At 39.6% G+C, this 1,121,435-nt stretch overlaps 14 protein-coding genes and 2 pseudogenes across 17 annotated transcripts; 9 read left to right on the top strand and 7 right to left on the bottom strand.

The window, feature by feature from the left end:
- Positions 1-113,713: 113,713 nt before the first annotated feature.
- On the top strand, positions 113,714-138,860 carry LOC135703462 (melatonin receptor type 1B-A-like). Its single transcript, XM_065224715.1, has 3 exons — positions 113,714-114,237; positions 137,312-137,484; positions 137,861-138,860. The coding sequence occupies exons 1-3, from the start codon at positions 113,835-113,837 to the stop codon at positions 138,572-138,574; spliced, it is 1,290 nt and encodes a 429-aa protein (XP_065080787.1). The 5' UTR covers positions 113,714-113,834; the 3' UTR covers positions 138,575-138,860.
- On the top strand, positions 115,995-116,575 carry LOC135703460 (small ribosomal subunit protein uS19-like; annotated as a pseudogene).
- A 25,872-nt stretch (positions 138,861-164,732) lies between the features above and the next one.
- Positions 164,733-240,125, top strand: LOC135703414 (F-box/WD repeat-containing protein 7-like). Its single transcript, XM_065224622.1, has 10 exons — positions 164,733-165,071; positions 165,168-165,817; positions 228,366-230,873; positions 230,960-231,076; positions 236,837-237,358; positions 237,434-237,615; positions 237,683-237,908; positions 237,967-238,177; positions 238,238-238,409; positions 238,471-240,125. Exons 3-10 carry the CDS (start codon positions 228,465-228,467, stop codon positions 238,580-238,582), a joined length of 3,951 nt encoding a protein of 1,316 aa, XP_065080694.1. The 5' UTR covers positions 164,733-165,071; positions 165,168-165,817; positions 228,366-228,464; the 3' UTR covers positions 238,583-240,125.
- Positions 240,126-251,887: 11,762 nt separating this feature from the next.
- On the bottom strand, positions 251,888-253,534 carry LOC135703456 (solute carrier family 66 member 3-like). Of its 2 annotated transcripts, XM_065224709.1 has the most exons (4): positions 253,384-253,534; positions 252,667-253,191; positions 252,480-252,600; positions 251,888-252,419 (listed from the first exon to the last, which is right to left on the bottom strand). In XM_065224709.1, the coding sequence occupies exons 2-4, from the start codon at positions 253,054-253,056 to the stop codon at positions 252,292-252,294; spliced, it is 639 nt and encodes a 212-aa protein (XP_065080781.1). In that variant the 5' UTR covers positions 253,057-253,191; positions 253,384-253,534; the 3' UTR covers positions 251,888-252,291. The 2 variants fall into 2 exon arrangements, with proteins under 2 accessions (XP_065080781.1, XP_065080780.1); XM_065224708.1 differs by lacking the exon at positions 253,384-253,534 and having other exon boundaries at positions 252,667-253,270.
- A 12,224-nt stretch (positions 253,535-265,758) lies between these two features.
- Positions 265,759-267,325, top strand: LOC135703444 (uncharacterized). The gene is made up of 5 exons (XM_065224685.1): positions 265,759-265,818; positions 265,879-266,164; positions 266,245-266,749; positions 266,809-267,096; positions 267,169-267,325. Exons 1-5 carry the CDS (start codon positions 265,759-265,761, stop codon positions 267,323-267,325), a joined length of 1,296 nt encoding a protein of 431 aa, XP_065080757.1.
- On the bottom strand, positions 267,182-270,327 carry LOC135703422 (NF-X1-type zinc finger protein NFXL1-like). Its single transcript, XM_065224642.1, has 5 exons — positions 269,404-270,327; positions 268,687-269,342; positions 268,347-268,626; positions 267,833-268,288; positions 267,182-267,774 (listed from the first exon to the last, which is right to left on the bottom strand). The coding sequence occupies exons 1-5, from the start codon at positions 270,292-270,294 to the stop codon at positions 267,358-267,360; spliced, it is 2,700 nt and encodes an 899-aa protein (XP_065080714.1). The 5' UTR covers positions 270,295-270,327; the 3' UTR covers positions 267,182-267,357.
- Positions 270,328-279,750: 9,423 nt separating this feature from the next.
- LOC135703385 (phosphatidylserine lipase ABHD16A-like) lies at positions 279,751-282,687 on the bottom strand. Of its 2 annotated transcripts, XM_065224579.1 has the most exons (9): positions 282,367-282,682; positions 282,197-282,250; positions 281,676-281,986; positions 281,410-281,549; positions 281,088-281,341; positions 280,680-281,029; positions 280,478-280,617; positions 280,272-280,408; positions 279,751-280,198 (listed from the first exon to the last, which is right to left on the bottom strand). In XM_065224579.1, exons 1-9 carry the CDS (start codon positions 282,424-282,426, stop codon positions 280,088-280,090), a joined length of 1,557 nt encoding a protein of 518 aa, XP_065080651.1. In that variant the 5' UTR covers positions 282,427-282,682; the 3' UTR covers positions 279,751-280,087. The 2 variants fall into 2 exon arrangements, with proteins under 2 accessions (XP_065080651.1, XP_065080650.1); XM_065224578.1 differs by having other exon boundaries at positions 280,272-280,617; positions 282,367-282,687.
- Positions 282,688-289,495: 6,808 nt separating this feature from the next.
- On the top strand, positions 289,496-290,903 carry LOC135703383 (uncharacterized). The gene is made up of 2 exons (XM_065224577.1): positions 289,496-289,749; positions 289,811-290,903. Exons 1-2 carry the CDS (start codon positions 289,633-289,635, stop codon positions 290,672-290,674), a joined length of 981 nt encoding a protein of 326 aa, XP_065080649.1. The 5' UTR covers positions 289,496-289,632; the 3' UTR covers positions 290,675-290,903.
- Positions 290,904-294,240: 3,337 nt separating this feature from the next.
- Positions 294,241-308,587, bottom strand: LOC135703429 (choline transporter-like 1). Its single transcript, XM_065224661.1, has 5 exons — positions 308,249-308,587; positions 296,131-297,202; positions 295,784-296,063; positions 295,556-295,718; positions 294,241-295,494 (listed from the first exon to the last, which is right to left on the bottom strand). Exons 1-5 carry the CDS (start codon positions 308,354-308,356, stop codon positions 295,054-295,056), a joined length of 2,064 nt encoding a protein of 687 aa, XP_065080733.1. The 5' UTR covers positions 308,357-308,587; the 3' UTR covers positions 294,241-295,053.
- A 219-nt stretch (positions 308,588-308,806) lies between these two features.
- LOC135703381 (ribosome biogenesis protein BRX1 homolog) lies at positions 308,807-310,196 on the top strand. Its single transcript, XM_065224575.1, has 2 exons — positions 308,807-309,080; positions 309,145-310,196. Exons 1-2 carry the CDS (start codon positions 308,919-308,921, stop codon positions 310,153-310,155), a joined length of 1,173 nt encoding a protein of 390 aa, XP_065080647.1. The 5' UTR covers positions 308,807-308,918; the 3' UTR covers positions 310,156-310,196.
- A 79-nt stretch (positions 310,197-310,275) lies between these two features.
- On the bottom strand, positions 310,276-311,336 carry LOC135703382 (zinc finger matrin-type protein 2-like). Its single transcript, XM_065224576.1, has 2 exons — positions 311,211-311,336; positions 310,276-311,153 (listed from the first exon to the last, which is right to left on the bottom strand). The coding sequence occupies exons 1-2, from the start codon at positions 311,314-311,316 to the stop codon at positions 310,675-310,677; spliced, it is 585 nt and encodes a 194-aa protein (XP_065080648.1). The 5' UTR covers positions 311,317-311,336; the 3' UTR covers positions 310,276-310,674.
- A 10,578-nt stretch (positions 311,337-321,914) lies between these two features.
- On the top strand, positions 321,915-345,252 carry LOC135703453 (type 1 phosphatidylinositol 4,5-bisphosphate 4-phosphatase-like). Its single transcript, XM_065224703.1, has 5 exons — positions 321,915-322,694; positions 336,919-337,094; positions 339,071-339,280; positions 339,361-339,525; positions 343,654-345,252. The coding sequence occupies exons 1-5, from the start codon at positions 322,616-322,618 to the stop codon at positions 343,768-343,770; spliced, it is 747 nt and encodes a 248-aa protein (XP_065080775.1). The 5' UTR covers positions 321,915-322,615; the 3' UTR covers positions 343,771-345,252.
- A 27,160-nt stretch (positions 345,253-372,412) lies between these two features.
- Positions 372,413-373,149, top strand: LOC135703380 (uncharacterized). Its single transcript, XM_065224574.1, has 2 exons — positions 372,413-372,674; positions 372,737-373,149. The coding sequence occupies exons 1-2, from the start codon at positions 372,498-372,500 to the stop codon at positions 373,106-373,108; spliced, it is 549 nt and encodes a 182-aa protein (XP_065080646.1). The 5' UTR covers positions 372,413-372,497; the 3' UTR covers positions 373,109-373,149.
- A 70-nt stretch (positions 373,150-373,219) lies between these two features.
- On the bottom strand, positions 373,220-374,479 carry LOC135703379 (probable tRNA N6-adenosine threonylcarbamoyltransferase). The gene is made up of 2 exons (XM_065224573.1): positions 374,350-374,479; positions 373,220-374,171 (listed from the first exon to the last, which is right to left on the bottom strand). The coding sequence occupies exons 1-2, from the start codon at positions 374,462-374,464 to the stop codon at positions 373,243-373,245; spliced, it is 1,044 nt and encodes a 347-aa protein (XP_065080645.1). The 5' UTR covers positions 374,465-374,479; the 3' UTR covers positions 373,220-373,242.
- An 11,886-nt stretch (positions 374,480-386,365) lies between these two features.
- Tet (Ten-Eleven Translocation (TET) family protein) lies at positions 386,366-1,033,772 on the bottom strand. 2 transcript variants are annotated; one of them, XM_065224604.1, is made up of 14 exons: positions 1,033,692-1,033,772; positions 966,209-968,632; positions 952,372-952,512; positions 837,381-837,512; positions 816,156-816,230; positions 439,083-439,490; positions 403,068-403,196; positions 399,963-402,789; positions 399,697-399,901; positions 399,424-399,587; positions 399,074-399,352; positions 398,787-399,018; positions 397,036-398,677; positions 386,366-388,928 (listed from the first exon to the last, which is right to left on the bottom strand). In XM_065224604.1, exons 2-14 carry the CDS (start codon positions 967,451-967,453, stop codon positions 388,890-388,892), a joined length of 7,518 nt encoding a protein of 2,505 aa, XP_065080676.1. In that variant the 5' UTR covers positions 967,454-968,632; positions 1,033,692-1,033,772; the 3' UTR covers positions 386,366-388,889. The 2 variants fall into 2 exon arrangements, with proteins under 2 accessions (XP_065080676.1, XP_065080677.1); XM_065224605.1 differs by lacking the exon at positions 816,156-816,230.
- Positions 1,033,773-1,071,084: 37,312 nt separating this feature from the next.
- On the top strand, positions 1,071,085-1,118,797 carry LOC135703466 (uncharacterized; annotated as a pseudogene).
- Positions 1,118,798-1,121,435: the final 2,638 nt, after the last annotated feature.

Here is a 1,121,435-nt window from a genome sequence, read left to right as displayed (position 1 = left end):
TGCGTAAAGAAGCAATCAGTGAAATAGAATTTCCCAGGTGGTGAAGGCAACGGTTACGACGACGACGACGACGACGAATGACACGGTGACGACGACAGTCTTGGATCGAACAGCAATTACCCTATCAATGCGTGTTTTAGCGGTGTCAGTGCATGTTTGAAAGTAGTTTGCTGGAAAAATTGTGAGCCTTATAACTTAAGTGAGCTGCAGGGAAAAAGTGCCACCCACGTGGTGGGTGTTGGTTTATGCTTCATGTTTTCTTGGTGGTTTTTTGTTGGAGGAAGAGAAAGAGAGAGTTCAACAAGATCGTGTCTATGCATTTGCATTACCTCTATAATGTGCGCACAACTGTGTGGGCATACAGCAGTGCGTTGGGTGTATGATGTGTGTTGAGGATAGAGTATCAACTACTATGGAAGTAGAGCAGTGTCAATGCGAAATTAATCCGCTTACGGTGAATTAATGCCATTCGTGCATGATTGTCTTTCTCACTATTTACAATCATTGACCCATCGTCATGTGGTTTGATTTGATGTATGATGGGTTTTTATGCAGGACACGATCTATCCACTATCCACCGGGATTCATGAAATATGTCAAGTGGTCCAAAGAACTTAGTATAGTGACTAATAAATATGTGTTCGTATGAAGGTGGATGATAACGGTTTTCTCAGTCACCAATACATCTAACGATTTAGTTTAATCTGCCCGACGTATCGGTCATGGATTTTGTTCTTTATCAAGGGGAAAATTGAATTAAAGTTTTATTAGAACTTTAACTCTACAGAATCACATTTGTACACACTAAGATTATTTCAGAGATTTCTGTGAAATTTTACCAACAATCTCAACAGCTGAACGTTCGGTAAATAGTTCAGTGATTTATCACAGTTTTCCTGTGAAAAAATACAGGAAAACTGTGAAAATCACCGAACTATTTACCGAACGTTCAGTTGTTGAGATTTCGGTAAAATTTCACAGAAATCTGTGAAATATTCATAGTGTGTAGCTGGTCTTGGTGTGTAGTTGGTTTACATTTTGACGGGGACCAACGTCTTTACTTCCCTTCCGAAGGAAGGCGTGATCAGAGATGTTATGCCTCAGAAAATCCCGGCGGCGCCGACTGGGATTGAACCCAGGCCTGCTGGGATGAGAGGTAATCACACTTACCACTAAACCACCGGCGCCGCTATGTTAGTAGCTTAGAATACACTCTTTTTCGAAACGTCAACTTTTCGCTTTGCTACTGCACTTTTCACGAGCATGTGAACTACTACACTAGACTACCATGCGTCTCCATTGATACATAGTTAACATAGTCACATAATCTAAGTCATAAGTCTAGTCGCATAGGAGTATTGAGCAAAAACCCAAAACATGATAAATTAAAAAAAAATATATAACTCAAAAATGAAATAAAACACATCACTGTAAAATACATATGTTGTGCAAAAAAGCCTAAATTTTCAAGGAATAAAAACATCTTGCGTCCTCTGCCTTGAAACCATAAAAACCATAAAAGAACAAATAGGAGAAATGGCTCTAATGTTGGCCTATGGATCTAAGATTGGGCATATCGCTACAAATCTGCTATTTATCAATTTTATCTAGATCAACGTGTCATTGGGACGGTACTAATGGATATTTTGGTCGCTATTGAAAATTTATTCGATTGCTGAATTTATGTATAGGCCCAAATTAGGGGCATGTAGGCCGATATTACATCCATTTCCCCTACAATCAATGTTTTAAATACAAAACCCCAATATTTTTAAATCATCAGTTTTTCTCAAAAAGTATTTTTAATTAACTTTCATTTAATATTGTGATCTTTGAGATCGGCCCAGTGGTTCAAAAGTTATGATTTTTTCGAATAAAATATTGATTTTGTTACCTTAGACCTTTTATTATTCGACGTTTTGTCCATTCGACCTTTTTATTTTGTCTCTCTTTGAACTGTTTGACCTATTGTCCCTTTTGAGTCATTCGACCTTTTGTCCATTCAACCTTTTGTCCGTTCCACCTTTTGTCTGTCTGAGAATAACTCAGAATTGAGTCGAATTTGACTCAAACTTACAAAAAGTAAGGTTACTCAGAGGATGAATAAAATTTCACTTCATTTTCTTAAAAATTCGGCTCAAAAATTGTGAAAATCGTTGAATGTTTTAATCAGTTTACGAGTCTGCCCATAGACTGAGTAAAATATTTATATTTATTGAGAAAAATCGAGGAAAATTTTACTTGTTCACTTTTAGCAATTTTGAACCGAATTCGAGAACTCATCAGCAAAATCGAGGAAAAATAACCCCTCTTCCTACGATTTTGAGAGAAATGAGGCAGTCTTTATCAAAGTTGTTCAGTCAGATGGATAAGGCCTATTTGATGGTGCTCAGCTCAGTTAAGAATTCACTCTCGAGGTAGCACTAATGTTCCATTTGTTTTCAATTTATTGTCTTAACTTGGCATCTTGACTGAAGGTTGCTGTATTTGGCTGTTAATAAGGTTTATTGGATGTTGTACATCACACTTAAAAAGTCGCTACTGTGTTACTTGACTTGTAACGAATATATGTTTTATGCTGGGGAAGACGACCTCGCCTAATTTTACCTTGATTATGCATTGTAAGACGAGGTATACAAGCCCTCGTATAGAATGAATATTCGTTATGAGTCAGGTAACACAGTAGTGGCGGTAGATTGCAATAGTGTACCATGTAACTTCTAAAGGATTGCTTTAACTTGTGACCAGGGTTGTTAATCGATAACTCGATAACGTCTTTTCGATAACGCCTGCTATGAGAATTTCCAATTGCAGACGTTAACGAAAAGACGTTATCCAGTTATCGATTAACAACCCTGCTTGCGACCTGGACTAGCGGTCTTCAACAAAGTTGTTTAGATGATTAATACATATCTCTGGTAACAATTCAACAGCATCCACTCTGTTTTATGATGGTTTTATAACGAAAATGAAGAATCCGTTAAGTTTAAATACAGTATTTCAGAGTGTACAACATTCCTGGTTAATAATTCAGCTTATTGCTGTTTTAAAAAAATCTTTTATAGTCTGTCGAAAAAGTCAAAATCTTTCTTGATTTAAAAATAAATTTAAAGCAGCCCTCAATCCCTCTTTAACGGGAACGATTGAGCTTCCAGCTGTTCCATTATATATGTGAAATGTTGCGAAATATTGCAAAACAGTTTCGCACACTTCCTTAGTAACTGCTTCCAATCCAGCGGGAGAAAATTGCCTGGACGAACGCTGGAGTGAAGCCTCGTTGCAATGATCGAACAACGCAACTATCGAAAGATAAATAAACTTTGACGTTTAACTTTTTTCAGGCAACTTTGCCTCCATAAATGCTGCCATAAATCTGAACGGGTTGGGATCAAGCAAAATGGCTTTAGATAAATACAATTCAGTCAGGAAGTTTTCTTAATAAAAGCCATTTTAAAACCTTATGAATTTGTTGGGGATTTCGTTAAAGCAAAACAATTTTTTTCACAAATGGCCCATGAAAACCAACTTTTAAGCCACCGCCATATTACAATTATTTTGATGGTTTTTACAATCTTCGTTTTCAATGTGTATTTCCTTGGATTTAACTTTATTTTGGTCAATTTAGCAATGAGCAGATATTTGAAAGATGATAATCATAAAAATATCTCGGCTGAGCTTAATGATTAATCTGAAGAATAACTTTTTTTTCTCAATTAAAAATAATAAGCAAAATTGACGTTTTCCGAGGGCGGACATATATTTTTTTCGATGTTTTCAAGTACATTTCACATAAGATTTAATATGGCACCTACAACTAGGCCACTTTATGAGAACAATTTTAATAATTTTGGAAATTGAATAGGATTTTTAAATGATCAGATTATATTTCAATTATTTTGTTGTTGTATTCTGTTTTTTGGATGGTATTTATGAATCATTTTATATCTAGATTGATGATTTTCATAGTGGATTCGTATGGTGGACATCTCAGTTCAAAATTTCGCTCAGCACTAGTGCCATTTGATTTTAATGGCTTGCGTAAGCTAGATAGAAGGTTGCCGTCCTGAGTAAAATTGTTCAAATTATCAAGAACTATTGTATTGTGGGCAGTTCAGTACAGATTTCTCATACCAGGCAGCGGGAATGTACGATTTGCATTCTAATTATTTGCTTTAACTTGGCAGGTCAACTAAATAGAAGGATGCTGTTTTTAGCATAGTTATTCAGATTTATAAGAACTATTGTATAGTGGACAGTTTAGTTCCATATATACTTATAGAACATGTGTGTTGCTTGGGCAGTTAAGATCAGAATTTATAAGTATGTGTTTGAAATAATGATTCATTCAATCAAAGGTTTTTTTTAGCTTTATACGTGAATTGGGAGGAAATGCTACCAATTTATCCTCTTAACAAATTTCTCTAGCTAATAAATTACCGCACTTAGGTTGATATTGGAATAATGATTCGTTTTTTAGAAATTTTGAATAACTCTTTTTATTCTTTACCGTTATTGCAGCCCAATTGGAACTTTGCGTTTGTCTACAACTTTCATTAAATTTGCCGTTTTGGTACTGCCGTCGTTACTTGTGAAATTAAGACTACACAAATTTACCGTATTGGTTTGTAACGCATTGATTGACAGCAGGAATGGATCGACCTCAGAGCATAAAAAGAAAAAAAGAAAAATTCCAACTTCACTCATTTCAAGCTGAACATTGCATTAGGTCTTAAGTAAAATTGACAGATTCTCTTCGTCGACTTTTTCTCTTTCTATCCCCACGGTTATGTTAAGACATTTCCGGGTATTTTCAGCACACAGATCGATAAAAGAAGCTTTTATCTAGCATCTAATACGACAAACATAATAAGAAACGGTTATGTTCTCAAGTTACTTACAAAAGAGAAACTGAACAAGTTCTCAACAATTTTGATAAAGACAACCGAAAAGTAAAACTTGTGTGAAACTTAAAATTCGAGAAAACGCATTCGTCAAGGTATTTTTTTGGACTGAAATAAATATATCTTTTAAATAAACAATAATTTTATTGAAGCCGGTAACCTCGAAACAACTTGAATATGGGTACATTTTTATAACATGTTTGAAATCGTTTAAATCAATGAACTTTATGTGAATAGTACAAGTAGGTATTTAGAATAAAGTAATCTGCCTCTCCATACTACCGATGGTTTATGTCTTGGGGGATGTCATGTCCCTAGCTGAACATGACATCCCCCACCCCACCCCAACATGCTAGTTACACCTCTGCCAGTATACGATATGCAACATTCATGGCATGAACAAATGTGGACAAAGAATAATAATAACTATAAAATGGTAGCACAATGTTAACAAGTTTGAATATAAAGGCTGACTAAAAGTAAATTGGTACGCTCAAAAAGACCTGTAATTCGCGATAGTACTTTTATTAAAACGGCAAAGTTACAGAATTAGATGGTTACATTTCTCCAATTCGAACGAAATCTCAAACCTTCCTCTTGATGGAGCCCATCAGCGCCCGCATAGTGGAAACGGACACGGAATCAGCGCATTTCTTCCATTTTGCCCGCATTTGCTGGATGTCCTTGACTGCCCCGCCACTTCGTCGAAGTCGCTACTTTGAAATTGCCCAGTATTTTTCGATTGGTCGAAATTCCGGGCAATTCGGAGGATTCATTAGCTTGGGGACAAAATCGATCTTGTTAGCAAAATACCACTCCAGAACAATCTTAGAGTAGTGGCAGCTGGCCAAATCGGGCCAAATGATGACTTTGTCCCTATGCTTGCGGATGAACCAAGGGGTTGGTCACTCTACACAGTGTGCCAAAATTAAACTTGGGCACACCCGGGCGAAGTCATTGGTGCTGTTTGGCACCCATGGTTACAATTTTTATGATCTTTAAACTTACTGGCAACACTAAACTTTTTCTTTTCAGTGTGCATGTGTCAAAATTGTTATTGTTATTGATATTGCCGCAATATAATCAAATTATTTTCAAAACAACCGTGAATCTCCACCAAGTCTCGCCATGGATTCTCATGGACATCAGTATCTTGACCTGACCGAGGTTTCCGGTCATGGCTACACGAACTAGCGACGGTCCGTCTTTTTTGGAGAATTTTAGAGGAACCAGCTGGACAAATCGGGACAAAAGATGACTTTGCCCCTATGCTTGCGGATGAACGGCAATACACGCTTTTTCAGGCATTCTTCTAGGTAAACTTGGGATGTCATCGTCGAGGATGTGACGAATGGTTCCGTTTTTAGGCCACAACTGCAAATCGCATGCCAAATCATGGCCTTATTCGCGAACTTTTCGGCAAACACGAACTTGAACCTCCCGGCGCATCCCCACGTCCAGTCGCGATGTAAAACTTTTGATCGGAAAGCTGCTTAAAACCGAGTTTGACGTATGCTTCGTCATCTATCAAAGTGCAGCCCTTGTGTTTCGTCAAAACACGGTCGTACAAGAGCCTTGCACGCTTTTTGGCCACGGAATTCTGCTTCATGTGCCGGTTCGGATGTTTACTGGCTTTGTACGACTTGTATCCTTGCCTGGCAAGGATGTTCCGCACCGTTTGAAAGTTGACGTTGTACCTTCTGGCCACATCTCGGATCGAAAGACCGGGGTTGGCTTTAACGCACCTCAATACCTTGCTGCGCAGCTGACGATCCCTGGTTCCAGTTTTTTCGTAGGTCAGGTCCAGGGTTTCCTTGTAGGTTTTGAGCACTCGACAAACTGTTATTTTCGACATCTTCAGCACTTTAGCCAGCTTGAAACTGGACCACTCTGGATTTTCCAGGTGTTTGTGCACAATATTCTTTCTTCTTTCGAGTTCCATTTGACATCATTTCTGAACGCGATCGACTACGTTGATCAAACTTGCACCAGTTGATCTTTATAGAAGTGTAAACAAACCACTGTCAAAGATTTTCGATTCCCAACACCAGAGGCGTGCTAGTGGCGCACGAGGGGCGTACCCATTTATTTTTAGTCAGTTTTAGCCCTATGCCTTGTGTAATTGGGGATAGATTAGTTCCGTTGTGAGTTTAATATATTTTACTATGAAACAATTAAATTTACTTTCAATTTATTGAATTACAGCGTTCGCTTATTGGTAGAATTTATAATGAAAACATATGAAAAACAAGTTCAAACTTAATGTCAGACGCACAAACCCGCACAAGCCCTTCAATTTTAAACCAGATTTTTTTTTATGAAATGCATTTTAAAATAAATATTATTCACCTTCCGAAAATTGATTGTACATGGATTCTAACTTTTAATAGATGCTATTCTGGATGGGACCTGAATTTTGATTTTTTTTTTTCAAATTAAATCTTCTATTAAAGATACTGCATGGCCGCTTATTTTCATAACTTTGAATATACAATTGAATATTTGTTGTATTCATTTGATTACTGTAAAAAAAAATCACCCCGTTTTGAAGGACTACGGCTAGGATTCGATGGAAGATCTTACTCCGGAACTTTCCACTTATTTGGATGATCTACTCACGTTACGTTCATAAACCGGAAGACGTCATCTTGGATTCGGATCCTCCATATTTACTTTCAAACTGGCACTGGACTTTGATTTTCAGTATCTACTCATCGAGCCCAAGTAGAACCTATCGTTTATAAGAAAATTAGAAGATACTGAGAAGTAAGCACATATCATCGGTAAGAGACGTGTGTGTGTGTGTGATAAAATTTGTGAAAAAATCTAAGGGCACCTAAAATGTTTTCGCAAATTTTCTCACACACACGTCTATTACCGATGATATCAAGATAGAGCTGGAATTAAGGCGTAACAGCTTATGTAAACAATAACTTCTCCCGATGATTTCTAGAAACTCAAGGCTCTCCCAAGCAAATCAGTGTCACCTTCAGGTAGGAGAAGTCTTCCCCTACTCGATTGTTATGGTGGTCTGCGTTGATGCGCCCTGAATTCCTAGAAATCATCGAGAAAAGCCACTGTTTACAAAAACGGTTAGGCCCTAATTCCAGCTCTATCAAGATATGTGCTTACTTCTCAGTATCTCCTTTCTTATAAACAATACCTGACAAAATCTGACTATAACCGTAATTAACCACTTCATTCGGGCAGTTAAAATGACGTTTACTACCACTCGAACTTTGAAATAAAACATTATTTTCAAATTTTTTTCTTCTAGAACCTCGAGAAAAGTAGCCAACATTTGTGCGTTTCATAAAAAAATAGAATTTAGTTGGTCCAGTTTTGTGAAATCGCTGGTAGAAAGTCACGCCAAAACTGCTTGACAAAGTGGTTAATTAAAAGTAGAACCTATCTTCACTAATTATTATCCTACTCAAACCCACCGTGCATCGAAAGTCACCCCTCCCACCTCCCCCTACTTGAATCCCACCCAAGAGGACACGCATTTCCTACAGCTGGCAGTTGCCTTCTTGTATCCGCTCACTTTCTCTCTCGTTGCTTACCAAAAACGAGCTCTCTCTCCCTCTCTCTCTCTCTCTCTTTCTCCCTCTCTGCCTCAGAATTCGGAAGCTTTTTCCGTGCTGTGTGCTGTGTAGGCAACGAAATCAAAACGATTTCCACCCTCAAAGCGTCAGGATGCGTTTCTTTCGAAAGAGGACGGCAGCTCACTGCAAGAATGGTTCAGCCAGTGTGTGAGAGAAAACGGCAACCAGTGCGAAGCGATAAATCTTGATTAGGAAACTGTTATTAGTTTATTGATAATTTAATTTTCATTCCACCCGCCTGGGGTGTGTTCATTCGCAAGGCCCACAGCAGAACGCTGGGAAATCCAAAGCCACCATCAGGACGGTGAAGTGTTAACATATCGACAGAGACGACAAAGTCTGGAAGTGTGTATGGTGGAGCTAACAAGTGTTTTTCTTCGCTGCAAAAGCAGCAACAGTGTGTCTGTCTCTCTCATTCGTTTGCTCTCATCGCTCCCGACATCCGGAGAAGGGACGGAATTCAATTACGTGATTCCCATAGTTGGTGAACCCAAGAAAGTGTATCGAGTGCAATGACGATTCTATTCGTGCATTTTGTGGATTTTGGAATGCTATCGGAGTAAGCGCAAAAAGAGTGCGGGATCGCGGGTGGGGGGCTTCAATTTCAGAGAAGGTGGAAGTGTCGACTTTTCCCCACAAGAGGAAAAACTAGGAATGCATACCGCGTCAATGCTGCTTCAATTCCTGTCCAGCTGCTGAAAGCGACAAGTAAGTCCGACTTGGTAAGTTATTACATGCTACTTCCGAAGGATGTTTTCTTTTTCCCGCTATTTACTACTTGGTTATGGTCCTTCAAGTGGAATTCGTACCAAAAATAGCAGCATATACATGTCCAGTAAGACGGGTGTGCCCGGTGCTTGTGAGTGTGTATTTAGAGCGAAACGGACGACGACGCTCGCTTGCATGACCAACTATAATTTATAACATATTGTTTCATTTTGTGGTGAAATGGCAGTCTATCATTAAATGCCCACCGGCCCCGGCACTACTACGGGTAATTTAGATAGGGCGTGGATGAGTTATGTATAGAACTAGTTTGAAGAAGTGTTTTCTCTACATGCATTCGTCTACTTTTCCCAAGGAGGAAGTATGAATGACGTCTATCGTTTGGTGGTTTACTTACTTGATTCAGTATTCCGTTGTCGTCAGGACACAACAAACATTGCCAGTAGGAGTAGTGATGCCAACATATCGTAAGTTGAGCGATTTGTTTTCCATCCCAGTGATATAATCCGCTCCGGTGTTACAGTAACTGACCAACCTTAGTTGGTATGATATATGCAGCTGTAGTTACTTATTTGTCTCTGAAATTATTGCCCGAATAAACAAAACTATAAACGATAATCTGAATGATAGAACCATAGAGGTTACTCTAAGACCAGAAGGTTCCGAAGAAATGTGCTCAACTTTTTGGTTCAGCTCTGGTACTATCTTCGGTCCCAAGCTAATCGATGCACCCCTCGAAACATAGGAACATCCACGAACCCCTCATTTTATCTGACAAACATTCATAGCGAATCAAAACAAACATAGTGTAGTACTAGAATTTCGACTATAATGGGGTACGTTAATCGATTTGCTTGGGATCAATAGCTAGTCAAGAAGTGAGCCAATTTAAAATCGTTAGTTTCCACCGGTTGATAGAACTATGTTAATTGTTTTAATGAACTTCACTATATTTAAATGAATTTCAATTGTTATTTCATGTCCATGCTCTCTATAGGAGTTCTCAGATCGCCTTGTCGGAAAAGGCACGGTATTACCAAGACAGAGGCGACGGGTTCGATTCCCAGACTGGTTTTCGGGTTGAACTTTTTCTCGACTTCCCTGGGCATAGAGTATCATTGTGTTTATCACATTCATGCATTGGTTGACATAGAAAGCTCTCAATTATTAACTGTGGAAATGCATCTAGAGTACTAATTTGAAAGCTGAAAAAATGTTAGCAACACAAGTAGACTATTAAAATTGAGGAACAGAACACACAAATTGCTATTATTTTGATTGATACAAAACGATACGAAACGACTTTGTCAGCTCCCAATTTTGTCTACCCCCGATTTTGTCAGCTTTTTTCCCAATTTTGTCAGCCTGCAGATTTTGCTGAAATTTTTGGATTAAAAGCATGAATTCGTAAATAATTCCCACCAAATGACGCTTTTTTTTGTCACAACAGTAATGGAGTTCTAAAAAAAAACCTCAATCATTGCGACACTGCACAGCTATTGTGCAGTTATTGCGCACCCCCCAGATGGACGATGGAGCAGTTCCATGAGATGCTGGATGGACTGAAGACCGAAGAGCTGATCGGACGAAGACCGGTAGTCATCGAAGGAGACTTCAATGCTTGGATAGTGGAATGGGGAAGCAGATGTACCAACGCAAGAGGGCACATTCTGCTGGAAGCTCTGGCAAAGCTGAAAATTAGGCTGTCCAATGAAGGTACCACCACCACTTTTCGCAGAGATCCATTAACGACATCATTTTCTGCAGTCCGTTGCTGGTGGCAAACAAGAATTGAAGAGTGTGCGAAGGGTATACCCATAGCGACCATCAAGCAATCCGATATGGCATCGGCCAACGGAATCCTGTGGCTGTACAGAGGACGAGAACTTGCGGCCTGAAGTGGAAGACGAGTTGACAGAAACGTTATTGAGAGCATGTGACACGACCATTTCAAAGAAACTGGAACCAAATATCAGAAGGCGTCCAGCACCCTTGCTAGTTGTCTTAGAGCCAGAAGACGTGTTCAGAGAGCAAGAACAGAAGTAGACAGAGAGGAACGTAGAGGAATGTTCCGAGCGACCAGGGATAAAGCAGAGCAAGTAAAACTGTTTTAATGAGCTGTGTCGAGACGCTGCTGCCAACTTCTGGGACGACTCATATCGTGTGGTTATGGCGTCGAGACAGAAGCCGAGAGGAGATCGGTATTACCCCCCGGTAGCCAAAAGTTCCGCATTTAACGATTAAAATCACTTCCAAGTTCCATGAAGTTCAAATAAAGCTCCGACAGAACTTTCAAATTCCATAGAGTTCGAACAAAGTCCCGACAGAACTTTCAAGTTCCATAAAGTTTAAATTAAGTTCCGAAAGAACTTTCAAGTTCCATAAAGTTCAAATAAAGTGCCGACAGAACTTTCAGGGCACATGAAGCAATCCGCACAAGTCTTTATTAGCAACAAAATTTAATGTACGTAAATATGAAATGATCAGTGGCCCGAATAAATCATAATTCTTATATTTATGCAGTGCATCAACATTCGATCCAAATATAAAAAAATTAAGAGTAATCTCCTGGATTCGAACCCGTGTATTCGGCATGCGATCTACGATTGCTAACCACTGCGCCACAAATGTGTTGGAATACCATGTGGGCAAACACCAATTTAAATTTATCAAGGTGTTGTGTTTCGTATTCAAGTCAGTCAGCTGGCACTGAAACTCCAACAGTAGGCGGGACAACAGCTCACTTTAATATATCTCAGATGACGCAGCGGTTCGTGCTGAAGCTCCCACGCAGAAGGACTGGGTTTAATTCTTCAAACAGTTCCTATTCTACTACTAAGCTGATAAATCAAATACACAGAAATAACTCGCATAGAAGTGCGAACTAAATATAGAATTGCTGTAGAGGACAAAAACATTTTGACGTAGAACTACGTCTGTTATTTCTATATGGGGGTACACTTTGTGAAAACCGAACATGTAACGAAATTATGAAAGATTTTGAACGTTAAGAACTCAGCTGCCCCTGGACCATTTTCAATAATTTTATCACCAATCGAACAGAAATATTTCTATTTCACCTCACTAGAATTCACTTCTTTATTTTTCCTCACAAAGAAACCAAAACAAACTTCAATAGCGCTGCATATGGGTCTACAACTATATGCGTTTCTTTACATTCAATCTGTCATTCGCTTCGCCCGGCACTGGCGTTTTGCTCGCGAGGGTTCGGCCAGTTGGTTCACCCACAATTCGCCGCGTCGAGGGGTATCGGCGACAGCAATCATAGTCATACTAAAGAGTATAAACAGAGAGAGCTCAAATTCCTAATCCTACTCAAAACACAAGCTCCTGTGGCAGTTATCAAGTACCATTTATTATATAAGACCACGTAGTCCTACGTCACCATTCCGTAGAACCCCATAGGGCTGCCCCTTGTAGCTTTTTAATTTATTTTCTAAAAGTTCCGTTCAAGTTCCGCCAGAAGCTGCTTAGAATGTTCTTCAAGTTCTTATAACGACTTAAACATGAGGCGGCTTAGAATTCTATAGACCACCTACAATCAAGCTGCTTAAGCCACAAATAGCCTTTTATCAGAACTTTTGGTTACTTGGGTATGGAGCTACTTCCAGACCCGTGTTCTGGTTTACGAGACAGACATGGGACAGAGATCGATTAGTATCACGGTGGAAATTTCACATGGTTCCATCCTTGGTCCAACGCTCTGGAACGGAATGTACAACGGCGTGCTAACGCTGAAGCTGCCCAAACGAGTTGAGATCGTTGACTTTGCGGACGACGGCGTCTTGACGGTAACAGGCAAGACGCTGGAAGAGATGGAAATGTTGGCGACCGAGCCGATCGACATGCTTGGAAATAAAGCGGTGCAGTTTACAGAAATCAACGTTGGGGAGCACGCCATAGCCTCGAAGCGCGTGTTGAAATACCTGGGAGTTATGATCGACGACCGCATGGCTTCAATAGCCGCGTCGAATACGCCTGTGAGAAGGCGGCAACGGCCATCAACGCGGTAGTGGCCAGTGTATCTACGTTTATACTGAGATAGAAAGGTCCAGTTTGGGTTGCAGCGCTGCCAAGCAGAATTTAAGGAAACAGTACGTACCGGCTCATCAAAGCATACGAGACAAGTTTTGCCTTTTCGAGACGTTTGGAGTACCCTTTGTTGTAAGAATAGGAAACATTTACCAGTAAGTCCATTGATAGTGGATTAATAATGGTTAATCTTGATTTTGAAGACATTTTGTAGGTTAAAATATTGAAAAAAAAATTCCCGATTTAGTCAGCTTCCCGTTTTTGTCAGCATTAAATTTCAGATGGGGCTGATAAAATCGGGAAAGTACTGTATATCAAAAATAATATTATAAAATATAAATGAGTAACATCAAAGTCAGTTGTTGCCCTATATAACGGATAGCAAAAATAATAACAAATTTATATCACATTTTGCTATTATATCTTATCAAGCTATTGTTTAAATTAATCAATTAACATTATGATGCTGGTCCCACCGCTTACCCCAACAAAGGTTTGAGTTGGACGATTTATCTTTTAATGTAATTATGTTTAGTATTTAACCAGATTAGAAAACAAAAACGAAATGGTTTCAGTTGCAGATATAAGTTCCCTCAACACTTTTCAGTTGCTTCAATGTGAAAAAGCTTAAGCGTTCACCTCTCAGTTCACCCTTTTGTCCCCGCCAATATTCACAAGCATTCCCAGCGATCCCCCGTAGGAAATTTTCTCAGCTACGACATTGCTCAAGATCGTTTTTCAGTCAAACGCCAAATTGAATAGTTTTTAATTATTTAAGAGAATTGTGATCGTATGGCAGCTGGTTTATGAGCACTAATCAGAGTAAATCAGGATGTGGATAAGAGAACAGGTGTTTTAGAAAAAAGTCTTCAATTCGACCCAAAAAAACCTCATAAAGATTGAACATGAAAAAATCCGGACACATTTAAAATGTTGCCATTAAGGCATTTTTTTAATAATTTCTTTTCAAAATTCCACTTAATCAAGCTAAGAGTGTATAGAATCACAGTAGGCATTGGTTGTCAAGATACGTTCATTTGTTTACATCATGGCTTCACCGGAGCAAGCACATCGCGATTCGATCCTGCACGCTTGTAACAAAAATCCCGGACTATTTACTCCTGGCAGTTTTCGATTAAATTCCTGGGTTGACCGGAAGAGAGCCCCGGAAGAATGTAAAATCAAAAAGAAATTGAAACTCCCCAAAAAGTTCCTTTCGCTACTTCTGGGACGATGAACCAGCAAATTTACCAGGAGGAGTCTACTGCCTTTTCTGGAGCAGCATGAGGTGGATTGCCTATTCTGGCCGGACTTGGTAAGCGCCACCACTCAAATTCCACCAAACAGTGGTACAGAGAAAATGGTGCCACAGTGGAGATGAATCCGGTCAATATTCAGGAAATAAGGTCAATTAAGGAATTTCCACAGTACATGGCATATAAGATCGACTCAAATTTAAGTTTAAATTACTCAAAGTCTAGAAAACGTAGTTAACTTGTAGACTGAATAAAATTTTCTGAGCCTCATAAATCTTTTCGAATATGGAAAATGGCCCTAATGTTGGCTTATGGATCTAAGATTGGACCCATCGCTAAAAATCTGCTATTTATCAATTTTATCTAGATGAACAAGTCATTGGGACGGTACTAATGGATATTTTTAATCGTTATTGAAAATTTAGTCGATTGCCCAATTGCCCAAATTAGGTGCATTTGGGCCGACATTACATCCATTTCCCCTATGAGAAAAATCGACAAAAAATTTACTCATCCTAGACGTATACACTCAAAGAATAAATCACACATCCAATGGAAAATATTCATTAGAATTTCACATAACTTTCATGCGATATTATAATTGGGAATTGCACCACAAAATCACATGAACCTTATGTGTCAAATGAAATTTAAGTGATTTATCATATAGAACTCATGTTATGTTATGTGAAATTCAGATAGATATCATTGGTTTTGTCAATGGAAAACTATTATGTGCATTCCCAATGGAAATTACATGAAAACGTGTTTCATCCCTCTGGTAGCGCTTGATTACATTGCGAATATCCAGTTGATCTGTCCATACCCCAGGAACATAGAAGAACAAGTTATGTACAATTTGTATCGTTGCAATCCATATACTCATTGAGTTCTACATACATTATTTTAGCAATTTTTTCCACTGTATCATAATTCCATCAGTGCCTGGAGTTTCACTCTTATTTTCGATGCGCTTTCTTCGATGAATTCACTAGGAGGGGCACATATTTTTGACGTAGGGCTACGTCTGTGATTTTTATATGGGAGTACACATTGTGAAAACCGAAAATGGAATATGCAACAAATTTATGAAAGATTTTGAATGTTAATAACTCAGCTGCCCCTGAACCAATTTCTATAATTTCAACACCAATCGATCAGAAATAGTTCTACGCATCCGATAAATTTAATAATTTTTCAAAACGTCACTATTGAAAATTGCACGAATGGGCTACTGTTGCTATGATACTTAAAAAAATCAACGATTGCCTGTAAAAAACAATTACCCTAGCACAGATTTCAAAGTAGAATTCCATCCGATCTCACCAAACGGTGCTTATTCAATCACCGCGTGGTGAGTGGTTACACAACGAAAGGCGGATCGGATTCATTCCAATCACCGTGTGTGGTGGGTGGTGTCCGGTCATCGGCATCAGCAGCAGCAGTGTTCTCCAGTACACAACGAAAGGCGAGCTGCAGCCAACATGAGCATCCATAGAAAGAGGAAGAAGCCGCACCGCTATTGATCGGAATCAGTAGCTCTTCGTGAGTCGCCGTGAGCCATCTATGTCAAGTGCATCATACTAAAAAGTATACACAGAGAGAACCCCGCTCAAATTCTACAACCCCATAAGCCTGACCCTTGTAGTTTTTTTTTTCACTGCTCCGATCACATCGTAAGCTGGAAATCTTGAAGGCGCTTCTTTATGCATTAGTTCATATTGAAATCTACTCAATCCACCTTGGATAAGTAGACTAAAAGCTTCTTCTGCTGACATCATTGTCCGTTGATCAATTAATTGAGCCAGCATTGTTTTCGAACTACTTTGGATCAACTGCTTCATTATCGATGATGCGACGTTTTCCTCTTTCGCTCAAATCCGAGAAAGGTTATGAAGGTCTTCCACATTTTGTTCCTGAGGCCGAGATTGATGCAACGCATTGCTCCTGTTCGATGAATTCTTAGATGCCAAAGTCTTCAACAAGCCAATCTCCAAAATGTGCCTCAAATTGCTGCTTAATGCGATTAGCTTCAAGCCACTTTTGTTTGTAATTAGTGACAAGGTTGCAAAAACTCATTTCAGCTGAAATAATGTTTTTCGGAATAATAAAACCAAAAGATGGTATGATGGCATGTTTTACATGTAACGTACAAGAAGAGGTTACAAAGTATGCGTTGGAAACATAAAACCTGTAAATTTTGCTTTCTATGAGTCACAATCAGCGATTTGCTGATCGCTGAGTGAGTGAGTGAGTGAGTGAGTGAGTTTGTGAAAAATCGCTGATTGTGACTCTCATGAAGTGAAATAAACAGGTTTAATATGTCAAACACATTCTTTGCAACCTCTTCTTGTATCCTACCAATTCAAAATTTGATCATGGCATCTAATTATTTCATAATTTAGAAAAACATTGTTTTAGCTGAAATGAGTCTTTGCAACCTTGATTAGTGACAAGTAAGGCCTGTGCTCGAAAAAAATGCACCAGACAAAAGTGTTCGTCAAAAGTTTATTTCAAGTCGGCTTTTCTTGAAACTTTCAGGGAATGGGCTAATACATAGATTATGTTTCGGCATAATTACTTTATTCAATTTTCTTTCCATCGCTGAAAGCCCGCACCTTTCCCTTAAGACCCCTCATTACATTTTGTGCAATGGTGGAGCCGACCTTTTTGGTCACTTTCATCCATTCTTTCTTCAACTCCAGCTCGTTCTTAAACACCTTGGACGATTTTCGAACTTTGGCCTTCATTATGGCCCAAAATCTTTCCCACGGACGAATCTCTGGTGAATTTGGGGGGTTGGCGGTTTTTGGTACAAAAACAACGTTATTGTCTCTGTACCAATCCAACACCTTCCGGGTCAGCTGTCTTCGATTTTCTTCCACTTCCAGCCCGCCGCTCGGTCGTCTGGGACTCCTTAAACGATTTTACCACCCCAGACACAGTTGTATGGGTGATTCCCAGTTGTCTTCGGATCCATCTCATGGTCGCAGTCAGATTTTCCATGACGGCGCGCAAAATTCTCCGGAGATTTTCTTCTTGTTTCGATGACATCTCAATAACCACTGAACCTATTGTTATGAAATTTTGCACATGTAAACAATTCACTCCAAACTAGTTATACCCAGATTTTCATCAATTTTTACCAACGGATAAAAAAGTTACACACGGATAAAAATGGTGCATTTTTTTCGAGTACAAGCCTTATATGAATCTTGTGATACAGACGTTTCTGTTCTATACCAAAATTTTAAAGTTTTCACAAATGAATGTTAAAGCTCTGTGCACATTTTCACTATGCGTTAGTTTCGCATCAAACAAATTAATAATGGCTCTATTATACACGCTTACACTTGGACTTGAAAGTAGATCATGGCTTTTGCATTGAGCAGCAGCAGCATTAATACGAGGTTAGGTATATATGATAGGTATATATGACTGAAAGTTATCTACTATCATGCACCTGTATTAGGTACTATCTACAGAGTAATTTAGGTACAAATTGAATTAAGTGTAGCCGTTACTACCACCTCACAGCGATCTTTAAAAAAATGTTCTGCGATAAGCATAGTAAACTAAAATAGATAGGCCTTTTTCAAAAGTTGGTCATTAAATTTTCAAACATATGTTCATAAACAACATACTTTGACTATCCCAGCCCTATAAAACTCCAAAAGTTACAAAATAATCGTTAAAATATTTGTCCACCAGCACTATTTAGCATGACATGAAAACTCCCATAGTGACCACAAAAATTCAATTTGCATTATTTCCTAAATATGCAAGTTTGCGCAAATGTTAGGGTATACTCAAAACATTCCCCGTAGCTGCAAATTAGCCTGAAATGTGCGGAAATCTGAGGTACTAGATTAACAAAGAAAAAATTTCTGGTTTTTTTTTTTTTGAAATTCTGTGTTTAGTTTTTTAATTTTTAATATTTTTTATGTAAACTAACACTCTTGTAGTTTTTTTTAATAATGGTTGAAAATTGATTTAAATTGAAGCGCGTGTTTGCTACGTGTTACTGGAACTGTAAATGATAGAAGGGTTTATCTTAATTGAAATGTTTACTATCGACTAAAAATATCTTAAAAAGGATTGGTGAAAGTCGATTTTTTATTTTATTTTTGTTCGCCAGATATCTGATAGTGCGGGGGGTGAGCGTTTGTGCCCGCTTGTTGACACTACCCACCAGGTAATCGTCTAAATTTATGTTATGACTGAGGCTGTCGAAAAAACAACACGACTCTATCGTCCGTCTCGCCACCCGTCACGTAAGCCGTAAGTCTGGCCGGGACGCTTGGACCTCCTAATGGGAGTTTTCGAATGGGCCTAATGGAAGCAGCTTGTTGACTGACTGTACGATGGCGTTGCTCGTTCTTTCGTTCGTTTCTCTCAAGTACCGACCACCTACATAGAGACGTAGGACATGCAACCGAACCAACATCAGCGACATGAAAAGTTCGTTTTTTTTTTTGCTTTCCGCTTCTTTATATTCACTCTCTTTCCGGTTCCTGGGTTGAGCACTTCGCCCAAAAGCTATTCTCCGTTGCGATGGCGTGGATGTGTGGAGCCGAGTGTAGGTGTGAGAGAATACGGTGTCGACGATGGACAACGTGCTTCAATGACGTTTATATAAGGTCTGGCCCTGTTGACACAACAGTATTAGTGAATTGGGTGAAATTCGCTGTTGACACTAATACTATCGCGCTCCCTATGCACTCTACACAAGCTCTCAGCTGGTGTTACGTAATACTGTTTGTTTTGAAATCGTTCACTTCTTAGCTCTGTGATTGTTGATATTTTGTGAATTCATTAATTTGTAGTTTTTATTGAAGATTTTTGGTGAAAATGGTTAAATGTGCTTTGCAAAAATGTGCCGTGTCGAGTTACCATATAAGGAAACACAATCTTCCGATCCAACTGCACGCATTTCCCAGGGAAAATACCCGGCGCCGAAAGTGGCTGACGTTTTGTTCGCTGAAAGATCAATCCGTGCCACTATTTTTGTGTTCCCGTCATTTCGAGCAGGAGGATTTCGAAAACGTTTACAGTAGCGATATCCGGCGTGTCTTGTCCCGAGAAGGTAATGAGTGTTTTAAAACAATTTTAAATGTATTCAACCAAACCATTTAAATTTTATTTTACAGCTGTTCCATCGATTCGTCTCCCCGAGCCGGAACATCCATCAGATCGTTCATTGCGGGCTCAGCGAAAATCTCGTGCTAATCTTGTGGCGCAGATGCTGGAACAACACGACCAGGTGAAAAAAATCGTGTCTTCCGAAACATTACCAGCAAATATTCTGGAAATTATTCAGAGAAATCCAATTTTCAATGACGAAACCGGATCCGAATTTATCGAAGAGAAGAGCAGTCAGATTGACAAGAGCCTGCATGTAGATGCAGCTAGCAACAGCAGCTCGTTGAATGCATCAATTTTGGACCGTTCAGACTTAGTGCTTGATGTCTCGTCCCGCTTTGATTCGTATGCTGGGTGCACCGATCGATCCAGTTTCTTAAATACGACATTGAACAGCAGCGTACTGCCCGATGGAAATGACTCTGGAGTATTTGATCTGAATGTTAACATGACTGTCCTTTGTGATGCCATTTCTACACTTGAACACGCGAAGGGGAATGGTGAGTACCCTGATTCAGCCGGTTCGATTGAAATCAAATCCCGAGGTAGAGACGATTCTGTGTTTCGTCAAATATTCGCAAGTATGGAGTCTAGCAGTCATACAACTGTGAAAAACGATATTCCAAAGCGAGGATCCATAAGCCAACTTCATGGAGTCATCAAAAACCAACGACAGACCATCCACAATTTACGAGCTGAGGTATTTTTTATTTGTATGTACTGAAATCCCTTCAATTAATGCGGTGGGTAATACAGTCCGCCCGCCGTTATTTCTTTGCTGCCTCTTTCAGTTTCGAAGTCAATGTACTGATGAGACATCTTTTTGGTTTGTTTTTTACTATTTCTAGGTACGAATCAATAAATCAAAAATCAAAAGCAACGACCTACTGCTGAAGAAAATGACCAAACAGATCAACGATTTAACCAAGAACAACGATACTCTTCGGAAAGCTTGTGATGAGATGGGTTCTGTTTCCGAAACCGTTATCGAAAAACGAATTCGTGGAGCCTTTCTTAAGTTGTTTTCAGAAAATCAGACGAATTTAATGCTGGGCACAAAAAAGAAGGTTGTCTGGACGGCAAAGGAAATAGCCAATGCCTTTTCACTACGGTAAGTAATGGTTTATTTATTAATACAGAGTACATCATTCCTATGAATAATTAGGCTTTGGAACCATGCATTAAGTACGTCACGTAGACAATCTCAATTGGTTGAAGGACAACAGATAAATAACGGTGGACAGTACCACTCACCACATAAAAGGAGAGATTACTGCACAAACTTAATGGATGCTCCCTTTATTCGGGGAAAAGCTGAACTTTGTTGTGCATTGAACTGGGTTAACGACATTAATATCTTTATTTTCTAGGTATCACAGTCAACCCGCCTACGAGATGGTAAGGCGAGATATGAACATTCCTCTTCCATGTCTCCGAACCCTTCGAGAGTGGGCATCAAGCATAGATATGCGGCAGGGTATACTGAACGACGTGATATCAGCTCTTGAAGTAACTGGCCGTCAAATGCAAAAGCACGAGCGCGTGGTGATCTTGGGCTATGATGAAATGTCCGTAAGTGGGACAATTGAACGAGATAAAAGAAATGACGACATCCTAGGTCCGCACAAGGAAATGCAAGTAATTTGTGCTCGCGGCCTTTTCGCCAAATGGAAACAGCCTGTGTACGTTAATTTTGACCAGCAAATCACTGTCTCCATTTTGAATGAGGTGATAACTCGGATGCTATCGGCTTTACGGTTGTGGGCAATGTTCATGACTGTGGAGGAGGAAACTTGGGCGTATGGAAAGTGGCCGGAATAGACGTTGAGAAGGAGCTAACTTACATGAGGCATCCCGTAACTAATGAAGAAATTTACTTTTTCCCAGACGTCCCCCACCTTGTAAAACTGATAAGGAATTGGTTGTTGGATCATGGGTTTTATTACAAAGGTAAACTAATACCACGTTCAGACTACAGAGTTATAAAAGCGGGTGGAAACTAACGATTTTAAATTGTCTCACTGCTTTAGTAGCCCATTGGTCCCAAGTAATTCTATGGCGTACCCCATTCTAGTCGAAATTCTAGTGCTGCACTATGTTTGTTTTTATTCGCTATGAAAGTTTGATAGATAAAATAAGGGGTTCGTGGATTTTTCTATGTTTCGAGGGGTGCATCGATTAGCTTGGGACCGAAGAGAAAACCAGAGCTGAGCCAAAAAGACGGTCAAATAATTGCAACACAGAAACCACCATCGCTATAACATGTCATAACCACAGACAAACAGACGTAACTCTTTGAAAAAGTTTTTCTTGAAAACATAGTATCTCAAAACATAGGACCTCAGTAGCGACATCTTTCAGGCTTGTCGCGGAAAACAAGCTTGCTCGCTAACTCGCAAACAATATTTTATAAAAGTTCTATAGAATGTATAGAAACGTCAAAGTGATCCGATGCCAGCGCTGCGGCGAGTAGTTCGCGGAACTGATAATATTCAAATCAACTGTAAATGCGTGAACGAAGATACACAATAAAGAGTTACGTCTGTTTGTCTGTGACATAACTATGTAGTCTGAACAAGGCATAACACGGTTCTATATCGTATTATTTTATATTATGTCTAAAAATTTTGGTACTGATATTTACAGGCAAACTAATAACGAAGAAATTCCTAGAATTACTGGTAGAGAGAGCATCTACGTTACAAAAACCACTTTCTAAGGGTGAACGTGTATGCCGGGACGTGGAACTGAATGCGTTATTCAAAATATCTATAAAGCACGTATCAGTGACTGGTGCCGAGAGACAAAATGTACGGCTAGCAGCTGAATTGTTAAGCCACACAACAGCTGTGAACTTGCGAAGGCACTTTGGAGAGTATGAAGAGGCTATGTTATTGGCGGAGATTATTGAAAAGATTAATCTGTGGTTCGACGTTATGAACTCTTATCAGATTTACCAAAATATCCCGAGTAAAAAATGCTACGGTATGGATCTTGATAGTCAGAACAAAATCCTTGAAAATATGGCATCACTGATAAATGACATTAGAACCTTGAACCGTCACTGTTTGCCAAAAGCAACACACTTACAGGTAACTTATTTGATTTAGGTTAACCATAACATACATCATTTTAGTTTAATCATAACATACATCATTAAGTTTAATGAAAACATACATCATCATTCATTAATGTAGCGTTTCATGTTATAGTGTTGCTATAAATTATTTTTATTGTTTAATATTACAGTGAACCTGTTTTGGAGTTCTTTTTTCTTAATGTTGTACCTATTTCGTCAAATTTCGACCAATTTGGTTGAGACTGGTTCCAATCGATCACAAATAAGCTGGAGTTGTCAGTATGCAAATTTGTCGGGTGTATGAAAAATTGGTGGGATACATAGTAGTAGGTAAAAAACATCAGTCTCAGCCGAATTGGTTGGAATTTGACGAAATAGGAACAAAATGGAAAAAAAATCCAGTGCAGTTGGTAAGGGAATAATTTAAGTACAAATCATGCAAGTAGTTGCCATAAATAGGATGTGACTTTTTTAAAAAGGGAGTTTCTACAACTGCCAGTAATTTTATATTATCGTGAAATTAAATATTCACACGGCAAATTGCATATGCAACTTTGTAGCAAACAACTAAACGCATGATGTTTACAGAGATTTTCCAAATGATACCATTTTTATTTCTTTTCAAAATAAACTTAACTCAAACAAAATAAATCAATGGTCCCAAATTTTCCATTTTGAATAAAACTATTAAATTTAAACATGTGTGGACCATAAATCTAGACCAACAATTGAAATAGACGGAATAACCAAACGTAAACAATGGCTTTAAACGCAAATTTCTCGAGAATCATAATACACCCACGCAAACTAACACGCGTTTAAAGCCATTGTTTACGTTTGGTTGTTCCGCCTATTTCAGTTGTTGGTCTAGAAATAACGTTTACTAATGCTAGGGAAGGATTGGCATAGTGAACAGGTGTGGCATAGCGAGCATCCCGCACTTTGGCTCTGGATCTCCAGCTGCTTGAAACAAATCAACTGGTAGTAGGTTCAATATCATTATAATATTGATCCTACCACCAACCAATTTGTTCCGAACGGCCGGAAGTCCAAGCTGGTGCACGGAATGCTCACTATGCCCTACCTGTTCACCATGTCCCTCTTACCCCTAGCACATGCTTTAAACCTCATTTCTGGTCATTTTCAACTAATGCATAGGACCAATAATGCAAAATACAAATAAAACTAATAAAAACAATACTTTTTGATTCAACAGACCTTTCATAAAGCGGTGCTTGTATCAATATCTTCCGTAAAGCAGTTGCTTTTGAAAATGCAAGTGCAGTACAATATGTCATTTATCATGACCTACAAGCTCAACCAAGATTTCATTGAAAACTTGTTTGCCGTCCTTAGGCAGAATGGAGGAACGCATGACCACCCGTCTCCCTTGCAAGCACTTCATCGTTTGCGTTTGGTATTCTTGGGAAAGAATCTTAAACAGCTAAAATCCAACCAGAATACACTAAGCAACCAAGTGGAAGAAGAATTCGTTATGGCAAAAATATTTCGCAAACGGAAAGATTATAAACGGGCTGGAACAATAGCTGATTACACCGTGGATGCACTTAGTGACGAGGATGAGGACGAACCATGGCAATATGTTCCAAGTGAACGAACTCTTGAGGAAGAAGATGGAGCAGATTATTTCGCCGGTTTCGTTGCTCGCGGAGTCATAAAAGAATTCCCTGATTTAGCCAACCATACTCATGAACTTGAACCTAGTGAGCTGAATGAAGAAAACTATGTCCAAGATCTGTCTTATGGTGGACTTATGCAGTCCACTGAAAAATGGTTCAATGTTTTTAACCAAATGGATTCCTATTTCAATCATATCCATAACAATAATGTTGGGACAATTGAAAACATAGGATTTCAGAATAAAAATAATGTTCAAAAACGTTCCATCGCTTTGCTTAAAAAGCAATTTCCGGACGTACCCGAAAAAGTTGTGCAAGCATACGCGAATAAGCGAATAAATGTACGCGTCCGACACATGAGGAAGCGACTGGAAGAGAAAAAAATTCATAAGTATAAATTCGAAACGAAGAAGCGAAAAGGAAAGGAGAATTCAGAAAACCAACAGAAGGAGCGAAATCCCGCTGTACGAAAGAATGAGAGGAAATTAAACCATATAATCAATTGAAAGGTATATCTTATGTGTGTAATTTAATAATATCAATCATTCTTTGAATCTTGTTTATTTTTGTATCTTTACAGTTTTCAGCACATGCATTCGACATGCTTACTGGCATTGAATAACAGACTCCATACGATTGAAATGATGCACAAAGGACTAAATTTTTCCGTTTGTAGAATCACGAGATTTTTATTTTCTCCTTTGTCTGTTAAATACATCTAATGTTAAGCTCAATTGGTGTTTTAACAAATTTTTGATCCAAAAGATGGCAAAAGAGTAAACATTACCTATCAACCGCTAGTACAACCTCTGGAAAGTAATAATACAATACTTTACACCCTACTCTTTTTTGCACGGTTCGTATTTTTGAAACCACAATCTTCACATGCAATCAAAATGTATGCAACTGGCTTAAAAAACTAGGGAAAATCAAAGAAAAATAAGTTTTCCAACATCCATGATTATGACAAAACAAAGAGTTGGGTACTCGATGTACCTGATTAATTAAAATTAACGATAATGATAAAGAGCTAATGCATCTCCGTTCGTGAGGAATGATTTATTAACATTTTCTTCTTTTAATTGTCCACGTGGGCTGTGTACAACCCCTATAGTTCCTGGAAGCAATTATACTCATCCACCAATTAGTTTTCAAAACGTTATCATTGAACACATTAGAAGCAATTATGGATATTCTATACTTGCTTAGCATTCTGTTTTTTTTTCTAATTAAGGGGGAAAACGGAGGAAATAATACTTTTGCATGGTTAATGCCTTTTTAATCATGGGTATGATGTTGAAATTGTGGAACATAAAGTAAGTATCTCATTTATTTAGCCGATTCTAAAATTTTACTCCATACACGCCCATAGAATGTTGTGCTAGTATTACGTCATCACTCGCTAGCTCAGCGATGTTTACAACATTATGGATTCCAATACAACAAAACAGTATGTTGACCCAGACCTTATATAAACGTCATTGAACGTGCTTCGTTGCCATAGAGCATACTACTACGGAGGCATTTTAATGTGTAATTGTAAATTGGGAACGCTTCCGATTTAGTGGCTCAATCAAACATTCCGACGGAATTTTCAAAAGTTTAGAACTAAATTAGTATACTTATTACGTATTTACAACCACTTCTGTAAAAGTGACATCCATTCAAAATGGGATAATAATCAATTGATGTTACTCATAATCTGATTGATAAAAAATATGTACAAAAAACAACAGCAAAGACTATAAATTTAAGTTCTTTAATTTGGAGTCCACTGTGGTTTATGTGATCACAATAAAAATGGGTGAGTTTTGCTGTATAAAAAGCATGTGTATATTGGTATGCGAGCGCACCCTTTGTGTGTCGATGATTCTGTTTCTCCATGGTCGCTCCACCCACATAACAACAACAGGAACCGAGTGAGGCTAGACTTCAACTTAATTTGATAGTGAAAATGAAGGAGCTTCTCCTCTCGTAGCATGGTGGGCAGGACGAGGATAAGGTGAACATCACATGTCGGACAGACTTCTTCGAATTACTTTATGGCATCCTACGCCGCTTAGCAAGTAAAACATGAATAAATATCACCAGACTGGTATACATTAGGACTTCTCTCGCAATAGTACCGTAGGATGGTCTAAAACGCACTGCTGGGGTAAAATAGTCTCACGCTGTTTTTCATAGCTTTCCGATTGTCAATTTGTGATTTTAACGAGCAGTATTGCTAGATCAGTAACTTGAAGTAACATTCTGACACATAAAATCTCAGGATTAGTAATGGGAAAGCAACGAAAACCGGCGAGGGTCCATTTTACCCCATGGAGTGCATTGTGGACTGTTCTCCCCTACAAAGTGTTTGTTTCTGTAGAATTGAGCGGCCACAGGAAGAAGGCCACGCATCGTTGGAGTTCGTTGGCCCTGATTGGTCAAGTGTGAAGCGGATCTTGCCGGCTGCGAATGACCTCCTGTATTATAGCTGTACGTTTATTGTTTCCGATTAGTGTTAGTTGAATTATTTGCTTGCCGGAGCGATTTATCAATAGGCACCGCCGGATCTTAACAACGGACTGTGCGTTTAATAAACAAATGTTATGATCTGTATGAGAAGTAGAATGAATAATGCTAAGTAAAGGTTACAACACCGCACCATGCAAGCGAAGAGACCCAATGTTATCTAACACAAGCTTGAAACAGAACGAATTGAGAGCATACATGCAGTCTAAATGCACTAAAATGACAGGTTGTTTGGACAACGTGAAGCAACAATGCATTTAATAAACCCAGGGACGGGACGGGACGGGACGGGAGATTCCCTAAATCATGAATCACGCGAGTTCAAATCATGGACTAAATTCATGACTTTTAATTTTAGCTTTTAAACCAAAATATGAAAAAATAAATAAAATAAAGTATCAAACTAGATTCGAACCAAGAACGTTACATTCATTAAACCCATACTTTGACCACTGGACTATCAGTACTTGTATAAGATGGAAGGCAAAAGCCGTATAAGAGATATCTATGTAGTGCGGTGAACATGGTTTTCCAGGTAACGCTTGAACCGGTCATGATTCCGCTGCATTATGAAATCATGAATTTCCATAACGAAATCATGAATCATTGTTATGATTTCATGGGATGGCAAGTTGTTTGATTTCATGATTTTTTATTCATGAAAATGGAATCGTATTTTTCCCGTGCAGGAATGTTTTTACCGTGTACTAACCTGCCAAACTTTCATAAGGAATCAAAACAAACAGTGTAGTACACGGTAAAAAACATCATGCTCATGTAAAGTGATTTGCTGTTGAATTTGCACTACTTGCCAAACATTACAATTCGGTGTACAAATCCCTTGGAAGAGATCATATCGAAGTACGATGAAATCAACAGCAAATCACTTAATTTTAGATTGTATTACACATTGTTGTTGATGTGCTGTGCTTTGAACTCGAAACGTCAACCATACTGATATTAACAATCTATCACTTTAAGTTTTAAATAATATATCTTTGGATTTAATTTTTACTGAAAATGGCTTTAAATAAATGTATGGCCTTGTTCATACTACAAACCTTGTTATATGTTATTCACAGTGTTCACTCGGCTGTCGACAAAAGCAGGCCACTCTCGATGTGTGCTACGCGATCGTCTGTTTTCTCGGCAGCAACCATTGTGTGGTCCTCCTCATTGTTCTTCATCAGCAGTTCTTTCGGTCGATGCGTCGTCGACTTTGGAAAGCAACCGTTTCGTGATGAGTGTGTGAGTGCTGACCACGTTTTGCGTCCATTGCTGCAATGGACGCGCTCTGACCCTCGTTGGCATACAGCAATTTGCCATACAATGAAACTACTGGAAGCGGCTCCAGTTCTGATGGAGGAGGCTTTTTGGATAGCGGAAGATAAAGTGTTTATTGTGTTGTACCTTTTGACTATAGTTTTAAGATGTATTGTATAGTGACCAAGAATCCTCGGCTCTGTAAAGTTAATTCGGTTGAGCCTTATCAAATAAATTAATAAACAACAATATGTTATTCAGAATATGACCATATCATATTACAACCCAGATCACATGTTTCCAAGTGACATTGAACAACATCGCAAGGTTTAAGAATCGAGGCAAGACATTGAGCAATAAATTTGATAAGTTTGACACTGTTTTGTAATCGAAATTATCTGAATAATACACTAATATTGACTAAAGCAACAATTTCGTATTACTCACGCTCTTGAACACAAATTGTTTCGGGTGGAGATGGAGAATTATCGCGTCTCTGGCTTAGCTTCATTTGTTGTTGACTTGCCATCTTCGCGAATAATGTTTGTCATGTGCGTTTTGACATTTGCTTCCAAAAGCAAAACTAATCAAATTCGATGGATGAAAACAGTGGTGCCGATTCAAATAACAATCATTTTGATTTAAATATGTTATACAATACATATTTTTCAACGAGAAACCACTTTGTTTCAAAACGCAAATAATTTGAAAATCAATGATAAATCACTTCGATTCGTAGTGCCGCATAACAGACTGAGTCAAGTGCAAGAGCATTTGGATTAGATGTGAAAACTTTTTACCGTGTACTAGTGAATTGCTTTCACACACCCGTATGTCTGGGTTCAATCGCAGTCGAGGTCGTTTGGATTTTTCTTAGCGGAAAAAATCTCTGGTCACGCCGAGGGGGCGGCTCTATCTAAGATGCAGGAAATTTGTCTTGTAAAATATTTAAAACGACGCCTTATACCCCGTACAGACTATGGCTTATATCATGTAATATAGGCTGTCTTGCAATGAGCACTCATACATCTAGTTTTCACTGGAAATCCTATGTATGAGTGCTCATTGCAAGACAGCCTATATTACATGATATAAGCTATAGTCTGTTCGGGGTATTAGAAATTTTTCAAATTATTTTAGCACAAAGTAAATTGTAATACTGTCCAATGGAAAGCCTGGCAGCACCTGGCAGTGTTGAAATTAAAAGCGAATTATTTTATGCTGGCAAAGATGCCTCAAGAAATTTACTAGAAAACAATTGCTGATTATGACAGTTTCTGGATCTTCTGCTGCTGAACATAAAAAAAAAATCATGAAAATTTATATTTAGATTGATCAATGTTTAATCCGACTTACTGAATTTTCTGAAAAAAAATAATAATTGAAACAGCGGAGCCAGGTCCTCTTCACTGGCCCTCCAAAGATGGGTGTTGACTTTCGAATGCCAATGCACAGCGATTTTTCACCATGGCTTACAACGGTCCATTGATGTAATATTGTATCTGCTTTTTGCTATTATATCATTATTTCATACATCAGCTTGAATTACATTGATCGATATTACATTTTTTTTTTGTGCATCTGAATCGGATATTTAAATCGTTAGCATTCGGATTTTTCGCATTCAATCTGGTTCTCCCTCGGTAGAGAATTTTTTTCGGCTGCCTTTCAGTTTATCCTTCTTTGCTTCTATTGCTGTCAGTTCTGATTCGACCTGCAGAGTCACTTTGTTGGAAGAATTCGGCAATCTGTTTGTAGGTGATGATGGCTATTTTTATTATGTGGTGCTCGCGCGAGTGATTGAATTTTCCCATGTTTGCCAATCATCACATACACAGCTAAAAAAAGTAGTGTAAATTTCCGTTACTATGATGTATGTATGTATGTAAGTAGCCACCATCCTAGCTTGGGTCTTGCCCTGCATGCGGCTCCACTCAACAGCAAGATCAAATTCCGTCATCATTCTGAATTCAACATACTGCTGTATGAAGGGCCAAAAAGGGTTGGACGGGCCCGTAAGCAGAGGCACTTACGCGAAACCCGCGGGAATAAGAGAATCTCCTTCCAACAATATGATCCAACAATATGATCCAACAAAATGAATAACTAAATTCGCAATACATGTTAAGCTTTCCACGGGATGGTTTGCTAAAGAAGAGCGCGTCAAATTCATTGCAACTGTTGGAGTGAAATGTAACTATCTAAAATGACAGTACACATTCCCTCCTAGACTCCGGTTGGCACTCCACTCCATTGTCCAGTTACAACTTCAATGATGCCCTGATGCTCCCTCCCCTCCCAGTATTTATTGTAATTTACATTATGAATTTATAGATAATCATGTAATATATAATGAATATAAAATATAATAAACAATAAAGATGTTTTACAAAATACAAATAACCTAGATTATTGGGTCCTATACACACACTTTTTGTTTTATGTGCCATGAAATGACATAATGCATCATTGTATGTTTTGAAAATATAATACTAAAGTATTGAATTAATAGACCGAAAATCGAGGTTATTTGGTTTCACTGAAAACAACCGCGAATTTCACCACCCAACTGTGAAACACGTTCAGAAGCACTTTTGGTACACTTTCAATATCAATTTCTTTCGAAAAAACTTAATTTTTTTTTATTTGCAAAAATAGTTGCAAGTGAACCAACATCAACACCGATCGTGCCAAGCTCTTTCACGCACCTTACAGCGCGTACATAAACTGAAATGAAACATTATCACTCGCGATGCCACAAATATCTGGTCCGGGAGAAAAAAATCAAACAACGCAGAAAGCGCCAAATCTTCTGATGCTTGCAAACATGATGAGTCACGTTTTCTTTCTCGATTCTAAAACTTCCCAGAAAGCGAGAAAACCACCAATCACACACGTATAACCGTCCGGGAGGCAGAGTGCCAGCGCTAATCCCGCAAATGCAGCCGAAAACTATGAAAGCGAACGCACGCACAAAACAGAGAACAAACAGAACCGTATCCAAAGGGGTTCCGTGCGCGACTGTGTAAATTTCCGTTACTATGATGCACATAAATGGAGCGTCATCTATCATACAAGTTTAGATTATAGATCGTGTAAATATATGAGACATGTGATGCAATATTCCATATATTGTATGCAACTGTCCACCTTTGCTGGCAACATTTCTTGCAAGCTACTAGTTTACGTGAAAATGAAGTTTACATGCATGAATGTTTGCATGCATGGATGTATACATCGCCAGTAATAACCAGAATTTTTTGCTGTGTAGAATGAATAAACTATCTGACATGGACGAGTGCACCGATGGATTTGAGTTCACTCACTCGAGAAAAAGGGATACAAGCTGCGGCAATGTTTACTAATCATGAACACTAAATGTTCATGAATAATTTATAATGAAAATTTAGTGTTCATGATTAGTAAACATTGCCCGCAGCTTGTGTCACTTTTTCTCGAGTGAGTGAACTCAAATTCATCGGTGCACTCGTCCATTGCTACGTTTTTAGATGGATCCAATTAACCGTACAGACTTTTCTGACGTCTGTGCATTGCACAAGTATTAGTGCAGAACTTCTTGCTAACAAATTCGTTCGAAGCATTTACCTTTGAGTGACAAATGACGCGCCTCATAGTGTTCGTATGATATAATGGAAAAGTTGCTCGTCTTCTTAATACGTTGTCTTCGAAAATATTCAAAATGGTACTACAACATTTGCAATTTAAATACAGCCCTAAGCTTTGTTATTTTTAATTAACACAGTTAAAAGACAAACTCAAATGAGAATCACTTTATTTGTCATAATTCTGCAACATCTAAATATAAGTTGCTGTCAGACGTGGTTTGAATTTTGTTTAACTGGATTGTGAAATGCATTTTAATTAGCGGATCGCAGCTCAGGCTACTGTAAAATAAGCATTATTCAGTTAAATAACCAACTCAACATGTTGGAACCGAGCTTTAGGCCCATGCATTATTTATGTCACGCTAAATCGATCAAAAAATTACCCCCTCCCCCCTATCGTGACGTTTTTCCTATACCTAATGCATTGCTTGTCACAAAATCTTAGACTCCCCCTCCCCCCTTAGAGCGTGACATAATACATGCATCAACCCTTTGAATGAAATAGGAACAGAATTTTCTATTTTTAAAATGCAATATTCAATAAACGATATTGAATGTTGCCTGATATCAAAAGTTTGAATATTTATTTGAATGTTTATTGATTTTGGAATTTACTTTATAACGCAGTCGTGCTTCCCTTAATATTTTTTGAATTAATACTTGACATTACTAATAACATTTTGTCGTATATTTTTCCCGAAAAAAAAACAATATATTTATCCACAGGTTTGTTTAAGATTTCATTTCAATCAGAAATACCATTTACTTGCTACAATTTATTGAAAAATGTCAAAGACGCCATTGTTAAAACAATTACAACAATTACTTCTCTCGATGATTTCTAGGAATTCAAGGCACGATCACGCAAACCAACATAACCATTGGGTAAGGGAAGCCGTCTCTTACCCGATAGCTATGTAGATTAAAGTGGGCGAGCCTTGACTTTCAAGATATCATCAAGAGAAGTCATTGTTTACAAAAGCTGTTACGCCTTAATTCCACCTCTATCAAGAATTATGCAAAGTTTCATGCAAATCGGAGAAGGCCGAGTTTTTTTTTTTATTCGTCATTAAATTTTGGTTCAACCGTGGAGATGGCGAGGTATACTCGATCACTAGTAACAACGGGTGTCGAACTAATAATCCCTTCAATTTCCCTTCTCAACGACCGTAAAGACGTGACGAGCGCCGTTATTGACCTTGAAAGTACTGACTTAGTTGGGTTCTTTTTCTCCTTTTAATAGCTTTAAGGTTTCAAATGGGCCTTTATACCTTCCATTTGAAACCTTAAGGTTCAATTTATTTTGATGCATTTTTTTTAATTCAAAAGCAATTTTTTTACGCATTATTTTAGATTGCAAAAAGCTCGTGTCATTTTGTGTAAAATATCAAAAGGAATCGAATAGTGCGAGCTTTTGCAATCTGAAATAATGCGTCGGAAAAAAAACTGCTTTTGAAATTTTCCAAAGTAAATTGAACCTTAAAGCTATGACGAGGAGAAAAATAACCCAACTAACAATTGCCGCAGATAATTTTTGCCTGTATAAGTTGGTCTGTAACCAAATTTTTTTTTTGGGAAGCCATCATATATTTATAGTTCCAATCCTTAATATTGTTCCCGCGATGAAGAATATCCCAGCAGTGCTTAGAATGTTTTTTTTAAAGGTATGGACCACCATGCGCCTCCATGTCTTTGACTTTGTACCGAGCTGTAACAACGTAGTAGTTTACAGCAAAATAGAACTACGATGATGTATTCTTCTTGATTAATCAGATATCTATCTATACGTATACACTTTGAAACAATGTAGCTTTTACCAGCTTCGTATGTACAACATTTGCTATCTGCTCGTTTCTCAGACCATTAAATGTCGGTTTAGGGAGAGAGGTAAAAGCAATGCAATCTCGTCGGTGACGCAAACCGTCACCTGGATAATTGCGACCCGGGTCGTTCAGCCTTGATGTTCTGCCCTTTGTCGGTCGGTCAGACTGTAAGGAGTCTGCAAACGATACACCTATACTTCATACCGACCGTATACATATCGTCGATGTACAACGAAAAATGGCAAACCTTGGGGATGATTTATCGAGTCGTTTAACTTTAAATGTCACTTTACCGACCGACAAACAACGGCAAAAGTGGCTGCCGGGTGCAGGTGGTTAAGGGACATGCTTGCTTCTCCAGATTGATGATACCATTTTTATGGCGTCATCAGTAAACATCGCGAAGCAAGTTAGACTAAAACGGGGGAATACAAAAAAAAAATCCAGAGCAAACAACTTATTTAAATGAACTTTTACGCGACATCTTTCCGTTATAACGATCATCAGAGGAATGTCTTTGTTCTCATTAGAAACGAAATGAAGTAGGATGCAGCCAGCAGCGGCACCGAGCTGGGAGGGGGATGAGAAGCGTATTTGCTCTACTGGTACCATCAACATTGCAAATTGAGATGATATTTCATACTGACAGAGCGACAGAAGCATGGCTTTAGGCTGATCCTGACAATGTTGTGACTAAGTTTTTTTGTATTTGGTATTAAGTTGCAAGCAAATACAATTACAGAGATATAGTAATGACTTGATTTTGTCAGCCCCTCCACGCATTATTTTACATATCGTAGTTCCAAATCTTTCTCATTCATCAGACGGATGTTTAGTCTGGTATACTTTAAGGTCAGTTTAAGGTAGGTTGCGTAGATTACAACAAAATTATAAAAAAGGGGACTGACAAAATCGGGTCATACTGTATTTCAATTCCGTCGCAATCATGCACATCAAGAACGTGGTGCTGCTAACGAAGCGATTCGCTTGTTCTGCGATTTTCCGCATTTATCATTTTGTCTAGTCATGTGCTGTGGCAGTCACAATCAGAATTCCGTATCACAAAATATAGCATGTCGAGTTGAATCGGCTATGCAAATTGTGATATGAGTTCTGCTTCGGATTCGGTTGCAAGTCGGATTATGTTCTCATCTGCATCTGTTTCACCGGACGGACTGTTACAAAGGATATAGTGGGAACATACAAAGTGGACCATCTGCTAGGCAAGCCAGAAGCTTCCGCCGATTGCAATTTGTGGTATGCTGATGATTTGAAAATCATGACCATGGATTTGGACTTGTGGTTAAGGTGACGTAGAAGATGTGCAGTAAATTGAGTGTTGCGATGGTCTTACTTGGTGAAGTAGCCATGCCATGAGGACGGTGATAAGTGGGCAGACAGAAAACCCATGTAGATATCTGTTATGAGATCAAATGTGGTTGAAATTCACAGTGAACTATGTACCTTTCAATCATGATTGAATTAGGGTACAGTTATAGATTTATAAAAGTAAGAAGTTCGTTATTAGGGGCGATGTAAATATGACATTTCATTTGAATGGTTTCATGCCGCCGGACATCAACAATCGTCGTTGGCTTAAAACTACGATCGCATCACTTATGAACGTGAATCCTGAACCAACGAACCCAACTTACTGACAAAATATCCCTCCTGAGACCACCTCTAGGACAACAAAGGTCACTCTAATATTCCTTCCCTACTCCCACCTGATTGCATGGACGTGGCCGGCGTTATTGATCTTCAAAATTTCGATTTGAAAACTTGTACAATGAGGATAGAAAATTGATTCATTTAACAATTTCACTGGTTCTGATCAATCACGGAGTTGTAACTGCAGTCAGTCTACGCTAAGCTATAAGATGCTCAAGGATCTTCAAATTCCCCTGGAGTTCAGATCAAGTGATCTACCAGATGAAATGATCCACCAGATGAAATAATCCACCAGATCAACCATGACTGATACAAGGCCCTTAATAGGTTAGGTTATCTTTATTAGCGAGATTTTCAGTTCATCTCTTGACGAATATTGGGGAATCCAGAAGGAGGACCCTACACGGTAAGAAAAAAATACTCAAAATTAAGTTAAAAAAAACTCAACGTAGGGTTCTATCATTTGAGGTCCGCCGTTGAGTAAATCAGAAAAGCGGCGTTGGTTAAAATTTACTCAACTATTGAGTAATAACAAATAAACTCAAATATAAGTTTATTTTAATTGAGGTTGCTCTTATGCGAGTTTAACCATTTCATTTTCACAAGCGTTGATAGACGAGTGGTCATCACACTGGCCCCGTAATCTCAACGTCCATGGTTCGGTTCCAGTCTGCTCCGTTTTATTATTTTTTTGTCAACTTCAGGATTACTCAAAATTGAGTTTTCTTCTTTAACTTAATTTTACCTAGCCCCACGGAAGCCACGTGATGAGTGAAAGGAACTTAATTTTGGGTACTTTTTTCTTACCGTGTAGTGTTTGTTTATCAGAGTTGGCTGTCGAGGTGCTGTCGTAGTCAGTAGATGTTCCTGGTTTGGTGCACTTGGTCGGCTAATTGTTATGGTGGTGTATTCAGAGTCCATTATAGAGGTTGGTCCTGGTTGACCCTTAATAACGAAACATATCCAAACAGGTTCATTGAGATTATTACATCATTTACGTTTCTATTCTATATGTAATTGGTGTTCATGGTTCTCCAAATTGTCCTGGATTTTAGACTATTTGATCTACTGGTTCAACCAAGGCCTGCGCAATGCCCTCAATGACGACACCTGCCCAAACATGTTCATTGAGTTTTTGCGCATAGCTTATAATCTATGTTGATGTTCATAAGATACTCAAGGCACTCCAAATTAACCCGGAGTCCAGATCAAATAATCTACCAGATCAACAATGACTGATACAATGCCTTTAGTCAAGAAACAACTCCAAACAGGTTCATGCTCAATTTGCACATCACTTAAGATCCAACTGCATGTGTTTAAGATGTTCTAGGTTCACAAGTTTGTCCAGGAGTTCAGCTTATTTCATCTACTGGATCATTCTTTTATATAAGATGCTCTAGTATTTCCAAATTATGCTAGAGTCCCGATCAAATGATCTACTAGGTCAACAAAAACTGATACATTGCCCATAGTTACGAAGCAACTCCAAACAGGTTCATAGAGATTATGCAAATCATTTACGTTTCAATTCCATGTGCATAAGGTGTTCTAAGTTCTCCAAATTATCCTACTTTTTTATCTACTGGATCATTCAAGGCCTGTACGAAATTTTTAGTGATGACACATGTCCAAACAAGTTCATAGAGTATTTGTGCTTCACTTATAATCTATTTTTATGTCTAAAGTGCGCCCCACGCGGCAGAAGTTTCGTCAATATTTCACGTCAATATTATCAACAAGATGTTCGGGGGGTAATACAGAGTCACTCCTCACTAATATTGTTGACAAATGATGCCAAAGAACAGGTCCCATCTGCTGCTGTCGTCAATATTTGCATCAATATGATTGTCAATACTTTTGAGTATTGACAATATTTGAAAAAGACTATTTTAAGATGTTTCGCTACTAAGGGCCTTGCCACAATCATTGTTGATGTGATAGATCATTTTATTTGAACTCCAGGATAATTTGAAGAACCATTTTATATACCTCAAAATAGGTTATAGGTAATGCGCAAATACTCTATGAACATGTTTGGACAGGTGTCGTCATTGAAGACATTGCTCAGGCCTTGGTTGAACCAGTAGATCAAACAGCATGAAATCCCGGACAATTTGGAGAACCTAGAACATCTTATACACATGAAATTGAAACGTAACTGATGTACATAATCTATATGAACTTGTTTGGAGATGATTTGTTATTCGTTAATGGACCTGTATAAGTCATGGTTGATCTGACAGATAATATGACCTGAACTCTAGAATAATATGGACGTCCTAGAAAAGCCCAAACAAATTTTTCCCGATTATGTTTAGGTATTTGTACTTACAGTGTATCTCAAAATTAACCTTCAAATTCAGAAAAACGGCTCTAAAAGCACAAGGTTTAAATATACGTCTCTTAATTTTTGACTGCTAATTCATCATATATTTATCAATTATTGGTAAAGTATTGGTCATTTTCGGTTGAGTTTATAAAAAGTTATACCTATTTTAGAAAAACACTTTTTTCTTGATAATCCTTATTTTCATGAAATTAAATAAACCTAACTTTTAAAAATTTTGCTTTTTTTGAGGCTACTACTACTAAAATGTTTGTTTATTTACTTATTGTCTTGTGGTTTACAATTATTGTACATTTTAATTGATTTAGCCCGAAAGCTCTTCATCTTTAGTGATTATGTCTGTAACAAGTTACTGTTTGATTTTAGTTTTACATTGTAATAGTTTACATTTTGCTTTTAAGGAAAGCATATTTGTTGATTTTAATTAGAAAATTTGATATTACACCTACTTAACCTAGTTGCCTAACCAAACGTGCCAGATCCCTAATGATCTGTTGATCGGATCGCATGCAGCAATCTTGAAATGAGGCTAGACACTCAGCGTTGTTCTATATCTTTTCAGGTTAAAGCAGAATGATGTGCAACCAAGTGGTACTCTATTATGACGAACTGGGTTTGAGAAGAACGTTAATTTCCTGTAAACAGTGATAACATTATCACTTTTTATTTGTACACTGGACAATGCTTGACATTACCACTTTTTCAATAGTTTCTTGTTGAAAATCATCAGTCAAAAGCATTGCTATTGATGCGTGGAAATATTTCTGATCGATTGGTGATAATATTATTGAAATTGGTTCAGGGGCAGCTGAGTTATTAATGTTCAGAATTTATGTAGGATTACCTGTACCTTTGCTGGAGTAACTTTGGAGGTAGTGAACACCTTAGCTGTAGATTGTTGGTGTCCAACTCAATCGGTGGATGCCTGGTCGACAGAGAACGGATCAGCGATGCACACATCAATCGTTGGTGCAGATTACGGACAACGGGTTAAGGGTGCGAGTTCTTCCTTCATGGTACAATTAACACTACACAAGTTTTAGGGGAAACACAAACTCTAACTACACTACATTTATTTTTGGTACAAACTACAACACGAATTACAATAAAAATCTCGGTCTCGCAGGACCGTCTTCGACCTTGTGTCACTTATCAACTAGCTACAATAATATCCGCTATCTGCTCTCTAACCCGATCCCAGTATCCCATCGTGGATGTGGTGAATATCACATGAAATCAGATCGTAGACCGAATCTCTCACTCTCATCGTCTGCATCATCTCCCGTATGCTAATGAAAGCGAAAGTGATCTCGATCTACCATCAACTGCCGGTCGATCGATGGCTCGTACAATAGCCACAATTTAAGCCATTATTTTTCTGCTACCTTTATTTGCTGTCATCTGGTCGGCTGTTACGGTGATAGGATGGTAATAGGGTGGTCCTCACAGACATGCTCACCTACCCAGAAATACCCGTTTCTGAAAAAAAAGGAATCCTCTTCGATTGGGATGGGAAAGGGATAGAATAAACTTAATTGTTGGTCGAATCTACGACTGGCAATAAACAAATCTTCTCGACAGGCCGCTTCAGTTCACCAGACGCTGTTTTGATGGTGACGACTCGAACAACTCCATCGCTACCCGTGTGTACATCCACGATTCGACCCATACGCCAACGCATCGATGGTAGATTGTTATAATGGATTACGACTAAATTTCCTTCTTGTACTTGAACTGGTGGACACCAGCGCCTTGACCTGCCCTGCAGTTGGCAAAGATACTCCCTCTTCCATATATTCCAGAAGTGCTGCAACTGCTGCTGGACAACTTGCCAATGTTTTAGGCGGTTCGTCGGTATCAAACGTAAATCTTCCTCAGGGAACGACTGCAAAGATGCTCCGACTAGGAAGTGTGCTGGAGTAAGCGGCTCTAGATCATCTGGATCGTCAGACATCTGAGTCAAAGGCCTTGAATTTAGGCAACCTTCTATCTGGATAAGCAACGTATGCATATCTTCCAGCGTAACTGGATTGTCCCCAATGACCCGTAGGACGTGGTGCTTGGCTGATCGCACTGCAGCTTCTCACAATCCTCCAAAGTGGGGTGCGCTTGGAGGTTTGAAATGCCAGTTGATTCCTTCGTATGAACAGAATCTCGCTACCTGCTGTCGAAAACCCTCAGTTTTCAGCAAACGAAGCAGCTCCTGCAACTGATTCCTGGCACCAACGAAGTTCGTACCGTTATCTGAGTACAGATCAGTGCACCTCCATCGGCGTGCGATAAATCGTCGGAGAGCCTGCATGAATCTGCCCGTGGACAAATCAGACACCAGTTCGATATGCACCGCCTTCGTGCACATGCATACAAAAATTGCCACGTATGCCTTCACGGCAGTACGGCGTGGTCCTGGTCGAATGTACACCGGACCAAAGAAATCCACTCCGGTTTTCGAGAATGGACGAGAGACCGTGAATCTTGATGCCAGCAACTCTCCCATAAACTGCTGCACCAGCTTAGGCTTTGACCAGAAGCACTTCAGGCACTGCTGCACGACTTGCCTGGCAACGTTTCTTCCTCCCAACGGCCAGTAACGTTGGTGGATCGATCCCAATAATAATTGCGGACCAGCATGTAGCAAGCGAAGATGATACTGCTTGAAAATTATCCTCGTGCATTGGTGACGAGCTGGCAAGATCATTGGATGCTTGGTGTCGTCAGATTTTTCCGAATACTTCAAACGTCCACCAACTCTCAAGAGTCCGTCTTTGCATATAAACGGACTATACCAGCGTAATGGTGACCTCCTAGAAACCGGATCAGTTTTCCTGACCGCTCTCAGTTCATCAGGAAAGGCTTCTTCTTGGACCCTTCTTACTAGCGTGAATTCCGCTTGACGTAGTTCCTCTGAAGTGAGGAATCCACTTGAACGCTCTTCCCTTGGAATACGCAGTAGACGCATTAGGCGCTGCCATATTGCTATGCGTCGGATCAGTACCGTGTAGGAGCTGGACTTGGAGACAAACGATTTGTTGAATTCTTCAGCAGCTATTGTCGTACATACAGCTACTGTACGCCTTCTTTCTTCTTCACATTCGTCCTCAGACGAATTGTTCAATGAGGTTGGCCAATCGCTCCGATCCTGAGCTAACCAACTCGGTGCATGCCACCAAAAGCTGTTGTTGACTATCTCTTTCGGTCCGATTCCCCTCGAAACCAAATCTGCCGGATTGTCAGCACCCGCAATGTGCCTCCATTCGCAACCTTCTGTAATCGCCTGGATTTTCGCTACTCTGTTTGCGACGAATACAGACCAAGTAGACGGAGAAGCCTGTATCCAGCGAAGAGTACACGTTGAATCTACCCAAAACGTCGTGCGGACAGTAAGTTTGGTAGCCTGTAGAACCTTCTCGAGAACTTGTGCAGCTAACAGTGCGCCACAAAGCTCCAATCGCGGAATTGATTGAGATTTCAGAGGAGCTACTTTGGATTTGGAAGTGAGTAGTTGAACCTTGACATTTCCAACCTGATCCTGGCTTCGAATATAGAGGCATCAACCGTATGCCTTCATCGACGCATCCGAGAAGCAGTGAATCTCGATCTGCATGGCTTGAGGAATGATCACACAACGATCTATGCGGATATCGTTGAGGATCGGTAGTTGGACGTGAAATTTTCTCCAAGACTCACCCACCGTCGAAGGTATCGGCTTATCCCAATCTAACCTATTGCCGTCTTCATCCTCCAAAGTCCACAAAATCTGCATGAAGATCTTAGCAGCTGTAATAGTGGCACCGATGAATCCCAATGGATCAAACAACGTGGCGATGATCGAGAGAACCTGACGTTTGGTGAGTACTTCGTCAGGATTGATAGGCGGAATATCAAACTGAAACCGGAAAACATCGGAATTAGGGAGCCAGGTTAGTCCTAACGCCTTGACGGAAGGGTCTGGGTCGAGATTGATTCCTTCGGATGCACGGATCGCAAGATTCTCTTCGGGAATTCCGTGCAAGATTTCTGCACAGTTCGATACCCATTTTCTGAGCCGAAAACCACCCCTGCTCGTCATTTCGTCATCCATATACGTATCTTCGGTAATCGGAGCAATTGCCAGTGGATATCGATCGCCTTCGTCCATTGCCAACTGGTTGAGTGTGCGAGTTGCTAGGAACGGAGCTGGTTTCGTTCCGTAAGTGACTGTGTTCAGCTCGTAAATGCCTACCTCCTCTGATGGTGATGGACGCCAGAAGATGGATTGGAGTGGTCGATCTATGGAAATAACGAAGATCTGGCGGAACATTTTTTTCCACGTCGGCGACTAACATGATTTGCTTCGAGCAGCAACGAAGGATGATGGATCGAAGATCTTGCTGTATTACTGGCCCTACCAGCAATGCATCGTTCAACGACAATCCCGTAGACGTTTTACAAGATGCGTTGAACACCACGCGGACCTTGGTGGTAGAGCTGGCCTCCTTCACCACCGGATGATGTGGAAGAAAACAGCGTTTAATGGATCCTTGTTCTCCTTCGACCTTCCGCATGTGACCTAATTGCACGTACTCCTCCATAAATGCAACGTACTGTTCCCGTAGGTTAGCGTCCTTGGATAGTCTACGCTGCGATCTCTATAGATTCGCCCAACCGATAAATGACGTTTTCGTCTTTGGGTAGGGAAACAGAATAGCGGCCGTCCGCTCCACGCTGCACAGTACTCGCAAACATTGCGTCACAGCGGGATTCTTCTGGAGAAAAGTTTTTGATCAACTCAACCTTCTCTATGGACCAAAACCGGGATAGTAGTTCCTCCAAACGATCCGTTGTTGCCATGTTGCAGTTGATTTGCATACTATGGTTGCCTTCGGTATATCCTCCACTGACTACCCAGCCGAAGACTGAATCGTGTAACGCTGGAAGTCGCTCTCCAAGTGAAATTTTCCTACCCGTTTCGAAAAAGTCGATAAATGCTTCTATCCCCAGGACAATATCCACCCCTGAGAATATATAGAACGATGGGTCAGCAAGTTCGATTCCTTCTAGAAGTGTCCAACCGGATGTGTTGATGGTGGTAGTCAGCAGGTTCACCGTAACCTTCGGCAGAACTTGGAAGTTCATTTGGCGTGAATACTCCGATAACCGTGATCGAACCATTGCTGAGACTTGTTGCTTGACCTTGGTAGCTGCCTGATCAATGCCAAGAACCGAAATATCCACCCTTCGGCGAGTTATCTTCAGGCGCTGGCTGAGACGCTCTGAGATAAAATTGCTCTCCGATCCAGAGCCTAGAAGAGCTCGAGCTGGAATCCGATTGCCGTCATCATCCTGAACTATGACATGAACTATGTCTTGGAGTTGGAGTCCCTATCAGGTTTAAAACAGGCCAATGTGTGGTGTCGACCCTTACAATTCCGACACGAGTACTTCGACTGACATTCCTTTGCCTGATGTCCCTGTCTGAAGCAGTTCCTACACAACGAATGAGACCGCAGTAACGAATCCTTATCCGTCACTGACATTCGTTGGAACGTTTCATAGGATCTGCAGTCTTGGATGGTAAGGATTCCAATATGCGAACTCGCCGTTGGAGAAATTCAGAATTTCTTTACATGTTCCATTTTCAGTTTTCACAAAGTGTACCCCCAAATAGAAATCACAGACGTAGTCCTACGTCAAAATATATATATATTCACTATGTTTCAAAAAATTGTCCACTACCCGAGCAAAGTCAAATAACAACCTGATATCAACATGAAAACAAATCTTGTTATTCCAGATATCAATTTGTTTTAAGTTGTTATCGCATAACTTATTTAGTTATCAACGTCGACTAATTTTTCTATTAGTTGATGAAATGATGCAAGGTTAGTTCAAAACATCAAATATTACCCACATGGTGAGAAAAAAAGCACTGCCAATCATATTTCAGTTATCAGCGTAAGACTTTAATACCAAATCGATAAAATAATTTGGTATTTTGATGAAAAAATTGCCATGGATCACAAGATTTGTTATAAGATGTTTTCAATGATAACTAAATCATTTATTTTTGTAATATCCCATAACTACTCTTTAGTAATAATTTTTGTTATTTATGTTGGCTGTATATATATAACAAAGTCGGTTAACAAAATGAATGCAAATCGATATTAAAGTTTGCAGTTCCTATCATAATGAAAACTCATTTTGATTTCAATTGTCACGACAGAAGTCTGATATCATATTGTGCTTTCATTATGCAGTCAAGACTTTTTAAATCAAAGCAACTTAACTTGAAGTTCTGCTGTTAATTTCTTGTTTAAAATTTGATTTAAGTTCATCTGTCGTTGAACTAAAGATTATTGTTTATTTGTTTTGTTTAACACATTTTAGGTCATTTGTGACTTGTGCGGGTTACATTTGAACTCAAGTCTTTCAGCGTGAGAAGCATGGATGCTAACCATTTACGACAGGCCCGTATTCAGTCAAACATTATGAATTCAAAATCAGTAATCAAATTGATTTCATTGAAAGCAGGATTAGTTTTCCGTTTGATTCAACAGTGTAAAATTTTGCTCTCAACCAAAATGAGATCAAATGGAGTATTCAAAATAAGTTACATCATAACAGCAAATTCTGATTTCAATTTTATCTCTAACTTTGCTCGGGTATTCAACCACAAAGATAACATGTTCAGTTATCAAATCTTGATAACCGGGTATCAGAACTTGTTATCAATTTGGTATAATCCTTTGCTCGCGTAGGGTGTATGCTCAATTTTGCGATACACTGTAAATAGCCGTTTTCTCTTCTTGATAGTAATTCATTAAAATATTCTTTAGAAATAAATGCGAAAACATTAAATCATAGAACTCCAGGATTATTAAATCATGGTTCAAAATAGATCTATTTCACCAGTACTCACTCACGTTATGTATCAATTCAGCAACTGATAAGTGTTCGGAAAATCGTTCTCAAATCTCATTCATTGAGCGTCCTTGCGAGAATGAACTCGCGTGCGAATGGGACAAACAAAATTCACGATTGAGATTCCCATGCTTATTCACGCACTCACACTCACAACGCCGAAAAATCATTCCAGCTTTAAACTCATAAAAACCACTCGAAATCTATTGATAGCTTGTTGTGTTAGTTTTCCAACCCCTGATGCGCAAACAATAGTAATAACAAGTAATAGCGCGAACATATAAGGAAATTAATTTTTGAACCTGAAAACTCATTGGTGATTTTTGCGACGTTGGATTTTGGAAGGTAAAACTCATAGGCGCATAAACTCATGCATAAGGTTTGAGTTTTTGATTTTGCCTCTATCAAGCGGTACCACAATGTTGTGGTGCGTTCATGGTGAATTCAGATCCTTTTTACACTTTCTACGACTAACAAAAATCCCTTCCGTGGCAACCGTGGAGATGCAGTGATAATCTTGACTTGACGGCATAAAGTAATGAGCTTCCAAAGCCTCTACAGTGAGAATGTTCAGCTTATTCCAAGTTACATTAATTTGGTTCATTGTGCCATTTTGGTAGCTTTGTCAATTGCGGTCATGATGTGTGCGGTCATTCATGCTCAAGCTCGAGTTATCCAGCATTTTTGGGATGGACTCAATACCAATTTCGACCAATTGTCCAATCAGCGACTTATTATCCTGAGACCTTAAAGGATGTTCATAAATACAGATTGCTTAAAGTTCCTCCACACCTTTGTCCGAATTTAATACATTTTCTGTGCCCCACATAACCATTCCATTGTAATTGAGTTAATTAAACCGTTGTTGTCAGAGAACTGATATGGTGCGAGTTTGGGTGGGCCTTTTAATTACAGTGAAGGGCAGCGATCCCATAATGATGGGGATTTCATACAAAACTTTGCCACAGCAGGCAACATCGGTCGCCGTCGGAATCAGGTCAGGATCGCACATTTCCATAAACGACGATGATATTTGGAGAATGGCAAGAAAAATGTGGGGAATAAAAATAAATGCTCTTTCGTATGTATGTTCCCGTTGGTTGGTACGTAACCTCGTACATCACTCCCACTCCACAGCTAGTAGGTACCTGGGCTTGGTTCGAAGGTGGAGGAACCCTCGACGAGCTAAATGGGATTTAAATTACTCTTGCAGGGATGAACCGTTATTAACTTCATCGGAAGGCTGGTTGGTACGTTCTCGATGCATCCAGCGCGCTTCGGGCCGTATTAGGTGCGTCGTCTATGGACGGGAGCGGACAATAGTAAACCGACGAAGTATGTGGGAACAGTGGTGGCGGAATAATTTTGCTGATTGCTTTTTCATTTTCGTGGCTTATGGAATGGGTAGTGGCTCTATGAAATTATCATTTGACAAATGGGTTTTCTTAACCAGGCTCGTTTCGATTATAATTCAATCAAGCATGTGTTTAATTTGTAAAAAAAAAAATATGGAAAAACATCCCATTACAAAGTGCCACAGCTAGAAATTTTGTACGGTGTCACCGAAGCGAGTCTGACCCCCGAGATCTTGGAGAAGCAGGCGGTTGGCCGTTTCAAGAACCGTTTGCTTCCTCCGGTGAAGATACTGGATGTCCAAAAACTGGGCTCAGTATCTGTCAGCGAGGGTAAAAAGAGTTTTACTCCCACAGACTCGTTCCGTGTGACCTTTTCTGGTTCAGCCCTTCCTCACTACATCGAGCTGGGAAAACTTCGACTTCCCCGGGTCATGAACTGCCAAAACTGTAAGCAGTTGGGACATACGGCGTCCCACTGTGGCAGCAAGGCACGCTGTTCCAAATGCGGGGAGAAGCACGAGGATGGCGCCTGCACAGTCACTGTACCAAAATGCGTGTACTGTAAGGGAACTCCTCATGGTCTCTCGTCATGCCCGGTGTACAAACAACGCGGGGAAAAACTAGAGCGCTCTCTTAAAGAACGTTCCAGGCGGTCTTTTGCAGAAATGCTTAAGACAGCCAAGCCATTGACCAACGAAACAAATCCCTTCGCTCTTTTGTCAGATGACGAGTCTGGCTCTGACTTGGCTGAGGAGGGAGTTTCTTTCAGTTTTCCGGAAGGTTCTGCCCGGAAACGAAAACGCATCCGTTCGCGGAAAGTTGCAGATCAAGAACCCCAAATCAGCTTGCCCAAATCAAGGAGTGGTGGAAAAAAGGAGACTTCTACTCCTCCTGGATTCCGCAGAACTGATTATACCCAGGATTTTCCACCTCTCCCGGGGACATCCAAAACCCCCGATGCCCCAATTTTCAGAACACAAGCCCCTTCTTCATCTGGGTTGTTCTCATTTGATAACATTGTGGACAGTATCCTCAATTACCTCGATATTTCTGATCCTCTGAAAAGCATTGTTCTGGCAATGCTTCCTACTGTGAAAACCCTCTTGAAGCAGTTGACATTGAAGTGGCCCCTCCTTGCAGCAATCATCTCCTTCGATGGATAATTTTCCAAACGAGGTCGGGGATTTGATCACTGTTCTACAGTGGAATTGTCGAAGTCTTATTCCTAAGATAGAATCGTTTAAGTTTTTGGTTCACAATAATGATTGTGATGCATTTGCTCTATGTGAAACTTGGCTCTCTTCAGATATCGATCTTCCTTTTCATGATTTTAACATTATTCGACTGGATCGTGAGGATTCGCGTGGAGGGGGAGTACTTTTGGGGATCAAAAAGTGTCATTCCTTCTATAGAGTGAATCTTCCACAATTTCCAGGTATTGAAGTTGTCGCATGTCAGGCTTTTGTTAAAGGCAAGAGCCTTTGTATTGCTTCTGTGTATATTCCTCCCCGAGTTTCGATTAGTCAAAAACAACTTTCAGATATCTGTTCAGTTCTTCCCACTCCACGGTTGATTATGGGAGATTTTAATTCCCACGGTACAGGCTGGGGGGAACTGTATGATGACAACCGTTCTACTTTGATATATGACCTCTGTGATAACTTCAATATGACAATTCTTAACAATGGAGAAGTAACACGTCTGGCTGGTCCATCCTCAAATGGAAGTAGATTAGACCTCACACTTTGCTCTAATTCATTATCGTTGGATTGCACGTGGAATGTGATCCAGGATCCCCACGGTAGTGATCACTTGCCGATCAAAATTTCGATTGCCAATGGGTTCAATTCGTCGGAATCCGTTAACGTCGCGTACGACCTCACCCGTAATATCGATTGGACAACGTTCAAGACCGCGATAGATGAAGCCGTGTCGTCGGTAGAAGAGCTTCCACCGTTGGAGGAATATAACTTCCTCTCCAATCTGATCTTGGACAGCGCGCTTCGAGCTCAAACTCGGCCGGTTCCAGGAACGTCTTTTCGTAGGAAACCTCCTACCCCTTGGTGGGACCAGCAATGCACTGAGGTTTATCGTAAAAAGTCCGACGCGTTTAAGCTTTTCCGGAAACGCGGAACACCCGAGTATTTCGAAGCGTACTCGACTCTTGAACACGAACTCAAGAGCCTCATCAAAGCCAAGAAACGCGGATACTGGCGGCAATTCGTGGACGGTTTATCGCGCGAAACGTCGATGAATACGCTTTGGAACACGGCGCGAAGGATGCGTAACCGGTCTTCAAACAACGAGAGCGAGGAGTACTCGGATCGGTGGATTCTCAAGTTCGCGCGAAAAGTATGTCCTGATTCCGTGCCGGCACAGATGATTCCTCGCGAAACGACGAATTCGGTAGACGAGATCAGCCAGCCTTTTTCAATGCTAGAGCTCTCACTCGCGCTCCTTTCGTGTCGCAATTCGGCTCCGGGGGCTGATAGGATCAAGTTCGACTTGTTGAAGAACCTCCCAGACGTCGCTAAGAGACGCATGTTGAACTTGTTTTGTCAGTTCCTGGAGTTTAATATTGTTCCAGATGATTGGAGGCGAGTGAGAGTTATAGCCATTAAAAAGCCTGGAAAACCCGCGTCAGATCATAACTCGTATCGTCCCATCGCGATGTTATCGTGCATTCGAAAATTGTTGGAGAAAATGATCCTTTTTCGCCTCGACAAATGGGTTGAGACGAACCACCTACTCTCAGATACTCAATTTGGTTTCCGTAGGGGTAAGGGAACGAACGACTGTCTCGCGTTGCTTTCCACAGAAATCCAGTTGGCTTTTGCTAAAAAAGAGCAAATGGCTTCTGTGTTCTTGGATATTAAGGGGGCTTTTGATTCAGTATCGGTTGAAGTCCTTTCAGACAAACTCCACGCTTGTGGCCTTTCCCCATTAATTAATAACTTTTTGTACAATTTGCTGTCAGAGAAACACATGAGCTTTTCTCATGGAAACTCTACAGCTTCTCGATTTAGTTACATGGGTCTCCCCCAGGGCTCATGTTTAAGCCCCCTTTTGTACAATTTCTATGTCAGAGAAATTGACAATTGTCTAAGTGACAACTGCACGTTGAGACAACTTGCAGATGATGGCGTAGTGTCTACGACAGGGCCCAAAGGGGTCAACCTGCAAGGACCCTTACAGGATACCTTAGACAATTTGTCTACTTGGGCTATCCAGCTAGGTATCGAATTCTCCACGGAGAAAACTGAGTTGGTCGTTTTTTCTAGGAAGCATAGCCCAGCACAACCAAAGCTTCAACTTTTGGGTAAACCGATCACTCATTCCATGTCTTTCAAATATCTTGGGGTCTGGTTCGATTCCAAATGCACCTGGAGATCCCACATTGAGTATCTGAGACGAAAATGCCAACAAAGGATCAATTTTCTCCGAACAATTACCGGAACGTGGTGGGGAGCTCATCCGCAAGATCTTCTAACGTTGTACCGGACAACGATTTTATCGGTTTTAGAGTACGGTAGTTTTTGCTTCCAGTCGGCGGCTAAAACTCACATCATCAAACTGGAACGTATCCAGTATCGTTGTCTTCGTATCGCGTTAGGATGCATGCACTCGACTCATACGATGAGTCTCGAAGTGTTGGCGGGCATGTTGCCACTATCGGATCGGTTTTCGGAATTGTCCCTCAGGCTCCTCACCCGTTGTGAAGTTATGAACCCACTGGTAATCGAAAACTTTGAGAAGCTTCTTGAGCTAAACCCTCAAACTCGTTTTATGTCATTGTACTACGTGTACATAACTCAGGATGTCAGCCCTTCACAGCATAATCCTCATCGTGTATGCTTCTCCGACTTCGGCAATTCAGTTAGTTTTGATTTATCCATGACGCGGGAGATTCGTGGGATCCCAGAACATCATCGTTCCATGATTGTTCCGTCAATTTACGCTGCAAAGTTTGGCCAAGTTGATTCCGCAAGATCGTTCTTCACAGATGGATCACTAATAGAGGCGTCCGCTGGTTTTGGTATTTTTAACGAATTTCATAGCGCCTCTCGAATGCTTCAAGCTCCTTGTTCCGTATATGTTGCTGAGCTGGCGGCAATACATTATACGCTAGAAACGATCGCCTCACTTGCACCAGATCATTATTTTATTTTTACGGATAGTCTCAGTTCTGTCGAGGCTATTCGATCCATGAGGCCGGTAAAGCACTCCTCGTATTTTCTCATGAAAATACGAGAGCTTCTGAGTGCTTTATCTTTAAGATCTTTTGTCATCACCTTTGCATGGGTCCCATCTCATTGCTCGATTCCGGGCAATGAGAAGGCGGACTCACTTGCTAAGGTGGGCGCTATGCAAGGCGATATTTACGATCGACAAATCGCCTACAATGAATTTTTCTTCATTTATCGTCAACAGTCGCTCGCCAGCTGGCAAAATAAATGGAGTGAAGGAAGTTTGGGACGATGGCTATTCTCGATCATCCCTAAGGTGTCGAAGAGTCCTTGGTTCAAGGGGTTGGATGTGGGTCGAGACTTCATTCGTCTGATGTCTCGCCTCATGTCCAATCACTATTCGTTAAACGCTCACTTGTTTCGTGTTGGGCTGGGAGACAGCAATCTCTGTGAATGTGGACAAGGTTACCAAGACGCCGATCACATCCTTTGGTTTTGTGCTGAGCATCGTGGAGTCAGATCTGAGCTATGCGATTCCCTTCGGGCTCGAGGTAGACAACCTAATGTTCCAGTTCGGGATATTTTGGCTAGACGTGATCTGGAGTTTATGAAACTCATATATGTTTACTTTAAGAATACTAACCTTAGATTGTAAGTTTGATTAACCTTGTGTTTAGTTTGTGTATTGTGCGTGTAGTTTTTTTTTTATGTTTGTCTTCAAGATGAATAGAAATAAGTTCATGTTTTAGGATTAATTAAATATTTGTATAATAAATCATATTTCAAACCTCCTTCTCCCTTTCCCCATCCAAAAAATTGTAAATCTCCACTAACCTCGAGACGACCGCGAGTAATCGGTTCAATTCCTTTAACTCTAGATTTAAGACATGAATCATGTATAATGCAAATGATAACTCGGCTCTGTAAAGTTTATTCGATTGAGCCTGTACAAATAAATAAATAAATAAAAAAAAAAAAAGAAATTTTGTACACAGCAAAACATATCATTTCAAAAAGGTGCAAAATATGATACAACCCAAGTAACAATTTTGGTTTTATGAGGGTTCTGTAGACCATGATTAAGACTTGTAGAATGCTATAAAACCTCTATAAAACTTGAAATGCCACGTAAATTGTATGATGATCCTATAGTGTCATCCATGTTCACCTTACATAATGTGGCCAAGTGTATGTGATGTAAGATTTAATTAAAAATTAAACGTACACATTGAAAGACTGACCAGTATTGGGTGCATTGTGATCCTTTTAATTGCTACGAATGGAAAACAATTTTACAGTTTGAGCTGCCACGCAGATCATCCTGTGGAAGCAAGCGCAGTTCGAAGGTTTCCCAGATGAGATGAGCATCCTCACCAAGAATCTGGAACAACAATCAGATGCAGTAATGGAAACGGTGAAGAAGACAAATTGACTCCGATTCTGGACAAAGAAGGTGTGCTGCGGTTGGGTGGTAGAATGGTTATGTCCATCGACATGCCTTGCGACAAAATATGTCCGATCATTCTGCCAAGAAAGCACGCAACGACGGAGAAGCTGATCCAGTTCTACCACGAGAAGTACGGAAACGCCAATCGATAGACGTTGATGAACGAGCTTCGCCAAAGGTTCTGGATTCCGAACACCCGAGCTGCAGTCCGTCAAGTGATGAGCAATTGCGTGTGGTGTCAGACGCATGTTCCCAGGATGGCGCCGCTTCCGGTACAGCGAGTCACACCCTTTCTGCGACCGTTCAACTCGGTGGGTATCGACTATCTAGCTCCGATAGAAGTGACTTTGGGACGAAGAAAGGAGATACGATGGGTCGCGGTGTTCACTTGCTTGACTGTACGAGCGGTACACCTAGAAGTGGTGCGTAGTCTCTCAACGCAATCCTGCTTGATGGCCATTCGAAGGTTCAGCTGTAAGTGAGGCGTACCATAGGAAATTTTCTCGGACAACGCGACGTGTTTCGTAGGTGCCGATAACGAGTTGAAGAAGATCAACAGCGACTGTGCGACCAGCATAACGAACGGTAATACAGCGTGGCACTTCAATCCACCGGCTGTGCCACACATTAGTGACATCTGGGAGCGGATGGTGAGGCCCGTAAAGGAGGCGATGAAGGCACTGGACAATGGGCGAACATTTTCCGACGAGGTTTTGCACACAACACAAGCGGAAGCAGAGGACATGATTAATGTCCGGCCGCTAACGTACATGTCGAAGGAATCAGCTGAGGAAGAAGCGATTACCCCGAACCATTTCCTTCGTGGGTTAGTGACATGTGCGGACTTGGTGGTCCAGCCAGTGAACATTGCGAAGGCTCAACGAAACACTTACAAGCGTTCTCAATACCTGGCGAACCGAATGTGGGAAAGATGGTGCAAGGAATACTTGCCGACAATCAACAGACGGACGAAGTGGTTCGAGAAGCAGAAGCCGCTACAGGTGAGCTGGATCCGAGGGATCGTGGAAGAGGTACTCCGAGGACCAGACGGAAGAATGAGGCAAGCGATAGTGCGGACGGCTAGAGGAGTCTAGAGGCGTGCTGTAGCGAACTTAGCGGTGATGGAGGTATGAAAGTGAATCCGGGACTTCCGGAGAAACTACCGGATGTTACGGGCTGGGGTATGTCAACACCGCAGGGCAGCAAACCCAACAAAACGGTGTGTGTAGCTGCGGTTGGCGTACCTAATGTTATTGCCGTTTCGTACCGTTGTCAGAAGTGAAGAAAAGGAAGAGAAAAACAAAACCAAAACAAATCAAATAGAATTTACAAAGGGATATTGTTAGTAGATTTCAATAGAGTGAATTTTAAGAGGAATTTATACAAAACCTCACAAAAAGTGTTGAAACGTGAGCAATTTATTTCGGATCATCAAGTAATTAGTTTTATATAAGGTAAACTTGGATTCATTACTAAATAAGTGAAATGATGATATATTTAAGGTTCGTCTATACTGTCCATCTGGTTTCCCGTCGGTGACGTGAAAATAGAAGGAAATACATAATAATTATTTCTTTTGTTGAAGCTGATTAAATTGTAAGTAATTCTAGCAGTGACCTGTAAAAGGAAACAATAACATAGATTAATTAACTAGTGGAACAGGTGTGTAGCTGAGTACTGCGAACTCAGTCGATTTTATTTTTCAAGTGAGCTAGAAAACATCTTGAAAATCTTCCGAAGTTTCAAATTGTTTTGCTGAAACAGCTCACGAACTTGTATATACATGCTGTCCAATGAACTCTTGGCTCCTCCTCCTCTGCTCCAGAAATAACGTATACATACGTTATACATACGTAACGGTGATGAGAGTGCACCTGCGCACAAAGCTCACATGACTCTTATAAAGTTTGATTACATTCTTGTTTCAGCAACCCAGTTTTGGCATTATTAATATCAAATAAAAACACTTTTTCGAGCATCACGCTCGATGATTTACATTATCCGCCTACTAAGGTTGATGTTTTTACAGTTTCATAATTATAATTCTTAATTTGTGTTCAGTAGGTGGCAACACCTTTTCTTGTGGTCAAACAGTAACTACCTACGTAACTTCTGAGCTCTTTTGAATGTTTTGCTCCCGTTTGACAGTTTGACTCGGCATTTTGAGTTAGTTCGCAGTACTCAGGTGTATAGGAAAGCTAGTGACGATTTGAACGGGATAATTCGTAGTAACTAGAAGAAAGAGATAAAACGAGGAAACGGTTGTGTAGTGCACAAGAGCAGAATTAGACCACTTCTTGTAAATTCTGAATAAAATTTATCGAATGTAATTTGCTAATAAATCTCAAATTTCGCTTTAGGTTTCGCTCTCACCAATCCCATCAAACGTAAACAATGGCTTAAACGAAAATTTCTCAAGAATCAAAACACACCCACGCAAACTAACAGTGCCATTCTTTAAAGGAATTTTGATCTGTCAGATGCCGGTGTTAGATTACATGGGTGTGGTTTGATTTTCGAGAAATTCGCGTTTAAAGCTATTGTTAACGTTTGGTTGGCTATATTATCACTGATCATTTTGTATGTTTGGTTTGTCCACAATAGTTTTGGGCATTTTCAAAATACCACCCAGCTTAAAGTGTGTTTTAAATAGACGATGTTGTTTGGTAAAGGTCCGTGAAAACTATTTGATTTGTATGTCTAACTTTTTTTGCCGCCATAATGAAAAATCATGTCGAATCCCTTTCGCGCAAGTCAAAAAGGTAACTTGTCAAACGATGTGTATTCGAAAATTAGAAACGAAATCAAAGCTCACAATCGATATTTCAGGCGGCGCCGGTGGTGTAGTGGTAAGCGTGACTGCTTTCTAACACCCCAATGGGTCTGGGTTCAATCCCCAGCCGAGGTCGGTGGGATTTTTCTGAGGCATAAAAATCTCTGGTCACGTCTTCGTTCGGAAGGGAAGTAAAGCCGTTGGTCCCGGCCCATGTGTGCTGTGAATGGGTGCGATATCCTACGCAAGTGTGGAAGCTGCCTTCCTGCACATTCGATTGCCGTCAATGGATGGCAATCGATGTCCGTCGGTGATTGGCACTAGATTGCGGAACAGAGACCGACGTTAAATAAAGGAAAAGAATCGATATTTCATTCCTAATTCTTAGTTTTTTCTTCTTATTTTGGGATAATGAAAACAAGAAAAATCTACAAGTAATTTATGTTCCTTGTGTTCTTACCATTTTTAACTGGAATTTCTAACTCTTATAGTTCAGCCTTGATATGCTCCCAGGTTCTCCTTTTCCGCGTCGCCGATCCGGCCTGGTTCAACATTCCTTCGTCAGTAGCTTTTCTCTTTTTCCATGGTTTTCCTGGTGACAGACCTTCTATAATGGACCACTTTGTCAAGCAGTTTTACCAGCGATTTCACAAAATTGGGCCAACAAATGACTATTTTACTATTAAACACACTACTTTTGGCTACTACTCGTGGTTCTAGAAGAAAAACCCTCAAAACATTGTGTTATTTCGAACTTCGAGTGGTAGGAAACGTCATTTCCAACTGCTCGAATTAAATGGTCAATTAACCACTTCATTCGAGCAGTTAAAATGACGTTTACTACTATTCGAACTTTATTTGAGATTTTTCAAGGGTTCAAGGTACTGTAAATATATGAAACTTTTAGCGAATTTGTTTATTATCTAGGTTGGAACCAGTTCCAACCCGTGCGAACCAGGTTACAAAAACAAACGTTTACAGTGAAGTTTGGCAGACAACAAGCCGACCCAATCTTGGAACTGAATCAAAAACAAAATTCGCTATTAGAACGGGCCTTACAACTTTGGTTTACAAAAGCTTTTGTGTCGTTTTCAAATGTTACGCCTGATTTTACACTTACGTCCAAAAAAGAGACGAACTAGCCATCGACTAAAAAACCCTAATAATAAAGATTAAAAAAACTACAAGGGACAGCTCTATGGGGTTGTACGCAATGGTGACGTAAGACTACGTGGTCTTATATAATAAATCTTATTTGTTAACTGCAGCAAGAGCTTGTGTTTTGGGGTTCTCTCTGTTTGTACTCCTGACGCTTGACATAGATGGCCCACAGCGACTCACGAAGAGCTACTGATTCTTCTTCCTCCTTCTATGGATGCTCATGTGGGCTGCAGCTCGCTCTTTCGTTTTGTACTGAAGAACACCACCGCTCACCACGCGGTGATTGAATAAACACCGTTTAGTGAGACCGGATGGAATTCAACTTTGAAATCTGTGTTAGGGAAATCGCTTTTCGCAGGCAATCGGTGATAATTTAATTATCATAGCAAAAGTTGCACATTCGTACAATTTTCAATAGTGACATTCTATAAAATGATTAAGTCTTAAATTTAACAGATGCGTAGAAATATTTCTGATCGATTGGTGATAAAATTATTGAAATTGGTCCAGGGACAGCTGAGTTATTAATGTTCAAAACCTGTCATAATTTTGTTACATGTTTTATTTTTGGTTTTCACAAAGTGTACTCCCATATAGAAATCACAGACGTAGTCCTACGTCAAAAAAACTTACGTCCGAAGCATCAGCGTTTGAGTTTCCTTTACAAGTCGATACGTAATCTTTTAGAAAATCCATGTTTGGGAACCAATACGCTGACGACTCGTACAATTCATCTGAACCAGCTCCACTCCGTGCACTGTCCCGCTACTTTCTTAAATCGCAGGATTATTGACTATGAACGAAGACAACCAATCAAGAAGACTGGCAACTCTTCCATTTTCTCATACGAACACTATGAGACAGGTACAATCGCGTCATTTGTCGCTCAAAGGTAAATGCTTCGACCGAATTTGATAGCAAAGATTACATTCTCAGAAGAAAGGTTTGTATATTTGCTCATTTGTCTATGCATTGCTTCCACCTTCACTCAAGCGCAGCGCTATTGAATCTGTCGCTAGGATTCTGGCAAAGTTGCCAGTCTTCTCGATATGATGTTTTAGCTATGAAGGTCGTTTCTTTTGTTTTTCGACCCTTCAATAGTCACATCCGGGAGAGGATGTTGAAGGGCCTCACACATCTCGCAGAGGGCATGTTGCTTAGCGTATTTGCTCTAATACTATTCATGATTTGAATTATACAAAAACTCCCTCAATGCCCATGCCACTATCAACGCCATCACGTCTTCTTTCAGACAATGGCACTGAAATTAAAAAAAACGGGATGATACACAATGCAAAAAAATAACTAACCTTGCCGCTGGATGCCATTTTTAAGCCGTTTGATTTTCTTTTCGCGTTAAAATACTATAAACACAGGATAAAACGGCACCAATATTGTCAACCACAAAGCAGGTATTGCACAATCGGTCCAACGTAAATAAAGATAATTCTCGCGTCACTCTTCAAAAGGTCCTAAATAACAAATATAAACAAATCGAGTTAAGCGATACAAACTATTGCTCTTCTATCATTGTATGTGATACAAAAACATCCATCCAAATTTACTTTCATTTATTTAAGATAATCATAGGTAAAACATTGTCCAATGTACAGTTTGAAATGATGGGTACATGATTGTTACTTCGGTCATTTGAACTGCCCAACATGATTGGTGCTCATTTTCTAAAGGCGGGGCTAATCTAAAGTTAGCTACTCTACTCTGAAATCTGTGAAAGGGAATCTAGTATCATGTAGAACAAAATGTACAATGTAACACTCATTGATTATGTCATTGAGAAAAATCGTCCAATGTAACATGTCCGATGTACAACTTGACTAGTCAAAACGTCCTATGTGTTTTTTTTCTATATTCTAGATAAACACAGATAAACAAGAACTGCGATATTAAGACGAAAAAGGATTTCAAAACTTTTCCAGGATGTCGATACCAACTTTCGACAAGCTAGTGGGAAAAGTTCTCTATAGATCTATATAATTCCTTAAGTTCTGAAAATTTCTGTTAAGATCTCAATTCTGCATATTTCTCTGAAGACCTTCGGACGTCCCTGAAGTTTTATTTCTGTTCTGTGGTAAAATATCTTTGGAGATTAACAAACTGTAGATCTGCAAATTTCTCGGTAGTTCTGCAGAATTCTTAGAAGTCCTGTGTGTTCTTTAGAAGATCTGCAAATTTCTCTAAAAATTTACAAAGTTCCTAAATCCATGTATATTTAAGCCTTAAATATCAACAATTATCTCTGATGTTCACTAAATGTCTAATAATCTACGAACTTCTCGAAAGTTATATATTTTTCTCTGTACCTAGATTATCATGATTCAATTAATATCTGCAAATATCTCTGAACATGTACGCAATTACCTTAAGTATAAAAAAATTATTTAGAAATTTTTGAGCTTCCCGGAAATTTAAGGAAGTTCTCTGAAGATCTACTATTTTTTCTGAAGTTGTGCAATTATCTATAAAGATAACCGAACTTCCCAGTAGTTCTGTAAATTTCACTTAAAATCCAAGAACCTCAATAAAATTCTGCTGATTTTTCAGTAGATCTTCTCTGAAGTTCTGTACATTTATTTCTGGATTCTTGGACTTCCATAAAGTTCTGCAGATTTATCTGAAATTCTTTGAAATTCCTTAAAGCTCTACAAAATATTTGAGTTTCTCTGAAGTTGTGTAAATACTTCTAAAGATCGGCGAACTTTCCAGAAGTTTTGTGAGTTTTGTTGAAGCTTTGCATTTTTTTTTTCTAAAAATGTACGAACTTCCTGAAGTTCAACAGACTTCTCTTAAGGTCTACGGACTTTTCAGAAGTTCTTCAGATATATCTATTTCCAACTTCCATGGAGTTCTGCAAAATCTTGAACTTTCGTACTTCGCTGAGATTTGTTTTTGGAATTGAAGTACTTTTCAGAAACACTGAATCACTGAATGTCTCGGACGATCTGCAAAATTCCTTGCAGTTCTACAGATTCCTCTAAATATCTACTCTCCTGAAGTTCTGCAAATATCTTTAAAGTTCTGTAAAGTTGTCTGAAGCTCCATAGTTTTATTCTCAAGATCTACGAATTACCTTGAGGCTCAATGCGTTTCTTAGTAGATCTGCAAACTTGTCTGAAATTTTGTAAAATCCTCTGTAGGCTCTCGGGCTACCCTGAACAACTGAAAATGTCCCTGAAGATCTTCTAAATTACCTAAAGTTCTCAAAATTTATCTGAAAATAGTTGAGCTTCCTTGAAGTTTAGAATGTTTCTCTCAAGATCTACAAATTTGCTTGAAATCGTATAAATATTTTGTTTTCAACGGCGCCGGTGGTGTAGTGGTAAGCATGATTACCTCTCACCCCAGCAGGCCTGGGTTCAATTCCAGTTGGTGCCGCCGGGATGTTCTGAGGCATAACATCTCTGATCACGCCTTCCTTCGGATGGGAAGTAAAGCCGTTGGTCCCCGGTTCATGAGTTGATGGGTCGATAGGTAGGGTCCAGGTGTAGGAGCTATCTTCCTGGCACGTCGGTAGCATTGGTGCTCAGCACGGAAAACAAGATCGACGGAAAAAACAAACCAAAGGAAAAAAAAACAAAAATATTTTCTTTTAAAACCGCCGAACTTCCCTGAAGTTCTGCAAATTTGATTAAAATTTCTGACATTCTAAAAACGCACCAGAAAAGCTGCACTCTTTCTTGAAGGTCTAAAAATTTAGCTGAGGATCTATGACCATTCATGTGATTTTTCTAAAGTTCTGTAGCTTTGATCAGAAAATCTACGAATTTTTCTGATGTTCAATAATTTTTCAGTAGGTCTCCAAACTTCTATGAAATTCTTTACATTTCACTGTAGATTCTTGGACTTTTCTGAAGGTTTGCGAAGTTCCCTGAATATTTACCAAAATTTCCCTTATAGTTTTACAAATTGATCTGAAAATATTTAAGCTTGCTTGAAGTTTTGAAAATTTCTTTGAACTACGATCTCTCTTGTGAATTTTTCTGAATTTCTGTTCCCAAGATCTACGAACTACCCTGAAGCTCAACAAATTTCTCAGTAGATCTCTAAATCTCTCTGAAGCTCTAAAAATTTTTAGTAAACTCTCGGACCTGCTGTCTGGCATGCTTATTCTTATATAATACTTACTTTGTATTATATAAAGACTGTTTTGTTCACGGCCAAACACACTGGAAAATAAAAATCAGTCAAATTATACACATTGAATAGTGAAATCGGTTTACCTTGCTGCTGGATGTCATCAAAACACAAATCAAATCCTTGACATTTTAACTAGAAGAAAAAAATCAATATTTTCATTTCACTTGCGGCTATTTTACTAAATGAGTCGAATGAAAATTAACCGCAAACCTATTACGTTCGACAAATCAAACGTCAAATCTAATCATCATGTCGAAAAAGTGTGACCGCATCCGATAAAATTATCGAGCAGTCCGCTCGAATCAGACCAACAATATCTGATGTCTCTAAACGTATTTTTAGCAGCGAAACATATTCATTTGGTTTTATATTGTCAATTCAGAGAAAAATTAGCGTCAGGTTATCAGTTGCATCGAATTGTTTTCCCTCAAACGGCAATATAGTGATTGCCCGTTCGCTGGAATTACTTAGCATTGTTAAAAGCCAATAAAAGTCGGATGGATTGAAATGGTTTGAAATTTCTGAAAATACCAACCATTGCATGACAACGTTGTTTGCAGTTACCCCAAATGCCATATCGCACAGTTAGTACCGTTTCGCATTGGTTGATGGTCGAGTCCAGAACGGAAACAATAAGTGGCACCTCGTAAAAGCTTTTCGAGCAAAAGATCACGTTGGTGTGTTTCTGTCTACTCGCTTGTGCAAGTGTGTTCATCCCAGGTTTAGAATGTTGATTTTTGTTTTTTGTCGCATTGCTCTACCCTTATCATAATCTTTGGGACTGTATTGCGGATTCCTGATTCCCTCGATTCGTTCAACCAACTGTTCTGTGATTGCTGAATGGACGAGACTGGTATGGGAAGAATGAACCGAGGTCATATCGTCGTTATTGTCTGCCAACGGCATTATTTTCCCCCATCAGTTTTCAAAGTACGGTAAGAGAGGGCGGGATGCATCCCACGCATTCCACTTGCCAGAGAGCTTGATGATAGAATTGACACTCGTGCTTTTCCTCTTTTGGGTCGGTCGTTAAGAAACAGGGTTACCATAACGGATGTAGTGTACTACATTCTTGTTCTTCAACCCTTCCAGTAACCCTTGTGACGGAAGATTACAATTTAACCCAAGAAAAGGTTGAAGGGATGAGTAGAGTTAGAATGCTCTTCGGGGTTGAAGAGAAACAAGTGGCTTGTTTATCACCCTCACGTTAGTTGAGGGATTCTCTAATTTTCAGATCCATACGATAAGTCATCTGTCATTTCAGATTCACAGTTAGGATTGAGGTTTTGTTGGCGTGGGTACTTATGTTGAAAAATGTCACAATCCTAGTAGGAAAAGTACTTGGTAAGCTCACTGAACAACGAAATATGTACTTCGGATTAAGCGACCTCAGTTAATCCCGAACATGCTATTCTTACACAGTTCGGAGAGCTTTTTCTCCATTCTGCTTGTATATTTATAGACGCACTACATTATTATTATCACCAGAAAATAATAATCATCAATCCTCATTCCGGCTGGCTCATGGGGCCCGGCATAAGAGCAAATGGATGAAGTGTCGGTGTCGCAATAAAAACGCACATTTTATGGGTCTACCGCAATCTGGACGCTGTAATGCGTGAAAAAAGAAAATATTTCCGGGCAAATCCAATATGTTTCCCTTAGCGCGCTACGGCTTGCAAATACAAACACGTGCGATATGGTTGGCTACAATATGTTTCCGGGAAAAAAACGAAAAGTTCTATATGCTGCAGGGATTTTGGATATTTTTTGCGAACTTTTCTGATAGATGTTTGTTTATTTTTCATCGATCGTGTCAAAAAGTTGCCATCTATGTAATTCTAACGAAGTTCAATTAAAAAGTACTCCATTTACAGTAACAAAGTTGTAGCTGAGAAAATAAGTATACCAGCACAGTAGTCTGACAAAGGACTAGGATGAGGAGAATTAAAAGTTTCTATTACCACCCAAGTTTCGTTGGAAATTTGAACCGAATGTGCTGTTTGGAGCAAAATGGATAATCAATGGAAACAAATGCATGTTCTGTATTGGAATAAGTAAATCAATCGGTGTAGTGAATGCTAGAGTCAGTGTATAAGAGTCACGTCAAGAGAAAAACAGTGGAACTCACATCATAGTTTTCGAAAGATTCCCTTCCCTTTCACGTGGCAACAGAGGACTTCTGCATCAACTTCAAATTACTTCTAGCGAGCAAGGTTGCAAAGACTCATTTCAGCTAAAATAATGTTTTTCGGAATAATAAAACCAAAAGAATGTATGATGGCATGTTTTACTTGTAACTTACAAGAAGAGGTTACAAAGTATGCGTTGGAAGCATAAAACCTGTAAATTTTGCTTTCTATGAGTCACAATCAGCGATTTGCTGATCGCTGAGTGAGTGAGTGAGTGAGTGAGTGAGTTTGTGAAAAATCACTGATTGTGACTCTCATGAAGTGCAATAAACAGGTTTAATATGTCAAACACATTCTTTGCAACCTCTTCTTGTATCCTACCAATTCAAAATTTGATCATGGCATCTAATTATTTCATAATTTAGAAAAACATTGTTTTAGCTGAAATGAGTCTTTGCAACCTTGCTAGCGAGAAAAAAAAAATTAGCGGTTGTAGTAACTCATTATATCAGTGATTTTGTCAAATTATCTTAACAATAGATATTATAAATTCTCATTACTGATCATTACCAAACGTATCCCATGAAAATTTGAAGCTCACTGCGTGTTTATGATCATTTCATCGATTAAATTTTATATTTTAATGAAAATTGTTAGTTGGGTAACTTTTGCCGATTTTTGTTTCATGTGTTTTTGAGGGTTTAGATTGTTGTATTTAAAATAATTTGCGTAACCATCTTCAAATTTGCCCTACGATATGAAAATACAAACACTGGCTCAAACAGCATGCGTAATGTTAATTTCAGTTTTACCAGGAAAACCGGAAAATTTCCGGGATTTAAAAAAGTTACCAGGAAAATGCTTTGCAAAAAAATATATTTAAAATAAATCAACTTAAACTAACCAGGCTACTTCAAACTCTTTTTTCCATGCCAGCATCTTAAATATATCATCCGTAACATGTTGATGCTTTATGACACTGAAAAAAGTTCGTGCAGTTGGAAGCAAAGATGCCAGATTATTTTTTCAGAAGTATGCGAAAAATGTCTGTGAATTTCAGAAATGTCTGTAATTGGGCTGCATAAATTTAGCAGAAGTGAAATAGATGCGAAATTTGAATTGTCAGCAAAAGTCATAGTCGAGCAAAAAAGACCTGCTGAATTGAATCTAATTGGAGTTGGGAATCGTTAAAAGCAATCAATAAAAAGATTAATTACGATTACAAGACAAATGAGGTCGACTCTAACTTGAGATTATTTTACTCATATTCTTCAAAACGTAGTTAACTCATAGACTGAGTAAAACTTTTCGAGCATTTACAGGAATTTGTTTTCTAATATGAGAAACACCTCGATGTACTTATGAAATTAGTTTACTTCTAGAATGAGTAAATATTTCGTCAATTTTTCTCATATTCGAAAAAGATTTATAAAGGCTCAGAATATTTTACTCAGTTTACAAGTAAACTACGTTTTCTAGAGTTTGAGTAATTTAAATTTAAATTTGAATCGATTTCTATGCCATGTAGTGTGGAAATCCGTTAGTTACTTAGTACTGGTCCTTTTGCACGCCACCACCAGGGGAACGAGCACATCTTAGTGAGAGATTCAACTTTCCACCACTCAAATATGGAGAAATCGTCAATGAAAAGAGCAATTTATAAGCTTATTAATACGATTTTAAACACTGCGTGCTCAAAAAGTGTTGATGAATCAGGATCAGGATTGCTGAAACGATTCAGATAGGAAGGAATATCGAAATATAGATCATCGAGAAATGGAAAGTATTGTACAACGAAGCCAAGTACGATTAATTGGCGCTAAACACTTAAAATAAGATATATCAAGCAACATATGCATTACATTTTGCAAAATTATTATACACCTGGGGTAGAAAAACTTGTCACATAACCAAATTTGATGATACCAACCAAGGTGTACCGAAAGGCTATGATATCACTTGAAAAACACAATTTCGTTCCAAGACCATATGGCATATACCAATAGACTCATCTCAACGGGATGGGGAAATGTTTCTGAATGTGTGTATATAAGTATATATGTATGTATGTATGTATGTATGTATGTATGTTTTTTTTTTAGCAAGGACGAAACCTTCAAAAGGCCATCGTGCCACCGCTTGACGACTGGGCGCACAGTCGCGGTGACACGGTGTGTAGGATTCTTACCGCACTAAAACCTCCTTAGACGCCTTGCCCTTTTCCCCCGGAACCACTTGTCGTATTACTTCGGGGGGGCGTGCATTACGCACCTCACTTTACCTCAGCTAATTGGCGCTTCCAGTTCGCTGATCGTCTCTCCAATTTGTGAGCCATTTAGCTCCCAGCGTCACGTTCTACTCGGTTATCCCCGGTGGTGGATTCAGCCTACTCTGACAGAGAGTTCTCCCGGCTTCGGCTTTCAGTTCGCACTTGTGTGAGCACATTACTACTTTCTAGTTAGTCTTCTCGCCATTTTCGCTGCAGCGCTGACATGATCTGCGTTACTGCACTGCTGACGGCGTTAAAGGTGCTCTCCTCTCGACACATTTCTTCGACGACATTCTCCGTGCTAAGGGCGAGCATATCCTCTCGCACATCATCAAATCTAGGACATTCGAAGACCACGTGCTCTGGTGATTCTTCCACATTCCCACACTCCGGACAGAAGGGTGACGTTGTGTGTCCGAACCGATGCAGGTACTTCCTTAAGCAGCCATGACCAGACAGGAACTGCGTCAAGTGGAAGTTGACTTCTCCATGCTTCCTGTTCACCCAGGTCGAAAGAGTCGGTATTAGCCTGTGTGTCCATCTACCGTTCTCACCATTTTTCGTACTCCTCTGGTTTCTCTCGTCATATAGCACTCGTAGTCCTCCGCCAAGGTGATGCCGATTGGGATCATACCGGCGATAACGCATACTGCCTCCATGGAAATGGTTCTGTACGCACTCACGACTCGCATGGCCATGAGCCGGAACGTACTGCTCAATTTCCTTTGGTTCTGCTTCGTTTTCAGCGCTTCAATCCAGGCTGGACCTCCGTACCTTAGTATCGATGAGGACACACTAGCCAGAAGACGCCTCTTGCTGCTGCTTGGACCAGAATTTTTCGGCATGATTCTGGCTATTGCCCTGATGACCTTCGCCGCCTTTTCGCAAGCATATTCGATGTGCCGGTTAGCCGGTCCGGATTAGCCGGTCGTCGATCACTCCCAGATACTTTAGCACGCGCTTCGAAACAATGGTGTGCTCTCCAACGGTTATTTCTGCCCGTTGCACTGCTTTGCAGTTACTGACCAACATCACTTCTGTTTTATGGTGGGCTATCTGCAGCTTCGCTCCTTGCATCCAGTTACCAATCGTATCTATCGCCTCGGCCGCCAGCATTTCCACTTCTTCCAGCGTCTCACCGGTTACCGTCAAGACGACATCGTCCGCAAAGCCAACGATCTCAACTCCTTTGGGCAGCTTGAGCGTCAGCACGCCATTGTACATTCCGTTCCACAGCGTGGTCGGTTCTGGAAGTAACTACTTAGAATCCTGCAGAGGTAGTTTGGAACCCTCATTCTATGGAGCGCCTTGACGATGGCCTCCCAGCTGGCGCTATTGAATGCATTCCACACATCAATCGTAATCACGGCGCAGTATCGATTTCCTCTCCGCTTCTGTTTGGAAGCTTTTTCGGCTCTGTCAATCCACCGTCGATCTTCCTTTCCGAAATCCAAACTGCCTCTCCGACAATCCGTGTTCACTCTCCGTGCATTTCGTCAGCCTGTTCACAGTGGCTTCTTTCAGAAGTACGGGAAGTGGACAGATTCTGACATGCGCCGAAATGCATCGTTCGATACCTCAAATCACTAAACATAATGAGTAGTGTAAGTATTTATATTGATTTTCCATAAAACCTCATTGAAATTTATTTTTGGAAGAGAAAGTGAAAGATCGAAAAAGTGAAATTTTGAAATGTAAACAAAATTTCTCACTCACTTTTCTCGACGATAGCAGAACCGAGTTGAGAGAAACCAATTTTACTTTGTTTGTTTGATTCTCCCATAGGACGCAAATGAATTTGATCCTGATTGCGATATTGGGTTGCGGCGATATGGCCCAAAAAGTGAAATTTTGAAATGATTCAGTAAAACTCACTCACTTTTCTCGACGTTGGCTGAACCGATTGGAGGGAAACCACTTCCACTTTGTTTAAACTGTTCTCCCATATGACACTATTTAATTTTATCCGGATCGCACATTGGGTTCCGTACATTTGGGTTTTTCAGCGACAGTGACTATAGACAGTCAAGTTATAGACCGACCAACGTGAGTTTACGTATCCAAACAAATCGTCAAATCGTATGGAATATGTTCGTTTTGAATACAACATAGAGATTGCTAAAGTATGATTGTGTCAGTGATTTGTTTTCATCGGAAAAAAAATTCCGCTATGAAGTTTTTTTTTTCGATGAAAACATTTTGCGTATACGTATACGTGACGTAGATTGCGTACGATAAACGTCAGCAATCTCTATGGCAGCACGTTGGCAGGTCTTTAACTATAACCGTTTGTAACAGCTCGTTCGTGTGGTGGATTTGAAAACGCTCGAATTTCTAATACGTTTTGCAAAATGCATCGCACGTGTAGTTTGATTTAAGATGTAAAACAGTGCAACCAAATAAATTTTAAAATTTTCCCTAGATTACAAAAGTCTGTAAATATCTGTGAAAGAAATAAAAAGTCTGTAAATGTCTGTAACGAAAAAAATGTCTGTGAAGAAAATAAAAGTCTGTAAATTCATAGGCATGTCTGTAAATCTGGCATCTCTCGTTGTAAGAGACCTTCAGATTTTATGAAATTCGGAACTACTAAGCATAGCAAAAAAAAATTAACAATCACTTAAATATTCCGGACATTAAAACTTTGAGGGCGACCATAAACATTCAAGATTTCACTGCAATAAATAGCAACGAAATCAACAAATCTTACTGATTACTAGGCACCAAACCAGCTATGGCCAACATAAACCATGGCCCACTTAGTAATGGAACAAACTGTTTTGCTTATTACAGTGCTCCTAGTGGACGTTTTCGGAAGCTTTTGGCGTCTATTATTTGACAAAAACAACAACAACAATAGCAGTGTATTTTCCAACCCCTTGCAATGCGATCCAGTTCTTTAAACTACCGAAAACATCAGCAGCGCTGGTGATCCATAACATATTTAAGCTCCATCCATGTAACATTAAATGCGGCAAAGTGGCAACAAATGTAATACCTTCAAAAACATTCTTACTTTCCCGCAACGGACAATTAAAAAATGATTTAGTTGTTTTCGAATTGACGAGCACAATTTGCGTGAATCATGCTTTCCTATAACGTTATCTAGAAAACTTTATCTATTTTCCGCAACGCGGCGCGACATGTACACAATTGCTCCCACTATTCTTGGCTTCAGCTCCAGATCATCAGCTTAGATCTGGATCCGAAGCTGAATCGTGACGAATCGAGAGAAAAAAGATCCGAATAGCTGTACGGGTCCGAGTGCTGTTATATCAATGAATCATTCGAGCCGATGATTCGGATCCGGAGCTGAGCTGATAAGCTGGAGAGAATGATGGGAGGAGAGGTAAAAGCACATATACTGGATAACAGTAGCAATAAGAGCCGGGTACGTAAATGCATTGGATAATACCAGTAGAAATTAAAGATCGTCTAATCGTCTGTTCAATGCGTAAAGGAGCCATGCGTGCTTTTTTGATAAATTCCGCTATAAGTGACGGGTTGAATGGTTTAGATTTGTGATAACAGTGTGCTGATGAGCTGCGGTTCCTAAAAAAATAAACCGCGGGTCATCTTTCATCTTTAGTGAATCGAGTCTTTAGAACAGCTCGGGAGCGGATTGCCCATCTCTATTCAGGCACCGTCAAAATGGCACCCTTTGACCGTTCAGAAGTACTTGTAACCATTCTAGCATGGTGCATTGTAATGTCCCGTGGGTGTAGAGAATGACAATAACGGGATCAGAATGCGTTTAGTATGCATTTTTGGGGTGCAACCGAAGTGCAATATATGCGATTTTTGGCGACTACGGTACCGTCAAAATGGCACCCTTAACGTGTTCAGAAGGACTTAAGTAAGCTGTATGACAACCGCTGACCAAGTCCGATGGGTGCATACTTATGAATGATGAAGCCTATGTAAAAGCCGACTTCGGACAGCTTCCAGGACCAAAATTTTACAAGGCGAAGGCTCGAGGAGGTGTCCTCGGCAGATTCTAATATGTTTTTGCGGATTAATTTGCATCCAAATATATGATCTGGCATAGAATTTGAAGCTGCGGCCAGAATACAAAGGTTTTCGTCACTGAGAAAATGATGAACTCGGAGGTTTACAAAACTGAATGTCTCCAGAAGTGAATTATGCCCTTCATGCAGTCACATGATCGTCCGGTGACATTTTGGCTGGATCTTGCGAGTTGTCACTACAGCCGGGAAGTACAACAATGGTACAATGACAACGGAGTCCAGTTTGTTCCGAAAACCCTCAATCCACCCAATTATCCCTAGTTCAGGCCCATTGAAAACTACTGGGTAATTATGAAGAGAAAACTAAAGGTAAAAGGTACAGTCATCAGTGGCAGCTCAGATGAAAAATTGGTGGGATAAAATCGCCAAAATAGTAAACGAGACCGTTGTGCGCCGCTTAATGGGTCGTATTAAGGGAAAATTTCGAGAATTCCTTCAAAACCGCGACGAATAATTCGTTTCGTATCTTTTTTTTTCTTAAAATATAAGGATAGGTATGCACTTAAGTGAAAATCGTTTTCAAATCCGAAATAGACCCAAATGATGTTGTTTCATTACTAATGCTAATGCTTCGTTTTTTGGCATTTTCTAATCTCGAAACTGCATAATGTTCATATTTTTTTTTTAAATAGGGTAACCAACTGATTTTGGACCCCTAGAGGAAGTGAGATCACGTTTATGTCAAAATAATATTATTTGTTTATTTTTATTATGCAATTTACATGCGGTTGTGTTCGAAAGCTACTCATCTTGGATGTAACATGTCACCAGATGTTTTATTTATTGATATATACTCGAAAAATAATTCTTTTCACATCATGATATTCACATATTTTGGACCCTTCCACTTGATTTTGGACAGTGTCCATAACATATTTTGGACACACTGAATGGGAACGAATATGTTTTGGACATGCTGAAGTTCTTTCAACCTATGAGCCTAAAATTAATTACGACGGTCACTTCTTCCTATCTCGCATTTGTTAGGTGGGAATCTCGTCCGTCTAGGTGGGAAAATTTTCAAAGAAGGTGCCGTAAAACGGGGTGAAATTGATCAGCGGGTAAATTTGATCGCTGAGTATACCCAATATTGTACTTATGCATAATATTTTTACAATGTATACAAAGATACATTCGTACGCTTAGTAACGAAAAACATGTTACACATGAAAAAATATCACGAGAAATTTCAGCGATCAATTTTGCCCCGCCGATCAATTACACCCCGTTTTACGGTATGCATAAAAGTTAACCCCCCGTTACTCGCGCTGTTGTACTTTGTACAACACATATGAGTTTTCCATTGCCATTTTGTTGCTGTCAATCGATCTGAAACCAACTTGTATTCCTCAAAAAACTTGTTTTGAACTAAAAAAGCTAAACTTTGATTACAATTAACCCCCAAAATGCGGATAATAGAGAAAATGTAAATGGAAACTGCGTAAACGGTGTCCATACTACGTGGGATTGACTTAATTGGTTACAACATGGAATATCTCGAGATCCTGACCAGATAGAAAGTTACTGTCTTCGACAAAGTTGTTCAGGAGGTCAAAGCCTATTTCTTAGTGTAAAATAGTTCAGAATTATCTCACTTCGTGGTGCTAGTATACATGTGAAATTCTCGTGTATAAAATATCTCTAGATCCTGACCAGATAGAAAGTAAATGCCTTCAGAAAAGTTGTTCAGGAAGTCAAGCTGTTTTCGTTGGTGGAGTAGTTCAAAAATTTCACACTACGAGGCGCTAGTATATACGTGTAATTCTCGCATATACAATAGCTCGAGTTCTTGACCAGCTAGAAAGTTACTGTATTGGGCAAACTTCAGGAGGTCAAGACTTTTCGACTGGTAGACAGTAGTTCAGAATTTTCTCACCACGTGGCGTTTGTATACATATACACTTCTCGCATATGATATATCTCGAGATCCTGACCAAATAGAAAGTTACTGTCTTTGAAAAAGTTGTTCAGGAGGTCAAAGCCTATTGCTTGGTGTAGAATAGTTCAGAATTTTCTCACTATGTAGTTCTAGTATACACGTTAAATTCTCTTATATAAAATATCTAGAGAGCATGACAAGATAGAATGTTACTGTCTTGGGCAAAGTTGTTCAGAGGATCAATGCCTTTTGGCTAGTGGACGGTAGTTCAGAATATTTCACTTCATGGTACTAGTATATACGTGCAATTCTCGCATATGATATATCTCAAGACCTGCTAAAAATGTACTGTAATCTGCAAAGTTGTCCAGGAGATCAAACCCTATCGTTGGTGAAAAGTACATAATTTTCTCACTAGGTGACGTTGAAAGACACGTGAGATCCTTGCATATAAAATATCTCTGAATAACCCGCATACTAGTGCCACGTAAAGGGAAAATTCTGAATAACTGTACACCAACGAAAAGATCCTGACATCCTGAACAACTTTGCCGAAGACAGTAACTTTCTGTCTGGTCAGGATCTAGAGATATTTTATATGCGAGAATTCCTCATGTATACTAGCGTTGCAAAGTGAGAAAACTCTGAACTTAAGTCCACCAGCAAAAAGGCCTTGACTTCCTGAACAACTTTGCCGAAGACAGTAACTTTTTATATGATCAGGATTTCGAGATATTTTATATGAGAATTTCACGTATATACTAGCACCATATAGTGAAAAAATTCTGAACTATAGGCTTTGAACTCCTGAACAACTTTTTCGAAGACAGTAACTTTCTATCTGGTCAGGATTTCGAGATATATCACATGCGAGAACTTCACATGTATACTAGCGCTATGTAGTGAGTAAATTTTGAACTACTGTCCACCAGCAAAAAGGTTATGATCTCTAGAACTACTTTGGCAAAGACAGTAACTCTCTATCTGTCAGGATCTCGAGATATTCCATGTTGTAACCAATTAAGTTAGAACCCTCGTAGTATGGACACCATTTACGCGGTTTCCATTTACATTTTCTCTATTATCCGCATATTTTGGGGGTTAACTGTAATAAATATTTAGCTTGTTTAGTTAAAAGCAAGTTTTTTGAGGAATACTCGTTGATTTCAGATTGATTGGGTAACGGAGTAACGGAGGAAATATAATATAACATAAGGAAACAACTGATCACACCATAAAAAAAATCATTCAGAAGTAAATCTTAATACGGAGACCTGACTCTATGCTTGCAGTCCATATTATTTTTTGTATGGGCTGTTCATAAACTACGTAGACGGTTTTTGGGAGATTTCAACCCCCTCCCCCCCCCCCCTTCCGTAGAAAACAGTCTCAAACACAAAATTTAAAAAATTGTATGGACCGTAGACATCTGCCAAGCGCTCCCACCCCCCCTAAAGCGTCTACGTAGTTTATGAACAGCCCCTTAGTTAAATGCGTTTGGGAGATAGGAAAACTTTTGTGGAAAACTAGGAACTAGGAAAACTAGGAAAACTCAGAGTGGACCACTCTACGTGTTTTGCCGTTTTTCCCATTTTGAATCGCCTGATAAACAAGAAATATATTTAAAAACAATGAATTCATATAATTTTGATTGATTTACTTACCAATTTAATCAGAAATCTGAGATAATAGCACGATCAACCAACCGGATTTTTTTTTGTCGCTCTTTTGATGATTCTCATTTGATAAGTGTCCAAAATAAGTTGGTAACATTTTTTTACGATCTTTTTTGGACACTTTTTATTTAATACTTTTTAAGTAAAATCTTAAAGTGAAATCTTTATAAACACGTAAAATACATCTTCCAAAGTCAGATAAACTGATTTGATAAAAAAAATCATTGAATTGTATATTTTAGACCAAATTTAAAACAAGTATACTAACGCCGATTCCTCTTGACAAACGTCGAAACATGAAACTTTTTCGATAACATTTTCTAAAACTAGATAAATTGAGCAATTGTAAGCAATTTGAGGTGAACTAATGATCTTGAGACATAGCAAGTAATTGAAAGAATGTAATTACAACATCAACCCAGATAAATTTGAAGAAACTAGACAGTAAGCGAGGAAAATATATGAAAAGGGTCCAAAATATGTAGGGGTCCAATTCAAGTTGGTTACCCTAGAATCATGAAGAATTATGGAAACAAGGAAATCTGGTCTCGATTGAAATACAATCACTAGCTGGTGTAGCCCCGAATTTCCATTCAATCAATTTTCTCCTTATGCAATTATTAATCGAATCGGAAGTGAATCTGCTCACGTTTCTGCCTCTCGCATACTCATAATCATAGTCATTTATCATCGTTTATGCCATCATCCACCCCTCTTCCTCTAGGGGTCACAGAAGCCAGGCCAGGAAATAGTATAGCATACACACTAGATAACACGTTGAACAGCCCTGGCGAAGCATAAAACCGATTTACCGATAAACCAGCAGCTCTCTGCCGATATAGGCTGTTCCAAGTATGGGGAAAAGATGATGATACGGTAGTATGATGGCTGATGGCAATCAGATTAACCTCACGGAACGTGACCAGTTGAATCACAAAAAAAAATTGCAGAAAAGCAACTATACATTACCGGTACACAATGCAAATACGAACGAAACTATACGTTCATGCCAAAAATGTATCTCTTTCGGTTCTGGCTTACACCAACCAACCGGAGAGAAAAATTCGTTGCAATATCATCAGCTCCATTTATAGGTTACGTGATATGAAATCCTAAAATGCTTTTCGCATTCTCTTCGCGGCTGCCGGTGATGCTCATTGGTGGATAAAATAACTGAAATTTCGCGTGTGCGGCAGTCATGGAAACGGGTTTCTTTGATTCATTTTAGAGATTTCGCTACTTTTTGTTTATCAGCTGGAATGAATTTCATTCCAGGATTTCGAGAATCAACTATAAAAGCGACGTAAACTGGTTGATTTTTAGCCAAGCGAGCTCTCAGCTCAAATTGCTTCTAGTTAATACCGAATAACCTTTGAATTATCTTTTTAGTCAAGCTTCTGCATTCATTTTCCATCTACCGGAAACTACACATTATTTGTTTTCCGTTAATTGTTCACAGAGGAAAGTGTATTACAAAACATGTCTGTTAGCTCTATATGTGCATTTAGATTAACATCCGAAGTCTCTCATTTTTTTTTTTCTTATTGGGATTGGACTAATGGGATGGGACTTAGAATATGTAAAAAAGGAGGGACTTCGGATATTATTCTTGATGCATATATAGAGGTACCAGACATATTTTGCAGTATAAGGCAGGGCTATCAAAACTACAGATAAATATGTATTTCTACAGATTTTTCAGAGTTTTTAAAAGCAAGATTCTGTATTCACAGAATACAGATTTCTAGGATTTTAACAGATTACATAGATTTTTTTAAATATGATCAAATTTTGAATAAATTAAACTTGAGATGTTAAATAACAACACATTATTTTCACTTCAGTGTAATTTTATCATCACAAACTTTTATATCTATGCATGCTTTTTTGCGGAATGAAAAAAGAGAATGAGAACTGTCAGAGGTATTCTTTATTGCCAATTTATGATACATATATTTTTATCTCTATATTTTGTTTCAGTCAGAAAAATTGCTCAATCACTTTTCAAATGACATTTTTTAAGAATTCAATTAATAACTTATCAACACAGATATCATCACAGATTTTCTGGACAAAAACTAAGATGAAGAGATTTTTTTGAACAAAAACACAGATTTCCTTTTGGCAACCCTGGTGTAAGGACTCTAATTTGTAGTTTGTGAGAGGGAAATCATAAATCGAGAGTCATCAAAATACATGGCATGTTGAGAGATTAGGCTCGTGTGAGAGAAATTTGATTTTTTTTTATCTCTGGGGACTTTACTACCAGCGGGTAAAAATGTACGAAAAATTTTTTTTTTTTATTTAATTGTAGTTTGTTTAACAAGACACTACACTACACACTAACTTTAGATTACTGGAGCCAGTAAAATTTTACTGGGTTTTTGAATTGCGGATCGCCCAGTAATCATCACAGCAATAATGTGCAGTCGGTAAAGTCAATCTGCAAAAATAACAACAACTATAATGACAATTTCTGATGATGATGAAAAATCGGAGAATTATTGATAGGAGACAACGGTTGACGTCACAAAAAAAAAGTAATGGAAGATTCTATATTGATGGTTGATTACAGGATTAATTATGAAGGCAAATCTCGAGAAAATGCTAGTTATTCAAAATTGATGAGTGATATTTACAATTAATGATGATGCATGATTTTTATGCTGGTATATAAAAATTGCTGATGGTGATGTAAAATCTCGTGTGGAATATTGAATAAGGAATATATTTGTTAACGAACACTGGTTAAAAAGGCAATTGAATTTAGATAGGCCACTGACGAAAAATTAGATGATTCATAGCGTGAATATGAAAAAAAATAGGGAAAATAATTATGAGAATATATGATGATAGGAAATTATATATCATGATGTTGAATGAAAATTATTAAAGATATTACAATTGACTGATAATGATGGTACGTCATGAAAAAAAAAAGACTTCAGAAAACCATGGTAAAAAAAAACTGGTGAATTGAGGACGGAAAGAAATAATGTTACAAAATTGATAAGAACAATTTGAAGCGAAACGAAAAGTAACGATGACTGAAAATTGAGGATGGAAACAGGCTGATTACATTGATGAATGACTTAATTAATAACTGATGTTTATAGGTTATGATCATTTATGATAAGGATGATGATGATGATGATGATGATAATCGCAATGGAAAATTATTGAAGATTATAAAGACGATGATGGAGATAATGTTGATGAAGATAATGATGATGATTGATGATTTTGAAAAATTATTGAAATATTTGAATAATGGAAAACTATTGATAACGTAAGAGAATGGTAATGAGGAAAGTCTGGGTTTCTTCTCATTGGATATGCAGAATAATTTTGACAATCATTCATAGTGAAAATGACAATAAATGTGGAAAAGGATTAATAACGATAGTGAGAAATTTATTGATAGAAAAATTAAAAATTATGGTAGATGTTATACTGGGTTTAGTTTAACGGCAAGTTTATACTAGGAAAATATTACTAATAAAAAAGGGTGAGAATTTAAGTAAGTGCTGTATGATCACTAAGTTTTAGAGGGATTTGACTTTGACTCAAATTTAATAGCGATGTCTATAATGAGTGCATGAACAAAAATATATATATTGGAAATAATATAAGAGGATGTAAAATAGAGATAACTGATTATATTGCAATTTATTGCTAATCACGGCAAACAATGACTATGGAAAAGGAGAGTTTAATAATGAAAAACGATCGATGGCGCATAACTATTATAAGTAATTATGTTTTGGTCGCCATTGAAAAAAAAAATAAATTGGTTCGATATAAAAAAATAAAGCTACAAAACAAAAGATGATTGTCGCTTACTGATTGATGATGCAATAATGATGTTGACAATGAATGTATACCTGATATGGAATATACTATTTAAAGAAAAAGAAGATTGAAAACTATTGATAATGTAAAATATTGATGGTAAACTTAATTGCTGGCTATGAAAAAAAATTATATCGATCATTCATAAAAATTTTGAAAATTTGATCATAAGCATGAAAAATTGAACTACTGATAGATAATGAAATGTAGATGTTTATGTTGGAATAGAAAGCTTATTAATAATTTTGGAACATGGCAAACCTTGAAAAAAAAATATGGAAAATTGTTTTGATTAAAATAAGGGAAAAGGAAAAGTACATGATAGCTCACTGCGATGTTCAAATGAATATGGAAAAGAAAATGGAAAACGAGTATGAAAAATTATTAATGATAATGGAAAATTAATGCTGATGTTTCGAAATAAAGGTATCATGATCATCTAATATTATTCTAATAATTAGAAAAAAAAAAATGTTTATGCAAACAATGTTAGATGATGGCTCATAACGATTTAAAATAATGTTTACTATCTAATGTATAATTTTGTTGAAAAATGACTACTACGGAAAATTATAAGAGAGCGAAATGTTTGATAGAAAATTGTAAATTCGATGGTGATAGTAATTAATTACGATGATTTAAACCAATGATGATGATGGGCATTATACATAACTAATGATAATATAAAATTATAGTATAACAATGAAAGATAAATAAATATGCCGACAATTATTAGGCATAGTTAGCAAAAGATAATAATTGATGAAAAGGATCGATTTGAAATTTATTTATTTTTGGAATGGCAATTTTGAAAAGACTTTGTTTAGATGGCAGAGGTGTTCAACAAACTAAGTTGCAATTCTTAAAATAAAAGAACATAAAAAAAAATCTGGATAAATTTTGCTTATCTAAGAATTGTTCTGTAAGTGCCAACAGAAAGGATTTGAAAATTTAAAGTCATCGACCGAAACTCGAGATTCAGTTTCAATAAATCAAGCAATTATTCCATTCCGGTACACCAACTGTAGAAAATGTTGAAGACGACTGCTGGTTTGATTTTACCAGATTGAAGAAGTAAATTGGCAAAACTAAAGTATGAGCAACTGCTCAGAACATTATACGCACTGATACAAAATTTTAGATTAAAACATCATCTTTTCATTTCTGTTATAAAGATTAAATATTGCTTTAGTTATCCAACGTGTTCTACATTTACCTGACCGAAGAAAAATAAATTGAAGAGTAGAGAAGGGGAAGAATGTAGTAGATGGGATGAAGGCTAGGAGAAATGCTCACTTGAATATTTCGATTTACCGACTATCATAATCAAGAATATTACGAACCAATGCATAATATTAGTTCACGTAGTGAATAAAGCGAAAATATAGTAAAAATATTGTCCAGTGTATGATGTCTGATTTCTGGACAAACGCACAGCTCTAGAAACAGAAAACGAACATATGCGAGATTAAAGCGAAATTCGTATAACGGAAAAACACGAAGCAAAACGTAGGACAAAATCGAACGATGCATTTGTCTCGGGTAGAATGATCCGTTTATGGGGGCATTAGAGTGCAACGACATGCTTAAAACAGAGTGCGAGCGATAGAGATAGAAGAGAAATGCGAATGAATAGTTTGAAGAAGCTTAGGAATGGGCCAGACGAAGATTGCCCAGGCATTCTGTTGGCTATTGTTGCGACGGTTGCACTTAGCTAAGATATCGTGCTCGGTCACTACAGAGATGTCCGTCGAGATATAGCTGACGATCATATTCAGCATGGCAAATGTTAGAGCTGGGCGCCGATTCCGTTCAGATGACAGCTACGGATCGAAAAGCGAAGGAGAAATCTTTATTCATTAAGTTCAAATAAGCGAAATCGATGCTTCATTGCTTGTTGCATAATCATGAGCAATTAATGCTGATGGGAAATCAGTCGAGGAACACATGTCACCTACGTGGGGCAACGTTCAATACGTGAGAGTGTACGATCACAAGAAGTGTCGGATTGTGATTTATCATTGATGCTAGGGAAATACGGTGATGTGAAACGTGTCAATCGGAAGAAATTCATTGCGAACTTGGGCATCAACATGTACACAGGTGTATGAGATTCCAAGGCCACTACACTTCCTCAATAGAATGGGGAACATACCGAAGTAACCAAAGGATCTGATGAAATGCTATTTGAGACTTAAGTAGCTTGGTTGAAGGTGGTCCATAAAATTCTAAGCAGCCTCATTTTCAAGTCGAAAGTTCCGGTACTATAATTGAAGAGCATTCTAAGCAGCTTCTGGCGGAACTTAAACGGCATTTTTTGAAAATAAGTTTTAAAAGGCTTTTATCCCCTACACCGATTTTATATTTAGTTCGCACTTTTATGAACGTTAATTCTAAAGTCAGGTCTTTATGAAAGTTATTTCTAAAGCCAGGTGCGTGGAACGTGTATTGACTTATCAGCATAAGTAGTAGTATTAGAGCTATTTGAAGAATTAAACCCAGTCCTTCTGCGTTAGAGCTGTTGGCCCGCCTACTGTTGGAGTTTTCAGTGCCAGCTGACTGACTTAAATTCGAAACACAACACCTTGATGAATTTTAAAGTGTTGTTTGCCCGCATTGTATTCCAACACGTTTTTGGTGCAGTGGTTAGCGTTCGTAGATGTGCATGCCGAATACAAGGGGTTCGATTCCAGGAAATTACTTTTATCATGTTTGGATAGAATATTGATCCAATGCAAAAATGTAAAAAATATGATTTATTTGAGCCACTGATCATTTCATATTTACGTACATGAAATTTTGTTGCTAATGAATACTTGTGTAGATTTTTTCATGTGGGCTTTGACGGACCTTTTGTGAAACTTTCAAGTGGCTAAGAAGTTCCACAGGGAACTTTTAAGAACCTTAAAGTTGCCAAGAAGTTCCGCTGGGAGCTTGTTCGTGTATGGCTTTTGGAACTTGTTTGGAACTTCAAGTTGCTAAGAGTACGCATCGGAACTTTTTGGAGTCTGAAGCTCCTGAAGTAGATTCTAAAGTAGCCAAAAAGTTCTGTTGGAACTATATATGCACTTTATGGACATTTATTTGAAATTTATGGAGCTTGAAAGTTCTGTCAGAACTTTATGGAACTTGGAAGTTCTGTCGGAATTTTGTTTGAACTATATGGAACTTGAAAGTGAGTTTTATCATTGAATGCGGAACTTTTGGTTGCTTGGGAATGTCTACCTTTGTTACTGAATCCCCAGAAATCAGGAAATTCACTTGCGCATAAGCGCCGCGTTTCGAAAAATCTGAACTGCTGTCCACCAATCACAGGCCCCTGATCAACAAGATTGGCGAAGACAGAAACCTTTTACATAGGCAGGATTCCAAGATATAGCATATTCAGGTAATACGCTTTCACGCTAGCGCCACGTAGTGAAACTGCACTGATTTACAACAATCAAAAGGCCTTGACCCACTCAATAACTTTTTCGAAGACAGTAACCTACTATATGACCAGGATTCCAAAATATAGCGTATCAGGAAATTCACTTACTCACTAGTGCCAGGCAGTGAAAAAAATTTGAACATCTGTCCACCAACCAAAAGGCCTTGACCTACCGAACAACTCTATATGGCCAGGATCCCAATATATCTGGATCAACAATAGAAAAGGGCCCATCAGCATTTGTAAACAAACCGTTCCAAAGTCCATTCCTCACAAATCGAAGGCTGCTCACACAAACCAACACCATCATCGTGTAGGTAGAAGTTTCCCCTACCAGATGATGGTGTTGGTTTGCATGGGTGGCATTCGCTTTGTGAGTAAAGGGCTTTGGAACGGTTTGTTTGCGAATGCTGATGGGCCCTTTTCTATTGTTGATCCAGATATAGCATATTCAGAAAGCTCACTTGCACACTAGCATCGTGTAGTGAGATGATTCTGAAATAGTGTCCATCAATCAAAAGGTCTTTACCTACTGAATAACTTTACCAGAAACAGAAGCCTTGTATATGGTCAGGATCCCAACATATAGCATATTTAGGAAATTCACTAGGGTATTCAGTATGCGCATCATAAACATATGCATTATCGTAAAAATATTTAATGAAAGTTAACGCATTTACGAGGGTGTATACGTTTACGATGCGCTTTGTGAATACCCCTACTGAAGACTGGAACGCGCAAAAATTGGTCGACAAAAAAGTCGTTTCTTTCAGTCAAAATTCATATCACAAAAATCTTCTTATTTTTCTTTTGGTAGTTCAATTCATATATTTAAAGGAAAAAATGTTCGTTTATTCTTTTAGTTTACGGAAGGCCGTGACTTCCGCTTAACCCCTTCCATTAAATTTTGCACAGTGGTCTCATCGACCTTATTCGCCACCGAACGCCAGTTAGATTTAAACTGCTGCTCGTTTTCCATGGATTTATTAGTTTTTTTTATATTCTTTTTGACCAAGGCCCAATACCTGGTAATGGTAGCAGCCTCTTTTCCAGACACTCCTGGACATAGATCTCTTGATTGATGGTTCCCGTAGAAATGAAAATGCCGCTTTTTAGACCACACGTGCATATGGCCTGCCAGACGAGAATTTTTTTCGGGAACTTCGATAGTTTGATGGTTTTGAAAATTTCAGCCAGCTTCCCTTTTCTTGATGCGGTATAAAACTCCTGTCCCGGAAGCTGCTTGAAATCCGCCTTCACATAAGTTTCGTCGTCCCTGACGATAGCGTCGAACTTTGTGCCGACGTGTTTTGTTTGTATTCTCGGTCGTCGACAACCCGGCTCGTTTCTTGGCCCACTGCACAGTAGTATGGGAGACAATGAGCTTGCCAGGGACGTCCCGGATGGAGAGGTTAGGATTCCGCTTATATTTCACCGCCGCCTTATTCGTCGTCGATGCCACGTCCGGATTACGATTGCCACAGCTTCCAGGCTTCCTGGCGGTCGACAGACGCTCTCCGAACACTTTTAAAACGTTTGTCACGGTCGATTTGGCCACATCCAGCAATTTTGCCAACTTAGCGTGTGAGAACGTCGGATCCTCTTGCTTGGACGTCATTTTGAAAACTGGAGAGCAAACGGTGAAAACTCATCATAGCCACCATTGTATAGACACTCAACTTCGAAATGCAGCATTTCAGGTTTTTTATGCATTTTTAACAGAAATACAACAAAAATGTGAAGTTGACCAATTTTTGCGCGTTCCAGACTTTAGCACACTTGCGCCGCGTATTGAGAAAAAATTGAACTTCTGTCCATCAACCAAATGGCAATGATCTACCACCACCAGAAGTCCCGGGTAGAGATCTAGCATTGGTGCTAGGGAAATACGATGATGTAAATCGAGTAGTACGGAAGAAATTTCCAGCTGCCTTGGACCTCGATATGCTTACAGGTGTGCGAAGTCTACATATGGAAATCTGAAATTCTGTTCAACAACCAAAAGGCCTTAACCCTACCGAACAACTTTACCAAAGACTGTAACCTTCTATACGGATAGAAATCCCTCTATACCTTTCGGCAAATTTTTATTGCTGATAATTCATAAAACATATAAGTCAACTAGTAAGCAGACGCCTTGCAAAACGTTAATGAAGGTCATGTGTCAAAATGAAATGGAAGGCAGCTTCCACACCTGCGTAGGATATCGCATCCATTCAAACACACATGGGCCGGGACCAATGGCTTTACTTCCCTCGGCTGGGATTGAACCCAGACCCATAGAAGTGAAAAAGCAGTCACGCTTACCACTACACCACCTAAGCCGGCTAGAATGTATGAGTGAAACACGTGAATAAACTAATTCATTTTCGTTTCGTGTATATGAACAGGATCACGAGATATTCCTAGGATGATCGGCAAACCCACATGTGTTGTACAAAGTACTCGCTCGTGTTACAAAAGTTGGCACGAGTAATGAAAGGTTAATAAGTCCTGAAATCTTAACGTTAGGGGTGTTTGGCTTTTCGAAATCTTTAATCGCGTTTATCTCCGTGAAAAACCCATATTGATCCCCCGGGCAGGTGTATAGAACCTTTGTTACCCGTGACAATATCGTTTTTGAAATTATCTAGAAAAAAAAATTTGGTCCTTATTTTTGTTTTTGGTTGTCACACAGTTTTTGTTTTCAAAAATAATTTTTGAAAAAAAATCGATTTTTTTGACAACCACATGGAAATGGTCACCCAATGACAAAATAAAAATAAATACGAGTCTAATATTTTTCGATAAGGAACAAAATTACCAATTTTTACTAAATTTTTAGAACCACCATATTATTTTGCTATGGAATGGCTGTATGAGTAAAAGAACTCTGCAGGTATATTATCAAAATTCCAAATCTTAACGACTATATGTTAGAGCTGGAGTTCCTCAGGGTAGCATTCTTGGACCTATATTACTTCGGACTTCCCTGATTTGCCTCAGGGTTGCCACAAGTCTTTGTTCACTGATGACACAGGCATTTCCTTCGTGTTATTTGCAGCAGACTACAGAAAAGTTTAGATATATTCTCTTCTTATTTACAAAAAAAATGGAAGATTTCTCCCAATGCTTCCAAAACTCAATTATAATATTTCCGCATAAGCATAGAGCTGCCTTTTTGAAACCCACTAGTAGTCACATAGTCACTATGAAAGGAGTTCCAACTTCCTGGTCAAACCATGTGAAATAACTTGGGTTAGTACTTGACAGAAAATTAACTTTTAAAGATCACATTGAGGGCATTCAAGCCAAATGTAACAAATATATAAAATGTTTGTATCCTCTTATAAACAGGAAATCCCAACTTTGCCTGACGAATAAACTTCTAATATTTAAACAAGTTTTTAGACCGGCCATGCTTTACGCTGTGCCAATATGGTCTAGTTATTGCACTACCAGGAAAAAAGCACTTTAAAGGATTCAGAACAAAGTTCTGAAAATGATTTTGAAGTTGCCCTGCTAAAATACTACCGAGGTACATAGAATTTCGAATGTAGAGACTTTAGAACAAATGTCCAACAAAATTAATAATAATCTCAGGCAAAAATCGTTGCAATCCTCACTTTCAACTATTAATTCCCTTCATATTTAGATTTAGTTTTAGTTTTTTTTTTGTTTTAAGATAACAATTGTTATACTGACGTGCAGGCATACAAAACCTGTTTAAAATACTGAATTGCTAAGGCAGCAAAAATGTCGAAACACTTAGATATATATCGTAACAATTAAGGCTGGGAAGTAACTGTAGTAGCTGTAATGTAATTTATTTTGAATTTGCAACAAATAAAAAGTTAAAAAAGTAAGGGAAATGGATCTAATGTTGGCTTAAATGCCTCTAATTTGGGCCCATACATAAATTAAGCAATCGACTTAATTTTCAATAGCGACCAAAAATATCCATTAGTACCGTCCTTATGACGAGGTCAACTAGGTAAAATTGATAAATAGCAGATTTTTAGCGATGGGCCCAATCTTAGGCCAACATTAGCGCCATTTCTTCTAAGTCATGAGAAATTCTGGAACAATCATCCTCCATCCATTGGAGCAACGTGAACGCCTCCATCTTTTAATAGTAAGGATTTAGAGCTCTCACGATCGCTGGTAGACAGTGCGGCAGCCAAAATAGTGTTTACCTTCGAATACAATTGGCATGCGGTAATTTCGTGAGGTAAAGAGACATATGGCAGCTGCAAATATGGGGTATAAGATAAGGACAACGAAGCTTGTTTCAGTCCCCAAGCTTACTGACGAGATCGAAAATAGCTTCGTTTCACGCACTGATACATCCGATAACCCTTTACGGTCATGACTATAAAATGCCAGACAAAAACCAAGCAGCAACAGAACTCACAAACTTTTCCACTCGTAAAACCCACGTATGGTCGCCCAGAAACCATCGCATCGTTACGAATATGTGGAACATTCTGCTGCGGCTCGTAAATCGTATTGCATCATCTTTTGAGCTCATCCCCCGTATCCTTTGCCTCCAGTTTGTGCAAGTTCACACCAGGCCGGGTCGAATTGCCACTTGCTGGTTGGTGTGGAGCAAGATTTTACTGCGTGCATATTTAAGATGAAACATGGATTCGAAGAAAATAAGAAAAAAGCGTTCCGACCAAACCCAACCCAACCCGACAGCAATAGCAGTGAATCCTTCGGGCGGCAGAAGAAAATAGGATACGTTCTCTATATATGAATAGATAACACTGCAGCCGGCAAAAAGTTGCAGGGGACAAATGCACTCCGGGCAAAACGCCCGATTTGATTGTTCATAGCTATTCCACTCTTAATTCTGGGATTTTGTGCGCCGAAATGCTAGTTTAGCACTATGGCTTGTCAAATTTATGAATTAAAAACGGGAATGCTATGAAAAATCCCATCGGGCGTTTTGCCCCGGGGTGCATTCTGGGATGTTTTTCCCCTATAGAGGACGCTTCGTCCTACATCAAAAGCCGAACCAACATCGTCGTCTCCGTAGAAGAAGACGAGCTTGACCGCAAAATGTTGTACTCCCATGCTGGGTTTCGGAAAACTCTTGCATGAAATATTGTTCCCTCCCTGCTGGGCAGTAAATTGGCGGCGGCTTCCTTCCTAGGATATGGGAGTCAGAATGTTGTTGGCAGCTTACTGTTCTTTTTTTTTTGTTTCTTTTGGAAATGCCTTTACTAACGTTGACCAAGAGGGAAACACTAAAGGATAGACCAGTGATTTTCAAACTTTTCCATTCCGCGCACCCCTTTCCAAAAATTGCTCACCATTGTTAAAAAAAAACTTAGATAATTAGCGCCTATTTCACGTATTTCATTTTGATCTGCTATATTGTGGAAACTCCAAATTCACACAAATTAGTTGACACGAACGGTAGCAGCACTCGCATGGCTAATTCTACAATATTAGGGTGTAAAGGCCTCAAATTCCATCATCAATCCTACTAGGAAATAAACCAATAATAGGAGAAAATACACACTCAAAAAATTTCACACGTTTGATCGAAGTGTTTAAACACTTGATTTTTTAAATGCAGAATCACATTTACTTTAAGTGTATTTCACCTTGGTTCGATGTGTTATACACGTTAATTAAGAGTGTTTCAAACTTTGAAATGTTGAAAAATTTTCACTTTCTATTCAAGTGTATTGCACATTGAATCACGCTACTGTTCAAAACAGATGGATTTAAAGTGTTTTTCATTTCAATATGATGTGAATTGCTTGCTCAGAAAGGTAAACATCGAAAACAAGAGTTGTGACTTTATCCTATTAACTCGCCTCATATATGAGAACAACCCTGGCACAGTGAGATAGAACGTAGACTCCGGCAGCAGCACACCCCAACAGTCCATGATCGAATCCCAAATCAGACCCATTAAAAAGATTTGTGAAAGCTCTGGCCTCTGGCAGTTTTGATTATATATTTGTCGTTTCAATTTTTAGAGTCGGTAAAGTAGAAGTCGATAAAGTAGAATATTGTAGAATATTGAACTATGGTGTGCAAAGCTATTGATATCACCATATGAGACACATAGAATCCAAGTGTGTCACAATTCAAATCCATAGTGTTCAGGCATGGTTCATAGCATATATATCTGCGATGCGCGCTGGCTTAATTCGATGCTTCGCGAAAGCTCAAAGTAATCAAAACATCGTACATGACCGTTCCTATCGCGGGGAGCATCAATTCATATAAAAAGTAGACACCGACTTTCCACGAAGAAGTCTATATGCTATCTTAATCTATCTGTCTCGCTCCATACATTCTGGAGCAGTGATGGGAAAAATCCAATGTCAGGAATGGCCGAAAATCACTGCTGAGCTTGAGAGTAGCACAAAACAGATATTCAAGGCTGATTTTGACCTTAGCTGATTTTGACCTTAGCTGATTTTGAGGTAACAAAATCAACAAACGGAAAATCAATACCTTGGCATTACAGTTAAAGTAAGAAATCGATATCCACCACCATTTTGGAATCCAAGATAGCGGACCAAAATCCAATATGGCGACCTCTGGACAGCTTATATGCATCTAAACCCATGAAATATCAGTATCTATGGAATGGGTTCGATGAGTAGAAGTGGAAAATCGACATCCGCCACCATTTTGTAATAAAATATGGCGGACCAAAATCCAATATGGCGGCCTCTTGGATTGTGCTCGATGAGTAGCAGTGGGAAATCGACATCCCTCGCCATTTTGGAATCCAAGATGGTAGACCAAAATCTAATATGGTGGCCTCCGAACAGCGTATATGCATCTAAACCCTATCTATGGAATTGACTCGATGAGTAGAAGTGGATAGTCAGAATCAGTCGCCAAGGAATCCAAGATGGAGGACCAAAATTCAATATGGTGGCCTATAAAAAAAAATCTTTTTCTTTTTCCATAGATTTCACAGTCTATTCAGTAGATACCCATATTGCATGGGCTTAGAAGCATATTCGCTGTCCGGAGGCCACCATATTAGATTGTGGTTCGCCATCTTGAATTCCAAAATAACGGTGAATATCAATTTTCCACTTCTAATCGTCGAGCGCATTCTATAGATACATTGCATACATCTATATTCGCTATCCGGAGGCCTCCATACTGAATTTTGGTCCGCCATCTTGGATTCCAAAATGGTGGCTGATGCCAATTTTCCACTTCTACTTATCGAGCCCATTCGTAGATACTCTATTGCATGTGTTTAGATACATATACGTCCAAGAATTACTTTACTTACTTATGTACTTACTTATCCTGGTCCGACATCCCTCAGGATTGCACCTGCATCACAATGTTACGCCAATTCACTTGGTCCGTGACTGCTTGTGTCCAATTTCTTGACCGTCCCACACTTCCAAGATCCTGCTCCACTTGATCTAACCACCTTGCTCGCTGTGCTCCTCTTCGTCTTGTACCAGCCGGATTTGAGGCAAACACCATTTTTGCGGGATTGTTGTCCGGCATTCTTAAAACGTGTCCCGCCCATCGTACCCGTCCAGCTTTCGCAACTTTCTGGATACAGGGTTCGCCATAGAGTTGCGCCAGCTCGTGGTTTATCCTTCGCCTCCATACACCGTTCTCACATACCCCGCCAAAGATGGTCCTAAGCACTCGTCGTTCGAAAACACGCAGTGCTTGCAGGTCCTCCTCGAGCACCGTCCACATCTCGTGCCCGTAGAGAACTACCGGTCTTATCTGCGTCTTGTACATGGTGCATTTAGTATGGAGGTGAAGTTTACCCGACCTCAGAGTCTTGTGGAGTCCGTAGTAAGCACGACTTCCGTCAATAATACGCCGACGAATTTCTCTGCTGCAGTTGTTATCCGACGACACCAATGATTCGAGGTACACAAATTCATCCACCACCTCAAACTAATTCCCGTCGATTGTTAATGGCTGCTTTCACGTTGCTCCAGCAGTCCTCAAGAGGGGCTTCGGTGAGCTCTCCCTCATTAGGTAACGCTGCGTCGAGGCATTGCACGTACTCAGTTGCGACTTCGGGCAGCTTCAGTCGCTCCAGATTGTACCGTGGCGGGCATCGGTATCGAATGTTGTTGGCAACGGAAAGTTTTTGGCGCACCTTGACCATTAGAAGGTAGAGGTCCGAATCGATATTTGCTCCGCGATAGGTCCTGACGTCGATAATGTCCGAGTAGTGCCTTCCGTCGATCAAAACGTGGTTGATTTGCGATTCTGTCTGCTGCGGTGATCTCCAGGTGTACCGATATGGGAGGCTATGCTGGAAGTAGGTACTACGTATGGCCATGTTCTTAGAGGCGGCGAAATCGATGAGTCTAAGGCCGTTGGCGTTCGTTAGCTGGTGAGCGCTGAACTTTCCTATAACTTTCCTAATATAAGGGCTGTGCACGTTGATTATGCTGACATTGAAGAAACGACCTTTGATCCTTAACTTGCATATTCTGCTATCGATTGGCCACCACCCAATCACGCGCTTTTGCATTTCGCCCATTACGATGAAAGCTGTACCCAGCTCATGTGTATTGCCGCAGCTCTGGTAGATGGTATAACCATCCATATACGTATGTACCGACGATCCCTTCCAGCAAACCTTCTGCAGCGCTACGATGTCGAACTTGCGGACCCTCAATAAATCGGAAAGCATACGGGTACTTCCCAAGAAATTGATAGACTTGCTGTTCCATGTTCCGAGTTTCCAATCGTTAGTCCGTTTTCGTTGCTTGGGTCTACGCCGATTGTTCCGGTCCGTATTTACATTGCTTGCTTCCTGTACTTTTATTTTTAACGGCTGGCTTGTAGGGCCTGCACCAACCCCCATTGTCTAGCCGGGGGACCTTCGTGCACAGCACTGTTTAGAGTCCCAAGCTGGCACCAGGACGTTGATCAGCCGCTCCTAACATGGACAACAGACGCCGTTTTGAGCCGCACCTCCATAGTGAACAGACGCTCGAAGGCTGCACTCTCCGGAGAGAGAGAAGTCCCCCCCCCCCTTCCCTGTCAGCATAAGACCAAGGTCCCACTGGGGTTGGTTACCTGATCTTCCCTATGGTTAATCGTACCCCATCCGGCACCGCAGGGAGGTAGGGATAGGAGCTACTGGACAAGAGGCTAAGGACCGCTAATGGGTTCTATTTTATACCTGCAGATACGCGAAGTATCAATGGTACGCATTGTCCAGCCGTTTACCAGCCTACGTACCTACGTCCCAGAATCTAGATCTTAATATATCTTCTAATCCTATGATTTTCGATGATTTTGATCTTGGTTGATATTGATGCTGGTTCATTTTATGAATCGAAAATCACAGCTTGTATTGGCCGAAAATTACGGGTGATTTCAGTTGTGATAATGGCTTGTGATATTGGTTTCTGTGATTTTAGGGGATATTGATCTTGAAAGATAGCTGATTTTGTTTTTCTGATCTTGATTTTAGCCAACATCTCGACGGAAATATTATGGTACAATTTATTTATTTTCACTTATAATTCCCCCTAGGATGGCCAAATCCCCCCCCCCCCCCCCCCGTTGAAAACCACTGGGATAGACAATCACGTCATCCAGCAGTATTGTGGTTGGTGTGGATGAAATAGACGGGAACCGCAGGGGACAAAATTAAATGTTCTATATTTTTGTTTGACCCAAATAATCAGGAAACCGTGAATCAACTCCAGGCCCGTCCAATTGAGAAAAAAAAACTCTTTTGATAATTTGCCAATGGTGTCTTTCAAACCCTGCAAAAAAGCATTCATTATATCGTTGAGAGGCCGTAGAGTTATCTGCATCTCTTGTAAGTAAAATGCCTACTAACAACTCTTCTTATCCTCAAAATTCAGTATGAAGGACACTTGCTTGAAAATAGTTCTTAATAGTCGAAGATTTTAATACTCTCATAGTATTTAATCCTGATTTGTTTCCCATACCGTATCGAAGGGATATCCACATCATTAATGCAATAATCTAGGGCTCAGACTACCTACAAATTTGTCCAAGATATCCAAGTAACCAACAAGCCCGCTAATTCACCTTTTTGCAATATAAAGCTCAGTATGCCCTATGTTAGCCGTGTATCAGCCTTATATTACAAAAATTGAATTAGCGGGCTTGTTGGTTAATTGGGTATTTCAATCTATGTCTATCAGGGTGGTTCAAAATATCTATTTTGATCCACCAAGCTAAATCGATTCCAAATTTGGTCCTGATAATTCTAGATAGAGCTGGAATTAGGGCGTAACAGCTTTTGTAAACAATGACTTTAATCGACGATTTCTAAGAACTCAAGGCACACACACTCAAACCAACATAACCGTCCAGTAGGGGAAGTCTTCCTCTACCCGATGGTGTTGTTGATTTGCGTTGGCGAGCCTTAACTTTCTAGAAATTATCGAAAGAAGCCATTGTTTACAAAAGCTGTTACGCCCTAATTCCAGCTCTATCTTGAATTCTCTCAAAATTCGAGGTAATTTAGATGCGAACTCATACTGCACTAGCCCTTTGAAGTTTGTATGCCCTTCGTCATAATGATAGCTATCTTTTCTGATGAGAAATTTTAATAGGTACAACTTTACTCAATATCAAGCTAACTGGAAACTCTTCAACGATACCGTGACTCAGGTACACATCGACCATCCAGTGGCAAGCATTGAAGAACTCATGGAGATCATTTCTGAGGCCGCAAAAATCTCCATTCCAAAGACCAGTTCAAACCCCGGCCGGAAACCCTTACACTGGTGGTGTCCAGAAGCAAAGTCTGCCATTAAAGCGAGAAGAAAAGCTCTTCGTGCAGCCAAACGCCTACCCATGAATCACCCAGACAAGGAACGAGCTATCGAGCTTTACCGCTCCAAGCGAAATGAATGCCGGCAAATCATCAGGGATGCTAAGAAAAGTAGCTGGGATGAATTTTTGGAGGGGATCAACCCCAACCAAGCGGTGTCAGAGCTGTGGAGCCGAGTCAACGCCCTCAAAGGAAAGAGAAAGGCCAGAGGGATGGCCCTTCGTCTCCCAAGTGGGCTCACACGAGACCCGCAAACCATCGCCAACGAATTAGCAGAATACTTCGCTTCACTTTCGGCCATTAATCGTTACGACACGGCGTTCATACAAAAAACCACGCGTCCACACAGAGTATTCGTGAAATTGTCATCGCGGAGGACCCAATGCCAACAAATATAAACGCTCCCTTTCGGTTCGAAAAACTTAATCTAGCATTATCCCGTAGCAAAAGTAAATCTGCTGGTCCAGACGACATAGGATATCCCATGCTGCAACACCTCCCACCCAACACCAAAATCGAACTGCTAAATCTAATAAACAAAATTTGGTCGGACAACACCCTGCCTAAAGAATGGACTCACAGCCTAGTAGTCCCCATCCCAAAGCAGGGACAAGCTGCTTCAACACCGGAAAATTTCCGTCCGATTTCACTGACGTGCTGTACCAGCAAAGTCATGGAACGGATGGTCAATCGCCGGCTAATACGGTTTCTTGAGGACAACAACCATCTCGACCACCGACAGCATGCGTTCAGACCCGGCCACGGAACCGGAACGTACTTTACCGGCCTGGGAGACGTACTTCAGGAAGCGATGGGCGAGGAACTCCACATCAACATAGCGGCCTTGGATCTATCCAAGGCATATAACCGCACATGGACCCCTCAGGTCATAAAACAATTGGTTGACTGGGGTCTAAGTGGCCTATCCTTCACTTCGTTAAAAACTTCCTTTGTTGTAGAACTTTTCAGGTTCTGATTGGAAACCACCGCTCCTCACCCCGAGCGGAAGAGACTGGAGTCCCACAGGGCTCCGTCATTGCCGTCACCATCTTCTTGGTTGCAATGAATGGTGTCTTTAGTGACCTTCCAAAAGAAATATTCATCTTTGTGTATGCAGACGACATCGTTCTGCTGGCTATCGGACGCACCCTCAAAGCATTGCGAAGAAAATTGCAAGCTGCTGTATCAGCCATCTCAAGATGGGCCTCCAAGGCCGGCTTCGTACTGTCCCCAGAAAAGAGCGTGGTTTCCCATCTATGCCGCTCCCGCCATCGGCCGCTACCAACGAACATCTTAGCGAACAACATTCCGATACCCAACAAAAAGACCATCCAGGTTCTCGGAGTGCGCCTGGACCGAGAGCTGATGTTCAACGCACACTTTACTGACACTAAAGCCAATTGCCGTACGCAACTAAACCTCCTGCGAACACTCTCAAAACCACACCACAGCAGCAACAGAGAGATCATACTAAAGGTAGCCAAGGCCACCGTAAACAGTAGACTATTTTATGGGATTGAACTAACCTGCCTCTCCAAAGACTCTCTAACCACGCGTCTAGCCCCAACCTACAACAAGGCCATCCGGATCGTCGCAGGTCTTCTGCCCTCTACACCCACTGAATCGGCATGCGTTGAACTTGGTGTACTGCCGTTCCAATATCAAATCGCCGAAACGCTGAGCTGCAGAACATCCAGTTACCTAGAAAAGACCACTGGGAACCACGAGGTCTTTCTCCTCACAGAGGGGGGAATAGAGCCCTATGAAGCCTGGTCCATCAGAAGCTCCCACCCATGTCCAGGTTACACTGGATCGGAGCCAGAGGATGGACAGAGCCAACCCTACATGTTGACCTTACGAGTGCCAAGCACTTTAAGGCAGGGAACAACTCTCACGCTATGCACAGCCACCTAGCGAAGTTACTCAGAACTAAGTATGCCAAGTTTCAACACCGCTTCACGGACGGCTTCAAGGCTGCGGGCAAAGTAGGATACGGAGTAGCAGATACGTTCAACAGTTTATTCTTTCGACTTCCCGATCAATGCTCCGTCTTCTCGGTGGAGGCCGCGGTCATCTATCTAGCCATCACTACGCCCTCCGATAAACCCATTTGCGTTCTAACAGATTCTGCCAGCGTTTTATGAGCCTTGAATTCAGCAACATCAAAACATCCCTGGATCCAAGGCATACAAAAGACCGCACCACCGAACACCTCATTTGTCTGGGTACCTGGCCATTGTGGTATACGCGGAAACTGCGAAGCAGACCATCTCGCCGCCACTGGGCGCACCGGCCGGATGACTACCACATCTGTTCCCAGTTCAGACATAAAAACATGGGTGAAAACAACCCTTCGAGACGCCTGGTACCAAGAGTGGGTTACAAAAAGGGGACCTTTCTTAAGGAAAATAAAGGACGACATCTTCAAATGGAAGGACACTACGAGTCGACGGGAACAACAGGTCCTATCTCGGCTCCGATCTGGACACACCCGAGTAACCCATAATATGGGCAGCGCTACATCTTTTCAGAAGTGTTGCGACACCTGCAACATTATAATGACTGTCGAACACCTGATCGTTAACTGCCCCTGCTTCCAGAACATCCGGGTCCACAACGGAATCCCGGACAACATACGCAATGCCCTGTCTAACGACCCATCCACGGAAGCTGCTCTAATAACCTTTCTTAAAGATGCTGGATTGTTCGATAAAATTTAATCACCGACCCCCTATACAAAATAACAACGCACCGAACACGGACCCGATTGACTCTAGACTGGATACCACACAACGATTATCTGATTACCCTTTACAACGACCACTGCCATCCCTTTTATGAACCGCCAATCACGCTGAACAACCACGAAACACAAACGTTAACAAACTCTGTAAAAACCACTATGTACCAAGGGAACACCCTAAGCACATCTATACCCAGGAGAACCCCCTCAGGGTTCACCGAAAAAATCTAAACTACGTTACTAAGGGAGTCCCCTTCAGGGGCTTTCGTAGATGAACCAGCCTACGGCTGAAAATCTCCTAAATAAAGAAAAAAAAAACTTTACTCAATAGCAATTTTTTATTTGATTTCAAGGTTATTAGTTATTAATTGATTTCGATGCCGATAGCTTTTTGATATGATTAATTAACTGCTTTCTGGGCAATACTGCATCTTGCACACCCGCTGACTTGAAAGTACCCATTAATGGTTTTAAAAAACCAATTTTGAAGAAAAGATACTTAACTTAAGGGGTTACGCCACCCTAGAATACAGAAAAATGCACCAACTTCATTAATTTTTTTTTTGTTATTAAATAAGTCACATACTAAATTAACTTATATGGGCTTATAGTACACATAATTAGGGGTGCTTACAGTATTTTTTCATAAGGGGAAACCATGTGTGGCAGTTGGCAGCACTGCGAGTTCCTGGCACTGCTTCCCGTGTAGTGTTACGCGGCCCACACTTTCTTCGTCGTAAATATGAACCTAGAACAAAAACGAGTGGTTTTTCTTATTTTATATAAGAATACCTAGAGAAGTACATACGGAGATGAAAAAAATTTGAATTTTACGCAAATGGGACTTGTTTTTGCAAAAAATAAGTTTTTTCGCCTGAAATTCGTTTCTAAAATTGTTTACCACAATTGCCGTTGGTCCCCGGTTCATGAGTTGATGAGTCGATAGGTAGGGTCCAGGTGTGGGAGCTGCCTTCCTGGCACGTCGGTAGCATTGGTGCTCAGCACGGAAAACAAGATCGACGGAAAAAACAAACCAAAGGAAAAAAAAAAATTGCATTTTTTGATCAATTGAAACGTTTGTATGTACTTCTCTAGATAATTAATCAGAGAATGCAATCGTCAAAGTCTAGATCAAATTGAGTCAAAATTGCAGATGCTATCGTGTGGGCCGCGGAGAGAAATGTTGTATCGAAAAAAAAAACGCGGCCCGAACCGTTCAAGTGCGTGATGCAAAGTTTTGTAATTTCGCTTATAACTTTCGGAATTTTAATTTGTTCGAAATGGAACTAATTGTCCCTTATTCTTGATACTTCAGAGTACCTCTTTATGTAAAAAAAAACGATTTTTTGAAAATCCTAGGGTGGCGTAACCCCTTAACTGATCAAACTGATTTGTACCTTCCTAAAAAGTTGTCACTTTCTACTCTCTATATAAAATTTTCACATTGCCGTACTTTAACCGAACTATCAACTCTATACTTTCATCTCCTCATCTATCGTATAAAAATTACCACTTGTTGACTTCACACAGAAGTAATACAAAACATATAGCTAACGTAGACTTAACTCGTTAATGAGACCTCAATACACAATATTTCTTCAAAATGGTCACTAAAATCACTATTTTTGACAGCTTTATTGTTACCAGCCATGCGACTGAGCCTGGTGGAGCAAAAACGATATTTTGAATCACCCTAATGTCTATTCCATACGGCATACAGAGAACATAGTTTTTTTTACATAAACCGTATAACTTTGCTTGAAAGGGAAATTTTCCACAACGGAAAATGCTTTCTCATCTCTTTCGGGTTTCCGAAAATACCAAGAACGTTAAGTTACGGATCCATGAAACTTAAAAGCCGTCAGATCCATGAGTTTTCCAGACAATGGATCCACATTTTTCCAACCCTCAAAAAAAAAAAAGTCGTTGATGATGCCAAAAGCAGCAGCAGCAAAAACGACAAGATGACGGCGAAACCCAACTGAGGATTTTCACATCCTTCCAATTTATCCGCTTGGCTTATCACAGGGATACGATGTGTTGATCCTAATGCCAAGGCCCTTCGAAAAAGGGAACGCGCATCGTCATCTGACTGTACAAGCTGACAAATGGAGACCGGCTCCGAAAAGTTATGGATCCGATTATTGAGTTTCTGCGTCGAGGTTTTTATTAGATATAAAATGCGACCACATGGTTGTGCAAACTGTTGCTGCCCCCCACACCGGAAGCCAAGCCAACAACCAACAGGCGTTCCGAGCAGCGCCATGGCGGGATAATTTATTTATAAGGTGAATTATTAAATCGGTGGTGACGAACATCAGAGTCTTTTTTATCTCCAAACTCCCACTCCACTCAACCCGTTTGCACACGGTTTGCAAGCGATTGAGGAAATTAATTATGCAGTCGTAAATCGGAGCTTGATTAAATATAGCTGGCTTCTATGAGGATGTTTCCAACCATGTGTTGTTAAGCGTATTTATAGATGAGCTGCTATAGGCACTAAGGCGTTATTAATTTATGTTATATTTTCATTAGTAACTTTACAGAAAATTTCCTAGCGTTTTTTGGGATCGCACATTTTGAAAACAATATCCTAGCGTGATTAAATTTTCAGCACAACAACAGCTGTTCCAAACTCGATATACCATACAAGCGGTTCCCATACCCATACCAGCAGCCGGAAGGGGGCTTTGAATCAGGCAATTTTAAAACATCCCTGGGCAACTATTTACCGACGATAAATTATGCGCTGACCTCGATTGTAATGTTTAGCAAGTTTACACACGGGTTACAGTAGTATTTCTGCTTCATAGCGCTGATGGCTATGTCGTGTGTGGGAGAGAGGGAGGTTAGGAAGCCCCATGATTTGTCTTAAATCCGGAGAACTTTAAGATTTGGGCGTAAAGAACAATCTCTTGAACAAACTGTTCCAAATGATAAAGGAACCATTCATCTACCTGTTTGTGTTTTTAGTTTTTTTAGATTGAGCTTTAATTCGCGAGAAATCGTCAAATGAAGTGTTATTTTACAAAAGCAATTACGCCCTAATCTCGAAGATCTCCGGAAATTAGGTGGAAAGTATTCCAATGTTTAAAAATAGATACCTCTTAACAATTTCAGTGAAGTAAGGTAGCACTAAAGTTCGACCTTGACCTTAGTTGAACTTAGTGAACTCAAACAATCTCTATAAGGGCATCTGCACTCCTGATCCAAAACTGGTATAAGATTCTAATATTTAGGTTTGAGCTGATCTACAGGGGTTACTCAAAATAACTAGGATAGGCAAATTTTTGGTCAACTTTGGAGTGTTGTAATTTCGACAAATATGATCCGATTTTAAATCTTCCAAGAGCATTTGACTGGAAAACTAATATTGTTCTACGGTGTAGCCACGAAAGTAATCCTGGTCACCGGATACCGGAGATATTCCGGGTTTCCGGAGAGCTTGTCTAACTTGGTAAATTTTTGGAGAAATTTTATATATGATGCTGTTTAAATATATATATGTTTAGTAAATACAACGAAAGAAGAATCATTTCTAAGGCGAATCATATGCCAAGAACTAAAATCGGCCTATAATCAACCGAGATATGGCCATGGGGTGCGACAGCTCATTCTTCATGGCTTTTTTTTCATGAATAGGCTTTCCATAAACTTCATGAATCATTGACCACATTGGCCGCTCATGAAATCACGGATACCCATGAGGGATCCTGTAGCAGGGGACAGTTTCGTTTTTACACCAATACATGCCGTGCGACAGCTTTTTCTGCAAGCTTTTTCATGTATAGGCTTTCGATAGACTTTAAATGGATTAGTGACCACATTGGCGGCTCTCGGGACCTCCGGTATGCCTCGGGGGGAACCTGGAGCAGAGGACAATTGCATTTTTACACCAAAACATGCCCTGCGACTGCTCATTCTTCATAGTTTTTCGTGAATAGGCATTCATTAAACTTCAAATGGATCAGGAACCGCATTGGCAGCTCTCGGAATCACGGGATACCCCCGGGGGAACCTGTAGTAGGGGCCAATTGCGTTTTTACTCAAAAACATGCCGTGCGACAGCTCTTTCTTCACCACATTGGCCGCTCTCGGAACCACTGGAATGCCCCCGAGAGAAAACATGCCGTGCGATTTTCATGAATATGCTTTCTATAGAATTGAAGTGGATCATTGACCACATTGGCCGCTATTGAAACCACTGGATACCCCCGGGAGAACCTGTAGCAGGGGACAATTGCGTTTTTACTAAAAAAAACATGCCATGCGACACCTCTTTCTTCATAAATTTTCATGAATATGCTTTCTATAGACTTAAAGTGAATCATTGACCACATTGGCCGCTCTCGGAACCACTGGATACCCCCGGAGGAACCTATAGCAGGGGACAATTGCGTTTTTACTCAAAAACATGCCGTGCGACAGCTCTTTCTTCATGGATTTTCATGAATATACTTCCTATAGGATTGAAGTGGATCATTGACCACATTGACCTTTCCGGAGTCACTGGAATGCCCTGGGGGAACCTGTTGTAGGCTGCAATCATATTTTTACACAAAACAATGCCATTGGGGAGCTCATTCTGGAACCAGCAGATGCCCCAGGATAACATGTAAGAGGAAAATTGTATTTTCACTTCACAATGCCGTTCGACAGCTCGAACTATCTGAAGTCTTGCAATGGACCATTGACTACTAGCAGTGGATAGGGAGATTAGGTCTTTAAACTCTGGTTGTAGACCAATAAAAGTCTCTCTCTTGTATTAGTGTAAGGTGTAGCATGAGTACAACAACAACTCTTTAATGAACAAAATGACTGTCGACGTCAGCTCTGGAGATGTTCGCCAGCACTTTTGTGCTCTCTAGTGACCATCAGTTAGTGCCATTTCCTGCATATCAAATAAGCAATAGTGACAGTGCGAATAAACCATTCTTATTTGAAAAGTTGCGCTTTTAATCTGGGTTCCAAAGCTATTTGGTATTTGCAAAGCTATGTATGATTCATGAATTATTATTTATAAATTAGGAATGCCATTTAAAGTCGTAGCAAATGTTATAATGGAACCGTCTAATATGATTTTGGACCACCATTTGCTTCAATAACAGCTTGGATTCGTCTGGGAATTAATTCATAAAGTTTTTGGATGGCTTCTAGTGGAATGTTGTACCATTCTTGAATCAGAAGATGTTCAAGCGTTTTCAACGACGATGGAGGAGGAAAAACACTTCGAATACGAGCTTACAACGTCGACCAAAGTGGCTCAATTATATTTAAATCCGGCGACTGTGCTGGCCATGGCAGGTGTGCAAAGTCCTCGTCGTGTTCCGCATACCATGACATTATGATTCCAGCGGTATGAATGGGTGCATTATCGATATATAAACATCCGACACTGTTTTAAATTATATTTTATACCAGATGCTGATTAAAATTCTAGAATCTTGCGAAGAAACTAATCCAAATGCTGCATGATTTTTCAGTCAACATTGCTCACATTGTTGTAATTTTATTTTGGTTTCAAGAGAGACATAGTATATGAGTTCTTCTTACTCTTCTTTGGAGGATCCTGCAAATTGTTTTTCCTTCGGGAGCAACCCCGGCGTAGTCGTTAGCATCCATACTTCTCACGCCTAAGTCACGAGTTCAAATCTCACCCCCGAACAAGTCACGAATGACCCAAGAGCGTTAAAGTGACTATAATAATAAAAAAAAGAAGAAGAAAGTTTTTCCTTTGGCAGCGCCAGCCGCTTGGCCTCCTCTTCATCCTTTATCCGCTCCTTCTCTGTGCGGTCCACTATACCGAATTTGTAGTAGTAATACGCATCGTTTTTGCTCGTGAGAACAGGCGGCTGCTGTTTCTCAGCAGCGCACAATTGAAGCTCGAGCTTGCGGACCCTTTGCGCTCAGGATCGGCTTTTATAAAGGGAATCTGCTTAACAAAAGTTCAGTCACCAGATAAAAAGGTACACAACGCAAACTACGGTTAAACACATTTTTTTTTTGGCTTACAGCAATGGTATGTGTGTTTGTGGGTGCCGAAGACCGTGGGGGGACGTCCTGGATTCGCGATCGGTGGTTGGTCATGCCGACCGAAAAGCATCTGATCGGCTGCGTTCGTTGATCCGCTGACTGGATACGATGCCGTCGGTACCCCTGGTCTAACCTCTGCGGACGGAGGCCACGTGTGCTGTGGGTCTATTCCGTGAACCTGCGGTCGCAATGGACCCTTGGCTGGCTCCGGACCTCGCACGGGACTTTTATTCCGGGTCAGCTGCCTTAGCTAACTGGTAACGGAACGGCTTCAACCGGAATATAATGGGTCCTGGCTCGACTTTCTCCAATTTAGTAATATAAATTGTGATTATAGTCAGTTTTCCACTTAATTAGATTTTAGCTTCACTATGGACAACTTGTCATATTAACTTTGTATATGGTTTCGAGATGTTTCTCACTTGAGGTGTTACGTGGAAAATAACATAACAATAACAGCTAATAGAACCACCAGTAGTCTCTCCCTTTCTGATCTTTTCTTTTACTTCGAAGTCCTTTGTCTCCTGTGGTAATCCCAGGGGCGGGATGTGCTGTGAAATCTGCCTACTGATCATTCATCCACGATATGTAAATAGATAGGACGTAATGAATTTGCCGTATCTTTCATTCTCCTGCTTTTTAAAAGGCTATACGAGTGTGACGTCCAAGTTCGTCATCCATTTAAACAGCTGAAGAACAAAAAAGACGACACATTCACTGCACTGAAAATATTTTTTCGTTAGTTCTATGAACCTCATTTCGTAAAAATGGATTTCGTAGATAGAACAATTGTTTTGTTAATTATGCGAAACATTCGTATTGCATGTCATGAGGTACTATACAAACATTACGCATCATTCGTACATTGCATGAACCAAATTTCGTAAATTATGCATGAAGAAACAAAAATTTCGTTCGATTTTCATTCTCTGTCCTTCTCCTGTCAGTATTGAGAAAAAATAGTTTTGTTTGAGTAATCACCATTCTGAAGTGAATGAATTTTAATAATCGGCTTAAGGTTATTAGAAAAACCACAACATATTTCAATTAGTGCAAAATTTATAACAATATTCTTCTGTATTTAGTGTTTCTGGTGGCACGAAGACTGGATATTTAAAACCGTGTCTGTGCTTATTGTAGGTACACGAACGGATCGAGTAGAATCACCAGCACTGAACTACAGGTTAGGACACATTTTCGATGAATCCGGTATGGGAATCGCCACACGCTATGTCTGAAGGCACTTTTTTTTTGCAACTTTCATGTACCTCAGTTTTATCTTCCCAGGAAGTTAAAATTGATCCTAACAATCAAATCTGTGAAGGTTTTAAAATAGTTCATCTTGGGTTTTTTGAGAAAAAGTATTTTGAAGTATACCTAGCCGTTTATGAAGGCGTATATGGTATATTGACGATACAAAACTGTTACGAATCGAAATAAATTCAGCTGAAAATACAGTAAGATTTCTTCTTCGGTACCGTCAGATATCGTAGCTTTGTCAGGATCTCATAGTGTTTAAATTTAATAATAAAATAATTAAACAAAAGTCCCTAAATTTACTATTATTCCGCCATTCCATAGCAAAACGATATTGTGGTTCTCAGATTATGGTAAAAATGTAGTTTTGTTTTGTATCACAATTTTTATTTATTTTGTTATTAGGGTGACCATTTCACGTTAGGGTGGCCCAAAAAATCGATATTGTTTTTCAAAAATGGCTTTTTTCAAAAAATCATAACTTTTGAACCACTAGGCCGATTTCAAAGATCAAAATATTAAACAAAAGGTAAAAAGAAACACTTTTGAGAAAAAATTTATGATATTAAAAAATGTATTGAAAAACATTGATTGTTTTGCTCATGCTCTCGATCACATTTCACAAAGGAAGCGTAAAAGTGAAAGAGGTATCGCATGGAAATCTCTCTATTATACCTGTTTTCTAAGACATGGAGTTTGAGTTGTTCCACCAATGACCCAATGAGACAGCTATTAGAAGTTACAATCAAATTCAAATACCTGTTCATAAGTTTTCCTTCATTTCGTTGAACCTCGATGAAATTCTTCAATTGTTCCGGATGTTATATGAACGTCTCTGAGTTTGGCATTTTTTTTCCTGAATTTCTCAGACATTTCATAAAGTTCACAGTACTAATGTTATTAAATGTTCCCTGTTGTTCACATACCATCCTAAAGTTTGCAAAATTTTCCTCACGTTTAAAGAACTTTTTGCAGAGCATTTCATACACTGTTGCTATAATTAACAGCAGTCTCTTGAAGTTTGTTGAACTTACCAGGAGGACATTGAACTCCCCTGAAGCTCACAAAACGTCCCTGAAGTTCGCAGAATTTTCCTGAAGTTTATAGAACTTCTCCTCTAAAGATCAAAGCAAACCTTTCAAGTTGGAAGAATTTTCCTGAAGTTTGTAGAGCTTCCCTGAAGTTCAATGAACTTCTCTGAAAGTTGCTGAATTTCACTGCTTCTTTGGAAGAACTTCTTTAAAGTTTGCAGAACTTTCCTTATATTCATTACAGATCCCTATAGTTCGCAGAATTTACTAGAAAGTCACTGAAGCTTCCTGAAAGTTTCCTTAGACAAAATATGGGAAGTACAATGAAGCTCTAGCAATTCTGTAGTAATTCAAGGTGAGGGCTACCTAAACTCACTGGGCAAGAGGAGCTAATCTCATGTGAGTTTCATTCCTGTATTGTCAACATTATTGGGTAAACGATTTTCAAACAAATTCGTCATGGTTGTCAGAATTTATTTTCGATCTCACCGTTGAGTCAATCATCTCCATTTATGTTTAAAGATCCTAGAAAAATTTCCACCCCTTAGGACTGAGTACGGGATACAAAACTTCCGGATACCTGCCATATCCTTTATTGAACTCCGGTAAAAATCTTTCAACGATCGTCGCTTCTAAAGTGTCATGACTTTTTTTAACAGAGTCGCTTTTTCGAAGCACATCATGAGGTTTTTTAGTTCTTCCAGATTTTCTACAGGATAAATCTATAAAAAAAACACTAGAAACAAGACGAAACCCAATGCCTACTATGATTACGTGGCTGTCGCGGACTGTCCTGATCGTTTCTTTTTCTTTTACTCTTATGAGGAAAGAGAAATTAAATAAGATGTTGTGCTACCAACCAATGATTTTGTGCAAAGTCGTCATAATCAATATGGATTTTACTTACAAAGAGAACTTCTTTAATGCCATTTAGATTAATTCAATCAACTTTTGAACCTTATGTCACTGCATTTTTTCAATTCATAATAGTTTTGTATGGCACATAATCCATATGCGTCTTCATAATCGGCTTTGTAAACTTCAAAACACGTTTTCTCAAAAATCCCACGATGAAATGTTTTAAAACAATCTCAGATTTGATTGTTAGGATCAACACTAACATCTTGTGAAGAAAAATTTGAGGTACATAAATGTTGCAAAAATAGTGCCTTCATACCCACGTGCCCAGATTTGAAGAGTAAAAGGTATCTACCATGCGGATGTACCATTGGTGTCTTGTTCATCCGAGGCGTACTGGAAACGGGCGATGCAGCAGCTGCGGAGGAATCTGTATCTTGGTGTAGAATGTGTGTCAGATTATTGTCAGAATTACGCGTATATTTAGAAAGCGAAGGGTGAAAGTAAAAAAAACAGTTTTTGTAGGAATATGTATATCTAGATTTATTTAATTATAAACAAATAGAAAATCATAAGCAATCAGAGTGATGATTTTATTTTCTGGCAAAATGTTCGTGTCTCTTTGTATTGTATTTGTACAATGTTTGAATATTGTTTTTGTGGGTATACGAATGTTTCGTACTATTTGCAGTCCTTGGAGTTTTTCACACGAATAATTCGTATTTATACTACGAAGTATTCGTTCTCAATACGAAATAAAATCAGTACCAAATGTGACAGTTTAAACGAAACTAGCTTCATACATTACACGGATTTATTTCGTTGCAGATAACAAAGAATATATTCGTAGAATAAACGATTAATTTCGTTGTATAAAATAAATTATATTTTCAGTGTGGGCCTCACTTGTTTATGCTAATTGATTTTCTATTTGTGTATTTGGTTCCAAACATCTACAAACCATTGTTGCTTATGGATTGTTGTCGTTTGGATCCAGTTTTGGCGTACGTATGTTCGTATTTAACAGTTACCTCCTCCCCTTGGGTAATCCATTTAGCTATGCAGCAGTTTTTCCCAAGGGTATAGGTTTTAGTGTAGTGTAGTGTAACAAATTGTGTTCTTAGGTTATCAATTTGAATTTGTTTCTTGAGTGTGCATGCAACTAATTTAATCCTAGCTAAGCTTTTATTTATAAATTCTTCAAAATAGTAAGAGGGGAAAAGTTGGCTTCGGCAATACCTTAACCTATTATCGTCAGGGGGGTAAACAAAGTCCTAGAGCACTCAAATTTGACCAATAGTTGCTCTGAAACACAATGTATCCACATGCCAAAATTGAGCTCTCAAGGACGTTGTTTACCCCCCTGACGATAATAGGTTAAGGTATTGCCGAAGCCAACTTTTCCCCTATTTAATATGTAAATAAATAAAAAATAAACACTTAGCAACAATAAACACTTAGCAACAATAAAAGTTTTACAATTTAGCTACTTTTTGACCGACGAACAAGGGATATTATGTACCAACGGTAACATCTATCCGGAGGAGCATAAACTCGTCTATGTTTGCATTGCAAATGCTTTGTTAAATTAGACGAGATATACGTTGTATGCGAGGTTACAGAGGATTTTAGAAAAAATCTTGCAAATAGGAGCGTTCGGCACCAAAAAAAATCATGAGTACGGCTTTGTAAAATACAAGCAAATTTTCTGCTCCTCAGGATTATTTTGGTGGCAAATGCCTGCTGAGTATGGTACTGCCCAAGTAACGTTTTAAGTTTTATAAAATACTACAAAGCTACTATAAAACAACATTCATAACACCCTGGTCAAGACTGCTTTGCCATTGATGCATCCACAAAAACCTCATTGATGCTAGAATCTGTCTATTTGGCCCACCCTGTAGATGGTTCTGAAGGGTATATTTTAGAAGCTCTTCAAGATTGATTTACCGCAAAATGGTTGTACGATAAACGCATTGAGATCCATATCAAAACCGTATTTAAGCTACAATAAAAGCTATTTGGCAACAATTAAAACCACTATCCGAGCCATTTACCTTAGCTGCTTGCTCGGTTCACTAGAAAAACAACAATCAAGATAAAAAAGGATTCGCAAATACCATCCGATCTTATCAAAATAATTAAAATAAAAACTGATCGTATAAAAATCCTGCCGAATTTCCAAAATTATAAAAAAGTTCTCATGAAGTGACCTAGTATAAGGTGCCATATAAAATTTGATGTGAAATGTACGTGAAAACATCGAAAAACTTGAGTCCGCCCACGGAAAATATCGATTTTACTAATTATTTAACATTAAGAAAAAACAAATATATTCTTCAGAACGATTATAAAGCTTAGCCAAGATTTTTGTTTCTCATGATTTTTGCGTTCTAAATATTTTCTCATTGCTAAATTAACAAAAATAAAGTTATATCCAAGGAAATATAGATTGAAAATCGAAGATTGTAAAAAACAAACAAAATAATTGTAATATGGCGGAGGCATAAAAGTTGATTTTCATGGGCCATTTGTGAAAAAGTTATTTTGCTTTCAAGAAATCCTTAACAAATTCATAAGGTTTTGAAACGGCTTTTATGAAGAAAACTTGTAGACTAAATTGTATTTATCTAAAGCCATTTTGCTCAATCCTAACCCGTTCAGATTTATGGCAGCATTTATGGCGGCAATGTTGCCTACAAAATGTTAAACGTCAAAGTTTGTTTATTTTTTGATAGTTGCGCTGTGCGATTCAGCATTCTACCAGGCGATTCTCTCCCGATGAATTGGAAGCAGCTACTCAGAAAGTGTTCACAACATTTCGCATTTTGCACAGCTGTAACCTCGATAATTCCCGAAAAGATCCCCATCTTCCGGATGGTTCTGGAAGTGCACCATCAAACGATGCAGGAATGTACGGGTGAATGATTTTTTTCCAAGTGATGACTCTTTCGCCGAATAAAATCGCAGCTATGGATCGGAAACCAACTAGTGTCCGCTAACTGACAGTTTCAGTGGTTTGCTATCGGTACTGACACAAGTTTTTCCGATCTTCATCGATTCGAAAGGTCTGGAGAAGGCTGGTCTGTTTTCAGACTGTTTTGAAAATGTTTTATGAATTTGAGGACCACGCTCACTTCACTCTTCTCCACCAGATGCTCAGTCGTTGATGGTACCCATTCCACCGGACGTGCTGATTCTTCTAAAGAACTAAATTTTACTGAAATCGACTACCCTTCGGTCGTTAGCATCGCTTGAATTTTTCCTTCAACTTCGTTTATCCTTCGAGATATCCTTGTCATAAATTTGGTTTTTATTCACTACGAGGATCCATCCTTAAAGTACAATTTGTAAACAGAGGAGATTTTATGATACACTTTTAAAAGCCTAAAAGGCAACAATATATGCCTTTTAATCTCATTTAAAACCTAATGGTTTTATGATTGCTTTGATAATGATAGAACAGGTTTATAGAGTATTTTATCAAGACATTAATCATAAATTGCTAATGAAGTTTATGATTGATTTATAGAACAGTTTTATGGTGGGATTGAGAACTACTTTAAATTTAATTTTAAAACAAGACAGTTTTTGACTTCTCGCCAGACTGTAAAAGGTTTTTAAAACAGCGAAAAGGTGAACAACTAAGCAGGAACGTTTTACACTGTGAAATGCTGTATTTAAACTAAATGGATTATTCATTGCCATTATAAAACCATCATAAATCAGAGTGGATGCCAATTGATTGCAGAATTGTTACTTGGGTGATAATAGGAACTTATAACCATAACTGGTTCATAAACCCTAACAATCGTTTGTTTGAAAAAGTTAAACTCCGATTAGGGAAAACGCAAGAGGTTATATAAAAGAAAAATGAATCAACTAGTTAGGTTAAATCTTACAATGAAAACAAATTAAAAGTTCAAATCATCAAACCCCTACCCATTTACTTACTTCCTGGACTGATGGCGATTACGCAAAGAAGACGGCTTCTACCCAGCACTACAACCTTCCAGGAATCACATGTAAAATTCACAGTAAACATTTTTCTTGATATTGGTGTATATAGTCTTCCCTATTTTTTCCACCCTGTCTGAGTGAAGGTGAAATTTTCCTATCGATTTATTCGCAAGAAACTTTTCACCATACACCGCCAATCGAGACAATTCCGGTTGTTTGATGCAGCAGCAAAATAGAACCATACTAACGAAGTGTGAGTAGGCGAGTGTGTGTGTTCATATATGTGGGAAAAGTTTTTAATCAAATATGCTTCGAAGGTGACAGAACGGTATTTCTCCCATTAGGCGGACGACCGGAAGTAGGTGGGTATGTCGTGCTGGAAATTGAATGGGAAATGGTACGGAGGTTCCGCCTCAAGAGAGTGAAATTGCTTCGAACACGAAGAAATGCCTGTCTGATATCAATCGATTTCTCCAGTTGGCAGCTTGAAAGCGTTAATCAACACTTTGTTGATACACGCACATGGTATTAAATAAATTATGGCGCATGTATTTTCAGGGCCTTCGTTTGTATATGGTTTCCCTGAAGGGTTCAAAGGACGAAGAGTTACGCTGCATTGATTTTTGTTGTGGTTCTTGGCTTGGAAGTAACAGAATTTGTGCTCCAAATCTAAAGAGAACTGATTCTAATTATGCATAAAACCGTAATAATGGAATCCTTATATTTCCGCTCATGGCAAGACCGTCCCATGGCACAACACAGCAAGCCGAGAAAAAAGCGTTTTAAATTTGCTTCACACCATTGCTTCTTATGTAATGGTACAACCCGTTTGGTTTTTTTTTCCAAAATTTTCCAGAATAAAGTTGTTGAATTCATCCAGTATTATGGAAATATAAGCTAGCTACCATTTCCATTGAAAAACTCAATTTTAACAAAAATGCAAATGGGACCGACTTGCGATGAGCGGCAATATAGTATCTCATTAGAAGTAATGATGTTTTAGAAAAAGTTATTACATTTTGAATGAAATCTAATCCTTAATCTTAAAATAACTTAACGGCATAGCCATTGTCTCCAAAATAAAGATTACTTATTATATACCAGCCAGGGCGAATAAACTTGCTTTAATATACAGCAAGTTTCATTCAGCTTCACTCGCCGACTCGCCTATGACAAACTGATGGCACTCGTATGAAGTGCGATTTCTTCCCTCTTTTAGCGTGCTCTCGCCCATCAAGCTGCTAAATGTGGAAAGTTTTCTGCTAGAATGGCACATTTTGATCCCTTGCGCCATGGGAAGAGAAGACATCTCCTGCTGGCTGGTTGAGTTGATTCCTGGCTAGATTAGAGAAAAAAGAGCGACTATGCAAAAATAGCGCCAGGTTAATTAAATTTTTCAGTACTCTTGAAAGTTTTGCCATTGCTGAAGAATGTATAAAATTTGTGCAAATGAAGAACTGTGATTTCAGTTGGAAAGGCCTTCGCCCCACGGTGGTGCAGGAGGAAGGGAGATGGAATACTTCGGGTGAAGAGTGTCATAGTATCAAATGTGAAAGTTATGTTCGCACTGATGTACGTTTATCGTGCATGACGGAGCGAATATTGGAAACCGGGGTCCATGATTGATAAAGAATGATAGTCACCTAGTGTGACATGCGATAATCATGTTACTCTATCGTGCTCTTTACTCAAACGATACTGGCATTAAAAGGTTGAGGGGGAGGGTTTAAATATAGCCATTGATTTAGGAGAGAAACGGTACATGATGCGAAAATGATTAGGTTTAAAATCTTCTTTATTTAATTTTAATAGTTATGTGATGACCATGGTTCACTTATAATCTGGGCGTAATAAACCAACTCTATGTTGGCATTGGTTTGATGTAAGAAACAATTCAAGAAGATAGTCATTTTGTAGCTTTTTTATTAAGGTTTAATTAAAAAAATGTCTGAAAATTACTCAATTTTTGGAGAAAAAAATTTCTGGTCAACCTCATTATGCCGTAAGGGGACGCTGCTAGCCAACTCTACATCATCCCATCAAATAACCTTGCAAGTTTTCTTCAACTTATGCTTGATAATCGCCCAATTTTTTTGTCGATTGTACGGAATTGACCGATGACTGTAGGACGAATCTTTTTTTTTTTGGAATGACTACCAAATTAGAGAGAGAGAGACAGCTCCGTCCTGCAACCATCGGTTAATTGGGAGAATTAATGTCCTTTTCGATAAAATCCACTCTGTTGTCACGATACCACTAAAATACCTCCCCAGTTGTAGTGACAGGTTTCCAATTCTTGCCGAAGCTTCACAAGTTCATTGCGTGTCTTAATAAACGGGTTTTCCTCCGAGCCCATCGTCTTATTTGTGGCGAAAATTGAAGTTTTTGCGGCCACAACTACAGATCTGTGCGTAAATTCAAACGGTACTAAACTAACTCATGATTGCCCGAGGGGGGTGACTAAAATACTGGAAAAATTTCGCTTTGCTGTTGTGAGATGCACGCATGCTAATTAAATATAAAGAAGATTGAAAAAGATTTTGAAGGTTTCCTGCAAAAAGATGCGATGCGAGTAGATGGATTTAGATACAAGAGATGAAACAAAATTTTCGTAGATTGATTCGGTAACGCAAAATTTTGTAGCAACGTCGGTAGTGTAGTGGTAAGCGTGATTATCTCTCACCCCAGCAGGCCTGGGTTCAATCCTAGTCGGCGCCGCAGGGATGTTCTGAGGCATAACAACTCTGATCACGCCTTCCTTCGGGAAGCAAAGCCGGTTCATGAGTTGATGGGTCGATAGGTAGGGTCCAAGTGTGGGAGCTACCTTCCTGGCGTCGGTAGCATTGGTGCTCAGCACGGAAAACAAGATCGACGGGAAACAAATCAAGGAAAACAAATTGAAATTTTCTGATTATTTAATGGGTCCGACAAAGAGCATCGCTCATACCCTATGATGAGTGTGGCAGGACCAAATACTTTGAATAAATTTTCTTACTTGAGGAAATGCCAGCTCACCACCACATTTTGTTGTGGCTTAAATTTGAACCCCAAAAGCTAACCACATTGCATAATTCATCCAAAAAATAATTCAAAATGATTAGATTTATCAGCTCTCTAAATTGTTTATCATCCACCTGACCAATTCTTCCAGGACGTTTTTACCTGTTCTTTTGACAGTGTTTGTACTGTGACCCTCAAATATTACTGCACATTTGGAAAGTGTAATTTTGCTATAAGTATTGATCCATTGTTTATAATTTGAGTGGCCCAAAATGATTTGGTAAGGGACTATGTTTCGAGACGCTACAACGTTTTGCACTTGTCAACTACACTAGTCAACAAGTACTCACCAAAACGTTTTGAGCTACTCAAATCAGAATCTCTTGATCAATTCTTACAGAAAATGTAACGCACTTTCCAAATCTGCAATAATCTCGAAGACTCTCTCCCTGTCAGCCACATATATCAGCACCGTAGCTCACATGGTTTTGACATTTTTGGATAAACTGACAGTGGTAAAACCATAGAGGTAACTCTTAAAACTGACAAAGGTATGACAGAACGAAACTTCATACTCTTTCACACTTGCATCGCAGCGCTGAATGCTAGAAAGAGTAGTCTATTGCAGTCATCATAACCCCTATATTGATTACATTGTTTCGAGCTATGACGAAATTCTTGATTGTTGTCCCCATTTTTGACGTAGGACTACGTCTGTGATTTCTATATGAGGGTACACTTTGTGAAAACCAAAAATGGAACATGTAACAAAATTATGAAAGATTTTGAACGTTAATAACTCAACTGCCCCTGGACCAATTTCAATTACTTTATCACCAATCGATCAGAAATATTTCTACGCATCTGTATATTTTAAAAATTTATCATTTTGAAAATGATTGAAACTATTGAAAATTGCACGAATGTGCAACTGTTGCTATGATAGTTAAAATTATCACCGATTGCCTACGAAAAGCGACTTTCCTAATACAGATTTCAAAGATGAATTCCATCCGGTCTCACCGCGTGGTGAGTGGTGGTGTTCTCCAGTACACAACGAAAGGCTGCCTGCAAGTAGCGAGCTGCAGCCCACATGAGCATCCATAGAAGGAGAAAGAAGCCGCACCGCTATTGATCGGAATCAGTAGCTCTTCGTAAGTCGCTGTGGGCCATCTATGTCAAGCGCGTCATACTAAAGAGTATAAACAGAGAGAACACCGCTCAAATTCCTATTCCTACACAAAACACAAGCTCCTGCTGCAGTTGACAAATAAGATTTATTATATAAGACCACGTAGTCCTACGTCACCATTGCGTACAACCCCATAGGACTGTCCCTTGTAGTTTTTCAAATGGACTGTAACCTCCGTTTACGAAGTCTTTTTTTACGCAGTATTCAATTTACGTCCCTCTTTTTACGAAGTAAATCCCAAATGACGAGATTTTTTTTTAATAACGAGTTTTTTTTTGCGATTTTTTGAAACTGGGAAATACTGTGAAATACCCCACAATATGGGTATTGTTGGAATCGGAGTAACGTGAAGGAACCAGAAGTCTGACACCATTTTGAAATCCAAGATGACGGCTTCCGGTTACAGAAAAACTTGGAAATTATATCAAATACCCCACCATATGGGTATTTTTGGAATCTGTGAGACGTGTAGGAACCAGAAATCGATGCCTGACGGTATTATTAAATCCAAGATCACCGCTTCCGGTTGGAGAAAAGCTTGGAAAGTCTATCAAATACCCCCACCATATGGGTATTTTTGGAATCGGGGTGACGAGTAGGAACCGGAAATCGTTATCTGTCGCCATTTTGATCCAAGGTGGTGGATGGATGTCACCCAGATTAAAAAATACCCATATTGTGGGGTATTTGACAGTATTTCCCAGCTTTTCTCTAACCTGGTGCCACCATCTTGGGTTTCAACATGGGGTTAGACATGGATTTCTGGTTCTCACACGTCATCCCGATTCCAAAAATACCCATATTGTTGGGTATTTAACAGTATTTTTCTGTTTTTCGGTAACCTGAAGACACCATCTTTGATTTAAAAATGGCGTCATACATGAATTTCCGGTTCTAACACGTCACTCTCATTCTTAAGATACCCATATTGTAGGTTATGTAACATTATTGTCCCTACACGTCACCCAAATTACAAAAGTACTCATATTGTGGGGTATTTAACAGTATTTATCTGATTTTCTGTAACTGGAAGCCACCATGTTGAATTGCAAAATGGCGTCAGACAACGATTTACGGTCCCTACACGTCACCCTGATTCCGAAAATACCCATACTGTGGGATATGGGACAATATTTTCCAGTTTTTCTGTAACTGGATGCCGCCATCTTGGATTTCAAAATGGCGTCAGACATGGATTTCCGGCTCCTATATGCCACTCTGATTCCAAAAATAACCATATTGTGGGGTATTTAAGGCATAACATTTGATAACGGCACAAAAGCATTTGTAAACAAACTTTCTAAGACCCTTTACACGCGAACCTAAGTACGCTCACGCAAACCAACAACATCATCGGATAGGGGCAACTATCACCTTTCCAAAAGTGGTATTGGTTTGTGTGGGCGTACTTTGGTTCGCGTTTAAAGGGCCTTAGAAAGTTTGTTTACAAATGCTTTCGTGCCATTATCAAATTTTATCCCTGATTTGATAATATTTTCAAAAACCTCTTTTTACGAAGTAAATCCCAAATAACGAGGTTTTTACGCTCTAATTCGATTTACGAACCCCCGGTTTGGTTCGTAAATGGAGGTTCCAGTGTACTGTACAAAAACCGTAAAAAACAGGAAAAAAAACACTGTTGTAACGTCACGTAGGATGTGTCATGTGAATAATTTCCCGAGGAATAATGTTTGAAATCCAAGTCTTGGGCTTCTTACACACTAAGAAATTATTACCGACTTCGATAATTTTTTACCGAACTTGCAACACCTCAACGTTCGGTAAAACTATGACCCTCATTTAAAAAGATGTTTCACTTAATTTAAATTTCAAAACACTGTCAATCTTGTTTAAATAATCGCCATTTCCATTGTGGTTAAGTTTTCCTTGTTTTGAAGCTTTCAAACTAACGAATTAAAATGCCTGATTTTTATCAAACAGTTCAGATGTTGAAAGTTCGATAAAAATTACCGAAATCGGTAAGAGTGTACAAAGGTGACTTGTCAACTCACAAAAAACAACCACCCTGTACTGGAAGGCTATCATGTTAGCGAAAACGAAATTTGAAGGGAACATCTTGAAGTGGCATTTTTTTCTTTTTTCTGTCGCCAATTTTAACGTTTTCTTGATTTTTGCAAAATAATTTTTCTCTTCTTCTGCAAGAGGAGCATTTTCAAAACAAACTTTCGTCAAAACAACCGACCACTAGGGGAACTGCTATAAAATATATTCTGCGTCCAAATTCTACCTGGACCTAACTTTAGTCAAGGAGCCCACTGTTGTGGCGGAGGTGTGACATCTGCTAGCATGTCAAAACATTATGTCGACATTCGCCACACGCCACACGACTTCGTCATGATGTTTGGCCGTGTTGTATAATGCCGCATCACCACCACACCAGTGGCCGCCTGTCCATATGTTTACAATTCAAGTGGTCAAATATTGGCTCTTCATCTTTGTTGTTTTTGGTTTTAATTGGGTTCTTTAATTTCGATAAATTTATCGGTTTTTATACAACATCTGAAAGAACTTCGTTTTCTGAGCACAACTATATTTTTTTTCGGATTTGAATTCAGAATGATTACGAAATTTGATCTTGCTGTTAAGTGGAGCCGCATGCAGGGCAAGACCCAAGCTAGGATGGTGGCTTCTTACATACATACATACACAACTATATTTTTTTCGGATCCATAGATTTTTAAATCAAGATTTAAAGCAAAATGATAACTTCATGGTTCGACACTAAACTAACAAATTGACAGCTCGCTGCCATAAAAAGTCCCAACGAGGGGCGCTAAGAAGGAAATTTTAGCTAATGTGATAACACTTATTTAAAGCAGTTCCATTGTACCAAAAATTTTAACATATTTTTTAAAGTAGATTACGCATTTACCGCCTCCCTTAGCTCAGTCGGTAAAGGCGCAGCTACAAAGCAAGACCATGCTGGAGGTGGCTGGGTTCAATTCCCGGTCCGGTCTAGGAATTTTTCGGGTTGGAAAATTTCTCGACTTCCCTGGGCATAGAAGTATGATTGGACTTGCCACACAATTAAACCAATGCAAAAATGGTACAGGCATCGAAAGCTCTCAATTAATAACTGTGGAAGTGCATCTAGAACACTAAGTTGAGAGCACGCAATAAGCTAATATGCGATATGCAATAGGCTTGAAATGCGAAGAAGAAGAAGAAGAAGCATTTACCGCAATACCCTTAAAGATCCCAATTTTGAATTATTTTCAGTCACCCTGTACATTTCTAAAACCGAGTCCCATAATCGTCAACACTATGAACTCGGAAATTTGTATTGCGTTGTACGAGAAACGGTGGAAATATGTAATTTTTTAGATATTCCATCAACAGTTCTATGAATTACTTTACGAAAAATGTATTTTTGAACGATTAAAATTACATTTATAAGTGATTTTTTTTGCAAAAAAAAGAGAAAATTCATGGAATTTATCGTCATCCACACGGCATTCCATTATTTTCCAATCTCTCTCTCTCTAACTCGTAATTATGACAGTTGCCCCTCATTATCATGCTGATTGCTTAATGAGAAGACCCTGCTCATAATCTAACCAACCCACAGACCATACAACCATAATCAAGCCTTTAAAAGAGGGGACGAGAAGATCCTAATCAGATTTATTCCGGCTCTAGGATGTAATTAAATTAACCACATTTTTTTTATCCACCTCTCTCCTTCAACCACAGGGCCCCTGGTGTACGTACTACGTCGTCAACGGTAACCTACGACTCCACCAAACAGCATCGACCGTCGCCTACCACGACGACGGAAAATTTGCAACGTCTCATCATTTCCCTGCACGGCTTCATTCTCAGAATCTCAGAATCCTCCATCACGTCGACCAACGCCAACGCGATCGTGAGGGAAGGGCAGAGTAGGCCACACGACTCACCCGGCCCATCAAACCATTATCATCGTCGTCATCGCGGTAAACGACATCTACACGAAAGCTTTTATTGGCGTGCCGGCCACAATCTGACCGCTTACCACGGCAAAAACGGAAACATCCGAAACAACACACAGGAAATAACAAAAAAGAAAAAAAGAAAGCAACAAGCCATGAGCTCTTCAACACTGACCAGCATACTTATGGCGGCCGTCTCGATTTTGAGTATAGTCGCTGCCGGTGAAGCAACTGCCGGTGGAGGAGGAGCTTACGGAGAAACGGACAAAGGTGGCGGAGGAGGACTTCTGGAGGCAACAAGTGCCACCAATTACGATGCTGATTTCAGTGAAAATGGCACTAATTTGCTGGCGATAACTCCATTAGCACTGATGTCCAAGCACGGCGGTACTTCCGGTGGGGCAAAACACCAAGAGGATGTGTCACCGGTTACCCTTTCAACCGAATGGCCACGGCTGGCTCGATTGCTCTTGCTGGCCAGTCTCTCCGTTATCGGGAGCATCGGCAACGTGTTTATGATTTCCTCTGTCATGATTGAAGATCACCTCAAGAAAGCAGGTAAGCACCATCGCTAGACGACGAAGTTTTTCTTTCCATAACCAGTAAACATATAGCGAATTCGATTTGATGCGTGAGTTTTACGATTTTATGAAAAAAGTTTTCCACCCTAGGATGAGTGATTAGTACTGCTTTTTTTTTTCCTTTTTCTTCTAAGAATATTTTCCATTCTCTCTTTCTCACGAAAGTAGCTACTAGATTTCTTCCTTCCTGTCTTGCGAAACGATTTCGAACTAGAACTTTGGTATAACTTCCTTCTTCACTGAACTGCCTTTACCCTTATTCCGCTTGCATCACAATCACGCCACTAGCAGTAGCAGTAGCAGCAGTGCTGCCAAGTAGAGTTAAAAACCATCATTTTCCTCTTCCGCCAGCACTGTCTTCGTTTCCGTCATTCATGTCAAGAAAACTAAATGTTCAACTCTGCCATCATCCACTTCACGCTTTCCGATCTCCTTTATAGCAAATATTGCCGTACAGCCCACGGATTTCAATCTACCTGCCACCTTTCTACCATTTCTAGTCTCACTATACACGTATAAATGTATATTCAAATTTCATTCATAATCATACCGCTCTGAGTCTGAGATTTAATTAACTCAAATTAATTGCTTAATGCTAGGGTGAGCACGGAAACAGCTGAGCGTTGGACCCCATTCATACTACGTTTATCAGGATTATAGACGATGAGTATCATCGTGGGAAGAACCTATTTTATGTTTATTTATGAAAACAGTTGATCCTATTTATGAAATTTGTCCTCACTGTAGGTTGAATTTAATTTCCCTTTGAAGGAATGAATTGAAACAAAAAATGTTTAGATATAAATTTCATCAATTTACCATAAAGCAAACCCAAGGCAATAAGGGACATTATTTTTAGGTTATGCTCCATTTTCCGAGCATTCCGAGCTGTAAAAAACTAGCTTGTTGTTTGTCGTTCTGATAGCAGGGTTATTCTATAACAGGCCATCTGACAGTTTCAACTGAAAGCCAAAGTCAATTCCGGCAAATTGGACACATTCATTCATTCAATACCAATAATCACGCGTCTCTACCCAATGATTCACAACAGCACCGCGCAAATTTGTTTGTTCTTGAAGAATACGAGAGAACTGTGTACCTGTTTGTTGAGAAACATTAATTGGTCTAACTTTTCATGACATCATCGGCTTTTTTTTTATAACATTTCAAGTTCCTTTAACTAACCCCAAGGCTGCAAAATGCGTGTCGATGCCTGTTGACATGGCTGGATCAATCGTTATGATTCAGCCACCATTCGAAAGGCATGGCTATCTACTTTCATTTTGAACAGGTAGAAACCTAATTGGACATAGTTGGCCAACCGGAACGGAAAAAAACCCGAAAATGCCCCAAGCAAAATGCGTGTCGCTTGAAGTTGACATGACTGGTACTCAGCAATTTGGGTACCAAATTTTAAGATTGAGTCACCATTTCAAATGTATGACTATCTACTTTCAAACGGAACATACAAGGACATTGGATTGTGGTTGGCCAGTCGGAAAGGGAAAACCCATGAGAGGTGATTGAGATTGCATACAATCATGAGCATAAGGGAAATATGCCATCACCATATCGATTCTGCTACCGGGTGGCACGAAAATGGTCCTCTGAATATGCGGAATCACCGGGAAAATGGTCAATTCCTGAAAGTATACCTAGAGACCCGGGATTTTTGCTGAATTGCATGCAATCATGAGCATAGAGGAAATATGCTATCACCATATCGATTCAGTCCTCTTTTCCCTTCCACATCTTGTGTGAGGACGTAGTGTCGCGTGAAGTACTCGTTGCTATTTTCGCATTTTTCGGATTAAATCCGTAATTTTGTAACCATGGCGGACACCACTGAAGCCGAGGGAGTTAAGAAGAAGCGCGCGTTCCGTAAATTCACCTACCGCGGTGTGGATTTGGACCAGCTGCTGGAAATAAAGCAGGATTTGTTGATGAAGCTGATGCTAAGCGACGGCTGAACCGCGGCACTCGCCGTAAGCCGATGGCTCTCGTTAAGAAGCTCCGCAAAGCTAAGAAGAATGCTCCACCAAACCAAACCAAGCCAGCTATCGTAAAGACCCATCTGCGCAACATGATCATCATAAGACCTTCAACCAGGTAGAAGTCAAGCCAAATCAAATGATCGGCCACTACCTTGGTGACTTCTCGCTGACCTACAAACCCGTCAAGCACGGTAGGCCCGGTATTGGTGCCACCCACAGCTCCCGTTTCATTCCACTGAAGTAGGGCGGGCTGAATCAGTGTTTAATTATCTTATTTCTTGTAAGTAGATCGAAGCGAAGGTGATGAAAATACAAAAAGGAATCTACTATCAGGTGGTTAGAATAAGGTCCTCTGGATATTCGGGATCACCGACAAAATGGTCAATTTCTGAATGTAGACCTAGAGATCCGTGATTTTTGACGTAGAACTACGTCTTTGTCGACTATACTGGGGTGCAAATCAAAAAATATGTGTGGTGAAGGAGTGTTAGGTTTTGAACGCTTGTAACTTTGTCATTTATAGATGAAATTAAAATCCAAATACGCCAATCGATAGGATATTACATTACGAACCTGTTGAAATAAATATTTTTCCAATTTTTCTGTAATTAAACTATTGAAAATGAACAAATGATAATTTTATCACTGATTTCATGAAATAAGCCTTTTTTCCAAACCCAGTCATCATAAACGAATACCACTTGGTTGCACATCATTCTGTTTGAACCTGAAAAGATATAAATCAGTGCTGCTCTCATGCCACTGCTCATCATCTCATTCTCTGCTTGAACGTCAAGCAGTTGAGTTCGGTCTTTGCTCGCTTTGTCGAGTTGTTCGATAAATCTATAGTTTGTTACAAACGTTTGCAGATATACTGCACGTCGCGTCGTCAGTAGTGTCGGTCGCATCGCGTGATGGGAAGACAGCGCTCTCGGAGCCGACTTCGTGAACAAGCGGAGAAGAAGAACAGTGGTGAGGGTAGCTCGGTACCTACCTCAAATAGGTACGCTACTCTGCCCACCGATGTTGGAAATACCAACCCAGTCCCGGTGAAGCGGACGAAAAAGAGGAAGAAGAACCAAGGTCAGTCCGATGGTACGAGCGGACGCGACGATGTTACCGCGACGAACGCCAGCGACATCGGTGATTTCGGCGACGCCGTCGAAACCGAGAATTCTGCCGGCCCGAGTGCGGCGAAAATCAAGCTTCCTCCACTGGTGGTGAAGGTAGTGCCACTCAAGACGCTCATTGGCGATTTCGCATCGCTGGGCATCGCAGCTGAGTACAAGATCAGCAGGATCGGCACTAAGGTGATGCTCCGGACGAAAGCGGAATACGAAATCGCAGTCAAATTCCTGAAGGATTCCAATGCGGAATACTTCACGCACGACATCCCCGGTGAAAAGCCCTTCAAGGTAGTCATCAGGGGTCTTCCGGATGTTGATCCCAAGGCGATCGAAGAAGAACTCAAGGACCGGTACAAGCTGGCCCCAATCGCTGTCTTTCGGATGACGAGGCGAGACGAAAACGTGAAGACGTACCCGGATTGTCTTTTCCTGGTGCACTTCCAGAAGGGAACGGTGACGCTGAATGCGCTGCAGGCTATCCGCTCAATCTACTCCATAATCGTACGATGGGAGCCATACCGTGGAGGCCATCGCGATGTGACCCAGTGCCAACGATGTCTGAACTTTGGACACGGCACTCGCAACTGCAACATCAAGCCACGCTGTAGCAACTGCGCTCAAGAACACGCCACTTCCAACTGCCCTGCGGATGGAGCCGTGGCGTTAAAATGCGCCAACTGTGGTGGTGCTCATCAAGGTTCCGACAGACAGTGCTCCAAACGCGAGGACTTCAAACGCATCCGAAAACAGGCGGCAACTAACAACCAACCAGGACGCAAGAAGGACAAAGTCCCGGCATTTCGGACGGAGGATTTCCCGCCCCTTCGTGCTCCTCAGCAAAGGCAAGTGAATTCGCGGGTGCATTCCGCTCAAGCAACTTCCGGTGATTCTGCTGGCCAAAGCTCTCCATCCCCCCCTGGATTCTGGAGACAACCAACAGCGCAAAACAACAACCCCGATCTGTTCTCAGCGGATGAACTGATGGAAATCTTCGTCAACATGTCCGGTGCTCTTCGTAAGTGCCGCAATAAGCCCGAACAGATCCAAGTGCTCGGTAAGTTCATCATCCAGTATGGCGTCTAAACCGCTAAGTATCGTCACCTGGAATGCTTGCTCTGTAAGAGCAAAAGAGATTGAGCTTGCCGACTTCCTCCGCAAGCACAGCATCGACGTGGGCCTTCTAACCGAGACCCATCTAAAGTCCGGTGACAGCTTCTGGTTGCCTGACCACAACATTATCCGGCTTGATCGCACCAGCTCCAGGGGGGGGTGGTGTTGCGGTCGTCGTCAAGAAAGGAATAAAATACCACACTCTGTCCCATATCCGCACCACTATCATCGAGGCCCTTGGTGTGGAGGTGGAGTCGTCGACTGGATACGTCCAGTTCATCGCCGTCTACTGCCCTCGACAGTGTGCCGCCAGCAGTGGACTAGCGGCTAAATTCAAGAAGGACCTGTCCACCATCACCCGTACCGGTTCCCGCTTCGTAGTTGGAGGAGATCTGAATGCTCGCCATGAGGCCTGGCGGAACTACCAGCAGAACCAGAACGGTCGTCTCCTGTTCGACCACTCACAGCATGGGCTGTACTCCGTTTGGTTTTCGGATGAGCCAACATTTATCTCACCGGCGGGCAACCCATCGACGCTAGACCTGTTCCTGACAAATATCGGCTTGTCCAAGCCGGTAGCCTTGAACGAACTCAGTTCCGACCACCAACCGGTGGTGTCTGAGCTGGGCTGCAACGTGGCTCCTGCTTCAAACCTGCGCAAGGACTACCATCGCGTAAACTGGGCCCAGTTTGGACGCGTGGTAGACAGGCACATCATCGACAACCCGCCGCTTGACACCGTGGAGGACATCGACCGAGCGTTGGAGGGACTCCACCAAGCCATAACCGTGGCTGACGAGGCGTGCATCCGACGAGTTCCTGTGAGGGGTAAGTTTATTGCTATTGATTCCCACACCCAACTCTTAATTCGCCTGAGAAATGTTCGTAGACGCCAGTTTCAGAGGACTGGAGATCAAGCGATGAAACGTGAAATGGCCGATCTGAACAAGGAGATTGCTTCCAGAATGGTCTCACTCCGGAACGAAAGTTTCGGGCGGCTTGTCCAGAATCTGGACGACCGCTCCAGACCATTCTGGAAAGTTGCCAAGGTCTTAAAGACGCACCCTAAACCCATTCCGCCACTAAAAGATGAAAATGATGACGATCGGCTCATAATCACCCCTCAGGAGAAAGCAAATGCGATTGGTGAGCATATTGCCAAATCGCACTTGCTTGGCTCCAACATCCAAAGTCCGCTCGAAGTTCAGGTTGAGCAATGCGTACTCAACCTTGATTCCTCCCCTTGTGCCATCCCTCCGGAGGATAGAATCACAGTGGAACAGATTTGCTCAGCGCTGAAATGCACCAAAAACATGAAGGCCCCCGGGTTTGACGGAATATTCAACCTAGTGTTGAAAAATCTCAGCATGAAGGTTCACTCTCTGCTGGCTGCTGTCTTCAACAGATGCTTGGAACTGCACTACTTTCCAAGTATCTGGAAGACAGCGAAAATCATACCTATCCGCAAACCCGGGAAGGACCCAACGCTAGCTTCAAGCTACAGACCAATCAGCCTCCTTTCAGCGCTGAGCAAATTGTTCGAGAAACTCATTCTCAATTGTTTGCTCAAGTTTGTCGAGGAAAATAACATTCTCCTTCCGGAACAGTTTGGGTTCAGAAAGGGGCACTCCACCAATCACCAGCTAGTGCGGGTGATGAATAACATCCGAAGTAACAAAGCTGTATCCAAGTCCACAGCCATGGCATTGTTAGACGTTGAGAAAGCGTTTGATAATGTCTGGCACAATGGGCTTGTATACAAGCTCTGTAACTTCAACTTTCCATTACATCTGGTTAAAATCACCCGTAGCTACCTCCAGCAAAGGTCGTTTAAGGTATCGTTGAATGGTTGTCTTTCAGACACGTTTTCCATCCCTGCAGGAGTCCCGCAAGGCAGTCTGCTGGGCCCCTTGCTCTACAGCATTTACACTTCCGACATTCCTCCCCTTGGAGACGGTTGCGTGTTTTTCCTGTTCGCAGATGATACCGCAATAGCCGTCAAAGGAAGGATGCCTCGCGAAATAACGAACAAACTTCAACGATGCCTTAACGCCTTTGCTGATTATGCCACCACGTGGAAAATCAAAATCAATGCTTCCAAAACACAAACAATCATGTTCCTCCATCGACAATCACCCAAACTAAAACCGGCTCCCTCTTGTACTGTAATCATGGATGGCACAAGGGTTGAGTGGTCCGCCGAAGTAACCTATCTCGGGATGTTGTTTGACGAAAAGCTCCTATTCCGCTCGCATGTGGAGAAAACCGTAGTCAAATGTTCTACCTTGGTTAGGTGTCTGTATCCGCTGATTTGCCGCAGATCTCGCCTCTCAAGGGTGAACAAACTGGCCGTCTACAAACAAATCATAGCACCTGCGATCCTCTACGCAGCTCCGGTGTGGGAATCATGTGCACAGACTCACAGGAACAAAATTCAGGTAGCTCAGAATAGAGTGCTGAGGATGATTCTTGATCGTCCTTTCGACACTAGAATAACAAATTTACATGAAGAGGCAGGCATTGCCAAAATAGATTCCAAAATTAACGAAATTAAGACTAAATTTGCACAAAAATGTAATTTATCAGAACATGCTTTGATAAGCAATTTGTATATAGTAGGTTAGGTGTACATAGTAGTTTTAGGTTAGTTGTAGTTGTAAATAGTAGTTATAAGTAGTCTCATTTTTCCAATTCAAATCAAACCAATCCCACCAAGGTGGTCATACTTTAAAATAGGCCTGATAGGACTAGGAACTGTAAATAATAATTAAAATCTCAAATGTACTAAAGTTGAAAAGACGCATCTGTGTCACTTAACAAATTCATACATGTAAACCACACAATCACAAGAAATAAAGATCATTTAAATGGCAAAATGCCACTGCTCATTAACGCTTCGGACGGCGTGGCGCTTGGTCCTGCAGCAAGCAGGACCAAATCAGTGGCTTAAGGTGGATCACGGCGTGACCACAATGAGGAAAAGCACACACGCCCTTCACAACAATCTCTCGCCCCCCCCCCCTCAACAACCTCTCCTACCCCCCCACCATCAAACCCCTCCTACCCCCCTCAAATACCTCTCCTACCCCCCCCCCCCTCAAATGCCACTCCTAAACCCCCTCCCCTCAAATACCACTCCTAAACCCCCCCTCAAATACCTCTCCTAACCCCCCCCCCCTCAAATACCTCTCCTAACCCCCCCCCCTCAAATACCTCTCCTAACCCCCCCCCCCTCAAATACCTCTCCTAACCCCCCCCCCCCCCCCTCAACAATAACCCGAAAACGAGACAGACTTTGACGATCCCTTTTTTCCGGGAAATAAATTTTAAACAAACCACAATCATTAGTAAAACCAAGTTTTACCAAATTTGAACAAAAAATTGCATTGAAGACATGTTTGATGACATTCAGTTGGTGAATTACACACAACTGACGGTTAAACATATCTGGTGCCTCTATATATGCAATTATATTAACATCCAAAGTCCATCCTACTTTACATATTCTGCACAAAAGAAACTTTCTGCTCCGCCCCATTCATAAAAAACTGCGGAAAATCCTATCAGGTTCTGAACCGGAAAAGATATAAAACAGCGCTGCTGTCATGCTTTTGCTCATTGTCGCTTCGAACGGCGTGGCGCTTGGTCCTGCAATAAGCTGGACCAAATCAGCGGCATAAGGGGGATCACGGCGTGAGGAAAAGCAATAATGTAAACCCCCTCCGCCCTTCACAACAATCTCTCGCCCCCCCCCCCTCAACAACCTCTCCTCCCCCCCCCCCCACCATCAAACCTCTCCTACCCCCCCACCATCAAACTTCTCCTACCCCCCCACCATCAAACCTCTCCTACCCCCCCCCACCATCAAACCTCTCCTACCCCCCCCACCATCAAACCTCTCCTACCCCCCCCCACAATCAAACCTCTCCTACCCCCCCTCCCCCACCATCAAACCCTTCCTACCCCCCCCCCTCTCAATTACTACTCCTAAACCCCCCCCCTCAAATACCTCTCCTAACCCCCCCTCAACAAAAAATAACTCGAAAGCGAGCCAGACTTTGACGATCCCTTTTTTCCGGGAAATAAATTTTAAACATACCACAATCATTAGTAAAACTAAGTTTTACCAAATTCGAACAAAAAATTGCTTTGAAGACATGTTTGATGACATTGAGTTGGTGAATTACACACAACTGACGGTAAAAGTTTTTTGTTTAAATGATCTTTATTTTAGTTTAACTTGGACGATTACCATATAAATTTTTACTAAGTGATTTAATTGCTTTCTTCATCTTTAGGTATGGGCAAAATTTAAAATTTGTTTTACAGGATTAGTCCTAGACTTAGTACACGGTCGACCACCTTGGTGGGATTGGTTTGTTTTGTTTTTAGAATTTGAAGAGAAACTACTTAATACTACTATTTACAGCTTAAAACTAACCTACTCTACTATATACACTTAACCTACTATGTACAAATTGCTTATTAAAGCATGTTCAGAAAGATTGCATTTTTGAATAAATTTAGTTGTCATATCATCAATTTTGGAATCTACTTTGGGAATTTCTGCCTCTTGATGGAGGTCTGCTATTCTTGTGTCGAATGGACGATCTAGGATCATCCTCAACACTCTATTCTGTGCAACCTGGATTTTGTTCCTGTGGGTCTGAGCGCACGATTCCCACACCGGGCGGTATATAAGATCGCGGGGGCTATGATCTGTTTGTAAACAGCCAGTTTGTTTTGCCTTGAGAGGCGGGATCTGCGGCAAATGAGCGGATACAAACACCTAACCAAGGCGGAGCACTTAACTAGGGTTTTCTCTATGTGCGAGCGGAACAGGAGCTTCTCATCGAACAACATCCCGAGATAAGTAACATCAGTGGACCACTCGACCCTTGTACCATCCATTATTACGGTACAGGAGGGAGACGGTTTAAGTTTTGGTGATTGTCTGTGAAGGAACATGATCGCTTGGGTTTTCGAGGCGTTGATTTTGATTTTCCACGAGGTGGCATAATCAGTAAAGGTGTCAAGGCATCGTTGCAGCTTGTTCGTAATTTCACGAGGCATCCTACCCTTGACGGCTATCGCGGTGTCATCTGCGAACAGAAAGAACACGCAACCGTCTCCTAGAGGAGGGATGTCCGACGTGTAGATGCTGTAAAGCAGTGGTCCCAGCAGACTCCCTTGCGGAACACCTGCTGGGATCGGAAATTGTCCCGAAAGGGAACTATTCAACGACACCCTGAACGACCTTTGCTGGAGATAGTTACGGGTGATTTTCACAAGGTATGGTGGAAAGTTGGAGTTACAAAGCTTGTATATAAGTCCGTCGTGCCAGACATTGTCAAACGCCTTTTCGACGTCTAACAAGGCCATGGCTGTAGACTTGGATACAGCTTTGTTACTTCGGATGTTATTCATCACCCGCACTAGCTGATGATTGGTGGAATGCCCCTTGCGGAACCCGAACTGTTCCGGAAGAAGAATGTCATGTTCCTCCACAAACTTGTTTAGTCGGCTGAGGATCAATTTTTCGAACAGCTTGCTCAGCGCTGAGAGTAGGCTAATCGGTCTGTAGCTTGACGGTAGTGAAGGGTCTTTCCCAGGTTTGCGGATCGGGATGATTTTTGCCACCTTCCAGATGCTTGGAAAGTAGTGCAGCTCCAAGCATCTGTTGAGGATGGCAGCCAGCAGCGAGTGGACCCTCGGGCTGAGATTTTTCAACGCTAGGTTGAATATTCCGTCAAACCCGGGAGCCTTCATGTTTTTACTATATTTCAGCGCTGAGCAAATTTGTTCCTCTGTAATCCGTTCTTCTGGAGGGACGGCACAAGGGAAGGTATCGTCTGGACGCACTGCACAACCTGGTTCTCGAGTGGACTTGGGATTGTAGAGCCAAGCAAATGCGATTGGGCAATGTGCTCCCCAATTGCATTGGCCTTCTCTTCGTTGGTGATAAGCCGTTCGTCATTGACTCTAAGTGGTGGAATGGGCTTGGGGTGAGACTTCAGCACCTTGGCAACCTTCCAGAATGGTCTGGAACGGTCGTCCAGGTTCTGAACGAGCCGCCCGAAACTCTCGTTCCGGATTGAGACCATTCTGGAAGCGATCTGCCGATTCAGATCGACCATTTCGTATTTACGCTGCAGATCCCCAGTCCGCTGAAACTGGCGTCTACGAACATTTCTGAGCCGAATCAAGAGTTTGGTGTGGGAATCAATTGCTTGAAACTTACCCCTCACAGGAACTCGTCGAACGCACTCTTCGTCAGCCACGGATATGGCTTGATGGAGACCCTCCAGAGCCCGGTCGATGTCCTCCACTGTGTCGAGTGGTGGGTTGTCGTCGATGTGGCGGTCGACCACGCGTCGAAACTGGACCCAGTTGACTCGATGGTAGTCCTTCCGCTGGCACGGTGCAGGGGCCACGTTGTAGCCCAGCTCGGTCAGCACCGGTTGGTGGTCCGAACTCAGGTCGTTGACGGCAACCGGCTTGGCTAATCTGGTGTTTGCCAAGAACAGGTCCAGCGTCGATGGGTTGCCCGCCGGTGATGTGAAGGTTGGTTCGTCCGGAAACCAGACGGAATAGAGACCATGCTGGGAATGGTCGAATAGCAGGCGGCCGTTTTGGTTCTGCTGGTAGTTCCGCCAGGCCTCGTGCCGGGCGTTCAGGTCCCCTCCGATTACGAAGCGGGCATTGGTGCGGGTTATGATGGCAAGGTCGTTCTTGAACTGCTGTGCTGTACCATTGCTAACGGTACATTGCCGGGGGCAGTAGACAACGATGAACCGGACGTTTCCGGTCGATGTTTCCACCTCAACGCCGACGGCCTCGATGATGGAAGTGCGGTAGTGGGGTAGGGTGCAGTACTTGATGCCTTTCTTGATGATGACCGCGACACCGCCCCCCCTGGAGCTGGTGCGATCAAGCCGGACAATGCTGTGGTCGGGCAGCCAGAAGCTGTCACCGGTCTTGAGGTGGGTCTCGGTGAGAAGGCCCACGTCGATGTCGTGCTTGCGGAGGAAGTCTGCAAGCTCAATGTTTTTCGCCCCTACGGAGCGAGCGTTCCAGTTGGCGATCTTTATGGGTTCACGGTCCATAATTAGCGACGAAGGAGATGATAGCTTGGAGCTGTTGTGTTCTTGTTGCGCAGGTGCGCTTGATGATGATGGCCTGGGCCAACAGTGTGACGATCTCATCCGTTGACAGCGGAGAATCGTTTGTAGCTTCACCGGTTGTACCGGCCAATCCCGGAGCAGGGGGATCCGTCGATGGGCCGGAGGCTTGACTGGGTACTGCAGCGGCAGCCGACTGGGCAGCAGCCAACTGTTGGTTGAGCGGGAGCGGCGCCAACACTGGAATTGGCCGTGGTTGGACCGGTGATAACGGAGGAAAGTTCTGCGCGTTGTTTTCCGGGACCTTCTTGCGACCGGGCTGGTTGTTGGACGAGGCCTTCTTCCGGATCTCGGCGTATTCGGCCCGCTTCGGACAGGCCTTACTCGTGGCCTTGTGGGCAGCACCGCAGTTGGCGCATGTGGGAGCGGCTTCCTCGATGCTGTCGCAGTCGTCGATCTTGTGGTTTTTGCCGCATTTGATGCAGCGGCTGGCCATGCGGCAGTTCCTGGTGCCGTGCCCGAACAATAGGCAGTTCGAGCACTGAGTGACGCCACGGTGGGTTGGCTTATACCGCTCCCACTTCACTACGATGTGGAACAGTGTGCGTGTCGTATGGAGATCCTTCACGGTTGTGGAGTTCTTCTGCAGATGGACCAAGTAGAGCTGGTCACGATACTTGATGGCCTTGCTGCGGGTCATCTTGTGGATTTCGACCGGCTTGAGGCCGTTCGCCTTAATCTCGTCCATTAAGGTGGTGGTGTCCATGTCGTGGAGCCCGCGCAGCACCACTTTCAGCGGCTTGGTGGCCTCGACGTCGTGGGAGAAGTACTCCAGCTTCATCCTGTCCAAGAGGGCCTGGACTGCGTTGTAGTGATTTTCGGCCGAGACCATCAGTTTGTAGCCTTCCGTGCACCGTTGAATGGTGCAGCGAAGGCCCTGCTTAATGTAGAAATCCAGCTGCTCCCATAGCCCGGGAGGGAAGCCCTTCACATAGAAGGGTGGCAACTTAACTTTTTTAGGCACCGTCTCAGGGTCCGACTGCGGCTGGGCTCCGTTCTGCAGGGCGGAGAACGGATTGTTGCTCAGCAGCTTTTTTGCTGCCGATGCGGTGGCGCTGATGTCTTCAGGTCTGGGTCGTTTAGTTCCGGGAGGCCCCGGCTGCGGGTCCGCAACGCCTGTCGGGACGGGCAATGGGGTTTTCTTCTGCTTCTTCTGAGCTGGCTCGGTGGTCGCGCCGTCTCCTGGGAGAGTCTGTTTTCCCGGTAAGCCGGCACTCGCGTTACCGCGCGATTTCTTACCCATGGCTGGGTCAGCGAGAGCGTCACTATACAACGCGGAGCTAATTCGACTTGCGAACGAACGAACGAAACTATAGAGAATTCAAATCGACTGAACTGCTCAACAGTCTGGCAGCGAATGATGCTGACGGTAAAACATATCTGGTGCCTCTATATATGCAATTATATTAACATCCAAAGTCCATCCTACTTTACATATTCTGCACAAAAGAAACTTTCTGCTCCGCCCCATTCATAAAAAACTGCGGGAAATCCTATCAGGTTCTGAACCGGAAAAGATATAAAAGAGCGCTGGTGTCATGCTTTTGCTCATTTTCGCTTCGGACGGCGTGGCACTTGGTCCCAGTGATGCCACATATACAGATTTATCTGTAATGATACAATTTTTTTTTTCAATATTTTGATACAGATATCTGTATATGCAGATTACAGATTTTTGAAAAATATACAGTTTTTTCAGATTTTTCAAATAAATGTATAAATAAATTTCATATATTTTTTTTTTATATTTATTATTTACGATAAATAATTATTTTTTCCCTTCTAAGCAACTTGAATTCAATCTGATCATCAAATCCAAATCGATTTTTCACTAAATGAATATTATTATTTTAGCTGCGAATTGCCTTGGAATCTTTCGAATGGACTTATCATTTTAGAAAACCAACCAAGGGGTTGATTAAAGTTTGTGAGTCGAAGAGTCAACTTGATATTTTTATAATTGAAAAGCATACTTATAGAAATAAAGATTATTGCATGCCATTCGACTAAACTTCCAGTAAAAGTTCTGTGTTATGTCCAATGTCCAGATAAAGGTTTTCGTAACCTCAGACAAAAACAAAATCAAATTCTAGGGATTTTTGATAGGGGAAATGTTTGCTTCAGCAATACCTTAACTTCGTCAGGGGGGTAAACAAGGTCTTTGAGAGCTTAATTTTGGCATGTGGATACATTGTGTTTTAGAGCATCTATTGGCCAAATTTGAGTGCTCTAGAACTTTGTTTACCCTGCTGACGATAATACGTTAAGGTATTGCCGAAGCCGACATTTCCCTTGGGTAATTCATTACGAAAATTTTCACTGTAGAAGAGATACAAAACACATCAAGATTGTGGGATTTCAAGATTTTAAAAATAGACAAATTCTTTAGAAAGCAAACTTCATTAAAATGCTACGAAATTCGCAAAACTTCTATAAAGTTTGCCGCACTTGTATTTCTGAAGAGGCCTGGCCCCCTTGTCACCCCCATTAGCTATGCCAATGAAACTTTAGTAATTTTTTATGATTCTAAACTTAGAACAAACTGAACTATTTTGAACTATGAATTTGCTCAATGGAGATTTACGTAAATCCGCACTGAGACCATAAAACGGAAATTATACAGATTATTGTGAGCAAGATTTTTAAAAAGATTTTTTGCGATGAAAATACAGATCTAAATTCGAAAAATGTGGCATCACTGCTTGGTCCTGCAGTAAGCAGGACCAAATCAGCGGCTAAAGGTGGATCACGGCGTGACCACAATAATGATGTAAACCCCCTCCCCCTTTCACAACAACCTCTCCCCCTCCCCCTTCACAACAATCTCTCCCCCTCCCCCCTTCACAACAATCTCTCCCCCTCCCCCCTTCACAACAATCTCTCCCCTCCCTCAACAACCTCTCCTAACCCCCCACCACCACTCATCAACAACCTTTCCTAAACCCCCTCCCCCACCCCTCAAATACCGCTCCTAACAAATCAATATCTATGTGTCGGCCACATACTTACAATATGTACATATAAAAACCATGCGTGACCACACATACTATTCATTTGCGTGTAAATTTCATGTGTACTTCTGAGTGGATTCTGTTTATGTGTGGTCAAATGAAAATCATGTAGAATTTCACATGGATATTTGTCAAGAAAAATGTGTAAATTGATTTGAGTCAACCATAACCGAAACATTGAAATACTTGAAAATTTTAAGATAAAGTATAATAGTCAAAAATGCATGAAAAACATCAATTTTGTGTGGTTCTACGTCATACTGCGGTCGTGTCTAGGACACAACCCTTTACTTTTTATGGATCATTCACACATTTTAAGGGATTTTCACAGGGGTTTTATGGATCATTTTGGGTGTTTTTTAAGGAGCGTTTTTAAATTTGTTTTTTTATAATCAAAAGCATGTTTGCCGAGGAAATGGTGTCTGAAAGTTGACCTGGAGACTCACATTTTTTTTTCAAAATTGCATACAATCTTGAGTAAAAAGGAAATATGCCAACATCGATTCTGCTTCCGAGCGACCAGAAAACGTCCTTTCGGATATTCAGATTCACCGAGAATGTTATGTAGTCATAAAGATCCGCGATTTTTTTTACTGCATGCAATCTTTAGCATAGAGGAAGGTTGGCTAAAAAACAGTCATCCAAATATTCAAACTTCGGGAAAGTGGAAATTTTCGGGAAGTGGTCCTAGGGCTCTGCGTTTAAAAAAATTAAGTATAGAATTCTGAGCAAAGTGGAAATATGTCAGCACCCGATTGCAAGAAATTCTAGGATTGGTTTTGGAAACTTGAAACTCATGTTCTGCCCGACAACAACTCAGCAGCACGAGACTCCTTGAACTGTGTCTCAGAGTCGGCGCATTTCTGGACAAACTGGAGGGGCTACGCGGACGAAAAGGCACTCAAGCTTTCAAATGAACTGAAACACTGCGCGGATCAACTTAAACACTGTATTTTTTTCAATTAACGATAGTGTGGATTGTGTGGTGTTATGATCGATTTTTTGGCACATAACCTTGATGACGATGGCGACTACGATTACTGCAGACCAGCGAGCGCTCGCTGCGGTTACGGAATGATCCTGTCGATAGCGAATGATTAAAGGCCGATCGTGTCGGCAACATGCCGGTACCACCGCTCGGTGAAATTCCGGTACAATTCCGACAATGGCGGATGAAGCGAGGCTGACTGAACGTCGGCTGTAGTGCGATGGCGAACTGGTTTTACCGGGGCGGGTATAGCGGTTTGTGGAGATGGTTCCAATGCACCGGCGCTTCCTTCTGACGAAGCCGGTCGACGACGGCAAGGCCGCCCTCCTTCTCCTTGGCGTTTAGGGCCTTCAGCCCAAGAACGATGTCATTTACGTTTAGGTCAAGGTAACTAAATATCACCTAAACCGTGGCGTGCAATGGCGGTCCTTGACTCGCCAACCAGAAAACAATTTGATTGGTTGAAAAAAAGGTCCTAACAAGAAGGTAACATCCATTAGTGCCGTTCTTCGACCAATTTCGAGGATGACTTAAGGCTGGCGCACAATGCATAAGTTTCCGGGTTTTTTTTTTGACATGGGCTAACTGTCAAAAAACCTGAAAATGTATCCATTGTACACCGGCCTTTAGGCTTTACCTGAATCAGCTGAATTGGCGATTTACACTTCACCTTGATTTACTACTCGCTCTTAGTATTCTGTTAAAGTATACTCCACAGACACGTCTGGTTTGGAGCACCAGACAATCAGGATTTTTTTTTACTCTAATCAACGGCAATAAATTGTACAAAAACGTAATTGTTGCTTAGCACTTTTTTTTATTGATTGATTTACTTTCAGTCCGCATTGTGCTTTCTTGCCGTGCGGATCTATTTGCTTTTTGCTGAAGAAAGTGTTGCTGCTTCCTAAAGCTACAACAAATTTAAGCAGCACTTTTCAGTGCTCAATATTACCTACACATTGTCTACCTTGTTAGACTTTTATTCTTCTTCGATCCCTGTTTGAACCATACTCGAGGTAATCCTGCTTGGACATCGACTTGGAAAATTCCTCTTCGATCCTTCGAATTCTTATAGTAATCTGCTTGGAAGTCGATTTGGAGAAACTTGGTTCTGCCGCCATGGCGCCTAAGCGCAAAAGAAAAGAGCAATCTCTTGATCCCCCTCCTGATGAAATTTATTTAAGCAATCAATTTAATATGCTCACGGATGGTGAGTAATGATTCATCATCCAGGCAAAATTCCATTAAATATTCCCGGCTTAAAGCCAACATGGAATAAGTCCCCCTATTGTCATAACCACTTCCATTTTCCATGCTCTTCACACGGAACTTTTGAACTTCGTTAAATTCAAGTTTTCACTTCAAATTGGCCGTCGGGGTGAATGCCGTGTATTGGCTGAAGCCTTGGACGGATTCAAACGTCTTCTCAAGTATCTAACTGAGAAGCAACACACATTTTCACTTACGACACCAAAACTGAACGTCTGTTCAAGGTTGTCTTGAAAGGTCTGCCCAGTGGTGAATCCCTGAATCAGATCAAAGATGAATTAACAAAACTACTTGGAGTTAAGCCACTCCAAGTAATCAAAATGAAAATTAAATCCCGTCCTGGCCATTCGTGCAACGGGATTTCTAATGATTTTTATATAGTTCACTTCAAATCTAGTGATCTAAACAACCTTAAGGCCTTAGAAAGAGCTAGCCTTATGCTTCATGTCCAAGTGAAGTGGGAACACCTCAGGAAGACTGGAGGATATTTCGAAAACCTCACCCAGTACCGTAAGTTCCAGGGATGGGGTCACGGGACCAAAAATTGCTACATGTCAGCCCAAGTAACATTGTAAGTTTTATTGAGGTTTTAAAGCACTCTATAAGTCTAAATCATGGTCTACAGTACCCTCATAAAACCCAAATTGTTACTTGGAATGTAACCAATAAGCCCGCTAATTTGGATTGATTTTGTTATATAAGGCTTTGGCGCATTATTTGTCGGATTATTACAGCTGGTTACTTGGGATTGCCCCCTCACTTTCATTCCATTAGCATAAACGAAAATTTGATATTCGGAGTTGTGCTTTCACAAAATTAGAAAGTTTGGTCAATGTTCAATATTTAATCATAATTTGTTACTTCAAGCAATCAGAAATTTGCGCATCCAAGCAGAATCATAATTCTAAATGTTCATTGGATAGCTTAACGTAGGAATTTATCCGCCTCTTAAGCACATAATAAGAAACTAGAACTACAAGTATTCAGAAATATATCTCTTAACTTTTTGCCATTCTTGCATTTATACTAAGACGCTCCAACCCATTTTCAGAGGTTTAATTTTTGTTGGACCGAAGCAAACACAACACCACCCAGAAACTCGCAATCCACTTGGTGCATGAATTTTGTAACAAACAACTAGGGGAATTTACGTGTTCTCGGCAACCTAAGCAGCGACCTTCTTTCTATAGCCTTTTTCTCTATGGAACGCACACATATGCAGTATTGGTTTGTTTACAATCTTTTACTGCCAGCTGCTCTAACAATTTCAGTCGAAAGAATTGTTAAAAACTGTTTTGAAACGCTTTTACAAAGCTCCAATCTTCTCTAGTGAGAGCGAGTATTGTCGGCAACCAGTTTTGCTTCGGCAGTCGTTCCATTTGAACTGCATGTAAATCTGCTGTTCTATTATCGGCAACTCGAAATCAGGTACAATTTGTAGTGCGTGTGTTTCATTTCAAGAAAACCCTGCTAGATTGCTTTTTCTCAGTGGTAAAAATATAGTCAAATTGAAGCTGAAAGCATAAAGAATCGTTTGCATGCATTCAGCGAAGTGTTTTCGTAAGAAAATCCAGTGAAAATAGTGTTTCAATTTGGGTTGCCGAAAATAGTCTGTCATGCCGAAGCCGTCATTTCCCCTATGTAAAGCTCTACTTAAAGATGTAAATGAATTTTTACCGTCCCTCTGGATCCCACTTCAACACACGGATGGCCCAAAATCATCAAAGTTCAGTTCGCCAAGCACAATCTCACGAACACTAGCGTGTAAATTCAGAGGGGACATTGTTCAAGTAGACCTGGAATGATCTGCCCGACAAGTAGTTTTTGATGATCTTCACGAGGTAGATCGGAAAGTTGCATCGGTGCAGCTTGCACACTAGACCATCATGCCAGACATTGTCGAACGCCTTTTCGACGTCCAACAATGCCATGGCAGATGTATTGGAAACGGACTAATTCCGCTTGATGATGTTAGTAACCCGTGTCAGTTGGTGGATGGTAGAGTGGCCTTTCCTAAACCTGAACTGCTCTTTGAGAAAGATGTTATTATCATTTGAAAACACCAGCAGACGGCTGAGTATCAACTTTTCGAATAGCTTCGAGATGGAGGACAAAAGGCTGATAGGGCGATAGCTTTCGGCACTGGTAGGATCTTTGCCAGGCTTGCGTATTGGAATCACTTTGGCTAACTTCCAGCATGCAGGGAAGTAGCCAAGCTCCAAACATTTGTTGAAGATAACGGTATAACGGCGCCGGTGGTGTAGTGGTAAGCGTGATTACCTCTCACCCCAGCAGGCCTGGGTTCAATACCAGTCGGCGCCGCCGGGATATTCTGAGGCATAACATCTCTGATCACGCCTTCCTTCGGATGGGAAGTAAAGCCGTTGGTCCCCGGTTCATGAGCTGATGGGTCGATAGGTAGGGTCCAGGTGTGGAAGCTGCCTTCCTGGCACGTCGGTAGCATTGGTGCTCAGCACGAAAAACAAGATCGACGGAAAAAACAAACCAAAGGAAAAAAAAAAGAAAAAGATAACGGTAAGATGGTTGAAGAAGTCAATACTCAAGTTTTTCAACTCGAGGTTGACCACACCATCCATTCCCGCGGTCTTCATGTTTTTAGTGCTTCTAATAGCTGCTAATCATCAGCCGATATTCTACTATTATCATGCACTACTACGGGGGTGTTAGCGACTCTAGACATTGCCTCCAGTACGGCAGGCTCATGGGGGTTCACCATGGTTTGAGCGGAGGAACGACAGCAGAACTATTATATAGTTTTACAGGTTCAAGCAAAACGATGCGCAATCAAATGGTACTCGATTATGACGCCTTGGTTTGGGGAGAACGTTTATTTCATTGAAACAGTGATACAATTATCACTTTTTTTTTGTACGTTTTTCAACGATTTTTTTTGAGAAAATTGGAAAAGCATTTATTGTAACAGATTGTGAGTGTTATTTCCTATCGATTGGTGTAATTATATTTTAATTTCATCTATAAATGACAAAGTTATAAGCGTTCAAAACCTTACACCTTTTTGCGACGGTCGCAATCTTATATTTTCGATTTACCCCCAGTACCTTCCCGTAAGACGTAGTCTACGTCAAAAAACTCTTATAGTTTCATACTGCTGCCGAGCAAAATTCCAGGGTGGACCGCACCAGGGAACAGTTTAGTGATTTGAGGCACTACAAATCAGAAAATTTCTTTGCAATCCAGAAAACGAAGCCTATAGTTCTTGACGCCTTGTCGACAATATACGAAATGTTTTTCTTATACGTTAGCTGGGAATCCAAAATTACTACCAGATCTTCCACGTAGTTGACACGGGAAAGATTGTATTCATAAGTACATTATCGGTTCCTTCTTGCGAGAGAGAGTCGTTACTGAACACTTCGCGGGGTTGACGTAGGTCAAGTTGCACCAGTTGCTGGCTTCGAGGTGGCATTAAAGGAACTGACCTGACAGTCATCGATAGAACGGACCCGAATATAAATGTTAAGATCATCTGCATACGATAACCGAGGTCCTTCGAGGCCCTTCCGAAATACAGATAACCAACTAACCAACCTTCGAGGACCAGATTCACGTCGTTGAAGTACAGCAGAAAAATCAATGGGCCTAAGAGACTTCCTTGAGGTATCCCTGGCGTAGCTGGGTAAGTATAAGACTGGCAATCACCAATGGTTACCATTAAGATATGAACCAGCCAAAGGCTGAAAATCTTTATAATAAAGGGAAAAAAACGGTTACCATCAGATATGACCGAAACGTGGTCATCGATTAACTCTCATCAGAGAATATGATCGAAAACTTGTCTAAAAGCATGTCAATATAGACCTTCTGGGGGGGAACCTCCCCGTTCAACATCATTGACGATGGTAGGCCGGACTCGCTACGCTGCCCATTTACGTTATTTCAGAAGGACTTCGGTGTGCCTTGACTTTGCTCTGAATCCCACGTAGCGTGAATAGTATCGACGGCCAACTCAATTGGTGGTGTTTATTCGCCGTACATTTTGCATTCTGGAGAGAAGCATCAAATGTATACAAGTAGTAGATATCAGGCAAACAATATGCAATTGTTTGTTCTAACCTTGCATCTTTCTATGACACAACCCAAGTAACAATTCAGTAACCATTTGGCACCCACTCTGATTTATGATGGTTTTATGACGGCAATGAACAAACCATTTAGTATAAATACAGCATTTCAAAGTGTAAAACATTCCTGCTTAGTAATTCAGCTTTTTGCTGTTTTAAAAACCTTTTATGGCTGGCAAGAAAGTCAAAAGCTGTCTTGTTTTATAAATAAATTTAAAACAGTTCTCAATCCCTCCTTAAAACTGCTCTGTAATGCAAGCATAAACGTCATTAGCAATTGTTTATTAATGTCTTGATAAAATACTTTATAAACGTGTTCTATCATTATAAAAGCAACCAAAAACCATTAGATTTTGCATTAGAGCAAAAATCATTTATTGTTGCTTTTTAGGCTTTTTAAAGTGCATCATAAACTTCCCAATTACTCTGTTTACAAATTGAGCTTAAAAAATGGTTCCTCATAGTTAATAAAAGCCAAATTTATGACAAGGAAATCTCGAAGGATAGACGAAGTAGGATGAAAAATTCAAGTCGATTTCAGCAAAATCTACTTCTTTAGAAGAACCAGCACACCATCAACGACTGACCATCTGGCGGAGAAGAGCAAACTAAGCGGGCCCCTCGAATTCATAAAACATTGTCGAAAGTTGAAAAACATACCAGCCTTCTTTAGATCTTGCGAATAGATGACAATCGAAATAAAAACCGACAGCAAACCACTGAAACTGTTAGTTAGCGGAGATTAGCTGGTTTCCGATCCATAGCAGCGATTATATTCGGCGAAAGAATCAACTCTTCGAAAATTTCATTCAAGCGTACATCTCTGCATCGTTGGATGGTGCACTTCTGTAACCATTCGGAAGAAGGGGATCTTTTTCGGTTCGAAATACGAAATGTTGCAAAACAGTATCGCAAACTACCTGAGTAACTGGTCCCAATCCATCGGAGAAAACTGCCTGGAAGAACCCTGGATCGCACAGCGCAACTAAATATCAAAAGATAAACAAACTTTGACGTTTAACTTTTTGCAGGCAACTTTGCCTCCATAAATGCTGCCATAAATCTGAATGGGTTAGGATCAAGCAAAATGGCTTTAGATAAATACAATTCAGGCTGCAAGTTTTCTTCATAAAAGCCATTTTAAAACCTTATGAATTTGTTAAGGATTTCTTGAAAGCAAAACAACTTTTTCACAAATGACCCACGTTACAATTAGTTTGCTTGTTTTTTTACAATCTTCGATTTTAAATCTATATTTCCTTGAATATAACTATATGTTGGTAAATTTAGCAATAAACAAACATTTAAATGCGAAAATCATAAAAAAAAATCTCGGTCTACCTCGATCTGTAGAATTTTTTTTTTTTCAATGTAAAATAATTAGTCAAATCGACGTTTTACGAGGGCGGACGTATTTTTTTTTCGATGTTTTCACGTATATTTCACATAACATTTAATAAGGCACTTAAAACTAGGCCACTTAATGAGAACTATTGTGATAAATTTGAATATTCAACAAGATTTTTATACCATCAGTTTCTATTTTAATTATTTTGATAAGATTCATAAATCCTTTTCTATCTTGATTAATTCTTTCCTAGTGGATTTAGCAAGCGGCTAGGGGAAATGGCTCGGAAAGGGTTTTTATTGTTGCTAAATAGCTTTTGTTGTAGCTTTCAAATGGTTCTCAATGCGTTTGTCATACAACCTTTTGCAGTAAATCAATCTTGAAGAGCTTCGAGAATACACCCTTCAGAACCTTCTCCAGGGTGGGCCAACTAGGCATATTCTAGTCTTAATGAGGTTTTGGTGGATGCATTAATGACAAAATAGCCTTGACCAGGGTTTTATGAATGTTGATTTATAGTTGCTTTGTAGTATTTCATAAAAATTAAAATGTTACTTGGGAAGAAATTCGAAAGATGAAAGAAGAACCTATTGTAGTACCCTATAATCCCCAACTGCGTTCAATTTTTCTCAAATTTCTACTCAAATTTATACACAAGGATGTACTATCTACCAAGTGACTTGAGTTAAATTTCATGATGCGGTATATGAAATACATATTTTAAAGACATGAAATAATGAATTAGACTTAATTAAGATCTGATCATACGCTCGTAGATGGTTAAGCCCCCTCCTTCCCACCCAATCCTTCCAAAACATCACCCATTCACCCAACACCGCCGCGAAGATTTTCCTCAGTTTGTTCTAGTTTGCTCCACACCTTTCTCTATCTATCTATCTATATATCCCATTATTCTGCAGGTAACGCATTCATAGTGAACATAGCGCTCGCAGATTTACTAATCACTAGCGTAGTGATGCCAGCGTCCACCATTGTGCTCCTCGCTGGCATTGACAATTCGGACACGGAAGTATGCAAATTTCAGTGGTTTCTAGCTGCTTGCTCGTTTTTGGTTAGCATTTTAACCCTAGCAGTAAGTATTGGGATATGAAACTGAAGAACATCAAAAGATAAGCACATGCTATACCAAAGCACAAGTAGCTTGTTTGTGTGTGTGTGTGTGTGTATGTAGCATTGATTTAATGTTGTAGTATGTATTCCTTAGAATGAAAGTAGTAACTTGTAAATGACTGCTTGGTAGTGATTGGTAGAACTGCATGATTAGATTAAAAGCTCAGTCGATTCTCTTGAAAAGGTAAGAAAATGTTGAATGACTAAAATTGTACATACTCACAACGTTAGATTAGTACAAAACAAATGATGGAGCATTTGAAAGTGACTAAATGTGCTTTCGATGTGTGAAAATTGTGTGTATCCAATCGTTCATACCATTCCTATGCTATTTTCAGATAATGGCCATCGAAAACTACCTAAGGCTGTGTACGGCCCAGAATGAACGAAGCTGGTTTAGCAAAACGAGCGTAACCGTGATTCTACTGTTAATCTGGATCATCGCAAGTTTATTCTCCGGGATGCAGTTCATGTACGACATCGACTTTGACTATTGCGACCAAAAGTCGAAGCACATAGTGCCGTTGGAAGCCGGGTGGATTGGTCTTATGGTGCTGCTTCCGCTGCTGCTATCATTACTCACCCACATCCGAATCATCGTTGACGTGAAACGCAACATGAGCCTACCGAACTTCAAGCCAAGCCTGGCCTACACGTGGGACCTCTCGTTGGTCCGCACCAACTTCTACAGCTTCCTCATATTCGTCGTATTTTGGTTACCATTCTGTGCCATCTTGGCGTACGGGACCACCAAAAGTGTATCGAACCGGGTGTTCTACAACACAGCCTGGATTGGCCTATCCAAGTCTTGCTTCCACAATGTGATCTACTGTCTGACAAATCGTCACTTTCGCAGTGCGTACATTAGCCTGTTCAACTATTGCTGTTGCAAGACGACGGTGGCCGTATCGAGACGCCAACGGACCGATGGCAACCGACCGACGGCGGACGTACGGGTACACATCATCCCCGGATATAACATGTACACCAGCCCACAGCGGGCCGGCAACAGCCACGGACACTGGGGAAAGCGTGAGTGCCATGAATTATGATCGGAAATGTAGCTAAATTGATCGAGAACGAGGAACGGTTTCGATTAATTTACGCCGCCGTGAATTTGAACACAAAACTCTCGCCAGCAGCGGAAAGCCGCGTTTTTCGTTGTTGATTCAGCACAAAGACAAACATCAGAAAACAAGCATTCAACTGAAATTTGAAACGGGTTTCTGAGTGGCTGCCGTTAGGGACCTATGTACTATCCACCATCGAGCGTCGTCGGGTCGGATGTTGATATGCTTTGGAAATTGGTTGTGGGGCTTGATGTTTAACTGGACTGGCATTATTAATTGATTAACCTGGGATGTGATTGTGCTTGAATTGAACTTTTTCTCCTTAACGTATTGGCCCTTCTGTTGTAAAATATTTACCCTCCTATTCTAAACAATCATGTTTATTTTCAATCCAAGGAACAGTGGTCCAGGATGAGAATTTAGCAAGACAAAAGTGATAAGGCTTTTGTCTTAAGTTTTAGACATTTGGTGCCTTCGGTATACTTTTTCTGCTTAAGCAGCTGCTTCTTATTGCCGTTTTTTTTTTTAAATTAAGGTGGTCCTCAAATTAATTGTAACTCTAAAACTAACTTCTTTATTTTTGAAAATAGAGACCCTTAATATTGAACAAACCTGTAGCTAAGATGATTTCAAGCTACTTTTTTATCTCTTAACGTCCTCATTTAGGAGAACTTTTCCTAAAATGACTTATGCCTTGTTTAGACCAGTACTATCCGGGTAAATTTAGAGTTTCTTGCCAGCTATTTTTTTTTTCATTTGTGCGCCCCCGTACAACTCAAATCTATGCGTAATTTCCTTGAAGTTAGTTGAACACCTTAAGGTTCTCTGATTTTCCCTGATGAAACTACCCTGAAGCTCTTGCAATTCTCCTGAAGTTTTTGGTACTGTCCTCAAGTGGAACTGTCCTAAAAATCATGAAACTTCCCTGAAAATCTCTGGAATTCCATTAAGTTGCCAAAATATTTTTGAAGTTTTCTTAACTTCTAAATAGCTGTCTTGAATTTATCGAAACTAACTTCTCCAAAAGTCTGGACTTTCCTGCTAAATCTATTGGGACTGCTCTTGAGATATCTGAGCTTTTCTGAAGATCTATAGACGTAGCTTCTCTGAAGTTTTGACTTCCGTTATGGTCTCTGGATATGCCTGAAATGCTTAAACCTTTTAAAAGTTCCTGCTTCTTCTTTTGTTTTGTATTCGCATTTCAAGCTTATTGCTTAGTGCATAATAGCTTATTGCGCTCTCAACTTAGTGTTCTCAATGCACTTCCACAGTTATTAATTGAGAGCTTTCGATGCGAATACCAATGCATGAATATGTATATTGTGTGGCAAGCACAATGATACTCTATGCCCAGGGAAGTCGAGAAAATTTCCAACCCGAAAGATTCCCTCGACCATCGAATCGATCCCGCCGATCCCCTTGAAATATGCCTCAGGGATTTCAAGAAATTTTCGTCAGATTTGCTTTAGAATTTATCATAGAATTCAACAGGACCTCGCTTCACAATCGTTATGGAATTTTAAATCTAACTAACTTTAAATTCTCCGTTGGACCTTCTTTCAGAATATCTTTGAGGATATTAAGTCAGAATTATCTCAAGTAAATATCCTCATTCTTTGAGTCCTTGGAATTCCCCTCTGTATTATTTTGGAACTATGCATAGAATTTGCATTAAATTCTCCTCTAATATAATGAGAGAGAGAGAGAAGGATTAGTAATTTCCATTAAATTCCACTAGCTTATTTTCTTATCCTTGACAGATACGCGTATTTCGTCTACAATGTGCAGACTTCTTCAGTGTCTTGTACTAATACTCGACTTAGTACAAGATATTAGTACAAGACACTGAAGAAGTCTACACATTGTAGACGAAATACGCTTATCTGTCAAGGATAAGCAAATAAGGTAGTGGAATTAAAAGGAAATTACTTATCCTTCTCTCTCTCATTATACAGGTATTCCACTAAGACGCCCACATTCATCAGGATTTTCCTCTAAACTTTTTTTTCCTCAATGATTTTCTATTTCTGCTAAGTTAAAAATTTCTTAAACTTAAAACTATTTCAAAGTATAATCTTTCGCTGTCAGTCGAGTGACATGAGAATAATTCAATTTTAATTCTGAAGAGAATTCAAAAGGAGTTCAGAGGTTTATTACAAAAGGAATTCTGAGGAGAATTCTGAGTATAGTTTCATGGGAATTCAATCAAGAATTCCAAGGGAATGCTGTAGAGAATTCCAATCTAATTTTCGGAGAATACTTAAGGAATTCTGAGGATAATAATAAATTTTGATGTGAATTCAGCGAAAGGCTCTTCGTTCCTGAAAATCATGTTATGACTCATGTACAACTCGATGATAGTTGAGTTGTGCAGAGTTAAATCGAACTATTAATCTGCAAGGTATATTTTTGAAACATTTCGCTTCAAATAGCCAAATCAGTTAAGGCACGATATTACGATATTACCAAGTCGGAAGCGGTGGATTCGATTCCCGGTCCTGTCTATTAAATCTTTCGATTAAGAAATTGTCTCCACATCCCTGGGCATAGAAAATCATTGTGCTTTGCTTACCACACAATATACAAATAAATTTATTGTCATTGGTTGGCCGGATATGGAAATCTCTCAATTAATAACTGTGGAAGTGCTTCAAAGAACACTAACTTGAGAGATTTTTGGATCGTGTTATTCCGGTAGCTAAACTGAACCACAATATTTTTCAAAGCATAGCATTATCTAGCGTGAAGTAAATATGATTCACATTATAAAAAAAAACTGCTAAAGTAAATACAAACCAGACAAAACAAATGACCATCCACGAAAATATAGAAAATTCTATGTAGAGTATAATGTGTAACACTAATACACAACAACAACAACAACAATAAAAAACACAAAGTACATTTTATGGAGACCAAATCAACGAAGTTACTAAAAAGCAACTACTAAAAGAGTTTGAAGGAAACTTATCAAACCTACTGAAATTAGTCAAAGCGTTAGCAACAAAGTTGAGTATTCGATGTCCGTCACGTAAATGGAACCCAAGTATAGTAAATGGTCGTGTAGACGTTTTTGTAACAGAGTGAACAAAGTGATGACAAACTAAGAAACAAACAAAAAAAGAGTAAATGTTTTGATGTAACATAAAACTATCGGGTTAAAAAGAGAAGAAACTTCGATTATACGTTGCACTATTATGGCTAAGGTTCGGTTGAATTCATGATGAAACAAATTGACACAAGTACTTGGAAATTGAAAAACTCTAAAACAAAACCTTAACAACAATATATTTCAACTTGAAACTTGAAAATTTGTCTGCAGTGGAAAATTAACTAACTCAAATATTTATTTTTTTGTAAAAATTAGGGGATTTGATTGAACATCATAAAGTATTCAAAGTTTTCAACGTAGTTGAAAAAACCGTTAACAATTAATCAGAAAACTCAAGAGGTCTTGGAACTCTCAAATCTCTTGAAGTTCCAGGATTTTAACAGAACTCGTAATTCTATGCAGCTTCCAGAACATAATCTTAACATAAACATTATATCAATATCAATATCGCAGAATTTAGGTTATTGTGTCCATGATCTCATAAGTCTCAGCTATTTATAAAAAAATCCCAGTTCAAGAATCATGACTATTTTCCCGAAGGCTGGGACCAGGTTGAATGCAAAGAAAAATATACAAGATGTTGAACTTGAAAAAAAGTTAATGCCATCTGGCCTTGTGCATAATTTTCAAGAGATTGATTATTAGAATTTCGGACGAATTTTGGGAGATAGTCCCAACAAATAATTTGTTTTGATTAACAGCTGTTATTAAACATTCAATGTTTGTTGGGATTACACGAAGCAGCCCTATGGACTTCGGAGGGGTCGGCCCCGGTGGTGTAGTGGTAAACGTAACTGCTTTCTCACTCCAATGGGCCTGGGTTCAATCCCAGCCGAGGTCGGTTGCGATTTTTCTGAGGCATATAAATCTCTGGCCACGTCTTCCTTTGGGAAGGGTAGTAAAGCCGTTGGTCCCGGCCCATGTTTTGTTGAATGGCTGCGATATCCTACGCAGGTGTGGAAGCTGCCTTCCTGCACATTCGATTGCCGTCAATGGATGGCAATCGATGTCCGTCGGTGATTGGCACTAGATTGCAGAACAGTGCTGTAAATTCTCAAAATCATTTGAACATTTTTGATGAAAATGAGAAAAGTAGCTATTCGCTATCAAAGGGGACCTCCTCCGAATGGGTGATATCAGTTGACGAAGGCATGGATCATTCTCATTTGAGAAACGCTATATATCATTCGATTGAGTGTAACCTACACACAAACGGAGCTCTGGTCGACATTCCGGCGAAAAAGCTAAGCCAACCCGACACCAACCTGACTTCTATCAAACCCCAACCCGATGTTGACCCGACATTGACCCGACATAAACCCAAAATTGGCCCGACATTAACACGACATTGGGTCGACATCGACCTTAAATTAGCCTTACATTGATCCGACATCGGGTCGATTTGTCTGTTCGGGACCATTTTCCTGGATTTCTTCCATACTCCACTGTCGTATATCAAATGATACTGAGTGACTCAATTGACAGTGACAATGAGCTTCGAATGAGAAAGGGGCTCTTCAAAGTATGGTCATGTGAGAATTCGTTTACACAGAATTGATTGAATGGTTGTAGTGGTTCATCTTCAATCGAATGATATGAAAATTTACAGCACTGACAGTGACCGACCGAATTTTGAGGAGAACTTCACATGAAATCCTAGGATTTCTTTCAAGGCAGCTTTCAGTAGAGTCAAAAAGGCAACTCTGAGGATATCCTCAATCCAAGGGAATCCTATAAATTTCTATAGGGGTTTTTAAAGGGAGGTCTGGGAAGAATTCTATAATACTTCCCTACTATTACTACTGCTACTACTTGTAATTAGGAAAATTTAAAGAAGAATTTCAAATAAATTCCACGCTTTTTTTAAAGAAGTTCAGGCAAGAAATCAAAGGTTATATTGAGGAGGTATTTTTGAACGTACCCAGAGGAGAATTTTATGGGAATTCTGAGTAGAATTTGAAGGGAACCTTGAGAAGGCTTCAAATAAAATGCTAAATATTATTTAAAGTAAATTCTGAGGTTAATTCCAGTGCTCTAACTGTCTCCGCAGCAGCTGAATTGGCAACCCTGCTGAGTGTAGAAGCCCTGCGGGAATGAGTATGCGCTACCGGCAACTGGTAGAGCTTTCAAAAGCGAAGTAAGAAATGCGTTGATCTTGTGTGACCTCGTATTATTTTTCCTCTACGTAAGTTGTTGAAAATACATAATAGTTTGATTTGTCTTTGCACTTTGAACATCTAAGTTGTTAAGCAATCATTCACATCATATGTATACGGTAAGTACCCAACGGCCAGTTTGTGACTAGTTTGTCTCGTTTTCTCCACGCAGAAAAAACATAGTTCAACCAAACAAATTATGTTTCATTTTAAACAAAGTTTTGAATAGAATATGGATCAATAAAATTGATGGATTAATTCAACAAAAAAATTGAGTTGAAATAATACTACTAATTTTATTGAATTGAACATCGATTTTTATTTATTTGAAAAAAATGTTTGCTTAAATCAAGTTGAAGCATTATTTAAAGTAATTATCGTTTTTAGTTGTATTGAAACGTTATTTCTATTATTTCAAAATCAAATTTATTAAAACTTCCAGGTCAGATTAGCTGTCATTGTTAAAAAATAAACCAATATTTTCTCAATTATGATTTCAATCAATTTTCTAACTAATCCACTGTTTTTTTAATTAAATTATTAATCAGTCAATCCGCTCATTGCATTGAAGCATTTGGTGCGTGAATGGGTGGAAAAACTTGTATTCCTTGTGTGCCTTTCAATGCACCATGGTGTAGATTCTTACGTTATTGTTTGTGGTAATTTTGAACATTGTCTTGCTGCTAGTGGAGATTCTGCTGCAGCTGCTGGTGTTGACGCATTTAGGTCTAGCCTTAGACGGTGCAGCATACGCAATGGCAGAGGAGGAGTTCCTATAATGGTAGAATATTCTAAAATGCTCGTTTTGAACCATTCAGTTTCCACATCTAAACCTACCTGGTTCTCCGGGTCACAACATCGAAGTACAAATAAATGGATTAAAAAAAAAAAAAAAACGTCGAAGTTTCCGAAATGCTCAGCCACGCCCAAATGTATGCACCCTCTTGAAGATGCGCTTCTGACAACTTGTCATTATTTATTTCTAAATGTCCCCACGCTGGTGAATTTATTCAGCTTCTATCCAAGTTGGAATCCCCATCTTCACCTTCTCGTTGGTTCAACCGAACCAAATCCTCATGCAAATTGTGCCCTATCACACGTCAACACTGAAATTTCAAATGTTAGTTAAGGTTGATTGCTAGTTGAGAAACTTTATACTTATACACACAAGTAAATGAAAACTACTTTGACCCGCATTACCAACTTTTGGCTTCCTGCACTATACCATAGAGGTAACTCTAAGACAAGTAGGTCCCGAAGAAACGTGCTCAACTTTTTGGCTCACCTCTGGTACTATCTTCGGTCCCAAGCTTGTCGAATCACCCCTCGAAACATAGGAAAAACCAATAACCCCTCATTTTATCTGTCAAACTTTCATAGCGAATCAAAACAAACATTGCGTAGTACTAGAATTTCGACTAGAATAGGGTACGTTAATCGTTTGCTTGGGACCAATAGGCTACTAAAGTGGTGAGCCAATTTAAAATCGTTAGTTTCGTATTGATTGTTGACTATACTGCCAAGATAAGTGAAAATAACTTACTTTTGGGTACTTTTTCCTTGTCGTGTAAGTAACGATTACTAACTTGTTTGACAAATAATAATATAACTTTAGTGAGGCACAGAATTAACCACTTCATTCGAGCATTTAAAATGACGTTTACTACCACTCGAACTTTGAAATAAAACAATATTTTGAGATTTTTTCTTCTAGAACCACGAGAAAAATAACCAACATTTGTGCGCTTCATAAAAAAATAGAATTTAGTTGGTCGAGTTTTGTGAAATTGCTGGTAGAAAGTCACGCCAAAACTGCTTGACAAAGTGGTCAATTACCAACAAGATATAACCTCACTCTCTGGAGGCCTGCGAAGTGGATAAGGCCAACTGTTTTGTGAGAATGGCAATTCAAATCAGCTTTGAAACGTAATTAATACAGCTCTCAAATATCAGTGGATGACTTTTCTTTGGCCTCCGGCGACACTAACTGAGGATAAATTCTGATACGATCCATAGCAAATTCTTGAAAAATACAATTAATAGTTCCCAAGGAATCAATAGGATCATTCAGAAATAGACAAATTTAATGATTCCAAACGCAGAAGAAAATCAAAATCCATTATTTGGATAAATTCAGGATTCATAGACTTTGAACATTTTATAAGATCTCATGCTTAGAGCATCGCCACTGGTGCCCTTATCTCTATCGCTATAAAAAAAAAAGAAGCTCCATCTAGGTCGCTATTTTAGCATACCCGCATAAACGCGAACCACAAATTGACCTTACCTAAAATGGTTAAAAATTGTTTATAATCCCTGCTAAACTTTAACTGAAATGGTTGTGGAACTTTACATGAACGTTTAATGATAAAATTTCAACCTTATATATTATGGTTTTTTGGAACTGGACCTTACAAATAATGGGTTGTTAAGAACCATTACCGTTCCAAATTCTTGTTTTCTCCATACATTTTCGGAAAGAGAACTATATTAGAACCTTTTAACTTATGGTTTGAGAACTTTAATGGCAATGGTTATGGTAGTCAGTAAGGTCCACGAATGGTTTTGTAACATCGATCAACTTTATGTGGAATATATCGCGAATTGGTTACCTGTAATTTACTGATTACCAATTCACGATATATTCCACGTAGAGTTGAGCGATAATACAAAACCATTAATGGACCTTACTGACCACCATAACCATTACCATTAATGTTCTCAAATCATAAGTAAAAACGTTCTTATATAGTTCTCTTTCTGAAAATGTATGGAGAAAACAAGAATTTGGAATGGTAATGGTTCTTAACAACCCATTATTTGTAAGGTCCAGTTCCAAAAAACCATAATATATAAGGTTGAAATTTTATCATTAAACGTTCATGTAAAGTTCCACAACCATTTCAGTTAAAGTTTAGCAGGGATTATAAACAATTTTTAACCATTTTAGGTAAGGTCAATTTATGGTTCGCGTTTATGCGGGTAGCACCTCATTCTCACACCGGTGATTTCTGTCAGTTTCTATTTTGGGTTTAGCAAAAAGCGTGTGTTGCAAAAAGCAAAACGAAGATAGTTTTATCAAAACCTTGCAACAAAGATTAAAAACTGAATAATAGCTTATTCAGCCAATGAGAATCAAAACTATTCGAACCGACAACGGGCTGAAGTATACCCACGTATACCAGCAAGAAATGGCAGAGCTATTTGGAAAAGTTTGGTATCCGGCATCAGTGAACGAACGGGTATGGCAGAGCGGGCCAACCGGACGATCGTCGAGCGTGCTAGGTGCAAGCTATTTGAAGCAAATCTGCAAAAAGCATTTAGGGTAGAAGCAGTTTCGACGGCAGTGTACCTCATCAATCGTTCGCCGACTCGCGACCATGATATGACACCCGAAGAGTGCTGGAGTGGTAAGAAGCCAAATCTATCACACGTACGAATCATTGGGACCAAAGTTCTGGTCCATGTCCCTAAACAAAAGCGGCGTAAGTGGGATGCCAAAGCCCATGAATGCTGTTTGGTTGGATTCGGTTAGGACACGAAAGGCTATCGTATGTACAACCCAGGGACGAAGAAGATTATCAGAAGCCGTGATGCCACATTCATCAACGAGAAAGACCTTGGTACCCCGGCGCCGGCGGGCAACAGCAGCAAACCAAAGTTTACTACACCCTCCCACGCTCCCCACTCATATCAATAGTAGTAAATTTTCAAACTTAAAATAACTTCGGAGTTTCTGATCTTGTCAAGTTGGTATGTTCAGATGTATTCAAAAACATTTCTCGCGTCACACGTCGAATAGACCAATGTAACATATCCACCATTTTGAGAAAATCGAAGTTGAAGTTCACAGATTATTATTTTAACTGTTTAGAAAAATACATTTTGCAATACTATTTTTAATGTAGTCAGTGAGTAATAACGTTAAAAATTCAGTAGAAACGGTAAAATCACAATTTTCCTTTGAATTTCATGCTACAATATAGAAAAACCACATAGGACGTTTTGACTACCAAAGTTGTACATCTGACATGTTACATTGGACGATTTTTCTCAATGACATAATCAATAAGTGTTACATTGGACGTTTTGTTCTACATGATACTAGATTCCCTTTCACAGATATCATAGTAGAGTACCTAACTTTAGATTGGACCCGCCTTTAGAAAATAAGCACCAATCATGTTAGGCAGTCCGAATGATCCAAGTAACAATCATGTACCCATCATTTTAAACTGTACAATTTTTGACCTATGATTATCTTAAATAAATTAAAGTAAATTTCGATGGATGTTTTTGTATCACATACAATGATAGAATAGCAATAGTTTGTATCGCGCAACTAGATTTGTTTACATTTGTTACTTAGGACCTTTTGAAAAGTGACGCGAGATTTTCTTCATTTAAGGTGATACTCTAATGGTGGTAAGCTCTAAAGAGCCTGAATTTATAAAGAGACGATATGTCAAAATTGGAACAATCGACTATCTGTCAAAGTCATACGAAAAGTCATTCCAATCGAGCAGAAGACCTGTCAAATGGATAAGATGTCGTCTCTTTATAAATTCAGGCTCTTTAGTAAGCTCCAACCGGTATTATCCTCGGATTAAATCCCGATCAAGAATGTCCAGCTGATTTGATGTTGACACCAGAGTTAATCCACATGACTCTAAGCAAACATTTTTCAGATCATCCACCATAATAGTGGTAAGCTCCAACTCGGATTAACTTTTAATCCCGACCCTGTTTAGATGATCTGCAAAATGTTTGGTTAGAGACATGTGGATTAACTCTGGTGTCAACATCAAATCAGCTGGACATTCTAGATCGGGATTTAATCCGAGGATAATACCGGTTGGAGCTTACCACCATAAGGAATCCTTAGTGTGAAACTTTAAAGGCACAAATGTCAGCTTCCACAAAACATACAAATTTGAAATTGCTACTCCTTGTTTGCTGTGCTACTACAAACAGAGAGTAGCAATTTCAAATTTGTATGTTTTGTGGAAGCTGACATTTGTGCCTTTGAAGTTTCACACTAAGGCTTCCTTACAGTATCACCTTAGGCTCTGAACCATTTGGTGGATTATTTTAACTTTTGGTTAAAATTTGACAGATGAAAAGTTATCGATTAACCCTGCTATCCAAGGGTGGTTATTTCTGACAGACAAGAAGTTAAATTTTGACAACCGTGCCTGAGTTCTGCTTGAAAACCGATCGATGGCTAACACAGGGATTTTCGAACATAGGAAATAACTTTCGAAATGTCACTTTTAACCACGAGTTAAATTTAACTCGGCAAATGGTTCACAGCCTTAATAGGCGTAGTTATTCTTCTTCTTCTTCTTCATCTTCCTGCTTCAGCTGTCGTCTGACAGCTCAGTGTTGGGCCAGTATCTAGAATGCATGTCCAAATAGGCGTAGTTGGATATGAGGGGGGGGGGGCTACTGTATCCCTTCCGCTACGTACCATACCTTCCTACCATATCAATTAAAGTAAAGATAAAGACTGAATGCCGGTTTTCACATGAAGTCGCTCGAAATTTCTAAAAGGAATCAGCAGTGTCAGAAATGACGTTTGTCTTGGGAGCCCAACTAAAATAAAACCCACTTAAAGATCAATGAGGTACAGAGAGAGGTGGCGCAGATCGTGAAATAGGGTTGTATTAGTAAACCAAAAAATCAACGTAAACGCAAGTAGTGACGTCACTACTTGCGTGTACTTGCGTGTATCGTACAGTGGTTGTGTGAGTGATTGCTTCACCTCGGTAATCCAGCTCATTGCTTAAAGATAGCCCAAGGAGTGACATCCATCTGTACCGGTGTCTGAAACGAAACTCGTGAAGGCAGGTTTTCGTTTTCTCCTGTTTTTGGTTTTTGACGGCAGTTTAATATTTCACATTAAAACTTTCTATTGAACTTTAAAATTTCCCAACTGCTAATAATTCAAACGAAATGCGCTCACTAACAACTGTACGGACAAGTGGATATTAAATATTTACACTACAAAAATTATAGATTCAAAAACTGCGTATAGTAAATAAGCTAACTACTTGATTACTAACCAAAAAGCCGAAATAACGTGCCTATGGTTACTTGGGTAATCTGATTGTATCTCCAAAAGTTTAGTAAGGTACCAAAGAAATGGCACCTTGGTCCCGTTGTCTGACGCCATCTTATACCATCGACAGACATACAAAGTAGTATCAACCGGTGGAAACTAACGATTTTAAATTGGCTCACTGCTTGACTAGCCTATTGGTCCCAAGCAAATCGATAAACGTACCCCATTCTAGTCAAAATTCTAGTGCTACACTATGTTTGTTTTGATTCGCTGTGAAAATTTGACAGATAAAATGAGGGGTTCGTGGATTTTCCTATGTTTCGAGGGGTGCATCGATTAGCTTGGAACCGAAGAGAGTACCAGAGCTGAGCCAAAAAGTTGAGCTCTTTTCTTCGGGACCTTCTGCGATGGCATCGGATCACGTTGATGATTAAATATATTCTATTTACCTTGCATGGAATATTGCTTGCGACTTAGCGAGCACGCTTGTTTTCCTCGAGAAGCCCGAGAGATATCGTTACTGCGGTCCTATGTTTTGAGATACTATGTATTAAAGAACACTTGTCCAAAGAACTTCGTCTGGTTGTCTGTGTTATTTGGTCTTGTAGAGATGTATCAACATATAGATAATTCAAACAAGTACTGATAGAAAATTTACACCACATGAATTCAACCAAATGTAGTCATACTAGTTGGAAAGTTGTACTTTGTATCATCGTATCATTACTAGGCACGATGTCAAACAACCAACCATCAACAAATGCAATGCATGTCAGAATTATGGAACCAACTAAAATCATACCGTCACCGTTATATCTCTTTTGATTACCAATCAGTTTTGAAATGTTCAGGGCTTTTGGACAAACTATTTTCCCAAAATTTCACACAATTGGAATGATAAACTTCTGAGACTTGGGTGATTATGGACATCTTTCACTCAACTAGCTGCTTCTCTTCGTGATGTAGATATTTTTACAATGAAAAATTCAGAGATGGGAGGAAATGCTATACTAATATCAACATGAAGCTTTAGTGCGATAACTTATAAGCTGGCGAAAGTTTTGAAGAGGATACAATGATAGTTCCGCTAGCGTACGGCAGTGTGAAAATTGAACAGAAGTTCAAATTGAGCAAAGGGCCATTGATGCGACATTAATGGATGAGGGGACTTGAGGTATTTCCTAAAATCCACAAGCAAAAGAGTGCGCGTTTGAATTGCTCATATACTGTCTGCGGCTGTGGAATACTTCTAGTGACGTTTTCTAGCTAATAAATTATCGCACTAAAGCTTTATGTTGATATTAGTATATCATTTCTTCCCAACTCTGAAAATCGTAAAACGTATGAAGTAACAAAAAAAAAATTGAAATAGTATGTCATACTTTTTTTGCTTTAAGATTAAATTATGTTCGACAAATATAAAAGTCTGAATGACAAAACAATTTCAATTTTTGGAGGCGAACCAGCCCAAGGCTGAAAGTCTCCTTAATAAAGCTAAATAATAATAATAATACAATTTCAATTGTATCGATTATGTACAAAAAATTGAAAAAGCTTGAATTACTATATTTTTATAGACTTTCAGTGAGCCAAATACAACAATGTTGTAAAACACTTCTTGTGATATTTTGTGGTTATATTCATCAGTGTTTTAATCATCTATGGGTAACCTTTTGTGTAAGCATATAAACATCATGAAGACAAGCAACTTCTTCAGTGAGGGACATCCCTTTACGTGTTACATATTATTACGTGTAATTCTGATGACCGATGACATTTTAGTTGCTTCATTAGTCCTAGAAATTTCATAACGATTGGTTGACAAACAACAGAGATCCAATATGTTCAATGACCATAAGATTTAAGGTGGCTCTATTGTCATGACACGCACTGTAGCATGACAAGGCAACTAAAAGACTTGAATAAGAAAAAAATCCGTTTAGGACCAAATCAATCAAATAATATTTTGAAAAAAAAATAAACTTACCAACCCTTAAGCAACTGCAAAGCATACTTTGTTCAACCGTCCCCACAGCATAAGGTACTTACAGCCCCCCAACAGACATTGAAAGGTCCACTGCAAAGGGAGAGAAACAGTCTAATTAAACAGTAAACTACACTAAACAATAACTGGAAACAGCGTAGGATATAGGTTGAAAAGAAGAATGTATTTACATACTTTTAGAAAACACAAAAAGAAAAACTGTAAACTCGTATAGAACATCGTTTAGCTAGTGAGATATGAAGATGAACCAAAACGTGCACTATTTATATCGCACGTGGCAAGTCAACACGCGGTAGATTAAAAAACAACTAGGAACAACTTACTAACACAACCAAAGAATACCCAGATGCTTGTGAACCGCTTCCGGGAAAATGACAACAAAAGAAATAATGATATTAAACTGTACATACTCGAAGCCGGAAGCGGAAGTCGGAACTGTCACTAAATTTAGATGAATCAAGAGCCTGTTCGAGCATTTGAAATGAAAAACAAAATACAAAAGATAACTAAGTGTATCAAAAGCAACTCAAAATCTATCAATGTAGCTACTGAAATGGTCTCGGAAAAAGGGTAAGATCACGAAGAAATCTTTTTTTTTCACCCTACACCGATTTCCGAAGATCATCAAATTTTTCTCATTTTATATTGCCTTTTCAATAACTGTGATGTTTAAACAAGACAAAAAAAAACAACCAGCAAAAGCAAAAATGTTATAAACTAAAAACAAACCGTAATCTAAGAAATAAAGAAATACTCAATGGTGGAAGTGGTATGGAATCCAACGATTGTAAATGTACTGGTGGAGTAGTAGTTAGTTGTGAACATGTAAACAGGCGTAAAAGCCGTTTGCGAATAAGAAAAATACCCACGAGGACAATTAAGTACATTTTAAAATGCAAGGCATTTCTGAGGAGGCCCATAAACGGAAACATATTTCAGGAACCGATCAAACGTCAGCGAAATGGAAACGCCCTTAAACGCAGTGAACCAATGAAATGCTTGTGGATCTCCCGATGAGGAAACTGTTATGAAAGACACGTGTATAGGTATTCATTTTAGGCGTAAACAAATAAACAAATGTTGCATGCAGAGGACTAACACAAAATTGGGGAAACCAATCAACTGAAATAAAACCTCGATAAACGCTGTCTAAAACATAATTGAGAGTATGTTGGCCTTTAGATCACTCGATGACAAGCCGTATGCGATTTTGAAAGTATATTTCCATTTGCATTGTCAATTTTCAGAAGTGAACTTTTATTTGCGAGAAATCGGTGGCTGAAGTCATTGTTTACAAAAGCAGTTTCGTCCTACTGAAATGTTGGCACTGAATTGTTTTGTTTTACGATTTTCCACAGATCTGCACTGATTTGTACCTCAACTCTTTAGTAGCACGCTTGTCACAAATCTGTTGTGGCAACTTCTATACAATCTATATCAGTCATAAACAAGTTGCTGCAACTTATTGTGACGGAAATGTGCTACTCGGGCTATAGGCCAATTTAATGCGCCACCAACGTAGAGTGCGCCAGGCGAGTTCCGTTTGTTTACATTAGAATAAAGATTTTACACGCGAAAATTAAAAAAAATGTCATTGGACATGTTTCCAATTTCCATCGGTAATTCAGTGCCAACATTTCAAAGAGGAGTAATTGCATTTGTAAACAATGGCTTTAGCCGTCAATTTCTCGCGAATAAAAGCTCAATCATGAAAAATAATGACACCAATTGGCAAATCAAAGTTGGCTCTTGTGGAGAATAGAAGAACTATGAAAGTGATGATGGTTTCAAAATTTTCCACGGGGAGGTATACGAGTGCAATCTTAAAATGCTTTTATTTTGCAAATGGAGCATTTTATTTAAATCTGGTTTCTGCTACAGTGGTAGAAAAGCTGAAATCTATGTCTACACTTAAAAATCTGAAAAGAAATTATTTTTTTTCTATATTATATGCCTTTTGAGTAGTCCTTAAGTTTTCTACTAACGTAACATCAACCAGATTTAAATAAAATGCTCAATTCGCAAAATAATAGCATTTTAAGATTGCACTCGTATACCTCACCGTGTAAAATTTTGAAACCATCATCACTCTCATAGTTCTTCTATTCTCCACGAGTGCCAACTTTGATTTGCCAATAGGCCTCTTTAATAGAAACTAAACGATCGATTCAACCTCTGGTGGTGAATAGGAGAACGTCAAAAATAGTGTTGCGAGCATAAATTTTTGCCTTGAGACATAGGAAGCGGAACACTTTTTTACTCTTCCTGATAAATTGATAAATCTGAGATGCTGCAAAACTTAATCTACAGTTGAAAATTTTAATTCTGTAACGTTTTTGAAAAGATCCTGCCGGTGTTCAGGAATATTTTTGGTGAGAAAAATGGAAAATTAGAAAAGTGCCTTAGTGGTTATGATCTTCCGGATTTCTTGTGTGTGAATAGTTAAGGTGCAAATCAGTTCAGATTTGTGGAAAATCGTACAATAAGACAATTACCTATGGAAATTGGCAAGATTTTGAATGAAAAATGCTGTTATTTGCGTTGGGGAAATACTTATTCTGATGTAAACAAACGGTTTGGTTGACGTTTCTTCTCGAACTCGCGTGGCGCACTCTACATTGGTAACCCAACAAACAATTGAGAAGAGCTCTTATAAAACACCTGAGTTGATCAAACGTTGAATAATAGCTTCCAGAGTTGAACAAGAATGTAGTTGTATTGCCATTTGATTAAAAGTTTTAAAAGCTGTTGGAGCACTCTTAAATGATAGTTTACGTTCGGTTTAACTATATGCTTTATAAGACCTACGATAACTTTTATAGCACCTTAATTAAACTGATTCACAAGAGCTATACAGAACGTGGAATAAACGCATCAAAACAAACCATTGGGAGCTCTTATAAAACACCTGAGTTGATCAAACGTTGAATAATAGCTTCCAAAGTTGTACAAGAATGTAGTTGTATTGCCTTTTTGGTTAAACGCTTCAAAAGCTGCTTGGGCACTCTTAAATGATTGTTTACGTTCGACCAACCACCAACCACAATTTTGTTGCTAAAAATAGCACAAGTGATAGGCACGTTTATATGACCATAAGGCAATGATTATTCGACTGCAAGAGAAGTCACTCAAGATGAGCTTCATATACTTCTCTCATATGATCAGAATATGTATTCAAGAATAGAGCAGATGGAAACAGAAGCGACTGGCAATCCGGGATCATGAGTTCAAATCTTACTTCGAGAAACCCTCGGTGGAGTAGAGGTTAATTATATATAGGTGTTATTAATAAATGCAAACATTAATTTAAGACATATATCATATAATCAACGATAACATTTCTAGATAAATTCTCTCAATTAATGATTAGAGAGATTAATTGAAAGAATATCAATCAAAGATCATTAAACAGATGCTTGTTACTACTTCCTCCATGATCACAGAATGTGAATTATGGCATAATTACATATTTTTTCAATGTGCACAATAAATTAAATTAATAAAAACTGTACAAGCAATTATTTTGGCGTACCACGACAATTGTTAAACTAATTTTAATCTATGAATATTGTGAGTACTTACACAACGGTTATTAAGGAGTCATTAAAAAGTGCTATAAACGCTTTTCACCGCTTGCTGTATAGTGATTATTTAGGAGTCATAAAAGAGTGTAACAAACGCCTCTCAGGTTCAATCTCTAATACATTTCGAAGCAGCTGTTAGGAGGTGTCTACAAACGTTGTATTAGAGCTTTCCCCAAAACAATAAAGCTTGAGTTTAAATATGTATCTATAAACGTTGTATAAAAGTTGCTTCTACTCCTATACCGCGTATACATATAATGCTGTAGTTGAACAGGTTCTCCAAACCAGTGTAAACAAGAGTTTTACAGAAGTTGTAATAAACAAATTGTACAGTTATTATTCAGCATGCAGTTGAATAAAATCACAATGGAAGCGTTTCTTCTACAAGAAATTGATTTTGGGTAAACGTTTTACTGAATACGTTAGACAACACCTTTGTGTTGCAGTTGTATAGGTTCTCCAAACCAGTGTAAACAAGGGTTTTATAAAAGTTGTGGTGAACACATTGTGCAATTATTATTCAACATGCAGCTGAACAAAATCAAAACGAAAGCGTTTCTTCAACTGGAAATTGTTACTTGGGAATGCATTAAAAAGGCGTATAGGTAGAAGAATGTTTCCTCTACCATCTATAGCATTGTTATTTTGAAGGGGTGATCTTTAAGATGCGAGAGATCGACAGCTAAAGCCATTGTTTACAAAAACAATTACGCCCCTTTGAAATGTTGGTACTGAATTGTCTTATTTACCGATTTTCAAGAGATCTGAACTGATTTGCATCTAAACTAGTTACCCACAAGAAATCCAGAAGATCATAACCACTAAGGCACTATTATAATTTTCCATTTTTCTCAACAAAAATACTCCTGAAAACCAGCAGGATCCTTGAAAAAACTATACAAAATTAATTTTTACAACTGTAGATTAAGTTTTGCAGCATTTCAGATGAATCAATTCATCAGGAAAAGTGAAAAAGTGTTCCGCTATACGCCTTTTTAATAGAAACTTAGCGATCTATTCAACCTCTGGTGATCAATAGGAGAACGTCGAATAGAATGTTGTGAGCAGAATTTGTTGCCGTGAGACATAGGAAGTGAAACACTTTTTAACTTTCCCTCATAAATAGATTCATCCGAGATGCTCCAAATCTTGATCTACAGTCGAAAAATTTAATTCTGTTTCGTTTTTGCAAGCATCCTACTGGTGTTCAGGAATATTTTTGTTGAGAAAAATGGAAAATTAGAATACACGGCCAATCATACCAACTCAGCGACTGAGATTAATTGACTCAGAGAATTTTCTTTCCATACGAAATTTACTTAGATTTAGAATAAACTGCAGATACTCATAGTTAAGCTTGTGAGTAACTGCAGTTTATTCCAAATCTGAGTAAATTTCGTATGGAAAGAAAATTCTCTGAGTCAATTAATCTCAGTCGCTGAGTTGGTATAATTGGCCGTGTAGTGCCTTAGTGGTTATGATCTTCCGGATTTCTAGTGTGTGAATAGGCCTTTTTAATGGGAACTAAACGAACGATTCAACCTCTGGTGGTGAATAGGAGAACGTCAAAAAGAGTGTTGTGAGCAGAAATTTTTGCCTTGAGACATAGGAAGCGGAACACTTTTTTACTTTTCCTGATAAATTGATTCATATGAGATGCTTGAAAAGTTAATCTACAGTTGAAAAATTTAATTCTGTAACGTTTTTGCAAAGATCCTGATGGTGTTCAGGATTATTTTTGTTGAGAAAAATGGAAAATTAGAAAAGTTCATAAGTGGTTATCTTCCGGATTTCTTGTGTGTGAATAGTTAAGGTACAAATCAGTTCAGATCTGTGGAAAATCGTACAATAAGACAATTACCGATAGAAATTGGCAAGATGTTGAATAAAAATGCTTCAATTTGCGTTGTAAAAAATAGTTATTCTGATGTAAACAAACGGTTTGGTTGACTCGCGTGGCGCACTCTACGTTGGTGGTGCATTAAAAAGGCGTATAGTTGAAGTACAAATCAGTTCAGATCGGTGTAAAATCGTTAAGTAAGACAATAGGCTGTTTCTATGCTCCACCAATGTAGAGTGCGCTAGGCGATTATGAGAGGAAACGTCAACCAAACCGTTTGTTTACATCAAAATTACATATTTTTACATCTCAAATTACATCGATTCTCTTCGTCAACTTTCTCTTTCGTTAATAACTTGAGCATATAACCGTTTCTTGTTGTGTTTGTCGTATTAGATGCTAGACAAAAACTTCTTTTATCGATCTGTGTGCTGAAAATACCTGGCTTGGCTCAGATTTTGACAGTTCATTTGGCTCAAAACATTCTCTCCGCCCAGCTCTCCCTCTGGGTATTTCTAGTTTCAACCCTTATAAACAAATACCTTAAACGAATTTTATCCCGGATGGGTAAACTATCGCACAAATGGTTTGGATGATACCCCGAACACGTCGTTAAGCTCTCTTTTATGGTTATTTTTATTAGGGAAGCACCTGCGATGGATAATTTAATCAGAAAAGGTAAAAACATTTTCTTCTTCCTATGCTTTACGGCGAAAATTTCAGCTCTCACCACTCTTTTGGTGGTTCTCCTATTAACCACGAGAAGCTGAAACGATCGCTTACTTTCAACTGGATTCGCCTATTACCGATGGAACTTGCCGAGATGTGCAATGAAAAATGCTTTAATTTGGGTTGTGATAGATTTTGATGTAAACAAATGGTTTGATTGACGTTTCCTCTCGAACTCGCCTGGTGCCCTCTAATTGGCAAATCAAAGTTGGCACTCGTGGAGAATAGAAGAACTATGAGAGTGATGATGGTTTCAAAATTTTCCACGGGGAGGTATACGAGTGCAATCTTAAAATGTTTTTATTTTGCAAATGGAGCATTTTATTTAAATCTGGTTGCTGCTACAGTGGTAGAAAAGCTGAAATCTATGTCTACACCTAAAAATCTGAAAAGAAATTATTTTTTTCTATATTATATGTCTATTGAGTAGTCCTTAAGTTTTCTACTAACGCAGCATTAACCAGATTTAAATAAAATGCTCCATCCATTCCATCATCACTATCATAGTTCTTCTATTCTACACGAGTGCCAACTTTGATTTGTCAATTGGGTTCTTTAAGGGTATTGAGGTAAATGCATATTCGTAATCTGCATTAAAAATGGAACCCAAACCCAAAATTTCATCAATTTTGGTACACTGGAACTATTTTAAATAAGAACGATTACATTTGCAAAAACACCTTATTAGCGCCCCTCGGTGTCACTTTGTATGGGAGCGAGCTGTCAGTTTAGTGTCAAACAGTGAAGTTATTATTTTGCTTTAAATCTTGGTTTAAAAATCGAGATGAAAGTGTGTGGGTTCGAAAAAAATATCGCTGTGCTCAGAAAACGAAGCTCTTTCAGATGATATATAAAAACCAATATATTTTTCAAAATTAAAGAACCCAATTGGTGGTGCATTAAAAAAGCCTATAGGCGAATCTTAGAAATTAAACGATATTTTCAGCCTCTGGTGGTGAATAGGGGAACCATCAACCAGCATTAGAAGAGGAAAATGTTTATACCTTTTCTGATTAATTTATCCATCGCAGGTGCTTGAAACTAGAAATACTCAGAGGGAGAGATGGGCGGAGAGAATGTTTTGAGCCAAATAAACTGTCAAAATCTGAGCCAAGCCAGGTATTTTCAGCACACAGATCGATAAAAGAAGTTTTTGTCTAGCATCTAATACGACAAACACAACAAGAAACGGTTATATGCTCAAGTTAATAACGAAAGAGGAAGTTGACGAAGAGAACCGATCAATGTTACTTAGGACCTAATGCAATGTTCAGCTTGAAAACAATCACACCAAAATCAGAGATGGCCCATTTTTTTTAGCAACTAATCGATTATTTTTTGTTCGCTGTGCTGTCATTTTTCCACCAATGAGAGTGCAGCACATGTTTGAAACGATCGGTGATAACCCAAAAAACAATTCACAGTCACAAATAAACATACACATTGAATAAATGCTGTATAACAGTGTACAATGCTGAATAAAACAAGATGTTGAATTATGTGCTGAAAAAAGCTCATTGAGATCGATAGATGCGCCTTTATTCCACCGTTTGCTCTGATATGATTAATTTACTTATTAAAAGCTTCATAAACGTTGACTGTCTTCCTGATTCAGAACCAGAAGTTTGATCTAATAACAAACTGAATAGGTGTAATTTTCACATACATTGTCGCTTTAATTCGACTGTTTTCAATTGCTTTAATAAAATGCTTTATTAGACGTCTTACAAATGTTTTCCAGCTCCATTATTAGATTTCATTGCATTGCTTTACAATATTGCTGTATAAAGATGAATACAGTCAGCAAAATAGCTTTTATACCACTATGCGTCCATGTTTTAGTTGAATGCTTTGTAAATGCTTTATAAACGACGTATTAGATTTATTATTCCACATCACTTCCCAAAAACAATTCAGAGTCACAAATAAGCATATAGATTGAATAAATGCTTTATAACAGTGTACAATGCTGAATAAAACGGGTTGTCAAATTATGTACTCAGAAAACCTCATTGAGATCGATGATGCGCCTTTATTTCGCTGATTGCTCTGATTTGATTAATATACTTATTAAAATCTATACAAACGATGACTGTCTTCCTGATTCAACACCAGAAGTTTGATCTAATAACATACTGAATAAGTGTAATTTGCACATACATTGACGTTTTAATCCTACTGTTTCAATTGATTTAATAACATGCTTTATTATACGTCTAATAATTGTTATCTAGCTCCATTACTAGATTCCATCACAGCAAAAAAAGTTGTTGAATATTACATCGAAACTGCTGCAACCAGGTCAATCCATCGGTTGTGTAATATCACATTGTACGATGTACATCGATTTTGCGAACAAAATTACATCCATTGATGTAATATTGCATCTGCTTTTTGCTATTACATCATTATTTCATACATCAGCTTGAATTACGTTGATCGATATTACATTTTTTTTTTGCTGTGATTGCATTGCTTAACAATATTGCTGAAAAAAGGTGAATACTAAGATGAAACTGTCGGAAGAAAAACATTCAATTTTAGTGTCCTCTTTCACGGTCCCTTTCATCCAATGAATACCCCCAGTATGCAAGGTAGTTTTGTTGTTTAGTTGCCCCCTCGCTTTTTTATCAAAACAATCACACCAAAATCAGAGATGTCCCATTTTTTAATTACTCGATTAACAACTAATCGATTATTTTTTGTTCGCTGTCCTGTCATTTTGCCACCATTGAGAGTGCAAAACTTGTTTAAAACGATCGGTGATGATCCTCTCAAGAAGTTAATGCTTATATCGGCAAGATATAACCGATTACATACACGAAACGAAAATCAATTATTTTATCCATGTGTTTCACTTATACATTTTTGCCAAAACATCAGCCTTATACATTCCATAAGACAAACCACATAGGCCCTATAAGAATGCATAAAAGGTATGTGTGACCGCTTTTACATTTCATTTGACACATAATCTTCATTAACTTTTTGCAAGGCGTCTACTTATTAGTTGACTTATACATTTTATGAATAATCAGCAATAGAAATTTGCCAAAAGGTATAAGGAGATTTCTATCCGTGTATATTTTACTGTTCGGTTCGTTAATCGATTTATCGATTATTCGAATGAAAATCGGCCATCACTAGATGAAAATGAAACGTCATTTCAAATATAAGGAACGTATATAAATAATGATACAATTTGAAAGGGACCGGGCTAGTCACAAATTACGTCCCCACGGTAACTGAAATAAACACGAGTGTTCACCGGTTGCTTATACCACTATGCGTCCATGTTTTAATTGCATGCTTTATAAATGCTTTACAAACGGCGTATTCATTCATTATTCCACAACAGTTCTTCAGGCTAACAACAAAACGAAATTGGTAGCATAGTGGTTACCGTTTCCGCTTTCCAAGTAGAAGGTCGCGAGTTCAATCCCAGCCTCAACCCTTTTTTATTTATGTTCTACTCCTAATTAATTTAAATCGTAATCATAGATCGTATCACTCACGACAACCAATTCATAGATCGATCGAAAAGAATAGCATCCTTTCCATCGAAATTAGAGAGATGGAGAGGTAACGTTGGTCTCATGTTAAACAACTGATGAATGAATGAATCATTCTCACATCTCCTTGAATTAGCTAGAGTTACGGCTGGAAGTGCTGATAGGTTTTCAGATTCAAGCTTTTATTGCTTATTTAGCTGCTCATATGATGTATTCTAGGATAGCTCAGATGGCAAGGCAAGCGGCTGGTGATCGAAGGTCATGGTTCGAATCCCATTTAACGACATGTGTGTGTATGTATGTATGTATGTATGTATGTAATAAATTCGCCAGAAGTAATGACACAACAAAATCACTAACGAAAACAACCCTGCTCGTGCCGTTCTTATTTTCGGATTAATTATCCCGTAGTTGAATAATCGTTTAATAAATGTATAATGATGTAATAATTAAACATTATTTCACATGAGAATCAAGCGTCTATATACACCTTTATACCATCGCTGTTTAAGGAAGTACAGATGGTCTAATAAACGCTGAATAATCAAAAATTTGATGGAATAAGCTCTGTTACAACTTTTGTAAGTAGAATAAAAGCTTCTCGACATACCTTATTCAACACCAAATATTTCGATGTTGTGGTTGAATAATTTCTCCAGATTTGTGTGAACAAAGCCTGAACAGAAGTTATTATTAAAAATAGTACAAGTATTATTAGGCATGAAGTGGAATAAAATCGTCAAAAATTCGTTTCTTCAATAGGCAATTGTTTGTTGGGAATCCTCTGCAGAAGTTAATGCGAGAGTTAATGCTTATATCGGCATGATACAACCGATTACAAATATTTTACACGGCGAATGAGAACGACCCAAATTTGAGTTTAGTTCACTCATAATCGCCAAAAGTGCAGGAACTCAGCGATGAGTAAATTTGTCTCATGGTTTCCTGTGGAAAACCAAAAAACTCTGCCGGAAAATGAAGAAATTGACGAAAATTTTTTTCAGTCTCGGAGTAGTACCAATATAGATCGAGTGAATCCAATCTTTACTTTTCTCAAATTCGGGAATTTTTCACTGGGAAATCCTGGAAAAAACCTTGGAAAACATGAGACAAATTTTACTCATCGCTGAGTTCCTGCACTTTTGGCGATTATGAGTGAACTAATCTCAAATTTGGGTCGTTCTCATTCGCCGTGTACTTTTCGGTTCGTTAATCGATTAATCGATTATTAGAATGAAAATCGGCCATCACTAGATGAATGTGAAACGTCATTTCAAATATAAAGACCATGGTGCACGGAAAAACGAGTCTATGCATTAATGACTTTTTTTTTAACCACTTTTAGAAGTTGTTCGAGCTGTCATAAAGTGGTTAAAATTTATAGCAGGAAAGTGTATACAATTTAGACATTTTCTGAGAAAACCATTCTTCAGCAGAAGTGTCTTAATTTTATTCACTAGTGGCTGAAAAAAACACTTGTCAATTTATTTTCTGCAAGCATGGCGGCTATCATTGATCAACTTCGTCGCAGGTTAGTTCAAGGGTAAAATGCATGTAGTTTTATAGAGAAATAATGTTAATGTTAATAAACAATTTAGAATTATAATTTTCTTTCTATTTTCAGCATTTTCATGGTCCGGTAGCCCACCAACAACAATTATAAACGTAAGCATTTCCCTTTTGTTTTGTAGTTTACTATTTAGATAATGAAAATGTCTCAATCAGCAGTTCATCAGTTCCTTACGGACAAGTACAGGCCGTGCCGGCGATTGACACCAATAACTACATCTAGTACACAAAGAATACGAAGTTTATCGACTTGTTGGACTGGAAAATTATGGCGGAAGGTAAGATGGTAGGGATATCTATAGATTGTTCAAGTCTCGTAAATAATCCAACTTCTTCCACAGCAGCCCGCAGACGCCTCCGGCGACGTGAACAACATCCGATATGGCCAACATCCTGTCGGCATTCATCAACAATCTTACCCAGCGCTTGCCAATGACATCGGATGTAATATTTATTCATTTATTTATTTTTTTATTAGTTTAAGATATTGACAATAAAAGAAAAACATGCAAAACATTCCAGTGTATAAGTTCTAACCACTTTCGAGAAAAACGTCTTTATTCATTAATGATTAAAATATAACCACTACCAAGAAAAACGCGTTTATTCATCCGATGAGTAAACAACGTTTATTCATTTTATGAATATGTGCGGGTTTTCTCGAAACTGGTTAATTTTTAAACATTAATGGATACCTTTTTATTAGCGTGTGGGTATATAAATGGTGATACAGCTTTGTCACTATATAGGCGAGGAGGTCGCGGGGGGGAAATGTGGTTTTAGAGCAAATTGTAAACAAACTCGGTCGCTGTCCCATACAAAAATCCAACATGGCTGAATCACGAATTTGACACATTAGAACACCTATATGAAGCCACCTTGATAAAGACCGTACATAAATAATAATTATTATACAATTTGAAAGGGACCGGGCTAATCACAAATTGCGTCCCCACGGTAACTGAAATAAACACGAGTGTTCACCGGTTGATATGTTCTTCCGGATTTTCATTGTGTGGTTATTATCAGTTCAGATCTGTAATTGAAAAATTAAAAACCACTTACGATGGAAATTTGCAATTTGTACAATAAAATGTACATTATTTTGAGTTTTGAAAATCGTCATTATGATGTAAACAAATGGATTGGATGACATTTCCTCTAATCGGCTAGCGCACTCAAAATTAATGGTGCATGAAAAGAGCCTATGGTCAACAGATACTCATTAAATTAGTAAAAAGTTTACCCATTAACAAGTTAACCAACTTTTCATTACATTGGCTAAAATTTTACTCATAAATGGTTGCTTTAAAGTTAGCGTAAACCATCTACCGAGAACGGCCCCTCGTTTTATAGTGTATTTTTATACTGCAGCGGCAGCCTTCCATAATCAAAACAAAACAAAAGGAAACGTCAAAAGCCGCAGCCATCTTGACACACGCTGCCAACCTTACCAAACCACTAAATGTCAAGGGGACGTTTTGCTGCAAGGGCTTTCGCTCTGTTTTTGTGACTCGCTCGCGTTTTCTTTTCTTCGCAAACTGAAGTTTCTTGACTGGTGTTCTGCAAACCGACTCTTTTTTTTTCGCTGCCCTGCAGAGATCGGACGACCATCGTCATTTTTCATTCACTCACTCTGCTCTGGCTACTCTTTTCTGCTGGTTGATTTCGACATCAGCAGCAGCGCAAGCAGACACTCGCACAATCAGAAATATCGAACAGTGTTTTCGGGGAAAAAGTGAAAATTCGACGGAATATCCTACTTGGGACAGTGCTGTGAATTTGCGTGCACGCGTTTTGAAGCGGAATTTACGACAACGGTTTGGGCTGCTGCGGCGGATCCCGTCGTCTGGTGTTTTGCTGCGTGGCGTCGCGATTCGCGAATCGACGACGACGGAATAAAAGCAGGTATTTTTTTCTTTCTTTTTGGGGAGTTTAAGATCCAACTCCTTGCGGATTAAAAGTGCAGTGTGACCGTTTTCATTTTCCGTTTTGATTGCGCAGCACGCACCCAGAAGCAGCCGAAGAAAAATAGTGCAGAAATTTTTCGCTGGAATAAATTTTAAAATATCTTACGACGAATGCGAGAAGGTTGATGAAAAACGCGTAGCCCCATCACAGGGAAGGCCAAAGAAGAGGAGGAAAAAGAAGGCCCTATTGTGTGTTTGCTGTCCCGTCGTCTTCGCGTTGTGAGTAGTGTTGGAAACGTGCGTCTGTATCTGTATCTGAGTGTTGTTTTTGATCGAATTCAATGTCTGGGGGCCCCAAAAGCAGCGAAAAAAGTGGATTATTCAGCATTGTAAATATTTTTCCAATGCGCTGCTTGGGTGATGGCTGCTGTTTGCATCTGTTGCGTGAAGAAAGTGTTTCATAATACGATTTTTCTGGGCAGAGGATAGTGTTCTAGGTGGAAGTACCCGTTTAGCGAGCTATCAAGAGACCAAAATGTGGCCAATTAATGGTGGATGTAGCTGAAAAATCGTCACACAGTTCCACGAAAAACCAGCCAGGCAGGAAGGAAGCAATAGGAGAAGACGAAAAAGTAGAAGCAGAACCTCGCACCTCGAAGGCCGAATTGCGACTTTGTGTGGATTATTCTCACTGTAGAGGAACGGAGCAGCATAAACGATTTTACTGAAGCTTCATCGTCACAGGTAAGTCCTTTGAGGTTGCCACTAGAAAAGTACAAACATCAATCTCCTTGTCTTCATCGTTGAGCCTTTGAATTCGCGAATTATAGCTAGATAGAGTTATAGCAATCATTATTGCATTCAAGGGAAGATGAAGTAGTGAAAAAATTGCCCACATGCGCGCGTGACATTCGAGAGCAAACGAAAAATAATAAGCGAAGCAAAAAGTCTGCTCGTAGAATTGTTGCGGGTATAGGTTCCTACATTTATAGTATATGTAGTAGAGGAGGCAGCAAAAAAAACTAGGCAGAATAGTACGACGTACATTTATAATAGCAGCTCAAGTTGCTGCTGCTGTTTCTGCTGCACATATCGCATATGAGACGATGATGGTGCACGGTGGTGGTGGTGGTGGTGTTGGTTTGGCGCTCGTGAAGGTTGTAGTCGAGGTTATGAAAGCGCTGAGCTGCTGTCTATCCGCGTCTTGCATCAGAACTGGTTCAATCTCAGTCGTGAAAAAGTTTGTTGTTCTTAGAGAACGGCACTTTGATATTCTTGATAACGTTGTGATGAAAGTAATCATGCATTCTTAATGGAGGAAAAAACACTCTTTCCTTGTGCTAGCTAATAGCCAGGAAACGTTGATAGGAAACTATTGTCTTTTAGCGAGCTGTTGGTAGTTGTTGTTTTTCTCACGTAAATTGTGCCACATGTTGCGTTACGAACATCGTTTGAATATCGGATGGGATTATTGTCTTGCACTCATGAACCTTTGTGTTACAAATCGGGAACGTGTTTCCAGATCATAATATTACAGTGCTTTCCCGATTTTGTCAGCCTGCTGATTTCACTAAATTTTTCAGTTTTTAAACATGAATTTTCAACTTTTTGGTCTGGATAATGTTTAACCTTCGCTGAAATGTGAATGTTAGGGGAAGTCGGGGTAAAATTTACATACTGGGTAAAATAAACAATTGACGATTTTAAGTGCTTATTGATTCAAATATCAATCAATTCAATCAACGCACAGATCTTTCAATCAATGTACCTTTTACATTTTAATTCATTTACATTCATATAATTTTAATAATTTCTCAATTTAAAGAGTTATTTTAAGCCCCGTTCCCCTACTAGGAATAATTAGTTAGGATCGCTGTTTACTGGAAAAATCATTTTTGCCACGGAAAATCTATGTTTATTTTCTGTGCAATTGTAATAAAAAAAACATTACTTCGTGGTCATCAACATTTATTCTTAAAAAATTAAAAAAGAGCATTACATATTTCAAAAAATGCATTGTACATAAAAGTTTTGCTTGACTTTAAATTTTCAAGAGATGCTTCAGTCCTACACTCAGAATAATTTGCACGTCAATGTCACGTGAAAACATACGTAGATATTTTCCATCGTACTATTCACATAACAGCTACGTGATTCTCATGTAGGGGTACTCATTTCATGAAACTTAACCGTCATAGGATTATCACATAGAAGTTACGTGATTTGGTCGGTTACATTCATTGAAGGAATCTAGTATCAATATTTGGACACTGTTTATACAAAGATTTCCATAATATGTAGATATTATGATCGGTTGGCACATACGACAAATAGTTTTTGATTAGAAAATGAAACAGAAATGAGATAGCGGGCCAAAATGTTGCCTTTAGCCAAAGTAAGCAGAGTAGAGTCTGGAAGTATTAAAAAGTCAAATAGTTTACGTTTGTTACATACGACCTATTCAAAAAGCACTCTGAAACTATTGTTGCGTTTTTCGCTGGGAACATGACGCGGTTTTTTTTCCTTGGTTTGTTTTCCGTGCTGAGCACCAATGCTACCGCTGCCAGGGAGGCAGCTCCCACACCTGGACCATACCTATCGACCAGTGGCGTCGCATTAACCTCAATCTACCTGTTCAACAACTCTCAAAACGTAAACAAACAAAAGAACATTGGTTTCAATGGAAACAAATCAGTGAAACTAGAAGACCCTATGCCTTTTGAAACTGAATGTAAACATGACCCTCAATAACGTTTTCAAAGTTGTTGAACAGGTAAAAAGTGAGGTTACGCGACGCCACTGCTATCGACCCATCAACTCATGAACCGGGGACCAACGGCTTTACTTCCCTTGATCAGAGATGACAACAATTGCGAAATTCATTCCAAGATCTAGAAACTTTTCAACGTGCCAAAATCCTAGAATTAGAAGAATTCCATTTGATTAATTTCAAGTCAAAGTTCGGCATTTCAAATATTTTTGCTAGTTTTGGAACTTGAAAATTCTCATGTTCCCTCCCCGTCTCCATATCCGGAATATTTATTTTAGTAAAACACAGATTTTTCTAAATCCAGGATCATATAATTTTCTAAGCATGGAATCTTAAAAAATGTAAGCCTCAAAGTTTCAATTTTTTACCAAACCTTGATCCTTTTTCTGTGTTCAGGACAGGCATGGAAAATCATTTACATTCATTTAATGTAATCATTCATTTGCCTCTAACTTTTTTCATTAACAGCATTCCGCAAAAAAATATATAGAGCTTTTGTAGGTTTTGTTATTAGCTACAAATTTTGCCCATAACTCTAATCTGTATCTCATATGCATCACGAACTAGAGCGAGCAGAACTTGCTACTGTTTTTCAGTGAATGTAAAATACAAAAAAACAGTAGTGGCTTCTGTTCGCTTTGGTTCGTCACGCATCAGAGAAACGGATTTGACTTGTTAACAAAAGTTGTAGCTAAAAGCAAACCCTATAACTCCATACATCATTTTGCGGAATACTGTTAATGAAAAAACGAATGCACGAAGTGAATGCAAATGATTTTCCATGCCTGGTTCAGGATTTTGAAATTTGTTATGAAAACATTGAATTCTTTTATAATGTTATCCATAATACTTTTATAAATCTTCTGTAGAACACTCCCTGAATTTACTCTGTAATGCTCTTCATTCATTAATAATTCTAGCAATTCCCCGAAAAATATTCCTGAAAAAAATCACTTGGAGTTCTCCTCAGCATACACTTAGTATTCTCCCGAAATTCCCGTGGGATTACCCTAGGAATTCCTTTTTAGTTCTGCTCACAATTCAAGCTGAACATTGCATTAGGTCCAAGGGGTGGTCACTCTACACACTTGTTTTGTGCCAACTTTTTTCTCAGTGTACCTCAGTGTGCCGCAGCTGTATACCGGCAGTGCCAAGAAGTCATTGAACTGACTTTTGATTGAATGAAGTGAATAATGCCTTGTTTGGCTACCCGGTATTTTAACAGCTCTTGTTTTTGTTTTGTTTTTCAATGTTTTCAAAAACGACACGGACTCCAGCTGGGACTACACACTGGATGATGTATCCGTCGTCTCCATGGATGTATTCGAGCAGTTCGAATGGTCGAATGGTATAGTTTTTGTTTGGTTGTTGACTTTCCGATTAAAACTCAAGCACCGCATGTCGTGACCGGCCCAAGATTTCCTCTGAGACCTCGGTCAGGTCAAGATACCGCTGTCAGCTGTTCTTCGTCTAGGAAGAAATGTGGACGCGACTGCCGTCACGGGTGTAACGATTGTGAGACTTGGTTGAGATTCACGGTTGTGTTTTGAAAATAATTTGATTATATTGCGGCAACATCAATAACAAATTTTGACACATGCAAACTGCGCAGGCGCAGAAAAATTTCAGTGTTGCCAGTATCTTTAAAGATCATAAAGAATTGTAACCATGGGTAACAAACAGCTCCAATGATTGCACCCGGGTGTGCCCAAGTTTGATTTTGGCACACTGTGTAGAGTGACCAACCCCTTGTATCAACATGACCATGAGAGGAGCAACACAATAGTTGTGTAGAGAAGAATTGCATTACATTTACAACACACCATCGCCTGGAAATGCTTTCGGCAACGTGGAACTTAAGGTAGTGATACACGTCGCTAGAACAATCCCACAGCCGCAGACAATATATGAGCAAAGTCAAACGCGCACTCTTTTGCCTGTGGATTTGAGGAAAAACCTCAAGTCCCTTCATCCATGAATGTAAAAGGTGTCCCAAATCAAATAGCATCACGGAAAAAAAAAACGTTGTAAAAAATTACCCATTGGGTATTTTCTCTTGAACATTTGGGTAGAAGTAGTTTAGAGTGTATTGTTTACACTGTATTTTTATCGCTGTCAGTTTTTCCAAAGCAACGCCGCGAATTGATTTTGCGCAGGCACCTGGAAAATCCTCAACTCTCTCATCGGGACATCGGAAAAGAACTCGGAATCGTGCAGTCAACGGTAAGTCGTGTGATTAAACGTTGCTACAAAACTCTGAGCATCGAACGGAATCCCAATGCTTCGGTCAGGGGTGTGGCCAAAAAGTTGAATCTGTCCAAGTCTTTCGTTCAGAGAGCCAATGACCGGGAGGGACTGCATACTTACAAAGTGCAGAAGGCTACAAATCGTGACGAACGGCAAAATACGGTGGGTTTTTTTTTTGTCTTTTTAGAGAGATTTTTAGTCGTTGGCTAGTTCATCTCTACCCGAAAACTGTACACCCAGATGCTAACGAAGCCTCTCTGCCTCATCATGGATGATGAGACTTACGTCAAGGCGGACTTCCGGCAGTTTCCTAGGCTACTGTTATTCACCGCCCAGCACAAGTTTGATGTCCCCCCCCCCCCCCCAACGCACCGGAAATAAGGCCCATCTAAAAATACTGGGCTATTATGAAGCAGGCCTACGGAAGCATCCCAAGGAGGTCAAATCTGAGGAAGACATGAAGAAAAAGTGGGTTTCCGTACAGAAGAACCTGCAGCCAGATGTTGTACAGAAACTAATGAGTGGAGTTAACAGGGTGGTCAGCAAACCGGGAATACCGGGAAATATCCAGGAATTGGAAAAGTAACCGGGAAAACCCGGGAATAGGAGCAAATTTTTATACAAGAATTTCAGAATAAACCATTAAAACAGTAGTTGAAGAAGCTAATTTCAAATAACAGACTGTAGTGGTAATTTTTATACGATAGATGGAGTAGATGAAAGCATAGAGTTGATAGTTTCGTTAGAGTACGGCAGTGTGAAGGTTGCATATAGATATTAGAATAGCGAGCTAGGACAACTTTTAAGGAAGGTACAAATCGGTTTTTTCATCCCTCTTTACCAAACTCCCCCTTTGAAGAGGGATGGTGAGGGGTGTCAACTCTATGCTTTCATCTACTCCATCTATCGTATAAAAATTACCACTACAGTCTGTTATTTGAAATAAGCATCTTCAACTATGTAAATCGTTGACTTCACGTAGAAGTAATACTAAAACATATAGTTCAGTTTCCCGTCTTATTGTTTTTAGAATTTAATCACTCAGCAATATTGCAAATTTATTTTTGTTGTTTCAATTTCAGATGTAAAGTGCATGGTCCTTCAAAGAAAATATTGAAGATGCTGGACTTTGGAAGCAAATATTTGTAAAAATCGAAACTGAATTATTCTTTTTCGGGGTTTTAATTTTTCGTTGTTCAAAATTCTCATGATATCAATTCCAAAATTAACTTGGAATTCTGTTCTGAATTATCTTGAAATTGTTCTGAAATAAACCAAAAAACACTCCGCGTCATAATTACCGTTGAATTCTTTTTGGAATTTCCTCCCTTATAAAAATTTATTTGGAATCCTTCTTAGAATTCCCTTGAGCCTATCCGGAGACTTTTATTTCTTTGAAATTTTTTTTCAAAAATTTCTTTTAACTCTATTTAAAACAGCAGTAATCTTTCGAAAATTTATTTAGAAGCCCCTTGGAGTATTTTAAAGAATTTCTCTCTAATTACCTTCCATTATTTTTTGGCTAAAAAATGTTTTATGATATTATGTAAGAATAAGATATTATCATGATATTTTATTTGTGTAAGGAGGAAGAAGAGATTTTAAAGTTTGCGTTTGACACATAAAACCTGCAAATTTAGCTTTGACAGAGTCACAATGAGCGATTTTCTGATCGCCTCTTCGCGAAGAGTGAAAAGCGAAGAGTGTGTGAGATAAATGGCAAAATCGCTTATTGCGACTCTCATGTAGCAAAATTGGTAGCTTTTATGTGTCAAACGCAAACTTTAAAATCTTTTCTTGTTCCTTACTCAAACAAAATATCATGATAATATCTTATTCTTCCATAATATCATAGATTTTGAGATTAATTTCATGTGGCCGCTCCCCGGGATGGGAACTTTGCAGAACAAATCCATTCCCCTCAATTCTTGCTTTGCTGCTGATCCACTGGTGTAGCCCAGGCACACAATATGCTAGGTCTCTAAATCCGCCAGCACGGAGTCCCCAACATTATCCAGTATATCCAGAAGACTGACTTGGACGTCGATTTCATACGAGTTCGTACGAAATGTATTTTCAGCTGACAGTATGAATTTTTTTAATGCAGTTGCGCCTAAAAGGCATTTCACAGAAAATCATTACTTTCTAACATTGGAAACATTTCACCATATAAAAAAATATTGACACTTAGTTCAATGAAAAATGATACTTTCAAGTTAAGGACAAGAATCGTTCCAACCGTATGATTCTATGATTCGTATCTGGGAGGGAGAAGCAGATGGCACACACGGAATTTATTTTATAGCTTGTTCTTTTTGCCATGAAAATTTGTGCCATTGAAATCAAATCGAAAACAGGCGTAGCAAAATAGCGTGTTTTGCTTTCAGCGTGTAGTGATTGTTTGAGATGGTTCAGTGTGCATTAAGAAACTGTATTTTTCTGTTTGGTATCTTAGTATGCCACTAGATGTTTTGAAAAAACCTTGGTTAATGGTATCTTTCAATATTAATTTGTGTGTATTTTGAATGAATTAAAAAGAAACGGTGTCCCATTGAATAAAATAGCTGGAAACAACAGTTTGTCATAAATTGCTTTACGCAAGATTTCAATACCGCCTTGTGTATTCTTGTTCAACTGTAAGTAAAGCATCATAAAATTGCTTGACTCACAATGACAGTTCGTGACAGCTGCCGTCTAGCTGCATTTGACGTTCCATTTTTTCTCTCTACGCGACTCTCCCTCAGATTCGTATGTGTGGAAACTGATTTTGAATGCTATTGAACGGCAATTAAAAATCAACTCGTCAAAGCTACCATTGATTTATCGTGATATCTATCACCAACCAACCAATTTTAGCCCGGCGATCAATTTGCCCCCGGATCACAGTAAGTATTTTATTTCATTTTGTTTTTGTGGTGAAATGTAGATTCCATGTATTTATTTAATTTTCTCCTGAAAAAAAAAACAAATTTAATGATTTTCATTTAAGCTGGTTCAGTGTTCACTCGGCTGGCGACAGAAGCCGACCACTCTCAATGTGTGTCACGCGATCGTCTGTTTACTCAGCAGCAACCATTGTGTGGTCCTACTCATTGATCATCATCAGCAGTTCTTTAGGTCGATGCGTCGTCGACTTTGGAAAGCAACGGTTTCGTGATGAGTGTGTGAGTTCTGATCACGTTTTGCGTCCATTGCTGCAACGGAAGCGCTCTGACCCCCGTTGGCGAATCTGCCATACAATGAAACCACTGGAAGCGGCTCCCGTTCTGGCGGAGGAGGCTTATTGGATAGCGAAAGATAAAATGTTTATTGTGTTGTACCTTTTGACTATAGTTTTAAGATGTATTGTATAGCAAGGCTGGTAGCGAGTCACTTTTTAGTGACTTGGTCACTTTTTTCAAGCCAGTCACTGTCTCCTTTTTTAAGGCCAAGTCACTAAAGTCACTTTTTCTTGCAAACAGTCACTATTATCAACTTTTTTAGCGTGAATTTATTTCAAGATTTATCATTCTTTGCTCTGTGACGTTTAATCTTTCTCTATCTAGGCCAGGCTAATTCCAGGCTTATAATAAGAAAGCTATTTTTAAAATGCGTACAAAATATGCTTTTTTGAAGATCAAAAAGCAACAGTAACTAGTTTCAGAAAATTTGTGGGAAATTTAAAGCAGTTCCCAGATTTTCAGATAACTTCAGAGACGTTAAAAAGTTAATTGAAGTCTTCGCATAAGCAATTTAGAGAAGTCACATAAATTTTAAAGAAGTTTAAGAGAACTTCAGCGAATTGTTAAACTTTTAGAGGAGATCCACGATCGTTAGAAAAACTGAGGAAACTTTAGGAAGTCCTAAAAAGTTCAGGGAAGTTAAAGAATTTTATGAGAAGTATTGTGAGGCTCAGGTTAGTTTATCAAACTAAAAAAGAAGTTCAAGGCAGTTTCATTAACTTCAGGAAAAAATTGGGAACTTTCGAGTAGTTCTGAAAACCTCAGAAAAGTCCATTCCATATTCAACGGAGATTTCCATTGAAACATTCCTCAAAATTTTGGTGAAGCTATCCTCCGAATTCAATTTTCTTTTAGTTTTCCTTGGAATTACCTTGAAATTCTCCACCATAAGAAACCCTTTCAAAAGATTCTCCAAATATTCATTGAATTCATTTCAGATTTCCTTTTCAATCTCACTCCTTCCCTTAGAATTCGACTCACATTGAAAGTCTCCTAAGAATTCATTGGCATTTCTCCTCACACATTCCTTAGATTTCTTCTCATAATTTGTTTGGAAAACGCTCCTGAATTCATTTTCCGAATTCCCTTGAAGATGTCCTGGAGTTATTCTCAAATTTAATTGTAATCCTTCTTTTAGTATTTTCAAGAAATTTCCAAGGAATTATGCTCCCGATTCATTTTCTCCCACAAACTTTATGAAATTATGCTCAGAATGCCCTTGGAATTTTCCTCTGAAGATCACGGGAGTTGTGCTCCTCAGAGATACCTAAGCGTTTTCTTTAAAATTTACTTTTAATTCAATTCAGGGTTTTTAAAATTCTAGGTACTCAAAACTATCAAATTTCAATTGAAATCTAAAATTCCTCAGAACTACATTGAAAGCGGATTGCACTTGATATTTTTCTCCAAGATTTTTTCCCCCAGAACTCCCTTGGAATGAGGTCCTTAGAAATTGTAACAAAATGCCATGTAAAGGCTCGTGCAAGAAATTTGACACCAGATTCTTGAAAATTTCTTGAAGTATGATAGCTTTTAAGTCCAGGACTAGTTCAAATTAAAAATATCTAGTGAATATGCATGTTCTAAAAAAAAACATTTCAAGCCTCTGTTTTGTTTTTTAATTTATTTGTTACTGATGATTAATCCACTGTGCATCTATAAAGTTCAAAGTGTGAATGAAAATACCGAGAATGCTTGTATTTAAAAAATCATTCTTTTCTATAGAATATTCTTAGTAAAAGACTTCCAGGTATTTTAAAGAAAAAAATTAAAATTTGCTGAGGATTCCCGGTTTTCCAGGTTTTTGCAGTTAGTAGACACTCTGACTAATACCGTGGGTTTGACCATAAACTTTCTATTGAATCTTTCACTTTAAAGGTTCATTTCGTACTTAAGTGTTTATGAGATATTAATTGAATATGTCTAAAAAACATTGAACAAATTTATTTGGTGTGCCATCATAACGACTACTTTTCTTCTCTTAGGTCATTTTTAGTCACTATTTTTACAACTATAAGTCACTATTTGGTTACTTATTTCATCAACATGGTCACTAAAATCACAATTTTTAACAGCAGTGATTGCTACCAGCCCTGTGTATAGTGAACACGAATCCTCGGCTCTGTAAAGTTAATTCGGTTGAGCCTTATCAAATAAATTAATAAAAAAATGTAAGCTTAAGGAGGTAAAATGCGATCGCGCATTTGAAATTCAAACTTTGAAAGCAGATAATGCCCCGCCCCCGGATCCTATATTCGGCACTGCCTCTGATACAAAATACTGAGACATTTTCCAAAAAAAAAACAGCTGACATCCCTTAAATTCAAGTTTAAACCAATTTAAAGCAGTAACCGTACTATTCCCAGTGACTGCATAGTGTTTTAATCAATGGTTGGCCATGATGCCGCATACCAAACAGAACATGGGAAAGGCGTCCTGTGAAATACTATTTTCCCACAGTCTCGATTCACGTCATACATATGTTGTGCACTATCAACTGCCCAGTTATCATTGTACTGTCACCGTATAATTATGTGCAACTATCCCACAGGCCTACGCCGTCAATGGGAAATCGATCCATTGACGGTTGCGTATCACCATTTTTACGCGATTCCTCGTGCACACTCCTGCTACTGATAAGTTTTATGTTTTATTCAGCTCTCGATCGAAATCATTTGCCAACATTCGGACGAGGACCAAGGGGCCGGTATCGAAAGCTACAATTTTGCGAGGAATGCAGCAGTCTCCATCTGGCGTTTATGCAAGCACTTTGAAAAAAAGAGGACGAGTGAAATGAAGTGTGCAGTCAGTATGTAAAAGGCGAGTCCTGCCCGCAACAACATGGCCAGTGACGGTGGCAGTAAGGCGAGAAAGCTCTACATGGTCGTCGTTGGAGCTCACCACACATAATTACGGATTGGTGGACGAAGGAGCAAAAAAAAAATGCAACATGGAGGCCAACTCCGTGTGTGTGTGTGTGTATGACGACGAACCGAACCGGCCCATGGACGAACCAGATAAAAACGATAATGACATGTATTATATGCACATACTATACGCTCCTCTGTGCGACCGGTTTCCTGAGCTGTGGTTCTTTTCTCTCGCATTGAATCGCAAGGCAGGGATCGCAAAATGCTCATCGACGTCGGTCGTGATAAAAATTAGGGTAGATACCACGCAGCAGCCCTCCGAGGACGAGGGATGTAATAATGTAACAACAATGAGAGGGCGTCGGCCGGTTTTCGACGATCTGGTTTTCATCAGCAACAACCAGTCCGGTGTCTGTGTTGTGAAACTTGCGAAAAATATAACTTTCTCCTACCAACTGGTTGTAAATGGTCAGCGTGCTCTAAAAGGGCAATTCTTATCGGGGAGTGTTAATCCTTACGTAAACACTTGACACCGCGTCCTAAAAATTGAACTTTCATTCGGTCCCGGTCTATATCCACTCATCAAGCTTCTGTAAATGTAAGGTAAAACTTGTTATGGCCCAAGCAATCGGATATCGTTTAATTCGGTCCTAGGGTCCAACAACACCCCATAATGCAGCCGTACAAGTTCAGTCAGTTCAGTATGCAGCGAATCGGAATAACATGTTTTGATTTGTCTTAACAAACGCCAATTTAACTTACACCGGAAGTCCCGGTAAACCCTGTAATTTAGACGCCTAACGCAAGCATCCCAGTCACAAGGGGAAGAAGAAACAGTATACGTTCGAAAGATCATTGACTGAAACAGTGCCAAGGCAGGATAGAACGAAACGATTGAAGAAATTTAAACGCAGAGTCATTCCCGCCGCCGTATGTATGTTTCTTTTCTTATTTATTGGATTGGAGAATGGAGAAAAAAAAGAGACACAGGATGTGCGCATCAAGCGACTCGTGATCCATCCAGATAGAAAATGGAATCCTTCGCGAGTTTCAAACGATTTGAATGCATCCTGAATCCCCCTCCATGGGAAAGCGGGAAAAAGTAAACATGCAGTAGCCGTAAATTTTTGAAGATTTTTTTCCCTTCCGTTTTTATTTTTTTTTAATCCACCTTCATTTCCGGTTCGTCAGGTAGAACGTTGCCCCAGTCTCTCTCAGCCGACGACGACGGTTTCGGAATCAGCTGTGCTAGGTGACGCAATGTGCAGTTTATTCCTCCATTCAGATCCAGTACACATCCCCTCGAGGCCCGGATGTGGAGCATTTCTTCCGAGAAGAGAACACTGAGATCCGAGAGGAGAAACAAGAGAGAAAACCCTAAGAATGGGATAGTAATAATAATAACAACAGCAAGCAGCATAAGTAATAGCCGCTTCCTTTTGACGAGTGGTGGCGAAACCTTGAAACGAAAAAGATGACAAAAGTCCGCACATATCGTTTGTCGATGCGATAAACGGAAAACATGGCTTTCATCTTGGTTGATGGGCTGTTCTGTGATTGTTTCACTCCCAAGGATGCTGCAAACGATATTCTGTCGTGCCCCTACTTCTTCGTACGTATCTACTTTCCATTCGATAGAAAATTCAAGCCAGGGAAAACTGTGTCATGCTGGGACAGATAAATGCTCCTCTTTTCTTTTCTTTTTCTTTTTTTTTTTGAAAGCCGTCGATTTCTCCGGAATCGAACAGAACCGTTTCTACCTGCTGCTGGTGTGATGAATTTGTATTCCCTATACCTTGTGCTTTGTATCCTTTATTGTTTGAAATTCCATCTCGGTTTTGGGTTATATAAAAAAAATAGATGTCAGGAGGGTAGATTATACTGTATGTATTAGATCTATCTTGGAATTTGAAAGCAAAGAAAAGTTGAACTGGAAGATGCGCTACTCAAAGGTCAAAGATAACTAATGCCATTAAAATAGGTTAGTATAGCAGGGCTGGTAGCAATCACTGCTGTTAAAAATAGTGATTTTAGTGACCATGTTGATGAAATAAGTGACCAAATAGTGACTTATAGTTGTGAAAATAGTGACTAAAAAGTGACCTAAGAGTAAATTTTAATGAAAACTCTGAGTTTCTTAGGAGCACAACTCCGGTGAGCTTCAGAGGAAAATTCCAAGGGCATTCTGAGCACATTTTCATAAAGTTTGTGGGAGAGAACGAATCCGGAGCATAAATCCTTGGAAAGTCTTTGAAAATACCAAAAGGAGGATTACAATTAAATTTGAGAATAACTCCAGGACATCTTCAAAGGAATTCGGAAATGAATTCAGGAGAGTTTGCCAAACAAATTATGAGAATAAATCTAAGGAATTTTTGAGGAGAAAGCCAATGAATTCTTAGGAGACTTTCAATGTGAGTAGAATTCCAAGGGAAGGAGTGAGATTGAAAAGGAAATCTGAAATGAATTCAATGAATATTCGGAGAATATTTCCAAAGGGTTTCTTTTTGTGGAGAATTTCAAGGTAATTCCAAGGAAAATTAAAAGAAAATTGAATTCGGAAGATAGCTTAACCAAAATTTTGAGGAATATTTCAATGGAAATCTCCGTTGAATATGGAATGGACTATTCTGAGGTTTTCAGAACTACTTGAAAGTAACCATTTTTTTCCTGAAGTTAATGAAACTGCCTTGAAGTTCTTTTGTAGTTTAAAAAACTAGCCTGAGCCTAACAATACTTCTCATCAAATTCTTAAACTTCCCTGAACTTTTTAGGACTTCCTAAAGTTTCCTAAATTTTCAATAATCAAGAATCTCCTCTAAAGGTTTAACAATTCACTGAAATTCTCTAAACGTTTCCGGATGTGCATATAATTTTTATCACTTTTCAGAAATTCTCTCGGAGCTGTGCAGAAGTTTCCGGAAATTCTCTTTGATTCTCTGATCTGTCTTGATGTTTTCGGTGCTTTCCTAATGCTCTCAATCCTATTGAAGATCTCGGTTCTGCTCGAAAATAAATGGAATTCCCGTAAGCACCTTTAAATTTCCCTGAAATTATCTGGACTTCTGTGAAGTTCCTGAAATATTTTTGAAGTTTTCATAAATTCTCTGAAGGTCTCTGTACTTCATTAAACTCTCGGGACATCTTTGGGGTTCTCGATTTTTTTTTCAGCGCATTATGGAACTATCCTGAATGTTTCTAAATTTACGATTATAGATCTTTAAACTGCCCCAAAAGTTTGGGATAACGAAAACTTAACTTAACTTAATTCCACAAAGATCTCTAGATCTAGCTTTTCTGAGGTGCTTAGAACTTCTTAAAATTTTACACAACACCGCTCAAGTTTTCTATATTTCTCAAGTTCGCTTGACACCTGTGAAGTTCTCTGAAAGTTCCTGAAATTTTTGGATGCTAAAGAAACCGCTTTGAGGTTCTTAAAGCTTCCAGTAAGTTCCCCATATTTTCAGCGTGTTAACTTCCCTTATGTTCCCGCAGTTTATTTATGGAGCTTCACCAACATTCTCAGCATTTTTTTTCATTCCTCAGAACTTCTTCAAAATTCCTACAATTTTTGTGAAGTTAATGAGACTGCAATGAAGATCTCTAATCTTCCATAAAGTGAATTACGAATTTGAAATAAATGATATATTTGTTTTCCTTAATTCAGACACTTCGAAAAATTTTATATAACTTGAACTTGTACTTGGAATACGAAACTTCAATACATTGGATATTTTTTAGATCTTGGACTTATTAAAATTAAGGACGTTTTTCTTTACCTTTTTTAAATTGAAAATTAAGTTAGTGCTAAACTTCAACATTCAATGGATTTCATTATAAAGCTGTTTCTTTAAAACGAATTGCCATGTTTGAGTTGATTGCTGTTGTTTTTGATCTTCCAAAAAAGCATATTTTGAACGCATTTTAAAAATAGCTTTCTTATTATAAGTTTGGAATTTATCCATTAAAATTATGGAAAAATCTGGAAAACTTAATAAATTATTTAGAAAAAATAGTCTTTCTCTATCTATGTACAGAGTATAGATAGAGAAAGACGATTAAACATCACAAAGCAAAGAATGATCAATCTTGAAATAAATTCACGCTAAAAAAGTTGAAAATTACAAGAAAAAGTGACTTTAGTGACTTGGGCTTAAAAAAGGAGACTTTTTAGTGACTGCCTTGAAAAAAGTGACTCGCTACCAGCCCTGGTATAGGATAACTCGTGCATCCTACGTACCTTCAATGGCTAACGTAAAAGATGTGACTGGTTAATTTTGCCTTGACCTAGGCCCAGATCAAATTTCTGTAGAGTTGCTTGATTTCTTTGTTGAGGTTTCGTCGCCATAAGCTCCTGCGTCTAACTCTGCTGCGATGTTGATGTGATTTCGTTTCAGTCTCTTCGTAGTGAGTGATCAACCCACCTCCACTTACGTTCTCCAATTTTCGCCACCTGACGAGTCTGATGACATCGGACATGCTATTATGCAGGGCTGGTAGCGTGTCACTTTTGAGTGACTTGGTCACTTTTTTTTCAAGCCAGTTACTAAAAATTCTCCTTGATCATTCTATGCTTTGTGACGTTTAATCGTCTTTCTCTGTCTACAGGGTGTCTACTCGATTTTCTAAACAAAATTACCTGAGTTTTCCAGGGTTTTCCAGAACTTTAACGGATAAATTCCAGGCTTGCCAGAAAGCTATTTTTTTAAATGCGTTAAAAATATGCTTTTTTGGTACATCAAAAATAACACCAATTAACCCAAACATTTTTTAAGGCATGGCAGTAAGTTTTAAATAAACAGCTTTACAATCAAATCCATTGAATGTTGAAGTTTAACACATACCTAATTTCTCACTTTCATAAAGTTAAAAAAAAACTTACTTAATTTGAGTAAGTCCAAGATCTAAAAATATTCAATGTCTTAATGTTTCGTATTCCATGTACTAGTTCAAGATACCAAAAAAAAAAATCATAGTGCCAGAATTAAGAAAAAAAAAGCTTTATTTCATGTTCGTAATTAACTTTATGAAAGATTGGAGATCTTAATTACAGTCCCATTAACTTCACAACAATTGTACGAACCATGGAGAAGTTCTTAGGAATGAAAGGAAATGCTGAGAATTTCAGTGATGAAGCTTCAAACAAACTGCGGGAACATAAGGGAAGTTAACACGCTGAAAATATGGGGAACTTACTGGAAACTTTAAGAACCTCAAAGCTATTCTTTTAGCATCCAAAAAATTTCAAAAACTTTTAACTTGAGGGGTATTGTGCAATTTTTTAGGAAGTTCTTCAGAAAAGCTAGATCTAGAGATCTTTGGGGAATTTCAGAACATAAGAGCAGTTAACGTAACTTTAGGCCAGACTTTTGGAGCAGTTTAAAGATTTATAATCGTAAATTTAGAAAATGTAAGATGCGCCAACGTGCGATTGGTTGGCAGCCGAACAACGCGAGGATGTGCAAGTTGGGGATTAAGGGCCGTTTCTTCAACTACAGTATCATCAACGTGCACTGCCCACACGAAGGGAGACCCGACGACGAGAAAGAAGCGTTCTATGTGCAGCTGGAGCAGGTGTACGACGGCTGTTCGCAACGGGACGTCAAAATCGTCATCGGCGACATGAATGAACGCTCAGGTAGGACGGGAGGCAATGTATAGACCGGCAATCAGGCCAAACAGCTTGCATGCCGTATCGAACGACAACGGCCAACGATGCGTGAACTTTGCAGCCTCTCGGGGTATGGTAGTTCGAAGTACCTTTTTCCCCCGCAAGGATATCCACAAAGCCACCTGGAGATCACCTGACCAACATACAGAAAATCAAATCGATCACGTTCTAATCGACGGGAAATTCTTCTCCGGCATTATCAACGTCCGCACGTACCGCAGTGCGAACTTAGATTCGGACCACTACCTAGTTGCAGTATGCATGCGCTCAAAACTCTCGACGGTGCATAACACACGTCGAAGTCGAACGCCGCAACCCAACATTGAGCAACTACGGGACGCTGGAGTTGCCCAGGACTACGCGCAGCAGCTGGAAGTTGCACTACCCACGGAAGAGCAGCTTGGCGCAGGTTCTCTTGAAGATGGCTGGAGGGACATCCGTTCAGCCATAGGTAGTACTGCTGCAGCGGCACTAGGTACTGCAATCCCGGACCGAAGAAATGACTGGTTTGACGACGAATGCAAACTGTTAGTAGAGGAGAAGGATGCAGCACGGGCGAGAATGCTGCAACACTGCACGAGATTGAATGTGGAGCGATACAGACAAGCGCGGAACAGACAAAACAGACAGAGATCGCGAGGCGATGGAAAATCTGTACCGCGTAAACGACACACGGAAGTTCTACGAGAAGCTAAATAGTTCGCGCAAAGGCTACGTGCCGCAAGCCGTTGTGTGCAAGGACTTGAACGGCAACCTTCTCACGAACGAATGTGAGGTGATTGAGAGGTGGAAGCAGTACTATAACGAGCACCTCAACGGTGAAGCAGCAGAAAACGAAGGTGGCACGGCAACAGACCTTAGAGCACGCGCAGAAGACGACAGGCTACCGGCCCCTGATCTTCAAGATCTTGAGGAGGAGATCGGTCGGCTGAAGAACAACAAAGCAACTGGTGTAGATCAACTACCAAGTGAGCTATTAAAATACGGTGGTGAAGCACTGGCTAGAGCGCTGCACTGGGTAATTGCCAAGATTTGGGAGGAGGAGATATTACCGGAGGAGTGGATGGAAGGTGTCGTATGCCCAATCTACAAAAAGGGCGACAAGTTGGATTGCTGCAACTACCCCGCGATCACACTGCTGAGCGCCGCCTACAAGGTACTCTCCCAAATTCTATGCCGCCGTCTGTCACCATTTGCAAGAGAGTTCGTGGGGCAATACCAGGCGGGATTCATGGGTGCCCGCGCTACCACGGACCAAATTTTCGCGATTCGGCAGGTTCTGCAGAAATGCCGCGAATACAACGTGCTCACACATCATTTGTTCATCGATTTCAAATCCGCATACGACACAATCGATCGAGATCAGCTATGGCAGATTATGCATGAGTACGGATTTCCGGAAAAACTTACGCGATTGGTCAAGGCGACGATGGATCGAGTGATGTGCGTTGTTCGAGTATCGGGGACACTCTCGAGTCCCTTTGAATCTCGAAAGGGGTTGCGGCAAGGTGATGGAATTTCGTGTCTGCTGTTCAACATGGCCTTAGAAGGTGTGATCAGAAGAGCAGGGATAGACACGAGTGGCACGATCTTCAGGATGTCCATCCAGCTCCTTGGCTTCGGCGATGACATTGACATTATGGCACGGAACTTTGAGATGATGGCGGAAACGTACATCAGACTGAAGACTGAAGCTAGACGGATTGGACTTGCCATCAACGCATCAAAGACAAAATACATGAAAGCAAGAGGTTCTAGGGAAGACTATGTTAGCCTCCTACCCCGAGTTCAGATTGACGGTGACGAAATCGAGGTGGTCGATGAGTTCGTGTATTTGGGCTCAATGGTGACCGCCGAAAATGATACCAGCAGAGAAATTCAAAGACGCATTATGGCAGGGAATCGTGCCTACTTTGGACTCCGGAGGACGCTCCGGTCGAATAAAATTCGCCGCCGCACGAAGTTGACTGTCTACAAGACGCTGATTAGACCGGTGGTCCTCTATGGCCACGAGTCCTGGACTATGCTCGTGGAGGACCAACGCGCCCTTGGTGTTTTCGAACGGAAGGTGTTGCGTACCATCTACGGTGGAGTGCAGATGGATGACGGAACGTGGAGAAGGCGAATGAACCACGAATTGCACCAGCTGCTGGGAGCACCATCCATCGTCCACATTGCAAAAATTAGGCGACTACGGTGGGCTGGGCACGTCGTAAGAATGCCGCACGACGACCCAGTGAAAATGGTTCTAGAAAGCGACCCAACAGGAACAAGAAGAAGAGGCGCGCAGCGGGCAAGGTGGATCGACCAAGTAGAAGGTGATCTGCGGACCCTTCGCAGACTACGAGGTTGGCGAACTGTGGCCATGAATCGAGTAGAGTGACAACAAGGCCTTAGCCTGATTGGTAAGGTAAGGTAAGTAAGCGAGTACTTCGAGGACGATCAGATAGCTTCAGAATAATCCCATTAACTTTAGAAAATTTTCAGCGACTTGATGAGTTCCGTGGAATTATGGGGTATTCCAAGAATTCTATGATTGATCCGAAAATGTCAGAATCGTCAGGGAATTATGAATATACAGGGGTTACTCAAAATAACTAGGATAGGCAAATTTTTGGTCAACTTTGGAGTGTTGTAACTTCGTCAAATTAGATCCGATTTTAAATCTTGCAAAAGCATTTGACTGGAAAACTAGTATGTATTGTTCTACGGTGTAGCCACGAAAATACTCCTGGTCACCGGATACCGGAGATATTCCGGGTTTCCGGAGGGCTTGTCCAACTTGCTAAATTTTTGGTGAAATTTTATATATGATGCTGGTTAAATATACATATTTTTAGTTAATACAACGAAAAAAGAACCTTTTCTAAAGCGAATCATATGCCAAGAACTAAAATCGGCCTACAATCAACCGAGATATGGCCATTTCCCTGGAATCGGTTCTGGTGGAGGGTTCTGAATGCGGGCAGATCATTTAATCACTCAAAACATGCCGTGCGACAGCTCTTTCTTCATGGTTTCTCGTCAATAGACTTTCGATAAACTTTAAATGCATCATTGACCACATTGGTCGCTCTCGGGACCTCCGGTATGCCCGCGGGGGAACTTGGAAAAGAGAACAATTGCATTTTTACACCAAAACATGCGGTGCGACAGCTCATTCTTCATAGTTTTTCATGAATAGGCATGGTTCCGAGAGCGGTCAATGTGGTAAATGTTCACTTTAATTAAGTCTATAGAAAGAATAGGGTTACGGTATGTAATGTGGGTCTAGTCCTTTCATTCGGCCTATCACGCAAATAAATAATTAATTAAGGAATATTACACAAAAAATAAGGAAAATATTGATCACTGATGGTTGATAAATGTGTACCACACACAAATCAATTTATATCACAACATTTCAATACATTTTCAGCTCTCGTAAGTAATAAAACTGGTTGAGAATATCACAATGTTCGGAGTTTTTAGCCGCCATGACTTATAAGGTTAAGATGGGAAGGTTGACTGACGATCATCAAATGGCCTGATTATGGCATTTATTGATTGGAATTACCTGATAATACACACTAGACGTAAAACTTACAGTTGCTGTTTGAATATTTTATGTTTATTTTAATTGTTTAACAACGTTTTCACAAGTAAAACATGGACCCAACTTTAGGGACACATTTCTTTTCTATGTTCCTAACTATGGCCCATGAAATTCATTTGACAGCATATAGCAATAAGAGTAACGTCAACAATGTTGTTTTGCATTTGGATGATAAGGAACGAACAGGAAGCGAGATTTTTTCTGCCAAACCTGAATAATGAACATCACAATGTTCTGATTTAGATATTCTGCGGTCAAAAGACGATAAGCGAAATTTTTAATTTTTAATTTTTAAATTGAGTGATTTAATGTAGTTTTCGTAAAATTTTCTCTAAGAAATGTTTTGAGGAATGAAGAGCATTAAGTTAACAGTGATAGTGATAAAAAAAAATACATCAGAAAACGTTACCAAGAGCGTTTTTTTGAGGATCAAACAAGATAGGACGAAGTTGCATCCATAAATAGACCCAATTTGGGGACAATAGACCCATATTACATACATTTCCCTCGTGAGTTATTGTCTTAAAAAAAGTAAGTTTTTCAACTTTTCGTGGTTTCTGATAGCAAACGACATGATAAGCATATCTAAGCATACCATTTAGCAGTAGAATATCGTTTGCAGGTAAATTCATTGATGAGTTATGATTAAAAACGTAATCGATGGCTGCATATTAGACCGAGGTTAGGGACGTATACCCTATTTATGAAAATCTATGAAGAAAGAGCTTTCGCACGGCATGTTTTTGAGTAAAACGCTATTGCCTCCTACTACAGGTTCCCCTGGGGGTGTCCCGTGATTCCGCGAGCTGCCAATGTGGTCTCTTTTCCATTTGAAGTTTAATGAATGCCTATTCATGAAAAACCATGAAGAATGAACTGTCGCACGGCATGTTTTGGTGTAAAAATGCAATTGTCCTCTGCTCCAGGTTCCCCCGGGGGCAACCGTTTACATTAGAGAATTCACATAAATTTAAAGAAGTTTAGAGAACTTCAGCGAATTGTTATACCTTTAGAGAAGATCCATGATCGTTAAAAAAAATTGAGGAAACTCTAGGAAGTTCACGGAAATTTGAGAATATGATGAGAAGTATTGGGAGCATCAGGCCAGTTTCGCAAACTACAAAAGAACTTCAAGGCAGTTTCATGAACTTTAGGAATAATTTGGGAACTTTCAAGAAGTTCTGAAGAGCTCAGAATAGTCCATTACATATTCAACGGAGGTTTCCATTGAAATATTCCTCAAAATTTCGATGAAGCTATCCTCTGAATTATTTTTTTTAGTTTTCCTCGGAATTATCTTGAAATTCTCCACTATATCAACATTCATTAGCAGTACGTCATCCGTTCCATTCGTAATAGGAGGGGAATTTAGGAAAAGTTTTCAAATACCTGAAGAGAGGCTAAATCGATTAATCATTTACCTCTGTACCCATGATTGACCAACATTATCTACAGGAGTGATTTCCACCAGTTGATTATATCAACCATTGATCGGAGTAAATTTCGACAAACGCCGTCAAACGTGTTGCGTTAGGCTTTTTGCCCATGTTCCCACAGCAGGATCCGTGCCGTGTGGCATCAGTGCGCAGAACGAACGCCTTGCCGTGGAATGTGCGTATGAGAAAAAAAATCTACAAATACACACTACACAACCTTCTCTGATCTCTGAGACACTACCCAAGCGGTCGCTGCGGTGATGTGACCCTTTCCCGCGATCAGCAGCGGATCCGGGCGATTGGTGGTGGAATTCAGTGTGCCCGTGGAGTCAGCGTCAGGAAGGTGTGTATCACAGCAAAAAAAAACAACCGGTTCTTATGCCGCTGTGAAGCTGTGGGTGCCCGCCGCAGTCGCAGTTCCTTGAAGTCGCCTGTCGTGGTCTTTTCGAAAAATGAAATGCTCACATCCAAGGAGGGGTAGCAAGCGGGAAGCAAGGTAAATCATTGCGCCTCCACTCTGATACAAACCGGGAGTTGTTGGGGGACGGTAGGTACTACGGGATGGGAAAAAAATCTCGTGACTCTGTCTGGGAGAATTTTTCGAAGTCAACGTGGTCTTTGAAGGGAAGAAGAAGAAACAACGGAAAACAAACGAACCTCTTGAGGGAGGTGAGAACCTTAGGAAGAAAACGGAACGCGTTTGAAAAGAGCTAACAGCACCATAGGTGACTTCGTGTAATAATTGATGTTGTGCGTAAATTTTTGAACTATTGAAAATTTACATATTTACCTACATTCCTAAATGATAGGGCCATATGATAATTATTCACACTTCAAATGCTGAATGCCAGAATACGGCGGCAGGACTTGTTCTTGACTTTTTAGCTCCCAATAAGTTTGTGTGTTCCAATGTTTGCATTCCGCTCGAACTACCTAGTTCAAAACCCTGAAGAAGCCCACAAGAATCACACATTCTTGCTACAAACGACATCCACACAAGACGAAGACGTTACAAACAAACGGCCCCAGCAGAAGACAGGGCATGTAGAAGGGAAAAAAAATTATCTCACGTTACCTATATTTTTCTCACGATCAAACCCAACCGGAGGAAACGGGACGGGTGACCTCGCCTGATAGCCGGTACCCAGCGTGGAAGTGAGAAGGTCTGTGTGGCTGCGGCACCGCCATCCATCCACCAGTTTGGATGTTTGTGTGTGAAGGTCTGTCTTGCCTTGCTGCTGTGTTGCTTTTGTGCATGGGAAGAAATGTTGACTGATCAAAAAAGTATAAATAAGGAAAAGAAGAAGCAAGCAAGGAAAAGGCTAGCGGCGGCAGTGGCAGGCAGAGTCTCAGCAAAGGCAAAGGGATCCGCGCGTCGTTTGAAACTTGAACAACCGGAGGAGTAAAGAGTAAAGAGGCCCGAAAACTTGGCTGGCGGTTGATGATAGGAGCGAAAAAAAAAAGAACCAGTAACCAGCAAAAAGCAACAAACTTATAAAATAATAAATTATATTCTTCATTCTACTACACACATTTCCTCGCTCGCCTCTCCCATCCCAACCCGGCGTCGGCTGTTCGATTATCTTGGACGGAGGATGAATCTCCGAGGACGGATCCGGGCGACACCATGAATGTGCTGTGTCCAATCTCTACTGAACGAATAGCGAAAACTAAAACACCACAATACGCCTTTTTTGCGAGTATACCAGATTAAAGCCAAAAGAAAAAGAAGCAGTAGGGTATGGAAAGTGTGTTGAAGAACGGAGAAAAATGTGTATACGAATCAATCGCATACCACAGGCGAACTCCCTCGTCGTGCTGATATGGGTTGAATGTATGAAAAAGCAGACAGAAAAGTGTACACGTATCACGTATGCCGATTGAGTACGGTGCGGTCACAGATGTTTGCCAAAAGCCGGTGCTTCAAACCGATTGAAATTTCAATAATTCCATGAATTTGCCATTTCTTCGGGAATAAAAAACGAACGATGTTAAAAATTTGACCCCGCATCGTTAGTTTGAATGTTCATTTTATTGGGCTTGTACCGGGGATTGTAAGATTCTCTTACAAACAAAGAACTGAACATACAATAGTGTGGTCGTTGGAAGACTTCAAATGATGATGTCAAATCAATCTGCAAATTTTATAAAGTAAACACATTCTCGCCAATACAGATCAGGGTGTCCCAGCAAGTAGCAACACGCCACCATGTGTCCCGATGACGTTTAGCAGCTGCTCGACGATGTGTGTTGTTGTTTACATATTACTCAACAAGTCGGTGTGCCGAAAGGATACTCTATTTGCGAAATTATCAAAATGTGGGACATTTTTACCGAAATGCACAAATGCTCTTTTTTTACCTATCACTCAGGAACTGGTGAAAGCACAAACTTTTTTTTTCTAATAGAAGAGTGTCTCTGTTCAATATTTGGCTAAAAATTGGGAACATCGATGGGTACCGTCCAAGAAACAGAAGAAAATGAAACGGTGTCTCAATAACAAGTCGCATCCGACAAACCGAAAGATCGGAAGTTATATGATAGAATATTCTGTGAAAAATCACCAAAAATCATAAATGCCCAAAAAGATGGTTGCTCCTACACCCTCCCCTTGGCTAGTTTTTGCACCTTGCTGTTGGTGGGCGGGCTTAATTTCATGGTTTATAGTGGAGTGTTGGAGTTTAGGGCCGACGTTGCTGGCTCATACCGTGATAGAATGGCGCCATGGGCAGGCAATGGGGATTACTAAGCTTCCCCTCTCTGATGAACCACTGCATGAGAAAACCAAAGATCTAGTCTAGCAGTGATAGTACTGACGTTGGGTGCGATACTGGCGGTTTTTTCCGCAAATCACTCTTATTTTATTTATTTTTACGCAGATAGATTTATTTGGGTTTGCAAGGGAATTATACTATTGAAATATTTCAAAAAGTGCTCAACGGTGCTCCTTCTATTTGCGTGACAAGCTTTCATTGTTGATTTCATTCATACTACTTCAACTCAGGGAACAATATTAAACACCATTTTTGTACATGGTATTGTAACTAATCTTGTATGTGCTTCATTTTGATTTTGGATAAATGTTTGAACTATGGTTCAGGATTTCCACTGTGGCGGGCTTCTTTTGTGACATACCCATACGTATTTTTGTGGAGCGCCTTAGTGGAAGAGTGTGAGCATAGTTGGAGCATATACCCTATATAATTTAAAAATCAGCTAGGAGACTAATTTCAAAATTAAGCATTTTAGTCACTTGAAGGTGTCACCTGGGTCGAACTAAGATATAATAAATAGGTATACTGCCGGTGGAAGCTTAACTGTCCCATGTGACATTTGGACTTTTTTGAGGTTATGATGCTTAACGTTATAAATCAATACATATTTTTAAAATATTATATTAAAACATGCTGTTGCAAGAATGGACGCATATCTGTCCCACTGCTCCAATTTTTAATATGTATAAGAAAGTCTTCAAAAGTTATAGTCTGTTACCCATCGTAAACATATTACAAGATCCAAACGATTACCCAAATGATAAAATTAATCTTTGAATTATTTGGATGATACCTCGATAACGTTTTTTGGAAAATTTAAGCTATCATTCTCAGTTGTGTTGCTATTTACAAACAAATAAATTATCTAATGTAGGGTTACGGTATGTAATGTGGGTCTAGTCCTTTCATTCGGCCTATCACGCAAATAAATAATTAATTAAGGAATATTACACAAAAAATAAGGAAAATATTGATCACTGATGATTGATAAATGTGTACCACACACAAATCAATTTATATCACAACATTTCAATACATTTTCAGCTCTCGTAAGTAATAAAACTGGTTGAGAATATCACTCTGTTCGGAGTTTTTAGCCGCCATGACTTCTAAGGTTAAGATGGGAAGGTTGCACTGACGATCATCAAATGGCCTGATTATGGCATTTATTGAATGGAATTACCTGATAATACACACTAGACGTAAAACTCACAGTTACTGTTTGAATATTTTATGTTTATTTTAATTGTTTAACAACGTTTTCACAAGTAAATCATGGACCCAACTTTAGGGACACATTTCTTTTCTATGTTCCTAACTTTGGCCCATGAAATTCATTTGACAGCATATAGCAATAAGAGTAACGTCAACAATGTGGTTTGCATTTGGATGATAAGGAACGAACAGGAAGGGAGATTTTTTCTGCCAAATCTGTATAATGAACATCACAATGTTTTGATTTAGATATTCTGCGGTCGAAAGACGATAAGCGAAATTTTTAATTTTTAATTTTTAACTTGAGTGATTTAATGTAGTTTTCGTAAAATTTTCTCTAAGAAATGTTTTGAGGAATGAAGAGTATTAAGTTAACAGTGATAGTGATAAAAAAAAATACATAAGAAAACGTTACCAAGAGCGTTTTTTTTGAGAATCAAACAGGATAGGACGAAGTTGCATCCATAAATAGACCCAATTTGGGGACAATAGACCGATATTACATACATTTCCCTGGTGAGTTTTTGTCTTAAAAAAAGTAAGTTTTTCAACTTTTTGCGGTTCCTGATAGCAAACGACATGATAAGCATATCTAAGCATACCATTTAGCAGTAGAATATCGTTTGCAGGTAAATTAATTGATGAGTTATGATTAAAAACGTAATCTATGGCTGCATATTAGACCGAGGTTAGGGACGTATACCCTACTAATCAACTAGCAACGCCTTGCCCTATTTGTACCTTTTCGTGACACATATGATAATTTGGTATTGAAAACCTATAGAGTAAAATGATGAGATTTTTTTAAATAAAAGAAATGCATACAACGGTTAACCTTAAATAAGTATCATTCCGATGCATGTTGCTTGGTCGAAAGACCAACTAAAAATAATGTTTCGTCTTCTCCAATAACAGGAACGATAACTGCCAACAGAGAGGCCTTCCTATCTACTTCAATTCAACGAGGAGAACTTTACCAGAGTACGTTAGCTTCAGTAGAGAACGTATCGTTGGCGATCAGCTGGAGTTGTTTCTTGGAAAACAGTTTGCAGTATTTAAGGTCCTCACTGTTTATGTTGCTTGCGTATCCTAGCTCATATCGTCCTTTTTGAGAAAAACATTTTTTTTTCATAATGTCCACGTACGGGCGAGGCTTGAATAAGTTCAACGTGTACTGTACGTGTAACGTGTACATGCAGACTCTGGAAATGATCGTGCGTATGCGCCAACAGGAGCAATTTTCTCGTTAAAGACTAATAGCTATCACTACCACTGAAACCACCCTCCTGCTTTAAATTTTCTATGACAGACGTTTCCGGCCCACATCCAAATCAGTGTCAACATTTCAAAGGGGCGTAATTGCTTTTGTAAACATTGGCTTTAGCCGTCGATATCTCGCAAGTAAATGCTCACCCCTCTAAATTAGCAATGCTAGCTGGTAGATGAAACATTCCTCTGGCTGTGTCTCTGTGGTGTCATTAACTTTCATGAGTGAGCTTTTTTCCATGAGAAATCGACGGCTAAATCCATTGTTTACAAATGTAATTACGCCCCTTTGAAATGTTGGCACTGAAATCAACAATTTTGAAAAAAAAACTCCAACCGTCACTCACGAAGTGTTAAACATAACAACAGCAGCAACTGAGAAGTTGTTCACAGCGGGACAGATATGCGTACATTTTTCAACTCGTCAGAGAAATTCGTGTCATAAGTGTCACAGAAAATTTTGAAACGGAAAAATTTCTTTTTTATGCAAAATTTTGACAAACTTTCTATGGAATAGTTGCATTACGTCAGTTCTTCGAAGCACAACCAATTTTTTCCGTGAAATTTTACGATAGCAGCAAAACGTCTGTTCAATCTTTCACTGCAGTTTTCTCATTTTTGTGTTTGTAACATGGGACAGTTATGCTTCCACCGGCAGTATAGGTCAAAATCAAAAGTACTTGAAACACGTTTAATTTTAGATTACAAGCACAAGTGCAGGTACTTAATAAAGCATGGGTTATGATTGATTAGGTGAATTAGTGATTTCTTTTATTTATTAAATTAGACTAATGAGATATTATAATCATCAAATGATCTGAGTTCCTTAAGCGGTTTTGGTGCATTATAAACCTTTGACGGCTGTCGGAATCAACGTGCCTACGTCTGTGGAGCTTACGCAGAGGTGATGCGCAATTCGGTAGAGGTTGTCAAAGGCTTTCGACCTTATGTAATATAGAATTTGTTCGGTACGGTTGCGAAATCTTGAAATGATTGATACGTTCTTTAAATTAACTAATTTGATACACAGCTCAGTAGTAAATAAGTAGAATATCTAGGGAGAAAACCAAAATTAATCAACTTGCCAACATAGGCTATCACATTTATTTTGGTGGCACTCTTTAAATGATAATAAACCTTTTTTTTTTCTCGCTTCGGTTGTCTCGCACGGCTTTCGGAATTCATGCGGTTTTCGTAACTTACATAATTTAGATATTTCGTTCGAAACGGATTTACTTATTCAATCGGTTTACTACGCGGATGTATCTACGCGCACACGTCACAGCATTTTTTATCCATAACTAACAATACACACATACAGTGTTGTGATTCAAAGCAGAGCAGAACTCCCAGTAACGAATTCTAAATAACTCATTCAAATTTCAAACTATTTCCAGCTTACACATTCCATATCATTTTGTAGCATCGTGGCCATCTCAATCCAAAAAACATCCAACCACCTACCAGCCATGGTAAAAACACTGAACCCTTTTGCACGGGTGGCAGTTTTGTCTACAAACACACCACCAAGAGCATTGGGTTTTACGCGTCGTACCAGTGCTCGATGGAAAACACTAAACGCAGCGAACAAGGCACCGGTACCGGTGCCCGTGCATAATTGTTTGCACTGTATGGATCTTCGGCAAGCACCAAAGCCGAGTGTTTCTGACTTCGGCAAACACCGCAGCCGAGTGTTTTCGATTTCGGAAACCATGCTTGGTGCTCGTAGGAATTTTCTTTGGGTGACTTCTGAAACATTATCGTAGCTCTTATACACCTCAGCATCTTCCATTCCTACTAAAGCTGATAGATAAGTGGTCAAAACAATACTTCCATAATGCCAATGTCCATGGTTCGATTCCAGTCTGTCACCTTTCAATTTTTTCTGTCAATATTTTTCATAAGGTGAATCTATGAAATTCATTTCGATTTCTTTTGGCGAAAAAGCATTACGCAATCTTATAAAGCTTAAGAGCTCATCTACACAAATCACCCACTTCGGAAGAGCGTGTTGCTGTTGCCGTCCACCCACTGGTTTTTCTTGGCTTTATATTAAATAATTTAGCTGATTGATTTAATGTGATTAGAGTCAATCTAATAATCATAACTTATCTCCAACAAAAACAAACAGCTCAACTGATTGAATAATAGAAGAGGGGGGGTTGACATAATATGTAATATATTATATGCTGGTTCACTAGCTCAACCAACTCAACTAACTAGCACGAATTTCAGAGGCTCCTAAAATTTCATGCTGGTAGATGCTGACGCCCTGTTTACATTATGCTGATCATTTATAAGTACAGCTTTAGTTCACTAGCATCAGCACACCAGCACAGATGTAAACACCCAAATAGCGGTGAGTGAACAGAACTACTCACCATTCATGTAGGGTAGAACAGCCCGAATTGCACCCCGGGCCAAACGCGCGATTTGATTTTCCATAGCTATTCCACTCTTAATTTTGCCGAAATGCTAGTTCAAGTACTAAACAAGCACTGTGACTTGTCAAATTTATGAACTAAAAATGAAAATGCTATGAACAATCCCATCGAGCGATTTGCGCGAGGTGCATTTTGGGCTGTTTTCCCCTAAATAAAAACAACGCGCTCAAGAAGGATCGCATTCTACCTTCTACTAGTTCCGTATCAGCCATGGTAGCTGTTATGTTGTTGTTGGATATAAGTTATCATTATTAGATATACTCAAATCGTGTGAAAACAATCAGCTCAATTTGTTAACATAAAGCTAAGAAATACCAAATCGAAGTGGGTGATTTGCGTATTTTTAATAATCCTGGTAGATGATCCTTTGAGCTCATAAGATTCATAAGATTGCGTAATGCTTTTTAGCCAAAAGAAATCTAAATGAATTTCATAGATTTACCTTATGAAAATAATGTTGACAAAAAAGTTAAACAAAAGGCGGCAGACCAGAATCGAACCATGGACATTGGCATTATGAGACCATTATTTTGACCACTCGTCTATTAGCTCTAGTCGCGTTAAAGAACTACCTTGTGTAACAAAATAATCTTTCATAAGTCGCCCCAAAGAAAATTCCTGCGAGCAGCAAGCGTGTTTTCGGAAATCAAAAACACTCGGCTGCGGTGTTTGCCGAAGTCAGAAACACTCGGCTTTGGTGCTTGCCGAAGATCCATACACCGGTGCAAACAATTATGCACGGGCACCGGTACCGGTGCCTTGTTCGCTGCGTTTGGTGTTTTCTATCGAGCACTGGTACGGAGCGTACAACTCAATGCTCTTGGTGGTGTGTAAAAGAGGCAGTACGCAGTGTAGTGTTGCGTTTAGACATGCCTGCCACCTACCTCAATTTAATCATTATCCCTTCCCATGGCGATCATGTAGCTTCATCTTCAGAAAATCGATACCAACTGGATTAGCTGTTGATCATGTTCCAATTCCTAAAAGTTGTTTTATTTCTTCGGACAACCGGGTAAGCTAATCCCATCCCCTGAAAGGTCGAAAGGAACGTAAATCGATAATGACCCTATGTCCCCACCTCGAAGAATTTTTAAGAATCAATAGAAAGAACTGATTTGATTAAATAGTTAGTTCATCGACAATGCAAACCTTCTGAAATATTCTCGAAAAACAAGACTGCAGGGTCTAGATCTGTTCCGGAAAGGCCAAACACATTAATTAAATATTATAATATTATGTGTGCCGCTCATGACCCGTCCGTCCCACAGCACAAATAAGCAAGCCGAGAAAAACGTATTTAAAGTTTGCTTATGTAATGGGGCAACCCGTTTGGCTAATTTTCCAAACTTTTCTAGAACAAAGTTGTTGAGTTCATCAAGTATTATGAAAATATGGGTTATTAAATACCATCTCCATCAGTTTTGACAAAAACGCAAATAGCACCGACTTGCGATGAGTGGCACCCGAGCAGGAACCGATAGTTAATCGATAACAAATGAATATCTTAATGTGGTATGATACCAGATTTTGGTATGCTTATGGTATAAAACCTTATTTTGTAAGATATCAAATGAATACCTAAATAACAAAATGTGATCTTTCAGTTTTTAGGCAATAACACCTAAAAGAGTTAAAAATAACAAACTATGGTATTCTGGCATCTAAAAAAGCGTCTGTTATCCGTTTGTTATTGTAATGACTAAATTATTTATTAGTTCGTTATTCTTAGAATATTGTTGAGGTATTATTTTTGGTATTTTACCTCTTATGTCAGCCTCACTAATACCATATCTAGGTTGCCAGTTATGCTATTTTCATACCTGAATTTGTTATTAATAAGTTATTTTTTCCTACTCATGTAGTGTACCCGCTACGTATATAACGAAATCTTCAATAATCTGCGCTCTTAGAAATAACTACTTTTACACAAGACGTAATCCATATTGAATGTAAATCATAGAACGTAAACAAACATTTCATGTAAAATTAAGTGTTCTCAAACCAAAACATCAGCTAATCGACGAAGAGAACGTTGGATTGAATTGATTTTCACATTTCTTTCAACTGATTCTTATGTCAAAAGTCCCGCTTACATGTGTCGATCTCAGGGAACCGAAATTTACTAGACTTTTTAGTGGTGTGCATCATGCTTGGCATACACAGTTTTGCTCGCGAACTGCTCATTTGCTAATAACTTTCCACAGAGTTGACGAAACATAGTTCTGTTTGAAGCAGTCGATAGAATAGAGTTTGAGCTTCTTATAGATACGTAAAAAAGGAGATTTTAATTCTAGTAATAAACTGTATTTGATTTTTCGTTGCAAAAATGAAGTGAGAAATACTCGCTGCACATATCGGACTTTAAGTGCAACGCATTGGTGTTGGTTCAAATGATAAGATTTACCTACTCATGTCTACAGTAAACTATGATCCTAATCTATCAATTACTTTAAAGAAAACTAAATTTCAACAACTGAGCGAAAAGTTATTAAGAAATTAGCAGTTGGTGTGTACAATTGTGCATGCCAAGCATGGTGTGCATCATTGTTTATTGAATTTACAGGACAGGACGTACGTAGTTTCTCAAATTTGTTTTAACAAGTTTGTCAAATTTTATATTGTTCTCCTATTCTTAAATATTTCGAATTGTGGCATGCAACAGTTCCATGAAATTCATCGCATGCTGATTTTTTCTAATAAACATTGAATTTGATATTTTCTTAACTGCGTCAAATATGTTGCCTTCACGGTAAATGGAAAAACTTTTTTTTTTAATCTTTGTTAGGGAGATTTGTCTAGTTCATCTCCGTACATGGGAAAACTGAAATGTTTGCTCAACTCGTTCTAGGCTATTGTTCGAAATGAAAACTTGCTATCAGTACTTAAGAAAAACTACATCGTTACTGATGATGGAAAGAATATTAGTTCGTTAAACCCTCGAACTGCTTAAATTTTCGGGGTGCTGATTGACAATGTTTGTTTTTTTTATTTATTGTAATGCAATCACAAAAATCTTACTCACACATTCTCACATGATCGACGGCGTTCCCATTTTTCTGAGCACGTCATTCCTTTTTTCTCTCTCTCTCCTATTCTTCCAACACCGCACTGATAAATCGATTTCCCACGACACAAAAATCTGATACCCACCAAAATGAGAAACACCAATAACGATGATAATAGTAATAATAATAATACCAAGCGCAGCGCTCAGAAGGAAGAGAGAAATCCCAATCTTCCGAATGGATTCTTATTATTTTTATCATTTCCAACGAAACGCACTTCGGTGTCAAGGTTGTAAATTATAGGACAGCTCCAGCGAGGAATCCCGCTGTCGTCCATAGGTCGTACCTACCTACTGACAGACAAGCAGCTCATCGTAGCGTAGCAAAACGAATAATAGGACGATCCCCTATAAATTGTGATACATTCGTTCGTGAGTAGTATAGTATGTGCGTTTGTACAAACGATTTTCTGTGTGGGAATTGAGGTGGGACCCCTTCTACATTCTGTCGTGTTGCTTTTATTTGGGACACACCATAAGAATTGATGAGCGGTTCCAGGCCAAATGGGGAAAAACTAAATAAACTTTAGATTTTACCTCTCAGAATTCCATGAAACTTCGCATAATTGATCGCTACCGGACAATGCACAGTGGTCCAGGATGCAGATTTAGCTGGAAGGATATGTTTTGAGCCGAAAACTTAGACTAAAAGTCTCTTCTACAAAGTTGTTCCTTATAGTTAGGCCCTCATTTTGAGGCAATTAATTCTAGGGTGATTCTTATTATCATTGAAACCAAAAATCTAACTTTTTTGTTTAAAGAAATTAAGGTATGCATTCTTCGGCAAAGTTATAGCTGACCTGATTTCAAGCAACTTTGTTCAAACAAACTTTTTTGCATCTCCTAAATCTTCTTGAATTGAAGTAGGGTGCCTTTAAAAAACAGTTGTTTTGCTCTAGTTTTCTTATTTCAAATTTCTCAGCAAAGATTTTTTTAACTAGTTCGTTTATTCGGTAGGTTCAATCGCGTTAGCTTTACGGAGCCGATAATTCATTGTACTTTGTTTGTAACAAAATTCACTTAATTCTATATCTAGTAGGAGTTGGGCCGAATACTCACGGCTTACCCGAGGTTAGAGAGGTACATTGTCGAGGATAGGATCAGGGGAGGAGCTTGGGGGTAAGTTTTCGTTGTCTCATCAGAGCGTTGTCGCCAGTATGACCGGTAGTGCGGTTCTAGTTTCGTCTGGAGTTCGACTGGCTATGGTGACCAGAAGAGGACAAGACAAACAAAAACTATTAAAGAAAGACAAAAGACAAAGGAATTAAATTCTTATACTAGACATTTGAAGAAACACATAAACCAACTGCATATAGCAGATATCGTGAGTTCCCAACACGTCTCTGATACATAATTGAGGATATCTTTTTTATTGGAAGAGATACAGATAACAACGTTTAATATAAAACATTCGTCTTAAAGAGCTTTAAAAGTCTCTAGAAGATGACTTTCATGAGAAATTTGAAATGCTTGAAATTAGGTCAGCTATAACTTTGCCAAAGAATGTACACCTAAATACCTTCAAACCAAAAAGTTTTTTATTTCAATGATAATAAGAACCACCCTAGAATTCATTGTCATAAAAATAAGGGGCCAACTATAAGGAACAACTTTGTTAAATAAACTTTCTGTCTAAAATTTCAATTTCAGTCTCAAAACGTATCCTTTCAGCAAAATCTGCATTCTGGACCACTGTGCAATGGACCAAGTTTGTACCGGAATTCGACCATTTTGACACTAGTCTCATTTTTCAATATGGCGTATGCGATGTGTTTCAATAAATCATAGCATAATGGCGGATCATCTATTCGAAATGACGTGCCTGAACCCTTATAAATAAATACCATAAACGAATGATAATCCAAATGATTGAACTATTCCACAAATGGTTTGGATTATACCCAGAACACGTCGTTAAGGAAAACAACTATAAAAATTTTATTAGGGAAACAAAATTGAAGGAAACTGGAGTGCATTTTCATAAAAAATAAACAATGAAAAAATATCACATTTTCGTCAAAAAAAAAAAAAAAAAATAACTATTCAAAACTTCAATATAAAAAATGTACAGTTTTAAGATGTTTCAACTTATGTTTATTTAACATATATTAAAAAATTGTGAATAAAGTTCAAAATGTTTACTAAAAAGTTGATGTTGACGATTGCGGTCAATTTTAAAATCTCCATTGTGTACATTTCAGTAAAGTTAAGCATTTTTGATAAGCTTTCAAATAAAAATAAGTTTGAACATCTTTTTTTTTTAATACTTTATTATAGAGATTTTTAGCCATAGGCTAGTTCATCTCTTAGTTTAAACATCTTAAAAATCTACTATTTCGATGTTTTCAACAGTTTTTTTACGATAATATGTTTTTTTTTCAGTGCGTATTTTTTTATTTTTTTAAGGCGATCCAGTTTTCTACAACTTAGTCTCAGACGTTATTTCGATTAGATGAGCCAATTTTGTGCTATGATTTATTGAAAAATATCGAATACGCTGTTTTGAAACGTTAGTCAAAATTGCCGAGTTCCGGCGCAAAATTGGTCCATTGTCCCTAGTAACAATTAGGGTAAACGCTCCTATAGTTGCGGTACGTTAGAAGTGTTAGGTTCCTATAGTTGTGTATGGAGACTCCGTACACAACTATAGGAGCCTAACGCTACTAACGTACCGCAACTATAGGAGCGTTTCCCCTATGCGAAGTTTCATGGAATTCGTAGAGAAAAAAATTAAATCGATTCGTCAGTTGGCGTGGAACTGCTCATAGATAAAATAAAAGGAGACAACATCAACGAACAGTCGATTTCGGTAGCTTCTCGATTCGCGATCGGTTGTGGCATCAGCTGTGTGTGCTAGTAATAATGTTGTGCGACAACCAGTTTGACACGATGGGGTGAAGTTTGGATCTAGCTATCTTTACCCTTCTACACGGTTCGTTTTAGAATGATCGTTGCCAGCATTGAGATAAATCTCTTCAGTTTTTTGGTACTTCTAAATTTAAATGGTAGTACTTACAACAAACTAAAATGATCAAGCAACTTTTTCTATGTGCTAACTATTTCGGTATTTTAGTTACTCAAATCAATACTATTAAAGGGTGTATTCGATAAAAATGACACACACATATTTACTCACCAAAATTAAACCGATTATCGAATTTTCTTGAAATTTTAAGGAAATGAAAAACTACTAATGAGTTATGATTTACAAAATTTGTTTTATTCAATTTAGTCTCCCATTACGAATACCCGCACCATCCTTTTCACTCCACCCATCAAATTTTGTACAACCGATTTTCCCAAATTTTCTTCAACTCCAGCTCTGTTTTAGTAGTTTAGGGATGTTTGCGAAGTTCCGTCTTCATAATTGCCCAGAATTTTTCGATTGGGCAAAGTTCCGGTGAATTTGGTGGGTTCATATCTCTTTTCCGTGTAAATCGCACCGTCAGGGCTGGTAGCGAGTCACTTTTTAGTGACTTGGTCTCATTTTTCAAGCTAGTCACTAAAAAGTCTCTTATTTTAAAGCCAAGTCACTAAAGTCACTTTTCCTTGTAATTAGTCACTATTTTAAACTTTTTTAAACGTGAATTTATTTCAAGATTGATCATTCTTCTGGATAGGCCTATATTTTGTTCTATTTTTGAACAATTCGAAATTGACAGGTCGTATATAGTATAGAGTTTTTTTTACGTTTAATCGTTCTTCTCTATCTACAGAGTGTCCACTCATTTGGCTAAATAAAGTTTCCTGAGTTTTCCAGGTTTACAATAAGAATGCTATTTATGAAAGGTGTTAAAAATATGTTTTTAACGCAAACGTTCTCAAGACATGACAATCAGTTTTCAAGAAACAGCTTTATTATCAAATCCATTAAATGTTGAAGTTGAACACTTACTTCATTTTAGTAAGTCTAAGATCACAACATTTTTAATGTCTTGACGTTTCGTACTAACAAAAATGTGAAAACTTTAATGAAGTTCTATTGATCTCATAAAAGCTAGATCTAGAGAGCTGCGGGGAATTCCAGAGATCTTAAGGGGAAGTCCCCGAAACTTTAGCCCAGACTATTGAATTGATTTAAAAGTCTATAAGCGTGAGTTTAGACAAATTCAGGATGGTTCCATGATGTGCTGAAATAAAATCGAGAACCCTTGAGATGTTCCGAAAGATTCAGTACAGAGACCTTCAGAAAATTTATGAAAATTTCATATATATTTTAGGAACTTCACAGAATTCCAATGATGTTTAAAGGTGTTTACGTGAATTCCATTTATTTTAAAACAGAACCGAGATATTCATTAGAGTTAAGAGTTTTAGGGAAGCTCCGAGAACATTTAAACAGATCAGAGAATTAAAGGGCAGTTCTAAAAATTTCAAGGAAATTGCAGAAACCGGAATTTCCGGAAACTTCGGATTGCTCAGAGAAAAACGTACCGTAAGATTTGATAAAGCGAAACCAATCGTTGAGATATTGTCAAAGGTCTAACACTGCTTCTTGACGCTAAACTCGGCCTACGGATTCTAAACTCGGTCTAACGCATTGAATCTCCATTGAAACGCCAATGAATTCGCTAAACATTGATTCGGTCGAAGCACTTCTTTTGTTTTTGGGAATAATGGGTGCAAACCTTCATATCACGCGTTCTCATTGACTTCGTTCGGTAGCTTACTAACTAAAGTATCGTACCAAACGCATAATTGACTTGTTCACTCTGAAATCATGGATTTATTTGAAGTTTTCTGCTCGATAGGCCCAAAATGGGCGATTAAGCCGAAGTAGTTCTCTACCCTATTATAACTTTTCAGTTAAGAATTTATAAAATTTGTGGAAAATATGCATATTCTAGAACAAAAAAAAATCATTTCAAGCCTCTGAATTTAAACATGTTTTTGTTACTGAAGATTATTCCATTCTGGATATATAAAGCTTAATGTGTGAATGAAAATAACTAGGAATATTAAATGTTTTTATTTTAAAATGCATTCTTAGTAAGAAAATTTCCTGAATAATGATAAGACACCCTGAGCCTTCCAGGTATTTTCAGGAAAAAAAATCCTGAGAATTCCCGGTTTTTTAGGTTTTCCAGGTAGTACAAGCTTCGAGTTTCAGTCATAAACTTTCTTTCGAATCTTTCGCTTTAAACGTTCCTAACGTACATATTTGAGTGTTTATGATAATCTAATTGAATATGTCTAAAACATCAAACATTTATTTGGTATGCCATCAGAACGACTAATTTTCTACCCTTAGGTCACTTTGTAGTCACTTTTTGACAACTATAAGTCACTATTTGGTCACTTTTTTCTTCAAGATGGTCACTAAAATCACTATTTTTGACGGATGAAGGTGGGTCTCCTTCTTAACAACAATTTGGAGCTCGTACCACCTACGAGATAATGCAACCTGGTTTATGCTATGCTATGCTAAAACCGACTGACACCTTGGACTTTTTAGCAACATCTCGAATTGACATGTTTGGACGGTTCTTGAACTGTTGCGCCACTTTCCTGGCCATTTTACTGTCTATTTGACCACTTTTACGACCACTCCCTTCCTTCCTTCGAAAACTCAAACGCTTCTTGAAGGTTCTTATAACACGAAACACAGTTGTATTTACAATTTCAAGCTTTTTAGCAATCCATCGGTGGGACGCCTCTGGATTTTGATTGTAAGTGCACACAATTTTGTCACGGGCAATTCCTTGTTCAACGACAAGACTGGAACTACTGGATGAATAACTATGAAACTTGACAGGTGTAAACAATACACTATGAATAGGATTTACTAAAATTTTCAGGTTTTTTTACTCATCAAAAGTTACAGCAGATTTTCGGTTTGCCATTTTTATCGAATACACCCTTTATACATATAACATACCCACTATCAGCCTACGGTTAGATGTATTATCGAAATAACCCCGTTTTAGGGATACAGTAATTTCAAAAGCTTTTTTTTCGTGACTTGTCCGGGAATGAGATTTGAACTCGTAACCTTGGCGTTAGAGGTATGGAATACAGATGTTAACCACTACGCCGGGGCGTTTATCTTATTTATTCTCATGTTTACATCTAATTTTTGCAAGGTCCTCCCGGACAGCGTGGGAAACCCTTCCATGGTTTCCACTATAAACACGTTTTGTTCAGATAAAAAAAAATATTTCCTTGAAAAAAGACCCTCCAATCACCTCGATTCGAAACCGAAAGTCACGACGAAGACGCAGCCCGTTCCTAAATCTAGGCAAAACGTGCGAAAGAATACATTCTTAATTATGAATACCTCTTCTCCTGATGAGGGCACCAAAACCAAAATGAAACAATATATAATATAATGCGAACATGAAAAAGAAACAAACCTTGGTTCTCAACGCTCATCACGACGAACAACGACGCAGACAAGTTCGTCTCCGTCTGAGTCTGTCTGTCTGTCCGCTGGAGAAGCCTCGAGACCTACACGTTCATTACGCCGCCGCCATCAGTGCCATTGCCGCGTTTGTGTGGGCGAAAGCATTCGGCGAAGTAACAAAAAGAGGCATAATTGATTCCTGATTTTTTGTGACTCACGATTTTCTCGTGTGATGAGTTTAAACTTCCCGCAACAACGCTCTGGCACTGTCTCAAACATCAACAACAACGACGGCGACGACGATTGGCTGGCCGCGTGTAATTTCGGACGTCTGCGCGCAAACCTTTCAAGGTTCAGCGTCGGGGTCGCGCACTTGGAGCAACTTTTGCCTCTGATGCGATGGGAAACTTTGTTTCACTGCTGAACTGCTTGAGAATCTTGCTGCAAAATGTGTATGTATAAGAACCTATCACTCAGACTGAATGATGATCACATTTAGAAAACGCGTGATTTAGCGATTTGGTTATGTTTTATTTATTCTCATCAGCATCCTTCGCATAAAGAGCGATAAGCATGGGAAATCTTCAATTCTTTAAACCATATGACTGCTCCAAAAGATCAGTTCTAGATAGAGCTGGAATAAGGGCGTAACAGCTTTTGTAAACAATGACTTCTCTCGATGAATTCTAGGAATTCAAGGCACGCCCACGCAAACTAACATAACTATCGGTTAGAGGAAGTCGTCCCCTACCCGATGGTGATGTTGATTTGCGTTGGCGAGCCATGATTTTCTAGAAATCATCGAAAGAAGTCATTGTTTACAAAACCTGTTACGACCTAATTCCAGTTCTATCTAGAGTTCACGCATTCGTGCACCATGAAACTCCTAGAACATATTACGCAAATTGATTGGTGAACTTTTGAAAAGGACTTACGTACACATCTCGCCATTTCAAATGTTACGCGAATGTAACTTGTTATTTTATTCAAATTGTAACTCCACCGAGGTGGCACTGCAGGATAAGAAGAGCTGTTTGTTCACCGGATGCGTTCACTGATCCACTAGACCGAACGAGTATCGTCCGCTTTGTACCCATCTTCGTTATATCTCAGTGACGGCTAGGCATATTTATTCCTAGGTATTCTGGAAGCTGCGCGGTTTGGTCTTCTACAGTGAGATAGTGTGCAAAAGGAGAGACATATCGCGCCTCTAGTCAATGTGCCTTGAGTGTTAACGCTTTATGTGGCTGTATACGTGAGGAAGAATGAAGATTCCCAGACGATCATCGGGCCTCTCAGCGATCTTGATACGATGATGATGATGATGATGATGATGAAGATAGTTGAGGCTGGTAGTGGCTTTCGACGCGGCGTTGTCAGTCGCGTCTTCGTCGTGAGTAGGGTACGTTTTTTTCACACACGTATTACCCATACCCACCACTAAAGCGGGTGATTGATGAGAGAAAATTAATTGAACGAAGAATAAACGCTGCTTTCGCCATATTAGGAGAGGAGAGCAAATTTTAGAATTCTCAAGAAGGAGGAGAACTTAAAGGTGTGGGAATCATGGGAACTAACGATAAACTATGTTCATATCAAATCAAGTTTATCCATGTATGAAAGGGAGGTGTCCCTAATTTTGGGTCTCATGCATTAATTCAGAAGCAAGTTAATTAAAGTCCTTTTTTTTGCACTGACTACTAAGTATTTTTTTTTTTAATTTCTAGTTGTCATTTAAATCAAGCTCAAAATTTCTAAATCAATTTCTTAATTCAATCTTTCGCTCTTCATAATTCAGTTTAATGACTCATTCAGTCCGATAGCCAAGTTACCGTACAAAAATCTTTCAGTATATTCTGGGGCTTCAATTTTGCAATCAATGCACTTTCCCTAACTCCGAGATAAGAGGGTTTCATATATGATAGACCAGAAAAGTCTGAAATATATTGCCTTATAACAATTATTACAATCTCTGGTAGAAGGACGCCCCAAATCTGCTCGACCATACGATTAATTGTGATCTAGAAGAAAGATTTTAGGATAAAAGAGTAAGTAATTTTTATAGTAAAAAAAATCTAAAATAAATATAATTACTTCACGAACAACATTTTAAATATAATTTAAAATTTGATATCAAAATCATAGCTAAATATACCATTAAATTATTGGGCTATGTTATAGATTTAATAATTTTGATTATTTTTCTGATGTTCTGTAACTCGATACCTGGATACCTGCCTAAGTCCATGGTCCCTTGAATATCGAGTATAGGAGGGAGAGTTGACTGTATTTCAAAAATAACATTTACTTTTTGTATCTTTTATTCAATCACTTGGTTTTCAGCGCTGCAACCAAGCCTGAACCTCCATATCTCAGTATCAACGTAAATATACTATCCAGGAGCCGTCTCTTGCTACTGCTTGGTCCAGATATGTTCGGTATGATTCTGGCTACCGCGTTGATGGCCTTCGCTGCCTTCTCGTAGGCGTATTCTACGTGGCTATTGAAGCCAAATGTTGTCGACCATCACTCCCAGGTATTTCAACACGCACTGCTAGTTTATTGCGCGCTTCCCAACGGTAATTTCTGACCGCTGCAGCGCATTACAGTTACTGATCAATACCACCTCGCTTTTGTTGTGGGCTATCTGCAGCTTTGCTCCATGCATTAGGTTTCCAATCATGTCGACGCCTCGGTCGCCAACATTTCCATCTATTCCAGCGTCTTGCCTGTTACCGTACGTCGTACGCAAAGCCAACGATCTCAACTCGTTTGGGTAGCTTCAGCGTTAGACCGTTTTTAATTACGTTCCAGAGCGTTGGACCAACGATGGAGCCTTGTGGAATTCCCACCGTGATCCTAATCGATCTCTGTCCCATATTTGGCTCGTTGATTAGAACTCGGTTCTGGAAGTAGCGTCGGCCTCCCAGCTGGAACTGTTGAACGCATTCTTAACCTCGATTGTTATCACGGCGAAATATCGATCTCCTCTCTACTTCTGTTTCGATGCCTTCTCGGCTCTCTCGACAACTGTTCAAAATGCATCCACTTCTGCTCTTCCTTTTCGAAATCCGAACTGCCTCTCCGACAATCCTTGCTCACTCTCCGTGCATTTCGTCAGTCTGTTTAGGATGATCCTCTCCAAGAGTTTTCCGAGTGTATCCAGCAGGCACTGCTACGAATCATTGATCGTGCTTCGAGAAAAGTCCATCCACGATGACTTTCAGGTTCTCTAAGCACATTTCAGCGGGCATGATCTGATCTTCGTCATCACGACACAGTGTGCGTCGTTGGCAGCAGCGTTTCGACCCAGCTCCAGTTGACAGTTTGACTTGCTCTGCTTTATCCCTCGTTTATGTGCTCGGAACATTCCTCTACGTTCCTCTCTGTCTGCTTCTGTTCTTGCTATCTGAACACGTCTTCTGGCTCAGAGACAACTAGCTCGGAGGGTACTAATTGCCTCTTTGCAGCAGTAAGCTGGAGGCCATCTGTTATTTAGCTCCAGTTTCCACGGCATGGTCGTGTCACATGCTCTCCCTAACGATTCTGTCAACTCTTCTTCCACTTCAGGTCGCAAGTTCTCGTCCAATGTACTGCCACAGGATTCTGTTGGCCGTTGCCATATCGGATTACCTGATGGTCACTATGGGTATTCACACACTCTCCAATTCATGTTTTCCTCCAGCGACGGAAGGCAGTCCGCATAAAGTGACGTCGATAATGGATTCCCGGCCATCTCTGCGAAAACTGCTGGTGGTGCCTTTATTGAACAGCCTAATTTCCAGCTTCGACAGAGCTTCCAGCAGAATGTGCCCTCTTGCGTTGGTACATCTGTTTCCCCACTCCGATGACTACCGGTCTTCGTCCGATCAGCTCTTCGGTAAGTCCAACCAGCGTCTCGTCTGCTCCATCGTCCGTCGGGTACGTAGCAACTGCATATGAATATTCCGTTAATTTTGGCGATCACGAAACCTTCTTCTTGAATGGGGTATCTGCCCATAACTTGTATTGCAGCCATGCCAGCTCTATCCGCCACCTAGTTACCTTTATCGGGAGGGACTCGATACAGCTGTGTAGTGTCGCAATAATTGAGGTTTATTTGAGTTACCTCTGTTATTGTTGCGACAAAACAATTAAGTGTCATTTGTAGCGAAATGCTTGCGAAATGCTTAAAAATAAAAAAAAATCAGCAAAATCTTCAGACTGGCAAAATCGGGAAAAAAAATCTGACAAAATCGGGATCTGACAAAATCAGAAAAGCACTGTATACCAAATAACTTTATATTTTCAGAGAAGAGAGTACTGATCTAGTAAAAATGTTTCATGATTCAAATACGAGCTGTGACTTGGATTTTGATCAAGAAAACAAAATGTCTTAAAATGTTGTGCAGTGGCGAAAAACAACATTTAGCTAATTTTTACTTATTTTTTTTCCAGTTCGTGTTAATTTTATTAACGCAATAAGAATCTTTAGAGTGTAATAGAAAATACTATTTTTATTTGGCGATTGCCATGCATTTAAGTCAAAATAAGCCGAAATTTTGAAGTGTAATTTCGGACCAACAGCACAATATTATAAATATAATGTTTGGCAAAAAATTCGGTTCCATGAATCAATAGCAAAAATGACAAAAGAATTTCCTTGCATAACCGGTTATTTTAAATTTGAGACTGTACCAAAAAAAATTTCTCATGACTATTACTCGAAATAAAGCACCTCTCAAACCTTCATTAAAATTTGTCCATAACGACTAAATAATCTTCACTGAAAATTTCAAGTAATTTAGTATAATAATTAAATAGTTATACATTGCCATTTTTTTTATCGAATACACGCTTTAGTTCAGTGGCGTCGCTTTAATTGAATTCAATTTTCTGCTTTTAAAAATACTTCCTATAATTTTGCTACTAAAGATAATTTTCCCACAAATACCTTCGACATTTCTTGCTGATTATAACCAACCGGGAAATATTTGAAACTTTAACTGGGAATTTCAAAATAAAAATTCACTGGCCACCCTGCTAGTGTTGTTCACTTTAGAGGTAGAGGGTTTTCTTCTTCTTTGGCTTCATTACGTCCACACTGGGGCTTTATCCCAACTTAGTGTTCTTTGAGCATATCCACAGTTGTTAATTGAGAGCTTTCTAGGCCTGTACAATTTTTGCATTACAAATAGACTTAAGAATTTTATAAGCGAAACTTATGAAAGATTTTCGTCTAACATAAGATTGCTCGTATACGCCTTTAGCCATTGCATTTTCCCAACCGTTGACAAACGAGTGGTCCAGACACAGGACCCGTAATCTCAACGTCCGTGGTTCGGTTCCAGTCTGCTCCGTTTTATTATTTTTTTTTGTCGACCTAATTTTTCCTAGCAGCGCCGGTGGTGTAGTAGTAAGCGTGATTACCTCTCACCCCAGCAGGCCTGGGTTCAATCCCAGTCGGCGCCGCCGGGATGTTCTGAGGCATCACGATTTTTTTGAAATTTCTATTGTTGTGACTATAATTTAAAAAAATAAAGATCTGAACTCCAGGCAGTTTGGAAAACTCAATAAACCAGACCAATGATACTATGGGGTTTCATGAAGGTTTACCCATTCTATCATTAAGACGAATCATCGTATACTTTGTTGAATCTGCAGAACTTTAAGATCAAGTATCCGAGATGATTTGGATAATCCTACAATGTTTTTACCACAATTCTCGATAAACATTTCAAATGGTCCTATCTGCTTTGATCAATTCTCTTCATCGACTTTCTCTTTTGATAACCACGCCTACGCAAATGCATTTGGTGCTATTTTTGCCACACAGTTTGATAGCAGAAGTTCCTATATTGTGCTTAGAACGTTGAACACAGCAGGGAATGCTTTTGAAGTTGAGTTATTAATGGAAGAGAAAGTCGATGGAGAGAATCGTTCAATGCAGATAGGACCTTTTGAAATGTTTATCTAGAATTAATAATTTTAAATTATGCTATGAATCTCCGTGAAGTACAAAAGGCCAAAAATTCTAAGTGAACATCGAACAAGATTTCGATAACCCTGTAAAATTTTGGTAACACATCTTTGCAATGCACAAAATGTTATTTGGCTTTTAGAACTTCAAGATCTAAACTCCAGGAAGATTTGATGGACTTTTAATACTGCGTTTCTCTTGCTCAAGTCTCTTGTATTGATATATGCTTTTTCCGGCATACTAAAACAACATTCAGACTCTGTTTTTTTGCAGTGAGACTCATTGATTTTATACGAATTCATGATTCCATGAGATTTTGGAGATCTAGATCATCATGTTAATGTAAATCTCATATTTTGTTGTACAAAGTAGACGTATTCTAGAGCAATTCTGAGCCACTAGTTAAGCGTTCTAGTTGTAGGGATCAGCCATCTCTACAGATATAATTAAAATTGAGCCAGGCATTTTCTTTTCGTAACACTATGGATAGCATTTCATATGACTACTGGAAGGTTGACTTCGATTAAATGACTGTCTTTTTTGAGAGCATAAATTGCAGGGCTGTTACAACAGGCGCGGATTTCGCGGATTTGAACTTTCAGTCGCGAAAATCGCAGAAACATTAAATGATGTCGCGAAAATCGCGAAGGGACTGATGTGCTGTCACAAAAATTGTGGAATTCATTGTAACCTTTCTATCCCGGATTATTTTGCTGTCATCAATTTTGTTGTTCATTTGGCTCTAAATTTTTTACCAGTTCAAACCAAACACTCTGCAAATAATCGAAAAATGATCTCAATTCCATAAGTCACACCGGATTTACACGGAAATTCCCTGGGGTCTGTCCAATGTGAGACATTTTCATATTTTTTTTATTTCCAATATGAACATAGCATTTTTCGTTGTCAAATCATAAACGAATCGTACATATGCAAGTAATTTCCATGTATATTGGATATTCTAGGTTCTCCAAATCGTCCTGGAGTTCAGTTCAGTGGCGTCACGTGAGAAAATACATAGTTGTGCACCTATTTTATTTATATTTTGTCTGTAACAGTAGAAGCCAATTTTGATGCATAATAAAAAAAATGTGATACAAATCTTTAGACGGGGGTAACTGCATAAAAAATAAACGAAATGATGATGGGAAACAGTTCTGCTACCAGTTTTGCTTACTCTTGCATAGAAACATTGATTTTCTTTTTAAGTCTCATGTTTATGATATTTGTCATCGTTATTCACCTTCAGGCAAACGGTCTTTTCAGGAGGTCATCAACAATATCCTGTTCCATGATTCCTATTTAATTTTGCACTATGCTATGAACAATATTCCATCAATGCTCTGAGGCTACTGAATAAAATGCAGACATGGTAGTGAGAAAATTTAAAATTTAAAAATTCGATGTTTGCGTGTAGGTAGGTATACAACGAATGACGGCTCTCCACGATTCAATCAATTCAGAGAGAAACTCAAATGCGACGTAGCCTATACGTGCCAATTTATTCTCTTCTCTTTAAACTGTGCAAAGATAGAAGTGCACAAAATAAACACTAACACAGCGGCAATTATGCTTACGGGACTTCAATACATATACAACTGATCTGGTTGTAAATACGAGCGTTTCTGGTGCACAAACATAAGTGCTCAGACTGGGAGAACTTAGCATGCGGTGGCTTTGGTAGAACGAAGGCATATTTTCCTTGCTTGTTTTGTGTCGCTCATTCGCCATAGAAGCCCAAAAAAAGTGTTGTCTGCACGTGGTAAAATCCCAGCGTGCCCGTACGTGAAAACAAGATCGCTATGCCTCGCTTCTGTTTTACGTACATTTCTTTCAGTGGTGGGTAAAACGGAGGTTGAGCAGCGATGTGGTAAACATTTCAGCTACTATCCAGTGATGTGGTGGATAATTCAGTTACTATCCATATGAAACCAATAAATAGGGCGGACAAAAATGGTTTTAATTGAGTATTAAATTTTTGCCTCTTAATTTTTATGATATATAAATTTTACTTTTTGAAAATTTGAGACTGTGCAGTGCACGAGGTGCACATATGGACGAGACGCCACTGGTTCAGTTGATTTGTTCTATTATATCAACCAAGACTGCAATAATGTCTGTAGTATCGAAATATGTCCAAACAGATTCAAAGTGTCTATGTGGATTGTGCCCGACCTATTGCTACGTATACAAGATGTTAAAGGTTCTGAAATCATTCTGGAGATCAGATTATTTTTCTACTAGATCACCCAAGACTAATTCAATATCTGTAGTATCGAAATATGTCCAAACAAATTTGCAGTGTCTATGTAGATCATGCCAACCTATTTCCGTGTATGCCAAATGTTCTAAGATTTCTAAATCGATATTTCGATACTACCAATATTATCCCAGTCTTTGTTGATCTAGTAAAACAAAGCATCTGAACTGCAGGGCCATTTGGAGAACCTAGATTGTCTGGTATACGTGGAAATAATTAAACATTATCCATATAGACACTATGAATCTGTTTGGACATATTTCGATACTACAGACATTGTCCCAATCTCGGTTGATCTAGTAGATCAAATTATCTGAACTCCAAGACGATTTGAAGAACTTTGAACAACTGGATTACTTGGAAATAGATCATGCATGATCCACATAGACACTCTGATTGGACATTTTTCCAATAAAAAAAGACAATATTTCAGTCTTGGTTGATCTAGTAGAACAAATCAACTGATGTCCTGGACGATTTGGAAATCTTATAATTTTCGGTATACATAGTAATAAGTCGTGCATGATCTACAAAGTCACATATATACGATTCGGTTATGATTTGACAACGGAAAATGCTAGGTTCATATTAGAAATAAAAAAAATATCATGAAAATGCCTAACCATTGGACAGAGCCCAAGGAATATCCGTGTAAATACAGAGCCATGACGTGACCAACAAGTGTGACTTATGAAACTCTGGCAGGGCTGGTAGCAGGTCACTTTTTAGTGATTTGGTCACTATTTTGAAGCCAGTCACTAAAAAGTCACTTTTTACACCAAAAAGTCTCTAAAGTCACTATTTCCCTAAAAACAGTCACTAAAGTCACCTTTTCACTACTAAAATAGAGTGAAATTTAAAAATATCAACAAAATGTTTAAATTGACTACTTGGCTACAGTAGTTTTAAGAAAATATACATATCTGTTAAAAAAAATTGAATATTTTAACCAGGATGCTATTGGGAAATGCCTTCAATTTCGATTAAAAATCGGGGAAAATATACCTTCTTTCCCAGAAAATAAATTGTAAATCTTGTATACTATCCAAAGGTATTTGTCTGTGATAGATTTTCAAAAGTCTTTCAATGATGACTACGAACTTTTAAAAATCCCAAGTAAATTTTAAGAGAATATTAAAAGATTCTAGGGATGACACCAAGATGTATCAGAGAAGAATACCAAAGTACAGACTACGAAAGTCTCATATAAAATTAAGTGCTCTGAGGACCGATTTCTTCATCTCTGCTCAAGGGGAAGATTACCGACCCGAAAATAAAAAAAAATAAAAATTTGGCACGTTTTTATTTCTCTAAAAACATTGGAAAAAATTATCAAAAATCCAAGAAAATCAGTTTCTTCCTTCGATTCTTGAGAAAATTTACATGTAAAAATAGTTTTTCTATCTCATCATGAAAAAATATTGGACTCTCAGCAAAACCGAAAAGTTCATGTTTTGTGGTTTTTTGAGTCCAACTTTATGCCATGATAAATTACAAAAAAATATTTTTGCACGTGAATTTTTTTTAAGAAATACGAAAATATGTGATTTTTTTTTGATTTTTGATATCTTTTTCCAATAATTTTAGAAAAATCGAAACTATTTTTTTTTTCGGAGCGGTATGCTGCTCCTTAAATCTTAAGCCAGGTTTACCTATATAGTTAAACTTGGCTTAACACATACGAGCCTCGTTTTTGATTGTTGTTTAAATTATAAGAGACGCAAAATTCAGCTCCTAAACAATTTTGGAAATAATTCCAATATAATTGAGAGTACAGTTTAACGAGAATTCTGAGAAGAATTCTATGATGATTGGATGAGGATTGTAGGTCCAATTCTAATAAGAATTCAAAATAAGTTCTGATATTTTGCTTTTGGAGCTTTTGCTTTTGGAGTTCTGATGAAAATTCCATGAAAATCCCGTGAACTTCAAAGATGGTCTCTGCGTATAGTTCTAAAAGAATTCTGAGGTGATTTCTGAACATACTTTCAAGAGAATTCTAAAAAGTTCGAAATAAATCCCGAGAAGAATTCCAATAACATCCAATTTTGAGGGTTCAATCTCAACGGAATTCTGAGAAGAGTTTCAAAGTTATTCTGTGATGAATTTTTGTTTTGAGAATTCTGAGGAACTACTATGGGAATTCTAAGAAGAATACGAATGCAGGGAAGAAGTCCAAGATTATTCTAAGCAGAAATTTATGAAATTTCTGAGGTTAAATGTATGGAAATTCTAAGAAGAATTCAAATAAATTTAAAATGGATTTATGGAAGGAGCCTTCCGGAAGTTCCTAGAAGAATCAATAAAAAATCGAAAATAATCTACTTTAACTAACCATGTGTTATTAATTCATGTGTGAATTTAACGATTTACATAGTCGGGATGCTTAACGTCAAATATCAGACTTAAAGTGTAGATTTTAAACGATACGGAGATTAAATTATAGAGTTGATAGTTCCGTTATTGTACGGCAGTGTGAAAATTGCATATAGAGAGTAGAAAGCGAGCAAGGACAACTTTGTGGAAGGTACGAATCAGATAGTTGTTAACGCCGGATGGGACTTGAGTGTGAAACAATCGATAGAACTGTTTTCGCACATCGGAGATACATGAGCAAATCGGCAATCATCCCTTTTGCCGGTGGCAGGGGGAAACACCCCTCACCATTCCTCATTAACGGATGAGCTTGGTAAAGGAGATGCTCTACCCGATTCGTACCTTCCTCGAAATTGTCCTTTGTTCGCTTTCTACTTTCTATATACAAATTTCACACTATAACGGAACTATCAACTCTTTACTTTCATCTCCTCATCTATCGTATAAAATGTCCACTTTAATCCTGATCAGTGCTGCAAAATCTCGACAGTACACGGTGATATTGACAATTCTGCTTTGGTCACTCATTTGAGCTAACAGTCATAGTCAAGGCAAACCATGTCAATTGTCAATGACAATGGTGTCAGTGACGAACATGTGCAGATTTGTTTATTAGCTAAATTTGTAACGAAATTAAATAACTTGAGCAAAACAATTACATGGATCAATTTTAATGAACAAGTATCTACGTCCTGAGCTACTTGGATAACAATAATGTGACACAGAATGTACTAAATTACACTTTTTGTTACCAGGTGAATCTTTGTCATTGACGAAAAAATGAATGAGATTTTGACGAAGGTTTTTTTGAGGATCAAGTCTGTCAGTGACTATGTGACGAACAATTTTGTCAATATCGCGCGAAAGTCTGTCAATGACAATGACAAATCTCAGCACTGATCCTGATATTTGATGTTAAGCATTTCCAACTACGAAAATAATCTATTTCCAATAATTGTTCTGCAAAGAATTTCAAGAATGCAATATTATTTTTGGAAAAACTTATTTGCCTCAAAGTTTAAGTGAAAGGGAATTATTCTAAAAAAAATTCTTGAGATCATTCTGAAGAAATTTGTGAAAAGTTCTTAGCGAATTATCAAAGTTATCTACCTAGATAGGGTAACCAACTTGAATTGGACCCCTACATATTTTGGACCCTTTTCATATATTTTCCTCGCTTACTGTCTAGTTTCTTCAAATTCATCTGGGTTGATGTTGTAATTACATTCTTTCAATTACTTGCTATGTCTCAAGATCATTAGTTCACCTCAAATTGCTTACAATTGCTCAATTTATGGAGTTTTAGAAAATGTTATCGAAAAAGTTTCATGTTTCGACGTTTGTCAAGAGGAATCGGCGTTAGTGTACTTGTTTTAAATTTGGTCTAAAATATACAATTCAATGATTTTTTCTATCAAATCAGTTTATCTGACTTTGGAAGATGTATTTCACGAGTTTATGAAGATTTCACCTTAAGATTTTACTTAAAAAGTATTAAATAAAAAGTGTCCAAAAAAGATCGTAAAAATATGTTACCAACTTATTTTGGACAGTTATCAAATGAGAATCATCAAAAGAGCGACAAAAAAAAAATCCGGTTGGTCGATCGTGCTATTATCTCAGATTTCTGATTAAATTGGTAAGTAAATCAATCAAAATTATATTTTTTTTTTCCTTTGGTTTGTTTTTTCCGTCGATCTTGTTTTCCGTGCTGAGCACCAATGCTACCGACGTGCCAGGAAGGCAGCTCCCACACCTGGACCCTACCTATCGACCCATCAACTCATGAACCGGGGACCAACGGCTTTACTTCCCATCCGAAGGAAGGCGTGATCAGAGATGTTATGCCTCAGAACATCCCGGCGGCGCCGACTGGGATTGAACCCAGGCCTTCTGGGGTGAGAGGTAATCACGCTTACCACTACACCACCGGCGCCGTTAATCAAAATTATATGAATTCATTGTTTTTAAATATATTTCTTGTTTATCAGGCGATTCTAAATGGGAAAAACAGCAAAACACGTAGAGTGGTCCACTCTGAGTTTTCCTAGTTTTCCACAAAAGTTTTCCTATCTCCCAAACGCATTTAACTAAGGGGCTGTTCATAAACTACGTAGACGCTTTAGGGGGGTGGGAGCGTTTGTCAGATGTCTACGGTCCATAAAATTTTTTTAATTTTGTGTTTGAGACTGTCTTCTACGGAAGGGGGGGGGGGGGTTGAAATCTCTCAAAAACCGTCTACGTAGTTTATGAACAGCCCATACAAAAAATAATATGGACTGCAAGCATAGAGTCAGGTCTCCGTATTAAGATTTACTTCTGAATGATTTTTTTTAATGGTATGATCAGTTGTTTCCTTATGTTATATTATATTTCCTCCGTTACTCGCGCCAACTTTTGTAACACGAGTACTCACGCGTTGTACTTTGTACAACAGTGTGAGTTTTCCATTTCCATTTTGCAGCCGAGCTACCAATCGATCTGAAATCAACGAGTATTCCTCAAAAAAAACTTGCTTTTAACTAAACAAGCTAAATATTTATTACAGTTAACCCCCAAAATATGCGGATGGTAGAGAAAATGTAAATGGAAACCGCATAAATGGGGTCCATACTACGAGGGTTCTGACTTAATTGGTTACAACATGGAATATCTCGAGATCCTGACCAGATAGAAAGTTACTGTCTTTGCCATAGTAGTTCTAGAGATCATAGCCTTTTTGCTGGTGGACAGTAGTTCAAAATTTACTCACTACATAGCGCTAGTATACATGTGAAGTTCTCGCATGTGATATATCTCGAAATCCTGACCAGATAGAAAGTTACTGTCTTGGAAAAAGTTGTTCAGGAGTTCAAAGCCTATAGTTCAGAATTTTTTCACTATATGGTGCTAGTATATACGTGAAATTCTCATATAAAATATCTCGAAATCCTGATCATATAAAAAGTTACTGTCTTCGGCAAAGTTGTTCAGGAAGTCAAGGCCTTTTTGCTGGTGGACTTAAGTTCAGAGTTTTCTCACTTTGCAACGCTAGTATACATGAGGAATTCTCGCATATAAAATATCTCTAGATCCTGACCAGACAGAAAGTTACTATATATGCGAGAAGTGTATATGTATACAAACGCCATGTGGTGAGAAAATTCTGAACTACTGTCTACCAGTCGAAAAGTCTTGACCCCCTGAACAAGTTTGCCCAATACAGTAACTTTCTAGCTGGTCAAGAACTCGAGCTATTGTATATGCGAGAATTACACGTATATACTAGCGCCTCGTAGTGTGAAATTTCTGAACTACTCAACCAACGAAAAGAGCTTGACTTCCTGAACAACTTTGCTGAAGGCATTTACATTCTATCTGGTCAGAATCTAGTGATATTTTATACACGAGAATTTCACATGTATACTAGCACGACGAAGTGAGATAATTCTGAACTATTTTACACTAAGAAATAGGATTTAACCTCCTGAACAACTTTGCCGAAGACAGTAACTTTCTATCTGGTCAGGATCTCGAGATATTCCATGTTGTAACCGCGCTCCATTTACATTTTCTCTATTATCCGCATTTTGGGGGTTAATTGTAATCAAAGTTTAGCTTTTTTAGTTCAAAACAAGTTTTTTGAGGAATACAAGTTGGTTTCAGATCGATTGGCAGCAACAAAATGGCAATGGAAAACTCATATGTGTTGTACAAAGTACAACAGCGCGAGTAACGGGGAGTTAACTTTTATGCATACCGTAAAACGGGGTGTAATTGATCAGCGGGGCAAAATTGATCGTTGAAATTTCTCGTGATATTTTTTCATGTGTAACATGTTTTTCGTTACTAAGCGTACGAATGTATCTTTGTATACATTGTAAAAATATTATGCATAAGTACAATATTGGGTATACTCAGCGATCAAATTCACCTCGCTGATCAATTTCACCCCGTTTTACGGCACCTTCTTTGAAAATTTTCCCACCTAGACGGACCTAACAAATGCGAGATAGGAAGAAGTGGCCGTCGTAATTAATTTTAGGCTCATAGGTTGAAAGAACTTCAGCATGTCCAAAATATATTCGTTCCCATTCAGTGTGTCCAAAATATATTATGGACACTGTCCAAAATCAAGTGGAAGGGTCCAAAACATGTGAATATCATGATGTGAAAAGAATTATTTTTCGAGTATATATCAATAAATAAAACATCTAGTGACATTTTACATCCAAGATGAGTAGCTTTCGAACACAACCGCATGTAAATTGCATAATAATAATAAACAAATAATATTATTTTGGCATAAACGTGATCTCACTTCCTCTAGGGGTCCAAAATCAGTTGGTTACCCTATATCAAAATTTTAAAGATTTCGAACGCAGAATCAAATTCAAGATCATAAAAAATGGGAATTACTATTTGCTAGTCATCATGTATAACGTAAGCAAAAGTAAATTATACAAATCACTTCAAATGCTCTTCACAGGAGATTACGTTGTAAGATTCGATTAAATTGGAGGAATTTATGAAATTTGATTTTTTGCTCCATGACATAGAAAGTTTATTTCATCATCAATCGTATTTGAATTTCTATGTTACCATATAAATGGTTTCTTATTTAGTATTAAAAGTCACTACTTGGTCACTATTTCCGTAATTTTAGTCACTACTATTATATCGCATCAGCACTACCAGCCTTGTTCTGGTAATTTCTCGATTATGTGCAGGGTATTTGGTTTGAATCGGTAAAAAAAATTGAGAAAACTAGAGCCAAATTAACTAGGGGAATTTACGTATTCTCGGCAACCTAAGCAGCGACCTTCTTTCTATAGCCTTTTTCTCTAAGGAACGCACACATATGCAGTATTGGTTTGTTTACAATCTTTTGCTGCCAGTTTCTCTAACAATTTCAGTCGAAAGAATTGTCAAAAACTGTTTTGAAACGCTTTTACAAAGCTCCAAACTTCTCTAGTGAGAGCGAGTATTGTTGGCAACCAGTTTTTCTTCGGCAACCGTTCCATTTGAACTGCATGTAAATCTGCTGTTCTATTATCGGCAACTTGAAATCAGCTACAATTTGTAGTGCGTGTGTTTCATTTCAAGAAAACCTTGCTAGATTGCTTTTTCTCAGTGGTAAAAATATAGTCAAATTGAAGCTGAAAGCATAAAGTATCGTTTGCATGCATTCAGCGAAGTGTTTTCGTAAGAAAATCCAGTGAAAATAGTGTTTCAATTTGGGTTGCCGAAAATAGTCTGGCATGCCAAAGCCGTCATTTCCCCTACAACATTTAGGACAGCAAAATACGTCAGAGACGCAAAGGTATTTTTTTATAGTCACTTCAACGCTCTTGGGTCATTCGTGACTTGTCCGGGGGTGAGATTTGAACTCGTGACTTTGGCGTGAGAGGTATTGATGCTAACCACTACGCCGGGATCGCCCCAGACGCAAAGGTTAATATTCAAAAAAATTTGCATTTCAATTGAAAATGCATAATTTTTTTTTTATTTTATTTAATCAAATCTAGGCCGGTATTATTCAATAGAATTTCATAATGTAAGGGTGTTTTATTATGTTCACTAATTACTCAGAATTTATACTGTACATAAATAACTGAAGATGATACACTGTTATCTTTTTTTCAAAGGTTAGCTCAGTCGGCAAAGGCGCAGCTACAAAGCAAGTCCATGCTGGAGGCGACTAAGATCGTTTCCCGTCCGGTCTATCAATTTTTCGGGTTGGAAAATGTCTCTACTTCCATGGGCATTGGATGGTTCAGGCATAGAAAGCTCTGAATTAAAATGTGAAAGTACTTCAAAGAACACTAAGTTGAGAGCAGGCAAAAATCTAATATGCTATAAGCAATAAATAAGCTTGAAATGCCATGTAGTAGTATACCAATGGTATTTCTAGGTAACGAAAACAGTTTTTTTGTCGCGGATTAGCATTTGAAGTCGCGGATTTCGCGAATCAAATTTGGAAAATCTTGTAACAGTCCTGAAATCGGGATTAAGAACTGCGTGATTGTGACGTAAATGTTTCCTCGGCTATGTATACGAATATTGTTGTTTATGCAATCGATCAGTTCGCACCGAAGAAAACTCCAGTCATACCAACTCACCCTCCATGGTCCAACCCTCGTTTAAAACGCCTTAAATCATCTAAACGGGCTGTTTTGAAAAAAGGTTTCGCAAACTGCGAGCTGCCGTGTCGCATTAACAAGCAGTATAAGCGTCTCAACAAGCAACTCTACCTAGATCACCAGCGTCAACTTCAAAATGAGCTTGAGCTTGAGCTTGATTGACCGCCCACGGTTGCTACTCTGTTACTGCCAGATCAGCTGTAATTACACAGAGAACCAATAGACGATGCTTGGGACTAGCAATCATCCTCAATGTGTAAAAACTGGTGATCTTAAATTAGGCAATACCAGCGCCGGCCGCGCCCGAACACAGGTCAAGAAAGGAATGGGAAGGATTGTGTTGACATGACACTCGCTTTGATGGAAGCCGAGAACACCTCTGCACTTCCACGAGGAATCACTGGGATGTTGGATAAGAGGGTTGGGTTTGCAGCAGGGTTCGTTTTGGTAAACGATAAGCTGAATTGATGTCCTAACGATCATATAACGCGAAGGAGCTTGGGACTAAACCCACGGTCTTCTGCTCAGTAAGCAAAAACGTTTGCCACTAGGCAGACGAGCACCTTTTTAATCACCGAGTTGCTGTTATTACCATGTAGTCATATTAACAAATAAAACGATTGACGAATCTTGAATGGGGATGGGCCTGAGATTAGACTCATGATGTTCTGCTCAGTAAGCAAAAACGGTTGCTCTAAGGCCACCGAGCCCCTCATATCACATAATACCGTTGCTCAAATTTGTGTATCCATTCAAACCCGGAACCAACGACAACAACGAGTTTCGCAAAATACACGATACACAAGCGATTTTACCATAAATCTCTTTGATATGTAAGGACCTGGGACCGCGTTTTTCTGCTCAGTAAGCAGGCCACTGTAACCGACGATCTTTCAAATCCGAAAACTAAAATCTACGAAAAAGTACTTAGGCCTTCATTAACGTCGAAATGACGTCATCGAGCTATCGATCAACTACCCTGGTTATCGCCTGGTACCTTATAGTACGATGCTAGGAGGCGAACCGGAAGAATCGATGAGCTACCTCTCCCCCACACCAGCGTCAACTTCAAAATGAGTTCAAAACTAATCCTAAAAGCTTCTGGAATCACGTGAAAGATCAACGAAAGGAATCGTGTCTGCTCTTCACGATGTTCAACGGGGATCGAGAAATGTCTAATGAGGAATGTATCGCGGATCTATTCAGGTCACATTACTGCAGTGTTTCTGTTCTGAGAGAACTGTTCTCTCCACAACCAAAGAGGTGAGGTAGCTGATTTGATAATTATTATGCGGCATACATGCTTGTTGGATGTCCTTTTGTTCAATTCGATTATTTAAAGGGACTTATGAAGTCCCTTTCAACAGTCATCCAACAAGCCTATAAGCGGAAATGGGAGCCGACGAACCTAGCTGATGCACATCCACGTACCAAACGGAGCAGCTAGGTGGGATGCAGCATGTATCTTTGCACCATTGCTCGAATTACCAGCAGAAGAAGAAAAAAGCTTGAACTCAAAACACCGTATGTAGCTAGATTAGGTTATCCAGCCGGGGCAATATCATATCGCCTCTACCGCCGCCGCTAACAACAAGAAGCAGGTCATTGGCTTATGTAAAAAAACGGACTATGGCCATCAACAGTAGCAGCACCGCAGAAGCAGCAGCAGCTTGCAGACACACCTGTTCCCATTCTGTTTTTGCTCTCTTTTGCTTGGCTGCGTGGCCCAAAGCTCTGATACCTCAGGTACATAATCTTGCAGCTTTTGCCACGGCGTCAACGACGGCGGCAAGTTTGGATTTCGCACCGTACGCACTTTTTTCGTCTGCACCACTTGAACTTACCGAGAAAGAAGAAGTCTGTTATTATCAGGTGCTTGTGATGCGAGTTAGCTCAGCCGGCTAGCTGCCTTTGCTTTGCTAGGCCATTGCCAGCCAGGCCACGTTGCGTTATGGGCGCTTGCTGGGGCTTATATATGTGTGCAAGCGACTGATTGCACCTGCTGTTGTAAAATTTTTCGAAAGGGATGTGAGGTGATTAGCACAAGGGAATAATTACTGTAGTACGACGAACGAAAGAAAATAACAGAATAATACCATTTTGCAGTTCTGGTCCCTTTATGGAGGGACACTCCGCCGTGCCATTAGCGTAAATTGTTTAATTCCTAAATTGGGTGGTTTGTTCGGGTCGGCGTTTAAGATTATGGCATGAGCGGTAAACGAGGCTGAAATTTGCACTCTGCGGGAACTGGGCGTAGCCTAGTATGAAAGATTTTATGGAATGTCCTTGTAGTAAAACGGAGTTTTCGGTATTGGAGTTTGATGGTATGGTGGAATTACCCATAGAGTTTTTTTCTTATTGCTTCTACTTTGGTAAATTGTTATGCTTAGATGCATACCTCATCAAGCAGTACCGAACCCATGTTGTATTTTTATCGCGATGCTCTTTAAACTGAACATCTTGTGATTTATATTATTGAGTTATTTGCCCGTTTGGACTTAAAACCCGGCTTCGAAAGATAGCTTCCTAGGATGTTTTTTCCTATCTCTCCCGAAAGTTTCTTTTGATTTCCCCAGGGTGGTCAGCGATCCATAAAAGACTTTGTTGAGCCTTTATAACATAACGTGGAGTCCCCAACATATTTTGTCATTCAAAATACATTTTGTGCATGATAATATGGGACTCCACGAAGCTTTTTGGGTTCACAAATTAAGTCGAGACATCATACAATACCTAGTTGAATAGAACTTCAAGATCTGAATTCCAGAATAATTTGGAGAACATATTTTATTAACACTGTTATATGTCTCACATGATGTTATGGGGCTGTATGATGCGGGTTGGGTTAAACAAATTTGTGGGTACATCATACAAGACACCGTTGAGCCTGTAGAACTTGAAAAGCTAAACTCAAGATAATTTGTAGATATTTTGCATTTTGCAACCGCAAGGGCTAGTATTTTACCAAAATCCGACTAAAATCTTCCGAAACCGCAGAACTAAACAGATACACGTGATGTATTGTTTACGAATGTGAACAGGTTTTTGATAGATGGTGGTCAATTCATAACATCGGAGTCGATCTAACTTCTACTCTGGGGTATCTTTGATAATGCGGGTAACTTTGATAGTATAATATAAAGATTAAAATTACTCGTTGTGCTTTTTCTAAACTAGAAACATTGGTTCCATATTGAAGCTTAGGGTATTTCCGTTGATATCGTATATAATTTTTATATAGTATGTGCTACATATTTTACAAACATATTAAAACAGAAATTTCGTGTTTTTCGCCTGTTTGAAAAAGCATTCAAACCATCACTTATGAAATGTATTTACGATATGCCATCACAAATTCAATGTTGTATTCTTGTTGCTTATGATGTTTTCTGATTATATACTCATTGAAAGTTTCATATTTAGAGAACTAAATTGTTTGAGTTTCACTCATATTTTTTCTACATTCATCGAGCACTATCAAAGTAACCCCAAATCATAATACTGAAGTTCGGTCACAAAACTAAAAAAATAGTGCAAATGCTTTAATTTCCGTTTAACATATTACTAACGAATTAAGTCTTGGATCGTCAGTACTTGTAAAATTTGAAAAACATTCATTGCTGTAAAAAATATTTAGAATATACATTAAAAAAACTATCAATGTTACCCCGTTTTACGGTACCTAAAAGCGATATAATTATGTCTGAATTTGGTTAATTTTGTGCATTATTAGAAAAACTTTTTAAATATTTGGTTCAAGAAATATGAAACTTTGAATGCGTATATAATCAGAAAACATCATTAGCAATAGGAAGACAACATTGAATTTATAATGGCTTTATCGGAAATACATGTAATAAGTGATTGTTTGAGTGCCTTTTCAAACAGGCGAATAACAATAAAATTGATTTTTCAGATATTTGAAAAATATGTAACACATAGGTACTATATAAAACTCTAAACGATATCAAGGGTAATAAACTAAACTACAACATCTTTCGCCGTTTATCGCCGCTAGCAAGCAGATTTGTGGGAAGTTATCAAGCCGGTTTTGTGGACGGGCGATCGACAACGGACCAAATCTTTACGTTGCGGCAGATCCTCCAAAAGTGTCGTGAATATCAAGTCCCTACGCACCACCTATTCATCGATTTCAAGGCCGCTTATGATACTATTGACCGTGAAGAGCTATAGAAGATTATGGACGAGAACGGTTTTTCCGGGAAGCTGACCATACTGATCAGGGCTACGATGGATGGTGCACAGTGCTGCGTGAAGATATCGGATGCGTTTTCGGACTCGTTTGAAACTCGCAAAGAACTTCGACAAGGCGATGGTCTTTCCTGTTTCCTGTTCAACATTGCGCTAGAAGGTGTTATGAAACGTGCGGGCTTTAACATGCGGGCACGATCTTCAATAAGTCCAGCCAGTTCATCTGCTTCGCTGACGACGTGGACATTGTCGAAAGAACGTTTCAGGCCGTGGTGGAGCAGTACACTAGACTGAAACGTGAAGCAGAGAAGGTTGGGTTAAAGGTGAATACGTCGAAACAAAGTATCTGTTAGCTGGAGGAACCGAGCGGGATAGGGCTCGCATAGGCAAAAGCGTGACAATCGACGGAGATGAGTTCGAGGTGGTGGATGAATTTGTTTACCTCGGATCATTGGTGACGTCGGATAACAACTGCAGCAGAGAAATTCGTCAGCGTATTATTGCCTGAAGTCGTGCTTACTACGGACTCCATAAGACCCTGAGGTCGGGTAAACTTCACCCCCATACTAAATGTACCATGTACAGGAGGCTCTACTGGCACGAGACGTGAACGATGCTCGAGGAGGACCTGCAAGCACTGGGTGTTTTCGAACGACGAGTGCTTAGGATCATCTTTGGCGGGGTATGTCAGAACGGTGTATGAAGGCGAAGGATGAACCATGAGCTGGCGCAACTTTATGGCGAACCCTGTATCCAGAAAGTTGCGACAGCTGGACGGGTACGATGGGCGGGACACGTTTTAAGAATGCCGGACAACAATCCCGCAAAAATGGTGTTTGCCTCGAATCCGGCCGGTACAAGACGAAGAGGAGCACAGCGAACAAGGTGGTTAGACCAAGTGGAGCAGGATCTTGAAAGTGTGGGACGGTCAAGAAATTGGAGACAAGCAGCCACGGACCGAGTGAATTGGCGTAACATTGTGATGCAGGTGCAATCCTGAGGAATGTCGGACCAGGATAAGTAAGTAAGCAAAGAGTAAATTTAATCAATAAATGCAGGGTCTTATGCACTATCAAAGCTACCCGCATAATCAAAGATACCCCGTTTTACAGTACCTCAAATTGTACATTTTGCAGTGCTAGCTGCATATACACCCAAGTAACAATTCAAGTTTTATCGAGGTTTTAAAGCATTCTTCAAGTCTTCATTATGGTCTACAGAACACTTATAAAACCCCAATTGATACTTGGGCAGTATCCCTCCAGTCCGGGTCTCGTTAATCCAACATCACGGTCTCTTATGGAGCTTTTTTCACATTGTTAGGTTAGTAACATTTATATGTATGGATTTGATAGTCGGAATATCGGATCAACCCGATTAATCCGGCCACAAATTTGTCGGATTAGCGGGAGGATATTGTAATAAATACGCTCTTACTCACTGCAAAACCATTCTTTCTTTGTTTATCATCAACAATAATAGCAATAGCGTCGAAATCACCGAAAGTATCCTCGCTCAATTCCCATTTGTGTCTATTAATTCGATGATAATCATATATTTCCGTTTTACAAATCATATCTTTAAGCGTTTGGTTCTGTTCTGCGCAATGACATACAATACTACAAAAAAAGCTTCATAAACTGATTATGAATTGTGCATACGACTGAAAATCAAAATGACATTTCTCGCTGGCATCACTGGATTTCCTATGTCACTAATGTTAATTTTGACGTCGGACGTCACGTGTACCACACGTGCGTTCCGGTTTGATGGGCACGCGACAATAAGATGAATTTGCATTTTATTTATTACGCATTTCCCACCAAACTGGACAAATAAGCGCGTTTTCGCTTATTAAAAAGGGTGATAAAAGTGCACGTTTATGTCAAATCGTTTTGTTGTATTCGGTGCACTTATTCCTTATGGAGTAAGAAATAAGTGTTCCGAAGACAACAAAACGATTTGCCGTAAACGTGTACTTTTATCACACTTTTTGCAGTTTTGGAGCAGTCCAGGTTTAAGGCCCAAGTGCAATGATAGCGGAAGCGGAACGGCAGCGGTAGCGGAAAAGCCCGATCTGAGTAAGCCTACTTGTCGGATTGAAAACTAGTTAGAACCAAATCGACATCGGTTAGGCTTCTTGATGTCATTTGTGACAACTGTCAAACTTTCCGTTTCCGTTCCGCTTCCGTCCACATTGCGTTTGGGCCTTTATGCCTTGTTCAGACTGGAGAGTTATAACATGTTATTACGGTTGCCAAATAATTGCAACACAGAAACCACCATCAAGATAGCGCTATAACATGTTATAACTCTGTAGTCTGAACGTACTATTAGTTGTAACTAGAAACACTGAAACAAGAGACCAGCGGAGAAAAAAAAACATGAATTTGGCAACAAGATAGACATCAAAGCAATCCTGGCATCACTTGCATTTGTAACTGCTTGCGAGTGACTTCGCCAATGCACCGACGAGCATGAGTGATTGCTAAACGATGTTAATACTCCTCCCTAATTGAAGCAAACCATTTGTAAACATTGCAGATTGGAACCGCTTTTGACAGTTCGATTGGAATCATGACAGTGTCTCCGCTGGTCTCTTATTCCAGTGTTTCTAGTTGCAACCAACAATACTGTACATCATTTCCGTATTCGCCCTATTCAGATAACACTTCTGAAATTTGCGAGTTTGACAGAACCATCAGCACCAAGTTTTCGGGGTACATAGGAAATATACTGGAGTTGTTAAGTTGCCCCCGAGTCGTCGCTAAGTGATCCGATTTTATTTTTAATTCACGAATCCAAGAAAAATCCAGAAAAGTACAGTTCGCTGAGTATTTACCCAAATACCTTTAATATGCTGGTTACGCCTCTGTCTGTGTGATTGAGATCAACAGCATCCGCTGTTAGTTGGTTTGTTCTCTTTTCTTTTTTATTTCGGAAGGTGAGCAAAGATAGCTGATAGATAGCAAATTTGGGGCAAACAAAAAATTGCATAAAGGAAAAGGAGAGCGCACACACATCAGCTCTGTCAGCTGGCCCGAACAGTTGTTCTTCTCTGCATTTGTGTGCAATTTTTTTCGGCTGTAGTGCACGGCAAGGATATTCCTTCTGTCTATTGAACCCTTAAAACGAACGGCATTCAAGATGAGGTCATCTACCAAAACCGTCAGATGATTGTTTTTTGTTTAAATCTTATAAAATACTTACCAACAGCACTTGAGTTGTCGGAGCAGCTTATGCTTTCGGTGTTGCAGGTTACAGGTAGAAACTATGCCACCCTAATAGAAGAATGCGCCAGTCATAAACACTAATTGAAAATTTCCATAACAATTCACCGCCATAAATCGTTCGTTTAGGGAAAACAATGTCGCCAATTAGAGACACGCTCTGTAAAAGCAGTACATTGATTGCCATTCTTTCTTTTTTTCTCCCGTCTCCTTCCAGACCTCTCGTACCCGCCATTTCCAGGAGCTCGATACAAAGATCGAAAATTGATGAGCTCCGAAACCACCATCAGTCTGTGTTGAAATCCCGCATCAGAGAATGGCAGAAAAATGCATCGTCACAATTAAGGAAGAGCAGCAGCTTCACCAGCAATGCCCCAGCCCACTGGGGGAGATCACAAATGATTCCGACCCGCTGACCGGTACGCCCACGACGATCATCACCCCGGCAGTGACTACCGCGATCAGCCTGTCATCGACGACGGAATCCGCCTCATCGACACCCACTCAATCCGGTACGATTGATTGCGACGAGCAGGAGGAAAGCGGCGGACAGCAGCGTGGAAAGGATGGTTATGCGTGGTTCTATCCGGACAAAGGTGTCGTTGCCGGAAACCAGATCCACCTGGAAACGCCAACTGTCGAGGAGAAAAGCAACGGCGGGCTGAATCTAGCGAAACCAAAGCGGCTGAGCGATGAGTTCTACTCGGCCGATGATGACTACGACGAGGACGAAGACGACGAAATGGTTGGCCGCGGTGGTAACAGTAGTAACAGTAGCGGCAGCAGCAGTATAACTGGAATCAGCAAAAATGTCGTGGGTGACGGAGATTGTGAAGCGCATGCTAGTTTGAATGAGATTAAAAACCTGAGCATCACAAATGGTGTTGCCGAGCCTGGGGACGATCGATACGAGCAGGACGAAAACTCGATCTCCGATCCAATCTATATCAGTGAGGAGACTTCGTCGTGCAGTAGTGGCCATCAGCGGATGATTGGTGAAGAATTGTCCGTCAGAGCACAGGAGACTGAAGAGCAAAACCGGCAACAGCCTCTGGAAATGGAACAGGAGGAAATAGCCGAGGATGAAGGTGTTGTCGCGCTGGAAGATGACCTCGATGGAGTTGACGGCGACGACGATGCTGATGTGGATGAGGATGATCTTCATGATGTGCAATCAATCGATGCAATCGAACGTCGGGATTTTGAACAGGAACAAAAACTGACTGGCGGGATTATAATTAAAAATAGCGCTTTGATACCCGATAACCATAGACTGAATTTAGAGTTTATAAGTAGATTTAGTAGGATGCGCAACGATGCATTGGCGAAGAAATCTCAGCCGGACGGCAAGGTTCAGCTTACGACAACGCCAACTAGCAGTAGGAACGCGTACAAGAATGGTAGTAGTAATCCATCTAGTTCTAATAGCACTAGTAATAAGGAACAAAACAGTAATAGTACAACAAAGTCAGCGTTAAAAGTGAACCTGTCAGCTAGTCTAGATAGTTACTGCGCAGCTACCGAAGCCGTAAATGAAACGGATATGGCCGACGGTCCTTCCTGTTCTTCCTCGATGGCTTCGTCCTCGTCTTCTTCGGCCTCCAGTAGCAGTAAGGCACAACATCGTCAGCAGCAGCAGCAGCAGCAAATTGATGAAATCTTCAACAGCAACTCCAACGATAGCCTTTCGTCCGATCGTTCGATATTCATCCCCAACCTACAAGCTTTGAAGGCATCTGCCAAGGACTGTCCAACAGCTCCCAACAGTAGCGGTGTGAATGAACCCGGCACATCATCTTCCTCTTCTTCGCCGTCACCTACATCGGCCAGCTGTTCCGCTGGTCCTTCAACATCTGGAACAACCAAACCACCTTCGGATTGCAGTTTAGCGTCATGTGCTACCTCGGTCATCAAACAAACTGGAGAGTGCAGCAAAAACATCAACCATCATCCACTTCCTTCAACGAGCACCAGCAATTCTTCGTTGTTTTCCTTCAGTTGTCCATTCGACAGTGCCGATCGCGAAAACGACGAAGCTTGCAGCTCTAGCAACGTATCCCTTGGCAGATTTCCATCCAATGGATCGAATTTTGCCGATAACATTGCCGATGAAGTGGAACCCTCCAGCTCGTCACATCGAACCCGCCAACCCCAACTTCATCACGAACATAATCACATTGAAGATCCCCTACTAGAACCGTCACAACTATCGATGCCACCGGAGCTAGCCGCTGCGGCGGCTGTCGTCGACCACGAGTGCGACGAAGATAATTGGGCCGACTGTGAGGAAGGTTCCGACGAAGAGGTATGTACCTGTAGAGACTACACCGACGATGAAGGTAACGGAGGCCATGGTGCCGGTGGACACGCCAGCAGCGAAGACGAACTGCCATCCCGAGATGTCGATCTGTCCAGCTATACTCACATGGATGCCGCCGAGGACATTCTCGCTCACGATCCGAACACCACCGGTGGGGCGACGAACGCCACCGGAAGCAACGCACAAACCCCAAGACTGCACCGGAAGCGCAAGCTCACCGAGAACCGGATCCTGTTCGGAAGCGGCGGTAGCCGGGTTTCGACGGGAACGGCCGGAGATGTCACCGGTGGTGGGCTAGGCAATCACAGCGATAGCCCCAGCACCGAATCGCTTAACTACAACAGCCGGAAACGATTAGCTTTAGATAGTACCAGTTCGCCGCGAACGCTACGCAGTCCGTCTAATGTAAGTACAACCTGTTGGCAGCAGTAGCATGATGTTTGCCGGTAGTTGTGTTTGATTTTTTTTTAACGATATTTTCCCTGTTACAGCTAACTACGACGCCAACATCATCCTCTTCGCTGGGAGAACGGAAGACTCCCAGAAGCGTAATCCCTACCAAAGATAATCCTCCTCCGGAACTGAACGATTGGCTGCAACAGTTTCAGGTATGTGCGGCTAAAATATGTATGCCATCAAATCGGCGTTCGCCAGTACTCGCTGGCGGGGCCTGTATCGCGTTTAATTAGCTTCGTAGGCACTACTCCCTATTTTGCAATGTTCAGGGGACTTCGTGATGGCATCAAGTATTGGGTATAATAGAAGACTGCAAAGATTAGTTCTGGTTAACTTCCAGGACAGGATCACAGGACTTCGTTCTGGATCCAGAGAACATCTGGATCATATCTTAGGAATGTTGAGATCAATTTAACCGTTATGTGCGTGACGCGGTACTACGTTACCCAGCTCTCATTTGAATAACACAGTCGTCCTTCCGACAAAAACTTGTTTTTGTTCATTGGTGGAGCAATTTGCAACACTAACACATTGATCACGACTGCAGTCAAATTTTTGCATGGGTTGCAGTGACCGCCACCTTGAAACAATATTAAAGCAAATTACAGTTGAGTCGGTACCATTTTTTTTAATTACAGATCTCTCTGTAATTTTCTATTTGCATATCGTCCTCAAAATTACAGTTCTCCGGTAAAGTCGACTGCAAATCAAGCAATGTATATCGGTAAACGTTACCGATCGTTCGGTAAATGTGACAGCTAATTTTGCTGATCCAGTTTACAGATTTTTCGGTAATGTTCTCGATTACCGAAAACATTACCGACCGTTCAGCTGTTGAGAATTCGGTGATTTTTTCTAAGTGTGAAGTGACCAGCAATAAACAATATGTTTGCTGATAGGTATATCAGTAAATATTATTTTGCTGGACCTTCTTCAGCAAAGCATTTTGCTGGAAGAGGATTTCAGAATTTGGTGTGTGGTTGCTTCTCACTGTAACCTTGACAAAATTTTCTGAGGAACAGGTCCCATCTGCTGCTGTAGAGCAGTTTCATACCAAATGAAGAATTGGAAAAACTCGACCTTCTCCGAGACGGTACCGACTGGGATTGAACCCAGGCCATTTGGAGTGAGAGGCAGCCACGTTTACTTATGTCTTTGACAGTGGAGTTTCTTCAACCTCAATCTACCAGTGCACCAACTATCAAAACATAAACAATTATCGAAATATTGCTTGCAATGGATAGATATCGAGTAAACTAGAAGATTAAGTATATTTTTCAATCGATTCGAGTATGAATATGGCATTAAATCTGGTTTTGAAAGTTGGTGCACAGGTAAAAAGTGAGGTTACGAGACGCCAGTGGTCTTTGAAATTCTCAGAACTTCACTGGAGTTTGCATAATTTTCCTGGAGTCAGGGTGGCAAGTGAACCAGGAAAACCGGGAAAAAGTCGGGAATTTATTTTCACCAGGAAAAACCGGGAAAAAACCAGGAATTTCATAAGCCCACCAGGAACAAGATTCTTCATTTGTATAATTTAAATAGGTTTTAAATTTTATGTATGTCAAAGTTTCTTTTTATAATCAGGTCAAAACTAACCATTTTGTTCAAGCTAAATCTTTCACACAACTAAAGATTGATTTAGTTGTGTTGTGTTTACCCTGAGAATTTAGTAAATATATTTTGTATTTATTTTAAATTTAATTTTTTTCACGAATCAATTGCATGTATTTTTTTTTTTTTTTTTTTTTTTAACTCTTTATTTGTTCCAAATTCAAAATAAATTACATTTCATTTTAACCTAGGTGCTCCAGTTACTGCAGTAACGTACCAGCCTTAATTGTTATGATATATATCTAAGTGTTTTTACATTGTTCATGTCTTGGCAATTCAGTATTTTAAACAGGTTTTTTAACCTGCATGTCAGTATAACAATTGATATCTTAAAACTAAAAACTAAAACTAAATCTTATCTAAGTATAAAGGGAATTAATCGTTGCAATTGAGGATTGCAACGATTTTTGCCTGAAATTATTAATTATTTTGTTGGACATTTGTGCTAAAGTCTCAACATTCGAAATTCTATGTACTTCGGTTGTACTGTACCAGGGAGGCAACTTCAAAATCATTTTCAGAATTTTGTTCTGAATCCTTTGAAGTGCTTTTTTCCTGGTAGTGCAGCAACTAGACCATATTGGCACAGCGTAAAGCATGGCCGGTCTAAAAACTTGTTTAAATATTAGAAGTTTATTCGTCAGGCAAAGTTTGGATTTCCTGTTTATAAGAGGATACAAACATTTTATATATTTGTTACATTTGGCTTGAATGCCCTCAATGTGATCTTTAAAAGTTAATTTTTGGTCAAGTATTAATCCAAGATATTTCACTTGGTTTGACCAGGAAATTGGAACTCCGTTCATAGTGACTATGTGACTACTACTAGGTTTCAAAAACGAAGCTCTAGGCTTATGTGGAAATATTATAAGTTGAGTTTTGGAAGCGTTGGGAGAAATCTTCCATTTTTGTAAATAAGAAGAGAAAATATCTAAACTTTTCTGCAGTCTGCTGCAAATAACACGAAGACTTCTTCCTTTAGCGGAAATGCCTGTGTCATCAGCGAACAAAGATTTGTGGCAACCCTGAGGCAAATCAGGGAGGTCCGAAGTGAAAATGTTATACAATATAGGCCCAAGAATGCTACCCTGAGGAACTCCTGCCCTAACAGGTAGTCGATTAGATTTGGAATTTTGATAATTTACTTGAAGAGTTCTGTCAGTTAAATAATTTTGAACTAATTTCATAATATAAAGTGGAAAATTAAACTTTTTCAATTTAGCAATCAAACCTTCATGCCAAACACTGTCGAATGCTTTTTCTATGTCTAGAAGAGCAACTCCAGTTGAGTGGCCTTCAGATTTGTTTGAACGAATTAAATTGTTAACTCTTAAGAGTTGATGAGTAGTTGAATGCCCATGGCGAAATCCAAACTGTTCATCTGCAAAAATTGAGTTCGTATTGATGTGAAGCATCATTCTATTCAAAATTATCTTTTCAAAGAGTTTACTTATTGAAGAAAGCAAACTTATTGGACGGTAGCTAGAAGCTTCAGCTGGATTTTTATCCGGCTTCAAAATTGGAACAACTTTTGCATTTTTCCATTTATCAGGAAAGTATGCCAAATGGAAACATCTGTTAAATAATTTTACCAAGAAAGACAAGGTACTCTCTGGGAGTTTTTTGATGAGGATATAGAAAATTCCATCATCACCTGGAGCTTTCATATTTTGAAATTTTTTAGTTATAGACCTTACTTCGTCCAAATCAGTCCCCCAGGAATCATCAAAAATATTTTCCCGAGAGAAAATATTCAGAAAATCCCGAGCAACCTGATTCTCAATAGGACTAGTAAGACCCAAACTGAAATTATGGGAACTCTCGAATTGCTTAGCAAGTTTCTGAGCTTTTTCCAAATTTGTGATCAAAATTTTACCACCTTCTTTAAGCGCTGGAATAGGCTTTTGAGGTTTTTTCAAAATTTTTGTGAGTTTCCAAAAGGGATCAATTGCATGTATGATTTGTGCTTTTGATAGCAGACTTAAGCAGTGCCGACGCGTAACTACTTTGAAGTACCTGTTCAACATGTTCAATAAAAAAGTTCTATTTCTAAAAACTTCAGATAGGGCTTTCGAACTTCATGCAAGTTCTACCAAATTCGGGAAAGTCTTACAAGTTTCAGGAAAATCCTGTGAACTACTGTGATGATCTACGACGGCCAGGAAATCTCTCCGAACCTTCAGAGATTTTCTACAAATTTCAGAGAAGTCTTACAAATTTCAGAGAAGTTCTTTAATCTTTGGGGAATAACTACGAATTTTACAGAATTTTCTACAGATTTAATGTAACTTCTACGACATTTAGGCATTGCTTAAAAATTAAGGATAATCCTATGACACTTATGGATTTTTTCCGAGCTTCAGAGAAGTCTTAACATAGTTCTCCAAGCTCAAAAAAGTTCCTAGAACTTCCGAGAAATCCATTGAACTATAGGTAGTCCTACGAAATTCATGGGAGCTCCAGGGAATTTCCAAGAAATTAAGGAAAGACCCACAAACTTTTGGAAAACCCTTCGATATTTAAAGCCTTATTATGAACATCAGGGAAGCTCTTCTAAATTTAGGGTCCTCATATATACAGTTAAGTCCTTCAAACTTCAAGGAAATCCTCAGATCTTGAGAAAGTTCTTCGAACTTGAAGGTAGTCTTACGAACTTCTGAGAATTTCTACGAACTTCGTGGTACTTCTATGATATTTAAGAAATTCCTATGAATTTAAAAAAAACTCCGAACTACCTAAGATCTTTAAAAAAAATCCTTCGAACTTCGGGGAAGTCCCATGAAATTCAGTCAATACAAACTTCAATGAACCCTTCAGGAAAGACCTTAACACTTCAGGGAAGTTCTACGAACTTTAGGGAGTTTCTATGAACTTCAGCAGTCAGTCTTCTTAATAATAAGAGTTATTAAACCAGCGTTGTTTATGAAATCTTTTAATCATATGATTTTGAAATCATGTTGTTATCAAAATTCCGCTAAATAAGATCCTTAATGTTAAACAAACTGGAAATCCGTAAAATTGTTAGAAGCAAAGATTTGTTTAAACAGTCCTCATTCATATCACACTTCGCAATATCACCTTGAGATAAACTAGCCCGTTGGCTAAAGATCTAAATAGGGGAATTTACGTATTCTCGGCAACCTAAGCAGCGACCTTCTTTCTATAGCCTTTTTCTCTAAGGAACGCACACATATGCAGTATTGGTTTGTTTACAATCTTTTGCTGCCAGCTGCTCTAAAAATTTCAGTCGAAAGAATTGTCAAAAGCTGTTTTGAAACGCTTTTACAAAGCTCCAATCTTCTCTAGTGAGAGCGAGTATTGTCGGCAACCAGTTTTTCTTCGGCAACCGTTCCATTTGAACTGCATGTAAATCTGCTGTTCTATTATCGGCAACTCAAAATCAGCTACAATTTGTAGTGCGTGTGTTGCATTTCAAGAAAACCTTGCTAGATTGCTTTTTCTCAGTGGTAAAAATATAGTCAAATAGAAGCTGAAAGCATAAAGAATCGTTTGCATGCATTCAGCGAAGTGTTTTCGTAAGAAAATCCAGTGAAAATAGTGTTTCAATTTGTGTTGCCGAAAATAATCTGTCATGCCGAAGCCGTCATTTCCCCTAATTAAGTTAAAAAAATCGCAGTTTCAAAAACAGAAATCTCAAGATTTAGGGGCTATAGATCTCTCATACACCCCTAAAATCGCTCATTTTACGGGTTATCGCAAATGTTTCAGTGTAATTAATCTTGTAAGCAAAGATGTTTTTGCAAAGACATGAGTGAAAACGCTTTGCTATTATAGTTTTAACACATAGAACGGAAATAGGCGCCATGATACGACGAAGTAACGATTTCACGCTCATGCACAAGAACCTTAATACCTATTTTGGTTTGTGAAATTCCGCATTGCGCGAAGAATGAAAAAAATAAAAAAATATTTGAACGTGCTTGAAGTCCTCTGTACACACCCTCTAGTGTTAGAAGAATTTGCCGTCGAAGGTCTTATAGTCCTTGTCCTTGAAAGCTCTGTTCTAACTAGCACACTAATTTAGACGCCTAGAAAACTGTGAACATACCCGCTTAAAACATACTTCTCGATACGCCATCAAGATTTCCTCGCGTTCATTATAAGTTATTCCTTGCGATCAATACTTACATTAATTAATGACAAATCCTGCGCACATCGTTTTGTTCCATACTCTTTTGCGAATGCTTTCGATCTATCTACTGACCGGTCACAATCGCGTGCCTAAAAAACCTTTATAAGATGCCCATTTCTGACTCGATTGATCCTTATGCTTCTAGCGATGGACACCGGTCGAGCGTCTGGTGGCAGTGGACATGCTAATCGAGCACTGCGAACCGACCCAGGTCCGACACATGATGAAGGTCATCGAACCGCAGTTCCAGCGCGATTTCATATCGCTCCTACCGAAGGAACTGGCCCTGCAGGTCCTGTCCTATCTGGATCCGATGGATCTGCTTCGGGCAGCCCAAACGTGCCGCAGTTGGCGCTTCCTAGCGGACGATAACCTCTTATGGAAGGAAAAGTGCAAGGAAGCGATTATCGTGATGGACGTCACCGGCGGCGATCGTCCCAAGCGAGGCCGAGCCGGCAATATGCCACCGATTTCTTCGCCCTGGAAGGCGGCCTACATGCGACAGCACATCATCGAGATGAACTGGCGCTCGAGACCGATACGCACCGCGAAGGTGCTGAAGGGCCACGACGACCACGTTATCACGTGCCTTCAGTTCTGCGGGAACCGCATCGTGTCCGGTTCCGACGACAATACGCTCAAAGTGTGGTCCGCCATCACCGGAAAGGTAAGTTGCTGGGAATGCATCCGATTTCTATGCGGTCGTGGAACGGATTTCAACGATTTATTTTTCGATTCACAGTGCCTTCGAACACTGGTTGGTCACACGGGTGGTGTCTGGTCGTCTCAGATGTCCGGCAATATCATCATCTCCGGCAGTACCGACCGAACTCTGAAGGTGTGGAACGCCGAAACCGGTCAGCTGCTGCATACCCTGTACGGACATACGTCGACGGTTCGTTGTATGCATTTACACGGAAATAAGTAAGTGGTTTCCAGGTTCTTAGTATGAGATGAATCTTAACTCTGTTTTATCACATATTTCCAACAGAGTCGTCAGCGGTTCCCGCGATGCAACGCTGCGCGTTTGGGATGTTGACGAAGGCACCTGCCTGCACGTGTTGGTCGGCCATTTGGCTGCCGTTCGATGTGTTCAGTACGATGGAAGACTGGTGGTTTCCGGGGCGTACGATTATATGGTGAAAGTATGGAACCCGGAGCGACAGGAGTGTCTGCATACGTTGCAAGGGCACACCAATCGCGTCTATTCGCTGCAGGTATGTTGTGGAGTCGATTAATTTTTAAGCACATTGTGTGAACGTTATACTGTTACAGTTTGATGGCATCCACGTGGTGTCCGGTTCGTTGGATACATCGATACGTGTATGGGATGCGGAGACGGGTAGCTGCAAGCACGCCCTGATGGGCCATCAGAGTTTGACTTCGGGCATGGAGCTCAGATCGAACATTTTGGTATCAGGTAATGCCGACTCTACGGTAAAAGTATGGGACATCATCACTGGTCAGTGCTTGCAAACGTTATCGGGTGAGTGGTTTTAGGAATAGAATCATAGTTCTTATTCTAATAACTTGATATAAATTTCAGGTCCCAACAAGCACCAGTCGGCCGTCACCTGTTTGCAGTTCAACTCCCGCTTCGTGATTACCAGCTCCGATGATGGTACCGTCAAACTGTGGGATGTCAAGACCGGAGAGTTCATTCGCAATCTGGTCGCTCTGGAGTCTGGCGGTTCCGGAGGCGTAGTGTGGCGAATTAGGTATGATTCATACATTTGTTGTGAAAAATTTCTCAGAACTTACGGTTATCGCCTTCCACAGAGCCAACGATACAAAACTGATCTGCGCGGTCGGTTCGCGCAATGGAACGGAAGAAACCAAACTGTTGGTACTCGACTTCGACGTAGAAGGTGCCTGTTTGAAATGCTCATAAGTTCTGAATAAGTATACTCTTTAAAAAAAACCCTCTACCTTAGAATCCCTTTCTGTGCTGTTCTGCCTTTTTCTCGAGACGCGTTGATCATTTCTTTGATTAACTCAATTTATACGTTGATTCTAAAAAAAATAAGGTGAACAGAAGAAAACTACCATCATGTCATCAACCACCATATCAACTTCAAAACATCACAGCGCAAAAAATTGCCACCCAACCTTTATAATTAGAAATATCATCATGAATTATTGTAAATGTTTCAAATTGTTATATAAATTATTAGTATACATATCAATACCTAATTCTCTAAGTTCTGCGACAAATTACTGGTATTCATTTACCACCCCAATCATTGGTATTTAAGGACAAGGTTGGTAGAATCCACTAATGGCCGTTGTCATGGCTGATTTTCCTTATAAAATCAGCCATGATAGCGGCCATTTGTGGATTCTATAAATCTTGTCCTTAACTGGAAAATTTCGTGGAACTCATGGAAAAGATTCCAATTTCAACGAATTTGTTGAATTCAAGTTTTACTATTTTTTCTCGTGCAGCTTTTCGATGAGTGTGATACACTAAGAAAAGTTTGCATGTAGTCTCCATTTTTGTATTTTACATAACATTGATGTTATCACGTTAATTCTATGAGATTTTGGCTTATTATAAAAGTGTTATGAAAATTCACAAAACCAAGTGAAATTTTTTTTCAGCGTGTTCTGTGACTCAACGTTTCAAGCAATTAATTCAATTTAAAAACAAAAATAAACAAACTGACTGGTGATTGGCAACGTGATGGTAGCTATAATTATCACACCTGGGCAAAGGTAACAGAAAGGCATAGCTGTAGTGATGAAGGGAAGAAAAATCATCGGAAATTGTCCCTGATAGGGCCAAAACTAAAAAATTTAAATAAATACCATAGTAAGAAAATGCTTCGAAATGATACAACAACAACAAAAAAGTTGAACCAATTGAATAATCGAAACCGGAGAACCCTACCGAACGTGTTCACGTCCTGCCGTACTGTTGTTTTCCACACACACTGCGAGCGATTGTTTGCTTTGAATTTGTTAAACTTTGTTTCCTTGTTGAGTTTAACGAAATGCGTATGTGTGTGTGTTTGTTTTCTAGCGCACATATAATTTCTCGATGGCGCCGCGCGCTACCAATATAGCACCTACCTATTATCTATGTTTTCTCTTTTATTACGAAACAGAATACGTTGATTTTCCCCAAACTTTATATTGTTCTCTATGAGTTCTAACTACCTTCTGTGTTGTGAAGTAAGGCAACTCAATTTAGCTCGCTGTGGAAACTTTAAAACAGGGCGACCGTTTCGGTTTATCTTCTCCGAATAATTGCAGTGTTCGATTCGATCAATGGGCAGGACAACAAATGCTTTAACCAATTAACGATACAGCTTACGCTTTAGTTTTTAGTTCCCAATCCTCCATTTTCCGAAGGTGTCGAGCATACTGATTGAACTGGCGCAAACTTATCATAAACGATGAATTAGAAAGTCAATAGCAGAAGTGACGGGAAATCGCAAATAAACCAGACAGGATTAAACCATACATGCTAACACAACACCCGCAGAATAAATAGCGAGAAGGACAGAAATAAGTAACCGAAACTCACTAAATACAAACAGCATTCATATTAGCAAGAGGAGAAAACCGTGTACAATTTAGTTAGTTGTCTGTTTAGGAACTCGATGTCAAATTTGTATAGGTTTCAATTTATCTTTTTGTTTTTATTTTTAAGTTTTTGCATCAGTTGAAAGAAATTTATTTCTCATTAGCAAAATTTATACCTTTAGCTTCTATTGATTATCGGCCGAAAAAAACCAGCTATTTTGTTTTGAAACTTTCCTTCATAAAAAATAACCACTATCTGGTGAAATAGTTTAGGTCAGTTGTTGATATAATGAGGTGATCCTTTCCCGTTCTATCTCTGTTTTGGAAAACAAAATTGTTTTCCCGTTGGCATTACTCGAAATACAGAACAATCCTTCGGTTTTCCTGCTATCACTCTAAACAAAACTACACGCAAAAACAAAAGTAAACAAATTAACCTCTAAATCTAAAAAAAATATACGAAACAGTAGCAACATCTACTACAAAACAGCAGTATGTCGAAGAATCCAATAATAATAAAGAAAGCAAAACAAAAAACAAAACTGAGAACCTTTAGTAAAGCATTACCAACTATCGAAAACTTTCCCATTCCCATCTTTCGTTATAGAAAATTTGAGAAATCACCTTGAAACACCGACATCCGAACTATCATCATCGTCCCTTTCGTCGTTGTCCTCGTCGTCGCTGTCGTCTTCGCCGAGTGAAGAATCGTTGTAGCGATAGCTTTAGGTGATCCGCTGCCCTAAAAATGTGAAGTCAAACCTTTGCAGGGATAATTTTGATCAAGGTAATAATTTTTGATACTTTATTAATCGAACCCGTAGATAGATCGAAATTCCAATTAATAAATAAGCAAGATAACTCGCTTTTTGGTTGTATATACCTAGTTCTGGGAGTTCTCGTTGACCGATTTCTCAACTTTGAACAGCATTTCAGTGCAGACGCGGCGGAAATGGTTCTACGATCGCGCTGATTGGTCGTTATATGAACGTATCACCGCAGAAACCATCCGGCCAGATGTTGAATGGGACGTAGACAGCTTCACGGAGAAGATAATTGCAGCAGCAACTCGTGCCATACCGCAACCCAGCGGCCGTATGGGGCCTAAAGCGGTACCATGGTGGTGCCCTGAAGCGAAGGCGGTGATTCGACATCGACAAAAGTGTCTTAGGTCTCTGCGGCGGCTGCAGATATCTGGATCAACCCGCTGCATTGGCGAGGTTTCAGGAAACAAGAACTGTAGCACGGAAGGCGATAAAGGAAGCAAAAGAACGATCGTGGGAGAACTTCGTGGCCAAAATTGCACCAAGCAGCACGACAACCGAACTGTGGCGAACGGTGAACACGCTACGTGGCAGTCGACAACAACGTACCGTCGCACTCAAGCGATCGGATGGCTTCACCGATGACCCCGAAGAAACTGCGGAAGCGCTAGCCAGTTTTTACAGCGATAGATCTGCGACCTCCAGCTACCCTACTTCTTTTCAGAAGAGACTAAGGCAGCAGCTGAAAGAGAGTCCATAGATGTTTCGCCAAACACGGACGACGTGTACAACAGCGACATTACCCTAAGCGAACTTCTGTGGGCTCTCGAGAAAGGGCGAGCTGCCTCGACAGGACCCGACATGATAGGGTACCCAATGCTTCGACGTCTACCTTTGTCCGTGAAGATGACACTGCTAGAGCTGCTCAACCGGATCTGGCGTAATGGAGAGTTTCCCACCAGCTGGCGAAATGCAATCGTGGTGCCCATTCCGAAGCCAAACTGCCTCGATACCGGACCCGCTGCGTTCCGTCCAATCTCGCTCACCAGCTGCATGTCGAGTGGGCGACTCGACAAACGACAGCACGCTTTCCGTGCCGGGCGAGGCACCGACACGTACTTTTCCGAGCTCGAGAGAACGCTTCCAAGCACAGACGAGCACTGTCTGATAGCATCCCTAGACCTGTCGAAGGCTTACGACACCACCTGGCGGCGCGGCATAATCCGCACTCTGAGGTCATGGAGAATACGTGGTCGGATGCTGAACATGATGAAAAGCTTCCTCTCGGAGCGAACGATCCAGGTATCCGTTGGGGGGCATATGTCTCGCCAGTATCCGTTGGAAAACGGAGTTCTGCAGGGCTCTGTCCTGTCAGTGACGCTGTTCCTCATCGCGATGCAGCCCATCTTCCGAGTAGTGCCCAACGGAGTCTTCATTCTTTTGTAGGGGAAGATATCCTCTTAGCAGTGCGAGGTGCTAAAACTGAAGGCTTACACCGAAAACTACAGGCCGCCGTCAAAGCCATCAACAAATGGACGAAAAGCGTTGGTTTCACTGTGTCGGCAACAAAGTCACATGTCTTCTACTGCAGTCCGAACGCACGACGGGATCCCGTGCGGGATATCTCTATCGAGGGAACTCCCGTGCCAAAGACCAACCGGCTGAGGATTTTAGGTGTAACCATGGACCGAACGTTATCCTTCAAACCTCACTGCAATATGGTTAGGAAAGCATGCGAATCTCGGTTACGGATTTTACAGATGATCGGTGCAAAACTTCCATGTGGCAATCGGACTTCTCTGCTGCAAGTTGGGTCAGCCATAGTTACTGCGAAGCTGCTCTACGGGATTGGACTTGTTAGTCGAGGAGGGCCAGCAACCTTGCAGACTCTCGCTCCTGCCTGCAACAAAATGGTTCGCTCCGCTTCCGGAGCATTCGTGACGAGCCCGATTAACTCGGTGATGGCCGAAGCTGGGACTCTACCCTTCGCACTGCTAGCAGCACAGACCACAGTACGCACTGCCATCCGAATGCTCACAAAGAACCCAAACAGCACACGCGCTTCAAATCGCCTCCAAGAATTAACCGGTTCAACGCTTCCTGCTGTCGGTTCACTCGTGAGGCAGAGCAATCGCTTGTGGCACGCACGAAAACCGACGATAGTGTGGGATGTGAAAAGAAGCATACGCGCTGGAGACCCACCGGAGAAAGTTCGTCCAGTTGTTCGAAAATTACTGGAAACCCGCTTCCGTAGTTCAACCATCGTCTACACGGACGGCTCCAAGTGTGAAGACACGGTAGGAGCTGCATTCTTCAACGAAGGGCTATCTAGGACCTACAGTCTTCCGAAGGAATGTAGTGTTTTCTCTGCGGAGGCCTACGCTATTAAAATGGCCGCCACTATCCCTAATGTTCAAAATGAGTTGGTTATTCTCACGGACTCCGCAAGCTTCCTACTGGCTTTGGAAGCTGGAACTGTGAAGTAGAGAGAATCGTGCAAAGCAAAATCATCCGTTTCTGCTGGATCCCTGGACACGCTGGCATCAGGGGAAACTCTGAAGCTGACCGACTAGCCAATGAGGCTAGAAGACAACCAGCCATCGACGTACCGATTCCAAGCGAGGATGCGATAAAAGCGGTGAAACATGCGATACGTGGTCAGTGGAATAGGCAGTGGTTTAGCACAACAGAATCGAAGCTGAGGGAGGTGAAATTCGACACGCACAGATGGCCAGAACGAGGAAGTTCAGCCGACCAGCGTATGCTTACACGTCTGAGAATCGGCCATACGCGACTAACCCACACGTTTATTCTGAAGAAGGAAGCCCCACCGGTGTGTAAATGTTGTGGCACGGTGTTGGATGTAAAGCACATCATTCTTGAGTGCAGGAAATACGACGAAGAGAGAAGGAAAAATGACATCAGCGCCAGTCTACGTGAAGCTCTGGACAACACGGAAGAAAGAACAACACGAATGCTTAATTTCCTACATGAAACGGATTTGTACAAAAAACTCTAGAATAACAAATTACAAGAACTAAAGAATAACAAATTGCACAGGTGAAAGAAATAATAAGCAACACGAAGTAGAAGACTAGAATAACAAATTAAAATAACTGTAGAATAACAAATTACACAGGTAAATATGGTAGAAAGATGAAGAAATTCGTGAAGAAAAGCGAAGTAGGAGAGTAGTATCATAGAGGTAACTCTAAGACTAGTAGGTCCCGAAGAAACGTGCTCAACTTTTTGGTTCAGCTCTGGTACTATCTTCGGTCCCAAGCTAATTGATTCACCCCTCGAAAACATAGGAAAATCCACTAACCCCTCATTTTATCTGTCAAACTTTCATAGCGAATCAAAACAAACATTCACCCCAATTCTGCGAGTCACGTGACTCTCTCTCACCGGTGAGGTGACAATTGTCACCTCACCGGTGACAGAGAGTCACGTGACTCGCAGAATAAGGGGGATTGTGTAGTACTAGAATTTCGACTAGAATGGGGTACGTTAATCGATTTGCTTGGGACCAATAGGCTAGTCAAGTAGTGAGCCAATTTGAAATCGATAGTTTCGTATTGATTGTTGGTAGTATGAAGTGAAGCGAAGGAGAAAAGTAATTGTTTGGAAGCAAAGAAGAAAAGAAGAGAGAAGCAACTGAATTGTAGCACTTACACTAACAAAAAAACTTGCACACCATACACAATACACCAAACATCAAATCGAACGGACATGAATGCATCGCGGAGATGTAAGATGTCCTTAATAAACAAAAAAAAAAAAAAAGTGCAGTCAAGAATTGCCGCAGCCGAGTGAGTCTTATCCGGACCATTTCCCGACAAAATAGATCGAACAACCGCAGCATCCATTTTCACGTGGCGAGTGCAATTATGGACAGTCGCCTTCTATACGGGTTGGAGATGACCTGCATCGCAACGGATAAACTTTTAGTTACGTTAGCACCAGTCTACAACACCTACGTCCGGAATGTCTCTGGCCTGCTGCCATCCACGCCTGCTGACGCTGCATGCATGCCTTTCCGCTTCCGTATAACCGCAGCTATCACAACCAAAGCCGCTGCTTTCATCTCGAAGACATTCGGAAATCAAGGGATCTTCCTCCTCGACGAGGGGAACAGACTCCTCCGCACGGCTGCCAACGAAGATCTCCCCCAGTGACCAGGCTCCACTGGGATGGAGACAAATGCTGGCAAACACCATTACCGAAAATCGAAAGCCGGATTAAGGACAGGTTCAAAGCCGGAGACAATTCCATGGCCATTAAAAGGACGGTAGCTGAAATTTTAGGAGAAAAATACCCCACGCACACTCACCGATACACGGACGGATCTCGCTCTCGGGCCGGGGTCGGTATCGGTCTAGCCGGAAACATCACACCAACCAGCTGCAGCTTACCGCCGCAATGTTCTGTCTTCTCGGCTGAAGCTGCTGCCATCTTCATCGCTGCTACAACGCTCTCCAACCGACCGATCCTAGTCCTCACGGATTCATTCCTCAGCATCATACAAGCCCTGACATCCGAGGCCCCGACTCATCCCTGAGAAGTCCGCGCCACCAAACACGGTATTCTGCTGGGTTCCGAGGCACTGCGGAATACCAGACAACTCCGAAGCTGACTTTCTGGCTGGGGCAGGACCATCCGCCCCTCGCTATACCAACGAAGTACCGTTACACGATGTCAAGCGCTGGATCGTGAGCAAAGTACGGGAAGCTTGGGACGCAGGGTGGGCCCAAAACCGCACCCTCTTCATCAGACGGATCAAAGGGACGACGAGGAAATGGACAGAAGAGTTGAACTGAACCAGCGGGATCAGAAGATAGCGTCGCATTTGAGGACCGGTCACACCAAGATCTCGCACAATTTCGGTGGAACGCCGTTCCACAGGACTTGCGTCGGTTGTAGAACTCCAGCCTCAATCGAGCACATTCTATGCGTGTATGCCCTCAGTATCAGAACCTGCAGGAATTCCACGGGCTTCCAAATAGCATACGCGACATGCTGGGTGATGATCCCTCCACACTGGCAGCAGTAATGCGCTTTTTATAGTTAAGTCTTTTTTAATTCATTTCAGCTGTTAGGACATCTCTGCCTCCCGGTTCCCCCCGGTGTGGAGCTCTGTTTTATTCAGATTTTACTGTTGTGTAAATATACGATCGATCCAGGAACCAATTTTAGGTTGAAGTAAACACTGTAAAAACATACTCTGTTGGGGGTCCTCCTTCCGAGGCCCCACCTTTCATGGACGAGATGATTCAGAACACTAAACTAGCCTAAAAAAAAGTAGTTCTATGCATATCTGTCCCATGTTCCAACAGCTGCAGCTGCGAAATAAGCGTTTAATGTTTTGAACAAACTATTATCTGAAGAGCTTTGAGTGTGTTGGTTTATTTCCTTTTAGTTCCGTTATAATTGCTTATCTTTTGACAGACACGCGTATTTCGTCTACTACTTGCAGACTTCATCAGTGCCAAGTACTCAACACCAATGGCACAGATGAAGTCTGCAAGTAGTAGACGAAATACGCGTATCGGTCAAAAGATAAGCAATTATAACGAAATTAAAAGGAAATAATCCAACGCACTCAAAGCTCTTCATAAAAGGAATTCCGTTGAGAGGTTCGACAAATTTAAAGATTAAACTATTATCCCATAGCAAAGTTCGAGTGCTACGAAACGTCATTTTAAATTGCTCAAATGAATCGAATTGCCGAGCAGTTTTGAGACGCCGTTCTACTAGTGATTTTAAGAAAATGGAGCAACAAATTCCTTATTTTTCTAGCTTTAGCATAAACAAATAAGACCCTATTTTCGCGATTTTTTTTTTCAAAATAATGTTCCACGGCAAAGTTTGAGTGGTAGGAAACATCATTTTAAACTGCTCGAATGATACCACATACTATCTGGGGGTTTACAATACATTTATGTACATACCAATCAGGCTAAGGCTTTGTTGTCCTCTGCTGTCCGAAGAAGTCGTCTCCACTCTGCTCGATCCATGGCCACACTTCGCCAGCCTCGTAGTCTGCGAAGGTTCCGCAGGTCGTCTTCTACTTGGGTGATCCACCTTGGCCGCTGCGCGCCTCTTCTTCTTATTCCTGTTGGGTCGCTTTCGAGAACCAGTTTTCACGACTGGTGCTGGCTAAGAAATATTTCGCTGCGATCGAAACACGAATAATTGTAGGAAAACTGCTGGGGGAGGCATCCTTATCGCAGTTAGTTCCAAGCTGAAAGCAGAATTTATCAAGAACGATTCCTGGAACAGGGTTGAACAAGTGTGGCTATTCAACTTGGTGATCGTCAATTGTTTCTCTGTGCAGTGTACATCCCTCGCGTCCCGTGGATGACGAAAAGTCTTCGCTCGTTGAAAAGAACTAAGAAGGCTGCTCTCAAAAGATTTACTAAACTCCGCACACTGCCACTGAAATGCTACTATGTCAGACTCAACCACGAGTATAAGCGGTTAAGTCGTCTCTGTTTTCAACGCTATCAAAGGAGGATTCAACGGCGGCTAAATTCGTTCATATCTCACGGCGCGTCAATTGACAGCAACTTTGGGTACTTGTCGCTCAGGAAGCTTCTGCGCAAAGTCCGGTATACCTCAGGGTAGCCTTCTGGGACCATTGGTATTTATCCTTTACTTCGACGAGGTTCACCATGTTATCACAGAGCCACGATTATCGTTTGCAGATTGACATCTTTGCTGACTGGTGTAGTCTAAACCGACTGGTGGGCAACCCAGCTAAGTGTACTATTATTATTATTATTATTTATTAGTGACACTTTATCACTTCTGTGACATTCGTGTCTCAGCTAAGTGTACTGTTATTACTTTCTCACGCAAGAAACAACCGATTATTTTCAACTTCAAACTACTAGGCACGACTATCGAACGGGTGTATTGCATGAAAGACTTAGGCGTTTTTCTAGACTCAAGGCTGACATACTCACACCATATATCGTATGTCGTCGACAAAGCGTCCAGAACTCTTAACTTTGTCTTCAAGATTACTAAGAACTTCACAGACATTTACTGCTTGAAATCGCTCTATTGCTCTCTCGTACGATCTACGTTGGAATACTGCTCTGCAGTCTGGAGCCCGAACTACAATAATGGGGCCGAGCGAATTGAATCTGTGCAACGACGTTTTCTTCGCTTCGCGCTCCGTAAGCTGCCTTGGAGATACCCACTTCGTCTTCCAAGCTACGAGAATCATCGCTGCCAATTGATCAATGTCGAGACCTTACGTATCCGAAGAGATATTTTCACAGCCTTAACCGTCGTCGATACTCTGCAAGGAAAAATCGACTGAGAAGCAATTCTACAACAAGTGAACATTAATGTTCAACCTCGATCACTACGCAACAGTCTTATGCTGAGACTTCCACTTATTCGAACTAATTATAGCTTAGGGAGCGCTATTTACGGCTTGCAGCGAGGTCCCGAAGAAACGAGCTCTACTTTTTGGCTCAGCTCTGGTACTATCTTCGGTCCCAAGCTAATCGATTCACCCCTCATTTTATCTGTCAAACTTTCATAGCGAATCAAAACAAACATTGTGTAGTACTAGAATTTTGACTAGAATGGGGCACGTTAATTGATTTGGCTTGGGACCAATAGGCTAGTCAAGTAGTGAGCCAATTTAAAATCGTTAGTTTCGTATTGATTGTTGGTTCAACCGAGTAGTGTCGATGTTCGATTTCCACTTGACACGGAATATGCTTCACCGCCTTTTTTGCTGACCGAAGGCGCTTGATGCCCAACAGCTAAGTGTAAAATTTAAGACTTATACATTTTTAGTAACTTGACAATGCTTTCCTAGTTATTTTGGTTTGTAACTGTAGTATATGTAGTCTGTATAATCTGTACTTTTTTATTTACAACGCATCATTGTGACTATTTCTAGTCTGTTGATGCAAACATAAAAATAAACGCACTGGGTCGTCGTGCGGCACTCTTACGACGTGCCCAGCCCACCGTAGTCGCCCAATTTTTGCAATGTGGATGATTGATGGTTCTCCCAGCAGCTGGTGCAACTCCTGGTTCATTCGCCTTCTCCACGTTCCGTCATCCATCTGCACTCCACCGTAGATGGTATCAAACACCTTTCGTTGGTCCTCCACGAGCATAGTCCAGGTCTCGTAGCCGTAGAGAACCACCGGTCTAATCAGCGTCTTGTAGATAGTCAACTTCGCGTGGCGGCGATTTTTATTCGACTAGAGCATCCTCCTGAGCTCAAAGTAGGCACGATTCCTTGCCATAATGCGTCTTCGAATTTCTCGTCTTCCTTCAGATAACAACTTGAGTGCGGTAAAAATCGATAGAACTGTTTCAAACACATCGTCGGCACATGAGCGAGTCGGCGATCATCTCGTTTTGCCAGTGGTGGCGGAGGGAATACCCCTCACCATCCCTCTCCAACGAGGGAGTTTGGTAAAGAGAGATCATCAAACCGATTTGTATCTTCCTAAAAAGTTGTTCTTGCTCGCTTTCTACTCTCTATATACAATTTTCACACTGCCGTACTCTAACGGAACTATCAACTCTATACTTTCATCTCCTCATCTATCGTATAAAAAACTACCACTATAGTCTGTTATTTGAGAGAGATCGAAGTAGGTCGCGCTGAAGAAGTGACGTGTTTAAATTTTGCTCTCGTGTTTAACAAATTGTGAAGTTTCTTGCGAACATGTGTTTTTGCGTATTGGAATGTTTGAATCTGAGAGTGGAACAGTTAGAGCTGATCGGAACAGGGATCGTGAGCTAACATCTGGAGGTTCATCGGCAATGATGCAATGACGGTGCGTTTATTCCGATGCACTTCTTCCCGAGGCCAGAGCAAGGGGAAACTAATTTTGTTATTATCAGGATCAAGGAGATGGAGTTCCATTTGCGAGACCAATTGATGTTAAGAATCACGAAGAGGCGGGCTAATTACAGATCATTCGGGTCAGATCCTTCCATTTTATTTCATTTGTTTGCGTTATAATTCAATTAGTAATCATAAAAACGTTAACAAATTATGTCCCAGGGTTTAAATTGAGGAGCTCGGCTAGCTTGGTGGCTGCCGCTTTTGCTTACTGAGTAGAAGATCGTGAGTTTACTCCCAAGCTCCTCCAAAATAAAACAATTTCTAAGGTCGCATCGCCTGCTTAAGTTGTTTCGCTGTGAGATCCTTATTCCAGTAATCACTTCGAAACTTCAAGTGCACAAAAATCAACTTCCAGAACACTTACCATAATGAAACTGTTACTCCACGTTCGCTGCACTGCAGCATAGATAAAGTAGCAATTTCAGGTGAATTAAGGCACTAATTACTGAGATTTGTGTAATTGAAAATTCGAAGTGAAAGTGCATGTATAGCCTTCGTGGCGGCCATTTGTGGACTCTACAAGGAATCACCTTAAGCGAATCTTGACCCAACTCCGTAGCATATATGGGGGCGTCGGTGAGTCGCTGGCTTCTCGTTAAGTATATGGTACACCAACAATATCCATGCTTTCCCCGTAATGGAGAAGATGGGGCTGGCCCGAGATGTTTTTATGACAGGTGGGCAGGAACTAACGGTCTCCCAGTGTATGTGAGTTCTTTGCCGTTAATGTTCACGAAAAGTTTTGCCATACAGAAATTCAAAACAATATTTTTTATAGGCGGATTTGGACAGTTTTTGGCCTGTTTCAGACTACCGGAAGGTGTATGCTGGACACTTTGATGTGAATTTCGCTAATAAATACGAGGAGCATTTCTTATAGCAAAACTTGCCATAACTAAATGGGCATAGTTTATTTTAGTAAACAAACTAACACTTCTTCCTACTGTGTCACCTATGTATTAGGCGCCTAGGGGCTGGCCGGCAATGGCTATTGTCATGCTTTTCCTGTTCTGTATTCGGAATGGAAAGCTATATTCACTCCCAAATAGTTTTCCTTAAGAAATTAGAATAAGAACGTTAAAGTAGATACATGACAGTTGCCAGTAAGCCATCTACGAATTACTCCTTATTACTTTTTATGACTTGATAATATAGTGACAAGACTCGGGTATTGACCGCCGCGCCGTTATGCATTTCTATATTGTATACTTCAAATCAAAAATATTTTTATGTTGATAGATTTCACATAATCCTTTTCCCTTTGTCCTTCTTCTCTTTTCATAAAGCGAGTAATGGCGCTATAGCCATAAGTCATAAAAGGCTAGGACAAGAGTTAGTGCTCATGCCCCAACCGTCAGAAGAAAATGGTTGATGCTTCCAACGAGCTACCAATCATACAATTACCAAAATCGGTTGTCCACGTTTCATCTATTTATTGGATTCTGAAGCATCGTGTTTAAATCTTCGATTTAAACAGGCCCGATGTTTTCTGAATCATCTTGCTGCACAGTATATGTGTGACCGTTTTGATATGTGTGACGCTTCTTCGATGTGAAACATATATCAAATAGACTAGGAAAATGATGATATATCATTTTCCAGGATGCTTTCAAGAACTGACTGTGTTGGTGTTAGATTAGATTAGATTAGATTAGATTAGATTAGACTATAGTCTGTTATTTGAAATTAAACTTCAACTACATTTAAGAAAGTTTCAATTCTTTTAATAATGAAAACATTCTTCTGATTTATACATGACTTTGAAAAGCTTGTGACTTTCAGGGTTTAGACCCTGCTGAATCTCAAAATAGTAAGTTGAGATCACGTATCCTTTTTTAAACATAGGAAGTTCTTCCTAGTTTAATTTACTGGTCTCGAAATGTTTTGCATGGATTGAAGAAACTTCATTCAGTTATTTTATTTAAATCGATTGGAGAAAAATGCTCTGCATCTGAGAGAAGTATTGTGATGGTAATGGATTGACCGAATGCTTAAAATAACAACCAACTTTCCATAAATTGAACAATCACTATTTTATTTGTCTTTTATCGTTTGCTTAAACTGTGAGTATCGTTTTATTAGATCGAAACTGCTTGTGCAAGAAATGTTTCTAATATGTGCAACTATGTTCCACACTTATCAGGACTAGATCGAACTCAATGCCATTAAAACTTGTCTTCCTTCTAATAATAGTAAACAAAAGTATGTGCAGATTGCGTCCTAGCTTGGCGGGTCGCGTGTTATCAGTGTTATAAATGTTGTTAATATTGGCTATACGCTCGACGGTGGCGCGGTGTCGTAATTATCGCCGATGACGTAGAATCTTCGCTTGTGCTGCATTGTCTCGTCGTAGGTTGTTGATAGAATAACGGAAGCAAAGTGTGACGTAGCAGCAAGCAGCTATTGTCGTTAATGCTATTATTCCTGCTTTGGTTTCTTGTAGTACCATGCAGCCAGGAGGACGGAAGTACTCAGAATGGTCGAGATTCCAAAGTTGGCCAGCAACATCTTGTCTGCCGAATCCAGCAGAATGGTATAAATGCGAGCTGGAATAGATTTAGTTTTTGTGTTGTTGGAATATGAACTGATCTGGCGAGGTTACTTACTTGAATTGGTAAATGCCGATAGGGCCCAGGTTATGAGGCTAACCGACTGCGAATCCTTGGATTTTAGAATTGCGACTAGTTGCATGACTTTACTAGTGGCACCCACCGGGGTCGTCAAAGGCTGAAACACGAAAAAAAGGAAGCAAATTCAGTAAGATTCTTATTATCTTTTCAGACTGATACCTACCACAAGCATCATAATCAAACTACTGGGAAGAACTCCGATGGCAAAGGCAGAAAATACCGCCACGTAAACACCACTCCAAATGTAAGCAGGTTTGTTCAGCATATTTTTATATTTGAGAACCACATACACTAGTACGTATTCCTGAACCAAAAGGATAGGATACTCCATGTAAGACAAGAAAGCATACCCATTCGTAAAGTTGTACAACATCGTCACAGTGTAGCTGCACAGTTCCATCAATAGTCCATTCAACGATAATCCTGTTGCGGACCGCAACTGGTGTACCGTTTGAATCTGCGGTACTTTCGACACCAAGCAGGACGCTATTGTAATCAAGGACAATAAGTCCGCTATAACGTACAGGATGCCTCGATCGTCTAGAAGATCCATTTCTTGGCGGTCTTTGGTTATGTAATGGGACCGAAACGACTCAAAACTATGTTCAGGAGAATCGGTCAAGTTATCTTTGCAGTTTAAAATCGACTAGCAACTCAGCATCATAGGCTCTTCCTCGATTACGTTCAGCTGGTGAATAAAAATAGAACAAAAACAGTGGATGTGTTATGGGGACAGGTATGCATCGCTTTTAATTTTGCCTATGAAAAACGTACAGAAGATGCACTGCAAAAAGAATATAGAGTCATGTACTAAAATAAATAAGAGCAGATACGAAAAACAAAAATATAAACATTATTTTACGACTAAAACAATACATACCCACGCGCGCCGATGATTCAAAATAATACCATCAATCAGACAGGAAAATGTAGTCGCGTGGCTAGAAAAAGTATTACTGACTAGTGAATTTTCATGCCACCGCCGGTAGAATTTTTCACTCTACTCAAGGGCACACTCTGCCAACGCAGCTGGCAGATAAAAAAATTGGCTGTGTGGCGGTAATTGACACCGTTAGTTGCTGGCTTATGACTCGTTCGTTGATAAAAAAAAAACGCACACCGTGGAAGGAAAAAAAAATGATGCAGTTGACGCAATGTTCTGTGCACCAACACATAGGCGGTCATTCATATTTGCTTATGTTTTTGTTGAACTGATCAGCTGGTTATTTTCGTGGTATGTTTTCGAAAGTAAGGATTGGTTGCTGACATGTGTCAATGTTACAATGACATTGATATTCGGATAGTCTTGAACGAAAAGGGATGAACGAGCCACATTTATCACAATACTCACGGTGTCTCTGGTAGGATAAAATTATTATGAAAAAACCAGTATCGCTGAAACATCCACCAAACAAAATCTTAGGTACCCCTCTTTTGTTTGAGGCTAGTTTCAAAATGTTCTATCGGGGATCATTTTTCCATACATTGTTCGAGAGAGTTATTTTTTGGACAATACTCAAACCGAAAAATACGAAAAAAAATAAAAACTGTTCTAGACCCCCGATAGAATCACATGAAAGGGGTGACCCACAGACTGTGGGCCACAGTCGTCCATAACTGTGAAAAGACGGTCAAAAGTTATTATCTCGTGAATCTTGCATTTTAGACTAGTGGTATCTTCAGGAAAGTTTCTGGATATGAAAAGCCGCTTCTTTTGACATTGACAGATAAATAACTAATCCCCCACTTCTAATACAGTTATAAAGTGAAACCTTTTACTAAGTGGGTTTCTACGTAAAACGTATCATGTCTTCAGCAAAGTTTGTTGTTTTGATATTTTATAAAACTTTGCCAAAGACACCGATACTGAATGAGAATCAAAAAAAAAGTTGGATCTCTCTTCTCGGGGGATTAACCATCGATCAATGTCAATGTCAACAGAAGGGGCTTTTCATATTCAGACGTTTTCCCGAAGACACCACTTATCTAAACTGTAAGATTCATGAGATAATGACTTTTGACCGTCTTTTCATAGTTCTGGACCACTGTGTAACCCTAAGGTTTGGTGGGTGTTTGAGCGATACTGATTTTATTTTTTAATAAGTTTTTCTTCCATGGCCTAAGCATTCTAAGACCGGATTTTGTAAACAAAAATACCGTTCAAATAGTATTCACCTAGGGGCAAGTCAGCTTTTAATCATGAGTAATATTGTAGTTAATGGGGTTGTTTAGGGGTATTGATGTGTTTGCATATTCGTCATCTACATTAAAAATGGAACCTACATCCAAAATTTCATAAATTTTGGTGCACGGGAATTACATTTGCAAGCATCACCATTTTAGCGCCCCTCGCCATAGAGCGAACTGTCATTCAATGGATATTAAAGCCATCAAATGCAATTTATTGACAATTTAAAACTTGGTTTACAAATCAAGATGAATGTCTATGAGATCGATAAAAATATATTTGTGCTCAGAAAACGAATCTCTTTCAGGTGATGTATAAAAACCGGCATGTTTTTCAAAATTCAACAACCCAATTTGGAGTAACTCTGAGTAGCTCAAGTTGCTCATTATTGAATGCACGGTAACACAGCAACCTGTTTTGTGCGTGTTTATTTCCCAAATGTCAAGGTTAAATATTTGAGGAAGCAAGCATTCCAGAAGTCTACAACCCACCATCATCCATCGACGGATACTACTGGATCACTATCTTCAAATCCCATAATCTTCGTACCTTTTCTGCTAAACCTTACGAAACAGATTTAACTTGAATTGAATGCAGACAATCAACATTCAATGTTGACCATCAACATGAAAAGGATTGCATTCGTAAAAAATCCAAGTGTTTTAGCGTCTCTGAGAAGAGTCAATTAATTTTTCATAGCATCTTTAATAGAGTAATATTAAATAACCTTTGCCTTATTCTAGGTAATGCTCCTGGTTATAAAAACATTTTTACATAGGTTCAGCTGGAAATCGATGAAAAATGTTGGTAGGCAACCCGTTACTTCTCTAGAAAAATATCAAGTGTCATCACCACTACTACAGCTTAATGGTATTAAGAAAATATCCAAATACTGATTCACATGGTTTTCTAGAATATTTATTAAAATAAATTCCATTTTATAGTAAATAGTCATGGAATCGACGGAAAAGAAACTTTTCATCGTCTAGTTACATTTGTTTATTCAAAACTTTAAGCTCGGTCGAACCAAATAGAGCTCGTAACTTTTTTGAATTTTGTTCTCTTTAAATTCGTTCTATGTAATTTGAATTGCGTAAATTTACAGTTAAAATTGTAGACCCCTACTTTGATAGAAACGTAAAGCGACCCATCATAATTCACACCTTTCTGGATGTTTCGACAACGATGTCACTGTTCCTGGCATATTCTCCGGAGCTATATATATAGCTAGCTAATTTGCTATCTTAGGGGCTTATTACGGATGTCACTTCACGGTGAAAACTTGTCACTTGTCGTCACGGTGAAGTGATTCCCATTTGATTTGTACGACAATCACGGCTCTTATTCTCAATATCACTTCCTTATCACCGTGTAGTGACACCCGTAATAAGGCCCTTATTGTCCACTCATGCCCAAAAGCTTCCACTTGACTCTACGATTCCCCAAGCTAACCATATAATCCAAGCTAAAATATCCCGTTTAGACCCTTCAAATGATTTCACAAAACTTTAGACGGATGCGAAGGATCTTTGTGGATGGATTGATTTGGATTGGATGTTCGACTTGGATAATCTTAAAAACACACATCCTGCTCAAATATTTTTCAAGATTTAACATATAAAGGTAATGAAATTGGACTAGTTAGTATTTGTATAATTATAATAAAATAATTTGAAAATATCACAGTAGTTTATTCAAAGAGTTATTATTTGTTATTTTTTGATGAATGTGCGACTACTTTGATCTATTTTGAGTAATCATGAGTTACTCAAATTTACTCGCTGCATAAATTTTAACTCTGAGTACAGCTGGCTTGCCCCTTGGTATTCACCCATAATTATTCTCGATTGAGCATGGCCATGCGCATGATTGGCCGCCCACGGTTGCTACTCTGTTATTGCCAGATCAGCTGCAATCACACAGAGAACCAATAGACGATGCTTGGGACCAGCAATCATCCTCAATGTGTAAAAATTGGTGATCTCAAACTAGGCAATACCAGCGCCGGCCGCGACCGAATGCAGGTCAAGAAAGCAATGAGTAGGAATGTGTTGAATGTCAATTCGCTTTGATGGAAGCCTTTGAAGAACACCTCTGCACTTCCACGAGGAATGACTGGGATGTTGGGTAAGAGGGTTGGGTTTGCAGCAGGTTTTGTGTTGGTAAACGATAAGCTGAATTATATTAACAAATAAAACGATTGACGAATCTTACATGCGGATAGGCCTGAGATAAGACTCATGATGTTCTTCTCGATAAGCAAAAACGATCGCTCTAAGGCCACCGAGACCCTCATATCACATCATACCGTTAATCGAGTTGTTGTAACCATTCAAACCCGGCACCGACGACGATGACAAGTTTCGCAAAATACATGATAAACTAGCGATTTGACCATAAATTTATTTAATATAAAAGGACCTAGAACCGCGTTCTCCTGCTCAGTAAGTACGCCACTGCAACCGACGATCTTTTAAATTCGAAAACTAAAAGCTACGAAAAAGCACTTCATTAAGTTCCACTTTCACGCGAGGTTCTATGTTTCGACTTGCTCTTTAAGCATTGTGCAGTCTATCGTGCCTCTTACATCATAACATGACCGACTTTTTTTTCCTTTATTTGAGAGATTTTTAGCCATAGGCTAGTTCATCTCTTAGACATGACCGACGTGACGATTGGTTAAGCCCTGATTAAGCAAGATATTTGTTCTCTAAGACAGTCAATAATGTATCCCAAACAGGATCAAGCGTGCGCCCTATTTTACCTAAACATTCTGAAAAGTTCCGCCCGAGATCTATCAGTTACGATTTTCTACAATAGTGGCCTGGGATAAATCGTATCCCCACAATGCTGTGTTCTTGCATTCGGGTGCACACCTTAGGGACAACGTAGGCAATTTTTTTTTTTATTCTTATATAATAATATTCCGCCCACTATATCACAAGAAATTGCGAGTGGCTGAGTGGAATGGAGATAAGTTAAGCATTGGCTACAGGATCAAGTCTCCCCTGGGTGGTGCCAGAAGATGAGCGCAATAGAATCATCAAGTTGCCATAAGGCACGGAATGAGACTATTGCATGACTGGGTAGTCAAAGTCTTCCATTCGTTAGTCATTTCAGGTGGATTAGAACAGGTTTAGGTTTAGGGTGGGCGTTGGCCAGATTTGGGTTTTTCAGATATACACCCCTATTCTGTATTTCGTTTCGAACGAAATTCTCATACAAAAAAATGTGGCTTCCATTTATTGGATAGTTCAGATAGGCTGGAAATGATAGGTTCATGGTGAGAAAATGTACCATATGGTGCCCGTTCACTGATCAAAATTAGATTCGAATCGTCAGGCCCTGCCATAGAATAAGGGGATTGACGATGATTTGTCCAGTCCGCATCGTGCTTTCTTGCCGTGCGGATGTATTTGCTTTTTGCTTAAGGAAGTGTTACTACTACCTAAAGCTACAACAAATTTAAACAGCACTTTTCAGTGCTCAATTTGTAAAAAAAAAATTATACCTTGTTCAACTCTTATTCCTCTTCGATCCTTGTTTGGACCCTACCCGAGGTAATCCTTCTTGGATATTGATTTGGAAAATTCCTCTTCGATCCTTCAGATTCTTATAGTAATCTGCTTGGAAGTCGATTTGGATAAAAATTACTGCCGCCATGGCGCCTAAACGCAAAAGAAAGGGGCAAACTCTTGACCCCCCTTCTGATGAAATTAATTTGAGTAATCAATTTGATTTGCTCACGGATGATGAGAATGATCCATCATCCAAGAAAAATTCTAGTAAACTTTCCCGGCTTAATGCCAAAAAGGAAAAGATTCCCCCTATTGTGATAACCACTACCGATTTCCATGCTCTTCGCATGGAACTTTTGAATTTCGTGAAAGTTAAGTTTTCACTACAAATTGGACGTCGGGGTGAATGCCGTGTATTGGCTGAAACCTTGGACGGATTTAAATGTCTTCTCAAGTATCTTACTGAGAAGAATCACAAATTTTTTACTTACGACACCAAAACTGAACGTGTGTTCAAGGTTGTCATGAAAGGACTGCCCAGTGGTGAATCCTTGGATCAGATCAAAGATGAACTGGCAAAATTACTTGGAGTTGTGCCACTCCGAGTAATCAAAATGAAAATGAAATCCCGTCCTGGCGATTCGCGCAACGGGATTTCTAATGATTTTTATTTAGTTCACTTCAAGTCTAGTGAACTAAACAACCTTAAGGCCTTAGAAAAAGCTAGCCTTATGCTCCATGTCCGAGTGAAGTGGGAACACTTCAGGAAGACTGGAGGAAATTTCCAAAACCTCACTCAGTGCCGTAAGTGCCAGGGATGGGGTCACGGAACTAAAAATTGCTACATGTCAGCTAAATGCATGAATTGTGGTGATTCCTCTCACGCAAAGGACGACTGTCCTGTGAAGGAAGATCCTAAGAAATGAAAGTGAAAACCACAAATCCAATTTTTGGGAATGTAAGACTCGCAAAGCGATCCTACAATCTCGTTCTAATCGTCAGGTAGGAAACGCTCCACGTGTCCGACCAGGTACACATTCCTCTGCTGTTAACAACGGTCAGCGAGGAACAAATTCTACATTCGTACCCGTAGGTACAAATATCACCCCTGCTTCAAATGTTTCATCTGTACCTACTCCCCTCGCTGCTAACAATGTTCAGCGAGTTAATGGAGCTACCTATGCTGCTATTGCAGCGGGTAGAAATTAAAATACTAACCAACGTTCTAACGGAAATTTTGACAATTTTGACTTAGGAAGCATTACTGCCCCTAAAATGGAATTTTTACAGAATTCATTAATTGATATGATTTCTGATATGCTTAAATCTAACTCCATGTTTGATGCTATTCAAACTGGAGTGAAATTTGCTAATAATATTGTCATGACTTTAAAATTCAGTAATGGATATTAAAGCTTTAAGCATTTTAAATTGGAATGCTCGATCTCTTAAAGATAATGAAGACGAGCTATTTAACTTTTTGATAGTTCATAACGTGCATATTGCCGTTATAACTGAAACGTTCTTTAAACCTGACCATAAGGTTAAGAAGGACTCAAACTATTTAATTTATAGAAATGATCGTCTTGATGGACCCTGTGGTGGCGTTGCCATCATTGTTCATAGACAAATCAAACATAAAATTCTTTCTTCATTTGAAACCAAAGTTTTTGAAACTTTGGGAGTTTCTGTTGAAACAAAATTTGGACAACTTACGTTTATAGCTGCCTATTTGCCATTCCAATGCGTAGGTCAGCAAAAGAATTTTCTCAAGGGTGACCTTCAGAAACTTACCCGTCATAGGTCTAAATTCTTCTTTATTGGTGATTTTAATGCAAAACACCGTTCATGGAATAATGCTCAAAGCAATTCCAATGGTAATATTCTGTTTGATGATTGTTCTGCAGGTTATTACACTATTCAATATCCAAACAGTCCAACATGCTTTTCTTCTGCAAGAAATCCCTCAACTATTGATTTGGTCTTAACTGATTCATGTCAACTTTGTAGCCAATTGGTTACTCATGTCCCAAGAAATAATTTGTAATCCCAACAGCTCTATTTTCAATTACCATAGAGCTGATTGGGAGCAATATCGAACATTTATGGAATATAACTTTGATCCAAACATTCCTTTGCAAACTAAAGATGAAATTAATTATGCTCTTGAATCTCTGACTACTTCTATAGTTGAAACAAGAGCTGCCTCAGTACCAAAATGCGAGGTTAAATTCGATTCAATCATAATAGACGACGATCTTCAGCTTTCGATCCGTCTTAAAAATGTCCGTAGGAGACAATAACAAAGAACACGTGATCCTGCCATGAAAGTTATCTGGCGGGATTTACAAAAACAAATTAAAAAACGATTCTCTGCCCTGAGGAACAAAACTTTTGAAAATAATGTTTCTAAATTAGACCCGAGTTCCAAACCCTTTTGGAAACTCACAAAAATTTTGAAAAAAACCTCAAAAGCCTATTCCAGCGCTTAAAGAAGGTGGTAAAATTTTGATCACAAATTTGGAAAAATCTCAGAAACTTGCTAAGCAATTCGAGAGTTCCCATAATTTCAGTTTGGGTCTTACTAGTCCTATTGAGAATCAGGTTGCTCGGGATTTTCTGAATATTTTCGCTCGGGAAAATATTTTTGATGATTCCTGCGAGGGGGGCGACTCTATCTACGTTGCAAAAAAGATTGTGTTTTGCAGTGGCTAGCTCTGCGCACGCTAAGTAGATAGAAAGAAGATTGATGACGATTCTGAAGATTTCCTGCAAAAAGATGATGAGCGATGCAAGTAGATGCGACAAATGAAAGAAGATTTTTCAAAGATTTATTCGCTAGTGTGAGATTTGTTGAGCAACCAAACTTGAGGTTTAGATGTGTCGCCCCCCTCGGATTCCTGGGGGACTGATTTGGACGAAGTAAGGTCTATAACTAAAAAGTTTGATAATATCAAAGCTCCAGGTGATGATGGAATTTTCTATACCCTCATCAAAAAACTCCCAGAGAGTACCTTGTCTTTCTTGGTAAAATTATTTAACCCATGTTTCCATTTGGCATACTTTCCTGATAAATGGAAAAATGCAAAAGTTGTTCCAATTTTGAAGCCGGATAAAAATCCAGCTGAAGCTTCTAGCTACCGTCCAATAAGTTTGCTTTCTTCAATAAGTAAACTTTTTGAAAAGATAATTTTAAATAGAATGATGCTTCACATCAATACGAACTCAATTTTTGCTGCATTAAAAATGTAACCCAAACCCAAAATTTTATCAATTTTGGTACACTGGAACTATTTTAAATAAGAACGATTACATTTGCAAAAATCACCTTATAGCGCCCCTCGGTGTCACTTTGTATGGTAGCGAGCTGTCATTTTGTCAGTTTAGTGTCAAACAGTGAAGTTATGCTTTAAATCTTAATTTAAAAATCGAGATGAAAGTGTGTGGGTTCGAAAAAAAATATCGCTGTGCTCAGAAAACAAAGCTCTTTCAGATAATATATAAAAACCGATTTATTTTTCAAAATTAAAGATATTTTGATGATGATATTTTGTATTGCGGTCCCATTTGACATGCAGATTATGAATATGCAATTACCACAATACTACCCATAATCGCATATCAGTCCCATCTTTGCTTGATTTCCTATCCATGGGACTGATATGCAATTATAAGTCGAAGAACCCAATTTCATTTGAAAATCACATCCAAGTAGACGATTACATTCATGGCTAACAGTGATGGAAAAGTTCGCGAAAACTCACTATGACTCACGAACTTTTCCCTTGATGAACTTCATGAAATATCGCGAACTTTTCCAACACTGATGGCTAATATGACTTGGAAATTGATAGAAATTTTGATTTTTTCTTCTTCTGTCGTTCAGTAATTCAATACATCCATACACTGATAAAATTTCAAAGATTGTTTTTATGTGTCCCACACATGAATTCTTGCAATGTGATCAACAAATGATATCTATGTGTCGGACACATACTTTTGTACACATAAAAGCCATGTGTAACCACATATACTATTCATTTGACTCATAAATTTCATGTGTGCTTCTGGATGGATTCTGTTTATGTGTGGTCACATGAAAATCATGTGAAATTTTACATGAAAATTCGTCAATAAAAATGTGTGGAATTCTATTTAGTGTAATATCGAGTAAGGGATAGTTGACTGTACATGCAATAAAAACACAAAATGTGTATGTGTTGTTGTTGTTGTTTATGTTTGGCCTTAAATGATGTACCTTTGAATTTGACGTGATCGAGTAGCGATTTTCTTTTCTTTAGATCAAGACGATGAAGTTTTGAAGAAGACAACGATATTATCTATCTGCACGCTGGATCAACATATAGCCATGCTCGAGAGATAGAACATCATTTTATTTTCATAAAACCAGAACCATCATAACAGATTATCAGGAAAGCCATTTGGGATATGGGAAGAAAATTGGAGGACCTTGATCCACTCACCTTCTGGAACAATCATCACGAAGAGCGTCCACAAGAGAGTAGTAGTAGTGGCCATATTGCCCCGAGTGGCTGGGTGGATATACGATAAACAACAAGATAAGAATATCAAGATTCAGCTACTACGGGCACATCCTTAGGAGCGATCCAGACGGAATTTTGAAAATAACACACAAGAACAGAATACCAGAACCCAATAAAATTGGAAGACCGGGATATACCTGGAAAACCTGTATTCGACAGGACGTAGAGAGGAGCAAAATTCCCATTGAAGTATTGCACAAGAAACACACTTAAATTTTTTCGCCGAGATTCCAACAGCCGAGTAGTTCTGCAATTTATTTTGCTGAGATTTAGTAAAACAATTGCCGAGACTCAGCTAACAAATTACAGTTTGCTGAGATCTCAGCTAACAAACAGATATTTTGCATACATATCAGCAAAAGTAAATGCCGAGGTAATCAGCTGTTGGAGATTTTACCGAGCTACATTAAGTGTGAAGGAGCAAGTTCAAACAAACCACTAAAAATTGTATACCAGCATGGTGGAGTCGGAATTTGAGACTAGCAGCGACTCTGGCTGGGATAGTGAAACAGAAGACCTACTTCCTTCGGACTTCTCCGGATTCAGTGATGAGGACCCCATCATGAGAGGAACCGATTCTGGCGAAGAAGTCGGTTCGATGCAACGACAATAACCAACAAAGCCACCCAGTCGGTTGATTTAGCAACACAAGTAAAGGGTGTCCACGATGAAATTGCCACACTATGAAATTGCTCTAACTTTTTAACCGTTGGGTAGAATTTAATGAAAATTTGGGTGGATTTAGTTCATAGTGCATTATTTACATCCTGCAAGTTTTAAAGTCCTGTGATCAAAACTCGCGGAAATGGAGTCGAAAGAACAGCTCGTGCGTGATAAAATCTTGCGCATTCATCACGAGAACAAGGATCTCTCGCATCGTTCCATCGCTAAAACGTTGGGAATCGCGAATTCCACGGTGTCGCGAGTGATTAAGCGGTTCGAGGAACGGTTGACCACCGATCGGAAGCCCAGAAGTGAAGGAAAAAGTATTCCGTACAACACCAAAAATCACAACCGCGTAGTTGGGACCTTCAACCGAAATCCGAACGCCTCCGTTAGGGATGTGGCTAAGAAGCTGCACCTAAGCCGAAGTTTTGTCCAGAAGGCCAAAACTAAGGCTGGGCTTCGAACGTTCAAGGTACAAAAGGCCCCTAATCGCGACGAGAAGGAGAACAAGTCCGCCAAAACCCGTGCCAGGAAGTTGTACCTCAACATGCTGACGAAAGTTGAATGCTGCATCATGGACGACGAAACATATGTGAAGGCCGACTTCAAACAGATCCCCGGCAACCTGTTTTTCACGGCCAAGGAGCGTTCCGGAGCATGTCCGCACTCAGAAGATGTCCAAATTTGCGAAGAAATTCCTGGTTTGGCAAGCCATCTGCACGTGCGGGAAGCGGAGTGCACCTTTCGTGACCCAGGACACGATGAACGGACAGGTGTACATAAAAGAGTGCCTCCAGAAGCGGCTGCTTCCTCTCCTGAAGGCCCACAACGTCCCAACAATCTTCTGGCCGGATTTGGCCTCATGCCACTACTCCAAGGACGTGCTGAAGTGGTATGCGGACAATAAGGTCAATTTCGTGCCGAAAATGTTCAACCCTCCCAACACTCCGGAGCTCCACCCCATCGAGAAGTACTGGGCGATTATGAAGCAGCACCTTCTTAAACGACCTAAGGTAGTGAAGACAGTCGAGGAACTGAAGAAAGTACCCGCATAAACGCGAACCATAAATTGACCTTACCTAAAATGGTTAAAAATTGTTTATAATCCCTGCTGAACTTTAACTGAAATGGTTATGGAACTTTACATGAACGTTTAATGATAAAGTTTCAACCTTATGTATTATGGTTTTTTGGAACTGGACCTTACAAATAATGGGTTGTTAAGAACCATTACCGTTCCAAATTCTTGTTCTCTCCATACATTTTTGGAAAGAGAACTATATTAGAACCTTTTAACTTATGGTTTGAGAACATTAATGGTAATGGTTATGGTAGTCAGTAAGGTCCACGAATGGTTTTGTAACATCGATCAACTTTATGTGGAATATATCGCGAATTGGTTGCCTGTAATTTACTGATTACCAATTCACGATATATTCCACGTAAAGTTGAGCGATAATACAAAACCATTATTGGACCTTACTGACTACCATAACCATTACCATTAATGTTCTCAAATTATAAGTAAAAACGTTCTTATATAGTTCTCTTTCTGAAAATGTATGGAGAAAACAAGAATTTGGAATGGTAATGGTTCTTAACAACCCATTATTTGTAAGGTCCAGTTCCAAAAAACCATAATACATAAGGTTGAAACTTTATCATTAAACATTCATGTAAAGTTCCATAACCATTTCAGTTAAAGTTTAGCAGGGATTATAAACAATTTTTAACCATTTTAAGTAAGGTCAATTTATGGTTCGCGTTTATGCGGGTATGGGTTTACATGCAAAAAACGGTTGATTCACAGGTTGTGCAGAATCTTATGGCCGGGGTTAAGGCCAAGGTGCGGGCATTTGCGTATGGACTGTAAATAAAATACGAGTAAAATGGTAAAATGAAGTTTAATAGTTATTTCTCAATCCCTGAAAATTTGATGGCAATCGGATGAAAACTCGAATTTTGCGAATCAATTTTGTGTGTGGCAATTTATTAAGTTATCATCAGTTAGTTTGGAAAATAGGCATTTTTGAGCTTAGATTTTTCCCATGAGAAATTTGGAATGAAATATTAATGAACACCCCAACACTTTCTGATTTACAGTGTTGTGTAGAATCAGCAAGCAAATTCACATACTTCCTCTTCTATCCACACACACACACACACCAATCAGATCGGTTTGTTGTTATAAATCAAAATAGCCGAAAGATGATTGAAATTTGGTTGATAAAGGTAACCACAACCCGGTTGATTGCAGGATTGTACAGTTAGTTGGTCGGTTGACACCGGCGGGAAAAGTTCTAGCCATTGTGGCGATGATGGACCGATATAATTTGAGTACATTTGGCATCGAGAAAACCCGGGAAGAAGTCAACAATGTAAGTGGGATTTATTCATTAAAGATCGTAATCATGATTTAACTGTAAGTTTCCTCGCAGGACTTTCCACCGTGGTTCGTTAATTTCCAGAATCCACTCGAGCTGTACCGTGCCCAGCCGAGCTACATCTGGTGCCAGGCGTCATACCTGTTCGGAGCACTACTTTGCATAATCCACGCATTCAAACGAGGCGGACGATGGCCGTATCTTTTCCTCGGTGCGCTTTGTCATGGATTAGTCGTCGAGCTGATAACCTACTATTTGCCTAGTATTGATAACTTTTGGCATTCAAAAACGCCTATCGATTTCTTCGGTCACCGATTACCGCTATACATAATCTTTCTCTGTGAGTACAACCAACTTTGTGTCGGTTTCGGTTCATCTTATCTAATCGAAATTACTGTCGATTGTTCCTATCGAATACAGACCCGGTGTTCTACTATCAGGCGCATTGGGCCGTATCCAAATTGCACCTCAAATGTCGCTGGTCGGAGCATATGGCTGCTGGGTTGCTGGTGGTACTCATTGATCTACCGTACGACATCGTTAGCGTAAAGTTCGTCCACTGGACGTGGCACGATACCGATCCGAACATAGCCGATCGGCACTACTGGGTGCCGTGGAATTCGTACTACTTCCATGCAACGTTTGCTTTCGCTTTTTCATTCTTTTTCCACAATGTGCGTAAATGGATGGACCGTCGGAAGTTGGATCGCTGGCAGGCAGGATCTGTGAAAGCTGAACTGACCGCGGTGGTAGTGGCGGCCTTACTTTCGTTCCCAGGTGGAGCTTTGCTCTTCATTCCGTTGTATCATCCCTTTCACGATTTCTACAATGTGCCCGGAGAGGTGACGGCCGTTACGCTTCTGTTCGTTTTCTTGACCACGTTGTGGAAATTTGATCGAAAGAGCAACAGGAGACTGCCGGAACGGTAGATGCTTCGACGAAAGGAGGTTAAACATTGCTGAATAATCTTTCATCATCTTTCAGTTTGGACACCATGGGAAGAGCTCTGATGCTGCATTTGGTCGTCCACTACTCCGTATTCTTTGCTATGGTGGCCTTCCTGAACCCAGAGGACGTAGTCTCCGCTGGTCTCCACGAGCCAATCGGTGACTGTCAGGCTAAAACCCCAGTTCACACCATACTGAAAACCCTGGAGAAACGCACCTATCTGTGCGCGGACGATTACGACGAGCAGTACTTTGATTTTCACTGTCTAGAACGGCCACCCAAAGAGGGAGCCTACTGGTACACAATCTGCGGAACTCCGTTTGAGTAAGTGACTGGTGATAGATGCCATTTATAACGCATCCCGGATTCTAATAGGGCTTTCTTTCTCATTTGCAGAAACCGAGCGGAATACGTTTTGGTACTATCTCTTATTTGCTTCGTAGCGCTAATGGTGTTCCGATCAATTCACATCGACTATGACATTCGTTTCGATGTCTACGATTTAGTTCGTAAGGACAAAAAATCAACGAAGGAAAGCAAAAAGGTTAAATAGGTAACTACAACCTACCTCGATAACAAATAAAACTAGTTAGCTAAAATGAAATAGACAGCCATGGCAAGCACGAGAAATCCCACAGACAGTAGTACATAGAGCAAGTAATTCGTTTCTTTGGTTTCCTCCACCTGGATCCGTTTGCGTTCCCGGTACTTTTTGGGGCCAAACTTTTTCTCGTACTCTTCCAGAGCACGTTGGTTCTCTGCTTCTTCCTGTTCCTTTTGGAGACGTTCCCTCTCCGTTAGCTGGCGAGTTCGACTTTGTTTCACTTTTTCGCAGCCTTCGTCACATTCCAGAGCTTTGGATTTGCTTCGGGCTACGCTACAGTTGACTTCCATTCTGCGCGTTCGACAGTCGCAGGTTATTTTAACTTTTTTGCTGCAAGCTTCCGGATTTGGACAGTCGCTCGAGTGACACGTGGAGTTGCAACGGTGACCGCATGGAAACTGTGGATAAAAATGTGCCCTTAGTTACTTGTAGTGCATAATTTGATTAGAATCTTACGTTCTTAATACACTTCTGACCGCAGCTGAGTATTTTTTCCCTGTAAAAGTTCAGTTCATCCTCAGTCTTGTCGTCGCTGTAGAATTCGTGACATTTGTAGAAAATCTGCGTCAAACCGCAATGGCAAGCCGTTTTAGTGGGAGCCTGACACGGATTGCATGGTGGCGGATGGCAGGGTTTCTTGCAAGGATGAGTGCACCCTTTAGGTCTCGGAATTGTACATCCAGCCGTACAGGATTGACACTTTGGTTCCTCTTGAGTTGAGTTTAGATTTTTCACCACATGGCATTGCTTTGGGCAGGTGTGTACTCCACATTTCAGAGCACGACCACACTCTCGTCCACAAGATGTCGGTTTAGAGAGGTAGCACGCCCAAAGAGCCGTTTCGTGACCTCCGATGCATGTAACCGAAACTTTTACCTCACACTGTGGATGGGGAAGTCGTTTGATTTCGACCTAGGATTGAAGAAATCTTTATTATACTGATTCGGAAGCGAAAATGAGAAAAACTCACAATTTCCAATGGAACATCCCACGGTCCTACGGGTTTGAAGTTCTTATCCTTCGTTACAACTCTTACCGCATCGTGACACTTGGCCCCACAAGGATGCTCACAATTGGTAGTGTCATTTTTCAGACCGCAAACCTGCTGACAAGCCGGACAGTCGCCCTGGTGGCAGTGGTGGGGATTCGTGTGGTGACATTTAGACGGGATGCGGCACGGTAAGCGACACTTGACAGAGCCTACTTTTTTCTCACGGCCACAGGGAACTTCCAGCATTGTTCCATTGCATCTGAAATATTTATCGTTTGAACTCCATAAATCCATCACAGGCGGCATTGATTCCACTTACCTGCACTTGACCGTCGCCTTCTGATTGCACGGATAGCACGGTCCGTGATGACACAATGAGGAACACTTGTGCTTCCCACATGTCAGCGTTTTTCCGCATAGCTTGTCACATGGGGGGCACTGCCCATCGCAGCACTTCCTGTTGCAGGGATGTTTATTGCAGCTCTTAACGTTTTTACACTTAGTCTCGCAAACCAGCTGCTTGTGGCAGGCCACCTCCTTGATCATGTTTCCACACCTACACGGCTTCTTCATCAGTTCCATACACTGGCCACACTTGCCCGGGTGGCACCGCTCGCTGCATCGATGTTCTTGGCATTCCAGAAACTTCTGGCATGTATCGCCACACGTTCCAATTTCCTCAGAACAGGCCGCAACCGAGCTGGTCTTACCGCAAGGACAAGTCCTCGGCATTCCCATCGGGCATTCACCGCAATCACCTTCGTGGCAAACCTTCTCGCACCGATGCAATCCACAAGCATACGGATTTCCACAAACCTTACCACACTGCCAACGGGACTCGTAACAGTTGACTTCTTTGGTTTTTGCCCCGCAGAGGCACTTTTGCTTGCTCCGACTTTTGCACGGTGGACACTCGTCAATCGAGTGGCACACTGCTCCGCACTCGTGAATACCACAGTTTCGCTTCTGCTTGCACTGTAATGAAACAAATCAAATAAGTTCCCCTCTTTTATTCAAGATTTCAAGAACTGCTCACCGATTTTAGGCAGGTCCAGCTTCGCTGCGAGCACCGAATTGTCTTCTGAGCCGATTGGCCGCACTTGCACGAGACTGAAATCGTTTGCGGACAGGGTGGGCACGGCCCCGGATGGCACAGGAGCACACAACTATGACCACAATCTGGTACCAGTCGCTTCCGGCAGGTTTCTCCACACGAGTGCGGAATCAACCAGAGATGATTCTGCGGATTCTGTTCCTTTCCACAGAAACAATCGTAGTGCCTCGGTATATCTACCTTTTCGTACTCCTTCCGGCACTTTGGACAATCCCAATGTACAGAAAGAGCCGGCTTCGGGACATACTCTCCCATATTGTTGTAGTATCCCTCTTGCTGCTCATGGCTCATCCGCTTCAACGATATACTATCGTTGGCCCACCGCTGAATGCACAGCAAATGGAAAAACGTAAAACAGGTCTGGCAAGACCAAATCGAATCCGCCCGCTTCACCGTCCCGATACAAATCAAACACACGGCCGAACGCGATTCCAGTAGATTTTGCAGATATTCCTGAGTCTTGCCAATGTCCATTCCAGCGCCGGCGTAATTCTTCAATACACTGCCCAGAATTTCCTGCGATGAAGAGCCCCCCTCGTCCTCATCCTCGCTCGATTCGTACTGTTGGGTGTACTTCTTGGCCGACTCGACGTGCTTCCGGTGGGCCTGGTGGAATTTTTCCTCCGATTTCTTAACGAAACTATCATTGCCACTCGGCTCTGCCATCGACGGTTTCTTACCGCTGGTCGCCCGAGGATGCTTCTGGTTGGAGCTGCTTATCACCGCATCATCTCCGCCGGCACTGGTCTTTTGCCATGGATTCGCTGATTGAGCACTGTTTTTATGGTGCTGTTGACGGTTGCGGTGAGACATCTTGCAAAATTAACTATTCCCAGGAAAAGCACTGTTCCGAAAAAAAAATCCGTGATAGTCGTCTATTGTTGCCTCTTTTTCTGCTAAATAACTGCCGTATAAATGATATGCGTGGAACAGTATACAGTCGATTGGCGTTTTTCGCCTTCTGACGTGGTGCGACTGTTTGACACTTTGTTGAGTTGAAGATGTAAGTGGGAGTGATCTCCTCTACAGTGCACTACTGGACTTATGCGTGTGTAATATCCAACATTTTTAATTAATTAAGTATACGAGTAAATTGGTGAAGAAAAATGAGTTAAGTGAAAGATTCAACTTAAAAGTCGATTTTGAAAAAAAAAAATATCTCTCACTCCAAGGTTTTTGTAATATCTTGTAAAACAAATCTGGAACATGAATAGTTTTCGAGGCTTCGTGATAAGGAAACATCTAAACATTTCCAACTATTTTTTTTAAAATGCTGTTTATAAAAATATACACAATAGTAAATATTCGAGATTTATAATTTAGAAAACTATTCCAGTCTTGAAAAACAATTTTTTTTTTTATTATGGATTGTGGAAACATGCTCAAGATCCCAAAATTGGAGATTTTATTTTTTAATGTTTAATGCTTAATGAAGCACATGCAGAGGAACATCCATAAATGATGTATTGGTTGTTTCTTCTGACGTTCGAGTAATGGATCTATTGGTAAAGATTTATTTATTTATTTATTTCACCAATCAGTGTAGACCCTATATACATTTACTTACATTTGAATTATTCTCTACGGGATAAAACTCTTGCAGTCAATATTATTCTTAATGTAGCTTATTAGGCATAGTTACATAAAATGTATAAAGCATAGCAATTTGCCTTCGTTTCTTCAGTGTTTCAATGTTAATCAACATATAACGTGACCTCCTCACGTGGAAGGAAGTGGAAATAAAGTCCAGGCTAGTTTTCTAAGAGCTAATAACAATTTTTTTAAGCTGATTCTATACGACTTATATAAGTTTCTTGGTATGGTCCAAACTACACTGCAATATTCGAGAATTGATCTTGTGTAAGCTATATCGTATCAAATGTTCACCTTAAGGCTGATATTGGTATTCGTTAAGCATCTCCAACTTCACGCAAGAAGTAATAAAAACCTTGATTAGTAAAGTACATGAGTTTTGATGGATCCCTAAAATGCTAGCTACATGTCTGCAATGACAAATCCAAAGAAAAAAAAAATGATAGCTAAATCTTTCGATAAATCCAAACCAGTGTTGGAAAAGTTCACCGTAACTCACTACACGGAACGAAAATCAATTATTTTATTCCTGTGTTTTGCATTTTTGCCAAAACATCAGCCTTATTGAGGGGGGCGTCACATCTAAATAGCAATTGTAGATGCTCGAAACTTTTCACACTACCGAATCAATCTACGAAAAATCTTCTTTCATCGTGCATCATCTTTTGCAGGTAATCTTCAGAATCATCATCAATCTCCTTTCTATCTACTCAGCATACGCGCAGCTAACCATAGCAAAACAAAATCTTTCCTGCTTCGTAGATAGGATCACCCTCTCGAGCCTTATATATTCCATAAGACAAACCACATAGGTCCTATAAGAATGCATAAACGGTATGTGCGACCATTTAAACATTTCATTTGACACTGGGCCTCGCTTAGCTCAGTCGGTAATGGCGCAGCTACACTGAACCAATTTGATATATTCCTGTTATGTGGAAGTCTAATAAATTTGCGCTATAAGATAATCCATTGAAAATGATATGATTGAAAATGTGTCAGGTAAATTCTATATCTGATACATTTACAATGCTGTTAATTTGATAACTTCTATATGATCGTCATATGATAAATGAACATAGGTCAAATTATAATAATTAACTGAAATGGATTTGAAACCCATAAGCATAAGCTTTACTTTTCCCCACAATATAATATATGTGTCATAAATAAATCGAAGTAAAGTTTATGTGAAAATCACATGAAATTTACTTATTGTTTTGACACATATATTTAATCGATTTCTAAAAATAAATCGAAAAATAAACATCAGGCAGTGGGAGCTTTCACAGTTGACGCATTCGCAAAATCGCAAAATCGTAGTCAGATGATTCGCTGCTAGGTAGATCCACGGTACGAGAGGGAGAGAGAGAAAGAGAAAAGTACTAGTTGTCTCTCTCATGCCATCGTAAATTTTTGCTCATATCTGAATACACCAATATTCATAATCGCAGGATCTTTGTGCACCGAGAGGGTATATGTGAGCCAATACACACTTTGAGTTCAGTCGATCGGTAAACACCGTTCAACTTGTACTGACAATATCATTCTTTGTAACCAGCTCTTGAAGCATATTTACAAGCTGAACTGCTGAAAAATATAAATTAAATAATACTAATTTAAACACATAATAAGAATACTTAACACTCCTATTTGTATAAATACAAGACAACCGACAACAACAAATACATGCACTAGCAACCGGTCATCAAAAAATAAGTGTTACTTCGATGGAAAATTATAGCCATGGTTTAAAATACTTAAAAATACTTAAGAATACTTACGTGGGATTTACAAATATTTTATTGATATTAGGTATGAAGTTTAGAGTGGGATGCCCCTAGTAATTACCTATCTTGAGGCAAAGTTTCATCCAAATCAAACATGGCCATTTTTTTTAAATCGACTTTAAATTTTAAAAATCGATTTTTTTCAGTGTAGGTCTCAAATTAAATTTTTCCCAGTTTTTTTTTTTCGATAACTTAGACAATTTCCTAAAAGTCATCCATACAAAACATTTTTGTAGGAGTTGTCATTTTTCCATAATATTTTTTTGAAAAAAATCGGCAGAAAAATTTTGGCCCTTCTCAAATGTTAATCTAGATAAATTTTGGAAAGACTTGGCATATTTAAAGGGTGATACGGTCAAAATTTGGTCAAGAGAAAACGCGTGTAAATCGGTGAAATCGTTTATTTAAAAAATCAAATTAAATTTCTTTTTCAAGTTCAATTAGTATAAAATTCAGGAAAAATATTCAGTTAGGCTTCCGCTTTTCCAAATCCGAATTGCCGGGCCTTACGCTTGACCCCTGCCATCAGATTTTGTACAGCCACCTTGTCCACCTTCTTCGCCGCAGAAAGCCAGTTTGCCTTGAACTGCTGCTCGCCCTTAGCAGTTTTTTTGGTCTTCTTTAGGTTCCGCTTGACAATAGCCCAGTATTTCTCAATTGGGCGGAGCTCTGGCGTGTTGGGAGGGTTCTTGTCCTTGGGAACCACCTGCACGTTGTTGGCGGCGTACCACTCCATGGCCTTTTTACCGTAATGGCAAGATGCCAAATCCGGCCAAAACAGTACGGAACAACCGTGTTTCTTCAGGAAAGGCAGCAGACGTTTATTCAAACACTCTTTCACGTAAATTTCTTGGTTGACAGTCCCGGAAGCTATGAAAATACTGCTTTTCAAGCCACAGGTACAGATGGCTTGCCAAACCAGATATTTCTTTGCGAACTTTGACAGTTTCATGTGCTTGAAAACATCTGCTACCTTTCCACTTCCTTTTGCCGTATAAAACTCCTGTCCCGGAAGCTGCTTGTAGTCGGCTTTGACGTAGGTTTCGTCGTCCATTACCACGCAGTCAAACTTCGTCAGCATCGTCGTGTACAGCCTCCGGGATCGCGCTTTGGCCGTCGTATTTTGTTTATCATCGCGATTTGGAGTCACTACCTTCTTGTAAGTCGATAGACCGGCTCGTTTTTTGGCTCGATGCACGGTTGTAGACGATACACCCAGCTTATTTGCGGCATCTCGGAGAGAGAGGTTATATTATAACAAAAAAATTAAATGCATTTTCTCAGTGCATTTTTGGCTGCGTGTAATTGTAAGTGACACCTCCCACTAATACATGCATGTATACATGAAAAGTTTTGTCCTGTTTTGTTGTTCGCTTCGGTTCGCTCAACACCACACTCTTGACTTGAGAAAATTATTCCGCAAAAAAAAATCCGTTGAAATTTCCAGTGGCAGCATTAAAAATCTCCACCGGAATCGTGCAGAGCCGCCTCCACCGAAAACGCGAGAAAACTCCGTCGAAGCTCACTGGAACCTCCTTTGGTAGCTCCGAAAATCTCCACCGAAATCTCTCGGAACCCTCTTCGCCGTGAATATTTGAAAACTCCGTCGAAACTCCCCTGGAAAATTCAGATGCTGCCAATGGAGGTTCTGGAAGATCTGCACGATACCAGTGAAGAGATTAGATGCTCCAGACAGAAGCTCTAGGCATTTCCCCCCCTTTATCGATGGACGAAGTTCCGCGTGATTTCGGTGATTTTGGATGTTGCCAGCGGGAGTTCCTAGAAGTTTCAACGGATTTTTTTGCCTTCTCGGCGAATTAAATTCTGCATGATTTCGAAGACGATTCTAGCAGCTGCCAACGAAGGTTCTAGGAACTTTGTCTTGTTCTGATAATGGGTTCATCCACCAGAATTACGTTTGACTTGGTTTGACTAAATAAAATACATTGGGGCTACATTGAGTCTGTTGATGTTGACAAATTTCGATGGCGTTTTCTTGCAATCAAGGCGGACGAGGTTCCATATGGTTTCGGTGGCGATTTATGATGCTGCCAGCGAGGCTGCCAGCGGAGGTTCCAGGGAATTTTAACTGAGTTTTCTCACGTTCTCAACGGAAGAGGTTCTGCACATTGTGGAGGTTTTTGATTATGCCAGCGGAGATTCCAGTTTCGACGGAGTTTTCTCGCATTCACGGTGGTGATTTTCGGTGCTGCCAACGGAAGTTTCAGGAAATCTGTTCGGTATTTTCTCGTGTTTTAGGTGGAGGAGCTTCCGCATGATTCCTGTGGAGATTTCCGATGCTGCCAATGGAGGTTCTACGCAATTTCGACGGAGTTGTCTCGCGTTGTCAGTGGAGCAGGTTTTGCGTGATTTTGATGTTGGCAGCGGTTGGCCGGGGAAATTCTGGAGGGAGCTTTTGCACCAGAGAGTTTCTTTGCTGCCAGAGAAGGTTGCAGGGAGATTTTCGTGAGTTTTCTTTTCCTGTTGTGTTTGTTTATCTTCGCCTCGATGCATGTGTGTATTTATACGTGTCACCGAAAAAGCGCATACTTTGTTTTGATGTTCACATCCCACTGAATGGTTGATGCAAACGATGGAAATTAAATGCATTTGATTTCAATTAAATGCTTATTCAATGGGAATTCTAAAAGTGAGACTCCCCTAGGGTCCACCACCCATTGTAGCACGGAAGTCCGATAGCCTATACGCATCTACGGAACAGTAAAGAATCTTTTTCCAGCAATATGATCGCATAATTGATCAAAAAGACGAGCTCCCAAACAGGAAGATGTCTCAATGAGAGGGGAGAAGAGCCCGCCATTTATCCACGAAATATTTTCAACAGTGTGTTGGCATTTCCACTCTCCCCACCCAAATCGCTTCAATTGGGTTCCCTGATGGTCCCTCCCAATCCCAGCATTATTTTGTGTTTATATAGGAGAAATGGATCTAATGTCGGCCTAAATGCCCCTAATTTGGGTCCATGCATAAATTCAGCACTCCTGTAAATTTTCAATAGTGACCAAAAATATCCATTAGTACCGTCCCAATTACGCGTTCATCTAGATAAAATTGATAAATAGAAGATTTTTAGCGATGTGCCTAATCTTAGATCCATAGGTCAACATTAGAGCCATTTCCCCTATATACATTAGGGAAGGTCCATTAATTATGTCACGCAAATTTGCCCCCCCCCCCTCCCACTTTGTCAAATTTTTTGTATGGACCTTAAATTTTTTTTTGTATGGCTTGTCAGTTTCCAAACCCCCCCCCCCCTCCTGAATGAGTGACATAACTCATGGACGATCCCTTATTATAGCAATGCTGTTACATAACAACAACGGGATGGCCGTTCAGAGTGGTTCAACGGATGTGAAATGAGGGAACATTTAAATTTAGCACGATTTAAAGTATTGCAATGCAACATTCAATTTGTTGACTAACAATTAACACATTTTTTAACGGCGCCGGTGGTGTAGTGGTAAGCGTGATTACCTCTCACCCCAGCAGGCCTGGGTTGAATCCCAGTCGGCGCCGCCGGGATGTTCTGAGGCATAACATCTCTGATCACACCTTCCTTCGGATGGGAAGTAAAGCCGTTGGTCCCCGGTTCATGAGTTGATGGGTCGATAGGTAGGGTCCAGGTGTGGGAGCTGCCTTCCTGGCACGTCGGTAGCATTGGTGCTCAGCACGGAAAACAAGATCGACGGAAAAAACAAACCGAAGGAAAAAAAAAAAAATTAACACATTTTCATTTTTTTTTATTATTTTATTCGTACAGGCTCAATCGAATGAACTTTACAGAGCCAAGTTATCATTTGCGTTATACATTATTAATGTCTTAAATCTAAAACTAAAGGATTTGAACTGATTACTCGTGGTCTTCTCGAGATTATTCGATGACAATTGTATGGATCAGAAGAGGCAGAAGGAGATTTGATTTATAAACATTTTTATTATCTTATCTAATTTCTGGAAGCACTCACTTGTTTTTTTTTTTGCTTGATTTGTTTTCCGTTGATCTTGTTTTCCGCGCTGAGCACCAATGCTACCGATGACAGGGAGTCAACTCCCACACCTGAACCCTACCTGTCGACCCATCAACTTATGAACCGGGGATCAAAGGCCTTACCTCCCTTCCGAAGGAAGACGTGATCAGAGATGTTATGCCTCAGAACATCCCGTCGGCGCCGACTGGGATTGAACCCAGATCTGCTGGGGTGTGAAGTAATCACGCTTACCACCACACCACCGGCGCCGCTAGCACTTATCATATCGTATTTCGCAAGCGCCACATTTCATTCAGGCTCTTTGGAACTATGTGTGGTGAAATATGAAACGCACCTTTTAAAGTGAATTGCACATAACAATGTCCAGTGTCATCACTTACTCACACATGAAATCTGTCTCGACCAACCTGGCAGAACGCGCCCTAACCCTCACTGCACAGAAGGGGGTCATAAGGCCAGGTCTCCAGTAAAACATCGCTGTCAATACAGCACAAGGATAGAGGTAAAAGGTTGGCACCATAGAATAATAATCACAAGCAATGTTGGAAATGTTCGCGATATTTCAAGAAGATCACCAAGAGAAAAGTTCGCGAGTCATAGTGAGTTTTTGCGAACTTTTCCATCACTGATCACAGGGATCAATTGAATCCTGCTTAAGATGCCGGATAGGGAGAAATAGTGTTTCAAGTAGGGGATAGTTGGAGTAACAGTAGTATTAGTAAAAGTTGGAAAGTAAACGTATAGAGGCCATGTTTTGCAATACCTATAAATATTTTGTTATCTACTTAGCTGCTAAATTCCGTGGAAAGGCTCCTTTTCGCTGTCCGGAGTCGAAAATCATTCGAATTTATGTTGTTAGTTTTCTTGAAGGTCTTTTGCTTAATGCTTGGTTTGTCATTCGTTTTGTATTTCTAAGAATTGACTCTATAAATTGATTAAAAAAAAAACAAAACAAAAAACGGTTCCCGCCCACAAGCTGTAGACCGAGTGCAGAATATTTGTGATGATACTTTCCAAACGTGCATACCCATAGAATCAAATCCAATTCAATAAACAATTTATTAAAAAAAAAATAAAAAAAAAAAACAGATGATTTCTATTGTGACTACTGTGACTAAATCCAGCATTCCTACTAAAATATCAAATGCTGTGCTTAATCATTTATGATTAGTACAGAGCAATAAACAATGTACGGTGATGATTAATCTGTTAATATGCTTTTATAAGCGGGTTCAAATGCACTTTTGGTAAGCATCAACATTGATCTGGCAACACTAGTGTGCATCTTTCCAATGTGGTAAAGATCCAGATCAGGCCTGGGACCTGGTAGCCTAATTAAACTACCTTAGGGTTTTGCCAAAGCCCAGGGAAGAATGTGTTGTTGTTGTTGTTGTTGTTATTTCTTTATTAAGGGTTGTTGTAAATGTTTTCAACGATTCAACGGCGAAGAGGCCAGAAACACTCTCAGAGATGGGTTTTGTTTTGATGCCTTCACGACTACGTTGGACCTCGTCGATTTTGCCATTCCAGTAGCTGACATTCTCAACCGCTGTTATTCCTGACAGAATTCTGACTAGCATACTCAGCAGAGGCTCTACAGAGCTTATCACCCCGCTATCAAAGCTATTCGATATTTTGTTATAGCAGAGTGCGCGTTGGAAATCTTCTTTTATGTTCCCGATCTCCAAGAAAAAAGACAAGCGAAAAGTAGAAAATTACCGAGCCGTTACATCACTTTTTAACATAGATGGTACGGTATTCCACTGACGCTTCTTTGCCTCAAGCGGATGGGGAGCATTAGGGTGGGTCTCCACTGCTCTTCGATTTGTATTGAGGTCCCCAACAAGTATGCTGAATTTGAATCAATTTGGTTACGATCTGGATTTTCGGGAGAACTTTCAAGTTGGTATGGGACAATGTATGGGAAACGGGAAGTCAAATGAATTAGCAATCTTCGGCAAAGTTGTTCTACATAGTTATCCCTTCTAAGTCTCAGTTTTGGTAAAAATGGAGCAATTTTTGTATTTTTGACAATTTGAATTTGAATAGTTTCGTTCCGTTTTCCCATACAAACTCTAAAGTTCTCCCACAGATCCAGATCATAACCAAATTCGTTGAAATTTAGCACAGTTTTTTGAGACTTCAATACATATCCAGTGGGGAGCAGGGGTCTGTTAGGTTGACTCATAAAGACAAGCGTTTCAGATATAAGATGGAGGGGCAAGTTTTGTCAAGTATCGGAAAAATAAGTAGGATCTTACGACCTATTACTAGGTACAAGTTTGGAATCGAGGCCTAAACGCTGTCCAAACTGGAGAGTTATAACATGTTATAACGGTTGTCAAATAATTGCAACACAGAAACTACCATCAAGATAGCGCTATAACATGTTATAACTCTGTAGTCTGAACGTACTACTAGATAGAGAAAAGTAGAAACAAGATGATCCGTTGAAGTGAACAATAAATGATCGTACGTAGCACTTTTTCGTGTAAACTACGAACTCTATAACAGCAAAGGATTTCTCATATTTTCCATGATTATGCCATCTACATTTGTTGATGCTGAAGACTACTGAATGTATGTACCTATATTTCCACCTTGTTTTCTAACATCCATTTTCCAGCAGCTAAAAGATTTCTTCACAAAATAAGTTCTTTTCACTTAATTGTTTTTTTTTCTCTTACATTCAATCTGTCATATCTTTCTACCGAATGGCATGTCCTGCTATTCTGCTGGTTAGGATGCAAATGAGTTACTATTTCAAGCTTTCTTATACCAGTTCGTTAATTGTATGTAATCGTCTTAGGACCTACCAATAAATAGGCTGAGAATGTTCTATTGCTACTAATAGCATAGCTTTGAATGTTGGATCCCTTTTTAGATAGATCAGCTTTTAAATATTTGTATAAGGTAGTTGCACATTTTTGAATAAACTTTTTTAATAGTTGCTATTCCCACTGCCAATAATGTCATACACCGAATAGAGTGAGTTGAATTTGAAATACAAAACGATAAAAGAAAACAAACTTACCTTTCTAGGCTAAGGAAACACACTGTCGCTAATATTGTTTACTCTTCAATCTCCGGGCTCTCTGAATTTGCAGTTGAGAATAGTATTGGAACGTAGTACAAGTTGCTGATTATGCGGGCGTGCATTTTTGCAAAGTTTGCGATCATTTGGATAAGAGCCTAGTGTCCAATAAAATGCATTTAGGTGAACACAAAGTCCGTATCGCTAGGAATTTCCCATGGGAGCTGGAAGTACTCCGCGGGCAGCGGAGTACAGTGAGTGGACTTAAAATCTTGCAGGTGCTTTTTCATCTACAGAAAGGAAGAAGATGATCGCATGTTGTAATAGTTATGAATAAATGGAAGATCGGAAAATGTAACTTACGAGGAATTTAGCCATCGAATCTCTTTGCTCACTGGTGTAGTCTTGGCCGATTTCAATGGGATAACTCCGTGACGTTCCGTTGTTGCCGTTGTCTGTCAGGTAGGACATCAGTAGCGAGAGACAGAGATCATCGGAGTCTGTAAGATTTTTGGTTAGTAATTTAATACTTTTGTAAAAAGTAAGTTTTAAACCGAGCAATCTCTTACCATTCCTCATAAATTCAATCGGCTTTGCTAGAATTTCCTTGGCCAGATTTTCCTGATCTGATTTAAATATATTGGGGAATCTATGCTTCAGCATACTGATCAGTAGGAAATTTCCACGGTTAGTAGCAAGATTGTTATCTCTAAAAGTTATGCAAAAAATTATATAAACTGTCTGTCAACCACAGTAGGGTAAAAAACTCACTCTGAGCAAATAATTTCATCTTCAGTACGTCTAATAAGCATCACAGGACCACTGTATTGCGAGATCAGTTCCGTATGATTTAAATTCATGTAATCTCTGATGGCAATTTTGACGATATTGGAAAGGCTTTCCGGCATTCTCGGTATAGCCAGCTGCAGCACGTCATCAAAGGTGGCATCAAGAATAACGCCCTTGACGTCGGGATACTGTGAAGCAGCATAAAGCGTTGGATATCCACCGATACTCCAACCATAAAGGACTATGTTTTCTGGGGTGAAACCAAGATCAGTTATCGCAAACTGCATTACGGCGTCCACTGCGTTTTGATCTTGATCTGGGTAGGGAGAACCCTGCAAAACAAAACTCATTAATTTACTAATAACAAAGATAACGGAACAAAGAACTTACACTACTGCCAGCAAACCCTGGATGGTTCCATCCTAAAACCGAATACTGCAGTTCTATGGGCGTAGACATTATACCAATCTCGTAGAAGCCTGCATTTCCTTCGGAACAGAGCACCAATGTACGTCCATTGGAACTCTTGTCGCGATTGTCGATGAACACGGTATCGATTTCATTACTGTCAGCTGTTTTCACTTTATTACGCTTGCCCCTCTCTTCAGTCATCAGCTTGGTGCGGCCTTGTAGCAACATAGGTTCTGTAGCGAAAATTAAGAATGTAATGCTCAATCAACTGTTCGAGAAGTTTAAATATGTAGACGCTTACCAATATAGCTTTGCAGCAATTGTACCGAACCCGGATAGATCATACGTATTCCAAAAGTATGAATCGCCAAATAAGCCGCAATCTGACAGGGCAATGATGAGATCCAGAAAGGCTTGTTTCGAGGAACTTGCGCACGTTGTCTGTAGGAAAAAAAAGAACTTCATGAATAATAATCTAGCAATAGCGTCGTGTAACCTTTTTTGCTTGCGAGTTACTGTCGTCATTAATAATTGAATAGATATACATCCCATCACTACTATACTTACACACTACTCGTGACGGTAAAGTCCACCGGCCATTGCTTAAAGTCAAAGTCATACTTCCGGATTTGATTTTTGCTGTCCGGGGTTCTGTCGTGGCGCTTGGCATTCTCGAGACACTCGGCGAATCGTACGTAAACTACATTCATGGACCGGCCCAGGCCACGCATGCACAGCGAAACGGCCACCAGTAGTCCGATTCCGGTTGTGAACTTGGCCAGCGTACCAACCGACTCCGCCACAAAGTATCCACGACGGTAGAGAAACGTAATCAACAGTGGGGATGTGTAGTATCCAAAACTCCACATCAAATTCAGCTGCACGAGGGCCGTCAAAAGAGTGGGCATAGAGAGGGAAACAAAACAGACCAATGTTGGATCAAAAAAACATATTTACGCGAAGAGGGAATTAATGAGTTTATGTAACAGCCTATGGCCGCTTTGGATTGGCCCCGTGGCGCTCACAGGATTTGCAGAACATTTTGCAAAGTAATTAAAAAAAAGTTAGGCTAAATTTGTCACACTCACAGCTGCCAGTAGTTGATCGCCATACTTTTCTAGCGTTCCGGGTTCATACAAATCCTGATAACGAGAAAACCAAAATTAAATATTGAATTATATATTGCTCATCACGCTTTCGTTGCTTTCGCCTGAAACTTATTTATAATAAGTAGGTAATAGATGGAAAGGAAACCTACCTTCGAACCGTCATACTCTTTGAAGAGTTTCGGTGAAAGAAGATACTTGTAGAATGGCATAATTGCCTTCAGATGGTGAATCTGTTTTTACTTTACTGTCAACAAACTTCGGTTTTTGGTATTTCGCATGAAAGTTTTACTTTTACTACTCTTCCCCAATACCTACATTAGTTAGCACTCAAACCCTGAAGATGGCAGATAATTTCTCTACGATAATCACGTTAGTGGATATTTTCTTTCCGATTATGTGTTATCCAGCTCAGTTAATATAATAACAAAAACACTGCTGCACACTAAAATAATCTGCCAACAGCGCGGCGACGACGTCTGTCTTTACGCGACGACGATCGACTTATCTAATAACAGCATGACAGGACAGACATTCAGTGAGAGTGACACAGGGGGAAAATCTGCGTTTTCCATTCCCGTTCGTCCCATCAGCCACACAACCACACCGCCCGCTGACGCTCACATACACATCGATACCAACAATCGTATACACTGTTTATGAAAAACAAACAAAAAAGAAAACATAAAACACCCCCCGTGGCCAGGCCTCTTTTCACTCTGCCTAAACATAACCAAGGTGACTACATATAGGTGTTCTAATGTGTCAAATTCATGATTCAGCCATGTTGGATTTTTGTATGGGACAGCGACCGAGTTTGTTTACAATTTGCTCTAAAACCGCACTCCCCCCCCCCGCGACCTCCTCGCCTATATAGTGACAAAGCTGTATCACCATTTATATACCCACCATGAACATAACAATATTTTTAATTTTGCGTTTGTGTCAAAAAGTTATGCTACAGAATCCGAGGGGATCCTCCGTAAAAATTATAGCAAAGAATAAAATTAAGAATAAAAAAGATTTCTCGACTTTATAGTCGATTTAAAATCCAGACTCAGGACTACCATAGATTCCCGCATAAACGCGAACCATCACATGACCTTACCGATAATGGTTATAAATTGTTTATAATCCCTGCTTAACTTCAACTGAAATGGTTATGGAACTTTACATGAACGTTTGTGTGATAAAGTTTTAACCTTATGTGTTATGGTTTTTTGGAAGCGGACCTTACAAATAATGGGTTGTTAAGAACCATTACCATTCCAAATTCTTGTTTTCTCCATACATTTTCGGAAAGAGAACTATATTAGAACGTTTTTACTTATGGTTTGAGAACATTAATGGTTATGGTTATGGTAGTCAGTAAGGTCCATTAATGGTTTTGTATTATCACTCAACTTTACGTGAAATATATCGTGAATTGGTAATCAGTAATTTACAGGCAACCAATTCGCGATATATTCCACATAAAGTTGATTGATGTTACAAAACCATTCATGGACCTTACTGGTTACCATAACCATTACCATTAATGTTCTCAAACCATAAGTTAAAAGGTTTTAGTATAGTTTTCTTTCCGAAAATGTATGGAGAAAACAAGAATTTTGAATGGTAATGGTTCTTAACAACCCATTATTTGTAAGGTCCACTTCTAAAAAACTATAATACTTAAGGTTAAAACTTTATCATTAAACGTTAATGTAAAGTTCCATAACCATTTCAGTTGAAGTTTAGCAGGGATTATAAACAATTTATAACCATTATCGGTAAGGTCAATTTATGGTTCGCGCTTATGCGGGTTGCTAAAGTGTGATTGTGTCAGTGAATTGTTTTCATCAGCAATATTTTCCGCTATGAAGTATTTTTTTCTGATGAAAACATTTTGCGTATACGTATACATTGAGTTTAACACTTAAAGCAAAGATGAATACTAAGATGAAACCACAAACGAAGTGACAGACGACTAACTGGCGAAGAAATCAATTAAAATAATGTGGTTCACTGTAATAGAATTTTCTTAGAAGCTTATTGTGCCATCAGCCACCAGATGGGCTAGTATTTTTGTTTTGATTTGAACATAGTTGATTTTGTGTGCAATATGATCTTTGACAGTGTGCAAAGAGTGTATCATTTTGTCATTTTTTTTATGCATTTCAGTTTAGAGTAGAGTGAAAGAGATAGGTCCTGGTGGAGTGACGTGATCGGAGAGAGCTGCAGTGTTTTTTTCTTCTTCTTATCTTTTATGAATTAATAATGATTTATAATGAATTAATGATTAAATGAAATGCAATATTGTTTTGATCGATTATCAAAAATAAGATAAACGAGCCAGATATGATCGAGAATATGCTTTTGAATGAAGGAAATTTGATGATTAAGTGTCAGACTGTTCATAACAAAATGTGAGACACTTGAAATCCAAGTGTATCACAATTGAACTTGTAGTGTTCGGGAATAATTTATATTATAAGATTCACACATGAAATGGATGTGTTTAGCAATTTGCGCAAATCGAAGTGTGGAACACATAAGGGTAACGTGTGAATTTTTTTAAGTGTAGGAACCCAAGGATACTGTAAAAGACAGTTATGGAGATATAAAGTTTTTCAGTTTTTGATGTTATACTCAGTTATTAAATAGGATTTACTTACCATTCCTGATCAGTTTTCTGTTTTAAAGATGATCCAGCCAAAGGGCTGAAAATCTATTTAATGAAGCCAAAAATAAAGTTCTATTTCATATAGAACTGACCAACTTCTTCACACCGGCTGACAAATTGATCGCTACTGGTAAAAGTAATTATTGTCAGTAAAATAAGATCCCATGAATTTCAATAACTAAACACACGAAATTATGGTGTGATTTGTTTTGATTTCACCGACAGGTGGGACATGTGATTTTTGAACATTGATCCCATGAAATGCGAATGAAATTCACATGATATCATGGTGACTGGCAATTAGCAAAATTCATATTTGAAAACACATGATTGGAACATGTGGATTTTTTTGAGTGTAGAACCAAAACATTCTAGTACATTCAAAGTGTTTTTTATGTTACTTCATACGCGAAGTTAACGATTTTCAGAGTTGGTTGGAAATGCTAACATGAAGCTTTAGTGTGATGATTTATTAGCTAGAGAATGATCTTTAGAAGAGTGTAGGTGGATAGTTCGTTAGAGTACGGCAGTATGAAAATTGAATAGAAGTTGAAAATGAGCGAAGGGCCATTAAAGCGACAGTTTTCAAGATAGACGCACATTTTTGCCTAGCCCGTACGATGTACGCGGGGACTTGAAGTATGTCTCCAAGTCCACAGTTTCATCACTACCTAAAGCCCCACGTTGCGAGAGCATTTCCAGTCGATGGTGTGTTATAATGCAGAACTGCAGAACTGCATTATAACACACCATCGACTGGAAATGCTCTCGCAACGTGGGGCTTTAGGTAGTGATGAAAACGTCGCTAGAACTATTCCACAGCCGCAGTCAGTTTATGAGCAACAAGAGGGACGCACATTTTTGCCTGTGGACTTGGAGACATACTTCAAGCACAGAGAACAGACATGGAGGCTCGAACAAAATTTCTCTAAAAACTTGTGTAAAGATTCCTATTTGACTTAAGCGCCACTAACGGCGACTTCCCCACTTAAAAACCCACTTTGACAACATGATGGCGCTGGCGTTGCACAAATTACACTAGACACTAAGTGCTAGTAGCGCCAAGTGGCAATTTTCAACAGAAAATTTATCGATACTAGCGCCAAATTGGTCGAAAGTGGAAAATTTATAGAGAAAATCAGGAGATGCTAACACCACGTAACGGCGACGTTCCCACTTATTTTACACAAGTTTCTGACCGAGCTTGAACGTCTGTTCTCTGTGCTTCAAGTCCCCGCGTACATCGTACGGGTTAGGCAAAAATGTGCGTCTATCTTGAAAAACTGTCGCATTAATGGCCCTTCGCTCATTTTCAACTTCTATTCAATTTTCATACTGCCATACTCTAACGGAACTATCCGCCTACCCTCTTCTAAAGATCATTCTCTAGCTAATAAATCATCACACTAAAGCTTCATGTTAGCATTTCCAACCAACTCTGAAAATCTTTAACTTCGCGTATGAAGCGAGGGGGGCGACACATCTAAATCTCAAGTTAAGATGCTCAACAAATCTCACACTAGCGAATCAATCTTCGAAAAATCTTCTTTCATTTGTTGCATCTACTTGCATCGAGCATCATCTTTTTGCAGGAAATCTTCAGAATCGTCATCAATCTTCTTTCTATCTACTCAGCGTGCGCGCAGCTAGCCACAGCATAGCACAATATTTTCTGCATCGTAGATAGAGTCGTCCCCCTCGGTATGAAGTAACATAAAAACACTTTGAACGATTACAAATATTTTTTACTTTTCGGTTCGTTAATCGATTAATCGATTATTTGAATGAAAATCAGCCATCACTTTTGGCGTCTTGCAGTGAAACTTTTCCAAGCTTTTGCCACCTACATTTCGAAGTGAGAACTACTAGAAGGAGGATAGTTTCCAAATTCTCCAAGTAAAACAGACGATTTTTGGGGCAAATCAGTACATAAAGAAAAACTAATAATTTCCGGTGGAAACTATTGCTTGAATCGTGTAAGAAAACGTGTTTGCAAACTAACTGTTGTTATTTCGGTATGGATCGGAGATGTTTTCATGGAAAATTATGCATCAGAAGTTTGCACCCCCAGGTAGAGGTTACCTCCTGCGCAGCTGCATTTTTCAGAAAATGGTAAATATGCGCGATTTTCACTAAGATGAAAGTGGAAATTAAGTGAACTTACTTTGGAAAGGTTGTATCATGCTGGTGGTAATAGAGAATTGGTTGTATAGGAAGCCAATATTCAATAAATGTTCATTTTGGCCTTTTTTAAGCAAACATATTGATACTCACAATTTTTGATGGAAAACGCACCGGAAGTTGATTTACTCAACACGCACCATACTATAAAATAGTGCTAGATGGTCTTCAAAGTGATAACAAGAGGACAAATCATCTTTATTTTGAGTAATTGAGCAATTTACTTGTGTTTACCATCATATTTACGATGCAGCGTTGATGGAGCCGTGAAATGAAATGAATATATCTTATGAAAGTTCACCTGGAAAAGTTAAAGATGCACATCAGTCTGATCGTAAAAACATTTTCTTCCTCAAATCGAATGTTATATTGGAAGGATTTCACGCAGGCTTGATGAAAATTATGATTTAATGCTCATTTTCTCGAATTTTATATGCAGTCTGTCTACATTATCATCATCATGCAGTGGCGACATCTGCGTTGAGCTATTGCGGCAATCTTCCAATAGATGAATGTGAAACGTCATTTCAAATTTAAGGACCGTACATAAATGATGATACAGTTTGAAAGGGACTGGGACTAATCACAAATTGCGTCCCCCGGTAACTGAAATAAACACGAGTGTTCAACGGTTGCTTAAAGTCCGAGATTTGTAACGAGCATTTCTCACTTGATTTTTACAACACAAAAACAAATACAGTTTATTACTAGAATTAAAATCTACTTTTTCTCACGTATCTATAACAAGCTTAAACTTTATTCTATCTACTGCTTCAAACAGAACTATGTTTTGTCAACTGCACAGCAAAAAAAGTTGTTGAATATTACATCGAAACTGCTGCAACCAGGTCAATCCATCGGTTTTGTAATATCACATTGTACGATGTACATCGATTTTGCGAACAAAATAACATCCATTGATGTAATATTGTATCTGCATTTTGCTATTACATCATTATTTCATACATCAGCTTGAATTACGTTGATCGATATTACATTTTTTTTGCTGTGTGTGTGGAAAGTTATTGGCAAATGAGCAGTTCGTGACCAAAACTGTGTATGCCAAGCATATGTGTCGGACACATACTTAATATGTGTACACATAAAAGCAGGCCAATGACAAGACCTTTAGCAACAGCAGCGTTTGACAGTAGGCTGCATGTCCCGGGCTCAAATCGTTTATTTTGCTGTGCTGGGCCCGCTGTCACGGTATAACATGTTGCCTACGCGCCTGCCACTGGGTTGGATAAAAGCCATGTGTAACCACACATACTATTCATTTGACTCATAAATTTTATGTGTCCTTCTTGGTGGATTCTTTTTATGTGTGGCCACATGAAAATCATGTGGAATTGCAAATGGAAATTCGTCAACAAAAATGTGTGGAATTTTATTAGTGTTGTGAGCCAATTTAAAATCGTTAGTTTCCACCGGTTGTACACACCTCGATTCCTAGATCGATTCGGTTTTTTTTTTTTGTTTTACAGTACGTTCATTATATTTATCCGGAAAATGATAACGATAGTAAGAGCAACCGATGGAAAGTAACGATTTTAAATTGGCTCACTACTTGACTAGCCTATTGGTCCCAAGCAAACGATTAACGGACTCCATTCTAGTTGAAATTCTAGTACTACACTATGTTTGTTTTGATTCGCTATGAAAGTTTGACAGATAAAATGAGGGGTTCGTGGATTTTCTTATGTTTCGAGGGGTGCATCGATTAGCTTGGGACCAAAGAGAGTACCAGAGCGGATCGTCTGATTATAGCTAAAAGTAACCGAAAAAAAAAATTATTATAATAAAACAACGAAATTACAATGATTTTTACTGTTGAATTTCATGTACATTAAAATTTATTGTTAAATTGTTGTACGGGAGAAAAAATAAATTTCGATTTTTAACGATACAATGCTCAAACAATGAAAATTAGTGTGATGAGATCAAATTTGTTCCAGAAAAATCATTTTTATTGTTAAGATGCTTAACAACCCCCCTTTTTTACTGTAAATTTCTCAAATACCATGTTTTTAATTGTTGTGAACCATGACTTTCGTTGTGATTTTATGGTAATGCACAAAAATGTCCAATATTTTGACAGTAAATATCATTGTTACAATGACAATGAAAATCATTGTATTTTTATTAGATTTTTTTTTATGGGTAAGCATTTCTTTTGAAGGATATTGTTATTCTGAATTTTTGCACATAGGCCTTTTTTCGATGTTTCGATTTGAATGATCTGAGGTTTCATTCGAACATAGAAAGAGGTTTTGGTACAGTGTACCAGATCGTACTATAATTATAGCAAATTTTTGAAGATCCTCCTTTTTTGATAAACAGGTCACCCTTCCACTGATAGCAACACCATCATCTTATGTTGTTGCTTCTGACCCTTCTGACAACCACCCGCAAAAAGCCGTTGCATTTTTATTTCAACCTCACTCGCAGTCATCGGTCAGCGCTCCGATCGCAATTAAAAATCAAATTTCTAAAGCAAATTTAAAGCGCTAAGCGAAGTTTAAACCTGTAGTCCGTTGATTATTCTAAAGATTACATTGAAGCTCAAAATATGGGTATATTTCATAGTAAAATTGCGCCTATCGACAAGTCAAATGAACAATTTAACAACTCCGTTGATCCTCGTTCGCCAACAATAAACATCAATCGTAGTCCCATCGGAGCAGAGGTAAGAAAAAAAAAACGGTAGTATTAAAAAGATGTTTCATTAATTTATCGTGCCGTAACAGACCGTTCCTGACAAGCCAATCATCACGAAAGTAAGGGACCTAACGGCTGACTTAACCGAAATTCTCGACAACGCTCAAACACCCGATCGAGTTGTTAGTGAAAAGCTACAATCGGTCCTGGATCCACGGTCGCCTAGTATATTCTTACGGACTCCGCTCGTACTGGATGTATCGAATGCTTCAAACATCAGCCTACGAGGCAGTTCGATTGAATACGAGGAAATCGATAGTGACGGTGAACTCTCCTTCAAAGATTGTTCCACGAATATTTCGATGGCGCCGGTCATGGATTCCATCGCAGGCAGTGGTAGCATTTTCAGTGATACCAGTTTGAATACTGAATTGAAGGCCGACATCGATTGCATCATTCAGAAGTTGTATGATACAGGTAGCAAGGATCCTCGATCGCCTTCGGTTGCCATTCTGCGTACGCCGATCGTTCTCGAAGAAATCCAAGAATCTACAGCAGAAGAGCAAAATGAGGATCCAATAGAAGTCGAACAACCACTTGTAACACAGCAGGAAACTAAGGACGACGTGCAGGAGGAGGAGAAAACTACGACAAACAAGCTAACGATCGTCATTCAGGATGAAAATACAAATACACCGTTGGTGGTTACACCAAAACGAGAAAAGTCAGATTTGAGTGCACGCAAAACCAGTGGTATTGTAGGACCCCGTACGCCTTTGGGATGCGTAACAAATGTGCAGCCGTTGGCCAGCGCGGGTGGTAACGATATGCGCAAAACGGCACTGTTTGGACAAATGAAGCAGGGTGCTACGGGGCTCGGCAGCAGCGCGGAGTTGATTCCTGGGAAAAAGTTACAAACGCGATCGAAAATCCCCACTTTTCGAATGAAGTGATCGATATGTAAGGCTGAGAATCGCGTTTTCAAGTACAGCGTTTGGCAATACGTGAATTTTATTAACTTTGCTTTCCACAACATCCATCGAACACTAAAATCTATTCTTGATTTTACTAGACCATTCTTCAGAGATGGCTGGTAATTTTGGAACAATATTAACTGATGCAAAACTATGGAACGCAAATAGCTAATGTAACAAGCGTTGTTGGCAAAAACGGGAATTGACTGTAATTTGTTTGTGTACGTTTGAGAATAAAATTACTGTGGATTAATAATGCTTTGGTTCTGAACTAATAGTGATTAGTTTTTTTTTTCAATTAGTGTAATCTTTGATCAGCTTGGGCTTATCATTTTCATTTCAATGTTTAAGAAATAAAGCGTTTATATAATTTTTTAAACTATATTTAGACTCATTTTTATTCTTCGAGACAAGGGGGTCTTGTGAAAATACTTCATATCAAATAATTGATGGCAACGACGAGTACCGTTTTCAATTGATCAATATATAGCGAATTCGTTTATTATTCAGTTCCAACCTGGATTGGGTCTGCTTGTTTTCTGATAAACGTCAGTTAGCTCGTTTGTTTTTAAAACCTAGCTCAGACTGAGGTTCGCACTTACAAAAAGTTCCGTTTCGCACGAATTCGCTATTAGTGGTCAAATTTTGAACCCATCACAGCATGCTTTTGGCGCTACTGTATATGGACGATCAAATGTAAAATACCTACTGTGGTAGCTACAGCATAGTTCTGTCAAAACCTCAGCGTTGGAGCCAACTAAGCTGATTTTATGACGGTTTCAGTGTTTTCAAGTTTTTTTTTATTTATTTATTTGTTTTTTTTCGAGAGTTGACCAACTGTAGTCTTAATAGGCTAGCATCTCGATTGGGCTCTCCATGCAATACACAATACTAACAGACGACTCGAGCTATGGTGCTCACTAGGTCACTGCAGCTTTTAGGCTCGTATTGTGATCAAATGTGTGTATTAGATTACGACCATAAATATGTGATAAATCATGTAAATGTAAATGGAATACAGTAATGTCCCGATTTTGTCAGCCCCTCTTTTGAAAATGTTTTCCAATGTTCTACAAAACCCATGCCCTTTTTCAGTAATCTTCTTGAACCTATTGCACCAAAGTATACTTTAAATATCCCTCTTAACGATGAATGAGAAAAATTTATATTTATGGTTATGTGAAATTATTGTAATTGTAATTGTAATTTATCAGCACACACCCTGGTCGACCACAGTAAACCAATCTGCCGTTAAGTGAGTGTGTACCTACTGAAACCTGGCCGTAGGCCTATGCTAGACCGTATAGCATAACGACCTTCTTCCACTAGCAGGCCTGTTTCTGTTTGCACAGACAGTCCCACTAGTTTCCGATACATTTATAGGGGATAGTAGGAGATTAAAAGAATGGAGAAGAGTTATAGAGGTTTTTTTGTTGTTGTTTTGCTGAAGAGAGAGAAACAGAACTAAACGAAATTACACCTGCTGAAAAAGATAAGTCTATTATTTTGGTTAGTGATCGTTTGGATTTGGGTCACCCCACGTTGTGTTTAGGTTAGTATAAATAAATAATACTATATAGTCATATAAATCACCACAGCTCATTATATTCATCGTTATCGGTTTTTGTTTCTGGATCTATAGTTGCCTCTGTGATATACTTACTTGCGGCATACTATTTTGGGAGTGTATATGAGCGTGTACCATGTACGGTAGCTCATCTCTCATCGTTATGGTGGGACATAGTAGACAAATTAGAGAGAAAACAAGGAGGTATTAGTATTAGTTATATGTAAACAAACAAAACAAAAGAAGAGAAGAGGAAAGTAGATAACTAAGAAAAGAAACGTAGGCAGATTATTAGAAAAGGCATTATCCGAGACTCAGCAATCAAATGTCACTCCCGCCGAACCCGCACAGCCGAGCTCGGTAGAAAAAACTAAGTGTGTAGATAGATTAGTAGGAAAATAAATAAAACTATTGCTGATTGCATCTGAAACTGGACTGTCCAAAAAATGCAAAAAGTGTGATAAAAGTGCACGTTCCCGTCAAACTGTCTTGATGTCTTCGGAGCACTTATTGCTTGCATCATAAGGAATAAGTGCATCGAAGACACCAAGACGATCAGACGTAAACTTACAGTTTTATCACACTTTTTAATAAGTGAAAACGCGCTTATTAGTCCAATTTGGTGTGAAACGCGCAATACTTTATGACACAAAGTACAATTAATGAGCGTTAGTTTCGTGATCATTTCAGTGTTAGAGTTATGTTAGTTTTGATCCGTAATCAGCCCTGCCGGCCCCTTCAACATTAGTTGTAGGCAGTGGTTGTTAGATCATGCGGCACTGTAACTACTACTATTTTAGAGGTATGGTTCGTCAAGTTTATACAACTCAATGTTTCAATTGAGGCAAACTATCTATCTTACAATTACAAAAGCAAACCTAAGCTTACAATTATATGCAAATGCAAAATGAAACTTGACAAATCATCGTCAATCCCCTTATTCCAGGGCAGGGCCTGACGATTTGAATCTAATTTTGATCAGTGAACGGGCACCATATGGTACATTTTCTCACCATGAACCTATCATTTCCAGCCTATCTGAACTATTTAATAAATGGAAGCCATAACATGGGTTACGCTCCCCCTAAGCGAGCCCTCCGCATCCTATCTCTGTCTTATCTCAAATACAAAATGTCAATGGTATGAATGTATCTATATATAACTTGGAAATGACGTACAATCAAATAAACCCGTAACCCACTCTCTTGGCCAGGCTTCAGAATCGTCCAGTGGGCAGTGCGCTCTACACTCAAAGTTACCTTTTTTCAAATTTACCGCAAATTTGCTATTTTACCCATTGAGTGTTGATTAATCACAATGAAACATTGTGACAGAGGTTGAGGTTACTAGTGTATTAAATAATCTAGGTCCTATTTAGGATTATATCTGAAAAATCCAAATCTGGCCAACGCCCACCCTAAACCTAAACCTGTTCTAATCCACCTGAAATGACTAACGAATAGAAGACTTTGACTACCCAGCCATGAAATAGTCTCATTCCGTGCCTTATGGCAACTTGATGATTCTATTGCGCTCATCTTTTGGCACCACCCAGGGGAGACTTGGTCCTGTACCCAATGCTTAACTTATCTCCATTCCACTCAGCTACTCGCAATTTCTTGTGATATAGTGGGCGGAATATTATTATATGAGACAATTCAATGCAGACGTCTTTCCAAATTTGGCAGATCGACAAGTAATCGGTGAGTTACCACGAAAGTTGCTATTCAACAACTCGACAACGTCCCATCGTCAACGCCTGCTATGAGAAATTCCCATTGCAGACGTCAACGAAATGACGTCATCGAGCTATCAATCAACTACACTCGTTATTGCCTGGTACCTTATAGCACGATGCTAGGAGGCGAACCGGAAGAATCGATGAGCTACCTCTCCCCCCTGATCAAATAGGCGCGGTCACCAAGGTAGACAAACAGAAAATTTATGGGTTTTCTTTGAAATTGATTCACTGCATACATTTTTTGTGGCATTACAATTTTATTCGATTTCCAATTCTTGCATTCGCATATAATACGTAAATATTAAAACTTAGCATTTCATCTCTCTAAACTGTTTTCTTATAATCTGAACTGACCTCACAAACATTAATACATTGGAATAAAATCTGTAAAAATAAACTCTTCTAACAATATGCATCTTCAAATGGGATCAACTACAAAATGGAAGGCTATAATTTATGCGTTGAGTTTCTATTCTGTTGATTATCAGTGAAAGTTGAATTATTTTTGACTGATCCAAAACGGGACAGTTGAGATGAAATTTCGATTTGATTAGCTTTATGTGTTTAACATAATAAATATTATATAAATATAAATAGAGCATTCGTTAATGAAGAACGTGTGCGCGTGTAAAAGAGTTTGAGCCAATCTCCGAATGTGGGATGTGATTTAGTGTAGTATGTTCGCGTACAATGATTCAAAATTCAATGCACCTAACATATGAACGTCTTTTACAGCACTTTGGATGGATTAATTTTCAACCGAGAAAATACGTTTTTGTTTTTACCTTAATAGCTAGCTTACTTTCCGTACAGTGTCAACAATTAGCTTAAAACCGCTTACGTAATTGTTGTTTTAAGCACACTCAGGCAACATTTAATTATTTAGTCTTTTTACCTTACTCGGAGGAGAGACTCGCATTTTTATGTTTGTAAGTGTAAACGTGAAAATTTTAACATTTGTTGTGCCGTCATTGTTCCTTTTTGTGCTTCCGAATTAATGTTGAGGTAAGCCTTAATATCATCCACTTAAGGCAGTGGCGGCACTGTCCTTTAAGCTATGTCGTCGATTTCAGTCATTTGCAAGCTTTGTACGGAGAACGGTTGCTTGGTGATGGGCGTCAGCTCCACCACTTGCATCGGTGCTTCGACGGCATCCGTTTCCGGTTCTTCTCCAAGCAAATGAGCCAGATTGCTCTGCTTCCAGCGACCGGAGTTACCGTTGATGGTACGATCCTCGCATACGCACAGGAACAGCGTATCTACTACCATTTCATACAGCGAAAGCACGATGTGAGCGACGAAGAACGAAAAGAGTGTTATGATGATAACAGGAGCCATGTAGAAGTGAACATTCGGATCATCGCGTAGCATCAAAATGCTAATCAATCCACAGAGGGCTGCCACGGCCAGTTTTCCCAAGAACAGCACCAAGTCACCGATTCCATTGATGGTAGCCACTTGCAGAGCATTCGTTACCAGCGCGTTCCAAGCCTAGGGGGAAGAACGAAAGTTGAAACCTTGACTCAAAACTGCGCCATTAAAAAAAACTTACAATTTTCGCCGCTGGGCAGAAGTTGACACTCTCAATCGCAATGACCGTGTAAGCGTTATGATTCAAATAGCGAATGAATTTCTCCAGCAACCAGAAACTGCAGATGCAACACTTCAAGCAGCAACTGGCACATTCCGAACCTTCCTGTTGGTGGCGTTTCAATCTGCGAATAGGCAAAGTTAAAGCGACCATATACAGATTTCCAATCCCCTGAAAAATTCCACTTACTTTGTGTACAGATAGGTCAAAATCAGTCGCGGTATCTTGAACAGTGTGATGATGAACGATCCCTTCGCCACCGAACCGAGATGGTACTTGACCAGCTTGGCGATGGCATTCAGCACCGGAGTGTCGGTGGGTTTGCGGAAATACCAATAGGCAACGGCACCGGAGATGACCATCTGTTGGCAGGCAAAGATGAATTCCGACGTCCACACAAGGCCGATGATGTACAGCCACAACATATGCCGAAGGAAGTCAGCTTCCGGGTATTCAACCAGATCGAATGCTACAATAAAGATAACACTGATAAGATATAAACAATCTTTGGAACGCGTTTTCCCAACCCAACTCACATTTGTACGTGTTGTTGTTGACGGACATATCGGGCTTGATGGAAGCTTCAGTCTTGTTCGGGTTCTCCTTGAGTTGAGTAAATGGTAAAAGAGGTCTCACGTTCGGATAGTTGGCAGTGGCTAAACACACGATCACCACCATCCAGAACACTAGAAAAACGGCCAGAGCAATAAACGCCAACAGCGGAGGTCCAGCTAATCCGGGAAGTTGAATCATACACTTGCCAGCTTCCTCGAACAGAGCAGCTAATCCGTTCAGCTTCTCACGCAGATAGTAGATAATGACCAGCAGAATAATCATGATAAAAGTGGCCAGAATAGCCAGCACATAGATAGTCGTTTCGTTGCGTACCAATTCCTCCAAGTAGGACAGTTTCGGATCCATATCGATTGAGTGCTTTGCTTTGTAGTAACTCCACCACAAAACTCCGGTGATTCCAATGCTGGCTACAGCGACGAAAATGCAAATCAACCACGAAATTATGGCTGTCAGCACGTGCAGCATCGTTATCAGTATTATCGAGAAAATCAAGCTGAGTGCACAAAGAAGCAGAACCGTGGGCCACGTTTTGTAGAGGTCACTGAAAACCTGTTGGGCAGCTCCAAAGGAGTTAACCAGTGCGTACATGTCTTTCACCTGCGAGAGCGGAGCATTTTTACCCGACGGAATACATCGATGCAGCACAGGGGTGGATTCATACACCGGGATGGTGGGACATGGCCCGGCAAATGCAAAATACTTCGGTCCATTTGCTTCCGGTTTCGTCAGAAGGCTCATGTTAAAATCATATCGACAGTACTTTGTATTACGATCCTCGTAGTACCGGTACAGTTCCATCGCATTGCCGATCTCCTTCTTGGGACATTCCTTAACGCATAGCTTCAGAGTCTGCCGTAGTTCCTTGATGTCTAGGAAGAACACGTACGGTCTGTCCAGGGTATTCATTCCTGACAGGGGGAAGTGGGAGAATTTTTCATTGCTTTCCGCACCGCATGTGTTGCCGAACGAGTCATAGCCATTGATGATACGCAACGGGTTGCCGTACACGAACGAAAAGACCGCGACGACTAGCTGTAGGAATCGAGAAACAGGGAAGGCGTTAATTAAAACAATTCTAGTGAATGGAAAGAGGAAACGAATTAGCACAGAAATAATTCGCTTTAGTACATATGACATAGTATAAGTCAGTAGTGAATCATTTTTTATTTATGGAGATTGTTCTGCACGATTGTTTCATAGAAAGCTTTAAAAAAAATCAACAGATTTGCCAAATCCACTACTGGTTGTTTTTCTCACGCATTTTTGTGAATCACGTCGCTTTTACGTGAAAACTGAGATGGACGAAAGCTATGTAGGTATGTTTTCATACAAGAACCTGCTCTAGGTAAATAACGAATGTTTCAAATCTGGTAACTTTACACATAATTTTTGTTTCCAGCACGCTCGGTAATTACCGTGGAAAGTGGACATGTTTAATGGTGTTCGTATTTCATAGCAATGTTTACCTTTTTACACGAAACAGCTGTTTTATGTGACCACACATCAATCAATGTCCTTTATATAAGGTCCGGGCCAACAGGCTTAATAGTATTAGTGAAATATGCAATTGTTTAGTGGTGTTCGTATTTCAATGCAATGTTTATCTTTTTACACGAAACAGCTGTTTGCAGTGACGTAAATATCACTGTTCACAGTATGGAATGTTATGGTAGAGTGACGTCGTCACATGAGTGCTCAGCAATGTTTACAATATTTTTGCTTCTAACACCAGCAAGCTGCCTGTTGGCCCAAACCTTATATAAACGTCATTGCACATCAATGACGTTTATATACACACAGAATTTAGATTACCGAAGCCGGTAAAATTTTGCTGGGTTTTTAAACAGCTGAGTTTTCAGTAATCAACCCAGTAGTTTTTACTTTTACTGAAAACTCCGTAAATCACAGAATCTCTGAACTGCCAAAAAATTATTTAAGTCAGTAAAGAAATTGCTGTTCAATCAGTAATATATTTGTTATTTTCACAAAGGTTTTCTGTTACCAAACAGAGATTTCCGAAGTCAAGCGTGCGAGGTGAAACGGACGAGAATGACACAAGCAAGTTGACTTACTGGTGTGATCAGCAATCGAGCGGATTCGTCTGCATATGATAACCGAGGAGCTTCGATGACCAGACGCACGTCGTTGAAGTACAGTATACAAATCAACGGTCCCAAGTGACTTCCCTGAGGTATACCTGATGTGGCGAAGAAGGTAGCTGATCTGCAATTTCCTATAGTAAGCTTTAGTTGGCGACCGTTAAGATATGATCGAAACCAACTCAGAAGATTACCGCATACACCGAGCCTGCCGAGTTTAGCAATCGCAATAGCATGGTTGAACTTGCCGAATGCAAGGGGTAGGTGACTGTCAAATACGAACAATCGCCGCCTACCTCGCATAACTAGTTCCAAAGGACAACAAGCCATAAGCAACGACGGTTTATTGATCTTTGGAACCAAATTCACAAATGGAAAATCAGTGAGCGTACACAGGTGAGGTTCAGTGAATTTGTCGTCTCTCTCGCACTTCTGCTGTTTAAATGAATGACGGAGTTAGACGTCACACTCGTATAACAATTCAACAAACGGGAGAACGAAAGAGACGGCAAATTCACTGCGCGTTACCTATTTACATATCCTGGATGGATGATCAGTAGGCAGATTTCACAGCATCATGCTTGGCATGCACAGTTGTACACACCAACTGCTCATTTTTTAATAATTTTTCACTCAGTTGTTGAAATTTGCACCAATGCGTTGCTAAAGCTATTTTAGCAACCTCCACCATAACGCAGTAACCGCACTGGGGGTTGCTATCCAAGTGCGGGAAATAACAATCTGCCTCTCGGTGAACAGCGGGTTGACAAATATAGCAGCGCGATAGCAATAACCGACCCAAGCGTTGCTATCTATGAAATGTTTGTTTTGCTTTTTCATTTGAACATTGTGATATTTGAATGAATTTGGATCTGGGACAAAAATGTGGACCCAAGGGACAGCAAAGCATTCCGCCGGAAGACCCGGAACATCCGTAAATGTGGAAAATTAGTAAAAAAGGATCTAGATTTTTAAATCAACTTGTTGTTATGCTGCAGGAATGAATTTGTATTTGAAACCAGTATGTGCACTCTGGTGAGATCAGCTATGGCAGATTATGCACGAGTACGGATTTCCGGATAAACTGACGCGATTGGTCAAGGCGACGATGGATCGAGTGACGTGCGTTGTTCGAGTATCGGGGACACTCTCGAGTCCCTTTGAATCTCGAAGGGGGTTACGGCAGGGTGATGGACTTTCGTGTCTGCTGTTCAACATCGCGTTAGAAGGTGTGATCAGAAGAGCTGGGATAGACACGAGTGGCACGATATTCAGGAAGTCCATCCAGCTCCTTGGTTTCGCCGATGACATTGACATTATGGCACGGAACTTTGAGATGATGGCGGAAACGTACATCAGACTGAAGGCTGAAGCTAGACGGATTGGACTTGCCATCAACGCATCAAAGACAAAATATATGAAAGCAAGAGGTTCTAGGGAAGACAATGTTAGCCTCCCACCCCGAGTTCAGATTGACGGTGACGAAATCGAGGTGGTCGATGAGTTCGTGTATTTGGGCTCACTGGTGACCGCCGAAAATGATACCAGCAGAGAAATTCAAAGACGCATTATGGCAGGGAATCGTGCCTACTTTGGACTCCGGAGGACGCTCCGGTCGAATAAAATTCGCCGCCGCACGAAGTTGACTGTCTACAAGACGCTGATTAGACCGGTGGTCCTTTACGGCCACGAGACCTGGACTATGCTCGTGGAGGACCAACGCGCCCTTGGTGTTTTCGAACGGAAGGTGTTGCGTACCATCTACGGTGGAGTGCAGATGGATGACGGAACGTGGAGGAGGCGAATGAACCACGAATTGCACCAGCTGCTGGGAGAACCATCCATCGTCCACATTGCAAAAATTGGGCGACTACGGTGGGCTGGGCACGTCGTAAGAATGCCGCACGACGACCCAGTGAAAATGGTTCTAGAAAGCGACCCAACAGGAACAAGAAGAAGAGGCGCGCAGCGGGCAAGGTGGTTCGACCAAGTAGAAGGTGACCTGCGGACCCTTCGCAGACTACGAGGCTGGCGAACTGTGGCCATGGATCGAGTAGAGTGGAGACGACTTCTTCGGACAGCAGAGGACAACAAGGCCTTAGCCTGATTGGTAAGGTAAGTATGTGCACTCTGGTGGCCATGGAACGGTCCTTCGAAGGATCCGGAACATCCGTAAAGGTGGCCAATTTGTAGAAAGATCCTAGAGCTCCGTATTTTTTAAATAACTTATGTTGATGCTACATTAATCAATTTGGATCTGGGACCAGCATGCGCACCCTGCTGGCCACGAACTGATCTCTAATCATCTACGAAGTTCCGAGAACTTCCCAAAATATAATAAAACTTCCAAAAAATCTATATACTTCTCTGAAGGTCTTTAGACGTTCAACGTTGAACATCATGTGATCGTTGCTGAAGTTCCTGCATTTTTTTTTTGCAGTTCTGCACCATGAAATTTCCTTAAAATGATCTCACATTTCCTGATGCTCACGTAACATCTCTTATGTTTCTGAAATTTAAATAAAGATCTTGGTACTTTGATGAAATTTCGGATATTTCCTGAGTTTCTTGGATCTTCTTAAACATTCTTCAATTTCATTGAAATTAGTTGAACTGCTCTTAGTTTCTCTGATCATTCCTTCTGCTCTCGAAGCCATCCTGAAGTACTCTCAATTCTATTGAAGTTTTTGGTACTACCATAGAGGTAACTCTATGACCAGAAGGTCCCGAAGAAACGTGCTCAACTTTTTGGCTCAGATCTGGTACTAGATCTGACAAGCTAGCAATATGTCTCTTCAAAAATACAGATGGAACTCCATCAAGTCCAGGATTGAAGCATGACTTGAGCAGAGTCGTGGCCTTATAAATCATCTCAGCATTAACATCGATTGCACCCAGCGTTTGATCATTTACTGGAACGTTCCTGTCAGCCAGGGTAATATGGTCGTCAGTTAGTATCTCATTAGTGAATACACTCACAAACTTGTCGGAAAAAAGGCTCGTTCAAGTATTCCGAGTGCAGCTTAAGTTTGCGCTGGATGTCTCGTTGGAAACTTGAAAAGCATTTACGACTGACTCGCTGGTACATGTGATTCAGTCTCACATAATGTAGTTTCAGAGAAAGCGTGTGATACTTCGTAAATCTTCTCAATGCTGCTCTCTTGATTGACTTCAACCAACGTAGCTCTCTCGTCTGCCGGGAAGGGTGAGACATTTTGAGGTGAGTTCTTTACGGAACGTGTCTATCAATGACATATGCCAAGAAACGTGAAAGGTTTGCGCTGCTGCCTCAACGTCATCAGGATCAAGGATGTTCTCCCATACCATGCTAGACAATACATCTATAATGCTACCATAGAGGTAACTCTAAGACCAGAAGGTCCCGAAGAAACGTGCTCAACTTTTTGGCTCAGCTCTGGTACTATCTTCGGTCCCAAGCTAATCGATGCTACCCTCGAAACCAGAGTTAATGTACACGTGCATCCATCCCGCGTGATAGAGACACGCTTTCTATAAGATCGTAGGTGCCTGGTACATTTCGAGACGTATTATTTCGCGTTTCTTTTTTGTTCCTACGTGCCTCATTCGTGTCACGGAGTGCAGTTTCGAACGCCTTTGGATACGGTTGTTTGTTCTCTGTTTTGTGCGTGCGTTAGCGTTCATAGTTTTCGGCTGCATTTGCCGGATTAGCGCTGGCGCTCTGCCTCCCGGACGTTTATTCGTGTGTGATTGGTAGTTTTCTCGCTTTCCGGGAAGTTTTAGAATAGAGAAAGAAAACGTGATTCAACATGTTTGCAAGCATCACAAGAGAGGTCGCAATCTGCGTTATTTGATTTTCTCCCGGACCAGAAATTAGTGGCATCACGAGTGATAATTCTTAATTTCAGTTTATTTACGCGCTGCAAGGTGCGTGAAAGAGTTTGGCACAATCGGTGTTGATGTTGGCTCGCTGCTTGCAATTTTTTTTGTATTTTCAAAAGTAATTGATCGAAAGTGTACCAAAAGTGCTTCTGAACGTGTTTCGCAGTTGGGAGTGGTGAAATTCGTAAATTCGCGGTTTATGTTCAGTGAAAATTCCGTATCACAAAATTGCTCACCGAGTTCCCGTTTTTTTTTTGCCGTTCAACGACGACGGGCATGCGAGAGAAAAATAAGCATCGGAAATGTGCTCCCGGATGTATTGATTTGGTGAGTACGTTCCAGTTGAAGATTGTTCTTATACCTATCTCGATTGCATTTTCGAGGGGACGTCCGAAGAGCTTTGAGATTTAGGCGTTGTTGCTTTTGCGGGCAGACGAGTTGGTCGCCGGTAAGGGCCAGTAAGTGCTGCCAGCAGATGAATCAAGAGGTATTCCAAACAAAATTGGTAAGAAATGTCCATTCAAATCGATTTAATACAGTTGAACAAATTTCAAAACTATATACGTGCCAGATTTGGAAATAATATTTTTTAAATCTGGAAGTGTGTTTATGATACCATTATCCATTTGATAAAGGTAGAGTGAACATGCGGGGCTTATTGTAAGTAAAAGTGACCTAGGAGTGGTCGTGAATTACCAGGCATTCTGAAATGGGTCACTGGAGTTGCAATAGAGCTAACACCTTCTAACTCCCGGACTAAACCTGCTTTAATTGGTAATAAAAAGCAGTTTTCTTCAAGGTTGTAAAGACTCATTTCAGCTAAAATAATGTTTTTCGGAATAATAAAACCAAAAGATGGTGTGATGGCATGTTTTACTTGTAACTTACAAGAAGAGGTTACAAAGTATGCGTTGGAAACATAAAACCTGTAAATTTTGCTTTCTATGAGTCACAATCAGCGATTTGCTGATCGCTGAGTGAGTGAGTGAGTGAGTTTGTGAAAAATCGCTGATTGTGACTCTCATGAAGTGAAATAAACAGGTTTAATATGTCAAACACATTCTTTGCAACCTCTTCTTGTATCCTACCAATTCAAAATTTGATCATGGCATCTAATTATTTCATAATTTAGAAAACATTGTTTTAGCTGAAATGAGTCTTTGCAACCTTGGTTTTCTTCCACACACACACACACACACACACACACACACACACACACACACACATACACACACACACACTCACACACACACACACACACACACACACACACACACACACACACACACACACACACACACACACACACACACACACACACACACACACACACACACACACACACACACACACACACACACACACACACACACACACACACACACACACACACACACACACACACACACACACACACACACACACACACACACACACACACACACGTTCCTCATTCGTGTCACATGTGCTGTGTCTCATGAGCTTAGCTCGGCGAGCTCCAGGGAGATCGGTAGCGTACCTACGTCCTGCGTGCATGCTGGTTGGTGATAAAAAAAACAGCAGAGAACTGTTGTAGTCCTGTCACATTCTCGTGTTGCTGGTATAACTGATTGATTTCAATCAGTTGGTATTCAGTTTTTGAGGGTTGAGAAATTGTGGTTTTATATAAGTATTTCAAGCGGAAGATGAGTTAAGCGATTATGAGGTTATTTGTTACCGATCCATGCGCATGGAATTTTCATGGTTCAAAATATTGATCTAGCTCCACCAAGTTCAAACGATTTCAAATCAGCTCCTGATCATTCTCACAAAATTTTTTCTCATTAGGATGCGAACTCATACTGCACTTGGCCCTTTGAAGTTTATGTGGGAATTGAAAAATTGAACGTTAGGATAATTAGTTATTAATTGATTAGGAATATGATGTTCTTCTGACATGGTTCATTTACTACTCAGCAGACAACATTGGAATAATAGGACAAAAAATCGAGGCTATTATGTCATAAGGGCAAGATGCAGTGTTGCCCTGAAAACAGCCGATTAATCCTACCAGCAAGTTATCAACTTGGAAATTAATTAATAACAAATTTTCTTGACATTCCATTCTTGACATGAATCCAACATAGTAGGCTCAATATCTTTCAAAGCTTTGCGGAGCCGAAGGACTAAACAAATATTACAATGGAGATCTAAATCGATTTCCTATATTTTGTGTGTGCTTGCAACGCATCGAATCTCGACAGATCCGCAAACCCTTTCTGCCGAGGATGCTGATGTTCGTTTTTGCATGCTTTATCGGTCTCCTAAGGGCACGTCCATTATCACCACCTCTTCATGCAGTACCTCTACGACTTCCTCTGTTGATTTGCTGGTGCTGTCTGACAATGCATTTACAGCCACTACACCAGGGTACGAACTGCTATCCGAGTTGCAAGGAATTTTGTAGTTCTTCAAGAAACATCGTGGTACTTCAAGGAACTTTTTAAAAGTTCAGGAAACTTTCTTGAAGAGCAGACTTTTCTTTAAAGTTCAGCTAACTTTGTAGAAGCTCACCGAACTTCAGTGAACTTCGTAGAGTTTCATCGAACTGCTTCGGTAACTCTTCCTCTACGTACTTGAAAAAGTTATAAGACAACGACACTTCATACTCGGCTCTGTAAAGTTTATTCGATTGAGCTTGTACAAATAAATGAATTATAAAAAAAAAAACGACACTTCATACACCTCGTAGCTCGTAATTGACAGTATGGGCTGAATGAGGCTATTCATACTGTCACTAATGTGATTAGTAACACTTCTGCTTTGTTTGACTCTAATGTTCCGTTAACTGTTTTCACTAGAACACTGTCCTGATTTTGAATGTTTCTTTGGTATTATCATTATATTTTGTTTTATGCATTAAGACCAACATATGTCAGATGAATCATGAGCTAAATTTAGTGAAATTATTTGAAGTTCTGAGATTATGGAAAAGTTCAGAAAACTTCGTAGAACTGGGAACTGTGTACAAGTTTAGGTATCTTCGTAGAAGTTTATTGTTTAATGGCAGGGAACCTCTTTATTATTCAGGGACCTTGTTTATAACTTCAGAGCTTTGATGAAACCTCATGGACTTGACATAGTTCAGAGAATTCCGCACAAATTCAGGAAATTTCGTGCGTCGAACTTTGCGGAAAGTCAACGAGAAACGTAGACGTGAAGCAAGCTTTGATGAAGTTTTGTGGACTGCGTTATAACTCGAGGAACTGTGTATAACTTCATAAAAGTACATAGCATTTTGAAAAAGTTCAAGGAATTTTGTAAAGATAGAAGACTTCAGGGATCTTCGTTTCAGTTTAAGGAACTTCATAGAAGTTTGTCAGAGATCTTAAAAATCTCAATGAACTTCCTGAAGATGAAGATTTCAAGGTACTTTGAAATTTGAGTAAATTTTCTAAAACTTAAGGAAATTTTGTGCATGTTCAGGAAACGTTGCATAAGTAACAGGATATTTTTTTCATATATGCTCCCTAGACAGCCAGGAAGTTTTAAAAGATCAGCATTTGCTGATGTTCTTCTGATCTGAATTAGCGAGTTGCTAAAAAAAAGGATGATTTAAGAATGTGCTTAAGTTTTTGAATATCATAATTTTTCAAATGGATAGATCAACTTTCAACACGGTATTTTCCAAATTTAAACCATACACTCTGGCAACATGGTGATTTGATTGGTTAATCTGTTGCAGGTTGCAGTAATGGCTGTACCACTTTCTGGTTTGTTGTAGCGATATGGTGGTGCTTGGTGGTCGCTTTGTGGAATTGGTGCCGATACTCAGGCGCTTCCTTCTGACACTGTTGGTATACAAAGGCAAGGTCGCCCATTATCTAACCGAAAAGGTTATTTCTTCTTAGCGATTACGGACATCTACGCGAAAACGATGTCATCGAAACCCGCAGAGCAATGGTCAGCAGAAGCCACCTAGAACGTACCGTGCCAACCAGAAAGCAATTTGAAGGAACAGAACAGAAGGTCGGTAGACTTGGTGATATTAATAATTGGAATGGTAAATATATCACTGCACTGGTCTACACGTTCATCTGAGTTAAAGTCAACGATGCCCGCTCATGTCACTATTTTGCTGCAGCTATTTAGCATAGACCGCGCCATGACCCAGTGGGTCACCACTTCTGTTATAGAATTTTTCTGAATGCTCGATCACATGAGGCACATTAAAAAAAATTTGAACATTTTTAAAGTAATGGTAACAAAGTACAAGTGAAAGCGTAAAGGTAATACGCAAAGAAAAAAATGTTCTGTAAAAAATTCTTCCACCCATTGAATTATAATAACATTGCTGCATTCGTAGCATTCCGATATAATCTATTCAAAATACGTAACATCCCATCTAACAATGTATACCAGTTGTGTTTCCGATTAATTGTTAAATTACGTTGAAAATGTGTGAACGTCTTGCAACGGTCAAATCCCCGTACTAAACAATACCGAGACACTTTTTGTAGAATTTTTGTTCATTCTATATTTTGAAAATAACGTGTCAAAAGATGTTAGTCATGCAAGTACAGTTAAGTGTTGAACCGGTAAAAATAAACAAAGAATATTCTAATTGATCGGCAAATTAATGGCTTTTGCTATTAGAGGATTTCAAGAATTTAAGCACTGCAAATATATGCTACCTTTCCTCTAAAATAGGAATGGTTTGTGCAAACGCAAATGAAATGTCGGTCAAAGCAACCGAACCTTCCAGAACTTCGAGCTCTGCAGTTCTAGCATTAATCGTAGCACATGAGATGAGGCACATGAGATCAGCGCGAGCCTCGCGCACGCCAGGATTTTTGGGTGTCGCATTTGTTTCTCGCTCGCATCTTATTCTCGCGTGTCTCTTTCTTGCTCGTCACATGTTGTTTTCGTTGCGACGGGAGACGGTTTGTTGAGAGTCTCGGCAGCACATTTTTGCACACACGAGGAAAATGTAACTCTGCTCGAAACATAAGAAAATCCACGAAATTTTTAAGGCACGGATTTCGTTTTCCAACTCTTGCAAATCCAAATCATAGAAACCTGAAAACGTGTCCAGTACCATATTGATTCCTGTCAAATTGGAAAAGTTTCTAGGATTCAACATTGCAGCAGCCTTATGGATCGGATCATTGAAATCGAACCGCTTTCGCATCTGCTTAACCAACTCCACGAAGAAACTGCGACAGATGTCCCTGAAAATGTGTTGCTTTTCTCCGTCCATTGATTTTATTGCTTCTTCAGCTGCTAACCCGATATAAACATCCTTTCCACTTTTCAGATGTTTTTCAAAATTAACAGCATTTGCCCTGGATATTAATTGTACGTAAGTTTCATCGCAGACATTAGTAAGAATCGTCAGATAAAAGTCATGCAGCATCGTGAATTCGGGCTTTTCAGACTGGAACAAGCGATTCAGTCTATTAATCGGGGGTAACATATACTCCAAATAAGCAACAGATTCTCTGAGTCAATTAAATTCATTCGTTGAGTGCATCTAAAGTGGCTTCATGTAATGATATTATTAATAATATTAAGCACCGCTTGCAAAAATCCGAGGTTCAATATTATAATTTCAACCATCTAAAAAATCTGTACTTTGTCACAATAATCTGTATTTCTAAATGGTCCCCAACAAATCCATCACAGTCACACGATTGGAATTTAATTCTCTTGCGAATCATTCGTGATCCCATGCATTCAACCAGGCAAATCTAAACACAACGTATCAACAAGTTTGTGTATGTAGCTACACTGATGCGTAACAGCAAAGAGAGCAGAATCCACTTGGTTCGGGGTGTGAGTTTTTCCCGCTGTGTATGATACATTTTCCACATTTTCCTCTACAAGGGCATTTCGGAATGACTTTGTTAAGAAAAGCGCTGATAAAACGCGCAGCAGGGGACATTTTCTACAATCGTTCGGACACTGCCTCGACCCAGATCTCCCTAGTGTAAATCGATTTCATTAGCGAATTTCTATAGGAATCATCTTTCCACAAGGTGTGGTTCCGAAAAGTGGTGCGAGGTGCTAATTATTCCCTGCTTTATGATTCCTTTTACGATCGGTTATGTGAATATAGGTATACAGGCATACTACTCACCAACGCAATCCAAAACAGAACGTAGACAATAAGCCAGAAGATATCGGTACACCCGCGTACGGCCGTCGGCTGATGCTGGTCGGAAGGTTTACTCTCAAAGCAACCCATCACTGATTGGCACTTTCACTTCCAAACTCTCGTGCCTTTTTTGATTAGTTTAAATTCACTTAACGGCACGAAAAAACACTAGAACTTCCTCAATTTTCAAAAATGAATGCCATCGAGATGACGCGATCGCTTCCGCTGGCGGTGGTGATGATGGCGTTGCCTTTGCTTTTCAACTTCTTTTCGCTTCTCGATACTGTCGTCGTCGTCGTCGGTTGATTGAGATTGAGGAGTGGAGTGGAGTGCTTTCTGCTTGTGTGATGTTTATTGTTTTGATGGCGTCGGCTTTTCTGGCTCTCCCTCGATTTGATTCTCTCTCACTCAGCCGAGTGTTTTCAAAAGGGTCTATACTGAAACCATTTTTACGAGCTTGTTGGGAGATGTGAGCCGAGCCTTTACTGATTTTCCCTCAGAAAAATGTAAACATGTCAAATCCCAGCGAAATCAGCCAAACCGCGTGTTGTCGTTCCAGGCGCTTAGCTCGTGCAGCGGATAAATTTCACCGTTTTTCTTGATTTTTGTAGTGTAATTTGCCTTTCCCCAACGAAATCCTTTCACAATTAAGATGAAGCCGAAAGCTGAAAACAAAAAGACCAACAATAGGGTTCGAAAACCAAAGGTTAAGGCTACCAAGAAGCGCAAACTAGTGGATCTGGATGCTTCGTCGGAAGATGAAGGAATCCTATTGAAAGATACCAGGTCTTCGGATGAACCGGTTCCCAAGAAGGTTAGTAGTCGATTAGCATAGAACTTTGGTTGAAATTTGAATAATATTATTTTCTAATTTCCAGACAAAATGGGTGAACAAACAACGCGTTCTAGTCCTGTGCGCCCGAGGAATCAACCATCGCGATCGGCACCTGATGAAGGATTTGAAAACGCTGATGCCGCATCATCGGTCCGAACCGAAGATGGAACGCTGGAAGACGCTGTCGGTGGTGAACGAGATGAGCGAAATGAAGCACTGCAATAAGGTGATGCTGTTCGAAGGTCGACGCAAGCGAGATCTGTACATGTGGTTGGCCAACGTAGAAAAGGGACCGTCGGTTAAGTTCCTGGTCGAGAACATTAACACGATGGGCGAGATGAAACTGACTGGAAATTGCCTGCGCGGATCGCGCCCCATTCTGTCGTTTGATCAAGAGTTTACCAAGCAGCCACATCTAGCCGTTATCAAGGAACTGCTGACGCAGGTTTTCGGGGTCCCGAATCACCATCCGAAGAGTCAACCGTTCGTGGACCGTGTGGTCAGCTTCACATATCTGGATAATCGCATTTGGTACAGGCATTTCCAGATTCTGTCGGAAGATGGTGGTCTGTCCGAAGTGGGACCAAGATTCGTTATGAATCCCATTAAAATCTTCGATGGGTCTTTCAGCGGGGATCCGATTTGGGAAAATGCAAACTATCAGAGCCCAGCCAAACACCGACAGTTGATCCGGAAGGCCGCCAAGGATAAGTATCTGAACAAGCAGAAGCAGAAAGTGGATCATGAAATGAATGCTCCAACAAAGACCCACGATTTCGACAAATTTGCCGATGTATTCCAAGGTGACGAAGAGGAAAAAGCCAAGGAACTACTGGAGAAGGAAGAGCAAGAAGCAGCGGAGGAAGAAGAACGCAAGGCCATTGAGGAACAGCACAGGCGAATGAAGAAGAAGGACGAGATAAAAAAGCTGAAGAAGATGGCTCAGGCGAAGAAAGCTGGCAAAGCAGCCGCAAACGGAAAGAAGAAGCAAAAGGCAGCTCTGAAAACCAAGAAGAAGGGCAAGAATAAGCAGGACACAGGCGATAGCGAGTGAAGTAATTTTTTTTTTCGATTCTGCAATTTTCGATGTAAAATAATAACGCATTTTATTCGGAAACCCCAATGTTTTAAACAGAACGCAAAAGAAATCCATTCATTTCCAGTGTCTACCTTGCTACAGCGAAAGGTAGTAAATTTATTGAAAATCATGCACGTTGTCCTCTTGGCTGAATAATGCATTTCAATATATTTATCTATGCCAATACTTTTCGCTGCAATGGGTGGTCTATCCATAATAGTTACGATTCTATGTAAAGATAAATTTAAGTGAAAACACTTAGACGTTCAGCTTTTGTCGGTAGTTAGTTGTTTCTCTACTTGTTAGGACGTTTACACCGATAGTTCCCGAGGAAACACGGCGAAATGTACATGAGGTTGCATAATTATAAACACGAACGATTTCCGTTAGTAGTTGATTTTAAACACGCTTCTTATCAGATTGTTAGCCTTACTGCTGCTGTGTAGAAATAGTTGAGTTACCACATATAATACTACGCCCCCTCTTATGAACTTCCTATTTTTTCTTGCCCCCGAACCCGGCGAATCCCATCACGGCGGCTAGCTCCGAAGTGCCCACTACGCTGTCGTCCACTTCCTCAATCTTCCGTTTGCGTTCTTTCCTCTTCTCGCGTTTGTACTCCCGGTAGCGTTCCTCCTCCTCTTTGGCTTCCTTCACCCGGCTCTCCAGCTCGTAGTCCTTTTTCTTCTCCTCAGTTTTCTTTTTGTTAATCTTGAACCGTTCCTTAACCTGGTCCAACGAACTCCTTTCGACCTTCATCGACATGCCCAAATTACGCTGGTGTTTCTTGCCGTTGATGTGGTCCAAAAAGTTGATCGAATCCTTCACGACGCAGTCACACACATTGCAATAGTACCCGCCGGATTGGGATGAAGGGGTACTTTTGTTAATGACCATACTTTTGCCCAGCTTCGAGTCCAAGTCGACCTTGTACTCGCGCTGCTTGAGCAGCTCTTTTGTGATGGGTTCGGAGTCTGAAAATTACCCTAGAAACATCAAATTTCTCCCACAAAATATTCCATAGTACATACCATCTTCGGAGGTGGCAGCTGTTTTTCCAAGCAGTCGCTCCTGAGCCAATCGCTCGTATTCCTTGCGGTCCCATTTACGACGGTGATCATCCGGGCGCGTCGACATCTTTGAATATATTTCTGCTGCTATTGATTGAATTAGACACGATGGTCTGGTAGTTAACTATTCTTGAATATGCGTTGCTCGTGCTTGTACGTATATTCCGGTGGTATCGATAGAGGTTACAAACCGTACAAATAGGACGAAGAATAACTTAAGTTTACTCCCAAAATGTAGAATATGAAATTAGTTTGACAAAATTCTGTTTTGTTTATCAGAAAATCGTTTACTTTTGCCTTTTTGTCTTCGTTTATCGAGTGTTGGTTGACAGTTCAAAAGATGTGAGCCGATATGACCATACAAGGGTTCGTAGCAGGGGTGGGGTGACAACCGAGGTGATAACATATACGAGACCAAGGTTTATACAAATCAACAGATCCAGAACGGAAATAAAAAAACAACCCGGTAAGTTGGTAAAACGCCGGCCAGACTGGCGAGTTATAACATGTTATAACGGTTGTCAAATAATTGCAACACAGAAAGCACCATCAAGATAGCGCTATAACATGTTATAACTCTGTAGTCTGAACGTACTATAAGTTGGAAATATTTTAAATAAGTTCGATTACATTAGCAATAATCACCATCACCCTCAGTGGAACTTTTTTTTTGTGTAAATTAGTGTCAAACAGTGAAGTTATTACTTTGCTTTAAATTTTCATTTAGAAATCGAGATGAAAGTCTATGGATTAGAAACAAATACCTTTGTGCTTATAAAACAAAGCTCTTTCACACTAATAAAATTCTAAACTTACAGTTTATTTGGTTAGTATACATACTTTTTATAAAATACTCAAAACATTATTTTTATATGTGTAAACATAAATTTCATAATCAACTTCTTATCTGTTATAAGATAGCCCATCACAGTTATATGAATGACATATTTTATTTATATGTGTGCTACCATAACAATTATGTTTCGCATCTTATAGTTGAATGTTATTTATGTGTTTTCATACATAATTTTGATATTTGAGCGCTGAGTGGTGCTAACTGCTAACTGATTGGTGCAAGGCAAACGTGAGAAGGTCCATAGAAATTATTTGTTTGAAATAACATTATTTTGTGAATTGTTCCGTAGGGTTACGGCGAGGTATAGGTCCAGGAGGAGCAAGCGCAGGAGAAAACCGTGTAGGAAGAAGACGTAGAGGCTCACAGTGGCGAAGTATACGCTAGACCCTCTGAGGCACGTTTGACAGACACGGGAGGACTCAACCGGAAAACGCCTCCACGCAAAAAATCCCAATGAAATTACCCATGTATCACATATGAAGTAACAAAAAATCACTTTCAACCAAACCAAATAATTTTTATGTTCCCAAACATATGTTTTATTTGTGAAATCTAATTGCAAAAAAATATGTGGTTTCACACATAAATGGTATACGGAAATTCTTCTCGGTGCAGATTATGTCTAAAAACTACACATACTATACAATCCATAGGTAAGCGGAGGTGAAATAGAAAGTAACCAATCAAACTGAAAAGGCTGACGCACACAGTAGGTCCAGATCGGACGCGTTGCGGTAAACTGACATCTAAATCTATTGTCTAACTGTCAAATTAACGTCAACGCAACGCAAACGGATCTAATGTGGGTGGCTCTTAAGTTAGTGTTGCCAAACGAACATGACGTCATTATGGTGTTGTTTTTGCAGAGTATAAAAGCTGGCGCACAATGCATAAGTTTCCGGGTTTTTTTTTTTACAGATAATGCATGGGTTAACTGCCAAAAAACCTGAAAACTTATCTATTGTGCGCCGGCCTTAAGTATTGTTATATTACGAGCAAATTATTATTTATTTTCATTTCATTATAATTTTTCCCTTGTGTAAAAATAAATAACATTTACTTTTAATTAATTGAGGACACAGTTTTAATTACCTATCTCCAAATAGCCATTGACTACCACTCTATTACGCAAACCACTCCTCGATTCATTGTTGCTTTGCACTTCATGTTGAACTTTTGTGTACGAAACAATGCAAAACAAAACTGCACATAAAACAACTCTTTGACTCTACAGTATCTACACACAAAAAATATCGTTAATTAAATTGAAAAAACCATTGGTAGAATTAAAAGTTTGCGTTGGTTCTTTTTGGTAGAAAGCCTTTAGCATTCAAAACAAAAGTCAGCCAACTGTCAATTCAAAAGTTACTCGTTTTTTACTTTTAAAAGTAGAAACTTTCAAATCAAATTGTAAAAAAACCCATGTTTTTTAAATAGACTCACGAAAGGATTTAATTTAAAAGATGGGAATTTTTATCGCAACGATGTATGTTTTCATCTCAAATATGAATTATTTTAAATTCGACTGCTATATGCTTTGAAAAAAAAGTAACAATAGAAATATTTTATTTAATATATTTTCGCTTATTTATATTTTTGATGATGACTGAAAGGGCACTGCATTGTGGAATCATGGGAAGCATTTTACGCAAATGATACAGTTGGTGGTGGTGGGAGTAACCTTCCTTTGCGGCAAGACTGCTCAAAACACATAAATTAGTAAATCGGAAACAAGATCGAAAGTATTCGAAAATTTCATCAACCTACCTCCAAATCGAGGGGGGCGACACATCTAAATCTCAAGTTTAGATGGTCAACAAATCTCACACTAGCGAATCAATCTTCGAACAATCTTCTTTCATTTGTCGCATCTACTTGCATCGCTCATCAATTTTTTGCAGGAAATCTTCAGAATCGTCATCAATCTTCTTTCTATCTACTCAGCGTGCGCGCAGCTAGCCACAGCAAAACACAATCTTTTTTGCATCGTAGATAGAGTCGTCCCCCTCGCTCCAAATCCCGTAACTGGAATATCCTTCCGATCCTTCCACTCGATAGCGTCAGAAGAGAAACAAGCGCGCCGGTGGATGAAAATGTGGGAAACTTGAAGAAACTGCTGCTGCTTATGTTAGCCAATTTGGCGGGAAACAGTGGTCTAGTACCACAGACAAACAGACGTAACTCTTAGAAAAACTTGTTCTTGAAAACATAGTATCTCAAAACATATAACCTCAGTAACGACATCTCTCTGGCTTCTCGCGGAAAACAAGCTTGCTCGCTAACTCGTAAACAATATTGCATAGAATTTCTATAGAATATATAGAGACGTCAAAATGATCCGATGCCAGCGCTGCGGCGAGTAGTTCGCGGAACAGATAATATTCAAATCAACCGTTAAATGCATGAACGAAGATACACAATGAAGAGTTACGTCTGTTTGTCTGTGCTAGTACTGTCAAAAACTTTGCAATGAAGAGGTTTTTGACAGTTTTTCGACATTTATTCTAAAAAATACACTTTTAAAATTACAAGCCGAAAGTGAAAGAAACACTTTTAAACCAAAAAAATATGTTTTATTTTGAACATGTTCATAATTAGAACTACGAAATTTGGGAAACTTTTAATTTGATCATGCATTATTGTTATAGCAACAATTTTTGTTCTTTGTGTGTATAATCAAAATCGGTATGTTTTCTTAAAAACAAACAACCCAATTGAATAAAGACATCTTAAATTAAATCCTGCATTCAATACCGTTAATTGCGTTAATTAATACTGATTACCAAAACGGAAACAAACGGATAAAGTATTACCGTATTACTGCTAATCCAGCATACGTGGCGAACAAAAATATTGCTGGACAACCAGCAAAGTGCAATTGAAAACATTTGCTGCAGCTTCAGAAAAAAATAACAAATTTTCGGAATACTCACTAAAAAGTTCGATTTAGGTTCTTTAATGGTATTGAGGTAAATGCATATTTAAAATCAAAAATTTCATCAATTTTGGTGCACTGAAGCAGTACTCTCAACAATCAATATGAAACTAACGATTTTAAATTGGCTCACTACTTGACTAGCCTATTGGTCCCATGAAAATCGATTAGCGTACCCCATTCTAGTCGAAATTCTAGTAATACACTATGTTTGTTTTGATTCGCTTTGAAAGTTTGACAGATAAAATGAGTGGTTCGTGAAATTTCCTATGTTTCGAGGGGTGCATCGATTAGCTTGGGACAGAAGATAGTACCAGAGCTGAGCCAAAAAGTTGAGCTCGTTTCTTCGGGACTTTCTGGACCTCTATGGTACTATTACATTTTCATAAATCACCATCTTATTCTTCTTACTGAAAATCCTATGTATGAGGGCCAGTCTTCAAGGTGCAGCATCGCGCTTGTGAGCAAATAGGTTTTCGTACTCACAAGAACATTCATTCTGTGCTCACGCATGCACCCAGCCAAATGAACATGAGCCCGAGCGTATGTTTAAAGTTCATGCACGCACTTCGTTTTCTTCAGCGCTCGAACATCAATGTTTGCACCCAAGCGCAGACGCTGGTTTCTTTTTCAACATTTTGTTTTCGAGTAAACGTGTGGTGTGTGGGACGAACGCGAAATATTTGAGTGGTGATTCAGTAGCGTTACCTATTCAGATATCCTTTAAATTTGTCGAACCTCTTAACGGAATCCCTTTATGAAGAGCTTTGAGTGGGTTGGTTTATTTCCTTTAAATTCCGTTATAAATGCTTATCTTTTGACAGATACGCGTATTTCGTCTACTACTTGCAGACTTCCTCAGTGCCAAGTACTCAACAACGGTGGTGTTGAGTACTTGGTACTGATGAAGTCCCCAAGTAGCCAGGCGAGTAAGAGAGGTCAAGTTTGCTATAAGAAATGCTCCTCGTGTTTATTAGCGAAATTCACATCAAAGATTGATTAATTGCGTAGGAAATCAGTTTGGCACGGTATTTGTGACCAGCATACAGCTTCCGGTCGTACAAAACAGGTCAAAAACAGTCCAAGTCCGCAGATAAAAATTTTTGTTTTGATTTCTGTATGGCAAAATAGTGAACTTTTCGTGAACATTAACGGCAAAAAACTCACCAACACTGGGAGACCGTGAGTTCCTGCCCACTTTAAAAACATCTCGCCCAAGTAGTAGACGAAATACGCGTATCTGTCAATAGATAAGCATTTATAACGGAATTTAAAGGAAATAAACCAAACAATCGTAAGTAAGTAATCGTTGGTAAGTAAGACTGTTAAGTTAACAAAAATATATGTTTCAGTAGAAGCATATTTAGTGTAGTGATCGTATGGCAGCCATTTCCATCCAAAAATTCTCAAAGCAAATTGCAACTAAAAAAATGTTTTGTGTTGTATTGTTCGCAAAATTTCTTGATGGGGGTGATTTCTGTAAGAATGCTTATTTATATAAGAAAGCTCTTTATAGGTCGTATTTGTATTTTGGTCAGACTTATTTGAAATTCACTATATATTTCTTGTGTGAATGGATATAAACACTCAGGTCTTTTTTTACACGGGGGATACGGTCCGTGTAAAAAAAACCGTGTAAAAAAAACCTACGAGATTTTGATTTTTCGCATGTTTAAATGTTTTAAAAAAATCGGTTTTTGATGCCATTTGTAATTAAAGCATGATATGGTCCATATAGACATATTTAAAAAATTTCTGTATTTACACCAAAAATTGTGATTTTTTTAAGTATGCCATTCGATTACAAATAGCTTGAAACGGATAATGTGATTGGAATCAAGTCGATAGGTTGTATCGTTGTCGAGAAATCTTATGTACTTATTTTAATGACATATACAACCATCGAGGTACGTAGGAACATCGATTTACGGAGGCAAACATATAACATTCTTATGCGATACCAGTTGGGACACAGTGACTGCAGGGGCCTCAGATAGCCTAGTATTATTCTAAATGTTTTCAGCACCTGCTTACTTGTTTCCATAGTTATAATTAATTTTACACTATATACGTTATGTTTATTTTATGGAAAGATCAGCATGTGATTTTAAGTTGCGAAAATTCTCGAAATGTTAGTGGGACTGGCATCTAAACCTCAGAATTAATAACTATAAAAATGCATCTAGAACACTAGGTTGCTTGGAATGCGAAAAAGAAGAAGAATTGTATGCACTATCAATGACTGTATTGTCCGCATCAGCTACGCAAGTTTCAGTTGAGCGGTGCTTCTCGACAATCAAGCTGGAGCAACATTGGCTGCGAATGTCCTCACAAATGCTGTTGACTATTCGGTTCAGTCGTTATTTGTTATTTTGATTTTCAATTGATAGATTCGATTTGTTGTTTTATTGTTTATGTGGTTAAATAAATAGAAACTATAAAATGAGCATATTACTTAGCAATAATAGAAGAAAAAAAAACCCATAAACCATTTTACAAATCTGTGTGCAGCTTTTGTCCGACATTCCTTTATTTTGGAATACTGCATCCACTTCCTTTATCAATCAATTTATTACTAAATTAAAATTGAACTGCATTATAAACATTGCGCAATGCTTGACTGACTTTAAGTCTTTTAAAAGCAATCTTTAATTAATGGAATTACTGGCAACTGCGCGCAGTCAGAAAGATATTGGTGTTGACGATTGTCGCAAAACCGGACAAAATTTCTATTTAAATTACACACGTTAAACCCCAATTAACATCTAGTCACTCGCCAACACCAACCAACCATTCACGTAAAACCTCCGAGTGCAACCTCGATGTTCGAGCACAGGCGCAAGCACGAAACATCAAGCCTGAGTTCATTTACGCTGCGCTCATCCCCAGGTGTTGTTCATTTCTCTCAAGTTCGATGTGCGTGTGTAAACATGAGCCTGAGAGAGAACACGCGCTCTGAATGAACTTGTACTTCTGAAATTTGAACTCACGCTCAGCGCCGTGCATGTTTACGTGAAGACTGATGAGGGCTCATTGCAAGACAGCCTATTTTACATAGTCAATACGAAACTAACGATTTTAAATTGACCACTTTGTCAAGCAGTTTTAGCAACAATCAATACGAAACTAACGATTTTAAATTGGCTCACCACTTTAGTAGCCTATTGGTCCCAAGCAAACGATTAAAGTACCCCATTCTAGTCGAAATTCTACTACTACACAATGTTTTGATTCGCTATAAAAGTTTGACAGATAAAATGAGGGGTTAGTGGATTTTCCCATGTTTCGAGGGGTGAATCGATTAGCTTGGGACCGAAGATAGTACCAGAGCTGAGCCAAAAAGTTGAGCACGTTATTTCGGGAACTTCTTGTCTTAGAGTTACCTCTATGGTATTAGCACAAACAAAGTCACAGACGGAGCGGCTCGAAAACTTTGGTGACTAACCTGCTATTGCAATTTTTTAGTGTACCACATGGCAACACCACTACTACTGGATTGTACCATAGAGGTAACTCTAAGACTAGAAGGTCCCGAAATAACGTGCTCAACTTTTGGCTCAGCTCTGGTACTACCTTCGGTCCCAAGCGAATCAATGCACCCCTCGAAACATAGGAATATCCACGAACCCCTCATTTTACCTGTCAAACTTTCATAGCGAATCAAAACAAACATAGTGTTGTACTAGAATTTCGACTAGAATAGGGTACGTTAATCGTTTGCTTGGGACCAATAGGCTACTAAAGTGGTGAGCCAATTTAAAATCGTTAGTTTCGTATTGATTGTTGCTACTACTGGATTGAACTAGCATTTTCATCAAATGTACTTGAATGTTTTGGTTCTATCTCTTTCACTCTACTCAAAACTGAAATGCATAAAAAAATGACAAAATGACACACTCTTTGCACACTGTCAAAGAATCATTGTACACAAAATCAACTTTGTGCAAAACCAAAACAAAAATAGTATCCCATCTGGTGGATGATGGCACAAGCTTCTAAGAAAATTCTATTACAGCGAACCACATTATTTTAATTGAATTCTTCGCCAGTTAGTCGTCTATCACTTCGTTTGTGGTATTAGCGCACCTCGGAGGTACTTTAGTACACACAAAGAACCGAGGGGGGCAACTCTATCTACGATGTAGGAAATTTTTTGATTTGCTTTCGTTAGCTGCGCGCACGCTGAGTAGATAGAGAGAAGATTGATGACGATTCAGAAGATATCATGCAAAAAGATGATGCGCGATGCAAGTAAAGGGTGATACGGTCAAAATTTGGTCAATATCAACTTGACGTATTTCTTTCAATTTTGCATTTAAAAAACCTGAACACCCCTCATTTTGAAGGTGTGTGTGTGTAGAATGTTGCTCCTATTTTGATTTTGGAATTCACTCTTCAGTTGTCAAAATGCCGTCCAAGCAAGAAGAGCAGCGTATCAAAATGTTGCTCGCGCATCGCGAAAATCCGATCTACTCGCACGCAAAGTTGGCAAAATCGCTAAAAGTTGCCAAATCAACCGTTACAAATGTAATTAAAGTTTTTGGGGAACGTTTGTCGACAGCCAGGAAGTCTGGATCGGGGGGAAATCGAAAACCGGAAGCCGCTGAGACGACAAAGAGAGTTGCCGGTAGTTTCAAGCAAAACCCTAACCTCTCTCTCCGAGATGCCGCAAATAAGCTGGGTGTATCGTCTACAACCGAGCATCGAGCCAAAAAACGAGCCGGACTATCGACTTACAAGAAGGTAGTGACTCCAAATCGCGATGATAAACAAAATACGACGGCCAAAGCGCGATCCCGGAGGCTGTACACGACGATGCTGACGAAGTTTGACTGCGTGGTAATGGACGACGAAACCTACGTCAAAGCCGACTACAAGCAGCTTCCGGGACAGGAGTTTTATACGGCAAAAGGAAGGGGAAAGGTAGCAGATGTTTTCAAGCACATGAAACTGTCAAAGTTCACAAAGAAATATCTGGTTTGGCAAGCCATCTGTACCTGTGGCTTGAAAAGCAGCATTTTCATAGCTTCCGGGACTGTCAACCAAGAAATTTACGTGAAAGAGTGTTTGAATAAACGTCTGCTGCCTTTCCTGAAGAAACACGGTTGTTCCGTACTGTTTTGGCCGGATTTGGCATCTTGCCATTACGGTAAAAAGGCCATGGAGTGGTACGCCGCCAACAACGTGCAGGTGGTTCCCAAGGACAATAACCCTCCCAACACGCCAGAGCTCCGCCCAATTGAGAAATACTGGGCTATTGTCAAGCGGAACCTAAAGAAGACCAAAAAAACTGCTAAGGGCGAGCAGCAGTTCAAGGCAAACTGGCTTTCTGCGGCGAAGAAGGTGGACAAGGTGGCTGTACAAAATCTGATGGCAGGGGTCAAGCGTAAGGCCCGGCAATTCGGATTTGGAAAAGCGGAAGCCTAACTGAATATTTTTCCTGAATTTTATACTAATTGAACTTGAAAAAGAAATTTAATTTGATTTTTTAAATAAACGATTTCACCGATTTACACGCGTTTTCCCTTGACCAAATTTTGACCGTATCACCCTTTAGATGCGAGAAACGAAGAAATTTTTTTCGAAGATTAATTTGCTATTGTGAAATTTATTGAGCATCTAGAATTGAGATTTAGATGTGTCGGTCCCCTCGCAAAGAACGCAAATTTTTGCTACAAAAATAAATAATGCATTAATTAAATTAAAAATTTCCAAAATTTCGTATTTTTAACAATGAAAAATTTCAAAATTAAAATTATTTGTTTGTTTTGAAAGTGTTTCTAAAACTTTCGACTTTTAATTTTAAAAGTACATTTAAAAAAATAAAAGATGCAGAACTGTCAAAATTACCTCGTCATCAGACAGTGTTTCACAGATCACCTCCGTTTTCCACTAAATTTGACACGCGAAATAAAAAAACAACGACTGCAGCAGCAATCTGATCTAGCCGTCCTAATTAAAATATTATGGTTAATTTGCTTAAAGACGTGTTTGGGGTGTCATCCAAACAATTTGTGTAATAGTTCAATCGTTCGTTATGGTATTTTTTTTATTAGGGAGGAGCAGCAGCATTGTATTACACTTTCCCACATTTTTCAGCCACCAGCGCGCTAGTTTTTCTTCTCAGTGACGCGTAGTGACGTTATACCAACAATCAATACGAAACTAACGATTTTAAATTGGCTCACTGCTTGACTAGCCTATTGGTCCCAAGCAAATCGATTAACGTATCCCATTCTAGTCGAAATTCTAGTACTACACAATGTTTGTTTTGATTAGCTATGAAAGTTTGACAGATAAATTGAGGGGTTATTGGATTTTCCTATGTTTCGAGGGGTGATTCGACTAGCTTGGGACCGAAGATAGTACCAGAGGTGAGCCAAAAAGTTGAGCACGTTTCTTCGGGACCTACTTGTCTTAGAGTTACCTCTATGGTTATACCATAGATTTTTATCATCCAGTCTAAAAAACAATAAACCAACTATCCAGTAGTTTAATCTACCAGTGAAAATAATGGTTATTTTCCGGGATAAACCATTTGCGATAAATCGGCGATTTAATAGTACGTTCAGACTACAGAGTTATAACATGTTATAGCGCAATCTTGATGGTGGTTTCTGTGTTGCAATTATTTGACAACCGTTATAACATGTTATAACTCTCCAGTCTGGACAGCGTTTAAGTTATTGTTTACAAAGGTAGTTTCGCCCTAATGAAATGTTAGCATCGAATTAAAGATTTATTTTACTGTGAATATTCCCATCTTTTGTATACATCGGATTTCCAAATACAGAACCCTGCATCGAGCACTCCATACTTTTTGACAGCGCGTTTGACGTTGACGTTTTTGTCTCCTTTGTTTGGCTTCTCTGATGCACTTTTGCTCCACTTTTCAACTAGAAGATCCCTAAAAACCTACGTCCGCTTGTTCCGTTCTCCGTGTATGATTCATACATTGCTATTCTTTGCTTGCTAGTACTTACTGCTAGTGCGACTCCATTTCACTGCCCGTGATTGTGTTACCGTTTTGTCGGTTCTGGTGTTGACAACGGTCGTGTCGTGGATTATAGGTCTGAGTACTCTCATTCTCTGTTACGCCAAGGTAGGAGGTAGAAATCGTATATAGATTCGACGCCACATACACAGAGGGCGAGAGAGGCAGGAGAACGAAGGATAAAGTGGCAGAAGAGATCTTTTTTTAATATGGTGGTGCAGTTTTGTACAGTCATTTTCATTGTCCGTCAATAGTGCGCTGGAAAAGTGATACGGAGATTACGGAATCGCATGAAAATCGGTGGAATACTACGACCGAACATAGATCTGATCGTGTACCATTTTCAGTGGATCCACGGAATCCTTGAATCAAGGAAAATTGTGTAGTAGCTGAAGGCTTGATTTTCGCTTCAATCTGCGACAGCAAATATCACAGTGAAGAATACAGTCTGTCTATCGAAAAGTGGTGCAGGTATAGCGAAAAAAAAAGATCGCAAAGCACTTTTTCCTGATTGCTACGGTTCCGGATAAGCAGATCGGTAGGGAAACCACTGGATAGGTTTTCTCCCTAGACGCACCGCTATGGACGGAGAATCGGAAAAGCAACCGCTCCTGAAGCAGTCCTCCCAGTCGGGTCAGCCGGATTCCGGATTGGAACAGCGTAAGTAATTTGCCTCCTAGCTTGTATGTATCTATCGCATAGGGAACTTTCACATCGAATATCAAAAGTTCTGTGGGACTTTTTTAGGTTTCCCTATCGGGTTCCACCCTCGTCCCTTGTAGCATAAAGCAGAAAGAAAAAATATTCTGCCTTCATATAGCTATTGTTGTGGATAGGTGATGGTCAAATCCAAGCGGCATTATTTGGTTCAAAACAGAAGAAAATCAGAAGTGTTCAGGCCGTGAGTCAAGTTGTTCTTACTGGTAGCCTTCGCTTTCGTTGTTGTTTTTCATTTTGCCCATGCCCTGCATACAATCAAGTTTTTTTTTCGCTATTCCATAATACCTATAAAAAGTGTCTCTCAATGTAGAAACGCGGATCTATAGCTTATACCATTGCCCTCTATTGACTATCACTTTATTCTTGCTGTTAATAGACAACAATTTTGTGACGATTTTTTAATTATTTTCGTTTCGGCACAATATGTAAACAATATCATCCCCCCCTTATGCAAACAATCATGAACAAGATAATCCGTGCGGCAATAAAGAATTCTTTTGCCTTGTCGTAAGACCTGACTGCCTGGCCTGGCAAGTCGCTCTTATCTCTGGTTGACCAATTATCGCTAACTAGTTGAGTGGTTGAGATTTGCTTCCACGTATGTTTTAGACCACATGCATGTATTATTATTCACTGCTGGCCGCTCGCTGCGTTCGTTTGCATGTGTGCGGTGATGTAGTTAGGAATCGGAGGGGTGTCATCTATTCGATGCGACAAATCAGCATATTTTCATCTCGTATGTATCCGTTATCAAATAACGGAATGGATAGTACCTATGAAACATATAAAATATGACAGGCCTCGGAGGGGTGGGCATGCAGCACTAAGTATTTGACTGTTTGCAATTGAGAAAAACATGTTGACGCTGTGAAAGCGATTGGCTCAGAGCCGAGTCCTGTGGAACAGAATCTTCCAGTCACCGTAGATACAACGAACTACTGTACTGTCGGTGGAAGCATAATTGTCCCATGTGTGTATGAAATTCCATAGCACATGGGACAATTATGCGTCCATCGACAGTGTAACCCATGAGTAAACTGGAAATAGAACTCACAGCTCATCGTCCAAACCGCAAATCCCCTCGTTACAATAATGTCGATTTGCTTTGTCGCGCACTCTCACGCATCGGATTCGAAACGTTGCTTCATTTTTTTGTAACTGCGAGTTGTAAGTATGGTATGTACGAGGCTTGTTTATGTATTTTGTAATCATAACGATTATGTAGTCAGTCAATACGCCGGCAGTGGTCACTCGGCATTGCATTTGATTCTAAATGGACTCGATGTGTCATCACAACCGCCATATGTAATTAGCTGGTTGTTTAGCATTTATAGAATAATTTCCTTATTTTGCTTCGCCTGCTGGTAGGGCATACACATTTTGAAATATGAGCGATAGTGATTGTTGGTACAATCAATTACGGTGGTTCGGAGCCACGGTCAGTGTTGGAATCATCGATGGAGACGCTTCATCGCTTCATATATACATTAGGGTGGGACAACTTAACAGCCTCCTTCTCTCCGCAGCTCTTTCGGTTCGTATTGAGGTCCCCAAAAACTGTGCCAAATTTGAACGAATTTGGGTACGATCTGGATTTGCGGGTGAACTTTATAATTTGTATGGGAAACGTTCCGAAACTGTTCAATTATTTAAATTTATTAAAAATTCAAAAATCGCTCAACTTTTACCAAACCAGGGACTCACATTGAGAAAACTATACAGAACAATTTTGTTGAAGGCCGCAAATCGATTCGACTTCTGTGCAAAAAGTTATTATTTTTTTATTTATGGCTATGTGTGCATACCTACTTCTCAATCATTTCTCAATCTAAGTTCCAGGTTTGGTGAAAATTAAGCAAATTATGTAATTTTGTCAAGTAAATGAATAGTTTTATACCGTTTCACATGCACATTTTAAAGCTCTCCCGCAAATCCAGATCGTAACCGAATTAATTAAAATTTGAATACGAATCGATAGAGCTGTGGGGAGCCTAGCAGCATGCTTGTCACTGAACAATTGTGGTTACTTGTGTGGAACTTATTCCAGTCGCAATCAAGTTGTAGCAGCAAAAAAAGGTTATCTTCCATTTAATTCCACTTAATTAATTTTGGTATCCATGCCAGATACGTATTTCGACTACAATGTGCAGTCTTCATCAGTGTCATTCCCACTGGGAATGACACTGATGAAGACTGCACATTGTAGTCGAAATACGTATCTGGCATGGATACCAAAATTAATTAAGTGGAATTAAATGGAAGATAACCTTTTTTTGCTGCTTTATTTAGCATTCCGCTAACAACCCAATTTCATTACTTCAGTTGTAGCAATTTATTGTGGTGGATGTGTGCTGCTTGGGCCACCCTAATATACATATAATGACCACAGATAAACAGACATAACACATTGAATATTTCTTATTGTAAAACATCGTCGCTAAAACATTACCGCCATCTGTTGAGTACACTGTGGTGGGTAGTATACTGAACAGATGGCGGTAGTGTGTAAACGTCAAACGGAATTGACTATGCGCGCCACAGGTGGCAGTACTACCAACTGAGATACTTTTAAATTGACCGTTAAATGGTTGTTCGATGAACACCTTGTGAGGGTTATGTCTGTTTGTCTGTGTAATGACGATCGATGTGATTGGAATTAGGAAGCAAAACTTTCGCCATAGGTAGTTGAGTTCGTGATAAGGAGTGGCTTATTGAAACTAGATTGAAAATGTCTCCCTGTTTCCGAACGAGGACACCGAGTGCTAGCTATCAGCTTGATTTCGCTGCTGTAAGATGAATGATAGGGGATGGTGCGGTGATGATTGCATGTATTAATGAGTAATCATGCTTAGTAAACCGTCGTTATATTAGTTAGGAAGGATTTTCAAAAAGAGTCTCAAGTAAATCAATGAACCACTTCATTCGAGCAGTTCAAAATGACATTTACTACCACTCGAACTTCGAAATACAACAAAATTTAGAGAGTTTTTCTTCTAGAATGTAGAATGTCACACCAAAATTGCTTGACCATTAATCATAACATTCAAGCAGTCAAAGATCGACGTTTCCTAAATCTTGAACTTTACGATTGAGCAATATTTTGAGATTGTCTCTTCTAAAACTTCGAGAAAGGAGAGTTATATTTATGCCTTTTCAGAACAGATACATACATACATTTATTTGTACAACATCACATTTAAGATAAGACATAATCAACAATAGTACGCCACAATACTCGGTTTGCGGCTGCCGCTCTCCATCCTCGGTCATGCCCAATGCTCGCTAGATCATGCTCTACCTGGTCCGCCCATCGTGCTCTCTGCGCTCCACGCCTTCTTGTGCCAACCGGATCAGTAGCGAACACCAACTTTGCAGGGTTGTTGTTCGGCATTCTTGCAACATGCCCTGCCCACCGCATCCTTCCGGCTTTGGCCACCTTCTGGATGCTGGCTTCGCCATAGAGTGCAGCGAGCTCGTGGTTCATTATTCGCCGCCACTCACCGTTCTCCTGCACACCGCCGAAGATCGTCCTTAGCACGCGTCGCTCGAAAACTCCGAGTGCTTGCAGGTCCTCCTCGAGCATAGTCCATGTCTCGTGTCCATAGAGGACCACCGGTCTTATTAGCGTTCTGTACATGGTACATTTGGTGCGGGGGTGAATCTTTTTTGACCGTAGTTTCTTCTGGAGCCCGTAGTAGGCACGACTTCCACTGATGATGCGCCTTCGTATTTCACGACTCACATTGTTGTCAGCCGTCATTAAGGATCCAAGGTAAACGAATTCCTCCACTACCCCGAAAGTATCCCCGTCTATCGTGACATTACTTCCTAGACGAATTCTGTCATGTTCGGTTCCGCCTACTAGCATGTACTTTGTTTTTGACGCACTCACCACCAGTCCGACCTTTGCTGCTTCGTGTTTCAGGCGGGTGTATAGTTCTGCCACCGTTCCAAATGTTCTTGCGATAATGTCCATGTCGTCCGCAAAGCATACAAATTGACCGGATTTCGTGAAAATCGTACCCCGGCTGTTGAGCCCGGCTCGTCGCATTACACCTTCTAGAGCAATGTTGAAGAGTAGGCATGAGAGTCCGTCACCTTGTCGCAGTCCCCGGCGAGATTCGAATAAACTGGATCAGCGTGGGAGTTGGATCAGTTCTGTCCTCTGCTGCACTGACGTAGTCGTTTCCTCCATTGCGCTGGTCTCCCGTGCCTACGTTCTCCTCGCCATTCAGGTGCGCATCGAAGTGCTGCTTCCACCTTTCAATCACCTCACGTCCGTCCGTCAAGAGGCTCCCGTCCTTATCCTTGCACATTTCGGCTCGCGGCACGAAGCCGTTGCGAGATGCGTTGAGCTTCTGGTAGAACTTCCGTGTTTCTTGGGAACGGCACAGCAGTTCCATTTCCTCGCACTCCGCTTCTTCCAGGCGGCGTTTTTTCTCCCGAAAGATGCGGGTCTGCTGTTTCCGCTTCTGTTTATACCGTTCCACGTTCTGTCGGGTTCCATGCTGCAGCATTACCGCCCGCGCTGCGTTCTTCTCCTCCAAAATCGCTCTGCAATCCTCGTCGAACCATTCATTCCGTCGACTTCTTTCCACGTACCCGATGGTGCTCTCGGCTGCGTCGGTGATGGCTGCTTTTACTGTACTCCAGCAGTCCTCTAGAGGGGGTACATCGAGCTCGCCCTCCTCTGGCAACGCTGCCTCGAGATTCTGCGCGTATGCTAAGGCGACATCCGGTTGCTTCAGTCGCTCTAGGTTGTACCGTGGCGGGCGTCGGTACCGTACATTGTTGATGACGGAAAGTTTTGGGCGCAGTTTGACCATCACCAGGTAGTGGTCAGAGTCGATGTTAGCGCCACGATAGGTCCTGGAGTCGATAATGTCGGAGAAGTGCCGTCCATCAATCAGAACGTGGTCGATTTGTGATTCCGTCTGCTGTGGTGATCTCCAGGTGTAACGATAGGGGAGGTGGTGTTGGAAGAAGGTGCTACGTATGGCCATGTTCTTGGAGGCGGCGAAATCGATGAGTCGTAGGCCGTTCCCGTTCGTCAGCTGGTGGGCGCTGAACTTTCCAATCGTCGGTCTGAATTCCTTCTCCTGGCCTACCTGAGCGTTTAGGTCTCCTATGATGATCTTGACGTCGTGGCTTGGGCAGCGATCGTACTCGCGGTCGAGCTGCGCGTAAAATACGTCCTTGTCATCATCAGTGCTTCCGGAGTGAGGGCTGTGCACGTTGATTATGCTAAAGTTGAAGAATCGGCCCTTGATCCTCAACCTGCACATTCTTTCGTCGATCGGCCACCAACCGATCACGCGCTTCTGCATTTCGCCCATCACGATGAAAGCTGTTCCCAGCTCGCGTGTGTTGCCGCAACTCTGGTAGATGGTATGATTACCTCTGAACGTTCGCACCATGGATCCTGTCCAACACACCTCCTGCAGCGCTACGATGCCGAATCCACGGTCCTTCAGTAGATTGGCGAGTATTCGGGTGCTCCCGATGAAATTGAGAGATCGACAGTTCCACGTGCCGAGTTTCCAATCGCAAGTCCTATTTCGTCGCTGGGGTCGTTGCCGTTGGTCTCGGTTCGTATTCCTCTGTTGCTGATTTTCCGTTGCAATGCTTTTTTACGGCTGGCTCGCAGGGCCTGACACCAACCCCCTAACTTTCCGGAGGACCAGGGTGCACAGTTGTGCTTAGAGTCCTTCACTGGCACTCGGACGTAGATCAGCCGCCCCTAACATGGGAACAGACGCTGTTGTGAGCCGCTCCTCCTGGAGAACAGACGCTCAGGCTTGCCGAAGCAAACCCCTCCCTTCCCTGTCAGCCTATGACCAAAGTTCCCACCGGGGTTGGTTACCCGATCTTCCCTAAGGTTACTCACAGTTGCTGGGAAGAGGCTAGTGATCTCAATGGGATCTGTATTGCGCATTACCCAGCATTAACCGACCCCAGAACAGATATCACGTTGGAATAAAAAATTCATATATCGTGAAATATTTCCTTTTAGTGGCTAGCTCACTATTTTCAAGAAAGTCAGTTTGTTCACCAAAAAATAACTATATCTTAAAATTTACTCACTAAAGTAACTTTTTACGACCAATGTTGAGGGTAAAGGATTTGAATTTTAAAAATGATATCAAATCTAGACTAACATTTGAAAGGGGCCAAAATGTAAACAAACCATATTTTGGCACATATAGAGAGAACAGTTCACAAACTACTCGATAAACACGAAAAAGTAAAAGAAAATATCACTTCATATCATCAAAAACGTTTCTTCTTACATGGCGTATTTCCAACTTTCAATTTGATGATGCAACTGGTTGTTACGCCTTGCACCAAAACATTGTTTTAATATGCCAAACGTATTGATTATGTAGTATCTAGTCACGCCCGATTCATTTGAAACGCATCCGATTGATATTTCACGTGTAAACAACGAACAAAAAGAAGACCAAAAAATCTCCGAGCGTAATTCCACTCTCACAAAATTTGCGAACGAAGAACCAAGGCGGAACAACAAACAAAAAATCCCGATGGTGTACTTCCACGGCGTATCACCAGTGTTGGCAGTTCAAAGGATGGAAGATCTGGGGGGTAACAACATGTAAGAAATTATCAGGGCGAATAATGTTTTCTTCTCAATTTCACGACAAAGAAAACTTTTTTTGAGTTTTTAGTGATGCATGACGATAGATTACACTATTAACTATATGTCAAGCTTATAAAATCATCCAGAAAATGGAAAGTCGTGAAATAGGATTAATTTGTAGGTCATCAAAATTCGGAAGCGATTTTCTCGATATGGTAATTTTGGAGTTCCGCCCTTTTCAAATGTTAGTCTAGAAATCTTGATTTGCTTGATTTGGTAACAAATCTTCTTTCCTTTATTTAACGTCGGTCTCTGTTCCGCAGTGGCAATCGATGGACATCGATCGCCATCCATTGATGGCAATCAAATGTGCAGGAAGGCAGCTTCCACACCTGCATAGGATATCGCACCCATTCAACACACATGGTAGGGGGTGGTACCAACGGCGGACCAGAGATTTTTATGCCTCAGAAAAATCCCACCGACCTCGGCTAAGATTGAACCCAGACCCATGGGGTGAAAAAGCAGTCAAGCATCGGCGCCGGCATTTGGTAACAAATATGTGAAAGAATCTTTAAAAATAAGCGTGTAAAGCTTGACAAGAAGAGTTGCGAACAGACGCAAACGTTAACGTTAATGTCAATGTCATCGGCGAAGCCAAGGAGCTGGATGGACTTCGTGAATATCGTGCCACTCGTGTCTATCCCAGCTCTTCTGATCACACCTTGTAAGGCGATGTTGAACAGCAGACACGAAAGTCCATCACCTTGCCGTAACCCCTTTCGAGATTCAAAGGGACTCGAGAGTGTCCCCGATACTCGAACAATGCACATCACTCGATCCATCGTCGCCTTGACCAAACGCGTCAGTTTGTCCGGAAATCCGTACTCGTGCATAATCTGCCATAGCTCATCTCGATCGATTGTGTCGTATGCGCATTTGAATTTGAAATCTATGAGCAAATGATGTGTGGGCACGTTGTATTCGCGGCATTTCTGCAGAACCTGCCGCATCGCGAAAATTTGGTCCGTGGTAGCGCGGGCACCCATGAATCCCACCTGGTATTGCCCCACGAACTCTTGCAAATGGTGACAGACGGTGGCATAGAATTTGGGAGAGTACCTTGTAGGCGGCGCTCAGCAGTGTGATCGCGCGGTAGTTGCAGCAATCCAACTTGTCGCCCATTTTTTGTATATTGGGCATACGACACCTTCCATCCACTTCTTCGGTAATATCTCCTCCTCCCAAATCTTGGCAATTACCTAGTGCAGCGCTGTAGCCAGTGCTTCACCACCGTATTTTAATAGCTCACTTGGTAGTTGATCTACACCAGTTGCTTTGTTGTTCTTCAGCCGACCGATCTCCTCCTCAACTTCTTGAAGATCGGGGGCCGGGGGCCGGTAGCCTGTCGTCTTCTGCGCGTGCTCCAAGGTCTGTTGTCGTGCCACCTTCGTTTTCTGCTGCTTCACCGTTGAGGTGCTCGTCATAGTACTGCTTCCACCTCTCAATCACCTCACACTCGTTCGTGAGAAGGTTGCCGTCCAAGTCCTTGCACATACCGGCTAACTTCCGTGTGTCGTTTACGTGGTACAGATTTTCCATCGTCTCGCGATCTCGGTCTTCTTGCTGACGCTTCTTCCTTCGGAAAACCGAGTTTTGTCTGTTCCGCGCTTGTCTGTATCGCTCCACATTCAATCTCGTGCGGTGTTGCAGCATTCTCGCCCGTGCTGCATTCTTCTCCTCTACTAACAGTTTGCATTCGCTGTCAAACCAGTCATTTCTTCGGTCCGGGATTGCAGTACCTAGTGCCGCTGCAGCAGTACTACCTATGGCTGAACGGATGTCCCTCCAGCCATCTTCAAGAGAAGCTGCGCCAAGCTGCTCTTCCGTGGGTAGTGCAACTTCCAGTTGCTGCGCGTAGTCCTGGGCAACTCCGGCGTCCCGTAGTTGCTCAATGTTGGGTCGCGGCGTTCGACTTCGACGTGTGTTATGCACCGTCGAGAGTTTTGAGCGCATACATACTGCAACTAGGTAGTGGTTCGAATCTATGTTCGCACTGCGGTACGTGCGGACGTTGATAATGTCGGAGAAGACGATTTTGACGTCCCGTTGCGAACAGCCATCGTACACCTGCTCCAGCTGCGCATAGAACGCTTCTTTCTCGTCGTCGGGTCTCCCTTCGTGTGGGCAGTGCACGTTGATGATACTGTAGTTGAAGAAACGGCCCTTAATCCTCAACTTGCACATCCTCGCGTTGATCGACTGCCAACCAATCACGCGTTGGCGCATCTTACCCAGCACTACAAGGCCGGTTCCCAGCTCGTTGGTGGTGCCACAGTAGCCGCTCGATGCCCGCTTTTCCATACCTTTTGTCCCGTCCAGCAAAGTTCCTGCAGTGCTACGACTTCGAAGTTGCATGGTTGAAGTTCGTCATAGATTAACCTATCGCAACCCGGGAAGCCGAGTGATGTGCAGTTCCATGTTCCAAGTTTCCAATCGTAATCCTTATTTCGTCGCGTAGGTCTGTGCCGATTGTTCCGATCCGTATTTCTTTCTTCGGTATTTGCAACTTTTTTTTCCCAGGGCGGCTTGTTGGGCCTGCCCCAACCCCCTGTCTCGCCGGGGGACCATCGTGCACAGCTCTGTTTAGAGTCGCACGCTGGCAATAGGACGGTGCTCAGCCGCTCCTAACATGGAGAACAGACGCCGTTTTGAGCCGCACCTCCATGGTGAACAGACGCTCGGGTTTGGTGAAGCATTTCCTCTATCACCGTACTATGGTTACCGCGCCAGTGTTCGCGTCGCACCTCTTCACTTTGCTATTGCCGGACTGGCAACATTGCCCAGGCTACGCCACCCAGCTGTGTCCATGTTTCAGCTGGTAGTCTTTTGTTATCATATGACTCAAGGAGGCGTGAAGTAGGAACTTGTGAGGACCAGGGCTAGGTATTCCGCTCCTTCCAGGTTGTCAATTCACCATTTTGTAGCCCAAATGTATGATATGTGACGCTCCATTTATTCGAGAGTAATTTTCATAATATGTTTGTTTTAAACATCTCGAAATCCTCCAGGTAACAATGTGATGCTTAACAAGTCAGTGCCAACATTTCAAAGGGGCGTAATTGCTTTTGTAAACAATGGCTTTCGCCGTCGATTTCTCGCAAATAAAAGCTCACTCCTCCAAATTAACAATGCTAGCTGGTAGAGGAAACACTCCTCTATCTGCTGGTGTAATTAATTTTCACGAGTGAGCTTTTATTTGCGAGAAATCGACGGCTAAAGCCATTGTTTACAAATACAATTACGCCCCTTTGAAATGTTGGCACTGAAGTGTTCTTTTGACGATTTTAATTAATCCTTAGTTTGAATAATTGTTGTACATAGTTCACGTTAACCTTTTTTCAGTTTTTAAACATCTAAATCTCTTAAATAAAGAATTAAAAAAAAAAAAAAAAAAAAAATCTAAATCTGGTGATTTTAATCAGCCGAAAGCTTAACAGTAATATAATGTTTAAGCTTTTTAAGGCATTAACCCTTGTTCAGCCTTCAACCCTTGTTCAGCATTCTAGTTTTATTTCAAAAACAAAAATGGTAGACTGCTTCATATCTTACATTGTTTTTTTCGGACTGTTTTACCTTCATGCTGAGTATAATTAGATTTAATTATTTATATTGTTTGAGTCTAAAAATAACCTTTGCATTTCGGGATTCAAACCAGCTGTCATTGATTTACAGGCATTTACAATACCTACGGGACCACTTAAGCATATGTGTGAATAATAGCAACCGGAAGAGTATTATATAGCATTGCAGAATTGTAAACAACAAATGGTGACAGTAAAACAATCCTCTCAAATTCGAGTACAGTAAACACAATGTGGACACAAGTGTGTGATTTATTTCGATGATCATTTGGATTCTATTTTAGAGTCATAATCTCATTTATCTAATTTATTATCTCACTACGCGGTGCTAGTGTACACCCCTCCCCTTGGCTAGTTTTTAACCTGGACGTTGGTTGGCGGGCCTAATCTTATGCTTCATAGTGGAGCGTTGGAGACGGTTGGTTTAGGTGCGGCATCGTTGGCTCATGCCGTAATAAAATAGCATCATGAGCATGTGATGAGGATTACTGAGCTTCCCCTCTCTGATGAACCATTGCATAAGAGAACCAAAGTTCTAGCCTGAAGTGATAGTATCACACTTGTTACTCCTTTATTTGAAAGCCGCGTTGTAGTACGCTTACGTATAGGCACTGACGTTGGGTGCGATACTGGCGGGTTTCGCCGCAAATCACTCTTATTTTATTTATTTTTACGCAGATAGATTTATTTGGGTTTGCAAGGGAATTATACTATTGAAATATTTCAGAAAGTACCCAACGGTGCTCCTTCTATTTGCGTGACAAGCTTTGATTGTTGTTTTCATTGAAGCATTACTCAAGGAACAATATTAAACACCACCATGGTATTGTAAGTTTGGGATAAGTGTTTGAACACTGTGGCGTGCTTCTATTGTGACATATCCATACGTAATTTTGTGGGACGACATAGTGGAAACGTGTGAGTGTTGTTGGAGCATATACCTTATATAATTTAAAAATCAGCTAGGAAACTAATTTCAAAGTGAAGCATTTTAGTCACTTGAAGGTGTCACCTAATAAATATAGATCAAAGTCAAAATTACTTGAAACACGTTAAATTTTAGATTACATAGCAGTTTAGGTACTTAATAAAGCATAAGTTATGATTGATTAGGTAAATTAGAGATTTCAATTATTTATTAAATTAGACTAATGAGATATCATAATCATCAAACGAACTTAAATAAGAAAATTTAGACAGCCTAATAACATTAAGTAGATTAACAAAAGAGTTAGGATGCGGGGGGTCCGCTTAGGGAGGCAACTAGCCTTTTCATATATTGTCTGTTTATTTTGATGGTTGCTTTAAAATATCAATTTGGTGTATATGTGAAAGGATGAATCAGTGGGAGATGGATTTTCGGTTTCTTTACATTTTGCAACACAAATCTAGTACTATGTGTCATTTCCTCAAAACCCCCCAATAACCGACCTCTTCAATCCCTTCCTTTTCCCATGGCGTTCAAGTGGTCCGCATAGACTATTCAGCCATTACCCTTCCTTTATCCTCGGCTTTGGATTGACTTGCGCTCCCATTGCCCCACCAAACGGTGCAAAATGAAAAATGAAACTACGCGGCGCTAGTGTACATGTGAACTTCCTGTATCTATAAGCTATAACTTGAAATCCTCACCACCTACGAAGTCAGGACATCTACGCGAAGTCCACACGCAGACTAGTGTCGCGTAGTGCTACCGACGCCAGGGAGGCAGCTCCCACACCTGGACCCTATCTATCGACCCATCATCTCATGGACCGGGGACCAACGGCTTTACTTTCCTTCTGAAAGAAAACGAGATCAGGGATTTTATGCCTCACAGAATCGGCGACTGGGATTGAATCCAGGGCTTTTGGGGTGAGAGTCAATCACGCTTACCACTACACCACCGGCGCTACTAAAAAAAAACAATGTTGTTAGAATTGATTTTGATACTTATTAATACATGTAAACCAGGAGTTCTATTTAGCGCTCATGTCGTAATGAAAAAAAAAAAATAAAAAAATTTCTATCTTTTCTGGCCAATTTACGTATTACATGGTTTGTAAGTTATTGAGGATAAACGCTGGTTTTGAACTGATTTTGTGAACTTTTTCAACAAATTTTTAAATATGAGCGGTGAATGGCGAACTTACGCTACGTTCATATCTTGTGTGTGAAAGTGGAAATCAAAAACATTTATTTTGCATAATTCAGTTAGTCATCGTATCGTGCACATTATTATGTTATGGCCAATTTAGAATATGTAAAACTACTATTACATATGAAGTGCTGTTATTCAACGCAGATCAAACCAACTTTTCTCAATTTAGAAAATTACAAACAATAGTAGCTTAAATCATGCATTGATATAAATTAATGTACCAGAGCCTGGGCGGACACTTGAGCCTACCCAGGGGAGGACCCGGATGCGGCCACCCATGTGAGTCTAGAGTAACGCACAAGCTGACGAGTGTAACGGAGTTGGTCCCTATATAACAACTTAGCGGAAGACACGGTACATGCCTGAACAATCTTCTTCTTCTTCGCATTTTAAGCTTATTGCATATCGCATATTAGCTTATTGCGTGCTCTCAACTTAGTGTTCTAGATGCACTTCCACAGGTTATTAATTAATTGAGAGCTTTCGATGGCTGTACCATTTTTGCATTGGTATAATTGTGTGGCAAGTCCAATTATACTTCTATGCCCAGGGAAGTCGAGAAATTTTCCAACCCGAAAAATTCCTAGACCGGACCGGGAATCGAACCCAGCCGCCCCCAGCATGGTCTTGCTTTGTAGCAGCACCTTTACCGACTGAGCTAAGGGAAGCCCCTGAACAATAATTACAATAAATTAAATTTCAGTCCTGCCTATAAAAGGCTACATTTTTCTCATTCTTGTGAATTACTGATTTTAACCAAAGCAGCTGCTTTAAAACGTGATTTCATATGATACAGGCATATTTATAAAAGGGATAAAGCAAAATTGAAGAATTGGGTTCTTTAATTTTGGAAAATATGTCGGTTGTCATACACCATCTGAAAGGGCGTCGTTTTCTAAGCATAACGATATTTTTTTCGATCCCATTTACTTCCATCTCAATTTTTAAATCAATATTTAAAGCAAAATAATCACTTCACTGTTTGACACAAAACTAACAAACTGACAGTTCGTTCCCATACGAAGTAACATCGAGGGGCGCTAAGATGTTGATTTTTTTTTTTTTTTTTTTTTTTTTTTTTTTATTATAGTCATTTTAACACTCTTGGGTTATTCGTGACTTGTCCGGGGGTGAGATTTGAACTCGTGACTTTGGCGTGAGAGGCATGGATGTTAACCACTACGCCGGGGTTGCCCCCTTGATTTTTTCTAATGTAATCGCACTTATTTAAAATAGTTCCAGTGCTCCAAAATTGATGAAATGTTGGATTTCGATTCCATTTGTAATGCAGATTACGTATATGCCATTACCTCAATACCCCTAAAGAACCCAATTTACGTAGAAAGTGTTACAAATATCATAATGCCCCGAACGGACTTAAGTAATATTTTGTTAAGAAAAACTTTAATATCTATTGAAAACTAGAAAAACATCGTGCCATATAAGAAACCAATCACCATTTTTATAGCTGCTGAAGAAATATTAACAATTAGTTATAAGAAACTACTGATAGACCTTATTTTCTGAATAAGAAATCTTATAACATTTTTGCCATTTTGATATAGTCGAACAATTTTCGGATATTCGCACTAGAGAAAAGTAATTTTTTAGACTAAAATTTATTGGATGGTTTAAGTAGACTCAAGCATTAAACCTGCAACAGATTTTTGTAATATATTGCTCCATTCTCGAAATTGCCCCGCTTTCCCCTAATGACATCATTCAAAAATTGCCTGTCTTCTATTACTGAACGGAGATTCATACATTTTTTTTCACTTCCAGCATCGCAAGCGATTGTGACGGCTTCTTCGATTGGTCCGGACGAGGTTCCACCGCCATACCAACAGGAGCAACAGAGTAGTGTTATAGTGACCTGCCGCGTCTGCCAGGCATTGATAGACATCTCCTGGAAGAAGGAACAACACGTCGTCAAGTGCTCACAGTGCCACGAAGCAACGGTAAGAATTATGAAGTATACATACACCGTAAAACGCCACAATTCTGCGCACTGCCTAATTCCGCGCATTCGGAACAAAACGAAAGATTTGTGTCAATCAAATGCTAAATTGTCCCACTTCACTCGGACATGGAGCATAAGGCTAGCTAAGGGTTGTTTAGTTCACTAGACTTGAAGCGAAGACAACAAAGACTGGCAACTTTGCCAGAATCCAAGCGACAGATACAGTAGCGCAGCACTTGTATGAAGGTGGAAGCAACGCATAGAAAAATAAGCAAATACACAAACCCTTCTTCTGAGGTTGTAATCTTTGCTATCAAATTCGTTCGAAGCATTTACCTTTGAGCGGCAGATGACGCGATTGTACCTGTCTCATAGCGTTTGTATGAGAAAATAGAAGAGTTGCCAGTATTCTTGATTTGTTGTCTTCGCTTGAAGTGAACTAAAGAAAAATCATTAGAAATCCCGTTGCGGGGATCCCCAGGACGGGATTTTATTTTCATTTTGATTACTTGGACTGGCTCAACTTCAAGTCATTTATTCAATTCATCTTTGATCTGATTCAGGGATTCACCACTGGGCAGTCCTTTCAAGACAACTTTGAACAGACGTTCAGTTTTGGTGTCATAAATGAAAAAAAGTGTTGCTTCTCAGTCAGACGTTTGATAGACGTCAAAGGTTTCAGGCAATACACGGCATTCGCCCCGACGGCCAATTTCAAAAGTTCCGTGCGAAGAGCAAGCAGATCGGAAGTTTTTTTTGATTAGCGGGATTTTTAGCTCATTGACTAGTTCATCTCGTAGAAATCGAAAGTGGTTATCACAATAGAGGAGACATTTTCCTTCTTAGCATTAAGCCGGGAACGTTTAGATTTTTGTCATGATGATGGATCATTCTCATCATCCGTGAGCATATCAAATTGATTGCTCAAATAAATTTCATCAGAAGGGGGATCAACAGATTACCGTTTTCTTTTGCGTTTAAGCGCCGTGGCGGCAGAAGAAAGTTTTTCCAAATCGATTTCCAAGTAAATTGCAATAAGAATACGAAGGATCGACAAGGATTTTTCCAAATCGATGTCCAAGCAGGATTACCTCGGGTAGGGTGCAACTCACTCACCCCTCGACTGTAAACAAATAGGGGAAATGGATGTAATGTCGGCCAAAATGCCCCTAATTTGGGCACATACATAAATTCAGCAATCAACTAAATTTTCAAAAGCGACCAAAAATATACATTAGTACCGTTCCCAATGACGCGTTCATCTAGATAAAATTGATAAATAGGAGATTTGTGATCACGCCTTCCTTCGGAACGGCTTGGTCCCCGGTTCATGAGTTGATGGGTCGATAGGTAGGGTCCAGGTGTGGGAGCTGCCTTCCTGGCGTCGGTAGCATTGGTGCTCAGCACGGAAAACAAGATCGACGGAAAACATTGAATTAGGCGCAAGCACATATTGAAGATTTTTTTTAGCAAGGCTATGTCACAGATATTGGAAGTTTAATGTTTGTCTTATATACAACTTCAGCAACACTGCTTTTTGGTCACTGTTAGCTTCAATACTTTTTCATCACATAGTTGAAATTATGTTAGTCTTAACTGCGCAGAATTATGGCAGTTTACGGTATCTTTGTTTTCGCAAAAATATTTTTTTCCATTGTGATGAATTTGTTGGACTACGCTTCAATGTATCACATGACTTGCCGCTAGTTGAAGTGTACACACTTTCGTTCATTTGGCTTTCAGTGATTATCAATGTTTACTAAGAGCTGTTCGTAATAAAGTTAGGTACCCCACCTCTGTACACCATCATCAGTGCGAGATATCATTTTTGTGTATATTAACGAATAAGAAAGCATGTTCCATGAATCAACCCATAAAAGTGCTCTCGCTGCGATGAGGAACGTCACCTAGCGTACTGAATGAATGAATGCACGCTTACAGCTACCGACAATACAATTTCAATTTCTTTCGCAGCCAATTCGGAATGCTCCGCCTGGCAAAAAGTATGTCCGCTGTCCCTGCAATTGTCTGCTGATCTGCAAGAGCTCTTCCCAGCGGGTGGCCTGCCCGAGGCCCAACTGCAAGCGCATCATCAATCTGGCGCCGAGTCCGGTGACGCCACCGTTGCTATCGATGCCCGGTATGTGCCGCGTTACCTGCGGTCACTGTCACGATACATTCTTGGTGAGTGGTTTCGTTTTTCGTTTGTTTTTTGTGTAGAGACGATCAAATTTCGAATCGGGTGTTATGTTTTGCATTTTCAGTTCGACACATTGAAGAACCACCTGGCCCGGTGCCCTCACTGTCGCAAGGTTTCGTCGGTTGGTGCAGATTTTTGCCGCAAACGGCGCAATCTGCTGTTCCTTGGAGGATTGATTTTCTTAGGAATCGGTATAGGCGTTACCTATGGCACTATGTCCTATGCAAAGGTAAGTGGTGGTTGTTTGTTTTCACTCACACTAACTTTAGATTACTGGAGTCAGTAAATTTTTACTGGGTTTTTGAATTGCGGATCGCTCAGTAATCATCACAGCAATAATGTGCAGTACCGAACTGTCCGTAAAGTCAATCTGTCAAAAATAACTGTTCATTCAGTAAATGGTTCGAGTTGCGTTCAGCAATGTTAACTGGAAAGCTCAGTATTTTTTTGTTTATTTTGCTGTAGTTTAACTGACTAGACAGTTATTTTGTTCATTCTTGTACCGTTTTACCCAGTTTCACACTCATTTTAGTTTACCGAAGTCAGTAAAATTTTACTGGGTTTTTGAACTGCGGACCACCCAGTTATTAGATCGGTTGCAATTTTGAATACCGAACTTCCAGTAGCAGCAAAATGGAAATGAAACGTTAAAGAATACTATATGTTCAGTAATGCATATAAAACCATTATCGGGGAATCAACCGATGAGCTCAGTACATATGATCAAAATAATGTTGATTGAATATAATGATTATGATTGCAGCAGCATAAAATACATCAAACGCTTTCAATATGGCTCATGATCAATAATGTTGTTTCGAAATTCTACAATACTTTTAATTGCATACGGTATCATTTGGCGTACATAACGAACATCGTCTATTTAAACAAAAACTAATGAGAATACAGAACATCATCTATACATTAGTTACTTACCTGAGTTCGAACAGTTTCCTATGTAAAAGTTACAGTCAACTGTACATAATTACGTGGCAGCACTTTATTTGCCCAAACTATCCAAGCATTGTGTCTTGTGTCAAATTGCACTGTTCATGATCAGTTATATGCACATCAACATTGATGAGGATTCAGTAAATACTATATAAAACTGTTTCTTCGGTAATATTTTGTACTGAAAATTAGTACAGCTCAGTAAACATACTACTTTACCGTTTAATCCGTTAAAATACTTGCAGTACACAGTATTCTTTTGGCAACTTAACTGATATTCAGTTATTAAATACCGATTGTCGGTTTCAAGTCACGTCTGAACTGATGTTTCAGCTATAATTTTGCTTTACAAACCAGAGTCAGTAAAAATAATTACCGAACACCTAAATCCTGAATGAGTGTGTGAGTTTCGTGCAACCTATGAACAAAATGAACTTTGTTATAAGCCAGATATAGAACTTATCGTTTCATTTAATCATGTGCAATTTTGTTTAACACTGACGTCTATTTTTACACGCGGGGTACGCTACCCATAAACGCATAACAGTCCCATTCGAACAGGAAATCAAGCAAAAATGTGACTGTTTATTGATTTTTTTTATTACTCTAATGCCGACAATTTAAATAATATAAATCGTCATTGAATTCTGGAGGGGGCCTAAATCATTCTGGAAAGGGTCAGACACCCTTAGGCACTCCCATTAGCTACGCCAATGACTGTTATGCTTTTATGGGCAGTAGGGTAAGTAGGGTATTATCTACTAACATAATTCCTAAATTCCCGAGACATTTATGAGGGGTCGTAGAGTTCTCTGCATCTCTCTTAAGTAAATGTTGGACTAACATACCTTTCCTATCCCTACCAGTTGTAATGACGTGGCCAGGACAATCCTTAACTGTTGGAGCGGGATATGTCTTTATCTGGGAGATAGTAATTACTTCCTACTTACTATCTGTCCAGTAATAGATATCCGTCTTGCTCTTAATAGTTTTGAATTCGTACCACCTACGATATTGTGCAACTTGTTCGATGCTAATGCTAATGCTAATGCTAAGTAGGGTAAGTAGGGTATTATTTCAGCTCAAGGTTCGATTGAAAGTGTGCCATTCCAACTGCTTGAGTTTTTCGATACATTAACTCCTAACTAATGGATCACTTTGTCAATCAGTTTTGGTATGATTTTCTACCAGCGACTTATGAAAACTAGAGCAACAACTTTTTATTTATTTTTTTTTATGAAAGTCACTTTTTGACCACTTACTTTTTTTGCTGTTTCTAGAAAAAAAAAGATGTTCGAGTGGTAGTAAACGTTATTTTGAACTGCTCGAATGAAGTGGTTCATACCGAATGTGTTTTCGATTCCGTTCCAACATGGATGGTATCATGGTATCATGGTATCAAGGTATGGTTAGCTTGATTTCAGGCAAACGTCAGTTTGATCGTTTGTTTTTGTAACCTACCTCAGGTCAAGGTTCGCACTGGCACGTATTTTCTTGCAAACATGATTTTTTGCTCTATACCCTAGCATTATTGACAGTTTTTGATTCATTCAGCAATGTAAGGGGCTCATGATTAAAGCCTGGTACGCAGCTGAAAAGTAATGACGTTTTTACGTGCTACGGGATAGGACACGGAATGCAAAAGAAATTACTTTTCCTCAGCATTTCTTGACCCAGTACGCAGTTCAAAAGAAATCGGTAAAGGAAAGATCGATTACATTAGTATCGTGATCGACATGAAGGTGGCGCATTCTGAATGCAATTTCACTTTCCTTGCGGAATAATGGTCTGACCAATTATTCCGTTAGGTAATTTTAACGTTTGTTGTAAAAATGATGTTTTGGATGCATTTAAACAACATAAACTCTAATAAGTGTTGATTTTACAATTTGACGACATCTCCCTATAATCTCAAAATTTAGCAGCCTATAGCTGTCAAATTTTCTTTTGGGAAAAATCCTCAAAAATTACTTTTCCGTTTTCTTTTCAGCTGCGTACCAGGCTTTAAGCGGCTGAAATTGGAACAATCGATTATCTGTCAAAGTTAGGAAAAGTTATTCCAATCGAGCAGAAGACCTGTCATATGGATAAGATGTCTAGTCTAGTCTAGTCTAGTCTACACATACACAGCCAGTACTTGAAAGAATCCTGGAAATGATAGAAATACATCTATCATTTTCTTGTCATTATTAATGCCTGCTGCACATCAAGGATGTGAAACAAACAATAAAGCGGCCAGGCCTACTGTGTAGCGTTTAGTTAATTTTTGTGGAAGTGAATGTTTACCATGTCTACTTAATAAGTATAGACAGTGGTTAACATTTAATCCACAGGTAATCAAAGAGCGGGGACATACCGTACCAACCGCTCCGTATGCAGGATTTGAAAATAGGCTATATAAATCGTTGGGAGTGACAGAGCTAAGAAAGTTAATGTACACTCCTTGGTTGTCCGATCTCCTGGGATGGAACACAGGTATTTACCCCTTGTGTTCGAGCGTACAGTCCTCCCTCCGTACAAGCGTGAACGGCACCGCCCACCCACTGCCATCCCTCAATCGATCCAGCCGACCTCAGTCGAAGGACAACAGAGAGCGGTGTGCGGACGTAACCTATACGGAGGGAATGCTGTATTCGCCTAGGTTATAGCGCCCTTGCTCGCTATTCGTTATTCGCTGTCTACAATGAGAAGAAACAATGCATGAACTTACAACACGCCCCGCATACACGTAGTACCGATATAAAATGTATATTGGTACTGCGTGTACACTTCCATCATCAAAGCAATTCCTGCTTTGTAGATGGCACGTATTTAGTAGGATGTCTCCTAAAAAAATAGGATGTCTAAAATCCATAGGATGAAAGTTAAGTCTCATCCGAATCAAATGATTCCAAATGCTACGGATTCATAGAAATTAAGTTTAAATAGATAAAAGTAAAAAAAGTAAAAAAAAAGGAACAATCTCACCAAATCAGTCCAAGTGAATCCTTTGCAAGCAGCTCTGTCACGTTTGTTGTAGTAGTTCCGATCATAGACCCGCCTTACGGGGATCAATCCTCAGGTTTAATATAGTCAATTGCTCCTTGACGCAAACACGAAGTGACCGCTCATAAAATCATACAACGCATAAATAAACTGAACTTAAAAACTATCACTCGCGATGCCACAAATTTCTGGAGCGGGAGCATAAGCGAAATCTAATTACAACTTCACAAAAGTCGAGAAAAAACGGAGCAAAAATTGACGGCTGAAAATTTTCCATGCCTTTCTTCGAGCACAGCACACTACGATCGTCCCTGTCATATGGATAAGATGTCGTCTCTTTAACTAATTCAGTCTCTTTACTTATGATATTATCAAGTCCTTTGACAGTGGGAAAGTCTAATCGAACCTCCCAACATTGCAGGATCACAGTGGAATGTTCATTGCCTACATCAGCCTGTTCCTGGTCGCTCTTCTTCTGTTCGCCAAGACGATATACTACTGCACGCTGAAAGTGAGTAACGTGGAAGGGCCAATCTAAAGTGTTTCGAGAACGTTGGGCCAGTTTGCTGTATTCTCTGCCTGTGTCATCGTCTATATCCAAAGTTTTTTTTGTTCGCAAGCAAACCAAACAGCAACAGTTGCAGCAGCGGTAATCTAAGGATCAAATGTAAATTATCCATGCCCACACACATACTCACAAACAACCAACAGTTTATACACATTCCTATAAGATAACAGCAGTCGTAACCGGACGTGTATTGGAAGCTAGTACACAGAATTTGTTGTTCGTTGCTATTGAAAACAGAAAAGTGATGGGTTTGGTTCGAAACAAAAATGCAGGTACATTTTGTGTTTTATTTCTTCGAATAAACCACAGATCTGATTGATGGTTGCAGTAGAAGCCATATTCAACGTAACTGCGGAACACCTCGAACAAAGATAAAGGAAAAGATCTACTCTGTGCTCCAAACGGTAGTAGATGGTGATGAGTAAGCTTAAGACAAACAAACAAGAAACATCATCGATACATGTAAAGATTATGATTTACTGATTATTATTCATATTTTTACATTTTTACACATTGTAATCACCTAATCGGAATTTATATGCTGTATAAATTAATCGGATAAGTGCAGGAATGTGATGTTTCTTTTTCTTGTGTTAAAGAGTTATATTTAATTAAATCGTGGAATAAACTATACAAACTGTATGTGAAAATAAAATGCACGTGATAGCAGAAAGAGTGAAGAAGCAGATGATGGTAGAACAGCTTGCAACGTTGTTAACCAAAAATAAAGAAGAAATAGGAAACCGGTAAAGCTGTCGGGGTAAATCGTAAGCACCAGACGAGGAATAACACATTTATAAAACACTTTATATAAATAATATTATCATTACACTCCATACTTGGTCAACATTTGGATAGTTAATCTGCAATAAAAATGGGAAACGCTTTAATCCCAATTGCCAAATTGGGCATGTTGAGATTGAACCATTGAAATACAGTTGTAAATCTTAACAATCCATTATAGAATGAAGCTAAGCAAATAGTTGTTCTGTAAGGATAAATTCGAAACTATCAAATCACCTACAAATCTACTCAATTTACTGGACCTTTCACAAGCTACTTTCAATTCCTAAGCGATTCTAAGAAAAAAATCTACCTTTTGCAGGATGCTTCTCACGAATATGAACGACGAATACCAATTATCCGCTTGCCTTTGATGCAGTATGGTTTTGTTAGAATAAGCGATAGTTAGCCACAAATTATAGCGTCCCATTCTCTAGTGTAACCCATGCTTATGATTTATATTTTGAGTTTATCTCGTAATCTTCTTTGCACCAACCATCCCCCCCCCCTTCCCCCTCCCGTAATGATATTACAAATAAGCATAAGGGAAGAATAATGTGCTAGAATCGCAGAATCAAACAAAGCTCCAAACTGAAAGAAAATAAATTCTTTCAGCCTCGTATTGTGGTTTTATGATTAATTACTATAACCATAAACGATACACCCAACCCTTTTTTTACGCGGGAAGTTTATGTTCTTCCAATTTTCATTATCAGTGGTAGAAAATTTCTGTAGGTACCATATTTTTCCTTGATTTTTGGCTTGATCTTGCTTGGTTTTAATTGAACATCGAAAAAGAAAAAGGAAAACAAGCCCGCGTAAAAAATAGTTTGGGTGTATACAAAAACTACATTAAATAACACAACAAGCGAAAAAAATAAAGGAAAGATTAGGCAAATTGTAGCGTGTTTAAGTGTCGTTTTTTTTTTGTCGAAATGGAAGGGAAAGAAAGTTAGATCGGTACAATAGTTGTCCATCGCTACAACAGCCTTCAACTGTGTGCAGTAATTTCTGTTGTTCAGTACATAAACCGTGCCTTCCGCTAAGTCGGCGTGTATAGGGACAGACCTCCTATTCCAGCGCTGCTCAACGTGCGGCGCGCGGGTCGGACGTGGTATCTGGATTTCAGTAATGATTTCATTCTAGTCCAATTTTATTCATCATTACGAATTTTGAAGCTCAGAATGAATAAGCATTAAGCAAAATGCAGCTAGAAAAATGTTCTTCGAACATAGAACAAGCAAGTTTAGAAAGGTTGGGCAGGCCTGTCCTAGTCTATACACCTACTGTCCTTCCCGGTGCACTTGTCAATACTCGCTCGTGCAATACTCATCCAGGTTCGGGTACATTAATGCCACGGATACACTTGTATGACAAATTATCAGCATGTGTTTTATTATACAAACAAGGCTCATGCTCATAACTTGTTATACAAGTGTATCCGCGGCATAACTTATCTATATGGTTTAAGTACTACTACTACTATGCAGTTTATTTGAAGTAGAAAGCACACTATTAAGTAGGAAATTTATGGCAAGCACAGACAAAACCAGAAAAAAATACAGTATTTTTTGAGCTTTTATCATATAGGGCCTGCATCAATGGATGTAATGTCGGCCTAAATGCCTCTAATTTATTTATTTATTTATTTATTTTTCGTCAACCGATGTAGACTAGTACAAATACATATACAAATTTGTTTTTCTTAATATATAATAAAATATATTGCCTGCTATTCTATTTTTACTTCTTACGAGTTATGATTCCGTATGGAGTTAAAATATATATTTTTTTTTTTTTTTTTTTTTTTTTTTTTTTTTTTTTTTTTAACTCTTTATTTGTTCCAAATTCAAAATAAATTACATTTCATTTTAACCTAGGTGCTCCAGTTACTACAGTAACTTACCAGCCTTAATTGTTATGATATATATCTAAGTGTTTTTACATTGTTCCTGTCTTGGCAATTCAGTATTTTAAACAGGTTTTTTAAACCTGCATGTCAGTATAACAATTGATAGCTTAAAACTAAATAACTAAAACTAAATCTTATCTAAGTATAAAGGGAATTAATCGTTGCAATTGAGGATTGTAACGATTTTTGCCGGAAATTATTAATTATTTTGTTGGACATTTGTGCTAAAGTCTCAACATTCGAAATTCTATGTACTTCGGTAGTACTGTACCAGGGAGGCAACTTCAAAATCATCTTCAGAATTTTGTTCTGAATCCTTTGAAGTGCTTTTTTCCTGGTAGTGCAACAACTAGACCATATTGGCACAGCGTAAAGCATGGCCGGTCTAAAAACTTGTTTAAATATTAGAAGTTTATTCGTCAGGCAAAGTTTGGATTTCCTGTTAATAAGAGGATACAAACATTTTATATATTTGTTACATTTGGCTTGAATGCCCTCAATGTGATCTTTAAAAGTTAATTTATGGTCAAGTACTAATCCAAGATATTTCACTTGGTTTGACCAGGAAATTGGAACTCCGTTCATAGTGACTATGTGACTACTACTAGGTTTCAAAAACGAAGCTCTGGGCTTATGTGGAAATATTATAAGTTGAGTTTTGGAAGCGTTGGGAGAAATCTTCCATTTTTGTAAATAAGAAGAGAAAATATCTAAACTTTTCTGCAGTCTGCTGCAAATAACACGAAGACTTTTTCCTTTAGCGGAAATGCCTGTGTCATCAGCGAACAAAGATTTGTGGCAACCCTGAGGCAAATCAGGGAGGTCCGAAGTGAAAATGTTATACAATATATGCCCAAGAATGCTACCCTGAGGAACTCCTGCTCTAACAGGTAGTCGATTAGATTTGGAATTTTGATAATTTACCTGCAGAGTTCTGTCAGTTAAATAATTTTGAACTAATTTCATAATGTAAAGTGGAAAATTAAACTTTTTCAATTTAGCAATCAAACCTTCATGCCAAACACTGTCGAATGCTTTTTCTATGTCTAGAAGAGCAACTCCAGTTGAGTGGCCTTCAGATTTGTTTGAACGAATTAAATTGGTAACTCTCAAGAGTTGATGAGTAGTTGAATGCCCATGGCGAAATCCAAACTGCTCATCTGCAAAAATTGAGTTCGTATTGATGTGAAGCATCATTCTATTCAAAATTATTTTTTCAAAAAGTTTACTTATTGAAGAAAGCAAACTTATTGGACGGTAGCTAGAAGCTTCAGCTGGATTTTTATCCGGCTTCAAAATTGGAACAACTTTTGCATTTTTCCATTTATCAGGAAAGTATGCCAAATGGAAACATCTGTTAAATAATTTTACCAGGAAAGACAAGGTACTCTCTGGGAGTTTTTTGATGAGGATATAGAAAATTCCATCATCACCTGGAGCTTTCATATTTTGAAATTTTTTAGTTATAGACCTTACTTCGTCCAAATCAGTCCCCCAGGAATCATCAAAAATATTTTCCCGAGAGAAAATATTCCGAAAATCCCGAGCAACCTGATTCTCAATAGGACTAGTAAGACTTAAACTGAAATTATGGGAACTCTCGAATTGCTGAGCTTTTTCCAAATTTGTGATCAAAATTTTATCACCTTCTTTAAGCGCTGGAATAGGCTTTTGAGGTTTTTTCAAAATTTTTGTGAGTTTCCAAAAGGGTTTGGAACTCGGGTCTAATTTAGAAACATTATTTTCAAAAGTTTTGTTCCTCAGGGCAGAGAATCGCTTTTTAATTTGTTTTTGCATATCCCGCCAGATAACTTTCATGGCAGGATCGCGTGTTCTTTGAAATTGTCTCCTACGGACATTTTTAAGACGGATCAAGAGCTGAAGATCATCGTCTATCATAATTGAATCGAATTTAACCTCGCATTTTGGTACTGAGGCAGCTCTTGCTTCAACTATAGAAGTAGTCAGAGATTCAAGAGCATAATTAATTTCATCTTTGGTTTGCAAAGGAATGTTTGGATCGAAGTTATATTCCATAAATGTTCGATATTGCTCCCAATTAGCCCTATGGTAATTGAAAGTAAAGCTGTTGGGATTAGAAATTATTTCTTGGGATATTTCAAAAGTTACTGGAAGGTGATCAGAACCGAAGTCAGCATGGGTAACCAATTGGCTACAAAGATGACATGAATCAGTTAAGACCAAATCAATAGTTGAGGGATTTCTTGCAGAAGAAAAGCATGTTGGGCTGTTTGGATATTGAATAGTGTAATAACCTGCAGAACCATCATCAAACAGAATATTACCATTGGAATTGCTTTGAGCATTATTCCATGAACGGTGTTTTGCATTAAAATCACCAATAATAAAGAATTTAGACCTATGACGGGTAAGTTTCTGGAGGTCACCCTTGAGAAAATTCTTTTGCTGGCCTACGCATTGGAATGGCAAATAGGCAGCTATAAACGTAAGTTGTCCAAATTTTGTTTCAACAGAAACTCCCAAAGTTTCAAAAACTTTGGTTTCAAATGAAGAAAGAATTTTATGCTTGATTCGTCTATGAATAATGATGGCAACGCCACCACAGGGTCCATCAAGACGATCATTTCTATAAATCAAGTAATTTGCGTCCTTCTTAACCTTATGGTCAGGTTTAAGGAACGTTTCAGTTATAACGGCAATATGCACGTTATGAACTCTCAAAAAATTAAATAGCTCGTCTTCATTATCTTTAAGAGATCGAGCATTCCAATTTAAAATGTTTAATGCTTTAAAATCCATTACTGAATTTTAAAGTCATGACAATATTATTAGCAAATTTTACTCCAGTTTGAATAGCATCAAACATGCAGTTAGATTTAAGCATATCAGAAATCATGTCAATTAATGAATTCTGTAAAAATTCCATTTTAGGGGCAGTAATGCTTCCTAAGTCAAAATTGTCAAAATTTCCGTTAGAACGTTGGTTAGTATTTTGATTTCTTCCCGCTGCAGTAGCAGCATAGGTAGCTCCATTAACTCGCTGAACATTGTTAGCAGCGAGGGGAGTAGGTACAGATGAAACATTTGAAGCAGGGGTGATATTTGTACCTACGGGTACGAATGTAGAATTTGTTCCTCGCTGACCGTTGTTAACAGCAGAGGAATTTGTACCTGGTCGGAAACGTGGAGCGTTTCCTACCTGTCGGTTAGAGCGAGATTGTAGGATCGCTTTGCGAGTCTTACATTCCCAAAAATTGGATTTGTGGTTTTCACCACAATTTGAACATTTAAATTTCTTTGGATCTTCCTTCACAGGACAGTCGTCCTTTGCGTGAGAGGAATCACCACAATTCATGCATTTAGCTGGCATATAGCAATTTTTAGTTCCGTGACCCCATCCCTGGCACTTACGGCACTGAGTGAGGTTTTGGAAATTTCCTCCAGTCTTCCTGAAGTGTTCCCACTTCACTCGGACATGGAGCATAAGGCTAGCTTTTTCTAAGGCCTTAAGGTTGTTTAGTTCACTAGACTTGAAGTGAACTAAATAAAAATCATTAGAAATCCCGTTGCGCGAATCGCCAGGACGGGATTTCATTTTCATTTTGATTACTTGGAGTGGCACGACTCCAAGTAATTTTGCCAGTTCATCTTTGATCTGATCCAGGGATTCACCACTGGGCAGTCCTTTCATGACAACCTTGAACACACGTTCAGTTTTGGTGTCGTAAGTAAAAAATTTGTGCTTCTTCTCAGTAAGATACTTGAGAAGACATTTAAATCCGTCCAAGGTTTCAGCCAATACACGGCATTCACCCCGACGTCCAATTTGTAGTGAAAACTTAACTTTCACGAAATTCAAAAGTTCCATGCGAAGAGCATGGAAATCGGTAGTGGTTATCACAATAGGGGGAATCTTTTCCTTCTTGGCATTAAGCCGGGAAAGTTTACTAGAATTTTTCTTGGATGATGGATCATTCTCATCATCCGTGAGCAAATCAAATTGATTACTCAAATTAATTTCTTCAGAAGGGGGGTCAAGAGTTTGCCCCTTTCTTTTGCGTTTAGGCGCCATGGCGGCAGTAAATTTTTTATCCAAATCGACTTCCAAGCAGATTACTATAAGAATCTGAAGGATCGAAGAGGAATTTTCCAAATCGATATCCAAGAAGGATTACCTCGGGTAGGTTCCAAACAAGGATCGAAGAGGAATAAGAGGAGTTGAACAAGGTAGAAAATTTTTACAGGTTGAGCACTGAAAAGTGCTGTTTAAATTTGTTGTAGCTTTAGGTAGTAGTAACACTTCCTTAAGCAAAAAGCAAATAGATCCGCACGGCAAGAGAGCACGATGCGGACTGAGTTAAAATATTGTTTTAGTTTATGGCGAGGCATTGAACAGTCAATGGTTTCGCAGTGTTGATTGTAAGACGGCATCATGCGATTTAATTGCCCAAATTTTGCATAATTTGTGCGATGATGGGGTAAATAAATTTCGATTTCTGAGTTATCGAGTAGGTGCATAAAAATTTAATTTTGATAAAAGTTCTGCTGAGTCAATGCGCTGCGAAACGATATCGTTTACAAACGAAACCATTGCATATCTACGTCGCTCTTTTAATGTTTGTATGTTTATAAGCATGCAGCGTGCTTCATATGATGAAAGAGGAAATGATGTCCAACCTAATTTACGAAAGGGTATATAATAGAAATTGGAAATGGAGACCATACAATGATGCAATATTCCAGTATTGACCTCACATAGGCAATATATAGTGTTTTAATCGTGTATGGTTCCTAAATGTTATAGCAAAAGCGTTTGATAAAGCCTAGCATGTTATTTGCCCGGTGAATTATTGTATTGTAATGGTCTATGAAAGTTAGTTTGGAGTCTAAGATAATCCCTAACTCTTTCACATTTTTCTACATTCTGATTTTCTAATGCAATTGAAATGTTTGATGGTGTTCTTTTTCTGCTAAATGATATTAAGTTGCATTTTTTTACCATTTTTTTAAAGTTCCAATAGGATTTTTTACACCATGTGTAGAATATGTGTACACTCAGGTCTACCGAGATTTTGATTTTTCACATGCTTAAATGTTTTTAAAAAATCGGATTTTGATGCCATTTGTAATTATAGCATGCTATGGTCCATAGACATATTTTAAAAATTTCTGTATTTACACCAAAAATTGTGATTTTTTTTAAGTATGCCATTGGATTACCTATCCAGTTTTCCATGCTCGGTAATGGCGGCCTGTTTGTATGAATAAATGTATCCTTCACTGTGCTTTTTGACACTATCTGGATGTTCGAATTTCAACCCCTTCCCTTTCCCTCTCGCAGGAACAGAAGAAAATGGAACAACATACGCCCTCCAGTTAGTGTCAAAAAGCACAGTAAAGGATACATTTATTCATACAAACAGGCCGCCATTACCGAGCATGGAAAGCTGGATAGCTTGAAACGGATAATGTGATTGGAATCAAGTCAATAGGTTGTATCGTTGTCGAGAAATCGTTAAAAACGTACCGTGTAAATCGCGAAAAACCGTGTAAAAAAGACTTCAGTGTATTTTACTCTGGAATATATTGATGTCTTCATCATTTCTTATTTCCAAAAAGAGCTTCATGTCGTCGGCATAGATTGGCAATTATATTTTTTAGAGAATGGAGGAAATGTCGTTTACATACAGAATAAAAAGAAGAGGTCCCAAATGAGAGCCTTGGGGGACTCCTGAGGTGACTTGAATTGGAGTCGATTTCTTTCCATTGAATTTAATTATTTGTTGGCGGTTAGGGTAAACGCTCCTATAGTTGCGGTACGTAAGAAGCGTTAGGTTCCTATAGTTGTGTGTTGAGTCTGCATGCACAACTATACGACTATACTGCCTACCCAACTAACATTTTCTGCTTTGTAAGCAAACTTTTCCAGCGTTGTGCTGTAAAGTAGCTGAAAAGAAGCTGCAGATACAGCTACAAGCAAAAGCTAGCAAAATAGTTTTGGAGAGCGTTTACTCAACTTTCTCACCACCATTATTCAATTTGTCAGTCGCACTGAATAACATCAGCCAATAAATGCTTTCAACTTGTAGCTGCAAAACAAATCTAACAAAGTGAATATATTACTCATTTGATGGCTTCTAAACAACCAACCACTCTTGCTGAATAACATAAACATCAAAAGTGCTTTTTCAACAATTAAACAACCTGTACTCAGCTTATAAACTGTGTTAGAGCAACTTCGGAAGCATTTTCACAGTCAACTAGGTTTATTTTTAGACCTGTGCAGTTTTACAGCTTTTACTCTGCTCTTTTATAACTAGTCAAGAAAAGTGATTCGTGTACACTATTTGTTTTGATTTGTTTACACAAGTTCAAAGTGTTGGCGTAGCACAGTTGGTAGTGTCAAGGTTTGCCAATGAGGTCGTCTCGAGTTCGATTCCAGGTTCCGGTGCAGGGTAAATAATTTGGTGATAATTTGTAACTAATTTCGATTAATTTGATTCACAGCAAAATAAAGTCAATAAATTCCTTCATAAAAAAGCGTAAACAGTATTTAACCCGGCTTCAACAGAAAGCTGTGTAGTGATTATTGGATAACCAGGAAAAGGTTGAATAAGCGTCTTTCAAGTTCACACACAACTAAACAGCAGGATAACAGCTGTATAGAAGCGTTAATGGATATGCAATAAGAGCTTCTCCCGACCGTTCCAACAGCCATAAGTAGCTGACTAAGTTCGCCAGATTTGCTTGTATAGAGGTTGAGTAAAGGTTTCCTCATATCGTATAACGTTTGAATACAGCTTGAGGCTGTATAAATGAAATGAGTAAAGCGTTTACATTGTGAAAATTGTTAGTTGGGTATATTCCCAGCAGAACTGTATCGTAGCCTCTGACGATTTAATTTCAGGATGGGACTGATATGCGGTTACTTTGCTTGATGGGAAATACTGAATTGATGTTGTTTTCACAGTTGGCATGATTAAAGTCCATAGTTTTATCATGTAATATGAAAGTAGATGCCAATTGATAGTGGATAGCGTTATTATCTTAAAATTGTCGCAAATCCATATGGGACTGCTATGCGATTATAGGCAGTATAGGAACCTAACGCTTGTAACGTACCGCAACTATAGAAGCTTTTCCCCTAGTTAAATATGATTCAAGCCATTTCAGGAGTCCTAGCTCGATTCCATTTTTTTTTAAATTTGAAGAGTAGCATTGGTATGTCAATTCGGTCAAATGCCTTGCTAAGGTCCGTGTAGAGGGCTTCTACGTGGTTTACATTATCCATTGCATTTAATGTATAGTCTATAAATTCAAGTAAATTTTTCAAGGTCGAACGTCATTTAAAGAAGCCGTGTTGCATGTCAGTGTTTGGGCCCATACATAAATTTAGCAATCGACTAAATTTTCAATAGCGACCAAGTAGAAGGTCGTGAGTTCAATCCCAGGTTCAACACGTTTTTTTTAATTTGTTTTCTACGCCTAATTAATTTAAATAGTAATCATCGATCACATGGCTCACGACAATGAATGCATTGATCTAGTTTAAAAAATAACCAAGCATCCTTTCCTTGGAATTGGAGAGGCGAGGAGGTAACATTGGTCTCATGTAAAAGAACGATGAATGAATTAATCACAGACAAACAGACATAACACATTGAATTTTTCTCACTGTAAAACATCGTCGCTAAAACATTACCGCCATCTGTTGAGTACACTGTGGTGGGTAGTACGCTGAACAGATGGCGGTAGTGTACAACGTCAAACGCAAGGGCATTGACTATGCGCGCCACAGGTGGCGGTACTACCAACTATGATCCCTTTAAATTGACCGTTAAATGCTTGTTCGATGAACAACTTGCGAGTGTTATGTCTGTTTGTCTGTGAATTAATCATTTATTTGTTATTTGTTATTTATTTAATTACATCAACAGGCTGGATGAAGCCCCAATGATTTAAACCTTATCAACTATGGCAAAAAAAATACATTCAAGCATGGTCATAACATAAAAAACATTAAAAAACGTATATCTTATAGTCAATATCTTAACTCCTGCCGGCGAAAAACAGAAGAAAACTTTCGACGAAGCGCATCACGGGAGAGATGAAAGTCGAAAACAGATGCAACTCTGTTGAATGTTCTCTGCAGTCCGCAAATCGCACCGTACGCTCCATAATTTGTGCGACGTAGAGGCAGTCTTAGCATAAGGTTATTACGAAGCGGTCGGGGTTGAACATTCAGGTCAATTTGCCTCAGGATAGCCTCACAATCTGTCCTTCCTTGTAGGATATCGGCCACGGTAAGGGCTCTGTTTGTGTCTCTTCTAGTCCAGAGAAGTTCTAGGTCGATAAGTTTACAACGGCTTTCGTAGCTTGGTAATCGAAACGGATCGTTCCAAGGCAATCTACGCAACGCAAAACGAAGAAAGTGACGTTGAACAGATTCAATTCTCTCGGCACCGTTGTTGTAGTTTGGGTTCCAAACCGCTGAACAATACTCAAGCGTCGATCGAACAAGCGAACAATAGAGAGATTTTAGACAGTAGATATCAGTGAAGTTTTTAGCTATCCTAAAAATGAACCCTAAAGTTCTTGACGCCTTATCAACAACATATGCAATGTGTTGCTTGAAAGAAAGCTGCGAATCCAAGATCACACCCAAGTCTTTCACCTGATTCACGCGTTCGATTGTCGAGCCAAGCAGATCATAGCTAAATATTATCGGTCGTTGTTTTCGTGAGAACGTAATAGCGGAGCATTTGGCTGGGTTCACTACCATTCTGTTTAACCTGCACCAACTAGCGAATACATTCAGTTGACGTTGAAGAAAGTGACAGTCAGCAATGGAGCAGATTCGTAGGAAGATTTTGAGGTCATCTGCATATGATAACCGAGGAGCTTCGATGACCAGATGCACGTCGTTGAAGTACAGTATAAAAATTAACGGTCCCATGTGGCTTCCCTGAGGTATACCTGATGTGGCGAAGAAGCTAGCTGATCTGCAATCTCCTATGGCAACTTTTAGTTGCCGACCGGTAAGATATGATCGAAACCAACTCAGAAGATTACCGCATACACCGAGCCTGCCGAGTTTAGCAATCGCAATAGCATGGTTCAACTTGTCGAATGCTGCGGATAGGTCTGAATAAATAACGTCCGTTTGAACCCGATCCGACATGCTTTCGGTTATATACGATGTGAGACACAGCAGATTGGTAGTTGTAGAGCGGCCGACAGTAAACCCATGTTGATCAGCACTCAAAAACTGCTTGCAATGGGACAGCAACGGTTCCATAATCACTAGCTCGAATAGCTTCGAAACGGCACTTAACGATGTAATTCCTCGATAGTTATCCACAGCTCGTTTCCTTCCTTTTTTGTGGACGGGAAACATGTGCGCAAATTTCCAGCAAGATGGAAATATGCCACCTGAGAGAGACATTCGGAACAGGCGAAGAAGCGGAATTAACAAGCTAGCAATATGTCTCTTCAAAAATACAGATGGAACTCCATCAGGTCCAGGATTGAAGGATGACTTGAGCAGAGTCGCGGCCTTAGAAATCATTTCTGCATTAACATCAATTGCACCCAGCGTTTGATCGTTTACTGGAACGTTCCTGGCAGCCAGGTTAATATGGTCGTCAGTTAGTGTCTCATTAGTGAATACACTGGAAAACTTTTCGGAAAAAAGGTGGCATATATCCTGAACAGTGGCAGCAACTTCTCCGTTGAATTCCATAGACGATGGGAGGCCGGATTCCCTGCGTTGCTCGTTCACGTAGTTCCAAAAGGATTTCGGGTGTAGCTTAAGTTTGCGCTTGATGCCTCGTTGGAAATTTGAAAAGCATTCACGACTGACTCGCTGGTACATGTGATTCAGCCTCACATAATGTAGTTTCAGAGGAAGCGTGCGATACTTCGTAAATCTTCTCAATGCTGCTCTCTTGATTGACTTCAACCTACGTAGCTCTCTCGTTTGCCAGGGAGGGTGAGACACTTTGTGGTGAGTTCTTTTCGGGACGTGTCTGTCAATGACATATGCCAAGACATGTGAAAAGGTTTGCGCTGCAGCCTCAACGTCATCTGGATCAAGGATGTTCTCCCATACCATGCTAGACAATACATCTATGATGCTACGGTGGTCAGCTTTACGGAAGTCATAAGAAACCGTAGCAGTATAGTCGCCAAAATCACGCACGAGTTTGTCCTCAACAGTGACAATTAGAGGAGGGTGATGTGGAACTAGCTTAGTTAGTGCACAAGGAGCCGAGGAAATTGATGGAGCCCTGTCCTGTGTGCTCACGAAGCAGAGGTCCAAACTACGACCATTTTCATTAACTACATGGTTAATTTGAGAAAGCGTCGCTGCGCTGCAGTTGTCGAGAAGGCTAATAGCTCCTGCGTGAAATGTAGATCTATCAGGATCTGGATACAGGAATCCGCTATGAGATGGACTCCACGAAACGCCTGGCAGATTGAAGTCACCAAAAATGAATATCTCATCAACTGGAGTGGAACTTTCGACAACTGTGAAAACTGACCGACAGTGAGTATCGATGAGTTCATTGTCGCGGACTCGATCAGGTGGAATGTACAGAGCGCATAGAAATAGTGTGCGATCACCCAGATTGATGGCTGTCCAAACCTGCTCCACATTGTTCCATGAATCGTTCTCGATGGCCTTTGCCTCCAACCCGCTACGGACAGCTACAAGGACACCTCCGCCAGTAGATTTACAGCTGTTGTTAGGATTCCGATCGCAACGAAAGACCTCGTAGTCAGGACCGAAGACTTGACTGGAAAGCGTTCGATAATCGAGCCACGTTTCGCACAGGACAATAATATCGTAGCAACGATCCGATACAGCTAGGCGGTATTCTTCAACATCAGAATTCATTCCACCGGCGTTTTGGTAGAAGATCACGACGTCCTGCTTGCGGCAAGGAATCGAACGACTGCTCTCCCTGGAAATCACAGATACATCAGGCAATAACTGACCATCATCAAGTCTCATTGGATACTCGCCATAGTGAGTGGGTTGGAAGACCCCCTCTCCGCATCCGACAGCAGGTCCGGAACGACTATGATGAACGAAGGCTGCTGATGGCAGGACTGAGACGGAGGGATTGGGGGCTTCCATGGGGCTTTCTACGGCGCGTTCCGGGTTTCCAGGATTAGGAGTTACAGAGGCATCATCACAATGACTAACATAGTTAGAATTGCTGAAAATTTGATCGGCATCAGGCAGTGAATAGTTAATATATTGATTGTACTTGCTTGTAGAGGCAAGGTGGAAGGGCCTTGAAGGAGCTAGAGTTGCGATCGGGAGTGCTGATAGGTATTCTGATGATGTCTAATAAACACTGAATAATCAAAAATGTTATCGAATAAGCTCTGTTACTACTCAATATAAGTCGAATAACAGCTTCTCGACATACCTTATACAACACCAATAGTTCAATGTGTTGTGGTTGACTAAATTCTCCAGATTTGTGTGAACAAAGCCTGAACAGAAAGAATTTATTATTATTTGTATTTGTATTTGTATTTATTTAGTGATACGTTAGCCTGTAGTTGACACTTTTTACCAGGTCAAGGAAGAATACATTTTTTGAAAGAAACTCACTTTACGGAAAACTAAAAAAAAAGCTACAAATCGTGACAAATGTAATTGAAATTGAAGTTAATGTAGTGCTATAACCTTTGTTTGAACGCCAATGCTATACCTATTTTAACCTCTACCAGGTGTGTTAAGACATCGCTTAAATAGGACTATAGTTGGTTGTTGTTTGGCTGCAAGTGGCAAATCGTTCCAGGTGAGCGTCCCTGACACTAGCAAACTCCTTCGAGCCGATGTGGTGTGTCTAGGAACGATGAAGCATCGAAATCGGTCGTGCAATCCGCGTTGCAGGTGTTGTTGCAGATAATCCGGAAGTGCCTCTAGACACCTCTGTATTATGAAGCAACATATTCGATTGTGGTAGTTCTTTGAGAGGTCGTGCCTTAAAAATGGTATTACCACAGACAAACAGACGTAAATCTTTGAAAAAGTTTTTCATGAAAACATAGTATCTCAAAACATAGGACCTCAGTAGCGACATCTTTCAGGCTTCTCGCGGAAAACAAGCTTGCTCGCTAACTCGCAAACAATATTGCATAAAAGCTCTATAGAATGTATAGAAACGTCAAAGTGATCCGATGCCAGCGCTGCGGCGAGTAGTTCGCGGAACTGATAATATTCAAATCAACCGTTAAATGCGTGAACGAAGATACACAATGAAGAGTTACGTCTGTTTGTCTGTGGTATTACGTACAGCAGCAGTGCTTTCTCGATGTCTAATGTTGTACACGAAGCGTACCGAGGCCTTGAAGCATTGGTTTAATTGTTCTTTGAAGGCTACAGAGTGTCCATTATAGTAGACCACATCGCAGTACGTAAAGAACGGTATGATAACTGACTGCACCAGCTTCTTGCGTGTTTGTGTAGATAGTACCGGGGCGAATCGCCTGAATGTTCTTAACGTTCCAAACACTTTTGATGTCACATCGTTGATCTGCGCATACCAGTTCAATTTTTTGTCCATTCGGAGTCCAAGGTTGACGACAGTATCTGAGAGAACAATCGGTTCTCCGCAGAACACAATTTGGCAAGGCGCAATAATCGTGCCATCTTTCGAGAAAACTATGGCTTGAGACTTTTTCGGATTAGGGTAGAGAACGTTAGCCTTAGCCCAATGCTCGATTGCTGCCAGATCCTGATTGATAGTTGCAATCAGTCTTTCTGATATCATCTGTATGCCCGGAAATGTACATTTGAGGCTGTTTATATATAAGCTGAATAATAGTGCACTGAGGCAGGATCCTTGCGGGGTACCATCAGGTACCAGGCGCTCAGCAGATGTCTGGTTTCCATTTTGTACAGCTTGACTACGATTGCTAAGAAACGCTGTAATCAATTCCCCTGCTTCATCTGAGAAATTAAATTCCGCCAGCAATTTATGTCTCAGCCGTTGATGGTCTACGCTGTTGAAAGCTAACGAAAAATCAACTAGGACCATAACGGTGCAGTGGTTTTGGTCTAGGTTGCTATATATGTCATGTGTCACTTTAGTAAGGGCGGTTGTGGTGCTATAACCTTTTCTATATCCAGTCTAGTCTAGGTGCTCCGTGATCTGACCGAGTAGAATCTTCTCTAACGCTTTAGACACTGCCGGAAGGACACTTATTGGTCTGAAGTTTTTCGGTTGACCCGGATTAGCAATTTTCGGAATCGGTGTTACTAGTGCTTTTTTCCAGATTGAAGGGTAGATCCTAGCGTCAATGATAGAGTTGTACAGATGCACAAGCAGCGGCAGAATATGTGGACACAGCATTTTCACGAAGCAAATCGGAATTTCATCCGATCCCGATGCGTTGGTCTGGATTTCAGCAATTTTCCTCGATACTTCTTCCACGTTGGTGTGATTAAACCTTAATCGTTGTAGCGGGTGGTCAGACGATGTGCGTTGAACTTGTTCGCTACTTACAGGAAGAGACGGATCACCTAGACCCGGACCAGGAACAGAACGAAGGAGCTTGTGGCCTTCGGCAAAGTACCGGTTAAGCATATCTGGATCTGCCTGTTCAACAGCGACCTTCTTCTTTGCGTTGTTGTGTATTCCTTCTCGGCGAAGATTATTCCACAATTTCTTCGCTGGAAGATCACTGGAAAAGTTCCTCTCGGCGTACCGCTTCTTGGCTGCAAAGATAAGTGATGCAACACGATCCCTTTTTGCAGTATAATCAAGCCACTCGTTATTACCCCTTCTTCTGTTAGGATTACGCGAATTATTAAAAATAATGCAAGTTATTATTAAGGATGCAGTTGAATAAAATCGTCAAGAAGTCGTTTCTTCAATCGACGATTGTTTGTTGGGTTAGCTTACAATTAATATCTTGATTGAATGGAACGGACACTCGTTTCAAGGGATCAGGTGCTGCGGTGAGGGTTGTAGATAATCTTCTCTGTAGAATTCTCGCTTTTTTATCGATCATTGCCTGGATTGTGGTCTCCTTGTATCCGTTCAGTCTCGCTGTTTCAAAGATGTACTGTAATTCCTTAACCCTTCCTGTAGCGCTGAGTGGAAGAGTCTGCATCCGATGAATCATGTGGTGGAAGGCGGCAATTTTCTGCTGGAACGAATGGTTGGAAGTATAGGGGATAACTCTTTGGTGCTTGTTGGTTTCCTGTAAATTTCGTATTCAAGCGAAGAATATGAGTTATCCCCTATACTTCCAACATGAATCATCGGATGCAGACTCTTCCACTCAGCAATACAGGAAAGGTTAAGGAATTACAGTACATCTTCGAAACAGCGAGACTCAACGGATTAAAGGAGACTAGATGAAGCGATGCGTATAGCAACATGCAGAACTGCAGTCTAGAATTGAATGTAGATCTAAGTTAACAATGAGTATTTTGAAGCAACACCAGAAAAAAAAATCTATTTATTATGGAGTAATTCGACAGTGAGCATGCATAAGGGCCTATACGCGATGATCGATTCTCTTCGTCGATTTTCTCTTTTGTTAATAACTCGCTAGATTTAACGTTTCTCGGTGATTTTGCTGTTGCTTTTTATAGCCAATACAACATGTTACTACTCTGCATTGAACATATTCTAGAAAATTGTTTCGCTTAGCTGTAGCAATGCAAAGAGAAAATCGATGAAGAGAATCGATCATCGCGTATACGCCCTTATGCAAGCTCGCTGTCGAGTTATCCCAGATGCAAAGATCGTGGACATAAAACAAAATTTGAATGCGTCTAAGACTTGGGCCGTTGGCAATGCTGTTGTATTTTATATGGACTGTTTCAATTTGAAACTAGAACGGAAACGCATTCCTCGCAATGCTGAGTTGCTTTTTCATTATTCGAGTACTAGTTTGCACTATAGTTGCAACTGCTCGACTATTTTGTTTTATTTATGAGTGGGTTTGAAAAACGAATGGAACTCTATTTCAAATTTCTATTAATATATTTGTGGAGCTTCTAATCTGATAGATACCAGGTTGCTCAGAAATTTTTCCAAAGGCCATCAGATGATCAGAGATCTTCATTAAATTCGTAGGATATTTTTTCATGCCTTCAGGTTTAATAGGTACTATTCTGAAGGTATCCAACAATTCAATTTGCTTCTCTCAGATATTCTCTTATGATACCACGTGACTCAGAAATTATACCAACGACCTTCAGGTGTTCAGACCTGATCATGTCAGCTCTCTAAACAAATTTTGGATATTTTTTTCAATACTTCTGGATGATCAACTATTATTCTGAAGTTCTTTAACTGTCCAAATAACGTCTCACAGAGATTCTCTCATGATACCAGGTGTCTTAGAACAAAAACTTTTCAGGATGATCAAATATCAGAGATTCTCTATAGATGTCACAGAAATTATTGCAAATCCTTCAGGTGCTCATAGGTCTCCAATAACTACTCATGCTATTTTTCCAATACTTCAGGATAACAAGTTTTATTCTGAAGATATTTAACTGTACAACAATTCAAATACCGTCTCTCAGATATTATCTCGTGATACTAGAGATTATCAGAAATTATTGCAAAAATCTTCAGGTGCTCACAGGTCTCCAAAATCTTATCAGGATATTTTTTCAATACTTCATGATGATCAAGTATTATTCTGAAGATCTTCAACTGTACAACAATTGAAATACCGTCTCTCAGATATTATCTCGTGGTTTTGGGGTCTCAGAAATTATTGCAAAGACCTTCCGGTGCTCATAGGTCTCCAAACACATATCTGGATATTTTGTGTGTGACCACCCTGCATGTTTTGACAGCAGAATCGTCCGGGACCTTTGCTCTTGGATCGAACTTGTTACCTGACACTGGATTACGTTGTTGTAATCATCTTGTTCCAGGAAAACCGAAACTTGAATCAGAATCACCTTCTCCGTTCATACTAAAATCACCGAAGGAAGCAAAATTTGCACACGTACACAGAACCTAACAACTATAACTATAATATCTAAAGAAAAATAATAATAAACTATGTAAATTACAAAATCCGCAAAAAAAATCACGTTAGAAAAAAATGTGAATTTTAAACTCCACGTTCAAAAGTAATTCGCTACAGTTTTTTTTCTTGATTTGTTTTCCGTTGATCTTGTTTTCATTACTGAAAACCAACATGTACCAATGCTACCGACGCCAGGGAGGCAGCTCCCATACCTGGACCCTACCTATCGACCCATCAACTCATAGACTGGGGACCAACGGCTTTACTTCCCTAATAAAATTTGTACGGTTAATTTGCTTCCCGTCGTTATCATCAAAACCATTTATGGAATAGTTTTATCATTTGGGTTATCGTTAGGGTATCGTATTTTTTATTAGGGTTCCCTGAAGGCGTGATCAGAGATTTTATTAATCCCGGCGGCGACGACTGGAATTGAACCCAGGCCTTTTGGAGTGAGAGGCAATCACGCTTACTACTACACCACCGGTGCCACTAACCTACAGAATGTTGAAAATGAACACAAAATGCCTAAAATGACTTGCAAATACTAAGTAACAATAAAATAAGGGTTATTGAAAATTATTCGAATGAAAATTCCTGTTTACTTTGTCGCCAACATTCAACAACTTTGACTACGATCGGAAATATCTCGAAACGAATATGCATAAATATTAGAGAAGATTACAGTCTAATACCCCGTACAGACTATGGTTTATATTATCATGTAATATAGGCTGTCTTGCAATGAGCACTCATACATCTAGTTTTCACTGGAAATCCTATGTATGAGTGATCATATGATGTGATGATATGATATTGCAATTGCTCATTAGTGATATGATATCATGATATGATATTGCAATTGCTCATGTATGAGTGATCATACACACTAAGATTTTTTTACAGGAGTCAGTATTTTTTTACTGGGTTTTTGAATTGCTGAAAAAGTCGGTAAAAATTCAAATGACCGTTATCCGTAAGGAATCATTGAAATCGACCAATTTTATTTTCTATCATTAAATGGGGTTTACAGAACTAAGTATGTATAACTTCAGAACAAATATTCTCATTAATAAATTTTCCACAGATTTTTAAACTTTTACCGAACAGTTCCGCAATTCAAAAACTCGGTAAAACCGTTCTGACTCGATTAGTGTGTATGATGTGATGATATGATATTGCAATTGCTCATTACAGCTAAAATGCTATTTATCGTAATTATGAAACAATGTGATACTATAATGATAATTTTTATTTGTAAGATGCAAGAAGAGGTGGTAAAGTTTGTGTATGACACATAAAATTTGTCAATTTTGCTTTCAGAAGGTCAAAACTAGCGATTTTATGATCGCTGATTGCTCGCTCAACGCGTTGCTCATCGTTACAGCTAATTGCTAGTTGTGACCTTCTGAAAGCAAAATTGACAAATTGTATATGTCATAAAGGGTGATACGGTCAAAATTTGGTCAAGGGAAAACGCGTGTAAATCGGTGAAATCGTTTATTTAAAAAATCAAATTAAATTTCTTTTTCAAGTTCAATTAGTATAAAATTCAGGAAAAATATTCAGTTAGGCTTCCGCTTTTCCAAATCCGAATTGCCGGGCCTTACGTTTGACCCCTGCCATCAGAATTTATACAGCCACCTTGTCCACCTTCTTCGCCGCAGAAAGCCTGTTTGCCTTGAACTGCTGCTCGCCCTTAGCAGTTTTTTGGTCTTCTTTAGGTTCCGCTTGACAATAGCCCAGTATTTCTCAATTGGGCGGAGCTCTGGCGTGTTGGGAGGGTTCTTGTCCTTGGGAACCACCTGCACGTTGTTGGCGGCGTACCACTCCATGGCCTTTTTACCGTAATGGCAAGATGCCAAATCCGGCCAAAACAGTACGGAACAACCGTGTTTCTTCAGGAAAGGCAGCAGACGTTTATTCAAACACTCTTTCACGTAAATTTCTTGGTTGACAGTCCCGGAAGCTATGAAAATGCTGCTTTTCAAGCCACAGGTACAGATGGCTTGCCAAACCAGATATTTCTTTGCGAACTTTGACAGTTTCATGTGCTTGAAAACATCTGCTACCTTTCCCCTTCCTTTTGCCGTATAAAACTCCTGTCCCGGAAGCTGCTTGTAGTCGGCTTTGACGTAGGTTTCGTCGTCCATTACCACGCAGTCAAACTTCGTCAGCATCGTCGTGTACAGCCTCCGGGATCGCGCTTTGGCCGTCGTATTTTGTTTATCATCGCGATTTGGAGTCACTACCTTCTTGTAAGTCGATAGTCCGGCTCGTTTTTTGGCTCGATGCACGGTTGTAGACGATACACCCAGCTTATTTGCGGCATCTCTGAGAGAGAGGTTAGGGTTTCGCTTGAAACTACCGGCAACTCTCTTTGTCGTCTCAGCGGCTTCCGGTTTTCGATTTCCCCCCCCCCATCCAGACTTCCTGGCTGTCGACAAACGTTCCCCAAACACTTTAATTACATTTGTAACGGTTGATTTGGCAACTTTTAGCGATTTTGCCAACTTTGCGTGCGAGTAGCTCGGATTTTCGCGATGCGCGAGCAACATTTTGATACGCTGCTCTTCTTGCTTGGACGGCATTTTGACAACTGAAGAGTGAATTCCAAAATCAAAATAGGAGCAACATTCTACACACACACACCTTCAAAATGAGGGGTGTTCAGGTTTTTTAAATGCAAAATTGAAAGAAATACGTCAAGTTGATATTGACCAAATTTTGACCGTATCACCCTTTACACAAACTTTACCACCTCTTCTTGCATCTTACAAATAAAAATTATCATTACAGTATCTCATTGATTCATAATTACGAAAAATAGCATTTTAGCTGTAATGAGCAATTGCAAGCCTGGTCTTAAGTAAAACTTGTCTGTGATAAAATGCTTCATTCATAGATTAGTTTCCTATTTAAATAGTATATTTTGTTTATGGTGAGTACTTCCATCATGGCCAACTGACTCCATCCCAACGCACCCTGTCATGGTAAATGGTATTCCAAAATGCCACAACCGAATACACAACAGGACACACAGCCATAACAGAAGCATTCACCCTTTTCGAGAATGAAGCAATATACATACATTATTTATGATGCCAACTGTAATATAGGTATTTTGGTTATTATCATTGAATAAATGAATGAAAAACAATTAAAATACTTCACGCAATTGGGTTGTTTAACTTCGAAAAATATACGGATTTTTATACATCATCTGATACACACTTAATCTAGCTCGGTAAAATCTCCAACAGCCGATTACTTCGGCATTTAGTTTTGCTGATATCTCTGCAAACAATCTGTTTGTTAGCTGATATCTCAGCAAAATATTATTTGTTAGCTGAGTCTCGGCAATTGTTTGACTGAATCTCAGCAAAATAAATTACAGAATTACTCGGCTGTTGGAATCTCGGCGAAAAATTTTAAGTGTGTAGAGCTTCGTTTTTTGAGTACAACGATATTTTTATCGATCCCTCATACCCCGTACACAGAAAAAAAAGTTGTTGAATATTACATACAAACTGCTGCAACCAGGTAAATCCATCGGTTGTGTAATATAGCGTTGTACGATGTACATCGATTTTGCGATCAAAATAACATCCATTGATGTAATATTGTATCTGCTTTTTGCTATTACATCATTATTTCATACATCAGCTTGAATTACATTGATCGATATTACATTTTTTTTTGCTGTGTACAGACTATGATCTAGTTTTCACTGGAAATCCTGTGTTTAAGTGCTTATTGCAAGATAACACAGAGTTTAGATTACCGAAGTCGGTAAAATTTTACTGGGGTTTTAAACAGCTGAGTTTTCAGTAATCAACCCAGTAGTTTTTGCTTTTGCAGAATCTCTGAACTGTCAAAAGTTACCGTGTTAGTCAGTACTAGAATTTGCTGTCTGTCGAACAGTAATTTGTTTGTTTACATAGTTTTTTACTGAGTTTTTCAGCATTTTTATTTTATTTATTTATTTATTTTTTTTGATGAATAAGTCAACAATGTTTTTATTTCATTATTTGTTTGGGTTCATTCGATTAAAACATTTCGAATTTATAGCGATTTGTAGTTGGGAACGGAGTTTAGTGGTGGATTAGCAGTCATGCTGTTTTAACTAGTCCAGGTTGAGCGGTCAGAGCTTCCCGGTGGTTTAGCCGGGTGGTGGCTCTTTCTATTGCCGGATTGCGTTCCTAAGTCTGGAGCTCTATAACAGGAAATTTAAGTGAAATTTCTTTCTTCAAACTAACTTGAACATCTGAAAGTCAATGCAGGAGTGCAGAAACTGATAAATTATTTCGTGGTAGTTTATGCACTCCTGTGTTGACTTCCAGATGTTTCACTGATTTTCGCAATGGTTTCCTGTTTTCACGAGAAGATTTCCGACGTCAAGTGCGTGAGGTTGAATGGTGGAGGATGACATAAGAAATTTGCTTTACTGTCAGTATCAGCAATGTTGGAATTTCGTTTGATGACTGCTCCAGTAAAACATAAAGAATACAAAAAACTCGGTACTCTATTTTACTGAGTTTTAGGCATTATCCGCAAAGATGTTATTTTACGATAAGTTCAGTACTTACTCCCCTGTCCAAGGATGAGGGGCTTGATGATGATTTGTCAAGTGCCGCTATGATTTTTTTTTTGCAATTTGTTAAAATTGTAGTTTTTCTCCAGTTCATTGATTTGAAAGGTTCATGCGAGTTAATTTCACGGAGCCGTAAATTGTAGTTTTATCACAGACAAAGTTTTATCATAATTTTAATATTAGCATAAAATAAAATAGTAATTTTAAATTCGCTTTTGTAATGCTAAGGTAAATAGTTTGCTTTGAGTGTAAAGTTAATTTATAAGAAAGTTCTAACAGTTTTTTTTGCACTTCGAAACTTGACGGGTCATACCTCTAACATAGTAGCAGTGACAGTGTCGCATGTCCTAACAACAACTGCCTGCGACTAGTGTTCGAGTGGCCGACAGGGCTGAATACGGGTCAATACAAACAAAACTCTAACACTAACATGACCCCGAAACTAACGTTCATCCATTGCACTAATAGTTATAATGTAGTTGTACCACAGACAAACAGACATAACACTCGCAAGTTGTTCATCGAACAAGCATTTAACGGTCAATTCAAAAGTATCGTAGTTGGTAGTACCACCACCTGTGGCGCGCATAGTCATTTCCCTTGAGTTTGACGTTTACACACTACCGCCATCTGTTCAGCGTACTACTCACCACAGTGTACTCAACAGATGGCGGTAATGTTTTAACGACGATGTTTTACAGTGAGAAATATTCAATGTGTTATGTCTGTTTGTCTGTGGTTGTACTTTCCTAATAACCCATCTATCACAGACAAACAGACATAACACTCGGTTGGACAGGTTGTTCATCGAATACGCATTTGACGGTCAATTCGGGTGTTTTTGGTTGGTGGTGCCGCCATCTGTGGCGCGCACGGTCGGTTCCCTTGCGTTTGACGTCTGCACACTAGCGCCATCTGTTCAGCGTACTATCCATCACATGATACTCAACAGATGGCGGTAGTGTTTTAGTGACTGTTTGTCTGTGCATCTATGTTTCTTTTTCGTTGTGTGTGTTTGGGGGGGGGGGGTTAATGTAACCAATACTAATACCTTTCTTTCTGTTCTTTTATTTGTTTTCTATATCCCTTCACCATCACCCCATATCTCATCATTTTGACGAGAGATGACTTACTTGCATGGTGCATGCCCAAGTCGTACTACAGGATAATATCACAGACAAACAGACGTAACTCTTTGAAAAACTTGTTCTTGAAAACATAGTATCTCAAAACCTATAACCTCAGTAACGACATCTATCTGGCTTCTCGCGGAAAACAAGCTTGCTCGCTAACTCGTAAACAATATTGCATTAAATTTCTATAGAATATATAGAAACGTCAAAGTGATCCGATGCCAGCGCTGCGGCGAGTAGTTCGTGGAACTGATAATATTCAAATCAACCGTTAAATGCATGAACGAAGATACACAATGAAGAGTTACGTCTGTTTGTCTGTGATAATATGCTGAGCGTGATTCTATCACAGATCGATAGAACTGAGGAATAATGAGGTAAATTCTACACAGTATTTTAAAAGAACCAACTCTAAGCAGGTAATAATAGCAATTAATAATCAAACAACCATAAAAAGGTAAGAATTAATTTATTTATTTTAAATACAGTAATGACCCGATTTTGTTCTTTCAATAATTTCACATAATCATAAATCTAAATTTTTCTCATTCGTCATTCGTTAAGAGGTATATTTAAAGTATACTTTGGTGCAATAGGTTCAAGAAGATTACTGAAAAAGGGCATGGGTTTTGTAGAACATTGGAAAACATTTTCAAAAAAGGGGGTTGACAAAATCGGGACATTACTGTATTCCATTTACATTTACATGATTTATCACATATTTCCGGAGAGCTTCGAGGTTGGAGCGTAGTTGCTTTTGTAGATGGGCACGTCATTTGTCGGTTTCTCGCGGATTGGGGCTCAGTCTGGAAAAACTAATAACACAAACAGGTAGAAGAATAGTTCCTCTATGATTTGTTATAGTTTGTTTGCAGGATTGTTCTTTTGTTCGCGGGAGGCCGACGATTGACGTGTTTGTTTGCAGGGGCGATTGCGCCCGGATCTCGGGGTTCTCCGGATTTATGGTCGTAATCTAATACACACAGTTGAACACAATACAAGCCTAAAAGCTGCAGTGACCTAGTGAGCACCATAGCTCGAGTCGTCTGAAAGTATTGTGTATCGCATGGAGAGCCCAACCGAGATTCTAGCCTATTAAGGTGATACTCTAAGGAAGCCTTAGCGTGAAACTTCAAAGGCACAAATGTCAGCTTCCACAAAACATACAAATTTGAAATTGCTACTCTCTGTTTGTAGTAGCACAGCAAACAAGGAGTAGCAATTTCAAATTTGTATGTTTTGTGGAAGCTGACATTTGTGCCTTTAAAGTTTCACGCTAAGGCTTCCTTAGAGTATCACCTTAAGACTGCAGTTTGAGATTTTTTCTTCTAGAATCACGAGAAAAGTAGCCAACATTTATGCGTTTCATAAAAAAATAGAAATAAGTTGGCCCAGTTTTGTGAAATCGCTGGTAGAAAGTCACACCAAAACTGCTTGACAAACTGATCAATTTTTGTGATTTACAGTTCGAAAACTGTAAAAAAAATTATGCGTAATTAATGTGTATATTACATGTAATAAGCCATAGTCTGTACGGGGTATTAGACATTTATTACGATTTTTAAATCAAGATTTAAATTTTTGATCGTTGACACTAAATCTATTCGTTGACGCAGATTTAGTCATTTTCCCTAAAAAATTTGGAATAGAGATAGAATGTACATTATCTAACTAGTTTCGTCAAATTTAAGATTGAATTGCCGATATCACACCTTATGTCAGTGCCTTTATATAAACGTACTCTACACAGAAAAAAAAGTTGTTGAATATTACATCCAAACAGCTGCACAGAGGTCATTCCGCCGGTTATGTAATATTACGTTGTAAAGGGTGATACGGTCAAAATTTGGTCAAGGGAAAACGCGTGTAAATCGGTGAAATCGTTTATTTAAAAAATCAAATTAAATTTCTTTTTCAAGTTCAATTAGTATAAAATTCAGGAAAAATATTCAGTTAGGCTTCCGCTTTTCCAAATCCGAATTGCCGGGCCTTACGCTTGACCCCTGCCATCAGATTTTGTACAGCCACCTTGTCCACCTTCTTCGCCGCAGAAAGCCAGTTTGCCTTGAACTGCTGCTCGCCCTTAGCAGTTTTTTTGGTCTTCTTCAGGTTCCGCTTGACAATAGCCCAGTATTTCTCAATTGGGCGGAGCTCTGGCGTGTTGGGAGGGTTCTTGTCCTTGGGAACCACCTGCACGTTGTTGGCGGCGTACCACTCCATGGCCTTTTTACCGTAATGGCAAGATGCCAAATCCGGCCAAAACAGTACGGAACAACCGTGTTTCTTCAGGAAAGGCAGCAGACGTTTATTCAAACACTCTTTCACGTAAATTTCTTGGTTGACAGTCCCGGAAGCTATGAAAATGCTGGTTTTCAAGCCACAGGTACAGATGGCTTGCCAAACCAGATATTTCTTTGCGAACTTTGACAGTTTCATGTGCTTGAAAACATCTGCTACCTTTCCCTTTCCTTTTGCCGTATAAAACTCCTGTCCCGGAAGCTGCTTGTAGTCGGCTTTGACGTAGGTTTCGTCGTCCATTACCACGCAGTCAAACCAACAATCAATACGAAACTAACGATTTTAAATTGGCTCACCACTTTAGTAGCCTATTGGTCCCAAGCAAACGATTAACGTACCCTATTCTAGTTGAAATTCTATTACTACACTATGTTTGTTTTGATTCGCTATGAAAGTTTGACAGATAACATCAGGGGTGTGTGGATTCATGCAGAACATGGGACTGCTTGGGACCGTTGTTCTGGTACTGAGTGAGCCAAAAATAATAATGATTTTCTTCGGGACCCAGTGGTCTTAGAGTTACCTCTATGGTCAAACTTCGTCAGCATCGTCGTGTACAGCCTCCGGGATCGCGCTTTGGCCGTCGTATTTTGTTTATCATCGCGATTTGGAGTCACTACCTTCTTGTAAGTCGATAGTCCGGCTCGTTTTTTGGCTCGATGCACGGTTGTAGACGATACACCCAGCTTATTTGCGGCATCTCGGAGAGAGAGGTTAGGGTTTCGCTTGAAACTACCGGCAACTCTCTTTGTCGTCTCAGCGGCTTCCGGTTTTCGATTTCCCCCCGATCCAGACTTCCTGGCTGTCGACAAACGTTCCCCAAACACTTTAATTACATTTGTAACGGTTGATTTGGCAACTTTTAGCGATTTTGCCAACTTTGCGTGCGAGTAGCTCGGATTTTCGCGATGCGCGAGCAAAATTTTGATACGCTGCTCTTCTTGCTTGGACGGCATTTTGACAACTGAAGAGTGAATTCCAAAATCAAAATAGGAGCAACATTCTACACACACACACCTTCAAATGAGGGGTGTTCAGGTTTTTTAAATGCAAAATTGAAAGAAATACGTCAAGTTGATATTGACCAAATTTTGACCGTATCACCCTTTAGGATGTATATTGATTTTGCGAACAAAATTACATCTATTGATGTAATATTGTATCTGCTTTTTGCTATTACATAATTATTTCATACATCAGCTTGAATTACGTTGATCGATATTACATTTTTTTGCTGTGTACGACGTGTTTAGATGTAATATTCAACAACTTTTTTTTTTCTGTGTAGGAAATGGATGAGAAGAATATAAGATACCATCACGTCGGGCTTGACTTCGGGCCACTGTCTTGGTCTCTCGTGCAGGCCTGCAGCATGGCGTTAAGCTCTCCCATCTTCGACAAGGTGCTTAAGAATAGCCTACGGGAGGGCCAAACCATTTGTGGAATAGTTCTATCATTAAGGTTATCGTTCGGGTATGGTATTTTTTTATTACACAGCAAAAAAAGTTGTTGAATATTACATCGAAACTGCTGCAACCAGGTCAATCCATCGGTTGTGTAATATCACATTGTACGATGTACATCGATTTTGCGAACAAAATTACATCCATTGATGTAATATTGTATCTGCTTTTTGCTTTTACATCATTATTTCATACATCAGGTTGAATTACGTTGATCGATATTACATTTTTTTTGCTGTGTATGAGTAATCTAAAATATGGTTGTTTTTCAATATTTTTCTCTCCGTGTACCGATATTTGACAAAAATAGTTCTGGCAACTCTTGTGTGTTCTGACACCAGAAATTTGCCGCAGGGGTCAGTTTTGACATATTTTGAATAGTGGTGGTGCAGCACATTATTCCAAAGCAAAACAAAAACATTTTACATAATTTTGTAAAACTTCGTCGGCATTCGAACATATTTGCCATAAATTAAGAATAATCAATTGTAAAAAATCTTCAAAACATGTCGACCATAAAGTACATCGGTCGCACAACCGATTTTAAAGGTAAAACCCTGTGGGAAATCGTAGGCAATCTGAAAAATTTCGGTGTTGGTCGAGTGGTCGTCCGGAACATGTTCGAGCGCTACCCAGAACCCAGCTACATGAAAATCGTTAAAGTCGAAACCCTACCGAATGAGGTAAGTAATAAATGCTCATGGGCTTCAGAAAATTGTTTCAAATGTGTTGATTATTTTTTTAGGAAACACGTAAGGTCAAAGTAACGGTGGAGAAAACATTCCGCGGCCAAACGTACCCCAAATTGGTTGAAATCAACAGCGTTTCCTACAAGGCCGACTATCGGTTGCTTCACAAGCACGAGGAGGCATCCTACTGCAGGGCGGTGCAGCGGGCGGAGAAAATTATTCCGCGGGAAATCGATATGCCTCCACTATTGAAGGAATTTGTTCAAAGAGAAACGGGAAAAAGCGACCCGAAGATTGCGATCAAACTGAAACCGGGTCATAACAATGTCTACCGATTGGCGAAGGAGGGCGAGAAACCCACCATTGAAGTTGGTATGGGCATCGGAAAGCCAGCTAGTCCTAAGCTGTATGCGAATTGCGAAATGTAATTGTTTGGATGAATTAATATAGATTATTAACTAGAAAGAAAGCATGATTATTCTGAAAGAAGGAACTTTCTTTCCATTTAAAATTCTTCTGATAATAATTCGATGATTTAATTAAATAACAATTTACAACCGCGTTAATCATCTCTCCAGGTAACTTCAACCTCATCGGTTCTGTACCTCTGTGTGATGGTGGCTTCTTCCCAGCTCATTCGGGTCCCACTGCGGAACATCTCCCATCCAGCATGAGCAATCATTACTCCGTTGTCGATGCAAAATCTTTCATCCGTGGCAAACAGCTTTGCTCCCCGCTCCTCACACATTATACCCATCATTTCCTGAAGACGCTCGTTGCAGCCTACTCCTCCCACGATCAGTACCTCACTGGAACCGCAATGAGCCATCGCTCGTTCAGTTGTTTCGATCAGCATAGCAAAAAGAGTCTCCTGCAGTGAGAAGCATAAATCCTCATCGGACCACTTTTCTTCTTCCACTCCACTGACTCGCTTCTGCTTTTTCTGTTTTCCCTTCGGTCTAGCCTTTTGTTCGATAAAGGACAAAATTCCTGAAAAACTAACATCCATGCCCTTAACCGAATATGGAAGCGGAACATATTTGGTGCCCTTTTTGGCCATCTGCTCGATGTTATAGCCGGGACTTGGATCGTTGGACAGTTTTATGATTCGAGCAAACCGGTCCAAGCAATTCCCGATGGCGATATCGATCGTTTCCCCGAAAATCCTGTACCTTTTGCAAGCGTACGATATGACCTGGGTGTTTCCACCGCTTACGTACAGGACGGTTGGGTTTTCCGCTTTGGTAATCAACCGACCCATTTCAATGTGACCGATGCAGTGGTTCACTCCCATGATCGGTTTGTTCCATATCTGAGCAATGGTTCGAGCGACGATTGCCACCGCCAGTAGTGGAGGTGCCATTCCCGGTCCCTTGGTATAGCAGACGACATCAATCTCCTGAGGCTTTACGCCAGAAACGGCAAGGGCACGCTTCAGAATGTCGTGAATTTTCGATCGGTGATGTTGCGCTGTTTCCTTCGGAAGGAATCCTAAGATAATGGAAGACATATTCCGTTAAGCTACGGACACAGTTAATCAAAATATTTATTATTCACCTTTATTCTTGTTTTCGTTCGAGCTGTATTTTCCGTACAAAAAAAAAACTTTTTTTGTAAGGAAAATACGGTTCGAACGAAAACGAGAATATGGATGATTGTCTTATCTTACCTTCTCCCGGTGGGGTGATGTAGGTTTCTCGTTCGTTAGCGAGCACCTCACCGTCGCGCACTATTCCAACACCGATTTTGTTGGCGCTTCCTTCAAATCCGATCGCGATTACCATGGTTGGTTAGTTTTGCATTAATAATTTAATTATTATTCTTTATTTGCGGAAATCTCGCTAATCACAACAACTTCAAAATAAACTAAAGCTCACACGCTATTTCAAAACTACCTAAATTTGAGAAGAATCCACCCACATCGGTCAAAACTGAACCTACCAAAAAATGGGTAAACTGTGTTGGGAGTGACAAGTTGAAAAAATGAACAACGTCGATCGGATTCATGTCGATGTTCTTCATTTGTCAACCTGCTTCAAACACAGCACAGCTTACCAATTTTTGGTAAGTTTTGACCAATCGGGTGTATTCTACACAAATTTGGGTAGTTTTGAAATAGCGTGAATACAGTAAAAGTGGGACGTCTGTGAAAAGCAGCCCAGTGGCAGGCGCGTAGGCAACATGTTATACCATGACAGCGGGCCCAGCACAGCAAAATAAACGATTTGAGCCCGGGACATGCTGCCTACTGTCAAACGCTGCTGTTGGTATAGGCCTTGTCACTGGCCTGGTGAAAAGCGTCAAAAGTTGTTCCATATCGAACCGTCAAAATGCACCGCTCCCACATACCGCGGGCGTGTCGCCAGAAGCGCGCCCAAAGACCACCCGGCGGACTTGGGCGGAGCGCCCCGCGGTGTTATTTGGTCGCCCTTTGCGCGCCTTCGCGGTGCCGTCTCCTGACAAAGTTTGTTCCGAATTTGCTGATCGCTTGCTTTTCACATCGTGGCGCCAAACATGAATCGATCTGTTTACCACAAACGCGTGGCCCGGCTAAAAGTAAACGGCTACTGGAGGTTGTTTGCTTCAGCTCGGATTAGCCTCCCTGCACACTATTTTTATTTCGCTGGAAACCAGTAAAACTTTGCTGGATTTTGCCGGGCTGGAAGTCCAGCAATCTTTCCAGAAAAAAAATATTGCTGGATAACCAGCAAAATAATCTGACATAAAAACGACAGCACTTTACCGTAGAACCAGCCAAATTTGCTGGGTTTTCAGTAATAGAGAAGAGGAATTTATTTTGCTGTATGATCAGTAAAACTAGTAAAGTATTATTTTGGGAGAAAATCAAAGATTTTATGTGATTCAAACTTAATTTATTCCACATTTAGCATCATAACTGTAGCGATAATTTCAGCGAAAACGAAGAAATACTATCAAAAACGATGAATGTAAACGCCGACCATCATCCACTTCCTCCTGCAAATAAATAAAAAGGAAGTCACAGTACAGACCCACTGTTATAACAGATATTTGTATGCAAATTTACCTTTAATAATGATATAAAATCACATTGAAAACTAATATAAAACAATCACAATAAATCAACTTGCGATCAGGCATCCAATAAAGAATCCACTTACGAAATTGCAATCTATATTTGACAGTTCCCGCATTTTACTGATCATCCAGCAAAAAAACATGTTTGCTGGATTCACAGAAAATCCTAATTTGGCTGGACTCTGTTCAGCAATTCGTTTTGCTGGCAGGCTGATTCAAAATTTGGTGTGTGTTTGAATGATCTGCAAAGTGTTTGCTTAGAGTCGTGTTAATTAACTGTGATATCGACATCAAAGCAGCTAGACATTCTTGATCGGGATTTAATTCGAGGATAATACCGGCTGAGCACACCGCAAAAAAAAACACACCAAAATTGCTACGATCAGTTGTTCATCAGCCCAATGTCAAATGACGTCACTTTTTCACCGGCAATAGTGACAACATCGCTTATTGCGACTCTCCTGTAGCAAAATTGGCAGGGTTTATTATAGTCGCTATAGTCGGCTGGCCGATAGAATCTCCACATCCCTGGCAAGACTAGTACCATAGAGGTAACTCTAAGACTAGAAGGTCCCGAAAAAACGTGCTCAACTTTTTGGCTCAGCTCTGGTACCCTCTTCGATCCCAAGCTAATCGATTCACCCCTCGAAACAGGAAAAACCAATAACCCCTCATTTTATCTGTCAAACTTTCATAGCGAATCTAAACAAACATTGCGTAGTACTAGAATTTCGACTAGAATGGGGTACGTTAGTCGTTTGCTTGGGATCAATAGGCTAGTCAATTAGTGAGCCAATTTAAAATCGTTATTTTTTTTTCCTTGGTTTGTTTTTTCCGTCAATCTTGTTTTCCGTGCTGAGCACCAACGCTACCGACGTGCCAGGAAGGCAGCTCCCACACTTGGACCCTACCTATCGACCCATCAACTCATGAACCGGGGACCAACGGCTTTACTTCCCATCCGAAGGAAGGCGTGATCAGAGATGTTATGCCTCAGAACATCCCGGCGGAGCCGACTGGGATTGAACCCAGGCCTGCTGGGGTGACAGGTAATCACGCTTACCACTACACCACCGGCGCCGTTAATTTAAAATCGTTAGTTTCGTGTTGATTGCTGCTAGTACTCGCTGAAGGCGTAACGAATTTGGTGGTGTTAGTGTTGACAACACGTTTTTAAGCTACAGTCATGTGTGCCGCATGGTTATGTTGCGTTAAAAGTTTTTACTGGTGTAGTAATGCTGCTATCACATCCAATTTTAATGCACTTCATTTTTAGGCAATGATAATTCGTGTTCAACGCAGTAAACAGCGCCTATGGCACAACAAAGATTAAAGAATCCTTCCCCGCTGCTCGCGACTAACTTTTCTTACAACGTATCACGCATGAACCCGGGCTTGCTTGCAAATATTTGCAACAGCTGTCAAATGTTGACGTAAAATCGAACCAGAGAACCAGGATTTTTCGGCTTCACACAAAGTATATGGGAATGACATTTGAGTCATTGATGTGAGAATCTCGGGAACCAACTGGGTTGTTTAACTTCGAAAAATATACCAATTTTTATTCATCATCTGATAGAGCTTTGTTTTCTGAGCACAGCGATATTTGTGTCGATCCCGTAGACATTCATCTCGATTTTTAAATCAAGATTTAAATTTTTGATCGTTGACACTAAATCTATTCGTTGACAGCTCACTCCCATTGAGTTCTCCAAGCAGGATCTCACGAACACTACACTAATAATATAATTTTACACACACTAGCGTACACAGCAAAAAAAAAATGTAATATCGATCAACGTTATTCAAGCTGATGTATGAAATAATGATGTAATAGCAAAAAGCAGATACAATATTACATCAATAAATGCAATTTTGTTCGCAAAATCGATGTACATCGTACAACGTAATATTACCAATATTACACAACCGGCGGAATGACCTCTGTGCAGCTGTTTGGATGTAATATTCAAGAACTTTTTTTCTGTGTATACTGTCATGTGCACGGTAAGAATCCAACATCCATTTTGAGTAAAAGTGAACCCATATAAAAGTGGCACTACTAATTAATGAGTAATTTATTATGCCAATTAAGTAGTAACTGTTAGGCCGTTCGCAATGCTGTTGTATTTTATAAGGACTGTTTCAATTTGAAACTAGAACAGAAACGCACCTCTCGCAATGCTGAGTTGCAGTTTCATTATTCGAGCACTATTTTGCACCAGATTTGCAACTGCTCGACTATTCTGTTTTATTTCTGAGCGAGTTTGAAACACGAATGGAACTCTGTTTCAAATTTCTTTGGATGTGTTGAAGATGTTTCGAAGAGCTCCACAAATAAAAAACGGAGAACTTCATAGAGAACAGTAAAGTTTATGGAACTTGATGATTACAAACATGTTTTTGAACTGTGCGTTGCGCTGATCGTGTTGCAGTTTTATTTTTGACAGTTTCAAATTATAGAATTGACGAGTAGTTTAAAACAATTTTGAAACTCAGCATTGCGAACGGCCTTAGCTACTGTTAGCAGAAACTAATTATTGTTAAAATAATTTACTCATTAATGAGAAAGCTACTTTCATTAAAAATGGGTTAACTTTTATTCTTAAAAGGGTATTTGACTGTTACCGTGCAAGCGTAGGGTTTGTTTTCGTTTTGTTGTTTATTATACTTTATACCCCGTTCACATTACAGCCTATATCACGTAATATAGGCTGTCTTGCAATGAGCACTCATACATAGGATTTCCAGTGAAAACTAGATGTATGAGTGCTCATTGCAAGACATCGTATATCACGTGATATACGCTGTAATGTGAACGGGGTATTAGATGACAGTTCTTGCAGCAAACAACAAATTTCTCACAGCTAACAAAAAAAAAAATTATCTCACTAATACACGCAAATCGCACCAATACGAACCCGCCTGGAGTAAAGCCCTACAGTAAAAGTATGGACGTCTGTCAAAAGTTGTTCCAATCGAACCGTCAAAATGCACCGCTTTGCTCGATTGGAACAGCTTTTTTCAGTTTTGTGGTGACAGTCGTCCATAGTTTTACCTCTATGGTTTTACTGTAGGGCTTTAGCCTGGAGAGGACTATACAAGAGTCCGATGTCAATTATAATATTATATAGGCTTATATAATATATAAGGCCAACCGGCTTATTGGTATTAGTGAAATTTGGAAATGTTTAGTGGTGTTCGTATTTCATCGCAATGTTTATCTTTTTACACGAAACAGCTGTTTTCCGTGACGACACGTCTGCCATTCGCAGTATGGAATGTTGTGCTGCCGTGACATCGTCATTCGCTTGTTCAGCAATGTTTACAACATTTTTGCTTCTAACACCAGCAAGCTGCCTGTTGTTCCAGACCTTTTATGATTGACATAGACTAGAGTCACGCCAAGAGTGAAGCCAAGTCTACCTATTGAACTGTCAAACCGGCTACCTATCGTGCTAAGTAAACAAGCATTACGATGCTATGAAAGGTCAACAAAAGGTATTGCAATTAAATATAAAATATAATCGAAGAAATGATCATATCAAGAGCAAATTTTCATTACGTCGAATGTAACAAAGGTAAACAAAGTCGAGCTATCAGTGTCAATCGATGCTCCTGCTATTACACTCGAGATTACACTCCCATTTTTAAATTTATTTACCAGTCGAATTGCTTTTTGACGTAATCACCTTCCGATCAAAATAGTTTTCGATGTTACTTAAGTCACCCGATTTCTATGGAGATGCCGTTTGCCTTAAGTAACAGCACTGAGAAACCCGTGAAAAGTGTACTTTCGTCGTTTCGCTTTCTCATTATTAAATTGAATAAATCGAACTGTTTGTTGCTAAGATGATTTCGGTGGTCCTAAAATGATGAATGGGCTGCACGTAAGGAGACGTAATTAATCATGTTTTGTTGTTTTTTACATCATCCACGTCCAGAGGGCCAGTCACTTCGAATGTATGGGAATGGTAGGAAACCATTTGGAAATGCATGAAAATGTTCAGTTTTAATTCATTATCGTCTTTATGGGCAGTTTTAGGTGCACAAAAATTGCACGAGTACATTACTATGGTGATAAGGTAAACACTCGTTTATTTATTTCCTTCTGTGAAAGCATGTTTAGTCACAAATCGTGGATTTTCTGATATTCTCCATACTGCAAAAATGATTTTCCTACCACTGAAGGGGCGACATCTCTCGGATCTTCAGTATAGCTACTACTCAAATCATATAATTAATTCATAATTCTCTCGAATATCCTGGTAAATACACTTTGACTTAAGTAACAATAGGGGCCACCAAACGACGTATAATAAATTTTGACTCAAAAACCAGTATTTCTTAGCATGAAAGCTAGCGATTTGCCTTTGTATGATTAAAACCTGGCTAAATATGTTAAACATTGCTATCACTATGAGATTATATGTGTTTAATTGGAAATAGGAATAACTTTTCGGTCATCAAAACAAAACTTTATTTTTCTCGGATCGGTGCGAATGTTACTTACGACATAATGAAAATTTGCTCTTGATATACACGCATTGAGCATTAGATTTGTCATGCGATACGTTTTGTAATGATCAGTAATGACAATTTCTACTATTTTTCTTTAAGCTAATTAGACAAAATCACTGATATAAAGATTTACTACAGCCGTTAACTTTTTTCCTCGCTAGAAGTCATTTGAAGTTGATGCAGAAGTCCTCTGTTGCCAAGTTAAAGGAAAGGGAATCTTTCGAAAACCGTGATGCGAGTTCAACTGTTTTTCTCTTGGCGTGACTCATTATACACCGACTCTAGACTATACAATGTCCCACCAAGGGGCGCTTTTTGCTAATGTAATCGTACTTATTTAAAATAGTTACAGTGTACCAAAATTGATGAAATTATTTACCTCAATACCCCTAAACAACCTAATTGGGATCTTCAAGGTTATTGAGATAAATGTATATTCGTAATCTGCCAAATCTGCATTAAAAATGGAACCCAAACCCAAATTTTCATCAATTTTGGTACGCTGGATCTATTTTAAATAAGAACGATTACAAAAAAATCACGTTATTAGCACCCCTCGGTGTCACTTTGTATGGGAGCGAGCTGTCAGTTTGTCAGTTTAGTGTCAAACAGTGAAGTTATTATTTTGCTTTAAATCTTGATTTAAAAATCGAGATGAAAGTGTGTGGGCTCGAAAAAATATCGCTGTGCTCAGAAAACGAACTTCTTTCAGATAATATATAAAAACCGATATATTTTAAAAAATTAAAGAATCCATTTGAGCTGTCAAATAGCGGAACCAATCGAGCATATTACGACCAACAACAGAAAAGAGCACATCAGCTGTTGCGATCAAAGCTTCGGAAACCCTTTTCTCGTGACTCAAGGCTCGCCTTCGCAAACAGACACCATAAAGATAACACCATCTTTGAATTGGGGAAAGTTTCCCATATCCGATGTGTCGTGACCGGACCGAGGTTTCCAGGTTTCACTTAGCTTCTATTAGGAATACACATAATATTTTTCCAAAAACATAATTAATGATTTTAATCTGAATATCACATATCATAATAAATTCTATATGAATAATCATATAGATTTCATATGACACATAAGGTTCATGTGATTTAGTGGTGCAATTTCCAATTATGGGATCACATCCCTAATAAACAAATACCATAAACGAACTGTATCCCGGATGGGTAAACTATCTCACAAATGGTTTGGATGATACCCCGAAAACGTCGTTAAGGTCTCTTTTATGGTTATTTTTATTAGGGATGACAGTTATGTGAAATTCACATGGATATTTTCCACTGGTTATGTGATGTCGAAATGTACTGGTTATGTGTAGATCGAAATTCTACCCGCCAGACTATAGGTATTATGTGTCAAGCACAAACTCCACAATCTTTTCTTGTTACTTACATAAACAAAATATTATCATACCTAATATCTTATTATTCCATAATTTCATGAAACATGTTTTAGCCAAAATGAATGTGTGTGGGAAACTGGCCCACATTTATATGGGAGATTTTTTGACGTACACGAAACGAAAATCAATTATTTTATCCATGTGTTTCACTTATACATTTTTGCCAAAACATCAGCCTTATACATTCCATAAGACAAACCACATAGGTCCTATAAGAATGCATAAAAGGTATGCGTGACCGCTTATACATTTCATTTGACACATGATCTTCATTAACTTTTTGCAAGGTGTCTACTTATTAGTTGACTTATACATTTTATGAATAATCAGCAATAGAAATTTGCCAAAAGGTGTAAAGAGATTTCTATCCGTGTATGACTACGTCTATATGGGATACACATTGTGAAAACTGATTATGGAACATGTAACAACATTATGAAAGATTTTGAACGTTAATAACTCAGCTGCCTTTGGACCAATCTCAATAATTTTATCACCAATCGATCAGAAATATTTCTAAACTTAAGACATTATCATTGTTCAAAATGTCACTATTGAATGTGCAATTATTGCTATAATAATTGCGCAACTGTTGCTGCGAAAAGCGATTTCCCTAACACAGATTTAAAAATTTAATTCCATCCAATCTCACCAAACGGTGTTTATTCAATCACCGCGTGATGAGTTGTGGTGTTCTCCAGTACACAACGAAAGGCTCCCTGCAAGCAGCGAGCTACAGCCCACATGAGCATCCATAGAAGCAGGAAGAAGCCGCACCGCTGTTGATCGGAATCAGTAGCTCTTCGTTAGTTGCTGTGGGCCATCAAGCGCGTCATACTAAAGAGTATAAACAGAGATAACCCCGCTCAAATTCCTATTACTACACAAAACACAAGCTCCTGCTGCAGTGAACAAAAACGATTTATTAGATAAAACCACGTAGTCCTACGTCACCATTGCGTACAACCAACAATCAATACGAAACTAACGATTTTAAATTGGCTCACTTGGGACTGAAGAGAGTACCAGAGCTGAGCCAAAAAGTTGAGCACGTTATTTTGGGACATTCTAGTCTTAGAGTTACCTCTATGGTACAACCCCATCTCTCATCACGCCTTCCGTAAAGCCGTTGGTCCCCGGTTCATGAGTTGATGGGTCGACAGGTAGGGTCCAGGTGTGGGAGCTACCTCCTCAGCACGGAAAACAAGATCTACGGAAAACAAACCAAAGGAAAAAAAACCAATTACAGGCAACTAGATTACCTTTAAAAAAAGTTCATATTTTCCATGGGCCAACATCCAGACTCGTTGTCAGTAGGTGAGATAACCACTCGCTGAATGTTTCAGCTCTTTTTGACGTAACACGGGCTAGTGTTTTGCGTTTAATTGTTCATGTAGGAGATTTGGTTGAAATTTTCATATACAAAATACTCATATACATCATCTTCAGCATAGTTGTTATTCATTAATTGAACTACAAGTTTTGAAAATATGAATCAAATCGAGAATAAGGATTTTTTTTATGATCAATAGAGTGTAGGAGTGTTATTTTTTCATGTATTTTATCAAAAATTCAAACTAAAAGCGCCAGTTCATCCTACAACCAAATGAGCTAATACTTTCAGAGCATGGTGGAAAAATTTAAACTTTTTTTTGTGGGCCAGTCTAAACTAGGAAGCGCGTACAAAAGTGCATATACTAATAACACAGACAAACAGACCAATGACATTGCACATTTCTCACTGTAAAACATCGAGCATAACACTTGGTAGTGTGTAAACGCCATACGCAAGTGATTTGAACTAAGAATAAGAATCATTTTAATTGACCGTTAAATGCGTGTTCGATGAACAACTTGCGAAGGTTATGTCTGTTTGTCTGTGATTATGCATGGAGTTACTCATTTTATGTTACACTCAAAAAAATCTTCACGTTAATGCTACGTGAAAAATTACGTAACCTCTTTAACACCCCACTTCGATCATTTGCACGTGGCTTACGTCAATGTCAAATTAAATTTTGATAAAGTCAATGAAATCGTGTACACTCTACAACATATACACACCCAATCTACGTAAAAAATCACGTAGCTCATTCGTATGCTTCAACTTTCATGTTTACATCATGGTAGTAAAATTGATAAATATATCATGTCATGTTCACTGGACCTGATGATGAATGTGACAACATTGTCACATCAAACTTCTATGTGCGGTTGTGTGATTGTGGTGTGCTTACGTAAAATGAGTTTACGTGATTTACATGTATGAAAAAGTTAAACAATATGGCGGCATCGATTTTATTAGTGGAAGAAGTGATTCAGCATGCTGCAAATGTTTGAAAGTATTTTTATATTATTGCGCTTTATTTGAAATCCGTCATACACTGCTAATTAAATTTATTTCGATTTCATAGGCTGGATTACAAGATACAATTTACGGGGATTATTTCCAAAGGTCAATTTAGCCTGACTCAGCAGTAAACAGTGCAAACGGATATTGCATCTGAATCGTCATGATTAATTAAAAGTTGGTAAAGCGAAATGCGAAATCAATGTTTAAGTATTATTTTCTTGGAAAAAATGGAAAACATTATTTGTTAGATCCGGTAAAGATCACTTCAAAATCACGTCAACATTACGTGCAAATCCATTACAATTATAGTGGAAACCACGGAACGTAAACGTAAGATGAACCTCGAGATGAACAGTATTTTCCAGTAAATATCATTTCAAAATCACGTAAACATTACGTGATAACCGCTTCCAATTTAAGTGGAAATCACGTTATATTTACCTTACTGTTCACGTTGACCGCTGAATGGGAATATTTTTGACTACCTGGCATTAACGTAAATGTTACGTGAAAAGTAGTATGGACGAAAGCTACCAATGTTTTCACGTAGATCGGACGTGCATATTTTTTGGAGTGTACACTTACACTTGGGCTTCAGATCTCCAGATAGTTGCGAGAATACTACGAGATACTACAGTTTGGAATTAATTTGTTTCGATAAAAAAAAATGACCGGTTTATATTTTATACAATGTTTCTTTATTTTCTCCTTTATTTTTCAAAAAAAAAAAGTTCACCTTCATAATCTTCTTCCCTTTTTATCTCCACTAAATATAATAAGAATATATAATAATTTTAATAATAATGTTTATAATAATAATTGTTTTTTTTTTTGCTTTTATTTTCTTCTCATTCGTCATCATTCCATTATTCTTCAATCACTGTCACTGGTTGCCCGAAATGTCTCTTTTCCTTGCCGTCATTCTTCGCTCTTGTGTGTATGTGTGTCTTGCGTTTGTCCGTTGTTGCTTATCAACTCTACTATTAATTCTCAATCAATCAATCAATCAGGAGTGCACTATGCTAATATTAATAATAAATACCTCTCCTGTGGTGTGCCTCGTGTCGCTAAACTTGTTCGATTTTCTCTTTACAGTACAGTATAGTGTGTAATGATGATGGCTTATTTCAAGTTTCTTTCTTTTTGAGTGATTTCCGATTACGATCAATTATAGTTCAGTTTGTGTGTGTGTTTTTTACTGTTTAGCTTGGAAGATTTAACGCTATGCACTCTAATGCTTACTCATTTTTTTTTTTAATCTGTGGCGAGCCTGCGGATTTGTGTGTAGGATTAGTTCATGTTTTGTTTGCAATGTTCAATGTTTTACTTAATAAAACGATAACGAAATCATCCGAGATTGATCGTTAAATTATGCGCAGTAGTTCTTTTGTTTCATATTTTTTTTGCTATGATATGAGATCATTCTGAATCGCGGTACGTTCCTCTTTCATTTTCTGTTAATCAATAATCTTTCCATTTCAATTTATTGTTCACAGTGCAATAATTAGAGGACGTTTAAATTTTCTTCACTCTTTTTTTTTATTAGCTTCATGTCTTGATGTGATTGCTTTTAATTCCTACAAAATATACTTCATTTTCAGCCCTTGTCCTACAACATAACCTTTCACCCTTCCGGCGTTTGTTTTTGGCATTACATATAATCGATTTTTGCTTTTTGCATAAATTGGTAAATAGTTTAAAGAGCTAGATTTCACTTTTCAAAAGCATCTGAGAGAGATAGTCGATTATGTTGCTTGGGTTTTGTGGTAGATAAAATTGGATACAAAATAATGAACGAATTCGGAGATAGTTTGATTTCAAAAACAATCATTCTAAGATGTAAAGGTTTTTTTTTCTTTACGCACAGTTACTCGCAGGTTGCTAACCGTAGGAAAAGTGTAGTCAGTTAAAACCTACAAAGCCTATCTCATTTTCAATACGTATCTTAATTGTCTCAATATCTAAATGTCTTTCACATTGTTGTCAATTTTGTTTGGGTTGTTCCGAAAAATATATATTTATATAACTATATCCTATTACATTGCCTCTACGGTCTCTGTCAATTACTTTTTAACAATAATTTACACTCAAATATGGCATCATTCGATTTGTTTTCATCTCCTTTTTCTGCAGTTGTTGTTGTTGTTTTTATTTGCTCTGGCGACCTATAAATTTGCCCGCATTCAACTACTTAATGAAAGAACCATTTATTTTACAAGCTATTACGGTATGTTTCTGTTTCTTCATTTTTATTACTTTGATTTATTTCAAGTGGTAAAAGAAACGTTTTCTTTGGTTGCTACCAAGGACCGAAATCGTCAACAACAATAGCATCTATTTTGACTGTCCGGAATCGCTGGCTTTCGCTTTCTTTCAAATGATCGTTTATCGATTATGCACCAACCGAAAACCAAAGAGTGGCAAACGAAAAATAAAACAAACCCGACAATTTTGATTCAAAAAACTGCAATTTATTGGTATTAATGTAAAATAATTTTCACGTGTATGAGTATTCATTACCTTTTTACGCATGGTTCACGTTTAAATGTGTTTGTTCAGAATATGGCAAATATTTGTCTTGTTTCATTTGTTTCTACACACGCTTGCGCGACGCACCTTTCTGTCATCGTCATCATCATCATTGTTTTCTTCTTCTTTCTTTCCATTGTGTCTTAATTAGTTCTATAACATTCCTACGTTTGTATTTTACATCTACTTATTATGGTCTTGTTCTACGGAGCAGTTGAAAATTAACGTGTGTTTGTGTGACAGAAAGAAAGCGTTAAATCATAGGCTGATTCTTCTTCTGCACTTGCTGTGTTCTGCTTTTCTTTTATGGCTTAACAATATACGCACAAGATGTTGCGATGTTCTTTTCTTCTTGCTTTATTTATTTCTTCACTAAAACTTAAAGTTACGAGACAATGTTGTTGCTCACGAGACAAATGATACTTAAAACTAATGGATAATTTAATGACAATAATAGATACTTATACGCTTAAGTGTGTGTGTGTGTTTGTTTTGTTTTTTTTACTGTTAGTTGGATAGATTCACGTCACTTTTGTTTGTTCAGATGCAATGCATGTATGTGGGGTTTAATTTGTAATAAATAGTTAAATAGCAAATTAAATAATGATTCCTTTCGTCGTTTGATTTTAGGAAAAAAAATAATAAAAACTTTCACTTGTACATTTACTAACATATGATGGGTTTCATTTTTGTTCAGTTCTTTTATTTGATAAAACTGATTCGAGTTACGGTTGTCCTTTCACTGTGTCTTTTACTTGTTTCACTTCATCAGTTAGAAGAATTAATAAAAAAAAAATACGATCAATAATAGTAAAGAGATTTTACAAATACCTACTTAGAGTGACTACAAAAAAAAAGTACAAAGAAAATCAAAAAACAAGACCTAGAGACTAAGTTAAAATACTAATACTTTTTCATCTTTGAAATTTTTGTTTTCGCTTTGAATGTGTATGTATGTATTGTATGTGCATTTCGCATTCCGCGCGCATTTTCCACTTATAGCCTATTAGTGTTCTAGACTCGGAGAAATAAAGGGACAGGAAAGTGTGAAATGATTTAACCTAGAGAGATTTTATGAACAAACAAAAAACTCTTAAAAACGAACCGCACCGTCCGTGCATGTGAGTGTGTGCGTGAGCACGATTGAAAGAAAGAGGAATAGTATTTACAAAAAAAAGTCTATAACAGCTAGTCGTTAGTGTATTAGTTTTTAGCAAACATTTGTGATATCTTTTTCCATTGTTTCACATTAAGCAAAGTCAGCAAATCGGAGCTATAGAGCGCAAAGTTTGTAGTAGTGAGAGAACTATGTTCTCCCGGAAAAATTCTAGAGCGAGAGCATTTTTCGCGTTCCGTTTCATCAGGTTGGGTTTAAAGTAAGCAGCAAAAAATCGAGAAGATTAATGCAGGAGTGGTCCAGATTTCGTTCTGACGTTTGGACGAATTTGGTTTGGGAGGTTAAAATTAAAAGTCAAAATGGAACAGTACGTAGTCAGATTCTTTTGTGTTAACAACTTGTTTTTTTTTTTTGTACTTTTGGCTTCGATATAGATTATTTTTGTTTACGTTAAATTTGCTATTTCTTGTTTTCAAAATATTTGATTTCTTGTTCAAAAGTTATTTTTGATATCTTTTTTTCCTATGTTTTCTTTAGTGTGTGCCTGAAGGTGCGTTTGTTTGTTGTTGTTGTTGTTGTTGTCGTTATTGTTTCGATCTTCAAAAAGTCAAACAAAAATTGAGATTTTAGATTCCGACATACAAACTAAAAACAATCGAGACAGATTTGAGCAATAGAGAGTATTGCGAAACCTAACTCAAATGCTTATCACAAAGAAAAGTCTCTGCACAAAAACAAACTAAAAGTTACAATGTAAGTCCTTAGCTAAAACAACGCGTTGGTTTTACGTCTTACAGTTTCCTGGTTTTGCATCTCAAAAATACTGGAGCGTACGTATTCGTGTCTTTCTCGAGTGGTTGTTCCGAATCTTATTCTTATGTAGTCACTAGCATCAGTTGATATTTTCTCTCATCCTCCTCTGTCTGTCGTCCTTCCTCAGTAGTAGTAATAGTAGTAGTATTGATTAGGATCGTGTCTTTCGTGGTGCGGTTGGCTTTGTAGTCCCGTTGGGAGCCACTGATGTGGCAGCTGCGACTGCTGGTGATGGAATGCCCCCCTACTGGAACCAGGAACTCCACCCGGCAGCGGCGGCTGCGAGGTCAATGGAACCGACGTCGCCAAACCTGACGCCGATTGATGGCTGCTGCAATTGCCGCGTGTTGCTGTAATCTGCTCATCCAGCGGTCGTCCTGGCGGCAGATTTTTCTCTCACCACTAGACACCCGAGTATTCCACGTCCATCATGTCGTGTTCCTGTGTGGAATAGGCAATGGAAACGTCCATGAATTTCTACCGTTAATTAGTGTTCGGCGAATTTTGTTAGCGAAAATTCCTCGCTGAAATCTAATTCGAACTTAGACATGGGCTATTATTAGACTGAAATCTCTTGATTTTGCTTTTATGTGTAACACATCCAGGCTTGATGGAGCCTCACTCGCGAGTTTGAAATGAGCCGAGCGTAGCATTTTTATGAGGAGTAAAGGGTGATACGGTCAAAATTTGGTCAATATCAACTTGACGTATTTCTTTCAATTTTGCATTTAAAAAACCTGAACACCCCTCATTTTGAAGGTGTGTGTGTGTAGAATGTTGCTCCTATTTTGATTTTGGAATTCACTCTTCAGTTGTCAAAATGCCGTCCAAGCAAGAAGAGCAGCGTATCAAAATTTTGCTCGCGCATCGCGAAAATCCGAGCTACTCGCACGCAAAGTTGGCAAAATCGCTAAAAGTTGCCAAATCAACCGTTACAAATGTAATTAAAGTGTTTGGGGAACGTTTGTCGACAGCCAGGAAGTCTGGATCGGGGGGAAATCGAAAACCGGAAGCCGCTGAGACGACAAAGAGAGTTGCCCGTAGTTTTAAGCGAAACCCTAACCTCTCTCTCCGAGATGCCGCAAATAAGCTGGGTGTATCGTCTACAACCGTGCATCGAGCCAAAAAACGAGCCGGACTATCGACTTACAAGAAGGTAGTGACTCCAAATCGCGATGATAAACAAAATACGACGGCCAAAGCGCGATCCCGGAGGCTGTACACGACGATGCTGACGAAGTTTGACTGCGTGGTAATGGACGACGAAACCTACGTCAAAGCCGACTACAAGCAGCTTCCGGGACAGGAGTTTTATACGGCAAAAGGAAGGGGAAAGGTAGCAGATGTTTTCAAGCACATGAAACTGTCAAAGTTCGCAAAGAAATATCTGGTTTGACAAGCCATCTGTACCTGTGGCTTGAAAAGCAGCATTTTCATAGCTTCCGGGACTGTCAACCAAGAAATTTACGTGAAAGAGTGTTTGAATAAACGTCTGCTGCCTTTCCTGAAGAAACACGGTTGTTCCGTACTGTTTTGGTCGGATTTGGCATCTTGCCATTACGGTAAAAAGGCCATGGAGTGGTACGCCGCCAACAACGTGCAGGTGGTTCCCAAGGACAAGAACCCTCCCAACACGCCAGAGCTCCGCCCAATTGAGAAATACTGGGCTATTGTCAAGCGGAACCTAAAGAAGACCAAAAAAACTGTTAAGGACGAGCAGCAGTTCAAGGCAAACTGGCTTTCTGCGGCGAAGAAGGTGGACAAGGTGGCTGTACAAAATCTGATGGCAGGGGTCAAGCGTAAGGCCCGGCAATTCGGATTTGGAAAAGAGGAAGCCTAACTGAATATTTTTCCTGAATTTTATACTAATTGAACTTGAAAAAGAAATTTAATTTGATTTTTTAAATAAACGATTTCACCGATTTACACGCGTTTTCCCTTGACCAAATTTTGACCGTATCACCCTTTAGAATCACTACTCACAAATCATCGGGGGAAACAGCTCACAGCTTGAGAGAGAAAGGGGATAAAACGGGAGTGAGGTTTGCTCAGGGGTTGGATGCGGCTGTCAAATACGGACAATCGTCGCCTACCTCGTATGTTACCGTTTGGGTACTTCGCCCTATGGAAAAAGCTCGAGCAGAGCGATAGCAGCGCTATAAAGAGAGAGCACTCAACCGAACGAGGCAGCAATCCACTAGTATACTGCTGTTCGGTGCGCTCAAGTCTGAGAACCATGAAAGTTTGCAATCAGTAATGATTGAACTAATGTTTGTTTAGAATTAATGATACTATTATTCATATTGTTGCTAAAACTGAATGGTGAATGAATAGTAAAGCACTACCCAAGTAACCATAGGCACGATATTTCGCCTTTTTGGCTATATACGGGCCTCATCAGAACTTGCAAACACTGGTATAGCCGGTGTTCAGCTGTATATAGCCAAAAAGGCAAAATAACGTGCCTATGGTTACTTGGGTAATGGCTCATTCATATACATAAAACAGATAGGAATTAAGGAACTGAATAACATGAACTCCAGTATGAACGGTCGAATTAAATACAGAAACACACCAACTGTTATGCGTGTAGGTACACTTAGCATATAGAAAACAACACCCACCAGCCGGATCAGGGAGGAGAAGGGAAATTTGGAATGTGACTAATGGACCAACAAGGAAAGGGACATTTTGGGAAAAGGGAAATATATGGTTGGGAAAAGGGAAATATATGACGTCTTTTACCAAGTTGAAGAACAGAGTTTATAAGTGCAAACGTAAACAAGCCATAAGAAACCAACATGCACGCTCGCTCAATGTTACTCAAAAGTGAGTTACTTCTATTCAGCCCAGTGGCAGGCGCGTAGGCAACATGTTATACAGTGACAGCGGGCCCAGCACAGCAAAATAAATGATTTGAGCCCGGGACATGCTGCCTACTGTCAAACGCTGCTGTTGGTACACTGAAACAAATCGACATGTACCGTTTATTGGATCCATCTTATAACATAGCAATGTCAGGAGATTTATTCATTCTATGTGATGATTGATAGATTCCAATGGATTATCACTTAAAAACTATGACTGCGATATGGAATGATTTCTATCGTAATTTCACATACTTAGTACTTGATAATACTTTGCTTCGAACGTGGTTAGCGATAGGTAAGATGTATATGAATATTGTCTGATATATTTCATGGTGAAAAACTATTGATATGTCATGGGTGGGAACAGGCATCTAGAAACTAATGGAAAATCATATAAGTTTGCACTATGAGCAAATCGAGTAAAATGTACCTGTTTTCATGATGAATATTGCTCACTAAAAGATATATCATATAAGATAATCATGTATATTTTATTGGAGTTGCTTTTAACGATTTTTGACGTTTGTTGATATGTCGCGTGTAAACAGACATGTAGAAACTATTGGACTGTCATTTAACTTTGCAGTATAGGAAAACATGTATATCTCATTGGAATAGCTTCCTTTGATTTTTGAGGTTTGAATATTGTAAAAAGATCTATCCCAATCATTAAATAGTCATATAGATTTGCCTTTTAAGAAATCCAACAGCAAACATTTGTTTTGGTATGTTTTTCTGGGATGAACATCGCTCCCAATAAAATACATCTTACATAATTGTTCTTTATAAATTATTGAAACAATTTTCAACTATGTTATCGTACACTCATTAGAATGATTAGTCGAACTAAATATTGCTAACAACAATGATACTGTAATAAATAATCATTGTTTGTTATTGTTTCATAAGATAAGGGGTTCCGGAAAAGAATGTTTTGAGATTGAAAAAAAAATGATTCTACTGCAATATTTATTTGCTAAGATTCTAATTGTAAGCCTTCAACACGGCTAATTCAGATTCCAGCACTAGTACTCGAACTTCATGAACCAGTTCCATGAACTCATATAATGTAGTCGTTGTTTTATTGCACACAGGAGCATTAATAATGATTTGAATACACGACACCACTGAAACGGAGCATATATTGGTCAGTGCTATTTTTCTTCACTCTAGCAAAACGAGCATAACGTTGCTCTATATTCCATGTTGGGAGAGCTGTTATTACTTCATGCTAATTGAACGAGTTCAATATTGAAGTCAGCCGTGGCCCAATGGAATCGAGCGCAGACACGAAAAGCATCACAGCTCAACAGTTCTGGATCGAATCCCAAATCAGCTACAATAAAAAAAAAACACAACTGTGAAAGCTCCCACTGCCTGGTGTTTATTTTTCGATTTATTTTTAGAAATCGATTAAATATATGTGTCAAAAGAATAAGTAAATTTCATGTGATTTTCACATAAACTTTACTTCGATTGATTTATGACACATATATTATATTGTGGTGAAAAGTAAAGCTTATGCTTATGGGTTTCAAATCCATTTCAGTTAATTATTATAATTTGACCGATTTTCATTTATCATATGGCGATCATATAAAAGTTTTCAAATTATCAGCATTGTCAATGTATCAGATATTCATATAGAATTTACCTGACACATTTTCAATCATATCATTTTCAATGGATTATCTTATAGCGCAAAATTATTAGACTTCCACATAACAGGAATATGTCAAATTGGTTCAGTGTATAGGCCTTGTCACTGGCCTGATATTGTTGTACCAAATGTCAAAATCTGAGTTACATTGTAACTACTACTTTGTTTGTCTAAAACAAGGGGTTGGTCACTCCGTACAGCGTGCCAAAAACAAGCTTGGGCACACCTGGGCACAGTTATTGGCACTGTTTGGCACCCATGGTTACAATTTTTCTGATCTTTAAAGTTACTGGCAACACTGAACTTTTTCTGCGGCTGCGCAGTGTGCATTTGTCAAAATTTCATATTTATGTTGCCACAACAGAATCAATTTGTTTCAAAACACAACCGTGAATCTCCACCAAGTCTCGCCATGGATTCTTCTAAATCGAATTTTCAGCGCACATCCTGATGCCTGTCCGAAGAACTAGGAACATCGTTTCGCGCCGGACTGCGTAAAATCATTCCGACCACCCAGCATGAAGAAATCAGGGCAATCGCTTGCATAACAACACTCCGTTATCAAAATCGTTACACCGGTAACGGCACATTTCCCCTCCCAGACAAAGAACAGCAGACAGAGCGGTATCGTGACCGGACCGAGGTTTCCGGCCACGGCTACACGAACTAGCGATGCAGCTCCCACGGCTGCGGCTGCTTGTAATGCTGCTGCCGGTCCGTCTCCTACAACATTCTTTTGACGAATTTAAGAGGAGACGGACCAGCAGCGGCTGGAAGCAGCCGCAGCCGTGGGAGCTACATCGCTTATTTTGTGTAGCCGTGGCTCTAGCAATACACTGTTTAGGATATGTCATGACGGACGTTGGGTTGTGCCTTAAATTTAGCTTTGATATTGTTTCAATGTTTTCTCTCTTGAATAAGTGATCTTGGATGGTGCTGACAATGACGATAATGAGCGTTGATCGTGGGGTGAGAGCTGACGAACGAGTTACGCCGTTGCTTTTGCTTTCCTTCTAAGGACATGGACTCCATCTTACATTGAATCGTCGTGTTCGGATTTCGGAGACAGCCGCCCGTCATCGAAATGGGCGTCACACCACCGGACGCTGCTGCCACGACGGAGGCTGTCGCGGCCGCTGCCGACATTGGGTTGTCAGGTGCTGGTACCATGCCCATGTCCATGTTTTCGATGTTTTCGTTGCTCCACGCACCGTTCATCGTCTTGAACGAGGAGAAACACAGCTTCATAATGAACGGGAATTGTGTGCCTTTGTGATCGATCGCGCTGTGGTTGCACTTCATGATGGCGTTCACCACTAGACCAATCCGAAGGAGGAACGTTTCGATTCCACCGGGAACATTCGCACTTGCGACGGGTAGCAGTCCTTGGTGGTGAATGCAGTCAGCAACAGATCCTCGGATATAACGGGTGGGGTATTAAGTGTAGAATCTTGCTCGGTGGCAGAATGCGATTTTTGCTGGCCTGGGCAACGAAAGGTAGCGATTGTTCTTGGAGGCAGTTAGTCCAGTTTGAGCCAAACTGTTTAGCTCGTTTTTGTATGGAAAATGAATTGGCACTAACCAGGCATGGCAAATCATTTCGTGCATTCATTTACATTAATTCAGTGCCAACATTTCAAAGGGGCGTAATTGCTTTTGTAAACAATGACTTTAGCCGTCAATTTCTCGCGAACGAAATCTTACCTCTCCAAAATTACAATGCTAACTGGTAGAGGAAACATTACTCTACCTGGTGGTGTCAATATTTTTCATGAGTGAGCTTTTATTCGCGAGAAATCGACGGCTAAAGCCATTGTCTACAAATGCAATTACGCCCTTTTGAAATGTTGGCACTGAATTTGTCTCTAACTTTTTTCATCAACATAATTTCGTGAAATGTAAGTTAATACCTGAAATGAATGTAAATAATTCTAGATAGAGCTGGAATTAGGACCTAACAGCTTTTGTAAACAATGACTTCTATCGAAGATTTCTAGAAATTCAAGGCTCGCCCACGCAAACCAACATCCTCATCGGTAGGGAAAGGCTTTCCCTATCCGATGCTTATGCTGGTCTGCGTGGGCGTGCATTGAGTTCCTAGAAATCGTCGATAGAAGTCATTGTTTACAAAAGCTGTTACGCCCTAATTCCAGCTCTATCTAGAATTTGACATGCCTGGCGCTAACCAAACCTTCACTACTTTGTAGTACAAAGTCTAAACATTAAAAAGAGAAGTTAATATTGGGTCCCTGTATGCAGTCAAAATAGGGGAAAATTAAAGTTAAAAAGTGCTATAACTTTGCAAGGAATGCACATAACCACATAATGTCTTCGGCAAAAAACATTTAGTTTTACTTTGGTCAGATTTGTCTAGAACATTATAAGCTTGAAACAAATTTATATAAAAAGTTAATAATTAAAAACTAAATTTAAATGGGTAACCTAGCAAACTTTAAAGCTATTAGACATAGAAAATTTGTATTTTCAACCAAGTTTCATATTTTGAGTAGTTCTACAACTTTGCCCAAGAAAGTATCCTTCTATCTCTTTAGGGGAAAAGTTAGGTTTTTTTTCATAGTAGGATATGATAAATTTTTGAAATTGTGGGCAATACTTATGCGAACAATTCCTCTGAAGACACTTTTTTTTATTAAGTTTATACACAATTCAATTAAGTTCGAGATTTTGCCATCTCCGACCACTGTGCAGCAGCAAATGGAGCCTGTTCCTCGGCAACCTTTATCAAGTGATTTAATTCGGAATATTCAATCGGATACTCTGTATTGATGACCCCCTGAAGATATTGTTGAGAATATTGACATGAAAATATTGATGGACAATCTGTCGTGTGGGGTGCACTTTACTTTCATCCTGGGTGAACTCTGAGCAGCGATTCCAGGTGTTTTTAGAAAACATCTTCATCGAAATGGACGAATTGTCTTCAAGTGTCTTCACATCTACTTTTCAGATTAACTTCCGGGAGGGGGGTTGCCCCGTTTTATAAAATATAAAATAGAGCCTTTACAGAAGTTCAGGAAAATTAACGAAACATCATTTGATTTCAGGGAACTTCTTAGTAGATCGGGGACCTTCGTAAAAGTTCAGGGAACTTCTTAGAATTTCGTAGAATGTTAGGAAACTGCGTAAAACTGCATTTAGGAAGCTGCAGCAAATTTAATAGAAGTTCAGCTAACTTTGTAGAAGCTCAGCGAACATCGAAGCACTTCAGTGAACGTCATAGAAAAGCTGTAGAATTTCAGCGAATTTCGCAGAACTTTAATGAAATTTAATCAAGGAATTCCGTAGAAGTTCAAAAAACTTCGTAGAACTTAGCGGAAAAACAGCGAGCAACATAACAATGCAGAAAACTTCGTATATGCGTAACAAGCTATGTTGGAGTTAAATAAATTACGAACCAATTGGTTTCTTTAATTTTGATTAATATATCAGTTGCTATACATCATCTGAAAGAGCTTCATTTTCTGAGCAGAATTATATTTTTTTCGAACTGTTTGACACTAAACTAACAAATTGACAGCTCGCTTCCATACAAAATCCCACCGAGGGATGCTAAGATAGTTCTTGGTCTCCTCGCACATCAAATTAATTCTAATGAAGCTCTTGCAGTTTAAACTTTCAGATATATTGATAACCGTTTGAGGTTTAAACCAGATTCTTCGACTAATTTACCTTGATTTCTCCTTAAAATCCACAAAGAGTTGTCCTCTCCATTATGTTGCCATTATAGTCTGATTTACTTGGGTATTCTCTTAAAAGTTCTCCTCCCAAATCCCTAAAAATTCTTCTCAGTGTCACTTTGGAATTCAAGTCAGACATTCCATCGGAATTCTCCCTAGAACTAAACATGAAATTCACCTAGAAGTCATCCCATTATTCTATATTAATTCTTCCTAGAGACGTTAGCAATGTTATCTGAGATAAGAAGTTTCGCAATGCTAACCCAACCCCGCCACAATTTGCAACGACAAATCCTCATTCCGAAAAGCAAGATACTTACGTCACCCATATGCCGCATGTGGTGCAGGTCGTCCAGCGGTTCCGACTTGATGTCGTCCTCCTGCATCAGCAGCATATCCTTGTCGTCGATCGGATCGTTGACGGCCAGGCCCAACTTTTTCAGCCGCATCTTCTCCGCCCACTCGGCGATGCCGTGCTTCGGTCGGTTCAGGTTCCGATGTTGGTAGAAGATCAACGTCATCCGGGTGGGATTCAGCCGGTTCGGCTTCTTGAGGGCCGTCGTCGAGTGCATCTCCAGCTTGGCACACTCGATGACGACGCTGCCGTGCGGTAGCGCAATCGCAATGCCACCCATCTGCGGATCCTCGAAGCAGTCCAGGTTGTCGTTGGTTTCCGTAACCTCGCCGAGGGTTTCCTTCGGCGGTGGAGGAGGTGCCGGTGGCTGCGGCGCCTGTTGCATAACCGGAGGAATGTCATGCTGCTTGGGACCCAGGTGAGGCTGATGCGGCGCGTGAAGCTGCGATGGGGTGCTGGGCGGGATATGCGTCTGATGGTGAGGATGCGGCGGATACAGATTCCAGTTGGATGGTGGAGGAGGTGCCGGTATTACCGCAGTAGGCGGAGGTGGTGGGGCCGGACCAGTGCCAGGCAGTTGCGTCTGCGTGGCAGAGTACATGTTGTGATATGTAGGGTGGTAGGTTTGTGGTGGATAACCATAGTTGTAGTTCTGGTATGGATCGTATGGCGTGTATGGCGAATGGTAACCGTAACTCATGGGAGTATTTGGATGATAACCGTAGCCTGGGTTATAGTCTGGTGGCTTTGGTTTCACAAAACCTTGCTCCGGTTGTTGGAGCGTGTGGTACGTATTTTGGCTCTGCTGTTGGTTCAGTTTGGTACTACTGTAGTCGTCTAAGTGGATTGGAGTTGGCGTTTTCGTCGGATCCGGTATGCTAGGACTGAAAGCTGAATTACTACTGTTGCTACCCGGCCGAGTGGTTGTATCGGGGATTTCTTCATTCCGTCCCAGCATTTTGTTGGGATCGGTTCGGTTACCGTAGTAATCCGTTGGCCAGTTGTTGTAGTACTGCCGGTTGTCGATGTATTGTCCCGTATTGTAGTCGTAGCTGTACGGTGAATCTAGCACCGTGCTTGAGATCTGATTGGACTGCAGTTGTGCATCGGTAAAGGTATCAATCATAGAAGCCATATCTACGAGTGTACTATTGCCCGGGTTGTTAGGCGAGGCAATTGCATTTGGTGGCGTAAATGCACTGTTCGATCCGTTGTTTCCCGCAGTCTGTCCTTGCGGAGGTACTGTCTTGTTGATATTGGTGGCTCCATTGTTACCGTTGGCGCTAGTTTCCCCACTGGGTTTGGTGGTGTTGTTGCTCGAAGTTTGACCTTTCGGAGAACCAGATCCTGAAGAAGTTTGGCTATTCTGATTACTATTACTTCCATTGCTGTTGTTGTTGCTGTTCGACGAACTCGAAGAACCTTTTTTGCTCTTTGATTTGCTTTCCTTCTTCGTCGGGGGCGGTGGAGGTGGTGGCGTTTCCGGCACAGATTCCTCATTGTTGGAATCATCTTTGGACTTTTCGTCCTTACCATTTCCACGCTTCTTTCCATGCCGCCGGCACGGTTGCAATGGTGTCGATCGCACTCGAACTTCAGTGGGAAATCTACAAAAAAATATATAGGATATGCTTGGTTAGCACTGCCGTTCTATCGTTAAAATCTTCAAGCTTCAAATGAGGCTCTCTAAAAAAGAAACCAATGCTTTACACTCACTTCTCCAGCACTTGCACGGCTCCGGTCTCGGCCTTTTTCTTCTGACCTTCTTCGCTGTCAAACTCGTCCGTCGTGTCCATGGTGTAGAGTGGCAAAACATGCAGTTGTTCGTCGTCCGGTTTCACACCCGGTGGAAGCGGTTTCAGTAGCGTCACCTGAACCGTACATCCATCCTGCATGTTGTGCAAGTCTCGGTGCGTATGACCGCAGAAGTCCAAACAGCAAGTGACACCTATCGTAAGGAATGATAATTAGAAGATCAACACAAAAATCATGTAACTTCTTACCTGAGAAAGGCTTTCCGGGTTTCAGTCCCAGTCGGCAGTCGGGAGCTTCCCGTTCGTACTGGACTTGGTTTTGGAAGGCCTGCGGTGCTACCGTTACGTACAGAGGACTCAGCATCGTCGCCAGGATGTTCATGCGTTCTTCGATCTCGGCTTCCTCGTTCTTGACCGACAGACGGAATTTACGCACCGTTTTGGAACGGGCATATTTACAACCATTATAATACATGGACCAGCTGCAGCCAAAGCTGTACGATACTCCACAGGTTTCCGGATCGAGACCTACGGTTTTGAATGAAATCCTTTTCTCAAAATTCTGAACTACTCCCGGCAGACCGAGCCGTTCCACTTACCCTGACATGCGCAAGTTCGGTTCTCGTTGGTCGCACAGCGACGCACCGTTGGAAGACCGTATTTGTTCAGTTTGACCGATAGCATCCGGTAGACGCTGTCCGCTTCCTGCGTTGGAATACCATCCCAGACTACGATACATATCACAATGAAGGACGCCTTACACCTGTGCAGAAAAAGAAGACACGAAAGAAAAAATCCCCGGTTAGTAAAGCTCACCGTTCGTTCGTCCTAGGGTACCGGCTCAGAAAGTCAAGATCCGACCATAGACTCACCGATGCCCTTGGCGTCGTTTGACGATGAAGAGAAGCTTCTCCTCCGGGTCGACTCGTCGAATGACCCACTTGGCAATCGGGCAACCTTGACTAGATTTGCCCTCCTTGCCGGTGTAAACGACTTTCTCTATCCGTAGCTGTTTGCCGGACAGTCCCACGCGAGTTTCCGTTTCGCGGCGGAGTTCCTCCAGGGATGATGCACAGCCTGCAACGATTATGTATTGTGATTAGATATGAGCAATTCGTAAAGGTTGATCCAAACTTACCCAGATGGGTGTAGTAGCTTCCCGGTTCGGACGGAGCTTTGTTGTCCGTCGAGTTGAAGCAATCACAGTCCGGTGCTTCCGGTTTGTGTGCCTTTTCTAGCTTTTCGTCTTCTGCCTGCTTGACGGCGGCAGCTTCCTGTTCCTTCTTCGTGCCCTTGGATTCCTTCTTCTTGTTGGATTTGCTACCGTTACCACCGCTACCTTCGGTCTTGGTTTCGCCGTCACCTCCGGATGTCGAGTCTTTGCTGGCTTTGTCTTTCTTGTCGGACTTTTTGGATTTGCCCGTAGAAGGCGTGCTGGCAGTTTGAGCCGGAAGTGGAGGTTCCGGTTCAGAACTGGTCTTCGGAACGATGATGGGTACGCTTGATGGGGGATTGTTGTTGAGGACCGGACTTGGTTCACTCAGCGGAGGTGCGCTATTGTTGGCCAGATATGAATTGTCTTCCACTTCCAGCTTGATAGGAACGTCCGGTTGGGGAATGCCGGTGTTTTTCGGGATTGGGTACGTGTGAGCGGGGATCTGCTGCTCGAAGTTGGTTTGATGGGCAACCGGAGTGGTGATTGCCGGCAGTGGTGTGCTTACTTCCGGAGCCGGTGGTGGAAGCGCACTGCCAGCTGCCGAGGGACTGTTGAAGTTTTGATTATGGTAGTTGGGATAGTTCTGGTAGCCTGGATAGGTGCCGTACGGGGAATAGTAGCTGTTGTACTCGGATTTAGTCGAACCGGAAAGACTAGAACTGCCGTGCTGAGAAGGTTGGCTTTGTGGCGGTTGACTGCTGTCATTGTATTCTCCGTAGCGGATGAAGTTTTGGTAGTTCTTCTCGTAACCGTCAAACTTGGGTGGTTGACCATCGTCCAGCAGACCTGGTTCCTTTTTCACGTTCATTAGGTTGTAACCGGAGGCGGATGACCCGGCACCGGTGGCGGTTTGCGGATGGTGGAATGCACCGCTGTGGAGGCCATGGGGCGACTGCTGGTGCGGAAGGTGTGGATTGAAGCCACTGTTGAGGTTATCGTGTCGGAATCGATTCAGAGGACTCTTGTCGTCCACTTTGTTGTCCAGATGGTGACTAGGATAGCCAACGAGTCCAAGTGACGATTGGTTACTGCTACTACTACTGCTATGATTGGTTGCTGGATATGTTTGATTAAGATTCGGATACGGCGACGACGACGAAGATGACGATGAGTGTTGATCGCTCATAAAACTACTACTTGAATAGCTATTAAGATTACTGGAAGATTTGTTAGAGTCTATCGGTTGATTCATGTCGAGATGATGATTGTTTTTCGATTTGCTATGCTTATCGCTATTCTTATGGCTACTGTTCTTAGACTTGGAGGAGGACGATGATGAAGACGACGATTTGGAGGAGTGGAGTTTATGCTTGATGTCGTGTCCGCCGCCGCCTGTATCGTGATGTAGACCGCCACCTCCTGGGTCGGTATTATTCTTGTCGATTAGTTGCTGCTTCTGCTCAAAACCCTGATGCTTACTACCGTGATGAAGATCGCCCATAAGCGTGTGATGTTCGTGCTCTGCTCTGTTTGCTCCATTGCTCTCGATGCCTATGCCGGGCGATTTGCTGCTTTGCTTCCAGTTGGGATCAACAATATTGCTGATACTGTTGATCAAACCGCCACCATCTCCGATAGTACCATCGTTGGATGTACTGTTACTGCCGCTGCCTGTTCCACCACCCATCATTGCTGAGTTGGGCGCTGGCGACTGTCCTGTGGCAGAACTACTGCCACCAGCCGCTAGCGATGTAGGCGTTAGACTGTCTCGGAGATGGTGGCTATACGATAAAAAATGACCGGTCTGTTGTTGGGCCGGTCCTTGTCCAAGCCCCGGGCTTTGGACACCTAGATGACTCATGTGTTGACCCGAGGGTTGCAGGCCACCGACCCCGTCCTTGGGATCGTTCTTGTTCATAATCATTGTTTTCAACCGTGAGTTCAGATTTACCCGGTCGGATTGGTTGAACAGATCGGTCGATTGCTGCTGCTGCTGCTGCTGTTGTTGATTCCAGCCAACCCAGTCTCCTTGGGATTGCTGTTGCTGGCCACCGTTCATGTGGCTGGGCGACTGATGATTGTCTGGCGTTTGCATTGGTGACGGAGTATGCATGCCGCTATGAGTTTGCTGCGCGTAGACGTTGTTATTGTTGTTGTTGTTTGCGCTGTTAGCACCATTGTTGTGGTTTGGCGATTGCTGCAGATTGTTATTGTTTCCGTTACTGCTGTACGGGTTCGGAGATTGCTGAGCGTACAGTTGTTGGTTGGAATTGGGACGCGGGGGTTGCTGTTGCTGTTGCGTTTGCCGGTTCGGCGACTGCGGAACCTGTGCCGGTGGGTGCATGGAACTGTTACTGCCGGTGCCGGCACTGTTGGCACCGGTACTGGTGGAAGTTCCGTTGGCATTGGTTACATTAGTCGTTGCCGAGCTGGCTTGGGTGGTGGTTTGGCCGCCATATTCTTGCTGGCCTGAATATCCATTACAATTGAGTGAGCGCGGCGGTACGCTGTTCACCCGTGGATATCCAGGCATGTCGTTTCCCGACGTCTGCTTGTTGAGCTGCAGATTGAACTGATCGTGCGGGTTGTGTGAGACGACTGCCGGTCCGGTCGAGACCTGTCCGGCGTAGGTGACGGTCGGTGCAAAGGAAACACTCTGGAGCGACACCTGGTTGATCGGTGTGATTTGGTTGGTTTGGAACTCGTACCGCTGTACGGTGGGGGGAGCGGCATAGGTCCGACCGTAGTTCGGATCGAACCCGATTCCGGCCGTTTGGACGTAACCGTTCGGCTGGTATGCGGCGTAACCCTGGAAAGTTAGATTGGTTAGGGGTGAGAGTTTCTATGGCAATTGATCAAGGGTTTTGGATGGTCCTCATGTCCCAAAATGAAGAGTTTTAAATTGCGGACAAACTGAAGCATTGGGGGAGGGGGGGAAGGTGCGTGGCTTTGTGATGGTGGTGGTTAGTAGAAAGAGTTGGTAACCGAGATCACTCGCTCGTAGTCGAACTGGTCGTGGTGTATTGGTGGTGGTGGTAATGATGGATGATGATGATGATGTACAACGGGATGGTATTCGTAATGTACCTGTGGCTGAAATTCGAGCGAGTTTAGCGGCGTTATGGCGGGAGTATTCTGCGGAATCTGCTGGATGAACTGATTCTGCCAACCCTGGGATGGGTCGGCCTGCCAGGTCGGATAGAATGCCATCGGTGCCTGTTGGTGGATGGGGGGAGAAGAAGAGAAAAATACCATTAAGAATCAGAAAATAATTGCTACGAGCGACAAGATGTTTCATGGCAAAAGCTGAACTTCCGGTCGGTGGAGTGTGTGTCGCGTAATCCAGTGATGCTTAAACTTTTGCTGATTGCGACCCACATCAGGAAATTCCATTAATAAGTGACCCACCTTATATTTGCTAGATCAAAAGGCGCTTACGAAAAATGCCGAAAAACACTTTAAAATAAGCCTTAGGGGAGGCTACCGCCTCGAACAAAAACTGCGTTTTGATTTTGCTTAAGAATCACGGACATGGTTGGACTCAAAAAACCGCACAAAATTATCCTTTCTCTCTACCAACCTTTCTTACAACTTCTCTGGGAATGAATCCTCCCACAAGACTTCACAGATATCTGCCAAGTTCTTCATTCTGTAGAACATATGATTTTTTTGCTGCGCTCAGTACGACGCTGATTGGCTACCTGCGCGAGGCTGACCTTTTCGAGTGGGTCTACACACTTAGAAGTAACTAATTTTACACGTGAGAGAATCCATCTTTGACATAAAGGACGAGACGTAAACAAACATGTCATGTGAAATTAAATGCTCCGAGAGACTGAAAATTTCATTACTCTATACGAAGAGTACGTTTGATTGAGCTGAATTTAGCGTCTGTTATGACTCAATTTAATGTCAAAATTGACGCTCGTATATGTCAGTCTCAGAGCACCTAAATTTACATGAATTTTTCTAAGTGTGTATTTCTTCCATACAAATCCTGACCCAGTGAAAACAGTCTTTAATTTTTTTTAAATTTAATTTTTTTAAATTATCGTTGTTCTCAAGTGGTGATCAAAATTGTGAGAAATTAATTTTTCAATTAAATATCATTAAATGAAATCAAAATATGGAAAATCAGCCACAACAACGACTTAACTATTGACAATAACGACGAACAATATTTTCACTTGAAAAAGGCCACAACCCACGGCCAAAAGTCAAGCAGATTACATCGTAGTCGTTGCAGTGTTTTAAGACTGAGAAAGCCGTTAATCAAAGCTGAATTTTAGCTTTTGTACAATGATCGGAAAATTCCGGAAGACAACTCCGGGGAATGTTTGAATTAGCTTCTGAACGAAGCCGAAAAAACATCCAGAGAAAAACGAAAGAAGCTCTCCTGGATGAAGTTCGAGGAAAATACTAGGAAAAGCTGGAAAAAACATCCGGGAAACTTCCAAGACACGAGAAACTTGTGGCGAAAATTTAAATAAACTATCGGAAAAAATCAGATGTCACATTTAAAGGAAGCCAGAAAAGTTTCGGAAACCGGTAGTAAATTTTCAGAAGTAGCCATTGCCAGGAAAAGCCAGAAGAAGCTCGGAAAAACCTTCCAATAGAAGTCGAACAAAAAAAACGTTTGGCTTATGGTCAAACTTTCAGAAGAAGACGAAAGAAATTTCTGGGAGAATAAATTGAACTTCCTGGAGAAGACGAAAGAAACTTCCTGGAGACGCTGGCAGAAACTTCTGAAGGAAGTCGGAAGCCAGAGCGCTTACGGAACAGTGGAAAGAAACAAGGACATAATTCCGGAAGAAAGAGATTCCTGGGGGATGTTCTAATGATCCAGAAATTTTTCCTGATATTCATAGAACATCCCTGAAGACTTCGAAATTTCCCTGAAGTTTTCGGAACATTCCTAAAATGCACTTAGGAATATTCCATAATTCCTCGAAATTCCATAAAAGTTCTTGTAATTTTCCTGAAATTAGGGACTGTTTAGGAGTTCTCTGGTCATCCTCAAATCCTCCTTCCCTGATTATAATAACACTACTGGAATATCTCTAATCATCTTTGAAGGTCTCTGGACTTTCTTTAAGATTACGAAATCTCTTAAGTGCTCTCACAATTTTCTTAGATTGATTGTAACATCCGAGGGGGGCGGCACATCTAAATCTCAAGTTTAGATGCTCAAAAAATCTCACACTAGCGAATCAATCTTCGAAAAATCTTCTTACATTTGTCGCATCTACTTGCATCGCTCATAATCTTTTTGCAGGAAATCTTCAGAATCATCATCAATCTTCTTTCTATCTACTTAGCGTGCGCGCAGCTAGCCACAGCAAAACACAATCTTTTTTGCATCGTAGATAGAGTCGTCCCCCTCGATAACATCAGCATTGAAGCATAGAGGTAACTCTAAGACCAAAAGGTCTCGATGAAACGTGCTCAACTTTTTGGCCCAGCTCTGGTACTAGCTTCGGTCCCAAGCTAATCGATGCACCCCTCGAAACATAGGAATATCCACGAACCCCTCATTTTATCTGTCAAACTTTCAAAGCGAATCAAAACAAACATAGTGTAGTACTAGAATTTCGACTATAATGGGGTATGTCAATCGATTTGCATGGGACCAATAGGCTAGTCAAGTAGTGAGCCAATTTAAAATCGATAGTTTCGTATTGATTGTTGATTAAAGTTCTCTGATCTTCCCAATTTTTTTAATTTTTAAAAGTTATCGACACTGCCATTAAAAAGCATTGAACTTCCCATAAAATGTTCTCACAATGTTCTAATGTTCATGTAACTTCCCTTACGTTTCCTAAATTTCCATCAGCCCCTCAGGACATTGCTGAAGTTTTAGAAAATTGCTGAAGTTTTCGAAAATTGCCTGAGTTTCTCGGAACTCCTTTATATTTCAGTAATTTCATGAATTAATTGATCTGTCCTGATGTTCTCTGAGCTTCACTAAAGTTCCTGAAAACCATTAAATTTCCCTGAAAGTTTTTGGACTTGTGAAGTTTCCAAGATATTTATGATGTTTCCTTAAGTTCACTGGAGTTCGTAAATAATGTTTAAACAATATTTCTTGATCCACTAAGAATTACCGGAAAGAGCCAGCGACTATTACTAGATTGATGGGTAGCCAAAAATGGCAAGGCAATGCAAACATTAGTCAAAAGAGTATCAAGCATAAGGCATCTTTAGAGATGATTTCCTTAGAATTTTGAAGGCTCAAAAAAATATGAGGTATTCAAAAAGATACAAGTCTATCACAAAAAAAAATCTCCGAAATTCGAGTGCGGGCAGGCAATAATAATTTTGATTATTAAGGGGGGAGTACACTTTGATTTTTCAAAAATATGCATTTTTTTGGCTTAAAATGTTCCTTGGGATGTATACTTTAATTTAGAAAAGACTCCAAGTCCGCCAGAATATTCCTTACCGCTTTACGAAGCGATTTCCTAAAACATGTACCGGCGCGCTGAGAGAGCATTTTTATCTTTAAACGCGTTTATCTCGAAACGGGGTTTTTCAAACTGGCGTGGGAAATAACTCTAACCAGGTATCATCAAATTTGGATATCGCCTAGGTTTTCTTGTTCAGAATTAAATTCTGCTTAGAAATACGTATCCACATAATCCACGATTTTGTAAGCATTTTTAGGGTGAAAAAATGGGCTTTTTTTTTCCTACGGCCACAACCTATGAAAAAATTAATTTCAAAAAAATCGGAATACGTATTTCTAAGCCAAATTTCACTACTAATCAGGATTTTTGTTCGATTTATGTTCCAGGATCACATGGAAAGGAGTATTTTCCCATGCCGTTTTCCGACTTCCGCGCGAGGACGCCCGCGTGACCTGGTGCACCGGCCACGTAGAGACGCCAAATGAGTTCAAAAAAAAAAATTGTAGTTCGAAGGATGACTAATAAATGTGTTATAACATATTTGCCCTCCCTGAGGGTTTTATTGCTTTAAAAAATTAACGAAAATGCCTTACTTTTTGGACGTTCAAAGTGTACTACCCCCTTAAAAAACGGTGTAAATCGGTATAAAATCTTAAAAATCGGTATTCTGAGGCATCTTAACTGTATATCGGTATCTAGTTTGGAAATCGGTATGAATACCGATAAATCGGTATATCTGGCAACGCTGATCCCAGCAGCCAGGTCAAAAAATTCAAGCTGTCAGAAATACCGGGTTGCCAAATATACGTATTTTACAAAAAAGAAAATCGCAGTTTGCTCTATAACTGGCACAATCGGCACTCCTGCGGCACACTGAGAAAAATATTGACCCAAGATTGGTGTGGAGCAGGGTTGAAAAAATCATGAAAAAATCACCAGCATTCACTATGAAATGAATTTTTCATCCATAGTGAACTTTGATGAATTTTAGTGATTTTTTCAGCCCTGGTGTGGAGTGACCATGAGCATCCCAAAAATCGAACTTGGTATAAGGACGACGATGATTTATTCTGCTGCGGGCGAGTTTCGAGTGGACTAGTGGTTGCGGGAGTGCTTATTAATACGCATTTTTAATGCACCACCAACGTAGAGTGCGCCACGCGAGTTCGAAAAGAAACGTCAACCAAACCGTTTGTTTACATCAGAATAAGTATTTTCCCCAACGCAAATAACAGCATTTTCCATTCAAAATCTTGCCAATTTCCATCGGTAATTGTCTTATTGTTCGATTTTCCACAAATCTGAAATGATTTGCACCTTAACTATTCACACGCAAGAAATCCGGAAGATCATAACCACTAAGGCACGTTTCTAACTATCAATTTTTCTCAACAAAAATATTCCTGAACACCAGCAGGATCTTTTCAAAAACGTTACAGAATTAAATTTTTCAACTGTAGATTAAGTTTTGCAGCATCTCAGATGAATCAATTGATCAGGAAAAGTAAAAAAGTGTTCCGCTTCCTATGTCTCAAGGCAAAAAATTATGCTCACAACACTCTTTTTGACGTTCTCCTATTCACCACCAGAGGTTGAATCGATCGTTTAGTTTCTATTAAAAAGGCCTATTGCTGTGTATTAATTTATATTGGTTGCAATAATCCAATCGTTGGTTGTCATATATTCGTTAATTTTCATTCTAAAGAAAGGACAATTATTTAAAAAAATCCAATTCTGGGTCAATTTTACCTGTTCAATTCGATTGATCGTTAGGAAATTTTCACTCAATGGAAGCTTCATCAGGATTAATCGAAATTGAGTTTTATTCTTTAACTTAGTTTTACCTAGCCCCACTGAAGCCACGTGTTCAGTGCAAGGAACTCAATTTTGGGTACTTTTTGCTTACCGTGTATAAAATAACAATTATAGGTGCATAAAATAGCTTAAAAACACTGAAAATTCTTTGAAAACCCCTAAAATAGGGGTAAATGAAATTATGAAACATCTTAAAAATTTAACCCAATTCAAAAGCTTTGTATGAAGGATTCCGTTAAAAGTTTTTATTTATAAAAAAAAGTCTATCAATTTGGTTGACAATTTGATTTAATTTTCAGCAACTTTTCAATCTTAATTTTAGTCTTTTTTGCTAACAAAAAAATTAAAAATCAATAAGCTCACAAGCTTGACCATCCCATCGTGATTTTAGATTCAGATTAATTTTCCATCCAAAAGTTTTTCTGGATATCTACGACCCATATCTAAGGACAGCCAGCGTGACCCAGCAGATTGAGAAACGCTGGCGTAATTTGTTCCCATTTGAGAAAGTCCCATTAGTTCTAGCACACGTGTTCCGTGCACGCCCATTATGGCCATCCCTCGCCGCTTTCTTAATGTATTTTCTTGCCATTCTTATAGGTACCTACATATAGTTTGGTTCATACCGCACTGGTGTCCGGAGTCTGGAGAGGAAATTTGTAGCGAAAAGTAATGTCAAAATAATGATAACAATAACAGATGTAATAAAAAAGCCCGAACGAGTATTTGGCGTAATATTTTAGACACCGAAGTGCAGCCCTCCTCGTCGTCGTCGTCGTCCGACCGAGCATGTACCTATACATAAGATATACAGCTCGATGTTGGAAAATGTGCTGCTGTCATGTAAAATTAAAATCGTTTGCATGTTTGTCTCACACAGCTCTGAAGCGCAACGAACGATTGAGGGGGATGTTGATTTTATATGCGACGACGACGACGACGAGGGGCCATCTCTGGGTTGTGTGGCATACGGAAAGGAAAGCAAAAGTGAGAGTGAGAATGTATGAGTTTTGAAAATAAAGGAAATTTAATAGAGCAATTTCTATGCAAACGAGACGCATGTATGGTGGCGGTGTTGTACATGTGTTTGTGTGTTGCGAGTGAGACTCATCGCGCAGCATCCCTCTATTTATCTTTATTTAAGATAATTTATTAGGAAATTTGCATTGAAATTCTTTTCGTATTTCTCCTCTTCATTGTAGGTAGGGTCGGGCCGGTGCAGCGGAGGGGTGGCTGCTCTCTTCCTTCGCATTGTCGGTCAACTCAAGAAAGGATGACAAAATCAGAGATCAATACCATAACAACAATGTGTGTCCCGTTGCTTCCGATGATAGGACCGGTCCAGATGTAACGAGAGGGCATTAGACTCTCCGTTAATTGGATTTGTTTTGATCGCCAATATAACGTGCAGCACTTGGGGTAGTAGAGTAGGTAATAATCAATATTTAATTAATGCAATATTTTATGTATGTTCCCGTTCTCGGACAGCCGTTTCTAGCGAATGACACTTGCGCACAAAAGGGCATACCAAATTTAGGGCTGCCATCCATCTACTACTGGCCTGGAACCGAAGAAGAATGTAAAGGACAAGATTTACGTTTCTCGTCCCGGCGTCGAAATCCCTTGCGCTCTGTAAGGGAAGGAAGGTGAAATATTTCCTGTGCAAGTGCATTGTGCGGAGGTTGATTTATTGAAGGTTTCCTGTTTTCCTACGGATCGCCAGTTGGTGTGAATGTGTTTGCGGCGCTCGATATGTGTATGTGTGTGTGCGGGTACGTATGAACCAACTCAGCTCCGGCAAACTTTCGGAGTGAAAAACTGAAGTTTCCTTTTAATGACATTAAAAACACGCACACACACGCCGAGAGTTCGCGAGATGCTATAGAAAATTTCGCAGACAATAGGGGTATAAATTACGTTTCAGCGACTTTGTTTAATTTATTACAATTGAATTTTCCCTTTTCGCTGCCGTTTTCCTCGGTGCCATGGCAGCAGGGGTGCACCCACGGAACAGCTACCGGGAACTAAACTGTAGTGGCACACTGCTGCACTCGACGGCAACGACGACGACGACGACGCCGCCGTCGGTAATTTATTGATACCAAGCGTGAATAACACCTCAAACTATTGTTTCCTTCGGAGAGAGCCCCCCTCGGCGCTGCACTGGGGCCTCAATTCGATACGGTCGCCAAGTTTCTTTGCGGTATGTAACTTCCCGCTATTGTGTGATACATGAAAATTCCTTCGTTTTGACACTGCAAAAACAAAACGCACAAGGCTAAGAACAGTCAGTGGTGAGTCATAAATTTACAAGAAACCGCCACTATCTCGAGCATTCGCCTATTGTTGGCGCCGGTTCCCGCAGTATGAATCCGATAAAAAAATATATTTCACATTATTAAATATTTGAAAAATTAAATTGTTTGTGCAAAATTTACGATCTTTAATGAAACTGTCCGCGAGAAGAACAACGCACCAGCTTTCGCTTGACATTACCCCGAAAGTGGTGCTAGCTCAAGCCGAACGAAAACTTTAGCGATATTTCGCGTCGATTGTTCGCTGGTTCTTGTTCCGGGTTATGGGCGACCTTTTCCATTTATTTGCTGCTCCATTCCGGTCCGGAAAAGTTGGCGCTTTTTAGTTTTTCGATCCGACATTTACTGGGTAGCACCCGCCCGGGGTTCCTCTTACAGGCGCATTCTGACGAAAGCGCGCCGTAAATTTCGCTAGCGGTTTTGTCGGATGGATGAATGATAGGCCCTCTCGAAAATGAGAACATCACTTTTGATGAATTTTCCGGAAACAAAGAGTGGAGGAGGGGGGATAGAGAGTAAATTGTTCCTCGCCGAAAATGAGTTTTTCGGGGGTTGATGAGGGGTGTGTGGGTATGCGTTCCAATCTAGAGATTCTCATCGACATCATCTGGCATCATTCTGCGGTCCACGGTCGAGGTTCGGTGGGCGGTGTACGGTTTTGTTTATTTATGAAATTGAAAGGACGAAGGCCTCCTCCATCCGCGTAGTGAGTTTGTGTGTTCTTCAAGAGGATCCTCTGCAGCTTCGCATCGCACCGGAATCTGTATGACGGCAGCTCTTTCTCTTTTTAATAAATATTAAGCAAGAGAACGGAAGGTAAAATACGATGAATATTGAACCAAAGTTTTTTTTTTATGTGTGTGCTGCGTTTATCAGTTTGACGAAACGACGATGGAAGTCGCAGATGATGCTACCCTTCAAGGGTATGCGAAACGCAGTAAGGGGAAAAGTTTGCGTTATTAAGTTTTTGCCCTGCTCTGCTTACCTAGGAAATTATATCCAAATATTTCACTTTCATCAACGGTGCCGTGTGGATCCACCGTTACTAGCCTGGATATTGACTAGCACAATTGGAAGTGTGTTTGCTAATATTGCTAATTCGAAGTATATCAATTTTCCAGGTCACGAACTCGTTAAGCGAACAGCTGAACTGGAAAAGACCTGGAATTATCAGGGAATTTAAAACTGCCGCTCATCGCCTGTTGGTCCCATTTTGAAGCTAATCACCTCTAGTTTCATAATACTGGATAAATTCAACAAAATTTGTTCTGGAAAAGTTTGGAAAAACATCCAAACGGGTTGTCCCATTGCATAAGAAGCGATAGTACGGAAAACGCGTTTTTTTCGGCTTGCTGATTTCTGCTATGGGACGAACTTGCCATAAGCGGCAGTGAACCAATCAATTTATGGTAAATTTTTCCCTACCAGAAATGCGTTCTAAGCAACTTTTGATTATCTAAATTTAAACGCAAGTATCCTTAAGCATTTAAAAGATTGGGAAAAGTGAGGCTGTAAAAACATGCATGTTGAAAACTTATGTTGAAACCTTGTTTGAAACTGATTTTTTGAGAGCAAATTTACGAGATCCTAACAAACCAAGTTTTCTTTAAAAAAGCTTAACATGTGCATGATGGACCATGAATTTGTATCAATTCTCAATGTGCTCACATCTAGTTGGTTAACAATTAGGTTGATTTAGAATCTTGTTATACAATTCATCTTTAAGGAGAAACACTGTGGCTGTTTTCTGAGCCATTATGGTCAGTATTAGTTTTTAATGGTTGATTACATCGCAATAAGCTCTAGGTTTGGCATTGGAATCGACCACATTTCATGTACAAGCTATAATCAGGGTGGCCAGTGAATTTTCATTTTGAAATTCCCGGTGTTTTCCCGGTTAAAATCTTAAAAATTTCCCTGTTGTTAATATTCAACTAAAAATGAAATTGTACACATTTTTTTAAAACGTGTCCAACTGTAAAATTTCGGAGGTTATTTGTGGGAAAAGTAAAAGCAGAATTACAGAAAGTTTTTTTTAAAGCTGAAAGTATAAATTCAACTCTATGAGTCACTTAATGTATTCAAACCAAATCATTGATATTTCGAGATACTTTGAAAAATCAATTCCTATCACTTTTTTATGCTCGATACATCTTATGATTTCAAAGCCCTAGAATTTATTGAGAAACAGAGATTAAGGTCACTAGGCCAAATGCTATCTGGATGAATAGGTTATAAGACAGATTTGTGAAAAATAAGAGATTATTTAAAAAAAAAAATCAAAAAAAAATTAACTTGATACAAATGAGAATGGGATATCGGATAAAGAAAATGTATCCGTTGTCTATACCAACATAAATATTAACCTTTCAGTACTCGCGCTGATGTACAAAGTTAAACACAAACAAATATGTAAAAACTTTTGACGTTGGAACTCACTCAAACGTGAAACTAAACACGGTTCATGAAATTTAATACCCACGTCCAATAGCCCAATACTTGAAAAATATAACTGAAAGGTTATTTACTGAAAGGAATTTACTGAAAGGATAAAAAAACTGATTTAAGAAGATTCCCAAGATTCTGGGACTTTGAAATGTGTGTACAGTTTGAAACTGGAACTTTTCTTCAGAATTTGTGATTAATAACAATCTTCGTGATACAAGATTTGGAGAAAAAATATTTAAAATGTGAGATTTTGAATTTTTTTTAAAGATCACAGATTTGAAAAACAAATCAAGACTCTGAGACTTGCAAGCATTTTAAGGGTTATAACACATTACAGAACAATCAATAGAATCTTGCGGACAAACCCTGGAATATTTAGTAAAATTTATAAATATTCAAAGTGTTGATTTCAAACAAATATTGAGGACCCCACATAATTTTCGAAGGAGCGCAGAATTCCAGAATTATATTAAACTTCTGAATTAGAAATTTTAAGATGAATTTGGAGAGATTTCTGTGGAGAAGAATGCAAGTTCTAAATTAAATTCTTAGGTAATTTATGAAGATTTCAAAAGGAGTTGTGAAAATTCCTACGTGATTCTGAGGAGATTTGTATGAGGATCGTGAAGAAAATGATAGATGAATTTTAAGAAGAATTCCAAGTTAATTATGATGAAAATTCAACAAGACACAGAGTTCTAAGAGTGTTCTGGCGATAATTTCAACCCTAGTGCGAAATATTCATGACAGAGCTGCAACAAAATGTATTACAGCATACTTGAACTTTGTACGCTGATGGTAATTTCCCATGTAAAATCTTATGCTGAATCCAAAAAATGTTGCCAGAAAAAATCTCAGTAGGATAGTTGTCTAGATACAGCTAAACAATGAAATTTCATCTAATAAAAGTTTGTTTACTAAAATACAAATTTCTCCGGCTGTAACGAAGCTGCATCAATAATTTCAATGCCAAATTAAAAGTGAGAAAATTTACATTCGATCAACTCAATACTATTTTTCAGTGAGATTAGTGTTATTATTGGCACAACCACTACAAACATTTGTATTTACCTTGGATAAAAACTTTCCTGAAATTAAATTTTCTTGGAAATATGCAAACATAAAAAAAATCAAACTATTAACTAACAACAATGCCACTAATCTCTCAGACAAATGAAGTTCAGCTGATCGAAAAAAAAATTTCACCTTTAATTAATTTGGCGTTCAAATAATCGATATAGCTTCATTACAGCCGGATATATGTGTTTTACTAAGTGAAATTTAATTTTAAGTGAAATTTAATTTTTTAGTTGTATCTAGAAAACTATCATACTGAGATGTTTTCTTCAAATCTATTGGCCATTGACTATTTTGACTGTTGCCGCCGTGTGTACTTGGGCAAAAAAAGAGAAGTCCACACACCAAGACCCATTACCAAACAGGCCATGATGGGGACTTCTCTCGCTCTGACTCTGGCTGATGATGGGCGCTTTTTTCATTTATCAGTTTCATTTGTCTACATTTTTGGATTCAGCGCACGATTTTACATAAGAATCATATATCAAACATTGAAGTTCATTTTGTTTACTTTTATTTGTAATTTAGTGTAATTAGACATTAAAATACTCCAAGGGGGTTCTAAATAGAACTTCGAAAGATTTATGCTGTTTTGAATAGAGTTAAATAATATTTTGAAAAGAATTTCAAAGGAATCAAAGTCTCCGTTCAAGGATTCCAATCAAGTTCTTAGAAGGGTTTTCAAGGAAATTCCAAAACAGAATTCAACGGTAATTATTACGCGGAGTATTTTCTTGTTAATTTCAGAAGAATTCCATGATAATTCAGAGAAGAATTTCAAGTTAACTCTGGAATTCATGTCATGCGAATTTTGAATAACGAAAAATTAAAACCAAGAAAAGAATAGTTCAGGTTAGGATTTTACAAATATTTGTTTCCAAAGTCCAGCATCTTCAAAACTTTCTTTTAAGGCCCATGCACTTTACATCTGAAATTGAAACGACAAAAGTCAAATTGTAATTTTGCTGAGTGATTTAATTCTAAAAAAACAATAAGACGGGAAAGTGGAGTAAATTATGCAGCAAAAAGAGCAAGACATTCATTTGGTAAAGAATCACTATGTTTTAATGGTTAATTCTAAAACTCTGGTGTAAAAATTTGTTCCTATGTTATGGTTAATTCATTTTTTCCCGGTTCTTCCATCGAATTCCCGGGTTTCCCAGTTACTTTTTAAATTCCCGGATATTTCCCGCTATTCCCGGTTTTCCCGGTTCACTGGCCACCCTGTATAATCAGAACGTAACATTCTTGGCTGTTCAGGCTGATTCCGAGAACGCCGCACCATACAATTCGTTTCCCTATCCACATATCTTGCAGAACACGGTGACTGAGGGAGCTTAGAAAGAGCAAACATACACATTCTGTTACTCACGGAGGTCGGAGAGGCGACTCACTCCGCTTGCTTTCGTCAACTTTCTCGGAGAGCCAACAAGCACACAATTGAAAAGTTCAGGGTGTCCATTCAAATTAATTTTTTCAATTCCCGTTTTTTCCTGGTTATTTAAAAAAACCAACCCAAAAATCATCGCTGCCTTAAACTAAAAAGGCGCTTGAAAATAACCATTTATAGATAATCATATGTGTTTTCAGCAGAATTGCTCTGTGTCTATTTTGTAAAAAAAAAAATATGAGATGAGATTTTCAATGATATGTTAATGATCTAGATCTGACATCTCATGGAATCATGAATTCGTATAAAATCAAAGAGTCTCCTGCAAAAAAATGAGCCTAAATGTGGTTTTGTTATGTCGAAAAAAGCATATATCAATACAAGAGACCTGAGCAGGAGAAACGCAGTATTAAAAGCATCTAAAACCTTCCTGGAGTTTATATCTTCAAGTTCTATAAGCCAAACAACATTTTGTGGGATACAAAGATGTGTTACCAAAATATTTATCATTTTCCAAATTGTCTTGGAGATATTTACAGTTTAAGCATTTTGAGCACTTTTAGGCACTTTATCATGTCCATATCATCATATAAAATTATCAATTTTGTTAAAAAAAAAAACATTTTTGGATTAACCAAAGTTCTGCAGACTCAACAAGGTACACGATGATTGGACTTAATAATAGAAATTGCCCATTCCATCATAATATCATTGGTTTGGATTATTAGGTTTTCTAAAATGCCTGGACTTCAGAACTTTTTTTTATATTATAGTCACTTTAACACTCTTGGATCATTCGTGACTTATCCCGTTTAGATTTGAACTCAAGATAATGATGATTTCCCCTAGGCTTGAGCTGGACGATTTATCTCTAAGATAATTAAGGGGGTATTCCCAATCTTTTGCCTTTTTTCGGCCTGTTTTTCAATTATTTTTTTTCAAGGAAAATGAATAGTAATGCGCCTAACTCTTTGGGATTCTTGTTTATTGAACATTAAAGTTTACAATTAAAATTTTTTCGACATAAAAAAAGACATTATTGACGTCACAAAATGGCGGCAAACAGACCCCTGTTCGCCGCAAACGCCTGGACGGGCGAAGATTTTTCTCTGGAACGGCTTCATCTGAAACAGATTTCGTGATGAAATTAATAATCTGCATAAGATTCTCTGGAGCTTCTCCCGTTGGCAGCAAAAAATCTTGCAAATTAACAAAATGGCGGCCATATGAAAAAAACAGGCGATTTTTAGCCCGCTTTTTTGCAGCTTTAAGGTGCTTCAAACAATGTTAAATGTTAATATTTTTGGCTGAAAGTGGGAGAAGCTCCAAAGAATTTAATAAGGAACAAAATGCGCAAAGATTCAAGTCAATATCTCTTATAGTTTCTGAGAAAAATATTCGCCCGACAAAAAAAATGTGGTTTCGAGAAAAACGCGTTTAAAGTTTTGACTTTAGTTAAAACCATTTTGGGGGTTCTTACCATTAGTCAGCTATGCCTGGACACCGAATTCACTGATCGGAAAACGGCTTGGGGGGATGAAAGTATATAGTCTAAAGTACAAAAAAACGTGAAAAAAAAAAAATTGATTTTTTGAAAAAAAAAAGATCGGGAATACCCCCTTAAGTACAGTCCAATTTCGCTAGTTGGGCTATGTTTAGGTGGACTACGTTTTAGTTGGGCTTCCGTAAGTTGGGCTGTAGCCTACCCAACCCCCTGCAATACGATCCAGTTCTTGAAACTGCCGAAAACATCAGCAGCGCTGGTGATCAATAACATATTTAAGCTCCAACCATGTAACAGTAAATGCGGCAAGGTGACAGCAAATGTAATGCCTTCAAAACCATTCTTACGGCAATGGACAATTGAAAAAACGATTTAGTTGTTTTCGAATTGACGAGCACAATTTGCGTGAATCATGCTTTCCTATAAGGTTATCAAAAAAAAAATCCATCTATCTTCCGCAACGCTGCGCGACATATACCAAGCTTAATCATAGAGGAAATGGAGGAGCTGTCAAATTAACCATAGAGCACCACTCTGCAGAGAAATTTGGCTTCACTCGAGTTGTTCGCAGATGACAAGCGTTGCATTCCTGTGAGCCCACCTAAATCGAAGTTAAACGTCATTTTTGACAGTGCTATTTCTTTTTCGAGGCGCTCATGAATGAACAATTTGGATACTTGCTAAAGGATTGTGATGATAATGAACAATCGGTGTATCCCTCAACCAATTTTCAGCTTGACAGCTCAGCCCAACTAACGAAAATCTTTCACTAAGTGGACTACAGGTTTAGCCCAAAGAGCAAAAGTTGACTTTACTTCAACCTTGGCGTGATAGGTATGGATCCAGATCTTTATGTTTTACAGACTAACCAAGGTATTCAACGATGTCCTGACTAATCTGTTAAGCACAAATGCAGACATTATTTTTAATTTATCTCTGAACCGATCATTTCATGATTTTATAATTTTGTTGATTGTGTCCGGTGTCGAACATTTGCATGCCAATCATGATCGGGAGTTTTATATCAGGCATTCTTTTATTGGCATGAATCTACTTCTCTATCTTCATCTACTTCGTAGCAAGATATGTCTCGCTCAGGCTTTAGAACTACTTCACTCGGAAAACTGTAGCATAAGAATTCAAACATTTTTCTTCCAATGACACCAAATTAAAATATAAAAATTTAGCTTACAGACTTTCTTGTCAGGAACAACTTCAAAATCACCGTTTGCCCCGTGCGCGACTAGATTGCGAGTGAAAGAAAAGAATATAGTTTTTGTAATTTTAAGGATTTATGAAACAAGATAATATAGCTATGTACATGATACAAAATTGATTGATTCCATATAACATTGCAAGTTTTATAAAGGTTTAAATGATTCTTCAAGACCATATTATGGTCTAAAAGACTATGATATTTAAAATCAAAATTGACATTTAGGAAGAATAAATATGATTTTCCCGGTGCGATTTGGGTTTCCCGCATTTTTCCCGGTTTTTTCCCGACTAAATCATTTATTTTGGACCCATTGCTTCGTTCAAGTAACTATAAGCAGTGTGCCTTAAATCAGCACTGCTAACATTTACAATCCTCTAATTAGCATTATTCGGCATTTGTACGTATCAGTTCACACTGCACAGTGGGGATATTCCATACAAAAACCGGTCATAATGATTTTTTTTAATAAAAAAATTAACCAACATACTTTTTAAGCCCCTGAATCCACATCAGGCTGGGAAATGCTCATTACAGCTAAAATGCTACTTTTCGAAATTATGAAACTATGAGATATAATAATAATAATTTTTGTATGTAACATGCAAGAAGAGGAGGTAAAGTTTGAGTGTAACAATTTTTCAGTATGCTTTTTTTATAATTACTTTAGTTGTACAGGCTCAATCGAATAAACTTTACAGAGCCGAGTTATCCTTTGCGTTATACATTATTACTGTCTTAAATTTAAAGTTAAAGGAACTGGACCGAGTACTCGCGGTTGTCTCGAGGTTAGTGGAGATTTACAATTTTTTGGATGGGAAAAGGGAAGAAGGAGGTTTGAAATGTGGTTTACGATACAACTATTTAATTAATCCTAAAGCATGAAATTATTTCTATTCATCTTGAAAACAAACATTAAAAAAAACCCCACACGTACAAAATACAAACTAAACACAAGGTTAATCAAACTTACAATCTAAGGTTAATATCCTTAAAGTAAACATATATGAGTTTCATATATTCCAAATCGCGCCCAGCCAAGATATCTCGAACCGGAACATTGGGTTGTCTACCTCGAGCCCGAAGGGAATCATACAAATGTGTTCTGACTCCACGATACTCCGCACAAGACCAAAGGATGTGATCAGCGTCCTGGTAACCTTGTCCACATTCACAGAGATTGCTGTTTCCCAACCCTACACGGAACAAGTGAGCGTTTAGACAATAGTGATTGGACATGAGACGAGACATCACGCGTATGAAGTCTCGATCTAAGCCCAACCCTTTGAACCATGCAAACTTCGACACCTTAGGGATAATTGAATGTAGCCATCGTCCCAAGCTCCCTTCACTCCATTATGTTGCCAGCTAACGAGTGACTGCTGACGATAAATTGAAAAAAATTCACTATAGGCGATTTGTCGATCATAAATGTCGCCTTCCATAGCGCCCACCTTCGCAAGTGAATCCGCCTTCTCATTGCCCAAAATTGAGCAATGCGAAGGGACCCACGCGAAGGTGATGATGAAAGAGCGCACGGATAAAGCACTAAGCAGCTCTCGTATTTTCAAGAGAAAATACGAGAAGTGCCTTACCGGCCTAGCGGAACGGATAGCCTCGACAGAACTGAGACTATCCGTAAAAATAAAGTAGTGGTCTGGAAGAAGTGAAGCAATAGTTTCCAAAGTGTAGTGAATTGGTGCCAGTTCAGCCACATACACAGAACAATCGAGAGGCACTATAAAATTTATTAAATACACCAGCGGACTCCTCTATTAGAGATCCATCTGTGAAAAACGTTCTTGCAGAATCAACATGGCCAAACTTTGCAGAGTATAATGACGGAGCAATCATAGGAAGATGATGCTCTGGAATTCCGCGGATTTCCTGCGTCATAGATAAATCAAAATTCACTGAATTGCCGAAATCGGAGAAGACTACACGATTGGGAATATTTCTTGAAGGGCTGACATCCTGTGTTAAATATAGGTAGTACAAAGTCATAAAACATGTTTGAGGATTTAGCTCCAGAAGCTTCTCAAAGTTTTCGATCACCAGTGGGTTCATTACTTCGCAACGGGTGAGAAGCCTCAGAGATAACTCTGAAAAACGGACGGATAGTGGCAACATGCCCGCCAGCTGTAACAATTTTTGTATGGCACATAATAAAACCTGTTAATTTTGCTTTCAGAGGGTCACAATTAGATATTTTAGCTGTAATGGACGCATTTCGCGCCAAATCGAATCGAAGCTGGCAACACCCTCTCAGATTTCAATGAAATTTTCTAGATGTGTGGACCAGCCACCAGCCACCAGAGGGTGTTGCCAGCTCCGAATACGATTTGGCGCGAAATGCGTCAATGATTATTGGCGATGAGTGAGTACTATTCGCTATAGCAAATCGTCAATTCTAGATAGAGCTGGAATTGGGGCGTAACAGCTCTTGTAAACAATGACTTCTCTCGATGATTTCTCGGAAGTCATGGCTCTCCCTGGCAAATCGACATCACCATCGAATAGAGGAAGACTTCTCCTACCCGATGGATATGTTGGTTTGTGTAGGCGTGTCTTGAATTCAGAGAAATCAAAAAGAAAAGTCATTGTTTATAAATGCTGTAGCGGCCTAATTCCAGCTCTATCTAGAATTGTGACAGCAAAATTTAAAAGGTTTTATTTGTCATACACAAATTTACCTCCTATTTTTGCATCTTACATATAATTTTTTTATGAGAAAAAAATGATGCAATTGAAATTAAATATTCATATAGGGGAAACGTCTCTAATTGTTGGCATATGTATCTAATATTGGGCCCATCGCTAAAAATCTGCTATTTATCAATTTTATCTAGATGAACGCATTATTGGGACGTTACTAATGGATATTTTTGGTTGCCGAAAATTTAGTCGATTGCTGAATTTATGTATGGGCCTAAATTAGGGACACTTAGGCCGAACATTACCTGCATTTCCTCTACATTAAATTTTTTGAAAAATCAATGTGTCATGCCTTGGTCCAAAATTTACAGTTTTTCAACAAATTTTCATCTTTTATGCTATGCACAAAATTCATTTCATGTCGGATTATCCTGAAACTTTGCATTTGAAGCTAAAATCTATCTGAAAATATTATAAGAAAAAAAAAATCATAAAACAAATTTCAGTTACGACCGGTGGCAATTTAGCAGGAAAGATGCATTTTGAGCCTGAAATTGAAGCTTTAGAAGAAAAAAAAAACTGTCTTCTGCAAAATTATTCCCTACAGTTATGACATGCCTTCATTTTGGTGTCAACGTATACTAGGGTGGTCAGTATTATCATTGAAATCAAAGATTTTATTTTTTAATTTGTAGAAAAATAAAGGTATACAATCTTGAGCAAAGTTGTTGCTCAACTAATTTCAAGCTACTTTGTAAAATCTTTGTTTTATCTCTTGAATTTACCGATTTAGAGCAATTTTCCTTCAAGGCCTTAGGGTGTCTCTAAAAACAGTTTTGTTTTGTTTTTGCTCTATTTTGTTTTATTGCGAATTTCTTAGCAAAGTTGTGTTTGGATAACTTTTAGAACTTTTGAAGACGCAACTTTTGCCGCGCAAAACTTGCCAACAACTTTCAAGAGTTATTGACGTTTTTCTTTGCGACAAACATAAACAAAATATCTTTTGACGGCATTTGCAAGGGTGCATTCTATATTTTATTCTATGTAATATCAAAACATTAGAGATAGGGTAAATGTTGGCTTCGGCACCCATTGACTGTTTTCGGCAACCAAAATTTAAACGTTAATTTCACTAACATAGTTATTAAACATTTCCCATCAACGCACTTCCCTGAATGTGTCCAAACGATTGTTTAGCCTTTCAGCTTCAATCTGATTATATTTGAACGATCGAGCAATCCAGTAATGCTACATTTTTCTTCAAATAAAGCATACGCACTACAAAATCGGGTTGATTTCGAGTTGCCGATAATAGAACAGCTGGTTAACACGCAGTTCTAATGGGAAGGTTGCCGAAGAAAAAGAGGCTGCCGACAATAGTCACACTCACCTGAGAAGTTTGGAGCGTTGTAAAAACGCTTTCAAAACGTTTTGAAAAATTCTGTCGATTGGAATGGATAGAGAAGCAAGCAGCAGATGAATGTAAACAAACAGACACATCATATATGTGCGTGGCGCTGAGAAAATGCTAGTAGAAGTGCAGACGCTGCATAGATAGACGAGAATACGTAAATTCCCCTATGTTATTTTTTATCTTCTTTAAAATCAATTTAACTGCATCTTTGCTGCTAATTTCCAGGCCCAGGGCCCCTCCAGAATTATCCAGGATCCCCCAGAATTATGGATGGTTTTATTTTGATACACCGTTATTTTGTCAAGCAGGTTGTTACGTTTTAACAGCGATTTGTAAAATTGGACCACAAACAACGATTTTTATGAATTTTCTTTATGTTCTAGAATTTAAGAAACAATTTTGAGAAATTATACATCAATATTTTACCTTTTGTCTGTATCTTGGGGTGAATATGACCCCGGGCTATTTTTGTAATCTTGATTATTCATCAAAACGATTTTTTCTCTGACAGTCTAAAGTCTTCTTGATATGCCTGCCTCTTAGTTGAGACATATTTCAAATTTTCGAAAGAAAGGAAGGATTTTCGCAATGAACTTAGCTTTATTTTAGAGCTACAGACAAAGGGTTAATGGATAGCATTATAAGACATCTTCAGGCTCTACATATTGGCCATGAGTTCTGGAATTTTTCGTAAAATTCAAGGAACTTCGTAAAACTTCAAATACTTCTAAGAAGTTCAGCGAACATCGTAGAAATTCAGGAAAAGTAGTAGAAATTCTGGGATCTTCATAGAGCTTTGGAAATGTTCAGAACACTGCGTAGAAGTGGGAACTTTATTTAAGTTTGGGGATCTTCGTAGAAGTTAAGGGAACTGTATTTAATTTTAGAGATTCTTATTATTGTTGGGGGACCTTCAAATAGTTTCAGGGCACTATTTTTAAGAATAATGGACTTGTAATAAATCAGGAAAATACGTAAAAGTTCAAGAAATTTCATACGTGGAACTTGGTGGAAAATCAACGAAAACCGTAGAAGTGCAGCAAACTTTGTAATGTTTTACGAATTTCGTAGCTTTTTGAGGAGCTGCGTAAAACTTCATACAAGCGTAGGGAATTTTGAAAAAGTTCAGGAAATTTTGTAGAAGATCTAAAAATAGCTTCTAAGAACTACAGGGATCCTCGTTTCAGTTTAGGGAACTTCGTAGCAGTTTGCCAAAGCTCTTACTTCAAAAAAGCTCAATTAACTTCTTGGAAGTTTTGGAAACTTCGTTAAATTTCATTTACAAATGCTGATACGTCCTTTCGAAAAAGTAATCGTGAAATGACGTCTCTCAAATATTGTTCCTACACTGCAAGGTAAGTAGGTTGCCCTAATAAAAAATGTATAGTTAATTTGCTTAACGACGTGTTCTGGGTATCATCCAAACCATTTGTGGAATAGTTCAATGATTTGGGTTATCGTTCGTTTATGGTTATTTTTATTAGGGTGGCTATAGGGATGCCCGGTGTATTTGGAAAAAAAAATCTCCAAAGAGATCGACTAAATGTATCCAGAAGTCTTCACCGCTACTTTTCAAATTTGAGAGTAGAGGAGGGTGTTTAATAATTCACATTTATATAACTGAATTTTGACAAACGTTCGGGGAACTTCTCAGAAGTTCAGAGAATGGAAGGGCAATTTATAGGAGTTAAGACAACATCATATGATTTCTGAGAGCTTCGTTAAAGTTCAGGAAACGATGTAGAACCATAGAGGTAACTCTAAGACCAGAAGGTCCCGAAGAAACGTGCTCAACTTTTTGGCTCAGCTCTGGTACTATCTTCGGTCCCAAGGTAATCGATGCACCCCTCGAAACATAGGAAAATCCACAAGCCCCTCATTTAATCTGTCAAATTTTCATAGCGAATCAAAACAAACATAGTGTAGTACTGGAATTTACACTAGAATGGGGTACGTTAATCGATTTGTTTGGGATCAATAGGCTAGTCGAGTAGCGAGCCAATTTAAAATCGTTAGTTTCGTATTGATTGTTGGTAGAACTTCAAGAAACTTCGTAGATCGTCCTGAAGCTTCGTAGAACTTCAGGAAACTTTCTAGAAGTGCAGCAAATTTTGTAGAAGTTGAGGTTACTTTGTAGAAGCTCAATGAATTTTGTAGAAGTTCAGCGAATTTCGTTAAACTTCAGTGAACGCCTTAAAAACTTCATCAAACTTTGTAGAAATTTAGCAAACTTCAATTAAATTTAGCAAATTTCGTAGTAATTTGGGGAAATCCGTTGAAGTTCAGGGATTTTTTCTTTCGCGTCAGAGAGCTTTGTAAAAGTTCAGGGACTTCGTAGATGTCCAGGGAACTTTTTGTTAGTAAGCTTTTTTGTGCATTTTTTCATAGAAAATGATTTAAAATGTCTGAAACATTGTTTTCTGAGCATAAATTACGTGAAAAAACGTTTTAGCAAAAAGTTCAAAGATTTGACCAAAAGTTCTTGTTTTAAGATTTTTGTCAATTATTAAGTATTAAACATTTAAAAGTTAAATGTGAATCATTGCACATAACAAATAATTATGTGAAGTTTCATGCAAATCCGAAAAGGTCGAGGTTTTCCGATTCGTCATTTGGGGTGGAACTGTTTATGTTGCAAAAAGGCGTATTAACGGGTTTCTTGATTATTTCAAGAACAACATGTGAAAAGGGCATACAAGCTTTTTGTAAACAAATCTTCTTATGCCCTTTTCACCAACGCAAATCATCAACATCATCAGTAATTGGAAGCTTTCTCCTTCCCGATGATGTTGTTGGTTTGCGTGGGTGATCCTCGGTTGGCGAAAAAAGGGCCTACAAAGGTTTGTTTACAAAAAACTTGTATGCCCTTTTCACATGTGGCTCTTGATTTGGGATATTCTTCCAAGACGACAGGTTGAGAATTCAATAGATCTCTAGCTGATCGAAGATTTCCGTTCAGTTCTCTGTATTTTTTTTTCTTTATTATAGAGATTTTTAGCCATCTTTTCATCTCTTAGTTCTCTGTATAGTTTTTTCAAGACTTCAGGTTGATCAAGTGTTATTCTTAAAATCTTCAACTGATCAACAAATTTAACGTTTCTTAGATATTCTCCCAAGATTGCTGGTCGATCATATATTATCATTATTTTTCATATATTATCATAATTTTTCAAGACTTCAGGTTGATCAAAATGAAGATTTTAATAGGTTCAAAAATTCAAATGACGTCTCCCAAGATAGCTGGTTGGTTAGGAAGTATTTAGGGATATCCAACTGATCGAAGATTTCAATAATGCCCCCTGGATGTCCTTCAGGTTAATGATGTTTGTTTTGAAGATTCTTAACAGTTCAAAAATTCAAACGACATCTTCAGATAATCTCTCCAGTTAGCTGTTGAACAATTAAAATTACTTCTCTTAGATACTCTCCCTAGGGGGCAGGTTGATCCGGGAGTACTTAAAAGTTCTCCAGCTGATAGAAGACATCAGTAATTTCCTGTGCATTGTCAGGTCGATCTAGTGTGGTAAATGTCGGCTACGGCACCTATGATTTAAACAATAATAATAAAACATGACGTTTCGCTATCTGTCAAACTACAATGCAAATTTTTAGAATATACTATTTTTTGCAATTGTGGAGCTTCAGGTCACATGACAAACCGCAATAATGTCTTAGAGAAAGTTGTAGGAATATACACGCAAATAGCAATTTAGTTCTAGCGTACCAGAAGAGGAAAGGAACACCTAAAAGTTACATAGGGGAAATGACGGCTTCGGCATGACAGACTATTTTCGGCAACCCAAATTGAAACACAATTTTCACTGGATTTTCTTATGAAAACACTTGCTGAATGCATGCAAACGATTCTTTATGCTTTCAGCTTCAATTTGACTATATTTTTACCACTGAGAAAAAGCAATCTAGCAAGGTTTTCTTGAAATGAAACACACGCACTACAAATTGTAGCTGATTTCGAGTTGCCGATAATAGAACAGCAGATTTACATGCAGTTCAAATGGAACGGTTGCCGAAGAAAAACTGGTTGCCGATAATACTCGCTCTCACTAGAGAAGATTGGAGCTTTGTAAAAGCGTTTCAAAACAGTTTTTGACAATTCTTTCGACTGAAATTGTTAGAGCAGCTGGCAGCAAAAGATTGTAAACAAACCAATACTGCATATGTGTGCGTTCCTTAGAGAAAAAGGCTATAGAAAGAAGGTCGCTGCTTAGGTTGCCGAGAATACGTAAATTCCCCTAGTTGACAAGCTGGCAGACAGCCGTTTAACGTTTAAAATGAATTTACTTTATGTTTGAAAACGAGCGAACTTTGAGCTCACCCATGTAAATTTCTAGCACACTGGTTTATTGCATTCAAGAGATAAGATTTGGCAAATTGTGGCTGACGTCAGCATGTGGCTGGTAATCGCCGTACTTGTCATTAGCCAGCACGTATTTTATCGCTGGCAAATGTTTACCGATCCAACAACAACAGCAATGGACAACGACGACGAAGACGTAGAAACATGATTTTACTTCACTGGTGATTCAACGTAGTGAAGCATATGTTTTTGCATCAATTTTCTGATTTTCGCTTAAAGGTTGATGACGAAAAATCAGCAACGAAAAATCTCAATTTATAATGAAAATTTATTCGTTCGAAGGATGAAAGGATAGCCTTTGCTGGTTCTACTGCTGCTGCTGCTGCTGCTGCTTGGGGCTTGCAGGACGATGAAGAATTTATATAAATTGCTTATTATGTCGACAATATAATCATAAATCATAATAAGAAAAAGGCAAAACATGGTACCTCACTCTGCTGCTGCTGTTTCTGCTGCTGCTGCTGCTGATGTTCCCTATGTACACGTACATATAGTCGAGCATTTCCACCGCCACTACTGTGGGACGGAGGGACGGCGAGTGCCGTGGAGCAAGAGAGCGAGTGAAAAGAGCTGTATGTAGATTTCTTCCACGGCGCACGTCAATTGCGCAATTTCGATCGAGACATTATACCTACCACCGAACCCATTCCAGTAGCGGGCGGGTGGGCTGGCATCTTCACGTCAGCAGTGTACTATAGTACCACCACCTTACGTCACCCTCTCGATACACACAGGCAGCAGCAGCACAGCAGCAGTGGGTATAGTGAGACGAAGAGACACAGGTCTTCGAGATTGGGGAAGACCAAGCTTTCCTGCTTGCCCTCTCACATCTACACATGCACACCAGCCATCAGCCATCAGCCACCCTCTTCCGTCGTCGTCGTCGTCGCACGTACACGGAGGCTCTCACACATCGCTGGGGTTGTTACCCGGCGGGTTCCACGCTGGGGAGGGGGCACTATTAATTTCTCTTCGTCTCATCCTGCCTCCCGAACCTTGCTCTTACTATCATCAGCAGGACGGCAGCAGAATTTGCTTTATGTACCACCATGCTTCCTTTCAGCATCGAGATGACTATGTACCCTCATGCTGCACACACTACACATAAGCTTTTCATTACTTGTCTACTCCTCAAAAGCTTCCTCCACCCTAGCAGCAGGTTTTCCCGATCCCCTCCTGTCGCCATTTTCCTCCTCCTGATGGCTCGACCTGAGTACATAATTCATTATTATTTTACTTGGCCCCTCTCTGTACTGTAGGCTATTCCTGTGTCCCCTCAACTCCGACATGATTCCCAGTACTGTCCCGAAAATTAATCTACATTCCGCTCGACCTGCTGCCATCAGCGTCATCGTCGTCGTCGTCGTCGTAGCTTCACTCTCAGGAATGTGCTCAGACACGCACTTTTCTAAATTTTGCCAAAAGCCCTCCAGCGAAAAAATCTCATCTTCATCAACATTGTCAACACACAAAGTTCACTCCCGTCCCTGTCCTTCGTCTTTGGGGCCAACATTTCGCGGAAAGCATGCCACGCACCCGAGCGTATCGCTCAAACCACCTTGGCATAAAGTACACGCCAGATGCAGCAGCAGCAGCAATGGCATCTCGCTAAAAACAGAACGGAACAAATTTAGCACAAACATCACAATCATTTTCCTTCGTGCTTAGGAAAATATTTGCGATCTTAATTAATTTCAATACGGTAAATTGAATGTTTACCTCAGAAAATTGCGTTCAAACACGTTGATAAACACAGGTTCGTGATACGCAAACAGAACGTAAACATACCCAAGCTGCACAAAGCGATATAGCATCCGTCGTCGGCAGCTTCCTTTCTCTTTCTTCCTTTCAAGCCAAAAAAAAAACACAAGAAGAGATTGCGAGCGAGCGACCGACGCCGGCGGACGATACGCGCATAGATAACACATGATGGGTGTTCTGGCTGCTACTGATCGAATAGACTTTGTTTGAATCGGCGCCCGCGCTCATTCAGACAGAGGCAGAGTGCATGCAATCCCCCCCGCACGCACAGACCGTAATTGAAAATTAATAATTAATGAGCACGTGAGTATTAATGATACCCGCCCACCACCAACCGACCTTCCTCCAGGGGCTGACCATCACAACAAACAGAGCAGCCTCAGCCTAGTATGTAAAGCACGCGGCGATCATCGAGTCGGCGTGGGTCAGTGCCGGCCGGCTGGCGGGTGTGCCGATTCCAGTCAGTGAGATTCCCGCGGTTATGATGCACACATATGTATGATGATGCACCATTGTTGTTCAATGTGTTTTTGTGAATGAATTGCATCGCGGGTGAGCCTCCGTCTGTTAAAGGACCCCACTTCGATCTGGGACAGTGGTCGCCATGTTACGCGCACGTTTTCGTCACGAGTCGTGATAATTGGGGCACGCCAATCGGAAATGTGTACAATGTGTGCATACTTGCATGCTCAGTGGGTTGAAGTGCAATATAATATGAATGGGGCTTGCGGTTGCTAATTGCTTGCATCAGAGTCGAAACCAAACGATACCGACGGCTGATGTGCAACGAAAGTATGCCAGTTTTGATGTACTGGACTGGGAATGATTATTATAGGATTGTGAAAATATGTGCTCATGAACTTGTAATCATATCTACTGTTAAAAGGCTTTTGAGGAAGACAAGAGATATTTAATATTAAAGAGAGGGTACTGAGTTGCTACTCAGATACCCGAGTAAAGTTGTATACCAAATTGATAACAAGTTCTGATACCTGATTATCAAGGTTTGATAACTGAATGTGTTATCATTGTGGTTGAATAAAAAGCAAATATAATAAAAATTATAACAAAAAATGCTTGGTGGATATCACAAAAAAACAACTAATTTTGTTATCATTGAATCAGTGTTGCATTATTTTACGTGCAACATTTCTCGATTCTGATTGACGAAAATCCTATCGGAATGCTGACTGACACAATATCACGACACGACGTGCGTTGCCTTGCAATACACTTTGACAGGCAAAATAGTTCGGTGAATTGTTGGTTACAGGTTGAGATTGTTTGCTTTATCACCCCAATGGGTCTGAGTTCAATCCCAGCCGAGGTCGGTGGGATTTTTTTGAGGCTTAAAAATCTCTGGTCACGTCTTCCTTCGGAAGGGAAGTAAAGCCGTTGGTCCCGGCCCATGTGTGTTAAATGGGTGCGATATTCTACGCAGGTATGGAAGCTGCCTTCCTGCACATTCCATTGCCATTAATGGATGGCAATCGATGTCCGTCGGTGATTGGCACTAGATAGCGGAACAGAGACCGAAGTTTAATAAAAAAAGGAAAGAAGGTTGAGATTGTCGCAGACTGTTATTTTTTTTCAATGGGCAGCATGTTTTTCCTCATCGTTTCGGATGTCGTTTTGTCGTGCTTAGTGGAATAAACACCATATCTAACGACGAAAACAGTGGTTCCGGGTATCCAGCTTCGTCAAAGGCAGAAGCTGAAAAGCGCGAACATAGCGCAGCATCACTGGCTATCAATATTGTTGTGTCATTGATCCTGACAATGGTCGTGCATATTTCCAGATTCTGAAAATTTGATGCGTCGCTTCCGGACGAAACATTCAACGGCTTGATGGCTAAAGGGCTCTTTCCCAATGGAAAAAAATGCTGTGAATTTCAAAATGTCCTGAATGAAATTTCACATTTCGAAAGTAGCATGCAAACTCTGAACAATAATCGCTGTCGAGGTTAATATCCTTGCTAGGTTCTGCATCACGGCATGGATGCCACGGTCTCGGAATCAATGCTCAGTATGAAATCAACGAGGAATATTCTAATAAAAAAGACCTTACATAATATAAAATGATAACTAAATAATATCCATCTGCACTATTCCTTACAAAAGTCCGACAAACAGTGTGATCATTTTGAAATTCGTGAAAAATCGAAGGTTATAGGTAGGATATGCCTTGCAATAGGTCAAAACTGAACAAATTTAACCCAGTTTTGCATGAAAAATGGGCCCACCTCATATAAAATCAGTAGAAATCGTTGGACTGTTTATTTTTTTGTTTATATTTGATAGAATGAATGAAACACACTTGATTCAGTCCAATGAAAATGAAAAGATTAATGAAATTGAAACTTAACACAGAAATGCAGAAGGTTTTTTGAACCCAAATTTTCAAACGTTGAGAGTATGAGCATCAGCATGGTTAACCACTGACGGTTGCTACTGTTATTGTCAGATCAGCTGTAATTACGCAGAGAACCAATAGACGATGCTTGGGACTAGCAATCATCATCAATGTATAAAAACTGGCAATACCAGCGACGGCCGCGCCCGAACACAGGTCAAGAAAGGAATGGATAGGAATGTGTTGACGTGACACTCGCTTTAATGGAAGCCGAGAATACCTCTGCACTTCTACGAGGAATCATTTTTGCTCAGTAAGCAAAAACGTTGCCACTAGGCAAACGAGCTCCTTTTATTACAACACACCAATGGTCGATTTGTTGTTATTTCAATGTATTCACATTAACAAATAAAGTGATTAACGAATCTTTACTGTGGACGGGCTTGAGATTAATCTCTTGATGTTCTAATCAGTAAGCAAAAATGGTCGCTCTAAGGCCACCAAGCCCCTCATATCAAATCATACAAGCTACGATCGCATTGCTATTGCAACCATTCAAAACCAGCCCCGAAGCTGACGTTGATGACGATGTTAAGTTGCACAAAACACACGATAATCAAGCGATGTTACTATAAGTCTCCTTGATATGATAGGACCTCCCTTATAAAAAATAACCATAAACGAACGATAACCCAAATCATTGAACTATTCCACGAATGGTTTGGATGATACCCAGAACACGTCGTTAAGCAAATTAACCATACAATTTTTATTAGGGCTGGTGTGCCCTTTACACAAGAATAAGCCTCAACGACCGATGATCTTTTAAACCTTGAGACAAAAAAGCTAAGCGACGTTCCTTGTTTCGATTTGGTCGTTGTGTAAGACGGGAACAGAATTCATAAAACTTTCACATTTTTGGACTACCGTGCCCCTTACTTCACAAAGTAAACTACGACTGACGCGACGATTTTACTAGCGTACAAATATGCAAATTTTCAAACGTTGATTTTTTAAATTTCACAAATTTTGACTTGTGCCAGTATTGCACGAATCTGACGATATATCGCGGTCTCTCATTTGTGCAGAGTCTATCGGATGATATAGGGCAGGTGTGACATGAGCAGGGTGATCAGTGAGCCGGGAATTCGAAGTCACCGGGAAAAACCCATGACTTTCGAAGACAAATCGGGAAAAAATTACTCAATCTAAGCGTAGTTTCTTTTGTAAAGAAACACGTCATTTGACGATTTCTCGCAAATTAAAGCTCAATCCCAAAAACTAACAACACAAACAGGTAGAGGAATGATTCCTTCATCATTTGGTCTAGTTTATACGCGAGATTGTCCTTTAATTCGCGAGAAATCGGCGATTGACGTGTTTGTTTACGCCTAAATCTCAAAGTTCTCCGGAAATATCGAGGCAGCGAACCGTTAACTATTTTACAAATGAACACCACAGTCAAAAATACAATTCTTTTCTTCACCGATAACCATTTCCAAGTAACATTGCTAGTTTTATCGTGGTTTTAAAGCATTCTACAAGTCTAAATCATGGTCTATAGAACCCTCTTAAAACCAAAATGGTTACATTGGGAATTGTAAGGCGTCCAGCATCAAAGCTGAGGACTATTACATCTCAAAATCAAAGGCATTATTTTATTCTCCAAGCGCTATAATCTCGATATTTGTATTGCATTGGCCAAACAAAATGGAAAGGCAAAAGTCTAGATAAGGGAGATGAATGATTTGTAGGTATAGCTGTATTTTACTGGTAATAGTTAAGTCGTTTTTCAATCGACATAGAATTACATTCTGTTTGGCAATTTTCTTGGAAAATGGCCAACTAATTAGCACATTTATAATTCGAAATTTCCGAAGTTTTTAAGTTTTAATTTTTTAACCATATTGTCAATAAACGAGGGCGTGCTTAAGAAAGTTATTTACGATATGGTCAAAAATTTTCGAAATAAAAGACTTCGGAAATTTCGAATTATAAATGTGCTAATTAGTTGGCCATTTTAAACCAGTCCGTCAATTTCCGGCAAGCGCTTCCAATAATTTGATAGGGGAAATGACGGCTTCGGCATGACAGACTATTTTCGGCAACCCAAATTGAAACACTATTTTCACTGGATTTTCTTACGAAAACACTTCGCTGAATGCATGCAAGCGATTCTTTATGCTTTCAGCTTCAATTTGACTATATTTTTACCACTGAGAAAAAGCAATCTAGCAAGGTTTTCTTGAAATGCAACACACGCACTACAAATTGTAGCTGATTTCGAGTTGCCGATAATAGAACAGCAGATTTACATGCAGTTCAAATGGAACGGTTGCCGAAGAAAAACTGGTTGCCGACAATACTCGCTCTCACTAGAGAAGATTGGAGCTTTGTAAAAGCGTTTCAAAACAGTTTTTGACAATTCTTTCGACTGAAATTGTTAGAGCAGCTGGCAGCAAAAGATTGTAAACAAACCAATACTGCATATGTGTGCGTTCCTTAGAGAAAAAGGCTATAGAAAGAAGGTCGCTGCTAAGTTGCCGAGAATACGTAAATTCCCCTATTACGTAAACGCAAAATTCAGCATATTTGTAGTTCTGTGTCAAAATTTCAGCTCAATTGATCATAACAAAACATAGTTGCAACATGCCAAAGTTGGCTAGTTTGTATGAAAATCGGCATATTAAAGGCCGCAACTGTAGTTATCAACAAGTGCGCAGAGGCGAACCAGCCAAAGGCTGAAATTCTCTTTAATAAAGAAAACTAAACTAAACTTACCTCAACAAGAGCGTTTAGTTTAAAATAAGAACTTTTTCAATTATGTAAAACGAAATTGAAAAGTAATAATTTTCCGTCACGAATGCTTTTTGATGGAAATGTACACAGTTTGAAAAAGTAGCGTAAATTTCTGTCACTATGATGCACATAAATGGAGCGTCACATATCATACAAATTCACATTACAGCTCGTGTAAATTTATGAGTCATTTGATGAAATATTCTAAATATTGTATGCAACCATCCATCTTTGTTAGCAATATTTCTTGCAAGTTGCTAGGAGGGAGAGGTAGCTCATCGATTCTTCCGGTTTGCCTCCTAGCATCGTGCTATAAGGTACCAGGCGATAACCAGGGTAGTTGATCGATAGCTCGATGACGTCGTTTCGTTGACGTCTGCAATGGGAAATTCTCATAGCAGGCGTTGACGATGGGACGTTGTCGAGTTGTTGAATAGCAACTATCGTGGTAACTCACCGATTACCTGTCGATCTGCCAAATTTGGAAAGACGTCTGCATTGAATTGTCTCATATAATAATATTCCGCCCACTATATCACAAGAAATTGCGAGTAGCTGAGTGGAATGGAGATAAGTTAAGCATTGGATACAGGACCAAGTCTCCTCTGGGTGGTGCCAAAAGATGAGCGCAATAGAATCATCAAGTTGCCATAAGGCACGGAATGAGACTATTGCATGGCTGAGTAGTCAAAGTCTTCCATTCGTTAGTCATTTCAGGTGGATTAGAACAGGTTTAGGTGGGCGTTGGCCAGATTTGGATTTTTCAGATGTAATCCTGGATAGGACCCTGTCTATGAACGTCGCGTGAAAGTGGAACTTAATGAAGGCCTAAGTACTTTTTCGTAGTTTTTAGTTTTCGGATTTGAAAGATCGTCGGTTACAGTGGCCTGCTTACTGAGCAGAAAAACGCGGTCCCAGGTACTTACATATCAAAGAGATTTATGGTAAAATCGCTTGTATATCGTGTATTTTGCGAAACTCGTTGTTGTCGTTGGTTCCGGGTTTGAATGGATACACAAATTTGAGCAACGGTATTATGTGATATGAGGGGCTGGGTGGCCTTAGAGCAACCGTTTTTGCTTACTGAGCAGAACATCATGAGTCTAATCTCAGGCCCATCCACATTCAAGATTCGTCAATCGTTTTATTTGTTAATATGACTACATGGTAATAACAGCAACTCGGTGATTAAAAAGGTTCTCGTCTGTCTAGTGGCAAACGTTTTTGCTTACTGAGCAGAAGACCGTGGGTTTAGTCCCAAGCTCCTTCGCGTTATATGATCGTTAGGACATCAATTCAGCTTATCGTTTACCAAAACGAACCCTGCTGCAAACCCAACCCTCTTATCCAACATCCCAGTGATTCCTCGTGGAAGTGCAGAGGTGTTCTCGGCTTCCATCAAAGCGAGTGTCATGTCAACACAATCCTTCCCATTCCTTTCTTGACCTGTGTTAAGGTTCGGCCGTATTGCCTAATTTAAGATCACCAGTTTTTACACATTGAGGATGATTGCTAGTCCCAAGCATCGTCTATTGGTTCTCTGTGTAATAACAGCTGATCTGGCAGTAACAGAGTAGCAACCGTGGGTGGTCAATCAAGCTCAAGCAAGCTCAAGCTCAAGCTCAAGCTCAAGCTCAAGCTCAAGCTCAATATTTCTTGCAAGTTGCTAGTTTACGTTAAAAGGAAGTTTACATGCTTCAATTTTAGCATGCATGGATATTTACATCACCATTAAAATTCATAATTTTTTGGTGTGTAGGTGAAAATCCTTCTGAAATCTGCAATCTCTTTGCAAATCTCTTTCAAGAAGTATACACCACATTTCCTGAAAAAGACCGCGACCGCGACTTCTTTGCATTCATTCCCAAAGTCTCTAACAACATATCTGTCAATCAAATATGTCAACATGAAGTCCTCAATGCACTAAACAATTTGGACGCATCTAAAGGACCAGGACCTGACGGAATTGCACCTGTATTCTTGAAGAATCTTTCAGAACAACTCACCCTTTCTTTAGAACGCCTTTTCAATATGTCTCTGAAAATGGGAAATTCGCTGAAATTTGGAAATCGTCTCATTTGGTGCCTATTTTCAAATCAGGCAAGAAATATTACATCCCTTATTATCGTGGAATTGCCATTATCTCTTGCATCCCAAAACGTTTTGAATCAATCGTAAACGACAAAAAATTTCAGCAAGTAAAAAATCAAATTACAAACAAACAGCACGGCTTTTTTAAAGGTTGTTCAGCTACCTCTAATCTTCTTGAATTTGTAACCTTCATTCTTAACGCAATGGGCAATGTAAAGCACGTGGAAGCTCTTTATACTGACTTCAGCAAAGCATTTGACCGAATCGACATACCATTATTGCTCTTTAAATTGCAAAAAATAGGAATTGAATCTAGACTTCTGAATTGGCTCCAATCATACTTAACGCAACGCAAACAAATAGTTTGTTTTCAGAATAAACTTTCAGAACCTATTTCGGTCATCTCTGGGGTGCCCCAGGGTTCTCATTTAGGCCCAATTATTTTTATTTTGTACGTAAACGGCATTTCGTACATACTTAAAAAAATAAAAGTTCTTATACATGCAGACGACATGAAGCTCTTCATGGAAATAAGTAATTCTAGCGACACAGAAGAATTCCAGAATGAAATCAACTTATTCAACACTTGGTGTAGTAAAAGTCTGCTCCAACTCAATGTAAAAAAATGCAACGCAATTGTATTTAGCAGAAAAATAGAAACACCTCTTTTTGAAATATTTTTAGGAAACTAAAAAGTAGGAAAATGTAAAATTGTAAGGGACCTAGGTGTGATCCTAGACTCCAAACTCACTTTTGTAGAACATTATAATACAATCATAACGAAAGCAAATAGTATGTTGGGCTTCATTAAGAGGTTCAGCTATAATTTTCAAGACCCATACACTATCAAATTATTATATATTACATACGTAAGACATATTCTGGAATATGTAGTCTACTTTGCTTGACGAAATAAATAAATAAATGAAACATATTAAGTAACAATCATAACAATCGAGGAATCAATTCAATTGAACAGAAACTGCTAGGTAAATCAATTGTAAATGTAGAGGCGTCGCGTGCCTCATTTGTTTACCTGTGCACCAAGCTTTGTTCGTTATAGTTTACCACCACATGTTAGTTTTTGTTTTATTTTTCAATGCTCCATGAATTCGAGGGACATATTCTCCATCACTATATTAATCACTAACTAACGTAACATTTGAAGAACCTATCATCTTGTATTAACAAAACTTGTACGGCCCTTTTCGCGCTAACCAAAGTAGAAGGAATTGCAAAACTTATTAATTCCAGCTGAACATTGCATTAGGTTCTAAGTTATATTGATCGATTCTCTTCGTTTTTATCAAAAGGCTAACTCTTTCGACTGAAGTGTAATAAAGAATATCCGTCAAACACTTCCGAAAACATTTTTTGATACAAAACAATGCCAAAATCTAGAGAAAATTCATAGTCCCCTGGGTAGCGAACTAGAATTAATCAACTCTTTATTCATCAGAACAACACTATCAGAATGAACCAGGGGAAGCTCATAAGTTTTGACAGGCGTGCCGGCGCACGATGGAAAATGAACAGGTGGGCAGGAACTCACAGTCTCCCAGTGTTGGTGAGTTCTTTGCCGTTAATGTTCACGAAAAGTTCACTATTTTGCTATACAGAAATTCAAAACAAAAATTTTATCTGCGGATTTGAACAGTTTTTGACCTGTTTCATACTACCGGAAGGTGTATGCTGGTCACAAATGCCGTGCCAAACTGATTTCCTACTCAATTAATCAATCTTTGATGTGAAATTCGCTAATAAACACGAGGCGCATTTCGTATAGCAAACATGCCATAACAAAATGGGCATGGTTCATTTAAGTAAACAAACTAACACTTCTTCCGACTGTTACACCTATGTATTAGCCGTCTCGGTGCCGGCGCAACTATCGGTAATTGAGAGATTCACAAACAACTCACAAGAGAGTGAGAACGGGCTTTTGCGCTCTCTTTCTCTATTACTCTCTTTGTCTGCAATCAAGCAAACCCCACACGTATCAATATATTGACGCGAAGGGGAATTATTGACATTAATATTGATGATGTGAATACAGAAATATTGTCAATACCGATGTATTGACGTCAATATTGCATGTATTGTCAATACGATTATTGTCAATAAAAGCAATCGTGTACGGTCCACATCAGATATCCAAGTGCACAGCGAGAAATGCACACTTTGGGCACCCATACATCACAAATGTTCTTCTAATGTAAACTCACACATTCACACACGACGTCCAAAGCGTATCAGACCTAGGCGAGTAAGAGAGGTGACACAGTCGGAAGAAGTGTTAGTTTGTTTACTAAAATGAACCATGCCCATTTTGTTATGGCAAGTTTGCTAAAAGAAATGCTCTTCGTGTTTATTAGCGAAATTCACATCAAAGATTGATTAATTGCGTAGGAAATCAGTTTGGCACGGCATTCGTGACCAGCGTACACCTTCCGGTCATATGAAACAGGTCAAAAACCGTCTAAATTCGCCCAAGAAAATTTTGTTTTGAATTTCTGTATGGCAAAATAGTGAACTTTTCGTCAACATTAACGGCAAAGAACTCACCAACACTGGGAGACAGTGAGTTCCTGTCCACCTGTCGTTTTCCATCTCGGTATCAGACTGCTGTTTCCGTGTTGCTCCCGTTTGACGCGTGACTGCTGAAAGCTTCAATTACAACCAGTGGTGCAAACCACCGTGTATTGTGGAAAATTTAATGTTTCAAGAGGTGATAGAAGGTCTGCTTGGCTTTCATCAGGCGTTTGGCCATTCACAAACTTGCCACCCGCCACCCAAAAGAGCTCGCTTTTAGGTGCACTATTTAACGAGTTTTGTCATGGTAGTAATATCGACATGCTTAGAAATCAATGCATTAGGGATTAGGCAGACCATTAGAATTTGACCCTTTTTGAAGCAAACCAAGGTCGAAGATTAAATTGAACTGCACTATAAAATAGTGTATTCATGGTCACTTGTGGTCTGGAGTAAAGGAGTACAGCTATAATGTGATCATAAAATCTATAAAAATGTAAACGCATTTTTTTAATTGTTTACACCTGTGTCGTGCACAGGTTGCACATGTGGACGCGACGCCACTTGTAGCAATGTAGTAAAACTTACAAAAATTCAATCAAATTTTCGGATGCGCCTGAAAATTTCAAACCCGAAGCGGAATTTGTGCATCTCCTTCCTTAGCTTTGTCAGCCTATCTCTTCCGTACATGATGACACACCGTCTTCTTGATTGAAGCAAGGAATTCGTTTCGAGTTTTAATTGAAAGTACACAATAGCTCAGAACTTTCAATTTTGATCCCCCTTCCAACTAGCTATAGGTAGCAATGTGGGCAGAAAAAATGTGCTTATCTCCGCGTTCCAGAGTTGAAGCAAACTAAACTTTCCAACACTCCCCCGAGCAAAAGTTTTCCCACACTCCGGTATCGATTCAGCCCTGCCATGATTGGGAACTGCTGCATTACTTACCATTGGCTGTTGCGGCTGATCCTTCATTGTTTCGGCTTTGATTACACCGACGGTTGGCACTTGCTGTTGTTGTTGCTGCTGCTGTTGCTGTTGCTGCTGTTGCAAACCCTGCTGGTTAGTGGGTACGCTTTGTTGAGCAATCTGCTGTAGCGGTTGCTGTTGCTGCTGCTGGCTGGAATTGTTGTTGTTGTTGGCAAGCAGCGTAGCGTTTACACCTGTTTGGGCACCGGAAACGGTCACCAGTTGTTGGCTCGATTGGACCACATTGGGAGCCCCAGTCGTAGCACCGGTAGTAGTGTTCGGCGAGGGGTGTGGTAACGATGCTGGGGCCGGACTAGCCGCCGATGAGTTCTGGGGCAGATTCTTCGGTGTGGCACCAAGATTCAGCGACTTACGACCGCGTCCACTCTGGAAAAGAGAAGAAAAAGTGTAAAATTAGTACCGGCATGATTGTGGTGGGATTGCGGAGAAGGATCAACAATAAAAGTTTTTTTTTTGGGGGCCACCACTATCACCGTCGTCGTTCGTTGTGGTTGCAAAATGATGCTCGTAAAATCCTTCAACGTAGATAGCTATATAGGACACGGAACGGAGCACCTTTGGCTTCGCTTTCGTCGTATGGTTGTTTACGTTACATTTGCCGCCATCGCATTAAAATGAAATTTTCGTAGAGGATTTGAGATTCATCGGTCGTAAATTTTCCTCGCAGGGCAGGACCGTCAACCGTCGAGAATCGCTGCGCTCGGTTGTTGTTTGTTTACATTTTTTCGGGTCGGGAATGCCATCTCGATTATCCACTAAGGCGGTGATAAATTTTACTAACCTTAGACCGGGGGGGGAAACAACCATCAACCGAACTTATGCAGACTGGATGGTGGTGCAATGATCAGCTGGATTACGTATATTGCATAGTATATTGGTGCTTTATGATGTGATGTGAAAAGTTTTTCGCGCGTAGAAAACGTAATTGGCGATCTAACGATACCATAAAGCGCACACTTGTGGCAAATAGGAGAACTAGAAAAATAATGATGGTTTCATAATTTTGCACGGCGCGGGATGGGAGAATAATTTTAAAATGCTACCATTTTATCAATTTATCCTATTCGCCACGAGCGTTATCGTTAGATTGCCAATTTCTCCATGAGTTTTGTTTGAATTAAATATTGAAATAGAACAGCGTTGCAACACTATCAGTTTCCAGCTAATTTTCTTGCATGTGAAAATAGAAAAACTCAACTCTTATGCATGTCTGTCGAGTAATAAAAAATGCTCGCAACTTCAGTAGAAATTTGCGACCTAAAAGTTATAATATAGACCGATTAAAGATTAAAATTCCACTTTCTTTTTTATCCACACGAGATATCCGACTGTCATTACAATTTGGGATCGTCCACACATCACGTCTTCAAAATCTATTTCTCATATTAAGAATTGCTTCATGAAGTTTCCACCCGGCATCATTTCTAGACGACCCCCTTTCGCTCGATCGATCGTCTGAATACCGCTCTGGCGGTGTGAGCGATCCCATGCATAAGTGCATGATAATGCCTAATAATAGTAATACTAATTAATGGCATTAATAACAATTCATTACCGATAAGTACAGAGTTAGTGTAGCTATGTATGCGTGGAACCGGGGAGAAAAGAAAGAGCAATTGCAAAGTATACCCGAGTGTCTGCAATGGCAAGTTATGGAGCAAGCAAAAACAAAAAAAAAAACTTTTAATTATCGTGATTATTCATCCGTTATCTTGCGAGCAATTGACTCGAAGTGAACCCTCGGTGGTTGTCGTGCAGTGCACCAGCGCCATTTTCCTTCGCGAAACGTCAGTAGTTTAGTCGTTCACCGCAAAAATACGGCACATGGTCGGTCGCTGTTACGCAAAATTCTGACGATTGTGCGTTGCCAATTTGACTTTCATGGGACATTAATTTCCGACGGTGATCAATTTTTCGGCATTTTTTGGCGAACAACTGCCGGGCACCGACCGCCGCACGCGTCTTGCCGCAGTAATCTAGCTAGTAGACTTCGGCGGTGGCAGCAGCAGGCAAGATGGCGTCTGTTGTGTATGCGGGTAAGCAGTAGCTCTCGAAGTCTCTCACTCGCTGCTGATGGCCTCGGTGCCGTCTTTATATCATAGTGATTTATAGTGTTTATATAAAATGTGTACGACGGACGGGAGCGAAACACACATACACACACTGCATCCGACGACGTTCTGCGCCGCCAGTAGCGAAATAGATCAGTGTCGCAAAGGGATGATTATAAATCTTCTAAATTTGTTTTTCCTTCGAGCATAACGCGTTTCTGCTAGGTACCGATCCAGGTTGTTATTAATTATCGAGACTCCGACTGACTGCCACAGCCAGTGACACATCTATTGTTTTAATGACCGATCGCGGTGGTTGGAGAAGTTCGTAGAACCCATACGACCTCACAATTCGCACAATAACAATAACAGGGGAAAAAACAGTAACGATGACCGTAAAAAGTTTAAATATACATCCCGATATTTGTTTTTCATGTTTTCCTTTCTCGGCACGTTGTTATATCGCCGGCTTTTAATAGGCTCTTATTCTTCCTTTTTCGGTTGCGCTGGCTGGGGGGTGGGGGAATGGGATGGGCCCGCACTCTGTGACGAGGAAATGGGTGCGGCACTATGATGATGAGGCGAATGTATATTATAGGAGCAGGAGGGTATTGGATGAACTTTGAGCGAAGTCATCGTAGGTTATTATTACGACAATAGAGCATAGTCATCCCAGTGTGTGCCAGGCCGAGTTGAGCCTAATGTTGAAGCTCTTTGCTACCGCACTGACTCTGCCTGGCTTGGCAGTCAATTAGGCGAGGAAAATGGATGCCTCTGTTCGATTTTGACGGGGAAGATTGGATCTTCTTTTCATGCAAGACTCCCCCTGCTATGTATGCAAATTTGTGGGAACTCCTATGATAACAGTATACCGTTGCTTCAATTTCCTTTTAATCCATAGTTGCTTCCTATTGTGTTGTGAGAGGTTGGAGTGACGTTTGTGAAATGGCTTCCTAGCCGGGTGGAAGAAGCGGACGTGCAAACGATGAAATATCGATTGAACCATCTGGATGTAACATTGACATTTGTTTTATTGTGTCACATTTAGGAGAAACAACTTTGCTGAATGTCCAAACAATTAAGCTGAATGAAAATCAGTTTCCTTCCTAACGGTAAAGCGATGAAGCAAAGAGAATTAAAAACCTTGGGATTAGAGTCAATATTGAACTCGTTAACAGCTTTTCCTGACCTTTCTCATCCTTGGATGGTCATAAGATTTTCCAAATTTCCAATTAGCAGTAAATTCTGAAATCAATTCCTGGTATCCTGGTAATCCCTGGTATCGCCCTGGTCGCTTCACGGCGTTGCCATCTTTAAACTGAAGCACGATGTATCTAGCCTTAATCCATAATCTAGACTTCGCAGAATGCCTTGTTTTTATTAATTTTGAGCACTGTTTTGAGCTTCTTCAGACAAATGGTTCCCGAGATGTGGTTTTTTTTTGTTTATTAATTTATTTGATAAGGCTCAACCGAATTAACTTTACAGAGCCGAGGATTCTTGGTCACTATACAATACATCTTAAAACTATAGTCAAAAGGTACAACACAATAAACACTTTATCTTCCGCTATCCAAAAAGCCTCCTCCATCAGAACTGGAGCCGCTTCCAGTAGTTTCATTGTATGGCAAATTGTTGTATGCCAACGAGGTTAAGAGCGCGTCCATTGCAGCAATGGCCACAAAACGTGGTCAGCACTCACACACTCATCACGATACGGTTGCTTTCCAAAGTCGACGACGCATCGACCGAAAGAACTGCTGATGAAGAACAATGAGGAGGACCACACAATGGTTGCTGTCGAGAAAACAGACGATCGCGTAGCACACATCGAGAGTGGCCTGCTTTTGTCGACAGCCGAGTGAACACTGACCCGAGATGTGGTTGGCACAGTAAAATTTAGCTACCACTTTTGGTCTAATGTTCATTTAGAAGATTTTGTTGAATTTTTCATATACAAAATGCTCATATACATTCAAAAGCGAATATCTCAATAAAACTACCTGGATTCATGATGCAATCTTCAGCAAAGTTGTTACGCATTATTTGAACTACATGTTTTGAAAATCTGAATCAAATCGAGAATAAGGAAACCTTTTTATGGTCGACAGAGTGTTGGAGTATCATTTGTTCATGTATTTTATCCAAAATCCCCATACAAAAGTCAAACTGAAAGCGCCAGCTCATCTTATAGCCAAATGAGCTGAAACATTCAGGGAATGGTTTTCTCACCTAAAGGCACAAATCTAACGGTTGGCGCATGGAATATTCAGGGTGGCAAGTGAATTTCCATTTTGAAATTCCTGGTTTTTTCCTGGTTTTCCTGGTCAATGATTTAAAAATTTCCTGTTTTTAAAAACCATGTTTAAATACAATTTCTAATAAAAAAAATAAAGTGAATCCTTGTACCATCATTCTTTGCGCAATGCGGAATTTCACAAACCAAAATAGGTAGGGTTAACTACCCCATTTCCGGCCTATTAAGCACAACCCGCACTTAGTCTTTCTTAATCTAGCGCAGTTTAGCACCAAACGGAATGTTAATATTACTGATGGCTTCCAAATTTATTTACCTTTCCGTACGTACTGTAAGATTTGATAAAGAGAAACAATTTGTTGAGATATTGTTAAAAGTCTAACACTGCTTCTTGACGCCAAACTCGGCCTACGGATTCTAAACTCGACCTAACGCATTGAAACGCCAATGAATTCACTTCGGCCTATCGGATGAAGATAAAAATGGATTCGGGTCGGAGCGCTGCTTTTGTTTTTGGGAATAATGGGTGCTACTAACCTTCATACCACGCGGACTCATTGACTTCGTTAGGTAGCTTATCAACTAAAGTATCGTATCAAATGCATAAACGACTTGTTAACTCTGCAATCATGGATTTATTTAAAGTTTTCTGCTCGGTAGGCCCAAAATGGGCGATTAGGCCGAAGTAGTTCTCTGCCCTATTAAGGTTCTTGTGAATGCCCGTGAAATCTTTATCTGATTGTTTGCTGTAAAGAAGCTAGTAGGGAGCCACGCTACTTCGTCGTATCATGGCGCCTATTTCCGTTCTATGTGCTATAACTACAATACCAAAGCGTTTTCACTCATGTTTTTGCAAACACATCTTTGCTTACAAGATTAATTACGATTGACACTGAAACATTTGCGATAACCCGTAAAATGAGCGATTTCAGGGGTGTATGACGAAGAAAAGCTGAGATACGACGGACTAGCGCGGAGCCCTATCTAATGTCTGAAATTTAGAGATCTATACTGCCTATAATTGCATATCAGTCCCATATGGATAGGAAATCAAGCAAAGATAGGACTGATATGCGATTATGGGTAGTAATAAGCCCCTAAATCTTGAGATTTATGTTTTTGAAACTGAAATTTTTTTAACCTTATTATTGCAATTTTTAGCCAACGGGCTAGTTTATCTCAAGAAGAAATTGCGAAGTGTGATATGAATGAGGACTCTTTAAACAAACCTTTGCTTCTAACAACTTTACGGATTTCCAGTTTTTTTTTAAATTTTCCGCAAATTGTCAACGATGAAGGATCTTATTTAGCGGAATTTTGATTACAACATGATTTCAAAATCATATGATTAAAAGATTTCATAAACAACGCTTGTTTAATAACTCTTATTATTGAAAAGACTGACTGCTGAAGTTCATAGAAACTCCCTAAAGTTCGTAGAACTTCCCTGAAGCGTTAAGGTCTTTCCTGAAGGGTCCATTGAAGTTTTTATTGCCTGAATTTCATGGGACTTCCCCGAAGTTCGAAGGAGATCTTAGGACTTCCCTACCGTTCGGAGTTTTTTGAAATTCATAGGAATTTCTTAAATATCGTAGAAGTACGAAGTTCGTAAGGCTTCCTTCAAGTTCGAAGAACTTTCTCGAAGATCTGAGGTCTTCCCTGAAGTTTGAAGGACTTAACTGAATATATGAGCACCCTAAATCTAGAAGAGCTTCCCTGAAGTTCATAAGGCTTTAAATATCGAAGGGTTTTCCAAAAGTTTGTGGGTCTTTCCTTAATTTCGTAGGACTACCTGTAGTTCAATCGATTTCTCAGAAGTTCTAGAAACTTTTTTGAGCTTGGAGAACTATGTTAAGTTCAGAGGACTTCCCAAGAATATTGAAGACTTCTCTGTAGTTCGGAAAAAAATCCATAAGTGTCATAGGATTATCTTTAAGTTTTAACCAATGCCTAAATGTCGTAGAAGTTACATTAAATCTGCAGAAAATTCTGTAAAATTCGTAGTTATTCCCCAAAGATTAAAGGACTTCCCTGAAGTTCGTAAGACTTCTCTGAAATTTGTAGAACTTCTCTGAAGGTTCGGAGAAATTTCCTGACCGTCGTTGGTCATCACAGTAGTTCACAGGATTTTCCTGAAACTTGTAGGCCTTATCTGAAGTTTTTAGAAATAGAACTTTTTTATTGAACATGTTGAACAGGTACTTCAAAGTAGTTACGCGTCGAGTAGTTCAATTGAAAATCGTCAAGCGACGATGAAGCTGTCAACCATTACTCTCAATTGAAAGTCATTCTGTCTTCTCTTCGAGCAGATTCCCGTCAACATCAACAGAACCGTTTTCGATCAGTTTTCATGCTGTTTGTTTTGGCTAGTCTTCATATCTTCTTTCATTGTCAAATGAACTTACTTTTGCATTGACGCGAAGCTGTTCGATCCAAATTCGTGCAGTTTTTATGACTTTTGTTGATTGTTCACTGGGTTCATTTAAGCGCATGCGCATAGATCTGTGGACGTGGATGTCAAATTTATCATTGTTGGTTTGTTTACCCATCAATATGGGTATTTTTTTAATCGGGGTGACGTCTAGAGATCGAAAATTGATGTGCGATGCCATTTCGAACTCCATGATGGCGGCTTCCGATTTTAGATTAAGTGGGAAATACTGTCAAATACCCATCAATATAGGTATTTTTGGAATCGGGATGGCGTCTAGAGGCCGTAAATCGATATCCGACGCCCTTTTTGAAACCCAATATGACGGCTTTCTATTTCAGAAAAAAATGGGAAATGCTGATGCCGTCCCATCAATATGGGTATTTTTAGAATCGGGGTGACGTCTGGAGATTGGAAATCAATATCCGACGCCATTTCGAAATCCATGATGGTGGCTTCCGGTTTGAGAAAAAGTTGTAAATTCTATCAAACGGTTTTTGTTTTAGATTCAGGGTGACGTCTAGAAGCCGGAAATCGATATCCGACGCCATTTTGTAATCCAAGACGGCGGCTTCCGATTTGCGGAAAAGTGTCAAATATCCTTCTTCTTCTTCTTCGCATTTCAAGCTTATTGCATATCGCATATTAGCTTATTGCGTGCTCTCAACTTAGTGTTCTAGATGCACTTCCACAGTTATTAATTGAGAGCTTTCGATGCCTGTACCATTTTTTGCATTGGTATAATTGTGTGCCAAGTCCAATCATACTTCTATGCCCAGGGAAGTCGAGAAATTTTCCAACCCGAAAAATTCCTAGACCGGACCGGGAATTGAACCCAGCCACCTCCAGCATGGTCTTGATGAGCATGATTGACCGCCCACGGTTGCTACTCTGTTATTGCCAGATCAGCTGTTATTACAAAGAGAAGCAATAGACGATGCGTGGGATTAGCAATCATCCTCAGTGTGTAAAAACTGGTGATCTCAAACTAGGTAATACCAGCGCCGGCCGCGCCCGAACTAAGGTCAAGAAAGGAATGGGTAGGAAGTGGAGCCGAAAACACCTCTGTACTTCCGCGAGGAATCACAGGGATATTATGTAAGCGGGTTGGGATTGCAGCAGGGTTCGTTTTGGTAAACGATAAGCTGAATTGATTTCCTAATGATCATATAACGGGAAAGAGCTTAAGATTGAACCCACGATATTCTGTTCAGTAAGCAAAAACGTTTGCCACTAGGCCAACCAGTTCCTTTGTATTCACATTAACAAATAAAGCGATTAACGAATCTTGAATGTGGAGGGGAATGAAATTAAACTCATGATGATCTACTCAGTAAGCAAAAATGGTCGCTCTAAGGCCACCAAGCCCCTCATATCACATCACGATCGCGTTGTTATTGCAACCATTCAAAACCGGTCCCAACGGTGACGTTAATGACGATGTTAAGTTTCACAAAATACACAATAATCAAGCAATGTTACTATAAGCCTCCTTAAATATGATAGCACCTGGGATTTATTCAAACTCAAACTTGACGGCGGTGCCCTTTTCAGTTGAATAAGCCTCTACAGTCGATGATCTTTTAAGCCTGGAGACAAAAAAGCTACGAAAAATCGCATATGCCTTCCTTAAATTCTACTTTTACGCGATGTTCGTTGTTTTGATTTGGTCCTTACGTAAAACGTGAACAGAAAAAATATTATATATAAAACATTCCACACCACCACCAATAGATAGGGGAAATTTTCCTCTACCTGATAGGGGCGCCAGCACGGGCGAGCGAGCCACCAGCCACGCCAAACCGACCATCAAACGTGCTGCCCACAAAAGCAAGACACGTCCCCTCGAAAATGCAATCGAGAAATGTATTGCTGATTGCATCTGAAACTGGACTGCCCCAAAAATGCAAAAAGTGTGATAAAAGTGCACCTTTGCGCCAAATCGTTTTGGTGTCTTCGGAGCACTTATTGCTTGCTTCATAAGAAATAAGTGCACCGAAGACACCAAGACGATTAGACGGAAGCTCGCACTTTAATCACACTTTTTAATAAGTGAAAACGCGCTTATTAGTCCAGTTTGGTGAGAAATGCGCAATATAAGAACAATCTTCAACTGGAACGTCCTCACCAAATAAATATATCCGGGAGCGCATTCCCGATGCATCCAAGCATGTTTTTCTCTAGTCAGCCACACAATAACTAAATATCACTTATATTTTTCAAATCACTCTGTGCACAAAAGCAATGCACATCGCAAAAACCTAACAATAGATCAGCGCGGTCGAGTCACACCGGCAACAAACGAAAGCGAGAGCACACCAGGCACCTAAGCAACAGGGGTGAAAACAAACCATCCCAAATCAAATGATCGCGCCCGAGATATAATAGATCAAATTACTGGTCGCAGTGGTGTTAGGTCCCGACCAGAGGGAAAAAGAGATAAAGTTGAAAATCAACACCGCTTTAAAACAATGCGTTCTAAACTTTGCTTTATGAACACCCTTAATAATGCAACAGCTACAGGGTGTCGACTCAACGAAGAAAACAAAATTCTCTGATATTCGCTGATTTTCCAGTCGTTTTTCAGAAAAAAATCCAGGTATAAAAAACCATTCACATTTTTCTAAATTCACAAATTCAAGACATGTTATGATACAGGTAATCAGTTTAAGTAGTAACCGGGGTGTTACTTAGATTGATAACGATGTGTGATTGAAACTGCAATTAATTTTATATCAATCAGCTTGCTATATTTTACTTCTATCAACTATTATAAAACGATCACAACAACATGCATTTTTAACACTATCTTGATCGCCAGAAAGTTTTCATTAAGTTCATGTTCCTTTTCTTTCCACAATTTACTCCATTTCCTCTCCTTGACATGACAATTTCCTCACCCTGATTAGTTGTTTTTCTGACTGTTTCTTTACTTTCCGCATATGAAACACTTGTGTTTAATCCCGTTATAAAATATTATTCCCTGTGCACACTTCAATGCCCATCCCATCTCCGATATTTGTTTTTTTTTCTTCTGGATAACACGTTTAACCAAACGCTAGGTATGTTACAGTATAATACTGTTCTCCATGTTAATACAGATTTAAATGTGTCAATTTATGTTTAAAGCGAGAGGATAAAACGTTATTATTTCTGCAAAATTCTCTCAGTAGAATGCAATCGTAAAAGGCTCAGCAAGTAAAAAAATAATAAGTGAAGAATCATCCACACTACTCAACATCATTTATGTTACGCTCAACTATCTGGTTTGCTCAATTCTGCGTTCATCGAATAAAGTAGAAGCAATCAGAATATGAAAGAAATCAGTGCAGCTTTGTATGCGTGTGAGTGAGTAGTAACTGCAAATTGAACAGATTTTTCCCATGCTTGCATGCGACTAATACAGGGCTTCGGAACATTATTAGCCACGTTAAGCAGGTTTGTTGGTTACTTGGGATTGCACCTGTTTTCTTTTCATCAATAGATAAAATTTTTTTTGTGCTTTCACAAAATTAGTAATTTTGAGTTCATAATATGCTTCTCCAAGCAATCACAATTTCGTCCACCAAGCAGGATAATAATTTTAAATTTTCATTCGATACCTTAATGTCTGAACTTATCCGGATGCTAAGCACACAATAAGGAACTAAACTACAAGCAGGGTTGGCATGCTTATTTTTGATAAACCAATTGCTCTTCTGTTAATAACTTTTCACTCTGCTTAAGAAACCAGAGCTCACTGTAGACACGCACAGAATAGTAAAATTTCAACAAGTATTCAGAAGTATAACCTTTATCTCTTAACTCTTTACCATTCTTGCATTTACACAAAGACGCTCCAACCCATTCAGAGGTTTATTCACCGACAAACCGACATGCATAACTATAGAAATAACCATGCAATTTCTGCTCAAAGCACACGACTGACATTGACAGTGAAGTTTACAAAACATAACTTAATGTCTCTGCATCATCCTGATGAACATAGATCCTCTCTAGAGTTTTTTTTTGCAATTTCTCGGAACTTTCCTAAACTCAACTGGAGTTATCTGGACTTCTGTGAAGTTTTAGAAAAAAATAAAATGAATAAAATGTAGTTCTATGAACTCCCTGAAATTCCCGGTCTGTAAGGTTCCCGTTATTTTCCTGAAGTTAAACAAAATAATAAATGCAGTTTTCAGATTTCCTGGATTTCAGGAGCTTTAAACTTCTCCGAAACATTCTAGATATTCCTGACATTTTTAAAGCATCCCTGAAGTTTTGTTGAAACTGCCCTAAGGTTCTCTAGGCTTTCCTGAATTTCTAAGATCTTTTTAAAAGTTTCTGCCTATATCCTGAAGTTAATTGAACTGCCTTTAAGTTATTCCCAGAAGTTACCGAAATTTTCCTGAACTTTTAGAAACTTCCACGAAGCTCACGGAACACCCGTTATAATATTTAAAACTTCCCTAAATTTACAAACCAGCAATTTAGCAGGCTAAATCTGCAGGTAAAATTGTTTGTTGATTTCTAAAACTTGCTCTGACATTTTAGTGCTTCATTAAAGTTCCTTAAATTGGCAGGAAGATCTCCGAACTTTCATAATGAACCGGCAATGATTCTGATACTAATGGAGCTTCCCTGATGATCACGCCATTTCCTGAAATTTTAGGAACATTTCTGTGATGTTTAAAATTTTCAATAATTCCTTGCGACTTTTTGAAATCCCATCACTCTAATAGATCTGTTGTTGAAACCGTTGCAAAAGGGGAATTTCTGTTCAGATATAATGGAATATTACCTTTTAAGCCATTCGTTCGATCATTACGAATTTGAAAAAAAAAAATTTGCATGAAAATTATATAATATGAACACGAACAACAACTAGGTACGTAAAACTGTAATATGGCAGCATAAGATTCCGAGCAGAGCACCAGTAGAGGATTTCGCTATCGGCAAAAACCGAAAAAAAAAACCGGCACAGGACGTAGAACTAAAGTAGCGCGAAAGGAAGATGGAAACGGAATGGAACAATATCGATTTCCTCGGTGAAAAATGGAACACGATAATGGTTGTTCACCACCTCCCACCTCGTCCCCTTACGCCATATTCTCGAAACTCTCGAGAAATTGCGAACCAGCACACGCACACATACACCCACAACCGTACATCCCCCCAGACCCCATCACTTATCCCGGAACTTGGAGTGGTTCGTCCTCCATTTTCTCGCTATAGCATCGAGGACGTGTCTCTCCTCAACTTCTCCGGACCAACCAAAGCGTACATAAGCGAAAGAAGATGATTATAAATGACCCGGTAATATTTATTTAATCGATACTAATTTACAATTAAATTACGTATTAAAAGTAGGTGTATTTCTGGATTCCCGGAGCCCGAAAAGATTGAACTCTTATGTCCGGGACCCTCATAATCACATCCAATTCCAATGGCCGCCGTCGTCATCATCATCAAGCAAGCAATCGAAAGCGGCGAGAGTGGGGTCGAATAACCATCTGGAAGCAAATTGCACAACGTGCCATAAGTACCGAAGCAATTAGGATCGGAATTTATTCCCGCAGTCTTAAAGCATTCTAACTTAACGATTCTGATACCACCGCCACCACCACCACCATCGGTTACAGTAGAACGCTCGCGGTGTTGATGACCTCGAAAATCTTTGGTCTGGTGAAGCTGGGAGGGGAAACCATTTCATCGAATCGAAAGTGATCCAGCTTCCAGCTCATACTCGTCGTCTCGTACCGAGAGAATTCTCGCTAATGAGGCTCCAGCGGCTCCCCCTACCCATAGTCGGCACCCAAGTGGCTGTGACTACGGCTGCGGCTGTGGAAGTGGTGTCTGATTACCACCACCGTCGCGAATAAACTTAGCACGCGCGCGGGAAGATGAGAAGGACTGGAAAAATTTGAGGAATTTTTACGTTCAGCTCACATTTTTTATGTTGCTCCCTTCCCTCGGGGCGACAGCTTCTTTTATCGCTTGTGCGTAAAAACTTTTTGCCACCTAATCCCGGACGACCGACGACGGGACACAGCACACGGTGGGGTATTTTCTGTTTATGAATGAACGTCAATTTCTTGACCAACAAGTTTCCGGGGACCAGTTTCTCCGTTTGCTTTCGTTTTCTGGGAAGCCCACGATTCATTAATTTATCACTTTTGTCCTCAATCTCCATGGTCGCTCTCGTATCGAAAGTAGAAACACCGACATCTCTGCCTTGGTAGAAATCAGAAACTCCACCAACCGAACCAGCGAAATGGTTTGATCGATATAACCCTGAGTGCACTTAACGGGGGAATAGTATTAACCCATAACAAACACACACACACACACTCACAGACAGTACTTGCTGCAGACAACTTCACCGATGTGAGTCCGAGCACCTGTTCCAAGAATGTTGTACACTTCCGGAAATGGAGCACCACGCCAGTCACAGTCGAATCCGTTTAACCATTTTGCACTTTTGCGGTTAACGTGTTCTCTATGTAGCATCGGTTTGTATCGGAAACTGTATCACGGACTTTCGAGCCGCACTTGATTCATTTGCTCTGGCATCCAGACAGTTTAAGGAGGTTCTTTTTACATAACAAGCTTTTGAATTGCCAATGGATCAAAACCCGTATGTTTTCGCAATCCTTGTTCAAACTATAAGCTGTAAAATTGGAATTCAGATTTATAAAATCGACGATGCAATAAAATGAGCAGACTGATTCATAAATTCGGAAATTGAAATTCAAAGTGAATAAAAAAAAAAAAATTAACACCAGGTTGATCGATAAATAATCCAAGTTTGATCCATCCAATAAGGCAAAAATGGATCAGCATTGAACTACAGCACTGGACAAAAGTATATACCATAGCGCAAACAAAGTTCAAGTTCTAACTTTTTCAGATTGTCCATAAAATTTTGGCGCCAGTATTCGAACTTAATCAGTACAGTTTTGAGAGTGATTGGTTGCATTTCGGAAAAGTTTGAGCAGTTTAAGTAAAACGCTACTTCAACTTATTGAAAAATGTGTGAATTGACGAGGCTTGGTAGCTCAGTGGTTACCGTTTCTGCTTTCTGAGCAGAAGGTCGGGAGTTCAATCCCAGGCCCGTCCGTCCTCTTCCTTGCAATTTTCACTTTGCCTTATTCTATCCCCACGAATTCTGCTTTAACCAACCGATCGCATCACGTACCACAGTGAATCATGATCTAAAAATAATCCACCTCACTAACACAACTATATCCTCCTGGTGAAAGCCGTGGAGAGATGCAGAGGTGTACTCGGTGTCTCTAGTAACAACGGACGGTCGAATTAATCATCCTTCTCTCCCCCAAAAGACCGTGAGGACGTGCCCGGCGCTGTGATTGATCTATAAATAGATTGAATTAGTGTGCTTGTACATTGAAGATGGAAAGCTAATCCCATGCACCTTAAATAAAATATATTGTATGATTCAAATTCAAATATCTCAAATACATCTCGATATACTGAGATATGTTGAGGAATTAAAGTATATTTGATGTACATTTTGAATCATTGATAATATTTTGTGTCATTCAGAAAACTATGTATTTTTTTTAATTTCATAAGATATATATTTTCAGTACCGTAAAACGGGGTAACATTGATTGTTTTTTAAATTATTTTCTAAATATTTTTTGCAGCAATGATTATTTTTCAAATTTTATATTTTTAAAACAAGTACTGAGGATCCAAGAGTTAATTCGTTAGTAATTTGTTTAACGGGAATTAAAGCATTTGCACTATTTTTTTAGTTTTGTGACCGAACATCAGTATTTTGATTTTGGGTTACTTTGATAATGCTCGATGAATGTAGAAAAAAATGCATGAAACACAAACAGTTTAGTTCTTTAAATATGAAACTTTGAATGAGTATATAATCAGGAAACATCATAGGCAATAAGATTACAACAATGAATTTGTGATGGCTACATCGGAAATACATTTCATAAGTGATGGTTTGAGTGCTTTTTCGAACAGGCGAAAAATACGCAAACTGTTTTTTAATATGTTTGTAAAATATGTAACACATACAATATAAAAACTATATACGATATCACCCTAAGCTACAACCAAAACCTGCTCCCCAGCAGGCCTGGGTTCAATCCCAGTCGGCGCCGCCGGGATGTTCTGAGGCATAACATCTCTGATCACGCCTTCCTTCGGATGGGAAGTAAAGCCGTTGGTCCCCGGTTCATGAGTTGATGGGTCGATAGGTAGGGTCCAGGTGTGGGAGCTGCCTTCCTGGCACGTCGGTAGCATTGGTGCTCAGCACGGAAAACAAGATCGACGGAAAAAACAAACCAAAGGAAAAAAAAAAAAACAACCAATATTTCTAATTTAGAAAAAGTGCAGCGAGTAAATTTAATCTTTATATTATACTATCAAAGTTACCCGCATTATCAAAGATACCCCGTTTTACGGTACTCAAAAAGTAATAGCATTGATCTGGAAAAGATAGAATTGATCAGTACCGATCGAAGAAAAAATGATAAAAGTATTCTTTTGAACGATTGTTCAAAATATAATACTGAAAACGCGAATTTCAGGCAAATTCATATATCTTAGTTGTTTGAAGATGTACAGCTTTTATGTCTTCAGCGACTTTTCATAAAATTTGACGTTCTACAACTTTGCCGAAGACAGCAAACTTCTATCATGTGAAATAACAAAGTTTGTATCGCAGCGCCATCCTTGCGGCCAAAACTTGAACTGTTTGTATCCACCAAGACACTTTATTAAAAAACGTCAACCCTAATGGATGCAATCCCAGAATGCCATTATTTGTTTCCTATTAGATTTAATTCCTGGCCCACTGTGTACTGGCAGTCCCACCTCAGTGGCATTCCTGCCTCCCTGGTGCTTCAGTCCAACCGTCGCTTCCGACCGACCGGTGCACGTGAGTTTAGTTATTTAAGCGAAAACGTGTCTTCGGCTAAGTTTAAGATAATATTATGACAAGCATTTTTGAAGAAGACATTAACACCCTATCTGAGATATGTATGGTTTTTGTATGGAGACTTCTAAATATTAATCATCTGTAATTAGCTTTTCCGGTAGCAATTTAGCGCCATCGACATATTCTCCTTTTTTGTAGCATGAAAATACGCCATTTTGTCTAAAGAAATAACTTCTACCTTTTATATTTTATGGAAACCGAAAAATAGGAATATTTGCGTGTCAAAAATTTATTGGGTTCACTGGGGGCCATTGTGTTCACTAAATGATTAATAACTTTCTGCACATAAGCTGAATTAATAAGCGGAGAAGGTTGTTTTAAATGGTTTGTTCGATCAGAATCTCAAATAAGGGCAAATGGAATTTGTTCGGTTTGCCCGATTTTTGTGCACTTCGAGCTGTTGGTCTTAGAAAAAGTCCTATTTTTGGTCAAAACCATGAATAGCCTCCCATAGCTCATAAAATATTTAAGATAGAATCTTACTTCCAAAGACAAAATGGCGTATATTTTTGATATAAATTATAATTGTACAACATGTCGATGGCGGGAAGTTGCTACCAGAAAAGTTATGGACAAAACATTGATTTTAAGATGTCTTTATACAAACATCTTACATACCTCAAAAACTATAAGAGATAGATAGTTGATGACTGGTGCAAAAATCATTGCTTTAATATTAACTGAAACTATGTCATAGATACCATTTTGTTATCTCGGCTTTCATAACAAATGTTGTTTCATCTCCCTGCTAGGTGGATTAATCTTGAAAAAATTAAGTACACAAGAACGAGCTAGCTGTATGTTGTCTCTTGTCTAGTGTTAAGTGTTCAGGCTATGTAACCTCTGGTAAGGAATGCATTGACGTGATACTCGCTTTGTTGGAAACTGAGAAACCCTGTGCACTTCCACAACATATCACTAGGATTACGGATAAAAGGGCTAGGTTTGCAGCAGGGTTTGTTTTGCTATACGATAGAATTCAGTTGTTCAGTAGTTAGTTCGCCTTCAGCTGTGGATACATAAACAGTTGCATATCTCGATTTCGATAGTGCTATAGATAGTTTGTTTACTCGATCATTGTATTTGTGGATGCTGGTGGAAGCACAAATTTGATGGGCGAAACTATTAATTTCTTTAAGGCACTGGACGCGGATCCCGTATAGATGGAAGCTACTTACAGAATAGCTGAGGTTCTCCTCCCTTTTCATAAAATTTAAGAACGAAGAGTCGATGCTTCAAACAATTCTGCATAACAACCATGAGGAATTAATTTTCCATTACGATGATGGAAAGGTAGTCGAAGTACGCAAGTCGAATGCGGGGGACTATGGTAAATATGATCTGCCACCTGAAGTTCCCAACAGAGATCTCGCGTAGGTGCTGCGGCAATACGGTAAAGTTAAGCGTGTCATCCGAGAGAACTTCCCAACTGAGCTGTACCTCGACATGTACACTGGTGTAAGGGGTGTATATATGGGTGTGAATGTATTTTGCTCCAAGCGGAAGGCTCGGAAGCAGCCAGAGAAGCAGCAGCTGGACTAAGAACAAAAGCAGTACGAAGAAAAGCACGCGATTGAGGTGCTTGATGAAAAAGTGATGACCCCGGATACTGAAGAGAACATAAAAGAAGAAAAAACCAGCGATCAGCAGTATCAACAGCAACAAATGGAAATGATAAAAACAGATGAAAGATGGGGACGCGGGAAAAAGCTAGCACAAAGCAGTCCCCATGCCAGGAAGAAATGAACTAATTTATGACCCACTTTTTATCTATCGCTATAAAATAAAAATAACTGGCTCCGTAAAGCTGTCGCGATTGAGCCTAAATGAATGGAAAAAATGTGATGAAATTCGAAATTTAAGACTTTGTAATGTGAAGAAGCTTGGCACTGAATCCATGATCTTTTGTTCGATAAGCAAAAACGATCACCATTGGGACACAGAGCCTCTCACATTATAATTGACATCTTATGGTCAAACTACCTGTCGAAATATGGTGTCGGCGACGATGACGGCAACTGTCATGCAAAATGAAACATCAGCGGAAAAACATTCTCACGGAATTCCTCAGAAGAATTCTATCATGATTTTCGAACGAGATCGAAAATACGTCCTATTTCCATTTTACGACCGAAATTGATTTTTTGTGCATTTTCTTGGTTTGAAAACACAATTTATCACTTTTACCTTAATGCGACCAGTAATTTATTTCAACGCCAAAATCGACCATATCTTTGAAAATCACTTCCTATCTCAATTCGATCACACACACACCGAGGCAGCAAACCATTTACTACTTTAAAAATGAACAACATAGTCAATATACAATTCGTAACATCGCCGATAACCACTGCAAAGCATCCATCATCAAAGCTGAGGATGTGAATCTATTGCATCTCAAAATAAAACGCATTATTTGTTCTGCAAGCACTGTAGTCTCGATGCTTGTTTTTCATTGGCCAACAATAAAATGGAAGAGCAAAAGTCCAGATGAGGAGAGATGTTTGATTTGTACAGCTGTATTTAACTGGAAATAGTAAAATCGTTTTTCAATCGACATAGAATTCCATACTTGTTGGCAATTTTCTTAGTGACATGATCAATGTGAGAGTTGAAATTAAGTTTGTCATCAATAATCACGCCAATCAATTACAACAGAAACGTTCTCATTAACTCAATTCCGCGAAATAACCATAAATTTAGTTTCACTTATATTCTAAGTAATTTAAATGTCGAAAATGAAACTCAAAGCTGAATTGATATCGTTGGTATGACTCATTAGCAGCATTAATTCGTTACCTAGGTTATTTTGTATTGGGTGCGTAGGCGAGTTAACATCATAGACCATGACACATTTTACTAGTAATCGCAACAATACGATGCGTGACCCAAAGATTGAGAAATGCTGCCTCTTGTGATTGAAAAGTACTTTAACCATTACGGTCTTCAATCGAAGTGGCGGCATATTCCAACTCAAATTACATTATTCATCACCAGGTCAATATGACCCCGATTGTCTCCGTTTACGGTTACCGAAGTTGTAGTTAGGTATTCGTCGTTGCACTCACAGCTCAATCGACTACACTCAAGAACAAACCGCTAACGCATCATCTGGAGTGGCACTTTTCCGGAAAGCAATCTCAGCAATTTCGTACGTAAACACACTCTAGCTATGTGCATACACCGCGGTCGTCATCGTCGTCGTCGCGCGGTGCTTCGGGGCAGCACATTTGCTAGATAAACATTCCGATAATAAACAAAAGCTTCCGAGCAGCTTGTTCATTTCGGCGAAATGTATATCGAATCGCGTTCGACTTAATCGGCATTATATACACATTCACATTCACATACACATGGTCGGACCGGTGCGGTGTGGTGTGCGGTAAAAGCCTTTAAAGGATAAATTGATACTGACCGGGGAATTGTACAAATATCAAGCGATCAGTTCATTTCGCTATATTGAATATCGAACCCAATAAAAGCGATTCGCTCTCACACGTGGTTGCCGAGAGAACACCGGAACATAAATATTTTAATTGATAAAACATACATATAGGCCCTGCACACGTTCGCACAGGCTATCAAGTTTAATTTTCAGCTGTTTTCATTCACCACCTTTTACTATATATTTATTTTCATTCATCCAAATCGATTGCTCGCCAGCTCGTTGCAAACGAACCATGGTGGTGGCTGGCACACAATCGCACTCAAACAGCCGCATGTGAGCTTATTCGGCGTCATTCACACCATTGGATGGCGAGCTATGCGTAAAACCACACCGATTGGTTTTGAATTTGCTCGACTCTGTCGGCCGAAGAGGGGAATTGAGATGACAACGATCGCGATCGTGTGCTCTTCTCAAACACCTGCTCACTTACGCCCACCGCAGTGACCACCGAAAATTTACACTGTTTGTGGTGTTAAATGATATAATCTGATTTGATTACCGACCCATTCCGCACAAAGCTGTTCAAACAGTACAAACTAACCAAAACACAATCCGACCACGCTCTAGACAGTGTGGTGGTCACGACACGGCGACACGAATGGCCGGAAAAACGGTACTATTAATATCAGAATAGCGACGATAATCAACAGCTTTCATCAGGCAGCAAAAAGCCGAAAACTGCAGTATAGTACCGGCTCACAGATAAACAATAACAACAACAAGTTCGACAATGGCACGCCGGGTCGTCCACCGCCGTCGGTCTGCAGTTCGAAACAATCACAACAAAACCCCTGCATCAATTGAGGTGCAAGGTGAGTGAGCAAGGGTATTTTTATATGTGAATAAAATGAACCATCAGCTCACAAAAATATCGTGCCGAGCCTTCCCTCAACTAACTATTCTATGCGATCGAAACAAAAAAAAACAAACACATACTAAACTACCCATCAGTGATATGAGCAATTGAGCACTGACTGAGTGCACCCGATTATACACCGACAACGTGCGCTCGCTGTCAGTCTGCTGCCCAGCAGTTCAGAATCGACTATCTCTGGCCCAAGCTCGCACTTCCGAACCTCACCCCCCCCCCCCCCGTATTTTATATTCGAATTCATTGAAAATCCTAAATTGTCCATGATTGAAATGTGTTGAACAAAGTGTATGATGAGTTTTAAATTGATAGCGTGGAAGAGGCCCGTCTGAACGGGGGTCGGCCGGGTCGTCGGATGATTGCGCACATCCACACTGCAGATCTACACACGACCTACGGCCGATATCAGAGAGCAGGCCGGAACGGTTCAATTGTTGCTCCGTCGGCCGGTCAATTTTTGTGTTTTTGCCAATGGTACAAAACACAGTACCTAGATATGCATTGTAGGGAACTATATTTTTTTTCTCTATCCACCATCAATCGATCGAAATGCCGAATGTTGGCCATCGATAGCACTTCAAATAAGACAGTGATGAGTAATCGGTTTTCCACGCTTTTTAATAAACGTCAAACAAGTGCTCCGGATTTGGGGTGGAGGCGCACGGGCAGTGTGGGGGGAAGTGTTTTTCCGTGTCAGTACAGATTTAAACTGATGGTGTCGACAATGGGGTTTGTTTTTTTTAGGATTTGGGTTAGAGTAAATCATGTTGGTTTAAGTCGTACAAAAAATGTAAATAACCGAATTGAATGATTTGGAGAGCCTAGAACATCTGTGATACCTATATGGAAGTGAGACTTAAATTATGCAGCTAGACTTTTTAAATTTACTTAGGTCTTCAGCGTTGCTTGATTTAGTTGATCATATGTTCTGAAGTTTTGGATGGTTTGGAGAACCTAGAACATCTTTTGTCCAAGGACTTCGATGGCATACGAATTCCATAATTCGCTTGGACATACATCGTTGTTGAAGATACCAAGTAACAATTTTGGTTTTATGAGAGTTCTGTAGACCATAATTTAGACTTGTAGAATGCTTTAAAACCTCGATAAAACATGCAATGCTGCTTGGGATATCGTACATACCTTGATTGATCTAGCATTGCAGTGGTTATCCAACTTTCGTTGATTGCGACCAACCAGGAAAAATTCCATAAACTCGCGACCCACCAATAGGTTGTAATAACGATCAAAATCCTATGAATTTGCATGCTGCACTAGTGTTAGCGAAAAAAAAATCTAAATTGAATGATGAGCGTTTTAGTAGATTAATTGTATACCTTATTACGTTGTTTTCCTTTAAATTCTACTACTATTATATCACTTTCACTTTCACTAAATCACTATTCACTTTCACTATCACTATCACTTTAAAAAAAACAACAGATACGAATTTCGTTTACTTCTCGTTTCGTTTACTGCAATCTTTTTCAGTGTCTAGTCATAGACTTCTTAGACACTGAAGAAGTTTGTTATAGTTTTTTTTAAGTGATAGTGAAAGTGAAAGTGATACAATAGTAGTTTTAGGAAAAACAACGTAATAAGCTATAGAAAACATGTTTTTTCATCCAAAATTTTCTTTAGAATTGTAGAATTTACAATAGTTGCAATTTCCAAACCTACGACTGGATGCCTTCCTTCAAATAACAACTGAAGTGCGGTAAAAAATCGGTAGAACTGTTTCAAACACACAGTTGGTACTTGAGCGGGTCGGTTTTCATCTCTTTTTGCCAGTGGTGGCGGGGGGGGGGGCAACCCTCACCATCCCTCTCCAAAGGGGGAGTTTGGTAAAGAGAGATGAAAAAAAGATTTGTACCTTCCTTAAAAGTTGTCCTAGCTCGCTATTCTAATATCTATATACAATCTTCACACTGCCGTACTCTAACGGAACTATCAACTCTATGCTTTCATCTACTCCATCTATCGTATAAAAATTACCACTACAGTCTGTTATTTGAAATTAGCATCTTCAACTATGTAGAATTTTGTTTTTAGATCTTATCTTATTCCATTATTTTTAGCTAAATTAAACGTCTCTTTTTTTTGGGCCGGTTCTCGATAAACGCCAAATTATTGCAAGTATGAATAAACTATAAGATTCAAGAAAAGACTTGAATTAACATAAAACGATAAAATCGAACTAGAAACACTAAACAGCTAAGCACCTTCAAATTATTAAATCTAGATAGAGCTGGAATTAGAGCGTAACAACTTTTGTAAACAATGACTTCTCCCGTTCATTTCTAGGAATTCAGGGCACGCCTACACAAACTATTGGTGATGTCGATTTGCCAGCGAGAGCCATGACTTTCGAGAAATCATCGAGAGAAGTCATTGTTTGCAAAAGCTGTTACGCCCTAATTTCATCTCTATCTAGAAATGGTTAAAAAACAACGAAATTCGGGCTACCTTGGCACTACAAAACACTACGAAAATGGTCTTAGATACACCAGAATATCCATGCGAAATGGTTTAAAAAACGCCAACATTTCCATCAAATCGATAGACCGCAAAACTCTTTTTAAAATGACAAACTAGCTTTTATATAAAAGGCAAAACGGCTTGAGAATTCTAAATAACATTGAAAACACCAAAATAACCTTAAAAACATCAAACATGAACATATAACGCCAAAAACAGCCCCACGAACGCTAAAAATGGCTAATAATGCTTTAATGGTCACCAGAATGGCCCTCAAATAGACAAAACATCAAAATGGCTCCAAACACGCAACAAAATAGCATTAGAAACGCCAAAACGGCCTACACACTAAGATTAATTTACCGAAATCTGTGAAATTTTACCGAAATCTCAACAGCTGAACGTTCGGTAAACAGCTCGGTGATTTTTCACAGTATCCCTGTATTTTTTCAACGAATATCTGTGAAAAATCACAGAAAATCTGTTAAAAGTCACCGAACAGTTTACCGAACGTTCAGCTGTTGAGAGTTCGGTAAAATAATCTTAGTGTGTAGAATTATCAAAATTGCTCTTTTTTTATTGTTAATTACTTTATTTGATCAGGCTTAATCGAACTTTTCAGAGCCGAGATTTCTTGATCATTATATAGATACAATAACTACAAAAATCTTAAAACTATAGTCAAGAAGTGCAATACAGAAAAATATATTATCTTCCATATTCACTAAGCGCTCACTTGTTCCGTGTTGGGCTGGGGGACAGTAATCTCTGTGAATGTGGACAAGGTTACCAGGACGCAGATCACATTATTTGGTCATGTGCTGAGCACCGTGGAGTCAGATCCGAGTTGTACGATTCCCTTCGGGCTCGAGGTAGACAACCTAATGTTCCAGTTCGGGATATTTTGGCTAGACGCGATCTGGAGTTTATGCAACTCATATATGTTTTCTTGAAGAATATTAACCATAGATTGTAAGTTTGATTAACCTTGTGTTTAGTTTGTATTTTGTATGTGTGTGTGTGTGTTTTTTTTTTGTATATTTGTTTCTGTAATTGTAATAATTGTATAATTACGAGTTGATATAACGTCGATAGGATTAAGTATATGTTTTAGAAATAGTGAAATTTTTGAATCATAAATCATATTCCAAATCTCCTTTTCCCTCTCCCGATCCAAGAAATTGTCATCCACTAACCTCGAGAAGACCGCGAGTAATCGGTTCAAATCCTTTAATTTTAGATTTAAGACATTTATAATGTATAAAGAAAATGATAACTTGGCTCTGTAAAGTTTATTCCATTGAGCCTGTACAAATAAAGTAATTAACAAAAAAAAAAAAAAAACATTATCTTCCGCTATACATCAGAACGGGATTCACTTCCAGTGGTTTCCAATTATGGCGATATCACCAAATGCCCCCCATTGTAGAAATGGACGCAAATGGTGGTCTTCACTTATACATTCATCACGAAATGTTTGCTTCCAAGGTCGACAGCAATAGGATCGACGGTATAAACTTCAGATGATGAACAAAACACACCAAACAATAGCTGCTATTGAGACATCTGCGTGATACACATCGAGAGGAAAGTGAACTGATCAAAACGGCATGAAATCGCAAAAATGGCCTTCGATATAGTGATTCTCAGAATATTATAAAAAATTTAAGTTTTGTTTCTTATCGCAAAATATTAGACCCGTATTTTTTTTATTTTGTCATTAGGGTGACCATTAGAGTGATGCAAAATTTGACTTTTTCGCTCCACAGTGCTTAAATGGTTTCAAATCGGGTCCTGATTAGCCTCCCAAAATTACAACTCATATGGTTAGAAACAGACTTCGCATAAGCCATTTGAAGTTTACATGTAAATTACTATGGGAAATCTCAATTTTTTGTTTATTGCCTTCTAGTCATTTTCCATAATGAGCTGCGAAAGCTGTATTTTGCAGTGTGACATAGTAGCCATGATTTTTGTGTCCTATTCAACGCCCCAGAAACACCAATGTTGCCTGCTGAGCAGTTGATTGAGCATGATCATAAGACATCCGCGCATTGAACCATTGATAACTTTCGATCCTTGCATTTAATCAAAAAGTGGTCTTCAGCAAAGTTGTAGCTGGGAGAATTTCCTACAAGCACAGTTGAAAGTTTTTTAAGCAGACCGATATGGTGAATTATTAGATAGACATGAACAAAAATCTTGGTTTTACCATAGTAATTCCCATACAAACTTCAAATGGTTTGTGCCATGTCAGTTTCTCACCAAATGGATTCAAATTTTGAGAGGTTAGTCAGGATCCGGTTTGGAAACGTTTAAGTATTGTGGAGCGAAAATTTCAAATTTTGCATCACTCTAGTGACCATTTCCATTGTAACATTCTTTTTATTTATATCTTTTGAACCACTGAGCCGATTTCAAAGATCAAAATATCAAATGAAAGGTAATTAAAAATACTTTCAAGGGAAAATATTATGATAGTAACCTTTAAATTTTATCGAACCTTTTAACGTAATCTCTTTATGAAGAGCTTTTTGAGTGTGTTGATTTATTTCCTTTTAGTTCCATTATAACTGCTTATCTTTTGACAGATACGCGTATTTCGTCTACTACTTGCAGACTTCATCAGTGCCAAGTACTCAGTGGTGTCGAGTAGACCTGTGCGCCGATCAAAATATTTTCAGCGGTGGAGTCATTCATTTATTGAGCATTAAACGTTAATACGTTGATAGCGATAAATGATATGCTTGTATTACTCTGATACATATTTGAATGTACACGCATTGTAGTCATATAAATTTTTGTTTATGTATTTGAAGATGATGTATTTCAGATATACGTAGAATCCCGCATAACTTGGATATCAACGTGTTGTTAATAATAATCACTTATTCACCTTTATTTAAATCCTATCCGAATGATTCATTCGTGAGTGCTAGATCGAGAAAGTGCGATCAAACGTCAAAAACTAAACGATAATCACTGCATCACACACAAGTTCTAATTTCAACGCGTTCAAGATTCATTTTACCGAAAAGGTGCTGCGGATTTTTCATCGTCGTGACATAAATTTATTCGGCGACGTGAACGATTTTACTGCGGCGGAGCGCCGGCTCAATTTCATCGGCGGCGGCGGCGTTTGAAAATCGTCGGCGGCGCACAGGTGTACACATCTCAATTGATTTCGGAGAGTCGAACACCTTTTTTCGTCTATGAGTTATATTTTTTTGAAGTTATCAAGTTTTGGGTTTTCGCTCAATACTCCTATGCGACTAGACACCATGCTTCGTGACCATTACAGTGATGCAAAATTTGAAATTTTCGCTCCACAATACTTAAACGATTCCAAATCGGATCCCGACTAACCTCTCAAAATTTGAACCCATTTGGTGAGAAACTGAGATGGCACAAACCATTTGAAGTTTGTATGGGAATTACTATGGTAAAACCAGGATTTTTGTTAATGTCTATCTAATAATTCACCATATCGGTCTGCTTCAAAAGCTTTCAACTGTACTTCAACTTTGCTGAAGACCACTTTTTGATTAAATGCAAGGATCGAAAGTTATCAATGGTTCAATGCGCTGATGTCTTATAATCATGCTCAATCAACTGCTCAGCTGGCAACATTGGTGTTTCTGGGGCGTTGAATAGGACACAAAAATCATGGCTACTATGTCACACTGCAAAATACAGTGTTGCCTACAGAGCAGTTGCTTGATCATGTCCTAAGTTTACCAATCTCTTAAATAATTAATAACTTTTTCCTGTCTCGTTTTACATAGAAACGATCTTAAGCAAAGTTGTAGCTGAGAAAATTTTCTATAAGAATGGCTATCGAACTGCTTCGCAGCTCAATATGGAAAAAGACTAGAAGGCAATGAACAAAAAGTTGAGATTTCCCATAGTAATTTACATGTAAACTTCAACTGGCTTGTGCGAAGTCTGTTTCTAACCAAATTGAGTTGTAACTTTGGAAGGCTAATCAGGACCCAATTTGAAACCATTTAAGCACTGTGGAGCGAAAAAGTCAAATTTTGCATCAGTCTAGTGACCATGTTACTGTCAATGGAGACGCAGAGCAGTCTAATCGCATAAGAGTATTGAGCGAAAACCCAAATATATAACTCAAACGATGATTTTTTTATATGTTTATGACTACTTAAGGTGGTTAGATTTTGATAAGTCCTTCACATATCTGTCATGGATACCAAAATTAATTAAGTGGAATTAAATGGAAGATAACTTTGTTGCTGTTTTATTTAATATCATTATATTTTTCCTAAAAATTACCTTTCATTTGATATTTTGATCTTTGAAATCGGTCCAGTGTTGCAAAAGTTATACATTTTTGAAAAAAGTAATTTTTGAAAAAAATCGAGTTTGTGGACCACTTTGGAAATGAAAATGGTCACCCCAACAAAATAAAAAAATACGGGTCTAATATTTTGCGATAAGGAACAAAACTACCAATTTTTATGAAATTCTCAGAACCACTATATCGTTTTGCTATGCTTTCTATCAGTTTGTTTGAAAATTTCAACAGCTTTTTAATAATTTTAAATTTTAGCCGTTTCTACAAGCAAATACTACAATATAAATCAATTTTTAGCCATAACAATTAAAGTTTAGTATTGGAAAATTTTGATGCTTTAATTAGCGCTTTTTAAATTTTGTATTGTTCACTTTTAAATTTTTTAGTACTCATTTATTGACACGATTAAATTTGTTTTTGCACCTTTTAGATTTTTTAGTTTTCAAACATGTCTGAGAGTTCCACACCGGAAAGACACATCGGAACAAATCGACTTTCTCCGATTTGCATGAAACTTTGCGTAACTGTTTTGTCATGGTCAAAAATTCTTATTTTTCAAAAACTCGGCCATTTTGTAACTTGTAAATTTTCAAAATGGCGTTCTCGAATTTTTTCAAAAAATTGTAGCACGGAAACGGCATTTATGATCGAATTGAAGTCTGAGACAAAGTTGTAGAGAAAATAAAAATATTCATAAAAAATAAAAATAACGTCTAGTAAAATTTATAAACAAATGTTAAAAACTAAAATATCTCAAAATGTCCCTGCTTGATTTTTAATTTTTTTTTCAACAAAAAAGCTTATGAAAAATGTAAAACGTTTAGAAAGTTTAAAACCACAACTTCAAAACTGACATAAATTGTAGAACAAGAACTTTTGGTTAAATTTTAAAACTTTTTGTTGCTACGTTTTTTTTTCGCGGGAAATTATTAACAAAAAGTAAAAATAAATGACCAAAAGTTTTTTTTTGGTCACGAATTTTTTAAAATTTTAAGTGTCCACAATTTTAAACATTGTCATTCCAAAAGTTTTTCATAAGCTTTTTTTAAGTTTTTTTTTCAAAAATCGGAAAGGACTTTTTTGATATTTAGTTTTTTACCATTATTTTAAAATTTGTACTTGAAATGACTAAACACATTTTTTTCTTAATTTTTCCCAGAAAAATATTGTTTTTTATCTACAGTCTCAGACGTCATTTTGATTTTAGGAAAAAATCAAAGACGCCATTTTGGAAATTTTACAATTTCCAAAATGGCCGAAATTTAGCAAAAATGTGAATCATTGCCCATAACAAACAATTATGCAAAGTTTCATGCAAACCGGAGCAGGTCGAGTTTTTCCGATTCACCATTTGGCGTGTAACTGCTCAACTTTGATAATTCCAAAAGGATCTTAAATCTAGATTCATTTCATATAAAATTTTGAAACCTATGACTACACAAGCTGTCCGAATTCCTGCGACCCATCTAAGGACAAGCTGAGATCTATCGATAGATTGACAAACGCTGACCTTAAAGATGGCATATTTTGATCTAAAAAAAGACATAATCTCAAAATTTGACGATTACTAATTCACTCATTTATTTAACGAATGTTGAATTTATTTAGTAAGTATTTTTTTTAAATGTCTATTTTAATATTAGATAATGTCCGAATGACAAACAAATTTTCATTGTTTCGATTGATGTAGAAAAAATTAAAAAGCCTAAATTACTATATTTTCTATAAACTTTCAGTGAGTCAAATATAACAACTTTGGGAACAAATTCCCACGATTTTTTTGGTTATATTCATTCGAGTTTTGATCATTCTTGGGCAACTTTTTTATCAACTGATTATCCATTATTACATATTCTTCAATATCTCCGGTTATAAATAGTTATAGTTATAGTTAAAATTACGTGTAATTCTGAAGAACGATATCAAAAATCAAAAGCATTTTTTTTTCGGCGCATAATTTTAGATTGCAAAAACTCTTCTTCTTCTTCTTCGTCGCATTTCAAGCTTATTGCATATCGCATATTAGCTTATTGCGTGCTCTCAACTTAGTGTTCTAGATGCACTTCCACAGTTATTAATTGAGAGCTTTCGATGCCTGTACCATTTTTGCATTGGTATAATTGTGTGGCAAGTCCAATCATACTTCTATGCCCAGAGAAGTCGAGAAATTTTCCAACCCGAAAAATTCCTAGACTAGACCGGGAATTGAACCCAGCCACCTCCAGCATGGTCTTGCTTTGTAGCAGCGCCTTTACCGACTGAGCTAAGGGAGGCCCCAGTTTGCAAAAAGTTCACTTCATTATTATCATGTTGCTATTTACGCATAAAGATGCTAGTTTTTTTCAATCTGAAAAAAACTGCCTTTGAAATTAAAAAAAAATGCATCAAAGTAAATTGAACCTTAAGTGTCCAGGACAACATTGTCCTAACCGGACTTGTTCCGAGTAGTTGCTAGTTCCTGACTAGGGACAAAACCCATCATCAGGCATGGAAAATCATTTACATTCATTTCATGCATTCATTTACATTCATTTACCTATAACTTTTTTCATCAACAGCATTCCACAAAATGATGTATGGAACTTTTGTAGGTTTTGTTATTAACTACAACTTTTGCCCATAACTCAAATCTGTATCTCTTATGCATTACGATCTACAGCGGGCAGAACTTGTTACTGTTTTTCAGTGAATGTAAAATACATTCACTGAAAAACAGTAGTGGCTTCTGTTCGCTCTGGTTCGTCATGCATAAGAGATACGGATTTGAGTTGTTATTAAAAGTTGTAGTTAATAAGGAAGCCTACAAAAACTCCACTCGAAATGAATGCAAATGATTTTCCATGCCTGCCCATCATACGACACATTAAATCACATTGGCCACATCCGGACATGTTTCAGGTTCCAGCTACCTTCGTTGAAGCCAAACCCGCATAAACGCGAACTATAACTTGACCTCACCGAAAATGGTTAAAAATTGTTTTTAATCCCTGCTAAACTTCAACTGGAATGGTTATGGAACTTTACATGAACGTTTGTGTGATAAAGTTTTAACCTTATGTATTATGGTTCTTTGGAAGTGAACCTTACAAAATAATGGGTTTTTAAGAACCATTACCTTCAAAATAGTTGTTTTCTCCATACATTTTTGGGAAAAGAATTATATTGGAACCATTTTATTTATGATTTGAGAACTTAAATGGCAATCGTTATGGTAGCCAGCAAGGTCCATTAATGGTTTTGTATTATCGGTCAACTTTACGTGGAATATATCGCGAATTGGTAATCAGTAATTTACAGGCGACCAATTCGCGATATATTCCACATAAAGTTGATGGATGTTACAAAACCATCTATGAACCTTACCGACTACCATAACCATTACCATTAAAGTTCTCAAATCATAAATAAAATAGTTCCAATATAATTCCTTTCGCAAAATGCATAGAGAAAACAAGAATTTGGAATGGTAATGGTTTTTAATAACCCATTATTTGATAGGTTCACTTCCAAAAAACCATAATATTTACATAAGGTTCAAACTTTATCACACAAACGTTCATGTAAAGTTCCATAACCATTTCAATTAAAGTTTAGCAGGGATTATAAACAATGTTTAGCCATTTTCGGTAAGGCCAAGTTATGGTTCGCGGTTATGCAGGAAACCAGACTAAACCAAAATCTTTCATATGACACTTCAAATCACATGAGAATTAAATTAAACTTTTCTGTCGATCCTATTTTGTACCAGGGTCTACATTGACCATACCCGTCCCGGGAGCCCCTCAGGTGACCAGAATTCAAATGAGCCATAATTTATCTTGCGACGCATAATACCAGCTGAAAGTTCAATTAGCAAGAAACATTGACCACAAATGCTGCGGCTACCAGCGGCAAAGTGGTCAGAATCTGCAGTAAACTAAAGTCACATCAAAATTTGTGCTGGGTATGTTCCGAGTGGTCGCAAAATTATCTTACTTCACTTCACTAAATCCGGACTTGACCAATTTTGTAGGAATTTAAAAAAGTACGAAGGATCAAATCTCATCATAGGTGCAAACATTCAAGTTTCAGCTTTCAAATACCTTGTAAAGTATGCCAAAAAATCAATGCGAATTTTTTGAGCAGTTATTGGAAGTCCTTTGAAATAGTTTTGACTTTCTGAGAGGAAGCATTCTTCGATAAGTTGAAAGAGATGATATCTAAAAATTTGAAGCAAACACCGATACTTTTCCAAAGACCCAGCGAGGTTTTTGACTCTCCGAAATCAATTGAGACGCGTGTGTATCTGCCAACTACAATCAGGAAGCACAACTTTAAACGATATCTACAATCAGGTGGTAGAGAACGTCACCACGATCAACTCTTTTCAAGGACACATTCAACTACGCTCTGGAAAATGTTGAATCTCCAACCGATCCAAGAGTCCTAGATGAGAAGGGAATTTTAGAATCCCAATTTTGAAACATTTCGAATCCATCAAATTTACGGCAAGTTACGTCGGGCGACGTCGATCACGTTGCTGGGTGCTAATTGAATCCTGTGGTATGGTTCAGTGAGGGCATGCGTGCGTGCGTGCGTGCATGTTCGTCTGTTCCGGTGGACGATTTTCTAACTTTCTATACCGCCCTATGGCTTGACTATTGCACGTGTGCGTGTTTTTCCATCGGAACGAAGAAAACTAATTAAATTTATACGAGCCGAGCAGAGCAGCGCAGCCAACCGGGCTCTAACTTTTATCCTCTCGCAGGCACACATATATCTATTGCTAGGCGCTGCGTATGGGTGCTTGTCTCTGATCTGTTCGGGGTACATGATGTGGAAAATTAAAATCTCTTGACGTGTTCTCCGCTCCTCAGCGTTCCGGGGGGAAGGTGGAGGGGTCATCCCGGTTGAGGTGATGGAGCGAGAGGGGATAAATCATTATTTCCGTGTAAATCCTGCTGCTGCTGCTGCTGCGAATACTATGTGATCCTGATGTTGACGATGGCGCACACAACACACGATGCGAGAAACGTGAGGGAATTTACGAGGATCTCTCAAGTTGCAATAATGAAACTAATCACCGTTCGTTCGTTCGTTCATTCGTTCGTTCGATGGCTGAAACCACGTCGAACGAAAATTGAACTGATCTAATACGGCGCTGCGGTGGGTGGTGATGGTGGTGGTCGGGCTTCTTTTATGCTCCTTTTTGTATTGGACGGTTTTGTTTTGCGATGGGTGGTTTTCTGGCTGTGTATTTGGGTGCGGTGGAGTACATAGACGTCCTTTTCCGGGTTCGGGGCATATTAAAATTTCAGTTCCTGCTCGCTTCGCTGGAATGCATGGGCGGAGGATGTGTGCGAAAGTCGCCGCAAGATGCAGCCAGCAGGGAGCGTGGGGAACTCGTCGTCTGTCGGCTTAGGCTTTTGTGTTCAAAATTGAAAATTTGCTAGGATGCAAATTAGAAAATAACAAAAGCTTGTCGTCCAAGTGGGTGGCACACGGGGTTGGGGACATGTGAGCGATTTCGGGATCCGGATCCGACAGAAGATGTGCATATCTGGAAACCACACTCAAGCAAGTGCAGTTTTCGTGTTACGGGCGCACACACATCGGGGTTTTGTGTTCCGGGACCGCAGCAGGAGTAGCACTGCCAGTGCACAGGTCACTTTTGGATGTGCGGTCAAATGCATGTCATGAACACGCACGCACTTTTGGGTTGGCTCCTGAATAGAAGGTCTCGGAAAATGTACATTATTATTGGAAAACTGCACAATAGGCGAGCGAGATTGGGGAATCTCATTTCTATGAGCCCCAGTATGTCGCCGTTTCCTTCGCCCGTTTCGAATCGGTAGAGCCTATGTGAAGTATGCTCCGAATGGTATGTAAATAAGTTTTCCGACCTGGGTGGCCAATCCAGGCGCACTAGGCAGGCGAAAATCTAATTCTAATATGTGAAAATGCACACCTTCTTGCTTTTGCGAAACCGTGTCCACAGCAGAGTGACGTTCAATCTCCCATTCCAGCCGGATGAACCCAGCAGTTTCTACCGATTGTATGGCTGTATGTGTGCTTCGACCACCGTCCGTATGTGTGCTTGGTCGTCCCTTTTTGCAGGCTGCAGGTTTTAGATTATAATTTTCCCTTTCTCTAGGCCTTTGGAAATTTATGGCCCCTTGTGCACTTTAGACGTACGCTCGTCGTCGGCTGTTTTCGATCGTGGTTTCGGGAAAGCTTCGCTGCACGGAAAACTCCGGAGGTAAATAAATTATTTATTAAACACGTTTCAAGTCTGCGTGTATGCATGTGGTGCTGTGCATGGGATCTCTAGGTCTGCTACGAGCAGGAAACTAAGTGCCTGACCGCGCGCAAAACAGCAGCGGCGAAAGGAGGTACAAATTTTATCTCACTGCCGGGGCAGGTTCGCCTGTTTTCTCCTAGGTCCAACATGTGGTGGTCGGTCGGTCGGTCGGTCGGTGTGCACCAAAGGAACCATCCTACACAGTCAGCGTACGGTACACAGCCTCTCACGCATGCAATCCGTCTATATCGCTCCGAAATGGACCGGTAATGCAACGTAGGTACTGCGATACTGCATCTTGCCTTAGACCGAAACGGACGACGCACTAGTAGAGGTCTGTGTCTGGCGCGCATTGCAAATGGTGCACACAAAGCGCACAACCGGAATGAGTTATGGTGCACTGACGAGGAAAATGATAAAATTTATTGTGTACGTACACTCTATTCTCTTCAAAAACGACGCCCGCCCAACTGGCCGAACGAAGCATTATTCCCTAGAAAACACAGATAGTGAGTTCTAGAAAGCATGCGTGCACACGCAAATATGTGCCCACAGGAAGAAGATAAACATTTGCCATGATGGCAAATACACACTACTCTACCTGCCCGAAGGTGAGAGGGATGCGGGATGTTATATTTACTCTGCCGCCGTAGCTGTAGACAAAGGGCCACTATCGGTAATTGTTATTCTACAAAGTGAATGCTGATTCAGAACCCGCCCCCGTCGTCGTCGTCGTCGTCGTCATAACTCATGGTGGATTTGATGTTCCAAATTAATTCACTCAATTTTCGATCTTAAAGCCTATAATGGAAAAGCTCATCTTAAAAACAAGACGACGACGACGGCGAGCTGTTGTAGGCACTTAAAATTCTTTTGAGGCAAGAGGCAGCCCTCGTCCCTAGCTCTACTGCGTGTTTCCTACGCTATTAGGGAAGGAGTGGATTTTCCTGCTTTGCTCCCGTCTCTTCTGCGTGGGGGGAGAGTTTCCCAAGTACTGTCCCGTGGTGGAAAACTTTCTAGACGACGACGACGACGACGACGACGTCGACGGAGGAAGACGAGGATAACGGAACGTAGCGAATTGCGTTTTGGAGTTGTGTACCTGCGCTGAGTGTGTGTGTGTTTGTGATCACTGGTGGGGGTTAGAGCTGTGCGCCGGTTGCAAAATACCACAACATCGTCCTGTCGGTTGTGAATTTGCTCAACGGTGGATAATGATAGATTTTTTATTTGCTATGGTTGCGAATAGGATCACTTTGCAACCTATTGCATGATTTGATCACCATCGAATGGAAGATAGAGGAATAAACTTTGTTGTAGGTTGCTAGAAAATTTTTCAATTGAGGTGTGATTTCAAGTGATACAGTAGGACATCGATACGTCAAATTGATTATCTTCATCTTCTTTTTCGCATTTCAAGCTTATTGCTTATCGCATATTAGCTTATTGCGTGCTCACAACTTAGTGTTCTAGGTGCATTTCCACAGTTATTAATTGAGAGCTTTCGATGCCTGTACCATTTTTGCATTTTTTGCAGCCTATTGGATTCCCTTATGAATCCAATGCACTTCAATCCGGTCGAAGAAACAAAACAAAAATTGCATCTGTAAATAGGCAATATTAGTGGTTAACAACGGTCTTGATTGGCTTCTGATCGACTTGAAAATACTAGTTAAAAAGTGCTAGGTGAAAAAAGAATGGCCTACGGTAAAAGTTTGGACGACTGGAACCAGAAAACTGAAACAATTTGTTCCAATTGGCAAATCAAAGATAGCCCCCGCGGAGAATAGAAGAACTATGAAAGACTAGGCACTGAAGAAGATTGCAAGTAGTAAACGAAATACGTATCTGTTATAGTTTTTTTTTAAGTTTTAGTGAAAGTGAAAGTGATAGAATAGTAGTAGAATTACAAGGAAAAGCAACGTAAAAAGGTATACAATTATTCTAATAAAACGCTCATCAATCAAATTAGAATATGAAAGTGATGATGATTTGACATTTTTTAACGGTTAGGCATACGATTGTAGAAAAGTTGAAATCTATGTATACTACTTATTTTTTGACGTAGGACTACGTCTGTGATTTCTATATGGGGGTATACTTTGTGGAAACCGAAAATTATGTGACAAAATTATGAAAGACTTTGAACGTTAATAACTCAGCTGCCCCTGGACCAATTTCAATAATTTTATCACCAATCGATCAGATATATTTCTACACATCTAAATTTAAGACTTTATCATTTTTCAAAAGGTCACTATTGAAAATTGCACGAATCTGCAACTGTTGCTATGATAGTTAAAATTATCACCGATTGCCTGCGAAAAGCGCTTTCCCTAACACAGATTTCAAAATTGAATTCCCTCCGATCTCACCAAACGGTGTTTATTCAATCACCGCGTGGTGAGTGGCGGTGTTCTCCAGTACACAACGAAAGGCTCACCGCAAGCAGCTAGCTATCAAGGCTGCCCTCAACCGCTGATCGTATTCGGTAGCTCTTCGTGAGTCGCTGTGGGCCATTTATGCCAAGCGCGTCACCCTCATTCCAAACAACATACAGCTCACCATCATCTGTTGTATTTAACACCCTAATAGCTCAACCATCACGATAAAACGATCATCTTCGGGACCACCATAAATTGGCAAAAGAGTATTTTTATCAAGATAGAGCTGGAATTATGGCGTAACAGCTTTTGTAAACAATGACTTCATTCGGGATTTGAATTGGTCCGGATTCTGACATGTGGTGGCATGGAACTCTAACCGAATTTAAATTTTGGAAGAGGATCCTGATAACTCGCCTGATAGCTGTTCCGGAAGCAGCTCCCTGACATCGACCACAAGCTCGAGTCACCTCTTATGGAAATGAAGAGGGTTTCCAACTGCCAGCAGTCTTCTCAGCCGGCGAAGTCGTTTGAAATGCATTCACTACCAAGGGTACTGCAAAAAAGTCGAAAAGACTGTGCATCTCTCACTCGTCCGAACATGGATTTCATCAATGTTCACGTTATATTCTGGTTTTGCAATGATTACACTGTTATAATGAATTCTAGTGTCTCATATCGATGACATGTTTTTATGTTCAAGATCCCCGATGAAACTTTTGTATAGAAGTATCAAAAGGCAAAACATTTTCTTTCTTTTAGATCGTGGAGATTTTAGCCGAAGGAAAATCAATTAAGAACTTTTGTACAACTAAATTCCATAAAGTATTAAATAAATTTAACAGTTTTAATTAAATATTTTGATTTACCCCGGAAGACTTATTGAATTTCCCCCAAAAGTTTCGTCCAACTGCTGTGGAAGTCAACTGTTCCAGATGTTAAATCCAACTACTCCAGGAAGCGTCATCCGACTTCTCCAGAATTTGCTTTCCAAGTTTCACCAACTCTCTTCAGAAGTTTTTTTCTAAGTACCTCTGGAAGTTTACTTTCTATATTCCCCTAAACGAATCTTAAGAACACTCCTGGAGAATTATTCTAGTTTTCTTGAAATGTTTACCTCACTTTGTTCCATCTTTCCACGTAAGCTTGTTTCAGTTTTATTAGGATGATTTTAACGACTTCCACCGGAAGATTCCGGCCACTTCTCCAGGAAGTTATTTTCGGTTTTTCTAGACTTGATCTGGAAGTTTCTTCTGACTGACATTGGCCAATTGTAACGATTTATCTTGAAAGCTCATTCCGAGTTCCCTGAGCTGATATGCCCCGGAAATGTCTGCCGACTTGACCCGGAAATTTCTTTCCGTTTTGGATGTCCGGAGTCTGCCAGCTTCCCAGACAGAAATCCTGACTGCGCCACTGGTGTAACAACATTCCTATCCAAAGTGTTGTTATGTTACTTCATACGAGAACTTTACGATTTCCAGAGTTGGTTGGAAATGGTATCCAATATAAACATGAAGCTCAGTGTTCACTCGGCAAAAGCAGGCCACTCTCGATGTGTGCCACGCGATCGTCTGTTTTATCGGCAGCAACCATTGTGTGGTCTTCCTCATTGTTCTTCATCAGCAGTTCTTTCGGTCGATGCGTCGGCGACTAGGGAAAGCAACCGTTTCGTGATGAATGTGTGAGTGCTGACCACGTTTTGCGTCCATTGCTGCAATGGAAGCGCTCTGCCCCCCGATGGCGTAACTGCCATACAATTAAACCACTGGAAGCGGCTCCAGTTCTGATGGAAGAGGCTTTTTGGATAGCGGAAGATAACGTGTCTATTGTGTTGTACCTTTTGACTATAGTTTTAAGATGTATTGTATAGTGACCAAGAATCCTCGGCTCTGTAAAGTTAATTCGTTTGAACCTTATCAAATAAATCAATAAACAACTGATTAACATGAAGCTTTAGTGTGATAATTCATTAGCTAGAGAAAGTTCTGAAGAGGGAAGGTTGACAGTTCCGCTGGAGTACGGCAGTGTGTTGACTAGTACTGTCAATTGCACACTTCCGTACTCTAGCGGAACTATCAACCTTCTCTCTTCAGAACTTTTTTTAGCTAATAAATTATCACACTAAAGCTTCATGTTGATCAGGCTTGATGGAGCCTCATTCGCGAGTTTGAAATGAGTCAAGCGTAGCATTTTTCTGAGGAGTAGAATGCCTACTGCCAAATTTATTCCGCTGAGCTTCAGAGCTTGTGAGCGAAGGGGGATAAAATGAGAGTGAGGTTTGCTGCCATTCATGTTCATGTTTTCTATCATACACTCTTATGCTGGGTTTAGACTAGGCAAGTCAAATGATCAACTCAGTTGAATTCAATTGACTTGAACGCAAACTGAACGTGTAAACCATGCCATTCAACTGACTTGATCAACTCACTTGAATTGAAAAAAGTTGAACCAGGCTCAACTTTTCAAGCCAATTGAATTCAACTGACTTGATCAATTGACTTGCCCTGTCTAAACCAAGCTTTACTCTCACTCTGGTTGAACTCTGAGCTTCTTGCGTCGAACAAAAAAGACATCCGTAGTCTCGAAAAGCGCACCTCACGTCAAATCATCCTCTCGCTGAAGTTCACTCTCCCTCTCTCTCTCGAGGAGTTTTTGTTTACTTCTTCCACATTCCTGTCGCCACTCACTCGAGGTGAGGGCTGACTAAACTCGCAGGACAAGGGTGTTTTGGAACCTCCAATGAGTTTGAGGAGTTTCAGCAAGCCTGATGTTGATATTAGATAGCATTTCCAACCAACTTGCAAAGTCTGGTGAAGGCTTGAAGTAGGTATAACAGATTTTGAAAATTACACCATCTTCGGTAATACTTTATTAAAGCGTTTGGAAAAAAAAATTAGGCATCTCGATTTATTGCAGTGCCGTATTAACGGTTGGTTGATGGTGGGCTAAAGCCAGAGCCCCCAATTTGGAGGAGACACCCGGCTCAGAGACATCAATCGTATCCTTCTCAATAATAAGTTTCAAGAAATTAATCGTACAACATACAAGTTGATTTTAATTATTTGCCGGCGCCAGTGGTGTAGTGGTAAGCGTGATTGCTTTCTCATCCCAATGGGTCTGGGTTCAATCCCAGCCGAGGTCGTTGGGATTTTTCTGAGGCATACAAATCTCTGGTAACGTCTTCTTTCGAAAGGGAAGTAAAGCCGTTGGTCCCGGCCCATGTGTGTTTAAATGGGTGCGTTATCCTACGCGGGCGTGGAAGCTGCCTTCCTGCACATTCAATTGCCGTCAATGGATGACAATCGATGTCCGTCGGTGATTGACACTAGATTGCGGAACAGAGCCCGACGTTAAATAAAGGAAAGATTTTAATTACGTCAATCTCATTAATATTTCGCTTTCAGATTTTGCTCTTACCGTTCCCTCCTAGAAATATGTGTAACGCTTGGTTTGAATTCGGATGTTTTGAATCTCAAGCTTCCAGCTGATCATTTTTTCAAAACAAAACCAGCTGGTGAATTCGTTTGCGCGCAAAAACGTCAAGCAAAAGCTGAAACGGTAAGAGTTCTAAAAGCCACAGCAGATTTTGGCAGCTTCCACATTTCGTCGAGAAAGTCTAAATATTCATAGAAAGTGCAATAACATGAAAATAAAAATAAAAATTCTCACATATATTGTCAGACTACAGAAGAACATTAGGACAGTTAGACCGTTGCTGTGGCCAAAATCTATAGAGTCGTGGGCATATTTTCTTCAGCTCTGCGGTCTTCGACAATGTTGCTCGGTTTACAAGCACCAACTTTTTAAGGATTCTGTTTAGTTCTTGTTCTCGATATTATCATTTAAATAGAGCATCCTAGGGAGAGGGTTTCTTGGGTAAAGTTGTGCATTTCATAATATGGAATAAGCCAGAACTGGGAACCAGAATTAGATGGCTTGTACAAACTTATTTTTGACACATGGACTGAATCCAAGTAGTAAGTTTTATCAAGGTTCTAGAGCATTTTATACGTCCAAATCATACACTGAAAATATTTTTTCGTTAATTGTCTCACGCTCGTTTCGTAAAAATGTATTTTTTCCTTAATTAAGCGAAACCGCCAATTTTATTACTCAAAGTTCGTACAATACAAGAACCGTTTTTCGTACGAACGTAAGCACTGCTAACGAAAATTATTCGGCAATCGTGAACAATACGAAATCATTCGTACATACTAGCTATTGTACGCGCGATATTCATTGCGAATGCACTCGTTGTTGTAAGAATTGAATTCGTTTGTGGCACGAATGCAGAAGTAATCAAAATATTACTGGCTAGTGAGTAGGATTGTCGAATTGATGGTTGATATCAGAAATCCCTCGATTCGATAGACATATTTAAGGATTATCTCCAAAACGAGTGCCTCGCTGTCCTAGATGGGGTAAGTAATTTATAAACGTATAGTATACATCTGTGATTTAATATTCTCTTTCTATCATGGTGATCAAGTGCTACCTAGTCAACAACCTGGACTTCCTCCATTCTATGCACTATCGAATACTTCATTCCCCCATCGAGGATCGAGATTCTGGACCCTGCTACCGGTCGGGAAGGCCCTGACCTACTTTCTACTGGAGCAGTTTCAAGTGTGTCAACCAAAGCGGATTTCGATCATCGGTGACATGCTGCCACAGGAAGAGCTGCTTGATTTTCACATGGCACAGGATTACAGCTTCGGTAATGGTTCTACAGTAAAACTAAAAGTTAAATTGTGAGCTTGTGTAAAAAAATAACCAAAAATACCAAAAACAAAATTCTATTTTTTAACGCAATTTTCGTAACCCTACGTACTGTTATTCGTACATTGTACGCATGTTGTTTTGAGTGTGTACGGATGTTTCGTACTATTTTCAATCAATAGGTTTTTAGATACGAATAATTCGTATTAATTTCACGGAACATTCGTATTGAGTGTGGAAACGTTTCGTAAAATACAAGAATGTTACGAGCTATATAATTTTGCGAATTTTAACGAATCTAGCTTCTTATATGGTACGAATTTATTTCCTTGCAGAAAACAACGAATGGTTTCGTGGGGTAAACGAACGCATTCATAGTCTAAACGAAATTTTATTTTCAGTGCAGGCAACAAGGTTTTTCCCAAACGTGGAAATACTCCTTAGGATGTTTAAATGACAACCAACTGCTCAAGATTAAAATGAGCAAAAAAATAAATTAAGGGTTGCTATAAACCAGACTAAATTTGTTACATATCACGAATATGGAGTAGGAAACATTTATGAATATTGATATTAACACTTCTATTAGCAAATTCGCAAGTATGAGGGGTCGTAAACACGTTTAGTTTGCTCAGTATAAAAGTGTGTTAAAATAAAAGCAGGTTGGAAAGCGAAATTTAGTCGAAAAAGATTGACACAAGTACCCATTTTTATTAAGGGGGCTTCGCAATTAAAAATAGACCAGGGGTCCCGAGGTTAGTCAAGACGGCCTAGCTTAAAACGTCAATTGTCGCCTTGCTAAAAACATTTCCTGTCGACCTGAGCTGTAAGAACTGACATAAAATCGTTTTAGTCCAAGTAACATTGCAAGTTTTATCAATGTTTTAAGGCATTCTACAAGTTTAAATCATGGTCTTTAGAACCCTACCCTACCATCCTAGCTTGTGTCTTGCCCTGGATGCGGCTCCACTCAACAGCAAGATTTTGTCATCATACTGAATTCAACATACTGCTGTATGAATTACCAAAAGGGGTTGGGCGGGCCCGTAAGCAGAAATACTTACGCGAAACCCGCGGGATAAGAGAATCTCCTTCCAACATTACGATCCAACAAAACGAATAACGAAATTTGCAATACACGTTAAGCTTTCCATGGGATGGTCTGTTTAAGAAGAGCGCGTCCAATTCATTGCAACTGTTGAATGTAACTATCTAAAATCCCTCCTAGAATCTACACAGCACCCCCTAATAAACAAATACCATACACGAACTGTATCCCGGATGGGTAAACTATCCCACAAATGGTTTGGATGATACCCCGAACACGTCGTTGAGCTCTCTTTTATGGTTATTTTTATTAGGGCCCTCATTGCATCAAAATTGCTACTTGGGTGTTGCCGTGGTTAATCAAAGAAAATCGACAATCAATGATAGACCCTTTTCTCGTGTAAAGCGAGAGTTCAGATGTTGAAGTTTTGGTAAAATGCTACCGAAGTCGGTGATATTCGCTGAGTGTGTAAACATATTTTATGGTTTTAGATTACCTTGCTGCAGTGGAAAGAGATGGGACGTACTTTGCACACACTTTTCCGTAGAAATTCCATAGAAATTCCGGCGATGAAACCGACAACCGTACTTACCAGCAGACAGGTCTTTTTGGATAGTGACTGAATATGAATTTTTATTTTCGAGAATGCTTACCTGCAAAGAAAAAAGAAAACAATGTAAATTAGTAAACATATTCTTGCTTGACGTATGTTAGTTTTCGCATTAAACGAACTATATTTATTAGCAAGTTTCACGAGCATAAGTTTGTAGATTTAGTGATACATTTCAATACGATGATCAGACATGGATGGGATAAATTGTTTGATTTGACGTGTCATAATCAACGAGCGATGATTTATGGAAATGGCTATATTTAACACATTTAAGGATGTGAAACGAGTCACCCGCAGTTTCTAGATCTTTACCGATCAATGTTTACGGATTCGATTGGGTTTGCACTCGGCAGAGAATGTTTATCACATTCTCTCAGCTTCTCTCCAGTTTCGTTCTACTGCTGTTAGTTCTGAGTCTCCGTACAGAGTCACTGGCTTAGAATAATTTTCGTTCGTTCAGCAGCCTTTTAAGCAATCGAAAATGATTATATCAAAATGAATACCTCCTGTTTCTATTCGGCCTTAAAGTCGGTCACATAAAAAATAGGTTTCGAATAACGTAGAAGCATGCAACTGGAATTTTGCTCCTGTCCTCAGCGTGAGGGTTCTTTGGAGTAATTCGATTTTTTTTTAGGAAATAATCCAAGATTACCATGAGAAATCCAGATTTTCAAAATAAATTCTCTCAGAATGATTATCTCTGATTGGTTTTTAATTAAAATGGTTTACTTACGTTATTTGAATTCATCATTTGAATATAAGTTGGAAATGTATTTCTTAGATTCGCAAATTGAATTTAAAGAACAAGTTAATGAGTAATCATTATAACTCATTCTATTGTTCTTTAAATTTAAATAAGTATAGCAGGGTGTCCATTCAAATTCTATTTTTCAATTCCCGGTTTTTTCCCGGTTAAAAAAAAAACTCTACCTTAAACAAAAAAGGTGTTCAAAAATAACCCTATAGAGATAATGATAAAATTTTGCCAGCAGAATTCCTCTACAATATGCAGGGCTGGTAGTGGGTATTTTATAAATTCGTATTGACTACAATAACGAAAAAAGGTGACCAAATAGTGACTTTAAAACAATAAAAAAAGTGACCAATAGTGACATTTATTTATCGGAAAGATATTAAAGATATGGATCTAATCTGTCGCTGAATGCGATCCGCTTTGACAAATATTATGAATTCCCAAACCACCATGAGCATTTTACAAGCTTTTTTTTCAAATAAAACAAATGGTTGAAGCATCTTATAAATTTGTTTTCGTAAAATCAGCATTAGTTGGATAACACAGTACTCATTTTTCTATAACGATTTTTTGGAAATCAACCGTTGAAAATTTAGAGCCAGATCGCGAATTGATTTAATTTCGGGATGTGAAAGATTGAACATAGAAATTTATTAGGAAGTCTTGAAATTGAAAAAATAAAATTAGGCACAGAGAAAAAACGTTTTGGACAAATTTGTCAATTTTAAGACAATCAATTTCGAATAAAGAAACTTCTGTTAAACTTCAAACATAGACACATTTTCATATCTCTGGAACCTAGACAAGTGTTCTGGATCGTATCAATAATTATCATTATTCTGGAACGACGACAATTTTCTCGAAAAATCTCGATCTTCAAAAAAGTTGTAAGATTCTGGTTTTAGAGATATTGGACATTTTTTTGTTTAATGCTGGTACTTAGTAATTCGCGATCTTTTATTCAAACAAATTAGGAAAACGTAGAATATGTTACGATATGTTAGAATGTAAGTTGACAATCCGATTTTCTTTTAAATTTTTCTAAAATATAGAAAAGATTTAATGATTTTAAACACAGCATTTATCTAAAATCTGGGATTGGAAATTTGTTGATTCCGGACTTGTAGAAAATACAATTTGATGGGCTTGGAGAAGAACTTCTGAAAAAAAGAAAATTCTACTTCGTGATTTTACGATGTTTGCCGATACTAAAGCTTCCGGCCTTCAAAGATTTATCGAAATTCAGGTCTTTGAAAAAATCTCTAGCGCTTGCAAAGTTTCCTAGACTATTTTTTAACATATTAGGCTTGGAAAACTTTCAAGATGACGAAGTGACATCGGAACCAGAGTTTATTTTTTTCTAAACCTCAGAAAATTTGTGATATCTCGAGATCATAGACAATGGAATCAGAGGCGTCGCGTGCTTCATTTGTTTACCTGTGCACCAAGCTTTGTTCGTTATAGTATTCCACCACATATTAGTTTTTGTTTTATTTTTCAATGCTCCATGAATTCAAGGGACATATTCTCCATTATTATATTACCCAAGTAACAATTTTGGTTTTATGAGGGTTTTGTAGACTACGATTTAGGTTCGTAGAATGCTATAAAACCTCCTTACAGCTTGCAATGTTACTTGGGTAATCACTACCTAACGTAACATTTGAAGGGCCTATCTTGTATAAACAAAACTTGTATGGCTCTTTTCGCTCTAACTAAAGTAGGAGGAATTGCAAAACTTAACTAATTCCAGCTAAACATTGCATTAGGTTCTAAGTAATATTGATCGATTTTCTATTTCGTTAATAACTTGAGCACATAACCATTTCTTGTTGTGTTTGTCGTATTAGATGTTAGATAAAAGCTTCTTTTATCGATTGGTGTGCTGAAACTACCTGGGAATGTATTTACATGGCCGTGGAGATACAAAGAGAAAGTCGACGGAGATAATCTGTCAATGTTACTTAGGACCTAATACAATGTTCAGCTTGAATTCTCGTTTTTATCACAATGCTAACTGAAGTGTAATAAAGAATATCCGTCAAACAGTTCCAAAAACATTTTTTGATACAAAACAGTGCCAAAATCTAGAGAAAATTCATAGTCCCCTGGGTAGCAAACTTGAATTAATCAACTCTTTATTCATCAGAACAACACTATCAGAATAAACCAGGGGAAGCTCATAAGTTTTGACAGGCGCACCGGCGCAACTATCGGTAATTGAGAGATTCACAACTGACAAGAGAGTGAGAGCGGCTTTTGCGCTCTCTTTCTCTATTACTCTCTTGTCTGCAATCAGGTATCCAAGTGCACAGCGAGAAATGCACACTTTGGGCACCCATACATCACAAATGTTCTTCTAATTTAAACTCACACATTCAAACCGGTCTGCAAGTATGATAACGTCCAAATCGTACCATACTGCTGTTTCCGTGTTGCTCCCGTTTGACGCGTAACTGCTGAAAGCTTCAGTTAAAACAAGTGGTGCAAACCGCCATGTATTGTGGAAAATTTGTGGTATGTTTCAAGTGGTGATAGAAGGTCTGCTTGGCTTACATAAGGCACTTGGCCATTCACAAACTTGCCACCCGCCACCCAAAAAAGCTCGCTTTTAGGTGCACTATTTAACGAGTTTTGTCATGGTAGTGTTATCGACACGCTTAGAAACCAATGCATTAGGGATTAGGCAGGTCTGGAGTGAAGAAGTACAGCTATAATGTGACCATTAAAATCTATAAAAATCTAAACGCATTTTTTTAAATTATTTACACCTGTGTCGTGCACAGGTTGCACATGTGGACGCGACGCCACTGAATGGAACAAATTTCGAAACCTGTTTTTCGGTTTTTTTTTCAGTTATCTAACCTAGTTTTCCCAGTTTAACTGAAACAGTTAAATATGGTAAAATACCCCAAGTACCATCACAAGTTTCATCGCATGATAAAACCCAAATCCTTACTTGAAGCATACTTTATTATTTATTTCGCTTAACTGTTGACCCTAAAGAATACAGTATGTAATATGTAGTAAGGTCAAAATATGTTATTCTCAATTACGGATTGGAATTGAGAAGAGAAATGCAAGGAAATTCTAATGATGATTTTTGAAATCATCCTAAAAGAATCTTTACAGGATTCCAAGAAGATGATTTAAGAATGCTTAGCAAAATTTCAAGGAAAGTATTTTTTAATTTATAGTAATTTTTACACTCTCAGACCGTTCGTGCTTTATCCGGGTGAGATTTGAACTCATGATTTTGGAATGAGAGGTATGGATTCAGATCTTTATGTTTTACAGACTAACCTCAGTATTCAAAGATGTCCTAATCTTGGCATCTGGTTAGCACAAAGTGCAGAAACTAATGTTTAATTTATTTCTATGTCCGGTATCGATCGGAGTTTGCAAGGAGTTTGAGACGGCATGAATCTGCTTCTCTATCTTGAAGTAGCTTCGATGTCTCGCTAAGCCTTTATAGAACTACTTCACTCGGAACAATGTAGCAAAAGAATTCAAGCAATGACACCATATGCATTCCAATGACACCACATGAAATTCTTTAAACTTAGCTATCGTAGTAGGAACAACGACAAAATAACCGTTCGATCCGAGCGCGAACAGATTGCGAGTGAGAGAAACGAATAATATGAAAGTTGTAAGCAAGAGAATATAATTATTTATGTGATATAAAGTTGATTGATTCCAAGTAACATTACAAGTTTAAAGGTTTAAAAGATTCTTCAAGACCAAATTATGACCTTCAAGACTAATATAGAATCAAAATTGTTACTTGGGATGAGTATATATGATCTTTCCCGCATTTTTCCCAGTATATTCGAATTCCCGATTTTTCCCCGGTTGGACACCCTGTTATAGAGGAATTAGTACAATGGGCCTTTTAAGGCTTGTACTCGAAAAATAAGCACCATTTTTATCCGTGTGTAACTTTTTTATCCGTGGGTAAAAATTGATGAAAATATGGGTATAACTAGTTTGGAGTGAATTGTTTACATGTGCAAAATTTCATAACAATCGGTTCAGTGGTTATTGAGATGTCATCGAAACAAGAAGAAAATCGCCGGAGAATTTTGCACGCCGTCATGGAAAATCCAACTGCGACCATGAGATGGATCGGAAGACAACTGGGAATCACCCATACAACTGTGTATCGGGTGGTAAGATCGTTTAAGGAGTCCCAAGACGACCGAGCGGCGGGCTGGAAGTGGAAGAAAATCGAAGACAGCTGACCCTGTGAAGGCCCGGAAGGTAATCCGAACCTTTCGATTCGCGACGCGGCTCTGAAGGCAAAGTGTTCCGCCTGGTTCGTTCAGCAAACCATGAAACGAGCTGGGCTTCGTGTATTCAAGGTCCGGAAGGCACCGAACCGGCGTGATCAACAAAACACGGCGGCCAAAGGAAGCTGTATCGAGAGTGGTTAACGAAACCGATGTGTGTGATTATGGATGACGAAACCTACATCAAGGCAGACGCAAAGCAGATACCGGGGCTGGAGTTCTACGTTGCCAAATCACGGTTTGATGTTCCGGAAGACATAAGGAAGAAGAAAGTGGACACATCCGCCAAAAAATACTTGCTCTGGCAGGCCATATGCCAATGCGGTAAACTGAGTAAACCGTACATCACAATGGGTACCATCAACAGCGAAATTTACCGCACCGAGTGCCTCCAGAAGCGTCTGTTGCCCTTCCTGCGGTCCCACGGAGGCGAGACATTATTTTGGCCGGACCTGGCATCATGCCATTACGCGCGATCGACGTTGGATTGGTACAGAGACAATAACGTTGTTTTTGTACCAAAAACCGCCAACCACCCAAATTCACCAGAGATTCGTCCGGTTGAAAGATTTTGGGCCATAATGAAGGCCAAAGTTCGAAAATCGTCCAAGGTGTTTAGGAATTAGCTGGAGTTGAAGAAAGAATGGATGAAAGTCACCAAAAAGGTCGGCTCCGCAATGGTGGGGTAATGAGGGGTCTTAAGGGAAAGGTGCGGGCTTTCAGCGATGGAAAGGAAATTGAATAAAGTAATTATGCCGAAACATAATCCATATGTATTAGTTCATTCCCTGAAATTTTCAAGAAAATCCGACTTAAAATAAATTTTTGGCGAACACTTTTGTCTGGTGCATTGTTTTCGAGGACAGGCCTTAATTGTTGTTCCTCGTTGATGCTCGACGTTACCCCACCGTGCGATCAAGCTTGCTCTACATCGCTTCTTGTTTATATGATTTTCAATCAGTAAGGGTCCGTGAACTCCAGGTTGAAAATCGCTGCCCGAAGGAAATAAAAAGGGAACCAAGCGGCTCAGAGACCTAACTTAGAGTACCATCAAGAAAGCACGGCACACGCATCACGGCCACTATAAGTAGGCATCCTTATCCTTCAACCAGCAAGATCTAAATTCCATCTCCAACGTCATCGACGTCGTCGTCGTCGTCGTCGTGTGGGACTTTATTTACGCGATTTGAGTAGCACATACTAAGTGGCAGAGTGCTCCACCGTCGTCTGAGAACGAACGGGGTGGCGAATTCTGTGCTGCCTCACACACACACACACACACACACACACACACACACACACACACACACACACACACACACACACACACACACACACGCACTTGTGTGTTTATGCTCCTCTTTCCCTTTCCCCTTTTCAACCGTAGTTTTAATTGCCCGAGCAGTACTATTAAAGCATCGCAAAACTTGATTCCCGTTAACCTTCTTTTTTTTTTGCTGTTAAAAGCCTCTTTCAGGTTTCTTTAAGCTGGTCTTGGCTAGACAAATGTAATTTAACAATTAACAAGCTCGGGATTAGCGAACAGACGGTTTTGAGCTTCCAGGAATTTCAGTGATTCCGACGACCTCGATCAACATGTGAGAGAAGTAGCATGGGAACAACACTACCGAAAGGGACACAGCGAGGGCGAATTTAGTGATAATAAAATTGAATAATAAAACTTAATCCAAGATGCCGCCGGAGTTAGTGCGCTCTCCCTGGTCGGTTCGTTAGGCGATGGAAAACTAATTAGGGAAATAAATGTACAAAACCGAATTGAAGGGAGCGGAAGAGAGCCTCGGGGGTATTCCTGGAAATCTAAATCCAATTACGATGCTGCAGCTCGGTCCGCGGGAAGATTAATGAAGCTCGGAGATTTAGTGTTTTCTCTGACCGAACCTTCCGATTTACACCGGTGGCCTGGGCAATCCACACAAGAACGAGCAAGGGGTTATCTCCGTTACGCAACTTGGAATTGAACGGACGGGGGCGATTTTCCCACCTAACAATCAGTGCGCGGCCATGGCGATTTCCGATCCACGCCGGTCAGTCGGCTGTCTGGCAGATGGCAATTAAAAACTGACATTTTTTTTTCGATATCTTCCTTGCGAATAGCTCACAGGTATGTTATTAGAAGAAGAAAAAAACGCGCGTCACCGACGACGACGCCGACGCGACGTCGAGATTGTCTGTGATGATGTGAGACGAGACGTGCAGTTGCATCGCTGCATGCCAGTTGTGTGTGCAATTAATAATTATTTTAAGATAGTACGCTAAAAATAAGTCGAATAACAAGCGGCGGCGATGATGACGACGACGACGACGACGACGACGACGATGCAGAAGCAGCAGCTGTGCACCCGGTGCAGTATCTTGAAATAGTTTAAATTTTGATCCTCAAGTCAAGACCTAACAATATTGGCCGTATGACTGGCTGAGTTGAGGAATGTTAAGTCGTGTATTTTTGTGAAGACTGCCGGCGCTTTTAATCATGCCGTGGAAATCGGCTCATGCAATTTTGTTGCGTGATTAGTGTAGAGTGAAACGAAATTTTCCTCCCCGCTATTCGAAAGGAGCCAGTTACTACTGCACGGTCAATCGAATATGACTCAATATTGTATAAATTGAGATTACTCAGTGGTTGATTTCCCTCATATTCAAGCAGTTTAGAGTTAAATTAGACTCAGTTACTGAGCTATTCTCATCGGCCGTGTGATGCTTTTCGTTTTACGATAAGCAATGCAAAATTTTCAAAGCACAAAACTCGTTCCAAACTTTTAATCAACCGGACAGAGCTAACCTCTCACCCTCAGCGAGTGTAATTCCGGCACCCCAAGTACATCCTGCCGCCAACATAAACTTTATTATACGTAAAAAAAAACCTTACACATCAAAACATAACTCAAACGTACATTTACATATTTTCGTTATATACAAATACGCATAATGTGACGCAGTGGAAATATGCGGGAGGTCGTCGCACATAAGCTGAGGGGAACTCACAAAAAAAGAATGCCACCACACACCAGTACCTACCAACCCACACCGCGTCAACAATCGTCATTATTCGAGTTTTGTCTGCTTTTTTCTGCGTTCCCCCAGTATGGAAATGACAGAAACTAACCCAAAAAATATGCGGTGGAAAAAACAACATTACCATTCTTGTTCAAAGTTCGTTACCGAAAGAGTTCACACGGAGGTTACGCCCCCCCCCTCTTGAAAGGTCGTCGTATCGAGCCCGAGGGGAAGGGCAAACCACCAAGATTTACAGGGCTGTCGATAGGTTGGCAAATGTTGATTAGTTTCTGGCACGCAACTGTCGCAAACTTATGTATCTGAATCAAGGTGATTTATTAAAAGAATGTTGAGTGAGGGTTATTCGTTGGACGAAATGGAGACCTCTTCGGAAAGGTCGGTTTAAAAGTGATACCCGACAGATTGTGTTGCGGACAGACCTTGACCTGTAAAAAAAAGTTTATGAAAAGATGCTCTGCAGCACTCGTAAATTTTGGATGGGTAAAAAATTGTGTGAGTGTCAATCGAAGCAACATTGGACTTCCTGGCAGATTTTGGGAATATTTAGCGCACATGCAGAGAACATTTATAGAGGAATCCACTGTAGAGACGGACACTAGGGTTCGGCTAATTTTTCGAATGTTCATGAAACTTAAAACTCGTTCGTTTTTCTGGTTAAAAATGACTTGGAAAGAGATGTCCTCGAGCAAGAAGCAAACATATTTAGATTTAGAGGTGGCACAAACGTCTTGAAGGTGGATTTTTGACCATTAAGAAATTACCTTTACTAAAATCATCGTAACTCTATCAAGTCTAATTCTGCACCAAGTTTGAGTTTGACGAGGATTTCTTTAGTTTTTTCTTAATTTAAATTAAAAAAACAACTTGCAATAACTTTGTAATTTTTTAATCAAATTTGAATATTGTGGTACCAATCTAAATATGATTAAAGATAAAAACTTCTAGAGGAAAGTATGCCTCTTAAACAACATTCTGGCATTGCTATGTTTGACAGAAACTATTTTGCATACGGAATTTTGAAGAAGCAGAAAAACGAACGAGTTTTAGGTTTCTTGAACATTTGAAAAGTAAGACTTACCCTAACCATAAGCTTTAATGTTTTAACATAGTTATTTTGAACAGGGTTTTAACACTTAAATCAAAAAGTGTTCTACTTTGAACTATGGTTGTCATAATCTGAGTGGTATTTTAGAAATTCCACGCCAAGTGGCCGAAAAAAAAATCCAAAAGTGAAATTGACCTATTCTGGTTCTATCAAATCAAATACTTAGTTGCACCCCTCACCATCCCTCTCCAAAGGGGGAGTTTGGTAAAAAGAGATGGAAAAAACCGATTTGTACCTTCCTTAAAAGTTGTCCTAGCTCGCTATCTACTATCTATATGCAATTTTCACACTGCCGTACTCTAACGGAACTATCAACTCTATGCTTTCATCTCCTCCATCTATCGTATAATAATTACCACTTTAGTTTGTTACTTGAAATTAGCATCTTCAACTATACTTGTTTTTAACTTAAGTGTATTTTTTCCGTAAAGATAATTTAACTGTCTACAGCTTCTTTTCAGTTGTCATTTTGATCAGATCAATAGTTTTCATGCTATGATTTATGCTATGAAAAACATAATCTTTTTTTTTTTAAACGCCATTATTAAAAGTTACTGGGTAGAAAAAAAGCATATTTAAATGAAAAATGCAACCATGTGAGCAATGTTTCCTTTAAATCGGAAGGGGTCGAGACAAAATTGACATACTTTTTTAGCGTTTTGGGCTGGAAATGCTCTTGGAAAACACATTTTCGATCTAGGGCTCGGAGGGTCGAGTGTGGCTTTGCGGTGCAGAAATTTTGATTTTTGATAGAGAGATTAAAGGGTGTCCACGATGAAATTGCCACACACAAAATTGATTCGCAAAATTCGAGTTTTCATCCGATTGCCATCAAATTTTCAGGGATTGAGAAATAACTATTAAACTTCATTTTACCATTTTACTCGTATTTTATTTACAGTCCATACGCAAATGCCCGCACCTTGGCCTTAACCCCGGCCATAAGATTCTGTACAACCTGTGAATCAACCGTTTTTTGCATGTAAACCCATACTTTCTTCAGTTCCTCGACTGTCTTCACTACCTTAGGTCGTTTAAGAAGGTGCTGCTTCATAATCGCCCAGTACTTCTCGATGGGGCGGAGCTCCGGAGTGTTGGGAGGGTTGAACATTTTCGGCACGAAATTGACCTTATTGTCCGCATACCACTTCAACACGTCCTTGGAGTAGTGGCATGAGGCCAAATCCGGCCAGAAGATTGTTGGGACGTTGTGGGCCTTCAGGAGAGGAAGCAGCCGCTTCTGGAGGCACTCTTTTATGTACACCTGTCCGTTCATCGTGTCCTGGGTCACGAAAGGTGCACTCCGCTTCCCGCACGTGCAGATGGCTTGCCAAACCAGGAATTTCTTCGCAAATTTGGACATCTTCTGAGTGCGGACATGCTCCGGAACGCTGAACTTATCCTTGGCCGTGAAAAACAGGTTGCCGGGGATCTGTTTGAAGTCGGCCTTCACATATGTTTCGTCGTCCATGATGCAGCATTCAACTTTCGTCAGCATGTTGAGGTACAACTTCCTGGCACGGGTTTTGGCGGACTTGTTCTGCTTCTCGTCGCGATTAGGGGCCTTTTGTACCTTGAACGTTCGAAGCCCAGCCTTAGTTTTGGCCTTCTGGACAAAACTTTGGCTTAGGTGCAGCTTCTTAACCACATCCCTAACGGAGGCGTTCGGATTTCGGTTGAAGGCCCCAACTACGCGGTTGTGATTTTTGGTGTTGTACGGAATACTTTTTCCTTCACTTCTGGGCTTCCGATCGGTGGTCAACCGTTCCTCGAACCGCTTAATCACTCGCGACACCGTGGAACTCGTGATTCCCAACGTTTTAGCGATGGAACGATGCGAGAGATCCTTGTTCTCGTGATGAATGCGCAAGATTTTATCACGCACGAGCTGTTCTTTCGACTCCATTTCCGCGAGTTTTGATCACAGGACTTTAAAACTTGCAGGATGTAAATAATGCACTATGAACTAAATCCACCCAATTTTTCATTAAATTCTACCCAACGGTTAAAAAGTTAGAGCAATTGCATAGTGTGGCAATTTCATCGTGGACACCCTTTAATATCACTTAACTATTAATTTAAAGATGGGTTTACCGAACATTCCATTGGATTTAACGTAAGCATTCTATATTAAAAAAGTAATGGAAAGTTCGAAAAGAGCGATGGATATTATCCGTAGATTTCATCAGGAATCTTCCTGGTAATTCGCTTGAAACTAGTTTCAGAATTTGACATTTCCTTATAACTCCTTTGGAACTATCGTCCTATTAACTGAGATTCCCTTTGAATTCTTATCAGAATACACTTGGAATTGTTGTCAGGGTGTCATTGAAGTATTTTTTTCTCGAAATTCCATTCTTTGGAATTATGCGCGGAATCATTTATAGAACTTTCTTTGAATTCTTCGACATACTTTTGAGTTCAAAAAATGATGTATGCTGCCGAGTTGGATAAATCTAAATAGAGCTGTGACGCTTTTTAGAACAATTATAAGCTACCATCTTGGTTTTATTATGGTTGTGAAGAGGTTTATAAGGCTTAAAATGGACTTGAAGACCTTAATAAAACTGGAAATGTGGCTTGGGAATGGTTTCTCGTGATGATTTCTAGGGATTCAAGACACGTTCACGCAAACCAACATCACCACCGCATAGGGGAAGTTGGTTTGCCTAGGTGTGTCTTGAATTATTAGATAGCATCTTTGTTTACAAAAGCTGTTAAGCCTTTATTCTAGCTCTAGCTAATGAACGAATCGTGCTGAAAAAGCTTCAATTTGCTACTTGTGGCATAAATAACTAATTTGACACGCAGTACATAAAACTGCTACTTTTCGACACTCTTTTGAATAACATAATGGCCTACTTTTCGTAGCTAAACTAAAAGCGTCGAAAAGGACAAATTTTTAGCACCCAGTGCCGAAAAGTTATACATTTCGGCACTCTTTTGAGTTCAATAAATAAGTTGTATGCAACTCGTTGCAAAATTTGATTTTATCAGCACTCGTCGATAAACTATAAGCTATTATGGTAAATCAATCTTATAAAAGACAACAACATCAATTTATTTACAATACATCCTATAGATTGGTTCATTTTACCATATATTTTTTTCCTCTGTTCGGGACCTAACATATCTGTTCGCAGGACCAGTAATTTGATCTATTGTAGTATATCCCGTGTCCTTAGTTTAGTGCATGTCGTATTCCTCCATCACTATTGAGAAATGATTAAGTATTCGATTTTTTTACAGTTGTCATTCTCGCATTTATCGCAAGGATCCAACTCTAATTGAAAGGTCCCGCTATTTATACCCTTCGGAGTGTTGAAACACTCTCTAAAGGCACGCCCCTTTGTCAGTCAAAATTGGATTCCTTAGCAACAAAATTAAACAATGACATCGATAATGACCATGCATTAGAACCCTAGTCTTAATCACTTCAAACTAGGGAACAACGAATAGAAGATTAGGAATCACATAGATGAAGACTAACCAACTCATTTTTTCCTTGTTTCAAGATCATCCTCGGTGGACAAAGCCGAGTCTTGCCACTATAAAAAAGGCATAAAAAGTAACAAGGACTAAGATGTATTCCTTGGATTACTGAAAAATCCTGTACCCCTAGTTTGAAGTAGTCAGGACTAGTGGGATCGGTGGTAGATCTAACATCCTGTAACGTACCACGAAAAGGTGATCTACCCACGTTGCAGGGCGTTGTTACCATATCTGGTCAAATTCTGAAATACCTTGTCAATGACAAACAAGGGATTCCTTCGATCATTTTCAAGACTTCCAAATTGGCTTAATTCGGAAATGGTACTAGAACCCATAAGGAGGTGGCCAAAATCTATTTTGAGTGATAAATGTATCCTGTAACTTTTTTATGGTCATATTTTTTTAACCTAGATATCGATACTTATACCCTACATTGGTCATAAGGACTGCTCATTAATTAAAGAAGACACCTGTTTCTGAAACGAAAATATTCGTACAAATTCATAAGTTTACTTTATATAAATAAAAATCAACATAAATATGATCGATTTCAAGTGAGTTTGAATGTCTACTTCTCATTTCTGAAGAACGCTCGGACTTTTCTCTTGATACCGCCCATTAGATTTTGCACAACTTTCTTCTTCACTTTTCGTTGTGCTGCAGACCAAATTTTCTTGAAGTAGTCAACAGAGCTTGCTTCTCTTCCATCTTTCTTAAGATGTCGTTTAATTATTGCCCAGTATCTTTCGATAGGACGCAGTTCAGGGCAGTTTGGGGGATTTTAGAATTTTCCGGCAAAATCGACTTTTTCCTTCTTGAGTATCTCCAACGTAGCAGAAGCATAGTGAGCAGATGCCAGATCCGGCCAAAACCATGGAGGATCCGTATGCTTTCGGTAGATGGGTAGAAGCCATTTTCTGTAATTTTCACCATTGATTGTGTCCGTTGTGTAATACGAAGAACTCCTCAAGCCACAGGAGCAAATGGCTTGCCACACCAAAACCTTTTTTATCCAATTTTTTTTTCAGTTCGGATGTATCGCACATCATCATCGTTGAAAAATTGCGGCCCGGGAAGTGTACTAGTATCCAATTTGGCGTACGTCTCGTCGTCCATCAAAATGCACCGGTTCGGCTTTTGAAGGAGACCGTCATACAAGTTCCGTGACCGTATTTTCGAACAAGTTTTCTGTGAATCCGTCCTTTTGGGTGCTTTTTGCTTCTTGTAGGTTCTGATAAAGGGTGATACGGTCAAAATTTGGTCAATATCAACTTGACGTATTTCTTTCAATTTTGCATTTAAAAAACCTGAACACCCCTCATTTTGAAGGTGTGTGTGTGTAGAATGTTGCTCCTATTTTGATTTTGGAATTCACTCTTCAGTTGTCAAAATGCCGTCCAAGCAAGAAGAGCAGCGTATCAAAATTTTACTCACGCATCGCGAAAATCCGAGCTACTCGCACGCAAAGTTGGCAAAATCGCTAAAAGTTGCCAAATCAACCGTTACAAATGTAATTAAAGTGTTTGGGGAACGTTTGTCGACAGCCAGGAAGTCTGGATCGGGGGGAAATCGAAAACCGGAAGCCGCTGAGACGACAAAGAGAGTTGCCGGTAGTTTCAAGCGAAACCCTAACCTCTCTCTCCGAGATGCCGCAAATAAGCTGGGTGTATCGTCTACAACCGTGCATCGAGCCAAAAAACGAGCCGGACTATCGACTTACAAGAAGGTAGTGACTCCAAATCGCGATGATAAACAAAATACGACGGCCAAAGCGCGATCCCGGAGGCTGTACACGACGATGCTGACGAAGTTTGACTGCGTGGTAATGGACGACGAAACCTACGTCAAAGCCGACTACAAGCAGCTTCCAGGACAGGAGTTTTATACGGCAAAAGGAAGGGGAAAGGTAGCAGATGTTTTCAAGCACATGAAACTGTCAAAGTTCGCAAAGAAATATCTGGTTTGGCAAGCCATCTGTACCTGTGGCTTGAAAAGCAGCATTTTCATAGCTTCCGGGACTGTCAACCAAGAAATTTACGTGAAAGAGTGTTTGAATAAACGTCTGCTGCCTTTCCTGAAGAAACACGGTTGTTCCGTACTGTTTTGGCCGGATTTGGCATCTTGCCATTACGGTAAAAAGGCCATGGAGTGGTACGCCGCCAACAACGTGCAGGTGGTTCCCAAGGACAAGAACCCTCCCAACACGCCAGAGCTCCGCCCAATTGAGAAATACTGGGCTATTGTCAAGCGGAACCTAAAGAAGACCAAAAAAACTGCTAAGGGCGAGCAGCAGTTCAAGGCAAACTGGCTTTCTGCGGCGAAGAAGGTGGACAAGGTGGCTGTACAAAATCTGATGGCAGGGGTCAAGCGTAAGGCCCGGCAATTCGGATTTGGAAAAGCGGAAGCCTAACTGAATATTTTTCCTGAATTTTATACTAACTGAACTTGAAAAAGAAATTTAATTTGATTTTTTAAATAAACGATTTCACCGATTTACACGCGTTTTCCCTTGACCAAATTTTGACCGTATCACCCTTTATTGTTACGTTTTATGATATTCTGCAAGGTTCCGACGCTAATGTCCAATTTTTTGGCAATTTCATGAACGGTACATGGTTTATACGATTTAAAAAAAGGTTCTGCTGCCAGCTTCTTTTTCTCGTCCGATGCCCCCTTTTTGCGCCCGGAATTCGGTAAATCTTCAAGAGAACACGTTTCTCCAAACTTCTTTACAATCTTGAACACTGTAGATTTACTGCACTTCACGCTTTTTGCCAATTCTCGAAAGGACAACTTTTCGGAAAACCATTTGTGCAATAACTAAAGTTGAAAAGACACATCTGTTTCACTTGAAAAGTAATACATGTAAACCACACAAATACAAGAAATAAAGATCATTTAAAGTAAAAAAAACCATTTGTGCAGAATTAATCTGCGAGTTGATAAGCTGATCCGACCCATCGTTCGTAATTTTTTCACTTTTTTTAATTTTTTTCAGGTGTGTTGCCAAAATAAACAATGTTTTTACACACTGAGCGAAAATTCACAATTTTTCGTTACTTTTTAACCCTAAACCATTGATAAACAACTTTCTTTAATGAACGGTCCTTAGTCCGTTTTTATGCCATCCTTGTCTTGGCATCAAATCGGTTTGTGCTGTTTATAAGGCTGGATAACAAAAAACATGACTAATCGGTAATTTTTATAAAATTACCTTAACAATGAGCACCATGTTATGTGATATGTGGGATAAGTAGGAAAATAACACACACATCACACATAAAAAGAAACAATTTTCTCAAAAGTGGTTCTTTACTCTAATAAACTTACCTTCATAGAACATAACAGACACAACATTAATTCACAAATGTCTTGTTTCTGCAAACTAGTTTCGTCCGAGCCGGGCTCACGAACCTTACAAGATGTCAATCTCTGGGTAAAAAGTGCCAAATTAATGTGCTCTGCAGAGCAGAACAAGGTGCATACTGGTGCCATTAATGTTTATGTCTATATATTCGACTGCCACCAGCCAAGTAGTTTCCCACGGATTGTCGCCTGTTTACGACCTGACGTAAAGATTATGAATCTGTCAATGCTGATCAAGATCTATCTGTCGACTAATTAGACACCTAGCAATGCTTCCTCCTGGGGCGGAGATCGAGCTCTGAGATGGAGAAATTTCGAATTCATTGCCGGCTTCTTGACGCGGCACCTAACGAGTTTTCAATTCGGTTAGCGGTAGTAAAAATAATTAAGTGAGCCATTAATTTATTTTACTATCAAATTTTACTCTTTCTCACACCCCGTTGCCTTTGCCTAGAGGGAGCTAGGAAGCGGACTAGTAGTGTGTTGGATCAAAAACAAACATACGAGTCGGATCAGACAACCCGGCTACAGCGGTAGATCCGAGGCAGGCAGGAAGGCAGGCCCGCAGTCGGTGAACTCCAAGTGTGGTAATTTTTATTACCAAAGACCTTGCCCGCGCTTCAGTCCAGCAGCTCTCCGGACGGACCGGGCCGGGGCAAAAGCAACAGAAACAAATCATAATAAATCCCCCTTAAACTTCCAAGACCCCACCACACCACGGTTCGGATCTCGGATCCGCGCTCGTCTGACGCTTCCACGTAAAATGTACGGCTGAAATGCATAAATCATTTTGATTAAAACATATAAATCACCACCGCCGCCAGCAGCCAGGCAAGCCACCGAGCTAGCTGCATGTATCGCCATCGTCGTCGTCATCATCATCACCATCATCATCAGCGTAAAAAAAAAAAAAACATCGCTAAAGCCAAAATCGGCTAAAGTCAATCAAGCAACCAACCAACGGCGGGGGGAAAGAAACTACCAGCAAGAAGAAACCCCTATCGGAATTTGAAAATACCAATAAATTCCCACATTTTTTTTTCTCCTGTCTCGCGTTTTTTTTTTCTCCTTCTGTCTCCTTCTCTTCTTCGCCGCGTTCTCGTTCGCTGTCTCATTTTGTGACTTGATCAGACACTTGGATTTTTTTTTCATGCTTTCTGTGTAGTTTCTTGAAAATTTATTCCATCCAGACGTTTATTATCATCGGATCGCGGTCGTCTCCGGCGACTTTTCTCTTTTTTTTTGCTGCTCCTCGTCCTGCTATGAGCCTCGTCTTCCTATTCCTGGGAAACCGTAATTCGTTTGCGCATTTTTGCTCCTCTTCATCTTCACTCAGGACAACTGCGGCCTTCGCGCTGCTCCGTGTTGTTATTATCATTTTTATGTTTTATTTAACATAATTAAATTTTTCGCTATCTTGATTATCATTTAATTTTTCTGTGCTTTGCTTTTCGGTCGCATTCGCTTGCAGCAGATTCTTCTTTCGAAAGCGAAAACGCGCAGAATTTTTCAACTGTTCACTGTGAGGGGATTTTCTGCGCGATAAAGACTTTCGGAGTCCGGTGTGCTTATCGCACCCGCTGGAATTTCCATCCAGCTGGCTCGATTTTTCCTTTCAAACCTAATTGAATATTTTTGTTCGTGTAACCCTGTCTTATCTACGAACAACGACGGACTGCTGCAGCCAGGCAGCAGGGCTGGTTATCACCCGTGACATTTTTTTTCTTTCCTTCAGTTGTCCTCTTTGCTCTTCGCCTGAAAGCACGTTTTATGATCACCACGCAGCCATTATTGGACGGGCTGCACTTCCTCTCGATGTGTTCTTTAAACTTTAATCAGTTTGAGTGAAATAATAAATTTTCCCTACGAAAACCTTCGCCTTCCGCCGAGCAGCGTAGAACAAAAACAAAAGCTAAAATACTAAAAAAAAAACAACTACACTTTAATCGCTCTCTGAACCATACAACCAGCACTACCACACACGAATTTTCGTGCGAATGGACGAAAAAAGGCTAACAAAGAAATGCATGCACCGCTGAATGCACTCGCACACAGAGGTGTAGCGCACAGAAAACCCCCCACTCGCACCGATCACTCACGTGCCTAATGCTGTTTTTGTTGTTGAGTGCACTCCCCTCGAGCACACACACACACACACACACGAACGACGAATGGAAGAAAACTCTGCATTCGAATCAGAAAACTGGTTTTTGTAGGATCTTTTTTTTTTCTTCAATCCTACACACACAGCAGTTTCGATTCGATGTCTTTCCCGACTTTCCAGCCGGTTGTGCCCAAACTCCCTCTATAATTCCGCGGCGCATGACGAGAGGGATTTTCTCTGGCGTCATATTCGCCATAAACAAACGCGGCCAGGCAGACAAACGGGACGACGACGTCCCGGACGCGATAAGCTCGACTTCCTCGACAATTTTTTCTTCTTTCGCTTTCGTTATACCTATATGCACATTGATAGAGGTCATTACGGCATGTTAGTTTGGATGATAAGAACGAAATGTCAAACATTGGTGCTGATTGCATGTTATTATGGAATCGGACGGTGATAAGATTAGATTGGACACGTCGCCGTAGTCGTCGTCGTCGTCGACAGCGTGTGTATCGGGGTGGCACAACTTTCTAGCCGAGGCTTTATCGGTGTTTGTCAAACAAAATTATCGGATGTTTTCGAAAGTTGTGTACATGTGGATTAAATGTTTCAAATTAGTCCGCACGGTAACATGTAGTTGTCATTGTTGTCGCAATCATACTGCACTTATGCGCTCTTTTCAGAAAATCATGCATTATAGTTGAAACAAATGTTCACTCGCCTAAGCTTTTCTTGTTGACGGTTATGAGCCTCGGTTTTGAGTCTCCGTGAAATTGAGATTCAAGGGTTCTGATGCAAGATAAAATATCAGTATCATCGCTTGTTTTTGTCACTAAGGGCACCTATTTTGATTGATGAGAAGGCTCGTATTTGGAGAGATCCCAGAACTTTTCGAATTGTGCGGAACAACGCAATTGATTAAGGATTCCGTGACACCTATTTAGATTGATGAGTGGGCGCGTCTGTGGGAAGGTCTCAGAACTCTTCGAATTATGCAGAACATCACAATTGAATGTGGCTTCTGGTGAGAAGAGCAAGTATGTATGATAACTGTATCGAAAACGCCCAAGCAACACAAATTCAAAGAACTATGTTGACTAAACTTATTTACAACCTAATCTAGTAATATAATGGTTCTATAAACTGTTATAGAACATGTATGTTGCTTGAGCAAATATCTCATTACATTTCCATAGTGATGAGGTACTATGACATGCACTAAACAAAGGACACGGACATATCTCGATGAACATTTCAAATGGTCCTATCTGCTTTGATCGATTCTCTTAATCGACTTTCTCTTTTCATAACCACTGCTATGCAAACAGATTTCGCGTTAATTCTACCACATAGTTTGATAAAGGAGGTTCTTATCTAGCGTCCAAAACGTCAAATACAACAGGGAAAGGTTTTGCAGCTGAGTTATTGACGAAAGAGAAAGTCGATGAAGAGAATCGATCAAAGCAGATAGGACCATTTGAAATGTTCATCGAGATATCACAAAAGATCAATGTGTTGGTCGCAGTGATTATGACCCGAGCAAAGAAGGGAAAAGAGTGTTCACTCAGGCAGATAGGGGGAAGAGCGCTACTTCGTCGAAATCACCCATTTTCCGTTCTATCGAGCAGAAATTATCAATAATGTCAATGATTTCACCGTGTACAAATGAATAGGGTAATTGATTCTGGTTGGACCTATCCAAAAACTGATGATGGTTGGACCTATTTTTTCAATCGCTAGTTTAGTCAATCTTCGCTAATTTTTTTTTTCAAAGATCACTTTACTATCATAATAAACTCTTTTTCTTCAATTTGCATGGGTGTTTCGTTGAAAAAACTTCAAAAAAATTGAGTTTCAATGTGTTTTCAAAACAGTGCACTTTCCACGCATTAGCTCGTCATCAAGCCTTACTTTCAAACATACAAAAAAGGAATATTTTTTACATTTATTTTTATATTCATGCAGGAAAATACTGCTTTAAGGTGTAAACAACACGTTAGTATGCCATTTATCCATTGGTTTCACTAAAATGTTTGAATAATTGACGAAATTCGAATAGATAAATATGATCATGGTTGGACCTACGCATGATGATGGTTGGACCTATGTGTTTCCTAAGACGGCCGCTAGGTGCGCTTCGGTTTGTCTACATCCTTCATGCGCAGCTAGTCTAGTCTAGTCTACACATACACAGCCAGTACTTGAAAGAATCCTGGAAAATGATACATCTATCATTTTTCTTGTCATTATTAATGCTTGCTGCACATCAAGGATGTGAAACAAACAATAAAGCGGCCAGGCCTACTGTGTAGCGTTAAGTTAATTTTTGTGGAAGTGAATGTTTACCATGTCTACTTAATAAGTATAGACAGTGGTTAACATTTAATCCACAGGTAATCAAAGAGCGGGGACATACCGTACCAACCGCTCCGTATGCAGGATTTGAAAATAGGCTATATAAATCGTTGGGAGTGACAGAGCTAAGAAAGTTAATGTACACTCCTTGATTGTCCGATCTCCTGGGATGGAACACAGGTATTTACCCCTTGTGTTCGAGCGTACAGTCCTCCCTCCGTACAAGCGTGGACGGCACCGCCAACCCACTGCCATCCCTCAATCGATCCAGCCGACCTCAGTCGAAGGACAACAGAGAGCGGTGTGCGGACGTAACCTATACGGAGGGAATGCTGTATTCGCCTAGGTTATAGCGCCCTTGCTCGCTACCATTTTCTTCTAGCGGTTGGGACCTGAGCACTAACTCTTGTCCTAGCCCTATATGGCATATGGTTATAGCGCCATTACTCGCTTTCTGAAAAGAGAAGAAGGGAAGGGAAGGAGAGGAAAAGGACTTGGGAAAAGGAAATGCGGAATTCCTTTCCTCATTAGTATTTGTATCGTCAACTTTTATGAAAACTATATAAATCATTCTTCCTTGGTCAGAGGTATTATTACGACATTTGAATAAGATTGTCTTATCATTTCCCTAATAAAAATAACCATAAAAGAGAGCTTAACGACGTGTTCGGGGTATCATCCAAACCCTATGTGGGATGGTTTACCTATCCGAGATACAGTTCGTTTATGGTATTTGTTTATTAGGGTTGTTATTCAAAATTTAATGTTATAATGATCAACATAGCTTTGGATTATCCAATATAAATCGGTAACACTGTCCTGCAACCGATGTAGGAAGCACCAAAGAATATATATAGACAAATCTCAAAAACACAGTTTTAACTGATAGTACTTTATAAACATCAAACTGTCCAATATTGGATCCTGCCAATTATAAGCACCAGAATAAATTGCAACGGACTCACCAAATTGATCCATGAACGATGTCCTGTTACAGTGATCTCCATACTCAAGGGTTGGTTGACTGGGCTCGAAAATAGGTTTTCCTATTCTTAGTATCGGACAAGCGAACCAAAAATCCTGTATGGCCAATCAGTTGATTAGTCAGATGATGAAAGCACAATTGTGGCTGAATGGATTCAGGCTGCTAAACGGAGAATCTGACCCACTTGTAAGGAACACAAAGAGCCACAAAGAACAACCAATGGTGCTAGGTTCCGAGATGATCAGTGGTTTAAGAACTCTGGGGTGGCAAATAGTTGAAGGAACACTAATTACAACTTCACAAAAGTCTAGAAAAAACGGAGCAAAAATTGACGGCTGAAAATTTTCTAAGTCTCTCTTCGAGCACCCTACATCCTTCATGCGCAGCTGATTTGAAATTCGATTTCGTATTGGCCGAGTGATCAGTTTCTTTGATTGAAAAAAAATGGCTAAAGAAAAGAGTTATACGGTCGAAAATCTTCAAGAGGTTGTTCTTTTAGTAAGAAATAAATCACTTACCGCGGATCAGGCACAGAAAAGGTACAATATTTCGAAAACGACACTTCACGCAAAAATTAAGGGAAGCCACGGCAAGAAATATGGAAGGGAAATAGTGTTGAGTGTTGATTTGGAGAACCAGCTAGCGGATTGGGTTTGTATGTGCGCTTCTTCTGACAGCCCCAAGACGAACAAAAAGATCTTGGAAGCTGCTAAAGACCTTGCGTCACTAGTTTGGCGTAAATTTAAAGGAGGAATTCCATCGTCAGGTTAGCTGAAAGGGTAACCGCCGATTTCCGAACTACCACGAAAGCGCCGAAAGAATCTGTTAGTATGAATTTACTTTAATTACTTCTCATACACCTTCTGTGTGTGAGTTAACTTGAAATAAAATGAACAAACTAAAAATTGCTAACTGAAATTTATTTCCGAAAATAAAACTCCAGGGAGAAAAAGAACTATAAAACCGGAATTAAGTTGTGATATTCTGTCATTTTAAGCCCCTACATTCCCCTGGGGCACCCAGAACATGCCCGGAAGTGGCCAATGTGGTCCAAGGCACTCAATTTTGTTATTGATCTTGTTATCGAATTTGGAAGCAATGTGAAGTGTCGTATGATAGGTTTTATTCCTTCCATGTCAAAATTAGTTCCATGTTCCATATACCCTGGAACTTGTTCCGGCCATATCTCCGGAATCAATTGACCGGTTCTAAAAATATTCGATAGCTTTCAATGGGACCACAATACCTAAAGTTTGACGTTAAAAAATTTCCAAATCGGGTCAATGATTTCCGAGAAAATGAGCCATGATGAATAGCTAATGCGTGGAAAGTGAACTTTTTTAAAAACGAAGTTAAACTCAAATTTCTTGATTTTTTTTAAATAGCAAATTCATAAAAACTGTATAAAAAGGGTTTTTTCATGATACCAATAAGCTTTTGATACAAAGTTTTTGAACAAATATAGGCTAAACTAGCATTTGCAAAAATAGGTCCAACCATCATCATTTTTTAGGTCCAACCAACATCATAATTCTTTGCTGAATAAAAACGTTTTATAAAATCATTTGTTCATAATATTTAACTTTTTATGTTATTATTAGAAACAAGAAAGGTAGATCTTTCACCTAATCACGCATTTTTCATAATTATATGTTGAATTCATAAAAAAAAATACGACATGAATGTTGACGTCGTGTGAAACCGGCCTAAATAGGTCCAACCATCATCAGTTACCCTAATACGTTTGTTCCTATCCGTTAGTTCACAAGCCACAACATAAAGCCTCTTACAGCGCATTGTATGAATACTTACACTCATTGTTCTCAGAACAAAAGAAGCGCTCCTAGCGAATCCACTTTTTCTACTTTCATCCGTAGGTCGAAGAAAATTTAATGGCGTTTCAATGCGTTAGGACGGAATTGAAACTCGTAGGACGAATTAGGAATCAAGAAGCAGCGTTGGATTTCTAATAATATCTCAAAACAAATTTAATCTTTATCAAATCCAACGTATGGAAAGGTGAATACATTTAGAAGTTATCTTTGATGAAAACATTCCATGTTTTGTTCAAATCCTTTCAAGTATAGTACGGGATGTGCTTAGAAGGACGGAAATTAGATCAAACACCCTGTATATCGATGATTTTATTTAAATGATGAATAAAAATCTGTTCTGGCCTATACCAAATCATATAAAAACATGAAGGCCTCAGGTTTAGACCAAATTCTGAATCTAGAACTCCAACACCTAAGTTCCAGATTCTTCAACCAACTGCACAAAAAAAAACAGTGTCTTAGACTTGACTACTTCCCCCTCGTGCTTGAAGTCAGCTAAAGTCATCCCCATCGGGAAGCCTGGGAAAGATCCGTCCTCTCCTTCAAATAACCGACCCATCAGCCTTCTCTCGGGGTTATCTAAGCTGTTCGAAAGGGCAGTCCACCACCGGCTCCGAGCATCTGCCGATGAAAACAACTTGTTACTCCAAGAACAGTTTGGCTTCCGTAATGGTCGCTCGACTGTTCACCAGCTGACTCGGGTGACAAACATTCTCAGACGGAACAAGTAGGTATGTATCCTAAACATCTGCCATGGCATTGTTGGACGTTGAAGAAGCTTTGGTTTTCTTTGCATGCACGCTCATACCGTAGTAGGCTGTGTATAAAAGTAAACAATTTACTTAGTTTGACAGTTGCACCATGACGAAGTGGCAGCGTATTCGTGATTTGTCCCACGAGCAAATGTCGCAAAAAGACATTTCAATAGCCGTGGGAGTGTCCCGGTGGACCGTCAAAAGAGTTTTAGACCGAGAAAAGAAAGGACAACTATCTGCGAAGGTGGCCACAGGTCGTCCGAGGTCAGCTCGGGTTCCGAGGGTTATCGCTGCTATCAAAAGGAAGATTCGGGTGAATCCAGTGCGTTCAATAAGGAAATCGGCAAAGGAACACGGGATCAGTGACTTTACGGCACGGAAGATCGTAAAGGAAGATTGCGGGACGAAGTCGAGGGCACGAAAAAAAAAACTCACATGATTACCAACCGCATCCGGGAGCTACGAGTCGAACGATGCAAGAAAATCGTGAACTTCCTTAAGCGAAAAAATCTGGTAATCCTGTTCACCGACGAGAGCATGTTTACCGTCGATCCCGTATCAAATTCCAGAACCGACCGGTATATTAGTTCTCTTTCGGTAAAAAAACGTGGCCGACGAGCAAAAGAACGTGCATCTGACCAAGCATCCTGCAAGCGTTATGGTGTTTGGATTGGTGGCTTCCGATGGCAAAAAATGGGATTTTAAGTAAGTAAGTTCTTCCGTGGATCAAAGAACAGTACGGTCCGAAGCCAAATGTTGTATTTCAACAAGATGGGGCTCCGTGTCACACCTCGAACCGCACTCAGAAGTGGTTGCAGGAACATCTTCCGTTCTAGGCGAAGGATATGTGGCCGCCATCCAGCCCCGATCTTAATCCGCTGGATTACTCATATACATATATAGCGCGTCATGAAGGCCAAGGCCTGTTCTAAACGCCACCCGAGTACAGCAAGCCTCAGACAAACATTGGCCCGTACCTGGATAGAAATGGATCCAGACTACATTATTCAGGGCTGATAGCACCAAATATATCCAAAAATAGTGATTTTAGTGACTAAAATGAGTAAAAAAGGGACCATTAAGTGACTAAAATGAGTAAAAAAGTGACCATTAAGTGACTTTTAAGACACAAAAAGTGACCAAAAAAGGAGACCCAAGTAGAACTTATTGAGCTCCAATTTAAAAATGTATAAGAAGATTTTAAGCATTTTGTCAATATTAGTAGTATTTGTTCTTGTATGATCGGTATCTGTTGTAAACAGACATGAGTGATTGATTTTTACACTAGCCTGCTGCTGGCTACTCTTTCATTTTGTTCAATTTTCAAGATAAATCCTTTTTTCAGTAAACCTGTTCCAATTCATAATTGTTGCCCAAAATGTGTGTTACATTTTAAACATTATGCTATGAAAATTCATTATAATTATCGTTAATAAAAACAATCGCTATTGTATGGTTTTTTGCGTGTTTTATAATACAACAACCTATATAATCCGTCTTCATCTGCAGGAAAACACATCTAAATTTCAGCTGTTCGATGGAACACAACGTACCAAGAAGACTGGCAATTCTACTAGCTTTCATGCGCATCCATATAGTATTTCATTTGAACAAATACCCTCAAGCTTTGAGCGTTGAATGGCGAGACTGTGACCCTCGGTTGGTATTGTATACAAGCACTTATATGTTGTCAGTTTCTTACAGGCAGGGCTGCACATCAGTCCCATATGAGTTTTTGTCTGCTTTGAGTTCGCAATACTATTCGTTACCTAATGGCATCTCCTAATGCATTACGCCTCTTATTAAATTTGATCGCTTCGTTTAGTGCACTATTGGTATTATTGTAATTGGTCAGAAAAACTGGAGCGATTATCCGGTAAAATCCATTTCCTTTCACAACTCTTCAGTATCTATTTTATGAAAAATATTGATTAAATCAAACGGAAAATTACCAATTACGGAAGCACAGCAAAATCTAACATATAGTCAGATGTTCCAAATTAAAACCCTAAAGCTTTCAGCATCCCATAGTGAACCACTTGTTTTAATTAACATTTTTTGCAAAAAAAAATGTAAAATGAATGTCTATTTCTGGGTTGAATTTAATGTGATTCAACCTTATCTTGTGCTTCTGTGCCGAGATTAGATTCTTTGATTAGTATGAATTTCTCCTTGTTTTCCAGTAAAAGTTTGTTATCATCCATCATCAGAACGTAAACAATCCTTCAGCGAACACTGAGTGGTCCACAAAAACGTAATGATGACTTCAACTTTGAATGCAGATTGCATGGAACCAATATATTTGACTAGTTAAAGTATCAGGTTAACGTTCACCTTATTAATAAACAGTTTAAAATCAACAATGAATAGTACATGAATCTAGTGACAGCTAATAGAGGATCCAAAATAGGGAAATTAGTACTACTTCTTTCCGAAGTAATTAGTTATAACAGTTGCTTTCTTCTTGTTGACTATTTCCTCCATGCTGTCAGCTGCTCGTTTTTGCGACGCTTGCTTTTTGCGTACTGACTCGACACCATCAAGCATGGCTTGAGCCAGCTCTATTTCAGCCATATCCTTGTTTTTGTATAATTTTCTAAAAATTGAAGTTTGGACACACAATTAAACACACAAGAATCATCGATTCACAAATCGCCTCGTTATTCAACAATGCTCCATGGAATCATTGATTTTATACATGAAAAAGGTTGAACATAGCCACTTCACCTAAAAAACACATAACAACTATTAATATGGACTCTATTGAAACGAAAACAGGTCTTTTCGTGCAACTCACTTTTTTTTTACATATTTCTGATTCTTCTCTTAACTCAAGTAGGTGTCGCTACCGTACAGCAACATCCCCGTATTCTAAAGATATTTTATTTTGGTGCAACAATTAGTTTTTCTCAAAAAAAACAAAACAGTTTAGTTATACTTAACCAATTATATTACTATATAAACTCACTTATATTTTTCTCACTGAGAAGATGAATAATCCTTCATTATGTGAAATTAATTTATTAAAATTATTTAATAGCTTTATAAATGTTCTTATTTCTTAGACTTCAGTAATTCACTTCAACGAAACATGGAGTACACGACAATTTTAGAGGGAAGCCCTCAGAACTTTATAGAAGTACTCATCACTTCAAGAAGTTCCATAGATATTAATGAAGTTCAGAGAAGATCATTGGGAGAATTTCAAAATTATTTAAGAACCTTGCGTCAGTTTATTTCAACAATATATAGTTTAAAAAAAATCTCAAAAGTTAAGAGCAATTTGAAGGGTTTATTGAGAATCCTCCAGCATGTTATCTTAACTCAAAGCCTTAAGAGAAGATCATAAGTTTTCAGAAAGTTTTAAAAAACTTCAGGTAAATTTTGAAAATTTTAAAGATTTTCCTCAAATTTCAGAGAAGTCCTAAAAACTAATTAATTTTACAGAATTTTAAAGAAACTTAAAAGTTTCATACAAGATCCTAGAACATCAGAGAAAGTTTAAGAATTTCAGACAACTTTATATATTGAGAGAATTTCTCCCAGCTTCTAAAAAAAATTATACAACTTTTAGAATCTGCCAGCATTTCGAAGAAGTCTAAACTTTTTTTTTAATCCTTTGGAATTTTTTTATAATTTCAATAATGTTCAAAGCATATAAAAAAGTTCCCTGAATCTCAAAGAATTCCAAAGAAAAAATATTTCAAGACCAAACTAACTAAAGAGAGGGTTATAGTTTTTCATTCAATATCGCAGAACATCAAGGAAGTTTGAGGAACTTGGCAGAATATGTCAGAAGTTCAAAAAGCTCTTTGAGCTTCAGAGAAGTTTATTGATTTTAAGGACGAAGGGGTAGGGGTCTTGAATTATTAAAAAAATGCTACGCTAGAAGAATGCTCCTTTAGAAAATGTGAGAATTCAGGAAAAGTTCATAGAACTTTAAATTATTTCCCAGAACTTCAGATAGTTTCCTTGCACATCAATTTTGTTTTTCGGATTGAAGTTCTAGTTCAATTAGTCCAAATACTTAATATAAGAACACCAAGCTTCTCCAAAGCTGCTAAAAATCAAAAGAAGCTCCCAGAATTGTAGAGAATACGAAAAATCTCACAAGAATATCCCAGCATTTTAGAGAAGTTCTCAAAACGTCATAGTACCTTCAAGTACTTCAAAGGATTTTCCAGCATATACCAGGTTCAAAATAATGCACAATATATCTAGCATAAAACAAAATTTACAACACCGGTGTTGTGGTTTTTTTTATAGTTCTAAATAAACCGAAACCAGGATTTAGGACTACGTTGAAGAAGCCCGTAGAAATGATGGAATCGAAAACAACCAAAAATACACTAACGAAAAACCAAAAGCAACATTTCGAACACTAGGCAATTTCCGGGATACTTGATAATGTGGGATGTTTTGCAGGACATTTGGTAATGCGGGACAGGAAGGCGAATCCGGGACGTCTTGTCACTTTAGCGTATTCCTTACGAGACAAGGAAAAAGTGCGCCGAACACCTCAAGCCGATGCAATGCAAAAGCGCAGTCTTACGACCATTTCCACCATTTGGAAAGCTACCGAAAAAGTAGTTTAGTTGGGTGAGAAATGCACAATAAAAAAACGCACTAGGTGGGGTTATGTTTTATGAAATTTCTCTTGTCGTTGTTTTCACTGCGGAATTTTATTTTATTAACGAATAAAAGAAAGCGGACACCTCATTGTTCGGCGGTATGTCTGGGCGAATTTTTCGCCAGAAAGAGTAAGAATAACATTAATCTCACTCATCTTCATATGCTAGAACTCTTTACTCCTTGTGTGAATCATTCGTATACATTCACTCCACAGAAAATCCCCATAAGGATCTGTCAACCTCCCTAATAAAACATAACCATAAACGAACGATAACCCAAATCATTGAACTATTCCACAAATGGTTTGGATGATACCCAGAACACGTCGTTAAGCAAATTAACCATACATTTTTTATTAGGGCTGTGCGCCATATTTTTTTTTCTCTCCCTTTTTATGACACAGACCTGTTGCGCCATATTTCGTAGACCCGAATAGAAGTGAACTTCAGTCAACATTTAACCTGTCAAAGCGAAAAAGAATTGACCGATATTCCTAAACAGAGTTGAGTGCTATACATAGGTGCACTGAAAAAGATTTTATGGTTTAAAAAACCTTTTTTTTCAAGAAAAATATTGTGCGTTCTTTATTGAGCTGGCTTTAAAAAAAGTGACTTTAGTGACTTTTTGACGAAAATAGAGACTTTGAAGTGACCACCTTAAAAAAAGTGACAAAGTCACTAAAAAGTGACCCGCTATCAGCCCTGAATTAGAACCTGCCGTGCATTCCGGAAGCGTGTGGAGGCCGTAATTGCAGCGAGTGGAAACTCGATCGATGATTAACATAGTTTAAGACTCTGAGAAACATCCCCCTTTTGAATAAATTAAAAAAACTCGAAAACGAATTTTTTGAGAATTTTTTTTAATTTTGACATTGCTCAATGGTGTATCACGCATACGGTAGTATATTGCTCATTGTCAATAGTTTTTTGCCCCTGACCAAGCAGGTTTATTCGTAATGTCGCATTAAACTACGGGAGTTTTCCTTCATTTAGTGAGCGTTTATTAGGCTAGGATAGGACTAGATAGTCAACAAGATTTTTTTTCTGTATCTTAGATCTTATCTGAAAGCACTTAAAATATTTTTTGAAAATTCTGCCATAACTAACTTCTTGTAAATATCCCAAAGTCAAAGCGCTTGAATTTTGCAAACTCACAGAATTAAACCTAGCGTGCTCAGAACCATAATGACCTAACTAAAATGATCGATTCTTAACTTCGATTTGTTCTTTGGAACACTACTGTTAAGGCTAAGAACCGACCTCTTAATCTTCAACAATATTTACCGTTTTTTGCACAGACTCACATTTTGGAGTTATGAATCAAACTGAAGGATATGTCTGAAGGCACTTTTTTTTACAACTGTCATGTACCTCAGTTTTTTCTTCACAGGATGTTAAAATTGATCCTAACAATTATATCTGTGATAGTTTTAAAATATTTCACCTTGGGTTTTTTGAGAAAAAGTGTTTTGAAGTTTACAAAGCCGATAATGAAGGAGTTAATATTTGTTGTTAGAGCAACATCTTGTTTAATTTCTCTTCCCTCATAAGAGTAAAAGATAAAGGACGAGCAGTACAGTCTAGGACAGCCACGTAATCATAGTAGGCATTGATTTTCGTCCGCTTCCGAGTGTTTTTTTTTTATAGATGTATCGTGTAGAAAATCCGGAAAATTAAAAAAAAAAATCACGAAGAAAATAGAGCGTTCGCTTGTTGTGCTCCGAAAAAGTGACTCTGTCAAGAAAAAAATTCACTCCACTTTAGTAGCGACGATCGTTGAAAGATTTTTATCGGAGTTCAATAAAAGAGATAGTAGGTATCTGAAATTTTGGTGTTCCGTACTCAGCAGGTGGCGAAGGTGGCATTTGCAATCCTGTGCAGCAAAACATTTGCTTGTATTTTTAAAAATAAATAGACATGTTTGACTCATCGGCGAGATTGAAAATAAATTCTGGCAACCATGACGAATTTGTTTGAAAATCGTTTAACCGATAACGCCGATAATACAGGAATTAAACTCACATGAGGTTAGCTACTCTTGCCCAGTGAGTTTAGGTAGCCCTTACCTTGAATTACTACAGAACTGCTGGAGTTTCATTGCAGTTCGCATATTTTGTCCAAGGGAACTTTCAGGAAGGTTCAGCGACTTTCTAGGAAATTCTGCGAACTATATGGAACTGTAGTGAATTTTAGTAACTTTCAGAGAAGTTTATTGAACTTCAGGGAAGTTCTACAAACTTCAGGAAAATTCTTTAAACTTTAAAGATATGCTTCGATCTTCAGAGAAGTTCTATTAACTTTTGGAAAATTCTGCCAACTTCAGGGACGTTTTGTGAACTTCGGGGGAGTGTGAATTATAGCAACATTATATGAATTTCAATGGTACTCCGCAAAAAGTTCTTTAAACGCCAGGAAATGTTTGTAAACTTTAGGATGGTCTGTGAACCACAGGGAAAATTTGATAACATTTGCGAAATACTGGGAACTTAAAGAAATATCTGAGAATTCCAGGAAATGCTAAGCTCGGAAACGTTCTGTGAACTTCAAAGAAGTTCTAAGAACACCAGGAAAGTTTGAAGAATTTCATAGAAGTTCAACGAAATCAAGGAAAAACTTATGAACATGGAGTTGAATTTGAATGTAACTTCTATAAACTGTCTCATTGCGTCGCTGGTGGAACAACTTACACTGCATGTCTTAGAAAACAGGTATGATACAGAGAATTTGTTGTGATATCGCTTTCTCTTTTACGCTTCTCTGATGAAATGTGATCGACGATAACGCTTCAAATTGGGTGGTTGCTGCAAATGCGACTCAGCATACGCAATTTGGATTCGCTGGCCGCCATTGTAGGTGCTACATGATATAAACGTGTAGTTTTGGAGTGATAAACGTGTAGTTTTGAAGGGATACAATTTTGATCATCAGCTAAAGATTTGGGACAATATGGATGCTACTAACCGACTGACATTTTTTTCTGACTACATTTTTGAATTCAGCGCACGATTTTACATGGGAAATGACCATCAGCGACAAAGTTAAAATATGCTGTAAACTAGTGTAATAATAGTAAATTAAGAGACTAAACCATGGTTATTAACTTATATTATTTATTTAAACATGACAAAGTTACGATATCTTACGGTACCGAAGAGAGAAACTTACTGATCCAGTGAAACGTTGTAATTTGTCAACTTTAATCTCTTTTTGTATCATTTCCAGCTGAATTTGTTTCGATCCTTAATAGTTTTGTATCGTCAATAGTCTATATACGCCTTCGTAAACGCCTAAGTATACTTCAAAACACATTTTCTCAAAAAAACCCAAGATGAAATATTTTAAAACCTTCACAGATTTGATTGTTAGGATCAATATTAACTTCATGTGATGAAAAAACTGAGGTACATGAAAGTTACAAAAAAGTGCTTTCAGACATAGCGTGTGGTCTGTAAGGAATTAAACCTTTTTTTACGTGGACTACGTCTTACGGGAAGGTACAGAGGGTAAATCGAAAATCGGATCTCATTTAAGTCCTTTATTATTTATTTTATTTGTGGATGACGTGAAGTTTGTGTTAAATCATTTAAATGTGCTCATATATGCTGACGATATGAAACTGTACATGGAAATCTTTGACAATTCTGATTTGCTACATTTTCAAAATGAAATTGATGTTTTCTACAATTGGTGCGTCAAAAGTCTGTTGGACATTAATGTTAAAAAATGCAATATTATATCTTATTCCAGAAAACACACTACTCTAGATTTTACATGTACTCTAGGAAACCAGCTGGTTGTAAGGTGCGATAAAATTAGGGACTTAGGAGTAATTCTAGACTCGAAGTTGACATTTGTAGATCATGTGAATACCACAATTCACAAAGCAAATAATATGTTGGGATTCATAAAAAGATTTAGTTATCATTTTAAAGACCCATATACCATCAAAACACTTTATATAGCTTACGTGAGATCAATTCTCGAATATTGCAGTGTGGTTTGGGCTCCATATCAAGAAACTTATATAAATCGTATAGAATCAGTTCAAAAACAGTTTTTGTTATTTGCTCTTAGGAAACTAGGCTGGACCTCTTTTCCCCTTCCTTCTAATGAGTCCCGTTGCATGTTGATAAACATTGAAACACTTAAGAAACGAAGAGAAATTTCCATGATTTCCTTTGTTAATGATATTATCTCACAACGCGTAAATTCAGAAAAAATATTAGCAAGCTTAAATTTTTACGTACCATCACGCATGTTAAGAACTCGAAATGTATTTCAACTGTCACCTCACAGAACGAATTATGGTAAAAATGGACCAATCAACAGAATGATGAGAGTTTATAATAATTATTGTGAGCGTATAGATCTAACGATGTCTAAAGATACAGTAAGGAGAACACTAGCTGCTAGGCTTTCATCTCGTTATGTTTAAACAATTTTTATTTCTTAGATATTTGTATATGTAATTTACATTTATTGACAATTTCAAATAAAACGTTTGAATTTAAATAACATGTAAGGCAACAGAACTATTGTAAAACGGGCTACACTGATTGACGCCAAATAAATAAATAAATCTAAAATTGCGACCGTCACAGAAAGGTGTTAGGTTTTGAATGCTTATCACTTTGTCATTTGTAGATAAAATTAAAATCCAAATACACCAATCGATAGAAAATAACTTTACAAAAATGTTAACATAAATACTTTACTGATTTTCTATAATTTTTGTTTTAAATGTAAACATTAAAAGTAGTAAAAAACGTTTTCCCTAACCCAGTCGTCATAATCGAGTACCACTTGGTTGCGCATCATTCTGCTTGAACCTGAAAAGTTATAAAACAGCGCTGGTGTCGCTCAAGGTACCAGCAACAGCACGCCAGCGGTAAAAGGTGGATTTTTTCCCTCTTCTGCCGTGCAACGAGCCGGTTTTGCATTAAGCTCAATTTGATGACTGTTGAGCCTATTTAAATAAACGAAGTGCAACAGTGATCATATATAAATACTCATTCTCAACACTTCATGCTTCAGAAAATTTGTAGGAAACCCATTGCTGAACACACCAAAACACTCTTTAAAACAAATTTTTGGAGTAAACCTTTTTCCGCAATGATGTTATTGCCTAGCTATTTTCCAAAAATAATGTTCTTCAGGTAAGTGATATACACAACTTTGCTGAGGTTATCTTTGCAAGGCGTTATCATCAATATTTATCGGTATATTTATCTGATATCGAATGTTCATCTACCCTTCTGCTTCTTATTCATTCCAACGAACAGTTACTCGAAAAATCCTACTGTGAGGATAATTTGATCCAACTTTCAAACGTGGATTACATTTTCATGGTGAATTTTCTAGATTAGTTAGTAATTTCATCGTTTTAAGCAACGATGAAATCCGCGTGCAAATCAGCATAGTTGTGGCGGATTTAACTTGTAGTCCAAAAAACAAAAAAAAGCAACATCAAACAGACGCGGAAGTTACGCATTCCACCACCATAATCATCATCATCGTTCTTCATTTGCCTATAGGTATGTACATAAGCCATCGTCATTGGCCTCGGAGGGCGGAACACACTGCGTAACCTTAAAAACTAAGGCACAATTCGTGCAAATTCCATTTCGCATAACTTATCTTTCGGCATTCATTGTTGTTGGCCTCACTTATGTGTGTGTGTGAAAGTCTTTGAACAGTGTTGTTGCTCGCTGTCTCTAAACTAAACAATGCCACTCCATATTCGAGTTCTCTTCGCAATTTGCTGAGCGCGCAAAAAATAAAATAAACGCAAAACTGGAGGCTGACATAGACTGATTGAGTTTGGCGAAGAAGAACATGGCGGTTAGTCAGTCGTCGGTCGTCCAAGGATGGGGAGTAGGAAGCAGAACGAACGCAAACGATCTAAAGTGGAATTGAAAGAGATGAAGGTCATTTAGATACATCAACCCGAGAAGAGAGCGGGCGCACACGATCACTGATGAGAATGCGACACGACGAGGACGACGCGACGGGAAGCTTGCTAGATTGGTGGGGGAGGTGGATCTGCGAGAAGAACCGTGTTGATTTTTTTGTTTCTCAAGCGGAACTTGCGCTACTCTCACTTCTTCGAGTGAAGAAGTGGGGGAGGCGGCCGCGGCAGTTTGGTGAGTGGAATTCCTCCTTTCCACTATACACACAGTCGTCATCATTTCACTGGAACTTCGTCATCTTCTAGCCAACTGTAATGGAATCGGATACTCTCATTGCAGGGCAAACGATGCGATGTCTAACCCCCCGTAACGAAGAGTCTGTTTGCTCAGATGAGCAGAAGAAGAAATGGGAAAATTGGGACGACGTAACCGACTGTGTGTGTACACTGTACATACTAGAACGTTCCACGGCAGGCAACATAAATCTGATTTTGCCGGGAATCATAACGTATGTTTTGAAGTGAGCGTTGCCTTCGAGACGAATACTCTTACTCTCCTCCATAGTGAGATTGTACAGATATCAATGCTGCTGAGCTGCTACGCTAGATATAGTGACGGCGTCGGTGGTGGCAACAGCCAAGCCGAATAAGTGGAACAAAAAAGGGCAAAAATGAAACTATTTTTATAAATAAGGTGAAGGTTATAAAGTTTCAGATAAATGTTATACCGCCGAGCCAAGGCAGTCGGGTTGTTCGGCGCAAACAATAGCTGCTTTTTTTTTAGCTGTAGACAGAGCGTAGCAAAACTATATAGTCTGCCTCGAACTTTAGATCAACTGGAACACGAAAAGCGAAAACCTTGGCGGTCGGTCCAGACACTCCGCGGTTGTTGTGGAGATAATCCGCTCGTGAAGAGCAGCGCTTGGCGGCGGAGGAAAACTGCAAGGGAAAAACTGAATCGATTGTGTGTCTCTACTGTACACCCTCACCCACCATCGTGCCGTGCGCCGCCTGATTCTAGTTGATCTTTCGATCCGACCTCTCCTGACGGTACTTAACATTCGAAGGTCACTCGAGCATTCTCAAGACTCTGTTAAAATGCGCCGCATCTCGCTCCCTCGATAGCACGGCCGGTTCCATACCGAGTGGAGTCTTATTAAATGTGTAATTTTTTGCGCGCAAAATGTAAATGGAAAATAATCGAGAGGAAAAGATGCAAATTGAAGGACGGCCGAGACTCGATTCACAAAACTCTCACAGCGCACGGGGCTTGCTTCCAACTCGGAAATGTTTGATTAGTCATAATTTGAAAACTGTTGCCCAAGGAGATTATTGTGTTCATTGGAAAATGGGCCTTTAATTCGGCCCATTAACCATTTATACATTTTCGGTTCGTTGTTTTTTTCTCAGCGAGCAGCGAGTGAGGATTCTGTGCGCGCGTTGGCAAATTTTTACCGCACTGCGCACAGTCACCCACCAACTAACTAGTCGGTAGGATATGCAGCGGGCCGTCGGTCGGTGGTGGCGCTGCGGTGTTTCGAAAATGTCAATGGCCTAAATGAAGGCAAGCCGGTTTTGCACGCGTTGTGTTCCGTAGCGTTGTGTAGCGTCATATTCTCTGGATATATTGGATATTCTTAAGCCTTCTTCGGCCGGATCCGGTGTGAGACGGGTGTAGTTGTAAATAGATGATGCGCACAGTGGGGAAGAGAGGGGGGGTTAGGGAGATTATGATGGATGGCCTGTCGATGTAGACTCAATGGATGGCTGGCTTACTCTGAAGTGCAGGATGCGAATGTATAAGGCAATATTTTCACGTTTTTAAAGGATGTATATTTTCGGTCCTGTAATGCAATTAACAAATGTGGCATAGAACAATAGGCCATCCAATGTTTTGTATTGCAACAGATGGTTGTTTCGGTGGTAGAGAAATCTAAATTTCGAACCGAGCATAGCATTCCGACTGGACATTTATACAGGGATGGATTGCTCTTTGGAGCATTGTTCATTAGTTTTTGATATAAAAGCTAACCACACTCTGTGTTTTCACTGAAGATGCAGCTGAGTGCGCACCCTAGTGAATCATCAGCTCAACGATACGAAATTTTTTGAAATTATCAGCATTATTTTATCTATTTTAAGATGGATTATCTGAAAATGTAATTGGACTTAACGTTACAGGGTGTCGACTCAACGAAGAAAACCAAATTCCCTGATATTCCCTGATTTTCCAGTAATTAAAAAAAAATCCAGGTGCAGTAGTACCTACCCGGTTTTGGCAGAACAAACCCCACCAGCTATAACTTTCCTCAGAATATATTAGTGCTTTATATACATTTTTTCAAAAATACCACACGGACCTCTAACCCATGAAGAGTGGGCCAGTACAATTTCAAATTAAATAAAGCGTTCCATACATTTTATAGATTGCAAAAAAGACAGAAAACTCATGTTGCCAAAAACGGAAAGGATCCACATTCAACCCAAGGGGCATAAATTCATCCAAAATCTCCAAATCATCTCGATGGTGCCCAGCAAATCTCGATTAGCAATTTTCCCGTTTTTCTCCCGGAATTTTGGAAATTATCGCGGTTTAGGTATTTTAATTAAGCACTAAACTAAAAGCGATGAAGCCGAAGGTTAAATAGGTAATTTCTAAGACAGCAGCACCTTTGCTGGATCTTGAATTTGGATCTGCGACAAGTTCGAAGTCTTCACAATCTGTGTACGAAAATTTCGTTCAAAACTTTACAGGCTTTTATTTTATTCTTTCTCTGAAAATCTCTCTCTGGAAATCCCTTAAAATTGTTTATATAATAGTACAGAAATTCCCTGTAGAACACTCCAAAAAATTCATAAAATTTATCCTATCTTCGAATTTTAAACTCTTTCTAAGAATTCACTGGAGCTTCATTTTTTTTTAATTCTCCGTAGAATTCCAACAATTGAAAAGGGCATATTAGCTTTTGTGAGCAAAACTTGTAATCACCTTCCCTGCCAACACCATCTGACAGGGGAAATTCTCCCGCCGAGAATTGTCTTCAAATTTTGCTCAGAATTATCCTGGAATGCTCCTCTAAATTTTTCTGAACATTGCATGGAATTCTCATTAACATTCTCTAGAAATTCCTTTCGAGATGCGCTTGGAATATACTCGGACTATCCTTATCGATCTTCGCATTATTATTTTGGAACTGTGCCCTCAAAATTCGCGTTCATTGGTATTTTTCAATATTCCTGGTATCCTCTTCACTCTTGGGAGATCTAGTAAAAACTCTCCTAGATGTTTTACTTAAGCTACCTAGAAAATATTCTCTGAAATACCTCGGTGTTATCTCGACGAGGTATATTTTTCCAGATTTGTCAACTAAATTCATGGGATTTTCCCGGTGACTTCAAATTCCAGCTTTTTCCAGTTTTCCCGGTTCACTTAGCTTTTGGTTAAGTATATAATCCGGAGTAATTTTCTTACAAATATAATGGGATTAAAAACAAGTGTTTCATATGTGAAATGCAGAGTGACCTGTATTTCACATATTAAACACTTGTTTTTAATCCCATTATATTTATAAGACAATTATTCCTGCTGCTTAACCAAAAGCTAATTCGCGGGAGGATTCCTCCGGTGGGATAAAGTAGGAACAACGCTTTCATCTCCAAAGTTCTGTAAGTAATTCCATCTAAATTGCAATAGCAGCAACATTACCATGCTAAAACTTTACTGTGCAGCTAATTTTACGAGCTAACCAGGTTTACAATGAAGACCTACACACTACCAAAAAGTCGTGTAAATTTCCGTGCCCTGAGACCGACACATGCAAGCGGCCCATATGACATAAGAATCAGTTGAAAGAAACGAGAAAATAAATTCAATCAATCGTACTCTTCGTCGAGTTGCGTAGGTTTCGGTTTGAGAACACTTAATTGTACATGGCATGTTTGTTTACGTTCCATAATTTACGTCAAAGATGGATTACGTCCCGTGTAAAAATAGTTATTTTTAAGTGTGTAGAATACTTACTACAGTCACTCTATGCTGTCAACGCAATGCTTGTCTGCGTATCTTTGAATCATTATTCAATCATAAAAGTGCTACTCTAAGCAATAAAAAAAAAACTCTCTAGCAAGACCATTATCCTAAATTCTCATTTAGTTAGTTCTCTGTGGTGTGGTGGTAAGCGTGATTACCTCTCACACCAGCAGGTCTGGGTTCAATCCCAGTCGGCGCCGCCGGGATGTTCTGAGGCATAACATCTCTGATCACGCCTTCCTTCGGAATGGAAGTAAAGTCGTTGGTGCCCGGTTTATGAGCTGATGGGTCGATAGGTAGGGTCCAGGTGTGGGAGCTGCCTCCCTGGCGTCGGTAGTATTGGTGCTCAGCACGGAAAACAAGATTGACGGAAAACAAATCAAGGAAAAAAAAGTAGAGGTCCTATTGATTTGCCCAAGCACTTAATATCTCAAACATAGCAAATATTCTCAATACACTTGTAAAAGCAAATATCTGATACGAGGTGGGTTATCCATTTACTCAGATAACCCAAATGTTGACTACAAAGCCCTGTAATCCTATATTAGCCTTACGTCAGCCCTATAAAGTCAAAAGATAAATTATTGGGCTAGACCAACTCGCGAAACATAAACACTTATCAAAATATTGCTTGCAATGGATAGATATCGAGTAACCAGAAGATTAAGAGTATTTTCAACCGATTCGAGTATGAATATGGCATTACATCTGATTTTGAAAGTTGGTGCACAGGTAAAAAGTGAGGTTAAGGGACGCCACTGAGTTTATTCCAGCAGAATACTATAGTAATTATCGGTTGTTTAATACAATCGTCACTTCGGGAGCAACTCCCACTGGAGGTGGGCAGAAGGCAATCTTGATTTTCGAAATGTAATAAATTGCACTTATTTACACGAAATTATTGAATTTACCGAAAAAATGAATTACGATCTATGTCAAAATCTACTAGGATTAATTTTTTAATACAGGTGAATTTCATAATTCTATCGAAGAATCATCGAAGTATGTTCCTTAACGCAGAGGAAAAATATGATCTGGAGATAGTTTTGTCCTTGGTTTTGTCAGCTGATCTGGTCGTAGCGCCCAAGTAACAATTCTGCAATCATTTGGCATCCACTCTGATTTATGATGGTTTTATAATGGCAATGAACAATCCATTTAGTTTAAATACAGCATTTCACAGTGTAAAACATTCCTGCTTAGTAACTCACCTTTTCGCTGTTTCGAAAACCTTATATAGTCTGGCGAGAAGTCAAAAACTGTCTTGTTTTAACATTAACATTTAAAGCAGCTCTCAATCCCACCATAAAACTGTTCTATAAATCAATCATAAACCTCATTAGCGATTTTTTATTATTGTCTCGATAAAATACTCTATACACGTGTTCTATTATTATAAAAGCAACCATAAAACCATTAGGATTTAAATGACAGCAAAAAGGATATATTGCTGCGTGAAGCGAATGAAAGCCAAATTTATGACAAGGATAAACGAAGTAGGCTGAAAAATTCAAGCGATGTTAACGACCGAATGGAAATCGATTTCAGTAAAATTTAGTTCTTTAGAAGAACCAGCACGTCTGGTTAAACGGGTACCATCAACGACTGAGCATCTGGTGGAGAAGAGTGAAGTGGTCCTCGAATTCATAAAACATTGTCAAAACAGTCTGAAAACAGACCAGCCTTCTCCAGACGTTGCGAATAGATGACGATCCGAATAACTTGCATCAATACCGACAGCAAACCACTGAAACTGTCAGCTAGCGGACATTAGTTGGTTTCCGACACATGCAGCGATTTTTTTCGGCGAAAGGGTCATCTCTTCGAAAAATTTCATTCAACCGTACTTTCCTGCATCGTTTGATGGTGCACTTCCAGAACCATCCGGAAGACGGGGATCTTTTTCGGGAATCATTGAGGTTGCAGCTGTGCGAAATGCGAAATGTTGTAAAACAGTATCGCTTACTTTCGGAGTAACTGCTTCCAAGCCATTGGGAGAGAATCGCCTGGAAGAACGCTGGATCTCACAGCGCAACTATCGAAAGATAATCAAATTTTGACGTTTTGTAGGCTACATTGCCTCCATAAATGCTGCAATATGGATTTTTGTCTTAATGTGAAATAATTAGTAAAATCGACATTTTTCGTGGACAGACTCATGTTTTTCGATATTTTACCGCACATTTCACATCAAATTTTATATGGCACCTAAGGCCACTGCATGAGAACTATTTTATAATTTTGGAAATTCGACAGGATTTTTAAACGATCAGTTTTTATTTTTATTATTTTAATAAGATCGGATGGTATTTATGAATCCTTTTGACGTAGGACTACGTCTGTGATTTCTATATGGGGGTACACTTGGTGAAAACCGAAAATGGAACATGTAACATAATAATGTAATATTTTGAACGTTAATAACGCAGCTGCCCCTGGGCTAATTTCAATAATTTTATCACCAATCGATCAGAAATATTCCTACGCATGTTAAAATTAAGACGTTATCATTTTTCAGAATGTCGCTATTGAAAATTGAACGAATGGGTAACTGTTGCTATGATAATTAAAATTATCACCGATTGCCTGCGAAAAGCGATTTCTCTAACACAGATTTCAAAGTTGAATTCAATCCGGTCTCACCATACGGTGTTTATTCAATCAGCGCGTGGTGAGTAGTGGTATTCTCCAGTACACAACGAAAGGCTGCCTGCAAGCAGTGAGCTGCAGCCCACATGAGCAACCATATAAGGAGGAAGAAGCAGGAATCAGTAGCTCTTCGTGAGTCGCTATGGGCCATCTATGTCAAGCGCGTCTACTAAAGTGGATAAACAGAGAGAACCCCGCTCAAATTCCTATTCCTACTCAAAACACAAGCTCCTGCTGCAGTTAACAAATAAAATTTATTATATAAGGCCACGTAGTCCTACGTCACCATTGCGTACAACCCCATATGGCTGACCCTTGTAGTTTTTTTTTATCTTGAATGATAAACATCTAGATAATGGTTTTAATTGTTGCCAAATAGCTTTTATTGTAGCTTAAATACGGTTTTAGAATGGTTCTCAATGCGTTTGTCACACAACCATTTTGCAGTACATCAATCTTGAAGAACTTCGAGATTACACCCTTCAGAACCTTCTCCAGTGTGGGCCACTAGGCCACTAGGACTAGACAGATTCTAGCATCAATGAGGTTTTGGTGGATGCATCAATGGCAACGCAGTCTTGACCAGAGTTTTTGTAAATGTTATTTTGTAGTAGCTTTGTAGTATTTCATAAAACATAAAATGTTACTTGGGCGTGAACGGAAGAAATGTTATTGTAAGTGGTGATTTAAAAAACCGTCTAAAAATCTGTAAGAATTGAATTGTATTATTGTAAATATACAATTACGAGGTTACTCGGTACATTTATTTAAACTGGATGGTCAGCATTATTTTGACAGAAGCAAAATCACGTTTACTTGTCAGTTATTTTCTGTTAAACGATTAACTGAAAAACAGTATTTTATTGACAATTCATGATTGCGGATTGTTCGGTAAAAGGATTTGTTACTGAACAGATAACTGGGCGGCCCACAGTTCAAAAACCCAGCCAAACTTTACTGACTTCGATAATCCAAAGTTAGTGTGTAAATTAGCGGCCTTTTTAGGGAAGACAATTAGTTTTACGTCATTTAGTTTTAAATGAATTTTATATTCTTCTTCTTATTCAATGTGGCACTTCCACGGCGATTAAATTAGTGCTTTTAAGTCAACCAATTTCTCCTTGATTTGTTTTCCGTCGATCTTGTTTTCCGTGCTGAGCACCAATATAACCGACGCCAGGGAGGCAGCTCCCACACCTAGAACCTACCTATCGACCCATCAACTCATGAACCGGGGACAAACAGCTTTACTTCCTTTCCGAAGGAAGCCGTGATCAGAGATGTTATGCCTCAGAACATCCCGGCGGCGCCGACTGGGATTGAACCCAGGCCTGCTGGGGTGAGAGGTAATCACGCTTACTACTACACCACCGACACCGCTGAGTCAACCAATGTATGTTACTGTACTGGCAGTGCTTTCCAATCATTCTCTAAAAGGTTAATAATGGCTTGGGAAGTCAAACTGATTTCAAATCTGAAAGATTTTCAAGACCTGACGTGATACCCTCAAAATTGTATGAAGACAAGCTAAATTGACCTGGGTCTACTGGACACAAGATAATGTCCCAGATAACTCGTAAAACAATGCATAGTTTGGAAATGCAAAATATAACGCAGATTAGTCAAAATCGTGTATTATAATGAACATTCATTTAATTCCTGAAAATTTCCGAATTGTCGGACGATTCATCATTTCGAAGTCGTACAAGGGTGCAAATTCGCTTAGATAATATTGTAAGGCTTGCCAAATTTAATCCACTAAATAGTACAGTAATGACCCAATTTTGTCAGCCTCATTTTGAAAATCATTTCTTTTGTTCTACGAAACCAATGCGCTTTTTCAGTGGTATTATTGCATCAAAGTACACCTAAAAAAACATCTTGAAGGCTTATAGGCTCAACTTTTGCACCTGCAGGTATGCCATTTGTTTACATTATATACAATTTGTTTATCGGTATACATATATGTATGTTCACATATAACAAAAACAACTCCAATAAAGCAAACTACACCCCGCATGATCCAGTTCGTTCCAGATCAAACTGTACCAGGGATTTCTTGGCTTCCTGCATGGTTTCGTTTCATCCATTACTGTCTAAATTTAGCCGACATTGATGATCAGATGCCAACCATTCCCCCGTAGCGTAGGCAAGTCAACTATTTTCGACAGCAGTCCAAAAATAGCATCACTATATCTTTCGTCCCAAATCTCTCCTACACTCATACACAAGAAACTCGTCCCGATGCAGAGGGCATCCTTTTTTCCAAGCTGCTGGGGTGGTTGCAGCTCAGCTGGAAACTTTCTGCCTTCGTATTTTCTTCTTCTTGTTCTTCCTCTTCTTGTGCAAACCATGCAGCAGTAGTGGCAGAAAAGCGCAAGGAAAATATCGATTTATTGAACCACCTCGCCCACCTTTCTCCCGCTTCTCCGTTCTACGCGCTGAAACCACCATCTCCCGGTTTTCCTTAGCCTTGTGTGTTCAACCTGCCACCCACATTCTTCTTCCCCTTCCATCGTTCCGTCGCAGTCGTAACCGTATTTCTTCTGATTAGCGTTCCTCCCGGTGCTTTTCACATTCACATTCACACACACACACACACACACACTCTTACTCACTAGCTGGCAGCGGAATGAGGGGGTGGAAGTTTGTTTGCCGATTTTCCTCCGAGCTTCGTCCTCACCCGTACATTCGTGGCGCGTGGGTGGGTGGGTGTAGGTGATGTGCACACGTACACGTACACATGTATGTGTGCATGCACTGAACGGGCCAATTCTGGCGCACACGTTTTCTTCGTTAGCGCTCACTGTTGGGAAAGTTGTTTTCCTGGTTTTAATTAAAAATTATCAGCTTTCCACTCGTTGTCGTCGTCGGTGCATCCACTCTCGATGGGCGTCCTGAGAAATCCTGATTGCTAATGTTCGTTCGTTCCACCCCGATCGTCATCATCGTCATATGTAGGGCCTCCTCCTCCTCCTCCTTCCGTTCCACCTTCCTCGACAAGCGCTGATTGCTGAAGTTTCGATGTGCCGAGAATATTAAAATAGTTTGGCGATTTGTTGAAGGGGGATCCGGAGCTCATTTTGCTCGTCAATGAGCTTCACCTCAGTACGGCACAGAATAGGCACTTGATGGGTGTCCTGCTTCCTGCGAACGAGCGAGCGCGTGATGCTGTCGCGTTATTTATTGACGATTGCGTTGATGAGCTCGGGGAGGACGGAGATACGCTTTTGATTGCATGCACTTTGTTGTGTCATATACGGTGGAGCGACGGGATGGGATGGGCCGGGTCGGGCGGCAACGAGTCACAGCTGTTTCCGAGTTTTCGGCGTAGGGAAATTGTTATCATCTCACCCAGAATCGATTTACTCATCCAGTAAGGGAGAATTCATTGTTATTGCTGCCGGAGGGGACGATAGAATGGAAATTCATCATCCGGGATCCGGCGGGGAGTGGGGGCAGGGGAAAGATTGCAAATATTTTCAGATCTGAGCTACTGGGAGCAGGGAGCGGCGATGGTGGAATGAAGATTGAGCATATCTTCCGAAGGAAGTTGGGGGGTGAAGTGCTACGATTAGAACTCTGCAAGAAATGCCGGGCGCGCATATTTTCGTAGCAAGAATAAAATAGCAGTGGCACGATAAACGTGCATGAAATGAGCGCAGCTTTTCTTATCGAATCTTCATATAATCTTATTTCATGTGATGCCCTGAAAACACCATAAATGATCAATAATCACTATAATAGCCTCCAAAATACCGACACAACCTAGAATCGTCAGTGGTATTATATGGGCTTAGAATCTCCAAGATGAATTCTTCTTCTTCTTATTCGCATTTCAAGCTTATTGCTTATCGCATGTTGGCTTATTGCGTGCTCTCAACTTAGTGTTCTAGATACTCTTCCACAGTTATTATTTGAGAGCTTTCGATGCCTGTATCATTTTTGCATTAGTATAATTGTGTGGCAAGTACAATCATACTCCTATTCCCAGCCCAGGGAAGTCGAGAAAATTTCCAACCAGAAAAATTCCTAGACCGGACCGGGAATCGAACCCAGCCACCTCCAGCATGGTCTTACTTTGTAGCTGCGGCTTTAACGACTGAGCTAAGGGAGGGCCACGATGACTTAGACGGCTTAAAAGTGACAACATTGACTTCAAAAACATTGAAATGGTCTAAATTCCAAAATGTCGAAGAATCGCCAAAATGAGGACAGTATCGAAAATAAGCTGAAAACATTTTTTTCTATCGAAACAAATATTTTAAAATGAGAAAAGGTTCTTAAATTATTTGTCATGTCCTTCTTAAGAAGCTAATTTCGCAACAACAAAAAACAAATAAAATGATCTTTGATTTTGGTCTTCTAATGAATTTTGGACAGTACGCATCGTACAGTATTTTATGAAGGTGTTTCATGGTCGTATTAGCGCTTTTCAATTATTTTAGCCTAATTTGACATGAATTCTGTACGTCAAAAATGAGAAAGTTAGTTTTTCGCCAAGAGTGACCCAATTAAACTTGTTTGCAACTACAACCTACTGAAAGCCGATTGCTGGAGCTCATTGGTTATTTTCAAGGGCATCTTCAAGAGGATATTGAGAGTTCTAAAACATTGAAAGATTCAAAAATATATTGTAACGATGCGCTAAAAAACACGAAAATGCACTGTCCGAAACCTCATAAGAGAAACTGAAACTAACATGATAGGGTAAGTGTTCCAGTTGTTGGCCCAAGTGGTTCCCTAATTGACCCTATCTTAAATTTAATGTGTTTTGTTTTCTTTCTACACCAATTTTAATTCAATGCAAGGCTAGAACAAAGATTTTGCCATATAGGGCCTGTTCGTAAACTACGTAGACAGTTTTTTGAGATTCTTGACCCCCCCCCTCCCCCTGCGTAGACAATGGTCCATACAAATTTTTTTAAATTTGTATGGGCCGTGGATTATTGTCAACCCCCCCCCCCACCTAAACTGTCTACGTAGTTTATGGACAGCCCCATATCTACGCAAATAAAACCATGAAAATTCATTTCAAATTTGAGCTAGTCACCAAAACTGGTGCACTAGTGCTATAACTGGATCACTTACCTCAGCAGTCCCTTACATAATATTTATTGGTTTGTATTTCTTTGGAATCGAAGATTTTTTTATTATTGAAAATCCCAACTAATTATTTAGGTTTTATGAGAGTTCTGTAGACCATGATTTGAACTTATAGAATGCTCTAAACCTCTATAAACTTACTTGGGAATATTTGTTTACGGATTTGGAAGGAACATTTTTTATAACGATACAGTTCTTAATCCTTAAGTCCAAACTGATGATATCCAGAATGGCTTGCAAAATGATAGGATGTAAATGGCTTTATAAAAGCGGATATGACTATAAAACGCCAAAGGCAAAAAAGGGTTTTTTCAAAACAAAAATGCCCTTTAAATTTTCCAAATCAGCCTATAAGTGGCAAAAATGGCGTTGATATTCCTCAATGCTCGTTTACTGCCCACCAATTAATCACAATGTCGAGCAGTTTTTGGGACGGCCTTCAACCAGAGATGTTGTAAAAATTAATTAAGGGACCATCCATGAAAGACGCAGCATAATTTCAACCAATTTAGAACCCCATCCCTTCCCAATCGTTGCATATCTTGCTATACCTAATACATGGCCGGTCACAACTTCTGTAACCACCCTCTCTCGTCTTTAAAATGCTACGTCATCTATGCATGTTCCCTATGAAATTGCATAGATACCCAAGTAACATGTCAAGCTGAATAGTAAGAACAGAAGCTGATTATTAGTTGATTTAAGGTGTACAAAGCTGATTAACAGCAGGCTGAATATATAGTTGATTAGTAGTGCATGAAGCTAATGGAACCCCATTATTCAACCTCAATACGTTAGCTGATCTAAAGATTGAACAAGTTTAGTTTCAGCTTAACACTACTCCACAAATCAGCAATGCACTACAAATATTTTGATAGCATGTAGTCAGTGTCACTCGTTGCATTTCCGGCATTTTAGTACATCTAAATTCACTGCCTACCTTTCTAATCCCAAGCAGCGGCAGCAGTAGAGACAAGGTAGAGGAACTTTTTAGGAATAGCGCCAGGTAGAAGTGGGTTGCGACGACGTCGGAAGTATTGTCATTTGTATTTCTGTGTTTTGACTGCTATATTGCACTGTATTTTCAGATAGAATTCCAAAAATATAACTCAATTATGGCACACAAAAATAGCTTCCACATGACCATCGAAATAAATCGCGCACTTGTGTCCCCATTGTGTTAACTACTCTTGAAAATAAGAGGAATGTTTTACTGTGACCAACTGGTGTTTACAATTCCGAAGTGATTTGCGATTTGGGCGTAATTGCTTTTGTAAACAAACACTTCAATCACAGATTTATCGCGAATAAAAACTCAGCCAAGAAAACTAACAACACACTTATGTAGAGGAACGATTTCTCTGTCATTTGGAATAGTTTGTTCGCGAGGTTGAGCTTTTATTCGCAAGACATATTTGTTTACAATAGCAATTACGCCCAAATCTCGAAGTTCTCCGGAATTCTGCGTTGCTGTATAATAATCTTCCGGTTGCTGTTATTCAACTTAAATTTGACGTGTTTCAATTTGATGTTCGAACAAAGGTTAACGTGGTCTATGTACAACCGTTATTCAAACTAAGGCTGAATTAAAATCGATTGAACCACACTTGTAAAGCGTCAAATTGTTAAATGGGTAGTAGGGAGATCATTAAAAAACCATGTTTTTGTCAAAGACACGACCGTAGAATCTGACCCAAATTAGAGTATCATTTATCTCTTATCGCAAAAATCGTGGCTACTCATAGACTGAGTAAACATCTGCTCCATTTTGCTCGAATACGTCAAAAAATTATTCAAATTCGAGCAGCTTTTACTCAGTCTATGAGTAACCGAGGTTTTAGTTTCGCTAAACTCAAATTTAAGTCTAATTCAACGACCGCGGCGAAGAAAAAAATCTCGAAATATTCTTGTTTATTAATTCATTTGATAAGGCTCAATCAATTTTACTTTACAGAGCCGATGATTCTTGTTCTCTATACAATACATCTTAAAACTATAGTCAAAAGGTTCAACACAACAAACACTTTATCTTCCGCTATCCATGAGAACGGGAGCCGCTTCCAGTGGTTTCATTGTATGGCAGTATCGCCAACGGGGGGCAGAGCGCTTCCATTGCAGCAGCGGGTGCAAAACGTGGTCAGCACTCACACACTCATCACGAATCGGTTGCTTGCCAAAGTCGACGACGCATCGACCGAAAGAACTGCCGATGAAGAACAATGAGGAGGACCACACAATGGTTGCTGTCGAGTAAAAAGACGATCGCGTGACACACATCGAGAGTGGTCTGCTTTTGTCGACAGCCGAGTGAACACTGATCCTTGAAATATTGATCCATAGTAAAATCTATATTGTAGAAAACACTCTCGAGTAGCCGTCACCAAAAGTTACAACATCTTCTTTATGGCTAAAATAAGTCGTATAAAGGGTGTCCACGATGAAATTGCCACACTATGAAATTGCTCTAACTTTTTAACCGTTGGGTAGAATTTAATGAAAATTTGGGTGGATTTAGTTCATAGTGCATTATTTACATCCTGCAAGTTTTAAAGTCCTGTGATCAAAACTCGCGGAAATGGAGTCGAAAGAACAGCTCGTGCGTGATAAAATCTTGCGCATTCATCACGAGAACAAGGATCTCTCGCATCGTTCCATCGTTAAAACGTTGGGAATCGCGAATTCCACGGTGTCGCGAGTGATTATTTAAGCGGTTCGAGGAACGGTTGACCACCGATCGGAAGCCCAGAAGTGAAGGAAAAAGTATTCCGTACAACACCATAAATCACAACCGCGTAGTTGGGGCCTTCAACCGAAATCCGAACACCTCCGTTAGGGATGTGGCTAAGAAGCTGTACCTAAGCCGAAGTTTTGTCCGGAAGGCCAAAACTAAGGCTGGGCTTCGAACGTTCAAGGTACAAAAGGCCCCTAATCGCGACGAGAAGCAGAACAAGTCCGCCAAAACCCGTGCCAGGAAGTTGTACCTCAACATGCTGACGAAAGTTGAATGCTGCATCATGGACGACGAAACATATGTGAAGGCCGACTTCAAACAGATCCCCGGCAACCTGTTTTTCACGGCCAAGGATAAGTTCAGCGTTCCGGAGCATGTCCGCACTCAGAAGATGTCCAAATTTGTGAAGAAATTCCTGGTTTGGCAAGCCATCTGCACGTGCGGGAAGCGGAGTGCACCTTTCGTGACCCAGGACACGATGAACGGACAGGTGTACATAAAAGAGTGCCTCCAGAAGCGGCTGCTTCCTCTCCTGAAGGCCCACAACGTTCCAACAATCTTCTGGCCGGATTTGGCCTCATGCCACTACTCCAAGGACGTGCTGAAGTGGTATGCGGACAATAAGGTCAATTTCGTGCCGAAAATGTTCAACCCTCCCAACACTCCGGAGCTCCGCCCCATCGAGAAGTACTGGGCGATTATGAAGCAGCACCTTCTTAAACGACCTAAGGTAGTGAAGACAGTCGAGGAACTGAAGAAAGTATGGGTTTACATGCAAAAAACGGTTGATTTACAGGTTGTGCATAATCTTATGGCCGGGGTTAAGGCCAAGGTGCGGGCATTTGCGTATGGACTGTAAATAAAATACGAGTAAAATGGTAAAATGAAGTTTAATAGTTATTTCTCAATCCCTGAAAATTTGATGGCAATCGGATGAAAACTCGAATTTTGCGAATCAATTTTGTGTGTGGCAATTTCATCGTGGACACCCTTTATAAGTTTCTACAACCAATTTGCGACAAACGTGCAACTAGGGCTGCCATTTCTTGACTTTCTCTGACAAGTTTCCAAATCAAGGAACAATTTACTTTGATGCGTTTTGCGGGGATTTCTTGTTTAAATAATGCACCATTGCCAATTTGCACTTTCAAACATCACTGAAGTACTTTGAACTGATTTAAAATTTTCGAAAAGTTCCGTGAACTTCTTTAGATATTCCCTGAGCTTTTAAAGACGTTTCATGAATTTTAAGTGAGCTTTCAGTGTTGAATAAACTAACTGCAATAAATTGTCCTTTAAAACATCGTATAAATTCCCTGAACTGCTCAAAATATCCCCGTACTTCTATAGAATTCCTCTGACCTCTTCAAGATGTTATGTTCTCTGGACTTGCTGAGATGTTTTCTGAGCTCTCCAAATGATACCTGACCTGTAGACCTTTCCTGAACATGGTATTCATGTTTGAACACGCCCCTCGAAAACCATTAATGTTTCCTGAACTGCTTTGGAGTCTAGCAAGATTCACAGAACATCTAGCCAAGTTTAAGGTCAAAACAAGCATAAGAAACAAGTTCAAAAATCAGCTAGAAATGTTCAGGGATACAATAACATCTGAAGCAAGACAGCGAAACCATTTTGAGACGTTCCGAGAACATTTAGATAAATTCAGGAAGAATCTATATAAATTCAAAGAACATATGGAATGATTCACATCTGAATAAGTTTAGCAAACAACGAAACAAGTATAAGAAACAGGGTGACCAATGCATTTCGATTAGCAATTTCCCGATTTTTCCCCGATTTGTTGCCAGAATTTTGGGGAAAAAATTACTAGTTGGGCGATGTACATTAAAATTAGGTATAAAACCGAAAGCCGATGGGATCACTACCCAAGTAACAATTTTGGTTTTATGAGGGTTCTGTAGATTTAGGCTTGTAGAATGCTATGAAACCTCTATAAAGCATGAAATGTTACCTGGATAGGTATTACTAAGACAGCAGTATTTTTCTTGGGTCAAATTTGGTTCTGCGTTCGAATTCTTCAAAATTCGTCTATGTTTTAACTTGAACGTATACTCTAAAGTCTTTACCGGATTTCCTTTGGAGTAATTTCCCTATACAAAGCTTTTTTTTCAGAATTCTTTCAAAATAAGATTGAAAATTATCTCTTGGAGTCCCTAAAAAATCTCTTTAGAACAGTCCAGCAATTCTCTGCAGATAAAAAAATTCATGAAATCTTCAGATTTTTTGACGTAGGACTACGTCTGTACACTTGAACGACTTGAACAACTTGAACTTGAACGTTAATAACTCAGCTGCCTCTGGACCAATTTCAATAACTTTATCACCAATCTATCAGAAATATTTCCATGCATCGATAGTAATACTTGAAATTGTTGATTTTCAACAAGAAACTATTGGAACAGTGGTAAATGTTAAGCATTGTCCAAAAGCGTCGAAATAACTAACAAATCCACCAATTACGTACATGCATATGCTGTTTTCCCAACACAGCCATCAGAGAATCGTTTCTAGATGAAACATGTCGAAGTGGCGTTCGCCTCCGATCTTCGGGCGTGTGCGAAGAGGGAGGATGCAATTGCGTAACATTTTGCACACTCGTCACCATATTCAGAACCACACGCCTCCAATGACCACACAAAATGATCTCCAGAGTTGGAATCTGGTAACCAAACTTGAAAGCAGGGCTGCAAGTGATTTTGATCGATTCTCTTCATCGACTTTCTGTTTCGTTAATAACTTGACGGCAAACACATAGATTCATACGTTTGTTGTTCTGGATGATAGAAGAGCATAGCAGAAATAGTGCGAAGTAGGTTAGTGAAGCCATGGTCATCAAAAGACGAAATCTGCTAAAGCTTCTGCTAAAGGCTAAGACTTACCACCTTGTTGAGAGAAGAAGTTTAACGAGAAAAACTAAAAAAGGGAGGAGCTTTAGCTGGGTGGACACTGATATTCTGCGGCCTTTCAACCTGTCGCAGACACCAGTTCAACCCCTGTCCAGCAGCAGACAGACGGAGACTCTTGCGAGTGCCCAATCATTGAACCAAATAATATGGGATTGTCCGGTACGATTTGCTGATCCAGCAGCCTACACGTCATCATCATCTTCCAAAGGCTTGAAGCCTGTACTAACATCGGCCCTTTTCAGAGCCACCAAGATTTTCCAAACGAGTTAAATTTCTGAACATCTCCCAACTAAAATTCATATTAAAAGGTTTTTTTTTCAGGGTAATCATAGTCATACTAAAGAGTACAAACAGAGAGAACCCCGCTCAAATTCCTATTCCCACACAAAACACAAGCTCCTACTGCAGTTAACAAATAACATTTATTATATAAGACCACGTAGTACAACCACAGACAATCAGACGTAACCCTTTGAAAAAGTTTTTCTTGAAAACATAGTATCTCAAAATAAAGGACCTCAGTAACGACATCTCTCGGGCTTCTCGCGGAAAACAAGCTTGTTCGCTAACTCGCAAACAATATTGCATAAAAGTTATATAGAATGTATAGAAACGTCAAAGTGATGCGATGCCAGCGCTGCGGCGAGTAGTTCGCGGAACTGATAATATTCAAATCAACCGGTAAATGCGTGAACGAAGATACACAATGAAGTGTTACGTCTGTTTGTCTGTGGTACAACCCCATAGGGCTGTCCCTTGTAGTTTTTTTTTAACTTTAAAGCATTTTTTGAGGAATTCACTGAAGCTTCCTTCTATAATTCTATTTAAAAATTAACTTGAATTCTCTTTACAATTTCTATGCAATCCACCTCAGAACTACCTTTAAATTTTGTTCAGAATTATTTTAGAACCCTCCTCTAAATTCTTCTTAAATTTCACATGGAAATTTCCTTAAAATTCTCTAGAAGAAATTCGTTTCGTTATGCCTTTGGAACTATCCTCGGAATTCCATTAAAATTATTCTCAGAATTCCAATTGAAATTTTACCCTCAACATTCGATTGCCTTCATATTTTTCACGGATCCTGGGATCCTCTTCACAATAGCTTGGTGTTATGCCTGACGTTCGTTCTAAAATCTTCTTATTTTTTTTTTTGACAAAAAAGTTCCTTCGAAAAGTTTAGTCCAAGAATCCTTAAATTTTTAAAAAGTCCAAAATCTATTTTTTTTTTTTGAAAAAATGTCAAGTTCGTTTTGAATTTTCATTCGTTTGAAAAAAGAAGCAGTTTTGCATTTTCAACAATAAACGAATATTTCGCGAACTAACGGTACATATGAAAAGGTAAATAAATTTGGAAGCCATCTGTAATTCTGTTTAGTGCTAAACTACGCTACGGCGGGGAATGGGGTAGTTAACCCTAGTTAATTTTAATTACTGGGAACGTTTTTGGATATCTCCGATGCATACAGAGATTGTCCGGAGATCTCTGAGCTTGTCTGGTGTTTATGCATATCTTATATTAAGATCTGAATTTTTGAGCTTTGCTTTGATATGCAAGAACTACAGACAAGTTCGGTGATCTCCGGAAATGCTCTGGGTGCATAATAGATATCTAAAATAAAGAGGCTAATAATTTTAAGCAAGCAAGTAAGACCGGGTAAGAATGCACGGCGGGGTAAGACGGACCACAACCAGTTCTATAAAATCATAAAATATCAATACAACGGAATACAGGAACGAACTTTTGTTTCAACCCATGTGTCTTCGTAGATACCGAGACAGTGTTGTTAACTTTTGATGGAGTACAATCTGTAGATAGATAAATGTTTAACAGATTTTGACAGCCCTATTTTTGAAAATCTTTTCTTATGTGCTACAAAACCCATGCGCATTTTCATCCATCTTGAAGACGTATGAAAAATGTTTAGAATTACGGTTATGTGAAATTATTGAGAGATAAAAGTCTGATGCGCGGAGGGGCTGGAAAAATCAGACCATTACTGTATTGTTGAATCTTATGAAAAAAAGGTAAGAGGTTATATTCAAGACACGACCGTAGATTTGACGTAGGATTACGATCAATACTCGGCGACGGTGTTAGGGAATCCACTTTTTTGGCAGGCAAACGGTGATAATTTTGATCACCATTCCAACAGTTGGACATTTGTGTAATTTTCAATAGTGACCTATTGAAAATTGATAAAGAGTCATTTTAGCAGATTCGTAGAAAAATTTACAATCAATCGGCTTGTTTAGAATTAAAATCCATCCGCTATTGACAGAGTTATAAGTGGTCAAAACCTGACCACTTTTCGTAACGCGGTCGATCAATATGTTGCCGAAAGACGTAATCCTACGTCAAAATTGCATAAACCGTCATTGAAAAAGTATAAATATTGAGATATTGAGTCTCCCTCAGCTCTGTTGGTATAAGTGCAGCTATTAAGCAGGACCATGTTGGAGGCGGCTGGGTTCGATTTGCGGTCCGTTTCGGTCATTTTTCGGGTTGAAAATTTCTCGACTTCCCTGGACATTGAGTATGATTGTACTTGCCAGATAATAATACTGCTGCAAACTTGGTAGAGACTTATAAAGCTCTCGATTAACAACTGTGGAAGTGATCGAAGAACACCGAATTATCGCACAAACTACTGTGCAAATGAACTAATTACTAGTATATGTAAAATTTTTAATAGATGTTTTGCCAGTGGTGGCGGGGGGGGGGGGGACACCCCTCACCATCCCTCTCCAAAGGGGGAGTTTGGTAAAGAGAGATGAAAAAACCGATTTGTACCTTCCTTAAAAAAAGTTGTCCTAGTTCGCTATTCTAATATCTATATACAATCTTCACACTGCCGTACTCTAACGGAACTATCAACTCTATGCTTTCATCTACTCCATCTATCGTATAAAAATTACCACTACAGTCTGTTATTTGAAATTAGCATCTTCAACTATGTAAATCGTTGACTTCACGTAGAAGTAATACTAAAAACATATAGTCAAAGATGTTATAACTTTTTTGACTTCAATGCTTCCCGTGCTAGCCTTAAGTAATGTTTTATCATCCTGATTAAGTAAATATAAATATTTCCTGTATCTGTAGAATTTAATGTTATCTGTAGATATGAAAAGAAGAGGTTTTCCGCCCACTTAAGGAGGGGCAAGGTTGGTCCTTCGGAAGTGGGATTTTCCCTCTCAAATAAATAAATAAATATGTTAAGGGCCGGCGTAAAGTCTCAATAGGGACGTAATAAAACCAAAGAAGAAGAAGATATAACAATTTATGAGCGGGGGATGGTCTAAATGCAAAAATGGTACAGGCATCGAAAGCTTCCAATTAATAACTGCATCTATAACACTAAGTTGAGAGCACGCAATAAGCTTGAAAGGCGAAAAAGAAGAAGAAGGATTCAAAATTTTAAAAAATCCCTTGAGTTTCTTCTGCACTTTTTCAAAAATCCCTAAAAATCGGTAGAATTTAGAGCTCGGTTCGTAGTTCCGTAATGAATTTTAAAATCCGTAGATCTACGGATTGATCCGAAGAATTAACAAAACGTTACTGAGATAGCTGAATCAGAATTTGCAACCCAAAAGACTTTTAGTTTTGAATAATTGATTTTAAAGCTGGCGTAATCTCCTATTGAGGATTCCCATAATGGATAAACGCCCTCCGAACGCGTCGGAGTTTGTCCCAGATGGTCGAGTTTTTGAATATACATAGAATTAGAAACTGACCGGGCTAACCTGCTCGTTGCCGAATAGATTGCTGTGGGCATTAACTTTACCGACGGAAATGTATCTCGGCCTCCAGTCAAGCAATATCAGCGTGAGGTTCTACTGAAAATAAGCAAGAACGCACAAGCAAAAACACATTTTGTTGTTTCGCTTTTCCTGTCCTATGGAATCAATTTCCCGAGCACAAACTTCAAAATAAAGCTAACCAACCAAGTCAAGCGAAGTTTTCTTTTTGGTAGCTGGTGCATGAAATTCATAGTGGCCCTGTCGAGTCAACTTAGGATGAAAAGCTCTCAATGCTAAAGGATCATTAGGCTGAGGGAAGCCAAACATTCTGCAGAATTTCCTCAAAGCCATTTGCAAATAGGACTATACATCAGTTGGCTAGACCGGATGTTTTTGTCTGCTCTATATCGTTAGCCAAACAGAACTTTCGTTATCTGCCAAACGAGAGCACATTCGTTGAAACAGCATCGTTCTTCCCCTTCATTAGTCAATGTCCTACGCACGGTTTTCGGATGCCGATAAATTACAACCCGTCGCTGTAGGCATTTATTTAAACTGTTGCTGGACTTCGGTAACGTTTTAAGACTGCTCCGTCCCGGGATGGGTGTGATCTCGAAAATCGATTCTCAAGTGACTCCGTCATTGTTGTTCCCAAACCAAATCAGTATATAGGACTTTAATAATAATTCCTGCTTGTCAACATCTGATTTCCAGCCTTTCCAGGAACAGATTTACTACAATCAACACGATTGTTGACATTTTTCCTCCACCGTCGTCGTCGTCGTCGCCATCCGTCCCCGACCAAATTGCTTTCGGCTTATCATCTTTTTTATCAAAACATTCGTACTTCCTCTCTCGGTGTAAGATAACGACAACGTTCCGAACCCGACTAGCACTAGGTGATGATGATGATGGTGATGATGATGATGATGATGGTTTGAAGGTAGCCGCAGTCGTTGACAGGGGATTCGGAGCCCCACACCAACGCATCAACGGGAAGTGGAAAGAAAGTAAATACTGAATGAATCACCTTTCTTCGAGCTCTCCTTGTAGATGATGCTGCGTACGGTTAGCTGTCGGTGGTTATACGCACTCACACCGTGTAGTAGAATTTTCGGTTTCCCGTTTCTTCCTCAACGGACACACAGAGTTGACTCAATACACTCTTCGCCTCTTGCGAGATGATGTTTATTCTAGTGGAGCTTCTCTCGATTGGGTAATTGTTTTGATTGTTGAAATGACGTCAAATTGGACGTACAAGGGGGAACACCTCCTCTTCAATGACACTGATCACTTGAACCACTTAATTTTCCTCCCGTGCAATCACTCGCTGGGAACACTCGCACTCGCGCACACGCTTTATTTGCTCATTTGAATACAACTTGCACACATAATCTTCGCTCGGTGCACTTCCTTTTTCACCTTTCACCTTTTCCTACTGCGTTATTCTTCTTGCATTCGCACACCGTAAAAGGTTGAAGCAATTGAATATCGAAGGGGGAGGGAGGCCGTCACCTAATTACATATAGTAGTGGTAAACATCGTGGTACTTGTTCTCTTCCTCAGCACAACTCGGCTCGCCACAGCAAGGATGCTAATTTCCATTTATATTAGTAATTCAGCGCACAACTCACATTTTCTTCACTACATTCGTGAGGCTTCAGACTGACTCGAAACTCCGCTGACACTTGAGAGTATGATGGTGCGAAATTTCGTTTCTAACTGTTAATGACTATCCTTCTTTCTTCGGCTGGATATTTCACTGGTGGAGATTTTTCAAATCGTTGCCTTTCAAAGATGTAGATAACGCAGATCCAGCTGGTTTGCTATTTTTTTTTGTTTGGCGAGATTCCGTTTATGAGATTGTTTTTTTTTCTCCGGTTGATATTCGTGTCACGTTTTCCTGTATTGCAACAAACGCACTCTGTGCATCTATTCACGTTCCACACCTTTAATTCGTTTTTTCCAAAACACGATTTCACGTTTTTATGAATGAATTCTACGGCACTCTCCCGCTCCCGGAGTTTTGCACCCGGATTATATGACTGCCTTTTTTTACTATTATTATTATTATTATTTTTACTATTATTGTTATTCACGATTTTACTGCTTCTCGCATCGGGCACGAAAGCCTCACTTTACACTCTCGGTGCATAATATTTTCAATGCTTCTGCTTTTTACTTGCACACACTCTTCTTCCCGTGACTTGATGTGACTCTTCCTCTTCAGAGCTCTCTAGGTATAGCGCAGTGGAGACCACGACGGAAAAAATACCAATTCGTTCAATGTTTCTTCAACAACTGACTCTCTAAAAGTCTGCCTTCACAAAAACCCGAATATCGACGGTGATAACATTTTTGTACACACAGATACAAGCGCGAACCCGCGTCGTGGGCACTCGCAAACCTTGCAGCAGCACAGACTAAGAAAACCGAATACACAACACGACACTTCTTCTTTGTGTACGGTATGAATCGACAACGAAAACACTCACCCGTGTCGCGTGGTGTGTGCACTGCACCCTCACTCACTCACTCAATCACTACACTACTGGCTGGCTGGTACTACTGACTCACTCACCAACACACACCGCCGCAACGACGGCAACACAACAAACATCTCCAGAAAATGTTCTCAGGAAAAGTGAGCCATGCGTGTAGGTAGGCACCTACATGTATCTAAAAACACACCACCGATGACTGTGTGCATCATCCTTCGGTTGGTATATAGAGAAGGGCAACCGGCGCATACGAGATGGTTTCTTGAATTTCTCTACACACCACACCGAATCGGTGTGCCAGGTCACCCACCAAGGGTGGTGTGCTCCGAAAGAGGAACTCAGCAACATAAACATAAACACTACGCTCGCACTCGCTGCTCTCTGTGATGGTCCATCGCCCACTCTCGCGGCCATACAAAGGCACTCGTTCACTCATTCACTGTGCTCCGTCCGCGATAGCGAGCACCAACGCTTAGTGCAACCATAGCGTGGGGAGGTATCTGAACGAAGGGCTAGTGCTAGGGGCTTGAATTTCATATTGGCAAAAATTGAGAAGGCTGATGCGAGAAACTGACGGGATTACTTTCAAATTTGATTTATTCTTATTGAATGACCTTTTGTCTGTATACGGTTGAAATACCAGTAACTGTCAAATTTGTACGGTGACAGCAATAACAACATTCAAAGTGTTTTTATATTACTTCATACGTGAAGTTTACGATTTTCAGAGTCGGTTGGAAATGCTACCTAACATGAAGCTTTAGTGTGATAACACTAGTTTACAAAACAACATAAAAAGTGTGAACTTTAGTGGTTGACCAACGTTTCTAATGCAAAATCCTACGCTGAATTCAATGCCGTAGTCAGAAAAAATTAAAGTAGAGCCATTTTTGAGATATACAAAAATTTTGATTTTTTGAATTTTGGACAAAAGTACGATTACTAAAATGTCAATATCTTTGGAACTAGTGCACCAATTTTAAATCTTTTTTTTTATGAAAGTGAAGCTTAATAAATTTGCTATCGTTCACTAGAATATTATGTCTTAATTAAAAATTTAATTTTGAAGTCATTTAAAAATTTACAGCATTTTTTTTTATTTTTCCTGCGAATTTTCCATAAAAATCTTGTTTTAATCAACATTTTTAATGAGATAAAAAGATTCAAAAAATCATTCCATAATTTATTCTTAAAGTCCATTAAAAACTGGAGAAAATGAGCCTTTAATGGATGAAATCGGTTGGAAATTGTCGAAGTTATGAAATTTTTTGTAAAATCATGGAAATTGAATATTCTAAGATTGGCCGTTGTCCCGCTCCTAGGTTCATGCACCACTTCCAGTAAGCCTTTCTGCGGACGTGTACGCATACGGTGCATTTTACTAACACTACCAGCTGTCACGCAAAATTAAATGGGATATTTTCAACAATATAATTTACGCTAGTGTTTGTGAGACCGCTCGGCGAGAACCTAATGCAACCAACTCAATTTGACAGCTTTCTTTCTTTAACATTGCTTAACGATGTATACGACAAAACGTGAATTCAAGTGTTAAAATGATCCTCAAAAGTTTTGTTACGCGTGTGGCAACTATATATTTACAAAATCGGTCAATTTCACTGCTTCGTTGCAAACTGCATACAGGCTTTATTTTAAAATTGATCCTGGAGACTTTGACGAACCGTGGATTCCAAAAGTATTATGTAGTTCGTGCAAAACGTGCTTGGCTAGGTGAATTTCTTTTGTATCAACTCGGTTTTAAATCCTGATATGCCTTAATCAAATTGATATGTAGAGAAAAGAATCTCCCATGAAAACTTTACATGCGATTTGGATGCTTACAACGACACCTAGAAAAGGAACTCTAAAGCTGTTGTATTTCAGCAACATTTTTAAGTGTTTTACAAAAATGCTCATAACTTCGACAATTTCCAACCGATTTCATCCATTAAAGGCTCATTTTCTCCGGTTTTGAATGGACTTTAAGAATAAATTATGGAATGATTTTTTGAATCTTTTTATCCCATTAAAAATGTTGATTAAAACAAGATTTTTATGGAAAATTCGCAGGAAAAATAAAAAAAATGCTGTAAATTTTTAAATGACTTCAAAATTAAATTTTTAATTAAGACATAATATTCTAGTGAACGATAGCAAATTTATTAAGCTTCACTTTCATAAAAAAAGATTTAAGATTGGTGCACTAGTTCCAAAGATATTGATATTTTAGTAATCGTACTTTTGTCCAAAACTCAAAAAATCAAAATTTTTGTATATCTCAAAAATGGCTCTACTTTAATTTTTTCTGACCACGGCATTGAATTCAGCGCAGGATTTTGCATTGGAAATGATCATCACCTTACCGAGTTCAAAAATGCTGTAAACTAGTGTAATTTATTAGCTAGAGAAAGGTCTGGGGTAGGTAGATAGTTTCACTATGGTTGATGCATATATTATGTCATGCTCTATGGGAGGGGGGGGGGGAGGGGTCTAAGATTTTGTGACAAGCAATGCATTAGGTAAAGGAAAAACGTTTAAATTTAGATTTAGTGTGACATTATAAATGCATGGGCCCCTAGAGTACGGCAGTATGAAAATTGAATAGAAGTTGAAAATGAGCCAAGGGCCATTAATGCGACAGTACTAGTCAAACGCACACTTTTTTGCCTGTAGATTTGAAGAAATACTTCAAGTCTCCTCATCCATATGCATGAATTAAGTAGGGAAATGTACGTTTGACTAGAACTGTCGCATTATTATCTACCTACCCTCTTCACACTAGATACATCTAGATACACACTAAGATTTTGTTTCCGTGTTCGGTAAAGATGAATTCAATTACACCAAAATCAGAGATGTCCCATTTTTTTTGAAGAAAAACTTTCAATTTTAGTGTCCTCTTTCACGGTCCCTGTCATCCAATGAATACCTCCAATATGCAAGGTAATTTTGTGGATTTGCTGCCCCCTCGGTACAGATGAAATTTTGCGCGCTTTTTTTATCAAAACAATTACACCAAAATCAGAGATGTCCCATTTTTTTTTTTGATTATTCGATTAACAACTAATCGATTATTTTTAGTTCGCTGTGTTGTCATTTTTCCACCAATGAGAGTTCAAAACTTGTTTGAAACGATCGGTGATGATCCTCTGCAGAAGTTAATGCTTATATCGGCATGATATAACTGATTACAAATATTTTACTGTTTGGTTCGTTAATCGATTAATCGATTATTCGAATGAAAATCAGCCATTACTAGATGAAAGTGAAAAGTCATTTCAAATATAAGGATCGTACATAAATAATGATACAATTTGAAAGGGACCGGGGCTAATCACAAATTACGTCCCCACGGTTACTGAAATAAACACGAGTGTTCACCGGTTGGTAAAACTTTGACCTTTATTTTAAATGCCATTGAATTTGAAAATAATAACAAAACATGTTCAACCTTGTTTAGATAATCAAATCTTGTCATTTTAGTGGAGATTTAGTTTCAAAGTAGCTGAAAATCAATTGAATTGAATTGCATAAATTTTACCGAAAAGTTCAGCTGTTCAGATTTCGGTAAAAATTACCGAAGTCGGCGATAATTTCTAAGTGTAAAGCATTTCCAACGAACCCAGCAATAACAAGTTGGCATTCGATACAATGTTGTACATGTTTGTGAACTATGGCGATAAACAAGCGGAAGTTTTTACCAAACACGGCACGTTCGACGTTGTCTCTATAGGCGAGTTTGGGACAACGAATTAATGCATTGATGTTTCCAATAAAGAGAACATTGATTTCAACGAATTCCCGACGATGCGACTCCTAGAATTATCGATTTCTGTAACGATTTTGCTTGATTATATGGAGCCTTGATCCCAAAGATGTAGTCTTTGAAACTTTCAACTCGTAGTTTATACGTATCTTTGTGCAATATATTCAGTTCAGCCTTGCGTTGAAAGGGTTGTATTCTGGATAATTTTAGGTTGTATGGGGCTACCAATAGGACGGCGCCTTTTGTCAATGATATTATTTTCCAGAAATAAGTGCTAGTAGCTCAACGTACTGCCCAGGTGACAAAACATCGAGTTTGTGCTGTTCATCACTACACTACGGCACATTCGTTTGCATGAAGAATGGTAGTAAAAATCATAGCAAATGTATGGAAATGTGTTATTGTTTGTTGTTGAAAACGAAATGTTTTCCTAAAAATAATCAACAGGAAATGTGTAGTGGGAAGAAACACTAATATCCAAATAAAAGTTTCTAATTGGAATACTTTGTATGGCTCGAAATTTCGGTTTCTCTACCACTGAATCAGAGCCATCTATATTGCAATACAACATTTGAGATCATGTCCTATTACCTCTAAATTTGACACCAAAATCTGAGTTTGTACCAAAAGTTCCCCTGATACGAATCCAACACCCGTAAAGCCCATTTTGAATCGTGCCAGGGTAGCTAACGATTAAAAGTTTTCTTTTTTGCGGTGTAGCTACACCAGAACTGCACTGCTGAACTCCAACATTATTTAAGATTTAGATATATGGTGCACGTTTGTTTACATTGAACTGCCAATGAATCCCGCTTATTGGTGCTTACATTAGACCGCAAAAATGAAAAAAAAAAACATGAGTTATTCGCTATTTTTTGCTCAAATTAAGCCATCTCTCGATAACTATTCGAACAGCTGAACTTTAACACTTTGTATTTCATGATTTAGTTAGATTTGAGCTCGTGGCCCTCACCAGGTATGGACTGTCGCTGAAACAACAAGCAGCGTTCATGTAACACGTAGAGGCTATTATCAACATATCCCAAGTGCTCTGTGCGTTTCCTGCTGCTCGGTCGGTGGATCAAATCAAATTTGATACTGTCATTGAATTGACACTGGTCAAGAACACCGTCTGTTTTGACTACGAAATGGAAATGCAATAATGACCATTGGCGAAATTGTCAATTTCGTCTAGAGGGGCCTCCCTTACCTCAGTCGGTAAAGGCACAGCTACAAAGCAAGACCATGCTGGAGGTGGCTGGGTTCAATTCCCGGTCCGGTCTAGGAATTTTTTGAGTTGGAAAATTTCTTGACTTCCCTGGGCATAGAAGTATGATTGGACTTGCCACACAATTATACCAATGCAAAAAATGGTACAGGCATCGAAAGCTCTCAATTAATAACCGTGGAAGTTGAGAGCACGCAATAAGCTAATATGCGATATGCAATAAGCTTGAAATGCGAAGAAGAAGAAAAAGAAGTCTAGACGTTGGAAGCGAATGCTGCTGAGATGGGAGCAGGTTACAGGATTTCGGAAGAGAAAGCCCTTTTCATTAAATTTAATTCGGAGCAGTCTGCGCTCTATGCATTAAGTAACAACAGTTGATGTTCCATTATGCGGATAGAAAGGTAGTGAAAGCACATATGTTACCTGACGGAGGCAACATTCAATGCGTGCTAAGCTGGGTATCGACATTGGGCACACTGGTATATACGGTGTGTATATGGACGTGGAAAAGGAGATTCCATAATCGTTTCGTTTCCTCAATCGGAAGGGAAACATATTTGTAATTTTAAGCAAGGAGGGGCATCGGATAAGTTTGTGTCCCCAAAGGAGGCGCAAAAACAGCAAGAAAAGAAATAAATCGAAGGATGAACGGAGTGGTAGCAGCACGCACGCGGGTGTGTTGGCTGAACTTGCATCGTTGGAAAACAATGCCAAAAAAAAATCAGAAAAACAGATTGAGATCCAAGAGAAAGAGATGGTGAACATGAAAGTGATGGCCTGTTTTCAGGCATCGGAATGACGCGTATTTTTATTTTTTAGACCATACAGAAAAGCATTTGTGTATACCATTAAAAAACGTCTAGCAGTTGAATGTATTTTTTTTTTCAACAATTATGTCGTGTCAGGCCAAAAGCAAAAAAGAAATCAGGCCTCAGACCTCCTCCGATTTGCCTGAAACTTTGCACAATTGTTTGTTATGGGCAATCATTTAGAAACTTGATAAAATTCGGCCGTTTGGAATATTGCAAAAGAATCTAAGTGGCTTATTCAATACTTTAAAAAAATATTTACCCAAAATTATGTTTTTTCTTAACTGTGTACATTTTTCCAAGAAACACTTTTTTTCCTACAACTTCTTATAGTAGTCACGTTTCCGAGCTATGATTTATTAAAAAACATCGAATACGCCGTTTTGATTTGTTTTGCGAAATTCAAAGTGTACACATTCCAGTACAAATGTGAATAATTTCCCATTAGACACAATTATGCAAAGTTTGTGTTTGAATTATTTGAAAACAAAATAGTATGCAAAGTTTTATATGAAGAAGATACTCATAACTAAATATATTGCCATTCACCTTAATTCTTTCGAAAGATGACTCTTTAATCCGTTGTGTACACGAAATTATGCATGGAAATATTTAAGGTGATTCCCTGAAGAGTCCCTAAAATGCCCTATCACTTCAAGTTTTCCAAAGCAAAAATCTCGGATATTGTTGCAACAACGCTCATGAAATTGGAACTTCTTCTTTGCTGCGCTGCAGCAAGCGTAGAGTTATAGTTTCACTGTTGTATATTTTATGAGAGTCGATATTTGTGCACTTGAAATATCACTGCTCTCAATCAGAAACAAGGATTCTACAGTGATTCACTTTAAATATTTCGCTGATTGCAGTTTTCTCAGCAAACATAAGCATGCTCTTAGTGGAAATTCAAATACAGCTTCAGCTCCATACATCCTTAACCTAGCCTTAGCTTGTGGTATACTCATGACTTACCTAGCTGACGGCTGCATACAAGGTCTGCATTCTCAATCCACCGATAGTCAACGAGCACAATATTGGTCAAATGATTCATTGAGTGATGGATTTGATTTCAGTAATGACCCGATCTTCTTCGAAACTCATGTGCTTTTTCAGGGGTCTTATTGCACCAAAGTATACCTTAAGTATTCATCTTGAAGATTAAAGGGAAATGATTGGTTATGTGAAATGATTGATAGATAAAAGTTCAATGCGTGGAGGGCTGACAAAATCGGGTTTTAGAATCCTGGAATTTTTTTTTAAATATTTTATTCAATATCCAAGGATTAAAGGAAACGCTATGGCATATAAGTTTTAGACGTTATTACTGGTTACTATTGAAGCATGAAACCAGGACAGCAACGACATTCTCTAGGCCTGACTTCAACTCACCACATACAGTTGAAATGAATTGGTGGCTAGGCCCTTCTTATGGTTATTGTTTATGCGGGTATGGACTGTCTTCCCCTACTTATTGAACAGGAGAAAATATAATTAATTCGAATAGCAATTTACTAGAAATTGCGGAATGAATTTGATCCAGATGGCAACCACGGTTTTGAGAAATAATAATAAAGAGAATTAATATCTATCATCCTTTACCGGAGCTCAAAATAATATGAAAAAAATAATATCTCTCTTATTCACTACATATACTTTAAAAATGGAAGCTGGCATATACTTAAAAAATGGAAGCTGGATGCTTAAGGTCTATTTTATGTGAAATCATTGGTGCCATAATGTGGTATAACGGTTACTGTCATGTAATGTCAAAAAGGGGTGATTCAGTTTTTAAAGTAGACTAGGGTAAAAAGCTGGATAACAACTGTGTTTCAAAATTATGGAATCATCGGATGCTGTAATCAGATACAAGAAGCAGTAGTAAAGTATGCGTTTGACCATATAAAACCCTATCGCTATAGAGAGAATAATTATCAGCGAATTTTATTGTGAATGAACGATCACGAACCATAAAATCGCTGATGTGGTAATAAGAACCATATGATACCTCAACTGTATCTATAATATGCCATCTAGTCCCAGAAAAAATGAAAGCTATGCGCCGCCAAAAATAATTAAGCGGAATTAAATGGAAGATAACCTTTTTTTGCTGTTTTATCATATATATCTCTGATTTCGATTCAACTATAACGGTTTATACGAACGTTTGGTACGATATTTTAGATCAAAAGCTACGACACTATGCATTTAAAGACTTGAACGCGCAAAAATTGGTCGACAAAAAATCGTTTCCTTCAGTTCATATATTTAAAGGAAACATTTTTCGTTTTTTCTTTTGGTTTGCCAAATCCGAACTGCCTTCCCCTTAAACCCTTTCATTATTTTTGCATAGTGGTCTCATCGACCTTATTCGCCGCCGAACGCCAGTTAGAATTAAACTGCTGCTCGTTTTCCATGGATTTATTAGTTTGTTTGAGATTCCGTTTGACCAAGGCCCAATACCGTTCGATAGGGCGGAATTCTGGGCTGTTGGGAGGGTTGTGGTCGTTGGGTACCACAACCACGTTGTTCGCATCGTGCCACTCGATTGCCTTTTTCCCATAGTGGCAGCTTATCAAGTCCGGCCAGAACAGCACAGGTCTATTATGTTGCTTTAGGAATGGTAGCAGCCGCTTTTCCAGGCACTCCTGGACGTAGATCTCTTGATTGATGGTTCCCGTAGTAATGAAATGTCGCTTTTTAGACCACACGTGCATATGGCCTGCCAGACGTGATATTTTTTCGGGAACTTCGGTAGTTTGATGGTTTTGAAAATTTCGGCCACCTTCCCTGCGGTATAAAACTCCTGTCCCGGAAGCTGCTTGAAATCCGCCTTCACATAAATTTCATCGTCCATGATGACACAGTCGAACTTTGTGAGCAGATTCGTATACAGCTTTCGGGACCGCTGCTTTGCCAAAGTGTTTTGTTTGTAATCTCGGTTCGCCACCTTTACCTTCTTAAACGTCGACAACTCGGCTCGTTTCTTGGCCCACTGCACAGTAGTATGGGAGACATTGAGCTTGCCAGCGACGTCCCGGATGGAGAGGTTAGGATTCCGCTTATATTTCACCGCCACATTCTTCGTCGTCGCTGCCACGTCCGGATCACGATTTCCGCCGCTTCCAGGCTTCCTGGCGGTCGACAGACGCTCCCCGAACACTTTTTAAACGTTTGTCACGGTCGATTTGGCCACATCCAGCAATTTTGCCAACTTGGCGTGTGAGAACGTCGGATTCTTTTGACACGCTGCTCATCTTGCTTGAACGTCATTTTGAAAACTGGAGAGCATCATAGCAACCATCACACTCAACTTCAAAATGCAGTATTTGAGATTTTTGTTTATGCATTTTTAACAGAAATACACCATTTTGAACTTGACCAATTTTTGCGCGTTCCAGACTTTAAGAGCCATTTCTGAAAACAAAAGAAGCACTCCAAGCAAATCTGTTTTTTTTTATTCCAGTTTTGATGTTTCTATATATTTGTACGAAAGTGAAACCCGTAGGTAAGAAGCAGTGTTGTATTTTTAATAAAATGTAAACAATTTGTGACTCTATAACAAATACAACGGTACATATACAAATGCATTCACAAGTGATCTGTAGTATAAACATTCCATTTTGTCTAAACATCCGCTTGCAAAAGACTGGTAAAGTGCGGGTTGTGGAGAGTAGGCTGAAAATTAGAGCTAACCCCTAATAAACAAATACCATGAACGAACTGTTACCCGGATGGGTAAACTATCCCACAAATGGTTTGGATGATACCCCGAACACGTCGTTAAGCTCTCTTTTATGGTTATTTTGATTAGGGACATTAGTTGCATCTCTACTTTCAATCAATTTTTTATCGATGTTTTGAGAATAAAAAGGATCATGACATCATATCAAACAGCTGGCGTGATATAGACACCAAAAATCTTAATTAAGTTTAAAAAATCTTGCATTCAACACAGTGTAGGTATTGCATTAATTTATACGTATTACCAAAATGAAAACAAACAGATAACGTATTATTGAAAATTCAGCAAAAATGGAATGATGTTTGAATTGCTGAAAATTTCAGCAGCTTTATTTTGTTTGATGTTTTCAGACCATTATAGAATACATATAATCAAGTAACGCCCTCTACCACTCTACCTGTGCACGCTCGCGATGCTGAGTTACTTTCCATACTATGTACGGTTCATACTTGTTATTATTAGACGACGGCCCTCATATTCTCTCTGTCTTTCGCTTCCTCTCTTTCGGGCAACAAAATAAGCGTAGCATAACATCGAGCGTTCTAAATTTCAATTTTCTACGCTCGCATTCTCCACAGTTTTATGTTTTTCGTTCGTTCCCTAAACTACACACACAGTTGCACCTCATCTAACCATCACAGCCAGCGACCGCGACGACGACGACGACGACGACGACGACGATGTGACGAATCGCACTATCGAGTTTATGTTTTAATGCATGCATTGCCTTCGTTGCGCCGCGTGTGGAGACTTCCTCCTTTGAGATGGGGCTTCAAGAGTGGAGAATTTTCCCTCTCGCCACCCCCCGGTTGCGCTGCATTTGTATGAGCATGGTTGGTGTGGTGTTGTTAGCTGCGTTTGCAAGAGAATATCGACGAGGATCATTCAAAACATACACCTACACCGGCGTCGTCGTCGACGTCGTTTATGAGGGGCCAAGTTCTCGCTCGCCTCTTTTTGATTGTATTTACAAAGATAACAAAGGAATGGAAATGAAAGAAAAACATATACAGCGCGGTAGAGTGTGAGGGGGTTTTCGACGGTGCGCGGGTGGGCGAGAGCCGGTAGGAAAGCGAGAGGTCACCGAGGACGAAGAGTAAATAATAATAAAGCGAGGGTGCTTGTGTGCCTTTGCTTGCTTTCGTCGTCGTCGTCGTCGGTGTCGTGGGGTTTGGTGGCAGCTACAAGAACTGGAGTTTTCTGTCCGCTTGCGGTGTTGTCTCCACCGCATGTGATAGATTGGCGGTGATTTTCCGAGAGAGGGAAGAGAGAGAGAGAGCTTTCCAAGCAGTCTTCATTAGGTGTCCTCCCTCGGGATGTCCCATCCCCGAGCAAATCTACTCCTGCGATCCTCGTAATTATTGTTATTAATTTAATTTTGGCCCTAGTACGAGACCTCTGACCCCACCCGGACCATTCCCGTGTGTTCCATAAATAAATGTAATTATTTTCGAACCACGACCCGCCCTCGTCTCCCTCGCCCTTACCCACGTCGGTTGCGTATTGTGTTTCATACTGTCACACCACCACGGACCACGGTTGATGGAGCGAATGCGAATGTGATGGGGTCACGATTTTTCAAAGTCCGCAAGCGGGGAGCTCAATTTGCGCCACACGGTGAACTCACACGCACACATGTGGACACACTGGGATCATCCCCAATACCTTCACGGCAAAATGTTCGGGAAGTGGCGCGAGTTGCTTGGAACAGCGCGCGAAGACCACAACGACGACGACGACGACGGCGTAGTCTTGCATGCCCCTGAACTCTCTCACTCACTTTTCCGTTCTTACTGCTGCTGCTGCGTCGCTGCCACCGTCGCCGTTGTTGTTCCTTCAACTTTGGATTGGCCTTTTTCTGTCGTTTCTTCTTGGTGGTCGATTCGGTTTCCTTGGCGTTGCTTCGTTTTCCACTGTTGGTCTTTTTCCCACTTTGAAGCTGAAGTTCTTGTTTTTAGACGCATATGTTTTTATTTTATTTTTTTTTTATCTCCACTGCTTGATTCGTTCTCCACCGACGACGACGACGACGACGACGACGAGGCTCTTTTATTATTGTTGTTTTCTCGTCGTTTTATTCTACAACAACAATATTCTAGAAGTTGGAGCAAAACGAAACGAGCGTGCTGGAAAACTGGTTGCGCTTTGATTGTCGAGTGTCTTAGGTCTTTTTATTTTTTTTTATTTTTGCCCGTTGTTGCAGGAAGGAGTTGGAACGTTTTGTAATCGACTAATCCGGTGAGCAAACTTTCTGTCATGTACTGTTTTGTAGCTATCTGGGTTTTTACAGATTTTGAACGATTTATTTGACTTGGAAGGATTTTCGTTATGTGCATTACATTTTAATTCAGCGATATTCAATTAAATTTCCATTAAAAAAATCCCGTTATCGCAAAGCTTATCGCATCGGAAAAAATACGTTTTGATTTTACAAAAAAAAAAACTCGAATGAGATATCGGAAAATCCATAAATATCACTTTTTTTTTCTATGTCATCATGCCGAAAAAGGTGGACTGCAAAAATCGGTCTTTCTTTTTGTTTAGAGTCTAATCTTTTTTCATGATAAGCTAGGAAAAATGTTTTCATATGTTAATTTTCTATAGAAGAAAGGAAGCCCGAAGAAAAGTCGGTTAACAAAATGAAACCAAATCCATATTAAAGTTTGCAGTCCCTATCGTAATGAAAACTCATTTTGATTTCATTTGTCGCGACATATGTCTGATATCATATTATAATTTAATTAGGCAGTCAAGAGTATTTTAATTGAACAATCGCAAAAAAACAACTCAGAGTGAAGCTGTCTCACCCCTTGCTATATAATTAAAAACAAAGAACGATAGCTTTATAATTAAAAATAAAGAACGTAAATTATTCTGGCAATACAAAGACATGAGTTCAAGAGCGCTAAGAAGACATAGAATTGGGTTCTTTAAGGGTATTGAGGTAAATGTATATGCATTAAAAATGGAACCTAAACCCAAAATTTCATCAATTTTGGACACTGTTACTATTTAAATAAGTCGATTACATTTACCAAAATCACTTTATTAGCGCCCCTCGGTGTCACTTTGTATGGGAGCGAACTGTCGGTTTGCCAGTTTAGTGTCAAACAGTGAAGTTTTTATTTTGGTTTAAATCTTGATTTAAAAATAGAGATGAAAGTGTGTGGGTTTGAAAAAAATATCGCTCTGCTCAGAAAACGAAGCTCTTTCAGATTTCACCGATATATTTTTCAAAATTAAAGAATCCAATTATAAACCACATTAGAAATATTTTAATAGAATTGGATACCCCCTTGATCTCCTTTCTCATTTTACAGCTGGTATAATCAGTTTGACAGATCGATGTCCTGCTATACTACTTGAAATCACTGAAATGATTATGACCGAGTTCCACATATGTTGCGCCAGGCCCGTATTCAGTTCAAAATTATGAATACTAATTCAGTAATCAAATTGATCTCATTGAACGCAGGATTAGTTTTCCGTTTGATTCAACACTATAATATTTTGCGCTCATTTTTGCTGTGTCAACCGTTTAGTCAACTTACATGAAATAAGTTACATCATAACAGCAAATTTTGATTCCCATTTGATATCCAGCTTTGCTTGGGAGTATTCCCGTTAATGAGAATGGTTTTGAAACTGTACTATAATTTTACAATACAATCAATAGTCTCTAGTTCTGTGATACCTGGTGGGAGTCCATTTTCGTACGGATTTGTGGATTCAAAAACTGTTTAGTAAATGCACGGTATAACCAATCCGGAGGCGGCGGGGTTGATTCTTTCGGGTTGGAAATTTTCTCGACTTCTCTGGTCATAGAGAATCATTGTGCTTGCCACACAATATACAAATTCATGCATTGGTTGGCATAGAAAGCTCTCAATTAATAACTGTGGAAGTGCATCTAGAACACTAAGTTGAAAGCCGGCCAAACGCTCGCTACAGAAGTGTTAAAAGCCTATAAGAAGAATCTACTTGGTTGAACGGTTTCCTGAAAATCTTACCAACATTTGAAGTATAATTCATTCAACATACCTGTAAAGAAGGAGAGAAAATATCATTAGAATTGATGTTATGTTAGCAAATGTATACACAATAAGCCCTCACATGGAATGAGGAGTAAAATGTTACAAAATTAAAAGTTAAAAATGTTAATATATTTCAGGTTAGCTGTCAAATTGCGCCTAGGTTAATGTGTCAAAATGATTATTTTTCTTTGATTCTCGATGTAGAAATCTAGGTGAAAGGCTATGGGAACGAAACAAAATATCATTGTGCTCAGAAAACGGAGCCCGTTCAGTCGATGTACCAATTGATCCAGCCATTTGACTGAATGAAGTTTGGCCAAATACTATTTAGTTGAATGCTGATTGGTCGAATACTAGAGAAAATTAATGCATTTTCGAACAATACTAGATTCCTGATTTAAAATATGGCTAATTCCAGCTCAAGTGGCTACATAATTTAAAAAAAGTTGTGGTCGATGTCACCGATTTGAGTCAAAATTGGCCACAACGTTTATTTCGGCATTCTGAACAAATGCCTTTTTTGATTTTGCTCTTAAGTGCCCAGATCCTTCTGATATGCAACCCTGGATTTTCGAGATTTTTTTAAAATTTCAACTTTCAGAAGAGATTACTCCACAACCAAATAAGCTATTCGTGATCTTGAATGTCAATTTGAAGGTTTTTTAATTTAGATTATTATAGGTGTACCCATATTTTTTTTTGTTATAGTTACTACAGTAAACAGGCTGATTACCGGCAGGTATCCGTTTTGACCAATTTTGACTCAAATCGGTGACATCGACCACAGTTGTTGTACCCACTTGAGCTGGAATGACCCCTGTGAAATTCAAAAATGGAGACATTTTATGGTTCTAGATCCCAAACTTAGTGGAATTTTACCATCCGGGACTTAGATATTTTTTTATAATTCTTGACTTTTTACAATTTTGAATTTTTTCCGGATTCTAAAGTTTCATTAAATTCTAAAAGGTAAAGTAAAATCCAGTCAGTTGGCGTGGATTAGCTTATAAAAAACGGTTTAAAATGCTAAAATTTGAATGAACCTGTGACATGAGCAAGTAAACCACATGAAAGGGGAACCCATACCCATTACATAGTTCACACATTAGTTAAAATGTGATTTTAGTTTGGTTTTCGAAGAGTGAATATTCGGTTGGTTCGTGTCAGTTAGTAAATAAGTTAAATACTAATTGTATGTATGTATGTATGTAAGGTAGCCACCATCCCTTCAAAGATCTTGTCTTGTATGCAGCTCCACTTAATAGCAAGATCAATTTGAGCTACCGATATGAATTCACAATATCACTGTATGAAGGGCCAAAAACGGAGGTGCGGACCCGTAAGCAGAGACACTTACACGAAATCCACGGGAATTAAGAATCTCCTTCCAACGATACGATCAAACAAATCGAATAACACAATTCGCAATACTTATTAAGCTTCCTACAGGATGGTTTGTAAAGAAGGGCGCGTCAATCTCACTGAAACTGTTGAAGTAGAATTCACACCACCACAATCGAATCGGTAGGATAAAGAAAATGATAGTGTTTTTATTCCCTCCTAGACTCCGGTTGTCATACCACTGTATCGTCCAGTTCCAGGTCAAATGATACCCTGATGCTCCCTCCCTACCCAGTTGTTAGTAAATAAGTTAAATACTAATTATTATACTAAATAAAAAATTGCTCCGGAAACATCTAGTTTTAAACCCGTTGTATTGTTGTTTGTGAAATATTCAACCATTTTGACAGGCACTTGTTATCTTGTAGTTATAATACAGTATTGCAGGACTCTATTACCTGTTTCTAATAGATTTATAACTGATTGTATTTGGTGAAAACTTGCTAGCCTTATATACAACATGATTGCACATATACGTTTTAGAAACATGAGCAAACATGAATACATCTTAAATATAACTAATTTATAATATGTTATTAATAAGTCATATTTAAGTTGCACTCAGGCTAACAAGTTTTCATCTAATACAATCAGTTATAAATGTGTTATAAACAGCCCAAGTAACACTTCAGCAACCATTTGGTATCCACTGTGATGGTTTTACAATGAAAATGAACAATCCATTTAGTTTAAATACAGCATTTCAAAGTGTAAAACATTGCTATTTAGTAAAACAGCTTTTTGCTGCTTCAAAAACATTTTATAGACTGTCGAGAAAGTCGACGATTGCGTAGTTTTAAACATAAATTTAAAGCAGTTCTCAATCTTTCCTTAAAACTGTTCTGTAATTCATCAGAAATTGTTTAATAAAGTCTTGATCAAATACTATATAAAAGTGTTCTATCATTAAAAAAGCAACCATAAAATCATTAGGTTTTAAATGAGAGCAAAAGGCATATTTTAATGCTTTTTAGTCTATTCAAAGTGTATTATAAAATCCACAATTGCTCTGTTTACAAATTGAACTTAAAAGATATGGATCCTCATAGTGAATAAAACCGAAATTTATGACAAGGAAATCTTGAAAAAAAAAAAAAAAAAATCAAAATCAGACTGACCCGCCCACGGTTGCTGCTCTGTTATTACCAGATCAGCTGCAATTACGCAGAGAACCAACAGATGATGTTTGGGACTAACATTCATCCTCAATGTGTAAGAACTGGAGATCTAATATTTAGCAATACCAGCGCCGGCCGTGTCCGAATGCAGGTCAACTAGGGAATGGGAAGGAATGTGTTGACGTGGTACTCGCTGTGAAGGAAACCGAGAAATCCTCTGCGCTTCCACGAGAACTCACTGGGATGTTGGATGTGGGGGGGGGGGGGAAAGGTTGCACACGCACGCACACACAGGGATCGTTTTTGGTAGAGCGATTATAATACACAACACACACACACACACACACACACACACACACACACACACACACACACACACACACACACACACACACACACACACACACACACACGCACGCGCACTCATCCAATTTCTATTTTTAGATCAGGACCCACACTGTGGTAAGTGATGCGAACACAATTTAAAGAAGAATTTGTTTCCATCATTCCGCAAAGTTAAAGAAGAATTTGTTTTCATTAAAATCTAGTGGGTATAGAATAAGGCAAAGTGAAAAATTGCAAGGAAGGAGACGGGCCTGGGATTGAACTCCCGACCTTCTGCTCAGTAAGCAGAAACGGTAACCACTGAGCTGCTCTGTTTACAAATTGAACTTAAAAGATATGGATCCTCATAGTGAATAAAACCAAAATTTATGACAAGGAAATCTTGAAGGATAGACGAAGTAGGATGACAAATTCAAGCGATTCTAACGATCGAAGGGAAGTCGATTTCAGCAAAATTTACTGCTTTAGAAGAGCCAGCACGTTGTAACGCATGCCCGCAACTTGTGAGATTTTTGACCACTGAATGCGCTTCCTGTCACGATAACGAGTGGCTTAAGCGCCACCTCCGAAGAGGACCACTCGTCTAGGTTTAGTTTGCCCGGTAAGAAACCCAACCTCAGGGTGGGTTTATGTATTAAAGAGACCGAAATTTAGGTTAGGGCAATCCAGTAGACTGAAATCCCAGGAGGGATTGAGATCCTCACAGATAGAGGCCGCGTCAAATGGTCTTAAGCGAAAGTTGGTGCTCACCGTCGTTCTACCGAAACACAACAACCCCACTCACGTTTATTATCACTGGAGGAACTTCCCTTTCAAATTTCCTCTACCGATCCGGACCCGTGAGTGCGGAGACTGTTTTCCCAGGCAGTCCAACCTGGAGTAAACTCAGCTACAAAATAAAAATTACAACAAAAAACGCAAAAATAGAACGACGGCAAATGTGAACAATCTAGACAACCAAAATTAACATTACGGGGAAAGCTTTGATTTCACGAAACAACATTTATTTCAGTGCCAAATAACGGAAATCATTATCTGATTTATTAGTGTTTTTAACCTAGGTTTATTCAAAGTACTTGTTCCTTTTCCATTTATTGTTTTGCTTGATAGCTCTCCCTAATTGTGTGTGCGGTTGCCTAAACTAGTTCTAGCGATTGCTAGCCTATCCTGGTCTTGTCTTCGAGCTCATGTGTTTGTGTGTGAGGAGATTTGCATGCGTTTGTTTACTCACGGTACCATCGATGTCGCCGCTGCTTTACCTGCGTTGGCAAAGTAGCATCCCTTTGTCGAAGTGAGGTCGGCAAAGAAGCACCCTATTCAGCATTGGTGGTGTTGTGCATTGCACCCCGGACTGGTGTGGTGCAGAAATTCCCAATCGATCTTCGAGTTGGTACTGAAGTAGCGCCGATTGCCGGTGGCGCAGATATCGACGAGGGGTTCGTTGTCGATGAATACAGCACGTGGGTTCACGTGGTGGCTATCGGCAGATTTGGCCAACGCTCTGTCGGAGAACAGGGTCACGGTGTCTCCCTTTCGGATTCTTCCCCAAACCGGGAACCTCGACACTGAAGCGTGGGGTCTAGAGAGTGCAATCAAATCTCATGGGTGCGGTTTGCCGAGCAAAGCCATGAATGCGGTGCAAACTTCCATACAAAAACTGATCCTGCACAAAAAGCCGTCGAACGGCTGTTCGACACATTACAATAAATCTCCACACAAAAGACATTCTTCACCTTACCTTTCTACACACTTTGCACACACAAAAAGTTGACCGCACGTAACTTATGACCTATCGTTTGTACTCTACAGGGCTAACGGAAAGGAACGAGAAATGTAACATTAAATTCAGTCCTTTAGACTGCTCACATTTTGTTCACTACACATACCACGAAAAACACACCGCAACACTAAGTACACTTAAGTACTAATTACTCGCACTCCCGCCTCTTCCACGGTTCAAGTCAAAGTGAACGAGTAGATGTTCCAGATACCCTCAGATAGGCGTGATTTCAACGGTCATCGTGGCCGGAAGTACGTCAAAATACCGAAGTAATTCAACGACCTTTCAAACGACAATTTTCATCATCTTTCTCTCAAGAACATTTAATGCTACATCTCTTTCCTTGTCATCTAATTTCAGTATACTATCTTGCTCCAATCTATTTGCGGTTATTCTTTTATAAGAGAGAACGGTTCGGATTCGAACCTCGGACTTTAACGACAGATAGCGCATTCGGGTCATATGAAATGAATTAGCTGAACGTATTGGGAGTTCATTGATATTTGTATGACAAGTGTAGTTCTACATGGAGTGGACATTTCTTGGCGGGGAACAAATATATGAATTTAATTGTAAAATCGCAACTTCGTGCAATTTGATTAAATAAGTAAATTGTATAAATATGAATTCTATATAAATGACTGACTAAATAAATGGAAAGCGTACTTTTTACAACTACCGGCTGAACCGGTACCAATACGTGACAATCTGAATTACTTGGATCAGTACCGACAGCAAACTACCAAACTGCCAGTTAGCAGAGATTAACTAATTTCCGAATTCAGCGATTTTATTCGGCGAAAGGGTCAACTCATCAAAAATTTCATTCAAGCGTACATTTCTGCGTCGTTTGATGGTGCACTTCGGAAACCATCCGGAAGAAGGGGATCTTCTTCGGGATCCTTTTGAATTTGTTAGGGATTTCTTGAAAGCAAAACAACTTTTTCACAAATGGTCCATGAAAATCAACTTTTATGTCTCCGCCATATTAAAATTATTTTGTTGGTTTTCCACAATTTCCTTGGATATAAATTTATTTTGGTCAATAAGCAAATATTTAAAATGCAAAAATTTTTTGAAAAAATCTTGGCTAAGCTTGATTATTGATCTTAAGAATAATTTTGTTTTTACTTAAATTTAAAATAATTCGACGTTTTCCGAGGGTGGACTAATTTTTTTTCGGTTTTATCACGTAAATTTGACATAAGATTTAATGCGGCACCTAAGACTAGTCCACTTTACTGGAACTATTTAAATAAAATTGTTTTCTCTCTTGATTGATGCTTGTCTAGTGGATTTAGCAAACAGCTAGAGAAAACGGCTTAAGAAAGGGTTTTATCGTTACCAAATAGCTTTAATTGTAGCTTAAATACGGTTTTCAAATGTAAATCCATCTTGAAAAGCTCCGAGAATACATATTCCAGAACCTTCTCCAGAGTGGGTCAACTAGACAGATTCTAGACTTAATGAGGTTTTGGTGGATGCATCAATGGCAAAACAGCCTTGACCAGGGTTTTATGAATATTTAATAAAACTTAAAATGTTACTTGAGAGGTAATTGAGTTCTTGTTTTTCGTATTATAAACATGTTTTCATTTCTCAATGTTTTCTAAAAATTGCACTGCAATATGGCTGATCATTGAATCAACAAATAGAATGAAAATACATTTCATTTGTGATTTCAATTCTCTCATGCACTTTATGTAGAAGAGAAAAGTAAAATCATTTAAGAAGAAAGTTTATATTCTGTTTTTTTTTTGCTAAAAAATTTGATGTTTTTCAAAATTTGGGAATTTTACCCAACTTTGTTTGTACAATTCAAATTATTGTAGCTAGCTAAGAGATAATGAGTTTAGTTTTTAGAAGTTGAATGTAAAGATTCACCATAAATTTGCAACCGCACAAAACTTTGGGTGAACGGAATCTCAGTTTATGCACTTTATTTGTACGATAAAATTCACCAGAAGAATGCGTTTTATAAATTGATGATGGAATAATAAATAAATGCTATTCGTTCCTTCCATTCATTTACAACATGTGCAAAACAGTAGGTTGCGTTATGGTCATAAATAAGTTGCGCAAGTCAACCATATATAACTTGACATATGTTGTATATAGATCCCACCTATTCCACTTTTTTCGTTATAAATGAGTTGTATATGGGTCATTCTAACTCAAGTGGGTACACCACCTGTGGTCGATATCACCGATTGGAGCCAAACTTAGCCAAAACGCTTATTTTGGCATTCTGAACAAACGCCTTTTTTGGTTTTGCTCAGAAGTGCCTAGATCCCTCTCAGCTACAACCATGGATTTTCGAGATTTTTAAAAATGTCAACTTTCAGAAGAGATTACTATTTAACCAAATAAGCTATTCGTGATCTTAGAACGTCAATTTGAAGGCTTTTTATGTAGATTTACATAGGTGTACCCACATTTTGTTTTTGTTATAGTAACTGCAGTAAACAGGTTGATTACCGGCAGGTATACAAATTGTAAAAAATGGCCGATTTTCACCATGGGCGGGATTTTTTATTTCTTAATATTTTGGGCTCAAATTTTCACCACACTTTGGAAAACTCTTCAACTTTATGTGTTTCTTAGGGCAAATGATTTGGAAAAATAGTTTTTTTTAGATATGACCAAATGAATGAGTGGTAGTTTTTAGCTTTTCTTACCTGCTAATCTATCTGATTTCATCGTACTTCTAATGCACAACGTTTTGGCTGTTTCCCATAGAAATGTATTTTTCACTTTTAGGACCACAATTAAATTATGGACAGAGGTAAATAAATGAGCTAGTTACGATTTCATATAATGAGAACCCTCCTCAGAATACGTGAAAAATAACATAAAAATATTATTGTGCCATCGGCATGAAGGAATTCAAGAAAAATATATTTTTCAAATAACATTGATTTTCCACCAGAAAGGCTCAATACTACCACTTACTCATCTGGTCATATCTCAAAAACTATTTGTCCAAATCATTTGCCCTTGGAAACACATCTAATAGAAAAGAGTTTTCCAAAGTGTGTTGAAAATTTGAGCCCAAAATATTAAGAAATTAAAAAATCCCGCCCATGGCGAAAATAGCCAATTTTTTGACAATTTGGATACCTGCCGGTAATCAGCCTGTTTCCTGTAGTTACTATAACAAAAATAAAATGTGAGTACACCTACGTAAATTTAAATTGAAAAACCTTCAAATTGACGTTCTAAGATCACGAATAGCTTATTTGGTTGTGGAGTAATCTCTTCTGAAAGATGATTTTTTTTAAATCACGAAAATCCAGGGTTGTAGCCGAGAGGGATCTAGAGACTTCAGAGCAAAATCAAAAATGGCGTTTGTTCAGGATGCCAAAATAAGCGTTTTGGACAAGTTTGGCTCAAATCGGTGACATCGACCACAGGTGGTGTACCCACTTGAGCTGGAATGACCCATATAAGCGACTAGACGTAACATTTTACAGCTGAGATTGTCATTGTAAACCCGTGACTAAATGTGTTGCTTGGGTTACCGGATTGCGAAAAACTAACCACGTAAAGTTCAAGTAGGAAGAATCTATGCTGCCTGCATTGACGTGTCAATCAGGGCACCCTGGATCTGAAAGCCAGTTTGGAGAGCTTTAAGGACAGCATCCAAAGACTTAATTTTCTTGAAATTTCTTCATCAGGTTGATCGGAAGCACCGGTCCAGTCAGTCAATTGAATCAAACAAATTGGTCTGCAATCTTAAATACCTAGAACGTTTCAGCACACTGACAATGGCGAAATGAAGTTTGGTCAGAACGTCTTCATCCACGGTTCTAGTATGAGAAATTCCTGCTCAGCAAGGGCTGCGCAATCCAAAGAAGACTCCCCGTGGAGCTCACCAAGATTAAACCCATTTGTTATAACAGCAGCAGACGGAGATGTAGCAGATTACCACCACCAGCCTTTCGTACAGTGCTGCAGTTTTCCGAAAATGGCATGCCCAGTATCTACGTCACTTACTTACGGTTCGCTGCGCCATTATTGGCGGCCTGTCGGGCCCGGCCATAGAAAGAACATGACAAATGGTGCCATTCTTGATGCAACGAAAATATTCACGGTTCCGGTTCGAGTGTTTTTGCGTGTACCGTTCGCTGGCTGTTACGGTGTGTGATACGCAAAAATGGTTCATCATCGGCATATATCTCGAGCAACAAGTGAAAAGGGCCTATTGAATTAAAACTTTGAGCGTCGATTGCTCACGTATCACAACAATGGTTTGTCTGAATCCGCGAGAAATCGACGATTAAAGTCATTGTTTACATGTGACACATCGGCCCTTTTTACACGCTTCTCTAGATATGTACAGGTACAGCAATATTAAGTAGGTACGTGTTCATGACGGCTCAGCTCACTGCAAGAGATCGAAAGTGCGCAGGAAAATTCGCATTCGACTTTTGGGTCGGTGGAGTTCAATTTTTCGTCCAGCAACAACGACACACATGCTTGGTTCTGTTGTTGGCTGCGGACGGCGATTTTTGTTTTGTTTGGCTAGAGTGAGCTGCTCTGTGAGTTAGCATACAAAGGCCGGAAATTAGCCACATTACTTTTAATTGAACTACTCATTACGTCACACACCGCTGTTGCTCTCTGTGCGGAGAGGCCTCGATGTGGTGGCGGCTGCGGTGGTGATGTAGTGTGGTTGGGGTTTTGGTCGTTGAATTGGCGAGAATTGTCTCGTTCCCGGTTTGAGAGACGGGGTGGGAGAAATGGAACGGCGGGAGGTGGGTGGAAATGCTGATGATGCATCCAGCTACAATGGCACACACAAGCCGAGCGGGTCGAGAATAAATAAAGACAAATATGTACCGGCTGACCCGGGTGTGAAAGGCGACATTCATTAAGATGACCGAGGGGCATGACACACTGCAACGGCAGCAGCAGAAGAAAATGCTGGGCAGAGGTCGACCGACCGAAGGTTTTCTTAAACAATCTCCGCACAAGGTTTTGAGTTTGGTGCTGATGCTGCTGCGCTGCAATGATTCGTCGGGGAAAACCTTTCCACCCACCTTCATCCGCTACTGCCACCGCCGTTTCCGACTTCCTTGTGGTCCTGACGTTCCTGGTTGGTTATGATGACTACCAGCAGGAGCAGCAGCAGCAGGATGACGAGAAGAAAAACAGAAAATGAACCACCACCAGCATTAGAGAGAGAGAGAGCGAGTGTGTGTGTGTGTGTGCTGATGAGATGGCCACATCGGAAAATCGACGGCGTCGCCAGGATTGCGTCCGGATCGGTGAGGGGTCCTAAACACTCCCTCCCTCCCTTCCCACCACCCTCTGAGAGTGAATAGATGAGCACAAGAAATAAAGCACGTACATCACAGCGGCGACGACGTTTCGGGGAAGCTCCCCCAAAACTGCTGCTGCTCCATCTACTATGTAAAATATGTACATATTCATTAGTCACTTTTCATCTTCTTGCCGGCTGCCTGACTAGCCGTTGTAGTAGGTCTCACACCCGTTTGCAATCGGGTTCGGGCTTGCAAATGACACACTGCTGCTGCCTGCTCCGGTTTGAGCTGACGATCGGACGTTTCGGGATGTTTTGTGTCATACCCCTCGGACTCTGACTCGTACTCGGAGCCCGGGCTCTACCAGGCGAACGACGACGCGTTGCGGCGATTGATGATGGTGAGATGGCATGGCACTTTGTGAGTAAGTAGAGCGGTGGGGTGGTAACAACGGTGGTCATCTGCATGACGTGTATATCCCCATCGTGCTACGTACGCCCTATGCTCCGTCATAGGCAGGCAACGAATTTCGGGGGACCCAGGCTGTCTATCTTGTTCGGATTGTATGTGTCTTTCAACGCTCCAGAAAGGCCGAACGAAAGCTTTTTTACACACAATCAGCAGCAGAAAATTTGTTTAGAATGGGTGGATTCCAATCTGCAGCGTTTGCTGTTGGGCTGGGCTGTGGATGTGTGTGTGTTTTTGTGTCCCAGTAGGGAGTGGGAGCGGGGGGAAAATCGATTCCATACACATAATCAGAGTGTGTACCGCCGGTGGCGACGGTCCTGGGAGAGTGCGAGTGAGGCGCTCTAAATGGGTACTTTGGGGATACGTTATTATAGGCGGTGGTCTCCGCCGCGCCGCCGGCCGGGTTGTACATGTATGAGATCCGCGCGCGGCTGTTGAAGAAGTAAACTGACATCTCATGCTTTCTAATGGTCCCTAATTGACTCTGGATGCTGCGTGCGTGTGTGTATGGCTATGTTCCCAGCGTAAAGGGATGGAGAGATAGTGGGCCACCATGCCATCGAGCTGTAATCTGCGCGTTGATGGTCGGACCAGATTTGAATCGCACGGAAATTACCACCAGGAATACCACAGCGGGAAGGCCTTTTCGGAGGCAGGACTTGGCCAAACACTTCGGCTAAAAACTGCTTGCTGGCTGTGTAATTAGAAACGATTATTCGGCGTATCTGTTAATTTAGTACACTCGCTCAATAGTAGCTTTTAGTACAGAAGAGCCTTGCCGGAGTGAGTGTCAGTTTGCGCTCGCGCGGATGGATCAGCATGTGGCCATCGGGCGGTCGCACGTTCGTGAGCCATGCGGAGCAAGATCGCGGCGGTGGCGGCTGTAGCAGCAGCGGCAACGACCCCGAAACGCCTCACAATTTAGATATCAATCACTAATAGCCTTTTAAGAGATTAATGGACTTTTAGTCCAGCTTTTCGTTGTGTTGTCGTTTTCTTCCCGTCTGGTGCGCGTGGCAGTGATGGGTTATGATCGCGATTTTTACTCTTGTTTCAGTTGGAAGGAGTGTAACTATCACTAAGAAATTGGAGACTTAATGCTGGTACCAAAACGCTTTGGGTACGATTTCAAGGACATTTACCGGACTCATTATGAGAAGGCCTGTCATGAGGGATAGTAATGAGCAGGGTGCCTTCCATTCATTTTGACTAAAAAAATGTTTTAAGAAATTATGGAATAATAAGTCATAATGAAAATATTTTGATTATGTAAACAACAAGAAAAGATTGTTAAGTTTGTGTTTGACACATAATACCTGCCAATTTTGCCACATGAGAGTCGCAATAAGCGATTTTGTAATTTATCTCACCCACTCTTCGCTCTTCACTCTTCGCGAAGAGGCGATCAGAAAAACGCTCATTGTGACTCTGTAAAAGCTAAATTTGCTGGTTTGATGTGTGAAACACAAACTTTACAATCTTTTCTTATTACTTACACATACAAAATATCATCATGATATCCTATTATTCTATAATTTCATAAAACATTTTTTTAGTCAAAATGAATGGAAGGCCCTGGTAATGAGTAATGAGCTCCGCAGAACGATTTTTGGGCGCAGGTATTTCGATCTACACAGCCAAACAATAATTTTGATATCACATCAAAGTGGATGCACTTCAATCGGGTCAAAAATATGGTGTAATATTACTTGCCAAAAAGGATAAAATACTCATTAATACAGTGCATAAACTGGCATTACGCCGCTTTTACTGCATTTGTTTATTGTTGTGGCCATAAAAATTACATAGGATTTTCGACATGATTGAAGTGCATCCTCTTGGATGCCATATTAAAATTATTTTTTTGCTGTGTAGATGCGAACGAAAGTGTTCGATGATCACTTTTTTATATATCGTGAACACGTGCAAATTCTCTTAGTTATTTGTAGGTAGCAAAACTATAGGGTGTTTTGAGTTGAGAACATCAAACTTCAGGAAAATCCAAAGAAGATCAAAGAAGTTTGATGATTGTAAAGGAAACATATAGTCAACCAGAACTCACGTATATTCAAAGTTGTTTCTGTCATATAAAGCCCGATTCAAAGTAAATTTGGACACATTCAAGTGATCATAACTCAAGAATTAAACAACATACACGGTTGATCAAAACGTCAAACAAAAGGGTATTTATTCAGCTTTCAAACGATATATAACAAGTTATTACATTTCATCGTTTCGAATGAACTGTCACACTTTACTTGTGATCGATGCCTTCATGATCTGCACAGTCGCTGGTGACACTGTACCGGCGAACTTATTCCACTTTAAACGCATTTGTTGTGCATTTGTCACTTCTCTACCGCATCCTCGAAGTTTTCGCTTGACAATTGCCCAATATTTTTCGATCGGTCTGAACTCAGAGCAATTCGGAGGATAATTCTCTTTGGCGACGAAATTAACATTGTTTGCAGCATACCATTCTAGTACCTCCTTAGAGTAGTGGCAGCTGGCTAGATCCGGCCAAAACATAACGTTGGTCTTGTGTTGCCGAATGAAGGGTAACATCCGCTGTTTCAGACACTCTTTAATGTAAACCTTCGACGTCATTGTGTGAGATGTGATGAAAACCTTCAGATTCCTTGCCAAATCATTAGTTTCCGAGCAAACTTATCAGCGAAAACAAATTTATACCTGCAAGGGACATCCCCACGACCAGTTTCCAGGTAAAATTTTCGTCCGAGAATTTGTTATAATCCATTTTGACATATGTTTCGTCATCCATTAAAATACAGCCATAAAATTTCGTCAAAACTCGTTCGTATAGTAATCGTGCTCGCTTTTTGGCCGCTACATTTTGTTTCAGGGAGCGATTCGGATGTTTACTGGCACAAAAAGACTTAAAGGGTGATACGGTCAAAATTTGGTCAAGGGAAAACGCGTGTAAATCGGTGAAATCGTTTATTTAAAAAATCAAATTAAATTTCTTTTTCAAGTTCAATTAGTATAAAATTCAGGAAAAATATTCAGTTAGGCTTCCGCTTTTCCAAATCCGAATTGCCGGGCCTTACGCTTGACCCCTGCCATCAGATTTTGTACAGCCACCTTGTCCACCTTCTTCGCCGCAGAAAGCCAGTTTGCCTTGAACTGCTGCTCGCCCTTAGCAGTTTTTTTGGTCTTCTTTAAGTTCCGCTTGACAATAGCCCAGTATTTCTCAATTGGGCGGAGCTCTGGCGTGTTGGGAGGGTTCTTGTCCTTGGGAACCACCTGCACGTTGTTGGCGGCGTACCACTCCATGGCCTTTTTACCGTAATGGCAAGATGCCAAATCCGGCCAAAACAGTACGGAACAACCGTGTTTCTTCAGGAAATGCAGCAGACGTTTATTCTTCTTCAGGCAAGATCAAAAAACTTCAACCACTCAACATTATCCACTGGAAAATTATGGGCACTTTGAAGAAGATCTATGGAACTCAGGGAAGTCGAGGAAATTTCTGAAAGTCCAGTCAATTTCTGGGAACTCCGGAGAACTTTAAGGAAATCCATAGAGCATCAAAAAGACGATAGAAATTCACAAAAGCTTAAATATCTTGCACGAAAATTACGATCAATGAACATCTGGAAAATTTTGGGAACTCGAGAGAAGTTCCGAGAACCGTAGGAAAATTCTCACCATTTGTCATGTGATTTGATGTGTTAAGGGTTTATGTTTAAGAAGAATCTGGCCACGTAAAACAATCATGCCAGGTAGGGTTACTTCCACTCACTCGCTATAAAAAAAATGTTTTTCTTAATTATGAAATCATGAGATGGTATAATGATAATTAAAATTTGTAAGCTACAAGAAGAGGTCGTGAAGTATGTGTACTTCGTGAGTGCTCACTCTGAGTGAACGCTCACGAATCATAAGATCGCTGATTGTGACGCCCTGAAAGCAAAATTGACAGGTTTTATGAATCAAACACATAATTTACACCCTCTTCTTGTTACTTACAAGTACAACAAATCATTATATCATATGCAATCATTAATTCAGAAAAATATTTTTTTATAGCAAGTGAGTGGAAGCAACCCTGATGCCAGGATCCAACAGTGGTTGAGGGTTTGGCGTATCAAGGTTAGGAGCTGTATTCACATCGAATTTACCCGTGTTTTGACCAAGGACTACGTCTGTAATTTCTATATGGGGGTACACTTTGTGAAAACCGAAAATGGAACATATAACAAAATTATGAAAGATTTTGAACGGTAATAACTCAGCTGCCCCTGGACCAATTTCAATAATTCTATCACCAATCTATCAGAAATATTTCTACGCATCTGTTAAATTTAAGACTTTATCATTTTTCAAAATGTCACTATTGAAAATTTGCACGATTGTGCAACTGTAGCTATGAAAATTAAAATTATCACCGTCAGTCCGCATCGTGCTCTCTTGCCGTGCGGATCTATTTGCTTTTTGCTGAAGGAAGTGTTACTACTACCTAAAGCTACAACAAATTTAAACAGCACTTTTCAGTGCTCAACCTGTAAAAATTTTCTACCTTGTTCAACTCTTATTCCTCTTCGATCCTTGTTTGGACCCTACCCGAGGTAATCCTTCTTGGATATCAATTTGGAAAATTCCTCTTCGATCCTTCAAATTCTTATAGTAATCTGCTTGGAAGTCGATCTGGATAAAAATTTACTGCCGCCATGGCGCCTAAACGCAAAAGAAAGGGGCAAACTCTTGACCCCCCTTCTGATGAAATTAATTTGAGCAATCAATTTGATTTGCTCACGGATGATGAGAATGATCCATCATCCAAGAAAAATTCTAGTAAACTTTCCCGGCTTAATGCCAAGAAGGAAAAGATTCCCCCTATTGTGATAACCACTACCGATTTCCATGGAACTTTTGAATTTCGTGAAAGTTAAGTTTTCACTACAAATTGGACGTCGGGGTGAATGCCGTGTATTGGCTGAAACCTTGGACGGATTTAAATGCCTGCTCAAGTATCTTACTGAGAAGAAGCACAAATTTTTTACTTACGACACCAAAACTGAACGTGTGTTCAAGGTTGTCATGAAAGGACTGCCCAGTGGTGAATCCCTGGATCAGATCAAAGATGAACTGGCAAAATTACTTGGAGTTGTGCCACTCCAAGTAATCAAAATGAAAATGAAATCCCGTCCTGGCGATTCGCGCAACGGGATTTCTAATGATTTTTATTTAGTTCACTTCAAGTCTAGTGAACTAAACAACCTTAAGGCCTTAGAAAAAGCTAGCCTTATGCTCCATGTCCGAGTGAAGTGGGAACACTTCAGGAAGACTGGAGGAAATTTCCAAAACCTCACCCAGTGCCGTAAGTGCCAGGGATGGGGTCACGGAACTAAAAATTGCTACATGCCAGCTAAATGCATGAATTGTGGTGATTCCTCTCACGCAAAGGACGACTGTCCTGTGAAGGAAGATCCTAAGAAATTTAAATGTTCAAATTGTGGTGTAAACCACAAATCCAATTTTTGGGAATGTAAGACTCGCAAAGCGATCCTACAATCTCGTTCTAACCGTCAGGTAGGAAACGCACCACGTTTCCGAACAGGTACAAATTCCTCTGCTGTTAACAACGGTCAGCGAGGAACAAATTCTACATTCGTACCCGTAGGTACAAATATCTCCCCTGCTTCAAATGTTTCATCTGTACCTACTCCCCTCGCTGCTAACAATGTTCAGCGAGTTAATGGAGCTACCTATGCTGCTATTGCAGCGGGTAGAAATCAAAATACTAACCAACGTTCTAACGGAAATTTTGACAATTTTGACTTAGGAAGCATTACTGCTCCTAAAATGGAATTTTTACAGAATTCATTAATTGACATGATTTCTGATAAGCTTAAATCTAACTCCATGTTTGATGCTATTCAAACTGGAGTAAAATTTGCTAATAATATTGTCATGACTTTAAAATTCAGAAATGGATTTTAAAGCATTAAATATTGTAAATTGGAATGCTCGATCTCTTAAAGATAATGAAGACGAGCTTTTTAACTTTTTGAGAGTTCATAACGTGCATATTGCCGTTATAACTGAAACGTTCCTTAAACCTGCCCATAAGGTTAAGAAGGACGCAAATTACTTGATTTATAGAAATGATCGTCTTGATGGACCCTGTGGTGGCGTTGCCATCATTATTCATAGACGAATCAAACATAAAATTCTTTCTTCATTTGAAACCAAAGTTTTTGAAACTTTGGGAGTTTCTGTTGAAACAAAATTTGGACAACTTACGTTTATAGCTGCCTATTTGCCATTCCAATGCGTAGGCCAGCAAAAGAATTTTCTCAAGGGTGACCTCCAGAAACTTACCCGTCATAGGTCTAAATTCTTCATTATTGGTGATTTTAATGCAAAACACCGCTCATGGAATAATGCTCAAAGCAATTCCAATGGTAATATTCTGTTTGATGATTGTTCTGCAGGTTATTACACTATTCAATATCCAAACAGCCCAACATGCTTTTCTTCTGCAAGAAATCCCTCAACTATTGATTTGGTCTTAACTGATTCATGTCATCTTTGTAGCCAATTGGTTACCCATGCTGACTTCGGTTCTGATCACCTTCCAGTAACTTTTGAAATATCCCAAGAAATAATTTCTAATCCCAACAGCTTTACTTTCAATTACCATAGGGCTGATTGGGAGCAATATCGAACATTTATGGAATATAACTTCGATCCAAACATTCCTTTGCAAACCAAAGATGAAATTAATTATGCTCTTGAATCTCTGACTACTTCTATAGTTGAAGCAAGAGCTGCCTCAGTACCAAAATGCGAGGTTAAATTCGATTCAATTATAATAGACGACGATCTTCAGCTCTTGATCCGTCTTTAAAATGTCCGTAGGAGACAATATCAAAGAACACGCGATCCTGCCATGAAGGTTATCTGGCGGGATTTGCAAAAACAAACTAAAAAGCGATTCTCTGCCCTGAGGAACAAAACTTTTGAAAATGATATTTCTAAATTAGACCCGAGTTCCAAACCCTTTTGGAAACTCACAAAAATTTTGAAAAAACCTCAAAAGCCTATTCCAGCGCTTAAAGAAGGTGGTAAAATTTTGATCACAAATTTGGAAAAAGCTCAGAAACTTGCTAAGCAATTCGAGAGTTCCCATAATTTCAGTTTGGGTCTTACTAGTCCTATTGAGAATCAGGTTGCTCGGGATTTTCTGAATATTTTCTCTCGGGAAAATATTTTTGATGATTCCTGGGGGACTGATTTGGATGAAGTAAGGTCTATAACTAAAAATTTTCAAAATATGAAAGCTCCTGGTGATGATGGAATTTTCTATATCCTCATCAAAAAACTCCCAGAGAGTACCTTGTCTTTCTTGGTAAAATTATTTAACAGATGTTTCCATTTGGCATACTTTCCTGATAAATGGAAAAATGCAAAAGTTGTTCCAATTTTGAAGCCGGATAAAAATCCAGCTGAAGCTTCTAGCTACCGTCCAATAAATTTGCTTTCTTCAATAAGTAAACTTTTTGAAAAGATAATTTTGAATAGAATGATGCTTCACATCAATACGAACTCAATTTTTGCAGATGAGCAGTTTGGATTTCGCCATGGGCATTCAACTACTCATCAACTCTTAAGAGTTAACAATTTAATTCGTTCAAACAAATCTGAAGGCCACTCAACTGGAGTTGCTCTTCTAGACATAGAAAAAGCATTCGACAGTGTTTGGCATGAAGGTTTGATTGCAAAATTGAAAAAGTTTAATTTTCCACTTTACATTATGAAATTAGTTCAGAATTATTTAACTGACAGAACTCTGCAGGTAAATTACCAAAATTCCAAAGCCAATCGACTACCTGTTAGTGCAGGAGTTCCTCAGGGTAGCATTCTTGGGCCTATATTGTATAACATTTTCACTTCGGACCTCCCTGATTTACCTCAGGGTTGCCACAAATCTTTGTTCGCTGATGACACAGGCATTTCCGCTAAAGGAAGAAGTCTTCGTGTTATTTGCAGCAGACTGCAGAAAAGTTTAGATATTTTCTCTTCTTATTTACAAAAATGGAAGATTTCTCCCAACGCTTCCAAAACTCAACTTATAATATTTCCACATAAGCCTAGAGCTTCGTTTTTGAAACCTAGTAGTAGTCACATAGTCACTATGAACGGAGTTCCAATTTCCTGGTCAAACCAAGTGAAATATCTTGGATTAATACTTGATCAAAAATTAACTTTTAAAGATCACATTGAGGGCATTCAAGCCAAATGTAACAAATATATAAAATGTTTGTATCCTCTTATAAACAGGAAATCCAAACTTTGCCTGACGAATAAACTTCTAATATTTAAACAAGTTTTTAGACCGGCCATGCTTTACGCTGTGCCAATATGGTCTAGTTGCTGCACTACCAGGAAAAAAGCACTTCAAAGGATTCAGAATAAAATTCTGAAAATGATTTTGAAGTTGTCTCCCTGGTACAGTACAACCGAAGTACATAGAATTTCGAATGTTGAGACTTTAGCACAAATGTCCAACAAAATAATTAATAATTTCAGGCAAAAATCGTTGCAATCCTCAATTGCAACGATTAATTCCCTTTATACTTAGATAAGATTTAGTTTTAGTTTTTAGTTTTAAGATATCAATTGTTATACTGACATGCAGGTTAAAAAAACCTGTTTAAAATACTGAATTGCCAAGACATGAACAATGTAAAAACACTTAGATATATCATAACAATTAAGGCTGGTACGTTACTGCAGTAACTGGAGCACCTAGGTTAAAATGAAATGTAATTTATTTTGAATTTGGAACAAATAAAAAGTTAAAAAAAAAAAAAAAAAAAAAAAAAAAATTATCACCGATTGCCTACGAAAAGCGATTCCCCTAACACAGATATCAAAGTTGAATTCCATCCGGTCTCACCAAACGATTTTTTTTTCAATCACCGCGTGGTGAGTGGTGGTGTTCTCCAATACAAAAGGCTCCCCACAAGCAGCTAGCTATCAAGGCTGACCTAAACCGCTGATCGGATTCAGTTCCAATAACCGTGAGAACCCCGCTATAATTCCTATTCCTACACAAAACACAAGCTCCTGCTGCAATTATAATAAGATTAATTAATAAGATTTATTATATAAGACCACGTAGTCCTACGTCATCATTGCGTACAAACCCCATTGGGCTGTCCCTTGTAGTTTTTACGTCTCAAAAATCAATAGCTAGCCAAATTAATTGATTGAATTGTATGAATCTCTCTCTTTTCCCTGCAAGTATTTATAAGTTTTATGGCGAGTTGGTTACAAACAAACTATACTTATACCTCAGTGTCTATTAGAGGGAATTCACGTTCTTACATTACAATTATGGACTCTCATGAAGGGAGCGCATGAATTTAAGGTGGTCGGAGGCACACATAAGAAAATTCAAAGAGTAACCAGCTCTCAATTTTCTATGACAGCACTGATTCTGAGCCGCCTTGAAAGTTCTCCAAGCTTGCTTGCAAAGCGAAGAGAAGAGGAGCCAATAAGGGGACTTTTATGAAACAATTTTCTATCAAACGCGAACCATGATTGGTCGGGCGAACCTATAGAAACTAGAGGTTGGCAAAACAGCTCATCTGGCTGAGTGGATAAAACTCATCCAGCTCACTAAAGGGAGTCGATTCTTTTGAACAGCTCTTCAGCTCACATTGAAATTTTATAAAAATTGTGACACAAATTCAAAATCGGAAAATTAATTAGTGGTTTTAGTGCTTAAAACTGCATAAACCAAAGTAAAAGTAGTCTAAACCAATAAATCCGTACCTTACAACATGGCTTTACTTTTCAATGGAAAACGCAACAACACTGAAAATAAAATTTCGTTTATACAACGAAATCGCTCGTTTGTTCTATGAATTTATTCGTTGTTTTCTGCAACGAAATGGATTTGTACATTGTATGAAGCTAGTTTCGTTAGAACTGCCACACTCGCTATCGCTACACCCAACCAGCGGTCCACAAGTGTTGGTTGTGGAAACAGAAAAATGTGGAGTGTGTTAGTGAGGATGGTTAAAAATAACTTCATCATTGGAAGGAATAAATGACAAAAAAATAAAATTAGACTTCAGACAGGACTCGACTCATGCACCTTGCGATCATTAGATCTGTGCTTTATCCATCGCTCTATCTGTGCTATGAGAAGAGGTAAAGCTAAAGGCAAATAAGAAGCACTCATGGAGCGGTACTTCGATTTCTCTTGCTTTTTCTGCTGCTTGCATGTATTTTTTTTTTCTCTAACATAAAACCACCGCGATGATTTATTGTGGTAGCTTGCATGTATTGGTCAAACCGACAATATTTCTAAAAAAAATATCCCATCACCAACACACAATCAGCACTTTAGGAGACAATAAGCGGAGTTGTTGGTTTGATTGTACGAAGATGTATTTGTATATTATACGAATAAGGCGTAATATTGACATTGCGCCAGATGACAGGAAAAAACGAATGTTTCGTACCATTTATGAAAGATGTGTTGTATGCACGATATTCATTTTTACGAAACGGTTTTCAGAGAAATAACGAAAATACATTTTCAGTGAACTGATCAACCATCGCGTAAACCAAAATGCGCGCAAAATGTGCTAACAACATAGCAGTAAAACAAAAAATGTATGCGAGAGAGCTACACCTATGTCACACGCGATGATATGATTGACAACGTGGCACACGATGTTACGCCTTTTCTCAAGCTATGCAATCCAGTCTAAATTCAAATTTTATTTCTGATGTTAACTCTCCAGCAGAATTTCTCTCACTATTCTCGGCATCAGCTCCAGATCATCAGCTCAGATACGGATCCGGAGCTGAATCGTGAAGAATGGAGAGAGAAAAAAAAGATTCGAAGAGCTGGTCGGGTCCGAGAGCTGGACGGGTCCGAGAGTTGTCATCTAAACAGCTCCCAGTGAATCATTCGAGTCGATGATTCGGATCCGGAGCTGAGCTGATAAGCTGGAGAGCTGCATTTCGCTTTTCGGTTATTTGCTTTTGAGCGGATCTTCCGCTCCACCAGAGAATGATGGGAGGAGAGGTGAGAGCACATATGCTGGAGGAATAACATCAGCAATAAGAGCCGGGTACATACATAAATTGGATAATACCAGTAGAAAATTAAGATCGTGTAGCACATGTACATATATCTCTCTCTCCCAAACAGCCGCTTGGATGTAGGCACATGTTGTATTACGCGCGCGTCTTGGTTTACGCGGTAGCTGTTCAATGCGTAAGTGGAGTAATGTGTCCTTTTTAAAAGTTCCGCTATGAGTGATGGAATGTATGGTTTAGACTTGTGATATCAGTGAGCTGATGAGCTGCGGTTCCTAAAAAATGAACCGCGGGTCATCAGCTCACTTTAGAGAATCGGGTCTATAGAACAGCTCGGGAGCGGATCGCCCATCTCTAATAGAAACGCGAGAATTTTTACAACAGGGAATCTATTTTGTATCAGTATTGTATTTTGAAAACGTACTGCGTCGCCCATAATGAAATAGTTTTTGCACGGTCGTTTCCGCGAGAGAAGAAGAACACGCCACAGACAAAAAGAAGCCAGTTGTCTCCTCTTACTCTTAGTTGCAAAGATATTCGAATATTCCAGGACTTGCACTGACATTTCTCAAACATTGTAATTCGCAAACCAACAAACTATTTTCGCTGCAGAGCAGTTAAAACCGGCAAAAATTCCTGATACAGTTAACCAGTTATGCTGTATGTATGTTTGTAACGACTTCCGGTTCCGGACCATTTGAATCCAATTTTATCTGCAAATGTCCTCAGTAAGGATCTGATCGCATCGCTAGGGGGATTAATCTCTTCCCATTCTTTTCCGGCTAACAAACTAAGTGGATCGACCGCCATGAGTGGCAATTTAGAACCCGATTGTTGACGTTTGACAGGGAAATTTCAAGTACTGTTATCCACCCGGCATTCATGCCCAAATCCATTATGTCGGTACTGCATCGATTATTAACTGGAATGGGTTCCGGCAGCAACCCATCGCTGTTGCTGACCACACCAATCGCTATAGGAAGCAAAACCATCTGCGATGCTTGACGATGTTGTTCGACCGTCTTTGAAGTACCACCACCGCGCGGAGTACCGCGAGTTCCTACACCTGTCAAATTGTAATAAATTCATCTCCGTCATTTACGTGTTATTCCCCCATTCCACCGAAAAGAAGAAAACATTAAACGAAATCCATCTCGTCTCGCATTGTTCGACTCCCCCCCCCCTCTGTTCCCGTCCCTTTTCCACGCAGCGTTTCTCCGATCTCGTGGCACGTTTGTCGTCATCCGCCTGCACATTTAGGAACTTGTTCAACGGGAGGAGGTTGATTGATTACATTTAACTTATATACTAATATATCAAGCTGCTCGCCTCCATCCCTCCCCTCCCCTCCTTTCTCCCCTGGCAACAGCATCAGCAACGTTAGTAGTGCGGCCAAGTTTTTAAAAATAACTCAAAAAGCAAAATGGTTGTCTAAGGTTGTGCACGGTCTGTCTCTCTCTCTCTCTCTCTCTCTCTCGCTCGCTCGGTTGGTGTCGCTCGTTCCATAATGAAGGTTTCTCGGTAGATACATTCCTCGACGATTGTCTGTGTGTACTTGAAGTGCACATGGAATCTGTCATAAAAATAGAAAATTTTCAACATTTTTTTTTTCATCGATAAACTCTTTCCTAGTCTCATCCTGGATCTTCAGGGGGGGGGATCGTTTTTGTGTCACAATCATTTTTGTGGCGGAAATTTGTGTCACCTCGTTTCCCAACTAGGCTGTTGACTTGCGCCAGGTAACCGAACCACACCGACCGGGAGGCGGTAAACTAATTAGAAAATAAATTACAAACAAAGTTTACTTTTACGACGTTTCCGCTTCCTTCTGGTGGAGAAGTCGCGCGAATTCTATTTTTTTGGATCTGAGTTTTTAAATTGGCTACTGCGGGGCGGCGGCTAGGGCGAGGACGGGCGAAATTGGCGGGTTGTATTGGTTCTACAGGTTTGCTTTGGGCATGGGCGCCGGCTTTGGGGCGAATGGTATCTTTTTGTTTCTGTCATTTCAAGAAAATTACTTGGCTTGATGATCATTTATAACGATTGTTTCAGTAGGTATTTGTAGATTTTTTCAAAATGGCCGAATTTTTGCAAAAATATGAATCATTACCCATAACACACATTTATGGAAAGCCTATATAGTCCATAGAACTCTAGTAAAACTAAGAAAAATTAAGAATACTTCAAAGAAGTTTATATAACACTTCAGTGAAGTTTGGGAAAATATTGAAAAAGATCTTCAGGAAAATTCTAAAAACTTCAGGAAAATTGCAAAAACTCAAGAGGAGTTCAATGATCATCAGGATTATGCAGTGATATTTTAATTGAAATACCGTAAACTTCAGTGCAGTTTCAAGTATGCTGAGAACTTCAAGGAAGATAATTGCAGTTTCGTTTTTTATTCAGGAAGATCGAACGATGATTTGAGAAGTTTCCAGTATTCAGGAAGTTCAGAGAGCTTCAGAAAAGCTTAGAAAACGTCAGAAAAATTTCAGGAATTTCACAGAACTCCAACAGTTACAAAAACTTCAGGAAAATTGCAAGAATTACAGAGTAATTCCAAGAACATCAGGAAACATCAAAGAATTTCAGAGCAATTCTGTTTAAAGATCATAAGATCTATTGAGAAGTGTTGATATTATCCGGGAAGTTCTAAATATTTCAGGAAGTTCACAGAACGTCAAGGCAGTCCCATCAACTTTAGGAAAACTGTGGGATCTTTTAAGAAATACTGAAGACAACAAGGAAGTCTAAAGAATTTCAGGGAAGTACAATGAATTTCAAGAGCTTCCCTGTATGAGGCGCTAGAGAATTTTACGAAAGTTTAGAGATCTTTATGAAAGTTACATGATCTTCCGAAAACTTAAAGGATCTTAAGGGCTGCTTTATGAACATCAGGGAAATTGCTCAAACTCTAGAGGAGGTCTGAGAACTTATCGAAAAAGTTCAGGAAAACTTCAAGAACTTTAGAAAATCATTTCTTAAAAAAATGAAAATTTGTAAGTGACAGTATCAAAAACTTCAGGAGAATCACAAGAAATGCAGAGAAATTTCAAGAACATCAAGGAAGATTAAAGAACCTCAGAGTAATTCTGTTTAAACATCTGAAGATGAGTTGAGAAGTTTTGATATTTTCAGGGAAGCTCTAAATATTTCAGGAAGTTCACAGAACATCAAGGCAGTCCCATCAACTTTAGAAAAACTGTGGGATATTTTAAGAAATAATGAAGACTACAGGGAAGTTTAAAGAATTTCAGGGAAGTACAATTAATTTAAAGAGCTTCCCTTTATAAGGCGATAGAGAATTTTACGAAAGCTTAGAGATCTTTATGAAAGTTACATGAACTCCCGAAAACTTAAAGGATCTTAAGGGCTGCTTTATGAACATCAGAGAAATTGTGGAAACTCTAGAGGAGGTCTGAAAACTTATCGAAAATTTCTAGAAGTTCAGGAAAACTTCAAGAACTTTAGAAAATCATTTATTAAAAAAATGAAAATTTGTAAGTGACAGTATTAAAAACTTCAGGAGAATCAAAGAAATGCAGATAAATTTCAAGAACATCAAGGAAAAGAGTAATTCTGTTTAAACATCTGAAGATGAGTTGAGAAGTTTTGATATTTTAGGAATTTCCTTAAACTTCACAACAATGGCGTGAACTTCAGGAAAACTCCATGAACATTAGAAAAAAAAAAAAAAAATAGTTAACTTCCGGGAAGATCAAAGAACATCAAGGCAGTCCCATCAACTTTAGGAAAACTGTGAGATCTTTTAAGAAATATAGGGAAGTCTAAAGAATTTCAGGGAAGTCCAATGAACTTTAAGAACTTCCCTGTATGAGGCGCTATAGAATTTTACGAAAGTTTAGAGATCTTTATGATAGTTACATGAACTTCCGAAAACTTAAAGGATCTTAAGGGCTGCTTTATGAACATCAGGAAAATTGCTCAAACTCTAGAGGAGGTCTGAGAACTTATCGAAAAAGTTCAGGAAAACTTCAAGAACTTCAGAAAATCACTTCTTTAAAAAAATTGAACATTTGTAAGTAACAGTATCAAAAACTTCAGGAGAATCACAAGCAATGCAGAGAAATTTCAAGAATATCAAGGAAGATTAAAGAACCTCAGAGTAGTTCTGTTTAAACATCTGAAGATAAGTTGAGAAGTTTTGATATTTTCAGGGAAGTTCTAAATATGTCAGGAAGTTTACAGAACGTCAAGGCAGTCCCATCAACTTTAGGAAAACTGTGGGATATTTTAAGAAATAATGAAGACTACAGGGAAGTCTAAAGGATTTAAGGGAAGTACAATTAATTTCAAGAGCTTCCCTGTATGAGGCGCTAGAGAATTTTACGAAAGTTTAGAGATCTTTATGAAAGTTACATGAACTTCCGAAAAAATTAAAGGATCTTAAGGGCTGCTTTATGAACATCAGGGAAATGGCGGAAACTTTCGAGGAGGTCTGAGATCTTATGGGAAATTTCTAGAAGTTCAGGAAAAGTTCAAGAACTTTAGAAAATCACTTCTTAAAAAAATGAAAATTTGTAAGTGACAGTATCAAAAACATAAGGAGAATCACAAGAAATGCTGTTTAAACATCTGAAGATGAGTTGAAAATTTTTGATATTTTCAGGGAAGTTCGAAATATTTCAGGAAGTTCCTCAAATTTCACAAAAATGGCGTGAACTTCAAGGAAAATTCCATGAACATAAGAAAAAATGAGTTAACTTCCGGGAAGATCAAAGAACATCAAGGCAGTCCCATTAACTTTAGGAACATGTGAGATCTTTTAAGAAATACAGGGAAGTCTAAAGAATTTCAGGTAATTCCAATTAATTTTAAGAGCTTCCCTGTATGAGACGCTAAAGAAATTAACAAATGTTTACAAGTTTTTATGGAACGTGAATTTTCTAGAACTACCGAAAAATTAAGGGATCTTAAGGGCTGCTTTGTAACATCTGGAACTCTGCGTAAACTCCAGAAGAGGTCTGAACTTGTGAAACTTTAGGAATACTGTAAGAACTTTAGAAAAACATCACTGTAAAAATTCATAATTTTGAAAATTTGTAAGGCGCCAAGTTCGCAACAGATTGTAAAATTATGTTTTATGATTTAGATAATTTTTTGAGGTCCGAAATATGAAATATTTAAAAAGTCTAGGCACTAGGTCGAACGCTACTGGGCTAAGTGGGTATTTGGATCGAATGTTATAAGTGTTAGATTGATAGAAGGATTTTTTTTAGGAAGATTACATGAGTAAATTTTAGCCTAGCCCAGTTTTTTACATGCTTGTGAACTTTTTGAGATTTCAGACTTTGAACTGAATTTTAAGCATGGCGCTATTTTCTGAGCAATTCCCTACAAATTCGCAAATCGGTTTATTTTTGTATTTTTTTTATTTGGTTGAAAATTTGCCGAAACGTTCCTTATGACCGACTATGCCATTTTGCATCTTCATATAGCCAATTTGAGTCCAGCCTTATTTTTGAAAAGGGCCTATAGACAAATATCAAGCTTATCTTCAGAAAATTTTTACTCGAAAACTGTTTGCCCGATCGGTTTGGTGTCTGGGGCAATATTGCATATTGCTATGTGAACAAAAAATATGCACTCTAAAAAAAATTACCCATCTTTTACAAAAAATGCCATCTTTTGCACTATAGGTCAAGATGGAGAAATGATGGACAAAAAAGTTATGATTTTTTTAATAACTCAAGTTTTTGGAAAAATATTAAAAACTTGGTCCAGCTACTTTTTTGACTTTATATAATGAAAGTACACCAAATTTACAATAAAACAGCACTTAGGTAAAATTTTTCTAAGTCACATCGTTTTCGAGATGTAGCGGTTTGTAAGTAGATATTTTTAAAATGTTGGTAGTTTTTGGCCATTTTTAAATGTATTTCACGGTTCTCCAGTTCCGACAATATTTTTTTCGGAAAGATCAGAAAGAAATTCGGAACTGGAGAACCACGAAATGCATTTAAAAATGGCCAAAAACTACCAAAATTTTAAAAATATCTACTTTCAAACCGCTACATCTCGAAAACGGTGCGACTTAGCAAAATTTTAACCAAGTGCATTTTTATCGTAAATTTGGTGTACGTTCATCATATCGAAACAGTAATTGCACCAAGTTTTTGAGATTGTTCCTAAAACTTGAGTTGAAAAATTGTTTTTAAGACTATATTTGAAATTAAAAAAAAAAGTTGGGTATTTTTTTAGAGTGCATATTTTTTTTCAAATAGTCTCATCTCCATTATTTCCCAAGACACCAAACCGATCGGACAAACCGTTTTCGAGTAAAAATTTTCTGAAGATAAACTTGATATTTTTCTATAGACCCTTTTCAAAAATAAGGCTGGATTCAAATTGGCGATATGAAGATGCAAAATGGCATTGTCGGTCATAAATACAAAAATAAACCGATTTGCGAATTCGTAGGGAATTGCTCTTCTAGATCTCAGATTAAACAAAAAACGTAAATCTCGATCTAAGCTAAAAAAAATGTCCAGATTCTTCCACATTGATGATCTAGAGATTTTTGAAGAGAATGTCAAATGCGTTTTGAGGAGGGTTGTAGTAGTCTATAAAATTCAAACTCTTTAGGAATTTTGAGCACAATTCTAAAGGGAGTTGGATAAAAGTTCTAGGTAATTTTCTGAAGCACGTTATTCTGAAGATACTATTATCAGGATTATGAGTAGAGAGTTCCCGAACATTCTAAAGCAACGCTGAAGAAATTTCGTCAAATCACGACATGGGTGCCATTTTTAAACTGCTATTCAATGAATCAATTAATCAAATAATTCTGAGGAGAACTCCAATTGATTATCGATATTAATACCATATCTAGACACTGAAGAAGTTTGCGAGTAGTAAACGAAATACGTACGTAGTTCGAGGACCACCGATCACCATCCAAGATCATCCGATTCCGCTCAAGAAAACATTGCGTGTTCTGGGGGTAGTACTGGATCGCACCCTAAGCTTCAACCAGCACTTCAGGATGGTGAAAGAAAACTGTCGTAGCCGCATCAACATAGTCAGGACAATCTCCCGCCCGCATCGCTCCAGCAACCGTGAGATCTGCCTCGAAATAACCTGTTTAACCACGGAGAAGCTCAACCCCATCCTCGCTCCGGTATACAATACCTACGTACGCATGGTATCCGACCTTCTCCCTTCCACGCCTGCAGACGCCGCATCTGTGGAAATCGGAATCCTCCCTTTCCGCTTTGGATCTGCTGCAGCCATTGCTACGAAAGCCGCTGCCCTCGCTGCTAAGACATCCGGGAACGAAAGGGTCTTTCTCCTCAACGAGGGTAACCGAGCCCTCCGCACTGCAGCCAAGCGTAACCTCCCCCCGGTCACCAGGGTCCACTGGCATGGAGAGACGAGTTGGCGATCAATCGTCGTCAAAATAGATAAGCGGATTAAGAGTGGATTCCAAGTCGGACATAACTCTGTAGCTTTGAGACGTTCCGTTGCAGAGCTTCTCGGGTCGGTTTATCCGGGGCATGTTCATCGCTTTACGGACGGATCACGGTCGCGGGCTGTAGTTGGACTCGGAGTGGCAAGACCTCTACCGGAGAGGTGTTTCGTCTTATCCGCTGAAGCCGCAGCTATCACTCAGGCAGATCAATCGATCCTCGTGTTAACTGACTCACACAGCGTCATCCAAGCGCTGGAAACCGAAGCCCCGAGCCACCCCTGGATACAAGCCATTACACGGTACGCCCCACCTTCAACCGTCTTTACGTGGATCCCCGGACACTGCGGTGTTCCCGAAAACGAGACTGCGGACAGATTGGCGGGATCTGTTGCATCCCGTCCCCGCTACACCAGGAACGTACCCCTCCTCGACGTCAGGCGTTGGATTGTGAATACTATTATGGAAGCCTGGCAGCAGGAATGGCTCTAGTCACGGACCAATTTCCTGAGGAAGATCAAGGATCCCGTACGCTCCTGGTTGCACAGCCAAAAGTACAAGGACCAGCGGATCATCTGAAGACTCCGGACCGGCCATGCGAGAATTTCCTGTAATTTCGGTAAGACACCTTTCCGCAAGGTTTGTTCAATTTGCAGCATCCCCGCCTCGGTGGAACCCTGAGTTCCAGAAGCTACGCGAACAACATGGACTCCCTAACGGCACCGGTGGTGTAGTGGTAAGCGTGATTACCTCTCACCCCAGCAGGCCTGGGTTCAATCCCAGTCGGCGCCGCCGGGATGTTCTGAGGCATAACATCTCTGATCACGCCTTCCTTCGGATGGGAAGTAAAGCCGTTGGTCCCCGGTTCATGAGTTGATGGGTCGATAGGTAGGGTCCAGGTGTGGGAGCTGCCTTCCTGGCACGTCGGTAGCATTGGTGCTCAGCACGGAAAACAAGATCGACGGAAAAAAAACCAGAGGAAAAAAAATAATAATATAGGAATTTAAAATATATTTAAGATTCCGGTTTTGCCTGGGTCCGCAACATTTGACATGTAGTGTTATTTTTGATATCTGCCTCATTTTTAATGCAGATTACGGATATATAACTACCTCCCTAACGTTAAAGAACCCAAGTGATCCAGCAAAGTCGGCGCTACTGCGCCTTCTAATAGTGCATCGCCATCCGTATACCTGTATAAGTGTATATGAAGCTAGGAGCTTCACAGACGACTAGGCCTGAGCTGTCAAACAATTGCAAGTTGCAGCAAACAGCAGCAGTAGGGTGGTCGGGAGGCCGGAGACAAGACAAGAAAGTAAGTGGGGAAATTAGTTTTTCAAAATTAAAACCGAGTTCGGGACACGTAGCGGGGGGGTGGAGAGGCAAGTAGGTAGGTCGGTCGCTCAAAAGAAGAAAAGTAAAAATAAAGATTTTCAATGTGCAATCATGCCTCCGACCCGACGACGAGCAGCAGCAGTACTAGCACTAGCGGCAACTGCAGCGCCGCATTTGGTGGGGACTCAACGACGACGACGACGACGACGACGACGGCGGCGGCGGCGGGTGGATGTGAGGGATTTTGAGAAAGAGTTCAGGTCGTCTACTGTGTGGGAGAAAGGGTGGAACGGGTGGAAGGCAAAGTATGTACACATAGAGAGCGTCGTGGTGGAGGGATTTCGAACGGGGAACACGGGGTGGAAGAATGTACTTTTATGTCAGTGGTATATACCGAAAAGCGAAAAGATGCACACAGTTGCATACACTGACTGGCAGCAAGGCTTGGGGGATCTTTGGTTGGTGTGTGCGAGGGATTTTTATGGCCGCAGCACAGTCTACATTTTCTTCTGTTGTTTCGATGCACGATGCTCGAGAATGTGTGGGTGGTTGATAGTGTGCGAGAGAAAGAGCGCCCCGTATGTACAAACACACTTGGGAAACTATAATGATTGAAGAGCAAATATGTATGAGAAAGTTCAGCTCGCGCTGATCTAATAAAGAAAGCTGCTGATGCTACGACGCGGTTCAAGTTTTGACCGTAGTCAGTGTAGGATGCAACTCTACAGTTCTACACAACAAACACACCGTCGTCGTCGTCGGAGAAGTAACTCACGGCGCGCCATCTCAGCCAAAGTGTGCGGCAATGTGTGTGCACGGGTGCGCGCGAGTGCCTCCTTGAATGGATGAATACTGGTGTTGATTAAATTTTTATGCAAAACTAAATTGGATAGCTTTGTTATGGCTGCGACGCGGGATGTTTACTTGAGATTATTGCACAAATATACAAATATATGCAAAAAATGACACGGAAAAGACGGCAACGAGAGGAAAGTCAGCAATAACAAACCGCACATCAACTGTGCGGGAAGCGAGAAGCGATGTGGTGAAAATCGGTTCTGGAAGGAAAATAAAGCTCGTCACAGCGAGCATAGCTAACGAGATGAGGCCGTGTTTTTTTCTTCTCTCGCCGCATCGGAACAGTAGTGATTCAGCCAAGCAAAATAAGAAAAGATCTCCCCCCCCCTTCTTCTAGGAAAAGGTCGACTGGAAGGAAGGGGGAGGATGACAACGCGCGGTGGAGAGTAAACAAAACCATTCGTTCTCGTTTTCTCGAATCTCAAAATCACTCCGCTGCTAGCATACAAACATACAGACACACACACACACACATACACACACGATGGCGACGAGGATATTAAAAAGAGAGAAGAAACAACAAACAAACAAATCTCGTCAGAATAAATAAAGCTTCATCATCAGCGAGCGAAACGGGTGGCGGCGGCGGCAGTGCGCGTAGAAAATCAGCCGTTGAACCGAGGACCATGAGGACGACCGCGTGGCGGAATTGCGTTCTTGGGTGTTCGCATGATGTCCCCATTCACGCAGGAAATAATAGGACGGAGAGAGAGAGAGAGCGCGGTGTTAGTTTTTCGTTTACGCGAATAGTTTTGCCCACCACCAGCAGCAGCAGCCGTTCGTGAATTGATAAAAGAAAATTTTAAATCAACTAGAAACCCATGCAAACCTGTTTGCTATACATATTATCTTCTTGGCCACGGGGAAAATCAAAGCAGGACAAAGACGGGGGCAACACATGCACATGCTTCGCGGGATTAATCGGAAAGTTGATTCGGATGGAAGGGTGGTATGCAGCTGCTTGTATGTTTGAATTGTTTGTAAGAAGCGAGTTGTTTTTTTTTCTGCATGGAATTTCTTTAATAAATAATTCATAAATTTGCAAATTTCCAATGAATTCAAAGAGATGAATTTGGTTTAAGAAAATTGATAACTGTATATGTATCTGTAACTCGGGAGGAAGGTGAATCGCTGTGACATCATTATTCTCGGAACCACTTCGAAACTTTAAGTACACAAATATGAGCTTCTACGACATGTGCAACATTCAAATTGTTGCTCCACGTTTACTGCATTGCAGCATACATTTTTTTTAATATCTTTATTAAGGAGACTTTCATCCCTGGGCTGGTTCGTCTCCGGGACTGCAGCATACATGAATTAACAATTTCAGGTGAAATGAAGCACCGATTTCCGAGATTTGTGGAACCACACACTAACTAGATATCACTTTTCTTTTTCAATTCACTCTGTGAGTACAAAGCAATGCACATCGCAAAAACCTAACGATAGATCAGCGCGGTCAAGTCACACCGGCAACAAAGAGAAGCGAGAGCACGTCAAGCACCTAAGCAACAGGAAGGAAAACATAAGCACAAACCCCTCCAAATCAAACCATCGCTCCCGGGACACAATATCAACCAAATGCGAGCACCGAAAACTCCTCACCAGCCAGCGTTGCCAACATATTGTAAAGCTTATCGGTATCAAATTTCTAAAAAAAAATCGGCATTTATCGGTGTTTCCTATTTTAATTAATGCCTTTTTGAAAGCGAAAATTTTAACTTTTGGACTATGATCGGAAAATTCCGGAAGAAAACTGCGGGGAATGTTTGAATTATCTTCTGAAGGAAGCTGGAAACAACATCCAGAGAAAGAAGAAAGAAGCTCTCATGGAGGAAATTTGATGAAAGTTCTGAAAGAAGTCGGAAAAACATCCGCGAAACTTCCAAGACATTAATTGAGAAACTTCTGGCGAACTATTAAAGAAACTTTCAGAAAAAATCGGATTTCACTTTCTCCAAAAAAGTTTCAGAAATCGGAAGTAAATTCTAGAAGTAGCCATTTCCAGGGGAAGCCAAAAGAAGCTCGGAAAAACCTTCCAATAGAAGTCAAAAATAATAAAAAAAAAAAAAACAACTGGACAAAATTCCAGAACTAGACGAAAGAAATTTCTGAGAGAAGTTTAATCGAACTTCCTGGAGAAAACGGAAGAAACTTCCTGGAGACGCTGGCAGAAACTTTCTAAGGTAGATTGGAAAAAAAATTCTAGAGGAAGTCGAAAGCCAGAATGCTAACAGAACAGTCGAAAGAAACAAGAACATAATTCCGGAAGAAAGAGCTCTTGGGGGATGTTCTAATGATCCAGAAATTTTTCCAAATGGTCATAAAACATCCCTGAAGACCCCGCAATGCCCCTGATGTTTTTGGAACATTCCTGAAATATACATAGAAATATTCCATATTTCCTTGGAATTCCATAAAAGTTCTTGTAATTTCCCTTAAGTTTTGGAGTACTCATCTTTGAAATACTTGAAACTTACCTGATTATAATGAGACTACCGGAATATCTCTAATCAAGGTCTCTAGACTTTCCTGAAGATTACGAAATTTCTTAAGCGCAATCACAATTTCCTTGAATTTATTGTAACATCAGCATTGAAGTTCTCTAATCTTCCCGATTTTTTCTAATTGTTAAAGTTATCGACACTGCCATTAATAAGCACGCAACTTCCCATAAAATGTTCTCACAGTGTCTTAATATTCATGTTACTTCCCTTGCGTTTCTTAAATTTGCATGAGCCCCTCGAAACATTGCTGAAGTTTTCGGGAATTGCCTGAGTTTCTCGGAACTCCTTTAAAATTTCAGCGATTTCCTTGAAATTTATTGATCTGTCCTGATGTTCTCGGAGCTTTCTAAAGTTCTCTCAATTCTCCTGAAACTAATGAAAATGTCCTGAAAACCATTAAATTTTCCAGAAGATCTTTGGACTTGTGAAGTATCCCAAATATTTATGATGTTTCCTCAAGTTCACTGGAGCTCCCTGGACCGGGTTTTAGAATTTTAACAGAAGTTATTGCAACATTCTTTAATTTATCGAAACTTACTCAAAAGTCTGAACTTTTCTGAAGTTTCACAACTTTTTAAAAGTTCCTGCATCAACTAATGAGATCTAGGGAAAATTCTTGGAGAAAATTTTAAGATTTAAAAAAATTTCCAATATTGTGAGGCTTCGAAATTTGTTTAGAGTGTATTTCTGCAAGATTTGTAAGTTATAAAAATTAAATAGATAAAAGCGGAAATGGAAATCTGGGACTGAGAAAAAATTCCAAATGTGAAATTTTGAAAAATTTCCAAAGCTCCAGATTTTGCCCTGAAAATTATTCAAGGCCTTGGGACTCATTCAGGGTTCTAAACTGTTAAGATTTTTGTTATAGAACTCCATGGAATTTTGGGGGAGGATTTAAAAGGAATTAAGAAATGCTGAGGATTTCTAAAAAAGAAAAAAACATTCTACGGGAGCTCTGACCAACATTCCAAGACAATTTTAAGATGCAGTCCTAAGAAATTCTTATAGACATTCCAAGATCTGTGGAGACGAAAGGAAGTTCTGAAATGAATTCCTAGGTGATTATGCGGAAAATTTAATGGAAATCGTGAAGAGAGCAGAATAATATTAAGTAGAATTCCAAGAAAATTCAGATGAGTGTTTTAAAAGAATTATAAGGAGGGTAAAGGGTGAAAGGGTATTCTGACGATAATTTCAATCGAATACTGAGGAAAGTTCAGAAAATATATTCAAGGGTATTACGAGAACATATAAAATGAATCGTATTCTAAGAATTATTCTAAAAACTACAAGTGACAGCCCTATGGGGTTGTACGCAATGGTGTTGGAATTACTTCTAATTAGTGTTTCCATTTCCTGCCATTTTTGGTTTCCCGGAGGACGGGAAACAGCTGATGGCTCTTCCCGGGAATTCCTGGGATTCGAGAAATATTACAGTTCAGAGACCAGTAAAGAATAAAGTTGAGTTCAAGACAGTTACTTATCAGAATTATAGTAATTTTAAGCTCCTGCAGAGCGATTTATAAAGTATGGTATAGTTTAACCAAAATATTTTGCGCCGAAACATCGGAAAGTAGAAACTCTCTGTTTTCCTTTTTATGTGATTGAACAACACGGTCAATAATAGAGGGCGTATAAAAATTTCGTAAAAACAGAATTGAGTGTATATGAACCCAAACTGGGATAAGCAGTCGAACTTAACGCTCGAGTTTTACAGCAGAAATCTTATGTAACGTAACTGAACAACAACAACAGTCCAAAAATTCCTAACTAAACCAACTTTCCCAGGAGGTGCATACCCCCCTCAGATTTTCCATCCAAGAAATCCCAAACACCGCAAGTACATTGCTGCCTCTCAAAGAAGCATCATCTGAAGGGGAAAAAAAAAGTTAATTAAAAATACTCGAATTAAATGTATAATTAAAATATCTCCGTTCCACCGCGGTCCAACCCATCCATTTGTGTCGTTGTTGGTCGGTCGTCGGTGGGCTTGTGCCAATCCTGATGCTAGCTCAACCTGGCACAGATTTCTTCTAGCCCATCCCGTCGACCCCGACAAACCGTCGCGACCGGCTGCCGGGATCTTATTTATTATTTCTACTTTGTTATTTTTTACTTTTAATGGGTTCGATTGTAAATTTTATCTCGAACGTTTGGCTTTTAATGCTTCGGCATCATCGTCGCGTTGCAATTAAGCAGATGCACAGCACCCGCGCGGGAGACCCACTTTCCGCCGCAGAAGCATACATAGCATTTATATTCGTGGAATTCATCAATCCGTCAATCAGCTTAGGTACTGATCGTGCAGTTCAGCGAGCCAGGGTGGATGTCCTGAGCCCAGAATCGGTTCCACTTTTAATAGCTTTCTACTATACTATATGGCAACCCATAAGACAGAGAGTAGGAGGCAACCGCAGGAGCGCAAGATGGATGGATGGGGTAAGACGACGGGCATGAAAATTAAACTTAATGGATGTCGGGTATGGAATTGGTTTCGGTTGGTCTGAGCGTTGTGTTTTTCTTTTCCTTGACGATGATGATGATGATGATGATGGTTTACACATTCTTCTCCGGGGTTCTCTTTGTGCCTTGCTGGGGCTTGACGTTTTGTTTGCTGCTTTTTTTTTGCGAGTAACTTGATACTCTCCTACACCTCTTCCTGCGTCTTTGATTCCCTAGTCTATGCCGCAAGTCTCTAGGTGAATGCACTGGCTGGTTTAAATTTGCTTCCCTTCTCCTTCAGCGTGTGTGTGTGTGCTCCAAGGACTCCTGTCCCATGTCCACACCTTTGTGGTTTTCTCCCCGGTCTCCTTTGCACACAAGAAGAAGTCTTTTGATCCAGTTCAGTAAACAATTGAAGGTGCGGTGGCGTGAGTGTGTGCCTGATGTTTTGTGTGGGTGCGGTTTAGGACTTGATTAGTGCCAGTTTTGTTTCAAGCAAAAGCACCAGTCCTTGCGGCTTTTCTTGTATGCACCGGTGAGGAGACGTCCTTTCATCCTTCATTATGAGGGTAATGGATAATTGAAATCGAGAAGTGGTAAAAGAAAGTCTCCTCCCTTTCTGCAACTTTCCGATTTGTAGTGAAGTTTCGCATTTTATCTGAACTCCATGCCCAACTAGCTAGGGTAGCCACTTGCGTATGGAGCGAGAGTTCACATGATGGGGGAGGGGAAGAAATTGCACTTTGCAATTGGAGCTCTTTGCATCTGCTGAGGAACGGATCCCAAAGAAATCTGAGACACGAAAAAGCTCTTTCCTCCGGTTGTGCCGTGCACATACAACGCAACATATGCGTCCAATGTGTATGTGTGTGAGAGTGCTGGATACGGTACGCAAATGAGCCAAGTGGAGAGATAGAGAGATGAATAGAGCCTTAAGGAAATTACTGGATGCTGTTGCTGCTGTTTTTTTTTTGATGATGTAGATTAGTTTAAATGAAGATTAATTTAACGTATTTTGAACGCCTCGATGTGCTTTTGTCCGAATGGAAGCGGGCGGAATAGGAAGGAGAGGGGTCGAATGGCCCACGGGGCTGGGAAATTTATGTTTATGACGATCGGCTGCGGTGAAAAAAAGCTCGACAGATTTGTGCCACAGAGATCTAGATCCGATATTTATGGCCGGTATGCGGTAAATGGCATGGCTTTAATTTGCTTTTTTTGCATCTGGAAAATCTTTTACATCCGGGTGAGATCAGTAATCAAGAGATTTGTTTTCTGGATAATTTGAGCCTTCCGGGTTCAGCTGGATCAAATATAATTAGGCATTATCAGGGTGTCCATTCAAATCCAATTTTTCAATTCCCGGTTTTTCCCGGTTATTTAATAATAAACCCAACTCAAACATCACCTCCAACTTAAACAAAAAAGGCTTTCAAAGTAACCGTTTAGAGATAATCACATAATTTTTTGAGAAGAACTGCTCTACAATACGTCTACTTTGTAGAACAAAATATGAGATGAGATTTACATTAATATGTTGATGATCTAGATCTCCAAAATCTCATGGAATCATGAATTCGTATAAAATAGTCTCACTGAAGAAAAATGAGCCTAAACCAGAGCAGGCGAAACGCAGTATTAAAAGTTCTTCAAATCTTCCTGGAGTTTAGATCTTGAAGTTCTATAAGCCAAATAACTTTATGTGGAATACAGAGATGTGTTACCAAAATATTTATCAGTATCTAATTGTCCTGGCGATATTTTACAGGTTAACGAAATCGATGTCCACTCAGAATTGTTGAGCATTTTGTACTTCACGGAGACTAATTATGAATTGTGTTAAAAACAATTGTTGGATTATCCAAATCATCCCAGGTATCTGAACTTGAAATTATGCAGACTCAACAAAGTAGGGTTGGCTACCCAATTCCCGGCCTATGAAGCACAACCCACACTTAGTCTTTCTTAACACTCCGAATACGGTGGGTAAAAAACTTTACGCCGACTACGATGCCTCCGAAAAACGTGTAACGGCAAGTTTGCAATGGCACAACTTAGCCATTTCTTAATGAATTTCAAAAATTGTGGTATCTTTAGAATTCCTAGGGTTTCTAGATGATTTTGATTGCAAAAAACTTGAAAATAGAGTCGTCTACTTTTTTAAAAAGCGAAAAGAGTTGTTACACGTTTTTATGAAAGGTGTGTTTGTAGGGTTTTGCAAGTGGCGCCAGATCTGCAATTTAGATTAATGGGCACAAATGTTCGCAATTAGCCAGAATACAGTCATGGTTCCTATATATGGATCCTGGAGACAACGGAACAGTCCTCGAAAAATCCGGAACATCCGTAAAAATGGTCAATCCATGATCCTGATCCTAGAGCTCTGCGGTTTTTTGGAAAACATTTAGAACTGTGATATAAACAAATATTTGGGGTCGTGACATAAACATGTACCTGGATGGCCATGGGACTATCCTCCAGAAGATCCGGAACATCCGTAAAAGTGGACAATCCATGAAACTGATCCTAGAGCTCCGTGTTTTTTTTTTAACATTAGGATCTGTGATATAAGAATGAATTTGGGCCATGGACCCAGATGGCCATGGGACCGTCCTTCGGAAGATCCGGAACATCCGTAAAAGTAGTAAATCCACGATCCTGATCCTAGAGCTCCGCGTTTTTTTTATAAACATTAGGAACTGTGATGATTGAAAGAATTTGGGCTTGTGACATAAACATGAACCTGGATGTCCATAGGACCGTCCTCCGGAAGATCCGGAACATCCGTAAAAGTGATCAATCCATGAAACTGATCCTAGAGCTACGCGTTTTTTTAACATTAGGATCTGTGATATAAGAATGAATTTGGGTCATGGACCTTGATGGCCATGAGACCGTCCTCCGGAAGATCCGGAACATCCGTAAAAGTGGTAAATCCACTCTCCTGATCCTAGAGCTCCGCGTTTTTTTAAACATTAGGAACTGTGATGATAGAAAGAATTTGGGGTTGTGACATAAACCTGAACCTGAACGTCCATAGGACCATCCTCCGGAAGATCCGGAACATCCGTGAAAGTGGTCAAGCAATGAAAATGATCGTAGAGCTCCGCAGTTTTTTGAAAAAACACTAAGAACTGAGATGATAGAATGAATTTGGGGTCGTGACATAAACATGGACCTTGATGGGTATGGGACCGTCCTACGAAAGATCTGGAACATCCGTGAAAGTGGAAAATTCACGAAACTGATCCGAGAGCTCCGTGGTTTTCGTGAAAACGTTAGGAACTGCGATATTAGAATGAATTTGGGATCGTGACATAAACATGGACCCAGATGGCCATCGGACCGTCCTCCGCAAGATCCGAAAAATCCGTAAAAGTGGTCATTGTATGAAACTGACCCTAGAGCTCCACGGTTTTTTTTTCGAAATAACTTGGAACTGTCATATATAAATTAATTTGCGGTCGTGACATAAACATGTATCTAGAAGGCCATGGGACCATCCTCCGCAAGATCTAGAACATCTTTAAAAATGGTCAATCTTTGAAACTGATCCTAGAGTTCTACGGTTTTTTCGAAAGCATGTGGAACTGCGATATAAGAAAGAATTCGGGGTCATGACATAAACACGTACCGGAGACGAACCAGCCCAGGGCTGAAAGTGTCCTTAATAAAGATAAAAAAAACACGGACCTGGATGACCATAGGACCGTCCTCCGGAAGATACGGAACATCCGTAAAAGTGATCCAGAGGTTTCTTATATCACAGTGTTTAAAAAAGAACTGCAGAGCTTTAGGATCAGTTTCACAGTATGATAAATTTACGGATGTTCTGGATTTTTTGGAGGACAGTCTCATGGCCATCCGGATCCATGTTTATGTCACGACCCTAAATTCTATCTTAAATCGCAGTTCCAAGAGTTTTCGAGAAAAAAAACACGGTTTTTTCACAGTTTCATCGATGATCCACTTTTACGGATGATCAGGATCTTCTGGAGGACGTTCCAATGGCCATCCAGGTTCATTTTTACGGATCTTCCGGAGGACTGTCCCATGATCATTCGGTTCCATATTTATGTTAAGACTCCAAATTCATTCTAATATCACAGTTCCACGGTTTTTCGTTCTTGGATCAATTTTATGGCTTGCTATCGGGCTAAGGCCTTGTTGTCCTCTGCTGTCCGAAGGAGTCGTCTCCACTCTACTCGATCCATGGCCAGACTTTGCCAGCCTCGTAGTCTGCGAAGGGTCCGCAGGTCACCTTCTACTTGGTCGATCCACCTTGCCCGCTGCGCGCCTCTTCTTCTTGTTCCTGTTGGGGCGCTTTCGAGAACCATTTTCACTGCGTCGTCGTGCGACATTCTTACGATATGCCCAGCCTACCGTAGTCGCCCAATTTTTGCAATGTGAACGATGGATAGTTCTCTCAACAGCTGGTGCAATTCTTGGTTCATTCGCTTCCTCCACGTTCCGTCATCCAAGGGCGCGTTTGTCCTCCACGAGCATAGTCACGGTCTCGTGGCAGTAGACGACCACCGGTCTAATCAGCGTCTTTTAGATAGTCAACTTCAAGGCGAATTTTATTCGACCGGAGCGTCCTCCGGAGTCCAAAGTAGGCACGGTTCCCTGCCATAATGCGTCTTTGAAATTCTCTGCTGATATTATTTTCGACGGTCACCAGTGAGCCCAATTACACGAACTCATCGACCACCTCGATTTCGTCACCGTCAATCTGAACTCGGGGTGGGAGGCTAACATTGTCTTCCCTAGAACCTCTTCCTTTCATGTATTTTGTGTTTAATGCGTTGATGGCAAGTCCAATCCAGCTAGCTTCAGCCTTCAGTCTGATGTACGTTTCCGCCTTCGTCTCAAAGCTCCGTGCCATGATGTCGATGTCATCGGTGAAGCCAAGAAGCTGTCTTGATACTCGTGTCTATCCCAACTCTTATGATCACACCTTCTAACGCGATGTTGAATAGCAGACACGAAAGTCCATCACCCTGCCGTAGCCCCCTTCGAGATTCAAAGGGACTCGAGAGTGTCCCCGATACTCTAACAACGCACATCACTCGATCCATCGTTGCCTTGACCAATCGCGTCAGTTTATCTGGAAATCCGTACTCGTGCATAATCTGCCATAGCTGATCACGATCGATTGTGTCGTATGCGGATTTGAAATCCATGAACAAATGATGTGTAAGCAAGTTGTATTTGTGGCATTTCTGCCGAATCGCGAATATGAACCCATGAATTCCTGCTGGTATTGCTCAAGAAATTTCTTGAAAATGGTGACAGGCGGCGGCGTATAATTTGGGAGAGTACCTTGTAAGCGGCGCTCAGCAGTGTGATCACGCGGTAGTTGCAGAAATCCAACTTGTCGCCCTTTTTGTAGATTGGGCATACAACATCTTTCTTCACTCCTCCGGTAATATCTCCTCCTCCCAAATCTTGGCAATTACCCAGTGCAGCGCTCTAGCCAGTGCTTCACCACCGTATTTCAATAGCTCACTTGGTAGTTGATCTACACCAGTTGCTTTGTTGTTCTTCAGCCGACCGATCTCCTCCTCAACTTCTTGAAGATCAGGGGCCGGTAGCCTGTCGTCTTCTGCACGTGCTCCAAGGTCTGTTGCCGTGCCACCTTCGGTTTCTGCTGCATCACCGTTGAGGTGCTCGTCATAGTAATGCTTCCACCTCTCAATTTTATGGAGTGACCATTTTACGGATGTTGTTGATCTTCCGGACGACGGTCCCATGGCAATCTAGGTACATGTTTAAGTCACCATCACAAATTCATTCTTATATCACAGATCCAAATGTTTTTTGAAAAAAAAAACTGCGGAGCTCTAGGATCAGTTTCATTGATTAACCTCTTTTACGGATGTTCTGAACTTACCAGAGGATGGCCCCATGGCCATTTGGGTCCATGTTTATGTCATGACCCCAAAATATTTCTTATATCGCAGTTCCACATGCTTTCGAAAAAACCGTAGAACTCTAGGATCAGTTTCAAGGATTGACCATTTTTTAAGATGTTCTAGATCTTGCGGAGGACGATCCCATGGCCTTCTGGGTACATGTTTATGTCACGACTGCAAATTAATTTATATATGCAGTTCCAAGTGTTTTCGAAAAAACCATGGAGCTCTAGGATCAGTTCCATACATTGACCACTTTTACGGATTTTTCGGATCTTCTGGAGGACGTTCCGATGGCCATCTGGGTCCATGTTTATGTCACGATCCAAAAATCATTCTAATATCACAGTTCCTAACGTTTAAAAAAAAACCACGGAGCTCTCGGATCAGTTTCGAGAATTTTCCACTTTCACGGATGTTCCGGATGTTCCAGAGGACGGTCTCATGGCCATCAAGGTCCATGTTTAGGTCACGACCCCAAATTCATTCTATCATCTCAGTTCTTAGTGTTTTTTTTTCAAAAAACTGCGGAGCTCTAGGATCATTTTCATTGCTTGACCACTTTCACGGATGTTCCGGATCTTCCGGAGGATGCTATGGACGTTCAGGTTCAGGTTTATGTCACAACCCCAAATTCTTTCTATCATCACAGTTTCTAATGTTTAAAAAAACGCGGAGCTCTAGGATCAGGAGAGTGGATTTACCACTTTTACGGATGTTCCGGATCTTCCGGAGGACGGTCTCATGGCCATCAAGGTCCATGACCCAAATTCATTCTTATATCACAGATCCTAATGTTAAAAAAACGCATAGCTCTAGGATCAGTTTCATGGATTGATCACTTTTACGGATGTTCCGGATCTTCCGGAGGACGGTCCTATGGACATCCAGGTTCATGTTTATGTCACAAGCCCAAATTCTTTCAATCATCACAGTTCCTAATGTTTATAAAAAAAACGCGGAGCTCTAGGATCAGGATCGTGGATTTACTACTTTTACGGATGTTCCGGATCTTCCGAAGGACGGTCCCATGGCCATCAAGGTCCATGACCCAAATTCATTCTTATATCACAGATCTTAATGTTAAAAAAAACACGGAGCTCTAGGATCAGTTTCATAGATTGTCCACTTTTACGGATGTTCCGGATCTTCCGGAGGATGGTCCCATGGCCATCCAGGTACATGTTTATGTCACGACCCCAAATATTTGTTTATATCACAGTTCCTAATGTTTTCAAAAAAACCGCAGAGCTCTAGGATTAGGATCATGGATTTACGGATGTTCCGGATTTTTCGAGGACCGTTCCGTTGTCTCCAGGATCCATATATAGGAACCATGACTGTATTCTGGCTAATTGCGAACATTTGTGCCCATTAATCTAAATTACAGATCTTGCGCCACTTGCAAAACCCTACAAACACACCTTTCATAAAAACGTGTAACAACTCTTTTCGCTTTTTAAAAAAGTAGACGACTCTATTTTCAAGTTTTTTGCAATCAAAATCATCTAGAAACCCTAGGAATTCTAAAGGTACCACAATTTTTGAAAATCATTAAGAAATGGCTAAGTTGTGCCATTGCAAACTTGCCGTTACACGTTTTTCGGAGGCATCGTATTCGGAGTGTTAATCTAGCGTAGTTTAGCACCAAACGGAATGTTATTATTACAGATGGCTTCCAAATTTATTTACCTTTCCATAGGCTACTTCGTCGTAATTGCCCATATCCGTTCTATCGATCAGAAAACATCAATAATATCAATGATTTCACCGTGCACAAATCAATAATATCACACTTAGAAATAACTAATTTTCCAAGTGACGGAATCCATCTTTGACATAAACGGTCAGACGTAAACAAATATTTCATGTAAAATTAAGTGTTCCGAGACTGAAAAGTTCGTTACTCGACGAAAAGTACGTTTGATTGAGTTGAATTTTGCGCCTGTTATGACTCAATTTTATGTCAAAAGTGACGCTCGTATATGTCAGTCTCAGAACACCTAAATTTACATGATTTTTTCTAAATGTGTAGGTTTGTTCCGATGTGTTAGTTCATTAGCTATAACATAAATTATGTTAGAGCGCATTGTATGAATATTTACGCTCATTGTTCTCAAAACAAAAGAAGCGCTCCTAGCGAATCTCCTTTTTCTACGTTTATCCGTAGGACAAAGAAAATCTAATGGCGTTTCAATGTATTAGGACGAAATTGAAACTCGTAGAACGAATTTAGAATCAAGAAGCAGTATTAGATTTTAAACAATATCTGATTTAAACAATTTGTGACTCTTTTTCAAATCTAACGGTACGTATGGAAAGGTGAATAAATTTAGAAGTCATCTTTGACAGAAATGTTCCATTTTTTGTTTGAACTCGTTCAGAAAAGAGAGGTAAAGCGCGGGTTATGCTTAGTAGGACGGAAATTAGATCAAAAACCCTATCTACCGTTAGTTCTGATCAGGGGTTCCCCGGATTTACCGGTTGGATGGACACCCTGCATTATGTATAACTGTACAATTGTAGCTCAAAGATCCTAGCTTTTTACATAGGGGATGAGTACTTAAGGGGTTTAGATCTGGATAATTTCTTAAGTGGGAATGAAACTGATGAAGACTGCACATTGTAGTCGAAATACGTATCTGTCATGGATACCAAAATTAACTAAGTGGAATTAAATGGAAGATAACCTTTTTTCTATTTTATTTAAGCATTCCGCTAACAACCCAATTTCATTACTTCAACATGTGATTAGTTAAAGTAGATTCTTTTCAATTTTTTATTTTTTTTTGTTTTTTTTTTATTATAGTCACTTTAACCCTCTTGGGTCATTCGTGAATTGTCCGGGGGTGAGATTTGAACTCGTGACTTTGGCGTGAGAGGTATGGATGTTAACCACTACGCCGGGGTCGCCCCTCGATTTTTTAATGATTCTTTTATGAGCTCCCTGAAGGCTCCATCCATTTTAAATTTATTTGAATTCTCCTTAGAATTTCCATGCAATTAACCTCAGAAATTTCATAAATTTCTACTTAGAATAATCTTTGACTTCAATTGGGATTTCAATTCGTATTCTCCTCAGAATTCCCATGGTATATCCTCAGAACTCTAAAAACAAAATCCATCACAGAATACCTCTTATACTCATCTCAGAATTCCTTTGAGATTGAACCCTCAAAATTCGATTCCATTGGAATTCTTCTCGCAATTTATTTCGAACTCTTTAGAATTCTCTTGGAATGGTTTATTACTTTATTTGATAATGCTCAATCGAACTAACTTAACAGAGCCGAGGGTTCATCTTAAAACTATAGTCAAAAGGTACAACACAATAAACACTTTATCTTCCGCTATCCAAAAAGCCTCCTCCCTATCATAACGGGAGCCGCTTCCAGTGATTTAATTGTGTGGCAGTATCGCCAACGGGAGGCAGAGTGCTTTCATTGCAGCATTGGACGCAAAAACGTGGTCAGCACTCACACACTCATCACGAAACGGTTGCTTTCCAAAGTCGACAACGCATCGACCGAAAGAACTGCTGATGAAGAACAATGAGGAGGACCAAACAATGGTTGCTGCCGAGTAAACAGATGATCGCGTGACACACATCGAGAGTAGCCTACTTATCCGCAGAGACCATATTTGAAGTTCACGGGATTTTCTTTAAATTTTCATCAGAGCTACATTAAACAAAATTTCAGAATTAATTTTGAATTCTAACTATAATTGGACCCAGAATACTCATTCAATCATCATATAATTCTCCTCAGAACTTTCGTTGAAATGGACTCAAATATATTGGAATTATTTCAAAAATTGTTTCGGAGCTGAATTTTGCGTCTATTTTACAGCATATTTGAACTTTGTACGCTGGTGGTCATTTGGCATGTAAAATCGTGCGTTGAATCCTAAAATGTTGTTAGAAAAATCTCAATACGATAGTAAAAAAATGAAAAAAATGAACCGAAATTTCACTCAAAAAAGTTTGTTTACTACGAGTTATATCTCCGACTGTACTGAAGCTATATCAATTATTTTAACGCCAAATTAAAGGTAAGCACATTCGAACAACTGGACATCTTTTTTCAGATAGATTAGTGGTATTGTTGACACAACCACTACAAAAAATATTTCCTTTGCTTAAAAACTTAGCTGAAATCCAATTTTTCTTGAAAATATGCAAAAATTAAAAAAAAATTAAACAAACTATTAATTTACGAAAAGCTTTGAGTGTGTTGGTTTATTTCCTTTTAATTCCGTTATTATTCCCTATCTTTTGACAGATACGCGTATTTCATCTGCTACTTGCAGACTCCATCAGTGCCAAGTACTCAACACCACTGAAGAGTCCATCTTTTATCTACGAGTTATATACTAATCAATAGATATGAACAATTCACATAAAAATGGAGAAAGCGGATTGCCCATAGGAGCACCTTTAGTTTGTTTATAAAAATTTCCTCTGAAAATGAAATAATTTTCCTCCATACAAAGACGAGTAAGCTTGAGATATGACCGAACTTTGTTTTTCCAAGTAGAATCCTCACGTTGCTTCAGAAGCCAGTCCTCTAAAAGGCAGATGGCTTCCTTTACTGGTACACTCGGAAATAAGTGCTGTGACATCAAATGAAACCATGACTTCATCTTCCAAGCATTGTCAAAAGGGAAGATTTATCAAAATTTTTGGAGGCCGTAAGCAACGTTGACAAGGACATCAAATTTACTTACGATGAAGAGGGAGGCGGCAAACTGCCCTTCTGTACGTCTTCGTTCAATTTCGAAATCTATAGGAAACCAATAAATACAAAGAGAGTGATACCAAGCACTCCAAACCATTCCCATCAACACAAAATGGCCGCTTTTCACCACATGGTTCACAGGATGCAAACTCTTCCTCTTAGCGATACAGGCAAATCAAAGGAAATAGCTCACATTAATGGGTATCAAGAAAAAACAATTCAAGCAGTAATCGATAAAAGAACAAGGGATCATTTTATGCGTACTTCGACAACTCTTACACCTGTAACTGAGGGTTTAAAACGGGTAGCGGTGAATTTCGACAAAAACATTACCAAACCATTGAGTTCGAAGTTAAGAAGGTTTGGCCAAGATTTAGTATTCAGCAGCAGGACAAATCAGCTGAAGTCACTGTTAGCCCTAATAAACAAATACCATAAACGAACTGTATCCCGGATGGGTAAACTATCCCACAAATGGTTTGGATGATACCCCGGACACGTCGTTAAGCTCTCTTTTATGGTTATTTTTATTAGAGAGGATCAACAAAAGATTCAATAAATGTCTTACGGAAAGCCGGAGTCTACAAAATCTCTTGTCCAGATTGCAATCAAATCTAATTTACATTGGTCAGACAAAAAGGACTTTGGAAACAAGGTTTAAGGAACACATCGCAGAGGAAAAAAAGGCTATCAAAGAGATGGATAAAGGACTTCATTATGAATTTAAATCCAAGTAAATCTACTATTTGTCAATTTTATCTAGATGAAAAGGGCCTACAAAGGTTTGTTTACAAAAAGCTTGTATGCCCTTTTCACATGTTGTTCTGGATTTTTTTTTAGCTGTATCTAGAAAACTATCTTACTGAGATTTTTGACTACATTTTTGAATTCAGCGTGCGATTTTACATAAAGATCATAGGTCAATCATTTTTTCATTTTTATTTGTAAACTAGTTTAATTTAAACAATAATCAAAAGCGACGGTGTTAAGCCAAGTTTAACTAAATGGGTAAGGCTGGCTTAAGATTTAAGCGGAGATGAAGAAATTGGTGCTCAGAGCACTTTTACATGAGACTTTCGTAGTCTGTACTTTGGGATTATTTGGAAATATCTTGGTGTCAACCCTAGAATTCCTTTAAAATTTCCTTTGTGTTTTTTTTTAAGTTCTTAATAATCCTTCAAAGGCTTCTAAAAATCTAGCACAAACAAATACCCTTGAAAAGTTTTCCAGGTTTACAATTTATTTTCGGGGAAAGGAGGTATATTTCCTCCAATTTGTAATCGAAATTGAAGGTATTTCCCAGTATTTTTCCTGGTGTTCCTGACCCATCGAGATAATGAAGTGATAGCCTAGCCTACTAAGGTAGGTACTAAATCTATTGAACGGACAGAGGAAATCATCGACACATGGAGAAATATGCTTAAAATGGAGTCGACTGTAATTTTATTATTTTATCAATTCAGAGAAAAAATAGTATCCCGCATCTCGAGCAGGAAAAATAACTTTTGACGTAGGACTACGTCTGTGATTTCTATATTGGGGTACAATATTTAAAAATGGAACATGTAACAAATTATGAAAGATTTTGAACGTTAATAACTCAACTGCCCCTGGTACGATTTCAATAATTTTATCACCAATCGATCAGAAGTATGGCTACGCATCGATAACAATGCTTCTGAATGTTGATTTTCAACATGAAACTATTGAAAAACTGGTAAATGTCCAGCATTGTCCAAAAGTGTCGAATCAAGTAACAAATCCACCAATTACCTACATGCATATGCTGCTGCCCCAGCACAGCCGTCAGAGAGTAGTAAGTAGACGAAACAAGTCCAAGTGGCATTCGCCTCCGATCCTCGGGCGCGTGTGAATAGGGAGGATGAAATTGCGTAATATGTTGCACACTCATCGCCATATTCAGAACCACACACTCCCAAAGACCATACAAAATGCTCTCCAGAGTTGTAATCTTGTAACCAAACTTGGAAACACAAACTTTTTTAACAAAAAATTTATCACATGTAATGCATGAAATCCATGTGAATTTCACATAGCTTTCCAAAAAAAGTTGACGACAACCTAAAGAAATCGTTCACATTTGTTCCGTCCACTGGCGGTCCTACGTCAAGCTTTCGTTCGTGCCCCTAGGCACAGACCCTTCTACTTTTTAATACCAAATTCAGGTATGAAAATAGCATAACTGGCAACCTAAATATGGTATTCGTGAGGCTGACATAAGAGGTAAAATACCAAAAATAATACCTCAAAAATGTTCTACGAATAACGAACTCATAAATAATTTAGTTATTACAATAACAAACGGATAACAGACGCTTTTTTAGATACACGAATACCATAGGTTGTTATTTTGAAGGTCTTCTAATACCAATTCAATAACTCTTTTAGGTGTTATTGTTTAAAAACTAAGAGATCACAATTGTTATTTTGATATTCATTTGATATTTTTCAAAATATCTCGATAACTGAATTATATCAAAACAAGGTTGTATACCACAAGCATACAGAAATTTGGTATCATACCACATTAAGAATTCATTTTTTATCGATTAGCTATCGGTTCTTGCTCAGGTTACTCATTATATGGTATTCTGTTATCTGAAAAAGCGTCTGTTATTGTACTAACTAAATTATTTATTTGTTCGTTATTCGTAGAACATTTTTGAGGTATTATTTTTGGTATTTTACCTTTTATGTCAGCCTTACTAATACCATATTTAGGTTGCCAGTTATGCTATTTTCATACCTGAATTTGGTATTAATAAGTTTTCCTGCGCGGGTTTAGGAACATGCTGTGATTGTCCGTTGCAATGCTAAATTATCTTCGATCTGGTTATATGTAATTATTAATTGCGATCATTTTTTAAAACACACGGCATTTAGGCATTGGGGTAAATAATGGCTTTGGCATCCATTGACTCTTTTCGGTTACCAAAATTCGAACGTTAATTTCACTGCATTTTCTCACCAAAACACTTAGCTGAATGTATGCAAATGATGCCTTAGTCTTTCAGCTTCAATCTGATTACATTTTGACGAGTGAGCAAACCTATTATCCTAGGTTTCTCTTCTAAAGAAGTAAACACACTACAAAATGCGGCCTATTTCGCGTTGCCGATAATAGATTAACATACACTTGCATTGGATAGGTTGCCGAAGAAAAAGAGATTTCCGAAAATAGTCACACTCACCAGATATGTTTTGAGCGTTGTAAACAGGGTTACTTCCACTCACTTGCTATAAAAAAATGTTTTTCGGAATTATGAGATGGAATATTGATAATAAGTACTTGTAAGTTACAAGATGAGGACGTGAAGTATGTGTTTGACACATAACATCTGTCAATATTGCTTTCAGTGCGTTACAATCAGCAATTTTACGAGTTGTGAGTGCTCACTCTGAGTGAACGCTCACGAATCATAAGATCGCTTATTGTGACGCTCTGAAAACAAAATTGGCAGGTTTTATGAGTCAAACACATACTTTAAACCCTCTTCTCGTTACTTACAAGTACAGCATATCATTATATCATCTAATGATTGCATAATTCCGAAAAATATGTTTTTATAGCAAGTGAGCGGAAGCAACCCTGGTTGTAAAAACGTTTTCAAACCGTTTTGGACAATTCTGTCGATTGGAATGGATAGAGCAGCAAACAGCAAATCTAAACAAACAAATACGTCATCTGTTTGCGGAATGCTGATAAAATTCTAATAGAAGCGCGGACGACAATATTGACAAGAATACGCAAATTCCCCTACTGAAGTATTATTTTTATTGAAGGTTGTTCAATTAATTACCAGTTTACCTGAAACTGCGGTAAATCCTTTTCAGTTGAAACTACAAAATGGGGCCTCCTGTAAACGATGTGATGCATTTTAATTTTACAAACATGCATACATAAATCACCTCCTTTTCCACTATGTAATAAAATCCTTCCTACACTAAGCCTCCTTGCCACCTCCTGGCACTCGTCTCCCGTGGCCAGCACCTACTCAGCAAGGTACCATCACATCAGCGGGCCCGGCTAAGGCACATCATGTCACGGTGTGAAAATTAATGGATATTTATAGTTTGCTACCAGATGTTCGGATCACACATGCAGCCCCTTCCCCCCCATACTCTTTTCGCTGTGCCAAGTTTTTGTTGGTGTGCTATGTCTAAAGTCCTAACTTGCCTCGCTCGATGGTGCGTTGCATCGTCAGTCCGTTCGTCGTCTTGCCGCTTCCGCGACCACCCCCCCCAAGCCCAACCAACCACCGGACGGAAATTATGGCAAAAGTTTTGATTCCCTGCACACGCTAAATTTGACCACGCCATGCAGTCTGTATACCTTTCGCACGACAGACCGACCGAGCAAGGCTGGCGCGTCAAAAAACGGGAAACTTAATTAATTAATAAAATTTATTAATAAAATTCCATCACAACCATATGTCAGAGAGCGAAAGCAAGGGCGAAAGATGCATCGGCACACGATGATGATGGAACAACATTGTGCTTCAGGTTGGGAACGGAACGACGGTAGTTTTGACAGGTTCAACTGCACGTCACGCAGGCTGGCAGCCAGGCAGCAGTTTCTTGCCCGGTTTTCTGGAAGGGTGCATGGAGGGGGCAGTTCCCATAAGTCGTCGCGTGCGCTTGTGGGAATTTCGCACCGAGCGCACGTGCTTGTTACTTGATGAGCTCGCTGCCGCCTTCAAAGGCTAGGGAAGTTGGTCATAGAAAATGTGGTTTTGTTTAGAGGTATGCTGCCTACATCGACGACGACGGCGACGACGCATTGAAATCAAGTTATAACCGAGTACTGGAACTGCGATGGGGAAAAGAAAAAGGAACGCGTGTTTTGCCTCCCACTGTGATAAATTGGACTGCTTGATGTTGTTGCCGTTGATGGAAATGTGTGATGCAATGTTTACTACTTTCGATTTCGGTTTTTATTTATGTTGCTTTGAAGACCTACTTTCACACGACTACCGACCGCACGTGGGTCGAGATGTTAAGAGATCGGAGTGGGTAGATTAGGGAACTTTGAACAATAGACGTTACGAAAGTGTGATTGGGGAATGCCAGATAAGAAGGGGACCGGTTTGGGGAGTAAGGATTTTCATCTGAGCACGCATCCGAAACTCAGTGCGTATGTAGACATCAAACGAACCAGGAAGCTCTACGAGAGCGCACTATTCGCAATAAAATCAATACTTTCTCAGACTTGTTCGCATTCAACATTTTTGCACCCCACCCAGCAGAAACCGTCAATTTCGCCATCCCCCGCGCCAGCCAGCTTGGCCTGGCATCAGTGCAAAATCCCGGCCGAGAATGTGGTGTGCGGTTGCTGGCTGGTGCTCTTGGTTAGTGCTCTGGTTGCGGTCCGTATTCATCGCAATTTCACTCGCCCTACTCCTTCTTCCTTGGCGATGATTCTAGAACGGGGCGGGTTTCGGTTTTCGGACCGTCCTGGGGGTGGGGGGTGTTACGAGAAAGCAATCTCTTCGCATATGCATGGTGGTTTTGCGCTCCATAGTTCTCCACTTTGGTTGGGCGTCGTCGTCGTCGTCGTCGGCACCGTCGTCTATGTGAGTGTAGACGGTGTGTGTGTGCTCTCGCGCACATACATGCTGCACACATACACACATTGTTGTACTTGATTGGGACCTTTCATGGCGGTTGGATTCCACCCTGAACAGGAACTCGCACTCTGCATACATAAAAGCATCCATGCACGCAGGTCGGATGAAGCACAAAGTCGGTGGGTGGATGGGAGGCTAGTTGATCTGGCAGGATGCGTAGAAGAGAGTTCAACTAGAGCTAGAAGGATGCACATGTGCGTGCACAAAAGCCTACCGAGCTTCATCTTCTGCTGCACACAGACTGACCTCCCGGTCTATTCCGCATCCGAAACTCATTCCACCGTCGCACCGTGTCAGTCAAGGATTTCCGGACCAGAGCCTTCGATTCTCGGACCATGGGAGTCGAATTTGAAGGGGGGCTGTTGCACATGTTTACTTGCTCAATATTCGTGCAGTTTCAGGAAACAAAGAATTGAGAGAGCTTCGGAAAAGTTCTGAGAATTTCATGACAGTTCCATGAACATCCGCAAATTGTGAAAACTTGAGGGAAGGTCCAAAAACTTCAAGAAAATTCTGAGACCTTCAGGTGCGTTCGACTAACTTCATAATACAGTCCGGTATCCTTATTCCCGGATGGTTTGACCGTATTAATTTATTCGGATTCTTAGATGCTTGAGCTTCGGCTCAGCTGACCAAAATGCTATCGTTTTCAGCGAACTAACGGCGTCCAAGTACCAGGAAAAAATTAATTCTGTGCATATGAAAAAGTTTAAAACTTGACCTACATTTTGTATAAAAATACAATTTTATAGTTACCTCAACCCGTGTGAATATTTGGTCATAAGATCTTTGGAGGTGATTCAAGCTATGACACACTGCAATTAATCATTTTGTCAAGCTTCTGCATTCATGTTCCATCAGATGTCACTGCTGTTGTTTGCAGTAACATGTATCGGATACACACAATCTGTTTTCCGTCAATTGTTCACAGAGGACACTTACTTACTTAAGTGTCCTGAGCGCCATCCCTGGCGCAAAGGGCCAACGTGAAAGATCTCCATCCTGGGCGATTGTTTGCTTTCGCCTTGACCTGGGCCCAGGTCAAATTCCGGTCGACTTGCTTAATCTCCTTGTTTAGGCTTCGCCGCCATGAGCCCCTGGGTCTGCCTCTGCTGCGATGTCCGGCTGGATTCCAATCCAGCGCTTGTTTGCAGATTTCATTTCCGCTCTTCCGTAGAGTGTGGCCAACCCACCTCCACTTACGTTCCCGAATTTCTGTCGATATCGGCTTCTGGTGACACCGTCGATGGAGCTCGGCATTCGAAATCCAGTTGTGAGGCCACCAAGCACGAATTATATACCGTAGGCATCGGTTGATGAACACCTGCAGCTTCTGTGTGATCTCCGCTGATACGCACCATGTTTCGCTAGCGTACAGCAGTACAGATTTCACGTTAGAGTTGAAAATTCGGATCTTCGTGCGGAGACTAATCTGATTTGACTTCCAGATGTTTCGTAAACTCGCAAAAGCAGCCCTTGCCTTCTTGATCCGTGCACCTATGTCACTCTTGGTTCCGCCGTCCGACGCTATCTGGCTGCCAAGATATTGGAAACTTTCAACCTTCTCCACTTCCTGACCAGCTACCGTAAAATTGGATGGATTTCCCGTGTTGATATCCAACGATTTAGTCTTGCTGACGTTGATGTTGAGACCTGCCGCTGAGGAGCGTTCGGCGAGATCGTCGAGCTTACTCTGCATGTCAGAACGCCGTTGTGATACTAAAGCAACGTCATCCGCGAAATCTAGGTCGTTTAGATGCTCCATTGTAATAGGCTGCCAGAGCAACCCACGGTTCGGCACACGGTCGATCGCACCAACCATTATCTCGTCGATTACGATGAGGAACAGTAGCGGTGATAGAATACATCCTTGCCTCACTCCAGCGACTACCCGAATAGGGTCAGATAGGGCTCCGTTGTGCAGCACCCTGCACGTGAAAGCCTCATACTGAGCTTCGATGAGGTTGACGATTTTATCCGGAACTCCCTTGCGCCTTAGGGCGCCCCACAGGTTTTCGTGGTTGAGTCGGTCGAAAGCTTTTTCGTAGTCAATGAAAACCAAGTAAAGGGACTCTTGGAATTCGTTGACCTGCTCCAAGATTATGCGGAGCGAGACAATATGGTCCACACAGGATCTTCCAGCACGGAATCCCGCCTGCTGCCGTCGGAGAGTCGCGTCGATCTTCTCCTGTATCCGGTTGAGGATAACTTTGCATAGAACTTTGAGAACACAACACAGTAACATAATGCCACGCCAGTTATCGCATACAGTTGGGTCCCCCTTCTTTGGGACCTTCACTAAGACGCCCTGCATCCAGTCAGCCGGAAAAGTCGCGGTGTCCCAGATATTGCAGAATAGTTGATGCAACATTTGTGCAGATAGCATGGGGTCAGCTTTGAGCATCTCTGCTGATATGCGATCGACCCCGGGAGCCTTGTTGGATTTCATGGTTCGGATAGCAGCTTCGATCTCCGGTAGGGATGGCGCCTCAGAATTGACGCGAGTGATGCGTCGCACTCTTGGCGGTTCATGCCGAGATGTTGATGGCTGGTTGACCGACGAAACTTGTAGAAGCTGTTCGAAGTGTTCAAACCAGCGTTTCAGCTGATCAGTGGGGTCGGTGAGCAACTGACCAGTCGCGTCCTTCACTGGCATCCTAGGATTCATCCTTGCTCCACTCAGGCGTCGTGAGATATCGTAGAGAAATACAGAGGACAGTGCAGTGCAAAACATTTCTGGTACCTCTATCAGTGTTGGGAAAATATCAAAAAATCAAGTCTCTCCAATGCCCAAGATCACGCTTGATTTTCGTAGACAAAACTCAACAAGCATACCCTAATAAAAAATAACCATAAACGAACGATAACCCAAATCATTGAACTATTCCACAAATGGTTTGGATGATACCCAGAACACGTCGTTAAGCTAATTAACTATACAATTTTTATTAGGGTACAGCTGCGGTTGATTTTGCAAGCTGTGATATCGCAGCTCAAAATATCAAGCTAACGAAACTCACCAGCTGCAAATCTCAACAAACTGTGGTGAGATTGAGTTTCGTGATTTTTGCTTTACACCCGAACGCAACCGAAAGTTCCATAACGGCTGGCAGCAGTCACTTCGTGTCTGCCATCGGTGAACAGTAAAAAGAGATAGCAAACTATACTTTCTCTTTCTAAGAAAACGATGTGCAACAGAATGATCTTTGTGTCTAGTCAACTCTCCGCTTGATTTTTGCACGTTGTGAATAGTCTCGCAATATCAAAGGAGCTTGTAAAATCAATATCAAGCATGATATTTTGTTCCAATAGCACGCGTGATATTGAGAGCGTACGAGAGCGGAAAAATATAATTTGATTGATGATTTTGCCAACAATGACCTCTATATATGCATTTAGATTAATATTCGAAGTCCCTTCTTTTTAGACATTCTGTGATGTGAATAGAACCCACCATCAGTGCAAGGATTACCTATGACTGCAGATACTTCACTGGTTGTAAAGTTCTGCCTGATGGTTTGTTGCAGCAGGGTGAATCAACTTCATTGAAGACCTTTGGAAGACAAACGACAAGATGTACGTCTATCAACACGTGACAAGGGACTGGCAAATCCACGAACCCTTGTCCAGTCTACAAATCCTTTGAAACCCTTAGGCTGCCCCCCCAAACCCAGCATATAATAATGTTTGATAAATGAAATGTATTCAAAAAAGGGGTATTTAGAGAGAACAATCTTCAACTGGAACGTACTCACCAAATCAATATATCCGGGAGCGCATTCTCGGTGTTTAATTTTCTCTAGTCATTTTTAAACAATTCCTCCTCCAGCGAATCCAACCACACAATAACTAAATATCACTTTTCTTCTTCATGTCACTCTGTGCACAAAAGCAATGCACACCGCAAAAACCTAATAATAGATCAGCGCGGTCGAGTCACACCGTCAACAAAGGGAGCGAGAGCACTCCAGACACCAAAGCAACAGGGGAAAAACCGAGGGGGACGACTCTATCTATGATGTAGAAAAAATTGTTTTATGCTGTAGCTAGCTGCGCGCATGCTGAGTAGATAGAAAGAAAATTGATGACGATTCTGAAGATTTCCTGCAAAAAGATGATGCGCGATGCAAGTAGATGTGACAAATGAAAGAAGATTTTTCGAAGATTGATTCGCTAGTGTGAGATTTGTTGAGCATCTAAACTTGAGATTTAGATGTGTCGCCCCCCTCGGGAAAAACATCAGCACAAATCATTCTAAATCGAGTTATCGCGTCCGGGACACAAAATTATTCAAATGCGAGCACCGAAAAACTACACGGCAGCACAAAGATAGCCCAAGCTCTAAAAAAAAAAGCACGCAGCGGAGCAAAAACACACAACCGTTCTCGGACGCTTCTCAAAGCGGACTCCCGCCCTTCTTTTTAGACATTCTGCACACAAAATGGCTCACCCCTCACAGGATTTCCCGCCGATTTTTATGAATGGAACGGGGCATAAAGTATCTTTTGCGCAGAATATTTAAAAGGAGGGACTTCAAATTTTAAAGTAAATGCATATATAGAGGTACCAGACATGTTTTGTAGTGTCAGGTACTCTATTTTGTAATCTGTGAAAGGGAAATCACAAATCGAGTATCATCAAAATACATGGCATATTGAGAGATTGAGGTTGTGAGAGCAAATTTTCTCTCTCAAATTTGAATTTGTTGGCTCTCTGGGGACTGATAGTAAAGCAGGTAAACTGTATGGGGAAAAATCGATTTTATTTAATTGTAGCTTATTTAACAATAATTTCCGGTAAAAATGTGAACGACTAAATCCCTGACTAATTTCTTTAGACTGTCGTTCTCTTTTTTTGACCTGAATATACACCGAAAGTGAATTATTCCCACTTCTCTCAATTTCTATATGGGGATTAATATCACTTCCTACCAGCGAAACAGCGCCATCTCTGTGGAAAATGGTCGGACGAAATGATTAATTGAGACCCACAAGACCGCTTAAATTGCCTCCTGAACTTAACCTGTAAAGTCTGAACCGAATCCATGATATCTGATGACTGAAGTAAGTATATAATGCCTCTGAGGTTAACCCAAGAAATACCTGAAGTTGATTCACCGTTAGAAAAATACATGTACGTTTCTGCGATATATAGCGCACACGTAGCTAACGCAAGAATTGACGTAAATTTACACGATATTTTATGAAAATTTAAGCGTAATACCATAGAGGTAACTCTAAGACCAGAAGGTCGCGAAGAAACGTGCTCAACTTTTTGGCTCAGCTCTGGTACTCTCTTCGGTCCCAAGCTAATCGATTCACCCCTCGAAACATAGGAAAATCCACTAACCCCTCATTTTATCTGTCAAACTTTCATAGCGAATCAAAACAAACATTGTGTAGTAGTAGAATTTCGACTAGAATGAGGTACGTTAGTCGTTTGCTTGGGACCAATAGGCTAGTCAAGTATTGAGCCAATTTAAAATCGTTAGTTTCGTATTATTTGTTGATAATACTGCATAAATCAGCAATGTTGTTTGCAAGCTTGAAAGCAATTCCGAAATCCACCCATTTACAGCTGAAAATTACGCGATTGGTTTTACGATTGGTTTTACGCGATGGTTTAAATTAAAATTTTCCTTCTGTGTAAAGAGCATCTCCACGCCAAATAGCAAAATTCATTTGGTGCATTCATTTACATTCATTTGTCCCTAACTTTTTTCATCAACAGCATTCCGCAAAATGATGTATAGAGCTTTTGTAGGTTTTGTTATTAGCTACAACTTTTGACTGTAAATCAAATCTGTATCTCTTATGCATCACGAACTAGAGCAGGCAGAACTCGTTACTGTTTTTCAGTGAATGTAAATACTAAGTGACTAAGCTTCTGTTGGCTCTGGTTCGTAATGCATAAGAGATAGGGATTTGAGTTTTTAACTAAAGTTGTAGCTAATAACAAAACCTACAAAAACTCAATAAACCATTTTGCGGAATTCTGTTGATGCAAAAAGTTAGGGGCAAATGAATGTAAATGAATGCACGAAATGAATGCAAATGATTTTCCATGCCTGTCTGTGACACGTAAAAAAAATGTTTTGAAAATTTTGGTATTTTTTGTATGGGTTATTCCAGCTCAAGTGGGTACAGAATTTAAAAAAGTTGTGGTCGATGTCACCGATTTGAACCAAACTTGGCCAAAACGTTTATTTTGGCATTCTGAAGAAACGCCTTTTTGGATTTTGCTCTAAAGTGCCTGGATCCTTCTGGAATACAACCCTGGATTTTCGAGATTTTTTAATAAATTTCAACTTTCAGAAGAGATTACTCCACAACCAAATAAGTTATTCGTGATTTAGAACGTCAATTTGAAGGTTTTTTAATGTTGATTCTTATAGGTGTCCTTACATTTTTGTTTTTGTTATAGTAACTACAGTAAACAGACTGATTACCGACAGGTATCCTAATTGTCAAAAAACTGCCTATTTTCACCATGAGCGGGATTTTTTATTCTTTATATTTTGGGCTCAAATTTTCACCACATTTTGGAAAACTTTTCTACTTGATGTGTTTCCAAGGGCAAATGATTTGGACAAATAGTTTTTGAGACATGACCAGATGAGAACTGGTAGTTTTGAGCTTTTCTGGTGGAAAATCAATGCTATTTAATTTATTTTTTATTTTTTCTTGAATTCGCCGATGGCACAATAATATTTTTATGTTATTTTTCACATGTTCTGGACAGGATTCTCATTATATATGAAATCATAACTAGCTCATTTTTTTACTTCTGTCTATAATTTAATTGTGGTCCTAAAAGTGAAAAATACGAAATTTTGAGAAATTATCTTATCTTAGTTGCCGTATTGCCCCTCAAAGCTGACTCGCCACTGTCCTGAGCTGCTCGATGTGCACATACTGCATGTGAGAGTTGCTGTGCGTTGTGTACATCGCAGAAAAGCCTACGCAACCTATACTCTCGGACGTGCTCATACATATATTTTGCACATTTCCTCTGAATTGCCAAGGCCTGATGTGTTCCGTTCCAGCATCCTCCGCCCGCTTTCCCCTGCCATCCTCCGCCTCTAATATAATTACGAAATCTAAAATTTTCCTTGTCAGCATCATTTCGAAAATTGTATACATCAGAGTCCCATCATTACCCACTCTTTCGGCTTTCGCTTGGCTCTCCCCCCGCACGAGCCGATGGGGCCGGGGCTGATTCGTAGCATGGCAAGCAAAAAGGCTAACTCGCCGAGACGTGTCCCAATAGTCTCCCGTCTTGAATGCTCCTGACTTTGTTGCCGTGCCTATCGCTCTCTCCGGCGCTAAATTATTGGGTAAAATAATAATAATGGCAAATAATAGCCCTCCTCGAACCGCACACTAGGCTTCAGCCATCGCATCGTCCCGGAGCTCGTTGATCAGTATGCGTACCGTGTGCACATTTTGAACGCCACCCACCCACAACTTCATAAGACGCAACCAGCACCAAGCGATATACGTGCATCCTGGGAACAACCTTCACTCTATGCACTGACCTCGCTGCTGCTGATTCAAGCACTCTCATAGTGTTTTATAGTTTTATCCCGGATGCAGCCTTCGAGGCTCGGGCTCAGGCCTACAACGCCACATGAGAAACAATAGACGACCCAGGTCCTCGTTCGGTGCTCGTCTGATGGATCTTAATTAATGAATAAAATCTAACGAGCCACACACTCGCACGGGCAACTTTTCTTCCGTTTCCTCCGCCCCGATGCCACAGTGCGGACCGGAACCGGGATGATACGGCATTGCCGGAATGGTCAATTCACGTAGGCTTAGGCGCTCGCACATTTTGTCCGTGGACTTCCCAGGATACTACACGGACTGCATGTTTGTTTGTTTTCAGATGATAGGATGCACACAACCAGCTGCTACTAGTGGGAGTCAGCGTCGCCTTCGCCGTCGTCATCGTCGTCGATTGCAATTTCCAACTGCGTGCGTGCGTGGTTGAGATAGATGATGGAATGGGATGTTATTGCATCTGCAAAAGTTTCCTCATCTATTTTTCTCGGAAGCCTTTGCGCGGCGGTTGCTGGAGCTGCACCCCTATCGGATTCGCAAAGGCACGGACGGACCCAGTGTAGAGTGGCGGGCGATTGAATGATTATAGTACACAATCCCCCCATCACAATCGTCATCATCATCATCATCATCATCGTCAACAACAGAAAACAACATCAACAACAACGGCATTCGAGGAGGTGGCTCTCTCTCTCTCTCCAGCGTTGGACCCCGAGATTATCGATCGGTTTTGTGAGATAACGAGCGCGGCCCGTATTTTTTTTATTGGCAGGGGTCAGTCTGCCAAGGCAGCCCCTGGGAGGACGGGGGGAAACTAATGAGGCACAATAGTTGTTATTTTCAATAACAAGAAAGATGAATGCATGATGACTGATGCGGTCCTAATGAATTGTTCGTCTGTTGGTTGACTCTTTCGCTTCGGAGGAGACTGGTGGGAAGGCTCCGGTTCCAGGTTATGATGGGCTTTCTTGGAGGAGAGAATGAAGCGTTTCCGATTACCTACTCGTTAGCATCGGGTAATAAGATGCAACAAATCGCTACTAAGTGTAGTGGAAGCTGTCTTCTGAGGAATAGTGACATGGTATAATTTGAAAGCCATTTTAGAAACGGTAATGGAAGCATAATCATAATATTTTCCGTTGATTGATGGACCAAATTAGTTACTTTTTTTACCAGAATTATCATGAAATTCCTAAATCGTAAATAACATTTAAAAACACGTAGAAAACGGTGTTCAGAGGTAACGATTTTTAAACACTTGAAATAACACCAGAATTCGAACGATATGCAAAACGCCTTCAACAAATACCAAAATAACCTTCAGCCATCTTAAATCGTCATAACGGTGTTGGAAACACCAAAATAACGTTGAATACGCCAAAAAACAACTGAGGTAGGCGTTACCGTGAAACTGGTCGAAACACAGCATTAAGTTGCCCAGTTATTTTTATTCGGTAATTTTCTTAAAATCTATGAAAAATAATATTATTATTATTATTATTTAGCTTTATTAAGGAGGCTTTCAGCCTTGGGCTGGTTCGCCTCCAAGGAAAAATAATAATTTACTCTGTAATTTTTCAAGATTTGTTCTAAGAGTATCATTTAATGACACATAATACATTTGTTTGTTTATTGGCGTTTTACCGTTGCTTAGAATTCTATTGACTTTTTAATTTAAGTGTCAAAATTTCTTGAATATCGCTGAAATAGCGAAAAGGTCATAATCACCGTATAACCGCCGAAATAAACCTTCTGGATAACTTTGACTATATGTTTTTAGTATTACTTCTACGTGAAGTCAACGATTTACATAGTTGAAGATGCTAATTTCAAATAACAGACTGTAGTGGTAATTTTTATACGATAGATGGAGTAGATGAAAGCATAGAGTTGATAGTTCCGTTAGAGTACGGCAGTGTGAAGATTGTATATAGATATTAGACAAGCGAGCTAGGACAACTTTTAAGGAAGGTACAAATCGGTTTTTTCATCTCTCTTTACCAAACTCCCCCTTTGGAGAGGGATGGTGAGGGGTGTCCCCCCCCGCCACCACTGGCAAAAGAGTTGTTATTTGAAGGAAGGCATCCAGTCGTAGGTTTGGAAATTGCAACTATTGTTTACCCCTACCACGATATGTGCTCCTGTCATCGTCGACTTGACGATCTCGAGGGGACACGGGTGGGGTAGGTGCACGGATGGGAGCATACCATCAATTACTGTCAATGGTCGAAAGGTACAGTAGCAGCACCTACCCCACCCGTGTCCCCTCGAGATCGTCAAGTCGACGATGACAGGAGCACATATCGTGGTAGGGGTAAACAATAGTTGCAATTTCCAAACCTACGACTGGATGCCTTCCTTCAAATAACAACTGAAGTGCGGTAAAAAATCGGTAGAACTGTTTCAAACACACAGTTGGTACATGAGCGGGTCGGTTTTCATCTCTTTTTGCCAGTGGTGGCGGGGGGGGGGGGACACCCCTCACCATTCCTCTCCAAAGGGGGAGTTTGGTAAAGAGAGATGAAAAAACCGATTTGTACCTTCCTTAAAAGTTGTCCTAGCTCGCTTGTCTAATATCTATATACAATCTTCACACTGCCGTACTCTAACGGAACTATCAACTCTATGCTTTCATCTACTCCATCTATCGTATAAAAATTACCACTACAGTCTGTTATTTGAAATTAGCATCTTCAACTATGCTTCTGGATAAATTTAGTATTGTGATATAACCGGAAGATCCGGAACATCCGTAAAAATGGTGTATTTTTGAAACTAATTCAAGAGCTTGCGTTGCGATTCTCAGACCTGTGCTTGCTCCACTGCTCTCTCCACGCTTCGGAACATGGATAGGCTGAAAAGCGAATAAGAAGCGCTCATTTCCTCTCATACTCGACTTCGTATGCTTTTTCTGTTGAACGGGAATTGTAGAGAGTCGTGGCAAGTGTGTGCGTCGTTCTACAATGTTATAAATAAAGACTGAACACGAACTAAAAAAGATACAAAAATCATAAAATCTTCTGCAAGCTGCGGAGGATGATAGGAAATACAACTAACATTCAATGTTATACATTTTTGGTTTGCGTGTACATTAATGCAAATCTTTGATCGGAATGTGGAAGCTTGGGACCAAAGGGTTGTCCTCCGGAAGATCTGGAATATTCAGAGGATAATTCATGAAATTCTAAGCCTCAGTGACTAAATTTGAAACTAGAACAAGCGACTTTAAAAAATCACAGAGCTCCAGATTCGATTAGATTCGATCATTCACTGCTTGACCATCAAGCTGTACAGTCCGATTTTCTTTTCGCTCGCTCTCTCGAGTCGTTCGGTGTTTTAAGTCGGTCGTTTGGTCGTGGTACTCGTCGCAAGTTTTCGCTTTGGCTAGCAACGTTTCGTCAGTTCTCGCCTCTCTTCTGGCAGTCGCTAAATCGGTGGTAGTGGAGTAACAATTGATTACGTCCACTCACCCGTTGAAAAATTTGAAGGTGATGGGTCGCCAAAGTTTGGATGCAACGCATCCATTCAAGATGCCCCGAAAAGGCCTCACAAGAAAGCTGGTGCCAGCAACCACACGGAAAGGTTGCTTCAGAGTAATCCGTTCTCGGCACTTCCCGAAGAAGCAGATATAGATTCAGTTGAGAAACGGGAAAAAGTGCCCCCACTGTTCACCTCGACGAAGGAACTCGCGTTGCTCAGGAATGAGCTGGCTAAAAATCAAATCCATCCGCTGTTCAAGCTGTGCAGCACAACGCTGTTGGCACTTTTCTTCAGCTGAACCGGTTTGAGTTCTACACTCACGACGTCCCTTGAAGCAAACTACTGAAAATGGTGATCCGTGGTCTTCCAAATCTCCATGTTGAGGAGATTAAAGCGGAATTGGAGCGCCTTCATCTGCAACCAATCAACATTTTTCCCATTGCGAGACGTGATGGAACCAGTGCATTCCAGGACCAGTTGTACCTGGTGCACTTCGATAAGGACTCCACCAGTGTGTGGCTGCTCTGCGGCAGATTCGCGCGCTGTTCAATATCGTGATTCAGTGGGAGCAGTATCGCCCTCGGCACCGTGACGTGACGCAGTGCACTAATTATCTGGCATTTGGGCAAGGTACGAAAATTTTTCCCATGAAGGCTCGTTGTGGAAAATGTGCTGGGGCTCACAATACTACCGCCTGCAAGAAGGAAGAAGAAGCTGAACCTAACTGCGTGAACTGTGATTCCAGCCATCTGGGCAGCGATAGGAGATGCCCCAAGCGAGCGGACTTCATCCAGATCCGACAACAGGCTTCCACGAGGAACCAACCTGGTCGACACCGCAATAATCGTGCTCCTATTGTCAACATGGACACGTTTCTAGTACTGCAGGCTCGTCGTATGGTCACGAACCTAGCACCGCTTCCATTAAACCAACGCCCTCCGTTGCGAATCCAACATCAGATCAAGCGGGTCCTAGCCACCGTTAAGTTCAGCATCGCCTCACTGCCGCTGCGGCCCACCCGTGCCATGGCTCTACTGCCCCGGGATTATCGTACGCCCGTGCTGTGTCAGGTGAGTCAGAAGAAAATTCTCCACTCACAAGCGACGAACTAGTGATCCTCGTGACTGAGGTGATCATAATCTTGCGCACCACCAAGACACTACCTGAACAGCTTCGTGCAGTTATGACCCTCGTGCAAAAGTATGGACCGTGAAGCCATAAAAATAGCCAACTGGAACGCTTGCTCTCTCAAGAGCAAAATCATTGAGTTCGTTGATTTCCTCAATGAACATAGCATAGACATCGCTGTCATCACCGAAACACACCTGAAGCCGGAGATAAATGTTCACCTTCCGATTTTCGGCTCGTAAGGCTAGACCGGACCAGCTCCTACGGAGGAGCAGTGGCTATCGCATTAAGGAGAAATATTGACTGTCGACTGCTATCGAGTTTCCAGCTGAAGATGATCGAAGCGGTGGGTCGCTCCTCTCCACTCCTGTCGGCGCTATTACCATCATTGTGGGCTACTGTCCAAACAAGTCCCCATCAGGGACGGGTCGGCAGCAGACCTGCGGAGAGACATCATCAGACTAACTCAACGCCTTGAGAAGTACATCATCGCTGGCGACCTGAACGCCAAATACCAGGCTTGGGGCAGCAGTCGACGCAACCAAAACGGCACAATCCTGAACGACGACCTGAAAGAGGCTTACTACACCATAATATCGCCGGACTCTCCCACCCGCTTGAGCCGGTCTGGCGTACACTCCACCATCGACATCTTCGTCAGCAACATGGGAGATAACATCTCGCAACCTGTGACCCACCAGGAGCTGAGTTCGGACCACTATCCGGTGGTGGCCGATGTGGGCTCATCCGTCAACCGATTCCAAGCTTCCCGACGCAACTACCATCGCGTCAGCTGGGATCAGTTCCAACACTGTGTCGACTCCACTGTTGACTACGGTGTCCTTCCGGAGACGCCCGAAAACGTTGACCGGTGTCTGCATTCCATCGAGGAGCTGATATCCCGGGCCAGGGAACAACACGTGCCAGTATCCAGACAGGTGAGCAATACTCTGAACCTTGACAGATCTACCAAAGACCTTATAAAACTCCGTAACACCATCCGAAGGCAGTACCAACGCTCTGGTCTGCCTGTTCTGTCACTGTAATCGCCTAACAAAAACCATCAAAGCCAGGATGGTGGACCTCAGAAATCAAGACTTTGCTAACAGGATCCACTCTTTCCCAGATTGTGCAAAGCCCTTTTGGAAACTAATCAAAACTCTTAAAAATAAGCCAAGACCCATTCAACTGGATAGTCCCGGCGACCTAGTGGTTCATCTGATAACTCCTGAAGAGAAGGCTGCCGCGATAGGTCAACACTTCGTCAGTTCTCATAATCTCGGACAAAACATCGTCAGCCCTCACGAAGCTGAGGTTGCTGAAAACGCAACCAACCTCCAACAGATTTCCAATATTTTTCCGAGGAATCCGCGATTACGGCATCCTGAATCTGGAACTCAAACCTTTGAGTTCCAGATTCTACAACCATCTGGCACTGATTTTTAATCTGTGCCTCCGACTAGGCTCGTGCTGGAAGTCAGCTAAAGTCATATCCATCCGGAAACCTGGGAAGGATCCGTCCTCTCCTTCAAGTTATCGACCAATCAGCCTTCTCTCAGGGTTATCAAAACTGTTTGAAAGAGCAGTCTACCACCGACTCCTAACATCTGCTGAAGAAAACAACTTGTTACTCGAGGAACAGTTTGGTTTTCGGAAATGTCGTTCGACCGTCCACCAGCTGACTCTAGTAACAAACATTCTCCGACGGAACAAGTCTGTTTCGAAAACATCAGCCGTGGCGTTGTTGGACGTTGAAAAAGCGTTCGACAATGTCTGGCATGATGGCTTGGTGTTCAAATTGCAGTACTAAGGTCTTCCAATCTTCCTAGTGAAGATAATTAACAACTACCTATCGAACAGGACGTTCCGAGTCTCTCTGAATGACATAACATCGGATGCTTTCAACATCGGTGCTGGGTTTCCACAAGGAAGCATCCTTGGCCCCATTATATTCAACCTGTTCACCTCCGATATGCCGGCTCTCCCTGATGGTGGATCGTTGTCTCTGTTCGCAAATGACACATCCATCGTCTACAAGAGTAGGGTCATCGGAGCTCTGACTGCCAAACTCCAGAGAGGCCTGGACGTCATATATATGGGTATGTCACAATAGAAGCACACCACAGTGGAAATCCCGAGTCATAGTTCAAACACTTATCCCAAATCAAAATGAAGCACATATAAGATTAGTTACAATACCATGTACAAAAATGATGTTTAACATTGTTTCCTGAGTAATACTTCAATGAAAACAACAATGAATGCTTGTCACGCAAATAGAAGGAGCACCGTTGGGCACTTTCTGAAATATTTCAATAGTATAATTCCCTTGCAAACCCAAATAAATCTATCTGCGTAAAAATAAATAAAATAAGAGTGATTTGCGGCAAAACCCGCCAGTATCACACCCAACGTCAGTGCCTATACGTAAGCGTACTACGACGCGGCTCTCATTAAAAGGAGTAACAAGTGTGATACTATCACTGCTAAACTAGATCTTTGGTTCTCTCATGCAGTGGTTTATCAGAGAGGGGAAGCTTAGTAATCCCCATTGCCTGCCCATGACGCCATTCTATCGCAGCATGAGCCAGCAACGCCGACCATAAATCTACCGCCTCCAACACTCCACTAGCATGAAATTAAGCCCGCCCACCAACAGCAAGGTGCAAAAACTAGCCAAGGGGAGGGCCAGACTTCAGAGAGGCCTGGACGTCCTGTCTGAATATTTCAACAGCTGGAAGATCCGTATCAACGCGGCAAATACCCAGGTCATCATATTTCCACACTCTAAATCTCACAGACTTGTTCTGTCGGTAGATAATAAGATCTGCCTGAACGGCACAGTGGTGGAATGGTCGAAAGAGGTAGTCTACCTCGGCACTAGACACTAGACAGCAATCTGATTTTCAGGGAGCACGTTGACAAAACCAAAACCAAGTGTAACATCTTGATGAGATCACTGTATCCACTCATCAACAGGAAGTCTACTCTATCCCTGAAAAATAGGCTTGCTGTCTACAAACAAATCAACCTTCCCGTAATAGAATACGGGATGCCAATCTGGGAGAGTTGCGCCAAATGCCATCACCTTAAACTTCAAAGGATCCATAACAATATCCTTAGGATGGTCCTAAACAGTCCTCCGCGGACTAGAAATTCTGACATCGATCTCCTGGCTGGAATTCAGACATTAGAAAAACGGAGAGTATTTTCAAATTGTACAAAATAATAGCAGTTTTTTAAACATTTTTAACTATTATGTACATTTATTAATTAGATGGGGATTGTTAGAATTCTTCTATTCGTTGTTCCCTAGTTTGAAGTGATTAAGACTAGGGTTCTGATGCATGGTCATTATCGGTGTCATTCCTTAATTTTGTTGCTAAGGAATCCAATTTTGACTGACAAAGGGGCGCGCCTTTGGAGAGTGTTTCAACACTCCGAAGGGTATAAATAGCGGGACTTTTCAATTAGAGTCGGATCCTTGCGATAAATGCAAGAATGACAACTGTAAAAAAATTGAATACTTCATCATTTTTCAATAGTGATGGAGTAATACGACACGCACTAAAGTAAGGACACGGGATATACTACAATAGATCAAATTATTGCTCGCAGTAGTGTTAGGTCCCGAACAGAGGAAAAAACGGTATTCTTTGGAAGCTTTAGGAAACAGACTGTAAGTTTTTGTAAACTGTCCCACGGTCTAGAACAATCAACTATTATAGGCGAACGTCAGACATAATGCAGTGGAACGATTCAAAAATACCTGCATTGTGTTTTGTAGTTCAAAGGCTCCAATATTCTCATCGACCATTTCATCTCGGCCAGATTGCCAATTGCGGAATACCACACCCTTAGTTGCTGCTCCGAAACCCGAGGGAAACTCTTTGAACTCCACTGATCGATAATTGATTTCTCGCGAGGCTTCTAGCTCAAAAGCGCAATTTTAACCGTTTTCTCACTGGAAACGATGCTTTCCAATTCGCCAAGCGCAATTCACGAACAAAAAAAAAAAAAAAACCAAAAGGACCGCCCGCCGAACCCAATCTATAATGCAGCGGCCATCCGTCAAACTGTAGGATCCAGCAGCGAAAAAATCGCACTCTCGCGGATATTGGAAGGATTTTTCTAGCTCTAACCCGGATCATTTTTTTTTTGCTTCGTCGGCACCTATTTTGGTTCCGCCGGCCAGGACCCTTGGGTTAAAACGAAAAACAAAAAAAAATCGCCTACGTCCGGAGATCACAGAGGAGAGTCAAGTCTCGGCATCGTATCGTATGCGATACACACGTGAAGTGCCAGAAAAAGCATAACAAACATCGCACATACTCGTTCCACTGTGATGGCAACGAGGGAAAAAAAATTCTAGTAGGTAGAACCTGGGCCCTGGTGCAGGGATCGCATCGCGAAAAGAACGTGTTAGATTGAGGGAATAAATCACAATGAAAAACTGACCAACGAACGCGGGAGCTGGTCCCCTACGCGCCCGTGTTGGTGGTGCTAGGGATGGGGACGTCTAGGGACACTTTTTTTTCCGGCCGTTTGAGCCTCCCCCGATCCGAACATGTTCTGGTGTTACGCCGTGGCAGTGGCGGCCAGTCGGCCGAAAACCGAAAAGAATAATAGGATTTTTTCTCCGGTGTTGGAAGGTCCACCAAACGGCTGCTGCCTGACCGTTTCCCTTGAGGACCACGCCGGAGAATGCAGTGCAGAGAGTTTGGAACGCTGGGGTGTTGGAGGGTTTTTTTTCTCGGATCTCGTTGCTCTAACCGTTGTCGGTGTATGATGATGGAAAATAATCGCTGTTGTTTTGTTTTTGTTCCCAAGCTGGTCCCCTCTAAATATCGTCTATTTCGGACGGTCGGTTGTCGTTGCCGTTGTTGTAGGTACCTATACCTCTAGTCTTGCGAATGTCTCTCGACGTTGTTGGGGTGCTTTTGTTTCCTGGCGTTTTTAATTGATACTTTGGCTCGCCATTTTTTCCCCCCACGGCTGATGCGTATGTGTGACGGTAGTAGCTGGTGGAGTATTCCAAGATTTGCGGCAAGCCATCCTGGGACAGTGGACTGGGGAAGGGTCAGAGGAATAATCAATATTTTTTCGCGATCGGGTGCCGTTTTTTCGGCGATTCCAGGTTGTTTGTTACCAAACTCTTGCGTTTGTTCCAGCACACTGTGGAAGAACCATGCCGTTGGCATTGGCGGCTGGGGGCATCTGATGCATATAGGAGCTTTGACTTTCCCGAGCTGCAGCACAACAAAGGCCCCTCGGTGGCACAAAAAGAAGCGCTCGTCAGACAAAGAGAGAGCGAGCCGAGAGCTGGCTGGGGAGAAAGAATCGGTCGGCAGTAGCGCATTTGCACAAGTTCCCTTTGTTCAAAATCGTCAAAGTGGAACAACTTAAAGCCGGTGCGAAACGGAACGCGAAATCATGCTTCATTTGAATAATCGACTAAATAGTGGTTTATGAGGTTAATGAATTCTGCCGCTCTGGAAAAATAAAAAAAATAATGTCGGTTGTTGTGGTAGCTTGAGGGAGCGGTTTGAGAACCACGGTGTGTTGACGACGACTCTGGATTTTGGTGTGTGTGTATTTTAGCATCCGAGCTGGTTACAATAATTAGCTGAGCAAGTTCTGCATTTTCAGGTCTGAGGTATTCCGAAATATTTATAATAGTGGAGTATTCAGAGGCAGGATGGTATCAGTCATAGATCACCAGTTATCTCCCCAAAGCTCAACTGTTGCCGCGGGTATTGTAGATTGCCCAGGTACCCGGTTCAATTAATTAATTAATTTAGCTTTATTTAGGAGGCTTTCAGCCTTAGGCTGGTTCGCCTCCGCACCCGGTTCAAGCTTCAGTTGGCTGCTGGCTCTTCTTTTCCTTCTACCCCTGAATGTGCGAATAAGGGCTTCTATTTGATGTTTTGCTGTACCTGTTGTGGACATTAGTACATCCTTTTCTTTAAATTGGTTGAGGATGCCTTGTCTTGCCTCAACAGTTATCCTTTTTAAAGTACTGATATTCACATCATAAAGGGCACCATTACGGCCAAGGAAAAATTGTATGCTTAACAAGTGTTGTTTCAACGACTTTAATTCAGCCTTTGTTTGAATAATTGTTGTACATAGACCACGTTAACCTATGTTCAGCTTTTAAACATCAGCCGAAAGCTGCAATTTTACTTAAGTTTTCGAAACTTAAGGTCGTGGAGGATCTCTTTAAATTTCTAAACTTCCCTGAACTTCTCTGGACTTACCTGAAGTTTTCATTCCTCTATGACAAGGCTCCATAAATTGTCAAGAAGATCTCAGAAGTTCTTTAACGTCCATTAATTTTCCTGATATTAATATAATTAATTAATTAATTAATCAATTAATTAACGGAACTGCTTTGAAGATCTATGATCGTCCTATACTCGGATCATTCCAAAACATAATGAAAGTGCTAGGCATACAAACAATTCTCTGATGTTCTTAGGACTTTTTTAAAGATCTGAGAACTTTACTGAGTTTTTCGGAAATTCCCTGTGTTTTTTACGACAGAATTTTAATAAACGATTGTTGTGTGTCCGTAGTCTTCGCACGAGGCGATTTTATAGCGACCAAAATTGATTTGAGTCTATGGTAAACGAGAAACCTTGGGGGAAACAAATCAAACGGAAACATTTCGCGTTTGGGTTTTGTTAACTTGACGGAAGTTTTTTAAGAATCATGAAAGTTCTATGAATACCTCGGAATTTCTATGAACTGTTCGGAAATTCTATTGAATTCTTGGAAGTTCTAGGAGCTGCTCGGAAATTCTATGATCATCTCGGAAATTCTATGAGAATCTCTGAAGTCATATGAACACCTCGAAAGTTCTATGAACATCTCGGAAGCTCTATGAATGTTTTAGAAGTTCTATAAACTTCTCCGGAGTTTTATGAACTGCTCTGAAATTCTATGATCATTACGGAAATCCTATGAGAATATTTGAAGTCATATGAACACCTCGAAAGTTCTATGAACTACCCGGAAGTTCTATAAACATCTCGAAAATTGTATGAATTTTTCAAAAGTTTTTTGAACTGCACGAAACTTCAATGTCCATTTTCTTTCCTCGGTTCGGGACATAAAACTACAGCGACCACTAATTTGATCTATTGTAGTATATCCCGTGTCCTTAGTTTAGTGCATGTCGTATTATTTCATCACTATTGAGTAATGATGAAGTATTCGGTTTTGCTACAGTTGTCATTCTTGCCTTCATCGCAAGGAATCGATTCTAATTTAAAGGTTCCGCTATTTATGCCCTTCGGAGTGTTGGAACACCCTCCAAAGGCGCGCCCCTTTGTCAGTTAAAATTGGATTCCTTAGCAACAACATTAAAGAATGACACTGATAGTGACCATGCATCAGAACCCTAGTCTTAACCACTTCAAACTAGGGAACAACGAATAGAAGATTAGGAATCACATAGATGAAGACTAACTAGCTCAATTTTTCCCTGTTTCAAGATCATCCTCGGTCCAGGCAACCCGAAAACTTATCACTATCAACAGGGCATAAAAAGTAACAAGGACTAAGATGTGTTCCTTTGATTACTGAAAAATCCTATTCCCCTAGCTTGAAGTAGTCAAGACTAGGAATCGGTGGTAGATCTTACATCCCGTAACGTACCACAAAAAGGTGATCTACCTACGTTATGGGGCCTAGGTTCAGAAGTTCTAAGACTTTGGTTGATGATCTATTGTTCTGTTTTTTGAAGATATGATGATGATTATTATTATTATTTAGCTTTATTTAGGAGGCTTTCAGCCTTAGGCTGGTTCGCCTCCATATATGATGATGATCAGGAATTATTCCAAGAGCCTTTTATTGATCAGAGATCTCCACAAAGTCCCTTGGATATTTTTCAAGACTGATGGTTGATCAGATATTGTTCTGAAGGTTTTCAACTATTCAGTAATTCAATTCACGACTCTCAGAAATTTCGGAGCCTCATTCCTTCAAATTGAACTTGACTACATGACTACAATCCTGAAACTACGCATACGGCTGAAAATCTCTTAAATATTGATCAATCAATCAAAGAATTTTTTGATGAGAGCTGCATGGAAATGTGGATAATAATTCCATGGAAATCATTTTCTTAAAATAGCAAACAAAATGCTTTGCAGAGTTGCATGCTAGTTTGAGAAGAATTCTTAAGAGAATTTAAAACTATTTTGAGGGAATTTCAAGGAGTTCCCGGGATGCTTTGACAAGAAATTTTGAGCATATTTAGAGAAAAAAAAACTATAAGTAGTGCTATAAGGGAATCTGAAGATATTTCCAACACTAAGGCTGTGTTCCATTTGCAAAATTTTCACTTAAATTTGACACTTCGAAAATAAATTAAGATGTTCGAAAATCCCTCTGTTGTTGATCGGTCGATTTTCGAGAAAGCGTCTGTCAAAGTTGATTTCTTGTCTGTCAGAAATAAGTCTGCTAGAATAGCAGCTTTATTTGAAAATTTTCCATCTGTCAAATTTAAGTGAAAATTCACCAAATGGAACACAGCCTAAGGAGAGCTTCAAGATAATTCCAAGAGGTCATTTTAAATGAATTTTGAGAAGAATTCAGAGGTGAAATCCAGGTGGGAGAATACATTTTTTAAATTCAAATTAGAGTTTTTTCTTCTAAAATATCAAAAATGCCAGACTCTGGGACATTGCAAGCATTTTTTTAGTTCTGCAAGCCCGGATTTTTTTCTTTTCCACAGTAGGATACCAAAAATTAAGTTTGAGATTAACTTCATTTTTGGCATCCAACTATGGAAAAGATAAAAAAATCGGGCTTAAAGAAACATTCAAGATTGTAAGAGAAATATTTCGATTCCTATTGGTACAACCAAACAATTAAATGTACCAATCGAATGCCCGGTTGTTTTCGATTTCCGGTTAGTTCTCGGTTCTCCTGGTTTTCCCAGTTCAGTGGCCACCCTAGGAGTGACCATCCATGTCGTTGTCCCTGAAACATTGTACTTTTGATACTTGACAATCGTGAAATCCAAACAAACCTCTACAACCTCCGTTATAAAAAAAAAGTCGATTCAAAATATTCATCGTCACTGTTTTACGAGCGACACAAGCAATTTGTTTTTTTTTTAAGGATAGTTTTGTCGCCGGTAATTTTCACCCGTGTGAATATTTTCGGGCAACAAAAGTTCGTCACCGTGATTGTTCAGCGCTTTATAGATTTGTTAAGGTTCTCTGATGTTCTTGAAGCTATCCGGGAGCTCATGCAGTTCTCATAAAGTTCAAAAATTCAAAAATTTTCCTTAACATTTCTGGACTTGGAAGTTTTCTAAAATTTCCCTGCGTTGCCCAGTACTCATTACATTTCTCGATTTTTTTCTGGAATTCATGGAGCTGTTCTGAATCTATAGAAACTTTCGTTTACAGATATTTAAACTACCCCAAAAGTCTGAACTTTCTTGAAGCTATTGCGACTCTCCTTAAGATCTCTGAGTTTTTCTGAGGTCCTTGGAATTTTTATAAAGTATCCACAGTTTTCCTCAAGTTCTTTGGACTTTCCGAAAGTTTTCTTGACTTCCCAGAAGATCTTACAATTTCTTTAAAGTTTCTGCGGTTTACTTGAAGCTTATGGAACCACCATGAAGTTCTCAAAGTTTCGCTGAAGTGCACAACATTTTATAGAATAGTTATGAAATTTCCGCGGAATCCTCGGAATTTTCATCATCTCTCGGATTTTCTTTAAACCTTCTAAAAAATATGCGGACCATCCCACTGCGACCTAGCAAGAAGTACAGTCGACTTGTTTCGCGCTCCGGTATTTCGGAAGTTTTCTCGGTATTCGGTTGGTTTAAATTATCAGTTTTTTCTCGCTTAGTGATTACTGGCATAGTACCCGGCTAAACAATTATCTGAAAGTGAGTTTTTCTGAGAAGAAAGTGTGGTTTTCGGCGTCATCGGAAAGAAAATTGTTCACTTGCAATTGGATATTCGCAAACCAATTTGCGCTTCATCGGTGCGTGATCACGCATACCTGCACACAGATCATCGTCATCGAGTGTCAGCATCTGCCTCCGCATTTATACCGGTCATCCATCTTCGTGTGTCCAGCTGAGTGCCGAGCCTCATACAAGCACATCACTACAAAGATCGCCCGCACACGCGCATCGAAGGTCACCCACGCTGCGCGTCGCTCCGCTGCTGCTGTGTAATCACTCGGTGGTAGTAGTATAGCAGATAAGTTTTTTTTTCCTGTTTCTTTCTCTCGCCCATCAGTTAAATTTAATTTTGTGTTTCTGTGTTTGTAGTTTTTTTTTCTGTTTATTGTGTCTGTGTGGTTTTAAGCATCGTTTCAGTGGTAGAGCGTTTACTGCTCCCACTAGTACGGCAAAATGGACGTCTCGTCAGAAGACGATATGGACATGTTGTCGGAAGATGACACCAGTTTGCCACTCGATGGCAAGAAAAGACGAAAACGTCCTGTCATTCATGGTTCGTCTCAGAAAAGCCCTCGATCGCGAGCCTATCCAGATGACTCGACTGGACCATGGGTTGTCTACTTTCAGCCCAAAAACAAACCTTTGAACTTGATGCAAATTTCCACTGATCTGACGAAGCGATACTCGGCCGTGACCGAAATCACGAAGGTTAGGCATAATAAACTTCGTGTTGTCGTTTCTAACCTGAAGCAGGCTAACGAGATTGCTGCCTCCCAGCTCTTTACGATTGAGTACAGGGTTTACATACCAGCTCGTGATGTGGAGATCGAAGGTGTGGTCACCGAAGCGAGTCTGACCCCCGAGATCTTGGAGAAGCAGGCGGTTGGCCGTTTCAAGAACTCCTTGCTCCCCCCGGTGAAGATACTGGATGTCCAAAAACTGGGCTCAGTATCTGTCAGCGAGGGTAAAAAGAGTTTTACCCCCACAGACTCGTTTCGCGTGACCTTTTCTGGTTCAGCCCTTCCTCAGTACATCGAGCTGGGAAAACTTCGACTACCTGTGCGCTTGTTCGTTCCCCGGGTCATGAACTGCCAAAACTGTAAGCAGTTGGGACATACGGCGTCCCACTGTGGCAGCAAGGCACGCTGTTCCAAATGCGGGGAGAAGCACGAGGATGGCGCCTGCACAGTCACGGCACCAAAATGCGTGTACTGCAAAGGATCTCCTCCTCATGGTCTCTCGTCGTGTCCGGTGTACAAACAACGCGGGGAAAAACTAGAGCGCTCTCTTAAAGAACGTTCCAGGCGGTCTTTTGCAGAAATGCTTAAGACAGCCAAGCCATCGACCAACGAAACAAATCCCTTCGCTCTTTTGTCAGATGACGAGTCTGGCTCTGACTTGGCTGAGGAGGGAGTTTCTTTCAGTTTTCCGGAAGGTTCTGCCCGGAAACGAAAACGCATCCGTTCGCGGAAAGTTGCAGATCAAGAACCCCAAATCAGCTTGCCCAAATCAAGGAGTGGTGGAAAAAAGGAGACTTCTACTCCTCCTGGATTCCGCAGAACTGATCATACCCAGGATTTTCCACCTCTCCCGGGGACATCCAAAACCCCCGATGCCCCAATTTTCAGAACACAAGCCCCTTCTTCATCTGGGTTGTTCTCATTTGATAACATTGTGGACAGTATCCTCAATTACCTCGATATTTCTGATCCTCTGAAAAGCATTGTTCTGGCAATGCTTCCTACTGTGAAAACCCTCTTGAAGCAGTTGACATTGAAGTGGCCCCTCCTTGCAGCAATCATCTCCTTCGATGGATAATTTTCCAAACGAGGTCGGGGATTTGATCACAATTGCCGAAGCCTTATTCCAAAATTAGACTCTTTTAAGTTTTTGGTTCACAATAATGATTGTGATGCATTTGCTCTGTGTGAAACTTGGCTCTCTTCAGATATCGATCTTCCTTTTCATGATTTTAACATTATTCGACTGGATCGTGAGGATTCGCGTGGAGGAGGAGTACTTTTGGGGATCAAAAAGTGCCATTCCTTCTATAGAGTGAATCTTCCACAATTTCCAGGTATTGAAGTTGTCGCATGTCAGGCTTTTGTTAAAGGCAAGAGCCTTTGTATTGCTTCTGTGTATATTCCTCCCCGAGTTTCGATTAGTCAAAAACAACTTTCAGATATCTGTTCAGTTCTTCCTACTCCACGGTTGATTATGGGAGATTTTAATTCCCACGGTACAGGATGGGGGGAACTGTATGATGACAACCGTTCTACTTTGATATATGACCTCTGTGATAACTTCAATATGACAATTCTTAACAATGGAGAAGTAACACGTATGGCTGGTCCATCCTCAAATGGAAGTAGATTAGACCTCACACTTTGCTCTAATTCATTATCGTTGGATTGCACGTGGAATGTGATCCAGGATCCCCACGGTAGTGATCACTTGCCGATCGGCATTTCGATTGCCAGTGGGTTCAATTCGTCGAAATCCGTTAACGTCGCGTACGACCTCACCCGTAATATCGATTGGACAACGTTCAAGACCGCGAAAGATGAAGCCGTGTCGTCGGTAGAAGAGCTTCCACCGTTGGAGGAATATAACTTCCTCTCCAATCTGATCTTGGACAGCGCGCTTCGAGCTCAAACTCGGCCGGTTCCAGGAACGTCTTTTCGTAGGAAACCTCCTACCCCTTGGTGGGACCAGCAATGCACTGAGGTTTATCGTAAAAAGTCCGACGCGTTTAAGCTTTTCCGGAAACGCGGAACACCCGTACATTTCGAAGCGTACTCGACTCTTGAACACGAACTCAAGAGCCTCATCAAAGCCAAGAAACGCGGATACTGGCGGCAATTCGTGGACGGTTTATCGCGCGAAACGTCGATGAATACGCTTTGGAACACGGCGCGAAGGATGCGTAACCGGTCTTCAAACAACGAGAGCGAGGAGTACTCGGATCGGTGGATTCTCAAGTTCGCGCGAAAAGTATGTCCTGATTCCGTGCCGGCACAGATGATTCCTCGCGAAACGACGAATTCGGTAGACGAGATCAGCCAGCCTTTTTCAATGCTGGAGCTCTCACTCGCGCTCCTTTCGTGTCGCAATTCGGCTCCGGGAGCTGATAGGATCAAGTTCGACTTGTTGAAGAACCTCCCAGACGTCGCTAAGAGGCGCATGTTGAACTTGTTTTGTCAGTTCCTGGAGTTCAATATTGTTCCAGATGATTGGAGGCGAGTGAGAGTTATAGCCATTAAAAAGCCTGGAAAACCCGCGTCAGATCATAACTCGTATCGTCCCATCGCGATGTTATCGTGCATTCGAAAATTGTTGGAGAAAATGATCCTTTTTCGCCTCGACAAATGGGTTGAGACGAACCACCTACTCTCAGATACTCAATTTGGTTTCCGTAGGGGTAAGGGAACGAACGACTGTCTCGCGTTGCTTTCCACAGAAATCCAGTTGGCTTTTGCTAAAAAAGAGCAAATGGCTTCTGTGTTCTTGGATATTAAGGGGGCTTTTGATTCAGTCAAAGTCCTTTCAGACAAACTCCACGCTTGTGGCCTTTCCCCATTAATTAATAACTTTTTGTACAATTTGCTGTCAGAGAAACATATGAGCTTTTCTCATGGAAACTCTACAGCTTCTCGATTTAGTTACATGGGTCTCCCCCAGGGCTCATGTTTAAGCCCCCTTTTGTACAATTTCTATGTCAGAGAAATTGACAATTGTCTAAGTGACAACTGCACGTTGAGACAACTTGCAGATGATGGCGTAGTGTCTATGACAGGGCCCAAAGGGGTCAACCTGCAAGGACCCTTACAGGATACCTTAGACAATTTGTCTACTTGGGCTATCCAGCTAGGTATCGAATTCTCCACGGAGAAAACTGAGTTGGTCGTTTTTTTCTAGGAAGCATAGCCCAGCACAACCGAAGCTTCAACTTTTGGGTAAGCCGATCACTCATTCCATGTCTTTCAAATATCTTGGGGTCTGGTTCGATTCCAAATGCACCTGGAGATCCCACATTGAGTATCTGAGACGAAAATGCCAACAAAGGATCAATTTTCTCCGAACAATTACCGGAACGTGGTGGGGAGCTCATCCGCAAGATCTTCTAACGTTGTACCGGACAACGATTTTATCGGTTTTAGAATACGGCAGTTTTTGTTTCCAGTCGGCGGCTAAAACTCACATCATCAAACTGGAACGTATCCAGTATCGTTGTCTTCGTATCGCGTTAGGATGCATGCACTCGACTCATACGATGAGTCTCGAAGTGTTGGCGGGCATGTTGCCACTATCGGATCGGTCTCCTCACCCGTTGTGAAGTTATGAACCCACTGGTAATCGAAAACTTTGAGAAGCTTCTTGAGCTAAACCCTCAAACTCGTTTTATGTCATTGTACTACGTGTACATAACTCAGGATGTCAGCCCTTCACAGCATAATCCTCATCGTGTATGCTTCTCCGACTTCGGTAATTCAGTTAGTTTTGATTTATCTATGACGCGGGAGATTCGTGGAATCCCAGAACATCATCGTTCCATGATTGTTCCGTCAATTTACGCTGCAAAGTTTGGCCAAGTTGATTCCGCAAGATCGTTCTTCACAGATTGATCACTAATAGAGTCGTCCGCTGGTTTTGGTATTTATAACGAATTTCATAGCGCCTCTCGAATGCTTCAAGCTCCTTGTTCCGTATATGTTGCTGAACTGGCGGCAATACACTATACGCTAGAAACGATCACCTTACTTGCACCAGATCACTATTTTATTTTTACGGATAGTCTCAGTTCTGTCGAGGCTATTCGATCCATGAGGCCGGTAAAGCACTCCTCGTATTTTCTCATGAAAATACGAGAGCTTTTGAGTGCTTTATCTTTAAGATCTTTTGTCATCACCTTTGCATGGGTCCCATCTCATTACTCGATTCCGGGCAATGAGAAGGCGGACTCACTTGCTAAGGTGGGCGCTATGCAAGGCGATATTTACGATCGACAAATCGCCTACAATGATTTTTTCTTCATTTATCGTCAACAGTCGCTCGCCAGCTGACAAAATAAATGGAGTGAAGGAAGTTTGGGACGATGGCTATCCTCGATCATCCCTAAAGTGTCGAAGAGTCCTTGGTTCAAGGGGTTGGATGTGGGTCGAGACTTCATTCGTCTGATGTCTCGCCTCATGTCCAATCACTATTCGTTAAACACTCACTTGTTTCGTGTTGGGCTGGGAGACAGCAATCTCTGTGAATGTGGACAAGGTTACCAAGACGCCGATCACATCCTTTGGTCTTGTGCTGAGCATCGTGGAGTCAGATCTGAGCTGTGCGATTCCCTTCGGGCTCGAGGTAGACAACCTAATGTTCCAGTTCGGGATATTTTGGCTAGACGTGATCTGGAGTTTATGAAACTCATATATGTTTACTTTAAGAATACTAACCTTAGATTGTAAGTTTGATTAACCTTGTGTTTAGTTTGTGTATTGTGCGTGTAGTTTTTTTTAATGTTTGTTTTCAAGATGAATAGAAATAAGTTCATGTTTTAGGATTAATTAAATATTTGTATAATAAATCATATTTCAAACCTCCTTCTCCCTTTCCCCATCCAAAAAATTGTAAATCTCCACTAACCTCGAGACGACCGCGAGTAATCGGTTCAATTCCTTTAACTCTAGATTTAAAACATTATTCATGTATAATGCAAATGATAACTCGGCTCTGTAAAGTTTATTCGATTGAGCCTGTACAAATAAATTAATATAAAAAAAAAAAAAATGTGCAGACCATTCTGAAGTTCTCGTTATTCCTCTGAGGATGTTTCTGAAATTGTTCTGAAATCAATGAAACTGTCATGAAATCTCTTAACATCCCGACGTTTTTTTGTATCTCCTTGAATTTATTGGACTTGGGCAAAGTTTCAGAATTTTTTTGAGTTCTTTTAACTTCTATGATGTTCTCTGAAACATATTTTATTTTGTTTAATTCTCAAAATATACCTGAAGCACTCAGAACTTCTCTAAAGTTCCCACAGTTTCCCTGATTACCATTGAACTATTTTGAAGTTGAAGTTGTTATAATAGCCACAAAGTTCACATAACTTCTCTTAAAATCTTTACTCAATTGAAGATCTACAACTTTTGATAAATTATTGCAATTTTCTTGAATTTAATGAAACAGTAGTTGAATTATCATGAAATTCTCAAAACTTTTTGAAAATTCCCGCAATTTTTCTGATGGTATTGAACGAACATGATATTTCAGAACCATCCTGAAATTCTCGGAACTTCATTGAGGATCCCGCAACTTTCCTGAAAGCTCTATAAGCTCTGTGGAAGTGCATTTAAAACACTAAGTTGAGAGCACGCAATAAGCTAATATGTACTAAGCAATAAGCTTGAAATGCGAACAAGAAGAAGAAGAAGAACTTTCCTGATGTTCATGACACTCCCAAAGTCTATGAAGTCTTCTGCATATTGTTCTTGGAGCATGTGTTAAGTTGCTGCATTTTTTTTAAATTAATTGAACGGCCCTGACATTCTCATTCTGATGTTTTAGGAATTTACCAAATGTTCCCATTTTTTCGAATGTTAATGGAACTGCCCTGAATTTATCAAAAAAAAAATTAAAGAAGATTTCTTGAAGTTCTTGTAAAGTTCCTGAAATGTTCGTGAAGTTGATGCAACTGTCATGAAGTTCTCTGATCTTCATCAAGTTAACATTTTTTTTATGTTCACGGAACTGCACTGAACTTCTTAGAACTTACCCTTAAAGATCTTAAAACTTCCCAAAGTAAAGCATTTTCATGTAGTCCTCGGAACTTCCCTGAAGTATTCGAATTTTTTGTAAGCCCCCTGAGTAACATTGCAAGTTATACCGAGATTTTAAACCATTCCAAAAGACGATATCTTCAGAACCCTCATAAAACCAATTTTTTTACTTTCCCACCTTTAGGATTAACTTTTTAAAATACGGACAAAACTATTGTCAATACTCAGATGCATTGACAAGCATATTGATGCAAATATTGACAACGAAAATATTGATGAACATATTGACGGAAAATCTAGTTTGATTGCGGGTTTCAATGGTCTCCCTTATTTTTCCCTGCTCTTTAAATACCGCAGTGGATGAGGCCTGATCCTGGGCATCTTTTGTCAGGAAAGTTGTCATTAGTCTCAGGAACTCCATCGTATATAACAAATTTAATAAGGGCAGCCCTGGATTACTGGACCCACTAAAATAATATTGAAAATAAGATAAAAATTAATGTTGAAAAGCAGATCAAGAACCAAGCTTCCTTCACGGTGAGATATTGGATAGAATTTTTGAAATGCTCTTATTTTTCGAAATACAGTATCCGTTACAAAACCGTTCGTTTTTGACACGGTGAAACGGACTTTGAAGATAATGTAGTTTTTCTCTTTGTGATATTTTTTTTAATAAAAGATTAATAACGTCTAGGTCATTAAGATAACTCACGGTGGTCCAAAATCAATGAAATAAAAAAAAAACAAATTTAAAAATAAAACCTTTCGACTTGGGCACCAACAGTGGGACGAATTCAAAAAAAGTGGGACATGGCTATTTGCGACGAAACTATTGAGTAAAGAGTTCAAATAATTAGGTAAATCATACCCTCGATCGTATTAAACGGGACCTTCTGCAACCGGCACTGCCTTTCCATCTACAAATTGGGAAATTAATTGATTAATTAATAAATTCCTCCAACTTGAATTAAATAAAAACCCCTTTCTCCTGCGATATCCGCTAAGTTACCTCCATCTCACAAGCATTCGCTTCCAGCAATCTCGGCCCAGGTGGGCCTCGCACTGCCATTGGGAAAGTCCAAGAATATTCTATACTTCTACGCCCATGATAAATCTGTTTGCTTCCAATGACAAAAACATACCGAACAAGTTGAAAATAATGAACAAAGCGCACCGAGACAATATATTTTGCACACACTGCATGTGATCGTGTGATCAATACTGGTTCGATACTTCAGAGACGAATGCCCTTGAAGAATAAAGTCTCTTTAAACAAAAAAAAAAAAAAAAATACTTGTTCGATCTAGAAAATTAATGCCGATCTGATTAAGAAAATCTTTAACGTTTCGAATTTTCTCGACATTCTTGGGCGTCCAACTAAAAGCTGTGGAAGTACTTCAAATAACACTTACTTGATAGCTGGTATAGGCTTGTGTAAGAGCACCAAAGCCACCAAGAACAAAAAGAACATTTTGGTTTGGATTTTGACCTTTAAAAATTTGAAAGTTTCTCGTTTTGTACATTTGTTTATAATCTTGAAAGTTTTTCGAATCCATGATTTTTTTCTAATGCTCCGTTTTGGCTATCTTATAAATTAGACCTCCGAATGTGCAATTTTTAAGATAACTTAGTGAAATTTCGGTGAGAGATAATAATGCAGCTTTTAAACATTTTAACTCTGTCACTGAGTAACACTAGCTGAGTCGTGTAAATCTGACTCAGATCGAGTCGATTTATCAGTGGTACGTCACCATCACCATTACCGAACGATAAATCATCATCCCAGCCACCGCGGCTATCTACAAGGTTCATGTCCTCGTTTCGTAGGCAAATCATACGTTTACGGTGAAACACCCATTGGACGTTGGACGCCGGAACCGAAGGAAGCCAACTCCAATCAGTCACTCAACCAAGATAGTATGTCTTCTTTATGGCCTCTCTCCCCCCCCCCCCTCCCGTTACTTTGGTTTCGCTTCACGGAGTTTTACTGCCAATTTTCTGGTTTCCTCAAATTCGTTTTCTTCTAGCATCCACCACTCAGCGCATTGTGAGCGGGTTCCTGTTACCCAGTTGTTGTAAGCAATTTCTTAAACCGATCCATTATTATTATCGTTCATAATTTTTGCTCACTGTCTCGGCTTAAGATTTTTTTTATACATCCGACGTCTCGTTCCACGCCATTCGCTAGAGCCCGTCCCTGAAACCCGACGGTAATACTTTAATTTCAAACATATTACAGATAATTACACGTACTTTTAAAATGTGTTTATTTTAGTCTGATGGTCGTCTCTCAGCCTAGCAGCAGTAGCAGTCTGGTCTGGAGGAATTAGTTTTCTAAATTGGCCCTAATGGGATCATTTCACGAATTTATGTGTGCCACAGACTTCGACGACGACGACGACGACAACGACGGGAATGGCAGCACTCGGCAATTAGAGTGCGTGCAAGAGGACGACTCCAAGATGGCAGAAGCGAGCGGCACTGGCAGGAAACATAGCAGCATCCAACAACACAGGGATGTGAAGCCTCGTATTTTAATTAGTAAAGTCCTGCGTCTAGTTCGAACACCGGACCACACAATGTCCTGGAGCTGGCTGGCGACGACGATGACCACGGCGGCGCCAACCGGTTCAAAAACAATCATTTTTAGCAGGAAATCCTTTTTAAGCCTCCCTCTATGTTTGCTCCTCCACCCCCACCCCACCGAGCTCTCCAACCTGGACTTGGACGGGGTACGGTGGAGAACACCCCCAGTTGCTCGGGAAATGTCATTAATTTTAGTGCGTTTGCTTCTCCGCTAGGTTCTCTATATACAGGAATCGCCCGAATAGCGCAGTGGGTGGTACCGTCTCGACTGTTCTCCATCCGATTTTTTGTATGTGATTACGGTCAATCAATGACTTGCAACCTACAGAAAATCGGTTGGAAAACAGCCGAGACAATGCAGTGGGAGGACGGCACCACCCACCGCGCTATTCGGGGGATTCCTGTATTAGATTACGAGTTCACATGCAACTGGCCAGACTCTGCTCACGGCTTGCCGTTATGGCGTCGTCATACGTTCCAGTCAGCAGAGCATCGGCATCGTGTTTCGCAGCATATGCACCATCAACAACCGAAGCGAGGCGAGAGTAACTTTCCCGTGAAATATATTGAAACTTTCTAATATCACGACATTTTAAATTCTAAACATTAATTTTGTTGCTTACTTTGAGCGGTGGCGAAGAGTGGGTTTGCACGTTCGCGTGGATGGAGGAAGAAGTTATGTTGGGTGTCGGCACAAATGTGATTGAACTGTGTCATGTTTTTCAGCTACGGTGGAGATCTGATGAATGAATAAGTCAGCAGCCGCCAATGTGTCCCGGCAGTCTATCGGAGCAATTCCTAGGAAGGTTTGAATCTGTTTTTAGCTGCCCCTGAACAATTATGTGTAAAAATGACGTGACACATTTTAACTGAAATTTTAAGATTTAATAGATGTGTTCAGAATTTCCTACCAGTGACATCCAGGGAAACGATTCCTGCGAACTAAAAATCACGTTTACCACGCACGTTTGATGCCTTAGCCTCAGTCTACCGCAGTATACCTACCCTCAAAACATAAGAAATTATCAAAATATTGCTTGAAATGAATAGATGTCAAGTAAACAAGAGGATTACGTGCATTTTTCAATCAATTCGAGTATGAATGTGGTATTAAATCTGGTTTTGAAAGTTGTTGCACATGTAAAAAGAGACGTTACGCGATGCCACCGGAGTACACGAACCTGGAAACGATTTCCAGGAAATTGTAGACCTATCAATAAATCAAGAAAACATTCTAATGGATGCTGATGGAAGATTTTTCGAGAGGATTAAAATAACTTCCAGAGAACTTCCGGAAAAAGTTCCTTTTTTGGACGAGTCGGACGAAATTTTCCGAGAAAGCTTAGAGAAACTTCCGGACGAAATCGGAGGAAGGACCTGGAGGAAGTCGGTGCTAGGTTATATTGCAAAAAATCTCCCGGGAGCAGTCAAAACTAACTTCTGGAGGTGTCGGAAGAAGCTTCAGGTAGAAACCAGAAGCACTTCCAGGGAAGTTGCACGAAACTTCCAGGAGGACTGGAGGAAACTTTCGTCGGAAGTCATAAGAAACATCATAATAAAACTGGAACTGGCTTCCACGAAATGCTGGAAGAAATTTCCGAGGAAAATTGGAAGTCGGAAGGCACTTTCAACGGGTACCTCCGGGCAAGTCTGGAGAATCTTTTCAATGGAATCTTCTGGAGTTAGCTAGAAGAAGCTTTTGAAGGAATCCAGAAGAATCACTAATTCGAACGAGTACCTCCTGCATTTTGAGACAACTTCATGTAATTTTCGTTCCCGGCCGTTTTGTTCAGTGAGGGTCAAGCCTCTAGCGGTTGTAGTTCCTGAGATACAAATGTAAAAAAGGGTAAGAAAAGTGCGCATTTCAACCTGAACATTGCATTAGGTCCTAAGTAACATTGGTCGATTCTCTTCGTCGACTTTCTCTTTCGTTAATAACTTGAGCACATAACCGTTTCTTGTTGTGTTTGTCGTATAAGATGCTAGATAAAAGCTTCTTTTATCGATCTGTGTGCTGAAATTACGTGGGCATGTCTTTACATGGCCGTGGGTATACTTAGGACCTAATGCAATGTTCAGCTTGATTTTGACACAAAAACACGCTTCAACTCAAATTCTTGTCCTTTTGTGCAGTGAGGGGTAGGAGGCGTTCTGCTAGGTTGGTCGAGGCAGATTTCATATGTGAGTAAGTGATGACACTGGTCATTGGTGTGTGCAAATCACTTTAAAAGATGCGATTCAAATTTCACCACATGTAGTTCCAAAGAGCCTGAAAACTTTAAATCGTTTTAACTTTAAATGTTAGCTGGCACCGGTGGTGTAGTGGTAAGCGGGACTGCATCTCACCCCAATGGGTCTGAGTTCAATCCCAGCCGAGGTCTGAGGCATAAAAATCTCTGGTCACGTCTTCCTTTGGAAGGGAAGTAAAGCCGTTGGTCCCGGCCCATGTGTGTTGTGAATGGGTGCGATATCCTACGCAGGTGTGAAGCTGCCTTCTTGCACATTCGATTTCTGTCAATGGATGGCAATCGATGTCCGTCGGTGATTGGCACTAGATTGCGGAACAGAGACCGACGTTTAATAAAGGAAAATAACTTTAAATGTTCCCTCATTTCACATCCGTTGAACCATTTTGAACGGCCATCCCGTTATGATTATATCACAGCATTGCTAATAATGTATATAGAGGAAATGGCTCTAATGTTGGCCTACTGATCTAAGATTGGGCCCATCGCTAAAAATCTGATATTTATCAATTTTATCTAGTTGAACGCGTCATTGGGACGGTACTAATGGATATTTTTGGTCGCTATTGAAAATTTAGTCGATTGCTGAATTTATGTGTGGACCCAAATTAGGAGCATTTAGGCCGACATTGCAACCAATTCCCCCTATCTATATCTTTTCCGGTACCATGGAGTCAACCAAGTAAATGTGAAAGAAGAGCTGCAAAATGGAGCACATACAATACGACAAGCAGTAGGAGCAGACGAGCACCTCAACGGTGAAGCAGCAGAAAAGGAAGGTGGCACAGCAACAGACCTTGGAGCACACGCAGAAGACGGAGCTATCAAATACGGTGGTGAAGCACTGGCTAGAGCGCTGCACTGGGTAATTGCCAAGATTTGGTAGGAGGAAATATTACCGGAGGAGTGGATGTAAGTGTCGTATGCCCATTGCCCAATCTACAAAAAGGGCGACAAGTTGAATTGCTGCAACTACCGCGCGATCACACTGCTGAGCGCCGCCTACAAGGTACTCTCCCAAATTCTATGCCACCGCCTGTCACCATTTGCAAGTGAGTTCGTGGGGCAATAACAGGCGGGATTCATGGGTTCATATTCGCGAATCGATTCTAGAGCTCTGCAGTCCTTTTTTAAACACTGTGATATAAGAAACCACTGGATCACTTTTACAGATTTTCCGTATCTTCCTATGGCTATTCAGGTCCATGTTTTTGTCATGACCACAAATATCACAGTTCTCAATGTGTTTGTTAAAAAAAACTGCGGAGCTATAAGATCAGTTTCATTGATTGACCTTTTTTACGGATGTTTTGGACTTACTAGAGGATGGCCCCATGGCCATTTGGGTCCATATTTATGTCATGACTCCAAATTCTTTCTTATATCGCAGTAAAACTCTATGATCAGTTTCGAGGATTGACCATTTTAAAAGATGTTCTAGATCTTGCGGAGGACAGTCCCATGGCCTTCTAGGTACATGTTTATGTCACGACCGCAAATTAATTTATATATGACAGTTCCAAGTGTTTTCGAAAAAACCGTGGAGCTCTAGGATCAGTTCCACACATCGACCACTTTTCCGTTTTTTTTTGATCTTCCGGAGGACGGTCCGATGGTCATCTGAGTCCTTGATTATGTCACGATCCCAAATTCATTCCAATATCACAGTGCCTAACGTTTTCAAGAAAACCATGGAGCTCTAGGATCAGTTTCGTGAATTTTCCACTTTCACGGATGTTTCGGATCTTCCGGAGGACGGTCTCATGGCCATCAAGGTCCATGTTTATGTCATGATCCCAAATTCATTCTTATATCACAGATCCTAATGTTTTAAAAAAACCGCAGAGCTCTAGGATCAGGTTCATGGATTGAGCACTTTTACGGATGTTCCGGATTTTTTAAAGAGCCTTTCCTTTGTCTCCAGAATCCATATATAGGAACCATGACTGTTTTCTGGCTAATTGTGAACATTTGTGTCCATTAATCTAAATTACTGATCTTGCGCCACTTGCAAAACCCTACAAACACACTTTTCTAAAAAACGCGTAACAACTCTTTTCGCGTTTTAAAAAGTTGACGACTCTATTTTCAATCTTTTTGCAATCAAAACCATCAACAAACCCTAGGAATTCTAAAGGTACCACAATTTTTGAAATTCATTAGGAAATGACTAAGTTATGACATTGCAAACTTGCCGTTACACGTTTTTCGGAGGCTTCGTAGTCGGCGTAAAGTTTTTTACCCACCGTATTCGGAGTGTTAAAATTCGGTGGTGAAGCACTGGCTAGAGCGCTGCACTGGGTAATTGCCAAGATTTGAGAGGAGGAAATATTACCGGAGGAGTGGATGGAAGTGTCGTATGCCCAATATACAAAAAGGGCGACAAGTTGAATTGCTGCAACTACCGCGCGATCACACTACTGAGCACCGCCTACAAGGTACTCTCCAAAATTCTATGCCGCCGCCTGTCACCATTTGCAAGAGAGTTCGTGGGGCAATACCAGGCGGGATTCATGGGTGCCCGCGCTACCACGGACCCAATTTTCGCGATTCGGCAGGTTCTGCAGAAATGCCGCGAATACAATGGGCACGATGTTCATCATTTGTTCATCGATTTCAAATTCAAATGCGCATACGACACAATCGATCGAGATCAGCTATGGCAGATTATGCACGAGTACGGATTTCCGGATAAACTGACGCGATTGGTCAAGGCAACGATGGATCGAGTGATGTGCATTGTTCGAGTATCGGGGACACTCTCGAGTCCCTTTGAATCTCGAAGGGGGCTACGGCAAGGTGATGGACTTTCGTGTCTGCTATTCAACATAACCTTAGAAGGTGTGATCAGAAGAGCAGGGATAGACATGAGTGGCACGATCTTCAGGATGTCCATCCAGCTCCTTGACTTGATGTCATTGACATCATGGCACGAAATTTTGAGACGATGGCGGAAACGTACATCAGACTGAAGTCTGAAGCTAGGCGGATTGGACTTGCCATCAACGCATCGAAGACAACATACATGAGAAGAAGAGGTTCTAGGGAAGACAATGTTAGCCTCCCACCCCTAGTTCAGATTGACGGTGACAAAATCTAGGTGGTCGATGAGTTCGTGTATTTTGGCTGGTGACTGCTGAAAATGATACCAGCAGAGAAATTCAGAGAGGCATTATGGCAGGGGATCGTGCCTACTTTGGGACTCCGGAGGACGCTCCAGTCGATTAAAATTCGCCGTCGCACGAAGTTGACTGTCTACAAGACGCTGATTAGACCGATGGTCCTCTACGGCCACGAGACCTGGACTATGCTCGTGGAGAACCAACGCGCCCCTGGTGTTTTCGAACGGAAGGTGTTGCGTACCATCTACGGTGGAGTGCAGATACGCAGATACGGGTTTGTTCAACGCTGAGTGAGTTGGAGGCGAACCAGCCTAAGGCTGAAAGCCTCCTAAATAAAGCTAAATAATAATAATAATAACGCTGAGTGATATATAGTGCGACAAATAAAGAAGTAAAATTGTAATGATTGTGGTTTGCTTTTTTGTATTTTTGATGATGATCGTTTGTTCCACCAGTACTCTGCTGTTGTCCTCCCAGGTGTCCATATTCATATTATTGTTGTTTCTGCTGGCACTGATTGTGGGGCAGATGCGAATGTACTAACTTTTTCGTACATACAACAATGGCTAGAAATTCACTCTTTTTTTTTTCCTATTTGAATCATTACTTGATATTGAAGTAACCTATCGAGTTGGGGAGGATATCGCGTAACGGAGGTATATTTTGAAAATATGTTTTGGAGATGTATACTGGATTTTCATCGAGTTAGGGTTTAAATATTGAGTTCGAAAAAGTTGTGAAAAGTGCAGAAATTGATTCCCAATTTTATATGTGCCTTAACTCTGAAGACCCGAGCTGGATCCAGAAGTTTCTGGTCACTCATTCTCTCACTCATGTGTCCTAAACGCGGTGTAGGGCCATTAAACCAAAAGTAATTACACGAAAGACCACTAGACCGAGTGAGTCACTAGGCTGAATTTTGAAAATTTTAGCTTAAACTCAGAATATTCTTTGAAACGACCCTTGGGGATATAGTTTTTCAAGATATCTGTCCGAGAAAGGCCATTGAAGACATTTAAAAAAATTGAACTGTGACATTCTTAAGGTTCTGAATTCCAATTATACTTTGTACACTGAAGTCTTTTTTTACATGGTTTTTTTTTACGCGGTTTTTTTTACACGGTTTTTTTACACGGTTTTCCACGATTTACACGGTACGTTTTCAACGATTTCTCGACAACGATATAACATATCGACTTGATTCCAATCACATTATCCGTTTCAAGCTATAGGTAATCGAATGGCATACTTAAAAAAAAAATCACAATTTTTGGTGTAAATACAGAAATTTTTAAAATATGTCTATATGGACCATATAATTCTTTAATTACAAATGACATCAAAATCCGATTTTTTAAAAACATTTAAGCATGCGAAAAATCAAAATCTCGTAGGTTTTTTTTTACACGGTTTTTTTTTTACACGGTACGTATCCCCCGTGTAAAAAAAGACCTGAGTGTATTATATTTTTATATCGACTTTAAGTCAAGTTATTTTTTATATTTTGAAACACGTGTGTGCCCATCAGTCGAATTGACGAAGTTGTTCTGTATAGTTTTCTCCCATTATGTCCCAGGTTTAGTGAAAATTGAGCAATGTTTGAGTTTGTAACAAGCAATTGAACTGTTTCGAACCGTTTCCCCTACATTTTCCGATACAAATTTTAAAATTTGTTAAAGTTAAAGTTGGCTCACCCTAATGTACAGTCTTCGTGAATGTTATTTCCTTCTTCTTCTTCTTCTTCGCATTTCAAGCTTATTGCATATCGCATATTAGCTTATTGCGTGCTCTCAACTTAGTGTTCTAGATGCACTTCCACAGTTATTAATTGAGAGCTTTCGATGCCTGTACCATTTTTGCATTGATATGATTGTGTGGCAAGTCCAATCATACTTCTATGCCCAGGGAAGTCGAGAAATTTTCCAACCCGAAAAATTCCTAGACCGAACCGGGAATCGAACCCAGCCACCTCCAGCATGGTCTTGCTTTGTAGCTGCGCCTTTACCGACTGAGCTAAGGGAGGCCCCCTAATTCCACTAAGGACCAATTGAAAGTTAACTTTCTTAAGTGCTCATACGAGGGGTGCTCGATAAGTTTTGAGATAAGCAATTAAGAACAAAGAAACTTATGAAAATATATCCTAAATTTAGAAGAAAAAAGCAGGATAGGATTTTTTCCAACAACATGAAACTGAGAAAAACAGTCAAAATGTGGGATTTAAAAAAAATCAAGATCCCTGATTCAGATTTTTTTCAAGATTCCCGATTTGGAAAAATACAGTCCTGTGCAAATCTCGGCAAAACAAGTTTAACTGAGATCTCAGCAAACATTTCAAAGCAAACAGCAAACATTTTAAAACGTAAATGCATTTGTTTGCAAAGATTCGGCTAAGTTTTATCTGAGACTCAGCAATCAAATGTCACTTTTGCTGAGATCTCAGAGAAACTTATTTTTGCCGAGATTTGCACAGCCTAGGCAGAAAAAAACTAAGTGTGTAGGTAAACAATCAGGTATAAAAACTTCAAGCCGATCAGGAATTGGTCTAGTTTTCGGTTTTAAAATGATTTTTTGTTGAGTTTTAAAAGTATTTAAAAATGGGGTGGGGTCAAATCCATTTAAAACAAAACGTATTGACCCAAAGAGATTTATGAATAGTTTTTAAATAAAACGTAAATGCATTCTGGTTTTCGAGCAAACAGGGGAGGATCAAGTTCCCTCTATAGGTGGGTCGAGGGCTTACGGAATCTTTCAAATTTAGAAGCAATCAACGTCGGAAGTTTAAGAACCACTGGACATTATCGGGAGGCCGGAAGGATTATCATAAACATAAGTAATCACAAACCTTCTGCACGTCATGCATGTGTCTAACAAAGGGGCAGCTACACAAATGCCTGCAACTAACAGTTTTATTTTGAAAGATTTATCCGCAACAGGAATTGTCTAATTCTCCACGGTTTCGAGCAAAAACTGGTATTCAAGGCAAAAATAAGACAATATCCAACAGCAGCCGGTCAAATTGAAGTTCCCATGAAACCTTCTCCACGCCAACTGCTTCCTCCAACTGCTCTTGTGGTACGTGGTGATGGTACCCATCGACAGCCAGACTTTCGACCAGCGGCAGGAGTGCAGAAACAAGAGGCGAGGGCGAACGAAAAATCACCGCGTGTGCTTCTCGCTTCGTTTATTGTAAATTTTAATTTTCTTAGCGTCGGAAAAATTCGGGATGGTCATAAATTTTAATTTTATCCAATTTCTATGGTAAGGCTATGCAATTTTTTATGATTATGTGTTACCTCACGACCGACGTCGACGGCAGCAGCTCTGTTCGCTCCCCCCTGAGAGGGAGAGAGAGCGAGAAACAACAACCAGTCTCTCGCACACATGTTCGCGCCCAGTTCGCGGCGGCGGTGGTGTCTGGGAGGTTGAGCTTTTTTTTTTGTTTCTTCTGTTTATGCAATTCTTTCCTTCGAAAATGAAAACGCGCGCGCGGGTGACGAGGAAACCCGGTGGAGCCGAAACGTTCGAACTGAGCTGAGCTGTATGCATTCCTCCTTTTTGGCCTTCGCGCTGCTGCTGCATTGGTAAACTGCATCAACACTCAACCTGCTGCCTCCTTACCCAGCTTTTGTCCACTCGGAGGAGCGTTCGGCGTTTTGGCTGGATGGTTTGCACCAGAATTCATCTGGTCCCTCGCGCGCGTATTGGAGATTGGCTTAGTCCAGGGTCGGTGGTCGTCTCTTGACACGCTCTCCTAAGCTGCCGGCGGCCGGGGCAAGGGAAGGACGAGGAGCTTGTTTTTAATTTAAGTGCACTTTTTTTATGTGCAATTTCTGCTCTCCTCTGTGATGCGTTGTTTTTTGCCCTTTTCGGAATGTTCTTCTCGGACTCATATAGTCTATACAGTTTGAGATAGATAGGGCGAGAGACAGAAGGACGGGTCCGACCGAGCGAGAGCGAGAGTGGGGGGAAAATCTCTGGAATATGCATCATAAACTACGGCTGGGGTTATGATTTATTGAAATATCGTCCTTTTTCGGTACTCCGGGCTTTCGAGTATTGCTTTAGCTTACGCTTTGACCTCCATCGCCATCGCCCTCCATCCCGGCCCATTAGATCCTTGCTTTTTGCTTCGTATCTTTTTTTTTTTATTACCAAACTGTGTGTAATGGTGGAGTGATTTCACAAAGTCTGATGAAGCTCTTGAAGGCTTGAAGTATATATTTTACGATTTGGAGTTTTTTTTATGTTTGAATCTGCTGCCGGGGAGTTAGATGATGCATATTTTGCATGTACTTTTTTTGATTTCCGCAAAGCAACGGTGATGGAACATGGTTCGTACTTACCCGGTATACAGAATCTTTAGGAAAAATGGCTGAATTTGAAATAATAATTTCCGAAATGCTTACCTGCAAAGAAAAACAAATGATAATGAAAATTAGTAAACACTTGCTGTTTGTTTGAAATAGTAAAAGATATTTTGGTCGGGCTACATTACTTGACGTAATTGAAAGTTTACCGAAAATAGATTGTTTGAGTTGGCGTAAAACAGGCTATAACTATCCCAATTGAAAAGATTGTGCCTTGCTTGGTTAAGATCAGTGTTGGCAAAATATCAAAAAATCAAATCTCACCAACGCCCAAGATCACGCTTGATTTTCGTAGACGAAAATCAACAAACAAACAATTGCGGTTGATTTTGCAAGCTGTGGTATCGCAGCACGGAATATCAAGCTAACAAAAATCACCCACTGCAAATCTCACCAAACTGTGGTGTTTAAGGATTTTTGCTTTACACCCGAATGCAACCGAAACTTCCATAACAGCTTGCAGCTCTCTCCTGTCCTGTCCCTTCGCGTCTGCCATCGGTGAAGATTAAAAAGAGATAGCAAACTATGCTTTCGTTTTCTAAGAACACGATGTGCAATGGAAACATGTTTGTGTCGAGTCAGCTCTCAGCTTGATTTTTGTACGTTGTGAATAGTCTCGCAATATCAAAGGAGCTTGTAAAATCAATATCAAGCATGATATTTTGTTCCAATATCACGCGTGATATTGCGAGCGCATGAGAGCGGAAAAATATCAATTGATTTCTGATTTTGCCAACACTGGTTTAGATATAATGAGCACCTTGATAGTGTTCAAAAGTTGTAAGATGATAACTCGATGATCTGATTTATCTGTGTTGCAACAAGCACTATACTAGTATGTTGGCACAAACCTGAGTCTGTTTGGCTTTAATTTATTATTATTACATTATGGGTGAAAGATGTATTTTGATGGATTTTAATCTTGTTAAAACGCTTATCTCCTATACCCTTCCCGAGCAAAGTCGGTTAACAAAATGAAAGCAAATCGATATTAAAGTTTGCAGTTCCTATCATAATGAAAACTCATTTTGATTTCAATTGTCGCGACAGAAGTCTGATATCATATTGTGCTTTCATTATGCAGTCAAGACTTTTTAAATCAAAGCAACTTAACTTGAAGTTCTGCAGTTAATTTCTTGTTTAAAATTTGATTTAAGTTCGTCTGTCGTTGAACTAACGATTATTGTTTATTTACTTTGTTTAACACATTTTAGGTCATTCGTGACTAGCCCGAGGTGACATTTGAGCTCAAATCTTTCAGCGTGACAAGCATGGATGCTAACCATTTACGACAGGCTCGTATTCAGTCAAACATTATGAATGCAAAATCAGTAATCAAATTGATTTCATTGAAAGCAGAATTAGTTTTCCGTTTGATTCAACAGTGTAAAATTTTGCTCTCATTTTTGCTGTGTTAACCGTTAAGTCAACCAAAATGAGATCAGATGGAGTATTCAAAATAAATTACATCATAACAGCAAATTCTGATTTCAATTTGATCTCTAACTTTGCTCGGGTTATATACCAACTAGAAAATACCATCGTAATGACATTTCACCAGAACAGATTTTTCTGAAATTTAGTTCTAGTTTCAGCTGGTCACGTTTGGTTAAAATTAGTGCAATCGTTCGTGAGAAAATTGATTTTTTGAGGTAGAGTACGTCTTACGGGAAGGTACGGGTCCCGAAAAGGCGTTAGGTTTTGAACGCTGATAACTTTGTCATTTATAGATAAAAAAAAAAGTCCAAATGCACCAATCGATAGGAAATAACTCTACAAATCTGCTGAAATAATTACTTTTCCAATTTACCATTTAAAATGATAAATGCACAAATAAAAAGTGGTAATTTTAATACTGTTTTCATGAAATAAACGTTTTCTCTAACCCATTTACCATAATTGAGTACCATTTGATTAAGCATCGTTCTGCTTGAACCTGTAAAGCTAAAAAAATTCTTATTGATCGCTTAAAATACCAGCGGCAAGTAGCGGTAGCAACATCATCGCTAGCGGTAAAAGGTGAAATTTTTCCCTCTCTCTCTCCGGTCGTACAGAAATATCTCCAACGGTATGAGGTGGAGTCTTTTAACTCGGATCGAACAATCGGTCCTTCTCAGGACCACACATTTTTACAGAAAGAGTTAAACTCTTGCCGTAAATTGGCCGTAAACAATTCCTTGCATAATTATATTACAAATCAGCCTGAATCCTGCTAAGAATTTCCATGCAGTTCACCTCAGAAGTGTCTTGCAATTCTGCTCATTCACTTAGCATTCTCTAGAAATTCTTCACGATATGTCCTTGGAATTATTCTCGGAATTCTCATAAAACTCTTCTCAGAATTGCTTTGTAATTCGATTCCCTTGGTATTTATCGCTGAATTTTCTAGTGACTCTTTTTAGAATTATCCTGTAATTATCTTTCAAATTTTCAGAGAATTCATTATTCGTGGAATTTTCTTGGAGTGTTCTTCACAACTCTTTTAAAATTCTTCTCATAACTTATTTGGAATCCTCATCACAATCGGCATGCAATTTTCCATAGAAAAATCTAAAGATTCTATTCTGAACTCACACCATTGAGCTCTAGTGAGATCTCTCTTAGAGTTCTGCAAAAACATCTCGTGGTATTTTTCTATCTCCATATTTCTTTCTAAAATCTCGGTAAAATTCTCTTAATATTTAGTTCATTAAAGTGACTGTATTCTGAAAATCCAGTCCAAGGTCTTGAAATTGGAAAAAAAAAGTTGCGGCTTTTTATCTTCAATGCAGCAAACTGGAGAGGGTCCCTTCTATTGACCGCCTCTATTGGGATACAGCGTAAATTTCCAGAATTTTGAAAAAAAAAATAAGTTTTATAATGAGCATAGTAAAGATAATTTTTTGGAGTCCGAAATTTGAAATGCTTTTAAATTTATCTTCCTTGGCAGTTCCATGTAAAATATTCAAACGGTACTAGATCGTATTGATAGATTGAGCATATATTAATTTACAAAACAATGATAGCCACGGAAAAAAAAACATTTAAATTATCGGACTAAGAAATTCCATTGAAGATAACATGAGCAAAATTTCAGATAATTGTGGCTTGGCCAGTTTTCACATTCTTTACGAGATTTCAGACTTGTGACCAGTGTTGGAAAAGTTCACCAAAACTCACTTTGACTCGCGAACTTTTCCATTGGTGAACTTTGTGAAATATCGCGATTTTTTCCCACGCTGCTTGTGACGTATTTAAAATCTGAAATTTAAAATAAAATCATGGCTATTGGAGTTGACAACATTTTAAGATTCTGACAGTCCGAAGCATTGGCTAGAAATTTTTTGAGGAGAATTGTAGGGATGATTATAAAGCAATTCTGGGGCGACTTTCAATTAAATGTGTATAGAAATTAAAGAAGTATTTCAAGTAAATTATAAGGAAAACAACAGGCGGATTCTAAGATTGTTCTTAAGAGACTTTTATGGGGATTATGAGTAGTATTCAAGAGAACTCTAAAGCAAATCGGAAACAATTTCAAGAGAATTCGGAAGGCGATTCAAAGAGAATTAACCATGAGGCAAACTTAATGATGATATAACTAAAATCCTGAAACTACACCTAACGATCATCTATGACAGAAAATCTATTAAATGTTGATCAATCGATTAATCAAAAATCAATTAATCGATCGATTGATCAAATTCTGGGGAGAGCTTCAACGATATAAGGAAAATAATTCCAAGTAAATCTATTTCGTAATTCAGCCTGCAGCATTTGAAGCTAGTTTAAAGATATGCACTAATCCAGTCAATGAGGTTTGACTTGTTTTTTTTTTTAATTGTGGAACTGTTCGGTAAAAATTGGAAAATCGGTGGAAAATTAAAAAAAATGAGAAAACGAACTTGTTCAGGCTTAGTTCTGTTTTTCCCATTTAATGATAGAAAATTAATTTTGTCGATTTTATTTATTCCGTTTTCAAGAATTCAAAAACCCAAGACTCTTGTAAAATAATCTAACTAGAAATTTCGAGCAATTTTGCAAAGAAACTCTGAGTAGTATTCCAGAAGATTCTGAGGAAATTTCCAAAGGAGTTAAAAGCAGCATTTTGTGAAGCATTTCAATAGAATTCTGAGGAAATTATCTTTGAAATTCTGAGGTGAAATCCAAAAATATTTTGGGATAATTCTTTTCTAAATTCCTAATGGCATTCCAAGAGATTTACAGGAATATTTCAAGCGCATTGTGAAGAATATAATGGAGGAAAATAAATTAATTTCTCTCGAGATTTTTTTAAGAATACAAAGATATATGTAGCGTAAATTCCAAGATTTTTCTGGAGGGAATTCCTAATGTGTTCTGCACAAAAGTACAGCCTTTATGGAGATTTTTTTAAAGATTAAAGGACAGAATCATAAGATTATTGAGGGAAATCTGGACAGTACATAATTCTGAAGATATTTTGAAATAATCCTAAGGCAGTTCTTGAGTAAAGTGGAAACATGGGCTAAGATAAGTTTCAAAGAAATAAGTTAGTTAAGTTTTACATTCCATACACAGATATTTAAGGTCCAGGATTAACAAAAATTGTGAGGATTTTGAGATTCAGTTGTGAACTGATTTCAAGGTCCTGGTCATAGAATTCGCTTTTTTTCTCACCTCGAGCATATTGCATTAATTCAGCGTACCTTTTACCAAAACGAACCTTGCTGCAAACCCAACCCTTTTATCCAACATGCCAGTGATCTATCGGAGAAGTGCAGAGAATTTCTCGACTTCCAGTAAAGCGAGTATCCCGTCACATTCCTACCTATTCGTTTATTTACCTTCATTCGGACGTGTCCGGCACTGCTGCAAATAGCCTATTACAATACTTCAGATCACCAGTTTTACACAGTTTGAATATGATTGCTAGTCTCATGCACAGGGCTGGTAGCGATCAATGCTGTCAAAAATAGTGATTTCAGTAACCATGTTGAAGAAATAAGTGACCAAAAAGTGGCTTTTAGTTGTAAAAAAGTGATACTTTTTAGTCACCTAAGGGAAGAAAATTAGTCGTTCTGCTGGCATAACAAATAAATGTTTGATGTTTTAGACTCATTCAATTAGATTCTCATAAACACTTACATAAATATGTAAGAAAGGAATCTTTAAAGCGAACGTTTCAATAGAAAGTTTATGACTAAATCTGAAAAGCCGGAAATTCTCAGGAAATTTCATTTCTCCTGAAAATACCTGGAAGTCTCAGGGAATCTAATCATTACTCGACAAATTTTATAATATTCTTACTAAGGATATTCCAAAGAAAATGCATATGCAAAAAATGCACAAATTTTATAAATTATGAGCTGAGTCAAATTCCTTGTACCTTGTTCCTTGTTCCAAATTTTATTATAATTGCTAATAACCTCATTCCACGGGAGTTTTGAAAAAAAAAATCTATGAGAAAAATATCAAATGCAATCTGCTTTCATGGTAGGTAGTTCTGAAGAATTTTAGATTTCATGTGTATCCTGAGATAGTTTTGAATAGAATTTCAAGAAAACCTGGAATTGGATTCAAAGTAAATTTTAATAAAAATTCATAGGAATTTATCCTCCTCTGAACTTCCGACGAAAATTCCAAGGGCATTCTGAGGATAATTACATGAAGTTTGTAAAAGACAACGAAATCGGAGCATAAGTCCTAGTATTATTTTTTTGGTAAATACTTAGGTGGTGAAGGGGATGCTAAAAAGAGGATTACAATTAAATCTGAGAATAACTCCAGGAGATCTTCAAAGAAATTCGAAAAATAACTCCAGCAGAGATTGCCAAACAAATTTAGGGGAGAAATCTAAAGAATTTGTGAGGAGACATGAAAATGAATTCTTATGAGACTTTCAATGTGAGTAGAATTACAAGGGAAGGAGTGAGATTAAAAAAGAAATCTGAAATGAATTGAATGAAAAATCTGAGAATCTTTCTATTAGATTTCTCACTGAGGCGAATTTCAAAGCAGTTCCTAGGAAAATTAAAAGAAAATTGAATTCGAAGGATAATTTCAACGGCATTTTGAGGAATATTTCAATGGAATTGCGAGAAGTATTCAAACCATATTCATGTGATATTTTTTTAGAGAATTCAGATAAGCGTTCCAAGTGAATTTCTGAAATAATTCCATGAGAGTTTCGGAAGAATACAAGCGTAAGATTAGGAGAACTTCAAGCGAATTTTCATGAGAACCGTTGAATATGTAATGGACTATTCTGAGGTCTTCAGAACAGCTTAAAAGTTCTCAAAATATTCTTGAAGTTAATGAAACTGCCTTGAAGTTCTTTTGTAGTTTGAGAAACTAGCCTGATGCACAAGTATCAATGTTTTGAACGTCTCTAAACTTTTTCGGGCTTCCTAAAGTTTCCACAATTTTCCTAACGATCAAGAATTTGCTCTAAAGTTTTAACAATTTACTGAATTTATCTAAACTTTTTTTTTTAATTTATGTAATTTCACTGCTTTGGAACATCTCTGCTATGAGGATATCTGTTCTTTTTTTATTTATTTTTTCTTTGGAGCTTTATTAGCGTGATCAATATCTTTCTTGAAGTTCTCGAAACTTCTCTAAAGTGTTTGCAGTTCTCATGAAGCTTGTTGTACTACCCTGAATTTAATTGAACTGTTCTAAAAATGTTTAAGCTTCCGTGAACTTCTGGACTTAGGTGCAAACCTCAATAATTTTCTGAACATCTCTTAAGTTCTCCGAAAATCTTGAAACTTCTTGAAATTTTCCGCTTATTTTGTTAAACTAATAGAACTGAACTCCCCTGAAATTCGCCTTGTTTTTGGAGCTTTACCAAACTTATTTGAAATGCTCCCGAAATGTCCATATAAGTTCCTGAAGTTCACGTATTTTCCCTTAAGTTCCATAGACTTTTATGAACTTCTCGAAATGTTTCTGACGATCTCTGTACTTTTGTGAAGTTTTCGAAGTTATTCTGAAATTTCTGGAACTTATTTAAGCTCCCGCAACGAAATAATTAATATAGTTCTACGATTCTCACTGAAGTTCTCAAGATTTGTCTTAGGTTCAAATTATCGAAACTAATTCATAACTTCTTCCACAGTTTAGATTTTCCTGATGTTTTTAAAACTGGCCAAAATATTTGGCAATTTCCTTAAATTCTCTATACTGCCCTGAATATCTTGGTATTTTTTTTAAAGAACCCACCATTTTACTGGAATCGATTGAATTACCGTTAAGCTCTATAATTTTCCTTACGTTTATAAACGCTCACGGAACTTTGCATTAAATCACGAATTTTCCCTGGAAAGTCCAGCCCTGAAGTTTTCTATGCTTGCCTTAATTTCTCTAAATTGATAAAATGTTCCGGTAAATTTTCTGATATATATTTATAATTCCCTAAATCTTCTAAAGTTTTCAGATTAATCATAGAATTCTCGGAGCATCCCATAATTCCAAGGAACTCCTTGGAAGTCACTGCAAATTTCCTTAAGTTAATGGGATTTTTCTGATGTTATCTCATCGTCCTCGAAATACTCGGAACTTCACTGAATATAATGAAACAATCTAAAAATATCTCAATTTATTGGAAGTTCTCTGGAATTTCTTGAGAATATCGGTGCTTGCTAAAAGTTATCTATTTTTTTAGTTAATGGAACTTCGTCGATGTTTTCTTATCAACTTAGCTCAATTTTCGAATTTTTTTAGATCTTGAAACTTTTTTATGGTTTCTGCAATTTCCTCCCTTAATTCTATGATCAGTCTTGATGTTCTCAGAGTTTCCCTAAAGCTCTCAATACAAATGAAGATTTCGGTTCTGCTTTAAAAAAAATGGAATTCTCGTGAACACCTTTAAACTTCCCTGGAATTCTCTGGAAGTTCCTGAAATATTTCTGAAGTTTTCATAAATTTTCTGAAAGTCTCTGTACCGATTCTCTCGGATTTAAAAACCAATCCAACAGTCTGAGCTACAGTTTCGGGGACTTCCCCTTAGGATCTCTGAAATTCTCTAAAGATCTCTAGATCTAGCTTTTCTGAGATAAATAGAACTTCTGAAAAGTTTTCACAATTTTGCTAGCACAAAAATTCAAGACATTAAAAAGGTTGTGATCTTAGACTTACTAAAATGAAGTAAATCTGTTCCATAAAAAGTGATTGTCATATCCTAAAAACGTTTGCGTTAATATTTGTTGTTGCTGTTTTACAAAAAAAAACATATTTTTAACGCATTTCATAAATAGCTTTCTTATAAATAGCTTTATAAAAAGCTTTATAAAACTAGAAATTATCCGCCAAAGTTATGGAAAAACCTGGAAAACTCAAGGAACTTTATTTAGCCAAATGAGTGGTCACCCTGTAGATAGAGAGAAACGATTAAACGTCAAAAAACTCTATACCAGGTCGTCAACTTCAAATTGTTAAAAAATTAGAACAAAATGTAGGCCTATCCTACACACTGCCAGAAGAATGATCACTCTAGAAATAAATTCACGTTAAAAAAAAGTTAAAATAGTGACTGATTACAAGAAAAAGTGACTTTAGTGACTTGGCCTTAAAAAAAAAGACTTTTTAGTGACTGGCTTGAAAAAAGTGACCAAGTCACTAAAAAGTGACTCGCTACCAGCCCTGCATGCATCATCTGTTGGTTCTCTGTGTAATTAAAGATGGTCCGACAATAACGAAGTAACAACCGCAGGCGAACAATCATGCTCATGATCATGCTCATATTGTTACATTGTTCAATAAATTGGAAAGCATTCTCATATTTTTTTTTTCAATTCCAGGTTTGGGTTTATAAAAATATACAATTTCACAAATTCTATAAATTTTGCAAAATTTATAGTTGTTTAAATATTAACATATGAGATCTCTTTCTCCTTATTAACGTTATTTCTCATCGCAATCTATTCCGCAATTGAGTGAAAATCACTCCACACCTGAAAAGATCATAAGTAGAGTGTTGTTGCTTACTGCGTTTTTGCTTACTGACCAGAAAATCGTGGGATCAATCCCAGGCCCCTTCAAATTAAGGAGAATTATAGTCAAATCGTCACATGCTTATTGGATTTGAATGATTACACCAACAAACTCGATCATAAGTGGTCTGATGTGATGAGGGGCTCAGTGGCCTTTAAGCGACCGTTTTTGCTTACTTAGCATAACATTATGGGTTTATTTTGTTTTCTTACCTCGAGCACATCACTTTAATTCAGCGTACCGTTTGCCAAAACGAACCTTGCTGCATTCCCAACCCTTTTATTCAACATCCCAGTGATTTCTTGTGGAAGTGCAGTGCATTTTAATATAGTTTTCAATTCCAGTTTTTGAATTATAACAATATACAATTTCACAAATTCTATTAATTTTGCAAAATTTACATGGGATGTTCTTAATTTCCATTCCATTTTATTTTCCATCGTTGTCTGTTCCGCAATTGAGTGCCAGTCACTCCACACATGATCAGATACCAACGGTTTTATTTCACTTCGACACGAAAAAATCCGGACACATTAACCATCCTAGTGCATTAGGGTATTTTTTGACACGGCGTCACTTTAAAAATGCTGTAACTTTGTAACGAAATATGATAGAGACCTGAAATTACCTCCCTTTTCCTAACTACGTTCATTGAGATGAGAAGCCATAACGCTTACCACTAAACCGTTTTTATAAGAAATAGTTTGGGATTATTTTTTGGTATCATTTTGCAACGCACTAAATCCTTGAAAAAAAATACTTTCCGAGAATCATAAACACATGAAACAGAAGAGCTGCCATTAAGCATCGTTTATTTCTATACTTTATGTTTCACTAAAAATCCACCGGAAAAAATGCCATTCCAAAAAAACGAATTCAAAATTCACCAACACCGGAACACCTCGGATACGGCCTGTTGAATACGTAGAACAGGAAAATTGCATTTTCTCCACTCCAAAAAGCATTGAATAAAAAAAAAAGTCTGGGTAAAAGGAGAACAACAATAATCGAAAGTAATAACCCAAGAACACACAGAGAAAAGAATCCCATAAAATTGATGAGCACATGGGAATCGAAGCGCAACAATAACAATAATAATCATCATCGCCACCACCCCGCCGTCGCCGTCGTCGGCATCATTTGCTGTTCCCGAAAATAAAGAAAACATGAACTTGCTTGAACTTCTTCAAACTGCAGCGCCATTCTCGCGCGGCGGTTTCGGTGGGTTGCACTTTCTGTTTTGCTATTGCGTCATTAATTTAAGCTCCTGCCCTCCCGCCATCATAATGCTTTGCCGAGAATCGGGTGATGAAATTTTTACAACTTATTTAAGTGTGCTTGGCGGTCAAAAACTCGTGCTGCGTTGCTGTTGAGGAATTGTTCGAAATTGCTTCAGTCTAGTTTAATTTACGACGCTCCCTCCGAGAGGTTCATTTTGAGCTGGTTAATCCTTTAATTTTAGTGCACAATTTACGAGCTGTTGGCGACTGTCGGTGGGGAAAAGCAGAGTTCTTGAGTTTTTATGGGGCTCATGTCAAACCGCTACTAGCAATTGACGGCGGCATATCAGATGACTTGGCTACAGTCTGTCTACCTGGCGCTAATCTATCAAAGTATGCATCAACTTGACGCGCCGGGCCATAAATAATTGATGCATATTTCATTCCTAATCTGCTCAATCGACGGTGTTTGTTTGTGTCAGTGTTTTTGAAGTGTGCGCGGCATCCATCCGTCAGTGTAAACAAACGCCATCGCTGGCTGACCGTTTCCGCGATGGTGGAGTGACATGGTGTTTCGTCGTCTGATGATGATGACGACGACGACGGCGATACCGGACGTCAACTTGACGGAGAACTCGGTATACATTATGTAGGTACCTACCCGAAATTGACGGCAACGAGCCGCTTTTGACTACGGGAATATTTTTCATTGGAGGAGATTTTTCGTTTTTTCCTCACCAACATTCCGTCCATCAGTGGGCTTTTCCGATGACGGGGAACAGAGGTAGCAAAGCTGAAGGCCAAACAAAACGCGACTGAATTTCCAATCTACCCGAGTAGCAAAGACAAACACACTCACTCACACACAAAATCTGCATCGCAAGCAATAATTTCCATCGTTGAGGCTTCACTCTTCGTTGGACGAGGTAAAATATGATACGCAGTGCAAGGTTTTTCTCTTGATGCTCAAAACCCACCTCGTAGGCCGGGGGGAGCGGGACTGGGAATAGTTTTCGAAGAAGAGCGACCGCGGGAAAATCGGCTCAGTGCACATGATGAAAATTTCGCTTCAAGGAACCGGCAGGAATCAGTGCGGAAGAGAACGAACAAATCCGATCGGTTCGCGTGGTATGATATGCGACGTGGGTAGCAGAAAAAAAGAATGCGAGTGGTATCGTTCTTTATTTTTTTTCAGATGAAAATACATTGGATGGTGCAAATGTAGAGACGGAAGAACTATTGCTTTATTGATTCGATAAGGCTTTACGGACGCGTGTGTGTGTGTGCTTTGGTCATTTTGCTTTTTGTTTGCGCCAAAACGACTGCGAGCATTTTCCACAGTGCGCAAAAGTCAACTTAGAAATAACTTATTTTACACGTGACGGAAATCAGCTTTGACATAAAGTATAGAACGTAAACAATCATGTCAGGTAGAATAAAGTGCCGGAAACTAAAAAGTACGGTTAATTGAGCTGACTTTCGCGTCTTTTACGATACATTGTATGTCAAAACTGACCCTCAAAGCTCTTGTTGGTATGGGACAGTTTTTTAGTAAACAGAAACAAGAGAAAATGGCTAATGATCAAGAATTTTTTTATTTACTGGAGACTTCGATACGAGAACTTTTTTTGAACAATGCAAATAATAGAAAAACTTAGGTCAATCGATTACTGCTGAAGACTCCGGAATGACCAGGATAATTTTACAGACGGCTGAAACTCAAGATTGCCAAGATCTAAAGATACGCAAGCACCACGTTGTGATATAATTCTGAATAAATATGTCAACCATTCAAAAGGCCTTTGTCACCTGAACAACTTTTCCCAAGACAGCTGATATAGAAAGAATAATGTAATAAATTGTCCTCGGTCACCTGGAAAACTTTACCAAATACAGCAACTTCCTAGATGGTCAGGATCTCGATATACAGGGTGTTCGGTTCCTTAGTGCAAATAATTCAAGGGGCGATAGAAGATCATATTTGAAGAAAAAAATTGTTCTACGCATATGATCAAATCTCAAAAATTACTGAGTTATTGGACTTTTTCTGGTTTTGTCTATGCTTGCAATAAATTGGCTCTAATTCAAAAACTATGCCATTTAGCACAAAACTCTTGTCTTTATTGGACAGCAAAATTTCCTACTTAAAAGTTTCATTTCTTATTTAAGTAAGCTGTATTTAGACACATTTAAGGGATAAACGAGTCTAAAACTTGTGTTTTCCTGTGGGTTTTCTCTAATTATATTGCGAGTAATTGCCATTTATACCGGAAAAGATGTTTTAGGTTCTGAAATCATTCTGGAGGTCAGATTATTTTTTCTACTAGATCAGAAGCGGGCCTTGATCACTAATTCAATATATTTTATAACGAAATATGTTCAAACAAATTTGCAGTGTCTATGTGGATCATGCTAACCTATTTCCGTGCATGCCAAATGTTCTAGGATTTCCAAATCGATATTTTGATAAAGGGTGATACGGTCAAAATTTGGTCAAGGGAAAACGCGTGTAAATCGGTGAAATCGTTTATTTAAAAAATCAAATTAAATTTCTTTTTCAAGTTCAATTAGTATAAAATCCAGGAAAAATATTCAGTTAGGCTTCCGCTTTTCCAAATCCGAATTGCCGGGCCTTACGCTTGACCCCTGCCATCAGATTTTTGTACAGCCACCTTGTCCACCTTCTTCGCCGCAGAAAGCCAGTTTGCCTTGAACTGCTGCTCGCCCTTAGCAGTTTTTTTGGTCTTCTTTAGGTTCCGCTTGACAATAGCCCAGTATTTCTCAATTGGGCGGAGCTCTGGCGTGTTGGGAGGGTTCTTGTCCTTGGGAACCACCTGCACGTTGTTGGCGGCGTACCACTCCATGGCCTTTTTACCGTAATGGCAAGATGCCAAATCCGGCCAAAACAGTACGGAACAACCGTGTTTCTTCAGGAAAGGCAGCAGACGTTTATTCAAACACTCTTTCACGTAAATTTCTTGGTTGACAGTCCCGGAAGCTATGAAAATGCTGCTTTTCAAGCCACAGGTACAGATGGCTTGCCAAACCAGATATTTCTTTGCGAACTTTGACAGTTTCATGTGCTTGAAAACATCTGCTACCTTTCCCCTTCCTTTTGCCGTATAAAACTCCTGTTCCGGAAGCTTTGACGTAAAGGGTGTCCACGATGAAATTGCCACACACAAAATTGATTCGCAAAATTCGAGTTTTCATCCGATTGCCATCAAATTTTCAGGGATTGAGAAATAACTATTAAACTTCATTTTACAATTTTACTCGTATTTTATTTACAGTCCATACGCAAATGCCCGCACCTTGGCCTTAACCCCGGCCATAAGATTCTGCACAACCTGTGAATCAACCGTTTTTTGCATGTAAACCCATACTTTCTTCAGTTCCTCGACTGTCTTCACTACCTTAGGTCGTTTAAGAAGGTGCTGCTTCATAATCGCCCAGTACTTCTCGATGGGGCGAAGCTCCGGAGTGTTGGGAGGGTTGAACATTTTCGGCACGAAATTGACCTTATTGTCCGCATACCACTTCAGCACGTCCTTGGAGTAGTGGTATGAGGCCAAATCCGGCCAGAAGATTGTTGGGACGTTGTGGGCCTTCAGGAGAGGAAGCAGCCGCTTCTGGAGGCACTCTTTTATGTACACCTGTCCGTTCATCGTGTCCTGGGTCACGAAAGGTGCACTCCGCTTCCCGCACGTGCAGATGGCTTGCCAAACCAGGAATTTCTTCGCAAATTTGGACATCTTCTGAGTGCGGACATGCTCCGGAACGCTGAACTTATCCTTGGCCGTGAAAAACAGGTTGCCGGGGATCTGTTTGAAGTCGGCCTTCACATATGTTTCGTCGTCCATGATGCAGCATTCAACTTTCGTCAGCATGTTGAGGTACAACTTCCTGGCACGGGTTTTGGCGGACTTGTTCTGCTTCTCGTCGCGATTAGGGGCCTTTTGTACCTTGAACGTTCGAAGCCCAGCCTTTGGCCTTCTGGACAAAACTTCGGCTTAGGTGCAGCTTCTTAGCCACATCCCTAACGGAGGCGTTCGGATTTCGGTTGAAGGCCCCAACTACGCGGTTGCGATTTTTGGTGTTGTACGGAATACTTTTTCCTTCACTTCTGGGCTTCCGATCGGTGGTCAACCGTTCCTCGAACCGCTTAATCACTCGCGACACCGTGGAATTCGCGATTCCCAACGTTTTAGCGATGGAACGATGCGAGAGATCCTTGTTCTCATGATGAATGCGCAAGATTTTCTCACGCACGAGCTGTTCTTTCGACTCCATTTCCGCGAGTTTTGATCACAGGACTTTAAAACTTGCAGGATGTAAATAATGCACTATGAACTAAATCCACCCAAATTTTCATTAAATTCTACCCAACGGTTAAAAAGTTAGAGCAATTTCATCGTGGACACCCTTTAGGTTTCGTCGTCCATTACCACGCAGTCAAACTTCGTCAGCATCGTCGTGTACAGCCTCCGGGATCGCGCTTTGGCCGTCGTATTTTGTTTATCATCGCGATTTGGAGTCACTACCTTCTTGTAAGTCGATAGTCCGGCTCGTTTTTTGGCTCGATGCACGGTTGTAGACGATACACCCAGCTAATTTGCGGCATCTCGGAGAGAGAGGTTAGGGTTTCGCTTGAAACTACCGGCAACTCTCTTTGTCGTCTCAGCCGCTTCCGGTTTTCGATTTCCCCCCGATCCAGACTTCCTGGCTGTCGACAAACGTTCCCCAAACACTTTAATTACATTTGTAACGGTTGATTTGGCAACTTTTAGCGATTTTGCCAACTTTGCGTGCGAGTAGCTCGGATTTTTGCGATGCGCGAGCAAAATTTTGATACGCTGCTCTTCTTGCTTGGACGGAATTTTGACAACTGAAGAGTGAATTCCAAAATCAAAATAGGAGCAACATTCTACACACACACACCTTCAAAATGAGGGGTGTTCAGGTTTTTTAAATGCAAAATTGAAAGAAATACGTCAAGTTGATATTGACCAAATTTTGACCGTATCACCCTTTACTACCAATATTAGCCCAGTCTTTGTTGATCCAGTAAAACAAATTATCTGAACTGCAGGATGATTTGGAGAACCTAGATCATATGACATACGTGGAAATAATTAAACATTATCCATATAGACACTATGAATCTGTTTGGACATATTTTGATATTACAGACTTTATCCCACTCATGGTTGATCTAGTAGAATGAATCATCTGAACTCCAGAACGAGTTGGAGAACATAAACCATCTGGTATACATGGCAATAGTTCATGCATGATCCACATATACACTGTGCATCTGTCTGGAAATATTTCGATTCTAAAGACATAGTACCAATCTCGGTTGATCTAGTAGAACAAATCAACTAATGTCCTGGACGATTTGGAAAACCTAGAATTTCCGGTATACAGTCAGGATTCCTATAGTACGGTTGATAGGGACCGCACTATAGGAACCGGAATTAACGAATACACGTAGCATATGGGATTAGAGCTAATTGGGGACAAACACCTTATTAAAGGGTTATTTGAAGAGATAACTTCCTGGTGTTTTCTGAAAAGTTATTAACGAGGTAGATGACCTCCTTTTGGGACAATTTTGCATTAGGAAAGTCAGTAGTCTGGTCCTCCGGAAGACAACTCGGAATTCATTCTGATGAGATGTCTATGAGTGGCTTCTAAAAAACCACGGAGCTCTAGGATCAGTTTCATGGATTGACCACTTTTACGGATGTTCCGGATCTTCCACAGGACCAGACTTGTGTCCTACCGGAAACTGACTCTTCACAAAAGGTGTCCAACTATTTACTAAGCAACTTCTCCCAAGACATCAGAAAGTTATCTCTTCAAATTGCCGTACAATCAGTGTTTGGTCCCAATTAGCTCAAATCTCATATGGTACGTGTATTCGTTAAAGCCGGACCAACCGTACTATAGGAATCCAGTGGCATCAGTACTATAGGAATCCGGCAAGAACGAATCCGCACTATAGGAATCTTGACTGTACATAGTTATAAGTCGTGCATGATACACAAAGTCACATATATACGATTCGGTTCGGATAATACATCGGATTCGTATACTGAATTCGGGCATCGTACAACTTGTACAAGGCTTTTTTACATTATTGGCAACAACCCGACGCTAATTTATCTGATTAATATAAAGTTTGGCTTAGAATTTCAATAGGAAATAATAAGAATCTTCCGCAAACCCATTTCGATTCAATAGTGCTAATTTTCCTGGTCCTTTTTTATTATTCTTATTCGGATCTATATTAATATCCAAACTATCCAAAAATACATGAAGAACAATCAATCTTGGACCATCTCGCCGGATAGGGTAGGGTAGAAAATCGACGCGGTCCATTCCACACTGCACATATTTACTCCAGTATTTAAGCGGAAAGCAGGCAGGCAGGCAGGGCCGACGAAGTGCCGAAGTGGTTGCGAGGGGGGAATTGAAAAATCGCGGTATGCGCGGAAAAATTGCCTCCGGAGGCTGCTATCGTCAGCAGCGGCTCGGCTTTGCTTGGCCGACCGCAACACCGTCCAATTCAAGGATATACCTATCGCATCGTCTCCACACACGGACCAAGTGCGGTAGTTCGCCCGGTATCGCATGTATGTTCTGCCAGCTGTACATGGGCCTTTTCTATGTGTCGAAAAGACTTTCCCACACGTACCGTACGGGTCCTCCTGAGAGAGGGGGTTTCACAGTGCATCGAAAAGCACTGGTGGAATATATGGACGGCCCGCGGTTCGGAGCTACTATCTATGCGTTGTATGGAAAACTGGTGTGAGTGTATGTGGATGGTAATTTATTTTCAAGTTTCCCCAGCCGCGAACTAGGAAAGGACCCCACACCGGACCGGACCACACCGTACACCAGTATTTCTCATTATTATGCTGGATATTCCATCTTACTTGGTACCACGACAACGCCACGGACAGGGCCCAGGCTGCTCCCCCGGGTGCAAAACATTGCAAAAACGAAAATAAATATTGGTTTGGGGTTCGCCCGCACACACTGACACATGGTTACCTACATACGATGCGATGTGCGTTACGTACCTCCTTCGAGACCAGAATGCAAGGTATCAGGCGAGCAGTGATTTGAAAATTAATTTTCCGTGAAAATTAATTATTTTGTTTTCACATTTTTCCTCGCCACTGTGACACTACAGCGAAAAAAAAAACAAGTGTGGCTATATGCGTCGCGTTCGCTCTAATTGAAATCCCCCACGAAAGGCAAAGAAAATCGATTAAAATCACTGTCGCTGCTGTCTTCGCGCGTTCGTATGTGGTTGTGCGCGTTCGTGTGCATGTGAGCGAGTGGCTTCGCGATTTAGTGTATGACCGCGAGGCGTGCCTTCTCTCTCTCTCTCTCTTGCGTGTGTGTGATTATGCCAAGGAGGAAAAACCATCAAGTGAAAAAAGAAAAACAAATTATCATTATTGGCTTTCCTCTGATTGCTTTTCCCCATGGGTTCGTATCCTTTGCTTTTTTTTTCTTCTTGTTATCATTCTAGGGCTTTTTTTTTATTTTATGTTGCTGTTTGACGATGGTAGGGTAGACAGAATGGTTGTTTCCAAGTGGGTGGTCCATTGCCGGTGAGTAAGAAGGCGATTTTCTTATTACATCCTTTTATGACGGTGCGAGCTTTTGTTGATGTTATTGTTGACTTAAAGAAGCGCTTTTGGCGGGAAAATGAATTGCTGCAAGCAGGGTTGCTTCCACTCACTTCGCTATAAAAAAAGGTTTTTCGGAATTATGAAATCATTAGATGTTATAATGATATGTTGTACTTGTAAGATAGAAGAAGAGATTGTGAAATACATGTTGGACTCTCTAAAAGCGAAATTGACAAGCTCTTCTTGCAACTTGCAAGTTCAAAATATCATTATAACATCTAATGATTTAATAAGTCAAAAAAAAAAATTTCTTCAGCGAAGTGAGTTGAAGCAACCCTGGCTTGGCTACAAGCACTTTCTATCTTCGCTTTTCTTCACTTGGTAATACTAAAGTCAAATATTTGTATTTATCTGACGGACAGTGGACGAAACATGAAGCACTGCAGGGAGTACCATTCCTCTGGACGTCAGGTCTAAGAGCATTTTGGAAGCAGTCAATTCAAAAACGCGTCGCCTTGCTTCAAGTTGAGACTTGTCCTTAGAAATGACAAAATCGGTAATTCCGAGGATATCCGCTGCGAGAATCGATTGCTTTTGATCTCACCACATGCAGTTAAAATACTATACAAAATTGAGAGTCAAACAAATATGTTTTACAGCGAATGTGCAACCGAAGTAAAGGGTGGAACGGTCAAAAATTGGTCAATCATGATGAAGTGCACACTGATTGTGTTATTGTATAAATGATCAAACTTTATTTCATTTTGAAGTTTACTACAAAATACAGGAAAATTATTTGATTTAGTTTAGTTTCACACCTTGCATCAGATTTTGTACCACTGTTGTATCAACCTTATTTGATGCTGAACGTCAATTTGTTTTGAACTGTTTCTTATTTTGAACTGTTTTCTGAGTTTCCTCGAGGTTCCGCTTAACGATTGCCCATTATTTTTTTCAACTCGGTGCAGCTCCGGCGAGTTTGGACGACTTACACGTTTTTGGCAGTATACCGTTCCTGAGCCATTTTCCCGTCGTGACCGGAAGCGATGTCTGGTCAAAACAGCACGGAACAACTGTATTTCTTCAAAAAAGACAACAATCGTTTTTGCGAACATTTCTTTTCATAAATATCTTGGTTGACAATGTCAGTTGTCACGAAAATTTCGCAAAGCGGCTGCCAAAACAAGTATTATCCGGGAACTTTTACATCCTTTTCTGCTTAAACTTATCTTGAACCTTTCCTTAGCCGTGTAAACTCTTGACCTGAGAGATGCTTGGAATGCGCCTTGACGTATATTTCATCGTTCATTATAACGCAATCAATCTGCGTGGGAATAATTTGGAATTCGCTTATGCGCGAGCAAAATTTTGATACGCTGTTCCGCTTGCTTCGACGTCATTTTGACAACTGAATGGAAAATGGCAAAAACGAAATAGAGGCAACATTCCGTACGATTAGGCCTACAAAATGAGGGGTGTTCAAGTTTTTTAAATAGAAAAAAAATCGTCTAATTAGATTCGTCCAATTTTGACCGTTCCACTCTTTACAGTTTTTTTTTTTAATTCTTTATTTGTTCATTTTAACCTAGGTGCTTCAGTTACTACAGTTACCAGCCTTAATTGTTATGATATATATCTAAGTATTTTTACATTGTTCCTGTCTTGGAAATTCAGTATTTTAAACAGGTTTTTTAAACCTGCATGTCAGTATAACAATTGATATCTTAAAACTAAAAACTAAAACTAAATCTTATCTAAGTATAAAGGGAATTAATCGTTGCAATTGAGGATTGCAACGCTTTTTGCCTGAAATTATTAATTATTTTGTTGGACATTTGTTCTAAAGTCTCAAGATTCGAAATTCTATGTACTATACCAGGGAGGCAACTTCAAAATCATTTTCAGAACTTTGTTCTGAATCCTTTGAAGTGCTTTTTTCCTGGTAGTGCAACAACAAGACCATATTGGCACAGCGTAAAGCATGGCCGGTCTAAAAACTTGTTTAAATATTAGAAGTTTATTCGTTAGGCAAAGTTTGAATTTCCTGTTTATAAAAGGATACAAACATTTTATATATTTGTTACATTTGGCTTGAATGCCCTCAATGTGATCTTTAAAAGTTAATTTTTGGTCAAGTATTAATCCAAGATATTTCACTTGGTTTGACCAGGAAATTGGAACTCCGTTCATAGTGACTATGTGACTACTACTAGGTTTCAAAAACGAAGCTCTAGGCTTATGTGGAAATATTATAAGTTGAGTTTTGGAAGCGTTGGGAGAAATCTTCCATTTTTGTAAATAAGAAGAGAAAATATCTAAACTTTTCTGCAGTCTGCTGCAAATAACACGAAGACTTTTTCCTTTAGCGGAAATGCCTGTATCATCAGCGAACAAAGATTTGTGGCAACCCTGAGGCAAATCAGGGAGGTCCGAAGTGAAAATGTTATACAATATAGGCCCAAGAATGCTACCCTGAGGAACTCTGGAATTTAGATAATTTACTTGAAGAGTTCTGTCAGTTAAATAATTTTGAACTAATTTCATAATATAAAGTGGAAAATTAAACTTTTTCAATTTAGCAATCAAACCTTCATGCCAAACACTGTCGAATGCTTTTTCTATGTCTAGAAGAGCAATTCCAGTTGAGTGGCCTTCAGATTTGTTTGAACGAATTAAATTGGTAACTCTCAAGAGTTGATGAGTAGTTGAATGCCCATGGCGAAATCCAAACTGCTCATCTGCAAAAATTGAGTTCGTATTGATGTGAAGCATCATTCTATTCAAAATTATCTTTTCAAAAAGTTTACTTATTGAAGAAAGCAAACTTATTGGGCGGTAGCTAGAAGCTTCAGCTGGATTTTTATATTTTATATTTTTAACAACTTTTGCATTTTTCCATTTATCAGGAAAGTATGCCAAATGGAAACATCTGTTAAATAATTTTACCAAGAAAGACAAGGTACTCTCTGGGAGTTTTTTGATGAGGATATAGAAAATTCCATCATCACCTGGAGCTTTCATATTTTGAAACTTTTTAGTTATAGACCTTACTTCGTCCAAATCAGTCCCCCAGGAATCATCAAAAATACTTTCCCGAGAGAAAATATTCCGAAAATCCCGAGCAACCTGATTCTCAATAGGACTAGTAAGACCCAAACTGAAATTATGGGAACTCTCGAATTGCTTAGCAATTTTCTGAGCTTTTTCCAAATTTGTGATCAAAATTTTACCACCTTCTTTAAGCGCTGGAATAGGCTTTTGAAGTTTTTTCAAAATTTTTGTTTGGAACTCGGGTCTAATTTAGAAATATTATTTTCAAAAGTTTTGTTCCTCAGGGCAGAGAATCGCTTTTTAATTTGTTTTTGCAAATCCTGCCAGATAACCTTCATGGCAGGATCGCGTGTTCTTTGATATTGTCTCCTACGGACATTTTTAAGACGGATCAAGAGCTGAAGATCGTCGTCTATTATAATTGAATCGAATTTAACCTCGCATTTTGATACTGAGGCAGCTCTTGCTGCAACTATAGAAGTAGTCAGAGATTCAAGAGCATAATTAATTTCATCTTTGGTTTGCAAAGGAATGTTTGGATCGAAGTTATATTCCATAAATGTTCGATATTGCTCCCAATCAGCTCTATGGTAATTGAAAATAGAGCTGTTGGGATTACCAATTATTCCTTGGGATATTTCAAAAGTTACTGGAAGGTGATCAGAACCGAAGTCAGCATGGGTAACCAATTGGCTACAAAGTTGACATGAATCAGTTAAGACCAAATCAATAGTTGAGGGATTTCTTGCAGAAGAAAAGCATGTTGGGCTGTTTGGATATTGAATAGTGTAGTAACCTGCTGGAATTGCTTTGAGCATTATTCCATGAGCGGTGTTTTGCATTAAAATCACCAATAATGAAGAATTTAGACCTATGACGGGTAAGTTTCTGGAGGTCACCCTTGAGAAAATTCTTTTGCTGGCCTACGCATTGGAATGGCAAATAGGCAGCTATAAACGTAAGTTATCCAAATTTTGTTTCAACAGAAACTCCCAAAGTTTCAAAAACTTTGGTTTCAAATGAAAAAAAGTATTTTATGTTTGATTCGTCTATGAATAATGATGGCAACGCCACCGCAGGGTCCATCAAGACGATCATTTCTATGAATTAAATAATTTGAGTCCTTCTTAACCTTATGGCCAGGTTTAAGGAACGTTTCAGTTATAACGGCAATATGCACGTTATGAACTCTCAAGAAGTTAAATAGCTCGTCTTCATTATCTTTAAGAGATCGAGCATTCCAATTTAAAATGTTTAATGCTTTAAAATCCATTACTGAATTTTAAAGTCATGACAATATTATTAGCAAATTTTACTCCAGTTTGAATAGCATCAAACATGGAGTTAGATTTAAGGAATCATGTCAATTAATGAATTCTGTAAAAATTCCATTTTAGGGGCAGTAATGCCATAGAGGTAACTCTAAGACCACTGGGTCCCGAAGAAAATCATTATTATTTTTGGCTCACTCAGTACCAGAACAACGGTCCCAAGCAGTCCCAAGCTATTTCACTCACCCCTGCATGTTCTGCATGAATCCACACACCCCTGATGTTATCTGTCAAACTTTCATAGCGAATCAAAACAAACATAGTGTAGTAATAGAATTTCAACTAGAATAGGGTACGTTAATCGTTTACTTGGGACCAATAGGCTACTAAAGTGGTGAGCCAATTTAAAATCGTTAGTTTCGTATTGATTGTTGGTAATGCTTCCTAAGTCAAAATTGTCAAAATTTCCGTTAGAACGTTGGTTAGTATTTTGATTTCTACCCGTTGCAATAGCAGCATAGGTAGCTCCATTAACTCGCTGAACATTGTTAGCAGCGAGGGGAGTAGGTACAGATGAAACATTTGAAGCAGGGGTGATATTTGTACCTACGGGTACGAATGTAGATTTTTGTTCCTCGCTGACCGTTGTTAACAGCAGAGGAATTTGTACCTGGTCGGAAACGTGGAGCGTTTCCTACCTGACGGTTAGAACGAGATTGTAGGATCGCTTTGCGAGTCTTACATTCCCAAAAATTGGATTTGTGGTTTTCACCACAATTTGAACATTTAAATTTCTTAGGATCTTCCTACACAGGATAGTCGTCCTTTGCGTGAGAGGAATCACCACAATTCATGCATTTAGCTGGCATGTAGCAATTTTTAGTTCCGTGACCCCATCCCTGGCACTTACGGCACTGAGTGAGGTTTTGGAAATTTCCTCCAGTCTTCCTGAAGTGTTCCCACTTCACTCGGACATAGAGCATAAGGCTAGCTTTTTCTAAGGCCTTAAGGTTGTTTAGTTCATTAGACTTGAAGTGAACTAAATAAAAATCATTAGAAATCCCGTTGCGCGAATCGCCAGGACGGGATTTCATTTTCATTTTGATTACTTGGAGTGGCACAACTCCAAGTAATTTTGCCAGTTCATCTTTGATCTGATCCAGGGATTCACCACTGGGCAGTCCTTTCATGACAGCCTTGAACACACGTTCAGTTTTGGTGTCGTAAGTAAAAAAATTGTGCTTCTTCTCAGTAAGATACTTGAGAAGACATTTAAATCCGTCCAAGGTTTCAGCCAATACACGGCATTCACCCCGACGTCCAATTTGTAGTGAAAACTTAACTTTCACGAAATTCAAAAGTTCCATGCGAAGAGCATGGAAATCGGAAGTGGTAATCACAATAGGGGGAATCTTTTCCTTCTTGGCATTAAGCCGGGAAAGTTTACTAGAATTTTTCTTGGATGATGGATCATTCTCATCATCCGTGAGCAAATCAAATTGATTGCTCAAATTAATTTCATCAGAAGGGGGGTCAAGAGTTTGCCCCTTTCTTTTGCGTTTAGGCGCCATGGCGGCAGTAAATTTTTATCCAAATCGACTTCTAAGCAGATTACTATAAGAATCTGAAGGATCGAAGAGGAATTTTCCAAATCGATATCCAAGAAGGAATACCTCGGGTAGGGTCCAAACAAGGATCGAAGAGGAATAAGAGTTGAACAAGGTAGAAAATTTTTACAGGTTGAGCACTGAAAAGTGCTGTTTAAATTTGTTGTAGCTTTAGGTAGTAGTAACACTTCCTTTATGCAAAAAGCAAATAGATCCGCACGGCAAGAGAGCACGATGCGGACTGATTTACAGTGAATCAAAAAATGGTCCGCTCAGCTGTCATTACATTTAAGAAAACCAGCTGTACAAGCACGATTTAAAGTGATAAATATCTGAATTCTTGGCTGCTGGCAGTGCTGACTCATCAAATGTATTGTACTCATTTGGTTGAGTCTGTCAGATGTTAGAGCTAAAGGTTGAACACGAAAGCTATACATTAGTTGGTATTATGCTTATTGTAAGACCATTGTTTAAGTCTTTCTTCTTACCATAGGCCATTGCTCGAACTTTTCTTCGTGCACGAGCCCTATTCCCACTTGTTTGGTTGCCAAATTCCATTTCCGCTTGAAATCCTTCTGGTCAATTGCAGTTCCATCCTTTTTCTTCAGTATGTGCTTCACAATTGACCTAAGTTCCAGAGTATTGGCCGGATTAATTTCCTTGGGAACCACTGTGACGTTATTTTCGCTGTACCACTGTTTGGTGATATTAGAGTAGTGGCAGATTACCAAGTCCGGTACTAGTCTCTTCCATAGACACTTCTCCTGGTAAATTTGCTAGTTCATGGTCCTAAAAGTAACAAAAGTTTCGCTTTTCAGCCCACAACTGCAGATTGCTTGTCAGACAAGCAACATTTTAGCGAATTTCGACATCTTTTTGATTTTATATCCTTCCAGGGAACTCTTCCGGTCAACCGAGGTACATTGACGTAGCTAATGGGGGTCCCAAGGGGGCCACCCAGACAACCAGAATGCACATATATTCAAAGTTGTTTTCGTGATATACAAAAATATATACAAACCAACAAATCGTGTAGAATGCAAAGAAATGGCTTATACGTACAAAAGTGGAGGCCATATACGTTCAAATTTTAATTTAATTTTAAACGAGTAGATTTCACATCATATACGATTTAAACTATATTAACAAATTCACTTTGAAAATTTGATTTGTGATACAGTACGACGGAAAATTGAATCATCGTATATAGGTCAGAGATTTGCATTCTATACGATTTAACTTAATCATAATGCGATACATGCTATTCTTATATGCGATTTTGACTTAAACTGTAGCAATTTACGATACTGTCTGCACATTGTTATACGACTTCTGGTTGTCTGGGCAGTCCCCTTCAGAATTATCTAGGCTACCCCCTGAATATTCGGTATTTTTTTTTTGACTCGCCGGTATTTTTATCAAGCTTGTCCAGTTCGATGTTACTGTTTAACAGCTTTTAATAAAATTGAACCAGAAACAGCGATTTTTTTAAAGCTCTTTAAGTTGATCACTTTTCTTATGTTTTGGACTAGAAGAAACAATTTAAAAAAATTATATTGTATCGACATTTAATCGATGGCATAATAAGATATCAACAGGCTCTACAAATTAGCCATGGGCCCAGGGATTTTTATTCAACTTTTGGAAACTTCGTAAAACTTCAACGACTTCTAAGAAGTTCAGGGAACATCGTAGAAATCGAGCAAACTTAGTAGAACTTGATGAAGTTCTAAAAACTGCGTAGAAGTGGAAAATTTATTTAAGTTTAAGGAGCTTCGTAGAAGTTAAGGGAACCTTACTTTCTTTCAGGGAAGCTCATTATTGATCAGGAACCTCAATATAATTTCATGGACTTGGAATACTTGTGGAAATTACATACGATTCGTTTATGATTTAACAACGAAAAATGCTATGTTCATATTAGAAATTAAAAAAATATGAAAAAATATGATCATTTCTCGATTATTTGCAGGGTGTTTGCAAATATTATAAATTAACAATATGGTTCACTTCCAGAATTCCCATATGTTTCTGAAAAGACGCATAAGTAATACCCTCTCCCGGTGAGAAAGGTGACTAAAAACATTCGTGGCCTTATTATTTAAGTGTGTAATCAATTCATACGTTTAGTCAAATAAAAGGTGTGGCAAACAGTATTAGCTTTCTCATGCATGTTACACGCCTACCCTGACGTCATGACATTGTACTACGTTCAGACTATAGTTGATATCAATAACGTAATAACGTTATATAATATGATATCATATTATATTATATCATATCTAAATAACGTAATATCTGCTTTAGTTTGAATGTACAAAAGGCTTAGAGGTTATCCAAACAAATAAAAGAAAATGTAGATTATATCTGCCATCCCTCTTTACATACCACTTGGCAACTGACAGGAGGAAAACTTTCAACACGCTAATAATCGTTAACACAATTTTGGGTAATAGATTAACAAACACGGTAAGAAAAAAACACTCAAAAACACTTGAGTTTTAAAAAAGCTCAAAAACAAAAAAAATAAAAATAAATTCGATTTTAAGTTAAAAGTACTCAACCGTCATGTTTTCACCATTGGGAAATTTTAACTTATTTTTGGATGAAAATCATAGCAACTTGCGCTGCCTTTGATATTGTCATTTTTGTGTGCTTCATCGCCTTCGTTCGTGCTTCATTATTGGCGTTGACGGCACCGTCGAAAAATGGTCTCTTCTAGACATGATTGACAGTTTCAAATGGGATTTTTCGGTGAAGTGAAAGGATAGTACCATAGAGGTAACTACATAGAGGTACAAGACCACACCCCGCACCCCTCGGAATAGGAAATAGGAAAATCCACGAACCCCTCATTTTATCTGTCAAACTTCCATACAAAATCAAAACAAACATAGTGTAGTACTAGAATTACTACCAGAATAGGGTCCGTTAATCGATTTGCTTGGGACCAATAGGATTTTCCAGTAGTGAATCAATTTAATATCGTTAGTTTCCACCGGTTGATAGTACGAAGTCCGCCATGTTTCACGCACAGTCTGAAGTTTACTTATGGAGTTTAACATAGGAGTAAAGAGCTACAAAGTCGCTGTCAACGCCAATTGCACTCAATTGATGGTTAGGTAATTTTCACTCAATGGATTATTGATGAGGATTTCTCAAAATTTAGTTTTCATAATTTATTTAATTTTACCTAGCCTCATGATGAGTGAAAGTGAACTCAATTTTTAACTAACTTTAAAGGACCCATTATTGGGTAAAAAATATAAATTTTAAAGATAAGTGACTTACCATTAAATTAGCAATTTTTACCCATTAATGAGTAAATGTTACCCATTAATGGATAACAGTTACTTATTAATGGGTAAAAAACTACTAATACTAGTTTAGTCACTTTTTCTTCAAAATGGACCTTTTTTAACTAATAAATGGGTACTTTCAAGTATGCGTGTTGGGTACCTCGTTCTACATGCAGCAACATGTGCAAAGGCATACAAGCCAAATGTATGCAATGCATTTAAACGTCGGTTGTCATCTGATAGAGCAAATTATCTCACAGATGTTGGTGTCAGTTTGCCAGATTGAGTCAATAGTCACGAGAAATCGTTCAAAGTTATTGTTTACATTGGTAAATTGGCTTTTTTTTTACATGTTTCTCTACTTACTAGCTTTCTCTGTCAAAACCATCATAGTTCAAAACAAAAACGATAAAGTTGAGTGTTGTGAACTGGACTATGGAGTGTTTATGTGCAATCGTTGGCAATTTATAGTGGTTGTAAGAACTAAATACTAAAGAGCCTGAATTTATAAAGAGGTGACATCTTATCCATTTGACAGGTCTTCTGCTCGATTGGAATGACTTTTCCTAGAGTCGGTGTATAATGAGTCACGCCAAGAGAAAAATAGTTGAACTCGCATCACGGCTTTCGAAAGATTTCCTTTCTTTTCACTTGGCAACAGAGGACTTCTACATCAACTTCAAATGACTTCTAGCGAGAAAAAATAATAGCGGCTGTAGTAAATCATTACATCAGTGATTTTGTCAAATTATCTTAACAAAAAATAGTAGAGATTCTCATTACTGATCATTACCAAACGTATCCCATGACAATAGAATGCTCACTGCGTGTTTATTATCATTTCTTCGATTATATTTTATATTTTATTGCAATACCTTTCGTGGACCTTTCATAGCATCGTAATGTTTGTTTACTTTGCACGATAGGTAGCTGGTTTGACAGTTCGATAGGTAGACTTGGCTTCACTCTTGGCGTGACTCATTATACACCGACTCTAACTTTTCCTATGACTTTGACAGACAATCGATTGTTCCAATTTTGACATGTCGTCTCTTTATAAATTCAGCCTCTTTACTAAATACTATAGAGATTTAACAGAGAATTTTTTTTTCTTGATTTGTTTTCCGTCGATCGTGTTTTCCGTGCTGAGTTTACTGCAGTTTTACTTAAATTTGAGTTGTTTATACTTTAGCTTTGGGTAAGTTTCATTTTCTCCGTACCCTGAGACTGGGTAGACGGTACCCATTCTTATGTACAGTAAGGAGTTGGCAGAATCTGAGTAAACCAGTTTTATTACGATGAGTAAAATGTACCCAAATTCTGGGGGAAATGGTTATAATCGCATATTTAGAATGGTGCAGGTATAAAAGGGAGATTTTTGCGGTGTCCAAATATCCTACAATACTGTGGAGCCCGCATATCTGAATGACACTTCGTGCATATTAACGGGGTTTATTTTTATTTTGAACTTCTTGTAACCCTATGACCATTAGAAATTTGAGTTTCTGGTAGCATTATTTGTGGTTTTGTTTTGATTCTGCTTTCCATTTTGTATCGTTTCATTCCGCATTATTTGTGGTTTTGTTTTGATTCTGCTTTCCATTTTGCATCGTTTCATTCCGCTTTATTATTTATTACGCAATTACAGCGGAAGCGGAACGGCAGCGCGAAAAGCGGAAAAGCCGAATCTGAGTAAGCCTACTTGTCAGATTGAAAACTATTCAGAACAAAATTGACTCTGGCTAGGCATCTTGATGTCATTTGTGACAACTGCCAAACTGCTCATAAAGACGACTCGAAAGACGATAATGAATAAAAATTGAAAATGTTCATGCATTTCCAAATGGTTTCCCACCATTCCCATATATTCGAAAGTGACTGGCCCTCTGGATGTGGATGATGTCAAAACAACAAAACATGATTAATTGAGCACATGGGACTTTACTTACTTTTGGCTTCCCACATAGTACCTACACTCAGAGATAAATTAAATCAAAAAAGCTTAAAAAGTATGCAGTTTCCCGCTTCACCTTATTGAGTCCAGCCATGATTATTTCGGCAGTAGTCATGCATGATTAAATTCGAAATAATCTTTCCAGTATTCAATTTTATTCTTTTTCAATACTGATATATAATCAAAAAAGATTGAAATTCAATAAAAAATTGTTAAAATAGAATCAAAATTGATTAAAATTTATTCAAAAAAAGATAATCTACAATCTAATTAACCAAGATTAAACTGGGATTAATATCAGATGCTTATTTTTTAGAAAGAGAGGATTAATTTTTAATCATTCAATATGATTAAACTGAGTTTAATGTCAAATTGATTAAATTTCAAGCAAAATGGGAATAGTTCAGTGTAGTTGGGTGAAATAAACTTTTTTTCATGGATTTGTTTTCCGTACTGAATACTAATGCTACCGACGCCTGAGAAGCAGCTTCCACACCCATCCTTCGTAATCAGAGATTTTGTACCTCTGAAAATCCCGGCGGCGCTTGAGATATAAACTTAATTTTGACTATTTTTTCTTACCGTGTGGTTAAATTTTAATCAACAGTGAGTTGTTTTTGATAGCCTTGTTACGCTCAATTTACAGTGTAGTAGTCACCTTTCGCGTCACTAGAGCCGCTAGTGTCGGGAAAAATCGTGTCTTGGGGATAATAGAAGAGTGAACCATATTGTTAATTTATAATATTTGGTGTTTGGTTTGAACCGGTAAAAAATTGAGAGCCAAATGAACAACAAAATTGATGACAGCAAAATAATCCGGGACGGAAACGTTCCAATGAATTCCACAATTTTTGTGACAGCACATCAGTCCCTTCGCGATTTTCGCGGCATCATTTAATGTTTCCGCGATTTTTGCGACTGACAGTTCAAACCCGCGAAAATCGCAAAATCCTCGAAATCCGCGCCTGTTATAACAGCCCTGCAAATAGAGCAAGCATGCAGTTGGTAAAGAATGATAATCGTATGGTAAATATATTTTTCCCGGTTCTCTCGTCGAATTCCCGAGATTTTCCAAGCTTTCCCAGTTACTTTTAAAATTCCCGGATATTTCACGGTTCGCTGGCCACCCTGATTTATTGTAATAGTAAATACCGATTCAAATGCATTGGTACCGATAAGCTTGAAAACAATCTGGCAACATTGCTTGGTTGCGCATGATTATTTTCTGTACGGTCGTTAATGTTGGAGTATTGACAAAAATGTAGCGCTGGTTTATGCAGGTTAAAATTTACAGTAAGATAGATAACACTTTTTTTTTATCTTTCTAATTGTTTTTAAATAAATATTACATATTTAACGTAATTAACTCGAAGAATAGTAACTATGTTTACGGTAGCTGCGGTGGTACGTGATGTACACTCACCACTAACGTGCACAGGAATCTTGTTAAGGAGGGGCAATTTTTTTCTATGGTGCATTTAATCTGGGGATGGGGAGTACTCCAAAGTACGTGGTAGATGGTGCTGTCCTCCTCCCACTTTTTCCCTACTGTTCAATTTAGCTAATTTTATTTTTTTCTTGCTCCGGTGGTGGTTCATCTTCTTTACATTACATTGTGCAACGACGTAATCATGTCATTTTTAATACGGTTACTTGTATACTGGCAATTTTTCGCACGTTCCGCCAAGTGTTTTTCCAGCACAGGACCAACTGGGTGGCACACTTTTCGCTCCTTCCAAATGTCCACGAAGTGGTCGGCTACCTTTGCAAAGTATGCGTACAATATCGATGAAATGTTCCATTTATAGCGATTTTGTAGCCGCTTTGCCTTACTAGCAGCAATCATAGCTGTTTTTGGTGGTCCAGTTCTTCGTCGATAGCCTTCCTGGTTTTGAAGTTCTTCCACGCTTCCATACTACCAACATGGGTATCGCTGCGATTGTGTTTGCCCAGCAACTCGGTCGATTTCTTCCAAATTTCTGAACCCTGTAGGAATCGTTGTAATAATATTTTTCGTCATGCTCTTCTTTACAGGTTAACAATACAATTCAAAGAAAATATATTGTTCAAGGTACTGGTATCATCTTTTATGCAGTTACCTTTCTGAAATTTTGTGCAGTACATTTTTGTATATTTTGAAGGCATCGTTACAATTTTTGACTATTTCAAGTAAGTATTTTTGTAAGCCCTTATATGCTGTTATAGTCACTTTACTGTTACCGTTGCGAGTACGTTGAACTTGGTCAATTTCAGCGAAAATTGTAGTTTTAATTTTTTTCAAATTTTGATCTAAATGCCAAGGCTAATAGGATCATAAAAGAGGTTTAAAACTATATAAAGATTGGACCAAAGGCGAACAAAAATATTTTGATAAACGAGTACAGGATTGTTAACGGAATGACTAATTGTGCGAAGGATTGAGCATGGCAACCACGGTAACAAATGACTTGAAAATTTCAAGACAAATTTTTAGATTCTTAGACAAATTTTTAGTAAGACAACAATCGATCAAGGTTCAATGGCAAACTTATACCTAATTTTCAATTAGGGAATCCAAAAGCTGTCTTAAACTTTGTACAGTTGTGAAAAAGTCCATCCTCAGAATTCCTTAGAAATTTTTAGAACTCTATGAGCTCTTTTGAAATTCTTCTCAGAAGTACTCTGGAATTATTTCGAGAATACTTCTTGACTTTTACTCAGAACACCTTGGAATTTAAATTCCCTTAGAGTGTCAGAAGAATTTCTTCAATATTATCTAGAAATTATTCCCAGAATGAGCTAGAAGTTATTGGTACTCCCTTGAAATTTTCCTCAAAAGCCCCTTTGGAATTTCACTCAAAATTTAATTTTCTCGGTATTCTTTTGGAACTATCTGCAGGATTCACTAGAAATTATTCGCAGACGTTTCTTGGAAAACTGCCCAGAAATCTTTTGGAACAGTCCTCAGAATTCAATCTCCTTGAGGTTCTTCTCGGATTTTTTAGAACTCTCCGAAGAGCTCTTTTGAAATTCTTCTTAGAAGTCCACTGGAATTATATTTACAATTCTTCATGATTTTTTCTCAGAAAACCTAGGAACTGAAATTCCTTTAGAGTTTCAGAAATTATTCCCGGAATGAGCTAGAAATTATCCTCGGAATTCGCTTGAAATTTTGCTTAAAATCCCTTTGGAAGTTCACTCAAAATTTGATTTTCTCGGTATTCTTTTCGAAATTATCTTGGAACTATCTGCAGGATGCACTAGAAATTATCCGCAGAATTTTATTTGAAATCTCTCCAGAATTATTTTGGAACTGTCCTAAGAATTCAACATCCTTGAGGTTCTTCTCAGAATATTCTAGAACTTTTTTTTTCTCAGAACACCTTGGAAATTAAATTCCCCTAATGTTTCAGAAGAATTTCCTCTGTATTCTCCAGAAATTCTTCCCGAAATGAACTTGAAATTATCTCCGGAATTTCCTTGAAATTTTCCCCAATCTCCATTTGGAATTTCATTCAAAATTTGATTCTGTCGATATTATTTTCGAAATTATCTTGCAACTATCTGCAGGATTCACTAGAAATTATTCGCAGAATTTTCATGAAATCATCCCCCGAAATCTTTTCTTTTGGAACTTCTCTTCAGAATTCAATATCCTTGAGGTTTTTCTCGGAAGTCAAGTTTAAGTTGTCCGTCCATTCACCAAAACATTATAGTTTTCCTACCAGAAATGTTCAATAAAGCTTGCCCCGCCATTCACCAGAACTGTGCAATTTTTACATCAGGAATTTTCAATTCAGCTAGCCCCTTCATGCAGCAGATTGAGTCTTACACCAGAAATTTTCAATACAAATTTCCCCCAGAAAATTTAACCCCAGAAAATTTTACACCAGAAAATTTTACACCAGGAAATTTCAAATGCAAATAATTCACCGTTAATGGTCAAAAAAATTGTTCTCCAATCTTCTGATTTGTGCAGATTTCCTTTCTCCACCAAACATTTTCAATATAGCTTTGCAGCTTCCTTCCAATCATAAGAATGGAGCAAATTTTACACCAGAAAAAAAGGATGCAAATTTGAGACCAAACATTTTCCGAAAAGCTTACCCATCCGTTCACCAGAACGGTGCAGATTTTCCTCCAGAAGTTTTCAATATAGCTTAATTTAAATAAAGCTTGTGCCTTCATTTACCAGACCAGTGCAAGTTTTACACCAGAAATTTTGTCAGAGCGATACAAATTTTGCACCAGAAATTTTCAATAAAACATTCTCCTCCATTCGCCAGAATGGTGCACCAACAATTGTCAGTGAAGTTTGTTTTACCATGCACTTTTGTGGTGCAGGAAAATATGGCAAATTTTCCACCATAAATTTTCAATGAAGCTTGCCTTCATCAGTACGATGCAAATTATGCACCAAAAAAATGAATAAACATTGCTTCTACATTCACCACAGTATTGCGAACGTTCCACAAGAAATATTCAGTTAAATGTGCACCTCCAAATTTTTAGCGTGATTCAATTTTTCCACCAGGGTTATTCATTTTGATTAGTCCCTCCATGATTGATGATATTTTTACACCAGATATTCAATAAAAAGCTTTCTCGTCGATTTACCACCATGAAGGTGAATTATTTCAACCTTAAATTAACCCTCTTCTTTAAGCCCTCCATGAACCATCTTGAAAAAAAAATTACACCATAAATGTTTTGAATGCACCACTGTGGTTCAATTTTTTGGCCAAAAAATTTAATTGAAGTTTGTCCCTTCATGCACCTTTGTGGTGCAATTTTCAGATACCATCTCAAAGGAATTGACGCAATAAAAGGTTTACAGTGCCCTTATAGTATGAAATTAAGTTATTTTACCTTCAAATCTAGTTATCAAGAAAAAAGTTATTTTATATCGTAATTTGGAAATGTGGAAATAAACATCTTATTTATAAAATGAGGGGCAATTGCTCCACCTTGCCCCACCCTGTGCACGCCAATGACACTCACACCACTACAGCATCAATTATAATCAATTCACTGACACATAGAAAGGAGAGAAAAATGCTTCAAACAACGAACTTTGTGGGAAGTTCACCAATCCAAAACCAATAATTACGTTCCGATTTTTCTAAACATATTGGAAAAAGATACCAAAAATCTACAAACATCGCATTTTTTCTAGTTTTTTAAAGAAATTTCACGTAAATTTTCTGTAAGTCACCATGGCATAAAGTTGAACTCAAAAAACCACAAAACATCAACTTTTCGGTTTTGGTGAGAGTCCAATTTTTTTTTCATGATGAGATAGAAAAAAATACATGTAAATTTTCTCAAAAATCTAAGGAAAAAACAGATTTTCTTGGATTTTTGATATTTTTTCCAATGTATTTAGAAAAATAAAAACGTGCCGAAAATATTTTCTCATTTTCGGGACGGTAAACTACTCCTTAACATTAATGGTAATGGTAACATTTTTTAATTTCTTTTCTTCAATACGTTGCTTCAGTTTCCGTCTAATTGAGCTATCTAAGATGATGTTTTAATAAAAAAAATCCAAACTTTATTCAATTCTAGGAAACTTTGAGGATACACGGGTAATACATATAAAAATAATTGTAAAACTGAACGGCGACTGAAGGAACAAGCGTGGTATAATTTCAATGTTTATGTCATTATATTACACTACATTACAGGCGTTGCAATTTATAATTCAACACTTTTCTTAATATGATCTGGAACGGCATTGGAAATGTGGAAATAGCCTTCATTATGTTTTACCTCCAAATTACGATCGTGCAATAAAGTTCTTCATTTCAAAACACTTTATGGGCCCTAGACACTCGCCAACTCCCTTTCCTTCTAGGCTGTCAACGTAGTTTACGAACAGCCCCTTACTGGAGGTGAATAAACCCACCCATGGTAGTGACTCGTGCTTAGAATTGGTGTAATTGTTGTAATAGTTGATATTACTAATAACATCAGTAACCGCAATTTGAAGCTAACCAAGTTAGTATTACTTCTAACACATTATTGCAAAGTCAATCAATTTAACTCTTAAACCCTGTTGTCCAATTCCATTTCCAGCAATTCCACTTATCAGTCCCAAAATAAAACAGCAAACAAATGCATCCTGTTAAATGACACAAATTTTCCCTTTTAATCATCATCCTTAAGAGGATAGACAAACACACCAATCAGCTCAGAGAGCCGGCGACGACCGTAATGGACACGGGTGTAGCTCTGCAGCATTAGAGCCAAGAGAGCTAAAGAAAAATGTTTATTGGCGACAGTGGCAATAGCGCTAATAATTTTAGCCTCCCCCTCCCCCTTTTCCCTCTCCCACTACACGTACTGTCCTGTCCTGTGCAGCACCATAAATGGGGCCATCAGTCGCATCTAAGCCCCTAGAAGGCGTAGAATAACAAGAAGAAGAGGAAATAGAAGTAAGAGTTCAGCAACTTCCACCGCACGGTGGCGCGAGTGAGCGAGCGAGCGAGCGGCGCACTAATAACCGAAGGAGGGTAATAACAATAATAAAGAGCGCAGAGCGGTGGTAGGTATAGGGTATAAATAGTAATAGCTCGAACAACGCGAAATTGGTTCGCGGGGGCAACACGTGTGGGAGCGTGGATCGAAGAGGGGGGGAGGCAAAGAAAACACGTGGTGCACAAGCAAAAATTAATATCGGTGGGTGGAGTAAATAATAAATTATTGTTATTATAAACAAAAGCTTTTGCCTGGGTCGGGTGCTGCGGATGAGGCGAGGCAGGATGACTGGTTGCTTGGCTTGATTGGGGCTGGGCTGGGCTAGTTGTTGTTTTTCCTTTTAGTTCGTCGTCGGTAACTAAATTGCATCGTGGATGATAGCAGCAGCGTATAAACGTATGACCTTTGAAGCGTACACATATATGAACAATAGCTGAAATGTGGCTTGGAGGAAGGCGGGTGTGTTGTTATCGTAGGAGAAAAGCTTGCTGACTTTTAGTAGTTGGTAGGATGAGGCACCGTGAGGTCATGCAGATGGATTGTTAATATCTTGACGGATATTCAGAAGAATACAGTTTTAACTATGATTTATCCTTTATGGCACCAGTCAAAAAGATCTAAAAATTAAGATTTATCGCTTCAGCAGATCACTTCGCTTCCGATCAAAGGTTTGAATCGATTGTCAAACTCTTAATCCTCACTCCGACCGACCGTACTTAAAGCATTGTCGTAATGAGCAGCCTTCCCAAGAACCACATCTGTTTATCTTTGCCCTAACAAGCTGGAAAACCTTTATGCGATAAGACAAGCTCGAGCTCCACACTCAAAGGCATAATTTTCCATCTCGTCAGGATGGAGCATACAATCAGGGAGCCACTTTCGTCGACGTCTTCCGAAGAGAAGGTGACAAGGATGCGACGACGCGACACGGCGGTGGCGGCAGTTTGGCAACTTGGATGATCAAAAGCAAAAGGCGAGCCACAGATGCGCGTTGCGTTGCAGCAACCCCTCAGTGTGTACGTACCACCAACCACCGCACTAGACCCGCCATCATCTAATTCAATTTAATTTAATCAATCTTTTATATCACATTGCAATCTTCTTGTGCATATTAAATTAAAACTATAAATTATAAACGAAACAAGAGCGACGCAAGGTGCTCGGATACTTGAAGGGGACGGGCAAAGGATGTGGGTGTGGTATGTGGTGGTGGGTGGAATGCTTTGTGCTTTATTGTGAGTGCATGAAATATGGCGGAGGAGGAGGAGCAGGGTGGAAAAGCTTTTGCAAGATCCAAATCGGGCAGATTCCGCTCGTTGCTCCGTTGCTGTTGGATACAGACGATGGCGGATAGTGTGGTATAATAGGGCTGTTGTGCACTTGGATTGGGCGATGGTATGGGCTGGATTGCAGCGGTCGGGATCGTCGGGATGCTCGTCCCGCATAGGAGTGGAATCAATGCAACTTGTGCAATTTAAAGGATAGTTTTTGGATAAGCAGGATTGATTGAATCTTTGATATGCAGCATGGAGCAATAATGCTCGTTTTAGTCACATTTGGTGCATGGGGACCGTAAAACTAGGAAAAAGATCACGATTAGACCATGTTAACCCGATGTCAAATCAGTCTAGGGAAAATTTTAAATAGATGTCAATCTAATGCCTGGATCGTATCGCACACATGTTAAGTTAATGTTGTATCAAAATATCAAGTTGGTGTCTGGAAAAATTGGTTCCGTTCTTATACTGGTTATATTCAATGGAACGACTTCATACATTTTCCAATTGATGATAATCCATGATTTGGTAAATTGAGGATGCTTCCATATGAATGCGGTCCTTTGGAAAGTGAATCATAAATTTAGATTGTTTTGAATTGATTTTTAGATTTAACAGCAAATGTTGATTGCCTGTTAATTTACTTACAGGATAACCTCAATAGGAAGAGCACTGCTGTTAGTAAAATGAAACTGTCTGAAATGGTCACTTACCTGAAAAGAAAAGAAATAAATTGAAAATCATTAGTATATTTGATGTATGGATGTGTATTAATTACATATAAGGGTGGCAGTCCATATTTTGAATTAATAGAAACAACGAAATACACCCTGAAAAACTTGCAGATATGACAATATTTAAGTTGAAATGGTTAATAAATAAATGTGAAGGCACCATAATTATGCAAGTAAAATTACACCAGCACATGTTAAATTATTTTCCATAAAAGAAAAGAATTGCTATCTAATGATGCGTCCTAAACAATGCTGAAATGTTTCGTAGTAAAAATATGACATCTTTCATTAAAAAATGTGTAAAGATCCATAAACACCAGCGATTTCAATTAGAGCATTTCCTATTTTTATGGAAAATTTCAGTACTTTAAGGGAACATTGAATATTTAGAAGCTTATTTGGGACCCTCGCCCGTCGCCCGCTCCACTAATTAAAAAAAAAAAAACACGGACGGGACAGTACATCTACGCATCAAAAATAAAATGTTCACTAAAAATTATGAAATTCACCATTCATAATAAATGTGCCAATATTAAAGAGGAAATATTCCTAAACTTCAGCGGTTTCTAAGGTACATTTTTATTTTGGTATGGAAAATTCCAGTACTTTTAGGAACCCCTTAATTTTTGAAAAGCTTCTTTTGAACGCTTGACCGTTGCTCCGTTCCTCTAACGAAAAAACACGGGCAGGGCAGAAGAAACAAGGCAACGAGAAAAAAAATTAAAAGATTCCTAAAAAATATGACACATGCCAATAATAAAGGATCAAATGTGAAGGAGCAGAGCACTACCGGAAACCTCGGAAAAGGAACGAATTTCGGAAAAACGATTAAACACACGTAAACTACGGGAAAAGAAAAAAGCTACTATTTTATTTGCGTCTTTTTACTACAGGAATAGAACGCTAACTGAACAAAGAAAAAAAACTTCCAACTGTCAACCAAAAGCAAATTTCAAGGTGTACCAATATAGGTTGTCTCTGTTGTCTGCATGTAGGGGTAGGACGCTAGTGGTCATTCTACTCCCACACTCCTCCTGAATGACCACCGACTTCACCTAAGTCGATAGTCCGATCCGTTCAATGAATTTGTTGAACATCAGTCGTCCCAACGGCTTTGTTAAAGCATCAGCAATCATCTCACTTGAAGGACAATACTCCAAAACTATAATCTTCCGTTCGCATAAGTCACGAATGAAATGCTTCTTCGTGTCTATGTGCTTTACCCTTCCGCTCGATCGTTCGGCCTTCGCAAAGCATATGCACCCCTGGTTGTCCTCGAAGATGGTAATCGCATCGACCTGAGGTTCGTCGAGGTCATTCATCAATCGCTTGATCCAGATTGCTTCTTGACACGCCACGGTGAGTGCGTAATACTCTGCTTCCAACGACGAGAGTGCGACCGCATCCTGTCCTTTGCTCACCCAGCATATCGGCCCACCACCGTAGAAAAATATCACACCAGTAGTAGACCGCCTTGTTCGCTGATTTCCGGCCCAATCGGAGTCCGAAAATCCGATCAACTTCCATTCCTGTCCAGGTCCGTATGTCAGCTTCCGATCCTTCGTTGCATTCAAATATTGCACGATCCGCTTAGCTGCAGACCAGTCGCTTTGATTTGGCTCAGCTACCTTTCGTCCAAGCAATCCCACGCTAACAGATATATCCGGCCTCGCATTGACAGCCAAGTATAAAAGAGCTCCAACAACACTTCGATACGAGGTCTGATCCGAAAATGGCTTGCTATCATGGTTCGCAGACAAATACCCTGGATCCATAGGTGTTTTTACTGGTGGTGCCTTATCCATACCCAGCTGGCTCACCAACTTGTCAATATACGCCGTAAGCCGCAAAGAGTAGATTCTGTCCTCTTTCTGAATATCCAGTCCCAAAAAATGTCGAACAGGGCCGAGACAGGTAAGCTCGAACTCTTCCTTCAAATCTTCAGCCACTTTATTGATCTCTGCTTCATTCACACTTCCGAGTAGGAGGTCGTCTACGTATACTAGCAAGTATACCGTAACGCCTTGAACGTGCCGTACGTAGAGACACGAATCTGATGTACATTGCTGAAATTTCAGCTTCTTCGTCAACACAGCGTGGAGCGCTTTATTCCAACAACGTGCCGATTGACGCAAACCGTAAATGCTTTTTACCAATTTGCACACCATCTCCTCCTGTCCAGTTACGGTGAAACCGGGGGGTTGACGCATAAACAATTCTTCCTCAACTGTTCCATTTAAGTACGCTGTTTTAACGTCGTATTGTTTCAGTACTAGTCCCTTCTTGCCCGCAACAGCCAGCAACGCACGCAACGTAGTTATACGCGTTACTGGGGCAAAAATATCCGTATAGTCAATACCAAACTTTTGCGAGTAGCCCCGCGCAACAATTCTCGCTTTATGTTTGACTACTCTTCCATTTTTCATCGCGCTTGAGTTTAAACACCCACTTCGCACTAATCACTTTCTTTCCGGGTGGCAATCTCACAAGTTCCCACGTTTGGTTTTGTTCGTGAGCCTTAAGTTCATCCTTCATCGCACTTCGCCACTCTGGCAAGGCCATCGCCTCCCGGTAGTCTTCGGGTTCTTCGTCGTGAGATGCCAACGCAACGACAAAATCGTCATATCTTCTTGGAAGAACACCTCGCGTAGAGCGCGGTGCCCTTCTCTACACTTGTCCGGATTCGTGAATACTTTCATCACCGTAACCGAAGAAATCACTCTCGTTTGTATCATCAGCGTCCTCGTAAACTGATTCATCTTCTTCTTGCTCTTCAGGCTCTTCAACTGCCTCATCACTCTGGTTCCAAACCAGGATCACTTCACTTTCATCTTCTTCACGCATTTCCGCTGGAACTTGTTGGTCCTCCTGAACTGCATCTTCCCGCTCCGAGCCGTTATCAAGCTCGAGGAACCGCGCGTCGCGGCTGATGACGATCCGATCACTCTCACGATCCAGGAATCTCCAACCCTTGTGCTGATCCGAGTAGCCGACGAACAATAGCTTCTTTGCTTTGGGATCAAATTTCTTACGCTTGCATTCCGGGACATGGACATAAGCGGAGCACCCGAAAACACGAAGACGGGTCAGGTCCGGCTTCGTCCCAGTCCACATCTCGTACGGAGTACGATCTACAGCACGAGTAGGCAGCCGGTTCTGAATATAAGCTGCTGTTAATACTGCCTCTCCCCAGTAACATTTTGGCAGGCCTGCATCGAGCAACATGCAGTTAGCCATTTCTTGAAGCGCTCGGTTCTTGCGTTCCGCTACCCCATTTTGTTGTGGGGAGTAGGGAACCGTGAACTGCGCGTCGATACATTCAGCCTTATAAAACTCCTGCAAATTGTTTCTAGTATACTCACCTCCGCCATCGGATCTAATGATGCGGGGCTTCCGTCCGAATCCATTCTCCGTCCAGCGCACGTACTCCTTTATCTTCCCTGCTGCCTCGTCCTTGGACTTCAGGAGAAAGACCACACAGAATCGACTGAAATCATCGATCATGGTCATCAGGTACTTGTTACCACTAGGCGTTTGATTATCCATGGGGCCACAAAGGTCCGTGTGGATCAGATCCAAAGGCTGCTTAGACTTGCGTTCAGTTACCGCTTTGAAAGGGAAACGAGTCAACTTCCCCTTCAGACAACATTCACAAACTATCTGCTCACCGCAACTCTTGACCTCCAGTCCACTTGCCAAATCTTTCGCCTTAATCGACTCTATGACATCCGCATCTCGATGACCAAACCTTCTATGCCAGGTGTGTTGGCACAACAAGGTATGGTTTCCACACACCGCACGCATACCCTGCTCGGCCGTTTTCAATTTGTACTGGTTGCCGACGGTTTCACCAACTGCCACTACAACGCCATCCGCAGATTTTACTTCGCAACGATCTACGCCGAACACCACTGAAAATCCTTTGAGTGCCAGCTTCCGGACCGAGATCAGTCCACCTTCTAGAGAAGGGACGTACAGAACGTTCTCCAACGTGATGGCAATTCGGTTTCCATCTCCGTTTACACCGAACAACACTCCACTACCGCATCCAGAAGACATCGTTTTGGTTCCATCCGCCAGGGTCACATCGACAACGACACCTCTTTTCATTTCGTTGAAGAAAGTACGGTCGTTGGTCATATGACACGTACAACCGCTATCCACAGTCCATGCTCCGGGAATAACTCCTCCTGCGACGAAGCACACAGCTCCAAAAACAGCGCTGGGTTTCTCACTAGGTTTCTCAGCATCCCGCTGCTCCGGCGCCGGTTGTGTTTGCACCTGCTTCGCTTGCTGGTCTGGACTATCCTTCTGACTTGACTGGCTTAGACCTTGTTCCTTTTTCGCTGCTAGAAACTTCCTGCAATTCTTCTTCAGATGACCCGGCATATTGCAGAAAAAACACTTCCGAGTTTCACTTTTTGGCTTCGCTACCATCTTCATGGCCTTCTCCATCTTGACACCGTTTCCCTGCTGACATTCTCGCTTTTGGCACTCATCCCGAAGTCTCGCCAGCACTAAATCGATCGTCAAATCTTCCTGAGGCCGGTTCTCCAATGAAGTAACAAAGCTGTGATACGACGATGGCAAGCTCCGAAGCATCATAATGATTCTCAGCAGCTCACTAAGCTCCACACCAGCATTTTCCAGACGTTCGTAAAGATTCTCCATCTCCTCGATGTGTTTCTCGACGTTTCCACCTTCACTCAGATTCAACGAGCAAAGCTGCTGCAACAACAGGGCCTGGTTTCCAATAGTCGCTTTTTCGTGGTACGATTTGAGGTTAAACCACATCTCGCGAGCAGTCGCCGCCTTTTTGATGAAACGCAACTGACTATCCTCCACGAAAAGCGCAATTGTCGTACGAGCCTTCCGATCATCCTTGATCCACTGCTGGAGCTCGGCATCAACCTCCTCTGGCTTGGGTTTCTCAATCACGTCCCAAACTTCCTCGCGCTCAAGCATCGTCATCATCCTGTACTTCCAGGAAACGTAGTTGTTGCCATTCAACTTGGCGAACATGACCTTCATGCTTTCGGCCATCTTTTCCCACTGCACGTGTTACACAAAAGGTTCTCGAAAGAAAAAACGCGATTCTTCCGGCACACCCGTTTTCCACGAAAAAAAAATGAAACTGTCCACTTTTCACTACTGGGCTCATAACCTGAAGGAGCAGAGCACTACCGGAAACCTCGGAAAAGGAACGAATTTCGGAAAAACGATTAAACACACGTAAACTACGGGAAAAGAAAAAAGCTACTATTTTATTTGCGTCTTTTTACTACAGGAATAGAACGCTAACTGAACAAAGAAAAAAAACTTCCAACTGTCAACCAAAAGCAAATTTCAAGGTGTACCAATATAGGTTGTCTCTGTTGTCTGCATGTAGGGGTAGGACGCTAGTGGTCATTCTACTCCCACAAAATGTTCCTTAGAAATCGCTGAAATTTAGGAACATTTCCAGTTGGTGCATTTCTTATTTTTTTAGTGAACATGTTATCATTTTCTTGATGCGTAGATTTACTGTCCTGCAAATGTTTTTTTTTTAGTTAAAGGCGACGGGCAAGCTTCTAAGCTTTTAAAAGATTAAATGTTTCCTAAAAGTCCTTAAATGTTTCTTAAAAAGATTAAATGTTCAATAGAAATCGCTGAATTTTTTTTTATTCAATTTTTTCTACGGCATATTACAGTATTTTTAGGGATTATTTTTTTTTTTAACTTTTATGGTAAATTTAATGGATAATTTGTCATTGATCATTTCTCTTGTTTAAAGAAGGATATTATTTACTTTTTACAATTTACTTACAACAACAACTTACAATTTTACTTATTTTTGGTTATGCCACACTTTTTAAGAGATTCAGTCAATTTGGTTCAGTCTGTGAGTTACTTAGATTGACCGTGCAGCTGATTTTTATTCTCAGGACTAGTGAAAACCTGAATTTATCCACCTATGGTGCGACTACACCCTTAATTTGCGTGTATGTAGGAATATAATTGAGTTTGTGGCATACAGAGCTTGGTGTCCTTGTGGTGACCAATTTTGCTTAATGAGCAGAGGATAGTGGACTAAATCTCAGGCTCCTTCACACATTACAGTAGTGAAACATTCTCAAGAGCAATGATTGTTGTCGCCGTCGGGACTGAAATAGTAACAGAATTGAAATTCGGGCGGAGAAACGCGTACGTAAAAGAAGTAATATTCGAGTTTCAGAAATCCATATCAAATCCTTCTCAAGAGCAGTTGTTGTTGTCGTCGGGCAGGGTCAGATTTGAGGGAGGGTAAAGTGGATCCCCAGCTGGAGGCTGTGCAAATATTTGTTGCATTTTTTAGCATCATATTTTTACCGCTAAAGCTAATTATTTTCCTTGTTTATTTCAGAACTTCTGATTTTATTTTATATGTTGATCTGCCAATATATCTGAGCTTTTTGGTCACTAATTCTTGAGTAGACGTGAAAGATCTTTCATCAAATTATTATTGATGAATTGCAAATTAAGGTCATTGAGGACATCGATAACTGATGAATGGCCGAGTTCTTTTTGTTTGTTGAACATCGAAAGTAATGTTCTTAAGAAGATTGATTTTGAAGCATTGACGTCTACATGGAAGCTAAAGGTAGGCATCAATTCTTCATGGATGTTTTCAATTCTTTTTACTGATTTGTATTGTTGTTATGTATCATTAAAATTGAATACCATTATTCCGGGGGAAAATTCTCACATAAAACGTACGTTTGGAAATTAATGGTGTAAAAAATGACAAACTTATAATATTTAAATCAATAGGCTATGGTGATGTTATTGTTCCGCAAGATTACTTATTATATTCAGTGATTTATTTAGTTTTTGGACAATTTTGAAATCTCAAATTAGAAAATGCAGATTTTAGGTGAAATTGATAAACCCCTCAGATGGCTTCGAGAGACTTTATATGAGATATTTTTATTACATTTGGGTTTATATATTATCGTACGAAATGTGTTTTCAGCATATAAGGTAGAAAACTACTTCGGCCTAATCGCCCATTTTGGGCCTATCGAGCAGAAAACTTCAAATAAATCCATGATTTCAGAGTTAACAAGTAAATTATGCGTTTGGTACGATACTTTAGTTGATAAGCTACCTAACGAAGTCAATGAGTCCGCGTGGTATGAAGGTTAGCACCCATTATTCCCAAAAACAAAAGCAGCGCTCCGACCCGAATCCATTTTTATCTTCATCCGATAGGCCGAAGTGAATTCATTGGCATTTCAATGCGTTAGGCCGAGTTTAGAATCCGTAGGCCGAGTTTGGCGTCAAGAAGCAGTGTTAGACTTTTAACAATATCTCAACAAATTGTTTCTCTCTATCAAATCTTACGGTACGTACGGAAGCCATCAGTAATAATAACATTCCGTTTGGTGCTAAACTGCACTAGATTAAGAAAGACTAAGTGCGGGTTGTGCTTAATAGGCCGAAAACGGGGTAATTAACCCTATTAAGGAATTCTTTTATAATACAGTTGCGCCTATACGTAGGATTTTTTTTATAACACTGATAATTTCACAGAAAATCACTAATTTCTAACATTGGAATCATTTTACCATTTATTAAAAAAAATATTGATTAACAAATAGTTCAATGAAAAATGCTGCGGGTGCAACACATTTGAAACTCAATTTAAGATGGTCGGAAAAAAATCACGCTAGCGAATCAATCTACGAAAATACATGTAATCGGATCTCACTCCACCTTTTTACAGCAAATCTTCAAAATCTTCAACAATCTTCTATCTATCTACTAAGCGTTCGAGCAGCTCACAACAGCAAAGCAACATATTTCCTGAATCTTAGATAGAGTCGCCCCCCTTGGAAAAATGTTACTTTCAAGTTAAGAACAATAATCGTTCCAATCCTATGATTCTATGATTAGTATGGATCGATCTAAGGATTTAGTAGTTAGTGTAATCTTGTGTTCTCCCAAGTTGTTAGCTGCCCATCGGTGTACCCCCATGTTCGTCTTTTTCATCAGTATGTCGCTTAGTTCGAGATCAAAAGCACATTGCTCGAAAAAAACCTTGTGTTCTCAATCCCTACCCTGCCATCCGTTTGTTACAATTTGTTACCTCTAACCTCGAGATAGCCGCGAGTAATCGGCTCCCGCTTTACTAACGTTAGTTTTAAGTAATTTTATAACCCAAACGATTAATATCGGCTCCGCAAAGCTACTGCAAATGAGCCTGGAAAAATAAACGCAATATAAAAAAAAATCAACCAATTTTACCACGGTGATCAATTTGCCCCCGGATCACAATAATATTTTTCTCATTTTTGTGTGTGGCGAAACGTAGATTCGATATCTTCATTTGATTTTCTTCTGATTTTTTTAAAACAAATGGTAACAAGAAAAATGCGATTTTGGTATCCAAATTTCGAAAGCAGATAAATTGAGAGGGCTAAGGACAGCAGCCCTGCCGTCCCCGGATCCTAAATCCGGCACTTTTGTCGTTAAGGCCACCGGAGGGATCAACATCTAATAACAGCAAGTTGAACGGGAGCTTGATCATAATTTTTGAGTAAAATAAGGAGCTCAGTGGCCTTGTGGCGACCGATTGTGCTTACTGAGCAGAAAATCATAGGCTCAATTTCAAGCTCCTTAACAGGACAGAGTTATACTGTGACTACAGAGTACAGAGTGACTGCTGAATGTATGTATGGGCCCAAATTAGGGGCATTTAGGCCGACATTACATCCATTTCCCCTATTTTATAATTTTTCATGTACGGGAAATGGATGTTATGTCGGCCTAAATGTTCCTAATTTGGACCCATACATAAATTCAGCAATCGACTAAATTTTCAATAGCGACCAAAAATATCCATTAGTACCGTCCCAATGACGCGTTCATCTAGATACAATTGATAAATAGCAGATTTTTAGCGATGGGCCCAATATTAGATCCATAGGCCATTATTAGAGCCATTTCCCTTATCATTACCGACTAGCTTTTTAAGAAATAAATTTGTTTTATATTTCTGAATTATTTATGAAACATTAGGAGCTCAGTGGCCTAGTGGTGCCCAGTTTTGTTTACTGAGTAGAAGATAACGAGTTAAATCTTAGGCTCCGTCCTACTATGGAAGTCTGAGCGTCATTAAGTTTGTTTTTCGGTAGTGTTCCTTTAAAGGCGTTATAGGGGAAGTGACTTTAATGTTGGCATATGGATCTAAAGACTGGGCCCATCGATAAAAACCTCCTTTTCCTAAATTATTAGCAGAGCAATGCATCATATGGACAAAACAAATGAATATTTATCGTTGCTAGTGAAACATTGTCAAAACATGCTTTCCTTTGAAATTTATGTAGTGGAAATGGATGTAATGTCGGCCTAAATGCCCCTAATTTGGGACCATACATAAATTCAGCAATCGACTAAATTTTCAATAGCGACTAAAAAATATCCATTATTACCGTCCCAATGACACGTTCATCTAGATAAAATTTAAAAATAGCAGATTTTTAGCAATGGGCCCAATCTTAGATCCATAGGTCAACATTAGAGCCGTTTTCCCTATATCCCCAATATTAGAGATAGTAAGGCCGACATTATGGACATAATCCCATTTTAATTTTACTTTTTTCTCAGTTCCGATCAAACATTAAAAAAAATTGACTGTGATCTGTGTTAAGGGTTTTTTAAACTCTCAAAAATATCTTGAGAACGACTGAACTGGTCGGGCTCAAAGTTTCTCACAATATTGAACATTTTTTGAGCATTTAGATTTGGGTTTTATCAGTGAAATTTATATTTTATTTTTATTTTTTTAATTAAAATTTTAATAAAGACATTGTTCTTATATTTACTGTTTGACTGTTTGTGTTAGTTTTTTTTACTAGGTATACGTTAATTTTTTTTGTTAAAATAATTGAATAAATTTCAGTCCTTTGAAATATTTGTTAAAATTTTCGGGGAGAATAAGCATGCAAAGTTTCTTAAATAGACGAAGTCTGTACTTCACAAAGTTTCATTGCGATCAGAGAAGGTGCTGCTAACCAGTAGTTGAATTGGTGTGTAATTCGCTATTTCTGAAGTTCCTCTAAGCGCTATGAAGTTATCAGAAATCAGTTATAAATATCTCAAATGTTTAATGATATCAGACCGTTTCTAAAATGGGAGTAGGCTGTGCGTGTGTTCGAACCTGACGTTTGTTTTTTTTCCGTGGAGTTTTTTTTTATATCTATAATCGGTTGCTGATCTGCATAACCAGGCCCAGGAGACAATTTCAAGTTCCTCGTTCTAGGTCCCTATTATTTTCCGCTGAGAAGCTGTTCCGAGCCTCCACGAGGCGTCCCATCATTCGTTGGGTCGCAGCGTTGAACCTGACTATTGGCCACAAAAAGGCTTGCCAATGCACATCAAAAATCGACTACATACATCCGAACATTTGTTTATCTCAAATCGAAGGAAAACATTCCGCGCAACTGACATAAACCGGACTAGTTCATGTAGATCTTCGTCAAGCTTCGTCTACAATTTGGACTTCTACATCAACACATGTCAAGCAGCCTTCAGGTTGAATTGGCTAAACTTGGTGAGTTCGTTCCATTTTGTAAATTTTTATCTTTTCAAGCCCCGTTGGGAGATCACCTTTTTGTCAGGATCACGTTTTAGTCCTTGTTACTTTTTATGACTTGATAAAAGTGACAAGATTTGGGTAGTGACCACCGCGTCGTTATGCATATCTATACTGTATATTTCAAATCAAAAATATAAAATCTATGAGCCACATAATCCTTTTCCTTTTGTCCTTCTCCTTTTAATTTCCCTCTTCTCTTTTCAGAAAGCGAGTAATGGCGCTGTAGCCATAAGTCATAAAAGGCTAGGACAAGAGTTAGTGTTCATGCTCCAACCGTCAGAAGAAAACGGAGCATCACTTAACCTTTCTAGCTTTGATGTTTCCAACGACCAACCAATCATATAATTACAAAAATCGGAACGCACGGTACGAGATATCCACGCTTCATCCACTTATTTGATTCTGAAGCATCGTTTCGATTTAAACAGGTCCGATGTTTTCTGAATCATCTTGCCCCTTAAATGCTGCACAGTAGGCCTGGCCGTTTTGATATGTGTGACGCATCTTCGATGTGAAACATATATCAAATAGACAAGAAAAATGATGTAGGTATATATATCATTTTCCAGGATGCTTTTTCTGGCTGTGTCGGCGTTAGATTAGATTAGATTAGATTAGATATCAGACCGTTTCTAAAATGTTCATAAATCATGTTAAACCCTACTCCAAATACTCTTGAAGTTTACAAACTCGCAGAACTTCCACTACTTAACAATGTAGCTTGAAGTCGTCCAGAATTTACTGAATATGTACATCAAAAGTACCTGTTAGCTCTGAAGTTCGCAGAACCTTTCTTAAGCTTTCTAAACCTCTGCAGAATTCATATGACTTTTCTAAACCACATTTAAGTCCACGAATATTCTTTCTGTCTCTATCTTTTTCTCTCTCTGAAACTGTTCACATTTCCTTAACTTCTTGTTTAGAGTATTTTTCTTTCTTTGAGAAGTACAATTATTTGAATAAATTCTCTGCATTCGAAAAAAAGATTAACGAATATCATATACAATCTGTGAAAAGCAGAGATGCTTAGGAAACTTCAACGTACTTTAGGGAATGTGATATAGGATTGAGAAACATCTGAAAAGCTCAAGGTGTTTAAAAGAAGTTAAGAAAGCTTTAGAAATGTTCAAGGAAATTTAGAAAACATTGGAAAACTTGAATAAAATCAGGGAACCTCAGAGAAGTTTGAGGAACTGCAAACAAAATGCAGAGAGTCTTGGAAATGTTTACGGATACTGCAGATATATTACAAAAAAAGTTCTGGACAAATCAGGGAACCAGAGATAAGCTTTTGAAAGAAAAGAAAAAATATAGGATCCGCAAAGCAGCTCTGGAAGCCTTAAATAAAATCACGAAATTTAGGGAACTTCAGGAAACTTAGAGAATTTTCCAAGGAAATCCCGTAACCTCAGCGAATTTGAGTGTACATTAGAGATGTGCAGAAAACGTCAGAAAGCGCATCAACGATCCCCAGACATGCTTTGGACATTTAAGAGTTTCTGGGAATATCAGAGAAGTCTATAAAACCTCGTAGAAATTCAGGGGATCCCAAGGACGTGTCGGTCATTTCGAATGTATTTAGGGGCCCTCGCACGCCGTGTCCGAAGTTGCGGATTAATCAACCTTCATGTACATCCGATTTTTCTTCACCAAATGTTATAGCGAAATTGTTTATTATCCAGGTTGGAACCAGTTCAAACCCGTACAAACCCGAGTTTATTGTCAGTGCCAACCTCAACCCGAGCCAGGTTACAAAAACAAACGTTTACACTGACGTTTCACAGACAACAAGCAGACCCAACCTTGATACCTGATCCAGGTTGGATCTGAACCAAAAACAAATTCGCTATTAAGGACTTTCATTTCATTCTAAAAAATTATAGAAAATTCATTTTATAAAACGGACATCTACATGTGACGATAGAAAGCTAACGTTTAACCCCAATTTGATGAATTTCTTTTCACCGTGTACAAAGGTTTGTTGACAAAACACAGATGCTTTTTGTTTTTGTCAAAACAGTTTGATTCCGGAACATGGGACGAATTGATGAAGAAACCCAAGTTTCCATTATTCAAAAGTACTGCTCAGAGCGACTTTCTTGTAGAGATATTGCGAAAATTGTGAAAAGATCGAAATCTGCTGTGTATCAAATCAGCAGAAAGTTTGGAGAGCACCATACCGTTGAAGATTTGTCAAGATCCAGAACCAGACGCGGTGCTGCAAACCTACAGATAGAGAAGAAATGTGTTGAGCTTTTGTTGTCTGAAGAATCTAACTCTGTACGTAAGATTGCCAAAAAACTGGGAATATCCGTCGGAACCGTCCAAAACATAAAAAAAGAGAAAGAATATCAATGCTTATAGGAAGCAGAAAGCGCCTAAAGGAGCGCGGAACAGCACAAACGAGCTAAAGAGTGATGCAGGAAGCTTGATACAATTTTGAGGAAGCAAATCAAACGGTGCATATTAATGGATGATGAAACATATTGCAAACTGGACACAACCACACTACCCGGGCCACAACTTTTTAATGCTATTGTTGGGGAGGAGGTACCTCATGAGAAAAAATCCATTAAAATTGACAAGTTTGGCAAAAAAGTGCTTGTATGGCAAGCAATTTGTTCATGTGGTAAAAAAAGTTTGCCGTATTTTACCACAGGAACCATTAACGGTGAACATTATCGCAAAGAAAACATTCAAAAACGACTTGTTGCTCTGTATCGTCAGCACAAGATCCCTCCACTGTTCTGGCCTGACCTTGCATCCGCCCACTACGCTTCTGCTACGCTCAAACTGATGAAGTTGTATAAGATCAACTTCGTCGAGAAAGAGGATAATCACCAAACTGTCCAGAACTGCGTCCGGTTGAGCGTTACTGGGCAATCATCAAGCGCAACCTTCTGCAGGATGGTAGAGAAGGACAATCTGTCAACGAGTTCAAGAAAATGTAGTCATCTGCTAGCCGAAAGGTTACACAGAAAACTGTAAAGAAGCTTATGAGAGGAGTTCGTGGAAAAGTGCGTCAGTTTTATCATTAAAAGCATTTTGTGGATTTTTTATTTTATAATTGTTGTAGAGTAATAGAAATCTGTTATGCATAAAACCGTGTTTAAATTGGATGATAAATAAAAAAGATACCGTCAAATTAATGTGTCCGTTTTATAAATTGAACAGTCCTTAGTTTGGGAACTAACATTCCTAAATCGATTGGTTTTAAAATATTCTGCGGAGGAAATTTTTGGTGCATTTGTACCAGGGCAGATTGTGGCTCTTTCCCAGCCATAACCTATTATTTGTATAGAAAATTAATGATAAAGATTAATTATTCAAATTTCCCTCGACAGAATATTTTGAAATGAACCGATTTAGGAATGTGAGGACCAAAATTAGCTTTTGGCGAAGAAAAACCCGATGTACATGAAAGTTGATTAATGCGCCATTTTGGACACAGTGTGCCTCGGAGAAGGTCAGGGATGCTCAGAGGTCGTCAAAATCAGTTCGCATATCAACGCTCTCGCTGAAGAAGCTAATTATTTCCGATCAATCTCTTTCACGTGCTGTGCTTCTAAAATCTTCTAGACAACAACACCGTTCAGGAGCTTCCCTGAAAGCTGGCTGTGGCAATCAGAGCAGTATCGTTATGGGCATCTTCTGGCGGACTCCAATTTTCAGTTGACTACCTAACATCCCGATTGGAAGGCTATCCCTTAACATAATCGGTCCGTGGAAAACGACGTAAATTGTGGTCATTTGTGGTATAATTATTTAAGAAAAAGTGCGATAGTACGAAATATTTCGTACATGCAATGAAATGCAGAAATACAATTTTATTTACCAACGAAATTTTTATGTTCCTTCGTATTATTTTGCGTATGATGTATGAATTTCGTCTTATGGGTATACAAATGTTTCGTAATATTTTCAATTGATGTATTTTTAACACGAATAAATCATATTTATTTTAAGTAGCTAGTTATACACAACTAGCTTCATCTTAAGGGCCCATGCATTAATTATGTCACGCTAAATGGAGCAAAAAATTACCCCCTCCCCCTATCGTGATGGTTTTCCTATACCTGCATTGCTTGTCAAAAAATCTTAGACCACCCCTCCCCCACTAGAACGTGACATAATATATGCATCAACCCTAATTGAATTTATTTCATTACTGAAAACAATGATTTCGTTATATAAAACAAATTATATTTTCACTGTAGACTAACCAAACACGGTTTAGCTTAGTTGAATCCGAGTATCATATAATTTGAAGTCTTCTACAAAAAATAATCTTTCACAAGCTGATATTCTTGCATGATGTAGGTATCTCAAATTTTGAGCAAAAAATCAATGAAATCTACCATCATCTTGCTATCTTTCTCCTCCCCCCCACCGACCTTTGGAAGCCAACAACTGGAGACTGGAAACTGAGCAAAAATCACGTACCAACCGTCAAGAAAGCAATCATCCCAAGGTAGTAATTTGGCCTTCTCTGATACTGCCTCCATGCCATTCCCATCCGCTACGCTCCGAGTGCACACCGGGAAGGAATATTCTATCCACCTCCCTTTCGTTCCACCTGATTAATTCATTTGGTATGCCCTCCGACAACGACGACGAAGGCGACGACGTGACATGATCAATGAAGGTAATTATTACATGGCCGATCAAATTAAACCCATTGAGCATCTCGAGAGGAGTCGCTCGTCGCTCGGTTAACTGGCCAAGTCAAACTGTTGCGTTCCATCCTGGTTCCAACCGACCGACAAAGGTCCTTAATTAAGGACGACGTCGTCGTCGTTGTCGCCTTCGTCATTACGGCGTGTGTGTCTAATCAAACCACTTTCACCCTCGTCGTGGGGGCGAATAGATAATATGAATAAATTAGTGAAAGACTATATGTAATTAAATTGTTCAAAATTGATTTTAATTTGAAACTTGAACCTGCACTACCAAGCAACCGTTAGTTCGTCCGTGATCTCCCCCGCTCCGCTCCACGGTCGCATTGATTGCATACACGACGGACGACCCCCAGTCAGCAGCCTTGTGCGAGGAACCTTAAACTCTATGTATTCATCTCAACATACAGTCCACCCAACAATCGAGAATAAGTGGGCGGGCGTGTATGCATCCGTCCGTACGCACATGTACGACCGCCCGCCCAATCGGAGGCCTGAGCATTATCAAGAGAGCGAGCGAGACTGAGCTCGGACTAGCAAGGCAATGTCTATCGCCAATCGAGCTTCCCAGCATCAGCTGCGATTCGGAGTCGGGGCTCCACGAATGTGCAATAATGCGTTCAACGGTGTGAGCTGTGTTCCTCTACTGCATGTCGTCGTCTGCCGGAGATGGTTTCGGCAGAAACAACAAGATTTTCAAATCACTCGCAGGCCCGACGGGCTGGTTACCCACCCCAAATGATTTCTTCACCCAGGCACCCACCCACCACGGACGACGGACGGTGTAGTTTTGCATTCGCGCGGCATAGGCAGTCCTCTGCATACGGTGTGTGTGCGTTATGCTCTCGCTTATTGGAAGGAAAAGCGCTGGAAAGTTTTCACCAATGGTCGTCATCGTCGTCGGCGTCGTCGTCGTCGGTCGTATAGATGGGTCATGCATGATGCACTATTGCTGCAATTTCTAGCCAACAGCCACTGGAAAGGAGCGTCGCGTTGCGTACGATCGTTGGTCCTTGTTGATGCAGCTGTGTGAGTGGAGCCGTAGGCGTTGCAAATATAGGAAAGTTGCACATTATATGCAAAGCTGTGAGAGCTGCTGCTGTTGTTCTATCGCAAGTCATATTGGGATACTTTGGGAAAGTTTACAGTTGAGTTACTTGTTATAGTTGCATCGAAGATGCAATGATAATGCTATAAAGAAGCAGACCATTGTCACGAAAATAATGCATTTTCAGCCTTAAACTTCTCGTTTACTACTTGTTTGTTTTCTGTCGATTGATTTTTTTTATAGTGGAGCCCTCGAGAATTGGTGCTAATTTGTACGGTTTTCTTTATAAACTTTAATGATATAACCAATCATGTAGGAAAATGACACAATTTTATTTTTTTTAGAAGGCTTAGACTTGAGCATTTTGAATCCAGGGAAAGTTCTTGAACTAGAAACATATTTTAAAGACCATATCTTCAAGGTTCTGTGATGTATTTCAGTTTCAAGATTTCGTACCTAGGAAAATTGTGTTTACAATCTTCTTCATCAATCTTGAAGTTAACCCTAAGACTATCAGGGAAAACCATTTTTAAAATTAGTATTTACTCACTAGGTAACGTTCACCGTTTGACCACTTTGTGTCAAGCAGTTTTTTTTAGACTTTCATTTGAATCGTAAAATTTGGATATTTCTTGATGTCCAAGATATATATTCTCTGGTATTTTAAGTTTCGCCGATTTACGAAATCATAAATGGTCCATTAGGTTGAATAAAAAAGAAAGAAAAATCTACCTCTAAATATTTTCCAGATAGGAGAGCCATGGTGTTTCCAAAAGTAGATGCGGAGCTGAGAACTCAAGAGCTATTCCGTGACGGTAAATATCCAGATCAGCAACGCGGTGTATCACCGTTAATAAAATTACCGATTAACATGGTGAAAGACGTAATTGTTGCCGACGCATTACATTTACTGGAATTAGGAGGAATGCGGAAATAACTCAATGCATGGCGCACCGGATCGATGACTAAAAAAGTTAAATGGAGTGTCAAAGAAAAGCATGAAATGTCAGCAAAGCTCATTGTAAATATTGAGGTTTCCAAGTGAAATTCATCGTCGTATGCGCTCATTGGACCACATATCTCTTTGGATGGGTTTGGAATACATAATTTCTCACAACTATGTAGGTGTAGTTCTGGTCAAATGTCACCTACCTTCCAGATATTACGAGCACTTCACACCAACCAATCCAAATGCGTACTCATTGCTATTTCTCTGGGAACCATGTTTGTTGCAAATTAAAATGGTTCATTACGAATCACATAAGTGTACAGTTGAAATTATATAAGATAATAAGTCATACATCATGCAGAACAAGATTGTATAATGAAATCTGCACTGTTCTAAGCAGTTTCAGCTAGAGGAGGAATGATATCATATAATACACCAGATCGAATTAGATTTAATCACGTATGCAAACGAGGCATCATAATTTTAAATTTATTACTCCGAATATACGTGCTCATATGCGAACGAGGATCGCAGCAGGACTACGGAGCTAAAGATCTTTGGTTCGAAACTACGTCTTGTAGGTAATATTGACTTTAAGCTTTAAATATGTTCATCATTTCCAAAGATAACTCATTATATTTCAATTTCCAACTTATATTCAAACCAATATCACCAGGTAACACCAACTATAGAAAATTGAAAGTTCATTTAAAAGGTATTTTTTTCATGCTTTTTGCTTTTTGGTCTGCCATAATTTTAGAGATGTAATTTGCAAGTCGTACAAATAACATTTTAAATAAGATATTGGCATATACAAAATCATATGCAAGATAAAGTTATACATGGAGTTGTATAAAGTACCCTATTGAATCATATGAACTCATACAATGTAGGAGTATTTTTCCACATGCACGTATATGGCCTCCAGAATTGTGCCTATAGTTGAATTCTATGCACTTTATACGATTTATTTTTACCGAATAAAGATTCACATAGCAGAGTAACAATTCAGTAATGTGAAAAAAAAATGGTTGGCTGGGTAATATTAATGTTAGAGTCATTCAAGATCACATCTTGCTGGACCTTATTAATTAATCATTGCAAACTGGACATGTGCCTCAAATTTGGAAGGAATCCTTAGTGGTTCCTATTCAAAAAGTTGCTGGAACGATTAAAGCCGACGAGTTTCGTCCCATCAACATGTTGCACACATTAGAGAAAATTTTAGAACTTTTTGTTAAAGGCCAGCTGTTGGAGTATTCTAAATGGTAATAGTTTGTTGATACCAGAACAATCGGAATATCCGGAAGGTCATTCTTTTGAAACCACGTTAATAATAGCGAAGTGGAAAAATAACTTGAAGTGTAAAGATACGATTGTTGATGTTTTTTTGATCTTAAACGCGCTTTTGAAACAATTTCTAGGCCCTTATTGTTAAGATCATTCAAGCGCTTTGGAATTACGAGTACTGCATATAAATGGTTTGAAAGCTATTTATCTGACAGAACTGTTTTTGATGATTTTGTTTCCAGTCCCTTGGGGAATAACCTAGGAGTGCCCCAGAGAAGTGTATTAGGGCCCCTGTTATTTATTATCTATATTAATGACTTGCGACATGTTTTACGATTTTGCGACATTAATCTCTTTGCAGATGACAGTGTGTTATTAATTGCAGCTAAGGATTTTGATGATGCTGTTTTACACTTGAATGAAGATTTACGTTCTCGAAGTAGATGGTTGAAGTATAAGCAGTTGAAATTAAATACAAGTAAAATAAATTTATGGTAATTTCGCGGAATCGAATAAATGAGACCGTCTATGTTGTAATTGAGATGATGAGACTTTTGATCGCGTTCGGGAGATTAAATATCTTGACGTGACTATTGATGCCAAACTTAAGTTCAACTCTCACATTGACAATGTCATCAAGAAAATTGCCAAGAAGTATGGAATTCTATGTTGACTGGAAAACGATTTAACTATCGCCAGTAAAATAAAGCTATACAAATCAATCATCTCTCCTCATCTAGACTTTCGCTCTTCCATTTTATTTCTGGCCAATGCAACACAAATATCGAGATTACAGCGCTTGCAAAATAAAATAATGCGTTTGATATTGAGATGTAATAGATTCACTTCCTACTTGATGCTAGGCGCCTTACAATGGTTGTCGGTGAAGCAAAGAATTGTGTATTTATTTGACTTTGGTGTTCATTTTTAAAGTAGTTAACGGTATGCTGCCTCGATATTTGTGTGATCGAATAGAAAGAGGAAGTGACTTTCATAGATATAATACTAGAGACGCGCTTGAAATAAGAACACCACATTTCTTGACTTGTGCTTCACAAAATACATTATATTTTAAAGGAATAAATGTTTTCAATTCAATGCCTAGACATATCAAATGTTCAGCAACACTAACAGAATTTGAAAGACACTGCATTTCACACGTTAAAACTGTCTTTTGAACAGTTATCCAGTGATTTTTTTTATGAATTGACAAATTATGTATCTTGACGAAGTTATTTGTAACAGATTATTTTATAAGGATAGCTGTCATAACGACATTTTAATAATTATTGTAGCACTGCAAAAACTATTTCTGTTAGCCACGATGGTGATGATGGATTTTTAATATTTGATTTAATAGTACTAGATTAAAAAAAAAGTAGTCGAAAAAGGTTTGAGCCTCGCGCGCGTATTACGGATATAGAGGACTGAATTTAAAATTTGATGAAAAAAAAAATGTAATTTTGAAGCTTATTTGGAAGATACCTTGAGTTAGTAGTAAATTTTCTGGCAAATGTTGGGGGTTCGTGAGCATTCCTGACATTGCTGAAAATTATGATAGCATTAAATTGCGGGGTTGCTAGTGTAATAGGATGCTTTGTTGATTGTTCATTAACTGTTGATTGCTTGTAATACTTATGAATATTTTAGGTGGACAAAAAGGCGAACTACAGTGTTCACTCGGCTGCCGGCAAAAACAGGCCACTCTCGATGTGTGCCACGCGATCGTCTGTTTTCTCGGCAGCAACCATTGTGTGGTCCTCCTCATTGTTCTTCATTAGCAGTTCTTTCGGTCGACGCGTCGTCGACTTTGGAAAGCAATCGTTTCGTGATGAGTGTGTGAGTGTTGACTACGTTTTGCGTCCATTGCTGCAATGGAAGCGCTTTGCCCCACGATGGCGTAACTGCCATACAATGAAACCACTGGAAGCGGCTCCAGTTCTGATGGAGGAGGCTTTTTGGATAGCGGAAGATAAAGTCCTTATTGTGTTATACATTTTGACTATAGTTTTAAGATGTATTGTATAGTGACTAGGGTTGGTAATGCCGGCACATTTTTCCTAAAACCGGTTTTACGGTATTGACAATTCTAATACCGGTAAAACCGGTATTTGGACGAAGTTGTAAAAGAAATAAAAAGCTGCATAGTTTGTATAAAAAGCGTTTATTGGTCAACGATTGAATAAAAAAAATGCACTATTCAAAGCATGGCCTGTTCGTTAAAATAACCTTTGAGAACGCAAAGAGCGTTTATCGTATCTCCACTGATGTAGGACGTACAGTGCAAAGGGCATCGTAAATGATCTTCATGTATTTGCCTTTCAAACTCTCTGCGTCGTAGTAGGCGAACTCTTGTCGAACAACTTTTGTCAAACTGTTTGCTGACGTTGACGTTGAGCCTGAACTAGAAGCTGCAAACTTCGACTGCTGCAATCGTCTTTCAAATTTTTCCTTCACGGTCAAACCATCGTTCTCTGCATCAGCTGCATCATCTAGTCGCTTGAGTTCCTCTCTTGCCGGCGCCGGTGGTGTAGTGGTAAGCGTGACTGCTTTCTAACACCCCAATGGGTCTGGGTTCAATCCCAGCCGAGGTCGGTGGGATTTTTCTGAGGCATAAAAATCTCTGGTCACGTCTTCCTTCGTAAGGGAAGTAAAGCCGTTGGTCCCGGTCCATGTGTGTTGAATGGGTGCGATATCCTACGCAGGTGTGGAAGCTGCCTTCCTGCACATTCGATTGTCGTCAATGGATGGCAATCGATGTCCGTCGGTGATTGGCACTAGATTGCGGAACAGAGACCGACGTTAAATAAAGGAAAGAAAAAGAGTTCCTCTCTTCGCTCGATCTCTGCATTCATTCCGTTCCCTTCCAACTCAATCAAACGATGTAGTATTTCAATCGACTGCTTTATCAAAGCAGTCCGCGAGGTCTTGAAGAATATTCCAAAGTCATTTGTCATTGTATCGCGGACAAAGCGTCTTTCTAAAATTCTTCCAACAAGAGACTCGAGGAGCTGTTTCGCGATATTTGAAGTTTGTTCCGAGAGCTGCTCTAGCATAAAGTGTAAACAATTTCTTTGATTGTTATCAGTTCTTCTTCGCTAAAACTAATTTTGTTCTTAGTTTTCAGATCGAGCAGGGATTTTTGAACCGCAGTCCGGAGGTCGTAGAATCGGCGCAACATTGCCAGCAGGCTACCCTATCTTGTTCTGCAGTCAGCAAGCAAACTTATGGTCTGTGGTCTGCTTTGACATTTTTCTGGAGTACTTCGTCATTTTTCACTGGAGATTTTCTGAAGAGCTTCACTGTTTCTCGTACTTTTTTCACCGTTGTACAGTATTCGGGCATAATTGTGTGTTCGTCGTGGTCTGTATTGCCAATCCTGAAAAAATCGGCGTTTCCATCAGCGTCATCATCCGTATCTGTGTCAGTATCACAGTCTGAACCTATACATTGAATAATGAGGATCATAGTTTTACTAAAATTTTAAGCTTAATTAACTGTACTCTCTCCGAATTTCATGTAGGCGGCCGGCTTAGATGCTTTCTTGTACAAAACGTCGATTACTGATAGGTGTATTCCATGTGCCAAACATACTTGATGCGTAGCGGGGACCTCGTTGCCAACTTTTTTCATCACCGACGCTCCATCTGTTGTGATAGCCATCACGTCCTTCTACAGTGATATTCCATACTGTTCCGTTTTCGATGAAAGTAGCTCACACACCGCTCCGCGTTCATGGATCCATCTACTTTTGCAGGCCTAGGTTCCACGTTTTGTTGGCAGCATGAGCATTTACATTCATGTAACGTCGATTCCTGTTGGATGTCCACTCGTCAAACGTGAGACTTACACCCCTATTCTGTATTTCGTTTCGAACGAAAATCTCATACAAAAAAATATTTTTTTGTATGATAATTTCGTTCGAAACGAAATACAGAATAGGGGTGTTAGTTTCCTTCCATCCTTTTTTATGTCTTCGAATTCCTTCCGGTATTCGTTGACGACCTTCTCAAAAAACATTTCCACTCAATGCCTTATTCCTTGGTGAGTTCGTGGGATGTCGTTGAAACCACGAGTAACTAACCCTTGCCTTATGTCCTCCGATTTGCATATTGTGTGGAATGACATTCCGTCCTTAGCAAGAACAGCATCGATAGGGCAAGCCTTTGAAAAATATTGAACGATGGTTCTCTTTTTCGCACTGAATCAGGATGTTGATGCAATTTGCTCAGATGTTTCAGACGGGGCAGATGCATTTCGTTTGGCCAATATTATTTCATGTTGTGTTCGGAGATGCGCAATTAATCCACTTGTGCTAGAACCTTCACACTTGATAACTTTATTGCACTTGACACACTTTGCAATTCCTCTGTTCTGTTTTCCTCTTAAGAAATAGTTCCAGGCAGAATATTCTGGCACTCCTGGCTTCACCTTTTTTTCAAAATCCATTTTGTAATATTGTTCTCACGGAATTGGTTCAAAACCAATGTTTCAGACGCTGCTTGCCAACTTGTCAACGAAAACCGACTACTACACGACTGCGCACTTTTAACCCGAAACATATTCAATCATTCATGCCGTCTCTCTCATTCATACAGATTCATTGACCAGACCAACAATGACGTTCGTGAGTTATTCGTGTCATCAGAGCTTAACAAACCTTAAGGGGGGAGGTAGCTCATCGATTCTTCCGGTTCGCCTCCTAGCATCGTGCTATAAGGTACCAGGCGATAACCAGGGTAGTTGATCGATAGCTCGATGACGTCATTTCGTTGGCGTCTGCAATGGGAAATTCTCATAGCAGGCGTTGACGATGGGACGTTGTCGAGTTGTTGAATAGCAACTATCGTGGTAACTCACCGATTACCTGTCGATCTGCCAAATTTGGAAAGACGTCTGCATTGAATTGTCTCATATAATAATATTCCGCCCACTATATCACACGAAATTGCGAGTTGTTGAGTGGAATGGAGATAAGTTAAGCATTGGGTACAGAACCAAGTCTCCCTTGGGTGGTGCCAGAAGATGAGCGCAATCGAATCATCAAGTTGCCATAAGGCACGGAATGAGACTATTGCATGGCTGGGTAGTCAAAGTCTTCCATTCGTTAGTCATTTCAGGTGGATTAGAACAGGTTTAGGTTTAGGGTGGGCGTTGGCCAGATTTGGATTTTTCAGATATAATCCTAAATAGGACCTAGATTATTTAACACACTAGTAACCTCAACTTCTGTCACAATGTTTCATTGTGTCTAATCAGCACTCAATGGGTAAAGTATCGGGTTTGCGGTGGATTTGAGAGGGAGGGAGCTTGGAGTGTGGAGCGCACTGCCCACTGGACGATTCTGACCACGTGAGTGGGTTACGGGTTTATTTGATTGTACGTCATTTCCAAGTTATATATAGATACATTCATACCATTGGCATTTTGTATTTGAGATAAGACAGAGACAGGATGCGGAGGGCCCGCTTAGGGGGAGCGTAACCCATGTTATGGCTTCCATTTATTAAATAGTTCAGATAGGTTGGAAATGATAGGTTCATGGTCAGAAAATGTACCATATGGTGCCCGTTCACTGATCAAAATTAGATTCAAATCGTCAGGCCCTGCCCTGGAATAAGGGGATTGACGATGATTTGTCAAGCTTCATTTTGCATTTGCATATAATTGTAAGTTTAGGTTTGCTTTTGTAATTGTAAGGTAGATAGTTTGCCTCAATTGAAACATTGAGTTGTATAAACTTGACGAATCATACCTCTTAAATAGTAGTAGTTACAGTGCCGCATTATCTAACAACCACTGCCTGCAACTAATGTTGGAGGGGTCGGCAGGGCTGATTACGGATCAAAACTAACATAACTCTAACACTGAAATGATCCCGAAACTAACGCTCATTCATTGCACTTTGAGTCATAAAGTTTAGTTTTTTCTACCGAGCTCGGCTGTGCGGGTCTCGGCGGGGAGGGTTTCGCTGAGATCTCGGCGGGAGTGAGCTCTCGGATAATGCCTTTTCTAATAATATGCCTACGTTTCTTTTCTTTGTTATCTACTTTATCCCCTTTTTATTTTTCTGCTCTTCTTTCCTTTCTCTTCTTTTGTTTTGGTTGTTTACATATAACTAATACTAATACCTCCTTGTTTTCTCTCTAATTTGTCTACTATGTCCCACCATCACGATGAGAGATGAGCTACCGTACATGGTACACGCTCATATATACTCCCAAAATAGTATGCCGCAAGTAAGTATATCACAGAGGCAACTAAAGATCCAGAAACGCTGATAACGCTGAAGATAATGAGCTGTGGTGATTTATATGACTATATAGTATTATTTATTTATACTAACCTAAACACAACGTGGGGTGACCCAAATCCAAACGATCACTAACCAAAATAATAGACTTATCTTTTTTTTCAGCAGGTGTAATTTCGAATAGTTCTGTTTCTCTCTTTTCAGCAAAACAACAACAAAAAAAACCTCTATAACTCTTCTCCATTCTTTTAATCTCCTACTATCCCCTATAAATGTATCGGAAACTAGTGGGACTGTCTGTGCAAACAGAAACAGGCCTGCTAGTGGAAGAAGGTCGTTATGCTATACGGTCTAGCATAGGCCTACGGCCAGGTTTCAGTAGGTGCTTATGCCTTTGTTGTCGTTTGGAACCAGTTTTGCAAGGTAGGTGACGATTGTGCGTATTTCTCGCGTAACTTTTGAAAAGGGCCTAGCCTGAACAATACGTAAAGAGCAAATTGAAACATTGAACGGCGCGTGGAAGTGGAACTTAATGAAGGCCTTAGTACTTTTTCGTAGTTTTTAGTTTTCGGATTTGAAAGATCGTCGGTTACAGTGGCCTGCTTACTGAGCAGAAAAACGCGGTCCCAGGTCCTTACATATCAAAGAAATTTATGGTAAAATCGCTTGTGTATCGTGTATTTTGCGAAACTCGTTGTTGTCGTTGGTTCCGGGTTTGAATGGATACAAAAATTTGAGCAACGGTATTATGTGATATGAGGGGCTCGGTGGCCTTAGAGCCACCGTTTTTGCTTACTGAGCAGAACATCATGAGTCTAATCTCAGGCCCATCCACATTCAAGATTCGTCAATCGTTTTATTTGTTAATATGACTACATGGTAATAACAGAAACTCGGTGATTAAAAAGGTGCTCGTCTGCCTATTGGCAAACGTTTTTGCTTACTGAGCAGAAGACCGTGGGTTTAGTCCCAAGCTCCTTCGCGTTATATGATCGTTAGGACATCAATTCAGCTTATCGTTTACCAAAACGAACCCTGCTGCAAACCCAACCCTCTTATCCAACATCCCAGTGATTCCTCGTGGAAGTGCAGAGGTGTTCTCGGCTTCCATCAAAGCGAGTGTCATGTCAACACAATCCTTCCCCTTCCTTTCTTGACCTGTGTTCGGGCGCGGCCGGCGCTGGTATTGCCTAATTTAAGATCACCAGTTTTTACACATTGAGGATGATTGCTAGTCCCAAGCATCGTCTATTGGTTCTCTGTGTAATTACAGCTGATCTGGCAATAACAGAGTAGCAACCGTGGGCGGTCAATCAAGCTCAAGCTCAAACTCAAGCTCAAGCAAGCTCAAGCTCATCAGAGCTTAACAAACCTTAAGTTCCACCTCTCTCGATACACGCTAACATCATTTTACTCAGACGATTCAAAGAGATTACCCAGATTGGGCTGCTTTTTTTTTCTTTTAAATAGATTGATTTTGTTTTAGCACGGTAATACCGGTAAACCCGGTTAACCAACCCTAATACTGACAAAGAATCCTCGGCGCTGTAAAGTTAATTCGGTTGAGCCTTATCAAATAAATCAATGGACAAAAAAAAAAGGCGAACTAAGAGGTGAACGCCTGAGCATTTCCATATTTATATCGCTGTGAAGCAACTGTAAACTCTAGAGGGAACTTATATCTGTAACTGTAACCAGTTCGAGTTTGTTTGCTAACCTGGTAAAAAGTCATATTTAATTATCTTAAAGATAAATCGTCCAGCTCAAACCTTTTGGAGGGGTAAGATCATCATCATCACGTGGATCCGACCACACACTTCGAAAGAGAAGAAACGAAATCTGCCAGCAAGTGCTGAATTGGAACCCAGCTGGGCATCGCAGCAGAGACAGATCCAGGAGCTCATGGCGAGGCAGAGACTTATCAAGGAATATGTAGTAGCAAATCGATGAGAATTGGACCTGGGCCCTGATCAAAGAAAAAGTAATTAGCCGTCTAGGATGGAAGTTTTTCACGTTGGCAATTTACCGCATGGAAGGTGCCCAGACTCAGAATACTTAAGTTGGTAAGTAAGAACACTTTCTAGTAAAGCGGTGATGATTGAGAGGTGGTTAAAGGCAATCTTGCGATTTTTTAGCGGTTTCAGGCATTTATTGCAGGGGGGTAGGTTCTCCTTTTTGCTCATTTTCGGCTTATTTCACATGAGCTTGATTGCCCAAGACACTGTTATGTGTCAACCTACATCAATCGGCGCTTAATCCAACCGAATTGACAACAAACCACAAGAGTATGCACCTATGCTCACTCAACAACAACGGCGACGAAGACGACGACGACGGAAGACCAGACAGTCCATACTCAGGCAATGCACTCTTCTTCCCGGGTTCCTCAAAAAGGACGTAGGAGAAAATTGCTTACTTCTCACCAGGCATTTCGCGCGATTGCTACTTTAATTACAGATTCTCAGCAGCAGCAGCAGCAGCAGTAGAAGCCGGTGGTGGCGGTCGTGCAGCAAAGTACTTAATTAAGTTAGGTTACAGAAACGAGCTCAAGTGGTGCAACTCTGATGCTACTTCACACACCACCACCGTAGCCAGCCAGCGAAAAAAAAACAGAGACGACGCATTCGAATCCAAAACAGAAGACACTTAATGAGGTGTCTCCCGGTCGTCCCCGGACTTGGAACCGGTTTCCTTTCCCGGCCGGGTAGAACAGCTCAATTTTTGGGCCTAACCACTATGCTATGCATGCTGCTGCAGTACACTGGAGAAAATGGAGAGACATGCAGACAACAACAATTTATGTGCCATTTTTCTCACACCTCCGCACATGTGGTTCTTCTGTGGACCGAACCGGTTTTTTTTTTACTCCTGCCGATGATGGCCAGATTCGCACCTTCGCCCGGAGAAAAAGACATCGTTATTGGTGGCGCGTAAAAATTTCCGGAGGCTATTTTTGTGACAGCTCACACATTAGCGCAAATGAGTTGCTGATATCTCTCTTTCCCTTTGCTGCTGCTGCTGCTGCTGCTGATGCTGCATGGTACTTTTGCCGGTTCTGGTCGTCGTCGGTCTTCGTTTATTTTTATGATGTATATTTTATACCATGCGAAAAGGACCCTGCCACGGTGTCTCTGGTGCTCCGGGGTTGCATGTAGGTTCCGTCGAGGTGTGGCATTTCTCACCTGTGCGAGTTGTGCTGTGCTGGCTGGGCTTTGTGCGAATGTGACAGTCAGCAGCATCAGAGACGGAGAACGCGGAGAAAGGAACCAAATAAAACAGTATAAACGTTGTGATAAATAACACGATATAAGTATGATTTATAATAATGAATCTAATTGTGAAGAAGCACCCGGGAGCGAATGCTCCCGCAGTGAGTGAGTGAGCGAGTGGCAGCAGCTGGGAGGCCCAGAAGTCATGTATTCTCGTTGTAAGTTGCCGCAGGAAAATTATTGTCAAATTGGGGAAGCGGAAACGAGAGGGAGAATGGCGATAGAGATTGGTGCAATTGAGGTTCCGAGTCCTGATCCGATGGGAAGTAAACTGTGGGAAGCAGAATAACTTTTTCGAGGTGCATTTTGTCTGTTTGGATCGGAGATCGGAGCAGAAATTTGTTGGATATGACAACACGTCAAACTTATGTTCGGTTTTTCAATTTTTGGAAAAGAAAAATCCTGGTGCGAATATCTTGATAATGGAGATTTATATCATGCTCAAGTTTCTAGTATTGAACTTTAAAAAAAAAAATACTCCCTCAATTTGATAAAAAAAAATGGTTATGAGAGATATCAAATTTGACGATGTGGAGCCATAATCCTGAATATCCGGAACCGGTTCTACTATGATCATAGGTTCTATGGATGTTGTTTTGCATTGCATTGATCATATTTTATCGAGAAGATGTGATTTGATATGTCACTCGAAATTGTAATGCGAGATATCAAATTTGACCATGTGTAAAACGATCCGGAATATCTAGAACTGGAGACCATATGGCTTCGTGGTTATTGTTTTAAATATCGTTGGTCATATTTCGTCGGGTAGATGTGATTTAATGTGTCGTTTGATAAGGTTATAACCATATGGAACCATAATCCGGAAAATCCGGAACCAGTTCTACGGCGGCCATATGGCTCTATGGTTGTCGATTAGAGTGCCAATGATCATGTTTCGTCGAGTAGATGTGATTTGATATGTCTGTCGCATGATATAGTTATGGTAGATAATAGATTTGACCATATGGAGCCATAATCCTGATCATCCGGATCATCCAAATCATTTACATTCATTTCGTGCATTCATTTACATTCATTTGCCTCTAACTTTTTTTCATCAACAGAATTCCATGGAATGGTGTATGCAGCTTTTGTAGGTTTTAATATTAGCTACAACTTTTGTCGATAACTCAAATCTGTTCCTCTTATGCATGATGAACTGGGGCCAACAGAACTTACCTATGTTTTTCAGTGAATATAAATTACATTCACTGAAAAATAGTAACAAGTTCTGCCCGCTCTATTTCGTCATGCATAAGAGGTAAAGATTTGAGTTACCGGCAAAAGTTGTAGTTAATATCAAAACCTACCAAAGTTTCATACATCATGTAACGGAATTCTGTTGATGGAAAAAGTTAGAGGCAAATGAATGTAAATGAATGCACGAAATGAATGTAAATGATTTGCCATGCCTGGTTGTCGCAATGATAATTAAGATACATGTTAAAGATAGAAAAACAACCCCGTGCCAACGCATTCTTGAATAAATAATAAATAAAGAAGGACCTGGGGGTGAGTACCACCCAATAGATGTAAGAACCACTCACCGGAATGATATTGAAAAAAATAATTAATTTAATCCGTCATGGCATCTCTGGGATACACATTTTTGAAAATAAAAAGTTCGAAACGGGATTTTATGGGTTAATGGCGGCCACAGAAGACTATCAGTTTAAGACGTGTGAGGTCACCGCCGGAACCGAAATCTAGTAACAGCAAGTTGAACGGGAACTTGATCGTAATTTGTTTGTGATATAAGGACCTCGGTGGCCTAGAGGTGACCGATTTTGCATCTTGAGCAGAAAATTATGTATTCAGTCTCAAGCCCGTTCGCATTTTAGAATTTTAGTGTACATCGTATTTATTTTTAATATGAGATAAAGCGTATTGAAATTCGGTTGTAGAAACGAGTACGTAAATGAAATAATATTCGAGTTTTAGGAAAGACGATTTTATCGAAAATCTATAAAAAAAATTGTAGAGTAGTTGTTATCGTAATTATAGCAAGTGGAACAGTAACTTGGTCGTTATGGTTTTGTGCAACAAAGAGCTCGATGGCCTAGTGGCGACCGATTTTGCTTACTGAGCAGAAGACCGTGGGTTCAAACCCAAGATCCTTCGCGCTATTGAATCGTTTAGGACATCAATTCCGCATATCGTTTACCAAAACGAATCCTGCTGCAATCCCAACTCTTTTATCCAACATCCCAGTGATTTCTCGTGGAGGTGCAGAGGTGTTCTCGGCTTTCATTAAAGCGAGTATTACGTTAACATATTCGTACCCATTCCCTTCTTAACTAGCATTTGAATGTGGCCGACGCTGGTATTGCCAAGTTTTAGATCGCAAGTTTTTGCATATTGAGGATGATTGCTAGTACCAAGCAACCTCAGCTGATCTGGCAATAATCATGCTCGTGAATATGCTCATGTTCATTAATATAAATTAATACCATGAAACATCTCAAAGAATTTCCAGAAGAGTTCAAAGGAGAACTATGAAGTGATCATATGCAGAATTTCAATGAATTTGTGACGTAAATTGTAAGGTTATTTCAAGAACAAATCACCGAAATTTAAAATCGTCATTAAATTTTTGGAAAAATTATCGGAAATTTTAATATTTAATTTGTAACTCCTTAGTTAGAAATTTTTTTTTAAAAGAAATTCTGGGGAGATGGGTTGCAGAAAATGTCAAAGATAAATCTTTAGATTATTTTAGAAGAATTCTAAAAAGAACTCTCAGATCGATTAAGATTCTTATGAAATTCTTGCGAACGTGCTAAAGCTATCATAGGGTGGGTGAGCCAGTAGTGGAGGTACTAAGCCAATTTATCAATTAAAAAAATAAATATACGATGTACACACAATTGTCATACGTCAATCTATAGCTTTCAACCTCTATATTGATAGAAAAATATTACATTGTAATAAAATTGCATAAAATTTCAGAAAGATCGTCCTCCATTAATAGGAACACTGTTCCAGTAGTTGTGGTAGTTGCTAACTTTGAACGCTACCGCAACTATAGGTGCAAAGGAGTAGGATTCTTAGGGAAAATTAATTATTTTCCGTCACTTTTGGGCATATTTTAAGTTTGAAATATGCAAATATGCTTTATTTTAGGAGAGCTACCGGTGAAAATTGATCTTATCCGGCTCACTATTCCGGCACAACCTCCATATCGCAACTATAGGTACACCACTATTACTGAAACACCTACCCAGGCATGGAAAATAATTTACATTCATTTCATGCATTCATTTACATTCATTTGCCTCTCACTTTTTTCATCAGCAGCATTCCGCAAAATGATGTATAGAGCTTTAGTAGGTTTTGTTATTAGCTACAACTTTTGCCCATAATTCAAGTATGTATCTCTTATGCATCACGAATTAGAGCGGGCAGAACTCGTTACTGTTTTTCAGTGAATGTAAAATACATTCACTGAAAAACAGTAGTGGATTCTGTTTGCTCTGGTTCGTCATGCATAAGAGATACGGATTTAAGTTGTAAACAAAAGTTGTAGCTAATAATAAAACCTACAAAAGTTCAATATATTATTTTGCGGAATTCTGTTCATGAAAAAAGTTAGGAGCAAATGAATGTAAATGAATGTACGAAATGAATGCAAATGATTTTCCATGTCTGCACCTACCGTATTAAGAGTTCCAAGCAAATCAGCAAGATTATTCTTTTGTTTATTTTTTATTTTTTAATTTTTATTATTAGATCCTCTTTAACACATGTCATTCGTGACACGTCTAAGGCTGGAATTTGAACTCATGTTCTTTAGCGATCCATCCCCAACCCTCAAGATAGTTTTTAGGAACAAATTGAAGATTCTAAAATAAGCAAGTGATTCAGCCTCTGGTTGTGAATACAAGCAACTCAAATAAAATGTTAACGGAAGCAATGTATGCCGTGAGAGCGGAACACATTTTCACTTTTCCTGACCAATTCAGGCGTAACATTTGAAAACGGCACAAACATTTTTGTAAACAATAGTTGTGAGACCCTCAACACGCAAACCGGGGTACGTCCACTCAAACCAACAACATTTATCGGTAGGGAAAATTCTACTAGTAGTAGTGGTACTGGTTTGCATACTACTTGTAGAATTTCCCCTACCCGATAATGTTGTTGGTTTGAGTGGGCGTACTTCGGTTTGCGTGTTGAGGGTTTCACAACTATTGTTTACAAAAGTTTTTGTGCCGTTTTCAAATGTTACGCCTGAATTGATTCATTTGAGATGCTCCAAATCATCAGCTATTGTTTGAAAAATGATCTGCGAACCCTTGCGTTTAAATCCTTCTGGCTCCGAAACAGATCTAATCTTCATTTACGAAGCTTCAAACAGATCTTGTGTCCAATCTACTACTTGGTACCAGGACATGTGGCGGCGCACATCTGTACATCTGTACTTCCTGCAGCCAGTCACATCGGTTGATAAGCCGAAGGTTGAAGGAGTGTGCAATTTGGTGCGCTGTTGCGCTCTGGCTGGGATTGGTCGATTCGAGCGCCCGACATTGAGCAAGACTCCCAAGAATGATAATTATACGCGCGTTAATCACGCAGTAGGGTATCTACAAAGTACTCAGTGGCCCCATCACGACCGACGATGATTACTGCCTGGCACCTACATACCATGTTGGTACAGAGAAGTGAGGAAGTAGTGGAGGGGGCGACCTGCTTTTTTCCTCTTCTCATTGGAGCTTTTTGCGTTACAACAACCAGCGGAAGATGATGGGACGAAAGCGTGAAGGAGTCTCTTCAATTGCTGTATTCTGCTGCTGCAGGAATTGCAGCATGGTCTCCACAGATGAGAGCACTCTGGCATCCCGACAATGGGTATAATAATAGCAATCATAATTCAAGTCACTCGCGAGCTAAGTGAGAGTGCAATTCTTGACGCTTGCCGTGGGGACATGGATGGGCTCCAAGGGGGGTGGTTTAATTTCGCACTTCATGAAAGGAGTGATTTTCGTGTTTCTGTTTTTCGTGCTTATTGAAATCTGGGCGAAACAATAGACCGACAAGGACAAAGGTGCTGTGTTGTAAATGACTTGCCACCAGAGAATCCCGAGAGCTGCTGTTCAGGGATTCCAAGAGCATCCTAGATGATTTAGAATGCACTTCAAGCTGACTTTGCCCGGGATGGACAAAAACTCATTCTGAAAATTGCTGCAAATCACGAAGAGTACTTTTCTCGAAAGCAGCATGAAAAGCCATTATTGCCGCTGATTCTAAACCAATTTACACACCACGACGAAGGCGAAGGTCGGTGGGAAGCTTCTTGCTATTCTTGCCTCCCGGTCTGGTCAGGATCCGAGACGCATAAAAAAATCCTTTCGACCGCGCCGGTTCCCCGAGCGAGATGAATGATGATTGTAAATATTATTTCATAAGCAATCATTATCGTCATTATTACCGTCATTAAAAAAGTTGCGCTCTTCTCTTTGTGCAACTTCTCAAATTGTCATCCTCCCGTCGTCGCCCCGGTCGCCAGGAGGCCCCCTTTCGCTCCGTCGAATGCTCCAACAGCGCTCATGAATGATTGCATCTCGTTGCCTCCTCCGCCGCGCCGCGATCACGCCATCGAAGGGACGCGTCGAATCCAGATTTGACCATGTAGCAGACAATCGCCGCTGGTTCCGTCTCGCCGTCGTTTCCCGCCTCCCGAAGGGTTCAGGTCAGTGCGCCAAGGGAGAAGGAGTTGCATATAATTTCCTGGGGCCCGGCCCCAGACATGGGGAAACCGAAAATCGAGACAAAACAGAGACGTGGAATTCGTTTTTCGCAAAAAATCTCCAAAGTGTCTGCAATCTTATCAATTTTCTTGTTCCTTTCAACCTCTTCCCATATGAAAGCACGTAGGCTGGTAGGTTGGAAGGTTTACGCGCCGGAATCGACTCGTCTAATGATACAATCCGAGGTCTGGTCTGGTGCATGCTTTGTTCTCATAAATTTCCCGAAAAATGTCTTCGCCCTTCTTCCCACCGCAAAGCAGTTTCATTGTTTTCGAAACTGCGTGGAACAGGGTGGGGGAGGGGAGGATGCTAAGAGAGGTGGCAATTAGTGGAAGTATAGTTGGGATATATCGATTACTTCGCGCACATTCCGGATTCAGTTCCCTTTTTTTTCTCTCGCAGAATCCAGATTTGATTGCCCCAATCCTTGCACGGTACGGTTTTAGATTCGAAGAATTCATATGGAACCGCAAGCTCAGAAGGCCTGAAAAAAAAATTGCAATCAAAATGGCGTCGCCGGTGGATTCCTGTGGAATTTTTAATTACTTTCCGGCCTCGCCAAACTCGGGACTGTTCTTTGGGTTTTTTTTTGCACTACAATATCGCCGCCCCAACGAATTCGTCACGAGTGAAGGTAAGGGTATCATATTTCTACGAGGATAGGACCACGTACGTATATATGCGTCCGTATCGTATTCAGCGTGAGTGTGTCGATCGGGGGGGAAGTAAATGCTTTCTCACCCTGCTGTCAGTGGATTTGGTAAAACCGGAAATCCTAAAAGGGGGACGAACGAATTTGACAGAAATTTTGGTACAAGGATACAAAGCTAAACTACGGTTTTATTGAATCAAATTAAAGACCTTCTTCAAGTATGTATAATGTCTTGTTCAGACTACAGCGTTGTAACATGGTATCAACAAGAAAAACGTCATCAAACGTTAGCCTTGTAGTAAAATGATACAACTCCGTAGTCTGAACAGAGCATAATTCCTTATTACCATCAACAATTCCTGTTTGCGGGTGTTTGACGCATAGAGCCTGTCAATTTCGCTTTCAGAGTGTCACAGTCAGCGGTTTTATGATTCGTGAGCGCTCGCGATTCGTAGAATAGTTGATTGTGACTGCAAGTGGATTTGGCGGGTTTTGTGTGTCGGATGCTTGCTTTTTGGTCTCATCTTGTGTCTAAAATGTGCAGAATATAATTATAGCGTCTAATGGTTTTGAGATTCCTGGTTGCGTGAAATATATTTGTGAGAATATCTTTTTGAGATTCTAGTAGTCACGTTTTGTTTGTGGTTTATATTTTATTTCTTTCATGTAATTATCGTAAATAATAGTTATTCAATAATAGATAGTTCATCCATTTATTCTACTTTAACGCGAAGCGCTGTGGATTATGAGATGCTCGATGATCCTGGAGGGATCGATTTTGCTTACTGAGCAGAAAATCACGCTCTCCGTCATGACTCTTAAAATTCATGATCACTAAACAAAATGAATATGTTCTTTCGATAGCCGGCTATCGAGAGATTAAATAAACAACAAATAAACAATACATACTTTTGGTTGCATCGTAAACTTGAGGTGAATCCTAACCGAATACCCTACCCAACCCTCCAACTCCGTAGCACTTATGAGGGTGTCGCTAAGTCGGTGGCCTCTCGTTAAGTAAGTACTACATCAACATTTCCTTCCCTATCCCTAGTTATGGTAAAGATGGGCGTGGCCGGGAATCGCGACAGTCATGCTTCTGTTACTCTTGTTTAGATTGGATCCAATGTTTACTCCCCAGCATTATTCCTGAAAGTAGTCTAACTGAGAATTTCAGAAGAGACTTGAGTGTCGCCAGTATCCAATCTACGAAGTATATCATAACAACGCTAACGCTAACGCTAAATTCTCGGAACATCTTAAGGGTTCTCGATTTTTTCTTCATCTATTTGCATTTTTCTTAATTCACGTCAACAAATCATTAAACTGCCATAGTTGGACATCTCTGAAATTCCCTAAAGATCTCTAGGTCTAACTTTTCTGAGGTAATTAAAACTTCTATCCGTTCTGGAAAGTACTGGAAAAACCTGGAGCACTCAGGGAATTGTATTTAGCCAAATGAGTAGACACGCTGTAGATAGAGAAAGACGATTAAACGACAAAAAGCTCTATAGAAGCCCAACACTGTCGAATTGTTCGAAAATTAGAACAAAATGTAGGCATCAATTGAACTATCAGATTCTACACACTGCAAGAAAAATTATCAATCTTGAAATAAATACACGCTAAAAAAAGTTGAAATATTAGTAACTGACTACAAAACAAAAAGTGATTCAATGAGACTTTCTAGTGACTCCCATAAAAAAAATTCCCGTTTTATTAAAAATTGACTCGCTCCAGTCTTGCATTACACAAGGAAAATTTCGCAAAAAAAAAAGATTTTTTAGTTGATAGAATGGTCAGATCTCACTATAGGTGGATAATAAAGGTTTTTGTATAGTAATAAAAATAACATTTGTGGTCAGCATTCTTACTAAAGATCAAGCTTTTTGAGAAAAATTCAAAATCAATCAGAATCAGTAGTCGGCGGAAACCTAACATCTAAATAATGATAAAATTGATTACTAGAATTTCCGCTCAAAATTTGTTCACAGTGTTTTGATATCTTCCCTTTCTCGCCTTCTTCTGGTTAGTTTTTTTTTGCATTCAAACATGTAACCTAACGGCAATGAACATTTATACGCTCACGACGATGGTCCGCTGATTGTACGTTATTATCCTTTAATTTTATTTTTTTTTTAATTAAATGGTTTCGCTAGAGAGCTAGGAATTTGTGAAAAAAAAAACTGGCTAAAACTCCATCCGCAAACAACGGAACCTCTCTGTATTCGTCATTTGATACTTCCTCATTAAATTTCTTCAAACTGTAGAACCAATCAGCCAAGTGGAGTTGAAGTTGAAGCGACTGAAAGTAATAGCACACATGTGGCAGCGGAAATTAACGGATAAAAATCCAGGTGTGCACCGGAAGAACCTGTCAGAGCATCCCGGTTCTCAATCTTCAAGGGGTGGACCACTCTCGTATCGTACGGTATATTAAGCAACAACCCCCGCATATGCACACACCACAATTTATTGCAAAAAAAAAACAAAAAGAAGAAAAACGGTCGGAGGCAAAAGCGTTTGCGCCAAAGAGTGAGGATAAAAAATCTCTATAAATAATACGAAACCATTTAATTAAAAAAAAAAAAATTAAAAAGGAAAGGATAATAACGTACAATCAGCGGAGCATCGTCGTGAGCGTATAAATTTTCATTGCACGTAGGTTACATGTTTGAATGCAAAAAAAAAAACTAACCAGCAGAAGGCGAGAAAGGGAAGAAATCGGGTACACTGTGAAAAATTATTGAGCGAAAATTCTAGTAATCAATTTTATCATTATTTAGATGTTCGGTTTCCGCCGACTACTGATTCTGATTGATTTTGAATTTTTCTCTAAAAGTATATTTTGGACATTGACTAAGAGTATGAGAGTGCAGCTACCGTAAGCAATATTCCATCCAAGTCAAAACCCAACTAGGATCTACTGTGTGGCGGTGGTTGGCTCCGAGGCTCGCCAGAATATAAATATATCAGCGTAAGGCAATAAAAATCGCGATAAACTCTTTTTTTCTCCGCTCTTAGCTGCGGCAGTACTGCATTCGCCTTTATTGTGGGTTGCCCGACCGACCTAACCTCAATCAGGCAAGCGAGCGAGTGAGTGAGTGTTTGAGGTAGGAAGCAGGACGGTTACCATGGTGGTGGTGGTGGTGGTGGTGCTAAATTTGTAGGTTGGAGTTTTAAATCGTGTTGTTTATCAAATGTAATTTTACGACCTAGCATTAGAGCATTAGTTGGAACGAATATATGGGGGAAGGACAGGGGGTTTGAGAGTGTTTATGTTGTTATCGTATGTTGTGATATGCCACCGTTTGCGAGGAACTCGAACCAGTCATCTACCTTTTGGTGAAGGTACGGATGAACCTCTGTTTTTAGTTGGCTGAGGTTTCGAAAATAATGAGACAGGAAGTACTCCGTTTTTCAAAGTCAGCAAAGATATTTCCTGATTAGGAAGTGCTGTGTTTACTTGTCGTGTGAACATTATGGAGGGACTAGTATGTGAACACTAGAAAGGGTTATTTTCGAAAAAAAAATGTTCCCATGTACTCACTGTACTTCTTCACTGCCGCAACCATTGTCCTCATCACCATCATCATCATCATCAGCATACATTGCAAGCGAGCCGCTTATATGTGAACGCTTTAAATATTTCCCAACCTCCTCCCCTTTGTGCTTCCCTTCCATTAAACCAAAACACAACCCATCTCCCCATATACCTTCAAAATCGATCCCGGGGACCGGGTGGTGGCCACACGCGACTCCAGCGTTGTCCGTTCAAGAGGTTTTTGGGTGGTTATGAGTTCAAAACCTTCGCCCGGTCGGCACACATGAACAAAATACGCATCTCGTTTCCGTCGACTCACAACGACGGCGATGGCGTTCCATCGTCGTTCTCATCCTGTATCCCCCCAAATTTAAGGTCCAAACCTCGAAGTACGTCTCAACTGGTCCTAGTACGAATGCAAATCTACATCACGTTCCCGTCTATGGAAACCCCCCAGTCAATAGAATAGAGAGCTCAATGCAGTTCTCGTCGTCGTCGTCGTCGTCGTCGTCGTCTTTCCGACTATGTTTTTCCTCGATTGCTCGTCGCACGCTCTTTCGGAGGTTTTCCCAATGAGCTCTCATTCGTTCACTCACTCACTCACTAAGCGCAGTTAGCGGTTCGCATTCGCACTTTTGGGTCGCTCACTTACTGCGTGTGTTTTTCGTCTAACAACGACGACGACGACGACGGCTAGAGAAAGAGAGATCGGCTTACTTATTTACATGCATAGAGGCACATGGACGACGGACGGTGAGTTCTGCGGAGAGGTTAGGTGGTGCGAATCGTTCCTCGAAAGTTGCCAACTTGGAGCTGCACACATAAAGCACATCGATGAGGATATCCATCAGGTTCTCTCCGGGTGGGCGACGCAGCATAGTTTCGAACCGTACCTAGCGGTGTGTGGCGGTGCAAGTTGTGGGTGGTGAATGCGGTACACACCGACCGGTACGTCGTCGTCGTCGGTGGGGAGAAAAGTTGCTGTACATAGAGACCTTCTCCGGCGTTGTATACAATTTTCTGATCGACCAGCAGAAGCAGCAGTTCAGTGGGACCGGGGAGAGGACTTGCGCAGGGCTGAAGGAAGCATACATGACTGTATGTAATTTATGCAATTTATTCCTCGCCTGTGTCGTGTGTTGTTTAAGCCGAGGTCTCCGTCGTCTTCTTGTTTTTCGTCGATTCTCGCAGATTTGCTGTTATTTTTGCTTGTTTTTGGAAAAGCGATTGGATGGCCGGCGATGATGGTGAGGTGCATGGGGGTGCATGCGAGTGGAGGACTAGGTAGCAGCAGCAGCCGAAGCGAGGTCATCACTGCAATAACCATAAACACTGATGGTGTGCTCGCACGGTGGGAAGCAAGATCGATGTTTGCTCGGAATGGGCAAATGTTGTTGAACTAATGGATTTCCCAGAGTGCACTTTAATTTTCTTCGTCATCTCCTTTGGCTTCATTATTCAACGTCGCCGTCGTCGTCGTCATCACCGTACAGCAAAACTATCATGTAGATGCGTTTGCACAGTTGGCTTGTGTTGGTGCCGGCTGCAGAGGTGTAAGTAGATAGTATACCGGAAAATGCCTGATTGATATGCGATGGAATTAGTTTAATTTTGTGTACTTTAATCAATTTTTTTAAAAGAATCATGGATTTGACTTTGAAAAACTTTTCAGATTCGTGTGTAAATTGAAAAATCTTATCTTATTGCGTGGAACACATTAAGAATCCCAAACACTACACCAGTGGATCTCCAGAGAAAGCCCTGTGAACCACAATGATCAGGACTCCTATAGAAAGACCTGCAACGTGCCCCGGGTCTTTCTACAGAGGAAAATGAGGAATGCCAATTTCAATGGACTTCAATAAGAACAATTCCAGAAGATATTCCTGACAAATCTAAAATACTTGGAGGGCATTTCTGGATGTTTCAAATGAAAATTTCAAAAGAGAAACTATGAGCTTTAAGGAAATGTTCAACTGGCTACTAAGGCAGAAGATCTTGAGGACAACTTGCCATTTTCCCGGAAATTTTTGGCTTCCCGGGAAACGGGCAATAGTTGAATGTTTTTGTTCAGAGACCAAGAATGTATTAAGCTGCCTTCGAATTTTCGTCCGACTTCTTACGGATTTTTATTCACGGCTACTCTGGAGAATGGGGCCTCCCTTAGCTCAGTCGGTAAAGGCGCAGCTACAAGGCAAGATCATTCTGGAGGTGGTTGAGATCGATTCCCGGTCCGGTTTAGGATTTTTTCGGGTTAGAACATTTCTCGATCTCCCTGGGCATAGAGTATGATTGTACTTGCCACACAATTATACTACTGCAAAAGTGGTACAGGCATCGAAAGCTCTCAAATAATAACTGTGGAAGTGCATCTAGAACGAAGTTGAGAGCACGCAATAAGCTAAAATGCGATAAGCATTAAGCTTGAAATGGGAAGAAGAAGAAAACTATAGATAATTTCTTTTAGTAGAGAAATAAATGATTTCATCTAAAAGTCTTCCTGGCTTTGACGATAGCTTCCTTAACTTACTCTGGAAGGTTCATTAAACTTCTTCAGCAAGTTCATTTAAACTTTCATTGGATGTTTCTTTTTAATCGTTTAACATTTTTTTTCGACATCCCCGGAAGTTTAATCTTTTTGACTTCGCATGGAAATGTCTTCTGACTTCCCCGGAAAATTTTCCTGTCCTCCGACTACTTCCGAAAAACTGTTTAGATTTCTTTTAGAAGATCTTCGGATTCCTCTTGAAGTTTCTTCTTACTTTCGCCTTAGAAGTTTCAGTTGACGTCTCTTGTAAATTTCTTGTAACTTTCACCCAAAAATACGTCTAAAATTGTTTCGAGAATCGTGAAACGTGATTTTTGGTAAATTTCCCGGGATGTCCCGGAGAGGAAACACTAACTCCGGCGCACTTTAATATGAGGGGAATTTGTGTAGAAGATCTACAGGTCCTTGAATCTCCAAGTGTCCGTAGCATGAAGAGCAAATTCAGTACACATTAGGATTAATCTAGAAGACCGTGGGTCTAAGTCCAACCTAAGTAACAATTTGGGTTTCATGCGGGTTCTGTAGACCATGATTTAGACTTGTAGAATGCTTTAAAACCGAGGTAAAACTTGCAATGTTACTTGGGAAAGCAGATTACATAAATAACAGATCCATAGACCTTCATGGAAAGACTTATAGAGAACATGTGTAGTCTTTTGAACGCTCGATGTCCCTTGTACGTGTCGGTCGCCGAAGTTCATTGAACATGTTATCGGTGACATCCAAACCTGTAGTTGGGACCAGCCAAGCTCTACAGATGAGTCCTCAAAATCTCATGACACGTATGACGTACATATGCCAATAGGAAACAACGTTGGGTGTAGGGCCATTTAGATGACGGTCGCCAGACCAAACATAGTTCGGTCGAAAGGGTCATTAGATCGAACTTTGATAAGTGAAAGACTGAATTAAGGGTATTCTATGGAACAATTTTTATCATTTTGCCTTTTTTTTTTAGATCCCTGTCTTGAAGTATTGACAACATATTGAGCATGGGAAATGGTTTAAGATTCACAATTTTTGATTGAATAATAAAATGTCACATTTAAAACATAAGGACTTAGTACTTATTTTTTTAAGATCCCATTCTTAGAACAAGTAAATAAGGATCTTGAACTAAGTCCTACATATAAGATCACCGAGTTGAACAACTTTTTATGATTGATCGACTCCGACTCCTCGACTCCGACTCCTCGACTCCGACTCAACGACTCCGACTCAACGACTCCGACCAGTCCTACAGTCCTACAAGTCCTACATATAAGATCTTAGGACTTAGTACTTATTTTTTTAAGATCCCATTCTTAGAACAAGTAAATAAGGATCTTGAACTAAGTCCTACATATAAGATCACCGAGTTGAACATCTTTTTATGATTGATCGACTCCGACTCCTCGACTCCGACTCCTCGACCCCGACTCCTCGACCCCCACTCCTTGACTCCGACTCAACGACTCCGACTCAACGACTCTGACTCAACGACTCCGACTCAACGACTCCGACTCAACGACTCCGACTCAACGACTCCGACTCAACGACTCCGACTCAGCGACTCCGACTCAACGACTCCGACTCAACGACTCCGACTCAACGACTCCGACTCAACGACTCCGACTCAACGACTCCAACTCAACGACTCCGACTCAACGACTCCGACTCAACGACTCCGACTCAACGACTCCGACTCCAGGATTCCGACTCCTTGACTCCGACTCCATCGACTCCTCAACTTCGACTCCTCGACTTCGACTCCTCGACTCCGATTCTTCGACTCCTCGACTCCGGCTCCTCGACTCCGGCTCCTCGACTCCGGCTCCTCGACTTCGGATCCTCGACTCCGGCTCCTCGACTCCGGCTCCTCGACTCCGGCTCCTCGACTCCGGCTCCTCGACTCCGGCTCCTCGACTCCGGCTCCTCGACTCCGGCTCCTCGACTCCGGCTCCTCGACTCCGGCTCCTCGACTCCGGCTCCTCGACTTCGGCTCCTTGACTCCGGCTCCTCGATTCCGGCTCCTCGACTCCGGCTCCTCGACTCCAGCTCCTCGACTCCGGCTCCTCGACTCCAGCTCCTCGACTCCGGCTCCTCGACTCCGGCTCCTCGACTCCGGCTCCTCGACTCCGGCTCCTCGACTCCGGCTCCTCGACTCCGGCTCCTCGACTCCGGCTCCTCGACTCCGGCTCCTCGACTCCGGCTCCTCGACTCCGGCTCCTCGACTCCGGCTCCTCGACTCCGGCTCCTCGACTCCGGCTCCTCGACTCCGGCTCCTCGACTCCGGCTCCTCGACTCCAGCTCCTCGACTCCGGCTCCTCGACTCCAGCTCCTCGACTCCAGCTCCTCGACTCCGGCTCCTCGACTCCGGCTCCTCGACTCCGGCTCCTCGACTCCGGCTCCTCGACTCCGGCTCCTCGACTCCGGCTCCTCGACTCCGGCTCCTCGACTCCGGCTCCTCGACTCCGGCTCCTCGACTCCGGCTCCTCGACTCCGGCTCCTCGACTCCGGCTCCTCGACTCCGGCTCCTCGACTCCGGCTCCTCGACTCCGGCTCCTCGACTCCGGCTCCTCGACTCCGGCTCCTCGACTCCGGCTCCTCGATTCCGGCTCCTCGACTCCGGCTCCTCGACTCCAGCTCCTCGACTCCGGCTCTTCGACTTCGGCTCCTCGACTCCGGCTCCTCGACTCCGGCTCCTCGACTCCGGCTCCTCGACTCCGGTTCCTCGACTTCGACTCCGATTCAATCAAAGTACAATAATGGGTAACGTAACAGAGGCAGAGATATTGCAACAAATCTCACTATTATACCTGTTTTCTCTTACATGAAGTGGGAGTTAGTTAACCCAAGGATGCCAGGTGTGTTTACAAAGCTACTTCTACGAGATCGACGAGATGTTTTCACATATTCACCGTTAATTTTAAAATTTATGGGCAGGAGAGCTAGTTCAATATTTCAGATTTGTGAGACTGAGTTCAGGAACGTGCTTAGAAATCAAGAAAAAAAAATGGATTACGATGAATTCATTGTAATTTAAAAATAATTTTGTAAGGAAACATTAGTGAATTGTTGGGTTGGGATAATCATTAAAAATTCCAAGATAATCTTAGGATGAACTCCGAGTATTCATTGTGGTGTTAAATGCACAAATTTTCTTGGCTGTTATAATCAAAATTGCAAGAAATATCAGAAGGAGTTTCCAGCTTATTTAAGAAATTCTGAAAAGATCTCTGTAAATAGGCAATTACTTTAAGAAAATTCTTGACCACATTAAAAAGAAATGCTTCGAAGAATTTAGTGAATTATCAAGGTAATTAAAACATACAAAAAAATTTCAAACACAGAAACAAACCTAACATCCAGGATAAATACTGCTGTTCTCTACCCAGGTACCTAACATACCAGCTCATTCAGCTTTTTGCTATACATGGCTGACATAAGGCTATTATAGTGCTTATCAACTTTATATTAAGGGCTGTCTATAACCTCCGTAAATAGTTTAATGGATACGACTCCTGTGTACAGCGAAGGACACCCAGACTTGCCTGACTGCGAAGACAACAAATCAAGAAGACTGGCAACTTTGCCGAAATCCAAGCGACAGATACAATGGCGCTGCGCTTGAGTGAAGGTGGAAACAACGCATAGAAAAATGAGCAAATACACAAACCCTTCTTCTGAGGATGTAATCTTTGCTATAAAATTCGTTCGAAGCATTTACCTTTGAGCGGCATATGACGCGATTGTACCTGTCTCATAGCGTTCGTATGAGAAAATGGAAGAGTTGCCAGTCTTCTTGATTTGTTGTCTTCGCTGACTGGTAAGCTAAGTTAGTCCATAATCTATGTAAATATCGAAGGGAGGTGGGTTTGGTAAGTCTCCACGGGTGACACACATTTTGCAGGGGATGTGGGAAGGTATAAAATTTTTCAAAAACTTTTTACTTAGTAGTCTAATAAAGGCTGACTAAAAGTAAATTGGTACGCCCCTCGTGCGCCGCTAACCCGCCTCTAGTATTAGGAATCGAAAATCTTTGACAGTGGTTTGTTTACACTTCTATAGAGAACAACTCAAGACCAACAATTGAAAAGGCCTCAACTCCATTTTGTAAACAAATCTTGTAAGGCCATTTTGTCGCAAACCGAAGTCCGCCAACGCAAACCAACAAAATGAGCAGGTAGGGGTATTTCTCCTCTGCCCGATTGTGTTTAAGGTTTGCTAATGTACAGTGTATCACAAAATTGGGCGTACACCCTAGTGGAGCATTTTTTCAAATATTCTGAATAGATCAGATTTTTTTTTAATCTTGGCTGGTGGTTAAACAGATGTTTATAGATTTATCGTTTTAGTTTTGGACTTTATTGGAATATGCTGTATGAAGTTAGATTTATTTTAGTAAAACGCACGATTTTGAACTTTTTATCTAGTGGACGAATTTTAGTAAAATTTGTGGAATATGAATAATCTTTATTATGACAAAAATGAGCAAAATTTCAAGATATTACGGTTTTTCGAGGAAAATGCGTATTTCTCAAAAAGCTCTTGATTTAAAAAACGCAACCAAATAAGCCCAACACTGCACCAATCATTGATAAATTTATGATGATTCAGCAGCTAGAAGTTTAGATACGTATTTCTTTAAATTGTGCTTTTAAAGCTGATTTTTCTAAAATTTAAGGACATCTGTACGCTTAATTTTGAGATACACTGTAGGTTTTGGTTCGCAAGAAAAAGGCCTTTTCAATTGTTGGTCTTGAACTGGGTCAAGTTTGATCAAAGTAGTCGATCGCGTTCAGAAATAACGTCAAATGGAACTCGAAAGAAGAAACAATATTGTGCACAAACACCTGGACAATTCGGAGTGGTCCGGTTCCAAGCTGTCTAAAGTGCTGAAGATGCGGAAAACAACAGTTTGTCGAGTGCTCAAAACCTACAAGGAAACCCTGAGTGTAGAAAGGAATCAGCGGACCTACGAAAAAACTGGAACCAGGGATCATCAGCTGCGCAGCAAGGTGTTGAGGTGCGTTAAAGCCAACCCCGGTCCTTCGATCCGAGATGTGGCCAGAATGTACAACGCCAACTTTCAAACGGTGCGGAACATCCTTGCCAGGGAAGGATACAAGTTGTACAAAGGCAGTAAACATCCGAACCGGCACATGAAGCAGAGTTCCGTGGCCAAAAAGCGTGAAAGGCTCTTGTACGACCGTGTTTTGGCGAAACACTAGGGCTGTACTTTGATCGACGACGAAACATACGTCAAACTCGATTTTAAGCAGCTTCCCTGTCAAAAGTTTAAATTGCGACGAACGTGTTCAAGTTCGTGTTGGCCGACAAGTTCACGAAGAAGGCCATGATTTGGCAAGCGATTTGCAGTTGTGACCTGAAAACGAAAACATTCGTCACATCTTCGATGATGACAGCCCAAGTTTACATCGAAGAATGCCTGAAAAAGCGTGTATTGCCGTTCATCCGCCACTATTCCAAGGTGGTTCTGGAGTGGTATGCTGCCAACAAGATCGATTTTGTCCCCAAGCTAATGAATCCTCCGATTTGCCCGAAATTTCGACCGATCGAAAAATTCTGGGCAATTTCAAAGCAGCGACCTCGACGAAGCGGTGGGAAGTCAGGAACATCCAGCAAATGCTCGTAAAATGGGAGAAATGCGCTGATTCCGTGTCCGTTTCCACTGTGCGGGCGCTGATGGGCTCCATTAAGAGGAAGGTTCGAGATTTCGTTCGAACTGGAAAAATGTAACCATCTGATGCTGTCACTTTTAAATTTTAATAAAAGCACTGTAAAGCAACCATTAATGGACTTTTTAAACTAATTGAATTCTCGAATTACAAGTCTTTTTGTGCGTACCAATTTACTATTATTACTATATTATATTATATTATTATATTATTATATATATTGTAAAATCATGAAATAGTGGAGTTATTGGTTATTTAAGTAAAAAGTGCATGCTTTAAAAGTTTAATAAAAGCTGCAACTCTGCTTGAGATATGTCTAAGATTGTACGGAAATTACTATCTTTAAGCAAGATCTGCAAGCAATCTTCTTTTCCAGTGTATTGTTTGTTTGTTGAATTCAATTTAAATATTTAATTTGTGTAGCCCGTATGACAAATAAATTATTTGCTTCAGGGGGCGACCCTGGCGTAGTGGTTAAAATCTCACCCCCGGATAAGTCACGAATGACCCAAGAGTGTTAAAGTGACTATAATTAAAAAAAAAAATTTGTTTCAGACATTAGTTTGTGAACCACTGTAGGTTGAACGTTAGTAACTCTTTAGCCTTCGGGTTGTGTGTATCTTGGGAACCGTTTTTCGCATTTAACAATTGTGAATTAATTTGCAAAAGGACTTTTTTGTTGTTCTTTATTAACGTGAATTTTAAAGCTTGGGTCATTTAATATCTGGACGCACTATTTATTCTACTGCAGTGCTCCCAGCGGTCGGATCTGGAATGTTTGACAGCAGTTTGTTTTGAAGCGTTTCCTCTTTCAGTGCTGAAAAGTTGGTCACGATCAGCGAAACACATAAAACAACCAACGATACAGACAAAACCGTTGCTACGACTACCATGACAAACTCACTCTGTAACATAGCTCAATCGGAGTGGTAGAAGGATAATGATATATTGCTTGCCTGCTTTGTTGCAATATACATGTATGAGGACATAGCTTGATCTGAATCGAGAAACGACATAACAAAAAAAATCCCATTAACACACGTTTATCATCTTCGGCTTTACTTCGTGAAGCAGCTTGCCAACAATTTGCTCATTTCCTTCTACCGAATGAGCTGTGTCGCACGGGCTGCTTGTCATGAAAAAAAGGAAGAAGATTATATCATTATTGCTTTCCACTTCTGACATAGCGTTATCATTTGGTTCGTTGATCGCTTGTCATTTTGAGATATGTTTAATTTCTTGGTCACGATTAATTTTGTTTAAAATAAGTTGATGGAAGTCGCGAACCGAAAATTAATTTTGGACACCCACTTGGAAAATCCGTCGTGTTCAGGTTCAAAAATCGCGAAGTCGTTGAAATTGACTAAATCGACCGTGTGCAGTATTCTCAAACGTTTCCGTGAGCGGCATACTATTGAAGCGTCGTAGTGGAACTAAGGATCAGAAGCTGCATTTGCAGGTGTTGAGAACGATTAGGGCAAACCCAGGGCTATCGGATTATGATGTCGCAAAGAAATTCAATGTCAGCCAAAGCACCGTCAGAAGGATTCGTCAGCGAGAAGGATTTTGATCTTTTCGGGCCATTAAGCAACCAAACCGGACACTGAAGCAAAATCTAATGGCCAAAAGACCTGCCCGGAAGTTGTACAATGAGGTTCTTCCAAGCACCAAGGATGCATCCTCATGGACGACAAAGCGTACGTGAAGATGAATCATGGACTGCTTTCCGGACAAAAGTTCTATAAAGCAACTGGTAGAGGTGATGTCCCTAACCGATAAATTTGCAAGAAAGCTTATGATCTGGCAAGATATTTGCAGCTGCGGACAAAAAATCCAGGTTTTCGTGACAAACAAGACTATGGATTCCAAAATGAACAACCAGGAGAGCCTGGAAAAAACGTATTCTACTGCAGATTAAAGCTAACAATGGACCTGTCAAGTTTTGGCCTGATTGGACAAGCTGTCACTACAACGGAGAAGTTCTTCAGTGGTATCGAGATAACGGGGTAGATTTCTTCGAAAAGGACATCAATCCACCCAACTGCCCTCAATTCCGTAAGATTGGGAAATATTGCGCAATTGCCAAAGAAGAAGTTGAAGAAGAGTGGAAAGGTGACTCGGGATGCGACAGAGATGAAGAGATGGTGGAACAAAACGGCCACTCAGGTTAGCCAACAGAGTGTGCAAAATTTGATGAGTGGTATTCGAAGAAATGTTCGAGATTTCATCAAAACCAAATCGGAATAAGAATCTAGATATTAAATGGCTCAAGCTTGAGCCTAGTTTAGGCTACTTCACCACACATTTGCGAAAAGGGACACAAGTGAACCTAATTTATCAACAAAATAAAATAGAAGTAGTAGGGGAATTTACGTATTCTCGGCAACCTAAGCAGCGACCTTCTTTCTATACCCTTTTTCTCTAAGGAACGCACACATATGCAGTATTGGTTTGTTTACAATCTTTTGCTGCCAGCTGCTCTAACAATTTCAGTCGAAAGAATTGTCAAAAACTGTTTTGAAACGCTTTTACAAAGCTCCAATCTTCTCTAGTGAGAGCGAGTATTGTCGGCAACCAGTTTTTCTTCGGCAACCGTTCCATTTGAAGTGCATGTAAATTTGCTGTTCTATTATCGGCAACTCGAAATCAGCTACAATTTGTAGTGCATGTGTTGCATTTCAAGAAAACCTTGCTAGATTGCTTTTTCTCAGTGGTAAAAATATAGTCAAATTGAAGCTGAAAGCATAAAGAATCGTTTGCATGCATTTAGCGAAGTATTTTCGTAAGAAAATCCAGTGAAAATAGTGTTTCAATTTGTGTTGCCGAAGCCGTCATTTCCCCTATTCCAACTTGTTAAAGTCTGTAAAGCCATTGTTGAAGAAGATGAATTTTCCATAGAGAGAAGACTATGGATGGAGTTGCTCCTAACCATTAGAATGCAAAAATCATCATCATATTTAAAGAAGATTGAAGCATACTTTTTTTTTATATACGTGTAGAGTGCATCAAAATGCATGTTTTGGATTTTTAAATAAGAATTTTGTCGAAGAAAGTATGCTTCTAAAGAGGACCACCAATCATCACTGAGCCAAAAATATGCTAGAACATTTTCAAATACAGTAATGACCCGATTTTGTCAGCTCCCTTTTTGAAAATCGTTTCTTATGTTATACGAAACCCTTCTTATTCCACCAAAGTATACCTGAAACATCCACCTTAAAGAAGAATGAAAAAGATTTGGAATTACGGTAGGGTTAACTACCCCATTTCCGGCCTATTAAACATAACCCGCAATTAGTCTTTCTTAATCTAGCACAGTTTAGCACCAAACGGAATGTTATTATTATTATTGATGGCTTCGAAATTTATTTATCTTTCCGTATGTACCTTAAGATTTGATAAAGAGAAACCAATCGTTGAGACATTGTCAAAAGTCTAACACTGATTTTTGACGCCAAACTCGGCCTCTAATAACGGATTCTAAGCTCAGCCTAACGCATTGAAACGCCAATGAATTCACTTCGGCCTATCGGATGAAGATAAAAATTGATTCAGTCGGAGCGCTTCTTTTGTTTTTGGGAATAATGGGTGCAAACCTTCATATCACGCGTTCTCATTGACTTCGTTCGGTAGCTTATTATAGTACCAAACGCATAATTGACTTGTTAACTCTGAAATCATGGATTTATTTGAAGTTTTGGCGATTAGGCCGAAGTAGTTCTCTATACTAATGTGAAGTTATTGGAAAGTAAAAATCTGATGCGTTGAAGGACTGACAAAATTGGGTCATTACTGTATTATGAATCACAAAAGGGGCTTGGTTCCCTCGTGTTATACGCCATAGGAATTGTAGCGACAATTCGACAATCAGGTATTTGAATAATCATTGCAGAATGAATAAAAAATCATGTAAATGTACAACACTCCTGTCACGACATTTTTCCCCCATGCGGTTTCATAGTGTAGTTTGATAATAAAGTCTCGGTGCCAGCTCTGCTCCTGGGACAATGCTAAGTGATTTTGCACTACTTCCCAAAGCCTACCAACTATCCATTGCTCCACCCTGCTAGGTGAACCAATCCAGAGGTTTCCAGTGATGGCAGGCAGACTTCCAAACGAAGCAGCGTGGGTTTTTAGAAAATGGCCTTCGTTAGGCCGCTTCGACCAATCTTTCCCGTCCCCAACCGCTTCCTTCTCATCCCTAATCTCCTTTCCTTCGCTCCACCAGGGTTAGGTTGGAGGTTGAGGTAAAAATAACGAGCTTCCCAACCTCTTCCCCCCTCCAGGCAAGATTCGAAAATAGCCTGCCCATTCCGTCGGTTGTCCATGTGCAAAGCCCGAGCTAGCCAGCCAGCACTACGCTCATACATACAACACCCCCACCACTCGGGACATGTGTACAGAAGCAGGCAAACGAACGTGGTCCTTTTCCACATGTGCGCACGATGAAAGGATTTATCGTCTTTCCTACCGTCGTCTCACACCTGGCACCGCCCCGCACTGCACCGCACGTTTTCGCACTCCCAACTGGGCAGTATGCAGAGCGGTTGGAGGCCCAAACCGCCGGCTAAGCCGCGATACTTCGCGGCTAGCGCGCAAGGATCCCACCAAAACCGAAAATAGAGCATCCTCTTGTGAAAGCTTCGCCGCCACTTGAGCCGAAATCGAACCCCATCCGCCCAGTGTACAATAGTAAATTAAAATAAATTTTCTTATATTGATTTTCTGCGCAATAGGTACTGCTATCTCGCGCGAGCCTCGAGTCGACTGCTGCTGTGACTACCAGTAGTTTTGCCGTGTCCTTCGCGTGCCAACGGCGACGGCAGCGGCAGCAGTTTTCCGATTTTTCCTTTTTCGATTTCTGCAGCAGCAGAGTAACACACACCCAACACACACCGACACCGTGGGCACTGTGTGTGCGCGCACCCGTGCCTGCTACATACATATACATAGGAGCAGCCAGTAGTGTAGTAGCGCACAAAAGTGCACACAGCTACACCCAAGGCACACGTACTTACGTCTTGTTATTGAGTTCCCGGAGAGTGTTGTGCTGGCCTCAAGTTTCTCCCCTTTTTCTCGACGGTTGGTACCTTCCTACGGTGTGTGTCCGTGCGACGCTCGGTATGTATATTTACCAACAGTTCTGCCGTTATTGGGGGAAAAGCGGAAAAACGTGGTCGCACCGAGTGAAAAGTCCAGTCCATTCAGCTAGGAGGACCGATTCCTGGTGTGCTTGGATCGGTAAATGAGCCACCTCAGCTCCTTAGCGGGGTCACTTACAAGCAGATCAAGAAAGTTCAAATGTTTTTTATGAGGTTGATGCTCTTCTTTTGCCGTTTGTTTGCTGGTGGTTTTGTTTTTTTTTTCTTTGGAGTTGACCAGCTCGACCAACAGTTTGACCCAATGTGTGAACTTTCTGTACATGGCGGTACGAGGCCAATACTGGTTGAAGGGAATCTGAGAGTTGTTCACCTTGAAGTTGAGTACTTTGCGGCAGTCCTGTGCAGGGCTTATGGGTACATGTGGTGTAGGAATATGGTAAGGGCTAGTTTTGTAAGCGGAAAATTTATTGATTTTCAACTGAGATTTCAAACAGATAATAAATCAACAAAAAAAAAAGAGTTATTTGCAGGAATTGGCCTAAACCTAGGGGAAATGACGGCTTCGGCCCTTCTTTACCTATTATCGTCAGGGGTGTAATGTGCATCGTCATAATTTTGCCTTATTTGTTGTGCCACTCACATTTAGCTTAATCTTTAACAACACGTATCATGAAATGTGAACAAGTATTAATATTTCGGCCTAATTTCATTCAGCATAATGACGTTCATGTTTTCTTACTAAAGCTATGAACTGAACGGGTTTTGGTGAAAAAACGGTGTTTTCTGATGATTCCCTTCATCAGGCTGTACTTTTTCTGTGAGGGGACACCCCTCACCATCCCTCTCCAAAGGGGGAGTTTGGTAAAGAGAGATGAAAAAACCGATTTGTACCTTTCTTAAAAATTGTCCTAGCTCGCTATTCTAATATCTATATGCACTCTTCACACTGCCGTACTCTAACGGAACTATCAACTCTATGCTTTCATCTACTCCATCTATCGTATAAAAATTACCACTACAGTCTGTTATTTGAAATTAGCATCTTCAACTATAAAGAAATTTTATATTTTCGATAGATTCATTATTCTTTTAATCATGGGTTGTTCTTTTTAGTAATGTAACTGGCATGACTTTTAGTCGGAAATCTTGTTAAGCATGAGCATTTTTTTGGAGTTTTGATGTTCTAGTTATTTTCATGCATAGCAAATACAGCATGTCATAAAATTAAGATAAATTAGATTTTTTCCCCTTCGTCAGAATGTAAAAAAAAATGAAGCCGCATAATTCTTCGTTTATCAATGTGCAACCAATCAGTCAATATTCGGCCAAATGACACATTCGGCCAAACGGAATTCGCCCAAATTACCCGGAACCGATTTGACCTAGCGCATAGGAGTTTCATCCGGTAATTTAGCTACTGTTCCTATTTGTATTTTAAAATCAAATCTAAAAAGCCTTAAACATCAAAATGTTGTTTAAAGTGAGTTAGAGTGATGGATAAAGTATGCTATGTTGAATGGATCTATTTTGCCTCGAATTCGGGAGCTCACGAGCTCGATGACCGAGCCGATTACCGAAATTACCGGAATGCTACATAGCAAACATGTCCCAGTTACGCCTGCTAATCGGGTACTGATATTTAGCAAACTCATCGGTACTATTTAAATATTGCAATGGTCATTCAAAATAGTTGATTTTTTGTGATAAAAGTAAGATTCTTAACTGTTCTCTAATGATATTCATATGGATACCCGAGCAGAGTTGGATACCAAAATATTATAAAAATGGTATAAAATTTTGATTTTAAATGCATATTGACAACCAATTTTGATATTTTTGTCCCCAAATAAAAGTTCAATAAACATTTTGATACTTTTTGATGTTTCCGAAATTTTTGATCGACATCAAAATTAGCTTTTAAATAGCGCCGTATGAAATGTTTCAATGAAATTTATAGAAAGTTGTTATTTATGGAGTCTCAAAACAGGTTTTAATTTAATGTTCTTGAATATGATATACCCGGGAGGAGCAAACTTATATCAAATTTTACTATTAAAATCTTATTATGTTAATGGTTCTCTGGTTAACCTCTTGAATTCATGATACCAAAATATAATAACAATATCAAATTATGTTTTGCCAACAGCTGTTAATATATTGATTAATTTAAACGACGTACCAATAGCTTGATGAGATATAATAGCAAAATGTGATATTAATCTGCTATGATTTTTTCTATTGGTTAGATATGTCAACAACTTTCTTTGCTATTGTTCAGTTATGGTTCTATAGATTTTATTTTTGATATTTTACCTCTTACATCAATCAATCTAATAGTAGGTTTTGACGCTCTGTTCCCAATTTTAAAAGTAAAACTTGGTAGTGATTTGATATTCTCGTCTACTCGGGTAGTCATCATTCATTTGAAACTATAAATCAAACAAGTAGATAATGCGAAATTTTTCTTCAGATAGACTCGAATGATTTTAATTACGTCAAGCTCATATTTCGCTTTCAACTTTCGCTCTTACCGTTCCCAACTTGGAATATATCTAACGCTTGGTTTCAATGGCACTTCTTCGGATGATTACTGTTGACCAGGGCGTCACAATATCAGCTTCAATCGACCAAATCGATGCGACGAAGAGACTGCTGGCTTTCTTTTTCTGTTAAAGTCGAACAGCTTCGCAGCATTCTAGAACCTCAGTCGGCGTGCAAAAACAAATGTTCAATCGCTTGTCTCTCTTTCTCCCGTCGCTCCATTGGTCTTCCTTTCAAGCCTCGTCGAAACGGATGAGCGAAAGAGCGTTCGACTTTGATAGTTTTCTCTTTCATGAAACACATCAACAGAGGTTTCATGACGTATATGACGGAAAATGAAATAACACATTTAAAGCATTTCTCACGTGAAAACACGTGAAGATTACACGTAATATTTTTAATTTATCTTCCATCCATATATTTATCTAAAAAAAATGATCAAAAACGGGACATAACGCATTTTAAACAAATTGAAAGAGCGGTGATAGAGTGTTCGTGAAAGGGGATGGAAAGCCATAATGAGGTTTCGTTTAACTAGAAAATCGACGTTAGTTACATTGAAAGCGATGAGCAAAGCAACGACGAGAAGTTCCACAGCCAGCCTTTCCTTCTAAGCGTCCTGCTTTTTTATTTTCGTTTCTTGTTGATAGTCTAGCTAGGCGTTATAGAAATGAAGCGTCGAACACGTATGTATGAGAGAAACACAACACGAGTTCATTTTAGAGCTTCGAAATTATAGAGCCCTGCTGTTGACACCTTTGATCTCAATTTTCCAGCTGATCATTTTTAACATAACAAAACCAGCTGGTGAATTCGTTTGCGTGTGAATACGTCAAGGAAAAGCTGAAATAGTAAGAGTTCTAAAAGCCACAGAAGATTTTGGCAGTATCCACATTTCGTCGAGAAAATCTGAATATTCATAGAAAGTGCAATAACATGGACATACAAATAAAAACTCCCTCATATATTGTCAGACGACCAGGATGGCCAGATTATTTTTTTCATTATCGGTAGGTTCTCAAAACTTTCATCGGTAGTTATCGGTAGGCCGTCTTAAGAAGGCTTTCCCGAAACTTGAAATCTTTGTGAGCGGGAGGGGTGTGGGGTGGGTTATGAAAACAAATCACGCGCAATTTTTAACATTCTAACCGATGTTTTTTGAATAGGGTAAACGCACTAGTATTGGCCATGTTCCTATTTTGGCCACCTTTTGATGATATTTCACGTTGCTTACAATTTTGAGATGTTCAGATGCGTTCAGTTTATTGGTACAAATCATATACATCGGTGTACATAAACATTTTGACCACAAAATGCACAAATGTAATGTAATCGGTTTTCTGACATGTGGCCAAAATAGGAACCTATGGCCAATACTGGTGTACTCCCCCTTTACGATTTCCTAGTTGTCCGACATTCTATTAGTTTTAAACACTAGGTAAACAGAAAGAGATCCGTTCTACAGCCATCGGTTCAATGATATGAGTAATTCGTACCCCTACATATACGAATATTAACAATAGAGATTGCTGCCGTTTATCGTACGCGCACTATGTCACGTATACGTATACGCAAAATGTTTTCACGGGGAAACAAAAAACTTCATAGCGGAAAATTTTCCCGATGAAAACAAATCACTGACACAATCACACTTTAGCAATCTCTATAACAAGTAAGTGCGAGTAGGACGAACGGAACTCGAAATAAAAAAAGGGAGAAACAGAAAATAGCATCAGACAGAGAAAGTCGATTAACTCGGAGATGAACCAGCCTGCGGTCGATTAAACGTAAAAAAAAAAACTCAATCGTACACGATAAGAACCAAGGGGGGCGACACATCTAAATCTCAATTCTAGATGCTCAAAAAATCGCACACTGGTGAATAAATCTTCGAAAAATCTTCTTTCAATTCTCGCATCTACTTGCATCGCGCATCATCTTTTTACAGGAAATCTTCAGAATTGTCATCAATCCTCTTTTTATCTACTCAGCGTAACGGTGCCGGTGGTGTAGTGGTAAGCGTGATTACCTCTCACCCCAGCAGGCCTGGGTTCAAGCCCAGTCGGCACCGCCGGGAAGTTCTGAGACATAACATCTCTGATCACGCCTTCCTTCGGATGGGAAGTAAAGCCGTTGGTCCCCGGTTCATGAGTTGATGGGTCGATAGGTAGGGTCCAGGTGTGGGAGCTGCCTTCCTGGCACGTCGGTAGCATTGGTGCTCAGCACGGAAAACAAGATCGACGGAAAAAACAAATCAAAGGAAAAAAATATATCTACTCAGCGTGCGCGCAGCTAGCCGAAACAAAACACAATCTTTCCTGCATCGCCGTCCCCCTCGGTAAGAACAACCTACCCAGTAAATGAAAAATACTTTGGTAAATGAAGTAAATGAAAACTACTTTGACCCGCTTTACCTACTTTTTGGTTCCTGCTCCATAGACGAGTGCACGGATGGATTTGAGTTCACTCTCTCGACAAAAAGTGACACAACAGCGGGGCCCTGTTTACTAAAAACGAACACATGAATAATACTCGCGTAACATTTGAAACGGGCCTATCAACTTTAGTACACAAAACTGTTTAAGCCCATTTCGCGCGAACCGAATACGCTCACGCAAACTAACAACACCAGCGGGTAGGGAAAATTTTCCCCTTTCCGATAGTGCTCTTGGTTTGCATGGGCGTTCTTCGGTTCTCGTGTAAAGGACCTAGCAAATTGTTTACAAAAGTTGATGGGCACTTTTCAAATGTTACGCGAGCATTATGCATGTGTTCATTTTTGGTAAACAGAGCCCCGCTCTTGTGTCAATTTTGTTTCAGTAGATGAATAAAAGTTCACGGTGACAAGGTGACTCCACAGATAAAAATTCTGAATTTTAATTGTGATGTAAACATTCATTCACGTAAACATTCATTCACGTAAACTTGTATTTAATCTCATGCAACCGAGCAACTTGTAAACAATGTTGTTTACAAATATGGGCTTTTGTATACAATATTAGCTACATTGCTTGAAATGTGTCAGAACTTTACATGATATTTAATGTAAACGTAAAGGGTGATACGGTCAAAATTTGGTCAAGGGAAAACGCGTGTAAATCGGTGAAATCGTTTATTTAAAAAATCAAATTAAATTTCTTTTTCAAGTTCAATTAGTATAAAATTCAGGAAAAATATTCAGTTAGGCTTCCGCTTTTCCAAATCCGAATTGCCGGGCCTTACGCTTGACCCCTGCCATCAGATTTTGTACAGCCACCTTGTCCACCTTCTTCGCCGCAGAAAGCCAGTTTGCCTTGAACTGCTGCTCGCCCTTAGCAGTTTTTTTGGTCTTCTTTAGGTTCCGCTTGACAATAGCCCAGTATTTCTCAATTGGGCGGAGCTCTGGCGTGTTGGGAGGGTTCTTGTCCTTGGGAACCACCTGCACGTTGTTGGCGGCGTACCACTCCATGGCCTTTTTACCGTAATGGCAAGATGCCAAATCCGGCCAAAACAGTACGGAACAACCGTGTTTCTTCAGGAAAGGCAGCAGACGTTTATTCAAACACTCTTTCACGTAAATTTCTTGGTTGACAGTCCCGGAAGCTATGAAAATGCTGCTTTTCAAGCCACAGGTACAGATGGCTTGCCAAACCAGATATTTCTTTGCGAACTTTGACAGTTTCATGTGCTTGAAAACATCTGCTACCTTTCCCCTTCCTTTTGCCGTATAAAACTCCTGTCCCGGAAGCTGCTTGTAGTCGGCTTTGACGTAGGTTTCGTCGTCCATTACCACGCAGTCAAACTTCGTCAGCATCGTCGTGTACAGCCTCCGGGATCGCGATTTGGCCGTCGTATTTTGTTTATCATCGCGATTTGGAGTCACTACCTTCTTGTAAGTCGATAGTCCGGCTCGTTTTTTGGCTCGATGCACGGTTGTAGACGATACACCCAGCTTATTTGCGGCATCTCGGAGAGAGAGGTTAGGGTTTCGCTTGAAACTACCGGCAACTCTCTTTGTCGTCTCAGCGGCTTCCGGTTTTCGATTTCCCCCCGATCCAGACTTCCTGGCTGTCGACAAACGTTCCCCAAACACTTTAATTACATTTGTAACGGTTGATTTGGCAACTTTTAGCGATTTTGCCAACTTTGCGTGCGAGTAGCTCGGATTTTCGCGATGCGCGAGCAAAATTTTGATACGCTGCTCTTCTTGCTTGGACGGCATTTTGACAACTGAAGAGTGAATTCCAAAATCAAAATAGGAGCAACATTCTACACACACATACCTTCAAAATGAGGGGTGTTCAGGTTTTTTAAATGCAAAATTGAAAGAAATACGTCAAGTTGATATTGACCAAATTTTGACCGTATCACCCTTTATATGATATGTGACGCTCCATTTATGTGCATTATATTGAACAGAAATTTACACTACTTTTTCGAACTGTGTACATATAGGTGTTCTAATGTGTCAAATTTATGATTCAGCCATGTTGGATTTTTGTATGGGACAGCGACTGAGCTTGTTTACAATTTGCTCTAAAACCGCACTTCCCCCCCGCGACCTCCTCACCTATATAGTGACAAAGCTGTATCACCATGTATATACCCACCATGGTGCCGAGATGACACCTTTTGAGTGCTTTTTTCTTACCGTATACGTTGGATTGGAGTTGCAAAACATATCGCGTTCGATCAAACTGACTGATTACACGGAAAACAAAACATAGGTATTGAACATTTTTCAAGATTACTAAGGTTGTGTGCCAATGGTGAATTTTCACTTAAATTTGACAGATGTAAATATTTCAAATAAACCTGCAGACTTATTTCTGATCGATCAGGAATGAATCTTGACAAACACTTTCTCAAAAATCGGATGATCAACAACAGAGGGATTTTCGAACACTACAATTTATTTTCGAAGTGTAAAGTTTAAGAAAAAATCACCAAATAGAACACAGCCTTAAAATCTGTGATTCTCAGTAGGAACAGTGAAAAATCGGTAGTTTTGAACCGAGGACTACCGATAAATCGGTAGGTCTGGCCACCCTGCAGACGACAGAAGAACATTAGGACAGTTAAGGCAGTAGCGTAGCCAAAATCTCTAGAGCCGTGGGCTTATTTTCTTGAGCTCTACGGTATTCGACAAAGTTACTCGGTTTACAAAGCACAGACTTTTTATGGATTCTGATTAGTTCATGCTCCCTTTTGCATTCGATCTTATATTTTAAATAGAGCGTCCCAGAGAGAGGGTTTCTTGGGTAAAGTTGTGCATTTCATTATATGGAGTAAGCCAGAGCTGGGAACCAGAAGAAGATGGGTTATACAAACTAATCATTAGCCTCGTAACGTGGGTAGATCACCTTTTCGTGGTACGTTACGGGATGTAAGATCTACCACCGATTCCTAGTCCTGACTACTTCAAACTAGGGGAACAGGATTTTTCAGTAATCCAAGGAACACATCTTTTTTTTTTTTTTTTTCCTCTGTTCGGGACATAAAACCACTGCGACCAGTAATTTGATCTATTGTAGTATATCCCGTGTCCTTAGTTTAGTGCATGTCGTATTACTCCATCACTATTGAGAAATGATGAAGTATTCGGTTTTGATACACATCTTAGTCCTTGTTACTTTTTATGCCTTGTTGATAGTGACAAGACTCGGCTTTGTCCACCAAGGATGATCTTGAAACAAGGAAAAAATGAGTTAGCTAGTCTTCATCTATGTGATTCCTAATCTTCCATTCGTTGTTCCCTAGTTTGAAGTGGTAAAGACTAGGGTTCTGATGCATGGTCATAACCGGTGTCATTCCTTAATTTTGTTGCTAAGTAATCCAATTTTGACTGACAAAGGTCGCGCCTTTGGAAGGTGTTTCAACACGCGAAGCGGGACCTTTCAATTAGAGTCGGATCCTTGCGATAAATGCAAGAATGACAACTGTAAAAAAATCGAATACTTCATCATTTCTCAATAGTGATGGAGTAATACGACATGCACTAAACTAAGGACACGGGATATACTACAATAGATCAATTTACTGGTCGCAGTGGTGTTAGGTCCCGAACAGAGGAAATAAATAACTAATCATTAACATATGGGCTGAACCCAAGTAGTAAGTTTTATCAAGGTTTTAAAGCATTCTATAAGTGATGAGCTTTTTAAGAGTTCTAATTCCGTTATAATTGCTTGTCTTTTGACAGATGCGCGTATTTCGTCTACTACTTGCAGACTTCATCAGTGCCAAGTACTTAACAATACCTGTGCCTTTCTGTTAAGAGGTTCGACATAATTAAAAGATTGATCCAAATCATGGGCAACAAAACTGTGATAAAACCAAAATTGCTGTTTGGGAAATTGGTTTTCCCAAATGTGGGAATAATCCTTAGGATATTTAAAAGATCACCATCTGCTTAAGATAGATTCAAATGATTTAAACATAAATTGAGTGATGCTATAAACTAGACTAAATTGGTTACTGACTATGAATATGGAATTCGCAAGTATGAGGAGTCGTAAATATATTTAGTTTGTTCAGTATTAATGTGTGTTACAACAAAAGCAGTTTGGAAAAAGAAATTTAATCGAAAAAGAATTGACACAAGTGCAAGTTTATTTCATGTGTGCTAGAATCCGAAAACTTATATCAAATCATAGGGGTCCCGCAATTATAAATAGACCAGTTAAGTTAGTTCAAGTTAAGGCGGCCCTGACTAGTACACTGTCGCATATTGTTATTTAACTTTTGCTAAGGTCTATTTTTAATCATTTCGACATGTCAACTCTGTAATTTGTCTGTTACAACAGATACGGTTCATGATAATTTTGTTGTTGTTTGAATCCCTGAATGATTGATTGTAGAACGAAGTACAGACGTTGTCTCTATTATGATAATATTCATACATTATTTAGATCTCATTTTAGCTCTGATAGCTGTTAACTCGACCACAGGGTTGTCAAATAATGTTATCATGAACAATTATATCAGAATATCAAAATATGTCTTCACTTTGTTTTCATTCTCTACTCAGGTAGCTATGTCAAAGCTTGCATAACATGCTTGCAAGTAATATCACTGTGGGAAGTAAAATTTAGTGCTGGTGCAAAATCTAATATCAATTGACATTGTTGACTGTAAGAAGTGTCGAAAAGCAATAATTGCATTAGTATTCGCAATTTAATGGAGCAGTTCCAGTAATTTTTAGCTATGGACAATCATTCACATTTGTATTAAAATTCCGCCATTTTGAATCATGCAAAAACTTTCAAAATTTAGCTATGTTTTAATAAATTATTGCATGACACCGTCACATCACTTCTTGTCGTCACGTTCGCCAAAGAAGCATAAAAAGCCACGAAGAAGAAGCAGAATACGTTTCCATGGCCACCAAAATCCAATCAAATACAATACTACTCCGACCCCACCGATAACAGTAAAACACGGAAGTGCTGTGGCAAAACTCCTGTGGGATGCGAAGTCCTCTCACTCTCTTTCGCATACCTATTTCTGTTTCCGTCTACCAGCCACCCACCCACCGACAACCACCCGACCGATGGCGCTGGCGATGATAGAGCGAAGGCCGTAGTAGTAGGAAACAACACACATGAAGGTTTCCAGTTTTCTATACTTTGCTCGTTGCGTCGCCGTCGTCGTCGTCGTCGTCGACATGTACGAACGGACGTCGACGAATACGACAACCCAAGCCGACGACGTCAATGTCGTTCCAGAGAGCCACTGCTGCTGCCACATCTCTGGATCGGGCGTTGATGATTTTAGAACCCCACCTCCTTCTTCCGGGGAGCTGCTCTGCTGGGGAGCACTTTTGGCCACTACACACGGGTGGACCCCGCGCGTATAGGGTGTGCATGTGTATGGCCTTTTTCCAATCTATCTTCGTCGTGTGAGGCGGGCGGCAATCAATATTCCGGGCCTCGCTCGGAGGGATGGGTAAGATCCGCAGTAAAAGTACATACACTTGTGCTCTGGAGCGTGTACGGGGAGGAAACGAACGTGTAACGCCGTGCATCCTGATGGACTGAAAGCTGGTATCATGTGCTGCTAATGTAAGTTATTCGGAAGGAATAATTTTCGCATTTTCCAGCAAGTCGGCTTAAGCCCACCATCGAGTAAAAGATTCCACGAACGTTGTAAATCTCCAAATTGATTAGATCTAAGATTAAAGATTCAAACAACCGATGAGCACCGCTGCCATTAGAGTGGCGTCCCCTTCCACCTAATGAAATCCTGTCCACGCTTATGCAGCCCACCCCCTCCCGTTCCGAAAAGCCACTTCCGCGCTCGCAAACAACATCGGCGTCGGTGGTAGTGGTGAAAAACCATCAAGGGGGAGGCGAAATTTCATCAAAGTCTGACAAAAATCGATTTTCCTTCCTCTGCTTCTTCACATCTTCTTCTCGTCGTCGTTCGCCCCGGCGATGGCTTTCTGTGCCGTTCCGAGCTTGGCCGTAGTTGTAGCAGCAGTTCGCGAACTTCGCCTTGGAAGCAGCAGGCAGCCAGTGGCGACTGTATAGAGTGGAGTGTGTGTGTAGACTCTCTGGCCCTCTGCTCTGCCGGAGGATTAATTGGCTTTGTGTAGAGTTTGGTTCACTCACATACACAGGGACGGACACGGGAAAGGACGGGACGCGGACAAGGTGCGGGGTCGTAAGGAATGGTGGCAGCGGAGACGGTGGTTCCGCGGTGCCGTTCGCGTGTGCGCGCGGTCTTTCGACGGTGCGGGAAGGAGGAAAGGACTCTTTTTTTCTCTCCTGTGGGTGTGTGAGAGGAAGATTGGGCTTGGTGGGGGTGTATGTAGGAATTTACGTCTGAAGGCAAATATTTCATTTTCGTGTTTTTTGATTAAATTTTATGGATGAAAACGGATTTTTTTTTTCGAGAATACTGAATAAATCATGCTAGGGGTTTGCTCTTGTGGGTATCTATTTTCAGGGGGAAACAAATGAAATATAAAAAAAAAACGAACTTACGTAAATCTTGCTTGCTGTGGATCTAGTTTTGTGTTACTATTTTGTGAAACTTACCTGAAAAGAAAGAGAGATAAAGTTAAACATTAGTTATGATATTCAAGCGAGGGTGTGTGAAAGTATTTGGAAAATTATAAACTAAAATTTAAACTAATTTTGGAGATATTTAAGCAGCTGCTTTTTTCGAAGATTGAATTGAAAATGATAAAATTGAAGTAATTTTTAGAACAATGAAGTAGTTCATATAATATTGGGGATGAGATTTTAACCCAGGTCTTTAGAGTAAAAGGTGTTGATGATAATTTCGGTCAGTATGTGAGCGACATATGCATTTTAAAGATATAAATTACGTCCATCAATTGATTCTGCTATACTCATAAAATAGACGTAGCCGAATGTTAATCACATAAGGTTGTGCTGGTCCTTATTTACTCGTTTCAGAAATATTGACGCATGTAAGGGTTATACACAACTTTTCATTGTTTGAATTCGTGGTATGCAAAGTTTGCAAGTCAGTCTAGCTTTCCGGTGTTATTAAAAATCTCAGTATTTTGATGACTCAGTCCCAGCTCAAGGCGAAAGCGAACGCTAGCCTAGGATGGAAATCGTTCATATTATCCTTATGCACCACAGTTGGTGATCAGAATACATGAGTAAGTGAGTAGATAACAGGGTCAGTGTTAACGTTTGCAATGAAAATTCACAATTGCATACGGTAACGCTGACGTTATCGATGGTTATGGGCTAACAACCAGGGTCATTACCAACCCTGCGGATTCATGTCATGTTTTCAATAAAAAAAAAGTCTCCAAGTAAAGCAAATTCTGAGTTTTCGGATCTTCATTTCAAAAAAAATTGAGCACTTACAATCAAAATCCAGAGGCGTCCCACCGATGGATCGCTAAAAAAAGCTTTGAATTGCAAATACAACTGTGTCTCGTGTGATAAGAACCTTCAAGGAGCGTCCGAGTGCCCGAAGGAAGGAAGGGAGTGGTCGTAAAAGTGGTCCAATGAACAGTAAAATTGCCAGGAAAGTGCCGTCCAAACATGTCAATTCGAGATGTCGCTAAAAAGCCCAGATGTCGTCCAATTGAAACATTCTGAGCAATTATGAAGACGGAACTTCGTAAACATCCCAAAACTATTCAAACAGAGCTAGAGTTGAAGAAAATTTCGGTTAAAACAACAAATACACTGGGAAAATCGGTTGTCCAAAATTTTAAGGGTGGAGTGAAAAGGAAAGTGCGGGCATTCGGGATGGGAGACGAAATTGAATAAAAAAAAAATTTAAATCACAACTCATTAGTAGTTTTTCATTCCCTGAAAATTTCCAGAAAATCCGATAATCCGTTTAATTTTTGTGCAATTTTCATCGAATACACCCTTTATGTTCCGAGAGCTTCAGGGCAGTTTCATGACACTAACGAAAATTTTGTGAACATTGCTGAAGATAAGATAACTGCATGACAGTTCCATTAACCTATTAACGCCCAGTGATCTATTTATAGCCCAGTATTTTTTATCTTTCATCATAATCTTAAAAAAATTGGGAACGTAAATTATGTTTTCAATATCACTAGAATGATCCTTGGAATATCATTAACATCTTGTTTTCAAATTATGTGAGAAAGAAAACTCTTCAAATCAGTTCTATGGCCATCCGAAAAATGGTGGAAACTTTAAGGAAGCTCTGAAAATAGAGGCCCGTTTGATTACCTTTAAAAAATTCCAGGAACTTTACAGAAGCTCCAAGAACACAGTCCAAAGTTCAGGGCTGGTAGTGCTGATGCGATATAATAGTAGTGACTTTAGTCACTAAAATTACGGAAATAGTGACCAAATAGTGACTTTTAAATAATAAATAAGTAACCAATAGAGACATTTATATGATGTCTCAGAAACTCAAATAAGGTTTAATATTCAAATAAACTGTTTTTGTCATGGAACTTAAAATCAAATTTCATGTATTCCTCTAATTATATCGAAACTCTCAACAGAATCTCCTATTAAGAGCATTTGAAGTACAATTTCCGGATATTCCCAAAGATTTTTTTTTTAAATGTTACTGTTTGATCGATATACGTCAAAATTAATGTATAAACGAATAAACCATAACAAACCAGCTTAAATAGGGTTAAATAGATCATTACAACGACAGCATTTTATTTTTCAAAAATCTTGAATTTGATTCTGCCTTTGAAATCTTTAAAATTTTGATGTAACTTTGATAATTCTCTAAGAATATTTCATATATTTTTTTCAGAATAGTCTCAAGAACTTTTTTAAAATTATTCCACTCCTCTTAAACTTGCTTCTAAACAAGCTTAACAAAAATAATATTACATTCTTGGAATTCTTTGCAACAACATTCTTGCAAATAGATTATTTTCGTAGTTGGAGATGCTGAACGTCAAATATCAGACTTAAAGAGGACATTTTAATAAAGTATAGAGTTGATAGTTCCGTTGTACTACGGCAGTGTAAAAATTGTATATAGAAAGTAAAAAGGGAGCTTAAAACAATTTTGAGGAATGTACGAATCGGGTAGAGCATCCGTTTTACCAAACTCATCCGTTGATGAGGGATAGTGAGGGGTGTTTCACTCCGCCACAGTGGCCAAAGGGATAATTGCCATTTTGCTGCCCTTTGCTCGCTTTCTACTTCTACTTTCTGTATACAATTTTCACACTACCGTACTACAACAGAACTATCAACTCTATACTTTCATCCCCTCACCTATCGTATAAAATGTTCACTTTAAGTCTGATATTTGACGTTAAGCATCTCCAACTATGTACATCGTTAACTTCACGCATGAATTAATAAATCATAATTAGTTAAAGTAGATTATATTCGATTTTTTAATTATTCTTCTAGGATTTCCAGGAAGGTTCTTCCCATAAATCCATTTTAAATTTACTTGAATTCTCCTTAGAATTTCCATGTCATTAACCTAAAAAGTATCATAAATTTCTGCTTAAAATAATCTTGGACTTCTCCCCTGAATTAAATTGGAAATTCAATTCGTATTCTCCTCAGAATTCCCATGGTGTTTTCTCAGAATTCTCAAAACAATAATGCATCTCAGAATACCCTTGAAACACTTCGAAGAATTCCTTTGAGATTAAACCCTCAAAAGCCGATTCCATTGGAATTCTTCTCGGAATTTATTTCGAACTCTTTAGAGTTCTCTTGGAAGTATCCTCAGAAATCATCTCAGAATTATTTTATAACCTCCTTAGTGCCAAGTACTCAATATAAAAATTTTGTTGATATTTTTCCATTTCAATCTATTTTAGTTGTGGAAAAGTGACTTTAGTGACTATTTTTAGTGAACTAGTGACTGTAGAGACTTTTTGGTGTGAAAAGTGACTTTTTAGTGACTGACTTCGAAATAGTGACAAAGTCACTAAAAAGTGACCTGCTACCAATCCTGAAAGTTGAGAATCCATTTATTGAGAGGAAATCAATACCACCGATAACGTCAATGTTAACAGCATCAATGGTACATTTGCATTTCAGACGTTAACGCTAACGATGGTTAGGTCTGAAAGGAACGTCCATGAATATCAGGATTTTTTTTAATGTTAGAGAAGTTCCGAGAACTTCTTGAAAATGTAGAGAACATTATTATGAATGAACAAAAACTTCAGGCAAGTCCATATAAGTCCAGGGAAGTGTAGAGATGTTAAGCGAAATTCCATGAAGATGGTTTAGAAAATTTCAGAAAAATTGTAGGAACTTCCGGATAGATCAAATAACAGGGCAGTTCAATTTACTTCAAATAGTGGGATTTTTTAAGAAATCTGAGAAATTCCTGGTAGTCTAGAAAACTTTATTTAAGTTCAGATATCTTTAGGGCAGTTCCAACAACTTCAATGAAGCATCGAAAACCTCAGAAAAGTATCAGATTATCGAGAAAGTTTAAAAATCTTGAAAAATTAGTAATGTTGATTTGGTTTTTATAATTTTCAAGATAAAAGACTGATTGCATGAACGTTTCGATCCAGTGGTTCGGATCTTCACCAGGGCTAGATTTAGTTTCGGATCGTAAAATATTTTGCGCTGAACGAAAGATGGTATAGCATTATACTCCCTGAAGAGGGCAAAGTTCAAAGACTGAAACGTCGTCCATTCAGCATCGTAGTGTTTTGATCCACCGTTCACTGAAAATCCAATACCCGCAAACATTTTATTTTTCAGTTTTATGCAGACAAGTCTTTTTTTTCCTTGGTTTGTTTTCCGTCGATGCATTTTGCAAAAGTTAGTTGCGGAAGGCTAAGATTTTGGAATACTTTGAGCTGTACAATGCAAAAGGCTTCCATTAATCGGTCCTCATCGATTATTCCTTTCGTAAATAAATAACGTAAATACCACATAGGGGAAATGTCTCTAAGATTGGGCCCATCGCTAAAAATCTGTTATTTATCAATTTTATCTAGATGGACGCGTTATTGGGACGTTACTAATGGATATTTTTGGTTGCTATTGAAAATTTAGTCGATTGCTGAATTTATGTATGGGCCCAAATTAGGGGCATTTAGGCCGACATTACCTGCATTTCCCCTATGTTTCTACTTTATTTATCGTTCTAGGTGTTAGACAAAAAATAAATTTGGAAGAAAACTACCAACAAAGATGATTATATTGAAGAGATGGAATCGACCTACGATTTGTGAAAGTTCATATATTATAGAAATAGCTCTTCGTTTTGTATCCAATCTATAGTGGACTCAACTAAAAATGTTGAATATTTTAACATTTCTTGGAATGTTTTGCAGAAAATCGAAGATTTTCATAGATGTTAGTCAGCTTCTGAATGAAATAAATTAAAAGAATCTGAATAGATTGGATGCTGTCTAGGGTTGTTCAAAATATTGGTTTCCTTCCACCCAGTTCAATCATTTCTAAATCAGGTCCTGATAATGCATGATGATGTATGATAATTATCTACCACTCATTGTATCACGGCAACTAAGTCTGATAGCAGTGGGCGCTCCTCACTGTTTGATTTGATCATGCTTAATAACCTCAACATGTCACTGTATGAAGGGCCAAAAACGGGTTTGGTGGATCGATAGGTAAATTCACCTATACGCCTCCACGGGATGGTAGAGAATATCCTTCCAGCCACATGATCATAAAATTGGTCAAAAAACGAACCGTTCTACAGAAGGATACTCCAATGAGTGAGGAGAAGAGCCCGCCCTTTTTCCACAAGATGTTAAAACAGGGAGTTGACAATTTCACTCTCCCCATCAAAATCGCTTTAATCCGGTGCCCTGAAGGTCCCTCCCAATCCCACCAATGTTTTGTATATATTTGCAATAATAAAAATTAAAAAAATTAAAACGAACTCACCAACTTTCCCTGTTTCTTCACCCTTCTGTTCAATATTTCTAAATCAGGTCCTGATAATTCTCCTAAAATTTGAACTTATTGGGTTGCGATCTCATGCTGCACTGCATTTTGGAGATTATATGGGAAAAGTAAAATTTTTGTTTTCGGGTGCCCTGATGGTCCCTTCCAAACCCAGCATTGTTTGTAATTTGGTGCATATGAATGAGGTATGAGCAATGAGCAATATAATAAAGTAGTTTTATCTCATTTCAAAATTGAAAATATGATGTTGGGTCGTCATATCATGCTACTGAAAATTTAAAAATTGATCTTTTCCCATATATGATTAGTTTAATCTGTGAATACTTCGGTCAAAGGCTTAAATACGACAGTTACTTAATGGAGATGCAGAAGACGCTACGACCCGACCTCCTATTGGTGTTAGAAAAATTTGGAGTCAAGAATAATGGATAAACGCACGCCGTTAAAAATTAAGTTTTGGTGCTCTGATTGTCTGTTAGCCGTTTTGATTGCTGAAATAAATCTTTTAATCCTAAGTTGTCAACCTGTATGAAGGGTCAAAAATGGGTTGATTGGATGCATTAGTAGGACGCCCCAATAAATGGAAAGAAGATCCCACCCTTTATGATTAGTAAAGACATGTAATCATTATATTATAAAGGAATAAATGCTTTCAATTCGATGCCTAGACATATCAAACGTTCAGCAACACTTACAGAATTTAAAAGACACTGCATTTCACTCGTTAAAACTGTCATTTGAACAGTTATCCAGTGATTTTTTATGAATTGACAAATTATGTATTTTGACGAAGTTATCTCTAACGGATTATTTTATATGCATAGCTGTCATAACGACTTTTTAATAATTATTGTAGCACTGCAAAAACTATTTCTGTTCGCCACGAGGGTGATGATGGATTTTTAATATTTGATTTAATAGTAGATTAATTAAAAAAAAAAGTTGTCTACAAAGGTTTGAGCCTCGCGCGCGTATTACGGATATAGAGGACTGAATTTAACATTTGATAACAAAAAATGTGCAATTTTGAAGCTTATTTGAAAGATACCTTGAGTTAGTAGTAAGTTTTCTGGCAAATGTTAGGGGTTCGTAAGCATTCCTGACATTGCTGAAAATTATGATAGCATCAGATTGCGGGGTTGCTAGTGTAATAGGATGCTTTGTTGATTGTTCATTTACTCTTGATTGCTTGTAATAACTGAAACCAGTTCGATTTTGTTTGCCAACCTGGTTAAAATGTCATATTTAATTATCTTAAAGATAAATCGTCCAGCTCAAACCTTTGTAGGGGTAAGAGGTGGGACCATCATCAGCATCATTATTAAAAAAAAAACATAACAAAATAAATAACCATATAAGACGTTTATGCTCAGGATGGAATGCTTCTGAAACGTAAAATTAATTATATCTAGATCAAATTATCAATTGATGTAAGGTTATATTTGATTAGGTGTAGGATGGAAATCTATTTTCAACAGAATTCTATAATCTTCTTGCACTCTCATTTGAACTAGAAACAGCATAAAAAACACAAATATTCTAACCGCCTACCTGCCTACCGATTCACAGACGGAAGGATCAAAACTACCGATTTTACACTTTTCCTACCGAGAAACACAGATTTTAAGTAATCTTGTAAAATGTTCAATACCTATGTTTTGTTTTCCGTGTAGTCAGTCAATTGGGTTGTTTAACTTCGCAAAGAATATACCAATTTTTATACATCATCTGATAGAGCTTCGTTTACTTAGCACAACGATATTCTGATTTATAAAACGTAGACAGTCATCTCGATTTTAAAAACAAAATTTAATTTTTTGATCGTTGACCCTAAATCTATTCGTTGACAGCTCACTCCCATACAAAGTCCACCAGGGGGTGCCAAGATTGGGATTTTTGTTTATGTAATCGTACTTATTTAATATAGTTCCAATGTACCTAAATTGACGAAATTTTGGATTTCTTGAACTCGCATCACGGTTTTCGAAAGATTCTCTTTCTTTTCACTTGGCAGAGGACTTCTACATCAACTTCAAATGACTTCTAGCGGCTGTAGTAAATCATTATATCAGTGATTATGTCAAATTATATTAACAAAAAAATAAAAGAAATTCTCATTGCTGATCATTATCAAACGTATCCCATGACAATTTAATGCTCACTGCGTGTTTATGATCATTTCTTCGTTCAATGTTCGTTATTTTATAAATTGCTATTATGGCTCGAGTGACACTTGCCTTTGATAAAAAAACACGTCTACTAAGGATTCATATTAATGAAAAAATCATCTATCAATGAAACAGTCATCGGTCGTCATTGAAAAGTAATGCAACTATGTTCTATCAACCTAATTGAACTTTTATTGGCTCTGTTGTCTTGTTAATTTTAGTTATAACGGCCTCTTTTCTGGTTTTTATTTCTCAATCTATGAAATATACACAAAAACTATGTTTGAACGAAATTTTTAGAACAATATGAGGAACATTATGCCGTAGACTACTTATTTTTATATCATATGGGTGGAAAATTCGTAGAACAAATACTGTAAAATTCTTCACTTTTTAAGATACCTTCGAGCATGAAACTAAGTCAAACTTCAATAAAATCACTTTGAATAGTCAATCTTTGGTTAAAAAGTTAATAGATACTACATTAAGCTTTGCTATGAAAGTTGTTACAGCAGTTTTCGTTGGTTCAGTCTTGAGATACAAATATTATAAGCCGTAAATTACCTTAAAAACATAAAATTAACTTGAAGCACCTCTAAATCATCACAGATTTTGCTGAAAATTTGCATAAAAGTTCAAATTAACATGACGAACAGTAATCACGGTTGACCCGTTACATTCCAAACATTTCGTTTAAAATGAACAGGTCTAATATATATACTATAGTTTAGCCCAATATGTTGCTTTTGGGTAAATTGCATATTCTCAAATTTACGTGCGTTAAACTTAATTTTGGGAATATACTTAAGAGTAAGTATTTGTTTTTGCTGGTGTTAAGTTTCTAAACTACTATATGCGATTTACACAAATTTGGGTTATTGGGCTGAACCCCGGAATTGAGGGAAAAGTGCTTAATTTTGGGTAGTTTTGCAGTGTACTTTACACGATAGGTACCCGGTTTGACAGATCAATATGTAGACATGGCTTTACTCTTGGCGCGACTCATTATACACCGACTCTAGATTAGACTACCCAATGTGTGAAGTTGAAGGGGTGATGGTTTGAAAGTCCAAAATTGTGCGTGATTTGTTTTCATCCTTCCCCCGCTCACAAAGGTTTTAAGTTTCGCGAAGCCTTCGTAAGACGGCCTACCGATAACTACCGATAAAAGTTTTGAAAAGCTACCGATAATGAAAAAAATAATCTGGCCACCCTGATGTCAATACCTTCCGTCAAATCACTATTAACAGTCCTCAAGATTCCTCAAAACGCAAATCTATGGAAACCAGTACTAAATATCTTAAATAAATCAGAACAATCGCACAGAATTCTCCACGTTGGCTTATTTGGCAGCACTGCCCATCATCATCATCATCATCATCATCAGTTGTTAGCATCGCCTGTCGACTAAACGTGACGTTTTCACGTGGATTGCACTTTATTCAAATCCAAACACAACTTGCTTTCCTTTCCTGCTTCAAAACTGCACACTAAGAAAATATAATTTTTTTTACGTGACGTAATTCATAGTTGACGTAAATCATGGAATGTAAACAAACTTGTCATGTAAAATTAAGTGTACCGAAACCGAAACATACGCAATTGATTTTCTCGTCTCTTTCAACTGATTCTTATGTCATAAGGGCCGCTTGCATATGTCGGTCTCAGGGCACGGAAATTTACATGAGTTTTTCGTAGTGTGTGTGATATGACCGTTAAATGCAATGCATAGGGTTTTTGATCTTTTTTTTTCCGTCCTACTAAGCACAATCCATGTTTTACCTCTCTTTTTTGAACGGCTTTGAGCAAAAAATGGAATATTTCTGTCTATGATAACATCTAAATTTATTAACCTTTCCATACGTACCGTTGGATTTGATGAAGAGTCACAAATTTTTGAGATATTTTTAAAATCTAATACTGTTTCTTGATTCTAAATCCGTCCAACGAGTTTCAATTCCGTCCAAACGCATTGAAACGCCATTAGATTTTCTTCGTCCTACGGATAAACGTAGAAAAAGGTGATTCGCCAGGAGCGCTTCTTTTGTTTTGAGAACAATGAGCGTAAATATTCATACAATGCGCTCTAATAGGATTTATGTTGTAGCTAATGAACTAACGCATCGGAACAAACCAATTGCACGGTGAAATCATTGATATTATTGATCTTTTCTGATCGATAGAACGGAAATGGGCGATTATGACGAAGTAGCGCTCTACTCTACCTCTCATATAAGTCAAGGGGCCAGGGACTCGTAAATAATCGTGTTTTCTTATTGACATGGGGAAAAATATAACATTCATCATAACAGTCTGAACATTCGAAGGAAAAACACTTATTCACCGGGAGTCAAACATGCGCACGTCTATACGCAATAGGATGGGTCATCATGATCATTTTTTCAGAACAATGTTTTTTTTTGGTTCCATTTGGGGTCTCAAACAACTGCGCAAAATTTGGGGACGATTGGCTGTAACCCGGCTTTCCGCATTGCGTTTGAAATTTGTATGGAAATTAGTATGGGAAAACCTACTTTTTTGCATCTTTATTACTAGGGACCAAAATTTTGCACAAACCATGCAACCACGTTAAAGTATAGTCCAGAAAGTGCCTAACAACTTTACTGAAGGATGTGTGGTGCTAGAATGCCAATAAAAAAAGTTATAGCTGTTCAAAGATCAATGTTTCGACTTAAATGCCAAATATCCCTTTTCCTGACAACACTGACGGTGTACCAATGAAAGTCAGACTCCAAACTGAAATGACTTCGGAGTTTCTTATCTTATCGATTTGGTATGTTCAGATGAATTATTCACAAACATTTGTTCAATCTCATCTCACCCTCCTCACTCATATAAATGGAAGTAAAGCTTCAAACTGCAATAACTTCGGTGCTTCTGATCTTGTCAAGTTGGTATGTTCAGATGTATTCAAAAACAAGTGCTCCATTTAATAGGCGTAGTTAGATATGGGGGGCTTACTGTATGCTTTCCGGTCCTCACTTAGATCAATGAAAGTAAAGATAAAGACTATCCCCTGAAGCAAATATTGCTGTTGAACTAGAACTCAGGTGGATCTCTTGATGAGTCAGAAATTAGCTTCACCCTTCATTCAGCCATATCGTTGGCAACCATCAAGGAAGCAACTCGTTAATCTGTATCATTACTCCACTCGTTTGCCGGTTTTTGTATAAAGCCGGTCGAAATTTCTAAAAGGAATCAGCACTGTTAGAAATGACGTTTGACTTGGGAACCCAACTAAAACGTAGCCCACTTATAGTTAGCCCAACAAGCGAAATCCGAATGTACCTGCGAAACTGGTGAAGACAGTTTACGTTTTCTCCTGTTTTTGGTTTTTGACGTATGACTATTTCTGTGCGGGTGACCCGAATGGCAGTGTAATATTTCAAACCAAAGCTTTGTATCGAAATAATATAGCAGTTGGACTAATAATTCAAACAACATCTCCTCACTAACAAATGAACGAACAAGTGGATATTAAATATTTACACTACAACAAATTTCGTTTTAAAAAATGCATATAGTAAGCCCGCACCCCCGCTCTCTATCTACGCTTATGAGATAGAGCAATTATATTAATTCATCTGAACATACCAAATCGGTAAGATAAGAAACTCCGGATTTTTTTCAGTTTGGAATCTGACTGCCATTGGTACACCGGCAGTGTTGGCAGAAAAAGGGATTTTTGGTGATTAATTCAAACCATACATATTTGAATAGTTGTAAATTTTTTAAATTCATTCTAGCACCGTACTTTCTTTGGCAAAGTTGTTACGCACTTCCTGGACTATATTTGTACATACTTAGTTGCATAGTTCATGTAAAATTGTGGTCTCTAGGGAGAAAAATTTCAAGAAAGTTGGTTTTCCCATACTAATTTACATACAAATTTCAAACGCTATGCGGAAAACCGAGTTACAACCAACCGTCCCCAAATTTTGCACAGTTGTTTGGGACTCCAAATCGAACTAAAAAAGGGTTGTTCTCGATTGGTGAGGTAAAGTTTGCGTTTTTCCATACAACGATGACCCACTCTAATACGCAACGAAGACGAAATCCGAACTCTTCTTAGCTTCAACTTTATCGAAGACAAAATTTACATTGAAAATCAGGATAATATCTTATTATAAAATTAGCGGTGCTGGTGGTGTAGTGGTAAGCGTGAGTGCCTCTCACTAGAAAAGAGCCTGGGTTAAATCCCAGTCGGTGCCGTCGGGATTTTCTGATGCCCTACCAGATGGTCGATAAGTAGGGTCCACAGGTGTGGGACCTGAGCGGCGCCGGTGGTGTAGTGGTAAGCTTTATTACCTCTCACCCCAGCAGGCCTGGGTTCAATCCCAGTCGGCGCCGCCGGGATGTTCTGAGGCATAACATCTCTGATCACGCCTAGGGAAGTAAAGCCGTTGGTCCCCGGTTCATGAGTTGGGACCTGCCTCCCTGGCGTCGGTAGCATTGGTGCTCAGCAAGGAAAACAAGATCGACGGAAAACAAATCAAGGAAAAAATAAATAAAATATAAAACGAAAGACTAATTGCATCAATGCTTGATTCTACCGATAGTGCCAAAAATGGCCCAAAATCCGAGAACAAAACTCAAAACCTCAGACAATTAAAGTTCACCACCATAATCGCTTCCAATACGACACTCTTATTCTTTCCAAACAAGTAAAACTTCCATCTCGTTTCCGGGAACCAAACTTCGAAAGATGCTAATCACACCTAAACAAATTACCCTGCCCTTACATCCTCCTCCCGCTCCATGACCTAGATCAACTTCGGAGAAAATCTTGAAACCATAATTCAATTAATTACTCCCTAATTGCCCGTCGGGTCAAGGCCTTGGGATCAAAAACTTTTCCTTCCCACCCGACACTTTTTACAACTTGATCCACTTTCTCGGCAGTTCATCCGCACAGCAGCAGCAGCAGCAGCAGCAGCGAGCCAAGAAAAAATCAACCCAAACAATTACCCTTTCCCCGGATTGCTAGTCCAACTGACTTGCTTCCTGGAAAGCTAAAAAAAAAAAGAATCCGATTCAAAAGGAAAGAAGGTGTGAAAAAAGTTCTCACCAAACACTTAGGATTCCTGTCATCCCCTCCGGGGACCTTTCACCCACCGCCGTCGCCGTCAGTCGATCATAAAAATCTCAATGTTTACATTTCAAGAAAAAGGGAGTTTGAACGATCCTTCGTCGGAACGAGTGAACAAAAAAAAAATCAAGGCTCGCCTTCATCAATTCAAAGGAACGCGGCAACGACCGTATTGTTTTCTTCCTCTATTAACACCTCCCCAGCTCCTGCAGCCACCTCACGACGTCGTCGTCGACGGAAGGACGGACGGACGGACGGTTATATTTGTGTATTCGACTTCTCGGATTTCTTTTTCCACCCTCCAGAGGACCGTAACGCGGTCCGAACAGTGAAAAACTTTTTACTACACGACTCGCCCGCCCCCCTTCTCCCCCTGACGTTCGTCTTAGCTTGGCGTTCCGCAACGAAATGGGTCTTCTGCAAGAATTCTTCCTGAAACAGTTCAGAGAGAGAAAGCTACCTTCTGCTACTACTGCCGGCATATTTCATTCAGCTTTTTTTATTCCGAAAAGGATAACCGCTTTGCCTGGTATGACGACGAGGACGACGACGAGTCATGTTCACCCAAACAAGTCAAAAGATGGTGGGACGCTGCAAAGGAATAAAAAAGTACCACTGTGGCAACCCTCCGGAGAAGAGGCTTTGATTTCCCTTTGAACTTTCCTTTTCATTTTCATTTCCCTACCAAGTCCCGTTCCCCCGTCGGTCGTTGTTGGCCAGGAAAGCAATGTGAAGTGTTGTCTACCGAGAAGAAGAAGTTTCAGTTTCTTCTAGCCTGGCCAGGGACGGCGAGATCGGTTCGACCGGCCGGTGGCTGGGGGTCTTGTTTTGACTGGAAAGGAAATAAAAGTTTTTCTTCCTATTTCTCTGTTAAGAGAAAGATAAAAGCGGGGGGGGGATATGACCGCAAAAAAGGAGGAGATTCGTATAAAGGTATCTATTTACTTTTTTTTTCAATGTCATTGACATTTCCCTTCGTCTCGGATTTCCCGGAAGGCGACAACCAGCCGCCACCGCCATCGTAAGTCAGTCAATGAATTCGGTAGAAATGATGCGAAAGTTAGCCGGGCTGTCATCGATACACAAATTCGGTTTCAAGAGGGGACGGACGGAAGATTTGTCCTTTATTGCTTTTCGTTAAGGGAATACAGTAAATCTGCTCCGATGTCCGAATCGAACTCCGTCTAGTCAGTTTTAATGTGCTTCCCATTTGCCGAGGATCGTTCTGGTTCGCCATTCTCGGAAGGAGTGTGTTTGGTGGTTGGAGCGTCGTAGAAAGGACCACTTTCAAAGATTGCATGGGACCGGTGTAGAAAGAGATGGAATTGGAGAGGGGGGGGGATCGGAAGTGGACAGAGCTCGTCGAAAGATGAAACTTTTTATAGTATTTTTGACCTATCCCTACGTTTATTTTTGGCTGTGTCTGACTTCTGCTTCGCTGGCGAGAGAGCAGAGACGGTCATCTTTGGTCGTTACCAATATCAATGAGAAGAGGGAGGCGGCTATCTTTATATTCTTAGCAGCCAAGGGAGTGGGGCTACCTTTCTGATTTTTTTTTAATTCAGATGACACAGACAGTAGGATTTGGAAGTTTATTGACCTGGTATCAAACTGAGTGAGAAGCGAATTTGAAGGTTAGGCGACTGAAATTGGGTTCTTCTAGGCTCCTTGGCGTAGCTCCCCTGCCCCCTTCACAGCAATCAAATATCTATTTTATTTTATTTGTTAGTTCAATATTCTTTCCAAACGTTCAAGTTAAAATTTTCGTGAAAGATCGTGGACTTGATTTGTTTTCCGTTGATCTTGTTTTCCATATTGAGTATCAATGATACCGACGCCAGTGGCTTTACTTCCCTAAGCGTGATCAGAGATTTTAAGCCTCAGAAAATCCCGGTGGCGCCGACTCACCCTTTGGAGTGAGAGGCAGTCCCGCTTACCACTACATCACCGGCGCCGCTAAAAAACGATTATTTCAGACACAATCTTCAAGGTTCAGGGGGCTTACTGAAATTTCCATGTTTCTAAAACTAGCATTTTATACAGACATGGAGCAATTCGACAGTGAGCATGCATAAGGGCGTTGTCCAATACAGTGCTATAACAGGTTGTATTGGCCATCAAAAGCAACAACAAACGCACCGAGAAATGTTAATCCAAGCGAGTTATTATCAAAAGAGAAAATCGACGAATAGAATCGATCATCGCGTTTACGCCCTTATGCATGCTCACTGTCGAATTTTCCGGTGAACCGAGAGATCGGGAAAACCGACAAAAATCCTTGAATTTCGATGACAAACCGGGAAAAAATATTTTTCATCATCTCTCCAAAGAAAATAAGCTTTTGCGCCTTGAAACACAATTTCAAGACCCTTGAACTGGACTAGATTCAAAAGAACTGTTAAGAGAATTTTAGATTTTTTTCCAATGCAATTTTTAGTAGATTATAGAATAAATTCCAAAGATAACACCAAGGTATTCCAGAAAAAATGACCTAGGGATGAACTCTAAGACTCCAAGTCAATTGTGTGACTTCAGAGTATTTTTAAGTAGCTCTGTGGAAAATTCCACGGCGATTGTGAAGAGGATTTCAGGATCCGAGAAAAATACCAAGGACATAGAATTTTGAGCATACAATTCCAAAGGAAATTCCGAGGATATTTTCAAGAGCATCTCGAGAGAACATATATATCATTATAAGGAGCATTAAAAATTAAAAGCGTTTAATTTTGTGCTGTAATTACACTACCGATCATAAGTTAAAGGACACCCCAAAAAACCATGCAAATATGTTTTAAAATGTTTTGTTCAATTTTCGATCTCCAAAGGTTATTTGACTGGTATGAATGGGATAGCATAAGAGTTCTACTACTACTACTTTTATTTCAAAATTTGGCCAACCCAATTCTGAGAAAATCCGTCACGATTCTTCAGAGTAAATTTTGAAAAATATTGTAACATTGAGTGAACTTTTAGCCCACAAAATTTGAAAATTATATTGAACAATTTTCCTGCGAGGAAATTTCCATTCAATACCTTTCAAATGATCTAAAGAGAATGAAAATTGGACGTAATATGACAGAGATATGAACATAACAAATTTGTCATGTTTTTTTTTGGAGGTGTCCTTAAACTTATGCTCGGGAGTGTAAGTTTCTAGTGTTAATAAATAACTCAGTATTTGAGTGATTTGTCGTGTTTTGAGATATCCAGTTCGATTATTCACCGAAAAATAGTTGGTTTTTTAAGCGTAGCCAAAGGATTTATAACGCTGCTGTTGGAACAATTTGAGCCATCTGGCTCAAAATTTGGTGAGATCTATCGATTAAATGAAAGTTAAACTTATTCCAGTACTAGCTGGGTGTGCCCGGCCTGGCTCGGGATTCAATATTAGCTTGAGTTTATGCGCCAATTAAAAAAAGCATGTTGTACGTAGCCCCCCCCCCCTCTTATCTAAGGGGCTACCCTCTATGACATCCACATGTCAAATTTGGTTCCATTTGCTTGATTAGTTCTCGAGTTCTGCAGAAATTTCTGTTTCATTTGTATGGGAGCCCCCCTTTACAGAGGAGGAGGGGTCTCGAACCATCATAAGAACCTTTCCCTGCCCCAACAACCTCTGCATACAAATTTTCACGCCGATTGGTTCAGTAGTTTCCGAGTCTATAAGGGTCAGACAGACAGAAATTCATTTTTATATATATTGATAGATAGATAGATAGATATAACATAAAATCGAAGACAACATATCAAGAAGACTGGCAACTCTTCCATTTTCTCAAACGACCGGTATGAGACAGACACAATCGCGTCATCTGCCGCTCAAAGGTAAATGCTCTGAACGAATTGGCGTAGCTTCCACCTTCGCTCGAGCGCAGCGCTACTGTGTCTGTCGCTCAGGTTTAGGCAAAGTTGCCAGTCTTCTTGATATGTTGTCTTCGATAAAATACATTTATAAATGCAACAATATTCGACAACTAAATAAATCCGACAGGGCATCGTTTGCTGGCTGTTGCCGCGGGTATTGTAGATTGCCCAGGCACCCGGTTCAAGCGTCAGTTGGCTGCTGTGGCTGATCTTTTCATTCTACCCCTGAATGTGTGAATAAGGGTGTCTATGTAATGTTTTGCTGTACCTGTTGTGGACATTAGTAGATCCTTTTCCGTAGACTTGTTGAGAACGCCTTGTCTTGAGGCAAATTATCCTTTTTAAAGTACACAAGTCACAAAAATGAAATAAAATCATATTATGGAAAAAAAATATCTAAGAAAATTCAAAACATTATTCCAAAGCATTTCTATGCATATTTTTAAAGGAATTTCAAGAATAATTTCAAGGGGACAGAATTCTGAGGATGGTTAAAAAATGAGAATGATTCCAGGAGAATTGAATAACATGGTATTTTTTAAACGTCTTTTCGAATAGCAATTTAAGAAAATCATTAGAAACATGCCTTGAAAATGTAGTATTTTGTATTTTGAAAATAATTTAAAGAGTGTTCTAGGAATTCTGAGGGAAGTTTTTTTTTTATATCTTTATTAAGGAGACTTTCAGCCCTGGGCTGGTTCGTCTCCGCTGAGGGAGGTTTCAACGAATTGTAAGGGAGGATTTCCAGAAACTTCTGGGATCATGTCCAAGGGAAATTCAGAGGAGAATTTCATAGGAATTTGGAACAATGGAATCTCAACAAACGATGAATTATACGATCTTGATATTTTTTAGGTCTGTCATCAATAGTAAAGATTCTCGGAATCTTCAAGATTTTCCTAATTGTGAAGTTGAATTACCAAAATTTAGAATTTCGCCAGTCTCTAGAATCCAAAATTCGCAATTCGTGAAATTTAGAAGTTTTCTTAGTCATTACTTCGTAAGCCTGAGGTCTAACAAAAAAATCTATGAAATTTCGACAATCATAAATGTCCTAGAATATTGGGGAATGTTCAATGTCCGGAAAAAATAAGATTGGAATTTAAAGCCTACCAAATGTTCTGAACTATTATTAAAAAAAAAATCTCAGCCCAAATCATCAAAATTTTGTTATTTAAGAATCCTTAAAAAATATAAAAAGCCGATACATGTTGAAAATTGTATCAAGTGCGGGATCTTAAAAAAAGCTTAGCCAACTAAGAATCTTATCGTTATTTTTCTTAGCGTAAGATCTCACAAATTCGTCACAAGTTCCGAAATATATGTCTAGGTTATATGCTTTCATGTCCAAAATATAAAAAAAATCATAATTCTGACCAATTTGTATAAATTTACAATGGTTCGAGAATTAAATTATAAACTTATGCCACATAGGGGAAATGGATGTAATGTCGGCCTAAATGCCCCTAATTTGGGCCCATACATAAATGGTATTCAGCAAAATTTTCAATAGCGACCAAAAATATCCATTAGTACCGTCCCAATGACGCGTTCATCTAGATAAAATTGATAAATAGCAGAGTTTTAACGATGGGCCCAATAATAGATCCATATGCCAACATTAGAGCCATTTCCACTATGAAAAAAAACCTTGCGGAAAATCTAAGGAGATTTGGAGAAATTATCCTGTAAAGGATTCAACAAAAAAATAATAAGGAAAACCAGGTACATAAAATTCTTCAAGATCTGAGGCTGCTAAACTTCTGCATATGAAGTTTAATGAGCTTCTCTATATTTCACTGAATTTCTATGTAAAAACTACTCCAAAAACGGAAAAAACTTAAAATTTTTAAGGCATGACTTATTTTTTAAAAAAATATACTCCAGTAGTGGATAAAATTGCTGTATTTATTTACAGACTCAGGCTGATCGACCGGGAAATCAGTCAAAAAAAAAAATCCTGGCTTTCGAAATCACCGTGGAAATACTGGTAAAGCCCGTGAATTTCGATGACATATGAAATAAAAATTAACTTCATCCTTCAAAAATCGAAACCAAAAATCATAACCTTGAAACAAACTAAATTTTCATGATACTCTTTGAAGGGATATTAAGAGAATTTTGATTAAATTTCCAATGGAATTATGAGGAGACATTTGAATAAATTTTAGGGTTAACTCCAAAGTATTTCATGGAAGAATTCCAAGGGAATTCTGGAAACAACTTTAAGAGAGTTTTGAATATAAATCCAAGTCGAATGTAGGAAGAGATTCGATGTTATTGTGAGAGCAGGGGAATTTTAAGGAGGTTGTAGTCTTTGATTTTTCTGAGGAAACTATCATGACGATTGCAAAAAGGATTTCTGTCTCCTGAATATTCGTCGAAGTTCCAAAATATTTAAACCAATTTTAGGTTATTTGTTTTCATGTCCAGAATTTAAAAAATAAAAATAAATCATTATTCCGACCCTTTTTCTATACGCTTGAAAAGGTTCGAGAATAATTTGTAAATTAGAAACTTATGGCACTTATGAAAACAAAAAAAAAAAAACATTGTGCGGAAAATCCAAGAAGATTTTTGAGAAAATCCAATCGAAGGATTCCACGAGAAATAATAAAGATAATAAAGCACAGATAATACTTCAAGATCTGAGGCTTAAAGTGGACTATATTGAATAAAATAAATAAAACCATTAAAAAAACATTCCCAAGGAGGTTACTTTTCACCCCACCTAGTATTTTCATGATACAGTCGCTTTGAAGAACTATCAGGAGGATGTTGATGCGGTTTCCAAAGGAATTTTGAAGTCATATTGGAATACATTCTAAGTATAACCCAAAGTATTCCATAGAAGCATTCCAAATGAGTTTTCGAAACAACCTTATGAGATAATAGAACTCCAAGTCGAATGTAGGAAGAGAACCAAGCTTATTGTGAGAGCTCCAGGCGAATTTTAGGGAGACTTCAGAGTTGAAGTTTTTGATTGTTCTCTGGAAAATTTCATGCCGATTGTGAAAAGGATCGCTGGTCATTTTATAATGAATATTCCAAATAAATTCTGAGACGAATTTCTAGAGAGTTCAATAATTCTAAAGATATTCCGACGGTACTGGATTCTGAAGATAATTCTAAAATAATTCTAGGGAAAATTCTAAGGTAATTCTAAAATTAATTTCAACTGAATTCTCAAGAGAGTTTCAAGGGAATTCTGCAATGAAGCCCTTCTTCTTCTTATTATTCGCATTTCTAGCTAATTGCTTATCGCATATTAGCTTATTGTGAGCTCTCAACTTAGTATTCTAGATGCACTTCCACAATTATTGATTGAGAGCTTTCGATGCCTGTACCATTTTTGTATTAGTATAATTGTGTGGCAAGTTACAATCATACTCTATGGCCAGGGAAGTCGAGAAATTTTCCAATACGAAAAATTCCAAGACCAGACCGGGAATCGAAAAAAAACCCAAAAGAATGAAATATGCTGGGTAATATTTCAAGGAAATACTGGGAATAATTTTAAGGGAATTCGAAGAATAAATTCGAGAGGAGTATAGATAATTCTGATAGTCAGGATCTGGGATACAGAACAGCTACCGAAGGAGTGGAAAGAGGGAGTAATATGCCCAGTATATAAAAAAGGTGACAAACTAGAATATGAGAACTGTCGAGCGATCACTACTCTTAAGGCGGCCTACAAAGTGCATTCCCAGATCATCTTTCGCCGTTTATCGCCGTTAGCAAGCAGATTTGTGGGAAGTTATCAAGCCGGTTTTGTGGACGGGCGATCGACAACAGACCAAATCTTTACGTTGCGGCAGATCCTCCAAAAGTGTCATGAATATTAAGACCCTACGCACCACCTATTCATCGATTTCAAGGCCGCTTATGATACTATTGACCGTGGAAGATTATGGACGAGAACGGTTTTCTCGTTTGAAACTCGCAAAGGACTTTGACAAGGCCTCCTGTTAAACATTGCGCTAGACGGTGTTATGAAACGTGCGGGACACGATCTTCAATAAGTCCAGCCAGTTCATCTGCTTCGCTGACGACGTGGACATTGTCGGAAGAACGTTTCAGGCCGTGGCCAGTGCTGAGATTTGTCATTGTCATTGACAGACTTTTGCGCGATATTGACAAAATTGTTTTCACATAGTCAATGATAGACTTGATCCTCAAAAAAATCTTTGTCAAAATCTCATTCATTTTTTCGTCAATGACAAAGATTCACCTGGTGCTCAAGCCATTTAATTTCATTTCAAATTTAGCTAATAAACAAATCAGCACATGTTCGTCACTGACAAAAATGCTACTGATAATTGACATGGTTTGCCTTGACGATGACTGTTAGTTCAAACGAGTGACCAAAGCAGAATTTTGAGTATCACCGTGTATTGTCGAAATTTTGCAGCACTGGCCGTGGCGGAGCAGTACACCAGGCTGAAACGTGAAGCAGAGAAGGTTGGATTAAAGGTGCATACGTCGAAGACAAAGTATCTGTTAGCTGGAGGAACCGAGCGGGATAGGGCTCGCATAGGCAGAAGCGTGACAATGGACGGAGATGAGTTCAAGGTACCATGTACAAGACGCTGATAAGACCGGTAATTCTCTACGGGCAGGAGACGTGAACGATGCTCGAGGAGGACCTGCAAGCACTGGGTGTTTTCGAACGACGAGTGCTTAGGACCATCTTTGGCGGGGTATGTGAGAACGGTGTATGGAGACGAAGGATGAACCACGAGCTGGCACAACTCTATGGCGAACCCTGTATCCAGAAAGTTGCGAAAGCTGGACGGGTACGATGGGCGGGACACGTTTTAAGAATGCCGGACAACAATCTCGCAAAAATGGTGTTTTCCTCGAATCCGGCCGGTACAAGACGAAGCGGAGACAAGCAGCCACAAACCGAGTGAATTGGCGTAACATTGTGATGCAGGTGCAATCCGGAGGGATGTTGGACCAGGATAAGTAAGTAAGTAAGTAAGTAAGTAAGTAAGTAAGTAAGTAAGTAAGTAAGTAAGTAATAGATAACTCTGAGCTGAATTTCAAGAATTATCTGAGATCAATTGTATAAAAATTCTATGAAGAATTCTAGCGATTAGTGAATAGAATTATGAAAGGAAGCTTTAGTAAACTCTTGGAAGAATCATTCAAAAATCATAGTAAATCTTAGGATGAATTCCATGCTTTTTGTAAGGATTGTTACATACTGAACTGTTATAAGAAAATGTCAAAGGAATTCAGAAGAGATTCTTATATTTATTTAGAGGTTCTCTGGAAAGAACTCTGCGAAGCGATTTTTGTTAAATAAATTATGAGAACATTAAAAAAATAAAGAGTTCTACGCGAATTTTTTTAGGAAGATAAAATGTAGACACCGTTTGCTATTTTTGTAATTACTCATTTAACTCTTATGTGCTCGAACATTGTTCAGCAATTTTCTACACTCTGTTATTTAAATAGGAGCTGGGTACCCGTCTACCCTATCAAGCACATAACGGTTAACTTAGTGTTGCTTCCGGCTGAATCGCATGTAGTTTATGCTTAGTTTAAATGTATATCATGGCAGATTTCCTGAATTCCGGGAAAAATTGGAAAACAAGGGAAGTAGCAAATCGGAATATTCTGGTCACAATAAAAATTTCGGTTTCCTTGCCGTAGATGTCGATGAAAGCTTTCATGAGACCGAACGACGCCTTCTTGTCTCTTCTGCCTTGTTTTGAGGCCCTTGTCTGGAATCGTTTCCGTATCCAAGTTCACATCGAAAGAGAGTCGATAAATGTACACAACAAAATGACAAAAAGTCGAAGGGAAAAATGGTCGAGTCATAAAAAACACAAAAGAACAAAAGGTCGAAGGGATAAGAAGGTCGACAAGAATGACATAAAATGTGTTAAAGCAACTAAAAAAAATGCAAGAATCGTAAATGTATTGTTTTATTGCAGAGAATTACACTAAATTGTATGGTGGAAACTAATGTCACGACATTTTTCCCCATAACATTTTCATTGCATTTACCATCTCTGCTTCTGGGTTGGAATACTAATTTTTTTTTTATCACAAATTGCTGTTTTGTTAAAAAAAAATTTCAGTCGATGAAACTTAGTTTTTCTTAATGAAATTGATAAATTAGGATCAGAGTTCATAGTAGACACACATAGAGTAGTTAAAGCATAATATCTGAATTAACACCAATGAGTTTTTTCATTGAAAGTCTTAAATGAGCAGCAATTATTTCTCTTTTCGATGTTTTGTAAAGTGAGTGCAGAATGATTAATAAATGTACAATTTCTGCATTTATGGTCAATTAAGCAACCCAAGATTATTTATAATTTATAACTAAAATAAATCCAAGAAAAAGATTTCAATAAATGAATTTAACAACAGTTTGTGAAACACAACTCAACCCCTATCTGTCAGACCAGCCAACCACCCAGCATCGACGCACTCTCGATTTCGATCAGTTGACCTACCTTCAGAACCAAAACACAAATATTCCCCACTCGGAAACCGGGCCGAATTGTGGGGGCTACCCGTCGACGTTGAATAAAATATAAAATAAAATGATACAACATTCATTTTTTTTCATGCCATCATGCATGCAGGCCGGCATTGCAGCGGACCTTTTTTGGGATCCTTCCACCAACCACCAGTGGACCAGTTTTGCATTGGTCATGTACTACTACTACTCGCAGGCGTGCATAACAAACATACTCGTGGGGCGTCAGGAACTCGGAGATGGGAACGGATCATCATCATCATCATCATCATCGAGAGTTATGCCATTGCCACATTGGGTGATCAGACACATAACTGAATGGAATCCCCTTCCATTCACACACGCACTTTCATTGACAGAACCCACCCGGAATATCCGACTGCACTCGCGGAGTGGTGATATTTTGAAACAATATTATTACTCATGCATTATATTGCATCCTCATCGACAGTTTGGCCCAAGGTGTCCAGGGGGCCGAAGAGAAGATGACAGCGGAAACAGCAACAGTCAACAGTCGTCGTCGCCGTCGGGTCATGCAGGCATTCGAGGTGTGGTCGTGAAATTATTTCGATCACTGGGGAGAGAGACGCGGTTGGTCGGTAATCAATGGCATACCACCGTCGCCGCCACACTGACCGACGACCACGGCACGGCATCATGTGCGGTGTCGATGAGTGCGCGGAATTTGGTTAGTTGTGAATGAAAATGAATTAAATGCAGCGTGCGGTGGCTCCAGCAAATGGGCTGCAGCACGGAACACGGGAGAGCATTTGAAAGCGAGAGTTTCGACGAATTGGTGGCACGCACCCACGCGGATTGCACCGGTACAAATTGGATGCAAGTGCATACACGAATGGGGGAAAAAAATTGGCCGAACATTTATGCAAACGACCAGACACCGCGCTGTGTGCACACGCTGGATGCATCGATATGTGTGCCGTTGATCGCGAAAGCCATGAGGCGGCGGATGGTAGGGCAAACGAATGTATTTTAAAACATTTACTATATGTTTAAATTAGGCCATACATGAATTCAGCCTTGAACCAGAGCGGGCGAACGACATCGACGCTTCACAAATGGGATATCGTCTGATATTGGGTTTTCCGGTTGACCGAAATGGGATGGATTGTACAGGTTGGATTTTTTTTAAAGCCAATGGGCATGTGCGAAGCGAGGTGGTTGAAGTTTAAAGAAATGTACCCATTTTATATGTACTTTAGTTGTATGTTTTTCGGTAACTGAATAGCATAAGCAAGTTAACGTGATGATTAAGAGTCTCTTTAATGTGAAGATGAAGTTATTATTTTGTATCCTCAAATGACGAGAAATTCGAGTACGAAATTAAAGATGGGTCGGACACACACTACGAAGGAGTAGAAATGTAATCTATAAGCAAGCACTGAATTAGATCCCAGCAGGACATCACAGCAGAGGCAGATCCAGTGGCTCATGGTGGCGCAAAATGTGCTTAAAAATTGGTGGCCAGGGCGTTTGTCAAACATACGTTTGGCCGAATGGACCTTTCTGCCGCATGTTTCTCATTTTGGATACTCAGACTTGAAGAAATTAGTGGGAATTCTCAGACTTTCTCACGAGCTTCCAGGTGTTGTGCTTTTTCAAGATTTTCAACTCATAAAAAAGTTAGTCTATTTGGACTGGAAGAAAGTTTTGAGGACTTAGCAAAGTATTTGAGAGTAATCAGAAGTAATTTTAATGTTCAAGAAAGTATGTTTAAATCTCCCAAAAATTGCAAGTATTAGGTTTGGCAGTTTGGTATTTAATAGCGTCGAGTTAGGAACCACATAAAATATGACCAAGCATGGGGAAACTCATTCACTCGTGCGAACTCCTCAGAAACAAAATAACCAAAATAACCAAATAACAGATTTTTGAGTGAGTGTAAATGCTTCGAAGTAAGTAACTGCACACAGACTCGAAACTGATAACAGAAAAACAGTTCTATGAATTTCCTCTACAGACTGTAAACCCGATCGAAAGCGTAAAAACCGAAAAGTAATGATTAAGAATCAGCGCAAGTGAGCCGAGTTTCGCTCAATGATGTAAATCGGTAGAATTTGGTTTCAATTTGTTTGGCAGTTTCTCGTTCTTCTGCTAAGTTTCTACCAGAGCTGTGCAGTCGGTTCTAAATCGTCCGACTCTGACTCTGACTCTGACACCTCTGATTTGAAAATAAACGACTCTGACTCCAACTTCTCGACTATGATTAAAAAAATACAATCAATTTTGAAAAAAGTAATACAAAATGTAATATAAATTTAGTCAACAAATTTCCAAGGGAAATCATTTGGAAATTTATTGCTTGGTTTTTCGAAGATATTTCAAATATTTTTCAAATAAATCCTTATATATTGATTCAAATAGATGCTGTAAGAAAATAAATCCATCCTACATGTTTTGGATAATCATGAGAGCTGAAGGTATTTGAGTAATAATACTAAATAGCTAACAAAATACCTATCTGAACTTCTACTTTATCGATCACCAATTTTTAATAAAATTGACACTTATTTAATTGAAATTTACCTCATCTTCCAATGAAATGGTCACAAATTGTAAAGGTAATTGGCGTTTTTTTTTTTTTTTTTTTTTTTTCCTTTGGTTTGTTTTCCGTCGATCTTGTTTTCCGTGCTGAGCACCAATGCTACCGACGCCAGGAAGGCAGCTCCCACACCTGGACCCTACCTATCGACCCATCAACTCATGAACCGGGGACCAACGGCTTTACTTCCCATCCGAAGGAAGGCGTGATCAGAGATGTTATGCCTCAGAACATCCCTAGGTAATTGGCGTTATTTCAAGAGAAAATTTTTGAACAAAATTAATATTCAACTTTCTTCAATTTAAATGTACATACACACAGCTCTAACGCACCAGTTATTTCAAAAGAAATTGATTGAGTCTATTTTATTAAAAAGATGGATCAAAATTGTTGCCTAAATTTATCTGAACTTTCATTTAAATGCATTACTGGTCACCATTTCAAAGAAGTCAAAACTGCAATAGAAACTGTCCACACATTTGAATGGTTGCAGTTTTCATCGAAACTTAAGCTTCTCATCACAACTTTCAACTTAAATCCAATAATATTAGGCAGAACCATCCGACTTTTAGAACTCAGTCAAATTTCAACAAGTTTCATCTGTGATTTCATCGACGATGATCTAAATATAAATATATAAGTAGAAGATAACTGTTTCTAACTTTTGTGTTGGACTTCTTTTATCCGTTTCCTTTTCTCTGTGTTGACGTTGAGGCAAATCTGTTGCGGTGGTATACGTAAGTCACCGCAATGGATGAAATCTTTGTCGATAATTCTCTGCAAACTTTAGCTCCTTAGTGGTGTTGGTTCGGTCACCAAAAAGCACACTGGAGTGAATTCTAAGATTAAACGACCTCCACAGCCCTCTTCTCCACTCGTCCACCTTTGACCCCTTGCTTCCCCGTACCTCCGAAAACTCCGAAAACCCGTACTTCCGAACTGCCCCGCGCCCAGAAGACTTTAAAGGCCCGTGTGTAGTTTTATTTGAAAATGGCCAGTAGTCGATCATTATGATGGATAAAATTACTTTACGAGAATGTATGTCCGTGTCCCAAACTACGTGTCTCTCTCATCGTTGTCCCATCCCATTTTTGTATTTCGTTAAAGTTTTGCTAGACAGGGTGGCCACTTAATTTTTATTTTGGAATACCCGACCCGTTATTAATATTCAACCAGATTACTCAAATATCGAAGTAGACCACGAAAATATTGATTTTACGTGTTAAGAGATGCTCATGGAAAATTTGTTACAGTCTAGAAATTTCTAGATTGTAGAATTTCGGATTCAATTGTTTTGGAATGAAATTTCTTCAAATTGAATGTAAATTCAATAATTCTCTCAAAATCGCTCAAATATCTTCCTTGAAATTCTCGTTGAAAATATATTGGTATACTCTTCACAATTACCTTTGAAAGCTTCATTAACATATTTAAATTCTACTGAAAATTGCCTTGAAGGTTCACTTCATCATTTACTTGGAATTCCTCTGCACTTCTATGGAAGGCTCCTCAGAATTTCCCAGAAATTGCCCTCATAATTAACTACCGAATTCCAAAAAAATAATCTATTTAATCACATTCAAGATTTCAAAATGTCATTGGAATTTTGCCAAGAACTTTCTAAGAATTTATCTCGGAATTTTTCCAGATATTCTCTAGGAATCCTCTACAGAATTATTAGGAAATTTTTACAAGAACTCGAAAGAAGTTCTCCTCAGATTTAAAACATTCTGTGGAAAAAAATATATGAATACAAATCCTAAATCATGATCCTACTTCGTGGCCCAACCCCAAACCTGGAAAAATGAAAATCAACAATTGCGAACTTCAGGAAACTCTTGCAAACTCCAGCTAAACAGAGAAGTTCAACAACCTTCACAGAAGGTCATTAAACTTCAGAAAATTTCTACAAATTTCAGAAAAATTATTCAAACCGAGACACGCTTCGAACTTCAGACAAGTTTTTGAAGCTTTAGGAAAAGTAATTCAAACTCTAAGGAAATACTGCGATCTTCAGGAAAGTTTTTCAAATTTCGGGAACGTTTTGCGAACTCCTCCTGGAAAGTTCTACGAAGGTCAAGAGAGTTCTTTGAACTCTAACAAAATAAAATGAGCTTCAATGTAGCTCTGCAAACGCCTGGAAAGTTCAACAAAAATCAATTCATTTATTTAAACGCCAGGAAAGTACTGCAGTTCTGCAGACTAACATGAATCTTCAAGACTGTGGAACTCTTAACAAAATTCTGAGGTTTAGTTTTTCCACATTATAAAGCCTTAGAAGCTAGAGTTTTTTGAGTGATCCAAGACCTTTAAAATAAGTGATCATAGGTCGGGTTTTTAAAATTGTTGGACTAGAGGCAAAAACCTTCTTTTATGACTTTACCAAAACTATTTTGATGAGAATTTCTATAGAATTTTTAGACTTATGTGTGACTTATTTAGAGAATGGATAAATCTAAAGGAATTCTGAGACGAATTAAAATGTGAATAAGAAGAACTTCAAACGTAAACAAGGATTGCTTCCAAGGTAATTCTTAAAACCTCCTGATTCCTGGAATGAAATTCCAAAGTATTTCTGACGAGAATCCCAAAATAAGCCTGATGAGAATTCTAGGAGAATTCCAAAGGAGTTCTGTAAAAAAAAACCTCGGGTGTTCGAAGCATGATTTTACGGGAATTTTAGAAAAAAAACAATTAAGCATAAGATTCAAGGCAGTGTTCTAAAAGAATTAAAAGTAGCGTTCCAATGAAATTCTGTGGTGTTTCTTATAGCAATTTCTAAATGAATTTAATTGTTACTAAAAATAAGAATTCCATAAGAATTACGAGGAACATTTCAAAGAACTCCTGAGCAGAAATTAATTTGTGAAAGATTTCGGAAAATACTTATAAAACGCTTTGGAAAATTCTAAGTAAATTTTTTGGAGTATTCAAAGGGAATCCAAAGAATTAGTAAACAATTCCTAGTGAGAATGAAAAAAATAATTATGGAATACTAGAGAAAGTACCGAGACTAGAGAAGAGTACTGAAACAAATGATCAAGATCCTAGAAACAAAACTAAAATCAAAATCCACTGGCCTCTCATGTTGGAATGGAGGCACACAAATGGAAGTTCGGCACAAAAAAAAAGGCTGATTACGAGTCTTGTGCCATTATAATGTCCAATTGTTTCAGAATTTTTAAATTGATCCATCAACCGAAGTTACGTTAACCTATTACAACCTTTTAAAATTTTACAATCATTTGTAAATTCCGATGAAACAGTTTTCGAGTCAATCATAATTCTTTGAATTAATTATCCAGTTGGATTATTTCAACTATACACACTTAGAAATACCTAATTTTACACGTGACGGAATCCATCTTTGATATAAAGGATGAGACGTAAACAAACATGCCGTGTAAAATTAAGTGCTCCGAGACTGAAAAGTTCGTTACTCGACGAAAAGTACGTTTGATTGAGCTGAATGACGCTCGTATATGTCAGTCTCAGAGCACCTACATTTACATGCTTTTTTTTCTAAGCGTGTACCTTAGATCGGGTTCCGACTGTACCCGAGCAAGAACCGATAACATAGAAATATATGAATGAGGTATGATATCTCATTTTCGTATGCTTGTGGTATAAAACCTTGTGATTTGGGGGGTTATTCCCCGAGAGTCGAGGTGACTTTTGTCACTAGTTAAGGTGACGTGACTATCTGTGCAAATCAAATGGAGAGTCAAGTCACCATGACGTGACTTTTCTCACTTCACTAGTGACAAAAGTCACTTCGAATCTCGGAATAACCCCGATTATTGAGTTATCGAAATGTTTTGGAAAATATCAAATAAATGCCAAAATAACAAAACCTGATCTTTCAGTTTTTAGACAATAATATCTAAAAGAGTGATTAGATTGGTATTAGAAAACATTTTAAATAACAAATGATGAGATTCTGGCATAAAAAAAAGCGTTGGTTATCCGTCAGTTATTATATAAAAAAAAAAACATCTTAGTTCGTGATTGGTAGAACATTTTTGAGTTATTATATTTTGTATTTTACCTCTAACTCATCAGTACCATATTTAGGTTGCCAGTTATGCTATTTTCATACCTGAATTTGTTATGTTCACCTGCTTGGGTAGAATTCATATTTAGGTACATATTCGACTAAGCAGTCTTTAATGATTGAAAGACTGCTTAGTCGAATCCTGAAATATTAAGAAGCACCAGTTTGGAATTATCCACACAGTAATAAAAAAAACTACAAGAGACAGACCTATGGGATTGTACGCAATGGTGACGTAGGACTACGTGGTCTTATATAATAAATGTTATTTGTTAACTGCAGCAGAAGCTTGTGATTTGTGTAGGAATGCGAATTTGAGCGGGGTTCTCTCTGTTTATACTCTTTAGTATGACTATGATTTCCCTAAAAAGAACCTTTTGTTATGAGTTTTAGTTGGGACATGGTCAGAAACTTAACTCTTTTGGAAAATCTTGGTGGCTCTGAAAAAGGCCGATGGCTTAAAGCCTTTGGAAGATGATGATGACGTGTAGGCAGCTGAATCAGCAAATCGGACCGGAGAATTCCATATTCTTCGGTTCGATGACTGGGCACTCGCAAGAGTCTCGGCCCGTCTGCTGCTGGACAGGGTTTGAACTGGTGTCTGCGACAGGTTTGAAGGCCACAGAATATCAGTGATGGACCCAGCGAAAGCTCCTCCCCTTTTTAGATTTTCTCGTTAAACTCCTTCTCTCAACAAGTTGGTAAACCTCAGCCTCTAGCAGAAAGACGCTTAACACTTTTTTCGGCAAATTTATGATCCTGTTTCACGTCATGGTTCTTCTCTATGCCTGTTCAGATAAATTAGTGCTTTTATTTATTTTCTATCCTGCGCTAAATCAAACGAGTAGGAATAAGAAGGGATGTCAGTTACGAGCTCGAATAATAAATATTTATTAGAATAGTTCATGTTTTTTGGTAGTTCTTTGAAAACATCCAACAGCAGAATTGCAACCAGCAAGTGTAACCCAAGAACCAAAAGCGGTGCGATGCTAGTTTCCATTGCTATGACGACGACTGAGTTAAGGGGCCTAGACGCAGAGGGGTAAAAGTCAATTTTCTTCATCGATTTCCTCTTTTGATGACCATGGCTTCACTAACCTATTTCGCACTATTTCTGCTATGCTCTTCCATCATCCAGAACAACAACAATCAATGAAAAAATAAATCGCATTTTCAATGGAAAATATCCATTAGATTTTCACATAACTTTCATGTGATCTCATAAATGGAAATCGCACCACCAAATCACATGACCCTTATGAATCATATGAATATTATGTGAATTTCAGATAAAAGTCAATAATTTTGCTATAGGAAAAATATCATATGCATTTCCAATGGAAACTATATGAAAACTTTTTTCAGTGTATCAATGAATGTGTTTGTCGTCGAGATATCAACGAAACAGAAAGTCGATGAAGAGAATCAATCAAAATCACTTGCATCCCTGCTTCCAAGTTTGGTTACAAGATTGAATCTCTGGAGAGTATCTTGTGTGGTCGTTTCGGGCGTGTGGGTCTGAATATGGCGATGAGTTTGCGAAATGTTACGCAATTGATCTTCCCTATTCGTACACGCCCGAAGATCGGAGGCGAATGCCACTTCCACTTGTTTCGTCCACTAACGACTCTCGGATGCAGCGTTGCCAGGTCATTTTCAGGAAAATCTGGACATGTTAAAATATAAAATCTGTTAAAATCTGGAATGCTCAAAAAAAATCCTGTTTTTAACATAATGCTATTGAAATCAAAGTGATGTGCCCAGCTCCCAAAAAAAATCGGTCAGTATGATCATCTGGAATGTATTTAAAGTACTAGAATGATTATGAATCAAATGTTTAACCATTACGAATAATTTTATTCCAAAGAATAATTTTATTATATTACTAAAATGAAAGTCGGATATTGTCATTTTTGAAGTCTCAGGACCTTGAAATGATTTTAAATTCTGTTAGTCTGAATTTACTTTGAACTCTTCACAGGATATCTTCGCCCCTTTTTTATACTTATTTTCTGGATTCCCTTAAAATAATCTTGATAATATCCAAACTTTTACAGTAACATTCTAAGAGTTCATAGCATTACCTCTGGTAATCTCTCATAAATTACTCTCTGATTTCATAATTCCCTCTAACCGGTAATAATTCCCAAGAATTAACATGATTTTGTGTCCATTTTTCCCTATAAAATTTTAAAATATTCTTAACAATTTCCTTGGTGCACCCTTCAGAATGACCGTCACACTCTTCTCCGACTCATCCGATAATTCCCTTTGAACTGCTTTGTATGTAAGGTCAGAATTATTTTGAAATCCTTTTCAGTATTTCCTAAGTACTTTGCCAAAATGGCATTGAAAGTCTCCCAGAAATTGCGCATAGTTCCGTTAAAATGTCTTAACATTTTATTAAAATGTATCTCCTTAGAAAAATTGGACAGAGTTCCATTGAAATTATTCTAACGATTCGTATCAGCATGCTCCATAAGTTTCATCATAAAAAATTTCTATGATTTCTCTTCCGGATTGTATTTCCTACATTCACAAAATCTCCAAGCAATTGTCATCAGAGTTTACAAGACAATTTACATCGTCTTCAACAAGAGGTTGCACAGACTGAATATTTAACACTAGACAACGGACAATACACCACAAACCAGTAGGGAAATTTTTAGGTTGCCAATATTTGCACCGACTGGAGCGGGAATCGAACCCTCACTTCGTGGCACTTACAGTACACCTGAACGACGGATGACGCCCACAAAGATGGATGGAGCTCTACTCAGAATTGGCTTGAAGTTCTCCTTTGATTTCCCAAGGAATTCACCTCACACTTCACTGTGAACTATTTTCAGAATTACCTTAAAATTCCAATAATGTCCAATGTTGATGGCCTTTAATAATAAAAGTAGCAAGTTTGGATTTTAATTTTTTTACAAGAGGGTAAATCAATTGCAGTGATATTTTTAAACAACATGTTTAAAAAATCTGGGAAAATCTGGAACATATTTAAAAAATCTGGAAACATACGTGATCTGTCTGTGCATCTGGCAAGACGACTAAAAATCTGGAAAATCCAGATAAATCTGGAATACTGGCAACGCTGCTCGGATGACAGTGTTGGGGAAGCAGCAATGCTTCATCGACATGTTTCGTCTAGAAACGATTATCTAGTAACTGTGTTGGGGAAACAGCATATGCACGTGCGTAATTGGTGGATTTGTTAGTTTTTTGACGCTTTTGGAGAATGCTTGACATTTACAATTTTTTCAATAGATTTTTGTTGAAAATCAACAGTCGGAAGCATTGCTTTCAATGCGTAGAAATATTTCTGATCAATTGGTGATAAAATTAATGTAATTGGTCCAGAGGCAGTTGAGTTATAAACGTTCAAAATCTTTCATAATTTCGTTACATATTCCATTTTCGATTTTCACAAAGCGTACCCCCATATAGAAATCACAGACATAGTCCTACATCAAAATCTGATTATTAGTGATAATTTAAACATCTCTACTTGTAAGCTTGTATTTCTTTTCACGTAAACTAGCAACTTGCAAAAAATTTGGCTTACAAAGATTGACGATTGCATACAATATTTAGATTATTCCATGAAATGTTTCATAACTTTACATGATCTATATTGTAATCTTCTATGATATATGACGCTCCATTAATGTGCATTATATATGTAACAGAAGTTTATACTACTTCTTCGAACTGTATGTATATTAATGCCAGCAGAGTCCGTACCATATTTTCCGGAGCTCTTGTCTTCTTTTGATCAAACTTGAATCACCGTGCGCTCGTTCAAACCTAGAAACCTATCTGTTTGTTGATATTTCACGAATTGATCGAACCACCTATTTTGCCCTTATTTTGCGGTTTTATCATAAAGCGTGCTCGATCGATTCCGCGCCAACATAAATACAGCGAACAAGTAGGTAAGAGTTACAACATTGTAGGATGGAACCCGAGGCTCCGTCGTCGGGTCGGCACACGGTGTCAAGAGCTGCTTAATTGGTACCCATTCGCCCGGAGTCGGGCGGCCCTCCGGATCCCGCCCCATCCCATTATTCTTGATTGCCTTTACAAGCAGTTCCGCGCTCCATTGCATTATTATTGCTGCCAGCCAGCCAAACATAGTCCTTTGCCGATCAATCGGTGGTTCAAGGTCTTCGCCAATCAAGACGGTGTTGTTCTTGCCTTCTCGCTACCCGACGACGACGACGAAGGCGATGCGAATCCCTGCAGGCAAGGCCCTGTGTCAGTGCGTGGATGGAGCCAGGGTGGTGGGGATTGTGGCAAGGGTGTAAAAATTGCAGCACAATTCCGCACAAGAAAAACTTTTCAGTGCACAATGAAGAAAACGATCGGAGAGAGAGAGAGAGAGACAGAAGCATGTTATTATTATCATTTCACATGCTTTCCCATTCTGCACTTCTCCCCGCGGTATGAAAAATGATTCATTCGTTCGGGTGTAATTTAATTAAAACACAGAGGCTGAGAGTTGAACGTTGATGGATACATTGTTGCTTCGGAGAGCTGGGAAATGGAGTCACTGAACGCTCACAGTGTTGGGGAGCTTTGTTGCATTTTAGTTTGGTGTGTTATTTTTATAATGAGTTGGATCCTTAAAGTCACAATCGTTGAAAACCAATCCATCGCATCTGACGCGATGGCGGAAGTCTAGTTCTTTGTCCCAACAGCTGGCACCAACCTGCCCGATCCGAAGAGAGACGCAACAGTTGCTCCATTCCCAGCGGCTAGAAAGGATTACGTTATGTAAACAGATGCAGCACAATGAAATAAAATCTGCTTCATAGTTTACAACAAATGCGCATACATCTACAATTTTTACAACGTGCCACTTTTTTCCCCATTTCCTATATCTGCGCTGCCAACAGCCATCGGGTGGTGGGTTGAGTAAACTTGAGTTGGCGCGACTCTTTGTCGTGGGAAAAAAGACAACAAGCAGCGGCACAACAACAACGGAGAGAACGTCGTCGTCGTCGTCGTTTGTCCTGTCACGAGATTCCGTAACAACCGGTCCGGCTGGTTGGACCGACAACACACGAGAGTGGGAGAATCTACGATCGACTTGGTCTTTGGTACCGAGTCAGTGGTCGTACCGGTGCAGTTTTTTTTTATCTTTCTCATTATTTCACTCGCATAATTCGCCCACAAACTGTTGCTTCTGCAGCAAAAATGCAGCAAAAATGAAAGAGAAAGTTTGCTCAGTACTCACTCGGGCTCGATGTGCTACATCCAATGAGAGGAGACTTCCTGTGCGGCTCGAAAATTTCAGTGACATTTTGCTATTTAGGTAGGTCGTTTGTTAGGTACTACCTACTTTCATCTATGCTGAACGAGAAATTCTCTTAATTAAAAAAAAAAACGTTTCATAACTCTCAGCCCTGAAGCGATGCAGATTTGAGCTAGCACCACTACAGCTATCGAAGTTTAAACAGTACAATTTTTAAGGTCAAAGAATGACCTGCTTTTTTCCGTGCGGAAATTCATGGTTTAACGTCGTTAAACTGGTCTCATCTGGTAGTCGCCGCCGAAAACACACAATTGCCCGAACACGAACAAAGCGAAAAGTCCGCACTCCTGGAGGCAACGACCCGACCCGCTGGAAGACCGGATGCACGTATTTATTTTTAATATGTGCAATGTGCAGTGCATGTACCTATATGAATAAAAATAAATCCATTCTGTATGTCTGGCCGGTTGAGCAGACCGATGTTATGTTCTTTTTTTTCTGTTTTCGACAAACGAAACCCTTTCTGATACACAATTCAGCATTCACACAAACGCACTGTGACGACGACGACGACGACGCTTGCTATCTGGGTCAGGCGATAATGAACGAATTTCCCTTTCGTTTCACACCCGAATGACTGTCCGCGACGGTCGCGCAGTGGGGTTATTAGTTGTGTGTACTTATCATAAATATCGAAACCGGGCGATGACGATGATGGTGTTTATGTTAAGTACACGCAATTATGCCCAACTGTGCGATGAAAGCGTGACATATGTAAACAGCAGCAGCTGTCGGATGGAAGGATGGAAGAGGCAGGCGGCTGATTACGACGTACTAAATTACTCTGGACCCAGCCTTATTGGTGATGGAGAAAGGAGGGCGGAGAGGGAATGTGGGGGGGGAGGGGGTTGTAAGGGCACTGACCAAGGTCTACCGGTTCTGGAGTGTGGGAAAGGTTTGATTTTTCTTTTCCTGTTCGTGTCCATCACGGCTTGTCTGAGCTAATTGATGAATGTCATTGGTAAAATTTATTGACAGACATAAATTAGCGAAGGTTTCCAGACTTTTCCTGTGTGGACTTCAAGAATCACTGCTAGGCATTTGAACGTTGCTTTTTGGAAAAATGTAGGGTAATTGATTCTGGTTGGACCTATCCAAAAACTGATGATGGTTGGACCTATTTTTTCAATCGCTAGTTTAGTCAATTTTCGTCAATTTTGTATTTTCAAAGATCACTTTACTATCATAAAAACTCTTTTTCTTCAATTTGCGTGGGTGTTTTATAGAAAAAAACTTCAAAACAATTGAGTTTCAATGTGTTTTCAAAACAGTTCACTTTCCACGCATTTTCTCGTCATCATGCCTTACTTTCAAACATACAAAAAAGGAATATTTTTTACATTAATTTTTATTTTTATGCAGTAAAATTCTGCTTTAAGGTGTAAACAACACGTTAGTACGCCATTTATCCATTGGTTTCACTAAAATGTTTGAATAATTGACGAAATTCGAATAGATAAATATGAGCATGGTTGGACCCACGCATGATGATGGTTGGACCTATGTGTTTCCTAAGACGGCCACTAGGTGCGCTTCGGTTTGTCTACATCCTTCATGCGCAGCTGATTTGAAATTCGATTTCGTTTTGGCCGAGTGATCAGTTTCTTCGATTGAAAAAATGGCTAAAAAATCTTCAAAAGGCTGTTCTTTTAGTAAGAAATAAATCACTTACCGTGTATCAGGCACATAAAAGGTACAATAATCCGAAAACGACACTTCACGCAAAAATTAAGGGAATCCACGGCAAGAAATATGGAAGGGAAATAGTGTTGAGTGTTGATTTGGAGAACCAGCTAGCGGATTGGGTTTGTATGTGCGCTACTTCTGGCAGTCCCAAGACGGCCAAAAAGATCTTGGAAGCTGCTAAAGACCTTGCGTCACTAGTTAGGCGTAAATTTAAATGAGGAATTTCATCGTCAGGTTGGCTGAAAGGGTAACCACCGATTTCCGAACTACCACGAAAGCGCCGAAAGAATCTGTTAATATGAATTTACATTAAGCACTTCTCATACACCTTCTGTGTGTGAGTTAATTTGAAATAAAATGTTAACAAACTAAAAATTGCTAGCTGAAACTTATTTCCGAAAAAAAACTCCTAGGAGAAAAAAAACTATAAAACCGGAATTAAGTTCTGATATTCTGTCATTTTAAGCCCCTAAATTCCCCGGGGCACCCAGAACATGCCCGGAAGTGGTCAATGTGGTCCAAGGCACTCAATTTTGGTATTGATCTTGTTATCGAATTTGGTAGTAATGTGAAGTGTCGCATAATAGGTTTTATTTCTTCCATGTCAAAATTAGGTCCATATACCCTGGAACTTGTTCCGGCCATATCCCGGAACCAGTTGACCGATTCCAAAAATATTCGATAGCTTTCAATGGGACTACAATACCTATAGTTTGACGTTAAAAAAAAATCCAAATCGGGTCAATGATTTCCGAGAAAATGAGCCATGATGAATAGCTAATGCGTGGAAAGTGAACTTTTTCAAAAACGAAGTTAAACTCAAATTTCTTGATTTTTTAAATAGCAAATTCATAAAAACTGTATAAAAAGGGGTTTTTCATGATACCAATAAGCTCTAAACAAAGTTTTTGAACAAATATGGGCTAAACTAGCATTTGCAAAAATAGGTCCAACCATCATCATTTTTTAGGTCCAACCAACATCATAATTCTTTGCTGAATAAAAACGTTTTATAAAATCATTTGTCCATAATATTTAACTTTTTATGTTATTATTAGAAACAAGAAAGGTAGATCCTTCCCCTAATCACGCATTTTTCATAATTATATGTTGAATTCATAAAAAAAATACGACATGAATGTTGACGTCGTGTGAAACCGGCCTAAATAGGTCCAACCATCATCAGTTACCCTAATGTTTTTCAGTAAGAAATTCTGTTGTTCTAAGGAAATAAATAATCTGTTAGAAAGCAGAAGTAAATTTCAGCAAATAACAATTTCGGATTCATCATAGCCTTGCAGGATGTTGAATTGTGTTAAATCGCATAGGTCCTAATTGAATTGTTTAAAATAACGGTTTGCTTTGACTAGCCTAGAGAGTTCCCTAAAAATCTACTCATCTGTAAACCTTTCACAACAGTTCATTTTTTATTTATCAATGCCACAAATAATTTGATCCAATGGCAAATTGGATTTCCAATTTAATTTGTGAAATGCAATTTCAAGTGCCAATGATGAGCTGTAGTACTAGTGGATGGAGGCTTCCTGATTCGTCGTTCCTAGCTGTTCCACCGTTCAACGAGTCGACTTCGATCGATGCTGAGTTCTACCTGCACCAAATGAGTAACGAACGGCGAATGGCAACAGCTGACGGTCCAACTTTGCAAAACACAGTTTTCGGGTGGATTGTTTCCGGTAGAATTTTCAGCACCATGGTTTGCAGTATAATCTCCAACCATTGCTGCAAAATATCAATATCAATACCTACAAAAGCCTGAATTTCACTAGCCACCTGATGCCAGTATCAGTTCACACAGTTATAATATCAATGTCATTCGCCTCAATGTCAGTGTACAAATGACCACTGATATTCAAAGTTCTGCTGCATTTTTTTCTTATACACGCCAGCTAATCTGTACCGATCTTTAGAAAACTCATCACTAATATTAAAATTATTATTTGGTTAGACAAAAAAGTTGATTCATTGAGTTAAAAGTAAGATTTTCAACTTTACATATGGATAGTTATGTCAAAGCCTTAACGCCTGATATTTTGCTTGCTATGAATATCAGTGTCAGAAGTGAAATTCAGTGCTAGATCAATATCTTACAGTAGTGACAATACGCAGCACTGTCTCCAACATTCATCTCAGCACAACGACGATGAGCAACACCATTGGGGGTCGCTACGTCGGGATTCCCAATCAAAGAACTTCAGATTTGGACATTGACTGCAGCATATAAATCTACAGCAGTGTCGAGAAGCACCATTGCAAAAGCGGATCTTCCAGGCAATTCACAGTGGTCCCGGAATGCAATCTTGCGGAACAAAAGTAATAACTCCAAAACGAGTCATTTTAGTGACTTTGTTCATTCAGCAATGTTTTTTGCAATACAATACGCCATCTTTCCGTTAGAAAATAAATGTGCTAAACTTGTACTAAACTGCAATGCAAAATGCATTTTTTTTAAATTCATTTTAGATAGGGGAAATGGATGTAATGTCGGCCTTAATGCGCCTTATTTGGGCCCATACAAAAAAATCAGCAATCGGCTAAATTTTCAATAGCGACCAAAAATATCCATTAGTACTGCCCCAATGACGCGATCCATAGGCCAACATTAAAGCCATTCCCCCTAGTTGGTGTCTTGCAGAAAGTTGTGTATTAGTCAAAAACATAAAACTTTTATGAAGACGTTTAAATCGCAGCGGCCTTGATTTTCAAGATATTATTTTTTTGACGTAGGATTACGTCTTTCGGCAACATATTGGGGGTGCAATTTCAATAAAACCAAAATCGACCGCATGACGAAAATAGACCAGGTTTTGACCCCATATAACTCTGTCAATAGCAGATGAATTTTAATTCTAAACAAGCCAAACGAGTGGAAATTTATCTAGCAAATTGCTAAAATGAACACTTTATTAATTTTCAATAGGTCGCTATTGAAAAATACAGAAATGTTCAACTGTTACAATGGTGATGAAAATTATCGCCGATTCCCTGCAAACAGCGCATTCCCTAACACAGATTTAAATATCGAAATCGATCCTGTCTCACTAAACGGTGCTCATTTAATCACCGTGTGTGGTGGTGTCCGGTCGACGGTGTCTGCAGCAGCAGCATCAGTAGCAGCAGTGCTTTTGGCGTGTGGCGTTGAACATCGTTATCCAGTACACCACGAAAGGCATCCTGAAAGCAGCGAGCATCCATAGAAGGAAGAAAAAGCCGCACCGCGATCGAAATCAGTTTCCTCGTGAGAAGCTGTGGGCCATCAATGCCTAGCGCGTCAACCTTGCTCCAAAAAATTAACAGCTCGCCAGCCTCATCCGTGTTGAACACCCTAATAGCTCAGCATTCCTCAACCATCACGACTAAACGGTCCTTTTCAGGACCACCACAAATTTGTTAAAGAGTATGTTGTGGACATTTGTAAAACGCTGTCCAGACAGGAGAGTTATAACATGTTATAACGGTTATCAAATAACACAGAACCACCATCAAGATAGCGCTATAACATGTTATAACTCTGTAGTCTGAACGTACTATACGTCAGTTCCCGCAAGCACCTAACTATCAAGGCTCAACCTGGTCTATAGAAGGTAAGGAATTGTAGGCCTGAATGTATTGGTGCAATTCGTTTTCACTCGATGTTCATTCCGCTTCGCACGATTCGTTTCATTCGTTTACTCAATCACCCTTGTTGTGACGTCAAAAACTTTGTTTAGATCGGCGCTTACAAAGGAAATTTAGTATGGACTTGCATGTTACCGAAATTTATGAATGGTCTACCACTAAATGTTGAGATAATTAATTGATTATTGAATTATCGCACAGTATACCATGAAAAAAGCCTGTTTGTGAGTTTTTGCCTGTTTTCTAGTAAGGAGTTATCATAAGAAAAAAAAAACAAATCGCTAGCTGGTATTTCCCGGCGGCTTTACAAAATAATACAATCATACAAAATCATCATGCAGAACTAGCTAGGATTTGTTTTACTTCATATTTCACAAATTACTTTCGAGTGCTATAACATCGTCTCCCGCAAAGTTTACATTTTTTCCTCCCAACACATACGCCAGGACTAGATAGATCTCCACAGGATCTATAGAATCCACGCATTTTCAAAAAACCAAAATCGACCGCATTTTGAAAATTGGTCAGGTTTCTACCAATAGCAAATGGATTTCAATTCTAAACAAACCAAACGATTGGAAATTTATCTACCAATCTGCTAAAAATGAACACTTTATTAATTTTCAATAGGTCACTATTGAAAAATACACAAATGTCCAACTGTTAGAATGGTGATGAAAATTATCACCGATTACCTGCAAACAGCGCATTCCCTGACACAGATTTAAAAATAGAATTCGATCCTGTCTCACTGAATGGTGCTCATTCAATCACCAGTAGCAGCAGTAGTAGCAGCAGCAGCAATGCTTTCGGTGTGTCGTTGAACATTGTTCTCCAGTACGCTACGAAAGGTTGCCTGCAAGCAGCTAGCTGCAGAGCCCACATAAGCAACCATAGGAGGAAGAAGCCCCACCGCTAGGAATCGGAATCAGCATCACTAGCCCTTCGTGAGTCGCTGCGGGTCGGTCATCTATGCCAAGTGCGTCACCCTCGCTTCAAACAACATACAGCTCGACAGCCTCATCCGTGTTAAACACCCAGCTCAGCATTACTCAACCATCACGACAAAACGGTCCTTCTCAGGACCACCATAAATTTGTTAAAGAGTATTATTTGAACATTTGTCAAGGTCATCCTAGATTCCTACAATCAATTTTCGCATATTTTTCATTTATGGAAAAGCCAAAAATTCCGTGCGTTTTGTGCACGGAAATGCGAAATTACGTCGTCATAAAACGAGGCTTTTCCATGATACCGTGATAGCATGCTAGTCAGCACCTGTCTTTATGCCTTTTGATCCAAATTTTAAGCCCCTCCTATTAAGAGAATTATGCCAAAAACAAATCTTGCCGAATTCTCTTAATAGTTAGGAGGGGCTTAAAATTTGCATCTAAAAGCCTAAAGGTAAGTACCGTCCGGAATGCAGATTTAATTTCTGAATACCAAAATTGATGGGCAGTCTATTCAAATTTCTATAATTGTACGAAGTAATTGATATTTGAGAAATTGTTTGCGAGTTTATCGATAAAGCCATGTCGCAGCATTTGGCTACACAATCCAAGCGCCGATCACGTAAGCGCGCAAAGGAAGAGCAAGCGGACAAACCTCCGAAGAAGCAGCCGAAAACTGATGCTGAAAGAAATCGGTGTTACCGAGACAGGATCAGAACGCCTAGAGACAACATTGCTTTATCTACTGGTTGGGATGCTGAAGAAGGGTCTTCAAGACATGGTAGGACATTTGACTATTTTCCTTTGAAATAAAGATGTACATTGTTTGTAACGCATCTGAGGTAAGTGATAATTCACGATTATTTCTAGAAAAATACGTTTCAAAAGAATAAATTGGTAAACAACATGAATAAACCTGTTGTTTGCATTGCGGAATTGTATTGCGATAATGTTGTTTTTTAATTATATTTAATTATAACAATTTAATATTTACTATACTTTTGCTGTGACTAACTACCTTTCGTAATCCTACTACCTTATCATAACTACCTTTCGTAATCCTACGTCAAATCTACGGTCGTGTCTTGGATACAACCTCTTACTTTTTTTAGTTTAAAAGGTAGAAAAATCGGTTACACTTAAATAAGTTTTTACAAGTAGAAGTAGATTTATAATTTCTGGAAACGTAATTCAACAAAACGGTTGGTTGGTTGTCTTTATTAAGGAGATTTTAAGTCAGACGCTGGTTCATCTCCTGATTCAACAAAATTTTAAACTTTGCCGAAAATACCACACTGTTGTTCTGACGCCTCTGTTCCGCAATCTACTGCCAATCACCGGATCAGACATCGGACATCGATTGCCATTAATTGACGGCAGCTTCATTCATTCAACACACATGGGCCGTGACCAACGGTTTTACTTCCCTTCCAAAGGACGAAGACGTGACCAGAGATTTTTATGCCTCAGAAAAATCCCACCAACCTCGGCTGGGATTTGAACCCAGACCCACACACACTTACCATTACACCACCGGCACCGGCTGGCCTATGGGTTTAAATGGCTAAAATTGTCAGTTTTGATTTTCGTACCGCATTCCCATACATTCAACGCACACTGTGTGACGCCTGAGATTAAATTGTAGGAAAATTCCTTTTCAGAGAAAATATATGCGATAAAAACATTCAAGTAATTTTGGGTAAACCAATCCAAAAAATACTTGAAACTTAAATAACAAAAAATTACGCTACCCAACAAACGTCGATAGCTGAATGAGTGTTAAGAGATGAACTAGCCATATGGCTAAAAATCTCTATAATAAAGAAGAAAAAAAAAGATAGCTGAATAAGAGCTTATGCAGCCAAAAATGTGCTTCTTCAGCTTACAATCAGCTTAAATTGTTTGTTGGGTATTCAATATGATTTGCATTTTTTTCAAAATTTAACTACAACTTTTAGTCAAATTTATATACAACTTATATAAACATTTTGTGAAATTTATCACAAAAAAACATTTTTTAAACTATCAAAATCGTTTATCGTTGTTTTGGACTTACATCGAGTTAGGTAAAGTGTGTTCCAGTTAGTATTTGGCCGCTACTTTTTAATTACTGTAGCGCCTCTAGTTGTCGTAACAAGAAACTATTAACAGTGTTTCGATCCGGAAGGATTGTTTAATTAGTAGTGAAAATTTCAATTCATATAATTGTTTTTTTGTCAATATAATTGTTATCGAAGTTGCAACGTGCAAAATCCAACATGGTCAGGTGGAAAGATTGTAAAGGCTCTCAAATTTCCAAAATCGACTGTAAATACCATGCTTAAGGGGGGAATACACTTTGATTTTTCAAAAAAAAAATCATTTTTTTTTTGCTTAAAATGTTCCTTGGGATGTATACTTTAATTTAGAAAAGACTCCAAGTCCGCCAGAATATTCCTTACCGCTTAACGAAGCGATTTTCTAAAACATGTACCGTCGCGCTGAGAGAGCAATTTTATCTTTAAACGCGTTTATCTCGAAACGGGGTTTTTCGAACTGGCGTGGGAAATAACTCTAACCAGTTATCATCAAATTTGGATATCGCCTATGTTTTCTTGTTCAGAATTAAATTTTGCTTAGAAATGCGTATCCACATTTTCGATTTTGTCAAAAATTGATTTTTAATCCACGATTTTGTAAGCATTTTTAGGGTGAAAAAATGGACTTTTCTTTCCTAAGGCCACAACTTTTGAAAAAATTAATTTAAAAAAATCGGAATACGTATTTCTAACCCAAATTTCATTACTTATCAGGATTTTTGTTCGATTTATGTTCCAGGATCACATGGAAAGGAGTATTTTCCCACGGCATTTTCCGACTTCCGCGCGACCTGGTGCACCGGCCACGGGGAGACACCAATCGAGTTAAAAAAAAAATACAAATTGTAGTTTGAAGGATGACTAATAAATGGGTTATAACGTATTTGCCCTCCCTGAGTGTTTTATTGCTTAAAAAATTTATCGAAAATGCCTTACTTTTTGGACGTTCAAAGTGTACTACCCCCTTAAACGTTACCGGGAAACACTAACGTTGGATCGTGCAAAACAAAACAAACGTAGAAGTGGAACATAAGACCGAAAACTACAAGCGAAGGTCATAAGGGCAGTCCAAAAGAATCCTGGGATCTCCGGTCGTGATTTGGCGAAAAGGTTCAGAGCGGCACACAGTACAGTTCGGCGAATCTGTAATCGAGAAAGTTTCCGGTCGCACCATGCCAGCAAACATCCCAACAGGACGCTGAAACAAAACCTGGTTGCCAGAAACCGTGCAAGGAAGCTGTCCGAGCCAGTTCTGACCAAGTTTAACGGATGTATTTTGATGGACGATGAAACTTCCTTAAAAATGGACTTGGACAAATCCCGGGCCAAAAATTTTACTTTGCTAAACGTAATGGGGATGCTACGGATAAATTCAAATTAGTCTTTGCAGATAAATTCGCTAGCAAGTTGATGATTTGGCAAGGCATCTGCAGTTGCGGAAAGAAAACAAAGGTTTTCATCACTGGAACGACTATGAATGGACAACTTTGCAAGGATGAGTGTCTCCAGAACATAATTTTTCCGTTCATTCAATCACACGAAGGTCCCGTAAAGTTCTGGCCTGACTTAGCCAGCTACCATTACAGCCGCGATGTCATAGAATGGTATAAACAGAATAATGTCGATTTTATTGAGAAAAGTATCAATCCACCAAATTGTCCAGATTTTTGTCCCATTGAAAAAATTTGATCAATTATCAAGCGCAAATTGAAGAAATGTAGCAAAACAATCAAAACACCAACTGATTTAGAGAAGTGGTGGAAAAGCATGGTAGATGAGATTGACAGGTATTCCGTGAAAAGTTCGAAAATTTATCCAAAAAAACTGACGAATAATTTGTGTTGTATTTTTCCCTTAAAGCTGAATAAAAATCCTACAAATTGATACCTTAACCGTTTTTGTAATTTATTTCCCCTTGGAGAAATGACCTATTTTGTGCGGCCTAATTCTAAATGGAACAGACTTTCGAGATATCGAGCAAAAAAAGTTCAAAATTGACTGATTATAAATTATTGAGGGCATTATATTATTCCAAAGATACAAAAAAAAATCCTTAATGTTAATCTTACTTCTCCACAACTCTCCGACTTTTTCGGTAGTGGTCATTTGATTGAATCTACCAACCCCTAGGAAGTTTATGCAAACCCGACCTCTTGTTAGTTAGCTTCCGCCCAATATGGATGGTGCTTGTGATAATTGGATTAGCTGTTAATTAAATAACCAACCGAAACGCAAAAGTCGCTCCGTTTTCCCGAAACTACAACCAACAACTTGTTGACTCGCCGTAAGCTTCCTCCCGCTTTCAGAGTCCTCCTTGACATTCACCTAATTGACTCTTTTTTTTTTGCAGTCCGTTCTTTTCCTACCAAGTACCTACTAGGCAAACAGAAGGCAAACCACGCTTCCTTTTCGGAACGCTCTATTGTTATTTTTGCATTTTCCTACTCCATGGGAAACTTTTTCCTCACGCTCAACAACATCGCCCCCGAAAAAAAAAGATCCGAAAAACTTTCCCATTGAGAACGGTATCCTCATTTGTCCAGTTGCTGTATTCATTGCTTTGACTTGCAGTTTGAAACAAAAGTGCTGTCCCCGCTCCCAATCGGTCGTCGTCCGAGACGGGATTTTTTTCTTCCTTCCTCCAACCGGAAAGTCGTAGTACATAAGTAAAACCCCTTCCTGGTCCCCATTCGGTAGAATGATAATGAAAATGAAACCGGAAAAGTCGTCGGTGCTGATTCTTCTTTTTTTCCAGCTGCTGCTGCTACTGCTAGCCAACCCGACAGTCATCGTCACGCTGCTTCCTAAAGAGAAAGAATTCCGGACGCAACAACGACTCTTGTAAGTTTGTTTCCAGTACTATCTACAAGGTAGTACCTACTATCGAATGAAAGGAAAAGTCCCGTGTCGAGAGTTCCTCTTGCCAAGCCAAGAACCCAGAAGCAATCTACGGAAAGTGAAAATACACGTGGATCAACATCCCCCTCCCGAGTTGGATGGTAATCCGACTTCACCTCAAACGGTTTTTCCACACTCTGCCGATGCAATGATGAGGAGGACTTCTATGGGTTAGGAAAAACGTTTGCCAGAGTGACACAGTAACCTTCCCCTGCATGGCCCACACTGGCTAGATGGCCTGGGAAGCGAGAAGAGCGGGAATCTTCAAAGTGTGGCGCGAAAATTTCTCAGCCTACTTACTGGATGGAGCATATGTATCTCTTCGTGGAGGAAAGGCGCACTCGTCGAGTGTAGATGCAAGAGAAGTAAAAAGTACCGTTCGTTCTAAATAACTTGGCAAGCTAGAAAAAAAACCTGTTCCTTTCTGTCGATCGTCGGTCGTCGGTCGTTTGTGTATTGTGGTTGTGGTATGGCAGTCATTGAAGCAGGTTGGCGGGGATGAAGATGAAGATGATCGTCGTGTGCCTCTAGTTGTCGGGTAGTGCTTCTCTCTAATCCACGGAGAAGAAGGGGGGATTGAGCAGTGGAGACGATGAAAAACTTCCGATAAGTGCAACACTGCATCAGTTGTGCAGCAGTGTGTCTGGTATCGGGAAAATGCATAGAAAGCACGGAGATAGATACACAAGCCGGTCGCACACCAGACAGGAGAAAACTATTTAAATTGCAAATTTTTCCTACTTTCTTGCGTAGCGTTGTTACCCCGGTTCAGCGGATGGAAGCTTTGCGATAAGTAATGGAAAAGATGGAAGATTGAGGAAAGAAGAAGAAGAAGACAAATAAGAGTGTACGAAGGCTATTAGATGATCAGCGTGCTATGAGACAGCCAGGTGATTTGTGGTAGTCTTGAGGTTTACGGTGGATGTGGAATTGTATTTATGGTATGTGGTTTATGGGATTTTTGCACGCGAAAGAGATTGCAGGCAGATAAGGAACGGGTGAAGACAATTATCTTCGGATCTTTCTGATGTATATAATTACCTACTGATAAGGCAAAGTTACGTATTCTACGATCATAAGTTCTGAAAGCTTGAAGAAATCCAATAAATCAATGATCAATGATCAAACTCCAGACGAATCTAGACCGGCACAACCGTTCATACTGGCGACAACGCTCTGATGAGACAACGGAACCTCACCCCAAAGCTCCTCCCCTGATCCTATCCTTCGACAATGTACCCCTCTAACCTCGGGAAAGCCACGAGTATTCGGCTCAACTCCTACTAGACATAGAATTAAGTAAATTTTGTTACAAACAAAGAACAATTAACTATCGGTCAGCTGAGCTAACGCGATTGAGCCTTCCAAATAAACGAACTAGATAAAAAAGATCAATGATGCGTCTTTCATTTTAAGAAGTAAATTTATTGTAGATTTCTTTTCTAAACGTGTTCATCCAATCCCGAATTCATCATTTAATGTTTCTAAATAATGCAGAAAATAAACGATTGTTCCACATGTTAAACACGTTTATTTTTTATCTTTATTAGAGTGACCTTTTGAGCACATAAGAATCCACAGCTTTCTTGGAAATTACTGGAAGTCTTCTTCGAGCTTTTTCAGTCTTTTTCAGACAGTCTCAATCGCGCTGCTGAAGTGAGCCGAGCCGAGCATTAAACGGAGGAGTAGAATCCCTCCTAACAAAAAATTCCACTGAGACTCAGAGCTTGTGTACGGAAGGGCATAAAACGAGAGTGAGGTTAGTTGCCATTCCTTTTCATGATTTCTTTCGCATTCTCTTACTCTCACTCTGGGTGAACTCTGAACTTCATACCTGGAACAAAATAGGTAAGAGGTTGTATCCAAGGCACGACCGTAGATTTGACGTAGGATAACGTACTCGGTATCAATATTTGGCGACTGTGTTTGGGAAACCACTTCTTACAGGCAATCGGTGATAATTTTGATCACCATTGCAACAGTTGGACGTTTGTGTAATTTTCAATAGTGATTTATTTAAAGTTTGTTTTTGTCTTTATTATAGAGATTTTCAGCCTTAGGCTGGTTTGTATGCTATTCAAAGTTCAATCAACTTTAAATCATATTTAAAGTTGATAAAGTATTCCTTTCAGCAGCTTTGTAGAAAAAAATCCACTCGATTGGCTTATTGAGAATTAAAATCCATCCGCTATTGACAGAGTTATAAGTGCTCAAAACCTGACCACTTTTCGTAACGCGGACGATGTTAGTTTTTTGAAATTGTACCCCCAATATGTAGCCGAAATACGTAACCCTACGTCAAAAAGTCATACTGCCGTACCCTAACGGAACTATCCACCTACCCTCTTCTAAAGATCATTCTCTAGCTAATAAATTATCACACTAAAGCTTCATGGTAGCATTTCCAAAGGACTTCAGCTGTTCAGCTTGATTTGCTAACCTTCTGTGAGTTGAGAAGTTTTATCAAGACTGGAAAATAGTTATAAGAACATGGAAATTGTCTGTTAATAATCTTTGGCATGTTCCAGAATCTCCATTTGTTTGTTTATTAAATCCTATGATCAGAAAATTTGTTGCGTTAAAATCTTGATATTTTAAGTAAAACTTATGTAAAACATTCGATGTGTCAAAAAATTAAGCTGAAAAATATGCATTAGGCCCTAAGTAACATTGACAGTTTCTCTTCGTCGACTTTCTCTTTGCATCCTAGTGGCCATGTTAAGACAATCCCAGCTATTTTCGATGAAAGAAGCTCTCATAAAACCTCTGATCACGGGAAGGGAAGTAAGGCCGTTGGTCCTCGGTCTATGAGTTGATGGGTCGATAGGTAGGGTCCAGGTGTGGGAGCCTTCCTGACGAAAAACAAGATCGACGGAAAACAAATCAAGGGAAAAAACATTGCTCGGGCTCGATGAACTAATTATATATTAAGAAATTTTGGGACGGACGACATAGGGGAATGTGAGGTAAAGCAAAATGTATGATCAATGGTTTTTTATATGGTGTAATTTTCTGAGTGAACAAAAAGTTGGATGCATTAAAATACAAAGAAACTTGTTTTTGTTCAATTAAGGTATATCGAGATAAAAGGTGCCTTATTATATTACAGTATTATTTTCAAATGGTTATATATCTCCAAGCATTTTTTTTGACGTAGGACTACGTCTGTGATTTCTATATGGGGGTACACTTTGTGAAAACCGAAAATGGAACATGTAACAAAATTATGAAAGATTTTGAACGGTAATAACTCAGCTGCCCCTTGGACCAATTTCAATAATTTTATCACCAATCGATCAGAAACATATTTGCACATCTGTTTAATTTAAGACTATCATTTTTTTAATATCACTATTGAAAATTGCACGAATGTGCAACTGTTGCTTTGATAATTAAAATTATCAGTGATTGCCTGCTAGAAAGCAGCCGCACCGCTATTGATCGGAATCAGTAGCTCTTCGTAAGTCGCTGTGGGCCATCTATGTCAAGCGCGTCATACTCAAGAGTATAAACAGAGATAACTCCGCTCAAATTCCTATTCCTACACACAACACAAGCTCCTGCTGCAGTTAGCAAATAAGATTTATTATATCCCTTGTAGTTTTTTGCTAAAGTAATAAGTAAGCTTCAATTCATATTCCAATTTTGCTAGAGGACTTTGCTCATTGAATTCATTTATATATGCTAGAGAATTTTGAGTTGAACATATACGGGAGTATGAGGTGAAATAAGTTATACGACCAAGGACTTTTTAATTTGAGAGCATATAAAATTGGATGTAGCAATGTTGACCAACAATTTTAAAGTTCACTAAATACATTAAAAAACAATACTCAGACGATGGCATCCCATTTGTCTATAAGATAACTTTAACTATATTGTTTGTATTACTTCTGCGTGAAGTTAACGATTTTACATAGTTGAAGATGCTAAGTTTCAAATAACAACTTAAAGTGGTCTTTTTATACGATAGATGAGGAGATGAATGTATAGAGTTGATAGTTCCGTTAGAGTACGGCAATGTGAAAAACTGTATATAGAGAGTAGAAAGCGAGCAAGGACAACTTTGTGCAAGGTAAGAATCGGGTTGATCATCTTTCTTCACCATACTCCCCAGTTGCTCCCATCTAGGGTTATGTACTTTAACTATTTTGTTTGTATTTGTTCCAGTAGTCGCGGAGGGGGGTATACCCCTCACCATCCCTCTCCAACTAAGGAGTTTGGTAAAGACAGATGATCAACCCAATTCGTACCTTCCACAAAGTTGTCCTTGCTCGCTTTCTACTCTCTATATACAATTTTTCACACTGCCGTACTCTAACGGAACTATCAACTCTATACTTTGATCTCCTCATCAATCGTATAAAATGACCGCTTTAAGTTTGTTATTTGAAACTTAGCATCTTCAACTATGTGTAAGATAAGATTAAAAACAAAACACATTTTACCTCAATGTACTTTAATTTTCCAAAAAATACGTTTCCTTCCTGTGGGCAATCTACCTGTTTACTCAACTATTTTTACTATTTAAAATTTTAAGCATTCAAAAAGTCCATGACCGCATAACTTATTTCACCTCATACTTCCCTAGATGATCAACTCAAAATTCTCTAGTATATATAAATAGCTAGTCACTGCAAATTGCCTCATGTTGATGGAATTTTTATGAAGTTATCTGATCGTCCTCGAAAAACTTCACTGAATATCATGAAACTATATAAAGCTATCTACATTTCTTAGAAGTTCTCTGGAATTCCTTGAAGTTGCTTGCTAATAGTACTCGCATTTTTTAATTAATTGAACATCGATGATGTTCACTAGTCAAATTAGCTAAATTAAAAAGATTAGCTAAAAAAATTATATGTTCTTGAGCTGTTCATGATAAACACTTAAAATACTCCCACGTTCTCCGGATGTTCACTTTAATTTCTTCAATTCTATTGAAGATCTCGGTACTGCGCCGCAAATCTCTTCCCTTCTATGAAATTCAGTCCAAACTCACGCTTGTAGATCTTTAAACTACTCCAAAAGTATGGACTAAAGTTACGGAAACTATCCTTAAGATCTCTGAAATCCCCCAATGATCTCTAAATGTAGATACTTAGAACTTCCTAAAAGTTTACACAATTATCTTCAAGCTCTCTTTTTCTTCTTCCTCGAATTTCAAGCTTATTGCGTATCGCATAATTAGCTTATTGCGTGCTCTCAACTTAGTGTTCTAGATGCACTTCCACAGTTATTAATTGAGAGCTTTCGATGCCTGTACTATTTTTGCATAAGTATAATTGTGTGGCAAGTACAATCATACTCTATGCCCAGAGAAGTCGAGAAATTATCCAACCCGAAAAATTCCTAGACCGGACCGGGAATTGAACCCAGCCACCTCCAGCATGGTCTTGCGTTGTAGCTGTGCCTTTACCGACTGAGCTAAGGGAGGCAACAAGTTCTCTATATTTCTTGAAGTTCTCTTGACACCGGTGAAGTTCTCTGAAATTCTAGGAGCTTCTCAAAAGTCCCCGCAGTTTTCGGAAGCTAATAGAACCGCTTTGAGGTTCTTAAAGCTTCCCGTATGTTCCCTTTATTTTCAGGACGTTAACTTCCAATATGTTTCCGCAGTTTGTTTATGAAGCTTCACTGAAATCCTTGGCATTTCCTTTCATTCCTCAGATCTTCTGTGAAGTTCCTCACTGGTAGGATCTGGAATAATCATTAGAAAAACTATACTTTTTCGCTCTTAACCCCTCTCATTATTAATATGGTTTGATATCTCTCTTTACCAGTGTCTATTTTTATCATTTACCATCACACGCAAGGAGTAGCGCTTCAACCCAGTGTAGATAAATTGCGTTTGTTTTGAAAATCTTTGAGCGAAATGAACAAATGAGTTTATTATACATCAACGAATACGTGTTTGTTGATATTCTCCAGGGCTTGATTATCCAACCCAAAATTGACAAAATCAGAAATGATCATCAAAAGCAAAATAGGGGAAATCAAGACCAACAATTGAAATGGCCTTAACTCCATTTTGTAAACAAACCTTGTAAGGTCAGTCTCAGTGATGCAAAATATCATGACACTCACGTGACACTCGTCTTCGCATCAACCGACTATCGCTGACAGATCGTTTTGTCACGCAGTGCGAGTTAGAGCCATTGCAAACAACGTTCACCAGTAATGGTTGCTGCTCACAAGCAAAACGTTACACTAGCTGCTGATAATGAAAAGTACAACGAAAACAGTGAAGACTTCTGTAGTACGATCATGAGAAAAAGCGAAACGACAGAAGAAAATGAAAACAATGCCTTCGCATTCCAAGTTCGTCTCGGCAGGCGCGAGTGTGTGAGTTACAAACAAAGCAGGTAACATTAAACGGAAGCTGTTGGGCTCACTCACCGACACACTCACATAAGCAAGCAAAGCAGTAACTGCTTCAAAACAAGCACAGATGAGTGTCGTGCTTGTCGGGAATGACAAGATCGGTGATGGATCACAATAGAAGACGACATTCACCAGTTGCTTTTTACTTCTTTCGTCAACTTGATGGATGGTCATGGAGAGAGCTTCGACGAGCACAATGATAGGAATGTACAAAGCGTTACTACCATCAGCTGTTTTAAGACGGTGATTGTGATAGGTCGCAACTCTGGTCAGTCTGACAGTCTGTTTTCGGCACCCCAAATTGACACGCTAATTTCACTGGATTTGCTTACGAAAACACTTCGCTGAATGCATTCAAACGATTCTTTAAGCTTTTAGGCTTTTAGCTTCAATTTGATTAATTTGATTTGATGATACTACAAAATGCTGCTGATTTCGAGTTGCCGATGAAAGCACAGTTGTTTAACACGCAGCTCAAATAGAAAGGTTGCCGAATAAAAAGATGTTGCCCACAATAGTCGCTCTCACTGAAGAAGATTGGAGCTTTGTTAAAGCGTTTCGAAACAGTTTTTGACAATTCTTTCGCCTGAAATTGTTAGAGCACTTGGCAGCAAAAGATTGTAAACAAACCAATACTGCATATGTGTGCGTTCCTTAGAGAAAAAGGCTATAGAAAAATGATCGCTGCTTAGGTTGCCGATAGTACGTAAATTCCCCTAATCAAATTCATTTTGGGCCAAATCTAGACCAACAATTGAAATGGCCTTAACTCCATTTTGTAAACAAACCTTGTAAGGCCATTTTCTCGCGAACCGAAGTCCGCAAAGGCATACCAACATAATGAACAGGTAGGGGAAATTCTCCTCTACCCGTTTGTGGTTTAGGTTTGCGAATGAAGGTTTCAGTTCGCGTGAAAATTGCCTTACAAGGTTTGTTTACAAAATGGAGTTAAGGCCATTTCAGTTGTTGGACTTGAAATGATTATTCTGAATATTGTTGACTCCAGACCATAAAACCGGGACCTCATCATCAATTCAGCATGAGACAATAATTTGTCATCGACTTGCGTGTAAAAACTTACACGACGCGCCCTTCAGCGCTATATTTGTGTAAAATGAAAATAATCATTTTGCATTTGATCCTCAAAATCGTCCCCACCAAGATGAAGACGAATATTAATATTGAAAACAACGGAGGCGATAATGAACATCCAGCCACAAATGAAGAAAAACAAATCAGTGTCAACATTTCAAATGGGCGTAATTGCATTTGTAAACAATGGCTTTAGCCGTCGATTTCTCGCGAATAAAAGCTCACTCATGTAAAATAATGACACCAGCAGGTAGAGGAATGTTTTCTCTACCATCTAGCATTTTAATTTTGGAGAGGTAAGATTTCATTCGCGAGAAATTGACGGTTAAAGCCATTGTTTATAAAAGCAATTACGTCCCTTTGAAATGTTGGCACTGAAATGTTGATTACACTCAAAATAATCGACACGTTGAAACTACGTGAAAAATCACGTAAGCTCTCTCTTTTTCCACTCATCTCAGTTTTACGTGACTCATGTAGAATGTATGTGATACCCCTTGAATATCAAAGGGAATTCCGATTAAGCACACATACTTAATCAATGCAATTTACGTGATTTTCACATACACTGTTTCTATGTGCGTTTCACGTAAACCTTATGTGATTTCTACATCTGAAAAAAAAAGAGTTATACACTCAGAGTGGTGCAAAGTATGGCGACATCGTGATGAGCTTATATGTCCGTTATTTTTGTTCAATAATCGCAAGATGTAAGTACAAATGTTGATTATTTCTAATGATTATCATACATACATTGGCTGTTTTATTGTGATCAATAGAAAGACGGCAAACGATCTGGCAGTGAAATGAAAATTCGTCCTATCTCATTGCTCCTATCACCAGGATTGTTTGGGATCCATATCGGATATCATTACATTTTTTTATGATGTTGTGTTTTTTTTAATATGTTCATCAATAAATAAAGGAATATAATTAGATTTCTATACAGAATTGATTTTAGTTTATAAGAAATTTTTTTGTAAGCAACTATTAACAAATGTGATACTGGAATCCACTAGTGAATGCCATCGACAAATTCATGTAACTTGTACGTGATAATCCAATGACATTTGGGCTCAATAAAATGAGAACCTCTACATGACAATCACGTAGCTCTTACGTGAAAAGTATGATGAAAAAAATTTACATATGTTTTCACGTAGCATTGACGTGAACATTATTTTGAGTGTACGATACTCAGAGGTTGCCTTGATCAAGTGAATGTTGTTATGTCCAAATTCAGATTCATGCAAGTAGTTGGTCTATCTGTTAAGGTTGTCTTAATTTTCAGCTAAGTTGAGTTTAGAAGAAATGATTTTTATTAGCACTGCTCTTTACTCTTCACCGATGGTAGACACGAAGTTACTGCTGCCAGTCGGGTTGCGTTCAGGTAAAGCATACATCTAGAAACTCAAATTCACCACATTTTGGTGGAAATCGTAGCTGGTGAGTTTTGTTAGCTTGATATTCAGAGCTCCGATTGGTGAGATTTGATGTTTTGATATTTTTCCAACATTGGTTCCTACTAGAGTCGGTGTATAATGAGTCACGCCAAGAGATAAACAGTTGAACTCGCATCATGGTTTTCGAAGGATTCCCTTTCTTTTCACTTGGCAACAAAAGACTTTTACACAGGGCTCTACATTTTCGAAGCTCTAAAATAAACTCGTGTTTTGTTTCTCTCATACATACGTGTTCGACGTTTCATTTCTATAACGCCTAGCTAGACTATCAGCAAAAAACGAAAATAAAAAAGCAGGACGCTTAGAAGGAAAGGCTGGCTGTGGAACTTCTCGTCGTTGCTTTGCTCATCGCTTTCAATGTAACTAACGTCGATTTTCTTGTTAAACGAAACCTCATTATGGCTTTCAATCCCCTTTCACGAACACTCTATCACCGCTCTTTCAATTTGTTTAAAATGCGTTATGTCCCGTTTTCGATCATTTTTTTAGATAAATATATGGATGGAAGATAAATTAAAAATATTACGTGTAATCTTCAAGTGTTTTCACGTGAGAAATGCTTTAAATGTGTTATTTCATTTTCCGTCATATACGTCAAGAAACCTCTGTTAATGTGTTTCATGAAAGAGAAAACTATCAAAGTCGAGCGCTCTTTCGCTCATCCGTTTCACCGAAGCTTGAAAGGAAGACCAATGGAGCGACGGGAGAAAGAGAGACAAGCGATTGAACATTTCAGGCATAACATTTGATAACGGCACAAAAGCATTTGTAAACAAACTTTCTAAGGCCCTTTACACGTGAACCAAAGTACGCCCACGCAAACCAATACCACTTTCGGAAAGGTGATAGTTGCCTCTATCCGATGATGTTGTTGGTTTGCGTGAGCGTACTTTGGTTCACGTGTAAAGGGCCTTAGAAAGTTTGTTTACAAATGCATTTGTGCCGTTATCAAATGTTATGCCTGATTTGTTTGTGCACTCCGACTGAGGTTCTAGAATGCTGCGAAGCTGTTCGACTTTAACAGAAAAAGAAATCCAGCAGTCTCTTCGTCGCATCGATTTGGTCGATTTAAGCTAATATTGTGACGCCCTGCTTCTACATCAACTTCAAATGACTTCTAACGAGAACAAAAAATAGCGGCTGTAGTGAATCATTATATCAGTGATTTTGTCAAATTATCGTATCAAAAAATAATATAAATTACCATTACTGATCAAACGTATCCCATGTCAATTTAATGCTCATTGCAGGTTTATGATCATTTCTTCAATTTTATTTTATATTTTATTTATTTATTTATTTATATCTTTATTAAGGAGACTTTCAGCCGTTGGCTGACTCGTCTCCGATTATATTTTATTGCAATACCTTTCGTGGGCCTTTCATAGCATCGTAATATTTGTTTACTTTGCACGATAGGTTTGACAGTTCAATAGGTAGACTTGGCGTGACTCATTATACACCGACTCTAGTTCCTACAATAGGCTCTTTTCGTGCACCACCAATGTGGAGTGTGCAAGCCGATTTTGAGAGGAAATGTCATCCAATCCATTTGTTTACATCATAATGACGATTTAAAAAAAACACAAAATAATGTATATTTTATTACACAACTTGCAAAATTCCATCGGGAGTGGTCTTATTTTTCGAATATCTACAGATCTGAACTACAGCTACAACTATCTACAGATCTGGCTTACTAACATTAAATATGTAGTAAACTTCAACGTTTAATGAATTTGATTATAAAGCTGTTTCTTTTAAACTGATTGTCACGTTTGCGTTAATTGCTGATGATGTTGTTTTATCAAAAAGAAAGTCTATTTATATATCTATCTATTTTTGTTGTTTTATCAAAAAGAAAGTCTAAAGTGTAGCTTTATAGAAGCACAACACCTTCGAATTGTTCGAAAATTAGAACAAAATTTAGGCATCGATTGGGTTATCAGATCCTACACACTGCAAGAATAATGATCAATCTTGAAATATGAAAAAGTTGAAAATAGTGACTGATTACAAGAAAAAGTAACTTTTGTGACTTGGTCTTAAAAAAGGAGACTTTTTAGTAACTGGCTTGAAAAAAGTAACCAAGTCACTGAAAAGTGACGGACTACCAGCCCTAATGAAAGGAATATCTGCTCCTGACAGTGGTGTTAGTTTGCGTGCGCTAGCTGACATATGAGACCAATTCTTGGCAGAATGATCAGGAAGTGATTTAAAATCCTTTGAGTTTGGTGCGAAGCAAAAGCCATATTTTGAATCACCCTGTTGAGATATATAGTACGCTTATCAACCTTAACATTCCCGAGAATTTATCATCTGTGAAGTTTTATTGAAAAATTGTGTTCAGCTATGATATAGCTGGTAGAATCTCCTTTTTGAATACCAAGTTTACCCCAAGAGCAATATGGAGAAACGCTAAGACGAATTGTATAAAAAGATCACTTACTTCATAGTAATACCCGTTCAAACTTCAAAGGGAATGTTTAGACTACTTCCAAATAAGCTCAAATTTTATGAAGATGGACCGATGTTTTCGCATTTCAAACAAAATGTTTAACTTGGACCATCATCGTAAATATGCATTCAATTTTCAAGGTCCCCAGATCTCACAATCAATGGCAACCCCTGCTATGGCATTGAACGCTCTGTTTACCATTTTACATTCCACCTGTTCGAACATATGTTTACAACAGCACCGTCTCCGTCGAAGACATCATCATCTGCCACGAGCGCTGTCATCGTGTCGGCCGGTATCGGTGTGAAAAATCAACCCCCTTGACGGCTTTCTCTCGCTCTGTCTGTCCCGTTCCATATCCAAGATCCGACCGAATTCATTCACAAAAAGCTACCGCTTCCTAAAACCATACCTCCGTTCGTTGTTGACTTGATTCCCCAGAGCAAGGCTGCGGCGTACGACGACCGTGCCGGTATACCTTGTCGGGGAAGAGACGACAGTAGCACTTCTCGCGTTTTTATACGAGCTGTTACTCATCCGCGCGGCCCCGGCCTTGGCCAATCGTAACGAGAAGACTAAACGGCACCGACGACGAACGTACACACATCATGTGTATCATCATCATCATCATCATCACGCCGTATCTTCCCATCGTCTGTTGGCGGAGGCGTCAAAGAGCAAAACAGATACGATACCTACCTACCTACCGACGACTACGGTGGGCACATGAATCAATTCCCGGTCTTTAACTTTGAACATCAACAGCAGGATCAGGTAGAATCTTCCAAACAGCAAGACCACAGCCATGTCGTGTGCTACCGCACGCGCCATCCCTCCCATTGCGAACGCCAAGAAGAAAGCTTATAAAGAGTGCTTGAGGGAGGACGGCTGGGCAGGGAGGGTATCCCCAAATCTTCCGACTGACTGTAGCATCACTTCTCGTAAACATCGGAATATAACACGATATTTGATATCTTTTCTCCAGTCAGCCGGTGCTCGGTCCGTTCCGTTCCATTCCGTGTTCAACCAAAAGAATGAGGAAACGTACACACGAATGGAGTGGAAGGTACATATCTGCTTGGATCCCTTCTGCACTGCTGGCGCTCTACGGTGTGGCTGGAGACGAGCAGCACTTATCCAGATTTCTCGTATGGGAAAAAAAGGTGTAGGTCGTACGACGATGACGACGGCTGCAGCAGCAGTCAGTGGATGGGAATCGCAGCCACGTCCAACAAGTGGCAGACCCAAGAAAAGAATGTTGATTCCAGTTGGTACGAGACGACGACGACGACGATGGCTATGGCTGGCTGCTGGCTGTTATGATTCATCTACATGGCTTGTTACCCCCGCCTGATCGGCTTGGATTCACACTTGTTTGATCTTCCATACGACGACGGCGACGGCGACGGCGACGTGCCAATGCTGATTCTGGTTTTGCAATGGCCACAAGCACGGCAGATTGTCGGGAGCCGGAATGAGTGGTTTGTCTTGCAGCAGGTTTTTCCTGGTGCTCAAAAAAAAAAAGACTTATATTTGTTGATGGTGTGGTATTTCCCTGTTTGGGAGGTAGTCATTATTTTCTATGGGTGGGTAAATGTTGAGTCAACCGTATCCCAAGTGGGTGATTTCAGTTGAGAATGCTAATTTCTTAGAAAAAGTTTTAAGGCTTGGAGAAAAATTGGCAAGAATCATAAATGACATAGCAGCTCAGTATGTTCAATAGGATGGGTCAACTTTACAACAAAGAATAAGTTTCTTCAAGAGGTATTTTACAAAAAATATTTGAATTTATGAAGAGACAGTCCAACAATCATGAAACTATAACTATACAAGTTAATCGTACATCATAATCGTAAAGCAGCCGAGAACAGTGGAGAGAGTAGAGTTGTAATGCTTTGAGCTTTTATGAAAATGAAATAACTTGACGTTACCTGCTTTAGACCTGTTCATTTTAAACGAAATGTTCGGAATGTAACGGGTCAACCGTGATTACTGTTCGTCATGTTAAATTGTACTTCTGTGTAAATTTTCAGCAAAATCGGTGATGATTTTGAGGTGCTTCAAGTTAATTTTATGTTTTTAAGGTAATTTACGGCTTACAATATTTGTATCTCGAGACTGAAATAACGAAAACTGCTGTAACAACTTTCATAGCAAAGTTTAATGTGTCATGTATCAACTTTGTGACCAAAGGTTGACTATTAGAAGTGATTTTATTGAAGTTTGACTTAGTTTCATGCTCGAAGATATCTTAAAAAGTGAAGAATTTTAAAGTATTTGTAAACATTAACATAAAGCTAATACTAATTTAATCGTGAATAACAACTCTTCAAATCAAGGAGTAAGTCACTCAGCACAGTGTACCGAAAGTAGATTCGGCACAGCTTGGGCACATCCTTCGGCACAATCAATGTAGGCATTGCAGTGTTCATTAAATAAAATAGGAGCACTGCTGGACAGCTGTCATTGAAGATGTTCACAACATTACTGTGTATTTCAGAAACATAATCTAATTGAATATACTAGAGGAACTCAGACCAGGAATTCACTTATCGGTTCACATTTAGATTCGAATTGTAGGCTTCCGAGGGCTGTCGATTGCTATTGATGCCGGTCACAAGTCTTTCAGCAAATTGAGTGTACTACGAACCGGAATGCAAGAACGAACAATTTGGATAGATTGGATCATGCAGTGGTGGTGGTTGGATACGGAAAACTCAAAGGAGAAGATTACTGCCTAATCTAGAAACTTTTATGTTAAGAAAACGGCTCGGAAGTGGCAGGATGTGGCCTTGTGAGGACCCTAGTTTTCAGCAGTAAATCATCAACAAGCGGTCAATTGGTCATCAACCAAACCAAACTCACTTGAACAATACCGAACTACTTTTCACGGCCTTTTTATTGCTTCCACTCAACCTGATTAACTTACAATGTTTAAACCGAATTTCACTGGGTGAGGTACTGCGATCGAATTCTCCCAGAACTCCAACTCGATGGCGAAACCGAACGTCTTAGCTTGGGATCCTCCTTCTTGGCATAATCCATTCCGACGTCGAAAACCTCCGAGAGTTTCTTGCCCGGAATCATCACCTTTAGCAGTTCCTCTTCCAGATTGAGCAGAAAGGTGTAGTGCTTCTGAATCGTTTCCGTCGGATTGACCAGCAACGTTCGGACGATATTGGAGCAGTAGGACTTGTAACGAGCACCCAATTCACAGATGATCGATACGAAGTGCAGACAGTCTTGTCGCTGAATGCACTGAACATCAAGCTGTAATTGGCAACCGACTGGATAATCGCCGGGTAGCACATGTCCAACTAGTTGGTATCCACACCGGAGACGTACCTTTTGTCCGTCAGAGCCTCCTCGACACCTTTCGACAGTTTGGCATGATTTATTTTCTTATCAGCATCCATAATCTACATGACGATCCTTGTTGAATACATCTACCGTCTGATGGTGATAACCTCGGAGTCCTCCTTGGAGCACATGATGTATGCGATTGGGACACTGATGTCCACCGTGTCCAAGCTCTTGTTTTTGATGAAGGTTCGCCACGATTCACAGAATTCACCCGGCAAGTTTTCCTTGGAGAAGACGCCCAACGTTTTGCCATCTTTGGATGCCTTGATCGCCTCCAGCAGCTTTTTAAAAATTGGCCTTGTCTCTGTGGTTCTCATCCCGAACCAACAGCTTCACCGACGGAATGCCCTCCTCACAGTCCTTCTCGATCTGCTTCAAGAAGTCGATCTTCTTCTTGCTGGTCAGGAAAAAGATGGACTTTTCGCACAGCACCGTAACCGTATCGGTCAGCTTGTATACCAGCAGCCAGGTCTGAAGCAGCGAAGTGGATTTGCTGTAGATGGCTTTCTCGTCAGAGAATCATCATGGGAAAACTCTGGTTCCTTCCAGTTGGCGTAGCGGCGTTTTATTCGTCGGTAGAAGAAATCCTTATCGAGCACGATATTCGACATTTTCGGGGCCGTTCAATTGTCGCATCCAACGGTTTTCCATGAAGGGGCCCTACCGGTTGCTCTCCGGCTTTTTGTTCTTTGTTGTGTCCTGTTGGATGACTGAGACCGCTCACGGTCCATCTTACCAGCATTCCTCCTTGGTTGTCGCTAGACCTATACGGTAACCGCAAAATACCCAATAATGACTACAAAGTAAGCATTTTCGAGGAGACTGGGACTACCCATTAAATGAGTAAACATATTACCCATTTATGAGTATTTGTTACTCAAAAATGAATACTTACTACTTATTTATGTAGTTGTAATTACTCATAAATGGGTAAAATTTTACTCATTTAATGGGTAGTCCCAGTTTCCCTAAAAAATGCTTACTTTGTTGTCATTATTGGGTATTTTTCGGTTACCGTGTATGTTATCCTTCGATTGCAAACCAAAACATTCAAGCTGTCAGAAATACCGGGTTGCCAAATATACCATAATATAAGTATTTCAGAGGCGTCGTGTGCCTCATTTGTTTACCTGTGCACCAAGCTTTGTTCGTTAAAGTTTACCACCACATGTTAGATTTTGTTTTATTTTTCAATGCTCCATGAATTCGAGAGACATATTCTCCATCACTATTGGCGTCTTGCAGTGAATCTTTTCCAAGCTTTCGCCTCCTACATTTCGAAGTGAGAACTACTAGAAGGAGGGTAGTTTCCAAATTTTCCAAGTAAAACAGACGATTTTTGGGGCAAATCGGTCTATAAAGAACAACTAATAATTTCCCGTGGAAACTTTTGCTTGAATCGTGTAAGAAAACGTGTTTGAAAACTAATTGCTATTATTTTGGTATGGATCGGAGATGTTTTCATGGAAAATAATGCATAACAAGTTTGCACCCACAGCGAGAGGTGACCTCCTGCGCAGCTGCATTTTTCGGAAAATGGTGAATATGTGCGATTTCCACTAAGATGAAAGTGGAAATTAAGTGAATTTACTTAGGAAAGGTTGTATCATGCTGGTGGTAATGAATAATTGGTTGTATAGGACGCCAATATTCAATAAATGTTCATTTTGGCCTTTTCTAAGCAAACATATTGATAATCACAATTTTCGACGGAAAACGCAACGGAACTTGATTTACTCAACACGCACCATACTATAAAATGGTGCTAGATGGTCTTCAAAGTGATAACAAGATGACAAATCATCTTTATTTTGAGTAATTGAGCAATTTACTTCTTTTTACATCATATTTACGATGCAGCATTGATGGAGCCGCGAAATGAAATGAATATATCTTATGAAAGTTCAAATGGAAAAGTCAAAGATGCACATCAGTCTGATCGTAAAAACGTTTTCTTCTTCAATTCGAATGTTATATTGGAAGAATTTTACACAGGCTTGATGAAAATTATGATTTAACGCTAATTTTCACGAATTTTATATGCAGTCTGTCAACATTATCATCATCATGCAGTGGCGACATCTGCGTTGAGCTTTTACGGCAATCTTCCAATATTAATCACTACCTAACGTAACATTTGAAGAACTTATCATCTTGTATAAACAAAACTTGTATGGCCCTTTTCGCGCTAACCGAAGTAGGAGGAATTGCAAAACTTAGCTAATTCCAGCTGAACATTGCATTAGGTTCTAAGTTATATTGATCGATTCTCTTCGTTTTTATCAAAAGGCTAACTCTTTCGACTGAAGTGTAATAAAGAATATCCGTCAAACACTTCCGAAAACATCTTTTTGATACAAAACAATGCCAAAATCTAGAGAAAATTCATAGTCCCCTGGGTAGCGAACTTGAATTAATCAACTCTTTATTCATCAGAACAACACTATCAGAATGAACCAGGGGAAGCTCATAAGTTTTGACAGGCGTACCGGCGCAACTATCGGTAAAGCTGGGTTTAGACAAGTCAAATGATCAACTCAGTTGAATTCAATTGGCTTGAAAAGTTGAGCCTGGTTCAATTTTTTTCAATTCAAGTGAGTTTTTTTTTCCTTTGGTTTGTTTTTTCCGTCGATCTTGTTTTCCGTGCTGAGCACCAATGCTACCGACGTGCCAGGAAGGCAGCTCCCACACCTGGACCCTACCTATCGACCCATCAACTCATGAACCGGGGACCAACGGCTTTACTTCCCTAATAAAAAATAACCATAAACGAACGATAACCCAAATCATTTAACTATTCCACAAATGGTTTGGATGATACCCAGAACACGTCGTTAAGCAAATTAACCATACAATTTTTATTAGGGTTCCCATCCGAAGGAAGGCGTGATCAGAGATGTTATGCCTCAGAACATCCCGGCGGCGCCGACTGGTATTGAACTAAACCACCGGCGCCGTTAATTCAAGTGAGTTGATCAAGTCAGTTGAATGGCATGGTTTACACGTTCAATTCGCGTTCAAGTCAGTTGAATTCAATTGACTTGATCAATTGACTTGCCATGTCTAAACCCAGCTTAATTGAGAGATTCACAACCAGTGCGCAAGTCACAGTCAGGTTCATTGAGTCATTTTGATATGAATATGATCTGCCATCTGCCTCATCATTCACTGCCTCGTGAGAGTCTGAATGATTGAGAGGTAAACGAGTCACTGACAGCCGAGCACTCAGTCAGTAGCTCAGTCAACACGTTTATTCTGCCGTGATGGTACCCAATATTTGTTTTAAATGACTTAGTGTACATTTTCTATGGAAAAATGGCTCAATTACGTACTGTGTGAGCGAAAATAAGCGGTGTGCGTCGTCTGCTCGTGAGTGATTGAATGTTTTTGTTGGCTCTTTTATTGCCTCGTCCTTTACCGTTTGGTACAAACGGTCTGAACAGAGCAATGGATTGAATAGTGCAGTGCTTTCACACTCAGCCTAGGCAGTCAATAATTTTACGCTCTGTTAACAACTGACAAGAGAGTGAGAGCGGGGTTTTGCGCTTTGCAATCAGATATCCAAGTGCACAGCGAGAAATGCACACTTTGGGCACCCATACATCACAAATGTTCTTCTAATTTAAACTCACACATTCAAACCGGTCTGCAAGTATGATAACGTCCAAAGCGTATCAGACCTAGGCGAGTAAGAGAGGTGACACAGTCGGAAGAAGTGTTAGTTTGTTTACTAAAATGAACCATGCCCATTTTGTTATGGCAAGTTTGCTATAAGAAATGCTCCTCGTGTTTATTAGCGAAACTCACATCAAAGATTCATTAATTGCGTAGGAAATCAGTTTGGCACGGCATTTGTGACCAGCGTACACCTTCCGGTCATATGAAACAGGTCAAAACCCGTCTAAATTCGCTCAAGAAAATTTTTGTTTTGTATTTCTGTATGGCAAAATAGTGAACTTTTCGTCAAAATTAACGGTAAACAACTCACCAACACTGGGAGACCGTGAGTTCCTGCCCACCTGTCATTTTCCATCTCGGTATCAGACTGCTGTTTCCGTGTTGCTCCCGTTTGACGCGTGACTGCTGAAAGCTTCAATTACAACCAGTGGTGCAAACCGCCATGTATTGTGGAAAATTTATGGTATGTTTCAAGAGGTGATAGAAGGTCTGCTTGGCTTACATCAGGCGTTTGGCCATTCACAAACTTGCCACCCGCCACCCAAAAGAGCTCGCTTTTAGGTGCACTATTTAACGAGTTTTGTCATGGTAGTAATATCGATATACTTAGAAATCAATGCATTAGGGATTAGGCAGACCATCCCAACTGAATTTGACCCTTTTTGAAGTAAACCAAGGTCGAAGATTAAATTGAACCGCACTATAAAATAGTGTAGATATTCATGGTCACTTGTGGTCTGGAGTAAAGTAGTACAGCTATAATGTGACCATAAAATCTATAAAAATCTAAACGCATTTTTTTAATTGTTTACACCTGTGTCGTGCACTGGTTGCACATGTGGACGCGACGCCACTGATGTATTTTGCAAAAAAAATGGCAGCTTGCTCTATGATCGGCACTGCCGGCACAATCGGCACACTTGCAGCAGACTGAGAAAAATTTTGATCCAAGGTTTGCGGAGTGACCTACCCCTTGCTTCAAATATATATTAAGTAATTATAGATTGTTGTGAAATACGGCGCACTTCATGGAAAGTTTAAGTATCCCCTCGATTATTTGGGTCTATTGAAAACTGTTATAAGCAATTTGACAGACCCAAGTTCATGTATAACAGTTTGAAATCCAAGAAAAACTTCAACTTTTGATACGCAAGTTTCACATATGTTATGTTCTTCTTCTTCTTGTCCGCATTTCAAGCTTATTGCTTATCGCATATTAGCTTATTGTGTGCTCTTCCACATTTATAAATTGAGAGCTTCAAGCCTGGTACCATTTTTGCATTAGTATAATTGTGTGGCATGTACAATCATACTCTATGCATAGAGAAGTCGAGACATTTTCCAACCTGAAACACTCCTATACCGAACCGGGAATCGAACCCATCCACCTCTAGCATGGTCTGGCTTTGTAGCTGCGCCTTTAACGACTGAGCAAAGGGAGTTAAATTATGTTATGTTATTTGATGGTAATAACCCAACAAACAATTTGAGTTGATCAACAGCTGAATAAGCTATGTTTAAGCTGAAGAAGCTTGTTTTTGCCTGAATAAGCTTTTATTCAACATACAATGTTTGTTGTGAAGTCAATTACTGTGGGGAATCCAATTTTTTTATTTGTTCCTTCCAGTCTTTAATTAAAAAATTTGCATCGGTTTAATGTTCAGTTAAGGCTGGAAAAAATTATGTTTTGTATCGGTTCACTTCTCTATTTTGAAAACATCCAAGCTTCAGGTAAATCCCCGAAACATAAAATGGTGTCGCGTGGCCCATTTTACCACGACTTAAACAACCTCTCGACATAACGATGTCTTTCTGCCCTGGCTGTTTCCATTGTCCGGATGATACCACGTGTACCCATGCAAGGAACCAGCCATTCTACAACAACATCCACATCGAAGTCAGCAACAACAGCAGACACGCTGTCTGCGGCCGGATTTCTTGTCGTGACTCCACTTGGAAAGTGTTCTTTTCGCACCGGCAGTCAATCGGCAACGATGGCAATCTCGCTCTCCTTTCCCAACCGTTGTTGTTGCACCGTCGTTGTCGTTGTCGTCGTCGTCGTCGGTTGATTCAAGTCTAGAAGAAGTCTAGAATTCAGACCACAGCAGATCGTCCGCCAACAACCGAACGAATGGTCTCGTGGCAAACGACGACAGCTCAGCAGCACAGTCTACTACTGCTAGCTTAAAATCGTACACTGTTTTTGCTGGTCGTATGTACGTACACATAATAACATATTTTTATGTCTCTGACTGTTTGTGTCCATTGGTCTGGATAGAAGCTTCTGCTAGGCGAATGAAAGTGAACGACAGCAACAGTCTGGGAACGAGTATAAAAATTCACCCAGTCAATGAAGTTGTAAAACTCTGGGTGCCTTCCGAATAAAAAAAGACACGCTTCTTGTGAGGGGGTGACTTTGGGATCGGTCATTGACTGGAGAGTTGAACTTGCTTGCTTTAAAAACTTGAGACTTGATCTATTTTAAACATACATAGGGAAATTGTTTGGTACACTTCCTCTTAGCTCAACGTTGCAATGCCAGCTGGTCACAGCAGTTGTATTTTCACTTTCATCTCCACCATTGGTTCATGTGATCGGTCTGATATAAGCAAAACAAAACAAAAATGTACGGACCACCAAGTTTTTCCTCCCGTTCGAAATGCAACAACTGCCGGGCAGAACCAAGCAAGCAGCACCATCATCCGATTCCCATCATAATAAATAAATATATACATTACGGTGAACGTACATTCGCTCTAGGATTTCGTCTGGGTGGGTAGAAGCATCCCGGCTCTGAATCCAAGATTGTGAACCCCTTTCTCCTTACTTCTCTGACCAGCTATATCTAGGTGGAAACCCGAGCAAAGTCCAGCATCAAAATGACAGCAAATTGAAATCAAGTTTTGATATCAACATCAAACTGAAATCCTAATTTGATTTCAGTTTATGCAATTGATAAATTTCGTTTTCATTTTGCTGTACATTTGCTCTTCGAAAATATGTTGTTGCGGGTTTGTTTTCTTTGCGGTAGCATAACATCAAATTGAATACTTGTTTTGTTATCGACAGGAAAAATTGATATCAAATTGAGTTTTCCGTTTGCTCTCACTGATAGCAGGAATAGTTTTCAATGTGATGTCACAGGAAGATTTGTTTGCTGTCCATTTTGATATTTTAACCGTTAAAACGACCAAAATGACAGCAACCTGAGTAATCATTATCAGCGAAATCACAACATCAAATTTAGATTTCAATTTGATCTCAGACTTTGCTCGGGAATGCTTTCTTCAGCAGTCAGTCAGTGGCAGTATTGTGGGAGGAGGATAGATTTTTTTAGCCCTTGCTTCGTCTAATTCCCTTCCATTCAAAATTCATGGTCGTAAAAGAATGAACTTTCCGAACGGATGAAGGTCAGATGGGGTGGGCTGAACTTTCCGGGAGCTCTTCCACGTTCTGCGTCAGGGTATTTTTCTTGTGATTCGTTCTATGAAGCCGAAATGACCTTATTCGGATTCGTCGTTATGGGGAATCAAAGCCAAATCAGCATAAAATTTCAACACAACAATAACAGCATCAACAACCTCACATTCAAGTCTTCTCAGAGTATTCCACGGGAAACCTCAGATTCTAAAAGAAATCTTAGATAATGCTTGAAATAGGACTTCTAAACTTCAAAGCAGATAAGACAATGGAAATGGAATATGGTTCCGAAGTACGAACTGCATAGATTGATGCGATTGAACTTCTCAAAAGACGGATTAATCTAATCCTACCACCGGCGTCATCCAATTCAACTCACTCTCTCCTAACACATCTCAGGTGCCGAGCCTTTTGCGAACCATATCGGCATCGAAAGAAGCAAGACGGCAGCCAAAAGGCACTTTCCTTCGGTATTGCCAATGGTAGAGTCCTATCACCTCATTCTCGTCCCGCCGTTGTCGTCATCGTTAGGATCGTTGTTTTGTATCCTTCCGCAGTTCTTGTCTCTTCATTCCGACGACGATGGCGATGATGCCGTAACGTTTTACGGGGATACGGTTTTATGTGTTTTCAGAAGTGTACGTCGTCGTTCGGAGAATCGCTCGCTAGCATCTGCTAGAGATGTAAGGAATGAGGGAAACTGATCCTACAACTGTTTGTCTGGGTTTGGAAAGAATTTTTCCCATTGGGAGAGGGGGGAGGGGGAGGGGTGCTATGCTGCTGTGCTAGAAGAAGTACCATGACTACCGACCGAGCGACGGCGGGCGCTCAAACGACGTCGGTCGTCTGTGCGGTTTGACTTTGATTCCGATACTTTTTACTTTCTCTTTTCCTCCAATGGAGTCTTGAATCGAATGAAGGGAATCCCCCGGCGTTGGCAGCAGACAACCCGGGCTGGTTCTACCCGATGCACACTTGGAGCCAAATGGGTTTGCCCTGTGCGATCATATGTTTTGACGGGACGATGACTTCTTTCTCGCCGTTATCGTCATCGTCGTTGTCGTCGTGGAACTTGTCGTCTCGGTGAGTTTTATGTTGAGGCAGATCCAGTTGCTGTTGCCTGCTGCCGCCGGGTTTTACGATGAAAGTGTAGCCATAGCTATTTACGGATGGCAGCGTAAACGATTGCCGGCACAGCGTAAAAAACCCGTCGGGTGTCGGCTTGCTCTGGGTGCCGCGTCTTAACGTTAAATGCCAATTGGAGTTTTTCAAATACTTGTTGAAAGCAAAGGGAAAATGGTTTGAATTCTTACCCCGCCACCGCGTCCTCTACCGCGACCGCGTTTTCCTTCGCGCACAGGTTGCCCGTTGGCGTCGTACGTCACGACCTATACGGAGAAAATGACAATCCAAATAGCCGGGGGTCAGTGGAATAGTTAAGTATGTGGCTATTAGCAGGACTACTGATAACACTAATCTAATTCCATTACATATATTAGCAACCACTACAGTAAACGCTTACACATTGAATCTAATTTCTATTTACTACAAATGTTCTAATTTTCTACTTACTACTGCATGCAACCATAGTGAGCACCCTAGCGGTCCACTGAATGTGAGCTTCTAAGGTGCTCACGAGCATTACTGTTCGCGATGTTGAACGTGACATCCAACCATCAGTTTTTCGTTTCCAATTACGAATTACTATTCATTCGGTTCCAGCAATAGGACGTAGGGAAATTTGATAAAATCTCTTCAAGTTATAGAACAATAGATCAATTTTATTTTTTTTAGGCTTTTAGATCAAAATCCTTTGGGATTGTTTATTATGATTGTAGACTTTGAAGCACATTACTGAACATTGATATACATGGGTTGAAGTTTTTTTATTTTTAATTTCGACGGTACAGAACGTAGAGAAGCTCAATGAGCCAGCAAGTTAGACCATTAGACCAAGTTCAGCACAATCTAGGAATTGTGGAACGGTCAAGAAATTGAAGACCATTGGTCGAGTTAAGAGCGAAACCCAACATGAGGGAAATAGACAATTTTGTGAATGTACTGGATGCAGAAAATAATCCTTTAATTGTTTGTTGACTAAGTAGCTGATAAACTACTGCCAAGATTATGATAAATATTTGTGAACAAAAAATGCTGAGATATAAGACACCTTTTTTTTAATATTATGATACCGGAATTATATAAAAAAAAATGGCCCAGGACTTTCCAATATTGAGAAATTAGATTTTTTTAAATCCCAAGTCAGGGAAAAAATAACGATTTGACAAAACAAAACATATGATTCCCGTACTTTGATAGATTTGGTAATCAGACTCTAACAAATTTTAAAGACCGAGGGAATTCAAATTCTCACCTTGGAAATGTAGAATACAAACGTAAAGATTCTGAACGTTAGAATTTCCATTATCCTAGTCTAAAACTTCATTTATGTACCTTGAAACCAGTTTAAGCAAACATGTCCAGGGGGTTTCCAGGAATGTGTATGACCTCGGTCGAGTTGGGAAGAATTTTCAGAAAATATCCAAATTTTAGAACTAAGACAATTTTTCAAGATATTTCAAAATGTTTCTCAAGTCTCTAAGGACAATTATGTTTTTAAAGATTTGAGACCAAGAATTCCGGACCAAACCCGCCAAAATTGTATGTTAGGTTGTCACAATTTAGAAATTTTACAGATTTGAAAGATCCCGGAACTATAGTAAACGGAGACCTCGGCTTAGGAGAAAGCTTCCAGATTCAGGACATTGTTCCGGTCAAGATTATGAACTTTTCTCTCTCAATATTTTGGAATATGAAAAGAGTCCTGGATCCCACATTTTTATGCAAACCGAAATAAAAGCAAATCTATTTGATACCGGGACTTGCAAAAACTTAAGGTCTGGGACTCAGAAAACTTTTTAAGAACCTATTAATGCTATTATTCCGGGTTAAGAAAAGTTGCTGATCTTCTGCTCGGTAAAGCAAAAACGGACAACATTAGATCACTGAGCCCCTCAATTCACTATAAGCCACTACGGATCGTGAGTTGATATCGCCGTTCAAATCCGGTGATGACGACGAAACCACTATATTCATGGGCTTGAGTTACCCTTCTGCCTTTACACCAGCCAAGGCTCTAGTAAAATAATACTACTAAATACTATTGGATATCATATCGCCGGGATGTTGCAATTTCTGGGTCACTGTTACTTCAAGAGCAAATTTTCATTATGTCGTAAGTAACATTCGCACCAATTCGAGAAAAATAAAGTTTTGTTTTGATGACCGAAAAGTTATTCCTATTTCCAATTAAACACATATAATCTCATAGTGATAGCAATGTTTAACATATTTAGCAGGGTTTTAATCATACAAATGCAAATTGCTAGCTTTCATGCTAATATATACTTGTTTTTGAGTCAAAAGTTATTATAAAGGGTGATACGGTCAAAATTTGGTCCATATCAACTTGACGTATTTCTTTCAATTTTGCATTTAAAAAACCTGAACACCCCTCATTTTGAAGGTGTGTGTGTGTAGAATGTTGCTCCTATTTTGATTTTGGAATTCACTCTTCAGTTGTCAAAATGCCGTCCAAGCAAGAAGAGCAGCGTATCAAAATTTTGCTCGCGCATCGCGAAAATCCGAGCTACTCGCACGCAAAGTTTGCAAAATCGCTAAAAGTTGCCAAATCAACCGTTACAAATGTAATTAAAGTGTTTGGGGAACGTTTGTCGACAGCCAGGAAGTCTGGATCGGGGGGAAATCGAAAACCGGAAGCCGCTGAGACGACAAAGAGAGTTGCCGGTAGTTTCAAGCGAAACCCTAACCTCTCTCTCCGAGATGCCGCAAATAAGCTGAGTGTATCGTCTACAACCGTGCATCGAGCAAAAAACGAGCCGGACTATCAACTTACAAGAAGGTAGTGACTCCAAATCGCGATGATAAACAAAATACGACGGCCAAAGCGCGATCCCGGAGGCTGTACACGACGATGCTGACGAAGTTTGACTGCGTGGTAATGGACGACGAAACCTACGTCAAAGCCGACTACAAGCAGCTTCCGGGACAGGAGTTTTATACGGCAAAAGGAAGGGGAAAGGTAGCAGATGTTTTCAAGCACATGAAACTGTCAAAGTTCGCAAAGAAATATCTGGTTTGGCAAGCCATCTGTACCTGTGGCTTGAAAAGCAGCATTTTCATAGCTTCCGGGACTGTCAACCAAGAAATTTACGTGAAAGAGTGTTTGAATAAACGTCTGCTGCCTTTCCTGAAGAAACACGGTTGTTCCGTACTGTTTTGGCCGGATTTGGCATCTTGCCATTACGGTAAAAAGGCCATGGAGTGGTACGAACTGCGGATTCCAGTTTACACTTAAGGAGAATTCTAAGGTAGTTCTGAGTAGAACTCCAAGGAAATCATGATCCTTACTAGGATTCAAAGTTAATTAAGTGGAGCATACCAAGGCAATTCTAAAAAGAATGCATAGAGAGTTCTGACTAAAATTGCAAGTAATTTTGAGGAGTCTTTTTAAAAGATTTGTAAGGATAACTGAAAGTGAATTCTAAAGAGAACTCTAAGTAAGTAGAATTCCATGGAAAGAAGGAGAATCCAAAGGGTATACTGACAATAATTCAATGAAAATTCTGAAGATGATTCGAACAGTAGAAATAACTAATTCTACTCGTGACGGGTTCGAAATTTTACATAATGGGGACGTTAGCAAACGTTTAATGTAAAATTAAGTGATCCGTGAATGAAAAGTTCGTTACTCGACAAAAATAACGTTTGATTGCGCGGAATTTCGCGTCTGCAAACACCAGCATCAAAATGACAGCAAATCGAAATCAAATTTTGATTTCAGTTGACGCAATTAACACATTTCACAAAAAATGTTGTTTTCATTTTGCTGTACATTTGTCCTTCAAAAATATGCTGTTGCGGTTTATTTTTTCATTGCCTTACTAAATTGAATAATTGTTTTGTTATCAACAGGAAAAATGTACATCAAATTGAGTTTTCAGTTTGCTTTCACTGATAGCAGATCTAGTTTTAAATGTGATGTCACAGGAAGATTTGTTTGCTGTCCTATTTGATATTTTAACCGTTAAAACGACCAAAATGACAACATCCTGATTAATCATTATCAGCGACATCACAACATCAAATTTTGTTTTCAATTTGATCTCAGACTTTGCTCGGGTCAGAGCACCTAAACTTACATGATTTTTTCTAAGTGTGATTTGAGAAGAGACCTTGAATTAAAAAATAAACCTGTGAATGTTCCGTTGAAGTTCTGGGAAAAGCATGAAAACTTAGGGAATTTTTTTTAGCAAAATCTATGGAAAAACACCAATCAGGGTGTGTACATATAGATTTACTACCAATGGAATTAATGTCGTGGAATGTTGAAAAGCAGAAAGTCTACGAATTCGCTTCTGTGGCTTGTCGATCTTGGAGGAGTGCCCTTTTTGCGACCTTCTACAGTCACTACACCAGCGTACACTTTCGCTCTGTTCTTTATTCCGTTGTTACTTCTCTTCTTCCTGGTGTTGCTTCTCTGGCTCCTGCCAGGCACTCCACTTGGGGAAGGAATTCATCCGGTGCCCCTCCATCTTGCATAAGAAACACGTATCTTTATTGCCATCGTAGAATATAATTAAGGATTAAGAAAATGCACTGAGGTGGGGATTTCCTATTTCACGTCCATATAGAACAGTTCCATGTCAAATGACGAATCGATTAGACTCGATTTTCATCGGTTTACATTAAACCATGCATAATTGTATGTTATGGGCAATCATTCACATTTGTGCTTAAATTCGCCTCATATTGCACCTTGTATTTTTATTCTCAGAATGGCGTCTTTGACATATTTCAATAACTTTTGGCGCGAAAACGTTACTTTCTAGGAAAAATATACACGATACTTTTTTAAAATATAGAAGAACTTAAATATCTCAAAATTACCTTGTTAAATTTTTATAATTATTTAAATTAAAAAAAAATTCATGCAAGATACAAAATTTTGAAACGTTGAAAACCTTGGCCACTTGAAAATTGACCAAAATCTTACAACAACAACTTTTGGTCAATTTGTTTAATCCAACCGAAGGAAATCCCATGTTGTCTCATCGGTTGTCACCTGTCACTGAACGTGCCTCGTTGTTGTTTTGCGAGAGTAGAGATACTGGGAGCTGGCACTCAAGGCAAGAAAACTCTCAAGGTGGGTTCACCGGTTTGGTGATTCCGGTTTCTCCAGATCTTACGAAGTTGCTTCATTTCAGAAACTTGTCTTCGAACGATGAGATCGCAGCGATGATACAGTGCTGCTTCTCGTGGATAGTTCCACAATCCTTGCCGATTGTGTTTGCAATGATCCACGGCCAGGCATGGAAAATCATTTGCATTCATTTCATACATTCATTTACATTCATTTGCCTCTAACTTTTGTCATCAACTGCATTTCGCAAAATGATGTATCGAGCTTTTGTAGGTTTTGTTATAAGCTACAACTTTTGCTCATAACTCAAATCTGTAGCTCTTATGCATCATGAACTAGAGCGGGCAGAACTTGTTACTGTTTTTCAGTGAATGTGAAATACATTCACTGAAAACCAGTAGTGGCTTCTATTCGCTCTTGTTCGTCATGCATCAGAGATACGGATTTGACTTGTTAACAAAATTTGTAGCTAATAACAGTACCTACTAAAGTTATATACATCATTTTGTGGAATGCTGTTGATGACAAAAGTTAGAGGCAAATGAATGTAAATGAATGTATGAAATGAATGCAAATGATTTTCCATGCCTGTCCACGGCCCATACAAATTAAAAAAAATGTGTATGGACAATTTTCCACGCAAGGGGAGGGGGGCAAGAATCCCAAAAAATGTCTACGTTGTTAATGAACAGCCCCTCATTTGAAATACCTCATGCCTTTGAATTTTGTATCTAAAACATGTCAGTTCTACGGAAGAAATGCTCACAGAACCACACATTTAAAAAATTTATTATTAGGGCTGCGGGATGACAATTTGGCCTCCCAAGTAACATTGCAAGTTTTATCAAGGTTTTGATGCATGATACAAGCGCAAATCATGGTCTTAAGCAGTGGTGCTCATCCAACGGTCCGCGGGCCACATGCCGCCCACCGAGTGAGTTTATACGGCCCGCGAAATGCTTTCGGTCTGTGGAATGTATGCCTTCAGACTGACCAAACATTTTAAAGTTGCTCAATGTCTTTTGTAATTTAATAATAGTCAATATGCCCTGAATTAACTTTGAATTATCAAAGGGATTTTCTTGTCGATTGCTTAGGAACATACGTCGCTATTTCTTAAGTAATATGCCTAAATTCGGTTGAAATTCTCTTTAAAAAATGTTATGCAATAATCATTTCTATGAGTTTCGTTTCAAAAGCATCCTTGGAAAATTTCAAAAGGTCTTTGATATTTTCCATATAAGTCTCTTGGAATATTCCTCGTGATTCGCAAGAAAGTATCCTCCGAATTTAAATTTTCCTCCTTTGAAATTATTGTCATATTGAGATTCTGTTGGATTTCTTAACAGAATTATTTTGGAACTCTTGTCAAGATGCCCTTGGAATTCTTTTTCGTTTCCTTTTTCAGAATTATTTCAGAATTCTCTCTAAATTTTACGAAACTCCGCTAGAACTTTCCGTAAAATGTCGTTATCATTGGTCTAAAAATTCCGCAATAATTATATATTTATTAAGCCTGTTGAATTATTCTAAAAACTCCCACAACACTATGCTCAGGTGTTGTGAGTTTGAACTTCCATGGAATTCAACTCAAAACTACTGCTAATTAACCTGTCCTTGACACGGTCGAAAATATTAATTCTCGTATGTATTCCTTTGGAATCGAATCAACTTCAGAATCAGATTCCTTTCGATTTCTTATCACAAATCTCTTGAAATTTATGTCAGAATTCATTAAAAGTTTTTGTCAGTATTGCTTTAGTTTTCTTTTCGGGAATAATTCTCTGGATTCTCTTTGAGTTCTCCTTACAGATTATATGAAATTCTCCAGGATATTTTTTTCACAATCCCCTTGGAATTCTCTTTACAATTACCATATGATTCTACTTATAGCTGCTACCTTTAAGATATCAAAATTATTTACCTAAAGATTTCCTTTGAATTTATTTTCAGAATTACTTTCTAGTCTTCTTGGAATACCTCAAGAATACTTTTATGAATTCCATAGGAGTTCTTTTCGGAATAAACTTTGATTTTTTGTTTTCCTGTAAGATTTTTTTATTCAACCTCAGATCTTATGTTTTTTTTAAAGGCTCATGGTTTCTAAAATCATTTTTTACTACAGTTTTCCACTTTCCAAAATTAGACCTTGGCGACCAGCTCAATGGTCGCTTCAATGATTCTGTAACTCGGAAAACATCTTAAGTCCTAATGCGACCTTAGAAATCCTTAGAAATCTCTAACTTCAAAATAATTACTTAACTGTTGAGCTCAGAAAATTGGATGCAGTATACCTTGGAATTCTCTAAAAGTATCACCTGGAATCTGCAGTTCTTTAGAACTAATTTGAACGGAATCCTCAGATTTCACTTTCCTCAAAATTCGTACTCTGATATTTTCCTCTGAAATTATTCCTACAGCTTCTTGGAAATTCTCATAAAATTCATTCATTAAGGTGATTCCTTGTAGAGTCCACAAATGGCCGCCACGTAGGCTATACATGCACTTCCACTTAAAATTTTCAATTACACAAATCTCGGAAATTGGTGCCCTATTTCACCTGAAATTGCTACTTCATGTATGTTGCAGTGCAGCAAACGTGGAGTGACAATTTGAATGTGGCACGTGTCGTAGAAGCTGATATTTGTGTACTTAAAGTTTCGAAGTGGTTCCGAGAATAAGGATGTCACAACGATTCACCTTAAAGTACATAAGCTTTGGAATTTGAAATCTGAGTTAGGAAAATCCTGTTAGTTGGATTAGCCAATAGCAGCAGTTGGCGCGCAATCCAGGTGCATCACGCCATGGATTGCGCCAATAGGAAGCCGGTAGGGTAGAACAGCCTAGTAAGCACTTTAAGTGCATAAATAGGTAGTGAGCAGGTGGTTCGCTCTCTTTCATCATCGAACAGTTAGTGTACTCGGTTTAGTTTCTAAGTGAATAAAGTGTGTTAAGTGAAGTTTTAGCTTTTTAAAAACCTAAAACGTAACGAACGATCCTTAACTCTGAGTTCTTGAAATTCATGCTATGTCCTTAGTCTTGAATATTTATCTTCGATTCAGATTTTTGAAAATTTCGCTAACTTTGAGTTCATTGTTTCCAAGATTAAAATTTGTAGAAATTATCCATGAACTCCAGAACCTTAAAAAACACAATTCAAGCATAAGCATATATGTTGTTACTGAAGACAAATCCACTCCATAATTATTTCGTTCAATAGTAAGAGTAACTAACGAGGAAGATAAAGTTGATTGTATTGTGAAATATTTTAAAATCCCTGCGAAGGCTCTGAGGCGTACTTCAATATAGTCTATTCTAAAAAAATGGCTGATAAAGGATTTTGAAGATTTCCTGAGAACTTCTGGTTTTTCCAGGTAAAACAAAATCCCCTGAAGACTTCAGGTTTTCCATGTTTTTCCAGGTTTTTTTTTCAGGCAGTGGACGCCCAAGCTCAGATCTTACATTTTTTAACAGCTCATGGTTTCTAAAAAAAAAATTACTGTAGTCTTCCACTTTCACTCTCCAAAATTCGACCTTGGAGACCGACCAGCACAATGGCGTTCAGCATTAAGAGAACTTTCATTATTCGGTAACTTGGAAAACATCTTAAGTCTTCATGAGACTTTGGAAAGTCTTCGATATCTGTAACTTCAAAATATTTACTTAATTGTGGAGCTCGGAAAATTGGTTGCAGTTTAAAAGCATACATATTTTTCATTATTCTAGAAACTAAATTTTTTTTTCAAGATATAAAATTTTATTTTGAAATTGATGCATCGAACGCACAATGCACAGTGGTCCAGAATGCAGATTTAGGTGGAATGATATGTTTTGAGCCTGTAACTGAAACTTTAGACTAAAAGTCTCTTCTACAAAGTTATTCCTTATAGTTAGGCCCTCATTTTTATGATAATGAATTCTTGGGTGGTTCCTATTATAATTAAAATCAAAAATCTAACTTTTTTGTTTGAATAAATTAAGGTGTACATTTTTCGGCAAAGTTATAGCTGAGCTAATTTCAAGCAACTTTGTTGAAAATAACTTTTTTGTATCTCTTAAATTGGCCGATTTAGAGCTATTTTCTTGAATTGAGTTAGGGTGGCTCTTGAAAAAACAGTTTTTTTGTTCTAGTTTTCTTATTTCAAATTTCTCAGCAAAGGTGTCTTGAGATAACTTTTAGATCTTAAGAAGGCACAAGTTTTTGCTGCACAAAGTTTGTCAATATCTGTCACCGATCAATAATTATTAACGTTTTTATACTAAAAATATGCACTTTTCAAATGTTAATATCTCTGGTTGGGGCAAACAAAAAAAAAGTTTTTTTACGGCATTTGAAAGGGCGTAAGTTATTCTCAATAATATGACAAAATTGGAGGTATGTTATTTTTTAAACTCGTATAAAATCAATTTGAATTTAGTCATATTTTTTACTATATTTGGGTATATCTTTTTTATTAGAAGAGATACAGGCAACAAATTTATGTATAAAATATTCGTCTAAAAGAGTTTTAAAATTCTCTAGAAGATAACTTTCATGAGAAATTTCAAATAAAAAAGTTATTGGCAAAAAATGGATTTCATAGGACCACTCTAATGACAAATTTATATAAAATGTGCTAGTACATTTGTTTCAATATTTGGACATTTAGTGTCTTCAAAAAAGTTTTTGTTCTTACAAATTCCCTTCTTTTGGTGTTTGCAAACGTCAGGGTGGTCCTCAAATTAGGGAATTTTTAAAACTAACTTTTATGTTTTACAAAATAAAAACATGTATTGTTTGAAAAAGTTGTAGCTAAATTAATCGCAAGCAACTTTGTCGAAGAAATTTTTTTTCTATCTCTTATCGTTCTCATTTTAGAGTATTTTTTCGGAGTTGACTTAGGGTGTTCCTGGAAAAAATATTTTTTTAGTAATAACTTTTTTATTTAAAATTTCTCATGAAAGTTATCTTCTAGAGAATTTTAAAACTCTTTTAAACGAATGTTTTATAACTGAATTTGTTGCCTGTATCTCTTCTAATAAAAAAGATATACCCAAATATAGTAAAAAATATGACTAAATTCAAATTGATTTTATACGAGTTTAAAAAATAACATACCTCCAATTTTGTCATAATATTGAGAATTACATACGCCCTTTCAAATGCCGTAAAAAAACCTTTTTTTTTGTTTGCCCCAACCAGAGATATTAACATTTGAAAAGTGCATATTTTTAGTATAAAAACGTCAATAACTCTTTATCGGCGAAAGATATTGACAAGCTTTGTGCAGCAAAAACTTGCGCCTTCTTAAGATCTAAAAGTTATCTCAATACATCTTTGCTGAGAAATTTGAAATAAGAAAACTAGAACAAAAAAACTGTTTTTTCAAGAGCCACCCTAACTCAATTCAAGAAAATAGCTCTAAATCAGCCAATTTAAGAGATACAAAAAAGTTATTTTCAACAAAGTTGCTTGAAATTTGCTCAGCTATAACTTTTTAAAAGAATGTATACCTTAATTTATTCAAACAAAAAAGTTAGATTTTTGATTTTAATGATAATAGGAACCACCCTAGAATTCATTATCATAAAAATGAGGGCCTAACTAAAAGGAACAACTTTGTAGAAGAGACTTTTAGTCTAAAGTTTCAATTTCAGGCTCAAAACATATCATTCCACCTAAATCTGCATTCTGGACCACTGTGCAATGGTCCCTAAGCCGTATTTAGGAAGTATTATTTATTAACGGGAACAAAAACATTTTTTTTCCAAATTTTCTAAGTGATACTTGAAAGCACTATATGTGAATGAATTCTAGAAAGAAAATCGCATTGGCTGGCGGTGAATTACTGGAATTCCTTAATTAACTGTTATATTAAAAGGAAAACAAAAAAATAATTTTGAAAATCGCTAACCGTGATCTGGCAGAACAGCTTACAAAGAATGGTTCTTCAGCAGCTCTATTCCAGTTTGTGGTTAACAAGTTTCAAGACAGGAAAATCAATATTAAAAAAGAAAATTAGCATGTTCACACTTAAATTTGCAAGATTGTGGACAAAGAGTTGTCGGAACAGAAAACGGTTCTTTGAGCATAACAAGGTTTGGCTGAGTAGGTGTGAAACTGTAAGCAAATTAGCAGAACCGAAAGCTAGAAAAGGAAGACCACGCAAATCCTTCGAGACTTCAAGTACGAGATCAAAGCTTAGAAAAGTGCACGATATCAGCGTAGAAGTTCGTTATGCGGAGTTAATGTTTGTAGTGGTAACCAGTGCAACAAATTCTGGCCTTCGAGACGCAGGAAAGATCATCAACAATCTATCGGAGTTTCCGGAAAACGCAGGTAGTGTAAAGAAGGCCATGAAGGTGATCAGAAGTCCATTATGTTCAAGAACTTTTGTTGGCGCACATTTTTGCCGAAGCAATTAAGATACTATCTCCTTCATTTGAAGAGTTATGGCAGTTTTTTGCATAACAATATGAATTTTTAAAAATTAAATGAAATGCTTTTAACAAAAATCGTTTTCGCAGTTTTTCCACCGTAAATAAACAAAGTAATGATCTTTCGAATGGAATTAGAAACATGAAAATCGGTTTGCTCCTTTTAGAGATATTGACAATAAAAAAATTCCAGTTTTTTTTTAAGAAAATCGCCTTTAACTTTCCATTAAAAAAGATAGAAACTTGGTTGCTTCAGCAAAAATTTGCCATTGAAAGTTCTAAAAGTGTCTAGAACATTTGTTTTACAAGAAATGAACGTATGAAAAGATATTCATAGAAAATCAATTTTTAAGGGGCCACCCTAACTTGATTTTTAAAAAAATCATTACTCATGAACCATAAGAGATGGAAGTTTAGTGTCTTGAGCAAAAGTGCCGCAAATTGATTGCAACTTTCTAAAACATTGCATTGGTCTAGCTTATATAATTAAAAAGTTCACATTTGCAATTCACCAATTTTATGGACCACCCTAATTTCACTAACATGAAAAAATTGGCCAAAAAATATGAAGAAGATTCCCGAACACTATATGCCTAAAACGAACGGTTTTAGCGCAAACATTTTTATCTTCCTAAATACGGCTTTGGGCCATATTGTGGAATGTTGTGTTAAGGCATTAATTAAAAAGAAATTCTTTGAATTCGACCCTTTAGCTTGTCACCTCTGATCGATATCGCCATCCCTCACTAAGGTGCTGAGTGTGGCCCGCACTTTACGTAGAAACTAGTAGTATGTACATACTACTGGTATAAAGAATCCTCATAAATCCAAATTTGTTACTGACATGGACCCATCACTAAAACTTAGGATTGAGGAGTTGGTTGGAAATGATATCTAACATGAAGGTTTAGTTTGATAATTTATCAGCTAGAGAATGGTCTTAGAAGAGGGTAGGTAGATAGTTCCGTTAGAGTACGGCAGTATGTAAATTGAATAGAAGCTAAAAATGAGCGAAGGGCCATTAAGGGGTTACGCCTACCTGCAAATTTCCAAAAATCGATTTTTTTTATTGTCCTAATCGAAAGTATATAAAGTCAAGAATATTTCCTCAAAAGATCAAGTTGATCCGATGAAAATTGTGAAAGTTATGCGACGTACAAAAATATTCACTTATAGTGGACTAAACCCAACTTGAAACTTTAAACGCGATTATCTCGGAATCATATTTTCAAAACCGGTGCCAAAAATTTCTCGAAATGTATACATTCGATTCGTTCGATTCGTTTTGATTTCTGTTCAGTACTATTTTGTGCAGTCCACGATCGTTCGGATTTCGTCTATCATTTAATTTCGATTTTTTACAGCCGATCAAAGAAAAATTTTAAGGATCAAAAATCGGCACTTCAACTTTGCAAGACCGCCATTTTGTAAAAAAAAAATTAAAAAAAAAATCGAACGATCAAGGACTAGTTTAACACATGCTTAACGATTTGGCATGGTTTTTTTTTATTTCAGATGATTACATCACAAACCGCAGTTGGCACCGCAAAAAGCGTTTTTTAGAACATCGTCCACGGGGAGCAGCCGTGCGGGGCACTATGACCTTGTTTTTACAGCATCGACTGATAAATGTACCATTTAATGTGTGTTCAATAAACGACAGAAAACCGATTTTCAATATTTTGCGTCGTTTTCGAGAAAAAAAATCCAAACTTTCGCTTTTTTTCGGTCTTGCAGGTAGGCGTAACCCCTTAATGCGACAGTGCAAGTCAAACGCACACTCTTTGCCTAAAGTATGAAGTATGTCATGAGCCTGTAGATTTGAAGGCATACTTCAAATCTCCGCGTACATCGTACGGGTTATCTCATTCTCTAGCTAAAAAATTATCACACTATAGCTTCATGTTAGATAGTATTTCCAACCACCTCTGAAAACCGCAGGATTGAGGTAAATGACGTGTAACATTTCAGTGACTGCCAATGACATGATGATCCTTTTCCCATTTACATCAGACGGACTGGCTTTAAAAATCCCAGCTCAAATCTTAATCATAGGGCTAATTTTACATCCCGGTACACTATTGAAAGGAATTTAATCTACCCACATTGGTGTTGGCTATTTTCGCTGAGCATTATTACCGGAAATTGTATAAATGGTACTCAAATATTGAGTGAGTTAACGTAAATTTGAGGGGGGGGGGGGGGGTAAATTACAAAATGTTCGGTTCATGCAATTTATTTAGGCTAGACAAGCCTAATATCAAAAATGAAATCATTCAGATCAGTTAACGAGCATGAGACAGAATTTGAAAAAGTAGTCTTTTCACAATATCATGCCGGCAACAAATTAAGTATAAAAAAAGGCTGGAATATCACTTATAACATCAGCACTCTTACGGTTAATAAACCCAACCCAAACCACATTAAAAAAAAGTTAAACAGGTGCATGTTAACTAGCAATCATTGTTTTCCGTGCTAAATGGTCCGCCAGCAATCAAATTTATTATGATTATTCCCCACACACCCACCATTTAAGTTGAACACCCTCTTTCGCTCATGTCCGAACCGGAGCCGTCGGCAAGTTGAACATAAACATAAACGAACATGGTTGCAAATTTCCAAGCGTCATTGTCGTCGACGGCGTTGTTGTTGTTGTTGTTGTTGTTCCAGTCAGTTCCTTATCGGACATTTTCGCTGAGATTGTAGTTTGTGTTCTTATCTTTGTACTACTCCAGCTGCCATCGACCAACCGAACCAACCAACGAACCATGCTCTCGCGCGCGCACCAGATCGCAACTTGGACCCATCAACAACAGACCCACTCTGCGCTCGCTCATATGTTTATGCATGTACCGAGCCCGACGGACGACCAATCTCGAGTTTGCTTTCGGTTTATCGCTCCGTATATTTTTTTTTCCCTTGTGCCTTCCTCCTCTAGTCTCAACATTGAGATAAATTAAATTTATTTAGCATATAAATTAATCTTGATTTAATATTTACAATGAACCATTGGCACAGCGAGCGGATAGAGCGGGCTTCGTCCGACAGCCAGCGTATCATCATTCACACGCCCCATCCCACTTTCGCGCCGAACCGAGCAAGGATCCCACCATCCTCAAGACAGGGCTGCAAATTTTGCAATCTCAGGAGATAAATTTCCGCCCCTCGCTGTCCGCCCGGTATAGCTCTTGCTTATCAGCAGCAGAGAAGAGGCGCTTCTCCTTCACGGTCACTAAACTCCTCGCACCGACTGTTGTTCAGTGTACGTCGTATATATGCATACATTCAGGCAAATGTGACAGCAAATCGATAAAAAACGTAAAATACAACAGCAGTCGGAGTTTCAGCCGTAACTCGTCCGGTCTGCTGATTCGACGATTTTTTTTACACCCTCGCTACCGCCGCTACTTTAATGACCACGTGGACGATAAAAGTCATCAACAGCTTCCGGAAGCCGTGGAACGAAAACAAGATGGCCGCCTACGACGCGCGCGTTCCGCTACACAATTTCTTGTGATGGCGCGTTGGTGAATGGGGGAAAAAAAAATAAGAGACCACGACGTGATGTTCACCAGTCGAACAGGGGTGTGCAAATTTTACGATTTCCCAACCCCTCCCGGCAGTCGTCGTTCGGCGGGGCAACACCGGTGGAATCCCATCGGAATTGAAAATTGCTTCATAAACCGTCGGCGTCGACCGAAAATAACCGCCGTCGGTTGTTGCCTGTTGTCATTTCCAGAATGGGAGACTGATTTTACGGTTACACCATCACCATCTTTGATGATTTGACATTTCGACGACCGTTCAGGATGTTTCCCGTTTCGGGATTTGAAGTATTTTTATGAAGTCATAACATGCGACAAGCGATCGAAAAGCACCGAAAAAAAAAATACCCATCGTAATTTAAATTCGAAGGATGTGTTGTATGTGTGTGAGTGGATGAATGTCCTGAATCGGAGGGAAAACAGCATGGAGCAGCACAAATGAAGATAAATATAAAATCAATATAAACATGAGAATAAAAATGAAATTACAGTCTGAGGATTGTTTACTACCTACTACCGGTGGGCTACACGTACAAGTGGGAGCAAATTACGGATTTACGTGTTTGCGACGGCGATGTGGCGGCATCATCCGTTGGCCAATTTTTATGCTTTGGCGTGCTCGGAGCTCCTCGAATTTATTGCTTCTTTTGCTGGTGGCTGGCAGTAAAAAAATGTCAACATTTTGAATGTCTGTGCGTGCTCAAATGCTTGATTGGCATGGCATGAGGTGCGTCCTTGGGGAATTCGTTGGATTGTTTTGAGCATTGTCCGTTTGAATGTATAGACAATGTCTCGGACATTTTATGTAGCATTAATTTAACAATTATTGCACCTCAGAGAAGAAGAAATAACGCGGGCAATTTCATCCCACTAGAGTAGCACACTAATGATAATGTACATATTGCAGAATCTCACTGGGAATGGAAAACACACTACACACTAATCCAGGCCTCCACGGTTCGGTAGTTTTTGAATTACGGAGCTGTTCGGTAGAAGTTTAAAAATTTGTGAAAAAAATCAAAAATTAGAAAATGTATTCCGAACTTGAACAGACTTTGATCACTTCAGTTCATAGCATAGCATACACACTTAGAAAAATTCATGTAAATTTAGGTGCTTTGAGGGTGGCATATACGAGCATCAATTTTGACATAAAGTTGAGTCATAATAGACGCGAAATATAGCTCAATCAAACGTACTTTTCGTCGAACAACGAACTTTTCAGTCTCGGAGCACTTAATATTACATGACATGTTTGTTTACGTCTCATATTTTATGTCAAAGATGGATTCCGTCACGTGTAAAATTAGTTATTTCTAAGTGTGTAGTCCAAGTTGCGCGATAGCGTAGATGGTACTAACTCCAAACTGTTGTTAAGAAGCAGACCCACCTTTATTCGTTACTGCCAGATAGAAGTTTGGGATTAGCCACTAGTAGTGTTGGGAAAAATATCATAATATCAAATCTCACCAATGAACAAGATCACGCTTGATTTTCGTAGCCGAAAATCAACAAGCAAACAACTGTGGTTGATTTTGCAAGCTGTGATATTGCAGCTCGGAATATCAAGCTAAAAAACTCACCAGCTGCAAATCTCAACAAACTTTGGTGAGATTGAGTTTCATGATCGAACACAACTGAAACTTTCATAACGGCTGGCAGCAGTCACTTCGTGTCTGCCATCGGTGAAGAGTAAAAAGAGATAGCAAACTATACTTTCTCCTTCTAAGAAAACGATGTGCAACGGAATCATTTTTGTATCGAGTCAACTCTCAGCTTGATTTTTGCATGTTGTGAATAGTCTCGCAATATCGAAAGAGCTTGCAAAATCAATACCAAGCATGATTTTTTGTTCCAATATCACGCGTGATATTGAGAGCGTATGAGAGCGGACAAATATCATTTAATTGATGATTTTGCCAACACTGGCCACTAGACTGATGCAAAATTTGAAAATTTCGCTCCACAGTGCTCATGCGGTTTGAAATTGGGGCTTGATTAGCCTTTCAAAATTTGAACTCATTTAGTAAGAAACTGACTTGGCACAAACCATTTGAAGTTTGTATGGAACTTACTATGGGAAAAACCATTTTTTTTGTTCATATATATCTAACAATGCATCATATCGCTCTGTTACAAAAAATGATAGTTGTGTTTGTAGAAATTGTTCTCAGCTACAACTTTGTTAAACACCACTTTTTAATTGTAAGGAACAAAAGTTTTTAATGATTCAAGTCACTGCTTTCTTCTTATTTTTATTTTTTTTCTTCTTGATTTGCTTTCCATCGATCTTGTTTTCCGTGCTGAGCACCAATCTACCGACGCCAGGGAGGCAACTCCCACACCTGGACCCTACCTATCGACCCATCAACTCATAAACCGGAGACCAACGGCTTTACTTCCCTGTTATGCCTCAGAACATCCCGGTGACACCAACTGGGATTGAACCCAGGCCTGCTGGGGTGAGAGGTAATCACGCTTACCACTGCACCACCGGCGCCGCTACTAATTTCTTATGATGATGCTCAATCAACTGTTCAGCAGGCAACATTGGTGTTTCTGGCGCCTAGAATAAAGAGTGTCCCACATAAAATTGCAGCACGAAAAAAAAAACGCTGTAGAAAAATTTCAACCTGTCGATAAATTGCTGAGCAGTGATTTTTAAAACATTGTCAATCTGCCGTTACACATTTTACCGGAGGCATCGTGTTCGGAGTGTTAACCATTATCTCTTAGAATCTTAGACTTAGATTGAGGATGTGCCTTTTACCAACAGATGAAACTGTCCTGGCCACGCCCTTGCCACTGGTAGGGATGGGAAAAGACTGTTAGTCCGATACTTACTTAAGAAATATGCAAAGAACTCTACGACCTCTCATAAATGTCACGGAAGGGGTATTTTTGCTAGTGGGTAGGGTAAGCCAAATAATACGCTCAGCCGGCGTTTTTAGGAATCATTGTATTATGTAATGTAAGCTGGTTTAAATATTTATCCAATGATGCGATCTGCTACCCAAAAAAAAATCCTCTTAGTTAATGATAAGGTCTTCAGAATTATGCATAAAGTAATTCCTCGAGCGTCGGTTGCTCCTTTGTCTCGGATTCAGTTGCTCTAAATGTACTTCTCTCACACATAATAAATGTCCATATAGTCAAAATCTAGTTTGGTTAATGCTGCATGAAATTCGGATGATTCCCGTGTTTTAGGACAATTTTTCCATACTTAAAATACGTTTAACACTACCGCCATCTACTCATCCAATCCCGTCATATCATAAGCAAAAACACAAACACACGTAGAATTTACATTGCCTTGGTTTGTGTCTCATCTCGTTTGACAGATCTGATCGCCCGGTCGATAGTTCGAATCGCTCGATTGACAAATATAATTGTTGATAAACAAAATGCTTCTGTGGAATGTGGGTTCGTCGGTGGTCACATTACGAAATCAAGAATGAGCCATGTAACGAAAATGGGGAAGTTTTCAAACGCATATTTCTCAAAATGGACCAATGGAAATATGATGTGCAGTATGTCATGTGACATACGACGGCGACGGAGAATTTATTCAGCAATTTTTTTGAGAAAGTACAAATAGTGAAAATAGTTCAACAAATAAGTAATTTAACGAAAAATATAGGAACATTTCGCGAACTAATCAGATAACCGGACAGATCTATATTATCGGACATCACTTTCCAGCCCATGCGTAAATTTGCCTCTCACAGCGCTATCTGACAAGACGGTCGATCTGATCGGAGCTTGGTGATAACGCCAGAATAGAGGAAGAGAAAGAGCAGCGGAAATGTTCGTCCACAAAAGGATCTGCCAAATCGCTTCCACCATCAGTAACAGCCCGACAGTGGAGCAAGTTAGAGTTCGGTGATAACACGTAACAGAGGGAGAGGGAGAGGACCATAAATCTTTATACATACACTGTAACTTAAGGGTACCCATTAGGGAGTACAATTTCACCCATTTAGGGGAAAAGTGAATACACCCATTAACGCTCCGAATACGGCGGGTAAAAAACTTTACGCCGACTACGATCCCTACAAAAAAACGTGTAACAGCAAGTTAGCAAAGGTATAACTTAGCCATTCCTTAATCAATTTCAAAAATTGTGATACCTTTAGAATTCCTAGGGTATGTAGATTATTTTGATTAGAAAACAATTGAAAATAGAGTCGTCTACTTTCTTGAAAAGCGAAAAGATTCGTTACACATTTTTTTGAAAGGTGTGTTTAAAGGGTTTTGCAAGTGGCGCAATATCTGTAATTTAGATTAATGGGCACAAATGTTCACAACTATCCAGAATACAGTCATGGTTCCAATATATGGATCCTGGAGACAACGGAACGGTCCTCGAAAAATCCCGATCATCCGTAAAAGTGGTCAATCCATGAATCTGATCCTAGAGCCCCGCGGTTTTTTTTTTTTTTTAACATAAGGAACTGTGATATAAAAAGGTATTTGGAGTCGTGACATATACATGGACCTGGATGGCCATGGGACCGTCCCCCGGAAGATCCAGAACATCCGTAAAAGTGAACAATCCAGGAAACTGATCCTAGACCTCCACATTTTTTTTACATTAGGAACTGTGATATAAGAATGAATTTGGGACATGGGAGATGGCCATCGGACCGTGCAGCGGAAGATCCGGAACATCCGTAAGAGTGGTAAATCCACGATCCTGATCCTAGAGCTCCGTGTTTTTTTTTTAACATTACGAACTGTGATGATAGAAATAATGTGAGGTTGTGACATAAACATGGACCTGGATGTCCATGGGACCGTCCTCCAGAAGATCCGAAACATCCGTAAAAGTGGTCACTCAATGAAACTGATCCTAGCGCTCCGCAGTTTTTGAAAAACACTTAGAACTGTGATGATAGAATGAATTTTGGATCGTGACATAAACATGGATCCAGTCCTCCGTCCTCCGGAAGATCCTTTAAAGTGGAAAATTCACGAAACTGCTCCTAGTGCTCCTTAGTTTTCTGGTCTTCCAAATAACACGAAGACTTTATATAATATAGACCCAAGAATGCTACCCTGAGGAACTCCAGCTCTAACAGGTAGTCATTCAGATAAGGAATTTTGATAATTTATCTGCAGAGTTCTGTCAGTTGAATAATTTTGAACTAATTTCATAATATAGAGTGGATAAATAAACTTTTTCAATTTGGCAATCAAACCTTCATGACAAACACTGTCGAATGCTTTTTCTATGCCTAGAAGAACAGCTCCAGTCGAGCAGCCTTCAACTTTGTTAGAAAGAATTAAATTGGTAACTCTTAAGAGTTGATGAGTAGTTGAATGCGATGAGGATATAGAAAATTCCATCATCACCTGAAGCTTTCATATTTTTAAACTTTTTAGTTATAGATCTTACTGCATCCAAATCAGTCCCCCAGGAATCATCAAAAATATTTTCCCGAGCGAAAATATTCAGATAATCCCGAGCAACCTGATTCCTAATAGGACTAGTAAGACCCAAACTAAAATTATGGAAACTCTCGAATTACTTTGCAAGTTTCTGCGCATTTTCCGAATTTGTGATCAAAATTTGACCACCCTTTTTTAAGCGCTGGAATAGACTTTTGAGGTTTTTCAAAATTTTTGCGATCTTCCAAAAGGGTTTGGAAGTTTGATCTAATTTCGAAACATTATTTTCAACAGTTGTTTTTTCTCAGAGACTTTAGTAGATTTTTTGATCGACAAAAGGAGATAATACCTATTTAAAAATTATCCGAGAATGGTGCGTTTTACTGCTAGTCCCACAAAAAGAATCGGCGACATAACAGTCAATGCTTCTATTTTTAAAACCAAACAAAAAATCATGCTACACGTTTTATTTAGAATCACTACACTACCTCCCAATCTGCTACCAGATCTTTTATGTTCTACACTACCAAGCTAAAACCCTAAGTAGCAATCTACCAATATTACATATACCGAATTTGTTTTTGATTAAGTTCCAACCTGGATCGGGTATCAAAATAAGCGTTCGCTTGTATTCAGGCAAACGTCAGTTTGATGTTTGTTTTCGTAACCTACTCCGGTGGAGGTTCGCACTGACAAAAAGTTCGTTTGAAAACAAATTCGCTTATAGGATTGAGTACTATTTCAGCATATGGGACTCATTTCCGTCATACGCGACAAAAGCAATGAAACAAACAGCTACATCCAACATTCATGCATCAAATTCTTTGCTCAAAAGTTAAATCGTGAATGCTGCAGTCGGAAGACTGATTTATGGGAGGGGCGAGCCAAAGTCAACTTAGGTATGCTGAAATGGTGCCCCACCCTAGATGACAAGGTACAGAAAAACATATTTTTGAACTTACCGCTCCATTGGCATCGGTGGTAGCGCCCCCACTGGCAGCGGCATCAGCCTTGGTGGTCTTCGAGGATCGTCCCTTGCCGCGACCACGACGTGATTCCGGTTTGAGCAACTGCCCATCGGGACCGTACAGAATCTGCCGAAGAGAAGAGAGTAAGAAAGTCACGTTAGCTTTTTATCCATCTGGTTTGCCGATGTTCGCCACCGAGTGGCGCTGCAATCGGGTTGGTGTCTATGTTGCTTGATAAACTCACGGCCGATGAGATCGACTCGAAATAGAGTGGTTTTTAACTTAAAATCGCTAAAACTCATAGAGTGAGTAAAATTTTCCTCGCTTTTACTCGTAAATCGTCTTGACGAAACGACATTGACGAAAATCGACAAAAACTTAACTCAGTCGAGGAAAATTTTCCACATACAGTACCCGTTCGATTTTGGCAACAAGTCCGAAAATTTAGTGCTGCCTAAATCGAACCGTGCGAAATCGAACGGTTTTATTTTTAAATTTTATCTATGAAATAGTTGATTTTGGACCACTGTGAGTCGTCTTTATGATAAAGATGTTATTCAATTAATCTTTTATTTAAGAATTGGGTTCTTTAAGGGTATTGAGGTAAATGCATATTCGTAATCTGCATTAAAAATGGAACCCAAATCCAAAATTTCATCAATTTTGGTACACTGGAACTACTTTAAATAAGTACGAATACATTTGCAAAAATCACCTAATTAGCGCCCCTTGGTGTCACTTTGTATGGGAGCGAGCTGTCAGTTTGTCAGTTTAGTGTCAAACAGTGAAGTTATTATTTTGCTTTAAATCATGATTTAAAAATCGAGATGAAAGTGCATGGGGTTGAAAAAAATATCGCTGTGCTCAGAAAACGAAGCTCTTTCAGATGATATATAAAAACCGATATATTTTTCAAAACTAAAGAACCCAATTGTAATCATCAGGAGCAAAAATATAAAGCCGGTTCGAGTTAGCATTTGGCCGCTTCTTTTTATGCTTTGGCCACTTTTAATTACTGTAGCGCCTCTAGTTGTCGTAGCAAGAAACTATTGACAGCGTTTTTAATCCGGAAAGATTGTATATTTAGTAGTGAAAATTTCATCAGGATTCATATACTTGTTCAAAAGTTATCGAAGATGGAACGTGACAGACGTGGAAAATTCTGCACACTCACGTGCAAAATCCAACGTGGTCAGGAGGAATGATGGCAAAGGCACTCAAATTTCCAAAATCGACTGTAAATACCGTGCTTAAACGTTACCGGGAAACACTAATGTTGGATCGTGCAAAACAAAATAAACGTAGAAGTGGAACATATGACCGAAAACTACGAGCGAAGGTCATAAGGGCAGTCCAAAAGAATCCTGGGATCTCCGGTCGTGATTTGGCGAAAAGGTTCAGTGCGGCACACAGTACGAATCTGTTTGCGAGAAGGTTTCCGGTCGTACCATGCCAGCAAACATCCCAACAGGACGCTGAAACAAAACCTGGTTGCCAAAAACCGTGCAAGGAAGCTGTACGAGCAAGTTCTGACCAAGTATAACGGATGTATTTTGATAGACGATGAAACTTACCTTAAAAATGGACTTTGGACAAATCCCGGGCCAAAATTTTTACTTTGCCAAACGTAAGGGGGATGCTCTTGATAAATTCAAATTTGTGTTTGCAGGTAAATGCGCTCGCATGTTGATGATTTGGCAAGGCATCTGCAGTTGCGGAAAGAAAACAAAGGTTTTCATCACTGGGGCGACTAGGAATGGACAACTTTACAAGGAGGAGTGTCTCCACAACATAATTTTGCCGTTCATTCAATCGCACGAAGGTCCTGTAAAGTTTTGGCCTGACTTAGCCAGTTGCCATTGCAGCCGCGATGTAATAGAATGGTATAAGCAGAATAATGTCGATTTTATTGAGAAAAGTATCAATCCACCAAATTGTCCAGGTTTTCGTCCCATGGAGAAAAGGGGCAAAACAATCAACACACCAACTGATTTAGAGAAGTGGTGGAAAAGGATAGTAGATGAGGTTGTGCAAGACATAATGAGAGGTATTCCGCGAAAAATTCGAACATTCATCCGAAAATCCGACGAATATTTCTTGTGGTATTTTTCCCTTAAAGCTAAATGCAAATCCTACAAAATGATACCTTAAGCGTTTTGTACCTTATTTCCCCTTGGAGAAATGACCTATTTTGTGCGGCCAAATTCTAAATGGAACAGACTTTATTATTTTCAAAATTCGTTCGATTTTGGCAAGGTACCAATATCGAACCCCATGAAAATACAAAACGGGTACTGTATTCGAAAAGTTTTTCCTGGAAAATGGAGGAAAATTTTACTTTGTCTATGAATAACCTACGTTTTTACGAATTTGAGTGAACGAAACTCACATTTGAGTTGATTCAATCGGTGGAGTTACTCAGTGAGTGAGTAAAATTTTCCTCACTGTTCCGAAAAAAAAAACTGATTGAATATGAGGAAAATCGATCGAAATTTTTCTCAGTCTAGCCACAGACTGATGGCGCTGGCGTTGCACAACTTACACTAGACACTAAGTGCTGGTAGCGCCAAGTGGCAATTTTCAACAGATAATTTATCGATGCTAGCGCCAAATTGGTCGAAAGTGGAAAATTTATAGAGGAAAGCAAGAGATGCTAGCGCTACGTAACGGCGACGTTTCCACTTAACTTTACACAAGTTTCTCACCGAACTTGGACGTCTGTTCTCTGTGGTCTAGCGTTCTGCTTGACGACGATTCGACGATGATGAACGATACAAGAATATGCGAGAAAACTAGATAAACATTTCAAAAGGTCCTATCTGCATTGATCGATTCTCTTCTTCGACTTTCTCTTCCGTTAATAACTCAACTTCAACAGCATTCCCTGCTGTGTTCAACGTTCTAAGCACAAGATAGAAATTTCTGCTATCAAATTTATAAAAAATATAATAGTGAAGAAACTTTGGCATACTATTTAGACATTTGCGATCAGTTAAATTTGGCCGTGAATATGGCATTTGAGGAGTATAATTTAAAAACTGAACTTGAAATAAAATCTTGTCCTAGAAACTTCTTCAATTATGTGAAAACCAAATTAAAATTTGATAATTTTTCCCTCAAAGATGCATTTGGACGATAGGATAGGTGAGAACTCGGATGATATATGCAATTTGTTTGCAAATTTCTTCCAAGAAATATATACTACGTTTTCAGAAGAGGACCGTGACCGTGAATATTTTGAATCATATCCAGAATTTTCAAGTGACATCAGCGTAAGTCAAATCAAGGTTCATGATATCTTAAAGGGTTTAAACAATTTAGATGCATCTAAAGGTCCTGGCCCTGACGGTGTTCCGCCAGTTTTTATGAAAACTTTAGCAATTGAACTTACTGCTCCATTATTTTGGATTTTCAATATGTCACTGGAATCCGGAAACTTCCCTAAAATATGGAAAAACTCGTTTTTAGTGCCTATCTTTAAATCGGGTAAAAAATCCGACATACGAAATTATCGTGGTATAGCTATTATCTCTTGCATTCCGAAACTTTTCGAGGCGATTGTAAATGAAAAACTCTTTCTTCAAATTAAAAACAGAATAACTACTATGCAACATGGCTTCTTTAAAGGCCGTTCAACAACTACGAATTTGCTCGAATTAATTAATTATTCGTTGAATGCAATGGATAACGGAAACCATGTAGAAGTGTTGTATACAGATTTCAGCAAAGCGTTTGATCGAATTGACATACCCATGCTTCTTTTTAAACTTCAAAAAATGGGAATTCATTACGCACTCCTCAAGTGGCTTGAATCATATTTAACTGACCGCCATCAAATAGTAAAATACAAAGGAAAGATATCAAATCCCGTTGATGTCACTTCAGGAGTTCCTCAAGGCTTCCATTTAGGACCACTTTTATTTATTCTCTTCGTCAATGACATATCTTTCATTATTAAGAAATTGAAAGTTTTAATATATGCTGACGACATTAAACTTTTTTTGGAAATAAAAGATGCCAAAGACATCATCACATTCAAAGAGGAAATTCAAATATTCCATACTTGGTGTCAAAAAAGCCTGCTACAATTAAATATAAAAAAATGTAACTCCATTACCATTAGTAGAAAACAAAAGCTACCCGATATAACAATCACTTTAGTAAACCAGAACGTAGAAAAGTGTGATAGAGTCAGGGATCTAGGTGTTATTTTGGACTCAAAACTTACTTTCATCGATCATTATAATACAATTATTAACAGAGCTAACAACTTGCTTGGTTTCATAAAACGTTTCTGCTATAACTTTCACGATCCGTATACGATAAAAACATTGTACATTGCTTATGTAAGATCGGTATTAGAATATTGCAGCATAGTTTGGTCACCTTTTTCAATCACACACGAAGAAAGAATAGAGTCCGTTCAAAAGCAGTTTCTATTGTATGCACTCCGCAAGTTAGGTTGGACTGTATTTCCTCTGCCATCTTACACAGCTCGGTGTATGCTCATAAATATCCAAACATTAAAAGAACGTCGTGAATTTGCTATGATTTCTTTCGTAAACGATATCGTATCACATCGAATTGATTCAATAGAACTATTTTCATCCTTAAATTTATATACACCATCTAGGCATTTACGAAACAGAAATATATTTGCTACAAATCGTCATCGTACGAATTATGCCAAATTTGGACCCTTGAACCAAATGATGGATACATATAATAAGCACTGCGATAACATTGACTTTACAATGACAAAAACTAAATTAAAGCAATATTTTAATTCGTCGTATAACGTCAACTAGAAGTAATGTTTTAACTTTTTCTTAAGACATATTATAAAAAATATAAACAAAGACAAAATTGTAAAAATAGCACTTAAGACAACAATTGTAAAACGGTCTACACTGATTGACGACAAATAAATAAATAAACTGTGTGGCAAAAGTAGCACGAAATGCATTTGCGTAGGCGTGGTTATCAAAAGAGAAAGTCGATGAAGAGAATCGATCAAAGCAGATAGGACCATTTGAAATGTTCATCGAGAAATGAAAGAAGACTTGTGAGATTTTTCGAGCATCTAGAATTGCGATTTAGATGTGATGCCCCCTCACATTTTTCTCATATTCTAGATTTTTTTTCCTGCGCGGCCAATGAGAACGACCCAAATATGAGTGTAGTTTACTAATAATTGCAAAAAGTGCAGAAGCTCAGCGATGAGTAGATTCCCGGAAAAAAATAACCATACAATTACCATAAAATAAAAAACCATTACATCCATATCTATGCCCAACAATCGATCTTATTGTGCGTATATTATACAAGAAATTTTGACATATTGTTATTACAATAAATGTACAATACATTCCATATAGTAAGAGTTTTCAACAATAGAACAGCAATTCAATTAATGGTAATTTGGTCAAGTTTGTTCGGGAAATAGTGATTTTTCGTATGGTTAAGATACATAAAAACCCTCTTGTTCTATTGTATATTTTCACATTTGCTATAGATTCTATTGTGGAAAAATACATTCTATTATTATTTTATCGTTGTGGAGAATACGATTTATTGTAAATACAATAAATTCTATTGTATGGTTACAATACATTTCATTGTATCTCCATGGTTCTTTTTTTTTACGGGTTTGCCTCATGTTTTCCTGTGGAAAACCTTAAAATGCGAAAAATTTACGAACATTTTACTCAGTCTAGGAGTAGTACCAATACGCCTTTTTAATAGAAACTAAACGATCAATTCAACCTCTGGTGGTAAATAGGAGAATGTAAAAAAGAGTGCTGTTAGCAGAAATTTTTGCCATGAGACATAGGAAGCGGAACACTTTTTTACTGTTCCTGATAAATTGATTCATCTGAGATGCTCCAAAACTTGATTTACAGTTGAAAAATTTAATTTTGTATCGTCTTTGCAAGGATCCTGCTAGTGTCCAGGAATATTTTTGTTGAGAAAAATGGATAATTATAAAAGTGCCTTAGTGGTTATGATCTTCCGGATTGCTTGTGTGTGAATAGTTTAGGTGCTAATCAGTTCAGATGTGTGGAAAATCGTAAAATAAGACAATTACTGATGGAAATTGGAAAGATGTTCGATGAAAAATGCTTTAATTTGCGTTGTGAAAAATCCTTCTTCTGATGTAAACAAACGGTTTGGTTGACGTTTCCTCTCGAACTCGCGTGGTGCCCTCTACGTTGGTGGTGCATTAAAAAGGCCTATAGACTGAGTGAGTCCAATCTTTACTTTTCTCATATTTGGGATTTTTTTCCTGATTCACCCTGTACAAATAAATAAATTTACAAAAAAAAAACTAGAAAAAACATGAGGAAAATTTACTCATCGCTGAGTTCCTGCAGTTTGTGTTTTATTAGTAAACTAAACTCAAATTTGGGTCGTTCTCATTGGCCGTGTTGAAAATCGAGGAAAAGTTTTCTCATTCACTGAGTAACCCCACTTTTTGTTATGTTGAGTCAAATTCAGCTCAATATGGAGTTACTTTCATTGACCGTGCATTTTATCCAATGCGGTTTAAGCGATATCCGTCTACGGTCGATCAGATCGCTCAAAATTGATCGACTCAATTTCGTCAAAAGTGAGTTGTATTTTCCGGGCAAAAACCGTGAAAAACCAGAGAAACCTTCTCGAATATGAGGAAAATACATGAACATTTTGTCCAGTCTAAGATAGTATACTAATAGACTGAGTAAAACATCTATCGATTTTCCTTATTTTCAAGAAGTTTCTCCCGGTGAGTAAATCCACTTTCGACGAAATTGAGTCGACTCGAACGACCGTGTAAGATAATTTTCCAAGCGCTTTTCGCCTTCATGCAATATCCAAAAGCTTCAGTTGCACACTTTGCACTATTCGCCACACGGCGTCGCATCGGTCGGTTATGCTTTTCCCGCCAGTTTTCAAAATTCAAGCATGCTCGGGTAGTAAAAAATTATGTAGCTTCCGCATAAGGTCATAAGCCAGGACAGCTGCTGCTGAATGCTGCTTTCGGGGTTTCAACGTTCCAGTTCGACTGGGTTCCTGTGAGTATGAGTGTGTGTGTGTGCGTGCTATTGAAACCACATGGGAGCAGATGTGATTTTTATACTGCTTCTCAACGTTCCTGTTCCTGTGGGTAGTACCTTTAATGCATGCGTATTTCGTTACGGTTTGAACTAATTTTTTTTTCGGTTGGATGAGCGAGATTTTTATTTTCTTTCCAAGCGAGCATATGTGGGCTTGATAGTTGAACGGTAGCAACTTGTAATAAGGAGGATTTGTCACATGCGACAGGATATGCGCGTTTTTTTTTGTTGGCTTGGTTTTAGTTTGGTAGTGGACTATCTTTTGAGGCGAGCTGCGTGAACTGCCTTCTTCTTGACGAGACAGAAGTTGAGCTTCATGGATGATTTACGGGCAGCGGATGTTTATGGATTTTCTGTACGGTTTTGATTTCTCGGGCCGAAGTTTTTCGATTGCTTGTCCCTTGCTTCGGTCTGCGGGCAGGATAGTTTGCGGTTTGGAGGATTTATGAACAGTTTTGAGGAAGGAGGTCAATCAGTACACATTGTGTGTAATGTTCAAATGAAAATCAAATTTTACAACAGCTGTTGAAGATCGTCTGTTAAAGTTTTCTAATCATCTAATTCCGGGCTAAATGGTGGCTGAGATTGAAGCAGCATATGAAAGAAAAGGAAATGAACTACCGTCGGTCTTTTTGCGATTTGCGCTTTCGTTAGTTGGTTTTTTATTAACGTTACCAGAGGTCTTATAATGCTGCTGTTTGAACCAATTGAGCCATCCGGCTCAAAATTTGGTGAGATCAATTCATGTAATAAAAATTAAATTTATTCCAGCATTTGTAAATGCAACAATATTGAAAAACTGAATACGACAGAGCATCGTTTACTGGATGTTGTCGCGGATATTCTGGGTTTCCCAAGTACCTGGTTCAAGCTTCAGTTGGCTGCAGAATAGATAGTGCGAATAAGGGCGTAATGTGATGTTTTGCTGTACCTATTGTGGACATTAGTATATGCTTTTCCTTAAACTTGATGAGGACGCCTTGTCTTGCCTCAAAAGTTATCCCTTTTAAAGTTCTGATCTTCACAACATAAAGGACACCATTACAGAGCATTAGATTTGATCAAATTATTCGCAGTTCTATTTGTACAACGCTCCCAGCACACATAAGTGCTGTTTCCGCGCTACATTTTTTTTTTTAAATTAAAATGATGCTATTTTGAAAATTTTACAAGATTCAAAATGGCCGATTTGAAGTATTGCTCATAGCAAACAATAATGTGTGACAAAGTTGAGTTTCTACGATTCATCATTTGGAACTGATCTATATCGTTATCTGGAGGCAAATTTAAAATAAAATTTCAACATTAAACGAAATTAATCATAAACCACCTTAGCGCATGTTTATTAATGTCACAACAAAATTTTATATAGAAGTCTTTTATCATTATAAAAGCAATTTTAAAACCATTTGGTTTCAAACGAGAACAGCATCTGTGCCAAACTAGAACCGCAAAAAACGGTCGACAGGTAACTACAGAAGCCGTTAGCTGGAAATTGGCTGCCTTTCAAACCATAGCTGTGGTTAACTCTATTAACTCTTTCAAAAAATCCAAGTCCATAAACTTCATCATATCATGCGTGAGAAGGGAAGCTTTTGGGCTTACAACTGTTCCAGGTTATCTAGACACACTTCCTGAGTAACTGCTTTCAATGGGAGCAATTCGCCCTTGTCAAGGATGTCACGCAACTTGTTAACCCAATGCTGGAGTAGAACCTCGTTGCAATGGTCGCACAACCAAACTTTCGTAAGTTAAACAAATTTTGGCGTTTAACCTTGCTACCATTAATGTCAATGATAAAACTAAACGGTTTGGGATTAAGTAAAATGGCTTAAGATAAAACAATTCGGTCCTTAAATTATCACCATAAAAGCCACAATAAAACATTTTGCATTTGTTAGCGATTTAATAAAAACAAAAGAGCTTTTGGATATATGACCTATGGTAAATCAAATTTTATGCCACCGCCATATTGCTATTATTCAATTTATTTTTGATGATCTTCGATTGAGGCTTTGACGCTTGCTATTCGGTTGATGAAACAAGGTAGGCACTCATCCTATTTTCTTCGACATTGCCCGGGTAATGACGCCTCCAGAGCACGATTATTGGATACCCTAGTGACCCGAGGTAGAAAACCCTTCCGATCTTCCCTACATACAGGCGATCTACGAATTCCTTTGTTTGTCTGATGTTAGAGTTTGATGTGACCATCCCACTATGGGAAGGTCGCATACAAATAGGTGGCCAAAAATATGTCGGTCTTTAAAACTATTTTTGTGTTACCCTTGATGTGTGCGATAGCATTTAATATAGCCAAAAGTTGAAACGTTGAACTGATGATCATCATGATGTACCCTCATATCAAAAATGAGCGCTAGAGTGCATAATCGACTTATTTGTAATCCATCCGGTGTTTGAAGAATGAAACCACAAAATTTTCAATTGGTGCGTTCTCGAGATACAGCAAGTAAGTGCAGATGTAACCTTCGCTGAAATTTAGCACTAGGATTGTACTTTATTCTCTTATGAACATTTGAGCGAACCGAGGTGGACTTTTTTATTGCGACATGATTTAGTTTTGAAAAATCGTAATTTTTTAGTATTTTTTCATGTGACTATCCAAAAATTTGATCGATTTGTAGTGTAGATAACCCCAATGGAAAGCTTAGATTTCAAGCTTTAAAATGGTATGTTTCAATAGGTGTACATTACTGTATATCATGTGGGAAACATGCGCTTGTTTCAACTTTGGTAGCATGTATCTTCCGTTAGCCAATATATTAAGTTGAAATATGTTCAGCTTTTCTTATCTAGAGTATGTACTCTCAATTGGCATATCAATATGTGAAATTAAAAATAGTAAATTTTTCTATTAATGGCCACCCTTCTCCCCACAGTGCATCTCCTCCTTTCCACACATTTTCCAGCCATTGTGTCCCAGTCTTAATCTTATTATCCACCTGTTTCTGTGCTACTTGCCCTTGCCAAGCCAAGGACGCTTCAAAAACCTGTTTCCTACCTAGCTCCTTCCAATCGAAATTGTTACCCATTAACCTCGAGCCCGCCACGAGTAATTGGTACCCAATACTAGCCTAGATTTACTGCTGTTTAAAATGTCAATTTAAAAAATACCGATTTTTGGCTCCGCAAAGTGTCACACACGCCTGAGCCTAGTAAATAAACGAACTAGTTAAAATAATTGAAATCAAATTTTGTATATTTTAATCTAAAAAAGGAGTGTATTTTATTCCCATATAAAAAAATTATTTAAAGAACTCCGATGGTGAACTAGTTTTTTTCGATCTTCCGGAGCAAATTTCACATTATATTTAAACTGTCACCTAAAAATAGACCACAACTTCTTCTTCTTATTCGCATTTCAAGCTTATTGCTTAGCGCATATTAGCTTATTGCGGTTTCTCAACTTAGTGTTCTAAATGCACTTCCACAGTAATTAATTGAGAACTTTCCATGCCAATACCAATGCATGAATTTGTATATTGTGTGGCAAGCACAATGATAATCTATGCCCAGGGAAGCCGAGAAAATTTCCAATCCGAAAGATTCCCTCGACCGGACCGGGAATCGAACCCGCCACCTCCGGCTTGGTAATACCGTGCCTTTACTGACTAGGCTATGAGGCTAATAGACCACAATATGAGACCTGATTCGACAATTTCGGTAAATCTTCCTCTTTAACGATGAGGATTTGTGACAGATTCATTTTCGATCAGATGAATTTGGTAAGATGCTTAGCAAACGTTAAAGGCTAATGACACAAGTATTCATGCCAAATGGTTTTTATTGTAGTTTTAATAAGGATTTCAAATGGTTCTCAATGCTTCCGTCGTATGTTCTTTTTGCAGCAAATCAATCTTGAAGTGTCTCGCACATATACCCTTCAAAACCTACTCCAGGATGGGCCAACTAGACTGATTGTAGACTTAATGAGTTTTTGATGGATATAATAAAGACAAAGCTGTCTTGACCAGGGTTTTATTAGTGTCCTTGTAGTACTTCATAAAACGTAAAATATTACTTGAGCTGTGAGTGTTTGGTAACAATCCATCTCCCACTGACCGGGACCACTGAGTGCTTTTATGGAAGAAACCTGCACATTAGTAGGTATTATACTTATACTTATTGTAAAACCATTGTTTCAGTCTTCCTTCTTACCAAAGGCCATTGCTTGAACTTTTCTTCGTACACGACCCATCATCTTTTGCCCGAGCCCTGTTTCCACTTTCCATTTCCGCTTGAAATGCTTCAGGCCAATTGCAGTTCCACCCTTTTGACGTAGACTACGTCTTACGCGAAGGTATATTGGGTAAATCGAAAATCTAAAACTGTAACCGTCACGAAAAAGTGTTAGGATTCGGACGCTTATAACTTTGTCATTGATAGATGAAATTAAAATCCAAATATATCAATCGATAGGAAATATATCTACAAATCTTCTAAAATAAATGCTTTCACAGTTTTCCATCAAAAACTTTAAAAAAATGTACAAATAAAGAGTGATAATTTTATCACCGTTGTATTGAAAAAAAAAGTTTTCCCTAACCCAGTCGTCATAATCGAGTACCATTTATTTACGCATCGTTCTGCTTGAATCTGTAAAGTTATAAAACAACCCTGCAGTTGTAAAAATAGTGACGAAAAAGTGACCTTGAATTGAATTAAAAGTAAATTTTATTGCAAACTCTTAGGAATTTCTGAGGAGCACAACTCCTGTGAACTTCAAAGGAAAATTCCAAGGGCATTCTGAGGATAATTCCATAAAGTTTGTGGGAGCAAACAAATTCGGAGCATAAGACCTTGAATTTTTTTGAAGGATCACAATTGAATCTGAGGACATCTTCAAAGAAAGTCGGAAAATAAATTCAGGAGAGTTTGCCAAACAAGTTATGAGAAGAAATCTGAGGAATTTGTGAGTAGAAATGCCAATGAATTCTTAGGAGACTTTCAATGTGAGTAGAATTCCAAGGGAAGGAGTGAGATTCAAAAGGAAATCTGAAATGAATTCAATGAATATTCTGATAATCTTTCCAAAGGGTGTCTTATTGTGGAGAATTTCAAGGTAATTCCGAGGAAAACTAAAAAAAAAAGAATTCGGAGGATAGTTTCACCGAAATTTCCATTGAATATGGAATGGACTATTCTGAGAACTACTCATTTTTTAAGTTGATAATTCTGCCGTAAAGTTCGTTTGTAGTTTGAGAAACTAGCCTGATGCTCACAATACTCCTCATCAAATTCTTAAACTTCCCTGAACATTATAGGACTTCCTAAAGTTTCCTTAATTTTTCTAACGATCCTGAATCCCTTCTAAAGGTTTAACAATTCGCTGAAGGTCTCTAAATTCTTTAAACTTTATGTGGCTCTGAGGTTCTTTGTTGTTTTCTGAAATTCTCAAAACTGCACTAACGTTTTTGCAGTTCTCATGTTGTTGTTGTACTGCGCTGAATTTAATTGTACCGTCCTTAAAATGTTTAAGCTTCAGTGAACTTCTGAAATTATGCAAAGACCTCAATTAAATTTTTAACGTCTCTGAAGTTATATGAAAATCTGGGAACTAGTTTAAATTTCCCACTAATTTTCTGAAACTAATGACTGGCCTCTCCTTGAAATTCCTTCAATTTTCGGAGCTTACTAAACTTCTATCAAATGCTCCCGCATTTTGCTAATGTTAATAAAAATTCCTGAAGTTCACGGATCTCCTCTTAAGCTATATGAAGTTCTCAAAATTTCTGGAACTTTTGTGTGCGGGAGCACATGTAATTAGAACGTAATAATTAACATAGTTTTATGATTTCCACTGAAGTTCTCATGATTTTTCTGAAGTTCATGAAACGTTCATTAAATTATCGACACTAATTTAAAACTTCTTCAATAGTCTAGACTTTCCTGGTGTTATTGAAACTACCTACACGATTATTGAATTTCTTTAAAGTTCTCTAGACAGCCCTGAATTGATCAGTATATTTTAAAAACCTGCAATTTTACTGAAATTAATTGATTTGCCTTGAAGTTTCTACAATTTTGCTTAAGTATTTCTAACCATTGAAAACGCTCACTTATTTTCCCTGAACTATGCTTACCTGAAGTTCTCTATTTTTTTTTAATAATCCAGCAAATTTTCTGATATATATATTCAAAATTTCCTGACGTTTTTGGATGAATCATAGAATTCTTGGAATACCCCATAATTCCACGGAGTTCTTTGTAAGTCGCTGGAAATTTGCTTAATTTAATGAGATTATTCTGAAGCTATCTGATCGTCCTCGAAGTACTCGGAACTTCACTGAAACTGAATGAAACAATCTAAATTCGAAGTTCTCTGGAGTTTCTTGAAGATATTTATCGCTGCTTGCTAAAAGTTCTCACTTTTTTTTTAGATTAATGGAACTTTGTTCATATTCTCTAATGAACTTAGCTAAATCTTCGCATTTTTTAAAGTTCTTGATCCCTTAAAATACTCTCACGTTTTCCGGATGTTCATATAATTTTTATCACGTTCCAAAAGTTCTATCGGAGCTTTGCTGAAGTTTCCGGAACTTCCTTAAGGTTTCTACAATTTTCTTGAAATAAATTGAACTGCACTTTTATTCTCTGATCTGTCTTGATGTTCTCGAAGCTTCCCTAAAGCTCTCAATTCTATTGCAGATAAATTTCCTCGACATTCTTTGGACTTCTGTGAAGTTTTCATAAGTTTTTTGATGGTCTATGTACATCCCTGAAATTCTCGGTACATCTTAAGGGTTCTCAATTTTTCTAAATTTACGATTATAGATATTTAATTTGCTCCAGCAAGTCTGAACTAAAGCCATGGGAACTGCTCTTAGGATCTGAAATTCCCCAAAGATCTCTAGATCTAGCTTTTCTGAGATGCTTAGCACCTCTAAAAAAATTGCACAATACCCCTCAAGGTTTCTATATTTCTCAAGTTCGCTTAACACCTGTGATGTGCTCTGAAATTCTATGAGCTTCATAAAAGTTCATGAAAATTTTTGGATGTTAAGCTCCCCATAATTTCAGTGTGTTAACTTCCCTTATGTTACCGTAGTTTGTATATGGAGCTTTACTGAAATTCTCAGTATTTCCTTTCATCTTCTTCAATTGTTGTGGAGTTAATGGGACTGCAATGAAGATATCTAATCTTTTATAAAGTTAATTACGAACTTGAAATAAATCATTGAATGTTTTCCTTAATTCAGGCACTTTGAAAATTTTCAATATCTTGAACTTGAACATGGAATACGAAACTACAAGGCATTGAATATTTTTAGATCTTGGACTTACTCAAATTAAGTGATAAATTAAGCAAGCGCTAAACTTCAGCATTCAATGGATTTGATTATAAAGTTGTTTCTTTAAAACTGATTGCCATGCCTTAAAAATGTTTTGGTTAATTAATCATATTTTGAACGCATTTTAAAAATAGCTTTCTTATTATAAGTCTTGAATTTATCCGTTAAAGTTCTGGAAAAACCTGGAAAACTCGATAGAGATAGAGAAAGACGATTAAACGTCACAAAGCAAAGAATGATTAATATTGAAATAAATTCACGCTAAAAAAGATGAAAATATTGACTGATTACATGAAAAAGTGACTTTAGTGACTTGACCTTAAAAAAAAAGACTTTTTAGTGACTGGTGACCAAGTTACTAAAAAGTGACTCACTACCAGCCCTGAGTTTAAGTTACAAAAAATACTTAACATCTATTTTAATTTTTAATATCTGACTAACCTCGAAAAGAAACGTTTCTTAAGAGCATTTTTGTTCATTGTCAAATCAATTGTCTCATAATGATCATTATAACAAGACATCATTATATTTAAAGGCACGTTCCTGGCATAGTTTGTTCTTTGGTTGTTAATATAAAACATATTTATGTTTCTTAAGGAACGAGTGGGAGCATACAAATTTAGATTTTTTTAAATGTCTGTGGCATTCACGCTTTGTGCTACAACATCGTTTATTAAAGCTATCATTGCAAACTGCCTTCGCTTTTCAAGTGCATCCAAATTGATCAACATACATCGAGACTCATAAGATGGTAAGGGTAAACTCGTCCAGCCTAACTTTCTTAGAGCAATAATAGAAACTGTTTTTGAACTGACGTTTCACGAATTCAGGAAAAGTTTCATGTCGTCTGCATATATTGAGACATTCAGGATATTCATCATGTGCTCTATATCATTAACAAATAGAATAAACAGTAATGGTCCAAGATGGGAACTTTGTGGCACACCAGATGTTACATTGACTACTGATGATAAATCTCCTTCAAATCTTACTCTAATCTAGCTCACAAAAGTCGTAGCTAATACTAGAACCTACAAACGCTGCATGCATCGTATTACAGAATTATGATGGTGAAAAAAGATAGAGGCAAATGAAATGAATAAACGAAATAGATGTAAATGATTTTCCATGCCTGTTTATCACTAGCCACAACACCATTTTTGCTCCAGATTCCAATTTCGCATGATATTACTGCCCCCACTCAAAACGTCTCGACCGATCTATTCCTCCAAGAAAAACTTCACTGGAACTACACCCACCATCTCTACCAGTTGCAACCACTGCCTCAAGCTCACAACACATTAACGTGCCCGTCTTGCATCGGCCCAAAATAAATCTTGTGAAATAACATCCGGTCCCGGGGAGGCCTAATGACACCAGCCTGAATACCTATCGTACACAAATAGTTCAAAACGTTCGTCGGTTGGTTGGTGTCCCATTGAACCGGAATCGAACGCATCCAGAAAGCGACATTGAAATAGTGCACCCGATCCAAAAACATAGTTTCTCTCGAAGCCCTAGTGAAATGATTCTCTGGTAGGGCACACACACACATGTGATCCGATTTTCCGTTTTTCCGAACACACTGACTCCTGGGCGAGGTGACAACGACCGTGTGCCGTCTATTTTTATCTGAATTCCTTTTCCCGCCAAACCATCCCGTCTCTCGGGGTTCGTGGTAAATTAGAGACAAATCCGACTGCTGGAAGGAATACCTATCTTCTCGAACGCAGCTCTCAAGGCGAATGTCATCTATTTTTGGGCATCCAAGCAGCATCTGCCATATCTACCTACCTACCCAAAAGCAACGAACGGAACAAAACAATCACAAGAACCTCACGGAGAGACTGCGGGGAAAATAAAAACCCGCTCCTCTGTGTAAGAAAAGTGGTGTTTGTTTTCGTTTTTGGATTTTTCCGAGGAAAAATGCTTGTGCGTTGCTGCCACGACGCGTTGCCCCCAGCAGAGATTCCTACCGAGTCGTGTGCCACCAGCTCAGGTCGGTCGGTCGGTCGGTACTAGGAACCGGCGCGGCGTGCGGTGAATGAACTTTGAACAAGATGACGATGACGATATGCACCGTTTCCAGTCATCGTCGGAAGATGTGAAGAGTTTTCCTCCTTTTGTCGCTAACTGTTGAATTTTTCGAGGAGAGGCTTCATTGAATTGCCGAAAAGAGGAGAGCAGAAAGAAAAAAAAAAACTCTGGACGAGACGCAGCTTCGTCGAGAAGTTGGATCCTTTCTTCTGTTGGTCGGGATGTTTTTTTTTGTGTTTGGGCATTTTCCTTTTCTGGTTCGGTGGAAGTTGGACCTGGAGGAAATGGAAATGATGAGATGTGTCACGTTTTCCTAGGCCAATGACTCGGTTAATGGTTGTGATGGAAGGCACATTCTGGATGAATTTTAATGAAGTGGGATTTGGGAGTAGATATCAGGTTGGAGAGGTACCCGAAGTTTTCGGGAAAAACGTCATGAGGGTGCTATGCATAATTAGTAATCTTGGTGAATTTTAAGGATCTGCGCCATAACCATTGGATGTCCACTTCAATTTATGGGAGATATTTATATTAGACCGATACACATGTATTCTACCGTGGACACATCGTACAGCTTGTTTACGCATTTCGTAGGAGTATGCATATGAGCTCTGGTCAGAAATGCACCCAGACTTTTCAAGAATGATACAATTTTGCATACAGATTATAGATTTTTTGAGAAATCTAAACATCCTGTTAATGTGTCTGTCCATAAATCACATGCATGTCTTTGCAAAAGTGTCAAATATTTTTTGAATCAAAATGCATCCCTCTGATTTAGGCTCCTTGAACTGTTAACAGTCATAATACCGAAACTGAAAAATGCGTGTATTATGATAGTTAAAATTTGTTTCCCTATCGCCAACAAGCAGTGTCCTATGTTATTAATCGGGGAAATATTTGCTTGGCTATGGAGACTTTTGAGCTAATTGTAGTTATCCCAACTTAACATGAACCTAAAGTAAATTATTGACTGGGCACTAGACAAATTCCGGTACCATAATTGAAGAGCATTCTAAGCAGCTTCTGGCGGAACTTGAATGGCACTTTTAGAAAATAAGTTAAAAAGACTTTTTTTTTCTCCCTGCACTTTGGTCAGAGAGCGTATAGGGCGTCGTTGTGCCAATTTGGTCATGGCACATTTTGAGAGAGTGATTGTAGTTAGATCAAAAGTGCTGTAACGATCAGGAATTTTGCATAAATTTGTAAATAATTTGATAAGTTTAAATTGTTTGAATTAAATTCCTTTGGGTAGGCAGTAGGAAGACACAAGCATTTTTGCTGAAATCTTTCCTAAGACGGGTCCATTTAATTTATGGATAAGGTAGGAAAGGGACAGTCGCACAATTAAACGAGTCAGTTATCTTTCGTGTCTTTAGATTTACGATAGGACACGAAGGGTTTCGGGAAATGATGGACTTCCGGTTCGTCCGAGTTTTACTTTCCTTTATCTGAGGATTCACGGTCTCGATCATTTCGTCCGTGACTTCCCAACGTTCTTGAAGTGTGCGCGTTTGTTTGTGGTCGTTTTTCCTAGTTAAAGTATGTAATTTAATGTGATGTCTAGTGTTTAAAATTAATTAAAGATTTTTGTTCGTTCCTTTAGCTAGTAGAATAAGTGTGCGTGTAGAAAATTGTGTGCGATCAGGAGAAAGGCTAGAGAAATACAGGTAATATTTGATGTGCTCAATATGTGCTGTCCATGTCCGTGCTCGTGCTTGTGCTCACTGTTCTGGTGTAGTCGTGTTGTTAAATCGTTCGCAGCAATTCACCGTGCCCAAACGCAGCAACTTCTCCCCAACGGCCGGAATTTCCCGGCAATCGCCAACCGGCCGGAAGCGGACGGATCCGTTACATAATCGGTCTGAGGAGACTCAGGGGTTCTCCACGTGGAAACGGTCCACCCGCCGGTTCGTCAACCTACTGGCAGTAACCGCCATCGCATCGGCGTGTGAAACGCCATTGTCAGCGAAGCACCTCCATTCATCGGATCACCATCGACGATCACTAAAGAGTGCGTCAAACTCGTCGATAGGTCATCGACTGTGACCATCACGTAAGTCAACATCATCTGGTGAGTCAAGCCTTTTTCTATTTTTGGAGTGTGGCGTTCGGCGAGGGCGACACGGAGTGATTTTTTGCCAGTCTAAGACTGATGAGCGAGTAGCGCCGAGTTTCCGTGACACGCTTTTTTCGGAACTCGTGATGTAGCATTCCCGCCTTTGAAACGTAACGTTTTTCAACGTTTTTGTCACCAGGAGCGGAGACTCGTTTGTAGCTGAGTTGCCGATAAAGTGACGTCACACACATGAACAAGTAGAGCACATGAGCACATTAGTTAGGGAAAGAGAAATCGCACACACATAGGAGACAGGAGCGAACACACACAAGTAAACCGAAATCAATTGGAACGTGTAAATAAATATACGTAGGATAAGTAATGTTGGAACACCCGTTATGCACTAAATATACCGCCGTGATATAGTATAGTTCCGTGATAATAAATGTTTTCGTAAAATGACCATCTCCCTAGCTTTAATTGATTGAATGTATTCGACATCACTTCGCGGTCTCCGTTGTAGTTTTCGTGTCCCGTCCTCATGTTGAGAGTTTGAATGTTCGGGAGAGTAGTCCACTTCCAGATCGGGGCGACGTCTAGTGGCAAGTGACGAGACTGCCGATGATGATAAATTCTCTTTTGTAGAGGTTTTTAGGTATGGGTGAGCTCTCACCGACTCTCTGAGTGACTATCGTGTTTGTGGTTTTATGGGTATAATAGGGTTTTCCCGTTTTGGACGTTTAGTTGAAAGCCAGCTTGCCTGATCCGTAAATCCTTTCTAGGAAATTTAATGGACTCGCCCTAAGGAGAGTCTCAACAGGGCAAATTTACATTGGGCGTGTGGTCTCCCTTGTGGAGTGGCGCTTAAGCCACACGTTTTTAGAGACGGATCGCCCGGGCTGGCTACAGTGCCTGAGAAAAATGCAAGCACTTTCGCTGATTACCCGGAGTTGCAATAGTGAAGGTATGATCGCAGACATGCAGACATAACATGTTTAAGATGTTCATCGAAATCGCTTTTAACGGTCAATTTAAATGTTTCTTAGTTGGTACTACAACAAATGGCGGTAGTGTTTACAACGATAAATTTCAATGTGTTGTGTCTGTTTGTCTGGGATATAACATTAAGGTAACGTAAGGATAAAATCAAAACATTGAGAAGTATAACGACTGATGTGAAGAATGCATTCAATAGCGCCAGCTGGGAGGCCATCGCCAAGGCGCTCCATAGAATGAGGGTTCCAGACTACCTCTGCAGGATTCTAAGTAGTTACTTCCAGAACCGGGTCCTATTCTTCGAGACAGATATGGGGCAGAAATCGCTTAGAATTACGGCGGGAGTTCCACAAGGCTCCATTCTAGGTCAATGGCGTGCTGACGCTCAAGCTGCCCAAAGGAGTTGATCGTTGGCTTTGCGGACGATGTCGTCTTGACGGTAACCGGTGAGACGCTGGAAGAAGTGGAAATGCTGGCGGCCGAGGCGATAGATACGATTGGTAATTGGATGAAAGAAGCGAAGCTGCAGATAGCCCACCACAAAACAGAAGTGATGTTGGTCAGTAACTGTAAAGCAGTGCAGCGGGCAGAAATAACCGTTGGAAAGCACACCATTGTTTCGAAGCGCGTGCTAAAGTAGCTGGTAGTGATGATCGACGACCGGCTAAACTTTAACAGCCACATCGAATATGCTTGCGAGAAGGCGGCGAAGGTCATCAACGTAATAGCCAGAATCATGCCGAACAATTCTGGTCCAAGCAGCAGCAAGAGCCGTCTTCTGGCTAGTGTGTCCTCATCGATACTAAGGTACGGGGGTTCAGCCTGGATTGAAGCAGAACCAAAGGAAATTGAGCAGTACGTTCTGTCTCATGGCCATGTGAGTCGTGAGTACGTACAGAACCATTTCGATGGAGGCAGTGTGCGTCCCTAGACATATTTCCAAATCTAATATTCAATCTTCCTTCAAGAAAGACACATATCACCTGTATATAGATGGATCAATACGACTTTTGACGTTGAGCTACGTTTTTGTGGACTATACTGTGATGCAAATCTAAAAAAATATGTGACGAAATAGTGTCAGGTTTTGAACGCTTATAACATGGTCATTCATGTATGAATTTCCAATATAATTAAATAATTTGATTCTGATTGAATGTAAGATTTGTTTGGTATAAAGATGATAGTTGTTTATCAATGGTTAACTATTGAATATTTATCAAACTTTTTAGCCGTAATCAACCAATCACGTGCTCGCTTGCTATGACTATCGAGAGAACAGAGATACGAGCCGATTGCGCGTGGTTATAAAATAGTGTTCCAATATATTTTGTGGTTCGTCTGCGAATGTGACGGAGGACCTTCGAAAGACCGTTATACGCTATTGAAGGCAGGCTTGCCTAAACTCCTCGAACTCAGATTATGCCGTATAGATGATGCTCATTCATCGTGAGCTAGCTGATCCCTCACATATAAAGAGCAATGATGTCAAATCCAAAAAGCGCAAAAGAACTCGAGCTCAGATTGATGCTCAAGCTGAACTTCCACAAACACGCATCACGATGAGTGATGCGGGGTTCGTTCTTGAGTGAGGTGGGATTTAAATCGGCTCTGCTCACCAAACAACATTTTGAACTTCGGGATGGACTCGGTGAAACCGTAAATATAGAGCTTCGTTATGCAATCGGAGAGAGCACGCACGGCCTTTGATTGATGCACTGTTCTTCCATTCAATATTATGATACACAACAATACACTCAATGGACTATAGGATCATTCTCAGAGAACGTAACATTTTGAGATATTGATGTTTTTTCTTAACTTTGGGACCACTTTTTGGGTTACTCAAACTAAGTCACAAAAATCTTTGATCGTTTTTTCCCCTAAGTGCTTTATGAGTGGAGAAACGAAATTATATTTCTGACTTAGAATGTACGAGGGAAAAACTAGTAAAAGTACTACTGACTACGTTTATGGATTATCCCTTGATGATGTTTTCGTATTCTCCTGTTGCCTTTTAACGTGTTCGTTAATTCAATTCGCTACCCGCGCTGCACACACGGTAGCTCGGAAATCGGAACAACCCAACGTTAGCAATGGCTTTAAACACAAAATTCTCGAGAATCAAAACACCACCACGTAAACTGAAATTTCTATTCGATAAACGAAGCTTGCTCTATCAGTTGATGGTGTTAGATTGTTTGGATTTGCTATGATTTTCGAGGAATTGAGTCCTAAGAGAACATGAATTGAAAAGATTTCCCATTTCAATCTCTCCACATTCCCGGATTATCAAAAGCGCCAAAAGTCTACCAAAAAATCTCTTAATTTTTTTTAAATTTAAATAAATGTTAATTGAAACGTTATTCAACAAAGGCGTGATAACTATAGGTAGTATAATTATCACGCGTTCATCGATTAACATTTTAAATAATCAGCTGAGTAAAAAATGTATTTAATCTACCTAAAAATTCAGCATAGTATTAAATTTGAAATGTGCAACTCATACATGATAGATAGCGTAGAAGTTTCTATCTCCGACTCTATGTATGTATTCCCGGCATAGTCCGATATCTCTTGAATCTCAACTGCGATTTTAGTTTTCAACACAAGAGATGATCCACTATAGATGACAAGATAGTTGAAATGCCGAAATCGTGGTTCAGTTTACAAACACGAGAGTTATTCTACTTTGCCGGGCGTTTCTCGAGAATATAGACAGTTACCCTACGAATACAATATTGAATAGCCATTTTGGAGTTACGGAATATATGCATAGTCCATTCTATGCGCACGAGTATCGATGGTCCGAAAGTGAGGATAACAATAACAAACCATTCAAAGTGTTTTTATGTTACTTCATACGCGAAGTTTGCAATTTTCAGAGTTGGTTGGAAATGCTATCTAACATGAAGCTTTAGTGTGATAATTTATTAGTTAGAGAATGATCTTAGAAGAGGGTAGGTGAATAGTTCCACTAGAGTACGGCAGTATGAAAATTGAATACAAGTTGAAAATGAGCGAAGGGCCATTAATGCGACAGTACAAAGTCAAACGCACACCTTTTGTCTAACCCGTACGATGTACGCGGAGATTTGAAGTATGTCTTTAAATCTACAGGCAAAAAGTGTGCACCCGCCTTTGCTCATTATTGTCTGCGACTGTGGAATAGTTCTAGCAATGTTTCATCACTACCTAAAGCCCCGTGTTGCCGACAGTATTTCCAGTCGATGGTGTGTTAATGCAATTCTTCTTTGTGTTGCTCCTCTCGTCATGACCAACGTGATCATCTCAGAGAGAAAGCAGTAGGGTGGTTTTGCGTGCTGTACCATCATCAGCATTGTTGACGGCTACTCCCGCCTTGAGTTGTTACATTCAAAGTGTATTTGGTCCTGCGCTCATTTTCAACGTCTATTCAATTTCCATACTGCCGTACTCTAACGGAACTATCCACTTACTCTCTTCTAAGATCATTTTCTAGCTAATAAATTATCACACTAAAGCTTCATGTTAGATAGTATTTCCAACCAACTCTGAATAACAAACCAATTTTTTTGGCTGAAGCGAAAGTGAGAACAAACTTCGCACTTGGTAATAGGATTACGCAAGTGTGCGTGCTATAAACGTCAGAAAGCTCAATACATTCCATAATGTTTTTTTCTTTCATTTCTTGGTTGTGCACTTCTTTCTCGAAACAATACAAAATCACTCATTCATGCTCACTGGGAGCGAGATGGTTTTATCACTGGTGGGCAGGAGCTCACGGTATCCCAGTTTTGGTGAGTTCTTTGTCGAAAAGTTCACTATTTTGCCATACAGAAATTCAAAAAAATATGGGCGGATTTGGACAATATGCTAATTTCCTACGCAATTAATCAACCTTTGATGTGAATTTCGCTAATAAACACGAGGAGCATTTCTTATAGCAAAACTTGCCATAACAAGATGGGCATAGTTCATTTTAGTAAACAAACTAACACTTCTTCCTTGGTAAAAATGGTACAGGCATCGAAAGCTCTCAATTAATAACTGTGTAAGTGCATCTAGAACACTAAGTTGAGAGCACGCAATAAGCTAATATGCCATACGCAATAAGCTTGAAATGCTAGGAAGAAGAAGAAGTTGATGTTGATATCAAAACTTGATTTCAATTTACTGTCATTTTGTTGCTGGACTTTGCTCGGGTCTTCATCGGTGTATATTGCAACAAAACAGGCGAGCAATATATCATTATCATTCTACCACTCCGATCGAGCTATGTTACAGAGCGAGTTTGTCATGGTAGTCGTAGCAACCGTTTTGTCTGTATCGTTGGTTGCTTTATGTGTTTGGATTCGCTGTTCCTAACACTGAGAGAAGCCATCAAGAGCCAAGCTCTCTACGAATACATCACGAAGCTCCAAGTTTACTGCTTTGCTGCGAGCTCATCACAAAGTTCAAATTTTTGCTCGGTAGGCAGAGTCGATGTACACCCGAGAACGAGCTCCGCATCCCTCTCAGCAATGCGGGTTGGCAAGATCCCAGCTTGAGCATCAAGTATAGCTCCATGAGAGCAAAGCTCAGCTTATTGATGACTCTTGATGAAGCTTTTGGCAAGCCTGATTGAAGGATACCAGCAAAAATGTTCATATGGGACAAGGAATTTTGAATGGAGGACAGTACAGTTGAGCGGCACAAGAGTGCCATTTGGCTACCTATTGTTTGCTTTAAATTAAATAGAAGTTAGTGGCCATTGGCAAATTGGCTCAGCTGGATTATTCGTCGGTTTCATACAATATTGGCACAACTTTTTTTTCGTTTGATCAGGCTAAAGCTTACATAATTTAAGCACTGTACACACTTTGATTACACATACACTGAAAACGAGTCAGTGAGTGAGTCACTTTTACTCATTCGTATGGAGAAATTTCTAAAAGCGTACACTGAGGCAAATAGAATTAAGAATTTTATAAGGCTCGACTTCTGAACAACACATATGAATTTCGTATGCGTGACTTCGGGTATCATGCGGTAGCTCTTATACGCCTTTAACCATTTCATTAACCCAAGCGAGTGGTCAACAAACGGGCTCCGTAATCTCAACGTCCAAGGTTCGGTTTCAGTCTGCTTCGATTTATTATTTTTTTGTCAACATTATGTTTCATAAGGCGAATCATACCGATTTCTTGTGGCTAACATTCATAAGTGGTTTTTATGGAATTCTTGCGTACTTTTGCCTCAGTGTAGGTTACTCATTCGCTGAGTGACCCACGATTTAAAAAAATTGTCCATAAGAATGAGTTTTTTATTAATTAGCTTCTTAAGAAGGGTTTGACATAAATGGTTGGAGTTTTTTTTATATTTTTTTTATGGATTTGGAATTAAAAATTAGCTTACAACTTATTTTTGAAACAGTCCTTACATGGGGTTTGATCCATTCTATTTGTTTGCAATTAAATTTCTAAACCATTTATATTGTTATTAATATTTTATTGAATGCAACAGCAAAAATACGCTCTTAGTGCCACGTCAACAATGCTTTGGACACAACCATTAACTTTTTTTAACGAACGGAACAAACTCTCATCAAAACAAACCTAACCTTTCCCAACAGTGTTGCTTTTGTGAATGAATATTACATATATATATTTTACACCCAGACTGTTCTCCCCCTAACAACGTACTCCACTCTTTATTACCAAACCCGGATGGGGGGGCCGTCGCTTCGGATCACTTTACCTCTCCTCCTCATTGTAGAACATGCTTTAGCTGCCCGACTCCAACAAAAACAGCTGCTATCCACCCCAAAAGTGAGTTGAAAGACGCCCCAAAAGCTCCCACATCAGCTCCTCGTGCTCTTTGCCGGTACGGTCACCACCTCCGACGGCATCATCGCTGAAAGCCGAAAAAAGCTGGTAAATGTTTCCCAGGAAAATGAATCACCCCCCGAGGGGACACTGCTCCGATGAAAATATAATAAAATGAGGCGAAAGTCATGGATGTGTCCCTCCCTGTTAACTGCTACCCATCCTACATTGGATATTGCTAGGTTGTCGGACTGAAGTTGGATTTTCCATTTTCCTCACATGTGTGATTGGAAAAACGAAGCTCAGCCAAGCGTCTCCATATTTCCCTCTTCGAAAAATCGAAACAGTTGGTCGAAAAAGCAATTTCCCGTCAAATTAGTTAATCTAAAGACGAATTCGAAACCACAAAGAGCGAATGCTGTGCCTGGAGCACCCTTTTCTAATGATGCTCACTTGACTTTTTCGTATGTAGGTACGGGTTACGACCGCGGCAGCAACCCTTTTCCTTTCCGCTGGATGGGGTGTACGGAAATTAGAAACAATCGCAAAGAAGTCAGAAGTCGGGAGTTTTGGAAAATTTCTACTTCAAGGATCACTTTTCGTCAAAAGAGGGAAAACGTTTCAAGGTCAGGTGGATTGGGAAATGAGCGATTTTGATAACCGGGAGGGTGCTAAATTTCTTCCCTACTAAATTTCGGCAAAATTTCGGGGGTTGAAATACCGAAGGGGACGACATTTTGTTTTGTCTAGCTTTTTATGGGCTACGACGGTTGATTTCGGCGATGGTGGGGTTGTTTTGTTTATGCCGACATTGATGAGTGCTAGGGGACAGTCACTAAACACAATGGGCACACTTTCAGGTGCTTTCACCAAGGGTGGTGGTGGTGGTGGTGGTGCGACGAGGGGTGAGGCTGAATACAGTGTCAAGGTCGTTGTCTGATTGTTCGAGCCACCAAACAAGCAGTGGGCTAATCCTAAACACTGGGACAAATTATTTACGGAAATGTGATCCCTAACCTTGGTCACCGGGGCAACACGATACGAACCTTCCGAAACAAAAGCTCCCCCGCCGACGAAGGAGAACACTGTGCCGACATGGAATAAGATGGATCATTTTGCAGGCTGACTGGGTGGATGGAGCGCCGTAGTAAGTTGGAGGAGCAAAGGGAAAGTGAAAAGCAGATTACCCGTCTTTATGGCTTGTTGTCTTGGGGCCGGGAGGTCGTTATCCTCCGGCATTACGGGTGGCTCAAATTGGTCGGTTGGGCGTATTTTGGGTTGATGGTGAAGAGAAAGTCATAAACAGATATTAAACGGTGGCTTTCAGGTGAAGACATTATTTGGGCGAGGGGTTCAGGGATGGATTGTTTGCTCATTTGGATAATATCGGATGAATTCGATTATTATATTGGCTTTCGTTGGAAAATTAGGTTGTAGTAATTCAAATGTTGAAGCTTGAACAGGAGCAACTGCAATACAATATTCGAGCGGTACTTTTCGATATTGGATTTTATTTGATGTTCAAATGTTTAAAAAAGCTGAAGGAACACCTTCGTAAACGAAAACATGTTTTTCTTCTTCTTCTTCTTCGCATTTCAAGTTTATTGCATATCGCATATTAGCTTATTGCGTGCTCTCAACTTAGTGTTCTAGATGCACTTCCACAGTTATTAATTGAGAGCTTTCGATGCCTGTACCATTTTTGCATTGGTATAATTGTGTGCCAAGTCCAATCGTACTTCTATGCCCAGGGAAGTCGAGAAAATTTCCAACCCGAAAAATTCCTAGACCGGACCGGGAATCGAATCCAGCCACCTCCAGCATGGTCTTGCTTCGTAGCTGCGCCTTTACCGACTGAGCTAAGGGAAAACATGCGTGTTCATCAAAAACACTGTCATGGCTGACCACAAGTCCTTGCTGGAAATGGAGTTCCAAAATTGTCTTGGTTTGAAAAAAGGAAAGAAACGCTAATTCATACATTAAACTTGGGAAGAGTAGATTAACAAATTTCCTGTGGCTATCATTCGCTTTCATTTCCCAATTCCGCGAGTCTCTTAAATCTCATATGTACTTACGGATGTACCCTTAGCAATCTATCAATTGGAGGTATCCGATAACGATCTAGTGTTTCTGCTGGGGATGGAAATTCAAACCACGCCTTATTCCCTCACTCGAAAGAGAAACACATTTGATGACTGGTTCAAGAACAAACGTTTCATACGCAATATCGAAGGGGCTTCGGATGAATTACCAAATTTCACCTCAGGTGAAAGGCTCGAAAACAGAAGTGCTCGGAAATTGAAAACTAATAACAGGAAGAAACCCTATGAATCTTAACTTATATTGTTTCCCCATTGAAGTTTATTAGAATTCAAAGCATCCAAACTAAGCCCAAAATCCTCTGTAGAATGGGATTGGGAATGTGGGATTTTTTTACTATTGGACGGGTTTGGTTTGGTCTCTGAAATTTATGAAATGTCACCCACAGGTAGAGTTTATGATTATATGAACGAAAAAAAAAAATTCAAAAAAATCGAAGTGTTTGGGAAAGCATGGGAGCATTTCAAAAAAGTTTCGAAAGCTCAAAGATCCATCAATTTCAGAAAACTAGCGGGAAATTTTGAGAAGTTTCCAAATTTTCAGGGAAATTCCCAGATTTTCTAAGAACTTCAGAGATGTTAAGAAATGTTTTGAGTACTTCACATAAGTTCAGTGAACTTCACAGAAGCTTAGACAGTTTTAGGACAGTTTAATTAAACTCATTGCAGAAAAACAAGCTTCGCGAGAATTGCAAAAAATAACGGCGCCGGTGGTGTAGTGGTAAGCGTGATTGCCTCTCACCCCAGCAGGCCTGGGTTCAATACCAGTCGGCGCCGCCGGGATGTTCTGAGGCATAACATCTCTGATCACGCCTTCCTTCGGATGGGAAGTAAAGCCGTTGGTCCCCGGTTCATGAGTTGATGGGTCGATAGGTAGGGTCCAGGTGTGGGAGCTGCCTTCCTGGCACGTCGGTAGCATTGGTGCTCAGCACGGAAAACAAGATCGACGAAAAAAAAAAAACAAACCAAAGAATTGCAAAAACGTTAGAGAGGTTATTAGAATTTCAGGAAAGAACAGAGAACCTCAGGGCAGTTTCAAAAACGTTAGAGAAATAACGTAAATTTAAAGAAACGATTCGAGAACTTCACGGAATTGTTAAAACATCAGAAGCTTCGTAGGATTATAGAAACATAGCGAAAACTTCACTGCCGTGAGATGATAAAGTTACGTAAGCGGCACCATGTAAAGTTTTCACCTTTATCTATCCTTAATGAGATCCAAAAACACTTAACGCTTGCACAAAATTTTATTTTCGAGTTTAATGTGACGTTCGCCATACATTTTCGAAGCATCAGTGAAATATTTTCACTGTTTCTACACATAAGTTATGTCCGCCATACATGAGTGCTGAAAAAATTAAAAGCTTTTTTGAACATCAACGTTCATATTGTTTATCTTTCTTTATTCAACAGATCCAGTACTAATTTTGATGATTTTCGCAATCATTTCGAGGTTAAACAAAATTATCTGTTTTCGGAACCATTCACTAAATGGATTTACTTCACATTGTTATCTCACGTCAGTTTAGAGAAGAGAAAATTGATAAATTTTAGGGAAATCCAAAAAAGTTCAGAGAAATTTGAAAATTTCGAATTGTGAGTATTTTGAACATCAGGCAGGTTTATCAAACTACAAAAAAAGTTCAAGACATTTTAATTAATTTCAAAGAAATTTTGGGAACTTTTAAGTAGTTCTGAAAACCTCAGAATTGTTCCGGAGATTTTCGACTGACTATCTGACGGAGAAGAGCAAACTGAGCGGGGCCCTCGAATTCATAAAACATTGTCGAAAGTTTAAAAAAAAACATACCAGCCTTCTCCAGATATTACGAAAAGATGACAACCGACAGCTAACCACTGAAACTGTTAGTTAGCGGAGATTAGCTGGTTTCCGATCCATAGCAAGGATTTTATTCGGCGAAAGAATCAACTCTTCGAAAATTTCATTCAAGTGTACATCCCTGCATCGTTGGATGGTGCACTTCTGTAACCATCCGGAAGAAGGGGATCTTTTTCGGGAACGATTGCGCTTCCAGCTGTTCGAAATGCGAAATGTTGTAAAACAGTATCGCAAACTATCTAAGTAACTGCTCCCAATCCATCGGGAGATAACCACCTGGAAGAATCCTGGATCTCACAGCGCAACTATCGAAAGATAAACAAACTTTGACGTTTATCTTTCTGCAGGCAACTTTGCCTCCATAAATGCTGCCATAAATCTGAACGGGTTACGATCAAGCAAAATGGCTTTAGATAAATACAATTCAGCCTGCAAGTTTTCTTCATAAAAGTCATTTTAAAACCTTATCAATTTGTTAAGGAATTCTTGAAAGCAAAACAACTTTTTCGCAAATGACCCATGAAAATCAACTTTTATGCCACCGCCATGTTGCAATTAGTTTGCTTGTTTTTTACAATCTTCGATTTTCAATCAATATTTCCTTAGATATAACTATATTTTGGTAAATTTAGCAATGAGCAAACATTTAAATGCGAAATTAATAAAAAAGAAGAATATATTTTTTTTTTCAATGATAAATAATTAGTCAAATGGACGTTTTATGAGGGTGGACTTTTTTTTTTCGATGTTTTCAAGTACATTTCACATAAAATTTAATATGGCACTTAAAACTAAGCCACTTAATGAGAACTATTTTAATAAATTTGGATATTCAACAAGATTTTTATACCATCTATCTATTTTAATTATTTTGATAAGATCGGATTCATAAATCCTTTTCTATCTTGATTGATGCTTTCCTAGTGGATTCAGCATGCGACTAGGGGAAATGGCTCGGAAAGGATTTTTATTGTTGCTAAATAGCTTTTATTTTAGCAATGCGTTCTTCATACAACGTTTTGCAGTAAATCAATCTTGAAGAGCTTCGAAAATACACCCTTCAGAACCTTCTCCAGGGTGGGCCAACTAGACATATTCTAGTCTTAATGAGGTTTTGGTGGATGCATTAATGACAAAATAGCCTTGACCAGGGTTTTATGAATGTTGTTTTTTAGTTGCTTTGTAGTATTTCATAAAACTTAAAATGTTACTTGGGCTGTGCCTCGTGGCGATGAACGGAGTCTTCCGTCAACTACCGAAAAACATATATGTGTTCGTCTACGCCGACGACATCCTCATCGTCACCACCGGACCAACGCCAGTACGTACAAGGATGACAGCCCAAGCGGCAGTCTCCGTCGTTGCCAGGTGGGCCCATTCAGTAGGCTTTGAATTATCAGCCTCTAAAAGCATCAGGTGTCATGTCTGCCCTTCTCGACACAGAATTAGCGGACCACCGATCAAAATTGACGACCAGTCCATACCGCTGAAGAAGACCGTCCGAGTTCTGGGAGTTCTCGTTGACTGATTCATCAACTTTGAACAGCATTTCAGTGCAGTCAAGAAAAATTGCGGCAGCCGAGTGAATCTCATCCGGACCATTTCCCAACAGAATAGATCGAACAACCGCAGCATCCGTTTTCACGTAGCGAGTGCAATTATCGACAGTCGCTTTCTATACGGGTTGGAGATGACCTGCATCGCAACGGATAAGCTTTTAGCTACGTTAGCACCAGTCTACAACACCTACGTCCGGATTGTTTCTGGCCTGCTGCCATCCACGCCCGCTGACGCTGCATGCATGCCTTTCCGCTTCCGTATAACCGCAGTTATCGCAACCAAAGCCGCTGCTTTCATCTCGAAGACATCCGGAAATCAAGGGATCTTCCTCCTCGACGAAGGGAACAGACTCCTCTGCACGACTGCCAACGAAGACCTCCCCCCAGTGGCCAGGGTCCACTGGCATGGAGACAAATTTACGATTACGATTTTAAATTGGCTCACCACTTTAGTAGCCTATTGGTCCCAAGCAAACGATTAACGTACCCTATTCTAGTTGAAATTCTATTAGTACACTATGTTTGTTTTGATTCGCTATGAAAATTTGACAGATAACATCAGGGGTGTACATTCATGCAGAACATGCAGGGGTGAGTGAAATAGCTTGGGACTGCTTGGGACCGTTGTTCTGGTACTGAGTGAGCCAAAAATAATAATGATTTTCTTCGGGACCCAGTGGTCTTAGAGTTACCTCTATGATTGTACCGTTTGTGAAGCTGGCCGGTGGTAGGAGGAATAAAAGTGCCTGTGAAAAGTGCCCACAAATTGTATGTTATCCAAAGTTAAAACTCATAGTGGCTTGACGCATGAAGGGACCGGTCCAGGTGATCGCCAGCATTTAAGATTCACGGACCAGAGGAATGTACTATCTGCCGAATTAAGGACGTGCATGACAAATTCAGAGAAACCTTGAAAATCCACCCTAATAGTTTGAATAGCCAGAGCCACTCAACGGAACAGTATTCGGAGAATTCCAATCCAACCACAATTGGACAGCAATCGGTTCAAGCGACCTAGCGCCACCATTGGTGTTACACTCGTGTATCGGGCAACGTCTCACTTTACGACGCACATCTACAAAAGGCTTTCAGAAGAAGAGGGCCTTTTATTGCAGTTTCCATTTCCCGTGCAAAACCGATGCGACGTCGATCGAACTCGATCGAGAGGACCCACGAGAGCCATTCCCATCGCACCCACAGTCATCCTCGTAGTGTCTACGAATCCTGGGCGGTTGCCATTGAACGTAGCGAGTTGCGGTGCATCGAGTCGGCCAAGTGCAGCGTGCAACGTCCATAGGCGGGGCGATAGTATCGTGCGACACAACGGTGCAACGTGCATGGTCAGTGAAACATCACCGTGCGACCCAACGGTGCAACGTGCATAGCCGGTGCGACAGTACGGTGTGAAGCGACATCGCAGATGCGGCAAGTTGTGGCTGTATGATACACTAGACTTATGCAAAATTTGAAATTTTCGCTCCACAGTGTTCAAACGGTTTCAAATCAGGTCCTGATAAGCCTCCGAAAGTTTAAACTCATTTGATAAGAAACTGACTTGGCACAAACTATTTGAAGTTTATATGGAAATTACTATGAGAAAACAAATTTTTTTGTTCATTGTCTTCTAGCCTATTTACATATTGTACTGTTAACAAATTCTATTGCTATTCTTATGGGAATTTTTATCAGCTACAACTTTACAGAAAATTGTTTTTCAGCCAAACGTCAAATTAAATAGTTATTAATTGTTTAAGAGATTGATAATCTTATGGCAAGATTAAGCAACTGAATTGTGGGCAACACTGTATTCTGCAGTGTGACATAGTAGCCATGATTTTTGTCCGCTATTCTACGCGCCATAAACACCAATGTTGCCTGCTGAACAGTTGATTGAGCATAATCATAAGACATCAGTGACTTGAATCATTGATAATTTTTGTTCCTTACATTTGATCGAAAAGTTGTAGCTGGGAACATATCAGCTATCATTTTCTGAAGTAGAGTGAACTGGTGAATTTTGAGATAGATATGAACCGAAATTATAGTTTCTTCATAGTAATTCCCATATAAACTTCAAATGGTTTGTGCCAAGTCAGTTGCTCACTAAATGAGTTCAAATTTTGGGAGGCTAATCAGAGCCCAATTTGGAACCGTTTGAGCACTGTGGAGCGGAAATTTCAAATTTTGCATCAGTCTAATGATACATGCTGCAGTGGAGTGTCGGAGGCTAGTGCAGCGTGCGGCGATTGCATGCCGCGCACTAAATCAGCGTGGATTCAACGGTGCATCAGCGCAACAGTGACGCAGTAGATCTACGGTGCAACGAAGGGCAACGAAGGGCAACGACCTGGTAGAGAACAAATACTGTGAGAGGAGTTTAATGTATGTATGCTTGTAGAAAATAGGAATGAGGTACAACCTGTACCATTAAGCAGCAAATATTATTTTACGCTATCGTTTTGAGATTGAGTAAATTCTTTTCAATGAAATTCACTGCATTTCATTCCCGGTCATCGATTGCTAGTGCACGTTATTCACTGTTAGTGACTAGCCGACCTGAATAAGAGTTTGAGCGGTGTTTTTTACACCGAAGGACCACTTTTCTCTTTTGTGGTACCGATTCCGTCATTAGCATTTTTAATTGACTTGATCGTTCAAATATTCGACAATTCTCCATTTCTAATCGGAAATTGTCACAAGGTCTAGCCGGAAACATCACACCAACCAGCTGCAGCTTACCGCCGCAATGTTCTGTCTTCTCTGCTGCCATCTTTATCGCTGCTACAACGCTCTCCGACCGACCGATCCTGGTCCTCACGGATTCGCACAGCGTCATACAAGCCCTGACATCCGAGGCTCCGACTCAACCCTGGGTACACGCGACGATGAAGTCCGTGCCACCAAACACGGTATTCTGCTGGGTTCCGGGGCACTGCGGAATACCAGGCAACTTTGAAGCTGACTTTCTGGCTGGGGCAGAACCATCTTTTTTTTTTTTTGTTAATTACTTTATTTGTACAGGCTCAATCGAATAAACTTTACAGAGCCAAGTTATCATTTTCTTTATACATTATAAATGTCTTAAATCTAAAATTAAAGGATTGGAACCGATTACTCGCGGTCTTCTCGAGGTTAGTGGATGACAATTGTTTGGATCGGGAGAGGGAAAAGGAGATTTGGAATATGATTTATGATTAAAAAATTTCACTATTTCTAAAACATATACTTAATCCTATCGACGTTATACCAACTCTGTAATTATACAATTATTACAGAAACAAATCTACAAAAAAAATACACACACATACAAAACACAAACTAAGCACAAGGTTAATCAAACTTACAATCTATGGTTAATATTCTTCAAGAAAACATATATGAGTTTCATAAACTCCAGATCGCGTCTAGCCAAAATATCCCGAACTGGAACATTAGGTTGTCTACATCGAGCCCGAAGGGAATCGTACAACTCGGATCTGACTCCACGGTGCTCAGCACATGACCAAATAATGTGATCTGCGTCCTGGTAACCTTGTCCACATTCACAGAGATTACTGTCCCCCAGCTCAACACGGAACAAGTGAGCGTTTAACGAGTAGTGATTGGACATGAGGCGAGACATCATACGGATGAAGTCTCGACCCACATCCAACCCCTTGAACCAAGGATACTTCGACACCTTAGGGATGATTGAATATAACCATCGTCCCAAACTCCCTTCACTCCATTTATTTTGCCAGCTGGCGAGGGACTGTTGACGATAAATGAAGAAAAATTCGTCGTAGGCGATTTGTCGATCGTAAATATCGCCTTCCATAGCGCCCACCTTTGCAAGCGAGTCCGCCTTCTCATTGCCCGCAATCGAGCAATGAGATGGGACCCATGCAAAGGTGATGACAAAAGATCTTAAAGATAAAGCACTTAGAATCTCTCGTATTTTCATGAGAAAATACGAGGAGTGCTTTACCGGCCTCATGGAGCGAATAGCCTCGACAGAACTGAGACTATCCGTAAAAATAAAATAATGATCTGGTGCAAGTGAGGCGATCGTTGCTAGCGTATAATGTATTGCCGCCAGTTCCGCAACATATACGGAACAAGGAGCATGAAGCATTCGAGAGGCGCTATGAAATTCGTTATAAATACCAAAACCAGCGGACGCCTCTATTAGTGATCCATCTGTGAAGAACGATCTTGCGGAATCAACTTGGCCAAACTTTGCAGCGAAAATTGACGGAGCAATCATGGAACGATGATGCTCTGGGATTCCGCGAATCTCTTGCGTCATTGATAAATCAAAATGAACAGAACTGTCGAAGTCGGAGAAGCAAACACGATAGGGATTATGCTGCGAAGGGCTGACATCCTGTGTTATGTACACGTAGTACAATGACATAAAACGAGTTTGAGGGTTTAGCTCAAGAAGCTTCTCAAAGTTTGCAATCACCAGTGGGTTCATAACTTCGCAACGGGTGAGGAGCCTGAGGGACAATTCCGAAAACCGATCCGATAGTGGCAACATGCCCGCCAACACTTCTAGACTCATCGTATGAGTCGAGTGCATGCATCCTAACGCGATACGAAGACAACGATACTGGATACGTTCCAGTTTGATGATGTGCGTTTTAGCCGCCGACTGGAAGCAAAAACTACCGTACTCTAAAACCGATAAAATCGTTGTCCGGTACAACGTTAGAAGATCTTGCGGATGGGCTCCCCACCACGTTCCGGTAATTGTTCGGAGAAAATTGATCCTTTGTTGGCATTTCCGCTTCAGATACTCAATGTGGGATCTCCAGGTGCATTTTGAATCGAACCAGACCCCAAGATATTTGAAGGACATAGAATGAGTGATAGGTTTACCCAAAAGTTGAAGCTTTGGTTGTGCTGGGCTATGCTTCCTAGAAAAAACGACCAACTCAGTTTTCTCCGTGGAGAATTCGATACCTAGCTGGATAGCCCAAGTAGACAAATTGTCTAAGGTATCCTGTAAGGGTCCTTGCAGGTCGGCCTCTCTGGGTCCTGTCATAGACACTACTCCGTCATCTGCAAGTTGTCTCAACGTGCAGTTGTCCCTTAGACAATTGTCAATTTCTCTGACGTAGAAATTATACAGAAGGGGGCTTAAACATGAGCCCTGGGGGAGACCCATGTAGCTAAATCGTGAAGCTGTAGAGTTTCCATGAGAAAAGCTCATATGTTTCTCTGACAGCAAATTGTACAAAAAGTTATTAATTAATGGAGAAAGGCCACAAGCGTGGAGTTTGTCTGAAAGGACTTCAACCGATACTGAATCAAAAGCCCCCTTAATATCCAAGAAGACAGAAGCCATTTGCTCTTTATTAGCAAAAGCCAACTGAATTTCAGTGGAAAGCAACGCGAGACAGTCGTTCGTTCCCTTGCCCCTACGGAAACCAAATTGAGTATCTGAGAGTAGGTGGTTCAACTCAACCCATTTGTCCAGGCGAAAAAGGATCATTTTCTCCAACAATTTTCGGATACACGATAACATCGCAATGGGACGATACGAATTGTGATCTGACGCGGGTTTTCCAGGCTTTTTAATGGCTATAACTCTCACCCGCCTCCAATCATCCGGAACAATATTAAGCTCCAGGAACTGACCAAACAAGTTCAACATGCGCCTCTTAGCGACGTCTGGGAGGTTCGTCAACAAGTTGAACTTGATTCTATCAGCCCCCGGAGCCGAATTGCCACACGAAAGGAGCGCGAGTGAGAGCTCCAGCATTGAAAAAGGCTGGCTGATCTCGTCTACCGAATTCGTCGTTTCGCGAGGAATCATCTGTGCCGGCACAGAATCAAGACATACTTTTCGCGCGAACTTGAGAATCCAACTATCGGAGTACTCCTCGCTCTCGTTGTTTGAAGACCGGTTACGCATCCTTCGCGCCGCATTCCAAAGCGTATTCATCGACGTTTCGCGCGATAATCCGTCCACGAATTGCCGCCAGTATCCGCGTTTCTTGGATTTGATGAGGCTCTTGAGTTCGCGTTCAAGAGCCGAGTACGCTTCGAAATACACGGGTGTTCCACGTTTCCGGCTTAAACGCGTCGGACTTTTTACGATAAACCTCAGTGCATTGGTGGTCCCACCAAGGGGAAGGAGGTTTCCTACGCAAAGACGTTCCAGGAACCGGCCGAGTTTGAGCTCGAAGCGCGCTGTCCAAGATCAGATTGGAGAGGAAGTTATATTCCTCCAACGATGGAAGCCCTTCTACCGACGACACGGCTTCCTCTATCGCGGTCTTGAACGTTGTCCAATCGATATTACGGGTGAGGTCGTACGCGACGTTAACGGCTTCCGACGGATTGAACCCACTGGCAATCGAAATTTTGATCGGCAAGTGATCACTACCGTGGGGATCCTGGATCACATTCCACGTGCAATCCAACGATAATGAGTTAGAGCAAAGTGTGAGGTCTAATCTACTTCCATTCGAGGATGGGCCAGCCAAACGTGTTACTTCTCCATTGTTAAGAATTGTCATATTAAAGCTGTCGCAGAGGTCATATATCAAAGTAGAACGGTTGTCATCATACAGTTCCCCCCAGCCTGTACCGTGAGAATTAAAATCTCCCATAATCAACCGTGGAGCAGGAAGTACCGAACAGATATCTGAAAGTTGTTTGCGATTAACAACGGCTCTAGGAGGAATATAAATAGAAGCAATACAAAGGCTCTTACCTTTAATAATAGCCTGACATGCAACAACTTCAATACCTTGAAATTGTGGAAGATTCACTCTATAGAAGGAATGGCACTTTTTGATCCCCAAAAGTACCCCTCCTCCACGCGAATCCTCACGATCTAGTCGAATAATGTTAAAATCATAAAAAGGAAGATCGATATCTGAAGAGAGCCAAGTTTCACAAACAGCAAATGCATCACAATCATTATTGTGAACCAAAAACTTAAAAGAATCTAATTTAGGAATGAGACTTCGACAATTCCACTGTAGAACAGTGATCAAATCCCCGACCTCGTTTGGAAAATTATCCATCGAAGGAAATGATTGCTGCAATGAGGGGCCACTTCAATGTCAATTGCTTCAAGAGGGTCTTCACAGAAGGAAGCATTGCCAGAACAATGCTTTTGAGAGGATCAGAAATATTGAGGTACTTGAGAGAATATCGTCCACAATTTTATCAAATGAGAACAACCCGGATGAAGAAGGGGTTTCTGTTCTTAAAAATGGGCCATCAGGGGTTTTTGATGTCCCCGGGAGAGATGGAAAATTCTGGTTATAATCAGTTCTGCGGAAACCAGGAGGAGTTGAAATTTCCTTTTTTCCATCACTCCTTGATTTGGGCAAGCTGATTTGGGGTTCCTTATCTGCAACTTTCCACGAACGGATGCGTTTTCGTTTCCGTGCAGAACCTTCCGGAAAACTGAAAGAAACTCCCTCCTCAGCCAAGTCAGAGTCAGACTCGTCATCAGACAAAACAGCAAAGGGATTTTTGTCGTTGGTTGATGGTGTGGCTGTTTTTAGCATTGCTGCAAAAGACTGCCTGGAACGCTCCTTAAGAGAGCGTTCTAGTTTCTCCCCGCGTTGTTTGTACGCCGGGCACGATGAGAGACCATGAGGAGTTCCCTTACAGTACACGCATTTTGGTGCAGTGACTGTGCAGGCGCCATCCTCGTGCTTCTCCCCGCATTTGGAACAGCGTGCCTTGCTGCCACAGTGAGAGGCCGTATGTCCCAACTGTTTGCAGTTTTGGCAGTTCATGACCCGAGGAACAAACAAACGCACAGGTAGCCGAAGTTTTCCCAACTCGATGTAGTGAGGAAGGGCTGAACCAGAAAAGGTCACCCGAAACGAGTCTGTGGGGGTAAAGCTCTTTTTACCCTCGCTGAAAGATACTGAGTTCAGCTTCTGGACTTCCAGTATCTCAACCGTGGGAAGCAAGGGGTTTTTGAAACGGCCAACCGCTTGCTTCGCCAAGATCTCGGGGGTCAGACTCGCTTCGGTGACCACACCTTCGATCTCCACATTACGAGCTGGGATGTACACTCTATACTCGAGTGTAAAGAGCTGGGAGGCAGCAATCTCGTTAGCTTGTTTCAGGTTAGAGACGACAACGCGAAGTTTATTGTACCTCACCTTCGAGATTTCGGTCACGGCCGAGAACCGCTTCGTCAGATCATTAGTAATTTGCATTACATTCAAAGGTTTCTTTTTGGGCTGAAAGTAAACAACCCATGGGCTAGTCGAGTCTTCTGGGTAGGCTCGCGATCGGGGGCTTATCTGTCCCTGTCCATTACCAGACTGAGATGACGAAGCAGGGATGGCATCATCCGATTTCTGGGATGATAGACGTTTTCAACCCTTCTTGCTATCGCGTGGCAAAGTGGTGTCGTCTTCCGACAAAACGTCCATTTCGTCTTCCGACAAAATGTCCATTTTGCCGTACTAGTGGGAGCGAAAAACGCTCTACCACTGCAACGATAATCAAAATTACTCGAACACAATACACGAAAAAAAAAAAATACTAACACAGAAACACAAACTTAAAATTTAACAGATGGGAGAAAAAAAGAAACAAGAACAAAAACTTATCTGATAATCCTATACTACTATCACCGAGCGTTTACACAGCAGCAGCGGAGCGACGCGCAGCTTTGATGATCTTTGATCCGCGTGTGTGGGCGGTCTTCGTTGGTGTGTGCTTGTATGAAGCGCGGCACTCAGCTGCACACACGATGATGGATGAGCGGTTTGAATGTGGAGGCAGATGCTGACACTCGATGACGATGATCCGTGTGCACAGGTATGCGTGACCACGCACCGATGGTGCGCAAAATGATTGGCGAATTGCCAATCGCAAAAACAATTTTCGATGATTCCGAAAACACACTTTCTTCTCAGAAAAAAACTCACTTTTTGATAAATTTATCCGGAATTATGCCAGGAATCACTAAGCGAGAAAAACTGATTATTTACGTCAGATAATAGAGAGAAAACTTCCAAATTAACGGAGCGCGAAACAAATCGACCGTACTTCTTGCTAGGACGCGGTGGTGTGTGGGGGCAGAACCATCTGCCCCTCGCTATACCAACGAAGTACCGTTATACGATGTCAAGCGCTGGATCGTGAGCAGCTTGGGACGCAGAGTGGGCCCAAAACCGCTCCCTCTTCATCAGACGGATCAAAGCACATCCCTGACAAGACTAGTACTCTATGAAGTCGCCACCGATGTTGGTGGTGTTAGTGTTGACAACACGTTTTAAGCTACATTCATGTGTGTCGCATGGTCATATTGCGTTAAAAGTTTTTACCTGTGTAGTAATGCTGCTATCACATCCAATTAAAATGCACTTAATTTTTAGGCAACGATAATTCTTGTTCAACACAGTAAACAGCGCCTATGGCACAACAAAGATTTAAAAAAAACCTTCCCGCCACTCGCGACAAACTTTCCTAACAACTAATCACGCATGAACAGAGCTTGCTTGCGAATATTTGCAGCAGCTGTCAAATGTTGAAGTAAAATCGAACCAGAGAACCAGGATTTTTCGGCTTTACACAAAGTATATGGGAATGACATTCGTGTCATATTTAGATGTGGATCAAAGGGACGACGAGGAAATGGACAGAACAGTTGAACCAGCGGGATCAAAAGATAGCGTCGCGTTTGAGGACCGGTCACACCAAGATCTCGCCCTTTTTTGGTGGAACGTCGTTCCACAGGACTTGCGTCGGTTGTAGAACTCCCGCCTCAATCGAGCACATTCTATGCGTATGCTCTCAGTATCAGAACCTGCGGGAATTCCACGGGCTTCAAAATAGCATATTCGATATGCTGGGTGATGATCCCTCCACACTGTCAACAGTAATGCGCTTTTTAAAGGATGCTGCATTATATTTTAAAGTTTAGTCTTTTTTAATTCCTTTTGGCTGTTGGGACATCTCGGCCTGGTGGGGGCCCTCCCGGTTCCCCCGGTGTGGAGCTCTGTCTTATTCAGATTTTAATGTTGTGTCTTTAATATGTTGTGTAAATGTACGAACGAGCCAGGAGCCAATTTGCGGTTGATGAAACACTGTAAAAAACTACTCTATTGGGGGTCCTCCTGCTGAGAACCCACCTTTCATGGACGAGATAAACTAGCCTACGGCTAAAAATTAAAAAAAAATTAAAAACGAATATGGATTTTGTTTGATTCTAAATGTTTGGAGCTGTAGACAACCTAATGTTCCAGTTCGGGATATTTTGGCTAGACGCGATCTGGAGTTTATGAAACTCATATATGTTTACTTTAAGGATATTAACCTTAGATTGTAAGTTTGATTAACCGTGTGTTTAGTTTGTATTTTGTACGTGTGGGGTTTTTTTTCAATGTTTGTTTTCAAGATGAATAGAAATAATTTCATGCTTTAGGATTAAGTAAATAGTTGTATCGTAAACCACATTTCAAACCTCCTTCTTCCCTTTTCCCATCCAAAAAAAATTGTAAATCTCCACTAACCTCGAGACAACCGCGAGTACTCGGTCCAGTTCCTTTAACTTTAAATTTAAGACAGCAATAATGTATAACGCAAAGGATAACTCGGCTCTGTAAAGTTTATTCGATTGAGCCTGTACAAATAAAGTGAATATAAAAAAAAATGTTTGGAGCTTTGAAATATTTAAATTTTTCAACTAATGTCGAACTTTGTCCCAGTTTACTCTAATACTTAAATTTAAAAAAAAAAATCAATTTTAGAGATCAATAATTTTGATACATAGGTTGTTAGAAAAACTGTTACCAAACAAAATACAGATTAAAAATATCATTCATGTAAAAAAATTGCACCCTACTTTTCGGTAAGCTTGTTTCAATATATCTTAGATCGTTAAGCAAATCTCCTTGATCCAACTACGGAACAAAAAAGTGCGTTCATCTTGAAAGCCCTCCTCAAACATACTTTATTTTTCCTCATTTTCTCCCCACCGAGTGAACGCATTAAAAACTTGAACACGCATTAACCCACGAAGCCTATATCCTCATCTATGAGCCATTTCCCTGTATAGAAAACTCCTTTAACGAACACACGATGCAGAAAAAAGTGCATTTTTAATCTCGCCTTCTTCATCTTCTCCGTTCTGAGAGTCCTGTGTTCCTTTCAACCCTAAAGCAACCCTGGCTTTCCGCATAATGAAAAAGCAGCGATTAAATCCATTAATGCGTTTCCCTCGCAACAACAACAAAAAAAAAACATAGGGAAAACAGTCCCAGTAAGGTGGATGATGTGCATCAGCACGAGGCAAGTGGGTGGGTGGCACATGCGGGTAAGATAAGAAATTGTACTGTGTTAGTCGGCAGTGCGTGCCATTTCCCCACAGGCATCATTTGCATACACACATAAACTTACACGTATGTAGGTACATGGAAGGACACCCAGCAGAACGATTTTTTTTCATATTTTTTCTCCCGGTAAAGACGAGCCCCAGTTTACACGGTGGTTAAAACTCATGACACAAAACAAAGCACAACGATTTGAATGACGATGACGATGATGACGATGACGAAGGAAAGGATTTTAACGTTGTAGGGTTGAAATTATGATTAATTAGAGCAGGGAAAGTTCTTTGAACTCTTCCTCATTCCTCCCCTAGCTTTCACCAGTCTCACAGCTCAGCTCCTGCCAGGGACAGATTTTCCAACACAATTAATGAGGCAGGCAAACAGTACAAAACCAACTTGAGCCTTCGGGATGCGATGGAATGCGAATCGGAGGGGTGGCTTTCTTTTTGCAAAATTCTCCTCGCACTTTGCCCGCTAGCGGAGAAGCCCCATTTAGCCGAGAAATGCGATGAATCATCGGTGCGTGAACCTTTTAAACAGATGATTGCCATGATTACGACGATGACGATGATGGAGGCAGTGATACTGATAAGAAGAAAAACCCTTCCCCAACGTGGTTTTGCGTTGAGGTAGGTCCTTTTGGATGCTCGGCAAAGGCAAGGAAACTCATTACACGCGTACGCACTTTTTCCTTCGATTGGAGTCGTGTTGGGGTACGCATTTGTGCTAACGAGCACGTAAGAAAATGTGCCGCTGAGAAGAAGACAAGGATTGTAACAAATAGGAAGGTTTGCCCCACCCACAGTAGCCATACTAAGACGTGAAGGCTATTGTGCAGGGTTGTGCACTAGTGTTTGTAAATGCATTCATGCGTGTCATATGCTGCCTACCTACCAAAGGATGCAATTTTTACAACGAATAAAAAAGAGGGAGGTTCTAGTGCCTTCACCCAGTGGAAGGATATCCGGGAGGTGGTTTGTCAAGGACCATATCAAGATGTGCTAATGAGAGGATATCACGGTTGTGGCCTCTGCTTAGGGAGCATTGAATGAAATGGAACTGTTGTGTGGAAGGATTGATTTTCGTGGATGCTTCGATTTACTGGCGTGAAAAATATTCTTTCACCACAAAACGCTACTCACTACTATCGGTGTGACTTGCTATTGTCATGAAACCCAAGTTTTTTTTTTTCATATTTCAAGTGATATTTATTTTTTAGTATGTAATCTAAAAATAAAACTATTGTTCGAGAAAAGATTGATTGGACCAAAACCGATCGACGAAAAATGATAAACATATTCATTTGAGAATAAAGAATTAAGAATTTATGAAAGAATTGGCCAAAAAATCTGAATTTTTCGGTACCCATTTTACAACATTCACATTTTAGCAAGAAAAAATGCTTAAGCATGTGAATATATTCATCAATGATATATTAACGACTGTCATGGAAATGGTACATCGAAATTGATATCAAATTTTACTAAAATTTAATAAAAAATAGATTAATGTAAAGTCATTTGTGGGTTGACATAGAACCATAATATAAATTTGGTTAAATATCTTAAAATATGTAAATGTATTGTAGCTATTAGGAGTACAGTTGGTTATGATCATGTGTATGGCAAAATATCGCATGTAACCCTCGTCTATCCACATAAAAGTGCGTTCGAACTATTGTTTGTCTGTGGGCATTTTTTAAAACTTGTTTTTGCTACTGTTTATGACACTTAAATTTACAGCACTATTTAAATAAAACAGCTGGTTAATGTTTTCTACACTTTACTCCCGTCTTTATTTTCTGTATAAGATTCCCGGCTTACAGTATCTCTGATGTTTGAAGATGCACGCACAACTCTTATGTCTTCTGCAACTTTTCATAAAATTGCACGTTCTACAACTTTGCCCGAAACAACAAACCTCTAGCATGCGAAATAAATGGTATCACTGCGCCATCTTTGTGGCAAAAATGTGAACTATTTTTAATCCATAAAATTTAACTATGATTAACTAAGTCAATAAGCTTTGCTGAATATATCAACTCAATAGGATGCAATCCACGAGCATTATTAATTCTTTCCTGCTAGATTTCATTCCTCATTAGTTTATTGGGGAAAGTTTTTTTCATTTATTTTGGCCAATCATTAGATGTGCAAGACATTAGGATGATCCATACAGATGATGAGTTCAAAAAATCAACTCTTTAGTTATTCGAGATAGACCGGCGTAGTGTTCGACAAATTGAAACAACTTTGCTGAAGGAAGCAATTTTCTTTCTCTTATGGTTTTAATAAGTAACTTGGGTGGCCCTAAAAAAATCAGTTTTTCAACAGTAACTTTTTATACATTGATTTCTGCTGAAGTATATTTTCTAGACATTTAAAAAAAAAATCTGGCACATATTTTTTCCCAAGCAGCTTAGCGTACCATAGCGTACCTTCAAGGATTTTGAACGTACCTCAAGCTTCCCGGAAAACTCATGTCCCGCTGGATACGGAAATGTGACGTACCAAATGCGTACTTTACGAAAGTGTAATTCATTTTTAACGTACCTCTTATTTTCACTTAAATGCTTATACTAAACTTTTTAAATCGGTTCATATGTGAATTCTGGGCAAGGAATTGGATTCCTCGGAAAATTTTAGCCCGATTTCGTATCAAAGCATTATTCTTAAGTGGATTCTAGCCAATTTGAGGACCAAAAACAGTTTTTTTTTATTTGCATCCCTTAAAAATATACTAATTTCGAACAAAACCGTTAATTTCATGAAAATTTATGGAGACGCAGGGTGCTGCTTGGAAAACTCCATGATAAGAAATACCTTGATAACTTTCTGATCGGTCATGACTAACGTACCTAACTGGAATTTACTTTCTGATAGAATTTACCAGTGATTTAAATAAACATTAATACTTTGACTATATGTTTAGTATTACTTCTGCGTGAAGTCAACGATTTACATAGTTGAAGATGCTAATTTCAAATAACAGACTGTTGTGGTAATTTTTATACGATAGATGAAGTAGATGAAAGTATAGAGTTGATAGTTCCGTTAAAGTACGGCAGTGTGAAAATTGCATATAGATAGTAGAATAGCGAGCTAGGACAACTTTTAAGGAAGGTACAAATCGGTTTTTTCATCTTTCTTTACCAAACTCCCCCTTTGGAGAGGGATGGTGAGGGGTGTCCCCACCCCCGCCACCACTGGCAAAAGAGATGAAAGCCGACCGCACTTCAGTTGTTATTTGAAGGAAGGCATCCAGTCGTAGGTTTGGAAATTGCAACTATTGTTTACCCCTACCACGATATGTGCTCCTGTCATCGTCGACTTGACGATCTCGAGGGGACACGGGTGGGGTAGGTGCTGCTACTGTACCTTTCGACCATTGACAGTAATTGATGGTATGCTCCCATCCAGAGTTATGTACTTTGACTATATGTTTTTAGTATTACTTCTACGTGAAGTCAACGATTTAAATAGTTGAAGATGCTAATTTCAAATAACAGACTGTAGTGGTAATTTTTATACGATAGATGGAGTAGATGAAAGCATAGAGTTGATAGTTCCGTTAGAGTACGGCAGTGTGAAGATTGTATATAGATATTAGAATAGCGAACTAGGACAACTTTTAAGGAAGGTACAAATCGGTTTTTTCATCTCTCTTTACCAAACTCCCCCTTTGGAGAGGGATGGTGAGGGGTGTGTCCCCCCCCCCCGCCACCACTGGCAAAAAGAGATGCCAGTGGTGGCGGGGGGGGGGACACCCCTCACCATCCCTCTCCAAAGGGGGAGTTTGGTAAAAAGAGATGAAAAAACCGATTTGTACCTTGCTTAAAAGTTGTCCTAGTTCGCTATTCTAATATCTATATACAATCTTCACACTGCCGTACTCTAACGGAACTATCAACTCTATGCTTTCATCTACTCCATCTATCGTATAAAAATTACCACTACAGTCTGTTATTTGAAATTAGCATCTTCAACTATGTAAATCGTTGACTTCACGTAGAAGTAATACTAAAAAAAACATATAGTCAAAGTTTATGGTACATATTTTTTCCCAAGCAGCTTAGTTGACGTCAATCTATCCAGCGGGACAAACTTAACGAATTTCAAAGTTGATACGTGTTTTGGAATGTACCAATAGCGTACCATAGCGTACCTTCAAGGATTTTGTTGAGGTACGTTCAAAACTCGTGTCCCGCTGGATAGACATACGATTTCAGCAATGACCAAGTTGATCGACCAGATTTCTACGGAAGTGTGACGTACCAAATGCGTACTTTACGAATCTGTAATTAATTTTTAACGTACCTCTTATTTTCACTTAAATTCTTATACTAAACTTTTTAAATCGGTTTATATGTGAATTCTGGGCAAGGAATTGGAAAATTTTAGCCCGATTTCATATCAAAGCATTATTCTTAAAAGGATTCTATCCAATTTGAGGACCAAAAACAGGTTTTTTATTTGCATCCCTTAAAAATATACTAATTTCGAACAAAACCGTTAATTTCATGAAAATTTATGGAGACGCACGGTGCTGGTTGGAAAACTCCATCATAAGAAATACTTTGATATCTAACTGGAATTCACTTTCTGATAGAATTTACCAGTGATTTAAATAAACATTATAATTATTTGAAAAATTCAGATATCTTTCAGAAATTATTCCTGAATATCCCTGGAACACTTTCGGATTGGTCATGACCAACGTACCTAGCTGGAATTCACTTTCCGATAGAATTTACCAGTGATTTAAATAAACAATAATATTATTTGAAAAATTCAATTTTTCCGATGATACATTAGGGAAAAGCACTTGCGCCATTCTCCCCTATGATCTCTTGAAATAAATAAAAATATTTTTTTTGTTTTCTATAACATAGCAACAGGGTTGCTTCCACTCACTTGCTATAAAACAATATTTTTCGGAATTATGAAATCAATAGATGATATAATAATTTGTTGTACTTGTAAATAACAAGAAGAGGGTGTAAAGTATAGGAAATGGAAGTAATGTCAGCCTAAATGCCCCTTATTTGGGCCCATAGATAAATTCAGCAATCGACTAAATTTTCAATAGCGTCCAAAAATATCCATAAGTACCGTCCCAATGACGCGTTCATCTAGATAAAATTGATAAATAGCAGATTTTTAGCTATGGGCCTAATCATTGATCCTTAGGACAACATTAGAGCCATTTCCCCTATGTGTTTGACTCATAAAACCTTTCGTCAATTTCGCTTTCAGAGCGTCACAATCAGCGATCTTATGATTCACGAACGTTCACTCAGAGTGAGCGGTCACGAATCGTTAAATCGCTGATTGTGACGCAATGAAAGCAATATTGACAGGTTTTATGTATCAAACTGATGCTTCACGACCTCTTCTTGTAACTTACAAGTTCTTATTATCATTAGAACATCTAATTTTTTTCATAATTAAGAAAAATATTTTTTTATAGCAAGTGAGTGAACGTAACCCTGCATAGCAACGTTTTATTGTTTCAATCGTTCTCTAGAACAATGTGTTTTCGAAAAATGAAATTCAGAAAAGCTATGTATAAAAAACTGAAAATATATATAAAATATATGAAAAACATTAAATATACGGCCACCGTACTCAAATATTGGTAGAAGGTAACAAACCAAACCTTCATAACTTTATAGTACTTTTGATCCAAGCTTTAAGCTGATAGGTAGTTTTTTGAGATTCCACTTGCCCCATTTCCCCGATATGAAGTTTACAACAAATACATAAAATATGTGGTATAACTCCTCAAGGAATAAATATAATTATAGCGACTAGGCCTCATAGCCTAGTCAGTAAAGGCACGGTATTACCAAGCCGGAGGCGGCGGGTTCGATTTCCGGTCCGGTCGAGGGAATCTTTCGGGTTGGAAATTTTCTCGACTTCCCTGGGTATAGAGTATCATTGTGCTTGCCACACAATATACAAATTCATGCATTGGTAGTTGGCATCGAAAGCTCTCAATTAATAACTGAGGAAGTGCATTTAGAACACTAAGTTGAGAGCACGCAATAAGCTAATATGTACTAAGCAATAAGCTAGAAATCAGGATTACTTCCACTCACTCGCTATAAAAAAATGTTTTTCGGATTTATGAAATAATGAGATGGTATAATGATAATTAGTATTTGCAAGCTACAAGAAGATGTCGTAAAGTACGTGTTTGACACATCAAATCTGTCAATTTTGCTTTTAGTGCGTCACAATCAGCGATTTTACGACTCGTGAGCGCTCACTCTGAGTGAACGCTCATGAATCATAAGATCGCAGATTGTGACGCCCTGGAAACGAAATTGACAGGTTCCTTTTGTTACTTACAAGTACAACATATCATTATATCATCTAATGATTGCATAATTTCGAAATATATATTTTTTATAGCAAGTAAGTGGAAGCAACCCTGCTTGAAATGCGAATAAGAAGAAGAAGAAGCGACTAACAGTCTGGCGAAAAAACGTGTGTTTTTGCGGTTTTGGTAATTGTCTAGAATATTGTGTGCTGAAAAAATTAATCACTAAAAAATTATGATCGAAAAAATAAATTTAAGGGAGTTGCCATAAAAAATGCTCTATATGTAACACTGAAAATAGTGGGTTTGTTTAACTGTGGATCAACAAACAAACAAATCTTCCGAAGATTCTTTATGGCTAAAATGAAAAAGTTAGGATCGAGGAATAAAGTCCGACTTTTTGTCATTTCGGACATAACATTAAAATCCTAATTTAAATAGTCTAAATCTTTTAATCAGTATGCTGTTCGCTCTACTTAAAAAAAAACACATGACGCAACTGAACAGTTGTGAGAACCATTTTCATTTAGCTTTAAGCCCTAAATGCAAACAAACAAAATCCAAAAGAGCAAAAGACAAAATGATGTCTGACAGTAGGCAAACTAAATCGACTTTGAGAACACAGCTTAGGAATTGTACAAAGAGCTTATTAGAATGCGCTTTCAAAGAACAGCGCAATAAATAAAGGAAAAGTTTAAGTTTTCTCAATCTGCACGCCCACAGGTGCACTGAACTGCTGAAATGAGTTAAGGTGATGATTATTATTAGACCTGTGTGCCGATCAAAATATTTTCGGCGGCGGCGTGATGTGTTGTTTTCTGCCGGCGACGGCGGCGTGGCGGCCTTGGTCGGCGTGAGTTTTTAATGATTTAGAAAGCGAATCAAAACAAACATAGTGTAGTACTAGAATTTAGACTAGAATGGGGTACGCTTATAGATTTACTTGGGACCAATAGGTTAGTCAAGTAGTGAGCCAATTTAAAATCGTTAGTTTCCACCGGTTGCTAGTAAGCAGACTAAAACCACAATCAGTTTTCCTCGTCTTCGAGAAGTTTTCCTCGGAAAAGCGACGAAATTTTTCATTATATGAGTGACCTACGTTTTCGCGAATTTGAGTAACCTAAACTCAAATATGAGTAACTCTTACTCAATTTGAGCGTTATCATTGGCGTTTGATGCGGAATTTGTTTAGAAAGTTATGTCAAGTGCTTGTTAAAATTGCTGGGGGTGGAGTCATATGGCAAAGTTTTACAACCCTATTATTAAGTATTAGAAAAGTACGTTATGTAGGGGTGGATAGTTTATAAACACAATCTGTTGCATTTCGTAACAGCCACTGTTTACTGCAAAACTCTATTTTTGCAAAAGCTATAATTGTCATGAATGAAGATTGTTTTATCCACATTGTTAGAGTGGATGCTCGACCGACGCGCAGATACGGTCAGCTCAGTTACGTTAAAAACTCGTTCACTTGGCGTGCTGGTGGTGGGCACACACAATACCTTGCGAACCAAGGATGCCACCCAAGGATAATTACTTAAGGGTCATGTACACCACCGGAGGTGCGAAGGGTCAACGCGAAAACTTCCATCCTGGGCGGCTGTTCGCTTTTGTCTTGACCTGGGCCCAGGTCAGATTCCTATCAACTTGCTTTATTTCCGTGTTAAGGCTCCACCGCCATGAGCCCCTGGGTCTGCCTCTGCTGCGATGTTCTGCCGGATTCCAATCCAGCGCTTGTCTTCAGATTTCGTTTCCGCCCCGTCGAAGTGTGCGGTCTCCACTTTCGCTCTCGAATTTCTCTTGCTATCGGCTTCAGGTGACATCGAGGATGGAGCTCGACATTCGAGTGAGTTGTCAGTTGTGAGGCCACTAGGCACACATTATAAACCGCAGACATCGGTTAATGCAGACATGTACCTTCTGAGTGTTCTCCGCTGATACACACCACGTATCGCTGGCGTATAACAACACAGATTTCACGTTCGAGTTGAAAAATCGGATTTTTGGTGCGTTGATTTATCTGGTTTGAACTCCATACGTTTCGAAAACTCGCAAAGGAAGCCCTACCCTTCTTGATTCGTGGACCTATGTCGCTCTTGGTCCCGCCGTCCGACGCTATTTGGCTACCAATATATTGGAAACTTTCGACCTTCTCCAGTGGTTGCCGCGCTACCGTAAAGTTGGAAGGGTTGCCCGTGTTGACATCCAACAATTTGGTCTTGTTGACGTTAATGATGATCCCCGCAGCAGAGGAGCGCTCGCCTAGGTCATTGAGCTTACTCTGCATATCAAAGCGCCATTGTGCTAGTAGAGCAACATCATCAGCCAAATCGAAGTCGTTGAGATGCTCCATGATGATAGGCTGCCAAAACAGCTCACGATTCGGTACACGGTCAATTGCACCCACCATGATCTCGTCGATTACGATGAGGAACAGTAGCGGTGATAGTATACATCCTTGTCTCACACCAGCGACTACCCGGATAGGAAAGCCTGATACTGCACTTCGATGAGGTTGACGATTTTATTCGGGACTCCCTTGCGTCTCAGGGCGCCCCACAGATTCTCGTGATTGAGTCGGTCGAAAGTTTTTTCGTAGTCAATGAATACCAAATAAAGGGACTCTTGGAATTCAATGACTTGCTCCAGGATGATGCGGAGCGTGACAATATGGTCCACACAAGATCTTCCAGCACAGAATCCTGCCAGAGAGTCGCGTCGATCTTTTCCTGTATCCGATTCAGGATAACTTTGTACTGAAGTTTGAGAACAATACACAGTAACATAATGCCTCACCAATTGTCGCACACAGTCAGATCCCCCTTCTTTGAGACCTTTACTAAAACGCCCTGCATCCAGTCGGCCGGAAAAGTCGCGGTGAATCAGCTTTGAGCATCTTTGCTGCTATTTTGAATTTATGGGAATGAGTAGAAATAACTATAACTATGTAGAAACAACAATTACCTAACCGTTTTAGTAAAAATTCAGTTCTGGCTATGTTACTCAATTTAGATTGGATCTGATTTCAATTATATTTGGTGGGTTTTCACTCACGTACCCCCAAACAAGGAATGTAAGATTTGTTACAATTGTGAGAGATTCATCATACTCGGTTTCATATGCTTTTTCTCCTGAACAAGAATTGGAGAGAATCGTGGCGTGTGCGTCGTTCTACAATGTTATAAATAAAATGCTTGCTTACATAGTCGAAAGCGTAGACAGAACACGAAATAAAAAATACAAAAAAATCATTGCATCGTGTGCAACATCAACTTATATCATTCGCTGTGGTATTTGCTGCAGAGAATGATAGGAAATGCAACTAACGTTCAATGTAATGCGTTTTTGGTTTGCGTGTATAGAATTGTCTACTTCTTCTTCAGTCATTCTTTTTCTCTTTGCCTAGAGACACTTTACAACCCAATCAATTCTTGAACTGGACCGAGAACAAAACCCGTCATGCTGCTGTAACTTTAAGGTGTATTCAGATCTGAGCGTACATTAGCGGAGCGGAGCAAAATTTGCGTTGGAATGAGAGAGACAGTTAGTACTTTTCTCCCTCTTGTACCTTCGCAAAATCTCTCTCCGCGCGTGAAATATCGCTCAGATCTGAATACACCTTTACTGACTAGGCTACCTGGAAGCACATTAACAAAGCAGTACCGTTTAGAATTTGACACCATTTATTGCAACCCTTTAATCCATCTCTGGTCTCTTAAGATGGAACAAATACGCAGTCCCTGTCCAACTTCAACGGTTGGAACTTCATATTCCTCTAAAACCCTTGCAAATATTCGCACAATAAAAATAATCACACTACCACACAAACCGTTTAACTTAATATGTCATTCCTCACAAACGTTCGCAAAACGGCGCCGGTGGTGTAGTGGTAAGCGTGATTACCTCTCACCCCAGCAGGCCTGGGTTCCATCCCAGTCGGCGCCGCCGGGATGTTCTGAGGCATAACATCTCTCTGATCACGCCTTCCTTCGGATGGGAAGTAAAGCCGTTGGTCCCCGGTTCATGAGTTGATGGGTCGATAGGTAGGTAGGGTCCAGGTGTGGGAGCTGCCTTCCTGGCACGTCGGTAGCATTGGTGCTCAGCACGGAAAACAAGATCGACGGAAAAACAAACCAAAGGAAAAAAAAAAAAAAAAAACAAACGTTCGCAAGCTGTAGCTGTATGCGTCCAATACTATTTAGACTCCGTGTGGCAGGGATTTCAACGCTCGACTAGCGACATGGCACGTGTGCACGACGACCCATCAACAACGATGGACGATGCGATGCGATGGTAGAGTGTCCTGATGATCCTTGTGCGTCGTGCAACCCGAGGTATGTAGGCAGGTACTAGGTGGGAAGGGGGTCGAACCAGTTTTTTGCATTTACATTCTTTTTCCCCAGTTGCTCTTCCAGAAGGATCGAAAAGGGACGCGTGAACAGATACTGCCAACAACTGGCGACACCACCACCACGCACCAGCTTGCACTTTAGAGCTGGTTGGTTGGCCGGTGACGAGTTTGGATGGGGAGAAAAATGGAGGAAAATCTAATTATACAATGAAAATAAATTTGTAATTAAATATTCTAAAGGTTAGATTAAATTACGCTCGGTTGCCGTTGTCGGTATTTTTTTTTTCCTTTCTCTCGTCCTGTTGTAGTCATTTTGCAATAAATTTTTTCCCGAAGTTTTCTATTTCATACGCGCGAATACCAACCAACCCAGCAGGACAACAACCAACGCCACGCGAGAGTTCTTCGTGGTCGGATGGTTTTCTTATTCCATTTTTCTTCCTTCGCATTTGGCCTTGCTGCTAATGCCGTCCTTTGTGCTGAGGAGTGCGTGTGCATGTGTAGGTAGGTATGGTAGGTAGGGTAAGTGTCATAAATTGAGGCGCTAACGATCGAGCGCTCGGGCAAGCGTGAAACGAGAAAACTTCCTCTTGGGCCGGTGAGTTAGAGGTGCTCTGGTGGGTGGTAAGATGTTACAATGATCTAAATCAGGCTTTCGGCGATAATTTCGAAAGCGAACAATTATTGGAGATTTTTTTTTACGTAATTACAGTTATATTTTGATTTGCTCTTTAGGAATACATTAATGTCTAGCTTATGTCATCAATATCCGACTATAAGAAAGCAAATAAATTTTATCTCTACTAAACGGTTGCTTCAAAGTATCACACAGCATAGTGGACCAGAATAAGAATTTAGCAGGAAAGATGCATAAAGAACCTGAAATTGATACAACTTTAGAACACAAATTTCTAACAAAACAAAAGTTGTTCCTTCATTTTGGCATCAATTAATACTAGGGTAATTCTTAGTATCTTTGAAATAAATAAAAATAACCATTTTATTTGCAGTAATAAAGGTATACCTTCTTCGGCAAAGTTGTAGCTAAGCTGATTTCCACCAACTTTGTTCAATAGTGGTAAGCTCCTTCGAGGATAATACGCGATTTAATCCGGATTTTCATAAATCTAGGTTAAATTTCAATACTCCATTCGGTAAGCATCTCGATGATCAAAGCACACCTACGCAAACTAACAATGCCTTTCGATACAAGCAGTTTGTTCTTTCAGATGCTGGTGTTAGATTGCGTGGTTGTATTTTGATTCTCGAGAAATTTGCGTTTAAAGCCATTTCTTACGTTTGGTTGCTCCGCCTATTTCAATTGACAAGAAATTCAACAATAAATTTCTTAGGCAGCTGGATATTGTAACGTCGTGTAAGAAGATTATTTCAAAGATGCTGTAGGGGTAAGAGGGGCAAAGTGAACAGCTGGGACATAGTGAGCATCCCGTGCACCAGCTTGAACTTCCGGCCGTTCGGAACAAATTGGTTGGTGGTAGGATCAATATCATAATGATATTGAACCTACTACCAGCTGATTTGTTTCATGCAGCTGGAGATCCAGAGCCAAACTGCGGGATGCTCACTATGCCCCTCCTCCCCCTACTGCGGATTGATCAAGGATCACGCTTCTTATCGTCAGCATATTCCGATAAATCGCGAACGTGATATCGAACATGTTGTTAGTGTTTTCCGTGGACTTGAGGCCAGGGTGAGTATTTTGGACTGATCGGCAAATCGCTGGGTCTCGTTGAAGAGTAAAAAAGGTATTTGACACCGTATTCAACCAAACAAAACATTTAACAACAACACACAAGTAGGAAAATTTTCGGGTTGCGAAAAGATTCACTGGCTGGAGCGGGGGAATAGAACCCTCACCTCGTGGCACTCACAATACACCTGAACGATGGATGACCAGTAGACTGATGCGAAATTTGAAAATTTCGCTCCACAGTGCTTGAACGGTTTCAAATTGGGTCCTGCTTAACCTCCCAAAATTTGAGCTACTTTAGTAAGAAACTGACTTGGCACAAACCATCATAATGAAGTAATGAAATTGGGTTGTTAGCGGAATGCTAAATAAAACAGCAAAAGGGTTTATCTTCCATTTAATTCCACTTAATTAATTTTGGTATCCATGACAGATACGTATTTCGACTACAATGTGCAGTCTTCATCAGTGTCATTCCCACTAAAGAACTTATCAAAATCTAACCCCCTTAAGTACTCATCCCATAGGTAAAAAAGTCAAGATCATAGGTATAAAAATGAAGAGATTTGAGAGATTTGTATAGATTTTTCTCCTTTAGCTTACTTAAATCTTTGGTTTTTATTAGTTAGGTAGGTTCCGATTCAACAAATTGTAGTTTCATTTTTATACCTATGATCTTGACTTTTTTACCTATGGGATGAGTACTTAAGGGGGTTAGATTTTGATAAGTTCTTTAGTGGGAATGACACTGATGAAGACTGCACATTGTAGTCGAAATACGTATCTGTCATGGATACCAAAATTAATTAAGTGGAATTAAATGGAAGATAAACCCTTTTGCTGTTTTAATTAATAACTATTTAATTTGACGTTTGGCTGAAAAACGATTTTCTGCAAAAGTGTAGCTTAGAAAGTTATAGAAATTTTCGAAAAAGCAATATGGAAAATGGGAAGAAGACAATGAACAAAAAGTTTTGTTTTCCCCTAGTAATTTCCATATAAACTTCGAATAGTTTGTGCCAAGCCAGTTTCTTGCTAAATCAGTTTAAATTTTGGGTGGCTAATCAGGACTTGACTCGACTTGAGGGTGAGTATTTTGGACTGGTCGGCAAATAGCTGGCTCTCGTTGAAGAGTAAAAAAAGGAATTTGACACCAGAGGTTGCACAGACCGAATACTTAACAATAGACAATGTACAACACCTAGTAAGACAAGTAGGAAAAATTTCGGGTTGCGAAAAGCTCCACTGGCTGGAGCGGGGGAATCGAACCTTCACTTCGTGGCACTCACAATACGCCTGAACGATGGATGACCACGAAACCTACCCTTAATCGAACAGGCTTGTATTGTCAGGTGGTGCCTCTCTTGCGTACTCTTCAATGAGTCCCAGCGATTTGCCGACCAGTTCAAAACACTCACCCCTAAGTCACTAACAAGTCCGATATCACCAAACTACGCCCCATCGAATCCAAGCTATTGTTCGTCGCAAATCAACGATGCATCGTATTTTCCAACATCTTCATATTCCAACCTTCCTCAACTATTCACCAAATTTCCTCTGCACACCGACTTCCTGTATAAGTTCAATCGTTAAATCCATTCCCATGAAGTCCGTCATATTTTCTTTATTCTCCAATCTGCAATTAGCAGAAAATATTGACAAACTTCATAGAAGCTATGGAAAACTCAGATGAGCTGAACGAACTTCAAATAGCTTCAGTAGAGTTCTCTCAATTGCACTAAACACATCAAAACTGTTCTGCAAACATCATAGAAGTTCAGAAGGAATTTCAGACAATTTTAGAGAAGTTCTGCGAAATTCAGCTAAGCTCTCCTACCCTAAGAAAAATCCTACAGGTGTTCGATAAAATAGCATCGCATGCCGATTTTCATACAAAATGGTCAACTTTGACATGATGTAATTTTGTTAACTTATGATCAATTGAGGTGAAACGTTCACCAAAGAACTACAAATATGTTCAATTTTACGATTACAAAATATTAAATTTTTGGAAGCACACAAACATGTAATGTAAAATTAAGTGCTCCGAGACAGAAAAGTTCTTTACTCGACGAAAAGTACGTTTGATTGAGCTGAATATTGCATCTGTTATGACCAGTGGTGTCCCGTAACCTCATTTTTTACCTGTGGACAAATGTCAAAACCAGATTTAATGCCATATTCATGCTGGAATCGGTTGAATAAAACACTAGCTTCTAGTTTACTCAATATCTATCCATTGCAAGCAAAATTTTGATAATTTGATGTCAAAATGACGCTCGTATATGTCAGAAGAGAATATCAAGTATCATTAGAACTACAAATATTTATATACTTAATATAAATTTGACATTTCAGTGTTACATCCACCTGACATTGTGTGCTGAGGAGACATAGAGCAGCATCTTATTATTTGTATAATATTTATTGCTTTCATTGCAGAATATTAACTATTTTATCCACATAAATGTGCAGTGTTCACTCGGCTGTTGACAGAAGCAGGCCACTCTCGATGTTTGTCACGCGATCGTCTGTTTACTCGGCAGTATAGTGTGGTCCTCCTCATTGTTCTTCAACAGCAGTTCTTTCGGTGAATCCATCTTCGACTTTGGAAAGCAACCGTTTCGTGATGAGTGTGTGAGTGCTGACCACGTTTTGCGTCCATTGCTGCAATGGAAGCGCTCTGCCACCCGATGGCGATACTGCCAAACAATGAAATCACTGAAAGCGCCTTCCGTTCTGATGGAGCAGGCTTATTGGATAGTGGAAGATAAAGTGTTTATTGTGCTATACCTTTTGACTATGGCTATAGTAAACAAGAATCCTCGGCTCTGTGAAGTTAATTCGATTGAACCTCATCAAATAAATTAGTATGCCAAAAACACTTTATATAAATAAATACTGGATTGAGAAGGAGCATCATGGTATCATTTGACCTGGAACTGGACGATAGAGTGGTATGACAACCGGAATCTAGGAGGGAATAAACACTTTTATTGTGAAGTAAAACAGTAAAAAAGGTTATCTTCCATTTAATTCCACTTAATTAATTTTGGTATCCATGACAGATACGTATTTCGACTACAATGTGCAGTCTTCATCAGTGTCATTCCCACTAAAGAACTTATCAAAATCTAACCCCCTTAAGTACTCATCCCCTAGGTAAACTTTTACTTTTATTGTTGTATCCTACCGATTCGATTGTGGTGGTGTAAATTCTTCTTCAACAGTTTCAGTGAGATTGACGTACCCTTCTTAACAAACTATCCTGTAAGTAGCCTAATACGTATAGCGAATTTAGTTATTCAATTTGTTGGATCGTATCGTTGGAAGGCGATTCTTAAATTCCCGTAGATTTCGCGTATGCGTATCTGCTTACGGGCCCGCCCCTCCGTTTTTGGCCCTTCATACAGTGATATTGTGAATTCAGATCGGTAGCTCAAATTGATCTTACTATTACGTGGAGCTGCATACATACATGACAAGATCTTCGAAGGGATGGTGGCTACCTTACATACACACAAAATGACGCTCGTATATGTCAGTCTTAGAGCACCTAAATTAAAAAAAAAATAAGTATTTATGTGTGCTAACCCGGATCGATATTTATGATACTAGTTTCCAAAAACTTTTACGAAAATTTTTACATTTCAACCATAACGGAAATATACAACCACTTCATTAAACCACGGATGTCCTGAATTTTAGAAAACAGTTGCCTTTCGCCTCTCCTGTCCAATTATCTTCTCACTACAATTGATGACCAAGTGATAAAAATGGGAAAAATATCGTTTTTAATTTCCTCCCGGCATATCCCTCTCGTGACAGCAGCAGCAGTGCAGACAGTGCGTGCCAAAAACTTTCTCCTTCTTCGTCAGATAATCATTCCCGAAAAAAAAATAACCTTTGCCCGACCTTCCCTTCTCCCGTACAGACACACACGTATTCCTCCCGATTGCCAAAAACGTGGCTCCGGAAGCATCTTTTGTCCTGTGCTGAGGAAAAAAACCGGAAGCACAGCCCCGTACCTCACGAGTTCGGCAGTGACATTTCTTATAATTCTTCCCGTCCGTGGCCGTTGCCGTAGCCGGCTTGGCCCGCTTGGTTGGCGGAACAAAAGCCTATCCAAGCCAACTAGCCTAGCAGCAGCCGGCAAAAGACAAAGAAAACAAGTCAAATATCATAAATTTGACAGGCTTAAAAGTATTTTGCGCGCACACGTTCATGCACAGTTTATTGCATCGTTGGCAGAAAAGCAGAAGGAAACTGAAGAAACGGACAGAAAGATATGAGAATCAAGTCTTCCGCAGGCAAGGAAAATTGGGAGAAATAAGAATAATGCTTGGAGAGAGAAAAACTTTTTTGGTTTGCCAAGGCAAATAACCGAAGAAGGCGACGGAAGAAGTTGCAAAGTTAGACACAGGAATAAAGGAAACTTCTTCCTGTGCAAGGAAAGGTATACAAGGACGAAAAAATAAAATCCTTTCTGCATAAGTGTATGCGTGAGTCCGTAAATAAAAAATCAAGGAGGTAGGGAAATGCGACAAGGCGACGAAAAAAAAAAAGTTTAATACACCTTTCCGGGATCCACCCACCCGACTGACATGGAGTCAACTTATTTAAATAATCAGTCGCAGACGAATTCATCCCCACTTTGTTTGGTGGTGGAAAAGATGCAGTGTTCAAATCGTCTTGACCAGGTTTATTATTACCCCGGGAAAATTGAAGCAAGATATATAAATTACACGTTCGGTAGACTTGAGAATGGTGCCACTGCAATAGAGATAGCTGCACCCAGTGCAAAAAGCTATGGAGGGAAGCTTGTTGCCATACTTTTTACAATCGACTGGATACTTTTTAGGATGCTACAAAACTGATATTAATGATAAGGTCCGAACAAATACTAATTTCTAGATTTGTGATCCTTCAGAATAAAAAAATAAAACAACAGGGAGGGAGAAAAAAACCAGTGTATACCGGTGGGAAAATATCAAAATATCAAATCTCACCAATGCCCAAGATGACGCTTAATTTTCGTAGACAAAAATCAACAAGCAACCTACTGCGATTGATTTTGCAAGCTGTGATATCGCAGTTCGGAACAGTGATGCAAAATATCATGACTCTCACTCGACACTCGTCAACGCATCAACCGACTATCGCTGACAGAACGTTTTGTCACACAGTGAGGGGTAGAGGCAAACATTTACTAGTAATGGTCGCTTCTCACAGGCAAAATGTAACACTCGCTGCTGATGATGTAAGGCACAACGAAAACAGTGAAGACTTCTGCAGTACGATCACGAGAAAAAGCGAGACGACAGAAGAAAATGAAAACAATGCTTACGCACTCCAAGTTCGACTCGGCAGGTGCGACTGTGTGAGTCACAAACAAAGCTGGCAAAATTAAACGGAAGCCGTTGGGCTCACTCACCAACACACTCACATAAGCAAGAAAAGCAGCAACTGGTTCAAAACGAGCACAGATGAGTGTCGTGATTTTCGTGAATGATCAGATCGGAGATGGATTACCACCGAGGACGACATTCACCAGTTGCTTTTTACTTCTTTCGTCAACTTGTTTGACGATCGTGATTGTGATAGGTCGCAACTCTGGCTTGGAGTATCAAGCTAACAAAACTCACCAGCTGCAAATATCAACAAACAGTGGTGAGATTGAGTTTCAGGATTTTTCCTTTACATCCTAAACTTTACACAGCGAAACTTCCATAACGGCGGTGAAGAGTAAAAAGAGATAACAATCTATGCTTTCTCTTTATAAGAAAACGGTGTGCAACGGAATCACTTTTGTGTCGAATCAACACTCAGATTGATTATTGCACGTTGTGAATAGTCTCGCAATACAAAAGGAGCTTGTAAAATCAATATCATAGTTTTTGTTCCAACATCATGCGTGATATTGAGAGCGTATCTTGATGCTTGTTTGATAGGGTAGGCGTAAGTTTACAGCGCAGTATATAATGCTAAAAAACTGCAAGAATACCGAAAGCTCTTCTTAGGCACGAATAGAATACACGACTGTAGCCGAGCCAAAGAAGATTTGAAACCAACCAAACTTGGATTGTATCGACCGCGCTTGGTTGGCCACCTAGGAAATTTGAATTTACTGTTAATGTAGTTTGTAATAAAGTGGTAGTTGAAGTAATAAATAGTATATAAATCACCTCGAAGTGTCAACACCGTTTAATTTTGGATTTATAGAACACTATTAAGTGGAGGGTCACAACATCGGTGCCGTGACCAGGATAGTGTTCTAAGGGATGTGCCGACGCTAAGACAGCATTGTGGTATCGTATAAAGGGACCATCGTACAAAAAGACCAATCGCCGTCGAAGTCGCGACCACGCTAAATCATTGGGCACTGCCATCACGATTTGCGCGTACACGTATGGATTTCACGCCTTTACCGTTTTTGTGGAGATTGAATGCAGTAGAAATCAATTGAAAATACAAGGCTTATTAGATAGGCCTACAAGGTCATAGGTCGGCTCAACCTGGTCATTTATTTTTCCTGGTCTCTTACTACTTCGGCGGAGTTCCCGGTGGCTATTACGATTAAAAATACGCACGAATCGTTCAAACGCATTTGGGAGCAAATTATTAGACATTGGATAATATCGACATTACGTGGAAGGTTCGGAAGTGATCAACGAGTCAAGCAGATTGGAGGGGTTATAAATAAATTATAGGCCTAATTGACAGGCTCACCAGAACGTGCCCACATTTGGATTTCTCCATCGTGACGACACCGATTCAAGTTTAGCGGCTCCGTGACTCTTGGTGGATATCCCTATTCGTCCACGTCATGTCGCAGAAACTCCCTGTTACCCTGTTACGCAGTAGGGATAACGTTGCGGACTTTATGATCCGCTTGGAAAGCTCCCTGAACAACACCGAGAAGTTCAACGTGCAACAAGTCAAGATACGTCTGGAGAAACTTGAAGCTAAGTGGACTGAATTCGAAGAACTTCAGAACGATATTGAGGGCATGGAGGAAAACGAGGAGACCATGAAGAAGCACCAGCAGCTGAGGGCAAAATTCGAGGACAAGTACTTTGAGGTACGGACAGGGTTGGTGAGTAAATTACCACAACAGCATGCAACACAAAACACAGTTCCTATTAACACCTCTCATGTGCAAGCTTCCGTGCGACTTCCTCAAATCAATCTACCTGAATTCGATGGTAATTTCCGAAACTGGCTTCCATTCCACGATACGTTTGTTGCCTTGATCGATTCGTCTACAGAGTTGAAAAACATACAGAAGTTCCACTACTTGCGCGCTTCACTCAAGGGTGATGCTTTGAAGCTGTTTGATTCCTAGTCGATGAGCGAGGATAACTATAGGTGTAGTGTACCTACATGCTTCCATCAAAATTTAACATAGACACATTAAGCAACGCTACTTCAGTGTCTGCTTAAGTCAGCATTTTGGCATAACCAGCAAGTATGAGAACGATTGCATCCATCGTGTCTCACCGTAAATTGTTCAACTAAAAATGACTCCTCGTCAGCATGTTTCAAGTCAGGTAGCTGGTTACTATGCATAGAAATAAAGACAGACATTCTAACTCCAACATCGGTTGTGTCCAGTTGTACAAAGATATCACATCCACGTACCGATAAGTTATCGGTGAAGTTTCATCTGGGGCTGACTCGCTGGAAGCGAGTTGGGCCCCCAAAAATATTAATTACCCCGGATGCCCGGATGAAGCTTGGGATGGTTTGGTCTCACGGTTCTCCAACAACTACCTTTTCAAGAAGTGGCATTTGAATGCGTTATTTAAGTGTCCAAGAATGAAGAAGGAATCAGCGGCAACATTGCACGATCACATCGATTGTTTCAAACGGAACACTAAAACTCGGGACCAACTAGGACAGAAGTTGAAGTTCCAGAAATCATGTTTTTACACAACCCAAATCTTTAAACGCGTTTTGCTCGAAACGGTGTTTTCCAAATTGGCGGGAAAGATAACTCAAAAAGTTCTCATCCAAATGACTTGAAACCTGGCGCATCTTAAAGGAAATAGATTTTTACTCTATGTGAACCACTGATATCATGAAAAAATTAACAATAAATAATTTTCAGGTTGGCCTAAAGTGGAAAAAAAAACAGTGAAAAATCAACTTGTTTTTCAGATATTTTTTTCAAAATTTTTAAATCGTTTTTTTTTTGTTTTAGAGGTTTACATAAAACCAAAATCTTTTCTGAATAAGGTTCAATTGATAAAAGTAATTTAAGCAATTTAATGCAAACGTTTGCGTTGTTTCATTTGCTCACAAAAAAATTCCGAAAATCGTCGAGTTTTTGACGTGTTACTTATATTTCCCCCTTTAAGTGGAGGGTCACAACAGCGTATGAGAGCGGAAAAATATAATTTGCACCAACTCTCATAACATAAACAATTATCAAAATATTGCTTGCAATGGATAGATATCGAGTGAAATAAAAGATTAAATATATTTTTCAATCGATTTGAGTATGAATATGGCATTAAATCTGGTTTTGAAAGTTGGAGCTGAGGTAAAAAGTGAGGTTACGCAACGCCACTGCCACATTGCAAGAACTTTGACTGAGAACTGACCGAGTAACTCAAAATAGAAGGTGTTACTCAGTGGATGAGTAAATGTTATATCGATTTTCCTCAAAAATTGTCTCGAATATCAGGAAAATCGATGGAAATTTTGCTCAGCTTAAGAGTATACTGCACGGCGGATGAGAGTAGCTCAAAGTTGAGTTAAATTCGACTCAAAATTGCTAAAAGTGAGGTTACTCATGAGCGTCACATATCATATACGTTTACATTATATATCATGTAAAGTTCTGACACATTTCATGCAATGTAGCAAATATTGTATACAAAAGCCCATCTTTGCAAACAACATTGCTTACAAGTTGCTCGTTTGCGTGAAATGAAACACAAGTTTACGGTAATGAATGTTTACGTCACAATTAAAATTCAGAATTTTTTGCTGTGTAGTTACTCTCATCGGCCGAGTTTCAGATGATTTCAATATCTTTTCATAAGATTTTCCTATGTTTCTTATGTTCTTCTGAAAGCTACTTGAGTTTAATGTTTTATTCATAACATGTAACAGATTAACTTTCTTGGATCTGCACAGTTCGAAAAAGTAGTGTAAATTTGTTCAGTATGATGCACATAAATGGAGCGTCACATATCATATAAGTTTCCATTATATATCATGTAAAGTTCTGAGACATTTCAGGGAATGTAGCAAATATTGTATACAAAAGCCCATTATTGTAATCAACATTGTTTACAAGTTGCTCGGTTGCGTGAAATGAAATACAAGTTTACGTGAATGAATATTTACATCACTATTGAAATTCAGAATTTTTATCGGTGTGGTTTTAACCGTCTGTTGTCTTATAAATCAAAATCGACATTTAAAGTGTTTGTGAATTTCTTAAGGAAATGAGCATTGTTTGATCATTATGCCTTTCTTAGTTCACGCTCTTTGAATTGTTTTCTATAGTTCTTGCACAACATATTCCAATTTGATACAAAGGGCAGTACCAAGAAAACGTGACGTTCTACCGATAGGCACCTCATTTGCACTGCCTCTTTGACCGCTGATCGATTGTCGACATCACGAAATCCACCTTCAATACGGTATGAAGTATTTGTTCGCTGTCTAACATCTAATAACATGTGTTTGCTTCACCTTTGGCAATGATGTGTTTAATGGGAAAATCAAGTAAAATTTACTCAGATTGACTCAGCACAGGCCAACTGTAGCTCAGAAGGTGAACACTTCAATAAACTTTTACTCAACAAATTCAACTGAACAATTTCACACTTTTATTACTAATTTTATCTCTTCATCCACGCTCTTCACCTTGGCCCGTAGTTCCGTCGAACCATCTCATTAAGTGTGCCGAGATTTGCGCTTACCACCTCACACCGCCCCAACCCACCCCTGAATGAAACCAAATCGTATTAAACATTCAAAATATAATCATCTCAAATCTTATTACCACCTCCTATCATTTCACTACCTCGATTCTCCTTTTCCGTTGGAAATTGGACTAAAACGGTGTGACTTGAATCGAGTTATTAGCCTGAGCAAGCAAAGCAGCCAATTGCACAACCGTCCTCCTCTGTGTGCTGGTAAGGGGAGAGGGGGTGGTCCTAAACCTACTCAGGAAGAAAGGAGAAAGTCACTCTCTTTTCGGCGACGGCGGCGACGAAATCGAGCAAGGCGTAGGAAATGAAATTTTAATATGGGCTCAAATTTTTCACCGTTGTTTACGGCCTCGTTATAGTTCATATTTATTGGATTTAATTTTATTTTCACGCGCGCTTTTTTCGCCACCCTGTTCTAAATGCGGTAAGCGCGAGGTGTGGGAACGAGGCTAGGTCGCGTGCTTTCGTGTCTTTTTTTTTTTGGGCTAAGCAAGTGCGTGCCTGTTCCAATTACACTTTTTTTTTTCTCCTGTCGCCACCTACAGCGGCTTCTCCGGTTTGGGTGGGTGCCTGTTTTTCGGTTATCCAGACCAACCGAACGACTTGTCGGGATGCTTTGGGTTGAGGAATGAGGTGGTGGGTGCTACTGGGTGGGGGCTGACAAGAAGTTTCATTTCGCTAGACCCTACGTGTGACAGTAGGCAGCCCAATTCCAAGGAAGCGAAACAGATGCTAAATTCTGGAGAGACACCGGCAAAAAATGATATTCGCAGGTTTAATTAGATTTAGGCAATGGAAGTTTTTTTTTCATCTGCCCTCTCCCGGAGGCAGGACATATTAAGGGTCATTTATCAAGCTTGTTTAGGGCGACAGTTCAAATGGCTTTATTGCGCCGAGTGGAGGCGAATTATCGTGCGTCTTCTCCCGATTTACAGGCTCTAGTGAAAGGTATTAGCGGATAAGTACAAACCAAGTGACAATGATTGTCGATTTTCCCCTTTACCGTCGCGTGTTGGAAGTGTTTACATAATTAATGTTACATACAATTCCTTTTTACTCGGTAGGGTTGATTAATAAATGTTTAATACGTTCACAACCGATTGAGTGACTAGGCAGCAAAATGGTTTTGAAGGTTCTTTTTATGAATCAAATCTATATCCACTTCCCCGATAGTCGTGCCTTATCGCATTTCCCCGCAATTCACGCAACATGTTTTGGAATAATTTCCCCGCCATAGCAGACACGTGTTCGAAAGCGATCGATAGTGAAATATTGCACTCCCAGCTCCCGGGGGAAGCAAAGTTGTTCCAAATTAATCACACGCACAGACAGCATTCGAAATGGACCCTGGACTAACGTGGTGCTATTGGTGTTAGTGCTGGGATGGATGGTACCCTCCTCTTCGTGCAATGCTACTGCTGCAGTTTTCGCATTTTTATGTGCATCATCAAAAATTTAATCAAACTCGTTGGTGAAGAGAGTAAATGGGAACCGCGGGACTATCTGTGGGGTGCGTTCTAGGCCAATCGGCTTGACTCACAACTGGCACGGTTGCTAGCGGTTGTGATGTGATGGCGAGGAGGGGGGGTATGGAAATGTGGGACAAGGGCAATGTACAACGAAATGAGGTGCCGGCTAATGCAATCAAATTATGTTGAGCTGCATTATTTGGAAGAATGCGGTAATTTGTTTGGAAATAATTGGACTGAAGATGGAAATAAAGCGAAGTCTACTATCCACGAAAACTGAATGAATTAATAAAATGTTACTAAGAAAAATTGCAGGAATTTTATGGAAGTTCTGAGAAATACTACTGAAATGACAACTTCATTTCCAAGATTCCAAGTTCAGGGAAGGTTTGTCAAAGAACAGGGAAGTCCTACTGCAGTTCAGGGAAGGCCTGCCGAACTTCAAGGGAGTCCTGTCAAAGGCTGAAACATTCACAGAATATCCTCGAATACTTGTGAAACAAGTGAGCAATTCTCTACAAATTCGCAAATCGGTTTATTTTTGTATTTTTTTTTTAATTTGGTTGAAAATTTGCGGAAACGTTCCTTATGACCGACAATGCCATTTTGCATCTTCATATCGCCATTTTGAATCCAGCCTTATTTTTTTAAAAGGGCATATAGAAAAATATCAAACTTATCTTCAGAAATTTTTTGCTCGAAAACTGTTTGTCCGATCGGTTCGGTGACTTCGGAAACAAGACATCATTCTATTTAAAGGCGCGTTCCTGGCATAGTTTGTTCTTTGGTTGTTAATATAAAATATATTTCTGTTTTTTAAGGAACGAGTGGGAGCATAAAATTTAGATTTTCTTAAATCTCTCTGGCATTCACTCTTTGTGCTACAACATGGTTATAAAAGCTATCATTGCACACTGCCTTCGCTTTTCAAGTGCATCCAAATTGATCAACATACATCGAGACTCATAAGATGGTAACGGTAAACTCGTCCAGCCTAACTTTCATAGAGCAAATAATAGAAATTGCTTTTGAACTGATTCAATGCGGTTTATATGAGAATCTTGATATGGAGCCCAGACTACACTACAGTACTCAAGGAGGGGCCTAACATATGCAACATTGTCATATGGATCATTGAAATGAAAGCTAAACCTTTTAATAAACCCTATCATGTTGCTTGCCTTGTAGATAATGTTATTATAATGTTCAACAAAGCTTCATTTTGAATCTAGTATACAGTAATGGTCCAAGATGGGAACCTTGTGGCACACGAGATGTTACATTGACTACTGACGACAAATTCCCTTCAAATCTAACTCTTTGTGTCCTACCGGTCAAGTATGACTGAATCCACTTTAATAAATGTTGACTAAAACCTAATTTAGATAATTTTAAAAGCAAAAGAGGGATATCAACTCTATCAAACGCTTTACTGAAGTCAGTATATAGTCCCTCAACATAATGTCCCTTATCCATTGCGTTAATAGAAAATGTTACAAAATTCAACAGATTAGTAGTCGTTGAACGTCCTTTAACAAAACCATGCTGTATGCCTGTAGTTAAATGTTTAATTTGTGCAAAAACACTTTGATTTATTATAGATTCAAAGAGTTTAGGAATGCAGGAAAATATAGCAACTCCACATTAATTTTTTGTGTCTTATTTTTTTCCACTTTTGAAAATTGGAATCAAATACGATTCCTTCCAAATTGACGGTAGAAAACAGGATTCGAGAGAATAGTTGAACAGCCAGGACAAAGGCTTTACCTTCTCCTGCGATACTGATTTCAAGAATACTGGAGGCAATCAATCTGGTCCTGTACCCTTTGATGCATCCAATGTATTTAGAGAATGTAAGATTTCGTTGAGGATAACATTATTAACTACAATATCTCTCATTGGCTCAGGAAGGTATGAGAAACACTGGTAATCCCGGTCTTGGTCATCATGACTTGTGTAAATATCCTGAAAAAACTCAGCAAATAAGTTACTGGTCTCGCTAGTCGTTTTTTCTTGTTTTGTTGTCTAGGTAAAGGATAATTATTTGACTTCTGTTTGTCTCTAACAAAGTTAAAAAATGATTTTGGGTCTGATTTAATGTTGTCTTCAACCTGAGTGTTGTGCGTTTTGCGTTTTTATATCACAGATCACAAATGATTGCATATGTTCAAATAAATTGCGAGGTAACTATTATTTTGTTCTCTTGTATAAGCTTTATGAGCCTTTTGTTTTCTATTTTTGAGATTATTTATTTGCCTATAGTACCATGCTGGAGTTTTAGATTTCTTTGATTTTTTCCTTAGCTTTTTCGGTACTGCCGTCTCTAATATATCGTACACAATTTCATAGAACATATCTACAGTCTGCTCTGGACTTGAATTTCTGTGTTGTTGGACACACGTATCCAACATGATACTCTCAATTTAGCATTATTTTTACAGTTATTTTCAAGCACTGTCATCAAGGAGCTCTTGCGATATCGCATAGATGACATTGCCGAATAATTATTACATCCGTTTTCATTGATCGATAATTTTCGCAGATTATTTTGAATTGAAATACCAATAGATATCTTACAATATTTATCAAATATTGCGAACGAAAAGTCACGTGCAAGCTAGACCATGCTCTCGGTACTGATGATTTTTCTTGCTAATTCATTCACGGATTGCCACGTCGTGTGGCTTCTTTTTCGCTTCTCTGTTTTGTGCGAGCGTTCCAAATCACATTGTTCTTCTACCTGGATACTGCTTACGCACAGATACATGCAAAAGCCAGTTCCAGAACAACATGTGAAAAGGGCATACAAGCTTTTTGTAAACAAACCTTCTTATGCCCTTTTCTCGCCACCCATATGACACCAACGCAAACCTTTAACATCACCGGGTAGGGGACACTTTCCCCTTCCCGATGATATTGCTGGTTTGCGTGGGCGACCCTCGGTTGGTGAGAAAAGGGCCTACAAATGTTTGTTTACAAAAAGCTTGTATGCCCTTTTCACATGTTGTTCTGGAGTTGATTGCTCAGGAAAACGAAATTGAAGTAATGTATTTTATAGCTAGCTGAGTGTACCCGGCCATGCTAGGGATTCAATATTAGCTTGAGTTTATGCGCCAATTAAAAAAAAAACATGCTATATTGTACGTAGCCCTCCACATGTCAAATTTGGTTCCATTTGCTTGATTAGTTCTCGAGTTATGCAGAAATTTCTGTTTCATTTGTATGGAAGCCCCCCTTTACGGAGGAGGGAGGGGTCTCGAACCATCATAAGAACCTTTCACTGCCCTAAAAACCTCTGCATACAAATTTTCACGCCGATCGGTTCAGTAGTTTCCGAGTCTATAAGGCAGACAGACAGAAATTCATTTTATATATATTTTTTTTTGTTTATTAATTTATTTGATAAGGCTCAACCGAATTAACTTTACAGAGCCGAGGATTCTTGGTCACTATACAATACATCTTAAAACTATAGTCAAAAGGTACAACACAATAAACACTTTATCTTCCGCTATCCAAAAAGCCTCCTCCATCAGAACTGGAGCCGCTTCCAGTGGTTTCATTGTATGGCAAATTGTTGTACGCCAACGAGGGTCAGAGCGCGTCCATTGCAGCAATGGACGCAAAACGTGGTCAGCTCTCACACACTCATCACGAAACGGTTGCTTTCCAAAGTCGACGACGCATCGACCGAAAGAACTGCTGATGAAGAACAATGAGGAGGGCCACACAATGGTTGCTGCCGAGAAAACAGACGATCGCGTAGCACACATCGAGAGTGGCCTGCTTTTGTCGACAGCCGAGTGAACACTCATTTTTATATATATAGATATATAGATTGTTATGGGTGGGAATGTTCCTAACAATATTTTGAAACGATCTACGGAAGTCAAACATGACCTTTCACAGTAAATACCTGTGTAATTGATGAGCAAAATTAGCGACCACTATGATTGTGGTACTTAAATTGAATTTAGAAAATGGTTTGCATAACATTTAAACAATTAATAAATCTTGTAAAAATTGCAATTTTAGATCTTCAAATGTGCACGGAAGAGTTTTTTCGATTGAGCGTTGCGTTATTGTGTAAAAATCATTGAAATGAGTCATTCTGAACCGATCCACTTTCATCTTAATATCTGAGTTCCTGAATATCAGTAAAATCGCGGGAACTTCAGGATAGGACAAGGACTTCAAGTAAATTATGAAACCTAAGAGCAACTTCAATAAAATCAGAAACTTAAAGGAATTCAAAAAATTAAAGATAGACCAGAGGTCATCAGGGACGTTCTAAAATAATAAGAAAAGGTTCGGAAACTTCACAAAAGTCCCCTAAAATTCACAGAAGTGTGCAGAAAATGTTTCAAATTATTCCATTTTATTTTTTTATTTATTTTTTTTTTATTTTATCACCTATCGAGATCAATCAACTGTTAGTTCGTGTGTTGACTTAGAGAATAAGGAGGTATTGGTCAAATTGATCCAGACTTCAATATTTAATTACGATTTGCAGCCAGGTATGGAACTCAATTCTTGAAACACGTGTCAGGAATTGTTCTGAAATTAATGAAAACATTTGGAACTATTTTTCTTTTGATATGATTTTACGTAACGAAATGACAAATAAAGCTATATTATATGGTGTTGACAGTTTTTGATTTGAATTCTGGGTATCCGGCGGGTATCTAACACAAAGTTCGAGAATTTTGCAGGCAAAAGAATTAACATTAAAATAAGTTACGTTTGCTATCGCTATAAGTCTATTTTACTAACATAATCAGGTTGTGTTGTAAAATGTGTAATTTTTTTCCAACAGTATCTTAGTGTCCGAAATTTAACGTGGACAGGCTTTAGCCACATAGGAGTATTGAGCAATAACCCACAAATTGATAACTTGAAAAAAAAATATGCCTCATAGGAACACCTTTAAATTCACTTCTTTCAGCCTTCGTTCAGGCTAAATCTATTGATCTTGTCGCCGGGACCGAAATCTAGTAACAGCAAGTTAAACGGGAACATGATCAACATTGTTTTGTGATATAAGGAGCTCGGTGACCTAGTGGCGACGATTTTGCTCATTGTGCAGAAAATTATGGGTTCAATCTCAAGCTCCTCCATATTATAGAGTTGTAGTGTAAATCGGATTTATTCTTAACATGAGATAAAGCGTATTGAAATTCGGTTGGAGAAACGAGTACGTAAAATAAAAAATACTAGAGTTTTAGGAAAAACGTGTTCATCGGAAATCTATATCGAATCCTTCTCAATAGTAGTTGTTATCGTAGTGACAGCATGTTGAACAGGAACTTGATCATAATTGTTTTATGAATTAAGGAGTTCGGTGATGCGTACTACTTACTGAGCAGAAAATCATGGGTTCAATTCCAAGTTCCTTCACATTATAGAATCATATATATGGACAGCCGAAAGCGCACAAGGAAGGACTACCATTCAGGCCAGTAGTGCCAAATATGACAGCACCGCCGTACAATCTGTCTAAATATGTTGGTCAGATCATTCAAAAATCCATCAACAGTCCATACAACATAAAAGACTCCTTTTCATTCTGCCATTTCATCAACGAAGTTGAGCTACCACCCGACTACGTGTTGATTTCGCTCGATGTCAAATCGCTTTTCACATCGATCCCCATCCCACTTATTCAACACGACACCATCATGCGATGGAACGAGATAATGCCACACACGAACATCAACCTGGATCTGTTCCTGGAGCTGGTTAACTTCTGCGTAGGATCCAGCTATTTCGTATACGATGGGAAGCACTACGAACAGGTGTTTGGAACGGCCATGGGCAACCCACTATCACCCATAGTTGCTGATCTGATAATGGAAAGCCTATTGGACACGACTATGCGCAAGTTGGACTTCAAACCACCGTTCATTCGCAAATATGTGGATGACCTGATAACAGCGATACCACTTGAAAAACTACAGCATATTCTGGACGTATTTAACAGCTATGACGTTCACATCCAGTTCACACACGAGTTGGAAGTGAACAACAAATTACCGTTTTTGGACATGTTGCTCGTCAGACAGGACAACCAGCGGATAAAAACAGAATGGTACATGAAACCCATCGCCAGTGGACGTTTTCTTGATTTCCTTTCGTACCATCCCATGAGCATGAAACTGAATGTTGCCAAAAACTTCATCAGCCGAGTCTACCGACTATCCACCAACCAATCAGACGAAGAAAAAGCAAACATCATCGACAACCAGCTCAGACTCAATCACTATCCTGCTCATCTACGACACCGTCTGATAAATCGCATGACCGAACATCGCCAATCGCCTAGCATAACATCAGCCGACGAGGATCAACAACAGCAAACACCTCCAGTCCGGCAAGACACAGCACCATCCGAACAATCTACAGGATCCAACCAACAGCACCTGGAACATACTTACCGGTCAATGGTCCACATACCTCATCTCTCGAGCAGAATCGAAAGGCAGCTAAAACGAGAATATCAAAACATACGTCTGGCGAATCGAAATACCCACACTGTCAACAATACTTTCAGCAAGACTAAGGACCCAGTTCCTCCTGGACACCAAACAAACGTCATATACCAGATACCATGCAAAGACTGCCCTGCATGCTATATTGGGATGACGAAAAACAAACTCGACACCAGAATGTACGGACATAAATCACATTATAACACTTTAGATGCACTACAACAAACCAACACCAATCTCCAAGACCCAAGTTTCACGCAGCTAGCTGAGAAAACAGCACTTTTGCAGAACAGCATCGATAAAAACCACCGTTTTGATCTAGGAAAAGTGAAAATTATAGATAGATACGAAAAAGAATACGCATTACCACTATTAGAAATGTGTCACATTCACAATAGTCAAAACAGTATAAACAAACGTACAGACACAGAAAGTTTGAACGTAGTATATGCGGGGATTCTACATGCTCTCAAAACCAACACAAATATTAACACAATCAATAGCAGACAAACCACAACTCAATAACAGACTATACAGACAAAATATCTCAGAAATACACACAAACAGAAAGTGAGAAGCAGCACAATTGCCACACGCGTTTCCCATCCGACCGCAAAACTTTATCTTAAAAAGCACAGTTGCTTAGGTAGTGTTTTTAAAACTAAGCGAAAAAAAAGCCTAACGTAACAGGGAAACACAGAGTTGTGGAAACGCGCTTAGTAAGTTGGGTGTAGAGTAGAGCACAACAAGAATCAAATCTAACCGAATTTGTATTATAGCCGTAGATGGACGCCATAATTAATCAAAGACGGATTTATGTAAAACCACGCATACACTTAACAAAAAAACGTAGCCTCTGTAAGCCACACAACCAACACAGTACCTATCCAATTTTCTAAATCCTCTTAATTGTAGAAATCCTTGAAAATGGTGAAATATATCACCGAAACGTCGGAGAGTTGAAGTAATACAACGTTTTTGCTGCAGTAAAAAGACTGAAAGAGCCGTTAAACCCTTCAATCAATCCCTATAACACACCTGTCGGAAGCTCTCAAACTTTCATAATATGATATAAAGCGTAATTAAACTCGATTGGAGGGACGGGTACGTAAAAGAAGTAATATTTGAGTTCCTCGGGTTTCTAGGCTTCTGAAGATCCGATAAACCCCGAATTTTCCAAAGTCTTAGGAGTTTTCAAAAAGCAAGATATTGACACGCAGAACCTAGTAAAATTGATGAATCTATCATTCACCATTCACTATTCATAGTTGAAGTTATATGAAGACCTACGGTTTTTTCTACAACAAACTCTGTTTTTATAAGATAAGTTATAAGAACCTAGAATAAAAAAATCTGCTACAATCATTCTCTATTAAGTGTTAACATGCATTTACTTCCAAGGCGTAAATTTTCACTTAAATTTAACACTTCGAACATAAATTAAAATGCTCAAAAATCCCTCTGTAGTTTTTCGATTTTCGAGAAAGTGTTTGTCAAAAATTGATTCCTTGGCTGTATGAAATAAGTTTGGTGGAACAGAAACGTAAAATTTGAGTTAAAACTCACCGCTACAAATCACTTTAGATTGCAAAAAGCTCTCGTCGATTTTTTCTTTTTATTATTTCGCATAAAACGACGAGAGTTTTTTGCAACAAAACATTTTTGACAGTTGTATTTACTCACTAGGTCACTTTCTCCTTAAGTTTCGTGATTTGTTTAAGCAGAAAAGCAGAACATGGTAATTTGATGTTTAATAATTTCTATAAGTGATACTTGAAAATGTATACTGTTCTTTTAAAATCTTTGATTGCCATCCGATTCTGTTCAATTTTTACTTTGTTTCATTATTCGTGGTTTTAGTGCTGTAGGTGGATATGCTAAGAAATGATGCATGTTGTTTGTATAACTTCGTTTATTTATGTACTTATGTTTTCTAGATTGTACAATAAGATCGTTATGAATCAGTTGAAATGAAACCAATACATAATAAATAAATAATAAAAATATCGAGACACGACTGTTATTATTGTTATTGACACTAATAATGAAATTTTCGTATTGTTCATACTTTTCATTTCATTTTGACCAAATGATGTTCAGCCAAAAGTCTTTCGGCTAAATGACCCATCCAGTCTAATAACCTGGAGCTCCAATATCTATGAGCAGAAGGGTTGCTCCATAAAGTAAATACAACAACCGGTCTCTAATATCCAAGCAGTCCAGGCCTCCCTTAGCTCAGTCGGTTAAGGTGCAGCTACAAAGCAAAACCATGCTGGAGGTGGCTGGGTTCGATTCCCGGTTTGGTCTAAGAATTTTTCGGGTTAGCAAATTTCCCGACTTTCCTGGACATAGAGTATGATTGGACTTGCCACACAGTTATACAAATGCAAACGTGGTACAGGCATCGAAAGCTCTTATTTAATAACTCTGGAAGTGCACCTAGAACACTTAGTTTTTTTTCCGTGCTGAGCACCAATGCTACCGACGTGCCAGGAAGGCAGCTCCCACACCTGGACCCTACCTATCGACCCATCAACTCATGAACCGGGGACCAACGGCTTTACTTCCCATCCGAAGGAAGGCGTGATCAGAGATGTTATGCCTCAGAACATCCCGGCGGCGCTGAATACTTAGTTGAGAGCACGCAATAAGCTAATATGCGACATGCGATAAACTTGAAATTCGGGTAAGAAGAAAAAGAAGAAGAAGTTCATAGAAGTTGAATCCATCATTTATTCGGAATAATTTCGGCTTTTGAGTCTGGTAAATTTTATTCAAGGAATACAGAATTGACCTTTACATCGGACAATGCTATAAAAGCAGTATTTTGACAATTGTTTAAACTCCGAACGAAGATTAGTTCACTGCCGGTCAGTATCAAGAGTGAAAATAAACTCCGCTATGCTACAGATCGAGCGGAATCTGAAAATATCCATCCCCTTTCTTGCAGTAACTAGTTCCGCTAGCATCAAATTGGCAAAATAGAAGACACACGGACGACATGCTACTTTCTTCGATTTGTGACCCTTCGTTCTTGTGTTCTTTTTTCAAGATTTTCGTGCAATTTCTTTATTTCATCCCCCTTCTTTTTCATCACCGAACGGAGGTACCTACACAGCAAAAAAAAAATTTTGATATCACGTCAAAGTGGATGCACAACAATCATGTCGAAAATATGGTGTAATATTACTTGCTAAAAAGGACAAAATTATCATTAATACAATGCATGAACTGACATTACGCTGCTTTTACTGCATTTGTTTATTTATGTGGTCATAAAAATTACATGAAATTTTCGACATGATTGTAGTGCATCCACTTTGATGTGATATCAAAATATTTTTTTTGCTGTGTACGTCTTGGCTTCAAATTTGCCAAACAAATTCAATATTGTGATAGGCAATGCTCCGTTCCAAAATGGGGGAGGGTCAGTCTCCGATCGATAATGGTCGTTGTTTGCCTCTGTCTGGAAAGTCCATTCCACTGATTGATTTTCGGGAGAATTGTGGAATCGACTATTCCATACTCCAATTCAATATATCATTTGTCATATTTTTTCTCCTAGTTGATTTCATTCATTTGCCCGGTTCGACTTCCTTTTGATAGATTTGTATTCTATTGATTTTTCTATCTGTGCTATTGAAGCCCACTCACACGCACGTACTGCGGAAATTTGCATTGCATACCGGCCAATCCGGATGCCGGTCGGAACGAAGCACACTTTGATATGAAATAAATATATTTTAATTTCATTTCAGATTCATGCAAGCGTACATTTAATTTTTCGGGGCCATCACCATTGTCATCATCATCATCATCATCATCACCATCATCGTACCAATCATCATGAATAATGGCGGAAAAATTGCATTCTGTATATACGAGCCCGAGTGCACATATCACGCCAGGGATTCCGCCGGAACAGACGCAGTCCGATGTGCAAAATTTAAATAAAATACATTTACGCTATTTGGATTTTCGGCAGAAACGCACTCTCATCAGGGCTGGTATTTTGAGCTTATTTTCCACTAGGGCGAGGGAGTCTATATTGGATGCATTTAAGAGAGGACTTATTTATTGTCATGAAACCTTTTTTCAAATTACTGTCAAAATGCCATTTTCCAATTCACAACTAGTACTAAGGTCTAGTCAAATAATCTAATGGTATCGAACTACTACACACTAGTAGTAAATTAGTGTTCTAATACCGTAGACCCTCGTCGATTAGAACGAATAATTATTCAATAATGGGTGCACAGGTGGGCAACGGCGTTGTCACGTTTATATGTGTGCCGGTAATCTTAGATTAGCCAAATGAATCGTTTAAATTAACAAAATATATTTCTTCTTTGACTTTACCACGTCCCCACTGGGAATTTATGACGGCTCTCAACTTGTGTTCCTTGCGCACTTCCACAGTTGTTAATTGAGAGCTTTCTAAGCCATTTTTGCCTTAGTATTATAGTGTGGCAAGTACAATTATACTCTATTGCCCAGGGATGTCGAGAAATTTTCCAACCCGAAAAATTCCTAGACCAGACCTTCGTTATCAACTGAACTTAACGGCGGTCTACGGTAGTTGAAAAAAAATCAAACAATAGAGCTGGATTAAAACTAAGCCTTAGCACAGGGATTTCTTATACAAATCATCAGTTTGAGATTTGATGCATAATCCATAAGTCATACCAAACACAAACAAAATACTGTTGGAAGATGAACCAGCCTGCGACCATGTAACATTGCAAGCTTTATCGAAATTTTAAAGCATTCTACAAGTCTAAATCATGGTCAACAGAACCCTCATAAAACCAAAATTGTTATTTAGTTAGAGTGTTCATAGTATTGAGTCCTTGAGTTCTACCTCTTTTAGTGCGGTAATCATTGATAACTCGCGCTTATGTAATTCTAAAGTTTCGTTGCCTGAAACTACACTAAGCGGGTATTAAGGAACAAAGTCAAACTAAAACCGACGGAATATTGGAACCGTCACCCTAGCTGGCCGACAAGGCAACGATAACGGTGGAAAGGTGGGTGGTGCAATGATGGATTTTTCGCCTGTTCACTTGCATGCAAGCAAGCATGAGATAGAAATTCCCGCAACCGTCGGGCAGCAGTTTCGGAAAGTTTGTTTTTATGAAATAATGAAATTCGACGGAATTAAATATTTTAATGGTGTATGGAGAGCAGCATACGTATTTGCGCCTGCTGGAGGACAAGCGCTAATGGCCTCAGGAGTGATGTGCACGCAACGCAAATGCACATATAAATGCATCCTGGCCACCGCCGTCGAATTCAGGTGATGCGTGAGTGCAATGCGGGGAGGGGGGGGGGGGGGAGGGTGACCAGGGAAGTATTGTTTTCCTCATTGTCGGTGGTCAGGTGGTCGTTGGTTGGGCTGGAGCAAGGAGGGACCTGTTACGGTTTATAATAAGCGAAACATTTTGGTTCGGCGTGTATAAATAATTTGATTTGTGCTGCACTGCCATGGAGCGAGGAATTTATTGGCTCATTAAGTCGTAATTTGCATTCGGAAGAACACTTCTCGAACGAATGTTTGATTAAGCAAGTTTTAAGGTATTTCATTTTTACTCGTTCATTTTGCATTTTGTATGGATATAGGAAAAATTGCTCTAATGTTGGCCTATAGATCCAAAAATTTGATCCATCGATAAAATCTCCTGTTCTTCAAGTTTTCACAGAACAATGCGTCATACGGACAATACAAGCGGATAGTTTTGGTTGTCAAAAAATGCTTTATTTCAAAATGTATACTGAGCCAAATAGACTTAAGAATTTCATAAAGCTCGACTTATGAACGACACATAAGAATTTCATAAGCGCGACTTATGAAAGATTTTCGTCTAACATGAAGTAGCTCGCCTTTATCCATTCCATTTTCCCAAGCAACGAGGTTTTACTCCAGCGTTCTTCCAGACGATTTTCTTCTGCTGGATTGGAAGCAGTTACTCAGGAAGTGTGTGGTACTATTTTGCAACATTTCGCATTTATAATGGAACAGCTGGAAGCTCAATCGTTCCTGCAAAAGATCCCCGGATGTTTTCCGAAGTGCACCATCAAACGATGCAGTTTAAATTAAGAACGCTTGAATGAAATTTTGACCCTATCGCTGAATAAAATTACTGCTATGAATCGGAAACCAACCAACCTCCGCCTACTGACAGTTTCAGTGGCTTTCGATCGTCCGATCTGGAGAAGACTGGTCTGTTTTTAGACTGTTTTATAAAGGAGACGGTCAACACCGATCAGAACGTGATACAAACGCCAGATGCTCAGTCTTTGCTGAAATTGACTTCCCTTTGGTCGTTACCATCGCTTGAATTTTTCATCCTACTTCGTCTACCCTTCGAGATTTCCTTGTCATAAATTTGGCTTTTATCGAAGACAACAAATCAAGAAGACTGGCAACTTTGCCAGAATACAAGCGACAGATAAAGTAGCGCTGCGCTTGAGTGAAGGTGGAAGCAACGCATAGAAAAATGAGCAAATACACAAATCCTTCTTCTGAGGATGTGATCTTTGCTATCAAGTTCGTTCGAAGCATTTTCATTTCCTTTTGAGCGGCAGATGACGCGATTGTACCTGTCTCATAGCGTTTGCATGAGAAAATGGAAGAGTTGCCAGTCTTCTTGATTTGTTGTCTTCGCTTTTATTCACTTTTAGGATCCAACTTTTAAGTTCAATTTATAAACAGAGTAATTGGGGATTTTATGATACACTTTAACAAGTCTAAAAAACAACAATAAGGGGAAATGGATGTAATGTCGGCCTAAATTTTCCTAATTTGAGAACATACATAAGTTCAGCAATCGACAACATTTTTAATAGTGACCAAAAATATCCATTAGTACCGTCCCAATGACGCGTTCATCTAGATAAAATTGATAAATAGCAGTTTTTTAGCGATGAGCCCAATCTTAGATCCATAGGCCAACATTAGAGCCATTTCCCCTTTATGATTTTTGCTCTCATTTAAAACCGAATGATTTTATGGTTGCTTTTATAATGACAGAACAACTTAATAGAGAATTTTATCAAGACATTAATAAACAATTTCTAATGAAGTTTATGATTGATTTACAGAACAGTTTTATGGAGGTATTGAGAGCTGTTTTGAATTTAGATTTTAAAAGAAGACAGTTTTTAACTTTTTTGACAGACTATAAAAGGTTTTTAAAACAGGAATCAGCTGAATTACTAGCCGGGAATATTTTGAAATTCTGTATTTAAACTAAATGGATTGTTCATTTCCGTTATAAAACCATCATAAACCATAGATCATAGATGCCAAATAGCTGCTGAATTGTTACTTGGGTAGCCAATATGTTAAAAATCTTGCTAATAATAGTTCAAATTTATCGTTTGCCATCAAACAAAACGCTTTCGAATGATGGCTACCAATCCTTTGGGAATTTTTCCTTATTAGAGAGTTGTATAGATTTTTCTTCTTTACTTTACATAAATCTTTGCTTTTTTTAGTTAGGTAGGTTCCAATTCTACACATTGTAGTTTAATTTTTATCTTGACATTTTTACCTAGGGGATGAGTACTTAAGGGGGATGAGTACCTAGAGGATGACACTGAGCAACAATGACGGAGCGTTTGGACTGAAAATGCTCTATGGTCTTCCAATATTCTTCGTGAAGTTCATCCAACATTGTCTCTCTGATGCCTTCAACATTGGCGCGGGCGTTCCACAAGGAAGTATCCTTGATCCCATCCTGTTCAACTTGTTCACATCCAACATTCCGGCCCTCTCAGTTGTCTCTGTTTGCAGACGACACATCTATCGTCTACAAGGAAAGGTTCATCGGAGCACTAACTTGATGTTGTTGTTTCTTTTATTAAGGAGACTTTCAACCTAAGGCTGGTTTGCCTCCGAGAAACCCAGGAGGGGGTTTTCCAAGTTACAAAGGGGCTTGGATGTCCTGTCTGAGTCGTTCAACAACTGGAAGATCCGTATCAACACAGCGAAGACCCAGGTTAAAAATTGTTCCGCCTTGTTCCGTCTGTGAGTAATAAGATCTGCTAACGGCTCAATGGTGGAATGTTCAAAAGAAGTTGTGTACCTCGGACTAACACTAGACAACAAGCTTCATTGCAGGAAGCACAAGAAAGCACAGACAAAACTAACACCACTGTATCCGCTTATCAAAAGGAAGTCTACCTTATCCTTGGAAATAATGCTTGCTGTCCATCAACAACTAATCCTACTTGTTAGGGGCGATCCATTCATTATGTCACGCTAAATTGAGGAAAAATTTACCCCCTCCCTCAATACCTAATGTATTGCTGGTTACAAAATTATAACTCCCCCTTTAAAAGTGACATAATATATGCATTACCCCTTATAGAGAATGGTATGCCAATCTGCGAGAGTTGTTCCATATCCATATGCGACCTAAAACTGCAATGGATCCAGAACAAGATCCTTAATAATTCTAAACAGGCCCCCACGGACTTGGAAATCTGCTTCACTGGTATTAGAACATTAAAAGAACGGAGAGTGTTCATCTTGGAAAGGTTCAAATATCAGATCAACAGATCCTAAGTGCTCTATCACGTTAAGTTAAGTTAGTTTTCGGTAGAATATTTAATATTGATATCTAAAAATGATATAGGTCAGCATGAAACAAGAGGTGAAATATCTAAAAATGCTTTCGAATTGACGAGCAAACACAATTTTCGTGAAGCTTGCTTAACTATAACGTTATCTGGAAAACTTTCTCTATTTTTCCCATAGCAGCACGACATGTAACGGGTGTTCAATAAAAAATGAGACTAAGTTGCGTCGTACGGCTGACCAGGGTACTTTCGCCAATATTCATTGACGTTTTTTTTTTGAAAAATAAACATTATGTTGTTAATGAAAAATACTGAACTCGTTGAATTTTTTTTTACTATCTATATGACTGAAAAAATTCTCATTTTTTTATTGAACACCCGTTAGCAAGCTTATTCTTAGAGGAAAAGTAGGAACAGTCAAATTGCGCCGAGCACCAGAGAAATTTGGTTTCACTCAAGTTGTATGCAGATGACAGGCGTTGAAGTCCTGTGCTGTGGTACAGGGCCATTTGGTTTAGTTACACTTATAGAAGGCTGAATATAGCCGGTGCCGGTGGTGTGAGCGTGGTAAGCGTGACTGCTTTCTCACCCCAATGCACAGTGGGCAAAAATTGACAAAACCGCGACTAAATTGAATATCTCGGCTGCCAAACGGCTTCAGTCAACTTGTTATACAATTCTCAAAGGAAAAAAATCTGTTGAATCGATTGGTGGTGGTCTCATTGGCCAGAGATTGCGTACCGAGATAGAGGGCCGGGATCAACCCGAGTTCCCGGTAAAGTAGGAAATGCCGCTATAAATAGACATAATTTTACACTTTACTTAACGTATATTACTGGAAATTGATAGTACTAAGTATATATGGTGTAAAGACACCATTTACGCCCTCAGGGAAACTGTACTGGCCTAAAGAAGGATCCGGAACTTGTTATACATATTCTCAAAGGAAAATTTCTGCTGAATCGATTAGTGGTGGTCTCATTGGCCGGAGACTTTTGCGTACCGAGATAGAGGGCCGGGATCAACCCGAGTCCCCGGTAAAGTAGGAAATGCCACTATCAATCGACATAATTTTACACTTTACTTAACGTATATCGCTGGAAACTGATAGTACTAAGTATATACACACTTAAATTTTTTCGCCGAGATCCCAACAGCCGAGTAGTTCTGCAATTTATTTTGCTGAGGTTCAGTAAAACAATTGCCGAGACTCAGTTAACAAATATCATTTTGCTGAGATATCAGCTAACAAACAGATATTTTGCAGATATATCAGCTAAAGTAAATGCCGCTAAAGTAATCGGCTGTTGGAGATATTACCGAGCTAGATTAAGTGTGTATGGTGTAAAGACACCATATACGCCCTTAGGGAAACTCTACTGGCCTAAAGGAGGATCCGGAATGACCGATAAAGTGGCCACATTAAAGGGCGAACACGAAATTATTGCGACACCGAAAATGTCATGCCAATTTTCTTATAATGTTTAGAATCAAACCAAAATTTTAGGGTTTCTTAGTTTTATACATATATTTACTTCAAAAATCAAAAGAAAAGTTAATCGATGGAGGCTTGAGTGTAAAATTGAACGCATTTTCGCTTGATGCCCTCCATCAAAGTCTTTACACTGTCATCCGGTACCAGTTTCTCAGTTTTTTTTTTCCATTTTCTTAACATGTCCTTCTCGTCTTTGACTGGCTTCTTGCTCTTCCGAAGTTCCCGCTTCATTATTGCCCAGTACTGCTCCACCGGGCGCAGCTCCGGACAGTTTGGCGGATTCATGTCCTTTGGAACAAAATGGACAGAATTGGCCTCATACCACTCCAGGACACTTTTAGAATAGTGGCATGATGCCAAATCTGGCCAAAATAGCGGAGCTTCGTCGTGCTGCTGCAAGAACGGCAAAACGCGCTTCTCGAGGCACTCAGATTTGTAGATCTCGCCATTTACTGTGCCCTTTGTCACGAAAGGCTCACTCCTCAGTCCGCAAGAGCAGATGACCTGTCAAATGAGATATTTGGAGGCGAACTTCGACATTTTCTTCTTCTTAAATTTGTCGTCCACATCGAACTTGCTCTTACCGGTGAAAAACTCCAACCCCGGAATTTGCTTAAAATCGGCTTTTATATACGTTTCGTCGTCCATCACACAGCAGCCATATTTTGTCAGCATCTTCTCGTAGAGCTTCCGTGCCCGAGTTTTAGCCGTCGATTGTTGCCGCTCATCGCGGTTTGGGAAGTTCTGTACCTTGTATGTATGTAGTCCAGCTCTCTTCTTCGCATTCTGGACGTAGCTCTGCGACATGCCGATCTTTTTAGCCAAATCACGGCTTGAGACGTTGGGATTTGCTTTAATCATCCGCTTCACCTTTCCCTCCGTCTTTTTGTTCTCCGGTCCCGGTTTTCTTCCAGCTCCTTTGCCGTGGTCCAACGTCAACCACTCCTGGAACCGCTTCAACACTCTGGAGACGGTTGAATGGTGAATGTTCAACATTTTCCCCAACTGCCGGTGCGACAGGTTAGGAAATTCCAGGTGTTTGGAAAGAATTTGTTCTCTCAACTCGCGTTGGTTCACCTCCATTTTCGTTGAATCGAAAAACACGACTTCGAGTTTGACAGCATGTACACAATACACATCAATGAGAAAGTGTGCAAAATTTGGTTGATTTTTACCCAATGGTAAAAAAGTTATGCCCTGTTGAATGTGTCGCAATAATTTCACGTTCGCCCTTTATAAAAAACCTCCTAGAACCATATGATTTTTGTTCAGAATCAAGAGATCAAAGCGTATTTAATATGGAAACTATATATTGGGGTATAGTGGCCATATTCTGGTTCCCCGGATAAACTGGATTGACCGATAAAGTGGACACATCATAAAAATTGTCCTAGAACCTTGCGATTTTTTCTATGATGTTCAGAATAGTTTGGCACTAGATTGCGGAACAGAGACCGACGTTAAATAAAGGAATGAAGAAGAAGAAGGCTGATTATACGAGCAACGAGGTCTTTTGGAATGATGATTACACACAAATTTGTATTCTTCTGGTAGCGACGACCACGGTTGTTAAAACTGTATGGTCATCAGAGAAAGTTTTATAATTTAGATTTATCAACTGCTATAAAGCTTTGATAAAATAAAAATGGTTGATTGTATAAGTACTTGTATTAGAGTACCTTTGGGCCTGCTTGGTTCTCTTGATTTGTCTTCCAAATAAACATGGTCTTTGTCTTTCAAAAGCTTTGGATTAATGTTATAAGTCACTGTTCATAACTCAACAATGGGCTTTCTAGACATTCCCTTTGAGTCTTCTGGACTTGCAAGAGCTCAAATAAGGTCTTCAGAATACAGTTTCACAAACCGCTAGATTGTTCTCCGGGGTACAGTTAGCTTGCTGTAGTTATCAGCTGTGCAACTCTTCCTACCAGTTAACGCCTTGAGAATTTTAGGTGCCACTGAATGTTCACAAAAGTAATTCAACGCCATTGCAGTGGCGGGTTCGATCTGCAGATATCTTCAGAATCTTTTTTTTAAGATAAATTTATTTATTTATTTGTCAATCAAAAACGTAGACTACATAACTTATGATCTATGATTTCGCAGTGTTTGGAAATATTTTTTCAGTTTTAGAGGTGACATATTTAGGTCTATCGTTTCACAGTGTAGATTATAAACAGACATCATCCGATTTATCGGTCCATATTTCGCGTAGTTAGTGCGGTGACGATCTACCGCGAACAAATGGCGATTACGCAATTGACGAGAAGGTACATAAAAATTAAGTCTTGATAATAAATAAGCTGAGTCAATGCGTTGCGAAGCAATATTGTTCACGGAAGAGACCATAGCATAATCTCGACGCTCTTTCAATGACTGAATGTTGATTAACAAGCAACGAGCTTCATTAGAGGACGAGGAAATTCTGTCCATCCCAATTTGCGTAGTGCATATAATAAAAATTGCCATTGGATTGACCTTATTTTCATATAAGGTGACCAAACAACACTGCAATATTCTAATATTGGCCTCACATAGGCAACATATAGTGTTTTCATTGTGTAAGGATCTTTAAAGTGTAAACCAAATCGCTTTATAAAATTAAGCATATTGCCTGCTCTATTAATAATTGTGTTATAATGATCCACAAATGTTAGTTTAGAATCTAGAATAACTCCTAAATCTCTTATTTTATCACAACTTTGAACAATTTGATTACCTAATGTAATACGAATATCTGTCTTTATTAGTTTTCTACTGTAAGTTATAAGATTACATTTTTTTACATTTAGTTCCAACAAAGTTTTACAACACCACGTATAAAAAACATGAACTTCATTCTGAAACGTATTCATATCATCATGATTTTTTATCTCTAAAAATAGTTTCATGTCATCAGCATAAATAAACACTCTGTGATTTTTCAAAATAAGGGAGGTTTCGTAACGTACAAAATGAAAAGAAGAGGTCCCAAGTGTGAGCCCCGTGGAACTCCTGACGTGACTTGAATTGGGTTAGATTTTTTTCTCGCTGAATCTTACAATTTACCGACGGCCCGTTAAATATGACTTAATCCAGGTTAGGAGTTTTATCTCAATTCCCATTTTTTCTAATTAAAAAATCAACATTGGAATGTCAAGTCTTTCGAACGCTTTGCTGAAGTCGGTGTAAAGAGCTTCTATTTGGTCCTTGTCCATTGCAGTTAATGAGTAATCAACAAATTCCAGGAGGTTTGTTGTGGTAGAACGACCTTTAAGCCGTGTTGTGCATGTGTTATTCTATGTTTTATTTGGCTGAAAATATTTTTGTTTATGATTGATTCGAATAGTTTAGGAATTCACGAGATGATGGCAATCCCACGATAATCTCGTCACCAGAGTCAAGTGACATATTACCCGAGCAAAGTTAGAGATCAAATTGAAATCAGAATTTGCTGTTATGATGTAACTTATTTTGAATACTCCATTTGATCTCATTTTGGTTGATTTAACGGTTAACACAACAAAAATGAGAGCAAAATTTTACACTGTTGAATCAAACGGAAAACTAATTCTGCTTTCAATGAAATCAATTTGATTACTGATTTTGCATTCATAATATTTGACTGAATACGGGCCTATCGTTAATGGTTAGCATCCATGCTTCTCACGCTGAAAGATTTGAGCTCAAATGTCACCTCGGGCTAGTCACGAATGACCTAAAATGTGTTAAACAAAACAAATAAACAATAATCATTAGCTCAACGACAGATGAAACAAGAAATTAACAGCAGAACTTTAAGTTAAGTTGCTTTGATTTAAAAAGTCTTGACTGCATAATGAAAGCACAATATGATATCAGACTTCTGTCGCGACAATTGAAATCAAAATGAGTTTTCATTATGATAGGAACTGCAAACTTTAATATCGATTTGCTTTCATTTTGTTAACCAACTTTGCTCGGGTAAACAGCCAGTATAAAGGGGTTGTGAGTTCAATTGCTAAATTTTTCATGAAGGCTGGTGGGATTTAATCTGGTCCTGAGCCTTTAGTGGCGTCCAAATCTTTTAGACCAGTCAAAATATCTTGAACATAAATATTTCTAACACCAACATGACTCGAAAAGTCAGGAAAGTATGAAAAATATTCATAATCACGATCATTATCCGAGAATTTAAAGCACGTCTCTTGAAAAAATGTTGCAAAAAGATTACATATATCTTCTGAATTATTTCCTACTTTTTCGTCTAAATTTGAGTTTTAACGTAATTGAAGAAGTTTCTTGGACATGATTTAATTTCATTTTCAGTTTTTATGTTGTACTCATTTAGTGCAGCAGAAACAGCAAAGCAAAGCTGGTCACAAATATTCAAATACTTTTCCAAATTACCCTGATTATTCTGTTTTCTATGTATTTTGTGAGCCTTTTGTTTTCGATTCTTCAACTTAATGATTTGCTTATTGAACCAAACCGGATTTTTGAAGCGATAACTACGTCGCCTTCTTCTAAAAGGAATTTCCTTTTGTGTAATTTCCATTGAAATTTTATAAAAAACGTCTACTGTATTTATACTTAATATTGTCATAATTAGCATTATCGTAATCAAAGTCGGTAGGATGGTCGTAGTCACAGTCGGTAGGATGGTTTTGTATGTATGTAATGTATGTAAAGGATACCACTCATTGTTGCAAGGCACAGCCATTAGACAGTGGATCATCCTCCAAGTATGACTTGATCAAGTACGATACCTGGTTGTATTCAATTTACCATTGTAAGAAGGGCCAAAAACGGAGGGGCGGACCCGTGAGCAGATACACTTACGCGCAATCCGCGGGATCAGGAGAATCGCCTTCCAATGATAAAATCCTACAACCCGATGTAGAACAAGCTATCATACGAGGGAACGTCCCAATGAGTGGGGAGAAGAGCCCGCCGTCAATTCACGAAATGTTAATGACAGGGAGTTGGCAATTCCACTCTCCCCACCCAAATCGCTTCAATCCGATGCCCTGGTGGTCCCATCCCTCCCCTTTGCATTTAATGTGTGTATATATATATACACAAACACAATTTTGCCTTCTTAGCTTTTCAAAATCTTTAATAAATGCAAATCTTATCATCTGACCTATTCCGCGAGTCGTGCGAATCTCCACCACCAATGAGTCAACAAAAGTCACGCACTAGTGGGGTGACTCTCCGTGCAATCGGTAGGATGGTTTTCATGCACAAATATAGAATACTCGATTGCTGTGTGAAACGCTTCATTTTCCCATAATGGAGAAACAGATTCACTTACACAGAAATCTTCATGCGTATTTGTTAGTAAAAAATCCAGGAAGCAATTCTGCTGATTTTTTACATGATTTATTTAGCTTAGACTTAAGAAAGCAATTTTCGGATAGCAACACAGTAATGACGCCCCCCTTTTGAATATTATCTTATATTCTACAAAACCCATGCGCTTTTTCAGTGGTCTTATTGCACCAAAATAAACCTTAATCATCTGTCTTGAAAGTGAATGAGAAAAATTTGGGATTACGGTTATGTGAAATTATCATAAAAGTATGATACGCGGAAAGGCTGACAAAATCGGGTCATTAGTGTACCAGGATTTTAAGAGAGCATATATGACTTCCAGAGAAACGTCATACACACTTAATCTAGTTCGGTAAAATCTCCAACAACCGATTACCTCGGCATTTACTTTTGCTGATATTTCTGCAAAATATCTGTTTGTTAGCTGAGATCTCAGCAAAATTTTATTTGTTTGCTGAGTCTCGGCAATTGTTATACCGAATCTCAGGAAAATAAATGGCAGAACTACTCGGCTGTTGGAATATCGGCGAAAAAAATTAGGTGTGTAGGAAGCGGAATAGGAAAAAAGTTCTATAGACTAGCTCTCAAAATCATCTAAATTTAGACGAAATATCTCGTTTCTAGGGCTTTAAAATCGTCAAAAAAGTCATGCTATTGTATATAAGCTATTTTGTGCTGAATCGAATTGATGATGATTGATGAATTATCGATGAACAACCCTGAGCACGATGATTCAAGAGTAGAAGTTGTGTAATATCGTGTTGTGTAGCAGTGTATATTTCAGCAGTACTTGTGCACTCAATCATCGCTAAATGCATTTCAAATTTTTCATGTTCAAACTCCAAAACACATGCAGCCTCAAGAGAGAGGGTGCATCTCTACATATTCCACATCAAAACAAGCGCTCCCCACACGTCTCAATCATCGAGGTAACTCAATTAAATTGAACATAACTAAATTATCCCACCACACTGCTTTGATCCTGTTAGCTAGCTCCATTGTTGCTTTCACTCTGTGATCATCCTGTCCGCCAGATGGTGGTGAATCAGCGCAACTAAAAGTTCGAATAGCTCCCCCTTTCTGCTCTATCCAGAAACAATGGGTTCAAATGATTCATCAATTTGTATCCCGATCCATATTAGCACAAATACACTCGCACTCATTCACTGCCGTCACGAACGCCTGATCGCATGAGTATTGCCCATATTTTTCTTCTACTACAAACCTGATTATCCTACTTTTGTACATTTTCCTCCCAGCCAGAGCCTCACCCGAAAATACGAAACATTCTACGTGCAGTTGCCGTACTCGCTACTCTCGTTTTTCCAAAACAGTTCAATATCCCAGCACAACAGCCAGTCTGTCAGCCGAGAGCGCGCCGTATGTGTGCACTTTTAGTTTTATTTATTTATTTATAGATACGCACATTTATTATGATTATGAGCTTTGGAAATAAACAAGTCGATAAAGGACAAACAGTCAGTGTGTGCCACCACCGCCGTCGCCGTTCTCGTCCCACTGTTTGCCCACGTTTTCGGTGTCCACTCCAGTGCCTAATGGGAACTAGACGAGTCCCGAAAAACCGAAAACAAGAATGCCTAGCACTAGAACCCGGAGGAAGGCGAAAATCTCGCTCCAAATAGCGATATTTTATGTCCCATAATCATGAAAATACGACATAAAAATATGAAATTATTACGCGATTTCGGGAACAGGCGCCTAAAGCCTCACACTGCGACGACGACGACGACGACGTCGTCAGCATAAGGAAAAATAATACTGCTGAATAAGGACTTTCAGGAAGAATGAGGACGCACATTCCAATTGCCTGCCTAGTTTCTTTTCACTACAGCTAGAGATCTAATTACCAGTCCTTATCTGTGCTGCCTGAACAATGACGATGGCGATAGGGAGGCGAAAGGGTGCTCGGAATCCTTGAACAAGATGAGTGCATTTCCACCGACTCATCTGCAGAAATGGGAAAATGCCATTCAGAGCGGGCGACCCCTTTGACATTTCAAGTTGTAGGTTGAGCGAAAAATGCATTCATCGCTGCGGAAACCCCATTCGGGACGCGCACGCATGTTTGCGAATGTGTGTCGAGTATTATAATGATCGTGCAGCACAGCACATACATGCATTTCAATATAACCTATCCCATTCTACCATCCGGTGCGTGCACTTTAATGCTTTTCTTGTTTTCCCACTCCCCCTGCCGAGAGCATTGTAGGATGGGCGAGCAAAAGCGATGCACATTCAAGATGTTCTGAGCGGGTGGTGGCCCTCGCAGAACAAGGAGGTAGCTCGAAGCGGGATTTCGCTTTCGGCTAGTGGCTACGATTTTCCATGGAGTGCGGCAGTTTGGGTGGTTCTTGGTTTTTCCAGAAATTATATTGCTAAGAATCTTATAGTTTATGTAGTTGGAAAAGTTGAACAGGTAGATCAGCCTTGATATCAAATTTGTTGAACTTTTGGTAAAATTATAGAACCTTCAAATAAGACTTAAATTGTAAAACTTAAAGTAAAATATAATAAAAATACATGTTTCCAGCATAATGAATTTGAAATTTTAAACAAGTTCATAATATCAGTATTCCCATGGATCGATACCACCCTAGTTACTACCACCCATCCTTTACCATAACATCCTTTTCCTCCTTCTTCTCCAAACCGTCTCTGAAGTGCGTGCGTCCAACCCTCCACTGCTCTCTCAGGTACTTCTTCAAGAGGATCTTCTTTAAAAAGAAAAACGAAGTCTCTGATAATATTCATGCAATCTTTTTATTTCATCCCTATTTGCTGCACATTCCGCAGCCACTATCACCTTTCGCACATGCCGCACCTCATCACCCGATGGGGTATTTGTTGTTTTCTTTTCCTTTTTTTCAGTCCCATCTATTCTTGGTACCATCTGAAAGACCTCTAGCTCGGAAAGAATAAAATCTCATCTTATCTCCATCGCTGTTCAAACATTTGCCCTCTTGCGAAAAGAATCAGCGCTCTCTTTGAAGAAGAAATTCTATCCTCCTCCAACTCGGTCTGCTCTGCGTGTCGTCACCTCCGTCGTTGTGCGTCGTGCTTTCCGTGGAGATTGGTAACAACCTCGTTCACTGGAGGAGTGGAACGAGTGATAAAAATCTCGCAAAATAGTAAGCGTAACTATCAAATTACTTTCAATGGATTGTAACATGAATTTCTATTTTTTTTTTTTCCATCCTCGACTAGGTTCAATTTGTCACACTCCCTCCGAGCCGAACAATGGGAAATGGGCCACCTGCGGTGGCAGTTGAATATTGCAATCCCCTTTTTTGTTGGCAGAATGTATTTCGATGCAGAAGTGATGGAAAAATTTCAAATTGAAACACAACAATGCACCAGCATCATCGCAATTGACGACGCACAGCTTTTCGGTTAGTGCGAATTGCCATGTTTTCATCGGTCCATCGTGTCAAGTTCGGAAAGTGTGAATCTGATTGCGAAATTGCATTTATTTTTGAAACATGTATTGCCGGTGGACGCATAAGTGTCCCATACTCTTTAGAACTCGTATGTCACATGGAACACTTATGCTTCCACCCGCAGTGTAGGGCCTCTACCGCTCATGCAGGGAATGGACACGGATGATGGTGCAATCCTTGGATGGAATTAATTTATCATCAATTTCGCTACAGTACTCATATTTACTCGCAGTCACACACACACACACACACACACATACGAATGCAGCCAAAATCGATGCAATTCGATTGTCCCGCTAAGGGTGGTGATGTGTAATTTAGCGCTGTGCATCTAAGGTCCATATTGGATGTGGTATAGCTGTTTGGAGAAGGGAGAGCAGTTTGTCATTAATCACCCACATGGCCAAGTTCGAATTGTTTGATGAACTGCGAAGGCCTATTTGGCATGAGGCTTCATTGACTTCATACTTCATAGCATAAGAAGGCATGTTTTTATGTTCTGAATCACCTTAGAGCAGCTTGGAAAACTTTAGATAATTGAAGGGAGTGCTTCGGAAAGTCACTTCAAGTAATCTCAAAGAAGAAGATCCTAAAGAGATATGCGGTTAAACAGTATCACGTTGAACTTGTTTTAACTGTTGCTGCAGTTTCCATGAAGACCATATAAAAATGCGATTTTACTGTGGATTAAAAATTCGGAGTTCCCTATTTAAGGAAAAAAGCCTCAACGAAATCAGGAACTAACGAGGAATCAGAACGAGTTAATGAGAAAAACAGTCCAATATAAGTTCAACAATCCACGAGATTTCCGAGAATGTGAAAGCCGCAATGCTACTGCAAATGTTGAGGGATGTTCTTACAATGCGAATGAGTCTCCTTCAGGAATTAGAGAAGCAAAGAGCAATGGAAATTCTGCAATGCTTTCCTTATACTCGAAATCCAACTCTAGTTTAAATAAAGATGTTCATCGTTTATTCAAGAAAACCTTCATCACGCAAAGGCAGCTTCAGCTATTCTAAAACATTCAGCAAAGGAAAACTTCAAGAACCATGGGCTTATAAAAGTAGAATCAGAGGAGCAAAATCGTGAAAATTAATATACGACAACAGTCCGCATCGTGCTCTCTTGCCGTGCGGATCTATTTGCTTTTTGCTGAAGGAAGTGTTACTACTACCTAAAGCTACAACAAATTTAAACAGCACTTTTCAGTGGTCAACCTGTAAAATGTCTACCTTGTTCAACTCTTATTCCTCTTCGATCCTTGTTTGGACCCTACCCGTGGTAATCTTTATTGGATATCGATTTGGAAAATTCCTCTTCGATCCTTCAGATTCTTATAGTAATATGCTTCGAAGTCGATTTGGATAAAAAAAATTACTGCCGCCATGGTGCTTAAGCGCAAAGGAAAAGGGCAATCTCTTGATCCCCCTTTTGATGAAATTAATTTGAGCAATCAATTTGATTTGCTTACGGATGATGAGAATGATCCATCACCCAGGAAAAATTCTAGTAAACTTTCCCGGCTTAATGCCAAGAAGGAAAAGATTCCCCTAATTGTGATAACCACTTCCGATATCCATGCTCTTCGCATGGAACTTTTGAACTTCGTGAAAGTTAAGTTTTCACTACAAATTGGACGTCGGGGTGAATGCCGTGTATTGTCTAAAACCTTAGACGGATTTAATTGTCTTCTCAAGTATCTTACTGACAGCAACATAATTTTTTATTTACGATACCAACACTATTTAGTTCAAGGTTGTCATGAAAGGAGTGCCTAGTGGTGAATCCCTGGATAAGATCATAGATGAACTTTCAAAATTACTTGAAATTGTGCCACTCCAAGTGATCAAAATGAAAATGAAATCCCGTCCTGGCGATTCGCGCAACGGGATTTCTAATGATTTTTATTTAGTTCACTTCAAGTATAGTGAACTAACCAACCTTAAGGCCTTGGAAAACGCTAGCCTTATGCTCCATATCCAAGTGAAGTGGGAACACTTCAGGAAGACTACAGGAAATTTCCAAAACCTCACCCAGTGCCGTAAGTGCCAGGGATGGGGTCACGGAACAAAAAATTGCTACATGCCAGCTAAATGCATGAATTGTGGTGATTCCTCTCACGCAAAGGACGACTGTTCTGTGAAGGAAGATCCTAAGAAATGTATATGTTCAAATTGTGGTGAAAACCAAAAATCCAATTTTTGGGAATGTAAGACTCGCAAAGCTATCCTTTAATCTTGTTCTAAGTGACAGTTAGGAAACGCTCCACGTTTCCGACCAGGTACAAATTCCTCTGCTGTTAACAACGGTCAGCGAGAACAAATTCTACATTCGTACCCGTAGGTACAAATATCACCCCTGCTTCAAATGTTTCATCTGTACCTACTCCCCTCACTGCTAACAATGTTCAGCGAGTTAATGGAGCTACCTATGCTGCTATTGCAGCGGGTAGAAATCAAAATACTAACCAACGTTCTAACGGAAATTTTGACAATTTTGACTAAGGAAGCATTACTGCCCCTAAAATGGAATTTTTACAGAATTCATTAATTGACATGATTTCTGATATGCTTAAATCTACCTTCATGTTTGATGCTATTCAAACTGGAGTAAAATTTGCTAATAATATTGTCATGACTTTAAAATTCAGTAATGGATTTTAAAGCTTTAAATATTTTAAATTGGAATGCTCGATCTCTTAAAGATAATGAAGACGAGCTATTTAACTTTTTGAGAGTTCATAACGTGCATATTGCCGTTATAACTGAAACGTTCCTTAAACCTGACCAGAAATGATCGCCTTGATGGCGTTGCCATCATTGTTCATAGACGAATCAAACATAAAATTCTTTCTTCATTTGAAACCAAAGTTTTTGAAACTTTGGGAGTTTCTGTTGAAACAAAATTTGGACAACTTACGTTTATAGCTGCCTATTTGCCATTCCAATGCGTAGGCCAGCAAAAAAAAATTCTCAAGAGTGACCTTCACGTCTAAAAATAAACCATTTATTTTTTCAACGAATCTCTTCGTAGCCTTTTTCGTAGGATGTAAGCAAGCTGTTTTGTGGGTAGTCGTTTCCTTCTATTTTCAATACTTGAAATTTTTACACGAATAGTTCGTATATATTTTATGAAACATTCGTGGTAAGTGTGTCACCATTTCGTTAAATACAAGAATGTTACGAGGCAACTGATTTTGTAAATTTAAACAAAACTGGTTTCTTATAAAGTACGAAGCTATTTCGTTGCAGAAAACAACCAATGGATTCGTGGAACAAACCAACGCATTCATAGTATAAACTAAATTTAATTTCCAGTGTGTTTTGTTACAAAATGAAATAAGAATAGGTGAGTCCTAAAGATAGTCAAGATATGTTTAAAAGGAAAACCAGTATACAAAGTTGCTGAAGATGAGGCTTTTTCACGGCCGATGAGAGTAACTCAGTAGCTGAGTCGAATTCAACTCAAAATTTCAAAAAGCTGCGTTTCTAAGTGAGTGAGTAAAATTTTCAAGTTGAAGTAGCCAAGTCGGAGGCCAGATGGTTGTAGAATGTGAAACTCAAGTGTTTGAGTTCCAGATTCAGGATGTTGTGGAAACCTGGGGCCTTCATGTTTTTAGATGATTTGATATAGGCCAACAGTTCATCAGCCTTAATCTCGGATTCCTCCGGAAAAATATTAGGAATCTGATGGAGGTTGGTTGCGTTTTCAGCAACCTCAGCTTCGTGAGGGCTGACGATGTTTTGTCCGAGATTATGGAAGCTAACGAAGTGTTGAACTATCGCGACAACCTTCTCTTCAGGAGTTATCAGATGAACCACTGGGTCGCCGGGAATATCCAGTGGGGTCAGTGGTGGAATGGGTCTTGGCTTATTTTTAAGGATTTTGATTGATTTCCAAAAGGGTTTTGCACAATCTGGGAGAGATCCTGTTGGCAAAGTTCTGATTTCTGAGGTCCGCCATCCTGGCTTGGATGGTTTTTGTTAGGCAATTACAGTGGGTCTTCAAGACAGGCAAGCTAGAACGCTGGTATTGCCTTCGAATGGAGTTACGGAGTCTAATGAGATTTATGAGTTGAGGCACAAAAGCAGCGCTCTTTTATAACTTTTCCGATTCAAGCAGCATGATGTGCAACTAAATGGTACTCGATTAAGACGACTGGGTTTGGGGAGAACGCAGTGATAAAATTATCTATTTTTATTTGTACATTTTCCAACAGTTTTTATATGAAAAATTGGAAAAGCATATAGTGTAGCAGATTATGAAAGTTATTTCCTATCGATTTATGTATTTGGATTTTAATTACATCTATAAATGACAAAGTTATAAGCGCTCAAAAGCTTACACCTTTTCGTGACGGTCGCAATTTTAGATTTTCAATTAACCCCCAAGTCGTTCCCGTAAGACGTAGTCTACATCAAAAAACAAAATAAAATACAATGGTTTTCATTGTCATTGTAACCATGATATTTACTGTCAAAACAGTGGATATTTTGTCAATTACCATAAAAGCTCAACGAGATTCATGGTTTAGAACAATGAAAATCATGGTATTAGAGAAATTAAAAGTGAAAAAGGGGGGTTGTTTAGCATCTTATCAATAAAATAAACTGATTTATCTCCAACAAATTTGATTTCATCACATTAATTTTTATTGCTTGAGCATTGTATAGCTAAAAATCGAGATGTTTCCCGTACTACAATTTGACAATAAGTTTTATTGTACTCGAATACACTGAAAAACATTGTAATATCGGTGTTTTTCTTATATTTTTTTTTCGGGCAGTTGGCTTATAATACGTATTAAAAGTTGTGATATCGTTGCTCCAAATATCAAGCTAACAAAACTCGCCATCTACAATTCTCACCAAATTGCAGTAAGTTTGAGATTAATGATTTTTGCATCACACCCGAACGTGACCCGATACTTCCGTCACTGCTGGCAACAGTAGCTTCGTGTCTGCCATACACTGAGCGAATTTACCATGTCGTCATTGCATGATTAATCATTCAGAGCTATCCGATTTCTTTAACATCGAAAATAATATGAGATACCCGATTGACTGATAATTGACATTAAATGGGATGATTCATCATACATATCATAAAAGGAAATAACATCAACCACTTAATGAAGTACCGTTCAAATTTTGAAAGGTATTAACAATAAATGAATTCAAGAACAGAAATGAACTAAAATCATCCAAGTGAACCCCATAACGAAAATCATACAACAACTGTCATACGATTCATTTTCTTGTCGTTTCAGTCTCCCATTGCGTTTTGGCCTTACCATTTTTTCGCAGTTTGTTGCGTCTCTCTCGAATAGCAGTACACAGTTTTTTCGCATATATGCCACGGGGAGTGTCACCAAAAAGCGAACGAGAAAAAAGTTTTCGGATTCATGTGGCAAAAAAATATCTACTCGTTCCGTTCCCGTTTGATTCGAATGCTTCAGTGCCCGTGGATTGTTCGCGATCCAGCCCCCCCTCGAGGAGGTGGTCAGCGACTTTGAGGAAAGCAAGTACCAAAACGCCGAACTGCGTCTTTCGTACTACGGCAAGTCGTCGAACGAGTGGAGTTTTACAAACTGGCCAAGTGGCCATAGACAGAAACGTGTAATCAAAACAACATCCGCTGGTTGATTCAAATTCCTAGACTTCAGTAAGTTACTGGGAGGGAGGTCCTTTGTTTCAATCAAAACGATTCTAACAAAACAAATTTATCTTCCAGTGATATCTTCAAGACCAACCAGCTGATGAGCTCGTTTAGCAGATTTTGGGACAACATTTTCAAACTGCTTTTTGAGGCCACAAACAACCCGAGCCAACATCCTAAATTGCACAAGTTCCTACAGAACGTGATTGGGTTCGATTCCGTGGATGACGAGTCCGAACCGGCGAATCCACTGTTCGATGGGGACGCCAGGGGCGAGGCCGGCCCAGTGCAGCATTTAGTGTGGTTGTTTTATCATAAATGAATAAAACAATTGTTCAGCTTATAAAACAGAAGTATTTCATTTACAACATTAATTAACAGTTCCAACAATTTAGAAAAGATATATTTCGTTATGATCACAATTTTTAAACAGTAAAATAAGCTTTCTGCTTCCATATATTTTTCATTCAGATTGCACTTATATTTCATTTAAACGTTGCATGACAATTTATTTTGAAACTGTATGACGAGTCCGTATCTTTCTCAATGTTAATCATACGGTTTGTTCATTTCAAGTCTTCCTAAGAATGGATGATAATCATGCTAATGGTTTACAGCGTGCAGAACGAAAATCATCCTGTTTTAGAATTAATGCTATTCAGTTCTTCTGTGCTTTGAGAGCTGAATCAGAGAATGATAATCTTTCACAAATAGAAAAATAATCCGTATGGGGCTCAAGTGAAGCAATAATCATACATTGATGTATGGACAATTTGGTTCAGTGTAGGTAAATTCTAGACCAACATTTGAAAGAGGCGGAAGTGCCAAAATGTAAACAAACCATATTTTGCCACAAATAGAGAGAACAGTTCACAAACTACTCGATAAACACGAAAAAGAAGAAGAAAATATCATTTCAAATCATCAAAAACGCTTCCTTTTACATAGCGTATTTCCAATTTTCAACTCTATGATGCATCTGGTTGTTACGCCTTGCACCAGAACTAAGAATTTTATTGTTTTAATATGCCAAACGTACTGATTCTGTAGTATCTAGTCACGCCCGATTAATTTGAAATGCATCCGATTGATATTTCATGTGTAAACAACGAACAAAAAGAAGACAAAAAAAAATCTCTGGGCGTAATTCCACACGAACGAAGAACCAAGGCGAAACAACAATCAACAATCAAAAAATCCCACGGCGTATCACCAGTGTTGGCAGTTCAAAGGGTGGAAGATCCGGGGGGTAACAACATGAAAGAAATTATCAGGGCGTATGATGTTTTCTTCTCAATTTCACGACAAAAAAAAAACTTTTTTGAAGTTTTTAGTAATACACGATGATAGATTACACTATTAGCTATATGTCAAGCTTATTAAACGATCCAGAAAATGGAAAGCCGTGAAATAGGATTAATTTGTAGGTCATCAAAATTCGGAAACGATTTTCTCGATATGGCGATTTTGGAATTACGCCCTTTTCAAATGTTAGTCTATAAATAGTAAATAGAGAATATTCTCACAATGTCAAAGGAGCTTGTAAATTCAATATAATTTTATATTGTGTGTGGCAGAATGATTTCTCAAAAAGGGATTATAACATCTGTTTTCTGTTTATGGCCGTACGATTGTGCCCAATGATTTAACACACGGCGGCTCTTAATCCAGGATTCGCTCCTCAAGCCGCTGCCATAACATACTATCAAAGTTACACACCTGTGTATAATCCTAATGAGCGGCGCGCTTCGACCGTCACCGAATGAGAATTTAACATAAGCGCGACAATATTATGCCATTACTGATACCCATTAAGTTTCATTGAAATTTGAGAGGATGCTGTCAACCAGTCGGCGTGAAATACGTCAATTGTGATATAAAATTCACTTTCAACTAACGCTTCCCAAAACGTTACAATAATTATACAGGTCAATCGAAATACAGTGAGCGGTAGATGTATTTTTGATGTTGAGGAGTTAGATTTGAGGTTTGAAAGAAATATTTGGGAATACTCCAGAAAATTCACAATCAATCCTATCTCATCCAATTGTTTTTCCTGCTGGTCAATACTGCATTGGACAACCCTAATCCAGCATATGTAATATGAACACAAAAGAGCTGTGTTTGTTCACGTCAGTTAATACTGAGTGGTTGCGGTACAAGCACATATCGTCGATAGTAGACGATTGTTGTGTATTGGAGAACGCTTGTGCAAATGTAAGGGAGGGAAACGGATTGGAATCTCAAATGTCATTAGCCAAATACATCCGCAAACCATAGGTCCACCGTTGTACTATTGGTAATGCAAATGGAAAATTGTGGTTCGAATCCCACACCTCTAGCACACCTCTAGTGTTGGAAATCGAAAATCTGTGACAGTAGTTTGTTTACACTTGTATAGACCTTTTTGTCGTTAAATCATCTTTCTCTATCCAGCACACATGGATGAATGGACGGTTTGTTTTCCCACTAAAATTTAAATGGTACAGTAGTGTGCGCCGATTAAACGCCAAAAAGCTCTTTAGAGAACAACTGGCGCAAGTTTGATCAAAGTAGTCGATCGCGTTCAGAAATAACGTCAAATGGAACTGGAAAGAAGAAAAAATATTCTGCACAAACACCTGGAATATCCGGAGTGGTCCGGTTCCAAGCTGGTTAAAGTGCTAAAGATGCCGAAAACAGCAGTTTGTCGAAGTGGCGTCGCGTAACCTCACTTTTTACCTGTTCAACAACTTTAAAAACGTTATTTAGGGTCATGTTTACATTCAAATCTATTTCAAAGGACACAGGGTCCTCTAGTTTGACTGATTTGTATCCATTTGAACCAATATTCTTTGTTTGTTTACGTTTTGAGAGTTGTTGAACAGGTAGATTGAGGTTAGGGCGACGCCACTGGTTTGTCGAGTGCTCAAAACCTGAGTGACCTGACGGTGACCCGTCATAGGTCTAAATTCTTCATTATTGGTCATTTTAATGCAAAACACCGCTCATGGAATAATGCTCAAAGCAATTCCAATGATAATATTCTGTTTGATGATTGTTCTGCAGGTTATTACACCATTCAATATCCAAACAGTCCAACATGCTTTTCTTCAGCAAGAAATCCCTCAACTATTGATTTGGTCTTAACTGATTCATGACAACTTTGTAGTCTATTGGTTACCCATGCTGAATTCGGTTGTGAAATATCCCAAGAAATAATTTGTAATACCAACAGCTCTACTTTCAATTACTATAGAGCTGATTGGGAGCAATGTCGAACATTTATCGAATATATATTTATCGAAAACCAAAGATGAAATTAACTATGCTCTTGAATCTCTGACTACTTCTATAGTTGAATCAAGAGCTGCCTCAGTACCAAAAAACGAGGTTAAATTCGATTCAATTATAATAGACAACGATCTTCAGCTCTTGATTCGTCTGAAAAATGTCCGTAGGAGACAATATCAAAGAACACGTGGTCCAGTCATCAATGTTATCTGGCGAGATTTGCAAAAACAAATTAATAAGCCATTATCTGCCCTGAAGAACAAAACTTTTGAAAGTAATGTTTCGAAATTAGACCCAAGTTCCAAACCCTTTTGGAAGCAAACGAACATTTTTAAGAAACCTCTATAGCCTATTCCAGCGCTTTATGAAGGTGGGAAAATTTTGATCACAAATTTGGAAAAAGCTCAGAAACTTGCTAAGCAATGCGAGCGTTTCCATAATTTCAGTTCGGATCTTACAAGTCCTATTGAGAATTAGGTTGCTCGGGATAATCTGAATATTTTCTCTCGGGAAAATATTTTTGATGATCCCTGGGGGACTGATTTGGACGAAATAAGATCTATAACTAAAAAGTTTCATAATATGAAAGCTCCAGGTGATGATGGAATTTTCTATATCCTCATCAAAAAACTCCCAGAGAGTACCTTGTCTTTCTTGGTAAAATTATTTAACAGATGTTTCCACTTGGCATACTTTCCTGATAAATGGAAAAATGCAAAAGTTGTTCCAATTTTGAAGCCGGATAAATATCCAGCTGAAGCTTCTAGCTACATTATATCCAATAAGTATGCTTTCTTCAATAAGTAAACTTTTTGAAAAGATAATTTTATATAGAATGATGCTTCACATCAATACGAACTCAATTTTTGCAGATGAGCAGTTTGGATTTCGCCATGGGCATTCAGCTACTCATCAACTCTTCTAGACATAGAAAAAGCATTCGACAGTGTTTGGCATGAAGGTTTGATTGCTTAATTGAAAAATAAATAAAGGGTTGTGCCCTATACACGACCGCAGTATGACGTAGAACGACGCAAAATTTATGTTTGTCATGCATTTTTGACTATTATATTTTATCTTAAATTTTTTTTCAATGTTTCGGTGTTTTGCATGTAAAAAATTTTCAAGTTCCTCATTTCCTCATTGTGGTAGGTGGTCACGCCATGATCCACCTTCATCCACTGACTTGCTCGTGCTTGCTGCAGGACCAAGTGCCACGCCGTCCGAAGCGGTAATGAGCAGAGACATGACAGCAGTGCTGTTTAATATCTTTTCAGATTCAAGCAGAACGATGTACAACCAAATGGTACTCGATTATGAAAACTGGGTTAGGGAAAATCGTGTATTTCATGAAAACAGAGATAAAATTGCCATTTATAAATTTTTCCAATTTTTGTTGTGGAAAATTGAAAAAAATATTTATTTTAGCAGATTTGTAATGTAATATCCTATCGATTGGCGTATTTGGATTTTATTTTCATCTATAAATGACAAAGTTACAAGCGTTCAAAACCTAACACTATTTCACCAAACATATTTTTTGATTTGCACCCCAGTATAGTCGCCAAAGACGTAGTTCTACGTCAAAAGTTTAATTTTCCACTCTATATTATGAACTTCATTCAAAATTATTTATCTTATAGAACTCTGTAGGTAAATTATCAAAATTCCAAGTCTGAACGACTACCTGTTAGAGTAGGAGTTCCTCAGGGTAGCATTCTTGGGCCTATATTGTATAACATTTTCACTTCGGACCTCCCTGATTTGCTCCAGGGTTGCCACAAATCTTTGTTCGCTGATGACACAGGCATTTCCGCTAAAGGAAGAAGTCTTCGTGTTATTTGCAGCAGACTGCAAAAATGTTTAGATATTTTATCTTATTTTTACATAAATGGAAGATTTCTCCCAACGCTTCCAAAACTCAACTTATAATATTTCCACATAGAGCTTTCTTTTTGAAACCTAGTAGTAGTCACATAGTCACTATGAACGGAGTTCCAATTTCTTGGTCAAGTCAAGTGAAATATCTTGGATTTGTACTTGACCAAAAATCAACTTTTAAAGATCACATTGAGGGCATTCAAGCCAAATGTAATAAATATATAAAATGTTTGCATCTTCTTATAAACAGGAAATTCAAACTTTGCCTGAAGAATAAACTTCTTATATTTACACAAGTTTTTAGACCGGCCAAGCTTTACGCTGTGCCAATATGGTCTAATTGTTGCACTTCAAAGGATTCAGAACAAAGTTCTGAAGATGATTTTGATGTTGCCTCCCTGGTACAGTACTACCTAGGTACATAGAATTTCGAATGTTGAGACTTTAGAACAGATGTCCACCAAATAATTAATAATTTCATGCAAAAATTGTTGCAATCCTCAATTTCAAGGATTACTTCCCTTTTTTTTGTTTTAATTCTCGTTTTAAAAATCAAGATAAATGGGAGATGGGAGCGACAAAAATACCTCAGAAAACAAAGCCCCTTCAGATGAGTTTTCTTTTCAAATTTTAAGTTGGGTTAACTATCCCATTTCCAGCCTATTAAACACAACCCGCACTTAGTCTTTCTTAATCTAGCGTATTTTAGCACCAAACGGAATGTTATTACTACTGATGGCTTCCAAATTTATTTACCTTTCCGTACGTACCGTTTGATAAAGAGAAACAAATTGTCTAACATTGCTTCTTGACTCCAAACTCGGCCTAACGCATTGAAACGCCAATGAATTCACTTTGGACTATCGGATGAAGATAATGATTGATTCGGTCGGAGCGCTTCATTTGATTTAAGAATATTGGGTGCAAACATTCATATCACGCGTTCTTATTGACTTCGTTCGGTAGCATTTGAACTAAAGTAACGTACCAAACGCATAATTTACCTGTAAACGCTGAAATCATTGATTTATTTGATGTTTTCTGCTTGATAGGCCCAAAATGGGCGCTTAGGCCGAAGTAGTTCTCTACCCTATTTGCTTCATAATTAGTTAAGGACTTTTTACATAGTAGGAAATCGATTCGATTGGAAAATTGTTCCTTTGAATTATGCTTCGATATTTCAATTCAAGTCCGGTTCAAGTTCCTTCCATTCTTAGTTGCATTGGTGGACATAGTTGGAATTAATTGCATTAGTAGTCTTAGTTTTAGTGAGTGTTAATATCAATTAGTGAGTTTCAGTAGGTTAGGTTTGAGTTATTGGTTCTTCCTCGCTCTTCGTCGCGATACACTTCTTAACTGCTAATTTTAGTGAATGTTATATGTTATTATTCATAAATTAGTAAGATCATTAGTTTTGTGAATCGTTAGTAAAACCATTAGTAAGTTTGTTAGCTTCTCTTCTTTTTCTTCTTGTTTTCACTTCTTACAATCTAAGTTAGTGTTCTTAGTTGCGTTGTTAAATCTTGTTAGTTGATATCAATTCAGTTAGATTCCTCATATTTCAATTAATCTCCTGACCGATTTTGTCCTAAATCAACAAATCTCTTTTCATCCAAATCAAGCACTTAAATTTCAAGGTTTACGTTCCCACCCAAAGTTTAGAAAAAAATCAGTCTCTAAAGAAGTAAAGCAAACGACACAAATACGGAAGCTCCGTTCGTTGAACTTTTGTTCTCCTATCTGACGCCCAGGATGATGATGGGACGGCATTATACTACCGACCAGCAAGGATAAAAACCCAACGTAAAAGAGGACCCACAAAAACCACTTTTCCACTGCGACCGAGCGGCGCAAAAAATGCAACAATTTTTAAAATCTTACAACACAATGTGGAAACGTAATGCAATGCCTGCTGCACTCTGGATGCGGTTTTTCGAGGGCCAGGGAGCTAAAAATAAAAGCAGAATGTGAGTGAGCTCGGGGTTCGGAGAACGCCCAGACCGACAGATGTGCAACGAATGGAGTAGAATGCACGGTTCGGATGCGTATGAAGAAGAAAACCGGGTGAAGTGGGAAAAACAGGATTGAGTGATGATGGCATCGGGGTGGCGAGGGGTGCAAGGATATGTTTAATTCTGGGACGAGAATGCAACGACCCTAACCGAAAAGAAGTCTCATAGTATTGGTCCTAGGAGTAGCGATAAGTTGCGTACGCATGGTTACCGAACGAGTAGAGAACGGAAGTATTGGTGTAGGTCGTCGCCTCCTTTGTTGGGAAAGCGCACGCATACACGTGGAATTGGTAACTGTTAATCGCCGCACGTACCGGACGAGGTGGTGTGTAAGAACGCGATAAGGATTTTATTGCGCCGAAGAATGAAAAATTCCATGTTTGTCCCCGGAGGGGACTGGTGTAATAAATAACTCTAATTAATAAGTTCTTTGCCCGGAAGAACCGGGTGTTTGATTCCAATCGGTTGCGATGAAAAGGTGCGAAATATTCATGGTAACTGTCAAATTAATGTACACTGAAAAGAAAAGCATCAGTGTAATGAACCTTTCAATTGATTCACCGGAAGCCTCCGGATCAATCTTGCGATGTTGCGTCAGTTTATTGCAAGTCGCTGCGTTAGATGAGTCAGATGAGCAGAACTCAGATGGACTTATCTCCAAGCGGTGCCGGTTGCTACATGGTTCATGCGGTCTCAATTGAATTTAAAACGAAAACGACATACACTTTAATCAGGCTAGATTTAAAAATTGCGCCGCCATCAATTGACCATTGCTCGCATTAGCTGTTCGCTGTGTTGTTATTTATAGCTCCAAACACGCAATCTGTGGCATAGTCTCCTGATGGACTTATCTACATTGTTCAGCGTACACTTGACGACAGCGCCTCTGGCGGTAGCCATTGGAAACCCTTGCAACAAAGGTGACATATGCTCCGTTTCGGACCAGTTTCGGTTCACTTGATGAGACGGCCTGCTATTATGTTAATTTACGACCCATTTTTTTTTTGGTTTTCACCCGTTCCAGACGTTAACGTACGGAAGGAAGCACAACTCAAAACCGGTTCGGTTACGTTGAATTTGCATTTTTCGGGCCTCCCATGTGATCCCTTGTACGTACGGGTCCGAGCACCAGTTTTGCACAACAACGGACGCTCTGAAATTATTCAATCAATTATTTTCATTGCACTCAGACACTCACAAAAAGCTGTAATTAGACTTTTTTATGTTCTCTGTCAATTGAATTAATGAAACGTTGTGCACTCACTCTGACAGCTAATTGAGCGCGGCCGCATTCGGACAGCCGACAGCGAAGGGATCAATCATCGATTACGTCACACGATCGCGGCCAACAATTAACGAGTGCAAATTTCCTGTCTCCCATCGATATCCGATTCGAGCCGGAAATGTTATCCTACACCCGAGGTGGTCTGAAAGTTTAAGCAACCCAATTTCACCTTCAACGTGTTGTTGAAAGGTATGAAATTTGAAACTTTCTTGATCGTGGTGGAATTTCATTTTTCTTGGGCTGCTTCGTTCGAACGCTAATGTTGACACACCTGTCCCATTTTGACGTCTGGCTGTCATAACTCATTGGATTGGGTGAATGAGCTGGAGGAGCTAAGCAAACCGGTAGCTGATTAAATATGCTTGATATTTTTTCATTAATTGTTTTTATTTTCGGGAGCTACACGCAGATGTCACCTGGCTTCGAAATTTGAATTTGTATTGGTACAAATGAAGAAAAAAAAAACAAATGACAACTTCGTCGACCCAAGTTGGCCATGACGAACGGGAAAGGAAATAACTGTTTGCTTTTTTTCTTATATTATTCTTTTTTCGTTTAGATTCGCATATCAAACGAAACGTCAAAAAGTACGCTCACCGAGTGCGAATGCGAACAATGGAGGTTGTTTTCCGTGCCTGTTTTATCGCTGCGTTTCATCCCGGCTTTGAAGCTGGAAGCATCGAACGAATGGAATATTATTTATGAGATATTAAAAGTTTTGTCATCGTCAGGAAGCGGGCGAACGAATAGAAATGAAAAAAAAAAACTTGGGCTACTATATACTGTCACGCTTTCGGCGCCAATGCGAGCGTTTTCTTCTTACATATTCTTCTACTTCTTTTGACGCGGAACAATCGGCTGACAAAGAAAGTCAGTGGACTGTTTTTTTTTTGTTTTTCAAGGCAGAAGGAAAATTGAATGGTCATAAATAATCATACAGTTTTGGAGGAGGTGGAGCGAACTTTTCTGGCCGTTGATTCTTTTTGTGACGCCCGGCAATCGGGGAAATGGAAATCGATTATAACGATTGGAATCACGAGGTGAGATGGAACTTTGGTTTGTTTTTTCCGTCGATCTTGTTTTCCGTGCTGAGCACCAATGCTACCGACGTGCCAGAAAGGCAGCTCCCACGCCTGGACCCTACCTATCGACCCATCAACTCATGAACCGGGGACCAACGGCTTTACTTCCCATCCGAAGGAAGGCGTGATCAGAGATGTTATGCCTCAGAACATCCCGGCGGCGCCGACTGGGATTGAACCCAGGCCTGCTGGGGTGAGAGGCAATCACGCTTACCACTACACCATCGGCGCCGTTCTGCCAATAGAAGTTGGCATGAACTTTCTGCTCAAAGCACATCGCTGAAATCTGCACTCATGTTCGCGGAAAACATTTAGCTTACCCACGTACATATATGTGTGTAAATCAAGGGGTAGGTCACTCCGCACACCAGTCTTGGGTCATCTTTTTTGTCAGTGTGCCTCAACTGTGCCGCTGGTGTGCTGATTGTGCCGGTCATAGAGCAAGCTGCGATTGCAACCCGGTATTTCTGACACCTTGAATGTTTTGGTTTAAAATCGCAAGGATACATCGGATTGAGGATGATGCGGGAAGTGGCGGGTGTGCGAAGTGTTGGTGTTTTGTGTTCATAGGATAGTAAAAGTCCTGTGTTTAGGGTTTTATAATGCCCTCAAAGGCAGACCAGAAACCTAGCCTTTCGTGATGTGAAAAGCAACGGTCTATTAGCGGCCGGAAAGAGTTGGAACCGGTGGGGGAACGTTGTTGGAGACCGACTATAGAAGATGATGAATAGACTTCTGTAGTTTGTTTTGTGTGAGTTGCAGCATTATTAGAATAAAGGGTACTATTTGAATAAAGGGTACCAACATTTCGTATTTAGATCTATAAGTGAACTGCTGATCTGAGATTCTCAGTCAGTAAACAGCACGTAATGTTGTGAACAACTTCAACGACAGTTGTCCAGCAGTGCTCGCACAACTTTTATTTACAACAATCCAATGTATGCGAGATTGTGCCGAAGGGGTGCCGATGAATGTGCCCAAGCTGTGCTGAATCTAATTTCGGCACAATGTGCTGAGTTACTTACCCCTTGGAGTAAATGTATGATTTGGTTCGTGTCTGATCTATGCTGGCCAAATTATGTTAATCCAGATAAAACAAAATCCTATGGTTTTGACAGATCGGATCGCTACACATTTGAATAGGCCGTTATGGATTTTCTAGCAAATGTTAAAATTAAGTTTCATGTTCGCTTGTCGGTGATGGTAATTTGGTTGATGAAGTTGTTCCAGAAAGAAGCTCTTGACAGGACTGGCAGAAAACTGTTTGTGGCATTCTAATGCCGCGGATACACTTGGATGACAAACTATGAACATGAGCATTATTTGTATAATAATTATAGGCACAATACAACAACTATACAATTGTGAATAATGGTCATGTTCATAGTTTGTCATACAAGTGTATGCACGGCATAAATGTTAGAACATTATAGATCCACACACCTGCAGCCATGTTGGATGTTGGATTTAACATTTTCTGGTGGGTAACGCCTTTTTTTTGTATGTCATCCAATTAACAATTTCATTCGAGCAGTTGAAAATAAAGTTTCCTACCACTCAAACTTTGATATAAAATCATATATTGAGAATTTTTCGAACTACGAGAAAAGTAGCCAAAAGTGGTGCGTTTCATAATAAAATACAGTACTTGCCCGTTTTTGTCAGCCCCATCTGAAATTTTCGGCTGGCAAAAACAGGAAGCTGACAAAATCGGGAAATTTTCTTTTTCAATATTTTAACCATCAAAATGATTTTGAAATCTAGTTTATCCATTATTTATCCACTATTAATGGAATTGCTGATAAATGTGGACTATTCTTACAACAAAGGGTACACCAAATGTCTCGAAAAGTTTGCGTACGGTTTGTTGAGCCGGTACATGCTGTTCGGTTTCCTTAAAATCCACTTGGTTTTCAGCGCTGCAAGCCGTCTCTTGCTACTGCTTGGTCCCGAGATGTTTGGTATGATTCCGATGTCATATCGGATTGCCTGATGGTCACTATGGGTATATCCTTCACACACTCTCCAATTCATGTTTTCCATCAGCGACGGACTGCAGTCCGCATAAAGTAACGTCGACAATGGATTCCCGGCCAACTCTGCGAAAAGTGCTGGTGGACAGCACTTACAGTGCTTATTGAACAGCCTAATTTCCAGCTTCGCCAGACTTTCCGCCTAAGCATTGAGGTCTCCTCCGATGACTACCGGTCTTCGTCCGATCAGCTCTTCGGTAAGTCCATACCAGCGTCTCGTGGAATTGCTCCATCTTCCATCGGGTGCGTAGCAACTGCATATGAATATTCTGTTAATTTTTGCGATCACGAAACCTTCTTTTTGAATGGGGTATCTGCCCATAACTTGTATTGCAGCCATCCCAGCTCTATCCGCCACCTAGTTACCTTTATCGGGAGCGGCTCGATACAGCTGGGCAGTGTCGCAATAATTGAGGTTTATTTGAGTTACCTCTGTTAATGTTGCGACAAAACAATTAAGTGTCATTTTGAGCGAAATGCTTGAGAATTCATGCTTAAAAACCAAAAAGTTCAGCGAAATCGGGGGTACCCAAAATCGGTAAAGCACTGTAGTAATGTGTAGGTCCCGTTTTGCAAAACCGCTGGTAGAAAGTCATACCAAAACTGATTGAAAAAGTGGTCGATTAGCGAAGACCCGACTAAAGAGCTCCCCAGCGAGCGAACAATCATTTTGACGTAGGACTACGTCTGTGATTTCTATATGGGGTACACTTTGTGAAAACCAAAAATGGAACATGTAACAAAATTATGAAAGATTTTGAACGTTAATAACTCAGCTGCCCCTGGACCAATTTCAATAATTTTATCACCAATCGATCAGAAATATTCCTACGCATCTGTTAAGCTTAAGACTCTATCATTTTTCAAAGTGTCACTATTGAAAATTGCTCGAATGTGCAACTGTTGCTTTGATAGTTAAAATTATCACCGATCGCCTGCGAAAAGCGATTTCCCTAACACAGATTTCAAAGTTGAATTCCATCCGGTCTCACCAAACGGTGTTTATTCAATCACCGCGTGGTGAGTGGTAGTGTTATCCAGTACACAACGAAAGGCTGCCTGCAAGCAAGAAAATAATAAGGTTCAGCAAGTACGGGAACATGATTTTGCTTTTCGCTATACAGAATTTTACAGAAAAGCAAGTACGGGAACAGACCTGCTGTTCGAAAATAGTTTGATAAATAATGTCGATAATACAGGAATGTTCGAGGAGTTGGTTTTCTAACTGTCACTAAAAAACTGAACAACGACCGACGAACCAACATAATATCACGACACGCAGTTCCCATATTTTTTTCTAAGGAAGCCTTCAGGAAAGTTCAGGGAAGTTAGAGGGACACCAACGCTTCAAAGAGATTCTGATAATTTTAGGAAACTACTTTAAACTTTGAGGACGTTCTACATGTTTTTGGTAAGTTCTTTGAAGTTAGGCAAAGTTCAGTAAAGTTCTACAAAACTTAGGACATGTAAGTTCTACAAACTCCAGGAAAGTTCTGCGAACTTTAATGAAGATCTGCAACCTCAAGGATTATCTTATGAAGATTAATAAATTTCTGCGAACTCCTCGGCGAACCTCTTACACACTCAAAAGAAACAGGGTGTCCACTGGATTTAAGAAATGAAATTCCCGGTTTTTCCAGGTTGCCCATAATAGTTTTCCCGGTTTCATATAAATAGCTACGGTAAAATGGAACTCTTCAAATTGCCAAGTTATGTTCCATTCAAAGTGTTTTTATGTTACTTCATACGCAAAGTTTGCGATTTTCAGAGTTGGTTGGAAATGCTATCTAACATGAAGCTTAAGTGTGATAATTTATATTTATTAGCTAGAGAATGATCTTAGAAGAGAGTAGGTGGATACTTCCGTTAGAGTACGGCAGTATTAAAATTGAACAGAAGTTACAAATGAGCGAAGGGCAATTAATGCGACTGTGCAAAGTCATACGCACACCTTTTGCCTAACCCGTACGATGTACGCGGAGATTTGAAGTATGTCTTCAAATCTACATGCAAAAAGTGTGCGCCCGCCTTTGCTACCTAAAGCCCCACGTTGCCGAGAGCATTTAAATAAATCTGTATAAGTAAATCCGAAATTAAAAATATAAAAACTTTTAAGAGTCTCGGAATTTTGTAATTTCACTTGATAACATGTAATTTTGTCGAAGGCCGAGTGGGTCTTTAAACCGAATGATATATTGAACATGGAAATCATTTAGAAAACAAAGCGATCCATGGAATAACATTTGTAGCATGGACTGAGATTTTTTTCGAAGATTAGGAGACTATGCCAGTCTTTCACATTCGTCGGAGACGAGCCAGCCAACGGCTGAAAGTCTCCTTAATAAAGATATATATAAAAAAAGTCTTTCACATTCTTGAACTTGTTGAGATTTCAGACACCGAAAAATTTAAAATATGAAATATAACGTAATTGTCAAGATATCAGATTTAAAAAAAAAACATCGCATGGATAAAATTTAATATATTCTAGAGATAATTTTAAAGGAACTGTGAGGAGAAGATACAGGTAACTTTGAGGAGTATTTCAAGATAGGAGACTTAAGGAGAAATAAAGATTAATTCCGAGGTAGTTTTGATCAAACTATGATGAGCCCTGTGAGCAGAATTCCAGGATAATTTGGAAGAATGTTCCAAGGGACTTTAAAGGGAATCAAATTCTCAAATAAGATCCAAAGAAACTCTAAGAAATTCTCTCAAGGGAACTTAACTTGAGAAGAATTTCAAGAGAATTCTGAGAAACAATCTCGTGGAATTCTGATGTGAATTTCAAAGTAATTTTTGGAAAAATACTTTGGTAAACCTCAGGTGAATCCTGGAGATATTTCCTAGATTGTTAAGAATTTAAAGAATATTCTGATGTAAACTTTAATTAAATTCTGATTAGAATCCCGAGAATGGCGAAGTTTTCTAGATTCTGTGGCATGAAAAGTTCTCAGCGTTCTAAAGCATACAAAGTTATTCAAACTGCCGGACAAAGTATATCAACACACATTCGAAGTTACCCAAAACTCAAGTGTCAAACAGTGTTTCCATTTACCAGGAAATGTTTGGCTTCCCGGGAAACGGACAATCTTTATCATGTTATGCAAAGGCTCATATTTTGGGGTTATGAATCGAACTGCAGGGTGGCCTGTCAGAAATTCGTCACATTTTTCAAAATGAAGCACCCTAGTGTACAATTGGTCAAAATATGCTACACGCTAAGAAAAAAGTACCCAACGCCAGTTCATGTTTACCTACTATTGACTAGTTAGTCTCCATTTCTCCTTCTAATGTTGTCAAAAACGGAGGAGCAAAACCACCCAACAGGGGTAGTAAAGTGTGGGAACCCAACGTTGAGTATAATCATATTTACCTACTTTTGGGTACAACTAACTTACTTTTGGGTACAAAGCGAGTGGAAAATTCCATACGAATTGCTCACAAGTAAATGAAAACTACTTTGACCCGCTTTACCTACTTTTGGGTTCTGCACTATAGTGCCGAGATGAGTGAAAAGAACTTACTTTTGGGTACTTTTTTCTTACCGTGTACGAGGATATTCCCTAATCATAGTTTGATGGGTAAACAAACGATTTCGTTGACGTTTCCATGCACGCTGGCCTGGCACACTCAACAGTATAGACTAAGCTTTGTATGGTCAATCGCTGTGGAAACCTGATTTATGATTGATCGCATTATCACCTCGAAATTCCAAGAGCCCAAATATCGACTCGCACAAAACATACAACAACTAAACTGGAACTCCGCGTTTGCTGCAGTGCAAGCAGTTTCAATTTGCAACAAAGTTCGAGATTTTGCGCTCTGGAATACTTGAATACGGCATATCAGCCATCAGTCATTTGTGGACTCTTCAGGGAATTACCGCTGGAAGTTGCTCATACTTATTCGTGATTTTTTTTTGTCAAGCTGACAACTTACTTGAAGATGGTTTGAGTTATTTATTTGTTTTAATGCACGCTCGTCTTGATATAATTCAGCGATAAGATTCTTACCAAACTTTTCATTATTGCAAGACGAAATGTCTTTTACTTAGTTTTTTTTTCGGAAATAACACTGACTAAACGTCAAAATATCGAGCCAGTAGAACTTGACCAGGTTAATGCCGTTTTCGTTTATTCCTAGTGCCCTAGATTCACCCTAAGAGCTGTCAAAACGCTATTTTATTCGTTAGGGTCCGATCCAGATCCACCCTGGATCCGACTCAAAGTCGACGAAGTTCGCACTGCCGATTTTTTTAAATCCAAACTGGCTTCACCAATCCACACAAATACAGCTGTCAAATTCAAAATGTTTACATTGTTCGGTAATGAAATTAAAACATAGAGGTAACTCTAAGACTAGTAGGTCCCGAAGAAACGTGTTCAACTTTTTGGCTCAGCTCTGGTACTATCTTCGGTCCCAAGCTAAACGATGCACCCCTCGAAACATTGGAAAATCCACGAACCTCATAATTTTCACTCTATCTTTGAGCTGACAGTTAAAATCAATGCACTAGCACCATCATACTGACTCGATCCAGGATCCAACACGCATTCATTTTCACTCGTTTATTGAGAGTCAGATTCGAGTCTGACCCAGGTTTAAAAACATAAAACTCGCGAGCTGAGTCTTCCAACAGTGCCACCTCGAAGTTGCTCGCATTTCGCTGAATGAACACCATTGCGAGCAGCTCGGAGTAGCTCGGATTGGCACAATTAACGCCACAAACAAGCTGGTTGCGATCTGTTTCGCGTTCTCACTGAGCAATGTCATTTTCTCAAGTGTCATAGCAGATTTAGCGTTCCTTTCTTACGAATTTGTAACAAAATATAAAATTTCCCTGATAAGTGGATTTTGACTGAGTTTTTGACGTTTCATGCTGCTACACTGAAAAAAATTAACATGATGGCTACTATATATAAACATTGACACCAATTATTCTATCGATTTTTTTTTTTCGAAAATTCAATAGGCAAAAGGCAGATGCTCCTCTCTTTCTGTCACGTCTGTCTTCGGGATAAAATCATTCAATATGACTGGCAGCAGTCAGCATGAACAGCAGCAGCGGCAGATTGCTTCGATGGGAAAAATATAATAACATCCGAAAAGGATCTTCATCTACCTACCTGAGATTTCACGTTATTGATTGAAAAGTTTTTTTTTTATTATTATTCTCGTTTTCGTCGTTCATAATTCAGCCGTAGGATTTCTACGGAAATCGAAACAAAGTTTGAACAGCTGACTGATACGCATTTGTGTTCCACCATGCTGCTTCTCTTCGCACCCTGCCTGGCAGTAGCCGCCATTGTTATTTGTTATTGACGGTTAATCTTATTTCCTCCGCACCGCGCCGCCATCGTTTCGTCGAGTGTGGAAGGAAACAGAGGAAAATTGGTCCGCAGCACATATGGTGTATGAAATTAAATGGAATTAATGCTTCCAGTGCACTCGCATACACAAACACAGGATATTCGCTGCATAAAAATGGAAATTAAAGATTTTTTTTTTCTTCACTTTGTTGCCAAGTAACCAACTGTCACACAACAATGGTGGATTCCGTTTCAAGCCGCTGTTTATTTACCCGAAAGCCGCTGCAAAGTGCGGGTGTTCAAATAACGTAGCACACCTTCTTATCAGGCAGCAGGCTGATTGTAAACAAAGTGTTATTCGAATGGGTATGAACGCGAAATTTATTGCCGCTTATCACGCGGTGCAATCAATGTTCTCGCCAGAAAATCAATATTTCATGAACGGCTCACAATCGGGCAGTTGATATAAAAAAAATCGATGATTTTTAATGCCCAACCGAGCAACAACGGTGCGCACCGGTAACATCTGCAGGTTTATTTGCCTTGCACAGTTCGCAGCACCCGCCGTCCGCCCGCAATCCAGCCCTAAGGCCTACTTTGACCCGTTGAGAGAACCCCTTTTTCGCATCTTCATTATCAAAAGACTCGCGTGCCACACGTCTTGGCGACAAAAAAGAAAGAAAGAAAGAAAGAAAACACCGGGCCAGCTGAACATGGCTCCAAATGTAAACAAACCGGGCAACGACAGTACACAGGAGCAATTCGCCGAGCGAAGAAGCTACAACCTGCTGCCGGCCGACCGGTTTGCCTTCGGAACAAGGGCACACACTCCTTATTCCAGAAAACACATGTTCCTCCGCCGTATGAGAAGCGAAAGAGTTACAAAACGAAAGCGAAAGAGGGCGCGCGCTCAAATATTTTGACGGTTGAAAATTAGTCGCCGCCCTTTGTTACCACGCGTTGCCGCTCGCAAACATGCGGATGATGATCTTTCCCGTCTTCTGTGTGTTTTTTTGTTTGTCGAGTTCGAGTGCATTGACATCTGCAAATTTTGTTTTCCTCGCAATGCATTGTTGTACGAGTTAAGATTTTATCGCTTCATTACGTTCGTTAAGGGATTGATTTATGGTGATTGGGGGGGCAGTCGTGCCCTGAAGGGTCTCTCATTTGACTCTTTCGGCAGGGTTGAACGAGATAGCCAAAAATATAAAAACAAAATTCAAATTGACTTACCTTTTTCTCCGTCAGTTTTTCGCACCGGCGAGTCTTGCAGATTTGATGGCTCTTGTCGTTCCGACAGGGCGCACAGTCTCCGCAGTTGTCTTTGCGCGAGCATCCGACACATTCGCCGCAACGCTTGCGCTTCTTCTTTGTCTGTGCGGAATAGATGAAATTGGCGATGAGTTAAATGTAAATCTAAATTCGGCACAGATAAAACAGACGTAACACAACACTGATCCAAAACGTCATCCTCCATTCGTATGAATCCTTCGACCGTATAAAAACATTGCTCGATGGAAATCCCGGCTACTTTGCCAAATTACGCCATACCAATTTAGAAAGTTTACCTCCGTAACTCGTTATCCTCACTAACTCGGTGGTACCTTCAATATCGAGTTAAGCAGAGATGACTGTAGTACTAATTTTAGACCAACATGAGGCAGAGACGGAACAGCCGAACGTAAACAATGACCCAGCTAATCAATAAGCCTACTATGTAATTCTTGCTCGGGATTCAATATTAGCTTGAGTTTATGCGCCGCTTAAAAAAAGTATGCTATATTGAATATCTAAGGGGCTAGTCCCTATGACCATCTCTTTATACCACCACATGCCAAATTTGGTTCCATTTGCTTGATTAGTTCTCGAGTTATGCAGAAATTTCTGTTTCATTTGTATGAGAGCCCTCCTTACAGAGGGGGAGGGGTCTCGAACCATCAAAAGAAACTTTCCCTGCCCCAAAAACCCCTGCATACAAATTTTCACGCCGATCCGTTCAGCAGTTTCCGAGTCTATAAGGGTCAGACAGACAGACAGAAATTCATTTATATATATACTAGCGGAGTGTGCCCGGTCTTGCTCGGGATTCAATATTAGTTTGAGTTTATGCGCCAATTAAAAAAAAAGCATGCTATATTGTACGTAGCCCCCCCCCCCCCCTATTATCTAAGGGGCTACCCCCTATGATTATCTCCTTATACCCCCACACTTGCCGTTCTCGAGTTATGCAGAAATTTCTGTTTCATTTGTATGGGAGCCCCCCCTTACAGAAGGGGGAGGGGTCTCGAACCATCATAAGAACCTTCCACGGCCCCAAAAACCCCTGTATACAAATTTTCACGCCAATCGGTTCAGTAGTTTCCGAGTCTATAAGGGTCAGACAGACAGACAGACAGACAGAAATTCATTTTTATATATATAGAAGAAGAAGATAGATCGAAGATATAGATGAGCATCAGGAAAGCTTTTGCTGAGCGCAGTATACAGTCGGAATTCGCTGGTTGAGCCACCACCCAGCGTTGCCAGATATACCGATTTATCGGTATTTATACCGATTTCCGAACTAGATACCGATATACAGATAAGATTCCTCAGAATACAGATTTTTAAGATTTTATACCGATTTATACCGATTTTTTAAATAATCAAAATTATTATTGCCTGCCCCACTTGAATTTCGGAGAAATTTTTTGTGAGAGACTTGTATGTTTTTGAATACCTTATATTTTTTTAGCCTTCAAAATTCTAAAAAATCATCTCTAAAGATGCCTTATGCTTGATACTCTTTTGACTAATGTTTGCATTTCCTCCATTTTATTGGCTACCCATCAAACGAGAAATAGTTGATGGCTCTTTCCGGTAATTCCTAGGGAATCGAGAAATATGTTTTAAACATTATTTAACTTCCGGAAGTTTTTATTCATTTTTTTTAACTTCCTGAAGTTTCATCCAACTTTCCCTGAAATTTTCTTTCACCTTACCTTGGAAGCTTCTTCAGCCTTCACTCGAATAATTCTTTCATCTTCTCCCGCCTGTTTTTCAATTTTTCCGGAACTTCAAGGATGCTATCAGATTTTTATTGCGAATTCACATTAGCTGCAGGAACATTTAAGAAGTTCATTAAAACATTAAAGACAGTTTCAAAAACCTCTGTTACAATTTGAAACCCCGGAAATTTCAGAAAAGTCCAGCGAAGTCCAGTGAACTTAAGGAAACATCATAAATATTTTGGAATTTTCACAAGTCCAAAGAACTTCAGGGAAATTTAATGGTTTTCAGGAACTTAAGTGAAGCTTAGAGAACATCAGAACAGATCAATTAATTTCATTGAAATTGCTGAAATTATAAAGGAGTTCCGAAAAACTCAAGCAATTTCCGAAAACTTCAGCAATGTCCTGAGGGGCTCATGCAAATTTAGGAAACGTAAGGGAAGTTACATGAACAGTAGAACATTGCGAGAACATTTTATGGGAAGTTCTATGCTTTTTTAATGGCAGTGTCGATAACTTTTAAAAATAAAAAAAAAATCGGGAAAATCAGAGAGCTTCCCTGCTGATGTTACAATAAATTCGAGAAATTTGCGAGAGCACTTAAGAGATTTTGTAATCTTCAAGAAAGTCCAGGGACCTTCAAAGATGATTAGAGATATTCCGGTAGTCACGGTCCCTAATTTCAGGAAAATTACAAGAACTTTTAAGGAATTTCGAGGAACTATGGAATATTCCTAAGTGCATTTCAGGACTGTTCCGAAAACTTTAAGGAAATTGCGGAGTCTTCAGGGATGTTTTATGAATTGTGTACTTGTTTCTTTCGACTGTTCCGTAAGCGCTCTGGCTTCTGACTTTCTTCAGATGTTTCTTCCAATCTACCTGCCAGCGTCTCTAGGAAGTTTCTGTCGTCTTCTCCAGGAAGTTCAATTAATTCTCCCAGAAATTTCTTTCGCCTTCTTCTGGAAGTTTGACCATAAGCCAAAGGTTTTTTTGTTCGACCTCTATTGGAAGGTTTTTCCGAGCTTCTTCTGGTTTTTCCTGGAAATGGCTACTTTTGAAAATTTACTTCCGATTTCCGAAACTTTTCTGGCTTCCTTTGGATGTGACATCCGATTTTTTTCCGATAGTTTATTTAAATTTTCGCCACAAGTTTCTTAATTCGTGTCTTGGAAGTTTCCCGGATGTTTTTCTAACTTTTCTTAGAACTTTACTCGAACTTCATCAAAGAGAGCTTTTTTCGTCTTTCTCTGGATGTTTTGTCAGCTTCGTTCAGAAGCTAATTCAAACATTCCCCGGAGTTTTCTTCCGGAATTTTTCGATCTTAGTTCAAAAGCAAAAAAATTGCTTTGATTAACGGCTTTCTCATTGACTGCAACACTGCAACGACTACGATGTAATCTGCTCAACATTTCGGCCATGGGTTGTGGCCTTTTTCAAGGGAAAATATTGTTTGTCGATATTGTCAATAGTTTAGTCGTTGTAATGGCTGATTTTCCACATTTTGGTTTCATTTAATGATATTTTATTGAAAAAACTACTTGGTCACAATTTCGATCCCCATTTGAGGACAACGATAATTTTAAAAATTAAATAAAAAAATTAAAGAGTGTTTTAAGACTGCAATTCTCCTCAAATCCCAGTTGTCACCGTTGTTAAAAATTTTGCTTTCAAAAACGGCAAAAATATAAAATTAATTAAATAGTAAATACCGATAAATACCAATTTTTAATACCTTCGATACCGATAAGCTTTAAAACAATCTAGCAACACCACCATCGATTCGTTAGTTGGGCTAACTGACAGAAGGGTAAAATTTCTTGAGGGCATCGTTTGTTGTGGTTGTGTAAACTTTACGAAAAGGCGAATTAATCGTTTTTGTTTATTGGAAGCGTGAAACTACATTGTATTAAGAACGGGTATGTAATAAGTTGAACTTATTGTTATGTTGAATATTTAAATAAATGCTTTCATCGTCAGCATTCTACAATGGATTATCTGTCAGGATCCAAGCGAAAACACACAACACTTTTATTGGCGGACAACATTACTGAAGAAGCAGAGTCGGGAAGAATGTCACACTTAGTTTTTTCTACAGAGCTCGGCTGTGCAAATCTCGGCAAAAATAAGTTTCACTGAGATCTCAACAAAAGTTACATCCTTTGAGGAACACGGAAGTTTAATTGTGAAAGCAGTTGAGGGCAGTCCACATCGCCATTTAAAAGTTTCGCTACAAATAAGGCTTGTTGCATATTTCTTCTGTGTTCCAATGTGTCCAGGTTCAATAGCATGCATCGGTACAATCGCGCCACGGCAAGCTGCGCAAAACCAACCTCAAAAATCTTTTCTGAACACGTTCTATTCGGAGATTCCACACTAGCTCATAAGGAGACCAGACCACAGATGCATTCTCAAGTATGGGCCGAACTAAAGAGCAATATAGTGCCTTCAAGCAGTGAGGGTCTTTGAAATCTCGTGCAATCTTCCAAATAAATCCCACGATTCGCCTTAGAGATGATCGAGAAATAGTGAAGATTGAAGGTCAACTTTGGGTCCAAAAGAACACCAAGCTTACATTATCAATGCAGTAGTCGTAAAGGATTGAACTTTCAGAGCGGTGAAACTTCATCACTGCACACTTTGGAACGCTGATGATGAGCTTATTGCAACGGAACCAATCCACAAACAAATCTAGCAGAGCTTGAAGACGATGACAATCCTCAATCGAGTGAATTATGATGAATAACTTAAAATCATCTGTATAAACGAGCTTGCATTTAACTCCCAACAAAGCTGCTACATCGTTGAAGAATAACGTAAACAAAAGTGGACCCAGGTTACTTCCCTGAGGTACTCCTCCAGAGGTGCTGGTAAACGTACTCGAAGACTTCGTCCAGTCCAGTAGGAATGTAACCACGACCTAAGTTGCTCAGACGCTCCTAGTCGGGAAAGGTTGCATAACAAAACCTTCTGGTCGATTTTGTCGAATGCGGCTTTCAGATCAGTATATATGACCTTGTACTGGTGAAATCCAAAAGGTTAGTAGCTACCGATCTACCGGGAATAAATCCATGCTGGTCAGTTGAAATGTAGTTCTTCGAGCGATTCAGGACAAATTCGCTCAAGATGATCTCAAACAGTTTGGACGCTGCCGAAAGACTGGTGATACCTCGATAGTTCTTAATATCCCGTTTACAGGGTGTCCATTCAAATCCAATTTTTCAATTCCTGTTTTTTTCCCGGTTATTTAAAAAAACCCCAAACCCAAAAATCATCTCTGCTTTATACAAAAAAGACGTTCAAAATTAACCGTTTGTAGAATATCATATATTTTTGCCAGCAGAATTGCTCTACAATACGTGATGATCTAGATCTCCAAAATTTCATGGAATCATGAATTCATGAATTCATGAAAATCCTGTATTAACGGTACCTGAACAGGAGAAACGCAGTTTTATTTTCTTTCAATCTTCCTGGAGTTTAGATCTTAAAGATCTATAAGTCAAACAACATTTTGTGGGATACAAAGATGTGTTACCAACATATTTATCATTCTCATTTTCATTATTGTCTTGAAGATATTTTACAAGTTAACGAAATCTTGTCCGATTTTCACTTTTGAGCATTTTGAGTCTCCGTTCATAACATTATTTAAAATTATCAATTGTGTTTAAAAATAACATTGTTCGATTATCAAAATCATTCTGGATATCTGTTCTTGAGGTTCTGCAGACTCAACAGGGCATACGATTATTCGACTTAATTCTTAATTTACCATTCTATCAGGAAGCCCCATAATATCATTGATTTGGATTATTTGGTTTTCCAAAATGCCTGGAGTTCAGATCGTTATTCTTTTTTGATAAAGTCACTTTAACACTCTTAGAACATTTGCGACTTAAATTTGAACTCATGATAATGATGATTACCCCTAAAAATGTTTGAGCTGGATGAATTATCTCTAGGATCTTTAATTACATTGTCTTCGGCGTGAGAGATATGGAGTCAGATCTTTATGTTTTACAGACTAACCGAGGTTTTCTACGATGTCCTAACTAATCTGGTGTAGCTGGATAGCACAAAGAGCAGAAATTATTTTTTATTTATCTCTGGAGGAATCATCTTTGTTGGTTGATTGTGTCAGGTGTCAAACATTTGCATGCCAAGCATGATGGAACATGTAAGGAGTTTGATATCGGACATTTATTTATTGGCATGAATCTGCTTCTTATATTCAAGTAGCTTCGTGACAAAATATGTCTCGCTCAGGCTTTATACTAGAACTTCTTCACTCGAAAAATTGCAGCAAAAGAATTCAAACATTTTTCTTCAAATGACATCAACAAAAATTCTTAAAAATAACTCTGTAAGCTATGGCATTAGTAACAACGGTAAAATCACCGTTTGCCCCGTGCGTGAACAGATTGCGAGTGAAAGGATTTTTGATACTTTAACATAGTGTATGTATATGATATAAAATTGATTGTGTTCGTGCAGGTGACTACTACTGCCTCTACCCTTAACATAAAGTAACTACTGTACCTACTCATAGATGTCACCACTTGTCCCCGTATCATTGTCATTGCTTTTGTAGTTTCCTTGTTATGTTACAATAAATAAACGTTTATAGTTCTCATACCTCCGCCATGGCAGGACGGTCAAATAACAGTTCTCGTTTAAATTAATTATCACACAACGTACAAATCGGGTCCTATAGTGCTATGCAGGATTCCACTACACTGCCGGCTACGATGGTGTGGCTTTACAGTAGCCATCTGGCAGAGCATCTCGCACCGCGTCTAGCTCACCCTACGGTACTGCTGCAGACGGCACAGTATTTGGCTAGCAGCAGATGCTCAATTCCAACGGACTAGTGTCTACGTCGGATACACAATAGACTGAGTGTTAACAGCAGTGCACACCCTTTTTATTGGTCAACAATGGACAACAAGCAGCTCGCTTATCATCGCAGAATGTTCAACATATAACAGCAGATTCACTGTCGAAATCAAGTCAAATAAAAAAACTCGTTTTTGGGGGGGAGTATGTTCGTGCAGGCGACTACTACTGCCTCTACCCTTAACATAAAGTAACTACTGTACCTACTCATAGATGTCACCACTTGTCCCCGTATCATTGTCATTGCTTTTGTAGTTTCCTTGTTATGTTACAATAAATAAACGTTTATAGTTCTCATACCTCCGCCATGGCAGGACGGTCAAATAACAGTTCTCGTTTAAATTAATTATCACACAACGTACAAATCGGGTCCTATCCGTGCGCGATCAGATTGATTCCAAGTGATATTGCAAGTTTTATAAAGGTTTGAATGATTCTTCAAGACCAAATTATGGCCTACAAGACTATGATAAAACCAAACTTGATACTTATATGATCTTTCCCGGTGCGATTTGGGTGTTCCCGGATTTTCCCCGGTTTTTTCCCGGCAACTCCAAAATCCCGGTTTTTCCCTAATTTCTCGGTTTTCCCGGTTGGATGGACACCCTGCGTTTATTGCCAGCTTTGAAAACAGGAAACATATACGACGAGCTTCCACAATGTTTGGAATTTTCCTTGCTCAAAGGATGCACTAAATATGGCTGCTAAAGGTTCTGCTAATGCAGCTGAGCAACGGCAGAACACCACTGCCGGAATTCCATCTGGACCAGGAGAGAGTGAGGTTTTCAGGTACCATATCCCAAGTTACTTCGAATGTGCTCAGTTCCACTAAGTCACTAGGCGGATCAGAGGCAGCAGATTCAGCTTCAACGTCACTTGTCATATTTTTATCGAAGACAGATGCAAAGTGTTTAGCAAACATCTCACACGCTTCGCTAAGAGAAGTGAACTCTTTCCCATCGAGTAGCATGTTGGACGGTATACTCGAATCTTTCCTTTTGCTGTTAACAAAGCTCCGAAAATTTCGGGGGTTACGCCGCAAATTCCACTGGTCTCTGAGGACGTGTGATTTGTACAAGGCACTGTTAAGTTTAATGTAAGCGATACTGGTACGCTTGAAGTCACGCTTCGTGTCAGCTGTTCTGTGATGACGTAGTTTTCTCTGGACTGCGTTACGCTCACGCTTCAGCACTCTAAGCTGAGGAGTACTCCAAGCTAGGAAAATTGGTCGTCTTTTGAGAGGAACATTTGATTCCAACCAATGTTGAATAATGCTACAGAAACGCACAGTCTTCTTATCAACATCAATGCATTCAAACACATCGGCCCAGTCTGGATCAAAAAGATACTGCAGTAATGACCCAACAAACATTGGTGGCTGACCAAGGGGTTATTCAGGCAAAAATATGCTTATTCAGCTAAAAAATAGCTTATTCAGCTTTTAGACAACTCAAATTGTTAGTTGGGGAGACATAATAAATTTTCTTGAAGTCTAGCAGCCCTGCTCTATCATCCACGTTGCAAGCTGGGTGAGATGGTCAGTCAAGTGGAACAGGCAGCGACATAATTAAGGAAGGATGGTGAGCATCATGATTGCTACACGGAAAATACGTTCCTCGCTTCCAACGGCTGTGCCCGGCGATTCAAGGAAAGCTTTGGCTTCCGAATGGCTACTGCTGCTGGAGAGAATGCATCTGGTGATCTAGAAGCATATGCTAAATTGAAGCACGTGTTGATGCATGAAAGTTGAAAGTTGCATGAAAGTGCGTCACAATTATTCAATGCTTATGGCATCTAAAACGGTAGTGTTGTGCGACAAATGGGTGGCTTCTAATCTGAAACTCAACCGAACCTAGCATACTGTCATGCCTTGTGCTAGTCTTGACGGTTCCCTTAAACCAGTGGCGTTTCCTTAACCTCAATCTTCATGCGCACTAATTCTCAAAACATAAACAATTATCAAAATATTGCTTGCAATGGATAGATATCGAGTAATCTAGAAGATTAAGGGTATTTTTCAAACGATTCGAGTGTGAATTTGGCATTAAATCTGGTTTTCAAAGTGTGCAAAGGTAAAAAGTGAGGTTACGGGTCGCCGCTGCCTTAAACTCAAGCTAATGTTTTTCGGAAAATCTGAAAATCCTCGCTATCTCCCACATGGGGCAAATATAGAATTACCAGCTTCATACTATTCCTCGAAAAAAGCGCAGATGACACGCATATTGTTCCAAAAAGGGTTTGAGGAAAAATGTGTACCAGCTGTACGAAAGTTCTGTCACGAAAAAAGTCTTGAGCCAAAAGCGCTATTGGTTTTGAACAATTGTTCAGCGCACCATGATGGTTACGACCTGAAGAGTGATTATGGTTTAATTCAGGTGATTCTATCTTCGTCACCAGTGAATGCCAACCGATGGATCAGGTGGAAATTATTGCCATCATGATGCGATATAAGAGAAAGCTCATGTTGGGAACTGGTCTTGGAAGATGAACAGTTGTCGTAAGATCAACGATCATGGGAGAAAATAAGTACTTCCACAATAAGAAACTCGTGGAAGGTGCAGATTATATAAAATCGCTCATATAGCAGAAGTTGAGAAGATAGCTGAAATGCAGACCAGTGATGCGATGTGATGTGAACCGACCAGAGCGCTTCAGGCAACGTATCCAGATCTGGGCTAGTGGTAGTCGACGAGGAACCGACAGCAAAGCAGGATTTCACTAATGTACTCACTCAGTGTTGGCAAAATCATCAATCAAATAAAAAATTCCGCTCTCATACGTTCTCAATATCACGCGTGATATTGGAACAAAATATCATGCTTGATATTGATTTTAAAAGCTCCTTTGATATTGCGAGACTATTCACAACGTGCAAAAATCAAGCTAAAATCTTAGAAAGAGAAAGTTTAGTTTGCTATCTCTTTTTACTCTTCACCGATGGCATACACGAAGGGACTGCTGCCAGCCGTTATGGAACTTTCGGTTGCATTTGAGTGTAAAGCAAAAATCATTAAACTCAATCTTACCACAGTTTGGTGAGATTTGCAGTTGGTGAGTTTTGTTAGCTTGATATTCCGAGCTGCGATATCACAGCTTGCAAAATCAACCACAGTTGTTTGCTTGTTGATTTTTGTCTACGAAAATCAAGCGTGATCTTGGGCATTGGTGAGATTTGATTTTTCGATATTTTTCCAACACTGTACTCACTAATGTAATCATTTGGCAAGATTATTCAGTACGTAGAAAACGATGTGTCAGAGGTTACGCGACTCAAATACTTGAGAACTAAGCTATTTGAAGCTGAGTATCGAAAGCAAAACCTATAGGGTAGAGAACTACTTCGGCCTAAGCGCCCATTTTGGGTCTATCGAGCAGAAAACTTCAAATTAATCCATAATTTCAGAGTTAACAAGTCAACTATGCGTTTGGTACGATACTTTAGTTAATAAGCTACCGAACGAAGTCAATGAGAACGTGTGATATGAAGGTTTGCACCCATTATTACCAAAAACAAAAGAAGCGCTCAGACCGAATCAATCTTTATCTTCATCCGATAGGCCGAAGTGAATTCATTGACGTTTCAATGACGTTTCAATGCGTTAGGCCAAGTTCAGAATCCGTAGGCCGAGTTTGGCGTCAAGGAGCAGTGTTAGACTTTTGACAATATCTCAACGATTGTATTCTCTTTATCAAATCGTATGGTACGTACGGAAAGGTAAATAAGTTTAGAAGCCAGTAATAATTACAGCTGCGCTAGATTAAGAAAGACTAAGTGCGGGTTGTACTTAATAGGTCGAAAATGGGGTAGTTAAACCTAATGTGTGAAATTTTTATTATTTTTGTATGAATTTCAAATAAGCATTCGCATTTGCTCACCCCTAGAAAGAATTAAAGCCTAGTTGTCAACTTCAATTTAAAAGAAGATTTTGACATCCAGCTGCTTCAATTGCGTCACGGCCCAACCTGTGTGATGCAAAGACGGACCCCAAAATCGAACCAATTTCGATCTGTCAAATCGAACCATTTTTTTACAATTCCGGTATAATGCAACAAATACAAGTATTGCAGTTTTTCTATATTAAAAATAATCCGGCTCACCTCGAATCATTCTATTTATGACGGGGTGTAATGAAAATGTTTGTCTCATTTTTTCAAAAACACCAAAATCATTTAAAAAAAAATCATCTGAAATTGGTTCATTTTGCTTCTCCCTTCTCTTTCGCGAATTTACGAACATAAACAACAATCGAAGAGTCACGATTGGGCTTCACGCAAATCGCAGATGAACCGATTATTTTAGCGTTACCAACACTGAACAAAAAATCTAAATGAAGTTTATCAGCTGTTCATCGATGTGTGTTGGTGTTTACTTATTGTTCATCAAAATGCGAGGCATTTCCCGGGAAAGCGCAAACAGATCGTGTTCCGTTTATGTTGCTGAGCTAGCAGCAACCAACTTCGCATTGGGGATGATTTCCGACATGCCTATAGACCATTACTTAGTCTTCTCGGATAGTCTCAGTTCGATTGAGGCTATTCGGACGATGAAACAAGGTAGGCACTCATCTTATTTCCTTTCAAAGGTAAGGGAGCAGATGAGTTTGCTGGTCGACAGATCATATAGGATTAGCTTTATATGGGTCCCCTCACATTGCTCAATCCCAGGCAATGAAAAGGCAGACTCTATCGCAAAGGTGGGCACACAACAAGGCGAGATTTATGATAGAATAATTTCACATGATGAATTTTTCCCATGAGTTCTCTTTTAAGTTGGCAAAACGATTGGACAAGTAATCCTCTTGGGCGGTGGTTACATTCCATTATTCCAAATGTTTCTTCGAGAGCGTGGTTCAAAGGTCTGGATGTAAGTTGGGGTTTCATTCGCGTTATGTCTAGACTTATGTCCAACCACTACTCGCTAGACGCACATCTTTACAGAATAAACCTCGTTCAAAGCAATATATGTAGGTGCAGAACCGGTTATGATGACATCGATCACGCAGTTTGGTATTGCCCAGGTAATGACGTCTCCAAAGCACGACTATTGGATATCCTAGTGGCCCGAGGTAGACAACCCTTCCGTGAAGTAAGAGATGTATTGGGAACCCGTGATCTTCTCTACATGCAGGCGATCTACGAATTCCGTTGTTTGTCTGATGTTAGAGTTTGAACCAATTTCCAGCCATTGTGTCCAAATCTTATTATCCTGCTGTTTCTGTGCTACTTGCCCCTGCCCAGCCAGAATTTGGTCAACCGTCCGAGAGTAGTATCTGAAGGAGGCTTCAGAAACCAGTTTCCTACCTAGCTCCTTCCAATCGAAATTGTTACCCATTAACCTCGAGCCCACCACTACTAATTGGTACCCAATACTAACCTAGAACTACTGCTGTATAAAATGTAAATTCAAACATTACTGATTTTTGGCTCCGCAAAGTGTCACACACGACTGAGCCTAGTAAATAAACGAACTAGTTAAAAAAGATGGTGCCTTGTTCCCAACCTATCAGTAAAGAAGTTGGCGAAAATGGAGGAAGTAAGTATCGGAGCAATCCAAACCGCCATCTGGAAGTTCGGAGAAGAAGTTACCTTCGAGGACACATCCAAATCTGGCCGTAAGCCGGGACCTTTGGACCAAAAAGTGAGCCAGAAGATAATCAGGATTTCGTCAATAAGAAAAGTGCCTCTGTTCGAGATTTGGCAAAAAAACCGAGGGGTGCGACACATCTAAATCTCGATTTTAAATGGTCGAAAAATCTCACACTAGCGAATCAATCTTCGAAAAATCTTTTTTCATCTCTTGCATCTAAACCCATCTACTTGCATTGCTCTCCACCTTTTTGCAAGAAATTTTGAAAATCATAATCAATCGTGTTTCTATCTATTAAGCGCGAGTGCATCTCACAACAGCAAAGCAAAAAATTTCCTGCATCTTAGATAGAGTCACCCCCCTCGCAAAAAACTGAGAACATCGAAGAGTAACGTCCAACGTGCCAAGGCGAGAAACGGGCTGAAAACGTTCAAGACGCAGAAGAAGCGATTTCAGAAACAAGCCGCATCCGTCAAACAGAGTGCTCGGAAGCTATATGATAGCCTGCTGTGTGAAAAATTGGCGTGTGTTACCATGGACGATGAAACGTATGTCAAATTTGACTAGAAGACGCTTCCGGGAGACTAATACTACACAGTCTGTGATGATCAGGAAGTTGACAATGCCGATAAGTCAATTTTTACCGAAAAAAAATCGTAGAAGGCCATGGTTTGGCAAGCGATATGTGAGTGTGAAATTTACGTTCGGGAGTGTTTGAATCGGCGTCTGCGGCCCATGATCCGTCTACATGATCGCCCAATACTATTTTGGTCCGATTTGGTGTCAATGCACTACTCGAAAGACACAGTAGCTTGGTACAAAGCAAACAAAGTGCAATACGTTCCAAAAGAGATTAATTCTCCGAATTCTCCGGTCAATCGAAACTTTTTGGGCCCTTGCCAAGGGGTATCTACGGAAACACTTTAAAGCAGCAAATTCAATCGAAGAATTTGAAAAAGACTAGACAAAAGTAGCCAATATTATCGCTCAACAGCGTCAGATCTTAAGTTTGCTCCTTGGCATACTGGAACTGCGAATTATTTGCATCCAATTGAAAGAGAATACTATAGAGAACATAATATTATTTATGAAATAAAAATTTGAGTCCATTAACATAACGTTTTTTTTTTTCCAAACTGTGCTTATACTTTCTGGGACACTCTTTATCAATAGTCATAGCATTTCTCACCATCTGATAGCGAATTAAACCATAGGACCACCATCCGAAATTCGATAGCATATTGTAAAAGGGCACGCCATCCAATCAGTTTCTTCTTCAGTCATACGAGGATGTTTTGGTTCAGTGTAAGTAGGGATGGTTCGCTCTTTTGGGACTTTTCATTACTTTTTAATTCAGAATGCTAACGTTAAATCCAATTGAATTTTCAGTTAACCTATCTTAAATTACATAGTTTAGCGCTCTCGAGTGTAGCATCAGTGAAAACACAGAGTGTGGCTCTACGGTGCGGATATTTTGAATTTTGATAGGGAGATTAACAGCACTAAACTATCTATTTTAAGATGGGTTAAAAAATAATGAAAAAAAGTCCGAAAAGAGCGATCCATCACTGAGTGAAGGCATTCAAACCAAACTCACCTTCTTCTCGCCCGGCATGGCCCCGTCGTCCGTATCCATGCTCATGGTATGCATCGGACTCTTGAAGTTGGCCGTACTGGAGATGGCCGCCACCTGGCCCGGATTGCCACTTTCGCCAATTTCCATTGCACTACCCTCGGACTCGGCACTGGACTCGAGCGAGGGGGCCCGTATTTTCCGCCGTTCCTTTTTCCGGTTGTCGGCGATCCGTGATATCTGTGCCGACTGACCGCCACCACTGCCACCGATACCACCCATGCCGCCGCCACCGCCGATTCCACCTCCGACACCGGTACTGCTGTCCAGGTTCGGCGTCGAGCTGTTCAGCTTGCTGTTGTTGGTAATGTGGTGTTCCTGGATTGATGGCGTAACCAGATTGTGCTGTGGTTGGTGCAGCTGATGCACGGTTTGATGGTGATGGTGGTGGTGATGTTGCTGCTGTTGCTGTTGTTGATGAGAATGATGATGCGGATGGGAAGCTCCGTTTTGAACGAAGACGTTGGCTTCCAGCATTGAGCTGTGGAAGTTGCTGTGATGGATAGAGCCATTTTTGAGCGAGGACAAATCAAAGTCAACAACTTCGTTTTTGAGCACAGTAACGGTGGGAATGGTTTGCGGTTGAAAGCTGGAAATAGGCTGATACAGCTGGATGTGGCGTTCGTCAATGTACTGCTGATTGATTGTGGGGATATCACGAGCTTGGATCGGTGCAGGTACGAGTGGGTACGGACGTGGATTGACAGCACTCAACGTGTGGAAACCGGAGCCTCCGATAGACGCAAGTCCACTTTGAAGCGGTGCCAGCGGAGTGGGGGTCAACTGCGTCAGCTGAGTTAACGAACCGCCAGCTCCGGGTGAACCTGAACTCGGTGAAATCGGCACCGGAACGGCAGTAACCTGCGGCAAGCTGGGCTCCGTTGCGCCCATGGCCGTGTCCGTATAGCCATGGAACTGACTCTGAAATGATGGCAACTTGGGGAAGGGTTCGAAACCACCCCCTCCACCACCGCCACCATTGCTGATGGCTGCACGATGGTCCTTGGAATCCATTTCCCAAGGTCTGGTATAACTACTATTGCTTGTTTGGGATGTTATGACATCACCCCCGTTGGTAGAACCGTTTGAACGCTCCTGACGGTCGTAGTAATCCCATGAGGGCTCCAGCTCCGCTGTAAACGATGCAAACGAAGGTAAACTATGGTCGGCCGTTTCCTCCGCAGTGCTAGCACTCATCATTGATGTCATACTACATCTCTTAGACTGTCTATTGCTTTTGACGGGCACAAAAAATCACAACGCGCGTGCTACGCTTCGCTTAACGTAGTAACCGACGACTAGAGAAACCGAAAATCTTCCAAAACTTTCAAACACCGGAAATGCACGGGTTTCCTTTGTTTTGTATTACTTTTTCAAAGCTCACTTGATTTGTTTACTTTCTGTTTTCCTGAGAGGTAGACTTTTGAACACTGGCAGCACGGAATTTGCACTCTTCGATACAACTGCTTCTATTGGATATTTTATTATTTATTTTTTTGGTATATTTTTCACTATCTCTTCTTCGTCATCTGCTTCTTCTGCGTATATGCGTGTACGGCGTTTTGAATCCGACGGGAGGGTAAATATTGGTTCTGTCACTCTTTTCTTCTTGTATCAAAAAAATAACACTCACTTTCTTCCGCCGGCTCTCGGCGAAGGTAACATTTTCACTTAAGATCGTAGGTTTTATTTGAACACTTGCACAATTTTGTTTTGTGTGTGGATTTTAGACTATTACTCTGTATTTGTATTAACTATTTATGTGTTTGTTTGTTAGCGGGATTTTGTTGTTGTTGTATGTTTGTACTTGTTTTGCTTTTGTTTTGTCAGTTTGCGAAATAATACTGGCTCCGGTTGAGAGATTTGTGCCTTTCTGTGTTAAACTTTTGGATCAACTTATTGTCAACTCTTGTGTTTTGCTTGTTTTGATCAAAATTTTAGATTTAGTTTTCGTTCACAACTGCGTATTTTCACAGGGTTTGTTTTGTTAGATTTGTTTGCTTTTAGAGATAAATTTGTACTTTTCTGTCGTTTGTTTAGTTTGGTTTTTTTTTGCGTGTGTTTGTGTTTTCAAAACAATTCTAGACTTAATGACTTGTCGGAATATTAAATTAATTTTACTGACTCGAGCGCGTCTGATGAAGTTTTACTGAATGATTTTGCGATTTAATGCTTTTGTTTAATAGCTTTCTTTGAATTGAGTTTTTGTTTAGAATAAGTTAAATAAATAAATAAATTAGGTTGCTTACGGGTTACATAAATACATAAATAGAATTATTAAATTATTAAGAAACTTTATAAAAGTAGATTAGACTGAAGTTTCACTCGTGATGCTTCATTGAATAGATTGTTTTTCTATTGGCTTTGGTTTCACGTTCCTATCGGCATCTGAAAATGGAAAAATAAGAAGAAGAAGAAAAGATCTTCATTAGATGAGTATGCCACCACATTGGTTGGTTGGAATCAATCACAAGGTAGAAACAAGTATCGTTCGAATGCCACCCTCGCTGCAGTAAATAGCAGGCACTTTTCCGTTGGAGCGAATGTTAAGTAATTAGAAATACACATGTAAATTCGGAAGGGAAACATCTTCATCTGCACCCATTCCCGCGACGTTGGGGTCTACTTTCGCGTGAATATTTTAAGTTTAATTCCAAGGTAAACGCACACGCACAGATAAATTTTCACAACTTCTACACGGCGAGCAAGCAGGGGTTGTTGAATTTATGACACCGAGACTTTTCCGCATCGCTCGGCATACGTAGAGGTGTAATTGTATAATCATATGCAAAGCAATCGCAAAGGAATTTGCGTTTTCACTCATCCTGTCGCAGATAATCTTTGATATTCTTGGAGCGGGGGAGTTTTTTGGTGGTGTGAATATTTTATGCGAATTAGTTTTTGTAAATTTACACCCGGTGAAAATAGGAATGCAACCCAGAGTATGGGGAAGATTAGTTTTTTCCAAAAACAAAGGGAGCGCATATTTGAGAATGTTAAACGAATGGAATGGATGCACACTCCATGTATCAGAAGCGCTCAGCAGGGTTACCTCGATGCTTTGATAATCCGCAGGAAATTATTCAAAGATACCCAAGATTATCTAATGGCCGGAATCATGAAAATCTGTTTGTGTCGATTTTTATAACATGTGGATTTCGGTTCATCAGTCCATTATTGATTAGCTGGTATCAGAGTTACTTCCACTCACTTCGCTATTAAAAAATGTTTATCGAAATTATGGAATCATTGGATGCTATCAAGGGGCAAGTCAGCTGTTCTCAGAGCAAATAGTTTTGCAGCGAGTAGATTTGAGCAACTCATAATTAAGGCCCAAGCGCAATGACAGCGGAAGCTGAAAAGCCCGTCCTGAGTAAGCCTACTTGTTGGATTGAAAACTAGTTATAATCAAATCGACTTCGGTTAGGCATCTTGATGTCATTTGTGACAACTGTCAAGCTTTCCGTTTCCGCTTCCGCTTCCACCCACATTGCGTTTGGGCCTTTACTCAAAACTGATCAAAGTAGTCTCACTTTGTTCGTCATCTACCTACCCGAGATTTTATTTATTTGAGTTGAAATCATGCATTTGTTAAATTTAGTAACCAATAAAATTTTAACAGATTGATCAGTGCTATGTGACATCAGTCCGCATTAGTTGTCAAGAAATCGTAAACAGGAATTTGATTCTTATGAAAACACAGGATTTATCGTAGCTTAAGCATTTTTTCTAGGCGATGACGGTGTAATCTACCCTCGACTCGTGAACCTCAGCTGGTGTATTAGTTTCTGTCTGGATGCACAACCACGGCGTATAAACCACACGATATCTAATGAAATCTTATATCAAAGGGCTGGGGCGAGAAAGTTCCTTATATCTAGAAAGTAAGAAGTGGGAAGGAATGTTATTTGATCGTAAATATGAGCAGTGGCGTTCCAAAACTAGTCGCGACCATCGGAAGAACAAGACCGGGGATGGCATCAAGAATGGATTGGCTAGAAGTCGTCGTAAGGAGATTGGAAGGAAGTGTAATCTTGTGCTAGAAGTGGTAGAATACACACTTAGAAATAACTAATTTTACACGGAATCTATCTGACGGAATCTATCTTTGACATACGGGTTGAGACGTAAACAAAAATGTCATTTAAATTTAAGTGCGCCGAGACTGGAAAGATCGTCACTCGACGAAAAGTACGTTTGATTAAGCTGAATTTCGCGTCTGTTATGCCTCAATTTTCTGTCAAAATTGACGCTCGTATATGTCAGTCTCAGAGCACCTAAATTTACAAGATTTTTTCTAAGTGTGTACGTATGATATTTAGACGGGTTTGCGGCAGGACTATTGTTTTTTCGCTGAAAGTGAAATAACTATAGATATGGTTTGCATTGTTGTACTATGTAAAAAATACTAACATTCAAAAAATTATTAACCTAATTGTGCTTTTAACTTTATAAAATACTCAAATTAACAAAATTGTAGAAATTCTTTCTTGATTTCCTGTACTTTACACTGTTAGATTGAGCTACATAGGCGGACGCGATTCCACTCAGACGATATCCCATAAGCCAATAGAAGGTGTGACTTCAAGCGCTCCTCTAGCCTGGTAATTTCGTCGGACGGATTGTTGGTTGGCAGTTGTTTGAAAGTGACAAACATCTCATCGATAGTAGCCTTTTGAACACCTGGAACTTGAAGTGATCGCTCAGACAGGTTTTAATTCTCCTCGGGGACAACTGTTATGAAGTGATGGCCGTGTAAATCAAATGGGAATCACTTCACCGTGAGTGATAAGTTAATAAGTGCCATGGTCGGAGTAATATTCGCAACGCCATTGTTCCCATCTTAAGCAGTCTTAATAAGACTTATCTTTGTATTGATGAAGATAACTCATAGATTTATTGCACCGAGGCCTTGCTCAGATTGTACCCGAAGATATTCGATTGGGGACAATCTTAGCCCTTCTTAATTACATCATGCGTTTCTTTTCCTCCTGCATATAAGCTTCGTGGCGATATCCTGGTGCTTGTGGATGCTACTTTTAAAAGTTGTCAAGCGAGGAAGTCAAATGAAAAATGATGCGATGAATAGCAGGTTATGAGCCGACGATGTTGTCATAAGGACACTATTATTATTATTATTATCTCTATTTAGGAGATTTTCAGCCGCAGGCTGGTTCATCTCCGGGGACGTAAGGACACTATCCGCTCTTGAGCTTAAACGCAGTGAATTCCAAAAGGAATTCCGGAGAATTCCAGGAGAGCTCAGTGTTAAACTTTCCCTGTTAGCTTGAACAATAGTTTCAGGCAATTTCTTTTTCAATAGTTGGACATTCTTGTTGGTGGATTCCATTATGCTATTCATGGAAATTCAGCAAAATGCTTAACACTGGTAGAAGCAGAAACAAACGGCGCTACAAGCCGCAATCTCAAAACAGCTACAATTGTTTCTGCAAATATATCCATCCGATCGATGATGGTATCCGTTAACTCAAGCCTGGTGGTCGTCTTGAATCACCGTTACAATCCGTGCATTCTGTATAACCGGACAGAATTATACAATCCAGCAAGTCCAGCATCACTAGTATCTCATCCGCAGAAACTTCAGCACCAGTTTTCAGTTGCATATGAAATCCTTGCAGAAAAGTATATCAATCGGTTTCAGCTCACCGATGATGACATATTGCAACACAAAAATCAGGTTGCTATGTGTATTTGATGTTTATCAACGCGAGGCACTCAGAGCAGCTCAGAGTTACTCAACATTAAATCCGATTTTACTCATGATCAAAAGCTGTCCTGCCCCTTGGATGCTATAATGATATTTTGTAGTGTCTATTCAACCCATAAAACCTGTCAATTTCGCTTTCAGTGCGTCACAATCAGAGAATTTATTACTCATGAGCGTTCATTCAGAGTGATCGCTCAAGGATCGTAAAATCACTGATTGTGACGCACTGAAAGCAATAATGACAGGTCTTATGTGTCAAGCAAATAGTTTACAACCTTTTCTTTTTTAATTATCCTTATAATATTTATTTATTTATTTATTAATTAATTTATTTATTAGTATACATCAACAGGCTGAGTGTACACAGCAAAAAAATAATTTTGATATCACATCAAAGTGGATGCACTACAATCATGTCGAAAATTTCATGTAATTTTTATGACCACATAAATAAACAAATGCAGTAAAAGCAGCGTAATGTCAGTTCATGCATTGTATTAATGATAATTTTGTCCTTTTTAGCAAATAATATTACACCATATTTTCGACATGATTGTAGTGCATCCACTTTGACGTGATATCAAAATTATTTTTTTGCTGTGTAACCCCAATGATGTTTAAGTGAATAACATTAAAATACATAGTCCAGCTTACTAAAATACACAATACAAAAAAATACATGGTCATTCAACGGTTTACTGCGTCAGAGAAAATACGGGAAAAGCGCCGGCGTAGCATCTCTCGTATCAGTTTGAAATCGAACACTGAAGAAACTCGATTGAACACACGTTGAAGGCCGTCTATAGCACCGTTCATGCTATAGTTAGTGCGATGCTGAGGCAATCTTAACATAACGTTATTTCGCAGCGCTCGGGGCTGGACGTTCACGTTGATCTTCTCCAGGATTGTAGAACAATCAATTCTACCCTGTAAACTATCCGCGATGAGCAGAGCCCGCGAAGTGTCTCTCCGAGTACGTAGAAGCTCCAGATCAATCAGTTGACATCGACTTTCATAACTGGGTAGACGAAAAGGGTTTCTCCAAGGCAGCTTCCTCAGAGCAAACCGAAGAAATCGACGCTGAACGGACTCAACTCTTTCAGCACCATTGTTATAGCTTGGGTTCCATACTGCAGGGCAGGGTCGACCGCACCAGGGAACAGTATAGCGATTTGAGACAATATATATCGGAAAAATTCTTTGCAATCCTGAAAATGAATCCCAAATATCTTGACGCCTTGTCGACAATGAACGAGATGTGTTGCTTAAACGTTAACTGGGAATCCAGAATAACTCCCAGGTCTTTTACGTGGTTGATAGGCTGATAGTTGTTTCCTGAAGTACATAATTGAACATGATCGGTTCCTTTTTGCGAGAAAAGGTGATAACTGAACACTTCGCGGAGTTGACCTCCATTCGGTTCAAGTTGCACCAGTTAGCAAACGCTTCGAGCTGGCATTGCACACTGGGCCAGGAACCGTAATTAGCAAGACAAAACCTCTAGCGCATTGGGTTTGCATTATATTGAAATGGTGTCTTTGGCAAAGTTTCTCGGTTTAACATGCGCCTTCATCTGGCAATGGACATTAGTTCCAATTTTATCCGCATAGATGGTGCTGCGATACTAACTTTCTTATCTCACATGCTAGAGGTTTTGTGTCTTCGGCAAAGTTGTAGAACATTAAAAAATATAACAAATGCAGAAGAATTAAAAGCTCTAGGTCTTCAAACAACAAAGATAAAGTGAATATTGTAAAATTTAACTGAAATTTACGTTTTTTGTACTATTTTCCATACAAACGACATTTTTAACGCCGTGTATCTTTTAAGTCGGATAATTTGCAAGTTTCAAGGAAGATTTCTCAATGTTTTGGGTCGATACAAGCGAAATATTAGCCAAAATAGTGAAAATTACCATGATTTTCATAATCCGGTTTCTCGAAAAGTAGCAAGTTTTAGCAAAAAGTCAGTTACTTTCTGAAATGTACCATTTATCATCAATCAAAGGTGAAAGTTTGCCGGACATATAATTTTATATATTTGAGATATCTGAATTCATAGACTACAATGTTTATTCAAGCAGCGTTCGCCAACGCACGGCTTGCTGGCTGCATGCGATGGAAACGATAGAATATGTCTCTTATGCTTCGCTATCTGCACGTTGGCGAACGCTGTACTAATGTATGCACAAAGTTTCTTCATGTTCATGTTCATTCTAGAACATGTGTGCGTGTGTCAAAAGTCGATGATGATAGTTGATAGAGCAGTGCACGGTCTCTAACCTCACTTTTTAGTTACAAAAATTTTGTCTATGAGTAAAAGAGATGGCAACGAATGGAAGCCAAAACAAACCACCCAAAACTGTCAACGTTTACGAATGAGAGAAGAGAGCAAGCAAATCTTCGTGCACTGATCTAATGTTGAAATGAGAATACACATGTACTACTTACTGATTGACTAACTGAAAATGTAAGTACGAAAACGGAACTTTGATATTTCGAAGTAATGTTGACTCTTCTGGTGGATTATAATTTGAGTTATTTTGAAGTATATAACTGATAATTATGGCAGAAGGTAGGTTATTTTCAATTGTTCAGAAGGTATTTATTTCATTATTGAAAATAAAAGTATGCAGCGTGAGTGTTCGGGAAATCTTAACATTATTTTTCAAAAAATATCGCTCGTTGATCTGGCATCGCATGTGAAAAAGAAAATTATTTGTCCCGAAAGTGAAGCCTTTGAACAGTCCTTTCACAAATCGCTTAGATTTCTAAAAGCAGACATTGATTCACGTTATGCCAAGTCCTGCCGCAACAAGCGTTTGTTTTTCCTAAAATATACAAAATGACTGGATTCCCACTTCAAAGCTCAGGACGATAGCCAAAAGAAAAATGTAGGTGGAAGACCAAAAAAATCTTTTTGTGAAGATAACCAAAGAACAAGGTTAAAAGCCCAATCAAGTGCCAAACCAGAGATCAAACGATTTACAGCTGACGATGCTTTGCGATTTTTTTTGTGCGAAAATGATCTTACATTAAAAGAAGAGTTCAAGAAAATAGGACTGAGAATAAGTGTACCGTTACCATCTGGAGGTAATTTCATTTTATCGTCTTGTTACCTTACATTACGAATACATTTTCATTTCATCAGGTAATAGTAATGATGGCAACCAGAGATGAACCAGCCGATGGCTGAAAGTCTCTTTAAAAAAGAAAGATAAGATGATGGCAACACCGCCAGAAGATAATTTCAGAATCCAGAAATAACGGCAAGAATTACAGGAATTGAGAAGGATATCCTTCGTTGATTTGTTACAATTCTGTGTGCGCTATCTAGCAAGCTTGAAATAGACGTAAAGGCATTCGAAACCTACGCAGAAGAGACTAGAAGCTTGTCCATTATTATAGTTTTTATACTTTGCCACCTACGGTACACAGGATCTTGGTGCATGGCCCGACAATCATAAGCCATTGTGATATTCCGGTTGGTTTATTATCCGAAGAGGCGCAAGAGCGACGAAACAAATCCATCAGAAAATATCGGGAGTACAATTCTCGACAATTTAGTCGTCTTGCAAAAATCGAGGACGTATTCCATCGACTTTTGCTGACCTCTGACCCGGTGATGACAGTGCAGAAACAGTTTCCTCAGACCAAGAAAAAGCAATTTCCAGGACCCGTGCAAATGCTGTTGCAATAATCGACAATGCAAGATAACAGGTAGTTGTTAGAGTTAAAAAAAAATACTTTGAATCTAGATATCTCATCACACAAGCACACATGTTCGAGAAGATACATGAAGAAGCTTTGTGCATACATTAGTACAGTGTTCGCCAACGTGCAGCCAGGGTGCCTTCCATTCATTTTGACTAAATAAATGTTTTAAGAAAGTATGGAATAATAAGATTATATGAAAAAAAATTGATAATGCAAACACCAAGAAAAGATTATTAAGTTTGTGATTGACACATAATACCTGCCAATTTTGCTACATGAGAGACACAATAAGCGATTTTGTAATTTATCTCACCCACTCTTCGCTCTTCACTCTTCGCGAAGAGGCGATCAGAAAAACGCTCATTGTGACTCTGTCAAAGCTAAATTTGCAGGTTTGATGTGTAAAACACAAACTTTACAATCTTTTCTTATTACTTACATGTACAAAATATCATCATAATATCTTATTATTCCATAAATACATAAAACATTTTTTTAGTCAAAATGAATGGAAGGCACCCTGCGTGCAGCTAGCGAAGCATAAGAGACATATTCCATCGTTTCCATCGCATGCAGCCAGCAAGCCGTGCGTTGGCGAACGCTGCTTGAATAAACATTGTAGTCTATGAATTCAGATATCTCAAATATATAAAATTATATGTCCGGCAAACTTTCACCTTTGATTGATGATAAATGGTACATTTCAGAAAGTAAATGACTTTTTGCTAAAACTTGCTACCTTTCGAGAAACCAGATTATGAAAATCATGGTAATTTTCACTATTTCGGCTAATATTTCGCTTGTATCGACCCAAAACATTGAGAACTCTTCCTTGAAACTTGCAAATTATCCGACTTAAACGATACACTGCGTTAAAAATGAAGGATTTGTCGTTTGTATGGAAAATAGTACAAAAAACGTAAATTTCAGTTAAATTTTACAATATTCACTATATCTTTGTTGTTTGAAGACCTAGAGCTTTGAATTCTTCTGCATTTTTTATATTTTTTAATGTTCTACAACTTTGCCGAAGACACAAAACCTCTAGCATGTGAGATAAGAAAGTTAGTATCGCAGCACCATCTATGCGGATAAAATTGGAACTAATGTCCATTGCCAGATGAAGGCGCATGTTAAACCGAGAAACTTTGCCAAAGACACCAATTCAATATAATGCAAACCCAATGCGCTAGAGGTTTTGTCTTGCTAATTTCGGTTCCTGGCCCAGTGTGCATTGGAGGAAGTGACAGTCATCGATAGAACGGATCCGGATATAGATTTTAAGATCATCTGCACCCAACGCTTGACCGGAGAGTGCTACATTACTAGCTGCTATGGTAACGTGGTCGTCGGATAATATCTCATCAGAGAATACGCTGGCAAACTTGTCTGAAAACAAGCGACAGATCTCCTGAGAGGTGGAAGCAACTTCTCCGTTGAACATCATTGACGATGGTAGGCAAGACTCTTTGCGCTGCTCGTTAACGTAGTTCCAGAAGGACTTCGGGTGTGACTTGAGTTTGCTCTGAATCTCACGTTGATATCGCGGATAGCATCGATAGCTAACTCGCTTGAACTCATGATTGAGCCTAACGTAATGATGTTTCAGCGACAGCGTACGATAATTGGTGAATTTCCTTAGTGCCGCTCGCTTGGTCGATTTCAACTTTCGAAATTGGCTCGTCTGCCAAGGAAGGTGTGACCCTTTTCGGTGAACTCTCTTTGGAACGTGTCTGTCAATGGCATACACCAAGACATGTGAAAAAGTTTGCGCAGCGGTTTCAACGTTATCAGGGTCCAGGACGCTTCCCCAGTCTATGCTAGACAGCACGTCGATGATACTAGTATGATCAGCTTTCCGAAAATCGTATGACACGTTTGTGGAAATGTCTTCAAAATCCCGAACGTGACTATCTTGGACAGTGACAACCAAATGAGGATGATGAGGAACTTGCTTTACTAGTGAGCGCTAAGCGCTAACGAAACAGAGGTCTAAGCTTCGATTGTTCTCGTTAACTGCGTCATTGATTTGAGATAGCTTTGCTGCACTATAGCTATCGAGAAGGCTAACTGATCCTGTATGAAATACAGAGCGTACAGGTTCTGGATAGAGAAAGTCACTGTGAGATGGTTTTCCCGAAACACCAGCTAGATTGAAGTCACCCAGAATAATTATCTCATCAACTGGAATTGCAGTTTCAGTGTTCACTCGGTTGTCGACAAAAGCAGGCCACTCTCGATGTGTGCCACGCGATCGTCTGTTTTCGCGGCAGCAACCATTGTGTGGTCCTCCTCATTGTTCTTCATCAGCAGTTCTTTCGGTCGATGCGTCGTCGACTTTGGAAAACAACCGTTTCGTGATGAGTGTGTGAGTACTGACCACGTTTTGCGTCCATTGCTGCAATGGACGCGCTCTGACCCTCGTTGGCGTACAACAATTTCCCATACAATGAAACTACTAGAAGCGGCTCCAGTTATGATGGAGGAGGCTTTTTGGATAGCGGAAGATAAAGTATTTATTGTGTTGTACCTTTTGACTATAGTTTTAAGATGTATTGTATAGAGACCAAGAATTCTCGGCTCTGTAAAGTTAATTCGGTTGAGCCTTATCAAATAAATTAATAAACAAGCAAGGAATTGCAGTTTCCATTACGGCGAAAACGGACCGACAATGGGTTTCGATAAGTTCGTTGTCACGAACACGGTCAGGAGCAATGTACACCGCACATAAGTACATTGTGCGATCACTCAGTTCAACGGCAACCCATGCTTGTTCCACACAGTACCACGCGTCATTTTCTAAAGCTCTCGTCTTCAAACCGGAACGGACTGCCACAAGAACACCACCTCCATTAGATTTCCGACTGTTTTTAGGATTTCGGTCGCAGCGAAAGGCTTCATACTCGCGTCCGAACACATGGCTGGAGAGCGTCCGAGAATCGAGCCAAGTCTCGGTTCGAACGATAACATCATAGCAACGGTCCTATTGGCTATTGGCTAGATGTTCCAAGTCTCGTATTCGAATAATGGAGGTTTTTGAGCGATAAGTGGGCGCATATTGTCCCAGACAACTTCGAACTTCCGTCGTTTCGAAAGCGGTTTCGAGAGCATTTTGTTAAGCCATTCTATCTCCGATACAAATGCACTAAAAGATTCACCCCTGTGTTGTTTCCGCTCGTGGATCCGTTGTCGAATTCCTTGATCCTGATTTGGATTCCCGAACCGAAACCTGATTTTCTCCTCGAAGTCATTCCAATCCTCGAATTCGTCCACGTATGTAAAAAACCAGTCCGATGCCTGACCCTCCAAGATCAAGTGTATGTCTCGAATTAAACTCCGCTGAGAGTTTCTTTCTCGTTCTGCTATCTTCTTCAACTTGTAGAGGAAATTTTGTATGGATGCTGTTCTGTTGTCCCCTGAAAAGGAGAGCTTCCAGTGCTCAATCCTTCGAGATTGCTGAAAATTCCTACCCCTATGTCCATCAGACGTAAAGGAGCTTCTTGTACAACATCGGTTACCGCTAGGACTTCTTCGCCTGTATCTGTACCGTTCGTCATCTCGTTGATGCTGGTTCCGTTGGCTGCCAGTTCCTTGATGCCTGCCATGCCACCGATATTCATCACCCTGATGTCCTCGGTTGGATCGCTGCGGTTCTCCGTATTCGCTGCTGGATTCATCTGTTGTATATTCCTGGTCGCGTTTCGACCTAGGACTCTTGCCTCCTCGAGTTTCGTTCCGTCTACTACTCCGGGTACTATATCTATTGCAATTTTGATCCACCGTTTCAAACTCACTGCTGTCGTTCTCCGTGTCAACGTCTCTAGCTGGCATCTTCCTATTTCTCTTAACCTGTTCCGTGCGTTTCCGATCTTCCGATTCCTTCTGATGGTCGTGGCTACCCTGGGGTTTCAGTCGTTGTAGAATGGTCTCATGTTTACGTACCAACTCTTCGTATGGTATGGTACTCTCTGCTGGGCATCTTTCTTACCGTTTGAGGTTATGTCCTGTTTATGTTGTGATGCTGGATTTTTCGAAATTGCACCCATTTTCTGCTTCGTTCCATCGTCCTGATTTGACGGATTTCCATCTCCAGTTGCACCTACCTCGTCACCTGAGGGTTTGTCGGTCAAACTCCATAAAGTCTCCTTAATCGATTTAAGAAGTTCTTTGCGATGAAGCTCCATTTCTTTGTCATCCGTCTCTTCCCTTTTAACCCGAAGGTAATAATGCCTTAACCGGGACACTAACGACGGATCTTCTTTTTCCTCGAGTGCCTGTTGAATTTGTTGAACACGATTCACAATCCTGTCAACCTCCTGTTCAAATTTGTACGGAGGTCTGTACTCCCTTTTCTCTTTCTGATCTGTTTGAAACAGCCTACGCAACAACCGAAGTTTTGTTTGATCATCCTTTCCAATCTCCTCTAAATGATTTCGCAACTTAAGCTCATAATTAATTTCTTCAGTCGTCAAATAATCAGCGTGTGGATACTGCATTTTGTAAATTTACGTTTGAGGACAATGAGGTCACAAATAAATTAACAAATTCCTAGACAGTCGTTCACTTAAGTTAATGTTTTATTCTATGATATGTATACGAGATTGATGTATGAAACTATACCGCATATAAGAAAAATAATAATAATAATAATAATAATAATAATAATGTATTGCCTTATTTTATGTATGTACAGTGTGTATATAATTTACCAAATGAAAGAAAGAAATTAAAAAATGTACAATTCCCCAATAAGCGCCAAGTAAATTCTGAAAATATATAGCCCCACGTTGGGTGCCAAGCTAAGCGGTAGTCGTTATCACCAGAATTCATTCCACCGATGTTCTGATCTAATGATTTCATAATTCCGAAAAACGTGTTTTCATAGGAAGTGAGTGGAAGCAACCCAGGCTGAAATCCCAGCTGAAATCCCAGCTGAAATTTGTTCAAATCCAAGATCTTTAGGAATTTAAGGTCCAATGTTTAGGAACCGTACTACTTTTTTACATTATCAGAGTCAAAGGTTTGAAATTGCAAAGCTTATATGTCCAGAATCCAAATTGCATATTTTGGATCAATTTTAGACAAATTAAGTTGGTCTTCGCCTAATAAATAACATTTCGGAAGACAGCAACTAAAACTATGACCAAACTAGTGTTTACATTTCCTGGCCAATTCTGGCAACCCGGGAATCAAGAAACTGCTAATGGCTCTTCCTGGGAATTCCTGGGAATCGGGAAATATTTTTACTTACTACTTGATGAACATTTCAAAACGTTCCAAAGCTGAGTTATTAACCACAGACAAACAGACATAAAACTTCATTGGGTATCTTCGTTCACGCATTTAACGGTTGATTTGAATATTATCAGTTCTGCGAACTACTCGCCGCAGCGCTGGCATCGGATCACTTTGACGTTTCTATACATGCTATAGAACTTTTATGCAATATTGTTTGCGAGTCGAGCAAGCTTGTTCTCCGCGAGTAGCCCGAGAGATGTCGTTACTGAGGTCATATGTTTTGAGCTAATATGTTTTCAAGAAAAAACTTTTTCCAAGAGTTACGTCTGTTTGTCTGTGTATTAACGAAAGTGGAAGGCGATGAAGAGAATCGGCCAAAGCATATAGGACCGTTTGGAATGCTTATCTGGATTAGATTTCAAACTTCTGCCCAGCGTTGCCAGATTGTTTTTGAAGCTTATCGCTATCAAAGGTTTTTAATAAACGGTATTTACTATTTCAGTTAATTTTATATTTTATATTTTATTTTCGAAAGCGAAAATTTAAACTTTTGGACTCAGAACGGCCTTGGCAGCTCGAAAGAAAGTTCCGGGGAATGCTTGAATTAGCATCTGAAGAAAGCCAAAACAAGAACTTTCTGAGAATGAAGAAAGATGAAGTTTGAAAAAAGTTCTAAGAAAAATCTAAATGTGTGCAGTTTCTAAAATTAACAATAATAACGGGCATCTGTATTTGTTATCAACATTGACTTTAAACATCGTTTTCGCAAAAATCTCAGCATCTTTAACACTTCCATCGAAAAATTCTATCAGGGAAACTTTAGCATAGCGCCCGACTGCAGACACCTCCCAGCATCCAGAAGGAGTCTCGGTCGTCGTTGGTTGAAAAAAAAAATTGAATTTCAGAAAATAATATTTCGCATGAGTTACGTTTTCAATTTACAATTTATTTTATTTTCCTTCTACACTCCAATCCACACCAATTTGAGGCTGCTGTTGCTCCCGTGCTCTTATCTCGCGCGAAGTGAATTTTTATTTTTATCCTAGATCACGTTCGGCGGGCTCTCGGTGTTCCTATACGCTTATGCGTGAGTGCGACGAGGATTAGGCATGCTTGCGGTATGTGAATGCCATCCACCAGCTCCCAGCCACCACGGGAAGAAAACGATTTTGCATTTGGAAGATTGCTTTTCTTTCACGATTTTCCTTTGCACCGGCTTTCGCTTTGTTTGAAGCCTACGCTCCCCAAACACCAAAAGCTCACACCACCGTGAAAGTTCGCGCCAAAATGTATTCCCAATTATGTGTGGCAGAGAGGCGCTGAGTTGGTAGGTATAAAGGAGGAAAACATTACGAATTCGCTACTGTCTCGGTAAATAGACAAACATGTCACAAGGACCTTCCACCTGACGCCCGGACGGATGGCTTCCGAGAAGTCGTCAGACAGGAGACTTTTCACTTCCCGAGTTTCTTTTTTAATCCCAGTCATGAAAAGCAAATATTTTCCCCCGAAAGCCGCAATCTTTGCTAGAGAGAGAGAGAGAGAGAGAAAAAAGTGGCAAAGCTAAAACATCCACCACCAGAAGAAGAATACGAGACGAAGCAATCACACGCGGTGAGGGCGTTCGATACATCATCAAATTCAGGTGAACTCATCCATGAATATTAAAAATATTGTCGAAAACGGGATGACACGTGAAAATGGCTGCACAGTGAGGGTGGCTGCGGCAAAGGTGGCGGCGGGAGTTATTCCTGGCACGTTCGGATTGCGTGTTCCGTTGACGGGCGTCGGTGTTGACGAGAACGAAAACCCTTGGAGCTGTATCGGAAAGTGCTCTTGATAGACACATTTTCAGCGTCGCGGCGACGTCGTTGTCGTTCTCATTGAATTTCCATATCGGTTGGTATGTTTGTACCGGCTGGGCACAGTTTGGGGAATCAAATCACCTGGCTCAGATGGAAATCACGGCTTGGTTCTTTCCCTGCACCGCCGTCATTTGTCACTGCCTACCGATGACATGGGAAAATGCAAAGTGCGTGAGAGTTGTGGCAATTTGTCCCGCGTCCCGTGCTGGAGTTGAACCGTGATTGAATGAAAAATTCAATATATTTCATCACTTCTCTGAAGCTTGTTGCTTGAGTATATTTTATTTCTGAATCTGGAAGCAGAGATTCAATCAGTAGCGTCTAGATGGCTGCATTACTTGAATTGCACCGTTTGCACCGTTTTAGACTTTTGCGTTGTAAATAAATAATCAGATCTGTTTCCGGATGGATTAGAAAGACCGCACAATTCGTAGTTGCTTATTCTGCTGAGTGATCTGCACTAGAGAAGCTGTACAAAGAATCACATAGGTTGATGAAGCTTGGGGATAGGTTTCCATATTGAATGAAACAGAATTTACAGTTTCAATCTCTGTATAGACCTACTTACTCAGGATCCAGGACAGCGTAAGACAAAACCCATCGTGCTTCTGGGATTTCGTGAAAAAGCGGCAAGCATCTTCTCGCATCCCATGCAACGTTACCTTCAATGATGCCCAGGCTAATACAAATGTGGATGCTGCAAACCTTTTCGCCATGTTCTTCGAGAGCGTTTTTAGTAAAGTGTCACCTGTACCAAGGCGCGATTGTTTTGCTCACGTTCCTTCGCGCAACATCAACCTACCCGTTATTCAGTTTTCCGCAAATGAAGTAGTAGAAGTCATCGATGAGCTTGACATCAAAAAAGGACCTGGGACGGACGGAATACCACCCCTGTTGCTGAAAAACTGTTCAAGAGAACTAGCGAAACCAATTGCTCGCTTATTCAAACGATTACTTCACGAAAGAACCTTTCCGACAGCTTGGAAAGCTGCTTGCATCGTTCCTATTCACAAAACTGGCAACTGTAATCAGGTGACAAACTATCGCGGCGTATCTATACTTTGCTGTCTCAGCAAAGTGTTTGAATCTTTCTCTTTCTCTTCTGAATCTTTGATGGTCAGCATGGCTTTATGAAGTATCGTTCTACAACAACGAACCTCATGTGTTACGTCACAGCACTGTCTCGCGAAGTAGAAGAGAGGCGGCAAGTTGACGCGGTGTATGTTGACTTTGCGAAAGCCTTCGACACTGTACCCCACATTCTAGCCGTGGAAAAACTGAAGCACATAGGTTTTCCAGATTGGATTACAGAGTGGATACATTCGTACTTGTGCGATCGTACTGCATACGTTGCGGTCAACTCGAGTCGATCCCGCACTTTTAAAATCACGTCTGGTGTACTCCAAGGAAGCGTTCTGGGACCATTAATATTAAACATTTTTATAAATGACCTGTGTCTGCTGCTTTCCTCGTTTAAGCTTTCATTCGCTGATGACCTAAAAATGTATTGTGTCATAGCTTCTCTTCCGGATTGTATTGCCCTACAAGAAGATATTGATACTATACTGGTATGGTGTGGCGATAACGGCATGCGGGTCAATACCATGAAGTGCAAAGTTATTACCTTCGGTCGCTGCAATAACCCCATTCTTCATCAATACAGAATGGAAACTGCATCATTGGAACGTGTGTCGTCCAGCGTTACCATCGATTCGAGGCTCAGATTCAACGAACCCGTGAGTATTACCACTGCCAAAGCTTTTTCTGTGCTGGGATTCATCCGTCGCCACGCTTCCGAGTTCACAGACATCCACGCTTTAAAAACTCTATATTGCTCGTTGGTTCGTAGCATTCTGGAGTACGCTGCTCCGATTTGGTCCCCTTATTATGTAGCTCATGTTCTCACGATTGAACGGGTGCAGAAAAGGTTTTTACGGTTTGCACTGAGACAACTTCCTTGGAACGATCCGACCAATCTTCCTCCTTGTTCTGACCGATGCAAGCTCATAGGATTGGAACCACTATCTGTCAGACGAGTAACGATGCAGCGGCTATCTATAGATTGCCCTGAACTTCTCGCACAGATCCCGCTCAACATTCCTCCTCGACGGTTTCGAAGCTCAGCTTTAATAGCAGTCCCATACCACAGAACAAACTACGGCTACAACAACCCTTTTGATTCGTGTCTTCGCTTGTTCAATGTTGTCTGTGACGAATTCGATTTTAACTTGACCAAAAACGTTTTTAGAAATAGGATTAGTAGTAATTTCTAGTTTATAAGTTAAATAATTCAGTCTGTACGACTAGTCGAAGACGGTGATAAATAAATAAATAACGATATTCACCTTATGGCCTTCCTGGAGGACGATTACTTAGAACACCGATTGTCGAACTTTTGTCGATTGCGACACTTTCCTCAAATTTATAAGCTCGTCGCATAAATTTAACGTTGCATAAATGTTCACTAAGGACAAAGAACCAAGTTTGGCCGGAATTAGACCATTTTGACTATTGCCTATTTTTTTCAAAATAGCGTATTTTATATTTTTCATTAAATCATAGGCTCATCAAAATGATGCCTGAAACAGGGGGTGCAACACATCTAAATCTCATTTTTAGATGGTCGGAATATCTCACGTTAGCAAATCAATCTACGAAAAAATCTTTTTTCATCTCTTGCATCTATATCCATCTACTTGCATCGCCCTCCAACTTTTTGCATGAAATCTTCAAAATCTTCATCAATCTTCTTTTTATCTAATAAGTGTGCACGCATCTCACAACAGCAAAGCGAATTTTTTCCTGCATCGTAGATAGAGTCGCCCCCCTCGGCCTGAAACTAAGTTGTAGGAAACTGAAACGCCTTAAAAAAATACACATCGGAAAAAAATGACAAATTAAGAGCGTGAGCATGAGCATGATTGACAACTCCGTTGATGCCAGATCAGTTTTAATTACACAGAGAACCAATAGACGTTGCTTGGGACTAGGAAGCATCCTCAATGTGTAAAAACTGGTGATCTAAAACTAGGCAATATCAGCGCCGGTCACGTCCAAATGCTGCTCTATAAAGGAATAAGAAGGAATATATTGACGTAATACTCGCTTTAATGAAAGCCGAGAACACCTCTGCACTTCCACGAGAAATCATTGGGATGTTGGACAAAAGTGTTGGGATTGCAGCAAAATTCGTTTTGGCAAACGATGTTCTGAATTGGAGTCCTAACGATTCAAGCGCGAACGAGCGTGACATTGAACCAGCGGTCTTCTGCTCAGTAAGCATAATCGGTCGCCACTAGGTCACCGAGCTCCTTATATCACAAAACAATTACGATCAAGTTCCCGTTCAACTTGTTGGTATCCCGGCGGCGACCCCACCAACAACGACTACAACAACTGCCCTTGAGTAGGAGCCGGCCCTCAAAACGAAATTGGATTGTTTAAATTCGAAAAATATACAAATTTTTATGCATCAACTGATGGAGCTTCGATTTCTGAGCACAACGGTATTTTTATCGGTCCCGTAGACATTAATCTCGATTTTTAAATCAAGATTTAAATGTTTGATCCTTGACACTAAATCTATTCGTTGAAAGCTCACTCCCATACAAAGTCCCACCAAGGGGCGCTAAGATGGTGATTTTTGCTAATGTAATCCTACTTATTTAAAATATTTCCAGTGTACCAAAATTGATGAAATTTTGGATTTCGGTTCCATTTTTAATGCAGATAATGCATATGTATTTACCTCAACACCCCTAAGCAACCCAATTCTTTACGTTTTACATCGTATTATGAAAGAAAGCCTACTTACACTGCTGTCAAAAATAGTGATTTTAGTGACCATGTTGAAGAAATAAGTGACTAAATAGTGCCTGTTAGTTGTAAAAATAGTGACTAAAAAGTGACCCTGAATTGAATTAAAAATAAATTTTATTGAAAACTCTTAGGAATTTCTGAGGAGCACAACTCCTGTGAACTTCAAAGGAAAATTCCAAGGGCATTCTGAGAATAATTTCATAAAGTGTGTGGGAGAAAACAAATTCGGAGCATAAGCCCTTGGATTTTTTTTGAAAATACTAAAAGAAGGATTACAATTAAATCTGAGAATAACTCCAGGACATCTTCAAAGGAATTCGTAAAATAAATTCAAAAGAGTTTTCCAAACAAATTATGAGAAGAAATCTAAGGAAATTGTGAGCAGAAATGCCAATGAATTCTTAGGAGACTTTCAATGTGAGTAGAATTCCAAGGGAAGGAGTGAGATTCAAAAGGAAATCTGAAATGAATTCATATTCTGATAATCTTTCCAAAGGGTGTCTTATTGTGGAGAATATCAAGATAATTCCGCTAAAAACTAAAAGAAAATTGAATTCGAAGGATAGCTTCATCGAAATTTCCGTTGAATATGAAATGGACTATTCTGAGAACTTCCAAATTTTTCCTATGAAGTTCTCGAAATGTTTCTGAATACCACTGTCCTTCTGTGAAGTTTTCGAAGTTTTTCTAAATTTCTGGAACTTTTGGGCTCCCGCAATTTTCATGAAATTAGAATGAAATAATTAGTATAGTTTTATGAGTTTCACTGAAGTTCATGAAGCTTCCATTAAAAAGACACTAATTTAAAACTTCTTCAATAGTTTAGACTTTCCGAGTGTTATTAAAATTGCCTAAACGAATTTCTTTAAAGTTCTCTAGGTTGCCCTGAATTTATCAGTATTTTTTAACAACCCACAACTTTACTGAAATTAACTGATTTGCCTTGAAGTTTGGACAATTTTCCTTTAGTATTCTAGCCATTAAAACGCTCACTTATTTTTCCTGAACTTTGCTTGCCTGAAGTTCTCTAAATTTGTTTGTTTAAAATTCCCTGACGTTTTTAGATCAATCATAGAATTCTTGGAATACCCCATAATTCCACGAAACTCCTTGTAAGTCGCTGCAAATTTGCTTAAGTTAATGGGATTATTCTGAAGCTATTTGATCGTCCTCGAAGTACTCGGAACTTCGCTGAATATCAGGAAACTATCTAAATTCTAAGTTCTCTGGAATTTCTTGAAGATATTTATCGCTGCTTGCTAAAATAGTTCTCGCATTTTTTTAAATGAACGGAACTTCGTTGATATTCTCTAATCAACTTAGCTAAACTTTCGTATTTTTTAAAGTTCTTGAAATTTTCATGATATAACACCCTTAAAATACTCTCTTTTTATCACGTTCCAGAAGTTCTATCGGAGCTTTGTTGAAGTTTCTGGAACTTCTTTAAGGTTTCTACAATTTTCATTAAATTATTTGAACTGCCCTTTGATTCTCTGATCTGTCTTGATGTTCGCGAAGCTTCCCTAAAGCTCTCAATTCTATTGAAGATAAGAAAGAGAAATTCTTTGGACTTCTGTGAAGTTCCTGAAATATTTATGAAGTTTTCATAAATTATCTGATGGTCTATGTACTTCCTTGAAATTCTCGGAACATCTTGAGGGTTCTGAATTTTCCTAAATTTACGATTATAGATATTTAAACTGCTCTAAAAAGTCTGCACTAAAGTCATGGGACTGCTCTTAAGATCTGAAATTCCCCAAAGATCTCTAGATCTAGCTTTTCTGATGTGCTTAGATTTTTTTTAAATTTGCACAATACCCCTCAAGGTTTCTATATTTCTCAAGTTTGCTTAACACCTGTGATGTGCTCTGAAATTCTCGGAACTTCATAATAGTTTCTGAAAATTATAGAATGTTAAAAGAACCGATTTGAGGATCTTAAAGCTTCCTGTAAGTTCCCCATAATTTCAGTGTGTTAACTTCCCTTATGTTTCCGCAGTTTGCAGCTTAACTGAAATTCTCAGAATTTCCTTTCATTCCTTAGAACTTCGTCAAAGTTCCTACAATTGTTGTGAAGTTAATGGGACTGCAATGAAGATCTCTAATATTTGATAAAGTTAATTACGAACTTGAAATAAATCATTTAATATATTCCTTAATTCAGGCACTTTGAAAATTTTCAATATCATGAACTTGTACATGGAATACGAAACTACAAGACATTGAATATTTTTAGATTTTGGACTTACTCAAAATAAGTACGTTTTTTTTTAAACTGTGAACAGTGAAAAATTAAGTTCAACATTCATTGGATTTGATTAGAAACTTGTTTCTTTAAAACTGATTGCCATGTCTTAAAAACGCTTGGGTTAATTACTGTTGATCTTCCAGAAAAAGCATATTTTGAACGCATTTAAAAAAAAGCTTTCTTATTATAAGCCTTGAATTAATCCGTTAAAGTTCTGGGAAAACCTGGTAAACTCAGGAAATTTTATTTAGAAAAATGAGTAGACAGCCTGTAGATAGAGAAAGACGATTAAACGTCACAAAGCAAAAAATGATCAATATTGAAATAAATTCAGGCTAAAATAGTTGAAAATAGTGACTGATTACAAGAAAAAGTGACTTTAGTGATTTGACCTTAAAAAAAGAGACTTTTTAGTGACTGGCATAAAAAAAGTGACAAAGTCACTAAAAAGTGACTCACTACCAGCCCTGCTATAATGTAAAGGAGCTTGGGATTGAACCTCATGATTTTCTGCTCAGCAAGCAAAATCGGTCGCTACAAGGCCACCGGGCTCCTTATTTCAAAAAACAATTTTTTATAGAATTCGATCAACACGTTTTTCCTAAAACGCGATTATTATTTATTTTACGTGCTTGTTTACTCTGTAATGTGAAGGAGATTGAGATTGAACCCATAATGTTCTGTTCAATAAGCCAAATCGATCGTAACTAGGACACCGAGCTCCTTATATCACACAACAATTACGATCAATGGTGCCTTGGAATTCTACTCAAAACTAATTTGAAATTCTTCTTACGTTTCACCTGGAGTCTTAAGTTCAACAGCACTCACTTAGAAGAAAGCCTAGGATTTCACTTTAAGTTTTACTAAATATTTTTCTCTTGAAATTATCTATACAGTTTGTTTGGGACTGAACCACCCAGAAACTGCAACCCTGGATCGTAATCTATTCTGCTGCATGGCTGATGGAAACGAAAAAGAGGAAACAACGGCTATTTTACAGCATCACTATTACCTACGCTCGGTCGGGAGAGCGCCAAATGAGATGTCCATACGAGGTAGGGGATTGCAGCGATCGTTATCATCGTTTCATACTGAATGGAATCGATAGTCGCAGGTGCCTAGAGGACAACTACAGGAATTACCGGTGTTCGCGGACTGTAGGTAGACTTCTGCACAGCGCGAGAGGGAGATGTGGGCTAGGCGACCATAGGTCAAGCGATGACCAGATCGGGAGACGGGAGATCAGTTGGTTTCGGTCACCGTATAGGACGGTTGGATTTCCTATCGAGCATGAACAATTTAATTTATTAGCCTTTAAGTTTGTTGTGAAAGGTAAATTGTCTTGTAAAGTTTTAATAAATGTAGTTTTTATAGGCTAGTGTTTGTCCAATCCGCGAGTGCATCTTTTTGTGTTTTTGTAAGAAGAATACTCTCTGGAATTCCACACCCCGTTTTTCCCCTAAGAACCACCAATAACAGCCTCTAAGCTACAACAGGCAATAAATTTACCCCGAGAAACCGAGTCCCCAAGCAGTGTTGGAGTCGGCACGGATGCTCCACTGCCACCACGTATCGAAGGAGGAATGCAAATTTTCTCCACCGGACGTTTAAGTTCTCAGGCAGTCTTTAACGTTACAACTCTTGTACAGCGACGATTCTTCCCATTTCCCAACGCATAGGCGGAAGGTTATCATCCTTAATGACGACGAGCTTGCCTACCTCCACATGAACTGCCTTTCCATCGCATGGTCCTACCTTGCAGTTTACTCAGGTATTCGCGGCGTCACCTGATCCAAAAGTGCTGCATTTTTTGTTGCATCAGCTGGTCAGTCGATTCGGTGCGATTGACGTGAATTCAGTGCCAGGAGGGCCTGCAGTGAAGAACCAACCAAAAAATGTGCTGGTTTCAAAGGTTCCAAATCATTTGGATCATCCGACATCGATGTCAACGGACGGGAATTTAGACAGGCCTCAACCTGTGTAAGTAGTGTATAGGAATCTTCCGATTACGCTGGGTTCTCTCCTATCACCTTGATGGGATGATTCTTAGCTGACTGGACTGCTGCCTCCCAGAGTCCTCCGAAATGTGGTGCGCTAGGTGGATCAAAGTGCCACTGAATTCCGTCCTTAGCCAGTTCACTAGTGATTCGATCACGATGGGTATGATCACTCAGCAAATTGTATAGTACTGCTAGCTTGTTCCGGACTCCGACGAAGTTCGTACCGTTGTTGGAATAGATGTCCGAACACTTTCCTCTCCGTGAAACGAACCGTCGCAAGACTTGCTAAAAACGATCCGTCGAAAGATCGGAGACCAGTTCCAGGTGTACTGCTTTGGTACAGAGGCAAATGAACACCGATTCCTAGGCCTTCACTGCAGCTCGTCTGGGGGCTGGTCGGATGTAGACAGAGCCGAAGTAATCTACTCCTGTTTTAGTGAACGGACGTGAAACAGTGACGCGGGATGACGGTAATTCACCCATGAACTGCTATCTCCCTTGCTACATTTCTTCCACCAAGTGGACAGAAATGCAACCGGACTGCTCCCAGTAGCAGTTGTGGGCCAGTATGCAGTAATCGCTCGTGAAATCAACGGAGAATCAACCGGGTTAACTGGTGCCGTGCTGGTAGAACTGGAGGGTGCTTGGTGCTCTTAAATTCATCAGAATCCTTCAGTCGACCTCCTACTCTGATTAGTCCATCCTTGCAGACGAACGGGTGAAACCAGCTCAACGGGGACTTCCTCGGTACAAACTCTCCCCTCGATAAACCCTTCAATTTCTCTGCGAAGACCTCTCGTTGGACGTTCCAGAGCACTGCGTTTTCAGCAGTTTTGAGTTATGCAGTGTTGAGGAATTCATTTGCGGGACGACTTGATACTGGTATTCGTAGGAGTTTCATGAGTCGAAGCCAGTATAAGGTGCTACGATGCGACGACTTCCTCTTCTGCTTCTGAGATTTCTTCGACAGCACCAGGCCATGCTTCTGGAACCTCCTTCAGCCAATTCGGACCTTCCCACCAAAGTTCATTGTCGACGATATCTTCGGGTGACACTCCAATCGGTATTAGGTCCGCTGGGTTGACTGTACCAGGCGCGTGTTTCTCTGTTGGCAACGAACGTGGTACATGTTGCTGGCGTAGACTTGTTTCAACGCAGCACACATGTTGAATCTGTCCAGAAGAAAGTCTGACCTTTTCGTACAACTGGGACGATAAGAGCGCGCCACAGAGGTCTAATCGTGGAATAGACTGGCAACGGAGTGGAGCCACCTTGGATCGGCATGATAAGAGTCGAACCTTGAGTGTTCCGCTGGAATCCTGACTTCGTATGTAGACGCAACCACCATACGCCTTATTCGAAGCGTCTGAAAAGCAGTGTATTTCCACTATTACTGCCTTGGGAATGATGACACAGCGATCGATTCGAATTTCATTCAACAATGGGAGTTTTTCGTGAAATTTCCGCCAATCCTCACCCACCATTGTACTGGTTGATCCCTGTCCAACCGATTGCCATTCTCGTCTTGCAACGTTCAAAGCTGCTGCTTGAAGATCTTGGCAGACGAAGTCGTGGCACCAATCAATCCAAGCGGATCGGACAGCGTTGCGATTAGTGACAGTATTCGACGTTTTCTTCAACGGGACACCAGGTTCTATCGGAGGAACTGTGAACTGAAATCGAAGGGTATGGGTAATGTGCCTTCACGTTAGTCCTAACGTTTTGACGGATCAAGCAGTGTTGGAGTCGGTACGGATGCTGCACTGCCACCACGTATCGACGGAGGTAAGCCGGCTATCCAAAACAGTTCCTTGGAGATTATAATTAAATTCGTTCATTAAAATCCATGGGACCTTAGAAAATGTCCGAAGTCTTAAGTATTTATTTTTGTTCCAGCTTATTGACAGATTTTCCAAGAGGAGTTTCAAAAAAATTCTATAGTTTAAAATCCGTAGAAATTATCCATGTTTCACAACCCTACAAAAAAAAACCAATTCAAGTTTCAAAATTTATAGTTACTGCAGATAAACCACTGCAGAATTATTATGCTAATTGAGTGACTACCGAGGAAAATAAAGTTGGTTGTATTAAAACATGTTTTGAAATTCATTGGAAGGATCCCTGGCGTACTTCAATATATTCTAAGCTAATTTTAAGGAATTGCTCTATGCTAGGATTTCAAAATTCCCTGACAATTTTTGGTTTTTCTTGGAAATAATTAATTCCCTGAATATTCCAGGTTTTTTAAGGTAGTAGACACCCTGTTGTGAAAATTCTCGTTCGAACTTGCCCCAAATTTCAATAAATTTGTTGAAATGTTCGTCCACTTGTATTGGTGAGATTTAGGAGAAAATCGGTCTTCTTTTTATTCCCAATTTAATTTTATTCATTATTAAGAATTGTCCTAATTTTTCAGGTAAACGAAAATGCCTGTAAAATGTTACGTTGATGAGTGCCACGCAAAAATATGGTCCACAAAAAGTGAGCTTTCCAGCATTTGACTAAAGTTCGAACAGAGCGTGATAATATTCGAAGGGAACTGTGAATTGAAGCCGAAGGCATGAAAGGAAGAGACATTCCCAATAGTGTAATATGGTCTGGTTGTTCAGAAACGAATCCACTCGGGCATCCATTTCGTCTAAAATCGACCGGATCTCGGTAACCGTTTGAACATGCACGTTCTGGTTTCGCAGTAACGCATCAACTCCGTGACGCTGAATAGTGCGAAGAGATCTGGGGTGCACCTCCCGGTTGCTGTTGTGTAACGTGAGGTGGTGGCGCACTTGCTCCACCCTGAACCGAGATCAGTCCGTGTTTATTCGCTTCTGGCGGCCAATCATCTCGTCCAGCTTCGTGTTGAACGTGCGCAGCTGATGACTATGAGTCGCTATTTGCGCTTCCCAAATATGTCTTAACTCCCGAGCGTTGCAATCTTCGAACTAATTCTCCAAATCCACCATTCTTTCATTCTGCAAATAGGGATTTCCCTTTTGCAGTTCGAGCATCTTCTGGTAGTACTTATATTTCTGGTTCAGCTTGGCCTAGTCCTGATCCTGTGAGACTTTCTCCTTGGTCTGTCCGGGAACATGTAGGGGCTTGGTAGGAATGGTGATTTTTCACCTGTCACTTTTGAAAACAAATTAAAAGCTGACTGTCACAAATTATGAATGAGCCATAAAAGTGATAAGCATCTATTGTCAAAGATGAATCACCCCTCGGTGAAATTATAGCGAGCGTATATGTTAGGTCGTTTGCTATGCGGTTGTATTTTATAAGGCCTGTTTCAATTTGAAACTAGAACAGAAACGCACCCCTCGCGATGCTGAGTTGTAGTTTCATTATTCGAGCACTATTTTGCAACTGCTATACTATTCGGTTTTATTTCTGAGCGGGTTTGAATCACAAATGGGACTCTGTTTCAAATTTCTTTGGATGTATTGCAGATGTTTCTCCTAAATGTTCAGGAAACTTCATAGAAGTTGAGAAGATTCAATAGAAATTAGGGAATTTTACAAAAATGTTGGTAGCTTCTGAGAAGTTTGAGAATATTTTATAGAAAATCGAAAAACGTTTTAGAAAACAGTGAACTGCATAGAAAATTTTTTTTTTTAGTTTCAGGGAGTATCATTGAATGTTAGGTAATTTCAAAGAAGTGAGAGGGAACATCATAGTAGTTCTGAGATTTTGATAGTATATTATAGAACTTCATAGAAATCCATGGATCTTCACAGAAGTTCATGAAAGCGCTTGCGTCTTTTACATCATGAAGTTTTTCTTTTATATGATGCCTGGTTGCTCAGAAATTATTTCAATGATCTTAGTTTTTTGTAAAATATGGTTTATTTAGGTCTTGCAATAAATAACATATTCAAGATATTTAAAAGCTATAAAAAATTCTAGACTCAAAATGAAATCTAGCTCGCATACATCGATTCTATTATTAGTATTCACATTAACAAAGTTGATGTACTTAATGAACGTTTTTAAAATATAATTTCTTATCGCTGTTGTCATGTTACCCAAGATTGGCCGTACAAGATCGTCGAAGCTCAGCCTCTGCCAGCAGCCGAGCGTCTTCGTCAATTTTCGCTGGGTGTGTGCCCAAGCTGCAGCAACTCGAGGGCACTCGCAAAACTTATGTTGCAAAGTCTCGATTCCTACCGTACAGTGCTGACAATATGGGTCGTTTGTACGGTCGATGACGTTCACCAGTCTACGGTGCTCCGTCTTATCGTTTACTAGCATTCCATTTTCAACTCTTTGGTGGTAATTTTTTAATTTAAGCCACACCTTTTCCACGATTAATTGCCATTGATCCTGTTTAGGGTCAATTTGACAGTCTCTGTTAAGCACCAAAATCGGCATTTTTTTCTGTTTGAATTTTTAGTTTTTCCCAATCGAATGTAAATGTAATTACTGTGAAGCACCATCGCTGTTGAGTGCCAGCTGTTCATTACTCCAGCCCTGACACACAAGGCAGAATCAACAAACTCAGAGAAAAATGCTCAAACTAAGTTCAAACGGAGCCAGCTCTTGGACGGTTTTCCCGGTTTGTGCATCGCACAGAAATCGGCATCGGCAGGTTGAGAACCTAAAACAACGAAAAACAACGTGTTTTCCGCGCGCGTACTACTCACACACACACATGCAAATTCCAACCCAATCCAATTCAAGTAAGTGAGCATTCATAAATGACGTATTAGTCGTATTAGTCAAAAATATGCGACGTCATTTATGGATGGCCCGTAAGCGAATTAACGAACAAAATAGAAGGTAAAAGTGGCGTCCTTTTGCTTTTCCCAGTCGCCGAGTAGGACGACGGACGACGAAGTAGTAAGACGAGCTCCAGCAAGCACACTCACACATCCATGGACGCATTTACTAGTGTGGCGGCGGTGGTGGCGGAAAAGTTCAAGTTCAGTGGTGCTGTTTTTCCTCCGAAAAATTTCCGATTCTCGGAACGGAGAATCTTTGTCGCAGAAGCAGCAACAGTAGGGAAAAACTGCTGACACCAGCGACCGAAGGATTTTTAGGGGGAATCAGAAACTACTACTACTGGTACTACCACCACTAAACTATGACTACCACTAGTTGGACGGGATGATGATGGCGATGATGGCGATGATGACTTTTTCTCTCTCACTCTCTCTCTCTCTATGGTGGTGCACAGGAACATGATGGAGAAAACGTTTTATTTGGGTTTTTCCTTGTTCTTGGAAGCCGAGTGACTCGAACTGGAGGGTGATTTTGCCTGTGTGGGTGGGACGTCGGCGGGCGGTGTGGTGGGTTGAGGCAGTAGGTACGACGTGTCCTGGTATTGGCGTTGTTTTTGTTATGGTTTTCGGGTGTATTTTTCTTTTCACGACAACGACGTCGTCGGCGGCGACGGCGACGACGATGAAGACGACGACAACGATGGCATTATCGATGGATAGTGGTGGCGGCGGCGTCATCGGTGATGTCGACGTAGTCGTTGCCGGAATTGTCCTGGTCTACTTCCATGTTGATGCTATTTATAAGCACGGGAGTTTTGGAAGGGGGTGGATGGCGACGGACGGCTGTAATTGGAATCGTATCCGAAATGGTGCGTATGAAGACACATGGCATGGCATGCAAGTAGTTGACAGGATAGTGTGATTTGCGGGGGTCGTTATCGTGTACAGTTTTGCATTGAGGTGGATGATCGGTGGTTTGGGCTCCAGTTGAGCGTCTTTGTTTTCGTGGTCTTTGAACGTTCCAACTCAGGAACTTTATGCTTGCCTTCAACTTTGTGTTCTTTGGTCACTTCCGCAGCCGTTGATCGAGAACTTTGTAAGTCCATTTTGAATTCGTGGTGAGCAAAATGTACAGTCGTATTTATAGGAGGTTCCTAAGCCATTAGTAGGAGGTTAATAGAGTCATCAGAAATATTTATGCTTTATGTTTTAGCCAATCTCCCGATGCAAGTAAAATTGGTATAGTCCCTATGATAACGATAACTGAGTTCATAATATCATATTTTTAGTTAATAGAAATAGATCAACACAATGCTTAACAAAGTTATTTTAAGCAGTTTTTCATTATAAACCAATTTTCCAAATCTAACGATTAACTTTTAATACTATTTAATTTATATAAATAAGTATAATTCCACCTTCCGTTTCATTTCCTCAATCAGAAATGGAACAGATGTTTTCGTTTTCTACTTGGCTGTGCCGCTATTACACGTTAACTTAGGCTCTGAACATCTGGCGGATTTTTTAACTTTTTTTTATTTTTTATTTGACAGATGGAAAGTTATCGATTAACCCTGCTATCCGAGCGTGGTTATTTCTGACAGACAAGAAGTTAAATTTTGACAACCGTGGCTGAGTTCTGCTCGAAACCCGATCGATTGGTAACACAGGGATTCTCGAACATAAGAAATAACTTTCGAAAAGTCACTTTTAACCACGAGTTAAATTTAACTCGGCAAATGGTTCACAGCCTTAGTGTTCTTTGAAAAACTTCCACAGGTATTAATTGAGAGCTTTCTATGCCAACTAATGCATGAATTTATATTTGAAACGCTAAACCCAGGGAAGTCGGTTTGATATTAGCGTGCCTTCGCCGACTAGGCTATCTGAGGCTTGCATGGGAACACATTTTATGACGGGATTAAAAACAAGTGTTTCTTGTGCAAGATGGAGAAGTACCGGATAAAGTCAGTATTTATCGGTATCTTACTATTCTAGCCGATATTGAAACTATTGTATTGTATTGAAACTTTTGAAGGTGAAAATTTCAATACAATACAATACACATCAAAAAGAATATTTAAACTAAAAAAAGTCTCATTACTTGGAGACCATCCATTGACCATTCGTGAAAAAGCATCTTTCTATGTTTTTAGAATCTCGTAGGGCGTGGCTCTCTGACGAATCGCATTTATTTTACGCTCTCCGAATTCCATGAAAGTTTGCATAATTGTTCATTAGGGATAAGGAACCACCAAGTTTGTGCCGGAATTAGGCCATTTTGACCCCCGCATAATTTTACAAAATCGTGTATGAAAAATCATAGCATGAAAACGGCTCATCTAATCGAAATGATGTCTGAGACAAAGTTGTATGAGATTTTTAAACTTGTGTTTACTTTAAAGCTTACCAGAAATGCAAACTTTTTTGATATTGGTTATGATCCTTATCTGTATATCGGTATCAAACTTTGACACCAGTAAAAATACCACGGTGGCCAGTGAATTTTAATTTTAATATTCCCGGTTTTTTTCCGGTTCAAATATCAAAATATTCCTGGTTTTTAATATTTAGTAAAAATAATGATTGCAATATTACGTTATTTTCGACTCAAGTCCTCTTATGATTGTAAAGCGCCAGAATATACTAAGTACCAAAGTCATGGATTTTTTAAAGGTCACATAGCCGAACGCTATCGGGCTGAATCTTTACGGACGGATCGCGGTCGCGGGCTGGAGTTGGACTCGGACTGGCAGGACCGAACACTGCAACGAGTCAAAGTCTACCGGAGAAGTGTTCCGTCTTTTCCACTGAAGCCGCAGCTATTCTAAACGCAGTCATCATCACTCCGGCAGATCAACCGATTCTCGTGTTAACTGACTCACACAGCGTCATCCAAGCGCTGGAAGCCGAAGCCCCGAGCCACCCCTGGATACAAGCCATTACACGGTACGCCCCATCTTCAACCGTCTTTACGTGGATCCCCGGACACTGCGGACAGACTGGCGGGATCTGGTGCTTCCCGTCCCCGCTACACCAGGAACGTATCCCTCCTAGACGTCAGACGTTGGATTGCGAATTTCTATTATGGAAGCCTGGCTGGACAGCCAAAAGTACAAGTACCAACGGATCATCTCAAGACTCCGGACCGGCCATGCGAGGATTTCCTGTAATTTCGGTGGGACACCTTTTCGCAAGGTTTGTTCAATTTGCAGCATCCCCGCCTCGGTGGAACACGTGCTGTATGTCTGCCCGGAGTTCCAGAAGCTACGCGAACAACACGGACTCCCGGAGAACGGCAGGAATCTGATTTGTTGCGACCCCTCGACGTTGGCTGCGCAGATCGCCTTTCTGAAGAACGCCCACTTGTATAATCAAATCTAGCCCCCCCCCCCCCCGTCGGTGGCTGCCCTGAACGTGTTTTTCTCACCTTGCTATTTTCTCCGCCGAACGGGGCACTGTTTCCTACTGTGGAGCTATACCTTGTTCGCGCACCCAGTCCTCACCACAGCCCCCATGTAATCCTCACTTTACATTAAGTTTTTAAACTGTTGTCTGTCTCATTCGTTGGGTAATCAGAGCCAGTTATACGTCAAGTTAATATCAAATTGAAACCTATTTTTTGAGGTAGGATCTAACCTGACTATCTGCTATATAACGTGATGAACTAGCCTACGGTTTAAAATCACAGTAAGAAAAAAAATCGGGCTCAATGGGTCATTTTACCGACTTTTAGAGGGAGAGAGATTAGTTATTTTAAAAAAATCTAGACCCTGATACGGAGCATGCATTTTTTTAAGTATCGTGATCTGTACCTAGTAATATAAATCTTAAAAACAAATTAAATCTTAAAAACAATTATAATTTCTATGATTCTGAAGCTTTGACATAAACACATGAGTCTTCAAATATTCCATTTTTAGCGATTTGTGACTTTTGAAAATCTATCCCAGATTTAGAAAAGAAAAACAGCATTGATTTTTTTTTCCAACAATATGAAACTGAGAAAACTTGACAAAATGCGCTATTTTGAAAAAATCTAGATCCCTGATTTGGAAGTTTTTTCAAGATTCCAGATTTGGAATAAGAAATAATAAGAAGAATTTTTTAAAAGAATTTTAAAGCTCTAAACAATAATCCAAAATTAATTCAAAGATTAAGTCCTGACGAACTCTTCGAAGAATTAAAAGGGAGTTGTGGGGATAACTTCAAGGAGAATTCTTCGGTGATTCTGAAGAGAATTGTATCCGGATTGTGAGGAGAATAGCAAGTGAATTTAAAAAGAAATATAAACAGAATTTGAAGGGTTTTCTAATAATAATTTTAAAGGAATACTGAGGAAGATTCACATGACAATTTTAAGCAAGATTAGAAAAAATGCCGAAGGAATCGTGTTCTGAGGTAAATGAAGAAAAATGCTTTAAAATTAAAAAAAAAATCTTAAGAAAGCTTCACGAAAATTCAACACAGAATTCCAAGGTATTTTGAAAATAGTTCCAAAGGATTTCTGAGTACAGTTTTGCGAATGGTCAAATAATTTCAAAGGTTTAAGATAATTAAAAGCTGAATAAACATATATTTGCTTGATTAGACTCAAGCTGTTATTCAACTTTTAATTTTTGTTGGAATTTGTTAAGGATTATTGATTTTTCCCGGTTTTCCCGGCTTATTTTCAAATTTCCGGTTTTCCCGGTTTGCTGGCCACCCTGAAATACCGATAAATAGGTATATCTGGCACCGCTGACTTGAATTTAAGTATCCAAATGACAAATAAGCATCGGATTAAAAAGTATAAACACGCGTTTCGCTTCATTGAGCTATCAGAAATTCTTGGCCTGCGGCTGAAAATCTCCTAAATAGAGATAAAAAAAGCTGTCAGAAATGTTCGGAACTAGTTGAAAGGAGCTTCTGCGAGAACTAGAAGGAATCTGTCGGTGGAAGTTGTAAGAAACTCTCTGGAGAAGATGCAAGAAACTTACGGGAATAGTTTGGTAGAAGCTTCCTATGGAAGCCAGAAGATCTTCCGAGGGAACAATTCTTCAGGTGAAATTGGCAGAAACTTCCGAGTAAACTTGGATGAAACTTTAAGGCGAATACGGAAAATTTATCCGGGCCATGTCAAACGAAGCTTTCGAAGAAAATAAGAAAAAACATGAGGGAAGTTGAGACAAACGCTTAGAAAGAAAAGCGGAAATTAACCTGTGATTTTCTGCTCAGTAAGCAAAAACGGTCGCCACTAGGCCACCGAATCCCCCAACTCAGTATAAAAAACCCAACGAACGTTAAGAACACCTTGATGGTGGATTGGTTTCACCGTTTAAATCCGGTGACGACGTTGACTATTACGCAAAATGAAATATCATTCAGAAAATGACAGCTACGAAGATATTCACAGAGAATTACATCTTCTCGGTAGGATTCAACGGTGTCCGGTGACGTTTGGCCGAATACTTGAAAAGAGATTTACGTTTTTCGAACACTACTAGATTCCTGAGTATTTCAAATATCTTGTTTCGGAGTAATTTTATTTATTGAATAACAGCGGCCTTTCCGAAACATTTATGCATTTTCATTTGAAATGCAAATTAACTTAAAAATCATTAGTACCCAAGTCCCAATTAAAAAATAGGATGCATAGAACGAATTACCATGCTATAAATTTAGTATGAGGTTTTAATTTTTAAGAACAATAATACTGAACATAATTCTTCTTAGGAGTTTTCCAAAAGAGTTTTAAGGAAAATTACAAGGGAATTGAATTCTGAATTCCGAATATAGTTCCAACAAAATGTTGAGACAATTTTGTAATGAATGATGAGGAGTATTACAAGGATATTTCGTTAAATTAAGATTCAAAGGAAATTATGAGCAGCATTTCTAAGAATTAGTAAGAATTCTGGGCAGAGCTAAAAATAGGTAATTCTATGAGAGTTTCAGAGCATGCTGACTCCAAGTGATTTTTGTTTTCAGGAATATTTTTCGGGGATTGAATTATTAATAATATGAAGAGCATTGCAGAGTGAATTCAAAGAGTGTCCTGCAGACGATTTTCAAAAGTATTATGGAGGAAATTATAAGAGAATTCAATTTTCCATAAAAAATTTCGAGATCATGGACAAAGTGAACCATATTTAGTAATTGTGTTCTTGAAATCGCTGAAGGAGGATGTGCGTGGAATGATGATCATGCATGTCGGTTTTTCGGTGAATATCGTGAAGCATGAGTCGGGCCCGTCTAGCATATGCAGAATGTATACATTTAGCATATGTTGGACGAGTTCCGGGTAGTTTTCTGCCATTTCTGAATCAAGTGCAATTTGAATTCACAATGTATGAATCCGCACCATTGGACAACGATCATCGTTGCATATGGTGAGTTTGTTCCAGTTGAAGAACGTTCTTTATACATTTGTTATCAGTGTTCTTGATTTCTGGATTTTGTGAGTTTTTGTTATTGGCCTTTGGCTGATCGGAGAGTGTGAGACATCTTTAGATTCACTTTTTTCAGCCATCGATCAGGCTAGATCTATTGAATTAAATTATTTAAGTTTATTTTCAGCTGTTCGATGACGAAACATCTTTAGATTTACTTTTTCTCAGCCTTTCGTTCAGGTTGAATTTGTTGATTAAAATTTATTTTCAGTTCTTTAATGATGAACAATCTTTAAATTTATATTACAATCACGATTTGAAGGGTGTTCAAGAGTTCGAAATCTTTAATCGGGTTTATCTTCTTAATTAAGGCCTAAATTGCGATTTTTTCATGGAGTGTATGAAGTGTGGTAGTTTTTGCCCGGAAATTTTCGAAATCTTTGTTTAGTATTTTTTATACAGGAATAACGATGCGATAAAGTTAACTTTCTTTTAAAATGTTTATACAACTTTTAAGCGGTAAACTTGGATGAGCGATGCATTTTAAGCTTATGAAACATTAGAAGACCAGCTTATTACAGATCATTCAAATGAGATCTTTTCCAAATATTTGTTTAAATGTAATTCAATCTTTACTATATAACGTCTTAAAAAAATCAATTGTGGAGTTTGGCTGCTTGATGGCTGCCTCTTTACGTTTAAGACGTGTTGATCGGAGATCCATATCAAATCTTTGTCAAGAGCACTTGTTGTCGTCGTCTGTGAGGTCATCACTGACATAATGAGCTCGGTGGCCGATTTTGCAATTATGGGTTCAATTTCAAGCTCCTTCATAATTTAGAGCTTTAGTGTGAACAGTATTTATTCTAATTGCGTATTTAAATTCGGTTGGAGGAACGAGTACGTAAAAGAAATAATATTCGAGTTTAAGGAAAGAAGTGTTGACTGGAAATCTATAACAAATCCTTCTCAAGAGTAGCTGTCATCGTAGTAACAGCAAGTTGAACAGGAACTTGGTTCAATTGTTTTGTCAAATAAGGAGCTCGGTGGCCCTGTGGTGACCTATTTTGCTTACTGAGCAGAAAATCAATCCCAAGATCCTTCATATTATAGAGTTATACTTTAAATCGGAATTCTTCCATAATATGATGTAAAACGTAATATCGAAAATGTAAAATTTTTGATTTATACAATATACAATTTAGAAAAATTTCAGAAAATCAGAATTGTGGAAATTCAATCAAAATAACCATGTCGTTTTGGTAAACGATATGCTGAATTGATGTCCTAACGATTCAATAGCGCGAATGAGCATAAGATTGAACCAACGATCTTCTGCTCAGTAAGCAAAATTGGTTGCCACTAGGCCACCGAGCTCCTTATTTGACAAAACAATTACAATCAAGTTTCCGTTCAACTTGTTGTTATTCCGGCGGCGACCTTACCGACGACGACAACAACTAATCTTCAGAAGGATTTGATTCGGATTTACAATCTACACGTCTTTCCTAAAACTCAAATATTAATTCTTTTAATTATTTAATATGATAGTATTAATTATTTATGTGTATTAAATAATTTAGGAGAAACTTTCTTAGGTAGGTGACAGGAATATCCTGGAGAAGTCGAAAACACTTACTGGATAAGCCAAAAAAAAAACAGCCAATACTGGTCTGCAACAGTTCCAGATATATGGCAAAATTGCCAAAGTAAGCTAGAAAAAAACTTCCAGCGGAAACCAAAAGAAGTCCTGACCCAGTTCGAAATTGTTACTGGGTTGCAATGAGGCTTCTTTAGACTATGATTTGGACTTGTGGAATGCTTTAAAACCTCGATAAAACTTGCAATGTTACTTGGAATTCTAGGATTAGTTGAAAGAATATTCTGGTGGAAGCGACTGGAAGCTTCCGAAGAACATGACCGGGGAAGTCCGTAGCACTTCTGGGGCAATTTGAAAGATATTTCCAGGGCTGGACGACTCTTCCGGTGGAAGTCAGAATAAACTTGCGGGGGAAATCTGATCGAACTTCCAGAGGATGTAGTAAGAAGAAATTTCCGGGGAAAATCAGAGAATACATCAGAGGTAAGTCAACCATTCAATTTTGATACATACATGTTTTGATTAAGGGGCCTCCCTTAGCTCAGTCGGTAAAGGCGCAGCTACAAAGCAAGACCATGCTGGAGGAGGCTGGGTTCAATTCCCGGTACGGTCTAGAAATTTTTCGGGTTGGAAAATTTCTCGACTTCCCTGGGCATAGACGCATGATTGGACTTGCCACACAATCATATCAATGCAAAAATGGTACAGGCATCGAAAGCTCTCAATTAATAACTGTGGAAGTGCATCTAGAACACTAAGTTGAGAGCACGCAATAAGCTAATATGCGATATGCAATAAGCTTGAAATGCGAAGAAGAAGAAGTTTTGCTTAAATCTACGACTGGCATGGATATGACCGATTACTCGCGGTTTACTCGAAGTTAGACGGTTGGCATTTTTGAAGAAATAATCAGGCGAGAAGTTTGGGAATGCGATTTCAGTTTCGTATTAAGTAACCTCACTTTTTGCACTTTTGAGTCGAATTCGACTCGATCACTATTGGCCGTGTAAGGTAAGTCAAAAAACTACCAATCCACGCGCCACCATGACATGGTGCTTTTCAACATACGTTTTGCTTGCAAACCCAAGTTTAAGCTAAGCTACTTTTTGCGCTAATTGAACGTTGTTCAACTCAAGAAGTACACTGTCAAAATTTTAAACCTAATTAATATAATTAATTTATGCGTTTGTGGATCACTTCCAACCCTCTTCCTGCTCTACATCCACCAGGATATTATTTTTTTCTCTTGCAATCCACCCGCCAGAAAGCGAGAATCTTCCCCCACTCATTCCATGGTTGGAAAACACTCATTAGCAAAATTGATTTGGGCATTTCTTTGACAACGACTGCGAAACAGCGTCTTCTTATTTTCTTTTCCCAATCGGAAGAAAAACTCCCAAGAATTGCCTATTCATTCGCAATCGGAATCAGCAAGAAACTGCCATTCCTCGGTGAGGAACTGTGGCGCGCAAAATTGTCCATACTATTACTACTACTACTACTACGACTCTACTAGTAGCACCATACTTCGTCTGACGTTTGTAAGCAGAAAAAGCTCCGTGTAAAGTTTTGAAATAAATTATAAAACTTTTAGCAGCCAAGTTTGGCGCTCGGCTGTTTCCTACTTGTCCTATTTTGGCCTAGCAAAAAAAAAGGGAAGTTACAGCCAGTGAGAAAAAACGGACCACGCCACTCGCGCTAAAGAGAACTCAGTGAAGGATAAAAAGCTACGATGGAATGATTCTTGCAAGAAAAGTTTCAAATACTCTTCCACCTCCCCTGGGCTGGTGTGTTCCCCGCTTTATCTGCTTCCCCGCTGGACCACCACGTGGTACACAAAGAGCATAAATTTCTTTTCAATTGGGTCACTTTTTCATTACGTTCGTGCTTTTATTCAAATTATTTTTTACTTGCTCATTCATTCTCGCTTCTTTTTTGCCCGGCAGTAAGAGAGAAGAAAAAAAAATCGTAAAGCAAGAAACTGCTTAGTAAAGCATTAATAAATGACTTTCCGAAACAACAAAAGCTAGGGCAAAAAAATCATTTAAATTTTACAAACATGAAACGCAACGGACGCGCACACTTCCCATCTCACTTCCTACCGCATTCCGTCCGGGTTGGTTATACAATGAATAAATTAAAGATGGCGACAATGGCGCGTCCAGTAATTAGTCACTCTTTCTACGGCCGCCCATTCGTGCACCGACAAGCACTTACTGCGGAATGTTCGTCCTTGCAGCTCACTCAATAATTATGACGGCATCATTTAGCATTCGGGAAAGTGCACACTCGCAAATTACTGTCCAGGATCGTGAAATTGATTACGCAAAAACTCACTCAACAACAATTGGCAATGCCAAATGGCGAAAATAACAATCCGAACCAACAACAAACAAAGGCAGATGTATCATTTTACAGTAGTTTGCACTGTAAGCTTCCAACTGCCGGTTCGCCATTACTTCCATGTTGCCCACTTCGCAACTTTGACATACTGCTTCACGAAGGAAAACAACTTTTTCAGCCCGCAGCTTGGTTCAAAGTTTTCTTTGTGAGTGAGCAAGTTCGACAAAAAATATAATCCAAAATTGTGCTGATAAAAACATAAACATAAATATATACGTCAAAAGGCTATTTAGATTAATTGATATTTTATTCTCTTGCTGTACCGAAATTTGCGCGCGTTTTGTTTTGCTCAGGGAGCCTTTCGTTTGGGGGTGCGCGTGGTTATTTCCTATTCATGTGTTTACCGCCGACGTCGTTTGGGAGTAGAATTTACGTTCGGCAATCACGTGAAAGAAACGACCAAGCAAAGCGAACAAAGAAAAACAGGAAACAAGTTGCTCATACACATAACCTGGAAAAGTAACCGATCGAACCGACCGCTGCCTACCGAACATTGACGGAAGCACGTGGGAGCTAGCTAGCTGTGTAGGTTGTGGTGGGTGGAGAATGGGCGAATGCGTGAGTGTTCGCTTGGTTCTCCCAGCCTTGGTCTTCTAGCTGGGCTGTGCGGTTAGGTGGAGGGAGGCTATCTTTTCAGGATAATCGGATCGCCATCATTTTTTACTATCGTGGATGCGACGTTGTCGGGCGCGAGGCTGGAATGTGGCGCAAAATGATGGAAGCTTTATTCTGTGAGTGTTTATATGAACGAAACAATGAGCAAGAAAGAAGAACTATGTATTGGGACATTGTTGTTCCATTATTTAAGGAAATCAGGATCATCGAGAGCTATAGGCAGAGCTCAGTTTTGGCATTCATTCGGTCGATCGCATTAACTTTACTTTTGTATCAAAAGTCTACAGAATTTGTAATGTTTCACCGCATGAACAGAGTCGGAAGGTTTTTAAAGTAATTTTGTTTTGTTTATATTTGGTAAATTTTCGAGCAAAGATTAATTATTTTGAAAAAAAAATTGTTTGTATTCTACAGTTCATTGTAAGAAGGAAGCAGCTGGAATTTTTGTCTTTGTCCAAAATATTTAAAACTCAACTAGGCATGATATCTTATCGACTTTTCCAAATCTCAGCATCTTGAATTTTTTTCCAGAATTTTGATTTCCTTCTGCGTCTGGAACCATGAAAATTTGTCGATATCTGTATCATGCTATTGTATTCTTTTGGAACTATTAACTGACATAACCCCAAGGCTGCAAAATGAGTGTCGATGCATGTTGACATGGCTGGTTCTCAGCAATGCAATGACCAATCGTTATGATTCAACCACCAATCGAAAGATATGGCTATCTAATTTTATTTTGAATAGATTAAAAACCCAACTGGACCTGTGGTTGGCCGGTCGGCACGGAAAAACCCGGGAAAGTCCTGAGAAAAATGTGTGTGGATTCATGTTGACATGACTGGTTCTCGGCAATTTGGTTACCACATCTTAAGATTGAGCCACTGATTGAAAGGTATGACCATCTACATTCAAACGAAACAGACAAGGAACCGATTGGAGTTGTGGGTGGCCAATCGGAACGATAAGATCCGTGAAAGGTGGCTCTGTGGAAATTCGGATTCACCGGGAAAATGATCAATTCTTAACAGTAGTCCTAGAGCTGCGCGATTTTTTTTCTAATTAGCAAACAATCATGAGCATAGAGAAAATATATCATCACCATGTCGATTTTGCAACCAAGTGGCCAGAAAACGGTTCTCTGGATATCCGGAATCAACGGGAAAATAGTCAGTTATTAAAAGTAGACCTGGAGATCCGTGCTTTTTTAGAAAATGTGAAGAACCCTTAGTTAAGAAGATATATCTCAGTGACATATTGATTTGGTCCCCAGTTAGCCATTCAATGCCTTTCTGGATATCCGGAATCACCGGTAAATTAGTCAATTCTAGAAAGTACACCTAGAGATCCGCAATTTTTTCTAATTTACATACAATCATGAGCATAGAGATCATCACCATGTCGATTTTGCAACCAAGTGGCCAGAAAACAGTTCTCTGGATATCCGGAATCACCGGGAAATTAGTCGATTCCAGAAAGTACACCTAGAGATCCGCGATTTTTTCTAACTTGCATATAATCATTAGCATAGAGGGAATACGACATCAACATATCGATTCTGCTACCGAGTGGCCAGAATACGGTCCTCTGGATATCCGGAATCACCGGGAAAATAGTCAATTCTTAAAAGTAGACCTGGAGATCCGTGCTTTTTTAGAAAAGATCCCTTAATTAAGAAGATATATCTCAGTGACATATTGATTTGGTCCCCCGGTGACCATTAAATGCCTTTCTGGATATCCGGATTCACCGGGAAATTGTTCAATTCTTAAAAGTACTCCTAGAGCTGCGCGATTCTGCAACCAAGTGGCCATAAAACGGTCCTCTAGATATTCGAAATCACCGGGAAATTAGTAAATTCTAAAAAGTTGACCTGGAGATCCGTAAGTTTTTAGGAAATGTGAAGAACCCTTAGTTGAGAAGATATATGTCAGTGCCATATTGATTTGGTCCGGCAGGGGTTATTGAATGCCCTTCTGGATATCCGGATTCACCGGGAAAATGGTCAATTCCGGAAAGTAGACCTAGAGATCCGCGATATTTTTCTAAATTTCATACAATCATCAGCATAGAGGAAATAAACCTTCACCGTATCGATTCTGCGACCAAGTGGCCAGAAAACGGTCCTGTGGATATCCGAAGTCACCGGGAAAATAGTTAATTCTTCAAAGTAGACATAGAGATCTGTGTTTTTTCCAGATTTGCTTACAATTATGAGCATAGAAGAAATTTGTCATCATCATATCGATTCTGGTACTGGGTGGCCGGAATACGGTCCTATGGATATCCGGAATCACCAGGAAAAAGGCAATTCTTAAAAGTAGACCCACGATTTTTTTTTCTAAATTGCATACATCGATTCTGCTGCCGGATGGCCATAAAGTGCCCTTTTGGATATCCGGATTCACCAATTCCTGAAAATAGTCCTAGAGTTCCACGATTTTTTTCTTAAATTGCATGCAATCATAAGCTCAGTGGAAATATGCCATCACCATATCTATGCTGCTTCCGAGTGACCAGAAAACGGTCCGCTGGATATCCGAAATCACTGGAATCAAGGTCAATTTTTTTAGGTAGACCTAGAGATCTATGATTTTTTAGAGGGACCGATATCTCAGCTCTATATTGATTCAATCCCCCGGTGGCCATAAAACGCCCATCTGGATATCCGGATTCACTGGGAAATTGTTTACTCCCCAAACTAGTCCCAGAGATTTGCGATTTTTTTCTAAATTGCACACAATCTTGAGTATAGAGGAAATATGCCATCACCCTATCGATGCTGCTACAAGGTACAGCCCTATGGGGTTTTACGCAATGGTGACGTAGGACTACGTGGTCTTATATAATAAATGTTATTTTTTAACTGCAGCAGAAACATGTGTTTTGTGTAGGAATAGGAATTTGAGATGGGGTTCTCTCTGTGTATACTCTTTAGTATGACGCGCTTGAGATAGATGGCCCACAGCGACTCACGAAGAGCTACTGATTCCGATCAATAGCGGTACGGCTTCTTCCTCCTCCAATGGATGCTCATGTGGGCTATCGCTCGCTGTTTGCAGGCAGCCTTTCGTTGTGTACTGGAGAAAACCACCACTCACCACGCGGTGATTGACGTTTGGTGAGACCGGATGGAATTCAACTTTGAAACAAGCAATTGATGATCATTTTAATTCTCACAGCATAACAGTTACACATTCGTGCAATTTTTAATAGTGCCATTTTGAAAAATGATAAAGTATTAAATTTAGCAGATTCGTAGAAAAAAAATCCTATCGATTGGCGTATTAAGAATTACAATCCATAATCTCAGGATCATAATCAGACTATTTTCATGCCGCGCCCGACTTTGGTTTTTGAAATTGCACCCATTGGGGCCATGCCTTAAAGTACATGGTATGTTTGATTTAAACATATCTAAATAGAGCTGGAATTAGGCGTAACAGCTTTTGTAAACAATTACTTCTCTCGCTGATTTTTAGGAATTCAAAGCACGCCCACGCAAACTAACATTACCATCGGGTAAGGGAAGTCTTACCTGGTGGTGATATTGATTTGCATGAGCGAGCCATGACATCATCGAAAGAAGTCATTGTTTACTAAAGCTGTTACGCCCTAATTCCAGCTCTATCTTGATATGGGAGCTGACACCCGATTGATGACCTTGACAAATGTCCAAAATATACTCTTTTACACATTTATGGTGGTCTTGAAAAGTACCGTTTTGTCGTAATGGTTGAGTAATGCTGAGCTATATTAGGGTGTTAAACACTATTATTATAGCAACTATCATAGCAACAGTTGCAGATTTATGCAATTTTAAATAGTTACATTTTTAAAAATGGTTAAGTCTTAAATTAAGAAAATGCGTAGAAATATTTCTGTCCGATTGGTGATACAATTATTGAAATTGGTCCAGGGGCAGCTGAGTTATTGACGTTCAAAATCTTTCATAATGTTGTTACATGTTCCATTATCGGTTTTCACAAAGTGTACCCCCATATAGAAATCACAGTCGTAGTCCTACGTCAAAATCTGCTTGCCAAGTATTAAACAATGTTGGATACAAGTTCGATAGAATGTATACAAACGTTAAAGTGATCCGATGGGTGAGGGATTCACGAAACGTGTACGACAATTTAGGAGAAAGACTCACGTCTGTTTGTCTGTGGTTACTGGTTCCGACTAAAGCCTGGTACGCAGCTGAAACGTAATGAAGTTTTTACGTGCTACAGGATAGGACACGGAATGCTTTAGAAATTATTTTTCCTTAGCATTTCTTGACCCAGTACGCAGTTCAAAAGAAATCGGTAAACGAAAGATCGATTACATTAGTATCAACAATCAATACGAAACTAACGATTTTAAATTGGCTCACTACTTGACTAGCATATTGGTCCCAAGCAAACGATTAACGTACCCAATTCTAGTCGAAATTCTAATACTACACAATGTTTGTTTTGATTCGCTATGAAAGTTTGACAGATAAAATGAGGGGTTAGTTGATTTTTCTATGTTTCGAGGGGTGAATCGATTAGGTTCGGACCGAAGAGCGTACCAGAGCTGAGCTAAAAAGTTGAGCACGTTTCTTCGGGACCTTCTAGTCTTAGAGTTACCTCTATGTTAGTATCGTGATCGACATGAAGGTTGCGCATTCTGAATGCAATTTCACTTTCCTTGCGGAATAATGGTCTGATCAATTTTTCCGTTAGTTAATTTTAACGTTTGCTGTAAAATGATGTTTTGGAGGCATGTCAGACGGTGGTGATAGCACCGACAACCCGACATGAATGACCAATAAAAATTGCATTCACCTATCGTATGCACACTGCGTCGACAAGTACAAGGTTCAAACAGTGCGGAACATCCCTTTGGAATTTCACCCAAAATTTGATTTTCTCGGTATTCTTTTTGAAATTATCTTGGAGCTATCAGCAGGATTCACTAGAAATTATTCGCAGCATTTTCATTAAATTATCCCCAGAAATCTTTTCTTTTGGAACTGTCCTCAGAATTCAATACCCTTGAGGTTCTTTTCGAAAGTCAAGTTTAAGTTGTCCCTTCATTCACCAAAACGTTGTAGTTTTTCAACCAGAAATTTTCAAAAGCTTGCCCCTCCATTCACCAGAACTGTGCAATTTTTACATCAGGAATTTTCAATTCAGCTTGCCCCTGCATGCAGTAGATTGTTGCAAATCTTACACCAGAAATTTTCAATACAAACTTGCCCCCAGGTAATTTTACACCAGAAAATTTCAATTGACCAGAACGATGCAAATTTTCTACCGTTAATGTTCAAAAAACATTGCTCCTCCAATGTTCTGATTGGTGCAGATTTCCTTTTGCCATTTTCTACCAGACATTTTCAATATAGATTGCTTCTCATATCATCAGAATGTTGCAGGTTTTTCAGCAAATAAAGCTTGCCCCTATCTCCAGATTTTTCATCATAAAATTTTAGTAAAGTAGCTTCCCTCCAATTATCAGATGGGTGCAAATTTTACACCAGAAATTATTATTAAAATTTGTTTCTCTATTCAGCAGAAGAATCACAATTTAAGACCAAAATTTGTCTGGAAAGCTTGCCCATTCGTTTACCAGAACGGTCCACCAAAAAATTTCAATACAGCTTAATTTTAAATAAAGCTTATGCCTTCATTTACCAGACTAGTGCAAGTTTTCCACCAGAAATTTTCTATTTATTTCATTTGTCAAAGCGATGCAAACTTCTCACCAGAAATTTTCAATAGAGCATGCTCCTCCATTTACCAGAATGGTGCACCAAAAATTTTCAGTGAAGTTTGTTTCACCATGCACCTTTGTGGTGCAATTTTCAGGCTTTGCCTCTTCATGCAGAATGGTGCAAATTTTCCATCATAAATTTTCAATGAAGCTTGCATTCATCAGAACGATGTAAATTATGCACCAGAAAAATGAATAAACCTTGCTGCTACATTCACCACAGTTTTGCGAACTTTCCACCAGAAATTTTCAGTTAAATGTGCACCTCCAAATTATTAGCGTGATTCAATTTTTCCACCACAGTTATTTATTTTGATCAGTCCCTCAATGCATTACCTTGATGATATTTTTACACCAGAACTATTCAATAAAAAGCTTTTTCTTCGATTAACCACCGTGAAGGTGAATTTTCTCAACCTTAAATTTACTCTCTTCTTTTAACTCTCCATGAACCACCCTGAAAAAAAAATTACACCAGGAATTTTTTGTATGCAATTTTTTGACCAAAAAATTTCTTTGAAGTTTGTTCTTCATGCCCCTTTGTGGTGCAATTTTCAGGCACCATCTCAAAGGAATTGATGCAATAAAAGGTTTTCAGTGCCCTTATATTATGAAATGAAGTAATTTTATCTTCAAATCAAGTTATCAAAAATCAATTTATTTTATATCATAATTTTGTAAATGTGGAAATTAAAATCTTATTTATAAAAGGTGGGGCAATTACCCCCACCTTGCCCCACCCTGTGCACGCCAGTATTATGGGGACTTTTATAAACCAATCTTCTGTCAAACACGAACCAGCGCCTTATTGGTCGAGAAGAAGCAGCGCCTGAACGTATAGAAGCGTGAGAATTTTTACAACAGGGAATCTTGTATTTTGACAGTCGACTGCGTCGCCCATAATGAAATAGTTTTTTGCACGGTCGTTTCCGCGAGAGAAGAAGAACACGTCACAGACAAAAAGAAGCCCGTTGTCTCCTCTTTCTCTTAGTTGGATTCTTTTTGATAACACAGCAGGAAGTTTTTTGACAACCATTTCGAATGAGTCCGCACCATCAAGCGTACCCGGTACCCCACTAATCAACTCGACCTTGTTTTACGTTACATTTTAGCCAAATTCGATTCTCAAACCCGAGTTTTCCATGAAAAACATTGAAGGTATTATTTTAGAAGACCTTTTGCCATTTAATATCTTTCTATGAAAACTCGTTGAAACATTTTATTAGAGCCGAAGCCCATCTAAAGCTACTCCTTCCAACTTTAAATCCCATTGGTCCTGCTCCAATCTAGGCACCCATTAATCATCCTGTATCATTTCTGATATCCGCACTCCACGAAACCTTCATCCGTTCATTTCAATGTCACAGAGCCCATCGAATTCGCTTACCCACCTAGCTACCTGGCTGCGATGAGAACGACAAAGCGAATCTCCAGCGAGACGAAAAATCCTCATTACCTCTCCAGACAAGACGCCCAGTCAGTAAATCTAAACGTCCACCCGGGAAAGAGATTACCAAGTCCTCGATAGCGAAAGCTCTTCCTGACATAGATGCCGAAGACAGCAAAAAAAAACAACCGAGAAGGAACACCTTTTCCCATCGCATTTCCCTCCCGGCCCCCTCCTCTAGGTCGTCATCATCGGAAGAAGCCCGCCAGACGGTTTCTACTTGAAATGTTCGAAAATTGAGACACCTGGACTGCGTGCCACTCTATACCTACACATAACAGCCATGAGAAAATTGTCCGACGGAGAGGAAGAAACCGAAACCGACGAAAATTGAGAAGGACCCATCAGCGGATCCGAAGAGAGGGAATAAGACGAAGAAAACGAAGTCGTGTGGTATTATAAATGACCTGATGGGAGTGAATGAACCCTGCGTTTCCCGTTGCTTCGTCCGATTCTTGAGAAGTTTTTTTTTTATGTGTATTCCTTCGTTGGTTAGGACCATATCCTTATAGTCACTTCTACGAGTGAGTGAGTGAGTGAGTAAGTGATTATGTGTGTGTGGCTGAGTTCGATTCTCGATTGATTTGTTGCCATTCTTTATTATTGATGACCGACCGAAACTTGAAGCTGTACGTTCGGAGTTTCAAGGAACCAAGCAGCAAGCAGAAAGAGTGAACCCCCGGGGAGTCATTGACAGCTGCTTGCTTGGTGGTGCTTTGGGATTGGAATATCACCGTAGAGCAGAATTATCGGAGGGAAGCGGAGAAAGAATTTGTGAAAAGGGTTGTGAAATGGTTTCAACACCTTTTTATCACGATATCATCAGCGTTAATCAGATTGAATGTGTGTGTTCTTGTGTGAGAACGCTGTTGAAAGAAAGTGAAATGGGAGGAGATCTTCGGGGAAACCTGATTCCGAAAGTGACGGTCTTTGATGTATACAGTGTTGCTTTTGTTGCGATCCCATATCAATCAGGAAATGGGGACGTGCGGTACTTTAACTACTACGGTCACAGCTTATGGGAAAATCGAGCATTGAGAACGTTGAAGCGGTTGTCGAGATTGGGAGGGAATGAATGATTTGATTGAATTACATTAAATGCTTATAAAACTACTTTTTTTTTTAAAGAATTGTTAATATTGCCGAAAGGACAAACATACATAAATCTCGCATTGCTTTTCATCGAATCAGCAAGTAACAATCAATCTAAAGTTTTCTTGGTTGGTAGCATCGTCACCTATCGCAAATTGAAAGCACAAGATTCGAATTTGGTCAAAAAATGCCAAAGCTATGGCCGGTTGATTACTATTTGTTTTTCTATAAATTAATAAAATTGAAAGAAATCAGCGTCAAACTTATACTTGGTGCAGAATTAAACAGATATTGCATTCTCATGGTGGCCAGTGAATTTTCATTTTGAAATTTCCGTTTTTTTCCCGGGTTTCCCGGTTAAAATCTTTAAAAATCCCGGTTCTTAATATTCAACAACAAAACGAAATTGAACGTAGTTTTAGGAACCTGCTCAAAGGAATTTACTGAAAGGATAAAAAAATGTGATTTAAGAAGATTCCCAAGATTCTGGAACTTTAAAATTTGAGTAGTGTCTGAAACTAGAACTTTTTTTTTCAAAATTTGTTATTAATAACAATCTTCGTGATGCAAGATTTGGAATAAAATTAATTAAAATGTGAGATTTTGAAAAATTTTCAAGATCACAGATTTGAAAAAAAAATATATATCATGTTTATAAGTCATGGAGACTTGGAAGCATTTTAAGGGTTATAATAAATTACATGACAATCTACACGGCGAATGAGAACAACCCAAATTTGAGTTTAGTTCACTCATAATCGCCAAAAGTGCAGAAACTCAGCGATGAGTAAATTTGTCTTATGGTTTTTCTGTGGAAAACGTAAAAAAAAAACTGCCGGAAAATGAGGAAATTGACGAAAATTTTATTCAGTCTTGGATGAGTACCAATAGACTGAGTGAATCCAATCTTTACTTTTCTCAAATTCGTGAATTTTTCCCTGGAAAATCCTGGAAAAACATGGGAAAACATGAGGCAAATTTACTCATCGCTGAGTTCCTGCACTTTTGGCGATTATGAGTGAACTAAACTCAAATTTGGGTCGTTGATGAATTTAGAAGGATTTCTGTGGTGAAAAATTCAAGTTCTAAATTAATTTGTTAGGTAATTTTAGAAGATTTAAAAAGGAGTTGTGAAAAACAAAACTTTGCGGAAAATTCCTACGTGATTCTGAGGAGATTTTTATGGGTATCGTGAGGAAAATGACAGAGGAATTTTAAGAAGAATTACTAGAGAATTGTGATCAGAATTCAACAAGAAACAGAGTTCTTAGAATGTTCTGGCAATAATTTCATCCCTAGTGCGAAAGATTCACCACAGAACTCCAACAAGATTGATTTCAAAAAATTTGCTGATAATTAGATAGAAATTCTTTAAAATATTCCAAGGGGTTTCTTAATAAAAATTCGAAAGATTTCTGCTGTTTTGAATAGAGTTAAAAGAATTTTTTTTTAAATTTTTCAAAGGAATCAAAGTTAAGGGAATTCTAAGAAGGATTAGTTAGTTCTTTAGTTAAGTTAAGGTAATTCTGGAATTCGTATTACGAGAATTTTGAACAACGAAAAATTAAAACCCCGGAAAAGAATAATTCAATTTCGGTTTTTACAAATTTTTGTTTCCAAAGTCCAGCATCTTCAATATTTTCTTTTAAGGACCATGCACTTTGCATCTGAAATTGAGAAGACAAAAATCAATTTGCAATATTGCTGAGTGATTAAATTCTAAAAACAATAAGACGGGAAACTGAAGAAAATTATGCAGCAAATAGAACAAGACATTCATTTAGTAAGGGATCACTCAGTTTTAATGGTTTATTCTGAAATTCTGGTGTACAAATTTGTTCCTATGGTATTTTTCCCGGTTCTCTCACCGGATTCCCGAGTTTTTCCAGGTTTTCCCGGTTACTTTTCAAATTCCCGGATATTTCCCGGTATTCCCGGTTTTCCCGGTTTGCTGGCCACATTCTACAAACATTTCAGGAATTTAGTTATGAAGATAATTGTGTAAAGAGATCCAAAACTTATTGACAAATTGTAGGGTTAAGATGATTTTGATAAAAGCCATTTCTTAAAGGTCAAAAATCCATCTTTAAGACATTTGAATTTAGTTCATGCTCGAGAAAATCTCTTTCCAAGGCATTTTGAACCAGAAAAACGAACGGGTTTTAGGTTTCATGAACATTCGAAAAATAAATCGCACCGTATTGTTTCTCTATTGACTCTTATGGACATTTGAAAAGTTGTAGATCTTTTGAAGGGTGAATTTATTCGGCTTAACATTTTCTGGCAATTTCAAATCGCAAAGTTTCTTTGAAACTATTTACTTGTCTTATACAAATATACAAATTTTATGGAGATTTTTTAAAGGTTAATATTTACTGATATTTTGAAAATTCTGTCTCAGTACAATTCAACTATTAAAATTCGAAAAAAATTGTAAAAATTCAAATGAATTTCGGCTCCGCAAAGCAACCGAATTTGAGCCTTAATAAATAAATTAATTGCAAAAAAGAACTATTCCAGTGCGTTTCATGTCTTTAAATTCGTTTTTAAGGCATGAGAAAAAGAGCTTTTGGAGTTGAATATTGTGTCTGAAGTGGATAGATTTCATATGTTGGAGTTTCCATTTCACTATCATGATTGTGTTTGGTCATGTTTGATAGAGTTTATTGTACATTAGAATCGGTAAACTTCGACGAGCGTGAAAGTGTTAATAGAGATTAGTGACGTTTAACGCACGCACACTAGCGGGAGCAACGCCGTGTAAAGTTGTTTATTATTTTCCTCTGACTAACCTAAAAAATGTATGAAAATAGATCTGTCAAAATGAGTTTGACATCGATTTGTTATGTATTTTCCTCGGATATTCACTAACACGCGCTCACATATCGCATGGGTATTATTTTATCAACGGTGGCGCATTTTAAATGCATAGTTCACGAATCCGCATCATTTGACATCTATCATATGCGTCAAGAAAATGGAGGTGAAAAAAGTGGTACCATCTTTTCGATGTGGAACTTTACGAGATCCGGCTTGTTTGCTGCCATTTCTGAACCAAGTGAGTGCAGAGGTGGTGCAGTTTGAAGTCAAAATTTGTGAACATCGATTATGGCTGGATCTGGTGAGTTTGTTCCAGTTGGGAGACATGCTTATAAATGTGTTATCACTGATCTTGATTTTCACGCATCGTGTGTAGTTCGGTTGTTACGATTAAATGCGTATGTTAAGTTTGGAATTTCGAAAAGGATGTATGCGTGATCCTGTTGAAAAACATTGTTAACTGCATTCGGCGACATCACTTCATTGGAATATCTTTGTGTTAAGTCGGTCGTAGATTGTGGTAATGTAAGGGACACGCTAGCTATAGAGCAAAAGTTTTTGATTGTTGAGTAGAAGATCATGGGTTAGAACCCAAGCCTCGTTACATTACGGAGTTGCTCTATCCCAGGCCTCTATTGTAGAAAATCGTTAATAATAGAACTCAGCGGAACGAATCGGAAAAGTATTACATTACATATTAGTGATCCTGTTCGGAAGACATTGTTAATAGGCTTTTTAAATGCACCACCAATGTAGAGTGCGCCAGGCGAGTTCGAGAGGAAACTTCAACAAAACCGTTTGTTTACATCAGAATAAGGATTTTTAACAACACAAATTAAAGCATTTTTCATTGAACATCATGACAATTTCCACCAGTAATTGTCTAATTTTACGATTTTCCACAGATCTGAACTGATTTGTACCTCAACTATTCACACACAAGAAATCCGGAAGATCATAAACACTAAGGCACTATTCTAATCATCCATTATTCTCAACAAAAACATTCCTGAATACCAGCAGGATCCTTGCAAAAACTATATACAATTAAATGTTTCAACTGTAGATCAAGTTTTTGAGCATCTCAGATGAATCAATTTATCAGGAAAAGTGAAATAGTGAAAAAGTGTTCCGCATCCTATGCCTCACGGCAATTTTTTTTGCACGCAGCACCTTTTTTTTTAAAGTTCTCCAATTCAACACCAGAGGCTGAATCGATCGCTTTCTTTCTAATAAAAAGGCGTATTGCTTTCGGCAGTTTGGCGTAGCTGGCAGCTCGCACACACTTACTAACACCACTAGCAGGTAGGGGAAAATTTCCCCTATCTGGTGGTGGTGTTAGCATGCTTGGGCGAGCTACCAGTTACGCCAAATCAGACCCCCTTCACTCTTTGGAATTTATAGAGACAGATAACAGCGCCAAACGGTTTGTGATGAGACAACGTTGAACTGCAGCGTTAGAAGAAAACAAGCACACCAACATGACGAACATGTACGAACCCACACAACTGAGTGGACGGTACAGCGCAAATCAAAACACGAAGCGGTGTCATCACTCATCGTCATCATTCAGCTTCGGCTACTTCCGTTTGCGTTTGTTTTCACCGGCGTTGACAAATACTTCCTACGTTATAAAATAGGAAAGTAATGATTATTCCAACGTTATTTTTGAATAGAATACGTGCTGCGTTCGCCAAAGAAGACGGCATATTTTATTACGTTTAGCAATGATTTCGATACGTTTCATTTCCAGTGGTTGGGGTTTTGGAATAATTGTTGAGAGAGAGTGAATGTTTTTCCCATGTTTACTTCTATGCTTATTAAGATTATTTTGGGCACCGGCTCCGCAAATCATCAATTACTATTAGAGATTTGCATCTTACTGATACCGTTGGTATATTGGAAACTCTTGGAAAGCAAAACATATTACAAGCACATCATGATGCGCGCTTGGATGTATGATTGTTTTCTTAAGTGTTTCTGTTGCGTATAAAATGGTAATGATTGAAAATCGGAGCAATCACAAACAAGTCTAGATAGAGCTGGAATTAAGGCGTAACAGCTTTTGTAAACAATGACTTCTCTCGATGATTTCTCAAAATTCGTGGCTCTCCCTGGCAAATCGACATCACAATCGAGTAGGGGAAGACTTCTCCTACCCGTTGGATATGTTGGTTTGTGTAGGTCTGAATTGAATTCCAAGAAATCAACTAGAGAAGTCATTGTTTACAAAAGCTGATATGCCCTAATTCCAGCTCTATCTAGAAGTAAGAATCTTGATATTGCAATATAATGATGATGACTTCGAGGATGATATCGTTTTTCCTCGGCTCATCATTAACGTCCGCGTTGACATCTGTCATGCTGACACCTGTCAGTTATTGAGCCCTGGTGGTGAAGTTGGCGGGGAACTCCCAACAGTTTCAATGTGCACTCAACAGATGGCACTGCGATCACATAAGGGTGGTAATTATATGACTTGTATGAGGAATTGATTAGTGGGATATCTTGTTAATAAGATATCTTTGCCCAAATCGACGATCAAATGCATTGTTTACAAAAGCTGATACGTCCCTTTGAAAAAGTTATCGAGAACTGTTGATTTTAAAATTAGATGACACCCTCCTATGATCTCAAAATTTAGCAAAAGACACCTCCCTATCTGAGTACTGAGGACTCACTCAAGGTGCTTGTCACTTGGGAGCCAGTGTGAACTGTTAAGCGGGAGCCAAACATTCAGAAGCAGCAAATGCAGTTACTGTTCTTATCTACCGTCAAGCATTGTAATCTCTTAAAAAAGATTCATACTTTTTCATAACACATTCTTAATTTTAAGCACAAAGATAAAACCAACAGGCTTAGTGGTGAAAGCATAAAAACCAGCATAGTTTTTATGAGGCAGCTGAGTTTTCAATTACAGTAAAACATACTTTGGCGAAACATGTATGTAAACAAACTTTGATAGAGTCATGGGGGCTCGAGCACTCCTGGCTCAGAGCTTTTGGCGGGAATCAACTGAGAAAGAGCTAATCAATTTTAAACTTGAGAAAATTTGCAAGCAGTTTTCCATTGGCTTGCAAAATAAAATTGGTACCCAGCTCCCTATAGCTGTCAATTTTTTTTTGGGAAAAATTCTCAAAAATTACTTTTCCGTTTTCTTTTCAGCTGCACATAACATAAAGTGGAACTCGATCATCAAAAATCGACCCCACTAAAGTGATTTCAAGTGGCATAGAAAGACATTGATTTGTCAATTTGATTATACCAGCTGTATAATGAGAAAGGGAATCAATGGGGTAGTCAATTCTATTAAAATAATTATACTCTGGTTTATAATTCTATGACTTCTTAACACTTCTGAACTTATGTCTTATTTTATAGTTAACCATTTACGCTATATAGCTGGATTTAACAAATTCAACACCTTGCTTCACACAGCGAATCATATTTTAACGTTTGTATTTAAAAAAAAGTGGATATTTTCGCCGATATTGTAGGCAATGACCTGCAACCGAACGATTAATCCTGAAATGTCATTGTTAACTATTTACAGCTCGATTTTGAAAGCTATGCGTATTGTTTTTCTGTTTTTATGGAAAAATGTGGGGAAACTCTACGCGAATATTTGTTTAATTCTTTTTATTCTAAATTTGCGCGTGTATATTTTTTTAATTTTTCTTTCTGTAGATGAAGAATGTACGCACTATTTTATTGATAAAATTTTTCTAATTATTTGAAGCCAATTGCATCAACTTTTGATTTCAATTGGATGCGTAGAAGGAAAAATACGACCGCGCAAATTAAGAGCTTCCTGCATACATTTTGAAGTCCAGAGAGCAGCAGCAACATATTGCAACAAATGACGCGGTTTATGCGGAAAATATGCAGTATTTTGAGGTGGCCATCGTTCCATTCACAAAAATTTCGCAAGCAGAATGATAAATCAAATTGAGCGCTTCGATGCTTGTAATCCATCCATCTATAATCCATCTTCGAACCATCCATATGTTTTTCAACTGCGACCAATTGAAAAAAAATGCTCAAATCCCAACACAAAGATCTACTCCAATTACTTTGTACTAAAAAACGTGGAAAGATTGATCAAGAAGGCAAAGGAGGAGCTAAACAGGATCTTAACAAACTTTTTTCGACCACTATGGCTAAGGTACCAGACTGGGACTCCCAGCTAGCTGTCTCAAAGTTACCAAGAACGGCGAAAGTAGTCGTTTGGATCTAAATTACGCAGGGTAAATGTACTAATTTTGGCACTTGTGGTTCAGTTGTGGCTCAAAGGCCAAAATCAAATTTAAAATAACTAATCATGGTTTCATTTGCGTCGATTTTCGGAAAGTTCAAACCTTGTGTCGAAAAAAATAATAAAGGAAATAATGTAAGAATGTAAAATTTAAGTTAGGGTCAATTCTAGGACCACTAGGGCCCAAAACTGGCACATTCACCCTACTTTTGTGTCTAGCTTTGTTAGAAAAAAAAAATCGACTTTTTTTCGTGCTGAAATCATAACATTACTTACTAAATGTACAGTGAACAATATTCCAACATACGACAGCCAAAATGTTAGTTTTATTAAACCTTTTCAATGCAATCATCAAATCTTCGAATTGTTTACATTCAATTATCTTAAATTCCGTAATAAAACCAATGTGTTTCATACAGTTCGAAGAGACGAAGAACTATTACATCTGTAAATAGGCAAAATTACTGGCTAATAACGCTCTTGATTGGCTTCTGATCGACTTGAAAATAATAGTTAAAAAAGTATTTGGTAAGCCCCTTGTAGAACTAGTTGAAAAAAGAATGGCCACATTACCTTGACAATTTACAAATAGCCTTTTCGGCCACTCTGTAACTCTTTACTCCTATGGTAAATTCTAATCAGCAAACGTCAGTATGTGCGTGAAACATGGTGGAAATTTCCTTACCCTTTCACGCCTATGAAAATCCCATAAGCTTTGCGTGAATAGACGGCGACTCACTGTTACCATGGTGGAGTGAAAAGATAGACAAATTCCGCTAGGTTTCATGCAGAGATTGTCAGATGTTTATAGGATTTCACCATAGGAGTAAAGAGTTGCAGAGTCGTCGTCAACGTCAATGCTTACTGAGCATACAACCATATATCTGCTTCTATTTCATAAGAGCGAATATCGCAAACGTAAAGATTTACTTTTTCCGCAAATTTCTCGAGAATGAAAAATCACTCAAGTAAATCACCACGATAATTATGTAGAAGGAGAGCCCCCCTATCTGATAGAATTGGTGGCTTACATGGATTGAAGTTGAACTACGAGAAATTTACTAAAGAAGCCATTGTTTACGTTTTCGACATTGGTCCTTGTGAACGCTCAGTGCCGATATCATAAAAATTTTATTTTGACAGATTGATGGCCAACTATATCAGTTATAAATACACCACTGAGGCAGCACAAAAAAGGAGTCAGTTATTTTGCATGGAGTTCCACATATGTTATGTGGTACCAGGATTTAGCTCTAATGACCAGAGCAGAATTGAGTTCTTTAATTCTGAAAAAAAATATATTGGTTTTTATGTATTATCTGAAAGAGCTTTGTTTTCTGAGCACAGCGATATTTTTTTCGAATCCACACACTTTCATCTCGATTTTTAAATCAAGATTTAAAGCAAAATAATAACTTCACTGATTGACACTAAGCTGACAAACTGACAGCTCGCTCCCATACAAAGTGACACCGAAGGGCGCTAATAAGGTGATTTTCGCAAATGTAATCGTACTTATTTAAAATAGTTCCAGTGTACCAAAATGGATGAAATTTTGGGTTTGGGTTCCATTTTTAATGCAGACTACGAATATGCATTTACCTCAATACCCCTACAGAACGCAATAGTCAATATCACCTTGTATTGTCGAGATTTTGCAGCACTGGTTAGTACTCTTACTGTCAAAGATCAGGCAGCTAGGCATTGCGAAAAAGGACTACCGGTTAAAACTCCATCCACAAACAACGATACCTCCACAAAGTTCACTTACATTCCAAATGACATAAATCTGTCTCTAAACTGACACTACTTTAATTCAATTCAATTTCATAAATCTTCTTCCAAAAATCATCGATTTTCTCTTCACTTACGCTACCGTCAAATGCGTTGAACTCGTTCCCATCTACGCGCTCTCCCACTTCTATTCCCGTAACTGTCGGTACAAAACTGCACAAAAGTATAAATCATTCGTCTCGGTGATACACACACACACACACAGAGTTTGTGGTCCATCTTTCCGAACATCCAAAGCACCAAAGGAACAACCTCGAGAAAGCAATAAAACCCACTATTCATCTACTACTGCTAGCAGTGCTACCGTTCGTTCGTTCCCTGGTTGTTGGAAGGACTTTTTCCAACGAGCTCGAGCATCATGTTCTCCATCTTACTCCATTTCAACACATCCGGTCCACCCGCACCGACGACGCCATGCCCGGTTCCCGTGCGATCCTCATCCTGACTCGTACCGGGCGGGAGATCTCCTCTCGCCACAGAAGAAAACAGTCACGTTCGAGATAGCAAAAGATAAAGATTGTCAAAAAATTTCGCCCCGTTCCCCTCCTTTGCCCGCAGCAGCGTCTAACCTCAACCTAAACTTCAATTCCCATTTCGAGGACCAACGTTCGTGGCAGTCAGTAGTGGCGGGAAAACGAAAAAAGAAATCAAGACAAAGACGCGCCAGCTTTTCCTTTGGATCTTCTTCTGCATAGTCCCAGCACAGCACAGCAAGTAGCATAAAACCGGAAAAGTCGAAGACAGCAGCGTCAGCCGCTTCGCTGAAAGAGGAGGATGGAGATGGGAAAAAAAAAATCCTGAAAGCAGAGATCCTGGCACTGAGCGAAGCAAAAAAAATTAAACGAAAACTTTTGAAATAAATTTTAAACTTGTTCTCCCATAAACACCCTCTCCGGACGAACTGTCCAACTGTGTTACCCCTTTCCACCGACTGACGCGGGAAAAGGAGCCTTTGTTTTTCTCCTTTCGATTTTCCTCCATTCGGTTGTGTGTTCTCAAAGTTGCGCTCTATGCTTCGAGAGTATTGCCATTTTTTGTTGTTGGTTGCTGCGTTCGAGTGAAGGAGTATTTTTTTTCATGTGGCTTGGTGTCTGTTCTATCTAGTTCTGACATTTGACATTCTTTTTTTCCTAACGGTTATAGTACAATTCGCTTGCCGCTATAGGTAGTAGTGGTGGGGGATTTGGACAGCGCAAATCGTGACCAAAACGGTAAGCAATCGGTCAGCAAATGGGATTGGTTGGTGGGATTGAGATGATTCGCAGCAAAGTTTTTTATGTTTTGGTGTTGAGCTATGCATTTATTTGGAAGTCTTGTGATTGTGCCCAGTGGAAAGCTCGCAATTGAGTAATGTCAGGTGATTTTCGTAATTAAATGAGTTTTGATAGTAGAAAGTTGAAGTACGGTCCGGTTAAACCGGCCACACATTCGACAGAACTGATTTGTTCATTGCTAGTCCGTTGGACCCAGTCGTTAGCAACCCAAATGGCAAAATAAAACTAAAAGCAGTTCCTTCCTTCCCATAGTTTACTAGCTTTGTATGTACCCGACAAAGATGAACGATTCCAGATTAAAAGTGGTGACCTATTTCTCCAAACCAGTAGGGGCGGTTATCGTAGCAACATTCCTTTTGGTTGGGGAAGGATTGGAACTAGAATTACCGAACCGAGTCGCACAAGTAGTACTTGTGATTTTTTTGTAAACACTTCACCATGTTGGTTCATTCTGTATTTTGGTTTCCTTTTTTTCGGCCGTAAAGGAAATCGTGTCAAGAGAGGACAAACATGAACGCCGTCCGTGTGGTAAACCGCAATAGTACGGAAACATGTTGCCTTCAGCGCATTCTTTCATGCTGGAGGAACATTTTAGTGGAAAGCTTAGGTGTGAAGCTGTGAACAAATACCGTAGAACAAAGGGTCGTACAAAATAAAACTGTGATAGTTGACCACTTCTGGGCATGAAGGACATTTTGGTATGTACTATCCTGTACTGATACAGGTTCAAAACGCTTTCGTTATGTGATGATGGTTGTATTGATGTATCAACCAAATAACCTATTCGGCCAAATGGTCCGAAATATCAGAGAAACACTCTCAGCGTGGCCATTGCACTGAGGAATTTAAATTCCCGGTTATTTCTTGGTTTTGGTTGAATGGAAACGGCTAAATATAGATTTAAGTAAACTAAAGGAGAAAAATCTATACAACTCTCTAATAACGAAAATTCCAAAGGCTTTGTAGCCATCATAATGAAGTAATGAAATTGGGTTGTTGGCGGAATGCTTAAATAAAACAGCAAAAAAAAGTTATCTTCCATTTAATTCCACTTAATTAATTTTGGTATCCACTACTAGGCTTTTCCGCTAACAACCCAATTTCATTACTTTATTCGTCATAAAGTAGTTTTATTTATTTTCGGTAGACATTGGCCAAAATTGGATTTTTTTTTATATAATTGTAGTCCTAAAAAGGACCTAGATTATTTAATAGTCTAGCAACCTCAAATCCGCGCTTGGTCACAATTTGTAGTGTGATTAATCAACACTCAATGGGTAAAGTATAAAATTTGAGATGAATTTGAAACAAAGGGAACTTGGAATGTAGAGTGCACTGCCCACCGGTTGATGTTCAAGTAAGTGGGTTACTGTCTAATGATTTCTGAATGGACAATACAGTGCAGGCAGGTGGACATTTTATTTTATACTTTCTATATTATTGTGTGGCTTCTGGAACCGAGGAATCACCCAACACGCTCTGTAACGAATCCCTCTTACCATTATAAACTTGTTGTACCACAGAATTATGATCTTTGAATCAGTTTTAGGGTTTTGGGTTAACAGAGGTAGAGCGCGGAGGTTCATAAAGTACTATCAGTTAAAACTGTGTTTTTGATATTTATCTCCATATATTCTTTGGTGTTTCCTAGCGGATAATCAAGTTGGTGTTCGCTGATTCAAATAATGGATGGGATAAACATTCACACAAAAAAATTCTGAATTTTACTGGCGATGTAAACATGCATGCATGCAAACATTCATACATGTAAACTTCCTTTTCACGTAAATTAGCAACTTGCAAGAAATGTTGCAAACAAAAGTGGACAGTTGCATACAATATATGGGATATTGCATGACATGTCTCATAAATTTACACGCTCTATAATCTAAATTTGTATGATATATGACGCTCCATTTATGTGCATCATAGTAACGGAAATTTACACTAATTTTTTTTAGCTGTGTTGACCTGTCCAAAGTTGGGCGTTGTTGAACTTGCGGTACTTGCACAACATTTTATATGAGTATCCAAGAGTATCCAAATAGTCACAAAGTAGCTTTGAATGTGGGTTCAGAGTGAGACAATAATAACTTGGGTATTTGGATAAAACTATTACTTATACTTATAAAAAAAACTACGCCGCTAATGACGCTTCACTTTTATGTTACTTATGACGGGTGCTATAATATATGGATCTTAGGTCCAACATACAATATTTCGTGATCCTGGCCATATAGAAAGTTCCTGTCTTCAGCAAAGTTGTTCAGATGACCAAGTCCTTTGGGATGGTGGTCATATTATTTAAGAATTCTCTCACTACGCGGTGTTAGTGTGCACATGGACTTCCTTAATATGTTATTTCTGGAAAGCTTGACCATATAAGATGTTGCTGTGCGATGCAAGGACAAGAAACGGAATAGGGATTACGTGCCATTTTAAAATCCAAGATGGCGACCATCGATTCAAGAAAACTGTCAAATACCCAACAATATGGGTATTTTCGGAAAGGGAACGACGTGTAGACTCTACACTGTGAAGGCTGGAAATCGATGCCAGACGTTATTTTGAAATCCAAGATGGCGGCCATCAGTTCAAGAAAAACTGTCAAATACGCTACAATATCGGTATTTTCGGAAAAGGGATGGCGCTTAGAGGCTGGAAATCGTTGCTGGATGTCATTTAGGAATCCAAGATGGCGGCCTTTGGTTCAAGAAAAACTGTCAAATACGTGTGGAGACAGTAAATCAATGCCAGACGCCATTTCGTAATCCAAGATGGCAACAATCGGTTCGAGAAAAACTGTCAAATACTCTAGCTTCGAGGCTTTGCTGCTCCTTGATAACGCTCCGTTGCATCCTATATTGATATTGGTATTTGACAGTTTTTCTTGAACAGATGGCCGCCATCTTGGATTCCAAGACGAGGTCTGGCATCGATTTCCGGCCTTTACATGTCGTACCATTTCCGAAAATACCCATATTGTAGCGTATTTGACAGATTTTCTTGAACCGATGGCCACCATCTTGGATTCCAAAATGACGTCTGGCATCGATTTCCGGCCTCTACATGTCGTACTCTTTCCGGAAATATCCATATTGTAGGGTATTTGCAAGTTTTTCTTGAACCGATGGATTCCAAAATGACGTCTGGCATCGATTTCCGGACTCTACACGTCATCCCTATTCCGTTTCGTGTTCTCACATTGCACAGCAACATCTTATATGGACAAGCTTTCCAGAAATAACATATTAAGGAAGTTCACGGCACACTAGCGCCGCGTAGTGAGAGAGTTCTTAAATATTATGACCACCATCCGAAAGGACTTGGTCACCTGAACAACTTTGCTGAAGACAGGAACCTTCTATATGGCCAGGATTTTGAGATACAGTTTATATAGGAAGCTCATGTGCACACTAGCGCTTCGTAATGAGAGAGTTCTGAACTATTATGCCCACCATCCGAAAGCACTTGGTCGCCTGAACAACTTTGCTGAAGACAGGAACCTTCTATATGGCCAGGATTTTGAGATACATCTTATATAGGAAGCTCATGTGCACACTAGCGCTGCGTAATGAGAGAGTTCTGAACTAATATAGCCACCATCCGAAAGGACTTGTTTACCTGAACAACTTTGCTGAAGACAGTAACTTTATGGCCAGTATCATGAAATATTCTATGTTGGACCTAAGATCCATACATTATAACGCCCGTCATAAGTAACATAAAAGTGAAGCGTCTCTAGCGGCGTAGTTCCCAATTAAACCTGAATCCAATGACACAGGCTTGTTGGTCTATCTCATTACAACAACTTTGTCCAAGACAGTTTAGCTCTATATAATGTAACAAATGAGATAATCCACCACAGCCCCTATTAGTGAAAATCCCATAAGCTGTGGGTATCCTTATTCGCGGATAGCCCGGCAATAAGGATCCGGCAATAAGGGATACCGGCAATAAGGAATCCACCGACGTACGAAAACAGTTCTATCGATTGTTTCACACTCATCTAGTCGATAAGTTTCTGAAATTGCAGATATGGTTGCCTCTGCCACTGTATGTGCTCATGATATATTTTAATAAATTTAGTCAAGGTGTCCCGTCCCCTGGATTATTGAGAGGAATCCCGAAAGTGTTTCTAAAAACATTTTGGGATGATTCTAGTTAAAAATTTTAAGACAATTTCAAAGATTCCTGTAAAGAGATTCTCAGAAATTATCTAGTTATTTCAGACACTGATACTTCGAAAAGATTTTGCGTTCAACAAAATTCCAAGATCCCGGTCCATGCCAGTTTCACCGAACTGAATAATAAAGGTATAAAACTGATATTTCATGGTTGCAATAAAACTCCCGATTATTTCCCTTATTTTTTTCGATTGTTTTCAACTCCCGGTTAGCTTCCGGTTCTCTCGATTTTCCTAGTTCAGTGGCCACCCTGTAACTATTGGATTGGACCGAATTGTAAACATGGGACGACTGGATTTATAATTTGTTTTAGGAATCATGAATTTGATTGCAAATGAGATCTAGGGAAAATTCATGGAGAATGCCAGCTGTTTTTTAACCCCAGGGTTGTGGATAGTGTCCAGTGACTTTAATGACCAAATAGTTTAAGAAAGTGACTCGAAAATGATTATCCAAAAAGTGACCAGAAATTGAAGAAAGTGCCTGAAGAGGTTGGTAAAAAATTTAAGGCTGAAAAACATTTTTTTTTTTATAACTTTCTGGATTAAAAATCAAGGTCAAGATTGCAAGATTCTGAGGCGTAACAAATATTTTATGTCCCAGATTAAGGGAAATATTCCAGACTCTGAAACTCGGACATGAACTTGAAAAAAAGATATTACACCGTTTGAAAAATTCATGTAAATTTCCACCATATATAGTGCACACGTTATTAACGCTAGATTTGGCGTACATTTTTACGATATTTCATGTAAATTTAAGCAAGATTTCGCATATCTTTCAGAAGATAAGCAATTATAACGGAATTTAAAGGAAACAAACCAACCCACTCAAAGCTCTTCACAATATTTTGTCTTAATTCTTCATCGTGAATCTGTTATTGGTTGAAATCTTTATTTCACCTTACCAATCTCAAGTTCCATAGAATCAGCACGGAGCACAATTTGAAAATCCGTAATTTAGACTGGGTAATTTAGAATTTACACTTAGAATGCTTTCTTGCTTCTTCTAGAATATCTCTGAATATAACCTAGAAGCCCTTAAAATGTTTTGTTTGATGTGCTCTTAGAATCTTCTAACTTATGAATGACCAGATCAATGAAAATGTGCTCTTTTTAATACGTCATTGGGTGCTCTTAAGTAAAATTCATTAACAATTTACTCATATTTGATTAAAAGGACATGGTTCGCGGAAGCCTTTTGACGTAGGACTCCGTCTGTGATTTCTATATGAGGGTACACTTTGTGAAAACCAAAAATTGAATATGTAACAAACTTGTGAAAGATTTTGAGCGTTAATAACTCAGCTGCCCCTGGACCAATTTAAATAATTTTATCACCAATCGATTAGAAATATTTCTACGCATCTGTTAAATTTAAGAGTTTGTCACTATTGGAAATTGCACGAATGTGCAACTGTTGCTATGATAATTAAAATTATCACAGATTGTTTGTTTTCCCTTACACAGATTTCAAAGTTGAATTCCATCCGGTCTCAACAAATGGTGTTTATTCAATCACCGCGTGGTGAGTGGTGGTGTTCTCCAGTACACAACGAAAGGCTGCCTGCAAGCAGCGAGCTGCAGCCCACATGAGCATCCATAGAGGGGGAAGAAGCCGCACCGCTATTGATCGAAATCAGAAGCTCTTCGTGAGTCGCTATGGGCCATCTATGTCAAGCGCGTCATACTAAAGAGTTTACTACTGTTTATAGAGAGAACCCCGCTCAAATTCATATTCCTACTACACAAAACACAAGCTTTTGCTGCAGTTAACACATAAGATTTATTATATAAGACCACGTAGTCCTACGTCACCATTGCGTACAACTCGATAGGGCTATCCCCTGTAGTTTTTCATTCAATTTGTTTATCAACTTTGGATTTTTCCGGACACTAATATAAATGTAGAAATGCAATTTAGACGACAAACCTAATATCTCCCAAATGAAACATTTCAAAGGTTTGAAGAAGTTTCTCGTTGTAACTAAAACTATCTATTGGCGTAAACATATAGTTCGCAACGCACACGCAAAGATGGCACCACGATTTAACTTAAACTCTGATATTGTAGAAACTTGGTATCTTCAGAAAAGTTGTTTATCTTAAAATGATGAGCAAACAAATGAGTTACACAGCCTGCCATTTCTGAGTTATTTGGAAAATAAAATCAAAATCGGTTAAAACATGAAACTTGTGAATACAATGTTCTTTGTTATATTTTATAGTTTTCATTAACAAGCATGCAAATTCATTCCCTTTTCAAATTAAAAGAAAAAAACAACGTAATGACATACAATTATTCTACTAGAACGCTTATCAATCAATTTAGATTCAAAATATATGCTTGATTAAACTTTCGGCATTAATTTCTGGTCAAATTCTTGGGAATACCGTTACTTTTAAGATGAACATGTAAAATAATAGTAATTTTTACAAGAAAATAATGAATTCGATAGCAGTATCAACCATTTCTCAAACATAAATATGTTAATAATGTTAAGAATAATTACTCTTTACAGAACAGGTAATCAAAACTTTTTGATTGGAAAACTATTGGACCACTTTGAGTCTACCTTAAAAAATAGAAAACAATGATTTTTTTTCAATGCATCGTGCATTACAGCACTAAGCGCAGGTAAATATAAAATGACCCCAGATTGATTGAGTAGTAGAAAAAAAAACTTTATTGATTTTGCCGCGAAATTTTAATTTCTGGCCCATAGTGAACGGATGAACTACTTGTACTACTAATGTTTAATTCAGGGAAGCAAACATCGCGTTTAGCTTTAAGATATGCAGAGCTTTTGGATAATGCGATTTGTGTCATGAAAACGTGAAATGGCGTTGCACATTAAATTTCACAAACCAGTATTCTTTCTAATTTAAAGTTCCAAATTTATTGAATTTCTGTTTTTGTACACCAAAGATGCAGGTTGTAATGCATTCTTTAAGCCTAAATAACGCTCTAGAAGACTAGAGTACAACCAACATTGGTACACTTAAGTGTTCTTTTATTGATATCGGAAAAAAAAAACAATCTTCAGATCATAGAACGAATCATCTTCTCCTGTAGATTGTATTTCGTGAGCAATCTCATTCCACTTCCATCTCTCATAGAAAATTCCATTTGAAGGAAACGAGATGAACACCAATCATCAAGCACCACACTACAGCACATAAAAAAGGAATCCCTGTCATTGTCTGGCACTGTGGTAACTTAATACGAATTTTCCGTACTGCAGCCGCAGTCCCATCCCCGCTATGCTCCTCTACCTTCTCATCCTGTCGAAGATGTTTCCTTCCGAAAAAAAAAACACAAACCAAAGTCAAATACACGACCCAGCTACTACAAATCGACAGTAGCTGCTCCTTCGATCCCGTTACTAAAATAGATCCCGGTGCTCTTTCAGAAGGAGCAACGGAAAAGCTTTTAAAACTCTACAAACCGACAGAGCTCGTGGTTGTTGTGTCTCATCGAACCTGGAGTGGCCCACGAGAAGAGGAGCAGCTGTAACTGCTCAAACAGACGAAGAAGGTGGCATTCTAGTAAATACTTATTCCTTTTGGTTCCAATCGCTGCTCGTTGCTGCGCCGATGAGGGTTGCAGCTGTCGTCGTTAAGCGGACTGGCTGCTGCTGGCTTTTGACTAGGAATCGTAATGGAGACGCGTGGTGTTTTGTGAAATCCAATCAAAATCCCATTGCTTGGACAGTGTGCTTGAGTGTATGATCACACTGCAAATTACAGTGAATTCGCTTCAATCACGCAGCAGCATCAACAACGGTAGATTCTTCTCTTCCTGAATGTCGAGTGTACGGCTTTTATCATCATCAAAATGCATTCTCGCACTAACATGGGCACTCTTTTGCTCTTCACTGATGGCGCGCGTTTTGATTAGGCACAATTGGTTTGATTTAATATAGGCAACTTCCTTTCGTAGCGGTTCCATCACTCTTTTTTTTCTATGTACCTACATGCAATTGAGAACACACATTGGATTTTTTTTTTCGCGCACTCTGTTTTATCACTCCGCTATCATCACACTGTTGCTGTCGGCTATAACGCGCTCTTTTCTCTCCCGTATCTGTTTGTTTTCGTTGGCTCATCACCTTTTTTTTATCACACACGTTTATTGGGTACAAGATACGCGCAATTCTATCGTTGCTCTGTTTTGTTTCAATCATTTAGCTTCCTCTTATCACTAAACAATCACGAACTGATTACACTCGAATTGGGCCCCGTATGGTCTAGTTATTTTTGGCCGTAGCTCATTTCACTCGAAACATAATATTTACTCTTGGCTATCAAATCGAATTTTGAGAAACCTTGCCCAACGGAAAATTTTCAAACCGATCACGGCTCACTGCACAACATAAAAATTTGATCGCAATTCTATCACCTATTGAAGTACACCAAACAACCCAAAACACCAATTGCACGAAAACCACCAACGCTCAAGCACCGAAAACAACATTACCCTCCAAAGAAAGAAAGCACCCCCAAAAAACCTTTACCTTTTGACGGAGTACGCAACACCGATACTGTCACTCTACGAAAGATACACAACAACTGAGCACGATAAACATTGAGGGAAGCGGTACGACTCCTGCTGCTGATGCTTGTCCCTATGAATCGATGCCGCAAAAAAAAAAAACGCCGCCTTCCACAATACAAGCATGCAAGCCAGCAAGGTATGCGTGCACTGCACAGGGAAACCCTCAACCGCTCATCGCACATTGCCATATCCGACGATGACGACGTCGACGACGCCGACGACGACGCGAACGAGTACAGTTGAATTGTACAAGTTGCACATTACCACCATCGTCATCGGCGTCATCAGCCAACCAATACCAGTGAGAGTCCTTCCACATGCTATGCTCCTTCCTTCCTTCCTTGCTCGTTAGTTAAGCGATAGCACAATGGTTGTGCTCAATGATGATGACGATGGTAGAGAAGGAAAAGCGGCAGCATAATTTGATGAATACCAATACAGACATACGCTCGAACGTGTTTGAGGACAGATGGTAGACTTCGGGACGATCATCAGCATCGTCAATCGTCGGTGCTTGGTCCTGGAATATGTATGCGAATGACCGACCGGCGGGTGAATGTGTTGTAGGTACGCACGATCCTTGTGCAAGTTCCGATACGGTAGGGCAGGGTGGTTCTTGGATGTGATTTAAAACTATAATCTGTGTGGTCATTGCATTTCAGCCAAGGGGGAATCAGCTCTGCCCACCTCAATCTGTGCTGACAGTTTTCGCTGTGCCGAAAGCTAAGCCAAACGCTGTGCCGAAGTAATCCAAGTATCCCATGAGTTTGGCAACCCTGAAGATTAAATATCTTTTGTGATTGTTTATTTGTGATTTGAAAACGAACCGTGATAAAAATAAATTCATGTATGCAGCCTAAATCCCTGCTGCTGCCCGTAAATTTCACCAGAATAAGCAAACCAAACCAAATCTGTTCCAACACCATCCAACACCATCGAAGATAAGAGACAATCCTTCATATATTGTTCATTTCTATTTGAATAAGTGAACTGTTATTTGTGAGATATCGACAACGGAAGTCAAAAGTAACAGTTACTTTATATTGAGGTATACCTATATTGTTAGACGAATAAAACATAAAACAATGTTTAAAGAAAACCTATCTAATATGTCAAAGGTTGCACAATAGGGTATCATAAACAGGATTGATTTAATAACATGCTTTATTTGGCTTCTAATAAATTTTCTGGCGTTGAATTAGGAAGACATTTAACACTTTTACAGCTTTTAATAAGTAAATTAATCAAGTCAGAGCAAACAGTAAAATAAATGTGCATCTATCGATCTCAATGAGCCTTTTCGGCACATAATTCGACAACTTTTGTTATTCTGCATTGTACACTGTTATACAGCATATGTTTATTTGTGACTTTGAATTGTTTGTTGGGTGGTGTAAGAGCTATTTTGCTGAGTGTATTCACCTTTATACAGCAATATTGTAAAGCAATGCAATGAAATCTAATAATGGAGCTAGAAAAAAATATAAGACGTTTAATAAAGCATTTTATTCAGTCAATTGAAAACAGTCGAATAAAAGCGACAATGTATGTGCAAATTACACTTATTCAGTTTGTTATTAGATCAAACTTCTGGTTCTGAATAAGGAAGACAGTCAACGTTAATAAAGCTTTTAATAAGGAAATTAATCATATCCGAGAAGTCCGCATCGTGCTCTCTTGCCGTGCGGATCTATTTGCTTTTTGCTGAAGGAAGTGTTACTACTACCTAAAGCTACAACAAATTTAAACAGCACTTTTCAGTGCTCAACCTGTAAAAAATTTTCTACCTTGTTCAACTCTTATTCCTCTTCGATCCTTGTTTGGACCCTACCCGAGGTAATCCTTCTTGGATATCGATTTGGAAAATTCCTCTTCGATCCTTCAGATTCTTATAGTAATCTGCTTGGAAGTCGATTTGGATAAAAATTTACTGCCGCCATGGCGCCTAAACGCAAAAGAAAGGGGCAAACTCTTGACCCCCCTTCTGATGAAATTAATTTGAGTAATCAATTTGATTTGCTCACAAATGATGAGAATGATCCATCATCCAAGAAAAATTCTAGTAAACTTTCCCGGCTTAATGCCAAGAAGGAAAAGATTCCCCCTATTGTGATAACCACTACCGATTTCCATGCTCTTCGCATGGAACTTTTGAATTTCGTGAAAGTTAAGTTTTCACTACAAATTGGACGTCGGGGTGAATGCCGTGTATTGGCTGAAACCTTGGACGGATTTAAATGTCTTCTCAAGTATCTTACTGAGAAGAAGCACAAATGTTTTACTTACGACACCAAAACTGAACGTGTGTTCAAGGTTGTCATGAAAGGACTGCCCAGTGGTGAATCCCTGGATCAGATCAAAGATGAACTGGCAAAATTACTTGGAGTTGTGCCACTCCAAGTAATCAAAATGAAAATGAAATCCCATCCTGGCGATTCGCGCAACGGGATTTCTAATTATTTTTATTTAGTTCACTTCAAGTCTAGTGAACTAAGCAACCTTAAGGCCTTAGAAAAAGCTAGCCTTATGCTCCATGTCCGAGTGAAGTGGGAACACTTCAGGAAGACTGGAGGAAATTTCCAAAACCTCACCCAGTGCCGTAAGTGCCAGGGATGGGGTCATGGAACTAAAAATTGCTACATGCCAGCTAAATGCATGAATTGTGGTGATTCCTCTCACGCAAAGGACGACTGTCCAGTGAAGGAAGATCCTAAGAAATTTAAATGTTCAAATTGTGGTGAAAACCACAAATCCAATTTTTGGGAATGTAAGACTCGCAAAGCGATCCTACAATCTCGTTCTAACCGTCAGGTAGGAAACGCTCCACGTTTCCGACCAGGTACAAATTCCTCTGCTGTTAACAACGGTCAGCGAGGAACAAATTCTACATTCGTACCCGTACGTACAAATATCTCCCCTGCTTCAAATGTTTCATCTGTGCCTACTCCCCTCGCTGCTAACAATGTTCAGCGAGTTAATGGAGCTACCTATGCTGCTATTGCAGCGGGTAGAAATCAAAATACTAACCAACGTTCTAACGGAAATTTTGACAATTTTGACTTAGGAAGCATTACTACCCCCAAAATGGAATTTTTACAGAATTCATTAATTGACATGATTTCTGATATGCTTAAATCTAACTCCATGTTTGATGCTATTCAAACTGGAGTAAAATTTGCAAATAATATTGTCATGACTTTAAAATTCAGTAATGGATTTTAAAGCATTAAATATTGTAAATTGGAATGCTCGATCTCTTAAAGATTATGAAGACGAGCTATTTAACTTTTTGATAGTTCATAACGTGCATATTGCCGTTATAACTGAAATGTTCCTTAAACCTGCCCATAAGGTTAAGAAGGACGCAAATTACTTGATTTATAGAAATGATCGTCTTGATGGACCCTGTGGTGGCGTTGCCATCATTATTCATAGACGAATCAAACATAAAATTCTTTCTTCATTTGAAACCAAAGTTTTTGAAACTTTGGGAGTTTCTGTTGAAACAAAATTTGGACAACTTACGTTTATAGCTGCCTATTTGCCATTCCAATGCGTAGGCCAGCAAAAGAATTTTCTCAAGGGTGACCTCCAGAAACTTACCCGTCATAGGTCTAAATTCTTCATTATTGGTGATTTTAATGCAAAACACCGCTCATGGAATAATGCTCAAAGCAATTCCAATGGTAATATTCTGTTTGATGATTGTTCTGCAGGTTATTACACTATTCAATATCCAAACAGCCCAACATGCTTTTCTTCTGCAAGAAATCCCTCCACTATTGATTTGGTCTTAACTGATTCATGTCAACTTTGTAGCCAATTGGTTACCCATGCTGACTTCGGTTCTGATCACCTTCCAGTAACTTTTGAAATATCCCAAGAAATAATTTGTAATCCCAACAGCTCTACTTTCAATTACCATAGAGCTGATTGGGAGCAGTATCGAACATTTATGGAATATAACTTCGATCCAAACATTCCTTTGCAAACCAAAGATGAAATTAATTATGCTCTTGAATCTCTGACTACTTCTATAGTTGAAGCAAGAGCTGCCTCAGTACCAAAATGCGAGGTTAAATTCGATTCAATTATAATAGACGATGATCTTCAGCTCTTGATCCGTCTTAAAAATGTCCGTAGGAGACAATATCAAAGAACACGCGATCCTGCCATGAAAGTTATCTGGCGGGATTTGCAAAAACAAATTAAAAAGCGATTCTCTGCCCTGAGGAACAAAACTTTTGAAAATAATATTTCTAAACTAGACCCGAGTTCCAAACCCTTTTGGAAACTCACAAAAAATTTGAAAAAACCTCAAAAGCCTATTCCAGCGCTTAAAGAAGGTGGTAAAATTTTGATCACAAATTTGGAAAAAGCTCAGAAACTTGCTAAGCAATTCGAGAGTTCCCATAATTTCAGTTTGGGTCTTACTAGTCCTATTGAGAATCAGGTTGCTCGGGATTTTCTGAATATTATCTCTCGGGAAAATATTTTTGATGATTCCTGGGGGACTGATTTGGACGAAGTAAGGTCTATAACTAAAAATTTTCAAAATATGAAAGCTCCAGGTGATGATGGAATTTTCTATATCCTCATCAAAAAACTCCCAGAGAGTACCTTGTCTTTCTTGGTAAAATTATTTAACAGATGTTTCCATTTGGCATACTTTCCTGATAAATGGAAAAATGCAAAAGTTGTTCCAATTTTGAAGCCGGATAAAAATCCAGCTGAAGCTTCTAGCTACCGTCCAATAAGTTTGCTTTCTTCAATAAGTAAACTTTTTGAAAAGATAATTTTGAATATAATGATGCTTCACGAACTCAATTTTTGCAGATGAGCAGTTTGGATTTCGTCATGGGCATTCAACTACTCATCAACTCTTAAGAGTTAACAATTTAATTCGTTCAAACAAATCTGAAGGCCACTCAACTGGAGTTGCTCTTCTAGACATAGAAAAAGCATTCGACAGTGTTTGGCATGAAGGTTTGATTGCTAAATTGAAAAAGTTTAATTTTCCACTTTATATTATGAAATTAGTTTAAAATTATTTAACTGACAGAACTCTTCAAGTAAATTATCAAAATTCCAAATCTAATCGACTACCTGTTAGGGCAGGAGTTCCTCAGGGTAGCATTCTTGGGCCTATATTGTATAACATTTTCACTTCGGACCTCCCTGATTTGCCTCAGGGTTGCCACAAATCTTTGTTCGCTGATGACACAGGCATTTCCGCTAAAGGAAGAAGTCTTCGTGTTATTTGCAGCAGACTGCAGAAAAGTTTAGATATTTTCTCTTCTTATTTACAAAAATGGAAGATTTCTCCCAACGCTTCCAAAACTCAACTTATAATATTTCCACATAAGCCTAGAGCTTCGTTTTTGAAACCTAGTAGTAGTCACATAGTCACTATGAACGGAGTTCCAATTTCCTGGTCAAACCAAGTGAAATATCTTGGATTAATACTTGACCAAAAATTAACTTTTAAAGATCACATTGAGGGCATTCAAGCCAAATGTAACAAATATATTAAATGTTTGTATCCTCTTATAAACAGGAAATCCAAACTTTGCCTGACGAATAAACTTCTAATATTTAAACAAGTTTTTAGACCGGCCATGCTTTACGCTGTGCCAATATGGTCTAGTTGCTGCACTACCAGGAAAAAAGCACTTCAAAGGATTCAGAACAAAATTCTGAAAATGATTTTGAAGTTGCCTCCCTGGTACAGTACAACCGAAGTACATAGAATTTCGAATGTTGAGACTTTAGCACAAATGTCCAACAAAATAATTAATAATTTCAGGCAAAAATTGTTGCAATCCTCAATTGCAACGATTAATTCCCTTTATACTTAGATAAGATTTAGTTTTAGTTTTTAGTTTTAAGATATCAATTGTTATACTGACATGCAGGTTAAAAAACCTGTTTAAAATACTGAATTGCCAAGACATGAACAATGTAAAAACACTTAGATATATATCATAACAATTAAGGCTGGTACGTTACTGCAGTAACTGGAGCACCTAGGTTAAAATGAAATGTAATTTATTTTGAATTTGGAACAAATACGGAGTTAAAAAAAAAAAAAAAATCATATCAGAGCAAACGGCGGAATAAAGGCGCATCTATCGATCTCAATGAGCTTTTTTCAGCACATAATTCGACATCTTGTTTTATTCAGCATTGTACACTGTTATGCAGCATTTCTTCAATGTGTATGCTTATTTGTGACTTTGAATTGTTTGTTGGGTACAACCTGATCAGATCTTCCGGATGAGCTTCCCACCAAGTTCCGGTAATTGTACAAAGAAAATTGATTACTTTTTGGCATTTTTGTTTCACACACGCAATATGTTTTCCCCACCTGCTTTTGGAATCGAAGCAGGCACCTAAATATTTGAAAGATATAGGCGAAATGTATGTAATGTCGGTCTAAGTGTCCCTAATTTGGGCCCATACATAAATTCAGCAATCGACTAAAGTTTCAATAGTAATCAAAAATATCCATTAGTACCAGTGACGCGTTCATCTAGATACAATTCAAAATTTTTAGCGATGAGCCCAACCTTAGATCCATAGGCCAACATTAGAGCCATTTCCCCTACTTTGAGTGATTTTTCTACCCTTTAGTTGAAGCTGTAACTGTGCAGGAAGATGCTTCTTAGAAAAAAAAAAAAAAACAACCAACTCAACCAACTCGATACCCAGCTTCATAGCCCAAGTAGATGAATTGTCTGAGGAATCTTGCAATGGTCCTTGCCAGTCTTCACGAAACATAGACGGCGTTGAACTTGAGTTTCAATTTCTTCAGTGCACGTTTAATGATCGCGTGTGTTACCTTTCGAACTCAGGTGAGCTCTGCACATCGAACGTGATACTTTGTACCTGCACGCAAATGTGAACATTAAGGCTTGCTATGTTGCAACAGAAAGGGCAGACGAAATCGATGAATGCTTCTTATACACCTTATGCCTACACATCTTTCAGAGTAATAACAGACGAGAGGTAAACATGTCAGTCTGATTCACTCCAAGTTCATGGTTCGAGCTTGAATTATTCCGTTTGATATATATATTTTTTTAAATATCATTCTTTCTTTCCAACGCTGAAGCATGCGGTGTTCGAGCGTAAACATTACACTCATGCTGGGATGCAAGTTCACTTGCCTGAGTGCATGCGTGAACATAGAGTGAATGCTCAGGTAAGTGCAAAAGCTTGCTTGCACATCAGTGTTATGCTGCACCTTGAAGACTGGTCCTTGCAAGTCCGGTGTGCACTTGGCCCTATAACAGACACAACGCCATCATCTGCCTTAGCGAGCAATTTTCATCAAGACAACCATCAATGTCTTTTAGCCGTTCTGGCCCTGTGGTTGATGATGGTGACGGGGTCTTCCAAGCACCTAATTCAGGCAAGTATATTAGTTTAACAAACTCTTCTCCGCCTGATTTATCTCCGAGTTGCAGCAATACGTCATACTCCGATGGCTTCAAATCCCACATCACCGATGGGACATATAGCACTGCACCGGATCTTGCTTGCCACGTTTTGGAACATCCCAGGCCAGAACGCGCTACCTGCTGCCTCAAGGAAGCCCCTGAGCCACTCATCCCAGTCGCGCTTGCTGATTCCTGTCATCGTAGTCGTTCTGGCCCTGTGGTTGAGAATGGTGAAGGGGTCTTCCAACCTTCTACATCAGGCAAGTATGCGTTTGTTGAAAACAGTTCTTCTCTTGATCCGTCTCTGTGTACCAGAGTACCACCATGCTCGTTTCGGCTGATCGATCATTCTGCAGACCTCCAACTGACTTCGTTCGACCGCCTGTTGGTGTATTACCAGAACGATCGTGGCCTGCGAACAAAGATTCATGATTTTTTCCTGACTGCCGTTGACTCTGAGTACGATGTCATAGTTCTTACGGAAACCTGGCTCGATGACCGCATTAATTTATCTCAATTATTTGGCAGTCTATTCACGGTATTTTGAAACGACCGCAACCACCAGAATAGTACCAAATCGCGTGGTTGAGGCGTCTTGATTGCGGTATCCAAACGCCTAAGCTCCTGCATCGATCCTGCTCCAGTTTGCACTTCTCTAGAGCAGCTGTGGGTCAAAATAACGACACCTCAATAAGTATTGGCGCTATGTAATTACCTCCAGACCAGAAATCTGATTAGAACAGCATTGCAAACCACCTCAGTTCGATTGGTACCGTGTTCTCTCGACTAGAACAAAACGACCTAGCTTTGGTATTTGGTTACTACAATCAGTCTGGGCTCTCATGGAACGTTCCTGCAAACAATCTTCCTACACACTTAGAAATTTTTACAGAAATCCTGTAATTTTTCACAAATCTATGTGATTTTTTCACAGATATCTGTGAATAATTACAGGAAAACTGTAAAATTGTTTACCGAACGTTCAGCTGTTGAGATTTCGGTAAAATTTTACGGAAATCTGTAAAATAATCTTAGTGTGTAGCATTGATGTTCTTCGCTAGAACATGCCCGCATCCTGCTGTGCTCTCCTTGATGGTTTCAACCTGCATTGCTTAACGCAAATCAACTCGATACTGAATAGCAACTCTCGGTTGCTTGATCTCGTTCTGGCGAACGAAGCTGCAGGACTGGAATGTTCTACACCCAACCGGTGGATGTAAGATTCGCTTACAATTATGTGGGATTCATCATCAGAGGATGTTAGTGGAGACCGCATGAACCGAGGATGCGATATACCTACCTGCGGTCCAATGCAAGAAAATTGGAGACCGAAAAATGTAGAGTGTATTAGTGAGGTAAATTAGTTATGTCGAAAAAAATAGGAATTAGATTGCCGACTGGACTCGAAGAACCACGAACGTTGCAATTATCATACCTGTGCTTTCTCCACTGCTCTCTCCATGCTTCTGAATATGGATAGCCTAAAAGCAAACATGAAGCGCTCGTTTTCTCGCTTACTCGACTTCGTATGCTTTTTCTGCTGGAGAGATTCGAGGCAAGTGTGTGCGCCGTTCTACAATGTTCTACAATGTACGTCGTTCTACAAGCTTACTGGTATAGTCGAAAGCGTAGATAGAACACGAAATAAAAAAGACAAAAAACCATTACATCGCCTGTAAGGTCAACTTCTAACATTCGCTGCGATGTTCATGAACAGAGGATGATAGGAAGTGGAACTAACATTCATTGTAATAGATTTTTGGTTTGCGTGCAGTGATGCTTTCAATTTTTCGATTACCTCGGTTACAGTAGACCTCGTCGAATCCACCATCAAGAAGCTGAAATTTTCTAATGCTGCTGGCCCTGACGGGATCCCGTCAAGCATCTTGAATCGATGCTGTTCAGAGCTTACAACACCGCTTTCGAAGCTGTGCAATATTTCATTACAGCAGGGAGAGTTCCCTACGCGTTGGAAATCGTCATTCCTGTTCCCGATCTACAAGAAAGGAGACAAGAAAAACGTCGAGAATTACCGAGGGATCACATCACTCAGTGCCTGCTCTAAAGTTTTCGAAATCATCATCAACGACGCATTATTCTCTAGCTGCAGAAATTACATTTCTCCTGACCAACACGGTTTTTATACCAAGAGATCAGTTTCAACAAATCTAGCTCCGTTCATTTCTTCATGTCTTCGGAGTATGGAAGCTGGAGCGCAGGTGGACGTTGTATATACAGATCTTAGGGCTGCATTCGACCGGTTTGACCACTCCATACTGCTAGCTAAACTTGAAAAACTCGGTGTATCCTCGGGTTTAACTCGTTGGTTCAAGTGCTATCTGACCAATCGGGAACTTTGTGTTAGAATCGGATCAAAGCAATCGGACTATTTTACAAACAGCTCCGGTGTTCCAAAAGGTAGCAATTTACTTCATTAACTTCTGCAAAATTAACAACAAACACTTCATCATTGGGTGTGATGCAAATTCCCATCACATAACTTGGGGAAGCACAGATACTAATAAAAGAGGTGAAGACCTCTTTGAATACATATTTTCGAATAACATTGATATATGTAACAAAGGAGATCAACCTACATTTACAACAAAAAGAAGACAAGAAGTATTGGACTTGACAATTTGTAGTCCTATGCTTTCGACAAATATTAGAAACTGGCATGTCTCAGATGAATAATTTTTATCTGACCACAAACATATAGTGTTTGAGTACAATGCTGGTGAATTAATCAAAGTAGCCTACAGAAATCCTAGGATTACCAACTGGGAAAGCTACGAGTTGAAAATGCGATCTGTTGATATACAATTGGACGATAAAATAGAATCAATCAGACAACTGGACAAAGCAGCAGAAAATATCACTGGAAAAATCATACATGCGTATGAAGCGAGCTGTCCAGGCAAGGAAGAACTCTCAAACAGAGATGTTCCTTGGTGGAATAGAACTTTGAATAAGCTAAGGAAAATAACTCGGATACTTTTCAATCGAGGAAAAGTTTCTGGACAATGGGACCAATATAAAAAAGCCAGCATACAATAAAGAATTAAGGAAATCACGCCGATGAACCTGGAGGTCTCACTGTGAAAACTTTGAGAAAACTCCAGATGTAGCCAAACTACAAAAAGTACTTTCTAAGGACCATTCAAATGGTCTTGGAAATTTAAAGAAAATTGGTAATTTTACTATTAATACAAAAGAAACCCTTGAAATAATGATGAAAACTCATTTCCTAGGATCAAATTTGGTGTCGAGTGATAATGTAGTAGGCACAGAAGAAAATTGTAGGCCATCCGGGACTACGACTGTAAATTCAGCCGTACTTAATACCATCTTTACACGAACTAAGGTTGAGTGGGCAGTGAACTCCTTCGAATCATTCAAATCTCCTGGAAAAGATGGTATCTTTGCTGCATTTCTTCAGAAAGGTGGAGATGTACTACTTGATTCCTTAACTAATATTTTTAAAGCTAGTTTAGTGCTTGGTCATATACCAAAAATATGGACCCACGTTCGTGTTGTCTTTATTCCTAAAGCAGGCAAAAGAGACAAAACAAATCCAAAATCGTTCAGACCACATCTACCATGCTTAAAATTATGGAAAAGATAATAGACGAGTATAAAATATCAAAATATTTGCAAACGAGCCCTCTTAACAGGTCTCAATTTGCTTATCAATCAAACAAATCTACAGTCACAGCTTTACATAAACTGGTTACTAAAGTAGAAAATACTCTTGACAAAAAAGAAATTGCTCTCGTAGCATTTCTCGATGTAGAGGGCGCTTTTGATAATACATCTTACAAATCTATAAAAAACTCAATGGAAAAAAGGAACGTTGATCCTTGCATTATAATTTGGATTACGAAAATGCTGAATAATAGAGAAGTATCGGCTGACTTGGGAGAATCATCAATAACAATAAAGACCACTAGGCGGTGTCCTCAAGGAGGTGTATTGTCACCCTTATTATGGTCACTTGTTGTTGATGATCTTCTCAATAAACTAGTGGAAGAAGGCTTCGAAGTTATCGGGTTTGCTGATGACGTGGTCATAGTAGTTCGTGGAAAATTTGATCACATCATCACAGATAGAATGCAAGCTGCATTGAACTGCACATTTCAGTGGTGCCAAAATGAAGGGTCAAATATAAATATAAACCCATCCAAAACAGTTTTGGTCTCGTTCACTCGCAGAAGACAAGTAACACTCAAAAGTTTGTCAATTAATGGATCTATTATAAAATACTCGTCAAACGTAAAGTATCTTGGAGGCATTCTAGATGATAAACTTAATTGGAACTTACACTTAGAGAAGGTAATAATAAAAGCCACGAATGCTCTCTGGGTTAGTAAAAAAAACATTTGGAAAAAAATGGGGACTTAATCCTAAAATGATTCATTGGATCTACACGGCAAAGCGTGACCCAGAAAAAGCTAGAAAAATTTCAACGTTTGGCCTGCATGGCCATAACAGGAGCAATGCACAGCACACCATCAAAGGCCATGGAGGCAGCTCTCAATATGCTCCCACTGCATCAATACGTGAAAATTCAAGCTGGAAAGAGTGCACTAAGGCTACGCAGAACAAACGTCTATCTTGAAGGCAATCTTTCAGGGCACCTTAGTATACTGAAAGATTTTCTCAGTTAATGCTAACCGCGAAATATGGGAATTAGGAGGGCCAATAATTCCACCAGGATCAATAATTTTCTACACAGATGGTTCAAAAATGAATGATAGCATTGGAGCTGGGATCACAGGCCCGGGGCTTAGTGTTTCAATACCAATGGGAAGATGGACAACTGTTTTTCTTGCAGAAATTTACGCTATTTTAGAGTGTGCATATATTTGTCGAAAACGGAATTATCGACACACGCGAATCTGCATATTTTCAGATAGCCAGGCAGCATTGAATGCACTACAATCTTTCACATGCCAATCAAAACTGGTGTGGGAATGCATAATACTTCTGAAGCAACTGGCAGTCAAAAACCAGGTTTATCTGTACTGGGTACCAGGCCATTGCGGAATCGAAGGAAACGAAAAAGCCGACTTACTCGCTAGACAAGGCTCAAGTGTCCAATTTATAGGACCAGAACCTTTCTGTGGGGTATCTAAATGTGTAATACAAATGGAAATGAAAAAAATGGGAAGACAATATGATACAGTCAAATTGGGCTGCTACAAATACTTCAAGGTAATCCAAATTGTTTATTACTCCAAACAAAGGAATTACGGAAAAAATACTAAATTTAAACAAAAAATCACTAAACACACTTATTGGGCTACTTACGGGACACTGTCCCGTTAGATATCATTTGAAAAAGATAAATCGAAGTCAAACACATGTCTGTAGGTTTTGTGACTGTGAGACAGAGACCTCTCAACATTTTCTCTGCGAATGTTCGGCACTATTCGTGTGCAGAAGACAATATTTCAACAAAAGCATACTAAGTCCTTCTGAGATTTGGTTACAAAATCCCAAAATGGTGATTGAATTCATTCTAAGAATCATAAGAGATTGGGGTACTCCGCATTATCAGGCAACAACGGCAGTTACCTTAAATGGTAACTCGTCGTCCTGAACAGATGCGATACTAAACAGGGGTAAACCACAATAGATCAGCTTAATGGTCGCAGTGGTTCAAATCCCAACAAAAAAAAGGTAGCAACATGGGACCATTGCTATTCTCGATTTTTGTGAATGAGGCCGAACTGATCCTGCCAACTGGTTGCCGATCGTTCTACGCGGATGATGTGAAGATCAATGTGATTGTTAGTAGCTTCGCCCATTGCGCGGCTTCAGCACCGAAGAGTGGTGCTCAAGAAACTATCTCACGTTGAATGTACAAAAATGTAATATTATCTCATTTCATCGCAAGCTGAAACCAGTGGCATTTAACTATACGATAAATCACCAACTTCTGCAACGTGTGTACAATGTTTGTGACCTAGGAATCACGCTGGACTGCGCCTTAATATTCAAGCTTCATTACTCGGGCATCGTTGCGAAAGCTAACAGGTAACTCGGGTTTATTTTCAAGATCGCTGACGAGTTTCGCGATCCTGCCTGTCTAAAAGCTCTATACTGCTCTCTAGTGCGATCGATCTTGGAATTCAGCTCGGTAGTATGGTGCCCGTATCAAGCAGTTTGGATAGCGAGGATTGAATATGTTCAAAGGAAATTTGTTCGGTATACCTTTCGTCACTTTCCTTGGAATGACCCTGTGAACCTTTCGCCGTACGAAGATCGTTGTCAACTCCTGGGTCTTGAAACACTAGAACATAGGCGGACGATTAGTCAGGCCGTGTTCGCAGCGAAAGTACTTATTGGTGATATCGACTCTCCAGGAATCTTGACTGAATTCGAAATCTACGCACCCGAACGAGTTCTTCGGTCGAGGAGTTTCCTGCATCTTGGACCTCGTGCTGCGAACTACAACTTACATTACCCAATACGGTTCATGTCATGGCGTTTCAACGAGTTTTACGAGTTTTTCGACTTTAACTGTGCAGCGGAAACCTTTCGTCACCGTATTCAACGCAGACTCCTCAGAAGGTGAGTAGCTGTCCATACTGTACACGTGAAGGATTGTGCTACTTGTTTATTTTTTGTTTCCGGTTCAACTGCATGACGAGGACTTCTACCTGTTTCACGGACAACTCTATGCCATAGGAGGATAACTTTTTTTATGCTATATACTTGACTAATGTTCGTTGTAATTGTATTGTATTACTGTGATTCATGTATGTAGAAAATAAAGGGCGAACACGAAATTATTGCGACACATTCAACAGGGCATAACTTTTTTACCATTGGGTAAAAATCAACCAAATTTTGCACACTTTCTCATTGATCTGTATTGTGTACATGCTGTCAAACTCGAAGTCGTGTTTTCGATTCAACGAAAATGGAGGTGAACCAAGGCGAGTTGAGAGAACAAATTCTTTCCAAACACCTGGAATTTCCTGACCTGTCACACAGGCAGTAGGGAAAAATGTTGAACATTCACCATTCAACCGTCTCCAGAGTGTTGAAGCGGTTCCAGGAGCGGTTGACGTTGGACCACGGCAAAGGAGCTGGAAGAAAACCGGGACCGGAGAACAAAAAGACGGAGGGAAAGGTGAAGTGGATGATTAAAGCAAATCCCAACGTCTCAAGCCGTGATTTGGCTAAAAAGATCGGCATGTCGCAGAGCTACGTCCAGAATGCAAAGAAGAGAGCTGGACTACATACATACAAGGTACAGAACTTCCCAAACCGCGATGAGCGGCAACAATCGACGGCTAAAACTCGGGCACGGAAGCTCTACGAGAAGATGCTGACAAAATATGGCTGCTGTGTGATGGACGACGAAACGTATATAAAAGCCGATTTTAAGCAAATTCCGGGGTTGGAGTTTTTCACCGACAAGAGCAAGTTCGATGTGGACGACAAATTTAAGAAGAAGAAAATGTCGAAGTTCGCCTCTTGCGGACTGAGGAGTGAGCCTTTCGTGACAAAGGGCACAGTAAATGGCGAGATCTACAAATCTGAGTGCCTCGAGAAGCGCCTTTTGCCGTTCTTGCAGTGCAGCACGACGAAGCTCCGCTATTTTGGCCAGATTTGGCATCATGCCACTATTCTAAAAGTGTCCTGGAGTGGTATGAGGCCAATTCTGTCCATTTTGTTCCAAAGGACATGAATCCGCCAAACTGTCCGGAGCTGCGCCCGGTGGAGCAGTACTGGGCAATAATGAAGCGGGAACTTTGGAAGAGCAAGAAGACAGTCAAAGACGAGAAGGACATGTTAAGAAAATGGAAAAAAAAACTGAGAAACTGGTACCGGATGACACTGTAAAGACTTTGATGGAGGGCATCAAGCGAAAATGCGCATGACATTTTCGGTGTCGCAATAATTTCGTGTTCGCCCTTTATATGGGGTTTTTACGCCTTTTCTAGGCAATTACAAATATAAAAAATATAAAGAAGGTGACTTAAACATGAGCCCTGGAGGAGACCTATGTAACTAATTCATGAAGTTGTCGAGTTTCCATGAGAAAAGCTCATATATTTCTCAGACAACAAGTTGCTCAAATAGTTGTTCATAATAATTTAATACTTTTTTTCAGAATTGATCATATCATTCGATCAGTTAAAAATTACGTTTCCTACCACTCGAACTTTACCATGGAGCAATTTTTTAAGATTTTTTCTTCGCATGAACAAGTCATATTCAGAGAGATTCAGACCATTCAAAGTTTCGATGAAAAATCTTACAAAGGGGGCAGGACGTTTTGAAAATCCCAAAAAAGTGCTTACGTAATTATTGAAAGACCCCTCTAGAACATAAAAAAATTGAAATTTATTTCCTCATTTTCTTAAAATCACTGGTAGAAGTACGTTGAAAAACTGCTACCTACATCAATTATCCCCTTAGCTGAAAATTATTGAATTCATATGAATCGCATAACATTCTCGATGTCGCAAAACAATAATCATCTCAAAACTACAAGACCCACCCAAGCGACCATTCGCCAACAACGCACACAACCACCTTCTGGAACAAACGAAAAACAACAAAGCCCGACCGACCCGACCGAATTTACGTCCCTGTATTGGTGTAGCAGTTTTCCCGTATTCCCACCTTCCACCGATCCGTCATCGTCGAGTCCTTGTTGCTTCCATCTTCCTTGCCCATGCCGGAGCGGTAAACACACGACTCAACGATTCCGAACAAAAACAGAGGGAAAAAGCGTGCCGACTGCAGAATCCGCCTCCCAACGCCGACGAAGGGATGCAACCAATAAGAGCACACACGAGAACGATGAACTTGGCTTTCACTCAACCCACCGCCGAAAACCGGAGGAAAATGGTCGGTATGTAGGTAAGCAGCAAGCAGCATCACTAGAAATTTGTATCAAGGGGGAAAAACTGTGTGCACGCGAACAAGTAGCTGAAAGGATGACTCTCTTCTTTTAAAAATTGAGGGTACTCTTGGTGCTGTTTCATTCTCCGGTGAAAGTGGAATGGAAAGTTCAGTATCACCACTACAATGCGCTCCAGATTGGGGTAGTATCTTGCTTCGCTGGCTAGTGGATCCGGTCGTTATGCTCCTGGGGGGGATGTACGATGATTCACGCAGATGGGGGATTGATTCGATGTTAGTAGGATTTTGCGTTGAAGTCGGTCATGTACGTGCATAACCGTTGTTTTAATGATCTTGTTAGGTTGGACTCTTAAATTATTGTATTCTCATTCAATTACATTTAATTTCAGCTTGTTGGCACCAGGCCACCAAAGTAAAGAAATGCAAAACTGAACATATGTGCAACTTTATCTTGCAACTGAAATCGCCTCATTAAGTCGATAATTTGAGCTCGGGAAAATTCGCGACTTCAATGGTATAATAAAAACTGCCAAAGTCAGATAAAATGCAAACACAAAAAACCCAACACACAAAAGATCCGCCATCACCGTCATTAAATACGGACGAATTTACGTTGCAACAATGTGTTCCCTTGTTATCCTGAGCCACAATCTGCGCGCGTCCGAATATGTGCTCAGACTATAAAACTGCACATGAATACGTAGACAGCACACACAGACGTATTCGAGATCCTGGAACGGTTTCTTTTGTATCCTGGCAGGAGCTGGGATGAATAAAAAAAAAATACGAGAATAGCCACAGCACACATTGAACGCTGCAAGCAATGCACGACTGGCCACTGCCGGTCAGCAGTCTGAAAAAATGCAAAAATTTAGCAAAAATCAACCACCGTGTTAAAAATTATTACCGTCCACTTTTCCACCGACCGGACCATGTGTGATTACTGGGTGCGCTGGTGCTGGGTTATTTTCGGTCCCGTTTTTTGCTGGTAATGACACTGTAAGTTTAACTTTTCCACCTTTCACTTTGGAAGTTTTCAAATTGAAACTGCTTTTTTCCCACCGTGCCTGTGGCGAGTGCAACGGTTTGCTTTGTTGGGGTGTTGCAGATGATGTTTCCCGCTAGCTGACCACATCAACGCTCCTGGTGCGAGGAGCAAAAAATAAAAGGATCTGCTATCTTCATACGTGTAGAGATATGTAATGCGCTTTACGTTCTGGGCGCTTGTTTGCATAGGGATTCCGTACACACTCATTATTGGTATCATAAATATTGGGAAGCGCATCGTGCTTTGGCACGGTGGCTGGGTGCGAGGTCCTTTTTTTAATATATATATCTGGGGTGTGAAGTGAAGGAGGTGGTTGCAGCATTGAAGGGCACTGACTGCTGACTTTTCACTAGTTAGCAAGGATTTGAAGCTTACATACATCGGTGCCAGCGATGTCCGATTGTTATCAAGCTTATCGGTATCAGAGCGGTTCCATACTAATTCGCTAATCCATTTAATCTTGTTTTTTTTTTATTATTTGGATGAAAATTTGCAGAAACGTTCCTTTTGTTAAAAAATGCAATTTTGAATCAAGCCTTATTTTTGAAAAGGGCCTTTAGAAAACATTAAGATAATCTTCGGTTTGATGTCTCGAGGTAATAGGTAATGTCTGGGACTATTTGATTTTTGAATAAGTGTTTTCTAATGCCTGTTACAATATCGAAAAACTTTTGACGGCGGTAGCTATCGTTCCAGAAATGTCTCAAGGATATTCGAGACATGTTGATCCCCGCAACACCTTTATTAAATAGCTCAATGTTATGCTACTTGGAATAATCCGGAAGATTACATTCTTGGGAAGAACCTGATATGATTGAAACTGCTGATGGTATTTCCTCCAAATCGATGCGTGATGTACTAGGAGCCACTTGCTCATTATAAATTTCTGGCTGCCCAACACTTTCCAGTTTCCACTGGATGAGGACGATACGAATATAAACGACACGAATTACAAATTCTTAACCCTTCGTCTGTGCAAAAACAGTAGAAGGGTCTGTGCCTAGGGGCACGAACGGAAGCTTGACGTAGGACCGCTAGTGGACGGAATAAATGTGAAGAGTATTTAGTTATTTTAATTGATCAATTATCTATTATCTCAACTCTTTCCGTTTTTGAATTGTAGGCGTACCAAATTTGTAGTAATTTTTTTCAAAGAGAAAGTTGATTAAGAGAATCAATCAAAATCACTTGCACCCCTGCTTCCAAGTTTGGTTACAAGATTACAACTCTGGAGAGCATTTTGTGAGGCCGTTGGGGGCTTGTGGTTCTGAATATGGACAAACAGGCACAGATAAATTCTATTCCAACTCCTAACTGATGGCCCTGAAAAGAGCCGTAGAGGACATCCATGGCCACTTACGATTGGCGTGTTTAGTGTAGGTGACAGCACCACGGATCTCATTTTCCAGGAACACCTTCAGCACACCTCGTAGATCAGACCGGAGATACGTTTGACACCGCCACGGCGAGCCAGACGATGGATGGTGGTTATCTCGAAGAATTTGCGTTTGGTTCTGAATATGGCGATGAGTGTGCAAAATATTATGCAATTCCATCCTGCCTATTCGCACGCACCCGAGGATCGAAGGCGAATGCCACTCCGACTTGTTTCGTCTACTTAGTACTCTCTGACGACTGTGCTGGGGAAGCAGCATATGCATGTAGGTATTCGGTGGATTTGTTAGTTAATTCGACGCTATTGGACAATGCATTCGGAAGCATTGTTATCGATTTGTAGCCATATTTCTGATCGATTGGTGATAAAATTATTGAAATTGGACCAGGGGCAGCTGAGTTATTAACGTTTCTTAATTTGTTACATGTTCCATTTTCGGTTGTGGAAAGATTCCACACCCGCGTAGGATATCACACTCATTCAACACACATAGGCCGGGACCAACGGCTGTACTTCCCTTCCGAAGGAAGACGTGACCAGAGATTTTTGTGCCTCAGAAAAACCCCACCGACCTCGGCTGGAATTGAACCCATACCCATTGGGGTGAGAAATTTAATGTACTTTCAGTTTAATTAATCAAAGTTTATTTTAGAGGGCAGATCCCTGATAGGGAGATTTCATTGTAAAAACACAGACAAACAGACATAACACATTGAATATTTCTCACTGTAAAACATCGTCGCTAAAACATAACCGCCATCTGTTGACTACACTGTAGTGGGCACTACGCTGAACAGATGGCGGTAGTGTGTAAATGTCAAACGCAAGGGAATTGACTATACGCGCCACAGGTGGCGGTACTACCAACTACGATACTTTTGAATTCTTGTTCGATGAACAACTTGCGAGTATTATGTCTGTTTGTCTGTGGTAGAAGTATTCCCATGAAGTGGCATAGTTTGATGTTACAGATGTTTATATCACGAGATCCCAACCAAATAGGAAGTTAATTCCTTGTGCTAAGTTATTTAGGAATACTAGACTAGGTAAGTAGTGAGCAAATTTAAAATCGTTAGTTTTCACCGGTTCGAGTTAGTGCTACCTAAAACTACAACAAATTTTCAGTGCTCAACCTGTAAAATTTCTACCTTGTTTGACTCTTATTCCTCTTCGATCCTTGTTTGGACCCTACCTGAGGTAATCCTGCTTGGTCATCGACTTGGAAAATTCCTCTTAATTCCTTCGGATTCTTGGACTGCTTGGAACTCGATTTGGAGAAACTAGGTTCTGCCGCCATGGCATCTAAGCGGAAAAGAAAAGGGCAATTACTTGATCCCCCCTCTAATGAAATTCAATCGAGCAATCAATTTGATATGCTTACGGATTATGGGAAAAAAAATCCATTAAACATTCCCGGCTTAACGCCAAAAAAGAAAAGGTTCTCCCTTTTGTGATAACCACTTCCGATATCCATGCTCTTCGCAAGGAACATTTGAACTTAGTTCAATTAAAGTTTTCCCTTAAAATTGACCGTCGGGGTGAATGTCGTGCATTGGTTGAAACCTTGGACGGATTCAAACATCTTCTCAAGTACCTTACTGAGAAGCGGCACCAATTTTCTACTTACGACACCAAAACTGAACGTGTGTTCAAGGTTGTCTTGAAAGGTCTGCCCAGTGGTGAATCCCTGGATCAGATCAAAGATGAATTGACAAAATTACTTGGAGTTGAGTCAGTCCAAGTAATCAAAATTAAAACGAAATGCCGTCCTGGCGATTCGCACAAGGGGATTTCTAATTATTTTTAATTAGTTCACCTCAAGTCTAGTGAACTAATCAATCTTAAGGCCTTACAAAACGCTAGCCTTATGTTCCATGTCCGAGTGAAGTGGGAACACTTCAGGAAGACTGGAGGAAATTTCCAAAAACTCACCAAGTGCCGTAATTGCCAGGCATGGGGCCACGGAACCGAATGCTGGGGAGTAAAAATTGGTTCCAATCTAAACAAGAGTAACAGAAGCATGACTGTCGCTATTCCCGGCCACGCCCATCTTTACCATAACTAGGGATAGAGAAAGAAATGTTGATGTAGTACTTACTTAACGAGAGACCACCTACTTAGCGACACCCTCATAAGTGCTACGGAGTTGGAGGGTTGGGTAGTGTATTCGATTAGGATTCACCTCAAGTTAGCGATGCAACCAAAAGTATGTATTGTTTATTTGTTTTTTATTTAATCTCTCGATAGCCGGCTATCGAAAGAACATATTAATTTTGCTTAGTGATCATGAATTTTAAGAGTCATGACGGAGAGCTTGGGATTAAACCCATGATTTTCTGCTCAGTAAGCAATAACGATCCCTCCAGGGTCATCGAGCATCTCAGAACCATAACGCTTCGCGACAATACAGGACTACGTTTTCGCTTCATATGCAAATAATTTCCGAGGTTAATGTTCAATATCAAATATACAAATGATGGTGGTGATTTATTGTGCTGTGGAAGAGCTTGGGGTTAAATCCATGATTTTCTGCTCAGTAAGCAAAATCGATCCCTCCAGGGTCATCGAGCATCTCACTTACTTTCGACTGTATGGGTGTTGTATGCAAGCCAGTTGGTAGAAGCAGAATGTGTGTAACAGTTGATATATAGCGGCGCCGGTGGTGTAGTGGTAAGCGTGATTGCCTCTCTCACCCCAATGGGGCTGGGTTCAGTCCCAGTCGGCGCCGCCGGGATTTTCTGAGGCATACAATCTCTGATCACGCCTTTCTTCGGAAGGGAAGTAAAGCCGTTGGTCCTCGGTCCATGAGTTGATGGGTTGGATAGCTAGGGTTCAGGGTGGGAGCTGCCTTCCTGGCGTCGGATTGGAGTACGGAAAACAAGATCGACGGAAAACAAATCGAGAGATCGAACAGTTGATATGGAAAAAGGAGAACAAACTCCCAATCCATGAAGTGGGCTGAGGAGAAGAGGAACTGCGTAGATGGCCTGAAAAATCTAGATAAGCCACCATTACCTCATACTGTATGAAACTAATGTTCGGCCAGACAACGACACAGCAGCATGAAATTCTGCGAACTGCGTCTCAGAGTCAGCGCACTACCGGGAAAACTGAAGGGGCTTCGCGTACTCAAGCTTTCAAATTAATTAAAACCCGGAGCGGGATCAACTTAACCATTATATTGTCCAAACATTCCTCAATACACTTAGGAGTGAGTAGTGTGGTGTGTTGGATACTCTGGCACGTACCTTTACGACAAATGCAGTCCAGCGAGCGCTCACTAAAATTTCAAAACGATTCTGGCGATAGTGAACAATGAATGGCTGACTGGTGTACCAGCGAATGGCGGGCTGACTAGCGCGTCTACCGTTCACGGGGTTATGGGGTGAAGAGTCCTGTGATGCTCAGCGAACCGTTGGCCGTTGACTGCCGTGACTACCGTGTGGTGTTTTGGTAATGGGCTGGTATAACGGATTGTGGAGTTGGTCCCGATGTACAGGCTCTTCCTTCAGACGAAGCCGGTCGACGACGGCAAGGCCGCACTCTGTCAAACCGGGAAGGGAATCTCTCCTTAGCGATTAGGGCCGTTTGCTCGAGAGCGGTGTCCAGGCTTGATGACATTTCTCAAACTCACTGGAGGTTTTAAAATACTCCTGTCTCGTGTGAGTGGCACCAGAAATATGGAAGAAGTATACTAAAACTCCTCGAGAGAGAGAGGGTGAAAGAACTCAAGCGAGAGAATAATTTGACGTGAGATGCGCTTTTCAAGGCTCCGGATGATGACGCAAGAGCGTGTGATAGAAAACATGAAAATAAGTGGTAGAAAACCTCACTCCCGTTTTATCTCCCCTCCCGCACAAGCTGTGAGGCTCAATGCTATGATTTAAGACAAGGAATTCTACTCCCCAGACAACTGCTACGCTTGGCTCATTTCAGACTCGTGAGTGAGGCTCCATCAAGCCTGGTGGTGGAAAAATGGTCCTGGGCAATGAGATATCTGTACTCGCCAACCAGTAAGTGGTTTGAAAAACGTACGGAAAAGGTCCTGAATCGGTAAAATCGGTGTTCGACAGGTCACTACGATTTACTACGATACACTCAGGTCTTTTTTTACACGGGGGATACGGTCCGTGTAAAAAAAAACCGTGTAAAAAAAAACCTACGAGATTTTGATTTTTCGCATGCTTAAATGTTTTTAAAAAATCGGATTTTGATGCCATTTGTAATTAAAGCATGATATGGTCCATATAGACATATTTTAAAAATTTCTGTATTAACACCAAAAATTGTGATTTTTTTTTAAGTATGCCATTCGATTACAAATAGCTTGAAACGGATAATGTGATTGGAATCAATTCGATAGGTTGTATCGTTGTCGAGAAATCGTTAAAAACGTACCGTGTAAATCGTGGAAAACCGTGTAAAAAAAACCGCGTAAAAAAAACCGTGTAAAAAAAGACTTCAGTGTATTTTACTCCAATAGCTAATCACTTCTGGTCTACACGCTCGCCTGTTTAAAATTGAACGATGGCCATTCGCTGAGCATCGCAGGACTCTTCACCCCATAACCCCTTATTCAATAATCGGTCGCTACACAGAGAAAAAAATTTACCCTAAATTTAAGTTCTTTTTACTTAATTTTGGGTAATTTTGAGTTTTGCATCCCACTCTCACTTTTTGTTGTTGTCGAAAACGGAACTATCGTTCAATAAGCTACTAGTCAGTATATAAGATATTCTCAAATTTGAGTCAATTGAACTTAATTTTTGGTAGAAAATACTCACGAGTAGGTAATTATTTTTGCCGTAGTCAAATGTAAACTACTATAAGCGGTTTACTGAAAATTAGCTTATTGAACGGAACATGGGAGATGAGTGAAAAGAACTTAATTTTGGGTAATTTTTCGGTTCCGTGTAAGCATGGCCGTGTCGCTTTCCCAGTGGGTTTCATCGCTATAGTTTAAATTTACCTGAAGGATCGATCACATGGTGCAATTAAGAAAACATCGAATTGAAGGTTTTTAACAGAACGGTTACATGTATCCGGCGTTCGTGTGTTATACACCAGATACCTCCATTTTGGACTGGTCAGGCCCAATCAGACCACACGATTCGGCATAACAATCAAGCTTCACTTCGCCTAACAGTCAAGGACCAATTCTGACCACGAAGGAGGTTTAAAACTCGGGGAGGTTACCCTTAACCGAAAAGGAGCATTCTCCTTTTGGCACGGTCACTCCCATATCGTCGTAGACCATGTCAATCCTTGCCAACGAGGGAAGACGCCTGGAAGGCTTCCAAGCCACACACGAATGACAAGCCCCTCAAACCGGAGTGCAGTCAAACACCAGCACCGTTCGTCGACAGCAGTAGCAGCGAGCAATTGCAGTACGTCGCCAGATCGTCGGCATCAGCAGCAAGGTAGCAGTGGTACGCAATGAGCTGGATTACCGAGGTGAAGCAATCGGTTAAGTTGTGTGAGTAAAACCCCTGTACGATACAAGCAATTAGTGACGTCACTACTTGCGTTTACGTTGATTTTTTGGATTACTAATGCAACCATATTTCACGATCTGCATCACCTCTTTCTGTACCTCATTGAGTGGTACGTACACGGTAAGAAAAAAGTACCCAACGGAAAGTTCACTTTTACCTACTTTTGACTAGTTTGTCTCCTTTTCTCCTTCTAATGTTGTCAAAAACGGAGAATAAACCACCCAACAGGGGTAGTAAAGTGTGGGAACCCAACGTTGAGTATAATCATATTTACCTACTTTTGGGTACAACTAACTTACTTTTGGTTAAAAAGCCAGTGGAAAATTCCATACGAATTGCACACAAGTAAATGAAATTTACTTTGACCCGCTTTACCTACTTTTGGGTTCCTGCACTATAGTGCCGAGATAAGTGAAAAGAACTTAATTTTGGGTACTTTTTTTCTAACCGTGTACCGAAGAAAACCCCAAACAAAAACAAACAGTAGTTTCCCCCATGGTGGGTATATAAATGGTGATACAGCTTTGTCACTATATAGGCGAGGAGGTCGCGGGGTGGAAAAGTGCGGTTTTAGAGCAAATTGTAAACAAACTCGGTCGCTGTCCCATACAAAAATCCAACATGGCTGAATCATGAATTTGACACATTAGAACACCTATATGTAGCCACCTTGGTTTCCCCGTCAATCCATATCTTATCTGTCAGTTCATACCACTAACGTGCACAGGAATCTTGTAAAGGAGGGGCAATTGTTTGTTTTATGGTGCATTTAATCTGGGGATGGTGAGTACTCCAAAGTGCGTGGGAGATGGTGCTGTCCACCCACCACTGTTTCCCTACTGTTCAATTTAGCTAATTTTATTTATTTTTTTACTCCGGTGGTGCTTCATCTTCTTCAATGCAAATTGCTTTCAGACAGCCGATGGAAATTGGCAATTTAATTCCAGAGACGATGTCGATGATGATAGGTTCGTCAAATGGTTGTGATAGTAGGTCTTTAACCGAAATGATACATTTGCTGCAATGTTGTTGCCTTGGTGGTTGGATTGAGCTGAAGTCACGTCAGATGGTGGTCATAGCACCGCCAAACCGACATGAATGATCAATAAGACTCACATTCTTCTTTCGTATACACAATGCGTCGACAAGTACATGGTTCAAACAGTGCGCATAGCAGTGAACAAACAGTATATTGCTCTTGATAAATCCAATCTTGATTAGTGGTGTTGAGTACTTGGCACTGATGAAGTCTGCAAGTAGTAGACGAAATACGCGTATCTGTCAAAAGTTAAGCAATTATAACGGAATTCAAAGGAAATAAACCAACTCAAAGCTCCTAATAAAAGTATATTGCTGTTTTCGTCCTTGCACTTGGCTTGTACTCCAGCAGTGCTGCTAGCCATTGGGCTGGCACCGTCAAAATATACTGCCATCACCTGCTCCCAAGAAATCTGCATCGCTGTCAGGACCTCAGCTTTAGTATTGAAGATGGTCGTCGCGTCTGTTTTCAACACCCGTCTCACACCCACGAATGTTTCCGTCGGTCGATCAATATACCTGATGACAATCGCCAACTCATACATGTCTTTCACTGGAAATCCTATGTATAAGTGCACATTGCAAGGTTATTACATGATGTAAGCCATAGTCTGTACGAAGTTTTATATGCTGTTCTAGTTACACTTTACTATTACCGTTGCGAGTACGTTGAACTTGGTCATCAGCAAAAATAGTAGTTCTAATTTTTTTCAAATTTTGACCTAAATGCCAAGGCTAATAGGTTCATTAAAAAGGTTTAAAAAATATGTAACGATTGGAACGATTGTTAACGGAATGACGAATTGTGCGAAGGATTGAGCATGTCAACCCTGTCCCAAAGTACCGCCAGTCGGGGTGACAGGAAATGATGCCGAACATTCAACATGTTTTAAAGATGAAATAAAGGACAATCCCAAATTTATTGCACATAAACAGCTGTAGCTTTTTAACAATGGTAACAAATGACAAAAAAATTTAGAGAAGATTCTTAGACTAATTCTTAGTAAGACAAAAATAGACCAAGGTTCAATGGCAAACTAATACCCACTTTTCAATTAGGGAATCCAAAAGCTGTCTTTAATCTTTGTACAGTTGCGAAAAAGTCCATCCTCAGGTTTTTTTTTTCGAAATTTTTAGAACTCTATGAGCTTTTGAAATTCATCTCAGAAGTCCACTGGAATTACGCTTAGAACTCTTCATGATTTTTTCTCAGAACACTTTAGAACTCAAATTCCTTTTTTCCCGGAATGAACTAGAAATTATCCTCGGAATTCGCTTGAACTTTTGCGTAAAATCCCTTTGGAATTTTACTCAAAATTTTATTTTCTCGGTATTATTTTCGAAATTATCTTGGAACTATATGCAGGATGCACTAAAAATTATCCGTAGAATTTTCTTTGATTTCTTCCCAGAAATATTTTGGAACTGTCCTAAGAATTCAATATCCTTGAGGTTCTTCTCTGAATATTTAAGAATTTTTTTTTCCTCAGAACACCTTGGAACTAAAATTCCCCTAAACTTTCAGAAGAATTACCTCTGTATTCTCCAGAAATTCATCCCAGAATGAGCTTAAAATTATCCTCGGAATTCTCTTGAAATTTTCCACAGCATCCCTTTGGAATTTCGTTAAAAATTTGATTCTCTCGGTATTCTTTTCGAAATTATCTTGGAACTATATGCAGGATTCACTAGAAATTATTCGCAGAATTTTCATGAAATCATCCCCAGAAATCTTTTCTTTTGGAACTGTCCTCCGTATTCAATACCCTTGATGTATTGATGCTCTTCTCGGAAGCAAATTTAAGTTGTTCGTTAATTCACCAAAACGTCGTAGTTTTTCTACCAGAAATGTTCAATATAGCTTGCCCTTCCATTCACCAGAACTGTGCAATTTTTACATAAGGAATTTTCAATTCAGCTTGCTCCTCCATGCAGAAGAATGTTGCAAATCTTACACCAGAAATTTTCAATACAAACTTCCACCAGAAAATTTCAATTGACCAGAACGATGCAAATTTTCCACCGTTAATGTTCAATAAAATTTGCTTTTCCAATCTTCTGATTGGAGCAGATTTCCTTTTTCCATTTTCCACCAAACATTTTCAATATAGCTGGCTTCTCGTATCATCAGAATGTTGCAGGTTTTCCACCAAATAAAGTTTGCCCCTATTTTCGGATTTTTTTAAACATAAATTTTCAGTAAAGCAGCTTCCCTCCAATTATCAGAATGATGCATATGTTACACCAGAAATTATTATTAAAATTTGTTTCTCTATTCAGCAAAAGAATGCAAATTTAAAAACAAAAAAAAAATCCGAAAAGCTTGCCCATCCGTTCACCAGAACGGTGCAGATTTTCCACCAGAAATTTATTATTTAGCTTAATTTTAAATAAAGCTTGTGCCTTCATTTACCAGGCTAGTGCAAGTTTTCCACCAGAAATTTTCTGTTCATTTCATTAATCAGAGCGATGCAAATATGCACTAGAAATTTTCAATAGAGCATGCTCCTCCATTCACCAGAACGGTGCATCAAAAATTGTCAGTGAAGTTTGTTTCACCATGCACCTTCAGGCTTTGCCTCTTCAATTTTCCACCATACATTTTCAATTAAGCTTGCATTCATCAGAACGATGCAAATTATGCACCAAAAAAATTAATAATTCTTGCTATTACATTCACCACAGTGTTGCGAACATTCCACCAGAAATTTTCAGATAAATGTGTACCTCCAAATTTTTAGCGCGATTCAATTTTAGAACCAGAGTTATTCATTTTGATTAGTTAGATATTTTTACCCCAGAAATATTCAATTAAAAGCTTTTTCTTCGAATTTATTTCACGAAGGTGAATTTTTTCAACCTTAAATTTACCCTTTTCTTTTAACCCTCCATGAACAACATTGAAAAAAAAATTACACCAGGAATGTGGTGCAATTTTTTAACCAAAAAATTTCATTGAAGTTTGTCCCTTCATGCACCTTTGTGGTGCAATTTTCAGGCAATATATTTATTTATAAAAGGTGGGGCAATTGCCCCACCTTGCCCCACCCTGTGCACGCCAATGAGTTCATACTCCGCAATGATCTCTAGTCAGGTGATCGTACACTGCACATCTTGTTCACGAAGTCCCTTGGACTACCAAGTAATAAGTAACCCCTGAGACCCAGCTGGAGGAGTTTCTTGCTACTGTACTTGCCGGTACGAACGAATAGTTAAACGTTATAACTTAATAAAAAAGTAAAAAATAGGGGGGCCTTCTATTAAAAAAAAACTGTCGAAAATTGATGTCCAGCGCCATTTGGAAATCCAAGATGATGGCCATCGATTTCAGAAAAAACTGTCAATTACCCTGCAATATTGGTATTTTCGGAACATGCAGATGTAGAAAATTAATATCTGCCGGTATTTTGGAACCCAGATGGCGGCTATTGGTTTTAAAAACAACTGTACCCTACAATATGGGTATTTTTGAAACTGGGATGACGTGTAGATGTCGAAAATCGATGTCGGCCACCATTTTGACTAGTTTATTTGACAATTTTATCTTAAACCAAATTAGATTCCAAAATGGCAGTGGACATCGATTTTCGACATCTACAAGTTATTTCAGTTCCAGAAATACCCATATTGTAGGGTATTTGACCTCTAGAACAACTTTTCCCAAGACAGCAAGTTCCTAGATTTCGAGATACATTACAAAGTGATTGTTATCATATCAGTAGATTATAGTTTTTGTTGCTGATCATGATGTGTTGCACAAATGATAATCCATGATCTTACTGTACACTGATCATGATTCCGTTAACTAGTATTTTTTATCGTCGGTAAGCATCGGAAGATGGCATTTTCTTGATTCCCTGGTAATACTACCACCAGTGCTGAGATTTGTCATTGTCCTTGACAGACTTTTGCGCGATATTGACAAAATTGTTTTTCACATAGTCAATGATAGACTTGATCCTCAAAAAAATCTTTGTCAAAATCTCATTCATTTTTTCGTCAATGACAAAGATTCACCTGGTAACAGAAAGTGTAATTTCTTGCAGTCTGAGTCACATTATTGTTATCCAAGCAGTTCAGGACAAAGATGCTTATTCACTTTAATGGTTCCATATAATAGTTTTGCTCTTGCCATTTAATTTCATTTCAAATTTAGCTAATAAACAAATCAGCACATGTTCGTCACTGACAAAAATGCTACTGACAATTGACATGGTTTGCCTTGACGATGACTGTTAGCTCAAACGAGTGACCAAAGCAGAATTTTGAGTATCACCGTGTATTGTCGAAATTTTGCAGCACTGACTACCACACGGTTGCTTTAAACGATCTTTTCTTTGATAAAAAAAAAATCGAGACTACTTTGATCATTTTTGAGTAAATGTGAGTAGCTCAAATCCACTCGCTGCAAATATATTCACTATAAGTATAGCTGTCTTGCTCCTAGTCGTCAGTCATTCACATTTTTGCTGAAATTGTTCAACAAATCATTACTCTAACATGCCGCTTCCCATCAAAATGAAACCTGAGACAAAGTCATAGGGCAGCAATATTCCTTTTCAGGAATAATATACATGGTAAAAAAATTCAAATAATTTTGGGTAAAAAACTCAAAATAATGCTAAGCTCTATAGTGGGTTTTTTCAATCTTTCTTCCAGCATTCAGTTCAATTAATCCTTCCTCCAGACTTCTATTTTTATTATTCGATACAAATTGTGCATGCACGAATTCAGTGAAGTAAAAAAAAAACACCTCATCCAATTCCCCTGGTGGCGGATTCAATAAATGTGCATCTATTGAAATCAAAATGAATCGAACTGGGTTCAGGCACACGACCTGGTATCTCGTTTTTCTTCATACACTCACACCAGCACACAACCACTGACTGGCAGACGGATGGAAGAACAGAGCACAACGACGAATCGGTGGTGTTGGTGGCTGACGATGAAGGTCCTTGCACAAAAATTCAATTCAACTCACATCCTGGATCTCCTGCTTCTACTCCCCGGCTGTTCTTGCTATGCATTTGGAAAAACTTTGAATCATCGCCTTCGCCACCGTCGTCCCCGTCTCGACCGCATACGACGCACGGCATGGTTTGGTAGTATGGTTGGTTACATGTGAGTGTGTATGGTTCCACAAGGATTCAGATCATTTGAGTCGATTCGCACTGGAGTAAGTCGTGCGGTGGCGAATTCTCCTTTGATGATGATCATCGACGACAATGACGATTCCCCGTTCAGAGTCGATACTACTGGCTTTATTGATGGTGTTGTTGATGTTTACTTGGGTAAAAGCGTTACTACGACGTACGGCTGATGGTGGCACGCATCGTACCGGAGTAAAAGGACCTCCTCCATATGTCCATCGTCGTATCATGGTGGTTAGCATGTGACGCGAGATGAGGATGACTCATCAAAGTGCACGCTGTTGGATGCGTGTTGATTCGATTCTCGACTCCATCGTGGTTTGTTCTCGACGTAGGCAACAAATGGTACGAAACTCTTAAAGATATTTTTATTCTATTCTTGACCAACTGTTCACATGCTTCTTTTTAAATTGTCGATGGTTAAACAAAAGCTTGATCATTGTGTACGAAATTAATACAAACGACAATGCTAGTAATGGCAAGGCAAAATTGCAATTAACCAACCATACATAATTGTAAGAATTCTCCTCCCAGCTGCAACTAAAAATGATTAATGGCTAGATTCAAACATCTAATCAAGCCACACACCCGTCCAGCAAAAAATCGCATCCCAATTCCTACTGCGAACCGTAATCCGTCACATGCATAAAATAAATATAATGCTCATATGTTCGATTTTGTGCAGTTGCTCGCTGCACACTTTCCAACATAAACACGTATCGCACGAAGAAGTAGGATGTAGCCAGCATGCCTCCGACCGTGTGGATGGGAAAAGAATATTGAAAATTGAGCACCTAACTTGGTCTTGCAGTACTCTTGGTAGAAGCAGCAGCAGAATTGCAGCAATAAGCACCAGACGTATGTTGGCATGGCATTGTATGCTGCAGCATGAAAACTCAATGCCCACTGTTGGCTGTAAATACACGGAGCTACCTACTACCTACATTACATATAGCCGTCAGTTGTAGTGATGGTAGGTACCAAAAGGATGTGGAGAAAACCGATGCAAAGAGAAAAACGAGGAAAAAAGTGAAACGAGGATAAAATCGAGCAGCTGGCACGTAAAAACGCCAATCAACATTTTCAGTTGATTCACACTTTATTTCGACCGACGACGACGATGACGACGACGGCGGCGGCTGATGGTGACGGCTACGACGAGTAGGTTATCTGGTGGTTATAAAAGTTTCCGATGACGATAATGATGATGATGGTACATCGCGTTGATGTTTATTATGGAGGTTATGCTTTACGCTGGAGTAGTGTGGCTCTATGTTCTATGCTCTGCATAACTTTTTGGTTGGACCGAAGAATTGGATTTTTGGGCATTTCAATTTGTACAACTTTAACTTTACTTTTTCGTATGAAGCTAGTGTGATATGTGGAGTAAATGGGTGTAGGCAGAACGTTAATGATTAAAGGCAACAAATAAATGATTAATTAATCTATGGTTAAAATTTTACAAGGACAAGAGGTCGAAAGGACGAAAGGTCGACAAATAAAAAGACAAAAGACAAAAGGTTATGCCCCTTCATAAGGTCGAAAGGGGCGAGCGTTTAAATGGACATAAGGTCAAAATGATGCATTCTGAAACTGATTTTCATGATATCAATCTAATTATCAAAAGTGATACAGTGCTTTCCCGATTTTGTCTAACCCGATTTTGTCAGCTTTTTTCCCGATTTTGTCAGCCTGCAGATTTCACTAAATTTTTGAGTTTTTAAATGATGATGATGATGATGATTATCCCACTTCTTACCTCTACAAAGGTTTGAGCTGGACGATTTATCTTTAAGATAATTAAATATGACAATTTAACCAGGTTTGCAAACAAAATCGATCTGGTTAAAGTTACAGATATAAGTTCCTTCTAGAGTTTACAGTTGCTTCACAGCGATATAAATGTGGAAAAACTCAGGCGTCCACCTCTTAGTTCGCCTTTTTGTCCACCTAAAATATTAATAAGTATTACAAGCAATCAAGAGTTAATGAACAATCAACAAAGCATCCTATTACACTAGCAACCCCGCAATCTGATGCTATCATAATTTTCAGCAATGTCAGGAATGCTCACGAACCCCCAACATGGCGAACAGAAATAGTTTTTGCAGTGCTACAATAATTATTAAAAAGTCGTTATGACAGCTATCCATATAAAATAATCCGTTAGAGATAACTTCGCCCAGGGTGCCTTCCATTCATTTTGGCGAAAAACATGTTTTATGAAATTACGGAATAATAAGATATTATGATAATATTTTGTATGTGTAAGTAACAAGAAAAGATTGTAATGTTTATGTTTGACACACAAAACATGCAAATTTAGCTTCAAAAGAGTCACAATGAGCGATTTTCTGATCGCCTCTTCGCGAAGAGTGAAGAGCGAAGAGTGGGTGAGATAAATGACAAAATCGCTTATTGCGACGCTAATGTAGCAAAATTGACAGGTATTATGCGTCAGACACAAACTTCACAATATTTTCTTGTTGCGTACACAAACAAAATATTATCATATAATCTTATTATTCCATAATTTCATAAAACATTTTCTTAGTCAAAATGAATGGAAGGCAGGTCGTGGAAAACAATGGAATGGTTGTGTTGAACAAAACCAAACCGGAAAAAGAGAAGAATGTTAAGGAAGATGGTGGCTCGACCGCCATTGCAGAGACAGGTGAGAATTCTATGGAGGTAGACGTCAAGGCTGTTGGCGAAGCAGAGCAGCTGAAGGACATCCCAACGGGTGATCAACTTTCTGGATCGTTGTCTAAAGCAGAAGTCGATGATGATCTTTCATCGGGATCAGAAGCAATAGAGGAAGACAGGGAGGAAGACAGGGAGGAAGATAGGGAGGAAGACAGGCAGGAAGACAGGGAGGAATACAGGGTGGAAGACAGGGAGGAAGACAGGGAGGAAGACAGGGAGGAAGAGTTTCAAACGGTCAAGGACCGTAAACGAGCACGTCGATCGCGTAAAGCTAATGCTGAAATGTCATCTGATGGCTCCATCGAATCCGAGCGCGTAAAGGTGGTTACCGGAGTGACTAAAGGTATTGGAGAATCACAAAGCTTGCTAACTCGAGGTAGGTCTAAACTGATCGTTCTCAACAACGACGGAGCCACATCGGATATCAACAATATTGAAGCGAATTCGAAAGATAAGTAACATGTTCAACTCTGATGTTTTCTTTATGGAGCCTCTTAGTTTTTTCAGATAGTTCAATCTATGTTATAGCATTTAATTTTTTTAAATGAATCATGTAATGAAAATCGCGACGGAGAACTTGAACAGTACTAAGACGGTACTTAATCAAAATTTACTCAGGGATTTCGTATGAGATTGATTTGGTTTTCTTGCAAGAACTATGTTACGAAAACTTCGCCTTTATCCCATCTCATCATGCATTTGTGAATCTGAATGACAAAGGAATGGGTACTGGTATTTTGTTGAGGAAAATGTTTGAGCACAGGGATGTTATTCTTGATCCCAATGGCCGAATAATTTCGATTATTGTGAATGATATAAATATTTATGCATTTTCAGGAACAAATAAGAAGAAAGAAATGGAGGATTTGTTTTTGAATAACCTTTTTGTTCATATAAACAAGCCAGTAATTAAGTACTCTGTACTAGGAGGACATTTCAATTGAACTTGGGAATTCTAAAAATATGTCATCAGGTCTTCAGTGAGTTGTTTAATCTTTCTAATTGAAAGATATCTTGTGGGAGCTCAAAAAGAATGAGTTCACTTTTTTTAGATCAGGTTCAGCGTCCCGTCTGTATCGTTTATATAGACCAAAAGAATTTTCAAACTCAGTTCTGTTAGTTGAAACAGTTCCAGTTCCATTCTCAGATCATTGTGCTGTAGTGTTGAAGGTTAAGATTGATACAGAATGCTTACCTACCAAAGGTCGTGGCTATTGGAAAATAAACTCCACAATTTTAGAAAATGAACGCGTTGTAGAAGATTTTGCTAACAGTTATATTTCTTGGAAATTTCGATCCATGTATTGCACAAATCGCAGCAGTTGGTGGAACTATCTGGCTAAAAATAAAACAAAACAGTTCTATAAAGCAGAAAGTTGGTCTAACAATCTTAGAATAGCTCAAGAGAAAAGTTATTTTCATTCAGTATTGATTAACTTACACATCAGATTGCGCTCAGGAGAAGACGTTCACAAAGACATCGGTATAGTAAAATCACGGTTGATGGAAATAGAAAATGATAGATTAAAATACTACTGCAGCAAATTGAACAGCTTATCATTTGCTCAAGAGGAAACAATCAGTATTTTCCAAGTATCTGCGCAAATACAAAGACACTCAAAATCAAACAATTTAAAGCTTTTAGATGGAAATGTAGTTACAGGAGAAACAGCAAGATTGAAAGACATCATCTTTGATTATTATTCTACTCAATTTCAAGCGACTAACAACTTTTTGGTACATAACGCAAATGACGATCCAATTAATCACGTAACGAAGTTTTTAACCTCTGAGCAGCCAAGAATATTAATAGAACCTATAACGATCGATGAAATTTTTGATACACTTAAACTGTGCACTAAAAAGAAAAGTCCGGGTCCTGATGGACTAAATTACGAATTTTATTTGAAACATTTTGACCTCATTAAAGAAGATTTAGTTTTAATTTATATCCGGTAACAATTGTACCCCCAAAGAATTTTCCTCAGGAATAATAACTTTAATTCACAAACAAGGCAGCAGACACGAACTAGATCAATACAGGCCAATCAGTCTCTTGAATTGCGACTACAAACTTTTTACTAAAATCATAGCTCTCCGCATCCAAGCGGTCTTAGGAAATCTGTTAGGACCGGAATAAACCGCTTGTAAACCCAAGCATTCTTGCATAGACAACCTTAAAGACATTCGAAGAGTAATTTTGCGTGCTAAAGAATCAGTAAGATTTAAAGGAGCTCTCGTTAGCTTAGACCTCCAGAAAGCTTTCAACAAAGTTGATCATGAGTATCTGTGGAAAGTACTTAGTCATTTAGGTTTCCAGATAGTTTAATCCAGTGTATTAGGAATCTTTACAGTGTTGCCACTTCTCGCGTGCTTTTTAACGGATTTTTCACTAACGAGTTTGAAATTGGCTGCTCGGTTCGCCAAGGATGCCCTGTAAGCATGATCCTGTTCGTATTGTACATAGAGCCATTGATTAGAAAAATTAATGATAGCATTTCAGGTGTACTTATCTACGATAAGTTTATCAAAACTATTGCTTATGCTGATTTTTTTTTTTTTTTTCCTTTGGTTTGTTTTTTCCGTCTATCTTGTTTTCCGTGCTGAGCACCAATGCTACCGACGTGCCAGGAAGGCAGCTCCCACACCTGGACCCTACCTATCGACCCATCAACTCATGAACCGGGGACCAACGGCTTTACTTCCCATCCGAAGGAAGGCGTGATCAGAGATGTTATGCCTCAGAACATCCCGGCGGCGCCGACTGGGATTGAACCCAGGCCTGCTGGGGTGAGAGGTAATCACGCTTACCGCTTATGCTGATGACATTAATGTATTTGTTAAAAACGATGAGGAATTTGATTTGCTCATGCAAATCTTACATTCCTTTGAAAAGTGGGGTAAAATTAAATTAAGTTTCAACAAATCGGTTTTTATAAGGCTGAATAGGTGTACTTTAGGACCACAACTAATTCGTGAGGTTGACGCTACAAAAATATTGGGAATTGAAATTACAAGCAAAGTTTCTTCAATAGTAAGTTTAAACTACGACAAGATAATTCGCAACGCCAAACAGGTGTTAAAAATACATAGTATGAGGAACCTAAATTTGAAAGAAAGAAGCTGGTTGATAAATGCTTTTGTTTTATCAAAATTTTGGTATCTAGTGCAGATAGTTCCACCAAATCAGAAACATCTAGGTGAAATCAAATCCGCTGTAGGACAGTTTTTATGGGCCAAATATATTTTCAAAACAAACCGTGAACAGCTTTAAATAGATTACGATAAGGGAGGAATTCAATTAGTTGACCCGGAATCCAAAATGAAGGCGCTCTTCATTAAAAACATTTTGAGTGACGACAATGGCAACTCTTCAGAGATTTATCTATTGGAATATTGCAGAACGCAAAGTCTACCATTCAATTTCAAGAACTGGATTGGTGTTGCCATTAACATTGAAGAAGAAACTGATTTACATTCAACAGCATCTATTTACAGATTTTTAATATCACAGAAAAACATTATTCCTAAAGTTAAAATCGATTTCCCTCAAATTGAGTGGGATATAATCTGGAAAAACTTCAACTACAATTTCATAGCATCTGAGGATACATCGAGGATATTTGCATTTTGTAACAATATAATAGCTAATAAAGAAAAGCTTGTAGCTTATAATATTGGAAGGCTAAATGATAGCAATTGCGACACTTGCTCACGACCGGATAATAATAAACACAGAATCGAAGAGTGTCCGTTGGCCAGAATAATTTCAAATTGGACAAAAAATGTAATTCAAACCAAATGTAAAATAGTTTTAAACAGCTTGGAAGATATGCTAGCATTTGAAATTGATACCAAGAGCCACCGTGAATAAGTAGCATTATGGTTAGCTATACGAGGAATTTCTTTCTGTTTGAAATGGTACCCTAATCCCAGTCTGTATGTTTTCAAAAAAGAAATAAGAGAAATGAGGTGGAAACATAAAGATTTCTTTAGACGACATTTCGGAAATTGTGTAAATATTTTCTAGGAAAATCAATGAAAACAGTGATATGAAAAAGTAAAGAAAGCAATGAACAAAATGTTAGGTTAAGATAGGTTAAGTAAGGCTAAGTTTCCCTTCCCTTGTGTTCGTGTGTTCGGTTATATATGTATGGATGAAATAGAGTGAGTGAATATGAATGAGTGTACATGAGTGAATGTGTTAACCCCGAGTACGCCGCGGGTAAGTTTAAGGTAGGTATTAAGTTAGTTTAAAAAACGTGAAAGGAAAAAAAGGAATACCGGTACAGGAAAAAGAATTGCAGGTACAAGAAGAAGAAATAACGGAAAATTGTTTGAAATTTTAGTTTTAAACTTTTTCAAAAAAAAAATTGGTTTTCTTATTTTAACCGCGTTTCTAGTATTATATCTATGATATTCACTTCCTCTTCAATTCGATCACACAAATATCGAGGCAGAAAACCGTTAACTACTTTAAAAATGAACACCAAAGTCAAATATACTATTCTTTGCTTCACCGACAACCATTGTGAGGCGTCTAGCATCAAAGTTGAGGAAGTGAATCTATTACATCTCAAAATCTAATGTATTATTTTATTTTGCAAGCGCTGTAATCTCGATATTTGTGTTGCATTGGCGAAAAATAAAATGGAAGGGCAAAAGTCAAGATGAGGAGAGATGATTGTTTTGTATAGCTGTATTTTACTGGCAATAGTTAAATCGTCTTTCAGTCGACATAGAGTTTCATACTTCTTGGCAATTTTCTTTATGACATTGTCAATGTGAGAGGAGAGTTGAACTTAAGTTTGTCATCAATAATCACGCCAAGATATTTAATCTCCTGAACGCGATCAAGTCTCATCATCTCAATTACAACAGAGACGTTCTCATTTAATCGATTCCGCGAAATTACCATAAATTTAGTTTTACTTGTATTCAATTTCAACTGCTTATTCTTCAACCATCTACTTAGAGAACGCAAATCTTCATTCAAGTGTAAAACGGCATCATCTAAATCCTTAGCTGCAATGAATAACACAGTATCATCTGCAAAAAGATTAATGTCGCAAAATCGTACAACACGTCGCAAGTAATTAATATACATAATAAATAACAGGAGCCCTAATACACTTCCCTGGGGGCACTCCAAGGTTATTCCACACGGGACTGAAAACAGAATCATTAACAACAGTCCGTTGAGTTGACGTACACTCCGACGTTTTGTGTTGTTGGCTGCACCTAGAGCATCTCTCACAATTTTTGCAATCCATGCTCTTGTGTCCAAATTCTCCATATTTGAAGCATCTCAACACATTAATCGCGGGAACTGTCGAGCACCGATCAAACCCTACATTTACTTTTTTCGAACATAACAAACATTTATACGTATCGACATCGACTTCAATTACAACACTAAACTTGTTATAAGTGAAGCGTGGATTTTCAAATATGTTCACTACTTTAACATCATTTATAGCGATGTCTTCATTTTGACTTTTTAAGTAGTCAATGAAGACATCGGAGGAAAACACTATGCCCACTATTTTCAATCTTGGCACCGAAGTGGGAACAATAGCACTATATTTTTCATCCAGATTGCTTTCAATACCATTTTTCATATCATTTAGATTAACTCCTGTTGCACACTCAACAATAATGGAGACATCTTTACCATTCCTTTTCCTTAATTTAACGTCGGTCTCTGTTCCGCAATCTAAAGGCAATCACCGACGACATCGATTGCCATCCATTGACGGTAATCGAATGTGCAGGAAGGTAGCTTCCACACCTGCGTAGGATATCGCACCCATTCAATCAAACACACATGGGCCGGGACCAACGGCTTTACTTCCCTTCCGAAGGAAGCCGTGACCAGAGATTTTTATGCCTCAGAAAAATCCCACCGACCTCGGCTGGGATTGAACCCAGACCCATTGGGGTGAGAAAGCAGTCACGCTTACCACTACACCACCGGCACCGGCTATCTTTACCATTCCTGAAATTACTGATTTTGTGTGTTTTTTGATCTACCGTATCTGTGATGATGTTTGCACCATTGATAAATGTCAAAATTAAAAAAAAAATCTCAAAAATTTCGTTTGCGAGCTTTTTTTTATTTATTCAAAGAGGGGATGTTTCTCAGAGTCTTAAACTATGTTAATCATCGATCGAGTTTCCACTTGCTGCAATTACGGCCTCCACACGCTTCCGGAATGTACGGCAGGTTCTAATAATGTAGTCTGGATCCATTTCTCTCCAGGTACGGGTCAATGTTTGTCTGAGGCTTACTGTACTAGGGTGGCGTTTAGATCAGGCCTTGGCCTTCATGACGCGCCATATTGAGTAATCCAGCGGATTAAGATCGGGGCTGGATGGCGGCCACATATCCTTCGCCCAGAACGGACGATGTTCCTGCAACCACTTCTGAGTGCGGTTCAAGGTGTGGCACGGAGCCCCATCTTGTTGAAATACAACATTTGGCTTCGGACCGTACTGTTCTTTGATCCACGGAAGAATATAGTTACTTAAAATCCCGAAGTTGATCTCCGTGTTGACCTTGTCGCCTTCTGGAATGAACACCGGGTCCATTTTTTTGCCATCAGAAGCCACCAATCCAATCACCATAACGCTAGCAGGATGCTTGGTCAGATACAAGTTCTTGTGCTTTTACCGGAAGAGAACTAATATACCGGTCGGTTCTGGAATTTGATACGGGATCGACGGTCAACATGCTCTCGTCGGTGAACAGGATTACCGGATTTTTTCGCTTAAGGAAGTTCAAGATTTTCTTGCATCGTTCGACTCGTAGCTCCCGGATGCGGTTGGTAATCTTGTGAGTTTTTTTTCGTGCCCTCGACTTCGCTCCGCAATCTTCCTTTACGATCTTTCGTGCCGTAAAGTCACTGATTCCGTGTTCCTTTGCCATTTTCCTTATTGAACGCACTGGATTCACCCGAATCTTCCTTTTGAATGATGAACTAGCCTATGGCTAAAAATCTCTCAAATAAAGGAAAAAAAAAAACAAAACCCTCGGAACCCGAGCTGACCTCGGACGACCTGTGGCCACCTTCGCGGATAGTTGTCCTTTCTTTTCTCGGTCTAAAACCCTTTTGACGGTCCACCAGGACACTCCCACGGCGATTGAAATGTCTTTTTGCAACATTTGCGCGTGGGGCAAATCACGAATACACTGCCACTTCGTCATGGTGCAACTGTCAAACTAAGTAAATCATTTTCTTTTATACACAGCCTACTACGGTATGAGCTATAGGTTACGTACATGCATAGAAAACCAAGGCATTGTATGCACAGGTGAAACGGGAACCTTATTTGTACGAAGGTGCAAACATTATCACGCCAGAGTTGCGACCTATCACAACCACCATCAACAAACAGCTGATGGTAGTAACGCTTTGTACATTCCTATCAATGTGCTCGTCGAAGCTCTCTCCATGACCATCCATCAAGTTGACGAAAGAAGTAAAAAGCAACTGATGAATGTCTTCTTCTGTTGTGATCCATCACCGATCTGGTCATTCCTGAAAATCACGACACTCATCTGTGCTCGTTTTGAAGCAGTTGCTGCTTTGCTTTCTTATGTGAGTGTGTTGGTGAGTGAGCCCAACAGCTTCCGTTTAATGTTGCCTGCTTTGTTTGTAACTCACACACTCGCGCCTGCCGAGATAAACTTGGAATGCGTAGGCATTGTTTTCATTTTCTTCCGTCGTTTCGCTTTTTCTCATGATCGTACTGCAGAAGTCTTCACTGTTTTCGTTGTGCGTTTCATTATCAGCAATGAGTGTCACGTTTTGCTTGTGAGCAGCGACCATTACTGGTGATTGTTGTTTGCCATGGCTCTAACTCTCACTGCGTGACAAAACGATCTGTCAGCGATAGTCGGTTGATGCGAAGGTGAGTGTCACGTGAGTGTCATGATATTTTGCATCACTGTATCACGCATACGGTATGTGTCAAACACATACTTTACAACCTCTTCTTGTAACTTACAAGTACTGATTATCATTGTATCATCTAATTATTTCATATTTATATAAAAAAACACATTTCTAAATAGCTAGTGAGTGGAAGCAACCTTGGTTGCAACTTAAATGTGGTGGTTACAAGCAGCGTTGCCAGGTCATTTTCAGAAAAATCTGGACCAGTTAAAATATAAAATCAGGAATGCTCCAAAAAATTTTGAAGTTTCAAGATCTTGAAGTGATTCTAAATTCTGGAGTTTATATTTTTCTGGATTTACTTGGAACTCTTCACAGGATATCTTCGTCTTTTTTTCAGAGTTCCATTTGAATCATCCTAGAATTCCATCACACTTCTTTCCTTGATTCCCTTAAAATAATCTTGATAATATCCAAACTTTTTTAGTAACATTCTAAGAGTTCTTAGCATTATCTCTTGTAATCTCTTATAAATCACTCTCAGGTTCAACAATTCCCTCAAACTGATAATAATTTTTCTCTATGAACTAGTCTTTCTCTATGAAATTCCCTTAGAATATTCTTAATAATTTCCTTGATACAATCTTCAGAATGACCGTCACACTCTTCTCAAACTTATTCGATAATAACCTTTGAACTGCTTTGTAGGTAAGGTCAGAATTGTTTTGAAATCTACTTCAATTTTTTTCTGTGAATTCAAGTAGGTTTTTGATCTAATTTACGTCCTACTAAGCACAACCCGCACTTTACCTCTTTTTTTTTCTGAACGAGTTTAAACAAAAAATAGAATATTTCTGTCAAAAATGACTTCTAAATTTATTCACCTTTTCATACGTACCGTTGGATTTGATAAGGAGTCACAAATTGTTGAGATATTGTTTAAAATCTAATACTGCTTCTTGATTCTAAATTCGTTCTACGAGGTTCAATTCCGTCCAAACGCATTGAAACGCCATTAGATTTTTTTCGTCCTACGGATAAACGTAGAAAAAGGGGATTCGCTAGGAGCGCTTCTTTTGTTTTGAGAACAATGAGCGTAAATATTCATACAATGCGCTCTAACAGGATTTATGTTGTACCTAATGAACTATCGCATCGGAACAAACCTATTATTGATTTGTGCACGGTGAAATCATTGATATTATTGATCTTTTCTAATCGATAGAACGGAAATGGACGATTACGACGAAGTAGCGCTCTACCCTACTTTGTCAAAAATGACTTGAAAGTCCCCCAGAAATTGCCTGATGTTCTTTTCGCATAATTCGGTTTAAATTTTTTTTATGATTTGATGAAAATGAACCTCCATAGATATATTGGATAGAATTCCATTGAAATTATTCTCACGATTCGTATCAGCATACTCCTTAAGCTTCATCTTAAGAATTTTCTATGATTTCTCTTCCGAATTCTAACTATTTCCTTTATTCACAAAATTTCCATGCAATTGTCATCAGAGCTTTTAACAGACAATTGACACCGTTTTCAACCAGAGGTTTCACATACTGCATACCTAACACTACACGGTAACCGCAAAATACCCAATAATGGCTACAAAGTAAGCATTTTCGAGGGAAACTGGGACTGCCCATTGAATGAGTAAAATTTTACCCATTTATGAGTAATTACAACTACAAAAACAAGTAGTAAGTATTCATTTTGGAATAACAAATACCCATAAATGGGTAATATTTTTACTCATTTAATGGGTAGTCCCAGTCTCCCTCAAAAATGCTTACTTTGTAGTCATTATTAAGTATTTTGCGGTTACCGTATAGACAACTGTCAACACACCACACTAGTAGGGAAATTTTCAGGTTGCGAAAAGTTACATCGGCTGGAGCGGGAATCACAATACGCCTGAACGACGGGTGACGTCGCACGACCACGAAGATTTTTTTCAGCCAATAATCTTTAGAAAATGTTTCAATTTTCATGGTTCTGCAACCCATTGCAAACCTGTTGTAACAATTCCGTGTACGATGTTTCAATAATGTCCAACGTTGATGGCCTTTAATAAATAAAGTAGTAAGTTTGGCTTTTTATTTTTTGATTAGACGGTCCTTCAATTGCAGTGATATTTTTAAAGCAACATATTAAAAAAAAAATCTGGGAAAATCTGGAACATATTTAAAAAATCTGGAAATATACGTGATCTGTCTGTGTATCTGGCCAAGACGACTGAAAATCTGGAAAATCCAGATAAATCTGGAATACTGGCAACGCTCGTTACAAGTCATGTTGGCCAAGCAAGTCGAGAGCAAGTTGGCCAAGCAGCATGAACTTGGACAATCACTTGGAGGAAGATTCCTTCATAGATGCATCTTTTAAATTTAAATAAACAATATTTTAGAGAATGGACAAAATATTTCTCGTGAAGAAGACACCTATGATTTGTTTAATTTGCTATTTTGCAGTTTCCTGTAAATAATAAATGTAATCACAATAAACCAACAAGACATAAATCACGCCTCAACTAGTGATTCTAATCATAACCGAATAACTTTTTCGAAATAAGCGTAACTTCAACGCTTTCCCCACCCCCAACTGGAAACGTTCTCTATCTCTTCCACGTCCCATCACAGGCAAGAAAACGCAATTTTTTCATCTCGCCAGGAAATAAAAAAGTAAAATTTATTAGAAATAAAAGTACACCATCGAATGCTTCTGGCCTGGTGAAATCATCTCTGCTCTTCCTTGACACGTACCCAATACCGACGACCTACGAGGACGCTATCCTTCGGCAGCAACTTTTGTAAATCACGCACAATTGTAAGCAGAGGGAAAAGAAGGGAGGGAGGATCTGAGGCTGTAGTCGTCTTCCTATTTTTCAAGATGATTTCGTCTGTGACTGTGCGGTGCCGTGTTCTGCTAGCAGTGGCGGACAGGAAGTCGAAAAGCCGTAGACGAAAAAAGCAAAAATTAAAAAGTAGCTTCGGCTGGCATGCTAGAATAGCAAATAAGAGGAGAAAAATAAATGCGAATCTTCAGATGGAACCTGTGCGGGTTGCGGGAGGATGCTGGAGAGAGATGATCAAAACTTAGTTGCCGCGACGCGCGAGATGGCAACGAGGTCGTTCCAATGTCAAATTTCGTCCACACTTGGAGCAGCGTAAGGCGAGTAACGTTGCTGGCGGGAAAACGGAAGATTTTCCCCGTGATTGGTGGCCCTTTGTTCCTGGCCAGGGTGGCTGTCGCAGTTTGCGGCACTCTGGATGGAACAAGTGGAGTACCAACGGTAAGTACGTGCGTGTTGCTTCGTTATTTTGGAGGTTTTGTTTTTTTTTTTGCTATGTGGAAGAGGAACTTTGAACCAATCTGGGAAGACACGACCAAAGACGGAAATGATTTTGTAACGAACGAACCGCGACAAGGATCTTGGATATTAGGCGCTCACGCGTGAAGTTGTACGTGGGTACAGGTAATGAGGAGATTTCGACTTTGCGATAAATTGGGAAAATTATTGCAGCTGGAATCGAATTTTTTGCAGCGAGACTTTAAGGGTTAGCGTGTTGTAGTGAGGGAAATTTTAATCGGAATTGAATGACTAAAATGTGGCATTTTACACGTGATTCAATTAAGTGCAAGAATGTTTGGAGGCTGTGTGCCATGAATCATCCCAAGGATAACCATTAAAAGTGTAATTGTAATTCGCCAACCACCTTATGCTCTCTCTTGCTGGCTCACCGCTCGCCAGTCGAAGAAAGCCGTTTCTCATTCGATGTTCACACCACAAAGGAACACTAAAAGGTCTAACCGTAAATTGGGGCACGTGACCAACACTCGAGCGGTGGACCCACTCCGGAGAAAATTGCAACTTTGCTGTCCCATCCAATCGAAATGCAATTTGTTTTAATTAAAGTTCACATCCCTTCCTTGTGGACTCGTTGAAATCACAACATGTGGCAGACGAGCCCACCAAACCAGCCTTCGAAGATGACGACGACGACGATGAAGGAAACCTAAATCATGTGTAAAGTGGTGCAGCGGAATAGCTAAAGAGTTTGATGACCTGGCGAGTTCTGTGCTGGAAGCACCACACAAGACAATGCAGTAAAAAGAAGAAGAAGAAAAACGAAAATGAAGAACGTTGCACCGGGCTTCCTCGACAAAGCGTCTGCTGCTGCTGCTGCCGATGCAAAGAAGGATCCAAATGTTGTGTCTGGTTAACCAATACATTTACAAAAGAGCAAAAATAATATAAAAAATGAGAATCCTTGTACCTATGGTCCTTGTGCTGGCAGAAGATCTGCAATATCTACACTTCACAGTCGGGGAAGCGAATGGAAAGATGTAAAGCGAGACCATCTGAGCTCCTGATGGGGGATTTCTGTTTGCTTTGAAATGGATAGTGAATTGAAAAACCTGGCAGATTCCTTCTATGCTTTCTTACAGCGTTTGGTTCTGGTTCTTGTTTTCTTTCGTTTTAATAAACTTCGTTGCTCCTGCCAGGAGGATGGTAAACTTCATTACTGACATTTCGAGTGTTCTGGTTTGCAACCAGGGATGCAAGTTTGGGTGAATTTTGGATTTTTAGAAATCTATCAAGCAACCAATAATAAGAAATGAAAATCTTGAAAGCTATTTTCAATAATTATTTAATTATGAAAGTAGACAGAACTATAAATAGGTTATAAATTAACATAACAAATTTAGCTGAACAATGCATTAGGCTCTAAGTAACATTGATCGATTCTCTTCATCGACTTTCTCTTTCGTTAAAAACTTGGTTACAGAACCGTCTCTTGTCGTGTTTATCGTATTAGAAGCTATCATTTTTTTAAAGTAGAGTGAACTGGTGAATTTTGAGATAGATATGAACCGAAATTATGGTTTCTCCATAGTAATTCCCATATAAATTTCAAATGGTTTGTGCCAAGTCAGTTTCTCACTAAATGAGTTCAAATTTTGGGAGGCTAATCAGGGCCCAATTTGGAACCGTTTGAGCACTGTGGAGCGAAAATTTCAAATTTTGCATCAGTCTAGTGAGCATGCATAAGGACGTATATGCGATGATCGATTCTCTTCATCGATTTTCTCTTTGCATTGCTCCAGCTAAGCGGAACAATTTTCTAGAATTTGTTCAATGCAGAGTTGTAACAGATTGTATTGGCTATCAAAAGCTACAGCAAACGCACCGAGAAACGTTGCTTCTAGCGAGTTATTAACAAAAGAGAAAATCGATCATCGCCTTTACGTCCTTGTGCATGCTCACTGTCGATGTGCACTATTTTAAATGCAAAGTATTCATTGCCGTAGCTAATGGGGGTGCCAAGGGGGTAAGGCCCCCTCCAGAATTATCTAGCCCCGCCCCCCTCCCCAGAATTTTAGGTGTTTTTTTTTTTTGACTCACCGGTATTTTGTCAAGCTTGTCAAGTTCGATGTTACTATTTAACAGCGATTAATCAAATGGGACCAAAAACCACATTTTTTTAAAGTGCTTTATGTTGACTATGTTTCTTATGTTCTAGACAATTTTGAGAAAGTATATTATATCGATATTTAATCGATGGCATAATAAGACGTCTCGAGGCAATACAAATTAGCAATGAGCCAAGGGATTTTTCTTTAACTTGTAACTGTTTGGTCACAAATTCATAGGTTTTTGTAATTTATGTTATAGCTATATTCAGAAACTTCACGTTTCTTGTGCAAGAACAGCAGTATACCACAGAAGTGATAGGGTTATGTACCGCTGTGAAAATGTTGTGCCGTTACGTTATGTCCACCATAGAACTACAAACAACCATACAAAACTAGGATGACGGGATGAAGGAAAATTGGAAGAAAGAACGGCCATTGCCCAAAATCGGCCTCTTTTAATATCAGGCGTCCGTGTGCTAAGACGCAGTTTAATTTGCTAAGTGCAGTGGTTGATGGTTTTTGAACGAGAACCACGACCCTCCCTAGCAGCAGCTAGTGTACGCTAGGGAAATTTAACGTTCAGGTAGCTAAATACCCTGCACCAAAAACCGTGAATTAATTACATATTCGTCCGATAGGACCTCTTTTATGTTGGACCTTAAAAAGGTCATCCGTGAAATTGGAACAGTTTCCGAGCCTAATTGTCAAAGACCAAGTACTATTATCTGGCCAAACGTAGGCTATAATCCCAAAGGAGTTTTCCCTTCTCGGCTTGATCAGGGTGGCCTTGCCACGGTCGGCCGATCGAGAAATGAGCCCGTCATCCGCTCGCTTCGCCAATCTGGCGAGAGTTCCGGCCACACAGTAGGACAGGAGTCACTGTGTCGGCCATCCTGATTCACCATCAACGGCAGCAGCGGTATGTACCGGTACAGTGAACAACGCGATTAGGCTACACGACGCATAATACACGAAATTATGAACACAGAACAATTGGCTGAAACCTTGGACGGATTTAAATGTCTTCTCAAGTATCTTACTGAGAAGAAGCACAAATTTTTTACTTACGACACCAAAACTGAACGTGTGTTCAAGGTTGTCATGAAAGGACTGCCCAGTGGTGAATCCCTGGATCCGATCAAAGATGAACTGGCAAAATTACTTCGAGTTGTGCCACTCCAAGTAATCAAAATGAAAATGAAATCCCGTCCTGGCGATTCGCGCAACGGGATTTCTAATGATTTTTATTTAGTTCACTTCAAGTCTAGTGAACTAAACAACCTTAAGGCCTTAGAAAAAGCTAACCTTATGCTCCATGTCCGAGTGAAGTGGGAACACTTCAGGAAGACTGGAGGAAATTTCCAAAACCTCACTCAGTGCCGTAAGTGCCAGCCCAAGTAACAATCTAAATACTTGGAAGATTTATTCTTATTTTATCATTGTTTTATCATAGCATCCCTTCCAGCCTGTGGTTGTATTACGGTTTTGTGTGCTTGTCATAAAATCAGGTCCTCAAGTCGTCTATAAAACTGTTTTATGACTACTTAATTAAAACTCAGACTTCATAGTTTTAACGGTAGCTGTATGGTGGTTCTGCATCACTACTTATAACTGAAGAATAAAACCAAAACAAAACATACAATTATGTTTTATGGTACACTTTTTATGACCGAAATAAAACTTGAAGCAGTCTTAGACCTTCATTAAAGCTTCATTACAACTATCATCTTTATCAGAGGCCTAAGATTCACAGATAAGAAATATACTGCTACAACAAAAAATACTCTGAAATTTTTTGTCATTATAAAAAACAAATCTATTCAGATATATGAAATGAAAACCCCTTCAGTGCTTCTGAACACGATGAAGATGAGACGATCGACAATATGAAACTCCTGGAGGAACTACAGTTATACGATCCCTACATAAGGCACAGTGCGGTGAAGGAGCTCTTAAAAATATTGAACAAGCGGCTTTCCGATACACTTCCGAAAGATCCACGAACCCTTCTTAAAGCAACGCCGACAGTTTCACTAAATCCGTTTGGAGATGGCCAGTATTGACATCACGGCTTTAAACCTTGTATTGAAAAAGCTTTTAGTGGATCCAATAAGCATTTCTTACATCTTGATTACAAGCGAAAATAGGAGGATCGCTTGGAATGTTGACTTTTTGACAGGTGGTCATGGTTTTTGTTTTGTTTTGATTCGCTGTACCGAATAAAACCAGCAAGCTAGTTATATAGCTTAAATATAACTTAACGCTCTCAATTTGGACTACGAAATGCTAAGATACAACCATTAGGTTTATGTTATGCTATAGAATTCCAATCTAGGAGAATATGTTATATTGAGGTATTTTTAAGGAGTAACGAAAAAAAATGTCGCCGTATGAACAAATTTCACACAGTATGAATAATTACGCTTTAATTGATAGGCAATAAAACACTTTCATACATCTATGTATAATTAAATAATATGTGACTGGTTATTGCTCAACAGTAGTAACAGTTTTGTACTAAATAGATAATCTTTGAATGACTCTTTAATGCATGGTGCTAATGCAGACAAATTAAAAATATCCCTATATTTTAGTATTCATATGGCGCACTAAATTTATGCTCCTATTTGGTATAATAATCACCATAAATATTGCACGGCATGCTGTGAAGCATATACAGATTGGTTTAAAATTATAATAAAGTCGTCTTATTTTCAATGTACAATAATATCAGCCATTATTACCAACTGACAAGGATCATGATTTCACATCAAACATCGAAAGAATAAAACCACAATAAAATATTTCTCAATATTAACTATCATCCAAAAACCCCAACTTAAAACCTTCAAAGTTGTCAAAATGTTTTGCGTATCATGTTTTATCAACTTATTCAGGAGCGATTTATGCGGTTGTAATATAGTTTTATGGTAGTCATTAGAAGGCTGTTAAAACTTTCTGACCTGGAGGAGGTTTTATGTTTTCATTTTTAACAATCACGTCTAGAGTGTGATAAAACTGACATAAATCCTATGCTCCTAAAGTAGTTCGCATATCAAGTTTTAATGACTGCATTAAAACTGGGCCAATTGGCCATGACATGGCTGTATTGCGGTTCTCAGGAGATTGTTAAAGCAATGTGGTCGTCAGTGAAGGTTTTATAATTTGGTTATATCAACTGCTATAAAACTTAAATAAAACAAAAATTGTTGCTTGGGAGGGATGGGGTCACGGAACTAAAAATTGCTACATGCCAGCTAAATGCATGAATTGTGGTGATTCCTCTCACGCAAAGGACGACTGTCATGTGAAGGAAGATCCTAAGAAATTTAAATGTTCAAATTGTGGTGAAAACCACAAATCTAATTTTTGGGAATGTAAGACTCGCAAAGCGATCCTACAATCTCGTTCTAACCGACAGGTAAGAAACGCTTCACGTTTCCGACCAGGTACAAATTCCTCTGCTGTTAACAAGGTCAGCGAGGAACAAATTCTACATTCGTACCCGTAGGTACAAATATCACCCCTGCTTCAAATGTTTCATCTGTACCTACTCCCCTCGCTGCTAACAATGTTCAGCGAGTTAATGGAGCTACCTATGCTGCTATTGCACCGGGTAGAAATCAAAATACTAACCAACGTTCTAACGGAAATTTTGACAATTTTGACTTAGGAAGCATTACTGCCCCTAAAATGGAATTTTTACAGAAATCATTAATTGACATGATTTCTGATATGCTTAAATCTAACTCCATGTTTGATGCTATTCAAACTGGAGTAAAATTTGCAAATAATATTGTCATGACTTTAAAATTCAGTAATGGATTTTAAAGCATTATATATTGTAAATTGGAATGCTCGATCTCTTAAAGATAATGAAGACGAGCTATTTAACTTTTTGAGAGTTCATAACGTGCATATTGCCGTTATAACTGAAACGTTCCTTAAACCTGACCATAAGGTTAAGAAGGACGCAAATTACTTTATTTATAGAAATGATCGTCTTGATGGACCCTGTGGTGGCGTTGCCATCATTATTTATAGACGAATCAAACATAAAATACTTTCTTCATTTGAAACCAAAGTTTTTGAAACTTTGGGAGTTTCTGTCGAAACAAAATTTGGACAACTTACGTTTATAGCTGCCTATTTGCCATTCCAATGCGTAGGCCGGAAAAATAATTTTCTCAAGGGTGACCTCCAGAAACTTACCCGTCATAGGTCTAAATTCTTCTTTATTGGTGATTTTAATGCAAAACACCGCTCATGGAATAATGCTCAAAGCAATTCCAATGGTAATATTCTGTTTGATGATTGTTCTGCAGGTTATAACACTATTCAATATTCAAACAGCCCAACATGCTTTTCTTCTGCAAGAAATCCCTCCACTATTGATTTGGTCTTAACTGATTCATGTCAACTTTGTAGCCAATTGGTTACCCATGCTGACTTCGGTTCTGATCACCTTCCAGTAACTTTTGAAATATCTCAAGAAATAATTTGTAATCCCAACAGCTCTACTTTCAATTACCATAGAGCTGATTGGGAGCAATATCGAACATTTATGGAATATAACTTCGATCCAAACATTCCTTTGCAAACCAAAGATGAAATTAATTATGCTCTTGAATCTCTGACTACTTCTATAGTTGAAGCAAGAGCTGCCTCAGTACCAAAATGCGAGGTTAAATTCGATTCAATTATAATAGACGACGATCTTCAGCTCTTGATCCGTCTTAAAAATGTCCGTAGGAGACAATATCAAAGAACACGCGAAAGTTATCTGGCGGGATTTGCAAAAACAAATTAAAAAACGATTCTCTGCCCTGAGGAACAAAACTTTTGAAAATAATATTTCTAAATTAGACCCGAGTTCCAAACCCTTTTGGAAACTCACAAAAATTTTGAAAAAACCTCAAAAGCCTATACCAGCGCTTAAAGAAGGTGGTAAAATTTTGATCACAAATTTGGAAAAAGCTCAGAAACTTGCTAAGCAATTCGAGAGTTCCCATAATTTCAGTTTGGGTCTTACTAGTCCTATTGAGAATCAGGTTGCTGGGGATTTTCTGAATATTTTCTCTCGGGAAAATATTTTTGATGATTCCTGGGGGACTCTCCGACGGCAGCAGGCGGGATTCCGTGCTGGAAGATCCTGTGTGGACCATATTGTCTCGCTCCGCATAATCTTGGAGCAGGTCAACGAATTCCAAGAGTCCCTTTACTTGGTTTTCATTGACTACGAAAAAGCTTTCGACCGACTCAACCACGAAAACCTGTGGGGCGCCCTAAGGCGCAAGGGAGTTCCGGATAAAATCGTCAACCTCATCGAAGCTCAGTATGAGGCTTTCACGTGCAGGGTGCTGCACAACGGAGCCCTATCTGACCCTATTCGGGTAGTCGCTGGAGTGAGGCAAGGATGTATTCTATCACCGCTACTGTTCCTCATCGTAATCGACGAGATAATGGTTGGTGCGATCGACCGTGTGCCGAACCGTGGGTTGCTCTGGCAGCCTATTACAATGGAGCATCTAAACGACCTAGATTTGGCGGATGACGTTGCTTTAGTATCACAACGGCGTTCTGACATGCAGAGTAAGCTCGACGATCTCGCCGAACGCTCCTCAGCGGCAGGTCTCAACATCAACGTCAGCAAGACTAAATCGTTGGATATCAACACGGGAAATCCATCCAATTTTACGGTAGCTGGTCAGGAAGTGGAGAAGGTTGAAAGTTTCCAATATCTTGGCAGCCAGATAGCGTCGGACGGTGGAACCAAGAGTGACATAGGTGCACGGATCAAGAAGGCAAGGGCTGCTTTTGCGAGTTTACGAAACATCTGGAAGTCAAATCAGATTAGTCTCCGCACGAAGATCCGAATTTTCAACTCTAACGTGAAATCTGTACTGCTGTACGCTAGTGAAACATGGTGCGTATCAGCGGAGATCACACAGAAGCTGCAGGTGTTCATCAACCGATGCCTGCGGTATATAATTCGTGCTTGGTGGCCTCACAACTGGATTTCGAATGCCGAGCTCCATCGACGGTGTCACCAGAAGCCGATATCGACAGAAATTCGGGAACGTAAGTGGAGGTGGGTTGGCCACACTCTACGGAAGAGCGGAAATGAAATCTGCAAACAAGCGCTGGATTGGAATCCAGCCGGACATCGCAGCAGAGGCAGACCCAGGGGCTCATGGCGGCGAAGCCTAAACAAGGAGATTAAGCAAGTCGACCGGAATTTGACCTGGGCCCAGGTCAAGGCGAAAGCAAACAATCGCCCAGGATGGAGATCTTTCACGTTGGCCCTTTGCGCCAGGGATGGCGCTCAGGACACTTAAGTAAGTAAGTAATTCCTGGGGGACTGATTTGGACGAAGTAAGGTCTATAACTAAAAAGTTTCAAAATATGAAAGCTCCAGGTGATGATGGAATTTTCTATATCCTCATCAAAAAACTCCCAGAGAGTACCTTGTCTTTCTTGGTAAAATTATTTAACAGATGTTTCCATTTGGCATACTTTCCTGATAAATGGAAAAATGAAGCCGGATAAAAATCCAGCTGAAGCTTCTAGCTACCGTCCAATAAGTTTGCTTTCTTCAATAAGTAAACTTTTTGAAAAGATAATTTTGAATAGAATGATGCTTCACATCAATACGAACTCAATTTTTGCAGATGAGCAGTTTGGATTTCGCCATGGGCATTCAACTACTCATCAACTCTTAAGAGTTACCAATTTAATTCGTTCAAACAAATCTGAAGGCCACTCAACTGGAGTTGCTCTTCTAGACATAGAAAAAGCATTCGACAGTGTTTGGCATGAAGGTTTGATTGCTAAATTGAAAAAGTTTAATTTTCCACTTTATATTATGAAATTAGTTCAAAATTATTTAACTGACAGAACTCTGCAGGTAAATTATCAAAATTCCAAATCTAATCGACTACCTGTTAGAGCAGGAGTTCCTCAGGGTAGCATTCTTGGGCCTATATTGTATAACATTTTCACTTCGGACCTCCCTGATTTGCCTCAGGGTTGCCACAAATCTTTGTTCGCTGATGACACAGGCATTTCCGCTAAAGGAAGAAGTCTTCGTGATATTTGCAGCAGACTGCAGAAAAGTTTAGATATTTTCTCTTCTTATTTACAAAAATGGAAGATTTCTCCCAACGCTTCCAAAACTCAACTTATAATATTTCCACACAAGCCTAGAGCTTCGTTTTTGAAACCTAGTAGTAGTCATATAGTCACTATGAACGGAGTTCCAATTTCCTGGTCAAACCAAGTGAAATATCTTGGATTAATACTTGACCAAAAATTAACTTTTAAAGATCACATTGAGGGCATTCAAGCCATATATATATATATAAACAGGAAATCCAAACTTTGCCTGACGAATAAACTTCTAATATTTAAACAAGTTTTTAGACCGGCCATGCTTTACGCTGTGCCAATATGGTCTTGTTGTTGCACTACCAGGAAAAAAGCACTTCAAAGGATTCAGAACAAAGTTCTGAAAATGATTTTGAAGTTGCCTCCCTGGTACAGTACTACTGAGGTACATAGAATTTCGAATGTTGAGACTTTAGAACAAATGTCCAACAAAATAATGAATAATTTCAGGCAAAAATCATTGCAATCCTCAATTGCAACGATTAATTCCCTTTATACTGAGATAAGATTTAGTTTTAGTTTTTAATTTTAAGATATCAATTGTTATACTGACATGCAGGTTAAAAAAAACCTGTTTAAAATACTTAATTGCCAAGACATGAACAATGTAAAAACACTTAGATATATATCATAACAATTAAGGCTGGTACGTTACTGCAGTAACTGGAGCACCTAGGTTAAAAATGAAATGTAATTTATTTTGAATTTGAAACAAATAAAAAGTTAAAAAAAAAAAAAAAAAAAAAAAAAAAAAAAAAATTAACACAGAACAACATGCACATAATACAGAAAGTAACGAATAAATGCATTTAAGGAAAAGTGAAAGTTCTTCGTTTTTGTATTGCGAAACCCTCTGATTACCCGGAAGCTAGCCGACCCTGGGTCTTCCGGAGCTTGCTTTTGTCGCCTGAGTCGACCGGGTGCTGTATGTTTGATCTCCGAGTGGGTAGTTGGTGAGTGCTGACTTCTTACATCAGTTATAAACTTCTGGGAACTTCGTAAACCTTCAAGGAATTCTAAGAAACATCATAGAAATTGAGGTTACTTTATAGAAATATACGGGACAAGCGAGCGTGGGTGAACTCCCTGGCCGACGAAGGGGAGAAAGCCGCAAACACTGGCGATATACTCCTCCTCTACGATATCTCACGACGCCTGAGTGGAGCAAGGATGAACCCGAGGATGCCAGTGAAGGACACGACTGGACAATTGCTTACCGACCCCACTGACCAGCTGAAACGCTGGTTTGAGCACTTCGAACAACTTCTTCAAGTTTCGACGGCCAACCAGCCATCAACATCTCGGCATGATCCGCCTAGGGTGCAGCGCATCACTCGCGTCAATTCCGAGGCCCCATCACTGCAGGAGATTGAAGCAGCTATCCGAAGCATGAAATCCAACAAGGCTCCAGGGGTCGATCGCATATCAGCAGAGATGCTGACCCCATGCTCCGCACAAATGTTGCATCAACTATTCTGTAATATCTGGGACACCGCGACTTTTCCAGCCGACTGGATGCAGGGCATCTTAGTGAAGGTCCCAAAGAAGGGGGATCTGACTGTGTGCGACAATTGGCGAGGCATCATGTTACTGTGTATTGTTCTCAAAGTTCTGTGCAAAGTTATCCTGAATCGGATACAGGAGAAGATCGACGCGACTCTCCGACGGCAGCAGGCAGGATTCCGTGCCGGAAGATCTTGTGTGGACCATATTGTCACGCTCCGCATCATCCTGGAGCAGGTCAATGAATTCCAAGAGTCCCTTTATTTGGTATTCATTGACTACGAAAAAGCTTTCGACCGTCTCAATCACGAGAATCTGTGGGGCGCCCTGAGACGCAAGGGAGTCCCGGATAAAATCGTCAACCTCATCGAAGCGCAGTATGAGGCTTTCACGTGCAGAGTTCTGCATAACGGAGCCTTGTCCGACCCTATCCGGGTAGTCGCTGGTGTGAGACAAGGATGTATACTATCACCGCTACTGTTTCTCATCGTAATCGACGAGATCATGGTAGGTGCAATTGATCGTGTACCGAACCGTGGGCTGCTTTGGCAGCCTATCACCATGGAGCATCTCAACGACTTCGATTTGGCTGATGATGTTGCTCTACTAGCACAACGGCGCTCTGATATGCAGAGTAAACTCAATGACCTAGCCGAACGCTCCTCTGCGGCGGGTCTCACCATCAACGTCAACAAGACCAAATCGTTGGATATCAACACGGGCAACCCTTCCAACTTTACGGTAGCGGGGCAAGCAGTGGAGAAGGTCGAAAGTTTCCAATATCTTGGCAGCCAAGTAGCGTCGGAAGCGGGACCAAGAGCGACATAGTTGCACGAATCAAGAAGGCTAGGGCTGCCTTTGCGAGTTTACGAAACGTATGGAGATCCAATCAGATAAGTCAACGCACCAAAATCCGGATTTTCAACTCGAACGTGAAATCTGTGTTGTTATACGCCAGCGAGACGTGGTGTGTATCAGCGGAGAACACTCAAAAGCTGCAGGTCTTCATCAACCGATGCCTGCGGTATATAATTCGTGCCTGGTGGCCTCACAACTGGATCTCGAATGCCGAGCTCCATCGTCGATGTCATCAGAAGCCGATAGCAACAGAAATTCGAGAGCGAAAGTGGAGGTGGGTCGGCCACACACTTCGACGGGGCGGAAACGAAATCTGCAAGCAAGCGCTGGATTGGAATCCGGCAGGACATCGCAGCAGAGGCAGACCCAGGGGCTCATGGCGGCGGAGCCTCAATAAGGAAATTAAGCAAGTCGATAGAAATCTGACCTGGGCCCAGGTCAAGGCAAAAGCGAGCAGCCGCTCAGGATGGAAGTATTTCACGTTGGCCCTTTGCACCGCTGGTGGTGCACAGGACCCTAAAGTAAGTAATTTTATAGAAATGCTGGGAACTACACAGATCTTTAGATAAAGTCGTAGAAACAAGGAAATTGGAAAAGTTCTGAAAACTGCGTAGAAGTGGAACATTTATTTAAGTTTGAGGAGCTTCGTAAAAGTTAAGGTAACATTATTTTACTTCAGGGAAGCTCATTATTGATCGGAAATCTCTATATAATTTCTGTGCACTTTTTTGAAGCCTCATGGACTTGGAATAGTTGTGGAAAATACGCACAAATTCAAGAAGTTTCGTTCGTGGAACTTCGAGGAAAATCAACAAGAAATGTAGAAGTGCAGCAACTTTGTAGAAATTTTGCGAATTTCATAGCATTTTGAGGAGCTGCGAAAAACTTAAAAAAAGTAACGAATTGTGAAAAAGTTCAGGGAATTTTGTAGAAAATCTAAAAATAGGTCAATAAACTTCTAAGAGTTTCACGGATCCTTGCTTCAGGCTAGCGAACTTCGTTGCAGTTTGTCAGAGATCTAACTTCAAAAAAGCTTCATGATCTTCTTGTTACATAGCATTTCCAACCAATTCTGTATTTTTTATTAAATAAATTGAAAACACTGCTCTAGCCCGTATACAGTACGTGTAAATAATACATTGGTACCGAATGGGTTTAACCAAAACTAACTCCATTTAGAATTTAAAATATATCCCAAATAAATTCAATTACTTAGTATCTAGTTACAAACAGGGACACAATTATTCAAGTTTCAAGTTCATTCCTTTCGATTGGAATTAAAGTTAAATCTTGTTTTTAAATATAACTCCAAATGTTAATTAGTCCGATGCATCGAATAAAAAATTGTTCTGGATAAATACTTCATTACTTTCCATTCTCTTCAAATATCTAAATCATGTCATTTCCGGTATCTTAAAAACTTGAAGAACCCTGTATAATGAGAGAGAGAAGGATTAGTAATTTCCATTTAATTCCACTACCTTATTTGCTTATCCTTGACAGATACGCGTTTTTCGTCTACAATGTGCAGACTTCCTCAGTATCTTGTACTAATACTCGAGTATTAGTATAAGACACTGAGGAAGTTTGCACATTGTAGACGAAATACGCGTATCTGTCAAGGATAAGCAAATAAGGTAGTTTAATTAAATGGAAATTACTAATCCTTCTCTCTCTCATTATACAGATATTCCACTAAGATGCCCACATTCTTCAGGATTGATGAATCCTGATTTGTCAGAATTGAGAAAATTTTAAAATTCAAACTGCTAGAATTTAGGATGTGTCATATGTCTGAGATTTAACTGACGATGAAATATTCAAAATCTAAAAAAAAAGCTAGTTGTAAAATTCATGGAATTACCTAACTCTGAGAATTTTCTTATGTTCGAAATACAAAAATTTATGAGAACCGGACGCTATGTGATTTCATTACAAAAAAGCATTAACAAGCGATCATTGCTTGTTCAAAATCAGTAAGCTTTTAAGGCTCCCCCAATCGAAGTCCTAATCGTTGTTATGAAATAAATATAGTCAAATTTATTGCTTCACCATAAAAGTAATAGTAAGCCTCAATATCAATTAAAAAATGCCATTAGCCCCCCCCCCCCCCCACTCCAGATAAATTTTCAAGCTACGCCAATGAAAGTAATTGGAACTAAATCAATGCTATACCTGTATTCATCCACCCCATGGTTTTGGGGACTGGTTATTTGGCCGAATGCCACTAGACCAAATACGACTAGGCTGAATTCCATTAGTAAGAACGCTATTAGGTCGAGTGTCATTAGGCTGAATAGGTTACTAAACCAAATGGGACGATGGGCCGAACTTTAAAAAGTTGTTCATTTTTCATCATTATATGCGTGTGTGTTATTCCGGTTTAAGAAAAGAGCAGGAAAAAGAAGAATAAATCCTTGTTGATGCATAGTTTATGCATGTTATCAAATATTATTGCTGCACTATTCCTCGAAAGAACCACTCACTTTGAACAAGGAATGTTCTGCCTTGAAAAATCTCAAATAAGAAAAGTTTTATGTATAATGTATTTTGCGGAAAGCCATTTTGCCGTCTGGATAAAATAGTAAAGAGATAACAATTAAAATTCTCACAAATCACAAATCCTTTACGTAGCACTACGTCTGTGATTTCTATGTAGGGAGGTACACTTTGTGAAAACCGAAAATGGAACATGTAACAAAATTATGAAAGATTTTGAACGTTAATAACTCAGCTGCCCCTGGACCCATTTCAATAATTTTATCACCAATCGATCAGAAATATTTCTACGCATCTGTTAAATTCAAGACTTTAAAATGTCACTATTGAAAATTGCACGAATGTGAAATTGTTGCTGTTGCTGTTGATAGTTAAAATTATCACCGATTGCCTACGAAAAGTGATTTCCCTAACACAGATTTCAAAGTTGAATCCCATCCGGTCTCACCAAACGGTGTTTATTCCATCACCGCGTGGTGAGTGTTGGTATTCTTCTGTACATAACGAAAGGCTCCCCGTAGCTCTTCGTGAGTCGCTGTGGGCACCAGAGATGTCAGATTTTTTTTCTATGCAATTCCGTAGAATCATTCAAATCTACGGATTTCTACGGATTTGTTTTAGTCGAAGGTGATATTTTTTTTAAGTTCTAAGGTGTTATTTTACGTTAAATGATAAATCGATGAAAGAACTGAAAAACTACTAGGGACAGCCCTCTGGGGTTGTAAGCAATGGTGACGTCGGACTACGTGGTCTTATATAATAAATGTTATTTGTTAACTGCAGCAGGTCTTGTGTTTTGTGTAGGAATAGGAATTTGAGCGGGGTTCTCTCTGTTTATACTCTTTAGTATGACTATGATTGCCCTATTCTGGAAAATCTTGGTGGCCCTGAAAAGGGCCGATGGTAGTACAGGCATGAATATCATGATACTGTTGCACCTTTAGTTTTTGGCATACTTTCACTGATTGCTTCCCGGGGATCCTTGTTAAACCATAGCAAGATGTGCGCGTGAGGACTTCCACGGTGCTGAAATTCAATCGTGTCAACCAGCTTGATGAAGTACACACAGCACGTGACTGGATCAACATTGACCAGAGTTGTTTGTAGTGCTGTCAATTCCTGGATTGGATCTGTTAAGTCATTGCCATTGTGTACTTCTGACAATCGATGTAGGAGATTCAACAAATGGGGCCACTCCATCTCATTTGCACTGAGTGTGAGAAACATCGTAGGCTTTCCCAATTGTCGCATCATGGTGAACAAATTTCTTTTACTTTGTTGCCAATACTGTCCTGATTTCGGTATTGATTTGAGGAAGGATAGATTTCGCTCAATGCACTGCTCCATGAATAAGGCGGTCCTTAAGGTTGACACGTGTGATGTTTACGGTTCCCGGGAACTTAAAAATGCATTGCAAGCCTTCGGAAACTCTAAGGCGAAGAACTTTCATTGTCATATGCAACAAATGTTGTGGTTTGGCCACACGCCTGTCTTGACGACGAGTTTCACTGCAAAACGAAAATTATCAAATAACTATCATATGACATGCGTGATTTCGTTCTAATTCCTCAATTTGGTGTTAATTAAACCATTTCTGATCTGACCATAGTAACTAGGACATCGTTGCTTGCTATTTTCAGAATTCACACAACATTAGCAGTTCTTATTATGAGAAAAACTAAAATACATACATTCGTGACGGCCTTCGGCAACAGTGTCGTATGGCAGAGCTTGTCATATGACATTTTAGTTTTGTACTGTAATTTGAAAGCTTGTTTTCCTTGTCGGAAGCAAAGGCAGTCGATTATCACAGAAAATGTGTCCTTTATTCGCCTTCACACGGCACCGTCGAAAACTCTAGACCAACAATTGAAATAGGCGGAACAACCAAACGTAAACAATGGCTTTAAACGCAAATTCCTCCAGAATCAAAGCACATCCAAGCAATCTAACACCGTGATCTGATAGAGCAAAGTTCCTTTATCAAATGGCATTGCTAGTTCGCGTGGGAGTGTTTTGATTCTCGAGAATTTTGTGTTTAAAGCCGGTTGTTCCGCCTATTTCAATAGTTGTTCTAGAACTTTTCTCTTCAAGCAAAGATTGACAGTATATATGGGAACTTTCGGCGAAGTGAAGAGATGCCGTGTTTCACGCACAGTCTGACGTTTGCTTACCGGATATTTCATAGGAGGGAAGAGCTACAGAGTCGCCGTCAACGCCAAATTATTCTATCAAAAAGCGGATAAGTGAGCAAGAAAACGGTTGACAAGTTGCAGGGGTATATTTTACTTTATGCTTCTTTCCCTTCAGAATCAGATTATACTCTAGATTGTAAAATTAGATTCTGAACGGAGACGTACACTGAAGAAAAAAATCCGTAGAAACTGTACCGAATTCCGTATATTTTGCTTACGGATCCGTATTTCCGCAAAAAATTGTAAAATCCGTAGATCTACGGAGATTTCCGTAGATCTAGCATCTCTGGTGGGCACACCAAACACAAAACACAAGCTTTTGCTGCAGTTTACAAAAAAGATTTATTATATAAGACCACGTAGTCCTACGTCATAATTGCGTACAACCCCATAGGGCTGTCCCTTGTAGGTTTATTTAAAAGGTTTTTGAAATCCTTATTGCATGTAAAAATGCCCAGGAATACAATCTCTTTCTTCAGCACTCATTACAATTATTTGTGAGGGTCGTTTTTATTTTTATTTTTTATTTTTTTATTATTATTTAATATGATAAGGCTCAATCGAATTAACTTTACACAGCCGAGGATTCTTGTTCACTATATAATACATCTTAAAACTATAGTCAAAAGGTACAACACAATAAACATTTTATCTTCCTCTATCCAATAAGCCTCCTCCACCAGAACGGGAGCTGCTTCCAGTGGTTTCATTGTATGGCAGATTCGCCAACGGGGGTCAGAGTGCAAAACGTGGTCAGCACTCACACATTCATCACGAAACGGTTGCTTTCCGAAGTCGACGACGCATCGACCGAAAGAACTGCTGATGAAGAACAATGAGGAGAACCACTCAATGGTTGCTGCCGAGAAAAACAGACGATCGTGTGACACACATCGAGAGTGGTCTGCCTCTGTCGACAGCCGAGTGAGCACTCACGGTCGTATTGAATCATTACAATTCAAGCAATGGCATCAAGCAGATAGGTGCATGATGGATCAGGTGGAAATAGAAGCACAATAATTTGTGGATTCGTTTTTGGAAAAATTATACAAATTATTGCTACATAATTTCATCACTGAAAAACAAGGAAATTATTTGACTTAAAGCCCACTGAATGCATAACAATCTATGATTTTTCAGAAAATTACTTGGATTTCATTCGGTAAACTCAAATTGCTTTATTCGTCCCTGAGCGATATATTATTAGGATGAATATCAGGATTTCAAGTTTACAAGTTTTATAGAAATTGCTGAGTTCCTCAAGCACAATCACGTTGCAGTTCGATTATTTATAGTTAACTGCATAAACTTCTTAAAAAGCAAGTTGACTGGCCTGAAAATATCCACGTTTTCCCAGATGGATCAGGCAGCCAGAACAAAAATAAGATGAAAGCTTTTATTTTGTGCCATATGGAAAAAGAGTTTGGTCTTAATACGGAGTGGAATTTTTTTCGCTACATGCCATTTGTAAAGTACCATGGTATACATTGGAACATGAAAATTATATTATTGTAGCATATAAAGAGAGAGAAGGATTAGAAAGTTCCATTTAATTCCACTACCTTATTTGCTTATCCTTGACAGATACCCGTATTTCTTCTACAATGTGCAAACTTTTTCAGTGTCTTGTACTAGTACTCGACTCAGAATAAGATTCTGAAGAACCCAAGTAACCAACAAGCCCGCTAATCGCCCTTTTTGCAATATAAGGCTGATATACAACTGATATAAAGTTCGGAAACCTTACCTTATATCGCAACCAGGGCGGTTATCGGGTAGTTAGCGGGCTTGGTGGTTACTTGGGAAGTCTGCACATTGTAGACGAAATACGCGTATCTGTCAAGGATAAGCAAATAAGGAAGTGGAATTAAATGGAAATTACTGCAAGTGGTAATGGCCTCAATAGTACCTAGCTGGTACTGGAACATAACTGAACCAGGTTCTCTAGCTAGGAGTATCCCACTCTAAACTTTTGATTTCCCGCTTTGTACATATAAAGTTCTTGTTGAATCTAAGATACCTGGAAATACTTTAAAATACTTAAGAAATATTTAGCGTAAGATTGTTACCGCCGTTGCTAGAAACATTTTTTTTTTGTTTACCCGCAATAACAATTTAGCTGTAGAAAAAATTGTGTGTGGAATAGAATCTGAAAAAAAATATGTTTTCTTTTCATACCATACTTTGATATTTTTGCAAGAATTTAGCTTATTTCTATACCTTTATAGCATATTGTGACAAAGAGTATTTTCGACCAAGGCTCCTATTTTGGAAACCAGTTTCTGATGTGGCTCTTTTTCATTATGCCTGATATCACTGGTCGTATCTTTGGAATCTTTGATTTGTTGCTCATTCTGTATTTATTCAATCGTTGGGAAATTACTTCATTGTGTTATTGTAGTTGTATTTTTCGTCCTTTAGGATCATGACCGTGTAACTTAAGTAAGCCAATTAGCTTAGGATTGAAACTGAATCATAAGTGTATGCTTTTCGCACCATACTTGTGGAATCCGGAGTGCCACATCTCATACTTCACCATTAAAATAACTAAAGTTTTTACTGTTGAGCACTCGGTGGCAATTTCAGTCAAGAGGGACTTGTCACAAAACCGCTAGAATGTGAAGAAAATCAATGGAGCGTAATAAAACAAATGGTGATAATATGATATTATTTTATTTATTAAAATTCATCACAAATAATAATAGATAAGGACCCACCGAAAGACTGACGCAAATCTATAAAACATACACATGGGTATAGATGAGATTTGCCAGATTCAATTCCGGCGAAGTCATTCCAACAGTGAAATAATCCGAAACAAATCTAGCAGCTAGATTGAATTCAATTCCTTCATCAATGAATCGTCTGTGACAACTTTTGGTTCCCTTCATTCGAGATAATTTCATTAAACGTTTGTTCATTTCTTAACCAACCTGTTCATAGTATCTCATAATGGACACTTTTAATTTCCTCTCACCCCAGTAGGCCTGGGTTCAATCCCAGTCGGCGCCGCCGGGATGTTCTGAGGCATACAATCTCTGATCACGTCTTCATTTGGAAGGCAAGTAAAGCCGTTAGTCTCCGGTTCATGAGTTGATGGGTCGATAGGTATGGTCCAGATGTTGGAGCTGCCTCCCTGGCACGTCGGTAGCATTGGTGCTCAGCACGGAAAACCAGATTGACGGAAAACAAATCAAGAAAAAAAAAATCAGTAAAATTATGTAGTGTTCACCTAACGCTGCGTTGTGAGAAATGATATGAACTGAGCAACCGGAAGGTCTTTACCTCCAGAAGAGCTTTATCATGAACGATATTTTTTAGGTTAGCAGGGCTTAGAAGTATAGACAACATTTTCAAGCAAACTGCTCGTTTTTTTACACGGTTTTTTTAAACAACGCGTTTTTTACACGAATTGTTGTTTACACGGTGCGTATCCTCTATTTAAAAAAATACCTGAGTGTATATTGATTTACATCATTCAAGAATTGGCATAAAAGATCTTCTTCTCAAATTGTTTGAGTCCCTAGTAAACGAACCGTCCATCGATTAGACACATCGTAGAACGATTTTTAGAAGTCCATATCTAGAGCCAACGAATAAGTACGCAAAACCTGGTATTAGGAATCTTGAACAAACGTCAACCAAAGCGGCTGGTTTTGGCGAGAATCGCTCAAGTTGAAGATTAAAAAATTTTCGCCAGCACTGCCATCCTTTGCCATCGCTGCAAAAAGGACTTTGCTGAGGCATGAAACAATGAACCCGTAATTGACGGTACTTGTGGCCTGCAGCACAGGACGTCCAGTCCGACATTTGAACGGTGAACGGACTTTCAACACTCAATATGACGAAGGAGATTAAAAAAAAACAGCGCAAGACAAGTATTAAAAGGCTCACAACTTTATTCTGCCTCTTTTGTATCACGTACCCACTACCAACAAAATAAGAAGTAACGGTAATTGTTATCCTTTTCGTTTGCAAGTATCCTTTGTACCTCAAGCGAGTGAATATGCAATGTGCTGCAGCTTTCAAGCAGCGGAGTCGTTGACCACTGATTTTCACCTGCACTCAAGGGACTAAACTGTTACATGAAGGGTAAATTGCCCCCTCATTAGCGTGCCTCTTCAATCGATATTCCCTCTCTCGCTGTTGTTAGAGATGTACCGCTATTTTGAACAGTGCTGCAATTTGACATTCTGCCCTTGAAGTAGCGCTCCTTCCCCTTTGAACGACGAATTTTGAATTGGCAAGCCTTGCTGTCTACAACTATTTGTCACCCTCCCCCATTTTTAGAGTAGTCACCCCTCCGGAACTTCGTCGGTCGGGAGGGTGCAAAGGGGTGCCGTGTTCGGCTAGCCCCTTCAAATCGACACTTGCAACTTGTACTTTTTGCCAGCTATTAGAGCCGCGTGGTTTTCGGCACTTGTTCCCGGAAAAGTGCGTTTTACCCTCCAAAAAAGTACGCGCACATGAAGAAGGTTCTGACTGAGACGTTTGGTCGCACCGTGAGAAGGGGAAGAATGGCCGCCCCTTCCTCAGAATCGATCTAGACAAACACGCCATCGAGGGGGTCTAGTTTCCTGCTATTTTGAAGGGACCTGTTGATGGTGGTGGATGTCTCTAGAAGGTAGATTTGTATCGGATTTGTTCCCTGATTTGTACAAGGTGCCATCCGGTTGGCCTTGGCCGTGAATGTGTCTGGTTGGGGGAACTACCCTAGTTGTAATAATTGTATGAAAGTAATTTTGTGTTGCTGACTGAAGGCTGACCTAGTTTAATGAATCAATGCTGAAACTTCCACAAGAAGGGTGTAATCGATGAATGTTTTATGACCTTCAAGGATCTTTGTTTGCTTGTTAATTTCAAATTAACTCTCATGCTACTGTGGCACAGCATCGACACGCATTTTGCAGGTTTTGTAGTATGACTGTTAATAGAGTATTACAAGTTTTCCAGAAAATTGCTTCGCATGTTCATCAAGAAAACTCAAAATGGCATAACGAAACTCACAAACTCCATGCATACATAAATAAAAACTTAATCCCGAAACGAATTCAGATCCCTTCGCTGGATGACAAACCTGTCATCCGCAAGATTTGATTTTGAAAATTAATTTCTCAACTCATCACCGATGAAGCATCACCTGGATCCCACTCTTGCCATCAACTGAGCAAGCATAAATTCATCCATTCGTGTTCACTTCCAGCCGTTACACATCGACAGATGCAAGTAATTAAAAATAATTAAAATGCAGAGACATCTGATCTGCTCAGTTGTCTACTTCTAGCGTGAAAAAAGCATCTTTACCAGTCATGCAAGCATCAAATTTTCCCTTTATTCTGGTGAAACAGCTTTGGAAAAAAAATAAACTTGTTTTATTATTCTACTTTCTGCCATCGGCTACAGGTAAGCTACACTCAGGTCGGTCATTATTATTGTGGAAACATGATGTTTTTTTGTTTCGCTACAATCGTATCATATATTCTTCCTCTAAAGTCCCGCAGCCAACGCAAGCCCTACCGGTATGCAAATGAGAGGATCCTAGCAAAAGTTCACCTTGGTTTTCACACGTACACTTCGCAACCGCGTGGTACAATTTCACTAAATGTGATGAGCGATGATGGTTTTGTTCATTTGTTGGCATTAGTGCTGCTGTATGATTCAACATGATGATGGGTATGTGGATGTATGCTCGATCCATTTTCTCGTCAGGACTCGTACTTCTACTTATGGCAAAGGGTGCGAGTCGGCATTACCGGCTCAAGTTATCCCACGATGATATAGAATGATTGTAAATGTTGCTCACGTATCAGCCATGGGTAATTTCAGAAGATGTTGGAAAATAAAATGAGATGAGATGATTTTTATGCTAAAGTTGAATGAGAGCTGTTTTGTGTTTGAATCATGCTCGCATTCATCCTCATTGAGCTTATACCGAGTAGCACAAAATTTCAGCAGCTTGATTATGACTGAAATAAGTCGTTTAGAAGTTTCTGTAACTGATTTGTGACAAGCGTTACAACAACAAAATTAACCAATTATTGAAAAATCCTATTTAATTTTATTGTTTCTATTTACCTGGGAAACATGTCGTTATGGGGAAGCTTACCGGCCCAAAAAAAAAAATATTTTCTGTACATTTTTAATTTTTTTTTTAAACATTGGGAAAAATATCAAAAATCTAAGAAAATCAGTTTCTTCCTTGGATTTTCGTCAAAAATCACATGTAAAAATATGTTTTCTATCTCATCATGAAAAAATAGACTCTCAGCAAAACCGAAAAGTCGATGTTTTGTGTTTTTTTGAGTCTCAACTATCAACGACTCAACGACTATGGACTTAAAAAAAATGTTTTTGCACGTGAACTTTCTTTGAAAAAGTAGAAAAAATTTGATTTTTTTTAGATTTGATATCTTTTTCCAATATTTTTAGAAAAATCAAAACGTTTTTTTTTGTCGGAGCTGTGAGCTTTGCCTTATGGATATGGTATTTGGAGTAATAGCTCATAGTAACGCCATAGAGTCATTTTGAAGACCTTCCAGCTAATTATATAAGCTTTCAAGATAATCAGCGGTTACTGAAAGTTATAAATTAGGGTATGCTATAGGCTATTATGGTGTGTTCCAATGATGACATATGGGTATCCCATAAGCCAGGTCTTAATTGATAAACTTGTTTCAAGCTGCATTTAGTTTATTTCTCATTAATTCTGGGATAAAATTTTTAAAGATGAATAAAATTGGGCCAGAATAATATCATTGTTGGGATCCAGAGACCACGTTCGGTCCGCAGATCATACGATGGGAAACGCTGCCTTAAGGGGAGGTTTACTTGGATTTTTTCAAAAAAATTGATTTTTTTGCATAAAATGAAAGCTACAAGTGTGTAGAATATGTGGCCAAAAGGATTTTACGATCCGAAACATATTTAGCGAGTTATGGCGCTTTGAGTGAACCTTTGTCATGCGCGCTGAGGGACGCAACAAAAACTTTAAACGCGTTTTTCTCGAAACCATATTTTTTATAACAACTTAGAGCATAGGGCTTGAACAAATAAAAATTGCGCTTTGAAGGATACTATTTTTTGTATGGCTTATATCTAAAATGAAAAAAAAATGTTAGTTACTATTTTTTAAGCAAGGTCAAAGTGAGAAAAAAAAGGGGTAAAAAAAGCACTAAATTTTCAAATGTCCATAATTTGGTCAATTTTTGTCGGATTTCGTTCTAGTTAGGTATAAGCCATACACACTTAGAAATTATTATTTTTACACGAGACCTAATTCAGCTTTGACGTAAATCATGGAACGTAAACAAACATGGCATGTAAAATTAAGTGTCCTGAAACTGAAACATATGCAACTCGACGAAAAGTGCGTTTGATTGAATTGATTTTCTGGTCCTTTTCAACTGATTCTTATGTCAAAAGGGCCGCTTGCATGTGTCGGTCTCAGGGCACTGAAATTTACATGTCTTTTTTGTAGTGTGTAGGGAATATTATCAACTTTAACCACAATAAAAAAATTTCATTTCAGTTCACCACCAGAGGGTGTGCACTCGAAGTTCTGCAGCAAAACCTGACTGACACTCCTCCACGCGAGCCACCATTTTGAGCCGCCATTTTGTTTTTTTACCTTCAAAAAATTTCCAAGTATTCAGGAATAGTGGACAAATATAATTATCGAAACCGGAAGTTCGTATGTCTTTTCATTCTCCTGAAAAAAAAAATCCAAAGTTCAACTGTTTTTCAGCCAAATCCAAGTAAACCTCCCCTTAAGCTATTATTGGAACACACCAATATGATACCTTCATCGAAACGTATAGCCATGACTGGTACACCTACCCTACGATTCCAATGTTCAAGTCATCGAGACGTTTTAAACATTATTTATGCAATTTTTTGGCTTCTCATGACTTTTTAGAATACGCTATATAAATCACTGAATTGTATACTCTCGGTATTTCCACCTAACAAATATTTGTACCAGCAATAATCTGCATTGAAGATCATTCGACCTAATGCCGGATACCATGACAAGAGTCATGATAAGGACCCATTATATTAGTATATAAGAAATGAACATGCATTGTATAAGTGAGTTGCAGAAAGACTATAAAAGAGGCACTCAATAAAGGAATGTTTGTGATTGTGAGTCAGAAGTCAGGGGTTGAAACAGTTGACGTTTTTTACGACACTCGCTTCTTTGTCGTGCGCGACAGTCTGTTTGAAATCGTACACTCATGCTCTACCGTCGTCTCTCTCACACAACACAACCGGTAGAACAACATTCGAGCAAAAGGAAAATTTTCAAATAACTATCATGTGACATGTGTGATTTGGTTCTAATTCCTCAATTTGGAATAAATTAAACTATTTATGATCAGAAATGTTTTTCCTAGGACATCATTGCTTGCTATTTTCAGAATTCACACAAGCACAACATCAGCAGCTCTTATTATGAGAAAAACTAAAATACATACATTCGTGACGGTATTCGGCGACAGTGTCGTATGACAGAGCATGTTAAATGACATTTGAGTTTGGTACTGTACTATGATAGCTTGTTTTGTAAGTGTCGGAGGCAAAGACAGTCGATTATCACAGAAAATGTGTCGACTACCGTGACCGCTTACAAGACTGAGTCAGAAGACAATTCTCCACTCGCAAGCGACGAAGTGATCATAATATTGCGCACCACCAAGACACTACCTGTACAGCTTCGTGCAGTTATGCCCCTCGTGCAAAAGTATGGACCGTGAAGCCATCAAAATAGTCAACTGGAACGCTTGCTCGCTCAAGAGCAAAATCATTGAGTTCGTTGATTTCCTCAATGAACATAGCATTGACATCGACGTCACCATCGAAACACACATGAAGACGGAGATAAATGTTCATCTCTTCGATTTTCGGCTCGTAAGGCTAGACCGGACCGGAGTTCGATAGCCGGAGAAATATTGGCTGTCGACTGCTCCCGAGTTTCCAGCTGAAGATGGTCGAAGCGGTGGGTATGAAAGTCTCCACTCATGTCGGCCCTATTATCATCATTGCGGGCTACTGTCCCAAACAAGTCACCATCAGGGACGGGTCGACAGCAGACCTGCGGAGAGACATCATCAGACTAACTCGACGCCGGCCCCGTAACGTGGGTAGATCACCTTTTCGTTGTACGTTACGGGATGTAAGATCTAAAACCGATTCCTAGTCTTGACTACTTCAAACTAGAGGAACAGGATTTTTAAGTAATCATAGGAACACATCTTAGTCCTTGTTACTTTTTATGCCTTGTTGACAGTGATAAGTCCTCGGGTTGCCTGGACCGAGGATGATCTTGAAGCAAGGAAAAAATGAGTTTTTGTAATCAAAGGAACACATCTTAGCCCTTTTACTTTTATGCCCTGTTGATAGTGACAAGACTCGGCTGTGTCCACCGAGGATAATCTGGAAACAAGGAAAAAAATGAGCTAGGTAGATATTTTTCATCTACGTGATCCCTAATCTTTTATTCGCTGTTCTCTAGTTTGAAGTGGTTAAGACTAGGGTTCTGATGCATGGTCATAATCGGTGTCATTGCTAGTTTTTGTTGCTAAGGAATCCAATTTTGACTGACAAAGGGGTGTGCCTTTGGAGGGTGTTTCAACACTCCGAAGGGTATGAATAGCGGGACCTTAAAAATTAGAATCGATTCCTTGCGATGAAGGCAAGAATGACAACTGTATCAAAACCGAATACTTCATCATTTCTCAATAGTGATGAAGTAATACGACATGCACTAAACTAAGGACACGGGATATACTACAATAGATCAAATTACTGGTCGCAGTGGTTTTATGTCCCGAACAAAAAAAAAACTCGACGTCGTGAGAAGTACATCATCGCTGGCAACCCGAACGTCAAACACCAGTATCCAGACAGGTGAGCAATACTCTGAACCTCGACAGATCTACCAAAGACCTTATAAGACTCCGTAACACCATTCGAAGGCAATACCAGCGTTCTGGCTTGCCTGTCTTGAAGACCCATTGCAATCGCCTAACAAAAACCATCCAAGCTAGGATGGTGGACCTCAGAAATCAGAACTTTGCTAACAGGATCCGCTCTCTCCCAGATTGTGCAAAACTAACTAAAATCCTTAAAAATATGCCAAGAGCCATTCCACCTCTGACCCCACTGGATAGTCCTGGCGATAGCTCCTGAAGAAAAGGCTGCCGCGATAGGTCAACACTTCGTCAGCTCCCATAATCTCGGACAAAACATCGTCAGCCCTCACGAAGATGAAGTTGCTGTAAACGCAACCAACCTCCATCAGATTCCTAATATTTTTCCCGAGAAATCCGAGATTACGGCTGATGAACTGTTGGCCTATATCAAATCTTCTAATAACGTGAAGGCCCCAGGTTTCGACAACATCCTGAATCTGGAACTCAAACACTTGAGTTCCACATTCTACAACCATCTGGCACTGATTGAAGGAGTCTGATAATGCTTAATATGTTTGAAGTTCGTGTTCCACTTCTGCACGAGTAACAGAATACCTTTTCTTAGCGCAATCGATACGCTAACTGCTGGTAGCTCGGAGCCGATTTCTCTTCCTGAGACAGTTTTGCCACGGAACTTGGCCACAATAAAAACCTTACTTTTCTTCCATCGCTCAGGCTCATTTTTAAGGCGCCTGTTTTCAACAATTTGTACTTACGGCATCCTTAAATAGTAAAAACATGTCCACTAAACTAAAGAAAATTGTAAATGTCCAGCAATAAGCACTAGATGTAATACCATAAGGTAACTCTAAGACCAGAAGGTCCCGAAGAAACGTGCTCAACTCGTAGTGAGAAAGGTGACTAAAACCATATAGATTCTGGATAAATGGTTCTAATCGTATGTTTCTCAAATTTAGAATGGAACTAGTATGAAAGGGCGATTTTTGCGCTGTCTAAATATCCTTCAATATTGTGCAGCCCTGTTAATCTGAACGACACTTCAAGCATATTAACGAGGCTCATTTTTAATTTGAACTTCTAGTAACCCTATCAGCAGCAGAAAAGCAAGTTTCCCGACCAAAGTTAGAGATCAAATTGAAATCAGAATTTGCTGTTATGATGTAAGTTATTTTGAATACTCCATTTGATCTCATTTTGGTTGACTTAACGGTTAACACAGCAAAAATGAGAGCAAAATTTTACACTGTTGAATCAAACGGAAAACTAATCCTGCTTTCAATGAAATCAATTTGATTACTGATTTTGCATTCATAATGTTTGACTGAATACGGGCCTGGCGTAAATGGTTAGCATCCAAGCTTCTCTCGCTGAAAGACTTGAGCTCAAATGTCACCTCGGGCTGGTTACGAATGACCTAAAATGTGTTAAACAAAACAAATAAACAATAATCGTTAGTTCAACGACAGATTGTTTATTGTTTATCAGTCAACAGGTAAAATGTTTAGCCCAATGACACTTGTTCTACAACTGAATACAAAACTAACGAATAACATAAATTAACATAAAACTCGTTTAAAACTACGCTTATTTGTTTCTCGTGACACGTTGAAATCGTACACATAATAACACCGGTTGAATACACGGGACATGCATCGCAAAGTTTCGTGTAAGCCATAATTGGTTCTTGCCGGAGGGATGGTGATAAACGACAGATGAGCTTAAATTAAATTTTAAACAAGACGTTAACAGCAAAACTTCAAGTTAAGTTGCTTTCATTTAAAATGTCTTGACTGCATAATGAAAGCACAATATAATATCAGACTAATGTCGTGACAATTGTAATCAAAATGAGTATTCATTATGATAGGAACTGCAAACTTTAATATAGATTTGTTTTCATTTTGATAACCGACTTTGCTCGGGTTATGGTAGCCCTATTTTTTTTTTTCCTGTATTTAACGTTGGTCTCTGTTCCGCAATCTAGTGCCAATCACCGACGGACATCGATTGCCATCCATTGACGGCAACCGAATGTGCAGGAAGGCAGCTTCCACACCTGCGTAGGATATCGCACCCATTCACAACACACATGGGCCGGGACCAACGGCTTTACTTCCCTTCCGAAGGAAGACGTGACCAGAGATTTTTATGCCTCAGAAAAATCCCACCGACCTCGGCTGGGGATAGAACCCAGACCCATTGGGGTGTTAGAAAGTAGTCACGCTTACCACTACACCACCGGCGCCGGCTGGTAGCCTTATTTGCTGTTTTGTTTTGATTTTACGTTCTGTTTCGCATTCGCATTACTCTATTTCATGTGCTAGATGACATTTGAGCAATGTTCAGATTGCACGGTGTGCAGATTGGCAGTGTTAGAAATAAAAAGTAGAAGGGTCTGTGCCTAGGGGCACGAACGGAAGCTTGACGTAGGACCGCTAGTGGACGGAATAAATGTGAAGAGCATTTAGTTCTTATAATTGATCAATTATCTATTATCTCAACTCTTTCCGTTTTTGAATTGTAGGCGTACCAAATTTGTAGTATTTTTTTTAAAGAGAAATTTGATAAACAGAATCAATCAAAATCAATCAAAATCACTTGCACCCCTGCTTCCAAGTTTAGTTACAAGATTACAACTCTGCAGAGCATTTTGTGTGGTCCTTGGGGGCTTGTGGTTTTGAATATAGACAAACAAGAACAGATAAATTCTATTCCAACTCTTTACTGATGTAAGCTTGATGGCCCTGAAAAGGGCCGTTTTATTGAAGAGGACATCCATGGCCACTTACGCTTGGTGTGTTTAGTGTAGGTGACAGCATCACGGACCTCATTTTCCAGGAACACCTTCAGCACACCTCGTAGATCAGACCGGAGATACGTTTGACACCACCACGGTGAGCCAGACGACCGATGGCGGTTATCTCGAAGAACTTAGCGATGACGCTTGGCGCCTCCTTTACCAGACCTTTTCCTCCTTTGCCACGACCAGTCAATTGTTGCTTGCACACCTAGTGAAGGAGTGGACTAGCCACCACCTTCCTACTGCTGCTATTGCTGTTCACCACGCCGTCCGAAGCGAAAATGAGCTAATGCCATCGACTTCGACTTAAATGATCTATATTTCTTGAATTTGTGTGGTTTACATGTATAACTTATCAAGTGACACAGATGCGTCTTTTCAACTTTAGTTCTTGTGAAATTTCAATTATTATTAATTACAGTTCCTAGTCCTATCAGGCCTGTTTTAGAGAATGACCACCTTGGTGGGATTGGTTTGTTTGAAAATTTGAAAAAGGAGACTACTTATAACTACTATTTACAACTACAACTAACCTACAACTACTATATACACCTAATCTCCTATATACAAATTGCTTATCAAAGCATGTTCTGATAAATGACATTTTTGTGCAAATTTAGTCTTAATTTCGTTAATTCTGGAATCTATTTTGGCAATGCCTGCCTCTTCGTGTAAATTTGTTATTCTAGTGTCAAAAGGACGATCAAGTACCACCCTCAGCACTCTATTCTGAGCGACCTGGATTTTGTTCCTGTGAGTCTGTGCACATGATTCCCACACCGGAGCTGCGTAGAGGACCGCAGGTGCTATGATTTGTTTGTAGACGGCCAGTTTGTTCACCCTTGAGAGGCGGGATCTGCGGCAAATCAGCGGAAACAGACACCTAACCAAGGCAGAACACTTGACTACTGTTTTCTCTACATGCGAACGGAAGAGGAGCTTTTCATCGAGCAACATCCCGAGATAGGTTACTTCGGCGGACCACTCAACCCTTGTGCCATCCATGATTACAGTACAAGATGGAGCCGGTTTCAGTTTGGGCGATTGCCGATGGAGGAACATGATCGCTTGTGTTTTGGTGGTATTGATTTTGATTTTCCACGTGGTGGCATAATCAGCAAAGGCGTTAAGGCATCGTTGAAGTTTGTTCGTTATTTCGCGAGGCATCATTCCTTTGACGGCTATTGCGGTATCATCTGCGAACAGGAAAAACACGCAACCGTCACCGAGGGGAGGAATGTCGGAAGTGTAAATGCTGTAAAGCAAGGGGCCCAGCAGACTACCTTGCGGGACTCCTGCTGGGATCGAAAACGTGTCTGAGAGACAACCATTCAACGATACCTTAAACGACCTTTGCTGGAGGTAGTTACGGGTGATTTTAATAAGATGTAAAGGAAAGTTGAAGTTACAAAGCTTGTACACAAGTCCATCATGCCAAACATTGTCAAACGCCTTTTCAATGTCTAACAAGGCCATGGCTGTGGACTTGGATACAGCTTTGTTACTTCGGATGTTATTCAACACCCGTACTAGCTGATGATTGGTGGAGTGCCCCTTTCTGAATCCAAACTGTTCCGGAAGGAGAATGTTATTTTCCTCGACAAACTTGAGCAAACGATTGAGAATGAGTTTCTCGAACAATTTGCTCAGCGCTGAAAGGAGGCTGATTGGTCTGTAGCTTGAAGGCAATGTTGGATCCTTACCGGGCTTGCGGATTGGTATGATTTTTGCTACTTTCCAGATGCTTGGAAAGTAGTGCAGTTCCAAACATCTGTTGAAGATAGCGGTTAGAAGAGACTACACTTTCATGCTGAGTCTCTTCAAGATCAAGTTGAATATACCGTCAAACCCGGGAGCCTTCATGTTCTTGGTGCATTTCAGCGCTGAGCAAATTTGTTGTACTGTAATCATATCCGCCGGTGGCACGACACAAGGGGAGGCATCAAGGTTGTGTAGGCATTGCACAACCTGATCATCGAGCGGACTTTGGATATTCGAGCCAAGCAAATGCGATGAAGCGACATGCTTGCCGATCGCATTTGCTTTCTCCTGTTGGGTGATTAAAAGCCGATCGTCATCATTTTCGACTTTGAGAGGTGGAACGGGTTTGGGATGATTTTTCAGGACCTTGGCTACCTTCCAGAATGGTCTGGAGCGGTCGTCCAGATTCTGGACAACACGCCCGAAACTTTCATTTCGGAGTGAGTCCATTCTGGAAGCAATCTGCCTGTTCAGATCGGCCATTTCACGTTTTTTGCCCAGGTCTCCAGTCCTCTGAAACTGGCGTCTACGCACATTTCTCAATCGAATCAATAATTGGGTGTGGGAATCAATAGCAACAAACTTACCCCTCACAGGAACTTGTCGAACGCATGTCTCGTCAGCCTCGGATATGGCCTGTTGGAGTCCTTCCAACGCCCGGTCGATGTCATCTACGGTGTCGAGCAGTGGATTTTCATCGATGTTGCTGTCCACCATTCGACCGTACTGCACCCAGTTGACATGGTGGTAGTCTTTACGCAGGCAGCCTCTAGCAGGAACCACGTTGACACCGACTTCAGTCACCACCGGTTGGTGGTCGGAGCTGAGATCGTTGTGCGCCTCCGGCTTGGATAGTCCGATGTTTGACAGGAAAAAGTCTAGCGTGGAGGGATTTCCCGCTGGAGAGATGAAAGTTGGTTCGTCCGGAAATTGCACTGTGTATAATCCATGTTGTGCGTGGTCGAACAATAGACATCCGTTTCGATTCCTCTGGTAGTTCCGCCAAGCTTCATGGCGGGCGTTCAGGTCGCCCCCAACGATGAATCGGGAGCTAGTACGGGTGATGGCGGTCAGGTCCTTCTTGAATTGGATTCCTAATCCGTTGCTTGCGGTACACTGGCGTGGGCAGTAAACAGCGATGAACCGGACGTTTCCAGTTGGTGATTCCACCTCCACACTAATGGCCTCGATGATAGAAGTGCGGATGTGGGGCAGAGTGCAAAACTTGATTCCCTTTCTGACGATGACCGCTACACCACCCCCCCTGGAGCTGGTGCGATCAAGCCGGATAATGTTGTGGTCAGGCAACCAGAAGCTGTCACCGAACTTTAGGTGGGTTTCGGTTAGAAGACCCACGTCGATGCTATGCTTGCGGAGGAAGTCGGCAAGCTCAATCTGTTTAGCTCTTACAGAGCAAGCGTTCCAGGTAGCGATGGTTAGCGGTTTAGACACCATATTGGATGATGAACTTACCGAGCACTTGGATCTGTTCGGGCTTATTGCGGCACTTACGTAGAGCACCGGTCATGTTGATAAAAATCTCCATCAGTCGTCTGCTGAGAACAGATCGGGATTGTTTGTTTGAGCTGTTGGTTGCCTCCAGAATCCAGGGGGGGGATGGAGAGCTTTGTCCAGCAGAAGATCCAGACGTTTCTTGAGGGGGCGCGGATCGCACCCTGGGATTCGCTTGTCCACGAAGAGGTGGAAAGTCCTCTGTCCTGAAAGCCGGGGCCTTATCCTTCCTTCGTGCTGGTTGATTGTTGGTGGACGCTTGATTTCGGATGCGCTTGAAATCCTCGCGTTTAGGGCACTGCTTGTTGGATCCTTGGTGAGCACCACCACAGTTGGCGCATTTGGACGCCACAGCTTCATCCGCAGCACATTCGGAGGTGGCATGGTCTTGAGCGCAATTTCCGCAGCGTGGCTTAATGTTGCAGTTGCGGGTACCGTGTCCGAAGTTCAGACACCGCTGGCACTGAGTCACATCGCGATGGCCGCCACGGTATGACTCCCAGCGAACGATGATGGAATTGATGGACCGGATGGCTTTCAGTGCGTTGAGCGTCACCGTTCCCTTCTGGAAGTGTACCAGGAAAAGGCTATCCGGATACGCCTTCACATTCTCGTCTCTTCTTGTCATTCGATACACGGCACTTGGGGCCAGCTTGTACCGGTCCCTGATTTCTGATTCGATAAACTTCGGGTCGAAGTTTGGTAGGCCCCTGATGACGACCTTGAACGGCTTCTCACCGGGAATGTCGTGGGTAAAGAATTCCACCTTGGAAGTCCTCAGGTGGGTGACGACCACGTCAAACTCCGTTTTGGTACGGAGCATCACTTTAGTGCCGACTCTGCCCAACTTGTATTCGGCTTTAACACCCAGCGTCGCTAGATCCGCAATGAGCACATTAAGATGGGCATTTTTCACTACCAATGGAGGTAGCTTCACTTTTGCCGTGCTCATTTCGGCAGTATTCACGGTTTCGGCAGCGTCACCGAAATCTCCAACATCGCTGATGTTCGTCGCAGTGACATCGGACTGGCCTCGGTTCTTCTTCCTCTTCTTACTGCGTTTTTCCAACACAGCTGGCTGGATATTCCCATCCATGGGGAGAACAGCAAACCTGTTCGAGGTAGGCACACCGGAGCTTCCTTCTCCGGGGTTCTGGACCTTCGCCGGGCTTCGCAACCGAAGCTTCCCCATTACGGGGCACACACACACGCACGACAAACCGCGAAAGAGAGAGCGCGAACACTATCGCAATGAACTTTTCAAACAACTCGAGAGAGCGAGCTAACACCGAACTGAACTGCTTGACGATCAAGCAGAGGAGCTAATGCCATACAGCAGCGCTCTTTTATATATTTTCAGGTTAAAGCAGAATGATGTGCACCCAAGTGGTATTAAAGCTACAAAGACTCCTCCCATTATGAGTAGTTTGCTATCAAGTAACTACACTGGCTCTTTTCTTTTTGCGTACACGGCGAATGAGAACAACCCAAATTTGAGTTTAGTACACTCATAATCGCCAGAAGTGCAGGAACTCAGCGATGAGTAAATTTGTCTCATGGTTTGCTGTGGAAAACCTAAAAAATCTGTCAGAAAATGAGGAAATTGACGAAAATTTTATTCAGTCTCGAAGTAGTACAAATAGGCTGAGTGAATCCAATCTTTACTTTTCTCAAATTCGGGAATTTTTTCCTGGAAAATCCAGCAGGCCTGGGTCCAATCTCAGTCGGTGCCACCGGCATGTTCTAAGGCATAACATCTCTGATCACGCCTTCCTTCGGGAAGTAAAGCCGTTGGTCCCCGGTTGAGTTGATGGGTCGATTGGTAGAGTCCAGGTGTGGGAGCTGCCTCCCTGGCGTCGGTAGCATTGGAGCTCAGTACGGAAAACAAACCTCGCGTCACTTTTCAATAGGTCCTATCTACATTGATCGATTCTCTTCATCGACACTCTCTTTCGTAAATAACTCGGCTTCACAAATGTTTCTTGCCGTCTTCCTCGAATTAGATGCTAGATTGTTGCTTCTTCCATCGAAAATATCCGGCCGTGGCGATTCAAAGTTGATCAAGGTTGATCAAAATAATTTGCACCCCTGCTTCCAGTTTGATTACATGAGCAGTTTGTGTGATCGTTGGTTCTGAATATGGACAAACAGGCAGATGAATTCTATTCCTACTCTTTACTGTAATAAGCTTGGTGGCCCTGAAAAGAGCCGTTTTGTTGCCAAACTTGGTGATGATTTAACCTCCGAAACCAAACAGAGCGCGTCTCTGTCACATCAAAACGTAGATGACATCCATGGCCGCTTACGCTTGGCGTGTTTAGTGTAGGTGACAGCATCACGGATCTCATTTTTCAGGAACACCTTCAGCACACCTCGTAAATCAGACCGGAGATACGTCAGACACCGCCACGGCGAACCAGACGACGAATGGGGGTTATCTTGAAGAATTTGCGTTTGGTTCTGAATATGGCGATGACTGTGCAAAATATTACGCAATTCCATCCTCCCTATTCGCACGCGCCCGAGGATCGGAGGCGAATGCCACTTCGACTTGTTTCGTCTACCTACTACTCTCTGACGACTGTGCTGGGGAAGCAGCATTTGCATGTAGGTAATTGGTGGATTTGTTAGTTAATTCGACGCTTTTGGACAATGCTGGACATTTACCAGTTTTTCAATAGTTTCTTGTTTAAAATCAACATTCGGAAGCATTGTTATCGATGCGTAGCCATATTTATGATCGATTGGTGATAAAATTATTGAAATTGGACCAGGGGCAGCTGAGTTATTAACGTTCAAAATATTTCTTAATTTGTTACATGTTCCATTTTAGGTTTTCACAAAGTGTACCCCCATATAGAAATTAAAGACGTAGTCCTACGTCAAAAGTGATCAGATTAAGAACGGTCAGACTACCGGGGGTCCACGGTACTGCTGAAAATTTAACAGCTACGGAACTATGAAGAGCTTTGAGTGGGTTGGTTTATTTCCTTTAAATTCCGTTATAATTGCTTATCTTTTGACAGATACGCGTATTTCGTCTACTACTTGCAGACTTCATCAGTGCCAAGTGCTCAACACCACACCACACCAGTGGTGTTGAGCACTTGGCACTGATGAAGTCTGCAAGTAGTAGACGAAATACGCGTATCTGTCAAAAGATAAGCAATTATAACGGAATTTAAAGGAAATAAACCAACCCACTAAAAGCTCTTCATAAAGGGATTCCGTTAAGAGGTTCGACAAATTTAAAGGATTAGCTACGGAACTGTTTGAATGGCGAAGGAGCCAGTCGGATGATGTTATGTTTGATATAGAGCATTTGCAGCGGGACTCGACTTTTCATTTTCGCCCAGATAGATAACGTCAACATCTGAGTAAACTTTACGCAGTTTCCTTCAAAAGTAAAGGGTAAAAAGGTTGAAATTTAAGTTTTCAGATTTTTTCGGATATCACGTACTTTGAAAATTCATAACTCATGAGCCAAGCATCGTAGAAATAACTTTGCATAGTAAAACGGTAAGGAAGTTATCTCAGCAATCCACAAAAAATATAATCTGAAAAAAAAATTTCACGAAAATCAGGAAAAACCATTGTCAGAGTAACGAAAATTTTCCCAATGTTTTTGTCATGCATCAATACTTCTTATCTTTCACTGGTGAACATTTCAGGGTGATGTCTCGTACCAGTCTTAAGTTATGACCAAACAACTATCGACCAGCCATAGCAAAGTCATGTAAATAATCGTTTTCTTCTTTTTTGGGAAGTTCTCCATAATAAAGTTTTGTTTACAAAGCTGATGGGCCCTTTTTAATTGTTGGTCAAGAATTTATTGTATCGCATAAATCGAGGGGTTTCTACCAAGCTTGTAAGGTGATCGGTAATTATAAATAACCACAAATTAGGCCGAACAAATATCTATTTTTCTTTTGTCAAACCCAAGCAAGCACAATTGTTGAGAAAACTGGGTTTACATCCACAAAAGTACGTTTTTTATAGAATTTTGGGTTTCTTGATCAACGGCTCCGTCCTTTTATAAACAGGCTTGGATGTTATGGAATAGATCTTTGTGGATTGGATTTTGGTTCAATCTTTTGAAATTTGTGCTTGGATTTTATAGAATGGAAGGACGAACCTGGTTAATATTCACAAAAGAAGGTATTTTCAAAGAAAATTAATTTTTCTGTTTTTCCGAACTGAATTTTGGCTTCTAACTTTGAAAAATTGGCTTGTATTTTAATAGATGTTGCTGAATCCATACGTGAGGGTTGAATTTCTTCAATTTTTGAGAATACCGAGTTTAAATTCACAAAAGTACGTATTTTCATAAAAACTTTGATTTTCTGTTCTGCCAAGTTGAATTTCGGCTCCGATCTTTGAAAATAGACTTGAATTTTATAGAATGGACTTTGCTGAATCCGTACGTGATGGTATATTTTTTGAAGCATGCACATTTTTTTAGAAAACTGGGTTTTAATTCTCAAAAGTACGTATTTTCATAGAAATTTGGTTTTTCGGTTCTGCCGAATTGCATTTTGGCTCTTTAAAAAATAGGCTTGTATTTTTTAGAATGCACCTTGCTGAATCCATACGTGAATGTTGAACCGGGTTTGTAATTCGAAAAGGTTTTTTGTTTGTTTTCCTTTTCTGCTAAGTTGGATTTTGATACTGTCCTTTGAAAGTTATGCTTATATTTTATAGAATTGACCTTGAATTCATATGTGATGATTATTGTTTTAAGCACACACAAGCATGGAAAAAATCATTCACGTAACGTTCAATTTGAAATCAGCAATGAACATTTTTTCGCTGTGATAAACAATCTCCGCAGCCCTGCCTGTGGAGAGTTACGCGTTCACGCAACAGGATAAGATGGAACGAAAACATGAAAAGGTTGACAGCGTTCATTGATGTTTATGTTCATCCATTGATTCATTCCCACGTTACTTGCTTCGCATTCTGAATGATTGTCAAAAGGATCGCAAATGAATGCATTCTTTCGTTCGCAAAGATTCTTCGCGAAAGATTCTAATCGCATAACGTTGCCGTGTTTTATTTAGCCAGAAGTGTACTTCTGTGTGCTGTTTCAATTTTACTAAATCATCAACCCGTGATCGCAAAAATCAAAGTAAGTAATCGACAATATAATAGATCTCTGCAATTCATATACACATATATACTATTAAAATTTCCAGAATGAAACGACGTTGTACCAACAATCAATACGAAACTGACGATTTTGAATTGGCTCACTACTTAACTAGCCTATTGGTCCCAAGCAAATCGACTAACGTACCCCATTATGGTATAAATTCCAGTACTACACTATGTTTGTTTTGATTAGCTATGAAAGTTTGACAGATAAAATGAGGGGTTAGTGGATTTTCCTATGTTTCGAGGGGTGAATCGATTAGCTTGGGACCGAAGATAGTACCAGAGCTGAGCCAAAAAGTTGAGCTCGTTTCTTCTGGACCTTCTGGTCTTAGAGTTACCTCTATGGTTGTACGCAGAAAAACACCCTACTGCAGGTTATCCAGGTGGAAAACGGGAAGTTCCTTTGCAAAGCCAGTGAAAACTGTAATTATAAGCAAGATACGCTTATGCCGGGGAATTTTAAAAGGCATATTTTTAAAATGCACCAGGATGTTTACGCGGCAATGGATTTACCTGCTCCGCCAACTGAGAAAGCAGCCGAACCGGCTAAGAAAAAATCTTGAAAGCTACCTGTGGAAACGAACAGAGAAACCGTCCTTCTTGGCACTTTGCAGTTAGCTACTGTCAATCACCTCCCACATTCGTTCCCAGAAATGAAAGGATTCAAAACATTGGTAGGTCCTCTCTATGATGCCACCGGAATCACTGCCAATCGTAAAACTGTGGCCGGTTTGGTGGACAACTCAGCATGTATAGCTCGGCAGCTCATATCAGCAGAATTCAAACAACAACCGCTGATAACAATCGAAGTTGATGGAGCATCCAGAGGAAGCCGCCACTTCGTTGGAATCAGTGCGCGAATCATTATTGATTATAAAGTTGTAGTTCGTAATCTCGGTAAATATGTTTCTGATCAATTCACTAACCAACTAACGTATAAGTTTATCGTACACGCTAGAGGAACTTTTGTGTTAACAAAACATTACAACGGGAGTGAGACAGGTTAGAAAGGCCCAAGAAAAATACCTTACAACTAAACCCTTAGGGCTAACAAGAATTTTTTTTCCCTTGTTCGCCAGTGCAGTGGTCCAGGATACAAAATTATCAAGACAAAAGTTAGGTCAATCCTAATTTTTGAAACGACCAAAAGATTTCAAGCATAAAAACTTCACTCAAGACTCCAAATCTATAAAACTTACTAAAAGTTCTGTCTTCCTAATTTTCAATCCTAGAGCACTGTGCAGTGTTGATTTTTCGAAGCATGAATCGACGTAAGCAACCTTTGTAAGGTAAAATTTGATAGTCTTTGAAATTTGCTCCAGACTTCGGCGAATGGTGGGATGCTATGAAGTGATCTGCAAAATATCTGAGGATTTTTTTTTTTTTCCTTTTTAAATTTATTAAATTTGTTTTGCTTTAATTATAATTCTAGCCATCAAAGAGACTCAAGAAAGGCAAACGAAGGAAAACTTGAAGACGCTGATAGAAAATGTATTGGGTGATTTCGAAGTTAAACTGCATCAGGTGTATGCCGTCACTCACGACAACGGAGCAAATATGGTTGCCTCTGTTTCCGAGATGAAGAAGTCACTCGAGAAAGCTAACATCGATCTAAAATTTCTTACGGATCAAAGTTTCGAAGACACCTGCGATGAGGATATTGATCGGCCTGATACGGTAGATGGTGCGGATGAGCAAATCGAGGCTGACGATGCTGACTCCGAGGCAGATGATGAAGATGATGATTTTAATAATGGCAAAGATGGAAGAAATGAAACAACGGAGACTCCACCGGTCTCCACAGATCCCTTTGATGCCTCGATGCAGGACATTTTGGGTAGCGTTCGATGTGCAGCACATACTGCACAGCTGGCAGTATGGGACGTTATCAAGCCGTATGAAAAACGAATCCGAAAAATTCAAAAACTGGTTATTAAATTACGACAAACTGAATACCACAAATTCGTCAAGCAACATGATGCCCACCTTCCACCGATCAGTAATAAGACCCGATGGAACAGCACCTATCTGATGTTGAAGTCTCTATTGAAGCAAAAACAATTCTTCAGCATGCTTAAAAAGGCTTATCCGGAAATTGGTAAGTATGCGATTTTTTATAATGTTTTTCATGATTGCTCATAAAGATTTAAAATAGTGCTTTGAACTTTATTACACCTCTTCCCCATCGTTGCGTATTTTTCTATATCTTATACATGGCTCGTCATAAAACAAAGAACTTCCCTCTGCTCTTTAAACGTTGTTTTTAACGCTGCAATTGACAATCACTCAATTAGTTTTCTTTTTAATGATTACAGATTTCTCACCACATTGGAAATTCATTGAAAGATTTTGCGAGGCATTTGAAGCACCATTTGTTCTCACCATGCAACTTCAAAAGCGACACGTCGTATTGAGCGATTTCTATGCATACTGGCTAGTATGTCAGGCGAAATTGATTAGGTTGAAAGAAAATTGTTTAGCTCAACGACTACTGGAAGCATGTCAACGGCGTTTACAGAAGCTCACTGAATCAAATCAGTTCAAGGCCTGCGCATATCTTGACCCTCGATTCAATTTCCTGGGATCGAAAAGAATTTCATCGAAAAATAAAGAGCTTGTACAAGTAGGTTTTTTTCTGCAGCTCATCATGTCTCTACTATGTTCTTATATGATATTTTTTCCATAATTTTGTAGGAGTTTCTTATTAAACTGCATGGTTGCGTTAACGGAGAAATCGATCAAACTGTTGATGCTCCAAGTATCCACACGGATAAAGATGATCTGGAGACTATTTTGGCAGGATTTTTTGACGAGGATTCACAAGGCAGCTCATCGTTGACAAGTAACACTTCTTTTGCTCAAAAACTGAAGCAGCTTGAGACGAGAGAGAAGGTACCCATCATTGAAACGTCGCGCCCAGGTCCATCTACCAGCTATGAGAAACCAGTGCATTTTGATCTGCTAGCATACTGGGAAGGTCAGAAGTTCACAAGCCCTGAACTTTGCAGAGTGGCTATGATTGTTTTATCGGCTTCAGCTACGCAGGTTTCAGTCGAGCGTGGTTTTAGTGCGTTGAAGTTAATGTTGAGTGATCAAAGAATGAATCTGACGGCTGGTGCTATCGAAAATGCTTTGCTACTCACACTTAATCCAGACATTCTTCCTCGAATCGTGGCTTCGATTGATGGAGATCATATCTAGTAGATGATCTGTTTTTGAAGAAATAAAATCAAATTAAATAATCATATTTTGCACAAAATAATATCTCGATCTTTTTTATTGTTACCGATGTCACAAACAGACAGACGAAACATTCCAGAAACTGGTGCCAACCTTATTCATCCGTGAACTTGTGTAGCCAAAATTTTGCATATTGTTCATAGGTGTGGATATGTCTCGTGAGCATAACGCAAAACTTGTTTTTTAAAGGACGTCGTATAACGGTAAAATAGCGACGTTACATCTTCATTTGAATGTACTCTGAGAGACCACGATTGCATGGCTTTTATGTTGTCTAGCCTCTAGGGATCCAACGGCTGATTGACAATGGCACTCAAAAGTCGATCATATGTGAATTTGGCGGTCAATTTTACCAAGGGAAACTTGTTGGACTAAGGAATACCGTGAACGCATTGCTCTGTGATGAAGTTCTAACGACCGGTTCCTTGAAGAACACTATAGCAAAAATAAACTTTGTACCTATTACTGCAAAAAATGACATTTTGCGAAATGCAAATCCACAGCAAGCAAAAAATGTTGCAAAATTGGAGTCGGGGGGATAGTTGTGCCTTGATGCTGGGGTAGCTGGAGAAGATGCAGTGCAACTTTTCACATCAAGAAAGACACCAACATTCTAAAAGAACATAATAATCAGTCTAAATTGCCATTTTTTGTCTGGCTGATGGTAAATCGCTGGTACTGGTTCCGGGTAGACTGTCTCTGTGAATCGCTTGCACAGAACTTGCTGTCGTGAGCCGAATAATTGATTTGGTGTTTCAAGGGTTATTTGACAAGCTTCATGTTTTTTGTGCTAAAAGGAGAAGAAGCTGTGTTATTGGGTAAACGGAACGATGGTCTATTTCTTCTGAAACAATTATCGGATCGGGAGTTCGTAGTAGACCCAAAACACGTGCACTGCGAACTTTTCCAGTATTTTTAAAATTATTAAAATGACGTTGAAACACTTCGACATTAAAACCGCCTACTTGTATGGTAAACTAGATCAGTAGTTATGTATGCATAGACTCAAGAATGCAATCGTGCATTCATACATAACAAAAAAATTCACGTGTGAACGTTCACGAAACAATCTTGTGAATCCCATTCTGGCAAAAGAATGACAATCATGCGCATTCATCTGCTTTGATGTCATTCATTTTCTCGACTCATTCCTTTGGGGTTCATCTGTATCAACGTTCAGGTTAGTTCATTTGGAGAGATTTCATTAATTTGTGAGCGAACGGAAAGTAGCTGCCAAAACAATGAGCTGAGTTACCAAGAGTAATGTGAGTGAATGACCATTTCCATCCTTGAGCACACACAAAGCCCGGTTTAAATTGACAAAACTACGTATTTTTGTTAAAATTTGGTTTTTCTGTTCAGCCAAAATGGATTTTAGCTCCTTCCTTTGAATATTACGCTTGGATTTTGTTGAATAGATCATCCTGAATCCATGCGTTTAGTTAGATTTTTTGAAGCACGAACAATTGTTGAGAAAACTGAGTTATATTTGGATAGGGAGGAAGTATCGAAAACAGAACTTTTTTTTTCATTAGAACTGTTACGTTTGTGGTATTCCACTTGATGGTTTATCCGGAATTTATCAATACCCAAAAATCAATTGCTTTGATCCTATTCATCTACATTATTACCGATGTTCTTCCTTGAAAGGATACAAGAACTTGATAAATCGAGTATTACACATTATAAAGTCAACATTTGTGGCAACAGTGTCAAATATCACGGCTTCAAAGAAGTATAAGGCTAAAGCGGAGGCCAAGAAAAAATGTTAGCGTTTGAAATATACGGTTTAGATAACGAATTTCAAATGCCAAATTTCAAAATTCGACTGATGCGAGCATCGAGTGACAAAAGAAAAACTGTGATTTGTTCCGGCCTTATTAAAATATTTAGTGATTTTTGAATTACTCAGTAATTTCAATGTAATAAAAATAATTATGGGTAATTTATGAGTAATTTCAGTAATTCCTACTGCTTGGAAAATAATTTGATAATTTAAATATACTTAAACTGTAATTTGAGTAATTTCATAAATATTGTACACTGCAATTATTAAATTCTTTATTATTCTCTATAAATTTTATGATTTTAGTTGTTTTAGGTATACTTTACTATTGAATTAGTGGAAATCGAATTTAGATATTAAAAAAATGAAAATCTGAACAAAATAGGGGCCACATTATGCAACCCTCGATGCAACCAAATCAAATCGACGTGTTCATATTAGGGGCGATCCATTTATTATGCCCCCCCCCCTTTTGTTACGTTTTTTCCTATACCTAATGCATTGCTTGTCACAAAACCATAAACCCCTCTCCCTCGCCCACCGTCTTTAAGTGTGACATAATATATGCATCACCCCTTAGCACGATAATCGAGATTTGATTGCCAGCTTTGTTGACATTCGCATCAGCGCGCGTAAATGTCCAGATCCAAATCAAAACAAAAGCAACACACGAGTCTTGCTATATTGAATTACATTATTCACAGTCAAAATTCAGATTTTTCAATGAAACTTTTTTTTAACTCAGTTTGAAATATGAGTATAACATGATTCCAGTTTTGTTTTTTGCTGGGCAGCTCATTTTTAATAATCGAG

This window comes from Ochlerotatus camptorhynchus, unplaced genomic scaffold, assembly GCF_037179485.1.
Source record: "Ochlerotatus camptorhynchus isolate MF236.1 unplaced genomic scaffold, CSIRO-AGI_Acam_v1.1 ptg000213l, whole genome shotgun sequence".
Taxonomy (NCBI): domain Eukaryota; kingdom Metazoa; phylum Arthropoda; class Insecta; order Diptera; family Culicidae; genus Ochlerotatus; species Ochlerotatus camptorhynchus.
This window is presented reverse-complemented; position numbering and strand designations above follow the sequence as displayed.

Bases quoted from the DNA above. Each gene is read 5' to 3' on its own strand.
- LOC135703385 (XM_065224578.1), bottom strand. From the start codon at position 282,426: ATGCCATTCTACAAGTATCTTCTTTCACCGAAACTCTTCAAAGAGTAT. The intron at 281,987-282,196 runs GTGAGTGTGACA...GCCCTCGTGCAG, and splicing joins GCGATCAACTACTGGCAGCT to CTGAATTTGATGTGGAGTTT. The intron at 281,550-281,675 runs GTAAGTATAGTA...TTTTTCCTACAG, and splicing joins TTTACCGTCACGAGTAGTGT to ACAACGTGCGCAAGTTCCTC.
- LOC135703414 (XM_065224622.1), top strand. From the start codon at position 228,465: ATGGCAGAAAAATGCATCGTCACAATTAAGGAAGAGCAGCAGCTTCAC. The intron at 237,616-237,682 runs GTAAGTGGTTTC...TATTTCCAACAG, and splicing joins ATGCATTTACACGGAAATAA to AGTCGTCAGCGGTTCCCGCG. The intron at 238,178-238,237 runs GTGAGTGGTTTT...TATAAATTTCAG, and splicing joins GTGCTTGCAAACGTTATCGG to GTCCCAACAAGCACCAGTCG.
- LOC135703379 (XM_065224573.1), bottom strand. From the start codon at position 374,464: ATGGTAATCGCGATCGGATTTGAAGGAAGCGCCAACAAAATCGGTGTT. The intron at 374,172-374,349 runs GTAAGATAAGAC...CCATTATCTTAG, and splicing joins CATCACCCCACCGGGAGAAG to GATTCCTTCCGAAGGAAACA.
- LOC135703456 (XM_065224709.1), bottom strand. From the start codon at position 253,056: ATGGATCTTCTAGACGATCGAGGCATCCTGTACGTTATAGCGGACTTA. The intron at 252,601-252,666 runs GTAGGTATCAGT...TTCGTGTTTCAG, and splicing joins GTTTGATTATGATGCTTGTG to CCTTTGACGACCCCGGTGGG. The intron at 252,420-252,479 runs GTAAGTAACCTC...AATCTATTCCAG, and splicing joins ATCGGCATTTACCAATTCAA to CTCGCATTTATACCATTCTG.
- LOC135703453 (XM_065224703.1), top strand. From the start codon at position 322,616: ATGGACGGAGAATCGGAAAAGCAACCGCTCCTGAAGCAGTCCTCCCAG. The intron at 339,281-339,360 runs GTGAGTGGTTTC...TTGCATTTTCAG, and splicing joins ACTGTCACGATACATTCTTG to TTCGACACATTGAAGAACCA. The intron at 339,526-343,653 runs GTAAGTGGTGGT...CCAACATTGCAG, and splicing joins GCACTATGTCCTATGCAAAG to GATCACAGTGGAATGTTCAT.
- LOC135703462 (XM_065224715.1), top strand. From the start codon at position 113,835: ATGAGCTCTTCAACACTGACCAGCATACTTATGGCGGCCGTCTCGATT. The intron at 114,238-137,311 runs GTAAGCACCATC...ATTATTCTGCAG, and splicing joins AGATCACCTCAAGAAAGCAG to GTAACGCATTCATAGTGAAC. The intron at 137,485-137,860 runs GTAAGTATTGGG...TGCTATTTTCAG, and splicing joins TTAGCATTTTAACCCTAGCA to ATAATGGCCATCGAAAACTA.
- Tet (XM_065224604.1), bottom strand. From the start codon at position 967,453: ATGACATCAATGATGAGTGCTAGCACTGCGGAGGAAACGGCCGACCAT. The intron at 402,790-403,067 runs GTACATTACGAA...CTAACTTTCCAG, and splicing joins CGCTCGAATTTCAGCCACAG to GGTTACGCCGCATACCAGCC. The intron at 399,019-399,073 runs GTAAGAAGTTAC...TCCTTACGATAG, and splicing joins ACCCGGAAAGCCTTTCTCAG to GTGTCACTTGCTGTTTGGAC.
- LOC135703444 (XM_065224685.1), top strand. From the start codon at position 265,759: ATGGACCGATATAATTTGAGTACATTTGGCATCGAGAAAACCCGGGAA. The intron at 266,750-266,808 runs GTAGATGCTTCG...ATCATCTTTCAG, and splicing joins AACAGGAGACTGCCGGAACG to TTTGGACACCATGGGAAGAG. The intron at 267,097-267,168 runs GTAAGTGACTGG...TCTCATTTGCAG, and splicing joins ATCTGCGGAACTCCGTTTGA to AAACCGAGCGGAATACGTTT.
- LOC135703422 (XM_065224642.1), bottom strand. From the start codon at position 270,294: ATGTCTCACCGCAACCGTCAACAGCACCATAAAAACAGTGCTCAATCA. The intron at 268,289-268,346 runs GTGAGTTTTTCT...CTTCAATCCTAG, and splicing joins GGGATGTTCCATTGGAAATT to GTCGAAATCAAACGACTTCC. The intron at 267,775-267,832 runs GTAAGATTCTAA...TTTTATCCACAG, and splicing joins GTCAGAAGTGTATTAAGAAC to TTTCCATGCGGTCACCGTTG.
- LOC135703383 (XM_065224577.1), top strand. From the start codon at position 289,633: ATGGGTATATTTCATAGTAAAATTGCGCCTATCGACAAGTCAAATGAA. The intron at 289,750-289,810 runs GTAAGAAAAAAA...GTGCCGTAACAG, and splicing joins GTAGTCCCATCGGAGCAGAG to ACCGTTCCTGACAAGCCAAT.
- LOC135703380 (XM_065224574.1), top strand. From the start codon at position 372,498: ATGTCGACCATAAAGTACATCGGTCGCACAACCGATTTTAAAGGTAAA. The intron at 372,675-372,736 runs GTAAGTAATAAA...TTATTTTTTTAG, and splicing joins TCGAAACCCTACCGAATGAG to GAAACACGTAAGGTCAAAGT.
- LOC135703382 (XM_065224576.1), bottom strand. From the start codon at position 311,316: ATGTCGACGCGCCCGGATGATCACCGTCGTAAATGGGACCGCAAGGAA. The intron at 311,154-311,210 runs GTATGTACTATG...GGTAATTTTCAG, and splicing joins AGCTGCCACCTCCGAAGATG to ACTCCGAACCCATCACAAAA.
- LOC135703429 (XM_065224661.1), bottom strand. From the start codon at position 308,356: ATGGGTTGCTTTGAGAGTAAACCTTCCGACCAGCATCAGCCGACGGCC. The intron at 296,064-296,130 runs GTGAGTTGGGTT...TCTTTATTGTAG, and splicing joins CAACAACAACACGTACAAAT to CATTCGATCTGGTTGAATAC. The intron at 295,719-295,783 runs GTAAGTGGAATT...GCCTATTCGCAG, and splicing joins TTGACCTATCTGTACACAAA to ATTGAAACGCCACCAACAGG.
- LOC135703381 (XM_065224575.1), top strand. From the start codon at position 308,919: ATGAAGCCGAAAGCTGAAAACAAAAAGACCAACAATAGGGTTCGAAAA. The intron at 309,081-309,144 runs GTTAGTAGTCGA...TCTAATTTCCAG, and splicing joins ATGAACCGGTTCCCAAGAAG to ACAAAATGGGTGAACAAACA.